This window comes from Heterocephalus glaber, unplaced genomic scaffold, assembly GCF_053883595.1.
Source record: "Heterocephalus glaber isolate CG9 unplaced genomic scaffold, H.glaber_assembly_v1.0 deba00000594, whole genome shotgun sequence".
Lineage (NCBI taxonomy): Eukaryota > Metazoa > Chordata > Mammalia > Rodentia > Bathyergidae > Heterocephalus > Heterocephalus glaber.
This window is the reverse complement of record NW_028258151.1, coordinates 18,987,907-20,000,000: the sequence shown is the minus strand read 5'-3', so window position 1 is coordinate 20,000,000 and position 1,012,094 is coordinate 18,987,907. Positions and strand designations below refer to the sequence as shown.

Below are 1,012,094 nucleotides of genomic sequence, written 5' to 3'. Positions count from 1 at the left end.
AAATAAGATTTCTTTGATCCTATATCTGTCTTTAGTCTCATTTTTGCCACATTTCTCTTAAAGTCACCAGACACTAACAAAGACAGAAAAGTTAAGAATTTATGGGAGTGCCTGGTATTGTGGCACGTACCCATAATCCCAACTGCTACAGAGGCTGAGGCAGGAGGATCACAAATTCAAGGTATCCCGGGCAACTTAGCAAGACCCTATCTTGGTGGTGGTGGTGGGGGTGATAAAAATAAAAAGGGATGGGAGTGAAACTCTGGGAGAGTTCTTGGTGCTTGCCTAGTATATGTGAGCTCCTTAGGTCAATCCTCCATTCTGGGGAAAAAATAGAGAAGTTAGAAAAATCTCTAAATTAGTATCAAAAAAGAAAACAACAAAATGAACAGGGATCATTGCAGATGACCCAATCAATTCTCTTCTTCCTCATGCCAATATGAACAAGAGCAGAGCCTCAAGCTTCTCACTGAAGTTCCCACCCAAAATGTTGGGGACTTCCCCTTCCTCCCAGAATGTTCCCCCATTTGTTCCTTTTCTCAGGAACTATACAAGATCTTGCCAGCCCATTGGCAGTTGAGGGTCCATAGACTCAGTGATGTTTCCTGGCTTCTCTCTGTCTCTTCTGCCTGTTCTCTTTTAAAAAAAAATTTTATTGGTACATTTTAGGTATACAATGTAATGACATTCATCATTGGAAATTTGTACTTTTACATAATATATCTTGGTTCTTTGCCTGTTCTCTTGTACCCACCTACTGGCATGACACTGAGCAGGCACCCTCTGCCAGGTGCCACACAGGCAAGCTGACTTGGGTTTCAGAGAGCCGCAGGTGGCCAGATGAGCTGGAAAAAGGTGCTTAGGGACAACACAGTTCTGTCCCATGCTGTGTGTTTCATCTCAGATTGTCACCTGTCAGGGATCCTGAAGTCAATGTATTAGATCAAAAACAGCACTACAAAAAAACTAGAAATAAGCAAACCCTAGAGTCTTCACCAGGATACAAGGATCTGTCTCCCAGTGGCAGGAAGGAAACCTCAGGGGTGCTATTTATTTATTTATTAATGTTTGTTTTTTGGTACCGGAGATTGAACTCGGGCCCTTCCACTTGCGAGGCGGGTGGTGGAATTATTTATTTATTTTTAAATTTATTTATACTGGGGATTGAACTCGGGTCCTTGAGCTTGTGAGGCAGGTGGCGGAACCACTGAGCTAAATCCCCAGCCCAGGGGTGTCATTTATTAAAACCCCATCTGTCACACTCTGGAGCAGGGCCACCAGTCATACCCCTGCAGCAAGCCTCTATGCCACCCAGGGTGTGGAAATCTGGCCCCTCTTGTTCCAATGCAAGACACTCTGACAGTCACTCAGCCTTGGAATGCACAGAACTGTGGCCTTCAACAAAGCTACAAGATGACCCAGCCTACCTGTCACCCAGACCTGCCCCACCCCACTCCCTTTTCCCACCTCTCCTTCCCCATGGGTCTCCAAGGAGTCCTCCCTCTACCTCCTACATACTGTTCCTCATCACAGAGCCTGCCTCCCCAGTTTCTCAGTCTGTGTGCTGTTGTAACACAACACCTGAGACTGGATAATTTATACAGAACAGAGCTTTATTTCTTACATTTCTGAAGGAAGGGAAGTCCAAGATCAAGGGGCATCTGGCCAGGGCCTTCATACTGCACCATGCCATGGTTGAAGGTGGAAGCACAAGAGAACACATGCTTGCAAGAGGAGAAGGGCTCCAATTCATCCTTTTATGAGGAAGCTACACCTATGGCAACTAACCTGCTTCTCGGATAACAACATTAATCCATTCATAAGGGTTCTGACATCATGACTAATCACATGTTGCAGGCCCCACCTCCCAACACTATTGGATTGAGGCAGTGAGGATAAGTCTCCAGTAAATGAACTTAAGGGACAAATTCAATTGGAGCACTCAGAAACCCCATCTGCAACCACTGGTACCAGGGATGAGAAAGCGCAAATGCCAAGGTGGGATTTTGGAAAGGATCCCCATTTCTTGGCTAGTGCAGCTCCTGGCCAGGCTACGCAGGCTTGTTAAATGTCCCGGTGACTGTAGGACAGGTCCTGGAGGGAGGGGGGACACAGGAATGGGGTGCAATGGGGTGGGGAGGGCCATACAAAAGGCTACATTATGAACTGACAACTTAAATTGAGGTGTCAGAGCCTGTCACTCCTCAGCAAGAAGGCAGAGAAGCTGGGGTTAACACCCAGATTCAAGAGCAGCCACTGTCCATGCAATTAAGCCATCTATACCAGAATCAGGGCCCTGGTTGGGACAAAAGTGGACCCTAACATGGATGGGGACCTCTGGGTTAATGGACACCAAAATCTTGAGTCACTGCATAACTCAGTCAGGGACCTTTGGATCTCATAATGGAAGAGCTGCACAATGGAGAAGCCCAGGGAGATCCACAGGCTGGATATTGAAGGGTCTCCAACCTGCAGTGGAACCCAACTGTAGGTAAAATGTTTATTATCATTGTGAGAGGATCTTCCCAGGGTGTAGGATTTAACAACTGTGTTGGTCAGCTTTTTTGCTGTAACAAATACCCGAGATAATAAAAAAAAGGAAAGGTTTGTCTTGTCTAATAGTTTTGAAAGTTTCTGTTCATGACTGACAGGCCCCATTGTTTGGCCCTGTAGCAGAACAGTGCATCATGGTGGGAGGGCATAGCAGAGAAGGCCATTTACCTCATAGTTTGGTGTGGAAGAGAGAGAAGAGGAAAGGGCTAGGTTCCAATGTTCCTGTTCCCTTCAAGGGCACTACCCCAATGACCTAACTTCCTTCCACTAGGCCCCATCTCCAAAGTGTTCTACCACCTCCCAATAATGCCATGGGCTGGAGACCAACCCACATGGGTTGTTATGGCTTGTGTTTAGGTGTCCCCCTAAAGCCTCATGCAGTCATGGGGGGTTGCTTTTCAGATGAGGCTGGATCTAGAGTGTGTGATGCTGAGATCAAGGGTGTGTGATTACTAAATGGGTCCACTGATTGTCTTGGCATAGCTCTGGATAGGATTAAGGGTGTGAGTGCTACACTTCCCCTAGGGTGGGATACAAGGGATAGAAAGAGGGCTAATGCGCTCTCACAGGCCTTCTTGCTGAGGACTGTTTCTCCTCTGCAATGTCCTTCTGCCATGCCACCCTACCTTGGAGCCAGCCAGCTATGGACTGAAACCTCTACAAACCGTGAGCTAAACAAACCTTTCCTCCTTTAACTTTGGGTGTCGAGTATTTTGTTTCAGTGAGAAAAGTAACAAAGATATGGGTCTTTGGGGACCCTTGTCCCATCCTAGCATGATCCCAGGGAACAGTACAATAGGCTGCTAGCAGAGCTCCTAGAAGTGTGGGAAAGTCATGGCTCACCAGGAAGGATGGTGGCAGACAGACAAAGGCCTTGGGGTTGTGGCTCTGGACATGATGCACTTGGGGAAGCCAGGAAAACCTGTTACCTAGTTTCTAATTTTCCTGTAAAATCACCTGGGCCTGACTGAGGTCCAGATGTGAACTATTGATTTTGATTTATTTAATGATTATAAATCTGACATATGTATTTCTTCTGTGTGTGCATTTGGTACCCATTTTCGCTTCACCTGGCACTGATTTATACTGCAGACCTCCCAACACCACCAGAGCCAGCTTTTACAGCAAAGGGGAAACACTTCAAGGAATTTTATTTTGCCTTGTTGATGGTAAGAAAAGACAAAACTGGGCCGAGCCCTCGCTGCACTTCTGTAGCCAGTTTCAGGCAGAAACCTTTAATTTCTGCCTCCTGACCTAATGCTCCCTGCCTTGATCTTTCCTAAACTGTAAATGTCAGTTGTGAGATTTGTAACCACTGTCTGTATCTTCACAATCAGTAAGCACTTTGCTATGGGCTGGGGGGGGGGGGTCATCTCTCCCTAGATTCGTATGTTGAGCCTGAATCTCAGTACTATATGTGACTTTATTTGGAGATGAGGCCTTTACAGAATTAAAATGAGGTCATTAGGGTGAGCCCTAGGAGATCAGAACATAGATACACACAAGGGACAATCACATGAGGACACAGGGAGGAGTCATCATCTGCAAGCCAAGGAGAGAGGCCTCAGAAGAAACCAGCCCTACAAGACCTCTACCTTGGACTTCTGGCCTCCAGGACATGGGACTATGATTGCCTGCAGTTAAAACTGCCTAGCTGCGGTGCAAACTTGTGTGCCCCTCAAACAAAATGGGGACAAAATGGAACTCAACACACTCCCTGCCTTTGCTACCTTGCTCCCTGTCCTCACCTTTCCCATTGCTCAGGTTCTAATGGTCGAAAGCACTGTTGACGTCCTCCTTTCCTTTCCCTTCAGTTCCCACAGTGAAGAGCCTCAGAACACACCTTTGCTCCTGTCCTGCCCCATGTTGCTGCAGGCTCTGGGGGTGTCCTGGACTTACCATCAGTGTCTCCACATTTCACCATCACCCCACAAGATGGTTCAGTGGCTCTGAATCTGGAAATGTCTGCAATATGGAACCTGTTGCAATCTAGATTTATCCTCCTCTCCTGCTTCCGTTGTACCCTGATCTTTGTCAAACTTGTTAGCAAGAAAAAAACACCCTAAATAAATTCTGTAGCTTCTCTCTTAGTTGACTTTTAATAATCACTAATTTTGGAGGCCACACAGCTGGCAATACATTGTTAGTCTCCCACTTGCTGTCCTGCAGATGACACCTTGGATTGAAGCTATCCAATGGGCTAAAAACTGTTCTCCAGTGTCTTATCACGTTGTCTTCTGGGGGAAAACTGCTTTTCTCTATCTCCCCCCAATTCTACAGGAAAAAGTAGTCTTTCATTGTCTTCTACTGTTCTGCAAGGAAAAGATGCCTTTATATCCAAATAATTAAGGGCAGAATTAACTAATCCTGGGAAAAGCAACTAAAAGGACAAGGAGTCATAAGACTTTTTAATCTCTAAGTGTTCTTTAGATTTACGGAACACAACATCCCATGACCTACAGGTAATAGCAATCTGTGTATCAGAAAAGCAAAGCACAAAAAAATCTAAAAAGACCCTGGAATTTGGAACTATCCTAGTGTCTGCTGCCTCACCCCCAGTAGAAGCTTGTGCCTGCAACCCATAGGCCGGATGGGCTTTGTTGGTGATGGCTTTCAACTTCTTTGGTTTGCCAGGTTTCCAACAACTGGTGCTTGAGTCATTGGTCTTCTCAAGTGGTGAGCAACAGATGTGGACTCATGGTTTCAAAACCAGGTAGATCCTGACTTTCCCTTGGACACCTTGTGCCTTCCAAAAAGACAGCATTTTGTCCATATTATCCCCAGTCCCCAAAGCAGCCTCCTTACGAACCTGCTGTTCATGTCACTGACTCTTCAGTACCCCCTCTTCCAGGAAACACTCTTTGATTGGACCTGCCACATGTCATTCCCTCCCTGTCCCAGCCTCTTTGAGGTGTATTTTTCTTCTTCCTTTGAGCTATTTCATTCCACCCTTCACATGTAGTTTCTTGCCTTTCCCCACAGCTGGCCTTGTGAATGAGGAAGGTGTGTGCTCAACTTCCATTCTCCATGGAGCCTCACACCAGCCTGCATCCTTCCCCATCACTCCAGAACCCAATACCGTCCTCACATACACAGTGCAGGATGCTTGGGGAAGTGGGTGCAGTCACTGGATGTGAGCACCACTTTACCTCCTATATCCTCATGGGCAGAATGAAATGTGAGATCCAAATGACAGCCCCAGAGGCTTTGTGGGGGAAAAGGTGGTGGCCTTGTGCAGCAAAATGGTGGGCTCTGCAAGCAGAAAACTTGGACCCGTTTTGGTTTTGCCACTCACCAGCTATAGAACTTTTGGAAGGTTGTAGAAGGTTCCCTAACTCCCCCATATCTACTGTTTAACCTGATCAACCACTCTTTAGTTCCTTGTCATAGTAGTAGCTTCTGTCTTCTACCTTGTGGAGTGGTTATGCATTTGAGAATACATACAGCAAGTACTAGAGAGATGCTGATTTTACTGTCATCCCATTACTCTTACAAGAAAGCCCAGCACAGGAGCTGGGGATTTAGCTCAGTGGAAATGCACAAGCACAAGGTCCTGAGTTCAATCCCCAGTACCAAAAAAAAAAAAAAATCCCAGCATAAATGCAATGCATCATGCCCACTCTTGAGGGTTGTATTGTGTCCCCCCAAAAGGCGTGTTGAAGCCCTAACCTTCAGTGCTTCAGAATGTAACCTTATTTGGAAATAGGATCATTGCACCTGTAATGAGTTAGATAAGTAGGTCAGCCCTAGTCCAACATGGCTGGTATCCTTATAGGAAGGCACGCGAAGGTACATAAAGAGACAGTCACATGAGGACAAAGGCAGAGATCAGAGAGAATTCCTACAAATCATGCACGGCCACTCATTCAGTGGCTTCCCTCCCCTCAAGGGGTCAGGGGGAGCAGGTCCTGCCAACATCTTGGTTTCATCAGGCTCCTATGGCCTCCAGGACTGTGAGACAATCAACTTCTGTTGTTTTCAGCTACTCAGATTATCATACCTTTTTTTTCACAACACCTCCAAGAAATGAAGACATCCACACAATAGAGTATTATTCATCCATATAAAGAAACAACATACACACAACCATGTGGATGAACCTGGAGGACACTATTGTAAGTGAAAGAAGCCAGGTGCAAAGGACCATGTAATATGATTCATAGAAAGAATGCCAGGTTGCTAGGGTTGGGTGAGAGGGGCCAGAGACTGCTAACAAAAGCTTTGTTTTCAGGGGTGATGAAAAGGTTCTAGAACTAGATAGGGAAGGGAGTTGTAAATCTTGTGAATTTATTTCAAACCACTGAATGGTGTGGATTTAAAATAGTGGAATTCTTTAGCCAGGTGTGGCTAAAATCCCAGCATACCAGGCCTTAAATTTCAGTATCTGAGAGGCTGAAGCAGGAAAATTACAAATTTGAGCCCAACCCTGGGCAACTTACTGAGATGTTGTCTCAAAAAAAAAAAAAAAAAAAAAGGATTGAGGAAGTAGCTCATTGCAAAGTCCTTGGGTTCAATCTCCAGTGCTGCAAAAAGAAAAAAAAGTGGGTTTTATCACATGCACATTCTATCTCACAAAACTAAACAAAGCAAAGCCCACAGTGTTGGGAGCCATTCTACATAATTTGGGGGAAAATCACTTCACAATTAAATTATGAGACCCAGTCTTCTTGCCTACAGGCTGGCAATGACATGCCAAAACATAACTCCATTTTTGCCTTCAGTCACAGCTAAGACTTCAATAGTCCCATGATGCTGTGACACTCAAGGGCAAGATCACATCTGCTGAAGACATCCTGATTCCTTCAGAACTAAGTAGTAAGAGAAAGGTTTCACCTGGGGAAGGACAAATTCCTTATCAGCTTAACTCATCCCACCTACTGTTGTAAGAACATCTTTGCTCATCCTAATCAACATAAACTCTTCTTCAGCATAAGATCCTTGTCAATTTAGGATTACCACCACACTCCGAGACATCTGATACTTCCTGCAATTATAAGATCCCCATCGTCCTAGGATCACTGCTGCCCTCTGAGTCATCTGTTACTCCTTACGAACCCAATAAATAGTGGCAAGCTTGGTGTGCCTTCATCTTTGCTGCCCAGAGCAGCACTGATCTGGCCCAGAACCCAGCTTCTTCTCTAAGTCTTGTTTTCTGTCTTGGTTCTTTAATTCACTTTGTGCTGTTGTGGCTCACAGGAGACCAGGGTTCACTGTAGGGGTTCTTGTAACGTCCCCTTTCCCTGTTCCCTACACCCCAGCTTTACCAAAACATATGAGATCCTACCCTCATTGCCTGGCATGTCCTGATTGTCTTGCTTTACTGAGCCTTGGCCTCCCTCACACTGTCCTTCTGGACACTGCCCTCCCCTTCTTGCCTGTTCTTTCTACATTCTCAACCTAGAGGTCACTGCCCTGGAGCTTTCTCCTCTGCTCTACATTTGAGTTGCACAGACATATTTATACATTGTATATTTGTACAGACACATTAGCCTAGGCAGGAGTTGCCTGACCACTTCTCTCTCCTGGTAGAGTGCCAGCTCTCCAGAGGTAGTGCTACATCTAGTGGGTGACCATGGACTCCTCCAAGTACATTGCACAGTGCAGGGTGTCCCACAACCTATGGAAATTAGCATAGTTATCTAGCCTGGCCATTGGATCAGGAGGGGCACATTTGTGGCTAGAAGGTGAAAAAACTTGATCTGTACTTCTTCTTCCTCTAGGTTCTCCACACACGAACAACCTGATGCATTTATATAAGTACCACACACTAACCGATTGCGCCACTGGAGCTCCCCTGATGCATTTATTTTAGCAAGGAATGACTGTGACCATTTCCCACATGTCAGGAACACTCTAGCAATACAGACTGGGAAACAGTGTCTAGAAGTGAAATAAATCCCTAAACAGTTAGCCTGCTCTTTGAGCAGCTCTTGGTGGCTATCGGTAACATGCTAACATCCCACTTATTTGCAGAAAGCTCTGACATACAGGAGTACCCTGGCTCTCTCAGTCATAACTTTTAATCAGGCCAAGAATTCCCGAGAAAATAATGTTTTATACAAAAATGTGCAATACTGGGTCTGCATGAACCCCATTTTTTGTGTTTTCATAATAAAATGGGTATCTCTGACCCTGGTGCAATGACTCCAGCAGGCTTATTCAATGTGCTTAACTCTATTCTTGAATATTCTGCCTTATGATGCTTTCTACTCCAAAATGTGGGTCCCTAGGTGGTGCCATTCCATAATAATACATCCTTTTTGTTCTTCTTCGTGTGTGTGTGTGTGTGTGTGTGTGTGTGTGTGGCACTGGGTAGTGAATTCAGGCCCTTCATACTAAACTACATCCTTTTTTCTATTTTTTATTTTGGGACAGGGTCTAAGTTGCCCAGTCTAGCCTTGAACTTGGGATCCTCCTGCTTCAGCCTTCCAGAGTGCTGGGATGAAAGGTATGTGCCACCATGCATGGCTTGTTTTTTACTTTGTTTTGGCCCTTTTATAACTGGCATTAATCAGTTCATGAAGGTGGAGCCCTAGTGGCCTAAATTACCTCTGGAGGACCCCATCTCCTAACACTGTTGAATTGGAGGTTAGGTTTCCAGCACATTGCTTTTTGGGGGACACGTTCAAACCACAGCTAGCAGACCTTCTGTTTTACCTGATCTGTCCCTTGGCTTTTCACTGACCCTAGAGAAGAAAGATTTCTCCATGCGAGAAATGGAAACCATCAGCCTCGCCCTTTATACATTTTTCTGGCTCATTGTGAAGTCTTGCTGCAGCTTCTCCTTGATTTCTGACCTCATGCACTGCTACATCTCAAAGCCTTCCTTTTCCTGTCTCTAGAATTCCTGTTAAGTTGATCTCTGATCAAGCTGACCATGAATACACAACACAGAGCTGGATGAGCTCCAGTCAGGCATGCTCCCCTGTGCAGAAACAGGGGGCTCCCTGTGTGGTCCCCTCAAACTGCTTTTGCAATTGAAAGGTCCTGCCCAGAGTGGTTGGGTTCTACAGTGCTGAGGAGGGACACCCATGTCTCCCAGATCCCAGTGAGCTCTGGTATGACATGAGGGCACACTTCCCTCTCTGGGAGGCGTTAGGGGAAGTCTCTGATGGAGTCCGAGGGAAGATCCTTCATGAGCTGGGTCATACTAGAGAGGAACTGATAGTTTCTTTTTTTGGGAACCACTTAACACTGAAAGGTTACAATCCTGTAACTGGGCTTGTGATCTTTACACTAGGACACCACCCATAACTGGCAGATTCTACCCCATAACTGAGAGGGTGTAACCCTGTAACAGAAACTACCCTATAACTGGGCATATCATCCTTCAGCTGAGAGCAGGGGTGAGGGACTTAGGGCCCCTAGCTCAGTGCCTGTGATGGGGGATGGCATTCCAGGACCCCCAGCCCTGACTCCACTGGGTGAGACAACCGTGGCACTCAGGCTCACCGAGTTACCGTTTGGAGACAGAGACTCCCATCTGATTCCAGCACATCTAGGGCACAGGAGGATGGACTCAGGCGCAATTTTCCTCCAAGGCCTAAAACTGAGGACCACAGACCTCCTGCTGAGGCCTCTTGGGATGGAGGACACTCAGCCATGATGACCTCAGGCCATTTTCCTGCACAACAGGTATAAGAACAATTGGCTCCCAGACATATAGCAAGGAGGGTCTGCAGGGACCATCCCTGGAATGTTCTGCAATGCAGGACAGGAAGGCAGGGGTGAGTGGGAGGGGAGCTTCTCCTGCTTTCTGCTCAGGACCCCCTTGCACTGATGGCATTGAGGTACCTCCCACCTCTCGTGGGCTGTGGCACAGTCGAAGGCTGCAGACGGTAGAAGAACAGGGCTCCCCCACAGGGTTAAAGAACATATTTGCTTTATTTTAGCTTCTCTTGAGGGAATTACAATGAAAACACCTCTCTCACTCCAAACATGAAATAAAACTGATGCATGTGCGGCTCTTATGCTGACGTCACACTAAGGATCCCAGGGAAGGGAGGCCTCAGGCAGGTGTGACCCTCAGTCTGGGCCATCCAGGTCCTGTCTTGATTTCCTCTCAAGCTGTAGAACCTGGAGAGAGAAGCCCATGAAATCAGTCACCACACAGACTCAACACCTGTGCTGCTGATGGGCAGCGGCCCGCACCCCGATGGCCTCATGGCTGGCACTGAAAATGCAGGTTACCAAATGGCATCTGCTGAAACCACAGTGGAGATGGGGAAGAGGAAGTCTCGGCACCTTTGTGGAGGTCACCATGTATGGGAAAATGACAGATATTTTTATCTTCACCTACCCATGTCTGGGTAGAAGCCAAGCCCTTCACTCCTGCTAAAGAATCCACAGGTCGGCAAGGCTCTTGCTTCCCACCCTGGGCGGCCCCATGCCCAGCCTGCCCTTGAGACTTGGCTGTCCCCTTCCTGCAGGGATGCCGGGATGCAGGATGGCCCAGCAGGTGGATATGGGCTCTGCAGTGAGCAAGGTGTGAACTCTACTCGGGGATGCAGGGCAGTGGCTATAGTTTCACGCTCTTTCCCAGCCCCTGCCCGGCCCTCTGTTTCACACTGACTTCTATTGGAATCCTCCAGGTTGTTCAGCCAGGAAACTCCTTTCCACCAGATCACGGGGACACAGAGTCTCCTTGTTGTAATAAGAATCCCGAAGGACTTCAGCCCTGTGGGTCAGTCCTCAACCTCAGCATCCCGACACGAAGGCTGGGATCACTCTCTACTGGGTGAGGGTGGGGGTGGTGGCATCCTGGGCACTGCAGAATGTTCACAGCATCCCACTCTGCCCATTAGGTGCCAGCAGCACTGACCCCACCCCAGTTGTGACAAGTGAAAGTACCCTCAGGCAATGCCTGATGGCCCTCAGGGGCAAATCACTGTGTAGGTGGCACACACTGTCCCCCTGGGCCCACCCTCATCATGCACATCAGCTGCTCAGGGTACCTTTGCCGACTGTAAGACTGTCAGACTGTCAAAGGCTCCTCCAGCCCTTTGAGCCCTGTTGCTCCACAGAGCACTCTCTACGAGTCACCATCTTTACACTGGCTACACCGTCCCCAAGGCAACCGGCTGACTATCTCTCCTGGGCTAGGAAGGGGCACCATGTCTAACTCGTTCCCTTTGGTGGATCTGCACTGAGCCTAAGAAAGGGAAGGAGGAGAGGACCTAAACTTGCTTTTGTATTGACTTTATTAGTCTTTCCTTTATTCTATTATTAATTAATTAGTAAAAGGGAAGATGCAATGGTTTAGAAGATGTGAAGCCATCTGGATACTCCAGTTGTTTACAAGTGGCAGTGACAGGCACCGCTCTCATAAAGTGATGTATAGCCACTAACTTTAGTACACTCAACACCAGAAAACGCAGCATGGGCAAAAATAGCACATGCCAAACTCCAATCACTCCAGATGTACTTATAAGTTAGCACAGCCACTATGCTAAAAATATCTATTTAAAAAAATACAATTGTTGGCCCTATCTAGTTGCACATATATCTATTGACATATCTGTATAATTTTGAACTCGTAGTAAATCTGCTACAGTACTTTTTTTTTAAAAAGCCGGCTTGGCTTGCATTATACAAAGCAAATTCCTCTGTCAGTTCGGACATAAAAGTTTTTTTTTAAATGTTTCATTTTTCTTAAAAGACACATATCACCATTACAGAATTTAACAAAAATTTTTTTGCATAAAACTTGAGAAGTGATAGAAAAAATAATCACCTGATTGGTTATTCAGAGCAACCCCTTATAATGTATGGAGATGCCCTGAGTGTCAACCACATGATTTTCTTTTAAAAGTAACATATAATAAATCCCTCAAAGTGCCAGCATATCCTTTCCCTCACTGACCTAAACTATGAAATTTCTCTGCCACACAGAGGAAAAACTCAGGACTAGCTATAAACATCCTACCATCAACCTTACCTGAAAACAACATCCTTTTGTTCCCCAATTAGCTAGATACGGCAGTTTCTGTCTAGCCATATTGACAAGTACTGTGAATTTCAATAACTGTCAGCAGATACCATTTTAATTTGCTTTTTCAGGAAAAATGATGATTTTGATATTTTGAAGGTCTTTCTAATATAAAGTGAACTGAAATTAAGTTATTAAAAACACAATCATCCTTTTGGTTAGGTGTGTACTGCTCTGTATCTAAATACTTATGAAGTGACTGATACTAGATATTATGAGATACAGATTTCAATAAAATAAACAAGGAAGTAACTGCTTTCCCAATTGAGCTGAGGATGAGGACAAGTTCTTATTAGATACTCCAGACTAAAACATGCACAGGAAATAATACTGCTCTCCTGAGCACAGCCACTATGGTAAACAGTATGGAGGCTCCTTTAAAAATTATAAAACAGGGCTGGGGATTTAGCTCAGTGGTTCCGGTGCCTGCCGCGCAAGCGCAAGGTCCCAAGTTTGATCCCTGGTACCAAAAGAAAGAAAAAAAAAAACCAAAACAGAGCTCTCATATGCTCCAACAATCCCAAGCCTTCCAAAGGAAGTGAAATCCATAAGCATAAACACTCCATGTTCACTGCGGCACTGTTCACCACAGCCAAGAGATGAGAACTTCAGTGTCCACCAATGGATGCATGGCTACAGAAAATGTAGTTTATCTACATAATGGAATACTATTCTGCCTTTAAAAGAAGGAAATCCTGTTCTTTGAAATGACATTGACAAACTGAGAGGACAATATGCTATGTGAAACAAGCCAGTCTCAGAAAGACAAATACCATCGGATCTCATTCATACATGGAAGCTAAGACATAGCACTCTTTCTTGGAAGTAGAGAGTAGAAGGGTGGTTCCCAGGGACTAAGGGGGAGGTACTGGAGAGATGCTGGTCAAGGGATGCAACATTTCAGTTAGGCAGAAGGGAAAAGTTCAGAGATCTATTGCATAACGTGGTGACTGTAACTATAACAACGCATTGTTATAGAGAAAAAAACTGTGACAAAAGTAGATTTTCAGTGTTCTTATCACAAAAAAGTGAGGCAATGCATATGTTAGTTTGATTTACCCACTCCACAATGTATATATGCAAGGGTTGATTAAAAGATACAGTGAATGTTTTAAAAACTTACAATAAAATACCCATTGCCATTAATCCTCCTAAAAATATTCTCCCTTACTTTGAAGACCCTTATCCCATTGGTTTTGCCACTTTTTGAAGCAGTGCTGGAAGTCCAGTTTCATGAGTGTCTTTATGAGGTTTGGTCAAAAATACTGACTGCTCATGCCAAGAGGCAGGCTAAAAAAAAAAAAAATACATTATGTGTGTCCTCATCCACTTTATTCACTGAATCTGGCACCATGCAACTTCTGCTCTTTCCAAAGCACAAATGACTATGAATGATAAACATTTTGAACTCATTCAAGACACTGAGGCAGCCATGACAGCACAACTAAGACATTCATGGAAGAAGACTTCCAGAACTACTTCAGAAAGTGGCAAAAATGATGGGATCGGTACATTTGAAGTGAGGGGGGAGTATTTTGAGGGCAATTAATAGCAATGCGTTTTCACTGCATACATTTTGTAAAAAAATTTAAGTCACACATCATATTTTTAAACATCATGCTGTACACCATAAACACATATATGCAATTTTTGTCAATTAAAAATATACAAAAATCTTTAAACATACTTGCCCCTCTGCAGAAATAAGGATGGTAAAATATGCCTCTGTGTGCAGAGAAAAGCCCTCCATCCCCAAGGCTCATGTACACTCTACAACACATAGAGAAAAGCACTTGTCATAATGTACCTGACTCTCGATGCAACGGAACTGCCATGGCCACCGTGTGTTGTACAGGAAGGGCCGCAGATCAAACCTATTGTCGTCAGGACTGTAGTTCTCCGCATGGTATGCAGGCGTGAGTGTGGTCATCTTGTGTCTGTTCACAGAGTACTTCCAGAAGAACTGCTTCACCTTGTCAGCCACCTGGTGGGAGCATAACACATAGGCTTCAAGTCAGCGAGTCCAGAAAGACCCAAGGCCAGAATTCTCACATTGGACAATGTAAGAAAGCAGCTTGCAGCCTACAGCCCTGTAGGTGGCCTTCCCTGGTGGCAGGAGTGGACAGTGACAGGGCTGGGTGGTGGTTGGCTGAGCTGTAAGACTGTAGAGTCTCTGGGCCCAACCCCACTGATCTGCTTTAGGAGACAGGAGTAGGTCCACAAACACATTTCATGAGGTGCTATGGGACCAGCACATCTGGACACTTCAGTTCTAAAAAGGCTCACAACCAGGAGAAAAGTAGCAATATCATATTCTGATGTCAAAGTCTCCACGCTGCCCTCACAGGGGCTTGGTGCATGTGTGCACCTGGTATGGCTGAGCCTCACCTGGGTCAACTCAGGGCAAACTGAGGATCTGAACTAGTGAAAAGCGAGTCCTGAAAGTGTTACTGCATGGGACACAAGTTGTTGTGTTGGAGTCACATGGCATTCACTTGTTCCAGCAGGCCCAATGGACCACTGCACACAGGGCTTTGCCTGGCTGGCCTCTGTCTGCAGGACATCATGTGCAGTCTTACCTGTCTCGGGGTACAGGTGTCCTTCCACATGTTGAGGAGCTTGCAGAACATGCTGTAGGGCCCTACCTTGGCTATCTTCCTGAGCCTCCCATACACTGAGAGCTCTGAGTATGTCATCCCCATGTCATCCTGCAGAGGACAGAGATCCATTCCAGGACACCATGAGCCAGAGCCAGAGGGAGGTGTGGTGGGAACTGGAGGCTTCAGGGTATGAGGAGACTCCCTAGGGTCTGAAACAGATGCCAGCCCTACTTCCCACCAATGATTGGCCAAACAGGGGGTGTGATTTGGAAAAATGAGCCAGATATTGGGTTTGAGGACTGTAGGGGGGACCTGTGGCCACCAGAGGACATGTGCCTCTCCTGAGTACAGGTTCCTGTGAATAGGAGCTCATTTGAAAAAAGGATCTTTATAGCTGTAATTAAGTCCAGGAACTTGAGATGAGGTGAACTCAGATGTCGGATGGGCCCTAAGTCCAAAGATAAGTGTCCTGATAAAGGATCAGAGGAGAATCACATGGAAAAGAGGAAGAGGCCATATGGAGACTGAGGAGAGATGAGAGTGATGTGGTCACAAGTCAAATAATGCCGGAAGCTTCTAGAAGCCAAGAGAGGCAGGAAGGGCCCTTCCCTAGAGTCTTCATGTGGACCTCAGTGCCACCCACACTTTGGTGTCAGACCTGTGGCCTCCAGGACTGGGAGAGAATGCAGTCTTGCTGTCTTAAGCCACCTGCTTTGTGGTCATTTGTTATGGAAGCCACAAGGACCTAACAGAGCAGATGGACCCCTATCCCCTGGCCTCCTGAGCCCTCTTCCCTGAAGTGTAGAGGGTTCAGAGAAAAGAGACAAACTCAGAAATGTGGGTAACATTAGAAGCCACTGAATGCTGCCAGCCTTATGGAGCCACACCACGAATGCTTCAAGCCACTTTCAAAAGGGTCGACTCCATACCATCGCTCACACCAGTCACCACCTTTTCCACTGTCATAGCTACAGTTCCTTCTCAGTCCTACCAAGCTCCAGTGCATCATCAGAGAGACAGTGACACTGGCCTTCCATAATCCACAGCAACAGGGCCCCTGCCTCTGGCTGTCTGTGGCCCAGCTGGCCATCCTGGCCTTCCCTCAGGTCTCAGTCGCAATGTCACCTTCCTGGGGCCCTATCCTGACCCACACTAAGAACACTCTTACCACCTCTGTCTCTATCGGATGCACAGCACTCACAGCCTGTGGGGCCATCATGGTTAAAGCCTTGTCTGTCCCCTCCAGGGGACTCCAGCATTTTAAGAGCAGTGGCCACACCTACTGTCTCCCCTATGGAATCCCCAGCACTGAACAGTTCTGGCATAGGAAGCTGCTGCGTTCCTGGTTTCTTTGCATGAAGTGGGGGTTTCCTAGTGTGACATTTTAGTTCCTCCATTTCAACAACAGCAGGTGGAGACTTCGTACTCCATGTCTGGTAACAGACCAGCAGATAATGTCAGCAAGAGACAGAGACTCAGGGGCACTACAGACCAACTGCCCAGCAAGACTGAAGAACCCCTACCCCACTATGGCCTCTAAAACACTGAACTCTGCAAAGTGGGCTGGGGTGTGGCTCAGTGGTAGGGAACTTGCCTCGCATGCTTGAGGCTCTGGGTTCCATTCCCAGCACTGACAAAAAAATAAAGTCCCTTGAAGAATCTCTTCAACTCCACAAAGGCATAAGAACAAAGTGGACCTTTACCTCATGCCATACATAAGAGTTGATGCAGTAAGACCACAGACCACAGACCTTCCAGGCTTTTGGAAGAAAATAAAGGAGTAAATCTTTGTGGCCACAGGAGGCTAAAGTGTCCCCAGTGACTCCTTCCAGCCTTCATTGAAGCTGTGAACCATGGTTGGCAGCCCTGAGGATTCGAGGCCAGTGTGAAACAAGACACGAGTGAATATTCTCCAGGGTTGCACTGAGCACAGGAGACCCTCCCACGCCAGGGACAAGGGGAAAAGGCACACGACAGAGCCACCCATTACCTCGTCTGTCTGGGACACCTGTCCGTCGGCCAAGGGCTCCAGCTCTGCAGTGGCTGGCGCTGAGAGGATGCTGTGACCGAGACACACAGAAGTCAGTCACTAGGCTGCTGCCACACTCACGGTCACTGGGGACCCCCAGACCCACTGTCCCCAGCAAGCAGCTACTGCTGGCAGAGTGCAGCTGAGGTTCATGGTGCTGGATGCCCTGATGGGAGGCACAACACAGCGTCTGTCTCTGGACAATGGGGCTGGGTGGCTCTCTCTGCCCTGCAGGATGCCTAGGAGTGCCCTGACCCCTACACACCAGTGGCTGGCAATATATCCCTTTGTGACAACTCGAACTCCCCAGGGAGGACAAGCAAGGTAAAGAACATTCCCCATGCAGGAATGATGTGCCAAAGGCCTAGACTGGCTCCAGGTATCAGGCAATCAAAAGAGCTAGGAGCCAGGTATGGTGGTGCACACCTGTAATCCCAGCACTCTGGGCACTGAGGCAGGTGGACTGTCATGGAGTTTAAGGCCAGCCTGAGCTACATAGTGAGTTCAAGTCCAGCCTGGACTAAATAGTGAGACCTGGTCTCACAAAATAAACAGAAAAATAAAAATTTAAAAATTTAAAAAAGAAGAAGACGTGAATACTAGGATAAGAAGTTACAAGGTTAAAATCTACAGCCCCTAGAGAGATCAGAAATCTGGGATAAAGAAAACTGGGACATGGATTGCTTTGCTGTTATAAATTTGCTAGGGCTATTTAACTCTTTAAATCATCATATATTATATTGGCTAAAAGTAAATTTTACCTGTAATCCCAATATTCTGGGAGGCTGAGGCAGGAGGATCCCAACCCGGGGAACTTAGCGACTTAGTGAGACCCTGTCTCAAAAAAATAATAAAAAAGAGGCTGGGGATGTAGTTCAGTGTAAAGGCCCTGAGTTCAATCCCCTGTACCACAGACCAAAACAAAACACAAACCAGGTATGGTGGTACATGCCTGTAATCCCAGCTGAGGCAGGAGGATAGCAAGTTCGAGCCCTTTGGGCAACTTAGTAACTTAGCCAGACCCATTTTAAGATAAAAAATTAACAAAGGGCTAGTGATATAGCTCAGTAGGAGGGCCCTGGGTTCAAGCCCAAATACTTGGGGAAAAAGGGAGAAAGAAAAAAAAAGAAACATCATTGGGCACCAGGCACATGCATGGGTCCCTTCTGCCTCAAATTGGCGAGAAAGAGGTAGCAGGGGGAGGAGGCAGACAAGGATACACCATCTGGCCAGGCAGTGACAGTCAGGGTGGCCTGACTGTGGAACCTCAAGTGCCTGGAGGAAGGGCAGTTGCTTTCCCCAGAGGACATGGAGCTGTGCAAGGTGGCCAGGTGAGGTGAGGTGGCTGGTGGCCTGAGCTGCAGCCCCAGCCCAGTGGGTGCACACTCACTCCTGCAGCACGGGAAGCTGGAAGCGCTCCATGCAGAACTGGACAAAGGCTCTCAGGTCAGTCTTGCTGATTCCACCGATGGGGTTGATGTCCGCACTGGAGCAGTCGTACTTGGTCAGGTAGCCAAGGAGACTGAGAGAGAGAGAGAAACAGAGACAGACAGACAGACAGACAGACAGACAGACACACACACACACACACAGAGACAGAGACAGAGACTGATTGATTCTTGACGGTACTCCCCCAAATCCTATAGTCTTTCCTCTCTGGTCATCTGCAGACTCCTTTCTTCCAGGAGCCTGGCAGATTCCAGGGTCCTGGAGAATGCCACACAGGTAGGACAGGCTGCAAGGGGTCAGAGGCAGGGAACACATCTGGGCCAGGAAACAGGCTTGGGCATCCTCAGCACCCAGCTGGGAGCAGCCTGCCTAGAAGGTGGAGCCAGGGCCTGTGGGGAGAGCTGAGGACAGAGGTCCCTCAGGGGTGGTGGGGCCACAGTACCCTCAGAGCTCAGCCTGAGTGGCAGCAGAGACCCTAGAGCTGTGAATATGTTCTCGCACCTAGCAGAAGGGGCTTTGCAGGTGGACTGAGCTAAGGATGAGATGGGAGATGGTCCTGGATTAAGAGGTAGGAGTAAAATGTAATCACCAAAGTTCCTAGGTGGGCAGGTAACAAAGGGTTGGGGGAGAGAGCTGTGCACAGAGATCAGGCAGTGAGATCCCCTTGCAGGCTGTAAAGGTGCAGGAGGGCTGTGAGATAAATGTGGGCTCCAGAGACTGGGGAAGCAAGGACCAATTTTGGTGGAGCCCAAAAGGAAACCACCTGACCATAGCACGGTCTCACCTATGAGAATAGTAGGCCATCTGCCCTACTGAACCATCAGCAACAATCTTTGCAGCTCAAGCCATTCACTGTGTGGCCATTTGCCCCAGCAGCCACAGGGAACCCCAGGCCTCTCCAGCAGATCTGCTTCTTTGCATCCATCCCCCAGCCAATGGCTCTTGCATGGGCCGGTGTGTTCTCTGGCTGGGCCTCTGGGTTACCATGCCATGCTGGTGCTCCATCTCCAAAGACATCCCTGACAATGCCTCTGCACTGCCCAGGTCACCAGGGGCCTAGACCCTATATGTCCTATCTCTTATGGCTGTCCCTTCCTATCTCTCCTCTGCATGTCCTCAATCCTTTACTATCTGTCACCTTCACTTGGCAAAATTCCACCTTGCTTTGAACCCAGCTCTGCCCATTCTGGCTACAGAGGAAGGCTCAGCTCACCTGTAGGTGCTTTAGTTCCCCAATCCCTCATGCTCCTGTCTCTAGGATGCTGTCTCATCCCCTCTCTCCCAAAGCCTTCCCGCTGCTGTGGACGCATTGGCAGGCTCCTTGCCTGGGCCCTGCTCTCATCTCCCTTCAGCAGTGCCCCTCTGCTGGCCCTGTCACACCACCATTTTAAAAGAAGAAAGGGCCTGCCCTTGTTCCCACACTCACCCAGCTATTATCCTTCACCTCTCCTACCCTTCACAGTCAACTTCGGGAAGAGCTGTCTTTGAACTCTCCCCAAACCTGCCCTAGCAGGTCTCCCATCCCCCATTCTAAAAGACCAGGCATCCCTTGGATTCCAGGATTGGTCCTCAGTTCTGGTACAATCTAACCCAAGTATCTTTGCACAGACTCTCTCTGAAGCACACTCTGTCCTTCACTCCCTGTAGGCCTGGCCAGCCTTAGACTTGCAAACTCACAAAACTCCTAAACTTGGGCCGGGGATTTAGCTCAGTGGTTCCGGTGGCTGCCTCACAAGCGCAAGGTTCCAAGTTTGATTCCTGGCACTGGCCGGGGATTTAGCTCAGTGGTTTCGCTGCCTGCTGCGCAAGCGCAAGGGCCCGAGTTCAATCCTCGGTACCAAAAAAAAAAAAAACACCTCCCAAACTCCTTTTCCCTACTTTGGTTTTCTCTGTAAATGTTTCACTGACATATACACTATTGGTTTTGGTATTATCTGTTTGCTTCTACTACAGTAATGTAGGAATTATTTCTCTGTTCTGCTCACAACACCAAGAAAAATGCCTGAAGTACAACAGTTATTGAACAAGTACCCAATGAAAGAACAAACCAGCATGCAACTGAATTAAAAATTAAAATTAGAGGTAATTAGAAAATATAATTTTGAAAAAGAAAAATCTTAAAATACTATAGAAAATTATAAAGTTGAGATTCTATCCCAGAATATAAAGAAAAATAAGAAATGACTATATTGAATGAGATGGGTATATTGAATGAGTAGATGGGGAAGGCAGAAAACATAAACAGATACAACACAGATATGAAACCAACAGGACAGAAAAAGCACAATTAAAAGATGATAGAAGAAAAGTTTTTGGAACTTTAGAGAAACTGTCTGCCTGTGAGAAAGGGTTAGCAGCAAAAGATGATGAAAACAGATGTCTAATAGATGTTATGAGATATGTTTATTTTCTAAATACACATCTAAAATCTCTACACACTCAGAGTACAGCCACTATGAGAATAATATTTAATTTTTGGTAAAATTTTAAACACCAAAATACAATGGTTGAAAGTTATGAGAAAAAATGCTACAACAATATAATTTTACAACAAGTCAAATTCTTATTCATCTATAAAAGTAAAACTATATTCATGTTATTAATTCATAGTTTATTTCATAAACTATGTCAGGGCTCAGAACATATCTGCTGTCTCAAAAATAATGCCCTTAACACAAGTACTGGAGGCAAAGAAAAGGAGGGAGAATTAACTAATTAGGCACAGAGAAGGTGAGACTTTTACTTTTTTTAGCAGATATAGGGTGTTAATTTTATATTTAAAGAGAATACACTTGTAGACATACAAGGATGTATAAACAGTACAACACACTATAGATAAAAGTATGAAGGATGGGTTCATAGGTAGGTGGGTAGATGGATGTTTGGTGGGAGGGTGGATGGTTGGGTAGATAGGTGGATGGATGGATGGATAAGTGGATAAAAGGATGGGTGGATGGGCAAGTGGACGAGTGAATGGGCAGGTGGATGAGTGGATGCTTGGATGGATGAATGAATGAATGGACAGATGAAGAGATAGATGGACAGGTGGGTGGGTTGGCTGACAGATCAATGCAAAGACTAATAAATGACAAAGTTTTAAAATTTTCTCAGCTAATAAGAAATTAAGAACAGCCAAAAGAACAGCTGAGAGGCAGGGAAGCTCACCTGAGGGAAGTTGGGAAACTGTCTGAAAAAGATCTACCAGCCTCCACTGCTGGGCCTGAGATCAGCTTGAATTTTGTCTGGAAACAAAAGAGAGTCTCTAGATATTTTTTTAAACAAGCTAGCACAATGAGAAAGAATATTTTCAGTCTGTATCAAAATGAGCTATCTGGTTTTGAGGTGAAAATTAGATGCAAAGAAATGATGTAAGATGCAATGGAGAAGTGGTGGCATTAGACTAAACCCTACTATAAAATGCACATGTGAGGGATCTAGATTTCATGTTTTTTATGAGAATGTAACTCCTGAGGATGTGAGGTGGAGCTGAGGCTGTGATGCTAGCATTGTGAACTGGCTCAAATACAGATTAAAATTAACAAAGAATTTTGACTACACAGAGACCATAATAAATCAAATTGTTTACAGATTCATAAGATTCTACCAGTGATTGGCAAGTGACAATTAAGCTGCATCTGCTGGCACGATTTGAGTCAGAATCCAACACTTATTTTAGTCAATGCATCACCCATCAATTATTTTATTTACCACTTCCATCTTAACTTCTTTCCTGCATTGCACACTTATCTCAGTCATAATTTTTGTAATCCCACAAGCTAACTGTAGCCAAAATGAGTAAAAAATAAATGTCACTGGAGAGCTGCTTTGAAAAGAGGGAAAGACTCAATGATAAGACAGCAGAAGATTCTAAGACTGGCAACAAAAACAAAGCTGGGTTTGAAAGAAAGTACCAAGAGTTCTACTTAAATTACAGGTTCATTTCAATAGTGATTTACATTCTCCAAGCCTGCTTTGTATAATATGTGGTAACCAGCTATCCAATAAAGCCATGAAATCTTTTAACTGCTTCTTCATGTGAATACAAAACATCCTGGATTAAAAGACAAGTCTTTCCTCTACACTGAAAACTATAGCACCCTGAAAAAGGAGATCGAGGAGGATATAAGAAAATGGAAAGACATCCCTTGTTCCTGGGTAGGAAGAACCAATATAGTGATAATGCCCATACTTCCAAAACTACTATATAGATTCAATGCAATGCTGATTGAAATTCCAACAATATACTTCACAGAACTAGAGAAAACAATCCAAAAATTCATCTAGAACCAGAAGAGACCTAGAATAGCAAAAGCAATTCTGGGCAACAGAGACATGGCTGGGGGTATCACAATACCCAACTTGAAGCTATACTACAAAGCTATTGTGATAAAAATAGCATGGTACTGGCAAAGAAAGAGACCTGAGGATCAGTGGAATAGATTAGAAGATGCAGAAACAACTTCAGACATACTCAGCCACCTTATCTTTGACAAAGGAGCCAACCACCATCATTAGAGGAAAGATAGCCTATTTAATAAATGGTGTTGGAAAAACTGGATTTCAACCTGCCAGAGATTAAAACTAGACCCATACCTATCATCATACACTAAACTAAGATCGAAGTGGATTAAAGATCTAAATATTAAGACAGAAACACTAAAGTTGCTGGAAGATAAGTTAGGTAGAACTCTTGAAGATATTGGCAGAGGAAAAGACTTTATGAATAAAACCTCAGTAGCACAGGAACTAGCAGAAAGAATCAACAACTGGGATCTCATCTTATTAAAAAGCTTCTGCACTGCAAGAGAAAACAACAGAGCTAAGAGACAACCTACAATGTGAGAAAAAATTTTTAGCATTTGTTCCTCCGACAAAGGACTACTATCTAGAATATATTGAGAACTGAAAAAAAAACAGACCCCCCAAATTCAAAGACCCAATTCAAAAATGGGCATCTGAAATGAACTGACATTTCTCAGACAAAGAAGTAAAAGCAGTAAATAAACATACGAAAAAATGTTCAACATCACTGGTCATTTGAGAGATGCAGATGAAAACAACACTGAGATTCCTCCTCACCCCATAAGAATGGCTGCTATAAAGAAATCAACCAATAACAAATGCTGGCAGGGGTGTGGAGAGAAAGGAACCCTTCTCCATTGTTGGTGGGAGTGCAGACTGGTGGAACCACTATGGAAATCAGTGTGGAGATACCTCAAAGAACTAGAACTAGAGGTCTCATTTGACCCAGCTATTCCCCTGCTGGGTATCTTCCCCAAAGAATTAAAAGAATCATACCACAGAGAGATATGTCCACCCATGTTTATAGCGGCACAGTTTGCAATAGCTACAGCTTGGAAACAGCCCAAGTGGCCATCAACTGGAAACTGGATAAAGAAGATGTGGTTTTTTCATAAAATGGAGTAATACTCAGCCATAAAGAATGAGAGACTAGAGACATTTATAGCTAAATGGATGCATATTGAGGCCATACTCTTAAGTGAAATAAATAAGACACAAATGTGTAAATACCGAATAGTTTCTCTAGTGTGAGAAACTGAAAGTATAAATAAGGATTACAAGGATTAATAATGAATAATTGATACTTTGAAATAGGAAAAGGTCCAAAGGGGTAGGGGTAGTAGGAGGGGATGGGGAAAGGAAAGAAGGGAAAGGAAAAATTAAGAGAAAAGAAAAAAGATGGAAACGAAGTCTATGTAAATAGGGAAGGATGGAGGGGTGAAGGGTGCACAGGTAATGGGGGAAATAAATGAAAATCAAGATACATCATGTACAGGTACAAGCACCCAATGATAAATGCAAATGTATCATATACCTAAAATGTACCAATAAAGAAATTTAAGGAAAAAAAGTCTTTGGAATGTTTCAAAATAAAAAATATGTGAACATGAAGAACAGAAGTAATTATTGAAGACCACCACTTCATAAAATATGTCTGTACTTAAAGCATCATTCTTGGTGGCTAACTGCATTGCTAAAGCTAAGAAGCGCTTTGCTACTGCTGGAGAGTTGATCCTGCCTGCTAAGGTCATTTGTTGTGAACTTTTAGGAGTGGCTGTGCTTCAAAAGGTGGTACATGTTCCTCTTTCAGCTAGCACCGTAACTAGACAAACTGATGAAACAGCAAAGGGTACTGAGGCACAACTGTGAGAGGATTAATGAGCCACTATGGTAGACAATCCAGATTGATGAGTCTACCAATGTTGATAAGAAGACAATAATGCTTGTTTTTGTGTGATCTCTTTTTCAGGAGGATGTGCACGAGGACATATTAGGTGCACTTTTGTAGCCAACCAACACCATAGCTGCAGAAGTATTTAAGTCTTCAAATGATTATATATCAAGAAAACTGAAATGGTCATTTTGTGTCAGTATATGCATGGAAGGAGCAGCTGCTACGACTGGATGACTTTCTGGTTTCACTACTCAGGTCAAAGAGGTCGCTTCTGAATGTGAGTGCATGACTGTATCATTCATTTGAAAGGCTAGCTAGTCAAAAAATGTCACCTAAACTTAACAATGCTTGCAGGATGTGACTAAAATCCATGTCTGTTCATATAGCTCTATGAGGAGATGGATGCAGAGCACACGCATCTTCTCTTGTACACAGAAGTGAGATGGCTTTCTAAAGAAATATCATTGGCCAAAGTTTTTGAGTTGAGAGCTGCACCAAAGATTTCTTTTAGAATAACAGTCAACACTGTCAACATATTTCAGTGACACAGGTCACAAAACTTGCTTACTTGTGTGAAATATTCAACCTGCTCAACAAACCCAATCTGTCACTTCACGAGAGAATGACAACTGCGTTCAAGTTGGCAGATAAAGTGGCTGCATTAAAAGCCACACTGGAATTACATGGGCAGTGGTGAACACTAGCTTTTTTTTTTTTTTTTATGTTTTGCACATTAGCAGAGATTTTCAAAGAGACTAAACCAGGGCCTTCTTTCTTCCAGCTGGTGCATGATCACCTATCTCAGCTTTCAAAAGAATCTGAGCATTACTTCTCAACTACAAAAGACTACTGAACGGGAAAGGAATGGATCTGTCACACATTTGTGCATAAGCCAGGTGAATCGACTTCATCTGTATGAGAAGAGGATCGACTGCCTGAGATTGCAAATGACAGTGTCCTTCAAAGTATATTTGAGACAACTACAAATATCTGTATGTTCTAGATTAAAGTCAAGGCAGAATAGCCTGAAATTGCTACAAAAGCACTGAAAATCCCTGCTTCCATTTCCAACATCCTATCTTTGGAAGCAGAGCTTTCTGCAACCAAAATAAGGATTATGGAGTAGACTAGACTTAAGCAACACACTTCCGTTGTCAGTGACACCCATCACTCTCAGATGGGACTGTCTAGTTGCAGAAAAACAAGCTCAGGGCTCCCATTAATCCTACATTATGATGAGTTATGTATTCATTTCATTATATATTCCAATGTAATAATAACAGAAATAAATATAGTGTGCTTGAATCATCCTGAAACCATCCCTCAATCCCAGTCTGTGGAAAAATTGTCTTTCACAAAACCAGTCCCTGGTACCAAAAGATTGAGGACCACTGCTGTGGTAACACTTCCTGAGGTAGTCAGGATGCCCCGGAACTGCCATAGTGGGGCTACACATACCTCTCATCCACATTGGCAGATCCGAGCACAAGAAGCCCCCCACAGGTGCCCCGAGACCAGAGGCTCAGCTGGGCAAACAGGTAGGCGAGGACCATCCTGATCCGAGCCTGGAAAACACAAGGGGGAAGAAAGAATTACCCTGCAAAGGGAACACAGGAGGGCACACGCTACTGCACTATGGGTCCATTCTAGCCCAGGAGGAAGGCTTCCCAGAAATGCTTCAAAAATGTTTGGGGCTTTCTAGATTTCAGGGGAAAGTCTCACAGCATTCCTCGAGTTCCCCCGCAGTACTCATATGAGCATGGAGGGTCCCAGCTCCTCCATCTTTGGAACCTAGGATGATGGAGGGAGCCTCAGTGGTAAGACCAAGTGACAGTCAGCTAGAGAAAGGGCTCTGCCACTTCATTTTGCCCCCTTTACTACTGGCACTTCTGGAGAAGGGAAAAGGGATCCACGTATAGCAAGGAGGGGACAGAAACCTGACAGATCCAAGAAGTACAACTTAGTGTCTTTCTTCTCCCTTCACTGCTGAACAGTATCCACTTCCACCATAGCAGCCCACAACAGGGAGCAGGCCTCACCTCTCCGTGGAAGAAAGGCGTGCATGCACACGCACACACACACACCCACATTCTTGCTCATGGGCACATTCATGCACACTTTTCCATATGCTCATGTACATGCCTATGCACTCCTACACACACTCACATGCACTCCCACACTCATATATAAGCTCACATACACTTACACACTTGGGTACACTCACACATTCATGCACATATGCATATACTTCCACACACATTCCTGTACACACAAATCCATGTGCTCAGACATGCACTCATGTAGACCTAACACACTCATACATATAAATGTTCATACACATGCACATTCCCACAATGCACACTAACACACACTTGTGCACATGCTCACACACTGATTCACACATACACATGGATATACACGTTTATATTTTGCATACTCACACAATCACACACTTCATTCACACTTATGCATCATGTACATACTTGCACACTTAAGACACATCCTGTGCTCTCTTACACACACAGATGCACCTACACAGAAACCTGTAGGTGTGTTCAATGTCTAACACAGTACTCATGCTGCTGACCCAGCACTAGCTGTCCCCAGAGCTCCCTGTGCCCCTCCCCACTCTGGTGGGCACAACGGCCCTGGTTGGGGGGCCCTTACCTGCACATTTTGCAATGCCAGGTCTTCCCTCCTGCCTCCTCCATGAGCTGCAAACAGAGGGCTTTTCCCTGTCACCAGGCTGAAGATGCCCACAATGGCCTTCACAGCTGGGTCAATGTTGAGACCGATGTGGTAGCTAGAAGGAAAAATGGGGACCATGAAGGCAGTGTGTGTGTGTGTGCGCGTATATGTGCATGTGTGAAAGACACATATAACACCTGTCATTGTGACCACTGTAAAGGTGTGATTAGCAATCTTTAGTGCATTCCCAGTGTTGTGCAGCCATTACTGCTATCCAGTTCCAGAACTTTACCATCCCAAAGAAACCATATCCCCATTCACAGACATGCCCTGCTCCCACCTCCTCCAGCCCCTGCAGTGACCACTAATCTGCTTTTTCAATCTATGGATTTACCTAATCTGGACACTTCATACAAATCCAGTTACACAATTATGTGGCCCTCCGTATCTGGCATCTTTTACTCAGCACAATGATTTCAATGTTTGTCCATGCTATAGAAGACATCAGTGTTTCATTCTTTTTTATGATTAAGACTCCACTGTATGGAGAAACTATACTTTGAATGGACATGCGGGTTGTTTCCACCTCTTGGCTCCAGTGCACAGTACTGCTATGGAATCTCCTGTACAAGTAATTATTCGGGTGTTCAGGTCCCTGCCTCTGACTTTCCTGCGTATACACCTAGGAGTGGAACTATAGCAGCTCTAGCTATGCTCAGCAAACTGAACAGACAGTTCCTTTTCTCCCAAGAGGTAAACAGTTGGGAAGCTTGGAATGAAACCAAGTCTTGCCTCTCTGAAAGTATTCTCTACCTTCTAAAGTGGCAGAGGCAGTCAGGTTGGAGGAAGTGACATGGGAGGGGGACAGTCTCTCTGCTGGGCTGGCTCCCTGTGGTCCCACACCGGAGCACACCTGACTTACAGCCATGCCTGGGACTCAGGGACTCCAGAGAGAAGAGAGTATAGAAACCGTACCAGGGCTAAGACTTGGGAGCAAATGGTTCTCCTAAAATCTGCTCCAAATTAAGAGAAAGTAGAAACCAGATCAGCTCCTAGACCCATATTTAAACACTAAGCTGTCACAGGCAGAGCTGACAGCAGCCCTGATCTGTGTCATAGCTGCCAGGTTGTCCTAAGCACCAGGACTGATCTACCTTCCGATCTGCTGGGCCAGCTTTTGGGCCCTGTTGCACGTCTCCTGGGAAGAGTTCTCGCTGGCCATGTAGCAGGTGGTCAGTACGTGTCCACACAGCTCCTGAGGGTTCTGGGGGATGTAGCTGCTCTCATCCACAATGGCCCGGATGTCAGTCAACACTTCCTGATCTGAATCCACCCGGAGAGATCAAGCAGAAGGCAATGTTATGCACGAACTGTCTACACAGCTAATCCCAGCCTGTCATCAGGGAATCTGCATAGCTAATCCCATCTATCACCACTTTTGTCTAACCACAGAGCCTCTATTCTTTCACTGGGCCCCACTCTCGACAAAGGGCAGGAGGCAGATTCAGCTCTATACTCATGGTCAAATCAGGTATATGCCCCAGGGAGGGGCTTTCCTGGCTCTGGGACGTGATGTGACAAAGCCACAAAGCCGCCATCAGCCATGATGTCCACCACCTGGGCTTCTCTTCTCCCCGCTCTTTTGCTCCCCTCCCCTGGAGCTCCTTAGGGCCCATGAATGTCACTTACTTCCTCTCGCCACTGCCTCACAGATCTGGTGGCACATGGAATAGATGAGGCAGGCAGTAGCTGCACTGTCCACACCACCACTCAGGGGCAGGAAAAACCCCGCCTGGAAGGGGCCAACCAAGCATGGTATAAGCAGAGTTCAGAGAAGCACCACACCCAGAGCTCAGCCCAACTCTGCCCAGCAAACTCCATGCTGTCCCACAGAACCACTCATGGATGTCAACTCTATCCCAGGGGTGAGAAAAATCCCCCACAAGTGCCAGAGGACCACAGGGATGGAGACCTTCACTGTGGGGCTTGTCTTCGGCTGACTCTCCTCCAACAAACTACAGACATGCACAACCACAAAGCTAACACAAGACCCTCTGAATACCTAGGTAGTTCTGCCAAGACTTCAAAGGAGCCAAAGCGGGCTGTGCCCATCTGGCCTCTGTTTAATGCAGGCACCAACCCCATCCCCAAGGCAGAGTGAATAAATGTTTTTAGTTGCATGTAGAAAAAGAAATTATGAGTCTTCCCTACAGTTAGATACAGACCAACCAAAAGAAGAAGCATGGTGAGCTGGCTAGAAACTGAATGTCTTACCTGTTGGCTTCGTCTTAAATAATCCCAGAGCCAGCAGGCAGGTCCAAGGCTGCAGAGCAATCAGGGTGCTGAGTGTGGAGCAGTGGGGCCTGGTCCCCTGTGCTCCTGCACGGCCACCCCCGGGGGCTGATCCCCCAGGGGAGGCAGCTTAGAGATGCTAGCCAAAGGGGCTGGGCTCTTGCCATGCCCCAGGCTCTGCTGTATGCATACCATATGCATTAGGGAAGTTGGGTATTACCATTATCTTGTTTTGAAATCTATGACACAATGGACAGACCCTTTGTGCCAAGGTTGCAGCACAAGGAAACAACAGAGCTAGAGGAGGAGCCCAGGTGGTCTGGCTGCAGCATCCACACCCTTCACCTCAATGAGGAACAGACAGGTTGAGTCCAAAGTCTCCCCTGGGGCCAGGCTCTGCAACCCACTGCAAATGCTCTGTGCCACCCCCAAGGCCAGTGCAAACCGTGGCACCACTGGATGGAAGGTGACGGCCACGCAAGCACCAGGAGCCCAGAGTTGAGAGCCACCTACCTTATCTCCTCCTCGGGCCTGTGGTATTTCCACTCCACGGGCTCAGAGACGGACTCCAGCAAGTCATCATGACAAGAGAGGGCAAAGTCCACCTTCACTCGGGGATAGGGGTTCACCCTGCTGGCCTGTGGTTGGACATTCAAGACAGAGTGACATCCCTTCATTACAGAAGCCCTCACAGGTGATGAGACACCACTAACCAGAGGGAGACACAAACCAGGCCCACAGGGAGACCAGACAGCTCGAATCAGGGCAACAGGTAATAATAAGTGCTGGTAAGGGTGTGGAGAAATCATAGCCACACATACTACTGGCGGGGACAGAAAGCAGGCCGCTGCTCTGGAAAACACTGGCACCCTCTCAGAAGGTCAAGTAAGAGTGAATCAGCAATTCCACTTCTGAACATGGCTATTTAAGAAAAATGGGCAGGTTCCCCTCAAAAGTCAGTCCATGAATGTTACAGCAGACAAAAACCATGAATGCTCCAGTGTTCAATGGTAAGTAGACTGTGGTCCATCCACACAATGGAACACACTCAATCAAGAAAGGAATGAGCCCTTGACATATGCTACAACATGCACGAATCTGGAAAGCACTAGAAATGAAAGAAGTCAGATATAAATCAACAAACACTGTTCCATTCCTATGAAATGTCCAGAATGGACAGGTCCTCAGAGATAAGAACCAGATCAGTGGTCACCAGGCCAAGGAAGGGGACAGGAGTGGCTACTCATGGCCACCATTCCTGTTTGGGACTGGAAATATTCACACGTTGACTGTGTGACTGTTATAATTCCACAAACATAGCAAAAATGATAGAAACGTGCTGTAATGAGTAAACTGGGTGGTAAAGAATTATAGCTCAGTAAAGCTGTTATTAAGAAAACAATCCTAGGCTGGGTATAGTGGTGCATGCCTGTAATCCCAGCACTTGGGAGGTTGAAGCAGGAGGCTTGCCACAAGTTTGAGGCCAGCCTGGACTGCATAGTGAGTTCAAGGTCAGCCTGAGATACATAGTGAGACCCTGTCTCAACAAACAAACAAACAAACAAACAAAAAACAATCCTTTTAATTTTGAGCTTCACACTTCTGTAATGTCTGCAAAATCACTGCAGCATGACAACCCTCCTATCAGTGACCTGGACTCTTATAGAAATGCTAGGACTCCTAGTTGGATGAAGGCCATCCTCACATTCAGGGGTCTGGGACATGTTCATTCACACCTCAAACCTTGTCCCAACTCCATCATGGGGGTCAGCCTTGGCTTCCTGCTGCCTGCTGGTCACACCACCCTCACTGTCGCCCCAACTCAGGGCCTCCGGGTTTCCAGGCTAGTTAGGCATCCTGTGTCACAGTCTTGCCTGCATGGACCTTATAGGCCCTCTCCCTGCTACTCCACCTCACTGTGCACATCTGAGGGTGGCTGGAGCCCAGGTTTTCTCTGTACCACGGCCTCCACATTTCTGAAGCTCCATCAGAATTGTCACACTGGGGCCACAGCCTTGGCCATACCCTCAGTGGAGAGGACACTTTTGGAGACCTGGAGCTGCACCCATGCAGTCCTCTACTAAGTACTCACCGCCAAGTTCCGAGAAGAGATTTCGGCCCTGTAGCTCCTTACATCCTCCAGGTCCAGTGTGGCAGTCAGGACCTCCTATAGAGGGAATTTCAAAAAGAAGCCATAATTTCCTGCCTTTTTCTTCCCCTCTCTGTACTATGACCATTGTCATTGGAGTTGGCTCTGAATGAGTCACATCTTCAAGCAGGGCTTGGGGACCTGTGGACTCCTGGGGCCCAAGGACAAAGGTAAACAGCTTCCAACCTAAATCTTCTCCCTTTGCTGCCACCAGATCATCCATTCCATTTGGACATTTGCAGGTAATCCGTTAATCACAGCACAAGACACAACTCTTGGACATAGGGACAAATATTTTGGCCAGAAATAACCTAGACTGAAAGAACCTGACCATTTCTAAAATGGGAGAGGAATGTGTTTGGCCACTGGTGTGAGCTTCTTCTTTCCTTAAATGCCCTCCCTTCTACATTATGATTAACACTGAACAAGGAGGCCTTTCGGAACACTGTCACCTGGAAAGCAAAACTCAGAGGACAACTGGAAAACCCGCAAAGATAGAGGAGGAGATCTCAATGACTAGAGCGAAGGCCACCAAATGCTCGCCTGATTCTGAGCAGGAAACCCATGAAAACCTTGGAATTCTTCTCGAGGTGACTCTCCTGGGGCCACTTGCAGCTGGAGGGTGGAATGGTAATTGCTCCTTGCTAACAATCCCTACCATGCTGCAGAAAACATCAAATGCATCTCAGCTCTGGATGCAAAGGGAGTGAAGCAACATTATGCTCAAAGTCTTGGAGAATCTGCTACTGCATGCCACATGCTTGTCCTGCCTCATTTTGTATGTGCAGCTATTTAAAAAACTGGAAATCCCAAACACTTCTGGTCCCACGCATTTGGGATAAGGGCTGTTTTCAACCTGTTTCCCTTTTTGACAATAGCAGACATTTTTATTTATTTATTTATTTTTGTACCAGGGATCAAACCCAGGACCTTGTGCTTGCCAGGCAGGTGCAGTGCCACTGAGCTGTATCCCCGGGCCTTGATTTTTTTTTTTTGTCTTCAGAAAAACAAAAGTGAAAGGTGACACAAATTTCTTAGAGACAATTTCATCTGCTGTCTCTTCTCTGTAAAGGAAATTAACATCTAATGTGATAAAATAAGAGAAACTCCACACATCTGCATTGTTAGGGGTAGTGTATGTGTAGCTCCTCAGCTTCTCAGAGGGATGTGGAGCCCCTGTAAGGTCATGGCCTCTACTCCCAGGGGTGGCTTGGCTGCAGTGAGACTGTGTGGCTGGGTCCCCATCTCTGGTCTCTTCCTTGTCTCATCCCTTTGCCCTCAGGACAGTAACAGCAATGAGCAGAACACAGCGCCCTGGGCACACACAGCTCTGTCCCTCACCACTGGCCTCCACGTGTTTAGAGGCCCCTTCTGCACCAGGGGTGTGGGGTCTCTTTTGCTCTTCCAAGACTCAGAGCTCTTTAAGGTGAGCCTTCACACCAGCAAGTGCTATCTTGACCTCTAGAGAAATCCTCCAGAATGCTGGTCCTGAGCACGAGGTCCCCGACAAACCCGGAGCCCCACCCTGATCCCAGGACCAGCGCAGCACCTGCTCTTCCCTCAGCAGGGGGGCTCGGTTCCCTGCTGGCCCCAGAATCATTCAAATAAGCCTGTCACAACCTGCAAAGGAACCTGGCGGCGCACAGTCCCTTGTCACCTTGGCACCTGATCCCAATGCCTGCTGTTCGCTCTGCTCCTGAGCACTCTCTCAGGCAGTTCTCATCTGCCACGTGTGCAGCCATCACCACAACCCCAGGGACAAGGTGACAAGGCGAGCAGTCCAAGCAGGTCACCTGCAGGGCTCTCATCACACACCTGGGTGTGGGGGGAGGACATCAGCCTCTGAGTGTGGCGACTGACTGGGAAGGTGCAAATGCTGCTCCCCACACTGTGCTCCCGCTTGCTCATACCACATCATCCAGAGAAAACTGGGACCCCTGCGCAAAGATGCGCCCATTCATCGCTATCATGGCACAGCCATCGTAGTAGAGACGGTCACCATCGCAGCCCTTCTGGTTGGCCAGCAGGTATATCCCACCATTCTGAAAGAGACGGAGACAGCAGTAAATCTGTCAGTGGTGGCTCCTCATCCTCGCCTCCCACTGGGGCCAATACCAGACTCCTGGGCATGCCACTGTCCCCCCTCCTACTGCCTGTCCTGCTGTATCATCATTTGCGTCCCCACCCTGACACAGAGTGCAAGCAGGCAGGGCACACTGAACCTGCAGCTATGTAGGGGTGGTGGGAGGGGATGGGGAAAGGAAGGAAGGGAAGGAAAAATTATGAGAAAGGAAAAAAATGGAAACGAAGTCTATGTAGATGGGGAAGGGTGGAAGGGGTGAGGGGCACACAGGTAATGGGGAAAAAATGAAAACCAAGATACATCATGTACAGGTACAAGCACCCAATGATACATGTAAAGGTATTGTTTACCTAAAGTGTACCAATAAAGAATTTAAGGAAAAAAACCCCTGCAGCTATGATTTTCATGACTCTCCTCAATGCCAGGTGTTAGGTAAAATAACAGTCTTCCTGATGGAGACCACCCAGAGTGAGCTATAAATTCATAAACTGGCTTTTCATATGAAAAGTCTGAGTCTGCCTATTAGCCCACAATGGTTTCCTGAAGAGCCAGCAGTTGGCGTATGGGAAAGGAACAACTCCCCATGCCACTGGTTACAGCAGAGGTCTTAATGATCCATGATGCTGTGACGCCTTACATGGCAAGACAATAGTGCAGCTAAGAGCAGTGTGACTTGTACAGAAAACTTCTATAGAGGCAAAAATTGATCCGTAGGAAGAAACAAATTTCTCATTAATCAATGATCTGTTCCTACTAGAATATCCTGTTCCCTTGTTGCTAGGGCCCTGCTTGCATCGGTGATCTCCACTTCACTGTTCCCTGCACCACCCTTTACTGCTTCTAGAAGCTGCATGTTCAGTAAAGAGTGGCGAGCTCCAGGAGACAGTGTCTTAGCCAGATAAGAGCTTTGACCATCCTGGGCCCCCTATTTATACATTAAGATCTTTTTTTTTTTTTTTTTTTTTTTTTTAGTACAGGGGATCGAACTTGGGACCTTGTGCTTGAGAGGCAGGTGGCAGAAACACTGAGCTAAATCCCTGGCCCTGACTTGTCTTGTTTTTAATCCATCCGCTGTACCCATCGTCAGGTGACTGGGGGTCTGATCAGCCTCCAGTATCTTCCCTTCACAGCATCCCAGTGCAGCACGGTCCTCTCTACCAGACATAACGTGGTCCCAAGCTGAAGCTCTAGGTGATGCCACTGTAGTTTGAATCTGCCCGGGAATGGCTGACCAGCACAGCTACTCATCACAGCCATCTGCCCAGAACAGGAGTGCTGAGGCATGGACTGTCCCTGTGCTTCCCTTGACACTCAGGATGGACGGTGTATCTGGCTCCCATCACAACAGAGGTGGCAACAATGCCTGCTTCACAGGTGGCTGTGAGGAGCAGGTAAGGCCGGGCAAGGCACTGAAGGCTCAGAGCACTCCAGATGACAAGGCTCTGGCAGTTCCAGAGCCACCTACCTTGGTAGTGGCCATGGTCACCAAGTCCACCCTGGCATGGGCTTTGCGCAGCATGTGGTGGCTGCCCGAAGCATTGGTGATGATCTCCACACCATCCAGGCCCATATCAACATGTGGGCTGCGGCAGAGGCAGGCAGAGAGAAGAGACCAGATGGATTCTGACCACCCTCCTGCAGCCCCTCAAGCTCTCCCTCACTGTTTCCACAGGGCACAGTCCCAAGACACATGCAAACCCAGGCCCTGCCACTGGCCTGTGTACGCATGGGGCTGGCAGCACAGGGGGCCTGGCCAACCTGTGTGGTGTCCAGAGCTCCTCGCAGACCTCGCTCCCGATGCAGGTGTCCCAAGTGGCCAGCACGGCGTCCCCAAAGAGCACGGTTTCCTGTCAGTGGAAGAAAATAGCACCAGATTCCATAACCATTCTATCCAGGCTATGGACTGATCTAGGACCCCAGATGTCCTCAGGACACCTCCCTGAAGGCCACCATGTGTTCCAAGCCCTGCCTTATGTCCTTCCAAAGCCCAAGGCATATCCAGCACCAGCTGGCACCTCCTCTGCCAACCCCTAAGGAGCTCCAGTCACACTATTCATGACCAAAACCTGAGTTCTGAGAAGCCATCTCATTAAGTTTCCATGGGCACAAATCACCATCTTCATCATCTTTATTAATAATAACAGCTCTCATTTGGCAAATATTACCAATATGACTTGCAGCAGTAAGCATGCTTGCTATGCTGGACAGTATGACCAGGTAGCCTTCTCATCCTTCTTGCAGAAATGACCTAACCGAGGGTGGCAAAAAGTTACCCAGCTCCTGTGTGGCAGGGCCAGAGGCAGAATGCAGGTATGTCTGTCTCTAAGAGACCTGAAACCAACAGTGACTGGGGCTTCCTGGGTGGTGACAGAGCCTCTCCTGTGGATGGCACGAGTCTAGTAATGAGGCACTGACGGTAATACCAGGGGTTAGGATGGCCTGTTTAAAATATAGATTGACACCTCTAGCACGTGCCAGGTGGGGCCCACCTTGGCCATCTCTCTCAAGGCCAAGGTTACAGGGCTGTTGTCACTTTGTTCAGCCAAGAAATAATCATCTCAAGGGACCTAGAACTTATCTTAAGGGTCTGGTCACGGTTCCCTGACACATGAGTTCAGCTCTCTTTATGGCCAAGGGCAGGGACTATAGTACTAATCCAGGCCCTTTCCTCTCCAGCATGTCTGCCACCAACAGAGTCACTTTTCACTGTGGCTGCAAGGAAAGCCCTCTCCCAAGATCACAGTGCTGGTCAGATGCTAGGCACTGTACCCTGCTCCTAGAGTGCCTGACTACTCAGGCAGGGATGGGATCGGTTCCTTGCCATGCTGGCACCTGGGCTCAGAGCAATGGGGTAGGGGTGGGGTTGACAAAGCATTTGAAATGAAGCCCGGGAACTGATCTGTGGACTTTGGGTTGTCCAGGCTGGGGCAGTGACAGGGAAATCTGTTCATTTCCTGAACTTGTCCCTGGACTTTAGTTCACCTCTGCTCAGGGATGACTCTAGCAACCTGACCTGTGGTGAGCCAGACCTAGAGATACTCAGCTATAGGCCCCATGCAGCTCTGGCTCAGCAGGCCCAGCTGTGCAGCTCTTAGGACAGGACAGGAAGGATTAAGAGAAAGTAGAATGACAACAGCATGCATTTCATGGCAGGCCGGCCAATAGTGTTTGTCATACACATACATACACTCTTGAGCTTGGGGTCATGATGATGTAAAAATGTGCACACTGCCATGATTCCCAGTTTGAAGAGTCCCCAGATCCCTTGGGAGGTAACCATGCCTGGCTAAGAGCGCTCTTCTGTTACAGTTTAGATCCAAAATGTGTCCCAAAGGTATCATGTGTGTAGAAGATAACTGGATCATGGAGGGCTATATTCATCAGTGGATTCATCTACTATTTGTAGGTTGGGCCTGGTTGGAGGAATGTCATTAGGGACATGACCTAGAAAGGTATATTCTTGTCCTGGGCTCCTTCTTTCTCTCTCTAGTTCCTGGCTGCCCTGGGTTGAACAGATTTCCACCATCCAATTCCTTCTACTATGCCATTTCTGCCTTGGAGTCAACCAACTATGAACTGTGAGCCAAAATAAACCTTCCTCCTTTAAGTTCTAGGTATCAGGTATTTTGTCCCAGCAACAGGAAAGTGGCTAAGACACCTTCCCAAATGTCACCCTGGCTATTTTTGATCACCAAAGCTAAGGCTCCAGGCTAAGTGGCCTGCACGGCGCCTCTCCCAGGGACTCAGGACTGCAGCCAGCAACTCAATCCAGCTCCTGGATGGTAGCAACCCAAGGTTAAGAGCCCCTGCTGGCCAGGCATGCAAGAGGTTCAGAAAGATGCACCACTGTGATGGAGAAACCGGGCTAGTGCCTAAGTCAGGGATGGAGACTGGTCCCTGAATGAGGTGGGCCTCTGTGAGGCACTCTGCGGGAGGGACTCAGTATGCCCTTATGAAGAACTACATTATAGCCATGAAGTCCTTATAATCAATTTACTCCTCAATTGGATGTTGTTTATTTCCTTCAGTTTTTAACAGAATCACATCACGTGGAGCTCTTGGTAACAGCTGTTTATAATCAAAGACCTGAAAGGAAAGGTGTCTGATGAAGGTGGAACCAGGGTGAGGAGGCTGGAGAAGCATCTTCTGTAGGGAGCTCCAGGCTCAGAATGTCAGGCCCCAGACTCAGCCCCAACTAAAGGGGAGCAGGGCGGGCCTCAGCAGCAAGAAGAGACACTGGGCCAGAGATGAGTTAGCAGTTCTCAGGCCCAGTAAATTGCCAGGAGGCAGAACAGCCTCAGGCCTCAGGTGCTCCACCAGGGCAGGCTGGGGACAAGAGTGTGTGAATGCACCTTCATATGAGGAGCAGATTCTGCAGTGGGACCGAGGCCCCTTTGCTTAGCTGTGCAATTCTAAGCAGTTATTCAACCCCTCTGTGACTGTTAAATGAAAACCAACTCAGTGCTTCTGGGGGTTAAACAAACTCAGGCTACCTTCAAGGTCTGTTCACGTGTCCATCCATGTATTCATTCCCTCTCTCTGCCATTTCCTGTGCACCTTGGGGCCCCTAAGATCCATGGATAATGAGAGCCCAGCCACTGAGCTCAGGGTATATTCCAGCAAGGCAGGACACTAGGTTGTGAATAAGTGGGTGCTCTCAGTATGATGACAGAGGTAGGCAGGAGCCATGACAGGAAATAAGGCAGGCAGGGTAAAGGGGAAGATGGGAGGTGACTTAGGAGGTGACCATCAGGAAGCCAGGCCTTGAGCAGAAATGTGGATGGAATTAAGAGACGTTGGAGGGAGTCTGTGCTGTAACTAACCATCCTCCAAAGGGTCTGGCCATGAGGGCTGGACTTGAGTTTGGTTCTTGCATACTGGGAAGAGGCAGATGCCCCATGACTTTCCCTGGGAATGCCAAATCGTGCCAGGTAGTGGTATCTTCAGGACTTTGTGTAAAGAAGAAAATGCCTATACCCAGAGCAGCCAGGAATGGAATGCTGTGGACACTGACAGGGCCACTGACCCAGGACAGTCACCCTGGAAACCACCTTTGACCTGCTGCCACATGACAGGTAACAGCTGCTGGCCTGCAGTGTGGCTCACCTGTCACAGCCCAGCCACAAGATGCAACCAAGATGGGGACACCAGAGTCCCTTCCCTGGGGACTCACCATGGAAATATGACACTTTGTTTTCAGTGTAGGAAATGTAGAAAATGTGGAGAGGGCCATTTCCAGCCATGTGGAAGAAAGGAAGAACAGAAAGCCAGCTAGAGGCCAAGAAAGAGGAAGGTGAGGAGAGAAGGCAGGCCGGGAGACGAGCAAGGAGCAGCACCCAAGACCCTGCACTCACTATAGAAGTCTCCCATTTCCTTGCTTCTTACTTATGCCAGCCACAGTGCTTTCTGTGATTTAGAGAGACCCTGTCCCACATGGTCCCCTGCTAGCTGGAATGGTGATGTCTGAGTGAGTTTCAGAGGTGGGACTCACCTGCTTTGTCAGGTCCTGCAACATCCGAGGGAGGAAATACTCCTCTACTTGCCTGGAAAGGAGAACACCACAGATCTGAGACTTGCTGAGTCCAGAGGGAACCAAGAGCCTCGCACCAGGAGTCAGCACAGCCAAGTTCAAGTTCAGACTGCTGTGAGCTACTGCTTCAAGGTGAAAGGGAAGTATGAAGGGAACTGATTACACCCTGCAGCACTTTGCTAAAAGACAGGCTGTTGCTCTCGAGGGTCTGAATGTCTCAGCTCCCAGGTATGGATGCACAAGGACTGAAAAGCTGTGATGTGAGGATTAGCTGAAAACAATCCACATTCCCCAGGAGAAAGCAGCGGCACCCAGATCACAGTTGCTGAATTAGAAAAGCCACGTAGCATTAACCCAACATACAAATGCAAACCCATATCAGTGAAATAATAAAGCTCCATGGCTACACAGATGGCAAAGGGTTGAACACATAGCTTTAGCATAAGGAGTCCCAAAGAACCACTCTAAAAGGTACTGTATAGCTGGTAGAAGGAGATGGTTCACACCTTTGACTTCAAATAGGCTGTTACAAGGCACACCACTTCAATATCTGATTAGCTCTGTTTCTTCTTGCCTTGTTTAGAGTTCCCAAGCACCTTATGGGCACACCTGCAGCAGTTGTCTTTTACTTAAGCAAAGCATTGAAAGTTGAGAAGTTGAAAGAATGATGACTTGTCTCCCTCATTTTCTCTCCTTCACTGTTGTAGGGATCAGGAACAAGATCTCTGCAGACCTCCCAGCAGCCTCATCACCCCATAATGAGCACCCATTTCGCCATCTGTAGGTCTGATGATGGCTGTGTTGCTGCACCAAAATGCATTTCAAAGGTAGGGGGCCCAAACACTTCCCCTTCATCCTTGTTTCCTCCTCAGTTCATCTGAAGATCCACTTGGTACCAGGCCACAGAGAAAGGCCACCAGGAAGTAGCACATGCCCAGCTTCACTTCTTCTCACTCTTTGTCCCAAGGTAGCCCCAAAGCCAGTTCACACCTGGCAGATGGCTACTGAGGCTCATTACAGTGCACTGAGAGCAGGGACATCATGAACAAAAGTCTCTCAGAAAGCTGGCCTCCAGCCGCAGCCTCCGTTGCTGTTTGAGACACCTTCCCTGGTGGGCACTAATGTGGCAGCCTCTGCCTGACCTCCCCAGCAAACCTCCCCTCAAAACTCCTAGCAGTGTATTTCTGCCCAGGAACCATTTTTGGCAATGGCAATTGCAAGTCTTCTCTGCAGCTGTGAGCTACAAGAGGCCCCATGTTTCCTATACTGCTGTGATAATCATGGGGTGCTTAGATTTGGGGAGCTATCTAAGAAGTTTTTAAAGCATCAATTCTTAGATTCTCTGCAGGAAAGACTGGGTCTCACCAAATCATGGTGAATTAGAAGTTTCAGGGTATTCATCCTAATCAAAAGTACATGCTACAGGAGGAGATGGGGGCTCATAGGAAATTGCTGGAATACATCTTGAATGAGCCAGTGATCAGGTCAAACCCAGAAATAGTGGCATCTACAGTAATAAGTGAAATAACATAAGTAGTGCACACCAGCACTGAATGCATGGCAGCTCCATTGTGGAGAGGAACCTTCTCTTTGGCAGGGGTGAACAATAATCCTGTATTGTTAAGAATGCAGACTCTGCTACTAGACAGATATACTGAGCAGAAGGGCAGGTGGACTGAATCCTACCAAGTGACTGAGTGTGGAAGAGGAAATTTCTAGCATTTCCCTGTGGTTTTAGACATGGCTGGACAGGGAGCTATCTAAAGAGGTACTCTGACCCGGTAGCCTGTGCAAGAGAACAGAAAGCCCACATTTTTTATATTGCCAAGATATGACATCAACTTCTCTACAGGGAGGCAGAAGGGATACTAAGAGTCAGCTTGGGCCAGGAGGATGGTGATGTGACATAATAATCATGAAGTTCACAGTCTTATTGGCAGAACTGATACGCAGTGTAGCTCTAAGGTAAAGAGCACACTGTGCTCGAGGTCAAGAGTGATGCATATTCCATTTTTACATTGTACTAGAATTTTACATTTTCAATTCAAGATTTAAGATGTCTAGATTTTCAATCCTGTAATCCCAGGACTGAGAGAGGCTGAGGCAGGAGGATCAAAACTTAAGTCCTGGCTTGACAACTCAGCAAGACACCCTCTGCAAACTCCAGCTGAGGTGGCCACCCACTCCCCCCACTGCAGCCCTGTGTTCACTTTTATTTGTGGGTCTAACTCATAAGCAACCTTTTGTGAAAACCTGTGTTCCAATACATTGGAGAATATAGAAGAAATGAATAGATTCCTAGACACATATGAATTACCAAAACTAAACCAAGAAGATATAAAAACCCCAGTCAATTCAATAACAAGGAAACTGAGGCAATAATAATAATAAAAAAACACTATCAACTAAGAAAATCTCAGGACCCAGTAGATTCACTGCTGAATGTTACAAGAACTTCAGGAAAGAACTAACGCCAATACTCCTCAAATTCTTGCAGAAACTGAAAGGGAAAGAGCACCGCCAAATTTATTCCTTGAAGCTAGCATTATCTTAACATCAAAACCAGAAAAGATACCTGCAAACAATATAACAAATCATTAAAAAGATCACAAATCATGACCAAGTTGTGTCACCCCATGACTGCAAGAATGGTTCAATATACATAAATTAATAAATGTAACACATCACCAAAAATAGAACTAAGGACAGTAGATTCAAAAAAGCATTTCACAAAATTCAACATTCATTCATGATAAAAACCTTGATGTGTTTTATGACAAACCTACCACCAACTTCATACTAAATGGTGGAAAAACTGAAAGCATTCCCATTAAAAACAGGAACAAGACAAGTGGACAGGGGTGTCTATTTTCACCACTCCTGTTCAACACAGTACATGTATTCAAAAATTTAGCCAGAGAAATTAGGCAAGAGAAGGAAATAAAAGGGATTCAAATAAGAAAGGAAGAAGTCAAAATATCCTTATTTGCAGGTAACATGATCCTTTACATAGAGGATCCAAAAAACTCTTCCAGAAGATTCTCACAACTAATAAATTCAACAGAGTGATAGGATACAAAATAAATACACAAAAATCAATAGTGTTCCTAAACACGAAGAATGAACCCACTGAGAAAGAAACCAGGGAAACAATCCCATTCACAATAGCTTCAAAAAAGACAAAAGCCTCAGAATTAATCTAACCAAGGAAGTGAACTATCTCTATAATGAAAACTATATTACTCTTAATAAAAGAGATTGAAGAGGACATTAGAAAATGGAAAGATATCCCCTGTTCTTGGATAGGCAGAACATCATTGAAATCACCATATTACCAAAAATGATCTATAGATTTAATGCAATCCTCATTAAAATAACAACAGCTTTTTTCACAGGATTAGAAAAAATAATTCCAAAGTTTTTATGGAAACAGAAGAGACCAGAACAGCAAAAGCAATACTGGCAATAAAAGCAAGGCAGGAGGTGTTACATTCTCAGACTTCAAGTTATACCCCAAAGCTACAGTAGTAAAAACAGCATGGTACTGACAGAAAGACAGACATATTGATCAACAGGATAGAATAGAGTATGTAGAAACAACCTCAAGTACCTTCAGACAGTTGATGTTTTACAAAGGGGCCAATGTATATGCTGGTAAAAAGATGGCCTCTTTAATAAATGGTTTTGGGAAAATGGGTTATCCACAAGCAGAAGAATGAATCTTGATCCATATCTTTCACCCTGTACTCAAATCAAATCAAAATGGATCAAAGTGGGTCAGGATTTAGTTCAGTGGCACTGTGCCTGCCTGACAAGCACTAGGTCCTGAGTTCGATCCCCAGTACCAAAAAAATAAATAAATAAATAAATAAATTTTAAAAATGGATCAAAGAACTATACACAAAAACAGAAACACTGACTAATGGAAGAAAAACCTGGTAACACCCTTGAAGACATAGGCATAAATGGATTTCCTGAACAGAACCAATTGCATAAAAAATAATACCAAGAATCAACAAATTGGATTACATCACCTTTAAAAGCTTCTACACCACAAAGGAACCAACCAACAGAGTGAAGAGACAACCTACATAATGAGAAAAAAATTTTACCAGCTACTCTTCAGACAGGATTAATACCTAGAATATATAAAGGACTCAAAAAAAAAATAGATCACAAAAAAATGAAACAATCAAAAATGGCCAATTGAAATGAATAAACATTTCATAGAATAAAAATGGTCACAAATACGTTTTAAAATGTTTAAAATCTTTAGCCATTAGAGAAATATAAATCAAGCACTGAGATTCCACTTTACTCCAGTAAGAATGACCACTGATACCACGCCAACCTCATAAGCGCAAGGGCCTGAGTTCAATCCTCGGTACCGCAAAAAGCAGAACAAAAGAATGACCATTGAAAGGACAAGAAAACAAACACTGATGAGGTTGCAGGGGGAAAAAAGAACCCTTATACATTGCTCGTGGGAATGTAAACTAGTACAACCACTTTCGAAATCAGTAAGGAGATTGCTCAAAAAACTAAAAATAGAAATCCCATTTGACCCAGCTATATCTCTCCTGAGTATTCCCAGAAGAGCTAAAATCAGGGCCAGAGATGTAGCTCTGTGGCACCGCGCCTGCCTGGCAAGCGCAAGGTCCTGAGTTTGATCCCCAGGACCAAAACAAAACAAAACGAACAAAAAAGAGCTAAAATCATCCTATAAAAATGATACACACAGGCCAGGGATTTAGCTCAGTAGTTCTGCCTGCCGACTGCCTCGAAAGCACAAGGACCTGAGTTAGATCCCTGGTACTAAAAAAAAAAAAAAAATACACACATACTCATTTATAGCAGCACAATCCACATTAGCTAAATCATGGAAGCAGCCTACACGCCTGTCAACAGATGAAAAAAAAAAAGAAAATGTGATATATATATATATATATACACACATACATATATGCATATGTATAAAAAAAATTTTGAGTCATTTGTAAGACAAATCTTGAGACCATAATGCTAAATAAAATAAGTCAGTCACAAAAAGTTATATATCAGGTGATATCTCTGAGAAACCCAAAATACGAACAATTGAAAGAGAAAAATAAACAGGCATGTGAAAAAACAGGGAGGTAGTCTCGGTAGAGGTGGGGATCTGGTGGAAAAGGAAGAGGGACAGGCAGAGGAGATGGGAGTAAAAATTTTATATGGATCAAAGTCCCAAGCTGTATGGAGTCACTATGTATCACAAACATGTACTAACAAAAAGAAAAACTGCAGATCAGAAAAAGACCAAAACAGGTTTTCCTAATAAAAACTATTGTATAGAAGACAAATTTAGAGAAATAAAACCAAGAAAATACCAACAAATGAAGAGAGAAAAGGAAAGATAGGGAAAGCAGACAGAAGGATGTAACAGGCTTGTGTGCTTGTGCCTGAGGTCTCTGAAGAAGGAAACAAAAGCAGAAGAACAAAACAGAAAATTTCCTGAAATAAAGATAATGTAAGCATATTAAAAAATAAGAGATTCATCAAACTATTCTTTGAAGTGATGGAGATGCCCCACAGGCATCTGTCTAGGCAGAAGTAGCTGGCTTCTACTAAAACAAAGATCAGATTTCCAGACTTCCTTCTAACATGGAAGCACAGAAGTGAGCCACAGCACGTACGTGACTAAAGTCTAATGTTAAAACAGGGAGGACATAAACGCTGCCAAGGTGAAGGAGCAGAGCATCATGAAGACTTGGACACCCCGTGTGGCCCTTCTCTCCCCAGAAGTGTTGAGTGCCCTGAATCTCGTATCTTGTACTTGTGCCCAGACCCATGTATCCTGTTGATAGCTTTAGTTGTCTTTGAACTTCCCACCCATGGAATCACAGTGAATACACTCTCGTGACTTGGTTGTTTCATTCAACATTATCTTTCTGAGCCTCCACTTCTCTGCCCATGTGATTTGGGTGCCCATCTCCTAATACTTGGGGGACAGAAAGAGAGGATGAGGCAGCAGGGGGAGCGAAGTCTTTACATGTGGTCATGAAGTGAATGACCATGAATGTAAGAGTCCTCCACCACCAGTAGAAGGTAAGAGGCAGTTCTTGGAATTATGAAGATAAAATATTTCTAACTTAAAAAAATTTTTTTATTACTCATTGTGTGTGAGAAGCAAATAAAGACATCTGCAAGCAAGATCTCAAAATATTTACCTTCCTCAAATCATTGTTCCAAGAAGCTGCCGGAAACTGTGTTGCAATGAAGGAGCACATGACAAGAGGAAGATGTTAGATCCCAGGGGAGAGGACAGGCTACCCAGAGACAGTAAAATCCAGTTCAAGGGCAACAGGGGACAGAGCAGGAGGTCAGTCTGGCCACCTGCCTGACAGAGTGCTGGGTGGGCAGGTGGAAGGTACAGGTGACTCCCAGGAGAGGAACAGCACAATTCTGGGCTTAGTCATGAACTTACACAAACCGAATCATATCAATGGTGCGCTATGATTTATATGGACATATAAGGGGAGAGAAACTGAACTAAGGGATGTTAAGTGCACTGTCTTGTTCTTGTACAGCAAGAAATTGAGGCATGACAATATGTCCGTGTTCACCATAGCATGATTCTCGATGGTCAAGAGGTGGGCCACCACCTGCCTCGCAAGGTCCTGAGTTCGATACCCGGTACCAAAAAAAAAAAGAGGTGGAGGCAACTTAGACATTCATCAGCTGATGAACAGAGGAACATGTGGCACTGGATGGAATGGAATATTACTCAGCCCTAAAAAGGAGGAAATTCTAAAACATGACAGGATGGATGGTCCTTGAGTATGTTATGCTCAGGGAAATAAACCAGTCACAAGAGAACAAATTCTACATGATTCCACTCATATAAGGTCCCTAGAGTCATGAGGTCCATAGAGACAGAAAGTAGGATGGTGGTGCCAGGGACTGGGGAGGGCTACAGGGAGTCAGTGTTTAATGGGGACATTTTAGGAAGATGAGGTAGTTCTGGTGATAGCTACACAGCAGTATGAATGTGCTTAATGCCCCTGAACTCTGTGCACCTAAAAATGTTTCAGAGGGCAAATCTTAGGTTAGGCGGATTTTACCACAATTTTAAAAATGACAACATAAACAGTAGTTAGAAATATGGAGGCAAAGCTGAGAGAAAGGGAAAAATTGGACAAATAGAGTGTTACTAGGATTGGGTGGGGATGGAGGGGGCAGGGGCAAAGCAATGATGGGTTTTTGTTTTGTTCTGGTATTAGTTACACAAGATGTGATCAAAATGTACAATGAATGTTTCAAGTTTTAAAAATTTATCACAGTAAAAGACACACTGTCATTAATCCCCCTCAACGTACTTGCCCTCACTTCAAACACACTTATCCCATTGTTCTTGGCACTTTCTGAAGCACTTCTGGAAGTCCCCTTTCATGAGTGTCTTCATAGGTATGATCAAAAAAATGTGAATGCTGCTGCCGAGCGCCAACCAATGGGAAGGCAAGCTTGTAAAAACATCACAGTGTGTCCTCATCCACCATGCAACTTCTGGCTCTTCCTCAAAATCAAAACGACCATGAAAGAAAAACATTTTGAATCAATTCAGGACACTGAGGCAACCAGGAACTTCTAGAACTGCTTCAGAAAGTGGCAAGGACAAACTCGTAATAAATTTAAAAAGTTTTAAACATTAACTGTATTTTTCAGTCAAATGTCATATAAAAGAAACAGCCATGTCTAAATGACAGGCAGGGACCTTATTCCTGTTCTAGTGTCCTCTTATGACCCGGGGCCAAGATACACACAGTGGTGATGTTTACTAACTAAACACTCAAAGGGAAGTCCTGAACATGCTATCATGTGTTGGGGTCTGTAACTCACCGGCTCCTGGACCATGGAGTAAACCAGCGCAGCTCTCGGTAGTTGGCTTCATTTGCTAGGGCCATCTTGGGCCTGATGAGCAGGATTCTCCTACAGCAGGGAACAGGGCTGCTCAGACCAAGCTCTTGGGACAGATGGGCCAGTGCCCACAGTCATGGTCACCAAAGCCAGATAACCTATGCAGAGCCAGCTCACACTGAGAAAATCTCTTCCTCCTCTGAGCTTCAGCTTTCTGTCTGTAAAACAAGTCTCCACAGTTCCATCCACCTCTGACAGTCAGCAAGGACAGAAGGGTGAAGTCCAGCAGGTGTACTTTGCAGTTAGCTAAGGAGGAGGGCTGTAAGGAGTCCTCCCTCAACTAGACTAGCGTTCAGGTCACAAGGACATGTCCCCAAGCCCCACCTTCTGGGTCTCTCTCCTTCCAAGGCCTGAAGGTGCCCCTGTGAGGACTGGCTGTGACCCAAGACACCTGGCTGGTGTGGTACCCTCACTGGCATCTCCCAAGAAGGCCTCCGGCACACAGTTCCAAGGGCACCACACAGGTCTCCACAGCCTCCAGCCCAGGGGCCACCTACCTGTTGAGAAAGATGACTCTGCAGTTGTAGCGGACATTTCGGTGCATCACAGGCCTGCAGAAGAAAGAGAGGGACATAAGTGTCTGCACCCGTTCTGACACACGCAGCGAGTGGAGGCAGCAGCTCCTGTTGCAGAATCAAACTGTTTGTTTTAGTAGGAAGCTTTCTCAGATCCTTCCAGAGAATCGTAAGGCTCTTCTGTAGCCTTCTCAAGTCCAACATAAAAATGAGCCAAATGTCCAGGTGACAAAGGCTCAAAGTTGAAGAGATTTTTCTAGGTGAAGTGCATGGCTATCAGGCTCCAGGGCTCTTCCCCATCCAACTGGATGTTCTCAGCTTTGGGTGGCTGCCTGCCTCCCTCCTCCCTTGCCTCTGCCACCTTGTCACCTTGCCATGTGTGTCAGATCCCAATCCTCACTGCTTCCATTCTCTGCCCCAAGCACACTTGCTCATATCACCTCTCAGGCAACCTCGCAGTACTTCTCTGCAGAGCTGGAAAGGTTGGGTGGCTTGGCTGGGGCACCAGGCAGACTCAGGCAGAGATGGGAAGAGGCAGGACTGGCCCCTGAGCTCAGCCCACATGAACAGCCAGACAGCCCAGGGCAGGGCTCAGCAAGGACAAGGGAACAAGGCTTCTTAAAGGGTCACTGAGAGGCTGGCTGTCAGATAAGTGACAAAACAAATACACACATGTCCAGGACATGAACCACACAGCTGGATGCTGGGAACAAGGAGGAGCACACTATCAAGGCTGTGGACTCCAAAGTCAGGAAGCACTGGGCTCAATGCCTCCTCCCAAGATGGGGTCCAAGGCTACCTGCAGGAAGACATCCTTGGCTCACAATGCATGGCCAGCTACCATGATCAAGTCCCAGCATTATAGCTTCCAATCCTCACTCAGGCCAAAGGAAACACATCACAGGCAGGCACAGATGTGTTCTCATTTATACAAAGGGTATGCAGACTGCCAGATAAATAGATACTTTCAAGAAAACAGGGGCTCTCAATGGATGTACAAGGAATATTTGCTCTGGAGCAAGCCCTTCGAACAAAAAGATCAGATGGAAGCTATCATTACATGAAAATTTCAAAGCTTAACACATATAAAATTAAATGGCAAACAACATATAGGAAAAAGTATTTTTATTTATGTGAGCATAGGCTGCTATCCTATATATAAAGAATGCTTAAAATAACAAGACAATTATAGGCAAAACAACAGAAACAACAACAAAATCAAGCAACTTCAAAACTATTACAATTGACCAATAAACAGAAAACCATCGAACTCCAGAGTAGTAAAAGCAAATAAGACAGTGTTTTTGAAAATTAATCACCACTCTCAGACTTTCGTTTGTGAGAGCTAGCGCTGTGTCACTCATAGAATGGGTTATGGTCTCCAACCACAGAGGGCTGGAAGGGGACTAGATACATCCTCCCTTGGAGGATATTTTGGAGAAAGAATTCCAGGCAGAGGGCATCAGTGACATTGTAATGCCTGTCTTGTTTAGTGGAGCTTATACATCCAGATAAATGCTAGATTTCCCCCCAAAAAATCATCAAATATGATTGTGACCATTTTAAGGGTAAAAACTAAAAAAAAATTAAAATAAGATTATAAATTCCAAGCCAACACAGGAAAGTCTGAGCAGAAAATAGTATTATTAAAGTGACCACCACAAGTCCACATGGCCCCCTCAAAGACACCATGTCCTAATGCCTGGAACCTGTATTCATGTTACCTGGCAAAGGAGTTTTGCAGGTGGAATAAAGTTCATGACCTTGAACTGGAGAGGCTACCCTGGTCTGCCTGAGGCCCTCATATGTACGGGAGAGTCCTTATATGAGGGAGGGTTGGAGAGGGAGATGTGAAGACCACGGCTGGGCAGAGTGAGGCAGGTGCCAGAGGGGCCCTGAGCCAGGGAAGCGAGCAGAGGCAGAGGTGTGGACTCTGTCCTAGAGCCCCCCACTAAGAGAACCAGACTTGCTGCTGGTCCTGGTGTCAGAAGTGTGTGATGGACAAAACCTGTGCTGCTCTTGTGCTTTGTGTTTGTGATCATTTGTCACAGCAGCACTGAGGAACTAACACAGCCTACAGTGGTCCTAATCACCATCAGTATGAACAGGCTGGATTAAAACCCCTACCTATATGCTGCTTAGAAGGACACCACTGAACAAATGTCACAGCAAGGTCAACTGGCCACAATGTGAGGCCTGGTTATGCAAAGCCTGGCACAAGCACACACTAGAAGAATCTACACCACACAGAGCTTCAGGGTGGGGAGGTCAATGTGGAATGACATGGAGCCACCCCTGAGATTTACCATGAAGGGAATAAAGCTCTCTGCACGTGACAGGATGAACGCCATACTGCCATTTGTGCAACATGTGTGCTTGCAAAGCTGGAACAACCTATAAAAGCTGCTCCTAGTTGCTGTTGCCGTGGGAGAGAAATTAGATGGTCACAGAGCCAGGATGGGGACAAAACCACTTTTCAACCACCTCATCAGGTAGGAGGGGCTGGATATCCTACATCCTTGAACTTGCCTTTTTTCTGAGCTTGCCCATCTACACGTTCATGATGGCACTTACATCCCCACGTCACAGATGATATCCTGGGTGACTGGAGATTCCAGAAGGGTCGCCAGGACTTGAAGTGAATGCAAGAGGGTGTCCGACTCGTAATAATGATCCCAACATCCATAGCCACTGCAAAGAGGGGGAGCAGGCAGGTGAGTGGGTGGGGCCTAAGGTCAATCACATCAAAATAAGAGAGGGGCGGGCCCAAGCACCGGTATTTCTTCAATCCTTCCTGAGTACTTCTATTGTCCAGCCAGAATCAGAAGCACTTTCCAACAAATGGTACATTTTATAGGAAATTAAGAAACATCAGGCTCCTACTCCCTTTTTAGTTTTTGGTTACTCTGAGTTTTCTTTCTGGTCAACAAGTACTTGTCCTTGGATATTTTTAACCTATAATGTGCCCAAAGTCACACTGATCTACAAGAAAAAGATGCAAAAAGAAACAAAGCTGGATACACACACACAAAAAAAATTTTCATAGGAGAAAGATCATTCCAAATGCCTCCCAACAACCACTCCAGAGTTTCTTGCTATAGATGTTGTACCTGAATGGTGGCCCTCCAGAAGGCAAGTCCACATCCTAACCTCAGGAACCAGTGAATTTTAGGATAATAGTTTGCAGATGCAATTAAGTTAAGGCTCTCAAGATGAGGCCACCCTGGATCTTCCTGGGGAAATAACCAGTCTGTTTCCATTCCCTGTTAGCTCCCAGGCCTTTGTGTGATAACAAATGATGCTGTTACGCCAGGTTGATGTTGCAGCTATCAGCGACCTCTCACTCCTTCTGCTGGGCAACAGCTGGAGGAGCAACACATAATAGATGTTGGCCAATAAGCACCCAGGGCTCATGCGGCTGGCCACCTTCCATCTCCAACACCTACAAAATTGGCTCAGAGAAAACAGGACACCTTTGCAGGTGAAGGCCTGGGTCCAGCCCACTTTCTCCATTCCAGGGGCCCCTCTGAGGTGGGAACTGGACCCTGGCCAGTAAAAGGAGGAAGATGGAGAGCTCAGGGAACTGACTGAGCTCCTCTTGATTCAGTTTCCTCTTTGTCATTTGTTGCAGATATTATACAAGAGCATACTGAGCACACTGGCTCACCCTGCCTGACCATCCTTTAGCTAAAAATTCTCTCTTTTTTAAAAGGACAAATCCTTGACTGGGGATTTAGCTCAGTGGTTACGCCACCTGTCTGAAAAGCGCAAGGACCCGTGTTCGATGCCCGGTACGAAAAAAAAAAGGATAGGTCCAGATTAAGGAGCAGGAAAAAGGTAGAGGAGAATTGGCAGAGAGATGAAGAGTGGAATTCTACATATCTGAGCAAAACCCTCCAATCAGGAGGACTGGGCTGAGCTGCAGCTCCCAGGGCTAAGATACAGCCAGATCACAGATCAAGCTCGGACCCCAGGAGTAACAGCTATGTGACCTTGGGTCACCAAGAATTGACAATTCCCGGCAGCCAGGAAAGAAATTCTTAAAAGAACTAATTAAATGAAAAGTGTAAATGCTCTCAGATGGTGTTATGGTTAATACCCACACATTCTCCCAAAGCCCCATATGCCCATAGGTGGGACTTTTGGAAGGTGACTGGATTATGGGGGCACAGTAGTCTGCAGTGGATTAGTCTCTCGATGAGTTCATAGCTAAATGTGATTGGGAAGTGAAGCCTGGTTGGAGGTGGGTCACTGGGGGGGTGTGGCCTGCCAAGGTATATCTCCCTCTACCCTTGATCTTCTCTGCTTCCTGCTTGCTGTACCATGAGCAATTCTCTGCCATCACACCCTGCCTTGGAACCTCCTGACTATGGACTGGAATCTCTATAAACCGTGAGCCAAAATAAACCTTTCCTCCTTTAGGTTGTTAAGTATTGTGTTTCAGGGATGGGAAGACAGATTCTTAGTTACCTTAGACAGATTCTTAGTTACTAAGATTCTAAGATTCTTAGTTACTAAGACACATTCTTAGTTACTTTACTCATTGCTGAAACGGATGGTATGGGAGAAACAACCCTACTTGAAGTCAGGAAATTAACCTAATGAAGAAAATGAACTTTATTACGACAGAGGGAAAGATGCTGCAGGACTAATATAAAAGCACCTTTGAGAGGTCATTTTCTGCTCCCTCAAAGTCCAGAAACCAGAACAAAGTAAGGAAGAGGACAAAGACTGAAGAGAGCTTTTCAGACTCCACTGTTAGGTCAGGGGCTCAAAGACAAATGGAAGCACACAGAAGGCAGCTGACATCCAAAATCAGACAAGGACCGCAGCTGGCAGGAGGCATAAAGATGACACACTGAGTATTTTTTTTTTTTTTTTGGTACCGGGGATCAAACTCAGGACCTTGTGCTTGTGAGGCAGGCGGAGGCACCACTGAGCTATATCCCCGGCCCCCACACTGAGTATCTTTAATGAGAGACCAGAAGAGAACAAAGAAATTAGTTTTCCTGATTCTTGCAAAAGAACATAGTTCAAGTGATTGTTATGTTGGCTTATGGGAAGCTGCTTACAGAATGAAGCCGTCTTTTTTTTTTTTTTTGGTACCGGGGATCGAACTTGGGTCCTTGAACCACTGAGCTAAATCCCCAGCCCCAGAATGAAACCTTTTAATAGCTAAATATTAAAGTGAAAACCTGGGAGGGTGTCATAGTCCATTTGGGCTGCTATAACAAAATATTTTTGAGTGACTAATTTATGAACAACAGAAATTTATTGTACACCATTCTGAAGGCTGGGAAGTGCAAGATAAAGGCACCAGAAGATTTGGTGGCTGGTGAGGGCTGTTCTCTCCTTCACAGATGGCACTTTCTAGGTGGCCTCCCCTGGTACAAGGGGCAAATAAGATCTCTACACTTCTTTCGTAAGTGTACTAATACCATTCAGCCTGATCTAATCACCTCCCCAGGGCAGCACCTTTTAGCCCCATTACCTAAAGATTAGATTTCAACATATGAATATGGGAGTTGCTGGCAGGCCTTAAATACTTGTAGCAGAAGGGTAAAGGTAAAAGAGGGGCAGCTCAGTTTTGAAATAAGCCCTGCTGATAAAAATTCAGTTCACCTATTTACCCAACACAAGAATCTGTAATTACCCAGAGAACTGCTCTTGTTCCAGTGCTCAATGGCATTAACCAGGTGCACACTCGTGTTCCTGATGGCTTCCTAAGTGGCCTTGGCATTTCTGCCACCTCAGGACTGTTCCTCTCCTTTCTGCCTTTTCAATTGGGAAAAGCTGACACAGACATCACTATCTGTTCTGCCCAGTCTGGAGTGTTTGTTTGTTCACTCTCACCATATTTCCAGCTCAGGTCCAATCCTGTATCTTGCTCCTCTGCTTTTGGCAATTTCAATACCTGTATGTCCAGAAAGAGAAAAAGGGACAATCTCAGCAGCTTCGAATGTTCAAAGGCAGATTAAAAATCCTGCTACAGTACTATGATAAGAAAAATGTGCTGTGATGTCCTTGACCCATTGGCTCCTATTAAGAACCAAGCAGCAGAGTTTGACACACACCTTGCAGGAAATGAGAAATAGGGAGGCCTCTCTGGCTGACCCTTACCACCAAGAAGGAAGAGGTCACATCCTGGTAGACTTTATTAGCAGGAAGATACCAAGAACAGTTGTAGGGAAGAGGCTCAACTTGAAGGTTTATGGCCCATGGGGCAGGGTCAGCACCAGGAACCAGCAATAGATTTAGGTAGCAGCAGGGGAAGAGAGGCCAGATGAGTGCACACAGCTCTGGCCACCCAGGACAGCCTCTCTTCACTCCAATAAGATTCACTCTGGCAAAATGAAAGCAAGTTGATATATATATATTTTTCTGAATTTTTAAAAAGGATGATGGTCAACCAAAAAAAAAAAAATGATTATGGTCCAAGGCACACAGCTAATGAGATCCTATCAGTTAAAACACTATTCTGTTGCTCAAGCAAGCCCTCCTACAGTCAGTAGTCCAGCACAAGACAGGCTGTGGTGCAGGCTTCCCAGGGCAGCCCCAGTTTCGGCACAGGTGTGAACAGTGATCTTTCATGGTCAAAGGTGAGTCGACATGAATGCCAATTATATAGTGACACTCAACAATGACACTCTTCTGCCAGCTCACTCCTTCCTCCACTTCCCTTTTTTTCCCCAGCTACTCCCACTATTCACCCACCAGGAAGTTCTTCTGGGACCAGACTATCCAATCCCTGCTCTGTGCATAACAGCCACATCTTCACCCCCTGCCCAACATACTCAACTCCAAGGAACAGCAGCCTTGCCCCGCCTCCTCACAGGATCCCCTAGAGATATCTGGAGACAATAAGTCTTCAGATCTCTCACCTCCAACTCCACGCCAGATTTTTCTCAACTCTTCACTTTCTACACCGTGTGCTCCCCGGCCACTGTAAACGCTCCTTCCCCCACACACCTGCCGGACCTGGGCACTGGTCACAGGCGAAGTCTTTATCTTTCCCCACGCTGCGAATTTGGCAGAGCTGTGAGAGCGTCATGACAAGCCCCGCCCCGTCCCCACCACCCCCAGACTCACTTTTTATTTTTTTAATTTATTTTTATTTTTTTGGTACCGGGGATCAAACTCGGGACCTTGCGCTTGCAAGGCAGGCGCCGGAACCCCTGAGCTAAATCCCCAGCCCCCAGACTCACTTTTTAAAATCCTTTGCAAATTGCCTTCGAAGTCCAGGGCCCACTGGTTGAGCGCGCAGGTGGCCACGGTCACTTTCCGACCCATCCTGGCCGCAGTCTCCTAGCAGCTTGTCAGGAGAACCGCGGGAGGGGGGAAGGGGTCCTCCTAGCCGGACCACCAATCCGGACGCCCGCCTTTCCGGGTCTCCCCTCTGACTCCGCCCCGCCCTCGGGCCCAGCGAGGGTCGGTCAGAGACCTGCAGAGCCACAGTCTCAGGCCCCGCCCTTTCCCCGATAACCCCGCCTACCCTTCCGTAGGGAGCAGCAGAGCCTCCGCTTTGGGGCCCGCCCACGAGGCGTCCCTCTCGGCTTCCGGAGCTCCACCACGCGCCTGCGCAGCAAGGAAGCCTCGGAACCGCGGGTTAGTTTGGGAGTGCATCGCCCTGCAGAAGGGGCTGGCCTGCCAGGCTGCTCCACCCCTCTGTTTTATTATTCACCCCTTCCCACAACCCTTACAAGGCAATCGGGGTAGCGCGTTTGCCCAGGACAGCTCAGCTCCTTTTAATCGAAGGGTTCCGCATATCCTGTTTGATAACACTCCCACCGGCGCACCTGCCAGACAGCTGAAGAAAGGGATACATTATCAGTACTTATCAATCCACCACGCACTGCTCCTTGTGAGCATCCGCACCTCCTTTTGCCTGCAGCGCTCTGACTTCCACGTGTATCTCTTGGGAGCCACGTGTTCGGTAATCCTAAGCAAGAGAGACGCTTTGCTTTTAAAAAACTGTAAATTACGCTTTAATGTGCTTCTGCAAACTGTTTTTTCCCCTGTAATAATGCTAACTACTTTCTTTTGATTACTTTTCAGGGGTTTGCCACTCCATCACAGGTATACAACACAGTTAATCCATCCAATTACGGATGGGCATATAAATTTGCAGCGTTTTGCCAACATGCACACTGACACTGCTGTTTTGTTTTGTTTTGTTTTTTTAACTCCAAGGGTCTCCTGGCGCCGCGTTGCCAATTTCCCCAGCAGTTTTGATGAGTAATAGGATATGCAGACATTCAACTTTACAAACATTGGCATATCGCTTCTCCAAGGCTCTTGTCTCGATTCTCTACCAGCCGTTTATCAGTTTCTTTCCATATTGTTCAGTCAGCTCACCAAAGGCAAGAATTTTTTTCCCTGTATAAATAATTCACTGTCTTACCTTTATTGCTAGAACTGCTTTTCCTTCTGTTTTGCAATGCTACTTCTAATTTTAACTCATTTTCACTTCTTTGACCACTGTCTTTCCATTTACATTAATGCTTGTTCATAACAGAAAATTTGGAAACTCTAGAAAAGCACGAGCATATTATATGTGCTCATCCATTCAGTCCCAACATGTTCCCTTGGGGTAAGTTCTCATCCCCCAAGTGCAAAGGGGCTGCTCCCTCCATTCCTTCAGGTTTCTGCTCAAACATCTCCAGCCAACAATGGTTAATTCAGGCCTGGGACAGAGAAGATCTCTTTGGTTGTTTCAGAAAAAAAGGAAGTTTTTAACACCAAGACTTTGCTCCATGAGCCACGACCATCTGCTGCGACCATCTGCCCGGCATTTGCTAAAAGAGGAGCTCAGAATTGTAAATACAAAGGGGCTCCCTTTGGCGAAGAGTGGGACAATAGAGCACAGAATCATACCACAGTGAATAAAAAATCCAGTAATTTAATAATAACTATTGAAGGAATGCTGAAATTAGAATATCTGTGTGATACAGGAGGATGGCATCATTTGATTCAGAGATGGTAGAAACAAGAACACATTCCAACACAGGCAAAAGTTTATTGGGAGTTGAGGGAAGGCCATCAGCCAAATTGGGGCTTTGGGTGAAGGGAGCCAGCAATTGGTTAAGAGTGCCCAAGATACAGCTTCCAAAGCAAAGACAGCAGCAAGTTTTTTGTTGATTTGCTGTGGTGGGCTAAAAACCCAGTGATTCCCATTAGCCAGGGGCATGGTTCCAAAAAATGTTTCTTTTTGTGATAGACTTGGACCACCGAGTAGTTACAATCAACTTGTCCTAAAGGTTGTTGAATTTTTGTGTATCTGGCACCATCATCCTATGGGGTCAGCAGATGCCTGCCCTTTGTAAGGCTGGCCCACGTCTGATGGAGGCAAGAGCATAAGACAAGACCATTCCAGACCAAAAGGACAATACCCAGGGCCTCTCTTACCACTATCATTTAACCATGAGGTTGGCCCATGTTCTGTGATTTTCCAGGAGATGTAAAAGAAACACCTGCCTCCGGTTTGAGACATTGCGGACAGACCAAGGAATAATCCAGACAAGCCCAGCTGGGCAAGTGAATGCATTTACTAGGAGTTACTTACAGAGTGGTAGATGGCTTACTACCATCAGCGAAACTACCAAAGTCTCTCCTTTACTAAGCTCCTGTTTACACATGGCTCTCGGTCACACAGCAAAAAAACCGGAAGACCAGAATCCATGGGAAGAATTATGTATTTATGTGTATTCCGTTTCCATCCTTCTCAGGAATTCTACTAGTCTCAGCTAACACTGTCAAGGCGCTGATGAATGACTTTGTTGCTGTAGTCTGGCACGCAGCCTCAGCACCTGGCAGAGCCCACAGGCCATCTAAATGGCAGCCTACTACAAAATGGCGTTACTGTGGCTAGGGCTCAGGGGATCTTTTCCCTACAGCCCAAGCGGTCTGGGTTGCATTCTGGCTCAACTTACCCCTTTGCTCAATCCTACTGCTTCCCCCTCCCCCATCCTGGCATGGTAATCCCTCATAACGACCTATCCCAAGCTCCACCACTGGGTCCCTTCCTGGGCAGCCCAGCCAGGGAAGGTCTCCTAGCAGCGAGCCTTCCAAGGACACCCCTGCATAAAACTGCTGTTCTGCCACACTCCTGTCTCCTCACCCTGCTTTGTCTTTCTCGGTATCATTTCTCACCGCCCTCCATCTCTATATTTACTTATGTGCACCCCTGCCCCCAGAACGTCAGCCCCAAGAGCAGGGATTTCCTCTGTTTTGCTCTTTGCTGGACACACCAGATCCTCCATAAATGTTAAGAGCCCTTGGAGAGGCAGAAACTGAGGCACCAGGATTCTCACACCCACTTTGCCAGTAAATGTACTAACTTGGCGCATTCTCAGAGCAGCCCACGTGGCTTCTACGGTCCTGTCCCGAGTCCCCAGCCCCGTCCCGCCCAGCGCAGATCCCAAGGCGCCCCAGGTTACAACCCGGCATCCTTCTAGGGTAGAGACCTGGGCGGGGCTCGGGGCGGGCTCGGGCTGTCAATCTCGTATCTGCGGCCGCCGAGTGGCTCGTGGGGCGGGCCCTTGGTCCGCTCAGACTCCGAGTCCAATCGCCTGGTGCAGGGCCGCCGACCGCACAGGACCAGCCTCCGATTGGTCGTCTATCGTAAACGTCATCTTGGGGGCGGGGCCTCGGGCTCACACAAGGTGGAGAGATTGGCTTCTGGCCTGCAGCGGGCTTTTGTCCACCGGAGCGGAGTAGGCGCACGGACCAGCGTCCGTGTACGCAGGTGGGGGTCGTGTGCGTCGGGTAGGACCGGGATGGCTGTTTAGGGGGGCAGGGGGCGCCTGCAAGCAGGTATGAGGTGGACCCGCGCTCAGGTTAGCTGGAGCCCATGGGCCGGTGAGGGAGGGTCGCGCAGTAGGGCGAGGGTCCAGCTCACAGGCGAGGAGCTGCCGGTGCTCAGGGAGTGGGGTGCACCATGGCCCACCTGTTACCCTAGGTAGGCCTTTTCCTTCTGAGCTCAACTAAGTGAATCCTTTCTCAGTGAAATTTTGAATAGTCTCATTGTCCCCCAAAATATATGTATTGGATAGCTGGAGTGACGGACTGGGTCATCTTGGGGGACAGAGAGGCCGGGTGGTGGCTTGAACAGCTCCAAGGTTCTGGAGGCTACCAGGCTGGTGGCAGGGACAGGAGTGAGGAGGATAGTAAGGCATTCCACTTGCAGGACACCTTTCCCCCTAAACGTCAGGATGGTTTAATGACACCTGGGATGGATTGGAAGAAAGAGAAAAGATTTTCCCCTCATAAATGACTTAGAAATTCCTCTTATGGTGAGCGTATACTTTGTGACTTCTGAAAAGCAGAACCTCTGTAGCTTCAGTTAACTGGAGTTCAACCTTGAAAACTCAGGGACCAGGGTTTCTGGGCATTTCTTTCCAGGTAGGGTTCATGCCTGTTTCCGAATGTCTCAAAAACCACCACTTCCCACAGGGACACCAACCCTGTAGGTAAGTGAGGCCCCCAGAGTCAGGCTAGAGCTCTCTTGGGCCAGAGCTTTATGGGGCCAGACATGGAGAGCCGAGCGAGCATTTAGAAAAGTGGCTTTGCCGTGGTGGGGGCATGGGGAGAACAACCCAAGGGTTACCCCAAAAGCCAGCCTGACCATACTGTGGGTATGGTAGTGGGGCCAGATGACCTCAGTGACCCACATAAGAGCCACAGATGTTCCCAGAAAAAGTTTTCATTGTTTAAATTATTTTATCATGTAAATATATGTATAAAAAATTAGAAAAAGAAGGAAAAAATGGAGAAAAAACAAACACCCATGTTTGCAACACTGTTTAAGGTTTTGCTGTGTAGCTTTTAAAATAGTCTTTTAAATGATCTATTTGACGACTTGCCCTTCTGTTGTGACGTGGCAGGGGCTGGGTCTTGCTGATACTGGTAGAGTGACCTTGTTCTTGTTCAGATCGTCGTTTAGTTGTTTCCATTATATTGCACATGTATACACAGACTCATGGAAGTTCTTGCATCTTCTTGTTTATGCAACCCTCTGAATATATTTCCCAGAGTAAATTCCTGCTGCTATGTGCTGGCTGGCCTCTAAAGCTATCCTCACACAAGAGGGGCTTCCCACCCCTTTGCCCATTTCTAGTTGTGTCATTGTTTTTATCTTGATATCTAGTTGAGGACATGTCTATGTCTTTTTTTTTTTTTTTTTGGCAGCAGGGATCGAACTCAAGACCTTGCTCTTGTGAGGCAGGCAGTGCACCACTCAGCTAAATCCCTGGCCCCTTCTGTCTTTCATTCCCCTTCCATTCCTCAGGAATTGGACTTTCTGCTATTCCTGTAATGTTCCAACCCAGTAAACGTGTTCCTGTTAGCTCTCAGTATCCTCATTACTCCAGATTTTACTCCACAGCCACCCAAATGTGTCTCAGAAGGTGGAGTTCCCCCAGACCCATCTTTGTCCCTGAAGGTCTGATAGCAGTGAACAAGTTATCCCACCTCTCTCATCTTCAACTTCCTCAACTATAAAATGGGCATAACAGTGCTAATTCTCCAGGTGAGTATGAGGCTTCAGTGAGATAATGGGTGCTTGGCATTTGGTAGATGCTGAGTAGCTGTCTGTGACAGGTGGTATCATCCATGGAGGGCCCCAGCAAAAGCTCATATTCTAAAACTTTGCCCCACTCCCATCTGATTCCCCTGCCCTTGAATGACGGTGAACTTGTGGCAATGGTGTCTGGTGGGAGTAATGTTTTGTCCTTCAGAGGTCAGGTCAGAAAAAACACTTCTGTGTTGCCTGAGGAACCCTCCCTGTACCCTCCTTGTAATGATCTCATTGCCTTGAGGCCACCGTGCTGTGAGAAGCCCAAGCCAGCTGCCTAGGAGACCGCAGGAGAGGGCCCCTAGCACAGAGCTGACTGCACTCTGTGAGGCGCCCCTACAGCCCTGACCTAAGCCATTGCTATCCAAACCATCTCTCCCCAAATTCCTGACCAACAGAAACCATGAGAGATGATGGAAAAACTTGTTTAAAGCCACTGAGCTCCAGTGATTTGCTATGTGATTGCCAACCAGAATGCCCTGAGGCTCACTGTTGTAGGCCGTCCTGGCCTGTTGATTTTATAGTTGCCTCTGCCATTCTTACCAGGATGAGCCCTCTGGGCCCTGGCTGGTGCTGATGGTTGTACAGGTGAGAGCTGAGTCTTAGATGAGCACTTGGAGGGCAGGTCCAGTGTGACCTTGAGCACTTTGGCTCAGTATCTTATTTACTAGCTCAGTGGTTCCGCACCTGCTTCAAAAGTACAAGGTCCCAAGTTTGATCCCCAGTACCAAAAAAAACCCCAAAAAAACCAAACTGGAGACATGCACAGTGGTCCATGCCTGTAATCTGAGCACTCTGGGAGGCTGAGGGAGGACAATCAGAAATTTGTGCCCAGTGTGGGCAATTTAGTGACTTAGTGAGAACTTGTCTCAAAATAAATAAGATCTGAGGAATACAGTTCAGTATGAAGGCCCTGGTTTCAGTCTCCAGTATTGCAAAAAAAGCAACCTGGCCCAACCAGAGTTGCTGGAGAATGAATACTTCTCAGGAGCCTTTTTCTTGTTCATGCCAAGCTTTCTGTGTGGGGGGGCCATTCAGATAAGTGTGGTCCCTGCCTATCAAGATGTGTTATATGCTGTACCAACTCTGCATGAGGAATGTAATCATTATGTACTATAAACATGTAGTGATAAAAAAATAAAAACTGAAAACAAAATAGTTAACCTGGGAATAGAATCCCAGATTGAGAAAGTTTCCCTTAGAGTTTTAAATTGTTCTACTATTGTCATCTGGGATCTAGTTTGCTTTTGAGAAGTTCAGGGGTACCATATTGCTTAATCCTGGCTTTCTCTGCTTTCAAGATTATCTCTCTTTTTTTGTGTGTGTGTGGTACTGGAGATTGAACCCAGTCTCATTTTTTATTTTGAGACAAGTTCTAAGTCACTAAATTGACTGGGCTGGGCTCAAATTTGCAATCCTGCCTCAGCCTCACAGATTGCTGGGATTATAGCTGTCCACCACTGTGCCTGGTATAAGATAATCTTTTCAAAATCCCCTGTATTTTAGAGCTTTATAAACTGAGTTTGTTTTGGAAGTGAGGGCATTACTGCAGTCTCCAAATTATAACCATCTAGAGCAGCTGTGGTACCTAAAGAAGTTCTGTTTCCTTCCCCCTTCCTTTGGTAGAATGATTATTGGGCACCCTTCTCAATAGAGACACAATAGAAGAAACACTCTTCTAGGTCCTGGGGGTGGAGTGGTTAGTAGGGCATCATGCCTGCCCCTAGGAAGCTTGCCTTCTAGTGGAGGGAGACAGATGGTCCATAAAAACACAAATAAAACAATGCTACATGGTAAGGAGAGTTGCTCAGAAATTAAACAGGTCATGTGCCTTGACTGGGAACCTGGAGAGGAATCACATTCGATTGGCTGGTGAGGGGAGGTCTGCTTCAGAGGGGACACTTTACGTAAGTCCTAAACAAAGCCACCTGAAAAGGTGTTCTAAGCCAAGGAAGTAGCAGGTCCCAGGACGAGGTGATCAGTACTCAAGGATGAGTGAAGACCTTGTGTACTTGGGACAGAGGGAACAAAACAGACATGGGAGGACCAGGTAGGACCGAATCACAGGCTCAGGAGAGAGCCGAGGGCAGGTGGATCTCTTCCCCACTTGGAATCTACTGTGGGGTCAAGGTCCTGAGAAGGTGTGTGGAGGAGGCCAGCAACACAAGGCCCAAGCCCTGTAGGATGCAGCAGGAAGGTGGAATCGTTTCTCTGGGAAGATCTGAGCAAAGTTTCTCTTTCTCTCAGGACCCAATGGCTTCAAAATCCCAGCCCAATGCTCCCAAAGTTGGCAACGTGGGGAGGATCACCAATGGCAACGCTGTGTCTCAAGGACAATGGGGTCGAGCCTGGTAAGGGTGTGGGGTCTTAGAGGTTTTCAGCCCTGGGGATGTTATAGACCCGTTTTTTTAAATTCCTTTTTTATTGTCGGTTATGAAAGATAAGCAGTGGTTTACTTTATGAAGTAAAAAATTTAAAAAGGAATGTAAAGCAAGAAAATGCTTGAGAAGTGGTTCAGATTTCTAATTTTTTTCAGATGTTGGAAATTTTGTGTATGCAAATGAAATATCTTGGAGAAGGACATAAATGTAAATGCAAAATTAATTTATATTTTACGAACACCTTATACATATAGCCTGAAGGTAACATGATACCATATTCTTAGTGCTCCTGTGTTCTGAATGTGACTTGTCACTCGAGGTCAGATGTGGAAATTTCCACTTGTGGCATCAAGTTGGTGCTAAAAAAGTTTGAGATTTTGGAGCATTTTGGGAGTAAGGATGCTCCACCTGTATCACTAACAGTGCAGAGAGGGTATGGACCTCAAGGTGTCCTCATTGTTGCCATGGTTCACTTGGTTCACTTTGAGCTGTGTGAGCACGCAGGTAGGGGCTGGGCCAAGGAAGCCACTGGCCTTAGTGGTCATTAAGGTCCCTGTATTTGTATCCTGGCCTTTGCACAGTTGCCCATAGATTGGTCTGCTGGCAGGCAGCAGAGCAGCAGGTTAGTGGCTCCTCTTGCAGTGGGGAGCTTTATACAAACAGCCAGCAACCCATTCTTCTAAGGTGCTGGATGGTGTAAATTACAGTCCCAAATGTGAGGGCGTCTCCGAGTGCCCTGTGAGTTCAGAGGACAGGTGGGCCCTCCTCTGACCCCCACATCCTCCTTGCAGGGAAGTGGACTGGTTCTCCCTGGCCAGCGTCATCTTCCTGCTGCTCTTTGCACCCCTCATCGTGTACTACTTCATCATGGCATGTGACCAGTACAGCTGTTCTCTGACCGCCCCTGTGCTGGATGTAATCACTGGTCATGCCAGTCTTGCAGACATCTGGGCCAAGACCCTACCCGTGACAATGAAAGCTGCCAAGATCTACACCTTGTGGGTCACCTTCCAGGTCAGTCCCCTACCCTTGTGGTTGGGACACAGTGGTGGGGAGCGTACCTGCCTATAACATTGCCTTGCCTTTGTCCTGACTTGGATGGGTTTCACATTCCCGGCACCCAGCAGGGTGTTATCTGGAATCAGACACGCTTAGTGCCATCGTCAGCAAGAGGGCAGCAAGCACCTGTCAGCATCTCAGGTAGGGGTGCCTTGCTGGGTTTGGGAATGTGCCCACCCCTACTGAGGCAGGCTGGGGAGTAGGAACAGGACCAGAGGGCACAGGTGGCCCAGGGAAGCCCCATACACAGTTGGGACCAGATCCTACACTAGCTTGTGGGAAGGAGGTCTCAGCCCTCACAGGGATACTATTCAGCAAAGCCAAGACTAATGTTTCCCAGCATGCAGCTGTGCAGTCATGGTCTAAAGGTCACCAGGAAGGGACAGCTTTCGCAGTGGACCAGGCCAGACACAGCAGAGTTGCTCTGTGTCTGAACCCAGCATCTGGCCTCCGGGTGCAAGGAAGGCTTTGCACCAGGGTCCACTATTTCTCCCTAGGGCCAACCTCTTGGGCTTCAGACTCCTTCCCTTGAGGTCTCCTGGTGCTTTGGGTAAGAAGTGATAGGGGGCAGCAACATTCCCAGAAGCCAGCGTGGGAACAACCCAGTTTTCCATCAGCAGAGGACTGGTTAAACACTGAGTGTTCCATCCATCCCTGAATGTTATTAGGGTGTGAAGAGGAATGAGGTTCTGATACATGCAGCAATGTGGATGAGCTTTGAAAGTGCTATGCTGAGCTACAGAAGCTGGTCATAGATGATGTGTCTTGTGTAATTCCATTTATGTGAAATATCCAGAGTAGGTAAATCCATACAGACAAAAAGATCAGTGGTTGTCAGGACCTCGGGGGGAAGGAAGAATGGAGGCAGCTGCCACTGGGAACGTGGTTCCCCTTTTGTAGTGATGAGAAAGTTCTAGAACTAGGTAGCGGCACTAGTTGCTCAACCTCCTAAGTACACCAAAGGCTGGCCTTGCAAGAGTGGATTTTATAGTGTGCAAATTATTTCTTCAAGTTTTTCATACAGTCCCCTGGAAGGGGACAAGGAAGGACCGGTGTGTTCTCCTGAGGGGTCACGAGGCCATGGCCGGGAGAAGGCTTTGCACAGAGTGGTAAAGCAGCTTCCTGCACATGCATCCCTTTGTTCCCCCTGCAGCCCGAGCTCACAGCAGCCATGAGCTCTTCTGGTGCTTAAGGCCACATTCTGATGTCTCGTGCTCCTGCTCTGCTGCAGATAAAAACCAGGCCAGATCAGAACAAGCACCTGTGTTCTGCAGGCTGCCGGTCATTGGGCCCAAATCCTGTGTTTCAGGTGCTTCTGTACATGTTACTTCCTGACTTCTGCCACAGATTCCTGCCACGCTACGTGGGAGGAGTCCAGGAGGGCGCGGTGACACCTGCAGGTAACATGCATCGTGTCTGTCCCTGGACTGGGCCTTGCTCTCAGGCTGGTGGGCTGGTGGGCTGGTGGGCTGGTGGGCTGGTAGGCCTCTCGGCAGTGCTGCCCAGGGCCTTCAAGTCTGGGTCCTGAGCTCCCTATACCACATATATTCATTCCATAGACTGCTAACAAGATAAAATCAGTGTAGCTTGGAAATCTTCCATAACACCAGGTCTGGAGGTGAGGTAAGGCGTGGCAGCTAGGCTGTCCCAGGCTGGAAACCTCTTCCCCAAGTCTGGAGGGAACTGCCTGACCCCCAGTTCCCTCCCTGCAGCAGCCTCCTAAACCAGCCCCAACCCAACCCCATTCCTTCTTTGTCACTGAGAACCTGTGAGGAGCCTGGCTTTGTGCACACATGGGGGTGCAGGTGGGAATCGCACCTGCAACTCTGCCCACAAAGAACAATCACAAGGGGAACCTGAGTCCCCTTAGGGAGGCCCCACTCTGCCTACCCCACTTGGCTGGCCCAGCCTCTCTAACAAGCTGGAGACCTGTTGCTCAGGCAGTGGTGGTTGGGGACAGTGAGAACCAGAGGCTCCCAGAACTTGGCAGGAGCAGTCAGCCCCTCCATCTGCCATGGGGGCTGCCGCTGGCCTGACAGCCTGGGAGGGCTGCATGAGCAGACCAGCTTCTGGGGTGGTTCCAGGGGGACAGGCTCACAGAGCCACAAGGGCCTGGGCCAGGCACCACAGCCAGGCCAAGTGACCTGACCCAGGTCAGGAAAGTGCTTTGATTTTTAAACCTTCCCTCTGCAGGGATTGTCAACAAGTACGAGGTCAATGGCCTGCAAGCCTGGCTCATCACACATCTGTTCTGGTTTGCTAACTCCCACTTCCTGTTCTGGTTCTCACCTACCATCATCTTTGACAACTGGATCCCACTTCTGTGGTGTGCCAACATCCTTGGCTATACTGTGTCCACATTTGCCATGGTCAAGGGCTACCTTTTCCCCACCAATGCCAAAGACTGGTACGTCCTTTAGTATCTGGTCAAACCCAGAGAAAAGTGAATGCCTTCGCCCTGACCTGTGTCTGATGCCCTGGGATGGGAGGGTGGAAAGCCCTTGAAGGAGGAGGTGGATAGAACTTGCCTGAATCTGGGAAACGTCCTTCCTAAATGTCTGGTTGTTTCTCCTGCCTTGGGAAGAATATAGCTGAAGCTGGCCAAGTCATTACCTGTCTCTACGTATCATGGGAATAGAGAAGCCAGAAAGACAAGTTTGGCTATTGTGCTAATGTTATGAATCGCTGATGAGTAAAGCTTATAATTGTTGACATCCATGGCACCGCAAAGCACCCAGTGCAGTCAGTGAGGGAGGGAATCGGAGGACACTGAGTCCCACTCTGTGGGGCCTGGGTTGCCCGGGGCAGGAATTCCTCACCAAGTGTATCTGTGCCCTTATTTTTAAGCAAATTCACAGGTAACTTCTTTTACAACTACATGATGGGCATTGAGTTTAACCCTCGAATCGGGAAGTGGTTTGACTTCAAGCTGTTCTTCAATGGACGCCCTGGGATTGTGGCGTGGACCCTCATCAACCTGTCCTTCGCAGCGAAGCAGCAGGAGCTGTATGGCCAGGTGACCAACTCCATGGTCCTGGTCAACATCCTGCAGGTAAAGTCCATTTGCAGCCAGAGTAGAGCAGCTCTGATGCCTGCCCAGTAGGAAAACCCAAAAGCCAACTAATTCCCTGATCTCTAATCCCCTACTGTTCAGAGTCCACCCCTTCCTGGGCCTCACAGTCAGTCTGTGGCGGAAGAATCCGTCATTGCATGCCCAGCAGGAAGGGACAGGTGGATGCAGCACAGCCCAGCCTGGTCTGAGGAGGTCTCCTTTGGGGATTATACTCAAGTGGGATCTGGGCACAGGGGTTCCCAGGTAAGGAGTGGAAGTAGGAAAGGTGCTCCAGATAGGAAGAGTGGCCTGTGCAGAGCCCCTGTACTGGGAGAGACAGCAAGTCTGGGAAACTGAGGACAGGCCTGTGTCCTGAGCAGAGAGCTTGAGAGCTCAGGGCTTGGCTATCCGGGACCTTTTAGAAGTTTCATCTTTTTGTCAAAAGCAGTGAGACCCTGGGAAGGAGTCCCAAGCAGGACAGTAATGGCATGGGATGTCCAGAAAGGTCACTGGCTGCTGAGTGGGCACATCTGGGTGGGAGAAGGAAGCCAGTCAGGAGACTGAGGGTGTGGCCTGGGCAGGGTGACCTGGATGCTGGGCTGGGGGTGGACTGCAGAGGTGGGTCTGAGTAGGGGTGAATCTACACCTTCCAGAAACTCTGGTATGTGGGTGGCCTGTGGTAGGTGCTTCTCCAGGACCTGAAGATGTAGGCTGGGTGGGACACCCAGGGCTGGGCCTCGCTGAGTTTGTGATCCAGTGGATGATGAAGGGCCTTCTCTTCTGGAGCAGCCACCATGTGGTCTCCTGTGGTCTTCCTCCTCTGTGGCTCCTTCTGTCCCAGGAAGAAGGAACGGCCATGGCAGGGGGCCAATGGCCACAGGAGTCTGGGGATCAGCCCTGCTGGGCTAAGTGCCCACCACACCTGAGAAAGTGCCCAGCACACCTGAGACCTGAACAGCAGAGCCTGTGTGTGGACGTCATGGACCCATCCCAGGTCCTGTGCTAGGGTGCTGCTCCCTCTCTGAAAAAGAGTACCATGTGGAGGATCTCACCCTTTTAGGCCAGGGCACACCTGCACGGCTCTGGTCTCTCTGGAAGGTCCCAGCCAGTCACAGCTTATGGCCTCTGCAGTGTCTGCTCCACAAGGTCCCACTCTGAGGGGTGAGGAGTGGTGAGAGGGACTCACTTTCACCTTTGTCCACCTGTGTGAGTGGATGTCAGTCTCCTGGCCCTGGGGAGGCACAACAGTCACCTGGTCATGCAGCCATGTATTGTGTGTTCATGGTGCTAAGGGGCAGTTGATGGGGCAAACTGCAGATCTCTCAGCCAATGGGTTTCTCTGCTGTATGGACTGTGGCACTTGGAGCCACATCCTTGGGCACTTCCCAAGTTCTCCTGCCCTGAGCCATTGCTGTGCTCGGAGCTCCATGGCGCTGGGCTTTGCCTCCCAGAAGCAAAAGCCCTTCTGACTATATGCGGCCCTGCTTGTCCTCTGATGAATGCAGGCTCTGAGGACAGGGACTCCCCATGTCACAGGCATGGCAGAGAGTGCAGGAACAGCTCTGAGGTAATGGCACTCCTGTCTTGCAGGGCATCTATGTGCTGGACTTCTTCTGGAACGAAACCTGGTACCTGAAGACCATTGACATCTGCCATGACCATTTTGGCTGGTACCTGGGCTGGGGTGACTGTGTGTGGTTGCCATACCTGTACACATTGCAGGTGAGGCGGGCCAGAGTGGCAGAGCAAGTCCCTCTAGGATGTGGTGGCTGGGTCTGTGGACCCTAGTCCTCAGGCTCCCCCATATTGACCTTGAGCAGACACTGTACCACATGCTAAGCTTTGTTCCTTACGGAAACCTTTGTCCATGGACTGCCCCGCTTTTAGGAAGAAGGGAAGGGTTTGTGTACCACAGATGCTCCTCAACTTAAGGGGGGCTTATGTCCTCAAAACCCTTCATATGTTGAAAATATCAAAAAGCAAAAACCCAGCAGTGATAGCTTGACCTTGCCCACCATAACCCTACCTTAGCTCCCAGCCGGGCAGAGTCATCTAACACAAAGCCTGTTCTGAATGTTGCCAGCCTCACGTGATGTGCTGGGCACTGAACCGAGAGTAATCAGCTTTTAGAATGGCTGTGGGTAGCTTTCACTCCACCATAAGTCCAGCCATTCAGTCTGTAGTCTGCTTGGGGTGTCAGAGGGACCTGGGTTTGCCCCTAGGTGGGACCATCAGTCAGGGGAGGGAACCGAGAGCACATCCCTGGTCATCTCTGCAAAGCCAAGGCAGGCAACCCCCATGCGGGCCGGACGGAGCTGTGGGGTGGCCAGTGTGGTCACTCATCTGGGCTCTTCATTCTTACCCCCTGGGACCTGCCAGCACCCTGCAGGGCTGCCTGGGTCCCTGAGGCAGAGGGGGCTGTGAGAGGCCTGGCTACCAAATCCTTGCCACTCCATAATAGCAGACCTGAAGATTTGAGAGATGCCTGACAGGTTCTATGGGAGGGAAGAAAACCAGTGTGGGAATCCACCAGCTGCTCAAGATGTGAGCCAGCAAAGAAGGGTGAGGGGTTTGGCTACTTGTGTGAGGGGGTTCAGGGCCCACGTGCAGCCCCATGCCCATAAGACTGCAGACCCTCGAGGCTCTGAGCTACCTAGCCTGCCTTGTTTTTCCACCTGGCTGGCTGCAGTCTCGCTGGTGTTCTGGTTCTGTGGGCTCCGTTTCCAGGCTTGTGAACCTGTGGCAAGAGATCTTACATACTCTTGCTGCAGCCCAGGCCTTGTAGACATCTGGTGTCTGTATCCACAGGCTCCATACCAACCATGAATTGAAAATACTTGTATTTTTAAAAATTGCATCTGCACTAAACATGTACAGACTTTTTTCTTGTCATTTTCCCTAAACAATATAGTGTAACAACTATTTGCATAGGATTTATGCTGTATTGAGTATAAGTCATGTGGAAGTGGTTTAAAGAATACACGAGTGTGTTTGTAGGTTCTGTGCAAATACTATGCTACCTTATATGAAGAACTTGAGCGCCCATGGATTTTGCAATCTGAGGGTTGTCCTGGAACCAGCTCCCATGCATAAATACCAAGAGACAACTGCACACATTAAATATGTACATTTTTCATACTATATTTGTATCAGGATTCCCCAGAGAAACAATCAAGAGGAAGAGTATGTGTGTGCATGAGTGTGATTTACTTATTTTTTGGCTTATGTGATAGTGAAGCCTGGCAGGTTCCCAATGTTTACAGCAGCCCGGAGGCCCAGGGAAGAGGTGACACTGCAGTTCAAGTTGGAAGGCAGTCTGTGGGCAGAGTTCCCTCTTTGAAGGAGATTAGTCTTTTTCTCTTAAGGCTACCAGGTGATTGGCTGAGGCCTACCCACATTATGGGGAATTATCTGCTCTGTTTTAAATATTAATCTCATCCAAACAGACCTTCACAACAACTAGTTTTTGACCAAATATCTGGATACAGTGGCCTATCCAGGTGGACACCTGAAACTGACCATCACCATGTTATATTTACATTACATTTTATATCTAGTATCATGTTATGTATTTCACATTTGTACTGTATATGATACACAGAAAATCTTCAACTTGTGGTGGTTTAACTTAATAATTTTTTGACTTTATGATGATGTGAAAGTGATGTACATTCAGTGCAAATGTACTTGGAATATTGAGTTTTAACCTTATCCCGGGATGGTGCTATAATATGCAGTGCTGGGCTGAGGCAGCTGCTGCTGATCCCAGTCAGCCACATGAGCACATGGGGTGACAACAGCCATGGTCTCTAGTGTGCTAGGATGGTCAGAAGGTCAGGTGTATTAAATGCTGGGCATGTGAGTGTGTGTGTGTGTGTATCTGTGTCTATGTGTATGTCACTAGGGATTGAATGAGTTGTCTCCAGCCCCTTTTTTATTTTGAGACAGGTTGTTACTAAGTTGCCCACGCTGGGTTTGAACTTGCAATCCTCCTGTCTCAGCCTCCCAGAGTGTTGGGATTATAGGAGTACGACACCATACCAGCTATTAAATGCATTTTTTTACCTTATCCTATTTCCAACTTACAATGAGGTTATTAGGACTTAGTCCCATTGTAAGTTGAGGAGCCTATGCACTATATGTATGTATGTGTGTATGTATATATATATGAGAGTAGGAGACTGTGCCAGGACATGCCCTGGACTCCTGAGTTGCTCCTACTCACTATGTGCTATGGCCAATCTTCACCATGTCCTTCTCACCTCCCAGGGCCTGTATCTAGTGTACCACCCTGTGCAGCTCTCCACCCCTCATGCCGTGGGTGTCCTGGTGCTCGGCCTCCTGGGCTACTACATCTTCCGCATGGCCAACCATCAGAAGGACCTGTTCCGCAGAACAGATGGGCGCTGCCTCATCTGGGGCCAGAAACCCAAGGCCATTGAGTGCACGTATACATCGGCTGATGGCCAGAAGCATCACAGTAAGTTGCTGGTGTCAGGCTTCTGGGGTGTGGCCCGCCACCTCAACTACACTGGTGACCTGATGGGCAGCCTGGCCTACTGCCTGGCCTGTGGCGGGGGCCACCTCCTGCCCTACTTCTATATCATCTACATGACCATCCTGCTGACCCATCGCTGCCTCCGAGATGAACACCGCTGTGCCAGCAAGTATGGCAGGGACTGGGTACGCTACACTGCCACCGTGCCCTACCGCCTGCTGCCTGGCATCTTCTAAGGAACTGTCCCTCAGCAGCCTCAGGGTTGACAGGCTGTAAAAAAGCATGTGGAGCTGGACGATGGGAGCATGTACCCTCCAGAGCCTTGGTTTCCTCATCTATAAAACGGAAAGAGCCTGGCACTTGGCAGGTGTCCACTTGATATTAGCGCTTTTTCCTGTCCCCCTTCCTCAGGGGAATTCTCACTTTACACCAGGGGCCTTCCCACCAGCAGAAAGGGCAGGAAGGTGACCTGGTCACTTGGAATGGCCCTTTTGTAACAGTTTCTTTATATCAGAAGTGCAGGGTGCCACACTGCCCAGACAAAGGAGCATCTGATGCTCACCAGGCTACCTTCCGGCTCCCTGTGGTTAGTACTGTACTTATTCTTGCTAAATAAAAGTAGAAGTGGGATCTATGAGGTGTGTAAGTTGTTCAGATTGCCGTTTGGCACCTGCCCTGTCATAATGGGCTGGGATTTTGGCACAGTGCTCCTTTGAAGAGCACACAGTGAGTTAGCAGAGGGTGTTGAGGGACACTTGCTGGAGAATGGGGTTGGTGATTGTTTCCTTCTTGCTCCTACTGCACGGCTGACTGCCAGGGGTGTGTCATGGCGACATCTGGGGGCAGGGCTCAGCTCCCTGTGAGCACCACTCAGTGCCTCAGCCATGTGCTCTGCACAAGGTGTCACAGCTTACCCTGTACAAGGCACAGATTCTAGCACAAATGGCCCAGAGGATGTCATCATCCAAGGGCCTTGGCTGAACCTTCTCCAGCAAGGAGTCCCACCCTTTAGAGTGTTTCTTACCAGGGACAGTGCCCTCAACCTCAGGATACTCTGTAAAATTCTTTGGGCGCAATTCCCATGCACAGCTGATGATTCTTTTATTAAATGTTCCCTGTTCAAATAAATGACGGTGTGGTTTCTGGGTCTTGGATGGCCTGGCCAATCCCTCAGGGGTGTGCTATGGGATGCAGAAGGGGACCCAGGTACTTGCTGGGAATTCAGGTGAAACACACCCACGTGTGCACGCATACACACACATACACACACACCAGTGCTTTGCTACACTATTGCTGGGCTGGGGAAATGGGGTCAAAGGGAGAAACCCCTGCTTGGGGCTCTGCCCCCAGCAAGTGAATGGAGAAGCCAGAGAGCCGAGCTGGGCTTGGGCTTATCTTACTCCTGGAAAAACTAGAGAGTAAAGCAAACTGCAAGCACCTGCCCAGGCCCCGGGGAGGGAGGCGGGGAACAGGGCTGCTCTGCACAGTCAGAACTGGTTCAGCATGGCCAGCTGTCTCCCTCCTTTAGAGAGGTGTGGGCCCCACCCAGGCTGACTTTGAGCCCTTCCTATGAGAATATGTGCAGGGTTTGGGGCTGTCCCAGGAATCTGTTGGGTACATGCTGCTTATGCCTCCTTTTCCCTCAGATACTGAGTAAAGTCCTTTTAAGAAGGCTGGGCCCTACTGCCTAACTTTGGACTTTAGCACTGCCTCTGTCATTTGGCCAAGGTGTTTCTTGTTGTTTTGGTTTTGCTTTTGTGGTGTGCGTGTGTGTGTGTGTGTGTGTGTGTGTGTGTGTGTTTTGTCTGCAACAGCCTCCTTTAGCAGGCTGTGTCTCATCTGCACTTGCACAAAATGTCCCACAAATGCACAGCCTGCTGTCCCCTCCCACCAGCTCCAGGCCTGTCCGCCTTGCTCACTGGCAGGTACAGCGGACTCTTCCCTCTGAAGAGGGACAAGGTGAGGTCAGATACATAGGAAGTTAGATCATGGCAGCCTCTGCTACTGCCAATTACAAAGTACACTCAGTTCCCAGGAGCCACAGCCCCAGGCTTGGGAAAGCTGCTTGGCCTTTCTTCCAAAGTGGGCCCTCTGGCCAGGGCCAGCAGGGCTGTGCCTTGTGGTGGTCACTGCCTTCTGACAAAAGGCCCTCCCTGTTCCTTATGCCTACCAGCCATCTAACAGCCCTAAGACAGGCCCAGTGCAAGACTGTGTGCGGACACTCAGAGGTGCCATTATACTACAGGGAAATGGAAACAGGATGTCTCTCAACCCCCATCCTTGCAAAACAACTCAGGCCATAGGATCCACTCTGTTGTCTGCAGCAATAGGCCACAAAATGCCCCCTCAGCTGGCTTTCTGAGCCGCCTTTGGGATACTGAGGAATCAGCAGTTGTGACACGCTCAACTCTGTCCCTGGTGGAGCTGGCAGATCACATACACCACCTGTGACAGAATGGCTGATCATCCCAGGAAGCTGAGGCTTGGGGTCTGGAGCAACCGTCTCAAATGACACAGCCAGCAAGTGACCTTTTTCACTTTTATTTTGAGACCAGGTCTTGCTAAGTCACTAAGTTGCCCAGGCTAGGCTCAAACACATGATCCTCCTGCCTTAGCCTCCCAGAGTGCTGGGATTGCAAGCCTGGGCCACCATGCCTGGCTCAGGAGGGTACGTTTTTGAGATCTGCACAGCATGGTAACCATAGTTAATAATAGTTGTTATGCATTTCAACATTGCTAAGAGTAGAATTTAAACATTCTCAGCACACACACAAAAGTAAGTGAGGTGAGAGTATGTACATTGGCTAGAGTTAGCCATTGCACACATCTGAACACACTGTACTCCATAAGTATTCAGGCAGCCCTTCACACCTCGGGGTTCTAAATTCACAGGTCCCACCAATCCTGGACTTAATCAAAGTACAAACCTTTATCTTATCATTGTTTACTAAATAACACAGTGTTAACGATTTGCACAGCATGTACATTGAATTATGTATTATAAGTCATCTAGCGATGATCTGCAGTATATGGGAGGATGCCTGGCAGCTCCATGGAAGTAAGGCAGCATTTTCCATGAGGAACTCAGGCATCCATAGGCTTTGGTATCTTTGAGGTCCTGGGAGCCATCCCCTAAGGTTACTGAGAGATGACTGAACAATTACTATTTGTCATCTAAAAATAAAATTTATTGTGAAGTTTTAAGAAATACCTTTGCTGTTTATTCTGTTCATATTTTTCCTTTGTGAAGCATTCTTGTGGTTGATACAAATTAATCAATTTCTAAACTACAGAATTGTTTCAGTAAGTGTGAAATTTAATTCTAAGTAATAAAACGTTTTCATACACTATAAAAGCAAACATAAAACATAAGTAGGAGTTTTAAAATACAAGTGACCGGTGAGGATCTGAAAACTGTTCAGTTTCTCTGGTGATGGAAGGGATGAAAATTAGCTGTGCATGATCCTGGGTTCGAACACTCTCATTGGCAAACTTCCTCAGAACCGCCCTGCAGAACCCAGGCCCTGCACTGGGGGAACATCCCTTCTGGGGCTCCTGGTGGCTTTTGCTCCTTGGCCTGATACTCGATTGTACTCAGCAAGCGAGGCCTGAGGAGCAGCAGATGGAAGAATTGAATAAGGGTGACTATGGCCAGGGCCGTGGGTGGCTGAAAGGGGATGTGAGGACCCTGTGTCCTTGGGGTCTGTGGCTCTGGCTGCAGACCCTCCCTTGCTCTCCCTCCAGTCTGTCTGTGAAGGTCCCAGGGGCTGTGCTGTAGGAGAGGGACATGGCAAGTCAGGGGTGAGAGATAACGCTAAGAACAGCGGTGTGGAGGAGGCTAAGGAGGAGGCCAGCTGGCTCCAGAGCAGGTGGCGTGGCCCATGGGCCAGCTTAGTTTCTACACAGCACTATTTTTCACTCGTAACTTTTAAAATAGGTTCCTAGTGATCATACTCTTATCACTTATCCCAGAGAAACAAAAATGCTTGCTCACTCCCAACCTGTAGTGAATGCTCATAGCTGCTTAGTTCACACTCAGCAAAAGCTGGAAACAATGTGGAGTCTTCCAATGGCTCAACAGATGTCCAGAGTACGGACTCTTACTCAGCAATACACAGGCACCAACCACCGATCCACACCGCCACTTGGAAGGATCTTTATGGAACTATGTCGAGCAAGGAATGTTGGATAATTCCATCTCTCTAAAATTCTCCAAATAATAAAATCATAAAACCGTGGAGCAGATTTGAGATAACTAGAAGCATGGAGGATGAGTCTTTGAAGTAAAAGGTTTTTGGGGTAAAGATCAACTCTATAGGGTGACTGCAGGATGCATATGCGTATCTGCGTGTGTCACAGATTTGCACAGCATTTTACACACACACACAAGTATCACTGACACAGGGACACTTGTTCTATTAAGCTTGGTGGGTTGTATCAGTGTGGATACCCTGATGTTGTTACCACTGCGGGGAGCAGAATTTCTCTGCAGTGCTTCTTACACACGTGTGCAGATTATCTCAAAATAAAAAGTTAACTAAAAAAACCCCCAACAACAAGCAGGTACTGTGGCCTCTGCTGGCCCGGGGCTGACCAGCTCCTGTCCCCTGTGCCTAGCAGCTACCAGGGGTTATGTATCCCTGCTGCGGATTCCTGTGCAGATTCAGAGCGCAGTGTGACCTGCGTGTGGCACAGGAACGGAAACTTGCTTGCTCTGCTGCTCTGCACTCTCCTTCCTCTCTGAAAAATGCGTCCCCGTTATTCCACCTCAGAGCTGCCCCGTTTTTTTTGAGAGCCTCCTAATATTCCACTGCATGGCTCCACTTCACCTGCCCCTATTTATTTGCATAACTTATTTCCGTTTTTTCAGTCTTTTGCACATGACACCATAATATACGGCCTTGCCCTTGCAACCATTTGGCTGGTGACAGAATATGGCTGTTGGAGACATCCCTGGAGGTAGGATGATAGTCACAGATCCACCACACCCCAGGCTCTGTGTGCTCTAGGCCAGAGGCTGTGGCGACCCTGGTGAGCTCGCTGTGTTCCTGTGCAAGGGAGCACTAGGAGGTTCTGCAGGTCTCTCTCTCAGCTGTGTTCTTGGTGCCATCTCTTTGTCTTAAAAGGAAAGCTGCTGTCTCCATGTCCCTCCCATGGCAGAACCCATGCCTTACGTGGAAGTCAGGCCCAGGGCCCAAGGATCTTTCCCCTGGCAGGAAGGAGACGGTCACTCTCAACTAAGGACACATACACTTTCAGCCGCTCTGGAGCCTTGCATGTGCCAAAGCCAGGAATAGGTGAGCAAAGCATCAAACTGTACAGACTGAGACCTGCTATTCCTGTTCTGTGGGCTATCCAATGCCACAGCCCAGAATCCTTGCCTGTGTCCTTTGCCAGTGCAGCCTGGTGGACGTGGCTTGGCAGATGCTCACATCCAGAATTACCACTGAGCCGGAAGAGAACTGGTTCAGTGTTGGCTCAGATGGACAGCCGTATTACAGTCCATGTATGAGGTGGGGGAGCCCCTAGAGAAGGAAGTCACAGGCCAAGACCCTGGAGCAAGGGAATAGACATGGGGGCCATCAGGCCTGGCCCTGTGGCTGACAAGGGCTGAGAGTTCAGGCCTAGAAGGATGGAAAGGCAGTGTGGCCTAGAAGATGTTCTCAGCAGGGATTTGACAAGGGGAAGGATACCACACAGGGCCGTTTCTTGGCCCAAACAGGAGAAAAATCTTCTCCCAATTTAGGCCAGATTCAGCCAAGTGAGGAGTGAAGGGGTTGTTCAGGGCCATTTTTCCTGTAGTGTACTGTGCAGGCCTTGAGAGGAAGTAAGCAGCTCTGCAGCACTGAGCTTTGTGTCCCCTGGTCCCTCCTCAGGAGGAGAGTCTAGCCACTGCCTGTGAACTGGTCCATCAGAAGCTTCACATACAGTTCTTGTCACTCAGAGAATGGCATGGGAATAGTATTGTGACTGGAATCCAGATCTCACACTCTGGGTGTCAGGAGAGCAAGCAGGGGACCTGTGGACAAAGAGATGTGCCCAAGAAGAGTGGTGCCACTAAGTCTCCTCCAGCACTCAGCAGTAATAAAGGTGCACTGTGTTCAGTGCACCAGAGCACAGGTCACTGGCTGTGTGATTTGTCTTTCCCACAACAGCCCTCTGAGGAGGAGGAGGAGGAGGAGGAGAAGGAGGAGGAGGAGGAGGAGAAGGAGGAGGAGGAGGAGGAGGAGGAGGAGGCGGCGGCAGTGGCTGGGGTTAGGAGACCCTGTCCCCATCGAGGTGACATAAGCACCAAACTCCCCAGAGAGAGGCATGTGTGGCAGCTCCCTCCAGGGAACACACTTGAAGTTTCATCCTGTTCTGCCTCTTGAGTTGTTCCCATACTGTGAGGAAAAGAAAGGAAAAAAATTCTGATAGAGTGAAACAAGGTAAATACTGAACAATGTGTCTGAAGTGGTTTTCAGATGGTGGACATCAGCAACACAGGACAGACTCGGAGAAGGACGAGGAGCCCAGCTGTTCCCCAGTGTCTCAGCTCACTGCCACCAAGTCTGATTGCTTAGACAAAGTGGAAATATGCTTTGAGGAGCATAATGTGTCCAAACCTAAGAAGAAACTGAAAATCTGAATGCCCTATGTCTATTAAAGAAATTGAATTCTTAATATTAAAATATTCTGACAAAGTGAATTCCAGACCTGATTGAACTGACTGATGAATTCCACTAGTCCCTTAAAAAATAATACCAATTTTACACAAATTTGCTCTTACCATAGAGAATGAGAGAACACTTCATAACTCACTTTAGAAAGTCAGGATAGCAGTTGAAACATAGCCTTAAGAAGAAATTTTAAAAAAGAAAATTGTAGTCCAATCTGATGGCAAAATCTCCTCAGTATGATATTAACGAATCGAACCTTGGAATTCTTCAAAAGGCAAATGCTGTATCACAAAGTGGGGTGAATTTGATGATTGCAAAGTTGCTTGAAAATTTGAAAACTAATTGGTGTAATTCATCATGTTAACAAGATAAAGAGTAAAAACCATTTGATCATATCAGTAGATGGAGAAAACTTGGACAAAATGAGACACCATTTCATGATAAAACTCACAGCAAACTGGGGGCAGAGCAAGATGTTCTCAATCTGATAAAAGACATCCATAGAAAACCGACCGTTAGCTTCATATGTACCGATGGGATGTAGGACTCTCTTTTTTGCAAGATTAAGAAGAAGGCAAAAATGTTCAATATTACCACTTATGCTTATCATGACCTTGGAGATCCTAGAGATTTCAATACAGCAAGAAATATAAGACATAGAGATTGATAAGAAATAAGCAAATTAGTGGGCCAGGGATTTAGCTAGCTCAGTGGTTTTGCCGCCTGCTGCGCAAGTGCAAGGACCCGAGTTCAATCCCCAGTACCAAAAAAAAAAAAAGAAATAAGCGAATTAGTACAATCCACACGGTTATGCAGAAGAGTCCATGTGGTGGCCTTCACTGCTGCCTGGGGAAGGCTTCGCCTGGAAGGCAGTTCTAGGAATGGAGTTTAAGAGGTTTTCTCACTTGAGTTGGTAGAGCAGCTCAGTGTGTCTAAGCACAGTGCTACAAACACGATAGCTTTTCCTTCTGAAAGTCTAGAATTTTAGTACTTGCCATAGAGGCTGCATATGGTATATGGCTGGGCCCAGGTAGAGTCCCAGGTGGGTAGAGTCCTAAGTGACCTCGGGGAGAGACTCCTAGAAGCTCAAGTCTACTCTTCCCCAGGCTTTCCCCTTTGTTGGTTTTGTTTTGTTTCTTTTCTTTGCAGGATGCAGGTTCTGTGAGTTCTAGGAAATCACTCCCCCTGAGGTTGGTCTGCTTCTTTCTCCAACATAATTATGTAGAAAATCCAAAGACAAAGAAGCTACTAAAACTAGGAAGTGAACGTAGCAGGGATACAGGATACAAGCCAATTAAAAAAAAAAAACCACATCAAAACAAAAACTATTGTATTGCTATCCTAGCAAAAAGTAACTGCAAAGTAAAGATTTTTTTGATATCATTCACTAAAACATCAAAAGACTCAAAATAAGATTTTAATTACAAAGTGTGGAAGACTTGCTGAAAACCACAAAGTATTTCTGAAATTTAAAAAATCTAAACAGATAAAGGGGTGTGCTATGTTTATGCACTGGGAGACTCAGGCAGGTGCCCAGGTACCTCTGCCATCGAGGCAGAAAAGAAGGGGTCTTTTCAATAAAACAATGAGAAATGTAAAAAATAATAATAAATTATACCTTTTGGGCTATATGGAAATCTTAATGGAGAAAATGAATTTTGACCCTAACTCATGTCTTTTTTTAAAAAAACAAAGAAATGATTTTGGTTAGGCAGAGATTTTAAAACAGGATGATAAAAGCGCTAACCACAATAGAAAAGAGAAGAAATTGGAATGTAATGCAGTTACAAACTTCTTTTCATCGAAAGAAAATGTTAAGAGAGCAAAAGGGTGATTCACAAGGAAGCATCAATGCTTCTAGCCACCAGATGGCTTGTGCTGTGATATATAAAGGACTCTTACAAACCCTAATGAAAAGGACTGCAAACTAATGTTTGTTAAAATGAGCAAGAATCTTGAACACAATGGCCAATAAGCAGATGCCAAAGGGCTTGATACCGTTAGTCATCAGGAAATCAAAGTAGTCACTAGGGGCCACCTGCCCCTGGACCAAAATGTCGAAAGTGACAAGGACAGAGAAACCCATCTGTGGTAAGGACGTGGCATGTTTTCTTGTGGCTGATGAGGGTGTAAGTTGCTACAGCTCTGTGAGAGGGCTCGGAATTGAGTTGGAGTCTTTCTCATAAACCCTGATAAAAAGATAAAAGAGAAGGTCGGAAGGTAATGAAAGAAGAGTTTTCGTGCTTGATCGCCTGAGAGTCACTTTCACAAAAGACTGCCAGGACCACAGCTTTGCACAAAAAGTACTTCTACAAGGACATCTGCCCAGCACCTGACTGTCCAGCCTCAGACTGCTTTCATCTGTATTAATCCTTGAGGCCAAGGATCATTATCACAAAATACCTTGTGTAGTTCTCCTAATGTTTGTCTTAAAAAACACCCCCCAGGGCCAGGGATTTAGCTCAGTGGAGTTGCACCTGCCTCACAAGCACAAGGTCCTGAGTTTGATCCCTGGTACCAAAAGAAAACCAAAAACAACAAAAACAAAAAACAAAAAATAAGGGGCCAGGGATTTAGCTCAGTGGTTTTGTTACCTGCTGCGCAAGCGCAAGGACCCGAGTTTGATCCCCAGTACCAAAAAATATAAAAATTTAAAAAACCAAAAAAACCAAAAAAATAAAACTTCCCATTGCCTCAACCCTTTCAATACGCTGCTCATTGTTTACTATGGCACACATCTTCCTACTGCAGCGTTCTATTATTCCTTAACAAATGCTGTCATTCCTCAGAGAATCTCTAGTTGTTATTTAGGTAACCAACATCTTGGAGAAATTGTTTGACAATATCTGTTAAAGCCATGGATTTACATTCCCCATGAGCTACTGGGCATATTCCCGAGATTAAAACACTTAGGTTCATCAGAAGACACATACAAGAATGTTCACAGTGGCATTATATTAAATAGAAAAAAACTGGAAGCAACCTAAAGGTCCACTAACAGTAGGATGAAGAAACTGTGGTACAACCTTACAATGGAGGGCCTCTGTAACCACTGCTTACAAAATGTCAATTTGACTTGGGTAAGACTGGCCTCACTGATTAGTAAATTCTGAGTGTGTCTGTAGATGATTGACATGAAGGCCAGCAAACTGATGGGGGAAGACCCACCCCGGATGTGGCTGTCACCAACCAATAGGCTTATAGCCTGGATAGAATAGGAAGGAAAAGAAGGAAGTGTTTCCCTTTACGGAGGGGCTCCCTTCTTTGCCATTGCCTTTGGAGATTTCTTCAGCATTTGAGAGCAGACTCTCCAGGTTCCAATACGGACTCACACCGGTGATTCAACAATGAGCTTCCAGGCCTTCAACTGTGCTACTGGATTCTCCATGCGGCATGCAGTCAGTCAGCTTTGATTCTTCAGCCTCTGATCCCTCACATGGCCAGTGGGACTCTGCTGCTTCTGATCCCATCAGCCTGCCTAATAAATCTCTTTATTATATTCTGTTCCTCTAGAGACCCCTAATACAGCTGTACAGCAAGGAAAGAAACCAGCAAGCCCAAGATTGCTACATACAACAGCATGGATGGATCTTGAATGCACAATGTCTAGTGTAGGAAGCCAGACCTGAGACCTGAGAGCACATGTGCCTTGTGATTCCACATGTGTGAGCTGCAGGGACAGGAGAGATTTCTTGTAATAGAAGCCGGAAGGGTGAGTGTCCCCAGGATGGGCAGTGTGGGTTGGGAAGCTGATGTGGAAGTGAACAAGAGAGCCACCTTCAGGGAACTAGAAAAACAACACTCCTGGTCTTGACCTGGTTACTCAGGCTAAACAAACGTGAAAAGCCATCCTGTGTGCCCTAAAAGACATGCTCTTTCGCCTGTGTACACCACATCTTCCTTAGGAAGGAAAAAAGCCAGATACACTGGTGAAGGAAGAGGCGAGGAGGAGAGGAGAATGTGGGAGGGCTTACAAGCCTGCTAACCAGGCTGACCAGGAAGGCAAGACCACGAGACAGGCCCCTCCTCAGTGCTGCAGCATTTGGAGAGGCCCTCTGGGTCCAGGGGACGCTGAGCGTGGGCCCCGGACAGCAGGCAGAGACCAACACTAGCTGAGGCCAGTCCATTCCTCTTGGTGACTCATTCACACCTCACACCAGACTTTTATTCGGGCCATTATTCCCATGGGAGGAAGCCACAATACCACATCTCATGGATTTTCCCTAGGTCACATTCTGCATCCATCTAACATCCCCACTGCCCGGCTCCAGGGCCCCATGCTCACCTCTGCGCTTACTCACTGTGAGTCCTGTCTCCTCCTGAGTCTGCTTTGTAGATTTTTGTCTCTTTTGTGGATAGGATCCTAACAGCCCTGAGTCTGTTCTCTAGGCCCTTGGTGCTTAGAGGAGCAAGGAGGAAGATTTCTTTAGTTAGGTCCCCAGTGATGAGATTCAGCAGGTGGATAGGAACACAACATGGAGATGTCATCAGGACCTGGGTCCTTGACACAGAAGAAAGGACGTGGAAGCCACCTACTCTATTTTGGTCCCCTGCGTCCATGTCCTGGCTCACTGGGGCAGCACTGGGGGCTCTTGGATGGAGCCCAGTTCCAGAGGTCCTGATCACCTCCTGACTGTGGTCTGAACATACACAACAGGGTGTGTGCGGCACACCCACAAAGAGTCACCTCTGTGCCCCTGTCCACCCCAGATGGCCTGCTGCTTTGGGCAATTCTTGGAGTATCTGCCTATGAGGTGAATTTAAGAAATCCCTCCTCTGCCCTTGCTCACTTCTCCTACCCCTCTACACATGTGGTACCCTTCTCTTCCCCGCATTGTTTCCCATTCCGCTTTCCCCTGCAAAGGGCTGCAGTCCCTGCCACCCAGTAGCTCAAGTGGTCCTTGTGTTTCCAGGCAAAGACCACAGGGTCTCCTGAGGTCCTGAGGCAGGACAGATCCCTGGAGGGTCACACACTCCAAAACAGTTAGAAGGTGGACCTAGAAAAAACAGAAATGCAAACATGAAAACCCAAAGATAATGTTCTGGGGCCACATCAGGCAGGGGCTGATGTCCCTCCAGGGCCAGGCCCTGAGGTCAGGAGTGTTACAGCACAGTGTAATTGTTGTGCGTAGTGAGAGCCTAAGCCACCAAGCAAGGGTTACCCTACACCAAGCATCCTGCTGAGGAGGACAGAAAGGTTTGTCATCTGTCTCGGGGATGCCAGGGGATTTTTAACGTGTTGTGTTCCACAGGTCATCAACTAACTGTTTAATTCAGTAATATGGAGCTGCTTTTCCCTGATGGAGAGATGGAGGGTGTGGATGGGTGTGTTATGGGTAGTTTCCTATAGCTCTTTGCTTTGGACACTCTGGTTTGGCTTGTGCATGTTCACTGTTTAATTAAGATCTTTCAGAATCCTTTATTATTATTATTATTATTATTATTACTATTATTATTTTTGTACCGAGGATCGAACTTGGGACCTTGCATTTGCGAGACAGGTGCTGGAACCACTGAGCCAAATCCCCGGCCTATTATTATTATTTTTAATAGGAAGGGAGCATGACCCTGAGCAAACCAGCCACTGCTGAATAAACAGGAACTGAGAATTCAGCCAACAGATGCTCCGTCTCTACACCAGGAGTGCAAAGGTGAGAGGAGATGTTGCTTCCAGGTGTTTTGAGACTCCTGAGTGAGGTGGGCTTTGGGAGTTTCAATTCTAGTGGTAAAAGTTAATGGTTTTATGTTTTCTCTTGATGCTTTTTTAACCTCTTTATCCAGCTGTTTAAAAAGGACTTCTTCCTTGGGGAATGAAACCAAAGTGGTTCCATGATCTCATTTAATTTCTAACTTTATTAACTTTTGTGGGTGTGTGCTCACGTGCAGCTCTAACACCCAGCGTCAGGGGCTCCAGGTAGAGGGCCTGACACAGACCTGGGACCACACAGTGCACATTTAAACTGAGGCAGTGTTTACCAAGCGGGAGGCTGTGCCTCGCTCTGTGTGTGGCTGCTCGTAAATGAACATGCATCGGAATGAACTTCACAAACTTGCTTCTCTTACCTATGACACAAACCAGGCTGCTTTCCTTACAGAGGTCTTGGGCCTGGCCAAGCAGAGCATAGGGTCTAAGGGAAGGAGGGTCTCACCAGCACATGCCTCCTGCTGGGCCTGCCAGCTGGGATTCTGCCATATCCTCTGTGGAAGGCTGGTGTGGTCCCAGTGTCATCAGGAGACAGAGGTGAAAGCGGAGATTGATCAGAGATAGATTTTGGTCCAGCATCCAGGAGGCATCTTTGCCAAATGACCAAACTTTGGCGTGGATGGTGGGCTCAGGAATGGAAGCCCCCTCCCCCCCAAAAAAGGATGCTATTTTGGGCATGAAGTGCTGTAACTAGTTTTATTTGTCATCTTAACTGGAAATGCTGGAGCTCCCCAAGTTTGGGAATATCAAGAATCTTGTCTGTTCCAAAATAACATCTGGCATGTAGTAGGTGTGTGTTATCAGTCAGTGCTTACTAGAGAAACAGATTTAATGCAAGATATATAAGTATATAAGAATTTACAAGATTGGCTTATAATGGCCACCTGCAGAGTCAGCTGTGGAAGAGTGAAAAGGTCTGTCTGTGTGCTGGAGATCCGAAGGATCCAGCTGAAGGTCTGGAACTCACTGCAGTGTCCTGTGTGAGTCGCTATCAGGAGGCCAAAGGGTCTGTGATGGAAGCTGAAAGGTCTGCACTGGAAGCCAGGAGATGACGTCCCAGGTGAAGGTGAAGACTGGAGCTCCCCCAAGAAACAGAAGCGAGCCTTCCTTCTCAGTTTCCCTTTAATTCCATTTAGGCAGCAAGCCCATTTATTATTGTCATTCATGAATGGTAAATCCCAGCAAAGCTTCAGTAAATCCCCTCACCCACACCCAGAACTATGCCAATCCAATTTAGTTGGGCATTTCTACTCAAATTGATACAATCAGTTAACTACCATAGCATGCAACAATTACGGAATGAATGAATGAATCCAAATGCAATCCAAGCACAAATCTTTCTACTCTACAATAACTTACCATCATAGGGGTCTTGCCTGGGCCACTCAGCCAGGAGTGGGTAAACTTTTTCTGGAAAGGGCCATACTGTAAACATTCTAGGCTTTGCAACTGATCACTTTAGCCATTGGAGTGAGAAGACCACCATGTAAGTTGCATATTCCAATCTCTACTTTTTTTGGGGGGGGGGGGTACCAGGATCGAACTCAGGACCTTGCACTTACAAGCCAATCTCTACTTTTAAGACAAAGGGTGAGCCAGACATGGTAGCCCACACCTGTAATCCCAACAGTCTAGGAGGCTGAGGCAAGAGGCTCATAGGTTCAAGTCCAGCCTGGGAAACCTAGCAACTTAGCAAGACCTTGATTCAAAATAAAAGTCTGGAAACATAGCTCAGTGTGAGGGACCTGGGTTTAATCCCCAGTACCACAAATTAAATTAAATTAAATTAAATTAAATTAAATTAAATTAAAAAGGGGCTGGAGGTATAGCTCTGGGTATAATCCCCAGTATTGCTAAAAAAAAAAAAAGACAGAGGGTGGGCAGATGTGGCCCTCAGGCTGTAGTCTGCCAACACCTAGGCCCACTTGCTGCTCCCACACAACAGAGACTGCTTCTTCAGATTCTTATGGGACCCAGAACTGGATTTTTAAATTAAATCTATATATTACAACTGCTTCTCCATTTATTGTTATGTTTTAGGGGCTTTTTGGATTGCTATATATTAGGGCTACGTTTAAAGGCTGAAAATGCCGACAATACTTCAGAAGGTACAGTGCATGGAGTAATCTTCCCAGCTCTTGGACCTGAGATCAGGCTCCATGGGCACTGCGCTCTGCTGAGCAGCCACCAGGGGGCAGCCTCTGCACACGCGGCTCACAGGAAGTCTCAAAGGTGGACACACTCCTGGGAGTGTTTTATGCTCCCCTTGGGTACAGGCATCTAGGGTAGAAAAGACTGAACAAGGTGCTCTCTTCTACTGCAGCCTTCAGAAGGTTTCGTGATTCTGTTATGTGCTAAGTGTGTTACTCAGGCAAGTAAACCCTCAAGTCCAAATGTGTTGGGCTGGGACACAGTCAGTGGTACAGTGCTTACTTGAGCGTGCGCCAGGCCCTGGCTTCCACCTCCAGCACCAACGAATAAATATATACATATGAGTGACATAATCGGGACTAGGTCAAGGACTAGGCACAGCACCCAGGAGAACAAGTCTGAAGTACTTAAATAACTGACTACCTTGTTTAGGGGGAGGCTGAGTGCTGTGAAGGAGGAGGGTGCTGCTAGGCCTCCTCTGGGGTCTCCCAGAATTTTCTTTGACCCCAGCTGCACACCCATCAAGTACAACAGGGCAATGTCGTAGCTCTCTGGGGTTCTTCAGATGCTTCCCTGGGTTCAAATGTGCATGCAGGCCCACTTTGCTTCACTGTACTTTGCTTTATGGTGTGCCACACATGTTGCATATTTCACAAATTGAAAGTTTATGGCAACTCGGTGTCAAGCAAATCTGCTAGTGCCATTCATCCAACTGTATTCTTACTTCCTCTAACTGTATTCTTACTTCCTGTCTCTGGGTCACATTTGGTAATTCTTGCAGAATTCCACATTTTTCCTTTATTATAATACTTATGGTGATTTGTGACCAATGATCTTCAATGTTAATATCATAATTTAGGGGGAGGGCACTGTGAACTCTGCCCATATAAGATGTGGGGTTTTTTTTTGTTATTGATTTGGTTTGGTTTTGCAGTACTGAGGATTGAACCCAGGGCTTTTTCACTGAGCTACATCTCCAGCTCCCTTTTATTTTTTATTTTGAGATAAGATCTTGCTAAATCACTAAGTTGCCTGGGCTGGGCTTGAACTTGTAATTCTTCTGCCTCAGCCTCCCAGAATGAAGATAATGGTCTTCATTGATAAGTGTGTGTGTTCTGACTCCTCCACTGACTGACTGCTGCCCTGTCTCTCTCACTTTCTTTCCATAGCCTCCCTAGGCCCTGAGACACTACAACATTAAAAGTAGGCCAATTAATAATCCTACAATGGTCTGTAAGTGTTTAAGTGAAAGGAAAGGTCTCATGTCCCTCACTTCAGATCAAACGCTAGGTGTGATTAAGCTGCAGGAGAAAGCAGGTTGGAAGTCAAGCAAGACAGGTTCAAAACCAAGAAAGACTGAAAGCGAACCTCTTGTGCTTGTTAGTCAAGGTGTTAGTGGAAAGGAAAGAGTTTAGAAGGAAATAAAAAAATGCTGCTCCAGTGAACACATGAATGGTACAAAAATAAAGCAACTCTCCATATTGTTATCAATATGGAGAAAGTCCAGTGGTCTGGATAGATGATCCAACTAGCCACAACATTCCCTTACACCAAAGTCTGTTGCAGAGCCAGGCCCTAGCTCTGCAGCTCTACGAGACAGACAAGTGAGGAGGCTGCAGAAGAAAACTCTGAAGCTGGCAGATGTGGGTTCCCAAGGTTTAAGGAAAGAAGCCACCTCCATAGAATAAATGAGCCATGTGAAGTAGTGAGTGTTTATATAGAAGCCACACCAGGTTATGCAGAAGATCTAGCTGAGATCATCAACTGACAGGGACTGACACTAGTCAACAGATTTTCAATGTAGACTAAGTAGTCATATTGACAAAAGATGTTATTTAGGATTTCCATAGCTAGAGAGGAAAAGTCTATGCTTGGCTTCAAAGGACAGGCCACCTCTCTTGTTAGGAGCTGATGCAGCTGGTGACTTAGAAGCCAATGCTTATTTCCCATTCTGGAAATCCTTGGGCCCTTCAGAATTAGACCAAACCAACTCTGCCTGTGCTCTATAAATGGAGGAACAAAGCCTGGATGACCACATATCTGTTCACAGCATGGTTTGCTTTGAGACCTGTTACTCTGATGGAGACAGACAAGACAAACGTGTCTATGCCTGCTAACACAGCATCCCCTCTTTCAACCAGGGCTCAGGAGTCATTCTGACTCTCAAATTTTATTATTAAGAGACACATTTCATCAAACAATTATTCCTCTGATTGATCAGAGGAAAATAAATTGAAATCCTTCCAGCAAGGAATCATCAGTCTAGACACCATTCAGAATATTCATGATTTATGGGAGGGGGCTAAATTATCAACATTAACAGGAGCTTGGAAGAAGTTAATGCTAACACTCATGGAAGACTCAGAGGAACTCAAGATTTCAGCAGAGAAGGAACTGTAGATGTGGTAGAAAGAGCAAGAGGACTAGAATTAGAAGTGGAGCCTGAAGATGGGGCTTAAGTGCTACCATCTCATGATAAAACTTGAACATATGAGGAGTTGCTTCTCACAAAAAAACCAAAAAAATGACTTCTTGAGATGGAATCTGCTCCTGGTATAGATGGTGTGAGCACTGTTTAAATGATGACAAAGGTTTTAGAATATTGCATAAATTTAGATGATGGAGCAGCAGCAGAGTTTGAGAACATTGATTCCAATTGTGAAACAAGTTCTTGTAGGGGTAAAATGTTCTTAAAAAGCACTGTATACCACAAAGAAATCATTAAAGGAAGGAAGAGTCAATCTATGCAGCAAACTTCAGTGGTGTCGTATTTTAAGAAGTTGCCACAGTTACACCAACCTCCACCAGATACCAGCATTGAGGGAAGACCCTCCTCCACAAAATCATTATGGTCAGATGGTCATTAATACAGTGGTATCTTTGTTCCAAATTGTTTGTAAACAAAAGTATTCATGAACTGAGGTACTACTATGCTGTATTTTTCAGCAATAATATATATTTGTAAATTCAGATGTGTATGTTAGTCCTATTTATTTCACTTAAGAGTATCGCCTCAATGTGCATTCATTTAGCTATAAATGTCTCTAATTTCTCATTTTGTTAAATTCTTTTATTGGTACATTTTAGGTATACAACACAATTACATTTCTCATTGGGAATTGTACCTTTACATGATGCATCTTGGTTCTTATTTTTTCCCCATTCCTAGCCCTCCCTTCACCCCCTCCACCCTTCCCTATTTACAAAGACTTTATTTCCATTTTTTCCATTTCTCAGCATTTTTCCTTTCCCTTCTTTCCTTTCCCCTGCCCCTCCCGCTACCCCTACCCTTTTGGACCTTTTCTTCCTATTTTGCATTATTGATTATTCATTCTAATCATTGGTACATTTTAGGTATACAATATAATGACATTCATCATTGGAAATTTGCACCTTTACATAATCTCTCTTGGTTCTTATTTTTCACCCTTGCCCAGCCCTCCCTTCAACCCCTCCAGTCCTCCCTATTTACAAAGATATTGTTCCTATTTTTCCATTTTCTCATATTAATCCCATTCCCTTCTTTCCTTTCCCCTACCCCTCCCACTTCCTTCCCCTTTGTCCCTTTTCTTCCTATTTCACATTACCTATTATACATTTAGTCCTTATTTACACTTTCAGTTTCTCACACCAGAGAAACTATTTGGTATTTATACATGTGTCCTATTTATTTCACTTAAGAGTATTGCCTCAATGTACATCCACTTAGCTATAAATGTCTCTAATTTCTCATTTTTTATAGCTGAGTAGTACTCCATTTTTTAAAAAAAACCTCACATTTTCTTTATTCAGTCTCCAGTTGATGGGCATTTGGGCTGTTTCCAAGTTTTAGCTATTACAAACTGTGCTGATATGAACATGGGTGTACATATATCACTGTGGTATGATTCTTTTAATTATTTGAGGAAGATACTCAGCAGGGGAATACCTGGGTCAAATGGGACTTTCAGTCCTAGTTCTTTGAAGTATCTCTATACTGATTTTCACAGTGGTTGCACCAGTCTACACTCCCACCAGCAGTGGAGCAGTGTTACTCTTTCTCCACACCCCCACCAACGTTTTTATTTGTTGATTTCTTGATAGCAGCCATTCTTTCTGGAGTGAAGTGGAATCTCAGTGTCATTTTCATTTGCATCTCTCGAATGACCAGTGATGTTGAACATTTTTTCATATGTTTATTTGCTGCTTTTACTTCTTTGTCTGAGAAATGTCTGTTCATTTCAGATGCCCATTTTTGGATTGGCACTTTAAATTTGGGAGGTCTGATTTTTTAAAGTTCTTTATAGATTCGAGATAGTAGATCTTTGTCTGAGGGACAGCAGGTGAAAATTATTTCCCACATTGTGAGTTATCTCTTCATACTGTTGATGGTTTCTCTTGCTGTGCAGAAGATTTTTAGTAAGAAGAGATACCACTTGTTGATTGTTTGTGCTAGTTCATAGGCAACTGAGGTTTTGTTCATAAAATCTTTTCCTACACCAATGTCTTCAAGAGTTCTTCCTAAACTCTCTTCCAGCTGGTTTAATGTTTCTATTTTAATATTTAGTTCTTCAATCCATTTAGATTTTAGTTTAGTGCATGGTGAGAGATATAGGTCTAGTTTTAGTCTTTGGCAAGTTGAAACCTAATTTTCTAGCACTATTTATTAAAGAGGTTATCTCTCCTCCAGTGAGGGTGTTTGGCTCCTTTGTCAAAGATGAGGTGGCTGAGTGTGCCTGGAGTTGTTTCTGCATCTTCTAATCTGTTCCACTGTTCCTCAAGTCTGTTTCTTTGTCAGTACCATGCTGTTTTGATCACAGTAGCTTTGTAGTATAGTTTCAAGCTGGGGGCTGTAATACCCCCTGCCATGTCTCTGTTACCTAGAATTGCTTTTGCTATTTTGGGTCTCTTCTTATTCCAAATGAATTTTTGGATTGTTTTCTCAAGGTCCATGAAGTATGCTGCTGAGATTTCAATTGGGATTGCATTGAATCTATACAGCAGTTTTGGAAGTATGACCATTTTCACTATGTTGATCCTTCCTACCCAGGAGCAAGGGATGTCTTTCCATTTTCTGTTATCATCTTCAATCTCTCTTTTCATAGTGCTATAGTTTTCAGAGAAGAGGTCTTTGATTTCTTTTGTTAGGTTGATTCCTAGGTATTTCAGTTTTTTGGATGCTATTGTGAAAGGAATTGTTTGCCCTATTTCTGTCTCAGTGAGTCTATTGTTCATGTAGAGGAAAGCTATTGATTTTTGTGTGTTGACCTTGTATCCAGGTACTTTACTGAATTTGGTTATTAAGTCTAGAAGACTTTTGGTGGAGTTCTTGGGGTCTTCTATATAGAGTATCATGTCATCTGCAAATAATGACAATTTGACTTCTTCGTTTCCTATCTTTATTCCTTTTATTTCTTTCTCTTGTCTAATTGCTGTGGCTAATGTTTCCAAAACTATATTGAACAGGAGTGGTGATAGTGAACATTCTTGTCTTGTTCCAATTTTAGTGTGAAGGATTTCAGTTTTTGACCATTTAGTATGATATTGGCTGTTGGTTTTTCATAGATGGCTTTTATCAGATTGAGGTAGAGACCATCTATTCCAATTTTTTGCAGGGTTTTTTTTTTATCATAAATGTATGTTGGATTTTGTCAAATGTTTTTTCTGCATCTATGGAGATGATCATATGGTTTTTGTCCTTGCCTCTATTGATATAGTGTATTATATTTATTGATTTGTGTATGTTGAACCATCCCTGCATCCCTGAGATGAATCCCACTAGGTCAGAGTGTATGATCTTCTTGATGATCTTCTGCATTCTATTTGCCAGTATCTTATTAAGGATTTTTGCATCTATGTTCATTAGTGAGATTGGCCCATAGTTCTCTTTTTTGGTTGGATCTTTCTCAGCTTTGGCGATCAAGGTCATGCTTGCTTCCAGGAATGCATTCAGGAATATTGCTTCCCTTTCAATTTCGTTGAAGAGTTTAAACAGTAGTGGCAGTAGTTCCTCTCTAAATGTCTTGTAGAATTCAGCAGTGAAGCTATCAGGACCCGGGGTTTTCTTAGTTGGTAAGTTTTTAATTACATTTTCAATTTCATTGATTGACATTGGGTTGTTTAGAATTTTTAGGTTTTCTTTGTTCAACTTTGGTAATTCATATGTATCTAGGAATCTGTCCATTTCTTCTGTGTTTTCCATCTTATGGGTATATAGGTTCTTAAAGTAGGTATTGATGATCTTCTGGATTTCTGCTGGGTCCATTGTAATTTCATCCTTTTCATTCCTAACTGCATGGATTTGGGCCTTTTCATTCCTTTTTCTGTTAAGGTTGGCTAAGGGTTTGTCAATTTTGTTTAGTCTTTTGAAGAACCAACCATTGGCTTCACTGATTTTTTTGTATTGTTCTCTTAGTCTCCATTGCATTGATTTCTGCTCTGCTCTTTGTAATTTCCTCCCTTGTATGAACTTTGGGTTTCTCCTGCTCTTCTTTGTCTAGAAGCTTGAGGTTCAGCATCAGGTTAATTGGGCTCACTCTGTTTTCCTAATACGAGTATTCACTGCTATGAATTTCCCTTGTATGACTGCTTTCATTGTGTCCCATAGATTCCGATATGTTGTATTGTCATTGTCATTTAATTGAAGCAACTGTCTGATTTCTTCTTTAATTTCCTCTGTGACCCATTGGTTATTCAGAAGTGTGTTGTTCAATTTCCATGTGTTTATGAAAATTTGCTGTTTCTGTTGCTATTGATCTCCAATTTTATCACATTATGGTCTGATAATACACTAGAACCAGTGAGATGCACCTTGCAAAGGCACAGCCCCAGGGACCCACCTCCTCAAACTGGGCCCCACTTCCAAAGATCACATTCAGTGGATTAATCCATTGATGAGTGTAGGTTCCCCATGATCCAGTCATTGTTTCAGGATCCTTAATGCAATCAAGTTGACAGGTAAGAGGAGCTGGCCCAATATATACACTATTTTTTACACATATGCTATTGCACATTTACTTACTAGACTACAGTATAATGTAAATGTGATTTTTCTATGGATTGGGAAGTCAAAAAATTCATGTGATTCACTTTCATGTAATCCTGGGTTTATTGTGGTGATCTAGAGCTGAACCCACAATATCTCTGAGGTATGCTTGTGTATCCCAGGATCATGAAATACTACATAGCAGTGAAAATAGACCACAGCTACTATGGACTTCAACAGGGTGAACCTGCTGAGGATGCATGAAATAAGCAAATCACAGAAGAAACATACAGAGTGACTATTTCTTTCTCAGAAAGCTCAAGATGAGGCAAAAAAATGTCTTCTTTAGGAGTAGATACATCCAGGTGTGGTAAAGCTGTAAAGGAGGGCAAGAGAATTATTGACACAAACATTTGGGTGCTGGTTGGCTTTAAAACAGCAAGCAATCCAATGGAAAGGGATAAACAAGGTACAAAGGATATTCAGTGTCTTACATGGGACTGAGACTATTCACTTATTTGTTAAAAGTAGTTGTCCCATATGACATATATCTTGTTATACATTATAAAACAAAAAGTATACAATGAAAATAAAAACAACTTCTCAGCAGGCAAGGAGAGGGCCCAGGTCTGGGTCTCTCTGTTTCTGGCCATGAGGATTTGGTATGTGGTTTCCTAGAAGCTTTGGCATGTAGGGGTAGTGAACTACAAATGGTCATCCCAGCCAGAGAACTGCAACCTTGCAGTTGATTTTGGAGGTGCAGTCACAAATAGCTTTGATGACAGAGGTGCTGGGTCCAGAGCTCAGAGGCCTAAAGCTGAGGAACCTGATCCTGTGCGGTGCCCATGCACTGCTGCCCTGATGCCTGTGTGGGCCCCACAGCCTCCAGTGCTTCCAGTCTGGTGAGAACAGCCCCGGAGACCCCACATGTGTGGTCACTGCCTTTGGACTTCTCTAGCTACTGACTATGGCTCCACAGCTCTGTAGCTGAGCTCCTGCTGGCAGCCTCATATATGCTTGTTAGCAAGATCAGCCCCAAATGCAAGTGCCTGGCCCTTCTCAGGAAAGCCTGGCTTTAAGTCCCAGGCACAGGGTCTGCACTGATTTGCCCAGGATAGAGAGGTTTTCTAGAACATAGTTCCTTTGATGTTAAAGCCAGAGAAAACAAGAGAAACTTGGGATAATTTGGTTACTTCACCCAGACTCTGTACTCATGTATAGAAGGTTAGTTTTGTTATGATTGATTTTCTACCAAAAGAGTCCTATAGACATTATCTCATCTGCCTTTCCCAAATACTTTATTTTGGAGGGGTCAGAACAGAGGCTTGATCTCATTCCCTGCAGCCACAGAACCTCCCTCATACACCTCCTGCTAAGTTATGGCTGTTGGAGACTGTAGGTGCCTCACTAAGAGACACTTAGCTGGTCTCTAATCTTGCTGAGGGCAGATTAATTTAGGAAAATAAGGTGTCAAGGCAATTATTATTCTCCAAAGGCTAGAAGTGAGAACAAAGGAAAATACTTTTAAAACCAGAAATCAACAATCCCACTAAATTTCTGTAGCCATACATGTTGCTTTGGCTGTCTTACCCTGAAGCAGCAGGCTTTAGAACCACTCAGAGGGCTCCTTAAACTAAGACTGCTGGCTCCACCTCCAGTGCTTTGAATTCAGCAGATCTGGGTTGAAGACTAATTATTCTGTTTCTAACACATGAAGCTGACTGTGCTGAAGAGGGAACCACACTTTGGGAACTATTGCCATAATGTTGAAGGCATTATGTTGGAGTAAGGGGTTGTCAAGCTTTGTCTATCACATAGTGAATATTCTAGGCTTTATAGACCACTTGCTGGCAACTACTCAGCTTTATTGTAATAGAGCAAGAGCGTCCATTAGTCAATAAGTAAATGAATGAACATTGTTGTATTCCAATAAAACTTTATTTATAGTCACAGACAATGAGCCAGATTTAGCCTCTGAGCTGTCATTTGCCAGTCTCTGGTTTAGATCATTACTGAGTGACTTTTAATAATCTTCTTAGCAGCTCTGTGTTTCCCATCTTTGTTTTAGAGAGCAGATGACTCCAGGCCAGTGGACAGCAGGTCATGGAGGTGTGAGAAGGAACACTGATTTGAGTACAGAAGCAGTTTTGAGTGTAGCAGTCAGCTTTTGCTACATAAGAACCATCCCAAGGCTCAGTGATTTTAGCAATTAATACCTTATGTTACTCCCCAGTAAGCCAAGGGGTCGGGTCATCCTGGTCCAAGCTGGTTTGGCTGGGCTGCCTGTGTTCCCTGGGCTCTCTTGGGCCCTAGGGCTACCATAACAGCAGATTATGTGGTGATGGATAATTGACGGTGATCTTACCCACAAGTCTGGCAGGTATGTGGCTTGCAGGCTGGGCACCTTGGTTCTCTTCCATGTGGCCTCTCCTCCTCCAAGAGGCTAGCTCAGAAGCCCACCGTGGTCTTAGTATAGCCAAGAGAGAAGTTCTCTGTGACTACAGTGACAGCTCATGCCTCACCACTTTCATCCTAGTTTATTGGTTAAAGGAGTCACAGGACCAGTCCAAGTGTAAGAGTGGGGAAGTGGGCTCCACCTGTGCTGAAGAAGCTGCTAAGGATTCATGACTGTTTGTAATGACTGCTCAGGTGGGAAGCTACGGTAGGGACTGGGGCTGCCTTGTCCTGAATTTTAGCTCCTGTAGTCACTAAGTGGAAATCTTACTTCATTTCCCTCTTTCCTTGCTGAAAAAATGAGACAGATGTTACCCAGCCTCCAGTGGTGGCTCAGTGTGGCCTAAAGGAGCTTGAAAAGCCACAAGGAAGTCCTGACCATGTGACCAGGCTGTTACTGTCCAGTGAAACACTGTGACATAGCGCTGGGTGTAGAGTTGAGGACACACAGGTGGCTGGGAACGGGCCCGTCCCACACTCCTCCAGGATGACCTCACTCTCTGGTTTCCTGCTCCCTGTCTGGACTCTGCCCCACCTTCCAGTCAACTCACAGTGGACTCTGCCTTTCTATAGCCTGTAGCACATTGAGCTGAGGTTGTGTTTTTGATCAAGTGACTCTGTTCTATGATTGGGAGTTCTTGAGGGTATAAAAAGTGTCTTGCCAGGGTCAGTGTACACATAGGCCCCCTAGGGGACATTTCAGTAGTGCCCCAGGCACATCCAGTCATACCACTGTCCTTACATTCTATTAGACACATCAAAAGCCACCAGTGCAATTTCTCTATAACAGAAGGACTTTTAGCAGGAAGTTTGTAAACACTGAGTTCTGTTTATATCCCCTCGCAGATATTGTATGTGGCCTCTCTTCTGTGACATTGCCACATGGACCTTCGTACAATTTGCTTAGAAAAAACAAACAGTAGCACATTCTGTCAATACTGTTCACTTGCCAGGAGAAGGACAAACCTGTCCTGCATCCTGAGAGTGTCAGAGATGTACAGGCTCTGGCTGCAGTGAGGGTGGAAGTGTCCCCAGCCCCTGGAGAGACCCAAGACCTTGCTAATGTGATGAATGTCAGGGATGAAATCACAACTAATTAGATTAAAGATTTCAATTGGCTTTATTTTTCAATTTTAGAATCAGGCAATACTGCATCCCATAAAATAGAACAAGTGCTTTGATGGACTTGGAAGAAGTTGGTTTTATAGACAGAGAGGGGGCTAAGAAAAGCAGAAACCAAGAACAAAAAGCAAATTGTTCATTTCAAAGTTCCTTTCCCTGTTGGGTGGGGACAGGGAAAGAGAACAATAGGGAGATAAGTGACCGGAGACTGGCTAACATCAGATTACTTCTGGCTAACCTTCTGTAAAGATGACAGGATTAAAGCAGGGGGATTGCGTTATTGTGTCAATTGAGACTGGCCAGTTTAGAAAACCTGTCTGTTACCTTGCCTCTGATTTCTAGGAAGGTCAAGTAACAGCTTTGTTTCAGCATGGTGCCATGGAAAGTTAACATGAGTGACTCCAGCTCATTTTTAGCCTGCTCTGTAGGGCCCAGTGTGGGAGCTTAGTCCAGAACAATGGTTTCCTGTAATCTTACTTAACATGAGTTAGTATTCAATGCAGTTGAATAGTATTCAATTCAATTTGTGGAATTCAATTATGCTTTGTTTATAGGAGGTGTCAAGACTGTAGAGAGTCTGCAAAGGCAGCAAGCAAGTACATAGCTTCTCTTTTTTGTAAGCACTATATGGTTATCTAGTAGGTTAGATGAAGACATGGTTGTCTGAATTAGAGAGGTATAAATGATCCAAAGATAGAAATGACTGTATCTGTCCACCATCTATCACTATCATTTGTCCTTCCACCCACCCACTTATCCGTTCATCTCTCCTCCTACCCATCCACCCTTCCATCCAGCTTTCAATCTATCCATTTGTATTAGCTTTCCCATTGCTGGGACACAATACCTAATACCTACAATTTAAAGGAGGAAAAGTTTAATTTGACTCCAGTTCAGGAGATTCAGTCCATGGTTGGCAGGGTCCAAGGCAGAAACATCATGGAAGAAGGGTATGGTAGAGGAACGCTGCTCACCTCATGGCAATCAGAAAGCAGAGAGAGAAGGGAGGAGCCAGGAAAGGAGACACAACCACCAAAGGCAAACTCCCAGTGACACATTTCTTCCAACTCAGCCTCACTTCCTAATAGCACATTCAAATCTGAACTCATCGATGGTCTTATCCACTGATGGGTATAGTACCCCCCATGATCTCATCACCTTTCAAAAGTTCTACCCTTGAACACATGAGACATTTGGGGAGAGCTTCTAGATCTGAACCATAACACTATCCATCCATCCGTCTGTCTGTCTGTCCATCCATTTCCATTCCAAGGCTCATATAGCTCTTTAGAAATACTTCAGCCTACTGACTTATCTTCTAATTTTGAGCACTTCCAAACCTGTCCCCTCACATACATATGCATCCAAATTACCCAAAATATCATGGGGCCAATTCCTTGATACTATAATTCTGATTCCCCTTAGGTATATATGGCACTTTACAGTTTAGAAAGCATGAGCTTCACATGAATGCTCTTCTCTGCAGCCTCCTGATTCAGGCAGGCACAGGAGGGATCATGCAAAACAAAATCACAGGTGGGAACATATCTCCTCCTGCAGCCATGGTTCCAAGTCATGGGTAGGTTCCTGATGGTGCAGTAGGACAAGGTGATGTCTGAGGATGATATGCTATTATGGTTTATGTCTCAATGTCCCCCCTAAAGTCTTGTGAGCTCAAAAGCAAGACTGTTGAAAGCTGAGTGAATTATGAGGGCAGTACAGCTAACTTGCTGTTATGAGGTGGGGTCTGGTCAGAAGAGGTGGGTCACTGTGGGCTCATTGCCTGTCCTGGATCCTCCCTTCACTCTGCTTCTGGGTGGCCATGATATGAGCAGTAATTCCCCTGCCATGCTCCTCTGTCAGGCTCTTCTGCCTTGGAGCCACTGACTATAAACTGAAACCTCAACAAACTGGAAGTCAAAATCAACCTCTCCTCCTTTTAATTTGTGGGTGTCAGGTCCTACGTGCCAGTGACAGGGAAAGCATCTAAGACACATGGCTATGCTGGTGTTTCTGATTTCTGTCTTCCTGTGATAGAATTGGTTTAGAAGAAATGTTTTTGGGTAAGAATGAATTGAAACAATAATAGTACCAGATCAGTTGTGATGGTTTCTCCGGTAAGGAAGTTATTTCAGGGACTTGGGAAATCTGGGTCTGGTTCCATCCTAGGACTTGTCCTCCCTTGTCCTGGCTTTGGCAGGTCTGTGTCACGAAGCTTCTCTGCACACCAGTGCTTCTCAGCCAGAACTGTTTCACACACCTCCTGCCCCCACAGGAACATTCAGCAGTAGCTGGGGACACTTTTGGTTATCATAGCCAGGATGCTGCTAAACATCCTACGATGCACAGAACAGTCCCACAGCAAAGATCCAGCAAAGAATGCTCTAGAATCCAATGTGAATTGTGCCAAGGGAGAGAGATTCTACTTTACAGGTTTACCCAGAGCTGGTTGGCTCACCTAACTCCAATTGGCCAGGAAGTTTCTGGCACCTTCCTTCCATATGCATGACAATGTTATTCTGCAGTATTGCTATGCTACCATCATAATGCAATGCCCCAGCTGAGGTAGATGACATCCCCAGGCAGAAGAGGAGGATGGGTCAGTTTTGCTCAGCAAGCTCCCTGCAGATGTGTAGTGTGAATGAGTTGAGGAAATGCAACCTATCAGGGCACAAGCCATGGTGAGGTATCCCCTTGTACCTGTTAGGACTGCTGTGAGAGCCAATAACAAGTATTGCTGAGGTGGGGCAAAAAGGAATCCTTGCACATTTTTGGTGAGAATGTAAATTAGTGTAATCATTATGGTAAAAAGTATGGAGGTTCCTCTGAAAATAAAGACTAGAACTGCCGTAAGACAGGCAGCTCATTTCTGAGATCTATCCAAAGGAAATGAAATCAGGATCTCAAGGAGATCTGCTGCTGTGATGAGAATGTCCAAAGATATCTGGTATTGTGATGTGAATGTCCCTAAAGTGCAAGTGTGGAAGCTTGACCCCACTGTGGTGGCATTAAAGTCGAGCCTTCTGGGAAGTGATTAAGTTGTGAGGGCTCCACCCTCTGAAAGGGTTAGTGCTTTGTAAAGGGGTCAGCAGAAATTGGCTTAGGCTCTCTTTAGCACTTCTGCTCTCTGCCACATGAGGACACAATGTCTGTTCCCTTTTGGCCTTTTGGTCCTTTCTGCCACAGAGGACCCCCAGATGTGACCACCTATGAGGATGTGGCCCTCACCAGACACTGACCCTTGGACTACCCAGCCTTCTCCTCTACCTTTGGAGGGGGAACTTGAGTGGAAATTTCAAGGAGACGATGTAATGGCCAAAGATGGGGGTGAAGGCCAGTGGGGCAGATATGACGGGGCATTGGGGAGGAGAGTCCTCATTGGGTAATAAACACTGTGATGCTGATTCTGGGCAGGCTGTGCAGTGAAGCCACAGGCAGGGCTTGGGAGGCTCATGTGAGCCACCTGACCTTATCATCGGGCTGTCCAAGAAGCCTCTAGTGTCCATTCCTGAGGTGCTATAATGTGATCTGCTGGTGACATTGCTGGGCAGGGTGTCACATCTGCGCATGGTTCTGGAGAATGCAGGCTACTAAAGTGATGCTCTTATTACTCAATTTAAATTATCCAGGCCACTTTTATCAATCAGATCTGCACACTTCTATGTAAATGGTTGTTTCAGTTACTTTTCTCTCATTTCTGAGACAAAATACCTGACACTCAAAGTTAAAGGAGGAAAAGTTTATTTAGCTCACAGTTTGTAGAGGTTTCAGTCTGTAATCAGCTGGCTCCAAGGTAGGGTGGCTTGGCAGAGAGGCATCACAGAGGAGAACAGTTCATGGTGCCCACAAGGTAGCAAAAGCAACAAGGGACCTTAACAGCATCTTTCTGCCCCTTTTATCTTAGCCAGGGGACTCGTACCACCAGTAGGCAGAGGAGCCCCAAGCCTTTGGCTCACTTCACTTTTATTCACCCAAACACGGGCACAAGCAATCAAAGTAACACAAGACTCATCTGCTTTCCAATAGCCATTAGTACATTCTCTAGTAAACAACTTAACCTCAGCTTCTTAACTTTTTCCCCTAATTGCAATATCCAATCATCCCTGAGTGTAGCATTTCTTCTTTGTGCCTACAGAGGAGGCCAATTAGGAGGCCAGTTTTCCTCTGGTTCTCTACACTCCCCGGCCAGCCTATGTTCTCTCTGTGCGTACAACGTCCCTTAGCTGCACCTTCTGCAGCTATGTGCAATTGACTCTTCCTAGTTCTAATGTTGTTGCTTGACAGGTAAGCTCTGCACACGGCAGTAGTCATGGTGTGGAGGTCTATGTTAATCCTGAGCCATCTGCATAGTTTTACTTTCAACCCAGACTCCAACATCAGTTTGAAAGATCCTAATGGCTACAACCTGCACTTCCTACCTCTACCATGTCGCCTAAATCTAGGAAATTTCTGTTTTCACTTACCTGCAAAAGCACTGAAATACACTTACTATTGAATTGAGGGATAGTTTGACTTATGATTGACTTGATCATCAGGATAAGGAAAATATAGTAAATTTTAAAAGAAAAGGAAAGGAAACACACCCTGAATGCATGTGCTATGACAGCTCTGTCAAACCCCATGTAAAAATTTCAGGCCAAGTTCAAAGGAAATCTTCAAGCACATGAAAGGACCGGGCATTTTCTTTTGGTCACTTAAATGATATATAACAATAACTGCTCAGAGAAGAAATAAAGCAGAACAAGGAGACTAATAGTGACACTAATTAATCTAGAGCAGTGGTGGCAAACCTATAGCACACATGCTGCAGCCGGCTGTTTGTCATCACTGAGAGCTCTAAAAGGTTTGCCATCACTGATATAGAGGAATAGAATAGGGTCCAGCATGACCTCATTTTAATCTGATGATGTCTGCAAGGACTCCATTTCCCTTCATAGGTACCAGGGTGAGGACTACCACATCTCTTTTGTGGGGACACTCTTTAATCCACAAGACTCATTCCTGGGCCTTCTTCCTCTGCAGCCTCCCCACACATATAATTGCCAGCACAGACAGTCCCTTCCCACTCTGCCCGTGCTCTGTGCTCCCACTGTGCTGTGTGACCAGCATTTGGTAGAGTGGTGTGTTCCAGCACCAGCCAATGCCCCATGCTGGTGCAATCAGAAAATCCTATGGGAAGAAAAAAACCAGCCTTTCAGGGATATAGGCACACCCTGCTGAAGTAGCCAATACCACAGGCTGGGGAGCAGTCAGTAAGAAAGATGAAAGTACATTGACCACTACAGATGTGTCATGAGAGAGGAGAGAGAAGAGGATGGGATAAGACGAGAAATGAGGAGGCCAAGAACAGACCCATCCCTGAACTTCATGCTCAGTCCTCCACCTGGCTCCATGTAATACCCGATGTGGGGTGAGACACACAGGTGTGGTACTATTAAAGCTTTTGAGAGGGCTTGGCCTGGGGCTCTTACAGACTTGTCCTGGAAGCCTTCAGGTCCAGATGCTCCAACATTGTGTGTGGTAGAGATGGCAAAACTGGAGCACACAGGCCAGGAAAGCAGATAATGACTGAGGATTTGGGTTGTCACTGGATGTGACTATTTTTGGCAAGATAGACATTTATCCTTGAGAATTGCACTTGTAGAAAAACTTCCAACAAGGTAAGAATAAAACAATGGCAAATCATGCATCTGGCAAGGGAATAGTATCCAGAATACACAAAGAACTAAAAAAAAATTTTAAACTAGGCTAATTAAAAATAGACAATTTAAGGAGACATTTGTTCAAGAAAAACTATATCAGTGGGAGATAAACAAATAAGTGCATAAGAATACTTGACGTATTCAGCCATTAAAGAAATATCATGATGAATGATCACTTCATACCTGTTTTGGATGACCATTTTCTTTTAAAAATTCAGATAATTACAGGTGCTGTTGAGCATGCAAAGAAATAGAGGCCTCACACACTCCAAGTGGGAATCTAAAATGGTGTAACTGCTTTGGAAGGCAGGCTGGCAGCTTCTTGAAAACATTAAGCAAAGCATTATCATCTGACTCTGCATTTCTACTTCCAAGCGTACACCTAAGAGGAATGAAATATGCCTACAGACAAATTTGTGCGATGATTTTCAGAGTAGTACTATTCAAGATAGTAAAAAAGTAGAAGCAGCTTAAACGTTCATTCCTTGGTTAATAGTGGTTACTAGAGGGGAGGGGATGCGGTGACTGGTGATGGATAGGGGGTTTTCTCCACAAGGAAGAACTGATCAAAGGCAGAGCTCAGACACACTCCATAGCCTGATCTCTTTTGACAAGGCCACATATGACAACCCCTGTAAGGACCTTGTCAGCTAAGCTTGTAACTCATGGCTCCCTGGCCAAGGCAGCAGATTTGGAGCCTCTCAGTAGAGGAGCCACTTACCAAACAGCCTTCAAAGCACAGAGCTCACTAATCTACACCAGAAACTGCAGGGGGAGATGCTCTAACAGGTCCAGCCAACTGCAGATCTTGAAAATTAAAACTTTATTGAATCAAACAAAGTCTGTTCATTGTACAGAACACCACCTTACCTGCTCTGACCAGGTGACATCTCCTCCAGGAACTGTCCATGACACATATTAACTTGAGAGCACTGGTCATATTGAAAAGTAAGTAACTACTTTTTAATTTTTAAAAACATGCTGTTTTGACATTGGCTCCTTGGGTAGATCAGCAGCCCAGGAGGAAAGAACCTGTCCAGCTGCTCGTTATTGGGTGCCAACATAGGCAGTGCCTGATCCTTGGGTAGCTTTTGATAAACATTTGCTGAATGAATGCTGATCAACCTCCCTCCCAGTTTATAAATAAAAGTCTCTGACTTAACCTACCTGAGGGGCCTCTACAAGAGCATTTTCAGAGGGTGATCATATATCTTTAATTTCTAATGATTTTCTGGGCACGAGAGCCAACCAAATTCTAATGGCCAAGCCTGAGGGAGCCAAGATGCTATAAATTTGTCTCGGTTAGAAGTGACAGAAGCCTAGTTTAGCTCATTCAGAAAGGAAAGGACTCATTGGCTCACTGGGCGGGATAGTCCAGGGCAGGTTGATGCCTTGCTCCAGTGATATACAGTTTTCATCTTGTTTCCTGCCTCTGCTTTTCCATAGCTGGATTCCTCCTCCTTAGATGACACTAGCAGTGTAACCAGGACAGCTGCACTGGCAGCTTCAGGCTCACTTCAAAAACCCCCTTGCTCCCTGGTTCCAGGGAGGAAGCATCTTTCCCAACAGCTCTGGCCAGGGCTCCAGGAAGGGGTCTCAGTTCTCCTCACTGGTCACCTCTTCACCAAGGCCAAGGATAGCTGGGACAAATTACAACAGACTCTGTTGCTTGGAGCCATGTAAATGCATCCTCTTATACTTTGGAGGTCAGTGATCTGAAGTAGATTTCGCTGTTGGCAGGACTGCAGTCCCTTTGAGGGCTCTTGAGTAGGATGTTTCCTTGCCTATTCCAGTTTGCATTCCTTGGCTTGTAGCCCCTTCTTCCACCTTAAAAGCCAGAATGTAGCATCTTCTCATCTGCCTGACTCTGACTTTCCTGCTCCCACTTTCACTTCTAAGGACTCTTGTGATGGCATTGGGACTATCTGGATAATCCAGGGTAAACCCCCTATCTAAGGATCCAGAACCTAATCATACCTGCAAAGTCCCTTTTGCCATGTAAGGTCACATATTCGCAGGTTCTAGGCTTTAAGACGTGGCATTAGGATGAGGGTCATTATTTGGCCAGCCACAGCAGCCAAAGTATTACCAGCATGGATCATGTGGCCATCCCTGGGGACAGAGACCTTAGAGACAACCTCACTGCAATCCCAATAACTCAGCAAGGTGATGATGAAAAGGAAAAGAAACCAAGCTCTAAGACTCTGAGAGACCAAGTTGGAGAAGCCCCAACTGGGTCACGTGGCCACCAACTCTGCTAATCACAGCCAACAATTTCTTGCAGAAGCAATGTACTGGAAGAACACTCTAGGTCCCAGGTGGGCTCTACCTTTTACCTCTCTGTCACAAATGGTCTCCTTGGCATTCAAAATGTACCCAGAATGGTACCTGAAATTTGGGGTCTTTCTTTCCTCTTGCTGGTCAGTCATGGATTAAACATTCTCTTCTAATTTCCTTTATACTTCCCTTAGATTTTTTTTCTTCTGTGAGTTAATACTGAATATTGATGGATGGATAGATTGATTGTACTGAATATTTAGATTCACGGTTCAAAAAGGATTTGGCATAAAGTAGAAAAGTGCTCCTTGGTCAACTTCTCCATGCTGGGGCTGCAACCTTGCCTTGCTTTACAGCAATCAGTCAAGCTCAAGGGATCTGGCCAATTGGAGGAAAATACCCACTCCTCCGCACTCTGAACTGATTTTTTTTCCACTCAAGATGCCCCAGATGAGTATGTTCAGTCCAGGGAGAGCAGTGCAATTACTCGTGGTCTAATTTCTCTTCTGCTAAAGAGGTAGAAATAGAAGCCACATCAGATGATTTAAAACAAAAAGGCGAGAACCACATTTTTGTCACTATAGCTAATTTCCCTGAACTCCAATGCTATTGTACCAAAGAGAAAATGAACACAACTTGGCAGCTCCAGAATTAATTTATTTCCATACACCAAAGCCCCAGACATGGGTGAAAGAGTATGGATTTGGATTCCTGCTCCCAAGTCTGTTTGCTGGTAATGAGAGAGGAGACCATCCCTCTGTGTGGAATTGGACTACTATGAGTTAATTGTTATTAGGCAACTATGGGTTAATTAGGTAACTATGCTCTTTGTAGACTGTACCTAAGTAGCCGTGACAACTTCTGTAATCTGTCACCAAAGGAGTATAACGGACTCAGAAAGTCCTGCCAGAACTCTTTGCTCTGCCTCCTTCACTGCTCTGCTTTGTGTAAATCCTGCTTGCTATATTCCCAGGGAAACTCCAATGGAATTAAGCCTTGTAGATGTAAAAAGAGGAATATAAGAAAGGGCAAACTTGGGCTCTCAAGACTGATAGGAGACACTCACTGAGCTGCTGGCATTAAAAGCCGCTTTTGCTCCTATCTTCATGTTAAAGAGTTATCTGTGCTGGGGTCCTCACTGTTTCCTCCTTCAGTAACACAATCTGCCTCCTTTTCTGTTGGTTTTGCACCTGTGAATTCAACCAAACAAGGATAGAAAATATTTTAAAAAACTGACAACTGAACTGAACATGTACAGACTCTTTTGTTGACATTACTAAGTAATACAGTAAAACAGATATTTACATGAGATTTACATTGCAATAGGCATTAGAAGTTGTCTAGAGTTGATTTACTATATATGGAGAAGGTGGGTAGGTTCTATGCAAACACTGTGGCATTTTGCTGAGAGAGTCAAGCATCACAGATGTGGGTATCTGTGGGGATCCTGAAACCCATTTCATGCAGATGCCAAGGGACAGCTGGTGTGGCAATGACACCTGCTCCCACTTCAGGCAGGAAATTCATACAAGGCCTCTGTTCAGTAAAGTGCCTTGTGACCCTCAGACTTCATTGTAGTGTGCTCAGGTCCCTCTGTGCCCTGCAATGAACAAGGTGAAGAGGCAGCCAAAGCCTCATCTTTAGGAAGTGACAACCAGCACACAGACTAACAGGAGGCCTGCAAAAAAATCCCAAAGCTGGAGATTATAAATTTCTGAACAGCAGACCAGGTTTCAAAAACCATTCAGCAAACATCAACTGAACATCCAGAGTGTTTAAGGGAGATGTGGACCTGCTGGGGAATCTCAAGGCCACTGGGTGATAGGAGCCAGTGGAAATGTTGGCAGCTCAGGTGAAAAGTGCCTGGACACATGACCAATATCCCCAGAGAATAATTTGTCAAAATGTTTAAGGATCTTTTAAAATTCCTGCTCTTCCAATTAATGTTTCTAAGGAGGTGTGTGTGTGTGTGTGTGTGTGTGTGTGTGTGTGTGGTGTGACAAGGAGCTAGTCCAAAATTTAGGACACAGAATGATGGACAAAAATGTTTACCACAGGGTGAAAAAAATTGAACCTGGGGCTGAGGTGTGACTCAGCAGTAGGCACTTGTTGAACATGCAAAAGGCCCTGGTTTCTCTTCTCAGCACCAGAAAAAGAGTGGGGCAGGGCGGGGAGAGAGAAGACAGGAGAGAGAGAGAAGGAAGGAAGGAAAGAAAGATAGAAGGAAGGAAAAAGAAAAGAAGAGAAAGAAGAAAGAAAAAAAGGAAAGAAAGGAGAGAAAGAAAGAGAAGAAAGAAAGAAAAATTTCCACTCTAGTGGACGGTTAAGGATTCACAGTAGACTGATGTTGAAGAACACTATGAAGTATGTGCTGAACAATGGTGTTTTGGTCAACAATGGACATGCACATGAAGTTGGTCCCATGAGATTATGTCACCAAGTGATGTCATGGTGACTCAGTTTGTGTTAAGTGCACTTTAGAAGTTCATAAAATGGGAAAATTGATGAATGACACATTTCTCAGAACCTATTTTTATCATTGTCACACATGATTGTAATTTAAAATATTTTCATGCAATAATTAATAACATAGGAATGTTTATAAGGTTCGATAAAGTCAAATACAAAACAATATATATTCGATGTAATATATATAAAGTACGTACAGCTGTCCCTCCATTTATCTGTGGGGGATGGGTTCTAGGAACCCTCAGACAGGGGTCTTCGACCTTTCTGGGACCAGGGACCAGTTTTGTAGAAGACAATTTTTCCACAAACTGGAGATGGGAGGATGGAATAGTTTCAGGATGATTCAAAGGAGCAAGCAAACTAAATCCCTTGCATGCACAGTTCACAGTGGTGTTTGGGCTCCTGTGAGAATCTAATGCAGCCTTTGACCTGACAGGAGGTGGAGCTCAGGCCATAATGGGAGTGACAGGGAGCAGCTGTAAATGTAGATGAAGCTTTGTTGCCTCACCTGCTGCTCACTTCTTGCTGCGTGGCCTGGTTCCTATCAAGCCATAGACTGCTGCTGGGTATCAGTCCATGACTGAGGGGTTGGGGACCCCTACTTTTGGATAGCAAAATCCAAGGATGCTCAAGTGCTTTCTATAAAGCTACATAGTGTTTGCATAGGACATATTCACATCTTTCTGTATGCTCTTGGTCACCCTAGATGATTTATGATACCAATACCTAATACAAGAGAAATGCTCTGCACATAGGTGCCATATTGCGTTATTTAGGAAATAGGCATAAGAAAAAAATCGGTATGTGTTCAGTACCAATGTGATTTTTTAAAAAAGTTTTCCATTTGCTGTGGGTTAAATTTGCAGACACAGAACCACAGATATGGAGGCTGATTGTCCACCACAGACACAGATGGCCACAACTGGCACCCCCAGAATCATACGATACACAGCTGTCCACAGAGGTGCCACATAAATAAGCCCCCTCTGCAGTCTGTAAGCACTAAGGTGGAAAATGCCCAAAGGGTGACAAACATTTACTACCAATAAGAGCAGGGAGGGGTTTGTTTTTCCTTAGTTTTCTCTGTTTTCTACAATAAACATAAAGTCATTATCTAAAAACAACTAAAATCTCTTTTAAAATGAAGGAAACATTTGTCATGATAAAGGTTTAATTAAAGTGGAACATTCAAAAGAGGAAAATGATTCATTCATTCATTTTTAAGGATATATATATTTGATATATATATGATACATATAGTATATATATGATTATATATATGATATATATTTGAAAACAGAAACACCAAAATATCACTGGGTAGCTGGAGGCAGTGGGGCTGAGAGTGATGATTTCTTTCTTGATACTTCCTCATGGTTTACAATCTGGCAAAAAACAGGAGAAAGTTCTCTAGAAGCAAGGCAGAAGGAAAGATTGGGTTTGACCAGGGTGAGAAGCCAGGAGAGCTGCCCAGAAGAGGCAGCGTTGATCTGGGAAAGGCTGAGAGCTGGCTGTGGCCACAGATGTACAGGCCACCAGGTCCTACTGGGGTCTCCTGCCGGCCCCTTCCTCAGGGAATGGGAAAGGGGCTGACATCAGATGCCCCATGAATCGAGTCACAGAGATCTCCAGAAACAGGCGGAGGTGCACACCCCAGCCCAACAGTGGGCCTGTGGACTCCCTTCTCCAGGGCAGTCATGTGAAAAAGGTCTCCAGGAAGCATCACTGATCCAGAAAAATGCCCTCAGCACCCAGAAAGTGGCTCCTAGCCCAGGCAGGATCCAGCTCTGAGTGTAGGAGCTGCCACATTGCCCTGTACCTTCCGTGTCTGTGAGCTTGGAGCACATTGCACAAATAACAATGTGGCTTTTCCCTACAGCTATATCCAGGTCTCAAGCAACAAGATGGACAGAGTGCTCATCATCTGTGACTATGGCTCAGGCTTCAGCAAGGTGGGATTTGCAGGAAAAGAGGCCCTCCTGGCTGTTTTCCCAACCATCCTCGGGAAACTTGGGCATGATGTGAGTGAAGTGGGGCATCCTCCTTGGGTGCTGTCAGCCCCAACCCTTCTCCCACTGGGCTGGGCAAGGTGGTCCTCTGAGCTGGCCTCAGAGGCATGGGAGCACCTCCTGGTGACACACAGAGGCCAGGCCCACCCCAGAGTTCTACTTCAGCTGGACTGGGCTGAGGTAAGGACTTGCAGGTCTAGCCACACCCAACTGCCATTCTGTCAGAGCCTCTGGCTTCTGTGGAGCAGCTGGTGACAGAAGTTAGTGTCTTGGTTTGTTTTGTGCTCTTAGAAGGTACGAGAAAAAATACAATGAATGTTTAAATTTTAAAAATTTATTATAGTAAAAGACACATTACCGTTAACCCCTTCAGAATGCTTCCCCTCACTTCAAACACACTTATTCCATCATTCTTGCCACTTTCTGAAGCACTTCTGGAAGTCCTCTTTGCTAAGTATCTTTAGTTCTCTGTCATAGTTGCCTCGATGTCCTGAATTTATTAAAAACATTTACCTTTTGTGGTTATTTAGACTTTGGGGAAAATCCAGAAGTTGCACAGTGCCAGATCAGGTGATTAAAGTGAATGAGAATGCACTGTAATGTTTTTACAAGCCTGCCTTTCCATTGGATGGCACTTGGCAGCAGTCCATTTTTTTTGTTGTTGTTTTTTGGTTTTTTTGGTACCGGGGATCAAACTCAGGACCTTGCGCTTGCAAGGCAGGTGCAGTACCACTGAGCTAAATCCCCGGCCCCAACAGTCTGTATTTTTGATCACACCTCATAAAGACACTCATGATGGGATATGTCTGTTCAAAACAAAGAGAGGTATTTTATGGGAGATTAATGGCAATATGTCTTTTATGGCAATACATTTTTAAAATTTAAACACACACCATGTTTTTTTTGATCAGCCCCTGTATGACACACTACACAAAGCTGGGTAATTCATGAAGAACAGAGATTTATTTCCTACAGCTCTGGAGACTGAAGTCCAAGGCCAGAGGCCTGCATCTAACTGGGGCTTCTTGCTGCCACCATCCCATGGCAGAAGGTGAGGGGGGAATGGAGAACGAGAAGGTGTGGACCAAGGGAACGTGCATCCTTTCATCAGTTCCCCAGGTAACACTAACAGCATTTAAAAAATGTAAGAGGCATTTTTAGCTCATAGGCTCATAGATACAAAAAACTGGGCCAGCTTTGTAGGGCTAAGGTTTCACGTGGCCCCAAACCAGCTGCTCACCTAGAAATCCTGTCAGAAAGGACTGGACTAGGAATCCTGCGAATCTTAGTCTCATGCTTTGTATCAGTTTGCTCAGGCTGTCCTAACAAAGCACAACCAATAGTCACTGTCTCATATTCTGGGGCCTGGAAGTCCAAGATCAAGGTGTGAGCAGGGCAGGTCCCTCCTGAGGCCTCTGTCTTTGGCTGGCAGATGATGTCTTCTCCCTATATCCTCATATGGTTGTCCTTCATGTGTCTGTGTCATGACTTCCTCTTCTTATAGGACCCCAGTTAAATGGCTTAAGACTTGCCAGAACCAGAAAGGGGCTGGGCAGATGGCTGGGAGGAGACTGGCACTGGAGCTGTGTCCCAGCCATTCTCCGGGGAACCAGTCTGGTGTGTTAGCAGTTTCTGTTGAAATTGATCCAGGGAGCTTCCCAGAAGGGCCTCCCAGGCTCCCAAAATAAGGCCTTTGTGGCTAGTGATGCCTGCTGGCTTCCCCAAGTGCAGGAGCCGCCAGAGATAAGAGAATGCAGGGCATCTGGCTTAATCTCCTACACAAGTGAGAGGGGTGGTATCCCAATGTGGCTCCCAACTTGCAATACACAGACTTAGCTTTATCCACAACCACCTGAGCAGCGCCATGGGAAAAGAATGGAATGTCCCAGTCCCACCAGCCCTCCCTCCCCTCCTCACGGTGTCTCCCAGAAGCAGGAGCTCAGGGCCCCTCCTCTTTCTCTGTTCTTTGCAGTTTCGATGCAGAGTTGTTCCTCCTCCCAGAAACCTAACTCTTTTGAATAGTTCTGATCAACCCAGCCAGATAGCAATGCACTATCCCTGCCTACTTTGGAGGGTTTTATCAGGTGACTTGGAGAGGGGATGGGAGAATAAACTAGAGGAAGGGCAGCAGGCACTTAGACCTCACAATATCATAACTGCCTGGGTGACCCAGGACTGCTGTAACACAGAGCGCTTAAAACAGTACACATCTGTTCTTCCAGAGCTCTAGGGGGCCAGATGTCAGAAATCAAGGGTTCAGCTGGACTGTGCTGTCCCAGCGCTGTCAGGGAGAGTCTTTCCTGCCTTTTCTAGCTCTGGGGACCTCAAGCATCCCTTGGCTTATGGCCTTGCCACTCTAGTCTCTGACTCTGACTTCATGGGACCTTTTCTACTTTTCTTTCTCTGTCTTAGTCTCCCTCAGCCTTTACCTCAAGGACACTTGACATTGGATGCAGGGCCCACCTTAAGGCCAGGAACATCTCCTTTGGGACCCTTACCTGAGTTATATCAGCAAAGACCTCTTTTCCACAAGTTACATTCACAAGGTTCTAGGGTTAGAGCTCAGACATATCTTTCTGGGGCCACCGTTCACCCTACTGCAGCTGGTTTCTCCCTGTCACCATCAGCCCCAACTTTATCTTTCATGTTTCTGCTCTGCACTGGGATGCTGGGGTTGCAACTCTGTAAACAGCAATTCCAGGACTTCTTTACCAACTGCTCTTGTAAGACTGTTCAGCCAGGACGTGCTAGAGGCAGACTGGAAGTGCAAGGTGGGGTGTCCTGGTCCTGCTTTCCCACTCTTTCCTGCACCCCTCCTGAAGCAGCCCCAAGTGCTCCAGCACCAGTCCTCTGCAGGGCCCAAGGCAGAACCCAAGTAGCCAATAATGCCCTCCTCCTGCTCCACCTCTGACCCAGGGGACTCCTCTGGGCTTGGTCCCAGGCCCCACCTGCCCTAATTGTAGACACAATTGTTTGTTCTGTAGTGTTGATGGCGCTTGCCTCGGGAATATATCTTGTATCCCATGGAAAAGTCGGAGGAAGCACATGTTAACTGAGCAGTCTTCCCCGTCATTCGTGGGATACTTCCCAGAAATCCCAGTGGGTGCCTGAGACCTTGAGGAGCACCCCACCCCACTCAGGCTGTTTTCCTCTGTATATACAGACCTAAAAAAAAGTTTAATTTATGAATTAAACATGGTAAGACATCAACAACAGTAAGTAATAATAAAATAGAGCAATGATAACAAGATCCTGAAATAAAAGTTACATGAATGTGATCTCTTCCTCAAAAGAGCCCTGCAGGCTGCACTGGGTCTCCATTTGTTTATGTTTTCCCTCAGCCTATGGGCTTCATCCCGGTCTTGGGGAGCAACAGCGGCTTCTGCCTCTGGGGAAAGGCCATACTCCTTCCAGGTCTAAGCTCCTGGCCCCTCCACGGCTTGAATCTGTGCCTTTCCTCACCTTCCCAAAGCATGAAGTCTCAGGGTATCCCCAGGGCTTCCACATCCCACCTTTCACCCAGGAACCCAGGCTGGCAGCCAAGATGGCAGCAAGGCCCCTTGTGGGAGTGCTGGAGGGAACCCAGAGGCAGGACACAGGTTTCACCCAGGGTCACTTGTCCATTCCAGCCTGAGCAGCCACTTTGACCCGCAGGCCACCCAGCAATAGGACACTAGACTGCACCCTGTACAACCTCAGAGACAACAACGGGGCTCCTTCCACACCCTCACAGCCCAAACACTGAGATGGGGCTCAGCCTGAGACAGTCAAAGGAGCCACTATAGCATTAATTGCCCTATTGTCCTGTGGGTCCATTCCACTATTGCCCCATAGCACTCCTCCTCCAAGATCATGCTCCCTGTAGTCTTATCCCAGACAACTGCTGAGCATGACCCGTTCCTGAAGACCCAGGACTCCTCTGACAAGCAAAAGTGGACCAGGAACTCCCCTTGCTGAACCTACCTGTCATGCACAGTAGCCTACGATTCCTGCTCATCTGACTCTTCTCTCTTGCATTTCAGGTCAGACATGGGCATCAGCTTGATAGCTCTGTGTCCTTGCTCCCTGCCCATTTTCATCCCCAGAGGGATGTTCCCTACTAACATCCTCGAACCTTTAATCCTACCTCAGTGCCTGCTCCTTGGTGGACCCAGATTAACACACTAGACAGCTGGTAACCCCCAACTGGCAGAATGAAAAGTTTCATCTCCCTTGAAAGCAGCCAGGTTCATCTTCCCAAAAGCTAGGACTTGAATCATGCTGCAGACCTTTTCCTGGCCAGCCTTCCCAAACAAGCATCCCAGGCATGCCCCTAAACCTGCCTGCCAAAGCTTCTCTCCATGCTGCTCTCAGTTTCCTCATCTGCAGAATGTGAAGATGAGTGTTCTGGCAAAGATGTCTTGGGAGCACTTCACATGCAGGTAGTTGGGCAAAACCTTCTAGTGGCCACTGTTGAAACTGTGCACAGGGCTGGAGAGGGTCCTCGTGCTCACACTGTGACTTGGGGCCCTTCCTGTTGCTGTTCATGTTGGCTGAGTGCCGCTGAGCCCCCACCTCCCACCTCTGCCCTGGGCTGATCCACCCTGCTGTGTTTTCCAGACTATGTTGGTGGGACTGGAGGAGGAAGACTGGTTTATTGGAGATGACGCCCAGAAGAACAGAGAGAAACTCATTCTGCAGTACCCTATTTCCCAGGGAGCTGTCGCCAGCTAGGACCACCTGGAGAAGGTGAGTCACAGCTTCCACTGGGAGGACCTGGCATAGGACCCCCTACTGCTGCCTCAGCACCAAGGAAAGGATCAATATATTGCCAGGCACAGAGATCTCTGTCACATCTCTTAGCTCTTAGTCCCTCTTGACATCTCATCATGGTCTCAACTACCAGGCTTTGCAGTCAGGAGACCTGAGTTTGAATCTTGCTCCCACTGCATATTATTGATGTCATTTAGGACACAAGGTGTTGCCTCTGTAATCCTCAGTTTCCTTGTTTTAAAGACAGGCATAATTCCTCTTACCACACCACTGCTGTGGGGATTAAAGGAAACGATGGAAAAGAAGTCTTTAATCCCAGATACTAAGAAATAATACAAACGTGAAATCAAAGCTCTTTCTGTCCATAACCAAGGGTTCTGATCAGGGCCTCCATGTGTATTTGGGTAGGTTGCAAATGTCTTAGAAGATGTATCATAGTCAGACAGCTTAAACAGCAGAAATCCATTACCTCAAAATACTGGAGGCCAGAAGTCCAAGATCAAGATGTCAGCGAGGCCAGTTTTTCATGGCTGTGAGGGGAATCTGTTCCAGACCTCTTCCCTAGTTTCAAGAAGTTTTGTTTCCCATCTTTCAGGTTCCTTGACCAGCAGATACCCCACCCTGATCTCTGCCTCCATCTTCATATGATCTCCCTGTAAGCATCTGTGTCCAAATTGCCTGTTTTTCATATTGAATTATGGAATATTCCACTTCAGCATGACCTCATGGCAACTAATTACATCCACAGCAACCCTATTCCCAAATAAGGTCACATTCTGGGGTGCCAGGGGCTAGGACTTCAACACATGAATGGGGACCACAATTCATCTCCTAACTATGGTCTAACAGTGCATGACAAACTAACCACTGCCACCTCTGCCTTATTCTGCTGGTCCTATGGTCCAGTCATGATTCCACGCAGGAAAGGCCTGCACAGGGCATGGGTTGCAAGAGGCTGGCAGTGGGCACACCAGTCGCAGATATGTTCACATCTGCACAGCCAAAGTGTCGGCTCTGGTTGTGGCTCTGAGTGTGGAGGAGATGCAGATACTGGAGCAGTGTAGACTAACTTTGGAATGCACAGACCCCCAGCTTCTGGTGCCCTTTCCCACTGGGCTGTTTTTGTCCCCTCCCCTCCACTGTGTGGGGCTCATCCTGTCTGCCTACATCTTGGGGGCTGGTGTTGTGTCTGCAGTCAGTGCCAGCTCTGGGTTTCAAGTTTTTAGCCAAGTACAGTGTCTATGCTCCCAGTGCCCCATCTCGTCCTGATTCACCCACCCACACATACCCAGGGATAGGTTGTCACCCCCTGCTTCAAGCTACCAGAGTATCAAGGTATGAGTCCACCTGGGCTTTGCCACTGCAATAGGTGTTGTGATGGCTCAGATTTCTGCAACCTTATGATGCCTTCACAGCCAGAGTTTCTCCATTCCTCTTGCCAGCAGAGGTGGCCCTGGCTTCTCTCCATCATGAGCAGAGCTTCCCTCCTGAGGAGCAGACAGGAGCATCACATGTAATAATTAGCATTGTTTATGGAGCTCTACTATGAGCCAAGGTCTACATTAGGTGGCACAGGCTGGACTGTGCACTCCAGGAATTCTGATCTCTAATCCCTCAGAATATGACAGAATTTGGAGACAGGGCCTTTAAAGGGGTGATTAAGTGAAAATGGGATCATTAGAGTGAATCCTTACCCACATGACTGGGGTCCTTATAAGAAGAGAAGATTGGGATGCAGACACACAGGAAGGAGATGCCATCTACAAGCTAACAAGAGAGGCTCGGGAAGGACCAGTCCTGTGGACACCTAGATCTGGGACTCCCATTCTCCAGGATGTAGGACAATAACTGTCTGCTGTTGCAGCCACCTGGTTGCAGGGTTTGATAGGAAGTAGCTACATCAGGCTTTTAAACCAAGTCATTATCTAACCTTCACAATCCTCTCTGAGGTAGGGAATATTTTCCATCTTAAAGATGTGGACCTAGGCCCATGAAGGCCACTCTACTTTTCCAGGGCACATGCTTGTGTGTGGTAGAACTTGTCAATTCTGGGCTCTCACTGTGCAGAGCCAGCCTGCCTGGTCTCAGGCTTGCCCCACAGTGTGGGTGCAAGTGTTGGTACCCATCAGACCTGAGGTCCTCTAGACAGCACCATGCCTTCTGGCTCCATTTGCCCTACTTCCTCCTCTAAGCCTTCAGCCTTCACCCAGTTGAAGGCTGTGTGTCCTGCTCACAGTCACACTCTACCTTCCCTGCCGCGTCATCAGGTCAAAATGCTCTGACTCTGAACTGGAGGCTGCAGATCCTGCCTAAAATACAGTAATCTTTAGGTATCTGTGGGGATTGTTTCTCGGACCTCCTCAGGTTCTAAAATCCAAGGACTGCAGGTTGGAATGGCAGTACATGACTATAACCCACACATATCCTCCTGTATATTTTAGATAATCCCTTTCTGCTGCTTAATTAGCCCATCAATCTCCTACAATGGAAAGGTCATGTAAATAACTGTTGTACTGTATTGTTTAAAGAGTAATGGCAAGAAAGAAATTCTGTACATGTTCAGTTCAGACACATTTTGGGGAAATAGTTTTGATTCTTGTTTGGTTGAATATTTGGATGTGGAAAACATGGATTTAGAAGCCAACTGTACTGCTCGGTCAGATATACTAAGAAAGAAAGAAAAAGAAAGAAGGAAAGAAAGAAAGAAGGAAAGAAAGAAAGAAAGAAAGAAAGAAAGAAAGAAAGAAAGAAAATGAAGAAAGAAAGAGAAAAGAAAAGAAAGAAAAAAGAAAGAAGGAAGGAAGAAAAGAAAGAAAAAAGAACCAGGTGTGGTGGCACACTCCTATAATCCCAGCACTAGGGAGGCTGAAGCAGGAGGATCACTGCAAGTTCAAGGACAGTCTGGGCTACATAATGAGTTCAAGACCAGCCTGAACTACATAATGGACCCTATCTCAAAAAAAAAAAAAAGAGAAAGATAGATATAGATGATAAATGGATGACAGATGGATTGATGAATGATAAAGATAAAAGAAATTGATAGATGAGGGAGAGAGAGAGAGAGAGCTGACACACTGCTTGAGCAGCTGGGCTCTCCTCCATCCTCAGAGCAACCCACTCTGTACCCTCTGTCCCCCCAGATTTGGCATCATTCCTTCTACCAGGTGCGTCACACCGCTCCCGAAGACCACCCTCTGATGGTGACTGAACCCCCTTTAAATTCATCATCCACCAAAGAGAGAGTGTGCCAGGTAACAGGGCGCGGTGGAGGGAGGAAGGTGGGTTGAATCAGGTGGTAGAGCCTTGGGGTTGGAGTGGGGCCAGGTGGGGTGGGCACTGCAGGGGTCCCTGCTGGCTGCTGGTGTTCTCATGTCATCCAGACCTCCTAATGAGGATGCTGATGAGCTAATTAAGCAGCAGCAAGGTTCATCCATCTGGCCCAGATGAGCCTAGTGCTGTCTGCTTCAGTGAACAGCAACCTGAGGGGTAGGCCCAGGCCAAGGCCCCACCTGCACTTGGCACAACACGGCCAGGGTGAGGTGCCAGCCCTGTGAAAGAAAGCCCAAAGTGGGCTGCTGACCCTTCTCTGTGTGTGGGCCAGTGCTGGGCTTGCCCACAGACCAGGCACATCAGGCATCTGCCTGGAGAACACCCACTGTCCACAAGGACCTCGGGAACTGGAGGAGGACAGGAGGGTGAGGCTACCTTCACCCCAGGAGCAAGGTGCTCCTCACTGTACTGGGGAGAAGAGTTGTAGGTGTGCAAACATGTACAGAAAGAGCTATTGTGAGGAACTGTCTCCTGTGGTTACTGCTGTCACAAGCTGGAGACCCAGAAGAGCAATAATGCAGCCTCAATCTGAAGACCCCAGGAGAGGCACCCCCCAGTTTGAGCCTGAAGAGCAGAAGATCCCTGTCTCTACCCAGGCTCCACACTATTTTCATGGCTGCAAGTGACTTCACCAGCCACCTGCTTCCCTCAGTCTACCGACCCAATGTCAGTCTCATGCAGGAGCACTCCCATGGACACATCACTGTAACTTGCCTAAACATCAGCGTACCCAGAGTCTGCGCAGGTCGATCTGTGAAATTCACAGTGGCAACAGCCATGCGGTGAGCACTCTGCCTGCCTCTGGTGTATCTTGCATTCCCTGGGCCACTGCATACCTCTCTGCCCCAGATCCACCCCTTGTATGTCAGGGACCAGCAGGAGATCAGCAGAGCACCCTCTCGGGCTTCTCCTGCAGAAGTTGATAGGAAGATTGGACCCATGGCAGTGTACCTCTTAGAGAAAGCAGCTTGCATGCTGCAATGTGCCAGAGCTGAAAATGGGGCCATTGCCACCTTAAACTCTAAGGGGCAGTAATGGTCACCTGGAGAGAGGGCCCTCACCCAGGAACTATAGCATCAGAACAGGGACCTGGCTAGGGGCAAGCAGCAACATAAAAGCTCCGCTCCCTCTCTGGCATCCCCATCTCTTTTTGGTGCCTCTAGGGACAGAATCCAAAGGGGCACACAGGAAGGTGGCCAGGATTCCACCTAGGCAGAGGGCCGTGAGGAGACTGAGGAGACCAAGGATGTGGCAGCCAATCCCATTCCCCCCTCAGCAGGCAGGAAGAACATGGCCACATTGCAAGGAAAAGGACATTTCTGCCCCTATGGGCTCTGACTCCTCTCCCTCGTGCACCACCCACCCAGTGGGGCACCGGTGCCTGACAACATCCCTCTGTGCAGCTGCCTGACTTCCACAGCCCCAGGAGACTGGAACAGCTGAGAGGGGCAGAGTCCAGTTTCCTCCTGGAAGATGTCTCTGTGTTAACAGAAGTTTGGGGGCCAGGTCTCAGAGGAAAAGCCAATCCAGGCAGCAGCCAGGGTACCGAGAAGGGCCCGGCACTGGTTCTGGCCCCCCAGCTCTGCTAGTACATGTGATGTCAGGTAGCTCAGTGGTCCTATATCTGCCTTGGTTTCATCATCAGAAGGTTAAAAATGGTACCTTCCTGGGGTTTTGGTGAGGATGGAATGATTTAATGCTCTTAAAGCACTAGAGCTTCCTCCATATTGAGCCTTCAGCAAATGCCGCTCCTACTGTCTTGAGACTGAGTTTACTCATCTGTGTAGTAAGTGTTTGACTGTAGGAACCTCAAAACCCTGCAGACTTGCTAACCTCTGTGACCTGTGTGCTCCACAATGAACAGCGGGGGCTGAGGCTAGTGTTTTTCTTTCTGATTTTAGGGGACAGGACTCTGGTTCCATCACAAAAGCTGTTCTCCTGGCTAAGTGCCACACTTGTGTGTCCATCACCTGTGGATGCCTGTCTGTGGGGTCTCCAGTTTGGGGTAAATAAAGCCACTACAAATCAGCATGAGCTGGTCTTCATACAGATGTGTTTTCCGTTCTGAATGAATACCCAGCCCAGCCTGAATGCTGCCCAGTGATCTAGTCACATATCTTACAAGCACCATGTTCAAGGATGCAGCCCAGCCATGCAAGATATCAGTTTCTAAAACATGCTGTCTTGGCCCCATTTTGAGGTCCTGGCTGAGGCCATTCAGTGCCCCCTTGAGCAGCTGAGTAAGTCCATACCCCATCATTGCCCTTGTGAGACTCTCAGGCTGTGAAGCCACAGTGCACCTCTCCAATCTTTCTGGGGCCAGATGCCAGATACATAGGGACAGAGCCCCAGCCAGGAGACCAGGAAATGGTCCAAATGAGCTCCTGCAAGGAAGCCTGTGAAACCCACCTGCAGGGCTGCTTGCTCACTGTCACAGTGCCTGAGCACAAGTCTCTGTGTGGTCCTTCCTGGCACCCTGCTCTTATTAGAAAGCAGACAGGAGAGTCCTGCCTTTTGATTTGTGGAGTGGCACTGCGATGGCCCCAACAGCTAAAGTGATCCTCAGATCCCAGCGTCATGATCCCATAGGTGTCAACCACTTACCCAGCCAACATCAAAGAGGCACAGCCCTGCCTGCAGCTTGTCTGCTATCTCCTCACTCCCATTTTTGTCTGTGGGTCTCATGAGCCCAAGGTGGGTATCATGTACTGGGACAGGCAAAGCTGGTGTGTCTCACCAGATCACTCCTTCTGATGCTGGTATCCAGTCAGCACCCAAACAGTGCTTCTGGAGTAAACCATGTCTGGACAAGATGTCCAGAATGTAATTACCACACAAGAGCTGTTAGCTGTGGTTGGCTCTGTTGTCATGAAAAGTAGCGCCTTCCAAATCAAAAGGTGGGGATTCCATGGCACCATGCAACTCCCAGTAGCAGAAGGAAGAATTTATCCCCTGAAGACAACTGAAATCACAGATGCCTCCTGTCAAGACACAGCAGTGACTAGCAAGACTTTCTCGTGCCCTAATCCAATCAGTCCCCACACAGGAGCCCCCAGAAGAAGGTTGTGAGCCCCTTTACAGACTGAGAAACAGAGCCCACTGCTGGTTGTGGCAGAGCCAGCTGGAGCAGGGTGTGCCTTTGACTTGGCCTGGATTGCCCTAGGGCCAGTGCCTGCTGCAAGAGGGACCCATGATGACCTAGGGGAGTGAGCTGGAGCCCTGCCTGCTTTGTCTGCACCTCAGGATGCCAGCTGCTAATGTTCTTCCCTAGATCCTGTTCGAGACCTTCAATATACCTGCCCTGAGCTTAATCAATCAAGGAGTCCTTTCTCTATATGCTTCTGGCCAAACTTCTGGTAAGTGGCCCTCGGCGATCCCCACTCACACATCCTTGTCCCTGTGACTGGAGACTGGTAACACTCTATAACACACAGCCTACTCTCTCCCTGACAAATAATCAAAGACAACTCTTCAAAGCTCACACCCCTCTGCCCCTTTCCTGACTCCCTCCGCTTTCATCCTTCCTAGTTAAATAGGCCTCTCCCAGACATTAACAATTTGCTAGGCTCACTTTTTCTTTTAACAGCTTTACTGATATGTAATTGACATTTAATAAACTGCATATGTTTTAGGTGTACAGTTTGAAAAGTTCTGACATGTGGATGCACTCACGAAACCATTACAACCACCATGAGCAAAATCTTTGCTGTTACCTGAGTAATTATTTCTGATTTCATTTTCCCCAGATCCTCTTTTGTTGCCAGTTTAGAGAGTCCAGGTGGTTGAGTATCAGACTGTTCCATCTTGTTTCCCTTTGGGGTTGCTGTAGGTGATCTGGAACTCTGTTTTTGAGGCTTGTTTATGTGTTTTTTCATTTCCATGGGGAGGGCGGTGCTTCTGGTGCCCACGCGGCTCACCTTCTCTGCCCTAGGAGCTTGGGATGGCAGTGGGGTAGCTTCCTTCCAGGTGCTGGGACCAGCTCACCTTTGCCCTAGGAGCCTGGGATGGCAGCAGGGGAGCTTCCTTCCGGATGCTGGGACCGGCTGAGCTTCTCTGCCCTGGGAGCCTGGGATGGAGGCAGGGAGCTTCCTTCCAGGTTCTGGGACCAGCTGAGCTCCTCTGCCCTAGGAGCCTGGGATGGAGGCAGGGAGCTTCCTTCTGGGTTCTGGGACCGGCTGAGCTCCTCTGCCCTAGGAGCCTGGGATGGAGGTGGGGAGCTTCCTTCCAGGTTCTGGGACCTGCTGAGCTTCTCTGCCCTAGGACCCTGGGATGGCGGCGGGGGAACTTCCTTCCAGGTGCTGGGACCAGCTGAGCTTCTCTGCCCTGGGAGCCTGGGATGGAGGTGGGGAGCTTCCTTCCAGGTGCTGGGACCTGCTGAGCTTCTCTGCCCTAGGAGCCTGGGATGGAGGCAGGGAGCTTCCTTCCAGGTGCTGGGACCGGCTCCATTACAACCAATATTATGAACCTAACCATTGCTCCTGTAGTTCCCGTCATACCTCCACTATTCGCTTTCTGCCTGTCCCCAGATGACCACCAGCCTGGCTCAATAGAGGATTTTTCATTTCCTAGTATGTTGTATAAAGCAAACTATGAGGCAAGTGCTCTATTTTGTGTGTCTTTTTCTACTGTGCATAATTATTTGGAGATTCATCTGTGCTGTTGTTTGTATCAATAGTTCATTTCTTTTTATTGCTGAGTAGTGTTCTGTTTTATGAATGCACCATGCTTTGTCTATTCACCCATGAATGGCTATTTGTGTCATTTCCAGTTTGGGCTATTGTGATTAGAGTTGCTATAGACATTTGTTTGCAAGTCTTTGCATGGATATATGCTCTCATTCCTTTTGGGTAATTACCTACAAGGGGAAATGGCTGAGTTATATGACAGGTGTTGCTTAACTTTTTATAAAAATCTGTCTATCTAGTTTCCAAAGCAACTGCACCATTTTGCATTCCCACCACTGTATGGGAGAGCTCCTGTTCCTCTACATCTTCCCAGCACTTGTGTGGTCAGTCTTCTGCATTTTAGATATCCCAGTAGAGGTGCAGAGGGATTTTCTTGTGGTTCCATTCACACATTCCCAATTACTGGTGATGTTGAGCACATTCATTGTCTTATGCTTTTTGCTACACATGTGTATTAGTCACTTTCCTGTCACTGTGACAAAACACCCAAAGCCCACAACTTAAAGGAAGTCTCTTTTGGCTCGTGGATTCAGTCCATGGTCAACGGGCTCCAAGGCAGAAACAGCATGGTGAAAGGTCATGGCAGCCAGCAAGCAGAGAAAGAAGGGAGGAGTTGGAGTCAAGAATACACCCACCTGGATGGTGGCGACCAGCTTAGCCACTTGGGCAGAGAGAGAGTTCCCTGGCTGCCTGGAGCTCTGCTCCCTCCAACCCATGCCATGCCCACTGATGACCACCCAGACTGTGAGAACCCCTCCTCGCCACTTGCCATGCCCAAAGCAACTAGCTTAGTGCCTCTCCCCACCCCCATACCTCTGGCCTCCTGGCTGTGCCACTACCTGGTTCCACACTACAAAGGCATGGGGTGGGGGGCATAAAGGCCATTGTCCTGAGCTCCAGAAGATAGAGCAGAAGTGAACAACAGATAGAGGGTCTCTCTCAGGCTCCTTGATGAAAACTGAAGCCCACTGGAAAAGTGAAGAGAATCTCTCCAGTAAAGGCACACCAGGCCACCATACTTGTTAAGTTGGAGGGCTCATCACCTCCCATTGGAACCTGGACTATCTTCAGGGGAAGGGCAGCTGGAACCTGCAGTAGAACCTTGCACAGTTCAACCTGCAGGAGGACAGGGAGCTCAACTTGGGACTTGCAGCCAGAAATCTGCCTGAATCTCATGGGCTGTGACTGGCTTGCTGAGATTCATTGACTTATATCTGCACACTGCTGCCCACATTGTCTATTGTGACAGCAGAGACATATCATGAAGGAGGTCCTTCATTTTTATTTTTTATTTGTTATTTTAAAAATTACCACTATTGTTTTGCTCTTATTTTTAATTTTTTTCCTACTCTTTTCAAATTTTTATTTTTCTCTTTCTTTTCTCTTTTCTTTCTCTCTCACACTCACTCTCTTGCTGTTCCACATTGTTCTTCATCTCCCTTTTTGTTGCTGTTCTGGCCCTAATTGGGGTTTCTTCTTTATTTTTCTTTTCTTCTCTTTTTCCCTCTCACCTGTGTCCTCTGGCCTCACTGCTAACCTTCCCCTATCCTTCTACCTACCTATCCCTCCCTCACCAACTCTTTCTAACTCCCCATCCCAAAGGGTAAAGTTGCTATATTGAAGAGTTTATTCACTATAAACATATGTTGGATTGGTCCTCAATTTTGATTTAATTCACAGAGTTAAAGGTGATAGATTAATAACTACCACAAATAGTCATTTTCTAAGATGTACTTGATGCTATGGTGTTGCTGATTGTATCACTTGGGCTAAGGTGTTGTGATTGATCTAATCAGTTGTCCTTACTGGTATAATGAAAGTGAGACAGCCTCAGAGTCATTAGAGACTCAAAACCTGAAGACCAGTTATATCTGGAAGACACCTCTGAGAAGCAATCATTCCATAAGAGTTCTAACTACAAGCAACAAAGATACTTACAATAAGCATTTTTGAAGTATCAACCCAGGAATTAAACCAAGGACAGTACCAAAAACAAAAATGAGAAGACATTTAAGCAAGGCACAAACTCAGATTTCCACCCCACCAAAGGTAAATTCTGGGGGAAATGAGGTGGAAAAGGCTGATAATCAACCACCTAGACACCCTGAACTGATAGCACAGTAAGTAACAAAACAGATGAATGAGGTGCTAGAAAAATTCAAAACAGAAATAATTTCCCAGGTAACTACAGAGATGGTGAGCAGAGTGAAAGACATGATTAGAAGCTCTAGAAATACATTTAAAAAATAGATGAGCTCAGAAACATGCTGGAAGCCATGAATACCCAGCATAAGAAAGAAATGGAAACCATGATTGCCAAATATAAGAAAGAAATAGAATCCATGAAACAGATTCAAACAGATATCCAGGAGATTAAAAACTTCACCAAAAGTATGCACAGCAGATTAGGGGAATGTAAAGATAGAATATCAGATATAGAAGACAGGATTGCAGTTAATGACCATGAAAACAGAAATTTCTTAAAAATAGTAAGGGGGCAGGAGAAATCAATCCAGAACATGCTAGATGTTGCAAAGGAGAATAACATAAGACTGATAGGAGTCCATGAAAAAGCAGGAGAAAGTACAATTGACATAAAAAACTGTTCACAGAAGTAACAGTAGAAAACTTCCCAGACAGAGGTAGAGAATTGGACATACAGATAAATGAGGCATATAGAACTCCAACTAGCCACAATCAAAAAAATTCTATACCTAGACGTATAATAGTCAAGATCCCAGAAATCCAACAGAAGAAGAAAATCCTACAAGCAGTTAGAGCAAAGAAACAAATCACCTACAAAGGAAAGCCCATCAGAATCACGGCAGATTTCTCAACACAAACCTTCAAGTCAAGGAGAGCCTGGAGTGAAGTATTTCAAGCCCTAAAAGAAAATAACTTCCAACCTAGACTGTTGTATCTGGCAAAATTATCTTTCAAAATCGATGGGGAAATTAGATACTTCCACAAAAAAGAACACCTGAGAAATCTCATGAACACCAAACCAGCACTGCAAACAATTCTAAACAATATCCTAGAAAAAGACAATGAAGGTCACAACTCCATGAGGCCCAACAGAGAGAAGCCACCAGGCAAGGCAAGAAACTAAAGGGAAAGGGGGAAAAATAAAAAATAAAAGAGCCAACAACAGTAAAACATCATGACAAGGATGAGGCAATATCTATCAATTATAACCATCAATGTTAATGGCCTCAATTCACCAATCAAAAGAAATAGACTGGCAGAATGGATTAAGAAGCAAAACCCAACGATATGCTGTATACAAGAAACACATATAACTCAAAAAGAAATTCATAGACTGAAAGTAAAAGGATGGAAAACAGTTCTCCATGTGACAGGAACCTGGAAAAAAGCAGGGGTACCAATCTTATTTGCAGACAAAGTAGATTTCAAACCAAAACTAATTCAGAGAGACAAAGATGGTCACTACATCACTGTGAAGGAAACAATCCAAGAGAAAGAGATGACAATCCTAAATATATATGCACCAAATATGAATGCCCCAACTATACAAAACAAATATTAATGGACATGCAAAACCAAATAAGCACTAATACAATTGTAGTAGGGGACCTCAATACCCAACTATCACAAATAGAATGATCATCTAGACAAATTATTAGCAACAAAATTCTAGAACTGGACCAAGCTATTGAGCAATTGGACTTAATAGATGCTTATAGACTGTTCCACCCCACAAAATCAGAATACACATTCTTTTCAGATGTACACGGGTCATTCTCTAAAATAGAACACGTGCTAGCTCATAGGACATGTCTAAGTAAATGTAAAAGAATTGAAGTTACTCCCTGTATATTATCAGACCATAGTGTGATAAAATTGGAAATCAATAACATAAGAAACTGTAAAACTCCCACAAAACACATGGAAATTGAATAACACCCTCCTGAACAACCAATGGGTCACAGAGGAAATTAAGCAAGAAATTAGACAGTTTCTACAAGTAAATGATAATGCCAGTACAACATACAGGAATCTATGGGACACAATGAAAGTAGTTCGAGGGAAATTCATAGCAGTGAATTCCCATATTAGGAAAACAGAGAGAAATCAAATAACATAATGCAGAACCTCAAGCTCCTAGAAAAAGAAGAGCATAACAAACCCAAAGCTTGTACAAGAGAGGAGATTACAAAGATCAGAGCAGAAATCAATGCAATGGAGAGAAAGATACAAAAAAAATCAATGAATCAAAGAGTTGGTTTTTCTAAAGAATAAATAAAATCAATAAACCTTTAGCCAAACTTATCAGAAAAAGGAAAGAAAAGGCTCAAATCCATGCAATTAAGAATGAAAAAGGTGAAGTTACAACAGATCCAGCTGAAATCGAGTGTATCTGCAATACCTACCTGGAGAACCTGTAGTCTAATAAAATGGAAAATACAGAAGAAATGGACAGATTCCTAGATACATACAAATTTCCAAAGTTAAATGAAGAAGATATAGAAATTCTAAACACCCCAATTACAATGAGTGAAATTGAAAATGTAATAAAAAATTTACCAACAAAGAAAAGCCCAGGTCTGGATGGCTTCACTGCTGAATTCTACGAGACATTTAAAGAAGAACTAATGCCACTACTCTTTAAACTCATCAAGGAAATTGAAAGGGAAGCAAGGCTTCCAAATTCATTCCTGGAAGCAAGTGTTACTTTGATTCCAAAAGCAGGGAAAGACACAACCCAAAAAGAGAATTACAGGCCAATCTCCCTAATGAACATAGATGCAAAAATCCTCAACAAGATACTGGCAAACAGAATACAGAAGGTCATCAAGAAGATCATACACCCTGACCAAGTTGGATTCATCCCAGGGATGCAAGGATGGTTCAACATATGTAAATCAATAAATGTAATACACTATATTAACAGAGCCAAGGACAAAAAGCATATGATCATCTCAATAGATGCAGAAAAAGCATTCAACAAAATCCAACACTCATTCATGATAAAAACCTTACAGAAAATTGGAATAGAAGGTCTTTATCTCAACCTGATTAAGGCTATCTATGAAAAACCAACAGCCATCATCATACTAAAAAGTCAAAAACTGAAAACCTTCACGCTAAAATCAAGAACAAGACAAGGATGCCCACTATTACCACTCCTGTTCAATACAGTTCTGGAAACATTAGCCACAGCAATTAGAAAAGAGAAAGAAATAAAAGGAATAAAGATAGGAAAGGAAGAAGTTAAACTGTCATTATTTGCTAACGTTATGATACTTTACATAGAAGACCCAAAAAACTCCACCAAAAGACTTCTAGACTTAATTGACAGATTCAATAGAGTAGCTGAATATAAGGTCAACATTTAAAAAACAATAGCCTTCTTATACACAAATAACAGACTCACTGAGAGAGAAATTAGGGAAACAATTCCTTTTACAATAACATCCAAAAAAATGAAATTTCTAGGAATCAATCTAACAAAGGAAGCAAAAGACCTCTACACTGAAAACTACAGCACTCTGAAAAGAGATAGAAGAGGATATAAGAAAATGGAAAGACATCCTTTGTTCCTGGGTAGGAAGAACCAATATAGTAAAAATGGCCATACTTCCAAAGCTGCTATATAGATTTAATGCAATGCTGATTGAAATTCCAACAATACATTTCACAGAACTAGAGAAAACAATCCAAAAATTCATTTGGAACCAGAAGAGACCTAGAATAGCAAAAGCAATTCTAGGCAACAGAGATATGGCAGGAGGCATCACAATCCCCAGCTTGAAACTATACTACAAAGCTACTGTGATAAAAACAGAATAGTACTGGCAAAGAAACAAACCTGAGGATCAGTGGAATAGATTAAAAGATGCAGAAAGAACTCCAGACATACTCACCCACCTCATCTTTGACAAAGAAGCTAAACACCCTCTTTGGAGGAAACAGCCTATTTAATAAATGGTGTTGGAAAAACTGGATTTTAACTTGCCAAAGATTAAAACTAGACCCATATCTATCACCATGCAGTAAACTAAGATCAAAGTGGATTAAAGATCTAAATATTAAAACAGAAACACTAAACTTGCTGGAAGAAAGTTTAGGTAGAACTCTTAAAGACGTTGGCATAGGAAAAGGCTTTATGAACAAAACCTCAGTAGCCCGGGATCTAGCACAAAGAGTCAACAACTGGGATCTCATTTTATTAAAAAGCTTCTGCACTGTAAGAGAAACTGCCAACAGAACAAATAGACAACCTACAATGTGGGAAAAAATTTTAGCAACTGTACCTCAGACAAAGGACTACTATCTAGAATATATAAAGAATTGAAAAAAATCAGACCCCCCAAATTCAAAGACCCAATTCAAAAATGGGCATCTGAAATGAACAGACATTTCTCAGACAAAGAAGTAAAAGCAGCAAATAAACATATGAAAAAATGTTCAACATCACTGGTCATTCGAGAGATGCAGACAAAAAGAACACTGAGATTCCACCTCACCCCATAAGAATGACTGCTATCAAGAAATCAGCCAATAACAAATGCTGGCCGGGGTGTGGGTAGAAAGGAACCCTTCTCCATTGTTGGTGGGAGTGCAGACTGGTGCAACCACTGTGGAAATCAGTATGGAGATACCTCAAAGAACTAGCACTAGAGGTCCCATTTGACCCAGCTATTCCCCTGCTGGGGATCTTCCCCAAAGAATTAAAAGAATCATACCACAGTGATATATGTGCACGCATGTTTATAGTGGCACAGTTTGTAATAGCTAAAGTTTGGAAACAGCCCAAGTGCCCATCAATTGGAAACTGGATAAAGAAGATGTGGGGTTTTTTTTATACAATGGAGTACTACTCAGGCATAAAAAATGAGAAACTAGGGACATTTATAGGTAAGTGGATGCATATTGAGGACATACTCATAAGTGAAATAAATAGGACACATGTGTAAATACTGAATAGTTTCTCTAGTGTGAGAAACTGAAAGTGTAAATAAGATTAAAATGATTAAAACAAATAATTGATAATGTGAAATAGAAAGAATAGGTCCAAAATGGTAGGGGTAGTGGGAGAAGCAAGGGAAAGGAAAGAAGGGAAAGGAACAATTATGAGAAAAGGAAAAAATGGAAACAAAGTCTTTGTAAATAGGAGAGGGGGGTGGTGAAGGGAGCACAGGGAATGGGGAAAAAATAAGAACCAAGATACATCATGTACAGGTACAAGCACCCAATTATAAATGTAAATGTATTATATACCTAAAATGTACCAATAAAAGAATTTAAGCAAAAAAAATAAAAAAGAAAGAAAGAAAGGAAGGAAGGAAGAAGAAAGAAAGAACACAGCCCCCTGCAACCAGACCCCACGTCCAGAAAGCACATTCAGCTATGAACTCATCACTGGATGAATCCACTGATGAATATTGTGTTCCCATGACCAATCACATGAGATTTGGGGGGGGTCATTTTAGATCTCAACCATAGCAACATATACCTACTTCAACAGAGTATCTCTTTCAGTGCTTTGACAAGTTTATCTGTGTGTTCTATCATCTTTTCCTTTCCTTGGTATAAGACTTCCATCAAAGGTGTGTTCTGCAAACATGGGCTCCCATCCACAGCTTCACTTCTTGTTCTCCACTTAATGTCTTTGGAAGAGCAGAAGACTTTAATTTCCATAAAGTCCAATTTTATTTACTTTTTCTTTTGGATCATGCCTTTGGTATCATATCTAGGAAATAGATGCCAAAGCCAAAGCTTTTCTGATATATTTTCTGTGTTAGGCAGCTTTCCAGTGCTGTCACAAACTACCTGAAAAATTGAATTTAAAGTGGGAAAAGTTTGTATTTTCTTGTAATTAAAAGATTTCAGTCCATGGTCAATTGGCTCCATTGCTTTTAGGCCTGTGGTAAGACAGAACATCATGGTGGAAGGGAATAGCAGAGGAAAGCTACTCACCTCGTGGAGGGCAGGGAACAGAGAGAGAGAGAGCAAGGAAAGGTCTGGGAACAAGATATACCCATCAAAGACCTATTTCCTTCGCTACCAAGGACCTACTTCCTCTTACCAGAGCCCACCTACTAAAGTTTCCCCACCTTCTAAAAACCTATTAAGCTATTCTTAATCCATAAATGAATTAAGCCATTGATGATATCTGAACCTCAGGATTCAGTCACCTTAGGACCATGCCTTCAATGCATTAGTTTTTGGATGACATTTCAGATCCAAACCATAACAGTTTTCTTCGAGGACTTTTTAAAAAAATTTTATTTTATTTGTACATTTTAGGTATACAATATAATGACATTCATCATTGGAAATTTGCACCTTTACATAATCTTTCTTGGTTCTTATTTTTCTTCGAGGACTTTTATAGATTTTTAGATTCATATAACTCTATGATGCATTGTGAATAAATTTTTGTATATGGTATAAGGCATGAATGAAGGTTTTGTGTGTGTGTGCATGTGTGTGTGTGCCCTTGTGCCCTCTTGTTCCTACATATGTATTGAAAAAACCACTCTTAATTGAAATGACTTTGTATACTTTGAAAATCTGTTTTCTGCATTCATGTGGGTTTACTACTGTGCTCTCTATCCTGTTCCATCAACCTTTCTAACTTTAGGTTGATCCCACTTTGTCTTGATTATTGTAGCTTATAAGAAGTCTTGAAATAAGGTAATATTAGTGGTACCACTTTGGTCTCCTACTTTTGAAAAAAAATTTTTTAAGGACCTATTCCAGGTCCTTTACATTTCCTCACATGGTTTTTAGAATCAGCTTGTCATTTTCTAAAAAAAAAACAAGAACAGCCCACTCATAGCTCTAAAAATCTCCTTTGGGCTTTGATTGGAATTGTACTGAGCATGGATAGAGTAGTTTAGAGAGAACTGGCTTCTTACGAAAATAGAGTCTTCTGATTAGTGAATCATGAATGTGATGTATTTGTTAGGTCTGTCTTAAGTTCTGTTAGCATTGTTGTATTATTCACAGTGTACAGGTAATACATGTCTTTTGTCAGATTTATCTCTAAGTATTTCACACATTTTGATGCTATTGTAAATGGTATTTTATTTCAATTACTTATTATTTGTTCATGGCTATTACATAAATTAACAATTGATTTTTTGTTTGTTTGGTTTTCATGGTGCTAGGGATCAAACCCATGGCCCTTTGTGTGCTAAGCAAATTCTTTATCACTGAGCTACATCTCCAGCTCCTATAATATATTTTTGTATATTCATATCATATCTTGATACTTGAATTAAATTTATTTTTGTAGATTTAATAGGGTTTACTACTTAGGCAATCCAATTGTCTACAAATAAAATGTTGCTTTATTATTTCCAAATTGGATGCTTTTTATTGTTTTTTATGTCCTGACCTTGTTGCTGGACTCCCTGGTACAATAATGAATCTAATCAATAAGGGCAGGAATCTTTGTCTTGTTCCTGATCTCAGTCTTAAAACATTAAGTACTATGTTACCTGTAGTTTTTCATAGATTTCTTTTATCAATTTAAAGAATTTCTCCTGCATTCTTAGCTTGTTGAGAAAATTTTAAAAATTAGTAATAGGTATTGGATACTGCCAAATACACTTTCTGCATTTATTGATGTGATTGTGTGAATTTATTTCCTTTCTTTAATGTGGTAAATTACATTGCTTGGTTTTAAGTGGTAAAGCTACCTTGCTTTCTAGAGACAAAACCTGTTTTGTCATATTATCCTTTTTATATATTATCATTGAAATCTATTTGCCAAAGTATCATTCTGAAGTTTTGTGTCTATGTTCATGGGTGATCGTGGCCTATTCTTTTCTTTTTTCTCTCTTTCTCTTTTTCTCTCTTTCTCTCTTTCTCTTTCTTTCTTTCTTTCTTTCTTTCTTTCTTTCTTTCTTTCTTTCTTTCTTTCTTTCTTTCTTTCTTTCTTTCTCTTTCCTTCCCTTCCCTCCCTCCCTCATTTCCTTCCTTCCTTCCTTCCTTCCTTCCTTCCTTCCTTCTTTCCTTCCTTCCTTTTTGTAATACTAGGGATTGAACCCAGGGCCTTTACCCTGAGCTACATCTCCAGCCCTTTTTTATTTTGAGACAGGCTCTTGCTAAGTTGCCCAAGCTTGAGATCCTCCTTCTCAGCCTCCCAAAGTGCTGGGATTATAGGTGTGTGCCGTGACACCCAACCTACTTTCTTCCCTTATGGTGTCCCCTCTCTCGGGGCTACTGTGCATTGTTGCCTGGTGTCTAGTATCTTGAAAACACATTTTGTTCTCTCTTTTAGTTGTGAGTGGGAGGGAAACCCCTACCTGGTCTCCATTGCTGGAATAGGAGGTCCTCTGGACTCACCATGCTTCGTTGAAAATTTCAGGACTTGCTCACCAGAGTGGAAGGAGTCAACTACCCAGACACCCATTGGCTCTGAACAGCCTCCAAAGACACTGTGTCATACAAAACAAGACTATGTGCTTCTGTTACTGTGTCCCTTCCTTTTGTACCATCATATCCTAGTGTACTTTGATAACTGCAGTGTATTCCTTCTCCACTTCCCTCAGACTCTCCCAGCATTTGGGTGCATTCCAGAGGATCCCAGTGATTTTTTTGGCAATTATTGCTAATGTTTGCATGTCAAGTTTAATAAGAAAATCTTCAGGCTTTCATCCAAAACAGTAGTTCCCTTTTCATATCTTAGCCCAGACCCTTTGCTTTCCCCTCCACCTATCCTCAGATCCTGTCCCCTCCCATCTCCTTGTCCTGCAGACTCACAGTTGGTAAGGGATGCCATACCATACCTATGATGCCAGAATGTTCTCCCACCTAGGAACAACTATTGAATCTGGAGAAGGAATGACATACTTTGTCCCCATCTCTGATGGCTGTCCTTTGTACCAGTCGACCTTCCAGCTGGATGTAGCCAGCCAAGACCTGACCTTGTACCTCCTACAACTATTGACAGAGAGGGGGAACTTGTTAGTAAGCACAGGTAAGACACTGCTTTTCTCAGCCAGGAAAATTAGTCTTTCAAAATGAGGGGGTGTTTTGCTTTTCATAACTTTATTTCAACATAAACATGCTTACAGAAATGCACTCGTATTGGTTAAGAGAATGCAATTTAACTTATCCTACAGAATTTCAATCGAAAAGGTAGTATATGGTTTAAGATTTTTAAAAGGATTTACAATCTGGATATGACTTTTTTTTGGTGGAATCAACTACAGCCCTCAATTTGTGAAGCTGAGGCTACTGTACCATCCTCCAAGCTCTAAAAACAATGCTGTCTATATTTAGAGACATTTGGAGTCTTTATAATGAGGAGGGCAATTATAGTGATGATGATGATGATGAAGATCATGATGATAGTGATGGTGAAGATGGTGATAGTGACAATGGTGATGGTGATTTAGCTTCTGATGGTGATGGGGAGGATATGATAGTGAGGAAGGTTAGGTGATGATGATGGTGATGATGGTAATGGTGATGTTAGTCGTGGTAATGGCAGTGATGATGATGGTGATGATGATGGTGATGGTGATCATAATGATGAGCAAAGCTTTACAAAAAACTTACCCTATGCAGAACATTAGGTCAAGTAAACATTTCCCACTTATTCTCCCAGTGTTTCTCACTACAACTCTATAAAGAGGTTCAATTATTTCTATTGTAAGAAGAGGCCTAGGAATGCTAGGAGGTTCAACAAATGTCCCGTAAGTAGTAAGGTATTACTTCTGGGATGTGACCTCAAGGACTTCAGACAAGGCACTGCCTGCCTCTCTTTGCACTTAGTTCCTAGATTGGGTTCCCAGCTCGTGTGGCACCCAGTCCCATTGAACCTACAACCCTACACTGAGTTTCTGGCCTCCCCAGGCAAGAAGTCTGTGTCAAAACCCAAGCAAAATACGGAATCCTAAAGAGTAACACCAGTTAGAGGGCCAGGTCACAGGATGTCATCGACACCTCACACCTAGCAAGATCTTGGTGTGCATTCTTTCATCCTGTCCTTACAGTAGTCCAGAATGTGATGATCAGTCCTATTCTTGAAGACAAAGACAGGGAAAGGCTGACAGGATAATGAATTTGCTGGTATCTAGGCATTTAGCAAACGGCAGAAGTGGGATTGAACTCAAGACTGTCTCATGGAAGGTCAAACTATGTGAAGAAGGGGAAAATATCAGGAGATTGCAGTGTCCCAGAAGCCAGGGGAAGAGAAGAGGGCTAACAGCATCAGTATCTGGACAGCAAGAAGGCCAGTGTGTTCTCAGGGCTTTGGAACTAGGAGGATGGACATACCTGGGCAAGAGCAGTTTGGGGGGAAGAGGGGAGATGGAACTCTGGGGTCAGTGGGCAAAAGAGTGAGTGGGATGGGCCAGGGATTTAGCTCAGTGGCTCTGGCACCTGCCTTGCAAGTGCAAAGTCCTGAGTTTGATCCCCAGTACCAAAAGAAAGAGTGAGTGGGGTTTTCAGTCAGGCAGTACAGGGAGTCTCCTCCTGATTCAAACTGAAAGACAATACCATAGTGCCCAAGTTGCAGCTGGACTTCAACTCTGTTGTTGGCCACTCTGAAAGGGGTAGGACATAACTTCCCAGGTGTTTCCAGGTGAAGGGTGTTGATGGACTCTGGGTGTTTTTCCAGATCAGGGGACAACTGTGAGCAGTATGCAGCAGCTCCTGTCACAACAGATGATAAAGTTGAGTTTGATTTTCTAGCCCTCCAAAACACACATCATATGTAGTAAGGTCTCAACTTTTAAAATGCTGAGCATTTCTAACCCCTAGCTTCTCAGTTCAGAACATCCCTATGCTACCTTCCTGTCCTATACCTGTCCCCTACCTGGCACCTGACACAGGCCAGAAAACAAGAGGAATATGGACACAGAGCTGCAAGGGGTGGTCTCTTACTCACCACAATGCACCCCACTTTCATGCCCTTTTCTCTCTGGCACTCTTCCTTTGTCCTGAAGCTGACCAAGAGTACATCCGGAATGTGAAAGAGAAATGCTATGTGGCACTGGACTTTGACAAGGAGAAGGTGGAAGACAGCAATCCATCTTCCTGCCTACAGAAATTCCAGCTTCCTGATGGACAGGAGATCAGCCTTGGGCAGGGGGCTTTCCTCTGTCCTGAGGCACTCTTCCAGACAAACCTCATAGGTGAGTCCACTGGAAGGGGACAGAGGTGAGTCCAGCACCAGCAATGGAGCACAAGGTCAGAAAGAAGGCAGTGGGCAGCCAGGAGGAGAGCATGGTTTGAGTAGCAGATAAATGCCCCATTTCAAAACTTCCTCTGGGATCAGCTATCACATACCTAAACACCTCTCACTCTGTTGACCTTTGTACATAAGTGATCCCTTCTTTTCTCCCCCAATCCAAGTCATCCCATTTTACAGAGGAAGAAATTCACTCCAAGTCTTAAATCGTTTGTCAAGTGTGATCACAGCTACATTGGGCTGATGGTCTTCTCTTTCTATTATTTATAACTCCACCTACTCCAAAATAATTAGAAATATAAAATCAAGACAGTCAAGGCAGAAAAGCAAACTCCATAGATATGGAGGGAGCTTGAAAGATCTGACTGGTCTAGAGATTTTAAATGACCGTTGAGTTGACTAAAGTCTCAGGCAGGCCTGGCCAATAAGGGAAAATGATAAATTCTTCTAAAATCCAAATTGAATGGGGAAATGAAGCCTGCAAGAAGTTGTGGAAAACAAAATATTCCCTGAAATCAAATTCTTGAAATATTCCATTACATTCATAAGGGCTGGAAGGAATTCGATGTGGAGACCTAACTATTTCTCCAGGACTAGCACCTAGTAGGAACTGGCATAGAGAATCTGGGTTTAGCTCTGTTTTCTCTGCTACACTGTGTGGAGGATCTAGTCTTAAAAAACATCATAGCACATGGCCCCAAAATACCTGGTGGGTAAGTGAAGTAATTGAAGCCCGTCACCCACCCAAGCTCCAGAGAGGAGGGTCAGGGTGAGTCACAGTGGATGTGAACACAACCCCAGGTTCATGGCACACAGAGCCCTCCTGCCTGGAACATCCCAAACCACTGTGAGTTAGTCTCTTGAGCCCTGCATCCAGGGACCTCAGTATGAAGACGGCAAGGTCGTGACAGGTGCCACCCTGCTGGAAGCTCCTGATATCAAAGACAATAACACAATCTATACAGGTCTGCTGGCCTATTCTCATGCTCTGCATTTATGGAGGTGGCCAAATCATGATTCAGGCTGGGACACTCAGTGCTATTTCCCAAAGTCACCTGAGCCAGGATTCTGCCCCTACTGAAATCCTTTCATGAAACTCTTGATGCCTAGGTTTGAGAAGTTATAATTGTCAGTAACATAAATTGGAACATAAATTATCTCCATGAATGAGGAGAATTAGAATATTTCTTTGACCAAGAGCAGTGGACTCCTCTGGTTGGTTGGACACTTCTGTACACTACTTTGTTTAAACCTCTAGGGCCTTGCCATGGAGGCACTTGGGGCTACTCGGGACTAGGGATCCCCACCACCCAGGGCCTTCAGTTAAAAGGGAGGAATTCAGGAGTATGACAGACCAAGATTCTAGCCTCAAGGTTCCTTCTTTCTCCATCCATCTTGACAGGGAGAACCACCCTGGGGATCCACGGATGGCCATGCAGTGCATCACCTTCTGCAACCCCTCTCTCTGGAAGACCCTCTTTGGCCACATCATCCTATCCAGAGGCACAGGCTCCTGCTCTGGCTTGCGATTAAGATTGCAGAGAGAACTAACAGGACTGGCTTCCCCTACTATAGATGTGAAGGTATAATTCCCTCAGGAACTTCCCCTTTTCATTCCACAGATATTTCTAGAATGCCTCTCAGATGAGCCAAGCTAGAGTCCTGGCACATGAGGAAGCATCAGTGAACAAAAGCAACAGAAATCAGAAGTAGTGGGGAATGCATACTGCAGGATGAGGGGAACTATGTGCAGGAAGGGGCTGTGAGCCCCTGGAGTAGCAAAGGGGTATCAGCGTGGGTAGGTGGGGTACTGAGATGCAGTGAATGTTGGAGTGCATCTGCTCAAGGAGGTGTGGCTACTGGGGAGGAAGAGCGTTCAGGCAAAGAACAACCCCTAGGATGGTACAGAGCTTGCTTTTAGAAGGAAAGCGAGGGCCACCATTGGCTGAGTGAGCAAGGACTAGATAACAGGGATAGGGAAGTGGAGAGGCTTTCACTGTGAAAAAGTTAGGCAGAGGAGCGACGTAATTCGACTAGGCTCTGAAGGCTCAGGCTCCAGAGGGGAGTGCAGATTGTCACTGGGTGAGGAGGGTGGACAGGCCATCATCAGGTGAGGAGAGCTCACCTGGCGCTAAATCTTTCCTGTTTTACTAGCCAGCTCTCTAGCTGCTGCAAACTCCACAGGCCAACTTAGGAGCACTCGGTGACATGTCTCCTGCTGCTGCCTCATGGGAGGCCCTCACCAGAGTGACACTGCTGTGCCTGCAACCTTGTGTCCTCCCCTGGGCAGGGGTTGGGGGTGCCAAGTTGAGAGGGGAGTGCACAGTTAGCTTAGAGAGTCTCTCCTTTTCAAGGCCTGTGTGTGGCCACTTCTCCCCCTCTTTCTGTCATCCAGAAGACACCATTAAGGGTCCCAGGGAGGAGGTTTGGACTTAAGCCCTTGATTTAGTCCCCTCAGCTCCCCAGTCTTCCATGGAGCATTCCATCACCCAGCACCATAACCCCTCCCAGCTGTCAGACCTGGCTGCTTGCATGGCCCTCTCTCAGAGAACATTTGACACATCTTCTCAGTGTATCTTCTGCTCCTGCTGCTGATGTTCCCTGGATAATTGTCCTTCATTTCCTACCTTCTCAACACTGCTACCTCTTTATAAAATACTGTATGTTTCAGCCTTCCATCACTGTGACACAATAACTGAGAACAATAACTTAAGTCAGGAAAGGTTTATTTTGGCTCGTGGTTCCAGTCCATGGTTGGTTGGTTCCATTGCTCTTGAGCCTGTGGCCAGGCAGAGCATGGTGGTGGAAAGTTAGTGTGGAGGAAGTTGTCCCTAGTTTATTGGCTACATCACCCATATTCAGGGCCAGTATTCCCCCTCGGTTTGCTGTCCCACATTTCCCAGTTTGTTGTCTTCCAGTTGTCTTAGAAACACCCTCAGAGACACACCTAAAGCATGCTGTCCTAATTTCTTAGGCGTTTCTCAATCCAATCAAGTTTACAACCCAGATTAAGGGTCGCACCATATAACATCACACCTGTTCACATTTGAGAACTGTACCCCATCCGCTTTCTCATTTCCTTATCTTTATATCAATATTTTTAATATTATCTTATATGATTTTTCAAAAAATGCACATAATCTTGGACAACTGTTCCCTGACCTGTCTTCTCACCTCCTAAGTTTACACCCTCTGCTACCTCATCTGACATGAAGTCACAAGAAGCATTTATGTAATAATGGAAAATGATCATGGCTCTGTCTTCTCCTTCCTCAGCCCCAGCTCTGGCCACCTATCACATTTCTGCAGCTCCTACTCTGCTCTCCGGAGGCCTCAGGCGCTTGCATGAAAGGCTTTTACTAAATCAGAGAGGAAGGCTTCCATGTAGTTCAGCACAGAAAGCAAATTGAATTTGAAAATTGTAAGGTTTTTAACGGCGCTTGTAAAGGGACTCCCTTGGGCCAGTTCTGTCCTGCCAGTAAGTGCATGCCCAGGTTGCATTTTGGACCAAGCTCTTTCAAAACCTTCCCTATCCTTAAGGCATCTCACACTGTCCCCACCCCCTCAAAAAACTCCACAGGAAGCTTGGAGGTGACATAATTTCCTGTAATTTTGAGCTGATTTAGTTTTTCTCTGCCTCATCACTTTAGGGCACAGTGTCTAGAAAGGCCTGGGAAGCAGATTGGCTTGCAATCAGCTAAAAGGCTAATTATTCATTTAAAGAAGAGAAAAACTTTCTCTCTAAAACAAATTCATCCACCTTGAGAGAACAGCTAGTTCCAGTGGGGACAACTTCAAATACAATCCCCAATTTACCACCTTTCAGCTTACAATATTTTGACTTTACAATGAGATGAAAGTGATTCATATTCAGTGGAAACTGTACTTGGAATTTTGAGTTTGATCTTTTCCTGGGCTAGCGCTGTACAGTTCAATCCTCTCTTGAAGCTGGGCAGGGCAGGTCCCTATCAGCCCCGAGCTCCCAAGAGTGAATCACCAACCCTGCAGCCTGCTGTGGCTGACCGAGGATGTTCCATAGTTCAGGTGTGCTCCACTTACAATGGGGCTACCGGGAGGTGCTCCCACCGTACATCAAAGAGCTCCTGTAATTGCTTCTCCTGGCAGCCTAAGCTCTGCTGTAATGCATGTCCTTAGGCTAAAAATGTTTGCCATTATCCACCCCCTTTTTAAAGAAGTTTTTCTTTCCCTTCAAATCCACTTCTAGATGTGATTTTTGAAGCCAGAAATATATGCACAACCCAAAGCTTTTTGAATGTATGGCCAAATTCCCCAATGGAAACATCCAGCTGGCTTCCTTTTCAAAATCGTTTTGCCTTCTTGGTAAATGGGAAAAATTGTTTGTTGTTCTTTTCTCTTCCTTCTTTTTAAACATATTTTTATAATTGCCCATTCCAGCCCTTTGGCCATTTTTCTGTGGTATTTGTGCTTCTTTGTAACACCTATGTCATCCCAGTTCTGTCTGATTCTGTGTGTGTTTATATTAGATACAGATGGGGCAGATGGCTTGGCCAGGGTGACAGAGGAAAAGGAGAGCAGAGGCTGCCAGGTGTCAGGCACTGGCTCTTGCCTCTGCCTGAAGTGCTGATCTCAAACTTTCTTTTCCCTCCCTTATCTCTTTTTTCCCTTAAAGTTGTAGTGACAGATCTCCTAACTAATACCAGGAAGTGGCTTCCAAGCCCAGCACAGCAGTAACCAGAGCCAGTGGGCAGCAGGGAACTGAGTCTGAGAATGCATCTTGTCTACTCACCCTGCCTGGAAATTGAGTTTTCCAAATCTTATCCTGAGCTTTTCTCAGGCAGAGCCCTGCAGGGATGCCTTGGCCTCCTATGTGTTAGGATAATAAACATGCTCTATTGTTATATACCTATGTGCCTTACAAAAAAGTTAGTGAGCAGTGAGGATGCCAACAGTCTGACCTTGAGCAAGTGACCTTAACCTTCCTGTGCCTCAGGGGCTGCTCCCAACAAATGGATGTGGAGATTTTTCCTTGATATAAGAAATGCTGCTCTCTCTCTCCTGGAATGGAACCCAGAGGAAGCATGCACTTTTCAGAGGGCAACGTGAAAGTAGGAGCAGAGTCTGGAAAGCTCTGTTCTGCAGAAGGGATTTGGCGACTGATTGATTTTTCTTATCTGTTTTCTGATTTTTCTAATCTGTTTTCTGATTTTTCTACAAAATACATATGCTGAATGCATAGTATTTATAAAGTACAGAATGCACTCTGTTTTACAATGTCAAGGGCACGAGTCCTCTGTGTTCTTGTCCATTTCACCCATATGTGCCAACAATGCACACGACGAATATATTTATTATGCAACACAAACACATACTAATCAAAAATTTAAAAAATAAAATAGCAAATAAAAATTAATAAAGCTACAGGATGTGGGTGTGAAGTGCTCACCTTAATGGATAATAATTACTCATATTTGCCAGGAGGAAGAAATGACTATCCATGGATTTTGGAGGGGATAGCTATCTGTGCCCCAATTTGGAGTCATACTTTAATGGTTTTTGTTCCCCTCTCTGCCCCCGATCCCTGTCTCTCACCCTCCCTGCCTCCTCCCCTTGCAGGTGCCAACCTCTCCCTATGCCAAGTGTGGTGCCTGGGTAGGCGGCTCCATCTTGTTCTCCTTGTCAACTTTCAAGGATATGTGGGTCACCAGCAGTGAGTACAGGGACGTTGGCTGCTCCATCATCAGTAGAAGAAGCTTCTAAGTTGGGGCTCTCTGGGTCCCGCCACCTTTGTCATCAATGGCAAATCCAGGCCAAGCTTCACCTGAATCAATCAATGCTCAGGACCAGCTTGCACGCAAGGCCCTTCCTCCCTAGATGTCAATAAAGATGAAATAGGAAGGACTCTGTGTCTGTCTGGGCAGGTCCACAGCATCTGAGGACTCTCACAACATTAGTGCAAAGGGGATTTCTGGTCCTCTCCATGTATCAGTCAGAATGGCTCAGTGACACTGCTGCAGTGACAAACATCCCCAGATAGCAGAGCCATAGACAGAGTCTGGCCCTCACTCTTGCTTCTTGTCTCCTCAAAGTCAACAAATCCTTTCTGCATCATCCCATTCTGAACCTGCTAACAGAGCAGATAGACCATCAGGGGCTCTGTCACTCACGGTGGGTGCCTCAGCCATTTTTGGTGGCTGTAAAACATACCTGAGATCTAGCATTTTATAAATAATAGAGGTTTATTTAGCTCACAGTTATGGAGGCTGGAAGTCCAAGAGCCTGGTGCTGGCATCTGCTCAAGACCTCTTGCTGCATCCCAACGTGGTGGGGGGTGACTCAGGATGACACAGAGAAAGCGTGCTAGCTCAGGTCTCTCCTCTCTTGTAAAGGCACTCGTGTCTCATGGTGGTTGTACCCTTATGACCTCACCTAATCCTAATCACCTCCCAAAGGCCTCACCTCCTAGTGCCATTAATATGTGGATTTGGGGACTGAGTTCCCAACATGTGAGCTTTGAGGGGAACCCAATCAAAGACTATGGCAAGAATTTGAGCATATGAGACTTCTAGAAGGTCTTACACCAGCCAGTAAATGCTCCAGCTTAGAAGGAACACAGGACACATTTCACAATGAATTGTCCACACAGAGGAAACACACACACACACACACACACACACACACACACACACACACACACACAGAACAGCCCAGCAAGTGTCCTCCTGTTAAAGGACAGACATGCCCATGTGGAGAGACACAGTCAGAGTGGTACCCAGAGGATACCCCGTGAAGGGGTGTGGTGTCCTTCAAAGAATTTATTCCTCATCAAACTGAGTTTATTACAGCTGATTTCATGGTGCAGGAGCTGGAGGTAAGAGTGGCTCATTCACTGGATTGAGGTTACTTAGGCAGCAACAAGGAGCTTAAATCTGTAAATAATACCTAGGGAGAGTGCTGAATCAGGGCAGAAGACGAAGGAGACAGAGGGACCAAACTTGCAACAGAGATGAAGGGTCCCAGATGGAAAGCATGGGTTTTTGGGGTGGAGGGGTACAAAGCACAGGGCCATAAAGTGATCCACTCCCTCTCAGACACTGCCTGGTGACATTTTGGAATAAAAAAGGAATAAATTCTGGAAGATTTGAGAGAGAACAACAAAAACTAATTAAACTGGTTAACTATAAAGTTACTAGAAAAAACCCCAAGATGACTAAATTTGAATTTCAGAAATACAACAAATAGAGCTGGGATAGTGGTGCACATCTGTAAACCCAGCACTGAGGGAAGTGAAGGCAGGAGGATCCTAAATTTGAGTCCAGCCTAGGCAACCTTGTGACTTAGCAAGACCTTGTTCATAATAAAAAATAAAAACGTTCTAGCACTGGGGATTTAGCTCAGTGGTTCCGCCACCTGCCTCGAAAGTGCAAAGTCCTGAGTTTGATCCCTGGTACCCAAAATACCAAAACCAAAATCAAAACAAAACAACAACAGCAACAACAAAGTTCTGGGGAGGGATCTCAATATAAAGGCAATTTCCAATATTGCTCCCCCGCAAAAAGGAATATAGCAAATAAAGTTTTAGTATAGGCACATCCCAGAGGCTGCCTGGATTTTGAGTTGCTAAATCTGACAACCCAGCCACAATGAAAAGAGGCTCTGGTCCATATCAGTATTTGATTGCATAACAGCTCTGGAAGACAAGGGACTAAACCATGAAGATGAGAGGAAGGGATAGTTGAAGTTGAAATTACGTAGTAGCTCCATCCATTTCCCTCTGACCCCACCTGCACCTCACTGTCCCTGACACCTCACACCCTGGACATCCACCTCTCTACATGCTGAGCATGAAGCGGGGTTAGGTGGCTCCGCCTTGTGTGACAGGTGAAATGTTAACAAGCTGTCTAACAGATCAGAATGCTACAAAAAGATTTCAGGGCAGGAAAAGACTCTGCCCATTTACACATACATGTTCTCTCTAGAAAAATGAAAAATTGTCTACAGGATGAATCAATAAAAAACACACCAAGAAAAAGAAGCAACAATGGGTTAAGCAGCTAGGCCAAACTCAGAGGTATAGTTAAATGATTTTTAATTCAGAGTTCAAGAGAATTCACAACAATGTGAAACAATGATTCCAATGATCAGATGATCCCAAAATGGAAGGAGGAGGAAATGAGGAAGAAAGTGAAGTTGTAGAAAATATGGGTACTAATGAACTCCACATGTTGATAGGAAAGAGTTAAGTTGAGGTGAGTATATTTCTAATTTCAAGCTAACTGGGCACTGCACCTTACTGACCCAAGCTGAGTGCCAAGGGGCTGCTTATGCCTCTCAAATGCTGACCTACAATCTTCCCCAAACCCTTCTGCCCTTGGTGACTCAGTCAGGTGGAGAGATGGCGTTCTAGAAGCTACTGCTATGTTTATTTAAAAGTAATATTTCTATCAATAGAATGTCATTATAGATGTCAAAAACTGAGCTTTTTTTTCTTTCAATCATCAGACATTTTTCATTCTTTTTTGGTCTGTAAACAAGTATGATTTCAATAAACATGGAAATGTTAGCAAAAGTTGCTTACCATTGTCTTTTTATCAGCTCTTCTCTCAGCGAAGTGCAGTGAGCATTCCTGCACCCCGGATCTGTGGGCTAAAACCCATACTGACTGTCATTGTCTTGATTATACATTTCACCTTGCCAGTGGTAGTTAAGTACATTGCGGTGAGAACTGTCTTCTGAACCTTAGTCAAAATAACTCCATCTTTTTTTTTGTACCAGGGATCGAACTGAGGACCTCACGTTTGCCAGGCAGGCGCTGTGCAGCTCAGCTACATCCCTGGCATAACTCCATCCTATAGTGGGCCCCTGTTATGATTTAGATCTAGAATGTCTACCAAATGCATCATATATTTGGAAAGTGATTGGATCATAGGGTGCTACATTCATCAGTACGCTGATGTATTGGTGAGTTCAGTTGCTGAATGTGCTGTTGGGAGTCAGGTGGGAAGAAGTGGGTCAGTGTGGGCATGACCTGGAAGGGTGTGTTCTTGTCACTGGCTCTTTCCTTCTCTCTCTGTTTCTGGGCTTCTGTGGGTTGAACAGTTTTCCTCTGCCATGCCTTTCTACCATCCTCTTTCTGCTTTGGATCCAGCCAACCATGGACTGGAACCATGAGCCAAAATAAAACTCTTCTCCTTTAAGTTGTGGGTGTTAGGTATTGTGTCCGGGGATGAGAAATGACTAAAATAAGCCCTGTTCAGCTTTGATGTGGGCCCTTGACGGGTGATGCACCTATGAGCCAGACAGCAACACAATAGTTATCCGCTACCACGGCAGCTCGACAGCACTAAGACGAGGGAGTTTTCTGACAAGGATGGGATGGGAACAGAGTACATGCAACTTTTTCAAAGGACCCTTCTTGCCTTTGGTCCTGCTTTTGATGTTTTAGTTAGAGCCCAGTAAAACCAGTAGCCTAGTACAGGGATTTAGCAACCTCAGTAGTGCTACAGCCTGGAAGTTGTCCAGTGCTCTGTGGGTAACCCCTGATAAACTTAGTCACTCACCAGGCCAGACTTATCCAAGTCATTCTTTGAGCTGTTGAGGCCCTCTCAATTTGGATGTTTCTTTTATGTTTCCCTGGGAAATTCTTACAACATACATAAACCAGGAGACTTTGAGAAATAAACTCTAAGCTACTTATAAGTGGACAATGGAAGGTAAAACAGGGGAGCCTGAACTAAAATGTTATTATTCTGAATTCCGTACCATATGTGTTTAACTTCAAAAATTTCTAAATAATTTGAAGGTCACAAGTAGGAGGATAGTAATAAAAAGAACAAGACCCATAGGTGAAAAGGATAAATCAGAATACCACATAAAGAGTGTTGGAAAAAATGTTCAGGAAAGAAAAACAAGATAAATTAATTTAATATCAGATTAGACAGGCATAGCTGAAGGAATTAATAAGCTTGAAAGTTAGATAATGAAAGTAAGATGAGAAAATTAAAGGCAACAAAGGATTTAAGAACATTTACAAAGAATAACAATAATCAGACAGACAGCCGCCTTCTCAACATTAACAATAGAGGCTAGAACATAATGGAATGATGTCCTTGAAATGGGCTAGAGAAATAATTGCTAGGCTAAAATCCTGTACCCAGCTGATTTCGAATAGCAGAGTCAGAAACGCAAGAGACCCAACTGAAGGCAAAATAAAAACATCCTCAGATAAAGAGTAAAAGATTTTTTCACCATCAGACCTTTGTTCCAAGAAAAAAAAAAAGCAAAACCCAAACAAAATACCCAACTCAAACTACACTGATCTCAAACTTGAATATAGGACAAAAACCATTTACAACATGGGAGAGGAGTTTGGCATATTAAGGCATCCTATAAGCCTTGTGTAGGTAGAAGTATTGGTTAATTTTGGACTTTGCTAAATTAGCAAGCCCGTGGAAATTTTGTAGTAACCACTGAAAATGAATGGAGTACACAGCCTCTAAATTAATAGTCATGAGCAGGTAAAAAGAAGAGTATCAGGAAAGCAGCAGGTGTAAGAACCACAAAGCAAGGAGTTAGAAACTCGCCAGGGATTACAACAGAACCCATGTTTTACTTAAATGCCTTTTGTGAGGACATTGGCCCCCTTATAGCAAAACTGAGCTCTTTTGTTCAGACACAGATCAATCATACCCACAGCAAAGCCCAGTGTAGTTTCTATCTGGGCCTTTTCAGAAAAATTTGCTGACCCTTTCTCTAGAATGATTTGGCTCTTTAAACTATGGACATTGATGAAAAATAGATAGTAAATAGACTTTTAAAAAAATTCTTTTATTGGTACATTGAAGGTATGCAACACATTTACATTTCTCATTGGGAATTGTACCTTTACATGATGCATCTTGGTTCTTATTTTTTCCCCATTCCTAGCCCTCCCTTCACCCCCTCCACCCTTCCCTATTTACAAAGACTTTATTTCCATTTTTTCCATTTCTCAGCATTTTTCCTTTCCCTTCTTTCCTTTCCCCTGCCCCTCCCGCTACCCCTACCCCTTTGGACCTTTTCTTCCTATTTTGCATTATTGATTATTCATTCTAATCATTGGTACATTTTAGGTATACAATATAATGACATTCATCATTGGAAATTTGCACCTTTACATAGTCTCTCTTGGTTCTTATTTTTCACCCTTGCCCAGCCCTCCCTTCAACCCCTCCATTCCTCCCTATTTACAAAGATTTTGTTCCTATTTTTCCATTTTCTCATATTAATTCCATTCCCTTAGGAAAGGATTTTAAATGAAAGAACCTGTGGAAGATTCCTAACACCTACCTGCCTGGGGCAAGGTGGTGCTGGCTGCACCATTGATATCTTTATCAATATCTTTTGGCACTAGTAAGTGCCAAAAGTCTATGCTGGCTCATCAAAGGAGCATAATTACCAGTATACAACAGATGATTCACATTGAGAACTCCGGAGTGAGTTTCTCCTACTACAAGCACAGCAATCAGTTATACTAATAGCCCAATAAACTTACCCAGAAGCTGAACACTACTTCATTAAAAGCCACTTGAGACATTGAGGTAAATGGCTGTGAATCCAGACCCAGAGGACATCTCTATTCTGTGAGATGGTCCTCATCTTGGGCTGAGTTTCCATTCTCATAAGCATCTCAAATACCTGGGATAAACACTCCTCAAGAGGTCAACCTGACTTCAGGTCTTAGGTCAGGGGTTTCATTATCCCCCAGGCTTGGAAACAGCAGTGAGGGACTGCAATAGGACAGCTCAACTGAGGCTATTCTGTCACCTCCAGGACTTCCTCATGCAATTTTAGTTTCAACTGCAGCATCTCTCTGAGCACAGAGAATGCCACTGTCTCTTTGGTGCAGTCTCTGGGCCCTGTATGGCCCGTATCTGTGCACTTCAGTGATGGCTGCTCAGGAACATGGAGGCAAAGGTGGGGATAATCCAAGGATATTGTTTTCAGTTCTTCATTTTCAGCATCCATTCTACTACCATCTGTCCAACCATCCTTTAGCCATCCATCATCTCTCCAATTATTCAGACAACCATATATCCATTCATTCACACAACTATCCATGCAATCATCCTTTGTTCATTCATACATCCATTATTCATCCATCCAACCATCATCTGTCCAATCATACTTCATTCATTCATGAATCATCTCTCCCACCATTCATACAACATTCATATAACCATATAGCCATCCATACACATAACCATCAATTCATCTAACCATCATCTGTCCATTCATGTACAATCTTTCTGACCATTTATCATCCAGCCATCCACCATTCATTATCTGTCTAACCATCATCTGTCCAACCATTCCTTATACATCCATCACCTGTCTCACCATCCATACATCCTTTCATCCATCAAATCATCCATCTAATTCCCATTTATTCATTAAATCCTGAATTCCTACTGTGTAAATGTACAGGTGGTTTACAATTAAATGAGCCACATTTGAAGTTTAGTTCTATCATAGTCTAAACCTAAAGAAAGTTTTGAAACTTTTGGATAGTGCAGTTTCCTTATCTTTAAATAAGGAGAATAATAATCTGTCCACCAAAATGCCAGACAGAAAAGTTCTCAAGAGAAAAAAATAAATGTATCTGGGATTTGCAAATCTGGAGTGTACACGCATTGGTAAAACTTGAGGGAGGGGGACTTTAGATGTACCCAGGGAGACAAAGGGAGAAGAAGACTTCAAAGGCAAAATGAGGATGTTTACATAAGTTGTTTTGAAATAATCCTTGGCTATGAGGATCGATAACAAGAGTAGCGTCACTCTATGGTGAATAGAAATTGCTGGGTAGATGTCCTTGTAGGGATGGCTTTTGTGAAAGGTTATATAACCTTATATAAGGTTATGGTTTGCTGAGTCTCTTGGAATAGTTCCTTTCATCAAGTAAACTGTGCATAAGGACCCTGCCTTCATGATCTGCCAGCCCCACTTGGTATGGTTTTGACATAAGTGACTCTATTTTGATTCTAACAACTTTCACAATTTCAAAAAGTCAGTCTATGTGAGAGACTTAGAAAAGTCAATAGTAAGTGCTCAACGCGTTAGCTGCTGTTATGACTATCATTACCGTTAGATATTCACCAAGACGTATTGTAACCCAGGATGATGCAGTTTTGGAGAGAGGAATAGAAAAGCTCTGGGGCTGAGAGAAGATGTAGGGAGGCTTTGTGGAGCTGGCAGCAAACTCAGGGATCACAAAACAGTGAAATTTGTTCAGATTTCAGGGGAAGAAAAGCTTATCTTTGGAACCCAGTAATTCCATGCTTACAGAGAAACACTTTAAAAATGCTATGTTGAAATAAGGACAATACTGAGATCTTACTCATGTGATTAGTTTCTGTGAGAGTCATTTGCTAAGATTCGGCAATTTTCTAAAATAAAGCACGACAGAGTGTTAAACGAAAGAGATCCTGGATAAGAAGACCTGTTTAACATACTGAAAGTGATTTTCAGTACTAAAACTAATTGATTTCCTGAAATGTGGTAAACAAGAAAACTCTCAATCAGTGTGTCACCAGAAAGAGGCCAGCCAGCTTTGAAGGCTGCTCCCAACTCTGGCCATAGTCACTGCACCCACGTCTCTCCAGTATCAAGGCTTGCTTATTCATAGGAAACTGTGGCATCTGGGACTGTGTGTGCCCTTAGAAAGAGGGGCATAACATAGGAAGACAGAGCATTTAAAAATAAAAGTGATTCAAGGCAACTGACTTGGCAAGAGATGTAGCAGCCCTTCAGTTTGCCATCTGCCATCCACGAGATGAGTGCTGGCCACTGGGCCCAGCAGCTGCGTGATGGTCAGGGGAAGGGTAGTGCTGGCTACCCCAGCAGGGTCTTGGGAGCATCACAGTTACAGGGTTGCTATGCACTTGGGCTCAAGTGGTCACTGTGCAGCCCTCTGGTGAGGTAGTAGCTTGATCTTTAATGAAAGTCTACACAAGCTGGGTGTGGTGGTGCATGCCTGTGATACCAGCACTCTGGGAGGTTGATGCAGGAGGATTGCAAGTTCAAGCCCATCCTGGGCAACTTAGATGGGACACTATCTCAAAATAAAAAATAAAAGAAAGGACTGGGGATATAGCTCAGTGCGAAGGCCCTGGGTTCAATCCCCAGTAGTTAAAAAAAGTCTACACAGTGTAACAGCAAAGCTACTGGTTCTCCTCCTCTCAAACATCACTGCCTTTCTAGGGGAGGATGGGGTATGGGAAGGAGATTCCAGTCCTGGAAGTCCATACCTCCAGCCCTGGCCCTGCCCTGTTTCTCCCAGGGGAGCTGTTATGTCAAGTGCAAGACTCTAATGGCGGCACTGTCAGCCACTGTCAGGGGCTGCTGAGAGCCAGTGGCTCTCACATCCCATGTGCATAGGGATCCCCAGAGGGCCATACCTCATATTTCTGAATCAGGTAAGGTGCTTCCATGGCTGCAGTGGCTGGCTGGGGCCACACTGTGAAGATCATCACCACGATCATTTCCTGTGGGTCTCTACACTGGTCCTTATGGTTACACTCAGAGATCCACTTCCTATTTATCTCTACCTTGACAGCAGGGAGTATTTTGAAGTTTTTTGTTTTGTTTGTTTGAGACAGGTCTTGTAGTTTTTTGTTTTTGTTTTTGTTTTTTATTTGTTTGAGACAGGTCTTGCTATTAGTTCAGGCTGGGATTGAACTCACTATGTTGTCCAGGCTGGCCTTGAACTCACCGCCATCTTCCTGTCTCAGCCTCCCAAGCACTGGGATTACAGGCATAGGCCACCATGCCCAGCTGTGTATTTTGTAGTTTTACAGCTTTTTAGAAATGTATTAATTATGATTATGCAATGAAAAAAAGAACCATTGTTGTGTTTATTTAAGGGATGGACTTCATCCATTGACTAATGGTATTTTTCAGGTGCTCAGAGATAAGGTAGCAAGGTGACCCTTTCTCCCTCTTCTCCCTGGTAAATTTGGACAAAAGCTCATATCTGCTCCAAGTGACATCGTGTGCCGTGTCTTTCAGCAAGGTTCTGAGCAGAAGTTGGAAGTCTAGGAACACTCTGCAAAGTTGAGTGGCCAGAGCTTGTTTCTCAAAAAAAGTTGTTCTGTTCTCTCTCTTTTTTTTAACTTTATATATCCTTTTATTGGTACATTTTCGGTATACAATAAAATGACATTCATCATTGGAAATTTGCACCTTTACATAATCTCTTGGTTCTTATTTTCTCTCCCTTCCCCTGCCCTCCCTTCAACCCCTCCATCCCTCTCTATTTACAGAGACTTTGTTTCCTTTATTTCATTTTCTCATATTAATTCCATTCCTTTCTTTTCTTTCCCCTAATCCTTCCACTTCCCCTTCCCCTTTGCCCCTTTTCTGCCTATTTCACATTACCTATTATACATTTTAGTCCTTATTTACACTTTCAGTTTCTCACACTAGAGAAACTATTTGGTATTTACACATGTGTGTCCTATTTATTTCACTTAAGAGTATTGCCTCAATGTGCATACATTTAGCAATAAATGTCTCTAATTTCTCATTTTTTATGGCTGAGTAGTACTCCATTTTATAGAAAAACCACATTTTCTTTATCTAGTCTCTAGTTTATGGGCATTTGGGCTGTTTCCAAGTTATAGCTATTACAAACTGTGCTGCTATGAACATGGGTGCACATATATCACTGTGGTATGATACTTTTAATTCTTTGGGGAAGATACCCAGCAGGGGAATAGCTGAGTCAAATAGGACTTCCAGTCCTAGTTCTTTGAGGAATCCCCATACTGATTTCCACAGTGGTTGCACCATTCGACAGGCCTACTGGCAGTGGAGTAGGGCTCCTCTTTTCCCACACCCCCGCCAGCATTTGTTATTAGTTGATTTCTTGATAGCAGCCATTCTTTCTGGAGTGAAGTGGAATCTCAGTGTCATTTTCATTTGCATCTCTCGAATGACCAGTGATGTGGAACATTTTTTCATATGTTTACCCATTTCTACTTCTTTGTCTAAGAAATGTCTGTTCATTTCAGATGCTCATTTTCAAATTGGGTCTTTAAATTTGGGAGGTCTGGCTTTTTTAAGTTCTTTATAGATTCGAGATAGTAGACCTTTGTCTGAGGGACAGCAGGTGAAAATTTTTTCCCACATTGTGGATTGTCTCTTCACATTGCTGGTGGTTTCTCTTGCTGTGCAGAAGCTTTTTAGTAAGAAGAGATCCCTCTTGCTGATTGTTTGTGCTAGTTCATGGGCAACTGAGTTTTTGCTCATAAAATCTTTTCCTACACCAATGTCTTCAAGAGTTCTACCTAACCTCTGTTCCAGCCCATTCAGCATTTCTGTTTTAATATTTGGATCTTTAATCCAGTTTGATTTTAGTTTAGTGCATGGTGAGAGATATAGGTCTAGTTTTAGTCTTTGGCAGGTTGAAACCCAATTTTTCCAGCACCATTTATTAAAGAGGCTATCTCTCCTCCAGTGAGGGTGTTTGGATCCTTTGTCAAAGATGAGGTGGCTGAGTGTGTCTGGAGTTGTTTCTCCATCTTCTAATCTGTTCCACTGTTCCTCAGGTCTGTTTCTTTGCCAGTACCATGCTGTTTTTATCACAGTAGCTTTGTAGTATATTTTCAAGCTGAGGGTTGTAATACCCCCTGCCATGTCTCTGTTACCTAGAATTGCTTTTGCTATTCTGGGTCTCTTCTTATTCCAAATGAATTTTTGGATTGTTTTCTTGAGGTCCATGAAGTATGCTGCTGAGATTTCAATTGGGATTGTATTGAATCTATATAGCAGTTTTGGAAATATGGCCATTTTCACTATGTTGATCCTTCCTACCCAGGAGCAAGGGATGTCTTTTCATTTTCTGATATCATCTTCCATCTCTCTTTTTAGAGTGCTATAGTTTTCAGAAAAGAGGTCTTTGATTTCTTTTGTTAGGTTGATTCCTAGGTATTTCAGTTTTTTGGATGTTATTGTGAAAGGAATGTTTTGCCCTATTTCTCAGTGTGTCTGTTGTTCGTGTACAGAAAGGCTATTGATTTTTGTGTGTTGACCTTGTATCCAGCTACTTTACTGAATTTGGTTATTAAGTCTAGAAGACTTTTGGTGGAGTTCTTGGGGTCTTCTATATAGAGTATCATGTCATCTGCAAATAATGACAATTTGACTTCTTCATTTCCTATCTTTATTCCTTTTATTTCTTTCTCTTGTCTAATTGCTGTGGCTAATGTTTCCAAAACTATATTGAACAGGAGTGGTGATAGTGGACATCCTTGTCTTGCTCCTGATTTTAGTGTGAAGGATTTCAGTTCTTGACCATTTAGTATGGTATTTGCTGTTGGTTTTTCATAGATGGCTTTTATCAGATTGAGGTAGAGACCATCTATTCCAACTTTTTGCAGGGTTTTTATCATAAATGCATGTTGGATCTTGTGGAATGCTTGTTCTGCATCTATTGAGATGATCATATGGTTTTTGTCCCTGGCTCTATTTATATAATGTATTACATTGATTTGCATATGTTGAACCATCCCTGTATCCCTGGGATGAATTCCACTTGGTCAGGGTGTATGATATTGATGATCTTCTGCATTCTATTTGCCAGTATCTCAGTAAGGATTTTTGCATCTATGTTCATTAGTGAGATTGGCCTATAGTTCTCTTTTTCGGTTGGGTCTTTCTCAGCTTTGGGGAGCAAGGTGATGTTTGCTTCCAGGAATGAATTTGGGAATATTGCTTCCCTTTCAATTTTGTTGAAGAGTTTAAATAGTTGTGGGAGCAGTTCCCCTCTAAATGTCTTGTAGAATTCAGCAGTGAAGCCATCTGGACCTGGGCTTTTCTTAGTTGGTAAGTTTTTAATTATGTTTTCAATTTCATTGATTGATATTGGGTTGTGTAGAATTTTTAGGTCTTCTTTGTTTAACTTTGGTAATTCATACGTGTCTAGGAATCTGTCCATTTCTTTTGTGTTTTCCATCTTATTTGCTTATCGTTCTCAAAGTAGGTATTGATGATCCTCTGGATTTCTGCTGGGTCTGTTGTAATTTCATCCTTATCATTCCTAATTGCATGGATTTAAGCCTTTTCTTTCCTTTTTCTGATAAGGTTGGCTAAGGGTTTGTCAATTTTGTTTAGCCTTTTCGAGAGCCAACTCTTGGCTTCACTGATTTTTTGTATTGTTCTCTTAGTCTCCATTGCATTGATTTCTGCTCTGATCTTTATAATTTCCTCCCTTGTATGAGCTTTGGGTTTCTCCTGCTCTTCTTTTTCTAGAAGCTTGAGGTTCAGCATCAGGTTGTTTAATTGGGCTCACTCTGTTTTCCTAATATGAGTATTCATTGCTATGAATTTCCCTCGTAAGACTGCTTTCATTGTGTCCCATAGATTCTGATACGTTGTATTGTCATTGTCATTTAATTGAAGCATGGGTCTGATTTCTTCTTTAATTTCCTCTGTGTCCCATTGGTTATTCAGAAGTGTGTTGTTCAATTTCCATCTGTTTATGTAATTTTTGCAGTTTCTTTTGCTACTGATCTCCAATTTCATCACACTATGGTCTGATAATATACAGGGCATAACTTCCATTCCTTTGCACTTACCTAAATATGTTCTATGAGTGAGTATGTGGTCTATTTTGGAGAATGACCCATGTGCAGCTGAAAAGAATATGTATTCTGATTTTGTGGGGTGGAAGACTCTGTAAATATCTGTTGAGTTCATTTGTTCAAGAGTTTGATTGAGTTCTAGTATTTAGTTGCTTGTTTTTTGTCTAGTTCATCTATCTATTTGTGATAGTGGGGTACTGAGGTCCCCCACTACTATTGCATTAGTGTTTATATGATTTTTCATGTCCATTAGTATTTGTTTTATATAGTTCAGTGCACTAGTGTTTGGTGCATAGATATTTATGATTGTCATCTCTTCCTCTTGGATTGTTCCCTTTACAAGGATGTAGTGTCCTTCTTTGTCTCTCTTAAGCAGTGTTGATTTGAAATCCATTTGATCTACAAAGAGGATAGCTACTCCTGCTTTTTTTCAGGTTCCTGTCACATGGAGTATTGTTTTCCACCCTTTAACTTCCAGTCTATGTGTTTCTTTTCGAATTAAGTGTGTTTCTTGTATGCAGCATATTGTTGGATCTTGCTTCTTGACCCATTCTGCCAGTCTATTTCTTTTGATTGGTGAGTTGAGACCATTGACATTGATGGTTATAACTGGTACATATTGACTTATCATTGTTATGACTTTTTCTTTTTATTGGATTCTCCCCCTTTGCTTTTAATTTCTTGTCACGTCCAGTGGATTCATTCTGCTGGGCCTCCTGGGGTTTTGATCCTCGTTGTCTTTTTCTAGGATTTTGTCTAAAATTTTTTGGAGTGCTGGTTTGGTATTCATGAAGTTCCTAAGGTGCTCTTTGTCAATAAGTATCTTATTTCTCTATCAATTTTGAAAGATAGTTTTGCTGGGTACATCAATCTAGGTTGGAGGCTGTTTTCCTTTAGGGCTTGAAATACATCACTCCAAGCTCTTCTTGCCTTGAGGGTTTATGTTGAGTAGTCTGCTGTGATTCTGATGGGCTTTCCTTTGTATGTGATTTGTTTCTTTTCTCTAACTACCTGTAGAATTTTGTTCTTCTGTTGGGTTTCTGGAATCTTAACAATTATATGCCTTTGTGTAGATTTTTTTTAATGAAGGATTTGTTGGAGTTCTATATACCTCACTTATCTGTATGTCAAGTTATTTTCCCCTGCTTGGAAAATTTTCTGCCATCACTTCTGTGAACATTTTTTTAATGTCATCTGCACTCTCTCCTGTTTCTTCATTGACTCCATCAATCTTATGTTATTCTCCTTTGCATTGTCTAGCAGCTGCTGGATTGATTTCTTGTGGTCCCTTACAATTTTAAAGCAATTTTTCTTTTCCTTGTCACTAATTGCAATCTTATCTTCTTTATCTGAAATTCTGTCTTCACACTGGCTCATTCTGCTGCATAGACTTTCAATGGAGTTTTTAATCTCCTGGAAATCTGTTTGCATCTGTTTTATGGATTCCATTTGTTTCCTATGTTGGGATTCCATCATGTTCCTCAGCTCCTCTATTTTTTTTTATTTTGTATCCTCTCTAGATTTATTAACCATGTCTTGCACTATGGGCACAATCTCTGCTGTTATGTGAAAAATTATTTCTGATTTCATTTTTTCCAGAACCTCTTTCATTGCTAGGTCAGGGAGTCCAGGTGGTTGAGTATCAAGAGTGTTCCAACTCGTTTCCCTTTGAGGTTGCTGTAGGTGATCTGGAAGTCTGGTTCTGAGGCTTGTTTATGTGTCTTCTCATTTTGATGGGGGTGGGGTTTGCTGGTGGCATTCGCAGGGCTTACCTCCTCTGTGCTGGGAGCTGTGGCACACCTACCCGGGAGCCTCTGTTCTGGGAGCTGGGGCACATTGGCCCAGAAGCCTCCTCTGTGCTGGGAGCTGTCAATTCTCTGTTCTCTTAATGCTCTACAGAATTCAGAATTTCAGAACAAATGACCATATCCTTAGAGCACTGCCTGTTTTACTCTAAAGAAAGATGGCATATTGATTTTTAACTCAGGAGCCACTGAAGTTGTTGATTAGGCAAAAGGACATCTGCATTCCCATACTAACTGCAGCATCATTCACAATAGCTGGGACGTGGAAGCCACCGATGTGCCCACCACAAGGGGAGTGGATAAAGCAAATGTGGAATACATACACAGTGAGGTTCTATTTGGTATTTAAGAAGAAAGCAGTCCTACAATTTGTTGACAACATGGTCTAACCTGGAGGATGTGATGCTGAGTGAAATAAGCCCAACACGGAGACAAGCACTGCATGATCTCCTTCTCTGTGGAATCTAAGCCAGTTTAACCCATAGAAACAGCAGAAAGGAGTAACCAGGGGGCTAGGGTGGGAGAAGGAATGGAGAATAATGGTCAAAAACACTAAATTCCAGTTAGATAGGAGGGGTAAGTTCTAGAGATCTATTGTACAACGTGGTGACTATAGTGAACAGTAATGTATTGAACACTGAAAAATTGCTAAGAAATTAGATTTTAAATGTTTTCACTGTTCCTGGGTTGGGGTCTTGTCCAGGTTCTTGTTGTTTTGAGAAAAGAATTGGGCAGGACATTTCAAAAGGAGCAGCAAGGTCGAAGATTTATTGAAAGTGAAAGTACATTCCACAGGGTGGGAGGGGTCCAGTGAGAAGAGCTTACTAAACTCCAGGAGGCCTGGTGTTGAGGGTTTTAAACATTAGGGTTTGAGGCCGGATTGAAACCTTGGTCTGAGGTTTTACTTTTGCCAACGAGTGGTCTGGCTTGGCCCCTCCATTGGGTGGTGGAGTATTTGACCTTTTATGGCCCTTGGTGGAACTGTCATGGCATCCAAAGTGAGGGCAGGGAAAGTGCCATGTGTGTCAAAATAGCAAAATAGCATGGTAATTCTGGTGGGGTCGGCCCAGGGTTGCTGAAGACCTGGGGACTTCCTGCATATAAGCTAGGTTACCTGTTACTTTGTCCCACAGTATTCAGACCTGGCCATCCTGGACTTGGGTTAAAGTTTAACCCAGAAAGTAGGTCTAGCCCAGAAAGGCAGGCCCTTGCTTCTCTCTCAAGTCATTTAAGCTACCTCTGCATCATGACCACAAACAATTATATGAAAAATTATTTTTTTCTGCCATATATCTAAAAACAAACAAAAGGTCTATGAGCCAAGAGGCCCTCAGAGCCTTGCCTACTTGTGATTTATAAGTTCTGTGGGCCCCAGTAGGTGTCCTAGAATGTTGGAAGGCTGTGCCTCACCAGGAGTTTGAACTCATGAAACATGGTTTCAGAGTATGTTTCTGAACAGCTCCATAACATGTTCTGCCATCTGGAGTTTCACATCCTGAGTCTCATGACACATTGCTAACCTGAAGCCATGTTCAGTTTCAACTCATTTTTACAGATTCAGTGACTTGTTTAATAAACATTCACTGAACTGTTCAACAGGCCCTATGCTGGCAGCTGGGGGAGCCATAATTTCTGCCCGGGGGAGTTTAGCCCTTGCACAAGGGGGAGAAGCCACAGAAGTCAAGCCACTGCTGCACAGGGTCATGGCACACATAAAAGGAATGTTGCACTGGGTGATGAGAAAGGAGGAGGCAACCAATGTTTCAGAAATCATGTGAGCATCTATAGTGACAGATTACAAAAATAGGCAGATTCTTCCCCTGTCACCATGAGATGGGGCCACTCCATCCCTAACATATTGGTTGGTCACCTGGCCAGCTTAGGTCAATGAGATGTTAGCATACATGGTCAAGCAGAGGGTTGAAATGTGCACACCCATTGAGGTTGCACTCTTCTGACTTTGGAAAGGCAGCAGCCACCACACCAACTGGTAGATGTACTTGGGACCATGAGTGGCATGCTGCAGTAACTTCTACTAACTCCAGCTGACTGTCAGGCAATCAATAGCCAGCTGCCAAATAGGAACATGAAACCACTGACCATCACATCACCACAAACGAATGAATAAGCCCAGGTGAGACCAGCAGAAGAGCCACCCAGCTGGGCCCAGCCCAAGCTGTTAGGCCACACACATATCATAAGATACTAAGTAACTGTTATTTTAAGCCACTAAATTATGGGGTTGATCTATCTACTAAGCCTAGATTTCCATGAGGCCTCCAGGTAGAGTTAGTTACTAACGAAATAGAATTTTTTTTTGCCTGATTCAGGGAACTAAGGCTTCACATCTTTTGGAGCTGCAGACTGCAGGTGCTAGTATTTGGGGTCTGTCTCCTCAATCTAAAGGGGTCAACAGTGGCTGAAGCCCCAAATGCCCCTTGTTCAAACCAGTCTCCAGAGAGTGAGAGGTGGCTTTGGCTGGAGACATTTCCATCATGGACAAAGACCAGAGCTGGTAAGAGTATATGGCTGTGAGGCAGGGATACTGCTGGTAACAGACCTGATTGTCCCTTGTCTGTGTATTTTAGAGGCTGGTGGTTTTGAAAGGATGCTGGCTTGTCATACAGACTGGGTGTGAATTCCAGCTCTGCCAAACCATGTGGACATGATCTTGGACAAGGAGCTCCACCCTGATTCAGAGCATGTCTCCTCAGCAGCTGCATGGGATGATCATCCCAGTCCAGGATTGTTGGGATGCGGAAGGAGTAGATGCCAGTAAAGGTACAGCATGTAGACAGGGCTTGCCATTACCCACCAGCACCTCTGCTTTGGGTCTGGCACTATCTCTGAGACATTATTAGCAAGGAGTAGAGCCTCAGCAAACCCATGCTTCAGACTTTCCCTGCAACTCTAGATGCTGTCAGGCTCTTCTGCCATGCTGTCTTCATCCCGTGCTCTCTGGATCTTAGATCTTCCTGTAGAACCTCATCATCTCCAGCTGGGGCTGTCTCCCATCCTAGGCAGGGCATGCTCTGTTGACCTGTGACACAGAGGCTATTTGCCACATCCCACCCTCTGTCCCACCCTCTCTGGGTCTGGCGAGACCCCAAGGCAAGATGGGAAAAGAAGCTGGTCAAAGGAGGCCAAAAAAGCCAGAGCCCTTGGGCTAGTAGCTTCATTCTCTGCAAGTTGATGGCTGTAGGCTGGCACTTATCATACTGGAAGCAGCTGGACATTCCTGAGTGGAAGGTAAATGCGGAAGTCTCTGCAAGGCCACCCTGGGAAAGCCAGCAAGGCCATGCTGAGAAAAGGACAGGGAACCAGGTACCAAGAGGCCTGAGTTCCGTACACAGCCTGGTCACTCTGGGCCATTCCACGACCACAGCTGCTCTAGGGCCCCTAGTCCCCTGCTCAAGGAGCTGTCCTTTGGGACTGAGACACGCTCATGACAAAAAGGACAGGTTTGTCCCCGACAGGATCTGGGAGCAGTCAGCACAAAGTAGCAGCTATGACACAGAAACATCTCTAAGCTGGTGTGCTCTCTTTAAAATGTATGCACGTAGGTACATTTCTCCAGAAGACAGCTGTTTGTTTTATGGTAAGATGTTTTAAATTGCTGATAATTAACTTATGTCCAAGAAGCTGCTCCCCTTCATCAAGTGAGCTCAGGCTCCTGGCCCACTGCCAGGGCTCCAGAGCCAGTGTGTCCCCAGATGAACAGAGCAGGGATGAGTGTCTCCAAGTGGCCCATCTACCTCCAGCACACAATGACTGATATCCATTTCTCAAAGCTCTGGAAAGGCAGAGATTTTGTGAGCAAGAATGAGTGATATTCTTGAGAATTGTAGGGACTTTTTTTGTGGGTCTGGGGGGACAGGGAGCAAATGATTGGAACTCTGGATGGCCAGAAGCGGGGACAGGGCGTGTTTTCATGACCGCTATGTTCCTTCTTGCTCTCCTCTTGTCTCAGAATCGGGCTGGGCTGGGAGCAGCCTGCTCACTGCCCCAGTTGTTGGGGAAAGTGAAGTTGAGGCTAGCTTTTGGAGTCACACTTTCAGAGACATGCAGTCATCTGAATGGGGCTGCCAGCTCCACACTGGGAGGACAAAGGGGTGTGCAGGGGGCTGGTGCAGGCTCTGTCGCCAGCTGGCAGCCATGTAGCCCAGTGAGCCCCCGCAGGCCAGAAGAAGCCTGCTTCCTTTGCAAGGTGCTGATTAGGTCTGAACCAGGGCCCCGCCATCTCCCTGTGAGGCCAATTCAAAATCAAGGCGCATTTTATGAAGAGGATTAATTGCAGGCTTGCTCTCTCCTCAGCACTTTGCCCTGGCCTCCTATGAGACAAAGACTTCTCCCTGCCACAGCAGATCCAGGCAAGAGGGGAGCCCTGGGCAGCATGGAGCCCCCAACCCACAAGTGGGCCTGGACACTCAGTGTGAGAACCTAAGATGGAGAGCTCACAGCAGGCTGGAGCCCCATGTGGGGAGAGCCAAGAGGGGAGCACAGCTGGGGAATACTGAGCCAAGAGTACTACAAGCATTGAGCAGAGAGTATCAGGCCAGGGAGTACTAGGCTGGGACCATCAATACTGGGAATACCAGGTAGGGAATACTGGGCTGGAAGCACTGAGTCAGGAGGCAAGGAGCACCAGGAAAGGACCACTGAGCTAGGGAATGCTGAGGTCCTACAAGGTTTTGCCAGTGGCCCTCATGGGACCAGCCAGCCACCCCACCTCCCAGCCCTTTGCCCAGATGTTTAGCCCTGACCTAGCCTCAGGAAGGCCCTGGTCCTGCCAAAAGCAGGACTCCAGCTGGGACAGGTGGCCCCAGCGCCCTGGTCAATGATAAAGTGCCAGAAATGAGTGTGTCCAGCCCCTGGCTCCTTGCCCCTCAGCTCACGGAGCACACAGACAGCCCTGCAAAGTTCTGGGGCATGCTGCTGCTGCTCACATTATATTTCATTTTTCATAGCACAGAGCAAACAGCAGAATCAATGAGTAAGCCTTCTGTCTCCTGGTCCTGTCTGTTTCTGGATAGAGATCTATTGCTGGGTAACAAGTTGCCCCCTAATGTAGCAGCTTAGAACAGCGCATTTATTAGGTCACAGTTTCCATGGATCTAACATTCAGAATGGGCTAGCCAGGCAGCTCTGGCTCAGGGTGAGGGACAAGGAGGATGGAGCCTTAAAAGCTGGAGGGATCATCAGCTGAAGGAGCTGAGTCTGCACCTGGAGAGCCAACTACTGGCCTTGAGAGGACATGAGTGAGAAACACAGCTGAAGGGTGAAAGAGGGCCCTGTGTTCCAGCAGTCAACCTGCCCTGACCCAGACCTGCTCAAACTCCCTCCCTCTAGGAAGCTTCCAAAGTTACCCTTACATGGTGGCCAGGGAAAAAGAGTGACAGTCACTGGCATCATTGCCTGGCTTGGCTTTCTTGTGGCCTGCCTAGGAGACACCTCTGATGTCCACTGCAAATGCAGCATCTGAGTCAGCATCTGACATGTGGGTTCGAGTCCTGGCTCTGCTTCCTGCTTGTCTTTAGAGCCTCGGTTTTCCCATCTGTAAAGTGGGCATGGTGGCCCCTTTAGGGCTGGTCCCTGTGGTGGTAGACCAAGAGGAGGCCCTGTGTATGCAAGTATGAAAGAGCAGAACGCACACCTGGCCCAGCTCTGGTGCTCTGTCACCTAGGTGTGCTATGTGGCACCTGGACCTTCTTAGGTGCCTAACCCCACAGCAATGAGCCTTCCTGGGGCCACCTTTAAAATTGGCCCCCTCCTTCTCCAGCAAGACACAAGAGAGCCTGGTTGTCAACTCCTCCCCCTCTCACAGGGGCCTGGGCACCTCTCCCTGGTCTCAGGTCTTACGTGGGGACACTGGCCAATCCGTCCATCCATGTGCCTTGGTTGGGGAGCCCCTGTCTTCCTAGGGGGTCCTGGGAAGATAGTGTTTAACTCATCTCCCAAAACTGCCTGCTCATACCCTCTGACCTTGACATGAGCCTGGGAAGAGAGGGGTGCACCAAGGCTTCCCTATCAGCAGACTGAGGCTCTCGGGTTCCAGGATCCTGCTCCCAGTTCCTATTCAATGACATTTTGGGCCACAGAGGGACTTTAGTGTGCCCTGGGAGCTCACATCCCAGGGTACCCTTGAGCCTCTGACCTGCTCAGCCATGGCTGGGTGAGGTCTACAGAGCACAAGCATTTCACCCAGTTCTGATTTCCAGCTTCCACTTCCTGCTCGTGGACCAAGGTGATAGACACTTTCCACATCTTGCTGACACCAGCTACAAATGGTGTAACAGGCCGTGATGCCTGTCCTGGGGGTCACCGTGAAGACTGTCTGAGCCCACCCTCCCCAGCCTCACCCCTGTCCTCAGATTGGTCCACAGCAGCACACACTCTGGCTGCATTCCTGGTGCCAAGTCCCATGCCTGGAGTGTAGTGGTCTGGCCATGAATATTTATTGCCAATAATCTCCATTGAGATCACGACAGTCCAAGTTGGCACCCGGATCTGAAGCCTCAGTTTTCCCCTTGGGCTCTTTAGAAATGCAGATTCTAGGTCTCACACCAGGACTTTGTAGACCCCAGGGACTCTGCCCATGTGAGGGGTCCCATTGACAATGCAAGCTGGGGCTGGAATTCCTGCAGTTCAGAGACAACCGGTAGGTGTCGCCCTGACACAGGCTGGCAAGTCCAGCCCTATGTCTTGACTTTGCAAAGCTGTTGAAGGTCGACAGGTGTGCGGGTGTGCCTGAGAGCCATGGGCATCGCCCCTTCATGTCTTTTACTGTTATTCGTGATGTTGCCATCATGTGGCAATCCACACAGCAGACTTTGCTGAACACCTACTAAGAGTTAAGCATTCGCTCAACCCAGAGCTGGGGAGAGGCATTGACCCTCTCCTGGGGTTTGAGTCTCACAGTGATTAGTGGCATGAGCAATGGTGTGAGAGAGGCAAGCAGCTCTCAGTCAGGGAACTAAGGACAGAAGCCACCCATCCAGTGGGCTTGGGAGAACTCTAGGCTCTGAGAAAGGGGTCCATAGCAGCACTTGCCGGTATGGTTGCAGCCCCAGTCCTTGCCTCTTCCCTCAGCTCTGCCCAGACTTCTATTCACAGCGCGTTTATTAAGTTTCATTTTTCAAATCATTTCAGGCTGAATTCGGTTTCCTGGGGACCCTGATGGGCACAGCAAGTGAAACTGGTGAAATCTGCACTTGGAAACAACTCACCCAGCAACGACACGTCACTCGAATGTGCGCTGGGAGCAGGGTGGGGTCTGGGTGTGAGCCTCCATGTTCTTCCTGCTCCATGGACCTGGCAAAAGTTTTAAGAAAGAAATAAGAGCCAGGCATGGTGGTGTGTGATTGTGATCCCAGCACTCTGGGAGGCTGGGGCAGGATTACAAGTCCAAATCCATCCTGGGCAACTCAGTGAGTTAGGGAGACCCTATCTCAAAATAAATAAAAAAGCGCTGGGGATAGAGCTCAGTGTAGAGGCCCTGGGTTCAATCCTCAGTGACACCCTGCCCCCACCCCCTGCAATGCAGGAAAGACAGAACCAGAAGCTCTGCAACATTTCTGTCCACTGGCCCTGCAGTGTGGCATCTCTCTGGAACCAGGAAGGGACACTGCTCATTTCAACAAGCATTCTATGTTCTCTAGTAGGAAATCTCAAGTCAGCAGGCATCCTTGGGACTCTCTACCAAGCTGAATTCCTGCCCAGCTCTGGTCCCGTCAGGGTCCTGCATAGGCCCTGGCACCTGCATCTGCAGTGAAGATGCTGGGACCTTGGCCGGGTAGCTGCTGTCCTGGAGCCTTGATAATTGTGGGAAATAAGCCACCAGAACACTATGATGGAATGGCCCACCCTTGCCCAAGAAGGCAGCCTAAGCTCCAGAGCAATGGATGATCCCATCTCCAGCCATGTGCTGCCCAGAGCCTGGATCCCTCTGTGGCCTGTCCACAGACACCTGCAGTCTTGTGTGATAATCCAAAGCCAGGAGCATCTTCCTTTCACATAGGGGAGGCAGAAATGTCTTCACCCCAGGCAGGGGAGCCAGAACTGGACACCCTGCATTTGAACTGTGGTTTCACCCACTGACAGCCAGTGACTGGGCCCCTGAGCCCCTTGGGGGCTCAGCTTTCCCATCTACAAGCTGGCAATGTCAGCCCTAGGGCATCCCAGAGACTCTGCTTGTCAAGTGCCTGGCAGTGCATCTGATTCTTGGGGACAGCTCAATATTTGGAGTCTTGTTTCTTTTCTCTTCTTGAAGGAGAGACTGACCCCACCCAGTCAGCAATCACAGACACACAAGCTGAGCCTCTGAGAAGACCCCAGTGAGTGTGAGGGAAGGTGTAAATGGTGATGATCAGAAGCTGTGTGATGTCACAGCTGCTGCTGACTGTGGTCTGATTACCAGAGGGCCAGTGAGAAGACAGATCTTGCCACGCTCTGTTCATGATGCCGAATCTGTTGACAGTGCACTCAGGATGCCAGAATCCAAGTGATGCCAAAGGTGATAGAAAACCAATGGCAGAGGGAAGCTGGCCACACACTGAATCTTGGGGCTGCTGCTGCAGGTTCTGGGCCTCCCTGGCACTCAGTTTCCCCCTGCCACAAATGAAGATGATGGACTAGATGCCTAAAGCCTCATTCAGCTTTCCAAGAGTGTTTCTGAGGTTTGGGAGCCAGGTACCAACCCACAGGCGGTGGGCTGTGGTGGGCCAGGAGGACTAAGCCATGGTGGGCAGGGTGGTGGGGAGCCCAAGGCAGAGGTGGCAAGTGCCTCTCAGGGGTGTAGGTCTGGCTGCAGTTCCATCCTTCCCCATAAACAGCAGGAAGGACAGAGCATGTTAGAAGACCACAATGAAACTAGGCTCAAGGTGAAATACTAGGGAGCCAGCGTCACTGTCCGCAATCCCAGTGCCAGTGGCCACATGCTGTACCTGGGACACGTAACAGGGTCCAACCTTTTCAGTCCCTTGAAGCTCCTCTCTGCATGGAATCCCTGCCATTAAGAGGTCAATTTCCTTTAACCAAGGTGGCCAAAGGCACAGGTGTCCTGGGCAGACTGGAAGCCAAAACCATGGTTATTGGAAGTATCTGACAGATGCCTGAATGATGAGTGGATGGATGAATTAATGGGCCGATGTGACCAAAGCTACTCTTGACAGGAAGACAGAGTCAGAGCAAGCCCAAGGAAAGTAAGGGTCAATGACACTGTGCCATTTTGAAAGTTAGATACCAAGGTTCCTGAAGACACGGTCCTCACCTGGCCAAAGCCACAATGCCCATGAGGTCATGATGCAGTGCACAACTGCAGCATGATGGCTGGGACTCCTCCTCCTCTAACTGTCTCCAGCACAGTGCTGCCTTTCCAAGGACAGCTAGGGGCCCAGAGGGGGCAAGCCCAGTCCTAAGAGGCAGGGTTAGGGTAAGGCCATGTCCACCTGGCTGGATCAGCAGAGTTCCCCACATGTTAGGCAGCTGCTTACAGCTGGGCCTCAGCGCAGGACATTAGAGGCTTCCCTGACACAGCCCTGGGTTACATGACTTTCCTACTAACCCCTCTGTGGTACAATGGCCAGGCCCAGGCCCGAGATGGCCCCCTGTTGCCCTTCAGCCTGCTGGAACACTAAGAGCTGCAGGCCTCCAGCACTGGGAAGCTGCCGCCAGGAGGAAGTGAGGAGCAGTGGGAGCCAGGCTCAGGGAAGGCAGGTGGGGTGCATTGGCAGAGAGAGGGGGACACAGGCCCAGAGCTGACAGCTCCACCACTCTGCAGCAGCGCGAATGGCTTCAGACTTTGCTTGCCCACCTTAGTCCGCACTGATGAATGGGGGAGCAATGGGACTGAAGGGCTGCTAAGAACAGGGGATAATGTGAACACTGGTAGCTCTCTGCTATTAAAGGAGAGCCAGGTCATGGGCACAGTGATTTGCTGGCAGTGTTGGCTTTTTGTAGCTGTGACCACCAGGCCTGAAGCCCACTGGTCACCCACCTGCTCTCCCTGCCCCTTGCCAGGACTAGGCTGATGGCCAGGCCACTCTGACTCTGGCCAGGGTACAGTGACCTCTCAGGGGCCTCTCTGCCAGTACTTCTGCTGAAACATCTCAGATACCCAGACCACTTCCCCACACAAGCGTCTGGGGATCGGGGACCAGTCAGTCACTTAGGACATGGGGCAGATGGACCTCTGAGCCCTCATCTGAGCCCCTCCTCCTGGCTAGTGGTCATCTGCAGTTGACAGCCAGAGGGGACACAGCTAAGTGCCACTGGGGAGCTGACAAGGGGCCAATCAGGGGTACCGTCTGTCCCTCTCTGTCCATGGGGAAGCTTTGGAGCAGTCAGCCAGCGGGACTGTACAGCTGTCTCCTCTCAGGGGACAGATTCAACATCGGTCTGGTAAGGTCGGGCCCTGGGCAACTTTCCAAATGCCTCCAACAGCTGTGATGGGGCCTCGAGGGGAATGGCGGCCCTTGGACTGATTTTTGTTTCAAAAGATGAATGTTGGATTATTGAAAAGCGATGGTCTCCCTGCACCTTCCTGCCCTGTCCCATGCACCTAGCCACGGAGCTGCTCCAGGCCAAGCCTAGCTGAAGAGTTCTCTGACCTTGACCCCTGGCCCTGCCCTAACCCTAACTCTAATCTTCAGTCTGTGCAGCCAGAAGGGGCTTCACAAGACCATCTTGGGCAGCCTTTCCACAGGTAGGCAATAGGGATCCAGTGTAATTAGAAGTATGGGGAGGGCCTCCTGCCAACCTTGCCCAATGGGTCATGGTGAAAGTGACGTGGTTCACTAAGCATGGAGTCCAAGCACACCCACCTGGCAAGTTTTATCTTCCATCTCAGCTCCATCCCAGGTTAGCCTGCTCAGGGCCTAGAGCCCAGCTTGTGAAGGAACAGCATCCTGGGCATGGCTTTGCCTTTCAGGAAAGTCCTCATCCTTGCTGGGCCCAGAGGTCAGGCTCTGGGCCACCTTCCTCAATGGCAACACTTTTTGCTCTGTGGCCCTCTTCTTCTCCAGACTAACCTGAAAGCATCTATGATTATCAGATGCAGCCAGGGAGGGAGCTTTCCTGGGGTGGACCTGAGGTCCCGGGCATCTTGGGGAGATGAGCAATCAGCTAGCAATGATTTGGCTTCCACTGTGGATTCATTCATTCCTTTAATTAATCAACCATTCAGCACCAGCTGAGAGCCAGCTACCCTTAGGGACACAGGATCACACATGACAGAGCTCACACGCAGCCAGAGAGGCAAGCAGAGCAAAGGAATGGCAAGACCACTGGTTTCCAGTCTCTTGGCTGGCTTGCTATCCTTGCTCTCCCCTTGTGCTCTTCCCACACCTTTTCTACCAGCCATCAGTGTCAGTCCTTATGTGGCAGGCAGCGGTTTCTAGGCTAGGAGGGGTGCAGCAGGCACCTGCTGTGCAGGAGGAAACCCCAGTGGAAAGTGTAGAGCAGCCTCAAGTAAGGAACATCCAAACCTCAGGCCTGGATGCCAAGATGCCCATCCCCCTTTTCCCAAGCCTACTGGGGCCTGTGTGCCCTTGGGCACCTCCCTGGAATCCAGCCCAGCCTCACTGGAACTGCATCTGCTCCTACCAGCCTTCAGACATTCCCACCAGGAAGGGACAGCTGGAAACACAAGTCACAGTGAGATGTGTAAATGGCAGAGTTTATCGACTTTATTTAAAGCAGCTGAGCTGTTCCCTCACTCACAGCCTGGTCCTGCTAACTAAGAAGCGTATCTAGACGAGAAAACAAGTCACATCAAAGCTCAGACATGCTGTCCCCTCCCTCAGGGGCACATAATCTCCCTGAACAAGGCATAGTGGAGGCTGAGGAGGAGACAGAACACTGACAGACAAGAGACTCCATGGAGATAGAGAGTCAATAATCAATATACTGACAAATGGGTGAGCGGATGGATGGATAGATGGATGAACAGGTAGACACATAGTTAGATGAATACGCGGGTGAATAGACAGGGAGGCAGGCAGACTGGAGACAGAAGCTGTGCTGGGACTGTCCCAGCCCCTTTCTCAGCCCCCGATGCTCTCCTCTCACCCTGCCTTTTCTGCAGACTTTGGATGTTCTTGCTACATCCCCAGTGCAGAGCTTCTCCATGTGGATCTGACGACGAGGCTCCTTGGTGCCTAATAATAGCAGGAACAGGGTGGCTTTGTGCATCATGTACTTCTTCATGCCCACGCTGGGAGCTCATGTCATGCTGGAGCTGAGCAGACATGTCCCACTGCAGCTGTTGCCCTGCCCAGAGTCCAGGCTGGGCAGAGTGAGGCCAGAGATCAGTCACCCTGGAATGGCAGCTGCCAGCTTCTTGGGTCCTGGCTCCACTGCTGAGCAGCTGTGTGGCCTGGGCAGATGGTCTCTCTGGACCTCAGCGTTCTCACCCAATGTGAGCAGCATCACCCTGGCCCTCAGCTTGTTGCCTGGAACAAAAGAAGTCAAATGCTCTGTAAGTTGTAGTGTTTGGCAAGTTCAGGGGTGACCCCATTATTGTTACTCTCTTCCCGTACCCAGTGATGTCCCTCTCCCCAAGACCAGTTATAGGAGGACATTATCTCCTACTATAGACAGTATCATGTCACCAAGGGGTTTGGCTAAGCATGCACTGTGCATTGCTTCATCTTACCCCACAAGGTGTCTATGGGTTGCCATTATCACCCCATTATGCCCCTGGGAAAGGCAAGCCACTTGGAGGTGATTTGTCACAGCAGGTATAAATTTCAGAGCTGGAATCTGACCCTGGGGCTGCTGGTCTCTAGGTCTTAGGTCCCCTTCACTGCAGCACCTATGTCTCCCTGTTCCAGTGGTCTCAGGTCCAGCGGCATTCTGATGTTGGCATGAGAGTCCCAACCCTATAGAAGGTCCTTCATCCTCCGCATAAGCAAGAGAACCCTACTGTCTTGGCCACCACTGGATCGGCTGCCTCTCCCCAGTGAGCAGGTGTGGTTTGCAGTGGGTGCCAACCATGTCCTGGCTGTGACTACAGAGGTCTTCCCCCCAGAATCTCAGTGCCATAGGTTGAAGTCCCAGCTCTACCCTCGTCTCCCAACTTGGGACTCTGGGTGGAGGACAGCTGGCCTCTTCCGAGACATTGTCCGGACTCTATGTGGGTGAGGACAGGCAGCAGGCTTGATATGGGAGAGGTCTCAACAGTGTGGCCATGGAGCCATAGGACATAGACACAGGGCCTGTGGGGTGCAGAGTCCTTAAGGAAGGGTGCAGAGCAAGGGCACTATTCATAGACAGTGGCCATGAGGAGGTTGAGCAGGGACAGAAAGAACATTTCCAGTCCTCACTGGGAGCTCGGTTCAGACACTCAAGGGAGCATCTTTCTCCATCATTTCCAACTTTCCTGGTGCCTGCAAGAGTCCCCTCTTCTTTTGCCAGGGAGCACCAAGAGCCAGCCATTGCCCAGGGCCCCACACAGAGTTGTCTGTCAGCCTTTTTCCTTTGGAAGAAGGCCGGCTGGCCACACTAGTCCTGGAGAGTCCTAGCCTCTTGGCTACTGCTACAGATGCTTGCTGGGAGCCAGGCCAGTGAAGGAGCACTGTGACCTGGAGAGGCAGGTGGACCTCAGGGACAGCACCCTGCTGTAACCTGGATATGGGAGATGCCCTGACCCTGGAGCCTTCCAGTCAGCTTCCAGGAAGAGCAGCTCAGCTCCCTGAGGTTGGCAGCTCCAGGCATCTCTTGAGTTGGTTCAGCCCCACCCCTGAGCTCCAGGTGCTTTTCAGCCACCTCCTTACCTCTGCCCACCAATCAGTGTGCTCTCTAGTTGCCCTGGGTCATCCCTCATCTTGATTCCCAGAGATTGTGGGTGCTGTGGAGAGAATCCCTGCCTTTCCCACTCCAAGCCTGGGGTGTCGCCATTGAGAGAGAAGCAGTAAGACTGAGTGGATGTGTCTGAGGCCCAGTTTTAGCAGGGGACTTTGGCCAGGCCCCTCCCCATCAGCTGTTGCACTTCAAAAGCCTGGGATGCCCACCTGGGGGCTACCTCCCTCTGCAGGAGGGAGAAGGTGAGGCATCAGTGAGGTCACTATGATTAATGGGTGAACTCAACTTGTCCCAGAATTGGAAAGGAAGTGGGCCACTCTCAGAGATCCTGGTCATAAGCAGCCACATGGCACTTCTGAGTCTGAACATGTCACCACCAATGGGGAGAGGCTTCCAGAAGGGGTCAGGAAGCAGGTGACTAAGAAAAATTCAGCCTAAGACCAAAGTTGATGGAGGAGAGTACATCAAAGCACCAGGTACCATCAGAAATGGCACTGGGGACAAAGCAAGATGTTCTTATTTGCTGTGTCCCCTGGTACCAATTGTAAGATGATTTCAGTTAGTCTAAGATAGATGACAGATAATAGATATACAGACAGACAAATGAACAGACAGACAGGCAGATAGAATGAATGATATTCTGGCATGAGACTCCTGAATGCTTATCAGGATGACACACAAGAGCAGAGAGAACTCTGACTTTGAGTTCTTTCCTTGAACTGATAGAAACTCAACCAAGCTGAAGCCAAAAGGCATGAATGGTTTTGAATTTTACATACTGGAAAAGTCCACAAGTTGATGCTTGTATTAGTTAGCTTTTGCTGTGTAACAAACCATCCTAACACAGTGGATTGAAACAACCACTGTTGTAGCATTTTTTATGAGGCTTCAAGTGAACAGGGAAGTTTGCTTATGAGTTTGTGAGTGAACCAGTGGTCTAGGATGCCCTAGGGTCCCTTGGCCTATTGGCACTGATAGTTGGTGGGTGCTGGAGGTCAGGGCACTGGGGGTGACTGAGCTGTGCATGTGTCACCCTCCAGCAGGCTGGCCCAAGAAAAGCAAGAGAGGACAGGCCCTATGTACAAACAAGTTTCCAGCCTCTGCGTTGCATTTCTACTACTGTAGTGACCAAAGTAAGTCACATGGCCAAGCTCAGATACAAGGGAAGAGAGTAAATAGACTTAGTCCCTTAGGATTTATTAGGAGGACTGTGAAGCCACAGTGCAAAGAAGCATGTACACAGAAAGGGAATAATGTGTGACCATTTTTGCATCCTACAATATGGACTTCAGCCTAGGTTGTATGTAGAGACTCAGTAATGTCTTTGCAATTTGGTTTCATTCCCCTCTTGGCTCTTGTTTTTTTCCTTGTTGGACCCACTCTCAGGATGGCTCTCCTTGGGGTATAGCAAGCCAGCCACCATGGCTCTGGAACCCTGGCCTGCCAGCTCAGTATAGTAGGGTAAAAGTCTCTCTCTTCTCCATTGTTTTGAAGGAAGTCCTGAATTGCCTCACCTAGATTCTGATTGGCTCATATGCCCATCTCCGAGCAGACTCCGTATTAGAAGACTGAGATACTCTGATGGCCTCCTTCATGGCAGAGAAGGAAAAGGGGTCTCCACATACCATGCAGACAGAAGGGGAGCGTTGGGTGGTTGGCCCAGGAAGCCAGATGCCATCCTGAGGCAAGAGGTAGCCAGGGAAAAGGCTGGAGAAAGAAGGAAGTGTCTGCCCACCCTAGCATCCACTTTTTGGCTAGAATCTGAGATACAAGGTAAGCAAGAAAATGGCTGGGAAAGAAGGGAGGGCCATACTTTCTAGGACTAGATGCAGCTTCTGGGTTAAATATTAGCTCAGAACCAGGATGTCCAAGTCTAAACACAATGGGAAGAGGTAACCAGATAACTCAGCTTATACACAAGTCCCCCCGCATGCAACCCTTGGCCCACCCCAACTCTAATTACCATGTCATTGACTATGTGGATCTGACCCTTTCCCACCCACTGTGGGTTTTGGACCATAACAATTCTTCTAAGGGCCATAAAAGGTAAAAAATTTGACCACCCAATAGATTCCAAGTCAAACTAATCATTGGGAAAAGTCATACCTCAGATCAAACTCTCAATCCCACTTCAAACCCTAAGGTTTAAACATTTGACAGTGACCCCCTTGGTACCGCGAGCTCTTCTCACTGACCTGCTCCCATTTTTCCAAGTGGATCATTGATCCTGCTGCTGTTCTTGGGTGTCCTGCTCAATCCTTTGAACATCAGAAACCTGACAAGACCTCAAACCTGATAACAAAACCATAGGTCCAAGGGTGCTCAATGGGTAGTGGAAAGAAATACCCATAGATGCCAGATGGCTGTTGTGAAGTATCTGTTCATAGAGTCTATCCATTTTTACTTGGGTTGTTTGATGTTTTATTACTGCATCACAGGAGTTCTTCTGAGGGCCCAGATATAAGTCTGTTGTTAGAACTTTTCTCTCCCAGTCTGTGGCTTTCCTTTCATTTTCTTGATTCTGTCTTTTCATTTGATAAACAGTTTTAATTTTTATAAACTAATTTAACATTTTTTGTTTTTGTTTTCCACATCCTCTCCAAGAAACGTTCTGCTTGTGGGGTTTTTTTGAGACGATTTACAGTTTAGCTTGTATATTTAGGCCTAAGATCTATCTTGAATTAACCTCTGTGCACAGTGTGAGGGTAAGTCTGAGTTCCATTTTTTCCAAATGGACACCCAGTGGTTCCAGTGCATCCTGTGATGTCATATGGCTATAATGAATTAACTGAAGCTCAGCAACTGTGAGGTGTCTGGTATCCACCTCCATCCTCACACTATGGGGGAAGATGGTTTGAGACCTCTGAAACACAGGTTAAGCTGAATCTCCATTGGGAGGTATTAAGAGGTGGGGCCTTTCAAGAGATGGGATCTTTTCAAGGGGACTGTGGCTCTGCCCTCCAGATGGATTATTTCTGTTCATGTGATCATGGTTCAGTGGGTTACGGAATCATCTCAGAGTGGGTCTTCTACAAAAGCCAGTGAGGCTGGCTGCTCCCATTCCCTGTCCCTATCCAACGTGATGCCAAGTAGTTTTATAGTTTAAATATGACATATCTCCCAAAGATTCATGTATGGAGAGCTTGATCCCCAAAGCAGTAATGTACAAACATAGGGCCTAGAGAGGTAACTGGATCACAAGGGATATAACCTCATTAGGAAATTAATCTGTTAATAAGCTAGTTAGCTGAATGGCTGTTGGGTCGAGGGGCCTACTTGGAGGAAGTAGGTCACTGGGGTTATGCCTTTGAAGGCTTATGTCTCTCTGGCTCTTTCTTGTTCTCTCTGCTTCCTGGCTGCCATTAGGTGAGTGGCCTTTCTCCACTACACCTTTCTGTCATGCTGTTACTGCCTCGGAGCCAACCAACCATGAACTGAAACCTCTGAAACCATGAACCAAAATAAACCTGTTCTCCTCTAGGCTGTATATGTCAGGTATTTTGTCCAAGCAACAGAAAGGTGACAAATACACCTACTCTGCAATACTGTGTCATTAGCACAGAAAACAAGTGAAGATTCACACCCTCCCTGAGTCTCCTTCCCAACATCCCTGACAAGGAGGAAGCTATGTGCATCCTGACAGGGTGGCAAGAATCATGGAATTGGTGCCATGATGCAGGGCTAATGTAGAGAGAATAAGCGGGAGGTGAACTGCATCTGCTCTGAAAGTTTCCATGGCTTCTGATCCACTCATTCACTCACCACTCGCCCACCCACACCAGAAACACACTGAGCGCTCTTGACAGGTATTGGGAAAGATCACCATCACATCCTTGCTCATGGGCTTCTAAGAAGGGACATAGATGTTAGTGAACCACCAGACAAGCAAAATAATCACGGTTGTGCTACGTTCCATGAAGAAAACAAGGACCCCCCCTAAGATCCAGAATATAGAGGAAGATGAGTCTGGAGAATATTCCCTTCGGCACTTGGTAGATCTTGGAATCTCCCATTTGCTATTCTGCCTAATATTCATAAAGCTCCCTGTCTGTCCATGACCCTGAGGACTCCCAAGAGGCAGGGCAGTTTTGAAGCCACCACAGAAGACCTCTGCTCCTTGTCAAGCCTGCCTTGGTCAGGGGTGTCCTTTGGGCCCTCCTGCCCACCCCTTTTCCCTGAGTAGAGGCTCAGAAAATCCTAATACCCTGAGCTAAGTTACTCATTCTTGGACCAGGTCACTTGAGATAGGACATAGGGGGCATAGCACCCACCTTTAACTCACTGCTTCTGGGATCCAGGCTTGGATGGGGCTATGACCTCCAGGACTGCAAGAGGACTGAGATTATTCCATCTGAGCCCTCAGCTAAGGCTCAAACCTCTTATCATACCCTCAAGCGGCCATCCAAGCACCACTAGGTTGCCTCCAGCAACAGGCAGCTTTCTGAGTCCCAAAGCACCACACTGTGTCCGGAGCATTGGCCAGGAGCCTCACATGGAAGCAGTGGAATGAAAGGGATTTCTCATTATCCTCCACCACTAGAGCAGAAGGCACTTCACAGTTTCCTGAGCACACCGGTACATTTCTAAAACAATTCTGCATTTGTATTTTATTCAGCAATAACTCAGAAAATCACACCAGTCCTTTTCTTCTAAGATCTTGGGATGAGCTCTTTACTTGGCCCATGGAACCTAGGGAACCCTGAAGTGTCCTAGACTCTGTGTATGGTTTGAGCAAAGCACGGAGTCGAGCTGAAAGCTGTGACTGGTGCTGTCTCAGACCCCAGGGCCCATGCGGGCAATCTGGGCCAGTGAGTCTCTCCCACACCACCTATTTTGAGAAATGGGGACATCAAAAATAGAAAGGCCCTGATTCTATAGCCTGGAACTCTCATCTGGAGAGCTGGATAATCAGCTAAGACAATAACTCCCAATCGTATGACAGTCTCACAAAGGAATTCTTTTTTAAGTGTTTCAAACTCTTTGAGAGGAAAAAATTTCGTGAAATTGTCTTTAGAGACAGAACAGAAGTTGCCAGCAGTTGGGGCAGAATGAACTGCCTGAGTCCTAAAGGGTGCCACGTTCACTTTTCCTCTGCAAAGTGGCATGTGTTGGGCCTGACACAACAGCCTGTAAAGTTGGCAGCAGGAAAGGGAAAGTGTTTGGGGGATATTCTGGTAGAAATGAGTGAAATTAAATGTTTCCACTAGTGCTTGATCAATAACACCCCAAACCAAGGCAGAGACTCTTGCTTAAAACAAGCAATAGATGTCCCCCAAACAGGTCTACAGTTCTATAATTCAGGGTATTTTTGTGATTGTTTCTATTCTACATGGACGTTTCCTGGGAAACATAGTTTTGGCCAAGTCTAAACATGCAGAGTTACCATTGGCCAAAAGAAAGAAGTTTGCCAAAGTCTGTATGAACAAGCGGCCTGGTGGAGGTCAGTTCTAAAGATCTCACATCATGGCACCCTAGAACGGTATCAGTCACTCTTCATGAAATATTTATCAAATATGGGTTTGGGATAAAGAATTGTGTTGAATTTATAAACTGTATCAAGTGGTGTTCAGAAGTGCAAAAAGCCATAGGAGATGGCAGCTCAGAAGGAAGAGCCAGGCCAGACACTGGAAGGAAATAGAGTTACTTATCAGCTGCCAAAGAAACCTAGGATTGTAGAGGGTAGAGACAGGGTGGAAAAGCTTCCAAGCAGGCATGGAAAATGCAGACAGGGAGGGGATAAGTGTATGACACAGGGGTGGGCAGCAGTCAGGATCAGGGGTCACAGGAAGCATGCCAGTCCCCAGAGAGCTCAGCAAAAGATTTGTGCCAGAGCTGAGTCTTGCCTATGAATAGAAATATTACAAAAGTGAAGAATATGGCAGGGATGAGGTGATGCACTGCAAGTTGTGGCTGCAGTGTCTGTACTGAATGGGGACCTCCCCCACCTATGTCTCATCCCTGCCCAGTCTGCAGACCTCATTTTTAGGCCTAACAGCAAAGATTCAGACTGAGGCAAATGAACAGAGGGATACTGGAAGAAAGGTAGCTGGGAGATGGAGGTGAGGTTAACTTGATAGTTTAACCCCAGAAAAAATTGCACAGAGAGACTGTGTGAAGGCTGAGCCATAGACACACACAAAAAAATAAAAACAAAAACAAAAAGCTAAGAATCTTTTTAAAAATAAAGGCAAGTATCAATTCCAGGAAAAACAAAAGTTATGCTTAAAAAAAATCTCAATCGTGCTTAACTCAAAAGTAAACAATGTACCTAGTTGCAAGGACAAATATTTAATAAATACTTAATAAACATTGAATAAATATCGAGTAAATACTGGCCCAAAGTTTGGGATACTGATTAAAGAAAGGTAAACACTTACCATTCTGAAGGTACTATTAAAATTGGTGAATCAAGAGATTATTCATACATGATAAAGAAACATATTATTTAAATGTAGATGAGGTAAATAGTTAAAGACTTAAAAGAATTGAAGAAGCTAGGGGAGATAGATAGATCCCAATGAGCTCTGAGCACTACTTCCTGCTTACACACACATGTATATGCACATCCTACTTTGATTCACAGTAAGATGAAAAGGAAAAAAGAAAAAGCACAAGCTTGGCTCCTCCAAGAACACTGCATGGAGGGCAATAGAGCATGACAAGGAAATAGGGAGGGAGGTCTCTGGAAAGGTCCAAACCTCATCACTGTCAGGGAACTGTGCTATTTTAAAGTCCTAATTTTTTCTCTAAGCTTTGAAAGAAAACCATGAAGCTGAAGGGACAGGGACAATGGAACCCAGGAGCTGCTGGAGATTTGGGCTCATTGCCTCTTTGTCTGGGCCCTAACCACTTGGCCCACAGACGTCCTTGGTACCACCAATGGCCCTGGGGCTGCTCCACAATTATCACAGTAGATGGACAGGCATATTGGGTGTTTGGGTCCTGCGAACACAATTCGGCCACATCCAGGCACTCTCCATAAGAGGGAACAAACCTTGTGCAAGCCTCCCTTGGCATGTGGCTCTTGTTTGAATTTCATCCTGCATCAGGCCTCCCTACTCCCTCTGGAGAGCAGCAGCTATATTGGCACAATGTCATGCAAGGAAACGCTGCATCCCATTCAGGGGAAAGAGAGACTGTGGAGATTTCTCCCCTCTTTGCAATCCCTTCTCACGTGATCTCAGGGTGCAGCTCATGCTCGCTCCTCCTGGGCTCCTTGTTCCTGAGTGTGAGGTCCTGATCCACTAAGACAGTGAGTCAGACCCCTCTGAGTGACTCACTTATTTCCCGTCAGCCTGCGGTCTAGGAGAGAGTAGTGCTGTCTCTAGGTTTGGGTAAGCATGGTTGGGAATCACCACAGGAGGAACCAGGGATTTTGAGACTCAGACGTGGTGGATTTGGGGCTGAACAAGGGGACACCCAGGCTCCATTAGCAGCCACACCCTGTGCATTGTCCTCATTAAACATGGTCCGTGACCTAGGGTCCCTATAGCAGGATGTTTACTGAGGGATGCCATCCTTGGCAATGCTGTTTGTTGTTTTCAAAAAATGTGAAGCCATAAATGACATGCTTCTCTTTCTCACTGGCCTCCAGCTTCAGCCCACAAGCAGCACTTCCATTCTGGGCACCTGAGGAGGGTGGCTGGGAGGAGGGAGCTGGGGCTCCATAGCAGCCCAGGGTCTTACCCATCCCAGTACCTCAGCAGCCTTTGTGGAGTAAGAATGATGTCCATGCCACAGGGCTGCTATGGGAGGGCTGTGGGGGTACAGGGGGTAGAGAGCAAGCACCCAGAGGAGACTCTGGAGACCCACAGTCCCACCCTCCCCACTCTACCCTCCTCATCTTCTTCCTACTTCTCACCTTCTCTTCCCCACATTTTTCTCTTGGCCTCTGCTCTTTCCTCTGCGGACTCCTTGGTATGATAGTTCTTGGAGGTGAAGCCACACTCAAAGTCACACATTTCCAGAACATAGTGCTTCACCTGGGCTGAGCGAGACCTCGGGGGCCAAGAACAGCAGCAGGCACAGCTATGAGGAGCTTTGGAGCTCTGATTGGTGACTCCTGCTGTGCCTCTTAATAGCTGTGAGCGCTTGGTGGCTAGTTCTGGGCTGGTGTTGAGCAATGACAGCTGCCAGGAGGGGTGGAGATGGGGGGTGGGGTAGGAGTCACAGGCCCTGGAAAGCAGAGGTGGTAAGGGATGGAAAGAGGGGAAATCCTGGGCCAGAGTCTTTTGGGGCAGAGCCACTATCCTAGGTTTAGAAACATATGGATATCCCAAGCCAGGCATGGTGGCACATGCCTATAATCCCAGCACTCAGGAGGCTGAGGCAGGAGGATTGTAAGTTAGAGGCCAGCCTGGGCTGCACAGAGAGTTCAAGGCCAGCCTGAACTACATATCAAGACCCTGTCTCAAAAAAAAAAAAAAGAAAAGAAAGATATAAATATCTCCAGTATCATACATCAGCCTTTTGGAGTAGGCACCAATGTCTAAATTTGGGAAAAGCACACTTGGGCAGAGTGATATGCTATTTGTACATTGAAAATCAGTCCTCTTTGGTAATTAGAATTTTTGTTTTAATGCTGCTGTCTCTGGTATGGTACTAGTGGTCCATCCCTGATTAGATTAGAGTTTTCAAGGGAAGGAGCATGACCCAGAGATGGTCTCAGGGCTGTGATGAGGACCTCCAGAGGACGCTAATGGCCCTGTTATGGTTTGAGTCTGGAATGTCCTCAAAAACTGATGTGTTGAAGGTTTGGTCCCCAGCTGGGGGCATTATTGGGAAGTGATGGAAATTGTTAAGAGGCGGCCTAGTAGACCCCTGGGGTATGTCCTCAGATGGGATATCTTGTCCCTGCCATTTCCTTGGCTCCCTGTTTCCTGGCTTCCAGAGGGACATACTGGCTCCACTGTGTCCTTCCACCATGGTGTTCGGCCTCACCACAGGCCTGAGAGCAACGGAGCCAGCTGACCATGGACTGAAACTTCTGAAACCATAAACCAGAAGAGATCTTTCCTCCTTTAAGACTTTCCTTCCATGCTGAACTTAACCCTAACCTCCTTTCTGCGCACACTTTCTGTGTTCAGAGTGGTTGTATCAGTCAGCATAATTGAGGTTATGCTGAGGTAACAAACATTCTTCAGATCCTGGTGGTTGAAAACAACATCAGCTTATTTCTCACTCAGGCTGCAGGCCCATCGCATGCCAGCAGGGACAATGACCAGGCTCATGGGCAGCTGTGTTTTCCTGCACAAAGGGAAAGAGCACTTTAAGTGCCTTCTTCTCTCCACAGTGCATTGGTCAGAATGTGAGCAAGTTCATGGAGAGAAGAAAACCCAGCCATTTAGTGAACAGAATGTGGAGCTGCCACAAGGTACAGCAGACTCAAGCCACCGGGCTGGAGCTGGCCTTCAGCCTGGCTACAAAGCTGCATCTCCAGCTTCTGCCACTACCATCAGGGCAAAATCTGCACGGTCAGGTGGCCAAGCAGGTCATAGGAAAGCACCATGGACCACCAATGTCTTAGTCTGGTTTTTATTGCTATAACAATAATAATACCACAGACTGAGTAACTTACAAATAAAAATTTATTTAGCTCATGGTTCTGGAAACTGGGAAACCCAGTAACATGGTGGTGGCATCTGAAGAGGGCCTTTGTGTGCATCATAATGTGGCAGAAGGTGAACAAGCATGGGACAGGTGCAAAGGAGAAAGCAGGAGGAATGGACTGGCACTTATAACAATCACCTGATACTGACCCTGTCCTGTGGTGAAGACCCGGTGACCTCTCATTAAGACCCAACTCCTCATGTTGCAAAGGGGATTGACTTGGGGGACACATTCCAACCACATGGTCCCCTACAGATTACCTGCACTTCTTGTCATGTGAACACCATGGAATCCTCCCAGATATAAGCAGAGCTCTGCAACCCCATGAGAAGAGGAGTTACCAGGAAACCAGGTCCACGTTGCCTGTCTTCCAAGCTCTTGGGGAGGCTTCTGGCCATGGGCCACGCTCAGAGCAGCAATGATAGGGCAGAGGTCAGGAGAAAAGTGGAAGGAGAGAGGGCTGTGGCCAGTCCTGGATGATCTCGTAGGTCATGGACAGATGCTAAGGAACTTGAAGCTCCTTAAGGGTGGGCCAGACGGTGGTCAGGACATGCTTGCCATGTTGGTCTTCTCTCCTAAGACCTCACTGCACCCGTGCACGAATCCATCTGAACACTTGCTGTCCCCTGAGCATGGGACATGGGTCCCATAGCCAGGCCCAGGGGTGGTGCCAGTCCACAGAACCTGCTTGGGTGTCAAGCACTGGGGATCTCTGGCCTGGCAAAGGCCCCCTCCCTCCACTTCACATGGGATTTGTCCTTGCCTTGCTGGGACAACTCGAAGTGCTTTCTGAAGCTAATCTCCGAGCCAGCAGTCGGGCTACCTGTGCTTCCTTATGTCACAGCCTCCCTGTGCTTTGTGGGTGTCCTGGCTGAAGGAGCACCCAGCTAGCTGTGCTCAGCTAGAACAGTGGCCTGCTAGTTGGAGGTGAACTGGATGGTTCTCTCCAGCCCCCTGGGGCCTGGAAATGAGATTGGGGACCGCAGGGGAAGGTGAGCTCCAGGGAGAATCCGGCTGGAGATAGGTTTTCTAGGTGTCCTGTTGAGGATGGGGGCGAGGTCCCTTCCCAGAGATGGGTCCAGAGTGAGCAGAAGGAACAGCAGCATGGGCACAGGTGGGGTAACAGGTGGAGGACAGTGGACCCACAACAGATCCCGGGAAGAAGGGCAAGACGAGAGCCAGAGAGCAGGGGGTCAAAGATGCCACAAGAGGCAAAAGGGGGGCAGAGAGAAGGCAGGGTGCCCGCCTCACTGTCTCTGCTTCTCTCTCTCTCCCTCTTCCCCCCACATCTCACTGTCCCTGTCCCAGCTTGTGTTTCATGCCTAGATGCTGCTGTCCCCAAGCTGGCCTCTGGCCCCTACTTACTCCCGCCTCTCCAGCCCCCTCACTGTGCTGAAATGTCGGCTGGATACATCCTTCCTGCCCTGGCAACCTTGGCCCTCTTGGCAACTTCCTCTGCTCTGTGGACAAGGATGAGCCGGCCTACACAGCCTTGAGTAGCCACTGGCCTGGAGGGCACTCAGGATTTGGCCTGAGCATCGAAGGACATGCCCTGAGGGGAGAAAGCCCGTGACAGGGATGGGGAACAGAACTGGGCTGGAGCTGGGTGCCACAGAGCACTGGTTTGTGGCTAGGCTGATCCTCAGACCCCTGGGACATAGCTCCTCCATGCCTCTGTGCTGTCCCCAAAGTGCTGATCTCTTCCATCACCCTCAGGTTACAAATACTTATGTGATGCACACTCCTCCCCCAGACTGTGTGTCACACCATGGGCCTTTCATGGCCCCACCCTCTGTCACCAGGCAGATCAGCACCCAGCACAGAACTGTGGCAGTGACCATCTCTCGAGCCAGTAGGCAGAAGACTGGGAACAGCCTGCTAAAGGGACCATCATGGCTGGTCCACTGCATAGTCGCCAACCTTTTTGACTATCTGGTCCTTGAGTGTCCCCAAGGGCTTCTTGAAAATCATCTCAAGTGGGAACTCACTTTTGGAAGAACCATTTACACATTTCATGACATCCTAAAAAGCCAGCCACACTGAGCCCACTAAATAATTACAATTAATTATTATCTAAATAACCCTTGGTGACAACCTGGCCCAACCAGGCCTTCCCTTTAGGACAATAAGCATCTTCAAAGCTGACAAGAGGGATGCTTTTCTCGGGGACAGGAAGAAGGACATGGACCCCTTTAAGTTCCAACATAGCTCCACAAATATCTAAGATCCTGGCCCGAGTCCTGGTCTCAGTCACCAGCTCTGTGGGCCCAGAAGCAGCACACACACACGAATGTGACCCCCACACACTGAGCCTGGGCTGTCCTCATGGTTACAGGTAACCCACATGGCAGTCACCAGTTCTGCCCTCTTCCTGCCAACTATTAGAGGTTAATGTGTTTCGGGTGGTGCAGTTTGGGAGATGATCTCCACGGGCCCTTCCTGGGTGATGCATTAGAACTAATAAGATACTTCCAAGTCTGTTCAAGTGGGAGCTGGGATGTCAAGACTAGTTAAGCAAATGTGTTTCCCTCTGGAAAATGACTGTTCCTGGCAGCTCCCTGTGCATAATGGACCTCGACTCTGTGGGTGTGAGCAACAGGGGCAGGGTAGGGCCTGCTGGGCTGGAGGCACTGAGAAGTATGCTCTTCTGGATGTGAAAATGAACCCTAATGACCCAGCAGTGTGTTTATGCTTCACACCCAGCTCTCGAGGATGGAAGACGTGAGCACGCTTTCAATCTTGTTATTGAAACACTGCTGACGCTGGAACCTGGGTGTTCATGTGCTTTTTGCTGCTGCAAAAGTGGCTTTACTTAACAAGCTCTGGAGCAAATGTAAGAGGCTTTCAGAGACATTGAAAAAAAAAAAGCCATTTGATGGCCACCTGGGCTCCCCAAGGTGAAGGAAAAAAGGAGGGTAGGAGATAAGAGAAAGATTCCCCAAGGAGACCTGGATGCAAGGCAGCCAGACTTGGCAAATCAAAGTACAAGGTGCCATCCTCAAAAAACCAAAACTGGAAATTCCATTTGACCCAGCTATTCCCCTTTTAGGTATTTTCCCCAAAGAGTTAAAGACATCATACTACAGTGATAACATGCAGGCCCATGTTTACAGCAGCAAATTCATAAAAGCTCATAGCTTCATCAACAGATGAAGGCATAAAGAAAATGTATTTACATACAATGGAGTACTACTCTGCCATAAAGAAGGGAACTCTGAGTCATTTGCAGAAAAATGGATGCACTTTGAGACCGTAATGTTAAGTGAAAAAAATCAGACACACAAGCTTGAATATTACATAACTCTTCTTATATAAGAAATCCTGAGTATAAATAATTTTTTTAAAAAGAGAGACAATAGGAAACAGGGAGATAGATCTCCTGCAAATGGGAGAGGGATCCAGAGAAGGAGGGAGCAGAAGGGGAAGGGAGGGAAAGAAGAATAAAAAGAATTAAGATATGTTAAGTACATGCAGCTACTTCCTAAGATGAGTATAAGTATTATGTACTGCAAGCATGTACCAATAAAATTTTTTTAACAAGCAAGAAACAAAAACGTGTCCCCCTCCAAAAAAAAACCAAAGCACAAGGTGCTAGTTACACTGGAATTTCAGATAAACATCCAACACTTTCTTTTTCTTTCTCTTTTTCTTTTTTTCTGGTCCCAGGGATTGAACTGAGGATCTTGCACTTGCAAAGCAGGTGCAGTGCCACTGAGCTAAACCCCTGGCCTCCACCAATACTTTTTAGTACAAGTATGTCCACCTATTGCATGGAACATATTTACACCAAAAAATGATAACAATCTTTTGTTTATCTGAGATTCTGCATAAGTGGATATCCTGTATTTTATTGGGCAAAACTCTTTGTGTGAAATCCTAAGTGGTTTTGACCTGTCATTCTGAAGGCTGGCTTTTTGTTTCTGAGCAATTTACCCTCTTCAAAGATAGGAGATTAGTTCAGCAAGAGCTTTAACAAGCAGTTTAAAACAGCACCATTTCCTATGGGATCTCCCCTTTCCGGTCCACACGGCGCTCTCCAGCCTCTCTAGGGCTTCAAAGACTGTCTGTGGTGGCCTGCATAAAGCACAGCCTTAGTCTTCAGCAAAGGGTAGATTCTGAGTGTGGATTCTTACCTGGTCTCTAGAAGAATGTGGAAGACCCAGAGGATGGCAAGAATTGCCCACACCCACAAGCATGTCAGCTGAGGCTCTTTTGTTGTAAAGCAAGAGATAAATGGCTTCTGCCTGGTATGAGCGGGACAGAAACTCGTTAGAAAAATAAAGGGCAGTGTACAATATGGCCAGAAGGAAGGGGAAATGCTGCTCCAACCTGTGTGAGAGATGCAGAAATGGTCAGGGAGGGTGCTGTGGATACTGAGATCCCTGAGTGACAGATGGCCCAGCTGAACACCTGCACTGCTGGCTCCAGACATGGGCTACCGGGGCCGCAGTGACGGCTCCTGGTCCCAACCCGCTTTCTCCATTGCTCCAAATCATGGTTCAGGGTAGACATATGATTGGACAAGTAATTCAGAGTAGATGCATCAGATTAGCCCAAATAATCAGGGCACAGACATCTGATTAGACAAGTACTTCGGGAACAGGAACACCTGATTGGCTGAGTCACTCAGGCCCAGCTTCCGGGAAAGCCAGGAAGCCCAACAGACAGGTACTTCCTGATTCCACCGTAGAAGGCTATGCTGGCCTCACAACACTAAGGAGGGCAGGTAGTGGAGAAAAATAATGCCAACCATGAACATTGGTACTCAGCTAGTGAGCTGTGGGGTGGGAAACTGAAGGAAACTACATTGGCTGCAATCAAATCTCCTATGCTGCCCATTTCTCTACTGCTTCTGAGATGACTTGTAAGCCACTGTGTGCTTCTCTCTCTGTACATCCCTCCCCCAGTGCCAAGGACTGGAGCTCAAATTACAGGGTACATCATCAAGTGACACCGCTTGCAGAATGCATAAATTAGCTACATAATGGCATCACTCACGACGACAAGATCCTAATCATGGCATTGACACTGGCCCATCTCTGAGGAACACAACCATTCTCATCTATTACCCCTACAAGGCAGTTGGCTGTACAGATAAGCACAGCAGCCATATGTCCCCGAGAGCAGGGCAATCCCCGCCTTACACCTGTTGTCACAGAGTAATTATTGATTGCACTGCCCTCATTCTCAAGACTGGGTGACAAACAGTCACCCTACAGATGAGGAGACTAGCTCTCAGAGAAAAACTAAACTGAGGAATAGCAAACGCTAAACTAAAGAATGGCTTTGTCACATTTCGGTACCGTTTCTTTTCACCACTGTGTACCTGCGCGTGGCCTTGCTTGTAATTTTTTCTCCCATTTGTATATCTGGCATTTCCTTTGTTATTTTCCCCAGAAACATAAATTGAGATTATCCAGAAAGCTGTCCTGTCCTCTGGCTCCCATTATCAAATCCTCTTAGTGGGCTTCTTGTAACTCAGCATTAGTTCGGGCAAATTTCTCTGCAGGGTTCTTTCTGCAGACGGGAATGCTTTCCAGTCAACTGTACTTGGTGAGAGTGCCAGCCTGCAGACAGATCATTAGAAGGGGCCATGTCAGCATTTCCCCAGAGCTGTCCTCCTCTGTCTGTGTCTGATTGGTGCCTGGCCACCTCTGGAGTCCAGAAGTTTCCAGGGCAGTTCGGGTCCTGGGACGGTCTGGAGCACTAGGGCTTCAGGGACCCTAACATCAACCTCACTCCTGAGTGGGTTTGCAGCTCAGCAGATGCCCTCTTCTTGCTATGCCCATTCCCAGAGAACAGCCAAAAAGCCAGCATACACCCATCCCATCTCACGTCCCTGTCCCTCAGTCAAGCCTGGCAGGGCAGTCAGGTGATCAAAGTGAGGTCCCAGGCCAGCCAGAGGCCTTTGGCTTTGAAGGACAGGAGGGTGGCAAGGTAGCTGCACACCCCAGTGCCCGTCAGAGCCACCTGCCTCCTTCCATCCCCAGCAGCAGCTGCGCTGTTGACCTCTGTCCATTGCTGACTACATGCTCTGGGCCATCAGCCATAGGTCAAGGTTGCCCCAAGCCGAGGCTGCAGTAACAAGAGCCTTATGTCCAGGACAAGAGAGGTGAAAGCCCAGCTGGGATGCAGAACTGCAGCCCCAAATGTTATGGAATTTAGGGTTTTCTTCCCAATATCAAACTCCATAAGGCAGGTGGCATGTTAAGAAAGTAGGTTGGAAACAGACACAGATAGAGGCCTTGCAGCCTAGGTGACACAGGGAAGAGTGGGAGCGGCTATCCCTGTTAAGCACCCCAGAAGGCTGAGCTGCAGGCTGGAGATCACACAGCAGAATAGCTCCTTTCCCCTGGGCACCCACCACTTTCCCAGCTCAGCAGCCAGGAACTGTCGTGCATCAGCAACCAGGTCCCCTTTCCCCTACCAGAGACCTGAGATCTTCTGTTACTTGCCTTCATCACGTGGTCAGCACCTGAGTCCCATTGGGCTCAGGCTCCATCCACATTTGCAACTGCAAGTCCCCGCTCCATGGAAAAAACCTTCTAGTGCTGAAGTGGCCTGTTACTCACTGAGGCAGCCCAGGTCTAGACAGCTCATGCATCACATGTCCGCAATGTTACCATCACTGGGGTGACTGAGGAGGTGGCTGAGGAGACCGGGTGGGCCCTGCCCCTGCTTCATGGAGCTTCCAGATGGGTGATGGGATGAGGGTCTTGGACAGCAGCAAGTCTCCCCACATGGGATGTCCCTGCTTACATGGTTGTTGGGACCTGGGGGCAGAGATTCATGCACTCTGCAGGGCTTTGGCATCAAGTCATTTCCACATGGGGACCATGAGGGGCTTCCAGAGCATGACAAGGAACTCTTGTCCCTCGGCAGGGATGCTGATCCTCTCTGAAACTTGCCTGTGTTCTTCCTGCAAGCAGTGACACCAGGTGGAGAGGATGACAGGATCACAAGGCAGCCTCGGGATGCTGGATGGTGGGGTGGCTGGGGAGGGCAGGCTAATGGGGAGGGAGGCTCAGAGACCAGGGCCAGCAGGAGGGGACCCCTAAATGTCTGGGCCCCTCGGCTCAGCAGGCACTGCAGGGCTGGGGCCTAGAGATGGCTGTCCTCCTACTCACCCAGCCAGTGGGGACAGTGGGGTGCCGAGGGAATGCTAAGCTCTCTGCCCATCCTGGGCACAAAGTCTGTCCTGCTGGGAGGGCTTTTAGTGAACACTAGGGTTCCACGGCTGTTCCATAAATGGGGAAATTTGAGGAAACTTCCCGCAGGACACACAGCTGCTTGGTAACTCTGGAAGGACCAAATTCCAGGTCTGATGCCCTGACCAGCCCTCGGTCCAGCACCACTATCACCCTCTGTGACCACAGTGGCCTGATCTACTCAGCGCCGCACGTTGGGTCCTGTGCTGCATGCCTCATCTCTTCTGCTTTTCCAGATGGACCTAGAGTTTTAATCCCACCCATCATAGCAGAGTGTAGAGGAGTCGAGGTTTGGGGAAATCTGTAACTTGCTCCCTGTGGGAGAGCCTGAAAGCAGAGTCTGGGTCTGATTGTGGCCCCCAGTCGCCCTGTACGGGGTCACTTTAAAGTCTGAGAGCAGTCATTATGCAGGGAGCCAGCCTACAGAATCAAATCAGCCCCTTTCTAGACTGGCAGTACTCTGTCCTTCTGGTGTGGCTGGCCTAGTGGATGAGCCCTAGGGTGATCATCCCTCCTATGGAGGTTTCCTGTGTGGAAAACTACATTTCCCAGGTGCCCTTGCATGTTAGGTCCTGCATGCAAATTAAGTACTCTATGCAAATGTATTTCTCCCAATTACACACTTATATGATAGCACAGCCCAGGAGGACATGAGGTGGGTCTTCTGGAATCTGGCCCCTAGCTTCGCTGGTCTGAGAGGTGGCTCACCAAGTAGCAGTTGCACAGACAGAGAGTTCTGGAGGTCAGCACTTCCAAGGGCAGCCTCCTGATGCCCTCCTCCCTGGTTTAGGCCAGGCTTTCAGGGGGTTCACTGCTAGAGTTGCCAGTCCACTATCCCTTGCCTTGAAACCTCAGTCGAGCCTGGCACTTGTTTCCTATAGTGGCAACTTGACAGAGGATCTGGTAATATTCACTAAAACCAGAAAGGAGGGAAATCCTTACATTGTGTCCATTTTGCATATTAGGGGATATAGCACAGAAAATGCTACCTGGAAAAGACTACCCTCCTAACTCTGGGTGAGAAAGGAATGCAGCACAGATGGAGGTAAAATGAAACTAACTGTGCCAGCTTCCAAGCACACCACCTTGACCCCAGAGCACTCCCCTTCCAGGGAGCAGGCTGCCACTCTGGCCCTGTCTCGATATCTTCAATGCAATGCCACCACAGAGTTGCCATCTTGCAGAACAAAAACCAATTGTTCTGATGCATTTGTCAAGATGCAACTCATGACCCATTATAATAGATGTGTATGATATGCAAATTTATACATACACTCCCCAGTGTGGAATTGCATAATCTCTTACCTTGCCCTTCTAAATCTTTACTAAAATGCATTGGGATGTGTTTGGACGCCAAATTGAGCTTGAATAAAGAGATTAGAGAAAAAGGAAGTGCTGGCCCATCATTTTCCATCTCATTTCAGCTATGATTTCATGGGTCTGCCTTCAGGATCAAGAAGGCTCTTCATGTCTAATGCAGGCTGTGCCTACAGATGTGCTAGACTATTCCACCTGATGCTGCGTCCATAGCCTCAGCTATGGCCTTCATGACCAATGACCATAGAGCCCATCAGGCTGGCCTCTGTCCAAGCCCTGTAGGATAGTAAACCCAGGAATGGGGGGAATCTCTTCTGACAATTGCTCAGCAGGCTTCCAGCTAGGGAGTACAGATGCTTGGCATGGTGGCTCTGCACCAAATCCAGGGCCTACCTTGTTCTCCCAGAGTGTGGGCTGGGAAGAGATGGATGTCTCTCCTCTAGTGTCCCTAAGCTGAGCATAAACTCAGCAGCAGGAGAGAGGTGACACCTATTACCTTCTGACACAACTTCGGCCTGGGACATCCTGCCCTACATGGACAACTCTGAGGCCCCACCCGTGGTCCCTGGTCACCACCACAAAGCTTAGGAAGGGAAGGAGGAGGTGTCTTGTGAGTGAGTCCTACTCCTCCTTCACATAGGGGAAGCCCATCAGAAAGGAACAACCTGCCCAGGTGTGCAGGGCTGGCTTGGAAGCTGCTTCCTGATTCTGTGCCCTTCTCTCTGTCACTAATACCACCCTGCCTCTTCCTTCAGAATCAAGATTGTCCCTTTGCCCACTTCTGGGGCTCCAGCATTGACCAACTGACCCTCTGAGCATTCCTATGGGTCCTGTTTGTTTTTCTCATGCTGGCCACACCCTGTTCCTTCCTTGAACTCTCCTAGGCAAAGTTTGAGGGAGACATAAGCAGAGACCTTCTGGTTTGAGAGCAGCCACCCTTGCCTGCAAGCCAACAGCCCTCTCTAGATGTCACAATCTGCCAGCTGGCTTCAAGTGAGTCCTGGATATCTCCCATCCTCAGTTTCTTCATCTTTAACACTGAGAGGTTCATTTCTGCAGCCAAGAGCAAAATGGTCATATCCGTGGGTTCTGGATTCACACATTCAACCAACCACAAATGCAAAATAATTGCATCAGCACTGAAAATCCACAGGCTTTTTCTTGTCCTTATTCTATAAACAATACAGTATAATGACTATCTACATAGCATTTACATTGCATTAGGTATTATAAGCCCTCTTGGGATGATGTGAAGCATGGGACAGGAGGATGTGTATAGGTTCTATGCAAATTCTATGCCATTTTATGCAAGGGACTCAAGCATCTATGGATTTTCATGTTCCTGGGAGTCCTGGACCCAATCTGGACATAGAGGGACCCACTGCATTGGAGAAGTCTTGTGGCTCCTGCCTGGCACACATTAGTGTTCAGGAGATGCTGGGAGCAGCTTTTCTTTGCATTCTCAGTAGTTTGAGCCTTTCAGGATTATTGAAACCCTGGGGGATCTGACAAAAGAAACTGATCCTTCTTCCCAGGAAAAAGAAAATGTCCATTAGTATAAAAATGTGACAGACCATTATGGGTGCACCATCAAGATACCTCTGGCAATCTTTGCTTTCAGGACTGAGAGCCCATATGTAGCCTCCAGCCAGGTGCCTTCACCATGTGCCTCCTCCATGTGCCTCTGACCTGCTTTGGGACAAAAGAGGAGTTGGATCCAGGAGTGAACAGCACTAGGAAAAGAGATGTGCAGTTAGCAGAGCACTTGATAAGAGTTTATCAGTGTCCTTTGCCTGCCACAGCTCTTGTCCCAGGTGAGAGCTCCACCTGCCACCCCAGCAGGTACTTCTGGGTAACAAGGAGAAGAAAAGACCCTCAACAGAGGAAGGGGCACTGGGCAAATATGCATCCATCTTTGTGGGTCCCACCTCTCCAAGAACATTTATGTCCAGAATATGACGTCATCAGACTTTCTGAGAAACACACACTAACACCTAACCATTCCATATTCAACTCAGGCTGACAATCACACATCCCATTTTGTTTACAAATGCGATATTCCTTTGACCATTTGTAGCTGGTTTGGAAATTAGCTTTCTCATTAGCATTTCCCAGATTTATAAAAAATTCATTATGAGGTAAAGTATTCCTGAAATCTAAATGCATGTGCATGGTAAGGAGACATCACTGTCACTAGTTTGTCCTTTGGAGGCTCCACTTTGGCCTCCCCCTCCCTTCTTTCTACTGCTGTTTCTGGCTGTGGGGACACTTGGTATCACATTCCTATGGACACCAGTCTGTGCTCTGTGGGATACTCAGCTTGGGGTAAAGGAAGAATGACTAGGGAAAGGTAAACCAAGGCAGCACCAGGTTGTGCTCACAAAAGAGGAGTGGGAATAGGACCATTGGACCATACTGTGAGCTCCATTGAGTCAAATGGTCATCCCATTTGAGCCATCATTTTAGAATTCTGACAGACATTTCTTAAGTGCTTACTCTGATGAGCAGAAATCCACATGTCTGACAGGTATGAAGTCACATGGTCCATGGAGGCTCATTCTCTACAAACATTCATTCAGCCCTACTGTGTGTCAGGTATTTTTCTAGGGGTTTGGGGGCACATAAGGTATAAGGAGACTAAGATTCCTGCCTGCATTTGTCAAATTTCCCATTGCTCGAATAAAATACCCAACACCTACAACTTAAAGGAGGAGAAGTTTAATTTGGCTTAGCATTTGAGAGATTTCAGTCTATGGTTGGCTGACTCTAAGGCAAGAACATCATGGCAAAAGGGCATGGTGGAACAAAGCTGCTCACTTCATGGCAGAGCACAGAAGGAGTGTCAGTGAGAGAGATACCCTCTAAAGGCATGGCCCCAGTGGTCCACCCCCAACTGGTCCTCACTTCCTAACAGCACACTCTAGCTGTGAGCATCAGTGGATTAATTCACAGGTGAATTCAATGCCCCATGATCCAGATACTTCTCCAGGATCCTCTTAATCCAGTCAGGTTGACAATTAAGATGAGCTAACACATTGCCTTAACAATAAGGCTAAAGACTGAGGGAACTGCCTAATGAGGAAGGGAATTACATGTGTATTGGGGCACAGCAGCAAGTTTAGACAGGGTGGTTGGGAGGTCTCATGGAGGAAGTAACTGAGTGGAGATGGGGGGTAGCATTCTGGGTGGAAGGAATGATTGGTATGGGCTCTAAGGCAGCTGGATGCCTGTGGGAGAAGCTTGGGGAAAGAAAAGGAGGCTGAGTATTGAGGAGAGATGATGGGGTCAAAGAGGAACACACAGGTGAGGCTATGTAGTTGGTGCTGGGCTTGTAGGTCTTTGTATACATTTTGGCATTTAAGAGAAATGGAGAACCCTTCAGGGTTGTGAACAGAGTCATGAGACCTATACTTTCAAAGGTCACACCAGGGCCTGTGTTATAAAGAGCTCCGGGGGCTTAAGGATGGATGCAGGAGAGTAGTGAAGAGGCTACAGCAACAATTCTGGAAAGATGTCACAATGATTCATCCCAGAGGGGCTCCAAGGAGGCACTGCCAAGTGGCAGAATTAACAGAATTCATCAACATATTTGATGGGGCATGAGAGAAGGAGGATGGGGCATTGGACCCCAGGAAGGTTGGAGGTACACCAGCAAGCATGAAGCTGGCTGCTCCATGGAACAGGTCTGAAGGGATAGTTAAGGGTGGAGTTCAGGTCCCACCAAGCCAGATGTGGGAAAATGTGTCTGCAAAGCTGGAGTCCAGGACGGAGGTCTAGGCTAGGTCTCAGAGGCCCTCGACTGTCTTTAGAGCCATGGCCTAGAGGTGGGAACAAGGAAAGGATTGTACACAGATAGGAGAAGCTTGACCTGATGGCTGGATCCTTGACAGGAAGGAAGGAAGAAGAGGCACCAGCAAAGGGGCTGAGAGAGAGCATCTCCTGGGGTAGGGAGGGGACCAAGTATCTCAGCCATTTGTGCTGCTACAGGCGGGTAATTTATAAGAATGGTCATTTATTCTCTTAGTTCTGGAGTCTGGGAAGCTCAAGATCATGGTACCTGCAGGTTAGGCCAGGGTGTGTTTGCTTCCAAGATGGTGTCTTGAAGGCAGTGCCCTCAGAGGAAACCATGTTGTCCTTAATTGGCAGGAGACAAGAGGAGGAGGGAGCTTTTGGCCACATGTCCCTGGCTGGTGTGATGGGACCAAGAATTGACCTTGCCTTTGGCCATTTGAAGGTCATTCACCAGTAACCTTCATGAAATAGCACTTCAGATGGGCTCATCTGGTCCTTGTAGCCACCACATGATCAAGGACCATCACTACCAGAATCTCACACCTGGAGATACACAGAGGGGCTCAGAAATATGCTCCAGGCCACACAGCTAGGCCATTCAGTCAGGGGCTCTGTGGGGTCTGCCAATGGACCCCTGCTCATCAGATAGTTTCCAGGCCTGGGATCCAGGTGAGCAGAATAGGAAAGGTTCTAGCTGGTCCTGCCCAGTGAGCTGGAAAATGTTTGGCCCCCAGCTGACACCTTGATTCCTATTCCAATAAGCTGACCCTGCTTCATCCAGCTGGAAATTCCAGAGTCAAGGATGAGCAAGGTCTTGAAGGACAGAGCAGAAGAAGCAATTAACCAGCTAGGACATGAGACAGCTTCAAGGGAGATGAAGATACCCTGGATTTGTCCCTTTTGAGCCCTGGGGAGTGAAAGGGGAGACAGAGGTTGAAGGACCCGTGCCTACACTATAGCTTGGGTCAAGCCTGGGAGGAGAGACCACAGCCGTGAAGAACTGAGGAGAAACTGAGTTGTTGAGGTGTGCGTGGTTCCTGGGAAGTACTGTCCAAGCTCTGATGTCATCAGTCATAAACCTTGGCCTTCAGAGCCAGCTGTGTGACTGGGATCATGGCAAGAGGGGGCTGCTCACTGAGAGCCAGGAGGGACCAAGCGGCTCTGTCCAACCACCTCTCTCTCAATTCTACCAGGGCCTGAAGCCATAGCATGCCCTGCACTTTCCAAAATGAACACTATGTGGAAGAAAGAAGTGGGTGGGAAGAAGGGTCATCTAATGGGCTGATAGTCCTTATCTGAGAAAGCCTGACCACACCTGAGGAAGGCTTGAGGCAGGAGGAATGACTTCCACACCATCCTGTGGCCAGCATGGAGGAGGAATAGGCCAGCTGTAGGCCAAGTGGAGAGTTTTACCCAGCCCCGGTCAGGGATTGCAGTGGGAACCACATGTAATGTATGTTTAAGAGTTGGGCAGGATGTAAGGATGGAGAAATGTATTCATATTTCTCCCTTTGCCTCTCTGCTCCATGCCTGGGGTCCCCCACCCTGTCTTCCCAGGATTTATCTCATCCTGACTTGCTGGCTCTGGTGTCCCTAGCATTTACCTCCCAGGGCTTGAACTCCAGCTCTGTGCATCAGTCTCTGGCAAGAGAGTCCCCTATGACCACTTACTTGGACACCTAAGACCCAGAACCCAAGAGTGGGCTGGGTGACCACTTCCTCAGATTGTCATGGTGCTGTCATCCACCAGAGGACCACAGGCACTGGACAAGCAAGACAATATGTGTCCCTGAAGTATTCCCATACATACTTCACAGAAAGGTGCTTTGCTTTGGTTTGTTTGTACTTCTCTGCTCCCTGCTTCTCTCCCCTCACCTCAGGGAGCTCTGAGTCTCAGGTCTCCAAGCTCAGCCAAGAGTCAAAGACCACTAGGTCCCAATAGGAAGCTGTTTGCAGATAGTGAGATGAGATGAGGCGTTGAGATGAGATGTCCTATGCAGGAGTGTGTAGGGGCCCTAAGGGCCCAAGAGGGGAGGAAATGCAGTGCTACAGATGAAGAAGTTGGAGGTCAGGAAATGACCAGCTGGGCAGCCCAGAGTGGTTGGCCTTCCTTCTTTGGCCCTCCAAAGCAAGGGTGACCTGCCCATAAACACCTCAAGACACAGTGGAAGCTACAGCACCCAATACCTGGTACAACCAGGGAGCTGGTGGGCTTGATAGGATCAGACCAACAGTGGTCTCAACAGCGACCACAACCTGCTGTCCGCCAGCACTACAGATGAGTGGTCAGGCTACAGTCTGGGATGACTGAGAGTAAGTGAAGAAACGTGATTTTCTTCACACTTCTGGGCTAAGGTTCAGATCTGCTATTAATGGATAGAACAATAGGTTAAGATGAAGAAATTTGTCTTTTCTTCAACCTGCCCCAGTGTCTGACAGAAGCTAATTCAGGCACGGAAATAAGAAGTTCTTTAAAATATTCCATGGGAGGGCTGGGGATTTAGCTCAGTGGTTTTGCTGCCTGCTGCAAAAGCTCAAGGACCCGAGTTCGATCCCCAGTACAAAAAAAAAAAAAAATTCCATGGGATAATCCAGGAGTAAGCACTACTTTAAAGGCCTGGGTACTTCCCAAGGAGATGGCTAGTCTGGGTGGTTCTGCCACCAGGGGGCGCTCTACTGGGGGAACCAATAACAACTTCTCCTTGATGAGACCCAGGTGCTGGGCCCTGAGCGTCTATTTGGGCCCAGTTTGTTGTGGGGCACGGGGCTGGATGAAAAGACAGAGCCTGGAAGACACCCCAGTATTGTCCATCCTTGCCCCACCTGGAATCCTCCCGCCAGGCAGGTGGGAGCTGGCAAGCCACCCAAAGGAACTAATTACACCCAGAAGCAAATGCAGCATCCAGAATCGATCGCCTAATTCGACAGCAGTCACCTACATCAGATACAGCCAATCTGTGTGCCTGGGCTCACACAAAAACCAATTAAAATTATAACGACCTCGAGGTCACTGCTCTGCTCCAGCCCTGTCACCATGATGAGTCTGCATATTAGGATTGCAATTTCTTCCAGGGTGGTTATGATTTTGCTTCAGCAGCCTGTAGGCAGATGAGAAGGGAAGAACTACCTTCCATGGTCCCTAGGGCCAAAGACCCACCAGAGGCTTTCAGCACAAAGAGCTGAATAGTGGCCCAGGTCTCCCAACCATGGTCCCCTGGACCACAAGGAAGGGCTGCTGTGTCCTGAGTGTTGTGTGAACATTACTGCCCTTGTCCAACATTATCTGGGGCTCTCAGGATGACCCAAGACTTGGGCATTTTCAAGAAGATATTAGGTTCACAAAGCCCACCTGGCCCAGAGCCTGGCTTACAGGGTGTCCCATCCCCAGGAGAACACATAATGTCTGCTCTGAAGATAGGGAAACTGAGGCAGAGAGGTGCAGTGACCTTTCCAGAGCAGGATGACAGTAGTCGGTTCTGAACTCTTGTGTTACCTTCTACAAGGCAGGACCCCTTACAGCACACCCCTCACCGGCCTACCTATAGTCAGTGAATGAGGACCATCTAGGGTGACTGGTTTTTAGGCTGTTGCTAATGATCTCATTAAGCACCCTTCAAGCAAGGGGTGTCTGGAGTCCTGGGTCTTCTGGAACTCAGAGCCCAGTGGGAAGGGGTTAGGTGTTAGTGTATTGCACTAGAAGATTAGCCCAGGCGCTGGCTTGGACGAAGAACCCAAGGCTATTGTCTTAGATTAGTAGTCTAATCAAGAAAATTAGTATTTATCACATATGTCTTAACGCACACTGAGGAACACTTTTTGATTATTGGCATTTATCAAACATTGACTTGCAGAGAGCCAGGCTTAGGGAGTTTACTCTGAAGACCAATTCTTCCTGCAGTGACTGCTCCAAGGCTGAGCAAGCAGCTGCAGCTGTGGGGTGATTTCAGATCCATGAAGACTCGCTGGCTTCCTCCCTGGGTGGTTGGAGCTGTGATAAAGCATGAGACAAAAGGGAGGCAATAGCACAGAGAGAGCACAGGCTTCCTCCTAGCCCAGGCTGTCTCTTCCTCCCTTCCTGTGAGCCAAAGCCCAGTTCTCCATTCCTGTGCACCCTTGAGTCAGCTGCCAGTGTGACCTGAGCTTGTGTTTTAGCTTCAGTGAAGCAGATAATAATCAAGCAAATTCCAGGGATTTCTATGAGAGATCAATGATACAACACTAATGTCCTGTACAGCAAGCACCTTCTGCAAGTTTGCCATATGGACGAAGATTCCCTTTGAATTTTCTGGAGACAGTAGTAAAAGCATCAAAATCATTCTCCTGAAAGAAGGGGCTGGAGGTGTGTGTGTGTGTTCAGAATGACTAAAAACAGCACACAAAACAAATCATGTCAGTACAGTGTCTGGCAAGGAGTTTGGGTTCTTCTCCCACCTAGAAAGCAGGCAGGAGGTCTCAACCAGGTCTCTGAGGGAAAGTACAAGATGGCCAGCCTTGGCAAGAGAAAAAAAGTTCAAAGAGACACAGCATTTATCCATGCAAGACTTGGATATGACATGGTTGTTAGAGTTAATATAACTGCAATCAGTATGCTAAGGGAGCTCATGGACAAAGTAGACAGCATGCAAAAGCAGGTAGGAAATATACACAGAGAGATGGGAATCCAATGAACCAACTAAAGGGAAACACTAAAAATAAAGCTCACAGTCACAAAAATGAAGACTGCCTCCAGCAGGTGCTTTAAGGGACCCACACAGCCTGGGAGAGAATCCAAACCTGAGTCAGGGCAATAGCAACATCTCAGTACAAAATCCAAGGAGACAAGGCATTGAGAAAAGAACTGCAGGATAATATCAAAGACATAACACATGTGCAATTGGGATACTATTAAAAGAAGAAAGAATATAACAGAAAAATATGTGAAATAGTAATGGGAAAGAACCTTTCAGAACTAATGATACACTTAGACATAAGCAGAAATCACAGAGAGTGCCAAACAACACAGAGTTCTTTTACTCTTGTTACAAAAGAGTAATATGATACACTTTCTCAGTATATCATATTAAAACTACAGAGAATCAGAACAAAGACAAATTATTGAAAGCAGCCAGAGGAATAAATATCTTTTCTACAGAACAAGGATTAAAAACTACTATGGATTTCTCACCAGATGCTATACAAGCAAGAAGAATGTGGTGTAAAACTTTTTGTGTTGAAATTGTAAAACAAAACAAAAAAAAAGAATTCTAAATTTAGAAAAACTATCTTTAATGGTGAAAGAGAAATACTTTCTCAATGAGAAATGCAAAACAAAACAAAAAACTGGAGTAAATTTAACAGCAGATCTGCCCTACAAGGAATGTTTCAAAGAAGTTCTGCAGTCAGAAAGAAAATGGTATAGGTAAGAAATTTGGGATTACGTAGAGAAAGGAAGATCATAGGAGAAACAAACAAACATAAAGTAAAATATCTTATCTTTCTTATTCTTAATTGACCTCAAAGATAACTCATATTTAAAATGACAGAAAGCTTACAAAGTATGCTCTCATACTATAGTGATTAATCTACCAACAAAAAGAAAAACAGCTGTAAAATTTCCAAATATTTGAAATCAAACAACATACTTCTAAACAGCAAAAGAAGTCCCAAAAGAAATTGAAAGTATTTTGAACTAATTAAAATAAAAGTAATCTTCCCAAAATTTGTGGTATATGCTAAGACAGAACAGTGTGTTATTGGTGAAAGAATAAAACATAGGTCAATGGAACAAAAGAGAGAACCCAAAATAGAGCCACATGGATAGAGTAAACTTATTTTTGACCATAGCATGACTGGATACAGAAAGAGGAGTCTTTTCACCAAATAGTGCTGGGACAATTAGACATCCACATAAAGTAAGAGAATCTAGATACAATTTGTTACAGAAAAATGATCTCAAATTTCTTCCCATATAAATTTGAGAGGCAAATGGGTTCTATTCTATAGTATAAATTATGTTATATAGTATAATAGTAAAATATGCTCAGAGTATGGTAGTAGCAAATATACTATAAAAATTAAAAAATAATTCATAAATCAAATCTTTATGACCCTGGGTTTGGATCTGAGTTTTTGGACATAGCACTGAAAATTTGACCCATAAAAAAAATTGAACTTTTTAAAATTAAAAATCTTTACTCTGCTAAAGACTAGAAAGACAAGCCATAGATTGGTTGGAATATATTTGCAAGACCTCAATAAGGGTCTTACATTTGCAAGTAGGCAAATTTTTTGAAGAAACATGACAATTATTTAAAACAGGCAAAGTATCATATAAGACAATTCATCTAAGAAGCTATACAGATGCTGAGTAAACATGTCTCAGCTTGGGCTGCTGTAACAAAATGCCAAAATGGGTGGCTTAAATGACAGGAATTTATTTTCTCACTCAAGATCAGAGGCCCAGCATGGTTGGATCCTGACGGAGTCCCCTCCCTGACTTTAGATGTTACCTTCATATCTTCACATAGCCTTTCCTCAGTGCAATGTGGGAAAAAGAACATGATCTGGGCTGGTTTCTCCCCTATATGGGCACTAATGCCATCATAAGGTCCCTATTCTCAGATACTCATCTATTAATTATGCCTGTGAAGGCCCTGTCTCTGAGGTAGGAGATTAGGGCTGGGGCAAACAGGACAACTAACTGGGTGGAATGTGTCAAAAGTTATAAAAACCCAGAGGACATGAGCAGAATGCAGGGCCCAAAATGACTCCACAGACCCTGAGCATTGTGTACAAAACCAATCAGAAAGTGGTATTTTTAATCCCTTTTGTGAATCTGATGAGGTTTGTAGGACTAATCAGAAAAGTGCTATTTTTTAATCATTCATTTACATATGGCAAGAAGCCAAGTGAGTCTTTTGATAGAGCAGTTTAGAACTGTCCAGCATCGATACAATAGAATACTACCCAGCAGTAAAAAGGACAAGTTATAAGCCATGACTTTCAATCCCATATTGGCAAGTGAAAGACAATAGCCTGAAAAGGCAAAATTATAAAGACAGTAAAAGGCTCAGTGGTTGCCAGAGCCAGAGAAGGGGTGGGGCCATGAATAGGCGAAGCCCAGGGGATTTTGAGGGAGAGGAAACTATGCAGTGGTCACAGGCCTGGCTTCCAACACCAGAAGTCCTCCACAGCCAGGCAAGACCCTGGAGGTATATGAAAGGGTAAAAGAGTGGGGTTATTCACAGCGAAAGTCGAAGATTTTCTGACTATTCGTGTTCACTGTAAAAAGCAAGTAGAAAAATAAAACACCCATTCCCATATCACTGCAGTGGATTTTTTTTTAAAGGGATCCTTAAATCCTATAAATTTTAATCTCCTTTTTTTCAACCCAGAACAGAGTGAATGACTGGGCCCCATCCCACGTGCCCCACAGTCCATGGAGTGGCATGAAGGCAGACATTCAAGACATGCATGGCTCTAGTCCAATGTCATCTTGAATGGCTGGAGGAGGCCTCCTGCCCGACTGGGTATTGCTTGGGAAGAAGCCAGTTCCCAGGATGGGAGATGGCCACCAGCCAGCCCTGCATTCCAGAAGCAGTTTTTCCAAATGGAAAGGGCAGCAAGTTTAGGGAGAGACCCAGGCAGCCTGAGGGGTGGGAAGGACTTCCAGCCCCACAGGGGGATTGCTTTTCTCTTCAGGAGAAAAGAGGATGTAAATCTCAAGGCTGGGATGGGTAACTCCAGGGCAGAGTCCCTGTCTAACAAGATGATCATGATGGCAGGGGGCAGCTCACTTTGCCTGCTGTGCCTGGTGTATGCCATTGTGCTGGACATGGAGCAGAGAGAATAATACATGCACACTGGACTTCAGGGAATAAACAGAAATGATATTTGCAATGTCATATATTGAATGTTTCCTTCCTTGGTGACACAGTACTACTACTGTCACAAAGTACCATCACATCCTTTCCTTAAGTACCTGTAAGGACACTCAAGATTCAGAAAGTTCCAGAGCACACACAGGTCTCACGACAGGCTTCCGCAGATCCCTACTTCAGACTCCAGGATGCTGGGCTGTCTCCACCATTCTTTGACTTCAGGGTGCTCAGTGTGGGGTGAATCTGCCCCTGGGGAACATGTGGCAATATGGGTAACATTTCTTACTGCTGCAATTTGAGGTATGTTACTGGCACCCAGGGGCTATGGGTGAGGGATGCTGGCAAATATCCTGTTGCTCACTGAACATACACCACCACAGAGAATTATCTGGTCCCAAATGTCAGGGGTACCAATCTGGGAACTACATGGCTACTAGCTCTGCCATCTTTGAAAGCTGGAGGGCTGATGGGAAGGATGTGAAAGGAAAGCAAACAACAACAAAAAATAAAGGTCTTTCAGAGTGGGCAGCAGCTCCCAGGAAGTGCTGTGCCGACTGTTACCCAGCAACATCCTCCAGAAAGACTCGAACAGCTGTTTCTGATGCTGCCCAGAAAGGGCCCCATCTGCCTCATAAGCACCCAGCACAGTTTACTAAGATCAGCTGCTGGGCCAGGGAGGGGGATCTGGGGCTTGGAGGCCAAGTCCTCACAAGGCTTCTGGGATCCACAGTTAGGGATTCACTGTTATTAGGGGCTGACTGACGACACCCTCCCCAAGGCTGTGCCTATGTCCTGACCCCCAGAGCCCACAAAGGTGACCTTATTTGGGGAAAACATGTAATAAGGTAAGGATTCCAAGATAAGATCTTCCTGGGTAAACTTGGTGGGCCCTAAATCCAAGTGTTACCATACGTTCAGGTTCCTTTGCTGGCTGCTGACCAAATCAAAGGAGGGCATTTATTTTGGTAAAAAGGAAAAAGGATTTGTTCAAAGCTAACTCCAAGGAGATGCTGGGGACTCATCACTCAATTCACCATCTCCCACTGTACAGGCATGTTAGGGTCCTTTATAACAAGGAACAGTGTGGGGAGGATACAATGAGACAGTAGATACACCCGGGCTTGTTTCATCCTTTCCTGGACCCAATTGCTCCCTTCTTATGAAAATGGTATCACCATCTGCATATTCTGTCTCTTCACCTGGGCTGAGGAGAGGTGATTGTGGCAGTTTACGCCCTACCCTCGAGGAAGTTTGGAGAAGCCACTTGTCTCTAAAAGAAAAAAAAAAAAAATCTAACTTTTAAAGTTCCATTTTGCCATTTCTGTTACACAGGACAGGAAAATATGCAGAGATCCAGAAGGGAAAATGATCTGAAAATGGAAGGATAGGCCAGGCATTGTGGAATTTGCCTGCAGTTCCAGCTACTCAAGAGGCTGAGCCAGAAGTCTCACTTGAGCCCAGGAGTTCAAGACCACCTCAGGTAACTTAGTGAGGTGCTGTCTATCTTAGTCACTTATCTCATGGCTGGGACAAAATACCAGACATCCACAATTTAAAGAAGAGGTTTATTTTGACTCACATTTCAGTCCATGGTCAGCTGGATTCAAAGAAGCAGAATGATAGAGGGGCATGGTGGAGGAGAAGCTGCTCATGTCTTGGAGATCAGGAAGCAGAGAGTGAAGGGAGAGGCTGGGGAAGAAGAGAAACCCTACCAAGTCACACCCCTATTGATCTGCCTCTTCTGACCAGGCCCCACCTCCCGACAGCCAGTCTGCTATAAAATTCCCATAATCCAATCACCTTCGAAAAGCCCCATCTCTGAGCACATGAGGCTTTTGGGCAATAACTAGATATAAACCATAACACCATCTCTTAGAAAGTAAAATAAAATGAAAATAAAATGGATCTGAGAGATAAGATTCCAGGTTCTTGTGTACGACAAGCAAATAATTCCAAGTGTGCATCCAGTAGTAAAAGAAAAAGCAGCTACGTTATGGAAGACAGCAGGAAGGTGTGCTCAGGCCAGATCTATTCCAACAAAAGCAACAGGTGGAACAAACTGAAAAGTAGTGTTGGGGTGACAGGAAAATAAGAAGCAGCACAGGTAAATCAAACTTTTGGGTTGTGAGAGCCACCCCAGGTGCCTCTCACTGAATCTTGGGATATGATTGACAGGGTACTGAGTCATCTCAGGGGCACCATTATACCGGTGCCTGTCCCAGAACTCACTCTGATTACACACCTACATGCGATGCAGTCCACATGTATGAACCTTTAACGAGGTTGGAGTGGGGAAAAGGTTACTGAAGTTTGGGCCACAAGATCTAACACACATGTGCTCTGGTCAGGAGCTTTAGAGATTTCCTGGGTGTTTGTTAATTTTTATTTCTGCTTCTCTTAGAACAATGGAAGGAGGATTGGCCCTGAGGTGTTGCCCAAATTCAGGTGGATGGAGAGGGAGTGGTCTCCCAGTCCCAATTTTGCTACCGGCACTAGAGTACAGATCCAAGTGAGTCAGTCTACCTGCTGAGGAATGTCAAGGGCTGCTGGTGAGCGTAAGGAAAGTTTCTCCCTCTGAGCTCCTGGAAGGAGCCAACTCTTGACTTTGGCTTAGTAGTCTCCAGGACTGCAAGAGAATAGATTTCATTTTTAGCTACCTGATTTGTGTCTTAGAGCCCCAGGAAATGAATACAATTGTCTTTGCCCTTTGGTTTCAGATCCTTCAGAGGAAACTGTCCAGGGCAGCATAAATTTGGAAAAGTAACAAGAATGTTTGATTTGGAATCCCAGGTCCTAAATCAGTGTGTTCTCCAGCACCTGGCGGGGGATATGCACACAAGGGCTAGAGGAAGTTAGGGGTCTCCAGGTACGCTGAGAAGGATGATCAATGTTCAGAACCAGCTGGCCCTGGAATTCATAAAAACTCCTTCCTATGGAGTGGAAAAGGATTGTTTGCAGTATGACCAAAAAAAGAGAAAAACAAAAAAACCCTGTTTTCTGAAACACCGTTCCAGTGAATTTGGACAATGATAAGTGATAACCTAATAAAGAAATTTCTACATCTTACTATGTGTATGCACAGCAATTTCTGGCATTTTGGGGGTTGAGAGGGTTTTGTTTTGGCTTTCAAAAAGCACTGTGACACAGACAGGCAAGATAGGCAGGGACCCGGCATCCCCACTTCTCTGGGCAGGGGGGTGTTACAGCCAAAGTAGTCTGTGCCAAGTGGCTTTCATGGCCAGATGCCCAGGCAGGGCATGGAGTGTGGTCACTCTGTATTCGAAAGAATGTTTCCCTGGGATTCTCCCCGCTCTGCCCTGGAACTAAGTACCTTGCTCCCTGTACAGGTGTTGGCCAGGTTTCTGTGCTTCCTCTTATATCCATGATGCCAGGCCAGCTTCATAGGCAGAGAATGCTTGAAGTCACCCATGGCCTGTAATTAGAAGACTTCAGCTTTGATATAATGCTCTGCTGGCACCATCTTAAAAGTTTTAATAATTTATTTTTGAACTTGTACTTTGTAAGTGAAGTCCAGTGGGATAGTGCAGCATGCACATGACAGAGGAGATTCCAGCAATGTATGTGTTCCTCATTGCTATGGCTTATAAGGCTCATCCACTCGTCAGTTGAGGTTTTCAGAGCTGGCTGGATATTGGATGTGTGATGCTGGGTTTAAGGGTGTGTGTGATACTAAATTAGTCCATTGAGTGGAATTAGCATAGTTCTGGGTGTGACTGAATGTATCTACTGAAGACAAAAGCCCTACCCTGGTTTGGGTGGCACTGCACAAAAGACTTGCAGTTTGGATGGGATAAAAAGAAAAAACAGCATTGCTGCTTGCTGCTCACTGCCTCCTGCCTGGCCAGCCATGAACTATTTCTCCTCTGTGATGCCCCTCTGCTATGCTGCCCTGCCTTGGAACCAGCGAACTATGGACTGAAACCTTTACAAACTGTAAGCTGAAATAAACCTCCCCTCCTTTAACTTTGGGTATTGGGTATTTTGCCTCAGCAGCAACAAAAATAACTAAGACAACCATTCTTTGTACTCTTCTCATGTAGTGTTTGCAGTGCATTATGACATGGAGCTCTGGTGGACAAACCCACAACACGTGGAAGCTAAGCAAGCCTTGAAGAGGACAAGGGGACATGTTATGTTCACACATGGGTCAGCATAACATAGCCCCAGCGCCATGGCTCCCAAATAAACCAGAGCTTGCTTCTAAGTGCAGAAAGAAGACAATGGAACAGAACAACCAAGGAAGTTGTCAGCTCAGGCTGTTGGGGTGGTATAAACAACAGACATGTGTCACATCCAGGAGGATGAAGTCTGAGAGCCAGGTGTCACAGGGTCACCTCTTCCTGAGCTCCTCTTCTTGGCTTAGTGATGACATCCCCTCCTTGTGTCCTCACTGGTCCTCTGTGTGTATCTTTGTTCTGATCTCTTTTTATAAGGATGCCGGATTAGATCCCACACTAAAGACCTTATTGTAACTTGATTACCTCTTTAAAGACAGGATCTCCAAATACATGTGGCTTCCATAGCTGAAGGTTCCATGAATTCATCTAACTGCAAATCAAAAATATTCAGAAAATATGGCAGCTGTATGGATTTTTTTCTAACAATACAGGTTAATAACCATTTTCATAGCATTTATATTGTGTTAGGTGTTACAGGTCATCCAGAGATTATTTAAAGTAAATGAGATGATGTATATAGGTTTTATGCAACTACAGCATCATTTTACATAAGAGATCTGTGCATCCTTGAATTTGGGACGATGGAACAGACATGTTTTGAGGCACAGGAGGTTAGAATTTCAACATGTGAATTTGGGGAACATAATTCAGTTCCTGACGGCACCTTCTCAAACCTTTTCTTACTCTATAATACTGTTTATGCTAAAAATGATGACATGGAAGAAAGCAAAAAGTTTAGAACACTTGAGTCAATTTCATCTTGTAAGAACTAAATACAGGTGCAGGTGTGAGCTGCAAAATACAAAGTGAGCAATCTCTGCATGTCCACCCACACATTCAGTGCTCTTATTTGTGTATTTAAAACCAACATTGCAAAATATAAAGGTAAATGGTAAAATTCATGCTAATCATTTAAATAAAAATGTTTCTTTACTTAAAATGATATTAAATACAAATGTAGGCTGGGGATTTAGCTCAGTGGTTCTGCTGCCTGCCTTGCAAGTGCAAGGTCCAGAGTTCGATCCCCGATACCAAAAAAAAACCAAAACTCAAAAAATACAAATATAAAAATACCACCACAAGTCAAGGGAGAAGCTGAGGGGAAAAGGAAAAGGATTTCATTCCCACTTTATGAACAAGGGGTTCTACACTTTCATTTTGAACTATGAAAAATGATGTAGCCAGTCATGTAACTGCCTCTCTGGGATGCTAAGCGCACCCTCTCCTGCTATTGATTGAGTTCCCAGATCCACCCTGATTGGATCTTCTCCAGAGCAGTTGTTGCAGCAGAGATGGGGTACCTGTGTGCTGATTGGCTTAGGTACAGGTCATGTGCCATATACTGACCAATCATGGTGTTGATTTTCATCAAAGCCCCCCCCCCAGCAGACAGTAAGGCCAGCCCCTCCCAATCCCAGTTTGCCCCATAGAAGTGGGAGCAGGGTATTCCCAAGAAAACCTGGCTGCTCTTACAAAGAGGGAAGACGGGACTGGATTCTGGGTGGACATCCAGGGAATATATCCACTCTGTGTGCTTTTCTTGGCCTTGATGTTGGCTTGAGAATCTACTGGTATTTAAAGTAATTGTGTATCTATTCCTTTAACACCTGTCTCCCTCCCAGAGACTCCGAAGTCAGCAATGGACTTGTCTGGATGGCAGTGTCCACATCCTGGTGAGGTGCCTGGGAAACAGGAAGCATTTAGTCATTCAATCAATGACAGAGGGGAGGACACCCCAGGTTGTACCACAGACTGAAACCCAGGTCTCCTGACAATCAGTCTGTTTTCTCCCTCTGTTCAAAGGTCAGAGTTCAAGACTGAACATTAAGGTGCCTGTCTTTAGAAAGAAGAGCTGTAAGCCTGTATTTGACTTAGTGTAGTTGGCTGGTTGACACGCAGCAGGCCCCATTTACAGGGCTTTATTCCTCCCTGCTTTTCCTTCCAGATGATTCTACCAGCCAGTCTTATACTCCTTCAGATAAATATGTCAGTGCTCCTTGGTGGCATCAATTTGCCCCATTGCATGGTGATGGGGGGAGCAAGATGGCATATACACAAAGGTTGGATTATAACTTCCCCTGCAGATGCTTTGAGGCCCATTACAGCTGACTCTACAGCAGACCGTTACCCCGGAGCTGCTGTTGAATAACAGGCCAATGTGTTGGATAAGCATGGAATAATTAAGCACTAGAATAATGCTGCTTCAGAAATTAGTCAATAATGATAAAAAAATTACTCATTTGCCAGCTAATGGGCCGGCACAAACCAGGAGGGGCCTGGCTTCCAGAAAACTGCCTATTAACCAGAGGGAGAGGTGGGGGCAGGAGGCTCCCTTGATCCCTAGCCAGGATTACCACACAGATGTGGGGGGCAGGGAAAGGTCTGCCCTTCTCCTCTATTCTGCCCTTGTCCCTATATCCTCCAGTCATTATGAGGGGTCTTCAGTGAGTGGCTCCTGCTGGCTGGGGCAGGCACTTCATGCTTCAAGCAATGGCTGTTTTATAGGGCTCCCAGTGCATTGTGAACCCCAGACCCTGCAAAGGAAGGGCTGGGACTGACTGCTCTCCCAGACCCAGTCCAGAGACATGCGGGAGGCAGCTGTTCGGGATGGGGTAGCAGATGGCTTCAGGTTTTTCTGCAGCCAGAGCAACAACCTCGTATGATCTTGATTTGTTTAAACAAAATCTTAAGTATGAATTAAAGTATCTCAAATACTTAAACCTCTGGGAACATAGGGTTGTCACAGAGGGGTAAGTGCAAATGTGGGTTCTGGAGCAGAGAGGACTGGGCTTGAATCCCGATCTGCTGCTTGCCAGCTCATTCTGCCCAACAGAGGCTAAGGCTCAGGGACCAGAGGATGGTGATATCACCCACCAATAAAGAGCCTGAGGCTTGGGGAGGTTACAGGATGACATTGTGCTGCCTTGTGAGCTCTTCACATCCACAAGGCTGTTTTAAGAGTGTTGCTGGTAACATATAAGATTCATTTCCTCCCACTGAATCCAGCAGGAAAGGTGGTATCAAAACACACTGCAAATTTCCAGTATCTCCCAGGAAAAGGTGGGGGCATGATTTCCACTCCTTTGAATAATGGCCAATCTTAGTGACTCAATTCTAATGAAGAGGATGTGGCAAATACACTGCTGTGTGACTTCTAGGCTAGATTGTAAGAAGCCCTCCGGCTTCTGCTGGCTAGTTCTCTGCCCCCTCCTGAAACCCAACTGCCATGCCATGGGGAAGCCAGGCCATACACAGAAGACATGGGTTGAAGTCCTAAGGCTCACTAAGGTCCCAGCCAACAGCCAGCACCAATGGTCACATGAATGAAGAAGGAAGCCTTAGATGTGACCTCAGTGTGACCCCAAGTGAACGCAGTCACCTCCATCAAACGTGAAATAGAAAAATAAATGGCGCTCCTTTAAGCCTTTCTGCTGGGGGCAAGGCTTGCTACTAGAACAAGAACAAACTTCTCATGTGAGGCAAGGTCCTGGGAGGTGGGTGGTCATCACTCAATGCCCTCCGCATCTCTTATAGAGTAACCACCGATGCAGGATCTACTGGCGCAGGGCTGACTCCCCCCCCTGCCCCACCCTGCTTTGCATTTACTGATAACAGCTTTTCATGCTCACTGCACTGCGTCAACGTGTAACCTGTAAAGTTGTGCTGCAAGGGTGTCACACTGCCTGGTGGTAGTGGTTCCTTGCTAAACACACCCCTCTCAGCTCTTCTCTGACCCTCTTTCCACTCACCCTGGAAAGCCCAGGCAAAGTCTTTTCTGGGCATCGTTTACAATGTTGCAGGAAAGCTTAAATCCTGTCACGGCCGCCTCATTTCTGCTTCTGGAGGAACTGTGTGCCACAGAGGGAGGCCATTAAACTGTTGCACTGGAATGCACTCGGGAGTGCAGTTCCCTTCTTCTCTGGATGGCAGCAAGGTTCTCTGCATGCACATCTCAGTGTCTCAGCTGGGGAGACCCCAGGCTTGGTCACTCCTCTACCCCACCCTCCACCGGGTGCCACTTCATTCCTCCGCTTTCCTGCTCCTCTTCTTTCTTTCATTAGAAAAGCACATGGTGGATGATTTTCAGCACTGCCCTCCACATCTGAGGTGGCAGGCTAATCCATTCTGGGGTCAGCCTTGGTGGGAGAACATCGTGGATGGCCACTGTCTGTCAAGCACTCAGGGAGCAGCCCAGGTAAGGTGTGAAGACCTACAGACCTTTCCGCCTGCTGAGTTTTCCTGAAACTCTTTCCTTTCAGAGGTGGGCACCGGGTGACCAAAGGTTCAGGTGTGCCTCTGTTTATGCATACAGAGCTCCCCAGCCCAGACAGAGGCCCCAGCTGGTCCCTGGTCTCCCCTAGCCCCCCAGGTGGAACTGGTTTCATTTTGTCCACTCCTAATCAGCTGCCCACCTGGGAGAAGTGTCTGAACACACTTGAGAGGAGAGGTGCTTCCTGAGGCACCTGCCCCCTCTTTTTATGGTGCCTCCCAGAGCCCACCGCCTGTGGCTGGTGCCATTTCATTTGGTTTACAGTTCCACTGGGTATGTGCATGAGTTGCCTGTGACTAAGACAACAAATCACCACAAAGTGTGTGGCAGAAAACAACAGAAATGTAATTTCCCACAGTTCTAGAGGCCAGAAGCCCAAGGTCAGCAGGGCTGCACTCCTTCTGACTGTCTGAAGGTGAATTCTTCCTGGCCTCCTCCACCTTGTGGTGTAGCTGGTGGTCCCTGTTGGTCCTTAATGGTCTTTGGTTTGCAGACCCGTTACCCCAATTCTAGCCTCTGACTTTATATGTCCTCTTCCTCCAAGTCTTTGTGTCTCTCCCTCTTCTCATAAGAACACTAGCTTTAGGGCCCACCTTAAATCCAGCATGATCTCACCTCAAGATCCTTAATTACATCTGCAAACATCCTATCCCCAAATACAGTCAGGCATTGGGTTTATGACTTGGATATATATACTTTGGGGTTACCATTTAACCCACTACAGAATGCTTTGCACTGTCACACTATCCCTTTCTTCCTTTCTACTTTTTGGTAGAGAATTTATTAACTTATTTCAAACTAGAGTATGAATTCTTGATCATTGCTCAACGAAAGAGGTAGTAACATTCTGACTGTATTATCAAAGAAATCTAATGCAATTCAAGCACCTGTTTTAATCTTCCTACACTGGCTTCTGGGCACATGGAGCTTGTGATGTTTGGATTTGAGCCAGGTGGCTTGCTTGTGACAGTTTTTCTGGGGCTTCCAATGCTCTGGAAACAAGAGACTGTGTACAAGTGCACTGAAGAGAGCCTTGACTTCTATTTGCTGAGCATCTCTCTGGGAAAGGCCTTAGGGACTCAAAAAGGACTTGGGCAAGGACCCAGTCCTTAAATCCTCGAAGACGCACCAAAGCTACACCATATTTGGAAACCCTAATGAGGCAATCTAGTCAGGATGCTGCACTGTGACATTTGGTGACCCACTTGCAGAGAGTTTTGCTTTCTGTCCCTGCATGCTTGATTGTTGCTGCTTTGGACAGGATGTTTCCACATGGGACACAGCAATAATTCCAGTGAATTAAAAGACGAGATGACCACTTTGAGCTGCATAGGCCACGAACCTATGGGCAAAGAAGGAGGCATTTTCCTGGCTGGAGTGATTGACCTTGGTTACTAAGGGGAAATCTAGTTGCTGCTTATACAGTAGGGGCCAGTGTGCTTGCTTCGGCAGCACATATACAATGGGGGCCAGGGAACTATTTCTAGCATCCAAAGGAATCTCTAGGTGCCTCTGGTTCTCCTACAATTATTAGTTGTATGATTTAGTCTTTAGGCAGCAGAACCACCAAATGAGATTGTGTAGTAGGCAGAACCATGGACCCCTGTATTAGCCACCTTTCTGCTGCTGAGGCAAAATACTTGACAGACAGAACTTAGAGGAGAAAATGCTGATTGTGGCTCACAGTTTACAGGTTGTAGTCCATGGTCAGCTGCTTCCATTGCTGTGAGCTGAGGTGAGGCAGAACTACATGGGACCAGGGTGTGTTGGAAGGAAGCTGCTTACCTCATGGCAGCCAGGATCAGGGGAATGGAAGAGAAAGAGTAGAGGCACCTCTACTAGGTGTTCAAAGGCACCTCTCTACCCATCTGGGCCCTACCTCCTAAGAGCCATTCAGCTAGGGGAGAGAAGAGTGGGAATTTGAAATCAGGGCAGAGTGGTTTTAGGGACCCTGGAAGTGCCGGAGGCCCTGAGGCCCTCTGTGCCCTAGGGACCCAGTTCTCTCCCCTAGGGACCCCTGTAAATCGAGGAGGCCTGGGGACACCATCAGAGGCGACAGGAGAGGCGGTACCAAGGACCAGCCATGGCTGGCTGAAAACAGAGGTCTAGCAAATACTCTCTATTCCTAACTCCTGCGTGAAGGCAATTTCCAGGAAGAGCCAGTAGTGTAGACATATCCAGTCTTCATTCCTGCCTCCTGACTACATCTTTCTAACGCTCTCACCAAGTTTACACTGTGGGAACCTGTGTCTTTCCTTTCCTGGCTGCAGCTGTACCTGACTCTCCCAAGTTGCTGCTGTCTGCCTCGAGGTCTCCTGGCCTCTGTGTCTCCCTGGCTTTGTGATGCATTCCAAAGGCTGAGGCTACTTGCCTGGCTGACAGGGAGAGGGGGAGAGGGTGTTTTCTGCCCTTTTGTGATCCCTGGAAACCTGAGCTTGTGTAACATGCTCATATTAGATGGAAAAAAGAAAAACCCGTATCAATCACCAGGTCTGAGTGGTGAAGCAGGGAAAATGAGGAAAGAGTACATTTGTTGTGTTTTGATCTGTGCTGTGTGGCCTATCTCTTCCCCTGGGTTCTCCAGTTCTCCGGCCTTGATGGACACACACAACTTTATCCCTCAGCTGACTCTGCAGCAATGGGCTTGTTTGTAACAGATCACATCACCGCCCCTCTGTGCATATGCAGGCAAAGTTCCTTTCTCTCTATTAGGGACCTTGGACCACAAATGATCACAGACTGGGGGAACTTAAAACATGCTAATTTAGCCTGTTGCAGTTTTTCGATGCCAGAAATCCAAGATCAAGCTTTGAATATGGCTGGTTCCTCCTGAGGCTTTGAGGAAAGCTTCTTCCTTCTCTCATTCAGCTTCTGGGGGCTGCTGGAGACCCCAGTGTCCCTTGGCTGGTAGATACATTTCCCATTTCCATTTCCATCTCCATCTCCATTTCACATCATCTGTCCTATGTCTTCTACCCCTCTTCTCTCATAAGGAATCATGTCACTGGGTTCAAGCCATCGTATTCCCGAACAATCCACCTTTAATGAACTGACATCTGCAAGTCACACGGGCAGGCTCCGTGTGGACATGTCCTCCAGAAAGATACCCTTTGATCCAATACATAGCCCTTCGAGGCAGACTGTACCTTCTCCCCTAATGAATGGGTGGCAGAACAAGCCAAACCAGTTTAGAGAGCAAGAGCTACTTGCCCATGGGTGGGTGGCCACGCTGGGATTTGAGGCTGGGCAACTGGAGGCCGATCCTTGACCCTCACTCATTCCTGCAGCTCCTCTGGCTCTGTTCCAGCCACATCCTCCCTGTGTCACACCCCCAGTGTTACTGCTGGGTGCTGGAGGAGGCTGGCTGTGGTGTCAGGGCCCATCATTCAGCCTTTCTCATACCGGCCAGCCGCAGAGCCAGCCTTCCCCTTCTCTCCTTGCTTCTGCAGTCCCTGTGGGTCTCCTGTGCAGCAGAGCTTTGGATAGCATACACAGATACATTGATACATTGTTTCTCTGGGTCTGCCAAGGGTGCTTTCAGACACCAAAATCCACCGATGCGCAAGTCCCTTCTATAAAATGGCATAGTATTTACATATAGCCTACATAGACTCCCTTCACTTTAAATCATCTTTAGATGACCTAAAATGCCTAATGCAATGTAAATGCTGGGTAAATCATTGTCATCCTGTATTGATTAGGGAATAATGACAAGGGGGAGTGTTGGTGCAAGCTTAGTACAGGTGCAACCATCACAAATCGAACTACATTTTCAATCTGTTCTTAGTTGAGGCCAAGGACTCAGAACCCACAGATAAAGGGACTGACTGTACTCTTGTCTGGTAGGTACACCTCCTTTCCGCCTCCCGAGAATCCACCTTTCCCAGGTCACACTAAACACCTGCCCTCCCAGAACTCACATTACAGTGTATTTCCTGGTCTGGTGTGGTATTACCTGCAGCTGTTTTATCTTCAGACTGTGCCTGGTACATAGTAGGTGCTCAATAAATATTTGTTTCATGAATGGAGTTGCAGAAGACTTCTGTTGAAATCCAGGTCTCACCAGGTAACTCGTAAGAAGCTGTTCTGAATTGGGGCCAACATGGGTTTAAACATTTTGTTGTTGAAAGCTAGATCTGAAAGTAATTGTATCATGACATTCTAAGAATTTCTGTTGTAAATTATAGGTGCATAAGTGCAGATGAATGGATGACATAATATGCTTTGGGGCAGATACTCCACCAACCCTGACCCACAGGGCTGCAGGTGTTGCCCCCCCAGCTATGTGGGCAGTACCTACACCAGAATAGAGGATGCTGTCCATGTCTCCAGTGCCCTTCCTGTCTAAGTGAAGATGTGATGCAGGCTTTGGAGGAGAAACATGGAAGACTTGTCTGTTTCCGAGACTGTTGGAGGCCTTTGAAGGACTTGACCTTTTATAGACAGACACCTGAAGCTTCCATCTGGGAGGGGAGTAGATGGCAGTATGCATGGTCACATTCCTCACGGGAGAGGGAAGCCATTGGCCTGACCCCTGTGGCCTCTGATCCAACTAAAACAGTACAATACCCATGCCTCTTGCTTCTTCTTCCATCTCTCTCCAAAGTAAGTTTGCCATTAAATAATTATTTAGTATTATTTATCCCAACATGGGATAAGATATACTAAAAATTTATGTGTAGCTCATCTAAAGTTCATATCTGTACATCTTGCATTTTAAAAAGTTTTACTTATAGTTTATCCTTTTTTAGGAGCAGCTTTAGGTTCACAACAAAATTGAGTGGAAAGAGGGTTCCTGTATATTCCCTGCCTCCACACCTGGAAAGCTTCCCTCATTATCAACATTCCCCACCAGAGTGGTACGTTTGTTAAAACTGATAAACCTACATTGATACTTCACTATCATCCAAAGTTCACTGTTGGTATTATGGTCACTCTTGGTAATGCATATTTTATATGGGCTTTGACAAATGTCAAATGATGTGTAGCCACCATTACAGTATCATACAAAGAAGTTTCACAACTTTGGTACTCTGTCTCTCTCTTTGCCCAGTCCCTGGAAACCACTGATCTTTTTTACTGTCTTCACAGTTTTGCCTTTACCAGAATGCCATACAGTTGGAATTATACAGTATATAGCTTTTTCATATTGGCTTCTATCACTTTGTAAAGTGCATTTAAATTTCCTCCATGTCATTTTGTGGACTGATAGCTTTCTTTTTTCTCCCTAAATAGTATTTCTTGTCTGGATGAATGGAGTTTATCAGTTCACCCACTGAAGAATATCTTCTTTCTATGAAAGAAATGTGGAAGTCATCAGAATCAAGATGGTGTCACTTGTGTCAACTCTAACCAAAAAGGAAAAAAAAAAGCCAGGAGGTTATACATGATGGCCTGACAGTAACTATCATGAAAGACTCTACAAAAAGGCCAATACAACTTTATACAAAAAGTGCTTGACAAGGACAGCCCTGCAACTGCCTGTTTAACCTCAGGCTGATGTCACTATTGTTATTAATTATTGTGGTCAGGATTACTGTTTCAGATATCTGATGTAGTCTTCTCACTTTGGTATTTAGAAACTTCCCCTTCCCTCTATATGTTTGAATACACCCATGGTTTACCACGGCACAAATGTTTCTCTTGCAGTGCTCTGTTATTTCCCAATAAATGTCAGCATTCTTTGCAGAATTTCTCTCTGATTTATTTTTAATCGTCACTTTCAAGTTTGGGAAATTATTAATAAAGTTGCTGTAAACACCTGTGTGTGGGTTTCTGTGTGGATATATGTTTTCAGCTCATCTGGGTAAATATCAAGTTGCACGATTGCTGGTTCATAGGGTAAGAGCATGTTGAGTTTCTTAGAAAACCACCGAACTGTCTCTCGAATTGCGTGTACCATTCTGCATTCCCACCAGCAATGATGAGCATTCCTGTTGCTCTATATTCTTGCCAGCTGCTGTCATCAAGCTTTCATATTTTGCCATTCAAGTAAGTGTAGTGGTGTCCCTTGGTTGTTTTTTGTTTGCAATTCCCTGATATCAAGTGACATGTAGCATCCTGCTTTTTTATTTGCTAAATCTGGCAACCCTATGCCATAGAAAAAGCCACCATTTGTTCCCTGGAAAGGCTCTATGTCCACATATGTCTGGCTTGCAGACTGGACTTCCTGAGCAGGGATCAGCATCTCCTTCATCTCTGCATCCTGCTGAAAGCACATCATCTGCCTGGTCAGGCACTCAGTTCATGCAATTCTATAGCCTCTCCTATGTGGTGCAACTCTTTGTTTTTGTATTATGCTGTTTTTCCCAAGGTTGCACAGTGAGGGACACACTACAGTCATGCTTAATATCATGCTTTGCAAGCCACACTCATCCACCCACATGTGTCCACACTCAAGTAACCATGCCCAGTGACATTACCCGGTGGCTTTCTTCCTGCCATGGTGCTCAACATCAGTGTTCACGGAAATGATTTCATGTCTTAGCAATATTAAGGAGTCTAATAAGCATTGTTTCTCTACACCTCCTGGTTTGTGGATAAAACTTCAAACCTTAATCCTCAAGGATATCATCCATGGGTGAGTAGCAGTCCTTGCACCAGTCCTGAAGCCTGCATACCAGCTGAATCTCTCTTTGTGACTCCCTCCTGCTGGTCCATGCTGAAGGTACAGCTGGGCTGCCACAGACAGTGCTTAGAGAGCACCTCGAGTCTCAGGCTTGCAGCTCCAGAGCAGTGTAAGTGATGCCAGAAAATGGGCTGCCCAGGCTGAATGAGCACCCCTTCCACACCACCGTAAAGTCAAAAAATCCCAAGTGAATCCATGTAGGCCGAGGATGTCTATATACAGGAAGACTGATAGGATGCTCCCTGCTGGCATTAGCCTTAGTTTAAAACAGCTAACTTTCCTTCTAAGTGACAGACGGCAGGGACTGTTCTTCAACGCAAAATCAGAAAGGGGAACAGCCAGCCCCAACAGGCCTTTCATAGAAGGGGAAATGCAAACAAGGTGCACATGGGCAAAGAGTTGCTCAGATCCACTAGTAATCAGAGCAATGCAAATAAAAATGGGGAGCTCCCCTTCCACTGTCAGATTTGCAGAAGGCAGAACATCAGCTAGTGCCAAGTCCTGGCAAGGTAGTGGGAAGTAGGAGCTTCCTGGGACTGCCATGGGAGGGGAAAACTGTGCCAGCCTGGGAAGAACTTGGGCAGGGCTGTGCAGTCAGGCTGGCAAATGCATGCCCGAGAGAGACTCTCATGGTGGTCCCTCAGGAGGCCACATGCCCCTGTCCAGCACTGATTGTGGAGGCAAGAGATGGGGCAGCAAAAGCATCCAGCAACCGGTGAGCAGATGAGCAAATGACTATGCAGCCGGATTCTTTGCACGGTTAGGTGTGCACACAACCATGTGGAGACAGGCACACAGGCAGTTCCCCTAGTCTTCCTCATGATGGCTACTATCCAGGGGTTGAGAAATGCAAGTGCTGGCCAGGATGGGGAGAAACTGGAGCCCTGGTGCACAGTGGTGGGAATGTAGAATGGTACAGGTGCTGTGGAAAACAGTATGGAGGGTCCTCAAAGATTTACAGATAGAATTACCATAGGATCCAGCAATTCAACTTCTGAGCATATACTGAAAATAATTGAAAGCAGAGTCTCCAAGAGATATGGGAATGTCCATGGTCACAGCAAAGCTACAACAGCCAGAGGCAGAAAGAACCCAAGCCCCATTGACAGATGAACAAATGAACAAGAAGTGGTGGTCCTTACAATGCAATAGAATTCAGCTTAGAAAGGAAGGAAATCCCGACACACACTACAGCATGGATGAACCTTGAGCACATCATGGTCAGTGGAATAAGCTGAGCATGGAAGGACAGATACTTTATGAATCTACATCTATGAGGTCCCTGGTTATCAGATTTATAGAGGTGTAAAGTACCCCATTTCCCTGAAAATGAGACCTGACCAGAAAATAAACTTCAGCTGTAGTTAATGCCTGGTCATTACCATGGTGATGGCCAGCATCATGTGGAAGATTGTACCTCACTATTCTCTTGCTCAGTGGTTATTCTGTAATGGCAGGTAAAGCAAAGATAGGCTGATTGGGGTTGGCATTTTTGATTTCTAGTTAGATCTTATTTTGGGGGAAAGATGGGTAAGACCGGGGTGCACAGAATGGGGAGGAGGATAGGGAATTGATGTTTAAAGGGAAAGTTTTAGTTTGGGGAGATGTAAAAGTTTGGAGGACAGACAGTAGAGACAGTGAATGTGAATGTGCGTAAAATGTGAACTGCTCTTAAAAATAGTTAAGATGGTGAATTGTATGCTATATGTTTTGTTTTCAAAAAATTTAAAAACCTGACAACAGAGGACAACCTTGAGTGAAAAGCAGGACACTGAGTGGGGCACAGGGCCGAGCAGCATCTCCGCAAATGCCGGATTCCTTTTGAAGCTGGCGCTTACCTAATCGGAACCTGGAGTCTGCAGGGAAATGCATGCATGACATGTGTCAAAGGGACTGAGCAGAAAGGGCATGACCTGGAGGTAGGGAATGGACTATCACAATCCCTGCACCCTGGCTCTGAGATAAAGGGAAAAGAAGTGTAAGGCCACACATCCGATAGTCCAGAGGGCCCCCAGGACTGGGAGTGGACCCAAGCCAGGCTGAACTCACCCTTCCCTGAGCTGCCCCTGTGCCTCCTCCAACAGGATTCCAAGCTTGCCACTTTGTCTCAGTTTCCATGAGTTATTTTTCTAACCACCTTGGGGGTTCCCAAAGGCAAAGAGGCAGAGCCTGTATCTTACACTGTGGATTGGCTACCCAGGATCTATCTCCTTTTTGCAAGACAAGCACCCCAGTTCTCTGCAGAGAATGAGACCAGCCAACCCTCTAACTTTGGGCCCCATGGGATCAGCCCCTCCCTGCAGCAGAAGTAGGCAAGTCCCTCAGCTCGGGGTCCATGAGCATCTTAGCAGTAATTGGCTCTAGATGACCATACAACCAAGCTGCTCATGGTCAAGTGCACCAGTGGGCCTCACATGTGGGCCAGGAATCTTGTCAAAATCATTGACAGAGTGAAATGCTCTTTCCGCTAAGGCCAAGCTCAAGGGCTTGAAGAGATGAAGATCCCAACCTGAGGACAGTTGGCAGAGAGAACAGATTCTTTCTCAGGTTCATTTCTTTCCATTCAGGCCCTGGCAGGTGGGCCGAGGCCCCCTCTGCTCTGGTCTCATGCAGAAGCCTCCTTCCAGACACACCTAAAACAAGACTTACCTGAAGGTTTGGGGACCCATGGCCCAGGCCAAGTAACATAAAATTCCCCATCACACATGATGAGCTACCTGACCACAGAGTCAGAGAGAAATATCCCCCTTGAGCTCTCAGCACAGGCGGATGCTCCAACGCACCACAGCCTACTCATCCCCAGCTCTCACCCCAGTGCCTGATTCCTGTTTCCCAGGCTCCAAGCATTCCTGGGCAGACCTCTGGGTCCAGTGGGGTCTTTCTCATGGGCGCCATCCGGCATCTCTGAACAATCCTGCCTCTGTTTCATTGTGTGTTGGATAAACAAGCAGGATTATGAAGAACAACCTCCTTCTTCCTTATTCTTCTCCCACAACCAACCCAACCGGCCTGGCCTGTTCTGAACCCTAGAGCCTGGCAGAGTCACAATCCGGTCACCTTCCCCTTCTCTCCATTAGCAGGAGGCTTCCGAACGTGAGCCTCCTGATACTGAAGGCCAGTGGGGTTCTGAGAGGCTGCCCCTTCATCAGTTGCCCCCTTTTCTGATTGCTTGGCATAATAGAAAGTACCCTAAGGAGGCCAAGTCTGTCCATTGGAATTAGGCACGGTTACTCAACATACATGGATTGTGCCAGGCACCGAGCCTGCTACCTAGCATTTAAAGGAGACTGAGGTGTGACTTTTCCCATCCTCTCACAGTCTGATTGGAAAGATGCTCCTGATGGATAAGATCATCACCCAGAGTGGGGGGATATGGGGATGTCTGGATCCAAGGGGATCAGTCCCAAGGTCAACAGGGTAGACTGCCAGGGATGATGCTATCCCAGAATTACTTCATGGCTGCACAGGACCACAACTGCTCAGGGGACATGGGAACAACATTCTGAGCAGGGAGAGCACCACTTGCAAAGGCAGGGTGCTCCGGGGTGGACTCAGTTCCCCTACAGCATCCAGCTCAGGCCACAGAGAGTGGGAGTGCCACAGTAGGTAGGGCATGGTCAGAAGTGAGAACCTCTCTTGTCCTGTGGACAGGAAACAGCCCTGTGTTCTCAGGGGACCATAGTTGGTCCAACTGAGAGTCAGGCCAACTTGGAGTTCTCTGGAATCTACTTCTACCCCTGCAGGCCGGTCTGGGATGCTCTCAGTTGCTGCTGCTAGTATTTGGGGAAAAGAGATTGAGAAGGACCAGAGCCTTGAGTGCCTGCCTTTACCCTGTGGCTCATGGGAGGAGGGCCCTTAACAACCTCTGAGCCAATAGTGCCTGCAGATGCTTATGGGGTTGGTATTTTGGCAAAGGTAAGCTCCTCCTCTCCAATCCCTGGATTCCAAAGGTCCTGGAACAACGTGCCAGACAAAAGTGTTGTGTTCTGGATGCCAAGGCCTTGCTCTTCCGTTCACCTGCAGGTAGTGAACAAAGAGCTGATTGAGGACTCCCAATCCTGCTCCCTGCGCTGCCCTCCTATTTACCTTCTTCAAGGTGCAATGGAATTGAAGTGGGGGGTGGAGCCCAGCAGGGATAATGCCATAATTATTGGGTCCCAAACTAAATTGCAAAACAATCCATCATTAGCAATCCTCACAGTGGCTTTGCCGGCTGCAGTACCCAGCACCAAGGTTGGCTGGGCACAGAGGGGCTTGCTCTAAGGGTCTCCAGCCTCGGCAATTTTCTTCAGTGTTTCTGTGGCTGAACCCCAATGAATGAAAACCTTGGCAAAATCATAATGTGAGAAATTTTTGTATTTATAATTAATCATATCAGAGTCTTATTTCCTGTTGGTATCAAGTGCAAAGCCAAGGCCCAAGGTCACACCAAGATCTTTGTTACCCACCCTTAAAGTGACTTCTATTCTCTGACCTATATTTCTTGCACAGCCCTGTAGATCTGGGAGCAGAATCTGAAATTCAGAGGCTGTTTTTCCTTGGCCCTTGGATGACTCTCAGAACTTGAGCCCAGCTTAAAAAGGTCTTTTCCCTGCATGATGTAATTGAGTTCCACCCCTGCCAGCTGAAGTCAGTTCCAATAGACTGGCTGAATGCTCACAGGCAGCAAGCAAGTCGGTGAATTATCACCTTATTTTCATCTACTTAGTATTTGACTCACATCTCAGGCTCTTATTTAAGGCTGAGCAGTTCCAGGAAATAGATATTATTACCCCCCATGTTTTCAGAGTGGGAACAGACCCAGAGAGGTGCAGTAAGTTACCTAATGTCATGCAACCAGCAAGTGGCGGGGCTAGGATTTCATCTTTTTATTGATACCTAATCAACGTACAATAAACTGCCTGTGATTAAAGCATATGATGTGATAAGTTTTAACGTATCTGTACACCAACGTTTTTCTAGCTCAGCACTGTTGACACTTGGGAAAGAATAATTCTCTTGTGAGATGTGGGCTGTCTTGTGAATTGTAGAAGGTTTAGCAGCATCCTTGGTCCTTCCTGGCATGACAATAAAAATGCCTCCAGACATTACCGAAAAGTTTCTGAGGGAAAAACTCATTCCCAATTGGGAATCACTAGTTGCCTCAGTTCATTTCCTGTTGCTGTAACAAATTACCTGATGCTAAAAACTTTAAAAAGGAAAGAGGTTTGTTTACCTCACAGTTTTGAAGGCTGAAAGTCCGATCAGGTAGCTTCATCTGTTCGGCCTCTGGCAAGACCCCCTTCGCTGGGTTACAACATGGTGAAGAAGCAGAAAGGGAACCAGCCACGTGAAGATAGGGGCAAGCACTGAGGTGACCTTGCTTTGTAACAATCTGCTCTGGAGAGAACTCACTCACTCAGGAGACCAGCACTGAGCCCTCAGAGGGCAGTGCTTCTGCGGGATGTAATCACCTCCCACCAGACCCCACTTGTAAGGGTTCCACCACCTGAACCTGCTCCAATGGGGACCAAGCTCCCAGCACATGAACCCTTGGGGGACGCACCGGAGCTCTAGTGTCCACCCACGAGACCAGCACCATGATCAAAAGGAACACATGCACCCCTCCCCGTCAAATTCTTCTCCTTCCTTGGTGGTTCTACCTTCCCACATGACCCCGTTCCCAGACAGCAGCAGATCTGTTGCCACTTTAAATTTTGTTTGCATTTTCTAGACTTTTCTATAAATGGAATCATAGAGCAGGTACATGGCCAGAGTTAACTTTCACTAAGTATCATCATTTTGAAGTTACCGCCTGCTCCAACTGCTATTCCTCATATTCCTAGTTGTCTTCTGTAGTGTAGAGTATGGACAGACCACACGTTGATTATCTGATCATCTGTTGCTGGCTTCTTGGGCTGGTTCCAGCTTTGGGTGATGACAACGCTGTTCTAAACATTTACATGTTAGTCTTTTTGTACATACATACTTTTGTTACTCTTGGTCCAATGCCTAGCATGAAAGGGTGGCATTGAGTGGTGGAAGTGTGCTTTCCTGTTTAAGAACCTGCCACACTGTTTATAAGGGTCCATGGCTCTGGCTTCAAGTACAATTCTTCTGGTTCCTACTCATTGGTTTCCTATATCCAGACCCAGAGGAGGAGGAGACCTACTGGAATGGGTGGCATTCTTCAGGCAAGGGAAGCAGGTGGGGATTTTGGATCATTTAGAAAAGGTTGGGGAGCTGAGCATGGTGGTACATGCCTGTAATCTCAGCACTCTGGGAGGCCCAGGCAGCAGGACTGCGAATTTGAGCCCAGCTTGGGTAACGTAGCAAGACCTTGTCTCAAATTAAAAAATGGCTAGAGATGTAGCCCAGTGCAAAGGCCCTGGGTTCAATCTCCAGAGAGAGAGAGAGAGAGAGAGAGAGAGAGAGAGAGAGAGAGAGAGCGCACTAAGGAGACTGGATGGCAGGCTGTGAGCCACCAGTCATGATATCACCTACTAGGGAGTCCACAGACTCCAACTAGGGGAAGCCACCTTATACCACACTTCTTGCCTCTTACATCCAAATGCTAAAACCTTGACCCTGGGAGCCTGGGGCCTCCCTTGCCTCCAGGATGGATAAAGTGCCAGGGAAGTGCGGGCCAGTTCTGATCTGGGAAGGATGCTCCAATAGAGAAAGAACTCAGCTCTTCATGGGAACCTGCCTCTGGCACATCAGTTTTCCCATGACTGCTTCACATGTTGATTGCTTTAGTTCAAATTCTGTTTAACATCCCTCCCCCAATTTGGATCCATGAATAATACATTTCTATCATAGGATGAACCCACAAACTCCCAGAAAACCTAATGTATCCATTTATTTGGTCTCCATTCATGCAGCTTCAGACCTCACCTGCAAATTCCACTAAAAAATGGAAGAATTTTGAATCTACAAGGTAGGTCTGGATGTGCAGGAGATCAGAACAGGTCCTTTATAAAATACTTTCCTTTCTTTAAAATCCTTTAATAAAGAATTTCAAAGTGATCTCATGACATAATATAAGCTGGAATTCTTGCACTCAATTAGAGTTCTTTTACAAAACTGAATATAACCTTTTGAGGAGGTAAACAAATAAGGGTACAAAGACTTTATTTTTCTTATTTCTAGAAATGTAGAGATTAAATTTTAATCCACCATTTTAATGAGAACAGATTAGCTGTATGTAATACTTTAAGAATTAGTTCTGGATAGAATATTAAGACTACTATGTCATTTTGCTCAGAGACTGGTTAAACTTTAGTTTTTTAGGGGTTTTTTTGGATACTTGGTAACTTGGAGTCTCTTGAAAATATGGCTCCGAGGAAGCAATTCTAGAATGTTACCAAGAAACCACTACCTCTGATAAATGACACTGAGTGTAGAATAGGAGACTTTTTTCATTGGATATTTGTTTTACAATGTCTGGATTTAAAAAAATCATCCGTGTGATGTTATAAAAACAATGCAAAACATGATTTGTGAAGAATCATCCATAATTCTCAGTTCAAAGAAGCAAAAACTGTTAACCTGTTAGCATACGTTTCACAGGTGAATTAGTATGTTTATAATACATTTGCATACAAGTGAAGTTATAAGTAAATATAGAATAATGAACATATTTTCAGACTAGCTATTTTTCAATCTACAATTCACTGGAGACATCTTTCTGTGATAACAATATATTTCACTTGAGGCTAAAGAGGAATGCAGCTGGTAGAGAGGCTGAGACTGGTAAAGGACTTTCCACATCTATGTGTATTAGTCAGTTTCTGCCTTGGTAACAAACAAACCCAAATCTTAGTGTCTGCTGACCATAAGCATGTGTTTCTTCCTCACAGAAGGGCAGGTGGTGTGAGGGCTGGTGGGCACTTGTGCTGGTCTCCTCAGAGTCAGCTCAGCTGGTCAGTGCTCTCCAGATTTCATTGGCTGAAGAAGGTGACATGGCTAAGCCAACATTATTAAGGTGGGAAACTACACCCCAGTCATGCCGGGGTGGTGAGGGAGAAGAATAAGGCAGACATTCACCAAACAATACAATCCAGTGTAATATATGGAAAAAAGAGAAGAGGAAGGTGGGATTCTCCCTGCAAATGACAAGTGATATGGACATTTAATCATAATGCCACCCTTGGAGTGCTTCTGATGAGCATTTTGTTTAAAGTAACTTCTTTCATTCCCACCACAACCTGAGGAGATATTTATTCATCATTAAGATTCCCATTTGAAGATGAGAATGCAAAGACTTGGAAGGTTAAGTTACTTGTCCAAAGTCATGCACCAGTGTATATCAGGCAGGACCCAGAGTCAGGGTTGTTGGCTAAGCCTAAGCATTTCACCACTTTGGACTCGAATGCTAGTATTTTAGGGGTATGTGTGTGGCTGGGGTTAAACAGTCCTCTGCCCCGTTGATACAGAAGGCAGTTGACTGAGTGCTCTCAGGGAGGGAAGCCTCCTGCCGGGATAAGATGGGAGCTGTCTTAGAGGTGCAGTCCTTCCAGAAGTTAGTCCTCGCTTTTACATAAAACATGGTCTCACTGTGAACATTCCAGAGTTCAGGCAATTCTATTTCTTCTCCCCTCCCTGAACACAGAAAGGATGCTGTATTTCCCTGCCTGTCTCCTCTACATGCAAGGCTGGGCAGGGAGGATTAAGAGCTGCTGGGGGATTCTCCTGGCTCTTTCTTTGTTGTGCCAGGTGGGAGGCACGTGGGGAACACCCACTCTGGAGAGTCACCCAGACCCATATGGTGGGCAATAAAATGCTGTGAGCAAGAAATAAAGCATCGTGGCATTAGGCCACCTGGAAGTGGGGGGTGTTTGTTAGCGCGGCATAACTTGGCCTGAATTGGCTGATGTACCCTCTCCCAACTACACTCTTAACTCCTCTTTCAGAAGTTACTCTCCAGCTAGCCTACAAATGTCTTTGTCCTGATCTGTGGACAGCCAGTCCTTGGGGAGCCCCTGGCCTCCCTCCTTCTGGGATGCAGGGTGGGGTCTGCCTTGGAAGAACTACAGCAGAGCCCTTCTATGACATTGCTGTCCACAACTGTGCCGAGAGCTACCCAACTAGTAACAGGCAACATGGCTCCAGCCATTTCTAGCCTTATGGTATAATTGCACGACAATGTCCCGGGTTTTTCTGGGCTGCCATTGGACCAGTGCGTTAAGGCCCCTTCGTGCTGCAATTGGGTTAGCTCCCCAGGAGACCCCATGTAATTACCATTGCACCTTTACCATGATGTGCTCTGCAGATAGTTTCATAGCAATTTTAGGAGTTATTAATCCCAAGACCCAGAAAGAGAGAGAGAGAGAGAGAGAGAGAGAGAGAGAGAGAGAGAGAGAGAGAGTTTATGTTAAGAATGAGGCAGCCACATTGCTGAAATTAACTCTTTTGAAGTGAGCCAGAGCTCCAAGCAGCACAATATTTCATCCTGACCTGGTGCTGCCACTGCTGGATACCACATGGTGCAGCTCACTGAGGGAGGGAGGCTCCATCTCCAATCTTCCCCAAGCCTGGCCTGAAGAGCCTTCAGCCAAACAATCAAGTTCATTTAGCTGCTTTTATTTCTTAACCATACCTTTGTTTCATTTGCTATTTTTAAAAACACATGTGGCAACAATACCCACACAGCCTCTGAAGCTATCCAAGCTCCCGTTACAGAATTAAAAATAAAACGACAGAAAATTCAGGTATGGAAGCAATCTATATTTAGTTGTTATTAAAGTTACTGATTGCACGTTCCACCATCTTTGCATCTTTACCTCACCTTTATTAACCCTCAATTCTTTTTCCCTTTATGTCTCGTACAGCAGTAGAAGATGGTCCTCCCTTGGCCTGACAACAGTCCCTGTGTAAACTCTGTATGGTGTGAGAGTTAAAAGGCCCTTAGGAAACACATTGGAAGACCCTGAGGACAGACCATTAAGTGAGAAATACTGGTTATAATTCTTTATAATGTGCATTCCCTAATCAGTTATTGCTGGGCCCATTAACCTTCCATGCCCAGTCTCACAGTGCAGAGAGTTGCTTAGTAAGAGCATTAATCATGGCTAAAAAGGCACTTGGGAGGCTCTCTGGGTAGCCCAGGGCTAAGCTGAAGCTTGCTTTGTTCTCTAGTATCCACCTCACAGGGCAAGGAAGAGCATTAGCTGCCAACTGACTCCCCTCCAGCCACATAGGACAGTCCCCAGACACTTCCAGTGACCACATACACCCCGTGAGACCATCCAGTTCCTCCTGCAGCAGCCTGACATGGTTCCCCAAGGGGCGTGCACAGGTGGCATGAGCTGCCAACCCCTCCTCAGAGATGCTGCTGCCAAATTTCTATCTTCTGTCCAGCAAGTAAGTAAAGAAAGAAAAAGGAAGGAAGAGAGGGAAGGAGGGAAAGAAAGAAGAGAGAGGGAGAAAGGGAGGGAGGGACAAAAAAGGGAAGGAAGGAAGGAGGGAGAGAAGGGAAGGAGAGAGTGAAGGAGGAAAGGAAAGAAAAGGAGGAGAAAGGAAAGGAAGGAAGGAAGGAAGGGAAGGAAGGAGGGAAGGACGGAGGCTGTCTTCCAGACAAAATTCAGGTTGGAATGGGTCATATGAGTGAGGAGACCTGGGGCAGCTTGCTGTAGAGAAAAAGGGTGAATATGTTGCAGAATTCCAAGGGACAAGGGAGGCCAAACGGGAATCAGGAGGATTTATTAAGGTGAACACCGGCTCAACAGACTTGTGTTCCAAGGCTAAGTGATTGAACAAAGAAAAGTTCCAGTTTTTATACATTTAGTTGAAGGGGGGTGGTCTTTCTAGTGATATAGTAGGTGAGTTTACCAGAACAGGACAAGGGGAGAAAGCTTAGTAATTTAGCCTTGTAAGAAGGCAGTGTCTTAGCAATCATATGGGAACAGAGCAAACTTTGTTTATAGAGCATATAGTTCCTCAGGGGTTACAAAACTTCATTTACAGGAATATGACTTTCTACCTTATCAGTACCAAGGGGAGGTCAGTAGTTAGGGCAAAGGGAGGCTCGGAACCCGAGTGAGGGGCTGCTAGACTACTCTCAGCTAGGAGAACTGAGTTTCTTTTAAGTTCTGCTTTAAGTACAGCCTAACCTTCACTTGGGCATTTGAGAAAGACTCCAGTTATCAGAACACAAAAGGGGCCTCTCTGTGGACCTGTGCTCAAAGCCACAAATACTTCGTTCAGAGAATGTGTCCTGTGAAGTGTAGAGAATTTTTACTATGTTGTTTTCGGTTCCTAAAACTTACTTCACCATCAGTCTTAAATGTTTTAACTGTGTCACATATGCCACCCCAAGTCCTTGAGTTTGAAAGTGTATTCCGAGTGCAGCGCAATAGAGGGTCCTTGACCACAAGTCGTCCTGGGAAGTTCCTTCTGGTGACGCCAGATCATCTCCTTAAAGCACCATCCTGCTACTTTTACCAATAGGTGCTGTAAAGATATTTTTAATTTAATTTAATTTTTTGGCACAGAACTCAGCTTTCCCACTGAGCTACATCCCTAACCATTTTTTTCATTTGGTAATTTTGAGACGAGGTCTCCCTAAGTCATTAAGTTTCCCAGGCTGGGCTCACACTTTGCATCATCCTGCTTTAGCCTTCCAGGGATTACAGGCAAGCACCCTGATGCCCAGCTACAAAGGCCATTTCTTCAATAGGTTGATGGCAATCCTAAGGGCCCCTCAAGACTTCTATTTCTAGATCAGATATCTCTCATTCTTCCTGCACAGTTAGCATCAGCTGACATGCATTAAACAACTGGAAAAAGCTGAGATCTAGGAATCTCGCACCTCCCTTCTCTTCTTCCTCCCAAACTCAGGCTTATTGTCCCTCAATGTGGCAGGTACCAAACTGGATGTGGACTGGCCAGGGAGACCTATTTTCCCCCAAGAAACAATGCCTATATTTTTTTCTGCTTTGTCAAAACTGTCTTATCCTGTTATGCTATTATCTTAGTAATATAATATAATGATTAATTATAATAAATATGATTATAACATAATTGAGAATTGAAATGGAAAAGCCTGGCCATATAGCATCATATTTGCAATCCTACAGTAAATACTTCTGACAATTACACCTCCCCTGTGGAACACTTGGGTGTTGTTGGGACAATAGGATGGGATAAGAAGACACACCTGGTGATGGGGTGCCCTCTCATGCACCTGACGCCATCTCCAAGCATCTGCTGCCATGGAAACAGGTAATGGTCCATTCCTGCCTTTGATTTTTTCGGGAGTATGATACATGAAGACCCAGGGTCTCAGAACGGAGTAGAACATGGCTCCCAGAGGTGCATGAGCTGGCTCAAGGGGAGCCAGGACTAGCTAGATCAGGGTGGGGCTGTGAACCCATACCAGGTGGTAGCAGGGGTCAGCCAGGGAAGGAAGAGTTGGAGAGTGGTGTGTAAAAATCTCAAGCCTAGAGGCTGCTGAATTGTCTGAGCATCAGAATGAGGGGCTGCCAGTGTGGGGTACTCCCACTCTGACCTGAACAGTCCAATCCTTGGCCTTGCACTGGTCCTGGTTTATTCATTAGAGTGGAACCTGCACTGGTGGGGTGGCTCCAGTCCCTAGGAAACAGACCTGGGGAGGTGTCCAGGCCACGGGCAAGCCTAAAGAAGAACCACAAGGGAGGAGGGCAGAGAAAGGTAGGTCCTCCAGGCTCTCATCCTGGGGGTCCCTGCTAACTCCACCTGCACAGCCCCAGAGATGACCTCCTGTCTCAGGACCCCCAAATTGAACCTGGCCAGAAGTGATGAGACCAGCAGAGTGGGGACAGCACCTTGCTTCCTTTAAACACAGCAAATTCTGAGGTAAACCCCGGAATTAAATACTTCACGGTCAGGCTTTGCATTTGGCCTGGGATTTGGCCTTGGATTCTTATTAGGAATGATCAAAGCCCTTCAGATGGAGGCCTTCTGATCTTCATTTTTTAAAAGACTAATAATTTACCTTTTGACTTTTATATTACCTATTCCAACTAGAATTAACTTCCTTCACTTTGACCCAGGGAAGGGCAAAGGAAGGAGGCTGTTTCAAAAGTGGGAAATGCACCAAGTGTTTCATATATTTCCCAGATGGTGGCAGTGAACTAAATTCATTGCTTTATCGATCACTTAAGGGAAAAAAAAATCTCACATTCCCTTCAGAGATGTAAATGCATAGATGCTGACTCTTCTAACAAAAATCCCTTTGTGTATTTGTATAAATTTGCTTGTTAACCCTTGTTAGAGATTTTTCACACAGTACATCGTGACCCTGTGTCTATGTTGTCAATGGGGATCTGTCCCTACTTGGTGTTATCCCACACACAGGTAGAAAATCCCTTGGTATCTTCAGTGGACAGGTTCCAGGACCCCCTCAAGATACCAAAACCCAAGGATGCCCCAGTCCTTCATATAAATCTGCTCAGAATTTGCATACAACTTGTGCACATTTTCCCTATGCTATAAATCATCTCCAAATGACTTATAACACCTGATACAATGCAAATACTACAGCAATAACTGTTATACTGTATTATTTAGGAGTTAAAGATGATAAAAGGTCTGTACAAGATCAGTACAGATGGAATTATTTTCCCAATATTTTTGATCCATTGTTTGAATCCAAGATACAGAGGGCCACCTTTTATATTTAGTTCCTTCTTTGTTCAATAGGGAGCACACAATCAGTCTCTTTATTGCATTTGATTTTGCACTCCATGGGCCAGGATGTGTGTGACTCTTGGTGTTCTCCACGGTCGCTGGTGCACTGTGGTCCCTGGCAGTAGCTCATGCTTACAGTGAGTTAATTTGGAACCAGACTCAAGTTCCAACATGTGGTGACTGCACTCCGCAAACGTGAAGGGCAGCCAGGTGCAGGAAACAGCAAGCAGGGTAATCAGGAACAAAGGCAGGTGAGGGTGGGATCCCATCTACCTGTCTGACTAGGTGGAGTAAGAGTGATCCTGGAGCAGAATGAAAATTTCTCTGTGGATAAGATGTGTGAGCTGATCTGCAGAAAGGATGAAGATGGAGGGGGTGAGGAGGGGCCGTTTACCCAGCGAAAGGGGTTTGGATTTGACTGGGAATCAGGGAGCCCAGCGAGGAGTTACAGTGACAGACAAAGGTGAGGTGGGAGCAGACCAAGTCCTGCAGGTGTGAAGTAGAGACAGAGGATGGAGGAAGGGCAGGAACAGCAGTACAGATGGACAGACTTACTGGACCAACGACGTCCAGCTTGCTCACACTGTAAGCTGGTCTGTTTTGCAGTCCCATGTGGGTGAGTGACATAGTGCACCACAACTTCGTGTGTCCACACCCAGGGGAAACATAGACCTGTACACTCTTTCATAAAGAGGACTGGGCTAGGTTATACTTTGGCCACTCAACTATGGATTTGAGTCATCTTTTTTGTGTTCATAAATTTAAATTATTCCCCTATTGTTATCAGCTGCCCTATTATTCCATTTTAGCTTGGTACCAAATTTTATTTGTGTTGTATATTTGTGTTTATGAGATTAATCCAGTTTGGGAGTTGTTTCAGGTTTGGGCAATCATGAATAAAGCTGCTCCCAACATTCATGCTGGTTTCAGGGTGAATACAAGTTTTTCATTTCTTTTGGGTGAATACCTAGGTTGCATATATTAAGCAGATGCTTCATTTCATGAGGAATTACCAAAGTGTTTTCCAGAGTGGCAGTGCCATTTTACATTTCCACTGGCAATGTGTGAGAATTCTAGTTGCTCTATATCTCTGCCAAAGCTTTTTAAAAAAATTCTCACAGGTATAGGTGTGTGGTTTTAGTTTGTATTTTGTCTTTGTCACTTCCCTCATTGCTGGGACAAAATACCAGACACCCACAACGTTAGGGAAGAGAGATGTATTTTGACTCAGTCCTCAGCTGGCTCCAAGGCGGGATGGTTATGGCAGAGGAGCATGGTGGAGGAGAGCTGCTCATGGCCAGTGGACAGGAGTAGAAGGAATCAAGAAAGGAGCCAAGAAGGGAGATACCTTCCAGGCCACGCCCCCACCGACCCACCTCTTCCAGACAGGCCCCACCTCCTAACATCACATTTAGATATTAACTCATCAGTGAATGAATCCGCCAATGAGTATAGCACCCAATAATTCAATCACCTTCCTCAAAGCCCACCTATGATTACATGAAGCTTTCAGGGGACATCTAAATATAAACCATAACACATTTCCCTGACTGACGATGGTATCTCCTTTTCTTATGTGTCATCTGTATATCTTTAGTGAAGAGACCTGTCCAAAGCTTTTGCCCATTTTTAAAATTGGGCTGTTTGCATCTTACTGAATTATAAGATCTCTTATTTTTATTCTGTGTAGTCTACAGACAAGTCCTTTGTGAAACACATGATTTTTAAGTATTTGCTCCCAGCCTATGGCTTGTCTTTTCATTCTCTTTATGGTGTAACTTTCATAGAGAAAAATATTTAAACTTTGATGAAATACAATTTATTTTTTTATTTTTGTAGTGCTGGGGGTTGAACCCAGGCCTTCACACATACTAGGTAGGTACTGTACTATGGAACTATGCCCTAACCCCCAATTTATCAATTGTTTTCTTTTGTGGATCATGGTCTTGTTGTCCTAGCTAAGAACATTTTGTCTAACCCAAGAACAAAAAGTGATTTTCTTCTAAGTTTTTTTTTTAAGTTTTATACCTTTTACGTTTTACATTTATGGTACCTAGGGCCATTTTGGAGTCAACTCTGTATTCAGTGTGAGACACAGAGTGGGGTTCTTTTTTCCATATGGATGCTTGATTGTTTAGCATCATTTGTTAAAAAGAATTATGACTTTTTAATATTTTGAAGTAAATTTTTCTTTTCTGTTATCTATCCATTTTTAAAGCAAAGTTTTTGATGAATTTTATTACTGTGTGAAGATCCCTTATAGATTTAGGATATTTATCAGCTTTTTAACATGCAGGTCTCAATGTGCCCTCCAGCCTCTCTCTCGACCTTTGTCTTGATCTTTGTCACCTCTTGGTGGTTGTCATGTAGAAGTCCCACTCCCAGGTAGTCCGATATGATCCCTTCCTCTAGAATACCTGACATGTGTAGGAAGAACTTCCAACCTTCTCCACCCAAGGTTGTAAGAGTGGATTTTCTCTAATGTTTTATTATTTGATCTTTAATAGTTAAGTCTTTAATCCATCTATAATTATTTTGCTACAAGGAATGGCTTAGAGATTTGGTTCTATTTTCCAAAAATTACTAGGTCTGTAGTACAACATGATCTAGTCCTTCTCCTTTTTTATATGTTGTTTAAAAGCACAGTTGTGACAGAGTAAATTCTTTCTTGGGTTTGCTCCCTTCATCCTCTCTGTTATTTTCTTATTTCCTTCCTTTTCTCCTGCCTCTCTTCATTCCCTAAGACCACACTGAGCACGTACCAAGAGCCAAGTTCTATGGAGCCACTGCAGATTAAGGTGAGCAAGACAGAGTCACACTGTGGACCCTGGAGAGAAGGGATGCAAGATTCGCTGTGGTCCTAGCGCCCAGATCATAGTTCAGCTCAGATGTGCAGGAAGAGTCATAGTCAGGGAAACTGTGTGCATGTGGCAAATACAGAGGGAAGAGCCTGGGAGGTCCTGGCTGGAGTGTCCTATTCAGGCAGCCAGGAGGCCAATTCCTCCATCACTCTATTCCATGGCACACTTGGTAGGTATGGCAGTTCCTTGGCATATTGCAGGCCTCTATTTTTAGGTTTTCCTTGCATTTGGGGTTAACAGTCCCTGTTCCAACCCACAATCTCAGACCAGATGTTTGCTTACTCTGCTTGTTTTCCTTTTCTACAGTGGATGTTTCAGGGTATTTTTTTTTCTCTTCTCCTGAAGGTCTAGGGAAGTTTGTATTATATTTGTCTTGGTTCTTTTTTCCTTTTGTCCTATTGATTCCAAGAATGGTTTCATTTCCCTCTGTTTTCCCAACTGGTTATTTGCTCATAAATAGAAAGGCTGCTCTCTCTTCCATAGGTTCTCCTTTCCATAAGCTTTCAGTTTCTGGGTTTATTTTTTTTTTTCATGGAGAAAATCATAGCACCTCCCCAAATGGGAAGTTTACCTTTTTATTTCCAATATATAAGTTTCTCATTTCATTTTCTTGTTTGATTGCATTGGCTGGTATTTCACAGAAATGTTAAGTACTAGTACCAGTCTCACATTTCTTGTTTCTGAACTGAATGAAAGTGATGTAGTGTTTTATATTTAAACATGATGCTGCCTTTGGCTTTATATATAAAATTGAATAATATTAAAATACTCTCAAATGATTCTCTTTTCACTAAGCAATATTGCTTGATCAAACATATTTCCTAGGCTGGAGCTATAGCTCAGAGGTAGAGCAATTCGCTAGCATGTGCAATTGTGCAATATCCTGGGTTTAATCCAGCACCACACACACACACACATACACACACACACACAAAGTCTAATGGGTTTGCTGATATTGAAACACTGTAACATTATTGAAATAAACCTCAGTCATGTGTATTGTTTCTATAATACCCATTGTGTCACATTCCTTCTGCTGATAGTTTGAAAGGTTTGGATTATTTATTTGTTTGCCATGGGTACCTCTTATGTGTTTCCTTTCCAATAAGAGCATCACATTGCCGACTTGGTTTCATGAGAGTCAAACCCTTTTACTTCTGTGAAGTTCCTCTAGTCTCAATTCTTGTTGCCTTCAGGGTGACTTTGGGTGTCTGATCCATAGTTTCACACAAGAGCACAAGAGCATTTTTATATTATTTTGATGTCCCCTGAATGCTTTGCCTAAATAAAGACTTGGTTGCAGTTTGCTGTATATGAAAGGTGACCCCCAGAGATAGTGGATGGAGCAGGGGATACAGAGGAGGGGATTCCCAAAATGGTGTCTTGTCTAGATCTCTGCTGTAAGCTCTGAAGGCACCCCTGAGAACCCACAGCTTCCCCCTCTGTAGGACGGTTAGGTGGAGCTAGACATCTCCCTGCTGCCACTGTTCTACTTCCTCATGGACAGAGGCTTCCCCCCCGTAGCATCAGCACCTCCAACCCCAGGCTGACTTGGACCAGCAGGAGGCCTGGGATTTATCCTGGAGGGAGGCAGAAAGACAGAGTGTACTCAAGGTACAGGAAAAGGGCTGCAGCCTAGATGGAAGCCCAACTGCCCCTCTGTCCAGCCCACTGCTTCCTGCATCCTCCCGAAAAAGCTTCAGACCAGCCCCTCTTATCTCAGATTCTGGGAGATGCCAACCATCTTTCCATTTTCCTAGTTACAGTCTCTTGGCTCTTATGTTCAAAGTGCCAGGAGGCCTTTCGGGACAAATCCATGGAAAATAAGCTAATGCAAAATTAGTGGAGAGTAATAAATGTCTGTGTAAGACTCAGAGGTGAATCATGGGAGGCATATCTGCAGAGGAGTTGGGGATTTGCAAAATCTGGGACTATTTGCACTATCAGGTCTATGTGACTGAGCTAGAAATTGTCAGAAATTATGGAGAAATGAGTACATTTTCTAATATTTGATGTGGGGAAACAAGAAGGAAATAGAGCTCTTGCTATAATGGAAACCAAGTTGAAAAAACTGCAAAAGCATAGGGGAACTTGGCAGGGATCAGGGAATGGGGCAGACTTGCTCACTGGAGCACCTGCTTTTACCTGTGCACACCTGCCTTTACCTGGCTTCATCTGTGCATGCTTGACTTTTCACCTGGTCTGACTTCATGTCATTGGACAAGTCTCTTCCCTTGCTTAGATGCCAGCTTCTCTTGAGTAAGCAGTGGAGCTGAGATAGGTCATGCTAGCTTGGGCAGTCTGATCACCTTTGTCTGAAGAACTGCTGGCCTCTGTATTGAGGCCTGAGCCCAGAACCTTCTAGACACAAGCCAGATAGGAACTGCTGCTGAATGCAATGAGCATCTGGGTTAATCTATGCCACAAAATATTTATCATGTTTTTCCCAGGACAGAAAAGAGGGTTATGTTTTGCATCCCTTCAAAGTACCACATCCCAGTTTCTAGCTCTCTGTGAAATGGTTCCTCTTTCTGGGAAGTTGCAGTGTGCGGTCCATAAACACTGGGACTAACAGCTGCAGATTTCAGGATTTACAAGGAAAGAGGAAAAATTATACCCTGGACATCATGACCTCCTTCTGCACACATGCTCCTTCAGCCTTTCCTTCTATAGCATCATACACAAGGGGAACCCAGGGAAGACAGCTCGCCAAAACAGAAACAGGAGTTCTGAAGTCAAGAAGCAAAAAGGACAATTTCTACTTTTCCTAAACTGAAACAAAAATAAGGCACTCAGTGACATGTACAGTGAAATGAGAATTCTGAATGAGGCTGCCTCAAGTGAGCAATGATTCAGTGAAGTTTGAGGCTGGAGAAGAGCAGGGTTCTCCCCCAACATGAAATACTTCTTGGGGCCTTAAGTCGGGGCAGGTACCTGCTGCAATGTGATCTGGCCCTGAACCACTCTGTGTGAAGTTGTTAAAGACTCAAAGGATGTGGCTTAAACTTTGTTCAAGGCTGGACTGGATAGCTCTAAACAGACACAAAGAAACTGGGACGTAGGCAGGATCCTGTCCTTAAATGTCAAGTGATGGGATGGGCTCTCATCACAGCCTGCTTCTGTTGGGCAACAAAGAGGGCAGAGGCACCAGAGGGGGTGGTCGGGGCTGTCACTTGGATGGACAGGCGGGCTACAGCCTAGGTCCCCTGGGAAAGTATTTATTGACTACAGTAGCAAAGTGCTGAGACTTGTGCCTTCTGTGGGGATAGCAGAAACTGTTCACAGCTGAATTCTGCCCAGCCACTTTCCTTGCTATGTTCAGCTGTGGCTCTAGAAACTTGGGACGGGGTTAGGTGGGGGTCTGGTGGCAGGAGGGTAATATCTTGGGGATGTGCCTTTGAGCTGGGTTTGTAGGGCAAACACACCCCATTCACTTAGATGATATGCTTTCTCTGGGGTAGGGGGCTGAACAAATTATGGGGAAGTGGAGCCCATACCCACACCTTGAGTCTGATCCTGGAAAACCCAAAGAACAGCAGAATACTGGGCTGACCACCTCTCCCGGTAGCCCGTGAGATCCTGCTAAACTTCTTTCTTCCTGTTTTAGGGATTATGACCATTTGATGGAATGCCTCCTTTATTCTTTCAACAAATATTTTATCAAGCCTCATGCCTAAGGAAGCAGGGGAGAGAAAGAAGTTTGCAGCTAGGAACACCCTCAAGGAATTACAGTATTTACTCCATGCGTGTCCTGAAATATGCAGGCCCCAAATACAACCTTTTTCTTTTTTTTTAACCTAAGTGGTTGTAAAAACTTCTTTGAAATGTGGGACAATTATGCAAGCCAAAAAAAAAAAAAAACTATCTAGAGCAAATATTTAACTTTGCCTTTGGTATGTTGAAGTCACCAGCACATGCAAATCTCTCAGGCATGTCCTATAAGATTGACTTTAAAATAGATATACATACATATAGTCATTCTTTGTGGCGGGGGGTGGGGGAGTTCAGATTTTTTCCCTAGTGTTAGTGTTCCAGATTGGATCCTCATGAGGGATCTCTATTTCCAGCCCAAACCGCTAAGACTGAAGATCCTGGTGGGCAGGAAATACCCTCCTTTTCCCGATTAATGAAAACCACAGGACACACAACTCCCACAAGGTGAAGTTAGCAGTGAATAGCCTGGAGAAGTTCTAGCCCACGAGCACACAGGGACTGGGGACCAGGCCAGAGCTCCAGGCTGGGGGCAGAGGCTCCAGACAGGCTCCTTTGGCCTTTGGCTAGGCCAAAAATTCCCGCGTCCTGGGTAAAATAGGATCCCTGGGCCACTCCAGAGGGTGCTGCTTGGCCTCTAGGATTTCTTTGAGCAGCGACCCTTCTCTCCTACTCCCACCCCGGCCTTTGCAGCCTTGCATGGCTCGTGGGGCAGGTGTTGGAGACAGGTCTCACACTCCTAGGCAGAAGGCGCCCAGACCTGGTGGCCTGGGAAGCAGCAGCCTGTGAGTTGCCCACGTACAAAGTTTTCTCGTGCTCTGCTAACCCTTCCTGTGCATCCAGGCTCTGCTTCCAAATCCTGTTAAAATATTCCAAGGTGGGAGCCGGCCGCGTTCGGGATAATCATTCAAAATGAGCCGGGCTATACAATGCGAAGGGACTTTCTTGTCCGCCTGGCTGCTGGGGGAGGGGGTTTCGTGAGCCACGCAGCCCGCGGTGGGGCGGGGCGGCTCTGGGCGCCCGGGCGCCTCCAGGGGTTGCTACAACAGACCCGCTCGCCAAGCGGGAGCCGCTGGGCCAGGTGGGGCGAAGGCTGGAGGGGCAGCGCGGACCCTTCCGCAGGCGAGAGGACCCCTCCCCCACGCTGCCAGCCCCCCCCCCGCCCGTGCCACCCCCAGAACCCCGGGTCGCCGGCTGCGCAAGGGGCGGGGCCGCAGCGCTCCTTTCCCGACACCTGAGCGGCGGCGGCGGCGGCGGCTCCCGCGCACCGGTCCCACGGCCGAGCCAGGTGAGTGCGGACGCCGGCCCTAGGCTGGGGCTCGGGCCCGCCCCCAGCGCTCAAGCCGCCGTGCGAGCAGGTGAGACCGGGGCCGGGGGCGCAGGTCTCTGCGGGTGCGAGCTGGAAAGGACAGTAGGTGGCCCCTAGGCACCCAGCCCTGCTCTCTGAGCCATTTTGGGTGCGTCTTGATTCCAGGAGCACCAACTACCTGGTCAGCACAGACCTGGACCCTTAGAAGCTGGCGGCAGGGGCTTGGGGAGAGGATGCGCGCATCCAGGTGGGGCTCGCTTCTCTCTGAAGAGACACCCCACCCCCACGGCTTCCCTGCGGGGCAAGAACCGCTTTTAAAAGCTTTGGGAGCAGCTTGGGAGCAGAACGCAGGAGCACCCTCCTTGTCCTTGGCCACCTCTAGCTCTTCCTGCCCCTTCCCCTGGGACCGCGCAGGTGGATCAGCCTCCGCCCCTCGCTGGGGTCTGCCTGTCCTAGGTCGCAGCCCGCTTCTCGGGGACTTGGGCGGGCAAATCCGGCGGAAGAGCAGGCCCGGGGCCGCCAGGGGGCGCAGACCCTGCCACAGTGCAAGGTCCCTAGAGACCCCGCGGCGGTCACCCCAGCCCTACACTCAGCTCCCCAAGCCTGGAGCGCGACTGCAGCAGCCGGCTGTGGGAAGCTGATGGCGGCGCTCCGGGTGCTGGCAGGGGGCTGGTGGCTCTGGCGCCCCAGTCTCCGGGGTCCCGCGGAGCTCCCGCCGGGTGTCCATCCCCGGCCGCCACGCTCTCCTGCAGGGGTGTGGGGACCCGGCGGGCGCAGGGGAGCGGCCCCCGCGTCCGGCAGCCACTGCCTGTGAATTATGCAGAAGGCTGCCACCGGCGCGCTCGAGTTGCTCAAGTTTCCCTGGCAACTTTCGCCCGGGCATCCCTCCTCCCCCGCGGCGGGCAGCTCCGCCAGCGCGCCCGCGGCCCAGGCGCCTCCACGGGGTGGCCCCGGGCGCGCCCAGCGCGGGGAACGCTCTCGAAGACGCAGACCGCGCACTTGCCCCCTGGGCTGGGGCCGCCGACTGAGCCAGCAGGTGCGACCTCTGCGATTCGCGATTCGAGCGTTAATTTCCTCCCAGGAGCAGCTGGTGTGAGGCTCGCAGTGGCCCTCGCCACCAGGGTCCGGAATCGCGGTGGATCTCGCCGTCTGGGCGTGGAAGACGAGGGGGTCTCCTGTGGGACCTCGCCAGCCGGGCCCCCGAATCGAGGCGCGGCTCCCTCCCGTGGATCCGTGCATGGATCTCCTGTTCTCGGTGGGTAGGCTCTCGGGCAAGGCTCTCGTTTTCTGTGGGCCTGAGGACGCCCAGAGGGGCAGAGGAATGGTTCTAGTGACCATGAATTTTGGCAGCCGAGCTTTTAAAGGGATTCTGGGCGGCTAATCCTAGAGGATTCTTGGGCCCACGGGTGGAGGGTTAGGCCAGGATACGTGTTTGTGTGTGTGTGGGGGGGGTTGCAGACAGTACGGTCCTGGAAGCCCCCCGAGGCCGTCCGAAAATACTGTCGTGGTTTTCACGTGGAAATTCGAGATAGTAAATTGGATAGGTGTGTGACCTCTTTCTCTTCTGAAACTCAAGTTTGAACGTTAAATGAGGTCAATCAGCTAATTAAGTTGAGCTCCTGGAAGCTGGGAGGTAATTTTGGAAGTCCCTGTAGGGAATGATGGCTTGATCTCTACCTGGAATTCGGCCCTCGACTTCGCTGAACGACTAGGGAGGTTCTGCGGGCCAGGAATCTAGCGGAGATCATCGTGGATCCAGGTCTCCTGCTGTCCACATTCAATAATAGTGACGACCCACTGTGCGCTGTTTCTCTGGGGTGTGGTATGTCCAGAGGCCTTGCATTTGGAGACCCGGGTTTTCCAACCACTTGTGGGTCACAGCAAGGCTGCTCCTGATCAAGGCAGTGAATCTTCCATTGCCTGGGCAGTTAAGAGTGGAGGGAGCTTTCTACTGCTAATTAAGGCAGAGGTAGTGGATGTGGCTGCTTTAAGAAGGGTTAATAGGTGGTAGCTGTAGGCTTTTACCCCAGAACTCAGAGTCCTTAAAGAGGGCAGGAGAGACCCTTGATTCAATCAAAGGAGGCTGTCTTAATAGTGGCTAGATGTTAAAACTCCTGGGAGCAATATTCTCAAGGAAATGAATTCCATTATCATGCTAGGAAAACTTCCAAGAAGGAGGAAATGGGTGGAAGCCAGTTCATTCTCTGGGTCCCTATGCAGGAGGGTGGGATTCAGGTGTCAAAGGAGCCCTTTATGAATAAGGTGATTTTGGCTTCAAAAGCAGGTCCCAGGGGGCCCCGTTGACAGCCCTTGGCTGCTTTTAACAAATTTAGATCTTGGACCGGGAGGAGGAAAATCTGCCGCACTGTCTCCAGTACCTTTTGCTTTAGCAAGCCTGTTCATAGATAAGTTTCCAGATGTTCCTAGGCTTATTCAGTTGTTGTTCTGGACTGTGACTGTGGCCCCCTGCTGGTGTCTTGGGCCCCTACCAAGTTCAGGGGACTTGGTCCAGGCCCTGGGAGGGTGGGAGCTGGCTATCTAGGAGACAGGATTATTGAGGCTGGATTCAGATATGAGGAAATCTGGCCGGAGGAAGGTGAGGGAATTGCAAGATAGCATTGCATTTTATATTTCATCAGAGTGATGAGGGAAGTGAAACTGAGACTAGGTCAGGAATGGACCCATATGCAAGACACTAAGAGTGCACTTTTGTAGAAAAACAGTTCCTTAGCATGCTCGAATTATTTCTGATTATGTAATGGAGCCCTAAGTTGTAGCATTCTGGAGCTCCTGTGGGCCGCCTGTGTGTAATGGGGACTTGTCCAAAGTGGAGGAAAGTGTGGGAGCTGCTGTAGGGGCTGGGGAATGTGCCCCCACTTAGGAGTCTTGGGGTGGCTGTAAACAATAGCACTTGGCCCCTGAAGTCCCCTTGCCAGGCAGGTAGAGCTTCCTTCTGAGGTTGAGAGCAGCTCATAGGGCAGCCAGGAGGGCATGGCCAGAGGGAATTGACATTTATAGCCTTTTCGGGAAGCCCTGGTTCTCCTTAGCCACAGCAAACCTGTAAGAGGGACTTGTAGACTCCTTCCTCCAAGTGACCTCATTAATTTCCCAAAACTCTCTACCTGGACCATCAGGGAGTTTGGGGAGCAGAGGAGAAGGGAATACTGCACACAGGTCTGTCTTTTTCACCTTTGGACCCCTCAAGGCCTTCTCCTGGCCTCTGGGTGAATGAATTACTTACTGAGAGATTGTGAACATATTGAGCCTCCCTTCCCTTGATCCCTGACCCTGTGACCTTTGTGGAGGGTTGTGGCATCTAAAACCAGGGCCCTACCATTCTTTGCTGGCACAGCTGATAGAGAGCATATTTCTTTCTCCACATGTTGCATCAAAATGAGCTCAAGATCGTCACTGAAGGGCTTGCTGCTATGGGCCAGGCCTGGAGCTGAATGCAGGTTGCTGTCCCTGGGCATGTCCAGGCTGGTGGGGACAAAGGAGTGGTGGGACAGTTAGTGCATCTGCCCAGGGGTAGGGATAGGAATGTCTGGTGGGTGCTGTCAAGCACAGTGAATGTCCCCAGTGTGTGTGCAGGAGGCAATATAAACAGTTGGAAGAGGACTGAGTTGTTTGACTGTATTCGTGGTACTGCATGCTGCTTTTGGCAGAAATGATATATAGTCCTGGTTCCAAGGTGGGAAAAGCACCACCAGCAGGTGCAATAATAATAGTCAGCAGCTGGGAAGTGGAAGCCCTGCTTTCTCTGCTCTTGCTTTCTTTTCTTGTCTTTTCTTTTGAGACAGAGTCTCTCTAAGTTGCCTTGGAGCTTGTGATCCTCCTTCCTCAGGCTCTTGAGTAGTACCTCCGGACTAGCTGGGATTATAGGCGTGTGTCCCCATAGTGAGCTGCTCTTGCTATTTTAAGTCTCACTAAACCCTGAGGAGAGCATCACCATCAATTACTATTCCTTTTTTGCAGATCAGGATCCTAAGGCTCAGGGCAGTGAAGCCACTTCTTGTGGGTCCCACAGCTAGTGTATGGGGACTGGGATTGCTCCTGGAGGAGCCCAGCCCTTAGGCTCTCCATGCTGCTAGGACTCAGAACACGTCATTTACTGGGAAAGTGCAACCAGAAGACAGAAGATTAGTGGTCTTGTTTCTGAGGTGTGAAATTGAATGATAGCATGTAAAAACCAGTTTCTGATAAGATTTCTTCCTTCTTTTCTCTTCCTCCTCCCCATACTAGTGATTGAACTCAGCACCTTTGCACTGCGTTACAGCTCTAGACCTTTCTGATTTTTTTTTTTTAATTTTGAGACAAGGTCTTGCTGTTTCTAAATTGCTCAAACTGTACTCCAACTTGTGATACTCCTGCTCCCAGAGTGCTGGTATTATAGGCTTACACCACCATGCCTGGCTGTCTGATCAGATTTCTTGATGGAAATGTTTTTTGTTGTTGCAGAAAGCAAGTTCAGGTATTGGTTTGACCAGCTAACATGTATGTATCTCACTGGCACTTGTGGGAATGCTGAGGTTGTCTTTGGGGTACCTCTGACATAAGTCTTCCCTTCAGGGGGTTCTAGTCTTAAACAGGTTAGGGGAACATGCCTGCCCATGCTCATTGCTCAGAACCTGCCCAGGGCTCAGGAATAGCAACATGGGTCAGTGGCTGTGTGGCTTCAGGATGGGTTACTGCTGCACACACGTCACTTCCTGGGGAATTAAGCTCTTAAAAGCCTTCCAGCTGTTGGGAGTTTTTGGGGTAGCAGCAGCAACAAGCAGGGTTCCCTTGATCGGCTGTCAGATGCCAGTGCTGAACTGGGGCCTGGTACCCAAGGAGGAGAGGGACAGTGTTTGGGTGTGCCTTGTCCAGGCCTCTCCCTGGCCTTTGGGAGCAGTGCAGTGGGGACAAGTGGGTTGAATCAGGCCACAAACTCCTCAACAGAGGCCACAGATTCCAAATGGTGGGCCACAGAGGTGCAGATGGGCTCCTGGTCCCGTCTGGGAAATGCTGATCCCTGAGTTCCCTAGGGATTGTTTGCAAATGTTCTGGGAAAACGCCTTGAGAAACCTCAAGTTTTTAGGAGGCAGGACAGTTGAAAGAAGGTCCTGGCAGGTGATTTCTGCCCTGGGACAGTGGCACCTAGGTAAAGGTAGTGGCATATGATGTCACCTCTGAGCTGTCCACAGGCCGGGCCTCTAAACCTGGAGCCTCATGGTTGCCCTGCAGATTTGAGCATGTCTTGCCCGAGATGCTGCCAGAATGTGGAATGGCCGAGGGCCTGCCTGGCTGCTTCCCAGGGGCTCTGCTGGATGCTTGATGCTTGGGCCTGCAGAGGGCAGAGTGGAGAAGTGGGGACACAGACAGATTGAGTCATAGGAGGCCTGGAGTCCAGGAAGTGGGTGCATGTTTTCCCCAGCAGAGCTCAGGCCCAGAGACTACACAGGCCAGGAACTCATGATCGCCTTGGCTGGTCTGAGAGGTGGAATGTGAGCCTGCAAGCCTTGAATTTCCTGCAGATTTGCTGCTGATCCCTTAGCATGGAGGATCCTGCAGAGGGGCACCTGTGAGCAGGCCTTAGGGACTGGGGGTGATGGCAGATGAACATACTGATGATGGGAAAGCATCATGGTCATTGCTCCATCCTGGTTCCAGACTTTGCCTCCTTGAGTGTCATTCAGCAATAAGTCACAGAAGCCATGAAACTACTGGCTTCCTTGGGAGATTGCAGACAGAGGAGAAGCTCTGGCAGTTTTGGGTCCAGTGCTGGCATTGCATCCTTGGCGCAATGGGTTCCTGGCTGGCGGCACATGCCTGAACCTGCCAGGATCATTACACTTCAGGTATTTACCAAGCAGGTACAAGGGAATGTAGGGTGAAGGCCATGGGTAAACAGTTTTTTTGAACCCAGAGTCCAGATGGGGCTGGGAATGGAATTCCTGAAGACATTAATAGCCAGCCAGGATTTGTTGTTAATAATTCCCCAAACACGGGAACAGGAACAAATGCCTTGTTCCTGATTACTATAGCTCCTACAGCTCCTTGAAGTGCACCAATGTGTGTTCATCACATCCTTGGAAGTAGGGAACATGGTCTGTTGCTAAAGCAACAGGAATGCCTGCCTTTGGTTTGTTTGCATCTTTGGGGTCCCTGTGGGGAATGCCTCTGGAGTTTAAGTGACTCATGCTGGGTGCTGGTGGGTTTTTTTTCTCTGGTTTGCACAGGACCCTCCTGGTGATTGTTCTGTCTTTTTAGAGTCTGCCTGACTTTGACAAAGCTTTGGGATTGTGGGAAATGGATGCCAACTTTGGCCTAGGTTAAGGAGTGGAGATGTGCCTGTCAGGACACCAGGGCACTGTGGACCCCAAGACCATTACCTGCTTAGCTGTTTCAGAGCTGGTGGGCTCGTGGGCCCATGGTGATGGTGGGAAGCCAGTCTTTCTTTAGACAGAGCTTCTGCTCTCAGCTTGGCCTTGGGTGGGTGTGGTGAGCAGGGATGAGTTGTCCTGGGACACTGTCCCCCAAGACCCTGCTCTTTAGGGATGGCAGGGACACCATGAGCCCAACAAACTCTCAAAGTTATCTCTTTCCATTTGCTTTCCTTTGTAGACCTTGTGGTGACAGCACATTGTGAAAGTCATACTGATGCTGACCATGGGCACTCGGCTTTCACTGCTTTCCTGATGCAGAGCCGCACCATCATCCCCACCAGAGCTCCAGATGGACTCTGGGACCACTGTGCCCTTTCCCAGTGACAGACAGAGACAGTGAATGCTGGCTGACCTTACCGAAGGTCTCATGGCTGGTCCTGGACAGGTGGTCACTGCTTCACTGTGCAGAATGATGCACCAGCCCCTTACCTGTCTCTAGGTCATCTTGGGGGACATGCTAGTCTGTCTTCCTGCTTGCTTCAGGTGAAGTAGACAGGGCAGCACAGCAGTCTTCAAAATCAAGGTCTGAGGGCTGCTTTCCCCTCTTAGGGGAGGGTGTTTTTTGTTTTTGTTTACTTTGTGGTACTGTGAATTGAACCCAGGGCCCTTACACTGAGTTATGTCCCCAGTCCTTTTTTTATTTTGAGACAGAGTCTTGCTTAGTTGCTCAGGTTGGGCTAGGACTTGAGATCCTTCTGTCTCAGCTTCTCAGAATGCTGTGATTACAGGCATGTGCCACCACAATTAGCCTAACAGGAATTTTTAAGGACTCAGAAACTTCTTGTGTATGTACATTTGTCTATTGATATTTGTCTTATAGGGAATTTAAAAAGAGAACTTAAAACTATTAGCTGGGCACAGTGGTGCATGTCTGTGATCCCAGCACTTTAGGGGACAGAAATATCTAAGTTTAAGCCCCAGCCTGGGTGACTTAATGACTTAGCGAGACCCTGTCTCAAAATAGAAAGAGATGAGGATGTAGCTCAGTCCAAAGACCCTGGCTACAATCCCCAATACCATAAACATTATCAATGTATTTAAAAAAACAAACTCATTACATATTAACATAAATAACATTTGTTTACAGAAACATTTTCCAAAAAAAGGAATACTCAGAAACAAAGCAAACCAAAAATCTCTATTTTTTTCTAAAACAAGAAAAGCACTAAGTAGAATGGTGGTGTTTTACATGTTTTTTGCAAAAGCTCATGTTGTCTGATTTGACATCTCTGCTTGTATCATTGGTCTATTGTGGTATCAGATGTTATGTAATTTCTGGAGACTACGACTATACATGGGAGAGAATGAGAGTGAAAGAACAGTTAAGTCTATAAAAAGTTTTGATGTCAATTCCTCTGCAGAGGCCCTGGGGAAACCCTTAGGATTCCCTAGACCACACATTGAGAACTGCCAGAAGGAGCATAGGCCCAGCCTCATGCACAGGATCTGGACTTGAAAGGCATCTTTTTCATGTAGCTAGGTGGATGTTTTGAACAGTGTATATCCCTTTTCTCACCTTTCAAGACTTGTGAAATTTAGTTGGAATTGTAGATGGTCTGCAGGTGGTCCCCACCCTGAGAACAAACAGGGCCTCTGATGCAGAGTCTAAAACAGTGGGAGTATGTGGGGCCATCCTCCAGGCTGCAGAGTCACGGAGGCCTGGTGAGGCCTCAGGAGGTTGAGGAGACACTAGCAGAGCAGCTGGTAGGATGCATAGTGGGATGTGCATGTAGTGCAGCAGGAGCACAAGAGGTATTTGTGGGGCGAGTGGGAGGGAGAGGTTATCCCTAGCCTGGGTGACATGAGCCTGGGCAGTGACAAGGGGGCAGGGAGCAGGACTCTGTTGTGGTTGTGAGGCCCTGTCCAGGTGGGGGCTGCTGGAGCCACACTGCCTGGCAGGGTGAATGGGTGCATCTGAATAATGATTTCTCATGTGAATAGAGGGGCTTGGGAGAGTAGATTGGGAAGGAGCTGCTACAGAGTCTGGGGAGGCCCTGCTGGACAGCTTGGGATCAGGGCCCAGGAGAAGAGACAGAATCGTACATGAGAGACCTCCATCCCTGGGAGGCAGTTTTATTCATCAACCAGATGTGAGGTCAGGGAAGACAGGCGGCTGACCCATCTACAACTGGGGGTTTGGTGGGGCAGGGAACTTTATTCTCAAAGGTGTATTGTGTGTTCCATAAGTGCATACATATATGGTTAGTTTAAGGGCAAACATAAAATATCCTCTAATTATAGCAGGCTAATGTAAACTGATACATTGAGTCACAAAATTCAACACTTTAACTTCTTCCCAACACACTTTGTTACTGTCGTCACAGTTTACATCTACAGTATTCATGTGTCTTTTAAGAATACTTTTTTTGTCTTTTAACTTTTATCCTAGAATTAAAAGTGATTTGTCCTGCACTACTACAATAATATAGACTCTGAGTTAGTCTGCATATTTGAATTTTCTAGTGAGTTTTATACTTATGCTATCAATGTTGCTTCCATGTCAGGTTGGAGAGCTCCCTTTAGCATTTCTTGCAAGTGAGTGCTGATGAATTCTCTCAGCTTTTATTTGTCTGGGAATGTTTTAATATCATTTTCATCTGCAAAAGACACTTTTGCTGTATATAGTATTTTTGGTTGGCAGGTGTTTTCTTTGTTTGTTTTTTGTTACCTTTCAGTGCCTTTAATATCTCATCCCATGCTCTCCTGGCCTGCATAGTTTGTCCTGAGAAATCTGCTGGTAGTCGTATGGAGGTTCCCTAGTATGGAAGGAATCACTTTTTCTGCTTTCAAAGATCTCTGCACTTTTGACTTTGACCAGGAAACTTATTCAAAGATATTATGGCTGAAAACATCCCAAGTCTTGGGAGGGAAATGAACATACAGATGTAAGAAACTAAAAAAGAACACCAAAGCAGATGAACTCAAAGAGATCCACACTGAGGCACATTGTGACATGATGTGTTGCGATGTGACCAAAAGTTAAGTTGTACAGCAGTAACAGGGCACAAAGCCGCTCCTGTGTCCCATGGAGAGGCCATTCTAGGCCATGGCCCTGAAGCTTCCTGTGTGTGACCTTGGACTGTCATTCTTGCTCTGTGACTCATCATCCAGAGAGGGAAGATGACCTTAATATTCATTCCTACACAAGGTAGCAACTGTCTTGGAGGGCTCATAGAAGAGAAGTTGTGGGACTTGGATTACCTCCCAGTTGTGGATGAAGGAGAGCACGTGGCATGCTGTGTGTTTGCACCCCATCCTCCTCTGGCTTGGTTCTCAGCCCACCTGCCTTCTGCTGGGTCGGGAGCTCAAATAGGCCCTGGATTGTTGTTTTGAGGAAAAGTATATGACTTTCCCCAGAGAGCTGTGAAGAGGAGCATGGGGACAGGGAAAGGGCCCAGATAATTCCAGGCTGATGCTATCCCCAGGCTGCTCATGTCACCCCCAGCGTTGGGAGGTGCAGCCAGTGCTTCCTGGGACTTCATCAGAGGAAGAACTATCCCAGAACAGAAGAGTGTCCTCAGAGTTTAAGGGTGGCCCTTGAGAACACCTGAGCTTTGGGAATCACAGAACAGATGGTAGCTGGAGACACCAGCATTTTCTTATCCATCCACATGCTTTTCAGGAGACTAAGGCACAGCACTGAGCACACTGGGAATTTCTTAGTAGTAGGCATTGTGCTTGGATAAACATTTGAATTAATAAGTTCCTGTTAACAGAATCATCAGAAATGCTCATTCATCAGATATGTAACTGAGCACCTGCTGCATGCTGGGCTCTTTGTGGATATTTTTTCATTTAATTGCCCCCAGCCACTCTGTTGGAAAAGAGAATCTCCATGCCTTGTCTGGGTATATGAAACGGATGAGAGTGGGGTTTGAGCCTTGGGGTTTTATGTGGCTTAAGTTCTGTTGTCAGTTTTTGGTGGCAGACAACGTTTATCCTGGTTTAGATCTGCAGCACTGTTACTGAGCTATCCTTGGCCAGGCTATGTTCTCATTGGCCTTAGTAACTTCTTTTATGACTTCTCGTCCTAATGGGGTCTGTGTTTCCAGCCAGATTAGTGGTGGTCATAAAGAAGGTAAACTTACAAGGAAGAGCTGGACTCTGCTCTGGCTTTTGGGACAGTTCCTGGTCCTTCTCCTCTTGCCCTAGGTGGGGTCAGGATGGAGATTGAGGGAGAGGCTGGGAGGGAGCTATCCTTGGTGATGGGTGTTCATGTTAGGTAGTTCAGTCAGTTCTTTGGTAACCTGGGTATGGGATGGGAATGGAAGGGTAGGCCCTGCCCTGCCTCTTTCTTTGAGAGAGTGAGGCCCCTGCCAGCCAGTGTCCAGGGCTCTCTCTTGACACCCTTGGGGATGGACATAGGGCTGGGAGAGTGGTGGGTGGAGGGGCTGAGACTACAGAGATCTGTCAGTCCCTTTGTTTGCATTCTCCTTTTCTGATCTGCTTCCTTGATAACTCACACCTGGACTCAGTGTGATTCTGTATTTGTTACCTGCCTGCTTCCCTCTGGAAGGTCTTTATTCCAGGGTAGAGACCTTCTCCATCTGTCTTGTTCATCAGGATGTTCCCAGTGCCTGGAATGTGCTCACCACATACTGGTTAGGTGCTGATGTATGTGAATGTGCTGGGTACTGCCCTAATCTTTTAAAAATATACATATATGCACACATACATATATGTGTATATACATACAGGTATATCATTTATTGACATATAATGTACATACCATACGAATTTCCCTTTTATTTATTTTCTCATTTATTTATTGCTATATTGGGGATCTAACCTAGGGCCTTCACATTGAGCTACATCCTCATTCATTCTTTCATTTCTTTTTTCTTTTTTTTCCCTTAAATTCTTTTATTGGTACATTTTAGGTATACAATACATTTACATTTATCATTGGGTACTTGTACCTGTACATGATTTATCTTGGTTCTTATTTTTTCCCCATTCCCTGTCCTCCCTTCACCCCCTCCACCCTTCCCTGTTTACAAAGACTTTTCCATTTTCTCCTTTTCTCATAATTTTTCCTTTTCCTTCCTTCTTCATTCATTCATTGATACTCCAAGTCTTGCTAAGTTGTTTAGGCTGGGCTGGAACTTGCAATCCTACCTCAGGCTTCCAGAGTGCTGGGATTAGAGGTGTGTATCACCAGGCCTGGCTACTGTGCCCATTTAAAGAGCACAGTTCAATAACTATAGCATATTCACAGAGTTCAGGGCTATTGTTGCTTTTTTACAGTGCTTCAAGCACCCCAAAAGGATATACTTCCTATCTTAGGCTTTGCCTACTCTGGACATTTCATAAAAATAGAATCATTCTCCAGGACCCATTGTGGCTGGCTTCTTGCACTTAGCATAATGTTTTTAAGGTTTGTCTATGTTGTAATATGAGTCAGCACTTCATTCCTTTCTCTTCCACTGTGTGAATGAAACCAATTTAATGTATCCATTCATCATGTGAACATGTGAGTTTCCCCCACGGTTTATCTGTTATGAATCTTCCTGCTGTGAATATTCACATACAAATTTTCAGGTAGACATGTTTTCATTTCTCTTGAGTATTTACTCTGCAGTGAGATTGTGGGGCTTATGATAATTCTATGTATAGTCTTTTGAGGAGCTGCCAGGATTCTCCAGTGTGGATGAACCATTTTACCTGCCCATCGACAGAGTCTGAGGATTCCAATTTCTCCACAACCTCACCAACACTTGTTATTAGCTCTCCTTTTGCTTATAGCTATCCTGATGAGTATAATGTGGTATCTGGTTAGGTGTTTTCTATTTTTCAGTGCTGGGGATTGGATCCAGGGCCTCAAATACATCAGACAAGCACTGTGCCATTGAGACACACTCCTAGTCCCTGTCGTTGGATTTTTGATTTGTATTTCTCTTGGGGCTAATGATATGAAGCATCTTTTTAGGCACATGTTAGAGACTTTGGTATATTCCTTGGAGAAATATCCATTACTCATTTTTTAGTTACTTTTTGGTCTTTTTCTTATTTATAGAGGAGAATTGTTTACATATTCTAGACTCAAATCTCTTATCAGATACATAATTTGATAATATTTCCCTCCATTCTATGGATTCTGTTTTTGCTTTAATGGCATCCTTTGAAGTACTAAAGTTTTAAATTTTGATGATATCTTATTTAGTGTCCCACTTTTTCATTCAAGCTTGTTTTCTATTAGGTTTTAAAAATTATGTATATGTATGTGTGTGTATATATATATATATATATATATAAACAATTTACCAGCTAACTATTATTATTATTATTATTATTAGGTACCAGCGATCAAACTCTGGACCTTGCACTTGCAAGGCAGGCACGGTGCCACTGAGCTAAATCCCTGGGCTTATTTAACCATTATTAAGTGCACATTTCAGTGGTGCACATTCATCATCTGCCCTGTTCATCTCCAAAACATTCTCATTTCCTCAAACTAAAACTCTGACCCCATTAAGCATCGACTCCCATTCTCCTCCCCAGCCCCTGGCACTCCCATCCTACTTTGTCTCTATGAATCTGACTATTGTGAGACCTCATATTAGTGGAATTGTGTGATATTTGTCATTTTGTGCCTGATTTATTTCACTGAGCATAGTGCATTCAAAGTTTATCCATATTGTAGTGTGACAGGAGTCCCTTCCTTTTTAAGACTGAGTAATAGTCCATTGTGTGGATAGACCAACCACATTGTCCATCCACCCACCCACCCAGCCACCCATCTATGGACACTTGGGTTGCTGCCACATTTTGGCTGTGGTGCTGTGCACATGGTCATGCAGATGTCTTGAGTCTCAAGAGTTTTCTAAACTGTGCTCAGCCTCAGGCCCATATAGTCTTGGATTCCTCAGCTGAGATACCCTCCTGCCCACTCACTGCATTTACAGGGAAAGAGCCCCCTTCTTCTTGGGTCTCAGGACAAAGCAGGGTTTCTGGTGTGTGGAAGAAATTGTGAGGTGTGGCTCTTCTCTTCATCTAGTATCCTCCAGGGAGGCCAGGCTGGGTCCTGGGGCCCTAGTGGGGTGCCTCACCTTTGAGGGTTCAGTCCAGACCAGGCCTAGGGCTGGACCCCCACCATGGTGCAGATGGAGAGAGTAGTGAGGGAGGGAGGAAGTGGCTCTTGCACAGTGCCATTCCTTAACTGGTGGGTCCTTCTGGCTGCCTTGTGCAAAGATCTGGGTATGTTAGAGGGGAGGGGTTTGTTCAACCCACAAGCAGTCCATGTTGGAGCTATTTTCTTTTTTGGCCTGATGGGACCTTGGTGGCCTGTGTAGGGTGGCAGAGGGGACATCAGGGTGCTTCCTGCTCCTGGAAGCTTTGACTGGTAGCTACCTGAAAAGTCCACACTGAGTTGTTTGTATAACGCATATTTGTGCATTGTAACAGCCGCATAGAGTTTGTGAATGGTGAGTCCCATTTCATCTGTTCTCCTCATGTGTACCTTGGGGCTGTTTCCAGCCCTGCAATCTTCCCTACTGCTGCAGGGACTTTCCTGTCCAAGCAACTTGTTCAAGAAGTCGCCCAGGCTGGAGTTCCCAGCGTAGGCCTGGCTTCCTTGGATCAGCTTCACTGCACTCTGGAGTCGCACCCAGTGGCATCCCCAGCAGCTCCTGGGCCCCATGCTCCAGGCTCCCAGCTGTCTGGTGTTTGCCCATCCCAGGGGAAGGGTCTTGCACTCTAAATTGAATTTTCTCTGCTTCTTGGAGAGCTTCTTCCCAACCCTCCTCTCATGAAGGCTCTGTTGGCTTTTGCTGGACTCTGGCTGCTGGGATCCAGGTTCCTGCGGACCCTTGTTCACACACCTTTGAATGTTTGCTTTGCTTCCTTTGAGAGATTCTGGTGCTCAGTCCCAGAAGGGCCCTCAACACAGGCTGCTTGACTGTTTTCCTGCCCAAGGGGGCAGTGTGACTCTTCCATGTGTGGGAGGCCTGCACATTCTTCTCCCATCCCTAGGACTCCAGGGGTGAGCTCTGTGACAGGAGAGGATGTGGAGTTAGCTAGAATGTAGACTGGCAGAAGCTGCTCGCTATCGACTTTCAGGAAACAGGCCCTGAGCCTCACGTGGCTGGGTCTGGTGGGTTGACTAGAAGCTCAAAATACTAGGCCACTTTATGCCTAGGATGTTTGTGGCGAGCTACAGAATCATTTCAGAATGCTTATAGTTCCGATTTCAACCCCAGTCACAATGATGAGCAATTGTAAAAATAGACAGACTTCTGAAGGCTAACATTATAAAATAGTTCTGTTATTTAGTTATTCTCTGTTGGGTGAGTATATCAGTCAGGTTCCTGTTACTACAACAAAACACCACAGGCAATTCACTCATAAAGAAAAAAGGTTTATTTAGCTCACAGCTCTGGAGGTCCCAGTCCAAGATCAGGAGGCCCCATTCTTTGGGCCTCTGGTGAAGGTATCAAATGGCAGTGGTGGTTGTGAGGGTGCATAGTAGAGCAAACCATTCACACCATAAGCCAGGAAGCAGGGAGAGATGGGGAGCTGGAGAGACCAGGCTCCTACAGTCCCTATTGAGGGCACACCTCTGATGGTCTCTAGGCCTCTCATCAAAGTCCACAGCACCTCCCAATAGCTACACCCTGAGGACCTACCCTGTAACACAAACCTTGAGGGACACTTAAGACCCAAGTCATAGCAATATGGATAAGCCACTGCATCTGTCCACTCATCAGCTGGTGGACACTTAGGATGCCTCTGTTTTTTGGCATCATGAAGGGTGCCGCAGCCAACATTCCTGTGCACAGTTTTGTGTGGACATATGTTTTGTTATTTTTAGGTAGATGCCTAGGAGTGGAATTGCTGGCTGGTATGGTAACTCTCTGGGGATTTCTTTTATTTTCTTCAGTGTATTTTTTCAGATAATTAACCTTTTTATTTTAGGAAACTGCTGCATCATGTTACAGCCAGGACATTGACACTGATACTGTCAAAGTCAAATATGCCCAGCACAGGGACCCCTCCTATTACTCTTTCGTAGCTGCACACTACCTCTCACTCCGGCAGCTCCTTAACCCTGGCAGCCATGGATATCCTCTCCTTTTCTATAATCTTGTCATTTCAATAATTATTCAGAAATGGAGTCATACAGTAACATTTGGGATTGGCCCCTCTCTTGTCTCTTTCTCTAGTTCAGCACACTGCTTTGGAAATTTGTCCAGGTTGTCATATATCAGTAGTTCTTTCCTTTTTACTGTGGAACAGTGTTCCATATTGTTTAGGTCCACCCTTTCAAGCCATCTGGGTTGCTTGCAGTTTTGGGCTGTGATGAGTAAAGCTGCTGGAATCTTGAGTTCACAGGTTCTCTTGTGAACAGAAAGGCCTTCGATTCTCTGAAATGGTTGCTTGGAGTGTTGTCTCTCAGTCATAAGATAGTTGCATGCTTAGGTTTTTAAGAAACCACCATGCTGTTTTCCAGAGTAGCTGTACCATTTTATTTTCCCACCAGCAATATGTGAGTGATCCAGTTTCTCTGTTTTTTCACCAAGCAATGAAAGGTTTTTTTTTTTAATTTTAACTGTTTGCATAGGTGTATAGTCATCTCGTTTTAATTTGCATTTTAATAGCCAAGGATGCACATTTTTTCATGTGCTTATTTGCCATCTGTATTTCCTCTTTTGTAAAATATCTCATTGTCTTTTTTGCCCATGTTTTAGTTGAATTGTTGTGGTTTTTATTTTTACCACTGAGTTTTGTGAGTTCTTTATTATAGACACAGGCCTTTGTTATATGTGTAGTTTGCAAACATTTCCTCTCATTCTATGATTTGTCTCTGTTGTCTTACCAGGATCCTTTACAGAGCTGAGGTTTTTAACCTTGATGAGGTCCTGCTGAGCAGTTTTTCTGTGTGTGGGTTATACTTTTAGCATCAAGTCTAAGAATGCATTGCCTGATCCTAGATCCTGAATATTTTCTGTTTTTTCTAAAAGTTCTTTTAGTTCTGTATGTAAGGCCATGATTCATTGTGAATTAATGATTGTATAAGGCATGTAATTTAGGTTGCCATTCATTATTTTTCCTCTGGCTGTCTGGTTGTTCCATTACCATTTGTTGTAAAGACAACCCTTCCCCTTTGAACCATGTTGGTACCTTTGCCAGAAGCCAGCTGGGTTTCTTGGTGTGTTTTGTATGGGAGCTCTGTTGCATTCTGTTTCTATGTCCCTTCCCTGCACCAGAGCTAGGCAGTCCCACTTATTGGAGCTAAATAATAAGCCTGAAATGGAGTAGTCCAATTCTTGCTTTGTTCTTCTTTTGCAAATTGTTGTAGTTAATTCTTGCTCCTTTGCCTTGCCATGTAAAATTTAGAACTATGGTGTCTATATCTACACAGATGTCTTGCTGAGATTTTTGAGTTGTGTTTAGCCTTTGTGTCAGTTTGAGGAGAATTGACATCTTGTGTTGTTTTCCAATCCATGAACAGAATTTCTCTCTCCGTTTATTTGGATCTTCTTTGATACCTTTCATCAGTGCTATATAGACCCAGCATAGAAGCCCCATACATGTTCTGTTAGATTTACACATAAGTGTCTCAGTTTTTTGAACACCTATAAGTGGAATTGTATTTGTGATTTTGGTGAGCACATATTCATTGTAATATGTGGAAATACAATTGAGTTTTATATGTTGTTTCGAATGCTTGCATAAGTTTTGCTCTCCTCCGCACTCGCTTCGGCAGCACATATGCTAAAAAAGTTTTGCTGTCCTTTTTCTAGCTTCTTGAGGTGGAATTTGAGACTGATCTGAGACTCTTCTTTATTTCTAATGTGTGCATTCAGTGCTACAAATTACCATAAGCAATTAAAAAGAACGTATGTTCTGTTGTTGGGTGGAATGTTCTATAAACAATCCCCTTGGTTAGGGGTGTTGAGTTCTTCTGTGGCCTTGCTGATTTCCCTGTCTTGCCTGTTCTGTCAGTTGTTGAGATATTTGTTGAAGTCTCCAAGTATAAGTGCAGATTCTTCTTCAAATTATCCTTTTATCATTTTCAATGTTCTCTGTGGTAATTTTCTTGTCCCCGAAGTCTACTTTACTTAATATTAACATAGCCATGCTTGCTTGCCCTTGAATTATGTTTGTATAATGTATTTTTCATTCTTTTACTTTCATCTTCCCTGTGTTAGTGTCCTGTAGACCGCATATAAATGTGTCTTTAAAAATCTACAGTGCCAACCTCTTTCTCTCTCCCTCTTTTAATTGGTATATTTAGACCATTTATATTTGCTGCAATTATTGATATGTTAAGGCTTATGTTCTTTCAGTTTCTTTTTCTTTTTCTTGCCTTCATGTGGGTTATTTGGACATTTTAAGAGTTCTATTTAGTTTGTATTCAGTAGTGTTTTTAAGTGCATTTCTTTGAATAGCTTTTTAAGTGGTTGCTCTAGGCATTATGCCATATATATCTGACTTTATCACCATCTACTGTGATACTAATTCAAGTAAAATGTATTCCTTTTATGAGTCTTTATCTTCCCCTATGCATTATTGTCAAATATTCCCTGTATGTCTATTTAGAAACATGTAAGAATATGTTACAATTTTCAATTTCATTGTTAAGCATAATTTAGGGACCTTGAGAAGAGAAGGAAAGCTTCTTATATGTACCATATTTTTTGCCTACTGTATTCTTTCCTTCCTGCTTTTCCAACATTGCCTCTCTTTTTGCTTCTGTTTGGAGAGGTTTCTTTAGCCATTCTTTCAGAACAGATCTGTTGGCAACAAATTCTTTCAGTTCCTTTTCATCTGAGAATATCTTGATTTTTCCCTTCTTAGACTGTTTTTGCTGAATAGAATTACACAGTAATACTTCTTTTCTTTCATCACTTGACAAATGCTGCACCACTTTCTTTTGGCCTCCATGGTTTGTGATGAGAAAAACAGCTATTCTAATTGCCTCTCCCCTGTATGTAAGGTTTCATTTTCTCTTGATTACTTTCAGGACTGTTTTTGGTTATTCATTTTCAGAAGTTCAATTATGTTGCATCTTGGTGTGAATTTTCTTGCATTTATCCTATTTGAGATTCATTCAACTTCTTGAATCTGTAGGTTTGTGTCTCTTGCCACATTTTGGGAAATTTTGAGTACTTTTTCAGACCTGCCTTTTTCTTCCGACCTTGTGGGATTCCACTGAGTTGAATGCTATGTATTTTGTTATAATCCCACAGCTCCTGAGGCTCTCCTTATTTTTGGTCTGTTTTTCTCTCTGTTGCTTAATTTGGATGATTTCTGTCTTTCCATCTTCCAGGTCACTGACCATTTTCCTCTATGCTTTCTGTTCCACAGTGGAATCCATCCACTAAGCTTTTTATTTCAGTTACTGTATTTTTCAGTTCCAACATTTCCATTTGGTTCTTCTCCTTGTCTTTACTTTCTTTGCTAAGATCTTCTGTTTCTTTGCTGGATCTTCTGTTTTCTCTTCTGTTTCCAGCATATTTATAATTGCTTACAGCAATGTTGTTATTACAGCTGCATTAAACTCATCTCGATTGCCTTGGTGTTGGCATCTACTCATGGTCTTTTCTCAGTTTGAGATCTTTCTAATTCTTGGCATGATAAGTGATTTTCTACTGAAACATGGACATTTCTATATTGTGCTGTGAGATGCTAGATCTTAATTAAATTTAACTTCTTGCTTACCTGGTATTTTCTGGTCAGGAAACCACCTCACTCCTGCCAGATAGAAGTGAGTCCAGATGTCCCAGCTGGCCTCCATTGATGCCCACATGGGGAGGCTCCTGTTGCTGCTGGGGTCCATGGGAGTTCTGGCTCTCTATGAGGTATCCACTGACACTGGGGTAGGGGTAGCCTTGCTGCTATTGAGCAATGGTGAACATCCTGATTCTCCACTTGCCATCTTCTGACATCAACCTGTATGTGAAGAACAGTGCCTTATGATTGCCAGGCAACTCTGGTGGTCCAGACTGCCCACATTGGCTATACCAACACTTGGGGTGAAAGGAGAATTTGTTACTGATGGTGGAATATCCTAGCTTTCTGCCCTGGTTTACTTGACACCACCCTGGCAGGAGTTTAGGTACCTCATTATAGGCAGACAGAGTGGAAACCCAGACTCCCTGCTTGGCCTTGTTGCTGTGCGTGAGGTACCTTTTCTGAGTATCTGGCTGGCTGGAGCAGTCATTGGCCAAATGTCTTGTCCTGTTGGGCTGCCCTTTCTGGTCCTTTGACTAAAGAGACCAGGCTTTTCTTGTGGTTTTCCTCTGCCTGCTGGGGTCCCTGGAACACAGGAAATGAGCAGAACATGAAGCACTCACACACACATCCCTGGCTGACCTGCCTTCTTTCTTGCCTTTCAGAGCCAAGTTTGTTTTCTGTACAGCATCTGGGTGGCTGCTCACACTTTTGTGTAAGGAAGAGGGACAAGTGTGTCTCTTCCATCTGCCTGCAAGCAGGAGTGCAGCCTCTGGCTTTTAGCCTAGAAAATCAGAGCCTGCATGCAGTTTGAACATGGGCCTTTCACCAGTCATGTCTGATGGTGCCCTGGCCTCCTTGTCTTCCCAGGTCTGAAAGCCTCTTCAGTCTCCCTGCTGTGGCCACCCAAGGCTCAGGCAGCGTGTGTTCCAGAAAGCCTGTCTGCAGGGTTTCCTCTGCCACAGTTCTGGTGAGTACGAATATGGTTCCCTTGTCCTTGGTACCGTCTATCCGTGGCCGTGGTCCATGCTTGGGCCACCTCACCCCCTTTGCACCATGGTCAGGGAAGCATCAGTTCATGAGGTTGGACCACATGCTCATATTGGGTGGGAAGAGCGAGAACAGAGTTGTCCTTGGAGACAGGGAAACAAAGCCCCCCCTGATGCCTAGGTGGCACACAAGTGATATGACCTTGGGCGGGAGTGACTTAGAGGGACTGTGGCATAAGGCCCTAGGTCTGCTTTTGTCTCTGCTCTGTGGTGTCCTAGCCACTGTGCCTATGCCAGACTCAATGTGGCTATAGACAGGTGGGTGGTGGAGGTACCTCCAGCCCCCTCTGCCATTGCTGCATGTATCAGGTCACACCTCTTGGTTCCTGGGTGCAGGAGAGCTATAGGGAAGCCCTGGGCCTGTGTTTCACAGAGTCTGTACATCCTGAGCTCACCATCCAGTACCTGTGTCTCTTTTACCAAGTGTCCACTCTGGGCTTCACTGTACCATCTCTCTTATTGTGTCGGTCATGCCAGCACTGGCTGAATATCTTGGTGATCTTGATCTTTGTTACCACTGACTCCATGGCGAAAGTGAAAATGTCCTCTTCTCAATGAGAAGCAGGCTCTCCCCAACTAGATTCCCATTTGTGGTTCCCTGAGGGTGAGTGCCTCTTCTGGCCTGCCTGGCCACAGGCAGGGCTCTTTCTGGTGCATGGCCCTGCCTCTGGTGTACCCCTGTGCACCAGGGACTGTAAAGGTGGAGGCATATGGTGGAGACCTCCTTGGTCATTTTCTCAACTGGCCTAAGAAACCATCTTAGACATTTTTCCTAATTGGCACCCACACTGAGAGCTCATTACGTGGCATTGCTGCTTGTCTGTTCCCACGTGTGTCTGTTCCCCCGCTCCCTGTCCTCATGAGACTGTGCCCAGGGGTCATACACACAGCAGGCAGGAACAGAATATGATGATCACTGCCCCATGGCCCTGGCCCTGGTCACCACCAGCTATGCCTCCCATCTGGTTTTATTTCTCAAATGCCACAGTTCATCAATTTTGTCTGAAATCATTTGGATCTTTCCAATGCTCTTGCTTGATTCTTTTCTGCATGTCTCCTCATGTGTGTCTGTAGTCTCGGAGCCACTTCCCAATCTCTGCTGCTAGCCCCCTCCACCAAATCAGAGTATAGATAGATAACTGGGGGCAGAGCCTCCATGGAAGACCATGTTCCCACCATCCCTGCTGTCCCAGCCATATGGACACAACCCATTCTCTGTTCTCTCCTGTCCTGGGCCAATGCTGAATGTTATCCCTTGGTAGGAGCCACCTGCACAGTCCATGGTACCTGTTCATATGACACCCAGTGGACAGGAAGATGTGGGACCCTTGAGAAGAAGGTACTCTTTATTCTAGAGGTGGAGTGGGCCTAGAAGGGAAGGGAGTGTCTGTCCAGGTCCCCTTGGCAGCAGAACATGTGGTCTGCAGTTGACCGCTTCTACTTCTTTGGGCCTGGGCCTCACCAGCCACTATAGCTGGTGGCTGGAGGTAGAGCCCAAAGACCACAGTGCAGTAAGTTTTGGTACCTAGCAGAATGGCTCCATGGCCTGGGGCTCATGGTTTACCCCCAGCCTGGACTCCCTGAGCCTCAACCTGTAGCAAGCCTTTCTTCTGGCATCCTCTGAAGATGACATTTGACCATTAGACTGGTGCTTCTCCTTGTCACCATGATGGATCTATGATAAAATGCTGCTGCGATGCTCTGTTACTCTCAAATTCTTCACTAGGGAACCACCATTAGTGCCTGGATGGGACAGCACTTGATTTCAGAGCATCCATCCCTGCTATGGTGGTCACTAGTTCCAGTGAGGGAGAAACAAGGAGAAAGCCCATCCGTGCAGCCAGGAGTGCATGTGTTTTAGGGTCAGTCTCCTGGCTGGGATGTTTTCATCACACCCACACTGATCTCCAGGAGAGGACAGGGCTGGTGGTCATGGGGAAGGTCAGTCCCAAAAGAGCATCCTGGTGCTTTTCAGCTTTGAGAAGGATAGGAATCCTACATCATGAGTGGGCTGAGTTTTTAGCTCAGGATGCTGATCCTCTGGAACTTGAGGCAGGGCTGGGACCCCAGTGAGGGACAGCCTGTTTAACTAGGCTGAGGTCACATGGGCTTTTCTCCACTTCAGCTGCTGGTCCTATATCCTCAGGTGGCTCCATTCTGCCCTTTCAGGAGCCTCAAAGATCCCCTGCTCCCCTGGTGGCCTCCTAATGTCCTAAGGTCTCCATTTGCCCTGTAAGACCTGTGTGTGGGACCTCAGATCCTGAAGCCAGGCTGCAGTGTCATTTTGCAGTAGAAGCATTGACCACAGGATGAGCCTTGGAGGATCCTGTGTTTCAAGTTTTGGTACTGATCACCTCATGCTGTGTCAGAAAATTGCCCTCAGGGGGTAATTTAGTTAGTAGCCAGAATGTTGCATAATTAGCAGCAGAAGGGTTCCACTTTGGATTAATGGAATTAATTTACAATGGTGCTCATTCCCGTTGATTATTGAAGATATTAGATCAGATGAAGTTGAGGATGGTGCCTTCCTGAAGTGTTCTGTTATTGTCTCAAATTATTTTCACCACTTGTGGGCATAATCAGACCCCGCCCCATGCTTCATCAGATGCACAGACTTCTGATATTCTATGAGGTAGTCTTGGGTGGGAGATAGCAATGGGATTTGCAAGAGTGGCCTGGGCAGGGACTGTGTTCTGGGAAGACATTTAAGCATTTATTCCCCAAATCTGTGTCTGGTGTATATTATTTTTTGTTGGTCCATGAACTATAGCTCTCTGGCCAAATCTTGTCAACTGCCTGTTTCTGTAAATAAAACTTTAGTTTGTTGTGTAAAATACACATAACTTAAATTTTTACCATTTTAATCATGTTTAACCACATAATTCAGGGAGCTTAAGTACCACTCATCTCTAGAATTATTCATCTTTCCCATAGGAAACTCTGTCCCCATGAAACAATAACTGTATCCCTGCCCCTAGCCCCCAGCAGCCCCATCCTTTCTGAGTACAGTATATGGATTTGACTATTCTAGGGAGCTCATATAAGTAGAATCACACAATCTTTGTCCTTTTATATTTAACTTATTTCCCTTAGCATGATGTCTTTGGGGTTCATCCACCTTGTAGTGGGCCTCAAAACTTCATTTCTTTTTCTGACTAAATCATACTGCATTGTATGGCTGTGTCATATTTTGTCAGTTAGAAGTTGATGGACATTTGGACTGCTTCCACTTTCTGGCTTTCATGAATACTGTTGCTTTGACCATTGTATGTGTTTTTGTGTGGATGTGTATTTTCATTTCCTATGGGTAGATACCCAGGAGTGAAATTGCTGGGTCTCATGGGAGCACCATGTTTAGGATTTTGAGGAACTGCCATCTGTTTCCAGAGCTGAATGCCATTTTCCATTCCCACTGTGGTGACCGGGACTTCTGTCTCTCCACCTGTGCCAGTGCCTGTCTTTGAGCCTCCTGTCCTCATAGGTGTGAAACAGTGTCTCATTTTGAAAGATTTGAGCATCAAGAACATGCCCGGTGTCATATTGGGCTCTGTGTCCCTCTTGAGTCCCCTCCTTGTCCATGAGGAGCTTGTGGACTGGCTGGAAGAGCAGGGAGATGCCGCTTATGGAATGTCATATGTGGCTTTGCTGAAGAATTGAGTCTGTAGAGGCTTGAGTGGCAACCCAGTGCAACTGCAATGTGTCACTCAGGCAGATGGTGCTGGATGTTGGCAAGTCTCCAGGCTAGAAGCCACTTTGTTAGGGACAGAGTGACTACCCCTATAGGTCCTCAGCACAGACCAGTCCTGGATACTTCCTCACATGCATGCTGGTAAGAAGCCTGTCCTTGGGACATCAGTCTTGGAAACAGGGAGCTTCTGAGGCCTGAGAGGCTCTTGGCCCACATTCATGGAGGGAGCTGTCTTGGCCAGAGGTGCCATCTGAAATTCCCTCTGTGCCCCTAGGCTTGACCCTGCTGCCTGGGCAGCCAAGAGGAACAGGGTGGAATCCACTGAAACTCCATGGTTAACCCATGTACCTGAGGTGGCCAAAGCAGCATGTCCAGGTGGGCTTGGGGAAGCCCATGGAGACTTCTGGGAAGACAAACTGGTAGAACTAGGGCTAGCTAGAGGTCACTTGTTGGCTCCTCCATCCCCATGGACACTGAGGCTCAAAGCGTGCATATGTCCTGTTGTCGAGCAGAGACGAGACCACCTTGGGTCCCTGGTTCTTTGTCCAACACTGGTGGCCTTCAACTGCATGTGAGAGCTTGGGCAGCAGCCATGGGGAGAGGCCATCTTGCCCCAGCTTCCCTGTGGCCCTGTGGGCTGCAGGAGGAGAGTTGTATGGGGACTGTGGGTCGGGAAGGAAGAGCCTGTGTCCTGTGGGAAGGTGCTAGAGCCCAGGTATATACATGCTGGTTGGCACTTCTGGGCTGCCACCCATGCCACGGACATGGGAGTAGGGGGCAGTTTCCCCAGCTCTAGGCTGCCCCCCTGTCAAGACATGGTCTGGGCAGCCTGGAGGGTGGGTACCCTAGTCAGGGATGGCCCACAGTCTGGAGACCAGAGCCTCAGGGACGTTCTGGCCACTTTGCATGGAACCATCCTTGTCTGTAGGAGTTAGCCTGGAAGGAGCTGCTCTGTCTGGAGCTCCTTAGGGCCTGGGATGGCTCAGAATTTGGGTTTTTCTTGGGGCTGTGGGGCCAGCGATGACTTCAGTGGAGAGGAGCCTGGGATGGGAGCTGAGCTGAGAAAACCCTGGGCAGAAGGGTGACACCTCACATAGAACCGGCGTTTGGAGGCTGCAGGCTGGGTCTTGGTACCCTGGGGTTGTGTTTGGAGGTAGTGCCTGCCAGGATGTAAAGCCAGATCCTGGGCCCCCAGCCCCCCTTCAGGGCCCTCCTGTCATTCCTGACTTTAGAGTGGGGTGAGGGTCCTCTGCAGGCCTGGGGAGGATACTGTAGGCCATGTTGGAACATCCTCTCTTGTCAGAAGGCCAGGGCTGGCCTTTGTCCCTGTCATCCTACTCCTGCTGTAATCGGGATTTACAGAGTTAGGCAGTGAGGTTTCTCAGCTTCAGAGCTGGGCTGTGATGGAGCAGTGGGAGGTGACAGGTGTGGGGAGGTCATTACTGCACCTTCATGAAGTGTGGCGTTGGGCACCTCTGGCAGCCTTGTCCAGGTGGTGGTGGATGACTTGGGACAAACTGCCCAGAGCCTGTTTCCAGAGCGCAGTTGTAGCAGCCACCAGCTTACCCTTCCTGAGCCTTAGCCCTGGTCTGAGGAGGCTGGCTGGCAGTGAGCCAGAACTGTGGCAGGCAGGATTCAGGGGATAGAAGATATGGCCCTGTCTCCCTAGCAGCCTGGCTCTGGGGTGCCAAGGTGCTTCTTCCTCCTGCCTCCTGCTGTTGCTGCATGTCTGCTTATTTCCTTGCTGCTGCAGAGCCTAGACCTAGGCTGGAACATTGACTGGTAGAGGGGAACAGGTCCCTGGCCTGGGACAGAGGCAGTTTAGGCAACTGGAAGACAAGGCCAAGCTCCAGCCCAGCCAAAGGTGATGGAGCAGATTCCCACTGCCTCTGAGCTGTGTTACTGGGCGACCCTCAGTGCAGGTGTGTGTAGCAGGTTGGCACATGGGCCCCACACCTATCCCAGCACCTGTGTGGCCCACGGGGTGGAGCTCTGCAGATGTGACAGAGGATCTTGCAATGTGAGATGGCCTGGGACAATTCTGCTGTTATCTCAGGTGGCCTCGGTTGTCTGCTATGGGGTGGGGTCACCACAGAGGAGGAGGCCACTTGGAGACAGAGGCAGAGCCTGGAGTGACAGGACCATGAGCTCAGGGATTCCTGGGTACTCAGGAGCTGGAAGACACAGGAAGTCCCTTCCCTGGAGCCTTTGAGGGAGCGTGGCACCCTGGATTTCAGGCTGGAGAAACTGATTTCAGACTTCTGACTTCCAGGACTGGGAAGGAGTAATTTGTCTCATTTGTGGGGATTGGTGATAACAGCCATGGAAACCCATGCACGATGTTAATCCAGCATCTTCCTCATTGGGAAATGGCCACATTTCATGTCTTGGGCACTGAGAAGGAAGGGAGACTGGGTGTCACCTGTTTGGGACTCAGGGTTCAGTCCTTGGTGACAGGGATGGTCACTGGGAGAACTGGGGTAGGCAGCTCAGAACTCAATGGCCTTGTCCCTGTGGTGCTCAGGAAGCCCAGAGGATCCTGGAAAGGCTGAGCCTTCATGACCAAGTGTGCAGTCCGGTAAGCTGGTCTTGAGCAGCTCCTGGTGGGCTCCAAGTGTCCTCTGTTCTTTGCACAAGAGTGGAAAAGCTCATTGTGTCCCTTCCTGGGGCTGCCACCCCCACCTGTGGAAACACCTGAAGTGTTTAATGCAGGTGTTATTTCTTCCACCAGTGTGTGCCGTACACAGCCCCCTGGACCGGCTTCACCAGCTCCTGCACTTTCTGTGCCTAATGCACTTTCTGTTCCTTCCTGTTACCTGCTTGGGCCACTGCAGCCTGGGACACTGAGGAGCTGTAGGAATGAGCATAGAGTCTTTGGCTTTGCCTTCCGCCTCCTCCCTAGTGCTGCCTCCTACGAGTTAGGACCTGGGTACCCAGCCCCGGTAAATTGGGGAGACCTGGTCTCCTGGAGCAAGGAGCTTGGAGAGCTGATGGCAGGAGTGTCCTAATGTGTCAGAGTCCCAGTGTTTGATGTCGAGGAGGCAGCCTGAGTCTGCAGCAGGCTCGGTTATTCATGGAAACTTCAGAAGACCCTTTGATGACTTCAGTTGCAGGTGAGGCGTCGAGGGCAGAAGATCGCGTCCAGTTGGCCCATGACATATGTCCTTCTGACTGCCCCAGCCAAGGATTGCTCTGCCTTCTCACAGCAGGGCTCCCTCTCCGTGGAGTAGGCATGGTGACTGGGTTGAGTGCAGCCCCTGCAGGAGATTTGTTTTCTCTAGAAAGGTGTTTAAGTCCTAAGAAAAGGGAGGTAAGATTTTTGCTTTGGCTTTAAAACCAGACCTGAGAACATTCTTGTGCAGCTTGTTTAAATTGCAGATTTAAGATCTCATCCAGAGGAAATGGATGGAGTAGACTCTATCTTTTAAGCTGGCTTCCCCCATGCTTCTGAAACAGGCCACATTGGTTAAACTCTGTTTTAACCATTTGGAGCTTCAAAGACCAACTTGTAAGATGAAAGAGCATTTTTATAATTACATGTGGTATTTATCTTTGAGCTCCTAGCAGCCAGAGCAAAAAGGGATGGGTAGCATGATGAATTCTCTTGTCTGATATCAGTTCATCTAGAGAGCAGACTTCTTTGGTGTTCTAGTCTAGGAAGAACGATTTTTCAAATGACAAGGTATTTTGCAAAAAACAAAGTAGTTTTCAAACACCTTCGCCTCAGTGACAGCTAAAGACATAAGGAAAACACCTTTGGGATGAACACTGAACCTAGGTGCTTTGGTATGTTGCCCTGTCCTGTTTTGAAGTGGTTCCGATATAGAACTTGAAGAACCATGGGCAGAGGTGAATTGGACAAGTGCAAAGCTCTTCCCTAGGACAGTGCAAAGACGACTGAGGGAGGATCAGCCACACACCATGTGATTGCATTTCTGTGATGTGTCCCCCATAGGTACATCCACAGAGGAGAAAGTGTGCAGAGAGGTTGATTCATGGTTGCAGTGAGCTGGGGAGAAGGTGGGGAGTTAGAGGGGTGGCGGCTAAGGGGTTGGGCTTTCTTTTGAGGTAATGCAAATGATTTAAAATCATTTGGGGTGATAAATGTGCACTGAGTTATGCTCTTCAGATGGGTGGGTTGTGTGGTGTGGGGATTCATCTCAATAAAACTTTTTTAAAAAGAGAGAAAATTGACATGGCTGCCACGTGCTGGATTTGGTTCAGGGTTGATGGCGAGAGTATAGAATAGTTCATCTGCTTGGGATGTCTTTGGGTGCTATACTGTGCGCCCTTAGAACTGTGACAACCCTGGAGACCCCACGTATCCAGTTGCTCCCAGGGTGTACCCCACTTGCCACCCCTGAGATGGGCACTGTGGATGTACTTGAATCCCAGGGGCAGGAGAGCAAAGAGGATTGAGTCACAGTTTGTTTCCTTGAGGCTTGGGGTGTGGGTTCAGGAATGGAGCAGACCGGGCCCATGCCAATGGTGGCAGTAACTGAGCAGAATGAGTTATGAGCTGGGGTCAAAGTGCATGCGAATTTACTGCAGTTTACAGGTGCAGTCTGCTGGGAAGATGACACTAGGTAGGTGTGCATGCAAATAAAATTAGAGTAGGTGGATATACGCAAGTGAAAAGAACCTTACAGCAAGGCCAGGACTCTTCTTGTGGGTGAGTCTTGAATGAGCCCAGATCATTTGCAGAAGGTTTTACAGAACAGCTTGTGCAGGCTTCAGGAGCAAGGACAGGGGAACTCTGGCATCTGTTACTGCCCTTTCTTGCAGGTTCATTTTTGCTTCATGGATAAAACCTCAGCTGCATTTCGGTGAAGCACTGAAAGTAAAGTAGAACTTGCTAATTTCCCCCTTTCCTCATTAAGAACAAAGGATAATCAGAGAACGTAAGTCACCCAAACAAGCAGATGAACTTCTAACCCTGGAGGCACCGCCTCCTTTGAACTGTCCAAGATAAAACTGCAGGTGTGAAGTTGAATCACACTGCCTTGCCTTTCCTCCTTTCTCTCTCAACTGCTGACATTTGTACAGTATTACAAATTATCCAAGATTTGCCTGGATGATTGCCAGTCTTTTGGAGGCATACAGTTTGCTGTGGTTCCCCAGTGGTGGCTACGGAGATAATGTCATTTACCAGGCTGTCACAGGTGTAGGCAGGTGAGGGGAGGGGCTGCCGGCACCTGGCTTTTGCTAAGTATTTATGCTTCTCTTTCTCTTTTTTTTTATACTTATTCTCTCCTTGTGATATAGCATTACACATCATCCTTCTGGGGCCATCTCTTTCTGGGTGTTTTCAGAGGAGCTGATTCACCAAGTATGATGGCACATGCCTGTAATTCCAGCACTCTGGGAGACTGAGGCAGGAGGATCACAAGTTCAAGCTGAGCCTAGACAACTTAGAAACTTACTGTGACCCTATCTTAAAAACAAAAAGAGAAAGAAAGGGCTGGAAATGTAGCTCAGTGCCAATGCCCTGGGTCCAATCCCCAATATTCCAAAAAAAACCAAAAAAAAAAAACCAAACCCAGCTGATTCAAAATACTTAACTGAACAAAAGAGGAGAGTCTAAGCTGGGGGCTGTGGACCATGGACCATCTGGGCCTTGGCTTAGCCAGTGTCCCCACTCATCCTGTCCTATGCATGGGACTTTGCAGTGAGAGAAGAGATAGTGAGGGAAGTCCCAGGTAGGTGATCCTGATGCAGAAACCCCAGGTTAGCTCCCTCTCCATCCCTCCCTGCTTTTCAGGGCGTATAAGCGGATGTGCCCTTTGGAGAGAGTCCATTGGCTTATTTCATCCCCCACCCTTGCATTCACGGTGAAAATAGTACTTTGGGAGCAGGCAGGGCATCCATGGAGGAATCACACACTGTTGCCATCCTCTGGGGGCCAGGCTAAGGAAACCACAGTACTGATGGAGGCTTAGACTGGAGCCACCTTGGAAGAGACAGTGATACCAGCCTCAAGGGACTTGTCCCTCAGGATCCTGCTTTCTCCTACAAGCATCAGGGTGGCTGTCAGGGAAGCTGTGTGTGGTGTGGAGTATGCCTGCCTTGGGGCCCTGTGCTGTGGCCCCACTGTAGGAGGAGGCTCCAGTTGCTTTGTCCTGTGGGATCTTGTCACTGAGAGCTCAGCTGCAGGAGCAGCACGGATCCCTCACCAACCCAGCTGACCTCACAGAAGTGGCGCAGGGCCTTCTTACCTGTGTGAGTGACTCCTGTAGGACCCATCGCCCTTACCCAACAAGAGCACTCTGCTGACACCCAGCATGTTACCATGTTGGCAGGTGAGCTCCTTGGCATGTGGATTTCCATTCTTTACTTTTTATAAATGCAACTTATATTCTTGTAAGTCCAGGCTAACCCCATCCCTGGCACACAGTTCTGTTCCTTAGACCTGTAGCCATGCTGGAACAGTTGGGTCCAGGGTTCACGAGGCCACCAGCAGGCCTGGTGATTCTCAGGACTTACAGATCTCAGCAAGCTGTTGTAATTAGAGCCATGGCTCACCACAGCTATACGGTGTCATTCGCAAAGGTGCCCGGGCAGGGCCAGGAGAAACCAGCCTCAGCCTCCCAATGTCCCCCTTTGGAGTCATGGGCAGTACTTAATTCTCCTCCAAGCAAAGGTGTAGATAACACACAGCAAGCATCGTCCCCAGCAGAGCCCCCCCCCGCCCCGCCCCCCACCTGGAGCCTTGGTGTGCAGGTGAGCCTTGTGTCTTTCTCAGGATCAGTCATAGACATGATTGATGGGAGTCTCAGGCCCTCTGGTAGTCACACTAATACCGCACTGTAAGTTGTATTGGCACAGCCTGTCTGATGTGGCCCAAGGCCCCCGGTACACACAGGAACTGTTTCCAGGCAGGACATTCCAGAGGCTCCAGGTACCAAGGCTTCCTTTGGAGTGTGGAGGGTTGAGATAGTGCAGGACTCATGCAAGTGACCTTTTACCACGCAGCCATACCCTTGTGCCTGGGCTCTGGTCCAAGCTGACCTCTCTGGTTTGGAGAGTATTTGTGACTATTTTCTTGTTGCTTGAGCAGTGAAGATTATAGTGACTATACTGTGGGAGAGTTGGGAGATGGAGTTGTTAACAAGTGCTAAGGTTTCGGTGGAGGCTTCCTGTCTCATCGCTACCACCAGCAGATGGTTGTGGGGCCCCTTCCCAGTCTCCTTCCCAAGTGCAGACATCCATGTGTTGGTGTGGTAGGACGGCTCCATTGTGTGCCCTCATGGTACCCACGGAAGTGAGAAAGTCCTGTTTCTTTAGCACTCACCAAGTCCATTGCCAGGTTTCTTCTTTGAAGGGTGGGCTCCTCTTGCTCCCAGCTCCCAACCTAGGGCAGAGGTTTGGCTCAGACTGCAGCAGTTGAAGGATTATCTCAGCAAGTGTGACCTCAGTGGGCATCCCTGTTCCATCCCTGATGCATTATTTTATTCTGGGTTTTGTGCACTGCTGCCTCCTTGAGGGTCTCTCCTCAGATGGATGCTTTGTGCTCTCTGGGCCCAGGCTGGTCAACCTTTAATTGCTCACCATCTGCACCTTATGGCCTGGCCCTTGCACAGGTCTGGGAGTCCAGGAGGCTGTGGCTACCCCTACCTCATGGAGACAAACCTGCATGGAAAGTAAAGAGGGTCCCCTTCCAGAACCCCATGGGTTTACAAATACCAGCACTGAAAACTTCCAGGGAGCAAATATTGCCAAGTAAAATAGTTCTGTCTGCAGAGCTGGGGACGACTGAGTGTATCTTGAGGAACAGATTAGAGGCTAGAGCACACAGGGGGTCTGGGTGGGGTCTGGAGTGGCTGGCCTGTCCTTTCCCTTTGTTACTTAACCTGAGGGCTGGGACTGTTCCTACTCTTCTCCTGGACCTGTTTTCTGCAGTAACAGGCTGCCATCTCCCTGCATGCAGCCCTGTCATCCTACCAGACAGAGGTCCCCAGAGCCACAAGTGACCTGAACCATCAGAGTCTGATTTCTCAGCCTGCAAGGATGAAGAGGCAGGCAGGAAGCAGGGGTGATGGGGTGGGAACAAAGCATTTGGTCAGGAGCCACGGAGACCGGGTCAGCATGGACTGTCTGATGTGGCCCATGCGTCAGCTCCTTGAGCAACCCAGTGATTAACAACAGTGTCCGCAGCATGGCTCGGTGCCACCACTTGCCCCACTGCATTTGTCTCAGCAAGATAGATATATAGGTGCTACCACAGTCCCTGTGATCTCCGATCACTGCCATGGTCTGTACACCCACCAGACCATGCCACAGCCTACGTGTCTAATAAAGCCTGTGTGTTGGGAACTCCATCCCCAGTGCCACAGTGTTGGGAGGTGGGGCTGGGAAGGGGACTTGAATGTCTGGGCTCTGCCCTGGTGGAGGTGTGGAATTCCTTATCTCGGGAAAGAGTTAGGTATGGAGACAGTGCCTTGTTAGGAAAGGAGCCTCTTCTCACTCTCCTTCTTGCCCTCTGCCATGTAAGGACGCAGCATGAAGCCTCTCTCCAGATCCTGGCACCTTGATCTTGGACTTCAGCATCCAGAAGTGTGAGAAGTGAGTCTGTTCTTTATAAACTACCCAGCCTATGCTATTCCGTTACGGAGGTGCAGAGCAGATTAAGTCAGGCTCTCGCACAATGGAGGTCAGAGCCAGCCTTGGGGCCCCTGGGCCCCTACATTTGTAAGCATGACTTGAGGGCTACCTGCTCTGTGAGATGCCCCTGGAGCCCTGTGGCCATATAGTGTTTCCTATGTCCAAACTTCTCATGTAGCCACACCATAGAGAATTTGGAAAACAGAGAAAAAAGGCCAGTCGCCCTTTCCCAGTGCCCCTGTCCAGGAGGCATCTGGGCTATTTCCTCCTGGATGGTCTCCCCAGGCAGCCTGGTGCTCATTCCTGCCTTTTGTGCACTTCCGATGTTCACTGAGGAAGTGAAGGTTGAACTCAGCTTAAAGACAGTGGGGAGTCCAGCCATCCAGGTAGATGCAGAGGCCTGAGTGCAGAGAGAGCTTGAGGTGTGCTCTGGCCGGCTCATTACTTATTGGAGGTCACTACTGTCCGTGGCCCATTGAGCAGGTTGCCCATGGCCACTGTGGCATTTAAGCAGAGTGGACGTGAGGTGGTGAGCAGTGGGGTGTGATATGTCCAGGAACTCAGCACAGTCTGAGGGCAGGTGTCAAAGGTTCTTTGAGATGATGGGAGATGCCCTCTTTCCTGGGACTGGGAGTCTATACCCTCAAAAGCAGAGATGCTTCTGCTGTGATGCCTTGGAATCCTGTGATTTTGTGAAGTCAGAATGTTAGCGGATGGTCCAGTGGTAGGTGTGGAAAAGTGAGGGCATGAGAGAGATGGATGGCCGTCGGGCCTGCGGGCTCCATGCAGAGTGATTTGCTAATTGACTTTTAATCTTGGATGAAAGTGTCATGCCCCATTAATTCTTCCTGGCTGTCACATTACTTTCTTCTCTCTGGGTCGAGGCAGGGCCCTGTATTTTGATCGCTGATGTGTCCTCATTACAGGCCCTGCCACATGATGGATGCTCAGTAAATATTTGTTGAATTAGCCACTGAACAAAGTGAGCGCACAAATTCACTTACAAACAGATTTTTTTCCCCCTGTACTATGATCACTAAACCAGAGATCTCAAATGCATATTCTTAGTTGTTGAGACCTGCTAGTCTCCTGGGTCTGGTGACTGAGGATGCATATGTATGACCACAGTGGAGAAGTTCCTAAGTGCACAGACAAGGGGCCCACGACAGGTTACAGCCAGTGGAAGAGAATTGCTGTGAGCCATATGCACAGCATTTAATATGGTTTAAACACAGATGCCCACTGTGGAGACAGTTTGGTGGCTCTTTTGAAAATTAAATAAAGAATTGACAGTAGTTTCCCTCCTGGGTATATACCCAAGAGCATTGAAGACATTTGTCTACACAAAAACCTCTATGTGGATCTTCCTAGCAGCATTGTTTTTAATGGCCAAAATGTGCAATCAGCTCAAACCCGGGCAACTCATGAGAGGATAAATAAGTGTGCATCCACAGAGCAGAGTTATTCAGCCATGTAGAGCAACAAGACCCTGAGATATGCTACAGTATGGACAAACCTTGAGGACATTGTGCTAAGCTAAAGAGGCCAGTCACAAAAGCCACATCATATCAGGTTCCATTTATACAAAATGTCCCAAATAAGAACATCCACTGAGACAGACGGCAGCTTCATGGTTGCCAGAGGATAGGTGTGGGGGTGAGCACTAACTGCTCATGGGTATGGGGCTTCTTTCAGGGGTGATAAAAGTGTTCTGGATTGGGTGGTGGTGATAGTTGTACAACATAGCTAAAAAAAAAATTGAAGTTTTGCATTTTAAAATAATTTACAGCCATACTTTGGTACTTGACTGCTTTGAAACTCATCAAATATGGAGCTCAGCGCATTTTGACATGAAAATTTCGTTCTGGTATTCATTATTTGTTTGGTACTTGACCCACAAGCTAGATGTTTTCAGTGTTGATTGCCTCCTTATTTGCTACTCTTTCTAGCCAAAACCGTTTGTTTGCTATTTGCTGTTTTTGGTACACCTCACCTCCCAGAAGCAATTAAAGATGAGCACCAAAGTACCACTGTACGTTATGTGAATTTTGTCTCATTATGATAAATTGCTGAGAAAAACAAATCCTAAAAGAAAAAGTACGTCTGCCTTTAGGAGGAGTCAAGTGTTTTGAAATGAAATGCTATTTTCCCATGTGGAGGGTGTTCCACCTAGCATTCTGCTATCTTTTCAGTTCCCTACTGCCTTCAGCTCTGACCCCACCATTGTGTGTATTCTGGGCAAGCTTCCCTGCTGTCCCTCACAGCTACAGGTGATTGGAATTGGGCCCGTGTAGCCAGCTCCTTCCATGGTCTTCAGTGACTTGATGTACTTCCGTGGCATTTGAGGGAGTGGGGTGATGTGGGTGTCTGGACAGCGTCCCTGACTTGTCACATCTATCCTGCATCCACTCTCTGAGGCCACAGCTGCTTTCTGTAGGCTGCTGCATGAAAGAGAGCGGACGGCTTAGGTCCTTGTGGACAGAATCTCTGCTTGGCAGAGCACCATAGCTGAGAGCCTTGTCCATATAGCAAGTCATATTTCATTCAGGTCCTGCTCCTGCTTGCCTTTGTGCTGGGAGCTGCAGATCCTGGATCCTTTAGCATAGAGACTCCACATTGTCACTGCATATCTGAACAGTGCAAGTTGTTTTCTTCAGTATGTTTGCATCCAGTGAGTCTGACTTCTGCTGTGGCATTGGGGTTCTAACAGAAATATAATGATTACCTTGTAGCTTAGTTTACAGAGCGCAAGTATCTATTTTGCAAGGTGGGAATTAGGCTCTCATTTTATAGGTAGATGGCAAAGGTTCAGAGTTGGGGACTTTCTGAAAGTCACACAGCAAATGGCAGAGCCAAGATTGGGCTACCATTCTTGTGGGTAAGTGAGGTACTTGATCTCTAAACACTGGTAACTTCTTGGCGGGGGCTCCTTGTACCCCCTGGCCTGATGCATTTCTCTCTCAAGGCCTGGACTCTGGGCTGCAGCCTTGTATGAGGCTTGGTCCATATCTCTCACGGTGGAGTTGGTGGCTAAATACAGGGAAATGGGTAACACATGATCATGGGTTCTGGGCTCTGTGTCACAGACACGTGGAGCTGCAATGTGTGAGCCCACCATGGACTTGTGGGCCCCAGAAGCCACAGCCACATCTGCAGGGCCAAGAGCAGCTCTGTCTTGAACAACCTGCTACCTTTCCACCTTGCCTGTCCCACCTTGCTTGTCTAGTTTGGACGGTGATTTCTGCTTTTTGAATTTTGCATAAGCCTGTCCTCTGGACCAGAGAGGGGGCCTGGGAGGACCAAGGGTCAAGGCCTCTGGCCTTAGCCCTCTCACTCTGAACCACAGATGGGTTGGGGGCTGGGGATCTGAAGTGTTGGCCACAGTCTCCTCTCAGAGCTGGCAGACAGGGGGCAGGGAAAGGTTCTGGATGGTATTCTGAAGAGAGAGAGCGCCCAGACACCTTCTTGGAAATCCCTTTGAGACTTCTATTGCCATGTGCCAGGCTGTGATCAGAATGGGGTACCCATACCCCAGTTTCAGGCCATTCCAGGCCATGCAAGGGGGAAAGATACTGAGGTTATGGTCTTGTTGAGAAGGCTGCCAGGCAAGTGGCATCCGTGTCCACTCGGATCCTTTACAACATTCATGACACACAAAGACAAACTTGCAAACTCAGGTCCCTGTTCCTGAAGGCCCAGCACAGCATTGTTACACACTAGCATTTAGCAGCATTGTTAGCAGCTATTGTGCCCATCGTTGAACTTGGACTCTTGTGCTGAGCAAGGTCACAGGCAGGGTGCACTTCCCTTCCCTGACTAGGGTGGCAGTGAAGCCCTATTGCTCCAGATGCCTGCTCCTGTCTGTTATGTTTCTGTTGCTGGCCAAATATGTGACACCTGAAACCTAAAGGAGAGGTTTGTTTTGGCTCATGGTTTCAGAGAGTTCAGTCTGTGGTCAGCTGGCTCCACACAGAAATGGCATGGCAGAAAGACATGGAGGACAAAAGCTGCTCAGCCCAAGGCATCCAGGAAGCAATGAGCATAGGAAGAGCCTGAGAGGAAATGGCCAGGGACCAGATATAGTCCCCATGTCACACCCCATGACCCACCCAGACACACCCAGAAGTGTGCATTACAAACTTTTCAGTTTTCTTAAAGCTACTTATAGTCTTTTCAGTATAAAATCTCATGTCTGGAACCTTTTTTTTTTTTTTTTTGGTACCAGGATTGAACTCAGGAACTTGTGCTTGCCAGGCAGGCACTGTGCCACTGAGCTACATCCCTGGCCCTAAAATCTCATGTCTGAATCAATCACTCAGGTGTATGTTTACGTGGGATGATAAGAATCATTGGTTAGGCACTCTTTAATACAAAATAGGAATAGATGCAGTGTGTAGAAATAAAACTTGTTACTGGTTTCCACCTGCCATATGAGTTGGTTTCTTTTTTCATGTCTGACCTGAGATTTAGCCACCATGGATTCACAGGATATTGGCTCTGAAGGAAGCAATTAATAGCCAAGCAATCTGGACATCCTGTCCCAGCAACCAGGGTACACCATCTACTGGCTAGGTTTTCTGCTGAACCCAAAGGTGTCTTGTGATCTTCACCTCAGATGGCTGTCTGTAGCTCAGCAGATTTCATGGTGACAGAAAGAGCGGCTGTCTTCCAGGCCCTAGTCAAGTTATAGAAGCCCAGCTTATTTTGTATAGATTGAATCTGCAAACAGTTTATTAGGAAGTTGGGCGCTTACTTCTCCAGCAGCTTGATTCCTTTGCATTGTTTTGTCTCTCAGTAGACATTTTGATTTCTTCTAGGTTGGCTCTGAAGACATTTGATGGTCATTCCATCAGATGAAATGGTCATTACATCCTTCACACCTGTTTGTGAAGTTTTTTAAACTTTATTGGTTATTGCAGTTCTATACCTTCTGTACCTCTCAGGCTAGGCCTGTGTCTTTCATCTGTGCTTGTCCTTAGATCTGCCACTTAATCGTGATTCATGACTAGATTCTACTTTTTATTTTCAAGATGTTCACAATGTGGCTGTAATTCATAGGTCTTGCTGCCAAGCAGCTCTGAACTACCAGTGGTACATGTATGACTATCCCATCATCGGGTGGCATGGGACAGTCCCGCTGTGACCCGAAGTAGTCATGCATGTATCACCAGTAGTACAAGCTGACAGGAATGTAATAAATGGTACTTTGTTAATACAAGTGAAGGGACTTAAAGATATAACACTGGGGACTGAGATACAATGAGAAGTTGATGGTGGCTGAAGCTGGTGCTGTGTGCCCCTGCCTACCTTCCTGTACACCCCCTGGCCCCCACTTCTCACCTTAACCCCTAGTACTGATTCAGAGTCACTTGATGACATTGACTCTGGCAGGTTCCTGTCACTGAGTTGTACCTGAGAGTATGTGGCGTCTCATCAGATCAGCCACCTACAGACAAGAATCCTTGGATATGGCTTCAGTGGCCACTGTGAGCACAAAACTTGTCTCTTAAGTTACCTCAATAATTACCCTTTTCACTCTAGGAGTTGGTGGTGACACATTTGGTGTTGTTAAGGCCTTAGAGTCCGTGCTGTGATTTTCCAGTAACCTAGGCATGATCTTGCTCTCGGTCCAGCTATTGCAGCCAACAGCCCTGTGACAAATTGAGCTATGTCCCCCACAGTTCATATGTTGACTTTATTTGGAGATTGGGTCTTTAAAGAGGTGATCAAGTTAAAATGAGGTCATCAGGCTGAGTTCTAATCCAGTAAGATTTGATGGCCTTATAAGAGAAAATCAGGACATGGGCACATGAACATCAGAATACCACCTACAAGCCAAAGAGAGGCACCTGGAGCACCCTTCTCCACCCTCCAGACAAAGCCCACCCCGCTGACTCCCATGTCTGGCCTCTGGCACCATGAGACCACATGTATCTAGCATGAGATGCCTGGGCTGTGGTGCCTTGTTACAGTGGCCCTGGGAAATGTATCTGGTGCTGAGGAGCCTTGAGAGGCTAGAGACATCTCAGGGGGCTGGGAAAAGTGGGTGGGATCTCCAGTCCTGCCTGCCACGCTGGAGCCCTTTAACCTTGGGGAAACGGTGACTCTTTCCAGGCCTCAGTTTTCTGATGTGAGGACGGTGATTCCAGTGCCTCCTCTCTCTAGGGTCGTGAGGAGCTGGATGTCCTGCTGTGGTCCGTCATAGGATGTGGACTATCCCTGCTGACTGCAGCTGAGGGCAGGACAGGAGTATCTCCAGGCAAAGAAAAAGTCCCCTTTGACTTGGAATTCCTGTAGGGCTGTGTTGGGGTGACTGAAAATTCTGTGGACTGGAGCTCCATGTGGGCCAGCAGAAGTCCTTGGCCTGTTTCTGGTGAGAGTCACCACTGTTCTGGATCCTGTGTATCTTGTCTGAGTGGATCATGACATGGTGGCAGAGCCTGGCTGTCACAATACTGCTCCATGTGCTTTAGTGCTGCCTCAAAGCTGTGGACCTAACAAGGCGATGGCTAAAAAAAGGACCTCATTCCACCCTTTGTCCTAGTCCTTTCCAGATACGCGGGTCAGAAGAGCAAGCTGGACTGGGTTCTGTTTGAATTAGATGCTTAACCTTTGAGAAGAAACATTCTTCCCCTATGCTGTCAGCCTTTGCAAAGGCACTTCAGTATTTCCTCAGCCGCTGCAGATGCTTTGATTGAGTAGGCCTGATTGCATTCTCTGGTTCTTTCTCCTGTCACCCTTATGAGTGGATGGTCGTCCATAGCTTGGCAAAATCTCTAGGAATGAGAAAGTCTTAATGAATGTAGATTTCCTTGCAATTTGCATTTGTAAGTGAACATCCTGGTAATGACTGAAGCAGAAAGTTTGAACCTGGGTTAAGTTATTTTTCCAATATAGGGGCTCTGCCACTCGGAGCTGATCTGTCCCTTATGCTTCTTTCATTTAGAAAATTGTCGTGAGGACTCAGGTCTTGGTCTTTCTGTTTACATTGGGGAAACTTGGGATGTCACAGCATCATCTTGCTCCATTCAGGAGACTGGATTCCAGCCAGCGATTGAGTATAGATGTCATGGATGTGAATTATGACAGAGTGGCAGGTGTGTGTAATGTGTTAGTAATTGAGCTCCCAGGGACATGGGCTGGGGCTCACCAGCAGCACCATCATAGATCTGGTGTGAAAACAATAGAGGGTTCTTAGGGGCTGAATGGCATCCTCCTAGTTTCTAGTCCTCCATATTCATTGAAGTCCTGACCTCCAGTGCCTTGGGATTTGGAGATGGGGCCTTCATAGAGGTGATTAAGGTAAAATGAGGTCATTAGGGTGAGTCCTAATCCACTTTAACTGGGATCCTTATAAGAAGAGATTGCAACACAGAGACACACAGGGATGACCATTTGAGGACACAGGGAGAAGATGCCATCTGCAAGCTGAGGTAAGAGGCCTGTTCTGATTTTAGATCTAGCTGTCCCCCAAACCTCATGTGCTCGGGCAGGGCTTTTGAAAGGTGATTGGATTATTGGGGTTTAAAGCTGGGCTGGCTGTTAGGAGGTGGCTGGTTGGAAGAGGTGGGTCACTGTAGGTGTGATCTGATAGAGTATATCTCTCTCCCTGGCTCCTATCTTTGCTCTCTGCTTCCTTGCTGCCATGAGGTGAGCAGCTTTACTCCATCAGACCCTTCCACCTGGAGCCAAGCAACCATGCAAGGACTGAAACTTCTAAAATGTGAGCCAAAATAAATCTTCCACTTTGAAGTTGTGGGTGTTGGATATTGTGTTTCGGTGCAAGAAAGTGTCTAAGATAAGGCCTCAGAAGGGACAAGCCCTGTGACACCTTAGTCTTCTTCTACAGATGTGGGATGGCAAATGGCTGGTGTTGAAGCCAGCCTGCTGTGCATCAGTACAGTATCCTGAGCAAAGTAATACAAGAGCTGGCAGATCTCCCATGACATATCTGGCGTCCATCTCCTGATAGTGATCTCACCACTGTTAAGCAGTAAGGGAGGAGTCTGTGTGTCTAGCTGGACCAAGTGCCTGCTTTGTTTCTCCTTCTATTTTCACTGCTTCCTTGTCCAGGTGCAAGGGCTGGACACGCATCTCCAGCACAAGGAAGTGAGGCAGAGACAGACAGGACGTGATTCTCTTAGGATACAGGGCTGGGGTGCTGTGGTGCTACCTGACCTACACAGGTGCCCTCCCAGTACTTGTGTGTCTCTGGCATTCTGTGCATCCACTGCCTTCAGAGGCTGGGCCCCTTCTATGGAGGGTGGGGACAGCTCCTATCTGCAGCCATCACTGAGTGGAACATTCTTTGTGTCTGACGTTTAGTTTTCTACACTGTAGTCACCATGTCTCTTTCTGGACAAGTGGTACAGCTCCCCTCATTCTCCCGTTGGGTGATTTTGGGGCCCGGACATGTAGAGGTTCTGCCACGCTTCAAGTTCCTGTCTCCTAACTAAGTGACCGTCACCACCCCCTTTAGGGCCAGGCTATTGAGCACATAGTGGGGAGTGCAGGAGGAGCTGGGGTCCTTGACACAGTTGCCAGCAGCACCTTCATCTGACCTTTATGAAATGTTTGTCCTCTGTATAGAAGAAGCATAGCTGTCATCTCCTGGTTCCACACCTTGGCATTTGCAGGCAACTCTGGGACCAAGAACCTGCTTTGCAAGTTATGTCCTTTCTCAGCCATGCGCTCATGGCTCTTCAGGGGCACACGTGGACATACCTGTTTAGTGGACTTATGTGTAGGTGACTTGGAGCATCTTCATAGCTGTGTTCAAGACTGAGAGAGCAGTGCTGTCTCAGTGAACAGTGAGCCCCTTTCCCAGGCCCTGGGGCTTTGCATTCCTAACTTGAGACCTGGGCTGGGGAAGAGCCCCTGCCTTAGGGAGGTGCCCGAGGGAGCTTTCCAGCATCCCTTAGTACCACCCCTCACAAAAAGCAGTGAATCTGCAGTCCAAACTTGCAGGAAGTTGAGCAAGATTCCAAGATTGCCTTGGAGACCAGGTTGCTGTGTAGCCTTATAAGGTGTAACTTACCTGCCCTGACCATCGGTAGCTCATGAATAAGGTCATAGTATTGCTGTCTGAGGTGACATGGAGTTTGCCATTGCACAGGCACTGATTGATCATCTATGGGGCATGATGGGCAGGGGTAATACCCCAGAGCTGGAACAGGATAGCAGCACTTGGAGGAGGTGAGATAGGATTAGAAGAAATAGAAATAGGTAGAAGGGACACAAGGAAAACCATAATGTTTGTATTAGTACATGCTTGCAGTATATAATGATCATATTCTTTGAGGGGAGTTGGTATGTGTACAAAACACAACTTAATTGTTTTTGTCATCTCTTTCCCCTCCTTTCCCCCTATCTCTTGGTCTCCTTCCCTTTTGCAAAAGATCTGATTGTGTCCTAAAACTGCAGTTTTTAAACCATAATTTAAAAATGATACCTTACAAAATACGGCTTTAGGACACAAAGTTACCCAAAATTATAATTACTTTTTTCCCCTTCCAGGCTGCTAGCTCCTAAATTTCTAAGTCTAAAAAGAAAGAAAGCAAGCCAGCCAGCCAGCACTCTGCGCCTGTCTCCTGTAAAATGGGCCTTTCTTTTTCATCTGTGGAATGAACCATTGGCTTTCCCCTGTAAATTGAGCCCACTTTTATACAAATTCACAGAGTCCACAAATTTCCACACCCAAGGCACATGAATATACCCGGCCCCAGACCATCATGCTCCTCTGTCTTGAGGGCCTGCACACTGTCCTGGGTTGTCTCTCAGTCAGCTTTACTGTTGCTGGGACACCATACATGGCACTCACAACTTAAAGGAGGAGAGGTTTAATTTGGCTTGTGGTTTCAGGAGACTCAGTCCATTGTTGGCCAAAACATCATGGTGGAAGAGCATGGTGGGGCAAAGATAATAATTCATGGTGGTCAGGAAACAGCAGATGAATAGCAAAAGAGAGAAAAGGGTGAGGGGTCAAATATAGTACCCTAGATAATCCTTGTGGCCTAACCAGACACACCCAAAAGTGTGCTTTGTAATTTGTTAGGCATTTCTTACTCCAATCAAGTTGACATTTCAGGATTATTGGCCACAGTGTAATTCTTTAATTCTGTCTAATAAACCTTTCCATATCTCTCACTGATGCATCCTGAAAATTCTTTTTCTGTATGAGAGTCAGCAAACCTACAACCTACTCTGTGGCTAGAGTGAGTTGAGGGCCCCATCTCCTCTTTGGAGGACCTCTTCAGACCCTCTTCAGTAACAGAGGGAAATAGAAGGGTGCCTGGAGCAATCACAACATCTGCTGGCAGATACTAGGAAACCAAGTGTGATTGGGAGGAGCTCAGGAACACGACCTAGAGTGAGTGGTGTCATGGGAAACAATGATTGATGGTTTCAGCTGGGAAAAGTGGGTGCGTCTATCAGGAAACCCAGTGAGTCTTTGTCAGGTGGCCCATCAGCGCCACCTTCTCTTATCCCTTGACAACCAGTGAGCCCTGGCATTGGCTGTTGCTCTGGTTATGGCAGCTTCCTAGGCTCAGACTTCATCCTGGTGGGAGGCTGGGGTGCTGGTGGTTGCTCCTACTGTGTTCTGAGGGCCACAGGGTTTGCTCCTACCTACCTCAACCCGCTGTTTGACTGGCTGAACCACTGACCCCTACTGGAGTCGAGGTGGGGGTCTCGGCAGACCAGGTGGCTAGAGCTCTACATGGAAGTTAATCACATTCACCTTGGTGAACACCAGGGGCCCCCTGCTCTCAGCTGTGGATCCACTGGTGATGGAGGAGGATGGGGCCCTCAGGAGCCATTTCTGGAGTTGGTGGCCTTGGAGCCCTCTTTGGTATTGTCCTGAATTTCAGTTTCATTTCTCCTTCTTGTCTCAGTGCTGTACATGGTTACTAAGTGATTCATGCCTCCTGGTTATTCCTGTCTCTTGGTTACTCACATACCTGTACCTTTTCGTATGTCTACTTATAGATGTTAGTGTACATTGCTGTCACCTTTCAGGAGGTCTGCCTCAGAGGGAGAGTGTTCTGCAGGACTTGGTTGGAAGGCCCAGGTGGAGAGACCAAGTGTGTTGAGGGGCAGGGAGGTGGTGTGGGCTGTTCTGGATGTATTTGCTTGGGTGAAACCAGGAGGCAGAGTCAGGACCTTCATGTGGGAGGGAGAATGCTATCTTCTGCTTTGCAGACACTGGAGGAGCTTTGAAGCCTGGGCACCGGTGGGGCCTGCAGCTGCTTCCTATAGGTAGCCAGGAATGTCACAGCTCTTTTATCTCCTGGCACCCATGGTTGAAGGCCCAGGGCTCCCATCACCCAGTACTACTAAAGAATGAACAGGGCTCAGGGATGAACCGCCATTCCACCTGCTTCTCATTCTGTGCCTCTGGAACTTGGGCTGGCATCATCACTAGGCCACATAGACATCACACTCTCCCATGCTCTGGGCTTTCTCAGGACCTGGTGGTCTCAGGTGGGCAGGCCTTTTGCCTAGGAGCTGGCCTCTGAGAAGGCTCAGCTCAGAGGGTCCCTGTTTCATTTCTGCTACTGTCCAAAAGTCATAGCAAGGACATAGGGCAGACCAGCCCAGACCCGAGAACTTGGGAAACAAGGCCCTGCCCCCCGAGGGGAGGCATTGGCAGGGTCTGTGGCCACCTTGAATCCACTGCTGTTGCATCCCCTTCCGTCTCTGTGGTTCAACTAACAGGTGGGAGGCAGCTGTCATGGGAAGGTGAAATTTCCCTCCTGGAATAGATGGACAAAGATTCAACAGGAAAGGTGTACAGATTTGTTACTCTGCAAACATGGACAGTCACTAGAGCATGATCCCCTAGCCCAGCATTGTTCAGATGCATATGTGCCCCTTTTTCTGTTGGGGAGAGGGAGCATGGAAGTGGAGCTGTGTTGAGAGTTTGTGAACGATCCTGGGGAACGAATGGTCCTACAGACAGACCTCAGCATGTAAAAAGACTCTCTTTGGCATTTGAGTGAGCCCAGAGGACAGACAGTATCTCTGTGGGAATTCTGTCCAAGTGTGTCCCACCCTCAGTCTCTCTGGTGGAAAAAGCAAGATTTCAGGTGGGGGTAGAAGGCAGTCAGTAACTTTTGCCATTTGGTCTTATGAGGATAAGGGAGTTTCAGAGAGCCTATCCCTGGCTTGGGTGGGCAGAAGCAATGCAATTCTTTAGGGCAAATGCTTAGCATGCCAAGAATACCATGTTGAGGGGCTGTTACTCTTTGAGCCCCAGCACAGCTGTAGGGTTTCTGGTTAACTGTGTGGTCGGTGATATCAAACACTGGACAGGAATGCTGCCACCGTCAGCCAGTAGCTCGGTGATCTCAGGAAGCAGTTTGCCTGGGCTATATTGGGTCTGAGGGGGAGAGTGACACCTGACCCCCTCCGTGGGGTAGTCTGGGTTAAGTGAGGTCACACACACACATGACATGGCCCTCATCAGTGTCAGCAGTGATTAGTGTCAGCTGTATTGACAGGCAGACATGCATTCCTCTGATACACAGCAAAGGGCTGGGTGGACATGTAGCTGGGGGTCGGGCTTCTCTGAGGACCCTAGCCATGGTCACACTGAGTCCTGGTGTGGAAGCTGCTGAAGGAACTTAATGAGACGTTGTCAGACATGTTAGGATGGTGCTGAGCCGATGGGTGCAGGATGGCCGTTGGGCTGCTGCAGCTCTGACACTTAAAGCAATGGCAGTAGAGACTGTGGGGGGAGTGGGTAGGATTGTAGGGAGAGTGAGCAGGTAGAGTTGCCAGTCTTGGGAATGGCTAGAGCTGAGGGTTTAGGCAGAGGGAGATATCGAGGGACATGCCTTAGTTTCTCACGGAGGCCAGGGAATGAATGGCGTGAGGACCTGTGGGGGCTCTGAGAGTCACTCCAAGGCCACCCTGCCACAGTACCATCGTGCTAGCAGAAGACACAAAACCTATGGGCCAGAGATGTCCAAAATTTGTGATGCACAGCTGGTGTGCTGGCCCAGATCCCACAGAGTGAAGCCAAGAGGAGCTGACATGCGGGAGAAGAACACTGAATGTGGGAAAACTGCGGTTTATACTGAGTGGCAAGCACACTTGCCCTTTCCTCCAGAGGGATTCTCTGTCTTCCAAGGCTTCCATGGTGTGCAGAACCATGGGACACAGCTGCCTCCCACTCCTGGCTTGGGGTCTGCATTGCTGCTGTGAGAGATGCATGAGGAACTGACCTGCCTGGCACCTCCCCCTCATCTCCACACCACCCTGCAGGTTTCACCCTGAGTATGCCGCTCTGTTGTCTACACACAATAATCTGACACAGATTGGGAGCAAAACCATTCTTGTTTGTCTCATACAGCAGCCTTGACCTCAGTCATGACGCCCCAGGCTTCTGGATCCAGCTGGCTGAGCAAATCCCATAAACCCCTGGTTTTCGGTAGTGGCTACTTATATTTCCACTGACGTTTCCATGCGGCAGAAGGCGTTACTAACCCAGTGCAGCAGGATGGATTGCCAGTCACCTGGAAATTGCAAGGAAGAAGTCAAGGGGAATTCTTTTACCCATGATGACCCTGGACAGTGAGTTGAGGCTGATCTGATTCCTTCCAGGGCCGAAGGGGTGGCTTTGGTCATCTTATCAAAGTTTGGGGACACATTTCCAGCACCTTTTCTGATTAGATTTCTCCTATCAATAATTACCTGGAGTGTTCATGGAAATAATAATCCAGCTAACCCTCCAAGAAGTTACTAGGTAACTGAGGATAGCTTGCTTTAGTGAGAACTCCACAGTCACCTAAGGGGCTGCATGGCACACAGGGAGTATTTTCTTAGACCCAAGAAGCTACTTCCACCAAAGAAGAGTTTTGGGGCACATGTGGTACCCTTGGGCAGCCAGAGTTGTTTGCACTGGTTGGAGCCCCCAGGTAGACTTTCATCAATAGGAGATAGAGGTTGTCAGTGCCTCCAAGGTGGCCTCCCAAATGCCTCTTAGATCTCAAGGTTTCTGCTTAAGTAGAGTCATGCAGTAGGGCCTCCATTCTGGGGCACAACCTGTGGGGCCAGCATGCCCTGTGCGTCCAGGCAAGGTAGCATTTGTCTACCTCACAGAGGAGCAGGCTGATGCTACAGGAGTAGTGAGAGGATGGGAGGAGCAGGCATAGAATCATCCCATACAGTTCTTATGGACTTCCCAGCAGGAGCAAGGTGAAAGGCAGCCAAGTTCTGGCCAGAGGAGGTGTGTTTGGGTCTGCATGCATGGCTGGATGCATCATGGGAAAGAAACCCCAGACTTAGGAAAACTGAATCTTTTATAGTGGAAAGTAAACATTTGCCTCTGCTCCAGGGGGACACACTGTGTCTTCTGTTGTGGTTGACTCATGTTTCTTCCCCACAACCCCTCCAAAAATAATGTTGACATCTTATTCCCTGGTACCTGTAAATGGGACCTTACTTGGAAAGAGAGTCTTTACAGATGATCTAGATAAGAAGAGATCATTAAGGTGAGTCCTGATCCAATAGGACATGTCTCAAAGGAGAAATTTGAACACAGACATCGGATAAGATGACATCTATATCCATAGCTTCTCCAGGCTGGGGCCCCACTGATAGTGAGGTGAAGTGAGGCCTGGAACAGGTGTGTCCTGCCAGCCTTAGGAGGGCTCAGCTCTGGCAACACTTTCATTTGATTGCAGACTTTTGGCCTCTAGAACTGTGAAGGAGAGTCAGTTTCTGCTGTTTTTGTTCCAATTCCAGTTCATGGTACTTTATGGGCAGCCCCAGGAAACCAATCCATCTTCAAGGCTGGTAGTCATACAGACATCCTTAAAAAGATTGTCTAGAACAAAGACAGCTGCTGCCTCTCATTGCTGGGGTACAGAAATGAGGGAGCTCTAAGGAGAGCTCCCTCTAGGATATATATGGACAGGGAGAGCTAGGAATAGGGCTCGATTTAGAGGGGATGCTTCCTTTTGCCCAAGGAATGATTGTCTTGTCGGAGGGAAAGTCCACCACTCTCTAGTGCAGTACAGAGGTACCACCAGGGAATAGCAGGAAGTGGATTTATTTCCTATACAGGTAAGGAAACCATCTTTCCTTCATAGAATCTTCTGTAAGGGGAGAGCAGCAGGTAGGCAATACCTGGCTAGAGTGCTGGAGGGCCCTATGTAAGGCAGGACCACACCTATGATGTTTAACCCAGGTGGTACCCATTGGGAGTAGAGTCCTTTCTCAAAGGCAAATACCTCTACCTTCACCCCACCAGAGAATCCATGAAACCAGCTGGACATTCCAAAGATCCTGTCCAGGCTTGAGGTTATGGGCACACACACACACACACACACACACACACACACACACACTTACACCTGTGACCCTTCCTTTGCACCAGTTCCATTGATCTATAAAATGTTGGGCATTGCCTTAGACACAGAAGATCCTAGCATTCCCCCACTGGACACCTGTGCTGTTGGTTTCCTGCCAACAGCATCTGTACTTCCTCTACTTGTGGCTGCTGGCGTGCTTTTTCTCTGACACCAACCGCCTATTCCACCCTTCAACAGGCTGATGATCTGGGTGGTCTCACCCAAGCTCTACTTAAGTGATCTCAGTGACAAGATGGGACCCAGCCCATTCCTCTTGCTAGCCATTATCTTCTTTACAATGGGAGTGATGTAGTGAGGAGGGAGAGCACTGCCCTCCGTGTCCACTTTCTAGGAATAAAACTGGACATAGGTGGCAGATGCAGGGCATTTCTTCACAAGCAGAGGGGTTAGGATTTATTCTTTTGTGGAAGAATAGGATTTCCCCAAGCCATCACCCACCTCATCTGCCTCAGAGAATGAGGAGGGACAAGGTACCTTATACTTCAAACTTCCCTCTGCAGGTGGGCAGTGGTCCTTAGTTGTTACTGCACAAACTCAGAAGCTGGTTTTTGGGGGTGTGACCTCAGGGGTCTTCATGCCCCTCCATCCACTACACTTTAGCTGCCCCATGGACCATGTTTCAAAAACACCATGTTTAAAATAAATTCTGAATCTTTGCTCATCTTCAGGCAAGAGTCAGATTTCAGCATTTCCTGGGCCTTTTCTATATAGCTTGGAAGATGCTACTGACAGGGTCTTCCCTCTCTTCTGTCCTCCTTCCCAGAGTGTGTTTTAGTTACACTTTCAAGTTCTTGCCCTGATGCTGTTGTATGGTTGTCTCCTCTCTCCTGGTTTCCATCTTTTCCTTTTTGTTCTGATTTCTGGAAGATTCTCATTTTCATTTCCTTAGCCTTATGGGATTATATTTTTAATTTGCTCTGCTCTAGATTCTTTCCTTTCTGTTTATATTTAGGATGGGTCATTGAGGACATGGTGGGAAGAGGGTATGGTTAGCACTAGCAGATTAGTGGTGTCCCACAAAGAGTTATGGGAATTTACACTATTCACTGAGAATCACAGTTGTTCATCTGTGTGTTGGTTCTTTTGGACTCAAGTTCTCCAAAGAGGTCTGAAGTTCTGGAATCTAGAGGGGAAGGAGCTAAGAGCAGGGGATAGAAATCTCCCTGTGTATGGTGCTGTTTGTCAGCTTTCTGTTACTGTCACAAAATGCTTGAGAAGATAAACTTAAAAAGAGGAAAGGTTTGTCTCACATTTTGGCAAGTTTCAGTGTGTGGTTGGGAAAACCTGTGGTTTTTGGCCTGTGTACATCATGGCAGAGGAAGCTGCTTATGTCGTGGTAGCCAGGACACAGAGAAAGAGACCAGTGTCCCAAAGTCCCCTTCAAGGGCATGCTCTCAATGACCTGAGGACCTCCCAACAGATCCCACCTCCTAAATGCTCCACCACCTCCTGATAGCACCATCCAGGCTACCAAGCTTTTACTACATGGGCCTTTGGGGGGCCCTCTAGATCCAAACTATAGCAGACATTAACTCAGTTTCCATGTTATCTGTGTCATCTGTCCCCAAGTACAAGGTCTCACTGCAGGATCCCAGCTGTCCCTCTTTACCACATGGAGTAAAGCAGTCACCCAGCTGCCGTGATGGAGGACTGGATTTGGGACCCTAGACTTTGAGCTTGCTCATCTTCCTGCTTTCAGCCCATTGGGGAGAACCTGACATTTGGTTGCTGAGGCTTCTGGGATTCAGTGCTGTAAGACAGTAGTTTCTGGACTCCCTGAAGAACATGCAGAATTGTGTTTTCAGAACAACACAGGTCCGATCTTTGCCATCTCTTGTTTGCTTTTCCAGTTCTTCATTTCCTATTTGGTCTTGTATTCATGTGCTTTAAAAACAAATCGTTTTGCTAGTTTTGGGGGTGCAATTTCAAAAGAGAGCAAGGATGAGGCCAGTCCACCAGGGGGATATGGAATGTGACTGTACAGCCAGAAATACACTAGACATCCAATGAATCTGTATCTCAGTGGGTCAGTGGAGTACAAGGGTGTGCATGCTCTTCCCTCACTTTGGGATTTTTCACTTCCTCTGCAGTGGCTCCTTAGGAATTCTAGGTGGGGGCCAAGATAATTTTGACCTCATTGGGCTGTAGCCGCAGCACTTTCTAAAAGTTTATGTTCCTGAGCTGAAATGAATTTGATTCACATTGGCATATGGGCCAGTGTGGTGTGGTTTATTTAAGTGGGTTGACAAGGTTTTTTTTTTTTCCAAACATGCCTTCTGTAGGTGTTTTTGAGACGCCTGTATCTATTTTAATTAGAAATGGAACTTTTTTGTTTATTTGCAACCTGGACTTTAGCTGGGGATGTCTTGTTCAGAGCATTGCTCCATAGGGTTAGTGTAAGGTACTTTCTCCCTGGTTTTCTTACTCTCCTACCCTGGCAAGAAAAGCTATTTTAATTGCACAGACCATAAATTAAGAAATTTTGTCACCACCTCCATGTATTTCTGTGGAAACTGCTTCCTGTGTTCTCTGTTTCTTCCTGTCCTTGTTGATCACATGCACCAAGAGGTAGTGAGCATTTAAATAAAGAAAAGCACATGTTCTATTCTCTGTGGCTTGTTCTTCCACAGGACAAGGTGTTGATGGGGTTGAAGGAGACAGAGTCTTTGCAGAGCTGGAATGAAGGTCTCCAGAGCCCTTGCATTTGAGTAACTTTGCTGCAAGTGCAAGTTGAAGATAATGACATTTGCCACAGGACACTTGGAAAATGTTTTATTATCCCCAAGGGGTACACAGATACCAAGGGATATGAGGATGTGCCCATGTCCTCCCAGTTAGCTGAAGAGTTTGTGTGAACTTGGACTCATCAAGAGGTAGCTTCTCTGATATTGAAGTCATCTGTAAATTTCTTTGAGCAATGTTTTGTCATTTTCTGTATGGAGATTTTTCATATCTTTTGCCAGATTTTCCCTAAGCATATCCTTTACATGTTTTTGGTTGGTTTTTATAAATGGTATTGCAATTTTAGGTTGATTCTTACCTAGAAATGCTTGGGGATAGAAGTATTCAGGTTTGGAGGTTTTGGATTTTGGAATACTGTCATAGACATTATTGTTTGAGCATCTCTGACCCGGAAATTCAAAATCTGAAATGCTCGAAAATCTGAAACATTTTGAGCCTTAGCACTTTGGATTTTCAGATTTGGGATGCTCAACCTGTATGTAAGAATACAACTGATAGCTTTATATTCATCTTGTATCCTCCAGTCTTGCTAAAAATCACCAGTAGTTTTTTCAATTCCCATTCAATTTTCTACATGGATGATCATGTTGTCTGCAAATAAAAAACATCTTTATTTCTTTCTTCCTAATCTGGTTATGTTTCATTTATTTTCTTTGCCTTACTGAGGACAAGAGGGTATAGATGGACATCTCTGTCTTGTTCCTGACCTTAGGGGAAAGTTTTTTGTCTCTCACCAGGAAGTATGACATTAACTCTGGGTTTTTCAGAAAAGTTCGTTCTCAGGCTGAGTCCTCTTCTGCCTTCATTTGCTCAGAGTTTTCATCCTCAGTGTGTGTGTGATTTAATGAAATGCTGCATCTGCAAGTAGTGAGGGGATCATACAGTTTTTGTTTCTTGTTAATATGCTGAATCAATCACATTGACTTTCAAATATTGTCAGTTCGCCTTCATACATGGTCATGAAATATTAGCCTTTTATGGGTTGTTGGATTTGATTGTAAAAGTCTCATTTAGACTTTTTACATCCATGTTCATGAGGGATATTGGTCTGGGTTTGCTTTTCAATATCAAGGTAATAATTTGGTCTTGCAGAATGAAAAGGCAGTTTCCTTGTTTCTAATTTTCTGGAAAAAATTAATATACTAACTGCAGCTTTCTTATGATTAGTATTAATCTGCTATACCTTTGCTTATTCATTTACTTTTATCCATTTCTTTTTTTAGAAAGTAAATTTAAAAAAAATTTATTGTAAAATGTAATAACATAATATTTATCTTAACCATAAGTATACAGTTTTCTGGTATTAATCACATTCACAGTGTTATTTAACCATCTCTACTATCTATACCCAAAGCTTTATATCATGCTTCCAATATCTCCATACTCATTAAGCAATAATTGCCCCTTCTCCAATCTCCCACCCTTGATAATAACCACCATCCTAATTTCTGCCTCTATGATTTTGGCTATTCTGGAATTTCATACAAATGGAATCTTATAAGACTTCTGTGACTGGATTTCATCATTGACCATAATGTCCTCAAGGTCCATCTATGTTGTGGTGTGTGTCTGAATTTCTTTCTATTTTATGACTAATGTTCTAATACACACACATTTCATACACACAGTGGTACCTCGGTTCACAAACTGAATTCATTCCATGATTCTGGAAAAGATGGCCACATTCATGTTAGTGTGGAAAGATGGCCGCAGTGGTGTTCTTCACCTGATGCAGAATCCACAAACAAAAACAAAACTTTACCAGTTGCTTCTGTTTGTGAACCAAACTGCTCACAAACAAAAGCATTTGTGAACCGAAATACCACTGTGCGTCTGTGTGTATTACATTTTATCAGTTCATCAATTGATGCACTAATGAACTAGTTGTTTCTGCCTGTTGGCTATTTCAAATAATAATGCTATTAATATGTATAAATATATTTGAGCCTCTGCTCTCTTTTGGATTTAAACCTAGAAATGGAATTGCTGCATCACATATTAGTCTTGGTTTAACTTTTTGGGAACCCCATGCTGGTTGCACTATTTTACATTTCCTTCACCAGTGCATGCAGATTCCAGTTTGTTTTCATCCTTACCAACTTTTATTTTCCATGTATTATTATTATATTTTGTATTAAGTTCTTTTATTGGTACATTGTAGGTATACAACACAATTACATTTCTCATTGGGAATTGTACCTTTACATAATGCATCTTGGTTCTTATTTTTTCCCCATTTCTAGCCCTCCCTTCACCCCCTCCACCCTTCCCTATTTACAAAGACTTTATTTCCATTTTTTCCATTTCTCAGCATTTTTCCTTTCCCTTCTTTCCTTTCCCCTGCCCCTCCCACTACCCCTACCCCTTTGGACCTTTTCTTCCTATTTTACATTATTGATTATTCATTCTAATCATTGGTACATTTTAGGTATACAGTATAATGACATTCATCATTGGAAATGTGCACCTTTACATAGTCTCTCTTGGTTCTTATTTTTCACCCTTGCCCAGCCCTCCCTTCAATCCCTCCAGTCCTCCCTATTTACAAAGATTTTGTTCCTGTTTTTCCATTTTCTCATATTAATCCCATTCCCTTCTATCCTTTCCCCTAGCCCTCCCACTTCCTTCTCCTTTGCCCCTTTTCTTCCTATTTCACATTACCTATTATACATTTAGTCCTTATTTACACTTTCAGTTTCTCATACCAGAGAAACTATTTGGTATTTACACATGTGTGTCCTATTTATTTCACTTAAGAGTATTGCCTCAATGTGCATCCACTGAGCTATAAATGTCTCTAATTTCTCATTTATTATGGCTGAGTAGTACTCCATTTTATTAAAAAACCACATTTTCTTTATCCAGTCTCCAGTTGATGGGGTTTTGGGCTGTTTTCAAGTTTTAGCTATTACAAACTGTGCTGCTATGAACATGGGTGCACATATATCACTGTGGTATGATTCTTTTGATTCTTTGGGGAAGATCCCCAGCAGTGGAATAGCAGGGTCAAATGGGACTTCCAGTCCTCGTTCCTTGAGGTATCTCCATACTGATTTCCACAGTGGTTGCACCAGTCTACACTCCCACCAGCAGTGGAGCAGGGTTCCTCTTTCCCCACAGCCCCACCAGCATTTGTTATTGGTTGATTTCATGATAGCAGCCATTCTTTCTGGAGTGAAGTGGAATCTCAGCGTTTTCATTTGCATCTCTCGAATGACCAGTGACGTTGAACATTTTTTCATGTATTTATTTGCTCTTTCTACTTCTTTGTCTGAGAAATGTCTGTTCATTTCAGATGCCCATTTTTGGATTGGGTCTTTAAATTTGGGAGATCTGATCTTTTAAAGTTCTTTATAGATTCGAGATAGTAGGCCTTTGTCTGAGGAAGAGCAGGTGAAGATTTTTTTCCACATTGTGTGTTGTCTCTTCACACTGCTGGTGGTTTCTCTTGCTGTGCAGAAGCCTTTTAATAAGAAGAGATCCCATTTGTTGATTGTTTGTGCTAGTTCACGGGGAACTGATGTTTTGTTCATAAAATCTTTTCCTACACCCATGTCTTCAAGGGTTCTACCTAACCTCTGTTCCAACTGGTTCAGAGTTTCTATTTTAATATTTAGATCTTTAATCCATTTTGATTTTAGTTTAGTGCATGGTGAGAGATACAGGTCTAGTTTTAATCTTTGGCAAGTTGAAGCCCGATTTTTCCAGCACCATTTATTAAAGAGGCTATCTTTCCTCCAGTGAGGGTGTTTGGCTCCTTTGTCAAAGATGAGATGGCTGAGTGTGTCTGGCATTGTTTCTGCATCTTCTAATCTGTTCCACTGGTCCTCAAGTCTGTTTCTTTGCCAGTACCATGCTGTTTTTATCACAGTAGCTTTGTAGTAGAGTTGCAGGTTGGGGATTGTGATACCCCCTGCCATGTCTCTGTTATCTAGAATTGCTTTTGCTATTTTGGATCTCTTCTTGTTCCAAATGAATTTGTGGATTGTTTTCTCAAGGTCCATGAAGTATGGTGCTGGGATCTCAATTGGAATTGCATTAAATCTATATAGCAGTTTTGGAAGTATGGCCATTTTCACTCTATTAATCCTTCCTACCCAGGAGCAGGGGATGCCTGTCCATTTTCTGATATCATCTTCAATCTCTCTTTTCAGAGTGCCATAGTTTTCAGAGAAGAGGTCTTTGATTTCTTTCATTAGGATGATTCCTAGGTATTTCAGCTTTTTGAATGCTATTGTGAAAGGAATTATTTGCCCTGTTTCTCTCTCAGTGAGTCTGTCATTTGTGTAGAGGAAAGCTATTGATTTTTGTGTGTTGACCTTGTAATCAGCTACTTGACTAAATTTGGTTATTAAGTCTAGAAGACTTTTGGTGGAGTTCTTGGGGTCTTCTATATAGAGTATCATGTCATCTGCAAATAATGACAATTTGACTTCTTCATTTCCTGTCTTTATTCCTTTTATTTCTTTCTCTTGTCTAATTGCTGTGGCTAATGTTTCCAGACCTATATTGAACAAGAGTGGTGATAGTGGACATCCTTGTGTTGTTCCTGATTTTAGTGTGAAGGATTTCAGTTTTTGACCATTTAGTATGATATTGGCTGTTGGTTTTTCATAGATGGCTTCTATCAGATTGAGGTAGAGACCATCTATTCCAATTTTTTGTAGGGTTTTTATCATAAATGCGTGTTGGATTTTGTCAAATGCTTTTTGTGCGTCTATGGAGATAATCATATGGTTTTTGTCCTTGGTTCTATTGATCTAGTGTATTACATTGATTGATTTTCGTATATTGAACCATCCCTGCATCCCTGGAATGAATCCCACTTGATCAGGGTGTATGATCTTCTTGATGATCTTCTGCATTCTGTTTGCCATTATCTTATTCAGGATTTTTGCATCTATGTTCATTAGTGAGATTGGCCTATAGCTCTCCTTTTCGGTTGGGTCTTTCTCTGCTTTGGGGATCAAGGTGATGCTTGCTTCCAGGAATGAATTTGGGAGTATTGCTTCCCTTTCAATTTCACTGAAGAGTTTAAACAGTAGTGGCAGCAGTTCCTCTCTAAATGTCTTGTAGAATTCAGCAGTGAAGCCATCAGGGCCCGGGCTTTTCTCAGGTGATAAGTTTTTAATTACATTTTCGATTTCATTGGTTGATATTGGGTTGTTCGGAATTTTTAGATCTTCTTCGTTCAACTTTGGTAATTCATATGTATCTAGGAATCTGTCCATTTCTTCTGTGTTGTCCATCTTATTGGCGTATAGGTTCTGGAAGTAGGTATTGATGATCCTCTAGATTTCTGCTGGGTCTGTTGTCATTTCACCCTTTTCATTCCTAATTGCATGGATTTGGGCCTTTTCTTTCCTTTTTCTGACAAGGTTGGCTAAAGGTTTGTCAATTTTGTTGATTCTTTTGAAGAACCAACTCTTGGCTTCATTGATTTTTTGTATCGTTCTCTTAGTCTCCATTGCATTGATTTCTCCTCTGATCTTTATAATTTCCTCCCTTGTATGAGCTCTGGGGTTGTCCTGCTCTTCTTTTTCTAGAAGCTTGAGGTGCAGCATCAGGTTGTTTAATTGGGCTCGTTCTGTTTTCCTAATATATGTATTCACTGCTATGAATTTCCCTCGTAAGACTGCTTTCATTGTGTCCCATAGATTCCGATATGTTGTATTGTCATTGTCATTGAATTGAAGGAACTGTCTGATTTCTTCTTTAATTTCCTCTGTGACCCATTGGTTATTCAGAAGTGTGTTGTTCAATTTCCACGTGTTTATGAAATTTTTTGAGTTTCTTTTGCTATGGATCTCCAATTTCATGGCACTATGGTCTGATAATGTACAGGGGATAACTTCAATTCCTTTGCACTTTAACATGTTCTATGTGTGAGTATGTGGTCTATTTTGGAGAATGACCCATGTGCAGCTGAGAAGAATGTGTATTCTGATTTTGTGGGGTGGAAGACTCTGTAAACATCTGTTAAGTTCATTTGTTCAAGAGTTTGAGTTCTAGTATTTCATTACTTATTTTTTGTCTAGTTGATCTATCTATTTGTGACAGTGGGGTGTTGAGGTCCCCCACTACAATTGTATTAGTGCCTATTTGACTTTTCATGTCCATTAGTATTTGCTTTATATAGTTGGGTGCACTAGTGTTTGGTGCATAGATATTTATGATTGTCATCTCTTCCTCTTGGATTCTTCCCTTTACAAGGATGTAGTGTCCTTCTTCATCTCTCTTCATCAGTGTTGGTTTGAAATCTACTTGATCTGCAAAGAGGATAGCTACTCCTGCTTTCTTTCAGGTTCCTGTCACATGGAGTATTGTTTTCCACCCTTTAACTTTCAGTCTATGAGTTTCCTTTTGAATGAAGTGTGTTTCTTGTATGCAGCATATTGTTGAATTTTGCTTCTTGACCCATTCTGCCAGTCTATTTCTTTTGATTGGTGAATTGAGACCATTCACGTTGATGGTTATAACTGAAACATATTGACTTGTCATTGCCATGACTTTTTCTTTTTGTTGGGTTCTCCCCCTTTCCATTTAATTTCTTGTCATGCCAGATGGGTTCATTCTGCTTTGCTTCCTGGGGTTGTGATCCTCAATGTCTGTTCCTAGGCTATTGTGTAAAATTCTTTGGAGTGCTGGTTTGGTATTCACGAAGTTCCTCAGGTGCTCTTTGTCATGAAAGTGTCTTATTTCTCCATCCATTTCGAATGATAGTTTTGCAGGGTACATCAGTCTGGGTTGGAGGCTGTTTTCTTTTAGGGCTTGGAATATGTCACCCCAAGCTCTTCTTGCCTTGATGGTTTGTGTTGAGAAGTCTGCTGTGATTCTGATGGGCTTTCCTTTGTATGTGATTTGTTTCTTTTCTCTGACTGCTTGTAGAACTTTGTTCTTCTGTTGAGTTTCTGGAATCTTAACAATTATATGCCTATGTGTAGATTTTTTTGATCAAGGCTATTTGGGGTCTTATATGGCTCACTTATTTGTATGTCAAGCTCTTTTTCCCTGCTTGGGAAGTTTTCTGCCATTATTTCTGTGAAGAGATTTTTTTTATGTCATCTCCACTCTCTCCTGTTTCTTCATTGAGCCCAATCAGTCTTATGTTATTCTTCTTTGCATCATCTAGCAGCTGCTGGATTGAGTTCTCATGTTCCCTTATAATTTTGAAGCAATTTTTCTTTTCCTGGTCACTAATTGCAATCTTATCTTCTGTATCTGAAATTTTGTCCTCACATTGGCTCATTCTGCTGTGTAGACTTTCAGTGGAGTTTTTCATGTCCTGGAAATCTATTTGCATCTGTTTTATGGATTCCATTTGTTTCTTATGTTGGGATTCCATCATGTTCCTCAGCTCCTCTCTAGATTTATTAATCATGTCTTGCACTAGGGGCACAATTTCTCCTGTTATCCGAGAAATTATTTCTGATTTCATTTTTTTCCAGATCCCCTTTTGTTGCCAGTTCAGTGGGTCCAGGTGGTTGAGTATCAGAGTGTTCCATCTCATTTCCCTTTGGGGTTGCTGTAGGTGATCTGGAAGTCTGGTTTTGAGACTTATTTACGTGGTTTCTCATTTCGACTGGGCCAGGGGGCTGTTAGCACCTGCATGGATTACCTCCTCTGAGCTGGGTGAGGTGGGCCAGGGGCTGCGAGCACTGGTAGGAATGGTGACCCAGAAGCCCTTTCCTGTGGGCTGGGAGCAGCAGGAGGGATGGCGGCCGGGAAACCCCTTCCTCTGGACCAGGAGCAGTGGGATGGTGGCTCAGAAGCCCCTCCCTCTGGGGCAGGAGTGGTGGGAGGGATGGTGGCCTGGAAGCCCCTTCCTCTGGGCCAGGAGCAGTGGGACAGAAGGTGGCCCAAAAGCCCTTTCCTCTGGGCTGGGAGCAGCGGGAGGGATGGTGACCAGGAAGCCCCGTCTTCTGGACCAGGAGCAGTGGGACAACGGCTCAGAAGCCCCTACCTCTGGGCCGGGAACAGTGAGACTCAGTACCTTGGTCTGGTGGTCTGGTGTCCTCTGAGTCTTTGTAGTGTGGAACCAGGTGGCTGCCTGTCTGCAGCGGGGTGATTCGGTGTCTTCTGCGTGACTCAGGACCTCAGTAGGGTGTGCACAGACCTGCCTGTCTGCAGTGGGCTGATTCGGCGTGTTCTGTGTGACTCAGGACCTCGGTAGGGCATGGGCAGACCTGCCTGTCTGCAGTGGGGTGATTTGATGTCTTCCGCGCGACTCAGGACCTTGATAGGGCGTGCACAGACCCGCCTGTCTGCAGCGGGCTGATTTGGCATGTTCTGTGCGACTCAGGACCACGGTAGGGCATGGGCAGACCTGCCTGTCTGCAGCAGGCTGATTCGGCGTGTTCTGTGCGACTTTTCCATGTATTATTATTGCCATCCTCGTAGGTATGAAGTAGTGTCTCACTGTTGTTTTTGACTTGTGCTCTCTTTTAACCTAGTGATATTGAACATTTTTTGTGTGTGGTTATTGTCCATTTGTCTATCTTATATGGAGAACTGTCTATTCAAGTCCTTTGCACATTTTTGAATTGGGTTATTGTTTAAAATATATTTCTTTTTAAAAATTAATTTATTGGTACAATTTAGATATACATAATGATCACATTCATCATATGGAATTTGTACCTGCACATGATATATCCTAATTTTTTCCCATTTCCCTCCCGTCCCTTCAACCTTTCTTCCCCTCCTTATGTACAAAGCTTTGTTTCTATTTTATCTTTCTTTTCTTATTTTTTTCCCCTTTTCCCTTTCTTCCTTTCCTTCTACCTCCTCCCTCCTCCCTAGTGCCCCTTCTTATTTGAACTTTTTCTTTCTATTTCACATTACCTATTATACATTTTGGTCCTTTTTTACACTTTCAGTTTCTCACACCAGAGAAACAATGTGATATTTATACATGTGTGTCAGATTTATTTCATTCACAAGTATGGTCTCTAGGTGCATCCATTTAGCTATAAATATCTCAAGTTTATCCTTCTTTATGGCTGACTAGTACTCTATTGCATAAAAAAACACATCTTTATTCATTCATTGATTAATGGGTATTTGGGTTGTTTCCAAGATTTAGCTATTACAAACTGCTGCTATGAACATGGGTGTGCATATATCACTGTGGTATGATGCTTTTAATTTTTTCAGGAAGATATTGAAAAGGAGGATAGCTGGTTCAAATGGAGCCTCTAGTCCTAGTTTTTTTTTTCCTGTGTACCAAATGCTTTATTGTTTGTTTGTCTATTTATTTAGCTTTTTTTCCCTTAAATTCTTTATTGGTACATTTTAGGTATACAATATGTTTACATTTATCATTGGGTGCTTGTACCTGTACATGATGTATCTTGGTTTTCATTTTTTCCCCCCATTACCTGTGCACCCCTCACCCCCTCCACCCTTCCCTATTTACATAGATTTCCTTTCCATTTTTTTTTCTTTTCTCATAAGTTTTCCTTTCCCTTCCTTCCTTTCCCCATCCCCTTCCACCACCCCTACCCCTTTGGACCTTTTCCTATTTCAAGGTATCAATTATTTGTTATTAATCCTTTTAATCCTTATTTACACTTTCAGTTTCTCACACTAGAGAAACTATTCGGTATTTACACATGTGTGTCCTATTTATTTCACTTAAGAGTATGGCCTCAATATGCATCCATTTAGGTATAAATGACTCTAGTTTCTCACTCTTTATGGCCGAATAGTACTCCATTTTATAAAAAAAAAACCTCACATCTGCTTTATCCAGTTTCCAGTTGATGGGCACTTGGGCTGTTTCCAAGCTGTAGCTATTACAAACTGTGCCGCTATAAACATGGGTGCACATATATCACTGTGGTATGATTCTTTTAATTCTTTGGGGAAGATACCCAGCAGGGGAATAGCTGGGTCATATGGGACATCCAGTCCTAGTTCTTTGAGGTATCTCCATACTGACTTCCACAGTGGTTGCACCAGTCTGCACTCCCACCAACAATGGAGAAGGGTTACTTTCTCCTCACACCCCCGCCAGCATTTGTTATTGGTTGATTTCTTGATAGCAGCCATTCTTTGTGGGGTGAGGTGGAATCTCAGTGTTGTTTTCATCTGCATCTTTCGGATGACCAGTGATGTTGAACATTTTTTCATATGTTTATTTGCTGCTTTTACTTCTTTGTCTGAGAAATGTCTGTTCATTTCAGATGCCCATTTTTGAATTGGGTCTTTGAATTTGGGGGGGATCTGACTTTTTTCAGTTCTTTATATATTCTATATAGTAGTCCTTTTTCTGATGTACAGCTACTAAAAAATTTTTCCCACACTGTATGTTGTCTCTTAGCTCTGTTGGTGGTTTCTCTTGCAGTGCAGAAGCTTTTTAATAAGATGAGATCCCAGTTGTTGATTCTTTGTGCTAGTTCCCATGCTATTGAGGTTTTGTTCATAAAGTCTTTTCCTATGCCAATATCTTCAAAGAGTTCTACCTAACTTATCTTCCAGCAAGTTTAGTGTTTCTGTCTTAATATTTAGATCTTTAATCCACTTCGATCTTAGTTTAGTGCATGGTGATAGGTATGGGTCTAGTTTTAATCTATGGCAGGTTGAGATCCAGTTTTTCCAAAACCATTTATTAAATAGGCTATCTTTCCTCCAATGAGGGTGGTTGGCTCCTTTGTCAAAGATGAGGTGGCTGAGTATGTCTGAAGTTGTTTCTGCATCTTCTAATCTATTCCGCTGATCCTTGGGTCTGTTTCTTTGCCAGTACCATGCTGTTTTTATCTAGTTCTAGTTTTTTGAGGAATCTCCACACTGATTTCCACAGTGACTGCACCATTGTACACTTCCACCAACAGGGGAGTAGGGTTCCTTTTTCCCCATGCCCTTGCCAGCATTTGTTATTGGTTGATTTCTTAATCATAGCTATTCCTTCTGGAGTGAGACCTTTTAATTTGTGTCTCTCCAGTGACCAGTGATGTTGAACTTTTTTTCATATATTTCTTTGCTATTTGTACTTCTTCATCTGAGAAGTCTCTATTCATCTCAGACACCCATTTTTAGATTGAGTCTTTAAATTTGGGCGGCTTGATTTTTTTCAGTTCTTTATTCTAGATATCAATCTTTTGTTTGAGAAACAGCTGGCAAAATTTTTTTTCTTACTCTGTTGGTTGTCTCTTCACTCTGATTGATTTCTTTTGCTGTGCAAAAGCTTTTTTTTTCCCTTTCTTAAATTGTTTTATTGGTCCATTTTAGGTATACAATACATTCACATTCATCATTGGGAATTTGTACCTGTACATGATGTATCTTGGTTCTTATTTTTTCCCCCATCCCCCTAACCTCCCTTAAACCCCTCCTTCCCTCCCCATTTACAAAGACTTTGTTTCCATTTTTTCCTTTTCTTATATTTTTTCCTTTCCCTTCTTTCTTTTCCCCTATCCTTCCTACTTTCCCTACCCCTTTTGACCTTTTCTTCCTATTTCACATTATCAGTTATTCATTTTAATCCTTTTTTACACTTGCAGAAGCTTTTTAATAAGATGATATCCCAGTTGTTGATTCCTTGTAACCCATGCAGTGTGGGTTTTATTCTTAAAGTCTTTGCCTATACTTATGTCTTCAAGAGTTCTACCTATTTTCTCTTCCAGCAAATTTAGTGTTTCTGTTTTAATATTTAGATCTTTGATCCATGTTGATTTTAGTTTAGTGCACGGTAAGAGACATGGGTTTAGTTTCAATGTCTGGCATGTAGAAAGCCAGTTTTTCCAGCACCATTTATTAAAGACGCCATCTTTCTTCCAGTGAAGGTGTTTGGCCCATTTGTCAAAGATATGGTGGCTGAATGAGTCTGGAGTTGCTTCTGCATCTTCTGATCTGTTCCATTGATCCTCAAATCTGTTTTTTTGTTTTTGGGTTTTTTGCCAGTACCATACTGTTTTTATCACAGTAACTTTGTATGTAATTTCAAGTCAGAGATTGTGAATGCCCCCTGCCTTGCGTTTGTTGCCTGGAATTATTTTTGCTATTCTGGGCCTCTTCTCATTCCAAATAAATTTTAAGAATGTTTTTCTAGTTCTGTGAAGTATGCTATTGGTATTTTGATTGGGATTGTATTAAATCCGTGTAACAATTTTGGAAGTATGGCCATTTTTACTATGTTGGTTCTTCCCACTCACAAGCAAGGGATGTCTTTCTATTTTCTGATATCCTCTTTGATCTCCATTTTCAGAGCACTCTAGTTTTTGATGTAAAGATATTTTACTTCCTTTGTTAGATTGCCTCCCAAATACTTCTTTTTTTTGGATGCTATTTGGAAAGACATGGTTTCCCTAATTTCTCTCTCAGTAAGTTTGTTATTTGTGTACAGGAATGCTATTTATTCTTGAGTGTTGATTTTATATCCAGCTATGTGCCTGAATTTGGTTATTAAATTAAGTCTTTTGGTGGCGTTTTTGGGGTCTTCTATGTAGAGTATCATGTCATCTGCAAATAATGATGGTTTAACTTCTTCCATTCCTATCTTTATTCCTTTTATTTCTTCCACTTTTCTAATTGCTCCAGCTAATGTTTTCCTATTGAATAGGAGTGGTGATAGTGGACATCCTTGTCTTGTTTCTGATTTTAGAGTGAAAACTTTCAGTTTTTGAGCATCTAATATGATTTGCCTGTTGGTTTGTCATAGATGGGCTTTATCAGATTGAGATAAAGGCCATCTTTTCTCATTTTCTGTAGGGATTTTTTTTTAATCATAAATGGGTGTTAGACTTTGTCAAATGCTTTTTTTTTGCATCTGTTGAGATGATCATGTGATTTTTGTCCTTGGCTCTATAGATATGGTGTATTATATTTATTGATTTGCATGTGTTGAATTATCCCTGCATACCTGGGATGAATCCTACTTTGTCATGGTGTATGATCTTCTTGATGATTTGCATCATTCTGTTTGCCAGTATCTTATTGAGGATTTTTGCATCTATGTTCATTAGGGAGATTGGCCTGTACTTATCTTTTCTGGTTGAGTCTTTCTCTGGTTTTGGTATCAGGGTAATATTTGCTTCCAGGAATGACTTAAGGAGTATTGCTTCCTTTTCAATTTCATTAAAGAATTTGAGGAATAGTGGCATTAGATCATCTTTAAATTTCTTGTAGAATTCAGCAGTGAATCCATCAGGACCTGGACTTTTCTTTGTTGGTAGGTTTTTAATTACATCTTCAATTTCAATGATACTGGGTTATTTAGCATTTTTATATCTTCTTGATTCAGCTTTGGTAATTCATATATATCTAGGAATTTGTCCATTTCTTCTGTGTTTTCCATCTTATTAGAATAAAGGTTCTCGAAGTAGGTATTGATGATCTGGATTTCTGCAGGATCTGTTGTGATTTTCTTCTTTTCATTTCTAATTGCATAGGTTTGAGTCTTTTCTTTCCTTTTTTGATATAGTTGGCTAAGGATTTATCAATTTAAAGATTCAACTCTTTAATTCACTGATTCTTTGTATTGTTAGTCTCCATTACATTAATTTCTGCTCTGATCTTTATAATTTCCTCATACGAACTTTGGGCCTGACTTGTTCTTCTTTTTCTAGAACTTTGAGTTCAATATTAGTTATTTGAGCTTGCTCTGTTTTCCTCATGTGAGAGTTCACTATTATAAATTTCCCTTGTAGGACTGCTTTCATTGCATCCCATAAGTTTCAGTATATCAGTATTATCACTTAATTGTAGAAACTGTCTAATTTCTTCTTTAATTTCATCTATGACCCATTGGTTTTTAAGGAGGGAATTATTTAATTTCCATGTGTTTATGTAGTTTTTGTGGTCATTTACCATTGATTTTCAATTTCATTGCACTGTGGTCTGATAATACACATAGGATAATTTCAGTTCCTTTGCATTTACTTAAGCATGTTCCATGAGCTAGTATGTGGCCTAGTTTGGAGAATGTCCTATGTGCAGCTAAGAAGAATGTATATTCTAATGTTGTGAAGTGGAAGACTGTAGACATCTACTAAGTCCGTTTGTTTGCAGGTTTGGTTCAGTTCTATTTATTTCTTTTTTGATTTTTTTGTTTTTTACCAGTTGATCTGTATATTTGTGACAGTGGGGATTTGAGTCCCCCATTACAATTATATTAGTGCTTATTTGATTTTTCATGTCTGTTAATATTTGTTTTATATAGTTGAGTGCATTATTATTTGCTGCATATATATTTACGATTATTATCTCCTCCTCTTGGAGTTTTTCCTTTGCAAGTAGGTACTGACCTTGTTTGTCTCTCTTGATCAGTCTTGGCTTGAAGTTCACTTTGTCTGCAAATAGAATAGCTACCTGTGCCTTTTTTCTGGAGTCCTGTCACCTGAAGTATTGTTTTCCATCCCTTGATTTTCAGTCTCTGAATTTCTTTTTGAGTTAATTGTTGGATCTTGTTTCTTGATCCATTCTGCCAGTCTCTTTCTTTTGATTGGTAAATTGAGACCATTTATACTGATGGTTATTACTGATATGTATTGATTTATCCTTGTCATATTGTTTTCCTGTTGTTGGTTCCCTGTCTTTCCCCTCTGTTTAGTTGCTTGCCTTGCCTGGTGGCTTCTTTCTATTGGTCTTCTTGGAATAGTGGATCTTTGTTCTCTCTTTCTAAAATAGCCTTCAAAGTGTTTTGTAGAGCTGGTTGTTGGTCATGAATTTCTTCAGTTGTTCTTTGTCATGGAAGTATCTTATTTATCCATTGATTTTGAAAGTTGGTTTTGCAGGGAGCATCAGTCAGGGTTGGAGGTTGTTTTCTTTCAGGACTTGAAATACTTACTCCAAGTTCTCCTTGCCTTAAGTGTTTGTGTTGAGAAATCTGCTGTGATTCTGATGGGCTTTCCTTTACAGGTGATTTGTTTCTTTTCTGTAATAGCTTTTAATATTCTGTTCTTGTGCTGAGTTTCTGGAATCTTGATTATTATATGCCTTGGTGTAGATTTATTTTGCCCATGGCTAATTGGAGTTCACTTATGTTTGTCACATTCTTTTCCCACATTTGGGAAGTTTTCTTCCATAACTTCTCTGAAAAAGTTTTTAATGATGTTTGCGTTAGCTCATTGGCAAGGTCCTGAGTTTGATCCCTGGTACCACAAAAGAAAAAAAAAAGGAGAAGCTTATGTTGTTGTTCTTTGCATCATCTTGCAGCTGTGGGATTGGTTTTTCATGATCCCTTGCTATTTTAAGACATCTTTCTTTTTGTAGTTGCTAACCTCAATATTGTCTCCTAGATCTGATATTCTGTCTTCACCTTGGTTCAGATGATTTTGTATACTTTCAATGGAGTTTTTAATCTCCTGGATATCTGTTTGAATCTGTTTCATGGATTCCATTTCTTTCCTATGCTGGACACTCATGGTTTCTATCATTCTCTTAAGCTTCTCTGTTTTTTATCTATCTACTCTATATTTACTGAGCAATCCCTTCATCTTGACCATCATCTCTCTTTTTACCTGAGAGATTATTTCTGATATGATTTTTCTCTATAGCTTCATATATCCATTTTTTAAAAACTTCTGCTGCTATCATTTCAGAAAATTTAGGTGGGTGTTTCTGATTTCCTCTATCTTGTTGTCTCCTGGACTTGTCCTTGGTGGGCTTGAGGTCTGGGGTTGCATTTTGCTTCTGTATCTCATCTTTTTTTTTTTTTTTGGTACCAGGGATAGAACTCAGGACCTTGCACTTGTGAGGCAGGCATGGTGCCACTGAGCTAAATCCCCAGCCCTGTGTCTTGTCATTTTCTAATTTTTAAATTTGTTTTCTGTTTTGATGCTTGTAAATTTCTTAATTTCTTACGGTAAATAGCTTTATCACTAGTATCCAGGGTTCCTTAGGAAATGTCTATTCCTAAGAGATGTCTTCTAGGTGTAGCTGGATCTTGGTCTTTGTGTCTGTCCCAAGATTCTACCTTCCCAATTTATTAGAGATAAGAAGTTGCTATTTGGCTCAACACCCAGTCCTTTACTTCTGGACTTTGGTGATGGCTATGACCCCAGATAATCACCTTGTTGTCATACAAGGGAGAACAACTGATTACAACAGATATGGCATCCTGGTTAAAGTAGTGTAATTAGCAATAACAATAGCATTCAGCACATCCTAGAAACTGACTGGTATCCATTAATTTGGTACCTTCTTTAACCATAAGAGCAAGATCTACAGTTGTTTGACAAACTCCAACATAAACCAGGAACTTGTATGCATTGAGTTTCCTCTCAGTAGAATGATCTTACCATGTGTGGGGGAAATCTAAGAAGGATAGAGGACAAAACAGAGATAAATGAAGGAGATTATAGTAGAAGCAAGGTTGAAGAACAAAGGATGATCTCCCAAGCTTTGGGAAACAGCAGAAGCGGACAGGAGAGAAAGAATGAAGGCAAAAGCAAAAGACTATTGAAGTGAACCAGAAAGGCTAGAGACAATGTTCACTTGCATAAAAATATCAAAAAAATCAAGAAAGGAAGTTGAGGAAATAGAGAAACAAGATGAGCAAAGTAAAACAAGCAATAAAAGTAAAAATCTAAACACCACCACCAAAAAAGCCAAACCAGATAGATAAATGAAAATGAAAGAAACAGAGAGAGGGAGAGGGAGAGGGGGAGAGAGAGAGAGAGAGGAAAGAAAGAAAGAAAGAAAGAAAGAAAGAAAGAAAGAAAGAAAGAAAGAAAGAAAGAGAGAGAGAATAAGAAAGACAATAAAATTCCTCAGTTGCCCACAGTTCTGTGGTAGTGTTTGAGTCAGAGGCCAAATCTGTGCCACCAAGTCTGCAGTAGGATTACTGCAGGGCTGGTCTTGGGCCCTGGAAGGCCCAGTCTTCCCCCAGCAGCTCTCTGGATGTTCCTTGGTGGCCCGCCCACCTTTCCTTACCCTGTTTGTTTCTGTGTGGCTCTCCCAGTTGCTGTGGTGCCCTCAATCAGAGACAGCCCGAGACTGCTCCCTCTCCCATGTTCTCTTGGCTCCTTCTGGACCTTGTGCTCCACTTTGTTGGCTCCTTTCAAGACTGTTATTGCAAAGTGGGAGAAGGCTGTCTTCTCACTCACTGCTCCTCATGGTCCAAGGCTGCTGGAATCCCGCTTCTGTGTCTGCATTCTTCTCCCAGGCTGTTGGTCACAGTGTAGGAGGAGTGTACTCTCCCACTTACTGTTTGCTGCTGTCCCTAACCTTGTTGCTAGAGGTTCCAGTTAGCTGTTATAGTGCATGACCAAAGAAAAAAACAAACAAAAAGTAAAGTGGAAGCCCATCTGAGAGTGAGCAGCTTCCTGGTCACTTGCCCCTGTGTGTGTGCAGGCAGAATTTGTTGTCAGACTGCAGCATATTCTGTTTGCAGGAAGGAAGAAGGGATGAGGGCCCTTATGGCCCAGATCTATCCTGTGTGGATTGAGTTTGCCACACTTTTACAGTTCTTTTGGAAACATTTCAGAGTAGCAATTCCTGTTCTATGTGCCACATGCTGGTGGCAGCACTTCTGGCAGCCCTGTGGGCTGGGACACTGTTTTATGAAGTCCTGTATCTGTTTTGTTTGATCTACAAGTCTTTTTATTTCAGATTGATTTTGGCATCAGGATGTTTGTCTTTCCCTTTCTTCCAATTATCTGTGTTTTGGGTTGATTTTCTCTGAGTAGCTCTAATGTGGCTCCTCCTCTATTGAGCAATTTTGAAACCATCCCCCTAAAATGTATTTCTTATAGACAGTTTAGAGTTGGGTCACATTTTGTGTGAAAAATGATTTAAACCTGTGTTTTTTTTTTGTTCCATCTGTTCTTCTTTTTCTGCCTTTTAGATTAACAGAATCTTATGATTCCATTTTCTCTCACTTGTTAGCTCTTATTCTTTGTTATTTTTATGACTTGTAATATGAATCTTTATCTTGATAGTCTAAGCTCAAGTAACATACCAATTTGTGTCTAATATAAGAATGTCATAATGTATTTCAACTTGCCTTCCTAACCTTTCTGCTGTGCTATTATATTTTTTCCTGTGTTATAAATCTCACTACTTTTTTGGTTTAAATAGTTATCTGAAAGAGGTTTAAATGAGAAAAAACTCATGAGTTTATCTTTGTGATTACCATTTTAATTGTCTTCTTTTTGTGTGTAAATCTGAATTTTTATCTGGAATCCTTTGTTTTTATCATTTCTTACAGGGCAGGTTCCTGATTATGAGTTTTTCCAGCTCTTGTATGTCTGGAAAGTCTTTATTCTGTCTTCATTTTTGAAAGACATTTTTATGTGTTATAGGATTCTCATTTGACTTTTTTCCTTTCAGTACATTCAAGGCACTTCTCCACTGTGTCACTTTGTATTGTTTCCAATAAGAAATAAACTTGACATTCCAAAATTTGTTTTCTGGATGTAACATATCTTTTTATCTTTTTGTCCACTTGAAGATTTTCCCTTCTCTCTCTGATTTGGGCTACTTGTTACAATGTACCTTGGTGTAGTTTTCTCCATGATTTTTGTGCTTGTGTTTCATTGGAGTTTTTGGATCTGTGAATTTATATGTTTCATCAAATTTGGATAACTTTTGACTAAAAATTCAAATACTTTTACTGTTTCCCCCTTTTCCTGGAGTCTCTGATTATTCATACATTAGTCTGCTTGAAGTTGTTTCATCATTTACTGATGCTCTTGGATGGTAATTTATTCTCTGTGTGTTTCATTTTGAACAATTGATTATTCTATCTTCCAGATCACTAATCTTTTTATGTGATGTCTAATTTGCTATTAATTTTATCCTGTGTATTTTTCATTTCAGTTACTGTAGTTTCCATTTTTTGAATGTTTGATTTAGTTCCTTTTCAAATTTTTAATGACTCTTTTCTTTTTGAATATACACAATATGGTTAATATAATTTCTAATGTTTTGTCTGCTAATTCTAAGATCTGTATCAGTTTTGGGTTAGTTTTGATTGGATTATTCCTCCCAGTATGGATCATGTTTTCTGGCTAAGGCCCAGGAAAGAACCTGCCAAAATGATAGGCAGTAGGAGTCCACATCAGTCACATCATCTAGCGCAATGCTGGTTCCTGTTCCCCATGGTATCTTCAAGTCTTATGGGGCTTTTTCTCCATAGCAGGAAACAGTCAGATCTGGGCTAAATGCTGCTATTAGTCCATGGGACAAATACTGAGGGCAAGACCTGACAGGATCAAGCTATGCATGAGCAATATGATCCCAGAACAAGAATATTCAAAAGCATTCAGAACCATTGTAAAATGTACAATTCACAATGCTTAGCAGTAAAAAAAAAAAAAGAAAACAATAAAAACTGATCAGGCAGGCAAAGAAGCCAGTTGTCCTGTGCATGCATTGGTCATGTTAGGTATTGTATCAAAGGGGATAGGACTCCACCATCTATGTGTTACTCTCCCCTCCTTTCCTCTGTCCTACCACCTTCACCTCCCTGTGTTCTCAGCCCTTCAACTCCAGGTGGTTGTTCACTCTGGGTAATCTTTTTTGTACCATCACCTACAAATGATTAAGGGAGAAAGCAAGGAGAAATCTTGGGCTCACCTTATTCCCATTGCATCACTGTCCTGCATTTTGATGTGGTTTTTGCACATTCTTTTAACTTTTTTGGTAGTGGTATCAGGAGGTTAAATCCAGCACCCATGACTCCATCTGGGTAGAAGTGGATTCTGTACCCTTTCTCTTTTGTTTCATTTTACCCCTATGTTTCTTGACCTCTGCCTGTCCCAGCCTCCCTCCATCTCCCCCCTCTCCTTTCCTTATGGACCCCCTTTCACTGCTTCAGTGGCTGCAGACATCCCTGGCTGTCTTGACTGCACACTCCTCAATGGTCAAGCACCATTGGTCCTACATTTCCTGAAGGGACCTGTCTTGTCTGTCTCCTGCAGGGATCTGTCCCTTATCTCCTGGGGGGAACTGTCTGCATCTCCTGCAGGCACCTGTTCTGTGTATCCTGGAGTGACCTGTCCTACCCAGCAAATAAATTACCATGAGAAGGCACAGAGTCACACCTCCTAGGGTGAGGTCAGATGAGGGGGAGGTGTCAGAGTGGTGAGGACCATGATGCCAGCTGCTGGTTCCATATTTCAAGCTCCTTTGTGTCCAAGTGTGCCTGCCATTCTGGAAATTCTCATGGTCCTTTGTCCCTTCTGGTTGTTAGCTCATTGTGTCACAGGATGGTGCTTAAGGTTTGAGTTCTGATCCTGGTGAGCCCTCAGGCTCCTGTCAGGGGCTGGTCCATCACCTCCACCCCATCAAGCTGCCTTGGGCCTCCCAGCCTGGGTTCCCAGCTGGGGTTCTTAAAATGGGGGATAGGTCTTCCCATGACTAGATGTCTTGTCATGTCCCCTTAAAATTCCTGTGTTGAAGACCAGCCCTCAAAGTGGCTGTACTTAGCAGTGAGGACTCTTGGGAAGCAATAAGGTTAAATGAGGTTCTGAGGATGGAGCCCTGACACAATGGCATGAGTGTCCTTACAAAAAGAGACAGCAGAGAGCTCATTTGCATTCCATGGTGCACAAAGAGGAGGCCCTTCAGTGAACACAACCAGAAGGTGGATCTACAGCCAGGAAGAAGAGGGTCCTCACTAGAATCTGAATTATCTGAAACTTGATCTTGGCTTTCAGCCTCCAGAACCCGGAGCAAATATATTTGTTTCTCATCTTCCCCTGCCCATCTGGTATATTGTTACGGCAGCTGAGCAGATGCATATACCACACCCCAGTCATTCTAGAAGCCCTGGGTGCGCACTGGTATCCACATTTCCTAAGCTCTCTGGGATGACAGCTTGGGCCATTGTACTAAAGGATGAGATGCTTCTCCCTGGATCAGGGGGTCTCCAGGCTCTGAGAATATTGGCAGGCTTTAGAGATGGGCTCCTAACATTTGGGGACTGAGGCAGAAGCACAGATGAAAGCCCACAGCCACATGGCTCCTATTTGATAGTTATGCACCAGGCTAACACACTCTCAGACAATTTGAGTTCTCCTCTGTCACACTGAGAGCTCTTCAGCATGACCAGATATTCAAAGTGTGAAAATTCAGCATTTCACATGACTGCGAGCAGGCAGTATACCAAATAGGATTGAATTTAATTGTTCTACTGTGTGTTCAGACATTGTGTCTCTGCCCAACAATATTTGGGTAAGAATAAAGATGTCGTTCACTTATTACATAGTCCACAAAGTTTGTCTTCCCTTCTGTTCAGCCAAATTACCATCCATGTGGTTATAATCTGGCTTTCTGAATAATCTGTGTTCCATTGGGTAGTAGTAATTTAAATGGTTAAAAATGTAATTATTCAGTGTATACAAAATTTGTGTGGATATATTTCCTTTCATTTCATTTTCTCCTTTTTCCTCCTTCTCTCCTCCTCTCCTTACCTCCCTCTTCTTTTCTTTCTTCCTTTTCTTTCTTGGATGGCACCCAGGGCCTCAAGTATGCCAGGTAGAATCTCAAGCACTGAGTTAAATCCCTAGCTCTGGAGCCCTGGATGTACTTTCTTTTTTTTTTTTTTAAAGAAGTACATTAAAATAAACATTAAACATTTTATATTTTTCATGATTCCAAAAATGTTATCTACTAAAATATTCCAAGTTTCCATTCAAAGGCAAAATGCAAACGAAAACTAACATTGTAATTTTAAATCAAAATAACTTAAGTGTAAATGATTAAATTTAGGTTTTTGAAAATTTAATCTCATTAAGTATTTTAGTGAACATGAAACAAATCCCTGTTCTGCCACTCAGATAGGCAGAGAATCAGTATCTGGCCTCATATGAGGTTCACCTAGACTTACATATATGTGTATTTAGAGTAATATGGTTTAGATCTAGAATGTACTCTCAAAGTCTCCTGTGTTTGGAGATGGGGCTCTTTGAAGGTGATTGGATCATGGGAGCACTAGATATAATCCTCAGTGGATTGCTCATTGATGAGCTCATAGCTAACTGTGAAGTTAGGAGATGGGGCCTGGTTGGAAGAGGTGTGTCACTAGGGTGTGCTTTGGGATGGTGTATCTCCCACCCTATCTCCTCCCTCTCCTTCTTGGCTGCCATGAAGTAAGTAGCTTCCTCTACCACAGCCCTCCACTGCCAGAGCCTTCCACCATGATGTTTTGGCCTTAGAGTTAGCCAACCATGGACTGAATCCCCTGAACAGTATGCCACAGTAAACCTCTCCATTAAATTGTAGGTGTTGAGTATCATTTCAAAGCTGACTAATACATGGAGTAACATGAATTGTTTAATATTGTGAAAGTAAATTTAACGTGAACTAAAATGGAGACTAGCAGTGAAGAATCCTGAGCAATTATAGCCAGTGTGACTATAAGTGACGTTGATCTTGATAATTTGCAAACAGGAGCAAAACTGAACTTGAGCTGTGTCTTGTAAATGCCAATGTTAAAGAAAAGCAAAATAAACTCAATCAGAAGCTGACAAATGACTAACAGTTGTATGATTAGACACCTCACAACAACATAGACCAAACCAGTCAGAAAACTTTAACCAGTCAGGTCATGTCTTTGCTTTACTTTGAGTTTACCATGTAATTTCTTATTGTTCTTGCAGTAGAGCCCAGAACCACCTTGATTTTGTGCACCCTGATTTACACATTGCTGTTTGTTCAAATATACACTTTACAATTTTATTGTGTGTCAGCTGATCTTTTACACTATTGTCAAATGATCTGCAAATGCCACAGGCCATCTGTGGTGAATATTGAGTACTTCTAAAAGCATGATTTGAAAATAAAAGTCATGCCTGGAAGTACTGGAAATGCTAAATCATTATGTAAGAATTCCTTGCATTCTTGCTGTTTCGAAAGAGATATCTGACCGTTTAAGTATAGTCCACAGGGTATTCCAGGACCCCTTGGGATACCAAAATCCACAGATACTCAAGTCCCTTCTATAAAATGGTATACAAATAGTATTTGTATATCTGTAGCTATAACCTATACACACCCTCCCATATACTTTATAATATAATGGAAATGCTATGTGAGTAGTTGTGATACTTTATTGTTTAGGAAATAATGACAAGAAAAGTCTGCATGTTCAGCACAGGTATGATTTTCTTCCCAAACACTTCTGAGCTGAAGTTGTCTCTGTGGCTGGAGCCCACAGACATGAAGGCAACTGAAGTTGGCTTGTGACTTACCCAGGTGCTTCTACTGCTCAGGTTCTCCCCGTGCAGAAGTCTATCTACCTGTATGTCTGGGATTCTTGTGTCACTGTCTACAGCTACCTGGTGCAGTCACCTGTGTTCAAGGACCTGTGGGAGAGGGTGACATGAGATTCTCGGGACCTGTCCTGTTCTCTTTCATAAGGATGTAGGACTTCCAGACTGTCCTATCATCACCCTCTATGGGCAGGGTCCTCCTCTAATGCAAGCGTGGTCTCCAGGTGAGCTGTCTCCATGTTGCTCCAGCTCCAGAGGCCTGACTTCTCACCCTTGTCCACTGGGCAGCGTTAGAGGAGTTCAGAGAGGCATTGTCCACTCGAGTCAAGAAGAGGATAGAAGGACAATGGGTCCTGAAAGTGGGTTTGTGGTGATGCCTGGGGTGGTTCTGAGTAGTGGGTGGGTGGGATCATGAAGGATGGTTGAGGGTGAGACACAACTCTGCTTTTGAGAATAAGATGAAGGCATAAACAGCAGCACAGCTCTCAGTGGGCTGACCATCTGTTTTACTTGAGGGCATGTGAGGGTGAGTGAGTCCAGATCCCAAGGCAGCCTTGTGTGTCTGAATCTTAAGGATCCAGCTGCCCAGGTGGGGCTGAGAACTCGGGGAAGGCAGTGTGTAGGAGTATGAAGAGGGGCTCTGGGATGACCGTCTCGCTTTCAGGCTTGAGGGATCATGGACAAAGAAGCCAGAGCCACCCTGGGCTTCACTTGTCCTGCTGTGGGGATCAGGAGAGGTATCAAGCTGGGTTGTTCGATAGCACTGCCTTGGAGGAAGCTGGTGACTGAGAAGCAGTACACAGCCTGGGTACCTCCGTAGGGAACCTGCAGGATGCTCTCCCCCTGTGAGGTAAACTCTGACTTTTCAACTTTCCAGCTAGAAAGGGGCTTCATCAAGATCCTTTCTGAAGAAAACAAGACAAGAAAACTGACATTTGGGGTGCAAAGGATAGACGATTCCCACAACTGTAGGAAAATAGGAATTAAATTCATCTTAGGCTTAAACACTGTCATTACAGATGATGGCAGGGCAGGGAGCTGTGACTCCACCCAAGTCCCCCAAGTCAGAGATTTGGCTCTCTGAAAGCCTACCACACCCCACCTCCAGATGTCCAAGGCCAGGTTTTGACAGCATTGTGTTGGAACAGAAAGCTGCAGGGATCTGATGCTTGGTTTAAAATTTCTGAGCATTTTAGTAATGCACACATCTCAGCCTTAACATCTCAGTGACATTTCATCTCTTTCCTGAGGACTCGGACTATGTAGTTTCCCTGTGTAATGTGACCAGTTCCCAGACACAGTAACTTGCTTAACTTTATCTCCCAGGCTTGAGACGGTGGGCCAGCCCTTGCCCAGGCCTGGAAGCAGTAACTGTCATGTCTTCAGTAGATGACTCTGTGGGTGACTTCTCCATAATGGGTCTTGGCCAGTGGGTCAGAGCACAGCTGGTCTAGGGTGGCATCTGGGCCCGGAACATAACCCAGCAAAGCCTTTTTTCATTTGTTGTGGCCAAGATTGTGGAGCCTGTTTAATGACAGGGGTCCTCAGCCAACCCAGACACTGCTGACATCCAGTATGCTATGATGTTTAATGTTCAAAGGACAATGGGCCTCTACCCCTCTGCCATAAGGTACTAGGATTTTAGGAGCCTGGTTTGCACTTGGGGGTGATTTTCTTATATACCAAGATAAATATTGCCATCTGTATTGTTAACTTGTACATGAAAATTTTTGTTTAATATGGTATCTATTCTTTTGCAAGTTGAATTTTTCCTACCTCCTTGTTCTAGTAACATGTGTGTATTAGTCACTTTCCTGTCACTGGGCTGTACTTAACAGCCAAAACTTAAAGGTGAAGAGGTTTAGCCCACAATTGGCTGGCTCCGTGGCAGAAATGGCACGGTGGAAGGGCACAGCAGAAGAAAGCTGCTCATTCCATGGCAGCCAAGGAGCAGAGAGAGAGGAGCCAAGGATCTGAATATACCCTTCCATGTCCCACCCCCAGTGACCCGTCTCTTCCAACTAAGCTCCACCTCCTAACTGCACATTCAACTCTGAACTCATCTGTGGATTAACCCACTGAGGAGTATAGTGTCCCCACAATCCAATCACTTTCCCAGAACCCCATCTCTGAACACATAAGACTTTAGGGTGACATTTTAGATCCAACCAAACTAGGGTCTCATGTGAAGGTACTGCCTCTTATTTTTTCTTCCAGAGGTTTATTGTTTTGCTTTTCATCTCTAAATCCTCAGCAAACTTGAAATTGATATGTGTGTATATGTGTGTGTGTGTGTGTGTGTGTGTGTGTGTGTGTATGTAAGTAATGGGGGTCTATTTCTTATATTTTTCATATGCATACTCAATTGTGTGAGCTCCATATACAGTCCCTGACTTATTGATGGTTTAACTTAGTGATATGTAGTAAAATATTCTTTTGAGATGCCAGGTGGAAACAGGGGCTGTAGCCCCCTGCCAGCTCTGTGATCACCAGGAGAAACTGCCAATATTCTACAGTTTCCTGTGGCTGATCTAGGATGTTCAGTAGGTCAGGTGGATTCACGGTGTTTTTGACTTACTGTCTTTTCAATTTATGATGGTTTTGTCAGACCATAATCTCACCATGCATCAGGGAGCATCTGTATTTAGTAATTCTTCTCTTTGCCCTGACATGTGTATGATTTTCTTAGTTTCAAAGCCTGTCCCAGGATTCTCTGGTTTCCCTTGAACTGTTTATCTTTGTACAGTACCATGTGTACTGTTTTCCTATCAAAACTTCTCCATAGGCCTCAGTGCCTATCAGTGCTTCTCCTCTCAGTTGTCTTGGATCTATTGGCCTCTTTTTCTCTTATGTGAACTTTTAAGAGTAGAGTGTTAAATTCTGTAAACAATCTTAAGATTTGCATTGAAAATTACATCAAATTTCTATTTTGAGAATTTCTGTTTTAAGATATTAATCCATGATCATTGTATATCTCTCCATTAAATGGGGTTCTTTTTCATTTCTTTCTTTTTAAAAATAATGTTGTATTAAATTTCTCCATAAAGGTCTTGCAGATGGTGTGTTACATTTTCTTCATCACATTTGGCTATTGTTGGTGATACAGTTTTTGGTGAATGTTTTTCAGTTACAGTAGCAATAAGCTAATGTAAGAGAATTCAGTTAACTTTTACCTATCAATTTCTTATGTGGCATTTTGTCAGACTTTTTCATTAGTTTGTCTCTAGATACTCTTGTAGAGAAGTAGATTATCTGAAAATGATTTCCCCCCTTTCCTTTTAGCCCTTAAACAGCTTACACATGTATCTGTTTGCTTGCTTCTCATTATTAATGTCTAGTACAAGATTTGGGTAGATGCTCTGTTCAGTTTAAGGAAATTCTCTTCCCAACCTTTTAAGAATCTGGTCCTGGTTGGGGTGGTTCATGACCTTGTTCCTTAATGTCCACCCCAGGTCTGTCCAGGATCTGGGACTCTTATACTTGCTGGACACATACTTGTTGAACATGTGGCTGAAAGCTGCAAACCAGGGCAGCATCCTAGGTGGGGACTCTTGGCCTGTAATTTCTCATTTATGAGAAATTAATTTATGTCCTTCTATGTGCCTCTGAGGAAGCCTTTTACCTTAGGAAATTATTTCTTACCCACCATGGTGAGTGGTTCTGCAAAAGTGCTAGCTGCATAGTCCAAGCATGTCAGGAAGAGGGTGAGAACAGGTTGGGTGGCAGCTCTTGAATTCTGCTCAATGAAAATATGCAAACCTAAGCAAAACCCAAGCTTCTCTACAAAGCCGGTGGCCCATCACAGTAGGAGTTCAGAAAGATGCTCACTGGGGCCTGAGGAGAAATAGCCTGTTCTTTCTAAAAGCTGGAGCAGGAGGAAGCTCTTGGAGGCGGTCTTGAGTCTGGCTAGGAAAGATATTACCAGTACCACCAAGGAAGTGGAACACACTGGGAATGCTGCAGCATGATTTACCTAAGTACACTGGCATCTGACTAGTTCTTGTCTTAACTGTCCTAGAAGCCTTCTCAACACGGAAATATTATTTTAATAGTATTTTAAATATTATTTTAATTCAGGCATCTGGCTTATCAGCAGCTTGTTTTCTGACTGGGGCATAGATTTTGGTGTTAAGGAGAAGGTACTGAGTGGCTATAACATCCTCACTGTGCTTTCCTTCTGGATAGAGAACCAGATTTTCTGCCATTGCTGACTTTAAGCCATGTGGCGTAGGATGGAGTTTCAACTTGATTGGCTTTGGGATCCACCCTTTGGATTGGTAGAGCATACTTGGAAGTGTGTCTTGGTGAGCCACGGAGGCATGAGGTTGGGTTCTATGTTTAGTCCCTTGCCCCTTCTGTTCTGTCACCGTTCCTGTGCTCTGCTTCCTGTCCCTTATGAACTTAAACACCTTTGCTCTGTTGTGCCCTCCACCATGACATTTCTGCCTTTCAAACCTTATCTTTGAATACAGTTGCCTGCTAAGTTCAGGAGGTTAGGACTCCGGCATATGAATGTGGGGGCCACAGTTAAGCCTACACAGGGACAAATGCCAGGTGGTGTCTGGGGTCCAGGGAGGTGGGGGACACAGCCAGAATATACGGTACTCCCATGCAGTGCTGTGCAGCTTCAGGCACAGTTGCCCTGCTGAGACAGATAAAACAGGCTGCTTCACTGGGGTTTGAGGGACAATGGGACAGGGTGGAGTAGGGACAGCTTTTAGGGTGGTTTCCCTGGAGAAGGTGGTGCCTGACTGCAGCTGACCCCTTGACCTCCCAAACCAACCCTGCTTCAGCTCCCTGCAGCTGGTGCCTAGGTAGTCTAGGTCCACCCATGTCAGAAGCCCCATTGGAGAAACTTCAGTGCAGCCCACCCTGTGGCCAGGCCCCTTGTGTTTTAGTTCCTCTTCTGTTGACATGTTGCATGGGTGCAGGTGAAGAAAGATGGATTAAATAAACCCAGAGAAAGAGCCTGCCCTTCTTTCAGCTTTTTGGGTTGGACTTTAAACCAACTCTTCCCTGAAGCCCACCTCCTTTTGGCTCCTCCCAGTGGCTCTCAGCATGGTGCCTGTGATATCACTCAGAACAGTGTTTCAAACTTGTGGCAGAACCTAGATTCCTCCAGTACTGGATTCCAGATCCGTAGGTTCCCAAGGCACTGCCCTCAACCCTGCTGCCCTGACCTTGACTCTAGTTCAGACTTCTGAATGAACCCCCAGGGCAATATGGGGGGAGAGTAGTCTCGCTGCTGCAAGAATGAGAAAATTTTAGGCATTCAAATACAGCAAATAAACCTGTGGTCACAAAGTCTCCCTTCCCACATATCTTTGAGATTACTTTTGAATAAAGGCCTTTTTTTTTCTTTTTGGTGAAAGATATTTTAAACCAGAGGTCAGCAATGGAACCCTTGAACTTTGTAGGTGATCTACAAGATTTTGTAGCCTCATTGGTGAGAGTTTCATTTGCTGTTGGTTTTAGTATATGTGCACCTTCCTCCAGGGCCAGCTTTCATATTTCCATGATGGCCAAAGAGGAAAATCTGTGCACCTGTCCATCAGGAACCTTAGGGGACTAAAATGTGAAGAGTTTATGTTTTCTTAGAGGAGTTTAGCAGCCAAATACAAGCCTTTGTGGAAACTGCTTTATGGTGGTAATTTTCTTTTCTCCTTGTTAATAGCCGCAGCAGCAGGGCTGATGCAAGAGGTACTTATGGAGTCACTGAACTTTATCGACTTGGGATTTTATAGCTTGGACTTTTCCCCTGAGAGAACAGTCACACCGAAAGCAGTTGCCCAGGGAGGTGTGTAGCTTTCCCTCCTTGGCCCTGGGTCCACCTCTTCCAGAGGCAGCCAAGTTTCCAAGTGTCTTTTGGTTTTTGCTTTTGCTCCCTCTTTGAAGAGTTGCCTTTACAGCCTGGTCCTGAAAGGTTTGAAAACAAATGCACCCCACCCCCTACCCCTATGACCAGAAAGAATACCAGGTACCTAGGTCTGTGTGAATGTCACATGAACAGCAGATGGATGATTAGTATAAGTATGTCCCCTGCAGTTATCTGGGACATACTCAAGAGTAAAATTTATTTGCTGCTTATCTGAAATGCAGATGTAACTGGTCACCTCTGTTCTACCCAGAGGCTCTACCAGGAGTTAATCATTAAATGTTTGCTCAGGCCCCTGAGTCAGGTGTCTGCTCTTCCCACAGTGTTGTTAATCGGGTTGGTCAAGCCTCATGTTAGGATCAAGAACAGGACTCAGGCCTCTGGCCTTGGGATCCCAGGACCCTCCTACAAAGAACTGGGCTGACGTGATCCAGCATTTCTCCCTTCTGTACTTACCCACTGCTAGACATAGTCTTGTTCCTCTACAGACCTGGCTGGTAGGGCTCTTTTGTCCTGAGGCCTGGTAGCAGATCTGTTTGTAACCATCTCCCCAAAGCCTGTGTGCCCATGCAACAGTGGTGGCTGGACCTGAAACACTGCTGCTGGCTGATTAGGGCCCATACTTTCCCTTCTTCTTTTCTTCTGAGTCCCACCAGTTCCTGTTCAGTGTGTGTCTGCTGAGTGCCCACTGTGTCCCGGGTGATGTAGGGACAGCAGAGACTTCACACAAAAGTCCTGCACTGATGAGCCTCCTGCTTCTGCTTTCACTAGATGAAGGTGGGAAAGAGGAGACACTAAGAGGCTCTGGAGGCAATGAACCGGGGTGCAGAAGATGGGGACCGTTGTACTCTTTTTAAATATTAAGACATTGGGAGCAATTTCAGTGGTTGGGAGTGGGATGCACCTGAGAGAGGCCTCCAGCACTTAGCCTCAGGAAGCTGCTTGAGGACAATGTGGGTAGGACAGGGCCAGCATGGGCTACATGAGCTCCACTGGGCACTCTGTCCCCCATTTCCTGGGTATGATGCTGGGGCTGTTCTGCAGCTGTGTGCTTTCTGGGGTGCTACAGGCTGTTGTGAAAGGCCAGTGCCTACCTTGCATGGGAAGAGCTAGCAGAGATTGGGGAATACCATATCCTTAGGGGCCACTCCCATTTCCTCCTGCTCCCTGGGAACCCAATGACAACTGCTCCTCTCAAGCTGTTGACCCCCGTCTGTGCTAAACTCCAAGTCTTCCCCTTTCTCCTGGACCCTGGTGGGATTGAAGGCAGTGTAGGCTCAGGAATTGGGGAGAGGCACTCCTAAGTGGAGCTAAAGCTGCTCTCAACCACCTCAATGCCCTCAATGTACAAGAGCCCTGGAGTAGCAAAATCCAGCACCAGGACCCTCTCATAGTCATCTCCTGTCCTTCCTGACCCTGTGAGCAATGAATGCTGGCCCTGTCCCACTGCCTTGGGCAGCAGAAAACATGTTGCCTTAGCCCCTGAGAAGGAGCTAGTCTGTGTTCACTCTTACATCTCTGCTCCCTCCAGTTCCCCTAAAGCTGGAGCCACCAGCTGGCTTGGGCTGGCCTGGAGCTGTGGTCTCAGTGTGCACGCCCATTAGACCCCCTGGGAGGGTTTTTTTTTTTTTAATTTTTTTGGTACTGGGGATTGAACTCAGGTCCTTCCGCTTTCAAGGCAGGTGGCAGAACCGCCGAGCTAAATCCCTATCCCCCACCACCACCACCGGGAGGTTTTAAAGAGCAGGATTGACACTGGGCAAGTTAAAGTAGGCCTTCTGGCCTGTTGTTGGCACTTTTTTACAAAGCTCTCCAAGAACCTACCCTGTGCAGCCAGGGTAAAAATGGGCATTTGTCAGCAGAACCCAAGATGTGGTTGGAAAGAATGGCAGTTATAGAGTATGTATAGAAGTTGAGCATCCCCAGTACAAAAGTCTGAAATCTAAAATGCTCCAAAATTCAAAACTTTTTGAGCCTCAACATGACACCATAACTGGAAAATTCTATACCTGACCTCATGGGACAGGTTACAGTTGGAATACAGGTGCACTGAAAATAGTGTATAAAGCTACCTCCAGGCTGAGTATATATGAAGCATAAACGAATTTTGTTTTAGACTGGGGTCCCATCCCCAAGATACTTCATTGAGTATGTGTAAATATTCCAAAACCCCCAAACCCTGAAATTTGAAATACTTCTGTCCCAAGCATTTCAGATAAGAGATACTTAGCATGCAATAGTGCACATTTTGCCATTTATGCATGTTAACTCACATTCAATCAGTAAATGTGTAAAGGCATGAATGAATCTGTGACTACAAGCTGCCGTGAGGCCAGGGCCTCACTGAGATGGAAAGGACAAGGACACCCAGATTCCACCTTCATCCCTGGCACTGTCATCCCTCACCAGATCTCCCACTCCTGTGGGCAGAAAGACGTTCGACTGGTGGACACTTACCTGCTCTGACATTTCAATTCAGATTTACACTGGGGTGAACTTTTTATTTAAAATTTTCCTGGTTGATTGGATGATGCCTTGCTGGAGCTGTGTGGGGACTCAGGAAGCCCCCTCAGAAGGGTTGAGGAAAAGGGGGCCCATGTCAGGAGGCACCAGCTCCCAGCCCAGGTGGGAAGGTGGCCTGTGAGCAGTGTCCAGAGTGAGATCAGCAAGGTGGAATCTCTGAACCTGTCTGTGGGACCCAAAGCGTCGCTGCAGCTGGCTTCTGCACTGTGGTTCCACATGGCAGTGCCCAGCATTGCCACACCCTGTTGATGGTCAAAATAAGCCAGAAATGCAGGTTTTTGAATGGAATATCCCGATTAGTAAGTATTTAATACCCCATGCACGCCAACAGAGGGTGTGTCAGACAAACCAGCTGTGGGTCATATGTGATTTTGATCCTCTTCCTGGGAGAGCTGGGGCCTTTTCAGTGGGAATGGAGCCCCTGACCCCAATCACTATGGGATGGTGGAGGGCAGGTGTCCCTTCTGGAGAAGTTCCTTCACCACCCCTGGTTTCTTGTTGCAGGTACTGGGGGTCTGGGAAGTCCCCCGTGAGGCTGGGTGGAGGATGGATACACACCTTGGGGTTCCTCCCAAGAGAGGCCCCACAGCAGGGTACAGTAGGAGGGACAGGCTGAGCGGGGAACCACATTCTTGGGCATTTACTATTGACCAGTAAACTCTGAATAAGGGGCCATGGGAGCCCGACTCTCTTGAGTGTCACATGCAGTTACAAGACACCAGAGCAGAGGCCACACCCCAGGTCTGGTCTGGGGTCTACGGAGCAGGTGAACTGGGGGCTGTGGTGCACCTGTATGGTGAAGAGCAGCTGCTTCCCTGGTGTCCAGAGGCAATGGGGGTGCTGGGCATACTTTTTTGCTTCTGCCCCTTTAAGAGGTGCAGCCACAGCCAAGAAGTGATGTGAGGTTGTCAGGTGGGCCTGGGGTGGCTGCAGCCTGTGGCTTTTCAAGAGACTGAAATTCACATATTCATGTGGAAACAATCACTTTTGGTATTCAGCCAAGTCCATTCCCATTTTAGGGACAAGAGTGTCAGAAACTGGCGTGGGTGCCTCTTATGCAGTCTTGGTCCACTGTGAGGTCTCTAGACGAGATAGAGACACAGTAACTGGAGTCAGGAAAGCCAGTGTGTGCCTGCACCCACACCACCTGTACTCTGTGAGCAGGTTCTGTTCATGTCCACCCTGAGGGCCATGAAGAGAAAGGAGACCCTGTAGGTTACATGCTCTGTAAACTAGGGATTGCAGTGGACACCTTGTATGCAAGGAGTGTCTGCCAGCAGTTAAAGCCACCTTCCTCCCCTACCAGACTGCTTGTGCATCTCTGGTGCATGGTGACCCATGTACAAAGAGTGTAAGTAGAATTGGTTTGGGATCATTTCTGTGTCATCCCTAAATCCCACTAGTGCAAATAATTGGCCACAGACTATCTTGCATTATAAAGAGTCTTGTTAGGTATCCTCTTCCTTGTCCTTTCCTACCTTCCTTCCATTTACACATCCATCCATCTGTTATTTTATATAAACATACATTCACTCACTTAATCATCCACTCACTCATCTACCTGTCAACCTCTCCATCCATCCATGTATCCATCTGCCCATCCGGTTATGCATCTACATGTGTACATCCATGTATACATCTACATGTTTATCTAGCATCCATTCACGAATCTACTCACCCAGTCATTTGTAATAGGGTCGGCGAGTTGGAACTATAGAGATGTGCCACACTCTGAATTAAATGGAGTCTTTTATTACCATAGCTAGCGTTCCAGAGTGGCTCTCACCTCCAAAAGCTCTGGACTAAGGAATGGCAGTGTGCAGGGTCCTTTTAAGGGGTCTTCTATTTGGGGAGGGCTCAGGGAGAGTGGGAGCACAAGCAGAGTTTCATAGGGGCAGAACTTTGCTAAGTTAGTGAGGGTTGGGGGAGTGTCACACAATTTAGTTAAAACAAAGCATCACATAGGAGGGAGTCTTCAGTTTACAAGGTAGTAAAGATAACATAGTTGAAGACTGCTCTACCGAAAGGTCACAAAGATAACATATCATTGCAGACTCGCACAGGATGTGGTGGTCTGTTATGCATTAACTAAGGGGACTCCTAAGGGGGAAGGGGAAGGCCACCACCCGGAATCACTCAAATGGAGCCAGGTACACAAATGGAGTCAGATTGGATATCACACATTAAACTCCCATCCATCCATGCCTCATCCATCTGTCCATCACCCTCCTTCCTTCCCTGACTCCATTCCTTGCCACCTTCCTCCATCATTCCCTCCTCCCTCCATCTCTCCTTCCCTCCCTCCCTTCCTCCCCTCTTTCTGTATTGGAGCAAAACTTCTTTTCCCTACCACCCTTCCAGGTTCTCTGCCTGGGACTTCTGAATTGGCCTGACAAAAGGTCCACAGAAGAAAGTTGTGCACATCATGGGAGAAGCCTTGGTGCGGAATGACTCAAAGGGACAGTTAGAACTTAGGCTTAACTAGGTAGAATCTCAGCAAAGCAATGATGAATTTTACAGAAACACAAGACAAAGGGAAGGACTTGAGTTAATTGATCAAATTGTGGGATGGTGAATGTGTGGGAAAGGGATGGTGGATAGACTGTTAGTACAGTCTGTTATATGGATCCTCTGGTGTGTCCGCAGGCTGGTAAATGTCAAAGTTGACTCTAGAGATGAACTTTTGTTCTCCCTGGTAGAGAGGGGAAGGGGACACCCTTGTTGCTTTATGTTCCACTTTTAGTCAAATGGGGGAGGGCGGAGCACTTTTATTGTATCTACTTCTCCATTGCCTGCAGCTCAAAAATGGTCCTTATGCCAAAGTGGCATGTTTTGGGGTGGTGTCCAACCCAGAGAAAGAAAATCATAGAGAATAATACAGAAAACATCCGTGTCTCTAGTTTTATCAGAGTTTGATATTTTGTCATCTTTGCTTGGGCTGCTGGAAGTATATGGCTCCCTGCACCAGGGTTTCCTTACCCCACCCAAGAGAAGCATCCTCTGACTTTAAAGCTCATCTTTGCCATCGAACACTTCCCACTGCCAGGCTAGATGAGCACATCCATGTACAGCCTGAGGGATTGTGTTACATCTAGAAATGAGAGTAGGTGGTCCACCTTATTCTGCAATTGCTTCCCTTCTGCTTAGGGTCACCTGTGTGTGGTTCAGGCTCGTTGTTGCCATGGCTGTGGAGTCCATGGGCAGGAGAGACCACAGCTCGGTCAGACAGCTCCCGAGTGACCTGGATGACCTTATGTCCCCACCTGCCCAGGAGAGCTGGCTTTTGACATCTTTCCTTGTGCATGTGGCTTTGACCTTCTTTACAGAATCGATGTAGAGGTGGAATTGCTGGCCCAGCATGGTGCCTCCCTCCCCAAGTCCTCAGCAGCCCTGGTACAATCCAGCATTTATTTACCTCTTTCTGGACCCCTGCCCCCAGGGATGGAAGGTGTCACAGTTGTGGTTGGCAAACACTGAATGACCTGCTCCCAGGGGTCTGTTGTCGTCTTTCTCAGTACTTGCTGAAAGTCCTGGTCCAGAGTGGCTATCTGCAGCCTGGCCTGAGTGGAGAGATTTCACTGTACTTGACTGTGAGGAAGGGGCCCTCCCAGCTGCCACAACCTCTTGGGAACCCCCAAGCCTCCAGCTTTAGCTTGCTCATGGCCTGGGTTTCTGCTGCACTGCCAGTCCCGGCGATTACCACCTTTCTGAGGCCGGCCCAGTCTTTCTGTTCTATTTTTACTGGCCCCTTTGTGTTTGAAGCAGGGTGTTATTATAGTGAGCTCTCGCTGCCACTCTGACCTGATGCCTGCATTTCTTCCTCTCCTACAGTTCTGTCCTCAAAGGAAAAACAAAGGTAGCCATTTCTCTTACATGGGAAGTTTCATCCTGCTGGGGCCCTTTGGTGAATCCTTGTCAGCTAGAGCTCCTTTAATGCTGGGGTTCACACATTTGGGCCAGAGCTCCTGGGGCCTCCCTGGTTCTGGCTGCTGCACCTCTGCTCAGGTTTGGGGGGAGAAGAGGGAGGTGCTGAATTCTTGCCACTTTAGGAACTAGTACGTGAATTCACATGGGCAGTCCTTGGCCTCTGATCATGCCAATATGCAGGGATGGAGCCCAATCTCCACAAGGGCCAGTCTCTGGGAGCCCCTGGCCTCCCTCTAATTTTCATGTTTCCCATTTCTGATTTTCTTTCTCTCCTTCCCCCCATAGAGACCTGGCCACCATGCCACGTAGCCCGACGTCCAGTGAGGATGAGATGGCCCAGAGCTTCTCTGACTACTCCATGGGCTCTGAGTCTGACAGTTCCAAGGAAGAGACCATCTACGACACCATCCGGGCCACAGCAGAGAAGCCAGGTGGTGTGAGGATGGAAGAGAGCCAGGGTGACACACTGGTGATCCGTGTGGTCATCCAGGACCTGCAGCAGACGGTGAGCTCCTCTGAAGGGTTGTACTATGCTCCATGTCTTTTGCCCTTTTGTCTGTGTCTGGGAGGTGCTGACCATGGCTTGAATATCAGAGATATATACTTCCAGTTCACCCTGGACTTTCAGGACAAAAGACTGTGGACTGGTGATACTTGTTTGCTATAGAGTCCTGCCCCAGCGTCGGCTCCTCTGGGGTCCTTTCCTCAGGCTGTTTCAGTCTACAGCATTTACTGAGCACTTATTTAATCCATTGTGTGTTGCTGTAATGAAATACCTGAGGTGGGATGCTCTGTGAAGAAAAGAAGTTTGTTTTGGCTCTCAGTTCTGGAGGTCCAAGGTCCAGTGTCTCATCTGGTGATGCCTCCTTGCTGGCAGAGTAGGTGGTACAGGGCATCATAATGGCAAAAACAGGGAGCATGAATGTGTGTCTGTCTGGTCTTTCCCTCTTCTGATTAAGCCACCAGGATCCAACTCTGGGGCTCCATCCTGGTGACCTTATCTAACCCTGATCACCTCCCAAAGGTCCCAACTCCAGTCATCATAATCAATTAAGTTTCTGTTCTCTTAACCCCTCAACACGGGGATTGGATTTCAACCCAGGAAGCCTTGGGAGCACTCACCATGTCCAAGCCATTGCAAGCACCTGCACTGTCCCAGGCCTGAGGGTAGACTTGGGGATGGAGACCCCAGGAACAGTTCAGTCTCACGGGAGAATCTGGGGGCAGGTGTGTTAACAACTGGCCTCTAGGGCCCACTGGGGACAGGTGTCCACTGGTGCTCCCTCTCCCCCTTCTGATACTCAGCCTGTGTGCATCCTAGCATCCTCAGCTGTCCCACTTCTTAGGGTGTGGGACACTGAGGCAGGGTCTCCCTTCCCTGGGCTGCCCCTGGCCAGTGCCCAGTTGTGCCCCAGCCCCAGGTCCAGCATGCTTCCTGTGCCACTGCTTGTCCACACTGGCAGTCCTTGGCACCTGTTGCTGTGGTGCACTTCCTGGTTGGTTCCTGCGCCTTTGTGGGTGGCTTTGCCTCCCTCAAAGGGCAACCCCTGGTGCTTATGTTGGGCAGAGGTGCGTTGTCATGGTAGATGGCATGGATGTGGCAGTGAGATAGGTTTCCTAAGGAACATCCTATGTGCTGGGTGTTCCTTTGTTGTTCTTGCCTCTCTCCTTCCTCCTTCTGCAAGTCAGGCAGAGGAAACTGGAACTGTGTGAAGCAGAGATAAGCATTTCCCAAGCTGACCTTTCCCATCTCCTGGGAGAGGCTCAATTCACAGGAGGTGCTCAGCATATATTTGTTGGCTTTGCTGGTCTGGGGTGTTGATATTGGATCTTGCCTAAGGGCACTGACATGAGGGTGTATGTATCCTGATACTTTCTTTTTTTTTTTTTTGGTACCGGGGATCGAACTCGAGTCCTTGCGCTTGCGCAGCAGGCAGCCAAAACCACTGAGCTAAATCCCCGGCTATCCTGATACTTTCTAACATTCACTCGGCAACTGTGAGCATCTGGGACAAGCCAGAAGCTGTCTTAGACATGGGGGTGGGAAGCCACAGAGGGTGACAGGATAGTTTCCTGGGTTAGTAGAGGTGGTGGGGAGAGTATTATGGGGTGGTGCGGGCCAGAGGGTGATGGGAGTATGGTGGGGGCAGCGGTGTCCGTGGGTAGCCAAGGTACCCAGTTCTCCAATGCAGGATGTATTGAAAGCCCCCCTTAGAGATAAAGGAGCAGGAATGGGAGCTGTGGGGAATTAGGAGATGATCTGAGATCTGGGTGGAATTCTGGAACTGTGCATGGGTCCTCATCCACACCTGTCAGAAAGGTGAGGGAAAAAGAGAGAACTCAAGAAGCATGTCAGTTCCTCACCTTCCCTGGGCTTTCCCAGGAGCTGCATCTGGCTGCAGAGGGGGGCTAGAGGTAAGGGCCAGCGCTGAGCCCAAAAAGACACCCAGGAAGATTTGGTGAGCCAGTCAGTAGCTGGCTGTGTATGCACCCTCACGTGCACATGTGCACATCCTTCCCTTCGCATCTCCTTATTCCTGTGGGTACAGGACTCTTCGCACAGAGCCACTGTGTGCCCCACTTGATGTCCGACTTGTCCCGGGACCCTGGATTCACCTGGTTAGTCTCTACTCCAGGAGTAAATGCCTGTCACCACCTTTTACAGTAACCTAATCTATTTCCACTTTCATGTTTTGTTTTGCCCTTTAAAATAGATGGGATTAATTGCTGAGTGTTTTTAAGAAGAGTTCCTGAGGATGGTTCCTGAGAACCTCCCTGAAAGTACAGTTGACCTGTGTTATTCACAACACTTGTATTCTGTAAAGTACTTTGTGTGCCATAAAGATAGTGTGTTTAATGTAGTGTTTACCCACTAATCTTGAACTTGAGGCCAACAATGCTGTAACTTCTGCTTACATGAGGCTTCTCCAATAGGCACATCACAGCCACGCCTGGCTTAGGAGGACCTCACACTTTAGCACTGTGCTAGAGGGCCATTTTAAATGTCAAAGTCTCCAACACAAAGCACACACACACACAAATGTGAGCAATGTCGCGCTAAATGGACCACAAGAAGGACATTCGCTTACAGTATGAAAGCAGAAGCAAGGCAAGGGGTCAACTCATCTGACCTCGTGTGGGGTCCTCTGCATCGGGCAACTCCTATGTGTTGCTACTTTTCGCTTGTCTGTAAATAATCACCAAAGCACCAGAAGTATCAACTGTGAGGTTACTAGTGAATTTCCTTGGGTAGGCACATCCCCGTATACAGAACTCACAAGTAACAAGGACTGACTGTTTTGAAAATGTTTCCTTGTTGTCTCTGGCTCAGATGCTCTTTTTCTCTGTATTGTACTTTTTCATCACAAGCCTCCCCTGCATTTGTGGAGGTGTTGTCTGTTCGCCCTGAGTTTTGCTTTAGAGAGAGCCGATTTTCCATTCTTTTCCATCTTGTAGATACCCCCACCCTCTCTCTTTTCTTGCCTAGATGTCTAAAGAATTGGCTTCAGTTGCTAGACAAGTGTTTATTGTTAGTCATTCTTGGTTTTTCCTGGAGAACCTTGTGACCTGCAGATTCTGTTTTACCCTCCCTTTAAGGATGTTTTCTTGTATTCCATAACTTTTCTGGGTTGTGGGTCAGGCTCTTCTCTGTATCAAGGGTGGTAAGTAACCTTATGCTGGATTTTCCTTCCCTATATCTGTCTCTCACTGCCTCCATTGCTGGACATTTTCTTGTGTGTTTGTACAATATCCCAGAGTCTTCACATACTGCATGCTCAGTTGGATCAACTCAGTTCCTTGCAATTTTTAATCTATTGTAGTCATGTTATTCTGACTTTCTATTTGTTTTCATACCCGTGTGCTCTCTTTTTGAAAATTACTCTTTCAAGTTGTTTATTTGTTTTATGTCTTATTGTTTTACTCCCTGGCATAAAGCTCTCTTGGAGACTTTTCTTCCTTTAATTGGAATGTATTTTCACCCAGATCAGAGGCTTGTCTGATCCTCCACATGCTCTTTCTTCCTTATTTATTGCTTTTCTTGTACTGTGCTTGCATTATTATCCACGCCATCTCTCTCTATCCTGTTCAGTTGAGTGGCAGCAGTGTGATCCTTTTCTGAGAACACACACATGAGTCTTCCTGGCCTCCTTTGTAAAGCTAGACATGTCTGTCTATCTGGCTGCCTAGCTTTTCAGATGAAAAGCTGCAGGGGTCATGTATTAGCTTTGCAGTCACCAAGACACAATACCTGATGTCCACAGCTGAAAGGAGGATAGGTTTGATTTGGCACATGGTATAAATGGATTCAGTCCATGGTCAACTGATTCTATGGAACAAACATCAGGGTTAAAGACATGGTGAAGCAAAGCTGCTTAGTTCCTGATGGCCAGGAAGCAGAACAAATATCACAGGGAAGGAGCCAGGGACTAGATACAGCAGTCAAGGTTGCACCTCCCTGAGCCACCCAGACATACCCAGAAGTGTGCTTTGCTAATCCCCTGGGAGCTTCTTAATCCAATTGAGTTGACATATCAGGATTAAGGGTCACAGGTGTGTGTGTGTCTGTGTGTGTCTGTGTGTCTGTGTGGGCGAGTGAGTCTTTCTGAAAGGCAAAGGCCCCTTTTTCTTCTGAGATTTTCTTAACTGCTCAGCACCAGGACCCCTAGGTGGGCACTATGTCTCATCCTCATCCTCTTCCATCATCATCAAGCAATGATTCCCCAGCCCTTGGAGCATTTGCTACTCGGTAAGCAGCCCTGCCAGGAGAGTCTCTGCAGACAGCTGGCCCACTCACCCCCTCACAACTCCTTAGATCTTGCCTAGCCAAGCAGGAGGTGACGAGGGCCTCAGAGAGGATGAGGGGGGCGCATTCCCCACCAGGCTTTCATCTATGTGGCTGTCTGAAGATGGCATTTCTGGCATCGAGTGGTGCCATATCTTGCTCTGGATACTTTTTTGGGGGACTTCTATGTTTTGGGCCACATGGTCTGAACTTCTTGGCCCCTGGATGCTGCATTTCTCAGTGACTGCCTCTCAAGGGTGGAGACTCCTGCATCCCATCACTGTAAATCATCCTCATGTTGCAGGCCCAGCTGCCTCTGATTTCCTGTCTCTGGTATTGTTTATTGATAAGAGAGTGTGGGACAGGGGAGTAGGAAATCCTGTGGGGAGGGATGGCTACTCCAACTGAGACACAACACATAGCCCTGTAGTGTATCAATCCTAACACATCAAGACCCTGTGGACTTGATCTATGCAGGGGAATCCAGCACTTTGTAATTGTCCTCAGAGTACTTTTATAACTTCTTCAAGGGTTACCACATGCCGTACACTGTGTTAGGTCTTGATGTGTATTGTGTGGTGTAACCCTTGTTGCAGCCTTGAGTTAGGCAGTGTTTTCAAGCATCTCTTTTGAATTACAACACACCTATCACAAGGACCAGCGTCTTCACTGCCCAAGTATAACACAGCATGTAACCATAGCTAGATGAGGAGAAGACATTGCCCACCCCTGCCCCTGCAATCTGTGGAGAGGTTTATAATTAAAACTAGTTTGCAGATGGGGACATGGAAGATCAGACTCCAGAGCCAGTGAGAAACAGAGCAAATGGCTTGGGGACACTAAATCTTGGGCCTGGAAACCTGCCGGACAGGGACCTAGGATGCTGGCGTTCACTGTGCCCTGTGCCTTCTTGGTACCCAGGCCTGATTGGCACCTGTGGATGGTACTTACCATAGAAAGGTGGCCAGTGGGCAGCCTGTGTAAGAAGCAGCAGGGGGTGAAAGAGCTGGGATGTGTGCTTGGGGCGAAGTGCTGAGAGCCTCAGGGCCATCTGTCAGATGGGGACAAATGCTATCATATGAAGTGATCCAGCCCAGAAAGGTCAGTTATTGTTACTCTGAAAATCTGAAATTCAAAATGCTGCAAAATCCTAAACTTTTTGAGCACAAACATAACAGCAAGTGGAAAATTCACACTGAAAGTTCATTTCATGCAAAAATTAAGAAAAATGTGTAAAATTACCTTCAGGCTGTATGTGTAAAGATACATATATAAGAAATAATAAAATTTGATATTCAGACTACGGACCTATCCCAAAGATACTTCATTATGGACGTGCAAATATTGCAAAGTGTGAAACTGGAAATACTTCTGTGTTTTGGGGTAAGGGACACTCCCCCTCACATGCTGAGCACCACAAACCTTTCATTGTGACCGTTCTCCATGGAGCAGCCACCATGCTATCCCTCTTGGAAGGCGCTTGTCACTTACTGAAGGCGATAAAGACCCTTTATCATCCACTGTTGAGATGCTCCATCACCAGGACGAGGGGACCAGAGACTGGGGGAGGGTCACAAAGTTGTTGGCGTGAGGGGTAGCACCTATAGCTTGGGGAAGTCACTGTGCTGCTATCCAGGAAGCTAGAGTTTTGTGTTCCCATCTGCTTTGGCCCCTTTCCAGCAGGGTCACCTTTACCAGGACACAAACAGGTGGGGCAGCATCTGGAGTGACCACCATGACTCCTACTCCCAACCTCGAGGTACAGTGATGCTTCGTGAAGCGGGAGCCTCAAATGGGGTCTGTCTCCACTTTCAGAAGCATAATCATTTCTGGAATCTTCTGAAGACCACTTCTCTTCACTTTGTTCAAGACAGACAAAGCCCCTAGATGCTGAGACCACAAATCCCATGGGCACGAGCTCTCTACAACAGAGTGGACATTGTTCCACATGCTGTCCCTTGTGGATTGAGTCATCTGTGTCTGGCTGGGGACCTGGGACAGTTCTGGAATTCTGCCTGGAGGAGCGAAGGGGAGCTACAAGCGAATTTGTCCTTGAGGTCCCAATGTCCACCCAATGATGACAGTGCCAAGAGAAGCTGCCAGGGCTGCCCCTCCACTCCCAGGCATGGACCCTTTCCCCAGGATGGTGTGGACTCTGCCCCTTGTTGAGTTTACAGGCTCATGCCTCTGGTAGGACTGAAGCTTTAAACCTTTGAACAAAAGCCTCAGGCAGTGCTGACAAAATTCCAGGTGCATGCAGAGGCCCAGCAGGGCCAGGCAGGTGGGTTTAGAGGGCACGTGGGGGCTGGCATGGGCTCTGGACCTGTGAAGAGAGTTTCACTGGGTCATTCCAACAGTGTACTGTAGTGAAATGCTGGCACTGGCCATTCAGGTTGGACTTTTAAAAAAAGGTAGCATCTGCCAAAATCAATACCAACCAAAGCAGGTTCTTCTGTTATTGATATTTTTGGAGGAGGGTGAACAAGGAAGTGGGAACAAAGCTGATGATGGGGCAGAGAGTCAAGGCAGCTCAGATTTAATCCACTCTGAATGGCATGTTGCAGGGCGATTGGGGGAGGAAGCACCATGGGGCTGAGATGGGCTTCTGAGGCGGGGTTCCTTGAGCATCTCCAGCACCAGCCTTTCTGTGCCCCCACCCCCAGTGTTGCACCAGCAGCTGTGTCCTCACAAGACCTGAGCATCTCAGCGAAGGCGCCAGGGCCTGCCCACCTCCTGGCAGGTGCTTCAGGAAAACGAGGGTTTCCCTTTTGCTCTAATCAGTGCTTCCATTTATTAAATAAATACATCTACGAGGCACATATTTCATTTAGCAGAAAGCTTTTAAGCTGTTAGCCTGACCCCCTCAAAGACAATTTATTGCTATTCTTCCACGCTCCTCTCTCTTTGACACTCTGTCTCAAATTCCTCCCCAAAGCAGCAGCCCCAGGTGTGCCAGGCCTGGAGGGCTCTGCCTCTCCCTCCTGCTGTCCTTGCCTCCCTCTGGCCCTCATCAGCTATGAGATGTCTCTCAATCTGCTACCTGTTTCCACATGGACTATCCTATACACCTGACTGCAAAGTGACCTTGACCTTCTGTTTGACATTGAGGATCACACTGGAGCAAACTGCTGTACTCTCTCTCTCTACTTCTCAACTCCTCTTATTTAGATCACAAGCACCTTATCATCCTGTTTGCCTTTTGTGTCTGAGGCTCCCTGTGCTTTTGAGAATTAGGAGGGCACTGTCTGTCTGGGTGGTTGTAGAGCCATGTCCCCATTTTAGGGGCTGAGAATAAGGTCTGACTACTGCCCCTCATTCTGCAGGACTAGGAGGTGGCTACTGGAATGGGTCAGGCAGGAAGGCTCTGTACAGATGGAAGGTGAAGCAAGAGGATTGCAAGTTTGTGATCAGCCTAGAGAACTCAGCAAAATCCTATTAAATCCTATCTCCAGAAAAATTTTTTTTAAAGGGCCAGGATGGAGCTCAGTGTGAAGACCTTGGGTTCATTCGTAGCCCCTCAAACAGCAACAACAACAACAACAAACCAAAAAACAAACCAAAGAGGTTTATTGAGTTATAATTTATAACTCGTAGAAGTTGCTTATTTTGAGCATGTAATTAGATGATTTCTAATAACTTTGCGGAATTGTGCAACCATCGCCACAGCCGGGTTTGAGGATTTCCACCACTTCCCAAGGACCTCTTGTGCCAATTTACAGGGAATCCTCCTTCCCACCTCCGGCCCTATGACCATTCGTCTCTTTTCTATCTCTGGATTTGCCTGTTCGAGATACTGCACAGAAACTACCACACAATATGTGACCTTCTGTGACTCAGCTCTTTTGCATTGTGACACCTATTAGAATTTATTCCTTTTGGTTTTCAAGCAGTATCTCACTCTGGGCAGTCCATTTCCTTCAGCTTTTCCAGGTGATAGCTGAATGCGTTGTTTCTCCTTTGGGCCATGAGGACCTTCTTTATAGAGCCAGAATGTAGGGTCACTGTGAACTTCCATCTCCCCCGGTCCCCTAGCTTACCCATGTCCACCTCTCTTTGTTTTGCCTCCTAAATCCCTACTGAATCTGCATCACTCCCTTTCTTTTTTTTTTTTTCTCTTAAATTCTTTTATTGGTCCATTTTAGGTAAACAATCCATTTATGTTCGTCATTGGGTGCTTGTACCTTTACATGATGTACCTTGGTTCTTATTTTTTCCCCACTCTTCTGTCCTCCCTTCAACCCCTCCACCCCTTCACCGCTCCCTAATTGTAAAGGCTTTGTTTCTATTTTTTGCTTTTCTCATATTTTTTCCTTTCCCTTCTTTCCTTTCCCTTACCTCTCCCACTTCCCCTACCCCTTTGGACCTTTTCTTCCTACTTCACATTATCAGTTATTCATTCTAATCCTTATTTACATTTTCAGTTTCTCATACCAGAGAAACTATTTGGTATTTATACGTGTGTCCTATTTAAGTTTAAGTTAAGATTATGTCCTCAATGTGCATCCATTTAGCTATAAATGTCTCTAATTTCTCATTCTTTATGGCTCAGCAGTACTCCATTTTATTTTTTAAAAAACCATATTTTATCCAGTCTCCGGTTGATGGGCACTTGGGCTGTTTCCAAGCTTGAGCTGTTACAAACTGTATCACTCCCTTTCTTTATCACCACCTCACCCACCCCTGTCCCCAGCATCTTTCTCTCTGCCACCATAATGGCTTCCAGCCAGATCTTTGCTGAAAAGTTTTTCACACATCCCCATGGTGATTGTTTTCCACGTAATCACAGTGGCTGATGCACTGTATACAGCCCTCCCATGGCTTCTTAGGACTTTAGGATGAAGATGGACTCTTCCACCAACCTGGGCAGATCCTCTGCCAGACTTTGGTGGTGCCTTTTCCACTCCACTATCTTTTTCTCTTCAGTTGTGATTTCACAGTGGAGTGCTCAGGGAGCTGCTTAATCAGGGCTCCTCCCCAGAAGGGGCCCATGTGTGTTTTGCTTACCCCAGCAGCTGGGACAGCAGAATGACCACTAGATACCTGTTGAGAGAATTGAGCCACTGAGGCCTTCCCTTGCTGGCTGAGCTACATCTGCATCTGAGCTGAGCTCTGGATGGTGGCAGGTTTGTTCAGTGAAGATGTTTGCCCAGAAACTTCCAGGCACAGGTGGATGTGAGCTTGGTGCTTTGAGCCCACAGAGGAGGCTGGGTGCTGCCGCCTGGAGTGTGGTGCCTGTGGCCGAGCAAAAAGGCAGGTGTAGAGGTGTGCAAAGCCACAGCCACGCTTGTGATGCTGGTTGTTGAGCAAAGGTTTAGCATAGCACATGTGACCTCCTTGGGTTCTGAAAAGGTGGGCTTGGCTTCTCGGCAGAGAGGAGGGAAAGAAGGAGAGGCCAGTAGGGGGCTCCAGCAGGACAAGTCCTGATGACGGAGTCAGTGAGGTCCCTGTGTGAAGCTCTTGCTGGAGAATGTTCTGGGTGCAGGATCCTTAACTGGGACTTGAATCAACAGGTTTTAAATAGGATATCCCCATCTTTGCAGTGGGTCTGCACGGGGCCAAAATAAGTTTTCATTCTTTTTAAAATATCGGTCTAATTCATGGGCCATCTAATTTGCCCACAGAAGATGCTGAATTCAATGGATTTTAGTGAATTCCCACATAATTGGGCTCATCACCCCTATCAATTTAAAGAGCTCTCTGCACCCCCAGAGGGAAACCTACACTGCAACAATCAGTCTCTGTCTCTTCCCCCAACTTCTGGTAACCCAGAGCCGTCTGAGTGTGGCTTCTCCTGTTCTGGATGTAGGGTAAGTGGAGTCACGGGGCATGTAGACTGAGAGGAGAGCATGCTCTTAGAGATCTGCCTCTCATGTTGGAGACAAGCCTGTCAATTTTTGTCTGTGCCTAAGACCAGTGCTCACCCCTGACTTCTAAGATATTGTTACAAAAGAGTCTCCCATGTCATCTATAGCTGGGTCAGTTGCAGAGATGTTAAAACTCTGGTGTCAAAAATTGTGTCTGACCTGTAGCTGTGCTGCTGCATTCAGATGTTCTTGTCACAGAATGGACTTTCTTGTCCATCTGCTCATTTGCCAGCCAAAGGAAAATCCATTTTGAACTGAAAACTTAATTAAAAATTACTCTTATGTGACCTCGATTGAGCTAGTTTTCTGCCTTGAAAGAAAAAGCCATCAAACAAGATGACAGTGTTGACAGCCTTCCTTTAGACACTTGGGAGTCTGAGGACTGTGGCCCAGGACCACCCCGTGGACCAGAGAGACCCCAGGAGGCTGAGGACTGCCTCAGATCTTCAAAAGCAGTTCTGGTTTTGTTTTTTAATTTAAATTAAAAATGCAGGAAAGTGTCAAAACAGTATCATAAATATCAGTGTGTCTGTTATACAGACTTGGCATTTGTGAGCTTTTGTCACTTTTTATAGGAGTAAAACATTACTGATAAAGTCACAGCTGTGCTCATTCTCATTTGCAGTCCCCTTCCCTCAGACGTAAACATTGTCATGAATTCATTGAGAGTACCTCTTATCGTTTTTATTAGTGCATGTTTGCAGTACATGGTTACATTTATCATGGCAGGTTTGTACATGTACATATCATATCTTAATTCTTTTTTGTCCCCTTTCCCTATTCCCTATCCCTCCAACTCTTACTCCACTTCCCATTCACAGAAGCTGTTTTCATTTTTTTCTTCATCAGCCCCTTTCCTTCCCTCCCCCTCCGTCCTTCTCTTGTTCTCTTCCCATGAGAAAAAGGTCTCCCTACTTCCTAATATCTTTTTATTTATTTTTTACTCTTATGACTTTTATTTAGCATTGCATTTGAGATTCTAGCAAACACAGTTGGGCAAGAAAAGAGATAAAGGCATCTAGACTGAGAAGAAAAAGTAAAACTGTCTTTGTTCAGGGACACTATGACAATGTAGAAGACCTAATAGAACCTATTTAAAAAAGCAAGTAGAACTAATAAGCATCAAAAATTTTAAATATCTAGATATAAAACTTTACGTGCTGAAAACTATAAAACATTACTGAGGGAAATTAAAGAAGACTTTAGTAGACAAGATTTTCTTGTTTATGATTGGGGAGATTCAAAATTATTAAGATATCAGTCCTCTTTAAAGTGATTTTTTTATATATAGATTCATTACAGTTCTAAATAAAATCCATGCTAACTTTAAAAAAATAGAAATTAACAGATTGATTCTAAAATCCATTTGGAAATGCAGAGGATCTAGAACTACTTTGAAAAAGCAGCATCCTTATTTCTAATAGTCCCAAACTGAAAGCAACTCAAAATGTTTTTCAAACAAACTGTGACTATATCAGAATCCTACTTATTCTGTTATATAACAGAATACCACTTAACATAAAATGAACAAACCATGATGCTGGGACATGGATGAATCACATGCATTATGCCAAGTTAAGCAAGTGAGTCTCAATAGGCTGCGTGTTGCTTGCTTCTGTTTATGTAACACTCTGAAAAAGAGGGAAAGGAAAAACTATGAGAAAAGAAAAAAAAAATGGAAATGAAATCTATGTAAATAGGGAAGGGTAGAGGGGGTGAAGGGCACACAGGTAATGGCGAAAAAAATAAGATCCTAATATCTTTTCATTTTGCTCTTTATTTGTACTTCGGTTTCTCATATAAGAGAAACTATGGGATATTTAAACTTATGTGTCTGATTTATTTCACTCAATATTATGGTTTTGAGGTACTTCTTTTTATATGTATTAGTTACTATATGACATTGTATTGTTGGATTAAAAAAAATACCATACTGGGCATGCCACTTACAATTTGGCCTTTTTCACTTAGCATCATATTTTTGAGATTTGTCTTTATTGATGTTATCTACTCATCCTTCATCCGTCCATCATTCACCTCCCCACCAACCCATCTCTCTCATTTTCTTTACACCCATCCATTTGTCCATCTATCTATCCATCCTCCATATATCCACCCATCCATCAAACTGTCCATCTCTCCATCTATTCATCCACTCATCTACCCATCCATTCAGATAGCCATCTAAACATCAATCCATCTGTACATTCACTATTTTGCTTTACAGAAATATATGGTTAGGATCTTTGGTCTTTACTTTGAGTGACCCAGGTGTTTCCTTTGTTGTATGCACTCAGATCACCTTTGGGAGGAAGGGAAGGCATGAGATCTGTGTTTTCTTTGTGGTTTCATTAATTGGTTGCTAAAGCCAAAGAGAGCTCCCTTCTCACTCCCACTCTTCCACATCTGCCTTCTCTGTAATTCCTCAATAATTGTGCTTCAGTGGAGTGGGTCACACTTTACTGCGTTAGTTAGGAAATTGGTGGGTCATAAATTGTTGGGGGAGTGTGAGGGGAGGCCCCGGGGCACTGCACTGGAAGGTACCAAGGCAAGTCGAATCTCCATCCTGTTGGTTATTACTCCTCACATACGGCATGCTTGTGGAAGGGAGAGGAACTCTGTTTACATATGTGTCATTTTTACAAAAACAAGTTAACTACTGACAGTTGATTTTGTGTGTTGTACAGATTCTGTGCCGTACCTTCCTCTGCTAGATGTTAAAGTGAAGTTTTATATGTGAGAGGGGGCCCAGCTAACAAGGGTCTCTAGAGCCCACACATCACTGTGCAGGCCAGTATGCTCTTCTGCGGAAGCTCACAGTTAATTCCCACTTAAATCTCTGAGAAAACACTGACTGGGAACATTGGCTTTGGCCTGGAGTGACTACACATTTTTATGAAACCATCGTAAGGAGAATATTGTGGCTCAGAGGCCATGGTTGTGAAGGGCAGGTCACCCCTCCTCTGCTGGTGTGCAGGCCAGTGAGAATCACCCAGAGGGTGGCCAAACCAGGCCCTGAAGCATCAAGCTTTAATTTTCCATGTTAAATCCAAGGGTAAGGCTTTTCTCAGTACCTTTGCTCTGTGGTTGGATTTTCATGATCCTCCAGCCTGTCTCTGATTCTGCTTCCTCCCAGCACTGGCTTCCCCCCCCCACACCTCCCCTTCTAGGTGGACACAGCCCTCTCCTTCCACCACTCCTGAGCAGGTGCTGCCCTCTGAGTGCAGCAGCCTCACCTGGCCCTCTCCTTCCTCTTCAGCTGCTTTGCCATCCTTCCTGCTGGGTTGTTCTTCTGACTGGTAGCTCCAGCTGTTTGTTGGTGGGGACAAGGTGAGGGGTATTGGCTTGGTGTCTAGGGTCCCTTTAGTTCTGGCACTGCCTCCTGCAGCTGCATGGCTCTGAGAACCTGGGAAGTTAAGAGTGCTCCTCCTTGGACAGTGAGTCTCATTCCTTACTTCTGGAACCCATCGTGGCATGATGCATGTACTATGTTAACTAAGCTGGCCAGGTACCCAGTAAGTGCTTTGTATTTGTAGTCAGGACCATTTGATTATTTTTTCCTTATTGCCTTGTTATTCCACTCACTTGATTGCTTCTAAACTCACTTCTCTGGCCAGAGTCTGACCCTCTGCTTTGTGAAGGCCTAACCTGAGGTTGTGGCTGTCTAAAGGGGAAATTAACTTAGCTCCAAGGAATGCATGAACAACCCTCGGATCTCCTGATAGGAGGGATAGCTGCACAGCCCCTCCATGATAGTCAGGAAAAAAAGCCTGCCTGCCATATCTCCCTGGCATCAAATGGCCACTATTAAGCTTTTATTGTTTGAAATGTTCTAATTGGAGAAGTGAACCCACAGCCATGTTATTCCTTATTAGTGTCTAGACACACAGAAGTATGAGTTGGCGCTTGGGCTTCAGCCTCCTCTAGTCAGGCTGCCTTCTGGGTCAGGGTTACTCATTGTTTGCTCTTCCACTTAAAGCCCTTGTCTTCAGCTTTAGCTGTTGCCCAGGCCAGCTGTGGTGTTGGCTCCCACAACACCAGTCTGATGGGGCTTTGTCCACAGCCAAAAGTATCACTTCATTTGCACAGTTGCATTTGGAAACAACACAACTACAGCTTGGGTTGACCTTTGTGTTGGCTAGTCTTCAGAGGTGTGCAGATATGCAGAGTCCAAATGCACAGCTATGAGAGGTCAGAATCCCCGAAATGCACCTTGCTGTGGCTTCTGCCATGGTTGTGTTCATTGTAGGTCCTCAAAAATGCATCAAGAAGAAATCGGTGATGGCATAAACCATATGGGCACAGCAAGTTTTAAGTGTGAAATGCACTGCTTTATAATGAATGGCATATAATAAAGAACATGTCTTTGTTTCAGAAAGTCTGAGTTCTTGCTGAGTGCTGCCTACCAGCCTGTGCAGAGCTGGGGGCTTCACATGCACTGAGCTCCCCGTCTTAAGCTCTGGATCCTAAATAGTGTCATATCAGATGTTCCCTTGGGGCTGCTACCCCAAATGCTTCAGTGTCTCCTCTTCGTCCTTATAGTTTCTGCTGGGTTCCTTGGGCAGAAGTCAAGAGTGGGTGGATTTAGCTCTCCCTGAGGGACATGAAGTTCCAGAAGCAACAGAGGCAGGGTCCCTGAAAGTACACATGTAATTCTAGCCTTGTGTCATTGATTGTCCTCCACAGATCCCCCATTGTAATAAGGAGTGTTTTATGCAGTATAATATCTACTCTTCTTCCAGCTCTGTCTAGACACTCCATCACTGTCACTGCCATCTCATGAAATAACCACTGTCCTCATCACTGTGGCACAGGCCCCAAACAGACCTGGAAAGCAGTTCAGCCTCTGACATGAAATTTCCTGTCATGTTGCTACAAACCAAAATAGCCTTTTCCAAGCAGCTGCCACTGCCCTGGTAGCCCAGCACTCTGGTATTAGTGACTGTGTGGCCCCAAAGTGCAAGTTTTGTGACCCACCATCTCTTGTGTGAGCTAGCCATCAGCAGAGATGTGTCCCGCCATGACATGTGGCCACATGACACTTGGTGGGCTGGAGAGACTTGTCCGTGCTCAGATGGTGTTATGGGATAAGTGTATCCCTCCCTTAAATTCATACACTGAACTCCTGATTCCAGAACCTCAGCATGTGACTGCTTTCAGAGAAAGGATTTTTCAAGAAGTAATTTAAGTAAAATGAGATTGTTAAGTCAATTCCAACCCAGTCTGATTGGGGTTCTGAAAAAAAAACAGGATGCAGACACACAAGGAGGACAATCTGAGGACACAGGAAGAAGACATCATCTGCTGTCTTAGTCATTTTCTTGTCACTGGGAGACAATAGGTGACACCCACAACTTAAAGGAGGAGTTTATTTTGGCTCATGGTTTTTAATGGGTTCAGTCTATAGTTGGCTGGCTCCAAGACAGAAAGGGCATGGTAGAGGGGTCTGGTGGAAGACAACTGTTCACAACATGTTGGCCAGAAAGAGAAAAGGAAGAACTGGAGAGGGAGATATATCCTTCCTCCCAGTCACACCTCCCCGTGACCACCTCCAATGAGGTCCTGCCTCCTGACAGCAGTTAGCTATAGCATTCTCATAGTCCAGTCACCTTCTGAAAGCCCATCCTCTGAAGACATGGCACTTTGGGAGGACATCATAACATCTACAAGCTAAGGACAGAGGCCTCAGGAGAGACCACCCTGCCAGTACCTTGATCTTGGACTTCAAGCTCCCCAGTATGAGACTGACTGACTGCTGTTTAGGCCACCTGCCTACGATACTTTGTTATAACAGCCAGAGCAAACTAATGTAAATTAAGAGGTCTATGGGATTCAAAGGCCAGGTCCTTTTTGGCAGGATTTCTCAAAGATTAGCGCTCTATCACTCCTTAGCCTTGCAAAGCAAAGCCACACTTTGGCCATGACCCCATGGTAGTGCTTTGTCATGGCGACCTCGGCGCGGCGGGGGGGAGTCCTGCACTCAGCCCATGTGGCAGACCCAGGCAAATAGCTATCTCTTCATTCCCCAGTGCCAGCAGTCTCCCCACTGTCTGGGTACTTCTAGTTTCTAGCTCACATCTTACAGCAGACTTACGAATGCATGTTGATCAAATATGAGAGCGAATGTCCCTTACTCTTGCCATTTTCAGATTGAGCTTGGCTATGTTCTTTAGTGATGGAGGGGCTGGTGTTTCACTCTGTTTAGCAACATGGCCAACCCTAGCTCGGTTGCTTACAGCTCTACACACTTGATAGTGTTGCCTCCACTCTTGGGAGCTTTGCTGTAACTGAACAAGATAACGTGTTCACGATACACTTGTCTTCTGTAAATGGTAGCTCCCTTCATCCCCAGTGTTACGAAGTCCAGACCTTTCTTTAAGCCTGGATCATTCCCCCAGGAACATTCTGTTTTGGGGATGTTTTATCCAGTGAAATTCAATTTTAGCAGCATTTACCAGCTTAGGGAATGGTGCTGGAAAAAGGGGGGCATCAGTCACCCTTGTCCCTAGGTGGCCCCGAGGTTGGAGTAGTGGGGAACTCAAGTTAGCTGAATGCTGAGGTGGTCAGACAGAGCAGGGAGACGAAGATGTGTCTTGGCAGAAGATATTTGTGACCCAGTGAGAAAGTGTGGTGGTCTGTTGAGCAGGGGTGGAGACCCATGATCTGCTCTTGAGGCCATAGGTTGAACTAGACTCAGAGGAGGCAGAGGACAGGGTGGGCTAAGAGCATCTCTTGGTCTCAGTAGCCAGTGCTGGTCCTGCTATGGATTCCAGGGGCAAGGCCTGAGGATGGTGGGGATAGCAGGAAGCCGGGGAGGGTGGGGGAAGGTCCTGCCTTGGGATATGATCATGTGTTGGACTTGATGTCACCAGGAGGTGGCCGATTCTCCAGGTACTCATTTGGTGGCTGGTGTCCAGTTCCTCTGATAATCTGTTCTAAGCGTGGGGTTTTATGGTTAGCGTAAACCTTTGTCTAGAGCTTCCTGGTTAAAGGTGCACCTGACCGCTGCTGGGCCTAGCAGCTTATTCCAAGGTTTATTTTGATCTTGTAAATTTTTGCTGGGATAAAAGTCTTTGTTCCAAGTGTTACTTGTACTTCTAAGAGTTTCCTTTTGTCCCTGTGCCTCAGGGCCCGGTGCTTAGCTGAGGGACACTACGCTGTAGGACTGTCTTCCGTGATTGCAGAAGAGACGCCAAGATGGCAGCCATCTGCAGTACTGTGCCAGCTCTCTTGTCCCACCACCAGTGTGCCTCGTCCTTTGTTACTTCATTGTTGCCTTTAAATGCCAGTGGTGCTTTGGAGACTAGACTTCTTCAGAAAAAAATTAATCTCCCAAATCTTGTCCCTTGTTATGGGGGTTAAGTTATGTCCCCTGGGAGTGGAAATGTTCACCATTAGGGCAAATTTACCAGTAAAGAGAAAATCTGAGCAAGGGCAGTATTTCTCCAACCTGCAGATAAAATCCTCCTCTGTTTCCTCAGTGATTGTCACAATGTTTTCCCTGCTCTGAGGTTGATCGAGTGTGACTAGAGAGGAATATAACACATTGATTGGTGATGTCTGAGGATTGGGGAAGATTGAACTTGGGTTTGAAGTGGACCTCTTCTACTTTCTAGATGTGTGTCATTTGGGCTCTGAGGCTCAGTGTCCTCATCTGGAAAATGGGAATAATAATATAACAACAACAATAATATGATTTATGGTTATGATGAACGTGAGTAAGTTAGTACAATTTCTGATTTGTTAGGATTCAGTGTTAACCATGGTTCTGTCGTGGTGTCACCACCATCATTGTCGTCATCGTCATCATCATCATCATCATCATCATCACCACCACTACTGCCACCACTGTCACCATCATCACCATTACCATTATCTTCATTATCATCATTGCCCACTGGAACCTGAGCCCCCTGTGGAGTGAGATCCCATGCTGGGCACCTTCATGCCCTCTGCCCACTCCTGAGGAGCTGACCAAGGACCCACATGGAGAAGACCAGCAAAGGCTTGAGGAGGACAGCGGGGTTTCCTCTGGTGGCCCCTTGACTGGCAGGGGCCTAGGGTTCCTGACACCTGGTTGGTCTCTGCTCTCTCCAAGCCTCCCAGCAGATCACTGTCCCTTTCGGGACATCTCTAACACATTGTAAAGGAACAGCCATCTCAGGGCTGCAGGGCACAGGAGGAGAACAGGAGTGTTCTTCACTGAGCATCTTGTGGGTAATGGTAGGACGAGGAAACCTGCCAGTCACATCTCCATTCTTCATTTGCCTCCCCACCTGTCTTTGCATGGGTCCCCCAGCTGGAATTCCCACCCCAACTTACATGGTCCTTTGTGTGTCTGGGCAAATGTTTGGTGAGCATGCCCTGCCAGGCAGCAGCACCTGCTGCCTCCTCTGGTTGCCAGAGGAATCTGTTTTAGCATTTATGTTTGTTGTTGCCATACTATGAGACAGTTGTGTCTTTTACCACTATAAGCAGTGGTCTAGGACTGGTTTAATCATTATTGTTTCTATGGCTCCTGGCACCCATTCATTCATTCATTCATTCATTCTAGAAATATCCATCAACTGAGCTGTGTCAGGACTATTCTTGGAATTGGAATTTGCTTGATCAGCTGCTGGGAAAGTGGGCAGTCAGTGATGGGTGAATAAGAGGTGACACAGGGGTTGTCCAGAGTGGCCCTGAACAGTCCATCTTCTGGACTTTCTCTGCTCCTGGTGTGAACAGCTGTGGACAGGTGCCAATGCCCATCCCATAAGGAGGGAGGGGCCCCTAGGCACTGGGCCCTCAGCCAACTGAGCTCCTGTCTCAGAGACATGCTGCTGCAGCTTTCTGCTGCCATGATCAGCAGCAGGAACTTTACCCATTGGTTAATTCCTGTGGGCCATAATCAAATGCTCATGGCTTAACCCAGAGACATATATTGTCTCATACATCTGGGGCTGAAAGTCCAAGATGTATTCTCTGGATGCTAGGAAGGAGGATCTGTCCCAGGGCTCTTTCCGGCTTCTGGAGGTTGCTGGCCATCTTTTGTGTTTTCTGGCTTGTAATAGGAACATTGCCTGACTCTGCCTGCATCTTGGTCTTTGCATCAGGCCCACCCTGCTTTAGCCAATCTCGTTTTAAGGATCCCATCTGTAAAGATCCCATTTCTTAGTAGATTTCATTCTCAGGGTGAAAGGGTTGGGAGGACACCATCTTCCCAGGGGAACAATTCAACCCTCAACACCAAGCTTTTCAGCAGCCCTGCAGGGTAAGTCAAGGCCATGATACTCACCAAGGAGGCAGAAAGACCACTGGGCTGGCAGGTTCGCCTAGGGGCACAAGGTCAGTGTGCATGGTTGGGATGCAGACTCAAGCCATTCTGACCTTTGAGCTTCTGCTCTCCCAGAAATTTCTCTGAGGGGAGCTCTTGGTGCTTTTCCAAGGAGGCTGGTCCTTTGCTGTGCAGGGATGGGTCTTGGGCACACTTGACACACCCATCTCTGCCCACCGAATGACTTTGGACATCGGTCTTCGTTACCACAGTGACACACAAGGCTCCTGGGAGGTGGCTCAGTCCCACACTTCTCTGGCACTTGCCAGCTGCCAGGTGGGGCCTCAGCTTTCTGTGGCTGTCAGTATCTAAGGGAACCTGAGTCGGGAAGACCTTGTCACTGGAAACCAAGTCCAAAAATGATTCCTGAACCAGAAGTGGATGGATTCTGGGTGGCACCACCTGGCCGTGTGGGGTATCGCACCTTTGTTAGGGTGGGATTTCCAAAGAGTTCTCACCCAGTGAGGATGGGGCAAGACTTGTGACAAAAGTCTCCTACTGGAATGAGCAGCCAGCCCTATCGGCCTTTACCTGGTGAGGTTAGAAGGTCACGTGCAGTTCAGCCCATAGCACTGGGGAGGGTCTGGTGGCTCATTCACTCACAGGGTGTCATGTTCCCTGGGCAGCCGGAAAGGCTGGCTGCAGGAGCTGCCCTCATGATGGAGAGCAGATCACTTAACCTATCATAGGAACCTGTCCTCACGGCTTCCTGCTGGGAAGGCCATGGAGCCTCTGTGTCTTGTCCCCAAGACACCACCAAGCCATGCCCAGTGGAGAATTGCTTCAGCCTTGGGTTTGGTCAAACCTTGTGTTTTCCTGGGTGGCTTTACAGTGAGAAAAGAAGATCCTTTGTCCCTCCCGCTGGCTGTATAGTAAAGCATGGTTTTAACTCAACAAAACTCAGCTATCTTGGTTCAACAGGAGCCCAGCCTGCCTGGTGCTTCTCCTGGCTCACTGTGGGAATGTGAGCTGCTGTCATCCGTCAGTTCTCAGGGAGCTGTTGTGTTCTAAAGTGTACCTGATTGGTTTAGAAGCCCTACTGACACTGTGTAGCTATCCCAAGGATTAGCACTGGCAGTAACCGACTTGAATTTCCAACACATGATCTCTTATAGTCACCTTCTTCAGCCTTTGCGAGGGTGAGGTCTATATTTTTAAGGCTTTTTGCTCAGAGTCAGGTAGGGGAGATGCATACCCTTGTGCTACAGGTTCTCCCACCAGTGAGGCAGGAAGACAAGGTGTCCACCGGTGTCTGAAATGTCAGCAATCCGTGGGGAAATTAGGTCATGTTGTACTATACAGTGGTATAACTATCTGTGGGTTCTGTGTAAGGATTGAACTAACCTCAAATTGAAAATATTCAGAAAAAGAAATTCATCTGTGCTGAAAATATAGACTTTTTTCATATCATCATCCCCTAAGCAACACAAGGTAACAAATTTTTACAGGGCATTTACATTGTATTACATATTATAAGTAATCTAGTGATGATTTAAAGTATATGGGAGGAATATGTAGCTTATATACAAATTTTACTCCTCCATTTTATATAAAAGATGAGAGCATCCTCAGAACTTGGTATCTGAGTGGGTCCTGGTACCAAGGGAAGATTGTACCTGAATTGTGATTCTCAATTTGTATTCAGGACCAGCAGCAATAGCTTATAACAAAGTTGTAAACAACACAGGTCCTGGGGGGCTCCACAGCTGCTGAATTGGGCACTGCTGAGTAGGCAGGGGATTGAGGGTGTGTTTCTGTAAACACTGACACATCAGAAGTGCCCTATGGTGGCATTTCTGGCTCTGAGGCTTAGGTGGTTATTCACAAGCAGAATATCACTGCAGGTTGGGGGGCTGGGGGGGTGTTGAGTCCAGGGTGAGAGCGAGGACTAGAGACCAACACTTCGATCTTGACTTTTTCTGCTTATATTTACTGAAGGTCTTTGTCCAAGTGACGGGCAGACTTTATTTTGCAGCTGTCAAAGCCTTGGGGACCCAAGGTTCGCTCAGAATACCTAATGGGAAGGAGTGGAAACAGCTTGGACTTTGCCCTGTGCTTGGTGGGTGGCTCTGGGGGTCCTATTGCCTCCCTGATTAGATGTTTCTTCCTTCCCTGCAGAAGTGCATCCGCTTTAACCCGGACGCCACAGTGTGGGTGGCAAAGCAGAGGATCCTGTGCACACTGAATCAGGGACTGAAGGATGTTCTGAACTATGGGCTCTTCCAGCCAGCCACCAATGGGCGTGATGGCAAGTTCCTGGATGAAGAGCGGCTGCTACGCGAGTACCCCCAGCCCATGGGGCCGGGTGTCCCATCCCTGGAGGTACCAGCTGCTGGGCAGGTGGTGGAGGGTGGCTTCTTGACCAGCTCTTCATGCGCCTTGGATTGGGAATCCCCCCCCCATAAAAATATTAGTTTGGGGTCATGAGGCTATACCTAATTTTGCTGTGAATTACGCAGTGTTGTATAATTTTTATGTTTGTTTTCTTGCTGTATTTTAACAAATCTTTTGGGAAGAAGTCTTGGTAGGAACAAACCAAGGGTCCATCGAAGCTCCTGTCACCAGGACCCGTGAGTCCTGGGGATATAGAGTGGCCTTGCTTAGTGCCAGCCTGAGGGCTTTGGGTTTCTCTTTCTCCCTCCTGACACCAAATACTCGGTATCTTTCCTGGCCCCACTGCTCCAGTTGAGCAGGCAGCAGCCTGGTGCCCATAGTTAATTCAGTTCTGACACTGCTCCCTGGGGTTGGGGTGAGATCCCCCACTGCAGGTGACAATCACAAGTCCTGGGTCTATGGGTTATCCATGCTTTTCTCAGACGTTGACCCTAAGTTGGGGTCCTACAAACCCCTCTTCGGGTTTGACAGCATGCTAGGGTGTGTCACAGAGCTCACTGTTTTATTGGGAAGGATGCAGATGGACAGTAGATGGAGAGGTGCCCAGGCAAAGTCTAGAAGGGTCCCCGGCTCAGAGCTGCTATCCCTGGGGAGCTGAGATGCTCCACCCTCCTGGCTTAGGGATGTTTTTGCCAACTCAGGAGCTCTTCACGCCTGCCTTTTCAGGGATTTTCCTGGTAGGTATGATTAAATCATTGGCTGTTGGTGATCAACTCCATTACCGCACATTCTCGGTCCAGGATGAAGCTGAAAATCCGATCCTATAATCACAGCTTGGTCCTTGTGGCCACCAGCCCCATCCTGAAGCTGATGGGCCAAGGAATCATCTCATCAGCATACCAAAGACACTCTCATCACTTCGGGGTTCCTAGGCTTTGGGGGCCCTGTGCCAGGAACTGGGAACAAAGACCTAATACTTTTCCTGTGTCACTCTCCCTGAGCCAGTTTCTGTGTCACTAGCAGGAGGGGACAGTGGCCACCCAGCTGTAATCAGAAGAACACATTCCCTCTACGAGCTGACCCAGGAGTGACCAGGGCTTGTGAACTGCCACACACACCCCCTTCCTGGTATCTCCCAGTCAGCCTCATGAAGTAGCCCATGATACCTCCAGGGAGAACTCAACGGCATGCTGCCTTCTGCCCCTAGCCTGCTGTACCCAGGGTTAAACAGTGTTTCCAGCAGTGCAGGTGGAGTAGCCATGGAACTGGCTGTAAGTGTGGGTATCTCTGTGAAGGTACAGAATCACAATGCTGTTCTTAAACAATTATACATTTTTCAGGGAGAGACAGGAAGTATGGAATTGCAGCTAGTGCCCAAGTGGGCTAAGTGGTCCTGCCAGTCTCTACAGAGTACTCTGAGGTCTGAGATGACACTAAGATGACACTCATTGGATTTTTCAAGGTTTTTTGGGGGCTCTGAGGCTGAGGTCACTTGGATCCAATTAATGTGGAACATGTGTCAGCGGTGTTCAAGGGAAGGTAAAGGTGGAAGCCTTTTGGAAGCTGAGTGGTTCTGGGCAGATCATCAGTTGTTCTGACCTTGGTTTGTCTATCCGTAAAATGGGCATTTATCAGAAATGTCTCTCACTGACAGCCCACTGTGCACCAGACACTTGCAAAATCATCCAGCCTGCCCAGAAAGTCAAAGTTCTAGTCTCATGGAGGAGACGTGGATTAGGAATGGTGAACCAGCATAGTTCATTCTAGGAGGCGATAGTTTCTGTGATGACAATAAAACTAAGCAAGGTGGCTGATTAGTCTGGGAACCTACTCTTGATTTGGCCCTAGGCTCAAGAGCTGGGCAATTTAGAGCCAGCAACCTAGCCTCTCCGAGCTTCAGATTCCTGGCTGTAAAACCAGGGCTATTAGCAATGGCTGCCTAAAGGGATCATGTGTCCATGGGGCAGTGTCCCACATGAGCCTGGCTGCCTGCAGGATGCCCCCGATGGGTGCTGAGGCTGCTTCCCTAGTTGGTCCTCATTGTTCTGGAATTGTGCTTGATATTTAGGTTTATTCTCTTGGGCACCGTCCCAGCAGATGAGGATCCGAGATATTAGGGACAGGTTTGGTCCAGCTCCTTGCTGGGAACATTGCAGGAAAAAGATTTGTGGTCTGAGGTGTGAGTGTCTGTGGACCCAGGAGTACACATCCTCCCTTGAGCTATCCTGCGCTCGTGCTGAGGCGTGTGACCAGCCTCACCATATTGTTTTGTACCTAGAAGACTTGCTTCCCCCTTTCACATTAGCTGTGTGACAGTGAGTTGCTGTTCACCCTGTGTCTTTCTCAGTGGCTTCAGAAATGTGGACCAGAGCTGTGACTAATGAAGACCCAAGCAAGGGGGAAGAGTTGTATAGTGGTCCCAGGACACAGGATTCCCACGACATGGCTGTCCTGATGGAATCTAGAGGCAGGGGCTGGAAACCTTGTAGGGATCTGGAGCCCCCAGCTGCATTCTGGGAGCTCAACAGGTGTGCTCAGGTCCAGCCCCTTCACCAGCAGTTCTGGGCAGCCTGGGTCCACAGGGAGCTTTCTCATTCCACCATTGGCATATTTTGGCATTTAAGAAATGAGTTTTGGTCTGTGGTGAAGAAGCATTTTGTCTATTGTCGACTTGCTATTTTTGTGGAATGCGGGGTACAGTGTGGGATCAGACTCAGCTCAGGACTGGCCTGCCACTCACTGACCCACACCTTCCTTTATCCTGTGTGCGTCTTTGCCCAGCCTGTACTTGTGAGCTCCGTGAGTGTTGTGATAGTCTCGAAGGAGATGGGAAGGGAGGGATGAAGTGGCCTATGTGTGCTGCCAGGTCTGCCAGGAAGCCCACATTCCACCTTTGGGCCACCCCTGGGAGGTGGTGTTGGTGTCCCCTTAGAACAGATAAGGAAACTGAGGCAGAGATGAGGAGAGTGTCTAGCCCAAAGATACTGACTGGATAGGGGAGCATGGGGCTGGAATTGGACCAGATTTTCTACCCAGAGCTCAGCATCCCTCCCGAACCTCTGCCGCATCTCTAGCACCCTGGGAGGCACCCAGAGGACATGGTACTAGAGGGCCATGAAGCAGGCATTGACGACACTGCCTTCTTAAGTGCTGGCACCACTTCCAAGTAAGCAGGCTCTTGGACTCCGGAGCATGATTTCTAGTTCAGAGGAGGTGCTGCTGTTCTGAGGGAATGAAGAGGGCCCTTGAAGTCCTAGGCAGAGGGGAGCATGGGGGTAGGGCCTTCTCAGGAGCGGGCTGCCCCTGCAGGTTCTGGCAAAAGTGGAAGGCAGGACAGAGCCCTAGTGTTTGAAGCCATGTGCTGCTCACCTGCTGAATGCTGTGCTAGGGCAGGGGGATTCCCACAAGATGGACTGACTCGCCTCATTAGCCAGGAGAGCCAGTTCCCAAGGTGGTGTGTGTTCTGCAGCACAAACACGGGTAGTTTGTCTAATACTTGGGTTTGCTGCTGAGAGTCCTCCTTTAGTGTAGTAGCCCAGGGAAAGGCCACGTCAAGTGCTTACCTGTTTGTCTTTGCTTTTCTGTTTCTGTGCCAGTTTTGCTATAAGAAGCGGGTGTATAAACAGTCCAATCTGGATGAGAAGCAGCTGGCCAAGCTCCACACAAAGGTATGCAGGAAATAGCTGTGATCATATTCTTGCCTGTTTTTCTCCTGTTGTAGTATCTTTGCAGTCTCTCCTTTCTGGAGCACTTGCCATGTACTCAGGTCAGTGTGGGACAGGTTGGGTGGTACAGGTGGACGGGCTTCATGACACATCCAGGCTGCCAGAGAACCAGCCATCCAGGAGGCAGCAAGGCCACTGGGGGACTGGAGCAAGGGTTGCAGATCCCCCCGGGTATTCCTGGGAGATTCAAAAACAGCATCTCTGAAGAAGGCGGGCTTTGGACACATGGAGTGATGGAGGGAAAGGGCCACGTGCTGGGCATGATGATAGTATAGTTTCTAACAGTTGTCACATTAAAACAAACCTTATTAAGGTGTAACATGAACGACACTGGGGAAAATGTACAGGTGAGTAGTGGGAGGAGAGGTCTGTGTTGCCTTGGGGGCTCAGTCCCCAGCAGCACGCACTGTGGGCCACTGTGCCCAGGGTGCAGTCCAGCCGGGCAGATTGGGTGTTGTCACGGACAGCCTCCTCTTTGCCAGGGATGCTGTGTGAGCCAGCGAGGCTGCCTGTTGCTGGCGCTGGGATTTGCACCCAAGGCCTCCACACCCATCTACATCTCCAGCTTTTCTATTTTATTTGGAGACAGGTTCTTCACCACTATTGCTCAGGCTGAGCTCAAGCTTGTGATCCTCCTGTCTCAGCTTCCCAGAGTCCTGGGATGCAGGTGTCCACTCCCAGGCCTTGACAAGAATTTTTACCGTGTTCGGTGGAGTCTAACATGTCCTCATCACATTTTGCTTTTGTGTCTAAGTTGCACCTGCCCTTCTGCCCAGTTCCCTACCCTCTCTGAAGGCCTCATGCTCCTTGGTGCCCTGACCTCTTCCTGGCACAAGATGCTCCAGGCTCTTCTGTGTCCCTGCCCTCATCCCTGGAATCCTAATATCTCAGTGCTTCTGAGAGTTTTAAAAATGATCCTTTGATGTGTAGTTAAAACTGTGTTTGTGAATTTAAACAACAGAACTAAATAGCAGTGAAGGTCCTAAGTGACACCCTGGGTATGGTGTGTTTTGGGGCATTTGTTCCAGTCCTGAACTGTACAAAAGGCATTGAGGTGGAAATGCAGCCTATAGCAGGAGGTGGGGGGGGGTCTGTGTTGGAAGCCGCTGTTCCCATCTGCGTTTCGGGAGAGGTGTAGAGAAGGCCAAGGATGAGCCTGTGAGAAGCACTAGATTCATCACAGGGTCGTGGGATCTTATAGTCAGGATCCAGCAGCGCAGGGCTGCTCACCAGCAGGAGCCACCACCCTCCTAATGAATGTGGCAGGCGGTGCTTAGGGAAGGCCCCTCCCTGCCAAAGTCAAGCAACTGACCAGGGAGAGCTCATGAGGCATGAATGCCCCCTTCATCCTGGACCCAGCAGCCAGGCATCACTTGTGGTCTGGGGTAGCCAGGAAGGGGGTTAAGCTGAGTGGATGCCTGCCCCATTTTCTCTGCCGCACGGGTGCCTCTCTGGAGATCTGATCCTCAGCCTTGCTCCCAGGGACAGAACCTGGGAGGGTCCTGGGAGCTGCAGATTTTCATAGCGGTCCCAGTGACCCATCCTCTCAACAGCAAAGGAACGTTCTGTGGCTCCCAGCAAGGTGTAATCTGTTCCTGCTGCTGTAACGAAAATCCTGGCTACCTACAAAACAAAGACATGTGCTCACAGTTCTGGAGTGTGGCGCGTGCAAGGTCAGGGTGTGGCAGATTTGGTGTCTGGGAGGGCCCTCTTCATGGCTTACAGGTGGTATCTTATTGTTCTCACATGATGGAAGGGGCTGGGAGCCCTCTGGGGTCTCTTCTATAAGGGCCCGAATCCCATTTGTCAGGGCCACCCTCATGATCTATTTGGCTCCCAAAGCCCTGCCTCCACTGGGAATTTGCTTCAACATGTGAATTTTTGATGAACACAAACAGCAAACCATGGCTCAATTGTGGTCAACAGTGAGGAACTTCTGAAACCTTCATGCAAGATGCCCATAGCCCATATCCTTGGCCATGGGGTGACCTCGTGCTTGGCCCTGGGGTTTCTGATGCAGAGAGTCACTGCTGCTCAGTGAGCCTGGGGTCACAGTGGCCCTGTGTGAATGAGGCTAGTGCACCTTGGGGGAGAACTTGCCCTTGGGCCCTGGGAACAGTTCTTAGAAAGGCCTTTCTGTTCTATTACTTTCCATCTAGACCAATCTGAAGAAGTTCATGGACCATACTCAGCATCGGTCTGTGGAGAAGCTGGTCAAGTTGCTGGACCGCGGCCTGGATCCCAATTTCCATGACCTGGAGACTGGAGGTGGGTCCTTGTCAGAGAGGTCTTTGCTGGACCTCAGTACCTGTTGAAATTTAGCCTGAGGTCCGGTTACACATAAACACTGAGCAACTTACACCTTTCCTGCTTTCTCCTGGACTTGGGAGTATCCTCACTCCTGTGACTCCCAGACCATCTGGACCTGTACAGCCCACCACACTGCTCCTGTCTTAGACATGGAGGCCTGGCATTCAGTAGGAGCCTGGTGCATGATTGGTGAGCAAGTGAACAAATGTGTGCCAGTCACCGGTGCCTGGCCGAGCCCCCACTGTGATGGGGATGTGTTGATCAGCACACCGTGTCTTGCTCCCCGCTCCATGGACCTGAGTTCCTTACACATGGAGCCTTAAGTACTCCATGGAAATTTCATTCATGCCCTGGTGGTTCCTCAATAGTGAAGCTTCCCAGCCTCCTCCCTTTGCCCCTGTCTGGATGGTTCTTTGGGGTGGGGACATTGTGGGGTACTTAGTAGCATCTCTGACCTTGACCCACTGGATACCAGCAGCAGCCCCCAGTTGGGAAAATCAAAGTTGCCTCCCAGTATACTCTAGTCCAGTTCCTCTGGTGGGACACAGCTGCCCAGGTGAGCTCCGCATGACAGTGGACACCTGCTGAACTTGGCCAGTAGGGGCCATGGCTGTGGGGAGCTGATGGTGGCCCCGGTGAGAGGCTCCTCAGCAGCTCGGGGGTCCACCCAGTTGGGTGGGCTCTTCTGGGCTAAACATCGTTCCTCTCGGACTCAGCAGTGCAAGTCTCTCTCTCCTCTCATGATCCACTAGGCCTGCTGTGGCCTCCTGCATGATTTCAGGTCACATCTGCAAATAACACAGAGAATGGCGTATCTGTGGGAGGCCCGGCTAACCCATCAGGCCCCTGCTAGGTACCAGCGCATCCCTGTGTATGGACTGCATGGGGCTTTGGCGGCCTCTTTGTCACTGGGTCTCTTGGGTTTACTGTGAGCAGCGTCAGAGCAGGGACAAGCTCCTTTCTGATGGCAGTTGTGACACCTGAGATGTTAGGAGGCAGGACTGTATGTGGACATCCGGGGGAGAGGACCAGAAGGGAAGGTATGAGCATGGGCAGGCCCTGAGCCCAGGGTGAACATCAGGATGGAGGGGACCTAGGTTTCCTGCAAAGGGAGGGCCAGGAGGCACTCGGCTCCAGTCCTGTCCCAACCATGCTTCTCCTGCCACATTGTATAGGCCCATTCTACAAGGGCAGGGCCCAACGTGTCCCTGAGCACACAGGCTATACAAGTAGGCAGGCCCATGGGTTCCTGAGTGTGAAGTTGAGCCTTCAGGTACGTCCACAGGTGACCTTCAGCCTGGCCTGAGTTCCTGTCTTAGCTATTTCCGGATGACTGCTTGGAGCCTGGGCAATGTGGACCACCTCTCTCCCTTGCCTGGCCAGCAGTACAGGAGGTCAGGGGTCCACTCTGGGATCCCCTGTTCATCCCTGCATGCTTTCCTCTACCCAGCTCCAGCCCAGCACGAGGCAGGCCTCCCATGCTCCCTTCCCCGGAGATGGTGTTGCTGCATTTTAAGAGTTTGGAAATAACTGGTATTCCAGAGCAGACCCTAACATTGCTTCTGAAAATACAGTGACATAGACCTGAACTGTTGAAACAGGCAGGCACGTGACTACTTCTTGTAGCCCTGCCTGGAGGTAAATCTGCAGTCATAGTAATTATGGGTCCAGCTGGTTCTAAGCTTAAGCCCTGGGTTGCTGTGAGCAGGTACGGAGCAGTGTAATTAAGGAGCAGGTCCTTCTTGGTGCTCTCCACACGGAGCAGCCACACCCGGGACTGTGAGCAGCGGAGGGAGCCATGGTCACATGTTCTCCGAGACACAGTCACCCTCCACAGCCTTGGTTCCAAGACCTGGGATTCAGCTGCCTGGGATTTGAAAATATTGGGCAAAAGAGATTATATCTGTCCTGAACATGTAAGAGACACAGTAAAACAACATATAGCATTCACACTGTATCAAGTGTTACAGGTAAACCTATGGGAGAAGATGCATAGGTTATGTGCAAATAGCGTACTGTTTTATATGAGGAATATGAGCAGCAGTGGATTTGGGTGGCTTGGTTGACAGGTGAGAAAGAGCAAGCCCAGGGAAGAAACAGAGCCACGTTTTTGGCGGCATCTCTGCTAACGGAGATTATAATCAAGGACAAGCGTTTCCAGAGGCCCCAACAAAGGCCACAAGCAGCAGGACCAGGGGCTGAGACCTGGGGCATGCCAGGGCTGGGGCTGCAGAGCAGAAGGCCCAGTGAGGGAGGCAGGGCTGCCCTTTTCTATCATGCTTTTCCCTGCCTACCCCCGGAAATTAGGAGTGATCCAACAGAGTCGTTTAGGGGCTTGTTTTGTTTTGTTTTTTGTCTTGATAGAAATCATTATTTCCAGCTTAAAGCTAAAAACACTGCATCAGCCCTCACATTGTGACTGCCCACTGGTTATTTCTCTAAATCGATTTTCTCCTTGTGGTAGTTAATATTCCTCAGCCAAGTAGAATTCCCCCACCACCGCCACCAGCACCACATTCACTGCTTGTTTTTTTAAATCAGTAGACTTTATTTCGTAAAATAGTTCTAGTTTACAGAAAACTGGACACAAAGCATAGAATTCCCACGTTAAGTGACCCACTGAGGTCTTGCTTTAATATCGAACATTTGTTATCACTGATGAGCAAGCGTGATATGTGATTATTAACTAAAATTCATAGTTTAGGGCTCACTCTTGGAGTTACATGTTCTTTGGGTTTGTACTCTGTAGTTCCTGTATCCACCGCTCCAGTTTCCTTGCCCTAAACGTCCTCTGTGCTCCACCAGCTCATCCCTTTGGCAACCACTGATGTCATTACTGTCCCCATAGCTTTGCCTCTTCCAGAAATCAGAGTTGTAATCACACAGTACGAAGCCTCTTCAGACTGGCTTCTTTCACTTAGGACTATGCATTGAGTTTTCTGCGGTGTCTTTTCATGGCTCCATCATTCACTTCTTTAGTGCTGAATAGCATCCCAGGGTCTGGTTGGCCTGCAGTTAGTTTATTCTTTCACCTGGAAAGGGCATCTGGGTTGCTTCTTGTTTTGGTGATTATGAATAAAGTCGCTGTGTAGCACGTTTTTTATAGGGACATAATTAACAGAGATGAAACATAGCGGGGTTTTAAGACAAAATTAAATATTTGAGGCCAGGTGAAAGGGAAGAGTTGAGGTAGAAAGTTCTGAAGAAGTGTCCAGCTGAAACTCTGGGGCAGCAGCGCTGCCTTCCCCAACACCATCTCCACTCCACTACGATGCTGTCAGCATCTTAGGGATTCCCACTCATTTCTCTGAAGCCAGAGAAGAGCTAATGGTCCTGATCATGGGGCAGGGAAATGGGACCAACGGGGCAGAGGGAAGTAAGTGAAGGGCAGCTGTCTTGGGAGCACACGGAAATGCAGGTGATTCCAGGAGGGTACACACAGCACCCTGGCCCTACACGGCGAGATGACATATCTGGCGCTGGCTTAGCTGAGAGCCCAGAACCAAGTGGTGTCAGGAATGCTCACCTGCACTTTGCTTCGGGGAAAATGGAATATCAGGAACCTGTGTGTCCTCACACTCAAAACACACAGCCCTGTGGTGTAGAGGGGACAATATTGCTGGAAACCATGGCCCTGAGTCTCAGAAGACAGCTCAGCACCCAGGCCTAGAGAGCCCAGGGAGACCCAACTGGACCCCAGCTTTTCTACAGCCAGCCCTGTGAAGACCAGGTTCAGGGACCACCCTGAGCTTCTGGCTTCTCAGCTTCTGAATCAGACAATTGTTCCCGTAGTCCGGGACATAAGCGCATTGGATGCATTAAGTGTATCAGCCCCGGTCATCCTTTTGGGGTTTCCGGAACATCCCTGCCATCATCAGCTGCAGAAACTCTGCAGATGCTGTTTTCAGCTAGTTCTGGATGCAGAGGGAAAGAGATGGGAATCACTCTGGTGTGCTGCCTCCGGGCTGTGAGCAAGGGGTCTGGTATCTCACAGGCTTCCTGGGGCCGCCCTGGCTTTTTAGCACCAAAGCGCTCACAACTCCCAGAACTGCATGGTCCCAGAGAAATAAGCACCATTGTCCACACAGAGATGACAAAGTGACTTAGTACTTATAGCCACACTCAAAGGACGGATGACTCTGCCACCATGATATGCCTGGGGCTGGACAAGCCTCACCTCCCTAATCCTCCTGGATCTGGTGAAGCAGGTCCCCTGTGGGCACCTTGTCCTTGGAGAGGCCTGAAGCTCTGGTGGGAGGTAGCACCTCTGAGGTCTGAATGCTGGTTCTCCCAAATCCCTGTGTTGAAATCTATGCAGGTGTTTGTGTTAGCAGAGGGGTCTCAGGGAGGTGACAGGGTTACAGGGGCAGAGTCTGCATGAATGCAATCAGAGCCCTTAATGCAAGACACGTCAGAGAGCTCCCTGCTCCTACCGCCATTTGAGCACACAGTAAGAAGTTGCTGGCTTTGAATCAGGAAGCAGGGCCTTGCCAGAGATGGACTCTGCTGGCATGGTGAATTTGGAATCCAGGCTCCAGAGCTGCAGGCAATGTGAATCTGCTGTTTGGGAGCCTCCCAGCCTCTGGATCTTGTTACAGCAGCACAAGCTGAGGCAGTTGCCAAGTTACCAGCAACAGAGGAGACAGCTTGGGCTCCTTGGGCTTGAGGTCTGAGTTTTCACCCTGAGTCTCTGCCTTCTACCTGCCATGCTGACTGGGTGTGGCCCTGGCCTTGGACGGAGTTACAAGGACAGCTCTGGTCTGGGACTACCGGGCAGGGCCAGTGGGTAGGAAGAGTGCACTCGCTTGCCCTGTTCTTCAAGGCAGGCACTTCCTCCTGCTGGGCTCTGGTAGCCTTGTCCCTGTCCTGAACCATGGGGTTCCATGCTGGATTTGCTGATTTTCTACCCACTGAGCAGCAGAATCTGGCTGCAAAGCAGACTGCATTTCCTGGCCACAGAGTCAAAGGCAGTTTCCTTCTTAAAACCAAGAAACAACACATCGCCCAGACCTGGCGAGTCCCTGAGTTGGGGCGGTACTCTGGTCAGAGTCAGGGGAAGCAGCCCTTCTGAATTGAGTGGCATTTGAGAGATAATTAAGTCACAGTGGAATGACCTGTCAATTAAAGCCAAAGAGCCTGTGTTATCACATGCAGCTGCCTGCTACCTGTTGAGAATGTAAATTTCATTAAGTAGCAATAATGAAAATACAATAGAAAAATAAAACTTCTCCCATTGCAGATCCGGGCTAGGCTTCTGCTTTGGATGGAACCTAGGGAATCAGACCAAACCCTGGCAAGGAAGTAAAAGTGGCAATTTGAATGGAATATTGTCTGCCATTTTTTATTTCACTCTGTGGCTTCCAAACTTGAGAAGCCCCGAGTACAACAAAGGAAGGCTTGGCAATAAAGCTGGAAGTGCCTTTTGGTGCTTTAAACATCTTGGTAAGAAGTAGAAATTAGAATATTCCTTCATTAGGCCAAATTGTGCAGGACCCTGTGATATGTGTGGAGTCATTTGTAAGATCTGGTTAGTAAGTGACTTTTCCCAGGCATGCGTCCGTTACCTGTTAGGCTGGGGCTGCCTCCCAGTTAAGCTGTTCATCATCCGTGCTAGAGGGGCTGCTTCTGCGCACTTGTCACTGTGCTGGGCTCCCACATGGCCCAATTAGAAGGTTTCATGGATGTTCTGGTTCCGAGTATGCGGAGCTCCTCCTTGGCTGGGGAGCGGAAGAGGCTTGTTTGATGCCTCTGGTGACAGATGGTCCATATCCGACAGTTGCCTCACAGTCCCTCAATGAATCACTGCCTGCAGTTCCCCAGGAATAATAACACTAGAGAGAATGGGGCAACTCCAGGAAGCGGGGTCCTGAGACTTCATAAACATCAACCTGCAGAGAGGGAGAGGCACTCAGATTACCCAGCGTAGATGAAGGCAGGCTGAAGACGGCAGGCAAATAACTCCCTCTGCCATGACCATTGTGTGGGTGCCTTTGGTTTGTCAGATACCAGTTCCTAATAAACAAAGACTGGGCTTTAAGTGAGAGCTTACATACAGAATCCAATTAGGTCAGGATTGCTCTTATTTATACTTGGCTGTGTTCTGGCAGAGAGTAGAGGTGTTTCATAGAGGTGTGTGTGATAGAGCAAGACACAATACACTTAGTGCAGGAGATGGGGATGCAGGAAGGGGGGCGGCATGAAGGTGAGCCCCAGGCCAGGGCCCATGGGGGTGGATCTTAGGGTTGGACACAAAGCCAGGTTTAGGTTTACAGAAAATCAAGCCAAAGGAATGGAGAGTTCCCATATGCCCTGCCTCTGCCTGCCCTGTTATTAACGCCTGTCAGTGGTGTGGTGCCTGTTGTAATAGTAGGCATCCATGACTTACACACACGTCACTCTTGGTGGTGTATGTATACTCTGTGGGTTTGTCCTGTACTCACCATCAGCATCATGCAAGATATTATCATGGCCCTAAATACCCTTTATGCCCTGCCTGCTCATCCCTCTGTTTCCCAGCTTCTGGCAACTACTGATTTTACTGTCTCCATAGTTTACCTTTTCTAGAATGGCACAGAATTGGAACCACACCTACAGAGCCTTTTCACGTTGGCTTCTTTCACTTAGTAATATGCATTCATGTTTCTTACATATCTTTCATGGCTTAATAAATCATTTTCAGGACTGAGTAATATTCCATTATCTGTATGTACCACAGTTTGTTCAGCTGCAGCAGGACAGTAGGGGTCTATGCATTTTGGGGGAATTGTGAATAAAGCTCCCATAAACACTAAGATCTGGATTCCCATGCAGATATAATATTTTCGATTCATTTGGGGAAGCATGATTGCTGGTGTGTGTGGTAAGAGTGTGGGTTTTGTTGTCCTGGTGTTCTTCACCCTTCTGAAATGGAAATGCCTCTCAACCACAGCCTCACCTTGCTCAGCAGTGCATGGTGGGCACGTGAGAAAGGTTAGGAGCGAGCAGAAAGATGTATCATAGCAAATACTGATGTCTCGACCACAACCAGCGACTGGTAGCACTAGGATCACCTGCACCAGGCCCTCCTGACCTTGTCCCCAAATAGAAGGACCTCACCCTTCCATATTCTGGCTTCTGCCCCCTCCACTGTCACCCTGCCTTGTGGCGACGTGGGAAGGACTCTGTTCACCAGTTGGAGAGCCAAGGGCACTGATCTCTTGTTTGTGTTTGTCCCCTGCAGCCCCTCACCTGAGCAGATGCCTGTCAGCATCATGAAACTGCAACAGGAAGTGCAGGCACCTGCCTTTCGGTCTCTAGTTAGAGCCCAGTGGATCTCTCCTCCTGTAATGGAGGTGCGAAGAGAGCAGGGAGGCACCCTTGAGCTGCGCTGTGGAAGCACTGCCACTGCTTTGACTTGTGCGTGATCCTGTGTGTCACTGTCACTGCCACAGGGCTGGCAGAGCCACCCTGACTGCCTGGCGGTTGGGGTCTGTTGTCAGCCACCCATCAGTCTGCGGGTCCATTTTTTAAGTTCAGTGTTCAGCCTTTGAACGTGGCTCAGTGAGCTCGGCCTTCACAGCCTCCCTGAGTGTTGTCGCTAACATGTGTGTGTTTGGGACCCTCAGAGACTCCCCTGACCCTGGCCGCCCAGCTGGACAACTCCATGGAGGTCATCAAAGCCCTCCGAAATGGCGGGGCTCACCTGGACTTCCGCGCCAAGGATGGGATGACCGCCCTGCACAAAGCCGCCAGAACCAGGAACCAGGTTGCCCTGAAGGTGTGTCCAAGCCTGACCTGTGTCAGAGACACTGCCCTCCTTGGTCCCCTGCAGCTGTCCCCTGGGTCCCTACCCACAAGGGGATTGGGAATACTGTCTTTGCTGGACCTTGGAGAGTTTTTCTGCGCTCTCTCCTTGGTATTGCTGCTTCCAGACTTTACTGTCTACCAAGCCATCTTCTCCTTCTGCTTCAGTAGAGGGCTCATGTTGTGACCCATAAGGCTGGTGCTGAAACCCAACCCTGACCCCTGGAAGAGGCTGCAAGCCCAGCAGAAGACACTGCACTCACCTTGCTTCCCAGCAAGGCTGTGTGTACCCATAGCATCTTCCACCCTTGGTGGTCTCCTGCTCCTCCACCCGCCCCAGCTGTGTTTGAGGAGCACCCAGAGAGAACAGTGGCCCCCAGGCCCGTTCTGCATCCGAACTCTGGTGAGGGAGGATGGGGTCACTGCTGCAGGCCCACCCCAATGTGGGGCTTCTCCCCCAGATGTCTTAGCCTCAGCTGTGCCCTCCCCTGGCTTCTGCAGACATCGTGTCCATTCCTGATGCTACTCCATAGGTCTGTGCCCTCGGGACACAACACTGTCCTGGTTAAACAGTGCAGCCTCCGTCCCCTGCAAACCTGTCTGCCCTCAATCACTCTCCGTCACTGCCTGCCAGGACATGGGGGAGCTGGCCACAGGCGGGCCTGAGCGCCGCAGCCGCAGGCCTGTCTCCATTTCTCACGCAAGCTGACACTGCAGGCCTGAGGGCCATCTGCTCCCTCAGGCCTAGGAACATCATGTCTCCATTTAGAACCCACTTAATTCTGAGTTCGGGGAAAGCCATAGGAGCCCAGGGCCAGCCTGGCCTGCAGGAGACGGGGTGCAGACTGCTTTGATTGTTGTCCCCTGTGCAAAAGCCATTACGAGACCAGTGACCACGACTTTGGATTTTCCCCCAGACCCTGTTAGAGCTTGGCGCCTCCCCGGATTACAAGGACAGCTATGGCCTCACGCCGCTGTATCACACAGCCATTGTTGGGGGCGACCCCTACTGCTGCGAGCTGCTGCTACATGAGCACGCCACCGTGTGCTGCAAGGACGAGAATGGCTGGCATGAGATCCATCAGGTGCGTCCGCAACTCCCCGTAGCACCTGTGCACCGCCCCACTCCCACCTCGGGGCCTCAGGCGTGCATAGCAACCACAGGCCGGTTCCTGCCTTCAGTCATTTTGTTCGACCATCCAGAGTTCCTAAAAAGTGTTGGACCAATGGTCAGCATTCACACAGAGACTAGAAACAAATAATTCTGACTTCTCTAAGAGAGGTTAGAAGAGGAAGCGAGCCTGCTGCCTTTCTGCATGGCCCAGTCCCCTACACTGGGGTGGGTGCCCCCTAATACTGAGCCATGAATTCTCCCCGCCACACCACCCTGCAGACCCCAATGCACCTGACCCCAGGGGCCTTCTGTGCATGGGTGTGCAGCACCCAGGGCTGCTTTCCATGCACAGATCTTGTGTTGTTCAGACCCCACCTTACAGTATGGGGTTCAGGGTTTCAGCTGTGGTCTGCAAGGGCAGAGGCCACCTTGTGGCCCACTAAGAAGTGTTTAATGGCCAGGAGTAGGTTTGGGCAGGACCAAGGTTGGGGCCCCACAGGCAGGCAGCACTGAGGAGCCACCCCCCTACCGTGGGAGCTGAAAGGCCTGGACAGGGTTGTGTCCTGCAGCAGAAAAGGCCGAACTCAGGAGGAGGGAGCCAGCCCAGTAGGCACCCTGACACCAGGATCACAGGACAGAGACCCTGCTGGAACCCGCGGTTGGTACAGGCACCACAGGCACCAGCCTGGAGGTCACAAGTTCTGGTTAGAGTGGCAAAGTGCCCTGGAGGGCAGAGACTAATGCCTAGAAGGTCAAGGGCATGGGCCTGAGATGCAGAGGGGGCTGGGGGAGAGGGCTTTGAATGATTCTTGCTCTCGGCCTCAAAACAGGTCCTAGCACTGACCTCAGGCTGCCTGTACTTTGACGATGCCACCATGACCGCACATACATGCCGTGTCCCGGAGGTGGGGTCATGCATTACCCACTGCAGCCAGGCTTGAGGCCTGAGGGAATGCAGCACAGCAGGTAGAGGGGCTCCACAGCCCCACCCACCCCTGGCCTTTCTCCTGTGGGCTCAGTTCTGGACTGTGGAGTCCCAAGGCCTGGAGAAGGCCCTGCTCCTCTGGTGTGAGCAGGGGCTCTGAAGTGCTCGGGCACTAAGCACATACTGGGCAGGGGCCGCAGAGCAAAGTGTGATGACAGCTTTTGGAAGTGCCCTTCTGCTAGACATCCCAGCTAGACGTCTGTTACCATTTTGGCACTTTTCTTTAGAAGAAAGAAAAAGTGTTTTCCCCTGTGATGGATAATTTTACGTGACAACTCAGGTACAGATCTGTGATCCAGTAGTATTCTAAATGTGGCTGAGAAGGTGTTCCGCAAGTCGGGGTTAGCACTCCATCAGCCGACCTCAGGGGAAGCAGATGAGCCACTCTCATGGGGGTGGGGCTTGTCTAGTCATTTGAAGGTCAGAAGAGCCAGGACTGAGGTCCCCTGAGTAGGAAGCAGTTCTGCCAGCAGACGTCTTCAGATTCGAGCTGCAGCATTAACTCCTCCTTGGGGCTTCAGCCGCCCTGCAGATTCCAGACTTGCATTCCCCATGGCTGCATGAACCAATTATTTTAAATATTTTTTTATTTTACATTTTAAATTCTTTTAAATTCTCTCTCTGTTTGCACCCTCCTGTATGTACTTCAAAGTCATCCTCCACATCCTCTGGGGACTGGTTTTGGGATCTCCATTGATACACAAATCCTCAAAATGGCATAGTGTTTGCATAGAACCTACCCACATGTGTCCTCTTCGTACTTGAAATCATCTCTGGATGACCTATAACACCTAACACAGTATCAGTGCTGTGTAAACAGGTGCAATACTGGGTTGTTTACAAATAATAGAGAGGAAAACGTCTCTGTGTCTGGAAGAAGTCAGTACAGACTTAACTTTCAGCCCAGATATTTGCCATTCATAGTTGGTTGAAGCTGAGATGGAGAGCCTACAGATGCAGAGGGCTGCATGTACACACGAGCACACACATGCACACTCCCTGTTGGTTGTGTTTCCCAAGGACCCCGACAGACACAGCCCGAGTGGAGGAGGAGCGTGGGCCCTGGATTTGGGGTGTTTATTGGGTCCGGCAGCTGGTCCTGTGCTATGTCCTCTGTCTTGTCCCTCCCGGACCCTTCTCTTTCTGTCTCTGTCCTGTCCTCTCTGTGGGAGCTCCTGGCCCTCTGCCCATGTTCCTTCTCCTCCCTCCTGGCCTGGGTGCTGTCCCTCAGATCTGGGGCCTCTCCTACTTGCAGCATCTTCAGGTCTCTCGGCCACACTGAATCCCTCCTCCCACCCGGTGCCCGTACAGCCATGGATGTCACCGGCTGAGTGCCACATCCTGACCACCCTGGCTCATCCATGAGCAGAAATGCCCTGAGGTGTGTGCCTCATGTGCCCCCCGGGGAAAACAGACACAAGGCAAGTGGATGTAAAGAAACTATAGGTATAGGTGCACACACGCCCATGGCACTCACATGTCTGCACATGTGTGAACACACATGGGAACCAGGTGTGTGTACTCCACCTTTCCATGTAGTGGTGCTTCTGGGCTCACATCGTGACCAGCAGGCATCTGTGCCCTGAGCTGGGGAGGGGTGACTGTGGCCCGTGCCTGTCGCTGCTCGAAGCTACACCTGGTCGTCATCTCCACCATGTGTAGAGCTAGACCAGAAGGCACTTCCCCAGGGAGAATCCTGACCATCTTGATGTGTGGGCCCTGAGGACCTTTACAAGCTCTGAGGCCCTAAGGCTCTGAGGTGCCCTGCTTAGAAGGGAGCAGTACTGGGATATCAGTGCAATAGTGAGCTTTTTCTCTATCCTTTCCTTTCCTTTCTTTTCTTGTTTATTTATTTATTGCACTACTGGGCATTGACCCGTGCCCTTCATACCAAGCTACATACTCAGCCCTTTATTTTTTAATTTTGAGATAAGGTACCCCTGAGGTACTAGTTGCATAGACTGAGTTTGAACTTGGAATCCTCCTGTCTCAGCCACCCCAAGTTCTGAGATTATAGACATGTGCTGCCATGCCCATCCTGCCTACTCTGGTTTGTTTTTTTTTTTTCCTTTAGAGCCCAGAGTGTGTGAGCGCAAGTTGGTGAAGATGGTGCTCAAGGAGGGCTTGAGACAAGGCAGGGAGGTGCCTGCTGGGCCCTATCACACACTGTGCAGTGCCCGCATCCTCTGAATGCTCTGGGCCACAGCCCGGCACAGAGACAGTGACCAGGAAGAGGTCTATAGTCCTCAGCTCTGCGCTTGGGAAGAGGCAGCTTAATGGGCACATTGTGGAAGAATTCCTTAGGGATGCCACATTCCCATGTGCTGGGCACCCACTCCTGAGCCCACGTCTTTAGACACAAGTTCTCTTCCTGTCCAGATGTTCAGTTATGGAGAGGGCAGTTCCCCACCACACCCCAGACAGCTTGTGACTCACAGGTCCCAGGAGAGGGGGCACCACGTGTGCAGGGCTTCATTGGGAACACAGAGGGGAGAGAGGTGGGCAGGTGCCTGCCTTGTGATTTTCTGAGAAGGGAAGGCTGACAGCATGAGCAGGCTTGACTGGCCTCAGAGCTCTGGTTGCCTGGCTCCTGCCTGGAGGAGGTGAGGGCAGGAAGGTGCAGAGTGTGGGAACCTGGTGGTGGGGGAATGAGGCCTGCAGATCCTGGGGGTTTGCATATGAAAGGCCAGCTCCCACTCTCTAGGAATCAGCTGGCCCTGATGTGGGGTCAGGTGGGGGAGTCCCTCCAGGCTCATTGAGGCCCCAGAGGCTGGAGTGCAAAGAGCTCGGAAAAGGACAGTGAATCCAGCTCCACCCCCTTCCCCTTGGCCTGAGCAGCTCCGGCCGGCCGTCTCCACCCTCAGGACCCCTCTACCCTCCCATCCCCTTCCTCAACCAGGCCGGCCTCTCTTACATCCTACTCACAGGTCCAGTTTTCTTCATCCAGAGCATGTGACGGTGGCACTTCTGTGGGTTGTGGGGACGCTGGTGTCACTATAGGCCTGGCTCTCGGCTGTGATTTCTGGTCCCCACAAGTGCAGAGTTTCATCTCTGAGGTCTTGAGATGGGATCCAGAGCATTTCTGTCCTCAAGTCACCCAAACACCCGGGCCCCTCACTCAGCCCTTTAGCCCAGAGCTTTCAGTAGCTCTTCTGACCTCAGAGGCACTAACCCGGGTCCTTGTGTCCTACATCCCCTGGTTGTCAGCTCACCTGTGCTGCCAGTGTGGATTGCCCTCTGGTGGTCGGTTTGTTTCCGGATCCATCTGGAAAAGCAATTTCCCTCTGCTGGTTCTTTACCAACCTTTATGATCTTTGCTTCCTCATCTCTTCCTTTAAAGAGGACATAGTCCTAAAGGATTAGAACCCACCCTAATGGCCTCATTTTACCTTAAACTTTTTTTTTTCAGTACTGGGGATTCAACCCAGGAACCACCACAAAGCTGCACCCCCAGCCCTCATTTTATTTTGATACCGGATCTTGCTAATTTGCCCAGGCTGGCCTCAAACTTGTGATCCTCCTGCCTCAGCCTCCTGAGTAGCTGGGATTACAGGCAAGTGCCACCACACCCTGTCCTTGATCACCTCTTAAAATGTCCTGTCTCCAGATACTGTAGTCACATCCTGAGGCTAAGACTTGAGCACAAATGTTGAGGGGATACAATTTAGCCCATAATGTTGATCAGGACAGAATTACCCACTCTCTGGTTTGTGCCACAGCCCATGCAAGCTTAGCTTCCCCACCCTGTGCACCTCGGTGTCCACGTGCCATTAGGCAGGCAAGAAGCCTGGGATGCAGGGCTGGGGAGGAGCTGGTGGTTCCAGCCAACCTAGGGGTGTCTGTAGGTGTATGGACAAGAGTTGTCTCTCTGCCGACAGCATCCGTTTCCTTACCCACAGGGCTGATGTGACGTGACTTGTGTCCTGTTAGCTCATGATATCCACAGGTTGTAAATGAATCCTGTGCTGCAAGAGAGATGCCTGTGTGTTTGGATTTAGTTTGCTGGGGCATAAAGAAAGGTGGACGCATGGGAGGTCTTGTGCACAAGTGTTTGCTGTCCCCTGGGTATGGTGCAATGAACTCTGTGCTGCTCTGGTTGCATGTGTTGGACACTGCACAACCCCAGGGGGCGCTGTCCCCTTACTGTAATTTTTAGGTGTGGAGATTTATCCCACATGCCCAGCAGGTGGCAGTAAAGTGCTTAAAGGAAGGAGTGCCCCATTTCCTAACTTATACCATATCTCTGGTTGGCAACTGCTAAGTGGGCTGCCAGACATAGCTGGGGTGAACCCAGAACCTGTGGGGAGCATCTCCATACACATGCACACCCGCCCCCAGATCCTAGGCGGTAGATGTGGGTGGAGCCCCCATATGTGCATTATCCACAAAGCACCCTGGAAAATGGAAGGATGCGGGTGTGGAAGGCAGTGTTTCAGCTTACCTTTTGGAAGCTCTCTGACCTCCACCAACCCTCTGTCCATCTTCACTGGCCAGAAACCGCCTTGCTTGCCTCAGCAAGGACACATATCTTGCTTTAATCCTTTGGTAGCTTTCCGTGTCTTTGTGTCAAGTAGGTATTATGTTCTTTTTTCAATTATAGATGACTGTTTCCACTTTCAAGCTAATCTGCAAGGGTGGCCCAGAGAATTCCATACACCCTTCCCTTGGAGGCCACATCTGAGTTTGCCAGGTGTCCTTGTGGTGTCTCCTATGGCCAGAGGATCAATCTGGGGCCCTCCCCAGACCCTTACTCTGGAGGAGCACCTGTCTTCCCTGACCCTCCTGCTTGGGCCCTTGTGATGATTTCAGGGTGGGTACTGTAGACGCCTTCAGACCTGGCGCGTCGGCTGTGTCCCTGGGGTGGGATCCAGGGCATGCGTTGTGGCAGGAGCTGATTGCTGCGCTCTTGGCACTGTTTCCTGTCAGGTGGTCCCTGATGGCCACTTGCCCCTTACTAATGATGCTCCTGCTGAGCGTCTGATCCAGTGATCCCTGCCCCTGTTTTAACTAATCAGTTTTCTGGGGGATCTTTGAGGCTATGTACCATCTTTTTTCTCATACCCTTTCTGCTGCTTGTGCAAGCGTCGGTGCCTGAATTGATTATGGCTGCCACAGTTGCCAAGTGGAGATGTTCTGATATCATCATTGCTTCTGCATCTACTGGTTTTCTTTTTTTGTTGCTGTTTATTGTTTGTTTATAGCAAGGTTGTTGTTATCCCTGTTTTGGCTGGTGGGAACACCTCGGGGTGGCTCCTTTGTCCTCTGCACACACCTCCATCCTCTCCAAGCTCCTCTCTCTCTCTCTCTCCTCTCCCTCTCCTCTCCCTCTCCCTCTCCCTCTCCCTCTCCCTCTCCCTCTCCCTCTCCCTCCCCCTCTCCCTCCCCCTCCCCCTCCCCCTCCCTCCCCCTCCCCCTCCCTCTCTCCCTCCCTCCCTCCTTCCCTCCTTCCCTCTCTCTCCCTCTCTCTCCCCTTCCCTCCCACCGTTCCTTCCTATCTGGTACAAGGGGATATTCCATGCTCCTCTTTTTCTTTCCCTGCCCCAGCTTTAGAACCACCTGCTTCCCCTGGGAACCCTGGCTCCTTTCAGTGGGGAAGGATATTTCAAAACCAAGATCTAGTGGCAGGGATGCTCATTGTCACAGGGCTGCTCCTGGCTCTATACACTCTCAGGAGCCAGAGTTAGATGTGTACATGTCTGCATACAAGAGCACCAGAATCCATGATTCTCAAGTTCCTGACCTAAAATGGCATAGTATCTACATCTAACCTACGTACATCCTCCTGTATACCTTAAATCAGCTCTGGATTATGTATAATAACCTAATACAACACAGATGCTATGGAAATAGCTGTTACACTGTGTTGTTTAGGGAATAAGGACAAGAAAATGTCTGTGTTCAGTGCATTTTTTTTTTCAGAGATTTTCCATCTGTGGTTGGTTGAATCCATGGACATGCAGATAGCCAGCTGTATAAACTTCTAGTTTTGTTTCTGTCTGTATCAAGAACCATGGCTCCATCTGCCACATCCCAAGCCGGTGCTATAGGGTACATCCCCATACTCCTCTGAGCTCTTTGTCCTCCATCTTCCACAGAGAGAGCCCAGCCCTTATTTTCCTGTGTTTATGCACCTGTTTGCTCCTCCCAAGGCTGCAGTCAGTCTGCTGACCCAGTGGCCACAGCTTGCCTAGGTCCCCTTAGCCCCTTCTACCCAACTGGCTCCCCGTCCCTCCATATGCAGTCTCCCCACTTTAACCACCAGTGGTACAAAGAAAAGAGACTAGCAAAGATGGCTCTTTAAAAACAGACTGGGAGAATAAAGATGGTCCAGATTATGCAAGAGGTGATCAAAATTAGATGTTTACATTTCTAAATTTATCACAGTATATAATCCATTGCCATTCATCTCCCTCAAAACACTCCCCTTCACTTCAAACACACTCATGCCTTTCTTGCCACTTCCCAAAGCAGTTCTGGAAGTCCTCTTTCATAACTGGGATAGGTTGTTTTTTTCTTCAGCACTTTGTTTTTGCATATTCTGGTTTTATTTCTTGCAAAATAGCAAGCATGCAAAAAAGAAGCAAAAATCAAGAGGGGTCCTTGGAGACTTTTCATTCCAAACCACCTGCTCAGGTTACTGTCTCTTGTCTCTTAGTGTTGACCCTGTGCTGGCCCTTGGTGACGAATCGGTGACTCGATCCCACGGATGTAACTTGCAACCTCATAAGTCCTAATTAACTGGGGGAAGGGGAGTGATGAGCCTGGATTAATTGCTCAGCGTGTTTATGGTAACATAGTTCTCTTCTTTATTGACTACAGAGCAATTAAATTAAGCCGTAACAGTGTTGCTCCTAGGAGTCCTTTGGGGAGAGCCGATTAGGCAGATGGTTTCTTCAATTTAAGGAGCAAAATTCCCAACTCAAACTGGTTTAAGGGCAAGAGTGGGGTGGGGAATTCAAGTCTTTATGTCTTTAGAAAGTTCAGGGACAGCATGGCCTAGAGGAACCCCAGTATATTACCTGGCTCAGCCTGTGTGTCTGTGTCTCCTTGTCCCTCCCTCCCTCCTCTCCTCTTTTCCCCCATTCCTGTTCTCCCTTCCAACTTCCCTTCTATGCACATGGCCCCAGAAGCCCCCAGGTCAGCAATTGTCCTGCAGTTCTGACAGATGTTCCTGCCTCGGGACTTCAGGTCCTCTGAATCCCATGGTCCCTGAACCATGCCTGGGAAGCTGGACTGACTGCCCCATCTGCAGAATAAGCTGGGCCCTCCCTACCCAACTACTGAGGATGCAGTCGGCAGCCCCACAGGAAGGCTGGCTCTGTACAGAGCTGGGCCGTATGCAGGGCAGGAGAAGCAGCACCTATAGAAGGACCTGTTGTGGGAGGCACATTGATTGTAAATGGCTATTTCTTATTTAATTTTACTTTATCCAATTAATAATCTCAATGTCTTCCCTGTTGCCTTTTCTTTCTTCTTTCTTTCTTTCCTTCCTTCCTTCCTTCCTTCCTTCCTTCCTTCCTTCTTTCTTTCTTTCTTTTTTCAAGAACCAGGGATCGAACTCAGTACCTTGCGCTTGCAAGGTGGGCGTGGTGCCACTGAGCTAAATCCCTGGCCCCCTGTTGCCTTTTCTGCTAGCTGTCGAGGTGTAGCTCTTTCTCGTAGACCTTGCAAAGGTGAGGTTAACTGCCATCTGTCTCAGTGATCAGAAAGGCATCATCATTGTATGGTCTGTGTTTATAGGGGGCCAGTGCCATCACTACTCTACACTGCTGCCCTTGGTGTGGCTGACCTGCTGACTTCTGGGGTGGGAAGGGTTGGGTCAGGACCCACATTTCTCCCTCTCCTGGGGGTGGGGTGCAGTGTGTTTTGGACAGAGGTGCCGTGGCCACCTACTCAGGGACTCCCTGCCCCTATGAGCTGGGGTAGGAAAGGGCCATACTATTTCCTGGGTGCTGATGAGGTGCCCAGGGTCACCTGAGGCCTTTGGGGTCTTTGCCCTATGTAATTCTCAGGCAAACCTGCCAGGGGAGTGTTATTTCCATTCACAGATGAGGTCAGATCCCTGACAAATGAAAGTGGCTTGGCTCCACTCTGTTGGACCCTGCATCCTTGATGCTTCATCAATCACTGGGGCTGAGCAAGGAGCAGATCACATCGTGGGGCAGCCCTGGCTCAGCCTGGTGCCACCCACAAAGAGTCTGGGTTACATTTGAAGCAACTACAGGGCCATCGCTTGCACACTGAAGCACAGATGGGGCTCTTCCCATGGACATAGCCCAGGATTAGGGCTGCGAGTATGTCCCCTGGCCACTGCACTGGGGCTTGGGCCACGAAGGCAGGCCAAATGCCCCAGTTTGCATTTTGTGGAGCTGGACACTGAGGTCAGAAGAATGATCTGTTTCTCTGGCCCCCTGGGTTTGCATAGAAGGAAGATTGGGGGCCCTTCCTGAAAACCCTGGCTAAGCAGCCAAGCACTCATCGCTGAACCGGTCATGAGTAGCCAGGGACTGGAGCCCCTGTACCTGGGCCTCCGTCCTGCTGGGTGGGCTGTGGTCTGCGTGAGTCCTGTGCCCGCACATGGGTATGGGTGGGTGTGCGTGAATAGCAGGATATTTCTGCACACCCAGACCAGAGGTAGTCACCCTGCTCAGTGCCCCTTCTGTGTCTCAGGCCTGCAGGTATGGACACGTGCAGCACCTGGAGCACCTGCTGTTCTACGGCGCGGACATGGGTGCCCAGAATGCCTCGGGGAACACGGCCCTGCACATCTGCGCCCTCTACAACCAGGTCAGTGACGTGTAACCCTCTCCCCCAGGCTCAGGGCACCAGGATAAGGGCCTGGCAGGGGTGTCCCCACTGGCCTTCTGTGCTGCCTGTGTGAGTGGGACCTGTGCCCTGTGGCAAAGAAGAGGATCCAGCGCTCTGGAGAAGCAGAGAGGCCCAGGTCACCCTGGGTACTGCAGGGCTGGGCCCAGATGCAGGTCTGCTGGACTCGGTGTCTCATCCAGCCAGCTGGATGTGCTGCCTGCTGGCTCTGCACAAAGCGTGGAGGAGCAGGGCTCTCACGTCCTCAACAACTGAGACACCAGCTCTGCTCTGTCCCCGAGTTTCACAACTATGTGACCCCACGTGCTTTATTTTCAATTGTGGTGAAATATACATGGCAAAAAGTCACACTCGTTTCAGGTGCATAGTTTGGGGGCATTAAGCACATTCACACATGTGCAGCCCTCACCTCCGTCCATCTCTGCATTTTCTCATGTCCCCAAACTGAAGCTCTGTTCCCATCAAACACTGAGATCATCCCTTCTCCAGACCCTGGCACCCCATCCTACTTTCTGTTGCTATGGATTTGAGGCCTCTGGGGACCTCCTGAGAGTGGAACCCTATGTATGTTCCTCTGTGCCTGGCGTGCTCCTCTCAGCACAGCGTCCTTGAGATCCCTCATGCTGTAGTGTGTGTCAGAGCCTGACTTAAGGACTTAAGTCAGATCAACTGTGAGCCAGGAACAGAGGATGACAAGTGTGTTTGGAAGGCCCCAAAGGCTCATGGGACTGAGTCTGCTCTCTGGAAGAGGGAACCATAGATGGTGGCAAAAAAGCACCCTACACCATGGGTACACTGAGCTGGGGAGGGCAGGCGAGGGGACACAGCCAAGCTGATGTCCCAGGAGACATGAAAAGGCCCAGGCTCAGGGACGCAGGTGGGTGGCAGGGACTGCTTCGAGGGGGGCTTTGTCTTTGGTGCTCAAGGTCAAGCTAATGCAAGGCATCCCTCTTGGAGGTCGCCTCTGCTCTTTCTTCCATTTTTCTCTGCTTTCAAGGAAGCCCCATTCTTGAGGGTGGTGAGGCGGAGATACTACACTTAGTGGGCCAGCAGAATGTGGTGGGGATGGGGCTCCTCCTGGAGGAGCAGAAGAGTCAGCTAGAGGCCCCAGGGTGTGTGCTCTGCTGGCCACCAGTGTTCTCTTCCCATTCCAAATCCTTGATCCTATCCTGTTTCTTGTGGTGGCTCAGAGTGACATCACAAGCTTAGCCCACACCCAGGTCTGTTCCTAGCTCTGGCCACTCTGAAGTCCCATTTGCTTCTAGCTATTAACCCTTCCTAGATTATTTGCTTTGGAAATATCCTGTGCCTCTCTCAAGACCTAATGCAGACATCCTATATCAAGTCAAGCTTTCCCTTATGACTCCCTTTTGGAATTCATGGGTTTCCTGCCCTGCAGTCCTTTGCGAGACACAGGGAGAAATGCACGGGACTAGACCATCATGCCTCACCTGTTCTCTCTGTGACAGTCCCTCCCCTTACCCCAGCTTCTTGGGGAACATAAACTACCATCATTCATGGTCTACCCCACACCTGGCACAGGAGAACAGCAAGGCTGGATGGGGTCAGAGCAGCATTTCTGCTGAGTTTTGAGAAGTATTTTGCAGTGCTTCTGGCTCCGGTGGAGAGCATGTGATTTGCACACAAGTGATTTGCACACAATGATGTTTCTGGGCATGCTGAGTATGTGGACGTAGGGATGACTGTGAGCACAGAGGCTTGCTCAGCTGCCTTCGAAATACCCATCATGAGGCTTAGCTGTGACTGCAAAAACATCTGCACCAGCAGCTGCTTCTTAATTACCTCCTTAGATGGGGGAAACATTCCTTAATTTTTCCCTGCATATTTCAAGCATATTTTATCATAAAAAGTAGGAAATCATATTTTCTGTCACTTGATATAATTGTGGACAAGATGCTCTCTTTTGAAAGTGCCGTTTGGTTTTTTTATTGGGAAAGGTTACAACATTTTGACAGTTTGTGTTCTCGGCTCTTTGTGGGGCCAGTTCTGCTCAGTGTCACACCACAAGCTCCACAGCTGTCCTCCCTCCTCATTCACTGGCTCCAGAAGGGTCCCCAGCTGGCCAGGGCTCTCAGGAAAACCCTCACCCTATGGTCTTGGAATAGAGATTAGCTGCCTGTTTTCTGTAAGGGACCAGTTAGCTCTGTCGGAACTATTCAGCTCTGTGTTTATAATACAGAAGCAGCCATAGTCCATTTGTTAGTGAAAGAGTGTGGCTGCATTCTAACAAAACCTTACTTGGTTTTATTGGCCCGATGGGCCATTGTGGCTTATGGGTAGCAGTTTGCCCAGTCTAGGAATAGGAGGCCACCCTGCCTCTGCCCAGGGTTGGGTGGCTTCCATCCAACAGGCCAGGGAATTGCTACCGATGTGTAAAGAGCTGTCCCTTCCCCAGGGACCTGGGGTCATCATGGACAACCTGCTGTTGGACCAGCTGCAGCCTGGATGTCCATCTTCTGCAGCCTGTGAAGACATGCTGGAGGGGGCGCTGCAGGGTTTTAATTGCCTGACTTATGTTACCTCCAAAGGTTATGATTTGGTTCACAGGCTCTGCACTTGTAAGCCCCATGGCCACCATATCCATCTGGAATGTCAATGAGTATTCTAGGATCTGTCCTCCTGAGTTTCATGCCCTCCTGGGATTCTAGGGTGGTCTTTCCTTTCCTCCTGCAGCCTCCTCCAGCTTATTGGTGCATCCTTCTGATGTGTAAAAGAGGCTGGTCCAAGCCTCATTTCAAGGCAGTTTCCAGAGAGACACAGCCTCATGCACCATGCAGGTGTGTGTAAAAGACTGTTTAGGAGGGGCGGAGCACCCCAGCCTCTGTCTGGCACACATTGCACACTGTACTTACCCAGGTTCTGTCCTCCCATTGTCACCACCTTGCTGAATATCCTATGTCCATGTCCCCTTCCCTACACACATGCTATGATGACAGAGATCACACTGCCTGTTAAGGAGAATTAGGGGTTGGACAGGACACACTGAGGACTGTCCCAGGGATGGGACAAAAGTGCCAAGTGAATGAGGACAGGATTCATGAAGTTAAGCAGCAGTCTCAGTGGTACAAGGAGGCTGAGTGGTTTGAGACCACTGCATCTGGACTGTTACCCAACTGTGCTCTTGCGGGTAACTTACCATCTCTCTTAGATCCTGCATTTCCTCATCTGTGATGTGTGGTACTTCCTAACTCACAGCATTCCCAAGGAGCCACAAATAGGAAGCAAATGTGTGCTATGTTTGGTACATAATGTAAGTTCAGAAAGTAGTGGCCATCATGGTGGTGAAAGTATTGATGGCGATGGTGTTGGTAATGGTGATGTTGATGATGGCAAAGATGATGATGATGATGATGATGGTTGTGATGGTGATAATACTGAGGTTGGTGATGATGGTGTTAGCAACACTGCTACTGACAATGATTGGCCTGAACAAGCCTCTTCCAATTAAACCTGAAAGCATCCAGGTGTGAGGAATGACACTCATACTTTTATCAATTTTATTCAGGCCTCAGCTCTACATTTCTAATAAAAAATACCGTGATCAGAATATTCTCTCTTCTCTTTTGCAATCAGCTAATTAGGGCTTTGATTGTAAGCTGCAAATTGTGTCTAATCTGCCGACTCCCTCAGCCTCATGCTGGCTTTCTAAGAGCTCCAGAGGGAGGGGACCAGCCTGGTGTTTGTTTTTCTGCCCTGGATAATGAAGGGTCAGAGGAAATTTTAAATATCAAAGGTGACTAGGCCAGACCAATTTGTTTAGAAAGCACACATATGAACACAGGCACTCACATGCACACACGCACGCACGCATACCCTGCCTCCTGGGAGCAAGCCTTTTGATTCTGCTGAAAGCCAAGGTAAGAATGGTTGGGATGCTTTCTGTCTGCACCTCTTTGCCCTTGCTGGTGTCCCCTGGGCACTCATCAGTTCTGTGGTTACTTCTGTGGGGCTGGCGAAAGGCTACTGTCCTCCTGAGCAAGGCTTGATGGATGCTGCTGGCTGGCATCTCCGCCACCAGTTGGAGGCTCCAGGCTTGGTTTAAGGGCAGCTCAGTTAGGAAATGGTGAACCGGATTTCCTGCCCGCACCCTCCTGGAGCTTTGGAGATGCATTCCTGTGACCCATCAGCTGGAGTTGAGTGGGACCCCATGCCAGAAGCCCTGGTGTTCCATAGCATGTGAGGGGTGCTGTCTCAGCTACCCAGCCCTTGCTTTGGGGCACACTTTCACAGGAGGGGACAGTCCATGGGATGTGGTTTGACCCCACCCTGGTGACATCAGTGTTTCAACTCCCAACGTGCTGTCCTTTTTCCAGTTGATCGCATGCATCTTAGTTCTTGGATCTGTGGCTGCCTGTCATTTTACACTCCTGACTTAGAACGGGCACACTTGGCAATTCATATTCATGTCATTCTGCTAAAGATGCCCCAGTGCAGCCCAGATGGAAGCACTCACTGGGGCTTGGATGTCCTGAGTTAGTCTTGGCTGCAGTGCTGTGTGCGTCAGTCTGGACGAATCAGAAAGCAGCATCTCTGGTTTTGACCTCTCACCTCTTTTTTCACCCCATTAGCATATAGAAACCCCCTTGCTGGCCATGGTGGTGCATGCTTGTAATCCTAGCTGCTCGGGTGGCTGAGGCAGGAGGATCCCAAGTTCAAGGCTAATCTGAGCTACTAACTGCTATAATAAAAAATAAAAAGGCCTGGAGATGTTGCTCGCTGATAGAAAGCCCCTTGATTCTGTCCCCAGTATCACAAAACAGCCCCTTCTCAGAGCTCTGGCTCTCCTTGCCCATCCTCACACATGTCATATGGCGATTTACATTGGGTTTCCGCGTTCTTATTTCTATTTCACACACAGTCTAGTCAGACTTCAGTCCCTCCCACTCAGGGCCAGCCACCAGCTCTGGTCATCTTCCTGGCCATGCCTCTGTGCCCATCCAATTCCACTTCTCAATGACATCTCTTGATACCACACCAGGTGCTCCTGTTACCCAAATTCTGTCTTGCAGTGACCCCAGGTAGTCGTGTGTGTCCTTCAGTACCTTTCTAGAGCAAAGATGGTTCCCAGTTGGGACTCCCCCCCGCCAGCTCCTTCCCCAGCTGTCACAGTGATGTCCCGCCTGGTGGCCTGGAGGAGACCCAGTGCACAGCCCCTCCCTGTCTGTGACTAGCACTCTCCTGCTGCTCCCTTCCCTGTCTCCTCCAGCCTTATCCATTTCTTATTTGTCCCTTCCTGTCCCCTCCTCACCCCTACCTTGCCCAGGCCTCTGCCGTCCCTCCCTGGACCACGGCATTCACCACCCAGCCTTGCCCTTCCTCTTAGCTCCCCTAGATCCTCCTGCTTCAGATCGGTGGTGCCCTTTCCTGCCGAGAGTCCCCTTCTCATACACCTGGGGACCTGCCCCACGTCCTGCCCCCCAGTCAGCCTGGCGCTGCCTCACCATTGCTCCCTGCCGCCTCGCCGACTCCCCGCCTCCCTCCTTTCCATCAGGAGACCCTCTTTTCTCATCTGCACAGCCATGGAGGATCCTGGAATGGCTCGTCCTGAGCTGTGCGCTTATTGTCACCCTTCCCATGCCCCTGCATGGTAGAGACCCTGACTCAGGTTTGCCTCTGTGGCCCAGGGACTAGGCTGGTCCCTGGCATGTCTGCTCTTTGCACACAGAAATGATTGTGCTTTCTCAGTCTACCTTTCATCGATGTGAGCCTCAGCACAAGGTCGAACCCAGAGGTCTGGGGCCTTGGTCAAGGGATCTCAGAAAGACTCCTTGTGGGGAATGTACCTTTGTTAAGGAAGTGTTCCTGAAAGTTCTGCCCAGGGAAAATTGGCAGTGAAGTGATATTTTCTTTGATGCTTTGGTCCTCAGGAAAAAATGCAAATTGCTGTCTATCTATGCTTTGTTGACATATTTCAAAGGGTGTGGAACTGTCAGAGGAGGTGCACCCCTGGAAGGAGCTCGGGCAGTTGGCAGCCTTGTGAGGAGGTGGTTAGGCTCCCAGTAGCACCTAGGAACACGGTTCCTTTCTCTCCCTTTGTGAAGTTGTGAGGTGTCGAATTTCACCACTTACCCTTTCTGGGCCTTCACTCCCTTATCTGCAAAATGGACCCCTCATCATTCCAGTGGTGCTCTAGTGAGTGGGCCAGATAGAGCTGGTTGATGCGTCTTCTGAACTCCAAAATGCAGAGCACTGTGGGAGGGGTGTGAGGTGGATTCACTCTGCCTGTACCCCTGCCCAGCCACTCTGGCCTTCCTACAGTGGGGATAGCGCCTCACAGCACAGTGTGTCCTCCAGGGCCAGCCAGGCAACTCATGCCCAGCAAAGTGGTCTCCAAGCATCCCAGGGCAGAGCCTCTCTGCCCAGAGGTGGTCCCAGAGGGCACTTGAGGCAGTATGTGTGCCAGGCACACAGGTGATGGCCTGCGCAGGGCCAGGCATGTGCAGGATGTGGGCCACTGAAGAACACGGAGCAGGTTGGTTCTGTAGCAGTGGCCTCCCTTAGATGCCACCACTGGGAGCTCACTTCCAGGGCCCTTCTGTCTTGGTCTTCTGACCGCTCCATCTGCAAGTGGTTTCCTCACTGATTTCACCATCGGGGCCAACCCCCTCTTGGCTCCCAGCCACTCCCTTCATAGCAGGGGATGCAGACCTCCTGCCAATGTAGCTCAGTCTTTCTTCTCTCGAAATATATAACACCTTTATTGGATACAGTGCATCCTCCACACAGTTCACTCTTGGCAAGTGTGGGATTCAGTGATTTTTGGTTCTCTGAGTTTTGACCCTATCACCACAGCTGATGTAAGAGCATTTACGTCACCTGAAAGAAACCCTTGGCCACTCTGACCCGTGACCCCCCACCCCCACCCTAGACAGCCATCAGTCTACTTCCTGCCTCTGGATTTGGAGCTTTTGTGTTAAATCTGCTATGCTGCCAGGCTGAGGGCTTGGGCAGTGCCCACCCTGGGCCCTGCCATTCCCAAGTACAGGTCCCCTTCTGGCCTGAGTGTCTCTGACATGTCGTTTCCTGCAGCTAACACCAACTAGGAATCTCTGGTTAGTTATTTCACTTATTCCTTCGCTGAACAATTATGGGAGGGTCGAGTCTGAGTAATCATCCCTGCCATTCCCACCTAGACTTGTTGAGATGGAGTATTGGAGATGTGCACAGCTCAGGGTTAGGCTGTGACCTGTGTTGGGGCTATTGGTAGATAAGAAAAAGTGCCCCCGGGTTGGTGGTAGGCTGACTGCTCTCTGCCTGGTTTCAGAATCCTGGGCTTGAACACCAGCCTATAACTGATCATCTAAGTGCTCATCATGAACCATAATTTATTCTAAACAGCCAACTGCATTCATTAGGCAAAATTACCCTTATATAGCCATGCACCACACAGTGAATTTTGGTTGATGACAGACCACACATGTAACGGTGGTCCCATAAGATTTTGTCACTAGTGGTGTTATTGGCATCTTTGTTTGTGGAAATGTACTCTGTGATGTTCCAGTGATAAAGAATTCACCTAAGTACATGTTTCTCAGAACCTGTCCCCATTAAGGGACACATGGCCCTAGCCAGCACTACTGCCAGCACTGCCATCTGCCTTTGTATTTGTAGTTATTGCCTCTGCTTCCCTCACTGGGCGCTTACAAGGAATCAGCAAGTGATTCTCACCCAGACCAGTGTGCAAATAAATGGACAGGGTTAGATTTATTTGCACTGTAAAAATTCATAAGAAATGACTGATTGCCTGCTCATTTACAACCATTAAAAAAATATGTCTAGGGCCGGGGATTTAGCTCAGTGGTTTCGCTGCCTGCTACCCAAGCACAAGGACCCGAGTTCAATCCCCGGTAAGAAAAAAAAAAAATGTCTGTGTAGAAAGACTCCTGCCATTGACGCCCTGACCCTTTTCCTTCCTAGAAGTCAGGGCCTCTGGCACCTGGGGTGCATTCTGCTTTCCTGCTGCTCAGATTTGAAATGCAAGGAGGATAAGCTACCCTGTTGGTCTGGGATGTTTCTATCTGGAAGTGTTGCTTGTCAGTTTACATCTGTCAGCAGCTTCCTAGGTGAAGAATTTTCTAGAATGCCCCCCCTACTGTTGTTTTAGTGCATTTATGCTACCTCTAGATTTTTCTCTTTTCTTTCTCTTTGTACTTTACTAATGGCATTTCACTTGTTACATATTTTATAGACATGTACAAGACTTTCTCTTTCTGTAGAGTACCGTCTTCCAGAGTAGAATCATTTGTTCATGGAGTAGATGTATTTTAAATATTTTATAGATTCTGCCAAGCTGCTGTCCAAAGCATTTGCAGCAATTAAACCTCAGCTGGCAGCATCTGAGAGTCCATTTGCTCTTAGGCGAAACCTACCACCCTATTAACTTCGCAGGCATGTGTCTGAGATTTCTGGTGAGCCTGAGTTTCCAAGGGGCCTTGTTTGAACAATCTCCATGCCACTGTTTTGCAAGCAGGTTTCTTCATCTCTATTTGCAGGACAGCTGTGCGAGAGTGCTGCTGTTTCGGGGCGGAAACAAGGAATTGAAAAACTACAACAGCCAGACACCATTTCAGGTAAGGAGAACTCGACGCAGGCTGCAGTGCCCTGTGTGAGCCATTAGGGGCCGCAGCTCTGTTTCCTCACGCTGCATTGCATGTACGACCGGAGGTTGCTCTTTGTGCGGTGGACATGCCCAGTGCCGGAGGCTGCGCTGCAGCTCTAAGCACCCAAGCTGCTTGTGTCTCTGGGTTTGCCTGTGTCTTGCTTCCTATTGGGCCAGATGACAAAAATAATGCTGTGGATTATTCTAGAAAGGCAATAAAATCATGGCTGCTTTTAGTTCTGCAGCTGTTGGGAAGTGCGGGCTCTGACATCTATTGATTGAAGTGAGCAAGCTTCATGGGAGGGGGTACTCAGTCAACACCTCTACTCTGTGCCATCCCAGAAGGCAGGAAGAACCACCCGCACCTGGCATGGCCATGGGGTTCCGTGGTGGAACACATAACCAGGTCCTAAGTTTTCAAAACATTGGACAAAATGCATATAACACAAAAGTTAACTATCTTAACTATTTTAACATATAACAAGTTAGCGACACTGAGATCATTCTTGATGTTGTACAACCAATCACACTACCTGGTTATAAACTCTTTCCAACAGGAAACCCTGTAGTTCAACCAAGTCACTTCCATTCCCTTTCTCCTCGGCCTCTAGACATTCACTAATCTACTTTCTGTCTGTACAGACATGCCTGTTCTGGAAATTTCGTACAATACCAGATTCTAAGTCACCATACACTACGTGACTTTTTTGTGTGTGTTTGGCTTCCTTTGCTCAGTATGGTCTTTTCAAATTTTGTCTCTGTTGTAGCAGGCATTAGTGCCTCTTTCCTTTTCATAGGTGAATAATATTCTATTGTTTGTATATTGATACTTTTGAGTAGATATATACATAAAATATATATATACAAACAAAGTACCTTAACTGATAGAGATGCCTTTTAATATTATACACAGTCAGTGGATATTTACCCACCTGAACTGAGGAGACCAGGATACTCTTTATTTGGAAATAACTTTCATAGTTTAGTGAGCTGAGAGAAGTCTTTAATTTAGAACTGGGTTGCACAGATGATTTTTCTAATGCTCTTCTTAGACATTACTAATATATACGGACTTGGTGCCTTGAAAATGAATCAGTTCAGTTCAACAACTGGGCCAGAGGTTACCACTGCATTCAAGAATTTCCTGACTTCTTCAGTCATGCTGGGTTTCCATTGCAGTATTGTGTCTTGCTGTTTGCAAGTGTTTGGTATACAGAGGCTGGTGGAAGTGGGCTCCTGGCTTGCTGATGGGTCGGTAAAGATTACAGTGACTCTCCAGGGAAATTTGCTCTTCCTAGTGGTGGATGTGAGGGCCCATGGGCCCTTTCACTTCAAGACGTAACTACATCTGCCCTCTGGGGTTAGGTATGTATTTGGTGGGCCTGGTTTACAGATCTTTTTCTTTTCTTTTTGTAGCTTTCTTTGGTTCTTTAAACAAAAGTCGCTTAAATCGCTTAGGAATAGCAGCTGATGCTCTTTGCGTCACAGCAGGCATTTAGATAGTACAAGCGAGCTGATTCTGACTCTTCCCACTGTGGCTTACAACTAGCACATGATGCACTGGGGAAGCAAGTCTTCCATGCCATTCAGAGCAACAGGCCAATGTAAATGCCCCCTTCCTGTCAGGGCCTTGCTCTCCCTTCACCACAGTGAGCACCTGAGATGGGGACATCCTTCCTGCCTGAGTCCTGGCAGGATGCTTAATACACCCTCACGGCAGCAAAACAGCAGCACAAACCCAGGGCCACTGGGCCACTGCAACAAAATGCTGTTGAATTTGTCTGACTTTGTTCCGTCCAAATGCTGCCTGAGTAACCAGTGGGATCAGAGCCCAGCTGCTCTGCACATCCAGAATGGGCTCTACCCGCAGCTCAGGAGCTGGTTTCCTCTTTCATATCTCTCGGTCTCATGTTTTAATAATGTGTAACAAGTGGGTTCACTCTGTGAATCTTTGCCCTTACCGTGGCCTCGGCTTCCATTTGACATTCACAGTTCTTCTCATCCCAATTATGGAAACTGTATCACTGATACTGAGTTTGTGGAGGAGAGGATGGCTCACTGTGTCGCTTAAGAGGGATCGAATATGTTCACCTGGAAAGTGGTGGTGCTGTTTGCTATCATTCAGAACACAGACTTTTTGTAAGAAATCATGGTGGGGTTCATCTGGCCCCACCTTTGCTTCATGACTTGATCCTGATGCTGGCCCAACAGCACCAGGAGGATCCAGGACCTTGAGAGAAATGCCCGTTCTCAGACTTCACTGTACGCCATGGAATCAGAGCTCCTGCTCCAGAGAGGTCTCCAGGGATTCTGATCCTGCTCAGGTTTGGGACTCAAAAGACAAAAACAATTTATTTAAAGACAAGAAAAAAAAGGAGAAGCACTTAGAACAGTATATGGGTGTACTTTTAACAACAGTGGTGGTGATGGTGGTAAACAGTGGTGGCGAATCTTTTAGAGCTTTCAGTGATACCAACAGTCCATTTCGGCACCTCGACCTAGGTTCACCACCACTGGTGGTAAAGATGGTGGTGGAGATGATTGTGATGACAGGGAGGGACAGTGGTAGTGATGGTGATGGTAACAAATGTGGTGAGGAGGCCACTGAGAATGACGGTGATGGAGATAATGATACATCTTTCCACTTTCAGAGAGTTATAAAAGCCCCCAACTGAGGCTTTTTCTCAATTTATGGGAGAAAAGGAGATAAAGATGCATAAGGCAGTGTTATGGTTGGGATCTAAAGTGTCCCCAACAAGGTTCATGTGTCAATGGTTGATGGGGTTTTGAGAAGTGATAGAGTCACGAAGGCTTTAACATCATCAATGAGTCAATCCATTGATAAATTCAGAGCGCATTCGAAGGTAGGACCTGATTTGATGATGCTGGTCACTAGGTTGTGGCCATGAAGGGTATGCTTTGTCTCTGGCCCTCTCTCTGCATCCTATCTGCTGTAAATGAGGTGCTTCATTCTATCCCATGTTTCTGCCTCTCCATGGGCCCAGAATAACAGAGCCAAGTGACTGTGGGCTGAAACCTCTGAAGCCATGAGCTAAAATAAACTCTTTCTCTGTATTTTGTCACAGTGACAGAAAGCTAACACAGTGAATTCCAAAAATAATGATGGAATCAGTAGGCCCTAGGCCTCCTGACTTCCAGCCCAGCTCCTGGCAGGGAATGAACCTTGCATCCTAACATGGAGTGAACCTCAGGGCCCTTTCATAGTGTTCAGCCCAAGACAGCAAACATCCTGAAGACAAGGAGAAGCAACAGGAGGAGCTCTGGCAAATGGGATCCGAAGTCAAGGCAGGGCCACAGCAAGGGAAAGGTAGAAGTGGCAGAAGTGGGCAGTGTGACAAGTTGTCATATGACATGGTGCCAGCACCCAGTTGCCTACCCAGACACTAATGTGCACATGGCCACAAAGGTGCTGTGTAGGTATGGTGGAAGTACAGGAGGTGACCCTCCAACATGCACACATATCTCATTCAATCTATAAGAGGACCTCAGAGGAAAAACTGAGAAGAAATTCTGCTTCAATGCCACAATGTCATCACCAGCCTGAGTGTCCAGCTGCTGGCCTGTCCTGTAAACATTGGAGTTTCCAGCTCCACAGTTCTGTAATTCAAGTCCTTAAAACAGGGGTCCCCAACATTTCTGGCACCAGGGACTGGTTTTGTGGAGGGCAGTTTTTCCATGGATTGGAGTGGGGGTGATTCAGAGGAGCATGAAACCTATATCCCTCTCATGCTCAGTTCACAGTAGGGTCCATACTCCTATGAGAATCTAACACTGCCTCTGATCTGACAGGGGGTGGAGCTCAGGCAGCAAGTGATGGGAAACAGCTAATAAATACAGATGAAGCTTCACTCATTCGTCCACTGCTCACCTGCTGTCAAGCCAGGTTCTTGGGGGTGTTTTTTTGGTACCAGGGATTGAACTCAGAACCTTGCAGTTGCAAGGCAGGCAGTGGCACCGCTGAGCTAAATCCCCATCCCTCAAGCCAGGTTCTTAACAGGCCACAGACTGGGACTGGTCAGTGGCCCAGAGGTTGAGGACCCCTCCCTTAAAATAGACCTTCAATATGTGTGTGTGTGCATGTAGCTATGTATATATAAAGACCTACACATAGATCTAGATATGCACATTGATATATTTGTTCATGTAGATATGCACACGTGTGCACACACACACACGCACGCACACTCACTCATCCGCACAGCCCTTCAGCCTATCTTTCTGGCCAGCTCTGGCTGACACACAGGAGAGCTGACCTGAGCCATTCCTGTCTCTCCAGCTGCATCAGAAGGGGCTTCACTGTGTGGAGCTGAGCCCTCAGCCCTAGCCGCACAAGTGTGGAGAGGGCCACCTGCTTCCCAGTGCCACCTCTCCCCTGATACAGCCAGCAGTTGCCAAGCAGATGGTCAGAAGGAGACAGAGTGGAGAAAATGAGAAAAGGGAACGGCAGTGAGAGACATCCAGAATGGCCTGAAGTCCAGGCGTAACGTGGGTCAGGTGGCTGGCTGGAATGGGGCAGAGCAGGCCTCAAAGCGGAAACCTCCCAGTGGCTGAGGTGTCCTGTGTCCAGGCTGCCCCTAGAGTCACCCAGCCCTATACTGCACCCTTTCTCAGTGGGGTCATGGAGCTGGGCTCCTGCATGCTGCACTTGGTGAAGAGGTGGCCAAACACTCCCTACAGGGACAGTGAGGGTGGCAGAGGCCTGAGGATGGATGCTGGGGCCTGTGATTCTCCTTAAGCTCTGTGCTGTATATGAGATGGGGGTAGGGCGAGAGCCAGAAACCAGGAATCAGGTCTGAAATTCTTTAGGAGCTAGGGGCTGACTCCTAGGACTGCTCTGGGGGTCCCCAGGCAGACACTGTTGTGTGACAGCTCTGCTTCCTAGAGTTCTTACTCTTAATTCCCAGGTCAACACACCTCATCTGTGGGGAGGACTCAGCCATGACAAGGACCTTATCCCTCCCAAGACACCAGGCCCTGGCTTTCGTTCTCACATCTTGTTCCCAGCCACACAGTGTAAGGAGGTTTTGATGTACTTCAGGCCACACAAACACTGGGATCTCATAAGATTAGAATGGAGTGAAAGATTATTATTCCCTAGTGACATCAGCATCACAGCTGAACATGTCACATGTTTGTGGTGACGCTAGCACGAACAGACCTACTGTGCTGCCAGTCATATAAAAGTAAAGCACATTATTATTATTATTTTTTTGGTACTGGGGATCGAACTCAGGTCCTTGTGCTTGCGGAGCAGGCGGCAGAACCACTGAGCTAAATCCCTGGCCCTAGAGCACATAATTCTATATAAGATGAGGCTTGCTAGAAGTTAAATGGCTGTGTTCCTGGTTCATGTGTTTATCACACTATACCTCTGTCATTGTTTTAGAGGATGTTGCTACTCTCTAAAAAGTTTGCCATAACAGCCTGCTGTCTTCCCTGCTGTAGCCTCACACACCTGTTACCAGGTTCTGGGGTGCTGGAGTCTCCTTCTGGAGGTGGTTTCTAGGTTCTTTCTGTCCTGAGCAAAGACTTATTCAAGACAAGCACAAATGGTAGCAAAGTTTTATTTAAGGCAGGAAAAGAAAAAGGCTCTGCAGAGCCTGTGTGGACCAAGTAAAAGCACAAAAAAAAGTGCACCCTATAGCGTGAGGCCAGGCTATCATGAAGAGGCACAATAGTGAGTGCTTAATGGCAACTGTCTCTTTGAATCATCCACTCCGCAGGCTGATGTCAGGTCTAGGCCATCCTATTGAAAACCTGCTCGAGTTCTCGCGAGAAGTCGATGTGCAGGGCTTTGGTAATTGTTCTGCGCATGTGTACTGGGATTTCGTAATTAACAGGTCACACCTACTTCCCCAGCCAGCTTTGCCACACCTTACTCTTCCTGGCTCATCTTGTGTTACTGTGACATGTGTAACTGCATCAGGAGGCCATGTGGAGTCAGTGGCCTGTCTCATGCAAGTGTGTAGATGCACACTCCGTGATGTTCACACAGCAACAGCCCTAACGACACATTTCCCTGGATGTACCCTGTCATTAAGTGACTCCCAACTGTTCTTTTGCACAGAGCTTCTAGTTGGGTTCCCACATTGAGTGATTTAGACAGAGAGGTATGAAACGTTTCTGGTGTCACCCACAACGGGAGTTGCCAAAGCATTCTGCAAGCAGCCGGATGCTCTGGGATTCTAGTTACCCTCACAAAGCAGCTGCTCAGGTGGTAGATGGGCCAGTGACGAAGGTCACCTCTATTGTGGGTGACATTGTGGTTGTGCAAGCTGCAGAGGCCACAAAAAAGTAGGGAGTGGAAGGTTCCTGTGGGAAACCAACAGAATCTGCTTGCTGGGCCTTTCTAGGTCCTGTTCCTTCCAGGACCTTCATGATTCCTCATTTAGTGATTCAGAAGCAAAACTGTTTAGCTGTGCTTCATGCAGCTGACTTCCACATAGATTAGGAAGCAAAGTCGAGGTGACTTTCCTCTTCTATGGGGCGTGTCATGAGCGGAGGCCCCAGGCTGTCCCTGTGCTGTGAGCAGAGCTACGGAGCAGCAGCCATTCCCTGGCTGTTTTAGTCTGGTTGGCCTCAGACCCAGGCTGGGATTAGCCACAAGCAACAAGAGTATAGTGAGAGCTGAAGATAAACACAGCCACAGGTGAAAGCGGCAGTCACAACATGCAGTAACAAGAAAACAGCCGGGTAATGACTGGCGAGGTGGAGGACAGAGGCGGGGGCAGCAACCCATCCACAGAGCTTGGGGCACCTGTGGGGAGCTGTGCATGAGCACCCTGGAGGAGGCGCCTCTGGGGACCCCCTTCCCTCTGAAGTCTGCCATGGCTCTCAGTACTTCACTGTGATACCAGGTGTGCGGTGTGCAGGATCGCCGCCCACAGCCAAGCTTAGTCACCCACTGGGTGCCCTGCAGCCCAGTCCAGTTCTGACTGCTATAGCTGGGGCCAGCACAGATCCGACAGGTAAGGTCTTGGCTGCACCTGTGCCTCTCACTGGCCAGCTGGGAATTGTTTCCGTGACCCCCACCTCGGGTTCAATAATTTGCCAGAACGGCTTACAGAATTCAGGGGAACAGATCACTTCTGACTGCAGGTTTATTTGGAAGGAGAAGGCTCAGGAATAGCCATGCAAAAGAGGTACGCAGGGTGTGGGTGTGGTGTGGGAGTTGTTCCCATGCCCTCTCTGGATGCATCCCCTCCCAGTACCCCGTGTCCATTCCCCCAGAAGTTCCCGGACCCCCATTCTTTGGGTTTTAGGGAGACCTCGTTTCCTAGGTGTGACTGATAGATTGCCTCATTGCCTGCTGGTGATCAGCCAAGCCTCAGCCCCTCTCCCAACCCTCAGGGGTAGGGCAGAAGTTCCCACCCTTTAGCCACATGGGCAGCTGCCCCGGCATGAGCCCCAGGTGATGTTGACATCAGCTCAGATGTAGTCAAAGGGGGTTGTTAAAAATAACCAGAGACAATCCTGTCACCTTCGTGGTGTTTAGGAAATTCCAAGTGCCTTAGGAGCTCTGCACCGGGCCTGGGGACAAAGGCTGAATTTCCGTTTCTTAGTCTCAGCAACACAGGGCAAAGCAAAGGCCTAGAGTTGTGGGAGAATAAGACATGTGCAAGGGAAAGGACCGGCCATGGCTGGTATGTGGCAGCCCATGGTCCCTGCCTGGTCCTGTGCTCAAAGAAGCCACTACACTCTGAGGAGTTTCTTCTAAAAGTTCTGCTGCTGATCTTATTTGGGATTCAGGCTCTGTTCCCATAGAAACAGGGAAGTTGGGTTTCTAGAGGAGGAGAGAGAAATCCGAGTAACCCAAAGCGTGGTGACAGACGACGCATATTTATGATGAGCAGCAAGCGGGGTCAGAGTCACGCTCTTGGGTGGTGTGCAGTGAGTGTCAAGCAAGAGCCATGGTGTTCCTGGGTGCTGGGGGAAAGCATCTGTGAGCCAGACAGCACCCCAGAGCACACCTTAGACAGGTGGTAAAGAAACAAAGGCCTATTCGATGTCAACGTTAAATATCACGAGAAGCAAAGCAGGATGAGACGGGTAGAATGAAATGGAACAGTGCTGCAGTGGCCTAACTCCTGTGACAGGCATGTCAGGGGGCAGCTCTGGGCACCCCAGACATAGGACCTCTGTGACCCTGGAGCAGAGACCAGGAGAAGGAAAGGAGTGGGCCCTGTGCGTCTCTGGTGGAAGCAGTTCAGCAGTGGCACATGCAAAATCCCTGGGGTCAGTGTGTGTTGGTGTGTTTGAGGAACAGGCAGCTGTGTGTGTGTGTGTGTGTGTAGCAGTGGGGTAGACCCAACACCAGCAGTAGGAAATGAGGCCAAAGCCAGGGTGTGGGGCCTGGTAAGGACTTTAGGTTTGACTCCAAGACACAGAACCAGCCTGACAGAAGACTGAATGGAAACTGATCTTCTCACCCTATAGCCAGTCACCATCCTACACACACAGCGGTTATCCCAGAGGCTGAGCAGGTGGATGAAATCTGATAGATACACAGATGAGGCATCTGGGCTCAGCCTAGTATTCTAGAGTTCAGTACAGCAGCCATAGGATGCTAAGTGGGGCCATTTAAATAGAAATTGTGGTAAGTTTAAAAAATGTGACGTTCGGTTCCTTGGTCATAGTGACTACATATCGAATGTTCAGTAGCCACCATCATGGAGGTTCCGCCACACCTGTGTACTGCCTGCGTTAAGTGTGAGCAGCCTGAGAGAGTGTGTGTACAAGTGTGCAGGAGGGCTGCCTATTGTACTCAGGGTTCTGCAAGGGAATAGATTTAATACAGAACACACAATTTATAGGATTATTTTATAATATTCTCCCAAAAAGTCAAATGCAGAGCAGTGCAAGAGATCTGTCCACATTCTAGAGACCCAAAGAATCCAGCCAAGGGTCTGGATCCCATAGCAGTGTCCCACACAAGTTCAGCTAAAGGCTTAGAGCCCGAGGCAAAGTCCTCCATGAGTCCAGCCAGAGGCCTAGAGCCCACAGCAGGGTCTCATGCTTGTCCCTATCAAGGATCTGGACTGGGAAGGCCCCAAGGCCAGTGGCGGAAGCCAGAAAGTCTGTGCTGGTGGGGTGAAGGGTCTGTGCCACCAGACTGAGGGATCCACACTGGGGCCAGGAAGTGATGTTCAAGGCGAAGATCAGAGCTCCCTTGAAAAGAACAGCAGCCATTCCCAGTGACGCTAGGCCCTGAGCTCCTCTGACAATAACAGCCCAGCTCATATCAGGAAAACCAGCCGCAGCAAGCTTCTCCAAGAAAATCAACAGTATAAAATCTTCCCCTCCTGTTCTTGTTTTATGCCATTCCAGCATCAGTCCTCAGGCAGGTCTTCCATGCCCAGAACCACACTGACTCAGTTCAGCTGGGCACTCCGAGGTGACTATTAGTAAACCCACTGCAGTGCTTCATGAATCCTACAGAGTGTGCTCAGTACAGAGAGTTTCCAAGTTCACTGGTTAATTGAGCTGCACAGGGAAGGGTGGCTGCAAAGCAGAGGAAGCTGTAAGGGACGGGACTTGCAGTGAAGTTTATTGACTGCTGAGCCATGGAGTAAGAGAGCAGCTGCAGGCTCTCTGTGGGAGAAACTGGGGTGACTCCTCAGTGCTCTCCCGTGTGACTCCCGTGGGGCATCCCAGCCCCATGCACCTGCATCTTAGGGAGTGAACCAAAGTGTCATGAATCCAAGTTGTACAGTTGTTCCCCAAAGCAAAACAGTGCATGGTCCCTTGGCCACTGTCCCTGGTCTGGCTGGCGCAGCGAGATCTCTGCAGGCCACTGCTGCCCAGGAGCTCTGGTGAGCTTGCTCCCAAGAATACAGGCTCAGGGGCTCGCACATCAGGGACAGGCTGGATCATGGACACTTTGCTCCATCTTGTGAAAATGAGAGAGAAGCAGTCACTCCCTGCAGAAACAGGAAGCAGAGAACAAAGAAAGAAGAGAGTCCGGCAAAGTGGGAACCTCACTCACCTCCCTCGCAGCCTGGGAATAGCACCCCCAGCCCATGCTCCACTTAGAGCCAAAGAGCAGCAAGGCAGTGACAGCTCAGTGCCCCAGGGCCTGGCTCCCTTGTGAGGACACAGCACAGGCTTGAGATGAGTTTCGAGCCTGTGTGACCAGACAGGGAAGGCCCTCACTGCTCTCACCTCCTAACTCTTGAAGGAAGAGGGGTTTATTCTGAGTTAGGGTTTCATCCTACGGTTAGCTGGCTCCAAGGCAGGAAAAGGATGGCAGAGGAGCCTAGCAGAGGAAAGGGTGCTCAACCCGTGGCTGCCAGAAGGTAAAGAGAGAAGGGGAGGAGCTGGAGATAAGAACATACACTTCCAGGTCACACCCCCATGACCCACTCCAACCAGGCCCCACCCAACAGCACATTCAGCTCTGAACTCATCAGTAAATGAGTCCACTGAGGAGTACAGAGTCCCCGTGATCCAGTCTCCTTCCACACATGTGAGATTTTGTGGGGACTTTGTAGATCTAAACCATAGCAGAGACCCACCAATACCCACGTAGTTTCCATTCTGAGAGAGAGTGCTTCAAATTGAAAATGGCAGGTGGTCCTCAATTAGAGGAAGGCATTAAACAGCAGAAGTGAAGACGCTGTTGAAGAAGGAACGGAGATGGCTCAGGGGACAGAAAGGAACTTCCAGTATGTACATTTAATGTCTGCAGAGCTGTGGGAGAGGATGTGGCCATCCAGATGTGTGATGTGGAGGAAAGTAGAAATCTGATTTCACTTTTTAAAAGCAAATCCTTGATATCTCCTTTCCCCTCCCTCTCCCTGACCTCAGACAGGTCTAGAGCTTTTCATTCCAAACTCTGTGGCATCTGGGATCAGTGACCCTCTGGTCCAGATCCTTCTGCTGCTCTCAGCCCTGTCCCAGCTGGCCTTGGCACCTGCTCATCCCTGAACCCAGTGTCACCCTGCATGAAGGACAGCCCCCGTTTCCCTCAGATTTCTGCCTGTTAGTGGTACGGCTGGAACCCTGGATGTCAGGGTGAAGCCTGGCTTCCAGCTGGGCTCCCCCTGCACCCAGGCACAGAAGAATGGGCGGGAGGTCCTAGAGAGCTTCCTGAACCTGCCGGCAAAGGTGACCTCCTGCCCACAGCCTTGTCCTCACTTCCCTAATGCTTATCAAAGAATTACTCTGCACTACCACTGTCTCCAGTAGGGGGCATAACCTCCCTTAAATACAGACAGCTCCTTTGAGCATTCAATGATGGGAGGCTGTTCAGCCAGGTGGGTGACATGCCTGCCCCCCACTCCCCACACCAAGTGGACTCCTGCTCACTCTGCAGATCCTCCTCTGCAGGCGGCTTTCGTTTTGGCTCCCATATTACCTGCTATGCACCTCTTACCTATTTTGTTGTATTATCACGAACGGCTTATGCATCGGTCTTCCAAGCTGACCTTTAAAGTTTTCTGAGGAAAGAGCAGCAGTCTCTTCCATCTTTGTACCGCTGGTGCCCAGCCCCAGACCTGTGATTCTCGGTAACTGGAATTTGAGTGGCTTGAGCCAGTGGGGCTGCCTGGTCCCAGACTCTTTGTAGACTTCTCATGTCAGCCACTAGGTGGCAGGGTAAACCTGGGGCAGCTTGGTTCCAGGTGGGCAGAGGGGGAGGGATTTTAAAATGCAAAAGGTAAGGAAGACGTGGTGCAGCTGATGCCTGAGCTAAGACATTTACAGATCAGCTGCTTCTCTCCTGAAGGAGTATCTATCTTAAAGTTGTCTACTAATTAGAAATAAAGATGGCTCAGGCAGCTGTAACAGAACTCCACAGATGGGGTGCCATAAGCAGTAGTGATTCCTGAAGGTTTGGGGGCTGAAGTCCAAGATCAAGGTTCTGGCTGATTTGGTTTCTCCAGGCAGCCTCTTCCTGGCTTCTGCACAGTAGGGAGAGAGGTGGATCTGATGACTCTTCTTGCATGGGCACTATTCTCTTCATCGTGACCTCATGATGCTAGGGTCCCAACTCCAGATGCCACCACTGAGGGTGCTTGTGTGAATTTGGTGAGGGACACCAGACATCGTTCCCAGAGACTGGGCAGCAGATTCAGTGGCTGGGGTTGTCTTGAGTATACTGTGATGCTTTCCTCTCGCTGTGTATACCTGGTGTTATTCATCATTTAGAAGGAACTGGGTGCATTTGTGCCGTTCCTGCTGTGCATGTGCCATGTACATGGGCCAACATCTGCCCAATTCGAGAGGAAGTGCTCTGGTAGCTTTGGAGCACCAGGGAGAACCTTTGCTGAGGATCCACTGTGACACCCAAGGGCCTAGGGCACAGTGGCCATCCGCAGGCCTGGCTCTGGCCTGTGACATATTACATGTGCTGTACCCACATTATTTCTCTGCCTGGAAGTCCCTGCACTGTAGCATGGTGCCCTCCTGTGCACCTGCCCCACCCCCACTCTAGCTTGTCTCCTCCAGAGCAGCCCCATCATCCTGTGGCTGCCTCTGGGTCTGGTCTGTCTCCCTGTAGAGGGAGACATGCATGTAGGTCACCATGATCCTTGTCTTGGACCCCAAGTGGGCAGTCATCAGTAAATACCTGTCCACCAGCTGGCTTTAGTGAACAGGATGATACTTGAGTGGGATTTTACAAATCCTCTGATGGCCTCTAGTCCCTCGGCTGCTTCTTCAGTAGCCCCTGAGGTGATATGTGTGTAAGTTTTTAGGAACATGCTCTTCCTCACTGGGGAGAGAGTTGTGTGTTCCAAGCAAATTCCAAGGATATTAGCGAAATTGATGACATTCAGAAAGCAGTCCCTTATGCACCCAGCCTTCTCCATGTCCTGTGCTGATTCTCAGTGTGCGTTTTTGTACACTGCTTCTCCCTGTCCTCAAGCTAGTCCTGGCCAGGTCCCATCTGTCCCTTGGCTGGAGTTTACCAGTGCATTTTGTTCAGGGATATAGGAGCAGAGGCAGCCCTGACCTTGGAAAGTAGAAAGGGTGAAGGGCCAGGTAGGATGCAGGCAGTAGAGAGCAACAAAGAGATGAGACCCTGCCAGTAAAGAGACAGGCACACAGACACACATGCGAAGATTGTACCCCCAGGTCCCTAGCTCCCAAAAGGGGCGGCTGGCAGTGACATTTCCAAAAAGGTCATGCTGATCACAAAAACTCAGGGTTGGCAAGCGACACCAGGAGGAGGCCTGTTTCTGCCATGGAGTCTACCGTTGCCGGACCAGGGGCCACCAGTATAATGCACCACCATTTGGGCTTCCAGGTGCATGTTCACTTCTCTGTCTTTGGCTTCTTTTCTCCATAGAGGGCTTTGGGGACCCTGTCTGGGCCACTCGGATGAGTCTGGAGATGCTGGTGCATTCCTGATAGCTCACCAGGCCTGTACGTGTTCTTTGTGAGCCCGCTGGAGGGTGGAGGGCATTTTCATTGTGGCTTTTGGTTGCTAATATGGTTATCAGAAATCAAAACTGTTATCAAAGTGTAGAGAAATAAACAGCAGAGATACATACGCTATCTTGCTTCTTTGGGCTGTTGCTTTAAGGTATATGACAACTCTGCAGCTTTCAAGTTGGTTTTAGTTTGAGTCTTCTCCATGTTTTTTTTTTCCATGTTTTTTTTTAAATAACATTTAAGGAATAAGTCCCAATGGTTTGGTATTTAAGGAATGGCATTTATGGAAGAGAAAGAATCTCAGCCACTCTTGATATTAATAAGCCCAAATTGATCTCATTTAGTGGAAGACTTCAGCCTGGGATCCAGGAGTGGTTCTTGCCCATACTTGAGTGAGTGCTGCTAGGGTGAAGGACATTCCCCCCGGATGTGAGTCCCAAGCTGTCTGTGACAGATGCCACCAAATCCAAGCTTTATCTGGAGAGATTCACAAGATGGGGAGCAGCAGAAGATCCCTGTTAGCATTACAAAGAAAGAACTCTTAACAAAGTTTCCTTCTGCTTTTTAAAACTGGTAAGGTTTTAAAGACACTGTCCAGCTGCCCTCTCTTGGAGGAGGCCTTTCAGGTCTTAGAAAAGCATCTTTTAGGGCACAGCCTATTTTTCTACATCTGTTAACTGCTGAGCTTGGTGCCTGATACATGGTAGATGTGTTTGTTGGCCAAAGAAATGGAAAAAAAAACCCAAAAACAACCAGTTAAAGTTAGCATCTCAGGTTCAGAGAAGACTTCATTTTCACCCAGAAAGGGATCCATTGTCATTTTAAGGATAAGGATGTTGGAAAGAGCAGCATGACCCACAGTGGCCTCCAAGGCAGATCCTGGGACATTCAGTGGTATCCTGTATGACTCTCACTTTCACCCTCTGCTAACGTGAGAGAGACCAGTTAATAATTTAAATCTTATTTCTTCTGCCTATAAGAAGGGACAAGTATACATAGCCATGTAACTATAGGGGATATCATCAGGCCTCCAGCCCAGGGGTTCTCTGTCCCTTCCCCATGTGACAGCTACCGTTGTGTTGGCCTCATCTTGGTTCCTGGAGAAATTCCTGGAAGAAGCCAAAATCAGAGTCAAGCCCAATTGTTAGGATGACAGCCCTGGCTGAGTGGAACTAGTTTGTCACCTTGGTAACATCTTTCTGAGCTCAGACCCCTTGTCTGCTCCACAGTGATAGTTCTGCCCTGCTTGGTGATGTTGTGGATCATCCATCCATCCATCTGTCCATCCGTCTATTCATCCATTCATCCGCTTTTAGGATGAGTCACTGTAATCAATGCATGGCCCATGGAGGATGGGACACATTTTTGGCCTCCAAAGTTAGTGCTCTCTCATAGGACCCCTGGAGGAGCTTGGGAAGCTCAGGTGAGCCCTTGGCACATAGCCATGCCCCATGGTCCTGCAGGTGTGGTGGGTCCCCATGGCAGAAGGTCCACGTTGGAAGTCGTCCCTGAGACACCAACCCTCTTTCTGAATGGGAACATCTTGTTAGGTCTCTACCTCTGACCTGCTGGTCCCCAACCTAGCAATGGTCCCCAACCACTGCCTGCTGTTCCCCATTCATGCATCATTTAGCACACTCACAGAAACCTGGGGACCAGACCTCCCACGGTGACAGGGCCTCACTCTCAGGCCTTCCACAAGAAAGCCACATGGGTGATCGTGTGATTACATGCTAGATCTTATGTGTGCTAAGGGCTCCCTTTTTACATGGTATAAGTTATAATCAATAGTATTTGAAAGATATATTAGAATTGACGCAGGGTCCTGAGTTCGATCCCTGGTACCAAAAAAAAAAAAAAAAGATATATTGGAATTGTCCTTTCTATAACTGGGCATATAAAATAATTGACAGTGGTTTATATTTAATCCTTACAATTGTGTTGGATGCCAGTGGAAGATATTTGAGGTGACCCACCTGAGACCCAGCACATTTTCCTGGGTAGCAGTCTGACTTCTGAGATCCCGGGATTGGTGGAAGCCTTGCCCCTCATATGGGGAGTCCCCAGTATTTGAAGGTTCCACCAGGATGGGGAAGCTGGACAGGATGAAAGGAAGAGAGGCTGCCAGGTGCATAGACCTATGTCAAATGACTATGGATGACTTTTGGGATTGCAGTGAGAGGAGACCCTTTGGTTTAATGTGCTGTATGTATTGTTGTCATTGTTATTGTTGCTTTAAAATAAATTGCAATAAATGTTCACACCCATTGTTGCAATATCTTCAATTTTAAATCTGAATTTAGAATTCAGAGTTTTTCGATGAAGATGAGATGTATATAACATCCTCACTGACACGTGTTACTTTTTTTTTTAAATAGTACTGATGAGTGTGAGGTTGTGTCATTTTAAGTAGCTTTAAATGTGTTTTTAAATGGTTTTTGTAGGGGAAGGGGAAAGGAAAGAAGGGAAAGGAAAACGTATGAGAAAAGAAAAAAATGGAAACAAAGCTTATGTAAATAGGGAAGGGTGGAGGGGGTGAAGGGCACACAGGTAATGGGGAAAAAATAAGAACCAAGATACATCATGTACACGTACAAGCACCCAGTGATAAATGTAAACGTATTGTATACCTAAAATGTACCAATAAAAGAATTTAAGCAAAAAAACAAACAAATTGGTTTTTGTGCCTATGGCCACCATCAGGACCATATCGTAAAGAGGAGATGAACCTAAGCCGGGGTGTAGGGAGGAGACCACCAGGACCCAGGCAGTGGATGGCACATGGGGTCCTGGAAGCCAGGCTACCACTCAGCTGCCTCTGGCTTAGTTTGGCTTCGTGCCTATATCTGAGAATGCACCCTGCTCACACCGTGGGGACGTGTGATCCAGAGGCCTGGCTCATGAAAGTGGCTCCTATCTTTGTAAAGCAAGTTCCCAGTTTCCAGGGAGTTGACAGCAGGCCTCCACCTGCTATCTGATAGCCTCTCTGTGCCTGCTTCCCCAGCCAGGACAGCGGGTGCGTAGACCCAGGAGAGCCCTTCGCTGACAGGACCTGACAGTCCCTTATTCCTCATGGTTCCCAGAGTGCCAGAAATGAGACCTCACCTTGGATGGGCTGGACATTTAAGATAAAGGCAGGTAGAGCTGGAAGAGACTATTTCCCGTGGCTCTTGTTAGAGCCCGCCTGTGTTTCCACCCAGAAACTATGGATTGTTCCTGTTTCCAAGGGGAGGATTTTCCCACCACTGTAGACAGAGGCAGCGCTTTTGTCCAGAGCCAGATGTCTGTAAAATGTTTTCTTTTCTTCTGAGAACCTCAATAGTTTCCACTTGAAAAAGACATTTCCACTCATTTCCAGTAAGACACAGTGTCATAGAGATTATGGTAATTCTGACAAGAGTGAGCTTATGGAAACTGGCAAAAAAGATTGCATATAGAGACTCAGAGTTCCTTAAAATATTTGTTATGCTGATTTTGAATTGCCAGGGTTTCTGCAGGTGTGAAAATGGATGGTATTTTTCATTCTTTTGGTAAAATGTTATGAGGATGATTTTCACTTTGGAAAAATAGCAAGATTGGTTGAAAATGTGTTATCTATGCAAAAGAGATGGGCCGTTGGCTGACAGGTAGTGGCTCACAAAATACCAGAGCCCATGGTCATGGTGGGGCTTGGGTGCCAGTGCCACATGGCTCCGTGGCTGGTGCTTCTCAGTGCAGCTTTGACCTCTAGATACCTTCTCTTCCTAGATGGTCTTAGCGATGACCTAACACCCCAAGCCTGGTGACAGATTGACAGCTCCACCACCAGGAATGGGTGGACAAAGCATCTTCACTTGCCCTTGTGCTGCTCTGGCATGGCTAAGCCAGCAGCTCTGCCCAGTGGACCACAAGTTGCCCACATTCTGCATCTGTGTACTGGCTGGGTAGAGGGAAGGCTATGTACTTGTTCTTAGTTTACTGGTGCTCCGAGTGGCCTTTCTCTTTAAAACATGTTTTATTGAGATATAATTCACATACCATACAGTTCAGCCATTTAACATAAAAATGCAATGGTGTTTAGTATATACACAGAGTTGTATGACCACCGTCATGGTCAATTCTAGAATATTTTTATATCCTCAAAAAGAACTTTATTTCTACTTGGAGAGGTGGAGGCAGGAGAATCACAAGTTCAAGCCCAGCCTAACAAGATAGCAACTTAGTAAGACCCTGTCTGCAAATTTAAAAATGAAAAAAAAAGGAGCTAGAGTTGTAGCTCAGGCCAAAAGCCCTGGATTTAATCCCTAGTATTGGAAAAGGAAGGAAGGAAAAGGTGAGGGGAACTGAGACAGACAGAGATGGAAACTCTTGCTGCCAGTCTCATTCTCCTGACCGACCTCACCTCAGCCATGTACCACCAGTAACCTCTTTTCTGTCTGTATGGGTCCGCACGTTCTGGACATTTCCCATGAATGGAACTACACAGTGTGTGGCTTTGGTATTTGTCTCCTCTCAATGAGCACACTGTTTTCGGGGTCCATCTGTGTTGTAGCATGTGTCAGAATTCACTTCTGTTTTGTGGCTGAATCATCCCCTTGTGTGGTTGCCACACCCGCACATCCCTTCATCCCCTCGCCCATTGATGGCGTCTGCTCCTTTTTGCTGTTAGAAAATGCGTTTTCAAGATCAGCCTCTGAGGCGAAGTAGCTCTTCCAAGCCCGGACTTGGGAATGCTTTAGGTTTGAGTTTGACGTTGGCTGGGTGGGGAAGTGAAGAGTTGGGCTAACACAATAATAATAACATTATTACGTTGCAGTACAATAATATGAATAATAATATAACAATAATGACTAAAATGTATTGCTTGCATTGCTCCCTGTAGACAATGTTATGTGTGGTAACAAGCACCCTCACGCTTTCAGTGGCTTTCAGCCATCTGGTGGTGATGAGACACACAAGAAGACCTGTCTCGCCCTTTGCCCTGTGATGGCTGGACAGTGGCGTAGTTTGGCTGATAGCTGGCACTCCTTCCCCTTGCTTCCCTTCACTCCCGGTTCTTCCCCTGAGCATTGTCTGGGACCATTTACCTCAGTGTCTTCCCATCATCCCTAAGGTTACTTTGCAGCTGTTCTCCAGCCTCTCTGACAGGAAGTGTGGCTCTGCTGTCAGTGACAGTGCCCCTCCTGCTTTTCTAATGTAGAGACCCCTAATATGGCAGAGGTCAGGGAGGAATCCAGGCCCATTATGAATATCCCTAAGCCCCAATAAGTCACAATGAACACAGCTAGACCTCCTAAAGATTCCTCAGTTTTAGTGCTGCCATTTTCATGGAAAATGCCAGCTGTCAATCAAGTAGCTGCATTTCTTGATACTGACCTGTTGCTGAGATACCTGAAATGATCCTGGGCTCCCAACACCTACTCCAGGAGATGTCTGCCCAGACCAAAGCAGGCTTTAATTTGAACTAAGCAGAGGAACTGAATTTGGGCCAGTCAATAGGCACCAATCAGAAGGCTTGATTTAGACTAATTTGGACTAATCAGCAGGCTCAAATTCAGACCAGTCAGTATGCTCATGCTCAAATTTGGACCAATCATGGGCCTGCAGCTGCTATATAAGCAGCACTCTCCTTAGACTTCAGAGGTTGTCAACACCACCGTGCTGCAGCACAGGCCTCTCTCTGATGGTCCTGTAAATCTACTCATGATTTCTTGGGTAGTGTGCTTTCAGAAAGCCCTGTAAATCTACTTGGAATTTTTATCCTGAGTAGTCAGAGGAGTCACTTTAAAAAGTGCTGTAAGCCCTAGGGGCTGTTAACCTGAAGAGCTGCAGAGACCAGCAGCCCACAAAAAGCAGTGACAGAACAGCATTGACCGGGGGGGGGGGGGCTGCCAACTTGCATTCATTGACTGGCAGCAGCCAGCAACTGCAGAAACCAGCAACAGGCAGTGTTGATCAATAGCATCCAGCATTAACTGGTGTTGGCTGGCAGCATCTGGACCCAGAGCTGTAGCACTGAGCACTAAGTCCATTGGCATTCAGACCCTAGGGCAGTAGCAGAGCTACACTTTACTGGTTCATGATTTCTTTCTGATTTGAGATAACCCTCAACTGACTGGCAACAACTATGTCTAAAGGCCAGCTGTGGCTTTGCCCAGTTTTGTCTCTGTCACAGGATCCAGATGGAAAGAGATGTCACTGTTCTCTGGGCAGAGGGCATTGAGCATAAGTGGACTCCAACATCACTGCTGGCGGGGGGGATGCTTCTTTCCTTATGTAGACCCTACTAGTTATAGAGCAGGTCAGGGCTGTCTGATCTTTGTCCAGGGAGAAGCTGAGTAATTGGAACTAAGTAAGCACTCTGCACTGGAGTTGGCCAAATAGGGTCCCTGCCTTTGGCCCACACCTTACTTTACCTTACCTTTGTCGATAAATATCAGATATTAACATCACCTCCAGTCGCTTTTGTGGTACCCCAGCTGGGCTGAGTAGCTGCAGTCGGGACCATGTGGCATTCTGAGTCAATGGCATCTCCCCTCGGCTTTCTGCATGAAAGCACTTGTGGCGGCTCTGCTGCCTCATAACATCCTCACCATTGCATCATCATCATGACGATCCTGCAGCACACACAGTGCACATTTCTGTAGACCAAGAATGACTTTATCATGGTCAGTGGAATAATACCTCCCGTGTCTACATCCTAATCCCCCAAACTGCAGGTGTATGACCCTCCTCTCCTTTGCAGGAGTGAGTTAAGAATCTTGAGATGAGACGTGATCCTGGCCTCTCTGGTGGCCCCATGTAACCACAGGGTCCTTATAAGGGGGCAAGAGGACCAGAGGCAGGGGAGATGAGATGCTGAAACATGCTGCAGGTCTTAAAGATGCAGGAAGGGACCATGGACTGTGGCAGCTTCTGGAAACCAGAAAAAGGAGGACATGGATTCTTCTGGACATGGAGGTTATGGAACCTACAGAAGGGACACAAAGCCTCCTGATGGGACACCTTTATTTGAAGATTTCCAGCTTTCAGAATGGTAGAAGAATAGATTCGTGTTGTTTTACACCTCTGAAGGTATGGTCATTTGTTATAGCAGCAGTTCGTAGATAACACTTCTGTCTTGGTCCCTGAATCTTCACAGTCACCCTTTGAGGCAGGTCCTATTACTGTCCTCGGAAACTGCACACAAAAAGCTTAGTGACCACATCCAGGCAGTGCCCGGTGCAGACCCAGGCATCCTGCACTCTCCACTGTATTTGTCTCCAGAACACTTTCTGGCCACTGTACTAGCACAGATAATGAATGGTGACCATAGGCACAAATTCTTGCAGTCACTCTAGAGAAGATTAAGGGAATGACACAGACCACCCTCTAATGGATGCCATTCCTTCTTTTGTTGAACTAGACACTCCTTCCAGCCCTCCCATCCCACCTCCCACGAGTGGCCTCTGTGAGCTTTTGCCGCTGCCTCCTGCTGCCAGCTCTACCCTCGGAAGAGATGGGAGCCTCTCTGGGGCCATCCTGTCCAAGTCCTCAGTATGCGCCTCTTCCCTGCTCAGGCTTGGTGTGGTGTGTGAAGCAGACACCTGCTGGCCAGGCGGAACCTCACCCACAGCACCGTCCAGCTTTGCCCATGCTCATGTCTGGCCAGTCTTATAGCCTTTTTCCTCTCTTGGCCCCAGTCCTGCACTGTGGGCATGACTGATTCCTCCCAAGGGGAGAGCACCCTTCGAGTCTCCCTGCCCTTTCAGGATCACCTCTGGAACAAATGCCTTTCCCTGACACCAATGCTTTTCCTTCCTGCCAAGGCCTTATGACCTCAGCTCACTGCCAGATGGAAGCAAGCGGGAGGCTCTTGCTATGTCATCCCCAGGAGGGCCTCTCTGGGGGTGAGGTTGCTGTGGTAACCATACTTTGTGTGCTCTCAACTGAGCTCCAGGAACCCCTTGTTCCCTGAATCAGGCTTCATGGCTGTCTCAACATCTGACCTTAACTTCTCACCCTTCAGACGGATGGGTCTTTCCCTTAAGATGTCTGGGGAGCATGGCCATGGATGGGGTGGCACCCTGCTTCTGGGGCTATCTTCAAAGACAGGAACAGCTACAGACGGCAGTGCTGTGGCTCTTCTGGGCTTCAGGGCATGTGATCTGCTGTGTTGGAAGACCACCTATTAATTAGAGTTCTCCAGAAAAACATAAGATATGAAATATATATGCACAAATTATGAATTGATGTGAAATGACTGTTTTACCTGAGCCAAATTTGAATGACCATGGCCAGAGAATATAGATTCAATTACCCTGAATGACGCATTATTTGGGGGAATAGTTTCCATGGCCATTTATAGCCACAGAGCAAAGTAGGTCATAAATCACTACCTTTACCAAATATATTGGTTAGAACACCTGATATAGGTGGGCCACAGCGCACCAGGAGAGATCTTTTCTGTAAGTCTTAGATGTTACCTCATAAAATTCTTCGCATTAGTGCTGCTGGAGGCTGGAGGCTGGAGGCTGGCTGGAGGCTTCCCTAATAGTCAGAAGGTTGTTAGGTCAGATACAGGGCTGATAGTAATTGGCTATTAAGGAGTCTCAGCCCAAGATGGTTTTGCCTCTTGACCTGCAGCACTCCATTCTCTCCAGGATCACAGTGTTCCCAGCCACAGTCAAGCAGGCTGCAGGATCTGTCGTATAGATGGGGCTTCTTTAGAGACCTTCGGTTCCTCAATATATATGGAATGGAGATTGAGATTTATTATAAAGGAAATTGGCTCGTGATGACAGAGATTGAGAAGTCCCACCGGCTGTAGTGACAAGCCAGAGACCCGGAAGAGTGGGTGGTGTAAGTTCTAGTCCAAGGTCAGGAGACAAGATCTTAGGCAGCCGGGCAGAGAGTGAATTTCAGTTTATTAGAATCCACCACTGAAATGCTGGGCTCACCCAGCTGCACCCGGAAGCAGTGTTTAATCTGGGCACCCCACGGCTCAGTCAAATGGCACATAAAATCATCACCAGAATCACGGAGGGTCACCTGACTCTGCCACTGCCTTCATGGCAGTCACCACACCCTAGGACCTGCCAGTCCTTTGCCTCGCCTCTTCAGAGAGGGGGCCTCATTGCTCCCTAGCTCCCCAAGAAGGCCAGCTGTCTTGGCGTCTCTGCCAGCACCAACCTGGCGACTCCCTATCACCCCATCAGTGCCCTCTGCCCAGGTTCCTGTCCTGGAAAATAAGGTCACTCTCCTACCTCCCAAGATTTGTGCGTCAGCCACATCAGACAATGAACTGACCCTGGCCACACAGCAAGAGGGAGAACATGCACAGAACATGTAGCTGTGAATTCTTTTCTGGAGCTAGAATCCAGAATCTTCATAAATATTTAAATGGCATTCAGAGTCAGTGTTCAGGGATTCTTGTTTTAACACTGTGGGAAGTATTATTGTTTATAAAACAGATACAAGGAATCTTTTGTCTCCATGTGTTTCTCTGGAGTCTACTTATTATTGTGGGTCCTTATTTTTTTTAAACACAGAAGGTAGCGTATTGTCATGCCTTAAGGAGCGTACCATTGGGGCCTGCCTGGTGCTCCCCTCCCGCACCATGCAGTGTAGCAGAGATTATAGTTGCTGGTTTCTGCCTTTCTGTTTTAAGCAGGTGTGCAGGGACTGGGCAGGAGAGAGAAGAGAGACAAGTGATTAATGGTAGAAAGTAAAGATTGCATGCTGCCGTTTGCAAGAATGGACCAGACTGGGAGACCCTAAATGAGGCCCTCTGTGCAGTTCATCTCATTTCTCACAGATTCTGTGCTTGTGAATTTGTCCACTGGCTAAAATTTATTTTAACACTGGAATTAAAATGCTCATGGTCATTCTTAGGCCCAGGGTGCAGCCTCCTAACCAGCAGATTCTTGACTCAGGCGAAACCGGGAGTTGTACCACTTTCCTCTTTCAGATCTCATACTGCACATACATACCCACCCCCGATGCTGAGGATTGAACCCAGCGGCGTTAGCACTGAGCTACATTCCCAGCCCTTTTCATGTTTTAAATTTTATTTTGTGACAGGGTCTCACTAAGTTGCTAAATTCCCTGGTCTGGGTGTGAGCTTCAATCCTTCTGCTTCAGCCTCCCAGAGTGCCTGAATTACAGGCATCCACCATCATGCCTATATGTCTCCAATCTACATAGTGCCAGGTTTTTGAATTTTTGTGCATTTTTGTTGGTGACTTTGCAGTTCAAAACAGTGCCCTAGTGCTGTGCTAAAGTGCTGTCCAGGGTTCCTGGGCTCAGGACTGCTGCACTAGGCCTTGCAGAGAATGCACATGTGTTAGTGCTTTTTTTTTTTTTTTTTTTTTTTTTTGGTACCAGGGATTGAATTCAGGTCCTTGTGCTTGTGCAGCAGCTAAATCCCCGGCCCTGAACGCACATGTGTTAGAGAAGCCTCATCAGGCATGAGCTGCAGTGCTGTTGGCCATAAGATTAGTGTTAATGACTCGATGCTAACACACATAAAACAAGGCTTAGGAGAACTTAGCCCTGTCATCCTCCTGACAGCAGTGGCCCAGTACCCACTAATTCAATGTTTGTGGCAGCTTTACCGAACATACATAACTCCCACAGACAACAAGAATCATCTGTAGACACATGCATGGGTAATAAACACTACTGCTGTCTGCACCCTGCAAGGTGAGTAGAGTAAGCCCAGCACCCCGGGTTCATGTTCACATAGATCCAAAGCCTTGCTTTGTGTAAAGTCAGCTTCTCTTCCCTGAAGGGTAGACCCACCTGCTGGTCTGCTTTTATATCTAAACTCTAACACAGATATAGAGCTCAGGACAGAAAGACCCGTCTCACGTGGTCTTCTAGCAGGATTTAAGTGTCTGGCTTTTACACTCCAGGATTTCCACTTTGTATTAATTGCGGATGCGTGGTGTGGGCCAGGAGGTGCTGGCAGAGGTGAAAGGGACATTCTGAGAACAGGTTATTTGCACATGGAACAGCTTGTTATCTAGCGCGCACCTGCATCTACCAGGAGCCTCATCTGCAAACATTAAAAGAGCTTGCTCCACTTTGGTGGGCAGTCTTTAATAAAAATGCATGCTTTCTCAGCCCAGCGTCAACATAGCAGGACATCATTGAAATGTTTATCTTATAAAGTCATTGATGACATGGGGCATACAGTGCAACCGTTGCTCAAACATCCAAAAATTGCTGCTGAAGGCTTCACTGACAACTGTAGGCTCTGAATCCTGCAGATATAACCCCCTCCCACCACCTTGCTAGGTATGGCAGTGCACACCTGTAATCCCAGCTATTTGGGAGGCTATGGCAGAAAGATGGCAGGTTTGAGGCCAGCCTGTGCAACTTACCAAGACTGTAACTGGAAGGAAGGGAAGGGAAGGGAATGGAAAGGGAAGGAAGATAGGTAGGTAGGTTGGTAAGGCCAGGGATATAGCTCAGCACTCCCAGAGTTCAGTCCCCAGTATTGCAAAATAAGAAAAATAAATACCCACCCCCAGCCCCTCATGCACAGTTACAGCTGGCTTCATGCATTTCCTCACCACTGGGTAGAGAAGCTTTGAGTAACAGTCTGTAGTGGGCAAAAGAATTTTAACTTTCAGTCACAGGGAATCTGCCCTCTGGTGAGAACGGTGGTTGGAGGGGAGCCAGGTCCAGCTGAACTTTCAGGGTTAGGGTGGGCAGCTGCCAGAGGACAGAAACCACAGAGGCCTCCATCTGTCCTCACAGCATTGAATTCTGGGAAGACACAGGCTGGACTCCAGGGTTGTCTCTCAAGGGTGCTGTTTGCTAAGGAGACGGCAGCCTTCCCTCGTGGCAATGCCACGTGAAGGCTCAAACCCAGAAGGAGAAGGAGAACGTGAGATAGAAGTGACAGCCGCATTCCCAGGCCAGAATCTCAAGTGAGAACGAGGTAGTCCTTTAGAATCTCAGCCGTCTGCCTCGCTGTCTGCCTGGAGGTGACTTTCTGGTTCTGCCGCCCCATTGAAGCTCCTTGATGGAGTACAGAGTGCTTCAGACTCAGCGCCGGTACTTTTGGCCGTACCCTGTCCCTGCTATGTATGTAGCCTTCCCTTTCTCTCCTCTCTAAGCCCCATCCTGTTTGGAGGTTGGTTTGTGCTTAAATGACATGGTGAATATTACCATCCTTTACAGAGCATTAATCCCATCATCATCCTGACTTCTAACCAAGCTCTGGGTGAGTTCAGCCCACACACATCTGAGCCCTGTGTCCCAGGAGCATGACACAGAGGAGACTGGGTGTAGCACCACCTGCCACTGTTGGTGCAGCTCTTGTCTGAAGAGAGAACCACGCGAGGCCATTCTTCACCCAGCAGCTCTGACACTTATCTGTCCAATAAGATGGGATCCTTGGGGACCCTGGTGACAGCATAGGGGCTGGAGGTCAGAGCAACGGGTGCTGAGTCCAGCAATTTAAAACATGAGTGCCTTAGCCTGGTGCAGCTGCTGTGGGTACCTGGCAGCCCTCCTGCCTCCCTCCCCACGGTTTCTCACAGCCAGCTCGGGGTGGTCACGGGGCAGGGACTGACAGGTCCTCACAGCTGGGTACCCACAGCTGGAAGGGAAGAGGAGCTGCTTCATTAAGCTGGTCATGGCTCAAACAGTGAATGTCTCCCTGGGTGTGATAGTGTGCCCTGCCCCTGCTCCCACTGTATGCTTCTTACCCCTCTGACCCCTGCCAGCCCCCAGATAGGAGCTCACCTGTGGGGCTTTCCCTGTTTGGGACTTGAGTTTGGGTCTCTTTGCTGTAGGTTTCCAACAGTGTAATAGGTACTGTAACTCTTAGCAATCTTAGGCTACAGGTGTGGGTTCTCCTCTCCGAAGTGTCTCTCTTTGCCTTTGACTTTTCTTACAGTTTAAGGCACAGAACTTTTTTCTGTATTTTGTTGATTTTTCATGTTACCAAATCAGTTAGATCCCTTTGTGTCTCCAGCTGTGGAAACACAGGTAGAAGCTCCTCACCTCAATTTTACTGCTCTTGATCACTGGCTCTCATTCACTGTCCATTTGCTTTTCATTTCTTCCTGAATTTCCATATTTTATATGTGATCACTTCTTTTGCTATAAGAAGTCCTATTTAGAATTCATGCTAGCGACCGATTCTTTGGTTTGCTTTTTTTCTGAAAATGTCCTTATTTCGCTGTCTTATGGGGAAGATGTTTTGTTGGGAGCGGGTTCTGTATGGCAACTGTGTTCCTTTCTTCTTCTCATCTCTGTGTCTCTGGTTTCTTTGAAAGGCTACCGTGGATGTCATTGTAGGTGATGGCCATTTGCTGTGGCTGCTTCAGAAATTTTCTCTTTGTCCTTGATTTTCACATTTGTGAGCCTAGAGACGATTTTCCCTGTATTTATCTTACTTGAGCTTCAGAGAACTTTCTCAGTCTGCGGGTTTGCGTGTTTTGCTAGTGTGGGACTAATGGAGAATAATCTGTTTTCCATCTTTTCTGTCTCAGAGACTCTAGCCACACACATCAGAGCCTTCCAGCATGTCCTTACATGTCCTTTCTGTCCTCCCCTCTCTGCTGACTGTGCTTGGGGATGTCCATTTTCATTGACTTGTTTTCCAATTTTCTTATCCATCTTTCATGTGCAATATCAATGTAATCTTAAGTCTATCTCATTGTTTTTTTAATACTGGTGATTGAACCCAAGGGTGCTGTACCATGGAGCTTCAGCTATATTCCCAGGCCTTTTCACTTTTTGAAACAGGGTCTTGCTAAATTGCCTAGACTGCCCTCAAACTTGCCATTCTCCTGCCTCCACTTCCTGAGTGACTGGGATTACAGATGTGTATCACCACACCCAGCATTAAATCCTCCTTTTGAGTCTTTAATTGTAGATGCTGAATTTTCAGGTCTGGTAGTCTATAATTGACTCTTTTTTTTTTTTAGTTCTTTTATTGGTACATTTTAGGTATACAATTCATTTACATTTATCATTGAGTGTTTGTACTTGTACATGATATATCTTGGTTCTTATTTTTTTCCCCATTACCTGCGCACCCCTCACGCCCTCCACCCTTCCCTATTCACATAGATTTCATTTCCATTTTTTTTCTTTTCTCATAGTTTTTCCTTTCCCTCTTTTCCTTTCCCCTTCCCCTCCCTTCACTCCTTTGTCTTTGGACCTTTTTTCCTATTTCACATTATCAATTATTCAATTTAATCATTTTAATCCTGTTTACACTATCAGTTTCTCACACTAGAGAAGCTATTTGCTATTTACACATGTGTGTCCTATTTATTTCACTTAAGAGTATGGCCTCGATATGCATCCACTTAGCTATAAATAACTCTAGTTTTTTGTTCTTTATGGCTGAGTAGTACTCCATTTTATTAAAAAACCACATTTTCTTTATCCAGTTTATAATTGACTCTTCATTCTATTTCTCTGGTGAAATTTTTCATCATTCAGCTATTTTCTCCAGTTTTTCATTTATCTTTTGTCAACATCATCATTCTAATACACTGGGAAGCTTGCTCTAATCATCCACAGGTCTTTTTCTATTGCCTGGCTTTTCTCTTTGTTTTCTGACAGTGGTGCTTTCCCTGGGATCCACAAGGCATTGTGATAGAATGCCAGATGTTGTACCTATAGACTTATGGAGGCCCTCAGTAAGGTGGTTTTCTGTCCTTTCTTGCACTGGGGAGACAGAATTGAGGGCTCTTCACCTTCATCTGGTCGAGACTGAGCAGAACCAGGGTTGCTTTGTAGATTTGGGAAATCAACTCTGGTTCTCCTTCCCTTCTAGAATGTGGCCCTGCTGCCCCTCTTTGTCCCCTACATGACAGTTCTAAGCCAGATACTTTGGCCTCTGCCCTCTTATTGTCAGAATTCAGTTGGTATCTTGGAAGGCGCAACACCTCCTTCTGCCTCCCACTCTGCCCTCTCTCCAGGCTTTGGCCCTGCGAAGTTTGCCACATAAGCCCCACTTGACTTCTAAAACTGGTGATTCCCTGCACCCAGCAGGACTGGGCCTCAGGACCAGTTCTTGCCCCTTTCCCAAGTCCAGAATATCCCAGGGACCCTAGAGGAGGAGCGGCTATGAGTCCTCTCTCAGAGGCTGGGCATTGCTGGTCTTGGCCTCAGTAGCTCTCTGGTGCCTGCAGAGAGGTGTCTGCCCTTGTGTTTTATTGTCCAGTTTCTTTTTGATAAGCACTTATGCCTGTAGCTGGTTCACTATCTTTCTGTACCCATGGGGCTTATTCACTTCATCCCCTGTGTGCTCTTGGCATGACCTCAAGGTCACTGACAGCTTCCTTAGTTTCTGGTGTGGTGAGATGTTTCATGCTGCTCTGGGGAGTTGTTTTTGTCTCAGGTACTTCCTGGCAGGCCTGCTTCCTCTTAGTGGAAACCAGTATCTAGGGGCCACACACAAGTGCAAGGGTACTTATTTTAAAGGTTATAAACATCGCGAGTGTCTTAGCCCATTTTCTGCTGCCGTCACAGAGTACGCGAGCCTGGGTATTGTGTAAAAAGCAGAGTTTATTTGACTCATTGCTCTAAAGGAAGTTCAGGGGCGTGAACCTGGCAGCTGTGAAGGCCTCACACTCTGTTGTCACTGGAAGAAAGTGGAGGGCAGGAGGGGAGAGGAGAGAGGCCAGACTTGCTCTTCTAACAAACCCACCCCTGAGCTCATGAGCCCACTCTGGAGGGAGGACAGTTATCTGTGCAGGCAGGGTCCTCCTGACCTGTTCATGAGGCCCCACCTCCCAGGACTGTTTGGGACACATTCAGACCACAGCAATGTGTTTAATCTCCTGAATCTTAAATCTTAATCTGTATCTCCCTCCAACTGTACTGAAAAATCTTAGCTTTCTTTTTTTTTTTTTTTTGGTGGTGCTAGGGATTGAACCTAGGGCCTCATGAATGCTAGGCAAGTGCTCCACCACTGATCTATACCTCTAGCCCTTTTTATTTTGGTTTGTTTTGCTTTTTTTGTTGTTTTATGAAACAGAGTCTTGCTAAGTTATCTAAGCTGGCCTTAAACTTATCGGTGGTCTTGCCTCAGTCTCCTGAAGAGCTGGGATAACAGGCATGTGCCACTGCGCCTGGCTAAAACCTCAGCTTTTAATGAGCAGCATCACTCTAATTGTGGTTTATTCTGCCACACACATGCAGAATCCTCCAAATACCAATGCTGACACTTACACCAACTTGGTGTTAAAATGGCTTCAGACTTTGATCTGCAGTTGTGTTTTGTCATTGGAGTCGATCCCGTTAGGGATATGCAATTAAATTACCGTGTTGGAAAGTCACTTGCAATAATTTTCTCTATTTGTTTATGCCAACAGCCATATGCATGCAGAGATTTCTTTAATTTTAGTTTCCATTTGAATGGTTGCTTCTTAAGTTTTTAATTTTGGTTTATAATTATGAAATATTTACATCATTTTAAAGTTGAATATATAAAATGAATTATGCACATAAAGTCCAGCTTTCTCCTTCTCCTTTACATTCTTTTCCTTTGCCCTAGGTGGTAGTTGAAAATATAGCTCTCTACCATTTATAGAGAGTGCTGTTAAAAATAATTATTTATAGCAGTAGCTACCATTTAGCGAAGGCTTGTGTATCTGACAATATTGCTAATTACTCTATACCCACTATCTCACTCTAATTGCCAAAATATACTACAAGGTAGAGAATATTACCTCTGCTTATATTTACCTCTGAGGCTCAGAGGTGTTAAATAACATGACCAAAGATGCTCAGCTGGTAACTTTGAACCTGGGACCCAGCAAGACTGCTATATCGCGGTTTCTGCAGTTTGGAAACTGCCAATTGCCAAGTTCAGGTTGGTTCTGCCTGATTATTTAAAAGAAATCCACATCTTGAACCTGGAGGACAAGATGGTAAGTAAAATAAGCCCAGCATAAATCCTATATGTGTTGTCACTTGTATGTAGAATCCAAGAAAGTGGAGTTCATAGGAACACCGAGTAGAATTAAGGGTTCCCCAGGATTGTGGGTGTCATTCAAAGGACACAAAGTACATTTAGACAGGACAACTAAGTTCAATAGGCCTGTTGTGCAGTGTAGTGACTGTAGTTAATGAAAACCTATTTTTGGCTACTGGACATTTGCTGAGAGAATAGATTTTAAAAGCTCTCATCACAAAAAAAAATAAGTATGTGCAGTAACGCATAGGTTAGATAGCTCTATCTAGCCATTGACAATAATACACATTTCAAAACATGTACATCACAAATATACATAGTTTTTGTCAGTTTAAAAACACCAGTGAAAAGATCTCAGTGGGTTTTGGCACATTTCCCCCCAATTACTGTTTAGCTGGCAGGGCCACATAAGTTGTTATGCCTGGCATGGATGAGGACAGTAGGTATGGTAGTGGCCTTGTGATCCTAGGACAACATCGTATCAGTAAAATTGGCACCTCATGGTGAGAGGAAGCTGTGACTGTTTACTGTGTGCTCACAGCTAGCATGGAAGCCCCTGTTTGGGGACACCAGGGAACTTTCTACCCAAAGCTTCCTTCTCTGGGGTGAGGTAGGGGTCCAGCTATGTGGTAGGATATCTGCTTTACAGCAATTGCTCTTCTTCCCTTGGTCAGGCTTCTCACAGTAAAGCCACTTAAACATGTGTTGGCTTGAAATGTTTGCCTGGTGGCTTTTGAATACTTAGCTGTGACTTTAGCCCTGCATCTTCTTTGGAGCAGGCTGGAGGTTTCCATGTCCTGGGGACTGAGAGGTAACTTGCTCTCTCCCCTCAAAGCAGCTTTTCATGGTCACTTTCCCTCCTTTGCTTTAATTAAGCAAAGCTCTCCCAGGCAATGCTGGCGTCCCCAGCTGTACACCATCAACACTTTAGGTCGCACTTGGAGTGAGGAACAACATGTTTGCTCCTGGAGGGAGGAGATTGCACATCCTAGCACAGAGTCTATGGGGGCTTGGTCTCCTCCTGGGCTTCATTTGGCCTGACTCACCTTTCCCCAGGCTGCTAGCCCTGGGTGTGCAGCTGTAGGCTCGGAGCTGTGGGAGCTGGAGTCATCTTGAGTGTTTGCAGAGACTTTCCAGATACAGGGAACGCTGCATGCTGTGCCTATGGTGGGGAGGGCAGGGGGACTTCTTGCCATCTGAATGGCACAGGTGGATAATTATATCAACGTCCTCTTTCCAGTGAATCATGCTCCATTAGAATTCTGGAAATAATTCTGAAACTTGCACTGATTCCCACATGAAAGGGTGGCGGATGGTAGCGAGCGAGCATGTGTGTGTGTGTGTGTGTGTGTGTGTGTGTGTGTGTGTGCGCACACACACACGTGCAGCAGATTCCAGGATTTAGCATTTCTGCTTTTTGCCAGCTTTGCAGTCTGAAAGTGCCAAGAGCTTTTGCTGCCAAGGTCTGCTATGTAACCATGTGACAGGGGCGCAGGGGAATTGTGGCGGGTCACTCTGTCCTGGCTTCCATCCTGTCCCTTCTGGGTTGTTCCCATGCCCCCTGATCTTTCCTCAGGCCAGCTCTCATATTAACCCCAGCAGGAAATGTTACAGGGGCTCAGGTTATCTTGACTCTGATTTGCCTACCTCCTGTCCATAGAACAGGGGACAACCAAGGTCATTTATCCCCTGGATTCATAGGAAGGTACATTAGCCGGTTTACAGCAGCTTTGGGCAAACTGCTGAGAGAGGATATAACCCAGCATACACTTTCCTACCCGTTGTCTGCAGAGATTCTGGAGACCTCTGGAGACATGCCTGGCCTTTGAGCTGATGGGCAGCAGGCACACCGAGAGGAGGTAGGAACGTGTAGGAGGAGGTAGGAGCGTGTAGACATGCATGTCTGCTGGTCCTCAGGGGTATTTTCTAAAACAACAAGAAGTATTTGACTTTATATATTCACATGTATTGGAATTTATGAAAAGAAAGAGGCAAGTCTGACGCTTGAGTATCATTAGTCAGACGGTCTAGAAGTCTTAAAGCAGGACCTTGAATTTGCAAGAGGACAATAAATCTCTATGGGCTGGGCTTAAGAGGACTCAGGGCCCCTTTTCTCATAATCCCAGCCCCCTCCTTTATCCTGATCATCCAACTTGGCAGGTGGAGTGGGTGCCCTTGTGGGTGATATGCTTCCTGTGGATTCTCTCTTCTTAAGTCTGTTGCCTTTAATGATCTTCTGGACCCTGCAGCCATACTAGGTCTTCTCAAGGGGTTCAGGGAAGCTGGGGGCTCAGTACCCTGTGATCCAATCTGCTAGGTCCTATGTGAGCTCTGGTGGGTGAGGCATCTCCTGGTGTTGCATCCGTTCCTTCCCCTGACTTGGAGGCATCAATGCTAAAACTCTGCTGAACACATGCCTGATGGCTATTCTTGGATTATTGTCTCTCATTATCTGTCCACAGATGGCACCATGAATCATAACCAAAGGAATTAAAATGTTAGGCACCAGGATGTAGTTGCTAAGGGATTTTGGGGAGTGCGTACAGTCTGCTAACATGTGCTGGCAGATTTTGAAAGAGCAGCCATGTACATTTGAGATGAGATTCCCAGTGGCAGCTAAGTGTTCCTAAAAGACTAAGTCCTGTGTTTAAAATAAGACATCAGTATTGATCAGTCCTATCAGGACCTGAGGACGAACTTGTCGAGCAAGCAGGGAATGCCCAGAAATCCTCTGAAAGGTGATCACAAGCCAACAGCAGAGAGCAGTCAGCTCCACCCACAAAATACATTCACAAGATGAAGGAAAAGCAGCCAACTGCAGCTTGTGGTGGGTAAAGGACATTTCAGAAGTGATTGGGATGGTTACCTGGAAGATTCCTGGTATTTGCAGTTGCTAAGTTTCTTCCTTGCCATACATTCAGCCTCCCTTCCCTAGAAGGAGCCTCCGTGTAGACTTTCTCTGTGCACCCACGAGCTTCAGGATGAGTGGAGGGACAGGACTGGGGTGACCTCACCATGGCATCTTGGCTGGGGAGCCCCAGGCTCCCAGTTGCTGCCTCTCCTGGGGACAGGTGGATTGTGTCAAGAGGGAGACCAGAGAGACGAGACAGGGAGGATCTCCTTGCAGCACAGTGCTACCCTGTCTTACTCTCATGGCCCTCCAGATCCCCAGCTCTGTGTCCGGAATGGCTGTCAAATGCAGCTGGCAGGTTCTCAGGGCTCCTGAGATAGATGCTACAGAGCCACTGTGCATGGCTGAGACTTGTCGGCTGCCCAAGGGTCCAACAGCCCCACACAAAATCTGCTACCACCACAGTGTTCTGCGTGTGCAGCACCCATGTAAATAAGTCAGAAAGTGATTAATTTGAAAGCAATAAAGATCCATGTCACTGTGTCACTGCTCTGGCAACACACATGGGTGCTGGCGGTTTGCCCTGCTCAGATGTGGTCAGCATCGTCAACCATCAGATGATCTTGTAACACAGCCACACTTCCCAATGGGAGGTGGAAGGACTCATTGAACCAGTAACACAGCAGAGCCATGATTGTCCCAGAGTCCTGAGAGCTGAGAAGGATGGCTTTTAGGGTGTTTCCATGTGGAGTCTGAGCATTAACCCCAGAATCCCCCCTTTTAGCCTTCAAATCCTGAAATGGGAACTTTGAGTCCTTGGCTTATGTTTTTAGTAGTTTTAAATTATTTTTTAAAAATTGATCTTCAAAAAAAATTTATTAACATATATAAACTGTACATACGAATGGGATTCAAAGTGCAATTTCCATACAGGCATACAGTGTCCACTGATCAAATCCAGCCCCCAGTCCCTTGGAATCACTGTTCTACTTTCAGGTTGATTCTTTTTAGCTTTCACCTATTGAGAGAGAACATGCAACCCTTGTCTTTCTGTGTCTGGCTTATTTCACTTAACGTCATGTCCTTCAGCTGCATCCATTTTGCTTCACATGACCAGATTTCATTCTCCTTTATGGCTAAATAATATTCCGGTATGTCTATATTATCATGTTTTCTTTATCCATTCATCTCTTGAGAGGCATGGAAGTGAGTCCATATCTTAGCTGTTATGACTAGTGCTAAAGTAAACATGGGTGTACAGGTATCTCTTTGGTATGCTGATTCATTTGCCTTTGGATAAACAGTATATGAAAAATGGTCAGTATCATTAGCTATCAGGGAAACATAAAACTACAATGAGATACCATCTCATTCCAGTTAGAACAACTAAAATAAAAGTACATGCATAAAAAGTGCTGGTAAGGATGTGGTGAAAACAGGACCCTTAAACAAGGATTTTAGAAGCCCCTTCAGGAAAACTCACTGTCTTTTTCCTCTTTTCCTCCCTCTCTCCTCCTTCCTCCATTTTCTCCTTTCTCCCAAAATTTAGCTGCTGATTATTAGAGCACTATCCCCAGGTATTTCCTAATAAAGTAAATATCTGTTGATTCTTTTTATTCCTAAAGGTATTCGAATGCAATTTTATGTTATTTAATCATGTGGAATTTAATTCACATACATCCCCTGCATTTTAGCAGCTAGCAGCCCCTGGGTGTTAGTGTGTCCCTTGAGTGGGCTGTGTTATTTTAATGGGGTCTGCAATTTAGGGTGAATGAGGAGAAAGAGAGAACACAGATCTCTTTACATAATAAGTTTCTTCTGTAGCACTGGGATTAATTACAAGTGTGATGTTGTTTTCTGTAAAGGACATGACCTAGCCTGAATTTATGTATAAGTACTTGGAGATGGTAAAATGATAAGGAGGGAAGATGAGCCTGGGCGTGGGGTGTGCCCTGCCTTATTTCCTTTTGTTTGCTGGAGAAGAGGGAGTGCTGAACTGAGGAAGACTGTAGCTGTGATAGCTCCAGTTCAGTTCCCTGAGACTGCAAAAGGGCCAGACCACAGGACTGAAAGAAATGAGCCAGTTTCCACAGGTCATTTTGCTTTTGTGGACAAGACAGTTTTGTGTTCATATGTCATGCCCCACAGTGATGTGTAGCAGTAATTTCAACGAAATGGCTTGTTTGGTTCCTTATAGAATCAGATCCAATAGAATCCCTTTGAAACATCAAGTTGTACGTTAACGCATGAGCATGATTTCGGTTTATATAATTTAATTTGTTAATTTCCTTTACACCATGGAATGAAGTGAAATATTTTATGTGTATGTAAGGTAAACTGAGAACAACAGTAATCCCCTTTCTCTGCAATTTCAGTTACCCTCTGTGAACCTCTGTCCAAAAATATTAAATGGAAAAATTCCAGAAATAAACAAGCCATAAGCTTTAAAATTGTCTGCCATTCTGAAAAGCGTGAAGAAATCTCACCCATCTGCTTCCTCCTGCCCAGGACATGAATCACCATTCTGTCCAGCACACCCACACTGTAAATGTCACCTGCCCACTAGTCACTCTGCAGCCATCTTGGTTATCAGAGCCACAGGGGTCACAGGGCCTGTGTCCAAATGACCTTTATTTCACTTAATAATGGCTCCAAGGTTCACAGGAGTAGTGTGCCTGGAAGTTTAGATATACCAAAGAAAAGCCATAAAGTATTTCATTTAAGTGAAATAGTGAATGTCTCTAATATATATTGTAGGGGACAGGGGAAGGGGACGTTACCAGAACCTCTGCAGTGAGTCCTGGTCTCCTGCGAGCCACGGCAGCACACGGCGAATTACAGGAAAGGTAGAAAAATGAGACTGAGAAGAAGCTGAACTCTGGGTCCGATCAGTGCTGCTCTGGGCAGCAAAGACAAAAGCCCCCAGCTTACCACAGCTTTTATTCAGTACATCGGGAGAAACAAATGTAACAAATGACTTACAGAGAGTTCAGTAGTTCACATTGGGATAAACAAGGTGTAACGGAAGGCTTGCAGAGAGTTCAGTACATCTCCAGCAAACAAGATGTTAATCAGTCCAAGAACAGTGAGGAACTGAGCAGATGTTTGTTCTCCCAGGATGTTTCTTGTCCTGGAGAATCACAGCATCACTGGATCACTGAAGTCTCAGTTGTGACCGGAGGCCAAACTGGAGTTATTCTGTAGCTGGGCTGTAGGCAAGAGAACTAGGCTAACCAAATGATTTATCCCTAGAATTATGTAGCATTGCTCCCAACAATATATGAAAGGCTCAGTGCTGTCCTGGTTTCTAGCATCCACTGGGTCTTAGGATATGTCCCCATAGATAAAGGAGATGACTGTGGTATGCTTACTTAGTAAACCAACCACAGCCACCACTGTCCTCACTCTTGTCATTGAGTGAGAAATGCTGTTTCTGAGTGACGGCAGTGGTGTTTGTGGTGGCTGAGCCTGGACGTCGTGGAGCTGCCAGGCCAGCAGTGGTTTCTGAGAGGCTGGGGTTTTCAGTTTTTGGGTTGAATCTTGTAGTCATTGCTTTTTTAAACTTCTGAGAAAATTTAAAGTTAATTTCTGTATCTCTAGAACATGATGTAGAGCAAAAGAAACTGGACACACAAGAGCATGTAACATAGGATTTCATGTATGTGACATTCAATAAGTAGACAATTGATTTGTGGTGAGAGAAGTCAGGCTCTTGTCGCTCTGGCCAGTGGGAGGGAGGAAATTAGATGGGGGAAGGGGATCATGTAGGCTGATGGGAATATTCCAGTTCTTGACTGGAGTGATGGTAACCTGGGAAAATAAGGCCACTGGAATGCATCATGTTACATGCCTGAAGCCCATGCCTTTCACTGTTTGCATTTTTCCCAAATTATAGCCATACAAAGGATTATGGAAAAGAGGCATTTGGAAAACTTTAAGTATGGAATGGGTTTTACAGGCTGTTTGGGAACAAATGCTAGTGCTCCCATTGTGACACTACGTATGGGAGGATGCCCTTCGTATGCAGGATGCCCTGCAGATGCTGAGGAAATTCGAGAGGGAAGTGTTACAGTGGTTCAGCAGGAAACACATTGTGCTGAAATCTCACACTTTCTTGTGTCAATTGCACACACACAGACACACATACACACATACACACCACACCAGGAAACATATAAACAAGTGTGTGAGCTGGTTGGACACCACTGATTTTCACCAGATTTTCAACTTTTGAGATGTGTTTAAAGTTTTTTTGTAATGAAGTCTTGGGGAGACAAAGGATGCAGCTTCTGCCACCCGCGTGGCAGTTATGACTGCTGTACCTCACACCACCGTACCCCTGAGAAGAGACTGTGGTGTGGAGGGATCTGCAAGCCTTTGGAAAGAGCTCCAATCTGGTGTTTGCTTGAGGACCTTAAGTGTCCATGAAGAAGGCAAGGAGATTCCCCCTACTCTTGTGCTAAGCGGTTGTGGGCTGAATCTCACTGGGATTTAAGGAGAGGTCCTTTATAGAAATGCTTAAGTTAGGGCCGGGGATTTAGCTCAGTGGTTCCACTGCCTGCCTTGCAAGCACAAGGTCCTGAGTTCGATCCCTGGTACCAAAAAAAAAAAAAACTACATTGGAGGCCGGGGATTTAGCTCAGTGGTTCTGCTGCCTACCTCGCAAGCGCAAGGACCTGAGTTCGATCCCCAGTACAAAAAAACCCCCCAAAAACAAAACAGAAATGCTTAAGTTAGAATAGGTCATAGGGTGAGTTCTTACTGTGTGACTGTGTCCTTACAAGAAGAGGAGATCAGGACACAGACACATGCAGAGTACCATGTGAGGACATTTGCAACCTGGGGAAAGAGGCCTTGGGAGGGACCAGCCCTGCAACCCCTTGATCTTGGACTTCTAGTCTCCAGGACATGGGACAATGACTGTCTGGCATTTAGGCCACCTGGCCGTGGCACTTTGTGTGGCAGCCCTAACAAACCAATACACACATGTGCATGGATCTCAGCTGTCATTTCTTTCTTTGTCCTCAGAAAATGCTGCTCCCTTTCTGCTCTGAATCACATCTCAGTATTAATCTCCCTCCTGGCTCTTTCAAAGCAGGAAGGCTGTGCTGGCCTGGGGCACTGTGGGACTTTCTGCAGTTAGAGCCCTAGGAAGTTGTATGCAGCATCCGTGCTACCCTGGCTTTGGAATCCAATAGATAAAGTCTACCTTTGTGGAACTGGAAATCCCACTCACTGGAGCTTTCAAGGCCTGCTTCCTGGTCTGTAAAGTAAGGGTCACAGCAGCTCTGCCTCCTGTGGGCTTTCGGATGGAATTAGATACTGCTCTTCAGTGCTTGGCTGCTTGCACATGGTGAGCAAACATGAGTAGCCATTGCTGTGCCCAGCTTGTTCATGCTTCTCATTGTCACAGCATGCCAGAGTCAGTCTAGGAACATCTGCATCTGGGAGTCTCAGCCTCTTGTACATAGAGGTCTCACTCCTTCTGCCCATGAGTCGGGGGATCTCGAGGCAAGTTGGAACATCTTACTCCCCTGTGCCTTACACCTTTGCATACGGAGGCTCCACCTGAGCCTCTCTCTTGAAGACTGCTTCTCTGCAGATGTTGGAGAATTGTTGGCTTTCTGTCAAGATTTCTTGGAGGAGGACATGTCTTGCAACACTATTGCTGTTTTAAAGGAGAAAGTCATTTTATTGGCAAGTCCATCTGGGAAAGGGAAGATGCATTTGATAGATGTGAAATTACTTCTCATTCTTATATGTGAGTGCTAAACTTGTATGCTTTTCTCTGGTGTTTTTCATGAAGTTTTCCCCCCGACTGCCATGAATATTTTTCAGGACAGAGAACAGGATGCATTTCATGGAAGTTTCTTCTGCATGGACATGATGAGAGAGGCAAGCCCCCTCCTTAGGGATGGCAGGCTCTTACCTGATTGATGTTTCCACATCTTAGCTGGAAGCTGAACTCCTAGAATGAAGATAGACACGCTGATCTGCCCCATTGGTTAAGTCAGAAACTTCTCGATGCTGGCGATGGTTTTTTTCCTTGATTATAATCTCCCAATGCCAACTACTGGACCAATGAGACCACTGTCTCATGATCAGGAGTGGCAGCATCCTGGGATGTGACTTGCCAGCATGGGTGCTTATTTGGGACCAGTCTTAACCAGACAGCACTGCATGGAGCTGAAGTGTACAGGCTGTGGAACCCAGGTTCAAACCCAGGTAACAGTGTGACTTTTGGGCATCTGTTTTATGCATGTGCAAAGGACAAGGTACCCGTGGATGGATCCATGCTACATACATCTCACAGATGTGGTTGGGACATGGTAAGAAGAAGAGTGCAGCTCTCCCACCAGCATGTCCCCCACCATGTTCCCAGAATCTCCTCTTGTGCATTGACCGGTAAAATCTGCGGGAAGTGATGTTATGCAAGCTCCAGCACCAGCCTTAGGAGCCTAGGTTATGAGCCTTGTCCTGAGGCCATGGTGTAAGGAAGCTAGTCTGGTATGCTGGAAAATGGGAGGAGGTGTGGACGAAGAGCAAAGAGCCCAGACACAGACCCACGAGGGCAACCTGTACCCGCCCACCCAGCCTCCCCTCAGCAAGCCCAGAATGGCAGCCCTTGGGTTCAAGTGCCAATCAGATGTGGGGTGTTACTTTATTAAGTGATATGCAGTTGTTCTTTGGTATCCATGGGAGTGTGGTTTCAGGACCTCAAAAGATACCAGGGGTTTGTTGATGTTCAAGTTCTTATATAAAATGGCACAGTATTTCATAAAAACCACACACATCTTCCTGTATACTTATATCATCTCTAGATGATTTATAATACCTAATACAATAGAAATGCTGTGCAAATAATTGTCACACTGTATTATTTAGGTAATGATGACAAATGAGTCTGTACATGTTCTGTACATGCATTTTCCTGAATATTTTTGGACAACAGCTAGTTGAATCCACAAACACATTACCCTTGGTTATAGCTCAACTGTATTTATTGATGTAATGGCAGACTAAGTGCATGTAATTCCTTTCTATTATATTTTATTCCTAACTTACTACATTTTAATCATGAAATCAGTATTTCCTCCAGTGCCTTCAATAAAACATCAAAATTGATCAAAATTGATCAGATGCTGCAACTATCAAAGATGATTATATAGACTGCCCCTTTTTCTGTTAATGAGATGAATTATATAATTTTTTATTCCTGAGTAAACCCACCTTGAAATGATATCATCTCCATATATTGTATAAGTTTCTGCATGTAGTTTGCTAATGTGGGATGCTTTGCTAAGATGGAATGATATGGTTTTAAGCCATTTGCCCATGTTAGCTATTTTAATTCTCAACAATAGTCATAGAGGAGTCATGCCTGCATTATCATTCCCAGGTACAGAGGAGGAGTGTGTGTATGGAGGTGAAGTAGCTTGTCTGTGGTCTCAATGTTAGAACAAACCCACTTAGGCCATCTGGTGCCCCAGCCCTGGACTCTGCCTGCTGCCCTGTGGCACCAGAGGGAGACCCGTCTCAGTTGAGTGCTCCTTGGCCATGGGTGTAGCATGAAGGGCTAGATCTGTCTGACTTTCCATGGCATGGGGACAGTTTGTCCCCCACCTAGGTACCCTCCCAGGGGAGTCCTTGCCTGGGCAAGTCTTCGCATGATTGTTCAGGTCCCCTGTCAACCCAAGGAGGCCCAGGTGTCACTGAGTATGGACCTGCCTTGGGGAGCCTCACAAGTCCTTGCTACACTGTATCCTCTAGCTGTTCCCTGGCCCTCAGGACCTTGAGACGGCACTTCCTGGGGGTGTGTTACTTGCCTCTGCTGCCCACCAGGGGCTCTAGTTAGGCCATCATATTGCTGTGGGATCTCCAAGGAAGCCAAGCACCTCTGGGTCATGTGCATTGATTTGCAAAGGCTCTTGACCCCCTTGAGTAATTTTGTGAAGCCTCAGGGCTCTGTTCCTGTTGGACCTGCAGGATCATCACTGGGTCATCCATTGCCTCTCCAGATACTCAACTTTAGCCCAGGGATGGGCAGAGACTCCCTTAGAGTGTGTCTGTAGAGACCAGTGACATTGACCTCACTGAGCCAGGCCCTGAGTCTCCCTGCCATGCTCTGAAGATGCCCGTACCTAAAACATCCTGACCAGGCCCCTGGTCTCTGAGTACCAGTTGCTTTCTGTCATAGGCATCTGGCACAGGTGACACTGTGCCACCCAAAGTGAAAAACAAAGATGAGGAAGATGGAGATGGGGTCCCCTCGGCTCCTCTGTTGTCTCTGTGAGGAACCATTCCCCCTTCTGGCAAGGAGGTGTGGGGAATCACAGAGCCGCCTATAAATAGCTCTTACTGTCGGGAAGCACATTGCACTTTGGCAAGAGGAGGAGGCTTCCTTGGGGCTGGCAGCAGGTTCCCCCGCGCTCTGGCTGTGGATGCCGGGAGACTGTTGAGGATTCAGTAAGGGGGGAGTCGGCTTCTTCCCTCACTTTGGGTCTAGCTCAGCATCAGAGCAGGTTGCACCATGGACACTCAGCCAAGCAGTGGCTCCAGGGCACTGTCACTGCCAGGATACCATGGGCCCAGGAAGGCATCCAAAGGCCACACAGTCCAGCTCCTTGGCATCTCCCTTGCTGCGAAGAGGCTCAGAAGTGCTGCCGTACCCCACCTGGGCAGCATGGCTGGCTTTCTTGGCACCTTATTGAGCCTTGCTCTCACCAAGGTGACAGATGGGAAAGGGTGAACATTGTCTTGATTTGTTCAGGCTGCTGTAACCGAATACCATAGACTGGAAAGCTTAGGAACTACAGAAGTTTATTTCTTGCAGTTTTAGAGGCTGGAAGTTCAAGATCCAGTCTCAGCATCCATAAGCAGGACTGCAGCCCTCAGGCGTGGGAAGCCAAGGACTGCACTGGGTTTCTACCAGACTGCTGTGTGTGGCATAGAGCGGGGTGTGTAGACAGCACCAGGAAAGACAGCAGGCAGTGCCCAGCGTGGGTGGGAGGCAGTGATGCACACTACTTCTGGGGCCCTGGCTGCTGCACTCATGACCCTTATCCTTCCAGGGCACCCCTGAACACTCTGGGCCCCTATGCACCCAGTACCTTTGCCCCAGGACATATGTAATCTTCAGGCCTTGCAGTGGTGGTGTCAGCTCTTCAAAATGCCTAGTCCTTGAGTCGATTATTCCTGGGTCTGTAAGGGACACTGCACCATGGGCACTGGGCCAGGGGAAAGTAACACAGGCCAGAGTGAGCCCCTTAAAACCTAAGGTCTCCTTGATGGGGTGGGTGCAGGGACTGAAGGATGTTGGGACAACCTCATGCAAATCAGGTCAGAAGATTGGAATAGGCCCAGCTTCGAGGCACGGGGATGAGAACGGAGGACAGTGGGGTGGGTTTGTACCTACCTGGCAGAGTGCTGCTGGGCTGCCTTTGGGGTATAAGGAAGGCAAAGTGCATGACAGAATGCAGGGCTGTGGATGGACATGCCTGGCATGTTTCCTCCAAGCCCTGCAGGATGCATGGGATATAGGCATGCTGTGATACTCCAGCAATGGGAAGCTGAGATGCACATAATAGAGGAGATGGTAGAGATCCCAGAGCTGAGGCTTCCAGATGATGGCTGAGAGGGATGTGGATAATGTGTGTGGCAGGGGCTAGGCTCCAGCCACCCCTGCACAAGACATGGTCTTCAATGTCCCTTCCCCAGCAAAGCCAAGTTCACCCTGCTCTGTCACTTTCCAACCATGAGTGCGATCATATTTCCACCGTCCTAACTCCTAATAGATGGTCATAGCACAGATTTTGATGATGTGCCTCGGAAAGCATAAGATTGAATTAATGTTAAGTCTAAGTGTTTGAGGTACCAGAGAAAACCCAACTGTCAATTTTTGAGTTATGAAAACAGGTGAACACCGTCACCAGCCAGTTGATTCTGTAAAGTGCAAGCCACGCTCTCTTGAGGGTCTCACTCCAAAGACCCGGACAGGACAAGCACTTCTGTTGGGGGAGGTGTGGCATCTGGCTAATGCTAATGTCCCTGCGTCCTCTGGGGTCCCTGTGGGCCTGAGTGTCAAGGGCAGAGCCCCCTGGGCCCCAGACATCAGGTCCTGTTTGCCCTTGTTCTCCATGAGGTAGTCTTGGTGTCTGTCTCAGGAGGAACCTGTCCGCATCAGCAAAGGGTCCCCCATCACAGACATCATGGGGGCTTCATTCCAGGAAAACCTAGTCAGGGTCTGAGGTGCTTGTAACTGGGAGTGACCACAAGAACCAATGCTATTATAAGCCAACTCGAAAAACTATTGCAGTCAACAAAATATTTATTCTGTGCTATGATAATTAGGGGAAGTTTCTGGATCTGAACAATTTGGTCGAATGTCTTGGCCTTGGCACAAACTAGCTCTGTGTGTCAGATAGTCACGTAAGCTTTCTGTGCCTCTGTTTGATCTGTCCAGCAGATACTGATGCCCACCTCCTACAGTGAGGACCAAAAGACTCAATGGCTGTAAAGCACTCAGATGCCATGTGGTGCATATGCAGTGCTCATGACATTTGCATTGTACTTACAGACAAGCATGCCTGAGACCCAACTGGACAGCCCCCCACATCCGGCCTCCTTTGTGCATCTCAAAACAGGAGCCATGAGCCAGTGCCCAGCACTGAAGTGTCCTTACCCAGTCTTTCCCCCACCTCTGCTATTAGACTTGTACAGGGACCTGTAGTGGGCTGAACATAGGGCAAGCGGTGATGCAGGAGGGTGGCCGCCTGCTGCTTGAGATGCTGTTCCTGGCCTGGGAGAAACAGTCAAACCACTGTCACCTGTACATTGTCTCTTTTGCATTACAGGCAGAATTACTTTAACTGGACACCGAGGTGGCCTTGGCTTTGGTACTAGGTTGACAGCGCCTACAGCTGTTCCTTGAAAGTGTGATCTCCTTTCTTGCCATCATTGGCAGCAGTTCTGGGTGCACTTGGGGGCAGCCTGGGATGTTCCTGTGTGTCTGATTGTGTCTGTATGTGGGGCTCAGGTAACTTCTACATGAATGCTCCACCACTGATACGTAAATCATCAGGAAAGTCATTCTGACAGCAAACGTCAGGGTTCTTTGTGTACCCACTACTGCCCAAACATTTGCATTCATGATTCACCGAGTCCTCACACCTGCCCACTTCACAGGTGGGAAAGTTGAGGCTTGGGAGTTAAACACAACACCTGGTGCCATGTAGTATGTATGTAGAATTTGCACACAGGCAGCCCTGGCTAAAGGTTTGTGCCCTTCACCTCTGTGCCCTCTGCCTCTATCTCTCTGCCGCTTTCCCATGAGGCATTTGGCTCTGGGAGCCTGCCACTCAGCTGGGCACCTGGGCACGGGTCAGGGTTTGCTGAACCCAACATGCCTGGTTGACATCTAGAAACTAAGTCAGGGGGCCTAAGAGCAGGGGAATGGGGGAGGGTCTTCCCTCAGAGAGGAGCCACCTCAGGCCTCTGCTTCTCTGATTAGAAGTGGCCTGGGTGCTTTCTTGGGCCTCTGCCTTCTCCACCTCCATGCCCAATGGGAGGAATGCTGTAGACTGGGGACCCACAGTACAGAGGGAAATCCCAGGAGGGGCCATGCTCTAGGACGCTGTAAGGCGAGGACTCCACCCACTCACCGGCCACTTCTGAGGCCTCTTCTGCCTCGCCCTCGGCTGGTCTAATTCATCTCCCAACACCTGGCGACCCTTGAGGGCAGGTCCCCAGCCAGCTCCCCTCTTGGTTTTTCATCTGCTGCTCTGCACAAGTGGAATTTTGCCTTTTCAAAAAATTGTGTTAAAATACACACAACAATAAGCCTCACTGTATTAGCCATTGTTAGGTGCATGGTACAGTGCCTGGGGTGGGGGGAGAAGTGGTTCAATGGTTCAATTTATGATTTTTCAATTTTATAGTAGTATGAAAGCAACATGCATTCAGCACAAACTATACTTCTGATTTCAGTTCTTGGGGTAGCCACCTGCAGTATGCTGCTCTCTGGCAGTGCTGAGCAGTGACCGCAAGCTGCAGCTCCCAGGGGGTCCTGGGGTCTGAGACACGAGCGAGAACCAGACACCAGCAGGGTGCGCTGTTGCAGGGCTGTGATGGTCAGTGGGAGAGGTGCATCAAATGCATTTGTGACTTAAGATATTGTGATGGCTTTGTTGAAATGTAACCCATCCTAAGTCAAAGAGTGTATGTGTATGTGTGTATGCACATATGCGTGTGTGTAAAAGGAAGACATTTATTGTAAGGAGCCAGCTCACCTGAGTGTAGGACTGGTGAGCCTGAAATCTGGGGCAGGTATGGGTGCTGCAGGTCTTGCTTTTGTGGCCTCCAGCTGATCAATAGGTCCCGCCCACACTGTCACTTTGTGTGACCTCACTGCAGATGTGTTTGTCCCCGGATTGGCACCACGAGCTCAGCTCTTCTGTAGGTGCACACATGCTGGCTGGGAACCCAGGGCCCCCTCTCTGGGGCAATATGACCCCTTCCCTGTGGTCTCTGGCTTGTGGCATCCCCAGGGCATGTGGCTTCACCTGCCTGGCTCTTCCCACACATCAAACACTATGCAACCTCTTTGCTGTAGGCAACAGGTCTGCAGGGCTGCACTGGGATAATTTTTGGAGGGGTTGTTTCTGGTGCCACCCACCTGGCTGTGCCTCTTGTGGGAAAAATATTCTGCTCTGAACTGAAATCTGATGAGCTTTAGATGCCTCCTCAAGGTCTTGCTTTCCATCAATTATGGGGACTGGCTTGTATCTAACAGAAAGATGGACCCCTGGAAGTGACCAAGGGAGCTGGGGAAGTCCTCTGGGAATGTGGGATATAAGGGGGGCGTGGAGGTGAGGTTTCCAGGCTCTGACCTTATAAAATTCTTTGTTGCTGTTTAGATAATTTCCCTTGATGCCTCTGGACAGAGCCCTGGCTTATTTCGGTTCTGGCATGCTAACTCCATCATGATAAAACAACCAGGCGCTCTGGAGGGAGCTTCTAGTGTCAAAGTAGAGCGGTGTGAGTTGGTAGACATCCAGCTGCCCTTTGCAGAGCTGTGACTGGATCCCCTTTAGCACAAGGCCTTCAGTGATATAAAGTCTATAGAAACCCATCACTGTATCTGCAGCTGACACTTAATTTCCATGTAATTTCTCATCTGCAGGTGGCAATCATAGCAGGCAACTTTGAGCTGGCAGAATACATCAAGAACCACAAGGAGACAGATATCGGTGAGTAAACTCATGGGTAAACCACAGCAGCATTCAGTTTGGCTAAGGATATACTCACCAGTTTTCCAGAGTCCTCCTGAGATTGATTCAAAGCCCACTGTTAGCAAACTCCATAGAGAATTTGGCATGAGCATCTCTTCTGCCTCTGGTCCTGTTTTCTTAATGTATGGCAGAGAGGGGTAAAGAAGACCCTGAAGATCAGGCAGTGGTCCAGAATATGCCCCCTGCTTCCTGGGAGAGCAAGGCTCTTGTCTTTTCTGAAGGTTCCCATGGCAAAGTTTCCCTCCACATGAGTATAATTGATGTAGGATAGTAGAGGAACAGGAAATGTTTCATCTATGCTGGGAGTGGGAATCTCCATCTGATTTATATCTCTGATTTCCTCAAATATTGATAGAAATTGACGTATTTTATTATACATTGGTCCAAACCCATAGAATGTCCAACCTCAGCAGTGAACCCTAATGTAAACCATGGTGGTGGGTTCATTAGTTGGGACAAAGGTACTGTTCTTGTGGGACATGTTGACCATGAGGGAGGCTGTGCATGTTGGGGTCGGGAGATATCTCTGTACCTTACTCTTGGTTTTGCTGTGAGCCTACAACTGCTCTAAAAAATAAAATCTCCCAAAAATCTAAGAAAGTAAGAAACTAGGCAGGGAAACTTGCTAAGTGTCAAGGGATAGATACAGGGCATTGTCGTTCTGTGGGTGAGTCAGATGAATTTGCAACTTGTTTAGATGTGTTCATCAGAAGATATCATGATGTACATGCTGCCACATAGATCAGGGGTGGTGACTGAATGGGGAGAAGAGAGAGCCACGAGGTCCTCTCCCCTCTGCTCTCATTACTCCACTTTGCTTTCCCAGAAATGGTGCTGATGACCATTCCCCTTTTTAGTACCCCTTGTGCCAACCAGGAGGGCAGTGTCTGGGGCTCCTCCCCGTGCCCACCACCCAGCCATTGCCTGGGCCCAGTCTTGCACCTTGGAGGAGCCCACTGGCCTAGTCCCTCCAGCCCCGGGCTTCCACAGGACCTGCAGCGGGGAACAGTCCTATTGGACCAACAGTGGTGAGCTTTTGAGGATGGCATCATTGATCCAGGGGGTTGGAGCGGGGCCGAGAAATGCCGGGAAGGAGTCTGCCTCTCATCGTCTGTGCCCTTACCTCATTTTGGGTGCTGGGAGTGAGCAAAACTCTGCATTTGGCTGTCATGTCTCTACTGTGTCCAGTGTGTGCCTTGCATCGACTCTGGCTGGCCCCCCTATTGTATGGGGAATCATAGGAAGATGCAGAGACAGATGCTTGGCTTGCATCATCCTGCACCCTGTGAGGAGCATCAGGCCTCCCAAAGGCTGTGCCAATGCTGATGCCTGTCCCTCCTGTGAGCCTGGACAAATCACTTAATTGCTGAGAGCTCCAGGCCTCCAGCTCAGCCACATCAGCACCTCTATGTACATTATAGAGATGGATGGGTTAATGTCAACAGGGTGATTTAGAAAATGAACTGAGCTGTTGGAATGCCTGAGACCGTCTTCCTCTGCCTCCCAGGTACCAGAGAGCAGTGCAGTGGTACAGGCTTGGCTTGGCTTGAGGTCTGAAACAGTGGCTGCAAAGGGAGTCAGTGCCGAACTCTCCTATATAAGACAGAACTCTGTGCCAGGTCACTTGAAGCTAATGCTGCAAGCCAGCTCAGGGAGGAGGATGACTTGTCTCTTCAATTTTGAGATATAATTAACTTTCCTATCCAGATAAACACACTTTATCACAAACTGAAACCTTTATTATTATTATTATTTATTATTGTTAGGGATACCTGTTTGGCAGGCAAATCTATTTAGTGACCACTCACCCATTCGGATGGGTGCAAACTGCAAACAGCATCCCCTACTGCGAAAGAATCCTCCCCTCTTCCAGCCCGTGACTGCTGCATGTCACAGCCTGGGGTTGGGGCGTGAGCCCCCTGATTCTGCCCCTTCCTGAACTGTCTGGGTCTGTGGTAAACTCAGGCTTCCTGTTACAACCAGATGATGAACTTACCTGCTTTGGGGGTTTCCTCGGGACCCCAAGGGGAAAAGATTTATGGAAAATCTGCACTCCCACAATGTCCCTTCTCCATATCCAAAGAGTTGCTTTGTTTCATTTCGTTTTGCTTTTTTAAAGACCTCTTTCCATCTGAGTCATCTAGAGATTTGTGATAGTGCACTAGCAAAATGGCATCAGTGCAAACTGTGGTTTAAGATTGTGTAGAAAGCCTCCCAGGGGAAGGATGAAGGGCATGCGGGTGTGGATCCTGAGTCAGCACCGTGTTAATTGAACCACTAGGACTGAACAGACTTACTTCTTCTCTACCTACACACCTGCTCACCACCCCTTATTACCAGCGGGGCCACAGGTTGGGTGTACGGCAAGGAGGGCCAGATGCCGTCTGTTCCCATGGCCTGCATGCATTTGTACCATTGTCTGTGCCATTCTCTGACAGAGCTGCCTAATTCTGGCCAATGAAAACAGCTGGCACTTACTGAGCGCTGTGGGGCCAGCATTTCATACACAAAGTGACATTCATTCAGGCCTCTGCCTCCGGATGTGGTTGGCTCCCTCCGACCAAGGAAGGCCCTGAGGAATGTTGGGGCCTGGGAGTCAGCTTCCCTGGAACAAAGCTTAAGGCAAGAATAGGACAGGGTTATGGTGAAGGGAATGCCAGGGGAATGGGGACACAGGGAATCAAGTTGGGAGGATGAGACACCAGGACAGGGTGTCGGTGAGCATGAGACCATGGCCCCAGAGGCCCTGTCCTCCTTGGGTCCTGGTGAAACAATGAACACACATTTGCACCCCTGCCCCCAGGGTGGAGCTGTTTATGTATTTTCCCAACAGTTCAACTAACAGTTCGTTCATGCAGCTCCCAGGTGCCAGAAAAACCCTCCACAGAGAGTGGCGGGTGCTGGTAAGCAGTGACATGCACTGGAGCAGTAAGGCCAGGGCATGCAGGCAGGGCTCCCACAGCACCTTACTCCTGTACTTTTTCAAAATCATACTTCCTGTAGTGAATGAGCAAGCCAGGGCTGAAACCCAAGCCACCTTGCTTTGAGGACATTGCCTGTGCTCTTCTCCCCACAGCATGTCCCACTGCCTCCCGTGGAGCAGGGATTCTTATACAGCACAGTTACCCATACAGGCTGGCCCCAGAACCCTGACTGGAAAGGGTAGGCAGAGGGCAAGAGAGGGTTCTGCAGCTGCAAGGGCTGCCACAGCTAGGGGTGTCCCTCTCTGCTTCTTTGTCCAGGCTCTGTGGCTCTAGGGCCACCAGAGTTTAGCACTGCTGGCTGTGGATCAGCTTCGGCCATGTGCTTAGAGGGGAGGGGCAGAGCTGGAGGAGGATGCAGCCTGGGGCTGCAGAGATGGTCTGAGCATCAACAAGGTAAAAGACCAAGGGCCCCTCGAACAGCTCTTCCTGACCAGCATCTGGAGGGAAGTCTACTGCTCACAGAGGTGCTCCATTGATGGCAGGCAAGTTACTTACTCATCCTCTATTCTGGAAAGAAGTCATTTTAGACAGAACTGATCCTGCCCACTTTTTCCTTCCCCCATGTCCAGAATAAATGCCTCCCTGCAGAATTTATTGTTCTCTCTGTAGACCCTGGATTCCCTTTCAACTTCCCGCATTTCAATTTTAACATTTCAAAAAGAAATGCCTTCCCTGGCTTTTCTCATCCACTGTGAAATATTCAAAAACCGTAGGGATGCTCCTTCCCAGCTTGCTCTGCGAGGTCAGGGTGAGGGGCTGCCAGGGGTCATCAGGAGCCCTGCCAGATAGGGGTGCAGCCAGATAGGTACCTGCTCTGTGGAGGAGTGGAGCAGGACTGGGCTTCGAAAGGGCAGCCTGACTGCAGACCCCAGAGGCTGCAGCCCAGAGCTCCTGCAGGACACATCTGGTCCCTTCCACCTGGAGAGGAACTGATGGCTCCTGCTGCTGTTCCCAGTGGGCCATTGTGTCTCCAATCAATGTGCAGAAGTCCAGTCCAAGCTGTACTTCAACACCCTTGGGAACCTGAAATAGCGGGCTCCTAGGGAGCCCGGGCTCTCTTCTGGGGCTTATTCACAGCCTCTCCTGGGAGCACTCTGCCAATCTGGGGATTCATAAAAGTTCTCAGGCTCTTAGGGAGGTGATGACCACAGAGGATGGTGGCCCTTTTGTCCTCACCCTCACTGCTGGCCTTAGAAGTCTTGTTGAAAAGCCTGAAGCCCTTTACCTTCCTAGGTGGCACGAGCTGCTGCCCTGTTTAGTGGGAGGTGGTGCATCATGGTCGGAAAACACTCTTTCTCACACTTTGCCTCTGACTTTTGTGACTGTCCCTTCTCCCCCATGTCTTGGTCCCAGATTGTCCTGGATGCTTCTTTTACATAGCTAGAAATTGAACCCAGGCCAGACCTGAAGAGCCCTTCCCCTCCCACCCTACCCCATCCCATCCCATCCCATCCCATCCCATCTCATCTCTGTTCTTGACCCACCTACACAAAGCCTCCAAGGCTTCCTGGTACCCTGAAGCACCAGTCAGGTTTGGGGTACATCTGTGTCCCCAGAGATCTTGTGTAAAAGGCAAATTCTTGGATCCATCCTGGAGTCTGACTCAGCTTGGGAACCTCTGAAATCACCGTTTCAGGATTCTTTGGTGATTTTGACACTGGCTGTTCAAACACCAGCTCCACCTCTGCATCTAGGACCTGCCAGGCCTTCCCGAGCACCCTGCACACCCTTGTCTCCTGTGGACCTATTGAGAACATGACATCAGGCCCATTTGGGGCTGCTGTAACAAATGACCACAACCTGGGGGCCTTAAACAACCAGCATTTATTCTCTCCCAATTCTGGAGGCCAGAAGTCCAAAATCAAGGTGATACAAGAGGGTTCCTTCTGCAGGCCCAAGGGAAGAATCGGTCCCAGCCTTTGTCCACCTCTGGTGGTCCTTGCTGTCTTGGGCTTGCTCCAGTCTCTGCTCCTCTTCCCATGACCTTCTCCTTGGTATGTGTATCTCAACTTTCTCTCTAGTTTTCTCTTATAAGGACATCCATCCAGCCTAAATTAATCACATCTGCAAAGATCCTATTTCCAAATAAGACTACAATTGCAGGTGTCAGGTTAGGACTGGGACCTATCCTTTAGGAGCCACCTTTACACCCCCGCTCTGGGGCAGTGAATCTGATAGCACCTGCTCCACAGTGCTTAGCACATAGTAAGACTTGTGTAATGTGTGGCCAATGAATGATCCCTCCACCAGGGTTCACCATGCAAGGTGAACCCTTCCCTTCTCTGCCCTTCTTTTTGATGTACACTCACATCCTCTAGTACCAGTGTTGGGCGTTAAGGGGTAGGACACACATTACTGGATTGTGTTCACCAGAGTGCAGTGTGGCGTTATCAGCCTCTGGGAGAGGGAGGCATTTGGGAACCGTGGATTGTGTTGGGTACATTGTTGCCCTGCCTTATACCAAGTATTACTGTAGTACCGTGACATTTGGTCATGATGCTACATCACTTCCCTACTCTAGGTTCTTTGGCTTGGCTGTCTCTACCCAGGGCTGTCTGTAACCTTGAGGATGCTGCTGAGATCTTTTCAGTCAAGGCTGTCTTATCTCCCTGACCTTTGGAGAATGGGGGACAAGGGAGCATGTCAGGTGATTCCCCCAGAGGGCTCCCTCCAGTATGTTCTCCTCATGCAATTTGTCTCTCACTGTCAGCCTCTGGGATTATGGGGTGGGGAGGGGCAGAGAGGTTAGGATGGGGACTACATTTCAGCTTTACAGTCTTCGCTAAGCTACACCTCTGCTTGGGAGAAACAGGGAAGAATGGAGCCTTAACCTTGAACTTGGGGCTGCCTTGCCACATTCTTGGGTCAGCACACACCTCAAGGCTCACAAACAGAGCCCTGTTTATCTGACATTGAATGGGGCCAGGACACTGTCTTGGAGGACCCACCCACCCCGACAGGATTCTGAGCTTGAGGACATGAAGGTTAGATGCCCCCCCCTTCACCTTACTATCTTGGGGCACCTGTCTATACATAACAGAAGGACCCCGCAATGCAAGTGGGGCCCATCCTGAGTGTTAGAACAAGTAAAAGGAAATACAGAACATTTTCCCGACTTTCCACAGGGCTTATTGATGAGATTCTTTTCTTTAAAAGATCCAATAGCCCTGGCTATTGAGTGGGGGATTCTTTGTCTTCTAGACAAGGAGGTGTGCTGCCAGGAAATCAGTGCACTTAGGAAGCTCCAATGTAGCTTCGGGGGGGAGGACAGTAAATGTGTGGCCAGAGCAATGTGATTAATGGGCACTTGGAGGTCTGTAGAATCCAGAAATGGATCCGGAATGCTGTGTGGATACTACTCTGTCTCCCAAAGAGAGATCGAATCTTAACCACGCAGCATTGTGCTCAAGCCGGCCAGCATGTATGCTTCTCCTGTCTGATTCTGTGCTGCATGATTTTTTAACCCCCTTCCTCTTTAAAATATTAAGTGTAACCTCCATTGGTTATTTTGTCTGCTGGCTCAAAGGAAGTGATGGTTTGAGAGCGACTGTGAATACCAAAGTTAATCCCTGCTTGTTGTCATCCAGTGTTTAGCTGGGGCTGAGCAGATGAGCCGAGCCGGGGTGATGCGTGTTTGCCATAGAGCATTTACGATGACTTCTATAGGACGGCAGTCCCAGAAAGCAGGGCTGGTGGGGAGCTGGGGAGCCCACATCCGAAATAGTCATGCAAATATTAAGCATGTTGCAAGCTGATAAGCTTGCGATTGGGATAACCTATTTTTCACGATCTTTGTTTTTGTTTCTGCCTGGCTTTGTGGGGAGACGCACTGCCAGATGGATTAAATGACATGGGTTGTTCTTCTTCAGCTGAACAAGGTTTGTTTTTATACATCTTGTCCTTCTGCAGCTATGGAGAGAAAGCGAGAGGTGTGTGTTTGTTAAAATGAAGCCAATTGAGCTGATGTGTGAGTCCAGGCGCCTGCTTAGCTGACTAAGGAGCACTTGGATACGGTTGCTAGGTTTCAAGACTGGATGCCTGTATCATTATGCTGTAGATATGCATAGATGATAGATAGAGGGTGGTGTTTTCAAACAGATTTCTTAATGTAATATTGTGTGTGCGTATACATGTGTATTTGTGGATATGAATGTAAAATTCAGGCTGATTCTGAATCATAATTCTTTAAGAATATACCTGTTTGGTGGGTACCACCTGCTGGGATATAAAATAGCTCCGACCTGCCTGAGAGAACATTTCCGTTTTCCTGGCATGTTGTCTGAGAAATATGCTACTTCCGATGAAACATAGATGATGATCTTGAACGATCGCAGTTTCCTTTGAATATAAAAGAGGAGTCAGCAGAGTCGAGGAAAACCTCACACTCTGACCTATTTCTTTTAATTAGATGGGATGATGTGGGGTCCCCATTGTAGAATCTCTGTTCACGAACCTGCCTGAAGGAGGTGAGGATAGTATTTCCCTTAGAATTAAGTAGCCATCACACAGCTGATGACTTGATTCTTAGAGAATATTTTCAAAACAAGTGGCTGCGAGGGAGAGTCCAAAGCCCCCATGGCCACAGCAGCAGTCCCTGGGCAGATGTAAGAACCAGTCAGTGCTGTGACCCCTCTATTAGGGCTGCCCCTATTCTGGTCATGGTCCCCTTTGCAGAGCAGTGGGAGCTGTGTGAGTCTGCGTGCCCTGGCTCATGTGGGGTTTTTGGTGTTTGTGTGTCTACATTGTCCACTTTGCACATCAGTGCTGGCTGTTTTATCCTGATGCGTCCAGCTATTGTTCCTTCTTCACTCTGGGTACTGATTGTTCTCTGCTGAAGGGATTGGTCTCTTGTGTGTTGTTGCGATTCTACTTTCTCCACCTTTGCCTTGTGCGTATCCGTCTAGAAGTTTTATCCCCAAATCATAAAGTGCAGTTGATATGCTGCTCTGCAAGCCCCGTTTTTGGACAGCTACATGCTGCAGATACATTAGGTTAGAATTGTGTTTTCACATTTGGTCATTTTCCAGCACCAACACCTGGGTGATCGTCTACTTGGGGATTTGCTGCCATCTTCAGTCTGCCCTGCACCATATGTATAGAGCTTCTGAGGGCACTGTGGTGTGGGTCCTGGGGGATACGGCCAGGTAGCAGACCATGGCCTCCTGTCCAGTGTGCATTTCCTTGTGCTTTGTCTTCATTATTCCTGTCTGTCCACACCACCCCTCCATGTGCCTCCCAAGCAGCTCTTTACCTGCTGGAGCTTGCTCTGTGGCCTGTGTACACTGTGGCCAAGAACAATGCTACCTGAGCAAGGGCCTGAGAAGGGGTGTGACACGTCCTACTTGAGGTATCCATCCCACACCGCCTCCCCTGCAGCAGACACTTACGGCTGCTGGGAAGCATGTCCGTGGCAAATCCCTCATAGTGCAGACACAAATCCACTCTGTTGTGTCCTTCTAGGTTGAACTATTCCCCAAACTGGAGCTTTTCCTGGCTCTTTGCTTCTAGGACCTGGTCATCTTGGACCCCAGGGAAGCCCTGTGTCATCCCTTGCACTAGGGTGGAAGCTTCGGGGACCTTAGACTCTCACCGTGCATTCTGAGTTCCTTCAACTCAACATATCCCTCTCCTCTGGTCCCCAGCCACATCAGGACACCGCCCTTTTATTATAAATGTTGCTTAATGTCTCCTTCCTCGTCCTCAAGTGAAGCTGACAGATAACATTGGCTTAACCTACGTGTGTAAGTTGTGTAAGTATCAGCACCGCATCCTAACTGCCATAGAAAGGACTTGACCCAGCAAGTGCTGCGGTGGGAGGGAGTCTGACCCTGGCAGACCCAGTGTGGTACTGGATGCTTGTTCTCTCCACCACCATCACCATCAATTCCAGATCCCATGTGCAGATGTGAGAGGAGAGCGCTTGGCTGGCGGGGCTGGGTTTTTACTATGGTGAGCACCGCTTACTAAAATTCTGGCCAAAGAAGATATGCACTTTCTTTCATTTACGTGATAGGCTGTGCGAAAGTGTGCTGTGTTTACAAATTAGAGAGTGGAGGTCATGCACTCAGGAAAGCAAGTTCTAGGTCTGCAGGAACGTCTGGAGGGTCACTGAGATCCATGCAGGGTGGGCCATGCACTACGCAGGCCTTTCTTGGAGATCTGTTCTCACCCTTCTTAGACCAGGAGCTCTGTGGCTCCCTGGGTTGCCTGTCCTCACTCACCCCCCGCTATCCCTGAAGGTCCCTGCACAGGGATATAGACCAACACTAAGCCTCCCTTCCTAAACAGTGTGTCCTCGCCTCTGGTTATAAGGTCATCCCTGCCCCTCACCTGCAATGATGTCTTTGTCTTCTTCTCTTTTGTGAGCCTCCTTCAGGACTCAGAATATGAAGGAGTCCAAGGGACCTTAGGATCCCAGGTCAGTCCCGGAACTCACATACTACTCCCCTTAAACCTCCTGGGAGGTTCTGTACCTGGCCAGGACATGAGTGGTGCCTGGGAAGCTTTCTATCACCAAGAGGTGACTTGGACCCTGCCAGGTGGGTGCCCCTCACCCTGTGGACAGGAAGTCTGGGATTCAAGGGAACAGCTCCTCCCCCACAGGCTACACAGTCTAGTGGGATCCAATAGTGTCGGAAGGGTTATTGGGACGATGATGTCTGGTGAGACAAATGACATGGCAAAGTGGGAAGGGGAAGAGGGGAAGAAGGAAGTAAGAAGGAGCAGGAGTAAGAAGAGGAGGGAAGACAGAGAGTGTTTGTCTCTGAGACCCTGCTCGTCCAGGACTGTAAGCTCATAGGAAGCCACCATGGACGGTACCTGTGGTCAGGAGCCAAGGTCCTTGAACCTCCAGCGGAGGTCACAGTCATCAGGGCAGGGGAGAGCAAAGCCTGTGGGCTCACAGAGGGCTGTACCCACTTCTCATGGGCCCATGTCTCATTCTCCTGTCCTGCCTTCCCTTTCTCCAGCTCTCCATACAGGTCACATACTGCCTGTGCTCCTCTGTCCCCAGTCTCAGAGCACCTCTGTCCCACTGCTACCCACCTTCCAGAGCCCTTCCCCAGCCCTCCCTTTGCAGGCTCCATGGCCCTCCTTGATGCAAACCCCCTTTTCCCTTTCAGCATAGTAGCTCATGTCATAGAAATCTTATGCCCAGTCTGTCCCTTGGCTGCACAGGGACTCCAGGGGACCAGGCCCTGGCGACTCTCTGTCCCCACATCCTGGGTTTTGCACTGAAGAGCTAGCTACAAGGCTAGTAACTGTGAGGTGAGCAACAGAGCGATGGAATGCCAGGTCCTGCCACTCATGGGCAGCAGCTTTATGGACACCTGGCAAGGTCCTTGCGCACCACTGGGAGGGTTCTGGGGTCTACATGGGTTCTTCTCTGTCCTGAGTCCTCACCTGTGACCTTCCCTGGTGGTATCTCTCACTTTGCAAGCCCAAGAGCAACTGCAGGAGCCAATGCAAGGCTTCAGTTGGGCCACTGCCAGGAGAGAATGTCCCCCCTGCATCCTCCTATGAGGATCCTTTCCCCTACCCCAGCCCTCAGTGAGCCGGGTGGAGCCCTGTGTGAATTTTAGGGAAAAGCACTGAACCCCAAAACTTCTGGTCTTTTTTGCATATAGCCTCATGTAGCTTCCACACTAGAGGCCAGCAATAGTCAAATATTCTTATTACTCTGCAAAGGCTGCTAGGCATGGAGCTGAAGAAGAAGCATTTGACCAAGGATCAGAAGGGTATGGGTTGTAATCCAGAATTTTCAAGTGGCTCTTGGACCAGCTGCAGGGTATCTATGGGCCTCAGCAACTTCAGCAAATGATCATTTTTCTCTGTCCACATTCCCCACCGCAGCTGGATTTAAGATTCCCTTTTGGTTAGAGCTGAGCCCAAATGCAAACAGAGAGAATTGAGAGTTCTTTCTTGGAGCTCTTTGTGGGATTTCAGGTATTTGAGCCTCATCAAAGGGCTGAAGGCTTGGAAGAATATGCGTGGTAGAATTAAATTGAACAGAGAAAAGATTTCTAATTCTGGTTCTAATAAGCATAAGTGGAAAGACTTGATGGAGGCAGAAGAAAAAGGGGTTTATGTACATGTGCACCAAAGTGCTGCTGATTTTAGCTGTGCCAGAGGGACAGGGTGAAGAGCTAATGAAGCAGCAGCAGCTGTCAGAAAAGCAACAGGGAAGAGAGAAGTCATCCACCCCAGCTCTGTGCACAGGTCACCAGTTCTGAGTTATCCAGGTCCAGCCATAAGGCTGGGACATCAGTATTCTTGCATCCCGGGAACCATGGCCACATGGGCTGCCCTGACCAAGGAGGCCACCTGGATGGGGGCAACTTCAGGAAAGGATAATAAATACCCCCAGACCTTCTTCCTCCTGGGCCAGATCCCTGGGACATCCATTGGGATCCCCTGAGGGAGAGCTGGAGAAGTAAAGTTACAGGACTGGAGAGGCAGAGAGCTAGGCTAAAGCTGGGAATGACGTTAAGGGATGAGCTCACTGCTGGCCCCATAATCTGGAGTCAGCTTTATTTCATCTGTAGTTCTTCAGGGACCCACGCAAAGCTTTTAGGGGCCACTGGGGAGAGCTGTGACCAGCCCGTTCAGCCCCTAGGAAGCGTGGGCGGGTGCATTCCCACAGAGCAGAAGCAAGTCCACTTCTCACAGCAACCCACGACATGCAGTCACCAGGCAGAGGCCGAAAGGGAGAGCATAGCATGTTGTGTTCTTCTGCTAGTCTCCGTTCGAGGTAATGGTTGTGGCTGTGATGGACAAGATCAATAGTATAGGAATTGAGGCCAAGTGTATCATGTAGCCTGTGGGAGTGACCTAGGTTTCCATGGTGGGAAAGTACCCTCCCATGATTTCTTACCCATCTCCGTATGAATATGGTAAATTGTTCTGGAAAGCATCATGAGGCAGGGAGCCTACATGTGAAGTCTATATCTCTGCTCTGAGTTTCCTCCTTCAAGTTTGAAAGGAAAGCCAAGGTTACATTGAGAGGTATGGCCAAGTGTTGGGATCTGGCCTTTGTCAAAACCCCTTCCAGAGACTTCTAACCTTTGGAATGACTTGAGTGACATGGTTGTCTGGCCCTAGGTCCCATTCTCCATGAAGATCCGTTTCCATTCTTGCCAATGGGCAGGTAGCTGTGCTTTCACCATGGTTTGGAACTGGGCTAAAGCACTGCACTGGTTTTTAAAGAGGATGTAGATATGGTGGCCCCTTCAGCAATAGAGCACACACAATCCAGTCCAAGCCTGTGTCCCTTCTTCCTGTTGTAAAGACCAGGTGCTCACATTCTCAGGGGCCTTCTCTGGGTGCTGGCTAAGTCCACAGGACAGGTGACCCCACCACCACCCAATTCTCTGTTTTCCCTTAGGACTCTGGGCTCCAGGAGTTCAGGGTTACATCTCTTCCGTGACCTGGTATACCCACCAAGATGGGCACCGAGGAGGCTTTCAATGAGGGTTTGCTGAGGACATTGCTAATTCCTCAGACCTGTTCTTTGATGGCGCAGGGGAGAAAAAGGCACCTTTCATTATTGTGAATGTAACACATCATCTCTCCATTTCTGAACTGGACTTCTCTCTAGTCAGCTTCGCCCTGAGAGCCTCTTGCCTCCTCCTTGCTCAGGTCATAGCATCAAGATTCCCTTGGTAGGGCCAGGGATTTAGCTCAGTGGTTTCGCTGCCTGCTGCACAAGCGCAAGGACCCAAGTTTGATCCCCGGTACAAAAAAAAAAAAGATTCCCTTGGTATTCCTTTTTCTTTCTCTCTGCCCCCTCCCTCCCCGATCCCAAAAAAGGGAGGAGGTCTCAAATGCTGGGCTTGAGCAGGAAGAAGGATAAATGGCAGGAGCTGAAGGCAGAGTTCTATGACCCTGGGGGTAAGAGCAGGAGACAAATCAAGGTGGATTCATTCAGTTCTAGCTCCTTGGCCACTTCTAGACCATGTGGCCATCCTGCAACCAATGAGGGTTTTGTGCCAAAGAATAGGACAGAAGGAGGGCAGGTGACAGATGCCAGCAAATGTTTGGCAAGCTGATGGCCTGTATCGAAATGGCTCAGAAAGCTCAGGGACTTATCTGACATGACATGCTGGCCATCCTTGTGAGTTCAGGATTAAGCCCAGTCTCCTGGCTCTGACCTTGGGGTTGCCTAGCTGTGACCTTGGCTGTTGCTTACCAGGCTCCTCTGCTTTCATGTGGCATTATCGAGCTAGTAAAGACAAATTAGATATCGATGTCCTCTAAAAAAAGGAAAAAAAAATTTAAGAACACCATGTGTTGCTCCTTTCATTATAAATGAGCAGTATTCCTTTTTGTGCCCAGAATAGAAACAAAAATATCAATGAAGAAAAGACAAAATTGTGTGGCTGGGGGCAGATAATAATGTTCACTTATTTCTCACTGGGGCTGTGTTCATGTTCCTGTTATTATCCTCTCATGGAGCTGAGTCCTTTCTGGGATTCTCCAGGTCCTGGGTGACAAGGACCTTTGTCAGGCGAGTACCCAGCTCCTCCAGAATGGGAGATATCACTGGGCCATGGTATCACAGTGGTCATGTTTGTGGCCACCAGAAGAGGGGTCCCTGCCTCAGAATCTGTGCTCAGCTGCTCATTTGGCTAGAACGTCTGCTCAGAGCCTTTCATGAGATCCTACTGTGTGCTCAGAACCTCAAGGATGTGTTTGGGCAGGTCCCTTATTTTCTCCCTTAAATTGCACGGTCCCCAAGAGAGACTTGCTTGCAGTAAAACCCTCCCTGCCTGAACCTCAGCTTCTCTATGAATAAACTCACAGAATTAACTCTTGCTCATGCTGTTGCTGGAAACAGAGCTGCTGGCCCTGGCTGCAGGGAGTTAGAGGAGACTCAGTTTGCAGAGGATTTCAGACAACACCAAGGCCAGCCATAATCTGTTCCCTTTACATAATCACCACACCCCAAGTTTAACCATCATTACTGCTAAAACAAAAACAAACGAAAAACACTTTTCCCACAATGGTTGCTCCAAGTTCTAAGCAATTGCTATAAGTTACTGTTGAGTTTTAATAATGTATTTGTAAACTTCAAGGAAAGTTATGAAAAACCTTTTCATACTTAAATGGAAAGCTTTAGTTTCCTGATTCCCATGATGACATTTCAGTTAATGATGGGGCACATGGAGGATGGTGGTGCCTAAAAGGAGCCCAGAAACTCCTACTTCCTGGTGATGTCACAGCCTTCATCAGATAGTAGGCTCAGTAATATATTCTTCACCTGTTTGTGCCGATGTAGTGTAAATAAGCCTATGACACCACCAGTAATCTGAAGATACAATTGTGTGTAATACTTGACCATAAAATAGGTGGCCATATTATTAGTTTATGTATTCATTATAACCAGGGACTTGTGCATGGTAGGCAAGCATTCTACCACTGAGCTACGTACACTCCTAGCCCAGCTATCCAAGGGGTGATCAAAATATATGGTGAATGTTCAGTGGGTTTTTTTTTTAAGTATATTATAGCAAAAGACATATTGCCTTTAATTCCCCTCAAAATACTCCCCCTCACTTCAAACATATTTAGCCCATAAATTCTGCCACTGTCTAAACAGTACCAGAAATCATCTATTTTTTCCCTTAAATTCTTTTATTGCTAAATTTTAGGAATACAATACATTTGCATTTATCTTTGGGTACTTGTGCTTTTACATGTTGTATCTTGGTTCTTATTTTTTCTCCATACCCTGTCCTCCCTCCACCTCCTCCACTCTTCCCTATTTACAAATGTTTGTTTCTGTTTTTTTCTTTTCTCATAATTTTTCCTTTCCCTTCTTTCCTTTCCCTTTCCCCTTCCACTTCCCTACCCCTTTGACCTTTTCTTCCTATTTCACATTATCAATTATTCATTTTAATCATTTTATTCCTTATTTATACTCTCAGTTTCTCACACCAGAGAAACTATTCAGTATTTACACATTTATTATTTATTTCACTTTAGAGTATGGCCTCAATATGGATCCATTTAGCTATAAATGTCTCTAGTTTCTCGTTCTGTATGGCTGAGTAGTACTCCATTTTATTAAAAAAACCACATCTTCTTTGTCCAATTTCCAGTTGATGGGCACTTGGGCTGTTTCCAAGCTTTAGCTATTACAAACTGTGCCGCTATAAACAGGGGTGCACATATATCACTGTGGTATGATTCTTTTAATTCTTTTGGGAAGATACCCAGTAGAGGAATAGCTGGATTAAATGAGACCTCTAGTTCTAGGTCTTTGAGGTATCTCCATACTGATTTCCACAGTGGTTGCACCAGTCTGCACTCCCACCAACAATGGAGAGGGGTTCCTTTCTCCCCACAACCCCTCCAACATTTGTTATTGGTTGATTTCTTGATAGCAGCCATTCTTTCTGGGGTGAGGTAGAATCTCAGTGTTGTTTTCATCTACATCTCTCGAATGACCAGTGATGATGAACATTTTTTCATATGTTTATTTGCTGCTTTTACTTCTTTGTCTGAGAAATGTCTGTTCATTTCAGATGCCCATTTTTGAACTGGGTCTTTGCATTTGGAGGTTCTGATTTTTTTCATTTCTTTATATATTCTAGATAGTAGTCCTTTGTCTGAGGTACAGATGGTAAAATTTTTTTTCACATTGTAGGTTGTCTCTTAGCTCTGTTGGTGGTTTCTCTTGCAGTGCAGAAGCTTTTTAATAAGATGAGGTCCCAGCTGTTGATTCTTTGTGCTAGTTCCCGTGCTACTGAGGTTTTGTTCATAAAGTTCTTTCCTATGCCAATGTCTTCAAGAGTTCTACCTAACTTATCTTCTAGCAAGTTTAGTATTTCTGTCTTAATATTTAGATATTTAATCTACTTTGATTTTAGTTTAATGCATGGTGACAGATAGGGGTCTAGTTTTAATCTTTGGCAGGTTGAAATCCAGTTTATACAACACCATTTATTAAATAGGTATCTTTCCTCCAATGAGGGTGGTTGGCTCCTTTGTCAAAGATGAGGTGGCTGAGTATGTCTGGAGTTGTTTCTGCATCTTCTACTCTGCTCCACTAATCCTCAGGTCCGTTTCTTTGCCAGTACCATGCTGTTTTTATCACAGTAGCTTTGTAGTATAGTTTCAGGTTGGGGATTGCAACACCCCTTGCCATGTCTCTGTTGCCTAGAATTCCTTTTGCTATTCCAGGTCTCTTCTGGTTCCAAATAAATTTTTGGATTGTTTTCTCTATTTCTGTGAAGTATATTGTTGGAATTTCAATCAGCATTGCATTAAATCTATATAACAGTTCAGGAAGTATGGCCATTTTCACTGTCTTGGTTCTTCCTACCCAGGAACAGGGGATGTCTTTCCATTTTTTAATATCCTCTTTGATCTCTTTTTTTCAGAGTGCTATAGTTCTCAATATAGAGGGCTTTTGCTTCCTTTGATAGATTGATTCCTAGATATTTCATTTTTTGGATGCTATTGTAAAAGGAATTGTTTCCCTAATTTCCTTCTCAGTGAGTCTGTTATTTGTGTATAAGAAGGCTATTGTTTTTTGAGTGTTGACCTTATATCCAGCTACTCTTCTGAATCTGTCAATTAAGTCTAGAGTTTTTTGGGTCTTCTATGTGAAGTATCATATCATCAGCAAATAATGACAGTTTAACTTCTTCCTTTCCTATCTTTATTCCTTTTGTTTCTTTCTCTTGTCTAATTCCTGTGGCTAATGTTTCCAGAACTATATTGAACAGGAGTGGTGATAGTGGGCATCCTTGTCTTGTTCCTGATTTTAGCGTGAACGTTTTCAGTTTTTGACCATTTAGTATGATGTTGGCTGTTGGTTTTCATAGACAGCCTTAATCAGGTTGAGATAAAGACCTTCTATTCCAATTTTCTGTAGGGTTTTTATCATGAATCGGTGTTGGATTTTGTTGAATGCTTTTTCTGCATCTATTGAGATGATCATATGCTTTTTGTCCTTGGCTCTGTTAATATAGTGTATTATATTTATTGATTTACGTATGTTGAACCATCTTTGCATCCCTGGGATGAATCCGACTTGTTCAGGGTATATGATCCTCTTGATGACCCTCTGTATTCTGTTTGCCAGTATCCTGTAGAGGATTTTTGCATCTATGTTCATTAGGGAGATTGGCCTGTAGTTCTCTTTTTGGGTTGTGTCTTTCCCTGGTTTTGGAATCAAAGTGACACTTGCTTCCAGGAATGAATTTGGAAGTATTGCTTTCCTTTCAATTTCATTCAGGAGTTTAAATAGTAATGGTGATAGTTCTCTCTAAATGTCTTGTAGAATTAACCCTTGAAGCCATCAGGACCGGGGCTTTTCTTTGTTGGTAAATTTTTAATTACATTTTCAATTTCACTGATTGTAATTGGGGTGTTTAGAATTTTTATATCTTCTTCATTTAACTTAGGCAATTCCGGTGTATCTAGGAATGTGTCCATTTCTTCTGTGTTTTCCATTTTATTAGGGTACAAGTTCTCCAAATAGGTATTGATGATCCCCTGGATTTCAGCTGGATCTGTTGTGACTACCTTTTTCATTCTTAATTGCATGGATTTGAGCCTTTTCTTTCCTTTTTTGGTAAGGTTGGCTAAGGGTTTATCAATTTTTTTTTTGTTATTCTTTTGAAAAACCAACTCTTCAATTCATTGATTTTTTTGTATCATTCTCTTAACCTCCATTGCATTGATTTCTGCTCTGATCTTTATAATTTCCTGTCTTGTATGAGCTTTGGGTTTGTCATGCTGTTATTTTTCTAGGAGCTTAAAGTTCAGCATTAGGTTGTTTATTTGAGCTTTCTTTGTTTTCCTAATATGGGCATTCACTGCTATGAATTTCCCTCGAACTGCTTTCATCGTGTCCCATAGATTCCTGTATGTTGTACTGGTATCATCATTTACTTGTAGAAATTGTCTAATTTCTTCTTTAATTTCCTCTGTGACCCATTGGTTGTTCAGGAGAGTGTTATTCAATTTCCATGTGTTTGTGGGAGTTTTGTGGTTTCTTATGCTACTGATCTCCAGTTTTATTGCACTATGGTCTGATAATACACAGGGGGTAACTTCAGTTCTTTTGCATTTATTTAGACATGTCCTATGAGCTAGCATATGGTCTACTCTGGAGAATGACCCGTGTGCAGCTGAAAAGAATGCATATTCTGATTTTGTGTGGTGAAACACTCTGAAAACATCTATTAAGTCCATTTGTTCAAAAGCTTGGTTCAGCTCTAGAATTTTGTTGTTGATTTTTATCTGGATAATCCATCTATTTGTGACAGTAGGGTATTGAGGTCCCCCACTACAATTGTATTAGTACTTATTTGGTTTTTCATGTCCATTAATATTTGTTTTGTATAACTGGGGGCATTCGTATTTGGTGCATATATATTTATGATCATCATCTCTTCCTCTTGGATTGTTCCCTTTGTAAGCATGTAGTGACCATCTTTGTCTTTCTGAATTAGTTTTGGTTTGAAATCTACTTTGTCTGCAAATAAGATTGGTGCCCCTGCTTTTCTCCAGGTTCCTGTCACATGGAGAACTGTTTTCCATCCTTTTACTTTCAGTCTGAATTTCTTTTTGAACTAGGCGTGTTTCTTGTATATAGCATATTGTTGAATTTTGCTTCCTAATCCATTCTGCCAGTCTATTTCTTTTGATTGGTGAATTGAGGCCATTAACATTGATGGTTATAATTGATAGATATTGCCTCATCCTTGTCATGATGTTTTACTGTTGTTGGCTCTTTTATTTTTTATTTTTCCCCCTTTTCCTTTAGTTTCTTACCTTGGCTGGTGGCTTCCCTCTGTTGGGCTTCATGGAGTTGTGACCTTTGTTGTCTTTTTCTAGGATATTGTTTAGCATTGTTTGAAGTATGGTTTGGTGTTCATGAAATTTCTCAGGTGTTCTTTGTCGTGGAAGTATCTAAGTTCCCCACTGATTTTGAAAGATAATTTTGCAGGATACAACAGTCTAGGTTGGAAGTTATTTTCTTTTAGGGCTTGAAATACTTCACTCCAGGCTCTCCTTGACTTGAGGGTTTATATTGAGAAGTCTGCTGTGATTCTGATGGGCTTTCCTTTGTAGGTGATTTGTTTCTTTGCTCTAACTGCTTGCTTGTAGGATTTTCTTCTTCTGTTGGATTTCTGGAATCTTGACTATTATATGTCTAGGTGTAGATTTTTTAAATCATGGCTAGTTGGAGTTCTATATGCCTCACTTACCTGTCCAATTCTCCACCTCTGTCAGGGAAGTTTTCTACTATTACTTCTGTGAGCAGTTTTTAGTGTCATTTGTAATTTCTCCTGCTTTTTCATGGACTCCTGTCAGTCTTATGTTATTCTTCTTTGCATCATCCAGCAGCTGCTGGATTGATTTCTCATGGTCCCTTACTATTTTTAAGAAATCTCTGTTTTCATGGTCACTAACCGGAATCCTGTCTTCTATATCTGATATTCTATCTTCACATTCACTCAGTCTGCTGTGAATACTCTCAATGGAGTTTTTAATCTCCTGGATATCTGAATCTGTTTCATGAATTCCATTTCTTTCCTATGTTGGGCTAACATGGTTTCCATTTCTTTCTTATGCTGGGCATTCATGGCTTCCAGCATGTTTCTGAGCTCATCTATTTTTTTTTTTAACCTGTTTCTGTTCTAGAGCCTCTAATCATATCTTTCACTCTGCTCACCATCTCTGAAGTTATCTGGGAAATTATTTCTGCTTTAAATTTTTCTAGAGCCTCATTCATCTGTTTTGTTACTGCCTGTGCTATCAGTTCAGGGTGTCCAGGTAGTTGATTATCATATTTTTCCACCATGTTTCCCCCAGAATTTACCTTTGTTGAGCTGGAAGTCTTGGTATGTGTCCTGCCAATGTGTCTTCTCATTTTTAATTCTGTTATTGGTGCTGTTTTTTGCTTTAATTCTTGGGCGGATACTTCAATATTTCTTATTTTGAGTATATGTATTACTGGTGTTTAGAGCCCCTATGGAGTGATTGCTTCTCAGAGATATCTTGCAGGTTTAGCTGGACTTTTTAGGCTTTGAGTCCCTAATGACTCTTAGGCAATCTCATTTTCAGTATACCAGGAAGGACAACTGATTAGTTCAATCACAACACCTCAGTCCAATTGACACAATCAGCATTAAACACAGCTTAGAAAATGACAATTTGTGGTAGCAGTTAATCTGTCCCTTTTAAGCCCGTGAGCTAGATAAAAATCTAGGGCCAGCCCAAAATGTGTTTTTAGTAAGTAAACCCTTCAATATGGCACATTTACCCTTCAGGATAAGGATTTAGAAAGGGATGGGGAGGGAGGAGGAGAGAGAGAGAGGGAGAGGGAAAGGTTTGAGGTGTGAGGCTAGAGGGCACGGGAAGATCACGGAAATTGTGGGAATCTGTTGAAGACAGGAGGAAAAGACAGAGCAAAAGAACAGAGCCAAGTACAGGACAGACCGACAACAATAGGGAAGCTAGAAATTGTATTCACCTTCCTATAATAGTGACAATCGAGAGGACAGAGAGAATTCAGAATGGGACAAGAACGGGAACAAAGAGGGAGAGAAATATAAAGCCAGAAGGGATAGAGAGAGAGAAAAATAAAAGAAAAAAGAAAAAAATATATATGTATATAAAACAGAACAAACAAAAACAAAAACAGGTTTCCCTCAGGATATGTCTCTGCTGTCCTGGTAGACAATGTGGGCGGCGGTGTGCGGGTCTAAGTTGAACAGTCTCAGCAAGCCAGGTGTAGTCTACTGAGATTCAGGCTGATTTCTGGCTGCAAGGTCCAAGTTGAGGTCCCTGACCTCCTACAGGATTAAACTCTGCAAGATTCTACTTCAGGTTCCAGCTGTCCTCCCCTCTAAGCGAGTCCAGGTTTCTATGGGAGGCGCTGATCCCACCAACTTACCAGCCACGATGGTCCAGTGTGCTTTTATTGAAGAGATTTTCTTTACTTTCCCAGTGGGCTTCAGTTTTCATTGAGGAGCCTCAGAGAGGCCCTCTCTGTTGTTCACTTCTGCTCTGTCTTCTGGGGCTCATAACCATGGCCTTTATGCTCCCCTTGGTGCCTCGTCCACGCAGTGTGGTCTGGCTGGGCGGCTGCTGGCATCCACAGGATGGGTTCCAGCCGGGCGGCTGCTCCAGAAGTCCTCTTTCGTGAGTGTTTTTCCGAGGTGTGATTAAAAAAAAAAAATACAGTGAATGCTGGTGCCGTGCCACCCAATGGAAGGGCAGGTTCGTAAAAATTTTAGTTTGTCCTAATCCACCTTATTCACTGGATCTGACACCATGTGACTTCTGGTTCTTCTCCAAAGCAAAATGACCATGAAAGGTAAATGTGTTAATTGATTCAGGTCACCAAGGCAACCATGATGGTGCAACTAAAGACACTCACAAAAGTGAATTTCCAGAACTGCTTCAGAAAGTGGCAAGAATGATGTCATAAATGTGTTTAAAGCGAGCGGGGGAGTATTCTGAAGGGAATTAGTACCAATGTGTGTTTTAGTGTAAATAAATTTCTTAAATATTTTAAAAATATCATTTTTATAACACCTCATGTTTTTTACCATTATTTTACAGTGCACTCCTTTTATTCATAAAAGTTTGCTCTAGAACACTATGTCACATTGCACTAGCAGCAGCCTCAGACATCTTATGCTAGCCCGTCTATTGATTGCACGTGGCGTGATGGGCCTGCCCCCATCTGGGTCTGTGTGAGTCCACACACAATGAAATGAAATTTCACAATGACACATTTCTCAGAACTGTTTCCATTGTTAAGCGCTGCAGGTCTGTGCTTATACTGTGGTCCTTGAACACAGGTGGACTCAGCTTTGGGCTCCTGATTCCAGAATGCTCCATAGCCTCGAGTGGCCTGAACCAACCTTTGACACAGTGCTTGCCCCTGCATCCTCTTGTCATCTATGCTTCTGTCACCAGATAAACTTGCAGCCAGTGGGAGAGTGCAGTGGCTCTGCAGGCCCAGCAAGCAGTCTTTCAGGCAGCCACTTGGAATTCATTTTCTGTGTTTAAAATGTAAAACAGCAGTTGTTATGAACTGCAAGGTATAATTTTTTTTCAGTGAATGTAAATTTCCATGCTTACATGAACTATTTTATTGGATTTGGATAATACCTTTAACATTGACATTTATTCTTTTACAGTGATTTGTTTTGAAACACATGAGTCAAGGAAAAAATGGTTATTACTGACTATTACTGAAAATAATCTTGCCATATGGAAAAGGAGTTGTAAGACATAATCTACTCTGGGCCAGGCCTGGTTCAGCATGGACATTCATTAAAAAGCAGGTTCCATTTCTGTATGCGTACAGATGGTCCCTGACTTGGGATAGTTTGACATGATTTTTTGACTACGAGATGGTGAAAAAGCAATGTACTTTCAGTAGAAACCATACTTCAGATTTTGAATTTGGATCTTTTCCCTGTCTAGCAATATACAGTCTGATCCTCTCTCAAGATGCTGGGCATTAGCAGCAAGCCACAGCTCCCAAGCAGCCCAGGTCACAGCGGGAGACAAGTGACATTAGGAAGTGCACTGTGTTGTTAAGCAGGGTTGTCTAGCAGGTCAGGTGTATTCAATGCATTTTCACCTTATGATATTTTCTCCTTATGATGAGCTTAGTGGTATATAATCCCATCGTAACTCAGGGAGCATTGATACATTCTTTTTCCATTCAGTGACATGCTTTGTACCAGAGCCCTGTCCCCAGACTGCCCCGTGTGATGCCTCCAGTGTTCACAGTCAGCCACGTTCATGTCACTCCCTGACCACATAGGAGCTGCTACTGAACACAGTTTGCCTAGCATGCTGTTGACAGGAGGCTGAGCTGGGAACAAAGGAACGTTGGCATCACCACTTAGTAACCTTAATCCCATGAGAGAGTTGTAAGTAACAGAAAAGTTCTTCATGAACTTGCAGAGAGTTTGGGGAAATGGGGAAAGCAATGGACAGCTGTGGGCAGTTAGCTGTGCTCACTCTTCTCTGCTACAGAGGGAGGAGGTGAGATTAGGCCTCCATTGAGATCTCTGCTACAGAGACCCTGAAGAGGGGAACTGCCCCAGGTCAGGCGCCAGGCATCTGTTTCAAGAGGTAGCCTCTTGAGGGCATTGGCTGTGTCTTCCACCTGCACCGGACCGTTGGCTGAAGGTCAGGGATCCTATTGCTTCTGCTTACCTCTGCCATTTCATTTTCTTACTTTGCTTATCAAAATGTCCCAGCGTGGTTGAAAACAGTTCATCAAATCACTCCATAAAAGCAATTATAGTCAATCCTCATCTTATTTCCTCTTAAATATGATTATTTACCTCCAAAAAATATAATTTGATGGTTGTTTGATTGTTCGGCAGTTTTTGTCCATGCATTTTTTTTTTATGTACTAAGAATTGAACCAAGGACCTTCACACTGAGCTATATCTCTAGCCCAGTTATTGTTGCTATATTTTTAATTTGAGATAGAGTCTCACTAAGTTGCCCATGCTAGGCTTGAACTTGCCTCAGCCTTCCGGAGCATTACATGGTATGATCAAAATATATGTTGAATGTTTATATATATATATATATTTTAAATTTATTACAGTGAAAGACACATTGCTATTAATTCCCCTTAAAATACTCTCCCACACTTCAAACATACTTATCCTTTGATTCTTGCTAGTTTTGAAGCAGTTCTGGAAGTCCTCTTTCTTGAGTATCTTTTTGAGGTATGATTTAAAAAATACAGTCAGTATACTCAGCTGCTGCTGAGTGCCATCCAATGGAAAGGCAGGCTCGAAAAATATTATGGTCTGTCGTTTTGCACCTTATTCACCAAATCTGGTACCGTGTGACTTCTGGCTCTTCTCCAAAATCAAATGGCCATAAAAAGTAAATGTTTTGAATTGATGGAGGACATCAAGACAGTCACAACAGTGCCAACTAATACCCCATGAAAGAGGACTTTCAGAACTGCTTCAGAAAGTGGCCAGAACAATGGGATAGAAGTGTTCAAACCCAGGAGATGTATTTTGAGGGAGATCGATGGCAATATTTCTTTTACTGTCATAATTTTTTATTATGCCAGGCATATTTCAATCCCCAGCACTGCAAAAAAATTTTTTAAGTAGTCACCATGTTTTTTGAGCACACCTTGTATGGTTCTTTTTATTATGTGAAATTTGTGATAAGGCTTGATTTTATTAAGATAGATATCCTCTTTATTTTCGTAATTATCAAAGCTGTAACATACATCACTTTTAACTGTGTACTAGTGATAATAATAGCGATTTTTAGAAACTGAAAGCATCGAGGTTCTCGTGTCCTCTTGTCTCAGGAATAGATGTGAGATTCCTGTGAGAGGCAGACACGTCAGCCGTGGGAAGGTCCCTCTTCCTGCGCATGGGTTTTCTAGAAAATGTTAATGTGATCAAATCAAATCCCATCCAATTCATTTGAAAAGCAAAATGTAGTGTTTAGTGCCTCAGAATAGTGCCTGAGTTCTGGGATGCTGTGGTTGCCATGGCAATGGTTTTCTCTTTTGGGGAACCATAAGCATTACCCCCAAAACTAAAAGGAAACCATGGGTTTCAGCCCCTAGGGGCCCATCACCCAGCAGATAGTCTACCAGGATGGACGTGGCCACCACCCCCACTCCTGCCCTTTTCTATGTGCTGTGACCTCTTCAATGTCTTCATGTTAGGACTGGAATGTACAGTTCACCAGTGTGCAGAAAACGGACCATGGGAATGTGTGTCTCCTGCCCAGGTATCATGGGGTCCACTTCCCCCTGCACCCCTTGCCAGGCCCAAGGGTCACCCTACACTTCAGTGCAGAGGAAAGGAGCCCCCATGACTCTTAGGTAATGAAGGTCAAGACTTGCTGCCGATCACTTGCTAATTGGCCGGCATGGGTAGGAGAAGAATCTACAGGTATCCGTGGAGTGCAGGAGACATAGCAGAAGGTCAGAATGAACTTGGTCTTGGGACAAACTTCCCATTCCACGTGGCTTATGGTCCTGCTCATGGCCTGTGGAGGTCACCTCTGCCTGCAGTCGTCTCTCCCCGTGTGCAGCCACCTTGCCCATTTCTAGCCTGTGGTTAGGAGATAGTTTGAGTGTGTCTCCAATGATTCATGCATTGGAAGCTTGGTCCCAGTTGGCAACATTGGGAGGTGGTGCACCTCTAAGTGGTGGAGCCTACAGGGAGGACATTGCCTGCCCCTCCCATCTCTGACTTCCAGTCTTGCCATGTGGTCTCTTCCTTTCCCATGCATCCTCACCGTTGTGATATTTTGTCCACTGTGAGGCCTGTGAGGCCTTCGGCAGAGCGCTGAGCTGATGCTGGGTCATGGCCTCAAACATCTCAAGCCCTGAGCTAACAGAGCCTCTTTCCTTTATAAAGTTGTGCTTCATTATAGCAATAAAAAATGGGCTAATGGTTCCACCCACCATGACCACCACGTGCTGTGCCAGGGAAACATCCTTGTCTTTTTCTGCCTCACCTGCCAAACCTCTCCATGCAGCCTGTCCTACCTACCTTTGCTCATCAGGAGCCTGTCTCCTCTGCTTTTTTGACTCTTCACTTCTTCTCTACAGAGTACAAGATAGGGGATTCTGACCTCTGACCCACTCCATACACACAAGCACCCTGTGCATCAGCCAACGTGCCAGCCAGCACATGGATGCAGGCTCCCCTATCTTTTATCTGAAAAGTTTTTTCCATAACTTACTGGCAGACCTGACCTGAACTGATTTGAGGCTATTTATAGTCTTTATTTATCCTACTTAGTGTGATTATTCATCTGTCTCCTCTCCTGCAAAACTCCTCATGTGATTGGCAATGGGACAATACCCAGACCTGCCAGCGGTATGATGTAATAAGCAACATATGCACACGTTACTGTCACAGAACCAGGCAGCATGCAGGTACGAAGATGCCTCTGGGTTTCAGGGTTGGCACTGTGGTTCTGTACCTGTTGATTGAACAAAAGAGTTCTTAGCCAAAAAATAACCCTGGGTCTACCTTTTAAGTAGTTCAAAGGCTCCTTTCAAGATGGTACTTGCCACGGAAGATGGGTTGTACTTTGCTTTAAATATTAATAGAAATCATATATGGAAATTGCAGTTGCCTTCAAAGGACTGTTCACTGGAGTTCAAATGGGGCCTCTGGGCTCTGCTGGCTGCTCACTACTAGCCCCTAAGTGTCCACAGTGTTCTCTGAAATCTCCCGCAGGTCCTGTGTGCGCTAGGTGGGACTGGTTCTCACTGACTTAACAGCAGGAACTCTTGGGCTTCTTCTTGATCCAGGACATCAACCATCATTTCCACTCACTGCAACCTCAGTTTATCTTCTTTCCCCACCCCACTTATCCATCAGGTGTGTTCAGTAATCCACAGGGTCCAGGGCACAGCCCCTGCAAGCCAGGGCTGACAGTCCCTGTAGGAGACAGATGTGGCCCGTGCTGGGCTGTGTAGTCCTGTGGCCTCCTAGGTCCCACTGCTGCCCCCTCAGCTCCATGCCACCTGTGACCCTAGTGCTGGAGGCTTGCAGGACCCTCCCCTGACCTCTGCACAGACAGTTGCGAAAGCACAGATCACCTACAGCAGGGCCTGTCCACCTCCGTGCCATCTTTTAGGGGTCAAATGTTGACCCCAAAATTGGTAGGTTGAAGTATGACTCCAGTGCCGTAGAATGTAACCAAGCTTTGAAAATGAGGTCCTTGTGAAAGCAATCAGCCTAAGGTGAGGTCGTTAGGGTGGCTTATAATCCTATATGACAGGGGTCCTCATAAGAGCAAGTTGAACGCAGTCACACTCACAGGGAGAAGGTCAGCTGAAGGGAAAGCGTCTATAAGCCAAAAAATGCCAAGACCTCCAGCAACCCCCACAAGCCAGGACAGACCTGGAGCAGAGCCTCTCACGGGTCAGGGGGACCAGGCTGCCAGTGCCTGCAGCTCAGACTTCCAGTCTCCAGGACTGTGAACAAACCCTCCTATTCTTGAAGCCACCCAGGCTGTGGTTCCAACGGCCTGACAAATGAATGTACCATCTTTCCTGGCCGACCACCCTTCTTCTTGGGCACCTGCAGTGGTCTGGATGTGGTTGTCCCCCAGCTGTTCATGCGTTGTAAGCTTGGTCCCCTGGTGAGCTGGTATCTTTCAAAAGTGGGGTCCAGTGGGAGGTCACTGGGATGCTCTCCTTGGCAGGGATTGGAGAAGTTCTTGTGGGGCCCCAGTTCTTAAGAAATTGTTGCTATGAAAGAGCAAGCTTTGCACCTCCCTAGTCTCTCTGGCTTCCTGTCACACACTGTGACCCCCTCCCTCCCATGTTCTTCCCCACCATGATACCATCTACCATGTGACTCCACCAAGGGTTGCACACCAGAGCCTGTGCTCTTCTGATTGGACTTGCAGCCTCCAAAACTACAAGCTTAAAAAAAACCCAAAAAACTCTTTCCTTTGTAAAGTTAATTTGCCTCAAGCATTTCATTACAGAACCAGAAAATGGCCTAATAACGTTTCCCATCTCAGATACAGCCTGAAAACCAAAGCCCTGTGCCCTCCTCAGGCTTCCCTGGCCCTCCCTCACCCTTTCCCTGTCTGCTGGGGGCCAGTCTCCTCACCTCAGTCACAGTCCCTGCATCTGCTCCTGTCTCCACCTGGTTCATACGCGCGGGTGGCAAGAGTGCTGAGTGACGCCCCTGGTCTTGTCTCCCTAAGTCTGAAGAGTGACCTGAGAAGGTTTCCAGTACACAGAATCTGCTGTCTCACTCATCCCAAAAGCCCTTCCGAGGTGCCCGGGGTACTCTCTCCTTATAGTACACAGTCATTGGATTCAGGGCCACCTGATCCGGGTAACATCTTCCTGTCCTTACTAATCACATCCAAAATTATGCAAGGACCCACTTCCAGTTAAGCCCCCAGATTCAGGTAGATGTGAATTTTGGGGCCATCACTGGGAACTTTTAGGGAGGGGTCCCGGGTGTGTGAGGAGGCAGCACCTGGAACATTTCAGGCAATGAGAAGGTGTACGTGTGTTTGGATGTTGGCCCCAGTATGACCAAGGACCTGCACAGGGTGCCCCTGCTCCAGTGACCACTCTCCTTCCATCCTCCAACCACACCACAGCGTGCCCCCTTGCTGGACCCACATCTAGACAAGGATGACTCAGGTGGCAGGGATGGGCCAAGGTCCCACAGCTGTCACTGAGCATACAACATCTCCCCCCAACTCAGCCTCTGCAGGGGACTAGTTTGGGAACCACCTTGGGGAGCACCCTGGGGAGCCCCACACCCTGAGCCTGGCTGGGAGAGGAGGCACTGGGCAGTGAGGAGGAAAGATGGGCTGGGCTCAGCCCAGTGATCTAGACCCAGCTTTGCCCTGATACCTCAAAGCCTGCTCCACACAAACCAGCTTGGAAGCATTGACAGCCTGGTGTAGGACAGGTGAGATCCTGTCCATGCCACAGGTGTTGACAGTGTGTGGGCCACCACCCCCTGCCTGTTCACCCCCTGCCTGTTCTCCACCTGCAGGCCCAGCCCATGGGAGTCCTGCTGGAGCCAAAACTGGAGCTGAGGCTCGAGCACACATTTATCGTCTCACATCCTGGAGGCTGGAAGTTCAAGATCCAGGTGTCACAGGCCTTGTCCCTCCTGAGGCGCCTCTCTCTCTCTCTCTCTCTCTCTCTCCCTCCCCCCCCTCTCTGCCCCCCCTTCTCCCTCCCCCCCTCTCCTTGGCTTATAGACGGCATCTTCTCCCCATGTGCTTGTGTGGTCCCCTGTGTGTCTCCTCTTATAAGGACCCCAGTGATGTTGGGTTAGCATCCACCCTCACAACCTCATTTTTAACTATTGCACACAAGGCACATTCTAAGGTCCCAGTGCTGGAGGTCTCAACACGCAAGTCTGGTGGAGGATGGAATTCAGCCTCCAGACTCGGGACTTACCTGGTGTGGCCTCTGCCAGCACCAGGCTGTCCCCTCAGCACTCTCTGGATGTTGGCACCCTGGTTGAGCTCCGGGCAGCTTTGTGGGAAACCACTAAGGGCCAGAAAGAGGAGGGAGATTTCCAAGGCTTCCTGCCCTGAAGCCCTCGCCTAGGTGGGCTGGTTTAGGACTGGGCACAGCACCTCTGAGACATGCTTCCTGTGGTGGGGAGGCCCTGGGCTCCCCTCTGGGGTGTTAACCAGCTGTATTCAGATGTGATTCTGGACAAGTTGCCCAACTCTCTGTGTTGTGCCTGCTGTGTACCATGGGGATAAATAACAGCCAGTAGCTTGATGCAGTTCTAGTGAGTCAGGAGCCAGGCTTGTAGCAGTGATAGTAGAGGGGCTCAGTGCTCTTACCATTATTATCGTGTTATCCCCATTTCACAGATGGAGAAACGAAGGCCTGGGTGTTCCCATAGAAGCCTGCCTTTTAAAAGGTGCAGGGTATGATGCAAGGATTTTCAAGAGGAGATCACACAGCTCCAGGTGTGCAGAGGGGTCTATGCCCCCAGTCTCCCCTCTGGACCTGCCTCTATTTCCGGGTGACCCACCTTCCTCCTAGCAAACTCCAGCCACACTGTCAAGGGGGAGAAAGGGGAAGTGTTTGTGGAGAAAATCAACTCTCCGTGTGCTTCTTGTTTGTATTTTTGGTCATGCTGCCAGACACAGTCAGTCAAATACACATGCCAGGCTGAGCCTCAGGTGAAGCGCAGGCTGCTGGTCTCTCCCCAGCTGTTTGCCAAGAACTGACACTGATGGGAGTTTAGAGCAGGGGTCCCTGACCTCTGGGCCATGGCCAGGTACCAGTCCACAGCTTGTTAGGAGCTGGGCTGCACAGCAGGAAGTGAGCAGCAGGCGAGTGAGTGAAGCTTTGTATTTCGAGTCACTTCCCATTGCTCCCATTACTGCCTGAGTGCCCCTTCCTGGCAAATCAGCAGCAGCACTGGATTCTCACAGAAGGATGAACCCTCTGTAAACTGTGCACACCCTTGGAAAAACTGTCTTCCACAAAATTGGTACCTAGTGCCAAAAAGGTTGGGGACCCCTGGTTCAGAGAGCAGAATTAAGCAGTGACACATAGACTGTTGGCACACAAACTCCAGTCTGAGGCCAAGGGGCTCCCCAGATGTGCAGAACTGAGGGGCACATGCAAGAGCCTAGGGACTGCTGAAGCCCACCACCATGTGCCTGCCCAGGGCATTTGTGCTCAGCCCTGAAAAATGCCTCCTTGGAAATGTTAGCATCGTGGCAATAAAGGTCAGAGCAGTTGAATATTGTCACAGAATAATGACTTCGTGCTGCTGGGTAAATGTTAAAGGAAAGCATTTATTGAGTGAGTCGTGGATGTCAGACTGCTCTGAATTCAGTGCATAATGGGTATAAATCTGTATGGTCGGTTCTCTGGAGGCCACATGGCTGCCCTCACCCTCTGGTCACAGGGCAGTGGCCATGGAGGCATTTATGGCCCAGGACAGTGTGTTTGTGAACACAGACCACTACTGGGCAGCCCTGGCTTGTCCTGCCTGTCCACACTGCCCTCCCCAGCAGGCCGCATGGCCATTTGCTGTCACACTGGCCCCTGCCCCTTCCTCTGCAGGTGGGACCCTGGGCTCCTAAAGCCCTCTTAGTCGGCACCTATGCTTGCTCTGTATTCTTCCACAGACTGGGGCATCAGAAACCCCAGCAGCCTTCTCCCTGGGCAGCTTCCTCTGTGGAGATACCTGAACTTGGGACTGGTACCTCTTTCTCCTAGAACTTGAGAGTCTGAGTAGGGAACCACGTCCCCTATTTTCTTTTAAATGTGTCTGATTTGATTCAGACCCCTCTGGGCTGCGGATGGCTGGGAACAGGACCCATCAATCTCTTGGTGTCTGGCTTCCCTGAACCTCAAGTCCGTCCTGCTTCTGTCACAAGCTGTTGTGAGGAGTGAAGGAGAACTCTGGTGTGCTTGTAGTATGTGCCTCCTCCTACCAAGAGGGTCAAGGGCCTGCTGACTCAGATCCCTCTCTCTTGGTCATTGTGGCCCAACCAAGGCCAGTGATGCATGAGCCATCCAGGTAGACTGTGGCTGTGTCTGGGAACCAGTCACTCATGAACAGGCCCTAGGGAAGAGCCTTTCCGGGCCTGCCAGGCAGGCTTTGGGAGCAGGAGCCCCACCACCACCAGGATGTTGGGCACCTTTGTCCCAGCAGCAAGACAGGGAGCATGGCCCCCATCCTGTGAGCAACTCTCAGGGAAGGGGAGGAGAGGCAAGGGCCACCCCCAATCCCAGGTTGTGGCTGGGGGTGCTCAGGGAGGAAGAAACACACAGAGGCACTTCCTAGTTTTACAAGGAGAGTTCCTTGGGCCAATTAGGTTTAGTAGAGTTGATTTCAACCAAGCAAAACAAAAACAGTATGAGAATCTGGCAGCCTCCAGAGCAAGAGCAGGTTCTGAGAACTCCAACCAACAGTGTGATCTCACAGCATTTGTAGAGACAGAGCAGGCAGAGAAAACAGCTTAATTGGCTGCAGCCCAGGCAAGCATCAGCTGGTTACAGTTTAACTTCGCCTTTCCAGATTAGTTGATTAGTTAACTGCACCACCCCACACCTACTTAACCATGAATAAACTCAACCCCAGCTTGACCTATCAGCCAGTGCAGGAGCCCAGTCCAATCCATCAGCTCTCCTGCAAGTTTTATTAATTACCAGGAATGAGGGTGTTCAGTGGAGGTTTAATGGGACATGAGGCTTCTTTCATTCACGTCTTTCCCACTGTCGCAGAAGTGCCCGCTGGTGGGACCTACTTGGGAGATTGGTTGGTTCTCAGCTCTCAGCAGGATGCAGTCCTTGTTGCAGAAACTGAACTGTGTCTGGTGACAGGGGTGCAGATTTGCCAGGTAGACTCAGGAAAACTCCAGCCAAAATGGACCTTTAGAGATACCTAAAATTTGCTGTTTGGCTTGTTTGTTTCCAGCCCCTTTCACGAACTGATAAGAAAAGTCATCCCTGCTGAGGTACAGCTTGATTTTACTCCCTATAAATTGCTCTCCTTGGATCCCGGAGTGCAGACGCCAGGAACCTTTGGTGCTAGAATCACTGACGCTGGCAGCAAATTGCAATCTTGACTTTCTGGAAAATCAACTCAAAGAATACTTGGAAGCCATCCTTGCAGGCAAATGTTACATCCCGAGTGCTTCTCAGTCTTCTCTGCTCCCTTCTTCTTTTGGCAGTGTGGTGCCTTCTCAGTGGCGGCCACGGAATGGTAATTACCCAGGCAGCTTTTTTCACCATTTCTCATGGCGATGGACCTGGGTTCTGACTACCGTTTTCTTGCATCATGGTCCCACCAAAACCATTTGCTGCCAAAAGGGGAAGTGGTGGGAGTTGGCACCTCTGAGTTTCACTGTGCCCCTGCCCTCCAACAGGGGTGCAGACTGCCAGTGTCCTGCCCAGAGAGTACCGACCTGAGCAGACACCTTCAAGTGGCATGTGACTTAGATTCTAATCCAGAAAATTGTGAGCGCCTTGGGCCTTTCAGACAGAGGGATCCAGTGCAGGCAGCAGCTCACACTGACCAACCACAGGCAGAAGGGGAGTGACAAAGAGGAGGATCCTGCGGGAGCCCCAGGCAAAGCAGCTGTGTGCTACAGGGGTGCCAAGGAGGGGACCCCTGCACTGACTCGTGAAGGCCGAATGTCTTCTCTGATACCTAAAGTCCTGTAAGGGTGGAAGCTGGGCAACTTCCTCCATTCTGGGTCCTAGGGTGAACAGCACCCATACAGGGTGGGTACACAGCCTCTGCTGGATAGATGGATGGACGAGAGGAGTAAATCTGAGGCTCATTTAGAGAGAGATGATCTGATTTGATGCTTTCCCAGTGGCTGCATCCATGTCCTGCGGCCATTGGGTGGCAGCCAGCTTCTCCTGAGGTCCCCTGCTCAGGGTTCTAGGTGACTGAAGACAGATAGGATCTGTTCACCTCCCTTGCCCTCTCCTCCAGACCACCCCATCAGATGTGCTGTAGGGGCATGAGGCAGCTCAGGTGGCATCTCACTGATGCTCGCTGTGAAAGCTCTGGTACCCAGGTGCCCTTCTCCCCACTGACTTCTGCCCTCTCTCAAGAGACCCATCTGCATTTGGGCCTTGAAGATAGGTCCAGTCCCCTGGGCTCATTGTGTCCTTCTCTGTGTCCCTCCAGAGTAGTGGCTCCCATATGCTCCAGATTCTTGGTCAGGATAAATTTAGACATTTCCCAGCTCTATAATATCTTCTCTTTTCATGTAATTGATTGTCCTATGAGAAAAGTCAAGTTCTACAAGCCACACCTGGGTTGGAAGTTGTATCTCCCCTTGGTGCCTGCCCTGAGCTGCAGGTTTGACTCCTCCATCTTTCATAAACTTCTCAGAGACCTCTTGGGTCCACACAGTGTGCTGTCAGGGCCAGCAAGGAGAATGATCTTAGTCCACTCAGACTACTGTCACAAACAGCCATAGACCGAGTGGCTTATAAACAACACAAATCTGTTTCTCACATCCCAGAGGCTAGAAGTCCAAGGTCAAATTTAGTCTCAAAATAACACCAGTCAGCTGGGCTGGGACCTGCCACATGATCTCACTTCATCGTAGGGCCTGTGTAAAGGCCTTATCCTCAGATAAAGTCACATTGTGAGGCACTAGGGTTAGGACTGGGACATATGCATTTTCAACCCCCAACACTCCTGATAATTGGTGCCAAGAAACCAAACTGGGCTGGCTACCTGGTGTTTCTTCTATAAGATAGGAGCCTGGGATGCCAGAGAGGAAATGTCCAGATACTGTCTGTAAGAAACAGGACGGCCGGGCCCTGTTCTCCCCAGCCCAGTGATTTGAGATTCTTGGTCAAACCTTCACTGGGACTTGGAATGAGAAGTGAGAATTTGCTCTTGGAGCAGGAAGATGAGTCCTAGAGATGGGGAAAAATTCGGGAACACATGACTTCCACTTTATGGCCATGCAGGGGCTCATGGGTGTACAAGGGGACGGAGCAGAGGACACTTTGGCTCATCTAGCTGTGGCCAGCGTTGTACCAGCAGGGCTGAGGCTATCCTCTGATGGGGCCTGGGTGTGTGTGGCACCAACTCTGAACAGCTGCTTGGGTCAGCAGAAACAGACAGGGATGCTCACAGCAAGGGTAGAGCTAAAGCATTGGAAAGACTGGTCTCGGAACAGCTGAACCAGGCCATCCCTCCTGACCTTGTCTCCCTTGCCATTGCCTGGCCTGTAAATGGCATTGGTCAGATTTGTCCCTAAAGTGTGACAGCATTCAGGGATTTTCTGAATTGAGCCTGGTTAAACCCCACTCCTGCTCTCCCCTCTAAGTTGGCCACCTCCTTGTCTGTGCAGCCTCTGTCCTGCCCACACTCACCCCTGTGCAGTGGGGCCACCTGTGTCCCTGGGACCAAGGCGGCTCATGTAGACCGAGAACCACAAGGGAGATGTACTAACAGAGTCAACTGCCTGTCTCTCTCCTCCCAAATCTTTACCTCCAGTTCAGAGGGCCTCAGACTACATGCAGACACCTAATTGATGACTCCCTTGGGGGTCCTACAACCTTCTCTGTGGCATACTCCCAGTTCCACCCGAGCACAGAGCTTCCTCTCTTTCTCCATGATCTACCCAGTATCCCTGAACCTCATCACTGTTGCCCCCTTTCTGTCATCCCATGTCCAGCTCTCCGGCCAGTCCTGTCCTATTTCCAGACTCCTAAGCTATCCCACTTCTCTCCACTTCCACTGGCTACACCGAGGCCCACGCTCTGTTACTCCTTACTCGGACTGCGTGGACTAGTGCAGTAGCTTCCTAGACTGGCTCTTTGCTTCCTCTCCTGCTTACAAGCTATTCTCCACCCCAGTAGCAGAAAGAGAATCAGTCAACAAAGACAACTTAGACTATTCCTCCTGCTCCTCATTGAAATGCTTAATTGAAATGAGTTTACTATCCACTCCAGGCTCCCTCAGGCCTGGGAGGCCTTGTACAACTAGATCCTTCCTTGCCTCCTTTCATGCCACTCAGCTGTGCATTTTGGCTGCACCTCTGGCCTTTCTGTGTCTGGACTGCTTTATCCAAATTGGGCTCTGTCCCTGTTCTTCCTGATCACAACTCTTTGGTCTTAGGGGTCTCATGCAGCTTAGATCATTCACTTTCTCCTGTGCTAGTATTTATTCCCTAACTCTAAGCTCACTGAGGTGAGAGCCATGTCTGGCCTGCTGCACCCAACATCTGGCACTCAGTAGGCCCTCAGCTGATCTCTCTGGATGGGTGAGTGGACATGTAGCTGCCACTTGAAGGCCCCATTTGGCCTGGTGTCTACTGGGGTCATCACAGGATGGAGACCCTGCAGCCCACAGAGATGACTACAGCAGGCTACGTTTGTACCTCATTAGGAGATTAAAGAACCAACCCTGGACTCTGAGCTACAGAGAGTTAACTGATGGAGAGGAGGCCAGCTCCGCGCAGTTCAGTCTGGGAAGGACATTTGCACAGATTTTTTTTTTAATGTCAATTTTAATCTAAAAAACCTGCTTCTCACCAAATAAGACTTATGATGAGAATTTTGATTGAAGTCATTTGCTGTGGTGAAGTTCAGGTAGAGGTCAGGTTGGGAATTTCTGCTGGAAGAACGCACTCAGTGCACCCTTGATCTCAGAGCTTGTGTGAATTGCAGCCTGGGGTGGAGAAATGTAAATTTCCATCAGAATACATTTCCAAGGCATCGGAGTGACCAGACCCTATTTTCTGCTGTTGCAAGAGTATTAGTCCTTTGTGCACCATTTTTAAGACGACAGATTGGAGAAAGCAAAACCTTTATCGGAGTAGGTTTGGGACTCATTTATTCTCAAATGGAAACAGGTGTAACAGCAAGTCTTGCTGTTAAACACAGCACTCTGGCTGCAGGGCTCAAGCCTGGGACATGGCGGTGCCAGGCCTGATTGAAACCCTTGGTGGTACTGGCCACTCTGGAAAGCCCGGGGCCACCCACCATGTAGCTCACGGGCCAGAAATAGCTAAAAGTCACTCCTGGAGTCCCACAAGAAGGCACACATTCTCTGAGCCACACACCAGCCTTGGGAAAGGGGATTTCCGGTCCGGTTCACCTACCCATGTTCTTTACTGACTTGCCTTGACCCATGTGGCCACGAGCTCCTGGAATGCTGGCTCTTTGGGACCTGTCCCAAGTGCTTGTCACAGGCCTAGCCCCCAATTGTGGTCGCTCAGATTTGTAAGATGAATGAGGAGTTTCCAACAGAGAGGGAGAATGGAGGGAGGACAGGAGGGGGCTGTTGATACTTTGACTTGGCCAGAAGCCCAATGTGGTGACAAGGAAAGGGCAAGAGTGAGATTGGAGAAGACACAGTAGTTAATGAGCCAAGCAGAGCACTCCCACATACACGTGTGTACACACACACACCCACCCACCACATACACCACATACACATACCACCAGACCACACTACACATCATATACATTCACCAAACCTCACACATCACGCTACACACACGCCTCACACACACACCACTCTCCATGAACTCACCTAGCTCTTATTCATCTTCGTGGCTCTGAGCTAAGCAGCCATGATCTTGACTCTGTATGTCTCTCAAACTATAAATAAATATGAACTTTCACACCCATTTTCTGCTTCCCTCATCACAACGTTGAGAGGTCAGAGGGCTCATGGCCCTCACTGTCTCTGGTGTAGCAATGAGGAGGCCCACGGTGCCCCGACTCCCACAGTTGATAGGACAGCAAGGGACTCACGTCCTAATTGCAGAGGAGCTTGTGCTTTCCCTGAAGGTGGGGATGTTGTTGGAAAGGGATGGAGGTGACAGATGAAGGACATGGACTGTGGGCTGCCACTGGATACACAGCAGTGAATTATGAGCTCCCACTCTTACTCCCAATTCCTTCATGGGCCACACAGGCTCTTCCCAAGTTCAGCACATCCTTACACAATGAATCTACCCTCTTCACGGAAGGTGGGGGAGGTCTGGATGGCCCTGCACCATGGCACAGATAATTAGCATGGATTTGAAAGTAGAAATGACGCGCTGCTGTGAGTTTGGGAGCTGCCAGGTACAGAGGTGAAACATTCCCCCTTGAGGGAGTCCCAGTCCTTTGAGGTGGACAGGTGACAGAGTGTGACCAGGTGTGATGGGCTCACAGGTTGCTGGGACAGGGGCACTGTGACCAGCTTCATCCAGGGCATAGAAGGTCATAAGAAAAAGGAACTCCTGAACCCTGGGGCCCCTAAGTTATAGTGACCCCCATGTACCTGGCTGCACAGGCATGGAGCGGGGTCAGGTGGGGTGGAGTTGGAGTTGAAGAGGGGATCTTTGGATCCTTCCCAGATCTTTGCCTCCTTCCATGCCACTCAGCTCTGCATTTTGGCTGCACCTCTGCTCTTCCTGCCTCAGGATTGCTGTAGCCAAATTGAGCCCTGACCCTGTTCTTCCTGATCACAACTCTTTGGTCTTAGGGGTCTAAGAGGAGACCTGTCGAGCCCAGTCTTGTGTGGAGTCACCTGCAGAGGTGAGCTGGAAAGAGCCTCTGGCATCCCACAGACCACTCTGGCTGTATTGGGTGCAGGGCTGGCTTTCTAGTCCATGCTGTGAGGTGCAGCAAACCAGAGCCCTCTGCCTGCCCTGTGTTGGCCTTGATGGGAGGAGAGGACTTCATGCATCTCCCTAACTTACTGGGCACCCACCCCAGGATAGGACCCATCTGTTGGTGACAGGTTCCTGGGCAAGTTTTCTCACTTCACAGAGCTCAAACCAGACTCAAAGGCAAGGACTTGATCTTGTTTTGCTGCTTTCTTGATGTGTGGATTAGTTAAGAATTAAGATTTTTAATGTTTATGAGGTTTTTTTTTTAACTCTGTGTTGGTGGTGATGGTATCTATCCATCCACCCACCCATGCGTTCCTCTCATCCATCCACCCCCCACCCACCCATCCATTCTTTCATCCATTCATTCACCCACCCACCCACCCACTCATCCATTCATCTCATCCATCCGCTCACCCACCCATCCATTCATCCACCCACCCATCCACCCATCCATCCACCCACCTACCCACTCATCCATTCATCTCATTTATCCTCCTCCATCCATCCAGAGCAGTTATGTGCTGAGTTCTTTTTGTCCCTAGGCTCAGCATGAGTGCTGTGCTGGATAAAGGACAGTGGAAGTCACAAGGGGAGAGGGAATGCTCATCAGTAAAAAAGAATGCACAGGGAGGGTTCTGCTGAGGAGCGGGTTTTGAGCATAAAGCTGTGTGGTGGGAGGAATCTGCCATGGACGGATGTGTGGGCATCACATTCCTTAAAACAGCCTTGCCAATGCCCTGTGGTGGGGAAGAACTCTCTTGGGATCCCACGGGCACCAGGTCTAGCCAGGTAGGCGTGAACAGACTGGGAGAAGAGGTGGGAAAGTCAGTCTGGAGACAGGACCCAGGTTCCCGAGAGTTGCAATCCAAAAGCAGGAGTCTGAGCTCTGTTCTAAATCTGATGAAAGGCCTTCAAGAGTCTTTAGCAAAGAAGTTAGCATGACTTCTGTTTTTAAGAAGAATCCTTTGCCTGCCACAGGACCCTTGCCTTGAGGGAGAGGAGGGAAGCGGGGCACCCATGAGAGGAGGGTGCCACCACCTTGCTGCTAGGGATGAGGCTCCTAGCAAGGCCCCCTGGATGCCTGGCAGAGACTGAAGAAGGCAACAGGCTTTGCAGAGACCACAGTCATCCTGCAGCTTTGGACACCGGCATCCTGGGTCCCCTGCCTGCATGCCATGGCTGTGATCAGGATTAGGTCAAGCAGCAGCCGGGTTGCATGGTGCTGTGCAGATTTACTGTTATTTTCTAGGAACATGGTGGTGAATTTTGAGGACTGAATTTAAAACAGATTATGAACAGGGAACGGGGAGCAGATGTTTGAGATGGCCCCTACGCAGCACCCTACTCTTTCTTGACAGAGCCCAGTCTCAGACCTCTGAGATGATGTAACAGAAACAACTAATCACTGTCACCTGCTGTGACCACCTCTATTCCGCCTCCAGGGAATTAACAGGGTCATCCAAGTAGCACCGGAAGATGTGCCATGGTGTCTCCCTGATGTGATGTGAGAGTCTCCCCTGCCTTATGCCAGGCTGCTCTTCACTTCCTACTGGAGGGTCTCCTGCTGGAGGAGCTTTGTGGACTGAGATCCCCACCCATGCTCCAGGCCACCCTGGGTAGTGGGAGCTGGGTCATGTCGTCCACTGACGTGCTGTGATGACTGTGGACCTCAGCCCCCTGCTAGGGCTTTCTCCGGTGCTGATCAGGAGCTCGGCCCTCCTGAAGTCTGCAAAAGACACTAGGGACTTTATCAGGAAATGAAGCCACTCAAGAAAGAGCTGGGACACCCTCTGAGCCCGACGTTGGCATGGAGTGCGAAGCCCGTGACCTTGCCCTGTGCTTCAGAGATGAGGTGTAGGGCTAGGCACGGCTCTGCCTCTGGGCCACCCTGAAGTGGCAAGGGTTGTGAGTTCCTGGGGAAAAAGGCTCTGGATCCTGCCTGGGTTCAAGCCCCAGGTCCCCCTCTGGAACCCAGGTGACCTTGGGACATCCATCACTTCCTCTCTGACATGCAGAGACTGTCCAGCCCCCTGGGTTCTGCTGAGGACTGGGTGCGTCCCTACACGTGCAATTCATGGAAGCCTGCCTTCAGTCTCACTGTACTCAGCAAATGTTGGCACTGTCACCATCCTGGTACATGGCTTCTAGTTGTCCCAGCTTGAGGGGGGGGAGGACTTGGCAGCCATAACAACAGGCGGGGAGATGTTAGCTTGTCCAGGGACCAGGTGGGGTGGCACTGGGGTCAGGGTCCTGGGGAGGTAAGCAAGGCCGGCTTTGAAGAGCTGCAGGTGGAGGAGTTGGGGTTCAGGAAGGGAGACTGGCTGAGGGGAATCCTGTCTCCAGGTGACCTGAGGAGAAACTGCAGGGCTATGGGTCCTCTATGATAGAGATGGGCCCAAGTCCTGGGCAACTTGCTCAGTCCTGGGGAGCTTCTGGAAACGGGGCTCACTCCTTGGCACTGAAAATGGCTGTCTCCTGGGGCTTGAACACCTGTGTGCACCCTCAGAGTTCTGTGCCCAGATTGGACTGGGAGGGGCACAAGGGGGCGCGCCATTTTTAATTACCCCTCATGAGGTCTTAAGGTGCAGTGGCATCTGCAGTGGAGACATCCAGAGCCACGGTGACACCTGTTGGCTTCTGGCCACATGGCTGTCCTCTCTCATGACTGGGCCGCCAGGGACCTCCAGATTTTTAGGACAGCAGGGCCAGGCCCCGAGCTCAATGGACAGGGACAAGAACACCCGGGACTGGACTTCTGCAGGCTGGGCATGAAGTGGCCTCCCTGGCAGTGGACGGAGGGCTTGGCTGGGCCAGCGGCCAGGGCTTGGGCCTCCCAGGGGGCGGATGTCTTGCTCAACTGTGGGGACTGAGGGCCTGTCCAGCATGGCCTCTGTGTGGCCATCAGCATGTGGCTGGACCTTCTGCCGTATGAGCCGCAATCCCTTTTCCCAGTGAACCCTTTGTGTTTACCTTCCCAGAGGCCTTTGTGCTTATGCCTGAGCCAGCACACAGAGTCCCACTCTGGGCCTCTGCCCCTCCTTCCAGCCATGTGATGTCCTCTTAGGTGACAAGCTGCAGCCTTCTCTTCCCATAGGCCCCTGACTTGGGGTTGGCTGAGGGCAGTGGTGGCTATGGTTGCAAGTACCAGATTTTTGTGGCCGTGTCTTAGGGGCAGATGTACCAGGTGTGATGTCAGAGTTCCTGGGTTGGATGCGATGTTTCTATTCCATGATTTGAGACCCGAAATGATTTTACTTTTTGTCAGAAATATGTTATTTATTTATTTATTTCACATTTCTTTATTTGCCCCTTACAAATTTGGTCTTCATAGAAGTTACACAAAAGTGTTTAATAAGTATACATTTACATGAAAATCACCAACCCTGCAGTAACTGTTGACACTGAGATGTTCCTTTCCACGGGAAGGCTGTACCGCCAAATTCATGTCCAACCAGAACCTCAGAATGTGGGAGTGGTTGTTATTAACAGTTCAATCAGGGGTGGTGTGTAGGAGTCTGTCCCTCCACAAGCCGGGCTCTGGGGAGTGGGTCTCATCCTCATACCCCCTCAGGATTGTTAGGGAGAGCTTGAACCTCACCTCCTGGCTCAGCTGATACTCAGGCTCTGTGCTCTCAAGTATTTCTAAGTTGGCATGGCCAGCCTCTAGTATTCATGTGAAATTCAGCTGAAAGTGAAAATTGCAAATTAAAACAAAATTGCCTTTCCCCTGAAATTCCAGCTAGGTGATCCAGAGTTAGACAATGTTCCATGGTCACTGAAACCCAGGTGCTGCCTTATTGCTCCACCACACGGGGACTGCATTCCCAGCTCCCCTCAGGGTCCAGTGTGCCTGCTTCAGCTCCAGCCATTGCATCGTCATTCTAATCTACAGGAAGGAAAAAGGGGGAGGAAAAGGACATGCCCCTTCCATGTAAGGACACTTCCCATGAGTGAACACAGTGCTTCTATTTGCATCTCTTTTTCCAGTACCTTATCATATGGCTCCCTTCTTGAAAGATAAGCCAACAGACCAACCAGAGGGCCAGGTTTATCATGCAGTAAGTTCTTACTACAAACGAGTTCCGTTCAGGGAGAATATTCATAAGTCAGATTTGTTCACAAGTTGGATTTGTTCGCAAGTCCAACAAAGTGAGTCTTACATACCTTTCACAGAAATATGCACTGCAAAGGGTAAAAAATTCAAACACACACATACTGTCAATTAGTTTTACTTTTACAGTTACCTTAAAATGGTGGTGCAGGACAGTACCACAGATGGCAAGTCAGGGCTGATGTGGACTGGAACGACAAGAAGAGAGTTACTAATGGAGGAGAGAGGGAGGTGGGAGATGGTGGAGCTGCAGTCTCATCAGCGAGAGGAGATGGGGCCGGATGGGATTTCGCTCACAGCTGGTGCTCATGACTTGGGGTTTTTCATGGATTCAATTCTGTCTACCGTCTTGAAAAAATGATCCAGTGATATCTGAGCAGTAGCTCTTTTTTCTCATGGTAGATGACCCTGTGGCACTGGAAGCCCTACTGAATGGCTGCTGCAAACTTTGTGTACCCTTCTACGTTGAGGTCCTGTGCTTTCAAAACTAACAGTGGCTCTTCAGGTAAAGAAAATCCCCTGCCATTTCCTGTGTCATCAATCTCTGTGGCTCTTCAGTTCCATCTTCCTCTTGGCTCACTTCCTCTCTTCGCTGGGGCCCTAATTCCGTCAGGTCCTCATTTCTAAGCTCATCATGTTGTGCAGCCAGGAATTCAGTGAAGTTGTCTTCTTGTAGATCCAGCTCCAGCTTCTTGCTCAGGGTCACTGAGTTGTTGAAGACCTCTTTGGACTTCTTACCCATCTTCTCAAGTCCACCAACTTCCTGAACAAACTGTGGGCAAAGGTTCTTCCAAACTCCATTCATGGTGACAGTCGAAACCTCATGCCTAGCAAAGTTGATGTTTTTATGACCTTGTTGATGTCATAATCCTTCCAAAATTGTCCCAAGATTGTTCCTGTTGCACCAGGTGCCTTAACTACTGATAAAAAGTGTGACATAAATAGTGTTTCTTGAAAGTCGCAATCACTCCTTGGTCCATAGGTGAGATGGACGCCGTAGTATTCGGTGGCAGGTGCACTATTGTGACACTGGGATGAAAGTCATCCATGAATAGGGGCTGACCTGGTGCAAAAGAATGTTGAATGGGATATCTTTCTCCAAACAATATTTCTCTATCTTTGGGATAAAGTGGTGGCAAAACCAGTCCTGGAAAATGGCCTGGCTAAGGTAGCTTTGGAGTTACTCTTCCACACAACAGATCAAGACCCCTTGGCTATGCCTTTGAGGGCTCTTTGGTTTTATGCACATATCTTTGCATCAATTTTAATTGTATGACATCGGAAGGAGAAGACAGTCCTGCTGCCAAGAGTGTTCATGTATTACATTCCTATGTGGTGAGCTCTGAGCTCCCATTTGACAGAGGGAAACTGAGGCACTCCCCTGGGACTCTGCTCCAGCAGCACCGATGCTGGGTCTGTCCCAACCCAGGCCCTGACTTCTACACAGCCTCTGTCTGGCCCTGGCCGCAGGGAGGAAGGGAGCTTTGGACTCCCAGCATACCTCCAGGTGGGGCTGAGGGAGGCCGAGTTTTGGGTTTGTGTCATCTGCTCCAACCTTGCCGTGGAGCCCTCCATCCTGCCAGCGTGCCGATCCTGCCAAAGGCAGTGCCACTGCCCAGCCTCTGAGCATCCTAAGCACTGGGCCAGGCCTCTGCAGCGATCACGGGGACCACTGGCTGTTCCCTTCCTCCCTTCTCCATCAGCTCCCCCTGAGCACCTTGGAGCCTCTGTGGGTGGTGGGGTTGGGGCTCCATGCCTGGGTGGTCCCCAGCTGGACCCCCAGAGTCTCCTGTGAGGTTAGTACCCTCCACATCTCCAAGGAGCTGTGCTCAGCTCACTGCCTCAGGAGAGGGCTTGGCTCTGATCCTGAACGTGAGCCCTTGCTCCAAAGTGCGTTCTCAAGGGTGGTGCACATTGTCACTGACCTCGGTGCATTGTCCCTTACCAAGCCCCTGAGGGCTGCATCCCTCATTTGCACACTCCCAAGGCACAGGTGCCAATGTGGGATCCCAGTGAGTTCCACAGCTGCTCTGGAAAACACGGGCTGGGGTTGTTCAACTGTCTGCCCCCAACCCTCCCGCCCCCGAACTATCATGTTCTTGGAGGTGGGGCTTCGAATGGTGATTGGTCATGGTGATGCCTTAGCTGACTTCCGGTTAGGAGGAGGGGCCTGGCGGGTCACTGGGGTGTGACCTGGAAGGGTGTACCTCCTGCCTGGGGTCCGCCCTTCTCTCTCTTCCTGGCTACCATGACCTGAGCAGCTTCCTTCTGCAACAGGCTCTTCCACCATGGCATCCTTCCCTTGGAGTCGACGAGCAGACATGAATTGAGACCTCTGACTTTGCCAAAGTAGACCTCTCCTTCTTTAATTTGGGGGTGATAGGGATTCTGTCTCAGCAACAATAAAGGGGTCAAATCCCACTGGCAACACTGTTCACTTTATTCCTTTCTTGGCAACTCAGAATGCTCGGGGTCCTGATGAATCCTGCAGTGAAGAGCCCCCTTACTTCATATGACCTGACATTTCCCACATGTGACCGTGAAACCCATTCTGCAGCCTACCTCGAGGGCCTCCAGGGTCCCATGGAACTTACTTTGGGAAGCAGTGCTGGGTCCATACAAGGCCCGCCTTCCCAGCACTGGGCTTTGGGAGTACACGAGGACAGCCGAGTGGTGGCTCCTTTTCCTCCTGTGGCTGCTAAGAGAGTGAGCGGATGAGTCAGCCACCCCAGCAGGCCTTAATCATGCCCATCTTTCAAGCCCCCACCCCCCAAATTCTGGCAGTTTGCAAGCAGATTCTTTTAGCCCATACTGTAAGGCACATTTTGATAAAAAGGGAACTAGTCACTGGTATTTAAAATCAGATTCACATGGCAATCCAGGGTTCTGGCTTCTTTTTTAGGCAGCAGCAATAATACTGCTGGAGCTGAGACTTAGAGAGATGCCTGTCCTGAGAGAACGCCCTGCCCTTGCTTTGTTTTCTATGAAATAGAGACCAAGGGCCATGAAGTCTCTGGCAGTTGTGCGCAGATACAGGACGGCCCTTTGGACCCCAGCCTTGTCTTCTATCAAGACACAGATCCACCCTGCCCTGGCTGGGGACTGCAGTGCCACCACTCCACCACCCCCAAAGCCTCTGCCCCTGCCCCTGTCCACTGTATCTCCTGCCCAGTCCCCACCAAGGACAGTTCCCAAGCCAGTCTTCCAAGCTTCAGACACCGAGGGCGTGGTGGTGGGTGCCAGTGTCGCTGAATCCTGTGGGCGAGTTTGCTGGTGGTTGCCACATAGACCCAGAGCTGTGCCTGCATTAATTGACCCAGCTGGGCCCAGGACCTGATGGATGGGGCACCTGGCAGGACCCACTGCTTAGTGCAAGGGTATGCTCAGGCGGGTGTTGGTTCGGTGCTGTCTTCCTTCCAGAGCAATTCAAAATTAATTAAAAATGCTGCCTCAGAGTGGGGACAGTCCCCTCTCAGTGGCTATCCGGCAGCTAGGCATGTTCCCCCTATTTTTAACACTGACAGCAGATTTCAGAATTGACGGCTTTGCTTCCAAATTTCTTTCTTGCTTAAAAACACCCAGCAAAGGCCCCTGCTGCTGCCAAACCCCAGTCCCCACACAAAGGCACGTGTGGGGATCCCTGTCTGGTGACAGGAGGTGTGGACGTCTTCAAGTTGAGAGGAGGGAGAGGCAGCCTCCTTTGGGGGCCCTCACTTGGCCAGACTGCATGGCTGAGCCCCTCAGTGCAGCCTGTGCCTCAGTCTCCCCAGACCCTCATAGGAGCCTGCCACAGGGTGAGTGGTACGGGGTGGCAAGGGTCTCAGGTAGCTAATGAACTGGCCTGGGCTCTTCTGCTCCCTGTGTGGGTCTGTGTCCTGCCTTCCTAAAAGGAGGCTATCTTATTCAGGAAAGGAACTATGTCACCTCAGCTTTGTCCCATCCCTCCACTGAGCAGAGTTGGGGGAACCCAGCCCCAGGCTAGTGCTTTCCTGAGCACAGTTAGGTTCTCCCCCAGAACCCGCTCCACTCAACACCTTCAGTGCCAGGTCTGGACCGTGACCCTGTGAAGGCTGAGCTGGGCCGGAGCTCCCAGCACCCTTTGTGGGGAGCTCCTGCTCCAGCCTCTAGGCACAGGCAGTAGGAGGGACAGTGGGAGGGTGCCCTATAGAACACAGACGGCCAAGCCTGGGCTTCTTCCCAGCTCTGTGGCCTTGGACAGACTGCAAACCTCTCTGAGCTGAGCTCGCCTCCTCGGAATCATACGGATGATCCCACTTCCTCCCCTGCTGAGTTAACATGGCCACTGGACCTCCGGATGAATATGGAGTCCTGAGAACAGGGCATGGGGCCTGTGAGCAGTTAGTCAGTGTCTCCCAGCAACACTGGGTCATTGTCACTGTTTTTATTAATTTAGAGAGGGACAGCGAGAAGCTCTAAGGGCTGTTTCCCTACAGACCCCCAGGAAGGGTGATACCTCCCTTTTCTGCCTCAACAGAAGGATACCCCCACACCCCCTCTTCTTTTGCTGCCATAGCCTGCAGCTCCCTCACCTGAAGTCACATTCTGGACTGCAGCACACTTCCTGCCTCCCTGCTTGCTGGTCTCTGTCACTCTGCCCAGATGTCTGGTGACCCCACTGGCTGCCCGGGTACAGGGGTTGTGGAGAGACCAGGATCTCAGGAGGCACTCCCTACCCCAGGCTCCCATCCTGCCCCACACCACCACACTGGATTAATTGCAAGAGGCCCAGAGACAAATGCCCAGCGACACTGGCCCCCCTTGCTGGGTGTCTATTTTCAGCCTTGGCTGCAAACAACTTGGAAGCCACTGCCTCTCCCCCTTTGTTCTGCGCAGCCTGTCTCCCATCTCTATGTAATTATGGGGGATGTTTATTCATTCACCACGGGCCTTCTGTTTGATTCTTAATTTCATGGGGCTACTCTTTTTTCCGTCACATAAATCCTAGTTTGTTTGTTTGTTTCATTTAGTTTATTGGTACATTTTAGGTATACAATACAGTTGTATTCATCATTGGGATCTTGTACCTTTACATAATGTATCTTGGTTCTTATTTGTTCCCCATTCCCCTGCCCTCTCTTCACCCCCTCCACCCTTCCCTATTTACAAAGACTTCATTTCCATATTTTTCCTTTTCTCATATTTTTTTCCTTCTTTCCTTTCCCCTTCCCCTCCCACTTCTCCTTTTCCTTTAGACATTTTCTGCCTATTTCACAATATCAATTATACATTTTGATTCTTATTTACACTTTTAGTTTTTCACACCAGAGAAACCACTCAGTATTTACACATGTGTGTCCTATTTATTTCACTTAAAGAGTATCGCCTCAGGGTCCACCCACTTAGCTATAAATGTCTCTAGTTTCTCATTCTTTATGGCTGAGTAGTACTCCATTTTATTAAAAAAATCACATCTTCTTTATCCAGTCTCCAGTTGATGGGCAATTGGGCTGTTTCCAAGCTTTAGCTATTACAAACTGTGCCTCTATAAACATGGATGTGCATATATCACTGTGGTATGATTCTTTTAATTCTTTGGGGAAGATACCCAGTAGAGGAATAACTGAGTCAAATGGGACTTCCAATCCTAGTTGTTTAAAGTATCTCCATATTGATTTCCACAGTGGTTGCACCAGTCTGCACTCCCACCAACTATGAAGAAGGGTTCCTTTCTCCCCACAACCCCTCCAACATTTGTTATTGGTTAATTTCATGATAGCCTTTTTTTCTGGGGTGAGGTAGAATCTCAGTGTCATTTTCGTCTGCATCTCTCAAATGACCAGTGATGTTGAACATTTTTTCATATGTTTATTTGCTGCTTTTACTTCTTTGTCTGAGAAATGTCTGTTCATTTCAGATGCCCATTTTTGAACTGGGTCTTTGAATTTGGAGGGTCTGATTTTTTTCACTTCTTTATATATTCTAGATAGTAGTCCTTTGTCTGAGGTACAGCTGGTAAAACTTTTTTCTCACATTGTAGGTTGTCTCTTAGCTCTTCTCTTGCAGTGCAGCTGCTTTTTAATAAGATGAGATCCCAGCTGTTGATTCTTTGTGCTAGTTCCTGTGCTACTGAGGTTTTGTTCATAAAGTCTTTTCCTATGCCAAGGTCTTCGAGAGTTCTACCTAACTTATCTTCCAGCAAGTTTAGTGTTTCTGTTTTAATATTTAGATATTTAATCACTTTGATTTTAGTTTAATGCATGGTGACAGATAGGGGTCTAGTTTTAATCTTTGGCAGGTTGAAATCCAGGTTTTCCAACACCATTCATTAAATAGGGTATCTTTCCTCCAATGAGGGTGGTTGGCTCCTTTGTCAAAAATCAGGTAGCTAAGTGTGTCTAGAGTTGTTTCTGCATCTTCTAGTCTATTCCACTGATCCTTGGGTCTGTTTCTTTGCCAGTACCATGCTGTTTTTGTCACAGTGACTTTTTAGTACAGTTTCAAGTTGGGAATTGTGATACCCCGTGCCATGACTCTGTTTCCTAGAATTGCTTTTGTTATTCTAGGTCTCTTCTGGTTCCAAATGAACTTTTGGATTGTTTTCTCTAGTTCTGTAAAATATGCTATTGGGATTTCAATTGGGATTGCATTGAATCTGTATAGCAGTTTTGAAAGTATGGTCATGTTCACTACATTGGTTCTTCCTACCCAGGAACAAGGGATGTCTTTCCATTTCCTTATATCCTCTTTGATCTCTTTTTTCACAGTGCTATAGTTCTCAACACAGAGGTCTTTTGCTTTCTTTGATAGATTGATTCCTAAATATTTCATGTTTTGGATGCTATTGTGAAAGGGATTGTTTCCCTAATTTCTCTTTCTGTGAGTCTTATTTGTGTATGAGAGGGCCATTGATTTTTGAGTGTTGACCTTGTATCCAGCTACTCTACTGAATTTGTCAATTAAGTCTAGAAGTCTTTTGGGTCTTCTATATAGAGTATCATATCATCAGCAAATAATGACAGTTTAACTTCTTCCTTTCCTATCTTTATTCCTTTTATTTCTTTCTCTTGTCTAATTGCCTTGGCTAATGTTTCCAAAACTATTGAACAGGAGTGGTAATAGTGGGCATCCTTGTCTTGTTCCTGATTTTAGCATGAAAGTTTTCAGTTTTTGACCATTTAGTATGATGTTGGCTATTGGTTTTTCATAGATAGCCTTTATCAAGTTGAGATAAAGACCTTCTATTCCAATTTTCTTCAGGGTTTTTTTTTATCATGAATGGGTGTTGGATTTTATCAAATGCTTTTTCTGCATCTATTGAGAGGATCATATGGTTTTTGTCCTTGACCCTGTTAATATAGTGTATTACATTTACATAAATCCTAGTTTTGGTCTGGATCTAATTCTAGCAGCTTCTTCCCGCTATCTGGCTTCAGGTCTCCAGGAGAGACTGTGTGGGTGGATCGGGCGCTGTGGGCAGACTGAGTCCTCTGTGACTCGCCTCATCCTCGGCAGCCAGGCAGCCTTTTGGGTGGGCACCCATCCCGAGTCTCCTGAAGCCATGCAGGGGCAACCTGTGCTGCCAGCGTCAGGGGCCCGCTGCCTTCTTAGCTGTTGCCCTGCAATCCAGTGAGCACACCCCACTGTGAGTTCAGGAAGCTGAGTTGGAGGATTTTGTGCCCTTGGATGTCTTGATGATGTCTGGGGTTGTCAGAGTCCTTCTCTGCTTTCTGTTAGAAAGAAAAACTGCTGTTTGGGGAGCATCCTTCAGAGTGGAATTATCTGGCCTAATAACCACTCCAGCATAATGCACTCTTGTTAGTGCTCTGATGGTTGTGCCTTTCTAAGTTTATTGTTCTCTGGTTGACACACATCTTTTATTTCCCACTTTAGATAAGCATTTTAAGAGAAATTTTGCTTTCAGCACCTTGGTCATTTCCCACTTTAGGAAAAACAATTTGCCAAGTGTTCAAACCATAAAGCGGTCTGACCTCTGACCAGGCAACTCCCCTGCTGGGATATAAACAATTCAAAAGAAGAGAGGCACCCAGGCACCAGGACATCTGGGTGGCATTATTAACAAAGCACGTGCCAAAGCAAGTCTCAGCAAACCTCAGGTTAGAGGGAACAGTGTTCATCCCCCCAAAGTAAATGTGTGCGTGGCTGTGTCAGGCAGAAGCAGGCAGCTGGAATCCTCTTCGAGGGACTGCTCTGCTGACCCAGTTAGGAAAGTGGGGCACTCTGCAGGTTGGGCTCTTTTTAAGCAGAGTATTAATGAGTTGAACCGTGACAGAGGCACCTTCAGTCAGGAGAACAACAGCACTAGAAGGTTCCTTGTGTCAGGAGAGGGTAGGAGGCCAGCAGTGGATGGTGAGGGGCACAGGGATCCTTCTGGGAGGCCGGACCTCTCAGGCCTGGGTATATGAATGGGAGTACACATATATGTCAGGCACCAGAGGAGTGTGCGCTAGGGCCATGTCTGCAGGCTGAGGAGAGGGTGACTATGGTGAAGCCTGTCACCCAATGTGCTGGTTTTCTGGACCTCAGACTACAGTGCCCAGAGGAATCTGGAAACTCCCCATGTGAGCAGCACACCCTGATGCTGCACAGAGTCCTCTCTGAGAAGAGAATCGGGGCCCCTGAAGGAAGTTACTGAGCACTGTCAGTGTGCCAGCCCGCCTAACAAAGCAGCACGGCCAGGCGGCTTCAGCAACAGATAGTCCCAGCCCTTGTCCTGTGGGCCAGAAGTCCAGGGTCAAGGCCTCCCAGGACTGATTTCTGCCGAGGCCTGCTCCTTGGCTTGCAGATGGTGTCACCTCCCCATGTCCTCCGGGCTTGTCTCTGGGTGTGTCTGTGTCCTGGCCTTCTCATGTAAAGACACCAGTCAGATTGGATTTCATCCCACCCCAAGGACCTCATTTGAATTTAATTACTTCTATAAAAGCCCTTTCTGTAAATGACATTGGAAGTCACTTGAAAAATATGAACTTGCAGGGTGACATAATTCAGTCCATAACATCCGTAAACCCTCCAAAGGCCATAGAAACTTGCTAGTCTTCCTTCCTCGTGGGCCTCCCCAGCCTCCCTCAAGGGACCAATGGCTGCTTTTGCTCCATGTATATGGCCCCTCACCCTCCTGCCCCAATATATGTTCAGTGGGGCACAGTTAACTCTCGCCACGGAGCAGGCTGACTGTAGGGAGCCTGAGACTCAGGGCAGGGGTGCAGGCCGATAGGGTCAGACCCTCGTAACATTAGACAAGGGTCATCTGGCCCATTGAGCCTGCGCAGCACATTCATATAGCTGTTTGTGCTCAGAGATCTGGATGTAAAGTGGGACACTGAAGGGAGACTGGGAAGAAATGAACACAGCCACCTCCCTGCCCCCTTCCACCACTCATCAGAAAGAGATGGTGACCTCCTGACTGCGGGTGGTGATGGTGTCCTTCACTACCAGGGCCCTCTCCCCATGGCCTGTGCAAAAGAATCAGGACCCCACATGGGGTCACTTAAAGTTGACTTTAAAGCAATCTGATCCTCCTCCCGTGACCTGGCCTGTGTGGCTGTGTGGACAGATGTATAGACAGGGCCATGATAAGTTCTGAAGATGCCCCTCAAGGGGATGCCCTCCTGGGTGTGTTTCCACAGTATCTCCCAGCAGCACAGCCTTCCTTACAGAACAATCTGCAGGATGCTACTTCTGGTTGGGCCAGCATCTCACAGAGAGACTTTGGCCTCAGCTGCCTCTTGGGCCTTCAGGTAGCGGAGCCCTCCTGCCACCCTCCCATAGGTCTCCAGCAGGGTTTCCTTCCTCTTTGGAGCAGCACTTGACTTCTCCTTGACCAGCTCCACTGTGTGAAGGAGCCAGGTTCCATAAAACAGAGACCTGTGGGCTTTTCAACCCACACGCAGCCAAGGGGAAGGAATTAGTGGGGGCTGGGCTGCAGACTCCGGCCCTGTGCCTGGTTCTCTGCTAGTCTTACGCTGAGGGCCTCCTAAGGATAAGTACAAAGGTGGCACTAGAGCACCATTTAGCTGTTGAGAGACAGAGTCCAGAGAGGCTGTGCAAATTGCCCAAGGTGTACAGCTAACTCTTGACTCAGAGCAGACCAGGACAGGCAGACATAATGCCCGCGGTGGTCTTGGGCCTCCAAGGTCCAGAATCTGACCTCCTTGAGGTCACTGCAGTGCCTTGGTCTGGTGACCACCTGAGCTGCCCCGGGGCCGGGGATATACTTTATTTTCTGGATAGCTCTCTCTTGTAGCTTGTGTTTTGGTCCCAAATCAAGTGGAGACAAAACCATCCTTTAATTTTACTGAAAATAAACAAGTGAAATTTTAAAACACTCTTACAACATAATGAGATTTTCTATATATACTAATGAATGCTTTGCGTTGTCAAGGGCTATGCAACTATCAGCTGACATTGTGCTTGTCCCCCTGGTAATGTGGCCAAGCAGGAGCAGTGGTGGCACTCGGGCAGACGGTGGGCTCCATGGGATGGAGAAACAAGCTAGGTCCTGCTGTGTCCCACAGGAGCCCAAGGCTGAGGGAAGGAGACACACAGAGAGGCAGCCAAGTCCCAGAGGACCAGGTATCCCAGCAATCAGGGCTGTGGTCACCTGAGGCCCTCTCTCAAGGGGAGCGTGCTCAGCTTTCTGTCTAGAAAGGACAGTTTGGGGTAGGTTAGCACCAGGGCACTGCCAGGTCTGTGACTAAGACTGGAGAAGGATGGGAGTCACCTTGACCAGGCACAAATGGTCAGGGTCAGGGTGGGAAAACACCATAGATAAGAAATGGAACCGTGCACTTGGGCCCATGTGAGAGGTGGGAAATCAGACCCTTGTCTGCTTGCCTGTGTATATGGCAGGTGGAGAGAGGGAAGAACAGACCATCAAAGGCTCTGAGGCACCCAGAAGGGCCAGAATTCCAGATCCTCTGAGCCATGGCATTATAGGGCTTAGGTTTTAGTGTTGGCAGCTAGTTCAATGATGGGCAAAGGCAGAGCCCAAGGTCATACTCAGCCCCTATGGCCTAGCTGTGTAACCTCTGGCAAGTTACTGAACCACTCTGGGCCTTGGATCCTCTGTGCATAATGCAGAAAGCAGTTGCTGCCTGGAACTGTGGGGACAATGGGGAGATGTCAGCAATGTGGCTGTTGCTATCGACGGCCAGTGGCTTTTGTTGCTGTGGTGATTGTTGCTACTTTGTTTCTATATCCGGTCTTCCAGGGGACAGTCTTACTCCGCCCTGGTGACATGCATTGCATCCCGTTGGCTGGGGTGGCCTAAGCAGTGTCCCTCAGAAGTGCCCAGTGCTGGGTGCCATGGCGCAAGATGCTCCACATGGCTCCTCGCCCCTGTCCTCAGCACTGGGAAGGAAGCCGTGTCTCCTGGGAAGGAGCCAGCTGCTGTGGCCCCAACTTCCCTGACTCCCTTGTAGGAACAGCCTTGGCCTGGGACCAGCAAAGGTCTTGGGGCTCTTGGCCTCCAGTCACAAGGGGATCGTCCTTGTGCTTGCTTTAACTTGTGTGTCAGCTCAGAGGGAGACAGCGGAGGTCTCCCCTCCAGAACAGACACAAAGCCCCTAGAATCTTGCTGCTCAGCACCTAGGACCCACTGCCCGTCCAGAGGCTCCTCTCAGACCAGGATGTTCTGCAGAGCTGGTGGAATCCTCAGATGTTGCAGCCTGAGGAACTTTCAGAGGACACGCCACCCCCTGCTTGGCATATGGGGAAACTGAGGCCCGGCTAGATGGAACTCCTAGCCAAGCCAGAGGAGCCTCAGGTGCACACAGGTGACCATCAGTTTTCCGTTTAGCACCTCCAGTTTCATGCTATGCAATGCATGGGAGTCCCAAAAGAGCCACGAGGCCCCTCCGATAGCTCCCCTGTCTCATTGCCAGGACACTCCTGTGGCTTGACCACGAGGTGGTTGTCGACATGAGGCCGGCACAGCCCTGGAGAGCTGTGACCAGGAGACTGGAGTTGGTGCCACAGTGATGGCCACACTGCTGCAGTTCCCACCCTGATCATGCCAGGTGGCTCACAGGCCACCCTATGGGCAGGGGCAGCCAGCGGGTCCCTACCCTCCCTGCCTTCAGTTTCAAGGCTGCTTGACTGTGACCAGCCCTCTGATATGTGCTGTGCCCTCTCCCTGCACTCTTTCCCTTCATGGTCCCTTTCTTCCTTGGCTTTGGGGCTTTCTTAATGCTAATATTAACTATGCTACCAGCTTGGCCCTGGAAGGGATTGACTTGCAGGTTAAATCAGTCACAGAGCTTTAATTAGCTCCCGAAATACAAGTCTGCATTTGGATCCACCAGGAGGTGATGATGAGCTGGGGCATGTTCAGAGTGCTCTGTGTTCTGGGATGTCCTGCTATCATATGGTTTCCCATTTGCTAACAGGCTGATCTGAACATCGAGGGCTTCCCCTCCAACCTGCCCTCACCTTCAGCCTCCTGAGGTCCTCAAAATTTGCTGGTTGGGTTCTTGTGTTGAAATAAATCTCCTGCCTGGGTGTACTCCTTCCTGATGGGCTGTAGAAAGCCTGGCACTGGTAGCTGAGGCGCAACAAGGCTGTCTCATCCTGTTTCAGACTTCTCCACGTACATGGTCTATGGTCAAGGAGTATCTGGCCTCCTCTCTGCTTGGACGCACTCTTACCTATGCAAGAGGAGCATGGGGTGGGATGCTGGCTCCAGCCACCATGTTCTTTGGGAGAGAGTGGGCAAGACCACAGCCCAACTCCGGCCCTTCTCAGAGCCCACTTGAAGTTGAGTCATCAAGTGAGGAACCAAGACACTTTGAAACCCATCATTCCTGGATGTGGAGCCCCTTTTTATAGAACTTCTCTCTCTTTTCCATTTTCATTTAGGATGAAAAACCCTGTTTAGTTGCAGCCTCCACTTCTTGACTCAATATATACAAATATATTAAATATACTGATATTATTATGAGCCCATGACTTCCACTATCTGTCAAAGTTAGAGTAGCTCATGTCTGATAACCTCCCGTTGATAACAGTGACAAACTCTCTGGATAAAATATATATAAATAACAACGAGTGCATGCAGGCTTTCTTTGGCAGGCCTCCAAAAGGAGACAGAACCAGAAGTGCTGCCCTTGACAGAGAGGACAGATGAGACCCTCATGTACTGGGGCTTCCCCTGGCAGAAAATGGGGTCTTACTGGGTTGAAGATTCAGAGATTAGAGCTTGGGGTCAGGGCTATCTTAATGGCTCAAAGTGGGGTGGTAGATCTAGAAAGAGGAGCACCCCAAAATCTGCACATGAATCCCCCTCAAATTTGCAGATTCCTGAGCTGGCATGCACAAGCTGAGAGTCCACAGCCCTGTGCAAAGCTGCAGTTTCAGTTACAAAGAACCAAGGAAAGATTCGTTCTATATGGTTTCCCCTCTGGTGGAGTTGAATCCTGCCATGTTTGGGGAGTTTGGTAAATACCTTGGGCTTTCTACAGGAGCTCCAGAAGGGCCCTGAGAGTCAGAAACCCATCACAGGACCCAACTAACACTTTCAGCAAAGCCTTCACTGGACAAAATGTTCAGCCAATGATTTTACTCCCTGCTAGAAAAACATGCTTCAGAGGAAAATAACAGAACCCAGGGGCTTTGGAAAATCTCAAACACAATGTCAGTAGGGAATCAGAAATTACTAGATATGCAAAGAAGGAAAATGCAACATGTAGCCCAAGAACCACAATTTAATGGAACTGCAATCACAGACAACACAGCTATTGACGTGGGCAGACAAGGGCTTAAAATAACTAGGACATGCATGTGTTAGCTCCCACTTGTACTGGGTCTTATAAGTTGTATCCTGGGCACAGATGAGTGTGTGAGTCGCCCCCTGCCTCTTGCTTCCAGGAGTTGCCATTTGTGGGGAGGGAATGTTCATGGAGGGAACAGGCTCAGTCCTGAGAGCGTGGTCTAGGATAAGAACAGGGACACCTTCTAGACAGCTTCAAGAAGAGGTCCCCACCAGCCTTGGGGGCAAAGTGTGGACTCCTTCAGCAGACAGGGCAGAGCAGAGTGAGCGTGGGTGGCTGTCCCCAGGGCATGGCTGGAACTGGTAGCTGTGTGTCTGAGGGAGGGAGCTACAGGTTAAACATGCCTTCAAGCCCACCAGACCCTGGGACACAGAGGCCTCACAGCCACCCCCTGGGTGAGGTTCAGTCCCAAAGATAGGGGCCCCACCCATGAGCTGTCAAGTCACCTTTAAACCCAGGTGGTCTCAGTATGGACTTAAGAAGCTGAAGACCCATTCCAGAGGAGCTTCAGTGGTTTGCAAGTGGCGGGCCCTCCCTCCCTGCGCCACAGCTGCTCAGCTGGGCTCTGAGGAGTGGCCATGGTTCTCCTCTGCTGCTCCCAGCCCTGTGCTGCTATCCACCAGGGAGATCAGGCTCCCTCCAGCCCGACCTGGGTTCCTGCAGCCAGCTCATTGTATGCCCCCCCCCCAACCAGCTGTCAAGATCATTACTGCCAGACAACAGTCCTGGGCATAGTGATGCCAAATTTGTGACCTTTGACAAGGTGCACTGTGCATGAGCACCACACCCAGGAAGCGCTTAATGTGCAGCACCATTGCTGTGCTTGCCTGGTGAAGAACTATCTAAAGTCATAGCTTGAGCAGCCCCACGAAAGCGAGCAGAGATCCTTCCCAGCTGTCACATGCCTGACCCTCCCCTCTCTGCTCCTCAGGGACCTGTCCCCATAGGGCACTGGGATCCACCAAGAATCTCTGGCCCATTTCCCAGCATGCCTTGGTCTGCTTCCTGGATGAGCAAGGTTTAAGTGCCTTGTGTCAGTACATGAGGCTCAGTTTCCCCTGCGAGAGGCCTAAGTCACCCTTGGTCACCCAGCTCTCAGAAGAGCTACCCCTCTGAAGCCATCGTAGCCACTTGCTGCCTCCCTCTCTTCCTGTCAGGGTGCCACTTCAAGTCTGGAATCCTCCCAGAATGTATCGGGGACCCCTCCCCTCTCTTTTGTGGCCCCTCAGCTGCAGCTCCCACAATGCCTGCACTGGCAGTGGTCTCAGACATAATGCCCAATTTTGTGTCAGGAAACTAGTGAGGGGAACCTTCCCAAGTTGATTTCCAAACCCAGGCTCCATCAGCACCTTGTCCAATGTGGAGACCCCAGGAGATTCTGAAAGTCGAGCTGCAGTGCCAGGCTCCCCGATTTCCATGGCCCCTGGGGATCCTGCAGAAGCAGAGCCTCCCTCTGTGGCTCCAGCCGATGAGAACATTACAAATGCCACAGGCACCTACCTCTTTGTGCAAAGATAACCCCGCATTATTGCCGAGACGCCTTTTTATATCTGGCATTATTTATAAGTATGATTCATTTCACAATTATTGTGAGATGGAGAAATGTTGCCTACTAATATTTAAATCGCAGTTATATAGAGCTACGAGCAAGAGGAGCAAGGTCTGCTATTTTGGATTCGGTGGGGGCTAGGCTAGATGAATCTGGCTGTAGCCCCTCCCTGCCCCACTCCTACCGACTCCAGCCACCTTGCGCTCCAGTCACCCTGCTGCTGAGGCTCCTGTGTATGCTCCCTTTCTCAGCATCTAGTTTTTACTTCTGAAATTGGAGGCCAGGGCTAGTGGGCCACTGAGACCTTTGGAGCTTGGTGTCTTCCTCTCAGCCCCCATGGGCCTTTGTGAGCTGAAGTTGGAAACAGGCCAAGGGCCTGCCTGCCTTCTGCTTTACCAGCCAGTCTTGCTTGGAAGCAAGAGTCCGTGTCCAGTGGGCCTGTTGAGGCAGGAAAGGGAAGGCCCCAAAGGCTGTCAGGTGTCACAGTGCACCCAGGAGAGCCAGAGCCCGGCCTGGGGACCCTGTGGCCAGCCTGGGTGTCTAGCAGGTGTCCAGCCACACCTGAGCATCACAAACGTGGCAGATAGCCAGAGGTGGTGTCGCAAGTGGACACTGCTTCAGAGCCAGTTCTCTGCTGTCCACTCCCTCCCTGGTGCCTCCTGCATCAGAGTACAGATGTAACACAGTGGTCCTGGCACAGGGGAACCTGAAAGTGTGCCTAGCTTCCTAGCCAGGAGGCCTGGGGTTCAGGAGCTCGTAGACGTGGCAAGGATACTGAGGACATCAGGGCTCCAGCCAAGGGGCAAGGATGAGGGTAAGGTCAGCCAGGAGCCCTGCCTGCAGCCTTCCTATTTCCCAGGCTCTGCTGCCAGGGGTGCTGTGTCAACACCAGCCCTGTTTGGTGTATGTGTGTGACCCTGGGCTGGGCTGGGCTGGGGCATACAAGTAGGGTGGCTTCTTATTTCTGGTAATTTAAGTACAGCAAAGACATGAAGACGTGGCAGGGGCACTCTGGGAAAGTAGAAGCTACATACGTGCCTCTGTCTTCCTTGGCTCATTCACTCATTCCCAGGGTGTGAGGGAGCCCTGCCCCTCAATTTGGGGGCTAGAGAAGAGCAGCGGGCATGGAGCCTGTGAGCAGCTAGGCATCTCCTGGCACAGAGAGAAATCCAATGGATGCCATGGGGCTTTGAGAAGGGGTCCCTCCCATTCCGGGTCAGTCCAGGAGACATCCCAAAGGAGGGGGTGCCCAAGAGATAAATGCATTTGGCCAGTCTGAGGGGGTAGGGTAGAGTGCCTCGCTCTCTAGCCACTTGCAGACTTTTAAAATTAAACGTGTTTTTTTAGTAATCCCTGACACCCTACAATCCAGGCCCTGCTACACATGTTAACTTTCTCCATCCTTATCACCCTCTCATCCAGCGACCCCACTGACATCCGCCTTTTACAGGTGAGGGAACAGAGGTGCAGAGAGATCCTGTGACTTTTCCAAGGTTACAGAGCTAGGGGACACCCCCAACTCCGTCCTGCCACACCTTGGGCAATCCCATTCCTGATTTGCACTTGTGTCGTGTGCACTGTCCCTCCTTCTGTGCTATGAACATATAGTCAGGGGACCACACAACCATGCTGGGAATCAGCTTTGTTATTCCAATCTTACAGATGGGGAAACTGAGGGTCAGGGTGGCTTCACCAGCCAGACCACAGCTGTAGAGGACACGAAGCACAGTTAGTGCCTGACCGCAGTTGGCTTAGCTCCCACATACTCACTGAAGCCACAGCAAGGGAAGGTGGGCTTGTTGTCTTTTGTCTGTGTGTGGTACCAGGGATTGAACCCAAGTGCCACACAGCTATATGGCCACCCCTTTTATACATTGTTTATTTTGAGATGAGGTCTCACTAAGTCACTAAATTGCCCAGGTTGGGCTCAAACATGTGATCCTCATTTCCTCGGCTTCCTATTGTTCCCAGTATTAATGGACAGTTTTTCTTCTAAGACCCACCGGCACATCCAAGCCTCACAGGCATGTTTATAACACCTGGTGCATCCTCTCTGCCAGGACTTCAGAGCACTCAGAATGTCTGATGTGCTAAGAGCCTTTTTTATACAAGAACCAAAATTATTTTCAGCCTGTTGTCAGGCAGTTGTCAAAAGACATGGAAAATGAAGGGCTTTCTGAGTACGCAGGCTTGATCGGGAAGTTCTGCGTTGAGATAGGTCAGGGGTACAGGCAGTGGCCCCTCAGTTTCCAGGGACCAGGAGGTCTGGGGCCCTGGAGGTGAAGGGTGAGTATACATGTGACTAAGGGGCAAAGGGGAGCTGACCTGGCAGCTGCAGGACCTGGCTAGGAGATGGATGCTTTGGGGCTCATTTTGGGGTCACCTTCCTTCCTGGAAACTGATCTGCGATCTCCTCTAATCTTTTCCTCCTGCTTTAATGTGTGTCCATGGACACTGAATGATCTCCAACCCAAAAGGCACTTTCCTGCCCTTTAGAGTGACAGGCAAGTGATGGGAACCACCACCAAGTTCTGAGACTCTGACTTTCTGCTGTCTACTGCTCTGCCCATGCCAGTCTCTGTCATTGGGAATGAATTCATGTGACTTGGAACCTCATCCACCCTCAGTAGGAATGTGGCCAGCTGCACCTCCAAGGCCACCTTAGGTCCCCCATGCAGGACCCTGTGCAGGACAAGGGGTCTTGGTAGGTGGGAGAAAATCTCAGCATCTTTGGCACGTGGGCCGTGATGTCCTTGCACCTGTGGTCGTGAGGCAGGGAGGTCCAGCCCAGGACTGGGCAGCTCACCTGGCTCCTCTGAACTCAACAGTATCACCCAGAGAACTCTGAGACCAGTCTCAAGGAGCCACACCTGGGGGTGCGAAAGGACCCCTCCAGAAATCCCAGACACCAGGAGGGGTTGAATTGCTCTGGGGAAAAGGGGAGGCTTGAGGAAAAGCAGACTTTTAGATGTCATCTTCCATCTTTATCTTGATTTTCATTTTTAACCCTAGCTCAGCTGTGCCCAGTCTCCTTAGAGACAGTGTTATTTGATTCCTAGGATCCTGTAAGAGGCTCAGCCCCAGCTTCTGCCTTTACTGCCCCACCTTTCCCAAGAACCTGGCTCAGCATTGTGAATCTGGTCCCTGTGATCCAGAGGCTGAAGGGCCTGAGCGGGTCGGTATAGATGAGCATGTGCTAGTGGCAGGGGCAGCCTGAGCCTCCCTCCTAATCGGACCCGAGTGCAGGAGTCGTGGCAGAATGGGCCAGACTGCAAGGCTTGTATGTGACACTGGTTCCTGCAGTGCGGATTCTCTCCCAGTCACACAGGCAGCTGCAAAACAAGGATGTGGTAAATGCTGATGTACCAGGTGGCTGCTCCCGCAGACAAGGAGGGCCAAGCAAGCCCAGGATGGAAAACGCCCTGAAGGACGCAGATGGCTTCCTTGTGCCACACTTTTGAGTGGCACAATTTACCCATCATATCAGTCAGTGGTCTGCATTGCCTGGGGAGAGAGGGAAATGGTGAGCACTAGCCTGTCTTCTGAAGCCAGGGAGAAGAGTCCTGCATGTGTCCCACAGGCAACACCTCCAGGGTAGGGACTGCCTCTGACAGCGAGAACCACTGTGCTCTAGTCATAAGCCCCTGTCACTGGGGATATTCAAGGAGAGCATGCCGACTACGTGGGCAGCAGGGCAGTGTCAGAAATGGCCCACTGCCCCACAGACAGGGCTCCTTCGGGTTGACCATGAGACCCCATGTGGTGGAGCCTGCTCAGGCCAGGCACTCAGTAGGCCTGCATCCTTGCTCCCAGTCTTTGCGAGTTGTTTTCTCAGCTCCTCTTAAGTGTGGCTTGGAAAAGTTGTCTGCTTATTAAAATACGGTAGGTGTCTGAATCAAGGACTCCTTTGGCAAGGGGGTGCCTGGGGTCCTCACGTCATATTGCGTCCTGTCCCAAGCCTGTCCCATGCCATCTGAAAAGAAAGCAGGGTCTTCTGTGTCCTGCACTCCAGTGCCCCTGGGCCTCCATGGCTCTGTGGTTCACACCCCGTGGGACATCAGCTGCAGGGCTGGGGCTTGGTGGGGCAGGGAGTACAAAACGGCAGCCACAAGCAGTGTTCCTGAGGACACTGCTCATCCTGGGGCTGCTCCTTTTTCTTCTCCCTGGACAGCCCAAGCCCCATTTTTTTCCCAGCTCTGATCCTACTTGTGGGTAAATGCATCCAGAGGACTGGCTGCTTCATACCGATTCGGTGGTAACAGTGGCAACTAAGGACCTTGCACCTGAGCTGCTATGTTGTTGCTCTTTGGTGGTTCCTTGGTTCTGCTCTGGCTTGATGGGGCAGGGTCCTTTTCTTGGTCCTTGAGTGTGTCTGGGGGTGAAGGCCCCAGCTTGGGGAAGAAGGCTCCAGTGTGTTTCCCGCTGTCTCAAGTTGGAAAAGGTGTGGCATGTCACCTGGACCCCAGTCTTCTTCCCCACACTTTCCATCTGAGGTCAACACCCCCACCTCCCAACCCCTACCCACAGAGTACAGGCATTGTTAAGTTTCAGGCTGCAGCCACCCAGGAGCATGCATGCTCTCCCCCGTGCCAGCAGTAAAGGCAGCAGCGCCTGGCAGAGGAACTTGGCTTGGACGCGGCTCTGTGCTTCTGGAAGATATTGACTGTGGACAGATGGAGCAAGCATGAGCATCCCTGGGTCTCCCAGAGAGTTCCCTAAGCTCTGGCGACGTCCCTGGGCCCACATGGCTGGGCATATGACTGGCCGGGTCCCCTGCCTTTGAAGAGGAGCTGCTTTTCTCTGCCTACACTGTGGCCTCACTGGCCCAGCTTCCCAGCACTGGCCAAACCAGGGCAGGCGGCCGGACCTCTGACCAGCACATCACAGTGTCCTAGAACCGCCCTCTCTCCCATCTTAAAGACCCATAGCCAGTCTGCCCTACCAGGAGACACATCATTAGCTCCTCCCAGGTGGGACAGAAAGCAGCTGTGTCCTCATGGGTGACAATGTGTGCACACAGCCAGAATCCCCTGGGAGCTGTTGACCCTTGCCCTGATTGTCGAAGAAGTTGTGAAGTGTGTGTAGGATTCATCAGTGGCATCTTGGAAGGCAGAGTGGCTCCCTAGTGCATGTCTTAGAAATGGCTTTGACCCAGTTCTGTGACAAGGCTTGGAGGGGGGTGGGGAGAATGTCCCCCCTGTGGCTTTCAAATGGCTAACGAGCCCTGTGAGTTCAGTGGGAAATGATGTCAGATGTTTGGCTGATATGACCTTCTGCAATCTCTGCCCTCCCAGGACAGAGAGACTGCAAGGCACAGCATCCACACACCCCACCTCATCCCCATGTCAGTGCACGTACAAAGAAAGTGCCACCAACTAGGGACACCAGCCTTCTCTTTCTGTGCTGCCATTTTCGTTGACACTGTGTCGACCACGTGGAATTCAACCTCAGCAGTCCCATTACTTTTTCCCTATCTTCTATCTCTTATCTTGTCTTTGTCTTTTTTTTTTTTTTTTTAAGATTTCAGAAGCAGTTCTCTTAGCAACCAGAAAAACGCACATTTAACTACAGGCCCAGTGACAGATGCGCTGGGCGGCAGCATCTTGCCCCCTGGGATGTCTTATGAGCCTCAGAAAGACTTTTGTCCTGGAGCAAAAACAATTTCCTGACCCATCTGCTGCTGTGGACCACACAGCCTGATCTCCCCTCTCTCTGTTGGCTTTGTAGTTAGAACTTTCTCAACATGGCTTTTCCAAGGGACAATCTTTTCTGGTTTCCCTGAGACTTCTGTGGGGTGTGAGTGCTAGAAACTAGTGGAGAGGGACTGATGAGGTCATTTTACCAGCTGCCTGCAATCGGGGACCCATCTTTGACTACCGTGCTATTTAATGATTTTCTGATCCCTCTTTAGAAAAAAAGAAAAAAGAGTAAGTGGAGTCCTGTTTTTGCCACGGTCATTACCATGATGGAAGGGGCAGCGAAGTAATGGGTACTTGTGTCTGATTCTTGCAAAGGGAAATATAGGTCGCGTTCAAGATTCCACCGCCGCATGCCTGCCTAATTACCATGGGTCTGGGGCGCAGCTCCTCCGTGCTTCAACACATCTGCTAGCTGACAAATACACTTGGCTTTTTCTTTAAAAAATTAAAAGAAAAAAAAATAGAAAAGCACAGTGCATTATATTTAGCCACAGTGCACAGAGCGCCCAGCAGCAGCCAGGTTTTCTTGGATAACTGGGGCTGGAGCTTGCACATGCCTCCTGGTGTTCCCAGCCACCAGCTCAGTCGCTCCCTGCAAGTTCGCCCTGCGCCCTGCCGCTTCCTCGATGCCCCGCTCGCAGAGCAGAGGAGCTCAGCTCACATGACGAACGCCGCCAGAGGCAGCCGGCTCTGAGAGCAACCCCAGCTACGCACAGTTGGTTCCCAGCTGACAGACAGAATATGGGGTGGGCTTTGTCACCAGCACGCCAGGTCTGGCATGCCCAGCAATGCTTGGGAGCGCACAGTGCCCAGACACCCGCCGCCGCTCCCTGGATCTCAGCCGCTCCAGCACCGAGGGGCCGGGCTGTGAGCCTAGCCTTCCGCCCCTCCGAGAAGGTTATATAATGAGCAGACCGCTGCCAAAATCAGAGGGAAAATGAAGTCTTTGTTAAATGCCTTCACCAAGAAGGAAGGTAAGGAGAAAGCGATACGGAGCGTGGGGCCCCGATGAACAGCTTCTTGCTGCTTCTGGGAGGAGAGAGGGACTTGGTTCCCCCTAAATGTGCTGCTGTTAGTCCATGTCTTGCAAGGGAATTTATTACTTCTGGTCCGTGGTAAGGTTTGGGTTATTTGGTCTAGGAAATTAACCCAGCTGAATGTGCCTTTTTATCCTACTGTGTTTTTAAGCCTTCAGCCCCTTGCAAAATTGCATTCCCAAACGTCCTGCCATGGTGACTGTGATGGAGGGTACTTAGGAACTAAGTCCTAGGAAAAATAAAGGAACTTTGACTCCAGTCTGTCAGTCACCTGGCAGGCTGCTGAGCTCCTGCTCTGGAAGGTCGGGCACATGGCTGGCTATGCTGGCTGGGTGGACACTCGCAAAGCCACCTCTTGGTTCTCCTTGGCTGTCTCTGGGTTGCAATTTTGTGAAGTGGATGGAGAAGCCAGCGTGGCAGACTTTAAAAGTGCATATGCTCTTTGTCATACCTTGTATGGTTTTTATTATGGGGAAAAATGTATAAATAAAGCTCATGTAAGACAGCTAAGAAAATATCCACCCACCTAGAGTTTGCAGATTGCCTGAAAGAAGGAAACAGTTGGGTGGAATATTAATCATTTTCAGACAGGAAAAGAGTTATTTTTAACCCTTTTCACACACACAAAATGCATCATTTCCATGGATGATTCCAGTCAGATAGTTTTGTCAGACAGGGAGATTTCCTGTTTATGAATTCAGAAGGGTTTTTGGAGGGGTTATTTTAACGAAATTAGAAAGGTACTCCCCAGCCTAAGCTCCTCATAAAATAAACAGTGAAGAAATTTTACTGCTCTGGAAACTAATTTAATGTGAATCCTGGTGATCAAGCAAGGTAATTTTCATTAAAATTTTCACCCTAATATCACCTATGTGATTCCATCTGAGTACCTTGCCTGGTCTTCAGGGTAAAATGTATGTGAAAATGTCCCCGCTATTTTATTCCGTAATCCTCCACGGGTGGCCTCCCCATGTGAGTTCTTTCCAATCCCCAAGTCCTCATTTTTAAGACTCTTTCTTAGGAATTTCTATAAAGATAGACTTCACTTAAATTCATTTTCTAACATTATACAGCAAAATTCACCTTCTGGGACTTCAATTTTTATAATCCATGAACAGTGTGAAATTTTCAGTCGGGTGTTACAGTGTGAGGTTAATTCTATATCTGTTCTGTTTTCCCATGGATTTTTCCTTCCTAATGAATTTATCTTAGCAGCTGGCATTCCTCCCCCCCACAAAAAAAAACCCAAACTCCTATCTCTTTTTGAAGGCATTAATGCCTTACCTATTACATGGGTCAGAAACAGAAGACTTACTCTTGTTGGGGACAGCAGCTGAGCACAGGGACCATCCAGGTGCTCCGGTGTCCTGGCCTCGGAGCTGTATGGTGTTCCCCATGTGCTAAGTGAGAGTCCTTTCTCCCTGGGTGTGTTTCCTGAAGCCCAGGGCCTCTAGGACCTCTGTGCTCGCTTGCTGTCTCCACTTGGAATTTTGGCTTTCCTGGTAGCAGAGTCCTTCAGCCCCTAATCTCAGGGAATGAGAAATGATTGGCCTCTTAGGTTGTGGGATCTCCAGCCCTCTGTGAAGTCTTTTGACCCCATTCCTGGGTCTGGCTGTTGCAAGGGCCCCCACAAGCTCCCACTGCCAGCTGCATTTGTTGGAGCCTCAGTCCCTCCATGAGAGTTTTAGCCTTTGCCTGCTCAGATGGAGGGGCACCATTGTAGTTTCCCCTCGTGACCAGCAAAATGCATGCTCAATGGCCTGACCCTGGGATGTGGCTTTTTTAGGTGGGCTGCTGTTGGCCCAGGGCCCAGCCAGGGTAGCTTCTTGGCTCCAGGGAGGACACTGCTAGCCTTGCCCACTCCTATTGTCCCTGGCTGGCCCAGCTGGCCTTGAGGATTCACTTGCTTGGAGAAATGGGGGGTAAGATGAAGCCCCAGCTGCACAGCTGATCACTGGTGTGCTTATCCCTCTGACAGAGGGCTTCCTGGGGAGGGCAGGTCACGTGAGATCCCTTCAGCCTACTGGGGTTAGGCTGACCTCCCCTAGGTGGCACAGAATCAGATGCCACATCTTAGTGTCCCCAGGACACCTGCTCCCATCCTGTGTGGCTTCTCTAATGTGGCTCCCAACTGTTTCCTTGGGACTGCCCTGCATCTTGGAGAGGTAGCAGGGGTAGGCTGGGTCACAGCTTTCTCAAGAGAGGATTGCCAGCACCACTTCCATCCCCCTTGATCTCTCCTAGTATCCCCCTGTTCCGGTGAGCCCTGCCACTCAGGTGACAGGTGTGGCCATTCTTGGTCTCTTTGATGAGCCTCACAGTAGTCTCTGACCTTGGGCAGTGGAGGGCAGGAGATTGCCCAGGATTCTGCCCTGAGCTACTTGTGACATGCTTCTCTTTCAAGATGTTGTGGTCCTGCCCAGAGCAACTCCGGGAGACCTGTGTCTTCTCATGCATCACAGCTACTCATGTGGACTTGGGCAGCACAGACATAGAGCCAGAGGCATAAACATCCAGGAGCTAGGGGTCACCTGGCATCTTTGGGTGGTTAGGAGCTGGTGGCATCTGCTGTCCCCTGCAGCCTGGAGGGAAATTCCTGAGAGGATCCATCACAGAGGAGCAGCCAGGCCACTTAGGGACATCACACATGGCTTCCAAGGGCATGCATCCTATGAGTCCTGGGCACGGAGACTGGGGAGCAGGAGGGCCCGGCCCCACGCAGAGCTTCCTGCAGAGCCAGATGAGTTGGATCACTTGCACCACTGTGAGGGCCGGGACCCAGCTTGCTAAATGAGGAAGGGAGCATTCTCAGGAACTGTGGACTCATTCTGACCAGGAGGCTTAGGGCTGTGTTCACTGCTAGGGCTGCTGTGGCACCACCCGGGCCGAGTAGTTTATAAAGATCAGACAGTCACTGTTCCGTGTCCTGGAGCTGAAGTCCAAGATGCAGGTGTCACAGGGCTGGCTCTTCCTGTCTCTCTCCTTGGCTTACAGATGGTGTCTCCCCCCTGAGTCCTCACGTGGTTGTTTCTGTGTGTGTCTGTGTCCTGAACTCCTCTTGTCACAAGGACACAGATGGTACTAGTGACCCACTTTAACCTAATTTCCTCTGCCAAGTCCTCTTTCCAAATGCAGTCATGTTCTGAGGTCCTGGGGTTAGACCTCAGCATGTGAACATCAGGCTACATAATTCTGCCACCTCAAGGCCAAGTTCAGGGCCGGAGGAGGAGCTCTGCCATGCCCGGGCGTCTTGGTGTCCTGACTGCTTTGGGAGGCAGGGTCCATCCTTACACATGTAAAGCCCCAGCATCTTCCAGGCTGTGGAAGAAACTGGCCAGATGGAAGCTCAAACCTGAGTCTCTTCCATCTGGGCTTTGGCTTGAGCTTCCATGTAAAGGAGTTGACCAGCTCCCTCTCTACCATCTCTGCTTCCATGTTGGAGTGATTCCACACCTTGGGCATCCTTGGGCAGATTCTGCGTGAACTTGTGGCTCCCAACCCTGAGCTCGCATGGGGGCTTGGATGCATGCAGGCTGGGCCTACCTGTGTCTACCTCTGAACATGCTCACCTACCTCTCCCCATTCTCTTCCACCCAGTGCCCTTCCGAGAGGCTCCAGCCTACTCCAACCGAAGGCGGCGGCCCCCAAACACTCTGGCCGCGCCTCGGGTCCTGCTGCGCTCCAACAGTGACAACAACCTCCACGCCGGTGCGCCTGAATGGGCTGTCTGTTCTGCGGCCACCTCCCACCGAAGCCTCTCACCCCAGCTGCTGCAGCAGGTGCCCAGCAAGCCCGATGTCACCGTGAAGAGTATCCCGAGCTATGCCCCCGGGCCCCGCAGCCGCTCGCCATCTCTCAACAGGCTCGGTGGCACAGGCGAGGATGGCAAGAGGCCCCAGCCACACTGGCACATGGGGTAAGGAGTGGAGGAGTTGGGGGCAGGGAGCGCTCAGAATCCTGGGACTTCACTTCTCCAACTTGAGGTGCTCCGGGGAAACTCTGACACCTGCATTCTGCCCATGCTTCCTGGGCATGGGGGCACCCTCCTGAGCCTTGGGCCCTTGATGGCAGGTCTGATGGCTTGGGGAGAGGGGAGAGGTGGAGCTGAGCTTCCTGAGTTGCCACTGGTGTTGGGGCCTCATTGCCTCTCCTTGTGCTTGCTCTTGTGATCCTCCACACCAAGAGAGGAGGAAAGGAGACAGCAAGTGCGGTCTATTCCCTGTGTACCCCCGGGACTGCCTTTGCTAGCCCGGCCACATGCCATGTGCATCAAGTTCCCACATGGTGGTGGCAATGGGAAACCCTGGCACAGCCGAGGTAACTGAGGCTCAGAGAAGCCACATTACAGCACGAGGGACTAACCATATCCCCAGGGGCATGGTCTCAGTAGTGCCACCAAGCCTGAACTGTCTGCCCAGCATGGCAAGTATATGTAGAGTGCTTCTGTCAGTCTTGGAAGCACCTAGGCAGGAGCCCCAGCACTGGCCACATTAGGCAAGCCAAGCGGCCACCCAGAATCTCTGAGCCAAGAACCCCTTGGGGCATTCAGCTCCTGATCTGGGTTCTACCCTGGCTACTGTCCTGCCTCCCCCAACAGCCAGGGCAGCTGGGTTTGCACTTAGAGCTCTGACTCCTGAGCACACTCCCTGCCTGGGCAGTCTGCTTTCCAGAATTTCCCAGGCAAGAAAAGGACTTTAGGGCCGGGGATTTAGCTCAGTGGTTCCAGCGCCTGCCCTGAAAGCCCAAGGTCCCGAGTTCGATCCCGGTACCAAAAAAAAAAGAAAGAAAAAAGAAAAGAAAAGGACTTTAAGGGAATCAGCTCATTTTGGGCACCTCAGAGCCCAGGTCTGGTATTGTTTGGAGCAGTTGAAGCACCAGCAGGGATAGTTACCCAATACCTGCAGGCTGTCCCTCAAGCCAGGAGTCTCAGCTCTGCTTGCCAGTGGGGTCATGTAGCCATTGCAGGAGTCAGGCCCAGACCCCTAGTTCTAGGGTCTTGTAATGATTTGGGCCCATGCACCTGGGTTTCCTGGAGGATATCATGCTTGTGATGAAGCTTGAAAGCCCTCTCTGGTCTGGTAGCCAGTGCCTGGGGCTCCTGTCTAAGTGCCTTCTTCCGTACCCAGACTCCAAAGTCACCTGGGATCCCCAGCCTGACTGTAGTGAGTCTCACTGGCCGAGGTCATGCCCTGCTGCCAGCTAAGATCAGGGATGTGGGAGAAGACATTGCTACCCTCAGTTCACCACATAGCACTGTCCCACAAGCTTGGTGTGGGTTTGGGGAAGGTAAGAGCCTCATGTGTACCCAGAAGGAAGCTATTGTCCTGACCGTGACCCTGCAGGTTGGGTCTCAGCTGTAGCCATGGCAGGTGAGGGAAGAACGTGCCTGTGGGAACACAGGTCTCCTGGCCCCTCTCTAGAGTCCAGGCCTCACCCTCCAGGGTCTGGCAGACCCCCCAGCCTGCAGCAGTGCTCCAGCCCTTCAGCCTGTCCACACTTATGCCAGAGCTGAAGGACAAGCTCCAGTTCTGCACTGGTCTAGATTCTGCCATGAGCAACCCCGAGGGGGAAGTCCCAGGTGCTAAGAACAGTTGAAAGCTAAATTAAAGGAATCCCCTGAGACAGCTGATTCCACTTCACACCCTAGGCTGGAGTTACGACTATAGTTTTATAGAGTGTGTCCCCTTCCTCCAGTATAAAGTATAATAAGATACTGAGGGCAGTGTGACCAGGGACTGGCAGGCAGAATGTTGCTGTGGAGAGCAGAGACAATAGAGGCTTATTCCAGGGCCATTCTGATCACCCAATTCCTGTGCAATTGCATGTGTGAAAATTTGCTTGTGTGCAAAGGTGTACATGTTTGCATGTACCTGTGTGCATATTTGTGCATCTGTGTGCTTGTGTGTGCACATGTATCTGTGTATGCATGTGTCATGCACATCTCTGTGTGTGAGATCACAGCAGCCAGCCTGCCTCCTGTGCTCCCTGCCTGGATTCTGCCACATTCTTCTGGTCTGTACCACTTGGTTGCCGTGTAAGTGTGTGCATTTAACTTACTCTGTGCCTCTTCCTTGTTGATTATAAAATGAAGATCATAGGAAGACAGGCTTCAGGTTGTTCTCAAGGCTGAAAGAAGGAATTCAGGGCAGCTGCCCAGCATGTGCTTCATGCTAGTACATGCCCAATCCACGGGGGCCCTGAGAGCTAAAGTCCATGTTGAGCCACAGCCAGAGCTCAGCCAGGCCAGACCCTGTTGTTCACCAGAACCAACAGAACCATAGGGTAAGGTGGCCAAATGCCCATGGTTTTCCAGGATTTGGAACTTTGAGTGCTACAATCAGGACAGTCGGTTTGCCTAATCACGGACCTGCTGCCTGTCCTGAGTTAGGGAGGGCACTGTGGCCTGGCTGTCACCCTGCCTTGCCGGATGGTACCCTGACCTGTTAAGCCTGTCTTCTCCAGCCTTGTCCCATTGTCTCTTCCTCAAAGTGTGCATGTCCCCTATCTGACTGCCTAGGTCATGGTCCCCCATTAGCAACATGAGAGGAGCCCTGAGTGGGCTCTGATGAGTGGGTGCCTCCTTCTCCCAAGATGCACTGTCCTAACCAGGGTCTTTCAGAAGCTCTGGGGACCACTCTAACGTCGTGACAGTGATGAGCATTTGACCACATGGTAGGCAGGTAGCATGGGGCATGAGAGGTAGGAATGCCCCTCTAGGCATCTCCCCAAGTTTTTCCTAGGGACGCAGGTAGAACTTCAAATGCCACCATGCCATTCTGTCCTGTGTCCTGTACAGAGGTGCATGCACTGGGTGGGGGTGTCTGTGCACAGTGAGGGTGCAGGGGGAGCAGGTGAACCTGCATTGAGTGTCCATGGTGGAGTGCTCCTCTGAGGCCACAGTGGGCTCAGGACAGCCAGATGTGCAGGCCTGCAGTTCAGTGCACTGACCACTCAGGTCTGAGTATCCTGATGCCTGGAGCTGCCCCTGCCTCCCAGCTGCAGGATTGTGGCCCCGTTCTTCATTATCTGTGCCCACGAGAAGAGATGGCTTTTACTCAGGCAGGAAGATGACCATTTAAGGTGATAGGGGAACAGAGGGCTTCACATCTCAGTCCAGGGCCCTTTGGCAGCTCTCGGAGGAGGCTGAGCCCTTCTGCTCGGCTCCTTCCTTGTCCTTGAAGCTTATAGCCCAGACTCCATGAACCTGCCCTCCTCTTTCCAAAAGGATGTCTCTTTCCAGGGACAGGCCAGGCTAAATTGTACTAGTGGGACAGTGAGGAGGGAAATGTGGGCCCCCCAAACCCCTGGTGTCCCTGGTGCCCTAAGGTCCTTTGTGGTCACTGTCAGAACCTAAAGGGGCAGGTCAGGACATTCCCCATGCACTAGAGGCCCTGTTTTCCATGTGCTGTGTGGCTTTGGGCAATTTCTTGATCACACCATGCACCAATGTTCCCCTGCAAGGAGTGAGCCACCTTGGTAGGTGGACCTACCTGGTAGGTAGGGGGATCTGTGGAATTCCACACCTGTCACGTGCCAGGATCCAGATCTGGCCTCAGTAAGCTCTGTGGCAGCATCTTCTGATCCCATAGTCAGGACAGTTCGGGAAGAACCCTGAAGCTGCAATGGGGCTGGGGACGGAGGGTATCAAATGTCCTCACCCAGAGTACGGACGCCAGCTTGGGCCAATAGGTAGGAGGAATGGAGACTTTGTGAGACAGGATGCTGAGCGGGGGGGGGACCACCCCAGGCCCTGTGGCTCTACACCCCCTTGTCCCATGTGTGCTCACTGCCCAGGATGAGACTGGCCACCCGGCAGCCTCCCTGGGCCCAAGCCACTGACCTGAATGCCAACCTGAGACCCCAGAAACCTCAGCCAGGAACACAATAAGCACCTCATGTGGCAGAACCAGCCTCAAAGCAGCGTTGATGGGAGGGAACAGGCAAGCAGTGACCTGCTCCCTCCCTGCCCAGGCTGTGTGCTGGGATAGGGTCCCAGAGGGAAGAGCTGCCCCTCTGCAGAGTGATGAGCCAGCCCACATGGGGGACAGCAGGGTGTGGAGCATGAGGGTCATCCTGGCAATGTTCTAACGGGAAGGGGTCCCAAGGGGCCCTGGAGGCCAGGTCACATGGGCAATCAATGCCTGCTGGAAGGTGACAGTCCACATGAGTATTGAGGCTCCCACTGCCCATGACTGCCCAGGCCACCCAGAGTGCCACAGTGGGAACAGGGCTAAGATGGGATGGGAGAGAATCCCCAGAACCTGTCCTCAGTCCTGACTTTACCTGTGGCCTCTCCTGCTCACCTTTTTCTTCCATCTCCTTCGGTCCCCCTCTCCTCAGTCTCTTTCTTCTCATTTGTTTTCTTCTCCCTGCCTTCCTAGGCACCGGTCTGGAGGGGTGGGCCCGTTGTTCCTGCAGCACCTCCCCTGCTCCTGGCTCAAGTGTGAGACTTGCACACCTTGCTGAGGTAGCGCCCTCTAGTGGTGCCCATTGCACAGCTGGACCACCATTCTAAGAATATTCCCGCCACCTGCATCCACCACCACCATGGGAGCGAATGTAGATGGGGGAGGTGAGGTCTTCCATGGTCTCTCTCCACTGCTAAGGTTCATAACAGCTCTAAGTGTCTTTCTGCACAGTCGGCAGAGGGTCCCAAGGGGTGCCCTGGCTTCACCGTAAGGGAATATTCTGGCCACTGTCCTATCAAGCAGCTATTTCTCACCCAGCAGAAAGCGAAGACTCATGCTTTTGAGGTCAGTAGGCAGAGACTATTGCTCCAGGCCACTCACTGGCTGTGCTCAGCTGGGACCTGCCACCCTCTCTGAGTGCATCCATCTCTGGAGTGTCAGGATGAAGCAGGCAGATGGAATGGGTTGAGGACCCAGGTCCCGGTCTGAGGAAGAGGACATCAGCTTCCCTGACCTCCTTCCCCAGCAGAGGCCAGTCTCCACTCAGCCTCAGGAAGGGACGCTCTCCCAAGACGAGTCCCTTGCACTGGAGAGCGGGTTTCCAGGAGACCTCACAACCTTCTGGGTGACACCTGGGACTTCAGACATCACGGACCCCTCCTGCTTCCCATCCAGGTAGAAACAGGTTCTGGGGAAACCACCTCAGCCTGTGCACCTTTTCACAGGGTTAGGGCCCCATCCGGCCAAGTACATGGTGAGAAGGTAGCTGCGCGCTTCCTCTGTGGCTCTGGCCCGTGTCACCCTGTGTGTCCTCCTCCCTCTGCTTCTCTGGGGACACGGGGACCTGAACACCCAAGCTTGTTCCCCGTGGAGCAAGGACCTGGTTTCCTTGGCAAGGATGGTGGCTCTGCCCCCCAGCCCCGACCCCCCCGTGCTCTAGCCTGACCCAGAGGTGGGGGGATGGGCCGTGCTGGCGGAGCAGTGGTGGGGTGTGCAGCCTGGATCTCTCTAGCCACCCAGCACATCACCTGCACTCAGGGTATTTGGCATGTCACCTGGAGGCTGGGAATAGCAGATGGACTGGGCTATCAGGGTTTATGCCTGGAGGGGAGGCAGGGCTGGTGAAGGGTGTTCCGGGGGAACAGGTGCCTGAGGCAATAGGGTCTGGCCACCTCCTTTCTTCATACATATCCTGTGGCATTTGGGTTTCCTCCTGGTCTTGGTTGCTCCTCTCCAGCAGAAGGCTGGCTGCCTAAGGGTATGAGTTACAGCCCCCAGTCTGGGCCCTCCCCATACATGGGTGAGTGCACCCTGACATCCTAGGGGATGGGCGGCAAGGGGAGTTGAGGCTCACACACTGTGGCACGGGAGGGGATGCTCCAGGCAGGAGAGAGTCCTCAGGTGGAGAAAGGGCCAGATATCAGGGAATGGCAGGCAGCCCTGTGAGTCTAGCAGAGAGCAGGAAGACGTAGGGAAGGAGTTGTGCTCCACACTGCTCTTGTCTTCGAGTGGAGACTCCAGCCCCTTCCTTGCCTGGAGCCAGGATGGTCCTGGGCTGTAACAGCAGAAGCCTGACTCCAGGCAACAAGGGGGCAAGAGCCCTGTGGGACAACCGAGTTCAGGGAGGTGCTCAGTGGTATGCAGGGTATCTGTCTCTCTCCTTCCTGTCTGGCTGGCCGGTCACCCATTTATTTGGCCATGGTGGATCCTACCCTCTATAGCCCACAAAGGGCCACATACTGATGCTCTAGCTCTCCTGGAAGCAGAGGCTATGGCTGATAAAATGAACCTTCTGCAGGATTGTAAGTCCCGTTCATCCTTGGTTAGATACTGTCACAACACGACCGCAGGGTGAGCTCAGGTGCCTGCTGGGGACCGTGTGGCAAGCCAGTACACTGGCTGATTTCAACATTCCTTCCTCACAGTTCTGGGGAAGCCCATGGTATGGACAGAATAGGAGATGGCATGGAGCCTGAGACATCACATTTCAGCATAGTCAGTGATGTTTAGCATTTACTGTCCAGATGTTAAGGACGTGAGACCCTGTGTGCCAGGCCCAGAGTCACCCTGTCAGACTCCTCCATGCCTCTCTGCTAAGCCAGGAGATGGGAGATGCATGAGGTATTAGCAGGGTCTAGGCCAGATTATTCTACCTCTTCATATCTGTGACTCTCTTCACCAGCTGTGCTCCCCAGCTCCCATGGGACAACCACAAAGGCCTCTAAGGGCTTTCACATCCCACCTTGGGCCACTCCAGTCCCACCCTGTTGGCCATAGTCACCATGACCTGGTACCTCCCTGGTCTGGTGTTGCTGTGTTGCTTTCCCATGGCCTGGGTCCTTCCTTGACTATCAGCTCTCAACTATACTTCCAACCCTGCACAGGGAGGCCTGCGTGGGCTCAGACTTCAGCCTTGGCCCCCACCCTATTCCCTGGGCTAACTGTCACACCTGCATTGCCTTGACCCCTCCCAGTTGACCGTCAGCTCCCTGACACCTGCATCTATCTCCTCTTCGCAGATGTCTGTGGCCCCTCATAAAGGGCTCACAGCCCACCCACGAAATACTTGGTGAATGAATGAATGAGTAACTGACTGACAAATGGATGAATGGAGAAAGATCAGTGTGTGGGCAGGTTCCTGTTCACCCAGGATATCTGGGAAATGGCCCAATTCACTCATCCAAGCCACCCTACAGCACAAGATGCCAACTTTCTGATACTGAGAATCCAATGACTAGGCCCTTAGACTAAAACAAGTTGGTTGAATTCCATCTGGCTTTTCTTGGCCAGAATGTAAGGAAAACATGGACAGTTACAGCTGGTGAACTTCAGACCCATCTCGCTGTGTAGGCCAGTGGAGCAAGCCTCAGTCTGGTCTTCCTGTGCTGCCTCTCCTGCAGGCAGCTACTCCTCACACAGAGCCAGGTAGGGAACCCAGTGTGTAAGACAGCATCAAGAGGCAAAATGCCATCCATAGGTGGGATCTGGGCCCCCTGTTCCATTAGGATATGGAGCAGGGAGCCAGGAGGGGAGTTCAGCTCTGACTTCGGTGCCTAGGTCACTCTGCATGGAGCCTCCATTTCCTCATCTGTGAAATGAGGAAAATGTTTCTACTCTGCTGCTTTTGTGGGGCTGTGTGAGGTTCTGATGAATAGTGAATAAAAAGATGCTTAGGTGTTAATATGGGGCCACTTGTCCCTGCTGAAGCTAGAACTGTGTACATGCACTGGTCTGCAAGGAGTATGTCCCTTCTGTTCCTAAAGATTTTCCCAGCCCTCAGATTGATGGTTCAGGGAGCTGACTGTCTGCAAAGTGGGTTAAGAAGCAGCTCCAGGATTAGGGCTGGGTTCATGCTGACTTCTCTGGCTACACAAGTCTGCTACTGGGTTACCTGAGCATTTTGTTACCCTCTGTCCAGCTGGAGCATGGCAGTGGTGATGCTGTTGAAATTTATATAACACCTGTGTAGTGTGGATTCATATGAACTCATTCTCATGGTCACTTCTGATGGTCCCTTCTTAGCAGATAGATTAGTTGAAGCTCTGAGAGATAAACTTGATTTGTCCAATGTCTGTTAGTAAGTGGTCAGCTGATCTTTGGACAGGGTCCTTCTGAAATTCAAGTCGATGAATAAGTAGATGGTAAGTGATCAGATGGATGCTTGATGGCGGCTAAGTAGATGGATGAATGGATGATGGATGGATAGATATATGGGAGAATGGTGGTGGGTAGATGGGTGGATGATAGATGCATGGATGGATGTGTGTGTGGTTATGTAGGAGGATGGATGGTGGATGAGTGGTTGACTGGATGGAAGAATGAAAAATAGACGGGTGGATAGATGGCTGGGTGATGGATTGGTGGATGTTGAATAGATAGGTAAGTGAATGGATGGTGGGTGGATGGGTAGATGATAGATCCATGGATGCATGGATATATAGGTGCATGGATGGAGGGTAAGTGTTTGGTTGAATAGATGAATAGATAGATGGATGGGTGGGTAGATGGGTGATAGATGGGTAAATGAGTTTGGTAGGTGGATATCAGGAAGAGTGGATGGTGGGTGAGTGGATGGATGGATGGATGATGGATAGGTGAATGAGTGGATAGGTAGATATGAAAGTGAATAGATGAGTGGATAGGTGGATGATGAATGGATGCATGTATCCATGCATGCATGGATATGTAGGTGAACTGATGGTGATTGGGTATATGAATAGATGAGTGGGGTGGGCGATGGAGGAGAGTTGAGAGGTGGTTTTCTAGCCCTCCTGGTAATGGACTTTTCAGAGTGGGTAGGCTCTGTCTCTCATGTAGGCTGTTTTTGCAGATATTCGGGGAGGTCCCTGGCAACAACTCCTTTGGAGTGAAGGTTCACTCAAAAGAAGGGGTTCCCATTTGGTTCTCAAACTCTAGGTTTGAGCAGCTAATGCTTCACTCTTATAGCAGTTAGGAGTCCATTCTGTGACCCTGGTTTTATAGCACAATCTGTGCCCTGCACCAGCCTCCAGACACATTGTCCCATCTTTTCCCTGGACTTCAACCTATCCTCTTCCCTAGGGGAGAAGCCTCCATGCTTCACCTTGCTCCTCTCTGAGTCAATCCCTTTCCTGGTACTTAAGGAGTGACCATGGGGCTTGGCTCATCGGCTCATCTGCTCTGCCCCCCGTGTGTGCTGCAGCTGCACTACCTCTCAGAGCACCCATGCAGCCTGGCTACCAGCTAGACCCACTTGTGCTGTCGCCAGGACCAGTGGGGTTTAATGCCTCAGTATTTCTGAGTTTCCATGTTGCACCCCAGCCAGCCAGGAAAGGGCCTTTGAGATAATGTGCTCCAGCCACTGCCATTTTAGCCAATATGATAGCCAAGCATAGAGTCCATAACCATCAGTGCTGCAGTGACAGAGGCATCTAGGAGCTGAGCTTTTTATCTCTCATCTATTCTCCCAGCAGCCCCCTGCAGTAAGCACGCCCCCCCTACACACTGCCACCCATTTCACAAATGAACAAATGAAGGCTCAGAGAGAAAAAGCAACTCAAGATTACTTGGGGAAGATCACCCAAGGAGTGAAAGGCAGTTGAGTACCTGCAGAGCCCCTGCTTGTAGCCACTGGCCTTGCCACCTCCATCATTCCAGGCAGATGTGGGCATGTGCATTTGGGGTGGTCCAGGGAGAGAGGAGGAGTTGGAGGAGAGCCCCGAAGAGCCCGTGCCTGGTGGGGAAACTTGTCTCTCCCCACCCTTGCTTTTCAGGCTAACCCTGCCCAGGCTCCCACTGAGCTGAGGCAGGTTGAACAAATAAAAAGGTCACTGGTACACACACATATGGCTCAGCAGGCTGGTGGGAAAACTCACTCACATCCTCTCAGGGAACCTGGAGGACTCTTCTTGCATTTCTCACATCTGTCCCCTCACAAGCAGGTGGCCCACGTGGTCCCCTCCATATGTCACTGGCCTGCTGAGCTACACCTTTGGACAAGATACATCCAGCAACTTCGTGCTAGTTGGAGTCTCTACTCTAGTAGCACTGGATGTTTGGGGATAAATGACTTGCATCAAGTCCCATGGTGGAGAGCAGCTCACAAGATGAGGAAGAGTTGAGTGAGGAGATCACACAGAGGCCACATCTGCTTGAGTCTCTTGACCCATGGCTGCTTGGTGGTGACAAAGCTCACACCATGGGGATTCTGAGATTACTACAATGGTCAAGATTTGGCTGGAGAGGACCCTGGATGGGGGGATCCCTGGGGAGAACACCAACTGTGGGTAACCTCCCACTCTCCCAGTGTCCCAGAGCCCAGGGGAGCCTCCATGCCTCTCACCTGTGCCACAAGAGGTCAGGTGACCAGGCTACTTTCCTCCAAAGTGTTCTGCTCCATGTGGGTAAGGGACAAATCTGGGTCCAGGGCCAGGCAGGCACATCATGCATTCTGTCCCAATCCATTCCTTGCCAGCAGTGTAAATGCGGGTCTAAATTTAGCATGCCACAGCCCCATTTGACATCCTCAGACTGGGATCCTCAGTGACACCTGTCCAGGTGCTCCTGGCTCAATCTCACTGTCATAGAACTGAGTGGGGAAGGAAGAAGTACATGGACTACCACACCATGGTACTTCTGCAGCTTCGTCCCAGTACAAACCAGCCCTCCAGTGTTTGCGTGGAGCATTCAGGATATGTGTGGTACCAAAGATGAGAGTTCACATTAAATGCCAAAAGCAAGTCCCATCTACTTCTAGAATTCTCCCTGCAAATCCATTTTATGCCAGTCACTGTGTAGATGGGTGTTTTCCTTGAAAAAAGCATGAGGCTGCCTCCTTGATCTCAGAGGCCACAGCATCTGTAGTGTGAGGAACCATAGCTGGGGACCACAGCCTGGTTCAGATATGCTTTCAGTTCTGGAACCTGTCTCCTGTGACATTTATCTTCTGCTCCCTTGCTGTGGTTGGGTGCCCCTTAGAGATCACCAGCACAGTTGAAGGCCATTCCTGTCTTTCTGGCCCATTGTCCTGAGGTCCCTGCTAGACTCCCCCAAGTGGGTGTGTTTGTCTCCGGAGCCCCCCCATCCTGGGAAGAGAAGTGAACATTACACTTGATGATCCTCTGCTTAGGACATGGGGATGTGTACTCTGTCTCCATCCTGGGCACAGTATCACCTGGTCATCCATCCCAGGGGTACAGTAATACCATTACAAGAAGCTACTCTTCTGACTTATCTGTGCCGGTACCTCTGTCACACCCTGTCCCGGTGGCTGTCTTCAGTTAAGGTGCCCTGCACTGTCAGGTGGAGAGATCAGCCTGATAAGCATGCTCCTCGTGATCAGTGACATAAAACAAGACAAGATCGAAGTTCCTCTTGGGAGTGTTGCTGGGCAGACTGATGATGACCACTTTTGATGGAAGATTTCCTTACCCAGCATGACTGACACTGGCAGTGCACTGGTTGAAATGTGACATCCAGGGCTTCCCTTCATTTTTGCCTCCACCTCAGCCTTTTCTTTTTAAATCATGGTCAAATACACACAACATAACATCACCACTTTAGCCATGTTCGGGTGCACTGGGCAGGGCCATTCAGCATGTTCACACTGTTGTATGGCCATCACCACCATCCACTTCCAGAACTTTCTCGTCTTCCCAGAACCAAAGCTCCGGCCCCACTAAACATGACTCCCCAGCCCCTGGCACCCCATCCTACTTCCTGTCTCTGTGGACCTGACCCCTCTAGGGACCTCATATGAAGGGAACTATGCAGGATTTTGTTCTGTAACTGGTCTATCTCACTGAGTACCGTGGCCTCGAGGTCCATCTGAGTTGTCCTGTGTCAGAATGTGCTTGTTTTTCATGGCTGAATCCTCTTCCACGATATGAGTGAACCATCAATCCATGGAGACAGGGTGACCTCCACCTTTGGTCGTTGAGTAAAGCTGTTGCAAACATGGTATGCGCACATCTCTTTGAGGCCCCGATTTCACTTCTTTGGGGACATACCCAGAAGTGGGGCCGTTGGGTCTACGGTGTCTTTTTCTTTTCTGCCATAGATGCTGCCTCCAGCCTATCCCTGTTGTCATCACTGACCTCACAGATACAGTGTGATGGCTTGTGGCACAGACTCTGGGTTTTACTGGCCACAGCAGGTGACATGTGGCTCTCTGACCATTTCTGTCCCTCTTCCCTCTCACTGATCCAGGCCACCTCTTGCTCCTGGTGCCAACAAGGGCTCTCTCTCAGCCTTCGAGTACCCGGGGCCCAAGCGGAAGCTCTACAGTGCGGTGCCTGGGAGACTCTTCGTCGTCGTCAAGCCATACCAACCTCAAGTCGATGGCGAGATCCCCCTTCACCGTGGTGACAGGGTCAAAGGTCAGTGCCCACCTCTTTTCCTCTGCTTCTGGGGCAGTGCACTGGGGCCACTTGGCCTCCGTCGACCCCCTCAGTGGATCTGCTGGGTGGCAACATCTAAGACATGGCTCCTGCAGGGCCCCATGGGAAATTCTGTCCCCTAGGAGGGTAGGAATGGGAACAAAGCCATGTCCGCTAGCCCTGTGCATTCACTCTGGAGGGAAGGAGCTGTGGTGCCTGGCCTGAGCCTGGGAGGAAGGTGGCACATGCACATCTGGGTGAGACTTATCATGGAAACTGCAGGGAGGAGCCAGCCCAGGGTATTGGTAAGCAGAGCTCCTCTCCAGTCACAAGATTTCTGAGAGCCACAGCAAGTGGAGCAGGGGCAGGACCTGGTATAGGTCAGATTTGGGATATCCAGGTAGCAGGTCCAGCATGGGCCAGGGTCTGGAGGCCTGCAGTGTTCAAAGGAAGGAAATTCACCAAGTGAAGGGTGAGTCATAAGGCTGGATCCTGGGAATGATGGTTGAAAAGCATTTTGATGAATTCAAGCCATGGAGTTGGACCTTGTTCCACAGGTACTGGGGAGCCAATAATGGCTTCTGCATGGAGAAAGGAATACAGTAAGGGTATGTCCAGGATGGAGAGAAATTGATGGTGGCATTGTCAGAGTCTTGTAGCTGAAGGCCACCCAGGGAAGAGAGGTGGAGGTGGGCCGTGGAGGCCACATGCCAGCATTTGCAACTCACTGGGTGGAACAAGGAAGGGACACCATACGTCCCCAGCATGCCCAAGCCGTGCCCCTGGACAGGCTTCCAGAAGATGTGGCACAGGATAGCAAGTAGAGGTTGGTGGCCAGCTTTCAATCCTGCCTTCCCCCTACTGTTGCTGTTTGGCCCACAGCAAGTAATCAGTTCCTCTCTTTGTACCTCACGCTCACTGGCCCGACTTCATCTGCATTATGGCAAGGTTCTAGAGATGATGGAGCCCCATCTTCTCTTAACCCCCGACTTTTCCCTCTGATGGAGTCTAACAAGTTCTTGGAGTTCCACTCATTTTTCTTCTAAGTTAAACTTGTGAATTTTATAATTTCAAAAATTATTTGTTTACTACACTCTCTATGTATGTACTTTTTTATTGCTGCCTTTGGTTTCCCAAGATTCCCATTACTCTGTTGGGATTGTTTTTTTACTGCTAACCTGAGTTGGCTTACAAAATTGTGGATTGGTGTAATTGCAACATTAAACCTTGTCTGACAGTCCAACCTCAGCTTCATGTTCAGTTTGGGGTTCAAGTGATTCTCATCTCTTGAGAGCATGCTTCATTCTTACTTCATGTGTCCAGTGATTTTCAGCTGCATTCTTGACATCAGTGTGTTAGGTAATGGAGAGCTTGGCTTCTGGAGTTTTTCTTCTCATGAATTTCTTCTCTTCACTTTAAAAGGTTGCTTAGGTGACAGCTCTGTGCAAGCTCAGACCCCATAACTGCAGCTTAACTGCTTTGAGTTTATTCTGTGTGTATATTTTGGGGTTTGATTGGAGATGTGGGGAGTCTGAGTTTGCCAACTCCTCTTTGATCTTTTTCTTTCCAGGGACTTCCCCCACCCTCTGCAGAGTCCATGGTTTTCTGGCTCCACCTCCCTGGCTCTTCTGGCTGTCCCCATGCAGGGCATCTCCACTGGTAACCCTGCCATGTGGGCTGTACTTACCCAAGGCTAAAAAACACAGAGAGGAACTCTTTGAGCCATTTCCACCCCACCTTCCAGGCAAGCACAGATCTCCACTGAAGTCTGGCTGCTTCTCTTCAACTTCCACCCTCTCTAGCTTGTTCCTTTTCGTATTATGTTTGAGTTTTGGAGCTGTTTCCAATGGTGTAGTTCAAAGGGTCTTAATATCTACAAGCAAAATGCCCTGAATTGCATAAATATAGTTTAACCCATGATTTTTGTTAGTTTTTACATTATAAAAACTCATATGAAGCTCTACCTAAGCAATTCTCTTCTCCTTTTGTGCTTTTAAAGCACCAGAATGACCTGTTCACAGCTACGCAGCAAAGAACACTGTAGGTGTCCTCACAGGCCATTGCTGCACAGCACACGAGCAGGTCCCTTGCCTCCCTGTGCACCCCAGGGCTGTGCCCTGAGATGACTTTATCAAACCCAGGCCTCCACTGATTGTGCGGAGCATCCATCAGCTGGGCTTCATGGAATCTAAGGGGCCAGCATTGATTTTTGGAGGAAATTGCTTCAAGCGGTTATCATGGTGCTGGTCAGCTGGGATACAGCTTGTCTGTTTCATTTAGGTCATTTCTTCAGATTATTAAGCAAGAACTTATAAAGCTGATATTTTCTGTTCTGTTGACCTTACAAAATTGTGGGCCAGATGGATCTTTATCTGGCTTTTGAGGTTCAGACAAAGGATAGCAGAAAGCACTTCTGGTGCCATGACCCCCTTTCTTCAGTCCTGGGTCCTTCACATCCAGAATTCAAAAAGAAGATTAAAGTGTGTAGAGATTATCTTGATCTCCCCATTGCATGGCCATTTTTGAAAGGAGTGAGAACAATGGGGCCGACCCCAGCCCAGCACCAATGTCCTAAGATATAAAGATTCCCTTTCTGCATTGTACCACCCTGAGTTTTGCTGTTACAACGAAAGTGTTTATCAAAATGGGGCTGTGTGGGCAGAGCAACCCTGGTGGAACTTCCCTCCAACCTGTGGTATCTGGGTTCCTCACTCATGCTCAACAGTTGAATTAACAAACACTACACCTTTAACTCTTCCAGCCTGCGTTCACTGAGCACCTACCGTGCACCCAGCGAGGGAAAGTCTGAGCTGAACTGAGAAGCCCCCACCCTGCAGCCCAGGGTAGCTGTGTCTGTCCAGCTATGCACAATGGCCCCTCAAGACAAGGCACCATATGGCCACCTTCCTTTCTCAGAAAGTCAGAAATCACTTCTTCTCCTACCAAGACCATGGTTAGCAGGTTCCTCATTAGTGAGTCAGTGTGTCAAAGGGCCTGACCTCCACGGGATGGGCACTGGGCACATGTCCATCACCCTTTTCACATCTAGCAGGATGATGGCTCATAACCAGCAGACCACTCACCTCCCAATGGGGGTCTTTCTCTTCGCATTGCTTTGAGGGACCCCTGGAGCTAGGCAGTTGATCTCCTCCCACTCTCCTGCCCTCTACCACCCAGGTGAGGAAAGACATAGTCCCAGCATTTTCAGTCCTTTGGAGGCAGTGGCTGCACACTTTCTACATCTGAAGTCATGATGGTGAGGCCATCCATCCCCACTGTCCTGCCTCAGGGGAACACTGAGAGATGGAACAAAGTGGCATGCACTTTGGTTCCTATGACACATGAGAGGAGAGAGGTGACAGGCCAGATGTCCAGATGTCTTGTCACCTACTGAGTGGAAATGTGCCATGGGCAGGAGTCTGAGGATGCTTGGCCAGGTCCCCTCATTCACAGCTGAAGGAAGCATGGCCTACAGATGGTGGCTCTGAAGACTTGCTGGCCCTTGATCCTTCCGCCCAGCCCCCATTATCCTGGCTCTCCGTGTCCCTCTGTGTCCCTCTGGCTAATTCCTTTCCCTTTCCTTTCTTTGCCTCTAGTTCTGAGCATCGGTGAAGGAGGCTTCTGGGAAGGCAGCGCCCGAGGCCACATCGGGTGGTTTCCAGCTGAGTGCGTGGAGGAGGTGCAGTGTAAGCCCAAGGATGGCCAGGCAGGTAAGGCAGCTGCGCCCGCCAGGCTTCTGTGTCCCCAGCCCCTCTCCAGCCCATGCCTGTGCTATCATTTTGGCTGGAATTGTACAGCAAAGATTGGCCATTGAGTTATCAAGGGAGACCAGGCAGCAAACCAAGGACTTCTCTAGATGACTGGAAATAGGTTGGCTGGTTCCATTCCACTGGGCTTCATCCAAAGCAGAAATTCATTGTGAGCTGGTATGGAAGCTTTCAGTTACAAGGCTGCTCAGCACATGTCCCAGGAAACTTGGATCATGTGTCCTAAGCATCAGAGAAAGTCTTTGGGGGTAGATTAAATTTCTTTTTCCATATCTGTGTGGATGTCAAGAAATGGCCGCTCCTCGCTGCCGGGCCGGGGGGGCTCTGCCACACCTCCCAGGAGCATCTGGGCCAAAGCCAGGATGGGAGCTGTGCAGAGCTCAGGAAGCAGTCATCCTGAATCTTTTCAGAACTCCCAAGTAGAGTCTGGCGGAGAATTGTTCTGAAATGGGTTGCAAAAGATCAGCTTGATGATGTTACCAGACCATGCGTATGAAATGGTGCAACGTAGATATCTGAGAATTGGGGGAGAGGGAGGCCTTGGCATCTTGGGTCACATGTGTTGTCTGTCTTTGGCTTTCATGGGCTCCAGGCCAACCGCTGGTGTACCCTCAAAAGTGGCCTCAGGGCTCTTTGCAGTCACTGACCTCACTATCTCCCTGTGTGGACCCTGTGGCTACTGAGTGGTCTCCAATGTGCCCTTTGTCCGGTTTTTGAGGCTCTCAGTCCAGATGCTCCATGGGGATCCCTCACCCCTGATCAGGTCCACCGGGGCCAGCAAGGACCTGAAAAAATATGAGGTGTGAAGCCGGAAGCATCTCTCGTATGTCCCCTTAGGCCAGCCTGGTCTTCCAGTCTCTCAGAGGGACCCAGCAGGTTTCCTCTTTGAGAACCTGGGAGTTCCCGGCTGTGGAGGCTGTTGGACCGGACCCTAGACTATATTGTGCGGTGTCAAGATAGGATATGTCCCAAACTGGACCTTAAAGAAAAGACAGGATTGTGCTCTGTGGGCAGGGAGGTGGGGGTTGGCAGTCAGCAAGCAGGAGGAGTGGGTTTTGCTGGATGTACTGACAGGGACACCGAGCTCTGGGTACTGGCTGGACTCCCGGCCCCCAGAACATGTTCACCCCATGTCCGCTCTGTCTCCCCACTGCAAACAGCCTCCCAGGTCTGAGAAGGTCAAGACTGCGTCCGTGATTTCACTCCCTCCTCTCCAGCCCCCTCCAGCCCCACCTGGACACCCCAGTGGGCTCATCACCCCATCCCTCTCCTGCCCTGACCCTCAGACCCATGCTTGGTCACCTCCCCTCCAGTCATTTGTTGGGAAGACTTAGGTGTGCTGGCTGGGCATTCCTGGCTGTGCCATGCCTGCACGGGCAGCCCTGGAGGGCCACAAGGATGTACTGGGCCCGCCTACTCTCTCCATTCTTTGAAAAATCATGGCTTCCTGGGGGACTGGGCAGGAAAAGGCAGGGCAGCTGGAGTGGCCTGCACCCCCCGTCCCGTGGCATTGCCCCATGCCCCAGATGGGAGCTTGTGGGTTTTCCTGGCCCCCTGGGAAGGAGCTTCTTGGGGATGGTGGCTTGTTGTGGAAACAAGTACAGTAGTGTTGTTTGAGGAAAAATCCTTAATTAAGGATCTTAGCAGCTGGAACAAATTGCCGCAGAGTGGCTTCACACAACATGGTTTATTCCCTTGCTATTTCTAGAGGTCAGAAGTCTGGCATGGAGCCACCAGGCAGGGCTGTGTTCCTTCCAGATGCCATTACTGGAGGGGCATTTTCTCCCTTTTCAGCTTCCACAGGCTGCAGTGCTTTTGGCTGTGGCCACATCCTCCCTTCTGTGCCCAGCAGCTGTGGGTCAGGTCACTCTCTCATTGCACCTCAGACTGTGTCCTCCCTCCTCCTCTTCCACCTTAAGGGTCCATGTGATTAGATGGCCACCCAGATAACCCAGCTCCAGGCAACCTGATTAATAGCCTGGATTCCATCTGCAACTTCAGTTGCCTTTGCCATTCAGGTGACATGCACAGGTCCCAAGGATTCCCAGATGCTAAATCGTGAACCTAATACCTCTGGTGACCCATAGGAGACCATGGGCCAGAGGAGGAAGCCCTCCTGACAACCTGGCATGAGCAGAGGGCAGCACAGCACAGAGCTCACAGGAGTGGGATGTGAGCTGGACTCCAAGGGAGAAGGATTCCTGAGCAGCCTGAGCTCTGCTTGCCCCTAGGCTTTCTGACACTCTGACTTGGTAACCATCTTTTTATTAATGTCTTGTACAGGTATGATTTGCATACAGTGAAGTGCACAGATTATGGGAAGAAGTGAGTGCACTTTGAAAAATATATACAGCTGGGCCAGGGATTTAGCTCAGTAGTTCCGCTGCCTGCCTCACAAGCACAAGATCCTGGGTTCAATCCCCAGTACCAAAAAAAAATGTATACAGCTGTATCTCCAGCTGCAATTAACATATACAATGCTTCCTCATCCCATGAATTTCTCCCAGATGCTCTCTAGTGACCACCCTTAGCCCCTAGAGACAAGCACCTTCCTGCTTTCTGCCACCACAGATCAGCTTGGCCTGTTTGGTTTCCTACAGATGAACCCCACAGCTGGTACCCTGGGTCTGACTTCTTTCATTCAACCCAGTGCCTGCGATATTCTACTGTAGTGTTAGGCATAGCAGCAGTTTCTACATGGGTGTTGAATGCCACAAATTGTGCATTCATTTTCCTGGTGATGGACAGTTGGGTTGCTTCTCAGTTTGGATTAATGTGAACGAAGCTACTAAGAGTGTTTTATAGAAGTTTTTCCATGGACATCTGGTTTCACTTCTTTAGGTGGAAAACTGCTGGATCACACGATGGGACCATGTTTAACTTTATAAGAAAGGGTTCTCCTGATGCCCATGCCATTTTACACTGTTACAGCAGGATCTGAGTTCCAGATGCTCCACCTTCTCCTCAGCACTTGATAGTATCAGTCTTTTAACCTCAGCCATACTGAAGGGTGTGATGTGACATCTTATTGTGGGTACGATTTGCATTTTTCTGAGACTATTGTTAGAAAGAACCTTTTGTATACCACATGTGTAGCTTCTCTAGGGAGGTATCAGTTAAAGTTTTCTTGTCCTTCTCTGATTGAAATATTTATCTTTTCCGTTTTGGTTTGTGACAGCTCTTTTGCTGTAGATACTCAGTTCATCAGTCCTTTGTCACCTATATGTTGCAAATATATTTTTCTAGCCTGGGATTTGCCTTTCCATTTTCTAATTGTGTCTTTTAATGAGGGGAAAGTTTTATAATTTTAGATGAAGTCCAGTTTCCACTTTTTCCTTTCACAGTGCTTTTTGTGGCTTTGACATTGTAAACTTGCAGACCTTGTATATACACAGAGCCCAAAAGATGGTGCACAATATTTTTTAAATGCTTCCATCCAGCCAGCTCTTTCTACACAGAGTCAGCCTTGTCTGAACCCTGGAAAGTTCTTCTTCTTTCCTGTAGCACCACGGTTTTATATGGTAAAGTAAGCACATGGCTGGCAGCTCCTACTCATGAGTATTAAATGAACTAGGTGAATAATTCAAGGAATGAATGAGCAGCCCCGTAAAGAAGTGGCCAGGGGATGGGACCAGCTGCATCCTCATTGCCCAGTGACAGACATCAGGGGCTGGGGACTGACAGCAAGATGAAATGGTGGCCCTGGTATTGGTTGATCAGACTTCACAAGCTAAGCCCAGCTCCACAAGTAGCTGAACAGTTAGGCCTGTGATGTGTGAAGCACTTGCTTACCCTAGCCTTGTGCTGATTTCTTACATTGCATGTTTGTGGTTCTTCTGGGTTCCTAGTGGACTATTCCATGTGCATCCCCTCTGACCTTGGGGAGCAAATGAGGCAGGAAATCTCATATAAGCATCCGCACTGTGGCGCCTGGGGAAGCACAAGCAGGGAGTCACCACACTGGGATAGGGCCCATTCTTTGTGACTCCTGATGTTCTGCATGTTGGCCTATTCCATGTCAGAGCAGCCTCCTCATCATGTGACTCGCGTGGTGATCCTGGAGTGTGACCACCACTGATTGTGTGTCGGCGGGAGCCAGAGAGGCAGAGAGAGAGAGCGCTGGTCCATTCTCTGGTCTACTGCCTCCAGTTTGCATCTGTTACAAAGCTTATTTATGACTCTGGAGAGATTCATCTGAAGTGTCAAGGCTTGATATGAGGTGTGTGAAGGGTCAGGGGAAGATTAGGACCGTAGTTCTTATTTTTTCCAAGCTTGAGAGACAGCAGTGTGCCCGATTTACAAAACTCATCTCTTTGCATGCATCAGCCATGGAGCTAGCAGCAAAGAGCAGCACATGACCACAGCACAGTGAGCATCAAGCTCCATCCTGGAAGAGGAGCTCTGGAAATTGCTAGTTAATGACATGCCTGTCCCTCCTTCCATCCTCCTGGACCACAGGTTCCTCAAAGCAGAGACAGAATTCTGCTCTTTGTCCTGCCCAGTGCCTGTGCAGGATGGTGCATTCAGCAGATGGTCCCTCACTTCCATAGAAGGGAGGCCTGGTGTTACACTGGATCTGGAGACTCCAGAAATGCTCTGTGTAGACCAGCAATACCTAGATTAGTGTGTGACATGCTGACTGGGAGCCGTGGCCGGGGCTGACTGACAAAGACTGGCCATAACAGGGACAGAACACCCGTCTCCCCTGCTCCCATCCTTCCATCTTCCAAGGTGTTGGTTTCCTCGTTTGTACGCTCAAGCGGGTAGAGTGAGTGATGGCATGATCCTTCCTCGTTAGAGCTCTACCAAGTGAACCAAAGTCACGAATTCCCTGGAGGATGGGTCTCAAATAAGAAACTAAGAGTATTTCCAAAATCATCACTTGGCACCCAGTGACAAGTCACGCTCTGAGAGTCTAAATGCACACGCCTGCTGTTTTCATGATGTGTCTTGTGTGTAAATGGAAACCTCCTAGATGATGTGGCTGCCTAGTTGTCCCTGAGAAAATGACAAGGCCAGGAAACACCAGAGCACATTGGATTTTAGCTACTGAAATGAGGGCCTGACCCTGGGTGAACCCTGGGCAGAGGATGCGGTGGATGTGATGAATCACCATAGCCCAGTGCTGGCCCCAGCCTTTGAGACAGGTAGGATCAGTCACCTGGAAGTTGCTGAGGTGGGAGTGGTGCCTGCTGACTGGCAGCCCAGACCCCAGTATAGATGTTAGCACCAAAACCCTGCCTCATTCCTCAGGCTACCAAATGGACTGCCTGGGAGATCTTGGGGTACCGTGAACCATGGGCACTGCCAGGGCCTGCCAGAAGTCAGGACCCATGGACAGCTACAGAGGCTCTCAAGGAAGCAACTTTGTAAGGTTTCCTGCAGAACAAGCATCCAAAATCTCATGACTGAATGTGTCCAAGGAGGGATTTGAACCAAGCTGTGTGGTTCACAGGCTGTCTTCACTTGCGCTGTCCCTTCTAGAATCCCTGCTGGGGTCTCTCCTTTTTCATTTGCCAAATGGTGGCCCCTGGCCTGGTTCTTGTTGTCACCTCAGCCATCCCTTTGGCTCTGGGAAACATCTCTAGTCTGTTGGCCTCATACCCTGTGACTTAATGCATCACACTCTTAGACCGCTCCTCCAGACCCCATGGATTCTGCAGAGTGGGCAGCATGGCTTGTCCTCCAGGAGTTGACTGTGAGCACAGTGTGCCTGTTGGCTGCCTTTGCCATCCTGCCTCACCACACTATGCCCAGAACCATCCCCTTGACCTCCTAGAACATCCTCCTCATGCCTCTGCCAGGCCTCAGTAGGTCATAAGATTTAAAACCTCCTGTCTCCAGATCTAACCCTCGGATCAGGGCTGAGCAGAATAATATGACCTCGTGGTTTTGCTGTTTTGTGACAGTTCACAAGTGATAGGTGCCCATTGTCCTTTGAGATTTCTTATCTGTCTCACTGATAAGGGCAAGTGGGAGGAGAAAGGACCTCATCATGATGTGCCTGCTACCTCAGTGATCGTGCCTTGCTGTCCAACACTAGTTCAGTGTCTAGGATGCAACTGTTCTCCAGGTGAGCTGTGTTCAACTTACCCAATATTCATTGAGTATCTGCTGGTGTCACTCATGTCCCCCATGCTGTAGAGTTGCATGACACTATGCAGTCTTTGCAGAGCTTGTCTAAACCTTGTACCTTGCCTCTCAGTTAGGTTTTTACAGATGGCTCATGTGGTCTTCACAGTAATCTGGGGAAGTGGGGACAAGGTGATGTCCCCCAATTTAGACATGAGGCCCAGAGATGAACGGAAAGCACCCTACACAGAGAAGTGAATCTACTAGGTACTCAAGCCAGCACCCAACCATAACACAGCTGAGCCAGGCTCAAGTGTCTTCAGGGCAGCAGCCACCCTCAGAGGTATTAAAATTTGGTGGCTGTAGAGTTGGGAGGTGGGATGTGGTGGCTCTGGCATTGGTAACATTGGTGATAACCACAGTAATGCTGTTCATGGTGGTGATGGTTCTGGTGGCAATGCTGTTAATGTTTCTGCTGCTAGTGGTGATGGCGATGATGACAACAGTGATAACAGTGGTCATGGTGGTGATGGTGATGATAGTGATGCTGTTGGTCATGGTGATGATGGTGGTGATGATGATGATGATGGTGATGCTGTTGGTCATGGTGATGATGATGGTGGTGATGATGATGGTGATGCTGTTGGTCATGGTGATGATGATGGTGGTGATGATGATGATGGTGATGCTGGTGGTCATGGTGATGATGATGGTGGTGATGATGATGATGATGGTGATGCTGTTGGTCATGGTGATGATGGTGGTGGTGATGATGATGATGGTGATGCTGGTGGTCATGGTGATGATGGTGGTGATGATGATGATGATGATGGTGATGCTGTTGGTCATGATGATGATGATGGTGGTGATGATGATGGTGATGCTGGTGGTCATGGTGATGATGGTGGTGATGATGATGATGATGATGGTGATGCTGTTGGTCATGGTGATGATGATGGTGGTGATGATGATGGTGATGCTGTTGGTCATGGTGATGATGGTGGTCATGGTGATGATGATGGTGGTGATGATGATGATGATGATGGTGATGCTGTTGGTCATGGTGATGATGGTGGTGATGATGATGATGATGGTGATGCTGGTGGTCATGGTGATGATGGTGGTGGTCATGGAGATAAGGAAGGTGGTAATGACAATGGTGAAGATGATGATGGAGAGGATGACCCAGGTTTTAAGGAGATAAGAGAAGAATGCTAATCAAGTCTGACAGTCCAGTGTGGTGACCCCTACTTCTCAGACCACAAGGTGAATACTGTCCCTATCCAGCCCTGCCCACCTCTCACTTCCTTAAGGAATCTCCTGAACTGCCCCTTCTGGTTCTGAAATGCCATCTTCTTCCTCAGTTTTTCTTGGTATAGAAGAATCCACATTGGGTGCCCTTGAGAAGAATCCTTTAGCTTCATATGCATCCACTTTTTCATCTGTAAATTGGGGTTATAGCGATTCTCAGTTTACATCCTACAGGATGTTCCAAGGGTTGACTGGAGAGAATGCTGAAGCTCACACTCCACGCACATGTGGCAGTGTCTGAAGCACTGTGGATGGCCTGGGTGTCCTGATCACAACACCAGGAGGTGACAGTACCAGTGCTCTCAATGCTCTGAGCAATAGTGACAATTCATGGTTATCCCTGCCTTGCTCCCTCCTTCACCTGCCCTGCCTCCCTTCTGCTCTGCGCCCTGGGTCTGGGCTTAACAGATTTCCCTATCCCCTGCCCACATTCCTAAAGGGGCCCAGGCAGGGACCTCCAAGGGTGTCACAGAGTAGACAGGCCAGCTTGGGTGTGTGAGGCCCCCACAGCCAGCCCCACAGGGAGGAGCAAAGAGCAGACACAAGAGCAGCAGTTCCGTTTTACTTCCCAGGCAGTGATGAGGCCTAGCAACCTTCTCACCAGTTATATTCTCACCTGAAAATCACTCCTGGTCTTTGCCCTTGTCCCACCCTGCTACCTCACTGTCACAAACACTGGCTGGTCCTGATTATCACTCAGGAAGTTTGCGTCCTGGGTAAGGCCCTCTACACCACTGGATTCTGGTCGTGGCCCTTCTCTCCTCTGCAGGCAGTCCCCGAGTCACTGCCCCCAGCTGGTGCCGAGACCATCTTCTTCAAGCCCCTGCTCTGAAACCAAAAGGTCCCTAAAGCAGATGGGTGGGGTGTTCACAGGATCATTCCCTTGGCCCTGGTAAATTGAAATCAAGCTCCCTTTTGGCTTCAGCAGCCCAGGGGCCCAGATAGGACAATGTCAGAAGCCCCTGTTGCATGTGTAGTTTTGTCACAGTGCATTCCATGTGACCAGGCTCCAAGCAAGCCTACCTCTGAGAGGTGTAAAATGAGGTTGAGTCACTTAGATCTCCCCAGCCCTGAGGGCTGCTCATGGCCACCTTCTGGATCCAGGGTTCATTCTCAGAAGCACCCTCTGGACCCTACACACCCACTGACCCCTTCCCCATCCCACGGTAAGGCTGCTGGAGTGCTGGGGAGATAGGAAGTGCTGGGTCCCAAGGACAGACTCATTCCCACCTCAGCCAGAACACTGCTTTTCTTATGCCAAGGGAACAATGAGGGCCTGGGGTGGGAGTGGGCGTGTTAAATAGGAGATCAGCTGGGGCAGAAAAGGAGGAGAAGAGGCTATGGGGGAAAGAAAGGCAGCAGGGAAGGGTCATTGCATGCAGGGTTGGTGCCAGGGTCTGCTATGATGAGCAAGGTTCCCTCCCCTTGGTCACTCTGATGCCTATAACCAGCCTTGTGCCTCAACTTCAGGGTGGCTGGTGTGTGGACAGGGTATGTCCTGATTCGACATGAGGCTCTTGGGTTCATTCTTGCCACCCCATCAGGCCCCAGCCTGGGTCCAACCAGAGGCTCAGGGGCTGGCCAGAGATCCGGGCCAGCCAGGCAGGGGTATCCTATGACCTAGTGCCTGTGGTTGCAGTTGGCACTTAGGATGTCCCATGAAAGCCTGAGAACTGTGAGTGCAGAATCCTGGGGAGCCTTCAGCTATGGCTACATGAACTCCTTCTGTCCCTGGCTCCAAGAGGTTAACCTTCAGGAGGTGACTTTCTCTGTCCCCTGAAGGGAGTCAGGACAGATACCCCTGACATGGAGCCTCTCGGAAGTGGGAGCTGGGAAACCCATAGGCCCTGGCCCCTGGTCTGGGTACAGGCCTGACATGCTGAGAGGGAGAAGCCCAAAGTCCTTGCTCAGGATCTGAGTCTGTGTTGTGCTGCTATCCTGGGATGGATAATCAAAAAGAGCAGAGATTTATTTTCTACAGTTGTGGAGGACAGGAAGTCCAAGGTCGAAAGGCTGCACCTGGGGAGGGCCTCTTGTGATCCATAGCAGAAGATGGTAGGCAGGATAGCGTAAGGGAGAAAGGAGCCTGATTCATCCTTTTATCAGGACCCCAGTCCTGCAAAGCTGACCCATTGCCCACCCCTACAGTAGAGGCATGGACCCATACATGAGGGCTCCCTCCAAAGCCTGCAGGGCCTGTAGGGAAGGGGTGTCCAGGGAAGCTTTGCAGGCCAGATAGACCCTGAACTCACTCCTTCCCCTTCCAAGCCTTTTCAGTCGGTTGGAAGATTGCTTTGGTTCTTCTGTGACTTTTAAAAAAAATTTGTGTGTGTAATACAACAAATACACAGCTCCCAAAGCACTTTGTATAGCAAAACATAAGTCATATAGCTCAGTATTGGGTCATAAAACCAACCAACAGGCAGCTGTCCCACTTCCTGTCATAACTTGACCCTCAGAGCCAGCCATGCCAGTGGGTCTAGTCTCCCATTTCCCTGTTTGCATGGATTTTATTTTTCTGCCCCTTCACAGGGTGACACTTGGGTTGTCTCCAGCAGGGGCTGTCACAGATATGGCTGTGTCACAGGTACTGCACCCTCCTGCCCTCTCCCCCGGAGTCAGTGTGCACATGTGCAGGAGGTGTCTCACACACCATGAGGGGTTTGCTCAGGGTGGCTGCGTCCTCTCCTCCCTCAGGCCCTTCAACTCTGTCCAGAGGGTTGACTTGGAACCCAGCCTGGAGGCTGGAAAGTCCCAGCTCAAGGTCCTCTGCCAAGAGCCCTCTTCCTGGAGTGCAAGTGGCTGTCATCTGTGAGGCTTCAGCAAGAGGCAAGAATGGGGAGAGTGCACACAAGAAAGTGCGCATGTGTTCTGCTGTCTCTTCCAAGGGCACTAATCCCACCGCAGAGGCTCCACCCTTATGTTCTCATCTGACCCTGGTCACCTCCCAAAGGCTTCACCTCCACATACCATCCCATTGGGGAGTCGGGGCCTCACTGTGTGAATTCGGGGGTACAGACTCTCAGTCCATTCAGTAGTGATGCCCATGTGTCCGCAGCACTCCCCGCTGGCCGACTCACTGTATAATGGATCGTACTGTCACTTCTGAGGCTGGCCCTGTCCTGTATGTTTGTTGGTCACTAGGTGCCTCTCTGCTCCAGCGAAGCACCACGTCAGTTCTTCAGCCTGCTTTTCTTTTAGGCTGTCTGTCTGTCTCTTATTGATTTGTGGTCCCTCTCTGTATTGTCTGGCAGCAAGCTTCTGGTCTGATACATGTTTGCAAGCATCTCTTCCCAGAGTGTTGCTGCTCTTTTCCTGGGGCCAGGAATCCTTCCACATGCTCCTGTGGCTGCTAACCCACCATAATCCCATTTCCTTCTTTCTGCTTAATTGATCATGAAGCCTCCCTCGTGTCTGTGCCAGGAATGTGGCAGGCTTCCCATTTTAAGTGATTCAAAGTGCTTATTTCAGAAATACATGTGTAGAGATGACTGTAACCGGAAACCCAGCCTGTGGCTCTGGGGGTGGCTGAGCCCTGGTCCCTCATCTGGACAAGGCCCCTAGCATGGTTATGATGTCCAGGGCTCTCAGAGGCTCTCAGGGCTGTGTGGGTGGGAGAACTGCACATGTGTGTGCCTGGGTGGGCACCATGGGGACAGAAGGCTCTGTCCATACACGTGGCTTGTCTTGGAACACGGCAGAGATCCTGACCCGGACATGATCCGATTTCACTGACATTTCACTTATGTTCTTCTTGTCTCTAGAACAGCCCTACACACTAAGTATTAGTGTTTCTACTTTGCACATAAGGAAATGGGGGTCAGAGAAACTAAAGGGCTAGTCCAGCATCCCAGATCCCTGTGAGCCTGAGGACTTACATCTGGGTCACCGAGCAAAGGAACCCCCTTGTCCCTCGTTCCCATCAAGGGCAGCCAACATATGTAAATAGAAAGATTCTTGTAACACTTCAGGCACCTTTGAGATGTGACTCAAGGTTCTAACCCTGATTTAAGGCTCAGGCCTTTGTCGGAGGAAGAAATATGGGTTTGTGGCTGCTCAGGATCCTCTCTGGTGACAGGGCTGAAGGGAGACGCTTGACTTTAAACTCCTGACCTTGGACGTCTCCCTCCCCCTGTCTCAACTCGGGGGGCTGTTCTAGTGATTATCACCCTTCCAGTTGGATGTTAAAAGCCTCAGTTCCCTTCCACTCCTATCCCGCCAAAAAGAATTTATTAGCATACATAATCGAAATGCCTAGAGTCATCTGGCTTCAGGGATAGCTGGATCTGGGTGCTCAGATGCTGTCCTCAGAGAATTCTCTTTCCATCTCTAGGCTCCAGTTCCTCCATGTTGGCTTTATTCTTTAGCTAACTAACCTCTCAGCTAGTCCCTGGCAGCCCCAGCCTTATGTTTTCATAGTTCCAATTCCAGCATCACAAGAGAATGGCTATTTGCTAGCTGCTTAGCTTAACAAAAGTCTGTGATGACACTGACCTGAATCACTTCTGTGCCTGCCCTGAACCCATATACTGTTACCTGGGGGTGGGTACACCTAGGAAGTATGGATGGCCAGGCCTGCGTGAGGGGTCTAGGGAGAATGGGATGCCAGGGATGGTCAGGGCACTGTAACCAGCAGGAGGAGGGGGCATCGCCTTTGAATGGCAAGCTGCGGACATCCCTTCCATGGGGAAGCAAGGCATCTAGGCTCTTTGAAGAACACAAGGGATGTTGCCATGACTTGCTTTCAGCACTAGTAGGAGTCCTTTCCAGGGAGACAAAGAAGGGACAGGAGCCCTGGCCGCCTCGCCCCACCACTGCCACTTGTTCTGGGTGTCCCTGACTGGAGCCCCAGGGAACTGCTGGCATCCTGCTGTCAAAGAGACATTCTGCTTGTCACTGTGCACCAAGCCCTCTGTAAAACGTCACAATGGCCATGGAAGTCTTCCAAAATAGAATGTTTTTGTTATCTTTAGAGCATTTAAAGATACAGGCAAATGACTCCATTAGTGCAATTGTAATCTAAAATATTAATAAGCAATAAAACCAGCTTCCAAAGAAGTCACTAGCTGTTCCCCAATGGAACATAAAATAACAGCGAGGACTCATGGTCCTGCCTGCTAATGACCGTGTGTGTTAAACAACCTGGCAGGCACATACGGCACCCCCTCCCCACCCACCCTTTCTTTTACGCCATTTTATTAAAATACACTTGGAGCTGCTTTGGGGGGGATGTGCCACTGTTTCTTAACAGCTGCTCAGGGTTTTAAATACTGGTTTCCATGCCTGGCTTTGCCCCCAAAATAGAGTTCTGCTGCGTCTGTCTATTGGTTCAGGGCTGCCTCAGGAGGATTTGGTCTCTCGGTTTGCTGTGGGACCCAGGCCTTTCCCACCTCCTCCCAGCAGTGGTGATGGCCTGCTCTGGGTTACCATGGCAACGTGGTAATGCTGGGTACCAACCCTGTCCTTCCTGCCGCTACAGGATGTGGTGTCCACAGCTCTATAGGGAAAGTCACCTTATGCTATGGCCACTATGGGCTAGGAGTTCCAGAGGGAGGGATAGGGCATGGCCCAGGCTCTCATAGGATTGGGGGCACTATCTGCTTCACTGGATGCCACTTACAGTAGGCAGGGAAGATACTGTGTGTGTTGGTTGAGACTGCCATAGCAAAGTTCCAAGCCCAAGTGGCTGAAATGACAAGTGTGTGTTTTCTTCCAGCTCTGGAGGCCAGACATCCCAGGTCAAGGTCAGATGGCTTGGTTCCTGGTGGGGACTCTCATCTGGCTGGCAGGCAACCCTTCCCCGTGTCCTCACGTGGCCTCTCTTCTGTGTGCACCCAGCCCTGATGGCTCCTGCTCTTATGGGGACACCAGTCCCAGTCAGGCCAGGGCCCTACCTTAATGACCTCATTTAATCTCAGCTGCTTCCCTGACAGCTCTGTCTCCAGATACAGTCACATTGAGGGCCAAGGCCTAAACACAAGCAACACGATTCAGTCCACAGCAGTGTGGAGTCATTGGCCTAAAGCAGGCTCTCCTCCATGTAGTCTTGTCTGCAGATGACACCCCAGTTTGGCCCCTTCCCACTGCATAGTCCCCTCCTCGGGGCCATGTTGTGGTCTGAGTTGAAGGCAGTGACTGTCCTCTCTGTCCTTAAACTGTTATTGACATGCCTTCCTGCCAGCCCATCAACCTTTGTCTGCCCAAGGACCATCCTGTGTTTTGGGGACATGACCCAGTTCCCTAAGTCCATTGAAAAGCCAAACATCAGCATCCACAGCTTATGATTTAAGGCCACAGGCTCAGGCACTGAAGCCACTAGCATTTTCTTGCTGTGTCATCCTGAGCAGATTATTCGGCCTCTCTGAGCCACCCTGTCCTGCTCTGTGAAATGGTAAGGACAGCGCTGTATTTGCTGGAAGGCTCCCGTGATGACAGAATGAATTCCTCGTGGTCATCACCTGACATAGTCTGCCTCTCCCATCCTTATCCTGCCTACCACATCTGCAGATGCCCAATGTTAGAACCCAGTCCTAAGCCTGGGCCATTGGAGAGTAATGCTGGTGCCGCAGTCCCTCTACCCAGTGAAACCAGTATCTGCAGTGGGGCCTGGGAACGTGTGTCTTAAAGTAGCTTTCCTGGTATGTTTAGTGAGCTTGGGCTGGGAGCCTCATGTTGGAGCAAGGAGAGGAGACCAAGAGCAAGCACCAGGGCTTTAACTTGTAAATACCAACATGAGTGAGGTGCACTGATTAAGCTGCACTGCCTTCCACAAGAGCAGAGAACAGGAGAGCACAACTGGCTCGTGATGTTTCCCATACTTCACATGGTGCCGGGCATCGAGGAGGCTCTGGAGTGGGGAAAAGGGCCATGGAGATGGATGGTAGGTGGATAGATGATGTGATTGATGGCTGGTTGGGAAGATTGTGGATAGATGGATGAGTGAGTGAGTGGATGGATGGATAAATAAGTAGACGGATGGAGAGATAGGTAGACTGGTGGGTGGATGGATGGATGGATGAACTGATGGATGCATTCATAGGTGGATAGGTAGATGGATGATGGACGGAGAGATGGATGAGTGGATGCTAGACAGACAAAGTCATGCCTGGATGGGTGAGCCTTGCTTGGGTGGTTGTTGATCCCCACTCTACCCCTCATTCACAAGTTGCCCCAATTGCAGTTGGGCAACCACTCCTACTATAAATCTCTGCACCCCGCCATGCCTGTGAGATATCAGTGGAACTGCCAAGTCAGGAAGTAGCCAGCAAGGCAGTGGGCACACTCACTTGAGACTCCAAGACGCAGCCTTTGCACCTGTGGCCCCCAACCAGGTCTCTTGTGGTCTTTTGCCCTGGGAGTTGTTCGGGTGCAGTTCCCCAAAGCCACCCCCCAGGGCCTCAGTTGCCTCACACCATGTGTGCCTGCCCTGCCTCTGAATCCAGCTTGCAGGCTTTACTCTGCCTCTGACAAGCCACAGAAATGGTGTGGGAGCTGGGCATCCTGCTTGGGAAAGGTGGCCGACCTGTCCCTTTTCTATGTCACGAGTGTCTGCATTCTCGAGTGCTCTAGAGGCCAATGATGTCATCAACCGAGAAGGGAGAAGAAGGCTGCTCTGTGTGCAGGTGCCACTTGTGATGAGCTGTCTAGCAGATGGAATCTGGCAAGGATGAGCCTGAGGTCCCTCCTTGGCACCAGGATACCCAGTTTGGGGATGGTGAGTCAGGGCCAGGAGCCCCCTTGTAGCTGGGGCAAAGACAAAGCCAGGGCCGCTCCCCACCCCAGAGTGTGCTGCGGCTCATTTTGGAAAGTGAAAGCTGTCATATGGTGTTCTGCTACTGAATGGAGATGTTGTTTTTGGCTCCTCTGAAATAGACGATGGGAAACAGATTCGGGGATTATGAATAAACATTGGCTTATGGGGGCCGCATGCTGGTAACGATGAAATCTCCACTTTTGCAGATTAAATTTAAGACATGCATATATAATGTGGATCTGAAAAGGCCAGAATCCTGCTCAAGCAAATCACGTAGCCAGTCTGAGAGGGCACTGTTGTTACCTGTCCCCAGGCAGGGTCGCAGGTGTAGAAACCCTGGGGACAGAGAGAAGCTGGGCTCCCAGGAGACCTGGCACAGGGGAGCCAGGAGACCGGCCAGGAAGCAGCGGATGGGCTCTACCCGCAGACGTGGACCCAGAGTCTGCACCCATCTGCGGCAAAGGCGGCAGCTTCCAGAAACTTCATGGTGATTGATCCATCCAATTGGGTTGCAGAATTAACTTTTGCCCATTAACCCTCTCCTGTCTAATGTGACCTTTTTCTATGCTCTGAGGGTCATCAGGTGGGGTACTCACCTTGTATTTTTCTTGAATTGAAATATAACTCCTATGCCAAAAGATTTGCCCTTTTAAAGTATACAATTCCATGGCTTTTTGAGTATTCACCTCGTTGTTTAAACATCACCATGATCTAATTCCAGAACATTTCATCACCCTGAGAAGAAACCCATAAAGATCACTTCTATCTTCCCCAGCCCCTGACTACCACTATGCTGCTTCCTGTCTCTATGGATTTCCCTATTCTGGAGACTCCATGTAATGAAATTATACAAAATGTGGTGTCTTGGGTGTGGGCACTTTCACTCAGGATAAGGTTTACTTTTTTTTTTTTTTTTTTTTGGTACCAGGGATCGAACTTGGGTCCTTGCACTTGCTCAGCAGGCAGCGGAACCACTGAGCTAAATCCCGTGCCCAGGTTTACTTTTTATGGCTGTGTAATAGTCCCTCGTAAGGGGCTCGGAGATGTAGCTCAGCGGCACAGCGCCTACCTAGGAAGCAGGAGGCCATGAGTTTGATCCTCAGTACCAAAAAAAAAGTCCCTCATAAGCATGCATTATACTTTGTTTATATGTTCATCAGTTATGGATGCTTGGGTTGTTTCTACCTTTTGGCTATTTTGTGTTTTGCTGTTGTGCAGTTTTTACTGAATGCCTATTCACTTCTCTCGGTGCATACCTGGGAGGGGAATTTCTATGTGATCTGGTCACTACGTTTCACTTTTTGAGGAACTGCCAGACTGTTTTCCACAATGGCTTCCCTGTTTTATATTCCCAACAGGGTATGAGGTTTCCAAGTCACCACATCCTCACCAACCCTCATCTTCCGGTTTGCTGTTGTTGCCGCCATCCTAGTGGGTGTGAGGTGCTGTCTCATGGTTTCGGTGGGATCAGTGACGAACATCATTTCATGAACTTGTTGGGTATTTGTGTCTCTCCTTTGGAGGAGCATTCACATTTTAAATTAGTGTTTTATTACATTGTTAGTGTGTAGACCTGTAGCACATTTGGAAAAGTGTAAAGAATAATAAAAATGACTCATAATCCTGTTATGGTTTAGAGTGAGTGTCCCTGCAAAGCCCACTGTGCTCACGGCTGGTTCCCCAGCCTGTGGTGCCATCGGGAGGTGGTGGCAACTCTAAGATGGCACCTAGTGAGAGGATTTAGGTCACTGGGGCTGTGCTTTCCAAGCAACTGTTGGACCCTGGTTACACTTCTGCCTTGATACGCTCCCTCACCGAAAAGAAATGGAGCCACTCAGCCATGGGCTGAACCCTCTGAAACTGTGAGCCAGAGTAAACCCTTCTTCCTTGTCAGTCGGCCACCCCAGGCATGCATGTGGTAAGGGACAGCTGGCCGCACGCTGCCCCCTGTTGACAGTCACTGTGGAGGTTATAGTCTTTTTGAGCATACATGTGTGTTAAACAAAATTGAGCTCATCCTCTATAATTATAAATCCTGCTTTTTTTTCCCAATGAAAAGACATGATGTCATCAATTGAAAATATTCTTCCTAAACTCCACTGCCAGTGGTTGTTACAAGTTGTCACAGATGTGACACTGATGCCATCCTGGCCCAGGTACTGATCACACTCACGTTTTGTGACTGTGTCTGTCTCCGTGTTGTGCTGTGAATGGCTGTGCGGTTAAGGCCTCACCACAGGAAAGCTTCCTGTTGTCTCTGTCAGACATGTGTCCTCACAACTGCAGCCCGGTGTCTCTGCACTATGCAATGCCACCCCACTTCCATCCCCTGCATGAGAGTTGTGCTGGCGTCCAGGGCGGTGTCTGACCACTTCCAGGATTACTGGGAGTACTGGGTTCAGTTTTCTGCAGCTCCATAAAGACAGGACCGGCCCACAGTGCTGGGGTGAGGACTTGGGGACACGGAATACACATTTTCTCAGGCCAGGAGGGCTTAGCTTCAGGGGCCAGCATGCACTGTCACTTAGCCCCATGCTTATGTGAGATTCTGCTATCACCAGCCTGAAATGCCTAATCCTTGTGAATAAGAGACCGCTGTGTGCTGCCCTTGTTTACCTTCACGGCCTTCACCTTCAGACACTAGAGGTCAGCCACCTTGAAAAATAAAGGTGCTTTGTTCAGAAAACTCTCAGGGCCAGTGGCAACCTGCAGGTGGCCACACCAGGACCACTTCGATGAGCCTCGCATCCTGCAAGCTGTGCTGTGCAGGGAGAGTGCACCTCCATCCCACACTGCCCCAGGCCTGTGTGACCGCAATGGCTGGTCTGGCTCAGTGCTGCCCTCTTCTGGTCAGGGCTGGGCATGTGCGTAGCCCTAAAGTGAGTTCTGCAGCCCCTCCCTGGGGTCTTTCCCTTTGAATTAGAACATTTGTCTTGTGAAATAATTGCAGAATGCTGCCAGCTCCCCCAGGAATGCCATCCAACCCAGCAGCTGCTCCATGAGCATTATTATCTCCCACGAATGCACCCCAAGTCATCTCTTACTTATTTGGCCAAGATGCAAAATGTGCCCTTCGCCAACATCCAGAAGGTTCTGACACAGCAGCCTGCCTGTGTGCCAGCCAGCCCTGCTGAGCTTCTCCACGGAGACCCACACTCCCCAGGAAACACCGAAGGACTGAGTTGTCTTCTCCTCTCCTCTGTGCCAGCTTCTCAGGCCTGTGGCTGCCGAGCACCTCTCCCCCTTTGGTTTCCACACCTTCCTTCTGTGGGGCTGGCTATGTCCCTGTCCTTTAGGGACTGTGTGCCAACATGCAGAGAGAGCCAAGGTGGCCTTGGGTAGAAACATGGACCCCACTTGCAGCTCTGCAGGTCTTCACAGTGAGCAAGCTCGGTAGCCCTTGAGCAGGGAGGCCCATGTTCATTGATGCTGAGACATTGAAACACCATCACTTGTGCCATCTCTACAGTGCTTTCCATTACAAGTACCACAGCCTTCAAAGTTCTCAGTTGTCCTATTGTCTCCCACGGGATGAGTAGGTCAAAACTGCATCTGGGAACCTTCATGACAAGACAGGCCCTGGAAGTTAACTTCCTGGCCACCACACTGTGATCAGCCACGCTGGCCTCCTCCAGCACAGTGACTTCTGTCCACATGGGTCTTTGGGGGCCCACTGGGGTATCCATGGTGATGCAGCTGGACAGCTGACCTCTCCTTTGCCTGACCATCCCCTTCCTGGCTTAGCAAGTTCCCACTGAGCAGATGAGCAAAAGCATAGGGCAGTGATGATGTCCCCTGTCACCCTTGATGGCCTTCCCGGGGCTGCTCTGTGGATTACCAACTTCCAACTTCCTATTATTAGAAATAGGACTGGGCTGGTGGTTTTGTCTCCCGGGACACCCGTGGCAAAGAGAAAGACATATGGCTGAGCTCTGTGTGCCCATCCAGGAGACTGCAGAGACTAGAACTTTCTGCCCTGGACCAGAGTTTTATCTGATCCAGAAAAAGGACTTTCATCTTGCCTCAGCCACTGGGACACCAGGGACATCCATCCCTTTGCCACGGGTCATCCAGAGGCTACACCTGTGGCACAGTCCCGCCAAGGACTGGGCACAGGGTGGGAGGTAGGGAAGAGGACAGAGGTCCATCCCCACTCCATGCCCACAGCCTCCTGTGTGTGCAGGATCAGTGCAGCTGGCAGTGCCTCTCCATGGAACAGGGAGTGCCAGCCTCCCTGAGCACCAGACAAAAGACAGTCAGGCACTGACATACCCTGTGAGTACACAAATACACGCTGCACATACATGTGTGTGCTCATGCAAATATACATGTGCACATGCTCACCACACATGTGCATTCCTGCTTCGTGCACACGCTACACATGTGTATTTACACACATGCAAATGTGTGTGTGCACAAAAGCATGCTTACATATCTACATGTGTGTATACATGCACACCATTTCATACAAGACTTCAGAGGCCTGATGGGCCCACTGGCCAGGTGCATGGGCCGCCCATGGAACACAGCTCGGGTGGCTGAGCAGCTCCAGCACAGTGAAGCTGAGCTCTGCCCTTGAGTCTGGCAGACACAAAACCCATTGATGACCTGACCTAGTTCTTGTTCCTGAATCTCTGGCTTTTCTCATGGATGGTCCTAGAAGGAGTCTGATTGCCAGAGTGACTCGCTCATTTATCATTGGAACAGGGACACTGCTGAGAGCGAGGCAGGACAGCAGCTTCCTCAGTGGGCTGCGGAGTGAACTGGGGCTGCCCTACTTGTGCCAGGAGCAGGGCATCGTGGGGCCTGCTGCCTGATGGAGGCTGTGCCAGGCATCACAAGTGGCCTTCACCCACCTATTCATTCACCCACCCCACCACTGTCTTACTTGAGGACCTCAAGGGCACTGTCCTGACTTCAGGGACCGAGGTATGTTCATGGAGGAAAAATGGCACCTCTACAGGACCAGGGCTGTCTCACCAAAGCACTTAGGGAGACTAGAGATGTGTGCTCTCTGTGGCTGATCTGCAAGCAGCAGTTTGACGCACACATCAGGCCCGGCCTGGCATCATCAGCTCCCATCTTGGCATAGAAAAGAGGCCCCTGGACACCTGCCTCTGAGCACGGGGGACTGGGCATGGCCACCCTCCCTGCCTCCTGCTCACAGAGGGGCTGCCCGCAGCACTCAATAGTGTAGCCAGGCCATGCCATGCACACATAGCTGACAAGCCCCGAGCCATGTAATTGGGCAAACTGAGGGTGCAGCCCAGCCAGGGCTGCATGGCCATGACCAGGTGAGTGTGTGCAGCATGGCATATGTTCATTCTCTCCTGCATGTGCCCGGCCAGCAGTAGCCCATCGGTCACCTGTGCTCTGTCTGCTCTTCATGATGTCAAACTCTACTTGTCCATCCAGTGTCAGCCTGTGGGGTCCCTGCTGGCTCTCCCAAGGTGGGTGGTGGTCCCTTCTTTGTAGCCATAGGCTGAGCCACAGAGCTGACTGCTCTTTGGGGCTGAGCATCCCATTTATAGGGCAGGACTTGGCTCTATGATCCAATCATGGGAAGTCCAAGAGTGCTGAGGGGCGAAAGGAAGGCAGGGGAGGCACCCACACTGTCCATTCCTCTGCTGGGGACCATAATGGAGGGACCAGGTGCACAGACAGGGGAAGCAAGGACTGTGCCCTGGACCTCACAGTGCCCTGCTGTACACACACAGGATTCAAATCACAGAAACCCATGGGCAGAGCTGGAGTCTCAGTAGCCTCACCTGCAGCCACCACTAGCCACTGCTTCTATGTCTGACCTGCCCACTGCCCAAGGTTCCCCCAGCCTTGTCTCTGCTGACAGGTGAGACCTGCCAGGAAACCTGCCCCCCGGGGACCTCCTTCCTTTGCAGGGAAGTCAGCCAGGTGTGCAGGCTGCAGCCTGAGGCACAGATTCCTGGGATTGTAGAGACTGCAGAAGCGGCCCTTCCCGCACGGCCACTGACCTGTCTGCTAGAGCAGGCTCCATGGTAGCCTGGGCTTTCTCCAGCCTCTCCTGCACCCTCACTCTGCATCTCGGCCTCAGAGGCTTGCCACATGTGCTGTTCCCAGGTGTAAATACCCTTTCCCTGGCGCCCTGCCCAACTGTCAGAAGGCCCCCCAGCCCCACCCCGACTCCTCTGTACCAGGGAGCTTCTGCAGCCTTATGACTTGGCTTGTCTGGGTCCATCTGTCCTTGTCTGCCTCTCTTGTGACAGTGGGCTTCACCTATTTGCTCATGGCTCCCCATCACTGGGCCAAGGTCCCAGGCAACGTCTACATTCAGTCAATCCGTGGGCCATGGCCCTGAATATCATGGACAGGTAGAGAGGGGACTCAGGTCCACACTGCGGGGTCCTCTTCTGGACATTTATATGAACAGGGCTGGCACCTGCAGTCTTCCGTGCCTGACACCCCTCACCCTTACTCAGGGTCCCACCCTTCTAGGACCACGTGACACTCTGCCATGTGACTGGGTCACATCATGTCCCTCGATTCTTGTGCCAATCAGTACATGTGCCACCTCCCCTCTCTTGTGATGGTGCCTCTGTGAGGCAGGCAAAGACCCGTTTACCCAGTCGTAGTTCTTTTGGCTACGCACCCACCTGGGAAGAGAATGTCCATGTTTAACTTTCTGAGAAACTGTCAGACTTTGCCACATTCTAGAATCTTGACCCTAAAGAGCGCGGCCCATGGCCTGTGCTCGTGGGGCCTGTGCTCGTGGGGCCAGGGCTGGTGGGAACCTGGGCTGGAAGGCAGAGGCAGTGGTTTCTCCACTGCCTGGCCCAGCGTCTTCTCTGCAGGCAGCATTAGCACACAAGGCCACATCCACCTGCACTTTCCCCTCTGTGTCTCTGTCCCCTAACTGGGTCCCTGTCCCCTCCCCTGGCTGGGAGGGCCCTGCCTGGTACCTTCTGGGATCCCTGCCTGGTGCATAGTGGACCCACTGCAGACTCCAACCCGTTGGAGCCACGAAAGGGACACCACATCTGGGGGGAGCTTGTTATTTTCCGGGGAACACTAACCAGCCTGAAACAGTGCAAATTCAATGTGGTTAGAAATCCCCCGTCTTCTGCCGTTTAACTGCTTGTCACTTTGTGTGCCAAAAACTCCTCCAGCAGCCCACTTTTCCAAAATGATCACTGATTGGAACAAAAACATTGCCACTAAAATTAGAGTGACAAAATGGAGTTGTTATGAAACAAAAGAAAATCGACAGGTAGCTCTTACCTAGCGCAGAGCGATCCCTCCCCAGCCATGACTGCAGCGCTGCGCCTCTGCCCGCACTCCACTCCACTCCGAGGGGCATCTATTCCTAGGTGCCAGTCCTGGTGTCTGATCATGCCCTCGATATGGTTGCTTAGGAGTGGAAACTATTTTTGTGACTTAAATCAGGGCCTGGGGGTGTTTGAGGGAACGTTGCTGTGGCACTCAGAGGCTTTCAAATTAATGTAAAAATCCAGATATTCTTATCTTGATGGGGAAACCTGTTCTCTCCTCTGCCATCTTCCTCCTCCTCAGCTGGAATATCTAAGACATGTTCTGCCACAGTGTCCCTGTCAACTTAGATGCATTTCAGCAACATATGACAGAAAAGCACTAACTTAAATGAGATAGAATTTATTTCTCCCTTGTATTAAAGAAGACAGATGGAGAAGTCTAGAGCTGTCTGGAGGCATCAAACCTTCAAGGATCTAGTCTCTTTACTTCTTGCTGTTCTAGTGTCCTTAATAGGCTGCCTCGTGGCTCAAAGTAGCTGCTAAGACTCCAGTTATCATATCTACATTCCAGTAGAGGGACATGCATTTGGTCCACTGTGCTTCCACCTGGATTATTGAGCATGACATAATCTCAGTAGAGGCTCAGAGCTGTGGCTTTCATCTTCGGCACCCCAATTTGGGGAACAACATGAAGAAGAGATGTTGGAGTGGGCAGCTGGACCACCTCTGCCACAGTATATACTATGAAACAGCCTCCTTCCCGATTCCAAACGGCCCGCTCTGTCCAGACTTCCCGCCTCAAATTTCGGAGCAGCTTGGGATGTTAGGATAAAATGCAGTTCCAGAAAGGATTGTGACACTTCGTGAGCCACAGCCTGTGGGGGGAGGGGGAGGGGGAGTGCTGAGTGGGGTGCGGCACTGGCAGCCCCAGCTGTTGGAGAGTGGTGGTCCAAGCTATGAGTTTCTTAGCTCCTTGGGAGTTCTGGACCTCTGAGCAGATCAGAGTTTGCACCTTCTGTATCAGTCAGGCCTCTTTTTACAAATGACAAATCCAAGCCTAACCTGGCTGATGCCAAGCATAGCTTCAGGAACAGCTGAATCCAGGTGCCCAGAGAGCCTTAGGAAGCTCTTTCCACCTCTTCTCTCTGCATGAACTCTATTCTAGGGCAGGTGGAGGTGGCCGGCAGCAGCCCAGGCTGGCGATCATTATTCCAGCCATCATATATGGACAACAGTGCCACTCTGTGTTGTAAGAGAAGGTTTCGGACTGAGTCTCCTTGGAGTGCTTTGAATCATCCACCCATCTCTGACCTAATCACACTGGCAAGAGAGTGGGTGGAGCCCTTGACCAAATCCAGGTAACAGGCCCATCCTGGGGGAGGCAGTGCCCCTCAAGGCAGGACTGAGCTCAGGCCCAAGATATTTGCAGAAAGTAGGAAGCAGACTCCGAGCAGGCGAAGCCTCCACTTCCTTTCCACTCCTGCTCTTACACCTCCTAATTCCTGCTCTGACTTCTCCCTCCTTGGTCAGAATGGGCCCATTGTAGTCTTGTTCCCATGGGGCCTCCTTCAGTGGCTCATCTTTCCATGTTCCAGTCTGTTCTTGCTGGGACCTGATACTTCATCAGGAGAAGGGCTCTGGGTAATGCCCTCTCTCCATCCTCAGTATCTGCCCAGCACAGCACTGGCACAGGACAGGCATGGTGACCACTGGGTAGGTGGGAAGAAGAGAGGGAGGGAGGAGCACAAGGCTGGGTAAAGTGGTGGACAAATAGGAAGTGGGGGGTGGACAGGAAGTGGGAGATGATGGGTAGATGGGAGGATGGGCGGGTAGGTAGGCAGATGGTTACAGGAAGGTGGGGGTGACAGATGGGAGGATGGACAGGAAGTGGACAGATGAACAGGAGGGTGCAGGGTGACAGGTACATGGGAAGGTGGGTGGATGAGGAGGTGGCTGGATGAGTCGGCGCGGGGAGTAGTTGACAGTAACCCAGTGGTTGGCTAGAGGGTGGGAAAATGTGCTGCATGGGTCCAAAGCTCTGATTCCTGCATGCAGTTTAATGTGGTGACATCATTCATGGCAGAATAACTGGTGCCTTCCTCCCTGTTAAGAAGCAGTTCAGTAGTGTGGATGCTACTCAGCCTCAGCCGTTGGAGAATGTGGCTAGAGCCTGGAGCTTCCGTGGGGTTCCAGGGGTGACTCAGGTGCCTTGGCTTCCCTGGCCCCTCCTATCCCAGCTGTGACCCTGTCACAGTTCTGCCCAACACCTCTGTCCCTGATGTGTGTGCACAAGTAGCCCAGTAGGTGCAAAGCCAGTGTGCAGTGCTGCCCAGGTCACATGCTGCCTGTGGAAGCTGCTGGCCTGAAAGCAAATGCCCCCCACCCTGTGCAGCTGACCACAGCCAGTGGTCCCCACTACCCAGCCCAGGCCAGGCAGCCACAGGCAGCACATGGACACAGGAGCCACGAGAATATCCAGCTCTTGCTCCCTGGGCAAGAATGGGCACCCAGCATGGCATCTCACCAGGTATTTGGGGGTACTGCCAAGCACCTGGACCTGCTCCACACCTCTCCTGACCCATGCCTCGATTTCCCCTTCTGTGCCACATGAACAATAGCTTCCACCACACAGCCTTGCTTCAAGGACAGTGAAGGGTGTGGTTCCACACATAGTAGGTACTGGTAAGAGATTTCCACTGGAAGTTAGCATTTTAGGTGCATTTGTAACTTAGACCCACCCTTGAAGCTGGTTGGTTCTCTGTTTTCCACAGGAAGAAAATGAAGCCCCAAGGGGTTCTGTAACTTATTCTGGGTCACTTAGTGTGTGGCAACAGTGTGTGGCAGAGGTGGGATTTGAGGCCAGAGCCACAGGGTCGGGTGGCTCTGGTCAGAGGGGAGTGGGGAGGAGAAACTGAGTGGCTGTCTTGATGGGTCCAGGGGGATGTGGTGAGCCGAGGGTTTGGTGATGTGCTCCTGTGACATGGCCTGGCCACCAGCCACGACTTTGGAAAGAATCATCTCTCCTGCCCTTTTTCAGCTTCTCAAACCAGGCCACCACCTGTCCATGTTGCCTCCTCCTCCAGGGCAAAACCAGGCCACTCAGTCCAAGTGGCCACCAGGAAGGGCCAGGTGGCCTGTTGACTGCTCTGGGGTGACTATGCCCCCAAAAGTCTGCATGTTGGGAACTTAGTCCCACAGTCATGTGTGGATGGTTTTGGAGGTGGCTGCATCCCTCCCGCCACCTTCCTCACATGACCGTCTTCCCCTTTGCCCTGTATCTCTGCGTCTTTCCATGTGTCTCAGTTTCTCTCCTAACAAGGACACCAGCTACCCTTGTGGCCTCGTGACCTTAGTCACACTTGGCTGTGGGCACAGATCCCAAGGATTGGGCTACGGATGTCACTTAGGAAGATGCAGTTTGCTGAGGCTTGAATGTGTCTCCCGGAAGTTCATGTCTCGGAGTTTGCATCCCCAAATCACGTGCTCTTGGTGTGTGGACAAAGGGCCCTTGGGAGGTGGTGAGGGTCAGATGACATCAACAGGGTGGCCCCATGGTGGCTTCAGGGGCTTGATAAGAGAGACTCAGGCTGACACCTTGATCACTGTCACCAAGAGACACCTTGACTGTGTGACAACACAGCATGAGGCCCCTGGAGCAGGCACTCGTGTTAGGCTCCTGGACTTCCCCATCCAGACCCAGGAGCTGCACAGGCCTCTATCTGTAAATTCCCTGCACTTGGGTGTGGAGTTACAGCAACAGAAAATGGACTAAACCAGTTTCCCCACCTCTTCCTCTCCAGATGAGTGTGACTTACTTCACAGGACCCAAGGACATTTGGGGGAGACAGAGCCCCACGCTGCCCAGGTGGCAGTTACTGAGGAGAGAGTTGTGTCTCCACTGTTCTTAGGGCCCTTGTGCTGCTCCTCAGGGCAAGGTGGATGGGTGGTCCCTGGTGTGGTCTTTAAGCCCCCAGCCCTGACACCTTGCTCCACTAGAGGTTGCATGGAGCCCGAGCTCTGGTTCCCACAGCCCAGAGCCTGTGGGCACTGACAAAGGCCTCCCTCTGCCGTGGCGTGGCGCCCTGTCTTGGTGCTTGTCCCCTGAGGCCCTGGATGCTGGTGATTGACATCCTAGGAGAATCCCACCTCCTAGCAGGGTGACAGTGATTAACATGGCCCCACCTTTCCTGCAGCTTCAAAAGAATCCAGTTTCAGGCCACATTTGTAAAACTGCTGCTCTTGTGACTCCTGAGCTGGCTTCGGTCTGACTTTGCAGGAGTTGGCTCTGTTCTGTCAGCTGTGTAGATGAAACACTCAGGAGCTAGGTCTTGGCAGATGGGGGAGAGAGCAGGTGGGAGACTGAATTCGCAGACTCCAAGGCCTGGGGGCTTCAAGGACCCCTGGTTCTGGTGGGGTTGGCTGGCTGGGCCAGGCCAGCAGACATAGGGGGAAGCAGCCCCTGGTTCTCAAAATGTGTCCCCAACCTGGGAACTTGGAGCTCTGCTGAGGTCTGTGCCTTCCGGGGGACACCATCAGCCTCTGTCATCCTCCCTAGTGGACAGGGCTCTGTGTCCTGTGGGTCTGAGGCAGGATAGTAAGAGTCAGGCCAGCTACTGTGACAAAATGCCACAGAGTCCGGGACCTGCAAATGTATTGCCTGAAGCTCTGGAGCCTGGAGGTTCCCATCAGGGGCCGTAGAACCAGGGTGCCATGTCCTGGGGCGAGCTCTCTCTCTAGCTCTCCCTGTCCTCACCTGGCAGAGGGGCGGGGGGAGCTCTCTGATGAGGTTTTACTTGAAGATGCTGGTGCCCCAACCTCCCCAAACCTAATCACCTGCAAGTACCCTCCCCCTGGGGGTCATGGCCTCTGCATTTTAACTGGGGAAGACACAATTCCATCCACACTGTGCTTGTACAACAGCCTCCAGGGAACTGCAGTCCACTCCGCAGAAGGAACCTGTTAGCTCTGGGGTGTGATGTAGGGCAACTACCCAGAAGCAGTCCTTCCTGGGGGTGGCAGCCTCAGGCCTCTGCTCACTCCTTCCTGCGTGGATCCATATGGCTGTTATTCCCCCTTTTACATGAAAGGAAACTGAGGCTATGCAGGGCAGGCAACTTGCTCCAGGTCAACAGCTTCCAAGTGGCAAAGCTGATTCCCACCTCAGATTTATACCTGCCCTGGTGTGAAGCCTGTGCTGCCTTCTCTCCTGCAGGGAGCAGGGCCAGTGAGTCCTCGCCTGCTGAAGGGGCCAGCGTAGGATTGAAAGTGAGAATGGGCGCACATTAGTAAGCACTGCTGCTCGCCAGCCTCAGGCCTCCACGTGGAGCTCTTCCTTGCTCGTCTCAAATGTCCCACATGACAGAAACCCTCAGTGCTGTTTATGAGGCCCTCGGCCTGCCCGCAGCTTCAGAGCCTGTCCCAGCCTCAAGCACAGATTTCCAGGGCCAAGGCCTATGGTGTGTTTTCTGCCCTTTTCCTGACTTGCCCCACTCATCTGTGTGAGAGAAGCTGCAAGTCCATGTGAACGTGAGCTCATGGTGTGCAGTGGTCTGAATATGACCCCACTGTGAGGTGCTGGGAAGGGGATTAGGGGGATGATCAGACGTGAGGGGAGAGTGATGGAACTGCAGCCATCTTCACCAGGAGGAGCTCATCTAAAGGGGCAGCTCACCCTCTTGGCCCTCTTCTCATGCACCCACCCACAGGACGACCTCCTCTATGTTACGACACAGCAAAGGGCCACCTTTTGGAGCCCACCCTGCTGGCCCCATGGGCCTTCCCAGACCCCGCAGAGGACCTGGAGGGATGGAGATGAGTTGGAGGTATGAGCAAGGACCAGGGGACTCTGCCTGATCCCGGAAAGGGTGACAGTGACCCAGTGTGTGCTTGCACAGGCAGCAAGAGGGTGCACTGTTCCTTGGACCCAGGCTTGTCTTCAAGTTTCACTCTGTCCTGGGCACCACCTCAGCACCCAGCCTAGAGAGGCTCGGCATGTGTTTGCAGAACGACTGACAGACATTCTTTGTGTCCTCATCTGTGTGTTACCAAGTGGTTTCTTAAGGCCATCGAGGCTCTTCCATGGCCTGAGGAGGGTAGAGAAATGTCTAGCCTAAGGTCAGGAAGATTCTTTGCTTTGTTCCCTGGGGAAACTGAGGGCATACTATGTGCTTGCTGTCTGCCCTGCTATAGAGGTTACACAGAACTGCGGTGTATTTGTCAGTTTTTTCTTGCTGTGATGAAATATCTGGGAAAAACAGAGAAGAAGTTTATTCTGATTCACGATTTCAGAGGACTCAGTCCATGGTTGGCTGGCTCCATTGCTTTAGGCCTGAAGTGAGGCAGAAACATCACGGCAGAAGGGTGCAGAGGAGGAAAGGTGCTGATCTCCTGTCAGTCAGGGACGGAGAGACAGGGATAAGGTATGCTCTTCCAGGGCCCAGTTCCAGCGACCTGCTTCCTCTAACCAGGCCCTACCTCCTAAAGTTTCCACCACCTCCAATAATGGCATCACTTAAGAACTCATTAATCGATTACCCCATTAAGGAGGTCAGAGCCCTCGTGATCCAGTCATTTCCCCCACATCCCTACCTCTAAATGCTGCTGCACTGGGGGCCAGACCTTCAACGCATGAACCTTTGGGGGACATTTCACATCTAAACTGTAACTCCTGCGAATGAGGCTTTGTCTCCACTACAACCAGTGAGGACAGCAAAGCTCAGAGAGGTTGGGTGACTTCTCCAGAATTACATCGTCCCTGATCCCAGGATGTCAGCAGGGACCATGCGTCCTACGAGGCTAGCTGAGTCTGCATTTGGTTTTCCCGCACAGACGCAGAATGTGGGGATCTGTAATTCAGACTCCAGATAACTGAGAGCCATTGTGTGATGCGGAAATAACTTCCCGTCCAAGAACCAGAGTGCTGTTCAGAAGCTTCCCTGCCTGCAGCCCTCTCCCTGGGAAAGCCTCCCATCAAGGTGTTCTCACAGTTCCCAGGTGTCATTTGCAGCCCCTGCTGGGGAGCCAGCTCCCTGCTGTGTGTACCCATTTTGACCGCTAGATGGCAGCCTCTGGGTGCAGAAGCCCAGAGAAGCTGCTACCGGTCAAACCCTGATTCAGGAAGATCACTGGGCAGGAATCAGAGTCCCTTCATCTGGGAGCCTGGAGGGGAAGATGTCTGAAGTCCCATATTCTGAGTAGGCCCCTCTTGGCCTTGTCAGCAGGACCCAAGCCTTCACTGCCTCCTCTGCCGGCCTAGGCTAGGCTAGGGACAAGAACCAGGAAACCTACAGACCTGCCTTGGGGCTCAGAGTCAGAGTATCGGGGAGGCAGGATGATGGATAGTCCCAGTCCAGAAAGGGACGCTGTGGGAAGGAGGGGCTCTATCCTAAAGGAAGCTGTAGGAAAACAGCCACCTGTGGGGGAAGCCTGCCTGTGGGTTTTCCATTTATTCTGAATACCTCTGATGTCTCCATGGTCCTTCCCTGCCCCTGTCATCTTGGAACCGCCTAGCCAGCCTTCTGCTACCTCTGCTAGCCGTGGCAGCCCACAGTCATGTAGCTGGACCCCTGAGTTCATGCTTAGACCCCAGACTCAGCCCTACTGGCTACATCCATATTGTCCCTTCGCTGCCTCAGTTTCCTCCACGTGAAGTAGGGGACAGTAGTACCTGCCCCATTCACAGGTTAAGGTGAGCTGGCTTATAGTGTGAATCCATCTCATGGTGCAGGTGGGTGATATCATTCCTGCTGTCGCACACTGTGCTACTAGTTGTGATTAATTATCCATTGTGATTATTAACTTCTGTTTATATAGAGAGCTGAGTTTGGTCCTCAGATCCAATGATTAAAAAGAGGGTTTGCACACATACAGAAGAAGTATACAGAATTTTCAAAGTGCAGCCATCCCTCAGTATCCACGGGGATTGATTCCAAGTACAGTGGTTCCCCAAATACCAAGTATGCCATCCCCAAGTCCTGTATATCAAATGACATAGTATTTGCCTTTACCCTATACACATCTTCCCATATACTTTAAATCATGGCTAGATTACTTACAATACCTAATGCAATGTAAATGCTATACAAACATCTATTAGGCTATGTTATTTAAGGAATTGCACTATGGAAAATCGGCACGTGTTCAGTGGATATAGGCAAATATTTTTTAACATTTTCAGTTGTTGTTGGTTGAATTTGTGGATGAGGAAACTGGATAGCAAAGGCCAACTGTTCTCCAAGTATTGTGCTATTATTATACTGCCTATTATTGCATTGTTATTTCACCACAGTAATTGTTATTATTGAAGCCACTGTGTCTTCTCAGGGCCCCGAGTGCACCCCAGTCAGTATCTCCATGGCAGGACTGTGTGAAATCTGAGTGCTGGAAGCGGCACTCACCAGCCCCTCAGTTCTGCTAGCCCTCTTCTTGATAACATGCAGTTTTCTGGGGTGTCTAGCATGGCCTAGGCACCTGGGTTTTCCACCTTTGTCTTCCCTGATCCACCTCGGAGGCACCTCCCCTTGCCATCATGGGTCTAACTGCTATTTAGGCAGTCACAGAGACCCTGGGGACCTGAAAGGCCCTCATTGCCAGTTCTTTTGCCTGGTCCTTCCCAAGCGCAGGACCAAAATGTGGCCTTGGGGGCCTGAGTCCCAGGGCTGGCTCTGTTTGATCTCCCCAGGAAGCTATAACCAGGCACACCCCCTGTCCCTACTGTGCATTTTCTCAGGCAGTTGTTCTGTGTCCACCTTCAGCATTATGTGTTCTCCTTCTTTAGTTGGTCATTTATATCAACTGGATTTTCAAATATACATGGCCTTCAACTTTAGAATTGTGGCTTTATGGATCGTTGAAAGTGAATTGCATTCAGTAGGAACCATACTTGGAATTTGGAATTTTGATCTTCTCTTGGGCTAGTGTTCTGCAGTACCTAAGTTCCTCTGTTGTAGTGTCGAGCAGCAGCAACAGTGAGCCGCAGTACCCAGTCAGCACCATGATCATGTGGAGAAATGAATGACACTCCATAGGGCAGTGTGGCTGGTTGAAACATGAGCAGGTCAGGTATAGTCAGTGAATTTTCCACTTACAGTGTTTCCCACTTACAGTGGGTTTATCAGGACATAAAGATGTTCCATTGTTAAGTCTAAAAGCATCTGTGTTAAACCAGCCCTCCATTCCCCCACATAAAATGCAATTGGTCATGGTATAGCATCCATTTTCTATACTGCTGAACTTGATTTCCACTTTTTTTGTTGAAGACCTTTGTGTCTCTTTATGGGAGATATCAGCCTGTTATTTTCCCATGCTAATTTTTGTCTAGTTCTGATGTCAGGGTAATGCTGCCACATGCAAGGATTTCAGAAATGTCCTTTTAGGAAACTTTCCTAGGAGGGATTGTGTAGAACCCTGTGGTTTCTTGAAATGACTGGTAAAACTCCCAGTGAAACTCTAAAAGTCTGAAGATGCCTTTTTTGGATTTCAGTAGCTTTGCTGGATGTAAGACAATCTGTATTATCTACTTCTTCCTGGCTGAATTCTTTGCAGCTTTCAAAGAATTAGCCCATTTTGCCTAAATTTATCTGAGCCGAGTTGTACATACTGTAGCCTTCTTATCTTTTAAAACTCTGTTATTAATGCTGCCACCTTTCATTCCTGAAATGGGTAATTTGTGTGTTCTTTTTCTTTATCAATCTAAAATGTTACAAATTTTGTTGATCTTTCCAGAGAACCAACTTTTAGTTTCATGGGTTCTTCTCTATTCTTCCTTAGCTCATTGATTTCTGTCCTCATTTTTATTATTTTACACCACGTAAAATTGATTTTACTCTTTTTCTGGTTTTATGACTCAGGATATGGCCTGTCTTGAAAAAAAAAAAAAAAGTATGTATTCTGCAGTTGTTGAGTAGAGTGTTCTGTAAAGGATGTAAATTACATCCTTTGGGTGATATTTTTTGAAGATGTGTATAGCACTGTTGACTTGTTCTCTACTACTAATCTACAAAGGGGAGGTTATTAGTTTTCCAAGTATTCTGTGAATGTTTTCATTTTTTTCCCTTTCAGTTCTGTCAGATTTTGTTTCACATGTTTTAGAGTTCTGATATTGAGTGTATACTTGTTATAGTTCAGATTTAAAATGTGCCCTAAAATTCCTATGTGTGTGGAATGGGATTGGATCATGGAGGTACTAAATGTGTTGTTAGGAGGTGGGGCCTGGTTGGAGGTGGGTCATTGGGTGTGGGACTCAGTGTTACGGCTTGTATCTAGATGTCCCCCCAAAGCCTCATGCGATCATAGGTGGGGCTTTTCAGAGGTAGCTGGATCTAGAATATGTGATGCTGGGATTAAGGGTGCCCCACCCAGGGTGTGAGTGCTACTGGAAGGAATATAATGGACAGAAAGAAATTTTGCTGCTGCTGTTGCTTCTGTTGCTGCTGTCACTTGCTACTTGATGCCTTCTTCCTGCCCTGCCATGCTATGAACTGTTTCTTCTCTGTGATGCCCCTCCGCCATGCCACCATACCTTGGAGCAGCCAACTATGGGATGAAACTTTTACAAACTGTAAGCTGAAAAAAAACCCTTTTGTCCCTTAACCTTGAGTGTTGGGTAGTTTGTCTCACCAATGGAAAAAGTATAGTAACTTTTCCAGATGCCTGGAAAAGTATATTCTTGTCCTTGGCTCCTTTCTTCTCTCTCTGCTTCCTGGCTACTAAGGGGTAAATGCTTTTTCCTCCACCAGGCCTTTCCACCATTCTGTTTCTACTCTGGAGCCAGAATAAACCTATTCTACTTCAAGTTGTGACTGTTGGGTATTTTGTCCCAGTGACAGGAAAATGACTAAGACAATGCTCATTTAGGACCATATGTCTTCTTAGAGAATTAATCTTCCTATACTTTGGGCTATTTTGTCAGATATTCATAGCTACTGTAGTTTTCTTTTTTTACTAGTGTGTGTTTATCTTTTTTCTATTTTTTTACTTTTAACTGCCCTGTGTCATTATATACAAATTTGATTCCTTATAGATCACATGTCATTGGATTTTTAAAAGTTAAAAAAGTTTTTTAAAAGTCCATTCTGGCAATCTCTTATTTGATATGCCTAGGCCATTTAAACTCATTGTAATTATTAATGCATTGCTATTTGTCTTTGCTATTTTATTTCTTTCCTATTTGGTCTCCCACTTTATTCTCTCTCTCTCTTTTTTCATTTCTGATAATTTCTGGATTAGCTGAATATGTTACTTTTCCATTTTAATTCACCTCTTGAGGCTTTTGTTCTATTTGTGGGGGGTTTTTTAATGATTGCTCTGAGATTCCTATGCACATATTAAGCCTTTAATTTTACTTAAAATTAATACTCTACCACTCATGGAATATAAAAACCTCACCACTGTGCAGATCTCTTCATCTCTTCATTCTCTTCCCATTATGTTGGTAGCTGCCATATGTATTAAATCTGTGAATATTGAAGACTATAGAAATTTTACTGTTGATCAGCATAAATATTTTAAAGAGCATACAAGGTGAAGAGTGGTCAATTAAACAGATATTTACTATACTCTTCCTTTACTCTTGATTTTCAAAGTCTCCTAGTCTCATTTGCAGTGTTGCTGGGAGGATTCCCTTTAGCCTTGCTCTTAGAATTGGTCAGCTGGTAAAGTTCTCTGAGACCCACCTCATGGACCCTCTGACTCTGAAGGGCACATCCTCCGGATGTGAGAGTGTGGGAAGCATCCATGGAAAATGCTGTTCCACTTCCCTCTGACCTCCATCCATTCTGATGAGGGATCTGTAGTTACTTAAGTGGTTTTTCTCCTTTAGGAAATGTATCATTTTCCTCTAGCTGCTTTCAGGATTTTTTTTTTTTTTTTTACCTTTTGTGCTTTGATTATGGTGTATCTGGGCACAGTTAATCTTGAATTAATTGTGTTTCAAGTGCACCAAGCTTCTAGAATCTGTATGTTTATGTGATTCTCTCTGTCATTCATATTGGATAATTTCTATTTATCTGTCTTCATGCGCACTGATACTTTGCTCTGACTTCTACATTCTGCTTTTGAGCTTATTCAGTACATTTTGTCATCTGTATTGTTTCTCTTGGACATTGCCATATTTCTAATTCTTTCTGTGTTTCTGAAGTAAGTTTAGCTCAGATCCTAGACATTTTGAATATTTTGTTATACATTTTTTGTTTAAATCCCATGGAAAAGGATGATTTGAACACTTATTTGGTTGAGATTAACCGCAAGTTCCAAACAACCTTGTATGGGATGTATGCCAATTTAGTTTCTAAACCCTTTCCTTGCTGTTCTGATCTGTCCCAAGATGGTGGTGGGTTTTATTTCTTAGTTCTACTCTTGATACTATCAGTATGCTATTTAAGGCCATATCCATGCATACACACCTTCATGTTGAGCCTAGAAGTTCACACACCACTCTAAGATCCCTCTTCTGTGCCCCCTGTACCACAATCTCCCTGATACCTTTCCACATGCCTGGGGGACCCATTTTACAGGCTTCCAAATGAAAAGTTGGGACTTTAACTTCCCAGTTCTGTTGTAGACTTACTGTGGATGTCTCTTTATCCACAGTCAATGTCGGGAGAATAGAGAGGGGACAAAAGCAATTGAAATTAACCTACAGTCTGGAACCACACAGTTTCCTGGGCTCCAGAGAAGGACTTCCCTCCTCCAGAGTTTGAGGTACCTACCCAACTGCCACTGCAAATATACAGTAGTAGGATTTCTTGGGGTCATAGGGAGAAAAATGCAATAAATGAAAATTAAAGGGAAGATCCCCTCCCACCATGTTCTCTGAATCTTAGGACTCCCTTTCTCTATTCCATGGTTCAGAAAGCAAGGCCTTACCTTGAGGCTCTTTTTTTCCACACTTGTATCAACTAGTAATTTCCAGACTACATTTGAGTCCCAACTAGGTGACATGCAAGAAAAAGAAATGGGAACCCATAACCTTTTTGGTAGTACTTTGAAATCTAGTCTCTTTCCCCAATCTCCCTGCTGCTGTTCATTTTTCAGAATCCTTAGATTATTGTTCCTGCATCTGTCCAAGTGTTTAACTTCATTCACTGGAGAGACACAGTGCAGCAAGCACACTCTGTCTTTCCTGGAGCTGAACCCCTCACTGAGCCCCTGGAATCTGTACATTCACTTCTCTCATCAAATTTGGGGAGTTTACCTCCATTATTTCTTAAAGTATTTTTGGTGCCTCATTCTCTGTGATTCTGTTTATCCAGTTCTTGGATCTTTTTATATTGACCTTTGGAACACTGATACTTTCTTAAGTTTTTAATCTCTTTTCCTTTCTTCAGAAGAAATTCTATTGGTCTGTCTTGATTTTCTCCATTATCTCTACTAGTAAGAACATCCATTGAATTTTTTTCTGATATTGTATTTTTCAGTTCCAAGATTTCTATTTAGATCTTTTTTAATGAAAATATCAGTCTCATGTTCCTTGCCTCATTGAAATGGTGGATAACAGGGTTAATGTCTTTGCCTAGTCTATCTGCATCCTCTCAAGCTTGGTATCTCTCAGTTGTCCTTTCCCTTGACAATGAGTCATATTTCCCTGACCATTTTGGATTGTTTGCTTGATAGCATATTTTTATGTGGATTTTGGGTTCTGTTTTATTCCTCTGAAGAACATTTATGAATTTTTTGAGCTGTTAAACTCCTCTGATTTGTTACTCTGGTTACAGTCAAACTATAGACTCCATCTCGCCTTCAGTGAAGTCTCTGTTTAATCATTTAAGCTTTTACTGTGCTCTTTTGAGTTTGTCATATATATATATATATATGATTCAAAATGAGCTTGAGATTCTTGCTAATGCACATCCCAAATTAAAGACTTCCTTCCTCTGCCTTTCTTCTTTCCAGAACTTTTCTCTCACCCCTAGTACTAGCCACAGTTGTCCCAGCTTCTTTCCCTGATTCTTTCTGCCAGAAAGATGGATGACTTATTTGGGGGCTTTAACTGCCTGCCTATGCTACACTACCCCATGTGTGCAGCAGGTCTAGAGGGCAAAACCCACAGGATGAAACCTCACCCTGGCCAGACCTACTGTTCTTTGTTTACTCTTTGGAATCCATTGGTCACTGTTTATTTGTTTGGAGTCATTTTTTTCTATTGTGCAGCACATTATGATTGGTATCAGTGGGGTAGTTGTTCTGTAGCACCTTTGTACCCCTATCCTGAGAACAGAACCTGCTGGTGCTGGGTTTTAATTTGGAACTTTCCCAGGAGTCTTTTTCCACTTGTGCACTGACAGCAGCGGGGCTGGTGGGAGGGGAGTCACCTGCTTGTTCTGCACTGTGGCTTCACATTCATGGTGCCTCTATATATAGGTGCCAGCATTTCATATGGAAATGTAGATAATTTTATTGTAAACCACTTCCTTCTTTTGCTTTGCCTGGATCTTATAGTTAGGAGGAATTATACTGGGGCTGAATATACAGGAAGTTTCTATTACCTATGAGTTTATCCTAGGACAACATAGGAGGTAGCATTACAAGGGATTTATTTTGTAAGTAGTTTGTTAGATCTGAGTAGACTAGGAGGGCTGATGGATTAGGTGCTGTTGAGGCACCTTTGGGTGCTGGCCCTCTCTGATCCTAGGATGCATCTCTTCCTGTGCCCTCCCCACCTGTAGTCCCTCTGGGGAGCACCAGGCCCCAGCAGAGAATCCAACTATGACTGTGGGGGCAGTAAGGAGGCAATCCGCCCCCCGGCCCGGTAAATTCTGCCTGCTCTGGATTTACTTGCTCTGGCCAAAAGGGCCTCATGATCAGGGAATTCCTCCCATAGGGTCTTGTTTCACTGGAATCTTAAGATTACAGTGTCTCAGGGCATAAGGCCACCGCTGTCAGGTTGTTCTGTTACAGCTGAAGCATGGCCAGGTCTGCTGGTGTGTATTCTAGGAGCAACTTGGGGTTTCTGGGGGCTGGAAGACCTCCCAGCACTGTGGGGTGGTGGGCTGAGCCGAGAGCCAGGAAACATGACCTGTGTCCTTCTCTTGTGACTTTGTGAACATGGACAAGCCCTCACCTTCTCTAGTTTTCCTGACCAAGAAGTGAATGTGGAGGGCAGGGTGACACCAGACTGCTTTCTGCTTCCCACCCTTTTCTCTGTCTCTTACATTTGTTGAGTGTCTACTGTACCCAGTGTGATGCTAAGAACAAACATGGACAGGTGTTGGGGTAACTCAGTAGGGGGCATGGTGAAGACTCTGATGGGAGTGTCTGAGAGGTCCAGGGTGGGCTGACAAGGCATGGAGAAAGGAGGTGGACAGAAAAGAGGCAGCAGAGCTCTCCCAGGAGGAGGAAACCCTGTGTAAAGTGCCCCAGGTACAGGGCAGGTTCACAGCGGGCTTCAGGGTGGGTTACACCAGCCAGATCTGAAATGTAACTGCATATTCCTGGTCATCTGACAGCAGCACAGAGGGAAGTACAACAGAGGCAACCATGACATATGTTCATGTAGCTCACTGTGCACGCAGCTACCCCTTGGAAGCACAGCAGAGACCAATCTGAGAGGCCAGTGCTCAGACCCATGAGCAGCCACGATGATTGATGGTCACTGCGCTCACAGAGGAGCATTCTGCAAATCAGTTGTTCCGGTTGGGACAAGGAGCCATGCCGAAAGTCAGAAGCAAGCTTATTCACGGACTGCCATAGCACAGGCGGGAGGACAGAAAGGGGCAGCTCCCTATGTGCTGAGCACACTCAGTGGAACGCCAGGATGAGGGCCAGGGGGCATGCCGCATGTGGAGGAGGTCATCTCAAGGCTGAGGAGCCTGGGCAAAGGCACAGGGAGAGGAGATAGCCCTGGACGGTGCAAGCTAGAGTGCAAATCTGTGCAGAAGCTCAGCTATAAGTTGGGGGGCTCAAGTGGGCCTGAGTCCTAGACTGCTGTGCTCTCTGGGAAATGACAGGGCACTGATTGTATATGAAGGGCACACACACACACACAGCAGGAGGCTCTCCAGGCAGAGCCCTGTGACTGCCTGGGGCCTAAGGCTAGCCTGAGGGCTGCACACAATGTTTGGGTAGGAGCTGGGTTCCTCAGGGTAGAAGGGGTGTGTTACCAGTGACGTGCACCACCCCAGGAGTGTCCTGTCCCACCACACACACTGCCTCTCCAGGACGATGAGGCTGGGCTCCCTAAGAGGTGAGAATCTGGGGCCATCCTGTGTTCACACCCCCATCTCCCTGCTGCATTCAGGGTCACCCCAGAGAGGTAGTTGGGTCCACCTGGACATCCTCCCATCTTTTCACCCCCTCCCCCATCATGAGCACTCCGCAGGTGGCCTTTGATGAATTCTGTGTCTCCAGGCAGGTTGTGGTCTCTGTTTCCCTGCCTTGATGTCTGCCTGACCCTTCCCATTCTCCAGGCCAAGCTTTAGGGCCAGGTTCTCTGGAACCCTCTGCCACTCCCTCTGGGGAGCTGGAACGCCTCTTCTGCTCCCTCCAGTCCCTCCCCGGATTCTTTCTAGCTATCTACAGTTGCCACCATTGATGGAAATCAAGCCTTATCAGGATACCCTGAAGCGGTGAGACCCCTGTGGGTTCCCAGGAGGCAAGCGATTTAAGGGCCAGGTGGGCATGTGCTGTTCAGATGTGGGAACCAGAGGCCAAGCTTGGGCCAAGGACAGGAGGGTGGCCCTAGGGAGAGTGGATGAGCTCTGCACTGTGGTTAACACCACTTTCAAGAGCTAGAGAGCTGACCTCATAGCCTCACTGCTGCCTGAAAGCGGAGAAGAGGAAGACCTGGACAATTACCAGCCTGGAGAACAGGATTTTGTTTTCTGCTGGTGGAAAAGTCCTTTCACAGCCTGGTGTTCTTGGGCTCCAAGGTCCCATCTGCAGGGATATCTGGAAGCTGGGGAGCTGAGTTTTCTTGTCATGGTCCTGGCAGACAGCAGAGTAATCAGAGATCACTTACAGAGTGGCCTTGGGATTTGGGAGTCAGCATCCTGGGGGGCCTTCGGGCTTGCTTTGGAGAAGGGGCTGTTGGAGGGCTGCCTGGCCCTCCTTCCATGCCTCAGGACCCAACTTGATACTCAAGAGTATCAGACTACACATGGCTATCCCAGGAAAAGATCAAAGCTCAGTATCCAAAGTATTACTTCTACTGAACACAAATTGTGTTTGCATGATTGTAAAGTCAAAAGTTGTGCCTCAGGGATTATTTGTACATAATTTTTTTGCAGAACAAGTGCATAGACTTTTCAAGATCCCACCCTACCTTTGCTGCTGACCTTGGGTCATGACCTTGAGATAGTCACTAGGCTCCCATTTGCTCATTGGTAAAATGAGAATAAAGGTATCTACCCCAGGGGCACTAGAATTCTGTCACAGAGACTATAGGAAGGAATGCTTTGCAGACATCTTATGATTTAAAATAGCATGCACTTTTGTTAATGCTTACGTTTTTGTGGTATGGTCATAATCTAGTCAAGTGTATCCACAGAGAAAGTCCAATAGGGGAGCAGATGTGACTCAGTCTAGCTGCATGTGGCCTACACCCTACCCTGGAGTCCTGAGGGGAGACAGAGACAACCAGGAGCCTGTTGGAGAGGAGGTCTAATAATTAATAATTCATGGTTTGGAGCTGTCTGGGTGTAGGAGGTGCATGACCATGGGTAAGGACACGTGAGTGAAAGAGAAGGTCACGGTGTGAGCAAAAGTGTAGACCTGTGAAACCACAGCGGAGCCAGGTTAGCTAGAGTACAGCGTGTCCTGGAAGATTGCTGGAGGGCAGACTACAGTGGTGACTGGGAGCTTGCTGGGCTCCTAACTGGCCTGGCGTCTTACTGGGCAACAGGGAGGCAAGGAACTCAGGCTCAGGTGTGTGCTGAACTGTGCATTCTCAAGCACCTCTCATGACCTCACTGTCTCTCAGGCTCCTCCTCAACCCTCAGGAAACACAGGTCTCCTGGGGCTGTTGTAACAAAGGATCATGGGCTGGGGTGACTTAGGTCAATAAGAATGTGTTATCTCGCACTTAGAGGCCAAAAGTTCCAAATCAAGATGTCTGCAGGACTGTTCTCCCTCCCGTGGGTCCAGGGGAGGATCCTTCCTGCTTCTTCCAACTCCAGGCAGCCCACCTGGTATTTCTCCTGCCTCTGTGGTCCAGTGGCCTCCTCTGTTATGCACCAGCCTCTCTTCCCACCTCCTATAAGGACACTCACCATTGGATTTAGGACCCATGTGACTGGTTCATGGTGATCTCAACACAGGGTCCTTAATCTGATGACATCTTTGAAGACCTTTTTTCCAAATAAATCCCCATTCAGAAGTCCTGGGGATTAGGATGTGCACATGTCTTTGGGGGCCACCATTCAGCAATATCCTGCAGAGACCAGGAGAATGAAGCCCCACCTAGCACAAAGCCCAGTAGGATCCTTGTGAGAGGGTCTGGATCAGTGGGCATTGTAGGAAGAGGCACATGGAGCTGGGCTTGACAGGGCAATGGAAAGCAGTCAGGGATACTGGGATAGTCCTGTGGGGAAAAAGGGGAAGGAGTTGTGATGGAGAAAGACATTTCTGAGCCATAATCCACAGGATTTGAGGCAGGGAATGTGGGAGCCGAATAGAATTAGAGTTGACCAGGATCTACAGATCCAACCTGGAGGAGGGAGAAGGTAACACATGGAGCTGCTTCTTCAGGGCTCTCCAGCCCTTCCCTGTGGGGTGAACACTGGTATTGGCTCTGTGGGGCATCACCAACCCTGTGGATTTTATGCACCTGTGCACTTATTCCAGAGAACCCCACTCTATGCACAGCAAATGCTTGGTGAATCAAGTGCCAGGTATTATTAATGTCACCTTCTTAGCTAAGGCTGCAACAAAAGAAATGCTGCAGGCTAGGTGGCTTAGACAATGAAATGTATCACTCACAGTTTCAGAGGCTGGGAACCCAAGACCAAAGTACAGGTGTTATGGCGTTTCCTGGTGAGGGCTCACTTTCTGATATACGCCACCTTCTCATGTGTCCTCATCTGGTATCTTTCCTGTCTCTTCTTATGAGGGCGCTAATCCCATCATGGGGCCACCCACACAGCCTCCTCTAACCCTAGTCACCGGCCGCACCTCCTAACACTATCACTTTGGGCACTGGGTTTCAGCGTGCAAATCTGGGGGCACACGATCATTCGGCCCGTGGCAGCGGTAGTATTCTCCAGGGGTCACTCCTGCAGCACCTACCTCCCTGGTCTTGCACTCTGGCCAGTTGCTCTGAGGGTCTCTTTAACAGTGCCATGCCAGCCCTGCCGGCCTCTGCATGCACAGTCCAGGCGACCTGGTGTACACGTTGTTGGTGGGCCCCACCTTCGGGTTCTGAACCATTTCCAGATCTTACCTGAGAGAGAGCTGAGAGTGCATGTTCAGGCAGAACAGGATCCTCTACTTCTGGAAGTTCACAGAGAGCATGGGGCTGAGAGCTGGGTTTTACAGAATACATGCAAATCGTCCAGGGCATGGACACCCCCTCCCAGCCCTGGCAGCTTTGCTTTTCTTTTATCAGTGCTGATCTCTCCTGTGGGGAGACTCAACCTTCCCCAGGCCCAGGAGCAGCTGTGGGTAGAGCTGTCCCCAGGCCACCCTCTTTACTGCTTATCGCTGATGGCCAGGGACAGCACTGCCCTGTGGGCAGCTGTGACTTCACTGCTCTGAATTTGCATCCCTTTGAGCCTAAACAGATTAATGCTCACATTTCTTCCCCTTTCTAGGCCTGCCTCCCTGTCATGCTGGGAAGTTCTGGATTATGAGGTGCCAAAGTCATTGGGGGTGGCCCTAAAATGGACTGTGATTTCTGAGGCTGGGATTTCCAGGCCAACATTGATGGTTGGTTTCTGGTTGTTTTTAATAAAAGAAATCTGCCAGGAACTGGCCTGGACCTGGGCAGGGAAACCATATTCTTCTCTTAGAAAAAGCTTCTAGCTGGGGTGTTGCTCATGGGATCAGTGCATACCTAGCATACATGAGGCCTTGTGTTCCATCCCCACCAAAGGAAAAAAAATACCAAACTTCTACTTTGATCAGTGGCTTTAGGAGCAGTAGAGAAGGAGCCCTTGGTCTTTTCTTTCAGCCCTGTGGGTTCAAGGCCAGACCCAGAGAGAAGAGGCCCTGGAGAGCTGTGAACTCTGAGTGGGTCACGCTCTGCCTGGGTTTGAAGAATGAGTAGATCTGTAGGGAGGGGCTCTGCTACATAGAGAACTGGACACCGTCTGCTTCCCAGGCTGTGATGCCACTGAGGATGTGGCTTAGGGACAGGGCAGCAGCCTCCAGTGGTCAGAGTGGTCAGAACTTACAGCCACCCAGCTGGACAGCTGAAGTGGTGGCAGCTGATGCTTCCTGTAAGGTGAGGAGCTGGAGACATAGTGGGGTGCAATCCTGCAGCTGGGGCAGTGAGGGAACCCAAGTGGGAACCCAGAACCACAATACCAAGTCTGTACCTAGAACTTTAGGGTCCATCACTACGGGGCTGCTTCCTGACAGGCGACTGGGGCCAAATGTGTCTTCAGGTCCTTACTCTACTCTTGCCAGCTATGTCTCCTTAGCAACTTGGTGTAGCACCTTATGGTAACTGCTTCCCAAGGCAGGGGTGCTAATACATGGTAGGTTTCCTCTCCACCTCCTTCCTTCTCTTATGGGTGAACATTAGCTACTTAGCTTATGGTGAAGTATGGGGTGGAGAGGACAATGAGTAGATATCACCTCTAAGAAAGTGAGCGGACTTAAAGGTAAGAGAAGGTCCCTGGAAGGTACCTTGGTAGATGAATGCATGGGAAGGATGGGTGAGTGGTGGATGGATAGATAGATGGGGTGATTTGATGAGTAGGTAACACCTCTAGAAAACTGAGTGAATCTGAAGGGGGGAAGAGGTTCCTACCAGGTGCTCAATGAACAGTGAATGAATTAGGAGATTAATAATTGGATGGATACATGGGTAGATGGGAAGCATGGGTAGTTGGATAAATGGGGGATGGATGGATGGATATGGATTAGGAACCAACACCTTTGGGAATATGAGTATGCTTGCAATTGGAAGAGTATACCTGCTAGATGCTCAGTGGACAATGAACAACCAACTGTATGGGATGGATGGGTGGGTGGATGGATGAATAGGCAACACCTCTGGGAATCTGCGTGTGTCTGCAGGTAGGAGAAGGAACCTGGTAGGCAAAAGTACACAATGGATAAATTTAAAGGGTGAATAGATGGAAGAGCTGAGAGGGTATTGAACAGCTAAGCAAGAGATAACAGATAAACTTCAACCCCTCCACTTTGTTGTCCATCAAAAACAGTCTTGGTCATAATCTGCTTCTGGCCGACACCAGTGGACACCACTTGGCTGGGGCTGCAGGCCCTCAGAGAGCATTCCCCATGAGAGGTTCAGCTCTCCCCATCTGCGTGATGGGCCAGGCTGGTTTTGGCTGCCCAGAGCTCCCCTGGGGAGGAGCTGGCTCCATGTGTGGCTGCCGTCTCACCCTACAGCCCTGCCATAGGAGGCTGCAGCTCCCAATTAAACTGTTTCAGTGACAAAAGACCCTGGGTAATCATGTGATTAAAAATAAACCAGGCTGGCTGATGCTGCTCACTGGAGCCTATCATACCGAGCAGGGGGTGAGGGGGAGGAGAGGGAAGACTTCATTCTCAGCTTCTCTGACGCCATCTCGCCAGGGGAGGTGGGGGCACCTCCACTACTCCCGTTCACAGCCTCAGAGCACAGAGGCTCAGAAACAACCGCTGAGGCTGCCAGGACTTGAGGCAGAGTGGGTGGTCCCAGCACGGGGTCATCTCAGGCCATTGCAGCGCAAACCAGAGAGAGGATGCAGCTGGCATTTAGGGAGCACCTATTCCTCTGTCCCCATCTCCTGGGATCTCTGTTGTGGGTTGCCGCAAGAACCCAGTGAATGGTCTTCAGCTCTCATTCATGGGAATGTGCAGTGGGGGCTGAGAAATGCATGAATTATTGCTTCATTCAGCCCACATCTAATAAACACCTACTGTATGCCAGATACTGTTGTAGGTTCAGGGAAGAGAGTGGCAGTGAAACAAAAATTCTACTGCCATGGAGACCCTGGTCTGGCTGGTCAGGTGATTACCCATGATCTCCAGCTAGCAAGGCCCAAGCTGAGGTTGAAGGCCAGTTTCCAGGTGTCACAGGGCTTGGCTTAAAGATGGCGTCTTCTCCCTGTGTCCTCACAGGACTGACCTTTGTGTGTGCCTGTGTCCTGATCTTCTTTCAGAAGGGCCTCAGTCTTGTGGGTTAGGACCCACCCTGGTTCCCTCATTTAACCTTAATCACCTCTTTAAAGACCCTATCTCCAAATATAGTTACTTTCTGAGAAACTGGGGGTTAGGGATTCAACATGGGAATTTGGGGGATGCAACTCATTTTTCACAGCCTCCTGGGGACCCCCTGATGCTGGCTGATGCAGCCCTTCACAGGCTCAAAATCTAGAACCAGAACAAAAGAAAACAGGCCATCTTGCTGGGCAGGATCCCATCCAGAGTCCCCCAAGGTGACGGAGGCACATACACCCACTCCTGTGGGCACATGTGGACCTTGGGCTGAGAAGGTGCTACCCGGCTTTAGGGCTGGTGCCTGCTCTGCCTTGGGGGCAGCAGTTTCCTCCTGGAGATGGGCCAGTGAAGGAAGGGGGCCGAGCTGTTCACTGGCTCCCGGTATATTGGTGCCTTACCCTGTGGGGAAGCAGAGAGAAGGTAGGGAACATCCCAGGCCTTTCCCTTCTGCTGAGGCCTCATCTTTGGCAGGCCAGGTTCCCTGATAGGTGCAGCCATGCACCCATCATCATTGGCTAACAAGACAAGCAGGTCCTGTCCTGCCCAGGACTCCACAAACTGCACTGTGGCTGGAGCAGGTTGGGATGGCTGATGGCATTTAGACACTGTTTGCCCCGTCCTTGCCGCCAAGAGACCTGCATGGGGCCACAGACTCTTTCCCTGCTTAGAAAGTGAGTCTAGTGGCCCGTGTTGTGTTCCTCCTTGGTCCCACATCACCCTTGGAGTAGCCAGAGAGCCCCTGAGAGCCTGGCAGGCTGGTGGGCTGTGCATGGACTTCGGACCCTCAATGGTTGCATGGCCCTGGCCCTCACAGGAGGTGGTGAGACAGCTTTGTGCTTCTGGTGGCTCCCAAGAGGAGCAAGCTTTCCGATGGATCAGCACCGCAGTCAATGGGGAAGGCCAGGAGGTAGCCTAGGGGGAGCCGCCCTTCCACAGGTCCCTGGGTTTCTTGAAGTGATGGAATGAGTTGAGCCTCAACTGACCAGAACAAAACAGGGCAGGTTTGAAATTCCAGGAGCCTCTGTGTGGGCCCATACTCTGCCTGCCCTGTGCAGGGTCTGGGAGGTCTACAAGCTGCCCTCACCTGGGTCCCTGCACAGGCTGCCTCTGCAGACTTGGCCATGGTGCGTTCCCTCCTTGTGGCTCAGGTGTGTGTCCTACAGCGTGCAAACAGGACCACGCTCTTTAGGGCTGCTGAAGGGCTGTGTTTGGGACTGGTGATGGAAGGCACCATGAGCACTCTCTCCTCAGGCTGGCGCTGGCCACTGGGCTTCATGCCAGGCCACGCCTGGCTCACTCTAAAGCTGCATCTGTTACGAGGTTTCAGAGCCTGCCATGTTCTTAGTGGTTTTTAAATTTGTGACATTTTGGGCAAGACCTCCAAATGTGTGGTGACTCCCCCACTAGGCAGCGCACATTCACTGTAGGATCAGGACAGATGTCTGGGCCTTTTGTCCAGCCGCAGGCTGTGTGAACAAGCTCTTGCCACGTTGCAGGATATGAACACAGGAAGCACAGAGAGCTGCTGAGGTAGCTGCTGAGCCTAGCACTTGGCACAGGGCATCACAGGGACCAAGCTCAAATTCCTGCCTGGGCTCCCTAGTCTTTTCTGCTCACCACGTGCCACTGCTCACCCTCTTGTCCTTGCCAGCCGTGTTTGCTCTGGGGGCTGTTTAACAAATGGAATTTTTATTTCTCATATGTCCAGCTCCTGCTGCCTCCTGGGACCAAACGGTGGGCTCCATCTGCATGCAGGGAAGCAGCCCAGAAAAGGTCGGGATACCTGGGCCTTTGGACAGAACACAGTCCTGTCTTCCTAATGCACAAAGGCCGCAGCCCTGTTGGCTGTCTGTCCCCTGCAGGGCTGTGTGTGCTAGTGCAGAGAACACAGAGCTGCCAAAGCCACGACTCAGCAAGAAGGGGCCCCAAGCCAGGACCCCCTGGTCAGTAACAACCAATCTCAGGTCCGGGCTGCTGCTTCATGGGAAGCTGACAGGCAAGCAGATCAGCTGGACAAACACTGTCACCCTCGAGTTTCTCTTCCCAGTTTCACACTCAAGCTGGCAGATGCAGTGACCACAGCCCCCTTGCTGGGCTGTACCCACTGGGACCTGATCCCACCATGGCACTGGGTGGGGTGTGGTCTCGGAAGTTCGCAAGGGAGGTGGCCTGGGCTTGGGGCTCTGGCTGGGAGGGGCTGTGGTTCAAGCCATCACACCCCACCCACAGCGCACAGAATCAAGAGTCCTGGAGAGAGCACCAAAGAGCCCAGCCCTCGGGCCTGGCATTGTCCTCACTGAGTGTTGTGGGTCGAGGGTGGGTATGGAGGAGCCGCAGGGAAGATCCTGCAAGAGTTTCCCCCAGCTGCCAAGGTGATGGCCACCACTGGTGTTGAAGCAATGGAAACTGATCCCCGCAGCTCCGGGAGCAGAAGGCCGAGACCAAGGTGTCCACAGGGCTGGGCTCCCTCAGGAGCCTCTGGGTGGGGTCCTTCAGGGCACAGGCATCCCCTGGCTATAGCCACATCATGCCAGCTCCTGCCTCTGCTCCAAGTAAGGTCCCACCCACAGGTCTCACGGACCCAGGATTCCAGGGCTTGAAGCCATTGTTCAGCCCACATGCAGTTTCTTCATTGAGTAACAGATTTCCGGGTAAGGAATGGCTGGTGGTCATCAGATGGTTGTGTGGACTCTAGAGGTGAGCACAGTGTATGTGGCTCCACAGTGCAGGCCAGGGCCTTGACCTGCTCTTCTGCAACTAGTTTTGATTGGGGCCTTGTGCAGGATTGGGTCCATCTTGGCTATGCCTCAGGTGACCTACTGATGAGGAAGTTTCTGTTTAATGAAGGAGGCCGCTCTGAGTGGCCATGGAGGATGGCAAATGGCATGGATTAGGAAAAAAGCATGGCAAGCTGCTGGACCTGAGGTCAGATCATAAGGAGCAGATCATAAGGTCAGATCTGGAGCAAGGGAGGTGGGAGGACTTGAAGCATTAGGGGGTGAGCAGCCAGCATGGTGATGGGTATGGGGCTCAGTGGATATGACCATGGTCACCTCTCTGAAGGGTAGTCATGCTGAAGAGAGAGCTCCAAGAACCCAATGTGGGACCAATGCATGGACCCTGCAGGAGCTAGATATGGAACCCACTGGGCCCCAGGAGAGGGAGTGTTCAGCACCCCACCGTCATGCCGGGCAAGGTTGGCCTGGGGAGCCCCAGGAGCCTCTAGCACAGCTTCCTCTTTGGGTCCCTAAGTGTCTGCCTCCCCAGCGAGGCCTCCCAAGACCCTGCCCAGTTGCCCAGCTTGGTCTGGGCCATGTGTAGAAGACGGAAGCTGCCCCAGCCCCTGCCTGTCCCTGTGAAGTTACCCCTCGTCCACAGGGCAGTGGTCCTGGCAGCTGGAGCCACGCCCACAGCCATGCCCACCTCCCCTGCTGACCCACGGAGCCCTGCGCAGCCCCAGGCCTCTTGTTGAACACAGATGTGCTGCAGCCCTGCAGCCTGTCTGCTCGTCTCCAGGGTAACGCAGAATTCCCCTGTGCTGCTCAAAATATCCTGCGTTCCCAGCCACACGGGCCATGTGCTCTGTTCTTGGCAGAGCTCCTTCCTCCTCTGGGGGCCCACCGGAGCCCGGTGGCAGGAAGTGCGTCCCCAGGGGTCCTCCTTGCCAGGCGGCCACTGGGAAGGCTCTGGGCCAGCAGCCCTGCCCACAGCTGTGACGTGGGCCCGTCCCTAAGCCTTGGCCACCTTGGTCACCCCTAGCAGGCCACTGTCCTTCCGCCTGAGGCCTGGCCAGGGTGGCCTCCGCAGGCGAAGGGGTGGATGTCGGCCCAGGAGCACTGGCGATCCTGTGTCCCTCACCCACCTTTCCCCGGCTGCCCATGGTCCTTACCCACCAGATCCTTACCCTGGACACCAGAAGGACTCTGCATCCATCAGGCCTCTGGGCTCTGTGCCCAGTTGATGAGGCCGCCTGAGTCAAGCTAGGTCACCCCTCCTGTGCACCCCTGTGACCCCTCCTGGATTTCCATCTTTTCGGGAGTTCTGCACATGCTCAGAAGCGTCAGGCAAAATATCCCCACACCCATTGTTGAGACGGCCTTTCCCTCAGCAGACCCCCAGGCCTGAGCTGCCCTGACCCTCTGCCCTCGGGCCTCTGTCCTCAGGATCTGCTCTCCTCACCTCCCATCCTGTCCCCCTGATTGTTACTTCCTGGTTCCGGCTGGCCTTTCCTCGCTCCCATTATACTATACATCTTCTGCCTCCTTCCCGACCACATGGGGCTAGAGTGAGCTTGACTGAAATACATCTTACACGTTGTTAATGTGCATTGTCACTGACACCAGCCCTGCCATTCTGCGCCTCTGCTGTAAATACACCAAGCTTTTTACAGACCACTGAGTCTTTGCTTGTGCTGATCTCCCTCCCTCTACATCTGTCTGCTGAACTCCTACTCATCCTGCAAGACCCAGCTGCAGTAGCCCCTCGTCTCTGCACTTCCATCAAAGCCCTCCATGCTCTCTGCGCTCCTGGCTGCTCTTGGAGTGCCTGACACATCTCTTGTTGCAGATGATCCCACTCAGTTGTGAGGATCTGTTCCACATCTGTCTCCCCACCAGCCTCTGCCCTCAACATGGCTGAGTCATCTGCATTGACAGTGTCTGACATGCAGAGATGCTCAGAGTTCGTTCATTCAGCAGAGATCTGTCGGCAGGGCCATGCATGTCGGGCAGCATTCCTGGGCTGGCGTTACATGGAGAGCCCTGCCCTTGTGGAGCCAGCACACCTGTGTCCCCAGGGAGGTGCCAGGCCACGGGGCCAGGAGGGACAGACTTGACCCGCTGAACACAGACAGCCACCCAGAGCATAGAGGGACCCAGCAGGGCCCGGGCATCCCCAGTGCAGGAGGGCAACCGGGATGTGCAGCCTTACAGGATGAGAGCTGGGGTCCAGTGCCAGGTGGCTCAGGCCACTGAGGTCTTTGGGGACAGAGAACATGAGGAGAAGGACCCGGATCTCAGGGCCAAATGTGGGGATGGGGAAGGGGAGACATCCAGGGACCATAGGTTAGGGTTTGCTGGCCATGCTTCACGCTGCCCCGAGCACTTGGAGTCCTACAAGAGCCACAGGCCAGCTCTGAGACATTTGCTGCCAGCACCGTAACACAAGCCCTAAGACGGGGGGCTGGTGCGACATGCAGCTCCCCTCCCAGCCCTTCTCAGGCTCCGTGTGTCAGGACAGGGAGGATGCCCAGTGCCCAGCTGTGGCAGGCACCATACAGACGAGGCAACCAAGGCACAGAATGCTGACCCGCCAGCCCAGAGTCCCAAGGTCATGCAGGGAGGAGCAGGAGGGGGCCCTGGGCCACTGGCATGCATGGCACCGACCACATGCTTTTTTTGTTTTTGCATAATACAGTGATTTTTTGTGATATCATTGAGATACCATTATAATCACCTATTTGAAGGGCAATTTGGTGGCATCTAGTGCATTTAGACTTGCCTGACCATCGTCACTAGTTCCAGAACCTTCTGTGGTCCCAGCAGGAAGCCCCAGGCCCATCCATAGTCTCTCCTACCCATCCCCAGCCCCTGCGGCCCCTCAGCTGCTTCCAGTTTTTGTGGATTTGTGTGTTCTGGATGTGCCATATAAATGGAATCCTTTGTGTCTGGTTTCTTTCTCTGGGTGTGATTTGTAGGCTTGTGTCACGTGTCACAGGCTTTAGGCGGGTATCAGTGCCTCGTCCTCTCTTACCAACACCCTTCAGTCTGGACTTCATCCTTCATGGGGAAGACAACTTTACCGCAAACTCCTTACACGTTGAGATATATGTAACAAAGTGTGTGTAGTGTGTGTGTGTGTGTGCATGTGCGTGTGCATGAGTGTGTAAGTAATAGGGCTTACAACTTGGTTTTTCCTTTTCTTTTTTCCTTCAGGGCCTTTACATGGAGTTTCATCTACAACCCTTTTTAAATTTTTTTATTTTAAATAACTACGGCACCCAGGTTGGGCTTAGCTTTTGATCCTCCTGCCTCAGCCTTGCAGACTGCTGGCATTACAGCTGGACACCACCACACCAGCTTTTACTTTTCCTTAAAACAGGCCTGAGTGTGAGTGACACAGTAAGCGTGATGTAGCACTTTGGACCAGAGAATCCATACCTCGTCTGCTCTGTGGGAGGGCCATTTGTTCCTGCCTTGTTTCCAGACAGATGTGTTGGCTGGGGAGAACTCAGGTGTCTCTGTCTTTTGAGCTGATGGGCCATTCCGTGCACAAGGCCTGGGGCTGTGGCTTGGTCTTGCCAACCTTGGAGACTCATCATGATGCTGACTGAATTGTGTGTAGAGCTGTCCTGAGACCCTTGGCTGTCCTGAGCTCCTCAGGCGTGAGCTCCCCAATCTGCCTCCTGCAATGAGCCAGGCCTGAGCGCCCCAATCTGCCTGGCTGGGACAGACCCCGCCCCTTCCTGCTCATCTCAGAGGAAGGCCACAGGCTTCTCCATCAGTGTTGCAGGACCCATGTGCATCGCAGCAGTGCGGGACACTCTCCTGTCCTCCATGAACAGGTAGAGGGCCTGGGTGTACACTGGGTCCAGGTGGGGAGCCTGCTTCCAGTGTAGGTAACCATGATGCCTTCTGTGAACTGGTTGGATCCCATAGCTTCATCTCCATGGTGATAGTAAACACTGAGTGGGAGGGAAGGGATGGGCTCCCATCCACCTGCCCCTTCCTGCCCTGACACAGGAGGCTCACAAACTCATTTAATCTCCTTATTTAAAGCATTGACAGCACTGAATGGTAAACACAAGAAATCCCTTTGTTGAGCCCTATAAATATGTCAGCCAACAAAACAGTCTCAGCTTCTCTCTGCCACTTTGCCCACATCATGAAGCCCTTGCCCTTTGGTAGGTTTCCCTTCGTTTCCAGAAATGTCTGTGTGTGGAAACCCAGAATGGCCCCCAGGCTTTGTAGAACATCCCAGGGAAGTTTGCTTGGTTGGCAGCACCGCATCTGAACTTCCTTGGCACACTGATCTCCCCCGGTCCTCAGGAGTCTCCCTGGGGCCACCCTGAGCGGTGACCTGGGGTGGTGCTGGGTTTTCTTGTTCCCCTCTTACATGTGCCCCTGTGGAGTGCAGAGGAGCATGGATGGTGGCATCTGTTTGGCAAATGAAGGAATAGCTGATTCAGAGGAATGGTCATGTCTAACAGTATAAACTATGAAACAGTAGCACCAGGGTTCCAAGAGCTCACCTAGACTCCTGCTCCTAGCACCTGCTCTGCTATTACCTTGCCTCAGTCAGGAGCCAGGCAGCCAGCAGAGACCTGGTACCCTCAAAGTAGCCCCTTGGGAAGCTCTGCAGTTCCCCCTAAACATGCTGAAAGCAGACACTCATACATGAGTGTCACTGGCCTCCACTCACCACCTCTCTCCAGACTGTCCTCCTTACAGTTACATAGCCACCCCAGGGGCCTGGCACTATATGTTTTTACTCTATTACCCATGTGATAGTTACAGGTACTGTACAAACAAGGGAAGATGTGTCATCTCCATTTGCATATGGAAAACCATTGCTAAGTTACCACATGACTAAAATTGAGTGACTAATGTATCAGTGAGCAGTGGCTGTGTAACAAATGAGCCCATTTACTGAAATGGCCACTGTTTATCTTGGGATTCTGTAAATCAAGGCTGGGCTGTGGGGACAGCAGCTCTGTCCTCAGCTGGATGCTCACAGGTACAGAGGATAGTTGTGAACTCTGAGAAAGTTGGCAAGGTTGACTGGGCCTGTGAGTTCCATCCTCTAGCTGGCATGCCCAAGCTACTTCACATGGGCCCTGCAGCCTCCCAAGAGTGAGCAGAAATGTGTGGACCTTGGGCTCAGAACTGGCCCAGGGTCATTGGCACCACGCTGTACTGCTCAGGAGCCCTGGACCAGCCCAGAATAGGGGCTGACAAGTGGAATTTATCTCTTGATGGAATGACCTGCAACTCACACTGCAAACAGACTTGCATCCAGGAAGAAGAATAATTGTTTGTTTGTTTATTTGTTTTCTGGTACTGAGGATTAAACCCAGAGCCTTTGCACTGAGCTACATCCCCAGACCGTTTTACTTTGTAAAATTTTTGATACAGGGACTCACTAAGTTATTAAGTTGCCCAAGCTGGCTTGAACTTGGAATCCTTTCGTCTCAGTCTCCCAGAGTGCTAGGATGGCAAGCATGCGCCACCATGTCCAGCAGTTGCTGCTCTTTTTGTGGCCACACCCAGCTCCCCTGCCTTCCTAGCTGGCCTTGACTTCTTTGGTGAACTTGTCTGATCCCAGTAGACAGAGCCACTTTTCCTCCTCTTGGTTCCCACTGGCTTTTTCACACCTTTGTTTTACCCCTGATTCCAGTTGCATCTGCCTTCCGCACCAGACTGGGCCCTGTTCAGGGTAAAGACCCCACATCTCTCTAGCCCCCTGTGCAGAGCCTGGCACTTGGGGCTCCATTAAGCTCTGGTGGATCCACTGAGCACAGCATAACCACAGGTTTCTGGTGCCCTGTGTAGGTGCATGACCTCTGCACCCCCTCGCTTTGATGCAGGCTCTAGCCCTTCCCCCAGCTTCCCGTCCTGGCCTGGCTGGGGAGCCTGAGCCCCTGCATGTGCTGGTGGAATTTGAGTGGCAGGGCCTCTGCTTCTCCCTGCTAGGCAAGGCAGGATCTCACTGAAGAAATTGCATAGTCGCTAATGTGGGGAAAGAGGGTGAATGAACCTGAACTAGGTGCAACAGCTCAGCTGAGAAGGGAGAAAGTGAGGTGCAGTTAACAGTTGGGGCTCCACCTAGCAGCATCCTGTGGCTTCACACATACACTCAGGGGCCTGTGGCCACACGGAAGGAGGGAATGCCATTCAATCATGTGGGATGAGTTATAACAACTGGCTTGACCTTTTCTAGGTGCTTGTGAAGAGGAACATAGGCGACACAGCCCAGGAGCCACTTCATTTTGTCCCCCACCCCACCCTATGCCCCATGCATGGTCTCACTTGCTGTGCACCCTGCTTCAGCCATCAGCAAGAGCCCAGTAAGCTGCCTATGTAGACTGAGAACCTGAGCCATTTGCATAAGACTTGGCCTCAGCGAACAGCCACTGGCAACATTGTGCTGATGCTGAGAGCTGGCCTTCTGATTCTGCAGGGTCAACCAACTGTAGATTTTTTTAAAATTTCTTTTTCCAGTTGCCGCTGTACTGAACATGTACAGTTGTCTTCTCTTGTCATTGCCCTGTAAGCAATACAGTATAATAACTATTTACATGCCATTGTGTTGGGTATTATAGTTATTTAGAGATGATGTAAAGTATACAGGAGGGTGAGTAGCCTCTGCACAAACTCTGCATGTTTTATAGAGCAACTAGGACATTGTGGATGTTGATATCTGAGGGGTCCTAGAAACAGTCCCCTATGGCGATACTGCTGCAGGTCCCCCTGACGGGGTGAGGCTAGTGTGGATGGTGCCTGCTGCACATTAGGTCCTGGGTCTCTCCTTACCAGCCCTGGGCACTAGGCCTGATGCCTGCAAGAGTCCCTGGAGAGCGATTGCTCAGGTCCTGCAGGCTGGCACACCCCTGGCTCCATGTAGATTCCTAGCCTAGTCTCTAAAGAAATTCCCCCTGCTACATTCAGCTTTTAGGAGCCCCCAAATGTTGCAGAATGATTCATTTTAAATATGACACAGAACCAGCTGCGAATAAGTTAAATGTTGCTGGTTTGGGGTGTTAGTGGCATTTATGAATATTGTAGGAAAACATTTGCTCACCAAAATTCTACACAGTAGGAAAAGAATCACTCCCTTTAGTACACGCTGCCTCACTTCCTTCCCCCTGTGTTATTTGGACTAATGAGAGTCTGTAACAGCCTGTTTTCCCCTCAAAGAAGCAAGCTTGGAAACTCTGCTTTAACAACATGGTAATCGTTTTATATTTTCCTATCTATGAAAGGTCATGGCACATAGGAGGCATTCAGTAAATGTTGGTTTCCTTCCTTTTAGACTGAAATTTTGCTTTAGAGTTGCTTTTACAATCATGGATTTCTAAAATATCTCATCTACCTCAAATGTGTACCAGCTATAGGGGAGTAGGGGACTGAACTCATACTTCACCTCCTTCTGACTAATATTTGCTGCTAAACAGCTCATTAGATCTGGGAGGAGCTCCATTCCCAAGCACAGGGCAGGTGGCCTCCCTGTGTGCAGAGTCAGTGTGTCCTGCTGCCTCGGAGCTGATGTTTGCCCATAGGCGTCAGCACTGCTTCACTCGGGGTTTGTTTGGCAATGGTCATTTGGTCACCAAAGCAATTCCAAGTGCTCTGCACTGAATGTTACCTGGCATTTCTCAGAGGACCCACTGTTGCAAAGCAAAGGAGAAGCTGGGTATGGCAGCGCACACCTGTAATCCCAGCACTGTGAGAGGCTGAGGCAGGAGGATCACAAGTTCAAGTCCAGCCTGTGCAACTTAGTAAGACCCTGTCTCAAAATACAAAAACTAAAATCTAAAAATGACTGGTGATGTAGCTCAGTGTAAAGGCCCTGGTTTCAATCTCCAGTAGTGAAATTTTTTAAAAAGGAGATAATGATCTAGGAGAGATCTAAAAGACCTACCCCGAGTTCCGAGAAGGACCACATTTATGTGGGTTCTTCTGACAGCAGTCATTCTCAGAAAGGTTTTTATATCTGCATGCACACAAATGTACACCCCAAAACCTGCCCCATAACTGGTTCATTCTTAACTGACCAGGTGCGAGACAGAGCCATGGGCCTCCTGCACATGCTTTTCAGGGGGCAGGGTTTCATGCTGCTGTTCTCTTGGTTTTGGTCTTGATTTTTTTTTTTCCATCTGTTCACTGCCCAAGTCAAGTGAGAAGGAAGCATCTTACTTCCATCCTCAGTGTGCTTGGGGCAATGCAAGGAGAATGCTGAGTACTTCCAGCTGCTTGGCAATCGCGATGTGGTGCCCTGCTCCGTGCCTGGCCCTTCCATTTGCTCCTCATACTTTTGCTCCTACATCCTCTTCCTTTGGCACTTCCTGGGGTCCCCACCAGATTCCTGTGTAGCGCCCCAGGTGAGGATGCTGGGACTGCTCCAAGGCTGCACAAGGGAGCACACTGTCACTTACCAACCCTGTGGGACAACATCACCATAAACTCGCTGGCTTTGGCCACATGAATTTATCATCTCAAGGGGCTGGATTAGGAGTGGGGCCAGTCAGGAGTGCCATGGGCTGGGAAGGACCAGTCTCCCAGGCTCTCTCAGGCTGCCAGCAGATTTCTGCCCATGGCACCTGTGGGCCTGAGGCCTTCAGCATCTTGGAGATGAGGCTGGAGCCCCCTCAGCAGCCCAAGGTCACTGCTTGCTTCACTACGCCAGCAGAAGGCAAAGATTCCAGCAGGAAAATTACTGAGGTCTGACAGAACATAATCGTATAAGCATGAATATGGCATTGTATGCAGCCCCTGCAGCCCTGTGCTGTAGTATACGGATTAGAAGCAAGGCTCAGGTGCCCCAAATGCAAGGGGAGGGTGTCACACCAGGGCCTGAAGAGCAGGAGGTGGAATCCAGGCAGCTTATCACTCTATCTGCCTCAAGAGCCACTAGCTTACCTTTTAACCCCACATGGAATCACTACTGCTTTGCAAAATGTTGCATAAAGGCAAACATACTAGGGACCAGGAGAGAAGTTAAAGCTGAGGCCTGAGATTTTCATCTAACTATTTAGGTTTCCTTCAAGAGCCTTTCATTATTTCACACCTCTTTGTCAGGAGGCGGAGAGTCTTCTAAAGCACCCTGTATCTTTCTTCCACTTCCCGTAAGTCCTACATTTGAGCTCAGAGATCTTCTTAGGGACTCTCCAGTTAGACCACTGCACCCGAGGGTAGGTAGGCAGGGGTGGTTTTGATTTTCTCTTCCAATTCTGTGCTTCCTGCCTTTCAGGAAACCACCTCTTATAGCAACTCTGTGGCTCTCCCTTGTCATGCATGCAATGAACCCATCTTTTAAACGTTTGCTAGAATTTCTTATTTCAAGTGAAATTCCTGTAGAAAAAAATCCGCCATGCACATAATTTCAAAAACACATCAATATGCTACTATTTACCAATCTGTGCCCCTGTTTTTAAAAACACCACACGCCTCTGTAGGCATTTCAGACAGAGGGATCAAACACAGGGAATTGGTTTCCAAAGCACTAAAGAGCCTGGCAGAGCAGAGGAGTAGATGACACCTCCTGGAGATTGGTCACCACTGGAAGCCACTATGGGCCTTAGGATTAGAGGAGCAGAAGAAACCAGAGGGCTTGCCAAGAACCTGAAAGCATCCTCAGTATTTCTCAGTGGCTGCTCTGCCAGGGAGCAGCGATACCACCCAGCCTTGCAAAGGTGCATCCAGAGGACAGGGCCTGACTGCCACCTGGCACCGGAGTCTAGGGGGTGCGATGTGCAGGCTCCTCTGTAACCCCAAGCACAGAGGGCTAGAAGGCAGCAGAGAGCCACTGCAGTACCATCCTGCATGATGCAGCGGGGAGACAGGAAGGACATCGTGAGCAAGACCAAGCAGGATTATTCCCACATGTCTGTACTCCAGAGTCACTGGACCAGCCAATACCATGGTTGGATGGTGCCTGCAGAGTTGCTGTGAACTGATGCCCTCGTGTGCCCAGTGTGGCTGCTACTAGTGACCCATTTAGAGACTCGGTGGCCCATTCTTTCAAAGCTTCCCATAGCTTGGGGTAGTGGCACGTGCCTGTAATCCCAGCCCCTCGGGAGGCTGAGGCAGGAGGATCGGCAGTTTGAGGCCAGCCTGAGAAACTTAGGTAGACCATGACTAAAAAGAAGAGATAAAAAGCTCTGGATCCTTCAAGGACTCTCTTCCCTTGATATTCAAGGCACTGCCCTTTCTGAAGACTTTCGTGTATACTCAGGCCATTCCAAGAGTCTGCTGCTGTGTGTGAGAAGAATTCGGGATCAAGATCAGACTGTGATGAAAAGGCCTCTCTCTTCCCTCAATCCAGGGCATCTTTGGGCATTGCATGAGCAGGAGAACTGGTTCTCAGCTGCTCCCTCATCCTAGCTGTGCTGCAGCAGGACAGGCACCTCCTGAGCTGGGATGACCACACCCAGCCTTGAAACCCCAGACCACGCCCAGGCAGATCTGCCCTGGTGAGAAGCACTGGGCTCCGAGTCCCTGTCCCTGTCCCTTGGAAGATAGATGCTCACCCCTGTAAACCTCTTTGACCTCAAGTCCCACTCTCCCATGGGAGTCCACCTGCCCCTCTGCCCACAAGTATCTCCAACTCAACCCAAGTGAGCAGTGTGCACTGAGCTGAGCTCCCGGCAGGTGCTCGGAGTGTGTGCCCATAGTGGTTCTCAGTCATTGAGGAAACTTCACACACACCACACTCACTCCCACAGGTGCAATACACAAGAAATGGAACTCCACCAAGGGTGTCAGCCTCTTCCGGAATGGAAGAGCAGGGCAAGCTGGGAGATCCTTGTCAGCAGGGAGGGACTCAAAAGTCCCAGAATTCTGACAAGAAAAGGAAGGGACACTGGGAGGAGATGTCCTGGCTGCTGGGCAGTGCTGAAACCTGGGCTTAGGGTGCAGAAGAATGAACCCTGGGCTACTATGGTTCTGGGAGGAAAGCAAGCTTTTTTGTTTTAAATCTTTTCTCCAAAGAAAAGAATTCCAAATCCCCAGGTTGTCTGTCCCTCCCCATCTGTCCATGTACATGAGTATGCATGTGTATGTGCATCTCTGCATGAACATGTGTACATGAGGGTGTGCATGTGTGGACCTGAGAATGCATTGCCCATGTGTGCATGTGTATGCATGACTGTGTGTGCACACAGCTCAAGAACACGCTGGTGGTCCTGCCTGTGACTGCATAGGGGGAGCAGGCCCAGCTGAGAGGCATGACTGCCCCTAACTTCTCCAGCCCCTGTCCCACAAGAGCCCAGAGTGGCAGCTACTTCCTGGGCATGGTGGATGGGCAGAGCTCAGCTGCCATGTTCCGCATGTGCCAGACCTTCCCCAGCAGAGCACACCTGGGGTGCCTTCTGCTCACCTGTCAAGGGTCATCCCTGGATAAGCTGGCAGTTTGCTTATCCCTACTTCTGGACTGATGGAGTCCACAGGCCCTAGAGTTTTGGTAACAATCCTAAAGTCCCGTGGCCAATGCATGGGGCAGGGCGGGGCAGGGCTGGGGCTCAGACCCAGGTGGCTGTGACTGCAAAGCACCAGGCAAATTCTTTGCTGTTTCTGGAGGCATCCATGTGGGAATGTGTGATGATCCTCATTTCACTGCCTGCAGCCCATGCTCCCCGTCCAGTAGTGCCTGCGTCATATCCACCTTGTGGTAAAGACCCTTCCACCAGCAGTGACAGTGGCGCTTTGCACAGTACTGTACAGTTTTTATAGCCATCAGTGCCCTGAATGAGTGTTCACAGCATCCAACGTGGATCCAACCCTAGCTCTCTGGGTCCAGTGCTCCTGCAGCAGGAGGTGGTCTTGTCTATCTGCTTTTTACTAATGGGGAAGCTGAGTCTCAAAGTGGTGGAGAAACTTGCATGGTCATGAATGAGCTCAGGGCCAGCTTTTTCAAAAAGCTTCAGCTTAGCAATGACCCCTCCTGGCCCTTGCAGCCGGCCTGACTTGGGGATCAAGGTGGAGACGTCACCATGTGAGCAGCCGAGAGCTCCTCACCTGCTGGCAGATCAGGCTTCTCCAAGGACACGGGGCTTGAAGCTGTGCACTGAGGACAGCAAGATCGTGTGCCCCTCCTGACAGGCACTGGGGAAGGGAGGGCAGAGCTCCCGTGGAAACCCTCACTATTTTTACTCTTGTCTCTCCAACTTCTGCCTCCCACTGAAATCTCAGTGAGCAGCAGCAGCAGCAGCAGCCTCTGGGCCCCTGGCGTGCCAGGCACAGGCTATTTTTATGACCCTCCAATTTGCCCATAGATCATGTCAAACCACAGGTGGAAGGAAAGGGCTGCTGAGACCCAGGAACCCACTGAAGAGGAAGAGCCTGCCGCCTCCAGGGAGCGCAGCAGACAGGATTAGGGCATGGCTCAGGATCCACCTGGCCCCCGATTAGAAACCATGTTTTCCAGGAGTGAAGCCCACCTCCATCTCTATGCCCAAGGCCAGCGCTGAGGTAGGAGGCATGGATGGAGAACAGGCACAGAGCTGGACCAGGAGACCTTAGTCCAGTCCTGAGTCCATTCTTACCAGGCTGTGTGACTTTGGACCAGATACTTAACCTCTCTGGGCCCAGTTTACATCTGTGGAATCTTTACAGAGCATCTAGTCCCACCAACTGGGTTAAAAAGAAGCAAAGGAACAAATTAAACCACGAACTCTCCCCAATTCTCACATGGCCTGGTCGTAGTCCAGCAGAGGTGTGGAGCAGTTTTATGTGCTCTAAAGAACTTATGTCCTGTAAACATGACAGTGAAAGCAAGACCAGAGCGAAGCTGAGCTTTCCTGAGTACCACCTGCATACCAGACAACTTTAATTCACTCTAGGCCCATACATTACCTTAGCATCCACTCCTGCAGATAATCCATTTTTATCCTCAGTTGACAAATAGAGTTGGAAACATGCCCAAGATCATACAGCTGGCAAATGGCAAAGCTGAAGTGACTGGGCCATCGCTGTCCCTGTCCTGTGTCTTGAGGCATAGGAAGACCCCTCCCTCAGCATCACCAGCCCCTTCCCATCCGTTTTCTCTCTGACAGGGAGCCTTCCGCTCAGAAAGGTGGGGCTCTTGTCTGAGTCCACACAGTAAGCTCGTGGCAGCCATTTGAAAAATGAAAAGAATGACAAATGGCAAAAAGGAAGGAGAGCTTCTGCCCTGCCCTTCCAGGCTGCCTCCCTCCTCTGGGGATGCATGGATGGGGATGCTGTGGGAATGTAGGAAGCCCTCCTTCCGAAGGGGGCAGCTCAGCCCCGGCCCAGCCCCAGCCCTGCTCCTCATTGCCCTGATCTGCAAACTGAATCACAGCATGTCTGAATTTTCCCCAAATCCCTCCTGCTGCCTGAAGCCCCAAGCCCATCTCAGGAGTTCTTGTCTGGCAGGAAGCATAGCCTGGGCCCACGACACTGCAATGCCATGCCTGCCCTTTAGCACTGGCTCAGTGGGGCTCTGTGACCAAACGGACTTCATTACTAGGCTGTGCACTTCACAAAAAGAGAACTGCTAAGCCAGCCAGAGAAGACCGAGCGTCATAAAACGAGAAAGCAATTACTTGGGACAAGGACAGCAACAGCCTATAAATGACACCTCTGCCCCGTGCTAATAGTGGGTTGAATCATTTTCCTCTCTCGCTAATGGCATGCGTAATTGCACCGGTTTTTCAGGCGTCCTTCACCCGTACTTATTTAGACTAGTGACTGATGCGTTGCCATGGAAACCGGCACTAGGAAAAAAAAAAAAAGTCCCTGGTACAGTGGGAAGTGGAAGGATGCGGGCTCCAATCTGGAGCTTACAACTTGTGTCAAAGAACTGAATTTTCAGCGGATCCCGATTTTCGATCTCTAAAAGTCAAATTTGTGAACCTCCCTGTGGATTAAACTCTCCGGAATCGTCTTTCTTCTTCCTCTGATTTATTATTTTTTTCTTTTCTCCTTCAATTCTGACCCCTGGAGGGCTGCAACTTTTCTTCCTGTTGGATTAATAGACAATAGTAAATGAGGCCTGCCCCGGGGACTCCATCTCCACATGGACCCAGAGGAGCGGCGGGACCGGCCTGAGTGACATGGTCACACCCAGGTTAGGAAAGATGGCTGAGAACTCGCGGTTCAAGAAGAAAGTTCATTTTGGAGGTACGGTGCCACCTCCCCAGCCTGCCCGGGGTTGGTGTGCTGAGCCTTTGTTCTTTGCCAGAGCAGTGGGGACTGTAGAACCGTGGAACTCGGGCAATGCTGCCGGCACTCAGTGAGACGGGTGGCATGCTGTGTAGGCGATCGCTTTGCACTTTGTGTGTCTTAAAAATTACTGTTCTTCTGGATGCTGGGTTCCTCGAGGCTATTGTTTCCATAATGGCTTTCTCTTCCTTCTGGTTTAGAGGAAAATAAAGGTAGCTGACAGGTCAAGCTGGAGGATACTAGTATCTCATTTGCTATTAGAATCCCCAGGGTCCTGTTTGTATTCTCCAGAGTCCCTTTGAGCGGCTACTGGGTTTTTAAGGCAAACTGGAGCATCTATTCCTAGTAAGCACTGTGGTTAACCGTGAAGGGAGTTGAGCACATTGTGAGGTACGGGGATCAAGGTATCAGTGGCTCAGGCTTCCTGTGTGTTCTTGTACCTGGTAGACTGCATGGGATGTCCCCTGTAGCCAGGAGCAGGGTGATGCCTCCTGACCCATGCAGCCTGCCTGCCTCAAAGACAGCATGGCTAGTGTGGTTTTCCTTGCTGTTGTTTTTCAGTCGAGTAGACTGTGAGCTCCTTGAGCATAGTAACGGCGGAGACCAAGAAAACACCAGATGTGTTTTCAGAGTGCTGTGCTCTCATCAACTTCCACAGTAGGGTCTCACCAACTGCTTCCTCCTGCACAAAAGCAGAGACCGGGAGGTGGCTCAGTGAGGAGCTTGGTGACCAGGTCAGACAGATAACACCTATCTTTGATGGGGCCTCCCTCCCGAGTGTGACTCTGAGGAGTGTAAAAAGAAGTGTGAACTATGAATCGCCAAGATTCTCATGACCCCACCCTCAGCCCCACCAGCTGGTCCTCACCCTTTGCGACCCTGCGATCTTTCAGTCACATGGAGAATCTTTAGGGGTGCCAGACTTCTGGGCAGGTGCTGCGGGGTGTCAGTGGCTTGCAGGGAAGGAGAAACAGCCAGGTCACTGGGCTATTATCACCGATGAGATCCACCCAATACACCCACCTTGCTGAAGGGTGAACCCCATCATCCTGAGCTCTGCTGGGCCCCTGTCTGAATGCCAGCCTGCAGTACCTCAGCTTCCTGCAGGCTTGTGTGGCTGCTTTGTGCTCAACAGGTCTTTCTTCTCTGTGTCCTAGTTCCCTAGCCTCAGCTGCCCGTGTCCTTAAAAAAGATTAAAAAGCTAAAAAGAATCCTCCTGCCCCCAGTGTTTTCCTAGATTTACAGGCAGGCTCTGCACACCTGCATGCCCTTGGACACTGCACCTTACCTGGCTGCCTCTCTAAGGGGTGCTGATGCCTGCCTGTTGGAGGGACTGACAGACAACAGGATGATTTGCAGCCCCAGACCCACAGACTTGGTGCCAATGATCATTGGTTTCATTCAAGGCATTTTGATCAGCTGGGAAAAGACCCATAGGACCCAGGACAAAACATTCTCTAGGATTAGATCTTGGGTATTAGAGGGTGGGGACCATGCACTGGGGCTGCAAAAGGATGATCAATTCAGATGACTGGTGAAGCAGAGAGGACGCCTCTGCTCCCTTAGGGGCCCAACTGAGTTGATGTAGGGATGGAAGTGTCCTTTGGAGACCTGTCATAGACCTTTGTGTAAATGTCCCTCCTTTCTCGTCACTTCAGCCCCTGGGCTGCTGGGGTAACAGGTGCATCATGTCCCCACCAGCCCCAGTCACCACGTGTCCCTCTGGATGTAGAGAGAAGAGAGAACTCTTCTGGAAAATGGGAGGCCGCCTTGGCATGGACACTCCCAGCCGAGCTAATCAGTAGCATGCAGATCAGGCCCCAATTCATCCATTTACTGTCATTTCCACTTAAACTGCTAGTTTGGCTGGATGTATTTGGATATATAGGCTTCCGCTGAACCTCCTGGGCGGATTTTTTTTTAATCCTAATTACTATAGAGTAGAAACCAACTCATTGACAGCCAACAGCTTTACTTATTTGTCCAACCAATTTGGGATTGTGATAACTGGGATACGTTGCCAGAAACAGAGCACAGCCTCCCTCCGACATTGTCTTCGGCTTTGCTTGGTCAAGGAGCAATAGGGAAGGCAGAGGTGGCTGGAACAGAGCTCCATGCTGCCTTCGCCATGTGCACCTGCTGCCCCAGGAGGGAGATGTCCACTGTACTTGCCAAACAGAAGGACTGGAGAGGCAGGGAAGTAGCCCTGAAAGCCACATCACCCTGCAAAGCCCAGCTCATTTCCAACCCAAGAGAGCCATCTTTGTGTGTCTTTGCCCAAGGCTGTGAGTCGAGGCTCTTCCTGTTTCCCAGAGTCAAGGTTTGGATCCCACGTCCGACGCTCACGTACCAGGTGACCTTGGAAATGATCTGGTCAACCCGGTTTTCTCCCTGGCAGAACAGACCCATCTCTTGGGGTCGCTGTGTGAGTTTGGTAGAACTGTGAAGGGAGTGAGCTGAGTGCCAGTGCTGTCACTTGGTACCCATGTGACCTTGGAGTGGCATTTCTGTACTTCAGTTTCCTCCTCTGTGTGGTTATGTGGTTATTGTAAGGGCGGTGCTGACTGGTGGGCTGCTGGTGGCTAAATGGGATAAAGAGTGGTTTTTGCTGTCACAGAAACCTTCAAAGCCATTGCTGAAATTCACAGGGGATTGGCATCTCACCCCACAGGTCAGGGGCCAGCCATGCCAGCAGGGCAGGCACAGGGGCCCCACAGTGCTGCCTGGGGCTCCAGTTCCATCCTCCTGCTTGTCCTCAGCATGCCCAGCGTGACACTAGCTGCTGAGTTTCATCTGCATTCCTGATGGGAAGGGAGGTGGGGCATGGGAAGGGAGTCCTGCTCTTGTCTCATTGGCCGGGACCAGGTCACTTGCCACTCTTGGGGGACCCAGAGAGGCTGGATGCGAGGCTTCCCAACCCCTGTGGTAGAAGTGAGACAGTGCTTGGAGGTAGCTGCCGAGTGAGCTAGCTTGGAGTTTGCAACAGAAGAAAGTGCTTGGCGAAGGGCAGCATCTGAGTTCTGACTCCCAGGTGTCAAGGCAGTGAAGGGCAGTGGTTAAAGCCTGAGCATGACAGCTGTCACTCAGCTGGCACAATGGAGATGATATCCATGCTGTCATGTCAGGTTGCCAAGGCATTAGAAGGAGCCCACGTGTCTGCACTTAAGACAACAGGTGTGGTGACGATGGATGATGGATAGTAACAGACCAAAACCACGATAGTGATGGATGCCCATCACCATCACAGCCCCTTCCCGTTTAGTGTCACTTCCCTCCCTGTCCTCTTCCTCAAGCCTTGCTGGGTGGTGGGAGAACAAAGTCCAAACAGCATGGTGACAGCTAGGCTGAGGCCCCTGGCATCATGGCGCAGGAGTGCAATCCCATCACCAGACAGGAAGCCAGGGAGCATTCCAGGGGCTCACAGTCATGCCACTTGTTCTCATGAGAACTAACTCAGAGTCCCAGGAGAACCGCCCCATGATCCAAGCCCCACCCCATGAGGCTTCACCTCCCAAAGGTCTCAGCACCACACACCCCCACCATATGAACCCTTGGGCAACAACACTCCATATCCGGACTGCAGAGGGGAGGCAGCCTCTCCCCACCTGTGGGTCCTCCGCGTTACCGTGGCTGCTTCTGGACCATTCTGGCCCTCGCCCTGGAATGGGCGTCTGGCTCACTGGTATGGGCGCCCACCCTTCCTGTGCCTTGGGGCATGAGGCTAGTGCTTTGAGGGCTTCACCTGGTCCACTGCCATGGGTTTCCGTAAGGAAGGGCTTCAGCTGCCTCATACAGTGACAGTCACCAAAGCTGCTTTCCCTTAGGTTGTAATGCAAATCGTGTTCTTAAGGTGTTTGCTCTCATCTCACAGTACAACTAACAATTTTCTCAGGTGACTAAGAAGAAAATAACTGCTAGAAGTGGCCAGCTCTCCAAAGTGGGCCCTGTGTTTTTCAGGGCAGGGAAAACAGCCTGGCATGCTGGCATCTTCCTCCTTTTTCTGGGCTTTAGAGTCCATAGGTTTGGCTCTCGCATGGTTCTCAAGTGTTTGGGACTCTTCCAAGTGCCCTGTGAGGCTAGTGCCCCTTCCCCACATGCACCTATGCCCACCCTGAGGGAATTCAAAGCATGTGGGTTTTGTTGTTATTGTTTTTTCACAGAACCTTCTGCTGCCACTTACTGCTGGGTTCTTACCCAGATATAAGGACATGAGGTTGGTTTCCCCAGCACTGGTCAAGGAACAGACACCACACACACAGACTTGTGCACACACTGGGAAGGAACAGCTGTGCACTGGCAAGCGGGAATAAATAGAACCTGATGACTCAGTTGCTTATTGGTGCCATATCCCACCGTATAAGTCTGCTTTGACTGCTGGAAACCAGTATGATGCAGAGAAGAAAGTATCCTGGCACCACCAATCGCAGACAAGAGCCGTCCTTCAGAGCTGAGTTCCCTTAGTAGAAGAGGAGTCATCCCCTGGGGCTGCCACGCAGGATCAGACACAGAGATCCCATGGCATAAGAAGGAGATGGAATCTCAGAACCCCTGAGTCTCCATCTCAGGCCTTGCCATAGTAGCAGTCTAACTTTGAACTTAGTTGCATCTTCCAACTGCAAGCATGGAAATGTATTTTCTAGAAACTACTGCTGTGTCATCTGGGTAGTTTCTGACCTGAAGGGATTGAAACCCACTTTAGAGCTAGGCTTATCCCCCATGCTATGCTGCAGAGAAGGTCTCTGCAGCCATGGGGCAGAGCAGTGGCCCCAAGGATGTTCACATCCAATGCCGAGAATCTGTGACTGTGTTACCCTACATGGCCCTGGGCAACTAAGGTCACAGATAGACCTTGACCTTAGTCCGTTAGCTAAACTGCCTGTAAGATGGGAGATGATTCTGGATTTGGGTGGGGGAGTCTCACTGTAACCCTAAGGGTCCCTCAAAGTAGAAGAGAGAAGCATAGAATTTGGAGTCGCTGTGATGGGATGGGAGAGGGACTCGAAGACCACCATTGCCACCTCTGAAGTTGAGGAAGGGGCCAGGATCAGCAAGATCCTCTGGAAGCTGGAAAAAGGAGGAAGTGGATTCTCTGTTGGAGACTGCAGAAAAGAAGGCAGCCTGGTCATGCTGTGGCTTCAGCCCAGGAAGACTCGAGCCATACTTGTGACCTATGGAATTGTGAAGAGACATATTATGTTGCTTTAGGCCACCAAGCCTGCGATGGCTCGTCACTGCAGCCACAGTGGAAGAGTCCACCCTTCATCAACAGGTCATCAGCAGGATGTGGAGTCTGTCTCTATACTCTGACTACAGGACCCCCCTTCATCCTGCTCCTTCCCCCCATCAGTGCTAGGCGCCCAGAAGGTGCTTGATAAACGTGACCCATACCTGATTTAGTGAAGAACTGTGTGACATCCCCACACACACTGGTTGATGGTTAGTGTCATATGTGTTTCTGTCAAGTCAGAGTCCCTTGCTTGAGTGACTCTGAGCGCCATGGTCCTGAGCCCCCACACCCTCGCTCACTCACCAGAACAGAGAATGTGGCCCACCGGGGTGGACCTCAGTCTGGAGCCTGGGTGCTGGCTCTAAGCTTGGTGCCCTCTGCCCTCCAGCCTCTGGCCCCACTCGGGCACCAGGCAGCCTGCAGACTATAGTGTGCCCCAGCTTGCCAGGCAGGGTGGCCTGGTAAGAGGTCTCCTCCTCCAGCTCCACTTTCCAGCACCTGCCTGGCATCTCCTGGCAATCTGATCCGTGCATTTCTCCATTTTGCAAGGAGTCCAGCAGCATCTTTGGTTTTAAAAAAAGAAAAGCTATTGTTACCTTGCATCCCCACTGGTCATTCCTGTGGCTCTGATCCTGTCCTTGTCTTACCAGCCTAACTGAACAGTGGTTTAAAACCTGTGAGGACACAGAGGCCCAGGCAGGAGAGAGTTGTACGGCTGCACAGTGCTGGGGACTCGTTGTCAATAAAAAGAAGTAAATCTGAGACATAGTCTTGAATTTTAAAAGCCCCAGATATTATTATACACAGTTCTCAGAGGATCTGGAGTAGTAGAACCTCATCATTATGGCAGGTAAATCAAGCCACCTGACCTGGAAATGTTTTGTCATCATTGGAAGTTACTCTTACGTGTGTGATCGAATCCCAGGTCTCACTGTCTTCATCAGAGAGGAATCTGGGCCCCTGTGTTTCCCAGGCCCCCCATCTGGGCATTATAACTGCTGTTCCACAAAAGGGAACCTAAAACCTAGAACCATCAGCAGCCAGTGGCTACAACTGTGGCTCTTATTGAAGAGTATACTGCCCCCTGGGGGCGCTTGGAGATGTATACGCTCCTACTTGATTGTCACCGGAAATACCAATACTGTCCCCTGGAATCTGCTGGGGGGTCAGTTCCAGGACCCCCCCCATAAATAACACCATCTATGATCCTTAAATACTTCCCATAGCATGCCATAGTGTTTGCACATAACCTACGCACACTCTCCCACATGCTTTCAGTCATCTCTGGATGACTTACAACACATAACCCAGTTTACCTGCTGTGTGAATAGTTGTTACATTATATTACTAAGGAAATTATGATAGTGAAAAACGTCTGTACCTAGTCAGTCCAGGCACAATTTTTTCCAAGTGTTTTCCGCCAGAAATAGGTTGAGTCTTCAGATACAGAAACCACACATACATGAGACCAACTGTTTTTAGGAATTGGAAGTAAAAATGTCCAAGCACTGTCATCATGTCCAGAGAGGTCCATTTATCAGTACTATCAGGGCAGTGGGCCACCAGCCAGCTCTGAACAGAACATCATGTGGTACAAAAATGGCCCCGGAGAAGGTCTTCCTCTTCACTATGGACAGGGGACACTTGCCAGAAAGAATGAAGCGGATTCTTGGGGTAGGCCCTATTGGCCCACATTATAGACAAGAAAACTGAGGCCAGTCAGGAAGTGGCTTCCTGCCCAGCTCAGACTACTAGCAAAGCTGATCTTGAATTTATCATGTCTGAAAACCAACTGTTCTGTGTCCTTCTCTGCCTCTCTCTGTCCACAGGCATCTCGTGAGCAAGGGGACTATCCCAGGACTGTGGCTTAGGCGCGAAGGGCGCATTATGTTCCCTAGCCTCATCCTCACCCCACGCTGGGCCACCTCCTAGCTCTGTGGCCACCCCCTCCCCACATGTCCTTGTGAATTAATCTGTGGCCTTTCGGAGTCTTAGTAAATGTCTTTGAGCAAACTCCTCTCCATGTTTTCTTTTCCAGAAAAGCCCACTCCAGGACTGCAGACCTTTAGAGGCTCTGAGGACGCTGTCCTGGCTCCCTCACCTTGTCATACACAACCCCACACACACATCCCGCACTCAGCGTAAAAGGCTATTTTAAATGCTGACAGGCAGAAGCTTGTCGCGAAATCTGTCACTGCCTTCCATGAGTCCTAAGAAGTGTACAAAATGGGATTTCTAGGTTTGGGCTTGTTTTTTTCCCCTTGTGATGTAGATTTTTCTAGGCCATACTCGGAGTGGAGCTTTCAGGGGACATCAGTTTAAACACTGCCATGTGGAGTGCCCACGTTCACAGCCACCCTCTGGTGAAGAGAGAGCCCCCAACTGTACTGGGAGGGTGTGTCAGGATGAGGAGGGGACCCTGGGGGCCCTTTGGCCCAGGTATCTTGCTTTGCACTTGAGAAATGGAGGCCAGAGGCACAGTGGGAAGGGCCCCACATGGTCACCGCCTCCCCAGTACTAGCGGTGGGGTTCTCAGTTTGTAGACAGGGCTGTTCCACCACTCTGTGGTCCTGCAGAGGCGCTGATTCAGCACTCTGTGTCGTGTCTTCTGCACCACGCAGTCAGACCACAGAGTCACACCTGCGGAGTTCATTCACGGACTCTGCTGCACCAGGCTGTGTGGCAGGAGCTGGGGATCTGGCGGCCCAGTGAAATCTGAACTGGGGAAAACATGTCCCAGACAGAATCTAGCAGAGACAGAGGCTCGGAGGTATAGATCAACTCATCGTGTTGAAAGAATACGGAGGAGGCTCGCGCAGCTGGAGGGTAGCCAGCGAGGAGGGGAGGGGGCCAAATGTGAGGTTGCAGAACAAGCAGGACATCACCTGGTTTGCGTACGGTGTTTTAAAGCTCATTCTCTTTGCTGTATGGAGAGTGGATCATTGAGGGGAGGGGCAAACATGGAAGCCAGAGACAGGAAGTTTCTGTACCAGTCCAAGCAGGGGTAATGGTCACTCAGACTAGAGTGACAGTCACTGTGAGGCTTCAAGCTGTGTGACACGCTGCAAGCATTGCTGAGGGCCCTCTGTATGGAACACCTAGCCTGGCACTGGTTGGAAATTTGGTCATGACTTCCAGAAGTTTCTGTATGGTTCTGGGGTGCGTGTGGGGGTACATGCTTATGATCCCAGCACTAGAGGCAGGAAGATTGAAAGTTTGAGCCCAGCCTGGGCAACTTAGTGTGACCCTGTCTTGAAATTTAAAAAGAGCTGGGGATGTGACTCTGTGCAAAAGCCCTGGGTTCAATCCCCAGTACTGTGGCGGGGGGGGCATCCTACACGGTTAAGGAACCAGATGCATAAATACTTCCCACTTGGTTGTCAGCTTGTCTTTCTCCTTTATCATCAGCAGAGGTACTTTAAGTCACAGAAAGATGCATGTGCTGTGCCAAGCTTTAAACGTGTTTAATGCGTACATTCCTATGGCCCATTAGGTGATTTTCTCTTTTCCTCTTAGCAAGGGTGGCCATTTTCCCAGACTGGGATCCCACTCAATCTCTGCCTTGATGTTGTCTGGCCTTCCCTCCTCTTCTCCCCTGCCCTTGCCAGGGACCCTGGGTTGCTGCTGATAGAAACCCACCTCCACCAGGCTTGAGCAAAACACAGAATGAGTATCCTGGCCCACAAAGGCCGTGCATGGTCTGTGTCGGTCTGCCTGCCCTAGGTAACGCTGTGGTGACTTGGAACACAAAGGTTTATTTCTCATTCTCTCCGTGTCCAGCCTGTGCCAACAGGGGGCTCACTTGGGGACCCGAACAGCTGAAACAGCCAGGATTTCCAGCACCATGGGTGTCATGCTGAAGGGTACCACACGGGAGGCCTTGCATTTGGATTTTTGTGCCCTGGGCCCTTTGATCACTGACCTGAACTTGTTTTCAAGGATCCCCAATCCCAAGAGAGCTGAGAAGTAGAATCTGACTGCATGCACATGGGAGGAAAGCCAGGATACTTGCCAAGAAGCCCTCATGGCCTCTGCAGGCCAAACCCAGGGCTTTTGGCATCAGGGCTTCTGTGCCTGTCTTCCCCTATGTCTGTTCCCCTGGACATGGGGTATGGTGCAGGCTGGCCAGGAAATTTGCATGGTGAAGGGAAGCCACAGATTCCCCAGCAGAGAGGTGTGGGCACAAAATCCATATGGGTGTCACACCCAAGGGCCATTGGGTGCTACAATATGGATGATTATATGTATAACTGTATCTTTTCAAACTCTTGCATGTAAACAACAGAAAGCTAAATTGGCTTAGGCCAGGAAGGACCCTGAACCTGTGTATTAGTAAGTTTGCCCCAGCTATGTCCAGGGTCCAGCCGTGGCGTCCATCTCTCTCAGAGTCTGGCTTTCTCCACTCCCTCCTTCCCCAGCTCCCGAGCTGTCCTGATTGCAGGCATCATCTCAGGCAGCCTGGCTCCCTTCGATGGCCTCAGAAATGGGATCCCAGTATCAGGACAAGTGCCCACTGTGCTCTGAGGGACAGTCCCACCAGTCTCCCTGCCAACCACTGGAGCCCAGGGCCGGGGAATAGGGGGTGACCTCACCTGATTGAATGTTAAGACTGGGAAAGGGCTGGGCCCCATAGCATGAGGGAGGCATATGCCCACCCTTCAGAGCGGGACACAGTAGCATGCCTGACCCTGCCTCTTGCCACTTTAGGAAGAGGGTATGGTGGGGGCTGCAGCAATCTGGATGGTGACAGACCACAGCTGCTCAACTGAACCACAGCCTCTCTGAAGATCCCAGTGGGGAGGACCAGTCCCCTACCCATCATGTTCATCAACCCGCAGGGAGGCCAGGGTGGTCTCTGCCCTCCTCCTGCTTCCCTGTGCCTGCTCCTTGGTGTTTTGTTTGTACCTTGCATTTGCACCACTGGGACCCGGCAGGAGGCGCCCAGAGCAGTCAGCTGTAGCCCACACTGCACAGCTGGCCCCAGAGAGCCAGCAGGAGCCAAGCCTGGATGTGTCGTGACTCATCCACCATCACCTTAGGGAAGAATTCTGAGATCTACCCAGCCCACCCCTCTTCCCAGATCAGCAACTGAAGCCAGAGCCAGACGTGGTATACACACCTATAATCCTAGCACTCTAGGAGGTTGAGAGGGGAGGATCAAAAGTTTGAGCCCAATCTGGGCAGTTTAATGGCTTAGTAAGACCCTGTCTCAAAATAAAATAAAAAGGGCTGGGAATGTAGCTCAGTGCAAAGGCCTTGGGTTCAATCCCCAGTAACACACACACATACAATAATGATAACAACAACAACAACAAAGGTGACAACAACAATGACAATGATGATAATGATAATAATAAGCCAGGTAAGAGCAGGTCCATGGGACATGCAGGTTGGGGAGGCCACCTGGGTTTAGGGAGGTTAGGTTGCTCCTGGCAACACCACCTCCTCTGCCCCCTCTGCCCAGCAGAGGCTGTGCTGTGGACAGGCTCTGTGCTTTCTGGCTGGGTGACCTTGGGCACTCGCTTAACCTCTCTGAACCTATGTAACTGCGTGGAGCTCAGGCAGAGGAGGCACTCGGACAACTCCTGGGGAGTGTTCTGGAAGTGTCACACAATTGGTTTGTTGGCACAGGCTGCAGAAGCCCGCATCTGGGTTGGAAGTCCAGCTGCCGCTCATGAACTGTACAACCCTGAGAGACCTCTGAGAGGAGGAGGCCCCACATCCAAGGTGCAGCCCCAGGAAAGCAAAGCCAGGGACACGGCGCCCTCCATGCGCCACTGAGCTGCTCCTGCCAGGGCTCACCCTCTCACTCCCCAGTGGCTTCCCTGGGAATAGGACTGTCTCCACTCACGGGTGAGGAGGGGCAGCCAGTCCAGCCTCAGGGCCCACACCCCTCGTCCTTGTACTCTGCTCTTCTGGGAAACAGGGACAGGAGACACCTTTACTGCTGGACATTGTGTGAGAACCAAATGAGGTGAGAGACTTAATTTTAGTGAAACAGGAGATCAGTTAGCCAGGCATTGTGCACTTAGAAGCATTAAAGAAGTGCCACAGTGGAGATGATGGTGACAGTGACAAAGCTGGGGACTTGATGATGGTGGTGGTAATCGGTTATGCTTATTGTGTTAGTGACGGTGACTATGGTGATGACAGCAGCGACAGCAATGGTGATGATGATGATGGTGACAATGGTGGTCATGAGGCATATCTCACAGCATAAGTGTGACTATGTATGGAGCCAGAGTCCTGGGAAGGTTTTCCTAAGGCAACCAGAGATAACATACTTTCTGAAGCTTCCTTTTCTCTTGTAAAATAATTTTGACAAAAACTAATTATTTTGAATGCCCTCACTGAATCAAAATTAAAACTTGATTACCTTTGTGTTAGTTTACAGTCTCTACCCACATTGTTTAAAATTGTATTGGTCCATAAAATCCCACCACCTAGGAACTCCCAGCTTCCTGAGCCAGCCTGGAAATCATCCCCTTTCCGAATGTGTTTTGCTTCTGATGAACCCATGCATAGGTACACACACATGCTCACATGCATGTTCCACTATATTTTCTCCTGTCTGCCCTGGACCCCAGGCCATCTGACCCATCCAGAGACCTGCCACAGTCACATCTCTGTGCCCAGTGGTTTCCTAGACAACCAGTATAGAGCTGCCACATGGGGGTTTGAACAGCAGAAGCAATTAAGAGTAATACTAGCAATTAGCAGCCCTGTGGTCCTTCACTGGCTTTGTGAACCACTCTGCTTAGCCCCGCAAAGAGGTTCAAATGTCATTTATCCCCCCAGGGCCTGGCACATTTGTGGCCCTGACGTAGATGTCCTAGGACTAGCCTGGCAGTTGTGTTGCCAGCCATGTGTTCCCTCTGGTTGTCTGACTTCCAGGGTCTCCCACTTAGCCCAAGAAGGTGGATGTCCTGGGCTCCTTCCTCACCCACACTGACTCCTTGATATCTACCCTTGGGGGTCCCCTTCCAACACTTCCTCTGGCACAGGTCCCGGCTTGGAGGGACCTAGTGAATGATGGCCACAATGGGGCACTGCCGCATGAGCGGACCCAGGGACGCGTACCCGCCCACACCTGGGCTGAACACAGGGAAGGGGTGCACAGTTTGGCTGGGCCATTGTGTGGCCTGATGAGCACTCAGTGCCCTCTGCTCACTCGGATGAGGTTCAGAGGGTTATTTTTTGGCTCCTTGTGCAATGGGTCCTTTGAGTCAGGTCAGCGAGCCTTGCCTTTGTATGTCTGCTCAGAGTAATGCACCAGGTCTGTTGGTCTGTTTTCTGTCAGTGTGAGTACCACAGGCAAGGTGATTCATAAATAATAAATGAATTCAATCTGGAGATTGAAGGTCAAGGGGCTGCATCTGGTGAGGACCTTCTTGCTGGTGAGGACTGAGCAGGGTCTTGAGGTGGCGCAGAACATCACATAATAAGAGGGCAAGGATGCCAGCTCGGGTCTCTCTTCCTGTTTTTATCAAGTCACCTGTCCCATCACAGGGTCCCACCCTCATGACCTCATCTAATCGGAATAGCCTCCCAAAGGCCCCTCCTACAATTGCCATTAACTTATGACTATGGGGATTAAATTTCACTGTGAGTTGTGGGAGAGACGCATACTCAGACCACAGCAGCCAGACAGAAATAAGGCCAAGTCCCATCCTGCGGCAGTGCAGAGAGCACAGGAGCATGGGGAGCCTGTCCCAAGCATCAGGGCAATTGGTCTGGGTGACAGGTGGGCTCTGGCACCCATGTGCCAGCCAAGGCAGTGAGCCTGGCCCTAGCCAGGAGGGTGACTTTGTCTTCATGGCACCAACTATTGCCACCCATAAAATGGATCCAGCTATCCCACCTCCCTCCAAGTGTGCAGATGGCCACAGATTATGGTGTGGGCAAAGGACACAATGTTAAAACAGAGACAATGACAAACACAGGTGTGACAGGCCTGAGCAAAGGAGGATAGCCCATCAACTATTTTAGGTCTGTGGTCTAATAATTTGTACCTCGTGTACTTCTTTGTATATAGTACAACAAAATGCCAAATCTATACTATTGGCAACTTCGCTTTACTGTATAATGTATCACATTTCTTAAAACTTAAATTGCTTGTTTTGTTTGTGAAATGTCATTGCATTTGACTTGCTTTGGGAAAAGACATTTCAGTAATTGTCAGAGCATTATTGTTGAAGACCTTCATGCTGTGTTACTTCAATACCGGAGTAAGTAGCAGCTGATTCGTGATGTAGTGTATGCAGGCAGGTATTTAAAATAGTAGCATGCATTAAGCTTGAAGTTAAATAAGATCCTTTCCCCATGGAGGGCACCACAGTTCCAAGCTGGGAAGCATTGCTGCAGTGGCAAGGCAAAAGGGGCCACAGTGCAGTGTGTGAACCCTGCCCTGGGTGGGCATAGCAGTTAAGTAGTGCTTACGTCAGGCCTGGGACACAGAAGTGCTCAATAAGTGTCAGTAATAATGATGACAATGAAGATGACGTGGCTGATCAGGGACTCATAAGCATGTCATCATGAGGGAAGTGACACACAAGGGGTGGAGAGGCAGGTGGGAGTTAAGTCTAGAGGACTCCAGTAGCCCTGCCTGTCAGTCAAGGCAAGGTTAACTGCTATAAAGAAATCAAAAAATGCAGCCTAATGTCCAATAGGAGGTTAATGCTTACTCATGGAACCACCTGAGGCATAGAGACCTGGGCCTCTTGATTCCAGTCACAGGCCCTCCAACCCTTTAGGGCCTCCCAGTCTGAGTTTTGTACTGGCAGAAACAGAAAAGGAGGAAGGAGAGCAGGTAGGCTTCTAAAGGGCCTGGACTTGAATACCCCACCACACACACACACACACACGCACGCACGCACGCACGCACACACACAGACACACACACACACACACCTGCGCACATCCCATTGGTAGAAACTAGCCACATGACCACATCCTGGTGCAAGGGTAGCTGGGAAATACAGTCCTGGGCTCATCACCAGCCTCCTTCAGCCCTAGGGGCAGCTCCCCACTCTATAGGGAGGAAGCCTGCACCTTAGCTACCTCTGGTCATGAAATGAGCCAAAACTTTCCTAGTGGCTTTATTTGTGCTCACCTTTGAACTGCAAATGTGTGTTTTGGGCTTCAGTAAAAATCACATTCACCTTGGAACACAGGATAAAGGAGACCAACAACAGAGAGGCTTACAGGAGTTAAAATTTGATTTCAGGCCATGTTCCTGAAGCCAGTGGCTTACTGAGTTTTTTGCAGGATTAGGAAGGAGATGATGCAGGAAATTTTATTTGAGAGGAAAATACTAAACAATGCATTGTGAGCTGCTATATTTTTCCTGTTTGTGTTGTTGTGGGTCCCTTCCTCCAGCCTTAAGCTATCTATTAAATCTAATTACATCGTTCATATTATTTCCCATGAAATTTACATCTAAATCTGCTGAGTAAGGGAAGCAAACAGAGGACTTAATTAGGAAAGTTAATCATGTTTGTTTAGTGTCTTATTTTTTCTTAAGGTTAGGAGAAAGCAACTGCAATGGGGAAAATAACAATAAATGTATCTTTTCTTTCCCAGAGGCATTCATCTACAGGTTCTCGGTTTTGCTAGGAGGCTTGGAGCATGACTCTTAGGATGCAGCTGTCACAATCACAGCTTGAAGGCCCGTGGCCCCTTCTGCTCTGCAGTCTTCTGCCGCATCCCCTCGATAGCCACAGCCCACAGGACTCTACCTGCATTTTGAATGGAGCTCTTTGACTCTTCGAGGGTCAGCACCAGTGTCTGTTCATACACATTCCCAAAATTTGCCAAGTCAGGCCACAGACTCAGGCCTCATCTTTTCCCGGATCTTTCCCCAGGAGAGATCTCATGCTTCATGGGGCAGGTGGATGAGAGCCCAGCCAGCTTCATGTGCATTCAGTATTCAGGGACCATGACTCTTCTAAACAATGTTTTGTTGTTTTCCTCTCCACACAGAAACCCGTGCGGACCGCAGCAAGAAGCTCTTCAGGCACTATACTGTGGGCTCCTATGACAGCCTCGATGCATCCGGGTAAGATGTGCTTCCTTCCCTGCCACAACCCTGCTGGTCAATTGCTCAGTTATGCCATGGACACCTTGGGCTGTCTCGTGTGGACTTTTCAGACCCCTTTGGTTTGGTTTGCTATGTATCCACCATCCTGGGATCATGGGAGCCACCATCTTCCTGTGTGACCCTGCAGTTGGGGTTGAGCTGCAGCACAACTAGGCGGCCCAGGAGAGGGGGGTGGCTGTCCAGGGGAAGAAAGCACAGTCCCACAGAGGGGTTGCGGCATGCGTGGTGACACTGCCAGGGGAGCAGTTAGGATGTCCTGGTTTCTACTTCACCTGTTTCCTGTGCTCACTACTGCCACCTCTGGAGAGCTGGAGTCCGAATTTGATGGTGTGGCTGGTTCTGAGAGAGCCACAAAGACATCCTGGCAGCATCCCTTCTTCCTGTGACTGTGGGAGAGCCTGAGGTGGGGTGGGCACTTTTCAGACCAGGGGTGTCCTAAATAGCTGTACGTGCAGCATCTTTTGTGGCCACTATCCCGCCCACCTCATCAGCTTCTCTGGTTCTGAGTGTCCCCAAGCAGGAAATTTCTCTGTCCCTTTGTTTTCCTTGCAAGCCATGAGTCTCCCTGCCCCAGCATTGATGCACACTGGGGCCACAGCGTGAGGCTTTGTGTCGGGGGCTCCAGGAGTCAGTGGGTGAGGCAGGAAGGGAAAGGATACTCAACTGTGACTGCTGCTGAGAGCATCTGCACTTGGCCCATTGGGCAGCAGGCCCCGAGGCCCTTTTGAGAGGCCCCCAGCCAGATACATCCAGGGAGGACCAGTGTGTGGAAGGGACAGGTCACTCTTCCCTGATTCCTCCCCAACCCAAGGGGTTGTGATAAGTATCAGCCCTTTCCCATAGCCCCATGTGCCTGCCAAGGGGTCCCACCTGACTTTGTTTTTATTGAGGCAAGCGTTGCATAACATAAAATGTGTATTTTAAAGTACACAATTCACTGGTGTTTAGCATGCTGATGGTATTGTGCAACCACTACTTCTGTCTAGTTCCAAAACGTTTTCATCACCCCAAGAGGAAGTCCTGTGCCCATGAGTGGCCACCCCCATCCTCCTTCCCCATGGCCCTTGGTGGCCACCACAGTGTGCTTTCTGTCTGTATGGAGTTGTCTGTCCTGGATGCTTTGTATAAATGGACTTTCACAATTCGTAACCTGTGTTCCTGGCTTATCTCACTGAGTACAACATCTCTGCCATGCATCCATGGTGCAGCAAGTATCCAGCTTCATTCTCGGCACCCCCAATATTTCTTTTTTTTTTTTTTTTGGTACCGGGGATCGAACTCAGGACCTTGCATTTGGGAGGCAGGCAGTGTAACCACTGAGCTAAATCTGCCCCCCCAATATTTCTGTTGTGATAAAATATAACATCCAGTTTCTCATCTGAGCCATGTTTGAGTGCACAGTTCAAGGTTAAGCTGCTGTGCAGCCCTTAGCACCTCCACCTCCTGAACTTTCTCTGATATTCTGTCCCTGTTAAATACAGACTCCCACCTCACTCCCCAGGCCCTGGCTCCCCATCCTGCTTTCTGTCTCTGGATCTGATGACTGTAGGGACCTCACATAAGTAGAACACACAGCACTTGCCATTTTATGACTGGCTTAACTCTCAGCGCATAATGTCTTCAAGGTTCATCATGCTGTAGCGTATGCCAGAAGTTCCTTCCTTCCTAAGGCTGTGACAGTCCCTTGTACGTGTATACCATGTTTCTTTATTGAGTCATCCCTTGATGACACTTGGTGTCCCCCTTTGGCTGTTGTTAATGATACTGCTGTGGACTTTGCTTATACATACTTGTTTGAACATGTTTTCAGTTGTTTGGGCATTTACCTAGGGATGGAATTGCTGGTCAGATTTGGTGCTAATGCCTACCTCTTCCTTCACCTCTGTCATAACAAGGTGCACTGAATCAGGAATGCCACGCCTGGCTAGAGATGGGGGAAGGTGAGAATGCTCCACGTCTTCCATTGTTGCCTCCGCTTTTTATGCAGTGCTAGGGATGGAACCTAGGGCCTTGCACATCCTAGGCAGGTGTTCTACCATTGAGCTTCCACTGCCTACGTTTTTACCTTAGCAAGTTCACAGCAGGGCCATAGTTCATATATCTCACTGCTGGACAACTTGAACCACCTGTGGTACATGCATGACTGCCCCATGCATGGCTGTACCACTTCTACCACTGGTGCTATAAGCTCCTGATGGGACAGTCATCACCATCATCACCACCATCAGTGGTTAGGGCTGGCAGGAACATGTCTAGATGTGATCATGTCCTCGTATAAGCATAGCCCCAAGAAGGTTCAGGGGCCAGTAGCCACCAGGGCACCATGCCTGCTGGCTTCCCATGAGTCTTGACTTGGGCCAGATGGCTGCTGGTACTATAGGAGACATCAGTCACAGTGGGCCCTGCACAGTGGTCATAGTCAGTGGGGAAGGGGTGCTTCATCCCATACTTCCACCCAGCAAGGAGGTCTTGGCAGAGCCAGTGTCTACAGTACCCAAGGCTCAGGGACACCTGGGAGAGTCATCACCGTGGCCACTTGGAGGGCTTGCCAGGCGGGGAGCAGGGTCTAAGTAAAAAGGGCCCCTTAAAGCTGGAAAGGGCCAGGCAGTGCCTGTCCTCAAGCAGTAGCTTTTGCAGAGCTATCTTCCTCAAGACAAGGTCCCTAGGGACAGAGCATTGGACAGGTCCATTGTCTCTAGGGACAGAGCAGTGGATGAGCCACCTTGGTGTCTGTGAGACTGGGTGTGCACATGTGCATGAGGATAGGTGTACATCCACACTTGCCATTTGAATCAGGTGGCTTCACATTCAGGGCCCTTTTCCGGTGGAGGAGTGATGGGAGCACCCAACTTGAGTGAGCTGGGGAAAGGAAGGTGGAGCCAGCCTACTAGGGTCCCACAGCAGAGGCATGTCACATGACTAACAGCAGGACAAGAGCACTTGTGGGCACAGGCTGCACATTAGCCAACAGAGGACAAGTGGGACCATTGCAGCTGTTTAATGACAGAGTGGGCTGCCTGTGAGATAGGAGCTCCCTGCCCCTGAAGAGAGCCGAGCAGGGCTGAGTGTTCTTCTGCCAGAAGGTCACAGAAGGTTGGACTGGGTGACCCCTCTGATCCCTGTCTCCTCAGCATCCCTGCTTTTAGTGTCCAGATGAAGGATCTTTTGTCTTATATCTGTTCTGAACACCTGCTCTGTGCCAGGAGCTGGGTCCACAGCAAAGAGGGTCATCTGGCCACACCAGTGACCACTGGTAGCTTTTAAGCAAGGGGTAGCCCAGACTCCAGGCGAACCCTGACTCCCACGGCAGAGGGTTAGACAAGCTGTGATATTACAGTGAGATCATGTCATTTATTCATTTCCTCCCATGTGTCTGCCACCATGCCCTGGTTACTATACTGTTGATGACCACACTCGTGACCTCGTACAGCAGGTGTCACACTACCTACTTCATAGAAGGACAGTGCAGACAAAAGAGGCCAAGTGATGGAACCTGTCCCTGGCCCTACCAACAGTAAGCCTGGTCACCAAGGCCCTGCCTGCTGAGGCCAAGATGTCCCTGCCCAGGACTGGCCTGAGATGGAGGGAAACAGAAGGATGGGGTTCTTTATGGGGACAGCTTTCTGCAAAGCTGCTATGGAAGTATCCTTGGGAGAGAGAGAATGTTGCTCCCTTGGTTAACATACAGCCAGATGAGCCTGCCTGTGAAGGTGAGGGCACAGCCTGCAAGGCCTCTTCCACTCACAGCAGCAGCCCTGGCCTTGACCAGACTTGACCTTGGCAGGGTCCTGGAGGTTGGGTGTGTGGATGAAAGGATGGAGCCATCTCATGGCCATCAGAACCCACAGCCTGACTTGGGAGAAAGAGGCCGGCCATTGGTCCCTTGATTGAGCAACAGGATGTGTCTGGGGACGGGCATGCTGCAGTGCGGCTCGAAGCAGCCAGCAGTTCGTTAGCCCACTTCAGAGCCCCTGTTAGAAATGGCCTAATGAACACCAGACACCCCGGACCACACCAGCCCCACCAGCCAATTACCTGCTGTAGGCGGCAGGTCACGTACGGGCGGGCAGCGTATGGCTGAAGCCACCCCACTGTGGGTGCAAATGCTATTAGAGACAATTCAATAGAAAGCAAGACTCAGTGGAGACGTTTGCTGAGTCAGTTGGGAGTTTTCTCCCCTTCCCACCCCCCTCATGTCAGAGAGTTTGCTCAGAGGCTTGGCAATAAAGAGCTGGGTGGCTGAAGCAGGCCAGTGTGTCCAGTCACTCAAGCTCATTCCCTTCCGCCCGCCCAGAGTCATGTGAGAGCGGCCGGAGAACTGGCCGTGCTGATTGGGTCAGGCAATAGAGGTCCTGGGACCACTGCTGTACATCGCCATTGCTAACGTAGCTAAACATGGGATGGGACTCACAAGTCTCGCTCCTCGTTAACCAGGTCCCAGCTTCGTCATCATGGGACACCTAGGAAGAGGCTACCTGGGGTGGGAGCAGATAGGAAGACCTCACAGTCTCACTTCAGGCTGAACAGGCTTCATATTTCCACCTACCCATCATCCCCCCTCTCATCTGCCCATTTATCCATCCACCCATCCATCCACCTACCCATCGAGCCATCTACCCACTGATCCTCATCCATCCATCCATCTATCCATTCATCCATCTCCCCATCTGTCAGTGTCTATCCATCTTCTCTGCAGCCATCCATCTACTCATCCATTCACCCACCCACTCATTCATCCGCCCATCTATCCATCCACCTCTCCATCCATCTAGTCATCTGCTTAGTCATACTCCATTTATCCAACCATTCAACCAACAATATGTCTATCCATCCACCTACCCATTCCACACACTGAACCAGTGTTTATCAAGACCGCTGTGCTCTGGGAGTTAAAGACACAGAGGTAAATAAGACGAGCATAGTCTTTGACTTCATGTAGATTAAAATCTTAGTGAAGACAAGCAATAAATTTTACATGTAAACAAACCAGAGACTTGTACTTTATGATTAAATCCATGAGGCAAATTAGCAGCACTTTCATTAGACCCTTGGGTGAGTTGGGTTAAGCCAACGTCACACAGGTAAGCCAGAAGCCAGGGAAGGTCTCTTCAAGGAAGTGACATTTTTGTTTCAACCTTTTTTCTTTGTGGGATACTGCGGTATGAATCCAGGGCTTTCACACTGAACTACATCTCCAGCCCTTTTTAAATTTTGAGACAGGGTCTCGCTAAGTCACTGAGTTTCCAGGCAGGGCTGGAACTTGCAATCCTCCTGCCTTCCAGAGCACTGGGATTACAGGTGTGTGTTACCATGCCTGGTTAAAGACGTGGCTGAAACCTGAAGGTTGAGGGGAATCAGCCCTGCAGAGAAGGCCCGGCAAGTATAGAGGCACAGCGAAGGCAGGAAAGTAGTGAGCCAGGAGAGCACAGAGGACAATGCAGAGAAAGACTCAGCTTCCTGGGAAAAGTGTGGGTTTTCTCATGCTCGGGTGGGTGACGTTACAGGGCATTAAGCAGAGACTGATGGAATCGGCTGCACTGCTGGAGGAAGCAGATAGATGAATGGAAAACAGAGGAGAGACACTGTGTGGTCCAGGCCGAGCAGTGGTGGTGATCTGGGCTGGGGAAGGCAGTGGACGATACGAGGCACAGGGTGAAGTTAAACACACGGGACCGCTGGGCCCTGGGTGCAGTGAGGGAGAGCGTGGAAGGCTCAGCTTTGTCTGCTCATGAATGTTGCCAGAGGAGCTCTCTCCACAGCTCCTGCAATTGGCGGAGAAGCAAGTGGACATCAGGTCCAGTCATTGTTTGGAACATGGTGCTCATAACAGCTCTTACTCCACTCACTGCCCAGCCACAGGGTCGGCTCCCAGTAGGCTCAGAATCGGCACTCAAGGGAAGGTCCATTACCTCCATCCTCAGGAAAACCAATCTTCTCCTCGAGATTGATTTAAAAGGATGGCAAATTGTGCCTGTTCACCAGGCGGACATCCATTACCCACAGCTACTTATTTTCATGGCTTTCAAGGCTCATTTTTATATTTTTTAAATTGGTAATGGGAAATAGATCACGTGGTAAAAGATTCCAAATGTGAGCAAATGACAGAGTGGAAAGAGCGGGTCTCTTCCTATCCCTACGTTCCACACCCAAGTTCTTTCCCCCAGAGAAAACTTCAGTCTCTAGCTTCCGAGGGGTCTTTCTAGAGACAGATTCTGTATGTATAGAAGTATGTATATATGTGTAGCAGCAGAAGCCTTTTAAATCTCTGAGATATAAGCTGCCTTAAGTTTTCTCTTGGACTTTCCAGCTAAGCCACTGTGTGACCTTGGGCAGCTCACTGCCCATCTTTTGCCTGCATTGCTTGCTTTCTGCAAAATGGGACTCCCTCCAACTCCTTCCATATCTCCAGTTGTGTTCATGTGAAGAATGGATGAGAAAATATGTTTAGTGCTTGCAGCCCCTAAGAGGCACGTGCTATATAAATCCAGAGGGGTGCTGAGTTGTGAGCAGTGTGTGTGGGCAGCTGGCTTTCCTTTGAAACCCTCACTGTGTGTTCTAGAAGTCTGCTTCCATGTGTAGGTAGTAAGAACTGAATGGCAAGAAACAGTGACTTTCCCTCATTCTTGTTCCACCATTATTTTGAATTTTTATATTTTTTATCATTCCTTAGAATTGAAAAGCAGGACTCCAACTCTGAATGTCTTTGTTCACAGGCTAGATGCAGAAAGAAGCATCCTTGGTTTATCCACTCTCTCCATTGAGGGCAGTTAATGGACCTCACCTGGCTGCCTCTTGGGGCCAAGAGATGCTGTCACTTTTCATGTCATATGTTTACATATTTTTTTATTTTTACAAGGACATAATACTTTTGTGATTTTTTTTTGTAACCAAAAGAGAGGACGCTGTTGCGACATAGGCCAAAGAAGACGCTGTGGCATCTTATGGCCCGGCTCTGCCATCTTGCTTCCTCCAGCACGAGCCATATGGCACCAGGGGACCAGGCTCCATTAGGATGAGTCGTTTCCCCCACTGTACCTGCTGTGGTTCCCCTCCAGCCTGCTCTGCCCTGTAGACTCCACTGAGATGCACAGCAGGCCCAGGGCCAGTGGACACCTGAGTGCTCTCCTCTCCCTCCTCACTCTCTCCTCCCATTCATTCCTCACCAGAGTCCTGTGTGCCCCTGCCTTTCTGCCCCCACCATCCTTGCCGGGTCACCAGTCTTCATAGCATTCCCACCATCTGGCTGCCCAGGGGCCCTTTCCCTTGTCCATTCTCAGTGAGCTCCCTCAACATTTTCCTCCCTTCAAAAGCACTGGTCCAAGTACTACATGTGTGTACAAAAAAACAAACTCATCCTTTAAAGCCAACCACACAGATAGGTCTTCCCTCCTTAGCCTTATCTACACACTTCACTGGGACATTTGCAACTTTGACCGCTTTGGTTACCTCCCTGACTTTATAGTTACCACACACACACACACACACACACACACACACACATGCACACACACACGCACACACACGCACACACACTTTTTAATCTCATGGTGGAAACAGACTTGAAAGTTTGCTGGGAAAGATGAGGTTTTATAGTTCTGCCTCCACCCTGTTTGAATAGTTGTTGCCAGTTTGCTAATTGATTACTCTTAAATAATGTTCTCAGACTCTTGTCTCTTGCTTTATGACAGGCAGTGTCCCTTGACTCTTTTATAGATAAATCTTTTAAATTCTATCCATAAGTCAGATTTGAAAGTTCCAAAAAAATAGTGGGCATGGCAGCACACATCTGTAATCCTAGCAGTTGGGAGGCTGAGGCAGGAGGATCCCTGTGAGTTCAAGGCCATTCTAGGCTACATGATGAGTTCAAGATCAGCCTGTACTATGTAACAAGACTCTATCACAATGAAACAAACAAGAAAGGTTTTGGTTTTTTTACTTCTTTTTTTTTTTTCCTTTGGTATGCAGGATTGAACTCGGGTCCTTCTGCTTGCAAGGTTGGCAGTAGAACCAGTGAGCTAGATCCCCAGCAAGAAAGTTTTTAAAAAAGAGAAAGAATTACATTATTATGATAATAGAAATGTTTCTATCAGAACCAAGAATGGGAGTAGAATTCTTGTTCTTTATAGACCCCTGAGGAGAAGGACCTTCCTGATATCACAACCCAGTGGATTCTTTTCTTTTCTCTGTTATTCAAAGTAATTTCACATTTTAATTTAAGATTAGCATAGTTTTTCTGCATGAGGTTTATTTTTTTCCTGGAGTTTTTAGTTACCTTTTTCTTTTCTTGTGGCTAAAGAATTATGCCTTTAGGGCCGGGGATTTGGCTCAGTGGTTCCACCGCCTGCCTCGCAAGTGCAAGGACCTGAGTTTGATCCCTGGTACCAAAAAAAAAAAAAGAATTATGCCTTTGTTAGCATGCCACTAAGCTATACTCCATTTCTTCTGTGTTGCTGAGGTTCCTGCCATTCTCACTGGAGTCCTCTGTTGTTCTGCTCAAGCATGGACTCCAGAGCCCGGCACATACCATCATTCAGCAAGTTTCCTTTGTTGAATTACGGGATAAGTGAGTAGTTCCTTGGTCTTTGCCCTTGTTCTGCTGGGGTGCATCCTCAAGTAACAACTTTCCAAAAAAAGGAATCTGGAGCATAAACCTCTGTGTCTGAAGTCTCTAGTTTTTAAATGCTCCTGATGTAGATTTCAGAATTCCAAAATGATTTTCCCTCTAAACTACAAAAGCATTTCTCCATGGTCATCGAATCTCCACTTACTGCTGGTGAGAAGTTAAGATGTTGTCTGACCTTTAGTCCACTGTGGGTGAGCCTTTACTTTCCTCTCTAGAACTCCGCAGGAACACCATGATTTCCATGTTTTCTCAGTGTCCTGAAACGCTGTGGTGTGGGGTCACAGTGCGAATGTCTCGCGTATTCACTGTGTTCACCGTTCCAGAGACACCCTCAGACTGAAGCAGCTTTATCTCTGAAAATAATTTTTTTTTGTTCCTTTGGAAATTCTTTCACTTTCTCTCTCTCAGTTCTTTCTGGATTTCTTCCCAGACCATTTGAGTTCATCTCATTTGTCCCTTATTCTTTCTCCATTGTTCCATCTCTGCCATTTTGTTCTCTATTCTGGGAAATTTCTCCCAGTTCTTACTTGTCTGTGCAAGTTAGTATCTTGCCAGTCAGTTTGTTATTGTCCAAGAGTTCTTTTCAATACTGGAACAAGTTCGTAAAGCTTGAGAGAAGCGCTTTGTGGAAGGCTCCGAGAACAAACCAGATGGTGCGGATGGGTGGCCAGGTCTCTCCACACAGCTTCTCTGCAGTCTGCCCAATTGATTGCGTGCTCCTTCCAGTCAAACACCTGGAAGAGAGAAGCCCGGAGACAACTTCCTTGCCATTCCTGACAGAAGCTCATAAGCAAAGATGGGCACAGCTTCTGGCACATACCTCCTGGACAAGCAGCAGGACCAAAAATGAAAAGTGAGGGGTGAATGGGTTTTTGCTCTGGAGTGAGCAGGTAACAGAACAGCGATGAGAGGAGCGGTTCCCAGGAATGCTATGTGCAAGCCACGTTGCACACAGAGGAGGCTCTGAGGCCAGGGTACCCCTCAGTGTAGAGCAGTAGGCCCAGACCTATGACTCAGACAGGCTTAGTCCCATGCCGCCTCACCTGCCCCCAGCCCTGTGACCCCAGATTGGACCACTCACTCCACCTTATACCACCTGAGAATCATCATTTGCAACTCTGTCTGCCACAGAGCTTTAAGATCCACACTCGCTGGATAGTTATGGGAGAGCCTGTCACTTAGGAGATGTCCTGGGTCTACACAGGGCCTCAAGTCCTGAGGGACAGCCAGGGGCTGCTGCTGGGGCAGGTCGGGCTCTTTCTTCTCAAGGACTTGGTGGTTTAACATCAAGTATCCTCTGGTCTTGTCCAGCACTGTGTCCTGGGTCAAGTGCCTGGCTTCTGGGCTTTGAACCACAGCAACAGGAGTTCTACCTGAGATAGTCTCAGAGTCTGAAGACCGCAGGGCTGTTTCTGGTAGCAGACAAAGGGGCATCTCCTCAGGCCGGCTCTGGAATCTAGCCCAGAAACTACCCTGCATCCAGGCTGCAGAGCCCTTGGTCTTTTGGGTTTTTCTGGAGCTGCTAGGTACATCCTCCAGGGCACCCCAGGACCAGCCAGGCCCCAGGTCAGAGACGCCCCACTCTGAGAGGCTAGGCAGTCGCATGCTGCTGGCCTTTCTATGGGGCCAAGCCAAACAACCGGGCACTTCTGAACGCAGTGGCCCCCTTTTGGGGGCTGGGATCTGAGGCCCTGGTCACAAGGGAGGCTCCTGGCTCAGAGCATCCTCAGACCACATTTAGTACATTTCCCAGGTGGCGAGTGGGTGTCTGGGTGGGGGGAGACAGGCAGATGGGTGGGGACGAGTGAGAAGCCACAGAGGAGCTGCTGGGGGAGACTGGCATTTGGGCACACCTCCAGGTCGGGCCCAGCGGAGCCCCAGGGCCTTCGGTTCACACCAAGGGGCCTGCCAGGATGGAGACACTGAAACTTGGAGCTGCACATCAGCCTCCTGCCTCCCCAGACCCCAGAGCCACCCTGGCAGCAGAAGGAAAGTGTTAATACTCATTCTCCCCTGAGGGTTCCATGGCCATGGCTGCCAAACAGAACCTCTGCTCCGACTCCCCCCACACTACATCTGGCCTCCCTTGTACCCCTTTCTGACCTCAGCCCTGAGCAGTGTCATTTGCCAGTTTCCAGTGTGAATATTCCCTCTATGGCCAGTTTTGAGCGGCCAGCATGTTGTCACCAGGTGGGAAAAGATACCCACAGTTGGCCCTGGAAGTTGCTGGGACCCTCTCAGTACACCTGTGGCCAGCATCCTCCTTCTCCAGCTCTGTGCTCCAAGCTCAGAGCTCAGCCTGATACAGGCCAAGGGAGGTTCTGATGCTAAGTATATAAGTCTGAAGTTCTAGGACACAGGCTTTAAGCCTGATGCTGGGGCTCTGGTCCCAGTCCTGACACCCACTTCCTGCATGAACCTCACCTTCCCTACCTAAAAGGTCTGCATAATCCCCAAGTTTTTTCTGATTATCAACTTCTATACATTGGACCTGAAAGTGCCATAACCAGTGGTCACCACAAATGGACTTGCTTAGAACAAAACTGCTAAGTGTGAGACAAGCCTGGGAAAGCTGAGATTCTACAGCCTCACCCAGAGTGGGCAGGAGTGGCCACAGGGCAGCCAAGATGAGCAAGAATGCTGAGTCTGCATCTAGGCAGGAGCCACCCTTGGAGGCGCAACGCCAAGGGGCCCTGCTCCAGGGAGAGGAGGAGGTAGCCAGTTCTGCAGGTGTCCCCAAGACTGAGCCAGGCGCCCAGCAGACACTCAGGAAATGTCCATACTGATCATCATCCCTGGGCAAAGGCCTGGTCCTCTCGACCTTCCTCCGAGAAGCAGGGGAGCCCACAGGGCCTGCATCAGGCAGACCCCTCAGTTGGTGTGACCTGGGCCAAGAAGTGTAACTGCCAAGAGATTGCTCTGCATGCACTCCCTCCACCCTGCACCTTTACACCTGTGTCTCCTCCATGGTATGACCAGGACTGAGTTTGGCTTGTGTCCTCCTCCCTATCATCTGGCACAGGGCCCAGAAAATATTCAACCTCAAAGAAGGAGGGAGGAGAGAGTGGGCAGATTGGGGGGCGGGGGGGGGATGGATGGATGAACCTGTGATTCAGGGTGAGGAAAGATGCCAAGGATGGGCAATGTTCTGAAGCCTCTTTGTGAGCAGCACCTGGCATGCTGTCTGCGCTCAGTAAATATGCAGTGCCTGGTGTGGTCTGGGGAGCTCCGGCCCCCCCAGCCGTCACAAGGCTCTGCTGCCTCTTCCCTCCAGGGCAGAATGAACTGCCAGGCTCCCTTCTTCACCTTCAGGTTATAAAGAAGCACAACCCACTCGGGTCTTCAAAAGGGCACAGCTTAGAGAAACTGCTATTTTCCTCTTCACTCTTGGAAGGGTTCGGTCAGGAGGCCCAGCCTGTTCCTGCCTGGGCAGCTGCCAGCCAGTGAGCAGGACTTAGTTCCTCCAGGCACATGCTGATTAACCCTAACCCTGCTAACCAGGGTCTGGTTGGAGGCTGGCTTGGTGGCCAGGAGCCTGAAATGGCAGATGTGCATTGTGCCCTGGGTTCCCTGGCTTGGGGTTAGCTGGGCTCAGTGGCAATGGAGAAGGAGAACTGAGGAGATGGGCAGAGCTCTGTTTCGGGTCAGGGGCCAGGATGCCGGACAAGTGAGTTCAAAACAAATTGGGAAAACAACTTGTAGTAGGGCCCCACCTGGGAGTTGGAAGCATTCTCTGTACCAGGTTTTAAAACTGTATCCTCTCTCTACTTGCCAATTGTTTTTCCAAGCCACTGAGCCCTCTGATATGAGGGCTGAGCTCAGGGAATATCGTCCTCAGTATCACTGCCTAAGGGCATCCTGTGATTGAAGTCAAGGATTGGCATCAGGAACAAGGTTGAGCTGGGGTCAGGAGTGATCCCAGGCCCTTTGCTTCACCTTTCTGGAGGTGTACTCACCCCATAAAATACACAAAGAAAGAGCCTGGCTCTTCCCCCACTTATCTTTGCATTAGAGCTGAAAGGCTATTTGGGGTAGTAGAGCCAGAACAAGGTGTATGGCCTACTGCAAGGGTCACAGTAGCTGGCTGGGGCAGGCTGGGATCCGCAGTCTACTGGAAGGCAGGCACAGTGCCAGTCCGTCCTGCTTGGTGCTTCATCTCCACCCCTCATTAGTGACCAAGGTGGACCGTTGGTTCCCTTCCTTGTGTCTCCTCTTCTTCCTGTGACCCACCTGCCCTGATGAGGGAAGTTGAGATCTCAAACCATATGCTCTTAGCAAGCCAAGGAGTGAGCCTTCAAACAGGTATGACTTGGGGTTCTACAAGCTGTTCCTCCTTCTCAGGGGTAGTGCGTGGATAGCACGATGGAGCAGTGAAGACCTCAGGAGATGCGTCATGGAAGGAAAGGGGGAGAACCAGGCATAGGGGTCAGAGATCCTCTAAGAGCCTTCACTCATTCAAGCATACATATCGAGTGTGTGGCTCTCTTCTAAATGATCAGCACATGTGGCCACTGTCACCTTACATGGTATAAAGGGGGAGTTGGCAGGTGTGATGAATTTAAGGATCCTGAGATGGAGATGATCCTGGGTTATCCAGGTGTTCTTAAATAATTCTTACAAGAAGAGATCACACAGACATGGGAGGAGGAGGTCCCGTAACCAGAGTCAGGGACTGGAGAGATGTGGCCAAAAGCCAAGGAAAGCTGTAGCCACCAGCAGGAGCCCCTGTTGGGAGCGCAGCCCTGCTGCCAATGTCTCTTCATCCCAATGACAGTTGACTGTGGACTTCAGTCTCCAGAACTGCAGGAAAATAGATTTCTGCTGTTTTAAGCCACCAGGTATGCAACGATTTCTTACAGCATCCACAGGACTCATACATCCTGTCTCAGAAAAGGAGTGGCTGGAGGTCTTCACACACAGGAAGGCTTACATAGAAGGAAGGGGGATCAAAGGCAGGACAGCAGGGTGGGCGGAGGCCTGGACCATATAGAGAGGTTATCGTGGACCTGTCTAGCAGCAGAGAGCTGACTGGAGATGGGAGAGAGGGAGGAAGATGGGGAGCAGCTTTTGTCGGGCCCTGAGCCATGAACATCCCTAGTCATGAACACACAAAGGCTGAGGAGATGCAGCCTCACAACACAATTCAGAGGCTGCACCGGCCCTCTCAGCTGAGTCCTGGCTTTGCCCATCTCCAGTTGATCCACCAAGGACGTGTCACCCTACCTTCTGTGCCTCAGCTCCCTCACCCTGCATGGTGACACCTGACCCCCTGAAGCCCTCAGCAGTGTCATTCCTGTCCTCAGTTTCCTCATGCAACCTAGAGCTTTCATCTGTTTCACCAAATTTCCTTCCGTGACATCTGGATCATGTCTGTGAAAGTGACTAAGGAAGGAGTCAGGGTGCTGCCCACCTGCAAGACAGAGTGCAGGGAGCCTTGCATGCCATGGGCCCGCCATGGCCCTGGGCAAAGCAGAAACTTCTTCCTGTCCATCCCATCTCCATGGGCTCTTTAGTGGTGCCTGCGTGTCCATCTCAGTCAGGCAGAGGACACAGAAAGAGGCTGGCCCAGCTCCAGTCTTGGTGATGCCAGTGTGTCCTCCTGTGTGTCCTGGGAGCCACAGTGGCCACACTACACACACTGTCGCAGGGCCCATTTCTGCCCTTGCTGCGTGGGGCCCCACTTCCACACTGATGTATGTGAGTGACCTCCTTCTCTGCAGTGACAGTTCTGTTCCCAGCCGTCTCCTCCTGGGAGGCAGTGCACATTTCCCATTTGCAATTGTGGCGGTGTCACATCCATGAGTGCTGAGACCCTAGGAGGGGCCTTTCCATCCATTACTAAAACCATGGTCACCGGGTACAGTCACCCTTGCCCCTTTGCCCTCCAGGAGGGTCGGGCTGCCTATCCTTACACCTACGCTGTCAAGCCCCCATTTCTCAGAGAAGGAAAAGCAGCACCTGTCACTCTCAGGGGGGCAGTGGTGCCCAGCTGTGGCCCCAGGGTTTCCAGCCCAAGCACCAGGCCCTGCTTATAAAACCAAGTGCTGTCCAGTCTTGGGCACCCACATGCCAGAGCCAGGCAGAACCCCCTCGGCCCAGACTCTCAGCAGTCGTCTGTCACCAAGAAAGCCCTGGCTGAGAGCCAAGGAAGGTGGGTTTTTCTGTGGGCAAGGGTGTCACTGTGCCAGGTATTGGGTGTGGACAGCATGCTGAACCAAAAGGGGTGGGCAGCGAGGCAGCTGTGACAATGTAGTAATGTGGCGGGCTCCCAAGGTGCCTTCCTCCTCCCTCCAAGGAAACAAGTGACCCCTCCCCCAGGAGGCACAGCGGGGAGCAAGGCAGATACCTGATGTGGTCTCCATCCAGAGTGGCTGAGGCAGTGCCACCGCCAGCAGGTCCAGGATGAGCAAAGTGGAATGTGTACGCCTAGGCCCCGGAAGAGATAATACCATGGGGCCTCCTTTCTTATCTAATTAGTTCGGGAGGTAGGGAGCAATAAGCAGTTTAACCTTGCAAGGTAAGGTTGACACTGTTTCTGGGGGATTGTCTGCGTCAGATGCCAGGTTTGCATTGTGCTTTCAGCCAGTCTCCTCCTGAATCCTCCCCCACTGTGAGTCCGGAAGTGCAAGACTCTTTTTGTGTAGAAGGGCAAGTGTTGTGAAGCAGAGTTGGGGCCTGGCAGAGCCAGTGCTAACTCACAGTTTGTGGGCAGGGCAGGGCCCTCCCATTGGGCTCTAGTGGCCAGAAGAAGCCAGATGTCCCCAAGTAGCCAATGTCCCCTCTCAGTCAGTCAGTGACCTTTCAAGTGTGTAATTGCATTGCTTGTGGTGTAATTGCTGATGGTTTGTTCCTCCCAGCCCAGCGAGCACAAGGTTTACCAGGAAACATATGTGTCTCTGCTTCGGGCTCTGGCTGTTTAGATGTCTCCTGTGCCCATGCCAGCGAGCTCCCCAGTCCCACTGCAGGTCTCCACTAGGGCAGCACCTGGGCATTGATGAGGCACCCATTACCTGTGAGGCTGCTGAGACACCCCGACCTGCATTTCCAGCCCTATCTGTCTCGAGTCTCAGCTGGGGAGGAGAGGAAAGGTGGAGTGGGCTGACCAGATGACTCAGCTCCCAGGACACCTTCGTCCTAACTGGAGAAGCCATGACTACTTGGCCCTATAGGGCCAGGGGCTTAAATCTACAAGAGGGGACTTGCCCAAAGTCCAAGTGATGTTAAGATTAGAAGATGAGCTGGATGTGGTGGCACACGCCTGTAATCCCTACACCCCGGGAGGCTGAGGCAGGAAAATAACAAGTTTGAGCCCAACCTGAAATTTGGCAACTTACAATTTATCTCAAAAAAAAATTCTCTTACAGTCTGAGGATCTAGCCTAGTACAAATGAAGGCCCTGAGTCTAATCCCCAATACTTCCAAAAAGAAAAGAAAAGAAAAGATTAGAAGATGAAGGATGGAGTGTGGCTCAGTGGAAAAGTGCTTGCCTAGCATATAGGAGGCTCTGGGTTCCAGTCCCAGCAATGGAAGGGAAAAAAAGGGATTAGAATATGGCCCTGGAATATCCAGGCAGGCCCAGGTCACCACAAGCATCCTTGATAAAGGGACAAAGGAACACAGGAAGTAGAGGAAGGGAGAGAGCACAGTGGGATCAGAGGCTGGAGGGGACTGAGGAATGTAGCGGAAACGAGAAAGCCAAGAAGCACATTGTCCTGTGGAGCTGCTGGGGACGCTGGTCTGAGCCCCAGACCTCTGACTTGCAGAACCGCGGCACAGACAAAGTGCGTCTGAAGCCACGAGTTTGAGTGAGGTTGTTACAGTGGCCGCAGGGCACCAGCACAGTGTTTCCAAGTGCTCAGTGCATGGAGGCTTGAAAGATGGGAACAGACCTGACTCAGGCAGTGTGGATCAGGGTCAGCCAGGAGTGTGTCATGGTGGAGAAAGGGCGGCTGTAGGAGTCCTGGTCACCTCCCCATAGTCATCAAATACACCAAAAAGACATGGGACTCTGACTCCACTCAAGAATGTGCTGACTGCATCTTGACCTCTATGGGCCTCTGTGGAACCCTAGCTCATTCGCAGGAGCCTATGGGAAAGGAGGTGAATTCTGGGGAGACCTGCAGCCCACCTTCCTGCCATGGGGCTGCTGATGGGTTGTTCCTTGCCATCCAAACCCCCAAGGCACAGAGCCTGTGTTTGGGACAAAGATGTTAGCTGGAGCATGGCTGGTGGCAGGGCTGGGGCAAGCAAAGACTGGATCAGGTGGCACCCGGAACTGGGTCACCCTTGAGCAGGTGCAGCAGGGGGACAGTTCCTGACCCTGCTCCTCGCCCAGGATGAAGTGTGTATATTTCTGTTAAAATCTGTTTTTGATAAACTCAGACATCCTCAGCTGCCCTGATTAATGAGTGAGTTTGGGGGTAGAAGAGGGGAAAAATGGAGAATGGAGCAGTCCGGTGGCTTATCTCTCTGAAGATAGGAAGGAAGAAAGGAAAATAAATACCCATTCAGCCCCGCTTGTAGACAGGGCTGTGCAACCAGAGATTACAGCTAGAAAAATAGCTGTGCGGGGCAGACTGTAACTGAGCAGCTCACCGTGAGAGGAGGGGAAGGCCAGATGGAGGGCCAGGCTGGCCAGCTGTGGGGTAGGACTCTGGCTTTAATAAATAATAACATCCAGGCACACTGGTGCACGGGTGTAATCCTAGCCATCCCAGAGGCTGAGGCAGGAGGGTCACAAATTGGAGCCTAACCTGGGCAACTTAGCAGGATTCTGTCTCAAAGTAGAGAGGGCTGGAGATATGGCTCGGTGGTAGAGCTCTTGCCTATCTTAGAGAGCAGAAAAAAAATTAAGGTGAAAGCCTGGCTGGGGCCTGAGCCTGAGAAAATTGGCACGTCTGCAGCCTGGCAGGCCAGTTGGCTTCCATCTTGGAAGATTAACACATTCACTGCGGGGCCGTAATTTGTATGTCTCACTGCTGGGCAGCTCTGAACCACTGGTGGTACAGGCATGACAGTCTCATCAGGTGGCATGGGACAGTCCCATCGGGTGGTCCAAGCTGCCTGATGGGACAATTGTGCGTGTAGCAGTGGTGGTTCAAGCTGGCAGGAACGTGTTAACCAGCACCCTGAACTCATGGCTCTGTCCCCACACCACGGAAAAAGGTGTCTGGAGCCTCTTGCAGAACAGCCTGGGAACAAACGTCTCATTGAAAGATGTCTTCCTTAAAGAGGGACTTGCAAATATCTGAGGAGTGAGCAAACAGCAAGCCTGCTTCAACAGAAAAGTCGGGGTGCCCAGCTCCCCAGTAGTGGGAGACCATGTATGACCAGGGTTCCGACAGATGCCCACTCCTATGAGAGCCTTGTGGCTCACAGAAGCACTGGCCTTTCTTGGATGAATGGCAAAGAGCGAGGAGGTCCTGAGGGAACCAGCTTCACCTTTACCCCAAGGGGAGATACTTAAGTTCCCAGTGCCAAGGATACAGCCACAAAGAGGGTAGCAGGGGCCAGGAAAGGTCAGAGGAGTCACAGGGCCTTACTGGAGTAAGGGGCACTTGCATGGTCCTGGGAGTGCTCAGGGCAGAAAGACTGACTGCCAGACATAGAATCTAAATGGGAATGTTGGCTGCATGCCAGAGGCAGTGAGCTGGAGGGCTTCTCGTGGGTGGCTCAGAGCAGCGTGTGCTGATGCACAGCTGTGGGGCCAGGGTCATGGTAGCAGATGCAGGGCCCCCAGCCATCCACACCACCAGCCCGGGTCCCTGCCTTCCCTCCTAGTCTGCGTATTGCTAAGTTCCCATTTGCGCCTAAAATCTATCATTCTTTACTTCTGCTGGCTTTTTAGAGATTTCCCAGCACTGGTGAGCCTCTTTGTACCTGACCGTATAATGTCCAAGTTATTGCCCTGGATTAGCCAGGGTCCCAGGGAGTCTATGTGGCGGTGAGCAGAAAATTCGGAGCAGCTGAGTCCAAGCAAACCACTGTCCTACAGCTCTCGGCTTTCTCAAATGCAGGTCCGCGGGGGATGAGGGTCTGAGATAAGATCTTCAGGGTCAGCTGGGCATGGTGTAGGACCGCAGCCTATGTCACCAGGACTCACGAGTCCACATGGCCGATGATCACAGTCACTAGAAGAATAGGGTCCTGGGTCATCCCACCCCAGGATGGAACTTGGAGACTCCTCATTCTCCCTCCTGCTCCAGGCTCCTTACATCCACAAGGAATCACTTGGTGGCAAATAATAAAACTTCACTGACAGTGGTTGAGACCACAATTCTGAGTCCAGAGAAGGCCTGACCAGCATGTGTTCCATGGCTTAGTGGCATCTCTGCCAGGCTTGTAGCCTTTCCCTCAGGTCCCTGGCTGGCAGCTGCAGCCCCGACTATCATGTAACCATAGCAAATCCTACATCCTACACAGAACTAGAGGGGAAGAATGGGTTTCAAGAAGTACTTCTCTAATCAATCTCTCTCCCAGTAGACTTGTCCTCTGGTCTCTCTGGCAAAACCCTGCCCCATGGCCATGCCCATCCCTAACTCCAAGGAGAGCCAGGAAAACACGTGTCTGGTTCTTCCAGCCTCTGCAGTGGGAAGTAGGCTAAGGAAGCTCCAGGGACCACACCAGGAGCTGGGAATAGAGGAGGGACAGTCAGTTGTGTCTGTCTGTGTGCACAGCGTCACTTAAAGGACAGCAACAAGGGACTCCTACATATGGTAGCTATTGAAGTGGGCTTTGAGAAGTGAATAGGAGTTCAGCAGCTGGAAATAGCAAGCAGAGAACCTGTCCAACAAGTGGGTAACTAAACACATTACTCTGTGAGCCTGCACACGTAACGTTTCTTGCACCAACTTTAAGGGGTTGAGACCTTCTCTGGCCAGGACTTTCCTTCCTTGTGTTAGCAGCCCGCAGTGGTGGGTCTGGCACTTCCAGTTGTTTGGAATCTTTCCACAGAGAGCAGTGTCTCTGGGAAGAGCCTCCTGGAGTGCCCTGTGCTGTCCCAGCAGCTCTGACATGGACAGACAGTGAATCAGCAATTATTGGAATGTTTGCCAGAAGCAGCCCTCCCCAGGAGCTCCCCTCTAGTCACTGTGTGGTGGAACAGTTGCAGCAATGGGGGAGCCACCCCCACTGGCTGATCAGCGTCAAGCCATCACAGGACGCTGCCTTCAGCCCCGACCCTCTGGCTCTGCCTCCAGCCCTGTGTGCCTCCATGATTCTCTCACCCTCTCTGTGAGGAGTTCCCTCCCCTGTAGGTATAAGTCACTGCCTTATATGGATGTTACACAGATTCAGTTACCCTGAAACCATTCAAAGACCATAAACATGATAATTATGAGAATTACTCTAATTATTAATTACTACTTAATAATTATTGCTCAGAAAGCCAGAACTCAGGTGTACCCCCAGTGTGAGCCAGCCCAGCATAAAAACCCAGAACAGTTAGGGCCATTTTCTTTATTTCTCATAAGGGGATCTCCATCTCATCCTTTGGAGCCTTTCTAGGGCATCTCACAGGTGACCTCATTTCTACGATGTGTCCCCCGTCTGTTCTGAAGCACAGCGTTATATTAAGCCAGGCGCACCTGTACTCGGTAATGTCAGCATGGCTTTTGCGGGAGGATTAAGACTTTTCTTAGCTTTTGTTATATGTGTACATGTGTTATTTGAATATCTTGGGCCATTTAGGACATAGTTTTAGAAACTCGGACCCACGGGCCAAATCAGGCCCACAGCCTGTTTTTGTCGATAAAGTTTTATTGACACACATCCCCACCCATTCACTTCCACATTGTCAGGGCTACTTCTGTGGCCCAATTAGCAGAGTTGTTGCAGCAGAGACACAGAATCTGCCTGCAAAGCCTAGCTGTTTACTCTCTGGGTCTGCACAGAAAGGGTTTCCCAGCTGCTGGTCTAGAACATGTACAGAGGTCTTTTCAAAGAATTTAATGAAAGTGCTCTGTTAGGATGTCACTTTCCACTTCTTTTAGAACTGTCGCTTTGGCGATGCTGAACTTTTATCTAAGCATCAACACTTGGGAAAGAAGCAGAACAGTCACACGCTGAAGAATGGCATTTCCATCAACAACAGACCACATATAGGACAGTGGCCCCGAAGGATTAGAATTCAGCCAGAAATCTCCTTTTGCCTAGAATTCTTACTCTACCTTTTCTATATTCAGACCTGTTCGGATGCATAGGTACAGTGGCTGCAGTGTTCGGGACAGTGAGGCGCTGAGTAGCTGTGTGAGCCAGGGGGCACCAGCTGTACCAGGTTCCCTGTGTGGGGGAGGGCACTCTCCAATGTCTGCACAATGACAAACTTGCCTCAGAGCGATGTCTCAGTGTGTCCCCTTTGTGGGGTGGTGTGTGACCATCCTCTGTGGCCCCCATAAGTAGAGAGAGGCCGGTAGTAGGGGGTGCACTGGCACCACACCCCCCCTTCCTCTCTGACTTGGGCCTGGCTGGGCTTCACTCAGCCTCTGACGTTAGAGGTCATGCCATCCGGGTGGGGCAGGCCTGGGAGCTGCAGGGTCACTGAGCTCCCAGCCCCAGGAGATCCTTCTTTCTGGAGCCTGGGCCCAACTGAAGTTCACACCAGGTCTGATGCCCATGGCAGGGCTCTGGGGGCGCCCACACCTCTCACTCCTGAGCAGGTGCAAATGGGCCCAGAAGGAGGGCCAGAGGCCTGTGGGCGGCCTCCCCAGTGTGGTCTTTCAGGGCACACTTTGAGATGCACAGATGGGGCTGGCCTGGCCTGTCATTTTAATTAACACACAAAGGAAGAGGCACCACCAGCCTCCTCCTGCACACCAAAATGCCAGGCAGCCGTACTGTTCCCTTGATGTGTTTTCTTTTTCAAAGAACACTCTGTTCCAAGTCAGGCTGAAGTTCCTGAGTTGGCCCTGCCACTGGGGAACTGGCCGAGCAGCCGGCCTGGAAGTGTGAGGGCCACCAGATGCCACAGGGATGATGGTCTTACATAGGACCTGGATGCTGTGGGACAGGGTCACCAGCATTCACAGCCCATCAGCTTAGGTGCTGCCCACTGAGTCCTCAGCATAAAGAAGCATGTGCCTAGGCCTGCATCAGGAAGGGAATGCCAGTGCCTGGAGAAGACAGGGGACCTTTTCTTCCAGAGATGGCAGGCACTGTGCAGCCTGCAGAGGCATGGCAGGCAGGCCCAGACCTGAGGAATCGGGTGGCAAATGAGTAAGCAAACAAGTCACAGTATCAGATTCCGGAAGTAAAGACAGAAAAGTAAAGCAGAGAGGAGAGATGGAGAGTCCACGCTGAGGAAGACTAAAGTCACCTACTTGGTGATGGCAGCCTGGCTCGTGAACACCAGCAGCAGCATGTGCAGAAACACAGGCTGTGCAAAGGCACTGTGGTGGAGACTTGTCACCAGGCTTTGTGATCCCCAGGTGAAAGGTGTTCGGGAAGTGGTAGACAAAATGCCAGCTCTGTCCAGGCACTCCTACCAGTGGCCCTTGCAGAAGGGTGGCTATGTTCCTCAGACCATTCCTCAGGTTGAGCCGCACCTGGGTGTTCTGTATCCTGTTTCCATGAGTATGGAGGCCTTGCCCTGCAGAGCTGAGCCCTGTGCCCCTCTGAGATGCCCTCATGCCCCTCTGAGATGCCCTCATGCCAGCAGTGCGTCCTTGGAGAGCACACAAGTAGGATCTCCAGCCTGCAAGCTGGGGAAGCAGTGAGTTCTCCAGGCCCTGCTCCCTCCTGGGCCCTGCCATCCTCCTTTCTGCTCACAGCACTGTGTGCCAAGGTCCCACTCCAGTGCCACACAGTGTAGGGACCCCCTTTGCGTGTGACCCACACGTGTGTCCTGCTGCACAAAATATGTGTGCAAGATGCCCCCTTGTAAGGGAGGACACGTGGGGTGCCCTGCAGCCACAGAAGGAGCAATCACAGTGGGCTCCAGGTCATGCATCCACATTTCATGTCCCCAAGGGAGCCAGTTCTGCAGTGTGTGGGGTGTCCTCACCAGCTTGGGAGGTTTCCCCTGCTGGAGGCCAGGTCCTGGGCCCAGACCTTTCGAGTACACTTTCCTCAGTCTTCAAGGCTGGGTCAAGGCTGCATCTGGCTCCACATCTGCAGGTGAAGATGTTGAGACCAGGCAAGGTTCCATAACTCAGCCAAGGTCATGGGCTGGTTTGGGAAAGTGGGACCCAGCCCTGGGGGTCCCACGTCTCAAGGTGGCCAATTCCCTCCAAGCCCACACACACCTGGGTCTCTGCAGGTAGCACCATCTCCCCGCATACTGTCAGGAGTGCGTGTCAGCCCAGTGTTTGTCTCCTCTACCACTCGCTCTTGGCAGGTAACCCATCTGATGGTGCTCAGGAAATGCTTGTGGGTGATTTATTACAGAGTAATGAGACAATTTAATTTGAAGCAAGTTCTTCTCACATTATTGTTTCTATTAGGAAACTTATATCGCTTATCATGTTAGCAATGAGGAAGAAAATGGTCGTAATAACCACTGGGTAGGGTGTTTTCATAATTGCTGGTTTGAGAAATGGCTTCTTGGAGCACGCGTCTCCACAGGGTGGGCATGTGGGCTCCGTGGGTTGAGCCCATCATCCTCTCTGATGTGAAAGATGCCACCCTTGTTTGTCCAGTGAGGGTGGTTCCCAGCAGCCAGAAGGAATGTCACCCATGAATGGACAGTCCATATTCATTACCTCCCACGAGTGGACAAACAACATGGACTCCCTAGCAGCAGCCTTGCTGGGGCCAGCACTTAGAGCAGGATGGGCCAGGTATAGGGCTTAATTTGCCTTAATTTATGACAGGGAGGACAGGGGGCAACTCCAAGTAATAGTCACACCAGGAAGCAGGAAGCAGAAAGCTGGAGCAGCAGCACCTGTGGTCAAGGTGACAGATGACTGGGGAACCCCTCCTGTCCACCGGCAACCCGCCAGGCCTTCCAAGGATGAGGCCGCCCTGCCCACCCATGGAGCAGCCCTCTGTGCCACCTGGCAGCCAGCTCTGCCACAGTGAGCTGGGCCAGCTGCCCACACATGGCAGCCAAAGGGCCCAAGCTGGCATGTCTGCCAAGCTGGGCACCTGTTGATCCCCCACCCCGGCACCCCCACCTCCTTCGGAGGAGCCGACAGCTCTCCGCTCAGCCTCATCTTCCTGATTGGCAGAGCCCGGAAGTTTCTAGGACATCCCTGCCACTGCTGCTCCCTGGGGACTCCTCTTTCTAATAGTGCCGTCTCTAGTTCCAGCCGCGGGAGTGGTTGCAGGAGAGTGATTGAGGGAGCTGCTTTCAGGCTTCTGCTCCCTGCCCTGGGGGACGTGGGTCTCACCACCTGCTCTGGGAAGGCACTTTCAGAAACTATAAATGCACCACATGGTCTCTTCAGGGATCTCCCTGGCTCTCCCCAGGTACCACGGCCCTGTGGTACTTGCACCCTGACTTCCAGCAACCCCAGTCCAGATCTGGGCAATATTCAACATATTCAGGCAATATTTGCATGGTCCATATTCAACATACCTTTTTTCCATAAGGAAAAATATCCCTGCCTGGTTTTGATACCTTTGCCTTTAAACCCTGCCTAGGAGTGGCTTTGTGGCAGCCGCTGTGACTTGCTAGCAGCCAAGTCTGCTGGAGGAGTCTTCCAGTGGGAGAGCTGGGACTTACAAGTGGTTCTCACACTGTTGGAATGATGTTTACAGAGACCGGGCTTAACGAGAAGTGGCATTGCCCCATGCAGGATGCGTAGACACTTCATCAGATACTGACTGCCTTCTGTGTCGCTGCTCTTTGGATTTTGGAGCTGGTGGATTCTGTTTTCTCCGGGGCAAATATACTCTGCCTCACCTACGGGCCACTCTCTCACCCTGTGAGAGCCAATACAGCATGCCGGGAACATGGGTGTGGCCACACCAGCAGCTGCAGAGTCATGGTCAGCACTGGGCAGCTGTCACCTTTAGTCATTTAGATGGAAGCAAGAGTGTTGGCCCAGCGTTCTGGCGAGTCAGCCCTGGGCCACTGCCCGGGGCTCAGGCCTCAATGGAAAATATTTAGGGAAGGAGTGGGACAGTTGCTTTTGTGTCCTCTTTTGTCCCCATGAGCCTGCTGTCTTTTGTATCCTCTCTGTCTTCCCGGGAGCCAATCAGAGCCATCACAAGCCTGCTGATGCCTGCATGTACATATCTCACTGCCCAGCCGGGTCTGTGTGGTCACCCTGGTATGCAAGTGGGTGTGTAGTCAGCACGGCACCTCTGCGCATCATGGCTGCTCCCTGTACAGTGTCCTACATTGGATGGACTGCTGTCCTCGCCCTCATCCCTCTCCAGCCCCCAGCCTGTGCACTCCTGGGCACACATGTACCCCCTCCTCTGGAAAGCCTTCCAGGCTCTGGTCCTCCAGCATTGCATCCTTTGAGTTGGATGTGTGTGTTTGTCTCCCCAACTATCCTGGATATGAGTTTCTCTGTCTGCTGTAACAAATCACAAACAGGGATTTGCAACTAGTAAAGCTGGTCCTCTCCCAGCTCCATAGATGGAATTCTGAGGTTAAGGTAGGCCAGGCCCCTTGCTCTCTGGGACAGCAGGGGAGGACATTCCCTGCCTTCTGGCATCTCTGGTGCCTGTAGACCTGTCGATCCCGACTCATGACCAAGTCACTGCCCTGTCTGTCTCAACCTCCCTCTGCCTCTGTCTTATCAGGACACAGTGAGAGATTACAGGCCCCTCCCTAAATCCAGGGTGATCTCTCTCCTCTCAAGATCCTTAACTACATCTGCAAATACTGTGGCCCAGGAAGGTTGCAGTCACGGATAGCAGGAGTGAGGACTTGGCCACCATTGTTCAACCCATAATGCTCAGCATCTTCTCCATGAGGGCCAGACTGACCAGGTTTGTTCCCTCCAAAGGGCCAAGCACTGCACCTGCAGAGCCCAGTGCCTCTACCGAGGACATGCTCAGGGCTGGACAAGTCCTCAGCACCACTGGTGCTCATGGACCAATCACACAGCAGCCTTCTCTGTCATCCCAGAGAGTGCCTAGAGGTAGGAACTGAATTCTGGCCACCGTTAAAAACCACATGACACTTGGGCCCCTGTGGTCCTGCAAGGGGGACACTAGGAGCACCACCAGGCACACCATGGGGGTCTGAACTCCAGGACCACTGCTAGGGCAACCCTGAGTCCCCAAGAGCCTGCTGTCCAGTTCCGGGTTGCTAGTTGCTCTGAGCATATTCAGTGAGCTCTCTCCTGGGGCAGGAAGTGGGACTGTTGGATGGGGCATGGATGCCTTTAGTGGGCTCTGCCTGTGGTTCCCAGGGGACTCTATGTATAGTTGTCTCCAAGGGATGGTGTGTCTCCTGTATAGACACCTTTTATTCTCCATGGCAGCCGATGGCCTGTGTCCCATCTTGCTGTGAACTAGGAAAAGGCACCTTCCCCTCTCTCAAGATGCTTTCTGTCCATCTGTGCCCACATGACCATGATAAAGTACAGTGGCCATCCTGTAGGTCATGTTCTCTGCAGTTACACTGGTGCACGACCTGTGCAGCTGTTCCAAGCAGTACCTGGTGCCCACCCCCTTCCCCTTCCACAGCCCCTGTTGCAAGCGGAAGATGACACAGGCAGGTGTGTTTGTTAAAGAGTCCTCCCACCCTACTCAGAAACATTTGAAGAAGGCACTGCTGGCTGATGGTTTTGTTCAGCCGACAGCTACAGGTAGATGTTGTAGCGCATGGGTGATTCACAGAAGAGTGGGCACAATGTCTGCTTCCTGGGTCCTCACTGTAACTGCTTCAGGCTCAGGTCGATCATGGGTGGGAAAGAAGGGCCCCAGAAGAGGTGTGGGCAAGGCTCTGGGGGGCAGCATGTGGGATGGAAGTTGCCTCAGACCCAGTGACACCAGGTCCGGACCACATCAGGAGAGTGGCTAGCTGCATGGTGGACTCTGGCTCATTGACTTCTGCAAAATTCTGAGGTATCTGCCAAGGCCCTGGGCCACCTCCTCTTTCCTCTCTGGTTTCCTGGGCCTGGCCAGCTGCATGCAGTAGGTGCTCCACTGTGCTGCCGCAGACCCTGCCGTCTGGCTTCCACTGGGACCTGAGGCTCATCCCACCCTTCCTCACTTAGAGCCCTGTGGCCATCCTTAGGTCAGTGCCACCCACTTCCATGGTGTGCTCAACCCGTACTTTAGGTATGTGCCCATTCCCTGTTGCCTGTTGGGGGTGAGCTGTGGGCATTTGGGGTAATCTCCAAGGCGAAGTGAGTGCCAGCATGAGCTGACTCCCTTGGGACAGGGACATTTGCTTCTGGGTGACAGCACAGGTAGATGCATGGTGTGCTAAGGAGAGCAGCTCCCCAGTGACAGGGCGCCAGGGCCTGGCAAGGTGGGTGCTTCTGGGTGTTGACTCACTGGCTCCTCCTAGACCTTCACCCTCCTTGCAGGGGGGAAACTGAAGCTCTGACCAGCCCATCTGGTGAACATCTGAGTGAGCATCCAATCAAACCCAAGGTCCATCTGTGAACACAGTGAATGGGGGTCATGACAGTTGGGGACAGGCCCTTAAGGACCTAAAATGGCACAGGAAAGATGGGTAGGGACAGTTCTTCCTGGTGTCAGAGGCTGAGTAGCTGGCACTTCACTGACACAGAGGACAGACCTATCCCAGTGCAGGGCAGGACAGCAGTCACAGGTCAGGCTAGAAGGTCCCCGGGACAGGTCAGGAATGGCCAAGAAGATTTTGGCCTGGGCAGTAGAGAGATGGGTGGCGTCCCCACAGGAGGACACATCATGAGGTGGGGTTGGCCATGCTGGTCCTGCACATGATTGCTGGTGTGATTCACACATACTGCAGAGGTGACTCTGAGTTGGGGGGTCACTTCATGTGCTCCTACTCAGCGTCCCGTAAAGCCTGGATGATTGTGACTCTCATTTTGCAGAGCAAGGGTCTGAGGTTCGAAGGTCACACTTACCTTCAGGTCAGAGCACAGCTGGGCTTTGAACCGAGCTCCGTGGTGCCCAGGCTGGCACCCTCACCACCATACTGGACAGTCCCACTGGCCTGAAGAGGTCCTCATGGTGGGGACAGCTGCCAGGGAGTACCATAGGCTGTACGGGAGCATGGGAGCGCAGGGTCTGAGCACCTTTAGATCCTACAGGTGACGTGTGCTGGGAATGTCACCTGGTTCCAAGTAGAGTGCAGGGCAGTGGGCTCGGGATATCAGGTGGGCTGTCATCCTCCCAGGGTCTCGGGCTGCTGACATGTAGAGACCTCCTAGGGTCTCTGCAGCTCACATCAGGAGTATGTGCAGGAGGCCAGCAGACTTCCCTTGGCTTTGGCAGCAGGGTCTCTGGAGGACCCAGGTGGAGAGGGAGTCACGTGATCCAGGCTCAACAGCTAGCATGGGGCAGAGAGGGCCAACACCCTTGTAGAGGTGGAGGGGAAGGAGGAGTGTGGCCAGAGGAGATTTCACATAAGGGACCTGAGTCTGTGCTCTACTTAAGGGGCAGGTGTTGGGACGGCAGATGGAGGAGAATCCCTTCCCCAGGATCCTTAAATCCATGGCAGTAGAGCCCCCTCCCCCTGTTCCCCCCTGTGGCTGCCAGGTCCTGACTGGCCGCCAGCTTGCTCCACACTGACAGCAGTTAAAGGGCCCCAGGGCTTTCCCACTAACCACACCACTGTGGGAGGGTGGGCCTCCAACCACAGTAATTCCGAGAGGCCCAGGCCTATTCTTGCTGCTTATGGGTGTGAGAAACAGAATCAGAGACCTTGTTGCTGCTGATCCCAGACAAGCCATGGTCCCTGCCTGTGGGCTCCCAGTGCCCTGGACCCTTGACTGTCCCCAGCCCTTATCCAGTGTCTGTGAGCAGGGCAGGGGGGCTTTGAGGGCTGAGTCAGGAGGGCTTCGAGCTGGTGGTCAAATTCCCCAGAGGTGAGCTCCCTGCATTTGGTGGCATCTCCACCTACAGAACAAGAACGGGGACCAAAACTCTGCCCTATTTCAGCTCATAGTGGGTCACGCTGGATTATAAGGCTGCCCTGCTGAGCTGTGCAGCACCGTCCTGCTGCCTGTTCCTATGAGGCGGGGTCACTCATGTGTCCTGTGTATGACCCTCTGGTCCAGCTGGGACAGGGATGCACTCTGTTGTGTCCCCAACTGCTCCAAACCTCTCTCTCCTCATCTGTAAAATGAGCACTTTGACGGGCTACTTGAACCCTGTCCGGGGCACTCCAGCCAATCACAGGCACTTACGCTCTCCCTCCACTCCCAGGCTTGCTCTGACCACAACTGCTGTGCTGTACCAGCCGCTGGACACTGGGCCATGTGCTTCCAATAGGCAGCAAGTCTGGGGACAGGTAGAGCTGGCCCCAGCTCATGTGGGAGCTAGCAGCCCCTTACTCCCTTCCTTTGCCACTTGTGTCCCCAGGCCTCCCTGATTCAGGGGCATCTGCAGGCCATGGTGCCATCTTTGCACACAGGGTGCCCCCACGCCAACCCTCGGGGCCCTGGGGAAAACTCCCTCCTTTTCTCCACACTGCCCCCTCCTCCAGCGGCTCCTGACTTAACTTCAGGCCGCGCTGATGCTAGTGCGAAACAGGCTGCCCATCTCACACCCCTCAGCGTAAGGGCCACCCAGAAGGCAGGGGAGGGCAACAAGTTAGCCAGGTCCTGGGGCCCGCTGGGCAGCTCCCTAATGTCCTGTACACCCGCGCATGGGCCTGGGGGTGGACAGTCATATGGTGGAGTGCTATTAGTATAAATAAGAGGAGGCTTTACAGGTAAAGCAAAGTTGGGGCTTTTTCGGTTTCTTTCTTTTAAAAAGGAGAATTACTGGACCAAGAGGCGAACAGGGTGGCTTCCGGTCCGTATCACAGGGGGAGCACCACCTGCCCTCTGCTCCCTGTCCCCAGCAACCCACCCTCCTCAAAAGGAGGCCACTGCCCTCGGGGGCTTTGGTGGGACTGAAATGACCAGCCTCCTCCCGCCCAGAGCCCCCGCTTGCTGGTCGGAAGTCCCTCGCTGCGGCCACCGGAGCCACCTCGCCGGCCGCTCCCCCACCCTGCCTGCCGCCAGCCCAGCCTGCGGATTCTCTGCGCGGGATGACGCCCAGGCAGCCACCGCGGTCACGCCGTGGGCTCATCAGATGACTGTGGGGGCTCCTGCCTGATGCACACCACCTTCCCGAGGACCAAGAGAAGGAGGGAGCGCGGGATGCAGCGCCCGGGTCCCTGCATCTCCTGTGCCTGCCACTGGCTCGTGCGCTGCCGAGCACATTGAATCTGATTTTCTCTTTAAGCCTCTTCAAGAAAAAGCAAAACAAAACTGCTGCCTCATTTCTCCTCGGGCTGATTTCATTCCGCTTCCCTGGAAGATGCGTCTGGCCGAGGCAGGCGGGGGGAGCTCATTCATGACAACGCTGCTGTTGCCGCCGCCACCACCGCCACCCGGGCCACTTACTTTCTTTGCTCTCAGCGGCGGCGTCCTGGCCGGGCCCCGGGTGCCCTGAGCCGCTGCTCAGCAGCCGGGCAGCCTCTCCAGCATGCCTGCCTCCTTCCCCCGGCTGGCTCCTGCGCCGCCCGCCCCCCTCTTCCACATCCCATTGTGCCCCGCTCGCCTATCCCGTTAGCCCCCCCAGCTCCGCCTGCACCTCGCTGCCGCCCAGGCTCCTCCATGCTGCCGGGATCCGGGAGCTGGATGATTAATTGGCTATGATGATGAGCGTCCCTGGCGGAGCAGCAGCCACCGTGATGATGACGGGTTACAATAATGGTCGCTATCCCCGGAATTCTCTCTACAGTGACTGCATCATCGAGGAGAAGACGGTGGTCTTACAGAAGAAGGACAATGAAGGCTTTGGGTTTGTGCTCCGAGGGGCGAAAGGTAAGAGAGCCTGGGAGCATTCACATGTTCTGTGTGTGTGTGTGTGTACACCCCTGTATGAAGAATGTTCCCCCGCTTGGAAATAAGCATTAAATAAGCATTTTCCTATGGGCACTTGGTTGCTAGACAACAGTGCTCTTTACCATTCTGCCTTCCTCTGAAAACATCAGGGCTTACTTTAGGCATATTTTTAATTTTCTGTACACAGTATTGCTTGGAACAGGCTCTCGCCCTCCCTCCCTCCCTCCCTCCCTCCCCCCCCCACTTTGCTTTAATCATGGGGATAATCAGTGTCTTATGCTTTAGTTCAGCCACATTGTGGCTGCATTCAGAGCTCCTCATTTCAGATGCACAGAATCACCAGCCCTGAGTTTCAGGTTCCGGGAAACTGCCTGCTCTGGAAGTGGGCTTCAGCTCCAAGGGCAGCAGCATCTGTGTGCTTGCCTCTAAGGTGACTTTGCAATGGGAAGGTGGCAAGATGGTCCCCTCTGCCATGGACTCACTGAGCTGGCAGCACATACATCCCGTGGCCTGTGGTGGGAGGCTCTGGGATGCAGTCCATGGCAATGTACCCACCACATGCCCTTTATGTGGGGGCCTCCCTTCCAAATAAGACAGAATGGCATCACCCCTCGTGAGAAGAGACAGCTGCCCACCGTATGTGTTGAGGTCAGCCATGTGGAAGTTTCATTGTGGAGCTCTTGTACTGCACTAGAGTCCCACACCTGTGTAGAGAGAGGCTCCTTCCCGGCTGGCAGGCCCATCTGCCTTCAGCCCAGGCAGCCCCATGGTGATCTGTACAGAGAAGCTGAATCTGTCCCTCTGTCCCCCGTGCATGTCCAGGCCCATCAATGTGATGTCCTCTTCCTCCCACTACCAGGCATCTCCATGTTCCCAAAGCTCACCCTCAGCCTCTTATGACTACCAAGAAGGTTCCTCTCTTGCCCTAGAGTTGCACTTGGCAGCCATGTGGGCCCCAGCAGCCAAGCCTTGCTCTGCTGAGGAGCAAAGGTCCAGCCCTCCCATGCATGCTGGTTCCAGGGTGGTCACAGAGAGGCAGGCAAAGGAGTCATGAGCAGATTCCAAATCTATAGGCACCTACTGGGTCAGCATTCTGTTGCATCTGTGTTCCAAGTTGAATCCCCCTTGGTCACAAGTCTACGTAGATTTAAAATTGGCAAGTGGTTCAGTGTGGTGTTTCTCCAGCTCTGTGTGGTATGGGAGGAACTTTTCCATTTTTAGAACTGAAAATGTTTAGTCACTGATGCTTTTAAAGAAAATGACAGGCGTGTAGACATGTACTGCAGAACACGTTATTCTATGGTGTCAATGAAGAGACCCAGAAGCATGATGGTGACAACATGCAGGTGGCTTCATGGTTGGAGTTACCATTGATTGGGAATATTATTCTCAAGCTCTTCCCTGGGGGGTGTTGGCCCAGACAATCTCTCCCAGCAGGAGATGCAGGGACCTCTTCTTCCTAGGGCAACCCAGGAGAGACAGGACTGCCAACTTGGAAAACATCTGCCAGGCTTCTAATGAGGTGCTTTTTCTTTGTCTTCCCAGCTGACACCCCCATTGAAGAATTCACGCCAACGCCAGCATTCCCAGCCCTGCAGTACCTGGAGTCTGTGGATGAAGGCGGGGTGGCATGGCAAGCAGGACTAAGGACAGGGGACTTCTTGATTGAGGTAGGGATCCAGGTGTTTGCGTCACTCACTTGGGGAGAGCGCTGACTCTCACCTGGGAGGGGGTCATAGTCATAGCTGTACAACCACAAGGACTGAGCTGGAGTGCTTGTGGAGGCTGCCGTAGGCTTGTGCTGTGTGGCTCTCTCTACCTCCTGTGAATGTTACTTCCTGTGGTATGGAGTTTGACTTGACTTTGAGGGTCTGGCTGTAATTGGAAGGAGGGATTATATGTGGAACTTGGCCATTGGTCTTGAAGTAAAAGGTAGAAAGAAGAGACATGGTTGCCATGATGTTGGAGACATGTGTGGATATGTGGGTGGTTTAGTTGTGACTATAAATACACACCAAGAGAAGTCATCGCCCACTTCTATGTCCTAAGGGCCAGCCAGCAAGCCCAGTGTGACGTTTACTGGCACCAGGTCTGTGATTGGTGGCTCAGAGTTGGTGGATTTGCAGTCAGTGGATGGGTGATCATCTTCAAAGACCAAGGAGCTTGGGCCAAGAGGAGTGGCTTGAGTAGACAGCACTCAAAGGAAGCCTTGATATGCAGGTGCTTGAAAACTAGTTTTTGGTAGCACCTGGAAAGAGGGAATCTCCTCCTCTGTATTTAGAGAATCCCATTGGATGCAGGTGCCTGTGACCTGTGGACTTCACCTGTGATTTGCATGTGGGAGTGTCCAAGGTGTCTGAATCCCCAGAACATATGAGCGTCTTGACTCCCTGGGCAATTAGATGTTGCTTTCAGTTTCATGGTACACAGGAATGTGTTGCTCTTTGGAAATATGAAGACTCAAAGAATGTTGTAGGGTGTTCCTCAGGGCTAACCTGCTAACCCTGCTTCCTGTGAGTCAGAAATCTGTGTACAGATGGAAGGAATGGAGTGGTGCCCTAGACACACGTGCACTCTTTGAAGGAAGAGACCACATTCTGGTCCTGCTGAGATGACCACTTGAAGCCATTTCCCCATTATGCTTAAACTCCCAGTGATGCTTTTCCAGCTGTGACTTTGCTAATGATCACAAGTCTATCAAGAGGCAATAGAAATCCAAAAGGAAGAGAAAGCCAGGTAAGGTGGAAAAGGTGTGTTAACATTCCAACTGTCTCGTGTTGATCTCTATCATTTCCTGAAAAGACAGATTTAAATTAGTCTTGACCAATCAGAGCCAGATTTGGATGAGGAATGAGCTAATTCTGGTTCTTGTGTGTTGAAACTGTCAGATGCACCTCCAGAATGGTGGAGCCCGGAGCCCACTGCAGCTCCATGGGTTAATTCGGTTTGTAACCCTCATAAAAATGCAGAGACTAGGTTGAATCATCTTCTGTAGGATGCAGTTGTGATGTAAATCCCCTTCCTATGTGTGTGAGAGAGAGAAAGAGACAGAGATATAGGGGGTGTGGCCTGGGGCGGGGAGGCAAGGCTGGGGTCTCTGAGTGGCCTGCAAGTGTGTGAGAGTGACAGAGAAAGGGCCCTGGTGAGCTGGCATAGGTTGGTGCTGCTCTTGGCTTTTAATAATAAATGAGGGCTGCAGATGCACAAGCAGACACGTTGTTCAGCTCATTGGATTGTTTCCTTGATAAGCCAGTCAATAAAGGAATGTGGCCGGAGAGGCCTGAGTGCTGTTAGTGAGCTACTGGCTTAGCAGGTGTTGCTGCACGCCTGGATGACCAAAGAGGTATGACATCCTGTCCTGTCCGGCTAAAGCCTCACAAGAATTTGAACCATCAGGAGCTCCTGGCCTTCTATTGTCAAAGCATCTCCTTTGACATTGATCTTAACCTCTGATATGCAAATATATTTGCCATTTTAGAGCAGGTTTTTTTTTTTTTTTTGTACCAAGGATTGAACTCGGGACCTTGCACTTTCGAGGCAGGCCTTGGAACCACTGAGCTAAATCCCCGGCCCTAGAGCAGATTTTTAATTCTGGGGAAGCTCTGAATAATAGGATTCTAGGAACGACCAGAGATGCTCCATTAGGACTGTGTCAGGATTAAGATGTCACACGTGACCCCAGGAAGGGCTGGGCTTTCCACAGCCATGTCCCAAAAGGCTGCTTACTTCAGGTTGTACACTGCTGGCAGTATAGGGTCAGACCCCTGGAGGAACTGGCTCCCCCCAGTTCACTTCCCAACCTACCTCGAGGGGACTCTGAAACCCTCCACTAGGTGCTTAGATTTAAGACTGAAAATCCCTATTGAGTTGTTTTCCTAGCTACTGGATTTCACCACTGAAATATTAACATCATTTATAGCTTTAGAGAGGCTTATTTCTTCCAACAATTTTTCTGCATTTTCCATGAAAAACTTGACCTTCGAGGGATTATTTTAAACAGCCTCATGTGTCCCATGTGGATTTCCATGTGGGCACGAGTTGGTGGGTTTTTGAGCTCTCTGGGAGACCAGAAGTCTCCATGGGAAAAGCTGCCCAAAGTCCCCGCATGTAACCCTCATTTCTCCCACAAGCCTTCTTCTTTGTTGTATTTGAAAGAATCTCAAAAGTATGTCAGACATTTTATTTTCTCTCTAAAAATGCATGCTGTGGTTTGAACCTTTGGACCAAGGGGCCACTTTTGAAGTGAATGTTGGCTTTTAAAGTCTTCAGCATCTACAGGACTTCATTTTTCCATCTTTAACTTTTGTGAGAGCACCCTGCATTGTCATCTTGCTCCAAGCCAGATACCATAATGAAGGGTTTCCTGGGGTGTGTGATTTTCCTGGGTATTTGCTTTCCAGAATTTCTTCCTTCCTCCCCTGCTGAAGCATTTGGGAAGTTTGTTCTTTTATTGTGGTTGATGCTTCTTTGTTGATCACACACACACACACACACACCCCAACCAAAATCAAAAGCTTTCAGTAAAGTTCCATGTAAATGACTCTTTTCAAATTGGAAATTACATTGAGACAGATAGTTGTCAGTGTGTGAGTTGAGTTGTCATAGAACAACTCAGAGGTGGGTGACGAGGATAAGGGTGTCCCTGAGGGTGAGGACATTTGATCACGGTGGTTCTGCAGATTGGTGTACAACATCCATTAACATCCATAGGGGTTTGGTTCCAGGACCCCTGGGGGTACCAAAGTCTGAAATTGTTCAAATTTCTCATATAAAACAGTTTAGCATTTGCATATCATCCATATACATCCTCCCATACACAGTTTAAATCATCTCTAGATTACTTCTAATACCTAATACAGTGTAAGTGCTTTGTAAATGGTTGTTACACTATATTGTTTAGGGAATAACGACAAGAGAAAAATATCTGCACATGTTTAATACCAAGGCTGCCTCTTTTTTCAAATATTTTTCACCCACAATTGGTAGAATTCATAGAAACAGACCCCATGGATGTGGATGGCAGACTGTATTTGCCATCCTCAGAGCAGTTCATTTGCTGGAATCCCCTGGGAGTCAATGTCACTGAGCCTTCCTAGTGGGAGTATCAGCCAGTCTGGAAACAGGTGGTCAGGGAGGTTCCAGGGGCCATGGGAGGGTAGGGTGAGCTTTCCTTCCATGCAGGTTAGGTGTAGAGATGCAGACTCCACCAGCTAGGAATGAGAAGAGCCCGTGTCCTTGCTCAGGACAACAGAAAGCCCTGTCCACACTGTGTTTCACAATGATATGAGCTGAGGAAACCAAAGTTTCCAGGTAAAATCAGCTTCAGGACAGTTTGCTGGCAGCTTTGTCTGCCATCTCTTTGAGATTATCATGCTTGGGCCTCCTTACTCCCATGAGACCCAGAGAGGTCAGAGCTCACTCCCAAAGTTTACATGGAGTCATGAGTCAGGTGTGGCAGCTGCGCATGGAGTCACTAAGGAGACAGGATGCTTCATGTCACTTGCAAGTCCTGTAGGGCTCACCAAGGGCTTTGTCTCATGAGACCTGGCTGGGCATCAGTCACTTGAGGCCTGTTAGCCAGGGAAACCCGACTCAGCCCACACTGTCTGGATCAGAGCCGGGAGGCCAGAGTCAGGAAGGCTGTGAGAAAGCCAGGGTGAAGACACAGGGTCCTGGTGGGCAGGTAAGACAATGGTCCACTGGCCTGATTGGGGTAGAATTTTGAACCTCTTCATCTGTCATTCTAATCTACATCTCTGAGTCCCAACTAGAAGCAAAACTGCACTAATCTTGTAGTAGGATCAGGACTTTTTTCTCACAGACTTCCCATTTGGAAACCTAAGTTGTCCTCCCACCCCTTGAGTTACTTTCAGGAACTAAAATATCCTTGATCTCAAGAAATGTTCATAAAGCAACTTAGCAGTAAACATCTGAGGACAAACAGCAATGACTATCCCCAAAGGCCACATCCTTATTTATAGCCATTGAGAGTGTTTCTGCCAAGCCCTGTACCAACCCATCTTGTTCACACAGCAATCCTATAAAATGAATCTGTTGTCACCTCCATTTTATAGGTGAAGAAACTGAGGTATAGAGAGGTCACATAAGTTGCCCATGATCTTACAGCTGGTAAGGTGAGATGCTTATCCCTAGCTCAAGATCCATGACAGACTTTGATAGGCTTGATGTATAAAAGGGCAAAGGGTAAGGGAATAAACAAAGCATGCTCTGCCAATTTTTATTTTCAAATTAACAAACACTTTTGTTAAATTACTATACCCATTGCTACTGACAGTACTCTCACGTTGTTAGGTAAAAGAATACATTGCCACAAACTGTAGAAATCAGTGCAACAGAGTGTAACAGAAACCCTGCAGCTCAGCTGGGAATCACATCCAGGAATCCATCCTCAGGGAATTGTCTAAAAAGCAGGTAGTGATCACAGCGTAGCAAAAAAATAAGCTTTAGAGAGAGAGTTGGTAGCAGGGAGGAAACAATAGGAAATGGTTAAGGGTATGGAAAACATCTGTTGTGGATCCATGAGAAAACATTAAAAATTATTCCTCCATTCCGCTGCCTGCCTCGAAAGCACAAGGTTCCAAGTTCAATCCCCAATACCAAAAAAAAAAAAAAAATTATTCCTACAAGGAGTTCTTAATACCAATAGGAAATCACTGCATTATATTTTATGAAAAAAGCAGAAACAAAATTATCTGCACAGTATCATGCGAAAAATACCCCTCTCCCCCCAAAAAATCTGGGCACAGAGGAAAAAAGGGTGTATTAACACCTAGAGGGATGGGTTACACTATTTTCTTTTTTCAAATTTTTCTATGTCTTAGATTTTCTACAGTATTAATCTTTTGACAAGTGCTAGTTTGTAAGTGGAAAAGCATTTCTTAGAGAAAGGCCATCCAACACTGGGGAGGGCTGTCCTGGCCTCCTCAGCTAAAGCTTTCCAGGTGTTAATTATTTTCCTGGGGACTTCCCTTGCAACTAGAGGCAGGGCTGGGAAAACTCCTATGGTTTTTGTGATTGTTTTCTTAGCCCTGAAGTGGCCGATCTCATTTTTGTGTTAATTTCCCTAAATAGGTTTTCCCTTGCAATTAAAGCAAGCAGCAATATCCCTCATCCTTGAAAAGCAAGGCTTCAGTTTGCTAATTACTTTTCCCTCATGTTAAATACTTGCACTAGAGATAGCCTAGACTGTTTTATCACCGGTTTGTATTGAAGTAAGGATACTAAGATAGATGCCCTATTGTTTTCCTCAGAGGCCATATGAGTATGTCACAAAATGTTTCTGAGGCCGGCACTTGAAAATGGGATTTGGAAAATGTAATGTGGGCTCTAGCACAAGTTTGCCCAAACCATTGCTTCCAAATCAGTGGGAGTAATGCGCAGTTACAACAGGGGAGCCTCTCCTAGCCACAGATGTTCCTTGGCAGGAAGGAAATGAAGACCAGGCTCTTCCTAATCAGTCATTATGAGCCTTATTAACCAGCACATGCTTGGTGGGTCTCAGTTTCCCCCAAAGTAAGGTGAGTGGTGTGAGAATCAAATCACATGAGCTGAGCTATTGCCACCCAAGATTTGGCATAAGCACTGCTGGCCAGAGGCACTGGCAAAGGCCTAGCATTTAGTCAGTATTCGTTCTTGATTGCCATCTTGTACTTCACTCGGAAGAGAAAACCTATAAATATTAGTTGAACAAATAATAATAATAACAGATGATTGTTGATTGACAGATGACTGTTACCACTGTCATTTCAAGCATGAAGCAGTTACAGGTCACATCCACATGTGACCCACACATACAGATAGCCAGGCCCCGCAGCTGGGGCTATCCTGGCCACAGCTTCTTCATGCCTCTCTCTGGAGGGATACTGGCCACTGCAGGCACCTAGCCTGCCCCCTTCACCCCCAGTATCCCTGGCAGCCACACCTCCAGATTTGGCTTACACCTCTACTTCCAGGGCACTGGAAACCTTTCTCCATCCTGTCTTGGCACAGATCTGGCTTTCAGATAATCTTAGAATTTCCATTTTGGTGCCCATTTTATCCTCTAGTGACAAATCCCAGGACCAAGGCCAGAGCCCTTTTATGCTTCCCTGGTGCCAGCATCCTGGGTCCAGATGTCAGCCATACCCCACAGCTTACACTTCTATCTTGCCTTTTGAGGATGTCATGAGAGGCTGTTGGTGGTCCTGATGGCCAACCTAGAAATTTTATCCACCTCACCCCACCTTGCCTTCCTCAAAACAAACTTTTGTGTCTTATTCACATGATTTCAAATGACTATTTAATTCAAGGGAGAAGTTACACCTACTGACATTAGCAGGGAGCCAGAGCAACTGCTGAATCCTTGACCTGAGTTCATGTTGATGGTTTCATTGTCAAGGCCAATATCTCATTGGCTTCACATCAGAAATAAGCAGTGTCAGGCCGGGGATGTAGCTCAGTAGCACTGCACCTGCCTCACAAGTGCAAGGTCCTGAGTTCGATCCCCAGTACCAAAAAAGAATGAAATGAGCAGTGTCTGTCCTGAGCCCCTCTCCCTCCAAGTGTGGAGCATCTTTGCTCTCATACTTCTGTGGCTTCTTGCCACCCATAGAATTCTGCCCTCTGATGCTTGTAGCCATCCGGGTCAGATGCCTGAGGCTTCTAGCATAGGAATCTTTACCTCCAAGGGTCTAAAGGAGCCATGTCTCTAAGAGGAGACCCTGGACACCTGGGAGGCTGGATCCCCTTTCTGTACATGGCCCTGAAGAATTGTTTGTTCCCACCTGAGAACAGGTGGTTCCGGCTGAGGTGCAGCCCAGGAATCCTGCAGAGAAGGTGGAAGCGAGTTGCTTAGCTATGGCAGATCTGAAGTCTTGGCTTGTTCATTGTGGGGTTCTAATTTGAAGCATCAGTGATTTCAATCTCAAGCTAAAAAAAGATTTAGAATCACTTCAGGGGACCATGGCTACAGTGCTCAGGCTCCATGGGACTGGCAGATGGCAGTGGATTGGGTTGGGGAGAGAGAGAAAGGACCCACGGTCAAGGACACAGACTGTACAGTCTGATCCAGGTTTGAGTCCAGTCTCTGCCACTTCCTAACTCTGTGGACTTGGGTATACTGCTCATTTCATGGCCTCAGTTGCTTACTTGTAAATAAAAATACATGTGATTGAAGCACAAAACATGGTTCCTGGCATCACGAGCCCCCAACAAATGGTAGCAGATGTAAAAATTGTTCCTGGAACTTCATTCATTCCTTTCTGCACCAGGTACCAGGCTGGAGGAAAAGCATGAATCAGACACAGTTCCTTGGGGGAACTCACAGTCTGGCAGGGGGGCAAAAAGTACAGTATGGTGAAGGTCCCAAGATAAATCTGGAAAAGAGGTTTCATTAAAGGGATGGTGTTGCCCCCAGGCTTTGGTGTGTGAGGTTTCCATAGACAGAACTGAGAAAGGAAGCCTAGCAAAACTTTAGGAGTCAGAAACATTCAGATTGGATATGAAGAGTGGTCACATATCATGGAGCTGGGGGTAACTGAGCCTAGTCCACTGAGGCCCGGGTGTCAGTTTGGGTAGGTACAACTGTGTGTGGCTGGTCAGCTGCAGGGAGTGACAGGAAGAGAAAGGGCGGGTGTCGCTCTCCATGGTTCTGACCGCCTCCCTGGGGCTGGCTCTGTCCTTGGTTCTGAAACAGAGTAGTGCTGCAAAGCTGGTCCCCTACCCGCCTTCCTGTGTCCTTGGCCTGTCCGGGCAAAAAGGCTCGTTGCTCAGTGACAGTGCTCATCTGTTTGGTGGAGAAATCTCTTCAATGAGGATAGACAAAAGACCCACGTGGTTGAGCATCTGCAGTGTTTTGTGCCCACGTTTGCCTTGTTGGTCAGACACCCTGTGTGGTTGCCCCGACTCTCACATTTATGTCATGTGCTTCTGCCGACATCAGAGTCATCTCCTGAGCTGAGTGGTTGACTTAACATCCATCTTTCTCACACAGAGTCTGTTCTTTGTGAGCAATATCAGCTTCCAGTACAGTGTGTGGTTCAAAGCAGAGACCCAAAGAGTGTTCTGTGGTGGTCACCTCAGAAAGTAGGTGTTATATCTTGAAGGTGATAAAACTGAGCCTCAGAGAAGTGAAGTAGCCCAGGTCCCCATAGGGAGATCTGGATCTAAGCTGCCTTCAAAGCTCACCTATCCTGCCCTGTATCTGGCCTTGGGTAAGTCCTGAGTCACTGAGATGTATCCTACAGCCATCCCTTTTGGCCCAAGTATGAAGTTGTACACCCATTCCCCAGACACACAGAGTAAGATCTTCAGGAGGCAAGCAAACTGACATTTCCATCTTAGAAATTTCTGGCACAGGGTCCTCTGATACTCTAACTGGCTCACCTAGAAGGAGGACCCTAGGTCCTCTCTGCTGGCCTCCCTCACACCCACTACACATCTCCCAGTGCATTTGGAAGGCTCTTGTTAGCATTGATTTGTCTCTGTCTGCAGTGCCCTTTGTGGGGTTTCATGATACAAGCAGTTAGGTTGGCAAATGAACTGAAAGAAGGCCCTGTGCTAAATGCCCTGTAGGATCTTTAATTGATGGAGTTTTTCAGCCCTGGGAATTGGGCTGTGTGTGTGCCAACAGCAGTAGAATTGGGATGAGAAGGGGCGGGGAAAGAGTATACAAACCACAGTCACTGCTGGAGGCTATAGGGTCCCAAGAATGGTGCCTGCACATTGGTACCATGAGACAAACCACCCACCAACAAGTTCTCCACTTCCCTCTGGCCCAGACCTTCAATTCTACTTAACAACCTCTCTGCACATCTCTTCTGTGCTCAGCACCCTGTGAGTAGGATCAGGGCTTATAAAGAGGAACAGGGACTGTCCTTGCCCTTGAAGGGCAAGGTGAGGTCAGGGAGGAACTCTCAGAGCGGAGGTAGCAGAGGGAGGAGTCAGCTACTGGGACGAGTTGGGAACATGGCACACCTGCACCGGCAGAGTCAGATGTCACCACACCATGACCTTGCCCTCCCTCCCTGGTCTCCAGAATGTGCCACACCCCTTCCCTGGATGCTCACCCACACACTTTCCCCTCGATTTCCCCCACCTTCCCTGCCTGGGTCGTGCCTGCTTCTCTTTCTGTTCCTGACACCCTGGGACACCCTCTCAGAGCATCTTGTCATTGTTACTACCTGTCCTAAAAGATGGGACTTTATGAGATAAAAGATTACCCACAGCTGAGCACCCAGTAAGGACTCTCTGATGATGCAAGGCATCCCAGGCACTGGGCACAGTGAGGATGAAGCCTGAGGCAGGAACATTAGAAATGTTTGGGAAACAGCAAGAACCTCAGGGAGGATGCAGAGGATAGAGGCCACCAGGTCAGTGAGAGCCCTGAATGCTGGGTTGAGTCATGGGCCCTCTTTCTGTTGCTGTGGGCATTTGAGCAATAATGTGTGACCTGTGGATGGCCAGGCTGGAGCCTATGCTGAAAAAGGGAGGTAGAGGCAGAGACCACATGGGAGGCCACCACTCTTGGGACGCAGAGGGTTAGCTAGATCAGGCCTAAAAAGCACAGGCCAAGGAACCAGCTGCCAGATCCAAATCTGACTCTACACTGTGTGGCCTTGGGCAGGTAGCTCAACACCTGTCTCATAGAGTCTCATGAGGTTTAAGAGCATCTGTACATGCAAGGCATGGAGAAAAGAGCAGGAACAGCTACATGATGTGTGCTGGGCAACCTGTTACTGTTATTGCTTTTGTTGGACCTGAGAGATGTGGACACTGCCAGCCAGGGGAAGGACTCGCCATAGTGTGCCCAGCCATGTCCTCCCCACTGACTGTGAGGATCACAAGGCCAGGGCCCCAAGTCTCCAGCACAGGCCTTAGAAATGGAGATGGATCAAAGCTTCAGAGAAGGGAGAAAGGAGATGAGTGGATACTGAGCTGACCAGAAGCCCCGAGCCACAGGCTGAGAGCTGCTGCTTGGGCTGTGTGAGTCAGTACTGGGACGGCCAGCACCTTGTGGCTGCCTGGTGACTCCTGGCACACTGAGTCTGGTTTGTGGGGCCCTCCGAAATGAGGGTATTAGACTGGACAGCCTCACTGGCGTGGTTCCCTCTACTCAGATCTGCCCTCACCATGGCTGACCGCACGCACATCGCTAAGGGTTCTGTGTACACTCACTCATTTAACCCTCCTCAGAATACTGTTTCCATTTCTTAGACACAGAAACTGAGGCATGGAGAGATTAAGATAGCAGATTCCGAGTCACAGTGGCTGAGCTGAAATTCCGTGCCAATCTGGCCTCAGCAGTGCTCTAACCACTGTACACTTCAGTCTCACTGCTGTCTGTCAGGATTAACAACTGAGAAGTTCGCTCTCTGGTCATTGTCACCTTTCCCATCTCCCACCTGGGGAACTGCCCTGGGTTCCTCTCCTGCTCCCACTGTTTGTGGTGCACTCATAGTTGCAGGGAGACAATGCTTGTCCTAAGATCTGGTTCTAATGTCCACCTGCAAGACCCTCTGGCCTCCAGCCATCCTCTTGACCTGCCCTTCATTCCACCTCTCACTGGCTTGGCTTGATTTCTAGCCTCCTTGAGGATCCAGGAGTACAACCTACCTCCACCCCTTTGCACAATTGTTCTCTCTTCCCAGAACACCCTCCACCTCGTGCTCACCATCACCCTGTGTCTTAGTTACTTTTCTCGTTGCTGAGACAAACTACCCAACACCCAAAGTTAAGGGTGGAAAGGTTTATTTGGCCCATAGTTTGTAGAGGTTTCAGTCCGCTGTCGGCTGGCTCCAAGGCAGGGTGCCATGGCAGAGGGCCATTACAGGGGAGAAACAGTCCATGGCAAGCAGGCAGGCAAGAGCAAGTGAGGGGCCTCAGCAGTTTCTTCTTGCCCCCTTTATATTCTATCTAGGCTACTGGGATTAGGGGGGTGCCAAACCCATCAGTGGACTAGTTTGGTAATAACACACCTTTAATCCCAGCATCACACGCTCCAGATCCAGCCACCTCTGAAAAGCCCCACCTATGACTGCACAAGGCTTTGAGGGGACATCTAGACACAGGCCATAACAGCTCCCTTTCTCAGAGTTACCTCTTCTAAAGTCTGACTTGACCACCTTACTATATGGCACAAGTCTCTCTGGCCACATGCCTCTGCTAAGGGACATTTATCCTCACAGCGTTGCCACTTGGTGAATTCCTATAACACATGGACTCATTAGTCAGTGTCTCTTGCCAGAACATGAGCTTGTCCAGGGGACAGGACCCTATCTTGTGCCCTGGGTCGCCCTGACCCCAGACCATCAGAGTTTAACAGGAAATAAGTGAGTTTTTGTTTGTCAGTTGAATGGATGAGCCCAGCCAACTCCAATAAAGATGTCAGGAGGCCTTGGGGGCCTTGGGAACCTTCCATGCTGGTGTCTTCCCAGATCCCACCCACCCCAGTGGGCCAGGAACCCCAAGACTGAAAAGCTGGGTGACATCAGAGGAAATCAATGAGCCAACCCTCCCCCAAAAGTCCAGCATTCAGCCTGGTGCCCTGCAGACCCAGGAGTCCACAGGGAAGTGTGTGCCCCTCTTCCTGGGGAGTTTCAGGGGTTTTGTGTAAATCTGACCCCATGTGTGACTGTGTGTAGTTTTTATGTGAATATTTCGTTTTGACTTGAGTCAGTCATGTCAGTCACAAATGAAATCAGAAATGCAGAGAAGGCAAGGGAAGAAGCCAGGCAATGCTGCCCTGGGAGAAGGCAATGATAGCAACATAACGAAGTGTATGTTCATGAACTTCTATTGCTTTATATGTGTCTGTTAGCAATGTATCTTGTCACGTGTGTACTGTATATAATTTTTTTTCATTTTGATCTATCTTTTTATGGAGGGAAAATACACGAATTATAAAATTTACCATTTTCCTATATTGAAACACACAGTTTAGTGACACTAAGTACATTCACAATGCTGGACAACCATCACCACTAAGTGGTTCTAGAACACTTTACCCCAAAAGCAAATCGCCGTCTCCATTAGCAGTTGCTCCTTGTCCTCCTTCCAGCCTCTAATAGCCACTAACCTGCTTTCCAGAAACTGGATCCAAGAATGTGTGTCGCATAGAAATGGGGTCTCTCAGGGGGCACCATGGTTTTGAGGCTCATTCATGCCATGTTGAGAGTCAGTGCTTTGTTCCTTTGGCGGTAAATAATATTCCATTGTGTGGATGGACCACACTGTTTGTGTCCATTCACCATGTGCGAGATCTCAGGGTTGTTTTCCTCTTTTGCCTGTTGTGAATAAAAAATAGCCAGGCATGGTGGCACATGCCCAGGCTGGGCGCAAACTTGTAGCCCCCCTGCCTCAATTTCCCGAGTGCTAAGATTACAGGCGTGCACCATCATGCCCAGCTAGTTCAGACATTTCTGTTGGCTCCTTTTTCTACGTGAGGAGACTGAGGCACAGAGAGGGAGACTCCTTTGCCCATAGATGCACAGCCAAGCTGAGTTGCAGGCAGCCAGTTGCTTCAGAGGGTCTCCACCTGGAGTGGAGCTGGGGAAACAGCTCAGGGATTGGGAGAGATTCTGCCTGAGCTGGGTGAGTGTCCTTGAAAAGTGAAGGTCATCACTGATTGGAGGAGATGAGGGGCATGGGGTTGCTCAGCATCAAGGGGGCTCAGTTAGGGATGGCAGCTGAGTAGAGGTACCCACTCCTCAGTGCTCACCCAGCTGTGTTACTGCAGGACTTTTTGTGTAACTGGCTTCATTCCATTCAGACTGGCTCCGCATGCATGCAGTTTGTTGCTCGAGTATCTGAAAATCCCAGCAGTGATTGACTTCAGGCCTGGCTGGATCGATGTGTGCAACAATTTCCCCCAGAATCTTGCTCACCCTAACTGTTCTCATTCCCTCTGTGCTGCTTTATTCTCCAGCAGATTCTCCCCATGAAGGAGCTGCTGATTGGCCAAGCCTGGGCCATGTGCCCTCCCTGGAAGATGGGTTCGCTCAGCCCCACCTTGACTACAAGACCTGAGAATGAGGGGGAGGGGTGGTTCCCAAGGGCAGGTGAGGCTCAGGTGTGAGAAGGAAGGGGACAAGTCACTGGGCAGACAGCTCTGCCGTGCCTGGAGAGGAGGCCTGTGATGGCTTCCCACCTTGCCAGGCTCTGTATGTGTCCCCTGTGCCCACTGGGCACTGTCATAGGGACTCTAGGACTCTGAGGGGGCAGTGGCCCCCTGATCAGTCCCTGAGGATGTTGTCTATGCTCAAGCCTTGGGAGGCTCCTGGTCACACTTACTTACAGAGTGGCCTCAGAAGCCCTGGCTCCCCCTGCAGAAGTTGATTCCTCCGTCACGGACCAGGCCCAGTGAACTTTTGACTTGACTTTATGATAACAGGCCACTGGTCTGGGCATCCAAAAGGTGGCGTAGATTTCCACCTGGCACCTTCAAGAAGTATAGAAAGTGATGCATTCACCCATCCAGCCTCCATTCATTCATTCGTTTCATCAATTAAATCATCAGTTAGCAATGCAGTTTATTGCTTCCTACATATCTTCCTGTCCACCTGCCAAAGAGGGAGTGTCTTAGCAGATATAGCAGTGTCTTTTGACATACAGATTCTAGAGGAAAGGGAAAGAGAGGAACAGAGGAAGGAAGGGGCTTAGGCAGAAAGCTAGAAGGAAAGGCAGTCAAGCAGAGGCCAGGCATGAAGGCGGGCGGGGCATATGGCGTGTGAACAGTGGGTTTACTAGAGGCGATGTTCAGGGCTTTAAGTCCCATCCCTGTTCACAGTTGGAGCAACAACCTTAAAGACTTGGAATCCGCACTACTATCTGTTTGTGATTATTTAGAAATCCTTCTGGGTAGGGCCTGGGCCATGTGAGGTGACAGTGTTTGTCTGGGTTACACATCTGCCAACTCATCTGGAGCCACTTTGAGCTGGTGGTGGGGAAGAGCAGCAGGGCAGCCCAGTGGGAGCCTGTATATTGGGGTAAATGAGACCCATGGCCACAGGGCAGGAACTGCTGAGCCACCAAGCTGGGACACGCTTGGAAACTAGCTCCTGGCATCTTTGACCCACCATGCAAGACCTAGGCACATGGCACCTGACCCTGGTGGGCTTGTTCATTTCAGCCCAGAAGCATGACATCCTTTCCAGCCTGAGTCTCACAGCCACTCACAGTGAATGGCCGAGGTCAGGGTGTCACAGGAGATCCAAGGACTCTGTCTCTGCAGGTGGCCACCGCGTGTGGGGAGCTGGGGTCACCGGTGCTGGGAGTGCTCACAGTGGCTAGTTCAGCTCTGGCCTGTGCCAATCAGTGAGCATCCGCTGTCCCAGGGTCTCCTCCACCCTCATAAGTCCCAGGAGGGAGGAGCAGAGGTCGTGCTGGGCACAGGTGGCAGTTGGGTGTGAGGCGGTTGGAAGTCACAAGCCAGTGCCACGGAGATGAAGAAAGCTTTAAATCCACATCCAGATGCATCTGTAGTTCTTGAACACTGTTGTTCCTCCTGGGGCAGGAGATGGTGTTGGGGGGGGGGGGCGGGTCTTGGAGGGCCTGGCTGCACTGTTGCAGGGTCCCACCCCAGCTTGCTGTTCCTAGCTCTAGTCCTCTGGGCCGTTATGGAGACAAAATTGAGAAGTATCAGTCACGGAGCTCACAGTGACTCAGCCCTTGGGCCTGAGGGCAGGCAGCACTGCCTCAAGTCATGGCACATGCATCATTACCTCATTAGAATAGCAACTCAGCCTCTGCAGCACCCTCCTTGGGTCACTGGCGATTTGTTTTAATTCCTGTGTTCGCCTGACCTCATCTGCTCCAGAAAGAAATCTTGTTTGTTGTCAGTTAATGTTCCCAGAGTGTTTCTGATGAGCCTTCTGGATAGAATAGCCTGAATTGCCCATGTACACTAAGGCCAGCACTGTCCTCAGCCTGTGGCCCCTCCACATGGCCCCTGCCTCAGTCTAGCAGCTCCAGATTCTGGCCTTGAGCACGTAGGGCTTGTAACCCTGCCTGCCCCTTCATGGGGTGCTCACAGTAGGCTTTTGATTAACAAATACTTGTCCATCGTATCAGCGGCCAGGACCCCTGCAGAGTCCCTCCCTCCTCTCTGTGTGTCTGAGGTCCAGGTGCAGGACCTGGCAGAAGGCATGAGCTGTTTCTTGGTGAAAACGTGCATGGAGGAAGGAATTAATGAAACTATTGTAGCAAACCAGGATTTGGTAGCCAGAGTCCTGGCCAAGGCTGAAACAGGTTTCCGTGCTGTCCCTCCACGGCATAGCTAAGCTCAGCCCCATTCTGGGCATGCCACAGAAAGCTGTATCCTTGGACGGGGACCTCCCCTTTTATTTGCATCGGGAGCAATGGCACCTGTTCCCAAGGCAGACTCCCATGTGGCAGGGCTGCTGGCCCTGCCCTGGGACTTGTCACTGACTCCCAGGTATCCAGGTTGTGAAATGTCAGGAAAGGAGTGGACAAATACCGGGAGCTGCCATGTTGGGATGGATGGGAAAGAATGTATTTGATTCCACCTACATGAGGGCCCCAGAGCAGTCAGATCCACAGAGACAGGAAGTAGGCTGACAGTGCCAAGATCTAGGAGGGGGCCGAGGAGTCTGTGTTTAACGGGAACAGAGCTTCAGTTTGGAGAGGTGAGAAAGTCCTGGAGGTGGACAGTAATGGCAGCCACATAACAGTGTGAATGAGCTTAATGTCCCTGAACTGTGTACTTAAACAGGGCTAAGATGGGACATTTTACAAATATCCATCATAATTTCTAAAATTTTAATTAGAGCTAGGGGTGTAGCTCAGTGGTAGGCCGCTTGCCCAGCATCCCCCAGCACCACAAAAGTTAGAGCACAGTGGTGCACACCTGTAGTTCCAGCTATTTGGGAAGGCTGAGGCAGGAGGATCACTTAAGCTCACAAGTTAAATGAGATCCTGGGAAACATAGCAAGACCCTGTCTCAAAAATTTTTTTCATGTTTTAATTAAAAAGGAAAACAGTGTTCTTGACTTTTAAAAAACTTTTCAAGTACTAGGACTTTCCTTTGAGACCTCGGCCAAGTTCCCCAGCATATTTATCTCTGAAACAGGGACAGTGAAGCTCCGGCTTCAGTGCACAATCCTGGGGTTGCCAGGGACTTGACTCAGGCTCCACCTCTGCACCCCCCCTACTGTGTGCTCCTTCCTCCACCTTTAGCCCCTTCAGCTGTGTTCTGTGTATTCACAGCCCTCACTGCAGCACGGCACAGTTGCTGTTTATGTTCTACTGTAATCCGTCTCTCCCATGGGACCATAGCTTCGTGACAGCAGAGACTGACACCCTGGCTCACCTGCAACAGTAAGCACCTAACAAGCACTCAGTACAGCTTTGTAAAATGAATGAAAACTATGCAGAAGCTGGGCGTGGTGGTGCATGCTTGTAATCCTAGCATTCTGGGAGGCTGAGGCAGAAGGGAAGCTCTAGGCCACCCTGGGCAACTTAGTGAGACCCTGTCTCAAAATAAAATAAAAAACACTGGGCAGAAATTCAAAAGAAAAAAGAGAGTAAATATACACAGATGTGAAGCCATCCCCAGGGCATACCCTTGAACAACAAGCCAGGTTGCACTTTTTTTATAAAAAGTATGTAAAAATACTATATTTCCGTACTCAATGTTTTCCCAGGAAACATAAATGCGATGTAAAAGTTCTGCAAGGCTGCATACCGTTGTGATAACAGGGTCACCTCAGAGAAGGAGACAGGAAGGGAGTGAGTTAAAAGGGACGCAGGTCTTTTGTAAAGTAACTTTCTTTTTTTAGCTTATGGCCCTTGTCCAATTAAAAATGAATAAGCCAGCGAAAATTACATCTCTCGCACCTGAGGGATTGTCCCTGCTTTGTTCTGGCCAAGCAGAGGGCCCTGGTAATTCTTCAGTACCTTCAGCAGGGCTGAGTCCTGAGCCAGCTATAAATCTCCAGGAAATCCTCGCCCTGTTTGTGTCACTTGTTATTTCCCAAAAGGAGCCGGAAGTTGTGGGGGGAGGCGAGGGACAGAGTGGCCACCAGGCCTCAGTTCCACAGCCAGCAAGAGCCCAGCTAGGATGGGGCAGGAGCCACTGTTCCCGGAGACCACCCAGAATGACCACTCTTTGAAAACTCTTTTCCCGTGACATCAGGGCCCCGTTTCACCCCAGTCATTGCTAAATGGCTCTGTGTCACTCACTCCCTGCCTTATTCCCTCAGATGCCATCACCACCCTGGACATTTCCCCCAGTGCTCAATTATGGATTTAAATTTGAATCGAACAGAAAGTCAAAGCTATATAGGGCCCATGGGCATTTTTAGCCAGGGAAATTTATCTCTGAGGCAGCCTAATTGCCCGTTGCTAGGCAGAGTGGTTTGAGGTCAGGGTTCATTGCAGGAAGTATCAGGATGGCTTGGTGTCTCCCTGAGGAATGCTAGTGACAGTCAGCAGTCCCCAGCCTCTGTCCTCTGATCTCAGTCTTCTCTCCAGCCCAGGAACTCCCAAAAAGAGCCTGCAACTCAGTCTCCTGGAAAAGTCATAGCTAGCAGGAATTCAAGGCCAGAAGAATTGTCCCTTTTTGCCTAGCAGAGCCTAAGGCGGGGCAGGGACCCACAAGCTACCTGCCTGCCAAGGGCCGGGCTGCCCCTCACAAAACTTCCACTGCATTAGACCCTGTCCATCACAGTGACGCCTGATGCTGTAACACGCAAGCCCTGGAGTGAACATGGCTGCTCATTTGGACAATGGAGATTCATTCCTTGCTCCTTTCCAGTGCCCTCGAGCGGGCAGCTCCCCTCCAAGCTGTGGATCAGGCTCCCCCACCTACCACCACTACTCTGTTCTCAACACACAAGTCCCAGGTCATTGGGCTCCACCACATCCAGCTGCCAGGAGCAAAGTGCACGTCTGTTCCCAATCCGGAGCCTGGCTTTGTCTCAGACGCTCCCACTGCAGGGGAGGCCAGGGCCTGGTACTGGGTCCTACTGGGCAAATGTGGGGGATATGCATGGTAGAACAACTTACTGTGTGAAAGCTTCTGCATATGGTCTGTTGCTGGTCTTCTTGAGGAAGGGATGCGTGTGATCTCAGCTGTCTGAAACCTCTCAGACTCAAGAGCAGAGGCGCCTCATGCCCAAAGCCCCAGTGGCCCACATAACGACTCTGCTGAGCAGGTAACCCACATGGCTGCCCTGAGTCTCCAGACACTCTCAAGGCCAACCGGCACGCTTGTCCCCATGTTACAGATGAGGAAACTGAGGCTTTCAGTCGTCAAGCAGCTTAGGGAGGATTCAGAGGCCAGCCTGGTGAGGGCTTGGGGGAGGGGTCAGGGAGGGCCTCGGCCTGGATGTGCCTATACCTCCCCTCTGACCCGTAGAGGCCCCCAGCTTGTCGTACCTCTGCGCCTGGTGTCAGAGCTCAGGCTCAACTCTATGCATCCTCTCTGGACACAGCTGTGCTGTGACAAATGACTGCAGATGATGGCAGACATGTCCCGGCCACCAGATCGGAGAGTGAGTGATGAGCAGGGCCAAGAGGTTCTGGGAGAGGCCACTTCCTGCTCTCAGCTCCAGGGGCTTCAGGTAGCCTTGTAACTCCGTCTCTGCCTCCATCTTCCCCTGGTCTCATCCTTTGTGTCTAGCTCGCAAGTCTTTCTCTGAATTTCTTCTATGAGGACACTTGTCACTGGAGTTAGGGCCAACCCAGCTAATCCAGGATAACCTCTCTATCTCTAGGCGCTTCACTTAATTATACCGTTAAAGACTTTCTGTCCAAATAAGGTCACATTCACAGGCTCCAGAGATCCGGATGTGGCATGTTGTTTTAGGGCCACATATAACCAACCCACAGCACCAGCCTTGATCAGCTTTGGCTGCGCGCTTGTTCTTGGGGACATATGCAACCCCACTCTGAGCCTGACACCCCTGCCCCCCGATGGCCCTGGGACCTGTATCCCAGCCCCTTCCTCTAGACCATCCCCAGGCTCACTGAATGGCTTCTATTGCCAGACACTCAAAACTCTGCTGAGAGGTTGGGAGAGATCAGGGAAGAGATCCTATAGGGAGCAAGGACCCCCTCCAGGGCTTTGAGTTTAGGCCTCATACCGTGGGCACCCCATGTCCCAGATGCCAAGGAGACACCAAGGCCACTCTCCTTACCACCCTGCCTCTACTGTCGTGCAGGGTGCTGCCCCTGGTGTCCCCTTACATGGTTTGGGCCTTAATCAGTCACTTTGTTGCAAGGAAAACCAGGTGGAAATCAGCTGTCAAAAAATAGCACACACTCACAATCCAGACCCTCTTTGCTATGGTCTGAATGTTTGTATCCCCTGAAATTCACACACATTGAAACCTACTCCAGTGTGGTAGTGTTAGGAGCTGGGGCCTTTGGGAGGTGATTGGGGTATAAGGATGGGGTCCTCATGAATGGCTTCAGTGATCTTTTAAAAGAGACCCCAGAGAGCTTTCAGCCCCTTCTGCCATGGAAGGATGCAGTGAGAAGGTGTTTTCTGTGAACCATCATGGGGCCTTTACCACTTGTTCTCAGCCTTCCAGCTTCCAGAACCATGAGACGTGAGTTACTGTGGTTCGCAGGCCACAGCATTACAGTATTTTGCAGGGACAACCAAGTGAACTAAGACCATCTCAGTGCTGGGAAGCCCACTACCACCTCAAGCACCTTGGTCCCTATCACAGAGGCCTTATAGAGCCACTGGGGAGGCGACAGCCCCTGGAAGAGGCAGCCATCCTCATACCAGCTTGCCCTTGTTCCGTGAGACTCACAGTATTGGCCATGTAGTCTCATCTTTTTGAGCAAAATTAGAATGGAAATTTTTCTAGGAAATATTCCCATTGTATATGTTGGTTGTTATTGAGTTTTTAAAAATTGTTGTACAATAAATGAGCAGACTAAGCAAAACGAGGCCACTCTGGCCACCTCTGATTTAATGCCACATCTACTGACAATGAATCGCTGCCACCTCCTTCTCCATGCAGTGACTCATTCTCTGCTTCAATAAAGAGGAGGCAAGATTGAGGGAGGAGGAGGGCAGCTAGTGGGCCTGGGGTCCCAGTATCCCAAGGGGGGTTGGCAGCGGGATACTGAATGATCTTGCTCTCCTAGCCTCAGCTGCTTTTTCCATATTGGGGCCAGCCAGGTGTATGGGTGATCCTGTAAGTTCCCTGTTCACATAGCCCTGGGTGTGCATCTGGGTCCTCAGCAGCAGGCTCTGTCTCCCTTGCCACCAGCTTTGGGAGCTGCATTTCCTGGCTCCTGTTCTTCCCACCAACAATCGTGGTCTCATTCCATTCCAGCCCTATTCCCCCTGGATTCAAGCACATAAGCTCTGGCTCAGAGCAGTGTGGTGATGATTAGTGTATTTACCAGATTATGGGATCAACTTCTTTGCAGGAGAAAATTAGCCCCAAATTGTCATGTGCCCAAGGCCCACTGTGGGCTGCTGGCCGTGTGGAAGATGCCTCCCAGCATCCTCTGGCTGGGCAGGAGACTCGCCCACACAGGCCTTTTGGGTGAGCCTCCCAGAGCCTAAACATGGCTGGCCCGAGCTGGTGGACACAGTTGGCCAGTGCTGTGCAAGCCCCAGACCCAGGCAGGGCTTGAGCTCATCACCTGATGGACTGGCTGGTCAGCTAGAGCCCACCATGTGCTCAAGGCAGAGGCTCTCTGGCACTTCTCTGGGTTGCATAGAGTTTGAGGGCACAGGAGTCAGAGATCTAGCCTCCTGGTCTGTTCTGCAGAGTTGCCAGGGTCTGGGGCTGCAGAGAGTTGAGGCTACCAGGGCCTGCAGTTATAGGGCTGTTGGGGTCTCGGCTGCAGCCTGCCTTGCCAGTGTGCTGGCCACCACACTCACAGTGCCCTGCATCCTTCCTGGCTTGCCTTCCTGTGCAGGGGACAGTGTCCATGCCTGGGTATGTGTCTGTTCTGCGGTGGCTGCTTCGTGTAGGCTACTGGAGTGCTCTAGGACACTGCCCTCCTGATATGCACGCACATACATGTACGTCACACACAAATATAATGCACACACACACATGCATGCAAGCATATTAGTCATATAATGCACACACACACATGCATGCAAGCATATTAGTCACTTTTCATTTGCTGGGACAAAATACCTATCACTGTGACTTAAAGGAGGAAAGTTTTATTTTAGCTCATCATTTCAATCTATGGTTACCTGGGTCCAAGGGAGAAACATCATGGCAAAAGGGTATGGTGGAAGAAAGCTGCTCAACCCATGGCAGCCAGGAAGCAGAGCACAGGGAAGAGCTGCAGAGGAAGGAGCCAGAGGCCAGATTTAGTCCCAGGATCACTCTCCCATGTCCCACCCAGGCACACTTAGAAGTGTTTTGCTAATCTAATAGGTGTCTCTCAAGGTAAAGAAGTTGACAAGATGAACCTTCACAATGCACATACCTGTGCATACGCACACGTACTTACACATGCACAGACACACACAATGTAGTAGGCTGAATAATGACCACCCAAAGATCCCAGTGCCTCATCTATAAATGTAGCCTCCTAAGGAAAAAGGATCTTAGAGGACTAGACACAGTTAAGGATCTTCACCTAGGCAGATGATCTTGGATTACCCAAGCAGGACTAAAAGCTATCACAAGTGTCCTTTGTAGAGAAAGTTGGGGGAAATAACCCGTATGAGAGGAAGATGGCCTTGGGACCACAGAGGCGGAGATGGTAGCAAGGAGAACACAGGCCAGGAAACTCCTGGAGCTGCCAAAAGCTGGAAGAGGCAGGAGGAGCCCTCCCCTGGAGCCTTTGGAGCAAGCACAGCTCTGCCCACACTTTGATTTTGTATTTCTGGCCTCTAGAAACAGAAGAAATTGCTCTTATTTTAATCCACCTGATTTGTGGTTGTTGATTACAGCACGCTCACATAAGGTGGGACATGGTGACAGTAACAAGCAGGACAGGGATAGAGCCTTTCTTCAGAGGGTGCTCGGAAAGGTCCTCAAGGTGGTGAGATTTAAACTGAAACCTGGAAGGCGAGAGCTTAGCAGAGAGCAGTTCAGGCGAGGGGCAGTGAGTGCAAAGGCCCCGCCTGTACCAAGAAAGGACTGTCTGTCTTCTAGAACACTCAGGGAAGGCCAGACAAGGCAAGGAAGCTGGGTGTGGCCCACATGGCCTCTTAGGCTCCAGTGAGGCCAGAAGCAATGGGGAGCCACTGGGGGTTCTTGAGCAAGGTAGGGGTACAACCAAGGATTTAGGAAGACCTTCCTGGGGAGCTGGCTGGCAAGAAGTTATAAGCCACACATGCTCCATTTGTTCTTTCTTTTTACAACTACATTTTAAAATTAATTTTTAACTTGGAGTAAACTTCACATAACATAATATGTAGCATCTTCGCCATGCTAAGTGCACAGGTCAGGGGCATTAGGCACATTCCCACTGTTGAAACGGCCATCAGCCTCATCCATCTCCAGAATTTCCTTGTCTTCTCTAACCGAAACTTTGTCCCCATTAAACACTGACTCCCAAGCCCTGGCACCCCCATCTTACTTCCTGTCTCTATGGGTCTGATGACTCTAGGAACTGCCTTTGAATCACATCATGTTTGTCCTCATTTGTTCTTTAATGACCAGCGAGCCTGATGTCTTTAAGGTCCATTGATGCTGGTGCGTGTATCCATGCTGCAATCCTTGCCAAGGCTGAACATGACTGCCTCATGCAGATTCGCATGTTTTTTGTCTCCGTTTTTCCACCTAGAGACACGTGGCCTGCATCTGTCTTAGGCTGTTGTGACCAGAGCTGCTGGGAGCACAGGTGTGCAGATTCCCCTTTGAGGCCCTGTTTTCTGTTCCTTTGAATGTGTACTCAGGAGTGGAACTGCTGGATCATAGAGGAATTTTGAGGAGCTGCCATGCTGTTTTCCAGTGGCTGCACTGTTTTCTTCCCCCACTGGCAGCGCACAAGCCTCCACTTCCCCAAGTCCTCACCAAACTGGTTATTTTTTGGTTCTTCTGCAGTAGCCATCTCCCTGGGTATGAACTCATATCCCTTGGTAGTTTGGTTTGTATTTCCTAACGGTCGGCAGTGTTGAGCAACTTTTTATATGCCTGTTGGCCATTTGCATATCTTCACGGAGAAATATCTATTGAAGTCCTTTGCCTGCTTTTTAATCAGATGTTTTGTTATAGTAGTTGTTGTCTTGTAGGAGTTCTTTATTCATGGTATTAACCTCTTACCAAATATGTGATTTGCAAATACTTTTTCCTATTCTGTGGGTTTCCTTTTCACTCCACTGATTGTATCCTTTGGTTTTTCTTATACAGTCCAACTGATCTATTTTTTATTTTGTTGGCTGTGATTTGATTTTCTTATTCAAGAAATCGCTACCATCCATCCCTTTTTTCTTCTTTTTTCCGCAAGAAGCCGCAGTCATCAAATCACCTCCGTTCTGCCACCTCAGTCCATGTCTCTCAAAAGCATAGTGTCCTTCTCCAGGGACCCCTGTGCCACTGCCCCACCCAAATATCCAGCAGCTGTCCCTTGAGGGATCTGAGACTCATCCATTGCCATGCGTCTTTGATGGTCTCAGAAATGCCCTTTCACAGTAGTGGCTTTGAGTCAGAAACCAGCATGGCACTGGGTAGATCTGTCCCCATATCTTTCTCCACATCCCCCCTCTTTTTCTGCCACTGGCACGTTGTGGAGTGCAGGTTGGCTGGCTGAGGGCTGCCCACCATGTGTGCCTCCCACCTCCTCCTGGAGTCATGGCCTTTTTCAAGCCCTCCTGCTTGTAAGGAGGTAACCTCCAGTGGCCCCATTACATGTGGGTCCAGCTCACAGGTCAAGGTGTGCCTCATCTCTCATCCCACCAGAAGCACAGACCCTGGGGACCCCACTGATGTGAGAAGCTTTACCTCCTTCGGTAGTGATGGGTGCCCTGCCAGTCACTCAGGTATCTCTGTAGGATGGACTCTGCCAGCATGGATGACCCACTGTGGCCTGCACATGGTGACTTCCTAGTCCTGGCCTTCCTTCTTCTGTGAGAGGATTCCTCAGTCTCGAACATCCCCTATCAAATATGATTTGTTTAGGTGGAAATAGCTTGTTCGGGGGGGGGGGGAGATGAAGATTTTATTTTCTCCTCATTATCAGATTGTCTGCAAGGAACTGATGCTCCAGGATCTCCACTGGTGTCCAAACAGTTGGTTCTATAGGGCCTTGCTGTAAGGGGGCCTCTTCTCCACTCTCCCATCTATTACCATGGACTCGTGGGTTTTCCACTTTTGCTGTGTAGAACTCTTGCAGACATGCTTTTCTCTGCAGCTGATCTCTCATCTGTTTGCACTGGCAGCTCCCTCTTCCTGGTCCTACCTGGCCTTCCACCCAGTTGCCTTCCAAATTAGCACTACATCATTTCAAAAAATAAAAAACAGTTAACACTTTTTTGAAGCCATCCTGTCCAGTCTTACCCCACACACTGTCTTCTGGTAGCTCATGGTGGTATTGGTTCATGGAGTTACCCACTGGGTGCAGAGATGTGGACATGTGGCTGGCTGGCTGGCTGGCCACATCCCTGTAACACCAGAGTCTCCAAGAAGTGTTGGCTATAAGTGTGGGAGGGGAGACAATTTCACTGTCAAAGGAAGTTCTACAGTGTGATAAAAATTTAGATTTTTATCAGGTAAAGAAAGACTCCTGACTCAGACCCTCTCAATCTGCCTCCTCACACGTGTGTGTCAGAGCCCAGAAAGGAGCCACACCCATGAGACCTGAGTGTCATTGTGACGTCTGTCCTGGTCCTGTTCCCAGATTGAAGAGCAAATCACATCCGAATGTTTATCACATAATGAAGCACTTCTCAGAACAGAGAGAACATTTTCATTGTACTTTGAAAACATTAAGTCTTCAAAATCATCCTTTTTTTTTCCGAAAGTAAAGGGAAACCTAATTAGCCGACCTTCGCATGTGATTCTGAGAATCATAATATAGAAAATTACCTTTGGAAACTGCTTCCCTTTTCTGAGACCTCTGGTTTCCATGACTGGCCACAGACAGGCCACCAGAACAAGCCAGGCATGATCCCATTTACGTGGCAATTTCAGATGCTGACGCTTGAGCTCGGGAGGCCTGGGGTGGACAGGGGCTCTGAGAGGCTGGCTGGGTTGGGTGGACACTTTCAGTCCAGGCTCCTGCAAGGGTCCTTCTGTGGTCTTATGATCACAGCAGGGACCACAGGTCCCCACTCAGGGGGTGCCTTTATAATCACCTGCTGTGCCAGCCAGCTGGGACTGGAGGTCTGGAGCTTGACCTGCACTGACTACCAGCTTCACTGTGCTTGCTGAGTGTCTCAGGAGTAGAGACCCTGGCTTCCCACTTTGGGATGGAGAAGCTGGATACTGAGGAAAGTGGACCAGGACCCTGGTTGTTGGGAGAGAGTGAGTGGGAGGAGGTGAGTGTGTGGTATGCATGCATGTGGCCCTGGGAACATTCTGGGTGGCACAGCTCCCACAGGCTCCTCTCTGGTGCCAGCTCAGCATGCCGTGTGCACACATCTAAGTCATCACAAGTACAGGAAACCCCAAGCTTGGCCTCCTCTGTTTTGGGCAGCCTAAGCCTTCTGTGGTGGAAGCCACTGCCTCTGTCCCTAGAGCACACCATGGAAAGGGCCCACCTCCTCCTGGTGGCTTTGGGGTGTCTGCCAAGCCCATCTGCTTAAGTCCATGCTGTAGGTCATCAACTGCTTCCCGTGCCCCAGCACCAGAGTCTTCTGTGAACCCCATTCCAGAATCCAGGCCTCCCCACCCCCACACTTGCCCCAGCCCTCTGTATCTGTATCCTGAGGGAGCTCACAATCCATGGCCCCACCCACGAGGGGCCCCTGTGTTCTTGCTCTCTCTTGGCTCCCTGTGGGTGCACTAGCGAATGACCCCAGACTGGGGGCCTCAAACCATAGATGTGGGTTCTCTCTCGGTCCCAGATGATGGAAGTCTAAAATCAGTGTCAACAGGCCACACACACAAACACCCACACACACACACACGCACATGCACACCCCACCCCCCCAGAGGCTCTGAAAGGAGCTTTACTCATGGCTTCTAGCCTCTGGAGCTTCTGCAGCTACCTCACTCCTGTTCTGCCTCCGTCTTCCAGTGGTGCTCAGCCCCGTGATCTCTGTGTCAGCTTCCACTCCTATGAGGCACTTACCCTGCTCCAATACGACCTTACCATAACTAGTAGCATGGTTTCCAAAGGTCACATTCTGAGTCTCGGGGTGACATGGATTTGAAAGGGACAGCGTTCAGCACTCTGTCTTTCTCTTCACTTGACACCAGTGTCCAGGGGCCCTGGAACACGGGCTCTGCATGCACATTCTTCTTTTTCCACCACAGCGTGGGTGGCCTGTGGCCCAGATGTCCTCCCATCTGCAGCCCCCACTATCCTTGGTCTGGGGCCTGAGGGCCTGCTGCCCCTGGTGCCTGACCTCAGGTCACTCGTGTGGTCAGAGCCAGCCTGGTGGGCTTACCTTACCTGCCCCTCAATCCCTGTCCCACTGCACTGCCATCATGGGAGCTGCCTGCTATGGGCTGGGCTGGGTCAAAGGCACACTATGCTTTGTCTCCAGGGTCAAGGCCAGGAGCACAGGGATATGCAGACCAGTCTGCCCCTCACCGGGGTGGTCGGTCCTTTCACTGTCAGTGTCCTGTGGCCACTCCCAGCAATAAGGCCAGGCCAAGAAAAGGGATGTCAGCTAAGCCTGAAAGTCTGAAGTTGTACCCTGAGGCACAACCAGAGTCCCTGCAGTGAGGAAGAGAATGAAAAGAATAGGACATTGATGGAGAGGGTCTTCCAGGGAGCTGCACAGCCAGGGCCCTCATTGTATACCTGGGGAAACTGAGGCCCAAAGATAATGTGGGGCTTCCCAGAGTCAGCTGTTGTAGTTTGGGCATCAGAAGGTGAGGGGAGATAATTTGGCCCCAGCAGAAGGTGCACCCTGGTGTCCAGCCACCTCTACCCCAGATGACAAACCTCATGTCCTCTGCCCTACCTTGAGTGGACGGCCAGTGGTATTGGTGGCAGCTGAGCTGATGACTGGGAGTATACTTGGGAAAAGCCAGGGCAGGGGAAGGATGGACCCTGGAGGCAGAGCCCCATCCCTTTGGCCTCTGAGGGGCTGCGGAGGACCCTGGAAGCTTGCAGGGACCGAGAGATCCCACCAGCAGGTGTGAGTGGCTGACTACACGCATGACAGGCATGTTAGGCAGGAAAGAGGGAAGAGGCCAAGCATGTAGGGTGGCTCAGCCCCTGCCCTGCCAACCGTGTGTGACCCCGGGGCTGTGGGGACCTGCAGCTGTGACCTGCACTGCTCTCCTCAAGAAGGATGGAACCTGTTGGATGCCTGTGTCCCCTCCACATCAGGTGTGGGTCCTTTGAGACCAGCACCAGGCTGTGCTCATTCTTATCCTTGTCACCAAGGGCAGGGCTGAATGACAGAGCTGGTCAGCCTCCCCAGAGGGGATTTCTCTTTGACCCAGTGCTTCTTCCTTGCCCTCCGGATGGTGTCGTCTTAGGGATGGGGTGGGGACAGTCTGGATGTGGCTCAGGAGAAGGTGCCACCAGCTTTCTAGGAGGGATGAGCATGAGGCACCCTCAGGTCTGGAATATGAGGGTGGCTGGATGCTAACCAGGGGAGGGTCCCCAGCGTGCACTTTCTTCTGAGTTCAGGTAGCAATGGGTACTGGCCTGCCCTCCCCAAACCAACCTTCTGCATGTTGGCATCCCCTCCCAGGCTACAACCAACTCCAAGGTTAAAATTAATTTCTCTTCCGCCTCACAACAGCAGTGGTGCAGCCTCCCTGGCACATCCTGTCTGATTGCACAGAACACACTCTGTCTTATTGGGCTGGGCCTAGAGCCCCAGAACTGGGATTATTTGCCCAGCCAGAGTCTTGAGGTTTCCTGCAATCCCTGAGCCCCTGTACATTCTGCTAGGCAAGAACTGCTGCCCAGATGGGGTATCCAACCTGTGCTGGGCAGGTGGGTGGACGCACTGTCGCCCCTTCCCACCCGGAGGTTATGCTGCCAGCCAGCAGGAGGACAGATGGCAGCAGGGTGGAGGTTGGTGGTGTATCTGCCTCTTCTGTGACCTTGAAGGAGTCACTTGACTTCCATCTAATCCTCTCCAAAAGGAAGAGCTGGATCCCAACCTCTCAGGCTACTGGGAATGGAAGGAGTCCTAGTGAAAAGAGCTCCTTATGTATGGAGCCACTTTAGTGTCACACAAATGGCACTGGCAGCTATAGGACACAGCCTTGCTCCCCTACAGTCCTCCCTCCACCAGCCAGGGAGCATGAATGTAAGAATGACTCATCCCATTTTGCAGACGGGCAAACTGAGGCCCGGGAAAATGAAGTGGCATGACAAGAGTGGGCCTGGGTAGGAAAGAGAAGGGTGTGTGTGTTTGTCCCCCACCCCAGCCTCCCATCACAAGACAAACATCACTCCCTGCCCCATTCTGGCCTGCCTCCCCTCTGCCTGCATTGACTGTCCTTGTCCAGGAGGATCCTTACTGTGGCCCCTCCCTAGGCCTCTCTCCCCCCCGGGGACACTCCGCCGCTTGCTCCATCCCACTAGCCACCGTCATTATGTGGCTCCCTGGATGGCACTCCACAGGCCTCTCCAGTAGCCCAAGGACCTGCCATACAAAGTGGACCTACTGTAAAGTCTTCCACTTGGGGTCATGTTCCCACTGCTAGGGATGCTGGCATTGTAAAGGATGCCCTTTGGGGTTCAGTACCTGCCTAATCTGTAGAGGTCGGGAGAACCTGGGTTAGTTGGGCTGCAGTAACAAATAATCCCAAGGTCACGTGACTTAAATGCCCAAAGATTAATTTCCAGCTCACTGTTGGTCACTGTAGTGGTGGATCTGCTAGGCCCTGTCTCAAGCTTTCTTCAATTAGAATGGATCTGCAGACTGTCACCAGCTGGAAATTCCTACAGCAGGGTGCGAGGGCCAATGGCAAATGACCTGTGGATGTCGGGCTTGTCCCAGAGTGACTACATCCCTGTGGCTCCCATCCTGCTGGCCACATCCAGCTTCAGGAGGTGGGAAAGTCCACCCTCCATGCAAGAGGAAAATGGGGGTTTGGGGGGAAGCCCTGCTGGTGCCTTTAGCACTGGGGGCTGGTGAGAGGAGATGCTTCACTGGCCAGGCAGTGCCCTCACCACCAGGCCCTATCTGACCCATCTGACCATCCCAAGACCGACCAGAAGCCTTCCTCACATCCTTGGCCCAGGTGCCCTGTATGGATTAGAGCAAGTGACTGTCACCTCAGTCCTTGCCAGGATGGCATCTGCCATCTCCCTTCTGCTCACTCTGGGCTGTGGGGTGTCGTGGTGTGGCTTGGGGAGCAGGCCCCTGCCTCTACCCCAGGCCAGGGCTCATCCCTCAGTTTTCTGTACCTTTCTGAGCCTAATGGACATTGGCTCGATGCCATGAAGCCAGCCAGCCGGGTCATGGGCTGTGACCAGCTGAGACCAAAGTGAAAGGGGCTCCATTTGCAGAGAGCACTCACTCGCCTGTGATCAGAAGCGGGACTTTCCCCCTGGTGTCTCCCTGCCTCTTGATCCTGGCACCAGCCTTCAGGCCACATTGAATGCAGATATGGGTGGGGTGTGTTTCATAACCCTGCCTAAATATAGAGTGCATGCAAAGTGCAATCTAGAAGCCAGGTAAATGAAATCACTAGAAATGTGTGCAAAGGGACCAGGCAGAGTGGACAGGAAAACATGCCTCCCTAAATGGGCTGGCAAACTGTGTTGCTGGGGGTGTTTTCCGTTGCCAGCTGAGTTGTGACTCTCAGCAACCGTCTCCTAGCAACTGTGCATGCGGGGTACCCTGCTCAGCCAGGATGGGCGGCTGGGACAGAGGCTGCCGGGGAGTGAGAACAAGGCGGTGGAAGTGAAAGGGGGAGGCCCTGGAGACCTGCAGCCCTCTGCTCTCTGAGCAAGAGGGGTCCACTAAGGCCCTAGGTCCCACTCTGTCCTGGTGGCTTCCACAGGGGGGAATTAGTGGGGCCTCTTTTCCTCCATTACTCATCCTCCATTGTGTGTCTTTTATACCCAAGCGTGTCCTACTTTCCGTTTTCATACCAAGGTCTAAAGGTCCTCTCAACCATTGCCTGGCTTTTCCAGTTAACCAGCTAGGCTGAAGCTGCTCCTGGCATGAACTTGTCAACTTCTGGAAAGTGTGGGGCCCAGGAAGTACAGGGCTGCAGGATAAAAGACCAGGGGGCAGAGGCCCTGAACAATGTCCAAGTCAGAGCCCACGTCCCCCAACTATTTAGAACCTGAGCAGGCTTCCTGTGGTCTGGGCCTCAGTTTTTCCTGATCTGCAAAACAGAAATGGGAGAGCTGGGTGTGGTAGAGCACACCTGTAATCTCAGCCCTTAGGAGGCTGAGGCAGGAGGATTGCTGTAGGTCCCAGGCCAGCCTGGGCCACATAGTGAGTTCAAGGCCAGCCTGAACTATATAGTGAGAACCTGTCTCAAAACAAATGAAGTGAGTGTGGGCGGTGGTGTGGGCTGTATTCTGTAATTGAAAAGTTGTTCACACCTTGTGAGGCCTCATCCCTTGGGGCATCCCCCACAGGCCACCAGGTGAGGAAGCAGATGGAGAGGACGCTCCAGGTGGTGACATTTGCACCCCCGACCTTCTCATGTGGGACTAAGACAGCATTTCTCCCAGTGATACTGTCATCGTGTGGGGCCAGGTCCTGCAGCTGGGGCCTGTCCTGTACATTATAGGGCATTCACAGCAGCGTCCCCTATTGTGACAACCAAAAATACCTCCAGGCATTGCCAAGTGTCCCCTGGGAGGCAGGTACAAAGTCACCCAGGGTTGAGGATCCAGCTTTAGAAGGAAGATGCATCCTTTAATGTCTTGTGCCATTTTTGAGGCAGGCTTGCTGGTCATAGCATTGTGCAGGAAAGACAGAAATGCTGCTGCAGGAGTGACTAAGGGGATCCCGGGCTGTCATGGGGTCACTTTTCCAGGAAGGGGTGTCTCCAGTGAACGGAAGGGCTGGAGGAACTGCATGGCCACATGGACAGGGGAATGAAGGTGTCCCCATTAGCCTGTGCCATGGGGGTGGAAGGGCTAAAGCGTGGCTCCTTTCTTTCTCCTGTACGAGGAGCGGAAGAGCCTGGGGTCTGCCTCACTGAGATTGTACCCAGGCAGTGAGCTACACCCCCCCCCATCATCTGCAGTTCTCAGCAAACATGGCATCCGTTCATTATCCTGGAACCCTCCTCCAGCCTGGGGTCCCCAGCCCAAGGGTCCTGCAGGACACTCACCTGCCTCAGTGGTGGAGGGGTTCCCCAGGGGGTCTGGACACCAGCTGAGCCAAGCCCTGCCCCAGAGAACAAGGACTTCTACTCTGAGTGTCCTCACTTGAGGCTGCGCCTGTGGTGACAAGGCCCTGGGGCCTGCACTTCTTGGGAGCTGGACAGCCCCCTGTGCGGCGCCCTGACGCCACCCCACATCCCCAGCAGTGTTGCTCTCGCCATTCAGGAGATGCCCAGGATCTTCCCAGTGCTGACTGTCTAATCCTCGCTCATTCATTCTACAGCAAGCTATTGTCCTGTAGAAGCTTCTGGAAATGGCTTATCTGCTTGCTAGAGAACCACCAGCTCCCTGTGGTTACTGAGCACTCAAAACGCAGGCAGTGTGATCAAGGACCTGAATTCTTATTGTATTTCATGTTAATTAATTTCTATTTAAGTAGCCACAGGTGACTAGGGACGCTGTATCAGACCTCACGTCTAGTGAGACCTTCTTGCACTGGGGACAGCTGAGAGGGCTTCGAAGTGCCTTCCTCCCCTCCCTCTCCCCCTCTCCTTCCGCCCTTTCTTCCTTCTCCAGTCCCCCCACCCCATGTTTCCTGAGCACCAGTCTTGTGCCGTGCATGCTCCTGCTGCATGCTCCGGCCACTCCTGGTACTCTGCAGTGCTGTGGGGTGGCTGAGGAGAAGACAGTAAATAAACAACCCAGGAGGGCAGCAGGGCACAGAACCTGGGCCGATGCAACATTGTGGGGGGAGGTCACAATGGGCCCCGAGGAGGTGGGCGTGGAGCTGGGAGCTGGAGGGTGAGAAGCCACGCTGCCTTCCTACTCTGAAAGCCCAGTGTTTGGCTGTGTGGGAAGGAAGCCAGAAGGGAGAGGCCAGCACAAACCCGAGGGACAGGTGAGGAGTTCGGATTGTGCTTGCTGGGTGATGGGGTTTGTGGTAGGCAGTAACGTGTGTGGGTCTCAGCTTGTTTGGTTTCTATTTAAATACTGTGTTGGTGGATGCAGTAGGTGGGAGAGTGTCCCCGAAAATCATGTCCTTTGCAGATGTAGTTCGTTAAGGGTCTTGAGATGAACATCCTGGGATCAGGGTGGTCCCTGAGTCCTGTGACTGCTGTTCCCCTCAGGAGAGAGAACACGAAGGAGGAGCTCCCAGCAGGAGGTGGAGGGCAGCTCCACATCCAGGAGCCACGGGTTACCGATGCTCCAGGAGCTGGAAAAGGTGCAACTGGGCCCCCTTAGCATCACAGAATTTGGCTTTGGGCTTCTGACCTCCTTTTATTGTGTTTTGTTTTGTTTTGTTTTGTTTTGTTTTGTTTTGTTTGCAGTACTGGGGACTTCACACTGAGCTACATCCCCAGCCATTTTTATGTTTTATTTTGAGATAGGAGCTGGACTCGAAATTTTGATCCTCCTGCCTCAGGCTCCCAGAGGGTTAGGATTACAGACATCCGCCACCACTCCCAGCTAGTTTCTGCTGTTTTAAGCCACCCAATTTGTGATCTTTGTCACAGCAGCCCCAAGACAGTGGCACAGAGGAACAGGAAGCTCCCTAAGATGCTCTTCCCTTGCCCAGCAGTTGGAGTGGAGAGAAGAGGTCAGACAGGGTCTGTGGTCATTGGTGGGTTTTTCCTTGACAGCTTTAGAACCATGGGGCCCTTTGTGGACTGGGGAGGCCTGGGGAAGGAGGATGTTGGAGGGGAGACAGAGTCCCTGGGTGCCCTGTTGGAGATGCCCCTCACACATCCTGCTGGGTCCCACTGGTTCCAGAAAGTGCCAAGGAGCAGCTGGCCAGCTGCCTCACTGAGCTGTCCCAGCCCCTACCCAGTGGTGTGCTGACCCCTTCATCCTGTTGTGCCTTGGGGTGGCCCAGCAGGGTGGGCAGGGCCTGCCATGGGCACCAGAACAGGTGGACAGAGCCAGGAAGTGGGCCCTGGGGCAGTTGGTGACATTTCCCCTCAGACCTGGTTCCTGGCCCAGTCACTCATCCTGCTCAACACACATGCCCACCCTCAGGGAGCTCAGGGTCACACTGTTGCTGCTGCCATTAAGCTTCGCATCACATGCCTCTCGGGTATTTTATGGTGCCACCAGAAAAGATGGGGATGGGCTGTATGCATCCATCTCATCCTGCCTCTCAAACTCTCCCAGCACATTTCCTCCAGGAAAGTCTGCCTACCATGGTCATGGGAACAAGATGTCTAGGGGACCTTGGGCTCCAAGCTGATCTGGGCCAGCTAGAGGGTGTGAGCTCCAGGCCTATGGCACATACACCTGTGGGATGTTGGGCAGGTTCCTGGGCAGCTCCTGCCTCAGTCTCCTTGCCGATAAAATGAGGATGAGTACAGATTGATGTCAGTGTGAGTAGTGTCTAGGATTCCTATGGGACATCCACAGCCCAGAAACATGGTCCCCCTGGTAGGTCTCCTGAACCCGAGTGATGCTCTCAGGAGGTGGAGTCTTAGGGATGATTAGGGTTAAATGATTTCACAGTGGTGGGGCCCTGTGATGGGATTAGCGCCCTTGTGAGATGAGGCAGAGACTAGGGTGCCCAGAACATTCTGTCCAACATTAACACAGCCCTCAAATGTTCTTGTTTAAGCTTCTATCCACTTTCTGGCTCTTTTAAAACTCTCCACCCATTGTCCCCAGCCTCAGTTAAGTGACCTGGTGATGAGTACAGCCCCAAACAAAGATGTGCCCAAGTCACACATCCAAGAGACAGATTGCCAGGCCAGTCTTCTGGCAGACAGCCCATCCACGGGCTGGCACTTTCCCACAGTCCTCACCCATCCCCACTCCTCACCTGTGCTCACAGCCACCTCACAGGAATGAGTCCCAGTGTAACAGCTACACAGATGATGGCAGGTCCTTGTGTAGGGGCAGAGGGACCACCCTGAAAGAGTGGAAGGAGGAGGGGTCTGTTGTCCCTGAGCCTGTCACCTCCTTCTATGGCAATATGGCTCCCTGTGGTCAACTGAATGATCCTTGAGGTATCCTCATCCTGATCCCTAGAACCCAGGAATATGTTCCATTGCCTTCCACAGCCAGAGGGACCTTGCTGGGTGATAAGGGTAAGGATCTCGATGTGGAGGTATTCCCTACAAGCCAACACAGACACCCTTAGACGAGAGTGGCAGATTTGACACCTAGAAAGAAAGGGGTAGAGACTAGGGTAACACAGCTACAAAACAAGGAGCACCTGGAGCTGCTGATCTGGGAGAGGCAGAGAGGACCCTGCCTCAGGGTTTCCGAAAGAATCCACCCTGCCACACCTTGATTTTAGCCCAATGAGACCCGCGTTGGACACTGGACTTAGAGAACTGTGAGATCATCTCTGCTGTTCTAAACCACTGAGACTGTGGGAATTTGCTAGAATCTCATATGCTATCCTTTGGGGCAGTGATGACCGGGGTGAGCATTACTCGGGAAGCAGCTAGAACAGCACTGGGGGCTGTGCACAGAGTGGAACCTCAAGCAGAGTCAGGGAGGCAGGGCGGTTAGGGAGCAGAGCCCGCCTCAACTGCCATGGTGTGCTCCTACTGGTGTGGCCCTGTCCCCCAAGGCTGCCCACCCTAGATGCACCTCTCAGAAATGGTAGATTTGCTCTATTTCTCAGGAGGGCCCTGGAAAGCCAGCCCTGGGTGTATTTCTAGTTCCTTCCAGGCCAGGTTTGTTTTTATTACACACAGTGAAACCATGTGGCATAGTGGGCTGAGGGGAAAGGAAAGTTGGCATCCAGATGTGGGCTCATTTAACCCAGAAGTGTGCACACCACTCTCGAGTCAGTGTTAATTAAGCTGGATTACTGTACTCATAAGCCGCAGTGGCTTGTAGTTCTGCTGTAAGCAGCCAATCTTGGGTTTTATGACTTAATTACTGAGCCCAGCCATGCATTCACCTATGAGCCAGGCTAGGCCTGGGGCAGAAGCCAGGCAGGGACCTCACCACTCACCAGAGCCTCAAAGGAGCCCCAGCCTCCTTCTGGAGCTTAGCAGGCTATACGTGCTGCTTAACTCCAGGGGCCTTGGTTCTGATTCAAAGACTCCCCCTTCCCAGGTGGGTTCATTTTTACCTCTTAAATCACCCCTTACATGTATCTTGTATGATTCCAGAAGATTGCTCAGAGCTCAGTGCTGGGCACTGGGGACCTGGTTCTGGGGCCTGCAGGAAACAGTGTCCACTCTCCACCCTCATGGCCTGGTCCTGTCCTCTCAGCACAAATACTCAGCTTCTGGATCCCCTCTTCCTCCCAGGTACCACCCAGCCACCCACTTGGGGCATCCTAATACTCTAATCCTGTCCTAATCATATCTGGTACTCCTCCCGTACCAGAAATGCCATCTAGACCCCTCCCAGCTGGGGAGGAGCTGGTTCCTGCATCTCTGACAGCGCAGGTGCAATGTGGGGTCAGCAGATGTTGGGCTTCCTGCTCACTTAAGTCTCCCGGGGGCCTCAGTAAACACTTATCAGAAGAGAGACCAGTTGGTCAAGGGGCTGTTAGGCTGAATCGAATCAAACTGGCAATATCTAACCATCTGCGACCTACAAAGCAGCAGTTCCATGTGCCTCCACCACATGGGAAACCACAAGCTTGGTCCAGGGAAGGAGTGGTAACAAGGAAGAGGGCAGAGGGAGAGGAGCCCAGGGCTGGCCTCAGGACTCAGAGATGAAGAGCCAGACAAGGAGACAAGAGGATGCCGCCCCTGTGGGTCCAGGTGGCTTAGATCTGTGGATGGGTGGGCTTCCTTCTAGGACCAAACTCCAGAGTGGAACCAACTGGCCAGAGAGCTCTGACCCAGGCTCACAGTGCACTGTTGTCAACTCTTCCAAGTCCAGTGAGACAGAACACCCACCCCAGCAGTCTGTGTGCAGTGGGGACCCTGTAACAGACTGGCACCAAGGGACAGAGAAGCCCAGGGCACATCCCGAGCATCCCCCAGCCCACAGGAAGATGCTGAGGGTCTCAACTGCACCTGCAGGCTTGCACCTCAGCTAGGGACCCTGAGAAGCAGCCAGCTCTGGGTTTCACACCTCGGTGCCCCGGGACTCGCTGGGCTGAAACATGGAGAGATCCTGTTTGGGGGGCCTGGAGCAGGGACCAGGCTGATGTAGCCAGTCCCTCCTGAATGCATGGTGTCACACACCCAGCAAGTCTAGGTCCTTCTTAAGAACTACAGGCAGAAAAGAGGGCAGAGCACGGTTGGTCCCGGGCCATGTGGGCACTGCCCTGCCCCTGGACCCCGGCCCCAGCAAGAGGAGCAGGCGGGCTGTAGTAGGCCGAGATGCCAGAGTGCTCAGTGTCTCCCTCCAGGACACCCTGGGGTGAGCCAGTCAAGGTCACTGAGCCCGCAGATGCCTCCACTGTCAGAGACCTCTCATGGTGCACTGCAGATGCCCATCTGTTCACAGGCTCTGTGTGGGGCGAGCCAAAGCGGTTTGCTTTTCTTTCCCTCCTTCTGCCTTGCCAGCCTCTGGGCCTAAAGTCTTCCAGCCAGGAGCAGAGGAACTGCCCCCTCTGTCCCCTCTCTGGAGCTCCTCACACAGCAACACAGAACGCTCATTCCTCCTGCTTGTCACAGTCGCACGGTGGGGGCAGCAGCACTGTGTTGTGGAGAAATCAGGTATCCACTCACCCCAGGCTCAGGGAGCTGTGCAGACTCTTGGGGACTCTAGATGAGCTTGGACACCTTTACTCATACATCGATGGACCAAAGGACAGAGCCTGCGATGGAGGGAGGATCTGGTACGCTGCTGTAACAAGAGACCCCCACCTGCATGAGCTAAAGCAACAAACACTTGGTCATCCATCTGGATGTTAGAAATCTAGGGTCAAGGTATCAGCAAGGCCATGCTCCTTCCAGAGGCCCTCAGGGAGGCTCTTTGTGTTCCTTCATCAGCCTTCTACCCCTGTAAGGAAACACCTGAGGCGGTTACCTCCTAAAGAGGAAAGATTTATTTTGGCTCATGGTTTGGGGGGCTCCAGTCCAGGACTGAGTAACCACATAGCTTTGGGATTGTGGCCAGAAAGCACATCAGGGTGGGATCATGCTCTCCTCATGAGCCAGGAAGCACAAGAGGGAGACAGGGCTCCCACAGTCCCCTTCAAGGGTGCACTCCTAGTGACCTGAAGGCCCCCTCAAGGCCCCAACTCCCAAAGGTTCCATTGCCTTCCAAGGTGCCCCCCTGGGACCAAGCCTTCAACATCTGGGCTCTCAAATCTTCAGCTTCTGGCTGCTGGGGATCCTCGGTTTCAGCTATGTCACTCAGCCTCGGCCCTCTCCTCCCTCTGTGTGTCTGTGTCCAGGTTCCCCTCTTCCTACAAGGACACCATTGTGTTAGAAGGGGGCCCCACCCTACCCTGGATGACTCATCTTCGTGTTCATCCTGGCTCTGTCTACACTGACCCTGCTTCCAAACAAATGAGGTCCCATTCTGAGCAGCTGGGGCGAGGACTTCCATGCCCCGTTTTGAGGGACACAGCTTAGCCCCTCACACCACACAAGCCAGGCCTTTTAGAGCTTTCAGGTTCCTATACTTTTTTTTTTTTTTTTTAAAAAAAAAAAAAAAAAAAGCAAAACAGAAAAACAAAAAAGGTCTCAAGTTGCAGTCTCTTTAGGAAGTGCTGGAGTTACAGGTGCACACACCCTGTGTGAGCTGGTAACACACATGGCTCATGCCCTCAGCCACTCACCGAGGCAGGAACACACAGCAATTTCCCAGTGGCTCTGTTCATAGTAGCAAGAAATTGGAAACAGAGCAAGTGTCTGTTAATAAGGAAGTATCAGGATGCTGAAGTCTACTCATACCTGGGACGCTGTTCAGCAGAGAAAAATGAATGGATGGCAACCTGTGATACTGTCGAGTATACGTTTAGTCCTCGACTCATTTCCTAAAATTCCTACAATCCCTGGACGGGCAGAAGTGTTAGTGCCTTGTGTGTGAGTGGTTGGGGACCCAGATGGCTTTAGGATGGGGCTGGTCGCAGGAAAGACCAAGGAGAGATTAGAAGGTTGGGATTCTCAGCCACGTCCCCCACCCTCCAGGGAAGGAAAGGGGCTGAAGGTTAAACTAGTCACCAATGGCCAGTGAAATAATCAGCCCTGCCTCTGTCATGAAGCCTCCATAGGAACAGAAGGGCAGGGTTTGGAGCACTTCTGGACCCCTGAATTGAGGAAGTGCCTTGCGGGTGATGGGTCTGGACAGGACATGGAGGCTCCATACCCCCTCCTAGGTGCCTTGCCCTGGGCATCTCTTCCTTCGGCCCATCAGCAGCATTTGTCACACTCTCTGGTGTCAATCAGTAAACCTGGGGGTAACTGAACTCTATGAGTGGCTCTAGCAAATCAGCTGAACTTGAAATGGGGATAGTGGTTTATAAACAGAGCTCTGGTTTATAGCTAGGGAGTCAGAAGCACAGGCGACAACCTGGGCTACAGTCTTGGGGACTGAGCCCTTGGCCTGTGGGTCTGACCAGTGTCCAGGTAGAGGGTGTCAGAATTGAGTTAGGGAACCACCAGCTGGCATCCACTGCAGAATTGCTGGTTAGCTGGTCACAGGAGTCTCAGAGTGGATTGTGGAGGGATGGTCTTGGAAGAACCGAGTTGGTGCTGTCCAGTATCATCAGACGGCTAATGCAGGCAGATGCAAATGAATAGGCAATAATGCTAAAAAGGAAAGCCAGGCACTGAAAACAAAACACAGCCTGATGACTTCTGGGGAGACTTGGGGGCCTTCAGCAGTGGTGCTAATGCTGTTTGTTCAGTGGCATTTTCGTATAATCTTTTACCTACCTTACACATCCTCCCAGGATGGAAAGCATGCATCTAAATACAACCGTAATTTAATGAAGAAGGGAAGGTTCTCAGCACAGTAGTGTGTGTGAGAGTGTGTGTGTGTGTGTGTGTGTGTGTGTATGTATGTGTATATTAGGCAGTTTCATGGCACTACAAGGAAATCCCTAAGACAACTAACTTTACAAAAGAGAAAAGGGTCCTTTAGTGCACAGTTCAAGAGCTCAGAGTTCCAGATCTGACCAGGACAGGGGCTTCCTTGGCCTCTACTGAGGGTGGTAGATGAAAGCATCATGTCAGGAGCCTGGGTAGGAGCAAGTGGTCACTTCTGGAGCCAGAGCAGAGAGAAGGAGGGCAGCCAAACTCAGGGGGCCTCTCCCAAGCTGCCTTCCAGGGCCACTGTCCCCAGGGCCCAGGCCTCACCGGTTCCCAGCACTTCCCAATGGCACAACCCTAGGCACTACACCTTTGATTAGTGGGCCATACAGACAGAACCCAAGATTGTGTGTATAAAGGACCTGGCCCCTGGGCCTCAGCCTGCACCTGCACCTGCAGCAGGTGCACAATCCTCCCGCCTCCGTCCTGGATTTCACACTGATCAGAGATGGGGCTTCGCCCTGTGTATTCTCCTCGTCCACCCAGCCCTGACTATTCTCTCCCCCGTCCAGCCCCCTCTGGCACCTGCGTCACACCCGGCCTCCTCCCTGCACTTCGAGCAGGACGCTCCCCCTCAATGGCATGTGCAGTGTCCATGTCCTCGCCCGTGGGCTGCCTCGTTAGCAGCAGGCAGGTGGATTTGAAAGGAGGCGTTTGGTTCCCTTTTAGCAGCAGCCCAGTTTCACGCTCCTGAGTGTTGCCAGGAGAACTGAAAATTGCCTGCCTTCTCCATTTGCAGTAGAAATGTAGACAGTTTCCTGAACTCCCTTTGTTCATCCCTGGAAGGCCCACCCTGGGTGCCTGGCTACCTAGAAATTCTTCCGATGTAGCCAAAAGAATGAAGGATTTTCAGATGACACCGCCCCCAGGCTGCTCTCCCAGATTGCCTTGGCCGTTTGGGTCTCCCCTCCTTTTGCACATTTTTAGTCTTTCCAAATTATGGTTTGATTTAGGGTGGAAATAAAGCATGGAAAGATGAACAAAAGCAGTGTAGCTTTGAGACGAGAAGCCCTCTGCCCCCACAGTCTGTCCTGGGATCCAGTCCAGAGGTAAGGCAGTCCCAGAAGGACAGGATCCAAGTCATGAGTTGTTTATCTCAGGACTGCGGTGACCAATGCAAGGCAGACCCAGAAGGGGCAAGTGGGCAGCATCAGAGGCTCCAGTAGAGCAGAGCTGGGGTGACAGTGCTGTCCTGGCAGCTCCCCCGGCCCTCCCTCCGTGTCCCCACCCCTCAGGGAGCAGATCTAGCCCCGACGGGCATCCGTGAACTCATCCTTTGCAGCACTGATACGCCATTGTCGGGGCTGCTTCTAAGGGTCCTTCTCGGCCCTGTCCCAGGTTCAGTCTTGGGAGGTGACACCTGTCCATGGGATCCACCAGGCATCTTCCTAAGGAAGCCCCTACCCCTGTGGGAAGGCAAGTCTCAGGGTTAGAAATATCGGGACCCCAAGTCTGTCTCTTAGACACCATGGCTGTCAGCCAAATCCTTCTGGATGTTCAAAGCAGCAGGACCCCAGGCTTTGGAAGAGGCCACAGTGTGTGGTGTTGGGGCCCTGACTGTGTCCATGGGGAATCAGCATTCATCTGTAAAGGCCCATTTGTTTGTCATCAGAGATTTGAAGTCAAGGGAGGTTTCGGTGAGTGCTAGTGTGAGTCCTTGCTCCCATGTGCACTGTGGCAGAGCATTTTGTGGGTGCTTCCCAGAATTCTCCAGGCCTGTTCTACCCACCAACCGATCAGCCACTCTGAAAGACAGATACGTTTGTCTTTAATTAATATAAGATGGAGAAATAGCTATTTACTTTACAAATGCAGCCTGCTTAGAAAGCCATCGTCCTTGGAATCAGGGACAGTAGAGGACAAAGAGCCTCTTAGAGCCAGAGCCACTCAAGCTTCTGTGTTTGCACCTGAGCAGTCGTGAGGCTCGGGGCCTGGAAGAGCCTGGCCTGAAATCACAGGTGTGACTTGTGCCACCTGGTAGAGCCCCAGCCACAAGCCAGAGGGGCCATAAAGCCAGACTCTAGTAAGCCAGGCACAAGCTGGTGCTCAAGAGCCGGGCAGCAGGCAGGGCTGGACACTGAATTTACAGTGGCCTTTATGAAGAGGTGAGCTTGACCGTTGTCCAGTCCTCAGGCCGAGCCACGTGCACAGGGTCTCAGGGGCACAAGGCTCCTCCCACTCCCACTGGTCCTGTAACTTCTTTTTCTTGTTGTTGTTTTTGTAGCTTTGGGGGTCGAACCCAGGGCCTTGGCACTGAGCTACATCCCCAGCCCTTTTTCAGCTTGAATCAGAGTCTTGCTAAGTCACTAATTTGCCCAGACGAGGCTCGAACTTGCAGTCCTCCTGCCTCATCTTCCTAGAGTGCTGGGATGACTGATGTGTGCCACTATACCCAGCTTTTTTGAAAAATTATGCTAAAATATAGTTGCATAAATTTTACCATTTTAAACCATTTCAAAGGGAACAGTTCAGTGCATTTAGTATACACACAAGGTTGGGCAGCCATGGCCTCTGCCCAGGTCCAGAACATTGACCCCACTACCCCTCCTAGCCCTGAACTACCACCTCTTTGCTCCACCCCTCTGGACTTACCCATTCTGGATGTTTCCCAGAATCACACAGGAGGGGCCTTTTCATGCCTGGCTTCTTCTACTGACCATTGTGTGTGTGAGGTTCATCCATGATGGAGTGTGTGTTCATGCTTCGTTCCTTTTTATGGCTAAGTAATATTCCCTCTTCTATATATCACATTTTACATATGCTATGGTTTGGGTGACTGTGCCCCAAACATCCCAGTTTTAAGGGCTTGATCCCCAGGCCCAAGGTATTTATTGGGAGATGCTGTGGACTTTGGGAGGAGGCTCCTTAGAGGAGGTCCTGAGGTCACTAGGAGCATGCACTTGAAGGGGACTGTGGGACTTTAGCCCACTGTCTCAGCTTCCTTGCTTAGGAAGTAAGTGGTTTGCCGTGCCACATGCTCCTGCCATGATGCACCCTCCCCAGAGGCCCAAAACAAAGGGGCCACCCAGCCTTAGGCTGGACCCTCCAGGATAATGAACTGAATAAACCTTTTTATAAGCAATTTTCCTCTGCTTGTGTTACAGTAACGTGAAGCTGACTAATACTAATATCTGTGTATGTGGACATCATATCTCACAGCAGCTGTACACATTGCATTTTCTCCACGGTTTCCCAGGCAATGGGTACACGTCATCTCTGCCACCTAGGGCTCTTGTGAGCAGAGCCTCTGTGCAGGTACATGGGCATGTGTGCCCTCCCCACCTGACTTCACGTCTCCGGTGGGTTACCCAGCCATGGGGTCACTGGGTCACATGGTGGCTGTTGTGCAACCTCCCCAAGAGCCTACAGACGGCTCTGTGCCCTGTGGCTGACTTTGTTACAGCTGGGCCACCTCTCTTGGAGCCCCTGGTTGAGCAGGTGAAGTAGCCTCTATGTGGCAGGTGTCCCAGAGCACCCTCCTCTTTTACTCTGGGAACGTCAACCTCAGGCACAGGCCAAGGATTATCATTTGGGTTCTCTGTTGAGTAAATGCTCCCTGAGCCCAGGCAGGGAGGTTGGGGAGCAGGAGCCCACTCTGGGGAGTTGTGTGCAAACATAAACACAGCCCTGTGTCTCCTCCACAGGCCAGGTTCTGCTGGGGCAGACAGGTCCGTGACCCCCAAGAAGCCACCTGGTTCCTCCTGCTGGATCCTTACTGACTAAGGCTGAGTGGGAAAAAGCTCTCCTAGCAGGGAAACTAATTTGCACCGGTCTGTGTCTCCTTTCCTTCTTTATCCTAAGCTATGAAGCAGTTTCCAGAGCATTCTGGGGACTATGTGGTGAAGGCTAGGGAGAGCCATGGGGACAAGGTCTGTGTAAGAGACTTGCCTTCAAGGTCAAGCTTGGTCATGGGCTGTAAGCAGATGAAACTCACTGGGCTCAGCTTTTGGCGGTGACAGGCTCCTGCCATCTGTGCCATACTCCCGTGCCTAGCTGGGCCATGTGAGGACCCCAGAGCTTCAGGGGCAGGGGTTGGAGGGGCACTGCTGCTGCCACTGACAGGCCAACAGGGCCAAGAGAAAGAACACAGCAGAGTACTACTGAGTAGCACTGATTGGCTCCCTGCTGCCGAGTCAGGACAGGTGCTGCCCCCTGCCCACCTCCATGGCCATTTTGTTGCCCCATTATACAGACAACAAACTGAGGCTTAAGAATGGTTGGGTGACTTACTCAAGGCCCCAGTGCTCAAAGGTGCAGACTTGCCTCCCATCAGATGCGGTGGTCCCCATCAGAAGCTGAGAGGTTCAGAGAATCGGTCACTGTCCCTAGGTGCCCTCAAAATGTCCATCTAGGCCACTCCTCCTGTAGTCCAGTCAGTGCTGAAAAAGTAGCTCTTTCCCCTGAGAGGCAACACAGAGGTCCTGACACATGAGCACGGGATTTCCAGCAAGTATCTGGCAAATTCCCCATTGTTTCCAAGGAGAAGGTGCCAGGAACAAGATATGGGAGCCCATGGTGAAGAGAACTGGACTTACCTTTGCTGGGTAACCCTGGGCTAGTTACTCAGCCTCTCTGAGAGGTCAGAGTCAAGTGGGGAATTTCTTCCCTGCCTCATAAGAACCCAAGGGCAGAGCCAGGAACCATTCTGCTTTCTAAGAGGTTCAAGTGCTGTTCAATAAAAAGGTCACCTGATAACAAAGCCTCTTCCAGCCCACCTTAGCGGCTGAGGTCTCTCACCCTTAGCCTCAATCCTGACTGTCACATAGTGGCCGAGCCAGGCTGAAATTAAGCTGCTGTTGCTTCCAGATCAAGCAGAGCGGGCTGGTGTTTGGTGGCAGGATGGTGGCATGCCTATGCCTGGTGCAGGGAGTCAGAAGTTTCCATTTTTCACCCTGAAGAGGCCAGGGGGCCAGGCAGGGAAACCAGCCCTGCCGGGGTGGGGAGAGGGAGCTACTCTATCCTTTGGTGGTCACAGGGTTTTTCCTAGAAGTTACTGCACCAAGGGACACATGCCAATAGGGACAGGGGGCAGGTACAGGAGGGCACCTGGGAAGGAGCTGACAGTGACCAGGCCCCCAGCCGTCCTACCGTCGGCCATTTGGTCACCTCTGACCTCTGCGGCGGCCTGGTCAGGGCTTAGCCTGGAAGCGGTGAGTCCAGTGACATCTCCCTGGCTGGCACTCGGAGCCTGGCCCCATTGCTCTCAGATGTGGAGGGGGACATGTCCTGTGAGTGCCCGGAAGGGTGAGGATGGTTCCAAGACAGCCACCTCCCCCAAGGCACTGGGGTCTTAGACCAGGTGAATGTCCCCAGAAAGCCCATGGAGGGAGTGTGTGCCCCTCTTGGCCCTTGTCTTGGAGCTGCTGGCTGCTGGCGAGAGATGGGAGCCTCATCTTCTTCCAGGGCTGGGCAGGGCTTTGTGTTCAGGGACGAGGAGGTGCCAGGAGAGCAGGGTGCCTCGGAGCTGCTATCCCTGCAGTCTCCCCATCTTCCTGCTGCCTGGACCAGCGCTGTGGATGGGCCACCAGGAAGATCAGGCGCAGACAGGAAACTCCTCCTGATGCCGCATCAGGGCACCTCCCAGCCCCAGGGGAGGTCCTGGGCTTGCAGAGATGGCAGGGGCACAGGGCTGGCTCTCAAGAATGTGAGTCTAAGGGAGGATCTATAGGTATCACAGGTTATTGTGGTGCAGGGTCAGCTGGGATGTGTGAGAAGTGCAGGTCCAGAGAAAGATGGTGTAGCCTCAGCATGGCCAGAGCCCTTTAGAAGGAAGACTTGGACCCACCCAGGACCGGTTGCATTAGACTCAGAAATGCAGTAGATCCATAGGCCACTTGTCTGCATGTTAAGGTGAATACATGCAGGGTAGGAGTCTCTCAGTTGGAGGAGGTGGGGAGCAGATAGTCAAAGGGACCAGAAGAATACATGCAAAGGCACTGTGGCTGCTTGGTAGGATTTCTTTGTGTCCAGGAGGGTGAGGAGAGCCCATGTGCAGTGGGCAGCAGCTTCCAAATATGGCAAGCACTGATTTTCAGATGGGCCTTTGCAGGTTTAGGGTTGATCAGGATCAGCACCCCATGCCTAGGATGCTTCCCCACCTGCAGCCATTGTTGGGGAGACCCCCACCCAGCCCTCTGGTGGGTTTTTCCCTAGCACTCCTGACTGATGATACCTCAAGGCATCTTTTTATTCCAGTGAGAGAGAACAGTCAATCATCCCAGAGGGGTTGTTTATTAAATACTCCTCTTCTCCTGAATTCAGTTCTTAATAGGAAAGTGACTTTGGTGCCAGGCTTATGGTCCAACTGCGGCACAGCCCAGGGCAATCAGCCACTGTCTGGGGCCAGATGCCATCCAATTTCCCCGTTTCTTTTCCTCCAGCTCCAGGAGGAGAACAAAAAATTGGTTGGAAATTTGCATCAGTAACTCAATTTTGCACCATGAATCCAGGGAGTTGAATTTTGTGTTCCTTGCCTCCGTCCGCCACTTTGGGGAGAGTCCGCTTGATGTGGAAAAGCTCCTTGTGATTTTAATACATCTGAGCTCTCACTGAGCAGTCATTGGAGTGGAAATTGCTAAAAAATAAGGTCAGTGGAGGCCGCGGGCCATTAAGAAATTGGCAGGAGCTCGAGCCGGGCTGTGACTCTTCCGTCCCAGAGCGCTAATCGCTAAAGGGCAAGAGAACAAATGCATTAGGAAAATTCAAGGGTTGAATGTTTGACCTAAAAGTGAGGGGTCATAAGGGGCTTTCCAAGGAGGGGCCCTTGGCCAGTGGCTATGAGTGGCTGTTGCAGCCCAGAGACTGGCCTTTGGGGTATGGAGAGCCTGTGTCCTCTGGTGTCTGAAGGCTTCCCCTGGAGCCTGGTGTGCCCAACGCCCAGGCGCACGACAGTGACAGGGCTGCCCAGAGCAAGAAGCTTCAGGAAGAACCACTTGTACCTTCTGCTGGCTTTCATGTACAGGAAGCAGCCCTCGAGCTGAGCCCGCTTCTCAGAGCTTTCCTGGGTGGAGAGCAGCACACACCCTACCCCAGGCCCCGCCCAGGGCCCAGCCTCTGCCCCGGCTTCCTGGACTCCAGCTGAGGAGCTCAGTGTTGCTGCTGCTTCATCCTGGTCAACACTGAAGTCACTGAGCCCACCCTGCAGCCCACTGCCCACCCACACACATGTGTATATAAGTGCGTGTGCACATGCTCATCCCCTGTGCCAGGATGGGCATGGAGAGGGGACCAGAACGGGGCTCCCAGGCACCCTCGCGGTGCTGGCTTGTCTTATCTGTGACATGGTGATGGTGGCTCAACCTTTTTCGGGGGCTCCTGTTGCACTAGGTCTCCACCTCCTGCGGCACACACACGCACACAGACCTATGTTATGCCTGTGCTGGCATTTTTTTGAACATGTGTGTGTGTGCTGTGGGTGTGCATGTACATGTGTGTAGCATGTTCATATGTCTCACATAGCACAGGGGAAGTCTGGCTGCTGCTTCTAGTGTCATCATCCTTACACAATGACACTACTCCGCCTCAGGCCTGCCCTCTCCCCTCCCTGAGCTCAGCATCCCCATCTGCCCAGTGTTTGACCACAGCTCCCGTCCCAGCCCAAGAGCACCTACGGGGGTCCAGAGGGTCCCCAGGAACTGTGCTCATTGGTGGCACCCAATAGCTGGTGCCAGAAGGGCCAGGTCAAATACCAGGCCCCCTCCATGACTCTGATGTCCATCTGTATGCCTGCGGTATCCACTTGACTTCCGGTTTTGCTCACCACTGAGAATCCCAGAGTGGGTGGGAGAGCCTCTCTCAGATGCTTGTTACAGGGAAGGCAAGAGGGAGTCTCCGTCCCTGAGTGATTGGGTGCTCCAGCCCCCTGGGTGCCCATTGTTTGAGAGCAAAAAGACCCAGGCGCTGCAGCTGTACCTCCCTCCGGCCCTGGGCTCCCGCCTTTCTGCCTGCACCCTCCCACCTCCTTCTCTACCCCCTCCCAGCCTGCTGCTCCTGTGTGCCCCGCCTGAAGCTAACATTTCTCTGTTCCCCACCCCCAGTTCTATTTTCTCACTGCCACAAGGCCCTGGGTTAAATATTTGCATAACTGGTTTTGCTGGACGGCCCAGCTTCCCTGACCCCTCTCTGGATGCGGAGCACCATCTGCTCAGTGTTAATGTGGCTGCCACTCTGCATGTCCCCTTGGCAGGGGGGTTCCCTATGAGCAGAGGTCTCCAAGGACAGTCCTTGCCTGCCAGTGAGGCTGTGAAGGGGAAGCAGTGGGTTCCCCCCACCACACTCTGTTCTCCCAGGGCCTCTTGGGTTTTTGTGAAATCGCTAGAGCTTGAGGTGGAGATGGGACTGACCAGGAGAGGGCTGCATGGGTAGGCACCCTCCCCAGGATCCCAGCTTGGTACCTTACCAGCTGTGTGACCTTAAGCAAGTTACTCAACCCCTCCATTCCTGGGCATCACTGTCATTAGTGGTTCATTCGCTCAAGATTTATAGTCCTACTAAGGGTCTTGCCAGACTCTGAGTGTACAGCGGTAACAAAAACAAATATTTCTTGTACCTAGTTAGCTATTTAATTAGCTTGTCATTTAAGGAGACAGAACATAAACAAGTCACGAAAGCTGTTGGCACATTGTGAGAATGCCACAGAGGCATCATCAGACAGGTATATTTGGGCCAGCTGCGTAAATTGGGTGGATGATCCTAGAGGACTTCCTGGAGGAGGTGGCACTTGGGCTGTCTCTAACTTGCATGTGGGCTGAACAAGCCATGAGCCAAGTGATGTCCAGAGCTGAGCATGGCAGCCAGGGAGGAGGGTTGTGTGGAAAGCCCCCTCTGCTATGGCCTCTCCCAAATGCCCAGTGGGAAGCTGGTCTAGAAGGTGGTCACTACTGCTGTGGACCAGCTGAACTGACCTGAGGTCAGGCAGAAAGTGGAGCAGGGCAAGCCATGAGGTGCTGCACTGTAAGGGGACAGGCAGGCCCTTGGCTGTGTGGGTCTCCTGCCACTGCCTCTTCAAGTTTGCTCCTTTTCCTTTGCATCTGTCCTGACTTGCTCCTGTGGCTCCGGGGAGCCGGCCCAGCAGAGGAGTGTGCCTTACTTAGCCATTTTCAGGGCTCCATAGGGTTCCCTCATACAACTGGACAGTGCCTCAGTTCCTCACCCAGAGCCCATGGGGCAAGACAGTTTCAAAATAAAGATGAACATCGTGCACGCGTTTAATTTATCCCACACAATTTAATATTACAAAACCTATACTACAAAAATCTACCATATGCTATATAAAACTGTACACCTTCTAGAGAGTCATCAAGCACTTTCATTTTTCTGCATCAAAACATCTGAAAAGTGTGTAGGATAAATACAGACAACAAAGGCCCTTGGGTCATTTTGGGCCACATTTTACCACCTGAGTTAGAAAGAGAGAGAGACAGACAGAGAGACACTTCCTTCTCAGGGCCTTGCTGATGTGAGAAACCTGAGGTGTATGGCATTGTGATCTCTGCCATCATTTATGAGTCCATTCTATGGATGGACATTCGGTTTCTCCAGGTAGTTATGTGCCTGAAGCACTCAGTACATGTCTCCTGTTGCCACAAGGGTTGTTAGAACAGTTTTAGATTGTGGGAAGCCAAATGTTCAGCCCTGCAGGCTCGTAGCAAACAGGTTCCTACAGTGGTCACTCCAGTCCTCTGGGTAAGAAGGCTCCTGGCTCTGCTATGCAGCCCCACTTCCTATTCCCAGACCTGGTAGTTTTTACCAAGGTATGGGTGTTAAATGCCTTTTCATTGGCATATTAATATGCATTTCCTTATTATAAATGGACTTGAGTACCTTCTTATGTTTCTGGACTGTGAAGGCCGGCAGAGGCATCCCTTTCTAGGAAAGACTCGCTTTCACCTTTTGCCCAGTTTTCTGTTGGGTTATCTTATTCTGACTGTTTTGTGTTTCTTATATATTCTGTTTATTAATCCTTGACCTGTCTTTTCACTCTTTATCACAAGCAGCCTGTAATTTAATGTAGATGGATTTATCAAGCTTTCCTTTAGGGTTTGTGATTTTTATGCCTCTTTTAAGAAATTCTCAGGGCTGGGGATTTAGCTCAGTGGTTTTGCCGCCTGCTGCCCAAGCACAAGGACCTGAGTTCGATCCCTGGTACCAAAAAAAAAAAAAAAAGAAATTCTTTTCTACTAAGTCATAAAGCTATTTTCCAATCTTATTTTCTAGGAATTTAATGTTTTCCTTTCATATGTAAGTCTTTAATCCAAGCATTTGAGTGTTGTGTGTGTGTGTGGTGTGAAGTCAGGATCCCATTTAGTTTTTGATCCTCAGGATAATACATTCTCCAGCATCATTGGTGACTAACATGCCTTTTCCCAAGATCCACACTGCCTGCGCTGTCGTAACCAAGTGTCTATGTGGAGGCAGATGGGACGCTGGGTTGTCCATTGGTCCACTTGTCTATCAAAGTGCCACCTGCTGGACACCCTGCAGTTCTCCCCCTCCCACCTACCTCATTTCAGGAGTATTTTCCCTCTTCCCGATGCTGCTCTTCTACATACATTTAAGAATCAGCTTATTGAGTTACATCACAACACAACAGCAACAACAAAAACCCTGTTGGAATTTTTATTAGAATCACACTGACACAGAATAGACTAATTTGGGGGAAATTAACACCTTTCCCCTATAGTCTTCCTATCTAAGAACATGATGTATTTCTTGATTTGTTTCAGTTTTTCTAAATGATGTCTCTCAAGCAGGTCTTCTCATTGTCTCTGCCAAGAGCTTATGCAGCATTTTTAGATTTATTCCTAGTTACCTTAATTGTTGTCACTTTGTGGGATATTTTTCAAAATTGCATTTGCTGACTGTTGCTGGAATAGGGAATTGCAGCTGACTTGGCTGTGCTGGTTTTGATTTCATCCAGCCTCCTTGCCAAATCCTCTTATTAATTCTCATCTTTTATCTGTTGATTATACCTTTTATTCCTTTCTCCTTTCTCTCTCTGCAATAGGACCTGCAATAAACTGTTGAATAGAAGTGGTAATAGCAGGTACACTTGCATTCCTGTTCCTAAAAGAAACGCTCTCCACATTTCTGCTTACTTGGGGGTTTTTGACATACAGCTCATTGGGTTAAAGTATCTCCTTTTCCTCGTGTGCTAAGATGTTTTGGTTTAATTGTGTAGATATTGAATTTCATCAAGTGGGTGTTTTTTCTATCATTTGAGAAGATCATGTGGCTTTTCTCCTTTACTAATTAATAACATGAATTGATTTTCTACTAGATCAGTTGTAGGTTCCTAGGAAAAACCCAATTTAACGTGATATAATCTTAATACATTGCTAAATTCTTATTAATGTTGTGTTTAGGATTTCTTTTTTTTTTTTAGGGAGGGTACCAGGAATCGAACTAGGGACCTTGCACTTTCGAAGCAGGCAACAGAACAACTGAGCTAAATCCCCAGCCCTCTGTTTAGGATTTCTGAATCTTCATTCACAAATGAGCTCCACTAGTGATTTTACTTTCTTGTACTTTTTCCTTTTCTGATTTGGGAATCAAGCAAGGAGGGTACTTGCTTTATCTCTGGAAGACAGTGTTCAGTGAGAATTATTTGTTCCACCCGCAATGGGTCCACCCTGCTCAGAAAGTTATCTGGGCCTCTTGAGCTTTTTCTTGAAAAGTTTTGCAGCTTCTGTCTCCACAGTTGTGGGTCTCTTTAGGGTGTTATCCTTTTCAACTCCTTGTGCTGACTTCAGACCTGCTATGAGCTCCCTTACCAGTACCTCAAGGCCCCTCTGAGGCCCCCATATGCACTCTTCCTCTGCCCTTCTCCACCATCGGTGCCCATGCTCAGCCTGGCACATTACCCGAGGCTACAGACACACCTTGACTGGTTGGCTGGCAGCCACCGGGAGTGTCCTTCTGCTCTTCCCACCCTGCCATCCACAGCTGGACATAGGCTTTTTCTGCCCTGCCCAGGACCATGTTCTCACATGTCTCCCTGCTGGCTCTGGACTCCGTGGGTCCCCAACAGCCTGAGGGTCCCACCCGGGCATCCAAAGGGTGATTAATGGGCAGCCAGTGTGTACTGTGTGCTTCGCAGAGGACGTGCAGGCTTCTGGAGCCACTCTGGGGCTCAGCTAGGCCTCTCTCAGAGGTGACATCTCAGGTAGGACTGAAGGGAAAGGCGGCTTGGCCAGATAAAGGAGAATCCCTTGTCACAACTGTCACCAACTCCCCGGCAGCCTCTTATGAGTCTTTCCATCAAGGCCCAAACCTGCACTTGGTGGATCAAGAGGTAACTCCTTGGGGCTCCTGCAGCCTCTGAGAACTTGGCAGCCCTGGGAAGCTGGTGAGGCCATTGCGGGGTGCTGGGCTGTGGGAGGGAGAAGCAGAGGCCCAATGTGGGCATCCCACAGAGCCTGACATTGGAGCAGAAGAGGTGGGAGCTTGTCAGCCTCATGTGGCAAAACCTGGCCAGCCCCAGGCCGCTGCCATCCATCTGGGCCTAGGAGGGGCTTCTCACCTGACTGCCAGGTATGCGTGTACATGTGCTTTCTCGGGGCTCTGGGCTTTCCTAAGAGACAGAAAATACAGGATGAACCTTTGCCTCCCAGCCTTTGCCCAGGCCGTGTCCTCTATGCAGTGCTCGGTCTCCCTTCTCAGCCTCAGACATCACTTCTAAGAAGCCCCAGAGCCCCCCAGTTGGGATGAGGGCCCAGCCCCAGACTCTCCAGGCACATCCCAGAACCGGTCAGAAAGGGGCACATGTGTGGCTGCTCTGCTGCAGGCCGCTAAGCAGGCAGCTTAAACAGCAGGGCATCTCCTCTGAAGGTTCCAGAGGCCAGGAGTCCAAACTGAAGGTGCAGGCAGGGCAGTCCTCCTGCGGCTCTAGGGAGGGTCCCACCTCCCCTCGCCCTGCTGCAGATGACATCCCAGCACCTGTGGTGTCCTTTGGCTGGCAGCCACGGGTGTCACATTTGTGACACCCCCCCACACACACACCCATTGTCCCCACTGGGCCCATGCTAATGTAGCCTGACCTTATCTCAGCCAATTAAATCTGCAAAGATCTTATTTCCAAGTCAGGCCACATTCCAAGGTTCTGGGTGGACACAAATTTTGGGCAGATTCTGTTCAACAGAAGACAGAAAACTGGCCAGGGAGGGCCCGTGTCCCATACCCTCCCCGGATAAGCAGGGCTCTGAGGATTTTCACCTCCACCTCCGCCTTCATGCGGGCTGAGCGAGTGGACCAGGGCCAGAGAGAGCAACTCCATCCTGGTGAGAGGGAGTCCCTCCCAGGGGGCTCAGGAGCCTCATCTCAGACAAGAACCCGGCTTTGGAACAAGCCCCCGCTGCACTATAAACCAAGTTATTAAATCACATGTTGCTACCGGTGGTGCTGTGTGTGACTCAGCTGGCTGCAAGGAGCACCAGGGATGCTGCCCGGGGCTTCCTGGGAGGGCCTGGGGGGCCACCTGCTCCGTGGGGCTGGCAGAGGGGACCAGCTGTGGTTCTCCCTGGCCTTGGAAAAGAGCCAGCATCTAGGCTTTTTGGCTGCTGAAGGGGTGAGAGAACAGAGGGAGGGGCTGCAGGCTGGGGGGCTCCCTCTGACCCAGCTTCTCCCTTTCCCGAACTTGTGGTCCACCCTGGGGGACGTCCAGGCCCCCAGGCCCTTCCCCGGGCATTATGAAGTCCCACTGCCCTGGGGGATTGATGTCTTCAGATGAGGGTCACACGCACAGTAGGAAGCAGGCTCAGGAAGGGGACCCAGCAAAGAGCCTTGAAGCTCTCTTGTCCACCATGGGTTCCAGGTTAGCTTAAAACTTTTACTGAGATGAAAATTAATCTAACTCCCCGGCCCTTTTTATTTTTTGAGAGAGCATCTGCTAAATCCCTAAGTGCTCAGACTGGGCTTGAACTTGCCATCCTCCTGCCTCAGCCCCACAAAGTGCCAGGATGGCAGGCATATGCTACCAGGCGCAGTGAAAATTAATTATTTTGAAGTGCACAATCCAGCAGCATTTAGTACATTCACACTATTGATCAGCCACCAGCTTTGTCTATTTCTAAGACATCTCCGTCTCCCTGCAGTGAGATACCAGGCCCACTGAGCATTCCCTCCCCGAGCATCCTCTGTCTGACAGTCACCAGCCACTTCCTGTCTGTGGATTTGCCTTTCTGGACAGATTATAGAAATGGATCCTCACAATCAGCGGCCTTTTTTGTCAGGCTTATCTCATTAACTCTGTGTTGTCCCAGTCTATGCACAGGGTCTCTGGTCCTCTCTATAGCTGACTCCTCCGTGTGGAGGGGCCACGTTGTGCTTATCCGTTGACCTGTGGGGGGCATTGTGGAAAAGGTAGACAAGCACAATAAAATCTCGAAGGGTTTTTTGAGCAAACGGGATTCCATGAGCTGGGCAGCCACACCAGCACATTATGGAACCAGGCTGCAGGAACACGAGGGGAAGGCTTTGCCGAATGGCTGCAGAGGTAGAGCAGAGAAGACACCTGGCTGCAGTGTGTTTACAGCAGCCTTGCTTGGCCCCTCCCATTGGAGAGTCTGGTTACATGATTAAGTTTGTAATGGTTTCTTACTGGTGAGCGGAAGTTCTGCTTTCCCTTAACAGAGGTATTTAGGAAAAATGGTCCAGGTCACCTTTTGATCAAGATCACATAAGGGGTCTGACTGGCTCCACCACTCAGGATCCTTCAGGCCTGGTGTTAACTGTTTCGTGTTGGTGCAGATGGCTCACAGCTCTGGGCTGGTTTTCCTTGGGATCACTGTGTCTCAGGGACAGGCCTGGGACCGGGATGCATCTAAGGATGAGGGAACCCCAAAGGACAGCATCATAGGCTGATTGTACCCAGTTGGTCCCACCTGGCCTTGACCTGCTGACCACAGGGCGTTGGGTGTGGCTATGTGCATCCAGTCTGTGGAGACGGCCTGGGTAGTCCAGGAAGGCCATGGGTGTCCATGCCATAGGCTGGGAATGCTGGGAAGTGTCTTCTAGTCTGGTCTCAACTTTGCCTGGTGGCTGTTGGCTGGGGCAGCCACAAGCAGGTTCTCAGCTGGAAGGAGGAAGAACTGCCCAGGCCCAATGCCCTCAGTGCAGCATTTGGAGCCTTTCCACAAGCCACATACACACACACCCTAGCTACTGCACTTGGGTATTTCCCAACTTGCCTGCTGAGAAGTCCCATGAGGCACGGGGACAGGTGGGATGGCCACTCCAGCACAGCTAGGGAAACAGAGGTACAGGTGATTAAACAGCACGATCATCCTCTAGGACTACTTTGGGCTATGAGCTCTCAAGCTTCCCAGGAGCTAGAAAACAGGTCTAGAAAAGACATCTCAAGGCTCTAGGACCAAAAATAAAGGCAACCAGATAATTAAATTAGGATTTCATTTCAGTATCCAAGCCGTACTCACTGTGAAATCACACAATCCTTTAAAGAGGCAGAGCAAGCCCACGTGATTCTGTGTTCAAAGACACACAAGAAAGGTCAGGAGTGATGCTCCTCAGGCTGATGTCTTCAGTGTCCCAAGGAAGGGAAATGAGATCCAGATGCATTCTGGGGCAAAGGTGCAGGTGAACAGCCTTGCTCTCATCTGCTCCCGGTAGAAGCCACCTGCAGCCCCAGCCCCAAGCTGCAATTCCCTCCTCCTCCTCCTAGAAGTATCAGTCATGTAAATAAGGGGGAGAACATTCTTATTTCAAGGTGCCAGATTGTTTGGAGCCAGTTGGTCCCCATGGAGACAGCGGTTGAGCCCTGTGGTGATGGTCTGTGCTGAGTCACGCCCCTCCACATGACCCCTGTTTGGCCATAAAGGTCCCTGTGGAGATCCATGTGACCAGCCAGACAGTGCCTGGACCCCTGCGTCAGTGCTGTAAGACAACCAAGACCAGTGGACCACAGTAGCCTCCTAAGAGGATGCCCCAAGCTGGGCATGTCCCTCGTGTCCACTTGCCACCCACCACCTGCAGAGATCTTTCTAAGATGCAAAGTTTGTTGTGCTCCGACTTTAAAATTTTCTCTCAGAGCTTCTTTGAGAATGGGTTCCCATCCCCACCCTCCTGTTGCTGCTGGCCTCTTGCCTTGAGGATTCTGCCCTGCCTGGCTGACTCTGCTCAGCCTGTCCATCCTCAGAGACATCTTCCCTGACCCTGGGAACTGGCATAGCCAGCACCAAGCCACACCCACCCGGGCAGGCACCTGTGCATCTCCAAGAGACATCACCACATTTCAACCACTGGCTTGGTGTCTCCAGGCTGGGAGCTCTGTGGATAGGGCTGAATCTGTCTTATCTCCGGCTATCTCCTAACAAAAGACATACATGAGTGTCTGGGTAGAGAGAGCGGGGGAGGGAGGGACAGAGGAAAGGAAAGGTGGGTGGGTGGATAGATGGTGGATAATAGATGAGTGGGTTGGTGAATACATGGGTGGAGGGAGGGATGAGTGGATAGCTAGATGGATGGACAGATAAGTGTGCATAGAGAGATGGATAGGTGGGTGGGTGGAGGGTGGAATGGATGATTGCATGGAAGGTTGAAAGCATGTCCTTAGGAACAAAGAATAGGGGCAGATTCTGTAGTGTTGAAAATGACAAATGGGCTTGGGGATTATTGGAGAGGCTAGGTGAGAAGGCTTAGGGCTGAATCATTTCTGGGGCTATAGGGTACCTACAGTTGTCTGGCACTTGGCCTGGGGTAATTAGGGCAGGTAGACAGCGGCCTGAGTGTGAAAGTGCCATAGAGCAGGTGCAGGGTCCAGGCGGTGGATGGAAAGTCTCACTCTCATGGTAAGACTTCCAGAGTCAGCAAGACCAGAAACCAAAGCATCAAAGTTATAAAAATAAAATATAAGCTGGGTGTGGTGGTACACACCTGTAATTTAGCAAGGTGTGGTACAAATGCCTGTGATCCCATCTGTTCAGGAGGCTGAGGCAGGAGGATTCCAAGTTCAAGACCAGCCTGGGCAATTTAGTGAGACTCTGTCAAAGTCATATTTAGAAAGGAGCTGGGGATGTAGCTCAGGTCTTCATGGGTTCTGTACTGCAATCAATCAATCAATCAAACAAAAAAAAATACAGAAAATAATAGACACAGTAACAGACCCTCCATTAGGGAAGAGAATGCAGACCTGATGTTGCTGTGGCCCCAGCTGCTGGAGTATGGTGTTTGTAGTGGCCCTGTGTCCGGACTCTCGAGTGTCTACCAACTGTGGCCACACCCATCCAGCAAGGGTTCCTTGTGACTTCCTTGAGGTAGGCGAGTCCAGGTGGAACTGGTGCTGCAGAAGACAGACAGTGGTCGGAACCAGGACCCAGGCAGTCGGGGTTGTTGGCAAGCTCGAGTGCAGTGGGAGGGTCTGCCCTGAGGAGGAGATGTGGAGTCCCACGCAGTGCTCAGGCAGCCTCAGTGTGAAGGCGAGGGAGGGGCGAATGGAAGCCGAGTGGTCCAGAGAGGAGCATTCGGGCCCTAGGGTGGCCATACCTGAGGGTGGAGGAAAACAGGCAGGGCATGTGGCTAGACTCAGGGAGCCGGGGGAAAAGCAGATGGTGAGACAAGGGCTGTGTCCAGGCCGGGTCTCCTGGCACCACCACAGTGGTGCTAGCCTTTCCTCCGTGTAGAGCAAACTGTTACAGGTTTGTGCCGTGGGGTGCGAGAGGGGAGCTTCTTATATCGTGAAGGCCATATTGGCCTATGGGTTGGGGACAGACTGCAGCAGGCTAGGGACAGCTAGCTGGTACCTGTGAATCCATATGGAGCAGGCCATAGGGTGAATAGTTCTGCATCTGTTCTGTAGAGCTGGAGCAGAGCGGGTCTCCAGAGGCTTGGGGAAGGGCATGAGCAAGGAGTACATCAGGACTGCGGGTCTTTATCCTGAGCAGCTCGAGACAGAGGGGGCTCAGTGCTGTAAACTTGGGCTGAGGCTACCCAGAGTGCCTGTGGGTCCCTGGCCCCACTCTCTCGGCAGCCTAGGAGTCAGCCAGGCCTGGTATAGAACTGCATTTGAGTAGTGCCTGCCACCATGCATGCGCAGTGATGGGCGGCCCTGGGAGGTCTGGCCTGGCAGATGGTGACATCACACACTGGCCCTTGTCCTATGCCTGAGTCTCCTGGCTCCCTCCCACCTGGCACCTCATCTGCCAGCTGGCCTCCTGCCCTGGGCCCTCCTGGAAGGCTCTTCCTGGCCCTTGTGTCACCTGGGCAGTGTCTTGGTCTGTGTGTGCTGCTGTCACCAAGTACCTGAAACTGGCTAATTTATGAAGAACCAAGACTTATTTCTTACCGCTCTAAACAGGGAGCCCAAGGTCAGGTGGTCTGTACCTGGCAATGGCTTTGTGCTGAATTATCCCAAGGCAGAGGGCAGAGAGAAAGAGAGCCCGTATTGGAGAGGGCAGGAGGAGGCTGGGCCCCTTTTACCCACAGAGCTACTCTTGCGATGGGGGCATGAAGCATTCACGGGACCTGGTCACCTCTCCTGAGCTCCACCTCCCAGCACTGCTGCCTAAGGGGTGCAGTTCCCTACATGCGGGCTTTGGGGGACGTGTGGTTCTTAGCAGGAAAACTCTGCTGGACTATCCTGAGCCCACGTGGGTAGATATCTAATGCCGCAGAGCCACCTTGCCCCCAGCAGACAGAGGCTCCCCTTCTCTGGCCTCTGTCACTTCCCCCAGGGCCAGGCACAGCACAGTCTTTGCACATGGCCCTCCTGTGCCCCACTCCCCACTCTTGGCTGCCAGACCCAACACTCCTAGGGTGGCTGCATCTGCTGAGCTCAGCTCTTCCTGGGCAGCTGTGAGCCTACAGAAGGGCAACACCTAGGCACCACCTTCTAACTGGCTCCAGGGCTCCTGGGGCCGCGTCTGCGTCTCCTATGTATCAGACAGAGACCGCTCACCCTCCCCAGCCCAGGCCCGCCGGCTTAGGCTGCTTGCATTGCCCAAAGTCCCCCGTGGTTCAGAGATCTGCCAGGTTCCAGAAGGTAAACAGGGCACATGCAGATGGCACCTGTGACAGACATGTCTATTCCTCTCATCGGGCTCTCATCTCAGGTCTAGGGCCTTTTGGGGGATAGCAACAGCACCTGAGGAGAAATGCTTTGTTCCCACACCAGCCTGGTGGCCAGCACCCATCACTCCAGAGCCACCCTGATTGAGCCAGGAACTCACAGCGGAGACCCTGACTGTGGGACTGCTGGCTAGTCCGAGGCACAGTGATGTCGCCCCGGCCCTGCCCACCCAGCCCAGTGTTCATGAGCAGAAGGGCCGGGGGCAGGTGTTGAAGACACTGTCTGAGGTCTTTGAGGTGGACCTGCCTGCTGGTCTCCACACTGGGTCCCTTCTTGTCATTGTAGACAATGGCATTTGTCCCCTCTGTGGTTTCCTGTTTTCTTTCCAAGGTTTTTCCAAGGTTGATACCATCCTGGACCCTCTGCCCCAAACCCATCTCCTGCCCCTGGTTCTCAGCTACTGGTGCAGGCTGGTCCCTGCCTCTTGACCAGCAGCTCCCAGGAGGAGGCAGAGCTGGACATGTGGATGTTAGGCTTGGGGCAGGACAGGGAAACATTCCCAGAGATGTGTCAAGAGCTTCACTGTACCTAAGACTCAGTAGAAGCTGAACAAGGCCCAGAGGTGCTGTGATTTGGATGGTGCCCCCCCCAGGGGTAAAGGCCCAGCCTGTGGCGCCACTGTGAGGTGGTGGAACCCTTAGCAGGCAAGGTCTAGCGGGAGGTCCTCAGGTCACTGAGGGTGTGGCCTTCAAGGGGAGTCGGAGACCCGGCCCCTCATCTTTCTCCCTTTTAATCCTCTGCCATGAGGAGAGCACTTTTGCTGCCACCATGGTGAGCTGCCTTAAATCGAAGGCGTGAAAGCAGTGGAGCCACCCACTGGCAGCCTCGATCCTCTATGTGTGTGAACCAAAACACCTTCCTCTTTCCGAGGTGAGCGTCTCAGCTGTGTGTTAAAGTAACAGGATGCTGACGAACACGAGTGGTTTCCAGGGCCCTCAGGCTTGGAGATGGCCGAGCAGAGTTGAGGCAGGTTCCTCTGGTGACAGTGCCTCATGGGAAGCTCTTCCTTGGGGACAGGAGCTCCATGAGGCTTAGTCATCCTTAGATTGGTCCACTGGTCTAGCATTGACTCCCCTGCCCTGAGGCCTCTCAGGAAACTCGGTAATGACATAATCCAGATGAGTGTACGTCCATAACAAGGACAGCCTGGGGCTTAAAGGGTCCCGGACACGGTAGGCTCAGCTGCTGCAGGGCGAGTGAGGAGCATGGGTGTGCATAGGGAGTGTGTATTGGGAGAGTCCCAGGGCTGCAGAGGGCCAGGGGAGTAGCAGACAGGCCTCCCAGCCAGCGCCCAGCAGCTCTGCCTCTGTGCTCAGGCTCCAGGCCTTGTGCTGGCACAAAGATGTGGCTGGGCACTGGGGCTTCAGACTCAGCAGGCTCCATCTGCCAAACCCCAGCCTGGCTGAGTCTCAGGTTCTCTATGGCTGCCAGGTTGCCATTAGTACAGGCCAAGCCTGGAAGTAGCCTTAGCCCTGAAGACCATGACAGTGACTTAGTGCAGTCCAGCTGAGCCCACCCCCCAGATGCTGTCCTTGGTCCTGGCAGAAGCCCCGCTCCCCTGTTTCCCATGATCCACTAACTGTCCCCGGACAACCTCATATTCCTACTGGCCATGGCAGGCAGACCCCAGACTACCTGGGCCAAGTCTTCATCACCAGCTGCACACAGGTGGCACAGTCTCACGATGTGGCTCAATTTTACAGTGTGGGTGGGTAGTGGATGTGGTTGAATGTTCTCAAGGCCAGCAGGCTCTGTAGTAATGAGGGGGTGATAGAGACAGCCAGCTGGTGGCCACTGGTCACCTGGGCTGCTCTTCAGGGTACAAAGCCAAGCCCTCGCCGAGTCCCTTGTTGCAAAGTGGTCAGTAGCAACAGCCAGTGAGCTGGCACCGTGTCTTGTCCCCATAAGCCCCCTGCTCCCATCTATTAATACCAAGGGGAGGAGCTGACCCAGGAAAACCTCTTGCAACTCTGCCTCTATCCTGCATTGCTCAAGATGTTTCTCAGCTGCTGTTAAGATAGCAGTTTTGTTTTGTGAGTTTCCTCCAGCTGCCACAGCAGGTTCGCACAGACCTACTGGCTTCAACAGCACACAGTGGCTCTCTCACAACTCTGGAGCTGAGATGTGTGACCCCAGTCTCTCTGGGCTGAAGTCAAGGTGTATGCAGGCCTGGTTCCTTCTAGATCATGTAGTGAAGCAGAGCAGGGCCGAGGGTATGGAGCTTGAGTTCACAGTCACTGGGGCTCAGCAGCGATCTCATCCTCCCCGTGCCCACCCCAAGTGTACCTGTCCTCAGCTGCACTCCACATGGGCAGGTAGTGAGGTGGCGTGGGAAGCCACCAGGCTTTGTGGAGACCAGACAGGGCTGAGAATTTCCCGGCAGAGGATCTCTGGGCTTATGGGTCCTCAGAGTCTAAACTATCACAAATGAAATTTTCATGGGCACCTCATTCATCAGAGAAGCACACCAGTCCCTGTGCCCTCCTGAATTGGCCTGAGGACCTGAGGCCGCTTGTCCCCACTGCTGCTGCTGAGTCAGTTAGCAGAGGGGGTGTTATCACTGTCAAGCTCAAGGCCACACACACACACACACACACCGGCTGACCAGTCATGGCAAAACTAAGGTTCCACCCAGGGGCCCCTCTGGCTATGGCCACCATAGCGCCCTCCTCCTTCTTGGGAACACAGTGTGGACATCACTGGGGAGGGACCAGTGCTGGGAGCCAATCTGGTGTGAATGAAGGGTGTTGGTGTGTGTGGTCCAGGCTGGGCTGTCCCTGAGTCCTGTCATGGGTGTGACCTGCCTGAGACCTCAGGTACTGCGCTGGTGACATTGCTACCCTCAGCTGAGCAGCAAACAAGTCATTTCTGCAAGCAGCTTTTATGAGGACGAAATAGAAGTTTAGAAGAAATCAGTCACTCTGTCCCTTCTTAGGGAGGCAGGGGCTGTGTTCCCCACAGCCTGCTGTGGTTCTGGGAAGCTCAAATGTGCCCTGCCAGCACCCACCTGGATTCAGATCCCACTGGGATGGTTGCCACATGGCTGTGTACATCTGTGTCCCCATCTGACAAGGTCAGTGCTGCCCTTGCTGTGTGTGAGTCTGCTTGGGCCACTGTGCAGAAAGGACTTGAACAACCAACAGCCATGTCCCAGGGCTAGAAGTCCCAGATCCAGCTGTCACAGGGCTGGATCCTCCTGAGGCCTTTCGCCTTGGCTTGCAGATGGCATCTCCACCTTGTGTCCTTGCTTGTTCATCTCTGTGTGTATCTGTCCCCATCCCCTCCTGTGAGGATCTCTACCATGTCTGAGTAGGGCCTACCCTAGTGGCCTCATTTTACATTAATTACCCCATCTCTAAGTATGCTCCAGCCTGAGGTGGTGGCATCACAACTTCAGCACCTGAGTTTGGAGCTCACAGTCAGTCTCCCCTCTCAGATCACCTGGTTGTAGGATGGCACCCGCCAGGGTGAGGAGCCCTGTACACTCAGCCAGGGTGGGGCTTAGGCCAGGAACCAGTTCCACACACAGTTCCACTGCCTGTCCACCCATCATATGTCAGGGGAGGACAGTTCCTGCCAGAGGAGTGGCACCCTGTGAGTGTGGGTGTGGGGTGGTCAGTGACCGAGGACGCAGGCCTATTGCCTGGCTTAGTTCCAAAACCAGCCTGAGAGCTTTTGATTCCTGTCTATGGCTGGCTTAGAGTGGTGCTGCACATGGTCTGAGCCAGGCTGCCTGGCAGGACTGTCCTTTGAGGCCCTCCTGGGAAGAGTGCTGGGCCCTGCCTGGCCCAGGGTCCCTGAGGAGTGAGCCCACCCTCCTGCCCAGAGCTCACACTCTGACTCTGCATGGCCCTTGTTAGGCATCCAAATGTCGGGCTCACACTAGGCAGGGCTCTGAGTCACATTCTTGTTTCCTGGAGCCCCATCCCCTCGGGGGTGTCTAGGCTCCATGATGTCATGTCTGTGTCACAGGCTCCAGACCGAGAGCAAAGGCTGGTGCTTTGGTGACATGGGACTGAGGGCAGGGATGGGACCAGTTTTCCCTGGGGCACCCCTTTGTCCCAAAGGTGCCTGGGCACTTGTGTAGGAACAGTGGCCAATCTTCCACCAGCTGCAGAAGTACTTGTCATTTCCAGCAAGCTGACAGCATTTGCTGGGTGCTTGTGGCCTACCAGTCTGAGGTCGGTGGCCCTACCTCCCCATTTCTCAGGGGACAATATAAGGCCTGGGGAGAGGCTATAAGCCTGTTTTGGGGACTTCCATGGAGTTTTGAAGTGGTCCTGGGCACCCTGTCTTAAAATGGGGAAACTGAGGCACTGGTCCCTGTGTAAGCTGGTAGTGGGTAAGGGCTGGGAGTGTGACTTTGTGGCTCCAAGTCCAATACTCTGTACTGACATGCTACCTGCCTGGGAAGTGCAGGCATCCCGTATGGCCAGCCCCTCCCTTGAGGGCGGGCATCAGCGCTGGACTTTTGCCCGAAGCTTCCATGACCTGGTGGTACCCATGCATCCCGTCCTCTCTGTCCCCAGCTGTGTCACCAGCACCTACTAAAGTACAGGGCTGTGAGGAGTGCTGGGCACTGGTGGCCACGAACAATCAGCTGCTCACGGATTCCAAGAGTCTGTTTGCCAGAATTCAGGCCCCAGGAGACGCTTCACACAAAAGCCCAAAATCCTAATATGCTAGAACTCAATCTTGATGACTGTCAATGCTCGGCTGATTCAATCAGCAAGTAATTATGGAGCCCTGACACCTGGCAGGCTGTGGAGGTGCCCAGGGGAGGCATGGCAAGGAACAAAGCCCATCAGGGCCCTGGCCAACTCAGCTCAGAGAAGCCCCAGCCCAGGGTCCATGCATGGGCTGGGGGTTCTCGTATACCTACAGTCAAGGCACAGCTAGGCTGTCTGTGCTTGGCTGATCTTGCATGCTGATGCCTGTGTGTGTTGTGCATGTCAGAAAACACAAGGGTGGAAATGCAGAGGTTTAGCTAAAAAGAATGTAAAGAGATATCTGACGTTTTGTCCCTCTTTCTCGGGGGATTGTCTGGAGTCTTCCATTTGGGGGCTGATGTTTTTGGTCTTGGACACATTAGTATTTTGACAGGGGCACTTGGTGGCTGTCCCTCTGCTGCCCTGAGAGGCCTCAGGCCCTTTCTCTGCTCTGCATGTGGTCCTGGCTGCCACCCCAGGGCAGTGGGTGAAGGAGGGACAGTTGGTGCCCTGTGGAGGACCACGGGATCAAGGTTTCAAAACAGAGGTGGGCTTCATGCATGGCATCCTGTGGTCACAAAGGAGGGAGCAGTGTGTGATGTGGGGTGGTCAGGGAGTGTGCAGGACAGCCAGGACCCTGGGGCCTCTCCACCCAGTCTGGGTGTCATGGCAGAAGCGTAAGGCAGAGAAGAGGGAAGGACATCGGTGGCAGGGAGGGGGAGGGGGCCTAGAGTCTCCCAGCGCTGCCGGCCGGCCGTAATGGTTGGGGAGGAGCTTCTGTCTCCCTGTTTCCTTGGCACTGAGCATCATGGCAGGTGTGCTACATACTGTGACGGGTATTTCTAACCCCAGTCACAGGAGGGGTAAGTTAAGAGTCAAAACTCGCCGTAATTATCAAGAGCCAGGCAGAAGCAGGCATCAGCCAGCCTGTTCCTCCAGCCCCACTCCAATACTGCCTTCCACCCCAGGGACGGGGAGTCCCAGTCGTAGACACCGGCTCCCAGTGGATGGATCAGGGATGCATGGCTTCCTCTGTTTCTGCTGCTGTGACAGAACACCAGAAACTGGCAGACAGGGAGGTGGATCCTGAGGGCTGCAGGGATGGCCTCTGTGCTGCCTCATCTCGTGGAGAAAGAGCATGAAGGAAGAGCAGAGACCGACCTGTCTCCTTTATCAGGAGCCAGTTCACCATGCCCATGATAAGGGCACCAAGGTATTCATGAGGACCATGCCCCCATCACCTCTCAACACTCCTATGGCACCATCACATTTCAACATGAGGTTTAGGGGGGACATTCAGACCGGCACCTTCCATGCCTGATGTGGCCATGAGGCAGGAACAGCCTGGGATTGGTGACAGTGACAAAAACCTGCTAGCTTTGGGCTGTGCCTCAGCAGTCTGTCTTGACTTATATGGAGATTGATCAGCCAGGGTAAACTGAGACAGGACTAAGAAGGCTGGCAGAGTTGTCCATCAGCACCAAGCAGAGCGAGAGAGAGTGAACTTGCACAAGAACTGTTGGGCTGGGGATTTAGCTCAGTGGTTCCGCCGCCTGCCTCGCAACCACGAAGACCCGAGTTCGATCACCGGTACCAAAAAACTGTCCACCTTGGGCAGAGGCCTGGGCTGGGGGAGCAGACACCAGGCGGGGTGGAGCTGTGCCATTGCAATGGGGACCAGAGCTGCAGTATCACCCAGGCACTTCAGGCTGCTGGGTCCCCTACTGTCACGAGGGTGGCAGCTGTGCCTCAAGTCCTCAGTGTGTGGAGGCTTTTGCAGTCTCTAGGATGGAGCACCCAAGGCGCAGTGGTAGGGTTGGGTCACAGAGCCTCAGTGGGCCCTGTTCCCTCCCCACCCCAGAGCAGCTGGCAAGGGACGTGGACGTGGGCACTGTGTCCCTCAACTTCAAACTTGAGTCAGCACTGGAGGGGCACTGGGGGCATTTGTCATGTCTTAGTCCCAGTAACTTATATTTTCTTCCTACCGAATGCCAGGGTCTGCACCTGCACCCCGCCACACAGGTAGCCCTCTTGTGGAGCCAGGTGAAGAGGGTATAACATACTACTTCCTGTTGTTTTTTGTTTGGTTTGGCTTGTTTTTATTTGGGGTGTTTGTTTGTTTTGCTACTTAAACCTGGGGTCTTTTGCACTGAGCTACATCCCCACCCATTTGTTGTTTGTGACAGGATCTTACTAAGTTGCCCAGGCTTACTGTCTGCTATCCTCCTGCCTCAGCCTCCCAGACAGCTGGGATTACAGGCCTAGGCCAATATACCCAACCACGACATATTTCTTTAAGAACTTTATTGAGGTGTTACCAATGCACGATGAACTGAACATCTTTAAGTTGTACAGTGTTATAGGTGTTGACATTTGTAGCCCGAGGTCAAGGTGATGGATGCACCCGAAGTGGCTCCGCCCACTGCCCACGCTGCCTCCCACCCCCACCCCACTGCCACCATCACTCGGCTGCTGTTACTTCAGGGCAGGCAGCATGTTCTAGACATTCACATGAACAGAATCACACAATATATACCCTTCAAGAGTCGCCATCGCCATTTTGGGCATTGCAGGTACCAACAACCTGTCCTTGGCGGTGCTGGGTGACCGTCCACAGACGGCTGTGCGACTGCTTCCATGCTGGGGCACTGAGACACTGAGAGCTCGGTGTTCTCCCGGCACAGATGGAGCGCTGTAAAGGGGGATGGCAGGTCATGGGTCCTGCGGCCCCTGGTGCTAGCTCTGTGCCACCCTAGATGCCCTCCTTGGGCAACTGGTGGCCTGCTGTACTTCTGACTCAGGTGTCCCCTGTGGCTCCCCATGCTGGGCCTCCTTCCTCTCCTTGGCATCCTGACAGCTTCTCTGGTAAAGCTGAAGATGGAGAGAGGGGTTTCTGTCTTTGTCCACCTTCCTCTGTCCTCCCTCTGTCTTAGCTCAGACTGCTGTGACAAAACTGCCCCTGCTTGGGACCTAAAACCAGCAGACAAGCATTGCTTACAGCTTTGGAGCAGGAAGTCCACGGTCCTATGCCAGTCTGACCAGTCCTGTCGAGGACCCTCTTCTGGGATGCAGACTGCAGACTTCTCTTCATGTCCTCACATGGCAAAGGGAAAAGGCAGCTCTCTGGGATCCCTTTTACAAAGGCATTAGGGCCGTCAGTGTCAATATACAAGTTTGGGGGGACATAGCATTCAGTCCATAGCACCGTACCCCTCTCCCCACTCCTCAAGCTGTGGCATCTGGTCCAACCTCAGCCCTTGTTGTCCGTGCAGCTGCCGCTCAGCTCCCTCCCCTCTTGACCCAGACTGAAGGCTGTTGCTCACCCTGCCGGGTCCTGGAGCCACTGGGGCACAATCAGTGATAGCTGGAGGAGGCATGTGGTGGGTTACAAGGTGAGGGGACAGAGACCTTCTCCAAAGAGAAAGTGGAATTTGGATTTTCATACTGGAAGAAAGATATCTATTCAAAATATCACTTCCCTGTCCAAGTATGACAAATGCTTCCCTGTGTCCTTTCTCCGAGGGGAAAGAGCTAGCTGGTTCATGACAGGCTGGGCGCTTACACCAAGATCTCTGCTCCTCTGTTCTAGGGCTGTGGGTGGTGGCAGGTCACAGGAGCTTGAGGTGAATGCCAGGGGGGGATCATTTACTTCATGCTCAAGTCACTGTCCTTAGCCTGGGCTGGGAGGGCTCAAGGAAGCCAACTTGCAACAGACAGAAGGTGCTAGGCAGCTGTCACCAAACATGGGCACAGAGACTGACCCCAGCCTGCACCCCAGAGCAGAACATTCCAGGGAGGGAAAAGGGAGAGGGGCCAAGGTGGGGAGGACCTGGGGAGGCCCCAGAGAGTCACTCCCTAGGACCTGCCTCCAGGTCACACGGCTGTGCTTGAAGTCTCCTGGATTGTTCTGGAAGGAGATCCAAATCCTGTCCACTCCAGTTCCGGCAGCCCTGGGACCCATGAGCCCTGGAATTCCCTGCTATGCCATGCCTGGAACCAGGGTAAGGTACCATGCTGTCTTATCCCGGGAGCATGCAGGCCTGCTGCCCAGCCATGTCACTCAGGAGCCACAGCGACCCCTCCCTTAGCCCTGAGTGCCACCTCCAAAGGTTGTATCACATGCACGAGGTCTCTCTGGGGCAGGCCTGGGGTCCGGGACCACTCTGTGTCCTGGCGCAGATGTGGGATTGACACAGCAGGGCATGTCAGCTTGAGGTTCCCTTTCCTCCTTGCTGTCCCTGGAATGTGAACAGAAGGAACAGAGTGGCACTGCAGGCCTGAAGGTGGAGAGGGGCAGGTAGGCAGCCTTGAATGTCTGCAGAGAACATGGGCCTCTCTGGGACCAGGGCCCTGAGTCTGCTGGTCATGCACTGGGCTCTACTGGGAGCAGGCTGGTTTGCTGGGCCTTGTTGCCTTCACATTCCGGACTCCACCCCCGCCGACCATGCCGAGCCCACCTGGTCCACTGTATTCCCTGGTTCCTCACGGTTTCACAGAGAACAGCACTGTGCCCACGAGGAAGAGGGAGGATATAGCTGCTGGCAGCAGTCCAATGCCCACAGAGAGGAGGAGGGCATGGCAGATCCATCCCCCAGAGCAGGGACAATGACTCTTCCATTCCAGTGGTGAGCTGGCTGTGGGGAAAGCCAAGCACTTTCCCCCTGGAATTATACCAAGAGTAAAACATCCCCTGCTTCCCATAGCTCCAAGATTGAGCACTTCCAAGAGTCCACTAAAGAAGTTCTCAGCATTGTTTCCACTGTTTTTGCAGTGATTAAACAGAGGGGCTCCCTGCAAGGAGCTGGGGGCTCAGCTCTGTGTTTGCTTTTACCACTCAGCCTTGACTGAGTCCATCCATCAGCGCTATCCAGGGCCCTCCAGAGAAGAAGCTGGATTCATCCTGCTCTGGGGCAGCTCTGCCCCTTGGAGGGTCTTCTCCAGGCTCCTACTATGCTCTGACTCTGGAGGGTAGCTGTCACGCTTGCCTGTGCACCTGATTTCTAGCTTCCTCTGTTGAGAGGTTTTCCTGTACCCTCTGCCACCTCCCCTGGCTTCGTGGTTCTTCATAAGTGCGCCTCCTGGCTGCAGGTGACCCTGAACTGCCTGGACCGTCTCATCTTCACTGTTGCTGTTAACTCGCTGGTGACCCATCTTGCCATGTATGTTTGGCTTGCGTAGCTCAGTCTATTTTAAGTGCTGGGTTAGACAAATAGTCATCCCCTCCCAGTCCTCCAGCTAGCACAAGACTTAGCATCTGTTCCATCTCAGGCTGCCATGACAAAGCACCACAGGCCAGGCAACTTCAACAACAGACATTTATTGTCCCACATCCTGGAGGCTGCAAATGTGTGACCCAGGTGTTGCAAGGCTGGGCCCTCCTGAGGCCTCTCTCTTGGGCTTATAGATGTGTCTGTGTCCTGATCTCCTCTTCTTCAAATCAGATTTGTTCAGGACCCACCCTAATTACCTCATTTTAAGTTAATTACTTCTTAAAAAACTATTTCCAAATCCATTCAACATCTGAGATACTGGGAGTGAAGGCTCCAATATATGAATTTGAAGGGGTCACAGTCGAGCCCATGGCAGCTGCTGACCACCTTCTCTGTCTGTCATGGCCAAGTGTGTGACTTAGGATACCAGCCCTGAAAATGGTGGGCACTGGGAGAATTGTGGAAGCGTTTTGCCACCGAAGGGAAATGGAACATCAGAGTAACCAAGGGCCCCATCAAAGCCAGGTGGGGTCTCTTTGATGGCGTTTAGCATATGTGTGGCTGAGTCAAGATTCTTCCTTCTTCCTGTCCCAGTAATTAATGAGGGACTTCCAAGGCTCGGGGGGCCTGCCTGCTCAGATCAATTATTCAGAGTGACACCTCCGAAGGTCTCAGAAGAGGAAATAGGGAGAGAGCAGATTGCTAAGTGGCTCTGATGGGAACTAAACTAATGACTTGTAGCCCACTCTGCAGATCATGTCTGATCTCCTTGTGCCTATGTGAGCTGCTGTGGATGTAAGATGCACTGTCCATGGGGAGGGGGACAAGGTCCTCCCAGGAACAGCAGCAATTTCTTCCTTGTCAAGATCGGTGCTCGCCACCTGTATATGTGATCCTGAACCTCAGAAAGAGTCAAGCAAGGGTCTCAGGCCTCACCTGGCACTCAGGCTGAGGGGCCACCTCCTGAGTGAGCTGGGGCTGGTGGCATCTTGGCCTTGGGTGCCTGAAAGAGATCAGTGTCCTGGGCGGGGGTTGGTATCACTTTCCTCTCCCTCTTGGGATCAGCTCCTAGCAGCATATGTGAGCAATGATTAGAGCAGGGACGAGTGCTCTGTCTTACTAGCACAGATGGATGACTGTGGGAGCTTCCAGGGGGGCCACGGGGCCAGTCACAGCCCTCTTCTTTACATTTATTTATGCCTGCAGTTTTCTACTAAAAGACAAAAACCTAAAAGTTAGAAAAATAATGCCTACTTCTACTCGTGGCCAAGAAGGAAAATCAGGGGCCAGATTTATCTTTCCATGCGAAATGGCTAAAAGCTCAGGCAGAAGATGTGAAGGGGTGGGCTGCACTAGACTCCAGGCAACAAGTGAGGGTGGGTGATAGCTGAAAGATGGGAAGTAAACAGGGAGAGTATTGCTACACTGAGCATTTCCGGGTACAGCGCAGAGCCCGAAATATAGCCAAGCAGCAGAAAGGAAGCTGAGGGTCTGGGGGCCCAAGGCAGCAACAATGTGCAGGATAAGAGCCAGACTTCAGAGCACATGTCGGGGAAGTACATGGTGGAAGTGGCTGCACGGAGGGGCACTGGGGAGCTGCAAAGCCCCCTGCCCAAGTCAGCTGAGTACCGAAAAGCTCAGGGTAAGAGGAGGCCAGAAGGTTCAGTGTTACTAGAGGACAAGAGGCAGTGTCCCATCCCACCACATGCTCCAGGGCGTGCCTCTTTTCACCCAAATGCTCAGAGTCCATGGAGCCCTCAGAGGGGTCCCGCCTCCACAGTAGAGGGTGATCTGTCCTAGCTTAAAAGGCCTTGGGCCCCACCCAGCAAATCTCTTTTAAAAGAACCTGAAAGGATCAGACTGCTTCCAGGTAACTAACTTCACCCAGAATAAAGCTCAAGAACTTATTTAAGAAGACAAAAGTACCCAGCAGTCAACAGGGCTAAATCAACAATGTCTGGCATCCATTCAGCTACTCAGGCTACTTAGGAGGTTGAGACAGGAGGATCACAAGTTCAAGGCCAGCCAAGGCAGTTTAGTGAGATGCTATCTCTAAATAAAATGTCTATGAAAGGGGCTGGAGATGAAGATCAGTTGTAGGATTCATGTCCAGTACATGATACCTTGGGTCCCATGCCTAGCAGCAAAAAGAAGGAAAGAAAGGAAAGGAGTCCCCAGACACTCCAAGAAGTAGGAAAGCATGACCCATATAGGGCTGAAAATCAGTTTATCAGATTTGACCAGGAATCAACACACATGTTAGAGTGAAGACAAAGATGTTAAAAGGACCCTCGTAATTGTATTTCATATGTTCAAAAAGTTAAGCAGAGACTTGGAAGGTATTTTTTTAAACAGTGTGTGTGTGTGTATATATATATATATATACATATATATATACATATACATATATATATACACGTATATTTGTGTATATATGTGTATACGTGTATATATATGTGTATACGTACATATGTGTATATATGTACATATATATACATATATATGTTTTAAGATGATGAAGGTGGTAAATTTTATATATTGTGCATTTTACCATGTTGTGTATTTTACCATATATATATACTGTGTATATATTGTGTATTTTACCATAATTAAAAGTTCAAAAAATCCACCCAAATCAGAATTTCAGAGATGAAAACTATAATGTCGGAACTGAAGAATAACCAGAGTGGGATTAATGAGAGATCAGACATTACAGGAGAAAAACATAGTGTACTTGGAGAAGTAGCAGGTGAAACAAACCCACATGAAACAGAGAAAAAGAATAGTTTGGTTTTTTGTTTGTTTGTTTTGTTTTCATGGAGCAACAGTGAGCTGCAGGCTGGTTTCAAACAGCCCAATAGATGCAAAGAGTCCCAGGGGTGGAGGGGGCTGTGGTGGGGTGGACAGAAGAAAATACTTGAAGAGATAATTATGAAAATTTTCCCAAATTTGAAATAAACTGGGAACTCACGGATCCCAGGTGTAAGACATATTAGAGAGAAGAAAATGAAAAACCCACCAGGGCACATGGCTGTCAAATTGCTCAAAACCAGTGATGAAGACAAAAACTCCTAAAAGCAACCAGAGGGAAAAGGGTGCTTTGCACACAGAGAGGAAAGATAAGGCTGACAGCAAATATATTGTCAGAAAGGTGCCTGTGAGAAGAGAGTGGAGAAATAGCTCTTTTAAGTATTGAAAGGGAAGGGAAAGCATCTTTTTCAAAAACAAAGGTAAAATAGAGTTTTTCAAAATACAAAAGGTTTAATTCATCACAGCATCCCAGACTATAGGAAGGACACCTTTCAGGTAACAAGAAAATGGTCAGATGGAAATACACCAGGGAAAGAAGGGCTTAACTGCATGGATAAATGGGTAGTATCTTTTCTTCAAAAAGACAGCTGGCTTTTAAGCCAGGAGGCACTCTTGGAGGCTGAGACAGAAGCATCACAGGTTTGAGCCCAGCCTCAGTGACTTAACAACTTAGAGAGACCCTGTCTCAAAATAAAAAAAAGCGCTGGGGATGGTGCTCAGAGCAAAGGCCCTGGGTTCAATCCCCAGGACTGAGCAGAGGTGGGGGGAAGATAACTGGCTTTTAGCAGAAAAAAAACAAGTGTCGTTTGAGGATTATGACATGGGAATGCAATATGTCTGCTAACAGTAGCACGAAGGCTGGGTGGACGGGGGGGGGGGGGGGGGGCAGGGAATGGAAACCTCCAAGCCCAAGATTCTCAGAGTACGTATGGAGTGATAGACATTCCTTGGCTATGAGCAGTGCTCTGAGAAGGAGGCAACTGTAAACTCTAGAGCAGACATGTCCAGCGTGTGGCCCATTGGTTTTTTGCCCTCTATTTTTTCAAATGTTCTAATAAAAAAATTTAAAAGGAAGTTTTATTACTTGTATATATATTAACTATATTATACATTTTATAGGTGGTCCAAGGCAATTCCTCTTCACTCAAAAAAAATGAGGGCAAAAAGAACGGTGGACCAGGGGCCAGGGATTTAGCTCAGTGGCACCGTGCCTGCCTCGCAAGCACAAGGTCCTGAGTTTGATGCCCGGTATCAAAAAAACAAAACAACAACAACAACAAAAAACGGCGGGCCAGAGAGTTTACACACTTGCTCCAAAGCAATAGCTAAAGCAAAGAAAAAACAGATCTACAACTCATCAGCTGGCAGAGGAAATAACATGGAATCATAAACATGCTCAACCCAAAAGAAGGCAGAGAAACAGGGAAGGGGAAATAAAAATACACATAGGGTAAATAAAAAGCAATTGGAGGACTGGAGCCTCCGTGGTGAAGTGTGTACTTAGCATGCACAAGGCCCTGAGTTCCATACACACACACACACACACACACAACTAAAACAAAACAAAATGGAAAGAGAATAGAGTGAAGCTTAAGCATATCAATAATCACATTAAATGTAAATGATATAAACACTCCAATCAAAAGGCAAAGCTTTAAAGTTAGATAATGCTTACCTCCAAGGAGGACACTTTAATTATAAAGATGCAAATATGTTAAAAGTAAGAGGGTAGGAAGGGATATACCACATTAATCCAAGGAAAACTGGAACAGCTATATTAGTCTCATAGTAGATTTCAGAACAAAGTACACTAACAAAGGAAAAGACAGCTATTTCATAATGGTAAAAGGGTCAGCTCTGTAGGACAGGAGAACACTAAACCTTTATGCCCCTCATAATAGTGTTTCTGAATACATGAGGCAAAAACTGATAGACCCACAAAAAAACTAGATAAAACTGTAGTGACCCTCAGATATTTTAATGCCCCCTTTCAATGACTGATAAAACAAGAAGACAGAAAATCAACAAAGATATAGAAAACCTGGTCAATACCATTAACCATCTTGTCCTGACTGACAGCTGCAGAATGCTCTATGCTTTCTTTTTTTTAGTGTATTTAGAATAAACCATATTCTACTCCATAAAACAAGTCTCAGTAAATGTAAAAGTACTCAACTCCTACAAATATGTTCTTTAACCACAATGGAATCCTGTCAGAAACCAATCACAAACTGGGTGCAGTGGCACACACCTGTAATTCCAGCTAATCTGGAGGCTAAGGCAGGAGGATCAAAAGTTTAAGGCCAGCCTGGGTAACTTAGCGAGACCTTGTCTCAAAATAAAATCTGTAAAAGGCTGGGGATGTAGCCCAGTTGGTGAGAGAGCACTTGCCTAGCATGTGCAAGGTGCTAGGTTCAAGTTCCAGTACTGGGGGAAAAAAGTGAAATCAATAAGAGAAACCTCTCTGGAAAAAAAAAAAAATCACCAAATATTTGGAAAGTAAATATCATTGTTCTAAATCACACATGCATTAAGGTTGAAGTCAGGTGGGAAACTAGAAAGCGTTGGAAGTGAAGGACGTGAATGCACATATTCACGTATGTGTGAGACGTCACTACCGCAGCCCTTACTGGGAAATTCATAGTGCTACTAAGGGCCTGTACTGTTAGAAAAGTAGTAAGGCCTCAAGTCGGTGACTTCACCTTCCACCTCCAGAAGCTTAAAAAAGAAAAGGAACAAACTAAACTCAAAGTGAGCCGAAGAAAGGAGCTAGTGAAGGTCACAGCCATTGATGAAATAGAAAAATAAGTAATAAAGGGAATGGTAAATCCAAAAGCTGGCTCTTTGAGAACATCAATCAAACATTAACCTCTAGCCAGGTGGATCCGGAAGGAAAATAGAAGATGTTCTAATAAAAAATGTTAAAGTAGCGGAGATGAGAGAGGGGCCATCCCTGCAGATTGAGCGAGCTGCGTTTTGTCACACTCCCCATTCTGTCCCCTTGTCTCGGTCTCCCTGGCAGCCCTGGCTCAGTTGCTCTGTTCAGACGAATTCCTGAGTCAGCTGCAAAGAGTCCTCCCAGTTCTGTTCAACTGTTCTAGGTATTTTGCATTTCCGTACAAATTCTGAAGTCAGCTTGTCATTTTCTCCAAAAGGCCTGCTGGGATTTTGACTGGGATCACCTTGACTCTATGAATCAATCTGGGGAAAGCCAGCATTGTAACAAGACAGCATTGAGCTTTCTCTGCGTATTCACCAGTGTCTTTCCACCTCTTGAGGTCTTCTTCCTTTGGCCTAGAGATGTTTTAGTGTTTTTGATATCCAAGTCTTGCAAGTCTTTTGCCAGTGTTATCCACGGTTCATATTTTTCGAAGATATAGTAGAGGTATTTTTGAAGTTCTGTTTGTGATCACTAGTTGCCATGATTAGTATTGCGATTGATTTAGGGCCTGTGCATTCGCAGAGAGCCTGTATGTTCTAGTTATGTAGTCCGTGGACAATGAGCAGTCCATGGTGGGAAGAGAGAAGGGTGTTGGTCTCAGGACTGTTGCCATTTGAAGTCTGATCTTCCACTGTTGGGGCAAGCATGGGGTGGACACTAGGTTCCCTGCTTATATTTGGGGAGAATATGTTGGCCCATCCTCCCTGAGGACAACAAATAGATTGCTATTAAAACAGGAAATGTCAGTGCCCTTTGACCTGACCTGGGCACTCTTAGCACTTTATCTTGCAGCTCTGCCTATCTGGGTACAAACCCTGAAACAACCTCATGTGCCCAGGAGGGCAATAGTCAAATCTGTCACAGGGGACCCATGCAGGGGCAGCTGCTGTCAGAAACCACTTCTGAAGTTAATGATTATAAGTGAAAAGAGCTAGGAGCAGGGGAGCATATTGATCATGCTGCTGTTGGCAGAAGAAAAAGGTGGGGGATGTGCTCTGCTTTCTCCACAGTCTTTCTCTACACATAAAACTTCTAAGAAGTGGAGTCTGTTATTTAGGTGTGGTATATGCCCGTCATCTCAGCATTCTGGGAAGCTAAGGCAGGAGGATCTCAAGTTCAAGCCCAGCTTGGACAACTTAGTAAGATTCTATATCAAAATTTTTTAAAAACTTTTTAAAGGACTGGGGATGTATCTCAGTGTGAAGGCCCTGGGTTCAATCCCCAGTACCAAAAAAAAGAGATTAGGGATATAACTCAGTGGCAGAATGCTTGACTAGCATGCAGGGAGCCCTGGGTTCCATCTCCATTACAGTGATAGAAAGAGAGACTAAAATATAAAAAGAGGGGTAGGTGTGGTACATATGCTCTCAACTTCGTCCACGCTGAGATGGCCAGACTGCTTGTGCTGCGCATGTCTCCCTGTTGGTAGTGGCATGCAGGGATTAGACTGGGGGTCTTGGTGCGCTCACTCAAGCTTCCCTGGTGCCTGGGTTCTCTTTTCTTTGCACAACTGCTGCAAAACCCAGCCCCCAACTTGTTCATCCTATACTTCCTGTGGCCACTGCATCTTTTTGTCTACCTCCCACGGGGGACAGGGAGGACAGTCTGTGTCTGGTGGGCTCGCATAGGACCAGAATGCATCCTGGCTTTTTGTGGAACCTTGGGGACCCCAAAGAAGAAGGATCCCAAGGTATACATTGAGTGTCAGGTCCCCGCATGGTCTCAGGGACCCAGCTGGCATTCTTGGGGGAGGGGGCTGCACTGATACTGCCCCCATGTCATTGGTGAGGAAACCATGACACAGATAGGCTTAGCCACTTGTAAGGTTGCCCATCTGAGGCATGGCAGAGTCAGGACTTGAACTGAGGCAGGCTGCCAAGCCTGTCTCTAAGGCCAGCTCTGTGGTGGTGACAGGCTGCGCTATACTGGGGTGTGATGCTGGCTCATAGGGAGCCCTGCTGTACCTTTCTGCCAGGAGCCCCTGCAGTGTGTCCACTGGACAGGAATGGGGATTGTTTGGGCCAGCTGTCCATCTCTGTGACCAAATACCCGAGAAAAACAACTTATAAGAAGAGAGGATTATTCTGGTTCATGGTTTCAGAGGTCTCAGTCCGTGGTCAGCTGGCTCCAGTGCAGAAACATCATGGCAGGAGAAATATGGTGAGGAAGCTGCTTACCGCACAGCAGCCAAGAAACAGAGAGAGCCTGAGAGAAAAGGCCAGGGACAAGATACAGTCCCCAGTGTCACATGGGCATGACCCACTCCCTCCAAGTAGGCCCCACCTCCAACAGCCCATTTAGCTGTCAACTTATCAATGGATTAATCCATTTTTGAGCTCAGTGCCCTTATGATGCAACCACCTCTCAAAAGCTCCATCTCTGAACATTGCTGCATTGTAGACTAATCCTTCAGCATGTGAGCCTTGGAGGGGACATTTTAGATCCAACCAGAACAGATATCCCCTGCCACCTGGCACTAAACCAACAAGTCCACCGCCTGAGACTCCAGCACAAACCCTGAACACAGGTGACAAGCTACCCCTGGAGTCTGCAGGCTGAGACCAGGCCCTGGCTCCACGGTGCGTTTCTGGGTAGAAAGTGCCTCTCTGAGGATCCTCAGACCCAGGCCTCCCTGGTGGATAGCCAGCCCCCTGCCATGTGACAGCTGGAGAGAGTGGGCCGGGTGCTCCCTCCGCAGCCCCGCCTCCTCTCCCAGCTCCCAGTGGCATTTCTTTGCTTAGAAGATGAAGGATGCTTGCGGTTCCTGGTGGCATTTGTTCTAAATTGGTATTTAATAGTTTTGCCCCAGGCTGTTGTTCTGAAAGGGGAGCATGTCCAAATAGTAGCAGTGACTCAGACCCCATCCCAGACCCACTGGGAACCAAGGCAGCACAAAGCCCACTGTGGGGTCCAGAATGGGCTTTGCTACCCTCAGGGGGCACTGGGCAACCCCTGACCCACTTGGAGTCATCAGGGCCTGGGCACCTCAGCTCAGGAAAAGCCAGGTCATGGGGCACCTTTTGCTTGTCCTTCCAAGCTGGGGGGCTCTTGGTGGCATGGTGGGAAAAACCAGAGCTCCATGCTTCTCAACCCACCCACAGCACTCCTGGCTCTGATGCCATCCTTCTCCTCTTGTCTCCCCCAGCCTGTGCTCCTGGGCTTTGCTCCTTGGCATTATCAGCAAGGTCAGATTCTGAGCCAGGGGTGCCCACTCCATCATGGCTCCCTTACTCCTTACATCTCCAAAAACTGCACTTCTAGAAGCTTCCATGGGGAATCCCTCCCTTGTCATTCCTCCTTCGGAGGCAGTGATGGTTAGGGAGGGCTTTGGGTAACCAGCCTGGATTCAAACCCTCCCCCTGCAACTCACTCTGATATGTTTGCTTGCTGGCTGGATTTTTCTCTAATTTATGAGAACCTGAGACCAGGTGGCAGCTTTGTCCCTGGCGTCCTGGACAGAGGATCCAGGATGTCCCTGGCATCCTCACAGGGGAGGCACTCAACAAACACTGCTTGGTGGAGTGAATGAACAAACGAGCCAAGTGTTGCGTGCCTGGGAGTATGACGAGTGCTGGAGCTGTGGACGCTACTAGGGCCTGAGTCACAGCAGTGATGCTCAGACACATGGCGACGTGCCACAGCTTCAGGCACAGGCAACCAGGCCACCAAGGAGCACTGTGGCAGCTGTGCTCATCTCATAACTGCCAAGCCATCCCCAATCAAGGTGGCCTTCGGAAGGAGAGCGGGCCAAAGGTGGGGCACCCACGCAGTAACAAGTGCACGATCGAGTCACAAAAGGACAGAGGAACTGAAAATACTGCTAAGTGAGAGAAGGCAGTCTGAAAAGGCTGCATACCGGATGATCCCAACTTCACGACATTCTAGAAGAGGCGAGACTATGGAGGCCGAAAAGGGTCCATGGTTGCCAGGGGTGAGTAGGGAGCAGGACATGCCTGAGTCAGTGACACTATCCTGCGTGGCATGGCGCCGTGATGGTGGTTGTGTGTCATTTGACATTTGTTAAAACCCAAAGAATACCCAACCCCAAGAATCAACCCTGTTACAAATGATAGATTTAGTTAATAAGAATGTATTCATATTGGTTCATTAATTACGACAGACATATCGCACTAAATCAAGACATTAGTAACACGGACACTGTGGGTGAAGAGAGGACCTGTGGGAACGCAACTTCTGTGCAATTTTTCTATAAATCTAAAAAGCTCCAAAATGTAAAGTCTTCATTAAAATAAACTGTGATGCACCAGTACTGTGGTGCATGCCTATAATCCTAGCACACAGGAGGCTGAGGCAGGAAGATTGCAAGTTTGAGCCTAGCCTGGGCAACTCAGCCATTTAGTGAGACTCTGTCTCGAAATAAAAAATACAATGAAAAGGGCTCAGGATGTAGCTCAATGCAGAGACCCTGGGTTCAATTCCCAGAACTGTAACAAATAATTAAACTATGATCAAGTACATCTTTCATGGCACAGAGTAGGGTTCTGAGGGAACTGAAGAGAACAGAATGGACAGAAGACACAGGCAGCTCTGGAATACTCTGCACAGCCCACAGAAGATAAGAGATCAGAACTCTGGGCCACATGGTTACTTAGCACTCAGGGATGAGCCCTGGTAGCCATCCTAGGTGGCTTGTCCCAGGTCAGCCTCCACCAGCATCACCCACTTGGGAAGTGACAGATCACCTCCCAAGCCAGAGCCTGGGAAATAAGACATCTTATCTCCTTGGAGAGCTCACTGTTTGCTGTTGGGATTTTTTTTCAGTTGTTGTCTTCAGATAGAACCATTTGATCAATTACGTTCCATGACGTGGAACATGCAGAAGCTAAATTGAGCCATCAGTCTCCCAAGCTCGGCATGTGAGCCTCTGCCACACTCACCATGGGAGATGCGGGCAGATTGATGCTGCCAGCTCCAGGCTCTGTGGGGCCAAGCTGCAGACACCTCCTGATGCTTGGTCTGGACAAAATGCCCCCATGTCCTGCTGTGTCCCCGCTTCCAAGAATGATCAGCTTGTCAGTGTGTTTGCACCCAGTCCTGATGGCTGTGACCTAGAGAGCCAGCTGTCTCCCTCCCCTTGGCAGCTTACTCAGGTCTCCTCAGCTGAGACTAAGGCCACCTCCTCCTCTGAGCAGCCCTCCAAGTAGTCACCCTGGCCTGGGGCATTTGGCAACAGTAAATGTGGCCTCAGCTGCTGCCTGGAATTATTCATGGCACTTACGTTCTGTCCACCCTGTCCACCACGATGTACAGAGCCAGAGAGGAGAGAAGCCAGGTTCTGGGGATGTGGCAGCATGGGTTTGGAGAGTTCAGGGTCCCTGGGGCTGCCCAGCCACCTGCTGACTGCCAGGCAGAACTGACCCAGGATCCCCAGGTTGGGCTACTGTCTCTCTCTCAGAGCCCAGTGCCTTTGGGGACTTAGCATCTCCAAGATGAAAGTCTGTCCCCCTACAGTGGTGGACCATGACAATTCCATGGTGTCTGAGAGCCACTGTCCAGATGGTGACATTGGGCCCACAGGTGCAGGGGCAGCTCCTTCTGTCTTGGAGCCACATGGGAGCTGATGGACAGAAAGAGAGTGATGTCAGTAGGTGCATCCCAGGCAAGGGAGAACCTCAGTGGACTAGGGGGACCTAGGCCTGCCTGCCCCCTGTCTAGGAGGGGGCTACTGTGCAGTGATAAAAGTTGGTGGCAGTGGACATTCTGCAGACATGCCATAGTTCTCCTCCCCAAGACTGCAGCCTGATGAGACTGTGCCTAGGTCTGGTGGGCACGTGCCAGTTTAGGAATGTCATTTCTCAGTGCCTTTCTGGGGTGCTGGCCATCACCGCAGAACTGTCCGGGAGATGGCCTGGGGCTGATCTGTGTCTGCGTTTGCTGCTCTGATGGGTGGGAATCAAGAGAAGCAAAACACTAGAAGAATAACACATGAAACACTCATGTTTCCTTGGTGCAAATCTTTTGGGCCAGTGCTTAATGGAGACAGTGTCACTTCCAACAGGTAGAATCCCAGGTCATTGATGCTGAAAATCCCTGCTGTCCCTGAGAATCCCTTCATCCCATGAGAAGGGAAGGAGGTCACCTTCACTGGATGGCAAATTGGGGCCTCATGAGGATCAGGCAGCTGCATCTCCTACATCAGTAGGAGCACCTTTCTGGGCATCAAGACCTCACTGCTAAGGAACAAACGTGACTGTAGACATGGGTGCAGGCCTCAGAACCAACTATACGGCCACTCACACGAGGGCTGCATCCGGTCCATGCAGTCAGCCAGGGCTTGCCTGTCTGTCATCTCTGGGTCTCTGTGTAAGGGCCGTGACCCTGATGCCTAGAGGGGTGTGTGGAATCCACACAAGGCACCCCCATGTGCACAGCCATCCTGCAAGGCCAGTTTCCTAGGCTGCTGTCTGAAGTCCCACAGTCTGGTGGCAGAATCAGAGAAACATCTTCTCTCGCAGTTTTGGGGTTGGAAGTCTGACATCCATGTGTGGGCAGAGCCTGCCTTCTCTGCAGGCTCTTGGGCCTCCCCTTCTGCCTCTTGTGGCCTCTTCCAGTGCCCGCTGATTGCTGGTGGTCCTCGAGCTACTGGGCCATGACAGCATCACCATGTCCCTGGTTCATCTGTACATGACCCAGTTCCCCTCTCTCTCTGTACAGTTACCAGTCACCAGGTTAGGGTCTTCCCTGATGACCTCACTTAACCCAATTACATCTGCACAAAAGCCCTACATCTGCATTAGGTCCTGTTCACAGGTATCAGGGATTGTGATGTGTGGATGTATCTGTTTAGGAACACTTTTTTTTTGAGACAGAATCTTGCTAAGTTGCCCAGGCTGGCCCTAAATTCACAGTCCCCTGCCTCCACATCCTGAGTAGCTGGGACAACAGGAGCATGTCACCAGGCCTGGCTGAGGGACACGTTTTAGTGCACAACAGCCCATGATTCCAGCAGCCACCTCTCTCCTCCCCACTGGCCACCTTGAACCCTGGGGATGAGAGGGACTGAGGCTCAGCTCCCATCCTCAGGACCCCCAGAGTGGCAGGGCAGATGTGTAAACACCATGCCAAAGAGGGGTTCCTTGCCCATGTGCAGGCTCTGTGCACCAGCCCCCAGCCACCTCTGCTGATCCCCAGGTTCTTCAGGCTGTGCAGGCTTGGAAGCAGCATGCCCCTGCCTGGGAAGGATGGTACCAGGAGGGAGGGCAGTGTGACACTCAATTGTTAGAAATTGATAACACATGTGCCTGTGCCACAGGCTCCTTTTAGGAAGATTTTAGTCACATGAAAAAGACCACAAGCAGGGAAGCCACATAGCTCAGAAAGCTGCCACTAGGACATCCTACTTGCCCACCATGGCAAGGAGCATGCAGTGACTAGGGGGCCCAGGCCAGACCAGCTCTGAGGAGGCTCCCACTGGTCATACTGCCTACACAGCTCTGCCTTCCAGAGCTTCTGTGCAGCCTGCATGGAGATGGGACACTTCCAGTTCTGGGCCCTCATCCTGGAAGAGCCAGTGATAAGCTCAGTTTTGTGATGCCAGGGGGGAACAAGACCTCAATGTGCTTAGTGTGGGTTGTCTGCATGAGCAGTCCTGAGGACCAGGTGTCCCTTCAGAGAACTCTCCTGGGAAGTCACAGCATAAGACTCAGCCTTCAAAGCAGTTGTTCTTGGGACCCCCATGAAGTTGTCTCTCTTCTCCAAGGGTACTTGCCTCTGTCCTTCAGCAGGATCCTGGGTGCCTGCTTTGTTCCAACCTGGACGGCATGTAGAGATGGGCATAAAGTTACCATGCTGGAAACAGATTGTCATTCAAGAGTGTTGCAGAGAACAATGGGGGAATGTTGGAGAGGAAATAAATACTGGTTAGGGGAAGGGAAAACTTGCTATAAAACCAGGCTCCACTTTGAATACAGTGTGAATGGGGGGATTGGATGGTGAGGAGCAGGCTAGAGTCAGTGGATGGAAATAACTAAGGAGAAACCTTGAGGTAAGGAGGGTTCTTGCTAAACTGACCCAGCCAGATTCTTGCTAACACCTGGCCAGGGTGACCAGATGTCCCCTGGTGGCTGTGGGGATGGGGGAACCTAATCAGATATCAGAGATGGGAGGTTCTTTTGCTAAAGGTAGATTTTATAAGGAAGTGCTTAGAAGATGTGCCTAGAAGGTTCCAGAACCTAGTTAAGCAGAGAATCTTAATCACACCTTGGTGAGCACAGAGCTAGACGTGGCAGAATTCTGCCTGGAAGCTACAGGAACCTGGGGGGCCTGATATGCTGGAGAAACCAGGCTGCACAGGGACGTGAGCTCCTTGCTCCCAGAGAGACCCCAAGAGAGCTGAGGTGCACCCCTATGGCCCAGCAAAGGTGCATACTAGCCAGGGCTGTGGGAAGGTGCTTGGCCAGGACCAGGCAGCACATGCGGACCCCAACATGGGTGGGAGCAGGTGGGTCTGGTTCTCCTTCAGGAAAACCTGCAAATGGGGCAGGACATCTGGGCAGGTGACATCTTCAGTGTAGAAAAAAAAAAATCTTTTTTTCTTTTTTGGTCTTTGTCTGCATTTCCTGGCATAAAACTAAAACCCTTGGATTTGCTCTCTTCTTTGTTAATGAGATAACTCTTTTTTGTTTTTGTATATCCTTTCATTGGTACATTTTAGGTGTATAATATAATGACATTCATAACTGGAGATATGCACCTTCACATACTCTCTTGGTTCTTATTTTTTCCCCCTTCCCCTGCCCTCCCTTCAACCCCTCCATCCCTCCCTATTTACAAAGACTTTGTTTCCATTTTTTTCATTTTCTCATATTAATTCCATTCCTTTCTTTCCTTTCCCCTACCCCTACCCTTCCCACTTCCCCTTTACCCCTTTTCTTCCTATTTCATATTATCTATTATACCTTTTAGTCCTTATTTACACTTTCAGTTTCTCACACTAGAGAAACTATTTGGTATTTACACATGTGTGTCCTATTTCTTTCACTTGAGAGTATCACCTCAATGTGCATCCACTTAGCAATAAATGTCTCTAATTTCTCTTTTTGATGGCTGAGTAATACTCCATTTTATTTTAAAAAACAACATTTTCTTGATCCAGTCTCCAGTTGATGGGCATTTGGGCTGTTTCCAAGTTTTAGCTATTACAAACTGTGCTGCTATGAACATGGGTGCACATATATCACTGTGGTATGATTCTTTTAATTCTTTGGGGAAAATACCCAGCAGGGGAATAGCTGAGTCAAATGAGACTTCCAGTCCTAGTTCTTTGAGGTATCTCCCTACTGATTTCCACTGTGGTTAATGAGATAACTCTTGAGGGAGATCCTAAATCACTTTGGGTTGCCAAAAAACCTGAGTGAGGAGAGGCTTCTTCCACTGTGAGGAGGAGCTGGATTGAGTCAGTGATTTGCGGTTTAAAACAACAGAGCTTTGCCAAAGATGAAGAGTTTAATTGGGGATGAAGGTCACATTGTGGATTACACATGTTGTAGTGAACTATGGGTGTGTGCAGAGAGATAAAAGAAGGCAAGATTTTAAAAGGTAAGATGAGGCTTACATAAGTTGTTTTGAGACAATAACACTTGGTTACAAGGATCGATAACACAGCCGCGTCACTCCCAAGTGGGCAGGCAGTTGCTGAGCAGCGTCCTCACAGAAGTGTGTCCTGTGTGTCCTGTGGTCTCCTGAGAGCCTTCTTGTCATCCAGCGCCTGTGTGTGAGGACCCCACCCCCACACCCTCCTGGCTTTTTCATTGCTAGGATTTGACACGAGTGACTCCATTTTGATCTTTATGACTTTTTTCATGTACAAAATGACACTTCTGTTGAAACTCTGAAACAAGGCTGGGGAGCTTCTGCATCAGTGGCATCCCAAGGGACATAGAAACTCCACACCTCCCCAAGTGCTGTCTCATCCTTCAAGTTCTCTCTGTGCAGCTGGTCTGAGGTATAACCTTGACGGTGAACAGATCATCCCACAGAGAGCACTGTCCTGAGTAGTTCTGCGAGTAGGACTAGGGAAAGATAAAGCTGAAGTGGGGTTATGAGAACCCTCAGAGTTGTGGTCAGCCAGGGAAAATTGTGGGGACCCACAGCACTGGTGTCTCATGGGTCTGTGCCTTTCACTTGCGGGGTTTATGTGAGCTCTGGGAGTCGGCATCAGAGTTAAAGTGAATCATGGGATGCCCGGCTGGTGTGGGAGAACAGAGAATTGATGTTTGTGATAGTTAATCTTTTTTATATGATTTGCTTATGAAACAATACAAATTTCACAACAAAATAATAAAAGAATAAATAGTTAATACTCTGAACTATCATTATCTTCAAAGTAGTTATGCAGAGTAAAAGACATAATCTTGGTCATCAACTTGGTTGGCTTGAGAGATACTTAGGAGATTAGTAAAGCATACTTGTGTGTGGGTCATGTGGACATGACCCTAGGGACTATATCTGGTCCCTGGCCCCTTCCTCTCTGGCTCTTCCTGTACTCTGCTTCCTGGCTTCTAGGATGTGAGCAGCTTTGCCTTTTGATCTTGATATTTGTGCCTTGGAGCCATCTCACCATGGACTGAACCTTCTGAAACTGTGAGCCAAATTAAACCTCTCCTCCTATAAGTTGTGGGTGTCAGGTGTTTTGTCCCAGCAACAGAAAGCTGACCAGGACAATGTTGAAATAGTATGTTTATGTCACAAAAAAGCACACTACAGTTGTTTCCAGGACGTACAGTGTGCAGATGGCAATCCAGGGGCCACTTGCCCCATTGCTCTCAATATCCCACATCCAGGAGGGTCCAGGTTGTCACTGAGCTGCTCTCAGGTGAGGAAACTGAGGCTCTGAGGCCACGACCCTCAGCTCCACAGTAGGCATATGCCACCCAAGAGGGAGCATGAGTGGGCAGCAGATTAACTCACTGCGTATCCCGCAGTGATACGCGTGGAGCCCAGCATGGCTAAGCTACCAGGGCCAGATGTGCACGCTTAGCAGTTCTGGGAACCACTTCCATCCCTTCTCAGACAGAAGGAGGTCATGACATGGATCAGAGATCTTGCACAATGGAGCAACAGTGAACATCCATTCTTCCCAACTCTGCTGATTCTCACTTGCCTTGGTTCTCACTCTGGGCCTCACCCTCCTTTTGCTGCATGCTGGACTCTGAGACTCATTCTTGGTGTCCAGGTCTGGCCAGAAGGCTCAGGGCTATTGGGAGGTGGGGCCTCTTGGGGTATGCCTTTGTGGGACCCCAGCCCTTTCCTCTTTCTCTTTACTTTCTTGGTGCCATGAGGTGATCAGCCTCCATCACAGATTCCCACCGTGATGCACTGGGCCGCCATAGACACAAAGCAACAGGGCCAAAAAGCCGTGGACTGAAACCTCTGAATCCATGGGCTGAAATAAGCTTTTCCTCCTTTAAGTTGACAATTTCAGGTATTTTGTCATGGGTCAGAAAAGTGACTGACACGCTGGCCATTGGTAATCACCTTTACCTCCAGCTCCTTTCCCCTCCCAGGAGGCCAGGGTAAAACTGAATCTGACCTCTAGGCACATGGGGTAGGTCCCCATCCCAAGGCTGTCTGAGTCCCCCAGGGATCTCAGCAGCATCCAGAGGCCTCTTCTGAAGACAGAGCCAGAGCATCTCCCAGAGAGAAGCAATAATTGTCTGAGGAGACCATGTTTGCCTCATGTAAACAGCACATGAAGTGATGCGTGACGTAGCACCCTGTGTGCACTTTTGTTTTTGTGCATCTGCTGAAATAAATTTCAATTTATAATAAAAATAAATTACACATTTACTACTCAATCTGAAAAAAACCCTAAATTTTTAAAAAGACAATTCTTTTTACTTGGGAGTTTCTAAGGTTTGAGGAGAAAACGGGGAAAGAGGACAGATGCAGCATCATGGGCTGGTATCCTCTGTGCCTTGCTCTGACAGCATTCTGTGACATGAGAGTCACCAACCATGAGATTGCAATTGCACAAAGCACATCCAGTGTCCTAGGGAACTCAGTACCCTCAGCCACCAAGGGCTCTTCTGGAATCTCCAAGGGAGCTATAGCCAGCCCTTGAGATCCTAAGATGTCCCAGGAATGCTCCCACCTCTTTCCCTGGTAGTGGGAAAACTGAAGCTGCAGAGCTCAGGGATTTGTGAACAGGCTCATTGGGAAGCCACTGGGTCTGCGGGAGACATGCAGGGTGGTCAGGCCACAGGGTATGGAACCACTTTGTTAGGAGACATGATCACCCCTCATCTGCAGACTCACTTTTCAGACTCAGCTACCATGGCCAACTGTGGCCTGAAAATATTAAGTGGAAAATTCCAGAAATAAACATAAGTGCATAAGTTTTAAATTGCATGCCCTTCTCAGGAGCAAGCTGTCCAGCTCTGTCTGCTGGGATGTGAATCACCCTTTGTGTCTCGTGCCCACGGTATATGCTGCCTGCCTGTCAGTCACACAGGCACCATCTCAGTATCAGATCCATTGTCACAGAACAGGGGCCTGTGTTCAGGTGACCCTCACTTTACTTTAATGGTCCCAAAGTGCAAGAGTTGTGATGCTGCCTATTCACATGTGCCAAAGAGAAGCCATAAAGTGCTTTAAGTGCAAAGGTGAAAGTTCTCAATTTAATAAGAAAATTATAATACTATGCTGAGGATCTGTGGTATCCTGTCTGGATAAGGGGTCTGAACTACTTCACTGGTCCAAAGCCACTGTTCTGGCCACTACCGCCAGGGAGCAGGGTCCCAGTCTGTACAGGGCAGCTTGGAATACCTGCTCTGTGCCCTGGCTATGTCCTTCTCCACCCTGCTGACCTTCTCTTGCTGCCCGTGTGCTTGCCTCTGCAGCCTCCGCTTGCTGTAGCTCCCTGCTCCTATCTTCTGTGTGTGGGACCCTGTGAGCCTCGCTCTCAGAACTGTGTAAAATAAAAAAAAATCTGAATGAGAGTGCAGTGAGGGCTGATTGCACAGCCCCGAGCCATCCTTGCTCACATCTGCTTGGTCGCAGTGACTTGTTTTAGGGCCTGAGACATCCTGAACCTCATGTGGGCTGTGACCTCTGTGACCATCACCTCTGCATAGAGGCCCAGCCCCGTCCAAAAGAGGCTGAGTTGGTGGGGTCTGCTCTGTGATTCTTGGACCACAGGGGTCACTGCTGAGTCATCCTGGAGAGGACTGGTCAAACTGTGTGAGGACATCAGCACCAAGGGACTACTAGGACAGATGTCCCCAGGGACTCTGTGTAGCCAGGTAGCTATGTCCACAGCACTGCTGCCAGACCCATGAGACAGGCTCTCCATGCAGACTCCGGCTCCCTTGGGTGTCACCCTAGGAGAGGGACAATGTCCACACTGGTCGCCTTCTGGCCAACCCCATTTCAGGCTCACCGCTGGTGCCAACCACAGCATGTTGGATCCAGGGCCTGATGGCAGATGTGTATGGGACAGATGTGCCTCTGCCTCTGTGAGTTTCATGGGTGGGGTCCACCTGGTCATGGCCCTAACATGGTTGTTGGAGGCCTGTGGCTCAGACCCTTGGCTGAGACTGGCAGCACCAGCCCTGCACCTCAGCTTCAGGCAACCTATTTCCTCAGTCCCTTGGGGCTGTGTCCTTCAGTCTTCTGTCACTGTGACAAGTACCTGAGGGTCACCTTGTAAAGAGGAAAAGCTTACTTCAATCACAGGTTTTGAGATTCCCACCCATGGTCAGAAGGCTGTGTTGCTTTAGGCGTGTGGTGGCACATCAGAGCAGGTTTGCCAGGGCAAAACCATCCACCTCATGTTCAGGAAACAGAGAAGGAAAAGGGGATTGGTTCGCAGTGTCCCCTTCGAGGACACACCCCCAGTGATCTCACTTCCACTGGGCTCCACCTCCTACCACCACCCATTCACAGCACACTGGTGACCAAGCCTTCAGCACATGGTCCTTTGGGGGACACTTCTTCAAAGATAGCAGTGATGTACGAGTCCCTGAAGTGACCATAGTAATGACCACAAAAGGGCCACTGAGGTCAACAGAATTACTCTCCCCAGTCCTGGAAGCCAGAGGTGAAGACTCAGAGGTCAGTTCCTCATGAGGGCCCTAGGGGTGGGTCCTGCCTACCTCTTCCAGCTCCTAAAGGCTTCAGGCATCCCTTGGATCCTACCTCTGCCTCTGTCTTCACAGGGCCTACTATGTACCTCCTCTCTTCTGTTTCTGATGAGGACACCTGTCAAAAAACTGAATGCCACCATAGGTCCAGGGTCATTTCAGATTGAAATCACATTTGCAAAGACTGTGTCCAAATAAAGTCATGTTCCCAGGTTTGGGGATGAGGATGTCATTCTGTGAGAACAGCCGAACCAGTCCAGGAGCTCCGCTGCTATTGAGTGGTCTAGGGAATATTTCTCTTGGGCTTGTTGAACCTGAGTCCTGGAGGCGCTGTTGGGGACTCTGCAGGGGCTCCAGGGAAGGGGCAGGCTCACCCCCCTGCTGAGGATGGGCTGGATGGAAGTTGGGGACCCCGCATCCTTGCCTGGAGATGGCCATCATCCCAGCTCGTTCTCCCTTGTTCTGCCTCTTTCTCATCCAACTGAGCTGCTGCTATCTACCCTGGAAGCCCCACCCTCTCTGCCCACTACCCACAAGTCAGGTTCAGGATGCTGCGCTCAGGACTAAGGCCCTGGCATGGGCTCTGCTATGCCCCAGGCCCCATGAGCCCTCTCTGTCTCAAGTCTGTGTTGCTGGCATTGCTTAGGCTGCCTGCCCAGTCAGCACCTCTCCAGCCACCCCCTCCCTGCCAGGCCATCCCCTGGTTCTTGATGTTGTCAACACCTTCCCTGGCCTCCAGCCACCAGGGCATCTCTGATCTGCACAGCCCCAAAAAGCTGTGAGCAACCCCTCCTGGCCACTGGCACTCATGTAACAACTGTGCTCAGTGTGACATACCCTGCCTAGCTCCTTGAGGGCGGCAGAGAAGTGAGAAGCATCTACACAGTGTCACCATTTGGCTCACCCAGTGGAGGATGAAGGGAGAGATGTGGGGGACAGACTGGCCCTGGCTCTTAGCTCATGCTCCCTAGTTATCCCAGAAGGCTGTGTAAAAATCCATTCCTGACCAGGAGACGAAGCTCAGGCTGTGTGCCTTGGAAATTGTCCCACCTGGCCCCTTGTCAGGATTGCAGAAGTAATGAAACAAGAGCACAGGACCCAAGGACACAGGGACATGGAGCCTCTCAGCTGGATAATACCTAACCAAGTTTATCTATTAGCACCTGGCTTCCACTTTAAAGGCAAGCTAGGGAAACAGCAACTTCTCAAAAAAACCTTCTCAAAAAAATTTATCTTTAAATCTGTAGGTTGGTACTAGAAGACATCAATTCAACAAGTCAAGGATTTAATATCTTAAATTCTCTTGGCCATAATTTCACTATCACAGCACGGCTGTTGAAAGTCCAGCCTTTGCATCTGTATCTCAGGCAAAAAAAAACCAAAGGAAACAACAGGTTGGCTACATTATGAGAAAAGCCAGTCTTTACTAGAAAGTTCCAGTATATTTGCATCTTCATCTCACTGGCATGAACTGTCATATAAACTCTCAGAGCATTGCTAACCCAAATGTCAAGATCATAGCAGGACCAAGGAATGGAGGACTGATGTCAGGTGGACACCTGGCAGCGCCTGCCTTGCCAGGCCCCTGGGGTCCAGACCTTGGCTCAGGGCTTAGGCCTACTGTTCTGCCTCTTGTTTCCCAGGGAGTGTAGGCTTTGCTCTAGGGACTGCCTGGTGGTGACGGTCCCTGAGCAGCACAGCTGCCCTCTCCTGCAGCTCTAGAGCCAGCCCACACACTGCTGCAGCTCTGGTTTTATCTTAGACCACACGTCATCCCCAGTGCAGTCCAACAGGCTTGAACTTTACCACAGCAAGGGGCACAGTGAGCCCAGCCACCTTGCTATTCACAGCTGGACCGCATCTGGCTGTGGAGAGGGTGCAGCCTGTGACCAGGCAGACATGGGGGAAGGACTCTGGGGCCAGGGCCTGCAGCAGGCATAGTGTGCTCGGCCAGGGTGAGGAGTAGGTCAGATCCCCAGCCTAGCTGAGCACGTGTGATGCTGTCGAGGCTGGGCCTGGGCCTGTGGACCATGTCCATGTGGCTGGGTGGCAGTGTGTGTACCTGCAAGTGGGGCCCTGCGTGATCACTGACCTAAAGCGTGCAGCACCAGTGAGCTGTGTGTCCGCTCTGGTCCACACCCATCCTGGTCCCTGGCCATTCACTGTGTCCTGCCTGGCTTACCTGGGACCGAGAACCCTCCTCCATCCTCATGCTTCTTAGCCCCTGTATACCCACTACCTGCTCCCTGCAGGTAGATGGCCCTGGTGGGGCATCACTAGCCTGATGAACTGTGCATCCCACAATGGCAGGGCCACAAGCCACAGGTCTTCTAGGATCTACCAGAATGCTTGACTTCAGAGGCCTCCTTGGGCTGATGGGAAGGACAGACAGATGGGTGACAGAGAGAAGGAGGTATAGACAAATAGATGGGTGACAGATGGATGGATGAAGAAATAGACTGATGTTTGGACAGGAAATAGAGGAGTGCAGAAGCACGTTTGTGGAGACCTCCCCTGGCTGAGCGCCTGGTCCTGTGTGCCCACCTTCTCAGCTCCAAAGCCAGTCTCCCTCCAGGTCAGCTCTGACCTGTTTGGGGTGAGTAGAGAGGGAAGTGGCAGTGCTGGGGAGCCCTGCTCAGGGCCCTGGAGTCACAGGCTGTCTGCTTCCCAGGTAGAGGTGCTGTCAGTGTCTCCTCCTGTTTGTTGCAGGGCCCAGCTTGGCACCCCTGTTGGGGGCTTCAGTCCATGAACCTGTCAGCCCAGCCCATATGGATTTGACTGTCCACATCTTTGTGGGCTCAAAGTAACTCCATGGCCTGAAGCACCCTTGGCAAGGTGGACAGTCAGGTCAAGGAGACCCTGGTACAGAGCAAGAGCCCCATCCTGGCCTCATTCTCCACAGCCTGTGCTCTTGAGAGGGCCTGGAGGTAGACAACTGTTGATCCTGGGTGACAGTAACTTTCGGGAAGGGATGACATGCCAGAGTAGAGCTACCAGTTCGAGACTTCAATGGCCCCAGGACTTGTTACCTCATTGACCCAACTGACACCTGTCAGAAGGTAGCCTGCACCCTCCATGGCTTTCAACTATGGATGGGGCTGCTGACAGGACCAGCTTCCAGGGCAAACCTGGTGCGATGAATTAGTGCTCTGCGGGTGGCTGCACAGACACTAGCCCTCATTACTCCTTCACAGGGGCATGCAGCCAGGACAGATGCCCCCAGAATGCTCATTCCAATCCATCCTGCAATGGAATATTACTTGGCCATACACTGGAATATTACTTGGCCATAAACAGGTCCACCTCGCCAAGGGCACTTGACCATTGACATGTGCCATGATGTGGATGATGTAGAAAACATGCTGAGTGAGGGGAGCCAGACACCAAGGCCTGTCTAGTTCTATTTCTATAAAATGGCCAGAAGAGACAGAGCCACAGGAACAGGACTCAGAGTGGCACTGGCCCAGGGTTGGGGGGCCCTAGCACTTAGCAGGCAGAGGGTTTCCTTCTGGGATGATGAAAGGCATCCTGGAACCAGATTAAGGCTGTGATTACACCACCCTAGGAACATCCTAAATGCCATCAAGTTGTGCACTCTAAAAGTGTGACTTGCATTGAACTCGTCACCCCAGTAATAGTATATGGAGAAGGCCTGTTGGGGTAGGTGGCTGGGGACTGGGGGGCACTAGCGTGGCTGCAGCAGGGTGCAGGGTGCAGCTGTGAAAGCAGGGTGGGCCTGGTGGCAGGGCTGGTCAAGTGGACCACCCTGGGGTGCTGTGAGGAGCCAGAGCTAGGGGTTCACAGTTCCAGACTGGATGAGTGCATCGAATTTGTTCCTAGGAGTTCCGGTTGAAGCTGAGGCTGGATGCTTAAGATATCGCGGTGAATCACAAACACCGTGGAGGGCACCACTCTGGAACACACGGTGGTGTTTGTTTGGCATGTTCACAGTGTTATGAGACCCTGTTCTCCTTTTCCTAATTTCTGAACATTATCATCACCCAGGAGGAAACCTCTCCCTGTCAGCAGTCACCCCTTTCCCTTCCACGCCCTGAGCAGCCTCGCTTTCTGCCCCACGACTGGCCTCTTTCATTCCATATATCTGCATTGCTATGCGTGTCACTGCTCTGCTTTTGCCATGTGGCTGCTGTGCATGATGCCTTTGCCTCTTTTGGAGATGTGTCCAGTGGTAGGGTCGCTGGGCCATGGGCTGATGCTGAGTTTAACTCCAAGAGCCCTTCAGTTGGGGGTCCGCAGTGCTGCTCCTCCGCACTCCTGCCACTGCAGACAGTAGAGTGTGGGGAGCTGGTTGTGTCATGCTGGGTCAGCCTCTCTCCAAAGGGACCCATCCTCTTTCTGGATTGTGACTCTGCTTTATTATTTTTTCTTTCAAATTTTTATTTGTATTAGTACATGTTTTCAGTCCATAATGATTACATTCATTTTGGAGGGTTGGTACATGTACGTCACACACCTTACTTCTTTTTAGGTCCCCTTCCCATTTGCAAAAGATCTATCCCCTTGTTTCCTATTATCTGTCTTTTATTTTGCTTTGTAATTAGTTATGCTTTTGGTTTCTCACATAAGAGAAACCATGCAATATTTAAGCTTGTGTGTCTGATTTATTTCACTTAACAGTATGGTCTCAAGGTGCGTCCATTTTCCTACAAACAACTCAGATTTATCGTTCTTTATGGCAAAGCAGTACTCCAATGTATATAAATACATTTTCTTTATCCATTCATCTGTTAATGGACACATAGGCCACGTCCAAGATTTAGCTATAATAAGTTGTGGTGCTATAAATATGGGTGTGCATGTATCACTGTAACATGATGTCTTTAACTCTTTCAGGAAGGTACCTAAAAGAATAGCTGGGTCGTGTAGAATTTCTATTCTAAGTTTTTTTGTTGTTGTTTTGTTTTGTTTTGTTTTGTTTTTGGTATCGGAGATCGAACTCGGGTCCTTGCACTTGCGAGGCAGGCGGCAGAACCACTGAGCTAAATCCCCAGCCCTCTATTCTTAGTTTTTTGAGGACTCTCCATACTGATTTCCATAGTGGTCATCCTAGTTAACATGTCCACCAAAAATGTAGAAGGCCTCCTTTTTCCCCACAGCTTTGTGTGACTGTTTTAGAATCAGGACCAGCAGCCCCACTGCCCCCTAGGAAAATGCACGCAGCCCACAGTTATGCATGCAGCCCACAGTTGTGCCCACAGACCGAGGCATTTGCTGAGAGACCGCCTCTACTAGCCCACCAGGAGCTTTGTGGGGGTTTGAGAAGGCGCCCCTCTGGGTGGGCGTGCTGCCAGCTGGGCCTGGCACAGAAGCCAAGTGAGCAGAGTGCAGGCCCGACTCAGGCACCACCCCCAGCACACACCCTGTGCAGTGAACAGCCCACACAGTCATACTGGGTGCCTCTGCCTGCCAGCGACCGGAAGTACATTTATCTCACACAGGGTGGGAAGCCCTGCCTTGTGGAATTGACACATTCCTGAGACCAGCTGCTGCAACAGAAATTTCCACCCAGCACACCCAGTTCCTCACTGGTGGGGAAGTTCCTTTGGCCTTTCTGCCCAGGGCCACTGAGCCAAAGGGAGGAGACCCAGGTCAGGGGGAAACTCTCAGAGCCCTATCCCTGCCATCCTAGAAAGGACCACACAGGGTAGACCTTTGTAGCACAGCCAGGCTGGAAGGGAGACCCATGGTCCCCTCTGATAGCCCCATGCAGGTTTGGTCAAAGAGGTCACAGGCCTAGAGTTGTTGAGTGAGCAAAGACATTCACAGGTTACAGCAGAGCTGTGGGGACCCACCAGTCCCCAGAGCTTCAGCAAGTGAGCGCCACCACCAGACTCTGTGTGACATGTAAGACTGAAGATGTCCCAAGGCAGAGCAATGTCTTTCTGAGCTTGGGGGCACTCAAGAGGGTACAGCAGGCACTGTGAGCTCTATTCCCCAAGTGCCCTGGAGGGGCCAGGCTCTGCCTCAGGTCAGGGCCACCGAGGTCTTGCCAGGAACCCATGGCACCCATGACAGCCACATTCATCCCGGCCGTGACACTGCCAGTTGGAGACAGGCTGTGTGTGGGAAGAGAGGTCAGGCAGCCCTGGCCTCTTCCTGGTGTGCTGGCACGTCCAAAGAGCCACTTGCTGGTTTTTATGAGGGTTTAATCTAAGTCCCCATGTCCCTAGGGAGGCCAAGGAATGGCTGGGGGAGCCACAGCACCAACCTTAGCCCAGCTCCCTTTCCCATCTCCACAGGGACTGCAGTGCAGAGACCCTCACCCAGTCCTGCCAGAGGCTCTTCTTTAGAAAGTGCCACTCTAGGTGAAGAGCAGAGTAGAGTATTTCAGACACACTGGGAAGTGAAACTGCTTTAGGATTCCCCAACCCAAAAAGTCCCTGAGCGCACAGCAGGAGCCTGGTGGGCAGGGCCCTAAATTGTTCCAGAGAGGCCAAGCAGAACTCTCTGGATGTTTGGTCATGAAGGAAGTGCGTGGGTTCCAAGTTAGGTCCCTGGGGCCTCCCACCTGCATGGGGCCGGCCAAGACCACAGCTGTGGAACGGGAGCTGTGCTGGGGCTGGGAAACCATCAGGATGTGGAGGCAGCCAGGCCAGTGCAGGAGGTGATGAGGGCCAGAAGTTGGTACAGGGGACCGCTGGTGATTGAGGTATCTGGGCTGCAGCCACAGAGACTCGATGGTTGTCCTCTCACTAGAATTCAGGATGCTCCCAAGGGAGTGCCAAATGGAGTGTGCTCACCTGGGATGCAGGGACTCAGGAAGGAGTCACCCACCAAGGAGGGCGCCTGGGAAGCTGGCAGCCCAGGTGTGGTTGCCTAGGAGAACAGGGAGAAGCCTCCTCCTGTGCAGCAGGTAACCTAGGAAGCCCCTCCCACACCACATTTAGCATTGCCAGTCCCTGCAGGGCCTAAAGGCTCTTTGGACTCAAACAGTCAGCCCATGTAGGATGGCCACAGGAGCCCCTGTCTCCTACCCCAGAGGGCTAAGGCCTGGAAAAGAGCTGATTTGCCATCTTGCTCGCTGTACCCAGGCTGGCTCCTGGCTGCTCATCTGCCAGACCTACCTGCTACCTCATGTACAGGAGCCATGGACTCCAGCCTTCGTGAGTCCAACCTTGACATACAGCTCCTGTTGTCTCACTTCCCTGGTCTCAGCCAGTTCTACAGGGCACACAGAAGCCCTGCATTGGGGTCCCAAGCTTCCTTCCCTTGGCCCTAGTGAAGGTGGCATTGCCCACTCAACCCAACATCTGCTCTTTAAGAAATGTGTCCCCCGCCCCCCCGCAAAAAAAAGAAATGTGTCCCTGAGGCCTGGCCACCTAGACCACCTGACAGAATACCACGAACCCTGGCCCCTGATAATATGCACACTCCATGCCCTCCTCTGTACTGGCCCTGGTACTGCCCGTCTGTCCCTGAGGGCCAGGCTTCCCCAGGAGACAAGGGCTGGCCAGTGTTCCCCCCTTCTCCAGAGCTAAGCACTGTTCTTTCTTCTCCTCCCTGCAGTACCAAGGCCCCAAGCTCAGGTGGATTTTGTGATGCCCTCAAGTTGGACAGAGACAGAAACCCTTTCAGTGTATGTTGTAGTCACTCTCCTCATCGCTGGGACAAAATATCCAATACCTGCAACTTAGAGGAGAGGTTTATTTTAGCTCACAGTTCAGAAGTTCCCGTCCATGTTTGGCAGGCTTTTAAACACAGAAACAGTAAGCTGCTCGTGTCCTGGTGGCCCAGAAACAGAGAAGGGAGGAGCCCAGGAGGGAGATATACCCACCACTCAGGTCAAATCCCCAGTGACACTCCGGCCCCATCCCCGAACAGCAACTTAGCTATAAGCCCCCATAGCCCAGTCCCCTTCCAAGAGCACCACCCATGAGCACATGAGGCTCTGGGGGAATCCTAGCTATAAACATGGGCCGCTGTGGCAAGGGAGGTGGCATGCAGCCCCTGCTGGAGGGAGGCCACTTGCCCCCTAGGCCACTGAGACTAAGGTGGGGGACTCCATCTGTGGCAGGAGTCCCTGAGCTAGCAGAGTTGAGAGACACTTCCAGAGGCAAGTCCTCACTACCCTCATCTGACAAAACCAAAGCGGGGAAGGAATGCAGGTGCTGAGGAGCAGAGGCCCCTGCCTGGCATAGAGGTCTGAGCAGTGTGGAAGTAAGTGGTGGCTTCACCCTGCTCCTGGCCTTCATTTGTTCATCTGGAACCAGTGGGCACTGCCTTCCCTGCCCACATCTGTGCAGCACTGGGACCCACAGCTCTTGCCCTGCCGCTGTCTGCCCTCTTTTCACCTGAGGCTCAGCCCCACATGCTGTTTCCCTTGCTGCTTAGTGTGTCTACTGTCAGGCATAAGCACAAAAAGAAGATCCACATCAGCACCTCCACCCCATGCCCTGAACTCATGGTCTGGGTTCACAGAAGGGGAACTTAGGTGTTGCGTGCTGTTGTCTTTGGCTTCTGGGATGGGTTACCCATCCACATGGTCAGCGCCATGGCTGAGTTTGGGGCTGGTGTGTAGAGCTAACAGAAGTAGTGCAATGCTTCTGACACCAACAGCAGGTTGGGCCTTAGGTAGGTGGTACATTTCTCCAGGCCTAGTACAAGCCATGTATTTCTCAAAAGCAGGAGAGTTACCTACAGAGGAGGACCTGAATTTGCTCCCAAATCCCAGGGGTCTGTACCGGATCACTGATACTCACCAGAAGACCCATGCAGAGGCTCTGTGCAGCAGCCCCAGGTCCATGGACACCATAGGCATCATTGGATCTGCCACACATGAGGAGCAAGAGGCAAAGTGGCCAGTGCTACAGCCAGGCTTTGCTGCAAGGCCTTCTCAGAGAAGGCAGCCTCACAGAGAGGGATGGCTTGAGAAACATGCTCAAATGTGCTCCGTGTTGCTTACAGATTCCAGAAAGCTCCACCAAGGCCTGTGTATATGTGCACGTGTGTGTGTGTGTGTGTGTGTGTGTGTGCACCCACTGTGAATGTGTGTGTATGCATGAGGTCGGGTAAGAGGCAGTAACTTGTCTTTTACCTTGGAAGGGAGACAGCAGCTTGTTTCAGAGTCCCATGAGCATCACTGAATTCACAGCCCTTTCCTTTCCTTTCCTTTCCTTTCCTTTTTCCTGTTTTTCTTACATATTCTCTTCTGTTTCCTCCCTTTCCCTTTTCCTTTCCTTTTCTTCCTTTTTCCTTCCTTTTTCCTTTTTCTTTTCCTTCTGTTTTTTTGTAGTGCTGGGGATTAGCCCCAGGGCCCTGCACATGCTAGGCGAACACCCTATAAAGGGTAGAGGTGGCCCTGAATTTTGCGAGATTCATCTCCCACCATTTAGTTTGTATATAGCAGCTGAAACACTTCTACTTGCTGTCCTTCAGGTAACGTCATCAGTGATCTGACTTTGTCAGTGCAAGAGGCCAGCATGGCCTTTGGTGGGGAGTCAGATGATCAGGACTTCTGAGGGCCTGTAATGACAGAGCAGCAGAACTGGCATTGCTGAGGTGGACCATGCAGGTGTGCTGCTGGCCCAGCCAGGTGAAAGCTCCTGGCAGTCCCTGCCAATCAGTATCACGGCTGCATTAGCAAGGCCATGGCTACCCACCAGGTGTTCTACTGAGTGGCTCCAGGAACGACAGTGCACTGGACAGTAGCTGTAGGTGATTTCACTACCAGATTAAGTTCAGGGCAGCTCCCCACCCCCTTCTTTGAGATCTGTGTAATTCCACACCATCCAAACTGGGAAGGCGGACAAGGATGGGACAACTGCCCTGCTTCTTAGCAGCCTTCACTAGCCATGTTCCACTCTGCAGGGCCCAGGTTTATTCTGCTTTGCTCTAGTGTTGCTTCTGTGATGTAATCATCCCAAAGTGGCCTCCAAATGATACTTTCCACTGCTTTGAATTAAAGTGATCTATATTCACCTGGAGAATGACACACTAATGGGCTGAGAGCCCCCTGGAGCCCCGGATCTATGCATATCTCAGCTGCAGCTGGGACAGTTTGCACCTGACAGAGGGAGTGATGAATGGCTGCCCACTGAGAGGGTGCTGAAGACCAGCCAAGGGGAAGGAATCCATGGAGATGGAGCTGCTCACTCTAGAAAGGGCAGCTGCACTCCCAGCATCCACAGAGGGGCAAACTTCACGGTGCCCCTCCTCCCTGCCTGAGCAAGGCCTTTTTCTATGATGCATTTGCATCCCACGCTCGTCCCTGTTTTCTCCTGGAGAGGTGTTTTGGGCTCCCGCTCCCTGAGCTACAGACAGTCCTGTGGAGCCCTAGCCCTGCTCCAGATCACAGGCATACAGGAAACAGGAAGCTGGGACTTGGCCCAGGTTTACTGAGCCTCAGTGCCTGTCTTGGTCCCGGAGAGCTGTGGGTAGTGCTGAGAGACCACCTGCTGCTGTGTAGGGCCAGAATCTGAATCCTTAATGAGGCCCACACCTGTGATGCATGCTGAGGTGTGAGGCCAGCTTCTCCTGGTGCAGGGGATTGGAGAGGTCTCCACATGTGACATGGCTGTACAGCTGGCCCAAGTAAACACAGAGACATGCCCTGACATGTGCTCACATGCCCCCTGTGCAGGGAGGAGCAGGCAGAAGGCAGCCACCCCTCTAAACCCACACGGGGCTGCAGGCATGGCCATGGATAAATGCTTTTTAAAGGGGCATGGAGGGTGGTGGCAGAGTGAAGGCAGCATGCCCACAGTGGGCACGTTGCTAGGGGCAACGGTAGCCACTAAGAGAGGAGCTGTTGGCCAGCTCCTCCTCTGAAGCCTTAGGAACATGACACTGGGTGGGTGGGTGGGGCGGTCTTCCCTTGTTCCTGCCTTCTTTCTTCTCTCCCCTGCCATGGACACAGGGGCTGAGGGATAACACTCTGAATAGATGACCAGAGTGGCTGAGGCCAGCCTTAAAGAACCTGATGTGAGCAGATTGAAAATTTTAAATCTCTAGGCCAGTCCCTGAGGCCAGTGAGGGGCCTGGGCTTCAAAGATCTAGGTGTAGAGAGCCTAAAAGCCTCAGTGGCAGGTTAGGTGGCATCAAGATGCCCTCAGAGAGCTTTCTAAACAGGAGGAAGGAGATCAGGGTAAGCTATGCTTAGAGCTGAGCTAAGAATTAATTCCAACCCCCATTCCTGTGTACATTCATACAGTCCCCAGAGGATGCCTGCACAAGTCCGCTCAGAGTGGCTGCCTCCAGGGAAGGTGATGATGCCTGGACCATCAGGGGGTTGGGGGTGGCCCACTGCGGAGGTTTGGTTGGAGATATCCAGTCAGATGACAGCCTGAAACTGTGCTTTCAGACTGTCTATCCCTGGGGCCCACCCCACTTCAGGAAAGCCATCCTGCAGGGGGCAGGCCAACTAAGACAGCACAGCAGCCAGAGGGCTGCTGAACCTTTTGGGAAGCTGCACAGCAAGAGGGTTTAAAGGCCCTTGAAAGTTGGACCCAGGAACACTGCAGCAAAGCAAGTGGAGACAGAGCTGCATGGCAGGCCCTCACCATACCAGGTGCCCCGGGGGAAGTACCTGGGGCTCATGCTGGTGGATGAGCCCAAATGGAAGCTGCTAGGGCCACCAACCCACTTGGATGAAGGATCTCATAGACACACAGAGAGCATCAGGAAAGCAGGTGTGCACGTGACTGTTCATCTCAGCTGTCTGTGAGAGCAAAAGACTAAAAACACTACCACACCCACCAGGGAGACTGGCGGATGTAACAGGGAACAGACTCCAGGGACCACAACCACGTGGCTTTAGTCAGGGCGAGGAACTTCTCAGTGTGCGGCTGTGGCACTGTCTCCAGGATGTGTTGTTATGTGGGCAGGGCAGGGAAGAGGGAGGTGTGACCAGCGTGCTGCCTTCATCCAAGGAGTGGGGAGGGGACATGCTCATAGACTCACACACATGCACGTGTACACACATACCCCTGCATGTGCGCGCGCATACACACACACACAAACATGCAAGCATTTGCTTGTTTCATTTTTAATGTAAGGATAATCTTCCAATTTTTAAAAAATATTGACTGGGGTTGTGGGTGGGTACAAGAAAAAGCAAACTGGTTTTCTGAATACAGACTGTTTAATAGAGTAGATTTGGGAACTGGGGAAATATTTCATATAATTGTAAAACACAGTTAAATAAAAAATTTTTAAATTTTGAAAAAATCCAAAACAAAATAATATAAATGAACATAATTGAAAATTAAAGGCATTAACAGAAAGATCATTTCCAGTGACAACTTGTGTATCATTGAAAACTGCAAAGATTACTGAGTCATCTTGTTAATAGTGACATTGGTTTTGTTAATCTGAAGCTATCTAATGATAGCCTGATTAATAGAAGAGAGATCAAATTAGACATTACCTTAAAGTCAGTCATTAGGAACCTAGATTTTTAGCAAAGAGATATAAATGTAAAATCAAAGAAAAACTCAGCCATGCCAAATTTTGGTTCAGACTATCAATATACACTCATAAGGAGCCTAGAATATTTTGTCATCTCACCGAAGAAGGAAGATAGTGAAGACCCCCAGAACCATATGGAAAGGGCTTGGGAGCCCATCTGCAGTGGCTCCATTGATGGATAATGAGACAACTGGGCTATCTGAAAGAAGAGTATAAAGAATAAAGGATGGGGCTGGGGACTCAGCTCAGTGGTTCCACTGCCTACCTTGCAAGCACAAGGTCCTGAGTTCAATCCCTGGTACCAAAAAAAAAAAAAAAAGCATATAGGATGAGCATCCCTAATCTAAAAATCTAAAATCCCATATGCTCCAAAATCCAAGTTTTCAAATGCCAACATGATGTCACCAGTAGAAAATTCCACACCATGAAACTTTCATGTAAAAAAAACTATGAAAGGGGCTGGGGATTTAGCTCAGTGGCACCGTGCCTGTCTTGCAAGTGCAAGGACCTGAATTTGATCCTCGGTACCCCCCCCAAAAAATTATGATATATTGTATAAAATTACCTGCAGGCTATGTGTAAAAAATATATATGAAACCCAAATGGAATATATGAGACATAAATGTTGTGTTAAGACTTGAGTCCCATTCTTAAAATACTATGTATATGCAGATATTCTCAAATCTGAAATAACCCAAAATCCAAAACACTTCTGGTCACAAGCACTACGAATAAGGCTAATTCAGCCTCCAGTGGTCTGGAGAACCTTGTGGAACCAGAAAGTATAGAAGCAGTCAGGACACAAACGTCTGGGCAGTTCTTTGGAACATGGATGCTTCTGGCAGCCAAAAATTTTCGGCCAATTTAAGCAATTTGAGCAACAAGATAAAGTATATTGAAGTGGAAAAGGAAAACCATGAGTTCATACTGATATAATTGAAAAATATCATAAAGGGGAAGGACAGACAGATCTCCCCTGCAGAATTCCTAAGGATCCATCCTCAAGGAGGTGGCACCTAACTCCCCTCTCCTGAATGTAGCCTGCCCACACTGACTTCCATGCAGGGAGCACAGCATGGAAAGCAGGAATAAAAGTAACTCTGCAGCAGAGAGGCCTGATGAGCATGACTCTCAACATCAGCAAGAAGTCACACTGACGGTGGGCAACCTTGATGTGCTGTAGTAATAAGGGCACTTTACCTCTGTGGTCTTCCTCTCCAGACCCAAACCTGAGTCTACTCATCAGAAAAAGAATTCCAATCTGCCAAGGTCATCAAAACCCAATGAAAGTCTAAAGATCTGTCCCAGCCAAGAGGACCCCCAAAAGATGTGATGACTAGATGTAATGTGATAGTCTAGATGGGATCCTAGGATAGAAAAAGAGACACTGGGTAAAAATTAAATATGAATAATATGTGGGCCTTAGTGAATAATAATGTATCAGTAGTGGGTCATCAATTGTGACAAACAGCACACTAATGTAAGATATCAATAATAGAGAAAGCAGTATGAGCACATGGGAGCTCCCTGCACTGTCTTCAGAATGTTTCTGTAAATCTAAAACTACAATGGTACCTTGATTCACAAACTTAATTCATTCCACAATTTTGGAAAAGATGGCCACATTTATGTCTGTGCAGGAAAGATGTCCATAGTCAGGTTCATCACCAGATGGAGAGTTCACAAACAAAAACAAAATTTTGCCAAACGTTTCTGTTTGGGAACCAAATTGTTCACCAATAAAAGTGTTCATGAACTGAAGTGCCACTGCATTCTGAAACAAAAGCCTTGATTACAAAGAACAGTAATTGGTGTAGACTCAAAACTTATCAAATATATTTTTTAACATCCCTGAGTTCAGAATTACACTTCTTAAAAACTGGTTCCTCTTGAAAGAACCAATTCATTAATCTGAAAACTAATAAATGAAAGAACCAAGCATTTCTTTTACCCTACTCATACACTGTACCTGGTGTGTATTAGTCACTTTTCTTGTTGCTGAAACAAAATACCCAACAACCACAAGTTAAAGGGGGAAAAGTTTATTTCAGCTCACCATTTGTAGAGGTTTCAGTCCATAGTCGCCTGGCTCCAAGGCAGGGTGGCATGGCAGAGGGCCATTACAGGGGAAAAACAGTCCATCACAAAGCAGGGCAGGCAGTAGGTGGCAAAGTAGTGAAGCAGCAGCAGCAAGCCTGCCTTTTTTCTGTCCCTTTAAATCACTCCACTCTACCTGCCTTTTGGGTGGTACCACTCACTCCCAGGGTGGGCTTGCTATTATCCACTCCTAGAACTCTGCTAAACCAATCAGTGGACTAATTTAGTAATCACACATCCTTGATCCCAGCATCACACACTTAAAAATCCCAGCATCACTCTAGATCCAGCCACCTCTGAAAAGCTCCACCTATGACCGCATGAGGCTTTTGGGAAATATCTAGCACAAGCCATGACAACTCCCTTGCTAACTGCAGCAGCATTTACAACAGCTGGGACATGGAAGCCATTGATGTGCCCACCAATAGGGGAGTGGATAAAGATGCTGGGAATAAACTGTGTGATGCTGGGATCAAGGGTGTGTCTATGAAGTCCACACAAATGTGGTCACAACTCTACCTGCCAGTTATGGAGAATATGCAGGACACCGGGACACAAATGATTCCATTTCTTCAGCAAAGGAACTGCAAGGAGATAAAAGAGGAATAAAGGGAACTACTCTGTAGATCAAAAAACAAACTTATGAGATGTGCCTACAGAGGCAATATATGGATCTTGTTCAGCTCATGATTCAAATAAACCAGCTGTAAACATGAGAACAGATTGTGGACAGATGGAAAAATCTGAGCCATAATGGGCCATTTGATGATATGAGGAATTAAGAGTTACTTTGTAGGTGTGACTGTGGTACTGTGTTTCTGCTTTTAATAAGTCTTTGTCTTTATAAAAGCATGCTGAACGGTTTTCTGGAAATGCAGTGGAGTGCCTGGAATTTGCTTCATGGTACTCCATCAGGGTGGGTTGGATCTAGAGCAACTAGCTAATAACTGTTGATGCTGGCTGCAGAGACTTCTGTCTGCCTTTGTATCCACATTTTTCCATAATTAAAAAGTGCGGAAATGGGCTTCTTCCAATGGACTTTTGAGCAGTTTTAGTTTATAGAAAAAAATTGAGTAAAGGGTTCAGAAAAACCTCATGTACTCCTTTAACCTTTGCCATTTTCTCTATCTGTAACACCCCTGCATTAACTTGGTACCTTTAAGCTGATGTTGACATGTTATTAACCGAAGCCCACAGTTTATGTTTGTCCACAGGTCACTGTTTGTGCCCGATGTTCTGTGGATTTTGAGAAATGTATGATGATAATTTTCTACCACTGTATCAAATAGAAGCTTCACTTTCCTAAAAATCAGTGCTCCATCAATTCTTCCCCTACTCCATAACCACTGATTATTTTTTATTTTGTGGTGCTGAGGATCAAACCCAGGGCCTCCTGGATGCTAGGCAAGCAGTCCACCACTGAGCCACATCTTTAGCCCCACTACTGATTGGGGGGGGGGGGGCGGTGACCTGGTGGTATTGGTTACTGAATCCAAGGCCTTTGCACTGAGCTACATTTCTAGCATTGTTTCATATTTTGAGACAGGGTCCTCCTAACTTGCCCATACTAGGCTTGAACTTGCAATCCTCCTGCCTCAGTCTTCCAGAGCTCTGGGATTACATCTCATCCTTTTTTTTTTCCCCCCAGAATGTCATATATTTAGAACCACATAATCTATAGCCTTTTCAGATTGGTTTCTTTCACTTAGTAATATACAATTAAGATTCTTCAATGTCTTTTTGTGCCTTGATAGCTCATTTTATCAGTGAATAATATTTTTGTGTGGATGTACCATTGTTTGTCTACATATCTACTAAAGGATATCTTGTTTGCTTCTAAGTCTTCATGATTATGGATAAAGTTTCTATAAATATCAATGTACAGGTTTTTGTGTGGATCTAAGTTTTCAACTCATTTGGGTAAATACAAAAGATCACAACTGCTGGATTATATGACAAGAATATTGGAATATGATGATTTTTGTAAGAAACTGCCAAACTCTTCTGCTGTGAGTGTACCATTTGCCTTCCCACCAGCATTAAATGAGAATTCCTGTTGCTCTGCCTCTTCACCAGCATTTGGTGTTTGGATTTTAGCCATTCTGATAGATATAGATCGGTATCTCTACATTTGCAATTCTCTAATGACACATGACGTGGAACTCCTTTTCATGTGTTTGTCATATCTGTCTTCATTGGTGAGTTGCCTAGTCAGCTCATTTGCCTTTTTTAAATGCAGTTATTTTCTTACTATTGAATGTAAGCATTCTTTGATATTTTAAGTATTAATCCTGTCTCCTGATATGTGCTTTGCAAAGACTGAAGCTTATCTTTTTACTCTACAGTGTATTGTGCAGAGCACAAACTTAATTTAATATAGCCCAACCTGCCAATTTTTCTTTCACAGATTCTGCTTTTAGTGTTGTATTTAGATAACTCAAGGTCACCTAGATTCTCTTACAGTACAGGACTTTTATAGTTTTGTGCTTTATGCCTTATATTTAGGACTGTGATCCATTTTAGGTTAATTTTTGTGAACAGTTTAAGGTTTGTGTCTAGATTCATTCTTTGCAGGTGGGTGTCCAATTGTTCCAGCAATTTGTTGAAAAGACGATCCTTTCCCCCACAGAATTGCCTTTCTCCTTTGTCAAAGATCAATTGACCATTTTCATGTGGGTCTATTTCTGGGCTCTCTGTCTGCCATTGGTCTCTCTGTTCTTTCACCACCCCTGCTGTCTTGATCACTGTTGGTTGACAGTAAGTCTTATGGCCAGGTTATCTCAGCTCTGACTTTGTCCTTCCCCACTTGTACTGTGTTTGCCATTTTGGGTCTTGTCTTCCCATATGAATTTTAGGACTAGTTTGTCAGTATTCACCAAATAGCTGGCTGGGATTGAAGTCTGCTTCTTAGAGGCCAATCCTAAATATAAGCTGCCCTCAAAGAGCACGAGACATCTGATGAAAGGGTTAATAAGAAAGAGCCAGAGCAAACACACAATGACAAAGTTGGAAGGGAATATTGTGCCAGGAGACTAGATTAAGAAAATATACTATCAGTCTGATGGGTGACATCAAAGATACTGCATCTTTAAAGTAAGAACAAAATGCTCTTTTTTAAAAGAACATTCAGAGAACAAAATAAGAGTTCTGGAAATTAAAAATATTTGAGCAGATGTGAAAATTGTGATAGACGGAAAGATAATTAGAGGACTAGTCCAGAAGGTCCACCATGTGTAAATTAAGGATACATCAAAGAGAAAATGAAAGAAGGGGAATGGTCAAGAAATAACTTTCTAGAACTGAAGGACTGTGGTTTTCTGATGGAAACGGGCCAGCGTGGACCCTGAGACCTGAAGGAGGGTCACCCTGAGGAAGGCGTTCAGTTTCAGGAAACTTAGAACAAAGAGGCTATCTCACAAGGTTCCTCAGTAGGGGGGAGCGGGTATGAGAGGGAGGTGAGTCCCACGCACAGGATCCAAATATGAATGCTGTCAGTTCCCTCAGTAGCAAACCTGGGAGCTGAAATAAGGAAGTACAGCCTTCAAAATTCTGAAGATCACTTGAGTTCTTAGTTCTATCAATTTGAAAAAGGAGTATTAAAATTTCTTACTGTGTTTAGAGTTGCCTATCTTTTTTCGTCTGTCAAATTTTGCTTCATTATATTGATGCTCTGTTATTAAGTGCATAAATGTTTGATTGTTATGTCCTTCTTTTGAATTGCCTTTTATCACTACAAAATGCCTATCTTTGTTTCTGGTAATATTCTTTATCTTGATGTCTACTTTTTAAATAACAACTTTATTGTGATATAATTCACATACCATAAAATTTAACCTTAGACTTTGTGAAAATAGGAATGGAGGAGACAGAGGGAAGGCGGAAGGGAAAATAAAAAGAATCAAGATGTGATATATTTATGTAACAATTCCCCTCGATGAATGTATTTATTATGTATCACAAATATACACTAATAGAAAGGGGATAAGAAAAAAAGTGGAGAGGATAGACATTGTCTTGTTCCTGGTCTTAACGGAAAAACTCATTCAGTCTTTATTATTAAATGTGCTATTGGCAGTATATTATTTTCCTAGTAGATTACAAAGTTTCAGATTGAGAACAATTCTTTCCATTGCTAGTTGGCTGAGGGTTTGTATCAGGAATGGATGTGGAATTTTCTCAAATCCTTTCTCCATCTACTGAGATGACCATATGGCTTTTCTCTTTTTAGTTTATTAATACAAGGAATTACATAAATTGATTGTCGATGGCTATATTCAGTTTGAGTTCCTGGCATAATTCCTCATATGTTCATGATGAATTTTCCTTTCAATACGTAATTGTATTAAATTTGCTACAAAAATGCACAGTCCAGTGGATTTTGGTTAAGTTTCAATTGTGCAGCCATTAGCACAATCTAATTTTAGAACATGATGACCCCAAAAAGAAAACGTTATGCCTTTTTGTAGTCATTCCCCAATCCTCCCACACTCGCTCACTCTGTGGCTATTATGAATAATGCTGCTATGAACTGTTGTATATAGGTTTTCAATACTCTTGGGTATATGACTAGGAGTGGAATTTCTGGGTCATATGGTGTATTAGTCAGCCTTCCCATTGCTGAGACCAAATACCTGACAGCCACAACGTACAGGAAAAAATGGTTCATGTGGCTCACAATTTCAGAGGATTCAGTACATAGTCAACTGGCTCCAAGGCAGAAACATCATGGTGGAAGAGTGTGGCAGAGCAAAGCTGCTTAGCTCATGGTGGCAAGGAAACAGAGCAAGGAAAAGCACCAGAGAGGAAGGGACCAGGAGCCATATATAGCACCCAAAGTTGTGCTTCCATGACCCTCCCAGACATACCCAGAAGTATGTTTTGCTACTCCCTTGGGCAGCTCCCAAGCCAATCAAGTTGACACAATTAAGTTTAATCACTACTTATGCAAACTTATATTAACATTTTGAGGAATTGCCAAATTTTTTTTCTTGTAGTTGAAGACAATTTTGTCAATATAACCACTCCACCCATAGGCTATCTTTTCCTACTTATTTACTATGAACTTCTCGGTATCTTTGTATGGGAAAGTATGTAGATAGCATATTTAAGTTTTTCTTTTTAGAAGATCTGTTTTTTAATTGGAATTCTGTTTCATTTAGGGCCGGAGATTTAGCTCAGTGGTGCTGTGCCTACCTGACAAGCGCAAGGTCCTAAGTTCGATCCCCAGTACCAAAAAAAAAAGAAGCCGGGGATTTAGCTCAGTGGTTCTGGTGCCTCCTCAAAAGTGCAAGGTCCTGAGTTCCATCCCAGTACCAAAACAAAAAAAAAACAACAAAAAAGAAATACTCATTTATATTTAATAGAATTACTGTTGTTCAATGTAGAATTACAACTTCATCAACTTTATTTCTTTTCTGTTCATCTTTTCTAGTTTTCCTCTGTTTTTCCCTTTTCTTCTTTATTTTGGGTTATGTGATTTTCTTAGAACTCCATTTTGATTTATCTATTGGCATTTAGCTGTGCTTTTACTTTCTCTTAATGGTGGCTCTGGGACTGCAGCATACATCTTTAACTTTTCTCTTTTATTGTTGTTGTTGCTTGTTTTTTGTTTTTGAGACAAAGTCTTTCTACATAGTTCAAGCTGGCTTGGAACTTAGATTGTAGCCCAGGCTGGCCTTGAACTTGCCATGATCCTCCTGCCTCAGCCTCCTGAGCGCTAGGATTACAGGCGTGCACCACCACACCTAGCAACATCCTTAAGTATTTAGTCTACTTTGAGTTCATATTGCACACTCCACATACAATGTAAAAACCTGGAAACCATGTAGCTATAACAGCTTTACCTGTGCTTGCCTTTATACTAGAATTGTCATAAGTATCTCATCAACATACTTATAAATCCCAAAACATTGATATTATTTTTACTTCAGTCATATCTATTTTTTTAGTTAAGAGGGAAGACAATCTTTTTTTTTTGGTAGTGCTTGAGATTGAACCCAGAGCCACACATTATGCTAGGCACTCTGACATTAAGCTATACTCCCAGGCCTTTTTATTTTATTTATTTTTTTGGTACTGGGGATCAAACGCAGGACCTTGCACTTGCAAGGCAGGTGGTGGAACCGCTGAGCTAAATTCCCTGCCCTAGGCCTTTTTATTTTTGAGACAGGGTCTTATTAAGTTGCCTGGGCTGGCCTCAAAGTTGTGATCCTCTTGCATCAGCCTCCTGAGTAAATGGGATTACAGGAATGTGTCACCTTGTCCAGTCAGTCTTTTATATTCTACTCAGGTACTTTCCATTTATGATACACTTTACACATTCAACTTGAAGAGCTTCCTTTAGCATTAGTGTAGGTCTGTTGGCAACAAACAACTTTTTATTTATTTGAAAATTGTTGGATTTGCCTTCATTCTTTAGAGATATTGACATTAGATATTTAAAAAGTTCTACAGCCAGAGATTTAGCTCAGTGACGCTGTGCCTGCCTTGCAAGTGCAAAGTCCTCAATTTGATCTCTGGTACCAAAAAAATTTTAATTTAATTTAAAAAGTTCTCTTTCACATATTGAAGAGGCCATCTTCTGGTGTGCTTAGTTTCTGATCTAAAGTCTGCAGTCATTCAAAGCATCACATTTCTTTTTGTTGTTTGGTTGTGGGGTGTTTTTTTTTGGTACTGGGGATCAAACTCGGGTCTTTGCGCTTGCAAGGCAGGCAGCAGAACCACTGAGCTAAATCCCCGGCCCAGCATCACTTTTCTGTAAGCCATGTGTCATTTTTCTCTGGCTGCATTAAATTTCTACCTTGTCTTTGGCTTTCAGCAAACTAACTCTAATGTGCCTACCCATGATTTTCTTTATACCGATCCTGTTTTGGATTCATTGAGCTTTCTGAATTGGTAAATGTATATCCTTCACCCAACTGGGGAAATCTTTGGCCATTATTTTTTTCCCTCTCTCTGCCTCCCTCTTCCTCCCTCCCTTCTAAGACTATAATTGCCCTCATGTTAAACCTCTAGATATTGCCCCATAAGTCATTAACTTTTCACTTTTTAAAATCTTTGTTCTCTCTTCTTCAGATTGGATAAGTTCACACTGACTCTTAGCTGTCATAACTATTTCACTACTAAGCCCATCCAATGCATTTTTAAAATTCAGATATTATACTTCTTAGTTCTTGACATTTCCATTTAATTCTTATTTCTTTGTTGAGATTTTCTATTTTATTCATTATATTTCCCTTCACCTAATTAAGTATTGTTACAATAGCTGCTCTGACGTACTTGTCTGATAATTCCAACATCTGGGTCATCTCCGGGTTTAAGTTTTAATTGTATCCTGAACACTGTAAATGTTATGCTATGGCAACTCTAGGTTCTTACATTCCCTAAATAAGTATTCATAATTTCTCTTTAGTTGATAATTAGTTTGATTAGACTCAAACTGCAAACTCTAGCCTACAGTGGCAGCAGCTCAAATTTCCATTCAGGTGCTTTAGCCTTATCTGAAAAGTCTTCCCTATGCATGCACAGTTCAGACATCAACTAGAGATCTGGGGAATACTTACACACAGAACACAGAACTGCCTCTCTCTGCTGGGATTCTCCTTCATTTTGGCAGCTGTGGCCACCTTGCACTCTGTCCTCTGACTTTCCAACTGGAAAAGCTGGAGTTGTTTTGTTTTTTTTTTAATCAGAGCTCCAGGTGACTCCCACCACACTGTGTCCATGGTCCAAAGCTTACAATTTCCAAATGCCATCCAAAATCTGCTTGCCTTTGGTCAGTGTCCAAAACATTCAGATATATCCAAATCATATAGGCTGTTAGCTGCAGAATTATTAGTCTTAGGAGCTTACTTTACTCTCCAACTTCAAATTTTATACCCAGCCAAGTTATCAATTAAGTGTGAGGATAAAGCCATTTCAAATAGGCCATAGTAAAAAAGAAAAAATTCATCGCCAAATTCTATTAGCAAGCTACTAGAGAATGCTAGAGAATCAAAAAGTAGATTGTTAGGCTGGGTGTGATGGCATATGCCTATAATCCCAGCATTTGGGAGGCTGAGGCACGAGGATCACCTTGAGTTCGAGGCCAGCCTGAACTACATAGTGAGACCTAGTCTCAAAAACAAACAAACAGAGCCTGGGATTTAGCTCAGTGCCACCACACCTGCCTCGCAAGTGCAAAGTCCTGAGTTCGACCCCCAGTACCAGAAAGAAAAAGAAAAGGAGACTGTTAAATTTATAAATGCACAGGGAGAGTCTGGGACTCAGAATATTCAACACAAGAATCAAAGGAATTCTGAGGTTGACAGTAATGCAGACAACAGGCCTAGAAAACTGAATCCCAACTGTTCCGTGCAAATCAGAAGTCCTAAGAGAGATTTCTTCAAGAAGACAAACTTAAAATACCTAATGGATTTGAAGATTTTGAAAAAGATTTACATAATTAGGGAAGTGTTTGGATTTGAATTACTGTTAAGTACACTAAAAATTAAACCAATAAAAAAACCCCAAAATTATCTTGCTCCAGAGGGAAAATGTACAAGAAGACAAAGTAATCACAGTAAACTATATAGTTTAACTATGAAAAGATATTTGGTACTGTAAAAATAGGGGAGGGGGAGAGAGATAAAGGAAAAGAGCTAAACTAGTAGTTCTCAGCTGAGGGTGTCTTTGACCTTCCATAGGACATTTGGCAATGTCTAGGAACATTCTTGAGCTAGGCACAGGGTATTGGTGCATCTAAGTTCTCCACTGGGAGGATTTCCTGTCCTGAGGTCAGTTTAGTGGGGTCCCCATCATGTACTCTTGGGTCTGTATCATGGCAGCAAAGTCTAAAGTCTCAGCTGGGAGAGGAGGGGCAGTTGCTGGCATCTTGTGGGTGGAATTCAGGGACAGTGCACTCCCACAAAAAAGAATTAGTCCAAAATCACAGTAGTGCCACTGTTGAGAAACTGTAAGCTAAGTCATCATTTTCCATAGTGGTGTGCCAGCAGATAATGTCTAAAATGTAAATATCACAGTAACAATAGACTGATATTTAAAGGTGAAATAAAAGAATTAGCTGAAGACTTTGTGGGTAAGAAGTGAGACACTGTTGTACTAATTTTTGTAGAACTGTCTTTTTAGAATGTACACATGCATAATTTTGATATTTTAAATAACAATTCAAACAGGAGGATCACTGTGAGTTCGAGGCCAGCCTGGGCCATACAGTGAGTTCAAGGCCAGCCTGAACTACATAGTGAGACTTTGTCTCAAAAAATCAAAAAAAGCGGGGGGTGGGGTGGGGTTGGTTATTTACAAAGGAAAGCATGTGTTCCCACTCTTCACAGACATTCCTGAAAAAGTGGCTGGGTGCCAGCTGGCTTAGGGTCTTGTCATCTACCTGGCTATGATTTACTCCCTCCACAGATTTCTCCATGTCCCTATATAAGGGCAGTTGCATGAAAAAGCATGTCATACTTTGTTGCAGTTAACTGGACCTGTGGTTTTTTAACGGTCTTTCTCTGCTCTAGGGTGGTAACCCCGTGGAGCCAGCCACAGTGCTTTTCTGAGCATTCTGAGGATGTGGCAAGTGACCAAAGTGTACACACCTCCCCACCCCACACCCTCTAGTGGCAACATGCCAGAATTGCAGGTGCAGGTTTTTTCAGGGGCATTAAAACCCCATGGAAGTTCAAGATGCCAATCTGAGCAGATGAGGAAGCAGCAAGCCTTCCACCTACTCTGAAGTTTCTGTCAGCACATAAGCAATCTGTGGCATCTGCTGTAAGGACTGTCCCTGGTGCCAAAGACCTATTGGAGAATAAACTGATTTTAGGTTTGTTTATAAGCTGGGAGATTCTAAAGCCCCTGAAGTTTTTTGTTCCACTGTCCTTGCTGTAGTAGGAAAGAGAACACAACTGATTCTCCCCTGCTGCTTTGGTTGGAGCTGGGCTTGTCAATTAACCCCAGCTGAACTGAACTGCAGGCACCATGCACCTCTGCCCTGCTCTTCTCCTGGGAGTGTATTTCCAGGCACTGTGGCACATGCCAGTTGGCATCATGTGCCTCATTAAAGTGCTCACCTGCACCCCAGACGCTGATCTATGAAAGTGCAAAGCCACGTAGTCTGCAGCTCTGACCTTGGGATACTTTCTGCTGTCGGGGAAGGACCCATGCAAAGTTTATTTACCTTGCAAAGCTTGGCAAGGGAGGAAAGGCTTTAGACCAGCATGGTTGAGGGGACAATGGGAGGGCAAAGGATGAAGAGCATGAGGAGCCCCAAGGTCCCAGCATCTCTATGGTGGGTGCTGCTACCACATGGTCTGTGCAGCTTGAAAAGCCCATCTGACTGTCCATGAAACGGGTTACCCCTCATTTTCTCCTGGCAAGGGGAGACAGCTGGGAATGTAGACTGTGAACTCTGCATACCCAGGCCAGGGGGGCTCCAGTAAACTATGAGTTTACTGTGCCATAACTCATCCAAGGTAAAATCCCAGCAAAGGTAGAGGAAGACAGGGATACAGACACAGCCCAGTGCCTTGTCCTGGAGGGCACCCTGCAGAGGCTTGCTCAGCCCTGGGATGGAGAAGGGAGGAGAGGGAAGCAGAGTGCCCAGAGGGCTGCAGGCAAGAATGGGAGTGGCCTAGAAAGACCGCTTCCAGGGAAGACAGTCTCTTCTCAGAGACTCACATTCATGTGTCCAGTGAGGGGCCCACTGAATAAGAAAGTTTCTGACAGGATGTCTGTGAGGTGGGGAGGGAGACCCATGGGCCTCCTGACTGCAAGGCCTGGTCCTTCCCAGGGGTCCTACCGACACTTTCCAATGCCAATGTGTCTCCCCTTGCCCTCCAAATTCCCCCTCACAATTCCCCCTCCCTCAGCAGGCGCCAAGGGTTCCCTGAGAGCTGTGGCTGTGGCTGGCCAGAGCTGCATTTGCCACCTGCAGGCCTGGTGGACAGCAGCCCCTGGTCTACTCCTCTGCCTTGCCTGCCAGCTTCCCTTTGACTAACACCAGTCACTGGTGGGTCATGCACCTTCCTACCCTCACCTCAGGCCTGGGGCCATATATGTGACTGAGAAAGTGAGGGGGAACAGGGCACCAGTTCTGAAAGGCCCCAGTGGAGGGGCTGTGGCTGGGCTGCAGGGTAAGCAGGAACAGACATGTCTTGTCACTCGAGTTCTGTCTTGGTCCACTCAGACTGCTGCAATAGAATGCCACAGCCCCAGGCTGAGAGCATTTCTTCCCCTGTTCTAGGGGCCATGAGGTCTATAGCAAGACACTATCCCACTTCCAGATGGGCAGATGGCTATGTCCTCACATGGGGGCTGGCATAGGACAACAATCCCATTCGTGAGTCACCCTATGACCTAATGACCCCGAGAGGTCCATGCTCACCTCCAGGTGAGCCTGCGCTCAGTCCATTGCAGGTTCCCGGCTTCAAGGTGTAACGTGAGATGGGCTGAGACCGAGCTACGAAACAGGGCAGCAGGGCTTCGGGGCAAATGGTCTGTGCTGGAAGAAAGCAGTACAGACCCAAGGACTAAACAGGATGCATGGGTCTTGAGGCCATCTTTGTCCCTTGACTAACAACCAGTGTTTCTGCACTGGATTCTGGGGGGAGGCCAAGGCACAAGAATACAAGGCTCTGGCCCTTCCAGGGTCTAGCCACTTTAGGGAGAGCTGGAGATAGGCCAACCATGTGGGCACTGTGGTGTGGAGGGGAGGGGAGCTGTGGCAGCACTGATGAAAAAGAATTGTGCTGCAGGCTGGCAAGGCTGGGGAGGACACAGCTGAGAGCTTTCACTGCAGGGGCTGTCCCAGTCCTAGATGCTAAAGATCGGAGGTCCAGGGGACAGGGTGTGACAGCCTGCCCAGGCCTCTTCCAGATGGTTTGCTATGAGCCTTGGCATACCTAGCTTGTGGAAGCCTCACTCAGAACACTGCCCATTCTCACAGTACCCTTGCCATGTCTCTGTGCGTTTCCACACTTCACCTTTGTGAACACCAGTCACACTGGGTGAGAGCCCACTCTGATGACCTCATTGACTTGTATCTGTAGAGACCTCTCTACAAATAAGGTCACACTCTGTGCTGGGACATCAGCATATGGGCCTGAGCAGGACAGAACTTGGTCCATCACAGTCATGTCAGGGTACAGAGAGCTGATGTGCTGGCAGCTCAGTTCAAGGCAGCAAGTAGGCTCCAGCAGTGGTCCCAGGAGTAGACAGGGGGATGGTGTATGGGGGTGGGGTGGGGATCAGAGTTCCTGTCCAGAAAGATCCATGTGGGCAGTGGGTCAGGGTGGATTCTCTGCACTTGGCTGGTAAGGACAGGGCAGGTGTGTGCCCAGCCAGCACTGTGAGCTGGGCCCCAGCACCCTGCAGCATCCCTGGCTGCTAGGCTCTGCTCACTGCCCAAGCTCAGAGCTAGACACAGGCTGTTAGAGCAACCAGGTTCTCCTCTGGGAGCCTCCTGTCTTCAGGTTAGTTTGCTCATGCTCCTTCCCGCATGCTCATGGTGTGTGCCATGCAGTGAAATGTGAAGCCCACCCTGGATGAGTGCAAAACAGATACACAGTGAGGTATTATTACCTGTCCTAATTTGCAGGACCTCTGAGCCCCAGCTCTTTTAGGAGACCCTGTGTCTAAGTAACTTGAGGGCTTTCCATCAATCTGACAAAATACCTGAGAAAAACAACTTACAGGAAGAAAGGTTTATTCTGGCTCACAGTACATTGTCACCTGGCTTCATTGCTCCTGCCCTCTGGGAAGGCAGAACATCAGGGCAGAAGGGCATGATGGCCAGAAAGGGGTGAGAGATGCAGGGAAAGTGTGTTTGCTGGGCTTCCCCCTTCTTCCACTTTTGTTCTGTCTGGGCCCCAGCCTATTGGATGGCGCCACCTACATTAAGTTTGCTGTCCAACATGCCAATCATCCGTGGAAACACACTTACCAACACACCAAGAAGTGTGCTTTACTAATTTCCTAGGCATTTCTCAATCCACTTGACAATCAAGATTAACCATCACAACCACCAGATTACAAATGGATGTCACCAGGACTGCATGCTTCAGGCCGGAGCTCTCTTTGTGAGACTTGCGGCACATTACTAGCTTTTAACCAGCTTTGGGAGGAGTCAGGGGCTCATCATCAGGGGTGCCCTAGGCCTCACAGCCATGTCTGTGGCTAATGAGCACACATCTGTGGTTAGATGGAATTCACAGAATGGTGAAAAATGGGCTGCTCCCTCCTCCTGCTCAGAGCCCAGCATCAGGTCCATTGGTTTGTTCCCACTTCCTTTGCAAGGACCAACTATGGGCATAAGGCCAATATTTTGGATGGTTCCAGCTCTGCCCAGGAGGGAACTGAGCCCTGGAAACAACACATGGCTCAACTCATTCACCTGCAGCAAATCTGAATCAATTTCACAAATGTAACCTGGATTGATTTTGAGACCAGCAATATGGACAGTTCATTCTGTCCCTTTCCAAAATTCTAAAAGACAGCATCAAAGGCAATGAATAGCAATTTTCTCTCACAGCAGTGGCCAGCCTAAGTCACAAATCCAATAACTCCCCCAGCAGGGAAGGTGCCATCAGGGCCCAGAAAGGCTGGGTGGGTCCCATGCATACAGCAGCACTTGTGCCTAGCTAAGACTTGGGGGAGAGCTGTAGGGCTCCCCACTACCAACACCATGTTGAGTAGGAAACTCAGGAAACTGAAGCATTGGACTTTCTGTGTAATAGTATCAAACTTTCAGTCTTGACAACTAAGTTAACATGGATTAAAGCACTGTTCGGTAGGATTTGGCCCTTGCCAACCCGAGCTTTATCAGAATGGGGACTGAGAAGAACATCCTGGGATGTGTGAGGGCCTACTGATAACACTCCCCATCCCTACCCGACATGCTGAGCTGGGAGCAAGTGGACCCTGTTTACTGAGAAGATGCCCCATCAGAGAGAAGCATGTGTCCCACCCAAGGAAGGGTGCCCAGCAAGAAGCAACATAGCAGGACCCTCCATCCTTCCACTGACTTCACAGGGGAAAACTCGCCTCTGCAGATGTTCTGGGGTGTCAGCCATGTAGTGTGTATTGACCTGAGCTCCATACGGTCCTTTCGTCCTCCTGAGATTGGATCCCACAGAACTCCTTCCTTGGCGGGGGAGGGGGGGCTGCCAGGATGGAAAAGGTTCACCAGATGCCACCCCAGCTGTGTGGGAAGAGGAGTGGGTGAACCCCTAGGAGGATGGGCACACAGCAGGGCTCACCCTGAGCTGCTCTGTGCAATAGGTGTTGTTTGGAAGTAGGGCTGAGCCCTGGATGCAGAGCAATACTCCTAACACAGGAAGACCCAGGTTAGACATATCCAGGAGAGCAAAGGAAAGTCAGCCAAAAGCTTCCAACGGCAAACCCAGCTCCAGCCCCTGCTAGGCTCTGTAATCCTCCTTGCCCCATCTAGTTTTGGAGAAGGCCAAGTGGCACTTCTGGGCTGATCAGAGCCTTGCTTCCTCCAATCTCATAAGCACTTCCTGCCATCTTCTGTGACGTGCTGAGAGGTAGGCCTGTCAGAGTGTTGGGTGAGACTGCTCGCTGATGAGGGTATCAGCAGCAGCTTCTTTATAAAGAACATCCAGGCACCTCAGATCTCAGGCACCCCTTTTGAGGGCCCAGCCTACCTGGGCAGAGGCACTATGGCTGTGCAAAGGTAGCACTAGGATGGAATCTGAGCTGTTGGCTGCACAACACTCAGGACCCGGAAGGACAGGTGGTTCTGGAGACACTGAGCCCCTCAGCCTCTGCACCTCATCATCTTCCATTTCCATAGGTTTCTGGGCACAGGCATGAGCCCACAAAGTTGCCTAAGAGTCTGTAATAAGCACTTTATTTCTTTTTCACCTCCCCAGTTGGTGGTAGCATCTGCCTTTTACCTTCAGAGAAAAGGGCTCCCATCTCCTTGACCCTCCCCAGGCACAAGAGCAAACCTCCGCTTCCTAAGCAGCCAAGGGCCAGCCCTGGCCAAGGTCACAGGAAAGCAATGTCCAGCTACCAACAGACACAGAAGATTCTAGAGGACAAGGACTCTAGAGAGTCTGGCCCCAGGCTTTGAGGGCCGTGGGCAGCAGTAGGGCTGCACAGGGCTGGACTGGCCATCAGAGGCCAGGTCCCACCCCTCATCCCAGAGTTCCCAGCAGACACATGATCCCTCAGGAGATGAGCCCTGCTCCTGCACTGCTGAGCCTAATGCCAGCCCCTCCACTCCCTGAGCCTCAGACAGAGGACACCCCACAGATGGCTGGCAGATGGAAGGTGATAGTGCTTCCCCTCAGGAACCCTGTTCAATACCTGGCATTTGGGTTCCATCCTCAGCAAGGCAACTGGTCACAACTCAACACCAAGCAGGACTAACCCTAGGAATGTTGTGGATGGGCAGTTGGAGGCTCTCTGCTACCAGCTAATTTGCCAGGGGCCCCTCTCTCCGAGGATGCTGGCCTCTGATTCCTGAGCCCAGGCAGGGACTCTCTTCCTCCCAGGTGCCTCCCACAACTGCAGAGGTGCCTAACTCTCAGATGCCCCAGTCAGAAACAAGGGTAGGCTTGTCCTGCCTTCCCTAGATCCAGGGATGGTTTCCATACCTCACGTTGCCACCCCTCATGCTTCCCCCACCCAGGCTCCTCTGCACCACTGTCCTTGGCATAGACTCTGTCCCCACCCTTAGCTAGCTGCTCTTTCTACTTCCACTCCAGAAGCAGAGTGACCCGTGGTCCTAAAACGTGAATCAGAGCTTGCCACTCCCTGGCCCAAAGGTAACTCTTCACCCTGGTGTTCAAGCCACTTGAATCCCACTGCCCTTTCTGCTGCCTTTCCCTTGCTGGCTCTGCTCTGGCTAACAGGCTGTCCTAAAGACCTGTCAAACTCCTCTTCGATGGATTTGATGGAGTGACCTCCCTGTCATTCCTCATACCGCCTTGCCTGACCCTTTGCATGGTGCATACCCCCACTCTTGCAGTCTCTATGTTCTCAGCTGGTGCTCGCCACATCTGACATTATAATATGCTCGCTTACAGGGGGTCAGGTGGCTCCCCCATGAGAACACAAGCTCTGGATAGCAGGGACAGATTGTGTGTTGAAATCACACCTGTACCTCCCAGCTTTCAGTGGGCACTCAGAACAAAAGCTCTGGGAAGACACGAACAAAACAGTGAGTTCCTGAGTGCCGGTCACTGTTCTGGAGTGCAGACAAGGAAGGAGAGGGAGGACCAACAGCAGCCACAGCCTGTAGCCTGTGCTCCATCTGTCTCTGAGCTAGCACAGTCTGAGCATTAAGTGTGGCCAAGTTAGGCTGGTTGTTCCCACCCATTGTGAGTTCCCCACTACCCTTTTCCACTCAGCCCTTTTCACTTCCTAAGTTAACCAGGTTTCCCAGCTATGGGCCGAGCAAGCGAGCAAGTCAGGGAGGAGAGCTGCCAGAGTCACTCTGCACACACCACCCTGTCCTCACCTAGATGGTCCCTCTCCAGTGCTGAGAGTGCTCCTGGGACAGGACAGAAACCATGCCAGCTAGGGTGAAACAGATGAGCCAATCCAAGTTGGATGATGACAAAGCAGCAGCCATGGCAACTATGTCCCCACTGTGAGGATCAGCCGGCTGCCTCAGGCTTCTCATCCAGGTCTGGATACTCAGGGTATTAGATTGGCGACAATTCATCAAGCACACTTGGACTGTATTGACTCTTCTGAGGGCACACATTGATTAACATTTTAAAGAATCCATAGCAGAAGTGCAGCAATGTGGTGGCTGACAACTGCGAAGGGACGGGTTTCAGTATGAGTGCAGGAACTGGTCTTGGACTTCACTGTGCAGTGGGTTCATTCTCCCACCTCCCGCTAGAAGCACCATGTGGTGGGCCGGGCAGCAGAGCTGCAGGACAGGTGCCAGGCTCACTGTCGAGGTGCAGTGAGGGCTGGGCATTTCCATGGCAGTGTCTGAAAATTGCAGCTAGGTCATGTACACAGTGGGCAAGGCAGGGGTGTTGCTCCCAGCAGCTGCCAGTTTCCTTGGGGAGTGGACACAGAAGGGATGCTCTATACTTTGCTTGATGCGAAGCACTGAGGCCTGGGGGCCTGAGCCCAGTGTCCCCTGCTGTGGGTATCCCAGAGTCTGTCTTGGCTTCCATGCCCCAGGGGATGTGAGGGGAGGGCCCAACTAGGGTGAAAGAGGGAATAGCTCTGAAAGGGCCCAGAGCTCCTGAACATTGCCACAGTGCCCATGTGGAGGCAGCATCGGGCTCCAAGCATGTGACCCACTGTCCTAGGAGCTCTCAGCAATTTTCCCTCCTCCCCCTAGGACAAGGCAGGGCTCCTCTCTCTTAGCACCTTGAGACAAGCTTTTATGCCAGTGATGGTGAACCTTTTAGAGCTTTCAGTGACAATAAACAGCCCGCTGCGGCTTGTGTGCAATAGGTTCTCCACCACAGTTCACACTATCTCAGACCTACAGGTGGAAGAAAATATAGGGAGCTTCCAGAGGAAATGGGCCGTGTCCCATGTGTTCCCAAAGTACATGAGAAGCAATTAAGCGCCACTTTTCCTCTTTAGTGTGAAAACAGGAAGCTGTCACTCAGCCCCAACCCTGGAAATCACCTGGGTTTCTGCACACCGCCCCTGGATGTGAGAACTACTCCAGGCCCACATGAGAGAGCATGAGAGCACTCGGGTTAAGTCCTGCCCAGCAGCTAGCTGCAGAGTGCTGGCTGGGCCCGGGCCGTGGGCAGATGGAGGTGCTGGCTGTAGGATGCGGGCCTCCCTGGGCACAGCTAAGTAACCTCTCCAGCCACAGCAGCATTCATTCGGGTTTTCTCAAAAGCACCTTTGCCTCCTTTGTCTCCTGAGGATTTCCTCTCACCACCCCCCCACCCCGTGCTGGCCCCTGGATTCAAAAGACCACTTGTCCCCTCAGGCTGCCTGCTGCCTGCCACTCCTTCCTGCTGACCTAGCCACTGATCTGTCCTCGTCTTCCTGCAGGTTAACAATGAGAATGTTGTCAAAGTCGGCCACAGGCAGGTGGTGAACATGATCCGCCAGGGAGGGAATCACCTCGTCCTTAAGGTCGTCACGGTGACCAGAAGTTTGGACCCTGACGACACCGCGAGGAAAAAAGGTGCGTGCCCCTCAAGACTCTCTGCAAGGGGCATGTGTAGGCCCCACGGCAGGGCAGATGGGACCTTCTCTTTAGTTGAACCCCTCCAGAGCACCCAGACATGGCATGAGGCTAGAACTGGCCACCGTGAACATGACATTGACCCAGGGCCACACGCCTGGCCAGGCACAGACCCCACTAGTAAGATGAAGTGAAGAGGCATGGAAGGCCTTTTAGCCACAGAGAGCAGCTATGTAGTGGCACCAAGGAAACCAAATCCTGTGACAGCAGGTCATCCTGGACTTGGAAGAAGATGCACAGAGCAGTGCAGCCAGGGGATAGCACAGGAAGGATGCCTGGAGGAGGGAGCTGAGACAGGAAGGTCAGGTCTGTCTCTCCCTGGAGAACTCTGGCTCTACCTCAGGAGGCCAGTCCCAAGCTTTCCCTAAAGCCCAGCATCAGCTGAGCCAAAAGCCTTTGCAGATGTGACAGGGTGGGAGCAGAAGTGCCCACCTTACTCTATCTTAAGCAAACCCACGGGGCCAGCCCACAGACCCTCCTTGCCACGTGACTCACCCAGGCCACAGCGACGCCTGCCCAGCCTTCCTACCTGCCGGCCTCTGCCCTTACCCCCGTCATTCCCATGTCCGGAAATGTGGGAAGTATATGCACAGTATGGGGCCTTGAAGCAGTTCTCACTCCTGTCTCTGTTTTTCCATCAAGCTCCCCCACCTCCGAAGCGGGCACCAACCACGGCCCTCACCTTGCGCTCCAAGTCCATGACCGCTGAGCTGGAGGAGCTCGGTAAGAGCCACCCCCCAACCCACCCAGCTCATGTTGCCCCTGAGGCCCCAGCCCATGCACGGCCCCTCGCTGGCTTGCTTGTCTCCTTCAGTGACATTGTGCCCCCTCCCTGCCCCGCATGGCTGGGCAGTTCTACATTTGGCATCACCCTTGGGAGCCTGTGGGTGTCTTTATTCTTTCCTGTTTGTCTAACATTGTTTTGTTTTGAATTTTTGGGCCTCTCACTAGTGGACAAAGGTAAGCAGACCTCAGGATCCTGGCAGCAGCTACCCTGCTGTCTAGGGCCCCCACTGATCACCGCCTTGGCCCAGCCTTGGAGGCCTGTGCAGGGTGCTCCCTGACCCAGCCAGGCACAGCTCAGACCTTAAGGCTCCAGCGCTTGGGGTCTTGCCTTGGATGGCATCAGCACACCAAGTTTGGGGGACACCCAGCACCTTAAAAGGTCTGCAAGAAAGAGAGGCTCCAACCATTTGTCCCCATGCTGTAGACTGGGTAAGGTTGACTATTAGCCATGTGGACCATGGTGACCATTAAAAAGGGAACTTTGGAGCAGACCTCTCAGATGCCACTAAATGCATCTCCCCATATAGGGAGCCTCCAGGGAGTCCAGGGACACTTCCGGAAAGAGTAGCTCTGAACTTCAGGATGGTAAGGGAGTAGAAATGCCTGCCCCACTGACAGCAGGCACAGGGCTGGTGAGGGCAAGTCATGTGGGCACAGAAGCCAACCTAAGCTCCTGGCCCAGCAGGCTGTAAGCTGAGTGCCTCTAGTTGGCATCTTGCCTGGGCATCCCTCTCAACCGATGCCAGCCTCCTACTGGAGACCTTTAGGTCTCGCACACGAAAAAACATCAAACACAGAAGAAGCCTTCTTCTTTGCTCTCCCATGGGAGGGGTCTAGCAAACCCTGACCATCCTTCTGGGCCCAGAATACTGAAGTTGGCCAGGCCATCCCTCACTCGTTCTGGGCCTTGGCATACAGCTTTGGTCCTCCGAAAAGGGGTGGGCCTGCTATGTGTCTTCCAGCTTTCTCCTTTTGTCCCATCCTTCACCACCTTCACCATTTTACCCCTTCAAACACAACCCACTGGGGAAACCTCAACAGCATCCTCATGAGGCACATTTTATGGACAAGGAAAGTAGGAATGCTGACAGCAAGTCCAGAGTTGATTTCCCAGGGACCACTGTGGGACCCCCCCCAAGAGGAACAGCAAGCAGCTTATCTTTAAGGGGTGCCACTGCAGGATGTCCTGAGACCTCAGAGCTGTGCAGGGCTTCAGGTGTCCTGAAAACTAACCTGCCACAGGCTGACTTGTATTCCAATCTGTCTTCCTGGAGCTCACTTCCCACTTTGCAGGGTGCTGGTGGGGACAAGGGGTGTAACTAAAGAAGGAAAGAGCCTTTCCACCACTAGGAAGGGGGTTCACAAGCAGGGCAAGGAAGAAAGAGACAACCCAGATCCAGTTCTGGGAAAGCTGAACTTGCAGCTCTTCAGTGGCCCCAGTCCCCTGTCTCCCAGTGCTGGATCCCAGCCTGTTTCCCATGGCCACCCTAAGCTGGCCAAGGCCCCAAGTGTAGGCTGCAGGCTGCTGTCCAGTGGTTCACAGCACTTCCCTTTCTGTTTGCAAGCTGCAGTCCGGAAGAAGAAGGGTAAGGGAAGCCCAAGTGTCTGTCTCCAGTCCTCCTGCGCGTCACACCCCAGTAGAAGAGAAATCCCTCTTGTGACCATCATGTGAAGTCTACAGTGTGCCATGAACCTTGTGTCATCTTCTCCCTGTTTTGATATCTTGCCCAAGGGCCCCGGCCCCGGAACATGTCCCATTTTGGTCTGTTCAGTCTGCTTGACTTCTTCTGTCTGTGACCACCTTGACGTCTCCAGTATTTCCCCGAGCTGTGTCCATGTCAACATGACCGTGAAGCTACTGCAAACCCCTGGTGGTCACAGCTGGATTTGCCATGGCTAGGCAGAGGCTTTGGCACTCCCAGTGGGGGTGGGCAAACACTGCCCCTTTCAACACACTGAAAGTTTCCTTTGAGCTGTGGCAGAGGCAGCTTGGGCCTTCTGACCCACCATGCGGTGAGATGGGAGGGGAGAGATGGTGTGGCTGTGAGCACCCATGATGCCAGGTCCACATGTACCCTGAGAACAGAGCCCTTTCCTTCTGCAGCAGTAGCCACATCTTGGATGTTTCTCGCCAGACTGCTTGAGATAGTTAAGAAAGCACTCTCCAGCGGTACACTGAATAAGACCTTTGCCTGAACAATTACAAGCAGCACTCTCAATTCAAAACCACTTTTCCCTTGGGCTGTAGGCACTGCATCCAGAGCATGCCACAGATATAGACTCCTGGTCACTGAAATGGGCGGGGGGAGGGGCTACTAGAGACCAACAGGGCCAATATCAGGGCAGGACAGGCTCCCTAAAGTAGGAGGCAGAGCCTCTGTGGCCTGCCCTCCCCTCTCCTCTCCGACCCTTCAATGCTAGCAGTCTTCCTGCAGCAACTTAGGCCTTCATACCATGCCAGGCTACCCAGGATGCTCCTAGCAGGCTTTCTAGGTCATCCCTGTGTCAAGGACAAGGTGGATGCCCAGATATGGGACATCCTTTTTTATGAGGGTCCTGGGGTTACTCTTCTATATGACCCCTTGCCCTGCTGAAGAAGGCACAGTACTATAGGCTCCCAGAGACCCAGGTATCACACAGCTAGCTAAGAACAGACCACTGTCAAAAAGGCTTCAGGACCCAGGACAGTGAGGCCTCAGTGGGTACCTCCTATGGACTGCGCTGGAGGACCCACGGGACAGAAGCCAGGGCAGATCCTCGCTGAGGACAAGCAAGAGTACTGGACAGTGGAAATCCCCCTTCTGTTTGAACATCTGAGGAAACTGCCTGCAGATAAAATGCCCCCCCCCAGGTCAGAACAGGAGTGAGGGTGGGCAAGAAGATCCCACAGGGCCCAGCAGCTGAGACCCAGCCCAGGGTTCTGGGGGGGAACCAGGTGGGCCCAAGGGAACTGAGGAACACCCACAGCCTTGGAGTATTGCATGGGCTCCAGTGCCATGGCCCCTGCCAACTTGAAGCCTCTGCTCCCCTCTGTGCACTGGAGACCATGCCTCACAGCAGGTACAAGGGGAAGGCTCCACTTCTTTGGGAGGACCAGCCTAACCTGTCAGGTCCTGTCACCTCATGTCCTGCCCTACACCTTGACCACAGACTTCCAGCCTCCAAAGCTGGGAGGATAAGTGTCTATCCTTTTGAGCCATCTTGTTTGTGGCTTGTTTCTGCAACATTAAGAGGTTCCTGCAAAAGTGAAGCAGCCTCAAATCCCAGCTGTCCTCAGCAAGGCATGGTACTTTGCTTGCTAATCCTGAGTTTTCACAGGGATCCTTTCCTAGTCCCCAGATACCATGCTGCACGCAGGCCCCACGGCAAACATGACTGCCTTGCCATCCAAGCTCTCATGAACACACAACCACCGAGGGTGGCTCTGGTAGAAGCGGAAGTAGAGTTAGCAGGGGGAGGGGAGGCAGTTGTGAAGGGAACCATGACTTCCAACCCTGCTAGGCACCCCTGTCTGCACCCACAGACCCTATTCCTGGGAAGGCATGTGGCTTTTGGAGCCTGCAGGCCCACTGGAGCCCAGACCACCCAGGCAGCTTCTTCACTGCCTCTTCGGAGAACAGACCAGAGGCAGCTTGTCTGGTGCTATGGTATTTTGTTTTCCTGCTAGAAGTAGTGCCGCAGAGGAAACCTGCACTGTGCTCTCACCCTGAGCTGCGTGTGGGATGCCGCCTTGCATAGGGAGCAGCACCAGTGATTCAGGTACATATGAAGGGAGAGAGCGGTGGCCACCTTACACACAGCCATGGGACATGGGCTAGAGTCACCTTGGTGGGGCTGTCCTTATCCATTGGAGAATCGGGAGGCTCGGTCAGCAGGCACCCCTCAGGGCCTGTGGTTCCCTGTCTCCCTCCATGCTGTGGCAGTTAGGGTTGCTTCCTCCCAGTTTGGGGACTCTGTCCCACAAAGCGTACAACATTTGGCTCAGTGAGCACAGGACAGCAGCAGGCGGTCTCCAACATGAGGGGACCGTACTCCCTCTGGCAATTCACGAGGCCCAGACAGCTTACAGGCTGGGAGACCCGGTTGCAGGCAGGGCAGGCGGTGCTTCACCCCTGAGAAATGTGACTGCGACACCCCAACCAGCCTGACAAACACACCACCTCCCTCCCAAGCCATTCTTTCCTGCACCCAGAAGTTAGCAACTTATGGCCCCTCAGCAACACAGCTGTCCTCTAAAGAGATCCTAAATTTGCTTAGAGAATTAAAACAGGTCACTGCTGGAGCATTCATCAGCTCATTAGCCGTTTGTTTTTCTTAAGATTTGACAGTTTTCAAATCTGTCTGCAGGACTGTTTTCAGTCACCAAGTACTTCATTTTACCACTGCAGGGGGCTGGACTCAATAATCCTCTTCTTAAAACCTAGTCCTTGAATAGAGACCCAGTTCCAAGCTTTTGTAAATCAAGCCTAATCCTCACGAGCCTGCCAGCACAGAATGGGAAACAGGAACTTGTAGTCTCACGCTTTTCTCAAAGGTCTTCATGTTCCAGTAAACAAGATCTCACAGATGGGGGCTGAGTGGTCAGGCCCCCGGCTCCCATTGGTCAGTGAATCAGGGGGATGGGGTTGTCCCTCTAGTCATCTGAATCTCACAAACGTCACAATCTCTATCTTTCAAAGGAACAACAGCCCTGGCCTTACCCCCTCCGTAAACTAGGTTGCTCTCATGGTTCTGTGGACTGGGGATGGAGCCAGAGGCACAAGGATTAAACAGAGACCAGGATGGTCCACATTCAAGGTGACCCTGGTTCCCAGGGATGCACCTCCTGTTGACCACGCCAGCCATCCTGATATAAGGTGAGGATGGTGCCCTGACTTTATGGGCCCTCCCACAGTGTTTCCCAATCAGCTAGGTGAAGCAGATCATTCTGATGGTAACCCTAGAGGTTTTCAAGTAAGTGTTTCGCTGCCTTGGCCCAACAGAGCTAGGCACCCATTTGGATAATAGGTAGGGCCAGGTGAACTTCATTTGAGCTCAAGCTACTGCCTGGTCCCATGGTTCCCACTGGATGGCCTGAAGCATCTCTGACCCACAAGCTGTTTTCTCTGCAAAATGGAACCCCTCCTCCTGCCCCCCAGCTTATAGCCAGGTTCTATGAAGAGAAATGGGATGAAAACCTGAATTCCTACCAGAGTCAAGGACTACTGTTACTGATGGTGACACTCTTGACTCCCCCTAGGCATGCCCACCCTTTGGGCATGTTTTCGGGGTGCCTGCTCCTTTAGGAGACGTGAAGAGTCCAGGTGGTGCCCTGGGATGCTGGGCTATATTCCTCCAGTGCTGTAAGTGGGGATGAGCCCACCCTATGAGCTGCAGAGCTTAATACCAAAGAAACAAACTTCTGGAAGGGCTCAGCGAGGACTAAGAACTTCTCTGAGACTCAGCACCTCAACTCAGCCACAGGAGAGTTGCTCCTGCTGTGCCCCTCACTCACAATGTGCCAGACATATCCCCCACATAGCAAGCCCTGGCTAACAGCCTCCCATGCCACACCCATGCCCAGGGCCTTCTCTACAGGGCCACAGCCCTCTGCATCCTACATCTATGGCCTCCAATTGTGCTCGAAGTTGAAAACCTTCCCTCCCCCAAGCATCCAGTCCCACCTGCTTCCTTCAGCCACTGAGCTCAACCAGCCCAGAAGCCAGGTGCTCCCTGGACCTCTCCCAGATCTCAAATCAAGGGGTCCTGGCCCAGGCATCTGCAGGACATGCAGCCCTGGGCTCAATGCAGGCAGGAGGGAACCTTCACTTCTTCCAACAATGTGTGCAGATGGGAGGCGGCTGGATTCTTCAGCTGCCCCAGAGCCCTCCACCTGGAAAGCCCCACAATGTTTTGTGGGGATTAAGTCACTCCTCCCCTATGTGGGTTCACGTTAGGAGCTTAGATTGCTGGGTCCCCTGGGCCTCGCCATTCACAGGAGGCAGAAGACGGACCAGGGCCAGTACCATGGAAAAGAGCTGATGGCTCTCAGCACTCTGTGAGGTCCTGTCCTCAGTCTCCCTGCAGTGGTGGCATACAGCACCCTGATGCTGGAGAGGTCCTTCCTGGCCCCTGTCTTGGAGGAAGCCATTCTTGAGCCACTAGCAGCTATATCATAGCTGAAGCAAAACCAAAGAGGCAGTGTCAAGGGACCTATATTCTAGGAACAGACCAAATTGGACCTATATGTCTGGGACTGGCTCATCAGAGGAGGGTTCCTACATCACCAGAACCTAAATCAAGGGGTAACAGGCCCAGCAAACAGGCATGGTGGTGGCAGAGGAGACCTATGTTTAATACCAGCCATCAAAGGACACACACGGATCCTAGCCCAGACTCACAAGGGGAAGGCTTCTCACAGGAAGCAGATGGCCGAGATGGCAGCAGGGGGGCACAGGTGATATGGCACAGGGAGGAAGAAAAGTCAGGCAGATGCTCCAGCAAGAAAAGCTGGACCCTGGAGGGTGACGAAGAAGCCCTGGACACAGGACCCTGGACACTGCCAACAGCAACAAGGTTGGGCATTTCTTACCATACCCCCAGAGGGGCAGGTGCTCACCACGCACAGGGGGAAATCTGTGTTTCCCAAGGAGCCAGAGAAGACACTGTGAGAGGCACGTGCAGAGGGGCTGGGTGAGCCTGCAAGCCCCATCGTCTGCTGGATGAGAGTGAAGGAAGCAAGAATCTGAGAGCACCTGCTGGGCTCACTGGGGCGGGGCCAGCAGAGAAAGGGTAAAGTCCTCCTTGCCCTGCATGACTTATAGAACATCCTACTAGCAAGTAAACCAGGATCATGGTACAGACCAGGGGCCACAAAACTTCCCCTAAAGGGCCAATGACTGTTTGGGCTCTACAGGTCACGTAGTCCCTTGCACATCCTTCCTCTTTTTCTACCTCTACAAATATGAAAACTGCTCAGGCTAAGAGCATGCAAGAGCTGGTGAGGGCAGGATATGGCCTGCAGCTGTCACTTACAGACCCCTGGAACCTGGCACCTTGTCTGGAATTAGCCATCTTCCACCAAGTCAGAGCTGTGAGGGTACTGGCTGCTCTGAGAGGTCAAGGGATCATGACATGTGCCAGCCAGTTCCCACCCTGACACACTCCCTTCCCTCTCTCCCCTGCCTGATGTGTGTGTGAGGGGAGCTGTTTGGTTTGGCCTGAGCCTGCCTTCTCGAACTTTGGTACTTTCATCCTGGGCTTCTTTGAGCAGTCTGTGGCTCCAGGGAACTCTGCCAGTGCATCAGCTCCTCTTACGAAGCTGCCTTTGCAACTGGCTACCATAGGAGCTTGAGGAATAACTTGGAGACAGGGCCTTCTCACCTGGCACTCGTTTCAGAGGGAGCCACCAGGCCCCAGGAACAGGCTGGAATTGCTGAGAGAAGGTCTTGGGGCTCACAGACAGATTGTTTGGAATAGCCTGCTGCTCCTGCTCCTGCTCCTGCTCCTCCCCAGAGTGCTCATGAGGAGCACAACTGGGTCAGCTAGGGCACTTTCCAAGTGCACAAGGGCAGGCCCAGGGTCACTCTGTAGGTCTGAGGGAATAGAGTCCCTATGCTCCAATAGCCTGAGAAAGGCCCTTACACCTGATCTCTGATCTGCCAGAGGCAGAGCCAGGCATCAGGCCAGTTCTAGGATGCGTTTCAGTTTTCAAATTAAAACAGGTTATGTTTTAAATTTCCTTTTTTAAACCTTTGTAATTTCTTAGGGTCACTTAAACCTTTGGCTTTCTTTTTCAAGAAAAAAATGGGGATGTTCTACTGTGAGGAGAATAAACAAGAACTTCGTTATGCAACATGTGCTAACATATCTGGGGCTTCTGGCACCCAACCTGGCTTCCTAAGTGCACCCTATCAAAGCCCCAGCTTTGGGTGCAGCCCCTATCTTGGAAACTGCATTTCGTTACAAAAGGGAACCATGAATCGGAGTCACTTTTAAAAGTCCCAGAAGTTAGAAAATACGAATAAGAATAAATTCCACTGGTGAGAATAAAGTGAATCGCTGAAGGAAGGAGAGCTCCAGGGCCCTGGTGCGCGGCACTGCCCATGGAGGAGGCCAAGTTGTTGAGTCTTCTCCACCATCTGAGTCCGGGTCACCCTAGGGCATGAGGTCAGGAGGACGAAGGGTGCTGTGGCAGGAATGCATGGGACAGGGAGAGACGCATGCATGCTCCCTATGTGACAGGCTCACCTGCAATTTCAGGCACTGGAGCACTCGCTGCGCTTCCGCTCTCCTAACTGTATTCACCCTCCTGACTGGGCTATGGCCACTCTAATCCCCACCGTTCTGTTGCAGATAAACCAGAAGAGATAGTTCCGGCCCCCAAACCTTCCCGGACTGCTGATAACGTGGCCGTGGAGTCAAGAGTGGCGACCATCAAGCAGCGGCCCACCAGCCGGTGCTTTCCAACGGTCTCAGATATGAATGTGAGTGGCTGCGCCCCTGGGACTGTGGGCTCGGGGCCTGGTGGACTGGGAAGCAGTCAGGTAGGACTCAGCATGAGTGCAGAGGGCTGTCTCAGAACGGTGGTCCATGCCCCCTCACTGTGCAAGCTCAGAGCCAAATCCAAGGGGACACAGGATGAATAGCCTAGTCCAGTGCAAGACCTGCAGTGTGGGCACAGAGCAGCCAGAGCCCAAGCCTCCTTTACCTGCACTCTCAGCTCTATTACTCGGCCCCGAGCCTTGAGGGCGTCCCTCCACAAGCTCGGCTGAGGGTTTGTGAGCTGTGGACATAAAGGACCTTGGAAGTAGACCTCAGACAGAGGGATCTGGACTCCTCATTACTCCAGGATCAAAGCAGCTGTCTGGCCAGAAGTGCAGGCAGTGGTCCTCTGCAAGCAGAGGCCTCTACACAAACATCTAGCCAAACATCTAACGAAGGCTGAGACTGGGCTCAGGTCAGGTATCCTTACAGTGCCTCCTTCCCCGGGCCATCAGGCGTGATCCTCAGCTAGGGAAAGGCCATGGGCTGCTGACACCCTGCCTCCAGCGTGTCCTGGCAAGGTCAAGGCCTCTCATACCTCTGGGTCACTTCTCACTTTCCCACAGGCAGCCAGCCATCAGTGCCTCTCTTGGCACCTGGAACCAGGCCCAAGCACTACCTGTTATGGTTACTTGGCTTAGTATTTTCTTTGGTCCAGTTTCAAATGGGCTTAGTTTAATCTAGCCTTTTTAAACAATAAACGCCTACAAATATCATAGTTTTGACTTGAGAGTTATGTAACAGATATTAAAATAAACACCACTGTTAATGATTCAAATCTGTGTGCTCCCTTCAGTCCTCACCTCCAAAACTTCAGGAGGTAGCACCCCATTCCTGGACACACCCACATGCCCCACCTAGTCCATGACCGTCTCCAACCCCTGACCAGCCCTTAGGGGCAGGTGCCCTTGACCTCCCAAGGGCCAGGTTCTGGCTTCTGTCCCCAGACTCAGGGCTACAGGGTGAGACAGGCAAAGACTAAGGTGCCTGGGCAGGTCTACCTCCAGGCCAGGATCATACAAGTGCGCACATAAACATGCTTCCAGTGAAAGTTTGCATTTGGATTGTTCTGAGCCCCTCTGTAGGTGGCAGAGCACTGGTTGTCCAGCAGTTTCAGTTCTGCCTACAAAGCAGTGCCAATGGAAAGGCTGAGTGAACAGGCTGAGGTGTGCAGGGACTCTGCCTTCAAGATGGACCAGAGAACTCTCAGCATTTCCTAGAGCAGGGCTGAGGAAGGAGGACGCCAGGAATAGCTTCCTCCCTTGGGCTCAGTGCCACCGTCCAGAAAAATCTCACAGCTCACTCAGGCTGCCCAGCACAACTTACCACCTGCACAATGCATGGTATTTGGTCACCTTGATGCATACTGTGGCATGTACTGGCCTGTTTTACAGAGGAGGAAAACAAAGGCCGAGGTCACAGGGCATATGGAGAGTAAGGTTGTGGGCCGAGGGCAGACCCCACTGCTCTGTGGTCTTTCCCTCAGGACATCTATCCTGGCCCTATTCTCTGAGATGTGTCTGCCCAGCTGGTCTAGTGAATGACGTCACAGTGACCTCAGCTCCTCAGAGCAGGACCTGTTGGCACCTCACACCATTAATGCTAAGGAGAAAGGCTCAGGGAGGGCTCTTCCCTAGGTTCATAGTGCTGGTCATGAGGAGTCACTAGAGACTTCACACTGCTCCTGAGGAAGCCAGTGACGAGCACCTGCTGTGTCCAGAGCTCACTTGCTGCCCTCTGGCCATCACCATATGAGTGGGCTGGCCAGGGCCATGTCTCACCCTGGCTTTTGGGTTTGCAGTCCGTGTATGAACGCCAAGGGATCGCTGTGATGACACCTACTGTTCCTGGGAGCCCAAAAGGCCCATTTCTGGGCCTTCCTCGAGGTACGATGCGAAGGCAGAAATCGATAGGTAAGAAGTGTGACCTTCACCCGAAGAAGTTGCTCCTTGGCTTTCACATGTAGCCCTCAGAGCCCCTTGGGAATTCTGACCTCCGGGCCCCCCAGGTTGCCCTGGCATCCTTGCCATGCCAATCCCCATGAGGCCTATCCACCAAAAAACAGGCACCTGGCCTTGCCTGCTGGCTAGCCATTTGAACATAGCAAGGGTATGAATCTTTCCACCCCAATGGATACAAAATCCATGTGGGTTCTCTAATTCTGAAGCCAGTTTATTTGGGACAATACCAGTGGGGTGAAGGGGAACATATGCCGGGAAGGACAGTGAGGGGAGGACCAGAGTGGACAGGGTGAGTGGACTTCCTACAGTCCTAAATTCGTAGGATGAGCTCAACAGACATACTTCTCCGGGTGGCTGGGTCAGGTTCTTGAACTCTAATGAAACAGTGCACTCTGTGTTGTAGAAAAATGGCCTACCTTCCTTGTAACATCCCAGTCATTCCCACAGACTCTGTGACAGGTCCAGGTAAACTGGACCCCTTGAGACGGTCCCTTTGGGAGTGAATCCAGCATTGCCTTTACCATGTAAACTCCTAGAAGCCAAGCCCACTGCCGGACACGGTGAACCCTTGCTATATAAAGAGAAGAGTGTGTGCAGCTGCTGCCCCGTCCTCCAGCCTCGCCCAGCCTGCCCGGGGAACAGGGTTCTGTGTGTCTGGAACCACCTCCTGGCAATGCCACTAGAGACAGGACTCATTTGTTCTGGTTTAAGGAGGATGACAGTAAGCAGCAACTGAGCATTAGGTGACCATGGTGGTGTCTGCTGCTCGTCAAGCTTGCCCACTCCCAACGTACTCAGGGCTTCTGGCAAAGCTGCACACCCACCATGTTGTATGACTGCATCCTTACTGGTTAATAACAATTGATTTCCTCCTGTCAGACAGCAGAATCTTTCTATCAGGTTAGTGAATGCCTCCAGTTTGGAATCTGTAATTTGAATGTACCCCAGTTTACTGTATAAGGTGTATTCTTAAATTATTACTCCTTGGGAACTTAAATGTCAGGCAACCAACACAGAGAAAATGGTCAACACAGATGCCTTTAGCAACCAATCATGGCAATGCCAAATTATCCTCCCATAAGGAGTATGTTAAATTTGGAATACCCTTATCAAATGAAAGTTTTTATTGGAATAAATGATTGTAGTTTGTCTTAGGAAATTTTTTTAAGTTCAAGTAATTTGTTTTGTTGCCTCTAAAAACCTGCATGCCCCCATGAGACCCTGGTCCTTGGTGTCACTGTGTGTTGCTTCTGTCCATGTGTTCATGTCTTAGACTGCTGCACAGTCTGGAGTCATACAACTGGCACACCCAGCTAGCTGCACTACAGCCACCTTCAACATCCACATGCTTCCATTAGTCACGTCTCAGAACATGGCTTTGATCAGTGCTAAATCAGCTGAACTTGGGTTCTGGTGATCACAATGACCCTCCATACCCCTCAGCCCAGCTCTGGAGGGTCCAGTCTGCACCAGCATGGAGCTCACCAGGTCCCCTGGGAAACAATGTTCAGAGTCCTGCTCCTTCGTGGGCTGAATGAAGTCATTAGTTAAGAAGGATCAAGGCTCACTACCCTCAAGGGCATGTTCCAGAACCCCCAAGCCAGGGCCTCATAGCCATCATGCTGTGGGCCCAGGAGACTCCAGTATGCACACAGCCCTCCATATGCCCCAGACAAGCCAGGTGACAGAAGGGGTTTGTGTCACCTTAGAACCAACATGGCGATACCAACACCTCTTTTCAGTATGCACAGGACCCTAAGAGGCAGACACTCCCCTAAGGGGTGGCAGGTCTGCCTGCACACATGGGCCAGAACATGAGTACTCAGAAGCCACCTGAGCAGCAACATAGTCCATGGCTGTGTGTGCCATGTAAGCAGATGCCCTGTGCCCTCCAATGGGCAAGGGATTACCTCAGGCCTCCAGGAGTACTTGTCAAGTCTGACAGGGACAAAGAAGGAAGGTTCTCGGTCTAGCTAGCCCACTCCACCCTAAGAGTGCACTCATACAGACATACACACACACATGCACATGCAGGCATGAGGAGCTTTGGCAGGTGGGTTCAGCCTAGAGAGCTGCACACAGCCTGGCACTGGGCCCTCACTGCCCCGGCTTTGTGCTGGGCACCCCACGTCCTGGAGAATGGCTCACTGCACCCCCTGCACCTGTCTTCTTTCTTCCTGTTTTTTGGCTTGAAGTGGGCCATATAACTAACCTCTCAGCTTTGTGGCTTGTGCTGTGTTTCATAACAAGTGTACATTGTCTAAGTTTGTGGAGATGTCATGGATTGCAAAATCCTAAAAACTTTAGTAGGGTTTTGCTTATTGTTATAATTTAAAACTAAACCTGTTTTCTACTCATAGGAATAACAGAGGAAGAGCGACAATTTCTGGCCCCTCCGATGCTGAAATTCACCAGAAGCCTGTCCATGCCAGACACCTCGGAGGATATTCCCCCTCCACCGCAGTCTGTGCCCCCGTCTCCACCACCACCTTCCCCCACCACCTACAACTGCCCCAAGTCCCCGACTCCAAGAGTCTATGGGACGATTAAGCCCGCATTCAATCCAAATTCCATCGCCAAGGTGTCTCCTGCCACTAGGTCTGACACAGTGGCCACCATAATGAGGGAAAAGGGGATGTTCTACAGGAGAGAGCTGGACCGCTACTCCCTGGACTCAGAAGACCTCTACAGTCGGAACGCCACCCCCCAGGCCACCTTCCGCAACAAGCGGGGCCAGATGCCTGAGAACCCATACTCAGAGGTAGGGAAGATCGCAAGCAAAGCTGTCTATGTGCCCGCCAAGCCTGCTAGGCGGAAGGGCATGCTGGTGAAGCAGTCCAACGTGGAGGACAGCCCCGAGAAGACATGCTCCATCCCCATCCCCACCATCATTGTCAAGGAGCCCTCCACCAGCAGCAGTGGCAAGAGCAGCCAGGGCAGCAGCATGGAGATTGACCCCCAAGCCACAGAGCCACCGGGCCAGCTGCGACCTGATGACAGCTTGACTGTCAGCAGCCCCTTCGCCGCTGCCATTGCTGGCGCTGTCCGTGACCGGGAGAAGCGGCTAGAAGCCAGGAGGAACTCCCCAGCCTTCCTCTCCACCGATCTGGGGGATGAGGATGTGGGTCTGGGGCCGCCCATCCCCCGGGCGCGGCCCTCCAAGTTCCCTGAGGAGGCTGGGTTTGATGATGAGGATGGCTCTGAGCAGCTGGTGTCGCCCACACCAGGGGCATCACCACGGGAGCCTGAAAACCACTTCATGGGTGGTGGTGAGGCTGGAGCTCAGGGAGAGGCTGGGAGGCCCCTGAATTCTGCATCCAAAGCCAAGGGGCCTGAGGGCAGCCCAGCAGCGCCTCCCAAGAGCAGCAGCACAGCCAGCCCTGAGAATTACGTCCATCCGCTCACTGGACGGCTGCTTGATCCCAGCTCCCCGCTGGCCCTGGCGCTGTCCGCAAGGGACCGGGCCATGAAGGAGTCCCAGCAGGGGCCCAAGGGGGAGGCCCCCAAGGCTGACCTCAACAAACCTCTCTACATCGATACCAAAATGCGGCCCAGTGTGGAGACTGGCTTCCCTCCAGTCACCAGGCAGAATACCCGAGGGCCCTTGCGGAGGCAGGAGACGGAGAACAAGTATGAGATGGACCTGGGCAAAGACCGGAGAGGCGAGGACACAAAGAACATGCTCATCAACATCATGGACACAGCGCAGCAAAAGTCAGCTGGCCTGCTGATGGTGCATACCGTGGACGCTACCAAGACAGGTGCCCCCCTGGAGGAGGAAGAGGAAAGAGAGGATGTGCACGTAAAGCCAGACCGCTTGCCCTCCACAGTGCCAGAAGGAGTTTCCGAAACCGAAGGTGCTTTACAGATCTCCGCTGCCCCCGAGCCCACCGCCACACCCGGCAGGACCATGGTGGCGGCAGGCTCCATGGAAGAGGCGGTGGTTTTGCCATTCCGCATCCCTCCTCCCCCTCTGGCATCCGTGGACTTGGATGAGGATTTTATTTTTACAGAGCCATTGCCTCCTCCCCTGGAATTTGCAAATAGTTTTGATATCCCTGATGACCGTGCTGCTTCTGTCCCTGCTCTCACTGATTTGGCAAAGCAGAAGAAAAGTGACACCCCCCCATCCCCTTCGTGGAACTCTGGCCAGCCAGCTAGCTCTGCAGACAGCAAGAAGCCAGCCAGCCTCTCAAACTGTCTGCCCACCTCGTTCCTGCCACCCCCCGAGAGCTTTGACGCAGTCACTGACTCCGGGATAGAAGAGGTGGACAGCCGGAGCAGCAGCGACCATCATCTCGAGACAACCAGCACCATCTCCACAGTGTCCAGCATCTCCACCCTGTCCTCTGAAGGTGGGGAGAGCATGGACACCTGCACGGTCTATGCAGACGGGCAGGCGTTTGTGATTGACAAGCCCCCCGTACCTCCAAAGCCAAAAATGAAACCCATAATTCATAAAAGCAACGCACTTTATCAAGATGCGCTCCTGGAAGAGGATGTAGATAGCTTTGTCATTCCCCCACCTGCGCCCCCACCCCCACCAGGCAGTACCCAGCCGGGGATGGCAAAGGTCATCCAGCCAAGGACCTCCAAGTTGTGGGGTGATGTCACGGAGGTCAAAAGCCCGATTCTCTCAGGCCCAAAAGCAAATGTCATTAGTGAATTGAACTCAATCCTGCAGCAAATGAACCGAGAGAAATCGGCAAAGCCAGGGGAAGGACTGGATTCACCGGCAGGAGCCAAGTCTGCCAGCCTCCCTCCCAGGTAAGTTTGCAGGTGGCAGTATGCAGACTGCATACCGCTATGTGCTGACCAAGAAAAGCCACTGGGGAGAAACCAAGCAGCTGCATGTAGGGGTTTTGCAATTCTCTGATGCTACCCACCCAGTCAGGCATAACCGTGTTTCCCGTGTCATCTTGGACAGCGGGACCGCAGAATCAAGGCAGTCCTGGCAGGACATGTTGCTCCCTCCCTAAGATGAAAGGAGCTCACACACAGCCATCCCCACCACAACTTTCAGAGGGGTTCAGCTCTCTTCTCGGCACCCTCAGACCTTTGCCAGAACCAGACTGAGGCTGGGTGGAACCTTGCCAAAGCCCAAAGCGTACTTTGAGATCAGCCTTGCCGTGCAGGGGATGGTGAGAGGGTGAACATTGTGACTGGGCGCCCCCCACCCAGTCACCCTGGGGAGGGCCTGAGGGCTGGGGGAGGCCTTGAGTCCCAGCTTTCCTGGTGAATTCAGAGTGAAGCACAAGCTTTTCTGCTAGCCCATCCTACCTTGAGGCAGACATCACAGAGGAAAAACCTCTGGTTGTCCCAGCTAACCATTCACAGCATCTGCGGGGTTTAAGTTAATTCCATTGGAACTGAAGGAGGGTGGATGAGGTGTCATTTCTAAATCCAACCAGAAGGCTCTATGTACATATGCCACACCCTGAAATGGCCCCTCAACCATGTGTTGTTGCTGGATGATGTTCACCGCAGCCCCACTGGGCCCCACCATCGCTTGTGGTTCTTGGTTTTCTCTCTTCCCCCTGACGTGCTGGCTTGCTATTCCCAGGCAGAGTGTTCTTCAGTTTTTCCCACTGATGTTGGTCTCCGGTTTCATCATTTTGACTAATGAAGTCTTTCTTCATTCTCCTGCTGGGCAGACATCTGATTCCAACAACTAAGTCCATTAATCAGTGATATCACATTGCAGTTAGGTCTTGAGATGTGGGCTGGGAGCCACAATTTTCCCAGTTACCTTTCAGTGTGGATATAAATAAATTACTTGGATGGTTCCCATTACTCTTCAGAGGAATTACCAATTGGCTGTGTGATAAAGACACATGATGTTACCACTATTAATAGGGCTCCCCCACTACCAATGACATTCAAATAACACCTCCAGGTGGAAAGAAATTCCTCATGTGCCCAGCATGTTTCTCTACTGACTGAGGGAAATGCATTAGGAACTCCCCATTTCTGGTGGACGCGTATGCACATACACATTTGCACTTAATACATACTTAGAAGTCTCAAGGAAATCTTAAAAACAAGTCATTCTGCCTCTTCCCATTATGTTCTTTATACTGTCATTCCATAGGTAGAAATCACAGGTAAAGTCTCACCTAAGTGTTTCACACTTTTACTTGCTGAGTAGTGTTTATTACACGAGAGCAGGAGCCCAGGTGTTCTGGAGAGGCTGGATGGCTCGCCCACGTGCACAGCCAGCAGGTGCCAGAGACAGGACTCAGCCCAAAGTCTCCAAACTCTGGCCTCCTCTTGTTAGTGCTGTCTGCAGGAAGGAGGGAGCTGAGAGAGGAGGACTCCAGGGCTAGAGAAAAGAATTCACTGTTCAGGCTCGGGGAGCAGCCTACCCCAAGCCAGGATCCCTTGGGCAACATCCACTCAGCAGGTCCAGGAGCCTCATCCCCCGGGGCCTGCTTGAACAGCAGCTGGGCAGCTTGCCTCTTCCAGTCACTTTTGGGTTGCTCAGAGCAGAATAGTGTTCCATCCTGGAGGTGTCTCTGGGGCCTCACTGCCCTGGCACTTCTCTAGGTAGACACAGGCAGGGAGGGGCCTCAGACAGCCATCACGTGGTGGACTTCAAGACAGCAGCTATATGATCACCTGTAACCCATGCTCCATGACCAAGAACAGCCACCACCCAGAGTAGTCACTCACAATAAGCACATTAACCAACACCTACAAAGCACCTGCCGCATGCTGGGCATCAGTTCCCACCTGTACCACCAGCGGGGCCTATAATTATTCCCACCACACAGTCAAGGAAATTGGAGGTCAGAGCAATGAGGCAAAGGAGCCAGTGCTGCTTAGCCAGAAGGCATAGGTCTAAACCACCCACCTAGGATGGCTCAGAGCTTGACTCCTATCATCTGCCTGGAGCTAGGGATTACCTTGGAAGGAAGGGCCAACTCTCTGATGACTATCTGCAAGGCTGAGATTGCTGGCAGGATGGCGGTGCTGCTCCTGGGCCTGGGAATTTCCTGTGACTGATAATAGGCAAGTGCAGTCACTAGATGTCACCAGTACTGCTGAGTAGCAGGGCCATATCCAGTCTTTCCTGCTTCCAGCTGAGGGTTACTCTCAGTTAGACAAGGACTAGGATGGTCCCAAGAGAGCAGAGATGACTTGGGGCACTAAAATCAGCACACAACTCTGACCCTCCTTTTCTGACCCTCCTTTTCTGATCAGGTTGGGCACTGGAGACATAGCCATTGGGAATGTGAGCTGCTGTCTGGTCTAGTTGGGGTGGCAGTCTATAGAGCCATCAGTGGGGCCCATCCTGCCCCAGGTGCCTGTGTATATTGACAACAGGCAGCACTCAACTTGCTCACAAGATGTGTTGGGGAAGGCTTCTCTTACTGCCCTCCTACCAGGCTTGGGGTCATTCACTCTGAAGCACTCTCAGCCTGGGCATCTCTTTAAAGGCAACTAAAAATTCAGAGTTGTGAATGGCCCTGAATAAAATAAAGCTCAAAATTGGATGGAGGGGATTCCTATTGAGGAAAAAGAAGTTAAGTTTGTCTAGGGAAAAATGAAAAATGACGATGCTTTCCAAAATGACAAGCAGTGGTGCAAAAATCCAATTTCCACAGAAAACAGTTTTGATCACCAAGAAAGGGATGATTTTCAGAGTTGATCCTCTGTCATTCACCCCAGTGATGGTAAACCTTTTAGAGCTTTCAGTGATAACAAACAGCCTGCTGGGGCATGCATGCCACAGGTTCACCACAACTAGCCTAGGCTGAACTTGACCCTTTAGAGCAGTGATCGAGAACATTTTAGAGCTTTCAATGATAACAGCCGGCTGTGGCACGCATGCCATAGATTTGCCACCACTGCTTTAAAGCGACTTTTGCCCTTAGATTCTTCCCTAAAATGCTGAGAATGAGACCGTTCTTTCCTAGGGATCCAGGAGAAAAAGAGAAAGTTAATTCCTAGGTCCCTGCTTTCTTGGGCATGTTTGATCTGAGTTCTTGCTTCTTAGAGGTATTCCTCAAAATCAGGAATGTGGTGAGATTTGGAAATGTCTTGATTAAATATATGTTGTCAAAAGAAGACAAATAATTTTCTTGTATACATAGTGCTAGAGGCAGCTCTTGGCTTGACTTGAAAACCCTGCCAAGACTGGAGCCACCTGGCCATTCTAGGGTACCTGGCCTAATTATGCCAGGAAGTAACCTCATCTCAGGAGAATCTTTAACCAGCTCAAAGCAAAGGAAGCTGTGCTTTGAGCATGGGGGAGTCTCCAGGAGAAGTCGCTGGTTCTCTCAGGCAGAACGATGGCAGCAGTTGCTAACCCACGGGTCTCCCCACCCAACAATACGTCTGGCTGGGCCGCAGCATGCAGCCTGGGGCTTGGTACCCCTTCTCGAAGGACCTCAGAGCCCAGTGAATGACTGTCAACCCAGCCACAGCCCTTTGTGCTCTCTCACACTATGAATGCATGTGCAAAAGCATCACCAGCAATTATCAAATGTACTTCACTTGCACGCTTTTTACTTTCAAAGACCTTCAGTAATGATCGATGCACCTGATCTTCCTTCACAACACTGGAAGTGTTAGACATGAGCAGAATCCTTGCCATTTTGCGAATCAAGGAGCAGAATGCTTGGTGCCTTGGTTAAAGTCACATCCTGGGGACATACAAAATACCCAACTGCAGACCTCGGAGGCCAGCTGGACACAGTCTTCAAGCTTGGACCACTGCCCAGCCCATGGTCTCCTGAGTTCACTGGTCAGTTTACCAAGCTGCTGCTTTGTACAAGCCTGATACCAGGCCTGTGGAGAGAAACGAGAAATGCGCCAAGGAGGATACAGGACCCTCCAAAGCTGGGCAGTAGATCTGGTCATCAATCTTCATTCAATGTGTCACGCACCATGCAGAGCCCAGGATTTACCACTGAAGAAAATATTCCAATGCCTCTTCCCTTGGGGAGCTCAAACTCTCGAAAGGGGAAATGGACAATAAATACCAAACAAGATAAACCCCAACTGTGACAAATGTTGCGAAGAACTAAGGTGTTCTAACGGGTTAGTGATCTCATAAGGAGAGGAGCTGGCAGTCTGAAGAAGTGATACTTGAATGACTTAAAATACCCAAAAGAGTCAGCTGTGCAGAGAAGCAGGAACCCATGCCCTAGCCAGATGCAGAAAGGCGCTATTTATGCTGAGGAGATTGGGCCAGGTGGCAGGGTGGGGCCAAGCCACTAAGAGTAAGGGACATGGGGCCATGGGGAAATATGGGATCAAATTCCAAGGGACAACAGCCATCAGAGGGCTTGCTAAGGCTTGGCATGACCATGCTTTTGCTTCCTAAAGATTACCAGGCTCCTGTGTGGTCAGGGCATCACCTGATAATACAGAGAGACTGCTCTGGGAGCCCAAGTCTGAGATGAGGGGCCTGTGTTCCTGAGATGAGTAGTTGGGTACCAGGGAACTCAGGAGACCACAGCCCAGGCTGCCTGGCTGACAGGTACTGAACCTAAGCAAACTAGCTGTGACTTGGGAGATCCAGACATCATCTTTTCCCCAGGTTCCTGAGGTATAATTGACAAATACCAGATAGCATTTTTAAAGCCAGACAAATCTGGTGTTTTTCAAAGACACTTCGATGGAAAAGGTCAACTTTGCTTTCACTGAGTCTGTGGGAGGAACACAGCAGTGAGTGTGTGCTTAGGGGGACCCTGTGGCTTCCGACAGAGAGAACGGCACATGCTGGGTGCCCTCTGGACTGCTAGCTCTGAGTGGCAGTCCAGAAGAGCCTCAGGGTTGGCCTCCTGGCTGAGGCTCAGAATGGCCTGGGAAGAATTGTCTCAAAGTGCAGGTCCCAGAGGCACCAGTTCTCTAGCTGTCCAGATCGCACAACCTGCTCCCAAGGAGATGCTTTACCTCAACACGCCTCATCTGCCTCCCCTGCCAGTGCCCCAGCTCTCCACCAGCTCCCACAACATTTTCCTGAGAGCCTCTCCATTTTAAAATAAATCAATGTGGGTTTTTAAAAAAATTATCTCTGCCTGGCTATTCCAAGATCACTCTTAAACTGCCAGGACAACAGAGGTGCTTGATGGTGTTTCCATCACCCAGCCGCACCAAGCACTTGCCATGTCCTGCACCAACTGATGGGAAGGTGATGGGTAATACCAGTGAGAGGCCCTGGAATTTGCTATTGGTGTTTTGCTTCTTGGGGATGGTATTGGAGAGTCTCTGGCCAGGCAGGAGTGCATCCCTTGGTCATCAAACAGGAGGTTCAAGTCTTGTTCGCTTTGCATTTGGAGTGGGAGGCCAGCATTTCTCCATGAAACCTGAGGTGTAAGCTCCTAGCAGGGAGACTAGGTCTCTCTAGGAATGGCAGTCCCCTCCCAGGTCTTACCTTGGTCAAGTCACTCCACTTCATGATACAGGAAGTGGGCAGAGTCTCCATCAACCATTTCTTCAACAGTTTGTTAATATGCTCTATTCTGGGCCAGACTCTGAGGACTAAGATAGAGCAGACCACTTATGGAGTTCAGAGCCTAAGGGTGACTATGCAGCCTAAGAATCTAGGAGCACTGAGGGCTCCCAGCTGCTAAGCCATGGGGGCAATATGAGCATGGTAGAAGGAGAGGCACTAACTCTAGTCCCAAGGCTGCAGACCTGGAGCAGATGTTAATGATGGTTCTCTCATCTCTGTCTCCCTGCTTGGGGAGGCTATGAAGATAGAGTAACTTCATGAGACAGCAGTTTGGAAGCAAGTGCCATGCACAATGGGGATGTCACTAAAGCCCAATGGTAACTGAAGTGCAGAGGAGTGCCTGAGCACAGGAAGGAATCCAAGCCAAAAGGCCTAGAACCCCAGCACTAATGCTGGGCCTGTGAAGGACAAAAGGAGCATGCCTTCTCATCCCTGAACAGCCTCTGGCCCACACTGTTGCTTCTCAGCCAACCTAAATCTGTAAACAAAGAGAAGGCTGCTTGCATATCCCCACTACCACTACTACCACCTGTCCTTCCTGATAAAACTACAGTGTGTCCAGAGCTCTTGATTCCCTCTTGGGCTCTTTTTTTCTTTATTATTAATTTTCTATATGGGTTTGACTTTAAAGGCAGGCTACAGAGTGATTATCCAGGAGAGGGTGTGTGTGAGTGTGTGTGTGTCTGTTCTAAATCAGGACAACAGATTCCTGTGTGTTCCGCCCAGCAACTCAGTGGTTGCTTAGCAACATAATGATCTATGCACGAGGGAGGATCCAGTGAATCATATCAGTGTGATTAACCGAAAGGGAATCAGGCTACCCAGAAGACACAGGCTGAGCCAGCTAGCCACCCCTTCATTGTGCTCCAGCTCCCTGGTCATGTTCTTCTGTAGCCACGTTGGGTGGGGCACTGGCAGGCCCAAAGCATGTGGCCAGGTCTGACACCCCTGCAGTCAGCTGCTGGGCTGTCTGTCATCTCCTCGTAGACTTGAAGCAAAGGCCTGGTCCCAGTGGAACAGCATGTCCCACTAGGAGTGCTGATTTATCCTTCCTGAGTTGCAGAAGGGAAGACATAGCCCCAGGTCCTGTGTTGGGAAATTAGCAGGAAGCTGGTTGAATTCCTTCAAGCAGAGGACAGCACCCTTCCAGTGCCACTACTCTGTCATTCTGAAGTGCTTGACACTGTCCCAAGCCAAAGATGGCAAAGCTGTAAACTGCCCCCTGCTAACTGTGAAACTCACAACCATGTTGATTTCCAACTGGAGTTCTGGACTGCTTAGGCAGGCACTACCTACACTCATCAACCTGCCCAGAGCATGTGTCAGGAAGGGCCTGGCTCATACAGAGTCTCACCCAGGTCTGTGCCTCTGCTCTCCTTCTATCCTTGAAGGAAGCTGCTTTTCTTTCTTCTTCTTCTTCAATTAATTCTTAATTAATTCTTCAGTGTTGTCTCAATCACCTCATTTGTCATTTCCATTTGCTCCATGACGGGTGTTCACAGAAGAGGGTCATGCTGAAGAGAAGTAAGTGCCGCCTGCAGAGATGTGTGTGGTCTCCTGTGTGCCACTGTCCCTTGTTCCTGCTGCCCATCCAGGAGTCAGGAGCCTCCTTTCTGCCTCCTGATGGGCACAGCTGCCTGCAGAGCCCTTCCTTGCCAAAAACAGGCCCAGCCGCTCACAGCTGGGTCCTTACATAGTGTGTAGTGGTGGAACACACTGCTGAGCACTGCCCAGCTGCTGCCCCTTCGGGGATTAACTTGTTTCATGAGCCTGACAAGCAAACAGGTAGCTGCTCTCCAACAGGACGACAGCATGGTAGGTCCCCAGCTGCAAAGCACAGCATAGTCACCATGCAAGGCAGCTTCAGAGAAAGCACGCAGCAACTCTAACTCCACCCATCTTATCAGAACAAAAGTGCTCTTGGAGGGCCAGGGATTTAGCTCAGTGGTTCCGGTGCCTGCCTCCCAAGCGCAAGGTCCTAAGTTCAATCCCCAGTATCAAAAAAAAAGTGCTCTTGGAAGACGTTTTCCCACCTTTAAAAAAGCCCATCCTTCTCCCCAAAAGTCCTCAGCCTGATCTGCACCCCAGATCACCTCTGTTTAGAGAAGTTTCAGACTTACAGGTATTTCAACCATTGTAGCTCAGTTGTTCTTGAAAGTGGAAACCATGGGCTCCTTGAACAGATGCCATGCCTGCCACCATGCAGGGGTAGAGATGGGCTAGCTTGCTGCAGCACCTGCTCAGGCTAGACCTGGAGCCACCTACCTGTATTTGAGCAGCACCAGAGAGGGACCTTATAGGTCCCTTAGACCCTTACCATGTCTTCAGCCCACCTCCTCTTCAGGATTTAAACCTAGAGTCTCAGGGTCCAGTCCCTCACTGCCCGCAAAGCCAGTGGGCTCCCTAGCCTTTATTTGAGCTGCCTCTGACCTTACTGGGGCTGCCTCCTACCTGGCAGTGTAGCTACTACACTGCTCCAACTGGCTACCAAGCCTGAAGGCCCAGGGGGGAAGGCTCTACACAAGGCTGCGCATAGGGCTCTCAACCTCTAGGAAGCGGCCTGTGAGCATTCTGGGTACCCAGACATCCATGGCCCACAGTGTGCACCTGCCAGCCTCCCAAACCCTTCTCACAACAGGACTGATGCTCAAGCCCATGGCACAATGCCTTTTCAGGTGTGCACCTCCATTCTGACCCCGGTATGGGCCATACTTAAGTATATCCCCACCATGATTACTGTCAAGTGAAGTGCCACAGGGCTCAGAGGTACCTGGATGACCAGTTAGTGGCTTCACCCAAACACACACACACACACACACACACACACACACACACACAGCAGCCCAAGGAAAGGCATAGAGACCAGAGCCAGGTGACTGACCATACACGGCCCACTCCCTTCCTCACTTCTGCTCCATGTAGGCTCTGGCCTGCTAGCATTTGGCAGACCCTGAAGAAAAGCAGGACCTACACAAGTGGTTTCTATGGCCCAACACCTTTCACAGTGCTTGGCGACCTTGGCTCGCTGCAGACACTCTCCCACCCCATGCCTAGTCCTATCCCTGCAGGTCTGAGATGGACTCAGGAGTCCTCATTTCCTCCTAGTTGCCTAGGTAGGAGAGGGCCCGAGTTCACACAGGCAGACATATGGACTTGTATGCTACCCACACCTAAGTCAGTATTTGGCAGAGCCAGGACACGAGTTGACATCTCTCAATCCAGATCCTGAAGGGCCTGTGTAGGTCGTATCTTTCTAGAAGGGGGTGGGTTCATGTGAGTGAGCCCGAAAGCCAAGAAACACACATATGCTTTCACCTCTGCAGGGGCTGTGGCCACAGGGGTGGCAGCCATGGTGGCAGCCTGGGGATACCAGAACAAGAGCCAGGACCCAGAGAGATGTTTGTCCACCCTGGGTGTGGCCAGAACACCTCCCAGTGAGGGGCATTTTATAAAAAGACCACCTCCATGTAGCCAAGTTTGAACAGAACTTCCCCAGTACCAGATGTCACCTGTGCTGCCCACCCCAGCGCCAGTGGAAGGGGCACTTATGAAAGCTGACCCTCTCTCTTCCAGCTCCAATAGCTTCACCTGCCTATGCATAGTGAAAAGGGCAGGGCTGGAACCTGGGATTCCCTTCCAACCTCTGCTTTCAGTAGGGACTGCACATCTTCCTACTGAGTCTCCACATGGAAGTGAGGAACACATCAGTACATCATTTCATACTGCAGCGAGACAGGCCTGTAAAGTTCAGGGCCACTTGGGAAGCAGACCCTACCGAGGTCAGCTCAGAACACGCTGTGACAAACTGCTCCTTTCCCTCTGGGTCTAGGGAGAACTTCCTCCAACCCTGGGTGCCCTCATAGCCAAGGGCCTCTACCTAAGGAAGCAGGTCCAGCCCAAAACCATGGACTTCAAGCCAAAAAGCCAAGAATGGCCAGGCAGCTGAGAGCAGCTCAGACAGGATCCTTCCTCAAGGGTGTGCTTCCTCTAAACAAAGGCATGTCATTTTGAGAGGGATCCGGAATGTCCCTGGACACATTCCCCTAGGGACTGGCTGTCTGAATGCCCTCTTTGAGTGAAACACCCCCAGTTTCCTCATATCCCCAAACAGGTAGGCCCTTCCAGCTCCTCCAGCCCAGGCTCAGGTGAGAGGCTGGTGTGGTGTGCTGCAGTGTCTCCTGCCCCTCCCACTCCATCCTGGCATGGCAAGTCAATTGCTCATTGCCAGTGATCTGCTACTAGATGCTCTGGTGTGGCTTGGGCACCTCCCCGACCCTCCTCAATGACCTGGCTTGTGATGGTTTTCTCTGTTGTTGCCGTTTCAGAAGCCCGGAGGTCATGAGCACCGTCTCAGGTACACGGAGCACGACGGTCACATTCACTGTCCGCCCTGGCACCTCCCAGCCCATCACCCTGCAGAGCCGGCCCCCTGACTATGAAAGTAGGACCTCAGGAACAAGACGTGCCCCAAGCCCTGTGGTCTCACCAACAGAGATGAACAAAGAGATCCTGCCCACCCCTCTGTCTGCCGCCGCTGCGTCTCCTTCTCCCACACTCTCAGATGTCTTTAGCCTTCCAACCCAGCCCCCTGCTGGGGACCTATTTGGCTTGAATCCAGCAGGTCGCAGCAGGTCGCCATCTCCCTCAATACTTCAACAGCCAATCTCAAACAAGCCTTTTACAACTAAACCTGTCCACCTATGGACTAAACCAGATGTGGCAGATTGGCTGGAAAGTCTGAACTTGGGTGAACACAAAGAGACCTTCATGGACAATGAGATCGATGGCAGTCACTTACCAAACCTTCAGAAGGAAGACCTGATAGATCTGGGGGTGACTCGAGTCGGGCACAGAATGAACATAGAAAGGGCTTTGAAACAGCTCCTAGACAGATAAGGATGGCTGCTCCTTCCCTTTATAGACTTCTTGTTATAAGTAGAGATGGGCTTATGCTGAAATATCTGATGGCAAGCAGAGTCTGTGAGCACCAACCCATTCCATGGGTTTGTCTCCCAGTACCCAAAGAAATGCTGAGGGCATCCACTGTGGCTGAGCCAAAGCCTTGGAACCCCAGCTATCCACATGGGTTTCTTGGGTGGCTTCTGTCCAATAGGGAATGGGGAGGGGGATTTTCTAGCATGGATACAGATTCCTGGCCTGCTCCCCAGCATGCAGGTGACCTCGCTTTGCTGGGCTGAAGAGGCTCCCATTGATTTCACAGGGGATCCTTGCTCTTGTAGGCAGACACCAATGTACTCCAGATACCTCCTGAGACCTCCTTGCTCTGCTTTCTGGGCAGCTCTCACCACGAAGGTCCCAATACAAGCCTTTCCTCTATCCTGTGGCCTCTTGGAGGATGCTCAATGCCCATTTGCTCCTGTCTCTTTCCTGTACTTGCTTGCAGTGAGATGCTCCCAGACAGGCTTATCCAGTGCCCTTCCTGGGCCTAAAAGGTAGAGAAACATTTTTTCCTGGCTGGGTCACTTACCCCATCTCCTCCTATGTTGTGCACCCATGGTTCTTAGCCATGAGGTTCTTGGCAGCAGTGGGCATTTGAATGGGATCGTGCCCAGCTTTGCTTAGCTTTCTTTCTTTCTTTCTGCAAATCTATTCGCATAATTCCAAGGTGGCCACAAAGATGTCACATGGAGTTAGTCAAAGCACAAGGTCACGATCCCAAGGAGGGGAGCCCTGGCCATGGGAACCAGCCATTGTGTAGTTTCCTGGGCCTGTGGCCTCTTCTAAGACAAGAGCAGTTACTGCCAGGAGCATCCGCCAAGGATGGAGGGGGTCTTCTGCCTCTCAGGATTCTTTTTAATTGAAGGCCTGTTGAGCTCTGCAAAGATCAGAGCAGGTGAGCATCCACTCTGACATAAAGGACAAGAAGATAACATGGCTCATGGTGAGCATGTGCTGCCACAGGTGAGCTGACGTCTTCACCAGGAGTTGGTGGGGCTCTGGGACCTCAGTCTGAACCCAGCTGAGGGTAAGCATCTCTGCCAAGATGGCCCTTTTGCTCACAGATACCAGGGAAGGTGGTACTTAGGGGCTTCTCCCCCTCCTCTCCAGGTGTCCGGGAATCCCACCAGCTTGTCTTAATAGTACAACAGGGTCTTAGAGGACCCGATGGGCAGGGAGTTCAGACAGGACCCAGGGTAGAGAACAGAAGGTGGGCTGCAGGATGCAGGTGAAACGTGGATGAGTGCAGAAGCAAGCCAGGGAGCGCTCCTGGACCATGACCCTGTCTATGGCCCAGCTTCCTGAGCCTGTACCCTTCTTGCCTCCGAGTCTCCCCTTCCAGAAATGATACCTCTGATGTCCAAGGGAGGTTACCAGTTGCACATAGGCTGCAAAACATCAAGTCAGGCTTCCTGCACCTTCTCCCACGTGTGGAGAAGATGCAAATGTCAGGTGTGTGCTTTCATTATGATTTCAGAACTAGCCCAGCCCATCTCTAATTATAAAACACCTTTTTCCTTTTTCCTTTTTCCTTTTTTTTTTTTTTTGCTCACGACCATTGTGTCTGATGAGGTCTGAAACAACTCTAGAATAAACACATAAAATTTAGCAATTTAAAATCTTTCTTTACCGCAAGTTTAAATAGGTGTACAGATAGTTTATAAGCACAATATTTTAAGAAAAAAAAAAGTGGCTGGTCTACTAGGCAGCCTTTGTGCCACTTCAGTGCTAGAAAGTTAAAGAAAAAAAAAAACTTTTGTGATTTAATGATACTATTTCTGTGGAATAATTATACAAGTATGACCTTTTTAAATCAACCTTATCTGGATGCATCTGAACCAGCAGAGCTGTGTTATATTTTCTATCTTTGCTAGAACTTCACTGAAGGACAGTTATTTCTTCAAAAGTCATTACAATTTACAATGCAGCAGTTTCTCCAAAAGTAAAACCAAAATACACACCCTACACACACACATCCTTGATTTGGAAAGCCAGTCTTTGGACCATGTCTGTTCCAAAACCTTTTGCAGATCAATCTTTATATCTGAATGACCAAATCCAGTGGAATCAATTGAATGTTAAAGTGCTTTACTTCATGTACTTTCTGTTTTCCAAGATGAGATGAATGAGTATTGCTCTAGAAAAAGGTACCACAGGCGGCTGTATTTCAGAAAATGTAAAAATAGTGATTCTGCCATTAATTCGTCTTCCATTTGATGATTTTGCAAAATTTCTAAGTACACCACTTCACCAGGCTCTTTTCCTTTGCCTACAGTTGCCATTACCTCTACACACAGTGCCAGGAAGAATGCTAGACAGGAGACCTGGTGGCTTTGGGTCTACTGACTCGGGCAGCCAGTCGGCAACAGCAACTACCACTCCCTCTCTTAATGAAACTTTCAGCCACATACCACTAACCAGAAGCAAGCTGACCAAAAGCCTCCAGAGCTGACAGAATCTACATTATCACAGAATAGCAGTAGGATGTATGAGAACCTGCACTGACCAACAAAACACACAGGTGTTGCTGAGATGAGTCTACTCTGGCTTACCTGGATGGTTTTACTACAGAAAGCAATAGTTCCTGTCAAATCACCGCCTGCTGTTCTCCCCTCTGGGACCTGTCAGGACCAGGCCCTATCCCAGGACCCTCTTTAATGGTGGAACAAACGTTAAACTGCTCATATAATGATCATGTTAATATTACTCCAGGTTTTACGATCAACTTTTGTTATATACTGTAATTTAAACAAACTGCATTTACATGCCTAGTTTCTGTAATATTGTGTATACAAAACCAAAATCTCTCAAGATGTAAATTATATATACCTGCCAAGATACCTTCTCCAGGGCGTCTGTGCACATTTTAAGTTAATTCATATAATATAAAAATGACTCAATGTGACTGTTGATTTGCTGGATTTTACATATCACAAAGTGAATTATTTGTGGTACTTTAGTTAATAAAACAGTAACTTTTTTCTGAGTTATTGAACAAGCAAACATTATCCAGTTGATCTGGCAATGACTTTTTTGTGTGTGGGCCACATATATTGATTTTTCCCATTAACAATTTGTTTTTGCTTTTTAAATACTAATATGTTTCACACTATAGTTTCTGTAACACATGTTCGCATATCTATGTTGCTGTTACTTTTGTGCTTTTATTCTTTTTAGACTTTATTAAAAAACAAGAAAACAAAAAAAGCTCCTGTAATTTGCACTTTCTCCCAATCCTTAAATCTCTTGTATGGCAACCAAAATTACTGTAAAAAAAAATAAATATACTCTTGCACTAAGGTTGTGGTTCTGATTGCAAACAGTGAAAACTGTCTGAATTAAACAAACAAAAAGTTGCCAAAATGGTGATCTAACATAGGTTATTTGAAACATCACAGCCAACTTTACCTCTACAAAACTGACCAGATAATATCTTTCATCAAAGAGTGAAGATCCTTTCCTAGAGCTAATCTGCCTTGGTTCCATTTACTTAACGTATTCTTGGTGTCTGAATGGAAATGTGTGTATCAGTTTAGAATTGTGTAAAATGTCAGAACTGGCTTCTGTGACTACCTGTGAGCCCAGGACCAAGGCCTGGCTGTTCCTTCTGTTCTGTGGTGGGAGCAGGAGTGCCCTGGAGACTGAGCCAGGCCTGGATCTCTCTCCTGGTGGGAGAAGTGCCCCACACCCCAGTGGGCTGTCTTCTAGCCATAAAGCCCTGATAGTTACAGACCTGGGCAGCATGTCTGGTCAACGTTACCCAATGTTTTAATAAGCAAGCAACATACCAAGGCCTGGAACAAGGAAGAATTTGTGTCCTTTTGGAAAGAATTGAATCAGGAAGACATAGGTTATTGCTTCTGCTTTAGGGAAGTGGCACTTTTTTTTTCCTTTTGCAGTACTAGGGATTAAACCCAGGGGGTACTGAGCTACATCCCCAGCCCCTTTTTTATTTTGAGACATGGTCTCACTAAGTTGCCAAGCTGGCCTTGAACTTGTGATCCTCCTGCCTCAGCCTCCCAAGTACCTGGGACCACAGGCATGCACCACCACTCCTAACAAGGGAAGTATATTTTAAACTTAAACACTGAAACTTTTTGGACTCTTCAGTGGAAAGAGTTTCTAGTTTCTGAATGGTTTCTTCTATTCTGGCACATTCTCCACCTGAACAGCAGCCACTGTGTTTCCATTCATCAAGAAGTCCAATCTTCATGTCTTTGTGGTTTACCCTGCCACCACCTCAACATCAAATAGTTAACCACCACCCCCTAACTTCACTGTCCAATGGCTTCTTCCAAACCTTTTTCCTAAATACAGTATTTGTCTTGTTAAAGGGAAAAAAAATCATTGGAAGGCTTTTCTTTTACTTGAACACTATCTGAGGTATTTTAATAACCAGTGAAACTGGAATGTGTTTCTGTTTCTGCAGATATCATGTACACATCCAAGTAAAATGCCACAGTGGCTGGGTGGCCCTACAGCTGCATGCAGAGGGGACTGCCCCTGCCTTGGGGGACAGGAGAAACTCCAGCCTTGGTTCTCTGAGTGCAGCTGATCTTATCCCTTCAACTCTTAACCCACACTGTATCCGTGGCTTTGTTTTTTCATGATCCTTGTAACATGGTTCTATATCTCGTAATATTTATTGTTTTGTTTAAAATTACAACAATCGCTGTTCAGTGCTTCTACTCTGGAACTCTGTTCATAGCAATTCTGGAACTTTACTATGAGCCTTTCAAATAAATACAGAAAAGAAAAAAAAGGAAAAAAAACAAAAAACAAAGTGTGTGCCTTGGGTGTTTTGAACCTGATCTGCATAAAACCATATTGTACTCAAATGCTGTATATTTAATGAAAGGATAAAAATATCTTCAATGTATTAATGTAGCTGATAAAATAGTTCTAGTGCCTTGTTTTCTGAACTGAGAAGCCCATATGAATGGGCTTCATAAAGAAAAAATAATTCGAAAAATGAAATGTAGAAGATCTAGACCTGACTCGGGAGCCTTTCTCATCCTGAGACTGTGGAATATACACAGTCATTTAAGTTAAAAAAATAAAAAGAACATTGAAACAAGATTGTGTTATCAATTAATTTTCCATTAAAAGTTCTCTCTACTATATCATTTTCAGTATTTTCATTTAATTAAAATACAATCATGTTTGAGAATGTTCACAGAAAAGAAAAACCCTGGACTTTCTGGCCCTCCTCCTTGTGTTGTTTCGCCCCCTGGTGGTGCTTGTTGGTAATGCTTATCGAGGTCAGCAGTACTGATCATTGGCACATTTTTGGTAAAAATACACATAATAATTGTTTTTACAGATTGAGGTCACTCATCACAGAAAAACTATTTCCATTTTTCATAAGTTAAAGGAGTGGCAATACATCTGTCTTCCTTTTAAAAGAAAACTGATGTAAGAAGTATATCCGGTCTAATTCTTGTCTCAATGCTGTCAGGCTCCGTTTGCTCAATTCAGCTCAATGTTCTGCTTCCCTGAGTGGCTCCTGGCATCTTGGATGAGCTGAGTGTAGTAACCATGTTAGAAACCGGTACTGTGCCTGTAGGAGCTGACAGTCACTGCAATAGTGAGCTCTGGTGGGATTCTGGTCAGACAGGAGCAGCAGCACCACCTCAGGGACCCCACCTCCTCAGGGATGGCAAGCAAGCCGTCAACACTTCCAAAGGCAGGGCAATATTATGTGCTGTGTCCATCAACATATCCTGAGCTATCCGACCACATACATCTCAGGGGACCAAAGGGCTCCTTAGATCTAGAACTCTCCCCTGTGCCTGCTGACTTCACATGACTTCCACCCAGCCAGAATAAACTGGATATCCAGTTTCTTTAGTCTTGGGAACATATGTAGTCAATAATACAGGAATCTGAAGGAAATGGTCAGGGAGAGGAGCCACAGCTGCTCTGGGGCGCCATTCCACTCATTAGCAGCAGCTGCCTCTACTCAAAGCAAATAGTTAAAGGGTGAGTTGGAGCACTTTGCACAGCCCCGGGCAAGATAGCCACCTGACGATATGACTGGGAGCTGAGCCCTGGGTCCTGTAAGAGCTGAAGATTAGGGATATGGCCAAGTCACAGAACTTGGACATAACTCAGCAGCCACTTGCTTCTGGTGGCCAGTACTCCTTTCCAGTGCTATCAGAAGGCATTTGCCCTGCCACTGCCCAACTGTAGTCTTCCCAGCCTTGGATGGCAAAAACATGCCCTGCCAACCCAAAACCCAGAGGAACAAGAGGAGCACACAGCATTGAGCATATATTGGTACACGGACCCCAGAGGTGGACCAGGATAGGAAAAGCAGTACATCTACCTGGTGCTGTCTGTACAAACACCACGTAAGAATACTGCGCCTAGAGAGCCTGACGGCCCTACAGGTAGAAACCAAGAGCCTATTTCCCAGATAAGAAAATCAAGTCTTGCCAAGGTCCACAGTGAGCAGAGAGCCAGGGTTTGTCTGCAGCCTCCCTGGCTAAGTCCATCGGTAGGTAAGAACCACAGTTGTCCTGGGAACTGGTGCTTGGTCAGAAACTGCCCTTGATGACAAGGATATTCCTTCTCCCTGCCCCTTTCTGAAGTCACTTGTCCAGGGCCAGGGGTTCAGGTGGCTAGGCAAGTAGGACTCAGCTGAATCAGCTAAGGGTTGTGGGAAGGGGAAACAAATTGGAGGCAATCTTGATCTTTCTACTGAGATCAAGAGAACCATAAGTAGGGAACCCTGGTTCTCAGAGAGATGACCTGTCGTTGGTAAAGAGCACCGTGAATACATGTGGCATCTGCTTTAGTTCTCAAAGGAACTCTAAGAGATAAGTGTCAACAAAACAACTATCCCCTTTACTAATGAGGAAACCAAGGCTCAGAGAAACAGATGCCGGTTCCATGGCCTACAGCTGGAACCAGTTTTCCTGAAGACTGAGTCCTCACCACCAGCGCAGAGAGGCCCTGAGCCGGTCCTCCCTAGCCCTTCCTGTTGAACTCTTCCATCCATGGCTGTGAATCACTCAGGAATCAGTCAGAGCCAGTTCTGGTGCTTAGAGTGGATCAGCACCTAACCTACCACAGCATCCCTCTACCAGTGAGAACTGGGGCAGCCTCCTCCTCCCTATCACCTCAATGCCTACAAAAAAGGCCAAGCAAATGAAGAAGGAAACAGAGTCTCAGAACTACAAACCACAACGCTTTGAAACTTCACATTTTAAAGCCAGAGGGATGGAGAAGCACCAGCCCTTCTTGGCCTTGAAGCCTGCCATCTGGACAAGCTAAAAATAAATGCTCTATTTTCAAACAAGAGTTTATAAAATGTAGACAGGTGTGCTGGTGCATGCTTGTAATCCCACCACACAGGAGACTGAGGCAGGGAGATTGCAGCAAGTTCAAGACCAGCCTGGGTTACATAGTTGGTGAGTTCAAGGCCACCCGGAATTACCCAGTGAGACCATGTCTTAACAACAACAACAAAAAATTTAACCACAAAGGTCCCAACAGAGGCACAGGGGCCTGGGGAAAAACCACATGACCTGAAACCATTAGTGCCTAGCAGGCAATACGCTCCCCCCCAGCCCCGGTGAAGGGCTCAGTGAAATAAGTGATAATTCCTTACCATCTGGGAGGAGACCACTTAAGAAGATGGCTGGATAGAGCATGAAATGAAGCACCATGCATCACAGCAGCAGCAGATGCTGTCCTGCCCAGGCCCATCCCATCCTGAGCCATCTGGCCTTCCCCAGCCTGCTGCTATCACACAGCCACCCAAGAGCCTCCTTGGCGCTGGATCCTCCAGTACTTGGAAAGTTCCTCCCCTGGGGAGGAAATGCATGGCTTCCTGGACAACCGAACTTAAGAGTGGAGCTGGCTCCACTCACACCTCACATTCCCCACAACACTGATCCCTCATTACTTATTAGCATATTGATCACCCACCCACCTCCCTGTCCTGCACACTCCTCTGGAAGTCATCCGTCATGGGGCAGTTCTGCCCATCCCGTGCCCTGTCAGGACACAAGCAACAAGGACTCTCCTCTGGGCCAAACCCCACCCAGGCTCCTCTGAGCTCTCTTCCACACTGGGCCTCAGTTTGGACTACTACAGACAACCAAAGGATTTCGCCGACCCCTCTCCCTAGGCCTAAACTCTAACACAGTTCCAACAGCTCTAGGCTACATCCCCAGAGTGACCCTGGACCAGAGAATGCTCAGAGCTGCCAGAAAGGGCAGTCCAGCCTCACCTGATCACCCCCCCATCTCTTCCTTAGAGCATGCGCGCTGCAAACTGCACCTACCATAACCAGGAGCGTCTCGAGGCCCAGGCGCAGTGGGGGTGGGGGTGGGGGTGGGGGTGGGGGTGGGGGTGGGGAGCGCACATTCCCGCCCTCCTAACTGCGCACAGCCAGCATACCCAGCTTCGCCATTGCACTCTGGCCAGGCCTTTATCACTCCGCACCTCAACCACTAAAGGCCGCCCACCCACTCTCTCCTTTCTAATCACAAAGTCCCGGTACAAGGCCCTGTGCACCAAGTCTGTGCTCACCCTACCATATCAGGCCTTACCTTCGACTGGCGACAAAACTTCGTCCTCCTCAGGCACACAACCTTCCTGCCAGGGGCTTGGTGACCAATGGCTAGAAGTGGAGCACAAATTAGCCACAGAAGGCAAGAGAGGGCCCATGGCCTTCATATCACCAACTTCGCCCCAGGGACACACCAAGGTGGCCAGGTCTTTCCTACCTGTGCCTCAGGTTTGAAAGTGACGCTCAGAGGACACTGGGCCTGCCTGCCACGTGCCCTGCATAGACCAATCAATGGCAAAGCGCATGGACACCCTCCCCCCATTAGCTCCATTGGAGGAGGTGGGATACCTTCCAGCCAATCCGCAGGTCTGGGAGGCGGCCACAGAGGAGGCCCTGGGTCTGGTGTTTCCAGCCGGGAGTCGTTCCTGGGAGCCAGGAAACGCAGCAACTTGGACTTGCATCGAGGCCATTTCAAGGCCTTGAAACTGGTCTATGTGCACACTGAAAAGTACAGAATGACCCACATCCCTGCCACCAGGCTGTTCAAATGTTTGGCTAGGATACCAATCTCCCTCACATTCTCCCATCTTAGGTTTAACACTTTGTCTCCCACTTTCTTGGCTTTCCTTTCTACCCTAAGCCTTGTTCACGTAGCTGCCATGTCCCCATCCCTTCCTGGAAATGGTGGCATAATATCCCATTGAACAGGTCCACTTTTAGTTGGATATTTAGTGTAATTTCCAACGTTTACTGTTACAGCAGCACCCTATACTCAACCTCAGAAGCCATGATTTTCTTATCACCCCGTGCTGCTACGAAATACAGCACCTGGCTCAGCCCAGAGGTACAGACACTACCAGTTCGGTGCAGAAAAGTGGACTGGGTGTAAGTAAGACTTGTGTGGCAGACAGCGTGAGCTCTCTAGCCTCAAAGTCTTGTCCATACTTCCAAGTTCCGTGGCTTGTGAGCTGTGTGGCCAGGACAGCTCAACTCTGCTACAAACATCTTCACTCATACCCATAGAAACAGACTAGACAATTTAATAGCTCTATCAGTTGATACCATGTGCAGCTGCAAATAGCAAAATCTCCAATTAAAAGTAGTTTAGAAAGCTATGCATGGTGGCACATGTCTGTAATCCCAGCACTGAGGGAGGCTGAGGCAGGAAGATTGCAAGTTCAAGACCAGCCTGGGATTTGAGCAACTTGACAAGACCCTAAGACTCAAAATAAAAAATATAAAGGGCTGGAGATACAGTGTGAAGGCCCTAAGGTAGTGACCTTTTACAGCTTTCAATGATACAAACAGCCCGCTGTGGCATATGTGCCATAGGTTCGCCACCACTATCCTAGGGGAGCCTAGATGTTGTCTTATTCATTGACCCAGCACCTGGAACAAAGTGTTCTCAAGAAGTGTCTGTGTAGGGACCAGGGATTTAACTCAGGTTCTGCCACCTGCCTTGCAAGCACAAGGTCCTGAGTTCGAGCCCCGGTACCAAAAACAAAACAAAACAAGAAGTGTATGTGTGAGGGGCTGGGATTTAGCTCACTAGCGTCTGCCTGGCAAATCCAAGGTCTTGAGTTCAATTCTCAGTACTAGAAAAAAATAAATTTTAAAAAAAGTGTGGGAGAAGTGGGTGGTCTCTTGGTTTGATCTGACACCTCATCCTTTCCCTCAAACTTATCACCTCACAGCAGTCAAAGGCTGCTGACACTCCAGACATCAAAAGCTCTTCCAGGAGGAAGGGAAAAGACCAGGTCAGCCATGTCTGTCTCCTGGAACAGAAAAGCCAATGCTTTTCCAGAAAACAAACCACATGCCTCCTCATTCCCCTGTATGCCCCAACCTCCAGTACCTACAAATCTGCTTACCATCTCCATGGATTTGTGTGGTTTTTTTTTTTTTTGGAATCTCCATGGATTTGCTTAGTATAGGCATTTTGTAGAAATGAGATCATGCAATGTTTGTGCCTTTGTGGTTGGCTTCATTTACCAAGTTTCCAGATTCATCCATGTTGTAGCATGTACCAGAACTTTATTCATTATGACTGGCTATTTCGTTATATGGATAGACCAATGTTATGATTTAGATCTAAAATGTCCCCCTAAATTCTTCTGTGTGAGGAAGGTGATTGGACCATGGGGGTGCTATACTCAAGTGGATTCACCCGCTGATGAGTTCAGTAGCTGAATGTGCTGTTTAGGAGGTGGGGCCTGCTTGAAAACGGGTCCCTTGAGGCCTGACCTGAAAGGGTGTGTTCTTGTCCCCAGCACCTCCCTTCTGTTTCCTGGCTGCCATAGGTTGAGCACCTCTTCCTCTGCCAGTCCCCTCTGCCAGTTTTTTTCTGCCTTGGAGCCAGCCAACCATGAACTGAAACCATGAGCCAAAATAAACCTCTTCCTCTTTTTTTTTTTTGGTACCAGGGATTGAACTCGGGTCCTTGCGCTTGCCAGGCAGGCGATGGAACCACTGAGCTAAATCCCGGGCCCACCTCTTCCTCTTTTAAGTTGTGAATATACTGAGTATTTTGTCCCAGTGACAAGGAAAGTGACTAAGACAACAACATTCTATTTATCTACTCATCTACTGATAGACATGTAGACTGCACCTATCTTTGGCTACTGTGAAAAATGCTGCCACAAACATTTGTATGCCAAGGTTTTGTTTGAACATGTTTTCAATTATTTGGTGCATACACCTAAGAGCAGACACCTGGGGTCCCACAGCCACTCAATGTTGAACTTAACAAGGAGCTACCAACAGTTTTTTGCAATGGCTACACCATCTCACACTCCACTAGAGTGTATGAGGGCTCCAACCAGGAGACTTCTGGGGTGTCCTGTTCTTCTGGCTGCACTTCTCTGGTGGGGAAAGTTCAAGCTTTGGGTAAAGGGCTGTACTCCATCTCACACAACAAAGTGAATCTCAGGGAACAGGTGTGAGGTAGAAACTGTATTTCCCACAAGCACAGGGTGTCTTACTTATTCAGAGGCCTCCAGAGTGCAGCCCAGGTGCACATGAGATTTTAGTGGCAAAGACAGCTTCTATATGTGCTGTCTGCACAGCCTCCTGCAGCTACATTGGTCCCCAGCTTATAGAAGAGGCGCTCTAAGACAGTGATTCTCAAAGTGTGGTCCCTGAACTGGGGGCAGCCACCGAAGCCTCATGTGAGGACTGGTTGGAAATACCAGTTTCTGGTCTTCCCTACCACCTGCCGAGTCAGAAATGCCAGGTGGGGCCAGAGATCTCTGCAAACAGACCCTCCAGTGATCCTCATGCCTGCTGGAGTTTGAGCATAGAATAAATCTCTGCAGAACAATCCTACCTGCAAACTTCAGCTATGTGACACTAGGAGACACAGGGGGACACTTGAAGCCACTACAGTGTGGCTCAACCTCTGCATGAGGACAACTCTGGCTGTGGCAGTTCATCTGGCCATACTGAGCACCCAGAAGGGCACTGTGGCCACTTTTTTGCCCACTGGCAAGGAACTGGCGGGCTCAACCCGGGGAGCAAAGGGAGACAGGTGCACTAAGCCTCAATGTCCATGGTGGGAAGAACCACATCTGGGAAGCAGCCTCCTGGATGCCAGGCTCCCACTACCCACCCAAGAATCACTCTGCTCCTCCAAGTTTCCATCCGAAACACACACTGACAATCAAGGTAACCCCGGGACCTTTGTCAGTGCAAACGAGGTCCTGGATGGAAAACTGCCAGGCAAAGCAAAGAGGAATAATATTCAAACATCGGTTAATTTTTTTTAACAAATAGGTAATAATACACGTGGTAGAAAATTCAAAAGGGATCAGAGAAGCGCACATTTCTCCTCCCCAGCCTCCAAGGCCTTCCCCAGTACTGGAGCCTATTTAAGAATTCTTTGTGATTCTTTCCAGGGCTAGTGCATGCACCTGCGAGCACTTACGGATGAATCATTTGAAAATCCCAAATGTAGCTCACTCTACACTCTCTTGTACCAGTCTTGTTATTTTTGAAAATTATTTTGAAATTACTATGAACTCTATCAGGCACATCAAAAAATGAACACCCATGTCCACCACCCAGGTTAAGACAATGAACATGACAGGTATCCTCAAAACCCTTCCTGCCCTGTTCCACCTAGAAGCGGGCTGGGGATTTAGCTCAGTGGTTCCGCTGCCTGCCTTGCAAGTGCAAGGTCCTGAGTTCGATCCCTGATATCAAAAAACAAAACAAAAAACAACAAAAACACCTAGAAATAACCACTGCCTGGAACTTTTGTTCATTCTGTGCAGGTTTTTATATGCTATTGAATATGCATGCTTCCACAAGCAATATGTACTATTACTGTGCACAATCTAAAACCTTCTACAGATACTCTGCTGTATGCCTGATATGATTAGCTGTCCTGATTAAGGAAAGGGTGCCTGGCACACAGACATCACGTGGTGAGTGCTGCCACTAATGCCATCAGTACTGTATCATTGTTGGCAATCATGACTCCTTCTACAGCCGGCTTATTTTACTCAATAGTGTTTTTGAGATTCATCCAAGATGGCAAGTATAGTTCTAGATCATTCGTATTCACAGTTGAATAGTATTTCATTATATGAATGTATTAATATGCGTTTATCTGGGGAAGTAAAAAGAATTAAGATGTTATATACATATACCAACTCCTCACAATGCAAATATGTACTAATAAAAATTAAAATTAAGACAATATGTATTTATTCATCTATGGATGAGTCTTTAGATTATTTCTAATTTGTCACTATCAGAAATTATTTGGAGGTGATCAGTAAGCCAGTGAAATAGTCTGTACCAGTGGCAGCAAACCTATGGCATGCATGCTGCAGCAGGCTGTTTGTATCACTGAAAGCTCTGAAAGGTTTGCCCTCACTGCTCTACATGATCCAATAATGGGGACCCATGTCATTAAACATCTGTCTAGATCCACAGACTCCCCAACACCAGGAATGAACCCCAATATAAAGTATGGATTGGGGATGAGAAACACAATGGTGTGGGTGGGCCACTCTGGTTCAGGGTGTTGATGGTGGGGAGGCTGTGGGGTGCAAGACAGGTTTACGGGAACTCTATGGACCTTCCTCTCAATTTCGCTGTGAATCTAAAATTCCCCTAAAAAATGAAGCCTGTAATACAAAACATTTTATCAGTACATGTTTGCAGTACATCATTACATTCAGTGTGTTGGTACATGTACATAACACATCTTAATTCTTTTTACTTTCCTGGATAAATACATATTAATGCATCCATATAATGAAATACTATTCAACTGTGAATGTGAATGACCTAGAGCTACATTTGCCATCTTGGATGAATCTCAAAAACACTATTTTATCCCCTTCCGCTCTTCTCCTCTCCTTTCCCCCTCCCTCCATCTCTCTGTCTTCTTCCTATTTGCAGAAGTTCTATCTTCCTGTCACCTACTATAATAAAAAAATTTTAAATACTATTTTCAACATTGTGCAAGATGAAAGAAACCAGAGATGACCACATATTGTAAGATTCCTTTTCATGAAATGTCCAGAACACACATCTATAGAAACAGAAAGTATTCTAGGGATCCAGGGGAAGTGGAAGTAGGGGAATGGGGAGACACTGTTGATATGTTCTGCAATGAAAGCATTCTGGAATTAGATAGCAGTCATATTTCCATAACTCCGTGAATACAGTAAAAGCCACTGGACTGCATATCCTAAACATGACTTATGATATGCAAATTACTATGCAAACTACATCTCAGTACAGTTGTTAAGAAAAATTAAACCAATGCTTTTATAAATGTAATGTGGATTGGATCCTGAAACAGAAAATGGACAATCGAAAACAATTATGAGACCCAAAATTTCCATTATTAATGAAAAGAATTACACCAATGTTTACTTTGTAGTTTTCATAAGTGTACCATGATTAAAGAAGACTTTGGGGAAAAACTAGGTTGAGGGGATTTTCAAGAACTCTCTGTACTAAATTTACTCCAAAATTAAAACTCTAATACAAAAACAATACTACTGTGAAAATGCAGGTGCATGTGTATGGAGGCATCTCTGAGGCCTGGGAATAAAATGTTGAGTAGAGGACCACAGGCATCTCCATTTGTTAAGGTTTGGATCAAACATGTTCTTCAAAAGGCTCATGTGTCCAGAGGTGAGGCTTTTGGAAGGTGACTGGACTATAGGACCCTTAGCTCCTCAGCAGATTAATCCACTGGGGAGTTCATAGCTGAACCTGCTGTCAGGAGGTCGTGTCTGGATGGAGGAGGTGGGTCACTGGAGACATGACCTAGAAGGGCATACAAGCATCTGTAGTTACATTGTCATGGCTGCCTTTAAGTCCTAAATTGATTCAAAATGTTTACCTTTCATGGTCATTTTGACTTTGGGGAAGACCCAGAAGTTGCCTGGTGCCAGATCCAGTAAATACAGTGGATTACCGCATACCATAATGCTTTTATGAACCTTCCTTTCTTGGCAGGAGCATTCAGAATTTTTTATCACACCTAAGGACACTCATGGAAGAGTCTTCCAGAACTGCTTCAGAAAATGGCAAGAATGGTGAGATAAGTGTGTTCAAAGCATGGGGGAGTATTTTGAGGGGGAATTAATGACAATGTGTCTTTTACTGTAACAAATTTATTTAAACAATCACCATATATTCTGATCACACCTTACTTTCTTATCCCCAGCTACTCTGCCTCCCTCTGGCTCTCTTGTTCTGTCTGCTTCCTGGCTGCCATGAGGTGAGCAGCCTTTTTCCACCGTATCTTTCCACCATGATGTTTCAGCCTTGGAACCAGCTGACCATGGACTAATCTTCTGAAATAGTGAGCCAAAGAAACCTTTTCTCCTTGAAGTTGTGGGTGTCAGGTATTTTGTTGCAACAGTGGAAAGGTGACTAATACACTACTGGAGGTCACCAACTGCCCCTGGACCAGTCAGCACTGCTGCCAGGTGATGACTCCCAGGTAGCTGTGCCCTTCCCCAAGCCATCCAGCTCCTCTGAACAGATGTTCCACAGTAGACCAAACCAGACCTGTGGACAGACATTTGTGCTGTCTCCTTTATAGATAAAGGCAATTATATCTAGGGTAAATCCTTTAAAGTAGAACTGTGGGGGTACAGTATTTTAAGTATTTTGATAGGTATTTGAGGGCGCCTACCTGCTGCCCCCATATGTGGATCTAGGGCATGCCCTTTAGCACAGCAACATGTTGGGTAACTTGTGCCCCATTCCTCAACACATTCAAATAGAAAAGCAAACATCTCTACTAGTTCCCTATTGCTGCCTGATAACTTATCCTAAAACCGGGGTTATAGCTTAGTGGTGCTTAGCATGCACCAGGCCTTGGGTTCAATCCCTAACACCAGATAATTGAAGAATCCCAAAGTTTAGTGGCTTCAATCAGCCCTGGACATTTATTATGCTATTTCTGAGAGCCAGAAATTGGGCAGCACCATACCCCAATGGTTCTGGCTCAGAATTCTTCTTGAGGTTTTGGTCAAGATGTCACCAGCTTTGTTAGGACTGGAGGACTTGTCTCCACAGTGGCCCATTCATATCACTACTGGCAGGAGGCCTCGGTTCCTCGCCACACTGACCTCCCCACACAGCTGTCTGTGTGTCCCCATGATGGGGTACTGGCTTCTTTCTAAACAAATGATCTAAGAGAACAAGCACAAACTGCAGCATCAATTAAGACTTAGCTATAAGGGCCAGGGATTTATCAGTGGTTCCGCCTCCTGCCTTGCAAGCATAAGATCCAGAGTTCAATCCCCGGTACCAAAAAAAAAGGTAGGAGGAAAGGAAATATAAAAAAGACATGAGAAGAAGAAACTGATCAACTCAACTAGACAGACAGCTATGGACTGTTTGTGTTCCTTAGCTTCATGGGTGGAAGTCCTAGTCCCCAACATGATGGTATTAGGAGGTTGGGCCTTTGGAAGTAACTGGGTCATAAGGATGGGCCCCTGAATAGAATTAGTGTCTTGTAAGAACAGACACAGAGAAATCTCTCAGCCATGTGAGGTCACAGGAAGGAAGCCAACCTCACCAGATTCTGATCTGCCAGCATGTTGATCTTGAACTTCCAGGCTCCAGCACAGAGAAAACACTATTTGTTGTTGAAGATGCCCAGCTGTATAGAATTTATGACAGCAGCCCAAGCTAATGCAAGCATTACAAAACTAATCTACAGGTAACATATACTTAATAGTGAAAGACTTGAGGAACACTTTCCTGCTGGACTGGAACCAAAGCTGTCTACTCTCACCACTCTTATTCCACACAGAGCCAGAAGTTCTAGCCACTGCAATTAAGTAAGAAAGGGAAATTAAAGACTGGGAAATACAAAGTAAAAAGAAAGAAACAAAACTGCCCCTGTTTGCGGATGGCATGACTTACTGTGTGAAAAATTCCAAGGAATATACAAAGTGACTTTCTTGAAAACTTTCTATAGAAAAACTAATAATAACTGGCAAGGTTTCAGAATACAAGATAAAAATACATAAATCAAAGCATTTCTAAAGACTAGCAATGAAAATGTGGAAACTGAAAAATACTATGCCACCTACTGCAGCCAAGAAATACTCAGGTGTAGAACTAAGATGACATACACAGAGCTTGTACAGACCACACAGTGTTGAAAAAATAAATGACAGAAGATCAACATACATGAAGAGAAACACCATGTGTATGGATGGGAGACTCCACATGGTGAAGATATCTGTTCTCCTCAAGTTGGGACACAGGTTCAACAAATTTCCTATCAAAATCCCAACAAGAATTTTTTTGTAGGGGGTGGAGATTTAGCTCAGTAGTTCTGCCACCTGCCTCGCAAGTCCAAGGATCCGAGTTCAATCCCCGGTACCAAAACAAAAAGAATTTTTTTGTAGATAGAAACAATTCTATAATTTCTATAAGAAAGAAACCATTTTAAAAAAATAATTTCGAAAGAGAAGACTGAAGTAGGAAGAATCAGTCCACCTGAATTCAAAACATACAGAGCCACAGCAAGCAAGACTAGGTGGTGGTAGAGATAATTAGGTCAATGGAACAGAACAGAGAATCCAGAAATAGACCCACACGCACCATCTTTGACAAAGGTGCAAAGGCAACTTAATGGAGGAAAGGTAACTTTTTCAATAAATGGTTCCAGAGGCACTAGGCAGCAACAGACCACAGCATAAGCTTCACCCAAGCCTCATATTTTGCTCAAAATTAACCCCAAATGGGTTTCAGGCTTCACTGTAAAACTATAAAACTAAACAAAACAACAGAGAGGGCAGAAGGTGTGGCTCAGCGGCAGAGCACTTGCCTAGTACACATAAGGCCCTGGGTTCCATCCCTAGTACAAGAAAGATGGGGGGGGGGAGTGAAGAGGAGGGAGGATGCAAGAAGGGGGAGGGAGAGAAAATATCTTTAGGATCAAGGGCTAGGCAAACAGCTCTTAGATGCCAAAATCACACTCCAAAGAAAAGGAAAAAGTTATAAATTAGACTTCATCAAAATTTAAAATGCTGGGATTAGGAGCATAGCTCAGTAGAACACGTTCTTGGCATGCAAAAGGTTCTGGGTTCCATCCCCAGCCCAATGAAAAAGAAAAAAAATCTGGAGGTTTCTATTATTGTTGTTTTTTGAAAGAGACTCATTATGTTCCAGGCTGGCCTCAATCTCACAATCTTCCTGCCCACAGCCTCCCAGAATCCTGAGTTTACAGGCGTGCACCACCACACCTGGCTGAAAAATAGATTTCAAATGGTTGCTCTCTAAAAAATCCTGGAACATAAAAAGAACCCTCAAAACTCAACAGTACAAAACACAAACAAGAACAAATAATCCAATGTGAAGCATCCAGATACCTGAATAGACATTTCACTGAACAGTACAGACAGATGACAACCAAACACACAAAAAGATGTTCAAAACCATTAACCTTTGGTGATCCAAAAAGTAAAACGTAAGGTGCACTACACACCTATCACAAGGGCTATAATAAAAAAGTAACAATCCCAGTCAGCAAGAACATAGGAAAATTAGATGACTCACACACTCTGGGCAGAAATACAGAATAGTACAGCCTTTCTGGAAGTTTCGTATAAAATAAATGTGCAAACTACCATAGAACCCAGCAACTGCACTCCAGGGCAATTATCTCAGAAGAGCGAAAATAAGTCCACACAAAAACCTGTACGAGAATGTTTATAGCAGCTTTATTTTTTAGGAGTCAAAAACTTGTAAGAGCTAAGATGACCTCCAACAAGTGAATGGTCAAACAAACATTGGCCGGAGTTCCAGAAAACTATGCCAGTTCAAAAGGTCACAAACTGTTAGCTATCACTCACAGAACATTCCCGAACAACACAATTATAGAAATGGAGAATGGGCTAGTAATCGGCAGAGGCTGAGGCGGCACAGCGGTGGGACAGAGGTCAGGCCCACGATGGTGCAGGTGAAGACAGAGCCCTGTATCTGTTCTGCTTTTCTGTCCGCATCTGGGCTGTGACACTGTTTGTTCTTCATGATGTTATCGTTGGGTAAGTGGGAATGGACACAGGATCTGAGTTCAATCCCCAGTACCGAAAAATAAATAGACAGATAGATAGTTTGATTAAAATATATAAGCATTGGGCTGGGGATTTAGCTCAGTGGTGCCACCGCCTACCTCCCAAGAACAAGGTCCTGAGTTCAATCCCTGTACCCCTGCAAAAAAATACATACATATATGTATGCACATATATACACACATGTATACACACACATATATACACACATATATACACACACACATATATATATACACACACATATATATACATATATGCATGTGACCATTTATTAGGATGGCTACTATCAAAGACAAAAATAAAACAACAACCAAAAAACCAAAAATGAACAGGTGTTGGCAAGGATGTGGAGGATTTGGAACTCTTGTACAGTACTGGTGGAAAGACAAAATGGTAGTCACTACAGAAAATAGTGTGGCAATTCCTCAAAAAAGTAAAAAGAGTACTACCATATGATTCACCAAGTCTACGCCTGCAAATATACCCAAAAGAACTGACAGAAGAGTCTTGAAGAGATACATGCACACCCATGTTCATAGCATGATTATTCACAATAGCTAAAAGGTGGAAGGAACCCAAATTTTTATCCACAGATGAAGAATTAAGCAAAATGTGGCCCATACAAAAGTGGAATATTATTCAGCCTTTAAAAAGGAGAAATCAGGCACAGTAGCACACACCTGCAATCCCAGCTACTCAGGAAGCTAAGGCAGGAGAAGCTTAAGTTCAAGGACAGCCTAGCCTAGATAGTGAGATCCCATCTCAAAAAACACAACATAAATACATAAGATCTGTGATACATCATGGTTACTATAGCTAGTAACTATATGTTGTGCTCAAGTCAATATATTATTGCACATGCAACAATATGTTGTACACACCTATAATCCCTTGGGAGGCTGAGGCAGGAGGATTGCTACAAGTTCAAGGCTAGCTTGGGCTATATAGTGAGTTCAAGGCCAGCCTGCCTGAACTACATAGCAAGACCCTGTCTCAAAAAAAAAAAAAAAAATATATATATATATATATATGTATATATTTATGTGTGTGTGTGTGTGTGTGTGTGAGACACACATAAAAATTGCTAAGAGTTGAGCTGGGGATTTAGCTCAGTGGTTTCGCCACCTGCTGCGCAGGCACAAGGACCCAAGTTTGATTCCCAGTATCAAAAAAAAAAAAAAAATTGCTAAGAGTTAAGCCACACACAGTGGTACACACCTATAATCCCAGGAGGATCATGAGTTCAAGGCCAGTCTGTACTACAGAGCAAGACCCTATCTCCCACTATAAAGGATAAACTCAAGGCATTTGTAGGTAAAAGGATGCACCTCAAGACCAAAGGTTACGTGAAATAAATCAGATATACAAGTTTAAATATCACATGGTTTTCCTTATAGGAGAAACCCAAAGTATAAATAAAGAGCAAAATACAAGATAGGTAATAGGAAGTTGGGAGATTTTTTTCAAATGGGAAGGGGAAGGAAAAAGGATTTTTTTAAAAAACAGAATTGAAGAAAAAAATGAAAACAGAGCTTTTGCAAATGGGAAGGGGAACAAGAGTTGAAAGGAGAAGGGAGGGATGGGAGGGGAAGGGGACAAAAAAAGGAAGGTATGTTATATAGATATACAGACTCCCCACGATAAATGTAATCATTACGTACTCAAACATGTACTAATAAAATTGTTTTAAAGGGGCCGAGGATTTAGCTCAGTGGTGCCACACCTGTCTCTCAAGCACTAGGTCCTGAGTTTGATTCCCAGTACCGAAAAAAAAATGTTTTAAAAACTGCAATATAAAAAGACCCTATCTTAAAAAGCAAAAAGAGCTAAAAGTTGATTTAAGTGTTCTCACCACAAAAGAACAACTCTGTGAGATAATCTATGTTTTTTTTGGCACTGGGGATCGAACTCAGGACCTTGCGCTTTCGAGGCAGGTGCCGGAACCACTGAGCTTAATCCTCGGCCCGATAATCTATATGTTAATTAGCTCAGTTTGGCCATTCTATAATGCATACAGGTACAAAAACACGTTATAAGCCGGGCATAGTGGCACACACCTGTATTCCCAGCTTTTGAGAGGCTCACGCAGGAAGTCTGCTGTGAGTTCAAGGCCAGCCTGAATTACATAGCAAAACTGTCTCAGAAATCCAAAAAACATTATAGATCATAAATATATACAACTTTTTAATTGGCCAATTAAAAACTGGGGTGGGAATCTGGAGATGTGGCTCAGTTTTAGAGCACTTGACCAGCATGCGACACTGCCCCCTCCCCAACTTCAGAGCTGGCAATGGCAGTTGAGTCCCTCTCCCATCCCACCACCGTAACTTGAACTCTAGGCCACCCTCTTCCACTCTGAAGGTCCCTTAGGGTTACTCTGGGCTCACTCAGAAAAATCAAAAATAATCTCTGCTTAAAACTATTTTTCCCCCAGGGATGGTGGCACATGCCTGTAAATCCCAGCACTTGAGAGGCTGAGGCAGGAGGATCACCACAAGTTCAAGGCCAGCCTGGGCTGCATAGTGAGTTCAAAACCAACCTGAACTACAAAGAAAGACCCTACCTCAAAAAACAAACAAGTTTGATCCCCAGTACCAAAACAAACAAACAAAATATATTTCTTTCATTATGGTAAAACACACATAAAACTTCCCATCTGAACCATGTTCAGGTGCACAGATCGGGGGCATTAAACATTCACATTGCTGTCTAGCTGTCCTGTCCATCTCCAGAACTTCCTCATCTCTCCAAACTGAAGCTCTGTCCCCCTTAGACACTGACTTCCCAGCTCCCAGCCCCCTCCACTTACTTCCATCTACAGCCTAATTCTCCTGTGCCAGACAGGACACACTCACAGGTCTGGCTGTTAGGACATGGGCACCTTTGAGAAGCCATTATTCTGCCCAGTAGAAGGTCCTGGAGCCTACTGAGACCTGCATGAGTCTCATTCACAGTGCACCTGGGAGGTGATATTTCCTTGTTTAATAGCAGAAGGTTTAATTAACAGACAAAGTATTAACAAAATGAAACATTAAATCTAGAGATGGCTTGTGTTTGTGGGAAATCTTACAGCACACAAATGACAACTGAGCTGTCTCATGTAATTTTTAAACATTAATTGAATAAGCACTATTATAACAATGATAATGGTTGTGGGAAAAACAATCTCACTACTCAGCCTGTTTTTACTCTGCATTTGACTATGTTCCTTACTGGGTCACTTTCACAGTCATAATCAAAAGCAGGGTTTCTCTTTCCATGACAAAGCAGACACGTCAGAAAGAATAACCACCGGGAAAACAAGAAAAAATAATTCAAAACACTGGATGAAGGCAAGAACCTGAGGCCATCCTAATGTCTCAAGAAAAGTACAAATTACTAAAGGTATCACTGCATCATATTTTAATTCACATTCCACTCGTCCCATCCAGTTGCTTTGAGCTTGGGCTTGCTATGTTGCCCAGGCTGGCCTGGGACTCCTAGGTTCAGGCAAGTCAGGCACATCAGCCTCCCGAGTGCTGGGACCACAGGCGTGTGACATTGTGCCTGGCTCGGCAAATTCCACACTCAAGTAAGAAAAATGACTCTAGCAAGCACCTGACTAGAAAGAGGTAGCTGTCTTTTGTTTTGTTTTGTTTTTTTGAGACAGGGTCTCACAATGCAGTCCAGGCTGGTCTCAAATTTGCAGTAATCCTCCTGCCTCTGCCTCAGGAGTGGACCACCACAGCTAATTGAGGTGGCTGTCTTTAATTCTCATCTTCAGATGAAGCTGAGGATCGGCAAGCCAGTGCAGGTGACAAAGCACCTGCCGACTCCAACAACATCTGGAGGCCACAAGAGGACAGGCCACGGCTCTGTGGGGAGCCTCTCGTGGACACCAGTACTCTCCTCTTCTTGGTCCATCTGTAGCTGGAGATAAACACGAAGGTGGAACCAGCTCTTCTGGCCAAAATCCTGTCCCACAAGTCATTCCACCTGCAGGCCCCAGCACCCAGGACATGCTCTGGTAACTTACTGACTACACAAACCCTTTCTGGACATCTTGGGTTGAACAAGCACCAGCCAGCCACTCTCTCAGATGTAAAGCAAGAAGTTTCACCTGGACCCAGTTCTCCTGGTCTATTGTGCTCCCCTTGCTTCTGGGGACAGCAGAGCAGTTTCAAAGCCCTTTTGGGCTGGCACTTGAAGAAAGGTCTACCTATCACCTTGGAAACCACAGGTGGGGCACACAGCCTCCTCGCCACTGCCCTGGGGGTTTCCAAAGAGGTGGCTTGTCTCTCATCCAGTGGCTGCTTCCTTATTAAGCCAGATTGGCCACAGCTCAGGGCAGGTCCAGGAGCCAGGCCCTTGCTGCAGACACCAGTTCCTCTGCCCATGGCCACTACTTCCTTCAGACCCTGATGTGTTGTGCCCTAAAAGTAACACCTCTGACTACACTACAACCACTGAAGGATTCATTTTCAGAGTTGTAGCTCAAGTGATTATCAAATATGGCATTTTCTGTTCTGGTTGGACACTTGGTTCAAATAATTGGTAATTTGAGAGTATATTTCATCAGGTGATAAAAAGTGCCTCTGAAGTAGCAAGTCCCTTGAAAAGGGGACTCTGGTTGACCTGAGCTGCAGCAGGATGTGTGGCGCACTGGCTGGAGGGAAGTCCAGGATGGGCCCCTCAAGGAACACAAGACACTGACACCAACAAGACCACCTTCAACTGCAGAACACAGTGATCAAGTATCAAAGCAAATCATGCAGCAAATGGATCCAAAAAAAAGTTTATTCTGAATATTTAATTTCTTAAAAAATCATACCTATGAGGTGTGCTACAGAAATCCAGATACAATAAGTTGTATATAAAACCCAACCTAACAGTGGAAAAGCAAGGACTCTGCAGAAGTCACCCAGAGAGAAAACACGTGCATCACGACCACCAAGTGTCCCCAACAGCTGAAACATTTCTATGGACCTGTTGGAAAGACATCTGTCCCCTGATCGTGTGCAGGAGCAGGACTGGGCCTGGTATCCTAGCAGGGACATGCATTTATTTCCCCTCCAAGTGCCAGGCATGGGCACAGTGGCTCAGAGACACCACCATGGCACACAGGGAAGGAACACTTGCTTATTCCCAGTCATACTTTAGCCAACTCAATCAAATTTTACTAATTGAACATGAGATTTTGGCAAAGGACACAACCCCCTGATGAGGGCAGGCTTCCAGCAGTTCACACCAAGAAGGCACCTGCCTCCCACAGCTGAGGGCCATCGAGCCACACACATGTCACATCCACTGCATGAGCCCAGAGTCTGAGTGATTGGGCAACAGCCCTGTATGGCAGCCAGGGCCCAACACTAGCTTCAAGCTCACCTCTAAGCCCAAGGCCCTTCACTGTGGGCCAGAGTCTGAGACAAGCGGTGAGGGAACAATGGAAAGACTTGGTGACACCTCATAGCAGGGCAGGAGTAGGGTATCAGGAGGCATGGAGACAGGGACAAGACAAGACAGCGGCACGGGAGAAAGCCTTAGACAACCTGGGATCCCATGAGATGAGATGTGGGGTCTCTCGCCTGACGGGGAAGCCAGCGCCCCTTCCAGTGGTTCCCACCAGTCTGACCCCTGACCAGGCCCCTTCCCTCTGCTTCCGAACACTGATGCTCCAGAGAGCTTCTTCTGTGGGCAGCCACTCCCAGAGCTGCAGACATGGACGTCTGTCCTGGAGACTGAATGTCATGACAGACACAAGGACAACATGCACTACGGACCTCAGGAGAGCCACAGGCCCCTGAAGTGGCTACACATGACAGTCAATTTGGCAAAAAAAAAAATTGTGTTCAAAAACAATCACCAAAGTCCTCCTAAGGATCATGATTACAATATATTAGCAAATTCTGTGGCATAAACATTTTCAAATGCATCAGCAAAAGTATTAAATATAAAAGCAATATGTATATTCCCCTCCCCACCCTCAGAAAAGAAAATGAAAACAAAAATACAAACCCAAAACCCCAAACCAGCGAAGGCATGATCTGTAGTGTGAATTCGCACAGGCGCCGGAAGGCAGGCAGGCCCCTACTGCCGCAGCTCCACATAGTTGGCCGGGAAGAGCCCGTAGCGGCCCTTGCACACGCCACGCCACCAGCCATCGTCAATCATTTCAATGTTGCTGATGATGTCATCGGGGTCAAAGGAAATTTCATCATCACCCGCTAGGAAGAGAGCACGCAAGAGACACAAATGCAAAACGTTTCCAGGTGGGCTGGGAGGAAGGAGTCTGCAGCCAGGAACAAGACTGCAGCCATGCCCAGCGTAAGGCTGGGCTGTGCAAATATGAGCAGGGCCTTCCACAAAACACCCACCCCCTGCTGGACACCATTCTTTGGGAAACAGGTTTGCTCACAGCAACTTGGCTTCCTTCTCACCTTCCCTAGTAGGAGGGGCAGCCAGTGAGGGTGGTTCTCAACATGGGAATGGGTCTAGAAAGGAGCCCAGCGATGGGCTGGAATGGGGACAATGGGATGAACTCAGTATCATCAAACACACACACAGATGCCAGAATGTCAGAATCCATCCAAGAATAAATATATAATGTGTGCTGGGCATGGTGGCACACACCTGTAATCCTAGCACTCAGAAGGCTGTGGCAGGAAGGCTGCCACAAGTTCAAGGGTTACACAGTGAGTTCAAAGCTAGCCTGAACTACAAAGTGAGACACTGTCTCACAAAAAAAAATTAATAAAATGTATACATATGGGAATAAATGGCAGGTGCAGAAAGGCCTTCCTCATGGTTGTTACCAACCCCATTCAGAAGGAAGGAATAGTCGGGAAGCCACTCCGTCAGGGAAGGCCAAGGGAGTCTGAGAAGGGATAGGACTTGGGGGAGCTAACCACAGCACCCCACAAAACAACTCCTGCTGGAATGGGGACTCTGGCAGGTGATGGGAGAGGTGCCATCACCTCAATGCCACAGAAAAGGGGACACTGTGTGGCACAGGGAGGCACTGAATTATATCTGTGGCCTTCCTGCCATGAAGGCACAGCCTCTGTCAGGCCCTGAGGAAACCTGGGCAGCAGTGGAAGAACCAGACCCAAAAAGGAACAATGCAGGAGGTGGGTGGTGTCCTGGTACACATGCGACCTCCTCTCTGGAGGGTGGGGAGTGCTCACTCGAGACCCTGTCTGTCTCAGGACATGCATATTGGAGTTTCTGGGAGTTCTGTTTTTTGTTATTTTGCAGTAGTAGGGAATGAATCGGGTCACCTGTAGGCTTTTAATACTGAGCTACATCCCCAGCACTTTTTATTTATTTTGAGACAGGGTTTTACTAAGTTGCCCAGGTTGGGTTCAATTTTGCAATCCTCCTGCTTCAGCTTCCCAAACAGCTAGGATTACAGGCATGTGTCACCACACCCAGCTTGGAGTATTTAGGGGTGATAGGGACCCTGCAGCTCCCCAAGGGCTCTGACAGTAAATATAATTGGGGGGGGGGGACAGAGAGAGCATGTGCACAGAGATGGAACCTGGTTGAGATAGACATGAGAGTTCTTGCCCTCATACTAGGAACTTTTCTGTAATGAATTATTTCAAAATAAAAATTGTAATATCACTGGTGAGGTCAGATTCTTAGGAGCAGAGCTGGCAGGAAAGAAAGCAGGAAGCCTCTCAGGCGCCTCACCAGCCTGGTAGTCATAGAGTGCGATGGCCGTGATGCCCAGGTCATTCTCATATTCATCGTAGGTGTTTTCCTCTGAAAGGAAATGAGAGACAAATGGGCAGGAGCCAGGGTCCCCATGTGCACCTCCGCACTATAGCTGCTTTTCACACAATGATTCCCAAGATTTGGGGCGGGAACACTTGCTAGGAAAGAATCTCAGTGAGCAAGTTCCAATCTGAGGGCGGCAGGAGGTAGGAAATTAGGCAGCTTCTGAAAACAGAAAAAAGGACTCCAGCTTTCAAGAGCAAGTCCATGGACTCCCAGCTCTGACACCACCCAGGGAACATGGTTTTCCTGACAAGTATCATGACCATTTTCAGAGTGTAACTTTTAAAAAGCAAAATATCTAGCATCATGAGGAAAGGTCATATGTCACTAAAGTGAATGGAAGGAAGGGACAGGGCAATCAAATGCCCCAGATCTGCCAAGAAGGTAAGAGCTTCACCCTGACATGTGCTCTCAGACTGAGTAGCTCCTGCTCTCCATACCAACCACACTGCTCATGTGGGATGAGGGTTGTGTTAGACCCAGCGTACTACAGGAAACCTCAGTTCTAAAGGACAGCAAGTCCAACTGCAGTGTTCACCTAAGTCACCTTTTAGAGACTGGCTGCCCAAACTATAAGCCAAAGCCCACTTATTTATCACAAAGTGCCAACACCACAATTAAACTTGAATAGAGGTTTTAGTTTAGAAAAAACAACTATTATCCAATGCTCAGTTGCTGGGTTGACTTAGCTTGCATGCCGACAAAGAGGGCTCTACATGAGCTCTGCATGCCCATGGTAGCACGCATGTCATAGGTTTGCCACCACTGCCCTAAGTGGAATATCTGTATCATCTCAAGCTGAAGAAGGTGCTGTCTTTTGGGTCATCCTGCAGCAGACAGGTGCCTAATGTCCAGAGTACATGCCATAGAAGCAGAAGCCCCCTTCCTGGCTCTAGCCCCCCCACCCCACTGTGTCCCAGAATAGCGGGGACTTTCCCAGGACCACTGCCACTGGGGACCACTGTGCCTAGAGCCATTCCAGCAGGGTGATACAGAGTTCAGGGAATAAAAGGGGGTTGGGTGGACAGGAACCCTGAACATATTCTTTATGGGGAATAAAGCTGGGTAGGATTTCTCAGCGAGCCCCTCCCCCAGGAAAAGCACAGGAATGGGGGCACAATACCTGCTTGGTAGTGGCCCGAGGCCTCGGTGGTATCATAGACGGCTTCCGGGGCATAGGCCAGGCCCTGCTGGCTGCTGGCCTCTGTGTAGTTTGTGGCCTCAGCACTGTACACAGGTTCAGGCTCACTCACACTTGCAGGACCTCTGCGGCTCAGCTCTGCCTTAAAGGAGGCTGCGTCCTGGGAAGAGTCAAATGGGCATTTCCTGTGGCCTGGGCTGGCATCTTGAAAGTAGCAGCTACACTGCCAATGCCAACTGAAACAGAGGGACTTATGACTTAGCCTCAGCTGAGATTGAGGAAAGAGACACAGGTCAGGAAGGCATCAGCTGCAAGTCCTGAGTGACTTCTCCTCAAAGGAGCCCCCGTCCTTACCCCCAACACTCCCAAATCCTAAAGGAACTGAAGTCCACCCTTCCTGCTAGGAACCACACACGTCCCCACACTGCGTCCCCAAGCTCGGGTCAGTCCATCCTGAGTTGGAATTGGCCTGTTTGTATTTTAGGCCTCAGGTCTTTGTCCTTCTGTCTGGTGCTGCCCACTAGCGCCACCCCTGCAACTTCCCATTCACCCCAGCACACTGCCTGGGGCAACCACACTGGTGAGCGACAAGGTTCTGTTCTAACCAAGTCCTCTATGCAGAGTAAGGCAAGGATTCCACCAAAGAATCATGGCCAAGGACAAAGGTACTCACTCGGAAGAAATAAAGCACCTTGTAATTTAAATCCATATGACTTCTGAGCCCTAACAGGCATTCTGAACTATACATTAACATTGGCCTCAACGTTTCTGATCAAGCGTCCTCTGTGGGTCACAGAAAGCAAGGCACCTGGTTAGGAATGGCACATGCAGGATGCTGCTGGGAGGGCCCAGCTTTCTCTGGAGAGTGACCAGACAGCAAGAGTAGCCTAGTGATCAAGGAAAGTGGGTGATCAAAAACAGCAATCTACCTGCAGGACAGGAACTGGGGACCATGAAAGTGCAACGAAGTGACAGCAGCTTCCTCCTGGCAAAATGCCCTGGACCGAGGGGAGACTGCAAGGTGTGTAGGCCTCCTGCTGGGCCCTGTCCTCCAAACTTCCCACAATGGCACCTCCTTCCCCACCCCTTCTCATGGCCCCAGCAGTGGTGCCAATCACATGATCTACCTCCAACCCCAGGGACAGCAAGCCAACAGCCTCATCAAAAGACCAGCTTCTCAGAGTCTGGTCCAGCCAGAGCCCATGACTGGCCAGGCATAGCTCAAGGCTGTCCAGCTCATCCAATAACGAGCTACAAGGCCATGTCCACCATATCTGCCATGTGGTCTGGCAGGATAAAACCACCACATGAGGTAAGTGGCAGCAGTAGCCAAGGAGACAGGATCCCAGCAGTGATAAGACCAGGGGCCACCCAGGACCAGGCCTTGTGCATTTCTACAGCTTTCCCTGGCCTGTGACCTCCCTATGTCTCGAGTCTTCAGAAGCTGCAACTCACTGACATAAAACAATGGTATCTAGATGAAAGAGGAAATTTGTGGCCCAGCAGTGGCTATGGGGGAAACAGAACACGGGCCATGGTTCACATGGGAGGGGGAGCCAGGCACCTGGGGAGAGCACAGATGTCAGCCAGGTCAGCACTACAGGCAAGACTGGTCTGTTTGAGGCACCAATGCAGCACAGAAGGGAGGTGTCTGGAAACACAACACCAGAGCCACAGGAGTGACACTGGGGTGGTGTCTTGGTGCCAAGGGAGGATGGGGGTTCCCAGAAAGAAGCTCAAAACAGCATAGGACTAGTGAAATAAGACCAACATGACTGAGCATTTGGCAGCCAGCTGTAGGGACACGGTGATCAGACTGCAGGGGGCTGCAGAGAGGTGAGGAAAGGCGATAGGGAGGAAGCCTCGCTCCAGGGCTGCCATACCTGAGCCTCTGCCACACCATGTTGCTCGGTGTGGGCAGAGCAAGGTAGGCCAAACATCCATGCTGGCATCACAAAAGGTCAGAGACTTCTTCACAAACCAAACAAAAACATTCACCTCATAGATGGGGCTGGAAGGCCGCCTCTCCTCAGCCAGCTGAGGAGTTGGGGATGCAGGAGGTGTTTCCTTTTTGGCTCTGGCTTGCTCCTGCGAAAGAAAAACAGCAAGCAGAAAGAAGGTTACCAACCACCCCAGAAAGTCACATCTGCCTCAATGGCACCAGCATCTCAGAAAAGGAAGGTCCCCTAGCCTGAAGCATGGGCAACGCAAGAGCAGAAAATACCACACATCCTGGGCAAAGAAGGAGCAGCTGCAGCAATGGAAGGTCATGCAGTTAGTAAACCACTCTTGAGTGCAAGGACCTCCATGGCACACAGTGCTCCACTCCACCACAGATGGGAAGATGCATGTAACTGTGCACTAGGCAAAGCCACAGTGTTGCTATCATTGACTACAGCTCACTGAGGTGACTAGTGTCACCTAGGTGACACAGATGATGAGACTTGGGGCTCTGGGTTGGTGCTGTAATGGACTGAGGCTTTCAGGGACAATGAAGTGGGGGTAATTTTGAGTGGGAAGAAAATGTGCATCTTTGGGGGCCAGAGGACACAATGCATTAGACAAAGAATACCCCCCCCAACTACCAGGTACTGTGAATACGTGGCCTTATCCCACAAAAGGAGCCCTGCAGACATGAGGGAGTTTAGAGTTCTTGGACAGGGAGTCTACTGACTGTATGGTGGGCCCCATGTCATCACAAGGTCCTGACAAGACAGGGAGGGTGTGACAGGCAGCCAGGACATATGAGGATGGAAGCAGAGGCTGGAGTCACATGAGCCAAGGATCACAGGTGCCTCTAGAAGCTAGAAAAGGGAGGGAATGGATTTGACTCAGAGCCTCCAAAGGAACATAGCCTCTCTGACCCCTTTTGGGATTCCCGAATGCCAGAACTGAGAGACAATGAATGTGTTGTCTTAAATTTGTATGATCTGAAATGGCAGCCATAGAAAACACACTGAGAGCCTGTATGTCCCAGTGAGGGAGGCCCAGGCTATACAGCTAGGGAGCCCAGGAAGCAGGATCTGAATCCCATGTCCATGCCTAACCTCCCCCATGGGACAACAGTAACACTGTCATTTTGCTGAAAAGAAAACCATGCCTGGTCCTTGAGATCCTGAGCACAGTTCTCCTTATCTGTGTGGCCTTGCCTGACCTCCACCTCCAGAACTTGTCACCTGGAACCATCCACAAGCTCAACACCCAAGGCCTGAGTCCTGGGTGGCCCTGAAGGGCAGAACCAGCCTGCCAGTCACAGCCCCCAGACCCCTGGCTGTAGGGATAATGGATCACCTCATAAATACATCTGCAGGCCAAGGGCTCTACTTCCAGCCCTTCCTAAATCCACCCAGGTGAGAAACCTCCTCAGTGGCAGGCCATCAGGTGGAGGAAACATACATGGATTTATGCACAGGCTCCCTCCTGTCAGGGATGCACTTTGCTAACCTATCTGGGCCGCCCCTGAGTGAACAGGGGGCTCTGCCTGAAACTCAAGCTCCTGAGGTGGAGAAATGAGAGGAAGCTGGAAACAGAAAAGGACACAAGCAAACCTGCGTACAAAGAGGCTAAACAACAACTATCAGAGCCTTTTTCCTCCCAAAAAAGCGGGTCAATCTGCATCTTTTGGATACTGATGGGTCTCAGATGGAAGGGGTTAAAATTCAGTCATCAAATGAGGAAGGCCCAAATTATGTGAAAGAAGACAAGATCCAGGAAGCAAAAAATGCCTAGGTGCATTTGGGTATTATGTGACAAACAAAAACAAACATCTTACTTTATAAAAACTATGAAGGAGGGCCAGGGATTTAGCTCAGCGGTTTTTGCCCCCTGATGCACAAGCGCAAGGACCCAAGTTCAATGCCCGGTACCAAAAAAAAAAAAAACTGTGAAGGACAGGTCATTAGAGTTTCTAGTCACTAAGGACAGGTACACAGTACTTACATGAATTGCCTATTACTCCTACTTCACTGCCTGTACTAAGACAAATCAGGGCTTGTTCATTAATGCCTCCACTCCCAGCACCACCTGCCTACTACACACTGACTTCCTCTACCACACCACCTCCCTTGGTGGTGATAGGGAAAAGTTTTAGACAACTTAGTAGATTAAATATTAAAGTAATTGTAAAAGCAAAATAGGTAATGTATCCCTTTATGACTTGCTTTTCCCCATTGCTCTTGTTACTTAAAATGAAGGTTATATGACTCTTTGATCTGTAGCTTTACTATAGATAACATCTTAACTCTGAAAAACAAAGTTCCAATGCTTGGGCAAATTTGTGTGATATATGTGTTTTAACTCTCATGTGTTTATGGCTATAACTGTTAACAGAAACCATCTGTGCTTAACCATCAAATGGGAACTGGAATTTTACTTACTCAACAAAGACCACTAGGGATGAGATAATGACCAAAAGGGTATAAAAGGGGAAGCAGAATAAACATTGGGGCAGACACTGACCAGACCAGTTTCTGGTGTTCCTGTCTGCTTGCAAGTAAACTTTTATTATTTTACCCGAATTCTGTGCTTCCATGCATTTCTTTCCACGATTTTCGGAACAGTGGGATTCTCAGAACACCAAGCACTGCTCCAAGGAGGAAACGTCTGGTATCATGGTTTATACACAGCTTCATGTGCATTATTTAGGATTCTGCTTCTCAACCACCCAAGAGAGAACTGCAGTGAGGACATCCATCTCCGAGTGACTCGGCCACGCTGTCAGGCTGTCAGGTGCAGGTGCCTGGGTAGCAGGTGGCAGAGCAGGGTCAGAGCCTGGAGATGTCTGCTTTCTACAGAAACTCCAGGAAGGAGAGTCCTTGCTCCCTGTCCAATCTCCACAGCCCTTGCATCCTCTCCCTCTAGTGAAAACAGTGGCCAGACCACAGGGAGAAGTGGCAGTCCGGCCCCAGAGGTCAGGGCAACAGAAAGCACAGCTCCCTCCCATTGAGCCACTCCTCCATGCTCAATGGGGTAGTGGCTTACAGTCCTGAAACCAGGGCAGGCCAACTTGGGAGGATGGGTTTCAGGCTGGCCGATTCCTGCCATCCCATGTGGCTGTCTGTGTGGCTGACTCTTTGAGTGGAAAACTTTCTACTGAGAACCTTTGGGACTGCCGAGGAAGGCAGCAGCCACTGCAACCACACCACCCCTTGGCCATGCATGCACACATGCTGGGCTGGCTCTACTGTCCTCACCTCCAGCTTCCTTCGGGCCTCCTCTTGCTCCTGCCTTTCCTTGGCCATCCGCTGTGCTCTCTCTGCTTCCGCCTTCCGTCTGTCCTCCTGCTCTTTCTCTTTAGCAAGGTTTTCAAAGTTCGCCCTGATGTTGCTGGTTTTGCTGGTCACTGTAGAGGAAGGAGAGCAGATATCTGCCTCAACATCATTCTGGGGCCTATGCTGCACACAGGAGGATTTGTGTCTGAACCTTGGTTTTTTGGCTTCTCTTTTCTGAGGTAGTGGGAAATGAACCCAGGGACTTCTGACCTATATCCTCAGCCATTTTTATTCACTTTTTTATTTTGAGACAGAGTCTCATTAAGGAGCCCAAGCTGGCCTCAAACTTGCAATCCTCCTGCCTCAGCCTCCCCAATAGCTAAGATTACAGGTATGCACCACCATGGCCCAGGTAGAGTATTTTTAAACAAGACGTCATCTTATTCTTTGCCACTACATACTCACACTTGTGATGAAAAACAAAGAAGCAGGCAACCTCACTAAAAGATGAAAGTCTGTCCTTGTTAAAGCAATAAAGAAACTTGATTTTCAGCAAAGTTTTACCCTCACATATGTATTTTTGATATTCTCTGTGACAGAAATGGGAAAGGCATGAACCACTAGTAGTAAGTCTCAGGGAACAGCCTCTGTGCATTATCAGAGTGCAAGCTGAACTGCTTTCTCACAGAACATCATTCTCCCTAAAATAACAAGTGGCAGACAAGCTACGGTTATACAGATTTGGGGATGTGGCAGACATTTCCTCTAAAGTGAATGAATCAAATCGTTCTGTCAAGAAAATTTACTGCAGTATTTGTTGCCAATAGGAAAAGTAAAGCTTTTACGTAAAATCCAGTTTTGGAAAATTTGTAGCTGCCATACTGAGCATGACAGTTGTCACTTAAAGACTTTGCCAATGAGATGAAGAACAAATGTGATTTTCTTCAATTGTGTAATGAGAGGGATCAACAGCTGGACAACAAGCATAACCCATAGGTCTACAATTTTCCAAATGGCTGGAGTGTGAATATCATGCTGGGTAAGTGAGCTTCCCAAAGTGCAGGAGAACCACACCTTCAAGGAAACATGGCACACCATGCTTAAGGGAGAATTACAGAATACCACGGTGACTCCAAAGGCTGCCAAGACCCCTCCCTTCCCACCTGCTGATCAGGCTGAGTCATTTGTCCTCATAAGCAACCTGACCTACTGCGACAGACAAAATGCAGGAGCAGATGTGAGACTCCAATTCCACCATCCTCTAGTAACTGGATTTGCAAAAACATAAAATGATGCCATTCTCCTCAGTTTCCTTGTTCTGAAAATCACAGTAATTTTTCATAAAGAATTTTATTATGTAAACTTATAATGGTTTTATTTTATGTGAATTAATTTAAAACTTTCCTCCATTTTAATTTATAATACAGTAGAGATCAACAAATATAACCAAACCATCTAGGCTCTCTGCAGCCCTCAATGATTTTCAGTGGCCTGGAACCACAAAATCTGGGAACTGCCCCAGAACACCTGCAGTGAACCTAAGGTAACTCGCAGCTTCCCTCTTCTTTTTTTTTTTTTTTTTTTTTTTGGCAGTACTGAGGCTTAAACCCAGGGCCTTCACTCTCTGCTACATCTCTAGTCTTTTATAGTTTTTTGAAACAGTTTTCACTAAGTTCTCCAGACAAGGCTCAATTTTGCAATTCTCCTGCCTCAGGCTTTCAGAGTGCTGGTGTTATATGCATATGCCACCTACTGGCAGACATTTCCTCTAAAGCGAGTCAGATGTGGGCTTCTGCTTCCCTTTTTTCTCCCCCTTTTTGTGGTACCAGGGATCAAACTCAGGACCTTGTGCCTGTGAGACAGGCGTGGCGCCACTGAGCTAAATCCCCGGGCCTTTCTGCTTTCCATTTTTAAGGGACCCTTCAGCCACAGCATGTTGAGGCTCTGAAGTGGGGTCTGTTGTGAAAGATATTTTCCAAAGCAAAGTGGGGTTAACTGTGTCCCCAAGGTCCTTGCATTGTAAGTGACAGGGTTCTAGGAGCAAACACCATGCCCCTCTGCTCCTGGCTTTGTTTCTCAAGCTTCCCTTTCCCTCCTGGGATTTTCCTGGGAAAACTTTGGGGCATGTTATAGAATATAAACTCAATTCAAGAGCCGAGGAAGAGATAGTGTTTTCAGCAAATAGCACTAGAACACCTGGTATCTGTATATAAAAAATTAACCTCAACCCTTTATTTCCATACATGAAAATAACTTGAAGGGATCTATGAACCTAAATATGAAAGCCTACAAGTATAAAACTTTAAGAAGAAATTATAAGGGAAAATGTTTATGAATTCAGGGTAGGCAAGGACTACCTAGTATACAAAAGACATGATGTATAAAAGAAAAAAACTGATAAATGAGATTCCATCAAAACTTAGAACTTTAAATGACATCATTAAAATGAAAAGTAGTCCTTAAACAGACCATATTTAAAATTCATATAACCTATGACCAGAATATATAAAGAATTCTTAGAGCTCATTAATAGACAACCCAATGGCTCTTGAATTGAGTTCATATTCTATAAATTGTTAATGTTAAATAATCTTTCAAAACTCTGTGGACCATATATGTGTGGTTCTATTTCTAGATTCTCTGTTTTATTCCAATGATCTATATGTCTTTCCTTACACCAACACTACCTTGATCACTGTAGCTTTAGAAGAAGTGTTAAAATTAGGTACTAAACATCTTCCAACACTGTTTTTTTTTGTTGTTTTTTAACTTTTCTAGGTTCTTTGTACTCCTACATACTTTTAAATTTCAATATCCAATTCTTGGTTTATAGCAAGTATACACAGACCTGAAGTTTTATATATACCTTGTGCTTTCTAATCCTGCTAAATTCAAATACAAGTTCTAGGGGCTCCTAGGGATTTCTTAGTATTTTCTCTGTAGATGATCATTTCATCTACATATAAAGATTTTGCTTCTACCTTGCCAATCCTATCCTAATTGTGTCATTTTATTGCCAGACTATTTTGGTGGGGACTAGGTTTCAAAGTTTAATGGATAGATAAAGAGTAAGCATATCTGCCCTTGTTCCCCACCTTAAGGAGAAAGCATTGTATCTTCTCCATTCATACAAGGCGTTCTTGCTGGAAGTATGGAGTACATGTCTTTAATCTGTTGAGAAGTTTCTGTTCTACTTCTAGTCTCCTGATAGCTTTTACCATGAACAGCTGTAGAATTTAGTCCAATACTTTTTCTGCAACTAGTGACAGGATCATATGGCTTTTGCCTTTCCTCTGTTTGAATGATGACTTTTGGGGGTGGATCTTCCAATGCTGAACCAACACTGCCATCCCTACAACAAAGCCACTTTCTACATCCTGCCAGACCTGACTTCTATTAGTTTGCTTTGTTAAAAATTTCTATCTGTGTTCATACTTCTTTCTTCTATTATCTTTATCCAGTTTTAGGATTAGCACAATGTTGAGTTCCTAAAATGAGGGGAGAAGTGTTCCTTCTTTTTTCTGCTTTAACTGTTTGATATAATTTATCAGTTAAAATGTTTATGAGCCTGCTGTTGTCATATAGGTACGTTTTCAAGCTAGGAATATACTTTCTTTAATAGATGCTATTCAAATTTTATATTTCCTCCAGAGTTAGTTTCATTAATTTGTCTTCCAAGGTACTTCTCAGAAGTTGTCAAATTTATTTCAAAACAGATTTTTGAAATATGCTTTCTATATCCTTTTAAATTCAGTAAAATCTGTGGTAATGTCTCCTAGATCTTGATATTGTAATTTAAAAAATGTATAATTGATATTGTGTAACAGGAAGAAAAGGTCTAAAGGAACAGGGGAAGTGGGAGGAGTAGGGGAAAGGAAAAAAGGGAAAAGAAAAAATATAAGAAAAGGAAAAAAATGGAATCAAAGTCTTTGCAAATAGGGAAGGGTGGAGGGGGTAAAGGGAGGGCAGGGGAATGAGGAAAAAGTAAGAACCAAGATACTCATGTACAGGTACAAGATCCCAATGATGAATGTAACTGTATTTTATACTGAAAATGTACCAATCAAGTTAATGGGAAAAAAAAAGATTTAAGAATGAGGCACTCTTAAAAAAAAAAAAGAAAACTTTGGGGCATGGACTTTCCTTCGGGGAAGACTACACAGTGTTTTGGGGGCTGTGGAGGACTCACCAGCTTCAACAGGGACAGTCTTCTGATAGGCAGAGGATACCTGTGCCACATCTTCAAAGGTGGATGCATTCTGCAGAGGCAGAAAAAGAAATCAGGAGCATGCTCCTCTCTGCTCCCCACCTGATGAGATGTTAGGGCCTCCTCAGATCCCTCAAAAGACCCAGGCAGCCTAAGACTTTCCACTCTGCCACTGTGTTCTGCAGATTCACTGAGGCACAGCAATGGTTCCACACACACTTGCTGCTGACCATGAGTCAGTGCCACACATACGTCCTTCTATCCACTCAGTGACAAGCCACCTGGGTGCTGCTCCTCAAGCCTGCCCACCGCCCTCCCTGGAATCCTCTGCTCTGTGGGACACACAGGCCTTGCCTGGCCAGATGCTCCATGTGTCCCCATAAGCACGACACCACCACTTCATTTCAACTGTGCTCTCAGCTACATCCCATGGAACCTGCTGTGACATCAGGCCCTAAGCAGCGGTCCCAGGCACAGGCTGACAGGGTCCTTGGAGATTAATAACCTTCCTCAGTTCCACTTTGAACTTCACCACTTCTGACAGAAGCACTCAGGCTCAGAACGCTCACTGCTTCCCCACACAGCACATTAGAACAGGGCCCAAAGGCAGGGTCCACCCAAGGTAGTCCATCAGCTGCCTGAAACAAGCAAAGCCACACTTTCCTCCAGCATAAGCAGCTCCAGCTGCCCACAGGAGACCAAAATGGAGTTTGGCTCACACTGACCTCCCCAGTACCCATTCTTCCACAGGGGACCCCAAGAGCCCACCCCAAACGAACTCCCACCTTGACCAGAGCAGCCACTATCCTCCTGCCCTCCCACTCCCATGCCCAACACATCCAGCCAGAGAGCTCATGGAATCTACGAGCCTTCGCCCTAGACACATCTCTGTTGAGTCTACGGCTTTACCTGCTCAGATTGCCTGATTAAACCCTTTCCCTCTTCCTAAACACACTGCCCCTAGACAGTCTCCCACCTTTTCCAGAACAATCCCTCCCAAGCTGTCCAGGGGACTTCTGCCTGCCCTGTAGCCTCAGGGTAGGCGGTGAGGCCAGAGCCCTCTGATTCCTCCCTCTGTCTTTGGAGGGTGGCTCTTGAGTCCTCTCATTCTGCTGCCCACAAGGGAGGCCTCTAGTTCGCTGCTCAGGCAGGAGCATCTCTCCATCCATACCCACTCCCCATCCATATCACCTACATACCATCCCCTCCTAGCCCACTGCACCCAGCATTCCTCACAATACACCCAAACAAAGACCCACCTTCGCTCTGCATGCTGGGAAGGGAACCCAGCCTGTACATGTGAGGCAAGCATCCTCCCACAGAGCTGCACTCCAGCCTATGACCAACTGCCACACCACAGCCCCTCCCACTTGCCATCTTAGTATACGTGCTGCCGAAGCAAGCATTCCCACTTGCCATCTTCCTCCAGACCTCAGCCTTGCTCCACCCTCCTTCCCAGTCCAGCCTGGCCCCAGGATCCACAAGAGTGACCACTCTTGCCCTTGATCCACTCATGCCTATCACAGCTGACCTTGGTGGAACCTCCCTCCTGTCCACAACAGGACAGGCTGGTACCTCCAAAAATGCAAGGTCACTGGCCTCACCCTGATATCCACTGCCACGGGGTCTACTGCAGACTCAAGTTCTCAGTGACCCACCATGTTCTCAGGGACAGCCTCATAGCACAGCCCGGGTCCTGGGCAGTGGCCTTGCCTTGTCAACACTGGGTTCTGTGACTATACAACAGTTCCAAGGGAGAATCATGATGTTCCACACACAGGTTTAGAAGACGCAATACCAACCTCACATGCTTACTTCCACAGTGTCTGCAAGTTCCACGTTGTCATCACCACTGACACCAACCACAGACACAAGATGGAAACTTCCTCAGCTCCAAACCACAAAGGCACAACTTCTGACTCACTCGTTCATTAGCTCCTTCCTTCCTCCTGTCCGAGAGGCCCTCAGCCACCAGACACTTTTGTGGGTTCCCCGCCACCACCTCACCAATACTCCCTGCCCAGCATCCTCTGACCCAACCACTGCCATCAGACAGCCGCAGCTGTCTGAACTGAAGGAACTCCAGGGCTCACACAGACTTACCATATGTGCCCCACCCAAGTTCTCCAGCTCCACAGCCACCCCATTGGCCACCTGGGCTCCTCCCTCCTCTAGGGCCCTTGAAGACAAACCCCAGCCCTGCCACTCAGTCAACTACACACCTATGACATCAGACACTCATCCTCTTGCAATCCCCAGCCTAATCCATCACTTTGTTCTGAGTTCGGGGGCCACCTCCTCACAGCAATCTTAGACCAGCTTCCATGGTGCAGTCAGGGGCTTCTCAAGGCAGACCTCACTCTTGTCCCCTGCCTGCTAAACCCATCCAGGGCCAGAGTCCCCTTAACAAAGTGAGGACCTTACATGGTTTGTAAGGCTCCCTTCTCCAGCATTTGCAGCAACTCCATCCCCACACCCTGACATATGCTCTGTCCTCTGTTCTGCAGTCTCTCGACCCTGTCTTTCCTGGAAAACTCCTACCCACCCTTCAGAAGTGGGCTCTGAGTATCCCTTTCTGTGAACCCCTCAGCCTGTGCCATCTTCCCTGCTGTGTGATCCCAGGGTTCTCTCATCAGCCCTGGTCACATGGGGAGTGCCTTAGGAGAGGTCATCTGTAAGGTCAGCTAGAAGCTTCATGGCAGCAGAGCTCTAAGAGGCCCCACGTGACACCTGTCACCACAGTCAAGGGCAGGATGACCCCATAAATGGTCTCATATTAACTCAATTTCCAATCTGATTTACCACTGATAATTAAAGTTCAAATAGCTGCAAGACCCAGTGACAGCCCAGCCACTCACTGCTATGCCATGGCCAAGCACTGAGACTGTCTAGTTCAGAACCTGACTGTGAAATGTGACAGTGAGTTAGTTGGCCCACTGCTACCATAGTGACACACGCCAACCTCAAAGGGTGGACTTCCGGAGCCATGAGCCGAGTGCCTGTCGATGGTATCCACCAAACAGCAGCTGACATACAGGGAGGGCTGTAGAAATCTCTGAGCCTGCTGGCAGGAAGCTCCACATCTGGGGCTGGAGATCCTTACCTTATCCATCCGATCTTTCTGCACTCCATACTTTCCGCCGAATCCTTTGGAGTAGTCTGAAAGGTGACAAAACACAAGACTTACTCTGAGGTGGAGAACAGGCCCAGGCCGAGGTGAGTGCAGGTACATGCAGACAGGTCTGAAACAGCCCGAGGAAAGAACTGAGAACTGCTACAGGATAAGCTTTCCTCGCCAGGCGAGTTGTGTTTGACCCATGTCCAGGGCACAGGCAGGGCAGCAGGACTGAGGTGTAGGCATGCTTCTGGCATTCTCCCAGGGGAAGGGGAGGGGATGGGCAGCAAGCTAGCAGGAAATAAGCCAAGGAGGGGGGCACAGGACAGGCCTTTGCAATGCGCCACTCCACTAGCACAGTCTTCCACACCAGCCACGGGGCTTATTCTCCTATGTTTCCTGCACACCCGTTCTACCCAGCACTAAATAGAGGCTCAGTTGCAGTTTGTTCTCTTGCTTTTTTAAAGAAAGAAAATGCTCCATGTGGACTTCTACCAGCCTAATAAGTCTGTTGCAGCAACACGCAATCACATGAAATTGAAAGTCATGCAGTCTCAATGCCACAGAGAACCAAAGGCCATCTCCATGCAGTTTTCGGGACCAGGCCAAAGTGTGTTCACCTGCCCAGGCCTGAGCACTATGCAGTTCCTAACACTGGGCTGAAAGCCTACTCTGCCCTGCACTGTTGGAAATCACCGTTCAATAACGTGTCCAGATTCTAGTAACCAAGTTCTCTGATGGAGAACTTTAGTGCAGACCAAGTGATTGCTCTAAGGAAAATGCATCAGCTATTTGGAATTCTAGTGTGTGGCCCTAGAAAGGTCCCTTTTCAGCTGTGTGTACACACTGTGTGGCTCTGTGTGATCTTACACATGGATAGTGTCATTAAAAAAATAAATAACAAACGAAATCACCCACCCCTGTCCAAAAAGCACCACCACCACAATGAAACACAGAAACCACACAGAACATGCCTGTCTCAAGCCCTTGCTGTTAACAAGCCTCTGGCTTAAGGGTCAGGGGCTGCTAGAACTAAATCCCTCTCCCCTAACCTCAGAGGCAACAAGGCCCAGAGAAGTCATGGTCAAAAGCAAGCAAATGCGTGCAGAATACTGCTGGAAGACCAGAGGACCATTCTGGAAACTAGATATGCTATAAGGTTAGAGTTCATAACCTTCAAACTCACTCATTTCTTTTTTGGTACCAGGGATCGAACTCAGGACCTTGCGCTTATGAGGCAGGCGCTGGAACCACTGAGCTAAATCCCTAGGCCAAACTCACTCATTTCTAACCCCAACTTTCCTCTAAAAGGTCAGAGGGAAAAAAAATGGGAAGAAGGGGAGCTTAGTTCAATGGTTAAGGATGCCCACTGGCCTGACAGCTGGTGACTTGAAGCTATTGCAGCACCAAGGTTAACCGCAAAGCCTGTGCTAGAAGTGGCTGCACTGCAAGGGAAGGTGGGAGAGGCGGGGGGCAACTGTGCCTTGCTGGGACTCGTGCTTGGCCAGTCTCTCCTTGTAATCAAACCCCACAGCGGAGGAGTCCTGCCTCTCGGACTGAACACCAAATTTGCCTCCGAAACCAGTCTTATAATCTGGAAATCCACATGTGACAATGGAGGAAAACAACCAAGAGAGGAAACACAGGTTGCATTAGAATCACATGAGTGTGTGCAATGTCCAACACATTGTTTCGGGAAAACAAGAGCTCCAGTAAGTGAGGAGGGGCATGAGAATCTGAAGTTGGCTCAAATGGTTAAGGAACAACTTGAAAGGGGAACACTTCAGCCGAGACCTGGAAGCAGCTAAGAACTGTACTCTCAGTAGTTCAGTAAAGACACTCCAGGCTTGGAGGTTTGTCTCTAGGGTCCCATCCATGCTGCTGAGAGACATCAAATACAAAGGACACCTTGCCCCACCCCTGCCAGGCACAGGATGGGTACCTGAACCCTTGCTGAGGTGGGGCAGACAGAAGGCCTCTGCTCCCCTTGAACTGACTCGCCCAGGGTCAAGGTTCTCATTCTGACCATAAAACACTTCTGGTTAGAAAGGAAGCATCTGCTGGCACAAACCATAGTCCACTCTATAATCAAGAACTAGGGACTAAATGCACTGTGCTTCAGTGTGGTACCCCAAGGGCAAAAGGCAAATGTGCCCAGCAGTGCTACTGGCACAGTCCTGTGGCTGTGGAGACCCAGCCCTCATGTGAGTGAAAGCCCTGCACTACACTAGCTCAGGGGCTTCTGAAACTCTAGGACAGCATCACACAGTGAGACAACACTTCATCAGGAATACAGCAAATACAAAACACAGTGACTGGTCTAGGAAAGGACACGAACTCTCGAAATGGCCTTAATTATGGGCAAAGAGAATGTACCTTTTTGGGATTCATGCAGCTGTAATTTCTCTTGGTGATCCCAGCCAAGGGCACATTTGTCTTGTCTGTCTGTCTGCACACCAAATTTTCCTCCAAACCCTTTCACATAGTCTACATGCACAATAAAAGGCCATAATCTAGTGTTAACAGGCAGCCTGGGTCACATGTAGAAAGCAGGTTTCTAATAATGCAATTTAAGACACATAATTCACTAAATCCACCCTTTCTTTTGCAAAGCTTTGAAACATCCATTAAACATGGTGAAACATCCATTAAGAGGCCCTCCACATAGAGTGGCCAGAAAATCAACTCTTCCGTAATCTCAGATAAATCTGCAGCTAAACACAGACAGGGCCACCCAATGCACATGGCTCACACCAGCACTCCCAGGCATCACGGTCTCACAACTTATAGACACATGTGTGGGACAAAGACATGATTATAAGCAAAACTACTACAGTTTAGAACCAAAAAAAGTATAAACTTCTGACCTCTCATTTAACAGCTGTGTTTTTGGATTCACTGTTTTCTGTTTTGGTTTATGTTTTTTGAGACCGGGTTTCACTATGTTGCCCAGACTGGTCTTGAACTCCTGGGCTCAAGAGATCTTCCTGCCTCATCCTTCTGAGTAGCTGAGTCTACAGTTATGAGCCATGGCATCTGTTAAATGGATTGTTTCAAAACTGAATATTTAATAAAAAGAAATGTCTACTTTAAGAGTGGTCTGAAACATTTTGTTTTTCCCCTTCTGTCCTGGCTAATGCCTGTCACATTATTCTCCCAGCTAAAGAATAAGAGAAAACTAAAGACACCTTTCTGGGACTCATGTTTCTCTGTTTTGCCTTGATATTCAAAGCCAACGGCGCTCTTATCCACTTTGTCCTTGTCAATACCGTATTTGCCACCAAAGCCTTTGGAGTAATCTAAAAAAAAGAAAAGACTATTTAAAAACCAGCAAACAGATTCAATGAGTATCCCATGAGTCTTAGTAGTCATTAAGAAAGTACTGTTATTACTCGGTTTCCCAGGTTCTTTTCCCCCCTTAGGTTTTGGAGACAAGGTCTTGCTATATAGTCCAGGCTGCCTCAAACTAATGATCCTCCTGCCTCACCTCCCAACAGCTGGGATTATAGGTGTGTACACCCATGTCCCACTTATCACTCAATGAAGAAAGAAAGACAAAGAGAGAGAGAGAGAGAACTCAGACTACCTGGAAGATCACTGAGTAATATGGATAATATCTGTGTGTCATAATATAAACATAAAGATAGTAAAGACTGCAAGCATTATGGTTTGGACCTGGAATGTTCCCCAAAGGTGCTGTGCTTAATTAAGGCTTGGTCCCCAGCTGCTGGCACTGTGGGAAGTGATGGAAACTGGGACATGTGGCCTAGCTGGGAGAGGTGGGTCATTTTGGGGGGCTTTGGAAGGATATAGTACTCTATTCCCGCCCCTCCTGCCAGCCTGCCATGAAGGAAAGGCTTTGTTCTGTCACATGCCTCACCATGGCCCAGAAACAACAGAGCCAAGTGACCACGGACTGAGACTATAAGCCAAATAACCCTTTCCTCCTGTGACGTGTTTGTCTCAGCTATTTTATGACAAGGGTGAAAAGCTGATGAACAGCAGGTTAATAATTACAATGTCATCCCTCATTCCAAACGACAGCGGGAAGTAACGACAAGGCTTGAGGCCAGGATGCCCAAAGCAGCAAGTGTCAAAATCTCTGAAGCAAGCAGAGATGTTCCAAGGAAAACTTCCTAAGAAAAAGAACACACAAGATAATCAATAATCCAAAATAGGAAGAAAAGGTCCAAAGAGGTAGGGATAGTGGGAGGGGAAGGGGAAAGGAAAGAAGGGAAAGGAAAAATGCTGAGGAATGGAAATAAAGTCTTTGTAAATAGGGAAGGGTGGAGGGGGTGAAGGGAAGGCTAGGAATGGGGAAAAAATAAGAACTAAGATGCATTATGTAAAGGTACAATTCCCAATGAGAAATGTAATTGTGTTGTATACCTAAAATGTACCAATAAAAGAATTTAACACCAAAAAAAAAAAGAAAAAAGAAAAAGAACACAAAGGCACATCTTCCAGAAACATTGATTCTACTCAAAGCCCAGTCACTTAAGTCACTTCTCAGGCTGGGGATTTAGCTCAGTGGTTCCACCACCTGCCCTGTAAATCCAAGGACCCGAGTTCAATCCCCGGTACCAAAAGTAAAAAAAAAAATCCCAAAACAAATAAAAGTCACTTCTCTTCCAAAGCATGACTCTCATGGACCTGGTTATGGGGTAGAGCATGGAGATCAAAACCTATGAGGAAAGGCCCAGGCCATCAGAGGCCCTTGAGGCTTCCTTCTGCTCAGAGCCAGTAATGCACAGGACTGAAAGGCAGACCCAGGGAGCGCTGCACACACTCTAGTCTGGGCAAGAGTCTGCACACTCTGGCAGAGAGGAGCCTGATACCAGCACCAGGATGACCGGTGGGCCCCTGGCAAACCCCAGACTGAGCTTCTCCACAGGCCCACAGGTGCCATTAAGGGGAAATACCAAGCCAGTGCTGCCTGAACTTTCAGTGATGCTGTCGGCTTTGTTGTCAAAAGAAATCAGTGCTTAGTGTTTAAATATTGGCAGTCATTAAAAAAAAAAAGGAAAGTTCAGGCCAGACAAAACAGTGCAGGAGAATGGAGAAGTTGTGACCACCAGGCAAGGTCCTGACTCTGACAACCTGCAACCTCCGTAACAGAAAGAGTTTTGAGTGGAGTATATAAGGGTATGTAAGAGCAAAAGGAAAAGGCAGTGCACCCCAAAAGGTCAACCTGACAATATTTATCAAAGTTTCAAGGTTTTTCGGAGAGCTGAACATCAAACGCAGATCCCTGCACATGCTAAGCACATGCTCTACCACTGACCCATATATCCAGCTCCTATCAAAACTTTAACAGCTTTCACCCCTCATTTCTATTTTTAGAAACTGATCCTTTTGAATAATCACTCATGTGTAAGACATAGGTACAAAACCGTTCACTGCAGTCAATTTTTAACATCAAAAAATTGCAAATAACCTAAATTTCACATTAAAGGAGGAATGGTTAAGCAGTCTATGGAATCTCCATAGGACAGGAGACTGAGCAGCCACTAAAAACATGAAAAGTCCACATCTAGTCACAGAAAAAGAGCATCAAAACACTTTCAATTAAAATAAAGCATGTATAATGCAACCCAATTTATACAGGGAAGAATCCCCTCCAGCGTTCCTTTTCGTAAATGCATGAGAAAGACAGCAGAGAAGTCCCTCACCTTTCTGTGACTCGTGCTTCTCTGTCTTCCCCTGGTAGTCGAAGCCCACAGCACTCTTGTCCACCCGGTCGGCCTGCACCCCATACTTGCCACCAAAGCCACTGGAGTAGTCTAAGGAGACAGGAGAACAGTCAGCATGAACACGATGACAAGCTCAAGTGCCACTCTTGTTAAACTAAGCAAAACGGAAGTGTTCAGGGGTTACAGCAGTGAAGAAACAGAGCATAAGTCTTAAAACAGACAAGCCACCCACTGTTCCTCACAGATGACTCTGGGCACATTTACAACCCCTGCACAGCAGAGCTTGCATCCATTTCCACTGCTCCAGGACAGTTCGATCCCTCTGGCAGAAATAAAGTGGCATGCTCACTTTAAAAACTGGTCAAGTAGGGCTGGGAATTTAGTGTTTGTTCTGGCACCTGCCTCACAAGCGCAAGGTCCTGAGTTCAATCCCCGGTACCAAAAAATAAAAAATAAATACAAAAATAAAATAAATAAAAACTGGTCAAGTAAAGGTCAAGGCATAAAGAAAGCTATGCAGCTGAAGACCTTACGTATCAGACCCTACTGCTCCATATGCCCACACCTCGCCTAACTACACCTGCACTACTCAGGAACAAGCTCATTCCTGAATTATGAGATAACACACAAAAGGCAGAATTAAATACGCCTGCAGATTTATTTAGACACATGGAGCATTCTAAGGAGATGATACACTTTTGTCTTTAAAATATGGCTTCAGAGAGGGGCCGGGGGTTTAGCTCAGTGGTGCCGCCACCTGCCTTGCAAGCACAAGGTCCCGAGTTCAATCCCTGGTACCACAAAAAAATAAAATAAATAAATAAATATGGCTTCAGAGACTGGTTATATAAAGATTAATCACTACCATACTTACCACTATAGGTGAATAATGAAAATGAGAGTTAAGTAACTCTTTTTATTCTCAGGAGGGAATGTTAGTTGTTTGGGGTTTTTTTGTTTTGTTTTGTTTTTTTACCAACAAAGCCAGAAAGCAGCATCACTCAAAAGAGGGGCAGCTTCCACAGCAAGCTGGGAGGCATCACGACACCAGATGCCAGAGCTTTGTGTGTGCTGCCTGACAGTACATCCAGGTGACTCAGGAACTCAGAGAGCAGAACTCTCCCTAGATGACATCCCTCCCCACAAGGAGCTGGCTTCAGGCAACCAGGCCTCGGGGCTCTCCCCTCAAAGCTGGGTTGCCTACAGGGCTGCTTCTGTCCCATCCACACATTCCACAGCTCACCTTTCTGGGAGGCGTGCTTCTCTGTCTTCCCCTGGTACTCAAAACCTACTGCAGACTGAAAGTACAGAAAATAAAAGACAAAATGCACTTTTAAATGCCTCTAAAACTGTCACTCTGAGTTCATAATATATATAAAACTTCAAAAACCACAAACCATGTTATTTTTTGACTGGTTTCCTAAGTTAAGTGCAGGTTAAATTAATGGCAAAAGCTCTGGTGCTGTGAGTTTACATGCTATTGCTATAAAATGTTCCATAGCCAGGCACGGTGGTGCACGCCCATAATCTGGGGGGGGGGGGGGGGAGGGTGGCTAGTTTGAAGCCAGCTGGGCAATTTAGTGCAACTGTGTCTCAAAATAAAAAGGGCTTGGAGTGCAGCTCAGTGGCAGAGTGCTTGCTAGCAGGTGCAAGACTCTGGGTTCAATCCCCAGAATTGTCAAAAACATAGTTCCAATCTGGCTAACTCTGCAGTCATGCTGTACCCAGGGCAGTGTGGCCTCCTTCCCAGCAGGCTGCTAAAGATCATGCTCAGCTAATGTATTTTAGCAACATAATCCCAATCTAGAACAATTTCCTATGCCACATAGAAACTCATTCTTCACATAAGCTATCCTAAGAACAAAATGAATACTAGTAACAAAAATAGCAGCAGGAGCCAAGCACAATGGTGAGCATCTGTGCACACAGTATCTGCTCTGCTTCCCACACAGCCCCAAGAGCTAGGGATCAGCATGAACCCTATTTTACTGACATGGAAATTCCATGACAGCTAGCATGTCAAAAAGTTGGAACACAGACTGAGGTCTGCCCAAACCCAGGCTCTTGCCTGCCATGCTATAAAAAAAGGCGCTGACGGCCCTGACCCAAAGGGAATCAGAACGGGCTCAGGCCTGAACCTGCCAGAACATCTGGACACAGCCTGCAGCCGTGGAAACGAGGGTTTCATGCTTCCCAGAAAGAACTCTGAGCGGCACTTGCCACAGTGACATATATGAAAGGAAAGGGCTAGTAATGATCCCTACTGATACATTCTTAGGCAATAAATCTAAGGGTGTCCTGTGCTGAGGGCACTTAGAGAAGGACCCCGGTCCACCTGATGAGTGGATAGCAATGCAGGAACTTCTATAGGCAATTTGTCAAAGGCCTTTCTCTACATGGTACTACCCTGCTGTCCCATCCAGCTCGCCCATCCTCTCAGAGCATCCTGGGGACAGAGGCCTGCCAACTCTTACCCAAACAGCCTTCCCTGCGCACTGCTGCAAGTGGCCTGAAGGACACGCACAGCAGCAGCATGTCGGTGTGGGAGGCAGTGTGATCAGCAGAGAGCAGGGCCACTCTCTGTGCCCATCACTCACCTGGTCAACTCTGTCCATCTGCACACCAAATTTGCCTCCAAAACCCCGGACTGAGTCGACCTGAGAGCAGTGCTTAGAAAGCTTCGACTGATACTCGTGGCCAACAGCTGACTGGAATAGAGTCCAAAAATAAAGTATCAGGCACCAAGCCTAGCAAAACATTAACAGCCCAGGTGCAGGGCCGAGGAGGGCCACCCTAGGCCAGAATGGTGGACCTCTCCTCCAGGCACCCAATGCCAGCAGACACAGGGCTGACTCCTGGGAGGAGCCGCAGCCCAAGCAGTTGAGTCCCTGGTGTAGGGCTCCTCCACTGCAGCTCCAGGGCTCCCAGGCCACAGCTCCTGACCCAGAGAGGAGCTTCAGATGCGACAGGGTGTGGAAAAAGGTCACAGGTGGCAGCTGACAACACAATTCATAAGACCCATATACATGGAGACCGCTAGCAATATATTTACTCTATTAAAAGAGTAGGGCTTTTTTATACTATATGAACAGCAAATCAGGACAAATATTTATTTTGCCAACACATACAAACATATATTTTGGTAATAACACGGACTTGGAATCGACAGCTAAGTACACATGCCTTGTAGGCACTGTCACCCAAACTGGCTCACTCCAGGGTCAACAACATTTTGTCAGCCCCCATCAGGAGGACACAGGTTCAGGAACCTTCTGTATGCCACATATCCAACAGGTGACAAAGTGAGGAAGAACAGCCTGGGGTTTTGGCCTGCTTCCCACCTTGGGATCTGCAAACCATGGCCTGAGGGGCAGCCTTCTCCAGCAATGATGTTCTGGGGAACCCACCTGTGCCTCTTCACCAGCACAGTGTCTCTGGCTGTGTCTGACTCTTCCACCCAACACAGCAGTCTCAACCCTGTGACTACAGTGCTGCCCCAGCCCCAGCGGCTCCTCACACCGAGCACAATAAGGCCCACAGTGGGCAATCCCCTGGCGACCCCTTCATTGGTAGTGAGGACAGGTAACCCAGTTGGAGGCATAGGGAGGGCCCACACACAACCAAACACTTAACAGTGAGGCTCCAGACCTCCCTGCATTGGTCGGTTACTTGCAGATGCTGAGTTTGGCCTCTAAGTTGGGCAGTCTTCAACACATCAGTGACACTCAGCAGGCACCTCAGTGTCCACGCATCCTAATGATGAAAGCCTTTGGAGCTGTTACTGTCACAGCTCAGGCTGAAGTGATGGCCAGGCCAAGAGCTCTGGACCCCCTAAGCATGGCAAATGGCCCATCTATGGCCTCTAGGATCTCAACCACATAATGTCAGTGAGAGTGGTGAGAGGCAGCTGTGACAAAGGGATTCCTCAGCATGACTTTTAATTGGAAAGTTACAAGAAAATGGTTCTAAAAATATGGCTAGGATGACCATATTTGGCAATAGTTACAGCTTTCTGACCCAAACAGATATGCTCCCCAAAGTGTCTTTGATCATCTACTGGCAGAATTGTACTTGTTATTAGATAGTAGTGCAGGTGGAGTCCTGTCCTACAGACTTAGGTACAGGAAGCAGCAGAGACCAGGCAAGCAAGAAGCCTGTAGGATGGACCACAGCCATCTCAACCCCAGAAGGGGGGCAATATGGTCAGACAATGGCACAACCAGAACCTCGAAGCTCCTGTCCTTGCCCAAAATGATTCTGGCAGTGTCTATCACATGTTCCTCAATGCAACACAAGGATCTCTCTATTTTTTTTTCAATTTTTGGAGAGGGCAAGTTACAAAGACCTTAAGCACTTATCCCCAGGTTTACAATCAGTTCTTTCTGAAAACAGGCCGATCTGAAGGTACTCACGTGAGCTGGAAAATGACCGTTCCTAGACACGCAGGCCCAGGAGCTAGCAGGACTAAGCAGCAACAGCACCAGCACCCCTCACTGGGCCTACTGCTGCAGGATCATTACCAGCCCCACTCACCGGTGAGTGATTCTTTGAGCCAGCAGGACCCCATGTGTGTGTCAGCCACAAAGCATGGCTCTGCACACTCACCACATGTTCCTGAGCACCCTGCATGACACCAGGCCAGGCACAGGTAAGAGCGATGAGTGCTGGCCCAGGAAAGCCCAGGCCAAAGGAGAGTCGCTGCAAACCACAGCACAATATGGCAATGACAGCTGACGGGGATGCCAAGGCCAGCATGAGGGAGGTGGGTTCCCAGGGCGGCCAGCTGGGGTAGAAGGAAGAGATGGGCTCTACGGGAAGCTTTTGGGCTACAAGGCCTAAACCACAGGCTCAAGGCTGAGTGAGATTCAGGCCAACAAGAGGTACAGTCCAAGCGGCAGCAGAGAAGCCAGAAACCAGCACATTTTGAATCAAATTCTTCCTGGATGAACTGTCGTCATTTTCCCTAATGTGTAATTTCCCAACCCCAATTTCCATAATCAGTTTCCATAATCCTCTCTCTGCGGTAACTCCCCACGATCTCAGTGAGCACAAGCTCAGTTCCGGGTGGGAAAGGCTCCCACCTACTTGATGCAGGATTCTGTCTGCTTTGCTCCACAGCTCTGAAAGGCTACCAGGCTTGTATTCAGAGCCCCAAGATGATTCTTTTCCACACATTACCCATTTCAGCATCAGGACATCTCTCCGGAAGTGACATAAGTGAAACAGCAAATGTCCATGTCTCTTTCCTGCAGATGGTACCTAGTCAGCTTCCAGCTCCAGGCTATTTCTAGATGTGGTTGGGGTGCTCCCAGGCCCACACCCCACACTCCAGTCTACTCTGCTGCTGGAATAATATGTACCTCACTCTGACACAGCTTTATCATTCCACACCCAGCTCAAATGTTTAACTCGATCCATGCAAGCCAAGGAGAGGTGTGGAATTACCCACCAGAACCCGACCCTGGCAGATCCTTTCACCTCTGTCCACAGTGGAGGCAACACCTGTCCAGTCAGAGTAATCCCATGATGCTCAGACCTGGAAATTCACTGCTGCACAGGAGTCTGCAGAAGTCAGACCTGCTTTACTGCAGACACACAAAGATGCTGCTGTCTACACTGTCGTTTCCCCAGGGAGAAACCAGCCAGCCCTCCGAGCTGACACTTGCCTGCTCTTAGGTAGAACAACCTGCAGTGCTGTAAAGGTGCCTGTGCTTATCAGCAGCTTCCGTGAACATCTGCCCAGCAGCCTGGTCCCATCACTCATGCTCATGGGGACCACCCAGTCAGTACTGACATAATGCACTGAGGTCAGTCAAGGCACGTGGATGTCAGCTACATAATGGCAGAATTTCCATGAATGATGTGACAAGGGGGCCGGATCCATAGATATGATTCTGCTCTGTTGAGTGGTATAATTTAGGCCACAAGCTGGAACCACAGGCAGTGGTAACTAAGACGTCTGCAGTCTGGATGCTTCTGGACTCTGTCCCATTCACAAAGCTGACTGCAGGAGCTAATCTCCCCTCAGGGCCTCCCTACATATCAACAACTCGCCAGCACCTCTCAGAACTTCAAAAACACTTCCAGAAAAGCAGGAGAGCTTTGTGAGTAGGTTCAATCGACAAGAGGGTCACTCTGAGCAGATCTCACCCCCGACAAACCAACCCGACACTTTCAATCTAAGGAAATGTGAGGGACTACTTAGCCCATCACAAGCAGCCCACACAGCCAGGAGCCCAGCCCAGGCAGTGGTCACCCACTTACTTTATCCATCCTGTCTTGTTCCACGCCGAATTTCCCTCCATAGCCATGGGAGGCTTTTGGTCCTGTTTCAAGTTCCTTCTCCTTGAGAGTTTGATGTTCTTGGAAGACGTTCTCTCTTAGCTTGTGTATGCTTGAGAGTGAGATAGAAATAGGGGGTGGGATCAGCAAAACATATGTGCACCCTTGCTTTGAAATGGGACAAATAAAGACAGGCAACATCACCTTTGCAAACTTGAAAGCTTTCCTACCAACTGCCTACCTTCTACATGTTCCTGTCTATCCTGCCAGCTGGGGTATCTACCTCAGCGGTTCTCAGTCAGGCAGAAATGCTGATCAGAATCTATACCACAGGACATCCAACTGCCCCCAAAGGCACCCAACTAAAACTTGAACTTCACTTCATTTGGAGAAAAGCTGCTCATTTTAGTAGACAAATGGGTTCGGAGTACAAGCTCTGCAAATGCCATCAGGAGGCAAAGGAGGGAATAAAGTCAAAGGTCCCTTCCTCCAGACCCTCAAGCCCACCAAAGACGCCAAATACTGAGAGTTTTTCTTTACTTGAAGTACTCAAGTATTTTACACCTTCCAGATAAGATGAAAAGGGCTGGGGATTTAGCTCAGTGGTTCCGTCACCTGCCTCGCAAGTGCAAGGTCCTGAGTTCAATCCCCTGTACCAAAAAAGAAAAAAAAAAAAAAAAAAAGAACCAGATAAGATGAGAGACATTCATAATTTACCATCTAAAAGCCATTTTTCATTTTAAATACAGGAGAGTAGGAAACAGATCACAAGAGTCAGCCAAAATCTGACAGGCCAGGAAGCAGCTGTCACCATGAGACCCCAGAATGGGCATGGAGCCCTTCTGCCCAGAAGACACAAGGCCCACACCTTCAGTACAAGGACAACAATCCCAGGAGTGTGGATAAAATACACCCCAGGCCTGGAAACTACCTGATTCCTTTATGAGCAAGGGAAGACCCCTTTCCTAAACTCTGGGAAGGGGCACAGGATGCCAAGAAATATCGCACTCCCACACTTCCCTCCTGGACTCCTAATCCATCCAGAGACTGCTGTCCCAGACAGTCCTGCGTGCTTTCCATCCACACCCCTTCCCGACAGGTTCTGGGGCCACAAGGAACAGAAGACTGGAGAGAGGTCTGGATGACCTAATCAACTCGGGGGTCTGCCTAACCCCATGGCAAACAGCCTAAGGCTGTGCCAGATGCTCCTGTCAGCACCCATTTCAGCCCTTCTCTTAGCCAGCCCGAGGCCCTCTGCCTTCTCAGGTCACTTCTGTGGGAGGCTTGGGCTAAGCAAGCCGGGGGGACGACTAACACTCAAGTCTAAAGAGCTCCCCTGCAGGAGGACCACTAGCCTAGACATCACAGTGAGACCCCATTTTATAAAAAACCATATAAAAAATTACAAGTGATATTCTAAAACGTCACCATGCAGACTCCTGTGTTGTTCTGGGTGATTTACTGAACCTTCCTCTGCCAGACACTGTGGCCGAGCAAGACAGGGCCTTTCCCACGTACCAAAGCAGATCACCGGGTCAGCAGTGCTGCCTTTACAACACAGGACAAGGAGAACCAACCCTGACCAGTGTGACCTAAAACAAACCTCTCAGTGTGTTTTTAAAGGTCCTTTTATCAACGCTTCCTGATGAGAAAACAAGCTGCCCAGAGGTGGCATTTAAGACAGTGCCAGGTCAGAAAAATGACACAGCTCATTGTCTCCTGTTCTAGGGTCTTCACAAAGCCTGGAATTCAGCTCACACTCTCCAGGTATTACATTCTGCAACACACAATAATTTTCAGACAATAATAAAAAGGAGTATGTTTAAGGAGAAAGAACCTATGCAACTTCAGCCCCTGATAAAAATCACAATATGCAAAAGTAGGCGCTCCACAGTTATAAACGAGGAGATTGTTTGCAGTGGAGATTTTACATTACTGGACATCTACACCTGTAAGTACATGTACATAAAAACACGCATTAAATGTAGGCATCATGTCTTACATTCATTCATCTCCTGTAGGAACATGAGATCATTACACTAAGCAAAAGGAACTCTGATGCCTGACTGCACCCTCTAGATGTCAGCAGTAATGTCCCTGCTGTGACCTGTTCCCATCCTGGTGAGAGTGTGCAGAGGGAGGGCCCCATTCACCATGGCACCCAAAGAGGCTCTTACTTGATGTGTTCCTGGTGCCCAGACCCTTGCACGGTTTTGGCGCCCCATCTCTGTTCCTTTTCACTTACGTCATTCTGAAAAGAAAAATAACTAGTAAACCCCACACCGTGGACCGTGAACACAGGCAAACACAAAGCCCAAATGAACAAAACAAAGGAAAATCACTTTCAAAGAAACGAATAGCCAGGGTGGTGACTCCTACCACAAAATCAGGGTCGGTCTCCCAGTCGTCAGCTCCCCCGTCGTCCTGGGTGATGGACACAGCATGGCCTGCTGACGCTTTCCACATCTGTAAGAGCAGCACCAAGGTTACAGAGACTGAGCACAGCTGCCCTGGGGGCCCAAACTACCAAAATGCCAATGCAACATACAGAGGACAGGAGTTAAACAACCAAATGCCCTTCATCATCACTAAACTTTTTTTTTTTTTTTTTTGAGACTGGGTCTCGCTATGCAGTTCAGGTTGGCCTTGAACTCACTATGTAGTCCAGGCTGCCTCAACTCCTGGCGATCCTCCTGCCTCAGCCTCCCAAGTGCCAGGATTATAGGCATGCGCCACCATGCCCAGGCATCATCACTAAACTTGAATGACAGTTGCAGGGATAAAAGCAATACAGTATTAAGAGCCTAACTTAATATTATTATAAGTCTTTAAAAAAAAGAGTACTCATTTTGATTTCAAGTACTTCCTGGAAATATAACAATGATCGTCTTTAACAATTTAATAAATGTTTCAAGTAATTTAGTAGAGGGCTGCCTTGCCATGTATTTGGGGAAATGCACAGCATATAAAATGCCAACTCCTCCCATGCTAGGAGGCTTAGAAAGCAGTCACGTTTATCCATAGCACTTTAAGACTGTCAGGTTTGATCTGTCATAGAGAACACTGACACATCTGCAGATACCAATAAGATCATTCTGTTTGTAACTTCAAAGATAAAATCTCACCTTTAAAGGGTTTACCAAAAAATTTTTTGTATTTAAAGATTGGATGCATCTTTCACAGAGAATAAAAACAGTAATAACATTTCACTGAGGCTATGAAGTAACTGAAAGATTATTTTAATTCAACTTACCAAAGCCGCACCCTGGTCTGACCTGAGGACTTCCAACCCTCCCGCTCTGGCTCCCCACAAGAGCTGTGGCAGCTTGTGTTCCCCTGGACAAAAGCCCTCCACAGCCTGCGAACGGTACCTTCTAGAGCCACCCAGCCAGCTCTCCTAGATCTAAAGGCCACATCTGAGATGGCAGTGAGAGACTGATCACAATGCACTGCTCTCAAATTTCTATACGTGACTCCTGCCCCTTCTCCTAAGCAAAGAACCATCTGCTACCAGGTGGGGCAGGACCTACAATGTCCCTCGAATGAGAGCCACTTTGAGCCTCATCTAGATGCCCCAAACATGGCAAGAATTTCCCAGATCTGGGCCGGGGATTTAGCTCAGTGGTTCCACTGCCTGCCTCGAAAGCGCAAGGTCTCAAGTTCGATCCCTGGTACCAAAAAAAAAAAAAAGAAAAAAGAATTTCCCAGATGTGATTTGCCTTTGACAGATTTTTAAAGAGCAGATGAACAAGCCTTAGCACTGAGAGGCAGACCAGATAGACTGGTTCTGATCATCCATTCACAAATGAAGTTACACTGGGCCTATAGCCTCTCCCTGCCCTGGGCAACACACTGTCCTAGACAGGCACCTGCCTAGGACTCCAGGGGCTAGTTTCAGTCACTGGAGAAAAGGTCACAAGAAAGGACAAGGGCCCCTGTGGGGCTCCAAAACTGATGCTCACCCCTAAGTCAAGGATAATGGTAGCTGCCTGCTTCTTTTTCAGATTCATCAGGGAAAGGGACAGCGCACAATCACTGATCTTTCTGGAAACCAGCTTCACAAGGCAGGAGGGAAGTCCTTCCACCTGCTTTATAACATCAGGTCTGGTGGCTCCTGCTACATGCAGCAGAATTCGAGGAAGATGTAGATGGCTTGTCTGAGAAATGCCTCCTACCACCAGTTCCAGAGCTTTCTGCAACTCCCTCTTCTAAGAGGCAACACTAGAAACTTGACTTCAGTTTTTAACTTTTTTTCAGTGGCAGCGCTAAACCCCAGGGCTTTGTCCATGCTACAGAAGCATTCAACTCCTGAGTTACATGCCCAGCCCCCAACTTAAGTTTTTAAACAATGAAATTTCTTTCAGAAAACTCTCCCCAACTTCCCACCCCTTTTCAGTAAAGAGGTTTTACCCTTACCAACCGGGGAAAGAACATTAAAATACTCACAACATAGAAACCTTTTTTTCCAAGAGATGAAAAGCTGCTCACAAAGATCTACTTAAAATACAATAATCCAATAAGGAATGTCCAGGCATTTGGGAGTGATTCTGTTCATAAAAAGATTAAGGGTAAAAAAAGATGTCTGCTCCCAGGCTCTCTGGGCAAATCTATCTGTGGAGGGCTTTTTAGAGTATCTCGGAAATCCTCCCCAGCATAAAAAGGTTATGTAAAGAATTCTGAAGGGAAGATGGAAAGATCTCCATTTTATTAATCAAAAAGCTCAACACAGAGGAACTAAAGATGTTTCAGGGAGAAGGCAAGTGGGGGGGGGGTGAAAAGAATTAAGATGTGTTACCTGCCCATACCAACTCCCTAAGATGAATGTAATCATTGTGTACTGCAAACATATACTAATAAAAATAAAATGTTTTAAAAAAGAAATAAGATGTTTCCAAAGACTTATAACTACATGGCATTTCTTCCTAATCCAAACAGAAATTATTGCCTCAGTTGCTAGTATACATTTCCTGTTTGCTATTTTACTGTTGTTTCCATTTTTTATTTATTCTAATTTATGATGTTGCTAAGAACAATAAAGTTCTATTATTGTGAGTTTTTACAAAGAATTTAAGAAAACACATTCTTTGAAAGAGAAATCTATTTTCAAACTGTACATCCAGAATATATAAAGAATCCTTTTAATTCAATAATAAAAAAGACACAAAACCCAATTTAGTAACGAAGCTGAGCACAGTGGCACACTAGTCCCAGCATTCCAGATGCTCGGGCAGGAACTTAAGTTTGGAATTCAAGACCAGCCTGAGCAAGACAGAGAGACCTCCCCTCCCTGGGGAGAGGCTGGAGATATAGCTCAGTGGTAGAGTGTATGCTTAGCATATATGAGGCCTTGTTGGGTTTAATCCCCAACATTGCACAAAAAAAGGCAGTAAGAGAATTAGAACCCTCCTATAGTCCTGGTGGGAATGGAAAATGGAAAATGGGCAGTTTTCCTCCAAAGGTGAAACAGCTACCATATGACACAGAGATTCCATTCCTAGATATATAAGAGAAATGAAAGCATAAATTCATATAAAAACTTGCGCATGAATGTTCACAACACCATTATTCATAATAGCTAGAAAGTAGAAATAATCCAAACCTCATCAACTGAAAGATGCATAACATGTGACTTAGCCACAAAATGGAATATTATTCATCCATAAAAAGGAATAAAGTTCTAACACACACTACAAAGTGAATGATGCTGTGAACAGAAAACCACACACATGATTCCACTGATATGAAACATCTAGAGTTGACAAATCTATAGAAACAAAAAGTACATTAATGGTTGCCCAAGGATAGGGGAAGGGATGACTAGGAAATGACAGCTAGGTTATAGGGTTTCTTTCTTTAAAAAAAAAAAAAAAGAGGCTTGGGCTATGTTGCAGAGGTTGGCCTCAAACTGCTGGGCTCAAGCAATCCTCCAGCCTCAGCCTCCCGAGTAGCTGGGACAGGGACACATGGTCTAGGGTTTCTTTGAGTTAATGAAACTGTTCCAAAATTGATTGTGATGAGTGCTGCACAACTCTGTGAAATAATGAAAACCACTGAATTGTGCAATTTAAATGGGTGAACTATATGGCATGCTTATTTCAATAAAGCTGTTACAAAAAATTACTGTTCAAAAATAAGACCTTCGGGGCCAGGGATTTAGCTCAGTGGTGCCATCACCTGTCTCACAACCACAAGGTCCCAAGTTCGATCCCCAGTACCAAAAAAAAAAAAAATAAGACCTTCATCCAACACCATCAATATTACACCTCCCTTGCAAACGCCACATACAAATAAAGAGTGCGGGAACATGAAGTAACCCCGCCCTGTATAAACCATGTGAAAAATGCTACTAGTGAAGAATGCTGTGAGTGATGGGGTAAAAGCACCGATCCAGAATCAGCCTTCCATTAGCCTGACTATGGACAGCTCAGCAGAAAACCAAAGAGAACAAAAAGGAATCTGAGCAGCCAGAGGAGATGTCACAGGGACCACTGACTCAGGAAGCCTCTCACCATACAGCACATACATTTAGGGTTCATCAGAGCCACGCCCGACCAGACAGAAGTGGGCTTGCTTGGCACAGACACCAGTGAAAGACAAGCACGCAGTCTCCTGCTATTAGCTGCTCAGGTCAAGGAATGCTGTGACTCAGGGCAGTAAAGGGACTCACAACAAGGCATACGTTCAACCATGTGCCTTCTGGGCACCTACTGCATGGTACAGGTCAAAAGTCTGAATCACCAAGTATGTTTACTATCATTTAAAACGCTTTAAAGACGGGTCTAACACAATGATTCAATTGAAAGTCAGCTTTCTGGGCCGGGGATTTAGCTCAGTGGTTCCGCCACCTGCCTTGAAAGCGGAAGGACCTGAGTTCGATTGCTGGTACTAAAAACAAAACAAAACAAAAAGTCAGCTTTCAATAGGGCATAGTGGTAATGCCTGTAATCCTGCTACTCAGGACGGAGGCTGAAGCAGGAGGATTTCAAATTCAAGGTCAGCCTGGGCAACTTAGCAAGAGCCTGTCTCAAAAAAAAAAAATTTTTTTTTTAAGGGCTAAGGATGTAGTAGAGCACTTCTCAAGAATTCTCGAGGCCCTAGGTTCAAACTCCAGTGCTGGAGAGGGTAAACTTAGCTACTGGGGACCTAATATGAGAAACAACTGTTTCCCCCAGCTCTTTACTCTGAAAGTCCCTTAAACTTAAAGCTGCTTCCTGGTTTCTTGAATTTCTGATGAATATTTCCCCAACCAGAGAGAGGAGCACTGACTCAAGGCTCTGGAGCCAGTGACTCACTCTAGTTCAGAAATGGGACCCGACGGCCCTCCCAATCCACAGCCTAGCCTAGCTAGCATGGCATGGCCAGGTGGACAGCACAGCTATGGGCATCAGTGGTTAGGGTCTACTGGGTCACACCCCGACAGAGAACATCCAGCCACGTCAAAACTGAGCACAATCCTGCAGAAACCTCAGCTGCATGGCCAGAAAATGAAATTCTCCCCAAAGTGGGCCCACAGGTTCCTTCCCACCCAGACTCTCCAGCTAGGCAGCTAAGGATCGTGTGCGAGACCTGTCCTATTCACGGAAACACAGGAGCAGAACACGCCCAAGCACCTTTCTGGTGCCTTGGCACACACCCAGGAAGGAAAGGCGGTTCGAGATTCCCAGCTCCCCACTGGCTGCAGCTGCGCGCCGCAGCATTTCCACTGACCCCATTGCAAACCTCCCTCAGGTGCGCAGGGCAGATCCCGAGCTCCTGCCCAAGGCCCTGCCGACACACACAGCGCCCTCCAACCTCCACTCCTTCCTTGGTCCCCACCCCTTCCCCAGCCCTTCTCACCCTAGGCCCTCCCCTCGGACCCCATCCACTTCCCCTACCCCCTCGGATGCCATACACCTCAGGCTCAGGGTCCTTCAGCACGCCCTGACCTTCCCACACGGGTCCCTCCCATAAGGGTCTCTCCCCCACAGGGCCCTCGCCCTCAGACCCACACCTCCTGGTTCCTGGGAACTCCAACACCTCAGTCTCCAGGCCCCTCCCCCTCAGACCCTTGACCCCCATACCTCACGAGCTCCTCCCCCGCCCCAATGTCCCTCCCAGACCCACTCCACCAGTGCCTGGGACCCCTCCCCCTCGGGCCCCTGAACCTCCGGTCCCCGCTGGACCCCTCAGATGCCGAAGCAGGCCCTAGGACCCTCGCCCGCTCTCCCCCCCCAGCCAGAAACCGCGAGCGGAAGCGTGGTAAGACGGCTGCTTCCTTCCCTTTCCGGGCTCTGCGCCGTCCCGACCGCGAGAGCCGCGCCCGCTCACCGCCGCGGAGTCCTCGCTGGTCCGCCGGGCTCCCGCCGCGCCAGCCACTCTGAGAGAGCCCGCTCACTTCCGGTTCCGCGGGGGCGGGGCAGCATCCGGGTCTACGCGAGGCCCCGCCTTTTCCCGCCCCCTGTTCGCACCGGGCAGCGGTGCCAGTGAAGGCGCAGGCGCGGGCGCAGGCCAGGCTAGCAAGGCTTGCTAAAGTTCCTACCCAGAATGAGTTTATTGAGCGTGAGAGTTCGGTGGCCATGTGCTGGGAAATAGACAATCCAGGCTGGTGTTTCAGTATTCATAATCATGCCCCGGTGAGAAGGGGAAAATGAGTCCACAAAGGTGACAATGCTGTGTCCCTTGAGCACTGAGGATTCTCAAGAGGTGGCTGTGACCAGTCAGCTGAAGGGAACATGCCTCTGCACCATCCATCCCCTCATTCATCCATCCACTCATCCCTCCATCCGTCTGTCACCCGTGTATCACCCATTCAACCGCCCGCCCATCCAGCCACCCCATCCACCATCCATCCACACCTCACCCATCTCGCCAGCCATCCATCAATTATCCATGCATCCACCCAGAGAAGGTCAGATGTGTGTCAGGGGTAGTAGGATCAGCACATGTGACTTGCCCTCAGGGACCTTCCAGAGGAGGAGAGTCAGACACATTAATGTAGATATATAATTAAGAAATGAGGTGAATGTTAAGAAGAAGTAAAAAAGAGTCAGGAGTTATACTGGGGAGAAAGTAAGACCAGAACATATCTGGGTGATCACATGTGTTTGAGGAATTCACATATGAGGCAGATCTGAAGTTCAGACAGGAGTGGACAAGATGAGGGAAGAATTTTCCAGGCAGAGAAAACAGCATGTCCAAAGGTCCTGAGGCACAAAAGGTCTTGCCAGATGAAGAAGTGAAGGAAGCTGGCTATGGCCTGGATGCAGTGACGCACCAAGGCAGTGACTGAGATGGAGCCAGGTCACTGAGGGGCTGATAGGGCACAGCAAGGACCTTGGTGTGTACTGTAAAAGAAATAGGAGGGGCTGGGGATTTAGCTCAGAGGTGTTGCTGCCTGCCTTGCAAGCAAAAAGTTACAAGTTCGATCCCTGGTACCAAAAAAAAAAAAAGGAATTTTGGGCCGAGGATTTAGCTCAGTGGTTCCACCGCCTGTCCTGCAAGCACAAGGACCCCAGTTTGATCCTCAGTACAAAAAATAACAAAAAAACAACAAAAAAAAGGAATTTATTGGAGGAAGTTAAGCAAAGAAGAGACATTGCACTGTACCAAGATCCCTGTGGCTATTGTGGGGACAATGGACAACAAAAGGATCAGTCAGGGAGGAGCCTAATCATCCAGTTCAGGGAAATTCTGGGAACGGGTAAGATGTGACATGCTATGTCCCCAGAGCGAATATAATAACTGCAAATGTATACCAGTAAAAATTTTAAATTTTTTTAAAAGATGGGGAGGAGCACATAGACACAAGACGCATCTGAAGAATAAAAGCATCAGATTTGGGCTGGAGATGTAGCTCAGTGGTAGAGTGCTTGCCTAGCATGTTCAAGGCCCTGTGTTGTATCCCTATTACTGCAAAAAAAACCAAAAACATATTTGAGGTTAGATTGGAGTGTGGGGATGGGGAAGGAAGTGTCAGGTGTAAAAGAAAAACATTTTAAAATAAAAAATAACATCATGATTTTCATTTTCTGTACTTTAAAAAAAAACAAAAACAGAAGATCATTGTTTAGGATGGAGCTCCTGCCATGGACCCCAACAGACAAGGCTGAATATCAAACTGGAGTCACTGATGCTAAAGTTTGATATCACCAAGCTGAAACTGGGATGTTTAGCTAAGTTGGGCATGGTGGGTATGGTCCCAACACTGGGAAGGCTGAGGCAGGAGGATGACCTGGAATACAAGGCCAACTTAGGCAACATGGCTGAACGTTTCTCCTCAGGTCATCATAACACTTATCCTATTTTATAGAATGAAGTGTTGCTTGATTCTACAATTGAAAAGTAAAGCAAAAGTCTCACTATGTAGCCTAGGCTGCCCTTGAACTCACAATGATCCTGCTGCCTCCGCCTTCCAAGTTCTGGGATCATAGGTATGCACTGCCACACCCAGCCAAAAAAAAAATCTTTTAAATATACAATTCAGTTTGCATATTTGTTTTTAAAATATTCACAGGGTTGTGTAATCATGCAACTTTAGAACATCTCCAATCCTCCAAAAATGTCTCACTCTTTGTGAGTTTGAGGCCAGCCTGGACTAAATAGTGAGGTCAAGGCCAGCCTGAACTACATAGCAAGACCCTGTCTCAAAAAAACCACTTTTTTTTGCAGCACTGGGCATGAAACACAAGGCTTCATACAGGCTAGGCCAGTGCTCTTAACACTGAGCTACACCACCAGCCTTGAATTTACATTTTACATAGGTGTATTGTATTTTATACATGTGCTTGCTTCGCCAGCACATATACAAATTATATCTTACCAAAGCTATTCTTGGAAAAATGATCTTCACTTCATAAAGCAGTTTTGAAGAGAAAATGAGAACTTCTTTATAAAAAAACTCTCCTCATGGTAACTCTTCAAATGTAACTTTCCTACTTGCAGCTTGGACTGAGTGACAGACACTCAGGATATCTCCCTTTGGGACTTTCTCCACAGTTCTTTCCATCAGCTGGCATTCACATTTGGATTCCTTATAAGCAAGGCCGAATTATTATTCGGGGGTCCCTAGGCCCTTTTGCCCTAGAAGCCCCTTTCCTCCAATAAAATTATATTTTATAACTATGTTGCTATAAACAGAGGAGAAGCAGGAGATTAGGGCGTGGCAGGCTGGCTGAAAACAGGAAGTAACCTGAGCTGGAAAGGAGGCTGAGAAACAGGATATGACCTGTCAGTTGCAGCCAGGATGCCTTGGCCTAGCAACTTCCCACTGACCAGATCTGCGAGGATATAAAAGATGACACCCATTGACATCACTACTACTGCAATCTTCCTGTTCTGGTGACTTCCTGCCCTGACCCGTCCCATTTGCAAAACATACCTTTTCTTCCCCTTCTTACTACTTTGCTCTTCTTTTTTCTTCCTTTACTTTAAATAAAAGTTACATTTTAACTTTTCATTGGTTGTCCTGGCCAGTTCTTTGGATAGGACAGTAAGAGGCTGAAATCTCCAGACACTCCACCATCCAGCAACAGAAGTATATTAATATTATAAATAAAACATATAAACTTCCTTTAACCTGATAGTACTTTTTAAATTTATTTTGGTACTGGAGAGTGACTCTTGGTCCTTTGCACTGAACTACATTCCCAAGGCCTTGACCAACCCCAGCCCTTTTTCTCTTTTTTCTTCTTTTTTTAAAGTTTTTTTACTTTATTGGTATATTGTAGGTATATAATATAATGACATTCATCATTGGAAATTTGCACCTTTACGTGATCTCTCTTGGTTATTTTTCCCCCTTCCCCTCCCCTCCCTTCAACCCCTCCATCCCTCCCTATCTACAAAGACTTTGCTTCCATTTTTTCATTTTCTCATATTACTTCCATTCCCTTCTTTTCTATCCCCTACCCCTCGTACTTCCCCTTCCCCTTTTCCCCTTTTCTTCCTATTTCACATTGTCTATTATACCTTTTAGTCCTTATTTACACTTTCAGTTTCTCACAGTAGAGAAACTATTTGGTATTTACACATGTGTGTCCTATTTATTTCACTTAAGAGTATCGCCTCAATGTGCATCCATTTAGCTATAAATGTCTCTAATTTCTCATTTTTATGGCTGAGTAGTACTCCATTTTATTAAAAAACCACATTTTCTTTATCCAGTCTCCAGTTGATGGGCAATTGGGCTGTTTCCAAGTTTTAGCTATTTACAAACTGTGCTGCTATGAACATGGGTGCACATACATCACTGTGGTATGATTCTTTTAATTCTTTGGGGAAGATACCCAGCAGGGGAATAGCTGGATCAAATGGGACTTCCAGTCCTACTTCTTTGAGGTATCTCCATACTGATTTCCACAGTGGTTGCACCAGTCGACACTCCCACCAGCAGTGGAGCAGGGTTCCTCTTTCCCCACAGCCCCACCAGCATTTGTTATTAGTTGATTTCATGATAGCAGCCATTCTTTCTGGAGTGAGGTGGAATCTCAGCGTTGGTTTCATTTGCATCTCTCGAATGACCAGTGATGTTGAACATTTCTTCATGTGTTTATTTGCTATTTCTACTTCTTTGTCTGAGAAATGTCTGTTCATTGCACATGTCCATTTTTGGATTGGTCTTTAAATTTGGGAGGTCTGATTTTTTTAAGTTCTTTATACATTCTAGACAATAGACCTCTGTCTGAGGAACAGCAGGTGAAAATTTTTTCCCACATTGTGGGTTGTCTCTTCACACTGCTGGTGGTTTCTCTTGCTGTGCAGAAGCTTTTTAATAAGAAGAGATCCCACTTACTGATTGTTTGTGCTAGTTCACAGGCAACTGAGGTTTTGTTCATAAAATCTTTTCCTACACCAAAGTCTTCAAGAGTTCTACCTAACCTCTATTCCAACCGGTTCAGCATTTCTATTTTAATATTTAGATCTTTAATCCATTTTGATTTTAGTTTAGTGCATGAGAGATATAGGTCTAGTTTAAATCTTTCCCAAGTTGAAAGCCAACTTTTCCAGCACCATTTTCTAAAGAGGCTATCTTTCCTCCAATGAAGGTGTTTGGCTCCTTTGTTGAAGATGAGGTGGATGTGTGTGCCTAGAGTTGTTTCTGGATCTTCTAATATGTTCCACTGTTCCTCAGGTCTGTTTCTTTGCCAGTATCATGCTGTTTTTATCACAGTAGCTTTGTAGTATAGTTTCAAGTTGGGGGTTGTGATACCCCCTGCCATGTCTCTGTTACCTAGAATTGCTTTTGCTATTCTGGGTCTCTTCTTGTTCCAAATGAATTTTTGGATTGTTTTCTCAAGGTCCGTGAAGTATGCTGCTGGGATCTCAATTGGAATTGCATTAAATCTATATAGCAGTGTTGGAAGTATGGCCATTTTCACTCTATTAATCCTTCCTACCCAGGAGCAGGGGATGTCTGTCCATTTTCTGATGATATCTTCAATCTCTCTTTTCAGAGTGCTATCGTTTTCAGAGAAAAGGTCTTTGATTTCTTTTGTTAGGTTGATTCCTAGGTATTTCAGTTTCTTGGATGCTATTGTAAAAGGAATAGTTTGCCCTATTTCTGTCTCAGTGAGTCTGTTGTTCATGTAGAGGAAAGCTATTGATTTTTGTGTGACCTTGTATCCAGCTACTCTACTGAATTTGGTTATTAAGTCTAGAAGACTTTTGGTGGAGTTCTTGGGGTCTTCTATATAGAGTATCATGTCATCTGCAAATAATGACAATTTGACTTCTTCATTTCCTATCTTTATTCCTTTTATTTCTCTCTCTTGTCTAATTGCTGTGGCTAATGTTTCCAAAACTATATTGAACAGGAGTGGTGATAGTAGACATCCTTGTCTTGTTCCTGAGTTTAGTGTGAAGGATTTCAGTTTTTGACCATTTAGTATGATACTTATTGGCTGTTGGTTTTTCATAGATGGCTTTTATCAGATTGAGGTAGAGACCATCTATTCCAATTTTTTGTAGGGTTTTTATCATAAATGTGTGTTGGATTTTGTCAGATACTTCTTCTGCATCTATTGAGATGATCATATGGTTTTTGTCCCTGGCTCTATTGATATAGTGTATTACATTGCTTGATTTGCATATGTTGAACCATCCCGGCATCCCTGGGATGAATCCCACTTGATCAGGGTGTATGATCTTCTTGATGATCTTCTGCATTCTGTTTGCCAGTATCTTATTAAGGATTTTTGCATCTATGTTCTTTAATGAGATTGGCCTATAGTTCTCTTTTTCAGTTGGGTCTTTCTCTGCTTTGGGGATCAAGGTGATGCTTGCTTCCAGGAATCAATTCAGGAATATTGCTTCCCTTTCAATTTCATTGAAGAGTTTAAACAGTAGTGGCAGCAGTTCCTCTCTAAATGTCTTGTAGAATTCAGAAGTGAAGCCATCAGGACCTGGGCTTTTCTTAGTTGGTAAGTTTTTAATTATGTTTTCAATTTTATTGATTGATATTGGGTTGTTTAGAATTTTTAGATCTTCTTCGTTTAACTTTGGTAATTCATACATATCTAGGAATCTGTCCATTTCTTCTGTGTTGTCCATCTTATTGGCATACAGGTTCTCAAAGTAGGTATTGATGATCCTCTGGATTTCTGCTGGGTCTGTTGTCATTTCACTCTTTTCATTCCTAATTGCATGGATTTGGGCCTTTTCTTTCCTTTTTCTGACAAGGTTGGCTAAGGGTTTGTCAATTTTGTTGATTCTTTCAAAGAACCAACTCTTGGCTTCATTGATTTTTTTTTGTATCATTCTCTTAGTCTCCATCGAATTGATTTCTGCTCTGACCTTTATAATTTCCTCCCTTGTATGAGCTTTGGGTTTGTCCTGCTCTTCTTTTTCTAGAAGCTTGAGGTTCAGCATCAGGTTGTTTAATTGGGCTCATTCTGTTTTCCTAATATGAGTATTCACTCCTATGAATTTCCCTCATAAGACTGCTTTCATTGTGTCCCATAGATTCTGATATGTTGTACTGTCATTGACATTTAATTGAAGCAACTGTCTGATTTCTTCTTTAATTTTCTCTGTGACCCATTGGTTATTCAGAAGTGTATTGTTCAATTTCCATGTGTTTATAAAATTCTTGTTTCTTATGCTATTAATCTCGAATTTCATTGCACTATGGCCTGATAATATACAGGGGATAACTTCAGTTCCTTTGCACTTACTTAAACATGTTCTATGAGCGAGTATGTGGTCTATTTTGGAGAACGACCCATGTACAACTGAAAAGAATGTGTATTCTGATTTTGTGGGGTGGAACACTCTGTAAACATCTGTTAAGTTCATTTGTTCAAGAGTTCGATTGAGCTCTAGTATTTCTTTACTTATTTTTTGTCTAGTTGATCTATTTATTTGTGACAGTGGTGTATTGAGGTCCCCTACTACTATTGTATTAGTGCATATATGACTTTTCATGTCCATTAGTATTTGTTTTATATAGTTGGGCACACTAGCTTTTGATGCATATATATTTATGATTGTCATCACTTCCTCTTGGATTGTTCCCTTTACTAGGATGTAGTGTCCTTCTTTGTCTCTCTTAAGCAGTGTTGGTTTGAAATCCACTTGATCTGCAAAGAGGATAGCTACTCCTGCTTTTTGGGGGGTTCCTTTCCCATGGAGCATTGTTTTCCACCCTTTAATTTTCAGTCTATGAGTTTCTTTTTGAATTAAATGTGTTTCTTGTATGCAGCGTATTGTTGGATCTTGCTTCTTGACCCATTCTGCCAGTCTGTTTCTTTTGATTGGTGAGTTGAGACCATTAACATTGATGGTTATAACTGATACTTATTGACTTATCATTGTCATGACTTTTTCTTTTTGTTGGATTCTCCCACTTTGCATTTAATTTCTTGTTGCACCTGACGGATTCATTCTGCTGGGCTTCCTGGGGTTGTCATCCTCATTGTCTTTTCCTAGGATTTTGTCTAAAATTTTTTGGAGTGCCGGTTTAGTATTCATGAAGTTCCTAAGGTGCTCTTTGTCATGAAAGTATCTTATTTCTCCATCAATTTTGAAATATAGTTTTGCAGGGTTCATCAATCTGGGTTGGAGATTGTTTTTCTTTAGCGCTTGAAATACATCACTCCAAGCTCTTCTTACCTTAAAGGTTTGCATTGAGAAGACTGCTGTGATTCTGGTGGGCTTTCCTTTGTATGTGATTTGTTTCTTTTCTCTCACTGCTTGTAGAACTTTGTTCTTCTGTTGGGTTTCTGGAATCCTAACTATTATATGCCTATGTGTAGATTTTTTTTTATCAAGGCTAATTGGAGTCCTATATGCCTCACTTATCTATATGTGAAGTTCTTTTCCCCTGCTGGGGAAGTTTTCTGCCATGATTTCTGTGAAGAGTTTTTTTTATGTCATCTGCACTCTCTTCTGTTTCTTCATTGACTCCAATCAGTCTTATGTTATTCTTCTTTGCATCATCTAACAGCTGTTGGATTGATTTCTCATAGTCTCTTACAATTTTAAAGCAATTTTTCTTTTCCTGATCACTAATTGCAATCTTATCTTCTATATCTGAAATTCTGTCCTCACATTGGCTCAGTTCTGCTGTGTAGACTTTCAATGGAGTTTTTAATCTCCTGGAAATCTGTTTGCATCTATTGTATGGATTCCATTTGTTTCCTATATTGAGATTCCATCATATTCCTCAGCTCCTCTCTAGATTTATTAATCATGTCTTACACTATGAGCACAATCTCTGCTGTTATCTGAGAAATTATTTCTGATTTCATTTTTTCCAGATCCTCTTTTGTTGCCAGTTCAAGGAGTCCAGGTGTTTGAGTACTAGAGTGTTCCATCTCTTTTCCCTTTAGGGTTGCTGTAGGTGATCTGAAAGTCTGGTTTTGAGACTTGTTTACATGTCTTCTCATTTCTATGGGGGTGGGGTGCTCCTGGCGCCTGTGCAGCTTACCTCCTCTGCACTGGGAGCGGTGGTACCTTTCCTTCTGTTTTTTTGAGACAGGGTCTTGCTATGTTCAGGTTGGCCTTGGACTCACTATATAGCCTAGACTGGCTTTGAATTCATAGTGATCTTCCTGCCTCAGCCTCCCAAGTGTTAGGATTACAGGAATGTGCCACCACACTTGATTTTCTCTCTTTTTTTTTTTTTTTAAACACAAGTTCTCTTTAAGTTGCTCAGGCTGGGCTGGAACTTGTGATCCTCCTGCAACCTCCAAGAGTGGTAGAATTATAGGCCTATGCCACCTTGCTGGATTTTTTTCTAATTTTAAAAGTCATGAAAATGTTTTTGCAGGTCCCCTGTAGTGGGCTGAATGGTATATTTAAAAGATATCTCCACATCCTAATACTCAATACCTGTCAAACTGACTTCATGTAGCAAAAGATGTATTTAAGGGGCTTGAGGGGAGGAGCTCATCCTGGATTAGCCAGTGGCCCCTAAATGCCACCACAGGTGTCCTTGTTGGAGAGATGCACAGAGCAGAAGACAGAGAGAAGAGGTGGCGGTCATGTGAAGACCTTGGAATGCATGGGCCATCCAGATGATTCAGCCCTACCCAGCACCTAGGCACAGTACTTCCAAGAGCCCTGGCCTTCTGATAGGCCACAGGTCTATCCTTTCCAGGGTCCCCTTTGTATCCTTGCATTGCCACTCATATTCTGTTAGGATTCCTGGTTACTGCAGCTAGGACACTTGCTGACTCACAGAGCTGAAAGGGAGGAGAACATGGCCTGGGATTTGAAAAAGTGCCCTCTGGTTGACATAGTGAACACAGTCGGAGACCTCCATAGGGTCAGGGGACAGGCAAACTCCTGGTCCCTTAACCTGCTAGTTATCAAAACACAAGTTTATTCTGAGGCAGTCAGGGCTCTAAAAGCAGTTTCTGCTAAAAACTGTGACTCTTCACTTGGGCCTATAGTCGCCCAACAGGTAACTAAAAGTAAAACAAAGCTTGACCTTTGTTTCATGAAACTGTGTCAAATCCTTCTCAGCTCTACCTACAGACATGTTAGCCATTTAAGGAGTGTTTGTCTAAGTTGGTAAAACAAGATTTATTCGCCCTAAGTTTACCTAGCCTATCTCATTAACCTTCAGAATAAGAGATATACAGGGACATTCAGCTACACCCAGAATCTCCACTGCCCTAAAGCTATGGTCACCTTGGAGCTCAGCAGAGCATTGCAAGCCATGAAGGTTCCTCCCATGGGAACTGGATTCAACCTGAGCTACAAAACCAGGACTGAGATAATAATCAACTAGACCCCAACCCACCTTAACCCTTAAAAGCTGACCTCCTGCCTTGGCAGTTCCCTTCCAGCTCCCACACAAGGCAGTCTCTTCCCTATCTTATCTTTCAACTAAAGCTTTCCTCCTACAAATTTGTGCTCTCATTTTAATTTCTATTATCACTAAAGCAAGAGCCCACAATGACATGGTCCTACCTCTCCCTACCTGGGGCTGTGCTTTCCCTCTGCTGGTTTCTACTCAGTCAGCTGAAGGAAGGCACAGGCTGACCCCTATTGTACCCTCCTCTGGCCTCACTTCACAGGTTTCCAGAAGCCTCGGAGGAAATCATATTGGACCAGGTTGGAACATGTGGCCATTCTTGAGCCAATCAGTGCTTGACCAGTGCAGTGTGCTGATTGGCTGAGCCCTAGAATCTGACGAGGCTCTTCCCACAAGATGGACTGAATAGGGGGAAGGAAAGGAGGGACAAAGGTGGGAGCACAGCCAGTTTTCAGAGTGAAAGAGAGTGCTCTGAATAACCCCTTCCCACACCCCTGGCAGCAGAGGAGTTTCAAAACTGGGATCTTCCCCAAGGCACACAGCCTCTCTGATCTTCTCTATCTCTCTTTCAGTGAAATGGAGCTATTCCTGGTCTACCTGACTTGAGGTTTTGCTGCTGCCAACTTATGTCTAACACTTATGGGGCACTTTCTGCATGCCAGCTGTGGGCTATCAAACTATATGCTTTATCTAGTTTGATGCTTTTACAACTCCAGAATGCTCATTGCTAATTGTCTGCGGCCTCACTGATGGAGAGATTAAGGCTCAGAAAAGCACAGTAAGTGTTCAATGACACACAACATGCAGGCAGTGGAGCTAGAATTTGAATTAGATCATCAGCCTCCAGAGCCTTTGTACCAGACACCTGTTACCTGTCTCACGTGGTTTATAAAGTCCTTCAGGGAGGACTCCTCAGAAAGGGAGCCTGCCAAGGCAACTAGCTCCATACCTGACTGTGCACCTGCCACATGGTTTGTATGGTATGACAGATGTGGAAAGCAAGTCTTTCTGTCTGACCCTGATGCTCTCCCCAAATATGCTCCACTTTTTTCTGACTTCTGTGCCCTAGCTTGGACTTCTCCCTCTTCCTGGAAGCCCCTTCTTACTTAAATGTCCCTTTGGGGGGGGGCACCGGGGACTGAACTCCAGACCTTGAGCTTGCAAGGCAGGCATGGTGCCACTAAACTAAATCCCCATCCCTTCAATGCCCTTTTCTGGACTGTAAGATAGGAGAGAAAGTCTTGAAGGTCCCCAAAAGGTACCTTTATTTCACAGTTGCCCAAATCCCTTGCGGCCAGTCTGGCTGAGTTAGGCTTTGCTTTGGACGCAGTAGGCTTCAGTATGGACCTATCCCGGGTCACCACAACTTCTAGCCTCTCTGGATGGCTCCACCCTTCTGCCGCCCTTCCATATCCAGGTCCAGAAGGGGCCCCTCCCCTACCCATGGCCAAACAAAGTCAGATGCTGTGCATGCACAAATCTACTTTTTTCCTTTAGAAACAACCTTACCAGGCCTTTAGCAGGTTCAGCTCCTGTGTTGCTCCCCTTTATGCTGCAGCATGAGTCCTAATAAAGTTTTGTCCAGTTGGTATATTCTTGATTTCTGTTTTGAGTAAAGTATGCTGAGATGATAACACCAAAAGCCACTGGTACTGAAGGCTGCCAACAGCTGGGGCTGGTCACAGTGAAGGTGACAGGCAGGAGAGAACAATGGAGAGTATAAAAAGTAGCCATGACCAGCCAACTCTGGCAGCTAGAAGAAATCCAAAGCTGGCTGTAGCTGCTGGCTCCCAAGTAGCAAAGAGGGCCATTAACACTAAAAAAGCTGATAGCCACTCGCACCCAAAGCCTAGGGCTGTTAACACTAAAAAAGCTACATTTTGCCTATTTGTAATTTCTATACAAATTGAGCAAGAACTCTCAGTTCTTTGGTAACATCTTGGAAGGTACTGGTATGAGGGTCTGCCCCTGCAGAGGGATTCCAAGTGGCAGTCATCAGTGAGCACAAGAAGCAGCCCGCATCTGACTTCAATCTTATATGCAACTAAGAACTCATGTTTAGCCAGAAACACTTAGTCTTTTCTTTTGAGACAAGGTCTAACTTACCCAGGCTGGATTGAACTTGGGATCTTCCTGCTTCAGCCTCCTGAGTATCGGGGACTACAGGCATGCACCAGGCCTGGCTCCCAGATTATTCTTAAAGTCCAGATCAAAAGCCATCTCTCTTAGCATTGCTTTTTGAGTTCCACCTTGATGTGCCACAGGTTCCAATGTGGTGTGCTCAAAACCACACCTTCCTCGATCTCCTCCTTTCTGCTGCCTCTCCTCCTGCTCCCCCACCTTTCTGACCTCTTCATCTGAGGATCTACCCAGATTCTAGGAATAAGGAAAAAATCCAAACTTTGGAAGGGGCAAAGGTGATTATTGGTTGTTTTTTCAACAAGATACCAGAGCATCTGATGACCATCTGATACCCTGGGATGCATGTCTTTGCAGCTTAGGTAAACGTTTGCATCCTCCCTCAGCTGAATAATACAATATGAAAATACAATACAATACCATTGTATTGTAATAGTATTACATAATTGAATAATTACATATGAATACAATATGAATAATACAATATGTACATGTGAATCATGCAATATGCATATGAATATTACAATATGAAAACAATGAATATTACAATATGAATAATATAATATGAAAATGAGCTTACTTAATATATAGTCAAAAAAATTAGTAATTTGGAAGCTATTACTGAGGAGTACTACAGAATACAAACCAGATTCAAAGCAATGCAAAGTAGGAAACAGCATGTAAGTGACATAAAAGCAATGACAAAATTCTAATATGCTTTTGTTTTTTGTTGTATTGGGGATTGAAACCAGCATAACTCTACCACTGAGGTACATCCCCAGCCCTTTTATTTTTTAGGACAGGGTCTCATTAAGTTGTTCAGGCTAGCCTTGAACTTGCAATCCTCCTGCCTTAGCCTCCTGAGTGGCTGGGATTATAGGTATTGTGCCACCACACCTAGCTCCAATATGTATTTAACAGGTGGTCCAAAAGCAGAGAATGGAAAGCATGCTGGAGAAGTGATAATATTAAAGGAATTATAGATGAGAATTTCTAATAGTTTAAGTTGAGAGTATGCAAACAAAAAATGATCTTCAATTCCTAGGTCAATAAATTAAAACCCCCTAGAAACTTTTCAGTAAAAATTTTATGCTCTCAAGAATAAACAGAAGAATCATAAAAATCACCCAAGCAAAAAGGAGTTTTCAATAGAATGGCCATTAGCCTCCCCACACACTTGTCTTAGGTCTAGTAAATATCAAAGACAAAGACTAAGCAGAGGCCCGGGGATTTAGCTCAGTGGTTCTGCCGCCTGCCTCGAAAGCGCAAGGACCCGAGTTTGATCCCTGGTACCAAAAACAAAACAAAACAAAAAACTGGCATACACCAGAGGCCAGGCCCAGCGAGAGTCGCTCTGGATTTGAAACTGGTGGCATTGGTCCCTTCACCTTAATCCTCCTGCCAGCTGGTGCCTGCACTCACATGGATCTGGAGTCTGACGGCCTTCTTTAGCTACAAGCATGAGCAGGGACACGTGATGACTTGGACACTGTCCCAAAATTACAGATCTTGGAAGAAAACCACACATTCAAAATTACAGAGAAATTTCTTTGTGTGTGTGTGTGTGTCTGTGTTTTGTTTTTTGTTTGATTGGTTTTGCTTTTTTTCCCTCCTCTTTCTTTCTCACCAGTTTACTGGGGAAATTTTCCTTTGTCCCTCCTTGCTTTTTAATCTCTTCTTCTTCGATTCTTTTTTATTTTTTTCTCTTCTCCCTTTTAATTCTGCTCCCTTTAATTTTTTCTCTTATTTTTATTCCTCATATAATTTTTTTAACCTTTTTAAACCTATTTCTCATCAGTTTTTTCTGTTACCTTTACCTAATTTTATAAATCTCCTTCTATTCCCAATAGGATTCTTAATACTTCTCTCTCCTCCTTCTCATATCATATAGTTTAAGGTTTCAAATTTTTCCTCTTGCATTCCCCCATTCCCAACCCCCATATCTTTAATAGTAAAACCATAAAACTTTAAAAATCCTTAGTTGACTCTATAAAATTACTGAATTCTTTTCTACCACTAGCAGAGATATAGCTATTGCATTTAGTACATATTAGCTGTTAAGCCAATGTCTGGGTTGTCTTAATGTTTACACTATAATTGTAGGTTTCTTCTCTAGGGTTAACATAATTGGTTGCTATGGTATGTTAATATCCAATTTTCCTTGTCCAATACTACTGTAGCTGATATTTACTTGATATAACCAGGGTCACATAATTATTACTTTTTTTTTTTTGTACTGGGGATCAAACTCGGGACCTTGTGCTTGTGAGGCAGGTGGCAGCACCACTGAGCTACATCCCCGGCTGTAATTGTTGTTATTAATGGGTTTTCTGTGTAAGTCAACACTTAGATTACCTTTGCGACATTAACAATACTAGTGTACATTCCCAGAGAACTTGCTTTTGGGCCATTTACACTATATCCTCCCCTCCCAAACAGCTGAGGTGGTCAGATCTGGGGGATGAGGCAAATGATTATACATTGGTACCTCAGTTCACAAACACTTTTGTTTACAAATAATTTAGTTTGCAAACAGAAGCATTTGACAAAATTTTGTTTTTGCATCTGGTGACAAACATGACTGTGACCATCCTTCTTGCACGAACACAACTGCGGCCATTTCCCTCAGAATCATGGAATGGATTAAGTTTGTGAACCAAGGTACCACTATAGTTAGCCCAAATATATCACCAAAAAGTGACTATCTAAAAAGATTTCTATACTAGCAACAGCCTTTACACTATAAGCGTCCACAAACCTCAGCACAAAACAAAACAAACAAAAAGCCAAGAGAAACATGAGAAGAAAAGGCAATAAAATGCTTCCCAAAACTCTCATCTTCCCCAAAGCCAACCCAGGGATAGCAGAAGAGAACAGCATAAGCCATACACCCAAATTACTTGAAAGGATAACAAAGGAGCCTAGAAAACAGATCAAAGAGGTACTCAGCGAGATCTCAGAAGATATACCTAAATAGATAATGGATGTAATAACCAAAATGATCCAGAAGTTTTCAGAAGACACTAATAAAAAGCTAGATGAGCTAAACAAAACTATACAAAAAGTAGATGACCAGTTTAGCAAAGAATTAGAGTCCATAAAAAGTTTTCAATCAGAAATCCAGGAGATTAAAAATTATATTGAAAGTGTGGGCAGCAGAAGCAACCAATGTGAGGACAGAATTTCAGAACTAGAAAACAATGATGCCTTCAGAGACCAACTAATTGAACCAACAAGAGAACATGAAAAATGGATCCAACAGCTAGATGACACAAAGACAACTAAGAGTAACTGGAATATAGTAAGTGAAAAATCAGAAGACAATGTTAATGGGATAAAAAAGATTAACAGAAATAATGGCAGAAAACTCCCCAAATACAGGAAAAGAAATAAACATACAGATAAGTGAGGCATAAAGAACTCCAAATAGCCATGACCAAAAGAGAAATTCTCCCTGCCACATCATACGATTACTACCAGAAATCTATCACAGGGACAAAAATCTTAAATGCTGTTAGAGAAAAGTAACAAATCACATGTAAAGGCGAACCCATTAGAATCACAGCAGACTTCTCAACACAAACCTTAAAGGCCAGGAAGGCTTGAAGTATTTCAAGCCCTAAAAGATAACAACTTCCAACCCTGACTTACGTGTCCTGCAAAACTTTTCCTTCAAAATTAATGGAAAGAAAAGGTATTTCCATGACAAGGAACACCTCAAATTAATGACTACCAGGGCCGGGGATTTAGCTCAGTGGTTCTACCACCTGCCTCGCAAGCGCAAGGTCCCGAGTTAGATCCCCAGTACCAAAATAATAATAATAATAATAATAATAATAATAATGACCACCAAACCAGCATCACAAAAAAATTTCAAAAATATTCCAGAAAGAGACAATGAAGCCAACAACGTGAGTAAGTCAAAAAGAATGAATATACCTGGTGTGATGAGCAGTTAAGCAAAAGGAAAAAAAAAAAGAAAATCAGCAACAGGAAAATAATGCAATAACAAGAATAAGTCAATTCCTTTCAGGAATAACTCTCAACATGAATGATACCAATTTCCCAATCAAAAGTCACAGATTGTCAGAATGGATCCAGAATCAAAACCCAACGATATGCAGTATACAAAGACACATTTAATTAAAAAAGAAATTCATAGATTAAAAATCAAAAGATGGGAAACAATATTCCAAGGAATAAGAACCCAGAAAAAAGCAGGAAGTAGCAATCTTAATTTCAGACAAAGTGGATTTCAAGCCAAAACTGATCAGAAGAGACAAAGGGCACTACATATTGGTTAAAGGAACAATTCAATAGAAAGGGATAGCAATTATAAATATATACATGCCAAATACTGGCATGTCACACTTTATAAAATGAACACCAATGAACATGTAAAATCAGATAAATATCAATACAATTGTAATGGGGGACCTCAATATCCCACTGTCACGCATAGATCTACTAGAGAACTGGCCTCCAAAAGCAGAAGGTGCTGTGAGACAGACTGACCCAAGACTGGTCAAAGTGCAATTTATTGTTGACTTACAGACAAAAAAGCCATGTCTTGAATGGCAGTAAGACAAGTCTATCACCACACCCAAAAAGAGTGGTGTATATGCCAATCTAGACAAAGGTGGGCAGTGGCTACCCAGAATGCACCTGGCCTTGCTCAAAAACTGTTAACATTTCTAACATCAACCCAAGTCAGCAGCTGCCACAACATACTTGTCTATCTTAATGACTTTATCCCTAGGGTCTGGGAAGCATGCTGGGGTCACATGGCAGGCAAAATGGTCACTCTGACCCACTGAAAGATGAGGCCATATGGAAGGCAGTGTAGGATCCTGGCCATGTTGAACCATCCAGAGCTGCCAGTCACAAAAGTGTTCTCTGGAAATCTCAACAGAACCCACTGAACCAAAAGAATAACACATCTTTGTGTTTCACCACTAAGGTTTATTATTTTTGGTCCCAAGGTCTCATGGATGCTACCACTGAGCCATGCCACAAGCCCTTACCACTAAGCTTTAGGGTGGATTTTTATATAGCAACAGTTAATTAAGTCACTAGGGCAGATTGTGATCTTTCAGAGGACTTTGAGATCCATTTGCTGGGAGGGAACAGCATAAAAGTAGAGGACAGTAGAGCAGAATACACAAGTGCATTCCATACCTAGTTGTTGTGTAGTAAGTTATCTCCAGGCTAGTAGTGGTGAAAAGCAACCATTTACACCTGTTCATGTCATCTTGGCTCAGGGACTTGGTCAGACACCCTGAGGAGGGTTGTCTTTACCTTCCATGCAGCCTTACCAGGGAAACTCCGTTGGCCGGTGATGGCTGGGGCCTTGGTCCTGACTGGGGCCTTGGTCCTGACTGGGAGTTGTTCTTTTTTCTTTCTCCATAGTGTCTCTGGGGCTGGCCTACTCAAGTTAGGTTCCTCACCAACACATCTGGCAGCTAGACTAGGATGGCAGGAGGAGCTGGGGATGGCCTCTGGGCACTACTGCCTCTTCACAGTCTACATGTGGCTAGCACAGGCTTCCTTCCAGCACACTGCCTATGGGTAGTGGGACTTCTTACTTAGTGGCCTGCTCCTTTCAGAGTAAAGAGTTCCACAAAGCCCAGGTAGAAGCTGAAAGGTGTCTTAGGATGTAGCTTCATTAATTTCTAAAAACTGTTTCTAAACACTGTATGTTTAGTGCATTCTACCACTGAGCTACATCTCCAGCCCTTTATTTTTTGAGACAGGGTAATACTAAGTTGCCCAGGCTGCCCAGGGTACTGCTAAGTGGCCAGGCTATCCCTCAGACTCCAGAGTGGCTGGGATTACAGGCATGTGCCACTGATCTCACCATACCACATTCTTTTGATCAAGCAAATCACTAAGTCCCGTTCAAATTTTAGGAGAGAATTAACTCCACTTTCAGTGAGCAGAGTAACCAAGAATTTGCAGCCCATGTTAAGTTGGACGTTCTTTCTGTGACCCATCAAGTCTAGAATGACATTCCTTGTAAGCAGCATCCAAATTTCAGATATAATAATGTTAAAGAATCATGATAGAATGTATGATTGTAGGGGTACATATTGGGCTGTGATGTAAAATGTTCCTGGTGCAGGATGTAGTTTTCTAAAAGTGAGGACCAAGAAACTGTACTTACAGATATCTAAAGGCTGACAGTTTACTTTTTTTTTTTTTATACCACAAAGAGTCATAGTTTATTTATGCGTTATTTACTTACTTTTTTGAGACAAGGTTTCACTATGTAGTTCAGGCTGGCTTTGAACTATGTAGCCCAGGCTGGCTTCAAACTTCTGGCAATCCTTCTGCCTCAGCCTCCCAAGTGCTAGGATTACAGACAGGCATGTACCACCATGGCCAGCTTAAGACAGTTTATAATAGAGGGTTTCCTTAAGATATTATTTTTTTCATCATGGAAAATTCCATACTCAAAAGTAGACTAATATAGATGGGCATGATGGGACATGGCTGTAATCACAGCACTCAGGAGGCTGAGGAAGGGTTGCAGAGTTCAAGGCCAGGCTGGGCTACATAAGTGAGTTCAAGGCCAGCCTACACTACATAGTGAGACCCTGTCTCAGAAAACAAAAAAAGACTAGTAAACCCTCGTAAATCTATCACCTGTCTTCAACTACCATCAACACACATCAATGTTGTTTTATCTGTGTCCTGAATGTCCCTGCAGACATCACATGCTCTCACCTGTGAGGATCTCAGCAGTGAGGAAGTACAGCCTGTTAAGTGCCTTTCTTGGTGCCAGCACAGTATCGCACATGCCTAGATTCGAATAAATATTTACAGCCCGAATACCGTAAGTAGTGAACACAGATTCAACCACAACTTTGCCTTACCTCTGCTGGGAGGAGAGGGAAGTATGCTGCATGCTAAAATTTTCATAGACCACAAAGAGAGGCCAAAGACAAGACTTAATGGACAAATCTGGAGAGAACACTGAACACACATTTAGGTGTAAGAAAGTAATATAATAAATACTCAAACAGTTCCCCATGGACTGGGGAGAAGGCAGGAAGGGAAGGCAGGCATGGCTAGTTATGTTTTGACTTTAAATGATGTTCATGTTTTACTTTAAAGCAAAACAGAGCTGGAAGTATAGCTCAGGGGTACAGCACTTTTCTACCATACACCACACACACACACACACACACACACACACACACTCCAGTAGGGTGCTGAAGACTTGATTAAAATCTCTCCAGCCCCATAGGGTTTTGAAATACCACAGTACTACGTTGCATCACTTTAATTTTATGAGAGCATTCTGTCCACCTGAAGACAAGAACTGTGGAATATAAGGCAAAGTCTGGGGTAGTCAACTCAACTGCCACCATCAAGAGTAAAGAACGGTGTTCTGCCATTGGCTTCTTCTGAAAGGGAAGGGCAAGGCCTGTTTAAGTATTCACAGTCAAATCACAAGGAGCTGTTGCTGAAGGGTCCAGTGGGGGAAAGTGAAGATCTCATTTAACAGTGTGATTTGCACTGGGCTCCTCGAGGCTGAGGAATGGTCTACATGTGAATTCGTACAGAACAGAATGAAGAGTGAACTGAACAAACTCCCAGCCCTCAGAGTGAGCAGATTTCCAGTTCTGCATCTAGGTTCAGCCCAGGAGCTTGACCTGCGCTGTGGTGCTGGTCAGGGAGGGGTTGGGCAGAGGAACTGCCCCAAGGGTCCCTTACTAGCTGAGAGGAGGACTCTTCTGTACAGCCCCGAGAAGGAAGCGACTGCTTCCTTGTGCCACCTCCTCCCACTCTGTGCTCCTGAGCTCCAAGGATTCAACCAACTGCATCTGAGGCAGGAGGATCCCAAACTTAAGCCCAGCCCAGGAAATTTAGCAACTTAATGAGACTCAAGTCTCAAAAATACAAAAGGGCTGGGGATATAGCTTAGTGTGAAGGCTCTAGGTTCAACCCCTAGTCCCAGAAAAAAAAAAGTTGTATCTGTACTGAACACATACAGATGTTCTTATCAGTATTTCCTAAATAGCAAACAACTATTTCCACAGCATTTCCACTGTATTAAGTGTAAGTCATCCAGAGATGACTTAAAGCGTATGGAGGGACACGTGCAGGTTTTATGCAAATACTATGCATTTTACACAAGGACCCAAGCAGCTATGGATCTTGGTATCTTCGGGGTAAATTCCCTATGGATACTGAGACAACTGTAGGCAAAATCACTGACTACTCATTCTCACCAGGGAAGAAAGGTCAGGAAATGAGGGAGACGTAAAAGAATCTGAGATATCCGAAATGCACTGATATGTGGGTGTTCAGAATAGCAACAATAGCACTGGGATATCTACCCACCCCCTGACCCCCCAAGGAATGGAGGGAAGACTGGCCTCTTACCCATGCCCTGCAAACCCCACTGGGGAACGGGCAGACTTTGCAGAGAATAAAAACCTCAAGCCCACAATTCTTTTGAAATGCATGATATGAAACACAAGAGGAGAAACTTGCAAACAGCCACTTTATCACATCAGCCAACAGGAAGATAGTATTTCCAGGCCGGAGATTTAGCTCAGTGGTTTCATCACGTGCTGCGCAAGCATGAGGACCTGAGTTCGATCCCCAGTACCCAAAAAAAAGATAATATTTTCAAGCCTAAAAAAGGGCTTAGAAACAGTGGGAAGAGTCAAACTTGTTGGGGTCCCAACCACTACAGGACGGGGCCAATTCCCATCCTGGTCTAACCGGGCCCAAGCTCCAGCAAGACACCATTTTCCCTCGGCTGATGCCCCAATTCTACACTTACGTCTTCTAATTTTTTATCAGTTGATTTCCATGGCGTACCTTCCAGACTGACACTGCCTTCAGGGAACCAGCCTAGAGCAGGAGGCTACGGCCCATTTTTAATGTAATCATGGCTTAGTCACAGAATTCTTCATTGGCAGTGGAAAATGCTTCAGGATTTTATTGAAAGAAAGCAATAAATAATACTGTGATAAAAATAGTTCAAAAGTAGACTGTACACTTTGTTACATAATCAGGAAGTTCACAAAAGATTAACAGAAAAACAGAACAGTAACAATGAATTGTACAAGTGAATTGAAAGCAGAAACCAAATATAAAAAGACATGCTGCTTCTATGCGTCAGTTGCATAATAAATAACTCACCATGATCTGACTTTCTTGCTGGCTTTTTAATATTCCATTTAAAAAGTAAAAGTTATACTTGCTACTTATACAATCCAAAATGGCTATATCATCAAAACCTAAAAATGACTAGGTTCATCCTTTAAACAGATTTACAAACAAATGTATAAAGATGACATATATGAAAAATAAGGCCTTTATTAGAGTTGCACAACGTTATTTTCAGCATTTCCTGCCTTCATCTGCTCATGCACCGATGTCTGAGATGCGAGCACAGTGCTCAGTGATTGGTCCTCGCAGAGTAGTTGGAGGGCGCCTTCCACCTGCTCGCAGGAGGGAGGCAGAGAGAAGGCGGCCAGGCTGGGCCCCAACCCCTGGCCACTCCAGCCCTGCTGAGAGCAGCTCCCAGCTCATAGCTTCTGGTTAGTCTCTGAAGAGAAGCTTCCCCAGTCCAGGGACAGGGTGAGGAAAAGGGAACCGGTGCCCAGGGAGTTTTATAGTGTTCTGATACAACTGTTCAGTCTCAACTTTATTAGATGCCGATTTCTTGCTAGAAAAAGTAGTTAAGGTCAGTCAACCTTAAAATATGACAACAACTCCTTGGAATTAAGTCTGCTTATTTTAAAATGATTGATGTGGAGCTAGGTAAAGGATAATGCACATTGCTGTGTCATGACGATTTTATAAATGTAGTAAAATCCTTTTCTGTCATGGCTTATTATTAAAAAATTAAACAGTGATAATTACAATAAGTGCCTAATTTACAAAAGCCCTATATTTGTTCATAGGATTTATACATACAAGCATTACAGTACATTCATTTGAAAGACTAAAATTAGGTATAAGAACATGAATTGACTCAAGGGGTATTTATAGCCTGGACATACATGAAAAAGTATATAAATGAAGAGTCATAAGTTTACATAAATATAAGAAACATTAAATTCTAAAATATTTTCTCTATGGTATTCATGAATTTTTCACTAATTAAAAACTCTGTAATAAAATATCTTAAGGTCCATGTAACAAGTATTAACAGATTAGAGATTCCATTAAATTTGAAAATGTAGTCTCTGTTGGATTCAAAATGCTGCATAATCATCTGTAGAAGTAGTGTGGGTAAACTGGAAGATAAAAACAAACAAAAAAACCTCTCTTAATACAAGTCACCTGGAAAAGGACCTCGAATTCAGACACTCACGCTGGGTCCCCCATCCACCCAGGCCTCCTGCGACCTATGTCCTGCATCTTGTCTCCTGGAGCATCACCAGACAGAACACCAAGGACTGCACTCGCCAACCAGAGTGCTCCTTGACTGTCTAGATTTTGCAATAGTTCTAAAGTTAAAATGAAAAGACTACAAAGCCGATCCCAGATTCTAGCTGAGGTGTTAAGCCTGAGCAGAGTAGGCAGAGCTCCAGCTGGGGTTCTGAACATGGACCAGCGGTGCCTCTGTCTTTAGTCGAAGCCCCAGACCACCAGGACACAGGTAGGTCACTGGAGCCCAGGCATGGCAATGCAGCTTTGTGTTTAAAATGCAATCTCTGACATGCATAATGGCACATGTCTGCAATCCCAGCACGCCAGGAGGCTGAGGCAGGAGGACTGCAAGTTTGAACCCAGACTAGACAATTTAGCAAGACTCTGTTATCAAAAAAATGGGGTGGGAGGGTATTTAGAACAAAGCAAGTTTAGGAGTTGTGTAATGCTGCGTACAAACATGTCCAAGTGGAAGGATGCGCCCCACACCCCAGGCTCTGGCCTCCTGGCATCAGTCAACTGTGGGTTGAGGGGGCTCCCTTCCCTCAGCTGCTGCTCTCCTGCCATCTCCCCATCAATGGTATCAGCAGATCATCACTTAAAATGAGCAGGAATTTTCAGTTTTAAGGAAAGAGTGGAAATACATTTTTTTCCTTAAAAAATGAGGACACGAGGGAGAGAGGAGAGGGTAGGTAAAAAGAATTAGGAAGTGTTATGTACAGGTACCAACTTCTCATGATGAATTTAAGTACAACAAACACAAACTAATAAAAATAAAAGCTAACAACAAAAATGAGGGCACACTGACCTCTTTATGGTCAACTGTAACACCAAAATCACCTTAATGGGTACAGAGCTAGTACATTCATATTTTTAAAGTTCCCAATTGTTAGATTATCCTGGCCTAAAGCCCATACTTCTAGCTCGGTGTTAAAACTTCACACTTTTGACAGCTGTACCAGGGATGATCTCCAGGGATTATGCTGCTCTCTACTCACCAACAGGAGGCTTTAGCAGGAGTAAGTCCTGACTGTAGCAGAATCCAACCTCTGTGTTCCTGATACACTGCCTGTTTCGACAACCACGAGAGGAAGCGTGCAAACACAGCGTGCAGTTAGTTTTAACACGTCACACAGGGCACAGGTAAGACATACATCTCCACACCTACAATGGTACCCACTGAAGGGTCCTAGGGGTGCCTGGTGGAGTGGGGGAGGAGCATGGCAAGAGCATCAGAGGGCCATCCAGAGGTGGCTCTCCCACCACTGCAGGAACCTGGGGACATTGGCTCTTAACCCTAAAATAGCAACGGAGCACCCTGCCATAGGAAAAGAATTTCAAAGTGTACATATAGCCACTTAGTGTGGTCACTTTGTATTCCTTTAAGCCATGCATTTATATACTAACTGGACTTTTCCTTCTGCCCTAGAGCTGTACCTCCAACAATGAAATGGGGTGCATCAACAGCCCGGTGAAGGGGAGGAGGGAAAGCCAGCTGCCCTGCACTCACTGCTCTCAGGGGTGGGTCGCAGGTGAAGAGGCACAGCCGCAGGGGCCGTGGCCAGCACAACTTCTCTCAGAAGACTAAAGCTTGTCTCAGCTTCTACAAAAAAGAATGGAGAACACTAAGATATGAGTTCCTGTTTGACAAACACTGGGTAGGCCAAATAGGTAAGCCCAGACCTGTCACAAACTGGGTAAGGAGCTCTCAACATCTTTAGGAGGTCTTTGTGCTTCCAGCTGTACAGTGTGTTTTCCCACAGGTATGCTTCTTAGTAACATCCTGCCACAGTTCTAGAAAAGACAGATAGCTGGTCGTGTTGGTGGGACTGGGTAATCATTGTAAATCTTGATTCTAAAGTCTAGGAGAACGGTTGGAATTTACCTTACACTCTCTGATTTTAAAGTCATTAAAACAATCAACCTTACCAAGATAGTCATCTACATAATATATCCCCTACACCATTTTCTAGTTAATTTATTTATTTATTTAGGTACCGGGGATAGAACTCGGGACCTTGCACTTGCGAGGCAGGAGGCGGAACCACTGAGCTAACTCCCTGGCTTTCTAGTTTATTTTTAATCTATCTAAATTTATTGTTAAGCAGAGTGTGATGGTGCTGTAATCCTAGAACTCTAGGAGGCCGAAGCAGGAAAACGCCAAGTTCAAGCCCAACCTGGACAACTTAGCAAGACTCTGTCTCAAAAAAAATAAAGGGATAGGGGTGTAGTATAGTGTGAAGACCCTGGGTTCCATCCCTAGTACCAACAAAAAACCCCAAATAACAACAACAAAAACCCACCACCACCACCACCACCACCACCAAAAACCAAATAAGCCACAAACAAACAAACTCATTAATACTACTCTTTATTTTTGTTTCATTTTGTTGTTTTTGAAACAGGGTCTCCCTATATAGTTCATGTTGGCATTGAACTCTCAGCAATCCTCCTGCTGCAGCCTCCCCAGTGCTGGGATTACAGGTGTGTGCCATGTCCAGCTAAATTAATATCACTCAATGTTTAAAGAGAAAATGTAAGGGCCAGAGATTTAGCTTAGTGGTGCTGTGCCTGCCTGGCAAGCACAAGGTCCTGAGTGCAAACCCCAGTATTGGGAGAAAAGAGAAAATGTAATTCTTAATGGGGAAACAAAAATTGAAGGTACAGGGAAAATAAGAGACCATTCATTTAGACTTCTCAATAAACCAATGGAAATTAAGCTGAAGGCCAAGTCACAGCTTATTTATTTATAAATGATACAAGGTCTTGCTATGTAGTTCAGCCTGGTCTTGAACTGGTTTTGTGGCCCACATTAGCCTCAAACTCATAATCTTCCTGCCTCAGCCTCCTGAGTACTGGGATTACAAGCATGCACAACCATGCCTTACCAACATTTATAAGACTTAACTGCATGCTCTTTGGGAGGAAAAAATGCTAATTCTTAAGAAGTTGCTAGTTAAAAGATACATTGGATTTTCCCTTTGATTGTATTTTTGAACTCTGAAAAATACAGCTTTTAATAAAAAGTTTCCCTGAAAGTTATCATTACCAAAAGTGTTCCGTTTAAAAAAACTTTACACAAATGTACTTTTCTCTGATTTTCATATAGGCAAAGTGAGAGAAAAAAAAACTTACAAGAGGAGCTAAAGACAGAAAACTTGTAAGAATCCCATCAGTACAGTTTATACAGCACAATCATGTGCATCAGAAAGGAGAATAAGGTCCCATGTAACAGTGAGACTGTCAGCAGTGGCACAGGGCTTAGGACTCTCAGCTTCACCCAATGACTCATTTAATCATCAAAACCAACCTACTGTATTGTCCACATTACAGATGTGGAAACTGAGGCGCAATGCAACTAAATGATTTGCTCAAGTTCCTGCAACTGCTAGCACCAGAGCCGGATGTGGATCTAGCCTAGCTCTTGAGCCTGTGCACTTTTATTAGATAGACAGGAGATCACAGCTAAGATCTATCAGGGACTCGTGGTCTACTCTCAACCAATTGTGTTCTCCAATCAGTGGTTATCTAAAGGACATCCCAAACCTCACTGGAAAGGCTACTGCTTTGCCATCTGTCACTGGTAAGGCAGCAGGGCAGTTTCCACAAGGCTCTTGCCTTCTTCCCTGTCCTTCTTTAATGGACACACACGTAAGTATACGGAAAAATAACAGTGGAGGGAAGGAAAAAGGAAAGACAGAGTTTGGAAAAGCTGGAAGTTGTGTGCTAAAGTTTACTCAGCCCTTTTTTCCAGTGTGGGGAGGAGTCCTGGGAGTAATTTTGTGGTTTGAAGGTGGCACACTACACTTTTATTGGCAAGTGAGTGCTGTCTGCCACATATTGGACCCCACAGAGTCATCAGACTCAGCCCTGAGAATACAGATGGCCGCTCAGCTTTATTAGTTGGGCGAGTATGCTAAGGTTCAACCAGACAAGTTTTTAAAAAATTCTATTATTGTTGTTAACTATTTACAAACAAATGTTAGGGTTAATTCTGAAGCATTTATATCTGGTCATGCAACCGAACTCAGATGCTTTGTAACACATTAAATGGTCACTCTAGGTAATTATTAGCGCGCACATGCTCCCAGCAAGTGGTGGGTTACATGGCCCACCACATACCGTCCATCTGCATCTTCTTTGGCTGCATAGAGGGGGAAGACATGGAAGAAGTGACTCGAAAGTTTGCAGGGAGTGTCTCTGCTGACCCAGCTGCCAAGCCACGAATGTCCTTTGGTCTAAACTTCTTTCTCCATGAAGGTGCTCTCCTAAAGCTTTTGTCATCGTCCTGCAAATTAAAGAAAAAGTCAAGGACAGACACCCTCAGAAAGTTAACTATCCTTCAGAGTTACTGCTGAACTCCTGACTGTTCTGCTTTAACCCCTTTCTGGTGACTTTCCAATATACTGCTCAAACTGGAACTTCAGTGTGAAAGAAGTGTGGTCACATTCCTGCTGGGCCCTAACAAGAGAAATGAGGACAGCCCTGGACCACCAGGGATGTGATCCTCTCACTCATCATGTTTCGTTTCTTACTGTGCAAAAAGCACTTTCCTGCTATAGAATGCATTTTTATCTATCTTCAAAATATTCAAGCTACAAATAATCCTGGCTTATGTTTGATGTATCAACAAGCGCTTTTTTTTAGAGGTGGCTTCTATTATCTTTGTCAAAATCAAATTTTCTTGAGGCCCAGTGAAGAGAATCCTAATGTGTGGGAATATGAGTTATGATTTAGCATGAAGCAAAATTTAATATACTTCTGAAACAAACCTTCCTAACACTGGGGATTAGGGCAGATATTCAGTTGTCCCCAAAATACAACTTAGCCTCTTGATCACAGGCTGTGATCTGTTTTATGCATGTGTGCACATCTGCCTGGCAGGTGTGAAGCCCTAGCTAGCACTGAGGGGGGAAAGAAAGGTGAAAACTTACTTCATCAAACCTTCTGTCAGTCCCCATGACCAAAAGGTTGTTAAACTCTCTTTCCAAGACAGCTCGAGCCTGAAGAAACAAAACAACAACTAAATATATCTGAAAGATGTTACACATTACAGTTTTTAAAAACAAAGTTAAGACTCACATGCTTGCAACATAAAATAGAAGGATAGTGACAAATCAAGCATTTGCTATTTTGAACTGTTATATTACACATTAGTTATGGAAAGATATTAATATTTGTCTGGGGTTTTCTCTCCATTCAAATGAACAACTAAATGTCTATAACCACAGAACTAACTGAACACTGACCAAGTGGGCAGAGGGACAGGCTCTAGTGTCACCTGTGTATTCTGTGTTGGGATCTGTAACAACAGTGCCAGTGCATTGAAATCGAAGGTTTCATCTAAGGCCAGAAGTGCACCGTGAACACCACTCTCTATAAGATTGTTTGCATATTCTTTAAGGCCAATGGATAAGATCCAGCGAATCACTCGATCATTGCTCCAAACAAGCACATCTGTGAAAGAACAAAGCAATTGTAAATGTGGCTTCAGAAAGCCTCTTCATCACACACATCCGATAACGCAGGGGAAAGATTCCTAGCATGGATCCTGATTCTTCAGTTTCCGAAAGCAGACTCCATCCTCACAAATCCTGGCAGACACAGCACCTAAACACAGGTGTCTTGGCTTTGCCCCATTCTAACAAAAACCTTCCTCTTAGGACTCCTCCCCTAGTGAACATAGGGGGTCACAATAAGATTATGTATATCATATATCCAGGGAACAAAACAGGATGATTGTCTGGAGATGTAGCTCAGTGGCAGAGAACTTGCCCAGCAAGCATGAGGCCTGGGGTTCAATTCCTAGCACTGCAAAAAACAAAGAACCTATGGAAATAAGGACTGAGATGTATAATGGAAATTGGGAAATGGGAAGAAAGTGTTGAAATGGGAAGGGGAATAAGGGGGGAGAGAGGAAGAAAGGAAGGAAGGAAGAAGAAAAAAAATGAAAATAGAAGGAAAAAATGGAAACAAAGCTTTTGTACATAGGGAGAGGAGGGGGCTTGAGGGGTAATGGGATAAAACCAAATAAAATAAAATTTATTAATAAAAAAACAAAGAACAGGTTGAGGGCCTGGAGTCAGAATGAAGAAGGATGAAAGAACCCAAACACCTACCATGTATGTGTCTCCTATGCAGATCCCAAAGTCTCTGGAAATGCTTCTCTGTCACGAAAGGAGAAGGCACCATGACAATTCAGATGCCTTGTTCAGGTCAACGCAAACCCTTTGCTTCTAATCTTGAACCTTTGTTTACACTAAACATCTTATCGTTTCTTTCATTTTAAAAAGACAGAACTTTAAAGACATTCTCTAGCATGTTAGAGATTTTGGAGGTCTCATTTTGTGCAAATAGAACTATTAAACTTTTAGAGAGCTAAAAATAGCCACTCTGTAAAAATATATTTGATCACCAATCCTTTCAAAGACAGCTTTTGTCAACTGAAAAAAGATGGAGAAGGGATACAGAAAACAAATGAAATGGATTGATGCATTTCATTTCTGAATTCCTTTTCTAAATAAATCTCAACCTATTCTTTGTTTCTTGCAGTGCTAGGAACTGAACCCCAGGCCTTGTGTATGCTAGGCAACTCTTCTACCATGGAAGCATGACATTTAGTGCTATATTCAGAGGGAATGCCTGTCCCTGGCCTTCTGAGGGGTGCTGCCATGCCCTCTTACACTTCCTGGCCTCTTTCTGATATGTCTTTTCCTTGCCCTCAGGATACCCTGCTCCTTTTCCAAGGACTGCAATACCAGTTACTAGGGATGCTGAGGCAAGAGGATCATAAGTTCAAGGCCAGACCAGACAACTTAGTGAGGCCCTGGTCTCAAGAAAATAAAAAATTAAATTTAAAAAATGAGGGTGCTAGGCTGCAAGTTGCCTGGCCTCTTTTTCCCTCTGGGAAAAGAACTCCAAGGTGCTCTGTGTGCTGCCGTAGCCCTCAGAGAAGGTCCCAGAGCCAGAGTTTTGACCTCCATCCAGTAAACAAGAGGCAGGGGCTTATTAGTCTTGCTCTGCACTGATCTAATAGTGCAAGACAGCACCTATGAGATAGAGCACATACAATGTACAATAACAAAAGGAGAACTACAAGCGCTGTAGCCTACAGACTGAGGCGAGCACATGCTCCCTCAGGACACTCCTTTTCATCCCTCATTACTATGCTAGTTCAGTTGTTTCCACTTAAATCCTTCCCTGATATTTTTCTTTCTTTCTTTTTTTTTTTTTGCATGTGTGTGGTACTAGAGATGAAACCCAGGGCTTCATGCATGCTAGGCAAGTGCTCCATCATTGAGCTACATCCTTAGCAACCCCATTTTTAAAATCTATTTTTAGTTTTTTGAGACAGGGTCTCACTAAGTTGCCCACCTGGCCCTAAACTTGTGATCCTTCTGCCTTAACATCTCTATTAACTGGGACTGCAGTTGTATGCCACCAAGCCTGCCTAAATGTGTGGTTATTTTGCTTTTCTTTTTGTAATACTAGGGCTCAAACCCAGGGCAATGCAAATGCTAAGCAAGTGCCTTACCACTAAGCCACACCCTCAGCTCTTGATTTTTTTTTTTTGAGATACTAGGGAATAAACTCAGGGCTTTTACACTGAGCTGTATCCCTACCCTTCTATATTTTTTATTTTGAGAGAGGGTTTTGCCAAGTTTATGTTGCCTAGGCTGGGCTCGGACTTGTGATTCTCCTGCTACAGCTTCCCAGAGTGCTAGGATTATAGGTGTGTGCCATCTCAGCTGGATCCTACATTTTTAAAATAGGCAATCATTGAGGCTGCTTGGCAGGCAGCAGGCATGTGCTACATCCATCAAGCATAATGTACTTGCCTTTTATTTCATTCTGACTTTCTTCTCTTTTTCTTTCCAGTTCTTTTCGATCATAATTTAATCTTCGCAGGCACATAATTCCACACTGGAAACTGTTTCTATTTACAAAAATAAGAGATTTTTTTAGAGATGGCAACTGTAAAAACTCTCTCGGTCCATTAGTATGAACCACTGCACTAACTCACCTGTGAAAACTGTCGACCATTTTCAGCTGCCCTCGCAGGTCTTTCTTGGTCAGGTGGTCCAGCATCCGGGCATCCACAAGGCACTCCATGAAGTAGCTGCGGTACTGAGGGAGACCCAGGCTGGGCAGCCACTCATTGCCAATCCACTCATGGTTCATGTCCCCATATGCAAGTGTCTGCTTTCAATAAATGCGTAACATCAGTTCACCCTAGTTTAATCCTGACAACATTCTCAAGGGCTAAATTAATAACAACATTGCTCTTTATAATTTCCCAATAATTTGATCTCCTATCCCTACCTTTTAAATTTGTTAAAGTCTTATATAAAAGGAATTATATCACTAAAATTTTATGACTCATTTGTGATAAATTTATCAAATTACAGTAAAATCATAACTGACTATAAGTTCCCTTTCTGAAAGTTTTTATTTTAGTTTTTGAAATAGTTTTTAATTCAATAATGTAAGAACAAAGAATGATCACGACTCATGAACAAGTTTGAAGAATCAATTCAATTATTGAAATAAGATCTGGCTAGTTTTGATTTTATTTTAAATATTTTGTTTTCCTAATGACAAGTGTATTTGAAAATCAGTAAAAGGAAATTTAAAAAGATAAACCAACAACTAATAAAACTGAGTACACACACAATTAAACTTAGAAGACTTCAACACTCCTCTCTTAATAATTGAACAAGCCAATTTTTTTAAAAAAAGGAGAAAGAAAAGGAAAAAAGCCAGAAAGGATATGGACTGAAATAACAGTATCAATCAACCTAACCTGGATGTATCCACAGAATATTCTACTCAACTTTTTAAGACACAAGTTCCACTACATGCCCAGGCTTACGTGTAGTGGTTATCCACAGGTACCTCCATGCAAGGAGGTCACCACGTTGATGCCAGTCTTAGTGTGGACACCCAACTGGCACAGCACATTACAGCATCCAACTTCTGGGCTCAAGTGACCTTTGTGTCTTGGCCTCCTGAGTATTTGGGACTACAGGGGTGCACCATCACATCTAGCTTCAGGCTGTACTTTTCTTGTTTGATATGGTGGTGCATGCCTATAATCCCAGCACTTAGAAGGCTGAAGGAGGAGTATTGTGAGTTTGGGACTAGTCTGGACTCTATAAAAAAAATGAGGGATCGTGTCAAGTAGATTGTCTCAGGAATAGATTGTCAACAACTTAGGGGAAAAAAATGAAATTTACCCTATCAAGAAATTGACAAAGAAAACCATAATATCTCATAATATCTCAATCACATGTGACAGGATCCATTAGTCATTTATGAAACTCCCAGCATTCTAGGAATGAAAGACAACTGCCTCAACCTGTTAAGGGCCATCTACAAAAAGCCTGGAGCTAATATCTTCCTCAGCGGTGAGGGGCTGAATGCCTCACTGAACAGAAAGAAGCAAGGGGGTGTCCACTTTCACTGCTTATGTTCGGCACTGTGCTGGAGTCCTGGCCACTGTAACGGCAGGAAAAAGATACAAAGAGGATATGAGTTGGGAAAGAAATAAAGCTCTCTTTATTTGTAAATGATACAATTATCAATGTTGAAAAGAAGTCTACGAAATAGCTATCAGAATTTATATATGAATTTAGCAAAGTTGCCAGGTATAACATCAATACATGAAAACTAATTACATTTCTAAATATAAGAAATGAACTGGAAATTGAGGTTTTAAAAATATCATTTAGAATGGCACTAAATCCCATAAAATCCTTATGGGTAAATCTAACCGAATATGTCCAAGGTCTGTACAGTGAAAAATATACATTATATACCAGTGCATAACAGAGAAAGGTTCACGATACTCTCCAGCTAAGGAAGATTAAATTATGTTCACAGGAATCCTGCAGGTACACTGAGGAATCCTTGGAAATAAAAACGATCAGCCACCAAACCTCCTCCCCTGGATTGAACCCAGGGTCTCACACATGCTAGGCAAGCACTCTAACCTGAGCTACATCACAGTCCTTTATTTTACTTTATTATTTTATAGTAGGTTCTCACTAGGTTGCCCAAGTTGGCCTCTAACTTGACCTCCTCCTGCCTCAACTTCCTGAGTAGCTGGGATTACAGGTGTGTCCACCACATCTGGATCCATGTTTGTCTTTTCCTTTTTTTTGGAGATAGGGTCTCATTATGTAGTTCAGGTTGGTCTTGAACTCAAGGCCATCCTCCTGCCTCAGCCTCCCAAGTGCTGGGATTACAGGCGTGTGCCACCATGCCCAGTCTCCATGTTTATCTTAAAACAATAGCCTCTAATTTGTTATTTGTTCCAGACAAAATGGAAGGAATGACTTAGCTAAGAATGTTCAAATTCTAACAGAAAAGTTTTCATAACTTTCTTTAAACAATGAGTGAGAAATACAATAAACACTTTGGTAACCCTTAAGATACCTAACAGTAAGGGCCGGGAATTTAGCTCAGTGGTTCCACTGCCTGCCTTGCAAGAGCAAGGTCCTGAGTTCGATCCCTGGTACCAAAAAAAAACCAAGAAAAAAGATACCTAACAGTATTACCATGATTCAGTCCTTCAATCCTTATTCTCATGGGCCTGGTATTTGTAGCCTGAATATTGGATGTTTTCTGTCCTACTGACTATGTATCTTTCAATGGGCAGAGGAAAGAAATTTTCCAAATAAAAAACTGCACAGAGGCAAACCCCCTTTTTCTCTGTTTACTCAATATAACCTCTGTGTACACTTCTGAAGTTGCTGCTAATGTGGATTTCAGCAGCTCAGACTCAAGTTTCAGGGAGACTTCCTCCTCTCCTGAGCTGCCACTACCACCTTCTGAAGGAAGTATACAAAGGGACCCCATATTCCGAGTGCACTATGCAAGTCAATCCCGGCTTCATGCTCAGTAAAGTGTGAGCTCTGTGAGGGTGGGACTGTGGCTGTCCTGTTTACAGGTGGCTCCTGGCAGGTGGCACAGTCTTCATACACTGCCAGTACTATCTTACATCTGTTAAGTGAACACACCTCAGTGTTTCTTCCCAAGCTTAAATCTCCCCTTAGGTGAAAGTTAAGCCACTCAGTGCCAGCACAGGGCAAGCAAAGTGTACAGCTCTGTCCTAGCAGCTCCGTCTCAGAAGGATGGTGGGAAAGTGCACCAAGCTTCTGCTAGACACTGCATGTGGGGTAAATCTGGAATCCCGCATGACCCCTTCTTATACTACTTTGCAAAGCAAATGCTAAGCTTATTTAATTACACTTCATGTCTCTGAAGCAGGCAATTTCATACTGAAATGCTGACCACGTTCTACTTTGTCATGTTAAATATACTGAAACTTAATAATTATGAAACACACTGTTTAATTCACTGATGGTCATTACTGATCCTGTAAAGAGATCTCTAACTAGGTTAAGTTAATTTAGGTGATTTATCTGGAGGCACAGAGTGCCTAAACCCAGGGAGAGAAAACTCACAGTTAGTAGCTACTCTCTTCCTTTTTATTTTTAAATGTTTTTTGTATTTTCGAGACAGAGTCTCACTATGTAGTCCAGGCTGGCCTTGAACTCCCTTTGTAGACTAGGCTGGCCTCTAACTAAGAGCAATCCTCCTGCCTCAGCCTCCCAAGTGCTGGGATCACAGGTGTGCGCCACCAACGCCCGGACTCTCTTTCTTTTGCCTGGCCTTTCTTCTTTTTTAAACAAATAAAAAGCAAAACAACCAGCCATCCAGGTGATATAAGTACTCTTTAGAAGTGCAAACAGAAACAACTATTTCAACCATCATTTTTTAATTGGGAAAATGCCAATTTAAAGTTATTTATACTTGTTTTCAGATATGTGCTAACTCTTCTGAGCCCCTGAATAATGTGCCATTGTGAAAAGCTAAAAGAACTGCAAGCCCCCTGGAAATGCACTGTGCCCATTGAAGGCCCAGAGGGGAAGGGGGAAACTAGGAATTTAATCAAGTCATTTGAATGCAGAGGCTGTAAAACAACTGGGGCAGAGCTTTCTGTGAGATGAAGAATTAGGGAGTTGAAAATTTCAATGTCCATGAAGTGATAAGAGGCTTAATTTCTGAGAACGTCATCAGAAAGATCTTTAAATCAACACAGTAGTACAACAGTACTTAGTAAAATACCAATACAAAGTAAAATACCAATATAAAGGGAAAGGCCCTAAGCCAACTTTCAGGTTTGGAAGTGCATTTCATTTTTTCCACCAGTAGATCTTGTAACTGAAGCTACCCAAGCAGGGAGCTACATGTACCAGGAACTGCCTAAGCCAGGGGACTTTGTGTAAAGGGATTCTATTAATAAATAAAGCAATCCATGCTAATTAAAAGTAACTATCGTGACTCCATAGGAGAAATGTTCAAAATTGTCCATGAGACGTACTCTTTAAGCCTGTGCTTTGCTTGACTAATATTTCAAGTCATTAACAATACTATGAGTAAATTATGGTGCTAAAAACACCCACTAAAGCAAATCACACAAGTTTACATACTCAATTGCTTTCTGTTGCTACACAGAGTGAAGAAATATTATAGAAAGACTCCAACCTGAGCCCAGCTTCCCTCCTCATCTTCCTGATGTTACGTGGTTAGGAATGCAAAAGAACATAACTATTAGTATTAGTGAGCTTTAGTACTACAAGCAAATCAACTCTGAAGGGAAAGTGCATCTTGACTGAGTGAAAAGTGTTCAAAATATGAAAGTATCATGCAAAACTCATGCAAAACCAATAATTTCAAATTTCCATGCAAGGAGCAGACTCTTTCCATGCCAAGCACACTGGTAAAGGAGAAAGTTGGGGTTAGGTAATCACAATGAGTGTTCAACTGAGATCTCTCCAAAAGGAGAGGCAAATTACATCTTCTCTAAATTGGGCAAGTCTATAAACTTTTAAGTTCCTGTAAAATATCTTAAAAATGTAAATTTGATTCTATACATTAACTAATAACCTAAAAAGAATACGTATCTGAAACAAATGAATGCAAAATAACATTTTTGTTTTCAACAAAAAGGCAAAGGACCCAGTCAGTCTGGAGTGGCAAATGCACTTTGGAGCGCGAGCTTTGGGGCTGACTAACCGTTTGCGGCGTGGCTGCGAGTGTTTCCATCTCTTCGTGTGTTAACCAGACATTTCCTGTGGTCTAAGGTGACCCCAGTGCACCAGCCACATCCAGGGAAAGAGAAGCGTGACAGAGAGGAGAGGGGCACACATATAAGCCACTGGCACAGAAAAGGAGCCAAGAGGCAAAGGTCACACTTTGCACTTGATCATTAACACAAGCTTATCCCCTTTTAAAGAATAACCACGCCTTGTGAACAGTGTTGTCAGCATGGACATCATGCTTACCAGTATGCATGAGAGAGTACATTTTATACTGCTGAAAACTTTCTTTCTCCAGTAACTAATGATTCAATATACAGTGTTTACAATGGTCTCACCACACTCAAAGTGTAGCTCATGATAGGGTGTCTGCCTGGCTCTCCCAAGGCCCTGGGTTTGAGCCCCAGTACCACAAAACAAAACAAAAAACACAAACAATGGCACTGTGTTACCATCAGAGCCAGACATGAGACTGATGGCCACCCTGCTGACCCACTCTAAGTTCCCCAGGGAAGCAATTTCTGTGTTTCCATCTGATGGTGTGGGAGAGTCTGTCCAAAGTGAGATCCAGTCCTCACTAATCATTAAACTCAATCACAGGAGCTCCCTTTCAAAAGAGGGTTCTTAAAAGCTTTGGAAAAGCCACACAGCATCTTCATTTCTAGAAAGGCCATACTAATGTAAAAACAGCTGGGGAACAGATTGATCCTGGTTACAAAGCATTCCACTAGGAAAAAGCTCTCTGAGCCATGGGTAAGAACAAAGGCTTATTGTTCATTTTCATAATTCTCTACCAAACAAAATCTCAACCGTTTATTTTTTGTAAAGTTACTGTGAGCTGCAAGCCAGATCTTGGCCTGCTACTCAGCAGTATGTCTACAAGGCTCTAAGAATTTGTTTTCTCTCTAAAGCAGAGGACTGAACAGAACAGCCAAATGAAAACCCCCTGAATTTTGCAAATTAGGACCTGGCCTGCCCTTATCTCCTAATAACCATTGACATTTCATCAGAATAGTTACCAGGAAACTCTTTTGAGGACTCTTCAGGACTCCCCATGTGAAGAGCATCTACGTGAGCACAAGCAGTGCAGGGCAGACACCAGCAGCTCCCAAGTTGGAGAGCACCTGCTGGCCCCACAGTGTCACAGTGTGCCCAGTGTACCAGCCACAGTGTATCCAGTGAGCTCACTGTTTTTCCTTCTTTAGTTTTTGTAGGGAAAAAAATGTCCACTAAGAAGAGATCAGAACTCTCTAGGAACCAGAAGATTTTGGGGTAGAGACCATCCCTTACTAGCATGTCAGCTGTATTTCACAGGCACCTCTGAGATGCCTGGAAGGGCCTCAACTCTGTAGCAGATATATAAAGTTACTCCTTAAGTCCTATCTACACGTGACATGACACAGATGCACTCATACATAGGATTTTGAAGAAGCCAGACACAAGAAAGTAAAGGCAGCACAATCCTGTTTCTAGCCTAGATGCCAGGAGCCAGGTGTTTGTTTACCCCCTGGGGAACAATGTGAGGGTCCATACAGCCCTGGGCTTATCTGTATATTTTGCTGTGTATTTGAAGAAAAACGTTAAGATTTACAGCATATAATTTGGTAAGCAAATATTTTTATATATAGTGTAAGTGCTAATCATTCAGTTTGAATCATGAAATAGAAAATGAAATTCAAGAAGTATAAAATATTACTTAAGATGTTAATTTTTCCTTCCTCAAGAAGTCCTTAGACTTACTCAGTTTTGACAAATTCATATTTAAATTTGTGACAATCAATTTTCTCCCTTTCAAAAAAAGCCTCACTTTTTAAATGAGGCCTTTCTAACCAAGCTTTTACATAGCATTTGGTAGTTTCTTTGGACCACTTAATTCCCCTAAGTTATGGGTTGTACTATGCTCTACTGAAATTTTAAGTCAAAATCACCCTGAGTGTGATAATGAAGCACCAAGGGAACAATGTTAGCAGGACACTGCCTTCACGGAGGCCTGCCTTCCTCCTCCCCAGAGAACAGAGAGCCTCTGCGAACGCACCGTTCTCGATGTGGGCGGGGCAGATGGGCTGGTTAGTGACATGATCTCCTGGATGGCCAGCCGCAACTTCAGCCTGTGTAGGGGGTTGCTGATGCCAATCTCCCGTTGGATCTCTGTGTCTGACAGGGCTGACATGATGGCCCCACTTTTCACATTTGCTCTGCAGGCAGCCACGTACCAAGCAGGCATCCCAACCCAGAGCTGGAGATGAGAATGAAGAGGCCAGAACATCAGGTATAAACAGGAGATGCATCAACAAGTTTGAGTCATTAGCATACCCGACTCAGTATTAAAGGGATGTACCTCCAGCCATACAACCACTGTTGGCCCATCCCACTGTGCAAACGGTAAGCCTTGCCTCCGGGCTTCCTCCAGCAATTCGTGTCTGTGAATAAGAAAACATTTAAATTAAAGAATCACTGTTACACATAAAACAAGTTAATGGAGTATTCCCTTTGAGCATTTTCAAAGCGTAATAACAGGTATTCTCATTTCCTTTAATCTTCTATAGCTTTGATGTTCTTAACATCACCCTTGAAATGCCAGTTTCATACATACTATGGAGAATGCCTGAGTAAAAACAATGCTAGAGAGCTCCCTTGATTCCCAATTCAATCACTATTACTTCAGAGAATTTGAAAATTACTACCAACTTATAAAACCCAAGCCGAATTTTCATATCCAAGGTAATAGGACAATTAGGCGAAAACAGAACCACTGCTTCCACTGCTTTTAAACAATGAAGAAAAAATATCTAGGAAGAGGAAACCATACCTTAGTTGAGACATCAGTACCTATCTTTGTGACAGTCTTAAAAAAAAGTGTTCTTTGGGCTGGGGATTTAGCTCAGTGGTTCCAACACCTGCCTGGCAAGTGCAAGGTCCCAAGTTCGATCCCCCATACCAAAAAAAAAAAAAGTGTCCTTTTTTTTTTTGACAGGTGGTGGTGGTAGTGGTGGTGTTGAGACAAGGTTTTGCTATGTGAGTCCAGGCTGGCCTCAAACTCCATAGCCAGTCTCCGGAGCATTGGGATTATAGGTGTGCACCACACACCCAACTGCAATGCAGATTTTTAACAATAAAAATGTTATCACCTATTATAGCAAACAAGTAATGGATGACAGTTTCTACTGTACACCTCTCTTCAGCTAAATAGGTGCAAGATAAATTAAGTCACTGGGTCATCTTGTGGTTTTAACGTATCTTTAGAGGGCCAGAAATCCCAACAACTTGTTCAATGCAGAATGTACCATGAGCACAGAAACTCATGCAACACCAAGGATGCGCTGCAGGAAAGTGTGCAGGAGAGTCTTGCTGTGCACACCTGATGTGATTGAAAATATCATATGTGCTTTATTTCTAAATACCCAAGTCACAATTTTACTATACTAACATCTCTAAAAATGATTTGTCTAGCATAGTTATGTGAAAGATTAACAGCGTAAGCATGGTAAAGTCTTGTCTTATTTCTGAAGTGCTTACCTACAACACTTTTTAAAAAAGAGACTTAATAGCCTAGAAGAGAGGATGGCATTAGAACAGAGAAGACAGGTATGGTTACTTTATGTGCAAAAACACCTCCAGTCACTCAGTCTGTCTGCCTTTCTCTCTCTTCCCTTTTCCCCTCCCCCTCTCTTTCTTTTGAAGGATGGGGACTGAACCTAGGGCCTTTGCATTAAGCTACATACTAGCCCCTTTTTAAATTTTTGAGGTAGGGTCTCACTAAGTCACCCAGGCTGGGCTTGAGCTTGTAATCTTCCTGCCTCAGCTTTCCAGAGTGCTAAGATAGTAGGCATGTGCCATAACATCTGATTTTTTTCCCTTTCTTTTTATATGGTCCTGGGGATGAAACCCAGGACTTCACACATGCTAGGCACATACTCTACCACTGAGCTACACACTTCAGCAAGCGCCCCCAGTCATTTTTTAAATTTCTAGGTTCTTTTTAGTTATTTTTTTACAATTATTTGTGTGAAATATTCCACAGAAATTTCTAAAGATAAATACTGGGTAATAATAGTAGTGGCCTTTTCTTCAGACTATAAAGTCTATTATAATTAAAGCTTATGTTCTAAGTAAAATGTTTCATGTAAAATTTCAATTAATAGAGGGCTGGGGATTTAGCTCAGTGGTTCCAGCACCTGCCTCGCAAGCACAAGGTCCCAAGTTCGATCCCTGGTACCAAAAAAAAATTTTCAATTAAGAGTTCCTAAGTCACCCATACACCCAGGAACAACAACCAGAGAGTAACTGTACCAGAGAAGGGAGCAAATATTTTAATATCTCAGGTGGAGCAAAAAAAAAAAAAAAAAAAGGCTTCCTAGTTGAAACAAGAAAAGCAACTCATAAAGAAACTGAGATCAGCCAGGCGTGGTGACACTGCCTGTAACCCCAGCCCTTGGGAGACTGAGGCAGAAAGATCACTGAGAATTCGAGGCTGGAACTACATAGTGAGACCCTGTCTCAAGAAAAAAAGAGAGAAAATGAGATCCGCAGAAATGTGCTCATCTGTACACGAAGCAGTAGGTGATCCCATAAGACTGCCAAACCTGTCTAGAGAGCTGCTATGACTCATTTAAATACATACACAAAGCAGTATAAATCAATTTCAAGGCAAAGATCTGAACTTCAATAAAGGGTCTGTTCTGGACACTGTGGTCAGGCCAAGGAGAAAGAGGACTACTGCTGCAGGACAGGAGGGCTTCCAGATTGTGTTCACACTCAATAGATACTGTCCTCAGTACTCCAACAATGACTTTGTTGGATTGTTTCTGGTATTGGGGATGGAACCAAATGTTCTACCACTAAACTAAATCCTCAGCCATTTTTATTTTTTTATCTTGAGACCGTTTCTCACTAAGTTGCCTAGGTTGGCCTTGAACTTGTGCATCTTCTTGCCTCAACTTCCCAGATAGTGGGATGATTAAAGGTGCATGTCACTGCACCAGCTATAATCTTTTTTTAAAGTATGTAACAGACATGCACTGTGAACAAAGAACAAGGGGTCCTTCAGCCTCCGCTACCTGAAGCTTGGTGTGCACTGCTGTGCACTTTATTTGCACCTTCTTCCTGAAAGTAACTGTGTGCGCTTAGAGATAGGCCTGGGGTCCAGATGCAGCAGTGGGAAGGGTGTGAAGGCAGTGGAATTAGGATGATGCATCCAAAAGTCTTGAGATGTTAGGACACAAGTACAGGAGACCCTGACTGAGTAGCTGGCCCAAGCTCCACCTGCAGGTAGCTCCCTCCCTTACCAGGTAGTCTGTGATCTATGAGACTGGGTACCTAACCTAGGCTAACACCACAGATGGGCACATTAGAGCCCCAGTTTTCATGGGAGGGTGGTGGTAGTGTTGTTCCCAAAGATGTGCAGAAGCCTCCCGTGTTAAGATGCAGAATATGGACCCTGCAGACTCCTGTGGCCAGTTCTACTCTGGCTCTTTGTGATACATACAATTACTTTCTTCTTTTTTCAGTGGATCTTGGAACTGGGTCTCTTTTTGTGTTACTGAGAATACTTAATGCAGCCACCCATTTTTCTAAATCTGTGACTTGTAAAACTAAACAGCTACGTGGTGTTTACTCATTTGCCTGATTGCCCATTTGGGCAAGGTTACCTAGCCATCTACCCATATGATTATTTTCTAATAAAAGAACCACCTGTTTTCCCCAATTCTACTATAACTGCAAACATAAATATGACAGAACATTTAAGCTTCAGCAACATTCATTCTTTTACTGCTTAATTTTCTTAATAAACAACTCTTCAGGGGCTGGGGATTTAGCTCAGTGGTGCTGCCGTCTGCCTCCCAAGCACAAGGTCCTGAGTTTGATCCCCCATACCAAAAAACAAAAAAAAGAACTCTTCTTGCCATCAGCCCCAAAACAAGGTAATCAAGCCAGGTTACATGGACCTGTAATCCCAGCATGTGAGAGGCTCAGGCAGGAGGATCACCATGAGTTCAAGGACAGCCTGGATTACATACAGAACCCATCTCAAAAACAAGAAAAGAAAAAATTAAAAAGAGCAAACAAAAGTACAGTAACCAGGGAGTGACAGGACTCTTTCCAGAATGCCCATCATCTGCCCACAAAGAATATCCACCAAGTGCTGTTAAATCGTTTCTACAAATTTCTATTTACAGAGCAGCAAAGGCTGAGTATTCGTATAAAATTGTTCCCATAATAGAATTTCACCTGCAATGGCATATTATCAGTGGTGAGCTAGTTAAGATAGTCATTATGAATGGGCATGATTGCCCACACCTGTAATTCCAGGACTTGGGAGGTTGAGAAGCAGGAAGACTGCTGTGAGTTCAAGGCCAGCCTGAACTACAAAGTGACACCCTGTCTCAAAAAACAAACAAGCAAAAAAAGACAGTTATTATGATATGAAAAATATATAAAGTATGAAATAAAAGTCAGATAAAAGGAAAAAAAGAGAGAAAAGAAAAAATGTTATTGTAACCTAGAGCAGACAATGTATCTAAAAATGTACCTTGACTTAGACCAATTATCTTATGTGTTTTATGTTTTTTTGCCTATTAGTTTGTTTTTTTAACCTGTATATATGCTAAGGTCTTATAAGAGAAATAAATGAATGTGATTTTGACAAAATAAAAGGGGGGCAGAGGGAAGAGGAAAAAAAAAGAATTGAAATTTGTTATGTACGTGTACCAGAATGCAATCATTATGTAGTGCAAACATGTACTAATAAAAGTTGAAAAATAAATAGTCATTATGAATTCCAAGAAGAGAACTAAAATGAGACAGATTCCATAACTTTCTAGCAGAGAGGTTCCCAGGTGCTGTAGTGTGACTTTGGGACCAAGGCCTTTGCACCCTGAGTTCCAGATAGTGCTGGCTTCTCAGGGCCCTTAGGAGTGGCCACAGGATATTTCTCATAATCAAATTTATAAAAGAGCTCATGAACTTTCACCTTTTCTCAAGACCAGTGTGACCATTTTATCTTAGGCTTTCAAGTTTTTTCCCTACTATCAAGTTCAACTTTTACCTCTTAGACTTTATACACTATCTATTTTGTTGCAGAAAGTTTTATTTTTTTATTCATCAGTTCACAGGGAAAATGTCTCAACTTATCTAGTTCACCTGCCTAACTCTGGTTTGGGGTGTGGTCAGCTTATACAACCCATCGTACATCAGAGACATGTACACACTGTTCCTCTGTATCCTTCTGTCAGGTATCTCAGTGCTTGCAGCAGGCTGTTTGTATCACTGAAAGCTCTAAAATGTTTGCCATCCTGCTTTAGGTTAATCTTTTAAAAGACAATGTCTATACATAGCTAGATATTACATTTAAAAACAGCTAAAACTTAAACACCGTTAACTCTGAAAACTGTTCAGTGAGATGGTGAAATTAAAAAAAGCTTACTTTTTTTGAAGTTTACGATTTTTTTCAGCCTGTCCTCCCAATTTGCTAAGTCCCAGGGCATCTTGAGATGAGTTTTCTGTCTCTGAAACACCAGCTACAAGGAAGCACAAGAGCCCCCAAATTGAGAGTAAATTAACATGGCAAAGTTATGTGTTTAAACAAATAGGTGGAAGACTCTTTATAGGTACAGAGCTAAATAATTCATCATAAGCATTTTTTTTTTTTTTGGTACCGGGGATCGAACTTGGGACCTTGTGCTTTTGAGGCAGGTGGCGGAACCACTGAGCTAAATCCCTGGCCCAATAGCTAAATAATTCCTGAAGGCTAAGCTTCTAAGCAAATAACACATAAAAGTGTCTGAGAGTAAACTTGCACCTATGAAGGGCTAATCACTCAGGGCAAATGAATGTTCACAGTTGCTCTCTGGTTTACACCTGGGCAGACTATGAGAATGATGCTTCTTGGAGGATGCTCAGCCGTGACTTTGTGTGGGAACTGGTCACATACAACAAACACACAAAGGAAAGCTCATGCTCTCCCCCACTCCCAACAGTTAGGATGGCTGCTGCAAACTCACCCACCTTGTCCTGGAGATTCTTTGCCAGTTTGTCCAGGCCGGCCCTTTTCCTTCTTGCCAAACAAACGGCCAATAGAGGACTTGATGCCCTTCTTCTTGGGGGCTTTGTGGAGCGAGTCCTGGCTGCTGTTACTGCTGCTGGGATTGCTCACAGGACCATCCTGGGAGCCTGTTGAGCTTTAAGGAAAGAAAATGGATCTTTACCACAAGATGTCATCACAGCTCCCCAGAACACTCACATGCACTAGAACAGTCTGTGTTTTTAGTATTTGTTCCTTAAACTTCCTAAAGAATATTTCAAGTCTCTTACATGCAGTATGTTATGCACAATAACTCAGGCTTCCAGTAACACTCCCACAGACTTGTTCCTGGGAAGCCAAGATTCTGAGGTGTGCTCCCTGCTCAGAGGAGGTCTGGACTCCAGCCCACCTGATTTGGGTGCCCCAAGAAGCACCCTCTCAGGGGTCTTGCTCTGCCAGTAACGGCCGCACTCAGGCAACAGAGAACATGGTCTCGGGAGCCAGAGGAACTGGAATTCTCATCCTTTCAGCAGCTCCTGAAGGCTCCCACGGTCCTGCTCTCCTCAAACAAAAAGCAACAGCAGTACCACCTGTAGAGCCACTGTGGGGACTAATGTGCACCCTCTGTCATCCTACCTGGTACAGAACAGAAACTCATAAGTGGAAGTGTGTAAAATGATAGTCTACTAATAACCAAACAGCTTACTGGCTTCCTGACAGGATGTTTACTAAAGGGATAAGGGTAATGTCAAACTCTCAACAGCTTATAAGACCCAGAGTACAGAAGAGCACCTGAGAGGCACTGATTGTCCACAGAGTAGCATTTCCCAGAACCTACCACATATGTGTGACAAACTTTCCACCAAGAATAGAAAGGAAGTTCTCAAAGCAGTGAATGTGTGGAATCTGAAGAAATGGTGTTTTTCTATAAAGTGCTGATCTCAAATAATTCCTTCCTTTACAAACTTTGCCCAAACAGATGGCCTCTTCAGCTGGATGTCACTATGGCCTCAGACCAGTGGCAGGCATTCTAGGTCTAACATTTTAATAAACACAACTGAATTACCTTACCCAGTAATTCTTTAAAAACTTTAAATTCTTTAAAAACACTTTGTTTTGTTTTTTTTTCCAAGAAAAGATTAATAGATGTTCTTAAAACCTAAGATAAGAAGGTTTCTCAGAGGTCTTTTGGCTTATGAGGACTGATCCTTACTTTCTCATGTCCCTGATGTCCTCGTGGCTGACAGTATGCAATGCCCCTTTGTGCAGCCTGTCTAATCGAAGGGACCTTGGAGAGGAGGGAGGGGAAGTTTCACATTTTATCGTTGTCTTATCATCTCGTACCTCTTCTCTGGAAGCTGGTGACTGAGGGGTAAAATAAGAACAAAATTAGTTAATAGTGGATTATAAAAAAAAAGCATATCACATAGGCTTTAAATTATATTCATAAACTTACTTGAAAATCTATTAGCTACACTTTCTACCTGAACAAAAAGGTCTCATTTTAGTCCAATGCCACCCTGAAGGACTGTCTTGTCCATGTGAATGGGACCATGCAGTAGACAGCACAGGGCAGTCCGACCTGTAGCATTCCTCCATGTGAAGACTGGACAAGCATAGAGACACCACTATGACCGGCCCCCCCCAGCCCAAGGCTCTGTTCACCATAGAAACCTAGGAACATCCAAGGACAGTCAATGAGAGGCAGCAAAGTCACAAACAAAACTTGTACATAGCATCCTTATCAATTTAAGATAACAATGTGACTCTCATTACTGAAGATCCTGTGACAGCTATGTTCATCTCCTGATGTCATTCAGAAGGAACACTAGGGCGGGCAGAAACCTCAGGCAATTTGACAATACCTTTAAGTCTCGGAGGAAACAAGACAAAGGACAACTTGGATCAAGACCCAAACAAACATACGCATGGCTTCTATTTCTCACTGTTTGGACCAGATGCTATGAGTGGAAGTGCTCATACACAATTTAAAATCTTACTTCCACGTGGCTTGATAAAATAATCCTGGATATATCATTAAAAGAAGATCTCTCAGACTGAGTTTTCCTTTTTGTGATGGGCCATGAGCATGCCTATGTGTCAAGGAAGGCAGGGTTGTGGTAACAACAGTGAATAGATTAACTAACCCCTTTGGGGTTTGGGTAGATCCTACTTAGAAGGTTGTTATTTTCTGGTTTTGAAGTAGGACTAGATTTCATGAAACATTTACAGTGGATATTATTTGTATGAACAACAGGACTTAAATGGCTAGCTTCTTTGTCAGTGCAACTGTATGAAGGATACTGATCTCATTACAGCCTTGCAGCAGCTCAGTGAGGACCAACTAGATTAGTGTTAACTCAAGAGCTGAGCTCACCTAGGACATAATCTTAACTGACAGTTGCATAAATTCTGCATCCTTTTCTCATTTCTAATTGTAATAAAGAGACAAAAAGAAAAAAAAAAAAGACTGCGTGGGCAGGTGTATAGCTCAGTGGTAAAGAGCATGCTTATTTAGCTTGCTCAAGGCCCTGGGTTTCATCTCCAGCAATCCCATCTCTAAAAAAGGCCATCATGTTAGAAATTATCAACATGAGGCGCCCAGAAGGAAGCTCCGCCGCTGCCATCCCAAGCTTCTAGGGCAGAGAAGCTGAGCCGGTCCCAGCACGTGGAAGGAAGCTCCCCCGATGCCATCCTAAGCTCCTAGGGCAGGGAAGCTGAGTTGGTCCCAGCACCCGGAAGGAAGCTCCCCCGCTGCCATCCCAAGCTCCTAGGGCAGAGAAAGTGAGCCTCGCGGGTGCGAGAAGAACACCCCCTGCCCCCGCCCCCCGTGGAAATGAGAAGACATGTAAACAAGTCTCAAAAACAGGCTTCTGGATCACCTACAGCAACCCCAAAGGGAAACAAGATGGAACAATCTGATACTCAACCACCTAGACTTTCTGAACTGGCAACAAAAGAGGATCTGGGAAAAAAGAAATCAGAAATAATTACTCAGATAACAGCAAAGATTTTGCTCATGGTGCAAGACATGATTAATAAATCTAGAGAGGACACAGATAAAAAAATAGAGGATCTGAGGAACATGATGGAATCCCAACACAGGAAACAAATGGAATCCATAAAACAGATACAAACAGATTTCCAAGAGATTAAAAACTCCATCGAAAGTCTGCGCAGCAGAATGAACCAATGTGAGGATAAAATTTCACATATAGAAGATAAGATTGCAATTAGTGAGGAGGAAAAGAAAAATTGCTTTAAAATTGTAAGGGAACATGAGAAATCAATCCAGCAGCTGCTAGACAATGCAAAGACGAACAACATAAGACTGACTGGAGTCAATGAAGAAACAGGAAACAGTGCAGATGACATAAAAAAACTCTTCACAGAAGTGATGGCAGAAAACTTCCCAAACAGGGGAAAAGAACTTGACATATAGATAAGTCAGGCATATAGGACTCCAGCTAGCCTTAATCAAAAAAAATCTACACATAGGCATATAATAGTTAGGATTCCAGAAATCCAACAGAAGAACAAAATTCTACAAGCAGTGAGAGAAAAGAAACAAATCACATACAAAGGAAAGCCCATCAGAATCACAGCAGACTTCTCAAGGCAAACCCTCAAGGCAAGAAGAGCTTGGAGTGATGTATTTCAAGCCCTAAAGGAAAACAGCCTCCAACCCAGATTGATGTACCCTGCAAAACTATCTCTCAAAATGGATGGAGAAATAAGATACTTTCATGATAAAGAGCACCTCAGGAACTTCATGAATATCAAACCAGCACTCCAAAAAATTTCAGACAATACCCTAGGAAAAGACAATGAGGATCACAACCCCAGGAAACTCAACAGAATGAATCCACTGGGTGTGACAAATTAAACGCAAAGGGGGAGAATCCAACAAAAAGAAAAAGTCATGACAAGGCTTTTCAAACTTTTGACTTCATCTCCCTAATGAGTGTATAATTCAGTCTTGTTATTGTACTGATTAGTATTTTTCTGATTCTAGAGTTGCACACCTTTCCTTGCGCTGTACTGGCTATTTATCATCTTCTTATGCCTACTTTTTAACTGGGTTGTCTATTAATGAGCTCTAAGAATTCTTTATATATTCTGGTCATAGGTTATATGCATTGTAAATATGGTCTGTTTAAGGACTACTTTTCATTTTAATGATGTCATTTAAAGTTCTAAATTTTGATGGAATCTCATTTATCAATTTTTTTCTTTTATACATCATGTCTTTTGTACACTAGGTAGTTCCTGCCTACCCTGAATTCATAAACATTATCCCTTATAATTTCTTCTTAAAGTTTTACACTTTTAGGCTTTCATATTTAGGTTCATAGATCCCTTCAAGTTATTTTCATGTATGGAAATAAAGGGTTGAGGTTAATCTTTTATATATGGATACCAGGTGTTCTAGTGCTGTTTGCTGAAAACACTATCTCTTCCTCGGCTCTTGAATTGAGTTTACATTCTATAAAATGCTAATGTTAAATTATCTTTTAAAACTCAGTGGACCATATATGTGTGGTTCTATTTCTAGATTCTCTGTTTTATTCAAACGATCTATATGTCTTTCCTTACACCAACACTGCCTTGATTACTGTAGCTTTAGAAAAAATCTTAAAATTAGGTACTAAACGTCTTCCAACACTGTTTTGCTTTGTTTTTTTTTTAACTTTTCTAGGTCCTTTGTACTACGTAACTTTTTAAATTTCAATATCCAACTCTTCACTTACAGCAAGTATACACAGACCTGAACTTTTATATATACCTTGTGTTTTCTAATCCTGCTAAATTCAAATACAAGTTCTAGGGGCTCCTAGGGATTTCTTAGTATTTTCTCTGTAGATGATCATTTCATCTACATATAAAGATTTTGCTTCTACCTTACCAATCCTATCCTAGTTGTGTCATTTTACTGCCAGACTATTTTGGTGGGGACTAGGTTTCAAAGTTTAATGGACAGATAAAGAGTAAGCATATCTGCCCTTGTTCCCCAACTTAAGCAGAAAGCATTGTATCTTCTCTATTCATACAAGGCGTTCTCGCTGGAAGTATGGAGTACGTGTCTTTAATCTGTTGAGAAGGTTCTGTTCTACTTCTAGTCTCCTGATAGCTCTTACCATGAACAGCTGTAGAATCTAGTCCAATAATTTTTCTCCAACTAGTAACAAGATCATGTGGCTTTTTCCTTTCCTCTGTTAAAATGATGACTTTTGGGGGTGGATCTTCCAATGCTGAACCAACACTGCCATCTCTATAACAAAACCACTTTCTACATACTGCCAGATCTGACTTCTAATAGTTTGTTTTGTTAAACAAATTTCTATCTATGTTTATACTTTTTTCTTCTATTATCTTTATACAATTTTAGGATTAGCACAATGTTGAGGTCCTAAAATGAGGGGAGAAGTATTCCTTTTTTCTGCTTTGTTTGATATAATTTATCAGTTCTAATGTTTATGAGCCTGCTGTTGTCATATAGGTAGGTTTTCAAGCTAGGAATATACTTTGTTTAATAGGTACTATTCAAATTTTATATTTCCTCCAGAGTTAGTTTCATTAATTTGTCTTCCAAGGTACTTCTTAGAAGCTGTCAAATTTATTTGAAAACAGATTTTTGAAATATGCTTTCTATATTCTTTTAAATTCTGTAGAATCTGTAGTAATGTCTCCTAGATCTTGATATTGTAATTTTTAAAAATGTGTAATTGATATTGTGTAACAGGAAGAAAAGGCCTAAAGGTGCAGGGGATGTGGGAGAAGTAGGGGAAAGGAAAAAAGGGAAAAGAAAAAATATGAGAAAAGGAAAATGGAAACAAAGTCTTTGCAAATAGGGAAGGGAGGGCAAGGGAAGGGGAAAAAAACAAGAACCAAGAGACTCATGTAATGGTACAAGATCCCAATGATCAATGTAACTATATTTTATACTGAAAATGTACCAATAAACTTAATGGGAAAAAAAAAGAAATTATCAACATGAATTATAACAGTTTAAAATTTCAGGTTAAAACAATCATCTGTTAAAATAGAAAAGAAAAAAAGAGCACTACATGTGTGCTCTGGACATAAGTAAGAGATCCTTGCATTCTAACACACACCCACCCACCGGCACCCTCTGCCCAGAGCCTTCCAGGCTCACCTAACCAGGCCCGCACTCTGCCTCTGTCCTCCTGCAGGAAGGCACAGGGCTGGGACCCATTGCCTTGTGTCAGACCTGTCTACAAGTACCAAGAAAGCAGTAAAGTCACCTCAGTCTGCCCAACAACACTGAAGGAAAGGTGGTAACAACCACATACAGGTACTTGTCTGGCCCGTGTTTACTGTCTACACAGACTCTCCCTTAGGCTAATCTTCACGGCCAGCCCAGAACAAGACTCCTCAAAGTCACCAGGCTGCATGCTGAGGAGAGGTGAGCAGTGAACAAGAAGACCAAGATATCGTGTCTGCATTTAAGTCAACATACTGCTTCCTTCACTGAGAAATTCTTACTACCCAAACCAAAATACCCAAACCACACTCAAGTCTGCTGAAGTGGGGTGAGCTCTGTGGCTGGTGGCTGGTGAGAGTGCTTTATCTCACTTTGGCCACACACAGATCTGTGGCCATTCTGAGCATCACAATTCTATCACCTCACTTAAATGAGAGCAAGCCATGGCACCCTCAGGACAAGGAACAGACTCCAGGTCACAAACTAATCACTAATAAAATGAGGATCTGCACCTGGTGTCTTCACTATATCACCACACTGTTCAGCCTAAGAGCAGTTCACATACAGTTGCTAAGAACAACTACGCACCTGTGGCAGCACTGTCCAGGTAAGTCACTGTTCAGTGCACCACCAGGTAAGGCAGGAGGTATAAGGTGGGACATGGTGTAGGGTCAGAGTACATGCAGCACGAATTAGGGAGAGATTCTGGATCAATATCAAGAATGCCCACTGATCAGCCCTGTACCCAGTGCAGTGTTTTTACTCTAACAGTTTCCTCCGAGAGGGAGGCTGCCCGGAGATCAGAGCATCTGGACAAAATGAAGGCTGTAGGGAAAAACGGTCCAGGTTTTGAAATCAAACCAGCCTTAACTCACACCTGCAATGCACATCTAAGCTCCAGTTTCCACATACGAAAATGACAATAAGCACAGCAACTTGTTTTTCACAGGGATGTATTTGTGGACTAAATAAGGCAACAGACTGGCCAAGCACTGAGTCTGGCACCTGGTCCAGAGCAAGCGCTAAGTGCTAGTCATCAGTACCAGTAAAGTTGGTTTTCCTAAATCTAAAACCTATGGCTCTGCTTCAATCACTCCTTATTTTCAAATGCTAAATTCTATGTCTATCATACACAAGCATGCAAAGGCTGGGAAAACAGCAAACTCTTGCATTTGTCCCCATGTTCCATGGATGGCTGATTGCCAAGAGAATAACAGCTTGTGATGTGGCAGGTTAGTTTAAACACTTCCAATAAATATCAGGTATTCATTACAATATAATGACAGTGTCACTCTTATGTGACATACAATACTCTTCCATGCATTATGGAGATACAAAGGTATGCTAAGTTACTAAACAATTTACCTTTCTACGATGTTTCCTTAAGTCGCTAGGCTGATAGATGCATGCAAAGAAATGGAGACCAGATTTATTGTACACTTTAAAATTAAAAATTCAAGGATCAGTACAGGCAAATATATTACAATGTGAATGACAAGACAAAAATAAGCGAGAGAGGATTTAGAGAAAATATAACTGGAAGTCAAACAATTTTTCACCACAAATTTAAATCTAAGTAATTCAAGCTTTACTAGAAAATACTATAGATCATTACTCAGACAGAAAATTCTATTTGAACACCTGCGATTTAAAGCATGGCATTCTGTATAACAAAGGGCCCAATAATCACTTAAGCCAAAAGCCAAAAATCTAAGTCAAAAATCTCTATTACAATATTCAAATGATGAGGAAGTTATTGCAAGACCTATTATAAAACTGAACAAACCTATATTTAATCATTTTTTGGACAAAAATGTAAAATCCTCACCTAGAATATGATTTATAACTTCTCAAAATATAAATTTATTGCTGGGTGCAGTGGCATACACATGACATCACAGCACTCTGAGAGGGTAAGGCAGGAGGACTGCCAAGTTTGAGCTCAGCCTGGGCAACTTAGTAGGACCCTGTCTCAAAATAAAAATACTACTAAAATAAGGGCTGTGCATGTATCTTGGTACACAGGCCTGAGTTCAATCCCTGGTACTATGGGAGACAGAAGAGGGGAGGGGAGGAGGAGGGAGGAAGGGGAGGGTGGGAAGCAAGCATGCTGTGAAAATATGTAACAATAACTAGCACAGTACTAGGTAGAATCTTTACATCCTACGATTACTGTAAGATATTTTAGTTTAAAAGTAGTCTATTAAAGACTGTGGTATACATCCAATAAGTTGATGAGATTTAGAATCCTGATTATAATTACTAAACCCAGAAGGTAATATTGTCTGCATAAAGTTTCCATTAATTTTACACTCAGCACTGCCTCCTCTCCCTGCTTCTGCAGTATGCAGGCTTGAACCCAGCCAGGGGCACTCAACAAATTACATTCCTAGCCATTTTATATTTTTATTTTGACACAGAATCTTGCTAAACAGGCCACGCTGGCCTCAGACTTGCAATCCTCTTGTCTTAGCTTCCCAAGTAGCTGGGATTACAGGCATGTGCCATTGCACTAGGCTCAGATTATTTCTTTAATATGGAAATATTCCATTGATGAATCATACAGATCCTACATAATCTAAGCAAAAACACTTATATCCTCCCTGTATCCACATTTATGATATACTAATTACGATCTACCACTACTGAGAAAAACACATTTTAAACCACAAAAGCCCAACAACCCACTAATAAGTCATAATCCAGCACAGATTCACACACAGTTGCCTGGTTACCTGCACAGGCTGTGAAAAGCCATCAAAGCACGGGGAAGGACTGGGAAGGGAGCTGGATGGATAAACTACAGATTGATGGGGACCAGGGGTCTGGATTAGAAATGAATCTGGAGATGGCTAAAATAAAACAAACACAAAGGTGGTTCAGGAAATCAAAACCAATGATGGAAACACAGAGACTGTCAGCCAGCATACTGAATTACAGAACCAGGAAAAAATATACCTAGTTTTCCTGGTTTTTTTCCTGGTACTGGGGATAGAAGCCAGGGGCACTCTTAACACTGAGCTATATCCCCAGCTTCTTTTTTTTTTTCTTTTGAGACAAGGTCTTGCTAAATTGCCCACCTTGGCCTCAAACTCATGATCCTCCTGCCTCAGTCTCCCGACAGCTAGGATTATAGGTGTGACCAACCATGCTTGGGATACTCAGCCCTTTTTGAGTCAGGATCTCTAAATTGTCCAGGCTGACCTCAAACTGGCAAACCTCCTACTTCAGCCTCACAAGTAGCTGGGAATATAGGCGGTCCTTTTTTGCACTTCTTTTTACAAATGTCTAGAAAGAAATAAGGATGAAACAAAAAAATGAGGCTGTCAAAGAGGTTAAAATGTAAGTCTGAGGCCAGTCTGGGCAACTTGGCAAGATGCTGTTTCAAAATAAAAGTTAAAGCCGAGTGTGGTGGCACGGGCCTGTGATCCCAGCACTTGGGAGGGTATGGCAGGAGAATTACTGTGAGTTTGGGTCTAGCATGGGCTACATAGTGAGTTCAAGGGCAGCCTGACCTACACAGCAAGATCTTTGTTTCAAAAATACAAAAAACAGGGGCTGGGGATTTAGGTCAGTCGTTCTGCCGCCTGCCTCACAAGCACAAGGTCCTGAGTTCGATCCCTGGTATCAAAATAAAACAAATAACAAACCCCCACACCTAAATAATAAAATAAATTTTTTTTTTCTTTTTTTGGTACCGGGGATCGAACTTGGGTCCTTGAGCTTGCAAGTCAGGCATCAGAACCACTGAACTAAATCCCCAGCCCAAAATAAAATTTTTAAAAGAGAAAAAAGGGGTGGGAATGTAGCTGAGTGGTAGAGCACTTGCCTAGAATGTGAGAGGCTCTGGGTTCAATCCCCAATATTGCCAAAAAAGAAAAAAGTTTAAAATATTGCCTAATTTAGTATAAATTATTAATATTATTATTATTATTTTTTTTGTACCAGGGATTGAACTTGGGACCTTGAGCTTGCGAGGCAGGCGGCGGAACCACTGAGCTAAATCCCTGGCCCCAATAGTATTATTATTGATAGTATAAATATTAATAGTTAATAGTATAAATTATGAAAATAGTATATCCAAATGCTACGAAAGAGACTGGTTACACTTAACATGTCACTAAAATGACTTGGTTCATTTAATTATATGCTGGCTAACAATGCAACTAAAAATGAAAACATAGAGCAAGAGAAAAAAAATGGTCTAAGTACAGGTGAAAAGCAGAATGCTGTAAATACAATTTCACATGAAATGTGATCTCACAGGTAAGATAAGCACAAAGCCTAGACTACACCAAAAGTCTTTTCATCTGCACACTGTCACCAAAGAGGTAAGTTCACAGCGTTTCCCGGACAGAAGTGATGCATAGCTGATGAGTGAGAAGTCCATCTGCCTCTCAGGAAGCTAGGAAGAGGCTCAGCTCCGAATGGCCTCACACACAGAACTTCATTCAATGTCTGTGCATTTTTTTTTATATGCTATGACTCTCTATATTTATCTTTGTTAACTTATCTATTCATAGGAAACGGGAAGCATTTCCCCTTCTGGCTGCTGTGCCTTGCACAAAGCCAATGCTGGATATCTGGTTATCCAAATATTAAAATTAATCTGGTATAGTTGCATGATTAAATATTAAATAGTTTTCAAAATCTTGAACCTCTCAGGATAAAAAATATCAGTGACTTTCTTCTGGGTAAAAAGACGGGAATTCAATGTCCAACATTTCATGCAGGGGTCTGGGGCAGCAGCAGGGGAAAGGCTACACTTACCAGAGTCATGACGCCCAGCCGGTCCACCTCCCGGGCCGGGCTGTGAGGGACCCTTCTAGGGGTGGAGCGACCGCTGCCTGGAGGAGAGGAGCCAGCAAGCGAGGAAGCAGGAAAGGGGGGAATAGAGCTCATTGATCTAAAACGACCAAGATTGTCTAAACTTCCACTGCCAACTCTACTCTCAATCTCCTCTGCCCGCTGCTCTGTGTTTTCCTTTTCTTCTTGTATCAGCCTAAAATAAAAACAAAAGTGGTCATCCTCCCTTTATTAGCAAACAGATTCATGTGTCTGGATTAAAAAAAATTTACTCATACTCTATATTACTGTAAGTAAACCCCAATAACTTGCTCAATTAACACTTCTACTTTGTACCTGTCCTTAATCTAATGATTTTTAGAACAACAAAAAGTAAATCTTCTGCTGAGTTTTATTAATTTTGGTATCTCTCATTTGATTTTATTAATCACACTACATATTTGGAAAGGCAACTTTTTCTATAGTTAAAGCTAATAATTCCTTCATAAGAAAAATGTCATTTAAACTTTACAACTCTTACCTCCTTATTTAGAGCAAAGCTGTACATTTCTCTATAGATTTAAGCACTGGAAATCAGAAACTCTGATCAAAAAATTTTACAAGTCCCCAAGCAATTCATTAGACTAAATTAAAATGATGTGCTAGGGCTGGGGATTTAGCTCAGTTGAAAAGAGCCTGCCTGGCAAGTGCAAGGTCTAGAGTTCAATTACTGGTACCAAAAAGGGGGGAGGGGTCAAAATGATGTGCTGATTTATTTTTTCAAATTTTAAATTTGAACACAAGTGTTGCTTGACAGAATTCTCTATTTTCCTTGTCTAGATTTCTGGATTCCTGTTAACCATGCTGCACGAATTTAGAATTCAATATTAAATGTTCTTCTATCCTAAGGCATTATGGATAACTACTTTCCATTAGTTATCTATTACGGATAACTAAATAGCAGTTGTGATATTTTATTATATCAATGATAATTATTTTAACATTAAGCAGAAACCTTGCAGTCACTGCAATTTCTTTAGTATTAGGGAAATTATTAGCAGAATCAAAGTTCTACTTATACATTCTACGAAAGGTATTTTTTTGGTTATTATTAATAAACAGAAATCTCCAGGTCAGTGGATAAATCTTACCCTTTACACCAGGTCAATTTATTGTATAATTATTTTTATCCAGCAATACATTGTAAAAAATAAAGGTATACAATCCTTTTGTATTCCCACAAAGATGGAGGTCTGAGTTACCACTTTTAAAAATGGCACTGCGGTTGGGTATGGTGGCACATGCCTGTAATCCTAGCACTTGGGAGGCTGAGGCAGGACTGCTGTGAGTTCAAAGCCAGTGTGAGCTACACAGTGAGTTCAAGGGCAGCTTGAACTACACAGTGAGACCCTATCTCAAAAACAACAACAGCAACAAGAAAAAATGGCAGCTGCAAACAGTTTATAAAGTCAAACACTTAGGCTGCACAATTGATTTTCAAAGCCTACAGTCCTTTGGATGTTCATTTTCTTCTCTCTTTTTTTTTTCCCCTTCTGTGATACTGGGGATTGAACACAGGACTCTTGCACTAAGCTACATCCCTAGACCCTTGTTTATTTTTTTTCATTAATTTTATTGGTACATTTTAGGTATACAATACAATTACATTTGTCATTGGGTTCTTGTACCTTTACATAATGTATCTTGGTTCTTATTTTTTCCCCATTCTCCTGCCCTCCCTTCACCCCCTCCACCCTTCCCTATTTACAGACTTTGTTTCCATTTCTTCCTTTTCTCATATTTATTCCTTTCCCTTCTTTCCTTTCCCCTACCCTTTTCACTTCCCCCTCCCCTTTGGACCTTTTCTTCCTATTTCATATTATCTCTTGTACATTTTGATCTTTATTTACACTTTCACTTTCTCACATGAGAGACACTATTCGGTATTTACACATGTATGACATATTTATTTCACTTAAAGAGTATGGCCTCAGGGGGCTGGGGATTTAGCTCAGTGGTTTCCGCTGCCTGCAAGCGCAAGGACCCAAGTTTGTCCACCTCCCCCCCCCTCAAAAAAGTGTATGACCTCAACGTGCATCCATTTAGCTATAAACGTCTCTAGGACCTTTATTTGAGACAGGGTCTCACCATCATTAACTTGCCTAGGTGGGGCTTGAATTAGCCATTCTCCTGCCTCAGTCTCCTAGCGTGCTGGGATTGCTCAGTGTGCACCACCAAACCCAGCTGTTTGTTCTCTTACTTGCCTAAGGCTCTCTACAGGCAATGTAACAGGTATTTTCAACTGGTCAATTTGAGAAAATCCCCACCCCTGCCCTCAGCATAGCCCACAAATGTAGTTGCTTTTTATGCAGATCCAGGACTGGCTGTGACTACATCAGCTCTGAGCCAACAGGGCAGATCTCAGGGCACCTCTGACCATACTGTTCCATCTCCAGACCAAGGCACTGTGAGCCGTGGTTACCTAAGCCCTCTTCATCACGACATGGACAAATTCTTGGATCTGATTCCAAAACTGGCCCACTGTTTGGTAAATTTCCTACTGTTACCCCTAACTGATTTGCTGAAGAAAATAAAAAGTCTAAAAAGATTTAGACATCCACCCTCTGATTAACTGTTATCCCACAGAGAATAAATTTTCACAGGCTGAAATAATTTAGTACAGCAAAAGACCAAAGAGTGGGGACCTGCAAGCCAAGACCCTCTACTTTCCATGTTGGGCTGCCATTCAATAGGCTCCTGAAAATGAAGCTCTGTGAGGTGTACATCAGTGGCCCACAGTGCAGTATGGCAGGAATGCAAGAGGAGGACCCTGGGGTTCAGTCAAGGGGATACTCAGGCTGGATGGGTATTGATAAACAGCCTCCCTCATTCCCCATCTTCAGCTTACCATGGGCTATGCTGACTTCTCTCCTGGTGAGTCACCCCGTTGTCTGGCACTGGCCAGCAGAAGGAAGCCGCTGCTGCTTGTCCACTGTGTATTCCAGCCACTATCTCTCCAAGTCACACATCTTCCCCTTGTGCACTGAGTCAGGGAGGTGAGTGCTCTGCACATCTTTCCCTCCAGGAATAGTTCTCTGACTCCAGGGGAAGCTGAGCTGGCTCAGGGTTCCCCAGGTGGGCCCTGAGCCCTTGGGACTCTCTCCAACTGTGTTGTCAGCTTCTGGGAGAGAGACTTAGCATCTTTCATCTCCCATAGTATCCTACACAAAAACACTAGCACCACAACTGTAGGGAGACTGCTCTGGTTATTTGAATTTATAATCAAGACAAACTTAGAAGTTAAAAAAAATTTTTTTCAAAACAAGGTCTCACTAGGTAGTCCAGGCTGCTCTTGAACTCACTATGTAGCCCAGGTTGGCCTTGAACTTGCAGTGATCCTCCTGGCCTAGCCTCCCAAGGGCTGGGATTACAGGCATGAGCGACCACGCCCAACAAGAAGTAAAAATTCTTAAAACAGCCAGGCATGGTGGCATACACTTATAACCCTAGCCACTTGAGAGGCTGTGGCAGGAGGGTTGCCAAATTCAAGGCCAGCCTAGACAACTCAGCAAGACCTTGTCTCAAAATAAAATATTAAAAGAATGTAACTCAGTGGTAGAGCGCTTGTCTAGCATGCGCCCTGAGTTCAATCCCTTACATACCCCTACACAAAACAGAATTTAATTAATATAGAACATTTAGAAGATGTTAATTCTATTTGTTTGAGACTTTTCAGAGCACACCATGCTACCTCACACACCTGATCTCTTTGTTGATGGCATCCAGCTGTTCCTGAAGCATCATGGCCAGAGTCTGTGCATCGGCCTGCCCGCTGGGTGACAACAGATCAACTGAGCTGAGCAGAGTGTCCCTGTCATCTTCACCATCAGACACATCAACATCGCTCTCAAATGCCTGTGCAACATTTGCCAAAACACTGGCTTGCTGGGCACGTTCCCAATCCTGTTCATTGAGAGTCTGTACCTGTTAACAAGAAAGCTGAATCTCAGCAGACTGAAATCAACAAGGCTAGTTATAGGAACACAAAAGAAATGTACCAGAAATTTAAAAAATTATAAATGGAGGCCCAGAAGAGTTTGCAAACATAGGTTATGTTTATAAGCTGCTGACACGTGATATGTAAGAAATGAGAGTGCAGGCATGGTGACACACACCTATAATCCCAGCTACTCAGGAAGCTGAGGCAGGAAGATAGCAAGTTTGAGCTCATCTTGGCTAGAATAAAATAAAAAGGTCTGATGATGTAAGTCAGCCCTCCTTGGGTACCCCACTTGGGTGGGTGGGTGGAGAGGAATAGAATGGCAGGGAACACAATGTTGCTGTGCCCGATTAGCCATGTTAAAAAGAAAAGAAAAATGACTTAGATGCACTGGGTTCACTCAGCTACCATTACATCTTATGAGTTTTATCAAATGACACAGTGAATCTGAGTCTGCAGACCTTTCCTTTGCTGATGCTGGCATTAGTAAGTATTGAGAAAAGCAGAGGAAGAGAAGCAAAATGATAGAAACAGAAGCAAGCTGTGCGGACACACTGCTTCTAAGGGTGTAGGTAACAGTGAGGTGGCAGGTGGGGTATTGTTGAGAAATGCAGTTCCTGTGGAAAACACTGTTGTAATCAGCAAGTACACAGAACACACATGTGCACTGGCCACCCTGATAACATCCTTTAGAATCACTGGCTTTCCACTGGTTCATCCCTTCAGCATAAGAACATTTTCTCCCATCCCTCCATCATTAAACAACAGCAGAGAAACCACAACACTTTTACCCGGACTTCTGGCTCCAGACTCCTGAGGCCCACTACCCAACTTGTCTGTCCCCATTAGAGTGTATTTCTTCCCCCCGATCCCCCAGTACTGGGGATCAAACTCAGGAACTTGCACTTGCGAGGCAGGCAGGGCACCACTGAGCTACATTCCTGGCCCTAGGACTGTACTTTTGTAGGGAGCTGCCCTGGCTATCTGTACTCCTTTGCTTCCACCCTGAGGCATGCTGCAAGGGGCTTGCAGCACCTCCCCGCTGGCAGAACTGCTCCGGGGAAGCATTAAACTTCAAGTTAACAACCCTGCCGCCTTCCATACTCCACTCCCCTTGACAGCCTTGGGCTTGGTTGTTCCCCATCCATCCTGAAGCATTTTGCTCACTGGGTCTCAGGATACCACCTCTCCTGGTTTCCTCCTACCTGATGGGTCACTCCTGTCTCACAGTAGTTCCGCCCAACTCCTCCCAACCTGTAATTCTGAAATACTCCGTGGCTCATCTGTGGACCTATCAGCAGGCTTTCATATGTGACCTCAGCTTGTCTCATGCCTTCAAACCCTACCTGTAAGCTCACAAACCCCCACATTGTAGCTCTAGCTCTAGACTGTTCCCATGGAGATGAGTGTCTGATCCCACCTCTTGGAGACAGAACAGGCCTATCAACCTGATCACCGTCACAGCTCAACTCCTACGCTGCCTTGATTCTGCTGCGTTCCTCATCTCAGAGACAGACTCCAGCTCTCTGGCAGCTGAGGCCTAAACCTATGGGTCATCTTGATTCTTCACTCCTTCATGATGTGTCTAATCGCTCAACACATACTGACGGTACTACCTAATAGTGTCAGAATGGCTCCTTCTCTTTCCACCTTCAGATCTTTGCTTACAGATCACTCTTGTGGTGACACCTCCCTAGCTACTCTACTGAAAATTCTCCTCACTCCACAACCAGGCTATCTTGGGTCCCTTCTCTGCTTCCTGATTATTACCACTGGAATGGTTTGAAATATGTCCACAGACTCTCTCAAGGTCCTCTCTTTAAGAGGTGGAGGATAAGTCTCACCTGCTCCGCACAGTGGGCAAGACCCAGCAATTCACTGGGAGGAAAAGAAATGAATGGAAGTGAGGGTGTGTGACTTGCCAGACCAGAAAGCCAAAGTTCACTGGGCTTTCTCAAGAGAGTGTGTGCTCTGAGGAGAGCCAGCACCCAGCAGCTCCACAGCTAGTGCACAGAGTGAGGACCTGAGCCTCTGGCCCACAGCTGTGTGAGAGTCAGTGCCCTGATGCAGGGCTCTGGGCCCTGCCAGGCCCTCCACAACTGCAATCTAGTGAGACCCTGAGCTGGAGTCACCCTGCTGTGCTGCTCTTGAACTCATACAATGGTGAACCAGGAATGCTCACTGTTTTTTTTTGTTGTTGTTGTTTTTTTATACAAAAACCTTTTATTTACTGTTTATATTTCTTCTTCCCATCCCTATCCCTGACGTGGAAACCAACCAGCTTCTAAGACTTCCTGATGTCTGGTTCTTGAATATGGATGGGGTGCTAGGGACATGGCTGAAGGTCATGAAAGGTGAGAATCGCCTCTTCTGCTGTCGTGGAAGTTGAGAGAAGCTTTCTTTCCTTCCTGGCTGTAGCTACAGCAGCTTCCCAGGGTAGCCCCTCTAGTCAGAGGATCCAGAGATGACACGTCTCTCAGGGGCCTGGAGGGACCTGTTATGCTTTGCTTGTATCTCTTCCAGGTCAAGGCTCTAGAGCTGAGCCAATCTCTCACCTGGAGATGGACTCAGTGGCAAGGGGTGTAGGAAGGTGTGTGTGTGTGTGTGTGTGTGTGTGTGTGTGTGTGTCCCAATCAACAAACAGGAAGCAGAAAGAGATTGGCAGTGAGATGGGGTTTTGGGGTAGGGAGTTCTGTTCAGGCAGATTATAGCCCCATAGGAATAGGCATTTCTTGGGCCTGGGGATTTAGCTCAGTGGTTCCAGTGCCTGCCTTGCAAGCGCAAGGTCCCAAGTTCGATCCCTGGTACCAAAAAAAAAAAAAAAAAGGAATCGGCATTTCTGGCCTACAACCACCTGGAAGAGAGAGACTGGAGCCCTTACCCCACTTTAGACAAAGAACACAACAAACACTTTTAGTCTGACAGTACCAGGAAAGTATAACCATAGGCAGAGAAAAGGGCAAGAATCCCTCATCTGCCAGACACGGGCTTGGCTGTCTCCCTGGCTGCCACGGCCCACTCTGGGTACTGTCACCCCAGGCTCTGCCATTACTGCCCACCATAAGCTCTACTGGAGACTAATGCTGCCAGCCAGACTGTGGCTGGTGGGGCAGAAATGAGGACTCTGAGCTCTAGGGCCCTACCCCTGGGTGAGGTCACCCATGGAGACACTCAGCCCTTTCCCACAGTCCTGCTGCTTTGAATGCTCACTGTTTTGAGCCATTACACTTTGTAGTAACTTGCTATATAGCACTAGGTAACTAACATTCATGCCACATTTTACTTTCTTCACTGCTTGTTTCTTCTCAGTAGAACATATGCACACTCAGGTGTAGGCATCTTGTCTTTTTAAGCACTGCTGAAGCCCTACGTCTACAGTGTTGCCTGGCCCAAACTAGCTGTTCAACAAATATGGGTGGTCAGTTACATAGCAGTTTATCAAAAGACATGCTGTTGAAGAGACTGAAGTACGTAGGTGCTATAGTTCAGCTCTGCAATGTTCTTCAAAGGCCCATGTTAAAGGCTTGGTCCCCAGCCCACGGTGGTATGGGCTATGGGAGGACTCTGGGTCTCTGGGGGTGTGCTCTTGAAGGGAACTGTGAGATGCTGGCCCCTTCTTCTTTCCCTCTTTGTGCTTCCTGGCCATGAGGTAAGAAGCTGTGCTGTGTCACATGCTCCAACATGATGTGCCACCTCACCCAAAGCAACAAGGCCAACTGATAATGGACTAAAATCCGTAAAACTAAAACTGTGAGCCAAAACATTTTCTTTTTACAAAATGATTGTCTCAGATATGTTATCATATTAGAAATATGAATTATTTTCACTGTCATAAATATATATATTCATTACTGTCAATCACTACTTCAAATTGGTACTAATTAGCATTGTACACATCTGACTGCAGTTTACCAAAATTTTTCTCCAAAAAAAAAGCAAAAAGGAACCATGCCCTTAAAGTACACTCTTAGAAAAAAGAAAATGGGGGAGAAGCAGCAAGCCACCTATTGAGAGCTTAGTTCAAGACATGCAGGTAACTTTTGTAAAAGCAGATGTACTTCATGCAAGGCCTTGCCTTGGAAGGCTCGTCCCGCAGCGCTGCCAGCCGGCCTTTCTGGGGGCGCCGCAACACTGCACTGGTGCTGTAGGCATCTGTGTGCCCGTCTGCCATGGGGAGCCTGAAATCTGGGACACTGCCCAAGTGGGGACGGCTGAAATGTGAAACAAAGGTCGTTGTTAGAAGAAAGGTAAACAAGCTTTGCGACTCTTCAAGCCAGACCTGTTGATTTGGAAACCACGTAATTTCATGCAGGATATGGTCTCCAAGGAGGGCATTTTCCTTATGTGCTGAGAGCTACACTCAGCATGCTCAAAGCCAACAGTTTAATTTTTAGTTTTCCAACTCTACTAGGAAGAAAACTTCACCATCCAGGAAAATCCATCCAGACTGCTACAGACATGGAGGAAAAGACAGACATCTAGGCTCTAGTCTGCAGACACCTGAAACCTATCTATCTGAGAACTGTCCTCTAGGTCAAGGCTGCAGACCCTGCATTTCTACTTTCTCCACAGCTGACCAAGAGGCATAGCCAGACGCCACTTCCAGCCTTCAACTGCTCTGCAGTTTTCCTTCTCACGTCAAGATTTGTGGAGTGAGAACCAGCAGTCTCAAAGCCATCTTGAGGACCCAGGCTGCACAAGTCCCTTCAGCACAACTGGGGCACCTGGGAACTGGAGCTGGGGTTTGCCTCTTTGTTTCTGAACCCAAAGCCCAGTCCTATGTGCAGTTAAGAACTCCCTCCTCAGGGGTATGGGGGAGCGCTGTTGTTCCCATTGGCCAAAGCCTCAGGAAAGCAGTGGAAACTCAATTCCAGCACTCACTCATGGTGTCCATCCTGCTGCTGCCCATATTTCAGAAATCCTTCAGAGCCAAAGCTCTTGGGAGATGGAACCCACTTATTTGCTCACAGAAGTTATGCAAGGGATTCCTCATGACTCCTCTGATCCACAGACAGGGCCCATAGGATATGCCAACTCATTTACTTTAGGCTTATAGACTCCTCTCCACATTTTAAAGAAATGTCCCCATGGAGTGTATGTGAAATTCATGACTTGTTTATAACATACCAAAGTTTGGCTTTTCCCTTTGACCACAATTGTCTTATTTCCTCCATTCCCTCATACCTAATTAAATTGATTATTTGCTTTTTTCAGCATGACTTTAGCTAGATGCTTTGGGGTCACGGCACACTACAGAACTGGATAGATGCTAAGTACATAAAATTGTGCATGTAATCCCAGACAGTTTGAGGATCCTCTGAAGGCCACCAATGCCTCCTAATTTTGATGCTCTTTTTAGCTGTACTTCCCCTAGCTCTGCCATCACCCACAACCAGTCATTTTCCAGTCTTCTAATAGAAGCCTGTCTCTCATCTGTCTTTGCCACTACTTAGCTGTGGCAATCTTCCTTGCAGAAGATCACAAATACAAGAGGACTCATTCCTGTCAAGTCATGAAATATATGGAGTTAGCTCCATCTACTTTCAATCTTTTCAATCCTCCTAGCCAGGGCCGATGTCATCCCTTCTGTGATTCACCCCACCCTTCTAGGCCACCTCTAAGCCACCTAATATGGAACCTCTAGACCTGTCTCCTGGAACCAGGCCAGGTCCTCTTTGCTGCTTCTGCTGCCACTGTCCACATGCCTGCCAGCAGTGTGTAACACGGTCTATCACTGCTGCCCCCTCAGAACTCCCACAGCAAACAGTTCCTCTCCCCTGCCTCCTTTCACTTCCTCACCTTAGGATGGTAAACACGGGAAGCCTTCTAAAGCTTAAATTATCTTCCCCTCAAATTTCTTTGCTCCTTCAACTTCTCCCTCCTTTAATTACTAAAACTCTTCACTCAAGAAGGTCATAAGCACTGTGACTCACTGACACACGCTTTTCAAATATACATCTTACTGACTCCCCAGCACTATCTGTTATAGCCATCTTAGTGACAGTAGCCTCCACTGGTGAGGCTCTCCATCACCTGACCCAGCCATCTTTCTGTCCTCATGGCCCTTGATATGCCCTCTCTGTAAGCAGGTAAATCCTCCTCTTGGAAAGTCCATGCGGCTCTGGTTTTGCAGACAGTCGAAGTTTCTGGCTCTGACTTGGAACCATCTACACTGGTGTTTCTTCTTACTTTCTAGAAGTACATGTGGGTAGGACAGGGCATGGGATGTCCTACCCTTTCATATCTTAAACCTACAATGCAAAGGAGTCTGCCTAGACTCCGCACTTTCTCCCATGGGATGTTTCAGCCAGGAGCCTGTTTCCCATACACTGATCTCACAACTAACCACTTTGGTAACTTTTGCTAAAGTTTAACTCTTGCTTTACGACCATTTTCTTCAAAGAAACACCACCAAAAAAAAATTTAATACCTTAACAAGAATGACTGCCTCTATTACAAAGAGGAGGGAAAAAAAGAGGGATGTGTGTGGTTCATACCCTAAGCACTACACTGGATTCATTCACAAGGCAGGTGGTTTACTCCTGTATCAGCCAATCCGAAATCTCATCTCTAAAGATTCTAAAATGACTACACATCATGAACCTTCAATGTCTCCTAAAAAATACAAACTCCGAATGCTGTACTCTACCCACAAAATGTCAAGCCACTCTGGAGCTCTATCTGTGCAGGTACTCCCAGGGCAGGCTCAGTTTACGATGTCACTTCTGCTCCCATGAAGTCAGCCCTTCAGCTCTTCTCCTGGGCCCTGTCCTCCTGTCCCTGCACCTCAATATCACACTGCATTAGGTATCTAAGTATGTCCAAATGTTCCTCAGCTCCCAAACCTGTGTTTTTGAGTTTTGCCAATGATGTGTCTTCCTGGGCAAAGCTTCCACCTCTAGAAGGATATTTCACTCTTCCTCCTGGCCTGCTACCTCAATACAGGCTCCCTGAGGTCAAATCATGCCTCTACCTAGATGTGTTTCCCACCTGGCCAAGGACAGGCCACCTGCTTGCCCCCAGCAGTGGTGAAAGCACATGTGATATCATACCCAAGGTGGAGTGAAGCCCCTCTCAGCCTCATCTGGTCCAGCTCTGCCCTCAGAGCTTCGATGTTCAGGACAAGCTGCTCCTATAAAACAGTATGTGACCCACATTGACACTATTTCATTCAGATTTTAAAACCACTTGCATCAAATGTGCTAAGATGTTGAACATAACCATATCAAGTTAAATTGGCAGTTATAAATACTAAACGGTTTAATTCTGAGAAAATTTTCTCCCTGAGTTCTATAGTAAATTTATATAAACCCCAATGAGTTAAAAGCTGTTAACCCAGGGCCGGGAATTTAGCTCAGTGGTTCCAGCGCCTGCCTCACAAGCGCAGGGTCCCGAGTTTGATCCCCGGTACAAAAAAAAAAAAAAAAAAAAAAAAGCTGTTAACTCAGTCACAGAAAAACTGTAAAGGGGATAAGCACCAACCCATAAATAATTATTGATGTTATAGAAAGAAGAAGTCTCTTAGGGAACAAAATTCACTCACTCGTGCACATGTATCTATATTGTTTCTGTCTCATACCAAGCATGAGCTCATTCCTGTCTCATTTCTGGATCTGCAAAGACCAGCACAGTAGCCACTGGCCACACAGGGCTATTGAGCCCTTGAAGTGCAGTGGTTCAAACTGACCCGTGTGGTGACCATGGAACACATAGAAGATTTCAAAGACAGTATGAAAAAAGAATTCAAAGTGGCTCAGTAAGTTTTACATTAATACACAATGAAATAATATGTGGCTGTATCAGGCTAAACAAAATTAATTTCATCTATTTCTTTGTACTTCTTCAAACGTGGTTACTAATAACTTAAAAACTACACATGTAGGGCTGGGGATTTAGCTCAGTGGTTCCAGCACCTGCCTCACAAGCTCAAGATCCCGAGTTCGATCCCCAGTACCAAAAAAACAAAACAAAACAAACTACACATGTAGTTCATACTCTATTTCTGCTGAAGATCACTGGATTTTGTTTTTGCTTTTCAGTACTGAGGATTGAACTCAGAGCCTTTGCTCTGAACTACATCCCCAGCTATTCATTCATATATATATATAAAATATATATATGTATTATATATGTACGTATATGTTTTCTTTTCTTTTTTGAAGCAAGACCAAGTCACTAAGCTGGGCTTGAACCTGTGATCCTCCTCAGTCTCCTAGAGTGCTGAGATGACAGGTATGAGCCACCATGTCTGGTTTGTTTGTTAGTTTGTTTACTTACTTAGTTGAACTCCCAGCCCTAAGGGCACTACTCTTAATGAAAGGTTTATGCTAATATTTCACCCTCAAACCCAGAAGATTCAGGATTTGTACCCAATGCATCTCAAATACAATACTAAGAATGTTATGTGTCTTACTTAAGTAGGTGGACTAGGAAAGCCAGAGAGAAAGTTTACCTCAACTTCTGTCAAACATCCATGGTAACTATAAAAAGCTCAGTTCAATTCAGCTTTTAACACATTTCTCAATAAATTAGAGGAGATTTAAGTACCTTATCATGTTGTGTTTCTTCTAATTGCTTTTTTGCATTTTCAACTTCTCGTAATAGAGAATTCTGAAAAAGACAAAGAGAGGTCTTCAGTGCTAATTCCTTAAAACATCTCATGTAATAATGTGGCAATGGGAAGGCTCACATGGGTGTACTCAGGGCAGTGCCATAGTCCCAGCCTATCACTGGCCACAAGAGTAGGCCAACATATACTGTCTCTTGATCATGTAAAACTGCTTCTTGCACTGAGCAAGTATGCCAAGTTCATGGTGCAAGTTTATTTTAAGTAAGTAGACTCATTTACAATAATGTTTAGGTTTTGCAATTCATTGGTCACTTACAAAACTACAAAAATCAAGTTTCAAATGTAAAATTAAATCAAAGAAAAAAAATTCCTATTTTAGAGACTGATCTGATCAGGACGTGAGAGTCACTATTCTATGAGATCCCTAGCGCCAATCTTGGGACATTTCTGAGCCTCATCTCCAGGGACACTGCACAATCAGGACAGGTGTCATCAAATCTGAGCCCAACTGACCATCAGAGTGTCTCTAACAGAGACTCTAGGAGTAGCTAGCATATTTCCATGACTCAAGCACTCAAGAGCCCAGACTCATATTTCTTCCAAAATAGTTGATACAGAAAGAAGTAGAGGAGGGGGATTAGAACAGGAGACTACTTGGTTCAAATGAGTAAATCCTGCCTATTATACTATATGCCTGAAGTGTTACTGTGTTTGTAAATAAGATAGAAATTAACTTCCAAGTCAGTTGTGGTGGTGCACACCTTTAATCCCACCACTCTGGTAGGGGGAGGCAGGAAGATCGCAAATCTGGGCCCAACCTGGGCACTGGAGCAACTTAGTGAGACCTTGCCTCAAAAAAAAAAAAAAAAAAATTTACTTCTAATGACAAAGCATTGAAGGGCGAGAAATGGGCCAGCAGAAGCTGGCAAACTAGGGCTAATTAGCCAAACACAGCCCACTGCTTCTTTCTTTCTTTTTGGGGGGAGGGGACTGAACTCAGGACCTTATGCTTGGGGCAGAACCACTGAGCTAAATCCCCAGCCCTTTCTCTTTTTGGGTACCAGGACCTTGCACTTGCGAGGCAGGCCCGATGCCGCTGAGCTAAATCCCTGGCCCAGATTATTTTTTGGGGGGGTATGGAGATCGAACTCAGGACCTTGTGGTTGCGAGGTAGGCAGCAGAACCACTGAGCTAAATCCCTGGCCCACTGCTTATTTCTGTGGAAAAAAAGAAAAAAGCAAAACAAAAAAAAACTTGTTTTAAAAGACAAGCCCTTTCTCCTTTGTACCCCAGGCTGGCTGCAAGATTCTCTTGCCATAGCCTGAAGTGCCATCCCAACTGGCTAATGTAAGTAAAATTTTATTGGAACAAAGCTACATCCACTCATGCATATGATGTCTATGACTGCTTTTGTGCTAATTATTGGTTAGCACACAGTTATTTTATTTAATTCCTCATAATTACTATAAGCCTGAAATGTTTATTACCTGGCCCTCTATAAGAGACCTACTCCTATCCTAGAGAATAGAATGACAATTTCCTGGGCCGAGGATTTAGCTCAGTGGTTCCACTGCCTGCCTCCAAAATGCAAGGTCCCGAGTTTGATCACCAGTACCAAAAAAAAAAAAAGACAATTGCCCATACACTCAAATGGGACAGGAACACAGCGAATGATTAAGTCAACTTAGTGACTGACGGCAGCCTGCACCTCTCCCCACTACAGTAGGATTCCCGCTCTCTGTAACAGCTGTCCACCACTGTCAGCCTGTCCTTCAGGAGAAGATGAGTGTTCCTCTGTGAAGACCCCACAGTGAGTGTGGTGCTCAGTCTACCTTATCTTCCAGCGCGGCCATTCTCTCCTTCAGATGGAGCTGAAGCCTCTCGTTGGACTCTGAAAGCAGCTTGTCAACAGTGTCTGATAAGCGTTTATTATGTTCTTCATTCATCTTTTCTCTTTGCCTTGCCTAAAACAAGAGAAACAAAGACTTTGAACTTCAAATAGACACAATACCATTACTTTAAGAGTACTAGGGACCACTCAGGCATGGTGGTGCATGCCTGTAATCCCAGTGCTCTGGGAGGCTGAGGGAGGAGGATCTCAAGTTCGAGCCCAGCCTAGGCAACTTAGCCACTTAGTAAGACCTTATCTTAAAATAAACAATAATTTATAAAGAGCCAAGGATGTACAAAGGACCAAAAGAGAATCACACAGGTGCCATCATTCCCCCAGCTGCTCCTTCCCACTGTCATCCCCAGGGGACTCTCTAACATCATGATGATCAGAACCAATTCAGGCAAGGGAAACTCACAGACAGGCCTTGGAGATTGTTAACTAGATGGTCCCACTGCTTCTGTTAAATATAGGACTCATGGGGGCCTCAGGAATGACCAAAGTCATTAACTGTAAGTCGGACTTAGAGTGGAGATGGCATGCAGAAGCCAGCAGGTATTTAAGGGGATCAGCTTATCTACATACTCATAGAGGAATTTCCCCTTGTGTAAATAAAAGCTTGGGCCTGGATTCAAGGGAAAAAATGAGTTTAATTTTTTTACAAAGGTAAAAATAAATTGTTTTGAAAAAATGTACGATATGGAGGAATATTTTGCTTTTTAAAAATACTCCGGCATTGCTTGAATTTCTCATAATATAAATTTATATATAAAAACTACAAACAATAACCTTAAGTAATTTTAAAATGTGGTAACGAAGTGAACAAGTCTGGGGTTTTGCTTTGGTTTTGTTATTGTAGTACTAGGAATTGAACCCTGGGCACTGAGCTACATCCTAGCCCTTTTAAAATCTTGAGACAGGGTCTCACTAAGTTATCCAGGGTGGGCCGGAAATTGTGATCCTGCTGCCTCAGTTCTCAAAGTGCTGGGATTGCAGGTGTGCGCCTTCAAAACTGGCACATAGTCACTTCAAGGCTTTAAAGGTTTGTTTTCACTCCATATTCTGAATGAACACAAGCGACAGGTGGAAGGGGAAGAAGGTGCTAACAGGCAGAACACACCCACTCCCTCATTGCCTGAGCACCACTGGAGTGTCTACAGGATCCTCCCAGGCAGAGGGCAGTGGGTACAGGCTATGATATGCACTCACATCTCCCTGCCCTGCCCAGGTAGGAGGACTGACCCGACATGGGCTCGCCTGCCACAAGGGTGGGCAACACCTAGGCATGCAGCTTCCTCATCATAGGTAAAATGTGAGTAGAGGCATCTCCTTTTACTCAGACACTCACTGTAAAGATTAAATATATAGTCTTGTCGTTATCTAAAAGAGAACCAACACCTCGTACAGGGTACAGAATATCTGATATCCTTCTTAGATGTATATGGTTATTTTCTATCAGCATTACTAAGTAAAACAGTTTAACATTTACTTTTAATTGTCATAGTTATAAACAGCCCCATCACATTGGGTTATCCTTCATATCTCCATAAACCAGTTCTCACAGTAAGGAAGTCCTCTAATAGGGAAAAGGTCATCACTGCTTACAGGTAAGAGTGTGCTTAAGGATGTGGCTGTGTGCTGGGAGGTGGGGACTGGCTAACATGTAATCTCTTAATAGGCCTCAAAATCATCATTTCCTGGAAGCTTGTCTGATTTTCTTCAGGGTATAGCCAAGAATACAGATTTCTAGTGAAAATAAAACCTAACAGTCTTAACATAAAAAAAGCTGGTTAATGTGGGAGTGTGAAAGTTCTCCAAATAGGCATTTATGCTTCCTCTTTCCACCCGCAAAGAGAAATCCACCCTAATACTAGGCCAGGTGTTAGCTGGGCCTGGGACTGCCTCTTATTGCATCTGTTCCATACTGACACTCGCCTACTTCTGCCAGGGAAAAATTCTCTTAGGATTTCAACTGATAGAACCTTCTACCACCATGTTTTCCTAATGTCCTTTTTATGGAAGCTCAATTGTGATGTTGCTCTTGCTCAGAAATACCCCTTCCTGCACCTACCCTTACTTTTGGAGTTAATAACTCAGTACTTTGGGGTAGGTCTGACTTTGAATTTGGGACTGCAGTGCCACATGCTGAGAAAGCAGAATACTCATCTCCATCAACAGGCCTTGCTGTTTCAGGTGGGTCCCAGCCAGAACCACAGGTTTTGAGGGGAGGTGTAAGGTCCTACTTGTACTTGGAGCAGTTCCCCCAAAAGACTGGCTAAACAAGAAGCCTTTTCTGGACCTGGAATCCCATGTACTCCTGCAGTGCTGCCCATGGGCATGTGTTTCTTTTGGGGACATAAAATTTCCATATGAGAGATGTACTCATCAGTAGACAACTCACGGATGAGGTTACAAAGTATATACAACAGGAACTGAGACAGAGGACCTCTGAGCGGAGGCCAAAGAGAAGGGAGCAGTAGAAGAGGCCCAATCCCCTCAGCCCTTGCTGGGCCTTGGAGCTCCAGGCTCAAAGCCCATTCAGTCCTTCTGGCTCCATACACACCCGCTGCAGTTCTTGGTTTTTCTCTTCCAGCTGCGCCTCCATCTGCCGTAGCCTCTCTTCAATGTTGCCATGTCTTTCTTCAGCCTGCCAGCAAAGACAACGTGAGTTGATCTCATAGGCACACTTTATTGGAGGCATGCTCTGTACTACTGCAGCAGCAGCAAGCATCACATGCTCTGCGTGGACTGGATGAACCACATCAAAGGGAAAGCCTTACTCACATTGGCCAGCACGCCCTCTGTGGCTGCAGGTGTTAAAAACTGTGAGATAGCCAACCCTCTGGTGTGGAGATGCTGAAGCACAGTGGGTACTAATGACTGACTGGATGCTTCTCCCACCCCATGCCTGACCGCCACAGATTTGTGATTTCCCCATCCTCAGACTGCATCTGGTTAGTTAGCACGGAAAGCAAAAAGCAGCAGGCACAAGAAAGGAGCAATGTACACATTCTACCTTCCTAAGCTTGGAAGTAAGTTCGAACAGTTTAGCTTCCTTAACAGCAGAGCTCCCAGTAGGCAAAGGGTCAGACTACAAAACCAACGAGGACAGAAAGATAGGAGGGAGAAAAGAAACCAACACTTTATAAAGTAAATCACGAAGGGGAGGCAAGGTTCTGTTATACCTGGTAGTACACATCTGCTCAAGGGGACAGGCCTATCAACCTTCAACACCATCACCCGCCCCAAGGTTACCCTTGCCAACAGGATGTGGAGTCTGTCTAGCCCCTTCTCCTGCCCCTCCTCAGCAGCTAAGCCCGAGCCCGGGAAGACAGGACACCTTCCAGGGGCCAAGGAAGCCCCTACTGATGCTGCTCTGGGCCTGGCCAATGTGTCCTCCCACTGAAACACTAAGCCTTCCTTCCCTACAACCCTGGGAGGCTGAGGCTTGCCAGTTAGGTGCTCCAGGGCCCCTGTGTGGACTGACCAATCCAAGAACCTGCTGTACCACTTTGGAGCTGCCTCATATGCTTGCTTCCCTGTGGATGGCAAGAACTGAGAGGGCAGGGGCTATTCCTACACGGGCTTAGCCAAGAGTTGTTAAATATTACTCTGAAAACATTTTATTTATTTATTCATTCATTCATTCATTCATTCATTCATTCATTTATTTATTTTTTGGTGCCGGGGATTGAACTTGAGTCCTTGCACTTTCGAGACAGGTGGCGTAACCACTGAGCTAAATCCCCAGCCCTTAAAACATATTTTAAGTCAGACATGGTGAGGTATGCCTGTAGTCTCAGCTATTTGGGAGGCTGAAGCAGGAAGATTGCATAAGCCTAGAAATCAGGAGTTTGGGATCAGCCCAGGCGACAGATATAGCAAGACCTTGTGTCCAGATAAACAAACAAACAAACAAACACACAAAAAAACCCTCAAAGCATTTTTAAGGAATTTCAAAAGAATGAAATTACTTAAAAATTTCTTACAAGTTTATTTTGATTACCTTTACAAGAAAATGGCTTTTTGTATCTCTGTGAAAAGCTATCCTCTTTTCTCTACACAAAGCTTCTAGGCTTATGTTTGAAGTTGGTGCCTAAAATAACCCTAAGAAGCAGTGACTCAGATCACAACATGGTGGACGAACAGTGTGTACCTGACAGAACTGGAAGGAGACTCAGGGTGACAACAGGTGACATTTACAGAGCAATCCCATCTCAGACAAAACAGCACTGAAAACAAATCTGGACTGCTCCGTAGATTCAGGTGCCCTGAAATGGAATAATCAAAGGCCTAGTATGTGACCAGAAGGGCTCCAGAGTACCTTGGAGAGTGCTGCCACTCTCTGGGCCAGTTCTGCCTCCACCTCTGGCAGCGACTCTGCCTTCCTCAGGGTCTGCTGCAGCTTCTGCTCAGCCAGCTCCAGGCGCTCCTGTAACTGGCGGTTTTTATCCTCTGTCTAAAGAAGAGAGCTCAGCATCAGAGTGCATAATCCCCTTCCTGGCTCATTTCCATTGTTAATAGATTTAGACAAATTGAATGTAGATGTACACTGAGCTGTAAGACAGAAGCCATGGGGACTGGGCAGCTGCTTCAGGGTGAGGCTTTTCTCCCCAACTTGTTGGGCTTGATTTCAATGTGTAAAACATCTTTTGATAAACTTTTCGCTTTTCATAAATATCTTCAAAGAAATTAGTGTTTTTTAAAAGACAAAGGTTCTTTTTTGGTACCAGAGATCGAACTCAGGTCCTTGTGCTTGCAGGGCAGGAGCTGGAACTGCTGAGCTAAATCCCCGGCCTGATAAAGGTTCTTATATGCTAAGGAAAACCAGTTTTCTGTAAGAGTTCATTCATTCTTATTAACAAGTTAAGGTAAGAAGGGCTTCGAACTAACCCTTGTCAAAAAGCTGCCCGACCCTCACTTGGTGACACCACTTCTGCAGGCCCTACTGGCTCTGGGCACTTTTCTCATAGAGCTCTTCCAAAAACATCCTAATGACAAGCTGCTCAAGTTACTTCTTTTTTGGTCCTGGGGATCAAACTCTGGACCTTGCGCTTGCGAGGCAGGCGGTGGAGCAACTGAGCTAAATCCCGGCCCCTCAAGTTACATTTTAAGTGGATGATTGTTCTTTTTATAAATCCTTTTCCTCTAAAAATTTCTATGTAGAATATTTAACAAAAGATTTTAAAGAACATCTAGAAAACATCTGTGAGTATTGGTTGCTGAAAGGCTTTTTTCTTTTATATGCAGCATTCCCTTTTCCTCAGTGTCTATTTATCTCAGTATATGAATATATACATCATCCTTTAAATCTTCAAGAAACATACAATATGTTCTATCTTATAATCTTCTTATTGAAGTCATTCTTCCTGTGAACATTTTACACATTATTAAATATTACCCTATAATATCACTTTTAATGGCTGCCTATTTTATTTTTGATCAAACAACGCATCTTCTAAAATACAGTAGTACCTCAGTTCATAAACTTAATTTGTTCTTCGACTTTGAGAAAGATGGCCACATTTCTGTTCGTGTGGGAAAGATGGCCATGGTAGTGTTTGTCACTCAATGCAGAGTTTGCAAACAAAAGCAAAATTTTGCCCAATGCTTCTGAAGATGAACCAAACTGTAAACAAAAATGTTCCAGAAATGAGGTACCACTGTATCAAACATTTTTCAAGAAACCTGATGTGTTTCTAGTTACCAACAAGCAGCAATTGCCTTGAAGTTCTTTGCCACTTTGCTCCTTTAGTAAGAGTGCTAATAAGCAACAGAATAATAACTTTTGATGCAGATGAATGAATCAGTGTACTTCCATGAATATAATTCATTAAAATCAGAAAAAGGTCCATAAAATCCATTACCTGCCGATGTATAGAATCTTTATTTGCAATTTCATTTTCAAGTTTATCATTGAGGTCATGCACAGATGTGGCTTCACGCTGTGCAGCGAGGTAGCGTTTTTCAAGGGTAGTGATTCTCTCCTCCATGTCTTCCTTCTGGGCCATTGCCTAAATTAGGTATTTCAGAGGGGAAAAAAGATAGGTAATTAATGCATAATGCATTAATATACCTCAGTGAGAAAAAATTGGACAAAATCCTAAATTCAATCAAATATAAAAATGTGTCCTCAAAACTAAAGTGATAAATGTCAATCTTCTCAAATGTGGATGAAAATGTATTTATAGCAAATATAAATATTCAATACGATTAGCACAGATTCATCTGCTAAATGCTATGCCTTACCACTAACTTTACCAAGCTTATTATTTTACACATATTACAAATTATGCATAATAAAATATCTCAAAACTGTAAGAATTCAAGATGATGGTATCCAAGATGAATACAGCCTGTCTGCCCCAAGCTACAAATGGGCTTACACAGAACAGGGCATGGCCTTTCAATGGACATAGCACCAAGACACAGACTCATTTTCTCAGGTGAAAGTTGGGTAAAATCCCACACAATTACAAAGTTTAAGCACACTGACAAATAGAACATAAGTCAAAGTTTAATTTAATTGAACGCAACCACCTGAAGTCCACATTCAAATTCATACTACACACTATCAAACACAACTTTTTGCATGTGCAATACCTGTCTTCTATCCCTAAATTCACTGTTTTGGGGTCTTTCCCTGTTTACTAAGTAATTATTTTTAACAAATTTTTAATATTTAAAAAGGTAGATCTTAAAAGAAAAATTCCACAATTCTCTGCTACATGAATATTTTCCTGCTATGGTAAAAAATAATATAATCTAGTAAGTTACATAATATATGCAAATGTCTTCCTTTGTTCTAAATTCTTACATAAAAGTACCCTCTAAACTACCAAACACAACCAACCCTGTTCTCCACACCTGCAAACCAGCCCAGGGCCTCACAGAGGTATAAAGGGCAGGTGACAGGAGGAAGTGTCAGAGAAAGTATGTAGCCCTCATTTGATTTTATAATAGTGATTAGTTTCTCATAAAATTACACAGGCAGGGCTGGGGACTTAGCTTAGTGGTACCGCCCCTGCCCTGCAAGTGCAAGGTTCTGAGTTTGATCCCCGGTACCAAAAAAAAAAAAATTACACAGGCAGAAATGTTTCTCAGAAATGAGTATCTAGCTGGGGATTTAGTTCAGTGGCACTGCTGCCAGCCTCGCAACCACAAGGTCCCAAGTTTGATCACCAGTACCAAAAAAAAAAAAAAAAAAAGAAGTGAGTATTTGGACATATTTTTACATCAAGATCCTGATGATCTAAATGTGAACAGTACGAACACTTTCATAGTTGGCCTAACCTCCAAAATTCAACACTATATATTTGTGCAGGAGGAAAACATCAAAAAAATCAGAAGATAGTTGATAATGCTCCCTTCCCCACTGCCCCAGAGAACACTCACATCTCTTTAAGGGAGCTCAACCCAACCAAAGCGACGACATATACTAGTTTAGGGAGTGCACATACTTGTTTGGGGAGAAGGAAGCTAACCATAAGAAAGCACATATAACAGCCTAGAACCTGTAGAGGTGAAGAATCCACGAAGGTAGAGAATGAACTCACACAGCACAAGTGGGAAAAGCTAGGCAAGTCCTTGGGACAAGTTCTCTACCTTTTTAAAAGACCACAGGAAAGGAGAAATTCCCACAGCCACATGAAGGTAGGATGTCACAGTCTGATAGCATTTCTTTTATTATTACTCATACAATAATCCAAAGGCTGAAAGTAACTGACAGAGGAAAGGACCAAAAAAAGCAGGGGAAAAATCAATTATCCTAAATATTCCAAATACCTGACAGTATGACAACCCTGCAATTTCTATTATCACTTACTTCGCGAACTTCTCTTTGCAATTTTGTGTTCATTTCTTCAGACTTGATGAGATCCTTTCTAGCTGTGTCAAGATCCTCTTCCAACTCCGACACGTGGCTGGAGAGGGCAGCCAGGCGCTCCTTCATCTGGCTCTGCTCTCTTGACTGCTTGTCTATGACTTCTTGGAGCTCAATTACTTTAGCAAGGTCTTCCTCGTGGCTTAAAGAGCCATCAGAAGATCTCTGATGGGTAAAATATATACCCTTAAATAACCCTGCTTAGTGTAACACAGAATAAAATAATTTCAGGAATAGGGACCATCAAAATGGATTCATGCAATTATCGGATGACAGAGCTCTCACAATCACTTCAGCTGTAAGCAGGCATTTTAGCAACAGCTTCCAAACAGCACCACATACGTACCATGAACATATGAAATCAGAAACAGAACAAAGACAAAGCCCAAGGACTTACCTTTCCATTAGTGCTTGGTGTATTTTCTTGTTCATGGTTTACGTCAAGAGTTCCATCTGTTAGTGTTTTTTTCTGATTATTCTGTTCTTTAAGAATCATTAGCTAAAACCAAAAATTGAATATGAGAATAAAATACCTTATGTGAGAGAAATGAGTAAACATAGCAAAATTCTTTTTGAAAAAACATAATTATACAGTGCTAAACATAGTACAAAAAGAAACTATATCACAATACTATCCATACTGAATAGAACCAGATTACTAGAAACAGAATTTATTAGCTACTTGACAAAGAGTATCTAAGAGATTCTGCAATGTTGAAATAAAAGTCTAGTCCCAATTCAAATGACCCCATCAGGTTGGTCTTCAATTAGAAAGAAATACAATATGACAACTATTATAGACCTCTTTTTTTATTATAGACTTTTTTTAAATTAAGAGATAAAAATAAAAAACCTCCCAATTCCAGTGCTATGATGATGTCCCAAGATTACCTCCTTGTGTGTGGCACCTAATTCTTCTTCTAACAAACTGCACCTTTCCAGTGCTACTCGTAATCGCTCTCGCACCTGAAAACAGAGTTGTTTTGGTGTGTATATGGATTCTTGCTGTATAGTTTTCCTAGTATTAGTGAAATATATATAATAGAGAACTTTCAATGTCTTTCATTGATATTACTGTCAAGAAAATGTTCTTGTTAATGGCTTTAATTTTTTTTTTTTTTTTTGGTACCGGGGATCAAACTCAGGACCTTGCGCTTGTGAGGCAGTCAGCAGAACCACTGAGCTAAATCCCCGGCCCAATGGCTTTAAATTTTAAGGCTGGGAATCACTTGTTCCTAAGTGATTCTTAACAGGAACTCAATATGCAGAATTAATCAATTTTAAGACATGTATACCAGCTAGTGTTGTTATACAGAAATCTGTTTACAAAAATTCAAAAAGCTACCAAAGTTAAAGCTTAACAAACACATGCAAAGCCTGCCATAAATACAGTGTGTGCACAAACCCAGAACCATCAGCGTGCCTGATGTACCTTTTCATCCAGGGCCTTGTGGTGCTCAAATAAGGACTTCAGTGCTTTAAGCACCTCCACCTCACTGGACACGCCTGCAGGAGACTGCGCTTGTCGCTTCACCACAGTCATCCTGAGGGAGCGCTCGTGCCTGGAGACAAGGCACTCCAAATGTTCCAGGAGCAGCTGAAACAAGGCCAAAAGAGGACACAGTGAAGAGCACTTTTTATTTCACATTCAAATCCTTTCCAATCTCATGCTAAAACAGGTTCAAATTCCTTCAATTCAGTAAAGTTAGATAAGTTCCCCTCAACTGTATTAGAATGTCACCAATTTCCATCACAAATTTCTTGTTTTTCCCTTTTTTTAATGACAGAGTCTCGCTTTGTAGTCTAGGCTGGCCTGGGACTCACTGTCTAGCCCAGGTTGGCCTCTAAGATTCAAGATATTCCTGGTTCAGCTTCTTGAATGTTGGGATTGTAGGCATGTGCTACCATGCCCAGCCTGCTATCACAAATTTTTAAGCAATGTTTACTGCTGAAGTGATTGAATATACTCTACTTGGAAGAAGCACAAAAAGAGTTTAAAAGCAGTCAGAGTGAATGACTTCTCATTCTCGGACAGCATGACTGATTCTGATGTTGACTCCAGAGCCAGACAGTAACCAGAGCCCCACTGACCCTCGTGTTGTTCCTTTCTGCTTTCAGCTCGGCAATTTCTTCTTCCCTCTCAAGCAGCTGTTCCCTGCATACGTTGAGTTCTTTCGTGAGTGCTGCAAACTCCTACAAAGCAGCAAAGTAAAGGAATAAATGAACACACACACAAATAAAAGAAATTCTCTTAGGCAAGACTTCCACTGGCCTCATAGTCAACACACACAGGCAATCCCATCACAGAATATATGAGAAAGGATTGTTGTGCTCCTCCAGAGAAATGAGGATCAACCAGCTGGCCTGAGACCACATATGTATTCCCTAGGGGATGAGACCTAACCCAGACCATCTGACTTCCCTCTACCCCAGGCACTGGTGAAAGCAAAAGCCCACCTCCTTAGAATCCAGAGACAAAAAATATTCTCCTGAGCTAGGATCCCAAGATGAAACACCCAAAGTCATTTTTAGGTGATTAGAGACCTAGAATCCTTGGAGAGACAAAGGAAAAGAGGCCTAGAAAATCACCACTTAGTCCTAGTATCCCCTCTATGCTGATTCTCCCCTGGAAAGAAGTCTGATGGCAGCCCAGGGCCAGAAGAGCTAGGCTATTCTCCTAGCCTGAATAATTTGGTCAAAGTCAACTATGAAAAAATGGGCTTTTTGCAAGTACTAGTAAGCCTTTTGCAAAGAGGGAGTCTAAGAAAACTATTTGTGCAGCAGTGTGTGACAGCTCCCAGAAGGCTGAGAGGAGCTGTAGGAGTCCTGCAGCACTGTACTGGGCTGAGCCTTGTACTATGATACTGCTTCACAGTCACCACAAATGAGCTGAGTTGAAAGACGTGAATTTGGAGCAAAGTAACTCTGAAATAAGTAAAATCAACTGCCAATGTTTCTCTGCTTTAAGTGTTTTTCCTTTAAAAGACAAAGAAGGGTAAAGATCCACCTGATAAATACTCACACCTTCAAATTAACAGGTGCTTGAGTCACGTAATTCTAGAAAGTTGGTTTAAAACAGGTAATGTTCTTAAAGGGCATTCATAGCAATCTTTTGCAGCTCAAAGTCAATCTCACCACAGGAAGTACAGGCCCTTGGTAGTCTGCTTTAACCAGGCTGGCCCTCATATGCCTATGTGAGCCACAGTGAGAATGGATACACTAATGTGTGAAAGATGAATAAAGGCAGCACTGCCACAGAAAGCAGTGGAAAAGAACAAAATTTCTCTACTAAAGTAGTATTCTGCAAGAATCATGACTGTGGGTGATCCAGTCCTAGTATGACAGCTGGAGATCTGCAGCCTGCTCTCCAGGGAAACTGGAGGAAATGATAAAAACCACTTTTCAAAGCTCCTGGAAATGGCTCAAAGGGTAACAGCCAATGATGAAACATCTCTACAAGAACTATCAGTAAGAAAGCCAGGAGTCCATGTTATTTGAGCTATGACTGCTTTCTACCTCCCCATCCCAGCTCAACACAGGAGACTTCACTGCAGACTGTTGCAGCCAAAAACACAGGGCCCCTCATGAAGCCAAAACCATGGTGGGTCTCCAGACCAACACTGCAGGGTTCCCTCCTCCAGAGTAGTAACACATGGTCCCCTCCCCAGGAAAACAACATAAAATCTTCTTCCTAGGCCAACAGAGGGTTCTCTCCCCCAGGCTAGCATCACATGGTCCTCATACTCATACCAACATGGCAGGGTCCTCCCTCCCCTAGGCCAACAAGGCAGGGTCCTTTCCCCAGGCCAACAACACAGAGTCCCCACCCCAGACCCACAATACAAGATCCTCTCTTTTGATTCACAATGCAGGGCTCCGTCACTAAGGACAACAACCAGGTAAAAATCATCCAAATGTGTCTTATAATCTGATAAAGGTCCACCGAGGTGTTGAGACATCTTCATAGGCCCAAGAGCCAGCCTTCACAAACGGGCCTCCTGGAGGGGAAGCAGTGAGGGAAGGGGCAATGGCCAGGCTGCCAAGTAGACCTTTGCCATGTTCTCTACCACCAAGTGTGAGCTCTTCCTTGTGGTACAGAGATGTCTCCTGTAGAAGTCAATACTGCCCTAGCAGATGCTTTGAGTGGCATCTCCCCTGGTGTGAACTCCAGCTGACTGTCAGATAATCTAATAACTATCATTAATGACAGAATGTGCCATCTCATTAATGGGATCTTTTATTAGAAAGATTCTGTGGCAGGTAGAAGAAAACTGGACTCCAACTAGCCTAAGTCAAAAGTTAATTATATTTCACACACCTATCAAGTCAAAGGGCTCTAGGCCTGCCTGAATTCAGGCCCTTGAATTTTCATTTTATCATTTTGTCCCTCTGTTACTATCTGGCTCAATTTTGTGACGTTACTGGCAATTCTCTGTCTTTGACTATGCCCACACCAGAGTCTATCATCCTAGCTAATGTGTTTCATTTACTAGATTCCAAGTTGGTTTTTTACCATATCTGCCTGCTCTTATTTCACTCCTTATTTTCATGCATGTTAATCTGTCTCTAAGTATCATGCAGACTTATTTTGGGAGTTTTTGCAGATTTTCCATCGATTTCTGATAGAGTAAAGTAGGCACATGTCCATGAGGAGTCATCTCTGTAAGAATGTCTTTATATTATCCATCTTTAAGCACTATGGAATCTGAGTTTCAAGCTCATCTTGATGGGGAGGTCTTAGTATTATTAGCACTCTCCCTGTCTTAGTCACTTCCAGCTACTATAAAAAAAAACTACCAAAGACTGGGTGGTTAATAAACAACAGACAATTATTTCTCATAGTTCTGGAGGCTGGAAGTCTAAGATCACAGTACTGGCAGATTCAGCATACAATGAAGACCTGACTGCCAACTATACCCTGTGTCCTCACATGGCAAAAGGGTCCAGGAGCTCTCTGTGGTCCCTTCTATATGGTCTTTAATCCCACTCAAGAGGGCTCCACTCTGACAGCTGCAGCTCCTAACACCATCACATTGAGGGTGAGGATTTCAATATACGACTTCTACAGGGGACACGTGGTTCAGACCAAAGCAATGGTGGTTGCTGCCCTCCAACCCTCCCCCCAGGTGTCAATCCAAAATTTGGTTTTCCACAGTGATGCATGGCTCCACAAAAGAATATGTCCATCCTGTTACAGAACCACTGGATGGGGTAATTCAGCCCAGGTCTTGCTTTCTACACTTATTAGGACCCTGACATCCTATAAAGCCCCAGTGTGCAGAGTCAAGAACAGCCTTAGATGGGAACCCTTACCTGAGGTCAGATTCAAAAAGTATGCATGGGTTTAGTTTCAATTCCACAGAATCCTTCAGTCCCTCTGATTCTAACCCACAGAACCAAGTTTCCTACTGACACTGCCTGTTGGGTGCACAGGCTCAGCAGACCAGTGGGACCTGGCAACTCATGTCTACCACGTAAGTTTCCAGTCTCCTTCTGTACTGAGGAGTCTTCAGGGCCAGGGATTTAGCTCAGTGGTTCTGGCGCCTGCCTCGCAAGCGCAAGGTCCCGAGTTCGATCCCCGGTACAAAAAAAAAAAAATCAGAATGTACTGAGGAGTCTTCATCTCATTTGGAGTCCTGGCTATCTTCTGTTTGCTTCTCTATTTAAATTCTACCTTTTCACTGCTTGAGATTAGAGTAGAGGTGTGTTGAAGCATGGGTTTATGTATCCTTTTTGGTCAGAATCACAATTCAAAGAACAGTTTCGTACCTACTCTGTGACAGCCACTTGGGCCACCAGAGGCAGCACCCGTCCACTTCTCAGGTGCTCGACAGGATGATGGATAAACCCAACAGAACCCTCATATGACAGATGCTTTGAATGTGATGTACCCAAGCCATTCATGGTAGGATTGGGCATGTTTTCAGGATTTTTGTTTGTTTTTGGTACCAGGGATCAAACTCAGGACCTTGCACTTGCGAGGCAGGCACCGGAACCACTGAGCTAAATCCCCAGCCCTATGCTTTTCAGGTTTGCTGAAGAAGATGGCAACTGAGCTGATTCTGAACAAGCTACTCTTTCACAAAAGCAGGAATGGCATCTGCAAAGTGAGATGGGCTGGGGCATGGGCAGTAGGGGTGTGGGAATAAGATGAACAGCATGACCGTCAAAACCCTGTACAGCAGATAAGAGTCTGAACTCATCTTGAAGGCTGTAGGAGTTCTCTAATACACAGCCTGGAAGGGCCCTGAACAGGGAGTGGGCAAACAATCAGTCTCAGGCAGTGCTCAGCATGAGGAGCAGTGCTGAAGCTGGGCTGCACATGGAGAGGAAGGTGAGAATCCAGCCAGTGGTGCCGCAGAAGCCCCAGGGAGAAGGAGGCTCTGAGTTAAGATCAATCCTAGGGAGAGAGAAAGAGAGACTCAAAAAGAACTTTCAAGACTAAGCAGAGGCCGGGGATTGCTCAGTGGTTCCGCTGCCTACCTTGCAAGTGCAAGGTCCCAAGTTTGATCCCTGGTACCAAAAAAAAAGAAAAGAAAAGAAAAGAAGACTAAGCAGAAATATGCAAGACAAGCATTAGGTACCTCAAGCTGCACTCTTCACTACTTTTTTTTTTTGGTACTGGTGATCGAACTCAGGGTCCTTGCACTTGCGCAGCAGGCAGAGAAACCACTGAGCTAAATCCCTGCCCCATGCAATCTTCACTACTTTAACAGGACCTCCAGATACTGTTTTCAAAAGAGCCTGTCAGAGGTCGAGGCTAGGAGTTGCGGGGACAGACCTGCCCAGGGCTACAGGCATGAGAAACAGGGCTTCTGGATCTATTTTAAAGCATAATCACATTGAACAGAGTAGTGGCGAACCTGTAGCACAAGTGCTGCAGCCAGCTATTTGCTATCACTGAAATCTCTAAAAGGTTTGCTACCACTGTCTTACAGGAAAACAGATCTGATCCTGACTCCAAGACTTATGAGATGCTGGGGATTTAGCTCAGTGGTTCCGAACCTGCCTGGCAAGTACAAGATCCTGAGTTTGATCCCTGGTACCGGAAAGAAAGAAAGAAAGAGAGAAAGAAAGAGAGAAAGAAAGAGAGAAAGAAAGAAAGAAAGAAAGAAAGAAAGAAAGAAAGAAAGAAAGAAAGAAAGAAAGAAAGAAAAAAAAGAATTATGAGATGCGAGTGTCCAGAGGAAGAGTATGTTTTGAATGGAAGATCTACATATTTTGTTTGTACATGCTGAATTTGAGATGACTGTTACACAGCCATAGGACAACATCAAGTGGACAGTTACAATTCTTACTGTGGTCCTTTTTTGTGGTTTTTGTTTTGTTTTGGTTTTTTTTGAGGCAGGGTCTCCCTTTATAGTTCAGGCTGGCCCTGAACTATGTAGCCCAGGTTCATGCCTCAAACTCATGGCAATCCTCCTGCCTCAGCCTCCTGAGTGCTGGGATTACAGGCCCGCAGCACACCTTGCCTGGCTCTCACTGCAGTTCTTGGCAGTATTGGGGAAGGGGATACCAGTATCAATTTCCTTCCATGCAATTTAGGGTCGGCAAGAGGAGATGAGTGTCAAATCCTGAACAGTCAACATTGCTGAGCATCAACAGGGAGCCTGGGATAGGTCTGCCAAGATGGGAGGAAAAGTGGGAAGGAGAACTTTGAAGCTTCATGTTCTCAGGTGGAGGGCCAATCACACGTATGCACTGACACTGGCAGATTAAGTCAGCTGATGCAGCACTGACAGCAGAATATGCTGAAATGAAGACCAGTGGTGACTGACAAGAGCGGCTTGGTACAATGGTGGGCTAAGTGCAACAGAGAATGGGAGGGGAAAAAGTAAAGCAGTGAGTTCTGACAACTTCTCCAAGGAACTTTGCAGTAAAGGGGAGGAAAGAAATGGGATAGTAGCTTAAGAAGATATGGGGTTGGGCCAGGGATTTAGCTCAGTGGTTGCCTTGCAAGCGCAAGGTCCTGAGTTCAATCCCCAGTACCAAAAAAAAGAAGATACGGGGTCAAAAACGACCTTCTGGAAAATGAGACCAATGTTTGTATGCAGATGATAAGAATTCAAAGAGCGAGGAATGGACAGAGCAGCCACGTGCAGACAGAATCTAGTGGCTGAGAGAAGCTGGCCTTTTCTGGGACAGCAGGGTCCCACACAGTATAAGAAAAAGAATGCAGATGACATGGGCACAGGTCCAGGTGTGCGGTAGGGTTAATAGATTTCTTCTAGTTTCCCTGAGGAAAAAAAGACACGATGTCATCAGTTTGTGTTTGGGGATTGCGTCTGGGAAGGGAAGGCAGTGACACACGTAAGACATGATTGTCAGCAGCATGACAGCTTTGGACCAGGTACATGCAATGAAAAAAAAGGAAAGAAAGCAGAAGGGCACATAGAGCTGTGACAGCAACTCAGAGCAGGGTGGGCAACGAAGAAAGGAGGCGTGCAAGATGGGGGGAAGGGTCCAAGGCCTGCAGATCCCAGGACGACTGAGCATCAGCATTTTACTTTAACAATTCTACTATGAATCAGTGTTGTTGCCTCTACATGAAATACCCAGTTGAGGCAGAGCAAGAGGACTTGGAAGCTAGACAGGGCGTGGATTACTGTCTGGGACACAGAAAAGATTGTACTCAGGCCACCTTATGCCATACAAATCTGCATCCTGGGTTCTCATCACCTACTTTCCTTTCATCTTTTTCATCCCTGGAAGCAGCCTTTACCTTTTCCACAGTTTCCTACAGACTTCCCTAAAATCCTCAAACTGTTCTCACTCACCTAGTGGTTTTAGATTTGCCCTCTACAACAAAAGAGAATATATAATCCCTGATGTTTTAGTTAAATATTGTACAAGTATTTCCAAAAAATTCAACTGCCAAAGTCATTCTTGGTATACTGCTCTGGCTACAGTAAAAAACAAATTTATAGAACTTGACAATTATTTTACTCAAAGAAAAATATTTCTCTTTGCTCAAAAGAAATAACTGCAAATGTATCAAAGCAAATTTTAACTTAGGCATTTATATAAACATTAGGCAGGAAATTCTAAAAGCATGTTCCTATTGTACTGTTTGCATTAGAGAAAAAAAAACTAATATAAACCTCAAGTACAGCAATAAATGATCTACCTTTTTACCCTCACAGGAATTTAACTGGCTGCATACTTTTTTCTTTAACAAAATATTAATTAAAAAATACAGTAAATCAGCTGAGTGTGGTGTCTCACACCTATAATCCCAGCTACTTCAGAGGCTGAGGCAGGAGGATTCCAAGTTTAAGGCCAGCCTGGGCAAAGTAGTGATACCCTGTCTTGAAATTAAGAAAGGTCTGGGGAAATAGCTGAATGCTCCCTGGGTTTAATCCCTAATACCAAAAAATACTGTAAGACAACTGTACAACTAACTTAAGGTGAAATTTTATTTACTGATATTGTATTTACTCTATTTTTTTTTTTTTGGTACCAGAGATTGAACTCAGGACCTTGTGCTTTCAAGGCAGGCGACGGCACCACTGAGCTAAATCCCTGGCCCTGTATTTACTCTATTAAGTCACTTTTGCTGGGACAAAATATCTGCCATATACAACTTAAAGGAGAAAAGGTTTATTTTTGGCTTACAGTTTCAAAAGTTTCAGTCTATGGTAAACTGGCTCCAAAGCAGAAATGTCATGAGGGAAAGGCACGGCAGAGGAAAAGTGCTCACCTCATGTCAGCCAAGAAGCAAAGAGAGCAAGGAATACTCACAGAGACAAAGGAAAGGGGTTGGGTACAAGAATATACCCTTCCAGGGCCAGGGATTTAGCTCAGTGGTTTCGCCGCCTCATGCACAAGCGCAAGGACCCGAGTTCGAGCCCCGGTACCAAAAAAAAAAAAGAATATACCCTTCCTGTTGGTATCCAGTGACCTATTTCCTCCAGCCATGCCACTGCTCCTGACAGCATGTTCAGGTATGAACTCATCATCAATGTTTTAATCCACTGATGAGGTTAGTGCCCCCATGATCCACCAAATCACATTCCAAAAGTCCCACAACTGAATACACAAGCATTCTGGAGGACATTTTTGGTCCAAATAATAATATTTACTATTATTAAAGTTTCAAGTAAGCCAGATATGGTGGTATACACTTGCAATTCCAGCATTCTGGGAGCATGGGGCAAGAGGATCACAAGTTCAAGCCCAGCCTGGGCAACTTAGTGACTTAGCAAGACCCTGTCTCCAAATAAAAAAATTTAAAAAGGGCTAGAGATGTAGCTCAGTGAGAAAGTTCTGAATTCCATGCCAAGTTTCCTCTCATCCCCAAAGTTTCACGTATTTTCTGAAATAATCAATGGAAATTTTCTTTAAAATAAAAGACTGAGTACATAGGGAGGGGAGAGAGCTTGGTGGGGGAGAAAGGGATAAAATTTATTTAAAAAACAAAATATAAGAGTGAGCCATACAAACTCATTTCCATTTGACATTATCTGAGGGTGAGAGAGAAAAATACATTAATCACTAAAATTGGTTGAAGAACTTGGTTTCTCATAATGCTTGATAATGTCGATATTTATCAATTTCTAGACAAAAGTTTCAAATCTGGATAACAGGTTCAGATTATATACATCAAACATTATTGATCAAAATCCATAATCAGGCCAATTATTTTTTAAACTTTTATTTATTTTTAATTTTTTGTTGTTGTTCATGTTTTCTGGGACAGAGTCTCACCGTATAGTCCAGGCTGGCCTTGAACTTGCAGTAATCCTCTTACCTTCTGAGTGTTGGGATTACAGGCATGCACCAATGTGCCCAGCATATTTATTTAATTATTTATTTAATTATTTATTTTTAAAATGATATATAACTTTAAAGTATTTTCAGGAAGCCACAGAATGGCTAATAAGTGCTTCTTGATAAGTCTGAAGTGTTAATTCTATATATGCGCCCCTCTATGCTTCTGTTTTTGCAAAAATCTTAATTAAATTTATTCCCTCAGCAGCCTGCTCTCTGGCCTCTTGAGCTGATAGGCCAGCTGGATGGAGCATGTGATATAGCTGGACCAAGCTGGTGGCATCATCAGTTAAATCTCTCTGAATCTGGTCAATCAACAAACCATCTTTTTTTTTCTTATTTACAAAATACCAAGCCATTCTACCAAAGTGTCTTGTTGAAAGTAAATGGTCATACTTTCCATGTTTATTGATATCTGCATAGTTCTGTTGATGAACCTTGATGTACTCAGTAGAATCTGGCTCAAACTGGGCAACACAAAGATTAAGGCCATCAGCATGCCGGCCCTGGCTGTACATGGTCTCAAGGTTTTCTTCCTTGAAAATTATCGGTGGTAAAACCCTATGACCTTCTTTGGGGAAATAAACTTGTATCACCTGGTCTCGTTCTTCCCAAGAAGCTTTGCATAGTGTGCCACTTGGTTCTCTTACAACAATAAAACACTCCCGGTGTGGTATGGCACATGATATATCAGTAAACACATATTTGGCTGTTTCTGTCCCTTCCAAAATCTTATCTTCTGCTAAAACATCATTTATTGGTGCTCATTCTTCCAGAACTGGTGGTATTTTTAATCGAACTTTAGCTGCTTCAACTGCCTTTCTGGTAGCCTCTTCCAACTGTGCCTGGGTCATTAGCTTGTAGGTTGGTGGCTTCGGCTCTCGTACAGCTGGCTTAAAAATCTTCTCCAAGTTCAATCCTGTCATCTTGATAAGGATGCTTTGGACTTCTTTATCCATAAATGTAGGTTTCTTGATCTCTGAGGTACCAGATTCTGTGGCGCTGGAGCTGAGCCGACGGCGTGGCAGCCCTACAGTGAGGGGCAGAGGCAGCAGCCGGAACAGAGTATCTGGCTGAAGCTGGGTTCAGGTCTGGATACAGACCGGCTCCATGCCTCGAGAACCTATCAAGAACCCCCACAGCGACACTGGAGTTTTGAGGGCCACCATGACCATTTGAGGCTGCTTGTGGCCCCAGCGTATTTATTTTTGACACAGGGTCTCTCTATGTAGTTCACGCTGATCTTGAGCCCAGGCTGGCCTTGAACTTGTGGTGATTCTCCTGCCTTGGCCTCCCGAGTGCTGGGAATATAGGTGTGCTCCACCATGTCCAAATTGCCAATTTAAATGGAGTCCTATGGATCAGATGTTTACCTCCAAAGGAAGTGCATCATCTCCTTGTAATACATCATCATCCCACAGGGGGTTTGCAGGTGGTTCCTGGTGGAGAGAGCCAGTAAGGACTCACTGCCCCACCCTCACATGTATCCCCTGGCCTTGTCCTCCTCTGTTCCTCTTCCTATTCTTTTCGTCTGGTCATAATATGTTACATTTCTACATCTCTTACTCTGTAACCTCATCAATAGCAACAATTTATTTTTAATTACTTGTTGCTTCACTAACCCTTTGCTAAAACAGGAAGACTTTGTTGGATGGAGTATTATTTAGCCATCAAAAAGGAAATTCTGACAGTCATTACAACATGGATAAGATGTGAGGGCATTATGCTAAGTGAAATAAGCCAGTCATGAAGAGACAAATACGAGGTCCCTAGAGGAGTCATATCTATAGAGACAAAAAGCAAGAAGTATCAGATCTATAGAGGCAAAAAGCAGAATGGAGTGTGCCAGGGAAAGGGGACCAGGAGGGGGTTAAATATTTTACAGGGAGAGAATTTCAATGTGAGGAGATGACTCCTGGAGATGGATGATGGTGACAGATGCACAATACCATAAATGTACTCAATGTCTCTGAACTGTGACTCTAAAAATGATTAAGATGGGGAATTTTTGTTGTGTTTTACCACAATTTAAAAAAAAATCAGGAGAAAAAACTTCACTGAAGGCAAAAAGTCCTTACTCTAGGAATATAAAGGGTAACAAAATGGAAAGTGGATGTAATTTTAGCAAATGGAAATGACCACCTGAAAAGCTGACTCACAGACTGACATTCTTTTCAGTCAGGAAAAGCTATTTGCCTTAGGTTTAAAAAATGTTAAAACTGAAATTAAAGGAAAATTGAAAGTCTATTAGATCTGAGTAAGCAAATCATACACTGAAATCCCCATGTCTTGATTAAAAGCACATTAATAATGACATTCATTCATCCTCTCTCTCTCTCTCTCTCTCTGTCTCTCTCTCTCCATACAGACAACAGGGACAGGGACACTGGGACAGACAACAACAAACTCTATACCTTTGTAAAATCTGACCTATGACTATCAGCAGTAACTCAATTCTGGACTTGTTCAATGTCACCATGACTGAAATAACCCTGGGTATTTAATTGATGGACATTATTTGTAAGCAGCAGATTGAAAAACATAACCAATCAAAAAATTCCAATACATGTAATTATTTTCCTGTTTCTCCATAAGAAACACACACACCGGCAAAGACTATACTCACACTTCACATCCAGTGATTATTATGTAACACTAAGTTCAAACACCTGGGACAGAACAACATTTCAGTATGACTCCATCTGAATTTAAAGCAAATGCACACCTGTATATATTTTTTCCTAGGTAGACAGATAAAATACGGAAAGATACCAAACTGCTAATGCCATTAGCCAATGTAGCTGTGGAAGCAAACCCCCTTTCCTGCTTCTCCACTTATAAAACATGGGTACCCCTGTTGTCCTCCTTCAGGGTGCTGCTCAGCCCAGGGACCACGGTCACTGGCCTGTGCCCACAGCTTCACCTGCTCACTCTGGGCCCTCCACCTGCCCACTATACATCTCTACTCGGATATTTGTGGGGGCTCATAACACTCTCTCCACCTGCACTTCCTCTTGCTCCAGTCTCCAACTCCTCCTAACCCTGACGTAGAGTCCTCTCAACCCTACAAGGTGGCACAATGGGTGCCTGGTGCACAGAACAGCCTCATCACAGTGATAGCTCTGGAAGTCAGCTCCGCATGAGTGTCCCTGCCTCTCTCACTTCCCTGTGCCTCACAAGAGCAAGTATGATGCACGAAAACCCTCAGTGCCCTCAGCACGGTTCTTGTTCCTCTGCTGGACCTCACTGCCTGGCTGGTCCCTCTGCCTTGTGTTTATGAACTGCCAGCACCCCTGACCAGCAGCTCCACCTTCACCTCAGGATCGGAGCTCTTTCCTACAGAGGAGGGCTTTTTCAACTTCCCCTGCTAGATACTCTCGAAGCACACCCTCCCCACAAGCATTCTCCCTTTTTAGTCATGGTGGTGAGCTGTCTTCCCCATGAGACCAGTTGTGTCCAAGGCAGAAATCTAGTCCTCTGTGTCCAACCAGTGTGTGCCATCTAAGTGACCGACATGACATCAAGGAACACCTACTCTCAAAGCAGAACAATGTCAAGTAGGAAAGACAATGCCAGTCAACCACATTAACTCCCAGGCTTTGCAGGCGGCAGGGCATGGCCAATGTCCAATGCTTTTGGGACTGGATGTAGAAAAGCTACCGATGGAGCGGATTCAGAGTCAGATTCCTGGGCCTCATCCTTCTGGAGGAGGGAATCATAGGGGCTGGGAACAGTCTATGCTTTCTAAAAGCTCCCCTAGTAATTTACTAGCCTTCTATGTTTGGAAGCAACTTTCCTTTCTTTAGGATCCCAGAAACATCACCTAAGTTCTTCCTCCTGACTTATTTATCTACAAAAAGGACTTCATTCTACCCAGAGCCTACAGCTGGGACAATCTAACAAGAAAGCTGTAAACCATGCCATTCAACTAAAGGCAGTAGTGCTGCCAGTCCTCCAGCTCAACAGAGTCCCATAGACCTTTCACAGTGTGTCCTTTGCTCCTTCAAGGCACCTGCCTGACAGACAGGAGATGCACTGGTTGATTTTCGCCACACTGCTAAGAGGAAATCATTTCAATATCTTCAAATATTAATTTATCATAGCAATATTTTCTTCAAACAAAAATGCTCTCATACATAATTCGTGCACTCCTCACTTGGTTTAGGGACTATTTTCTGCCTTTCCAACCTCTGCTTACCTGGATTTATCTGGGCTAACAAAATTCTCCCAAGAATGGTCTGTATTCTCAGGGCTCCTGGTCTCCTCACAGTTGACAAATTATTCTCAAGGACTCACAAACTCAGCACCCCTAAAGATATTGTGCATCTTGTCTTCTGTTCTCTCCAACACTGGGTCTTTTGCTTGTGGTCAGACAGTTACCAACGCTTGGCCCCCAGGCCTGGGCTACCTTTGCTATATTCCAGGGAGCCCACCAATAGCAATGGTAGCTTGAAATTACTAAACGTGATTTTCATTTGGAGCAGAAAAAGACAGAAGAAAAGCCACCTTTTAAAAAAATATATGGCTTAAGAGGTTAAAAATGCACTGTGCCTCTCTCCTAACTTGTGGCTTAGCAACTGAGGATGCACACTGTATGTTTCAAAACTTCAAACTAGCCAGAAAACCTTTATGCAGGATGTGCTCTATTTGCCAGCAAAAGTGGTACTGCCAGGCAGCAACAATGCAAGGACAATCTGAAACCCGCCAAGCCTGCCAGTTCTGACACTCTCATTCTTGACAACTGAACTCTTTTTTTTAACCCTTAAGGGAGTTGCATTACTGCACAGTAACTGAAATACTGATGTATTTTACACTTATATTTAAATTCATAAAAATACAATCATACTGCTTCTATTATTTAAAATTTTTATCAAGATAAAAGTCATATAAACGGAAAAATTCACCATCAGCCATTTCAAAGGGAATACCTCAGTGGTTGTCAGTATATCTACAAATGTATTACCATTGTCACTACCTAATTCCGAACGTTTTCATCATCCCAAACCACCCACTGGCAATCATCCCAATCCTTCCTGGGCAACTACCACTCTGCATTTGTCTCTACAGATCTACCTATTCTCGACATTGCACAGAAATGGAATTGTACAACATATGACCTATTGTGCCTGGCTTCTACATAGCAAGATGTTTTCAAGGGTCACTTGTGTTGTAGCATGATATAGCTTCATTCCTTTTTACTCTTTTTTCCTCTCTAGAAAGCATTGTGTTTTAGGCACAATTGGGATTTCTTCACAGGAGTGAAGTTTTGCTTCACATATTACTATCTTTCTGCTGAAGAGCAAATAAAACTGTTTTTAGATGTTAGCATTTCAGTACTTAAACACAAATAATCCTTTAGAATAAGTTAGACAACGTTAATGTGCATGACTGTTTCAAAATGACCTAAAATATTAGTGTAAATGTACATTTCATATATATCAGAATTTAAGTATAAAATCTTTGGTTGTTTATTTGTTTGTTTTTTGAGACAGGCCCTCGCTATGTAGTTCAGGCTGGCTTTGAATTCACTATGTAGCTCAGGCTGGCCTTGAACTCAAAGCGATCCTCCTGTCTCAGCCTCCTGAGTGCTGAGATTACAGGCATGCACCACCATGCCTGGCTCTAAGTGTAAAATCTCAGTGAAAATCTACAGGAAAAATATTTTACTTAACATTTTAAAACAGCCTGAGGGAAAGGGGAGACTCAAACCAATTAAATTTAAAAATTAAGGCCAGGGGCCAGGGATTTAGCTCAGTGGCGCTGCACCTGCCTTGCAAGGATGAGTTCAATCCCCGGTATGCCCCCACCTCGAGGTATGGTGGGAGGGATGGGATGGGATGGGGGGGATGGGACAAGAACAGAAATCTCTGAGTTGTCAACTGAAATGTGAGCTTTCTGCTATCTTCTAAGCTCATTTTACATGGTGATGTAACATTAGTTTAAAAAGAACATTTCACAAAGAATATTAGCTTACAAGTTCCCAATGAGAAATGTAAATGTGTTGTATACCTAAAATGTACCAATAAAAGAATTTAAGTAATTTTAAAAAAGGGCCGGGGATTTAGCTCAGTGGTGCTGCTGCCTGCCTCGCAAGCGCAAGGACCAGAGTTTGATAACTGGTACCAAAAAAAAAAAAAAAAAAAAAGAGTATTAGCTTAAAGAAGTCTCAAATAAATCAGAAACACTAGAAAAGGGCTGAGGATTTAGCTCAGTGGTGCCGCCACCTGCCTTGCAAGCACAAGGTCCTGAGTTCGATCCCCGGTACCAAAAAAAAAAAAAAAAAAAAAAAAAAAACCCACTAGAAAATAAGATAAAAACACAATGTAAGGTACATTAACATCCAGTTTATAATTATTTTTCAAACGTCCCAATAAAGAAAATGTGGGGAAAAAAAATCACCATGTGATTCATGGTGTTGTTCATGTTTACAAAAGTATATGTTTTCAAATATTTAATTCCATAGATCTATGGATGTGCCAAGAAATTACTAAATCGTAAAGAAGCCGTCTTTAAAGTGTGAAACCAGAAACTGCCTGTTCGAACTTGACAGTCTGAAACCATCATTAAGAATACAGCACAATCCAGACTTCTACAGGTATGTCTGGCCCTAACAAGCTTCGAAAAAAAAAAAAAATCTAATAGAAACAAGAGAAAAGCACATAGGAGGCTGGGGAGTTAGCTTAGTAGCACTGTGCCTGCCTGGCAAGGGCAAAGTCCTGAATTCGATTCCCGATACCACCACCCCCACACACAAAGTGCTTAAGACACAGATTTTTAACAACAACAACAAAAATCCTGAAAATATAATTCTATATAAAATATTTAATCTTTCTGATTGGTAAGAAAGGTATTATGGAAAAGTTTCCCTTTCAGGCCTTTCACTCTTCCTCAGAGCAGGTAACTCAACTGACAGATAAGTTCCTTATTTATCGAGTTTTTAAAATGTATAATAAATATATTCCTTTCCTCTTGCCTGTCTTTAGTGAAGAATGTAACCTGAAGATACTTCCATGCCAGTTGTAGCATCCTTCTTTTCTCTGCAGCTGTAGCATATCACTGAACGCCAGTGCCACTATTTAACTGGCTGTCTACTGATGGATATTATGTTCTTGCTCCAAATCATTTGCTATCACAAATAACATGGCAATGCATAACTTTGTATACAGGCTATCCTACATATGTGCCACGAATACCTGTAGGATTGAATCTTAGAATTTCTGGGTTAAAAGATGTTGATAATATTAATACTGTTAAATTTTCATGGGCCAGCCACCTATAAAAACATCTGATTTTTTGTACCCTAACCATCATGGCAAATATCTCTTTTAATCCATCTTCCACTCTCCACTGCTTGACATACAGGAGTCTCCAAAATCTTTTTATGTGCTACACTAATGCCAGCCTGGATACTAGTAGGAGGGGTTGAGAGGCAATATGTATTCTGGTACATTTAGCCACTTTCCTGGTCTTATTAGGACCAATGGAATTATACTGACATTTCACTGGAAATGAGGAAGGCTCGGCTTGTTTGAGATCACAACACTGTACTTTCTTCCAGTTGACTATAACATGAGTGAGGTGTTATCCCTATTGTACTTACAGTCATTAATTCTTCTCTAAGCACATCATGACTGGTATGTTTTTACCCATTCTAATACATATTTTTATATTGTAGCCATCCTGTCTTTCATGTTCTTGTATGTATTTTTCTTTGGAATGGTTTCTGATCATCTCTTACCTCCAAACACACATTATCAGGAGGTGTAAACATTTGACTTGTCTTCTGGTGCAGTTGTGCCCAAACATTTACATAATCAAATATTTTACCCTAACCTATTACTTTATCCTTTTTTTTTAACCCTAAGCTAAATATTGTTTTACCCTAAACTAAATGTTTTACCCTTTATTTTGTTACAATTGTGCTGATTTTCTAAAATCATGCATTTAGATTTTCTTTTTTTAAGGTACTGGAGCTCAAACTCAGGACCTTGCATTTGTGAGGGAGGTGTGCTGCCACTGAGCTAAATCCCTGACCCCTTAGATATCTTTTTTAAAACAAGTTTCATTTCTAATAATTTAAGATACTATAAAAGGGAGGTACGGGAATGCTGTAAGGCAGCTTTCAATAACAACCCACTGAGGAACATGTGCCACAGGTTTGTTACAACTGCTGTAGAATATACACCTAGAAATACACCTGGTAGGTCAAAGGGTTATGTACTTTTAATTATCAATATTTCTAATGTTGTAATTTATAATGTACTAAATAAATTTTAATTTTACCGCTTTTATCATTTCCTTATACGCTTATAATTTATAGTAAAAGTTTTTGTGCTTTGACTTAAAAAAGGAAAAGGTAAGAGCCCCCAGCTACAATAATTTCTCCATAAGTGATTAAGGTCACAGCAGGGCATGGTGGAACATGCCTGTAATCTCAGTACTTAAGGATGCTGAGGCAGGAGGATCACAAGCTCAAGTCCTGTCTGAACTAGTTAGCAAGACCCTGTCTCAAAATATAATAAATAAAATAAAAATTGCTGATGGCAGGCGATTTAGCTCAGTGGTTCCAGTGCCTGCCTCGCAAGCCCAAGGTCCCAAGTTCAATCCCTGGTACCAAAAAAGAAGAAAAATTGCTGGGCATGTACTGGTACAAACACCCAATGCTAAATGTAAATGAATTGTATACCTAAAATGTACCAATAAAAGAACAACAACAACAACAAAAATTGCTGGGGATGTAGCTCAGTAGTACCCCTCAGTTCAATCCCCAGTTCTGAGGGGCAGTGGAAAATCTTTTTTACATTACTTCAGCCTACAAGGCTATTCTCACAGTCCTGCAGTACTACACCTTACTACTTTCTAAACATGACTTGGAAAAAAATACACTTCATTCAAATGTCAGCACAATTTTTCTCCATTTTGAATTTTTTTGCCTTCTTAAACCTCCTTATGGCAATAAGGAACAGATTAATTTAGTTATCACATAACAAACACCCCCTATGATTACTTAGCTTGATATAGAAATTAATTTTATTAGGTCTGTGGACACCCTACCGAGGTCTCAAGTCACACAGAACACGCCGAATCAGCCCGCGCCCCAGTAACAATCCACTGGACCCCCCCCCCCCTGTACAGCCACCTGGTTCCACACTACAAAGACGCAGAGGACACCGGACCACCAGACCAAGGTACTGAGTCCCGCTGCTCCCGGCCCAGAGGTAGGAGCTTCTGAGCCGCCGTCCCACTGCTCCTGGTCCAGAGGAAGGGGCTTCCCAGCCACCATACCTCCTGCTGCTCCCAGCCCAGAGGAAAGGGCTTTTGGGCCACCTTCTGTCCCGTCGCTCCTGGCCCAGAGGAAGGGGCTTCTGGGCCACCACCCCTCCCACTCCTTCCGCCCCAGAGGTAGGGGCTTCTGAGATGCCATCCCACTGCTCTTGGACCAGAGGAAGGGGCTTCCCGGCCACCATCTCTCCCGCTGCTCCCAGCCCACAGGAAAGGGTTTTTGGGCCACCATCCCTACCGCTGCTCCTGGCCCCTGTCCCACCTCTCCCAGCTCAGAGGAGGTAATCTGTGCAGGCACAAACAGGTTGAAATGAGAAAAAACATAAATAAGTCTCAAAACTAGACTTCCAGATCACCTACAGCAACCCCAAAGGGAAATGAGATGGAACACTCTGATACTCAACCACCTGGACCCACTGAACTGGCAACAAAAGGGGATCTGGAAAAAATGAAATCAGAAATAAATATGATTTATCAGAAATATGATTAATAAATCTAGAGAGGACCTCAGGAACATGATGGAATCCCAACATAGGAAACAAATGGAATTCATAAAAGAGATGTAAATAGATTTCCAGGACATGAAAAACTCCACTGAAAGTCTACACAGCAGAATGAGCCAATGTGAGGACAGAATTTCAGATATAAAAGATAAGACTGCAATTAGTGACCAGGAAAAGAAAAATTGCTTCAGAATTATAAGGGAACATGAGAAATCAATCCAGCAGCTGCTAGATGATGCAAAGAAGAATAAAATAAGACTGACTGGAGTCAATGAAGAAACAGGAGAGAGTGCAGATGACATAAAAAATCTCTTCACAGAAATAATGGCAGAAAACTTCCCAAGCAGGGGAAAAGAGCTTGACATATAGATAAGTGAGGCATATAGGACTCCAAATAGCCTTGATCAAAAAAAATCTACACATACGCATATAATTGTTAAGATTCCAGACACTCAACAGAAGAACAAAGTTCTCCAAGCAGTTAGAGAAAAGAAACAAATCACATACAAAGGAAAGCCCATCAGAATCACAGCAGACTTCTCAACACAAACCATCAAGGCAAGAAGAGCTTGGAGTGACATATTCCAAGCCCTAAAGGAAAACAGCCTCCAACCCAGATTGATGTACCCTGCAAAACTAGCTTTCAAAATGGATGGAGAAATAAGATACTTTCATGACAAAGAGCACCTTAGGAACTTCGTGAATACCAAACCAGCACTCCAAAGAATTTTACACAATAGCCTAGGAACAGACATTGAGGATCACAACCCCATGAAGAAAAGCAGAATGAACCTATCTGGCATGACAAGAAATTAAATGTAAAGGGGGAGAACCCAACAAAAAGAAAAAGTCATGGCAATGACAAGTCAACACATTTCAGTTATAACCATCAATGTCAATGGTCTCAATTCACCAATCAAAAGAAATAGACTGGCAGAATGGGTCAAGAAGCAAAATCCAACAATATGCTGCATACAAGAAACACACTTCATTCAAAAGGAAACTCATAGACTGAAAGTTAAAGGGTGGAAAACAATACTCCATGCCACAGGAACCCAAAAAAAAGCAGGAGTAGCTACCTCTTGGCAGATCAAGTAGATTTCAAACCAACACTGATTAAGAGAGACGAAGAAGGACACTACATCCTTGTAAAGGGAAGAATCCAAGAGGAAGAGATGACAATCATAAATATCTATGCACCAAACACTGGTGCACCCAACTATATAAAACAAAAACTAACGGACATGAAAAGTCATATATGCACTAATACAATTGTAGTGGGGGACCTCAACACCCCACTGTCACAAATAGATAGATCAACTAGACTAAAAATAAGTAATGAAATACTAGAACTCAATTGAACTCTTGAACAAATGAACTTAACAGATGTTTACAGAGTCTTCCACCCCACAAAATCAGAATACACATTCTTCTCAGCTGCGCATGGGTCATTCTCCAAAACAGACCACATACTCACACACAGAACATGTTTAAGTAAGTGCAAAGGAATTGAAGTTATCTCCTGTATATTACCAGACCACAGTGCGATGAAATTGGAGATCCATAGCAAAAGAAACTCAAAAAATTTCATAAACACGTGGAAATTGAACAACACACTTCTGAATAACCAATGGGTCACAGAGGAAATTAAAGAAGAAATCAGACAGTTCCTTCAATTCAATGACAATGACAATACAACATATCGGAATCTATGGGACACAATGAAAGCAGTCTTATGAGGGAAATTCACAGCAGTGAATACGCATATTAGGAAAACAGAACGAGCCCAATTAAACAACCTGATGCTGAACCTCAAGCTTCTAGAAAAAGAAGAGCAGGAAACCCCAAAGCTCATACAAGGGAAGAAATTATAAAGATCAGAGGAGAAATCAATGCAATGGAGACTAAGAGAACGATACAAAAAAATCAATGAAGCCAAGAGTTGGTTCTTTGAAAGAATCAACAAAATTAGCCAAGCTTGTCAGAAAAAGGAAAGAAAAGGCCCAAATCCATGCAATTAGGAATGAAAAGGGTGAAATGACAACAGACCCAGCAGAAATCTAGAGGATCATCAATACCTACTTCCAGAACCTATACGCCAATAAGATGGACAACACAGAAGAAATGGACAGATTCCTAGATACATATGAATTACCAAAGTTGAACGAAGAAGATCTAAAAATTCCGAACAACCCAATATCAACCAATGAAATTGAAAATGTATTTAAAAACTTATCACCTGAGAAAAGCCCGGGCCCTGATGGCTTCACTGCTGAATTCTACAAGACATTTAGAGAGGAACTGCTGCCACTACTGTTTAAACTCTTCAATGAAATTGAAAGGGAAGCAATACTCCCAAATTCATTCCTGGAAGCAAGCATCACCTTGATCCCCAAAGCAGAGAAAGACCCAACCGAAAAGGAGAGCTATAGGCCAATCTCACTAATGAACATAGATGCAAAAATCCTGAATAAGATAATGGCAAACAGAATGCAGAAGATCATCAAGAAGATCATACACCCTGATCAAGTGGGATTCATTCCAGGGATGCAGGGATGGTTCAATATATGAAAATCAATCAATGTAATACACTAGATCAATAGAGCCAAGGACAAAAACCATATGATTATCTCCATAGACGCAGAAAAAGCATTTGACAAAATCCAACATGCATTTATGATAAAAACCCTACAAAAAATTGGAATAGATGGTCTCTACCTCAAACTGATAGAAGCCATCTATGAAAAACCAACAGCCAATATCATATTAAATGGTCAAAAACTGAAATCCTTCACACTAAATCAGGAACAAGACAAGGATGCCCACTATCACCACTCTTGTTCAATATAGTTCTAGAAACATTAGCCATGGCAATCGGACAAGAGAAAGAAATAAAAGGAATAAAGATAGAAAATGAAGAAGTCAAATTGTCATTATTTGCAGATGACATGATACTCTATATAGAAGACCCCAAGAACTCCACCAAAAGTCTTCTAGACTTAATAACCAAATTCAGTCAAGTAGCTGCTTACAAGGTCAACACACAAAAATCAATAGCTTTCCTCTACACCAATGACAGACTCACTGAGAGAGAAATAGGGCAAATAATTCCTTTCACAATAGCATCCAAAAAACTGAAATACCTAGGAATCATACTAACGAAAGAAATCAAAGACCTCTTCTCTGAAAACTATGGCACTCTGAAAAGAGAGATTGAAGATATCATCAGAAAATGGACAGACATCCCCTGCTCCTGGGTAGGAAGGATTAATAGAGTGAAAATGGCCATACTTCCAACACTGCTATATAGATTTAATGCAATTCCAGTTGAGATCCCAGCAGCATACTTCATGGACCTTGAAAAAACAATCCAAAAATTCATTTGGAACAAGAAGAGACCCAGAATAGCAAAAGCAATTCTAGGTAACAGAGACATGGCAGGGGGTATCATAATCCCCAATCTGCAACTCTACTACAAAGCTACTGTGATAAAAACAGCATGGTACTGGCAAAGAAACAGGCTTGAGGACCAGTGGAACAGATTAGAAGATGCAGAAACAATGCCAGACACACTCAGCCATCTCATCTTTGACAAAGGAGCCAAACATCCTCACTGGAGGAAAGATAGCCTGTTTAATAAATGGTGCTGGAAAAATTGGGCTTCAACTTGCCAAAGATTAAAACTAGACCTGTATCTCTCACCATGCACTAAACTAAAATCAAAATGGATTAAAGCTCTAAATATTAAAATAGAAACTCTGAAAAAGTTGGAACAGAGGTTAGGTAGAACCCTTGAAGACATGGGTGTAGGAAAAGACTTTATGAACAAAACCTTAGTTGCCCGTGAACTAGCACAATCAACAAATGGGATCTCTTCTTATTAAAAGGCTTCTGCACAGCAAGAGAAACCACCTGCCGTGTGAAGAGACAACCCACAATGTGGGAAAATATTTTCACCTGCTCTTCCTCAGACAAAGGTCTACTATCTCGAATCTATAAAGAACTTAAAAAGATCAGACCTCCCAAATTTAAAGACCCAATCCAAAAATGGGCATCTGAAATGAACAGACATTTCTCAGACAAAGAAGTAGAAATAACAAATACATGAAAAAATGTTCAATGTCACTGGTCATTCGAGAGATGCAAATGAAACCAATGCTGAGATTCCACTTCACTCCAGAAAGAATGGCTGCTATCATGAAATCAACCAATAACAAATGCTGGCGGGGCTGTGGGGAAAGAGGAACCCTGCTCCACTGCTGGTGGGAGTGTAGACTGGTGCAACCACTGTGGAAATCAGTATGGAGATACCTCAAAGAACTAGGACTGGAAATCCCATTTGACCCCGCTATTCCACTGCTGGGGATCTTCCCCAAAGAATTAAAAGAATCATACCACAGTGATATATGTGCACCCATGTTCACAGCAGCACAGTTTGTGATAGCTAAAACTTGGAAACAGGCCAAATGCCCATCAACTGGAGACTGGATAAAGAAAATGTGGTTTTTTTATAAAATGGAGTACTACTCAGCCATAAAAAATGAGAAATTAGAGACATTTATAGCTAAGTGGATGCACATTGAGGCGATACTCTTAAGTGAAATAAATAGGACACACATGTATAAATACCGAATAGTTTTTCTGGTGTGAGAAACTGAAAGTGTCCATAAGGACTATATTTATAATAGGTAATGTGAAATAGGAAGAAAAGGGGCAAAGGGGAAGGAAGTGGGAGGGCTAGGGGAAAGGATAGAAGGGAATGGGATTAATATGAGAAAATGGAAAAATAGGAACAAAATCTTTGTAAATAGGGAGGAATGGAGGGGTTGAAGGGAGGGCTGGGCAAGGATGAAAAATGAGAACCAAGAGAGACTATGTAAAGGTACAAATTTCCAATGATGAATGTCATTATATTGTATATACCTAAAATGTACCAATGATTAGAATGAATAATCGATAATGTAAAATAGGAATAAAAGGTCCAAAGGGGTAGGGGTAATGGGAGGGGCAGGGGAAAGGAAAGAAGGGAAAGGAAAAATGATGAGAAATGGAAAAATTGGAAATAAAGTCTTTGTAAATAGGGAAGGGTGGAGGGGGTGAAGGGAGGGCTAGGAATGGGGAAAAAATAAGAACCAAGATGCATTATGTAAAGGCACAATTTCCAATGAGAAATGTAATTGCGTTGTATACCTACAACGTACCAATAAAAGAATTTAATAAAGTGCAAAAAAGAAAAGAAATTATTTTTATTTAAATATTACATGTATACTGCCCAAGCCCCATATAAGACAACTTTTAATAAGAAGCAATTTTCCTGGCCGGGGATTTAGCTCAGGGCTTCCACCATTTGCCTCAAAAGTGCAAGGACCTGAGTTCAATCCCCAGTACAAAAAAAAGTAAAAAAAGCAATTTTCCTACTTTCCCATGAAAACAAGTGCCCAAAAGCTTTTGGCCACTTTAACATGTACATTTAAGAATACAGTGTTGTAAAACCAACTCTTTCAGACTCAACCTTACTTGCTGATTAAAGTAAGTAGGTAGACAGGTGCACAGATAAAATTTATTCTAGTTGCATGCTGTTGTTGTAATATGCTTATTTTCTACCTATGAGTCGACCACATGTATTAAAACATGTATTAAACCACCCTTAACTGCTTTCCCCTGTTTGCCATGACAACTCAACCTTTTGGCGAGCCATCTGGCCATCCTGCAACACCATGGTTGGTAGCACTGTCACATCCTTACTTTGAAAAGGAACCGTCTGCTCTCCCTGTGGGACACCGGGCCAGCTAAGGCCACCTCACCTCACAAACTGCTGCCAGATCCTAACATAGTGGCTGTGACTTGTGATGCTGGCAGCAATAGTACACTCACAGCATGGAACAAGTGCGAGTGTGGGAAGTGCCAGTGTGTGCAGCTCCTTGAGCTCAAGAGGGGCTGGAGCCATCCTGAGGGAAGGATGGGTCCTCAGGTGACAGCCTGTTTCTCTAGTAAAATGGTCTTGTGTTTGCCTCTTCGGCTAATGAGGACAGTAAAATCCTACTCCTATCCACACTACTCAACACTTCCCATACCAGTTTGGAAGAAGGGTGTTATTCACACACACCGCCCCTCCCATGCAAGGGCCAATCCAACTGCAACCCCACGTTGTCATTTATGCATCAGGGTTCCCATAACCTCCTCGAGTTTAATAATTTGCTAGAAGCACTCACAGATCTTAGAGAAACTCATTTACCCACCTATTACAAAGAATACTGATGGACACCAGAGAAGAGACACCCTGGGCAAGGCACCTGGGAAAGGGGATGGAGACACCATGCCCTATCCAGGCCCATCATCCTCCAGGAACCTACCTGGGTTCTACTGTCTGAAAGCTCCCTAAACTGCATCCTTTTGGGTTTTATAAAGGCTTCAACCATACTGATTACATCACTGGTCACTGGTGACCAACTCAATCTTCTGTTCCCATACTCTCTCCATGGAAGTTGGTAGTGGGGTTGGACACCCTAACCCTCTAATCCTGACTTGGGATGTCTGGTGACCAGGCTTAGCCTGGATCTATTTAAGGATGCTCATCCATCAGTCAAGACTCATATAAGACTCCTCATTCTCTGGAGATTCCAAAGGTTTTAGGTGAGATTATGGGTGTATCCAGGATGGTAAAGCCATATATGTTCAAGGGTTTTTAGGAGATAACAGGCCAGAGGTAGAGACCAAATATTTTTGTGTGTGATACTGGAGAATGAACCCAAAGGCTCTCTTATCACTGAGTACAATGCCAGCCATGTTAAAAAAATTTCTTAAGACAGGGTCTCACTAAGTTGCTCAGGCTGACCTCAAACTTGTGATCCTCAAAAGAACAAAAAATCAAAAAAACTTGTGCTCCTCCTGCCTTAGCTTCCTGAGTAGCTGGGATTATTGGTATGTACTACCACATCTGCCTCTACATATATTCCTCATTTAACAACATACCTGTTTAACAACTGTTTGTACTTAGGACCAAGGTGCATGACTGGGACTTACAACCTACCACTCAGACTTACAATCCATCTTTTTTTTGGTACAGTTCTGTACATCATGTTTATAGAGGCTCAACGTCTTTTACTTGTACAATACTCCTTGTTTATACAGTACTGTAACCTTTGCTGATTGTACTGTTCAGTAAAGTGCTGTAGTTTTATGTTCTCTTATATATTACAGTACTGCATGTAAGTTATGCAAATAAGTCTTCCAAGTTAGTTTCCTTTGACCATTTCTTTGTTCTCAATATTAAATATTATAAATGTACATACTAAATACAATTCCTCATTTAGTGACCAATTCATTCAATGACCTAGTCAAAGAAATGGAAGTTGGTTGTTAAATGAGGAATACCTGTACATATTTTTTATTACTTTACAACATCACTGGCATCACTCAGGAACTGCCTTAAAGTTTATAGGTTAGCAAACCTACTGAAAAATCTTTGAGTATGTAGAAGGTTACTCTAAGTTTCAATATTAATTTGTATTTTTCAAGAGCACTTCAATTCTGCAAAGAAAGCCACAATCAGGACCGGGGATCAGGAGTGCTTCCACCGCCTGCCTCGCATGTGCAAGGTCTCGAGTTTGATCGCTGGTACCAAAAAAAAAAGCAAGCCACAATCAACTATTTTACACATGATTAAGTTAACCTGCAAAATATCTCTGTGGTACTGATTTAGGCAGAAACGCCCACTTCCCAAGGCTGCTCATCTGGCACAAAGACACAGAAGAGGCCCATAAAACAGGACTCACCTTGCACTGCATGCCTGTGATGTGACAGGAATCACTTCCACCCAGCTCCCAGCAGGTCTACTGAAGAGAAGCAACCTGACATGCAACAGGGTCATCCAACACTGTACCCCACTGGGATCTAGAGAGAGCCACAATGCAGCTCTGAAAGAATTCAAGAAACACTAACGAAACGCTGGGAAGCATTTTAACAGACCCGGGGAGACCATAACTGAAAACTCAAGCCTCAGCACACAAAAAGTCAAGAAAAACGGCAAGCGAGTTACCTTCCTTTTAGTCTCTGACATGAACTTGGATGCACTGGGTCAAAGACAGATAGCTCTCTAACTTACCAAGCAGGTAATTCCAGAAAAAATCAAAGGTCTAGATATAAAACTTCAACAGAAAGGTGTTTCGTCAGGATTTCCTCTCACAGTTCTATTATGCTTAAAAAATGGAAATATGGCTTTAAAATGAGTGGTCTCCAAGTATCTGTGACTACATTTATAGTGTTTCCTGATGTTCTGCAGACAAGTCAAAGAGACACAAATGCTCTAGTGTTAAAGACCACATAGCTAAGGCTAAATATAATAAATATAACTAAACTTGAAATTGCTTTTGATTCTCTCTCATGCAATTTTCATAACAAGAATGACATTGCCTACCAGAAAAAGACTTAACATTGGTGAAAACAATAAAAAGAAAGAGCTTATTGTCAACCAAGGAAGAGTCAGGATACGCCCTGTCTCCCAGTCCCACGCAGCTTGCTCTCTGCCTGAGCAGATCTTGTCCATCATGAGCTATTCAGAAAGGTTCTCAGGGGCCCACTTGAGCCTCTGGCATCCACCTTCATGTGTTCACAGTGCTGAATGCCCTTCCTGTTTCTCTGTCAACCCTCCTTCTCCCATCGGTTCCCTGGCATAGTATGCTTCCTCCAGGGACCATGGTTTCCCTATTCTACATCTCTGCTTGGTGCTCCTCCTGCCCAGATCCATGGCCTTCCACATGCCAAATGCACCCCTGCAGTATGAACTCTGACCTGCCACCTCCTCAGCGAAGGCTCTCTTGGCCCTCCCCTTCCCTGGGAAACAGAAAGATTCACTCCAGGTACCACAGCACTGCCAACATTTTACTGCACTTCCCTGAATCTACTCAGATTCTATGCTTCCTAAGAGAACTTTTCCATCACTTTTAAAACTCTAAACCCTGGCAAAGAACCTAGCAAAGTGCCAAGTGTCCAGAGTAAATATATATGGAACTAAATCAGTAATGACCTACTTTCACAGCTAATACTACTGTTTGTAGCTTTAAAATTCCATGGTTCTGTGTGCTTATGTCTTGCAAACCACTGTGACAAGAGCCCTTTATTATAAGCAGTTTTACCCTCTAACTTAAAAAGCAGGCATCTCAGAATGAATCAAATTCTAGATACAAAACTAAAGGCAGGCACTTCACTAGGGATTTTTTCTTTCTTTCTTTCATTAGGGATTTTTTTGCAGTTCCATTAAGCTTTAGTAAATAGAAATACAAACTCAAAAATGAGTAGCTCAATTAATTCAAATAACTTATGGAACAATAACAAAAAAGTCTAAGGCACAATGCTAAGTACTCACAAAATGTAAGCTGAAATAACATTTATTTAATATTTACAGTTTTCAAAATATTGTAATATATTATTACATTTTATACTCAGCAAATCAGTAAGGCACATTGTCTTAGTTAATTTTCTATTTGCTGAGATAAAATACCTGACACCTAAAGTCAAAAGGGGAAAGGCTTATTTAGCTCGTGGTTTATAGAGGTTTTAGTCCATAATCAGCTGGCTCCAAGGCAGGATGACATGGCAGATAAGCATCACAAAGGAGAAACAGTTCATGGCAGGCACAAGGTAGCAAAGCAAGCAAGAGACAAGACAAACCTCTTTAGGTCCCTTATATTGTATCCAGGTTGCCAGGGCGGTGCCAAACCAATCAGTGGACTGATTTAGTAATCACCCACCCTTAATCCTAGCATTGCATTATGAACCAATCATACACTCTAGATTCAGCCACCTCTGAAAAAGCCCCACCTATGACTGCACGAGGCTCTGGGCAGGGGCATCTAACACACATCTAATTATCTCATTTTACAAATGAGAACAAAGACCCACGGAGCTTTAAAAGGTACAAAGGTCACTCAGTTAATAAGTGTCTTGGGACTCAGAAACCAAGGCAGATGTTATTTTCAGGGGAAGAAACAATGGTATCACAGAGGGGAGTTATCACAGTCTTACCCAGTTGTGCTGGGAAAAGGAGGCTGTGCTGAGGGACTAGCACAAGGATACCAGGTATCTAGCAGATGTCTACATTTTGAGGGTATTGTGGCAGGTGCTTTATGTTAGTTTTCACTAAATCTGCCCATAATATCGGAAACAAGTGTGTCACTTTTATACATGGTAAAGTCTTAGAGGAAAAGTTAGTAGGTTGAGGATCCAAGACCCAAGCAGGTGGGAGGAGGGCAAGGAGCAATGGAGCAAGAAATAACAGAAAAGGGGGCTATTTTCCATCAACCAATGACCCCACAATCAAATGGAAAGAAAGATGCTGGCCAACCTCCAAAGGTATCTCGTGAATCTTGATATATACATTTCATTCTAACACCTCACCTGTTTTTCTTTTCTTTTTTGAGACAGGGTCTCGCTATACAGTCCAGGCGGTCCTTGAACTCATTATGTAGCCCAGGCTGGCCTCCAATTTGCAGCTATTTTCCTGCCTCAGCCTCCCAAGTGCTGGGATTAGAGGTGTGTACCACCACACCTCCATCTACGTTTTTCTTAAAGTTGAGGCACATTCTTTATAACTACAGTAAAGATAAATGACATAAAAACTAAAATAAGCTGACGCCTCAGTCCCTGATCTGTCCTACAGACAGCATGAATAAGAGGAGAGCGAGCAACTTAGGAGGTTCAAGCACATCTCTCCACAAGCCTGACTTTGGCCTTCAGACCTGGGGTTGAGTTCAGAGGAAGGAAAGGCAATTCAGGAAAAGGTGTAAGCGAAGGCGCAGAGTTGATGGATTGGTCTGGCTAGGATGCAGAAGCACTTTCCAAGAGAGGCAAGAGTATGGGAGAAGTGAGAAAACCTACACCAGGGAAATTTTGTCCCTTCTGCCTCCAGACACATCAAAGAACAACATTCAAAGCAGTGGAAGAGGTTAACATGTTCACCCTGGCTTGAATCATCAGAGGCAAATGCATGACTGTACCATGGGGCAGCTTGTATCACTGATGGTACAAACAGATCTAATCAGTTTTATCGGTCTTTTTACTAATAAAATTAATAAAGTCTACAAATGGAACAATTCAGTTAGTTGTTTGAATCTGATTACTGCTAAATATAAATATTAATCAAAATTCAAAAATGAATAGGTTAGCCTGGGGATTTAGCTCAGTGGTTCCGGCGCCTGCTGCCCAAGTGCAAGGTCCTGAGTTCAATCCCTGGTACAAAAAAAAGAATAGGTTATAACACACACACACACACACACACACACACACATACACACACAAATTATGTATTACTTACAAATGAAAATCTCAAACAAAAATGAGAAGAATCACCAAGGAAAAACAAATAATAAAAGAAAAATTTATCCCTGAGCTTAATCTAGCCATGAAATAACAATGACTGTTTTTGTTTTAGTGTCTTACATTAAGAAGAGCATGCACAGGTTAGCTATATATTAGACAATCGAATTCAAATCAGAACTAACCAGCAGGGAAACATACAAATTACTGCCCCTTTGTGAATTTGTTAAACTGGGAGCAGTATGACATGTGCCAGCTAGATGGAAAGGGACTGGAATACAAAAGGGTGGGTAGGTGTGGGGGTTAGATAGAACAACCTGAGAGGACTGGACCAAGGGATACTGAGGATGAGCAATGAGCAGTGAAGGGTGATGCAGGAAGAAGCCTGTAGAGAAGATAGGGAGGCAACGAAGAGACTAACTTAGAAAGAAAGATGAGCATCAAGGTGGACATGAGGTACAGAAGGATAGTCACATGACTGTCTAAAACATACTACAAAATGTAGGGCTGGGGCTCCAAATGGGCTGAAGACAGAGACTGCCTTCAGAAAGGTGGCAGTGATACCATAGAAGGAATCTCCAGAAGAACCACAAGAGAGATCAGTCTTCAGGTTACTTCTCAGTCAAGGCCACACTCCTCTATTCAAATGAAGATAATTATCCAAACATCTGTTTTGTTGTTTTTGGTGCTGGGGATGGAACCTAGGGCCTTGTTCCTGGTAGGCAAGTGCTCTATCATCAGCTTTTTGTTTGTTTTTTGTACCAGGGATCGAACTCAAGACCTTGTGCTTGTGGGGCAGGCGCAGTGCCACAAGCTAAATCCCTGACCCCAATATTGTCAGCTCTTGATCCAAACATCTTTGGAGAGAAAGTGCTTCCTGTCCCCCAATTCTTCCAGAGGTTTTGCTTAGGTGGAGAAAACACCAAGGCCCTGTCTATACTGCAGAGTAAACCAGGGAGCCATGAACGAGGGCACCAAGTGATATTCTGTGGTCTTTGAAGCTGCACCTAACTGAATCTGTTTCACTAAATGGAGCAGCAATGGTAAAATTAATTGTTGAATGAAGAAGAGCTGTATTTAGATACTTGCCCTTTAAATGGCTGACAGTTTTAAATGACTTAATATATGTGTTAATACCTCTACATGCAATGGTACCATAATGCTTCCAATGAGAGACTCTTAAAGATGAAGTTAAAATGGAAGCACTACCAATAGCGTTTCAAACACAGGAGAACACGGTTTCTATGGAGATACCAAGTTACCTGTCATTGTGTCCATAAGGCCTCTGAGGAGCAACAAGAGCAGTTTTTAGGCCTGACAGTAAATGTCTATAACCAGGCTATTGTATCAGCACAGGGAAGTACATTCTAAGAAAGACCACTTCCTGCAGCATCTGGCCCTGCTAATAACAAACATTTATTTCAGAAATACAGTTCAAGGAACACAAAAAAAGCACCAGAGAGCCAAAGGTTTGTAAAAAACACTTAGAACTTATCCACAGGAATGTGCTTTCAAGCAATCTCTTAAATCACTGCTAAAGTCTTTTTGGAACAAGTAGTTTCATAGTTTGCACAAGGAAGCAACTGTGGAACATACATTCTTTCCAATTAAAAACTTTAATTCTAATTCCTCACTATCATTTCTTACAAGGGCCTTTCTACTACTCAGCTGACAGGCACCCCACTAGACTCACTTTTCTTCTTTTATATGTGTGGTACAAGGGATCAAACCAAGGGACACACCACCACTGAGCTACACTTAACAGCCCTCTTCCCCCATAGGATCTAAGTTGCCCAGGCTGGCCTTGCATTTGCAACCCTCCTGTCTCAACCTCCCAAATACCTAGGATTACAGGTATGCACCACCACGCCCAACTTCACACGAATATTTTGTTTGTGAAATTTTTTCCTACTCTGTCTCTTTGAAGCAGACTAAAGATAATCAGGTACAGTAACAAAAATAACAAGGGTAGTCATACAATAGAAGGGTGATAAAAGAAAGGAAATCCAAAAAGCTAATGTGGGTTTTCTAGGGGAAAATTGGAGGATAGGAGAAATTCACACGCCAAGTTTTCCTGAAACTTCCAGCTGGGAAGCAGCAGTGTCACCACCATACAAGGAAAACCATCTGCTTTCCTCAATTTTAGAGGCCTGACTAATAATAATTTCAGTCATGCTATTGCTGCTTGTCATCTGATTTAGCCACCCAGCACCTGAACTCCTTTCCTATGGCTAATGGTCTACCCTTAAGGAACAGAAAGCAGCCAGCTTCCCAGCAACTTGCTCTCCCACCCTCTCCTGCACCTGCCCATCACCTAAGAGCTAACTCTGAATGAGAAGGACAGTGGTCCAGAGAAGGCCATCCAACATGGCGCCAGGGGCATCACAGGGCACAGCTTCCAGGACCAGCAGCTTCAGCAGGCTCTGCAGCACAATGGATCCCATGGTCTACAAGCCTGGTTCTCCCACCTTCCTACAGATATTGTGACCTACTCAAGATCCTTCCAGTAATTTATTTTTCTGCACTCATCACACAGGCAGTCTATAAATAAGTTCCTTGACTTAGCATGCATACTTTACTCATTACTTGTATTTTCACAGTCTAGAACTTCAGCTACTTCTCAGGGAAAAGGATGAATGCATATTAAAAACACCACCACCCTCAGACACCACCTCATACTGGTCATGCTGAATGGAGGCAGAGATTATTACTATAGACAATGGTCATTTCCATGGTGTTAACATTTTCCCCCATTTTTATCCTTTCCCGCTCACCATGATTAACTCTGGAGATCATGAGGAAAAGCATTCTTCACTATCACCACACTTGATCACCCCACCTCATGGCAATGACCTCAAACTATCTTCCCCCAAAACCCTGTGAGGCAGGTCCCACAATGAGCAGCACAGCTGAAGTGACAACTCAGGCTCAGAGCCTAAGCTTCTATGCACAACCACAAAGCCACAATGTATGAACAAGCAATTCTACCTGTAAACCACAGAAACCAACATGATAAAGAAAAGTCTCTCAATTTCCCTTTTGAGTCCTGGTCCTTGCAAAATCTCCATTCTTAAACTCAAGGTAGGAATGACATCCCCACTCAAAAGCTAAATTTGGTGACTGTCAGTAGCTGAAGGATGTGGACATGGCCATCCCACACAAATGTGCCACAAAAGGACAGACCTCAGCATGCACACCATGGATTCTCTCTGGGTGGCCCTACCACATGGCCTTCACCAACCTTCACCAACCTTCTCCAACCACAGGTTCAGGTCTTCTGCAGCTGAACACTGAAGTCAAATGTGACCTTCTTTACAACATGCAAACAATAACTGCATAAACTCCAGAGTATTTACGAAAGCATAGAGCACAAAGGGAACTTCACAACCATCTAGGCCAGTGATGAACCTTTTAGTTTTCCCTGACTCATGTACCATAGCCAGCTGTTTGTTATCGTTGAAAGCTCTAATAGGTTCACCACCACTGCCCTAGGGTTTCCAAGTGTTCCACTGCCCCTTCAGGGGCTAGGGTAAAGCAAGAGGCCAATGGGGTTTTAGCAGGTGGGAATCCAGGGAAACCACCTCTCACCTGAGCCCTCTGCACTGGTTAATCTACTGAAAAGACTCCTCAGAGATAGACTTCTTCTAAACAGCTTTAAACCGCCAAAGCCTGCCTATCCCCTTACCCTGCCAGGAAGTAATCCCAGGTCCCAAGAGGTTCACTGTGACAAACCAGAACCATAGCCACTTCTTGGCTGCTAGGCCACCATGCTTACACACTGTGCAACCCTGTAGGCTATACATGTCAAAGGCAGGGAACAATCTGGGCATGAATAGGTTAAGGCAAGAGGACCACTGCCTAGGCAGCATGGCAAGCTAAGGCAGGAGGACAGACGCTGAGTTCGTGGCCAGCCTGGGCTACATAGCTGAGTTTAAGGGCAGCCTGAACTACACAGTGAGACCCTGTCTCAAAAAAAGGGGGGGAGGATTTAGCTCAGTGCCACCACGCATGCCTTGCAAGCACAAGGTCTTGATCAAGGGGTCCCTGATGCCTGGTACCAAAAAAAGAGGGGAAAGGCCTCGCCCCTTGTGACATGCAAACAAGGGCTGGCAGATCTATTAAACTCCTAGGCAGGTCTGCCCACACCCCGCCGAGGTCCCCAGTCGCGCGGAACACACGCCGAATCAGCCCGCTGCAGACAGGCAGGTCTGTGCACGCCCTACCGAGGTCCTGAGTCAGGTGGAAGACACCGAATCAGCCCGCTGAAGACAGGCAGGTCTGTGCATGCCCTACCGAGGTCCTGAGTCACATGGAAGGCATTGAATCACCCCACTGCAGACAGGCAGCCACCTGATTCCACATTACCAAGGCGCAAAGGACACCAGACCACCAGACCAAGGTACTGAGTCCCACTGTTCCCGGCCCAGAGGTAGGGGCTTCTGAGCCGTCGTCCCACTGCTCCTGGTCCAGAGGAAGGGGCTTCCCGGTCACCATCCCTCCCGCTGCTCCCAGCCCAGAGGAAAGGGCTTTTGGGCCACCTTCTGTCCCACTGCTCCTGGCCCAGAGAAAGGGGCTTCTGGGCCACCATCCCTCCCACTGCTCCCGGCCCAGAGGGAAGGGCTTCTGAGCCACCATCCCACTGCTCCTGGTCCAAAGGAAGGGGTTTCCTGGCCACCATCCCTCCGGCTGCTCCCAGCCCACAGAAAAGGGCTTTTGGGTCACCATCCCTACCACTGCTCCTGGCCCCTGTCCCACCTCTCCCAGCTCAGAGGAGGTAATCTGTGCAGGCGCTAACAGGCCCCCACCCCAGTCGGAATGAGAAAACACATAAATAAGTCTCAAAACCAGACTTCCAGATCACCTACAGCAACCCCAAAGGGAAATGAGATGGAACCCTCTGATACTCAACAACCTGGACCCATTGAACTGGCAACAAAAGGGGATCTGGAAAAAATGAAATCAGAAATAATTTCTCAGATAACAGGAGAAACTGTGCCCTTAGTGCAAGACATGATTAATAAATCTAGAGAGGAGCTGAGGAACATGATGGAATCCCAACATAAGAAACAAATGGAATCCACAAAACAGATGCAAATAGATTTCCAGGACATGAAAAGCTCCACTGAAAGTCTACACAGCAGAATGAGCCAGTGTGAGGACAGAATTTCAGATATAGAAGATAAGATTGCAATTAGTGACCAGGAAAAGAAAAATTGCTTCAAAATTATAAGGGAACATGAGAAATCAATCCAGCAGCTGCTAGATGATGCAAAGAAGAATAAAATAAAACTGACTGGAGTCAATGAAGAAACAGGAGAGAGTGCAGATGACATAAAAAATCTCTTCACAGAAATAATGGCAGAAAACTTCCCAAGCAGGGGAAAAGAGCTTGACATACAGATAAGTGAGGCATATAGGACTCCAAATAGCCTTGATCAAAAAAAATCTACACATACGCATATAATTGTTAAGATTCCAGAAACCCAACAGAAGAACAAAGTTCTCCAAGCAGTTAGAGAAAAGAAACAAATCACATACAAAGGAAAGCCCATCAGAATCACAGCAGACTTCTCAACACAAACCATCAAGGCAAGAAGAGCTTGGAGTGACATATTCCAAGCCCTAAAAGAAAATAGCCTCCAACCCAGATTGATGTACCCTGCAAAACTAGCTTTCAAAATGGATGGAGAAATAAGATACTTTCATGACAAAGAGCACCTTAGGAACTTCGTGAATACCAAACCAGCACTCCAAAGAATTTTACACAATAGCCTAGGAACAGACATTGAGGATCACAACCCCATGAAGAAAAGCAGAATGAACCTATCTGGCATGACAAGAAATTAAATGTAAAGGGGGAGAACCCAACAAAAAGAAAAAGTCATGGCAATGACAAGTCAACACATTTCAGTTATAACCATCAATGTCAATGGTCTCAATTCACCAATCAAAAGAAATAGACTGGCAGAATGGGTCAAGAAGCAAAATCCAACAACATGCTGCATACAAGAAACACACTTCATTCAAAAGGAAACTCATAGACTGAAAGTTAAAGGGTGGAAAACAATACTCCATGCCACAGGAACCCAAAAAAAAGCAGGAGTAGCTACCTCTTGGCAGATCAAGTAGATTTCAAACCAACACTGATTAAGAGAGACGAAGAAGGACACTACATCCTTGTAAAGGGAAGAATCCAAGAGGAAGAGATGACAATCATAAATATCTATGCACCAAACACTGGTGCACCCAACTATATAAAACAAATACTAACGGACATGAAAAGCCATATATGCACTAATACAATTGTAGTGGGGGACCTCAACACCCCACTGTCACAAATAGATAGATCAACTAGACTAAAAATAAGTAATGAAATACTAGAACTCAATTGAACTCTTGAACAAATGAACTTAACAGATGTTTACAGAGTCTTCCACCCCACAAAATCAGAATACACATTCTTCTCAGCTGCGCATGGGTCATTCTCCAAAACAGACCACATACTCACACACAGAACATGTTTAAGTAAGTGCAAAGGAATTGAAGTTATCTCCTGTATATTACCAGACCACAGTGCGATGAAATTGGAGATCCATAGCAAAAGAAACTCAAAAAATTTCATAAACACGTGGAAATTGAACAACACACTTCTGAATAACCAATGGGTCACAGAGGAAATTAAAGAAGAAATCAGACAGTTCCTTCAATTCAATGACAATGACAATACAACATATCGGAATCTATGGGACACAATGAAAGCAGTCTTATGAGGGAAATTCACAGCAGTGAATACGCATATTAGGAAAACAGAACGAGCCCAATTAAACAACCTGATGCTGAACCTCAAGCTTCTAGAAAAAGAAGAGCAGGAAACCCCAAAGCTCATACAAGGGAAGAAATTATAAAGATCAGAGGAGAAATCAATGCAATGGAGACTAAGAGAACGATACAAAAAAATCAATGAAGCCAAGAGTTGGTTCTTTGAAAGAATCAACAAAATTAGCCAAGCTTGTCAGAAAAAGGAAAGAAAAGGCCCAAATCCATGCAATTAGGAATGAAAAGGGTGAAATGACAACAGACCCAGCAGAAATCTAGAGGATCATCAATACCTACTTCCAGAACCTATACGCCAATAAGATGGACAACACAGAAGAAATGGACAGATTCCTAGATACATATGAATTACCAAAGTTGAACGAAGAAGATCTAAAAATTCCGAACAACCCAATATCAACCAATGAAATTGAAAATGTATTTAAAAACTTATCACCTGAGAAAAGCCCGGGCCCTGATGGCTTCACTGCTGAATTCTACAAGACATTTAGAGAGGAACTGCTGCCACTACTGTTTAAACTCTTCAATGAAATTGAAAGGGAAGCAATACTCCCAAATTCATTCCTGGAAGCAAGCATCACCTTGATCCCCAAAGCAGAGAAAGACCCAACCGAAAAGGAGAGCTATAGGCCAATCTCACTAATGAACATAGATGCAAAAATCCTGAATAAGATAATGGCAAACAGAATGCAGAAGATCATCAAGAAGATCATACACCCTGATCAAGTGGGATTCATTCCAGGGATGCAGGGATGGTTCAATATATGAAAATCAATCAATGTAATACACTAGATCAATAGAGCCAAGGACAAAAACCATATGATTATCTCCATAGACGCAGAAAAAGCATTTGACAAAATCCAACATGCATTTATGATAAAAACCCTACAAAAAATTGGAATAGATGGTCTCTACCTCAAACTGATAGAAGCCATCTATGAAAAACCAACAGCCAATATCATATTAAATGGTCAAAAACTGAAATCCTTCACACTAAATCAGGAACAAGACAAGGATGCCCACTATCACCACTCTTGTTCAATATAGTTCTAGAAACATTAGCCATGGCAATCGGACAAGAGAAAGAAATAAAAGGAATAAAGATAGAAAATGAAGAAGTCAAATTGTCATTATTTGCAGATGACATGATACTCTATATAGAAGACCCCAAGAACTCCACCAAAAGTCTTCTAGACTTAATAACCAAATTCAGTCAAGTAGCTGCTTACAAGGTCAACACACAAAAATCAATAGCTTTCCTCTACACCAATGACAGACTCACTGAGAGAGAAATAGGGCAAATAATTCCTTTCACAATAGCATCCAAAAAACTGAAATACCTAGGAATCATACTAACGAAAGAAATCAAAGACCTCTTCTCTGAAAACTATGGCACTCTGAAAAGAGAGATTGAAGATATCATCAGAAAATGGACAGACATCCCCTGCTCCTGGGTAGGAAGGATTAATAGAGTGAAAATGGCCATACTTCCAACACTGCTATATAGATTTAATGCAATTCCAGTTGAGATCCCAGCAGCATACTTCATGGACCTTGAAAAAACAATCCAAAAATTCATTTGGAACAAGAAGAGACCCAGAATAGCAAAAGCAATTCTAGGTAACAGAGACATGGCAGGGGGTATCATAATCCCCAATCTGCAACTCTACTACAAAGCTACTGTGATAAAAACAGCATGGTACTGGCAAAGAAACAGGCTTGAGGACCAGTGGAACAGATTAGAAGATGCAGAAACAATGCCAGACACACTCAGCCATCTCATCTTTGACAAAGGAGCCAAACATCCTCACTGGAGGAAAGATAGCCTGTTTAATAAATGGTGCTGGAAAAATTGGGCTTCAACTTGCCAAAGATTAAAACTAGACCTGTATCTCTCACCATGCACTAAACTAAAATCAAAATGGATTAAAGCTCTAAATATTAAAATAGAAACTCTGAAAAAGTTGGAACAGAGGTTAGGTAGAACCCTTGAAGACATGGGTGTAGGAAAAGACTTTATGAACAAAACCTCAGTTGCCCGTGAACTAGCACAAACAATCAACAAATGGGATCTCTTCTTATTAAAAGGCTTCTGCACAGCAAGAGAAATCACCTGCCGTGTGAAGAGACAACCCACAATGTGGGAAAATATTTTCACCTGCTCTTCCTCAGACAAAGGTCTACTATCTCGAATCTATAAAGAACTTAAAAAGATCAGACCTCCCAAATTTAAAGACCCAATCCAAAAATGGGCATCTGAAATGAACAGACATTTCTCAGACAAAGAAGTAGAAATAACAAATACATGAAAAAATGTTCAATGTCACTGGTCATTCGAGAGATGCAAATGAAACCAATGCTGAGATTCCACTTCACTCCAGAAAGAATGGCTGCTATCATGAAATCAACCAATAACAAATGCTGGCGGGGCTGTGGGGAAAGAGGAACCCTGCTCCACTGCTGGTGGGAGTGTAGACTGGTGCAACCACTGTGGAAATCAGTATGGAGATACCTCAAAGAACTAGGACTGGAAATCCCATTTGACCCCGCTATTCCACTGCTGGGGATCTTCCCCAAAGAATTAAAAGAATCATACCACAGTGATATATGTGCACCCATGTTCACAGCAGCACAGTTTGTGATAGCTAAAACTTGGAAACAGGCCAAATGCCCATCAACTGGAGACTGGATAAAGAAAGTGTGGATTTTTAAATAAAATGGAGTACTACTCAGCCATAAAAAATGAGAAATTAGAGACATTTATAGCTAAATGGATGCACATTGAGGCAATACTCTTAAGTGAAATAAATAGGACACAGATGTGTAAATACCAAATAGTTTCTCTGGTGTGAGAAACTGAAAGTGTCAATAAGGACTAAATGTATAATAGGTCATGTGAAATAGGAAGAAAAGGGGCAAAGGGGAAGGAAGTGGGAGGGCTAAGGGAAAGGACAGAAGGGAATGGGATTAATACGAGAAAATAGAAAAATAGGAACAAAATTTTTGTAAATAGGGAGGGCTGGAGGGGTTGAAGGGAGGGCTGGGCAAGGGTGAAAAACAAGAACCAAGAGAGACTATGTAAAGGTGCAAATTTCCAATGATGAATGTCATTATATTGTATACCTAAAATGTACCAATGATTAGAATGAATAATCGATAATGTAAAATAGGAAGAAAAGGTCCAAAGGGGTAGGGGTAGTGGGAGGCACAGGGGAAAGGAAAGAAGGGAAAGGAAAAAATGATGAGAAATGGAAAAAATGGAAATAAAGTCTTTGTAAATAGGGAAGGGTGGAGGGGGTGAAGGGAGGGCTAGGAATGGGGAAAAAATAAGAACCAAGATGCATTATATAAAGGTACAATTCCCAATGAGAAATGTAATTGTGTTGTATACCTACAATGTACCAATAAAAGAATTTAATACAAAAAAAAAATAACTCCTTAACACTGCTTTTATTTTTTTTCTCAACTGTTCCAGTGATTTGTTTAAAGTTATTTTAAAAATATTGATGCAGTTGCAGTTTGGTAAATTTTAACTTTACGATAGGCCAAGAGTCAACTGACAGGAAACAAATAAGGGACACACACTTGGTATGAGGTTAACATATGACATACTTGAATCCCCTTGTTTTGCACTGGGAGAAAGCTTCTGGAAAAAGAAATGAAGAAAAATAAAAACTCTGAATGTCTTGGATTAATCAAGTGGAAGAGCTAGAAACAGAACCAGACAAGGCACTTAGAACAGGTGACTGTTAAAAATATTCTGGGTATTAGAGAAACCAACTTCAGACATCAGGAGCTCATTTCATTATTCCACAACAACATATTGTTGTGTACCCAGTGTGCCAGGCCCTGTGCTCAGCACTGGAGACAGAACAGTGCCAGGCTGCAAGGGAAGGAACCTAGCTAGTCTTAGGTCCCCATCCTAGGCAGAGAGTTCTATAGCTATAGGGAAGGGTAGAGAGCAGCTGGCTGGGAGATAAGGACTCTGCTACAGAGCCAGTACATGGGGTCCAGGGCAACCTGGGGCCGTCTGAGTAGTACTGCTGTGCCTAATCTTGTAACATACTCAGAGCACTCTGGAGTCAGACTGCCTGGGTTCAATGTGGATTCCACCACTCAGTAACCACAGGATTCTGAGCAAGTGCTCAGACCTCTCTGTGCTTCAACATTGTGATCTACAAAACAGGCTCCAATATCATCGGTTTTAGAACCCTGTTAAGGAGCTTCAGTGAGATCATTTCCACAAAGAGGACTGGAGGTAATGAATGCTATTATCTCGTTTAATCTCCTAAAAACCCTGTCTTAGTTACTCTTCTCTAACTGCTGAGACAAAATATCCGACACTCAAAGTAAAAGGGGAAAGGGTTTATTTAGTTCACAGTTTGTAGAGGTTTCAGTCCATAATCAGCTGGCTCCAAGGCAGAGTGGCACATGGCAGAGAGGGATCACAGAGGAGAAACAGTTCATGGCACCCACATGGTAGCAAAAGCAACAAGGGAACCTTTAACAGTGTCTTTCTGCCCCTTTTATCTTATCCAGACTACTGGGGATTGGGATGATGCCAAACCAATCAGTGTACTGGTTTAGTAGTCACACATCCTTAATCCCAGCATCACACACTCTAGATTCAGCCACCTTTGAAAAAAGCCACCTATGACCACATGAGGCTTTGGAGGGATATCTAGGCCCAAACCATAACATTCCACTCCTGGCCCCCCCCCAAAACTCATGTAATTCCTTTACGCAAAAGGCATTTAAGTCCATCTCTAAGAGTTGCCAAAGTCCTAACATTTTCAGAATTGTTTAAAAGTCCAAGTCCAAAGTCTCCTCTGATATTTAAGGCAATTTCTTAGCTGCAAGCCTCTGTACAAATGAAAAGAAAGTTATACACTTCCAACATTCAATGGCACAAGATAGATATTTTCATTCCAACAGTTACAAATGGGGATACAAAAGAATGGGACCAAAACAAGTCCAAAATCCAGCAGGGCAAACATTAAATCCCACAGTTCCACTTTCAGCATCGCTGGCAACGTGTGGCAAGTTGTGGACTCCAAAATGCGTGGGCACCTCTGCCCCTACAGCACTTCTGGTGGTTGTAGCTCCCATAGCTTCTCTCTTGGGCTGGTTCTGCTCCCTTCTTGTAGCTTTCCTCAGACGATCAATGCTGCTGGCTTCTCCAAACTTCTGAGGTCTCCACTGCACCTATGGCTTCACACACTGCCCTCTCAAGGGCACACTGCCTGGTTTCCCAGGCATTCTTCAGAAATCTGGGTAGAAGCCTTCCTGACCCCACAACTCTTGTATTCTGCATGCTCCTAAAACCAGCACTAGTGGACGATACCAAGGTCTGCTGCCAGCTGGAGAAGTAGCCAGGCTTCCTTCTCCCTTGGCTGTAGGGGTCTAGTGCCTATGAATCAGGTCCCAAGGAAAAACTTCACTAGGCCACTGCCATTCTGGAACATGGTACTCTGGGACTCTCTTCTCAAAGCAAAATCTTTCACTTTTGCAACTCTGAGGCTGCAAAGTGTGGGGTCTTGTTGCTTCTTGTGATGCCCTCAGGCCATCTTTTCTATTCTCCCATTCCTTCTCAGCAGTCAAGATCTCTACTCTATCTTTGCAGACCACAATTTTACCGAAGCTTCCTTTCTGGGCAAACTCAAAACATTTTAAATCATTCTCCTGGGCCCTTTGCTCTTGATTCTCAACATAAATCTGGCTAAAAGCCCCCAACAGTAGCCATGCCACCGCCTCAACATTAGACTGCCTTGAAATTTCTTCTGCCAGATGAATCAGTCCACTGCCCTTAATCTCAGATTCAGGCAAAATCTCTCATGAGCAAAATGTAGACAAACTTTCTGCCAAGGCATAACACACACAATCTGGAGGCCACCAGCCAATGCAGTCTTTCTTCTCAGCAGAAACTTCCTGAGCCTAGTCTGTACCAGCTTTCTGATCTTCTGAGCTCTGATCAGAATCTCCCATACAACAGAGCCTAAGCCATTCAGCTCTACTTTTTCAGCTGGCATCTTTGAACCTTTCCTAATTCTTCCCCTTCCTACAAGTCAGTTCCAAAGGCTCTTGAGCCACATGGCTAGGCAATGTCGTGGCAGTGACCCAACTCTCAGTACCAAATTTTGTCTTAGTTACTTTTCTCTAATTGCTGAGACAAAATACCCGACATTCAAAGTTAAAGGGGAAAGGGTTTATTTAGTTCACAGTTTGTAGAGGTTTCAATACATAATCAGCTGGCTCCAAGGCAGAGTGGCACATGGCAGAGAGGGATCACAGAGGAGAAACAGTTCATGGCACCCACATGGTAGCAAAAGCAACAAGGGAACCTTTAACAGTGTCTTTCTGTCCCTTTTATCTTATCCAGACTACTGGGGATTGGGATGATGCCAAGCCAATCAGTGTACTAGTTTAGTAATCACACATCCTTAATCCCAGCATCACATACTCTAGATTCGGCCACGTCTGACCACATGAGGCTTCGGGGGGATATCTAGACCCAAACTGTAACACACTAACATACTCACTCAGTCCTCAGAAAATGCTTAACACAGTAAATATGCAATAAATATTTGCTTTAAAAAACATAAAATAATCATTGTCCCTAATTTATTGATGAGAAAACTCAAGTGATGAGGTGACTGACAAAGGGAAAAGTGGCTTGCTCCAAATACATGCTCCACCTATAAGGCGACTTTTCCTTACCATTTGCTCACCTTGACCTATGAATACATGTGAGGAGAAGGCAGGGTGGAATGTATCTTACAGACAGACAGAAAGAATAAGTCAAGCAAGGACGTACATGGTGTACAGCTTGTTTTGAAACTATTCAATCACTCTCCACCAATCACAGAAAAGAATGGAGAAAGAGAATGCACACAATTATGTTTTGCAAAATGCTTTTAAAAAACAAGAAAAATGAAAGGAGAGTTTGCCAACAGGCTACCTTCAATGCAAACATAACAGTGTCTGATGTAGAGGTAAAGGAGCTAAGCCACAAAACAGCAAAGTAAAATTCTACACAGAATTTCTTTAAAACTCCTTCTATCAATTGGATTTCACATTTAATCACAAATGAAGTCTTCCGTTTTGTTTTTTTGAGACAGTGTCTTGCTATGTAGTTCCGTCTGGCCTTAAACTCACTATGTAGCCTACCTAGGTTGGACTAGAACTTGGAACAATCCTCCTGCCTGTCCCTTCCAGTGCTGGGATTACAGACATGCACCACCACACCTGCCTTTGCAAATGAAGTCCTTTAAGTTTCAATTTATAGAAAAATTAGCATCACATCAGACTATTCAAATTAATACACAGACTATTTAAAATAATCTTATTTCCATCACATCTCTAAGGTACACAGGACCCAATGACCTTGCCTGTCATAAATTACTTTTGCAGTAGATTTCAGAGTACTCTGGCTCCACAACAGCACCTTTAGATTCCAAGAGTTCAACTACTCAAAAATATTGACTAATGGCTGGGGATTTAGCTCAGTGGTTTCGCCGCCTGCTGCGCAAGTGCAAGGACCCGAGTTCAATCCCCGGTACCAAAAAAAATACTGACTAATGTCAAATACAGCTTTTACTTTTCTATATATGATTCAACAACTTTGTGTCACCGCTTGAAATCAATTTTTGTATTAGTATTGGCAAAGGTTTAAAACTACACAGGCAGGAGGGATAATTAGCCCATTTTTAAAGTAGAAAAACTTGAAAATGCAGAATAAGCTTCAAGCTCCCAAATTATTTTTGGATCAAAATGAAATTTCTTCCTCAGAATAAGAATGAGACTCTGAAAAGCAAGAATATGAACTCCGTTGGGTTCATATTCCCTTGCCAAGAGAACCACAATCCAAACGTCTGTAGGATTCCGCCAAGTGCTTACTTTTAGCTACACTGAAAAAAATCTACAAAGAAGAAACATTTTGTCCACATTTCTAAATTAGCATTAGCAGGCACCAACACAGCTTCGGCTGAGAATGAAAAGGGGGCCTTATCACTAAGTGCTCCAGCACAAACCACAAACTGGGATTGTTCCAGGCAAACTGGGACCAGCGGTCACCCCACTTATGGGAGATGCTGGAACAGGGATAGGAGCAAGACTTTTATAGAGTTCCACCTTATGAACTATGTAGATGCGTTATGTATTTTTTAAAAAATAAACTCATAATGATAAACGCAAACCTTAAAAGTAAGAATAAATAGGAACATCTCTGACAGGTGGCACATGCCTAAATCCCAGCACTCTGGGAGACTGAGGCAGAAGGACTGCACATCTGAGACTAGCCTGGGCAACTCAGTAATATAGTTTTAAATATTTAAAAAGGGGTGAAGGGAGGTGAAGGGAGTGATGCTGCAGATGTAGCTCAGTACAAAGGCCTTGAGTTCAATCTCCAGTACCACAAAAAAAGTTATTAAAATGTTGGAGGTGCCGGGGATTTAGCTCAGTGGCACCGCACCTGCCTTGTAAGCGTAAGGTCCTGAGTTTGATCCCCAGTACCAAAAAAAAATGTTGAAGCCATTTTATGTATATCATGGGATGAAGAAAATCGTGTTATTAAAAAGATTGTCAAGGTAAGAAAATATAAATATAATAAAAGAATGAAGTTTTAATTTAAAAAGGAATATCAATATGAAATTTGGGGTTTTCTATGAATTTTTTTTTCTTGTTCTGTTCACTGAAAACCTGTAAGATGCTGATTCCTGTGATGATAAGCATAGCCCCCAGATAATGACTTCTAAGTATCATTTCACCACTGACAGGAATTGAGGAAGGATTTCACATCTCAGGCAGAAAAAGCACAAAATGGGCCCAGGACAAAGTTTTATGCCATAAAGCAATGAAACACTTCAAACTAACAGGGCCTTGGCAGAATAACATGGGAGCTAATCTGAAGGGGACAATACGAGCACCTACTGGATAACTATGATGATGATTCTAATACTAAATAAACACAATGTGTCCATAGGGATGGAGAGGGAAAAAGGGAATAAATTGCTCCTCTTTACAGATGAATGTCTGTCAGCACTGGCAGGACAAAGTGGGAAAATCACCACTCTGAAGCTTCCAACCTAACAACTCCTGGGCAGAGAGCCCAACAGACAGTAAAATAAGTAGGTGAAAGGAAGGACACTAGGGAAGAGAAATGCAGAAAGACTCAAAAGAAAGATCTGCAATCTCAGCCAAGTGATCCCATTTTGTACCACCAAAAATGAGATTGCTAGAACTGTGTCTCTGAAACAGCGCTAACAGTAGGGAAGACAGGTGAAGCTCCATAAAAGATGATGTGTATACCCAGTGCATACAGAATGTACTATACTTTGTGCATATTTTTAACTCTTAAAGTTGCTAAACCAATAAAACATGTAAATATACAAGTTATAAGGATGAAGACCATTATGCATGACATTTCTTCCAAGTAAGAACTGTTTTCTGAACAGAATGCAGACTACTGTGTCAGAATGAGCTGTGTGAGTGTACGTGTGTGTGTGTGTACATACAAGTGCATGTGCTCAGGCACTGGGAATGGATCCCAGGACCTCATGCATGGTAAGCTGGCACTTTGAACTCAGCCAGAAGATGAGTATTTTTTTTTTTTGGTACCAGGGATCGAACTCGGGTCCTTATGCTTGCGAGGCAGGCAGCAGAACCACTGAACTAAATCCCTGGCCCAAGATGAGCATTTTAAATTTAGTTCTCAAAAAATCAAATTCCTGCAAGGTCCTGAGTTCGATCCCCAATACCTAAAAAAAAAAAAAAAAAAAAAAAAAAGAACCCAAATTCCTTTGTAGTAGCTAGCATGAAGAGTTAGGAAGCAGGAGACTGGTTATGAAAGGCCCAGTCTAAAAGAACAGCACACTGACAAAGAAGCTACAGAAAGACAAAGAATATGCCTATGGAGCACTACCTACAACTGGGAGGAACTGGGGAAGCTAGTGGAGCCAGAAGAGATGATCTGTGCTCTAGGAGACATTTTAAGCTAAAGAAGGGCAGATTTGCATTTTAGAAAGGCCCTGCTGCACCAACCAATAATGAGCTGGAGGGAAGCTACAGAATACCTATTGGAATCAGCCAGATGAAGACAACAGGGTCCAGATCGCCCTGGACAAAAATGGGTCAGAGATGACTTCTGAGAGATGGAAAGGTCCAGACTATGGGTCTGAGAAACTATCAGGAGGAGGTCAGTGCAGAAAAGAGGCACTACTGCCTGAAGGTCTAGCCTACCTGACCAGGTAGTTAGTAGCATCACTCGTAAGAGGAGGAACAAATTTAGGAGAAAGATGAATTTGGCCAATGTCGAATTTAAGGACCCTAAAGTCCACCCAAATTAAGTATAAACATGATCTCAAGCTAAGCATGTGGGAGAAGAAGCCATGAGGGTGAGGGGCCCAGTGGGTACTGGAATGCTCAGGCAAAGCCACTGTCCAAGTTCTACCCAAACAGATGACAACAGCAAGTGTTCTAGAGCTGTGTCACCCCTATATTAACTTGCTCAAACCAAACTACATGGGCTCCATTCCTTCCTCCACCTCTCTTTATACAACTGAAGAAATTTATAAGGTATGTATGCTACCCTTATCACATTTTGAATATTCAGTTCCTAGACAACAAGGTACTCATAAAATAATGGAATATGTTAATGTACATATTACATACACATAAACATTATGTCACATTAAAATACTTATGTGCATAATATGTAAAAGCATATTCTGTTTATATGAAACAGTGAATGTAAAAGCATATACTCTTTTGTGCTCTATAGGAAAAGCGAATGTTTGCCCACAGCACTAATGTGACACCCCAACTCACACATGGAGGCGACCCTTCTCTAACCTGGTTTCCACCCTGCATCCATTCTTACTTCCAACTCAATACACCATCCACACTGTAAAATCTTTTAAAAATTCAACCAAGCTAGGGATGTAGCTCAGCGGCGCCAAGCCTGCCTGGCAAACACAAGGTCCTGAGTTCTATTCGTGGTACAAAAAAAACAACAACTCAACCAAATCATGTCACTTCTTGCTATTCCCCTACCTTCCACAAAGTATACAAAATACAGAGGCCTCAAAAGTACTTAAAACAAAAGCTACTCCCACCCTTGCAAGGCTCTGTCTGAGCCCATCATTGCCCACCTGGCCAAGCTCATCGGGTTCCGCTTTTCCTTTCCCTCAAGGTCCAAGAGCTATAATCCCATTCCCAACACTTGAGCCAGCTAAGTTCCTTCTTGCCTCCAACTCCTTACTGGAAAGTGACTCCCTCAGAAAGTGCTGTCTTCCTGGACAAACTAGTGCTATGCAGCCCGCCCCTTTAACCTATTTCCCTTTAACTACTTCATTCTGTTAGGATATGTCTCACAACTTACACTTGTCTTGGACATAGGTGTGTGGTGTAAATCCCTAAGGGCAGAGCCCTCTCTGTCTCTGGCCAAGCTTATCTAGTTCCACTTTTCCCTTCCCTCAAGGTCCAAGAGTAACGACCAAAAAATACCTCCAAACATATTAAATGCCAGTGTCTTCCTTTGCTTCCCACTCAAGCTTTATCTGGGCATCACCATTCTTCTCTCATCCTCTAGTGCCACCATTCTGTTCGGTGATTCTGTTTTAACTCCACTCCCTGTATTTTAGTGTCCTATTTTAGTACAGCATCTCACACCTTCATGACAGAAATACTGTCTAACCAAGCTCTGCTTGCATACTTCCTTCCCAACCCATCCAGCATGATCTCTACCACTGCTTTGCCAATGAACACACCTAACAAAGGTAGATGCAGTTTTCGCTGAGGTATGATTTTTTTTTTTTGTACCAGGGATTGAACTTGGAACCTTGTGCTTGTGAGGCAGGCGGCAGAACCACTGAGCTAAATCCCCACTCAGAGGTATGATTTTTAAGACTATTCTTCACAGCACTCTGAGTTCTGGACTCCTACATAAGGATTAGCAAATTCTGCAAGAAACAAAGGCAAAATCTGGGGACCCATTTGCAATTCAGCCTGAACAGACTCCCTTTTCTTGATTTATAGAGTTCTTGGAAGCCAGAGTTCTCCTAGTAACATGTCTTTGGTAAATCTCATTTGTTACTTTCAAGAAGACTGTAAAACCATTGCATTAGAATTTAAGAATAGTTTGCATTTGAAAATGCAGCTAAAACTTCAAACTGAAATTGAAGGGATGCCTAAAAGCAGGAAAGAAAGAAAAGAAAAGAAAAGAAAAGAAAAGAAAAGAAAAGAAAAGAAAAGAAAAGAAAAGAAAAGAAAAGAAAGAGAATGAACCTGAGAAAGGAGAGGCAGGCGTGGTGGCACACACCTGTAAAATTCCAGCAGTCTGGGAGACTAAGGCAGGAGGATCACAAGGTTGAACCCAGCCTAGGCTCAGTAAGACCTTGTCTCAAAATAAAAAAGAAAAAGAAAAAAGAAAAAAAAGCTGGGGCTATAGCTCATTGTGAAGGTCTTGGGTTCAGTCCCCAGTACTGGGAGGAAAAAAAAAACTGAGAAAGAAAAGTCACACATGATCAACTCATAGAATAAACATCATGAAATCTCTCCCACCTCCCTAGCTTGTCCTTTGTCCCTGCCTTTTCCCTGGAGCAGCACAGCAAAGGGAAGACAGACTAGAATTGAATAGAAGAACTTCAAAGACCCAGGAAATTAAGGACCAGCACTGGGCCACTCACTCCACTGTCTTCCCAAGGTTAAGTGGCTGGGCAAAGCAGATTAGGGATTCTGACTGGAAACTGAACAGTGACTACCAAGCAAAGATTACTGGGTTTTGTTTACTCCTAATAAGTGATAATAATAATAATGATAAATATATCTACTAAAACTTTCCATATGCCACTGCAGATGGAGAGGGCACATCAGTCTTTTCTTCCACTTCCAGTTACACAACACAGACTGTAAAATGTTAACCCACCAAGTACAAGAGAAGTGGGATGCATTTGCTAACAATCCCATACAGGCAGCGAGAGGGAGAGGCCAAGATTCCACCCGAACAGGGAAACTCACTGAAATGAGTCCCACACTCAGAGCCCTGCTCTTTTCCTCAGAGAACGTGACAATTCTGCAGAGACTGGGGGCAGTGCACCATAAGATAGGAAGAAAACAGAGCAGAAAGTAGAGGTTAATAGAATCTAGGTGTTCTGCTGGGCCTGGGAAGACAAAAATCAGAGCATAGGCCTAACATCTAGAATAGAAGGGGTCAAGATTCCAGAGAAAAAGACACAAGGAGACCAACATTCTACAAAATGTGGCGAGAAGCAGAGTTCCTAGTAGTGTCAGAGATAAAAACTGAACTTCAAGACCCACCAAGCAGGAGGGGCCCTAGGAAACCTGGAGGCAACAGTGATGAAGGTGGCTGAGACTGCAGCTTACAAAGACGGAATCCTAGCCTCAAGTCTTGAACTGAATGAGGTGACTGTTTATCACATGACAGGAGGGATAGAGCATCTCCCAACCCACTACAGTCTTTCATCTGGAATACAAATGCTCAAGTAAAGGAACAAAAAAGAGAATATCAACAAACAGGACTAGGAAGAAAAACAGAACTAGACAAAGACCCAGAGGTGTTCACACAGTAGAGTTACCAGATGCAAACCTCAAATGTTCAAAATTATACTTCACAAAGGGAAAATTTTCACTGGAGAACTAGATTATTAAAAAGAATCACAGATTCCAGAACTTAAAAACATACAGTAAATGAAAATAAGCTATAGCCTAAACAGCAATTTGGATACAGCTGAAAGAAGAACCAATAAGCTGGGGAAAAGATCAGTAAACAAATATCTAAACAGAAATAGAAAAGTTTTAAAAATATTTCAGGGAGCATATGAAACATATAGGATATGGTAAAAAATAAAAAGTCTAAGGCACATACAAATGGAGATTCTGAAATGGAACTCAACAGAAAATAGGGAATATTTACAGAGAAAATAATCAAAACATTTTTAACTGATTAAACAATCAAGTCACTGATGCAACAAAGAACAGCAATTTTGCTGATGCCTAAGGCAAAAAGAAAACATTCAGAGGCCAGGCGTGGTGGAGCATGCCTGTAATCTAGGAGGACTGCCTCAAGTTTGGGGCTAGCCTGGGCTACATAGTAAGTTCAAGTCTGGCCTGAACCACATAGTGAGACTTTTGTCTTAAAAAAAAAAAAAGCCTGGGATTTAGCTCAGTGGCACAGCGCCTGCCCAGCAAGCGCAAGGTCCTGAGTTCAATCCCTGGTATCAAAAAAAAAAAAGAAAAAGAAAAAAAGAAAGAAAGAAAGAAAAAGAAACAAGAGGAAAAAGGCACTGCCTTAAATGGGAGAATAGAAGGGCTGTGGATTTAGCTCAGTGGTGCGGCCGCCTGCCTCACAAGTAAGTGCAAGGACCTGAGTTTGATCCCCAGTACTAAAAAACAAAAAAGGGAGAATAGCACAAAAAGTTGACTTTTCAAGAAAAGAAAAGCGGGAAGCTGAGCATGGTGGTGCATGTATGTAATCCCATCACATGGGCAACTAAGACAGGAGGATCAAGAGTTCAACACCATATATGTCCATCAAAAGATGAATGGATTAAAAAAAACCTGGTATATACAGTGCTACTCTGACATAAAGGATAAATGAGTCATTTATAGGAAACTGGATGCATCTTGAGATTATAATGTTAAGTGAAATAAATCGGACACACAAGTTTAAATATTGCATGGTTTCTCTTATATAAGAAAGCCAAAATACAAAGACCAAAATAAAAGATAATAGGAAATAACGCTGATCTTTTGCAAAAGATGGAAGAAGGGGAGAGGGAAGTGAGGTGAGGGGAAAGGAATGAAGAAAATAATTGAGATATGTTATGCACCTGTACCAACACCCCACGGAGAATGTAATCATTATATACCGCAAACATGTACTAATGAAAAATAAAAATTGAAAAAAGTTCAAGACCAATATGTACTAATAAAAAAAAATTTAAATGAAAGAGTTCAAGGCCAGCCTGAACTATGCAGTGAGACTGCCCCTCCCCAAAAAAGGAGGAGGAGGAGGAAGGGGAATAGGAAAAGAGGAAGGGAGGAGAAGTAGTCTTCGAGGAGGAGGAATAGGTGGAAAGAAAGAATAAGAAGGCTGAGGATTTAGCTCAGTGCCGCAGCAACTTCCTCACAAGCACAAGGTCCTTGGGCCGAGGATTTAGCTCAGTGGTTCTGGTGCCTGCCTGGCAAGCGCAAGGTCCCAAGTTCGATCTCCCGTACCAAAAAAAAAAAAAAAAAAAACCCTACAAGCACAAGGTCCTGAGTTCGATCCCCAGTACCACACACAAAAAAAGAGAAAAAATGAGAAGGAACCCAGGAAACAGCAAGCAGGCAACTTACAAAATGGTGAAAAAATAATTAAAGTTAAAAAGGAGAAAAAGTCCATTAAAAAAACCAAAAACCCAGAATTCTTCACTTGACAAAAACATTCTTCAAAAGTGAAGGCAAAACAGGTTTTTTCAGGCAAGCAGAAAGACAACTCATCACCCACAGATATAAACTAAAAGAAATAGGAAAGAAATGTGAAAAAATAAGGAATGAAGAGCAATAAATTAAATAAAATGTATAAATCTAAGTAAACATTAATTATGCAAAACAATGTTGACAATGCCAAAAATATCTAAAATTATAAAATATTACAATAACACAAAAGCTGGAAAGGGTTAAATGCAGTTCAAGCACCTAAGAAAACAGCAGTAGCTAGAAAACAATAAAAGTACTAAATTGAGGCCAGGGATTTAGCTCAGCAGTACCGCACCTGCCTTGCAGGCCCAAGTTCCTGAGTTCGATCCCCAGTACCAAGAAAAAAAAAAAAAAACAGAAAAAAGTACTAAATTAGGCATAAATTTAAAATGCACCCTATTACCTAGGAATGAGTATATATACATATATCCAAAAACTTAACAGAAGAAACATAGAATTTAAAATACTTCATACTTCTGAAAGAAGGCAAAAAGACAGAATAGATAAGACAAAAAAAACAAAGTAATGTGGTACCTATAAACCATCAAATATTAAGTTATATGTATATGGAGCAAATACTCCAATTAAAAAACAAAGATTGTCAGGATGATCAAAATAAAACTAACCACACACTATACTGTTCAGAGAGACACACCCTAATTATAAGAACTCAGGCAAATATCAACTAGTGCTGTGGCAAACACAAACATCAAAAAGACTTTAAAATAAGAATCAATGCTAGAGACAAAATGAGACACTTTACAATAACAAAAGTTCAATCCACCAAGAGGATAAAAGTTCTAAGTTTGAATGTACCTAAAACACAATCTCAAAATACATACAGGCACAGCAACACACACCTGTAATTGCAGCACTTAGGCAGGCTGGAAGCCAAAGATCCCAAGTTCAAGTTCTACCCAGCCAACTCAGGGAGATCTTGTTTCAAAATAAAAATAAAAAGAGCTGAGACATAGCTCAGTGGCAGAGCAACACTGGGTTTGTACTTCAATACTATCAAAACAAAACAAAATTGATAGATATAAAAGGAGAAATCCACAAATTCAGAATTAAACTATGCTGCATAATATACAGTCACTTGTAGCTGTTAGCACCTGAAATGTGGCTACTCCAGGAGCTCCAGTGCCACAACTGGCTAGCACGCCGTCCTTATACAGCTACTCCAAACTGAGATGGGCTCCAAGTATAAAATACACACTAGATTGTAAAGACTCAGCATAATAAAAAGACTCAATATAATTCAAATATGTTTTAATGTCAATTACAAGTGGAAATGATAATCTTTTTGATATTTGGGCTGAATCAAATATATTATTAAACTTAAATTTCACCTATTTCTTTTTACCTTAATGAGACTACTGGAATATATGATCAACAAAGTTAATCAATGTACATAGAAGACCATGTACATCAACAAAATTGTTTTTGTTTGGGGACAAGACCTCATTATGTAGTCCAGGCCAGCCTGAACTTGGTATGTAGTCCAGACTGGCCTTGAACTCGTGATCCTCCTGCCTCAGCCTCCCAAGAACTAGGATTGCAGGTATGTGCCACCATGCCTGGGAACATACTTTATTTTCAACTGCCCAAGAAATATTTTTTTAAAAAACAACTAGAAAATCCCCAAAATTAAGAAAGTTAAACAGTATACTTCTAAAAATTTTTTGAATTAAAACAGATACCACACTGGAAATTAGAAACTATTTTTTTACATTATAGATAATGCAAATTTGACTTATCAAAACTTGTGGGATGTAGCTAAATAAAGGTGTGCTCAAGGGAAACTTATGGCCTTAAATACATATATATTAGAAAAGAAGACCCAGCACCCTGGGAAGCTAAGGTAGGAGAATCACATGTTCAAGCCCAACCTGGGTAACTCAAGTGACTTAGCAAGATCCTATCTCACAATTAGAAAAATAAAAAGGGCTAAGGCTGTAGCTCAGTGTGAAGGCTCTGAATTCAATCCTCAGTATAAAAAAAAAGACAGACTAAAAATTGATGAAGTATTTACTCAAAAAACCAGAAAAACGAACAAAGTCAAAGGATTTTATTAATGAAATAGAAAATAAGCATGAAATAGAAAAACAACAACAAAAAACCCCAAGCCAGGCACGATGGAACATGCCTAAAATCCCAACACACGAGGAGGCTGAGACTGGAAGACTGAAAGTTCAAGGCAAAACTGGATTACACGGCAAACTAAAATTCAGTTCTTTGAAAGAACGTACAAAACTGACAAATTCCTAGCAAGACAGATTAAGAAAAAGAGACAAGGCACAAACTGCCAATATGAGGAATTACTGAAATGGACATCCCTATAGATCACATAGATAACAAAGATACTGTAAATCACTTTATACTTAAAAACTGGAAAGTCTGAATGGCCTGAAAAAATCCCTAGGGAAAAAAAGACCTTGCCTAAATAGACACGAGACTATATCAGAAAAATCCTATTTCTATCTATAAAATTGATTCTGAAAGTTTTCTTTCTCAGAAGGAAAACCCTAGACTAGGTGGGTTTTGCCAATGAATTCTTCCAAGTATTTATGGAAGAAAACACCAAAGTCACAAGTCTTCCAGGGAAAAGAAAAACACTTTTCACCTTGCTTTATGAGACCAGCACAACCTTGATATCAAAACTTAAAGACAATAGAAGAAAATAAAATTTTAAGTAAGTATCTTTCATAAATATAGAGGCAATAATCCTAAACAAAACATTACCAAATAAAATCCAGTAAAACCAGACTACATAGAAATTGGGCTGGAATTACTTTAGAATTACATTTAAAAGTTGAATTGGCTGGGGGTTGTGGCCCAATGGTAGAGTATTAGCCTAGCACACTCAAGGCCCTGGGTTTGATCCCAGTATCCTAAAAAAAAAAGTTAAATCACATAATAGAAAAGTCACAAAAGGATACAACAACTGGATAATATGGGGCCTTGTATTGGATTCTGGAACAGAAAAAGAGCATCAGGGAAAACTTGATAAAATCTGAATAATGTTTACAGTTCAGTTAATATTGTGCTGATGTTAACTTCCTGGTTTCGGTAACTGTACTGTAGTTTTGTAAGATGATAAGACTGGTGTAAGATGAGTAATGAGCGTATATGAACTCTAAAAAAAGAAAAGAAAATTGTAATTGTCTCAAAAGATAAAATTCAACACCACTCACAATTTCTAAAAACCGAACAAACTAAGAATAAAAAAATATATTTTGATAGAAAATAAAGAAAACCCCAGGGCCTAGAGTAACTATCATGCTTAAAAGTGAAATAATGAAAGCTTTCGTCACATATCAGGAACAAGACAGGGATACAAGGATACATGTTCACACCACTTTTTTTCAACACTGTATTGGACATCTCAGCCAGTGTAATAAAGCAAGAAAAAGAAAAATGGTAATAGCACTTGGAAAGAAAAAACATGCCCATCGTGTAAAATATCAGGTCTGTCTCTATATTAGTGATTACATAGCTGTCTCATGTTTGTAGATTCCCCACACTATACTGCAAATTAACTGCAATCCCAATTAAAATGCCAGCACATATTTTGAAGAGAGACTGCCACACCTATTCTAAAACTTATCTGAAAATGCAAAAGACCAAGATTAGCTAAGGAAATTTTTTTTTGGTACCAGGGATCAAACTTGGAACCTTGCACTTTCCAGGCAGGCGCTGGAACCACTGAGCTACATCCCCGGTAGCTAAGGAAATCTTGAGGAACAAAAGTAGAGGACTTAAATTACCAGATCTCAAGATGTACTAAGTCTGGGGCCGGGGATGTAGCTCAGTGGTGCTGTGCCTGCCTGGCAAGCGCAACGTCCTGAGTTTGTTCCTCAGTACCAAAAAAAAAGACATACTAAGTCTACAGAGTACTATTTTCGCAAAGATGACAGAAAGATCAATGGAGTAAAAAAGAATCCAAAAACAGACCCATACATTTACAGTCACTTGAAGAGGTGAAAAAGATGGCATTGCAATACCAATTCAGTGAGAAAAGCATGGTCCTTTTAATGAATTATGCTGGGTCATTCAGATATCCATGTTAGAGAGGAAAAAAAGGAGTATTGGCCTCTATCTCATATCATAAACAAAATCAATTTTGTATGGAAGATAATGCTTTTACAAGACAATATAAGATAGTGTCTTCACAAACTTTGTCTAGCAGATTTTTCTTTTTCTTTGGTACTGAGGATTGAACAGGACCTTGTGCTTGTGAGGCAGGTGCAAGGCCACTGAGCTAAATCCCCAGCCCAGTAGCAGATTTCTTAAAATAAGACACAAATCATTAAACATTACTGAAAAGACTGATCAAGCTACATTAAAATGTAAAATTTTTGCCTATCAAAAGATACTAATGAGAGGGTGAAAAGGCCGACAACAGTATAAAAACAATCTGGCATACATACAGTATATGTGCTCAGAATATATAAAAACTCTTTCAAATCATTAAGAAAACAGAAAACCCAGTCACCAAATGGGCAAAAGAAAATTCACAAAAGACATCCAAATGGCCAATGAACACGTTCAGAGAAGCTCTAGGTATGCATGCTGATTGCTCATGGGGAGCAGCAAATTCAAACCATGCTGAACCGCCCCTCCCACTAAATAAGCCACCAGGACAGCTAACATAAAAGAATGAACAATACCAGGTGTAAAGATCATAGCACATGCTATCTATCACTCCACGGTTCCACTCATTTTTGAGACAGGGTCTCATTATGTAACCTAGGCCGGGCTCAAATTCACAATTTTATTGCCTTAGCCTCCTGAGTGCTGAGCTTATGGGCATGTGCTACCACGCTCAGCTGTAGCTCCACTCTTTGGTATACATTCAACAAATGCGTGTGTGTGTGTGTGTGTGTGCACCAAAAAATGACACAAGAATACTCAGAACAGAATTTATAAAAACTGGAATCAAACCAAATGTCTGTGAACAGCAGAAGGAACAATTTTGATACATCTGTATGCTGGATTACCAGACAGATGAAAACACGGTATGAGACAACACAGGTGAATCTCACAAACAATGAAACAACCAAGAAACACAATAGAGGTATTATTTTTCTTCATTTAGTAAAGAAGAAGCAAAAATAATCAATGGTGAAAAATCAAGACCATGGTTAGAATTTAAAGTTAAAAGCAATTTGCATTTACCACCAAGTTCCGTTCCTGGCACTAGGTTGTTAAAAGAATTGGTTGCTAAATGAGGAGCTGTATATAATATGTACATTACAATACTGAGAACAAAGAAATGGTCAAAGGAAACTCCAACTTGATGACTTTGCTTTTATTTGCATAACTCTTCTATGCAGTATGTAATGTATACCAGAACATAAAACTAAAGTAATATACAGTACCATCAACAAAAATTACAGTACTATATAAACAAGGTGTACTGTGTAAAAAAAAGACATTAAGACTCTATAAACAAGATGTACAGAACTGTACCGAAAAAAAGATGGGTCACAAGTCTGAGCAGCAGGTCATAAGTCCAAACAGTTGTTAAACAGGTAGTTCATTAAATGAGGAACATCTGTACTGGGAATAAGAAGGAAGGGGCTTCCAGGAAGCCAGTTAATGTTCCATCTTGATCTAGAAACTGTTCTGCAAGGGTGTTGGCACTGTGAAAAGTTCGCTGAGATGTACAAGTCTTATCTGAGAATATTTCTGATATATGCGATAGTTGGCTTTCACACTGAGCTACAGTCTCTCATCCCCTTATTTTTTATTTAAGACAGCTGCTAAGTTGCTCAGCCTGGGCTCAAATTTCTGATCCTCCTGCCTCAGCTTCCCTATGGGCTGGGCATTCCAGGCATGCACTTCCATGCCCATCCTTTTACTTAAATTTTCTAAAGTACAGTACATTCTGACTTGACTACCTAATGTGTCAAGAGTACACAAGCGCTTAGTTGACACACCTGTCTGATCACACAACTAACCACCAAAGATGAACCTGATTCCAGGAAAGGAAAGGGTCCAAAACAAGTTTATTTCAGGGTTTCTGTGTTTCTGAAATACTGCAATCAGGTGTTCAGGTGGTGACGCAAGCTGTTGGCATCATCACATTATGCACACAACTAAGCATTTCCAGGCTGCCACACCGAGCAGTAGCCAGAAGCAAATCACCAGGCAACCATCTCACCAGCAGGTGTGACAACACCCACTGACTGAAACGAACTGTATAAAACTCCTATCACTTCCCTCTCGTGTCCTGTGTGCCTATTCTTTCCAAAAACGACCTACTGAATATGTATGTGCCATATTAGATAAACACTTTAGTACATACACACCTACAGTATATACACCTCAAATTACATTAGAATCTATTACAAAAATAAAACCAAACCACAGAAATTTACCAACACCTGTATATATAAGAAAATCCTGGTAAAACATAAATTTCTCCCCATTACCTCTACCTACGCAAATAGAAGCTCGCTAATTCTTTTAATCTTGTCATAATAAAATCTGACCTGAATAAACTTTGTAATTTATAAGATTCCAATAAGAAAAATCTTAACATGGTCTGGGGATATAGCTCAGTGACAGAGAAGTAGACAAGTATGCATGAGGCCCTATTTCAATCCTCAGCACCACAAAAACAAACAAACAACCAACCACTAATGATTCTCTAACTAATAAAAGGAACATATAATACTAACATCAAATTATTGTTTCTAAAAAGGAAATTCAAATGTTTGGCTTATCAATCTTTCAGGAGAATTGACTACAGCCAAGAAATGCATTAGGGCTAGTAATTATTCATTTGATAATTTATCACTGCAGACCCATCATGAGAGTATAAATATATACTTGTTCCGGTCTATCTGAATGTACTATAAAGGCATCTATTATGAATAGGTAAAATGGCACCTAGACAGCTTATAAATACCTAAATAGTAACCTACTTATCTCCACTATGCTGTGTACCATTTAAATGTTTTTGGTTTTACTATGTTCTCCCTTCACCTACCCATTAAGTCCTCATTTAATTCCACAAGAGAAGGCTTTGAAACATTGGTCTGAATGGTAATATACTTCAAAAAAACAACTACGGCTGTTCTAAACTTTAAAATTCTAGCCTACCAAAGAGAAAGTTCCTAAAGAATCAATTTCCAGTCTTCTACCCCTCACTACAAATTCAACTTACAAAACACAGGTAATTCTAATAAAGATGGGCTATAAAATTCTTTTCTAGGGCCAGGGATTTAGCTCAGTGACATTGCGCCTGCCTCCGAAAAGTCCTGAGTTCAATCCCCAGTACCAAAAAAAAAAAAATTGGGGGGGGGGAATCAATCCTACTTGCCTACTAAATTTCATTAGAAAACTGGAAATCCCTGTGATATAATCCACGGGAAACACACATATAATTCCTGCGATACAAGCCATGGGAAGTCTGCATTAACCAAGAGACCTCACACAACAGAATGAAAGGAACCATGTAGCTTGGCTGTTGCTTTGGGTCCTTTTAAAAAAACTTCGAAATGCATTTCTAAATCTAGGAAATTCCTCAAAAATAGGAATGAGAGTAATAAAATATTTTCACATGACTTTAGAGAACATTAGTTTGTTCTAAGAAGTTTAATCCCCAGGAACTCTGCATGTGCTTACAAACACCAGACACCATCATTTCACATGTGGTTACACAAAATACTCAGGTAATATTAACAAAAGATGGTATCATAAAAAGACACTTAGCGGGGGAAAAAACCCTGTAGTTTCAGGTGAAAAGCACACATACCTGTGGAAGTGCGGTATTGAGCTGTCTCTGCAAGGAGTCTCTTTCATGACCAACCTCGTGTAATTTCCCCTGGGTTAATGCCAATGTTTCTTGAGTCTCTCTCAGTGTGTCGAGAAGACGATCCCTTTCTTCTAGCATGGAGACCATAAGCTGTTCAAAATGAGAATCTGCGTCTGGCTGTGAAGGGGAGCCAGATCCATGGCTTCCACTTCCTCCCGGGGGGCCTTCTGCTTCACTGATAGTGGGCATCACCTCGCACATCATCTCGAAACAAAAAAATCCAGACTAGAGTTACTAAGTGCACAATACAGGTTCCCACAAATCTACAACTTTATGAGTATCTGTAGCTAATAAAGGGAAGTTGACAGTTTCCTTATGCTCACATTCTTTGTATGCAAATACTCTGTGAAGCTATACACAGGCAAACATTAAGTGCAGAAAGGCACAACATGAAGACATTAAAGGAGACAACAATCCAGGGAAGAGGGAAGGGACAAAGAGAACTACCTACTATAAAGAACAAACCCTGTAAGGTTTTGTTTGCAAAGCCAGACTTTTTAGTTCTGAAAACAAGTGTGCTTCTGTGACTTATTTTTTTTCTATTTTCCCGGAGGGGGCACATGCCACCCAATCATTTTTCAGGAAAAGCACCGAAGGAGTATACAGCCAGGAAAACTGACAAGCACAAAATCCACCAGGCATCTTACAGGAATGTGTGCAGTCAGCTCCCTGAATTCTTGGGCTGGATTTAGTGAACAGTGAAAGGAATCGGATTCGCTAAGGCCCGTGAGAGATGTTTTTCAATGGCTGCAATGGCTGGTCAGTCAACCCTAACTTACATAAGTTTACAGCTCAAAAACAAAACAAAACAAAACAAAAAAAACACCTCCATAGTGGAAATACAACAGGTCAATACAGTGGAGAACGGCTAGGAAGATAGACTCTGAGATGCTATTAAGTATGTCACATACACAGACGGGCCAAAGAAGGCGAAAGGGGCTACTTGAAGGCAATATTCTGGACAGGGCGACCCTCGATCAAGAGATGCCCACGACCACACACCTGACGGGGTGCTGCAGCAGCCCCGACCCACTTACCCTAGAGCCCGCCCGTATGCGGCCACAGGTGCGCGGCCACAATCCCAGAGCCGAGGTCACCGGGGCGACGGGTCAGGGAGGGGGCGACGCGCAGCGGTTAGAGCCAGTCCCTCGAGGTACAGGGGGTCCCGCCGGGTGTGCGCAGGGCCAAACGGCGGCTGGGGGCCGGATCTTCGCCCCGTCCGCCCCTGCCCCAGGTGACATTTGGCGCGCGCAGCACCCCCCCACACACCCCCGCTACGCCCGTTCTGCCTCAGTCTCTCGCTCCTTACCTTGCTCGCCAGCGGGAGCGGCGAGGAGGCTCCCTGGCGGCCCGCTCTAAGCGAGCTCGCGGGCCGACAAAGGCAGCCCGCGGCTGGTGTCCGCGCCCCCTACACGCGGCCCGGGCCCGCCGCCAGTCACGAAGGCCGGCCCGCGGCCGGACACTGGCGAGCGCGGAGAAGCGGGCCCGGCGGCGCGTCGCCGGCGTCAACGTGCCTGACGTCGGGAGCGTCGAGGCGAGCGTCAGCACCGCCCCGGGGGAGGGCCAGGAGCGCAGCGGCCCGAGTGCGCATGCGCAGTCTCCGCAGGAGGAGGTGGGCGGTACCTCCCGATTCTTGATTGGCTGTTGTGGCCTGAGCCCCGCCCTCCAGGCCCCCGCTCAAGCGGGTGTAGCCATCCGTGCCGCAGGTGGAAGCGGGGTTTAGGAACACGATCTTAGCTCCCGGTCTATCCTAACTCTTCAGCGATGTCCCAGATCCCCTTCCGCACCCTTGGGGACACCACAGGCCTTTTTTGGGAGTCTGCCAGGGACCAAGCTCTGATACTTCTCTAACGTCACGTCCACACAACCCTCCAGAGTGGGGTTAATTCCTGTCTGACCGAACCGAAAGCCGGAGCTTCAGCCACCTGCCCAGCCAGAGCCGATCCGAGCCCATCGAGTCGGCTCCGGGCCGTGCACGGAACGGTCCCTTAAGGCTGAGAAGCACCTGCTGTCTAACGCAAGATTCATTGCCCTACCTGCCCTACCTGGAGAGGCAAAGACGAGCAGCTTGTGATTTGGAGGCTCCTGGGCGCTGTGTCGGGGCAGAGGGGGCCAGCTTTGCAGTGAAGCAAACCTGGTTCGTCTCCCTGCTGTCCCTGCAGTGAGAGCCCGAGATTCATTGCCTACGCTGCAGAATGGAAAAATAATGAAAGACCTGCCTGCAAGGCTGTTAAAAATGGAACATGGGTGAAAAGCATGGGGACCTGCCTGGGAGGCACTCCGCAAGTCTGGGTCATTTTTATCTCTTTTTTTTTTTATTGGTATGTGTTTACGATATATAATAATTACAGTTATTTTGGAAAATTGGTACATATACATATCGCACCTTAATCATGTTTATCTCTGCAGACATTTTAAAACAGCAAGTCAGGTGTGGTGGCGCACTCTGGGAGGCTGAGGTATAAGGATCTCAAGTTTGAGCCTGGGCAATTTAGCGAGACTCAGTCTCAAAATTAAAAATAAAAATAAAGATGGGCTGAGGATGTAGCTCTGTGTGAAGGCCCTGGGTTCGATCCCTGGTATCCCCCTGCCCAGGGCGGGGGGGAGTGATACTGCTTGCCAGGACTTGTACTGTATCTTGCAGAAACAGATTAATAAATGTACACTTCGTAGATTAAAGTAGATGCTTCCCCTGCCCCAGGAGCACTCTTCACAAACCTAAATGTAGAGCATCTTTGCCAGTCCCTGCTAGCCATTGTTGGGAGTGGGGCAACCAGAGACCCAGGACCCCTCTCCATTCCAGAGATGGAAGTAGCCCAAGAAAGAGGCTCCCTGTCAAGGTCAGGGTGCAGCCTGATCTACTGGAAACATGAGGGTGGCACTGTGACCACACAGCCTGGGGAAGGACTGGGCTGGAAGAGCAATACAAGGCAGATAGTGGACAGGGAAGCCCAGAGATGGAAAACGATTTGCCCATACACAGGTGGGTCAGATAGTTTGTAGCAGAACTGGGGTTGGAGCCCTGGCAGAATCTGGGGCTCTTGGTTCCTTTTGCTGTCGCCACGTTTTAACAAAGCAATGGCCTCTTTAAAGGAGCACTGAAATGTTTATCAATGAACAAGTAAAATATTTATCAATAAGTCTTCTGTGCTGCCGGATTAGTCCAGTCACCAGGACAGAGAGAAACCATTTTACTTATTTAACTTATTTCCTTCTTCTTCTTCCCTCCCCACCAAGTACTAGGGATTAAACTCCGGGCCTTCACACTGAGCTACATCCCCAGCCCTTATTTTATTTTTTATTTTGAGACAGAGTCTCACTAAATTTCTGACTTGCATGGGCTGGGGTTGAACTTGGAACCCTTCTGCCCCAGCCTCACCGAGTGCAGGAATTATAGGCGTGCATAGCCTCACCTGGGTCTCATTTCTTTCTCAAGACAGTTCCCTCGGGGCCACTCCTGTGCTCTTCCCACTTTCAGCCAAGGAAACAGGTCCTATGGCTACTCAGCCAGGGCACTCCTGGATGTCCTAGCTCCACGGCAATTCTGTCACTGTAAGCCAGTTGATTGAAATGTCAGTCCATGGGTGAGCTTGGTTTGTTGTCTGTCCTGAAAATACAGACACCTCTGGATGAAGTGGTGATAAGCAAATTGCATTTGCAGAACATCAGACAAAGAGCCTCTTAGCCCTGTAATCCCACAAATCCTCACAAGTGTATCCTCCATCCTTTTACAAATGAGGATGCTGAGACTTGGGGAGATTAGATTTGTTCTGCACCCCACAGTTTATGATTTGGTGGACATAGGGGCTTGAACCCCAACCTCTGTGGCTCTGAAGCCAGTGTTCTTGCAGGAACAGGAGAAGCTCTCTCCAGGCCCTCAAAGTTGGGTCAGTGATGGGCCCTGATACCCACCGAGGACCTGTGGATCTGTCTCCTGCTGTCCTGTCTGAAATACTCCCCATTGCCCCCACACAACACAAGGAGCAGGGAGGGCACCTGCTTAGCCACCAGCACAGCCGGACAACCTCTGTCTCACTTGTGTGTATAATTATATTTTAATAGCAAGTCATAAGCAATGTGCAGCTTGCTTTTCTTGGCACTTCATTGTGTTCACCAAATGAAGCACCTAATAAAAATGTCCAGCTATTAGAGGGAGAAGGACCCAGACACTAGGCCCAGCCTCTCCAGACCTGTTGATCCCAACCCTGATCTGCTCTAGACCTGGGGCAAGTTTCTACCGTCTACTAAGCCCCAATCTGCTCATCTGTCCGGTGGGGGTGAAAACAGCCACACTGCCATGCTGGGATGTGCATTATGAGATTCTTCATAGCTGCACATGAGAGGTGACCGCTGCGGAACCTCCAGCAGATGCGCTGCTGACTCACCATTCCCCTTTGCAAGGCACTTCTGCACAAGAGCTGTGGATGCAGGTCTCAAGTTGGGTGGCCTGGTTTGAATCTTGGCTCTGCTTCCTTTTGCCATAGCTGTGTGCTGTTAGGCAAGTTGTTCACCCCCCTGATCTTCACTTTCCTTGTTTGTAAAGCAAGGATGACAGTGCCATCTCTGATTCCCATGGGAGTTGGGTTGGGAAGTACCGTATAACTACTCAGTACTACAGAAGTCCCTTTTATTTGGGCCATATCCATCTCCCCCCATCCCCAAAGTTAATCAGGATTTCACTAGCATCTCATTCTTCTTTCCTCTTTATAGGTTAGGTGTTGGCCTGAGGTCCTGTCCCCATCAGTGACATTTAAGGGAGAGACTGTGGGATTTTCATCTCTGATGAAAGAGAACAGTAGAAAGTCCTACAGCTTCTACTCTCTTCTCGATCTTTGGGACTCTGTCTTTGAGGACTGGGGCTGCAGTAGCCATCTTGAGATCATGAGGGAAGACACTGTTCATTGTCCTTCCAGGAAAGGCCTTCCTACCACTTCTCAGGAAATTTATGTTCTCCCAATCCAAATTGAAGAAAAATCTGGGAAGAAATTGAGAAAAAAGAGAAACGTATTATAATTCTCTGGAGAACTATACTTAACAATATGGAGAGGTTATTAGCTCCACGGAATCCACTGACATCTAGTCAAGTACAAGGGCAGAAAACACTGACACATGCGTTCGAGTTAAGGTTGACAGTTCCTGAAAGAGAAAGGAAGCATGTGGGCGAGGACCAGCCACCCTGGAACCAGTTGGTCTTGCTTGCCAAGATGCCCTGTTAGAAGTGCCTGCTCTTGGCCTGCCTCAGCCAGCAGTGAGTCATTCTTGCAAACAAAATAAATATTCATGAGGTTATGCACATGCCATGCTGCATACAAATCTTATGACCCATCTCCTAAGAAATAAGCAAATTATCCTGAAGTCAGCATTTTCAGTGTGTGAGTCTGTGTGGTACTGTTGACCTTGCAAAGAGATCTAAATGTTACATTATCCCACCCAGTAGTAATACTTGCTGGCATTTTCCAGGATCTGAACATTTACTGTAGGCTACAGTTGTTTTGTGTGCGTGTGTGTGTGTGTGTGTGTGTGTGTTGCAGAAAAAAATAGTTTCACCATTAAAACAGTGGATGAGCTTTGAAAACATTATGCTAGGTGAAATGGGCCAAAGCCAAAGAACAAATATTGCGAGATTCCACTTGTATGAAGTCCCTAGAATAGGCAAATTCACGGAGACAGGAAGTGAAATGGTGGGTGCTCAGGCTGGGGAGGGGACAGAGGAGGGACAGTGACTGTTTAGTGGTGACAAAGCTTCAGTTTTGCAAGATGAAAAGAATTCTAGAGAGGGACAGGGGTGATTGCACAGTGATATGAATGGCATTAAATTGTTTAGTGACACTGAACTGTTCACTGAAAAATGATTGAGTTGGGAGGCTGAGACAGGAGGATCAATAGTTCAAGTCCTGCCTGAGCAACTTTTTGAGACTCAAAAAAGGACAGGGATATAGCTCAGTGTGAAGACCCTAGATTCAATCCCCAATACCACTAAAAATAAAAATAATTTTAAAAAGATTAAGATTAACTGTTTGTGCCTGCCTGGCATTCTCAAGGTCCTGAGTTTGATCCCTGGGACCAAAAAAAAGATAAACTGGTTGTGGTGGCATATACCTGGAATACCAGCTGCTCTGGAGGCTGAGGCAGGAGGATTGTGAGTTTGAGACAAGCTTGAGAATTTAGCAAGACCCTGTCTCAAGAAAGGGGAGGGGGTTAGGCTAGAGGACAGGGTTAAGATGGGAAGTTTTATGTCATACATATTTCAACACACACACACACACACACACACACACACACACACACACACACACACCGCAACGTATTTTCTTCCTGTTCCCCAACTTGAAAACACTTTTGGACACTCTCTTAAGGCATTTTTCTACAACTAGAGTGTTTGTTATGAAGCAAAGATCAAGACTATCAGATTGAACAACTCATCTTTTAAATGCTAGAGAACCTCTGAAACTGTTTCTTATGTTCATCCATTATTACTTTTAAAAATGTGAATACAGTGCTTTGAAAAAACACAGACTAACTTAGGGTTTAGGAAATTCTAGTTTCTCGGTCCCAAGTCTTAAAGATTGAAATCTGTTGGAAATTTGGTGCCTGTATTTTTTTTTTTTTTTTTTTTTTTTTTGGCAGTGCTGGGGATGGAAGCCACGGTCTCTAGGCAAGAGCACTGCCACTGAGGTGCACCCCTAGCCATCTGCTGGGAATTTGGAAACTGGTTGCTGATGTCCTGAAGGAAGACCATGATGGAAGGTGGTGGCATCTGGGAGTCACCCCCAATAGACCTAGTCACGCCTCTGAGGCAGCAGGTAGGGGCAGCAAACCAGGAAAGCCTTTTCCTTCCTTCTGGATGCTTCTGAAAGCTATATTAACTTTTTTAGTTGAGATGGCAACTGTCAGATGTTGTGATTTTTATTCAGTTCGTCTATTGATTCAACAGACATTATAGTGTTGAAGTACTTTAAGCCAGGCACCAGGCCAGTTGGTGGAAATGCATCAATAAATCAAGGCATGAGAAGGCCTGGTCTAGGATGCAAAACTGGTGAACAAACAAAACTTTTACATCTGGTTTGAAAATAGCACCACTGTGGCCGCTGGACAGGCACACATTAATTGGATCTGCCAGGTTGGTCCAGGAGTTGAGCTTGCCCTGTAGCCATGAGCTCTGCTCAGCCTTCCTAAGAAAGGTGGCCTTCTGCTCCTCCCATGAAATAGAAGAAATGAACTTTTCCCGGGAGGAACCAGAGAGAGGTTGGTCAACAAACTTGGGGCAGCCAAGTCATCCCTGTGTGTCTGTGTCCTGATCCCCAGTTCTCATAAGGACCCCAGTCAGATGGCCGAGGACCCACTCTAATGGCTGCACTTTATTTATTTCCCGTCTCCAAACACAGCTACATTCTGAAGTATAGTACTTGGGTTATGAGACATTTAACCACCACCGTGTTGGGGCAAAAGGCCACCTTTATAGAATGACACGTTGCTTTCTCTACTGTTGTGCTTTTTTATTTTTTTTCTTGGTACCAGGGATCGAACTCAGGACCTTGTGCTTGCAAGGCAGGTGTGGTGCCACTGAGCTAAATCCCAGGCCCTCTTGTGCTTTTTCAACAGACCCATCACAAGACTGATAAAACATAAAAGCAGAATGCACACTATAAGGCAGTTGTTACCAAGGAAAAACCTAAATAAACCCTCTAGCTTCCTTCCCCTTAGTTGTCTTAAAAATTGTTAATTTTGTGGCTGGGCCTGTAAATCTAGCTCCTTAGGAAGTTGGGACAAGATGGTTGGAAACTGAGGCCAGCCTGGGCAGTTTAGCTAAACCTTGTCTCAAAAAACCTTGTCTTAAAAAATGGTGGGAATGCAGCTCAGTTCGAAGGACCTAGGTGCAATCCTCAGTACCTGCCCCCAACCAAATCACTAATATTGGAGGTCACATAACTGATAATAAAGTATCTGTTTCCCACTAGCTATGCTGTAGATAACACCTCTGACATGTGAGTTATGATAACAGCTGCTTGGATTAATTCTGGAGGACCTGAAGGCCACTTTTGCTAAAAACACTCTCTTCACTTGGGCCTGTGCGTGTCTGAGGAGTGATGGAATAGGCTGAAGAGGCTTGGCTGCTCTGTCTTCATTTGTGTCTGTCCCATTTGCTGCCCTGATCTTTGGGTCAGATACTACTCAGTACTGCCTGTAGACATGTGGATTGCCTGATGGAGCTGGTACTATATGCTTTCTTTTTCTTTTTCCTCTGTGTGTGTGTGTGTGTGTGTGTGTGTGTGTGTGTGTGTGGTGTTTTGTTTTATTTTTTTTTGAGACAGTGTGGTTGGCTGGCCTTGAACTCACTATATAGCCCAGGCTGACCTTGATCTTGGAATGATGTTCCTGCATCAGCCTCCTGAGGCTGGGATTACAGGTGTGTGCTACCATACCTGGCTACCCTTGGGTTTTTTCAGCAGCCCTATCATATGGCTAAGCCCGACAAGGCTGGGATGTTTTGCACAGAATGATGATGCCAACTACAAGAAAACTCAGCAGACTCTAGGTCAAGTTGACTGTGACCAACAAGTGGTCCAATTTTCACAGAAAAAGAAACATGTGGGCCAGGGATGTAGCTCAGTGGTGCCGCGCCTGCCTCGCAAGCACAAGGTCCTGAGTTCGATCCCTGATACAAAAAAGAAAAAGAAATATGTTTTGGAACAGTGCCCCCGGCCAGTGGAAACTCAGTGGACTTTAGGCCACCCCAAGAAGTCAAGGAGAGCTCATTGCTCCCTTTGTCCTGGGAGCAGCCTGATCTCTCTTTCTTCCTTTTTTTGGTCAGTGCTGGCTCCCTTCAGCTGACTCCTGCCCCCATGAAAGTCTTACCTGTGTGTGGTTTGCAATCCTCCCCTCAGTCCCACTTCTATTGTCTCAGAGACAAAAGATCATATCTGGCATCAGTTGAGGCCTCAGGGTATACACTCATGAGACACGGTTCAGCCTGTGACAGCATCTCAACTGTACCCTTGGCTATCTTGGGGCAGATACCTTGGGAATCTTCCCCACCTTCATCATTAATTTCCTGACTGCCACATATCCATTTTCACAATTGACAAGTCTAATATGAGACTCAAGGACCACAGAACACATTTTACCAGATCAAGAGACTTGTTTTAAAAATGAATGTAAGGGCCGGGTTTAGCTCAGTGTTGTCATGCCTGCCTTGCAAGTGCAAGGTCCTGAGTTTGATCCCCAGTACCGGGAGAAAAAAAAAAGAATGTGAGCAAGGTGCCAGGTGTGGTGGAGCATATGGGTAATCTTAGCACTTGAAAGGCTTAGGCAGGTCAATCACGAGTTCCAGACCTGCCTGGGCAACTGCCTGCTCAAAACAAAAAGGGCTGGTGATGTAGCTCGGTGCAAAGGCCCTGGGTTCAATTCCCAGTTTCTCGTCTCTCCTCTCTCCTCTCCCCTCTCTCCTCTGTTCTCTCTCCCTCTCCTCCCTCTCTCTCCTCCTCTCTCTCTCTCTCTCTCTCTCTCTCTCTCTCTCTCTTTCTCCCTCTCCCTCTGTCTCTCTCTTCCCATCATAGCTAAAGAACATTCAGGGTTATTTCTTACCTCACTGGTGGAACTGTGCATGGTACACAGCAATCTGCCTCTGTGTGAAGCTGGGGTATGATTTCTTTATTCTGCCCTGCTCTTTTTCTGACTGTGTGTTCACACTATGTTTGGGGAGGAATCTGTACTTTTCTTGTGCTTCATAGATTTTCAGCCTGGTGCCTACTACATGCCACCTCTGTAAACAATGTGAAAAGAGAAACATCTTACTACCAAAGTCAATGGATTTCCCTTCCCCAAGTGGAGCCCTAAGCCCTGCTCCTACCACTTGCCAAGATGTGGCCCCTCCAGCCCTTCTCCTCTCTCTTCCCTTAAGCCCACTCTGCCTGGTGCCCAGGATCCACCATCTCCTGGCCCTGGGAAGATGAAATGACCTCTCATGGCTTGGCTAGGGATGAGGGGGACAATGTCCTTGTCCCCCCTCCCCCGGCTTAGGTGGATGAACAGAGAACCAGCTGGCTGTGACTCAGAGCAAAGAAGGGGAAATTAGGCTGATTTCTTGGGCAGCAGGGGTGGGGACTTTTAATTTGGGCTGAGCCAGGGAAAGCAGCACCTGGGCACGTTGAAATGGAGACCTGGGCTGGGGTTGGGGTTGGGGCAGCTGTCAGGGCTGAGCTGGGGAGGGAGTGACACAGCTGGCCGATGCCACCCCTGAGAATGCTCCAATCCAGACACAAGAGGAAGCCACAGTGGTGCCAGGAGCTGCTGCTGTGAGACCCATTTCCAAGAACTGCATTCCCTGGAGGAGGCAGGCAGGGCACCCAGACTAGGTCTGGGGACACACAGGCTGGGAGTGACTTATGCCAAGTGTTACCACTTCCCGGAGAGGCCTGTCCTTGCTGATTCACAACACTGGGAGGATAGAAACGTGCAGTATCTCTTTATGATCTTTCCCAGTGTGGTGAAGCTGTGGAGTGGACCCTCCAACTGTTGACCAAAAGTGGCCCTGCTCAGGTCTTTGCACAGAGAGGGTCAGAGCCAGAGGGGGGCCACAGTGGCCCAGGAGAGAGGCTGAGGGGAGGGGTGGCCCTTCGGTTGTTGGCAAGATTCCCCTCCTTGATCACAAGCTAGGCCCTGGGGCAGTAGTCTGTCTGCTCATCTGTGTGTCCATCAGTGTGGATCTGGGGGCCTGAGCAGGAGCTCAGGCATGATCTATGGGGCAATTGCTGCCATTGGAAGCCTCCTGGATGTCCAGTGAAGGTAGCCAGGCAGTGAGCTGCCTGATATCTTGGCTGCTATAGATCAGGCAGCCATAAGACCACTTGGAGGAATTTCTTCCTGCTTGCTGTGACCCAGGCCACCCTGCAGCTCCTTTGGACCAGGGCAGGGAGGGTCCAGATCACTCATGAGAGACCTTGTCCATTTACACAACAGCCAACAAAGAACGAGCCCGGCAGGCAGGAGCCGGGAGAGGATAAGCCTTCAACAAATAGTTGCACCTGTTAGTTCTTTAATTACGAGGCAAGACCTGCCCCCCCCATACAGGGAAAGGGCACAAGGAGAGGAAGAGGCTACACTGGGGGCTCTGGGCTGGTGGGGGGGGGCAGCAGGCACAAAAGGGCTCTGCAGACCAGCACTGCGGGAGGGATGAGCCAGCTGCCTCTCTCCATTCTCAGCCTCATCCTAACAAAGCCATGAGGCACCCTGAAGGAACTTCCCCACAGCCAGAAACCCCTCTTCCATCCCTCTGCAATACCAAGAGGTACAGGTGGGATCCTCCCTGAAAAGCGGCAGTGTCAGGAGCATCCTCCCACTCCCAGAGACCCTAAACTTTTTGAGCAAGCACCCTGATCCTTAAGTAAATTTTGAGCATCTTCCTATATGTAGTGAGTGACTAGTGGCTCCTAAAGACATGTCTACATCCCGACCTCTGGTGCCTCTGACAGTGACCTCATTCAGAATCAGTCTTTGCAGATGTAATTAAGTTAAGGATCTCAAGATGCTACCATCCTAAATAGAATGACTACATCCTTATATGGAAAAGAAAGGACCTGGAGTCTCACAGGGGGAAAGGCCATGTGAAGACAGAGCAGCCAGCGATGCAGCCACAAGCCAGGGGGCACCAAGGCTGGCTGGCTGCCCTGGGCAGCTGCAGAGGGGACTAGGACACTCTCCTTCATAGCCTCCACAAGGAACCCCCTCTTGAAGAAACTTTAATTTTAGACTTCTGGCCCTTAGAACTGTGGGAGAAAAAATTCCTGTTACTTGAAGTACCCCCTTCCAGGTGTGACTATTACAGGACCCCCCAGGAAACTTAGGCCCTCTAACATATATGGTTTTATATTTACACAGTAAACATAAGCACCCCATAGTCACGTCCTAGGTACACTAGGAAACCACAGAACAGGTGGTATGGAGCTGGAGTGCACGGAACAAGGGGAAGATAGAAGCAGTACTTGGAGCTGGGTTCACCGTGGGTGGAATGGCAGGATGTGGTTGGTCGGGAACGGTGTGAGGGTGGATATCCAAGTGTGTCTTGTTTCTCAAGCAGACTGTGGTGTGTGGGTGTCCGGGTTTTATGATGATTTATTTCACCTTGCAAAACATTGCCTCTATTCTTTCATATGAATGAAACGTTTCATAACAAAACTCCTTAGTCGGGATCCACCGTTGCATTCATTTCCCACACATGCCAGCCTGGGGCTGAAGGAGGGAAGATCCAAAGCTCCCCAAGTCTTGGTGTCCTTGCTGGCCAAGTGGGGGCCACTGATGGTGCCTCCTTCCCAGGTGGCCACTCCGAGGTCCTTGAGCTCAGCCCTGAGGATCCAGATGCATAACTGTTTGGTCCTTGGGGCACTCAGATCATTTCCAATAGGAGAAAAAAGAATAGCCTTGAACTCACTATGTAGCCCAACCTGGTCTGAAATTAGTGGTCATCCTTCTGCCTCAGCCTCCCAAGTGCTGGGATGACAGGTGTATGCCATCTTGCCTACCCCAAAACAACCCTTTTGTCACACCATTTGACTCAGTTCTTCAACACACCACATACCTCTGTGTAGGTAACTTGGACCCAGACAGGTGGCCAAGCTGCTCTTCCTCGAGGCTGGGTGGCCTCACAGAGCCCTGGCCTCCCTCCTTGTGGGTGGCAGAAAAACAGGTTCTCATGGCCTCTGACCTACTAACATTTACTCTGGGAGCTGGTGGTGACATCTGCTCATGCCACCCCTGGACACTTTCTGGCTGTGCCTTCTGTAACTATTTTCAAATAACAGCCAGGGTCTGCTGGTTGGGTAGGGCAGCTGAGGGCAGTGCAGGCCAAGATGCTCTGAATCTCCCCAAGTCCTGCTCCTCATCTGGGCTCGTGGAACCCCCTAGTGTCAAGAAAAACTCCCCGCAAAGGGCTGGCTTAGTCAGGTCTTGCTCCTCCCTGGCTTCTGACCCACTTGGAATAAAATCCATAGCTCATACTGACCTTCATCATGGCATTCAAACCTATCAAGCTGGTTCCTGCCCCAGGGCCTTTGCACTTGTTTCTCTCCCTGCCAGGAACACTCTGAACTGGCTCTTCATGCAGCCTATAGCACCCAGACGCTGGGTTCTCAGGCCATGAGATCACTCCTCTGGGAGGTCACCTGCCAAGGAGCCCTTTGTCTTGTTCATCTGTCCTTTCTCTCCCGTGTTCACTTGTTCCTGGGGCAGGAAGAAGACAAGAGCCCCAGGTGTGAGCTTGTGTGAGCTTGGTTATAGAGGTGAAGGGGAAAAAGATAACCAAGTCAACTCCTGTTCCAACCCCTGCAATGTCCTGTGAGGGCCAGTGGCAGAGACACGGAATGGGCAGGAGACACAGCCTCAGCCCTCAAAGATGCTGAGTTCCATGGGGAGAAAGCAGAGGAGACAGTGCGCATTGAGAAGCCTGGGTGTGGGGGCCACTATCTCAGGTCAGGGAGCAAGGCAGTCTTCCTGGAAGAAGCCCCTGTGAAGGCAAGACGGTGAGGACTGGTGAGAGTGAGTCACTGGAGCAGGGATTGAGGGGGGTCCCAGCCCAGGGATGAGCAAGCGCAAAGGATGGGAGGCTCCTTCCTTGCTTCCCAGGGATTTGGAGGAGCTCAGTGTCCCTCTGCTGCCAGAGGGAAGAAGGAAGCTCACTCCTTCCTCCTGTGTCCTTCTCCTCAGGGCAGCCTGGGCCCTCTGGGACCCAGAGGACACAGAGAAGTCCCCAGGGCTGGGCTGTGGGGCAGCAACTCCCAGCTTCACCAGTGTGGGAGATCTACCTGATCTATCACAGGACCCATGGGGCTCCCTCCTTCCCCCGTTTCCCATGCCTTGGGCTGACCCCCACCCAGTTCTGCCAGGCCAAGCTCCGCGGTGTGGGGCCCCCACCCACGGGCCCGAAAGAGCCTGCCCAGGGATAATAGGCTTCCATCACTCCTCACTCATGAGAAAGGGAATGGAGACCTCTAATAAAAACTGAGGGAAAAAAACAAACCCAAAGCAGAAAGCCTGCCCACTACAGGCAGGTGAGGGAGGAAGGGCCAGGCATAGTCTCTCCAGACACAAAGGTGGCAACAGGAGCAGGTGACCAGACTGCCCTGGACCTGCAGGAGACTCTCTCAGGTCTGAAAAGGGGGAGCTTGTTGGGGGACAGCTCAAGAATCATTGGGCCAGGGCTCTGAGGGTGGAACTGTCACTCCTATGGCCCACAGTGTTCAGGGTTCCTGTCCTCACTTGGCCCCCGGAAGCAAAGAGCAACACATACAGCTGGCCTCACGTGAGACCACACTAGGGGATTCTGGGACAACCGCAGGGAGCCCAGGAGCGAAGCCACAGGCTGGGCCCAAAATCAACCTGCCCCACACTGGAGCCCATTTGATATAAGCAAGGGTCAGTGGTCAGCTGGAAGCCTGGTGCTCTTGGGGCAGTGTGGTCCCTAGGGACAGACAGGAGGTCTGGATCCTGGCTCTCCACTTCCTGGACCTCTCTGGGCCTTGGTTTTCTCATCTGCCATGTAGGTGTGACAGCAGTCTACGTACAGTGCTTAGTACTCACATGAAAGTTGCTATGGAGTTTCATTGTTACAGGAAATAATACCGGAGATGAAATATGAAATATTATATCTCCCAACCTGTTAGCGGTACGATACACCGGGTTCTTGTCCTCTAAAAATGGAAGAATTGGCCTGGGGATGTAGCTCAGTGTCACTGCGCCTGCCTGGCAAGTAGAAGGTCCTGAGTTCGATCCCTGATATTGGAAATAAAATAAAATAAAATAAAAATTGAAGAATGAGTCCTAGGAACAACGGAGGTTAAGAGTAGGAAGATATTTATTGATAGGAAAGGTCCTGAGGGGCACGAGGGAATCCGGGTTGGAATCCCAGGGAACTCACTTCACAGAGGAGTTTTCTAGGGTGAAACGCACATGGGTACAACGTGGGCCACAGCCGTGATCATCCAATAAGGTTACAAGCTTAGTCACTTAGGTAATAGAGGTCCAATTGGGAAATAAGTCATGTAACAAGCATGGATGGAAAGAGCAAAGATTCTCTTAGGAAGTGGTGGGTCCAGGGGTCTCTGGTCACCCACCAATGTGGTTAGTATCTGTCTAGACTTCATTAGACCCAGTGTTTGTTCTTTGAGGAAGTATGTAGGTCTGTTCATCTTGTCTTTATCTTGAGGCCTGGTTTTCAGCTGATGTGTCTCCAGTCACTGCTGTGGTGTGTTTCACCTTTGTCCTAACCCTCTTGAAGACCTAGCCGTATCTGACTGCCTGTAATATTTCTACCTAACTCATCTGTCTATAATACCATGAGCAAGTACACAGGCCTGGCACAGGGGAAGGGGTCAGAGCTGCCATCTGGGATTGGTTCCTTCCTGCATTATATGGGACACTTTCAGGTGCAAATGGAGGCTCTTGGTGGGCAGATGTATGAAGGCTGAGCATATCTGAGAACATCTGAGTACAGATGTTCATGGGAGGTCACGTGCCCCATAGGGGTCCCAGAGAGTCACAGTGGACAAACTCAGGCCCTGGTCTGGAGGGCGTACACACTGATGGGAGGAAGTGACATCAGCAAACAAACACATAAGAAGGGCCACTCGTGGCACTTACCTTCAGGAAGTCTGCAGGCTGTGTCTAAGATGTAAAAATATAATCCAGGCAGGCTGTCTTGTCCCCAACAGGCCCCAGCATGGCTCTCTCAAAGTCCTTGGCCAGCTGATCATGGAATCCTCTTACTTGACATTCACACCATGTGACCTTGATGACCCCCACACTCTTCCCTGTCACAGTTGTGACCAAACTCTATAGCTCCCTTTTGGGGTTCCTCACTTTCTGTGATCTCTGAAACACTGGGATGCTGAGGGCCCCATCCCAAGCCCTGCTCTCCTCTCCTGCTCTTCCTGGGCAGTCACATCCTGTCCTGAAGTAGCAGATACTATTTAGGTGTCAATGAGTCTGTATCAGCCAGATCTTGGGACAAAGTTCAAATTCCTTTTGTGACCTGGAAGGTCCTTCATTATCTCTCCAGCCCCTCACTACTCTCAACATCACACTTGCTGGGCATGGTGGGGACAAACCTCTAATCTCAGCACTCAAGAGGCTGAAGCAGGAGGATTGAATGAGTTTGAGGCCAGCCTAGCTACATAGTTCAAGGCCAGCCTGAACTACATAGCAAGATCTTGTGTCAAAAAAACCAAGCCAAAAAAAAAAAAAATCACACTCATTGCCACAGCTGTTCTCCCTCTTTCCACCTACTGTCTCCCTTCCTGCCCTCCATCCACAGGGAGCATTCTGTCTTCCACCTGCACCTGCATGCTCCATCTGTGGGTCTTACCGTGGCTGCTCCCCTCTGCACACCACAGGCCTGCACACCTGCCCCATGCAGCACATATTCTGTGTACAAGTGCTTAAAGCTCGTGTGCTGTGCAATGAACACTTTCAGATGGTGTGCTAGTCAGTTTTTAGGCACTGTGACCAAATATATGAGGAAAACAACTTAAAAGAGGAGAGGTTTATTCTGGCTCTCGGGTTCAGGTTTCTGTAAATGCTTGGCTGACAATTGTTCCTGGCCTGAAGTGAGGACAAATGTCATGGTGGAAGGGCATGGCAGAGGAATGTTGCTCACTGCGTGGCAGGCAGGAAGCAGAGAGCAGGGGGGAGAGAGTCAGAGAGAAGGGGCCAGGGACAAGATATAGTCCCCAAGGTCACACCCCTATGACCCACGCTTCAACTAGGTGCCAACCTCATCTTTCCATCCCAATAACTCCATCAGATTTTTGAGCTCATTAATGGATTAATCCACTGATGAAGTGAGAGCCCTCAAGATCCAGTCACATCCAAAAAGCCCATCAGATGGCAACCAAGCCTTTAACATGTGAGTTTTGGGGACTCTTCAAATCCAATCCATAACAGATGGCAGCTCTCCCTCCTTTATCTACAAGAACCTCCATGAGATGAAGGATTGGCACTGTCTAATCATTGTTTCCTACACCTGGCAGAGGATCTGGTTATAATGTCAGTGTGTATCAGGCACCTGATGAGGGGATGAGTGTGTGGGTGATGGAGGGATGGAAGATGGACAGATGGGTGAGTGGATGGATGGATTGATTGAAGGATGGATTATAGTTGGATGGATGGATGGGTGAGGGGTGGGATGGATGGGATGTACAGATGGATGACTGGATGAGATGGATGGATGGGTAGGTAGACAGATAAATGAATGGAAAGATGGGTTTGGGGTGAATATATATGGGTTGTGAATGGATGAATGGATGGGATAGATGGGTGGGTGGATGGATGAAAGGATGGGATGGATAGATGGGTAAGGGGATGGGGGATGGATGGTTGGATGGGTAGATGGATGGGAAGATAGATGGATGGATGATGGATGGATGGGTAAGTGGATGAATGGAGAGTGAGGGAAGGGAAGGTGGTTAAATGGAGGGATGAATGGATAGATAGATAGGTGGATGAATAGTTGGGTAGGTAGATGAATGAATGTAAGGAGGATGAGTGGGTGGATAAATGGGTGTGTGGGTGCTTGGGTAGGTGGTAGGTAGTAGACAAGTAGATGACTAGATGAAATAATACTAGCAAAGGTACTATAACACTCTAGAGGAGGTGGGGCCAGGTTTAATTGGAAGAGGCCTTTAGAGGAGCTGAGAGAACAATATTGTAAAAGTGGCTAAAGTTTAAGGGTATTTCCTCTTTGCAGGGTCCTTCATCCTCATGGCTTGGAGTGAGCTATTTCCCCCTTCCCAAGTCTCCTTTCATTGGTAATTATTACCTTAAAAAGTCTGAAGATAAGTCACCCTCATAAATGGTACCACATTTAAAAAGTTAGGACAGTGATAAACTTTTCACTGCGCATCCCCAGATTGTTGTATTCACAGTATGAGCTCTGTGGAAATGGGTTGAATTGAGTGGCATTTTACACATAAAGGAACCTAAGCACAGAGAGGTTCAGGAAGTTACCCAACATCTTCCAGCTTGACAAGTCAGCAAATTCAGGGTTTGAAGCCAGGTTCATCCAATTCTACACCTGCCCTCTGAGCACAGTAGGAAAAATGGGGTGAGGAAGGTACCCCATGATATGGGGGGGTCATAGGCAAAGGGCCAGAGGCAGAAAAGTCACAGAATAGCCAGTGAAGAATTTAGCTCTAGCAGAGAGCTTGTACAGGGCAGGAATAGGAAGCTGAGGCTGGCATGGAAGCCTTGAATGCCAAGCTAAGGGGAAGGCACTGCCGGGCTGTAAAGGGCAATGCTGAGATGTAGTGGCACAAAAGGGCACACTTTTGGGAGCTCAGAAGGTGGGAGGGCAAGGTGAGACTCTGGGGAAGCTGACACTCCAGGGAGGAATGAAGACCATGTGTTTCAGAGAAACGAGCCAAACACGATCTTGAGGCCGGATCACTGGACCTTGCCCTACCTGCTCATCCTCACCGGGACTTCCTTAGTCACCTCCTGGCTCCTGGAAGGAACGCGCCCTTCTGCCCTCGAGGCCAGCCAGGTGAGCCCTGGCAGTGCCGCCAGGGACTTGGCTGTACTGGGCTGTGGTGGTTGTTCCACGCTCCTCCATCTCCCCATCTTTCCTCCCCTCCTCCTCCTCCCCCTCCCCTCCTCCCCTCCTCATCCTCCTTCTCCTCCTCCTCTGACTCAGCATCAGTGGCCAAGCCTGCCTCTGATTCTCACAGGGGCTCCAGGGCTGCTGGGAGTGGGTGGTGTCCCTGCCCCTCTGGCCTTCTGTCACAGAGGCAGGGAGGGTGTCACAATTTAGAAGTCTTAGCTCTTGGTTTGGGCTGTGCCACTAAATAGCTTTGTGACGCAAAGCAAAGGTCCTTGATGCTCTGAGCCTGTCTTCCCTCTGTAAAACATCTAATCCCCAGGATGAAGTGAGCAGTAAAGACACTGTTGGCAGCACAGAGGGCTTTTTTGGGCCAGAATAGGGCACAACAAATGTCAGTCTTGGTCTCTCCTTCTCCCTTTCCCTCTCAGCCTCAACTTAACTTTCCTTTCCTTCCCTTCCCTTCCCTTTTCATGGTACTAGAGATTGAACCCAAGGGCCCTGTACTGAGCTACATCCAAACCCTTTATTTTATTTTATTTTTTGAGAAAGGGTCTTAATAAGTTGCTCAGGCTGGGCTCGAACTTGCAATCCTCCTGTCTCAGCCTCCCAGAGGGCTGGGATTACAAGTGTGTACCACCATACCCAGCTTGAACTTCAATTTTGACTTTTTTTTGGTACTAAGGCTCAAACCCAGGATCTTATGTATGGTAGGCAAACATTTTACCACTGAGCTACACCCTCAACTCTAGGTTGATTTTTTTTGGTATGTAAGTATAGGTTGAGCTTCATTAATTTTCTTTCAGCCTAGGAATGTTTAATTGCTCCAGCATCATGTGTTTTGAAAAGCTGTCTTTCTTCCATTGACTTGGTTTTACAATTTGTCAAAAATCCACTAGCATATTTTGTTTATTTCCTCTCCCATGGAGGCAGAACCCTGGCCTGCCTGGCTCACGGCTGGAGTCCCCTCACCTGACCTGTGACAATGATAACAGCTGATGCTATCCAGGGCTCCCCATGGCTTCATAGGTACTGGAGCACTTGGTGTGCATGACTTCTCTAACCCTCATGAATTCCCTTGAGGACGGTCACTAGTACTGTCCCCATTTTACAGATGCGAAGGACTGAGACAGTGGGAAGCTGGGTAACCTGCCCATGTGGCCCAACCAGCAGGGGGCAGCCTCCGGCGGTTAACCACAACAGTGCGAGCTCCACAGATGTCTATAAAATGATGACTCCGACCCCTGCCTTTGGTGACAGGGATCAAACCCAGAGAGCACTAAGCTATGTCCCCCAACCCTTTTCATTTTTTATTTGGAGGCAAATTCTCAATAAGTTGCCCAGACTGGGGGCAAGGATTTAGCTCAGTGGTGATGCCACCTGCCTCGCAAGCTGCAAGGTCCTGAGTTCGATCCCTGGTACCAAAAAAAAAAAAAAACACAGCAAGTTGCCCAGGTTTGGACTATTTTCTTTGAGTAGAAACCAAAGATGAGGTGATGAGGAGGCGTGGGATGCTGGAGGGTATGAAGCATATGTGAAGGCATAGAGAAGTGACTGCTGGAGATTCCAGGAGCTCATTATGGCCTCAGGAGAGAGGGTGGAGAGGTGCCCAGACTAGAAGGGGAGAGTGCTGCTGGATATGAAGGGGCTTGACACCCTCCAGGAGGGCCACGCTTGCAGGGGTTGATGTGTGCAGCTGGTGACGCCAGGCAGCAGCATGGTGAGGGACTTGGCACTCAGGTGCAGTGAGTCACAGGTGAGAACATCTTTCCCTTTCAGATCCCAGCCAGCCCTTCAGCACACAGTGGGAAGACTCCATGTCAGGCTGCTGGTATCTGTTGACTTCTTCCTTCAAGTAGCTCTCACATCCGAGCCTTGAAGGGCAGCCAAACCCATGAGCAGCTTCAGATACCACATCTTCACGACATCCATCATTCCTTTATGCCTCCTGCAAGTGAACCTGTGTTTCAGCCTGGGTTATCTTTGTGGCAAGCATCCAAAACCTCAAATCACAGTATCTTTAGTAAGAGAAGTTTTCTTCTCTGGCCCAGATCAGTCCTGACATAGCCTTCCAGGGCTGGCAAGCAGCTCCACAGTCATCAGAACCAAGATCCTTCTTTGTGCTTTACCTCTTCACAATCTTACATTTGTAGTTTTCTGTGTTCCCACCATCATGCTTGTATTCCAGCCAGAAGGAAAGAAGAAAGGGATGCTGAAGAGCACACCCCCTGCCGTTAAGGATACTTCTAGAGGTTCCACATTCTTCTGGTCACTTGTAGAACTTAGTCACTTGGTCAAACTTTGTTGCAAGGGAAGTTGGGAAAAAAAGCCTTGACTCTGGGCAACATCTGCTGCTGAGTTTAAAAGCAGGAATCTCACATAGCGCCAGAAGGGGTGACAGATACTGGGGACATTCACCATCCCTCCATGGATTTCTTTCCTTTTGTGATAGAGACACTTGGTTTCTTTCTATAAGGGCTGGGGGTGCAACTCAGTGGTAGAGCAGTTGCCTGGTTTACACAAAACCCTGGGTTCCACCTGGCAGGTAGGGGTCTGCATCGGGGTTTAGGAGGGATGAGGATGATGGGAGACCAAGGCAGGTGGTGATGGGGGAAGGCTGAAGGGAGAGGAATCCATGTGTCCACTGAGCAATGCCCACAGTGAGACCTTATATGAGCTGTGACCTATGCAGTCCCCGGGGTGCCCTGGCTGTGGGCTCAGGCTGGCCTGGTCCTGACTACATCTGTGCCATGCGGTCACAGCCCTGCCATCCTGTTCTATAGAGGGGAGGCCATTCCGCTCCTCGAGCTCTTGTGGCTGTCAAAAGAGCAGCAGAGTTAGACCAAGGGTGCTGTGCCCTGCTCTGGGCTTGATTGAGTGAGTGAATGCAGAAATGAGCTGGTGAATGGAGGGAGGGGTCACCTCCTGCTTCTGCACCCAAATTTTGTCCAGGAAAAATGTACTGGGGGACAACTAGGAAGTCCGTGGTCAGAGGGCTTGATTTTCCCAAAGTGAGAGTGTGGGGGCCTTGACTTCCAGCACCAGGCTGCAGGCAGGTTTATTTCCAGTGCGGGCTGGCGCTTTCAGCAGGGTATTTCTGGAGTGCCACATGCCTTATTTTAGCTCTTTAGGTTTCTGCTGCATGGTGCAGAGATACCTGGTCACTCACAGGCCACCACTGGGACACCTGCTGGGCAGCTTCCCCGGGACAGGTAGCTACGTGACCGCGGCCTGGCCTGGACTTTGTCCCTTTCCCCGAGGTGTGCCACCTTCTGGGCCTGCTGCGTCTGTCTGGTTCTGTGGGTCAGGCCGGCTGGATGGGGCTGGTTGAAAGTCCAGGTGACCTGTCCCCCACTTCCCATGGGGCACCCCCTATACTAACCCTCAAGACCTCCAGAACCTCATCCTCTTACCTGTCAGATGCGAAAACCTGAATCTGCTTAATATAGTTCAATGGTCCTGTGAGATGTCATGACATGAGACACCCTCAAAGGACACTGGGAAAAGCAAGAGCCAGGCTCCTACACAGGCTTCATTAACACATCAGCACATGGTCAGCTGGAAAGTTGGAGCACAACCCTGAGAAATCCAGTTGTTTTGTTTTCTCAATTTTCTAACAAACAAACATGTGAGATCTCTAGTGAAGTGGGATGCATGTTTAATCTTGTCATTGTCCTATTTCAAATATTTTACTGGCTCATTTTGTCTAAAAGATAAAATCTAAACTCTTCCCTTACCTCCAGCTTCCTGAATCTGCCTGGAACTAGTCCCACTAAACTGCTTGCTGCCTTCCGATATCACTTCCCCTCTGCACTTGCTGTTTCTTGTGTCTGAGCTGCTTGCCATCTGGGGAGCTCCTACTTATCCTACAAAACCCAACACAAATGATCTCCCCTATGAAAAGGCAGTCTGGTGTCCTGGAAATTGTATGAGCTTTGAAATTAGGAGCTCCACCTAATGACCTGACAAGTCCCTTCGGCTCTCAAGACTACCTTTGCCCTGATAGTTATTTCCCTGTTGTTCCTCCCATTAGACCTGGAACTCCTTAGAATCAGGAACCAGGTTTTACCCCCAAGTCCTTTCCTTCCTCTCAGTGCCTAAAGCAGTTCCTATGCATATAACAATAGGTCCAGTCACCAACTGACACCCATAGGGCTTAGGGCTTCCTCCACCCTTGCCCTGTCCCAGGACATGGGGAAGTGGAAGGCAGGAACACTTCCAATGAAGGTGGGGGGTTCAATGGCAGGTTTTAAACAGAGCTACTTATTAAGCAAAGACACAGCCCCTCTGCTCAGGGGTCACGCCCAGTTTTAAGGCACCCAGGGGTGTTCAGGGGACACAGGGTGAAAACTGGGGACACAGAGTTTAAGCATCAGGACCCTGAAGGAAGCTGCAGTTCCTATGCCTGTGATCCCAGGATGGGGCAGGGAAACCACCAGGAATCAGGCCAATTTGCTTAGCAAATTGGACGATGGAGCCTCCCAGATTAATTTAAGGATACAATAAACACCCCACATCCACCCCTGGCCTGCTCATGTTAGGGCTTCCTAGAGGAGTACAGGTTTGAAATCCAGGGCTCAGCGCTCCTGGCACTCAGCCCACCTGGAGCCCAGGGACCTGCCCTGTGGTCGCAGGGTGGGGTTAGAGTTGTCATCCATGAGACTGAGCCTGCATGGCCAAGACCACCCAGTGGCCCTGGTTGTAATGGACACTTCTGCCCTTAACTGAGATCAAAAGAGAGTTAAAGCGGCCCCAGCCTGTCTTAGCGGCTTGGGAGGGCGGGTGAGATAGGCCAGGACAATTCGCAATATGACCTGGGTGTGGGCGGTGAGACTGGCAGCCTTCCTGCCCCAGGCAGCAGGCGGGGAGAGGTGAGGGCTTGGCTTCCAGGTTCCACCCCCAACTGAATCAGACTCTGGAGGAGGGGGTAGGTGTCTTCTGGAAGATTCTCCCACTCATGCTTCAGGCCAGGGGTTTCGGCTGGGCATGGGGCTGGTATGGGTTCAGCTCCTGCACCGCTGTCTCTGCTCAGCCCTGTTGCTGGGGTCCCTGGTTCTCTGTGTCCTCAAGGACTTGGTGTCCTCTCCTGCCAGGGCCTGGCCCCACCTGCTCACCCCACACTCCCCATGCCTCTGTGTCCCCTTCTCGGGACCAGAACCCCTTCCCCCACGCCAAGCTCCAAGAAGCTCTTGGATCCCTTCCTTGCCCTCTCTCCAGCACCACGCACTACCCAGGCCCCTCCTACCCTTAGCTCTGCCTGGGACATGCCAGCCCCCACCCCTCACCCTGGGTCCTGGTGTCCCCTCTTACTCCTCCAACCCTGCAGCCCAAGGGGACTTGGAATACAAATCCCATCTCCTCACCTGGGCCCTTCAGTGCCCTCTCTTGGCTCTTGGGACAGAACCAACTCCTAGCAGGTGCTGGCTGCCAAGCAGGAGCCACTGAGGCAGAGGAGCCGGAGCTGTGAGAAGAGAGGACAGGGGTAGCTGGCAGCTCATGGTGGGATGAGCACTAGGACCTGCTCCAGTTGAGCTTGATGGTGCTGCTGTCACGGAGGAGGCTGGCCACCAAAGGCCACTGTGAGACCGCAGCTGTGCTGCTCTGGAAACGGGGCATCTCTGCCACTGGCCTGTGACATGAGCTTGTTTGGTCATCAGTGTTTGACTTGGAGCCCTGGGCCTGGTACCAGCTACAAGAGAGGCAGCAAGCAGGACTGGGCCTCCACTTAGTGGGAGCTCCCAGAGGACTGTCTGAGCCATGGAAGGGGCTCTGGAAGCTGGGCAGGTGCCCTTCCCAAGTCTTAGTTGGACCAATGAGCCCTGTGCCCTCCAGCTGTGCCAGCCCCGTGCTCCCATCCCCATGAGGTCACCAGGGCTTTTTGTCCCTTCAGTGGGTCCTGCTGGGCACGAGCAGCTCCCCAGTGGAAAAAGTGCTTCCTCTCTGCCCTACCCAACCCCTAACTGTGCCCACCCTCTGTCTCAGCACAGACACCTCCCATGGAGAAGGTGTCTGTCCTCAGCTGTAGCCAGGTCTCCCTTCCCCAAGCTGTAACCACACGTTTGTGTGAGTACTGAGTTTGTGCCCATCTCTCCCGGGGGACAGAGACACCACAAGAAAGGAGGGACAAGGCCTGGTTTGCCCTCAACTGACCTCCAGTCCCGGCATTGAGTGGGTGCTCAGTAATACTTTTGGGAAGCGAATGAATGGATGGTTCGGGCAAGCTATTGAAGCTACACAGGGCAGCTTGTTTCCTTCACTAGCAAATGGGCACCTCACAAGGGTCATCTTTTTTATTTTTTACTTTTATCTTTTGCAGTACTGGAGGTAGAACCCAGGGATGCTCTACCACTGAGCTGCATCCCCCCGACCCTTTATATATATATATTTTTTTGTACCGGAGATTGAACTCAGAACCTTGCACTTGCAAGGCAGGTGGTGGCACCACTGAGCTGCATCCCCCCGACCCTTTATATTTTTAATTTTAAGATAAGGTCTCGCTAAGTTGCCCAGGCTGGCCTTCAACTTGTACTCCTCCTACTTCAGCCTTCAGAGTTGCTGGGCAGAGGTCATCTGTCTTCAATTTGTTTATAATTTTTTCATAAGTTTTAGTTTCTTAGCTAGCAAAATTGATTGTTCATTTTGTGCAGTGCTGGGGATGGAACGCAGGGCCTCACACATGCTAGGGAAGTGTTTCACCACTGAGCCACACTTTTGACCCCGATCTGGGTTTTTCTGTTGTTGTTTTTTGGTACCAGGGATCGAACTCAGGACCTTGTGCTTGCAAGGCAGGTACAGTGCCACTGAGCTAAATCCCCGACCCTGATCTGGATTTTATTTCATAGCCTTTTTTTTTAAAGACAGGGTCTCATTTTGTAATTCAGGCTGGCCTCAAACTCACAGCAATCCTCCTGCCTTAGCCTCCTGAGTGCTGGGATTATGGATATGTGCCACCACATCCAGCTATTCCTTCTTCTTCATAATTATCAGAAAATTCTCCCAGATTTTTGGCTTTTCTTTTTAATCCATTCATACATTGTATCCATTTGGAATTATTTTGGCAGAAGATAAAGAAGCAACAATTTTGTCCATTTATTGATTTTTTTTTTCCCCCTGTAGTTTGAAACACCATTTTTACCATATTCTAAATTTCCAGGGCCAGGGATTTAGCTCAGTGGTGCCACTTCTGCCTCGAAGGCACAAGGTCCTGAGTTTGATCCCCGGTACAAAAAATAATAATAATAAATAAAATAAAATTTCCATGTCTCACTAGGGTGTCTTTCATTGCTAATGTCTTAGTCACTTTCTGATCTTCTAGGATACAGTACCTGACACCCACAACTTAAAGGAGGAGAAGTTTAGTTTTTATTTTTTTAGGAGAGGTTTATTTTGGCTCACAGTTTGTAGATGTTTCAGTCCATAGTCCCCTGGCTCCAAGGGAGGGCAGGATGGCAGACAGGCAAAGCAGAGGAGGGCTGCTCATGGCATGGTGGCAGGGAAGAAGGGAGAGTTATCAAGGGAGGAGGGAGGGAGACAGACCCTTCAGGCCCCGCCGCCAGTGACCCACTTTCTCTGATTAGGCTCCACCTCTCAACCTCACATTTAGCTATAAACCCATCAATAGACCGATCCACTGACGGATATCACAGTCCCATGACCCAGTCACTTCCCAAAGCCCCACCTATGAGCACACAAGGCTTTGGGAGAACAGCTAGACATAAACCATAATAGCTAGTATCACAAAACTCAACCCAAAGCGCTTGAAGAATACAAAAGAGAAACCATATTATCTTATGTAACTAGGAGTCCAGAGGCAGGACAGGGTGGCTTGGTGATGGAGAGGGACTTGTCCCTGGCTCTGTCTGCTGCTCCAATGTCACTGATTGTGAGATACCAGGAACAATGGAGTGGCCGGCCCCTGCTTGTGCCCTGCCCTGCCCTGGACGGACACGCCCCAGGGCCCCCACAGCACCCCTTGCAGGGAAGTCTTGTGATCAGAGGAGCTGACTTTTCCAGTTACAGAGCAGAGCTGGGCTTTGGACCCAGGTGGTGGGCTACAGAGGGCAGCCTTGGGCTGTGGCACACCCCAGGACTTGCTCACTTTTTGTTAGAGAGATAGAAAAACTGATCTGTGCTGAGATAGAAGAGGAAAAGTCTCATCTTGCTTGCTTCCCACAGCCTTTAGTTTATGGTCTGAGCTACACACATCAGTGGGGCCAGATGGCAGAGGGTCGGTTCCCCTCTACAAACCCCTGCAGACTCAGTGGTTGGACAAGTGAGGGCACTGGGGTGCCCCAGGTCAACAGCTGTCACTGATGCCTCCAAAGCCCTGGGAATGCAGCTGTGATCCTAGTTTCATGCCCAGCCATCTGGGCAGCCCTACACATGGTGACCTGACCGTGGCCTCACCCTAGTCTCCTTCACACTTCAGCTCACTGAACCCCACAGCAATCCTGGGGGTTTGGGGTCCCCTGTAGAGGGGTAGGTGGGCAGTCTGAGCTGGCAGCCGGGTGTGAGGAAGCTGTTGACTGAGGGAAGGAGCGAATGAAGCGCTGGAGCAGAGGTCTGCATGCGGACATCAACCTGCCTGGGATGGGCAACCAGGCTGGGATCCTGAGGTGGCCTGCGGTGACTCAGGAGCAGGAGTCTCCTCCCGGGGTTTCTGGCTGGATCTCACGGGACTGGGCAGCATGAAGGGCAAGTCCTGGGCCTGGACAAGAGACCAAGGGGGTTCACCTGAGAAGATGCCCCTGCTCTGCCAAGCCACTTCTGGGCAAGCTCTCCTGGCTGGAAGTGGAAGCCTCAGAGTCACAAGCTTTTCCTGCCCACAGGGGACTCAGGCCTGGGGGACTTTGGGCCTTTTCTCTTCCTTCCTGGCACTTATTCTTTCACGAACAAACAGTATGGTTCCTCAGTACTTGGCGTTAATTATTTCTGAGAGGTATGGCAAGTACCAAAACCAACAAGTATCAAACAAACTGTTTTGTCTGGAAAGGGTAGTAAGTCATGAGGTAATGAATACTGACAAGTTCTAGCTTGCTTGTTGAGAACCAAACCAATGACAAATACTGGCACAAAATTTCTGTGTCAAAATGCATCAAGTACCAAATTTGATGAGTTTCAACATAATCGAGCACCAAGATACGAATGAGTTCAGTTTACTCAGAAGCTGCTGCAAAGGGCTGCAGCAGCCCTCAGGGACCCAAGCAGGGCAGCAGCAAGAAGTGTGCAGGGGTCTGCAGGGATGGGTGGGCAGGGCTACCACTGGGACATTGTGGCTCGGTATGAGGACCTTGAACCTGGGTAGACATTGAGAAAGGCATGGAAAACCCAGGCAGGAGGCTCATGTCTCCTGTGAGCCAGCTAGACACACCTGTAATTGTGCTTTATTACTGCCTTAGGCATTTCTAAATCCATTCAAGTTAACACATCAGATTTACAGTACCCTTAAAGGATTTAGGTGTGATGGACCTGAAAGAAAAAAGAAAAGCTAGGCGTATAAACCAGCCTAAGGAATATGAACAAGCTCAGTGTAATGTATGGAATAAAGATATGAATAATCCTGGGTGACTTTCAGTGTAGTCTTCTTAAAAGTACAATCTTAGTTACAATTCTCCTTGTCTCCTTTCTGCCTATCTTTATTTCTTCTATCCTACCTGTCACGTAGGCTTTGCTCAATGAGGACCCTTTTCGTTCCTGAATCAGCTTGTTCCCTGGTGACAATCCATGGGCTTGAGGTACATGGTTCTTGGCACAGGGTCTCCACCTAGTACACGGTTCAAGAGACTAAGGATTGCTTCAGTGAAAGTGCCTTGCAAGTCACGGTGACTGGCCACTTTGACATGAACACAGGCAGCCCCGAGTCATGTTCCCCATCTAGTTCCAAACTCTGTCCACACAGGGATTGTGTGGTCAGAAAATAGTCCGCTAGATGACTCACAATAGTTCTCATGGAATAAAAAAATGAAACTAAAACTGCGCAGAGCTCTTGTGGCTTCTCAGAATAGAGGCAGGGGTCTGTGGTTATGGCTGCTGGTGGGGGTTGGGCTGGGCCAGGCAAAGGCAAGAGCAGAAGTGGGAGATGTGTTAGGTCACTCTGCCCTGGTCCAGAGCGGGGGGTGGCGGTGCTGAGAATGAGCATAGTGGCATAAGGCAGAAAAGGTGGCCAAGAGAGATGCCTATGAGGGACTGGGTTCAGGACCTGGTTCTGCTGTGGGGGATGAGTGAGCCCCAGGGAGAGGAAGCTGGCTCGGTGAGCAGATGAGTGGCATCCAGGAAAGGACTAGGCTCAATGTCCACGTCCTACCCCCAGGAACTGTGTGCTCCCTGACATGGCAAAAGGGATGCCACCCAGTGGTTAAATGAAGGATGATGCAATGGGCAGAGGATCCCCGCTACTCAGCACAAGTGCTCACAGGGTCCTTTGTAGTGGGAGAGGGAGGGAGACAGGAAGGGACAGTGATGGGAAGACTTTGAGCTAGCAGCTCAGATGGGCGAGGGCCATCAGGTGGAGCACAGGCTGCCAGAGAAGCCGCTCATGGCATGGAGCCAGCCCTGGTCACAGCTGACCTGAGCCCCATGACATCCACCTTGGACTCCTGACCTTTAGAACCTTAAGAAAAACGTGAGTTAAGCCGGTAACCAGTGGTGAAGTGTTACAGCAGCCCAGCCACCGGAAACTCATACAAGGTAAGGACAGTCTCAGTGACAGGAAGAGAGCAGAGCTTCCAGGAAAGAAGTGGGCTAGAGACAGGCGGGTGTCCAGGATCTGGGACAGGAGAGGCCAAGGCTGGGGCTGTGCTCCCTGGGGAGTGAGATGAGAAGAGGGTGTGGCATCTGGAGGAGTTCACAGCAAGAGTGGGCAAGGGCAGCATCAATGTCTGAAGCAAAGCAAAAGTGTTCAATGGAGGTGGCAATCTTCGAACCAGCAGGGGGAGACTAGGGTGCAGCAGGCTTGGGGGGGGGGCAATGAGTCTAGGGGGTGGCTGCTAGAGAGGGGTGAGTGAAAGAAACCCTGAGTGTGTGGGGTGGGGCTAGACAGCAGCCATGGTGTGGAGGCCACTTTGTACAGGAAGGAAGGGGGAAGGCAGCTGAGACAGGAGGAGGACTGGAGCCTTTGGTCCAGGGCAAACCCAAGGCAGGGGCCTGGAGCTCCCTGCAGAGCAGACACCTGGACTTAGGTGGACATAGGCTAGATGCAGCTGCTCACTTGAGTGGTCAGGCAAACCCCAGGACTTGGGTGCACCTTTTTCAGAATCACAGATTGTATGTAGTTGTAAAAAGAAGCATGTGGGTTTTTTTCCTTTTTGGTAAAGTTGCTTCAAGAAGCCCTCTTCAAACACAACAGCTCTCTAGGGCCGGGGATTTAGCTCAGTGGTGCTGCCACCTGCCTCGAAAATGCAAGGTCCCGAGTTCAATCCCCAGTACCAAAAAACCCCACAACAGCTCCCTACTGAGGGGGTACAGGGTATACTGGAACCTGTCTCCAGGGTCATGGTGCCGACTGGACACTGAGCACATCCATCCTAAGGGAGGTCACAAGATCCAGAGTGCCTTCCCTTGAGAGGCCCTGCATCATCCCCTACCCCAGCAACCAGTGGGGAAGGACACCCCAGGGTCAGAGGCCTATGTTGGGCTCCTGTGTTCTGAGCACAATGACCTCTGGGTTGATCCCCAGGGCTCTGGGTAAAGCCTTGCTTTGTTTTTTCTCTTTTCTCCAGTACTAGAGAGTACTGAGCTACATGCCCAGCTCTTTTTATTTTGAGATAAGCCTCACTAGGTTGCTAAGTTGTCCAGGCTGGGCTCAAACTTGTAATCCTCCTGCTTCAGCTTCCGAAGTATTGGGATTACAGACATGTGCCACCATGCTCGGCTTGGCGGCTTATTTTTAAGGTCCCTGAGAAGTGAAGTCTACAGATTCTTAATATTTACTGATGGCCCCTTTAGTGTGATGAGGCCACTAGGGGCACAGCCAGGACTCAAACCCAGGCCAGACTAGAGAGACCATGTGCTCCCCCCTTCCCTGCCAGACAGTCCAGGGCCTATCAACTACTGCATTTGCAGGGCACTTTTTCCAAACTGAAAAATGAGCCGGGCGTGGTGGTGCAATCCTCAGCACTTGGGAGGCTGAGGCAGGAGGATCGATGTATGAGGCCAGCTTGGGCTACACAGTGAGTTCAAGGCCAGCCTGAACAACGTAACAAGACCCTGTCTCAAAACACCACCACCACCCCTGAAAAATACATCACAAAAGTGTAGAAAATAGTTTATCATCCAGCAGATAATCCCCATTATCAAACACTTGCCGCCATCCTCTTCCCACTTAATGCCTTGCGAGCACTTTTGCCCTTTCCCTTCTGTTCCAGGCAAGTGGGGAATATCCCCCCCCCCCGCCCCTGCCAGGGACAGTCAAAGCCTCAGCATCTGCAGTGTTGTGACAGCAGCTGCTCTGCTGAAGGGACTGAGGCTGATGAGTGCTTGGCTCTAGGTCCCCCTTTCCCGGGGTGGTTCCCTGTGTTGTGTGGTCCCTCACCACTGTTCTTTAGCTTTGCTGCCAGGAGCTAGCCCACCTCCTCATCCCAGGATAGACAGTGATGTGGTCCAGCAGAGAGGATGGAACAAACTTCTGAGTCCAGGGACTCATCTCCATCTCCAAGCTTCATGCTGGGTGCCTTCAGGGGAATGGGAGGCTGGGTGGCCCAGCTCTGCTCCGAAGTCCTGCTCCTCCCCTGGAGAGGGAGTGGCCAGAAGGCACAGAGGAGCTCAAAGGCCAGGGCCACAGTTTAGTGGGACAGTGTACTGAGGACCTTGGCTAAGTACTTGATAATCCACAGTTAAGGCAGTACAGCAGGGCACATGTAGTTTTCTACAGTCACAGCTAGAGAGCTGGGATAAAGAGCAGCTGCTTAGCAGATTCCAAAAGGGCAAAGCTGCCCTCTGGCTGACCATGCTTCGCTCATGGTCAATGCACTGTAGTGGAGATCCACCACCCTACTCACAGGTGAGCTCCCAGGATGAGCACAAGGCAGACTGATATTGTTGTAGTGCAATTCTGGAGAAGATTCAAGGTCAAAGTGTCCTCGAGAGGAACAGGAACTCTATGTAACAGTTTCCAGCGTAAAGGCACTTTAATCTGCTCAACAGATTGCCTTAGAAGCAGGGGTGGTTTCTTACAGTACAGGATCCTGCTCTCTTGCTGGTTCTGTTATCAGGCAGTGATTCTGATACAAAATGGTAAACTGCACAATCACAGCAATCATACTCTTTGTAAGAACATTTACTGAGTGCTGACTGCATCAGCCTCTCGTGAGCACTTCCAAGGCCTCCCCTCTGTCTGTCCCCACAGCCAACAGTGTCCCTTTGCCAGCCTCAGAGACTCTTGTTCACTCAGGGGCCAGAGGCAGCATGGGTCTTGACTCCTAGGCAGGATGCCACTTGATCCTAGTGTCCAGGTCTACCCTGATGGTCAGCTGTGGGGGCAGCAGCAGGACAGTGTTAGAAGTGTGGGTTCTGCAGCCAGATGTGCTGTCTTCCTGATTCCCTCCCACCCCAAGCAACAGCAGAGTGATGGTAACAACCGCTGTCAACTGGTTCCTTCTATGTGCTCATCAGTTTCAACTTTCTCCTGCAGGTGCTCACTGAACAAAGGTGACAGAACCCTTGTCCTAGGGTGATGGTAAGGAAAACATGGGAACATCTGTGCAGTGTACAAACCCCAGCTCGGCGGACGCTCAGTAAACAGAGCTTTGATTTAGAAGTGGTGGGGCTGCAGCCGTGAGACCAGGGCTCTCTGCCTGGCTTCTTGGGGTCTTTAGAGTGCTGGACACCAAAGGCACCAAAGCAACCGCTTTTGGTGGACAGCACCAAGTGGACATGGTCCCTCAGAATAGCAGTAGGCCTGTGGAGGTCCTTTCAAGGCAGACACATCTGATTCTCATGTCAATGGGGACATGCTTCCGCTCTCATTTTGGGACGTCCGGGCCCGCTGTTCCTCTTCCACAAGGTCAGCCACCAGGTTCATTTTGCAGCTCCTGAGGACTTGCACCAGGTGGGCCACAGTCGCGTTCTCCTTCTCTGAGTTCTTCCAGATCCTCAGCGACTCTCTCACCCGCTCTGACAGGTTGCGGGGGTATCGCTCCTCGATTCCATCAATCTTAGTGTCAGAAACATTAAGCTGACGAGCCAGTCTTCTCCAGTCTCTTCCCACATTATCACAGATGACGTCAAATGCTGCGCGCAGGTCTGGGAGGGAGAGTGCAAGATGATTTACTGGAGGTTTGGAGAACTTTTAGGAGATAGGGCTCCCCACCCCCAGGGGCCTCAGTGCTGCCTGGGGCAGGCTGCAAGTCCTGTGCTGAGGCTAGAGTCAGATAGCAGCCCAGGGGCTGACACAGAAAGCCTCCAATTCTGCCCCAGCTAGCCCCCCACCCTGCAATGGGTCATACTGAGCTACCTGCTTAGGAGTGGGGTAACTGAGAGGTTAGGGAGTCCCAAGAGGGAAGAAAATAGAGTTGTCCTCATATCTCACCCTATAGTGGGTTGAACGATGGTCCTTGGAAACTATCTGCATGCCAAATCCTTGAAACTACATTCATGTATTTAGAAAAATATCTTTGCAGATGTAATTAAGTGAGGATCTTGAGATCATCTGTGTGGACCTTAAATCCAATGGCAGCTGTCTTTACAAGGTACACAGTGAACAAGTGTGATAGCACACACCTGTAATCCCAGCACTCTGGGAAGCTGAGGCAGGAGCATAAGTCAGAATCCAGCCTGGGCAAGATCTTGTCTCAAAATAGTAAGGGCTGGGGATGTAGCTCAGTGTGAAGGCCCTCGGCTTAGTTCTCAGCATTGCAAAAACAAATCAAAAACCAAAAACAGAGGTCATATGGTGCAGCCACAAGCCAAGGAAGGCCGGGGGCTCCAGAAGCTTGACAGGAAAAGGCAGGATAGTTCCCGATCCTTCAGAGGGAGTGTGGCCCTGCTGACACCTGGCTTGTCCAAATTTCTGGCGTCCAGACTGTGACAGGATACATTCCTATTGCTTTAAGCCATCTAGTTTGTGATAATTTGTTACAACAGACCCAGGAGACTAGTGCACACCCAGTTCTGGCTGCTTCAGCTATCAGATTTTGATCTTTGGCTACCACACTCCTCTGCTGAACGGTCACTACTAAGATCAGAGAGCCAAGCCCTGCTCATAAAAGGCTGTTTCTGGAATGTGGGCAGGGACAGGAAAGCTGAGGCAGGACAAGGTGCTGCCTGGGGAGCACCTGAAAATTCAATCTCTTCCTACATATTAGGGACACCGTTGGCGCTTGTGCCAACTCTCCTAGCACTGACAACCATGAGAGCTAGGTACTTGTTACTACAAGCATTAGTATTGGCGAGAAAACTGAGGCAAGGGGATGTTAAGATCTCCCTGGAATCATACAGCTAGAAAATGGTAAAGCTGGGAGGGATTCAAAACCCTGAGAAGCTGGTGCCAGAACCTACCTTTAACCGAAGTGCTGAAATGCCTCACTATAGGAATATGGAATCGTCTGTTCCTCATCCACCCATACATGCTGTTAACCTGGAGTACGTTCCTCCAACACCCAGTACTACGTAACTACAGACAGACACACACAGCGACAGGCACAGCCACACACATCTAAGGAGTTACTACACATACTTTCAGCACTGTCTTTTACATTTATCAGCATTTCCTCATCATTAAATGTCCATGAACACACAGTTTTTCTATGCCCTGTTCAGTCTGTCCAGCAGTGCTGTGTCAGAGCCTGAATGCCTTCAGGCAGAGCTGTACCACCCAGCTTGCCACCAAGAAGAATCAGTCCTTACACAGCAATACTCGTGGCGTCATAATTTATTTCCTGTTTGATTCAATGACTCAATGGCCAATTCCAGGCTACTGCCTGAAGCCTGTGAGGTGTGTCCCTAAAGTACTTTCCAAATGCCCTCCCTGGGGCTCTGAGAACATGGAAGCAAGGCTGAGAAACCTTGAACTCTGGTCTCATTTTTACTCCTGGAACTCCTGCAAGCCACAGGTAAGGGTGGAGAGGGAGTAACAGATTGGGTAGGAAGCCATTCCACAGTGAACTCCATCAAAGAGGCAGTGCTGTGGCTGACATAGGGTATTCCTCATCTAATTTCTGAGTATCTGCATAATCATAGCAAGGGATTTCAGGACCCCAGTCTACCCATGAAATTCCTGTTTTCCTATACATCTTAGACATACAGTCTGAGGGTAGCTTTATGAACTATTTTAAACAACTTTGTGCATGAAACAAAGGTTCATGATATGGAATTTTCTACTTGTGGCATCATGTCAGTGCTCAAAATTTTTAAGTTTTGAGGGCTGGGAATTTAGCTCAGTGGCACTGTGCCTGCCTCGCCAGCGCAAGATCCTGAGTTCGATCCTTGGTACCCAGAAAAAAAATTTTTTAATTTTGTAGCACTTCAAATTTGACACTTGTAAGGCTGGGCACCTGTAATCCCAGCACTCGGGAAGCTGAGGCAGGAGGATCACCATGAGTTTGAGGCTAGCTTGCGCTCCATAATGAGTTCAAGGCCAGCCTGAACTCATAGTGAGACTCTGTCTCAAAAAAAAAAAAAAAAATCGAGACTTTTAGATTAGGATGTTCAACAAGAAACACCTGATCTGAGGTCTGGCCATCTTGGTTTACTTCTAACTTTGTTAGTTATCAGCTGTGCATTTGGGCAAGCCAGTTAACATCTCTGAGCCATAGTTCCCTCCTGTGAAAGGTGGGACTAATGATGGACAATAAGAGTGTATTAGTCAGCTTTCCTCAGAGACATAATAGTTGCCACCCACAATTAAAAGAGGAGAGGTTTCAGGTTTCATGGAGAGGCTCGTGGTTTCAGTGGCTCTATCCATGGTTGTCTGCTTTCAAGGTAGAAGTGGCACAATGGAAGGGCAAAGGAAAGCTGCTCTACCCACGGCAGTCAGGAAGTAGAGAAAGGAGAGGCATGGGATAAGAATATACTCTTTTAGGTCATTCCCCCAGTGACATACGTCCAACCAGGGCATTGCATTCAGCAATGAACTCACCAATGGATTAGTCCACTGATGAGCATAGCGTCCCTGTGATCCAATCAACTTTTAAAAGTCCCACCTCTGAACCCATGAGCCTTCTGGAGGGCACTTTAGATTTAAGCCATAATAAATAGTATTTAACAGGGCTACTGTGAACATTGAGCAATATATTAAGTGTGTACTAAGTGGCACTCTGTAAGTCCGTGAGTCAGAGTTATCAAGTGAGAAATGATTCTTCCAGGACGAGTACAGGCACTGTTAGCTGGACACACTCCCAGAGGCAGAAGTCAGGCTGAGCTGACCTCTGACAACTTCCTATGACTCCACCCACCCTGACGTTAGCAACGGCACTTTCTTCAGTGAATTTTGTATATTTCCTCGGGATAGTGGGGGTAGTAAACACTGAGGGTCAAGGAGTGAGTGTCTAGGCTCTGCAACCTTGGGGTGAATTAACTTCTCAGAGTTTTGATTCTCCCATCTGCCAAGCGGGTATGGAACCCGCGACCAAGTCCTTTGGAGAAAACCCACGCAAACCGAATTTGGCAAAGGTCAGACGCCCGGGGGGTCTCATGGACTACGGCTAGGCGAACTGGCCCTGGCTCCTTGGTCTCCAACCGCTCACCTGCCTCCCCCGGCGATGCCCTGGAGGTAGCCCCCGCCTCGAAGTTGTCTAGGCGCTGTAGCAGGTCGTGACGCCGCAGGGAGGCCAGCAGCTCCCGCAGCAGCCCGGTGTTCTCGGGGTCCAGATCGTTCTGCTCTAGCAGCACCGAGAAGAGGTCGAGGCCGCACTGCACGCGCTCCAGCTTCCTCTTGCCCACGCGCCCGTGGCATAAGAACTTGAGTTCAGTCACCTCGCTGCTAGACAGGCTGGCTGACAAAGAGTGCAGCAGCACCAGGAATGGGTCCATGGCGCCCACGGCTGCGGGATCAGGACCTCCGCGCGCAGTTTCAGAACCAGCCGGCCGCTCCCTGACTTCTGTACTGGCCTTGCACTCCTACTTCCGGGTTGCTGCAGGAAGTCACCATCGACTTTCTCTTGATGTCTCGCGGGATCACTGAGACCTGCGCATGCTCTTTGCGCCCAATAGGAGTCGCTTCCGCCCGGGGCTGGTGCGACCCAGTTTGCGGCCACTTCTGCGCTTGCGTCTGGCGGATCTTCAGCGGGGCGCAAGCCTGGGCTGTTAGGAGTTACGGCACTGGCTTCGCGGGTGCTCAGCTGGCATATTTGCCAAGCACGGTGTTTCCCTGATGTGAGGAGGGCCAGGGTGGGGCTGGAATAGCACCTGGGAGCCAGCGTGGTTCCTGTCGTTGCAGGGTCAGGTTAAATCACGTATGATAATAATAAATACTACACATCAACATTTACAACATATTGAAAGTGCATTCTGTAGTGTTGAATTTGAGTCTATAACAGAAGAATGGATACGAGGACAAAGGTTAAGAATAAGAAAAGTTTATTGAGATAAAGCTCCCGAGAGACAGGAGGGTCCCTGAAGAATGGGTTCCCGCTGAGGCTCTTTGGAGGTTTTTATTCACGAAAATGACTACATCTGGGCCAAGCTGAGGCCAACCTATAGGGTTACATTAGCTAACATTGACCCAGTAGAGAAGCGAGTCACGCAACACGTGAATACGTGTCATTACTAACGTTAGCTTATCTATAGCTTCTAAAGTAGAAAGATCAAAGGCATTTCCGGGAAGGGTAGGAGTCTGGGTCAGGGCGGTCTGGCCACACCTATGTATCTAACGCCTTATTTAGGCTCACTAGATCAGGAGGTGCTGAGAGATAGAGTAGTGCTCTCTATCTCTAGGGAGGCTGCAGGCCTGGCTCTCTTCCAGTTGGTCACCAGCCCCAATCTTGGTGTGTCCCATCTTCTGCACTGACTCCTTTGAGGGCTGGGCCCCTCTCTTACTGCCTGTTAATTTCTATTTAACTTAGCTGTCTGTAATAACAAGATCGTGCAAACATCATCACTACCATCTAATTTTAGAACATTTTCATCATGGCAGGCCCGAACAGGATACCCATTAGCAATCACTCTCTATCTTCCTGTCCCCAGTCTTGGGAAAATATTAATATACTTTCTGTCTAAGGATTTGACTATTCTAGATATTTTATATTAATGGGACTACAAAAAAAACCATGACCTTTTGTGTTGGGCTTCTTTCACTTTCTTTTTTTTTTTTTTTTTTTTCCGGTACCGGGGATCGAATTCGGGACCTTGCACTTGCAAGGCAGGTGGCAGAACCACTGAGCTAAATCCCTGGTAGCAAAGGTCTCTCTCAGTTTTTGTTTTTTTTGGTACTGGGGATGGAACTCGGGACCTTCTGCTTGCAAGGCAGGCAGCGAAACCACAGAGCTAAATCCCTGGCCCTCACTTTCACTTTCAATTTGCTCAGATTTGGCCATGTTGTAGCACATATGGTACGCTTCAGGGCTGGGGATTTAGCTCAGTGGTTCCACTGCCTGTCTCGCAAGGGCAAGGTCCTGAGTTCGATCCCTGGTACCAAAAAAACAAAAACAAAAAATACATGTGAATATATCACAATTTTTATCTCCATTCATCAGCTGGTAATCATTAAGTTTCTTTCCACTTTTTGACTGTGAGAAACACTGAGTTGCATCTTTAAAGAATCCTGGCTGGTGAGAAGTCAGGACTCTCCACAGTCATCCCTACAAGGGATGAGCAGGGTGGGACAAGAGTTCAGATGACAGTAGAGGCTGTGAGAAGAGAACATTCTTTTTAAGATTAGAGAGGAGGTATAAACAGGAGAAATTCTGACGCATGGGAAGGTTTGAAGGACAGGGCTTCCAGTGACCAACCAGGAAAGTTGAGGGGTAGTGGGTGGGGTGGGGAAGGAGCAGGGGTTAGTTTGGGACCTCAGATGCCTGTTAAACATTTTGCTGGAGATGTTGAGTATAGGATGCACAGGATGAGCTGAGCAGGAGGTGTGGATTTGGGAGTCATTTGCAGGTAGATACAGGGGAAGCAGCCACAGAATGAGGTCCTCTATGGAGAGAGGCAGATAGAAAGGTTGACCAGTGCATGGTCAGGGACATCCAATAGCAAGGGGCCAGGGAGATGTGGAGTAGCCAGTGGAGAAGCCAGAGCAAAAGGCTCCATGGCAATACTGGGAGCCAAACCAGGAAGTATTAAACTGCATTCCGCATCTGCCTCACCTGGCTGGAGTTTCTTTTGCAGTGCTGGGGATGGAGCCCAGGGCCTTGTACATGCTAACCAGGCATTCTACCACTGAGCAACATCTCCAACCTTAGGGCGACTTTTTAAAGGAGGCATAGGGCTGGGTGTGGTGATGCAGACCTGTAATCCCAGCACCTGGGAGGCTGTGTCAGGAGGATCACTGAGAGTTCAAGGCCAGCCCTGACTACATAGTGAGTTCAAGGCCAGCCTGAACTATAAAATGAAACTCCAATATAGTTACTCCTTTTTTCCAAACTGGCTCTTTAAGTGCATTTGTTCTCCTATTCCTTACATCTGCCTTCCCACCCCCTTGCTATGTTGTATAATCATAAATACTAACCATACTAAATATTCCAATGTGCTTGGTCTTAGCCAGGACAGAGCTAAGATGAGGTGGTCTTTAGCCAGGAGAGAGGTAAAGATCAACTCCCGACCCCCCAAGTAATAAACTATCTGTCAGGCTTGCCCTAAATCAACAGGAAAAAATAAACAGGGTGCTTTTAGCAAATACCAGAAGCTTCCCAGTAAGTAGGGCAAATGGACTCAAAAATATGGTTTACAACCTCCTGGTATAGAACAGTCCAGTAATTGTATACATACCTGAGCAGACTGTCCTTGGGCAGTTAAGTCTTTATGCCACCCCAGATTCCTTAGCCCCTTCAATACCTATATAAGCCTAATTCCATTCCCACTTAATTGCTAATATGTCTCTCCCCTGGTGTTAGCCCATCCTCTCAGGGATGAAGTGTCTTCCAGCTAGCTGCCACTATCTATCCCATTGTCAGCCCATCCACATTGGATGTGATAAACTTGGCTTTTCCCAGCTAGCTGCAAAAATCTGATTTCTAGCCCCGTTAACTGGAATAAACTCTTCCTTTTCTCACAACGAAGATCCTATTTTCACCGACAAGTGGATTCTTTATAACGCTCAATTGTTATTCTTTATTCCTTGTTCTTTGCATATTATTCTTTCATCCCCTGCTGTCCCCTCATCAGGTGACTGGGCATCCCCCGGGGACTGGTCAGGCTATCAAACTGACAACTGGTTGGGCTGTCACTCCTACATGGGCTACCAATCCATCCTTTCCAAAGCCCAGTGTTCACGAGACCTATCTCTGGGGACAGGAGACCAGCAGGTTTTCCGCACTGTGCCCCTGAGTTGGTCCCTGAGTGACCCTTGGGGGAACACAGGTTCTAGCAGGGCTTGCAGAGACAATGTGTCTTAGGTACTCCTGGGAACTATCTGGGGCCACCTGGGCATGGAGGTGGGGGTTAGGGAGTGGCTCCAGTCTTATGGGCTTGGGCTGAGGACTCCCAGCCCAGGTCCCATCACTGCAGAGGGGCACAGCTGTGGCTCTGCAGCTGCTGAGGAAGCCTGGAACCCCCGAGCCCATCTGCTCCCTTAAGGGGCCCACACTCACCTCCTGAGGCACACTCACCTGCTGCTGAGTCTCCTCTACTTTCCTCTCTTCTCTGTATTTTTGAGGTCCTTGAGGCCCAGGTCCCCTAGGATGTCAGCAGTGAGTGGCCGGTGGCCTTGCTGTGGAGCCAGGGGACCAGGCCTCCTTGGCTGGGCCTTGCAGGCCAAAAACCCACCAAGCTGTTGGGACTCTTCCCAGGCGTGGGAAGAAACCTCTGTGTAGCAGCTTCTAGAAGATTCTCCCTGAGAGGATGCAGGGTCCAGGCATAGTGTGAGCTTTTTTCTTGAATCTGTGTCAGAGGACTGATGTGGGGCAGGCCAGGGGGAGTCCCCCTGATAAAGGGCGTATGATATGTGGACCTCCAAATAATATAAAGGAAATATTATAAATCCCAACCTGCTAGATGTACGATACACCAAGTTCATGTTTTCTAAAATCGAAGAATGAATTGGAACAATGGAGGTTAAGATTGGGAAGTATTTATTGAGAGAAAGATAGCTTCAGAAACCGGGTTGCCCTCGGACTCCACTTCTCAGGGGAGTTTTATAGAGCAAAGCCAAGAGGTAAGGCAGGTACAAGGGGGGACAAAACTATAGTCAACCAACACAAGCAAGGTCACTTGAGTAATATTGACCCAATGGAAAATCAAAAAGTGTGTATGAGATGGAACAAAACTAAGGTCAACTAATAAGATATGTGTATAGTCACTTGGGTAATATTGATTAAATGGGGATCAAATGGGGAAGCAAGTCACGTAGCAAGTGTACATGGAACGATGATTTTCCAGGAAGGAATGAGCTAGGGAGGTTTTGGTCCCTCACCCAAGGTGATTGATGCCTGTTTAGAATATCAATCACTGCTGTGTATCCCTAGGGGAAGTATGAGGGTGTAGTCAATTATTTTTGTTTGGAAGCCTGGTCTTCACGGAAAGCGCCTCCAAGCCACAGTTGTGACATGTTCTTCTATTCTGCATTGACTTCTTACTTAGCTGTCTACCATATCCCCTCTGCAGGGGTGTGGACAGGGGTTTGTCACTGCTTCACAGTGTGCTAGCCACTGTGCCAAGGAGCTTTTCAAAGGGGCAGAGCTTATACCCCAGAGGGAGGCCTCAAGCCCTCCCGCCATGGTGTTTGGGACATCTGTGGGCCCTGGTGTAGGGAAAGGCTCTGGCCCATGCCCCCGTCAGAGCTGTTAGCTAGGAACCTCCATTGTTCCTAGAATTCATTCTTCGATTTTAGAGAACACGAACTCGTGTTTCAGATATCTAGCAGGTTTGGGAGTTACATCTATTCCCCTTATATCACATCCATGTTGTAGCTTGAGGTAAATTTTTCCTTTTTTTTTTTTTGGTACCAGGGATCGAACTCAGGACCTTGCGCTTGCAAGGCAGGCACGGTGCCACTGAGCTAAATCCCCAGACCAAAGTTTTATTTTTTAATGTGCCTTGATTTAGTCTAATTGTCTCATGTGTTTTGTATGTTTTTTGGCCCGTTAGGCTGTTAATCAGTGTTTATGATAATTAACTTGATAAGGACTTATAAAATAAATAAATGAATCTAACACTGGGAAAAATTTTTTTTGGAAAAGGGAGTTGGAGGAGAAAGGGAAAAAGAATTGAGATGTGTTATGTACATGTACCAATTCCCCACAATAAATGTAATCATTATGTACATGTACTAATAAAAAAATTAAAATTTCACTTTTTAAGGCTGAAAAATATTCCATTGAAATGCTCAGAGCATGTTTTGTCCATCTAGTCAGCTGTGGATGGACACTGTTTGCGTCTACCTTTGGGATGTTGTGAACAATGCCCCTGTGAACATGTGTATGCACACATTTGCTTGAGACCCTACTTTTATTTCTTTGGGGATATATTCACTAGTGGGATTGCTGGGTCATATGATAATTCTGTTTAATTTCTTTTCTGGTACTGGGAATTCAACCCAGGGCCTTTGTACTGAGCTACACTCACTGCCCTCTTTGACTTTTTGAAATTGTTTGAATAAGTTCTAAGTTGCTAATTTGCTCAGGCTGGACTCAAACTTGGAATCTTCCTGCTTCAGCCTCCCAGAGTGCTGGGATTACAGATGTGTTCTACTATGCTTGGCTCGATTCTGTTTTTGTTTTTTTTTTTGTTTTTTTTTTAGAAATCATCAATCTCTTTCCATAGTGGCTGTACCATTTTATACTCCTATGAGCAATGCACAAGTGTTCCAATTTCTTCAACTCCTTTCCAACTCTTATTATTTTCTTTAAAAATATTTGCGGTATGTCTCCTTATGGTTTTGATTTGCATTTGCTTAGTGATTAGTGATGTTGAGCATCTTTGAAGGTGCTTATTGGCCATTTGCATATCTTGTTTGGAGAATTGTTTATTCAAGTCCATTGCTCCACCCCAGACAGAGTCTTGCTGTGTTTCCTAGGCTGACCTCCAACTTCTAGGTTCAGGGGATCTTCTTTGCAGGACATTTTTTTTTTTTGGTCCCGGCGATGGAACTCAGGACTTTGCGTTTGTGAGGCAGGCACCGGAACCACTGAGCTAAATCCCCGCCCCCCGGGGGATCTTCTTGTCTTAGAGCGAGGGAGGAAGGAACACTTGCTCCCATTCGGGAGACCCCCACCCCTCAGTAAGAACCTGTTTCCCCAGAATGAAGTAACCTTCCTTATTCCTGCCGCCATATGTAAAGAAGGTGAAACTCAGTGTAACTTTCTGACCAACCAATGCCCTGCTTTCGTATTTCCTACTTGCTCACAAACCCCATAAAACCCTGGCAAATGGGGCTCTCAGGACCTGACTCTGGGAGTGATCCCAGTCAGGACCGCCAGCTATACACTTGCCTCCAAACCTTGGGTGCCACTCGGTTCTTGGTCTCAGTCTGCTGTAGCACTTGCTGAGAGCTGGAGCATCTACGGCTGCACATGGTAAGGCATGGGTGCACGCTGTCATGCTGGGCTTCTTTGCCCATTTAAAAATCAAGTTTCTTTATTGTTGATTTGTAGGATGTTTTATATATTATGGATGTGGCTCCTTTATCAGATTTGTGATTCGTAAATATCTTCTCCCATTTTGTGAGCTGCTTTTCACTCTGTTGATATCCCATGATGCACAAAAATGTATAATTGTGATGAAGTCCAGTGTATGTATTTTTAAATTTTTTTTTTTTTGGTACGGGGGATCAAGCTTGGGACCTTGCACTTGCAAGGCATGCGCTGGAACCACTGAGCTAAATCCCCAGCCCTGTATTTTTAAATTTTACTTAGCATCATACCAACAAAAAAGGAAAGGGGCACAGGAGGGAGGGAGGAAGCAAAGAAATTTAGAAGGAAGGAAAGAAGGAAGGAAGGAAGGAAGGAAGGAAGCATCTTGTACTGGTTTCATAGAAGGAACTTTATGTTTTAAAATTTTCTTTTGACAGGGCCGGGGATTTAGCGCAGTGGTGCCGCTGCCTGCCTCAAAAGTGTAGGGTCCCGAGTTTGATGGTACTGGGGATTGAGCACTGGAGTGCTCTACCACCACCTCCCCCACCCTTCTGTTTTGTATTTTGAGACAGACAGGTTCTCACTAAGTTCCCCAGGCTGGGCTCAACCTTGTGATGCTTCTGCCTCAGCCTCCTGTAGTGCTGGGTTTACAGGTGTGTGTCACAATATCTGGCAGTAAATTTATCTTTTAATTGTGAAGATGATGGTGATCAGAATTCTTTTGTATTTTTCCACCCTTGTATCATCATCTCAATGTCTCTGAAGTTTATTTTTTCCTCGTCTCTCCTTTTTCTGGTTGCTTTGGCCTCTCTCAGTGCTGAATGCTTTACTCAGGTAGCTGCAGGTGCTTGGCTTTCCTTGTGTGTTCTTAGTTTTTTCAAAGGAGCCTCCTTCCAGAGGGTAAAAAGTAAACGAAATGATGTCCCCAAGTTCCCCATGGCCTAAACCCAGACCTGTGATGATCCCAGACCTGGTCCCCGTCTTGGATCTGGAGTCTGTTAGTTTGACACCAAATGAGTCCCTACAGGTGTGAGGAAGATTATGGACTTTGGGACGGGGAGGTTAGCTTGGTTTATCCCAGGGGACCCCTCTGATCCTGAGTCCTCTTAAACTGAGAGCCAGGGAGATGGTAAGTGAGAGAGGCACTTGGCTGGAAGACACAGTGAAGTAGGGCGGGCCTTCTGCAGCAGGCTCCTGTCTGATTCTAGCCCTGTGTGACCCATGTCGGGCGTCTGACCTACAGAACTGCAAGGCAAGGGTCTGTGGTGTTTTAAGGCACAGAATTTGTGATCATTCACCTCCCAGGGCCGGTACCACCCAGGGCTGGTCTTGTTGCTGTCTGTGTGCAACTCCCAAGGCTGCCAGCAGAGGGTGACCACCACTGACAGGAAGAAACAGGAACTCACTTGGTTAGAAGTCTGTGTGACGGTTCCAGTTGGGTGAGGAGGGACACTAGAAGGGGACGTGAGGGACAGGTGCTTCTGAGGAGCCAGGAAATTCTGTTTCAAGGTCCTGGCCACAATACCTGTGCTTTTGTTGGAAATGGATTGTGCCTTACGGTATGGGCAGTTTTCTGTATGTTACACTTTAATAAAATACACGAGGGGAGGAAGGACAAAAGAAGGGGGGAATGAAGTAGGGAAGGGAAGAAGTGGAGAGGGAATGAGAGAACAGAAGATGAACAATTTGACAGAGGTGAGGACATCCAAGCCCAGCCTTTTTTCTGTGTCTGTGTCCCTGCAGGCCCCCCGCAGGGACAATACCTGCCATCCCAGCTGAGGAGACCTAGCTAGGGCGCCTGTGCTGGTCCCAAGGCAGGGCCTCCAGCAGCAAGCTGTATCTGCGCCACGGGTTCTTTTGCCGAAGGCTGTGGGTGAACAGTGTGTGGACGGCCAGCTGCAGGCACATCTGTGGCCAGAGGCATCGCAGCACGCCTTCTCTGTAGCTCTTTCCTCTCCCACCCCCACATCGGCCAGCTTGATCCTGAGAGCGACCCAGCTCAAAGGCGGAAAGGCCAGTTGTCAATCTATTTGCCATCCATTTAGCCTTTACTCAAACAGCCACTCATCCACCCAGACCTCCATCTATCTGCACATCATTCATCCACCCATCCACCTATCCATTCATCCATCCATCCATCCATCACCAACCTGTGCACCCATCTACCCATCCATTCATTCACCCATTCATCCACCTATTTATGCACTCATCCATTTCACCCACCCATCTATCCCCCCCCCATCCCTTGCTCACTCACTATCCATCCCTCACCCACTTATTCATTCAGCACTTTCTGGTGCTTCCTCTATGCCTGGCACTGTGCCAGGTGCTCCTTCCTGGCCTATTTCTGACAAATGTCAGCCTTCTTTCATTTTCTATAGCTCTTACAAAACCCAGTGAGGTAAGTGAGTGCTGCCTCATGTGTGGAGACCACACCACCTGTGCTGTGGAGTCATTTTAGGAGGCATGCGAATGGCTCCTGGAGACTATAGAATAATGCACATCGGGGAGTTTGAGGTGTAGTACCTGGGACAGGGCGCTTAATCCAGCCTTAGGTCTGTCCCAGGCACACACTTTGGCCAATCTGGTCCAGGGATTCGCATAGCTGTCCTAGAGTGAGGACAGGGACTTGGGCCTGGGACTCATTTAGCAAGGCCAGTGACTCTGGAAGACACAGTGAGGCCAGCAGACAGGCACAAATGGGAGTGTGAAGAGGCCTTGTGGCCTGTGTACCAGCTGGACAGCAGCCCCTGTACTTCTATTGGATGTGAGAATGTGACAGGATGCACAATGGGGCTGGATATCACATGAGTGACTTGTCAGGTGAACATGCAGGTCTGGATTTTAAATGTAGATTTTCCTGTGGCTTGAGTGCCTACAGCCTTCAGGACCTCACCCCACCCTGCTTCCTGGAACTAGCAGTAGAAAACTTCCTGTGCTAAGTGCCTAGGGATCTGGATCCATGGGATGGTTGTGTAGCCAACTTGTGGGGTGCCCACAGCAGAGCGTTGGCCTCAGCCTTGTGCCCTGGCTGTCTGGGGATTTTAATGCCGGGTCCCACGTCTTTTTGACAATAGTGGTGTCTCTCCACCCACCACTAACATTTTCATTCAAGCCCTGTCATCACTCGCAGCACATTTCTGCAGCACCCTCTCTCTGGCTTTCTATCTCACTGAATTTCCGCCCAATGGCTGCCAAGACCTTGGTGTCAGTCAGATCATTCTGCCCTAGTTCAGCCATGACCACCATGTTCAGTCTTCATGTAGCCCAGGGGCCCTGCCCAGTTGGCTCTGGCCACCTTCTACCCCTCTTCTTCTAGGCCCCATGCCACAGTCTGATGTCCCAGGGCCTTTGTGCGAGCTGTTTCCTCTGCCTCACCCTCCTGCTGTCCTCCAGGGTTTTATGCTTTTGGTTCCTTGTTGCTCAGGTCTCAAGGAGCATCTCTGACCAATGCGATCCCTCTCAGACAGTCACACCCCTGTTATATTGTCATCAGTACTCTTTTCTTTCCTCTGAAATGATCTGGGGTTCATTTCTGGTTCAGCATCTGTCTCCCTCTGTAAGTCATCCTGGAGAGAAGGGGAGAAACTTTGTGAGGCATCCTCAATGCCGCAGGCGTGTTAGGAAGGCTGTGTCCCAGGCTGCCTTAGTGTGAGGAGCCTGGACCCTCATCCAACAAAGGGCTAGAAACCCCGGGGTTCGGGAGGCCCATGGAGAGGGGAGGGATTCTTGTGGTGCCGCCCCTGGGCGTGTCCTGCCTGGGGACCCCACATTGCCGAAGGAAGTGGTCCTAGCCGAGTGTCCTTGGCCGCCATTGCTTGGGCCCTTTGAGTTCACTGTGGGCTGAGGCTTTCTAGCAGTGAGGAGCACCAGCACTAGGGGGCGCTCGAGGCCACCGTTGGTTGGTGGAGACTCCTTGGTCCGGTGGGGCATGAACTTTGAGGCCACGCTGAGAGACTTATAAGGAGAATGTCCTTAGCTAAAAGGCCTGCCTTGCTCTATCAGTATTTTGGTATTGAAAATATTCTTTCTTTCACAAAGTGATAATGATTATTGGTGGTGGTTTAAAAAGGTGTCTCTACTTGCCCATGTGAACACAGTGGCAGCCCAAGGCTGCTCTCCCAAAGGTTTTCAGGACACTTCAGCTCTATGAACCCAAAATACTAATCTGTTAGGTTGTGGGCCCAGGGGTTGGATTGGGGAGTCGTGGAAGAGGTTGCTAAGAAAATGTAACCACAATCCTTTGTCCCAATGCATTACACAGGGTCACACAACAGTCATTTACATACACAGAGACACACAAGCATGTATTCATGCATGTGAACACACAGCAGGGGCAAATACATGTGAATCCACCTGTATGATGGACACAAACCATGCAAATACATGAACATACACACAGAAGCACATGCACACAGATGTGTAAACATACACACAAGCACACATCATCAGCAAATGCAAACATATATGCATACATAATGCACAAAAGCACCTCCAAGTATGCACACATGTGTACATGTGCAAACATGCATGCACAC

The 1,012,094-nt window shown here is 47.5% G+C and overlaps 6 protein-coding genes and 2 pseudogenes across 65 annotated transcripts; 3 read left to right on the top strand and 5 right to left on the bottom strand.

The window, feature by feature from the left end:
- Positions 1–10,418: 10,418 nt before the first annotated feature.
- Positions 10,419–55,591, bottom strand: Nadsyn1 (NAD synthetase 1). 5 transcript variants are annotated; one of them, XR_015448952.1, is made up of 22 exons: positions 55,231–55,591; positions 53,879–53,939; positions 50,600–50,716; positions 48,008–48,061; positions 47,433–47,522; positions 39,519–39,570; positions 35,786–35,874; positions 35,493–35,610; positions 33,855–33,986; positions 31,888–31,962; positions 30,309–30,433; positions 29,778–29,826; positions 29,193–29,295; positions 28,658–28,826; positions 27,483–27,618; positions 26,274–26,380; positions 18,561–18,692; positions 17,932–18,004; positions 17,132–17,201; positions 15,121–15,249; positions 14,349–14,525; positions 10,419–10,629 (listed from the first exon to the last, which is right to left on the bottom strand). XR_015448952.1 is itself a non-coding variant. In XM_004852133.4 (21 exons), exons 1-21 carry the CDS (start codon positions 55,313–55,315, stop codon positions 10,579–10,581), a joined length of 2,121 nt encoding a protein of 706 aa, XP_004852190.1. In that variant the 5' UTR covers positions 55,316–55,591; the 3' UTR covers positions 10,419–10,578. The 5 variants fall into 5 exon arrangements, 4 of the variants coding, with proteins under 4 accessions (XP_004852190.1, XP_087061608.1, XP_012930386.1 ...); XM_004852133.4 differs by lacking the exon at positions 17,932–18,004; XM_087205482.1 differs by lacking the exon at positions 17,932–18,004 and having other exon boundaries at positions 50,555–50,716; positions 55,231–55,505.
- Positions 55,592–58,659: 3,068 nt separating this feature from the next.
- On the top strand, positions 58,660–72,714 carry Dhcr7 (7-dehydrocholesterol reductase). 2 transcript variants are annotated; one of them, XM_004852136.4, is made up of 9 exons: positions 58,673–58,769; positions 60,408–60,551; positions 62,844–62,947; positions 63,769–63,991; positions 65,346–65,436; positions 66,230–66,443; positions 66,884–67,088; positions 68,679–68,810; positions 71,358–72,714. In XM_004852136.4, the coding sequence occupies exons 2-9, from the start codon at positions 60,525–60,527 to the stop codon at positions 71,820–71,822; spliced, it is 1,461 nt and encodes a 486-aa protein (XP_004852193.1). In that variant the 5' UTR covers positions 58,673–58,769; positions 60,408–60,524; the 3' UTR covers positions 71,823–72,714. The 2 variants fall into 2 exon arrangements, with proteins under 2 accessions (XP_004852196.1, XP_004852193.1); XM_004852139.4 differs by lacking the exon at positions 60,408–60,551 and having other exon boundaries at positions 58,660–58,769.
- Positions 72,715–81,471: 8,757 nt separating this feature from the next.
- Positions 81,472–140,881, top strand: LOC110350650 (actin, alpha skeletal muscle 2-like; annotated as a pseudogene). The gene is made up of 11 exons (XR_002397345.2): positions 81,472–81,643; positions 81,759–81,957; positions 83,799–83,896; positions 108,968–109,109; positions 113,697–113,825; positions 116,990–117,100; positions 120,451–120,535; positions 132,657–132,818; positions 134,794–134,982; positions 136,441–136,621; positions 140,634–140,881. The product of XR_002397345.2 is annotated as an actin, alpha skeletal muscle 2-like (transcript).
- A 94,649-nt stretch (positions 140,882–235,530) lies between these two features.
- On the top strand, positions 235,531–769,638 carry Shank2 (SH3 and multiple ankyrin repeat domains 2). 18 transcript variants are annotated; one of them, XM_087205462.1, is made up of 27 exons: positions 236,081–236,910; positions 255,629–255,728; positions 267,987–268,057; positions 321,985–322,204; positions 343,781–343,984; positions 347,593–347,664; positions 349,881–349,989; positions 357,636–357,787; positions 358,731–358,898; positions 368,583–368,699; positions 377,252–377,329; positions 423,697–423,763; positions 424,663–424,833; positions 491,139–491,457; positions 503,636–503,805; positions 507,402–507,515; positions 584,382–584,457; positions 614,912–614,994; positions 616,561–616,685; positions 737,672–737,807; positions 738,510–738,590; positions 740,219–740,239; positions 746,988–747,118; positions 748,978–749,089; positions 750,017–750,037; positions 751,498–753,904; positions 763,928–769,638. In XM_087205462.1, exons 4-27 carry the CDS (start codon positions 321,998–322,000, stop codon positions 764,496–764,498), a joined length of 5,712 nt encoding a protein of 1,903 aa, XP_087061588.1. In that variant the 5' UTR covers positions 236,081–236,910; positions 255,629–255,728; positions 267,987–268,057; positions 321,985–321,997; the 3' UTR covers positions 764,499–769,638. The 18 variants fall into 18 exon arrangements, with proteins under 18 accessions (XP_087061587.1, XP_087061593.1, XP_087061595.1 ...); XM_087205461.1 differs by lacking the exons at positions 236,081–236,910; positions 267,987–268,057 and adding an exon at positions 235,531–235,634; XM_087205467.1 differs by lacking the exon at positions 267,987–268,057 and having other exon boundaries at positions 236,079–236,910; positions 748,978–749,062.
- A 13,639-nt stretch (positions 769,639–783,277) lies between these two features.
- Positions 783,278–825,448, bottom strand: Cttn (cortactin). 13 transcript variants are annotated; one of them, XR_002397349.2, is made up of 19 exons: positions 821,019–821,447; positions 819,436–819,522; positions 819,234–819,307; positions 817,039–817,168; positions 813,372–813,482; positions 812,018–812,072; positions 810,754–810,864; positions 808,270–808,380; positions 807,458–807,568; positions 806,565–806,675; positions 805,070–805,125; positions 801,949–802,018; positions 797,742–797,890; positions 794,548–794,637; positions 792,532–792,709; positions 791,322–791,393; positions 789,645–789,853; positions 783,749–783,786; positions 783,278–783,643 (listed from the first exon to the last, which is right to left on the bottom strand). XR_002397349.2 is itself a non-coding variant. In XM_004852144.3 (17 exons), exons 2-17 carry the CDS (start codon positions 819,520–819,522, stop codon positions 789,717–789,719), a joined length of 1,653 nt encoding a protein of 550 aa, XP_004852201.1. In that variant the 5' UTR covers positions 825,364–825,448; the 3' UTR covers positions 788,409–789,716. The 13 variants fall into 13 exon arrangements, 7 of the variants coding, with proteins under 7 accessions (XP_004852201.1, XP_087061605.1, XP_004852202.1 ...); XR_015448949.1 differs by lacking the exons at positions 783,749–783,786; positions 821,019–821,447 and adding an exon at positions 825,364–825,448; XR_015448948.1 differs by having other exon boundaries at positions 783,278–783,786.
- Positions 825,449–846,374: 20,926 nt separating this feature from the next.
- On the bottom strand, positions 846,375–965,857 carry Ppfia1 (PPFI scaffold protein A1). Of its 25 annotated transcripts, none has more exons than XM_087205448.1 (34): positions 965,624–965,830; positions 964,255–964,518; positions 904,402–904,503; positions 903,743–903,907; positions 903,202–903,276; positions 902,708–902,809; positions 902,254–902,475; positions 900,296–900,442; positions 898,753–898,887; positions 897,445–897,519; positions 896,992–897,075; positions 894,370–894,501; positions 892,516–892,578; positions 891,021–891,100; positions 888,044–888,179; positions 883,729–883,952; positions 879,954–880,185; positions 876,549–876,578; positions 870,171–870,322; positions 868,942–869,114; positions 868,361–868,454; positions 863,276–863,357; positions 862,973–863,173; positions 860,915–860,977; positions 860,384–860,410; positions 855,855–856,030; positions 855,670–855,767; positions 853,951–853,998; positions 853,113–853,288; positions 852,766–852,834; positions 851,954–852,119; positions 849,342–849,434; positions 848,830–848,900; positions 846,375–847,695 (listed from the first exon to the last, which is right to left on the bottom strand). In XM_087205448.1, exons 2-33 carry the CDS (start codon positions 964,516–964,518, stop codon positions 848,842–848,844), a joined length of 3,945 nt encoding a protein of 1,314 aa, XP_087061574.1. In that variant the 5' UTR covers positions 965,624–965,830; the 3' UTR covers positions 846,375–847,695; positions 848,830–848,841. The 25 variants fall into 25 exon arrangements, 24 of the variants coding, with proteins under 24 accessions (XP_087061574.1, XP_021120110.1, XP_004852207.1 ...); XR_002397351.2 differs by lacking the exon at positions 846,375–847,695 and adding an exon at positions 849,515–849,625 and having other exon boundaries at positions 848,831–848,900; XM_021264451.2 differs by lacking the exon at positions 849,342–849,434.
- On the bottom strand, positions 913,021–914,378 carry LOC106009981 (small ribosomal subunit protein mS22 pseudogene; annotated as a pseudogene).
- A 26,385-nt stretch (positions 965,858–992,242) lies between the features above and the next one.
- Fadd (Fas associated via death domain) lies at positions 992,243–1,000,973 on the bottom strand. The gene is made up of 2 exons (XM_004852161.4): positions 1,000,576–1,000,973; positions 992,243–997,135 (listed from the first exon to the last, which is right to left on the bottom strand). The coding sequence occupies exons 1-2, from the start codon at positions 1,000,859–1,000,861 to the stop codon at positions 996,828–996,830; spliced, it is 594 nt and encodes a 197-aa protein (XP_004852218.2). The 5' UTR covers positions 1,000,862–1,000,973; the 3' UTR covers positions 992,243–996,827.
- Between the last annotated feature and the right edge of the window lie 11,121 nt (positions 1,000,974–1,012,094).

Coding starts and splice junctions, on each gene's coding strand:
- Dhcr7 (XM_004852136.4), top strand. CDS start 60,525: ATGGGCATAACAGTGCTAATTCTCCAG. Junction 65,437..66,229: donor GGGCGCGGTGACACCTGCAG/GTAACATGCATC, acceptor TTCCCTCTGCAG/GGATTGTCAACAAGTACGAG. Junction 67,089..68,678: donor TCCTGGTCAACATCCTGCAG/GTAAAGTCCATT, acceptor CCTGTCTTGCAG/GGCATCTATGTGCTGGACTT.
- Nadsyn1 (XM_004852133.4), bottom strand. CDS start 55,315: ATGGGTCGGAAAGTGACCGTGGCCACCTGCGCGCTCAACCAGTGGGCC. Junction 50,717..53,878: donor GGACCTGAGCTGGAAATATG/GTGAGAGTGAAC, acceptor CCCTCTTTGCAG/TGGCTATGGATGTTGGGATC. Junction 14,526..15,120: donor ACACCTGTACCCCGAGACAG/GTAAGACTGCAC, acceptor TGCTCCCACCAG/GTGGCTGACAAGGTGAAGCA.
- Ppfia1 (XM_087205448.1), bottom strand. CDS start 964,518: ATGATGTGCGAGGTGATGCCCACTATCAGTGAAGCAGAAGGCCCCCCG. Junction 852,120..852,765: donor CTGACAGAAGGTTTGATGAA/GTAAGTTTTCAC, acceptor TTTAATTTGCAG/GACGATGACAAAAGCTTTAG. Junction 849,435..851,953: donor AAAGAAGATGCAGATGGACG/GTATGTGGTGGG, acceptor TCTTTTTTGTAG/AAGCTGAGACAAGCTTTAGT.
- Fadd (XM_004852161.4), bottom strand. CDS start 1,000,861: ATGGACCCATTCCTGGTGCTGCTGCACTCTTTGTCAGCCAGCCTGTCT. Junction 997,136..1,000,575: donor GGCATCGCCGGGGGAGGCAG/GTGAGCGGTTGG, acceptor TCTCCCTCCCAG/ACCTGCGCGCAGCATTTGAC.
- Shank2 (XM_087205461.1), top strand. CDS start 321,998: ATGCCACGTAGCCCGACGTCCAGTGAGGATGAGATGGCCCAGAGCTTC. Junction 368,700..377,251: donor TCTGCGCCCTCTACAACCAG/GTCAGTGACGTG, acceptor CTCTATTTGCAG/GACAGCTGTGCGAGAGTGCT. Junction 491,458..503,635: donor CAGCCACACTGGCACATGGG/GTAAGGAGTGGA, acceptor TCACTGATCCAG/GCCACCTCTTGCTCCTGGTG.
- Cttn (XM_004852143.4), bottom strand. CDS start 821,066: ATGAATCTGAAAAAGAAGCAGGCAGCTACCATTATCCTTGACTTAGGG. Junction 805,126..806,564: donor CAAGCACGAGTCCCAGCAAG/GCACAGTTGCCC, acceptor GTCACCTTTCAG/ACTACTCCAAAGGATTCGGC. Junction 792,710..794,547: donor CTTCCAGCCCCATCTATGAG/GTGAATGTTTTT, acceptor GACTCTTCCCAG/GACGCAGCCTCCTTTAAGGC.